General features: G+C 39.4%; 85 protein-coding genes, 6 long non-coding RNA genes and 5 pseudogenes across 213 annotated transcripts; 46 read left to right on the top strand and 50 right to left on the bottom strand.

Moving 5' to 3' along the window:
• The first annotated feature begins 6,374 nt into the window (after window positions 1-6,374).
• On the top strand, window positions 6,375-12,416 carry LOC139815770 (odorant receptor 67c-like; annotated as a pseudogene).
• Window positions 12,417-12,715: 299 nt separating this feature from the next.
• LOC139815767 (gamma-tubulin complex component 3-like) lies at window positions 12,716-18,860 on the top strand. Of its 2 annotated transcripts, XR_011732822.1 has the most exons (12): window positions 12,716-12,938; window positions 13,601-13,767; window positions 13,878-14,007; window positions 14,068-14,485; window positions 14,659-15,161; window positions 15,337-15,529; window positions 15,639-15,843; window positions 15,919-16,140; window positions 16,270-16,401; window positions 16,488-16,739; window positions 17,080-17,350; window positions 17,442-18,860. XR_011732822.1 is itself a non-coding variant. In XM_071782914.1 (11 exons), exons 1-11 carry the CDS (start codon window positions 12,860-12,862, stop codon window positions 17,254-17,256), a joined length of 2,478 nt encoding a protein of 825 aa, XP_071639015.1. In that variant the 5' UTR covers window positions 12,716-12,859; the 3' UTR covers window positions 17,257-18,860. The 2 variants fall into 2 exon arrangements, 1 of the variants encoding a protein (XP_071639015.1); XM_071782914.1 differs by having other exon boundaries at window positions 17,080-18,860.
• Window positions 18,861-18,883: 23 nt separating this feature from the next.
• On the bottom strand, window positions 18,884-24,121 carry LOC139815771 (uncharacterized). Its single transcript, XM_071782920.1, has 4 exons — window positions 21,439-24,121; window positions 20,507-20,676; window positions 19,965-20,127; window positions 18,884-19,627 (listed from the first exon to the last, which is right to left on the bottom strand). Exons 1-4 carry the CDS (start codon window positions 21,614-21,616, stop codon window positions 19,386-19,388), a joined length of 753 nt encoding a protein of 250 aa, XP_071639021.1. The 5' UTR covers window positions 21,617-24,121; the 3' UTR covers window positions 18,884-19,385.
• Window positions 24,122-24,404: 283 nt separating this feature from the next.
• On the bottom strand, window positions 24,405-30,844 carry LOC139815769 (beta-galactosidase-like). Of its 4 annotated transcripts, none has more exons than XM_071782917.1 (11): window positions 30,813-30,844; window positions 29,888-30,080; window positions 28,121-28,293; window positions 27,766-27,916; window positions 27,515-27,578; window positions 26,752-26,846; window positions 26,146-26,376; window positions 25,891-26,062; window positions 25,638-25,759; window positions 25,087-25,488; window positions 24,405-24,902 (listed from the first exon to the last, which is right to left on the bottom strand). In XM_071782917.1, exons 2-11 carry the CDS (start codon window positions 29,966-29,968, stop codon window positions 24,504-24,506), a joined length of 1,890 nt encoding a protein of 629 aa, XP_071639018.1. In that variant the 5' UTR covers window positions 29,969-30,080; window positions 30,813-30,844; the 3' UTR covers window positions 24,405-24,503. The 4 variants fall into 4 exon arrangements, with proteins under 4 accessions (XP_071639018.1, XP_071639017.1, XP_071639016.1 ...); XM_071782916.1 differs by lacking the exon at window positions 30,813-30,844 and adding an exon at window positions 30,787-30,804; XM_071782915.1 differs by lacking the exon at window positions 30,813-30,844 and adding an exon at window positions 30,499-30,641.
• A 1,037-nt stretch (window positions 30,845-31,881) lies between these two features.
• LOC139816482 (beta-galactosidase-like) lies at window positions 31,882-38,042 on the bottom strand. The gene is made up of 10 exons (XM_071783998.1): window positions 37,814-38,042; window positions 35,923-36,095; window positions 35,555-35,705; window positions 35,304-35,367; window positions 34,557-34,651; window positions 33,841-34,074; window positions 33,362-33,533; window positions 33,109-33,230; window positions 32,565-32,966; window positions 31,882-32,387 (listed from the first exon to the last, which is right to left on the bottom strand). The coding sequence occupies exons 1-10, from the start codon at window positions 37,892-37,894 to the stop codon at window positions 31,995-31,997; spliced, it is 1,887 nt and encodes a 628-aa protein (XP_071640099.1). The 5' UTR covers window positions 37,895-38,042; the 3' UTR covers window positions 31,882-31,994.
• A 5,304-nt stretch (window positions 38,043-43,346) lies between these two features.
• Window positions 43,347-51,505, top strand: LOC139815988 (organic cation transporter protein). Its single transcript, XM_071783275.1, has 10 exons — window positions 43,347-43,506; window positions 44,973-45,062; window positions 47,877-48,205; window positions 48,355-48,458; window positions 48,540-48,694; window positions 48,905-49,215; window positions 49,351-49,663; window positions 50,008-50,189; window positions 50,343-50,479; window positions 50,907-51,505. Exons 2-10 carry the CDS (start codon window positions 45,029-45,031, stop codon window positions 50,959-50,961), a joined length of 1,620 nt encoding a protein of 539 aa, XP_071639376.1. The 5' UTR covers window positions 43,347-43,506; window positions 44,973-45,028; the 3' UTR covers window positions 50,962-51,505.
• Window positions 51,506-52,797: 1,292 nt separating this feature from the next.
• Y-f (yellow-f) lies at window positions 52,798-56,810 on the top strand. The gene is made up of 6 exons (XM_071783276.1): window positions 52,798-52,924; window positions 54,213-54,476; window positions 54,823-55,022; window positions 55,151-55,358; window positions 55,533-55,868; window positions 56,407-56,810. The coding sequence occupies exons 2-6, from the start codon at window positions 54,215-54,217 to the stop codon at window positions 56,610-56,612; spliced, it is 1,212 nt and encodes a 403-aa protein (XP_071639377.1). The 5' UTR covers window positions 52,798-52,924; window positions 54,213-54,214; the 3' UTR covers window positions 56,613-56,810.
• Window positions 56,811-66,143: 9,333 nt separating this feature from the next.
• Window positions 66,144-117,778, top strand: Acj6 (abnormal chemosensory protein 6). 3 transcript variants are annotated; one of them, XM_071783001.1, is made up of 4 exons: window positions 66,144-67,227; window positions 95,783-95,839; window positions 103,769-103,957; window positions 108,384-117,778. In XM_071783001.1, exons 1-4 carry the CDS (start codon window positions 67,066-67,068, stop codon window positions 109,146-109,148), a joined length of 1,173 nt encoding a protein of 390 aa, XP_071639102.1. In that variant the 5' UTR covers window positions 66,144-67,065; the 3' UTR covers window positions 109,149-117,778. The 3 variants fall into 3 exon arrangements, with proteins under 3 accessions (XP_071639102.1, XP_071639103.1, XP_071639101.1); XM_071783000.1 differs by having other exon boundaries at window positions 66,146-67,227; window positions 103,769-103,975; XM_071783002.1 differs by lacking the exon at window positions 95,783-95,839 and having other exon boundaries at window positions 103,769-103,975.
• A 30,299-nt stretch (window positions 117,779-148,077) lies between these two features.
• LOC139816033 (PSME3-interacting protein) lies at window positions 148,078-150,291 on the bottom strand. Of its 2 annotated transcripts, none has more exons than XM_071783322.1 (5): window positions 149,861-150,291; window positions 149,604-149,702; window positions 148,804-149,023; window positions 148,633-148,700; window positions 148,078-148,544 (listed from the first exon to the last, which is right to left on the bottom strand). In XM_071783322.1, exons 1-5 carry the CDS (start codon window positions 150,057-150,059, stop codon window positions 148,186-148,188), a joined length of 945 nt encoding a protein of 314 aa, XP_071639423.1. In that variant the 5' UTR covers window positions 150,060-150,291; the 3' UTR covers window positions 148,078-148,185. The 2 variants fall into 2 exon arrangements, with proteins under 2 accessions (XP_071639423.1, XP_071639424.1); XM_071783323.1 differs by having other exon boundaries at window positions 148,633-148,697.
• Window positions 150,292-151,283: 992 nt separating this feature from the next.
• Window positions 151,284-164,315, bottom strand: Fatp1 (Fatty acid transport protein 1). The gene is made up of 12 exons (XM_071782989.1): window positions 163,860-164,315; window positions 159,434-159,927; window positions 156,092-156,242; window positions 155,159-155,396; window positions 154,758-154,989; window positions 154,163-154,364; window positions 153,746-153,938; window positions 153,438-153,578; window positions 152,970-153,107; window positions 152,614-152,771; window positions 152,282-152,435; window positions 151,284-151,993 (listed from the first exon to the last, which is right to left on the bottom strand). Exons 1-12 carry the CDS (start codon window positions 163,935-163,937, stop codon window positions 151,839-151,841), a joined length of 2,334 nt encoding a protein of 777 aa, XP_071639090.1. The 5' UTR covers window positions 163,938-164,315; the 3' UTR covers window positions 151,284-151,838.
• Window positions 164,316-164,843: 528 nt separating this feature from the next.
• On the bottom strand, window positions 164,844-167,413 carry Tektin-c (Tektin C). Its single transcript, XM_071782990.1, has 6 exons — window positions 167,202-167,413; window positions 166,655-166,945; window positions 166,287-166,559; window positions 165,703-165,925; window positions 165,318-165,536; window positions 164,844-165,179 (listed from the first exon to the last, which is right to left on the bottom strand). The coding sequence occupies exons 1-6, from the start codon at window positions 167,300-167,302 to the stop codon at window positions 165,042-165,044; spliced, it is 1,245 nt and encodes a 414-aa protein (XP_071639091.1). The 5' UTR covers window positions 167,303-167,413; the 3' UTR covers window positions 164,844-165,041.
• A 613-nt stretch (window positions 167,414-168,026) lies between these two features.
• On the top strand, window positions 168,027-169,958 carry LOC139815997 (uncharacterized). Of its 2 annotated transcripts, none has more exons than XM_071783283.1 (2): window positions 168,027-168,184; window positions 168,496-169,958. In XM_071783283.1, the coding sequence occupies exons 1-2, from the start codon at window positions 168,160-168,162 to the stop codon at window positions 169,875-169,877; spliced, it is 1,407 nt and encodes a 468-aa protein (XP_071639384.1). In that variant the 5' UTR covers window positions 168,027-168,159; the 3' UTR covers window positions 169,878-169,958. The 2 variants fall into 2 exon arrangements, with proteins under 2 accessions (XP_071639384.1, XP_071639385.1); XM_071783284.1 differs by having other exon boundaries at window positions 168,063-168,113.
• Window positions 169,959-170,101: 143 nt separating this feature from the next.
• Cbp20 (cap binding protein 20) lies at window positions 170,102-171,468 on the bottom strand. Its single transcript, XM_071783285.1, has 3 exons — window positions 171,247-171,468; window positions 170,679-170,999; window positions 170,102-170,592 (listed from the first exon to the last, which is right to left on the bottom strand). Exons 1-3 carry the CDS (start codon window positions 171,316-171,318, stop codon window positions 170,488-170,490), a joined length of 498 nt encoding a protein of 165 aa, XP_071639386.1. The 5' UTR covers window positions 171,319-171,468; the 3' UTR covers window positions 170,102-170,487.
• A 276-nt stretch (window positions 171,469-171,744) lies between these two features.
• On the top strand, window positions 171,745-173,348 carry Rps30 (ribosomal protein S30). Its single transcript, XM_071783280.1, has 5 exons — window positions 171,745-171,829; window positions 172,107-172,224; window positions 172,544-172,676; window positions 172,894-172,949; window positions 173,149-173,348. The coding sequence occupies exons 2-5, from the start codon at window positions 172,150-172,152 to the stop codon at window positions 173,278-173,280; spliced, it is 396 nt and encodes a 131-aa protein (XP_071639381.1). The 5' UTR covers window positions 171,745-171,829; window positions 172,107-172,149; the 3' UTR covers window positions 173,281-173,348.
• Window positions 173,349-174,325: 977 nt separating this feature from the next.
• On the top strand, window positions 174,326-176,480 carry Mic26-27 (MICOS subunit 26/27). Its single transcript, XM_071783279.1, has 6 exons — window positions 174,326-174,536; window positions 174,629-174,804; window positions 174,993-175,129; window positions 175,222-175,455; window positions 175,604-175,773; window positions 176,323-176,480. Exons 1-6 carry the CDS (start codon window positions 174,534-174,536, stop codon window positions 176,362-176,364), a joined length of 762 nt encoding a protein of 253 aa, XP_071639380.1. The 5' UTR covers window positions 174,326-174,533; the 3' UTR covers window positions 176,365-176,480.
• A 692-nt stretch (window positions 176,481-177,172) lies between these two features.
• Rsg7 (regulator of G-protein signaling 7) lies at window positions 177,173-182,561 on the top strand. Of its 2 annotated transcripts, XM_071782948.1 has the most exons (12): window positions 177,173-177,995; window positions 178,978-179,209; window positions 179,389-179,485; window positions 179,701-179,751; window positions 179,848-180,003; window positions 180,303-180,526; window positions 180,694-180,920; window positions 181,187-181,300; window positions 181,421-181,546; window positions 181,704-181,890; window positions 182,186-182,278; window positions 182,377-182,561. In XM_071782948.1, the coding sequence occupies exons 2-12, from the start codon at window positions 178,985-178,987 to the stop codon at window positions 182,440-182,442; spliced, it is 1,566 nt and encodes a 521-aa protein (XP_071639049.1). In that variant the 5' UTR covers window positions 177,173-177,995; window positions 178,978-178,984; the 3' UTR covers window positions 182,443-182,561. The 2 variants fall into 2 exon arrangements, with proteins under 2 accessions (XP_071639049.1, XP_071639050.1); XM_071782949.1 differs by lacking the exons at window positions 182,186-182,278; window positions 182,377-182,561 and having other exon boundaries at window positions 181,675-181,869.
• A 674-nt stretch (window positions 182,562-183,235) lies between these two features.
• LOC139815783 (monocarboxylate transporter 12) lies at window positions 183,236-196,580 on the bottom strand. 2 transcript variants are annotated; one of them, XM_071782946.1, is made up of 5 exons: window positions 195,936-196,580; window positions 188,076-188,335; window positions 187,667-187,793; window positions 187,079-187,258; window positions 183,236-186,094 (listed from the first exon to the last, which is right to left on the bottom strand). In XM_071782946.1, exons 1-5 carry the CDS (start codon window positions 195,962-195,964, stop codon window positions 184,750-184,752), a joined length of 1,941 nt encoding a protein of 646 aa, XP_071639047.1. In that variant the 5' UTR covers window positions 195,965-196,580; the 3' UTR covers window positions 183,236-184,749. The 2 variants fall into 2 exon arrangements, with proteins under 2 accessions (XP_071639047.1, XP_071639048.1); XM_071782947.1 differs by lacking the exon at window positions 195,936-196,580 and adding an exon at window positions 190,606-192,080.
• An 18,690-nt stretch (window positions 196,581-215,270) lies between these two features.
• Window positions 215,271-218,786, bottom strand: Ras64b (ras-like protein 2). Of its 2 annotated transcripts, XR_011732995.1 has the most exons (5): window positions 218,444-218,786; window positions 217,291-217,378; window positions 216,930-217,141; window positions 216,551-216,805; window positions 215,271-216,401 (listed from the first exon to the last, which is right to left on the bottom strand). XR_011732995.1 is itself a non-coding variant. In XM_071783867.1 (4 exons), exons 1-4 carry the CDS (start codon window positions 218,546-218,548, stop codon window positions 216,611-216,613), a joined length of 600 nt encoding a protein of 199 aa, XP_071639968.1. In that variant the 5' UTR covers window positions 218,549-218,786; the 3' UTR covers window positions 215,271-216,610. The 2 variants fall into 2 exon arrangements, 1 of the variants encoding a protein (XP_071639968.1); XM_071783867.1 differs by having other exon boundaries at window positions 215,271-216,805.
• Window positions 218,787-218,859: 73 nt separating this feature from the next.
• LOC139816370 (PAT complex subunit Asterix) lies at window positions 218,860-220,409 on the top strand. The gene is made up of 2 exons (XM_071783871.1): window positions 218,860-219,134; window positions 219,641-220,409. The coding sequence occupies exon 2, from the start codon at window positions 219,650-219,652 to the stop codon at window positions 219,980-219,982; it is 333 nt and encodes a 110-aa protein (XP_071639972.1). The 5' UTR covers window positions 218,860-219,134; window positions 219,641-219,649; the 3' UTR covers window positions 219,983-220,409.
• On the bottom strand, window positions 220,151-264,391 carry Inae (inactivation no afterpotential E). Of its 8 annotated transcripts, none has more exons than XM_071783784.1 (17): window positions 263,574-264,391; window positions 259,730-260,393; window positions 238,816-239,027; window positions 236,735-236,836; window positions 236,152-236,338; window positions 235,464-235,548; window positions 234,710-235,038; window positions 233,788-233,989; window positions 233,160-233,348; window positions 232,041-232,331; window positions 231,716-231,945; window positions 231,292-231,315; window positions 230,003-230,135; window positions 223,629-223,981; window positions 222,442-222,798; window positions 222,012-222,186; window positions 220,151-221,941 (listed from the first exon to the last, which is right to left on the bottom strand). In XM_071783784.1, the coding sequence occupies exons 2-17, from the start codon at window positions 259,822-259,824 to the stop codon at window positions 221,663-221,665; spliced, it is 3,243 nt and encodes a 1,080-aa protein (XP_071639885.1). In that variant the 5' UTR covers window positions 259,825-260,393; window positions 263,574-264,391; the 3' UTR covers window positions 220,151-221,662. The 8 variants fall into 8 exon arrangements, with proteins under 8 accessions (XP_071639885.1, XP_071639883.1, XP_071639886.1 ...); XM_071783782.1 differs by having other exon boundaries at window positions 259,730-260,327; XM_071783785.1 differs by having other exon boundaries at window positions 264,201-264,391.
• LOC139816378 (uncharacterized) lies at window positions 239,039-271,988 on the top strand. The gene is made up of 2 exons (XR_011733000.1): window positions 239,039-239,751; window positions 271,803-271,988. It is a non-coding gene; the product is annotated as an uncharacterized lncRNA (long non-coding RNA).
• Window positions 267,077-268,938, bottom strand: Gmer (GDP-L-fucose synthase-like protein). Its single transcript, XM_071783858.1, has 6 exons — window positions 268,702-268,938; window positions 268,480-268,594; window positions 268,252-268,380; window positions 267,957-268,170; window positions 267,748-267,888; window positions 267,077-267,554 (listed from the first exon to the last, which is right to left on the bottom strand). The coding sequence occupies exons 1-6, from the start codon at window positions 268,824-268,826 to the stop codon at window positions 267,319-267,321; spliced, it is 960 nt and encodes a 319-aa protein (XP_071639959.1). The 5' UTR covers window positions 268,827-268,938; the 3' UTR covers window positions 267,077-267,318.
• Window positions 269,245-271,980, bottom strand: Ctsl1 (cathepsin L). Its single transcript, XM_071783856.1, has 6 exons — window positions 271,866-271,980; window positions 271,323-271,475; window positions 271,056-271,247; window positions 270,746-270,951; window positions 270,520-270,671; window positions 269,245-270,312 (listed from the first exon to the last, which is right to left on the bottom strand). Exons 1-6 carry the CDS (start codon window positions 271,965-271,967, stop codon window positions 270,101-270,103), a joined length of 1,017 nt encoding a protein of 338 aa, XP_071639957.1. The 5' UTR covers window positions 271,968-271,980; the 3' UTR covers window positions 269,245-270,100.
• A 4,590-nt stretch (window positions 271,989-276,578) lies between the features above and the next one.
• On the top strand, window positions 276,579-277,759 carry Nd-b15 (NADH dehydrogenase (ubiquinone) B15 subunit). The gene is made up of 3 exons (XM_071783869.1): window positions 276,579-276,777; window positions 277,377-277,520; window positions 277,611-277,759. Exons 1-3 carry the CDS (start codon window positions 276,649-276,651, stop codon window positions 277,677-277,679), a joined length of 342 nt encoding a protein of 113 aa, XP_071639970.1. The 5' UTR covers window positions 276,579-276,648; the 3' UTR covers window positions 277,680-277,759.
• Window positions 277,671-278,918, bottom strand: LOC139816367 (trafficking protein particle complex subunit 5-like). The gene is made up of 3 exons (XM_071783868.1): window positions 278,634-278,918; window positions 278,243-278,552; window positions 277,671-278,111 (listed from the first exon to the last, which is right to left on the bottom strand). The coding sequence occupies exons 1-3, from the start codon at window positions 278,798-278,800 to the stop codon at window positions 278,013-278,015; spliced, it is 576 nt and encodes a 191-aa protein (XP_071639969.1). The 5' UTR covers window positions 278,801-278,918; the 3' UTR covers window positions 277,671-278,012.
• A 148-nt stretch (window positions 278,919-279,066) lies between these two features.
• On the bottom strand, window positions 279,067-283,903 carry LOC139816335 (tRNA (34-2'-O)-methyltransferase regulator WDR6-like). Of its 3 annotated transcripts, none has more exons than XM_071783791.1 (13): window positions 283,714-283,903; window positions 283,301-283,472; window positions 282,861-283,031; window positions 282,625-282,775; window positions 282,329-282,553; window positions 281,853-282,255; window positions 281,591-281,731; window positions 281,075-281,514; window positions 280,804-280,989; window positions 280,211-280,725; window positions 279,682-280,121; window positions 279,429-279,588; window positions 279,067-279,350 (listed from the first exon to the last, which is right to left on the bottom strand). In XM_071783791.1, the coding sequence occupies exons 1-13, from the start codon at window positions 283,778-283,780 to the stop codon at window positions 279,296-279,298; spliced, it is 3,126 nt and encodes a 1,041-aa protein (XP_071639892.1). In that variant the 5' UTR covers window positions 283,781-283,903; the 3' UTR covers window positions 279,067-279,295. The 3 variants fall into 3 exon arrangements, with proteins under 3 accessions (XP_071639892.1, XP_071639893.1, XP_071639894.1); XM_071783792.1 differs by having other exon boundaries at window positions 283,718-283,903; XM_071783793.1 differs by lacking the exon at window positions 283,714-283,903 and having other exon boundaries at window positions 279,070-279,350; window positions 283,306-283,446.
• Window positions 283,904-284,237: 334 nt separating this feature from the next.
• Window positions 284,238-285,540, top strand: LOC139816365 (putative glutathione-specific gamma-glutamylcyclotransferase 2). The gene is made up of 2 exons (XM_071783866.1): window positions 284,238-284,433; window positions 284,625-285,540. The coding sequence occupies exons 1-2, from the start codon at window positions 284,299-284,301 to the stop codon at window positions 285,129-285,131; spliced, it is 642 nt and encodes a 213-aa protein (XP_071639967.1). The 5' UTR covers window positions 284,238-284,298; the 3' UTR covers window positions 285,132-285,540.
• Window positions 285,541-285,668: 128 nt separating this feature from the next.
• On the top strand, window positions 285,669-289,953 carry LOC139816338 (targeting protein for Xklp2 homolog). Of its 2 annotated transcripts, none has more exons than XM_071783798.1 (2): window positions 285,669-286,350; window positions 287,106-289,953. In XM_071783798.1, the coding sequence occupies exon 2, from the start codon at window positions 287,221-287,223 to the stop codon at window positions 289,537-289,539; it is 2,319 nt and encodes a 772-aa protein (XP_071639899.1). In that variant the 5' UTR covers window positions 285,669-286,350; window positions 287,106-287,220; the 3' UTR covers window positions 289,540-289,953. The 2 variants fall into 2 exon arrangements, with proteins under 2 accessions (XP_071639899.1, XP_071639900.1); XM_071783799.1 differs by having other exon boundaries at window positions 285,669-286,354.
• On the bottom strand, window positions 289,756-293,665 carry LOC139816344 (mitochondrial import inner membrane translocase subunit TIM44). Its single transcript, XM_071783811.1, has 8 exons — window positions 293,647-293,665; window positions 293,005-293,216; window positions 292,402-292,554; window positions 292,095-292,340; window positions 291,811-292,015; window positions 291,600-291,742; window positions 291,132-291,495; window positions 289,756-291,048 (listed from the first exon to the last, which is right to left on the bottom strand). The coding sequence occupies exons 2-8, from the start codon at window positions 293,005-293,007 to the stop codon at window positions 290,801-290,803; spliced, it is 1,362 nt and encodes a 453-aa protein (XP_071639912.1). The 5' UTR covers window positions 293,008-293,216; window positions 293,647-293,665; the 3' UTR covers window positions 289,756-290,800.
• Mi-2 (chromodomain-helicase-DNA-binding protein Mi-2 homolog) lies at window positions 293,375-307,266 on the top strand. 4 transcript variants are annotated; one of them, XM_071783762.1, is made up of 25 exons: window positions 293,375-294,048; window positions 296,718-296,809; window positions 297,000-297,122; window positions 297,248-297,544; window positions 297,641-297,934; window positions 298,018-298,269; window positions 298,866-299,028; window positions 299,137-299,322; window positions 299,455-299,644; window positions 299,734-300,107; window positions 300,195-300,358; window positions 300,444-300,669; window positions 300,756-301,219; window positions 301,313-301,766; window positions 301,982-302,299; window positions 302,449-302,757; window positions 302,847-303,115; window positions 303,281-303,372; window positions 303,462-303,648; window positions 303,763-304,032; window positions 304,139-304,417; window positions 304,488-304,735; window positions 304,987-305,272; window positions 305,373-305,682; window positions 305,807-307,266. In XM_071783762.1, exons 1-25 carry the CDS (start codon window positions 294,012-294,014, stop codon window positions 305,809-305,811), a joined length of 5,889 nt encoding a protein of 1,962 aa, XP_071639863.1. In that variant the 5' UTR covers window positions 293,375-294,011; the 3' UTR covers window positions 305,812-307,266. The 4 variants fall into 4 exon arrangements, with proteins under 4 accessions (XP_071639863.1, XP_071639862.1, XP_071639864.1 ...); XM_071783761.1 differs by having other exon boundaries at window positions 300,189-300,358; XM_071783763.1 differs by having other exon boundaries at window positions 293,376-294,048; window positions 298,866-299,019; window positions 300,189-300,358.
• Window positions 307,267-307,608: 342 nt separating this feature from the next.
• On the top strand, window positions 307,609-309,469 carry LOC139816364 (serine/threonine-protein kinase RIO3). Its single transcript, XM_071783865.1, has 4 exons — window positions 307,609-307,976; window positions 308,273-308,457; window positions 308,529-308,635; window positions 308,788-309,469. The coding sequence occupies exons 1-4, from the start codon at window positions 307,876-307,878 to the stop codon at window positions 309,061-309,063; spliced, it is 669 nt and encodes a 222-aa protein (XP_071639966.1). The 5' UTR covers window positions 307,609-307,875; the 3' UTR covers window positions 309,064-309,469.
• A 922-nt stretch (window positions 309,470-310,391) lies between these two features.
• Faf2 (Fas-associated factor 2) lies at window positions 310,392-313,935 on the bottom strand. Its single transcript, XM_071783818.1, has 8 exons — window positions 313,058-313,935; window positions 312,886-312,966; window positions 312,361-312,586; window positions 311,847-312,033; window positions 311,586-311,759; window positions 311,382-311,477; window positions 310,925-311,237; window positions 310,392-310,733 (listed from the first exon to the last, which is right to left on the bottom strand). The coding sequence occupies exons 1-8, from the start codon at window positions 313,118-313,120 to the stop codon at window positions 310,569-310,571; spliced, it is 1,305 nt and encodes a 434-aa protein (XP_071639919.1). The 5' UTR covers window positions 313,121-313,935; the 3' UTR covers window positions 310,392-310,568.
• A 323-nt stretch (window positions 313,936-314,258) lies between these two features.
• Window positions 314,259-388,917, top strand: Cap (Cbl-associated protein). Of its 23 annotated transcripts, none has more exons than XM_071783736.1 (29): window positions 314,261-315,413; window positions 339,354-339,505; window positions 339,631-339,707; window positions 339,799-339,861; window positions 346,427-346,513; window positions 347,372-352,963; window positions 357,127-357,174; window positions 359,187-359,386; window positions 359,668-359,830; window positions 359,930-360,028; window positions 360,281-360,420; window positions 360,599-360,671; window positions 360,894-360,929; window positions 362,028-362,172; window positions 362,379-362,484; window positions 363,150-363,179; window positions 363,927-363,959; window positions 364,924-365,028; window positions 366,557-366,609; window positions 366,697-366,866; window positions 368,027-373,162; window positions 373,527-373,586; window positions 382,997-383,201; window positions 384,051-384,309; window positions 384,428-384,542; window positions 384,645-384,767; window positions 384,897-385,051; window positions 385,224-385,303; window positions 385,737-388,917. In XM_071783736.1, exons 1-29 carry the CDS (start codon window positions 315,318-315,320, stop codon window positions 385,903-385,905), a joined length of 13,770 nt encoding a protein of 4,589 aa, XP_071639837.1. In that variant the 5' UTR covers window positions 314,261-315,317; the 3' UTR covers window positions 385,906-388,917. The 23 variants fall into 23 exon arrangements, with proteins under 23 accessions (XP_071639850.1, XP_071639837.1, XP_071639841.1 ...); XM_071783739.1 differs by lacking the exon at window positions 314,261-315,413 and adding an exon at window positions 325,496-326,257; XM_071783741.1 differs by lacking the exon at window positions 314,261-315,413 and adding an exon at window positions 338,446-338,734.
• On the bottom strand, window positions 388,767-394,149 carry LOC139816289 (uncharacterized; annotated as a pseudogene).
• Window positions 394,150-394,281: 132 nt separating this feature from the next.
• Window positions 394,282-396,602, bottom strand: LOC139816356 (odorant receptor 4-like). Of its 2 annotated transcripts, none has more exons than XM_071783850.1 (9): window positions 396,447-396,602; window positions 396,261-396,380; window positions 395,957-396,074; window positions 395,604-395,865; window positions 395,161-395,280; window positions 394,953-395,043; window positions 394,737-394,873; window positions 394,517-394,649; window positions 394,282-394,437 (listed from the first exon to the last, which is right to left on the bottom strand). In XM_071783850.1, the coding sequence occupies exons 1-9, from the start codon at window positions 396,585-396,587 to the stop codon at window positions 394,387-394,389; spliced, it is 1,173 nt and encodes a 390-aa protein (XP_071639951.1). In that variant the 5' UTR covers window positions 396,588-396,602; the 3' UTR covers window positions 394,282-394,386. The 2 variants fall into 2 exon arrangements, with proteins under 2 accessions (XP_071639951.1, XP_071639952.1); XM_071783851.1 differs by having other exon boundaries at window positions 396,291-396,380.
• A 318-nt stretch (window positions 396,603-396,920) lies between these two features.
• On the top strand, window positions 396,921-397,454 carry LOC139816377 (uncharacterized). The gene is made up of 3 exons (XR_011732999.1): window positions 396,921-397,060; window positions 397,132-397,246; window positions 397,318-397,454. It is a non-coding gene; the product is annotated as an uncharacterized lncRNA (long non-coding RNA).
• LOC139816352 (uncharacterized) lies at window positions 397,015-399,684 on the bottom strand. Of its 4 annotated transcripts, XM_071783842.1 has the most exons (9): window positions 399,540-399,684; window positions 399,254-399,370; window positions 398,992-399,109; window positions 398,394-398,655; window positions 398,074-398,196; window positions 397,832-397,922; window positions 397,610-397,746; window positions 397,300-397,432; window positions 397,015-397,228 (listed from the first exon to the last, which is right to left on the bottom strand). In XM_071783842.1, the coding sequence occupies exons 1-9, from the start codon at window positions 399,681-399,683 to the stop codon at window positions 397,172-397,174; spliced, it is 1,182 nt and encodes a 393-aa protein (XP_071639943.1). In that variant the 5' UTR covers window position 399,684; the 3' UTR covers window positions 397,015-397,171. The 4 variants fall into 4 exon arrangements, with proteins under 4 accessions (XP_071639943.1, XP_071639944.1, XP_071639946.1 ...); XM_071783843.1 differs by lacking the exon at window positions 399,254-399,370; XM_071783845.1 differs by lacking the exon at window positions 399,254-399,370 and having other exon boundaries at window positions 398,992-399,078; window positions 399,540-399,673.
• Window positions 399,685-400,358: 674 nt separating this feature from the next.
• Window positions 400,359-401,417, top strand: LOC139816376 (uncharacterized). Its single transcript, XR_011732998.1, has 4 exons — window positions 400,359-400,495; window positions 400,752-400,858; window positions 400,938-401,026; window positions 401,281-401,417. It is a non-coding gene; the product is annotated as an uncharacterized lncRNA (long non-coding RNA).
• LOC139816355 (odorant receptor 13a-like) lies at window positions 400,640-404,228 on the bottom strand. Its single transcript, XM_071783848.1, has 9 exons — window positions 404,075-404,228; window positions 403,792-403,908; window positions 403,530-403,647; window positions 402,002-402,263; window positions 401,701-401,823; window positions 401,461-401,551; window positions 401,234-401,370; window positions 400,920-401,052; window positions 400,640-400,848 (listed from the first exon to the last, which is right to left on the bottom strand). Exons 1-9 carry the CDS (start codon window positions 404,216-404,218, stop codon window positions 400,795-400,797), a joined length of 1,179 nt encoding a protein of 392 aa, XP_071639949.1. The 5' UTR covers window positions 404,219-404,228; the 3' UTR covers window positions 400,640-400,794.
• A 1,028-nt stretch (window positions 404,229-405,256) lies between these two features.
• On the top strand, window positions 405,257-407,543 carry LOC139816375 (uncharacterized). Its single transcript, XR_011732997.1, has 3 exons — window positions 405,257-405,390; window positions 405,463-407,219; window positions 407,403-407,543. It is a non-coding gene; the product is annotated as an uncharacterized lncRNA (long non-coding RNA).
• Window positions 407,214-411,801, bottom strand: LOC139816354 (odorant receptor 13a-like). The gene is made up of 10 exons (XM_071783847.1): window positions 411,662-411,801; window positions 411,117-411,574; window positions 410,837-410,953; window positions 410,580-410,697; window positions 409,743-410,004; window positions 408,393-408,515; window positions 408,155-408,245; window positions 407,933-408,069; window positions 407,619-407,751; window positions 407,214-407,547 (listed from the first exon to the last, which is right to left on the bottom strand). The coding sequence occupies exons 2-10, from the start codon at window positions 411,258-411,260 to the stop codon at window positions 407,494-407,496; spliced, it is 1,179 nt and encodes a 392-aa protein (XP_071639948.1). The 5' UTR covers window positions 411,261-411,574; window positions 411,662-411,801; the 3' UTR covers window positions 407,214-407,493.
• A 431-nt stretch (window positions 411,802-412,232) lies between these two features.
• LOC139816349 (odorant receptor 13a-like) lies at window positions 412,233-416,355 on the bottom strand. Of its 4 annotated transcripts, none has more exons than XM_071783832.1 (10): window positions 416,216-416,355; window positions 415,946-416,117; window positions 415,667-415,783; window positions 415,414-415,531; window positions 414,569-414,830; window positions 413,243-413,365; window positions 413,007-413,097; window positions 412,785-412,921; window positions 412,471-412,603; window positions 412,233-412,399 (listed from the first exon to the last, which is right to left on the bottom strand). In XM_071783832.1, the coding sequence occupies exons 2-10, from the start codon at window positions 416,087-416,089 to the stop codon at window positions 412,343-412,345; spliced, it is 1,182 nt and encodes a 393-aa protein (XP_071639933.1). In that variant the 5' UTR covers window positions 416,090-416,117; window positions 416,216-416,355; the 3' UTR covers window positions 412,233-412,342. The 4 variants fall into 4 exon arrangements, 3 of the variants coding, with proteins under 3 accessions (XP_071639933.1, XP_071639934.1, XP_071639935.1); XM_071783833.1 differs by having other exon boundaries at window positions 415,946-416,131; window positions 416,216-416,354; XR_011732992.1 differs by lacking the exon at window positions 416,216-416,355 and having other exon boundaries at window positions 412,248-412,399; window positions 412,785-412,835; window positions 415,946-416,089.
• A 605-nt stretch (window positions 416,356-416,960) lies between these two features.
• On the bottom strand, window positions 416,961-419,976 carry LOC139816353 (odorant receptor 13a-like). The gene is made up of 9 exons (XM_071783846.1): window positions 419,682-419,976; window positions 419,460-419,576; window positions 419,184-419,301; window positions 418,394-418,655; window positions 418,082-418,204; window positions 417,849-417,939; window positions 417,627-417,763; window positions 417,322-417,454; window positions 416,961-417,241 (listed from the first exon to the last, which is right to left on the bottom strand). The coding sequence occupies exons 1-9, from the start codon at window positions 419,823-419,825 to the stop codon at window positions 417,185-417,187; spliced, it is 1,182 nt and encodes a 393-aa protein (XP_071639947.1). The 5' UTR covers window positions 419,826-419,976; the 3' UTR covers window positions 416,961-417,184.
• An 830-nt stretch (window positions 419,977-420,806) lies between these two features.
• On the bottom strand, window positions 420,807-424,846 carry LOC139816350 (putative odorant receptor 71a). Of its 6 annotated transcripts, none has more exons than XM_071783836.1 (9): window positions 423,531-424,846; window positions 423,064-423,183; window positions 422,801-422,918; window positions 422,471-422,732; window positions 422,284-422,391; window positions 422,104-422,194; window positions 421,560-421,684; window positions 421,355-421,487; window positions 420,807-421,293 (listed from the first exon to the last, which is right to left on the bottom strand). In XM_071783836.1, exons 1-9 carry the CDS (start codon window positions 423,672-423,674, stop codon window positions 421,225-421,227), a joined length of 1,170 nt encoding a protein of 389 aa, XP_071639937.1. In that variant the 5' UTR covers window positions 423,675-424,846; the 3' UTR covers window positions 420,807-421,224. The 6 variants fall into 6 exon arrangements, with proteins under 6 accessions (XP_071639937.1, XP_071639940.1, XP_071639941.1 ...); XM_071783835.1 differs by having other exon boundaries at window positions 420,814-421,293; window positions 421,560-421,696; XM_071783838.1 differs by having other exon boundaries at window positions 420,815-421,293; window positions 421,560-421,696; window positions 423,576-424,846.
• A 149-nt stretch (window positions 424,847-424,995) lies between these two features.
• On the bottom strand, window positions 424,996-431,168 carry LOC139816372 (uncharacterized). Its single transcript, XM_071783873.1, has 14 exons — window positions 430,973-431,168; window positions 430,747-430,863; window positions 430,539-430,656; window positions 429,799-430,060; window positions 429,493-429,615; window positions 429,279-429,369; window positions 429,057-429,193; window positions 428,741-428,873; window positions 426,907-427,024; window positions 426,577-426,838; window positions 426,390-426,497; window positions 426,207-426,297; window positions 425,755-425,891; window positions 424,996-425,682 (listed from the first exon to the last, which is right to left on the bottom strand). The coding sequence occupies exons 1-14, from the start codon at window positions 431,120-431,122 to the stop codon at window positions 425,421-425,423; spliced, it is 2,109 nt and encodes a 702-aa protein (XP_071639974.1). The 5' UTR covers window positions 431,123-431,168; the 3' UTR covers window positions 424,996-425,420.
• Window positions 431,169-432,178: 1,010 nt separating this feature from the next.
• Window positions 432,179-451,626, bottom strand: Ssdp (Sequence-specific single-stranded DNA-binding protein). 5 transcript variants are annotated; one of them, XM_071783813.1, is made up of 14 exons: window positions 451,004-451,626; window positions 449,190-449,262; window positions 449,028-449,089; window positions 448,857-448,941; window positions 448,672-448,713; window positions 448,373-448,459; window positions 446,112-446,219; window positions 445,517-445,591; window positions 445,248-445,296; window positions 444,513-444,542; window positions 443,156-443,367; window positions 442,884-443,054; window positions 442,510-442,710; window positions 432,179-436,130 (listed from the first exon to the last, which is right to left on the bottom strand). In XM_071783813.1, exons 1-14 carry the CDS (start codon window positions 451,057-451,059, stop codon window positions 436,026-436,028), a joined length of 1,356 nt encoding a protein of 451 aa, XP_071639914.1. In that variant the 5' UTR covers window positions 451,060-451,626; the 3' UTR covers window positions 432,179-436,025. The 5 variants fall into 5 exon arrangements, with proteins under 5 accessions (XP_071639914.1, XP_071639915.1, XP_071639917.1 ...); XM_071783815.1 differs by lacking the exon at window positions 432,179-436,130 and adding an exon at window positions 437,525-441,077; XM_071783814.1 differs by lacking the exon at window positions 444,513-444,542.
• LOC139816374 (uncharacterized) lies at window positions 433,712-444,063 on the top strand. The gene is made up of 5 exons (XR_011732996.1): window positions 433,712-433,852; window positions 434,261-434,437; window positions 442,587-442,753; window positions 442,904-443,071; window positions 443,161-444,063. It is a non-coding gene; the product is annotated as an uncharacterized lncRNA (long non-coding RNA).
• Window positions 451,599-458,240, top strand: Atg10 (Autophagy-related 10). 5 transcript variants are annotated; one of them, XM_071783862.1, is made up of 6 exons: window positions 451,599-451,737; window positions 455,024-455,143; window positions 455,576-455,816; window positions 456,310-456,475; window positions 456,606-456,746; window positions 456,830-458,240. In XM_071783862.1, the coding sequence occupies exons 2-5, from the start codon at window positions 455,036-455,038 to the stop codon at window positions 456,694-456,696; spliced, it is 606 nt and encodes a 201-aa protein (XP_071639963.1). In that variant the 5' UTR covers window positions 451,599-451,737; window positions 455,024-455,035; the 3' UTR covers window positions 456,697-456,746; window positions 456,830-458,240. The 5 variants fall into 5 exon arrangements, with proteins under 5 accessions (XP_071639963.1, XP_071639964.1, XP_071639962.1 ...); XM_071783863.1 differs by lacking the exon at window positions 451,599-451,737 and adding an exon at window positions 452,400-452,535; XM_071783861.1 differs by lacking the exon at window positions 451,599-451,737 and adding an exon at window positions 452,560-452,927 and having other exon boundaries at window positions 456,844-458,240.
• Window positions 458,241-460,382: 2,142 nt separating this feature from the next.
• LOC139816341 (excitatory amino acid transporter 1) lies at window positions 460,383-475,645 on the top strand. 5 transcript variants are annotated; one of them, XM_071783804.1, is made up of 8 exons: window positions 460,383-460,533; window positions 462,523-463,662; window positions 470,983-471,380; window positions 472,232-472,420; window positions 472,540-472,723; window positions 473,077-473,505; window positions 473,584-473,718; window positions 473,793-475,645. In XM_071783804.1, the coding sequence occupies exons 2-8, from the start codon at window positions 463,643-463,645 to the stop codon at window positions 473,941-473,943; spliced, it is 1,506 nt and encodes a 501-aa protein (XP_071639905.1). In that variant the 5' UTR covers window positions 460,383-460,533; window positions 462,523-463,642; the 3' UTR covers window positions 473,944-475,645. The 5 variants fall into 5 exon arrangements, with proteins under 5 accessions (XP_071639905.1, XP_071639907.1, XP_071639906.1 ...); XM_071783806.1 differs by lacking the exon at window positions 460,383-460,533 and adding an exon at window positions 460,631-460,783; XM_071783805.1 differs by lacking the exon at window positions 460,383-460,533 and adding an exon at window positions 460,632-460,788.
• A 3,795-nt stretch (window positions 475,646-479,440) lies between these two features.
• Window positions 479,441-484,334, top strand: LOC139816362 (uncharacterized). Of its 3 annotated transcripts, none has more exons than XR_011732994.1 (7): window positions 479,441-480,731; window positions 481,257-481,379; window positions 481,443-481,533; window positions 481,755-481,894; window positions 481,981-482,113; window positions 482,199-482,405; window positions 482,663-484,334. XR_011732994.1 is itself a non-coding variant. In XM_071783859.1 (6 exons), the coding sequence occupies exons 1-6, from the start codon at window positions 480,502-480,504 to the stop codon at window positions 482,250-482,252; spliced, it is 771 nt and encodes a 256-aa protein (XP_071639960.1). In that variant the 5' UTR covers window positions 479,441-480,501; the 3' UTR covers window positions 482,253-484,334. The 3 variants fall into 3 exon arrangements, 1 of the variants encoding a protein (XP_071639960.1); XR_011732993.1 differs by having other exon boundaries at window positions 482,656-484,334; XM_071783859.1 differs by having other exon boundaries at window positions 482,199-484,334.
• Window positions 484,335-485,279: 945 nt separating this feature from the next.
• LOC139816347 (uncharacterized) lies at window positions 485,280-497,353 on the top strand. Of its 12 annotated transcripts, XM_071783827.1 has the most exons (11): window positions 488,800-488,857; window positions 488,919-492,650; window positions 492,738-492,826; window positions 493,427-493,546; window positions 493,696-493,813; window positions 495,400-495,490; window positions 496,023-496,139; window positions 496,201-496,291; window positions 496,523-496,662; window positions 496,752-496,884; window positions 496,967-497,353. In XM_071783827.1, exons 2-11 carry the CDS (start codon window positions 492,629-492,631, stop codon window positions 497,018-497,020), a joined length of 975 nt encoding a protein of 324 aa, XP_071639928.1. In that variant the 5' UTR covers window positions 488,800-488,857; window positions 488,919-492,628; the 3' UTR covers window positions 497,021-497,353. The 12 variants fall into 12 exon arrangements, with proteins under 12 accessions (XP_071639923.1, XP_071639929.1, XP_071639924.1 ...); XM_071783822.1 differs by lacking the exons at window positions 492,738-492,826; window positions 493,427-493,546; window positions 493,696-493,813; ... (4 more) ...; window positions 496,752-496,884; window positions 496,967-497,353 and adding exons at window positions 485,280-485,392; window positions 485,772-485,860; window positions 486,462-486,581; window positions 486,731-486,848; window positions 487,945-488,209 and having other exon boundaries at window positions 488,735-488,857; window positions 488,919-489,009; window positions 489,231-489,370; window positions 489,457-489,589; window positions 489,675-492,689; XM_071783823.1 differs by lacking the exons at window positions 492,738-492,826; window positions 493,427-493,546; window positions 493,696-493,813; ... (4 more) ...; window positions 496,752-496,884; window positions 496,967-497,353 and adding exons at window positions 485,310-485,454; window positions 485,772-485,860; window positions 486,462-486,581; window positions 486,731-486,848; window positions 487,945-488,209 and having other exon boundaries at window positions 488,735-488,857; window positions 488,919-489,009; window positions 489,231-489,370; window positions 489,457-489,589; window positions 489,675-492,689.
• Window positions 497,354-501,166: 3,813 nt separating this feature from the next.
• Window positions 501,167-504,240, top strand: Alg10 (alpha-1,2-glucosyltransferase Alg10). Of its 2 annotated transcripts, none has more exons than XM_071783810.1 (5): window positions 501,167-501,870; window positions 501,962-502,199; window positions 502,280-502,622; window positions 502,693-502,832; window positions 502,932-504,240. In XM_071783810.1, exons 2-5 carry the CDS (start codon window positions 502,008-502,010, stop codon window positions 503,667-503,669), a joined length of 1,413 nt encoding a protein of 470 aa, XP_071639911.1. In that variant the 5' UTR covers window positions 501,167-501,870; window positions 501,962-502,007; the 3' UTR covers window positions 503,670-504,240. The 2 variants fall into 2 exon arrangements, with proteins under 2 accessions (XP_071639911.1, XP_071639910.1); XM_071783809.1 differs by having other exon boundaries at window positions 501,167-501,893.
• Window positions 504,241-504,745: 505 nt separating this feature from the next.
• Window positions 504,746-520,068, bottom strand: Glcat-p (Glucuronyltransferase P). Of its 4 annotated transcripts, none has more exons than XM_071783852.1 (6): window positions 519,771-520,068; window positions 509,655-509,724; window positions 508,785-508,990; window positions 508,238-508,637; window positions 507,991-508,148; window positions 504,746-507,902 (listed from the first exon to the last, which is right to left on the bottom strand). In XM_071783852.1, the coding sequence occupies exons 3-6, from the start codon at window positions 508,977-508,979 to the stop codon at window positions 507,504-507,506; spliced, it is 1,152 nt and encodes a 383-aa protein (XP_071639953.1). In that variant the 5' UTR covers window positions 508,980-508,990; window positions 509,655-509,724; window positions 519,771-520,068; the 3' UTR covers window positions 504,746-507,503. The 4 variants fall into 4 exon arrangements, with proteins under 4 accessions (XP_071639953.1, XP_071639956.1, XP_071639955.1 ...); XM_071783855.1 differs by lacking the exon at window positions 519,771-520,068 and adding an exon at window positions 514,289-514,421; XM_071783854.1 differs by lacking the exon at window positions 519,771-520,068 and adding an exon at window positions 513,944-514,415 and having other exon boundaries at window positions 509,655-509,785.
• Window positions 520,069-522,223: 2,155 nt separating this feature from the next.
• Art4 (arginine methyltransferase 4) lies at window positions 522,224-526,305 on the top strand. Of its 2 annotated transcripts, XM_071783803.1 has the most exons (7): window positions 522,224-522,772; window positions 523,498-523,638; window positions 523,791-524,285; window positions 524,380-524,646; window positions 524,727-524,949; window positions 525,058-525,344; window positions 526,099-526,305. In XM_071783803.1, the coding sequence occupies exons 1-7, from the start codon at window positions 522,640-522,642 to the stop codon at window positions 526,101-526,103; spliced, it is 1,551 nt and encodes a 516-aa protein (XP_071639904.1). In that variant the 5' UTR covers window positions 522,224-522,639; the 3' UTR covers window positions 526,104-526,305. The 2 variants fall into 2 exon arrangements, with proteins under 2 accessions (XP_071639904.1, XP_071639902.1); XM_071783801.1 differs by lacking the exon at window positions 526,099-526,305 and having other exon boundaries at window positions 525,058-525,641.
• Window positions 526,306-526,794: 489 nt separating this feature from the next.
• LOC139816332 (uncharacterized) lies at window positions 526,795-565,825 on the top strand. Of its 10 annotated transcripts, XM_071783780.1 has the most exons (16): window positions 526,795-526,929; window positions 535,772-535,965; window positions 542,581-542,712; window positions 547,502-549,278; window positions 549,491-549,653; window positions 549,770-549,973; window positions 560,486-560,603; window positions 560,686-560,817; window positions 561,116-561,139; window positions 561,472-561,504; window positions 561,621-561,824; window positions 561,962-562,081; window positions 562,280-562,353; window positions 562,607-562,622; window positions 563,250-563,258; window positions 563,374-563,397. In XM_071783780.1, exons 2-16 carry the CDS (start codon window positions 535,897-535,899, stop codon window positions 563,380-563,382), a joined length of 3,084 nt encoding a protein of 1,027 aa, XP_071639881.1. In that variant the 5' UTR covers window positions 526,795-526,929; window positions 535,772-535,896; the 3' UTR covers window positions 563,383-563,397. The 10 variants fall into 10 exon arrangements, with proteins under 10 accessions (XP_071639881.1, XP_071639873.1, XP_071639872.1 ...); XM_071783772.1 differs by lacking the exons at window positions 562,607-562,622; window positions 563,250-563,258 and having other exon boundaries at window positions 561,621-561,812; window positions 563,374-565,825; XM_071783771.1 differs by lacking the exons at window positions 562,607-562,622; window positions 563,250-563,258 and having other exon boundaries at window positions 563,374-565,825.
• LOC139816359 (P protein-like) lies at window positions 532,038-534,383 on the bottom strand. The gene is made up of 6 exons (XM_071783857.1): window positions 534,165-534,383; window positions 533,903-534,097; window positions 533,570-533,803; window positions 533,188-533,446; window positions 532,835-532,928; window positions 532,038-532,690 (listed from the first exon to the last, which is right to left on the bottom strand). The coding sequence occupies exons 1-6, from the start codon at window positions 534,267-534,269 to the stop codon at window positions 532,600-532,602; spliced, it is 978 nt and encodes a 325-aa protein (XP_071639958.1). The 5' UTR covers window positions 534,270-534,383; the 3' UTR covers window positions 532,038-532,599.
• LOC139816369 (uncharacterized) lies at window positions 536,355-537,419 on the bottom strand. The gene is made up of 3 exons (XM_071783870.1): window positions 537,202-537,419; window positions 536,703-536,868; window positions 536,355-536,633 (listed from the first exon to the last, which is right to left on the bottom strand). The coding sequence occupies exons 1-3, from the start codon at window positions 537,293-537,295 to the stop codon at window positions 536,555-536,557; spliced, it is 339 nt and encodes a 112-aa protein (XP_071639971.1). The 5' UTR covers window positions 537,296-537,419; the 3' UTR covers window positions 536,355-536,554.
• L(3)87df (lethal (3) 87Df) lies at window positions 537,728-538,694 on the bottom strand. Its single transcript, XM_071783872.1, has one exon. It carries the CDS (start codon window positions 538,553-538,555, stop codon window positions 538,223-538,225), a length of 333 nt encoding a protein of 110 aa, XP_071639973.1. The 5' UTR covers window positions 538,556-538,694; the 3' UTR covers window positions 537,728-538,222.
• A 146-nt stretch (window positions 565,826-565,971) lies between the features above and the next one.
• Window positions 565,972-571,250, top strand: LOC139816336 (myosin IB heavy chain). Of its 2 annotated transcripts, XM_071783795.1 has the most exons (13): window positions 565,972-566,241; window positions 566,336-566,574; window positions 566,880-567,203; window positions 567,298-567,565; window positions 567,707-567,967; window positions 568,105-568,340; window positions 568,422-568,598; window positions 568,743-568,939; window positions 569,010-569,161; window positions 569,226-569,423; window positions 569,703-570,271; window positions 570,341-570,424; window positions 570,493-571,250. In XM_071783795.1, exons 1-13 carry the CDS (start codon window positions 566,208-566,210, stop codon window positions 570,568-570,570), a joined length of 2,817 nt encoding a protein of 938 aa, XP_071639896.1. In that variant the 5' UTR covers window positions 565,972-566,207; the 3' UTR covers window positions 570,571-571,250. The 2 variants fall into 2 exon arrangements, with proteins under 2 accessions (XP_071639896.1, XP_071639895.1); XM_071783794.1 differs by having other exon boundaries at window positions 570,341-571,250.
• Window positions 570,868-573,811, bottom strand: LOC139816339 (uncharacterized). The gene is made up of 9 exons (XM_071783800.1): window positions 573,477-573,811; window positions 573,088-573,363; window positions 572,731-572,962; window positions 572,488-572,585; window positions 572,196-572,387; window positions 571,982-572,109; window positions 571,689-571,893; window positions 571,283-571,608; window positions 570,868-571,202 (listed from the first exon to the last, which is right to left on the bottom strand). Exons 2-9 carry the CDS (start codon window positions 573,322-573,324, stop codon window positions 571,010-571,012), a joined length of 1,611 nt encoding a protein of 536 aa, XP_071639901.1. The 5' UTR covers window positions 573,325-573,363; window positions 573,477-573,811; the 3' UTR covers window positions 570,868-571,009.
• A 161-nt stretch (window positions 573,812-573,972) lies between these two features.
• Window positions 573,973-577,893, top strand: LOC139816337 (ATP-dependent DNA helicase DDX11). The gene is made up of 9 exons (XM_071783796.1): window positions 573,973-574,124; window positions 574,329-575,122; window positions 575,198-575,674; window positions 575,755-576,308; window positions 576,411-576,634; window positions 576,771-576,950; window positions 577,038-577,122; window positions 577,234-577,364; window positions 577,489-577,893. The coding sequence occupies exons 2-9, from the start codon at window positions 574,437-574,439 to the stop codon at window positions 577,732-577,734; spliced, it is 2,583 nt and encodes an 860-aa protein (XP_071639897.1). The 5' UTR covers window positions 573,973-574,124; window positions 574,329-574,436; the 3' UTR covers window positions 577,735-577,893.
• Window positions 577,894-577,949: 56 nt separating this feature from the next.
• Window positions 577,950-580,543, bottom strand: LOC139816373 (galactose mutarotase). The gene is made up of 9 exons (XM_071783874.1): window positions 579,984-580,543; window positions 579,687-579,908; window positions 579,434-579,579; window positions 579,141-579,368; window positions 578,790-578,954; window positions 578,590-578,690; window positions 578,442-578,514; window positions 578,166-578,372; window positions 577,950-578,086 (listed from the first exon to the last, which is right to left on the bottom strand). The coding sequence occupies exons 1-9, from the start codon at window positions 580,051-580,053 to the stop codon at window positions 577,994-577,996; spliced, it is 1,305 nt and encodes a 434-aa protein (XP_071639975.1). The 5' UTR covers window positions 580,054-580,543; the 3' UTR covers window positions 577,950-577,993.
• Window positions 580,544-580,654: 111 nt separating this feature from the next.
• LOC139816331 (mitogen-activated protein kinase kinase kinase 11) lies at window positions 580,655-597,477 on the bottom strand. 4 transcript variants are annotated; one of them, XM_071783767.1, is made up of 15 exons: window positions 596,283-597,476; window positions 595,952-596,186; window positions 595,637-595,854; window positions 595,138-595,478; window positions 594,851-595,031; window positions 594,578-594,726; window positions 594,304-594,476; window positions 594,110-594,130; window positions 593,698-593,944; window positions 593,429-593,548; window positions 592,746-592,949; window positions 591,033-591,062; window positions 587,753-588,164; window positions 587,280-587,621; window positions 580,655-587,080 (listed from the first exon to the last, which is right to left on the bottom strand). In XM_071783767.1, exons 1-15 carry the CDS (start codon window positions 596,471-596,473, stop codon window positions 586,342-586,344), a joined length of 3,603 nt encoding a protein of 1,200 aa, XP_071639868.1. In that variant the 5' UTR covers window positions 596,474-597,476; the 3' UTR covers window positions 580,655-586,341. The 4 variants fall into 4 exon arrangements, with proteins under 4 accessions (XP_071639868.1, XP_071639871.1, XP_071639870.1 ...); XM_071783770.1 differs by lacking the exon at window positions 592,746-592,949 and having other exon boundaries at window positions 596,283-597,477; XM_071783769.1 differs by lacking the exon at window positions 591,033-591,062.
• Window positions 597,478-597,731: 254 nt separating this feature from the next.
• LOC139815939 (alpha-ketoglutarate-dependent dioxygenase alkB homolog 7, mitochondrial) lies at window positions 597,732-599,771 on the bottom strand. 4 transcript variants are annotated; one of them, XM_071783222.1, is made up of 5 exons: window positions 599,139-599,771; window positions 598,790-599,047; window positions 598,530-598,703; window positions 598,056-598,183; window positions 597,732-597,972 (listed from the first exon to the last, which is right to left on the bottom strand). In XM_071783222.1, exons 2-5 carry the CDS (start codon window positions 599,042-599,044, stop codon window positions 597,840-597,842), a joined length of 690 nt encoding a protein of 229 aa, XP_071639323.1. In that variant the 5' UTR covers window positions 599,045-599,047; window positions 599,139-599,771; the 3' UTR covers window positions 597,732-597,839. The 4 variants fall into 4 exon arrangements, with proteins under 4 accessions (XP_071639323.1, XP_071639325.1, XP_071639322.1 ...); XM_071783224.1 differs by having other exon boundaries at window positions 599,657-599,768; XM_071783221.1 differs by having other exon boundaries at window positions 599,622-599,757.
• A 187-nt stretch (window positions 599,772-599,958) lies between these two features.
• Window positions 599,959-604,489, bottom strand: Eif3j (eukaryotic translation initiation factor 3 subunit J). Its single transcript, XM_071783219.1, has 6 exons — window positions 604,246-604,489; window positions 604,029-604,120; window positions 603,088-603,216; window positions 602,872-603,010; window positions 601,432-601,608; window positions 599,959-601,339 (listed from the first exon to the last, which is right to left on the bottom strand). Exons 1-6 carry the CDS (start codon window positions 604,259-604,261, stop codon window positions 601,146-601,148), a joined length of 747 nt encoding a protein of 248 aa, XP_071639320.1. The 5' UTR covers window positions 604,262-604,489; the 3' UTR covers window positions 599,959-601,145.
• Window positions 604,490-604,940: 451 nt separating this feature from the next.
• Window positions 604,941-607,783, top strand: Rcd5 (microspherule protein Rcd5). The gene is made up of 6 exons (XM_071783202.1): window positions 604,941-605,322; window positions 605,413-605,788; window positions 605,893-606,093; window positions 606,236-606,655; window positions 606,763-606,978; window positions 607,126-607,783. Exons 1-6 carry the CDS (start codon window positions 605,201-605,203, stop codon window positions 607,213-607,215), a joined length of 1,425 nt encoding a protein of 474 aa, XP_071639303.1. The 5' UTR covers window positions 604,941-605,200; the 3' UTR covers window positions 607,216-607,783.
• Window positions 607,784-608,365: 582 nt separating this feature from the next.
• On the top strand, window positions 608,366-626,476 carry LOC139815913 (uncharacterized). Of its 5 annotated transcripts, none has more exons than XM_071783178.1 (6): window positions 608,366-608,436; window positions 609,688-614,923; window positions 615,017-617,958; window positions 618,028-620,661; window positions 620,774-621,013; window positions 621,227-626,476. In XM_071783178.1, exons 2-6 carry the CDS (start codon window positions 609,778-609,780, stop codon window positions 621,290-621,292), a joined length of 11,028 nt encoding a protein of 3,675 aa, XP_071639279.1. In that variant the 5' UTR covers window positions 608,366-608,436; window positions 609,688-609,777; the 3' UTR covers window positions 621,293-626,476. The 5 variants fall into 5 exon arrangements, with proteins under 5 accessions (XP_071639279.1, XP_071639280.1, XP_071639278.1 ...); XM_071783179.1 differs by having other exon boundaries at window positions 609,688-617,958; window positions 618,028-618,532; window positions 618,671-620,661; XM_071783177.1 differs by having other exon boundaries at window positions 609,688-617,958.
• Window positions 626,477-627,479: 1,003 nt separating this feature from the next.
• LOC139815933 (uncharacterized) lies at window positions 627,480-631,474 on the top strand. 3 transcript variants are annotated; one of them, XM_071783209.1, is made up of 7 exons: window positions 627,480-627,741; window positions 627,854-627,956; window positions 628,903-629,082; window positions 629,323-629,448; window positions 629,529-629,708; window positions 629,821-630,087; window positions 630,244-631,474. In XM_071783209.1, the coding sequence occupies exons 3-7, from the start codon at window positions 628,918-628,920 to the stop codon at window positions 630,691-630,693; spliced, it is 1,188 nt and encodes a 395-aa protein (XP_071639310.1). In that variant the 5' UTR covers window positions 627,480-627,741; window positions 627,854-627,956; window positions 628,903-628,917; the 3' UTR covers window positions 630,694-631,474. The 3 variants fall into 3 exon arrangements, with proteins under 3 accessions (XP_071639310.1, XP_071639309.1, XP_071639311.1); XM_071783208.1 differs by having other exon boundaries at window positions 627,824-627,956; XM_071783210.1 differs by having other exon boundaries at window positions 627,480-627,749.
• A 161-nt stretch (window positions 631,475-631,635) lies between these two features.
• Prosalpha3 (proteasome alpha3 subunit) lies at window positions 631,636-633,336 on the top strand. Its single transcript, XM_071783218.1, has 3 exons — window positions 631,636-631,792; window positions 632,212-632,839; window positions 632,981-633,336. Exons 1-3 carry the CDS (start codon window positions 631,790-631,792, stop codon window positions 633,121-633,123), a joined length of 774 nt encoding a protein of 257 aa, XP_071639319.1. The 5' UTR covers window positions 631,636-631,789; the 3' UTR covers window positions 633,124-633,336.
• Window positions 633,337-634,678: 1,342 nt separating this feature from the next.
• Window positions 634,679-638,459, top strand: Exo84 (exocyst 84). Its single transcript, XM_071783188.1, has 9 exons — window positions 634,679-634,823; window positions 634,882-635,045; window positions 635,345-635,706; window positions 635,796-636,098; window positions 636,167-636,311; window positions 636,447-636,959; window positions 637,039-637,169; window positions 637,299-637,712; window positions 637,795-638,459. The coding sequence occupies exons 2-9, from the start codon at window positions 634,988-634,990 to the stop codon at window positions 637,999-638,001; spliced, it is 2,133 nt and encodes a 710-aa protein (XP_071639289.1). The 5' UTR covers window positions 634,679-634,823; window positions 634,882-634,987; the 3' UTR covers window positions 638,002-638,459.
• LOC139815938 (sperm-associated antigen 7 homolog) lies at window positions 638,242-639,932 on the bottom strand. The gene is made up of 5 exons (XM_071783220.1): window positions 639,698-639,932; window positions 639,515-639,582; window positions 639,333-639,421; window positions 638,918-639,255; window positions 638,242-638,559 (listed from the first exon to the last, which is right to left on the bottom strand). Exons 1-5 carry the CDS (start codon window positions 639,783-639,785, stop codon window positions 638,435-638,437), a joined length of 708 nt encoding a protein of 235 aa, XP_071639321.1. The 5' UTR covers window positions 639,786-639,932; the 3' UTR covers window positions 638,242-638,434.
• A 929-nt stretch (window positions 639,933-640,861) lies between these two features.
• Erf3 (eukaryotic translation release factor 3) lies at window positions 640,862-646,001 on the top strand. The gene is made up of 7 exons (XM_071783193.1): window positions 640,862-641,611; window positions 642,722-642,909; window positions 643,067-643,187; window positions 643,316-643,778; window positions 644,033-644,339; window positions 644,745-645,177; window positions 645,286-646,001. Exons 1-7 carry the CDS (start codon window positions 641,272-641,274, stop codon window positions 645,327-645,329), a joined length of 1,896 nt encoding a protein of 631 aa, XP_071639294.1. The 5' UTR covers window positions 640,862-641,271; the 3' UTR covers window positions 645,330-646,001.
• On the bottom strand, window positions 645,945-660,349 carry LOC139815920 (acyl-CoA synthetase short-chain family member 3, mitochondrial). 3 transcript variants are annotated; one of them, XM_071783190.1, is made up of 13 exons: window positions 660,255-660,349; window positions 659,479-659,704; window positions 653,119-653,284; window positions 652,391-652,680; window positions 651,877-651,973; window positions 651,346-651,554; window positions 650,887-651,115; window positions 650,305-650,415; window positions 649,813-650,012; window positions 649,516-649,661; window positions 648,879-649,101; window positions 647,823-647,998; window positions 645,945-647,203 (listed from the first exon to the last, which is right to left on the bottom strand). In XM_071783190.1, exons 2-13 carry the CDS (start codon window positions 659,591-659,593, stop codon window positions 647,108-647,110), a joined length of 2,058 nt encoding a protein of 685 aa, XP_071639291.1. In that variant the 5' UTR covers window positions 659,594-659,704; window positions 660,255-660,349; the 3' UTR covers window positions 645,945-647,107. The 3 variants fall into 3 exon arrangements, with proteins under 3 accessions (XP_071639291.1, XP_071639292.1, XP_071639293.1); XM_071783191.1 differs by lacking the exons at window positions 659,479-659,704; window positions 660,255-660,349 and adding an exon at window positions 653,736-653,945; XM_071783192.1 differs by lacking the exons at window positions 659,479-659,704; window positions 660,255-660,349 and adding an exon at window positions 653,740-653,945.
• Window positions 660,350-665,922: 5,573 nt separating this feature from the next.
• On the top strand, window positions 665,923-679,480 carry Ms (neuropeptide receptor myosuppressin). The gene is made up of 3 exons (XM_071783228.1): window positions 665,923-666,379; window positions 676,570-676,773; window positions 677,157-679,480. The coding sequence occupies exons 2-3, from the start codon at window positions 676,578-676,580 to the stop codon at window positions 677,243-677,245; spliced, it is 285 nt and encodes a 94-aa protein (XP_071639329.1). The 5' UTR covers window positions 665,923-666,379; window positions 676,570-676,577; the 3' UTR covers window positions 677,246-679,480.
• LOC139815945 (uncharacterized) lies at window positions 672,454-676,561 on the bottom strand. Its single transcript, XR_011732866.1, has 5 exons — window positions 675,446-676,561; window positions 673,978-675,215; window positions 673,612-673,893; window positions 672,655-672,792; window positions 672,454-672,472 (listed from the first exon to the last, which is right to left on the bottom strand). It is a non-coding gene; the product is annotated as an uncharacterized lncRNA (long non-coding RNA).
• A 3,199-nt stretch (window positions 679,481-682,679) lies between the features above and the next one.
• Window positions 682,680-692,410, bottom strand: LOC139815916 (C2 domain-containing protein 5). 3 transcript variants are annotated; one of them, XM_071783182.1, is made up of 15 exons: window positions 692,253-692,409; window positions 691,439-691,833; window positions 691,209-691,349; window positions 690,772-690,988; window positions 690,488-690,613; window positions 687,830-689,742; window positions 687,445-687,594; window positions 687,102-687,270; window positions 686,141-686,942; window positions 685,735-686,055; window positions 685,388-685,586; window positions 685,014-685,192; window positions 684,719-684,844; window positions 684,487-684,633; window positions 682,680-684,407 (listed from the first exon to the last, which is right to left on the bottom strand). In XM_071783182.1, exons 2-15 carry the CDS (start codon window positions 691,803-691,805, stop codon window positions 684,321-684,323), a joined length of 4,944 nt encoding a protein of 1,647 aa, XP_071639283.1. In that variant the 5' UTR covers window positions 691,806-691,833; window positions 692,253-692,409; the 3' UTR covers window positions 682,680-684,320. The 3 variants fall into 3 exon arrangements, with proteins under 3 accessions (XP_071639283.1, XP_071639285.1, XP_071639284.1); XM_071783184.1 differs by having other exon boundaries at window positions 687,830-687,984; window positions 692,253-692,406; XM_071783183.1 differs by lacking the exon at window positions 684,719-684,844 and having other exon boundaries at window positions 692,253-692,410.
• Window positions 692,411-692,475: 65 nt separating this feature from the next.
• On the top strand, window positions 692,476-696,120 carry LOC139815923 (dnaJ homolog subfamily C member 11). 2 transcript variants are annotated; one of them, XM_071783195.1, is made up of 8 exons: window positions 692,476-692,656; window positions 693,087-693,216; window positions 693,538-693,781; window positions 693,959-694,269; window positions 694,392-694,599; window positions 694,677-695,238; window positions 695,601-695,730; window positions 695,813-696,120. In XM_071783195.1, exons 1-8 carry the CDS (start codon window positions 692,585-692,587, stop codon window positions 695,833-695,835), a joined length of 1,680 nt encoding a protein of 559 aa, XP_071639296.1. In that variant the 5' UTR covers window positions 692,476-692,584; the 3' UTR covers window positions 695,836-696,120. The 2 variants fall into 2 exon arrangements, with proteins under 2 accessions (XP_071639296.1, XP_071639295.1); XM_071783194.1 differs by having other exon boundaries at window positions 692,478-692,656; window positions 693,956-694,269.
• A 481-nt stretch (window positions 696,121-696,601) lies between these two features.
• Window positions 696,602-733,794, bottom strand: LOC139815943 (uncharacterized protein C1orf50 homolog). Its single transcript, XM_071783227.1, has 5 exons — window positions 733,512-733,794; window positions 697,623-697,749; window positions 697,439-697,548; window positions 697,136-697,354; window positions 696,602-697,050 (listed from the first exon to the last, which is right to left on the bottom strand). The coding sequence occupies exons 2-5, from the start codon at window positions 697,678-697,680 to the stop codon at window positions 696,862-696,864; spliced, it is 576 nt and encodes a 191-aa protein (XP_071639328.1). The 5' UTR covers window positions 697,681-697,749; window positions 733,512-733,794; the 3' UTR covers window positions 696,602-696,861.
• On the top strand, window positions 697,942-699,406 carry LOC139815942 (small ribosomal subunit protein eS7-like). The gene is made up of 5 exons (XM_071783226.1): window positions 697,942-698,052; window positions 698,419-698,589; window positions 698,678-698,859; window positions 699,053-699,203; window positions 699,300-699,406. Exons 2-5 carry the CDS (start codon window positions 698,419-698,421, stop codon window positions 699,375-699,377), a joined length of 582 nt encoding a protein of 193 aa, XP_071639327.1. The 5' UTR covers window positions 697,942-698,052; the 3' UTR covers window positions 699,378-699,406.
• LOC139815924 (cytochrome P450 6j1-like) lies at window positions 716,013-722,608 on the bottom strand. The gene has a single exon (XM_071783196.1). It carries the CDS (start codon window positions 722,508-722,510, stop codon window positions 721,002-721,004), a length of 1,509 nt encoding a protein of 502 aa, XP_071639297.1. The 5' UTR covers window positions 722,511-722,608; the 3' UTR covers window positions 716,013-721,001.
• On the bottom strand, window positions 722,747-727,266 carry LOC139815928 (probable cytochrome P450 6a13; annotated as a pseudogene).
• Window positions 726,660-727,608, top strand: LOC139816287 (cytochrome P450 6a2-like; annotated as a pseudogene).
• On the bottom strand, window positions 727,683-729,700 carry LOC139815925 (probable cytochrome P450 6a13). The gene has a single exon (XM_071783197.1). It carries the CDS (start codon window positions 729,578-729,580, stop codon window positions 728,072-728,074), a length of 1,509 nt encoding a protein of 502 aa, XP_071639298.1. The 5' UTR covers window positions 729,581-729,700; the 3' UTR covers window positions 727,683-728,071.
• Window positions 729,721-732,881, top strand: LOC139816286 (cytochrome P450 6a2-like; annotated as a pseudogene).
• A 455-nt stretch (window positions 733,795-734,249) lies between the features above and the next one.
• On the bottom strand, window positions 734,250-737,145 carry LOC139815927 (cytochrome P450 6a2-like). Its single transcript, XM_071783200.1, has one exon. The coding sequence runs from the start codon at window positions 736,181-736,183 to the stop codon at window positions 734,675-734,677; it is 1,509 nt and encodes a 502-aa protein (XP_071639301.1). The 5' UTR covers window positions 736,184-737,145; the 3' UTR covers window positions 734,250-734,674.
• A 140-nt stretch (window positions 737,146-737,285) lies between these two features.
• On the bottom strand, window positions 737,286-739,273 carry LOC139815929 (cytochrome P450 6a2-like). Its single transcript, XM_071783201.1, has one exon. It carries the CDS (start codon window positions 739,187-739,189, stop codon window positions 737,684-737,686), a length of 1,506 nt encoding a protein of 501 aa, XP_071639302.1. The 5' UTR covers window positions 739,190-739,273; the 3' UTR covers window positions 737,286-737,683.
• A 759-nt stretch (window positions 739,274-740,032) lies between these two features.
• Window positions 740,033-742,144, bottom strand: LOC139815926 (cytochrome P450 6a2-like). Its single transcript, XM_071783199.1, has one exon. It carries the CDS (start codon window positions 742,053-742,055, stop codon window positions 740,547-740,549), a length of 1,509 nt encoding a protein of 502 aa, XP_071639300.1. The 5' UTR covers window positions 742,056-742,144; the 3' UTR covers window positions 740,033-740,546.
• Window positions 742,145-742,855: 711 nt separating this feature from the next.
• On the top strand, window positions 742,856-744,507 carry LOC139816044 (cytochrome P450 6a2-like). Its single transcript, XM_071783336.1, has one exon. It carries the CDS (start codon window positions 742,883-742,885, stop codon window positions 744,386-744,388), a length of 1,506 nt encoding a protein of 501 aa, XP_071639437.1. The 5' UTR covers window positions 742,856-742,882; the 3' UTR covers window positions 744,389-744,507.
• A 1,906-nt stretch (window positions 744,508-746,413) lies between these two features.
• Nvd (cholesterol 7-desaturase nvd) lies at window positions 746,414-753,430 on the bottom strand. Of its 3 annotated transcripts, XM_071783206.1 has the most exons (9): window positions 753,307-753,430; window positions 752,870-753,215; window positions 752,438-752,546; window positions 750,900-752,094; window positions 749,253-750,701; window positions 748,976-749,160; window positions 748,674-748,840; window positions 747,798-747,976; window positions 746,414-747,457 (listed from the first exon to the last, which is right to left on the bottom strand). In XM_071783206.1, the coding sequence occupies exons 5-9, from the start codon at window positions 749,340-749,342 to the stop codon at window positions 746,753-746,755; spliced, it is 1,326 nt and encodes a 441-aa protein (XP_071639307.1). In that variant the 5' UTR covers window positions 749,343-750,701; window positions 750,900-752,094; window positions 752,438-752,546; window positions 752,870-753,215; window positions 753,307-753,430; the 3' UTR covers window positions 746,414-746,752. The 3 variants fall into 3 exon arrangements, with proteins under 3 accessions (XP_071639307.1, XP_071639304.1, XP_071639305.1); XM_071783203.1 differs by having other exon boundaries at window positions 749,253-752,094; XM_071783204.1 differs by having other exon boundaries at window positions 749,253-752,094; window positions 752,870-753,210; window positions 753,307-753,409.
• Window positions 753,431-753,567: 137 nt separating this feature from the next.
• Window positions 753,568-761,725, top strand: Pcm (5'-3' exoribonuclease pacman). The gene is made up of 18 exons (XM_071783180.1): window positions 753,568-753,789; window positions 754,054-754,491; window positions 754,605-755,049; window positions 755,130-755,380; window positions 755,454-755,617; window positions 755,708-756,090; window positions 756,324-756,616; window positions 756,683-756,969; window positions 757,054-757,330; window positions 757,466-757,735; window positions 757,844-758,004; window positions 758,089-758,471; window positions 758,559-758,941; window positions 759,019-759,096; window positions 759,172-759,351; window positions 759,437-759,673; window positions 759,744-760,226; window positions 760,304-761,725. Exons 1-18 carry the CDS (start codon window positions 753,715-753,717, stop codon window positions 760,478-760,480), a joined length of 4,965 nt encoding a protein of 1,654 aa, XP_071639281.1. The 5' UTR covers window positions 753,568-753,714; the 3' UTR covers window positions 760,481-761,725.
• Cdm (importin-13-like protein cdm) lies at window positions 761,645-766,270 on the bottom strand. The gene is made up of 8 exons (XM_071783185.1): window positions 765,751-766,270; window positions 765,398-765,562; window positions 765,154-765,300; window positions 764,810-765,072; window positions 763,927-764,686; window positions 762,855-763,764; window positions 762,623-762,769; window positions 761,645-762,532 (listed from the first exon to the last, which is right to left on the bottom strand). Exons 1-8 carry the CDS (start codon window positions 765,889-765,891, stop codon window positions 762,294-762,296), a joined length of 2,772 nt encoding a protein of 923 aa, XP_071639286.1. The 5' UTR covers window positions 765,892-766,270; the 3' UTR covers window positions 761,645-762,293.
• Window positions 766,271-766,591: 321 nt separating this feature from the next.
• LOC139815934 (N(4)-(Beta-N-acetylglucosaminyl)-L-asparaginase-like) lies at window positions 766,592-769,238 on the bottom strand. 5 transcript variants are annotated; one of them, XM_071783214.1, is made up of 6 exons: window positions 769,097-769,238; window positions 768,149-768,304; window positions 767,908-768,064; window positions 767,588-767,813; window positions 767,221-767,510; window positions 766,592-767,017 (listed from the first exon to the last, which is right to left on the bottom strand). In XM_071783214.1, the coding sequence occupies exons 2-6, from the start codon at window positions 768,288-768,290 to the stop codon at window positions 766,777-766,779; spliced, it is 1,056 nt and encodes a 351-aa protein (XP_071639315.1). In that variant the 5' UTR covers window positions 768,291-768,304; window positions 769,097-769,238; the 3' UTR covers window positions 766,592-766,776. The 5 variants fall into 5 exon arrangements, with proteins under 5 accessions (XP_071639315.1, XP_071639314.1, XP_071639312.1 ...); XM_071783213.1 differs by having other exon boundaries at window positions 768,149-768,324; window positions 769,097-769,237; XM_071783211.1 differs by lacking the exon at window positions 769,097-769,238 and adding an exon at window positions 768,479-768,839.
• A 103-nt stretch (window positions 769,239-769,341) lies between these two features.
• On the top strand, window positions 769,342-771,101 carry LOC139815935 (thioredoxin-related transmembrane protein 2 homolog). Its single transcript, XM_071783217.1, has 5 exons — window positions 769,342-769,683; window positions 769,763-769,943; window positions 770,023-770,209; window positions 770,303-770,498; window positions 770,581-771,101. Exons 1-5 carry the CDS (start codon window positions 769,540-769,542, stop codon window positions 770,677-770,679), a joined length of 807 nt encoding a protein of 268 aa, XP_071639318.1. The 5' UTR covers window positions 769,342-769,539; the 3' UTR covers window positions 770,680-771,101.
• A 329-nt stretch (window positions 771,102-771,430) lies between these two features.
• Window positions 771,431-774,668, top strand: LOC139815932 (angio-associated migratory cell protein). Its single transcript, XM_071783207.1, has 8 exons — window positions 771,431-771,785; window positions 771,844-772,069; window positions 772,164-772,429; window positions 772,635-772,782; window positions 772,854-773,065; window positions 773,499-773,663; window positions 773,743-773,918; window positions 774,342-774,668. The coding sequence occupies exons 1-8, from the start codon at window positions 771,783-771,785 to the stop codon at window positions 774,412-774,414; spliced, it is 1,269 nt and encodes a 422-aa protein (XP_071639308.1). The 5' UTR covers window positions 771,431-771,782; the 3' UTR covers window positions 774,415-774,668.
• On the bottom strand, window positions 774,472-775,883 carry LOC139815941 (UPF0598 protein CG30010). Its single transcript, XM_071783225.1, has 5 exons — window positions 775,742-775,883; window positions 775,406-775,651; window positions 775,264-775,312; window positions 774,981-775,201; window positions 774,472-774,895 (listed from the first exon to the last, which is right to left on the bottom strand). Exons 2-5 carry the CDS (start codon window positions 775,559-775,561, stop codon window positions 774,668-774,670), a joined length of 654 nt encoding a protein of 217 aa, XP_071639326.1. The 5' UTR covers window positions 775,562-775,651; window positions 775,742-775,883; the 3' UTR covers window positions 774,472-774,667.
• A 490-nt stretch (window positions 775,884-776,373) lies between these two features.
• Window positions 776,374-790,336, top strand: Kat80 (katanin 80). Of its 2 annotated transcripts, XM_071783186.1 has the most exons (15): window positions 776,374-776,698; window positions 777,801-777,931; window positions 778,167-778,511; window positions 778,689-778,879; window positions 778,963-779,113; window positions 779,193-779,356; window positions 779,445-779,569; window positions 779,774-779,830; window positions 780,203-780,755; window positions 781,085-781,382; window positions 781,633-781,812; window positions 781,889-781,965; window positions 782,056-782,130; window positions 786,187-786,306; window positions 786,554-790,336. In XM_071783186.1, exons 1-15 carry the CDS (start codon window positions 776,665-776,667, stop codon window positions 786,684-786,686), a joined length of 2,634 nt encoding a protein of 877 aa, XP_071639287.1. In that variant the 5' UTR covers window positions 776,374-776,664; the 3' UTR covers window positions 786,687-790,336. The 2 variants fall into 2 exon arrangements, with proteins under 2 accessions (XP_071639287.1, XP_071639288.1); XM_071783187.1 differs by lacking the exon at window positions 779,774-779,830.
• The last annotated feature ends 38,954 nt before the right edge of the window (window positions 790,337-829,290 follow it).

The raw sequence follows: 829,290 nt of genomic DNA, 5'->3' as shown, positions 1-829,290 counted from the left end.
TTACTAAGAATATATTTCGTCTGGTCAGACAAGTTTGGAATTAGAATTAGAACTATTTAGAAATGTACTTAAATCATGAAAAATAATAAATCTTTATTAAAGTACTTGGCTGCCATCCCGTGCGTCTTAAAAGTTTGCATAAAAGAATATATGAGAAAACATTTTTCGTTTTATTTTCTCAACTTTAGTTATGGAATAGCGCGCAGACTAGTATTTGAATTTATTTTCAAAATACTTTTGCGAAGCAAGTTATACAATACATAAATATATATATTATATGCATTTCATATAAAGAAACTTTCTCTTTTGCTTTTTTTATATCACTTTGTTTTAAAAAATATAAAATTATTGAAAAATATGAATGAAAGAGCTAGAATTAGATTAAATTGGCGCGTTGTAAAAATAAATAAAATTAGCGCGTTCTTTATTAAGTCTTTTACCAAATAAAATTTATTAAGTAGAGAAATTAGAATGCATTATGCCAGTGTAAATATTTCGTGATTTTTTATTTTGATATATTGAAAAAATCTTTGAATATATATTGTTTTTTTTTATGTGTGTATGCACCAATTTAGATAACATATAACTCTGGAAGAATGTAAAGGATGTAAAGAACCAGACTTCAAATTTTATTAAAGAAGGGAAAATAAAGAGGAAAGAAGGGAAAATAGAGCACATATATTTTATACAATTAATTCTTATCATGTTTGATAAAAATATCAATTTCTTCTTATTTTATGTAAATACAGAAATATCTTGTTCCAGTCTTCGTCATTATCGTGAATCATGCTGTCACGAACACCATGAAGAGATTCAAATAGAAGTTTCATGTTTTTAAAATGTTAATATTTTATCTATTAAAGAGAGTTCTTTTTTTACGTCCTTTTCTTTGTCATAATTTTTCATTAATTAGGTACCTCAGTATTAAATTCAAAAAATAATTTTATTATAATATATCTGAGACACTATATATTAGCTAAATAAAATTATTAATGTATTATATTTTCATGGTGTTCTTAATCTCTCGAAAATCGTATATATTTGGCAATTATACAGAGAATTCAATAAATCGAATTTATACTTTATATATTCCAGAGTTACATATTTATAATAATGTATCCTAGCTTATCCATTAAGGTAACAGATTTATAAAACATTATATCTATCTGTATAATATTTTTATATTCTTAATTTAAATTTTATTTTTTTTTAACAGTTGTAATACAACCAGAAATAATCATAAAATTTAGATATAAAGCAGTTTACAATAATAAATAATAGCCCAGTCAAATTAAGATTTTGGATGAAAAAATTGCCGGCAAGCTGGAAATTGGTATACAGGTTCATTTTAGTGTTCTTTTAAACATACTAAAAGTCCCCATACATAGAGCATGAGCCGGCTGCGCTATCTTGAAAAAAAGAGTACAAAAATGAGTTTTTTGCGAATAACTCGGAAATTATTAGTTTCACGAAAAAAAAACATTTAGAGCAAAAATGTAGTTGATAAAATTCCTTGCAATTTGGTTTTTTGTAGAACTTCGTACGACCATTAGTTCCCAAGATAGAATTTTTTGAAGCATTGAGCAAATGACGAAAGAGCTGTTTCTTCGAGTGTTTTTTCAAAATATCTCAGTTCTGGCTGTCCGAAAGTAAAAAATGCATACAATGAAAGTGAAAGATAATTAAATTACCTACAAAATGCATTATTTATGTTATACCGCGCGATTAATATTTCTAGAAATATTACGGTTTAAATGAAATTTTGACTTTTGGAAATTGTGAGAATAAATATTTCCTCGCAATATAAGTCGGAAATGGGTAGTCCTACGTAAAACATTGTTAAAATCAAGTAGAAAGGTTATTAAATTTTCATTATTTTGGTTTTTGACCGATTTGCATACGACTAATAGTATTTTTGATATCCGTAAAAGAAACGGTTTTTAGGTACACTTCTCAAAATGGCGGACTTTCGAGTTATCTTTTTTAAAAAAATACACATGTTTCTTGAAGTTTATTAAATTATCTTTAAAATGATTTTTTATTTGACTTTCTGTGATGAATACTTCCAGAGATATAGCCTTTTAAATATTTGTTTATGTTAAAAATTTCTTAATAATTTACAGTTTTTTTACAAAACATGACATAAAATTACTTTAGAAAAAATAATATCGACATTTGTTCAAAAGTTTATATGCATATGTATGTGATCCTGCAGTGGAACCGGTTTTGAAATGAAAGTTTTTAAAAAATTGTTATTTCAATTATGCCTTTCTTAAGAGTTTTTGTAAAAAAATGGAGTTTGCCACACTTTTTTTAATTTTCTCAGTTTCTATGAGAGATACGTACAAAATGTTTCAGACCAAATTTGAAGCTTATAAAATTTCCTGAAAAACAGTATATTCAGCATTAATATGTGACCAACAATTATACCAACAACAGATGCTAGAATAATGTTACTCTTTTTTCCTCAGTTTACCGTAATTTTTAATGATTTAAATATTGTCGAAAAAATTTATTTGGAAATTTTTGCGGTCAGCGTAAGTTTCAAATCTCATTATACATGATGTAAGCTTCCCGTTGGTCTTTGGGTTAAATTTTTAAGACAGGTAGTATTCGAGATATAGGGCGTCAAAAGTGGCCGCAACAAATTTTTGTTTTATATGCAGTTTTTTATGTTTTTATTGGTTTAATTATTAGTATTTCAACAATAAATATGCATCCCTTACTTGCACTGTGTGCTCGCCTCTGTATATAAAACAGAAATTTGTTGCGGCTATTTTTGACGCTCTATATCTCGAATACTACCCGTCTTAAAAATTTAACCCAAAGACCAACGGGAAGCTTACATAATGTATAATGAGATTTGAAACTTACGCCAACCGCAAAAATTTCCAAATAAATTTTTTCGACAATATTTAAATCATTAAAAATTACGGTAAACTGAGGAAAAAAGAGTAACATTATTCTAGCATCTGTTGTTGGTATAATTGTTGGTCACATATTAATGCCGAATATACTGTTTTTCAGGAAATTTTTTAAGCTTCAAATTTGGTCTAAAACATTTTGTACGTATCTCTCATAGAAACTGAGAAAATTACAAAAAAGTGTGGCAAACTCCATTTTTTTACGAAAACTCTTAAGAAAGGCATAATTGAAATAACAATTTTTTAAAACCTTTCATTTCAAAACCGGTTTCACTGCAGGATCACATACATATGCATATAAACTTTTGAACAAATGTCGATATTATTTTTTCTAAAGTAATTTTATGTCATGTTTTGTAAAAAAACTGTAAATTATTAAGAAATTTTTAACATAAACAAATATTTAAAAGGCTATATCTCTGGAAGTATTCATCACAGAAAGTCAAATAAAAAATCATTTTAAAGATAATTTAATAAACTTCAAGAAACATGTGTATTTTTTTAAAAAAGATAACTCAAAAGTCCGCCATTTTGAGAAGTGTACCTAAAAACCGTTTCTTTTACGGATATCAAAAATACTATTAGTCGTATGCAAATCGGTCAAAAACCAAAATAATGAAAATTTAATAACCTTTCTACTTGATTTTAACAATTTTTTACGTAGGACTACCCATTTCCGACTTATATTGCGAGGAAATATTTATTCTCACAATTTCCAAAAGTCAAAATTTCATTTAAACCGTAATATTTCTAGAAATATTAGTTGCGCGGTATAACATAAATAATGCATTTTGTAGGTAATTTAATTATCTTTCACTTTCATTGTATGCATTTTTTATTTTCGGACAGCCAGAACTGAGATATTTTGAAAAAACACTCGAAGAAACAGCTCTTTCCTCATTTGCCCGATGCTTCAAAAAAATCTATCTTGGGAACTAATGGTCGTACGAAGTTCTACAAAAAACCAAATTGCGAGGAATTTTATCAGCTACATTTTCGCTCTGAATGTTCTTTCCCGTAAAACTTATAATTTCCGAGTTATTTGCAAAAAACCCATTTTTGTACTCTTTTTTTCAAGATGGCGCAGCCGGCTCACGCTCTATGTATGGGGACTTTTAGTATGTTTAAAAGAACACTAAAATAAACCTGTATACCGATTTCCAGCTTGCCGGCAATTTTTCATTCAAACGCCCAAAAATAATCTAATTTGACTGGGCTATAAAGAGGATATAAATACTAGAATATTTCATTGCTGCTACTTGTTCAATTTAAATTATTTGTTATATAATTTAATATGATCCTTTTGCATACTAATAATTATCGAAAAAAAACCTGTTATACGTATATGCAATATATTTACAAATCCATTACCTCAAGATTAAAATAAAAATAATTTAAAACTCACCGGTATGATGCGCAGCAGCGGAGTTGTAGTATACAAGACGCGAATCTGTAAAATACAAATATATCTAAATTAAAGTATTTTGCAACGTAATTAATAATACATAAATTTTCGATAAAACGCTCTGTTAAATATTAACTTTTATAAAATTTTATACATGTTATATTACATATATTTTATAAATAAAATTTTAATAATAAAAATTTAATTTTTATCTAATCCAAACAGTTATAAATTTTAAACGTGTCGAAATATTTCACGTATGTCTTCATCAATTATTAAACAAATATTTTACAAATATTCTATTCAATGTTTTGACTATTTCCCAAAATTAAATCTTAAATATGTTACACACATTATGCACAATAATAATATAAAACAGTACTATGCAATAATTAATCCTATACAAATAATAAATATATAAAATAAATTAGGAGATGCTCACCTCATGGTTGCTCCGCTGTCGCCCGATGCCTCCCTGGCCTCCTCCTCCTCCTCTCGTTTCCTCGTTGTTGCACTCACGAAACACCCGCCTCACGAAAATACGCTAATTAATTATCACGCGCGTAAGAGTCATTAGAATGCAGCAATCGTGCGGCACTTTGTACGGCACTTCCGTTAATCGCGACATTATTCGCACGCACGCACGCACTTTATTATATTCCTGTACACAATTATGTATTTTATCATATAGCGACGGAAAAAATAACACGAGAAAAGTACCATTATGCGTACGAAAGATGCGTACCTGCGATTAACCCATAACTGCCCGAGCGATAGATTTCGATCGAATAACTCTCTCCAGATATGCGTCTTCACTATTCATCTCTTGTACGAACGTCGAATTTACGCTGTCCATTTGACGAATATCGAATTACGTGGCTCGTTATAACGTTAATTACTAAATTAAACGCGCTGCGACGCTGCTCGACTCGGAGCTCGGAGTCCGTTCGCGAAGTCGCGTTAACGAGGATCATCGTCAAAATGGCTGCCAACTTTACGCGCGGAACGAAATATATGAATCGCACTGAACGATTAAATAAGTTGCGATAAATCGTCTGAAAATACGCAAACGGATCCCAATATTGCACTCGCGATATTTCTCAAACGCGTATTTCCCACGCGATATACATATTATTGAATAAACGATCGTATCACGGATATATCGCAATTTTCCGATGAGTTACTCGAGCGCCGCCGCGCCGTTTCGGCGGGCCGTGTATTACTCCGCGCATTTGAATCGCACAAGTCACGTCTACATCGAAACCTGAAAGTACGACGCGGACGCGGATATAAAATCTCGAATCCAAGCGCCGCCAATGAAATAATTATCACCCGTGAGCATCGCGACGAAATAGCCATTTGTATTTCCCGTTATCTACGACTTTGAATCTCTCTTTCGAGTAAATTAATTGCGCCGGTTATCTACCTCAAACGAACTACCGCCGCCTGCTCCGATGATTTACGAGTCGTTAATTACGGTAATTGATCGATCGTGCGGGCATGCAATCACTGATCGTTTGTAGATCGAATGACCAGTGTCTCGTGTCTCTTGCTACTTGCCGTGATCGAGTCCCGAAAAGTAATAACGCGACACCTACGCACCGCTATGCCTGTCTCCCTCGAGCCTCGCCGCGCGAATAATGACTACGTCACCGTCACCGTATCGATCCGCCGCATGACGTCACGGCCTACCCCTCCTAAGCGGCACGACGCGCGCGGCCGCGGCCGGTTCAAAAATACCGAAAACTTTCAACGAACAATAAGAGATCAACGTATGCCGAATTTTTCGTTAACTTTCACAGGTTTAACTGGCTGTATTTTCTACGTTCTGTCTCGGTGGTGTCTGGTCGACGTAGCTGTCTCTCGAAACGCGTGTTATATATCGCGAACACGTAGTGATCATTAGCCTGGCGATTACGTAACTCCCTCATACTACGTTTACGCGAGCGTTACTTCTGTAGTAACTTACGATATATCATTCGTTTACGCGGAGTAACGTATCGTAAGTTACTACAAAATCCCGTTTACGCGAAGGACGTATCGTAAGTTACTACAGAAGTAACGCTCGCGTAAACGTAGTAACAGTCAGTACGTGAGAGATATCGAGGCGACGGTGGCTGTTTACGCGGAAAAGATATTTTTGCGCGATTTATCTATATTTAAGAAATATAATACATGAACAAATATAAAAAAGTTTTATCTATAATTTTACATACGTATTTCCAATATATGTGTACATTTTATTGTAATATACATGCATATTTGGGAATCGAGGAATGGAACGTACACGTCTATCATTTTTTGCCGCGATATATATTTCGCATCAGTTTTAGGTGATCAAGTATTTCCTATGCTACTGATGTCCATTTGTCAACGATGATCGTTTTGTAATGGAACCATTATTTAAGAAGTGTATATACGTTCGAAGTTCAACGATAAAGTTGTTTGAATAAGAGGGGTAGAATATAGAGAGAATTGAGAACTTGTATACTGAACGCCCTTATTTATTATGAAATAGAGGCTCTTCAACGAGCAGGAGAAGATGACGATATCGAGACAGGTAAATACACTTGTTTTCAGCCGAATGTGCAAGAGATAAATATAGCATTACGCAGACATATAATTATACGTGACAATGCTGCACTGTTAAAGGTTGGAGGATGAAATTTAAACCAATACCATGAGTTACATTTATTTTGTTATTTTTAACTACCATGTGCGTCAAAATTTATTAATTTGAAACAAAATAGGATTATTTCAACTCCATTGGTTTAGTCAAATTAACATTGTTTTAGTTAAATTAACTACATATTGAGTAGGAGCAGTGGCGACCTATGGAATAGTTAAAAATTACTCAAAATTGAGTTCAATTTAACCCTATGAATTTAACAGTGTGGAGGGTGAATATTAGTCGTTCTTGCAAACATCGTAATATAGATTATTGATTAATGATTACAGAGACATTATAGAACGACGTACGCGGAACACAGCGAACACGCCCCTGGCAAATCAACTGGTATAATTTTCTCCTCTATAAAATTATCATAATTCTTGGAAGAAAATGTGAAAAAGAGATGTTGATTCACTCGAATACTTATTAATGCCATGCTGTTACTTGCGAGAATTTTATAATAGATGCCTACACGAAAGTGTATTTCACTCCCTGAGAACACGACAATATGTTGGAATTTCTCGGAGGCGGATTACATTTCTCAATTGTATGACATGACATCGTTACATTACGTATAATTACAACTTTGATACCGGTAGTAAGGTACCGACAAACTTCCGCGGCGTCAAATTATTAACAGATTGTTAATTTTAAGTTGTATAGGGATGACGAAGTTGACGCAAACGCGCTTATCCGTAGTGCCTTACGAACCTTTGTCACGCATGATACTATATAACTTTTTTTATTGATACAAATGTTAGTAGTTACTTGATTCCATTTTGTTACCAACGTTAACTACAAGCTATTCGCACAAAGCAAGCATACCGCATAAAGTTATATACAAGAAGTAAGTTTACAGAAATATTTTTGCAAAATAGTCTTTTATATATTTGAATATATAATTATTTAAATATATTTAAATATTATTTTAAAAAAAGAGACAGTGTTCCCATAAAATACATACTGCAATGTCATGTACGAGATCCATTCAAAAAGTTTCCAAATTTTGTTTTTATAATTTTTAAGGGTTTACTTACAATTTATTCAGTCCTACCTCCTTCGAAATATGTTCCTTCTTGGTTGACATCACTTTTAATCTGACCCCCCGTAAATTTTTTTTTTTTTTTTTTTTACAAAATTCACGTTGAAAAGCCAAAGGATTCGACATCAAGGAAAATTCGCAGACGGACTTATATCTCGAAAAATGCGGAATTGCTTCCAGAAGTGAAAACGGCATTGAGAGCGATGTGTCAACCGAGAAGGAACATATTTCGAAGAAGATAGGGCTGAATAAGCTGTATGTAAACCCTAAAAAATTATGAAGAAAAAATCTGGGAACTCTTATTTGAAGATTTCGTACAATTTGTCGCTAGGTAGTAAATTTTTAAGATTGCTTTTTTAAATAAATATAAGAAAATTTATCACTTTTGATTGTAGCAACTATGAAAATACAGATACTCTCTTTCAATTTCTTATTATTTACCATCTCTGGTTTGTGGCGACCAGTTCAATGGTCTTCGAAATGCTCCAAGACGCTATATAGCGGGTTCAGTTTCTTCGGGATATATATGTTGATGTATCTGTGCCTGACTCATTTGATGTATATCATCTTTGTTGTCGAAAACCTAGCAGACTTGATCTCGTGTTGCTATGTTTCCCTTGATCTAATCGGCTTATTGTCTAAAGCGAGTACTATTGTAATCTATCGCGATCGGATTATTAATTTGATCGAAATACTGCAAGAAAAACCCTGCAAGGCCTGCGATAAGGAAGAGATTGATATTCAGATGAAATTCGATCGTTTAATCAGGTTGGTATATTTAAGCGCTGATACGATTGTCAACGACTTACAGTAAATAATTAAATCGATAAGTGAGTCGAGAATACATACAAACTGAAAAGAAAAGTCATGTACCATTTTGCAAAATTCACAATATAGTTATTATGAGCAATGAATTAAACTGTTTGAACCAATGTGCGTGTGGAATGCGATAAACCGGACTCGGTCAACATGTGAAATGGTTTAGTTATTAGGTCTGTCAACGGTGAGCATCATCTGATAGGGCCATAGCACACAGAAAAACTTAAGCAGTAAGACTTAAACAATGATCAAATTGATCAATCACAGTAAAGTATTCTCGGAAACTTAAGATAAGCTATTGGTCAATTTGCTTACTGCTTAAGTCTCAGTGAAAAACCCATACTGTGACATGACCGAGTCCGACTGCTTCTCATGTGTTCAGACGTTTGAATTAATTACTCAATAACTAATATTGCGAATTTTGCAAAATGGTACAGGACTTTTCTTTTTAGTTTGACTTAATCTACCATTACCTTTCGGTTGGTCAGTTACTTAATTAGACATCCTGTATATGAAAATTTGTTATGGGGACTCTGGGAGTGTTATTCAATTTGCATAATTTTCAGATAATTTTTGTCTGTCTTTATTATATACCGATTATTATACATTTATTATGTATTTTTGAAATCTAGATCATATTCTATGCCTTATATAATTGTGTGCTCGATGTCGGCGATATGTTGTGCGATAAGAGGAACGCTATATGTGTTAGAGGGCCAGATACCATTTGGGTACTTTGTGTGGGTACCTTAGGATTGCACCTCGTTTCTTATACTGTTCTTAACGTCTGTTCAGCTGATTGTATCTCTAATTATTGCCATAATTGTAATCCTCGCGTCGGATACCGTAGTATTTGGATTTTGCTTACAAACATGCGCACAATTCGAAATTCTGAAGCATCGCCTTCAGAAAATGATAAAATTCTCACATAATGAGAAGAAAGAGGAGGACACCCTGACAAGTTCGTTGAATATATCGAATAAAACGAGTAGATTAGCGGAACACGTTTCCCATCATCTATGTATAATCAGGTTTGTCAAATGGATAATAGTTACTTTATGTATGTATTAAATACATATGTTAAATAATACTCGATATGTACATTAGATGATTGTTAACGGAATGTAAATCTGCAAGCAAAAATATTTCGTCTATCGTGCTAGCAGATGTTTAATTCTTTAAAAATCAAGTTTAGTCGAAAAAAATGCTCAATCGACCTGGCGACTCGACTAGTTGCACTTTATTTTGTGTCTGAAAATGGCAATTTATAAAATATCTTAAATCAATCAAAATAAAAGTAATATAAAACAAATACAAGTGATTCGAGCAATCAAAATTAGAATATTGCGCAGACTTATTTTGCATTGTCTAACGCGCGGATGATCTTGAAAATATATATAGTTCAAGAATAATATTATAGGTCGTTAAATTTCTTATGTCAAAAATTACAAAAATAATTTCTTATAACCTTATAACAAAAATTACAAAAAAAATTACAAAAAAGTTACAATTTTGTTTTAAAAAATAAAGGTGATCTCCACATTATTTGGTGTCTCCACTCAGATATATAGGGAAAGGTGCTGTACCTCACTTTTAAGTTTTTCTGAGCCACAGTTTTAATTAAAAAATATATTATTAAAAAGTAATAGGTTGGCCAATAAGTCCGCGCGGTTTTTTACTTATAAATTTTACTTATAAAAAACAGCACGGACTTATTGGCCAACCCAATACATATATATATTTTTTTAGTATAAAAAACCCTAAATTTTTATTACCATCTGGTAAGAGAATACAGTAATTTTTTATAATTGAAAATTTTGTTTCAAGGTACAGTAGCTTGATGTACCTTAGAACACTCCCTTTCTGTAATAATCTCGTATGTCCCAATACGTTGTACTTAATAACTTTTTAGTTGTATATATGTAATATAGCTGCATACACAGAGAAACATTTTCTTCTGAAATTGAAAAAAAAATGAAAATTTGAGGGGAGGGGTGATCATTTAAAATGGGATACTCTATATATGCAACTTTTTAGCTATATATATGCTCTATACATCATTTGTAATTGTAACGCGATATGCAATTTGTATAACAATACATAAATATTTATAGACTTGCCGAAATGATTAACGATGTATTCAGCCAAGTGATCTTCGTTCAATTTAGTAAAAGTGTTTTAGTACTATGTACATTAGTATACAGTGTGCCTCGCATGACAGTTACAGATATAGCTACTTTAGCCAGCTACATAATTTGCATGTTTATGGAGATTTTTTATTATTGCTGGGCCGGAAACGAAGTCACACTTAAGGTAGTCTATAAAGATATATTTGAACAAAAAATAATGCTTTGGAAGATTTTTATGATAACAATTTCTAATGACAATTTATTTATTTAGACAATTTAATCATTATTGTTTGCGCAGAGTGCTGGATTTGGCGACAAGATATATAACATGGATTGGGTACTGATGACAAATAGCGAACAAAAGGATCTGTTGATGATTATGAAGCGTAGCACAAAACCTATAAAATTGTCCAGCAGTTTTTTAGTGACATTGTCGTTGGAATCGTATAGTAATGTCAGTATTAAAATTAAAACCAGAACTACCGATGATTAATTTCTATTAATTATGCACGTACATTATGCACATAAACAAGAAGATAAAGGGGGACAGTAAATTGATCACTTTAATCATTTACGTATTGCAACGAAAGTCAGCAGAAAAGTCTCAGAAAATGCACCGTTATATTTAAACAATTTTTATAAAAAAATTACACACCAGTGCATATGCAGTGACTACTTTAATATTGTAGTTTTACTTTTAATGTTAGATTCCTCAAATTGATATACATCCCCAGTAGCAGAGTGACGTCAAATGACGTCTTAATGACGTCTAGAGACGTCTCTAGACGTCAATCAGACGTCATCTTACTACCTAGGATATAATGTCTTATACTAACTATTTATTTTACTTTACAGCTTATGAAGACATCTTTCTCTGTATTTAACATTATGCAACAATTTTAATGTTTTATTCGTGTCCTTTGGCAATACACTTTATGTACACAGTAAGTCCTAGTCTACAATAGGTGTTTTAAGCCCTAAGCCCTATAAGAAATTGACCAATCACAGTCAATTATTCTCCTCAAATTCAACTGTGATTGAACAATTTCTTAAGGCTTAGAGGGCTTAAAACACTTATTGTAGACTGGGACTAATCACGAATAAATGAAAAATCACTTATCGCAGAATATGATAACTCCTTTTTTTTCCAAGAGACAAAATGGCTAGCGTGCGATTATTAACGATTATAATAGATACGAAATTCAGATAATTGAAGGGAACTGCATAATGATTTGACAGCTTTTTTATTTCCTCAATTAAACTTTATTTCTTGTAAAAAACACAACACAAAAATTATCCTTTCAATTATTTTTTAAATTCTTCTTACTATTAAAAAGAGCAGAATATGATTTAAGAAACTATAATTAAGAAACTATAAGAAAAGTGCGATATATTTTTAGATAATAAATTTTAAAGAGATCATAAATAAATCTATAAAAGTTATCCGCGTATTAAAAAAAATTTTCCTATATATATGCTTTTGTTCGTGTGTTTATTCTTGGTAATGCATTTAAAACTGTGTGTGTACAAGGTATACTTTTAATCTATTAAATTGTAAATATTGCTTGGAAAACTGGCGATTGTATATACCGACAAATCATGAACTATGAAGTCCTCTAACGTTGAAGTGAATGAAGATGGCGTAATGAAGACGGGCTCCACAAAAATTTCGGATCTCTCGAGCTTCTCTCTAAGCTCGAGGAGAACAATGGGAAAATGCGCGTACGTACGTATTTACTATTTGCCCGATTTGCCGCTTGATTAAAATTACGGCGCAAGACGGCCGTCGAACGGTGGAGTAAATATTTTATTTGTACGTGATATAATATCGAGCGGGATTATATATAGCGAGCGTCACACAACACGAACATGAATCCTGCGGAAGCTGAAACTATTGCTGACCTGGTTCAGAATATGATTATTTCTCTGTGCGGCGAACAAAAGCCAGGTTAGTTTTCCCAAAGTTGTACCACTGCCGAAGATTTTATATTCAGAAAAATTCACGATATGTCATTTCGCGCGAATTAATCGCAGCGTTATTTATTTTAAACAATGCAACTAGGCGTTGTTAATGTCTCGTCGTATTTCTGTTAATAAAGCAACGTTTGCACCGTACTACGATTGTATTGTATGATAAGCTTTTTAAAAGTATATCGTATAACCATTTTAAATATATTTGAAGAGAGAGTAAGAATCTCTGGCGGACGTTTTTCATAAAATCTGATTATGCGTTATTAATATGCTTCAATAAACGAGTCTACTCAAAAAAGTCGTTGCTCGCGTCTGATTTAACGAGGAACGTCGAATGTGACAGATGTAAAACGTCCTGAGACTCCTGAAAATTTAATTAGCTCCGAGGTGGCGCACTTTGTCTCTGCCATATCTGATGCTCTTTAAATCGCTTTAAATCCAGACGCGAGTAATCTTTTTGAACAGATTTGAATTCTGGTGTACATACATAGTACCCTAGAATTGTTGATTTAACAGTTCAGATCTTTTAGGACATTTTTCACAAGTTGTAACAATAAATTTGCAAATATCACCTAACATATGATAACATAATAAAGATATGCGATACACAAGCTACAACATATTTTTCATGTCTTTTAGAGTCGATCAGAAGATTTATGCGTTTTTCCCTTGGCTTACTGTCGTCTACTCAAGGCATAGAAACATTGAGAGAGGATGAAGTGACTGTAGCAACGTATATAAAGAGTAAATTATCGCCACGTGATGCAGTGCAGTTTGATAAGCTGCACAATGATTTGAAAGATGGGGTACAAAATCTCCTGGTTTAAATCTTTCCATGTCTTTTGTTTCAATCGTATTCATTCATGTCTACTGTTTTGGATAAATGTTTTTATATCAATCTTTTTTCTTTCATTAGCCACTGAAGAATCGTACGAGCGTTCTAATATTCCTACTGAACATGGGCCAGTCGGCGGAACAAATGAAGGACAAAATCTTTTCGTTTCCAGATATGAAATCGCAGTTAAGCCCAGTCGCGTCCACTAGTGGTAAGATATCAACGCAATCGACATTTGTCAAAGTATTATCTAATCGTTTCTTATATTTAGGACAATCGTCAAAAACGTTATGTTCTCAAGCACAAGTTGTATCGTTAAATACCACAGAGACAAATTCGAAAGGATTATTAACGAATCCAAGTAAAATATTCAACGAGGAGTGCGTTTCAGAAGATGTACTAGTCCAGGACTTGATATATTCCTTTCAAAGTGTCGAGGGGAAAATTTTAAAGTTAGATTCCAGCTATGGCTTTCAGATAGACCCCGTAGCAAAAATTAATAGATCACAAAAACAAGCTGTTTTAAGACTGAGCGAACTGGGATACCTGCATAGCGTAGTACGAAAAGGATTAGAGAGAATGTCTGTTGCTGGTGCAGGCAGAGTTACCGATAGTTTCGTTGCTGCGTTACATAAGGAACTGTCAGAATATTACAGATTCATAGCCATAATGCAAGAAGAGGTGAATAGGTAAGAAATTAAACATATAACAATATCGTATTTCAAAGATATAAGCTCCACAAAGTTGCATTGTTTCATAAATCCAATAACGATATTTTTCTTGCTTGAAATACTCTTGAAGAATATTTACGATATAATATTGTTTATATTATAAAATAATATAAGTGTAACAATTGAAACAGATCACAAAATCAAATGATTACATATGGAGTTACATTGTCCCATTTACATCTTTGGGCATGCGATCCGTTGGAAACTCTAAAGTGGTTAGCGAGTATAGTAAGAGCTTGCCAAGGCCAGAAAGGTGGTGCATTAGCATCTACTGTTTACGAGTTCAGCTATCACGGGGATGTCATTGTGAAGAATTTAGTCAAAAGAGTTTTGGAAAGTGTTTGCAATCCCCTGTACAACATGTTAATGAGATGGATCGCTGATGGGGAGCTGGACGATCCGTACAAGGAGTTTTTTATTCAAGCGTGCAATGATGTTAGTGGCGACAGAATGTGGCATGAGAAATATCAAGTGAGAAATTCAATGGTGCCATCCTTCCTTAGTAAAGCACAAGCGAGGAAGATTCTAGGAACAGGAAAAAATATTAATTTCTTACGTGAAGTTTGTAAAGACTTTTCACCGTGGCAAGATAGACACGCAGATATGTTTAGGAATAGTGATGAGGAATATAATGGTTAGTAATAATGGATAGATGATTATTGTTACAAGATGATTTTAATTTATCGTTTTTCTCGTTAATACATTGAAAATATTTGTAAGTTATAAAAATTTTGGCTAATGTCAATTAGATTGTTATAGCTTCGTCAAACTTGGAAGAATATTTAATTCTTATATTATTTATTTTCTAGTTGAAATCTTTTTCGATATGGATCCAGACGGTCGTCTGCAAACTATGATGGATGCTGCTTATAAAGAAACTTCAACAAGAGTTGTTGAAATACTGACAAAACAATATCATCTGATGGATCATTTGCAGGGGATTAAGGGATATCTTTTGCTTGGTCAAGGTCACTTTATTCAACATCTTATGCACTTATTAGAGTAAGAATATTTCTTGTTAATGCAGTTAATAGTATTAATTGTATTAATATTTTTGCGTTTTAGCATGCGTATTCCAGATCTAAGAAATTGTCTCGATTATACATTTTAGGCCTGAATTAGCCAAACCTGCAAGTTCTTTATATCCTCATAACATGACATCTATACTTGAAACTGCAATAAGAGCAACCAGCACAAAGTTAGATGATTTAGATGTGCAAAAACGTTTAGATGTCAGACTATTAGCCCCTTCAGAAAATGAAACAGGATGGGACGTCTTTATTCTAGATTATAATGTTGATGGACCTATAGGAACGGTAAATACATTAATTGCAATATTTAATCTTTATGTTAAATTAACCTAATGAGTCTCATGGTCAATAATTTATCAGATTTTGGAGCCATGCAGACAGACGTATCAAACGGTCTTCTTTGCTTTATGGAAAGCAAAGAGAATGGAGTCGATTTTATCTGCTATTTGGAAGCAACAGACAACGTCAGCGAAAATGTTTAGAAAAATGCCGGAAGTATTGCCCATCCAGAATCATATTCATTTAATTACTAGTAGTATGGTTCATTTGGTCCATCAAATGCAATATTATTTTTTATTTGAGGTAAGACCGTGTCACATTAAAAGCTATTATTAATGATCAAAAACTACCATTAATTTAATAATGGGCAATTTAATGAATGAACTGTTATGTATTGCATATTAACAAATAAAAAACTTATATTAATTAAAGGTAATCGAATGTTCTTGGGATACGTTTGCAAAGCAACTTCTCCAGGCGTCATCTCTCGATGATATAATTGCAGCTCATAGTCATTTTGTTGATTCTGTACGGCATGGTACATTATTGGATGAAAAATCGCAAGTGAGTATTAGATCATATTTATGACAATATATATGTATACGAAGGCACATTTTTATTACGAATGCTCACTATTTCCGATGTTACAGGAACTTATGGACCACTTACGCTCAGTCTACAGTCCAATACTAGATCTCCAAAATCTCGAGGAATCTTTCCTTGCGCATGCTACACAGGAATACGAGGCAAGATTAAGTGCCGATAATTTTGAGCAGGAACAAACGAAAAAATGGGGTCGTACAAATAAAAAAGATCAAGAAATTGCAGAAAAAGAGGCAGCATTTTCAAAATATCTGAATACACTTTCAATACAGTTGAGACTACTTTCGAGAACCTATCAGGTAATAATCAAATGGAGTATTAATTCTGTTCTTATAAGGCTGCATTCCGATATTCGCTGTCAGTACTGAAAATTTATATTTTTTTATATTTTATGTCACGTATACTATGGATTTTCAGTACTAACAGTTGCTGACAGTAAATATTGGAATGCAGTCAAAATATCGTCATTATTTTCCTATCCACATGATTCTTTTGTCGAAAGAGAGGAATAATTTATATATTATTCCTTAAAATAAAATGTAAAGAGCAATTGCTCTCTTTTTTTTAAGTGTATCTTTTCTCAAAAAAGAAAAATATGTTTATTTCGTTTTTAAAAGATAAATATATTCTTTCTTTCAGGATCGTGTGAAGAAATTTCTATTAATGCTTGCTTCCGCTGAAGATGTGTCGCTGCAGTTACTTAGTGTACGATTAGATTTTAATGAATACTACAAGAGTAAAGATAGCCGACTAGTTGTGCCATTAACATATCAACATCGCAGACAAAGTGATCAGACTTTCTTTGGATGCAAGTGACAATTGGCAGCAGAAAATTTATTTGAGACCTTTAACGATTCAAGTTACCTTTCAAATAAATGCTGTACTGAGCAGAATCCATCTGACGTTAATAGTAAGGATACAAGCATATTTGATTTTTCCAACAATCGCCCTTCATTTTGTTCTTTATATCGACATCATGATACTACCAATTTTTTTTATAGACCACACTCATCTAAAATGACGACAGATGTCAATGACTCTGTCGCTTTGCACAAAAAAAGATGTAGAACCAATTTGAGAAACGCTGAGCTAAGTAAACGTACGTTTAGAATATTTTTGGAAAAACAGATATTGTCACATGTGGAGATAGAAATTCAGAAAAATACCCAAGAGCCACAAACTCCGTTAACACCCAATTTTAATTTTTACGAAAGCGACTTTGCTTTAAGCAAAATACGATTAACGCTTTCTCCGTTTCAAACAACCATATCGGAAAAGAAGTCATCTGTAAAAAATAATTTAACCTTACCAAGTTTAGAAGCTAAATTGTGTAATTCTAGTAATAGTGCTATAAAAATCACTAATGCAATTGTGAATCGCGAAAATGATTCTGAAATTAATGTGTATGAGAATCCTATTCAAGACAAATCAAAAGTTTCCACTTATACTGCACCTGCGTCTAATCAAAATACCTCAAATCTTAAAATAGCAGTCGATAAGCCATCCAACTATTCGTCGATATATGTTAATAGTCCAGAATGGTTTCAAGATAACGAGACTGTATCAGTTCATGGATCTCTATTAAGTGAAACTATTTCGGACATTAGCGCATGTAATTCAGATTTAAGAAGAAATACCAATCGCAAACGGTATCGTTGGAAACGTATACTTTTTTGTTGTGTTAATTGAGTTCGACATTTGTATGTTACCAACAATCAAAAAATATATTTGAGATAGAGAAATCTGTCTCTAAAATTTATATATTTTCTTATACTGAATTAATAATTTACGATATTGATATTAACTATATCGATAAACGTTGACTTATAAGATACATTGCTTTTAATTTTTACTATTTTATGCACTGTTTGCTGTATTTCTACAAAGTTTTAGTGTCTAAGATTTTGTGATTATTAGAAAATTATATACAAAATATAATCCATAAGCTATCCTCAGCAAATTTCAGTAACTGCAAAGAAGCTTAAAACTTATATTTTTCACCATAGAATAGAATATTGATCAAATAGTACAAAGTAGTATTTTTCTGCCGTGTTTAACTATGGATAAGAGTATTATTTTTACTTTTCTATTGCAATCTATATTTTTGGGATAATTAGTTACATTACTTTTATTATCTGCGAAAAAAATTTAATACTTTTTATTTTTATTAGATATACATATTGATATACATTTTAGTTTTGCAGACTTCTTATTATTAGATATAAGTAGACGTACACACATTCTCTTTAAGTTGTACACATACGCTTCATATAGACTGTATACTATAAGTCATCATATTTAATTCCTTGCCATATTAGAAAATTAATGCACTTCGGAAAACATAAGCTATTTTTATATTATTATTGAAATTGTGTTGCTATGTATTTAATATTTGTAATAAATTCAGAATTTATTATAAATTGTATTATCTTTTTCACTCAACTGCAACGTTAAGCAACATAAAATGCAAGTTGTTATTTAGATTTAGATCATTAAATAGGACAAATAACAAATTAAGTATAATCCTAGTATGTTTCCCATTATTACATTTAATATTGAATAAAATGTATAATACAGTTCTAATAAAATCCTGAATAAATACTGAATCTTTTTTAATTAGAAAAAAATTATCAGTTTTATAAATAGTATCTATATGTATTAAAAAATAAATTTCTTTCAGTACTTAAATAAAATAAAATAAATATACCTATACACACACACACACACACATAGGTATGTATATAGGTCAGAAAAGAGATAGAAGAATGATTGACGAACAAAGTCCAAAAATATTACTTACTCATATTATTATATTACATTACATGTTTCTTTTACACAATGGACAAATATATTAAATGTGTATATTTTCTGTTAACCACTACTTTTATAGATGTTCATAATACATCAGATTTGGTTTATTTATTAGTTGCAGAAAATATAATAAATTAATTTTTGAATTGTAACGGCATCCAAGAGAGAGAAGGCCATGGATATGTCGTAGGTAATTGCATACAATTGAAGCCTTCAAACTTGATAATCTCTACGCTTGAAATGCCATTGTGTATACTCATATAATCAGCTGGATTATTATTTGACACATGCGAATGCTGTTGTAAACCCTCAGGAATTTGTAAATTATTGATGACGGGAGGCTTCTGATTGTAGAAACCATAATAAGAACGATCACCTATAAAGAAGAATTTTTCAGTCTCTTTCGTATCTTATAATTGATAACATTATTTCAAATATCTTTTGTGTTTTGCATAGTTAGAGAATAATGATAAAAGATTAATTTCTCAAAATCGAACTTAAAATCTTTGAAGTTTGAAAACGTTTCTTCAATGATTTTACTAACGTATTGTTGATTAGCTCGATTGATTTATTAATTAGAATTATCAAATAAGAAAGCAATGATTAATATATTTAGAACATTAATAACCACTCGGTATAATAAGTATAATGGACAATAAATAAAGCAAGATAAAGTTTCTATTTTTTATCACTACCTAAAGTATTATTATTACCATGTGATTTCATGTGATGGTGTAAGGCGCCAAGTTTGCAAAATCCCCTGTTACAGACGGGACAACGTAAGGGCCAATTACCGGTGTGAGAATATCCATGAGCCCTTAAATCACCGGGAGTTGGAAAGGATCGTCCACATTCATCACACTTGTGTGGTTTTTCCTGCATTTTAAATTTATATACGTATATATATATATATATATATATGGCAGCGGTCCATTTGACGCTACAAATGCTTTGGAGCTTCTTCTTCTCCTTCTTTTTTCATTGAAAGAAAAGAGAAGAGGAATGCTTCGAAGCATTTGTAGCGTCAAGTGGACCGCAGCCTATATTATAGATACACATTACTAGCATATGCACTTTTTGCAGTGTATTTTTTTACGTATAATTTCTATTGACAGTTACCGTATAAACATCTGATAATTAGAATCATCTTTCTCTTTTACTCTAGGGAACGATGATTCTTACAACTTGATTTATTCTATATTGAACTGCCTTGTCACACTCCAAGTCGTACTACTTATTAAACTAAAAACAATACCTTATAATGCGTCATGCGGTGGTAATACAAATTCGACGATGCTGTAAAACGCTTTCCGCACATTGGACATTCATGAGGACGTTCACCAGTATGAATCCTAACGTGAGTATTCAATGAGCTGCTCGTGCTAAACATCTTCCCACATATTGCGCAACCATGTGGCTTTTCGCCTGAGAATAGTTTTTAAAAAATATAAACTGTAATGTTACCTGCGAATCTTTTCTGTGTTTACATCATCTCATATGTTAGACGTATAGATAATTTCCAGCATAGATACTAATATGTTCATTATATTAAAAATTCGAAATGTAAAATAATTCATAATAGACTAAATAGACTAAATTTGTAAAAAGAATTATAGAGAAATTTCTTTTCATACAATCTTTTCCGCTGCACGAAATCTAAATTTATTGCTCCCTCATAGAGCAAGCTTTGTTTAAGCTCCAAACAAGTTTTTACACAATATTTTACATCAAAACTTTTTAAAAATCTTTTTAAACTTTTTAAAAAACTTTTTAAATTTTAGAAATAAATCCTGTTTCACTTTTTATTAACTATTAATTAATAATAATTATGACATTTAGTGTTGTTTATCATAAACAATGGTATATTATTCAGGATTCTAAAGAAATGTTGTATATAAGACGTGATTATCCCATTATAGTTTGAATTTTTTTAATGCCTTATTTAATGTTTCTAAGAAATATGTATTATATGTATAATGTATAATATTTATTTTTTTATTGAAAAATTGCGTTATTTTAATTTTATTTATAATTAATAATGATCAATTTTGGGACTTTAGAGAAAGAAAGAAATGTAAATCAAAGGGAGTAAAGCTCATATGGATTTTTAATCCCGATAATTCATAAAAGGAAGAATTCATAAAGGAAAAGATCCATAAATTCTTTACATATTTTTCTCAAATTTACCTGTGTGCGTTCGCAGGTGTCTTTTTAAAAGGGAAGGTCTGTCAAAACTTTTACCACAAGTTTGACAGGGAAGACGTCGTTGAAATTTCAAAGTACTAATAACATCAGTTTTCCATGCAGTCCCATGTCTACTCAAGTCCAAGGGTGCATTCTGTGTTACGTTCCATACTATTAACATATTTACGCAATTAATTACATTATAATTATATGATATTAGACTTCTAGTGTAATTTTTTGAGAAGAGAACAAATTTTGATGTTTATAATAATGCTTTCAAATACAGTACTTTTGTAACGAATTTACACATTACGATTTTATTGAAAATCTCTGGTATCACTTTAATAACTAATGAAACAAGGAATGTTTTTTTTTAATATGTTATAGTTTTCAAAAAACAAAGATATTTCTTAAAGATAAATTTATTATCTTATTATCCATTTCCACGTATTCTTGCATGCTGTTGTAATTTTTTATCTGTACAACAACTCAATAATAAATGTTCTACACTTACCGGACATTACGATAATTTGCTGTTATCAAGAACTTGTCAAGTTGCACGAGCAATTGAGTTTAGGAACAAATAAATGAGTTCGAATTGCACGGTTCTTCACACGCGTAACATGTTACTACTTCGGACAGATTAAACACGACAGATTAAGGGTAAGAAACGGTGCAACCGCAAACGACCCTCCGGCGCATGTCGAAGGCGGCGTTTTCGCAAAGGGCGGAGTTTGATCGTCGTAATATGCTTTGCAATTGTCTGTGCGTGGTATATACATACACCTCGAAACTCCTTATAACATCATTTTCGTTACATGTAGAGATAACGCAACGAGATAACAGAAAAATGTCACATTAAATTATAGCATTTGATCCAACTCAAACTCACTCCAGAAAACGCTATTAGAAAGAGTATAATTTTTATGCTTCTCATCATTCGCATAAAAATCCGTTTTATATAGGCGAAAACTTCTTTGTCTTCAGAAAGATCTGGCATCAACATCGACTGTTATAAAAGCCGAAGGGCAAGGCGCAAAATCTTCGAATCTTAGATTAATACATTAAAACCGCTTGAATTTTATAATATAAAACATTCTATGTTTCAATGCTTTGCCGTGACTTTCAGTTTCCGAGATACTATTTCCACATTATACTGTTAATACTAGCGCCGTCCGGTATTACGATAAGAGATACGATACAAGTTGCGCGTAACGCAGCAAGACAAGGGTACACAAAATAGACTCGTTCAATAATTTCTTTTATAAGAGATCGTTTATCACATGATAAAAATTATGGAATATGCTGATTAAATTTTTTCTACATGAATTTAAGCACAAAGTGCCTGATCTCAGATTAGACCATCTATAAAATATTTTTTTATGCAATTTGGAAATTTTAGAAATGCGCACCTAGAAGATCATTTAATATCATACGAATCTCTTTGTAAATCATAAAATCCTCAATAAAAAAAACATGAATCTTTTTGTATAATTTCATCCAATTACTCATTTCATTGTGTTTCGTTAATAGTTATTTTGTTAATAGTGTACATATAAATATTTTATGTGAATAGTGATTTAAATCTAAAACGCAATAAGTCTGATTTGCAAGAAAAGATACTTCCATAACTGATCTTCTATGTCTACGTTGACATTGAACAAAGATATTCCTCGTTGATTATATATTTATAAAGTTGTCCGCGCGTTCCTCGAGATCCTTTTGTTTGTAAGATTTGTACCATGCAGGCAACAATATGTTACATATACGCGTCGATATTAGATCGTGAAATAGACTCTATCATACAAATAAAGCTTATGAAGCAGGTAGCCGGTAGTGCTTTGTCATCGTACTCATTATTATCTACACAGTATTCGCCTGGAAGCACTGGCGCGAAAGAGGAGGTGAGATAATTCGTCGTGTGGCATCGGGCCATCGGACGTCCTGCCGTGCGAAACCCTCATTTGTCAACGCGGAGGATATTAAAGCCATTGAATGCCCCGCAGGATCTTTACAAATCGGTTCTTCATCGACCATAGGCAACAATGTGCATATTTTTGCTGTGTAGCGGTGTAGTATTATCGAAACCGATCGATTTTCCCGTAGCGTATAAACTACCGTTAAACGTTCCCGAGTCTTTTCACGGCTCAGGTATTCGGATGACGCGTTCTCGAAACAGTAAAACCTTCGACTGGCCGAATAATATAAATGTAAAGCTTCTTTCTCAGATTGTTAATCCTATAATCCTGTAATATTCTAAGATTTTTTTTTCGAGGAAATAAGATTCCTTTCAGTTTGTCAAAGAATCTTAGAACTTCAAAAAAACGCGAGGTGGTGATATTCTATTTATATAGAAAGAGATAAGTTCTTTTACAGACACAGAACGCTTCGTTTTGAAATATGTTCGTATTAAAAATTTGTTTGTACTTCGATCAACAATATATCCCAGATATATTTCAGATAATATAAAACCCATTTTTGTTTCCAAATCCTCGATAATGTATTTATTTATTTCAACGCTCCACTTTCTCTTACACTGTTTGTATTTAAAGTAAAATTAGAATTAAAATATTAAAAGTGTCTTTTTTATTATATTTAAGTAACTCGTGTGCAATTAATTTAATTTTATGTGCGTGTGTTATATCATAATTATCGTTTATATTTATAAAATTATGCAACTACACATTAATTGTTATATTTATTAGAAGAACATTAGGGAACAAAGTAAACGATTTCTTTTACGCTCCTTTACGTTTAAAAATGTCTCGTTAAATTCTTTATATTTTATGAACGTGCTTTGAATGTGAGAGAAAAAAAGTCTATTGGAAACATTTTCCGCGCATTTATTTTTAATGTTTAAAAATATTCTAGAAGTGTCGTTGTAGTAATAGACAGCTTAAAAGAGAAACGGTGTGAACGGCGATGATGGTTCCAGCTAAAAAAGGACTGGTCGTTTGAAACGAGGAATGTGATATTTCAAGATATTCTATTATTTTGTATTAAAAGCGTATACGTGATCCGATAATACTCCTACAGTCACACTTAATTAAATGAATCCTGAATTAGATTCATCCCAGATTCGGTACAGATTGGAACTTCATCTTTCTCGTTTGCGACACATATTCCAATTCCAATATGATCAACTCGTTCTCGCCTATGCGAAGATACGGAGCTGGAACATACAGGGTTATTTGCGGGCCTGTCAATGGCCAGTACCTCCCGAGATTGTGACCGTTCACGAAGGCTACTCCTTTTCCCCAGCCGCTGGTATCTAGAAACGTGTCTAACGGTTGCTCGGAGATCGTGAATCGTCCACGCAGAAATACTGGACCGTTGTACAGAGTGCCACTCTCAATGTGTATAGTTGTCATGTTCGGAGTCCGGAGAGAGGATACGTCGGAAAACGTGTACCCCGTCATATTCCAGGTGGTCAACTTAGTGTCGCTGAGAGTCACGTTCGATATCCCCTGAGATGCGAGAAAGCAAATAATCGCGGAATGTTTAAACTAAAACGCTAAAACGTCCACGCGTTTGTCCACGTTCGTTGAATTAGCGCAAATTGTTATATTTTGCACAAGTAATAAATAATTAATAAAAATTGTTACTACGGTTTTGTTCGCGTATTATTCTATTTCAACACTTTTCCAATACCTTGAAGTCGTGAATGTCATTGCCGAAATTCAAGCGACCTTGATTCTCCACCAGTAGACTCAAGTGGCGACCATAAGGGTTCTCCAGTGGTAGAGTAAATATTTTATCCATGCGACTCAGAGTGCCGCACAGTCGATCATCCACGTAAACCAGCGCCCTGTCCTTCGTCGTTGCTCGCAGGATGGCCGGGTCTGAGAAGGGAGACGGCAATTCCGTCTCGTAAAGAACAAATCCTTGATTCACCGAGAGAGCCTCGAAAGTTTTAGGCTGGTGTCCAGTCGTCCGGATCACCGCGAATGGAGACTGACTGTCGAGCAACTTCTGTACCGGTTCCAATAACACTGGACCATAATTGCCTTTCGGAGATACAGTTGGGAGAGACATATTTGGCAACGGCAAATACTGTAATTTCAAAGAGCACGTGAATCGACTTATAAAATAGATATTTGTTATGCGTTTTCCGGTAACCAATAAAAAGTAATTTTTTAAATGAAATTTGTAATAACAAACAAAGAATGTGATCGTGTATTATCACAAAGAAAATTACGTACGAGACCGATAACGTCCCTTATAGCAAAGTATTTATCTGTCGGATCTCCGGCTTCGGTCAAAGGAGCATCGTAATCGTACGAAGTCAATTGTGGACTGTACACGTTTACCCCACCATTAGCTCCTGTGATGGAATAATAATCGTTGAGTAAAGTACATTTGCTGATATAATTTCATCATATGCACCGATAAAATGTTATTTTTATCAGAATTTTATTTGCTGCAATTCATGAAATTAATAAAAAGTTTACTCACCAGAAGTGAAACCGAAGTTTGTACCTCCATAAAACATGTAAAAGTTAACGGAAGCACCTACAGCAAGCATTTCCCTCAACGTTTTTGTAACAGCTTTTGTTTTTACTCTTTGGAAGATATCTCCCCAATGCGTTAACCAACCTGGATAGAATTCAGAATTCACCAACGGGCCCTACGCATCAATTTTCAAATTTGATCAAACATTTTAATTTTAATTAATTAATTAGTGATTTCTAAAACAGTAATATCGCTTACTCTTGGCTGATAAAGGCGCATAATCTGAAAGCTATTAGTCACATTGCTGGCTGTTCCAAAATCGACGGTGGCATATGCACCAGGTACGAATCCGCATCGAAGTAAAGACGCGGAGTTACCGTCGGTTGTATACAGAAGAGCCTTATTGCCGATTTTTCTGACGAAAACTTCTTTTAACATGTCCGTGTATTCCGTGTCGCAAGCATTGTAACTTCCGTATTCGTTTTCTATCTATTATTGTGATTAAATTTAAGGCAACAGTATTAAAATAATAGTAATAAAGTTGGTAATTGACACGTGAAGATAAACATATTAAAAAGCATATCTGTGATAATTTTTTTCAACTTCTTCAAATCTGCTTTAATAATTGTCAACTGTATTGTTGTTTATCGATTGTTATTGACTTGTTATTGTCTTGTCATTGATGTTATCAGCTCAGAGTGATATAACATCAATGACAAGGTAACATCATAAAGCGATAATGTCTGAAGCGATATTAATTATTACTTATCTTGAAAACGCAATAAATATTTTAAGAGATAAACATAATATTACATAAGTTACATAATCATAACATTTCTTAATAATCTCGTAAATAGGTGTTACCTGAACCATAATTACTGGTCCCCCATTACCCCTTAAAAGTGGTTCTACTTTATCCAGCACTTGATTTAGATACAATGTAGCATATCTCACGAAATCTGTAGAAACAGATAAATTTTTAAATAATAAAATTGGATTCTACAATTGGCTGTAGTGATATCATTTTATCAATATATTTATCAATATATATTTTGCATCATTAATATATCAATTTGAAATATGAAAAATGGTAAAAGAGGAAGAATCAATTATTATGGAAAATAAAATAATTATTACAAAATAAATCAGTTTTACTTCGCCAGTCAAATAATAAACAACAATGGAAATATTAATCGACTCTATACTGGCCATTATAATCGCCAAGACGATACGACCACCATCACCACGATTTGGTTCGATTATCGTCAAGACGTTCTTTTAAATAATATAAATTGATGTAATCTTTGATACTTGTATATAAGCATCTCATTTAAATAATTAAAAAAAAGATTCTTATCTCTTATCATAAAAGTAGCGGAATGTAATCGGTTGACATCTCAATTTTATATCGAGCAATTTGTGCGGAAATAAAATACATTTGATTTAACAAATATCATATAGGTATTATAAAACGGCATATATTATACCCGAAATCATAATAAGAGCAATAATATGTAAATTTTCTATTTCTTCACAAATTTATTGCCACATAAAAAAATCGCTAACGTTTTTCAAAGGCCGAAGGATGTTTTTATATAATAATCCAGTGAAACGAATTATAGCTTACCTGCATCTTTTGTGCGTAACTTTATATTCGGTACTTCACGAAGCAACCAATACGGTAAACCACCCTAAAGGTATGTCAGGATTATTAAGATAGTAGAATAATACTTTTTGAATTTTACTATATATAATTAAAAAAAAAAGTAAAGAGACGAATTTTTAAGTTTTGCCTCAGATATGAAAGAACAGATGACAAAAGACAACTAGTTACGCCAGTAATTTTATACTAAGCAATTAATGTATATATTTATTTACCAAGTCTCTTTCCGCGCAAATATAAGGACCCGGTCGCAATAACACGAGCAAATCTTCCTCTTGTGCAATATTTAAGAAATTTACTAGATCTGCGTCGCCAGCCCAATTAAATTGACCTGGTTCTGGTTCGTGAAGACTCCATTCAACATAACTGTATATCGCGAGAGAACAGAGACAAATTTAATTATTCGTTGATTATTTCGCGACATTATTTTAAATTTCATAAACAGTTAAAAGATCTATTACGTATTAATATCGATGTACTTAACTTCCTGACACAACAATGTAAATACTATCTTGTATTATCATATAAATTACAAAACGTGTAAATTACAAAAAACGAGATTTAACTTACGTGGAGACAGCGTTAAGTCCCGCGGCTCGCATTTTCCTTAAACGATCTCTCCAGTATTGTCTAGGCGCTCGAAAATAATGAAAACTACCGGAAACATATCGGAAGGGTTTTCCATCCAATAAAAACTGATTGTTCTCGTAATCGACTTCGAAACCGTATCGCCATTCCGTATCCTGCAATTATTTGTTCTAAATTCTTGCTAACAATAAGTAGAATAATTTTATAAAAAGCGATGCAATTAATAGTTAATATTCTAGAATATCGCTAGTCCAACCATTTTTACACAATATTTTACTATATTTGTATTATATACTTCAGAGACATTTTGGGCTTATTTTTATATATTTTTTATTTCACGATTCAATTAATGTCATGCACTTTTATAATTTATGTAGAATAACATGTGGCATTCAAGTTACTGATGCAGTCCTTTGTGTCATAAATGTATATCATTTTCGTTATGTTTTTTCGAGCCGGCTTTAGCGGAATTGTAATTGGAAGGTCATCATCTGAGGTCGGTTATTGTACGGCCAGTTGATTATCAGTCTCTTTCTTCATCTTCTAACTTTGACCAGACGGTATCATTATCCCGACTCCGATAGGTTAATCGTAGAGATAAAGACGTTCTCACAGAAACATGTAAGTAACGCAACAGACATTCTGTAATATTTTTCTACCGCTTCTCGCAATGAGAACACGAATAAATACATAGATGTACGTACGTAATTTCATATGTAAATCTTCTTTTGTTTATCAAAACATACCATTTTGTGTATAATTTAAATACATGTTTAAACCTCATTAAAAAATTTAATCAAACAATCCTTTTAGTTAAAAAGGTCATGAAAAGATCATAAAGGTTTAGTACGCTTTAAATACAAATACACGTTCATTTATATGTCTATGTAAAAAATGAATTTAAATTCAAGTAACATTTCAGTTCCATTCAATCAGCGATGACTATATCTGTGATACGAGGTCGAGGACAATTGTCAATCGGTCAGAATCAATCTTTATGACTTGCATTCAAATTTTATGATTTATACGCGAACGTACTTCATGTACGAATTGTGCATGAACCAATGTTGTATTTTATTTTATTAAATCAAATGTGGTATCCTATTCAATACATTATTTTTACTTTCTAAACGGTATCGACAATTTTAAGAATTCCGATTGACATTTTGTTCTTAATTTAAAAAAGTAACCTGGGATAAAAAAGCAACCTGCAAAATCCTATTTCTTTCAAAAAAGTTAGAGAATTTCTCTATTTCAAAACTCTTTCTCTTTTTCTAAAACTGTTGCCACCGTTATTTCCGGTTAAGCAATCAGTATCAACTGACAGACTATATTTATCTGCTTTCTTGCTACAGTTTTATCCGCTTTTGGCACATCTGTACATTTATGTGCCGTATATTTATATACAAACAAATTTAGATGAAATTATTTTAATTAGTTAATATCGTTGTCCCAATGTTTTTAATTTCAGGAAATTAAAATGTAATGCAAATAGATGTTTTTATTTGTTGATAAGACAATATGTGGAAACCTTCAATATATAAGAATTCTTTTAAACATTGATCTATAGATTAATTAAAAATTTTAATTAAATAGAAAATGAAGGAAAATCTATTATATATTTCAGAGGAAACAAATAGTAGCGTACCGCAAAATTGTAGATTTGTATATATATATATATATATGTATATATATATATTGAACATATAAAATATAAAAAAATTATATAATAGATAGCATTCAACATACGTTACTCGGTAAGTTAACTGTCTTCGATATAGCGCTACCGAATGCCAAAGTTGTCACAAGCAGAGTCGTCAATGACCACATTTTTGAATAAATCTTTTTGTCGTAGGTACTTCAGTTGCACTCTTCTATGCGGCTGTTAATTCACTATCCACGCTCGCGCGTCACTGATGATTTGACGGATTTGACGGCGTGCCTAAGATACGTCAGACAATTGACGTTTAAAGTTTATCATCGGAGAGATACACGTTCTTCGGTCACACTATTACTCAAGTATCGGTTCGATATCGTGCAAGTATGCATGCGTATACTTTCGAATTCGAAAAACGTCACCAAAACATTGTACTGAATTTTTAAGCAACGCACTCATTTCACACACAAATTTCAACTGAAAGTTTCTTGTACGGTTATATCCTTAAGATATATACTTGGCGATTATTTTGCAATAAAGTAGAAACTTCCTGAGCAGCACAAATAAGTTGACCAGCGGTTGGCCGCTGTAGAATCTATAGTGGCCAACCTAACCGTTGGCGAACTTGTTTGTGCTGCTCGGGTTCTTTTGTATACCTCGACATATTTAAACTTATCGTGTACAATTTACATGTATAACTTACATGTATGATTCTATTAAAAACAATCTAGATGATCGTTTAAAATATCTATCACACTTTTCACAAAAAATTAGTGCTTCAAGAGATGTTATTATCTTTTAGGTTCTTAGGCCAAATTTCACCAACGTCGGTTTCGGTTAACTATAACCAGTGTATAACTTACTTCGGTTAAACTCACTCTTCGTTTTTTTTCTAAAGAGGCAGTTAGAAAGAGATGAAGAGTGAGTTTAACCGAAGGTTACAGTTAATCGACGTTGGTGAAATTGGCCCTTAACCGCTTATCTTACTTACAATAACGAGTGACACAGATTACATACCAAAACTGAAAAACACGAGTGTGACTAGTGACGTAGGTTACGGGAGTGTAAAGTGTGACTCGCGGTTGCTATGAGCGCTACATTCAACTGTCGCGCATTTATATGTTATAATAAACGGTTATGTTAAAATATACTATAATAACTTTTTCAATTCAAATTTGTGCTAAAAAATATTTTTATTTATTTTTTTCAAGTTTCTATATGACACTACTATTTCATTCTTTTTTTTTAAACTATATATTGAAAATTCTATCAAATGACATAGACAGAACGGAAGACGCTCTAGCGAGCGTTAACGTGCATTATCCATTATCCCAACATAGAAATAAAAAATTAAATAGGTGAGCGCAGTGATGTGAAAAATCGTTTAAAAAGGCAAAAGGTTAAATTTTCATCTCTAATAACTTTTTCAATTAGATACTAATATTTTGAAAGATATATCCACATTTATAGATTAAATCCTATACACATACGTTTTACTTATACAAATATAATCAAAGTTTAATATATGTGATTGATATAAAAATATAAGGTTTAAAAAAGGACACGCATAAAATAATTAAAACAGTTTTCTTGATATTAAATTTAGCGATTTATATTTTATATATTAATTAACTTGCACACAAGAAATTACGCGCGTTTTATAGAACTTATATATCTCTTAAAACATTTACCTACAAATGTTTCAAAAAAGAATAAAATTTTTTAAAACTTTATAGGCTTCAGCTTAAAAAAAAATAAACATATTGAATGTATAATACTATATTAGACACAGTCGTGTTTATCGTTTAAAGATAAACTGCGCGGAATGAAGAAATACATTCTTGCGCCGCTATACGTCGCACATGTTGAATCGGAGATTTAACTCTAACTCAAATTTGTTATCATGTGCGATAACAAATTATTATCTGTTTTTACTTCAGTTGATGCAAAAACTTTAATATAAATTTTATATTTAAAATTTTAGTGAAAATGATTTATTATATCCCAAATATAATTATTCATGCATATATTAAATTTATATATTATAATATATATTGGATTTATATAAATAGATAAAGGATACAATTTTATGATATAGTTTTATTAATTTATTAATACAAATTTATTTTGTATTAAAAGCGTACGTGATCCAATAATACTCCTACAGTCACACTTAATTAAATAAGTCCTAAATTAGATTCATCCCAGATTCGGTACGGCTTGGAACTTCATCTTTCTCGTTTGCGACACATATTCCAATTCTAATATGATCAACTCGTTCTCGCCTGTGCGAAGATACGGAGCTGGAACATACAGGGTGATTTGCGGGCCTGCCAATGGCCAGTACCTCCCGAGATTGTGACCGTTCACGAAGGCTACTCCTTTTCCCCAGCCATTGGTATCCAGAAACGTGTCTAACGGTTGCTCGGAGATCGTGAATCGTCCACGCAGAAATACCGGACCGTTGTACAGAGTGCCACTCTCAATGTGTATAGTTGTCATGTTCCGGAGAGAGGATACGTCGGAAAACGTGTACCCCGTCATATTCCAGGTGGTCAACTTAGTGCCGCTGAGAGTCACGTTCGATATCCCCTGAGATGCAAGAAAGAAAATAATCGCGGAATGTTCAACGCTAAAACGTCCACGCGTTTGTCCACGTTCGTTGAATTAGCGCAAATTGTTATATTTTGCACAAGTAATAAATAATTAATAAAAATTGTTACTACGGTTGTTCGCGTATTATATTCTATTTTAAAACTTTTCCGATACCTTAAACTCGTGAATGTCATTGCCGAAATTCAAGCGACCTTGATTCTCCACCAGTAGACCCAAGTGGCGACCATAAGGGTTCTCCAGTGGTAGAGTAAATATTTTATCCATGCGACTCAGAGTGCCGCACAGTCGATCATCCACGTAAACCAGCGCCCTGTCCTTCGTCGTTGCTCGCAGGATGGCCGGGTCTGAGAAGGGAGACGGCAATTCCGTCTCGTAAAGAACAAATCCTTGATTCACCGAGAGAGCCTCGAAGGTTTTAGGCTGGTGTCCAGTCGTCCGGATCACCGCGAATGGAGACTGACTGTCGAGCAACTTCTGTACCGGTTCCAATAACACTGGACCATAATTACCTTTCGGAGATACAGTTGGGAGAGACATATTTGGCAACGGCAAATACTGTAATTTCAAAGAGCACGTGAATCGACTTTTAATACAGATATTTGTTATGCGTTTTCGGTAACCAATAAAAAGTAATCTTTTTTATAAAATTTGTAATAACAAACAAAGAATGTGATAGTGTACAAAAAAAATCACGTACGAGACCGACAACGTCCCTTATAGCAAAGTATTTATCTGTCGGATCTCCGGCTTCGGTCAAAGGAGCATCGTAATCGTACGAAGTCAATTGTGGATTGTACACGTTTCCCCCACCATTAGCTCCTGTGGTGGAATAATAATCGATGAGTAAAGTACATTTCCTGATATAATTTCATTAACTGCACCGATAAAATGTTATTTTTATCTGAATTTTATTTGCTGCAATTCATGAAATTAATAAAAAGTTTACTAACCAGAAGTGAAACCGAAGTTTGTACCTCCATAAAACATGTAAAAGTTAACGGAAGCACCTACAGCAAGCATTTCTTTCAACGTTTTTATAACAGGTTTTGTTTTTACTCTCTTCATGGTGTCTCCCCAATGCGTAAACCAACCTGGATAGAATTCAGAATTCACCAATGGGCCCTACGCATCAATTTTCAAATTTGATCAAAAATCTTAATTTTAATTAACGTTATAGACGTCCACAGACGCGCGCTACGCGCGCGCTATTTATCTTTAATGTTTTACTGTTATTATTATACTATTAACCGTGCTATTAATCACACAACTATCAAAATATGCCATGACAGCCACTCATAAAGTAAGCAGAAAGAGAACCAATCGACATCGCGGAAAAACGACAACAATATTTCGATAGATTCGAGTATCAATGGCATGCTTTTTCTAGAAGAGGATTAATTAGTGATTTCTTAAACACAATATCACTTACTCTTGGCTGATAAAGGCGCATAATCTGAAAGGTATTAGTCACATTGCTGATGCCCGATCCAAAATTGATGGTTGCATATGCACCAGGTACGAATCCGCATCGAAGTAAAGACGCGGATGCACCGTCGGCTGTATACAGAAGAGCTTTATTGCCAATTTTTTTGACGAAAACTTCTTTTAATATGTCCGTGTACTCTGTGTCGCAAGCCTTGTAACTTCCGTATTCGTTTTCTACCTATTAATGTAATTAAAATTAGGGCAACAGTATTAAAATGATAGTAATAAAGTTGGTAATTGACACGTGAAGATAAAAATATTAAAAAGCATATATGTGATAATTTTTTCAACTTCTTCAAATCTGCTTTAATAATTGTCAATTTGTTGTTTATCGATTATTATTGACTTGTTATTGGCTGCGTTCAGCGTTTGCAACTATTGGAAGTTTTTTGAGTTCAGATTAAATTATTCCACTAGATCTAAAAGAATAATCAAATCTGAACTCAGAAAACTTCCAACAGTTGCAAAATAAACATTTTGCTGAACGTGGCCATTGGCTTGTTATCAGCACAGAGTGATAACATCATAAAGCGATAATGTCTGGAGCAATATTAATTATTACTTATCTCGAAAACGTAATAAATATTTTAAGAGATAAACATAATGTTACACATAAGTTACATAATCATAATATTTCTTAATCTCGTAAATAGGTGTTACCTGAACCATAATTACTGGTCCCCCATTACCCCTTAAAAGTGGTTCTACTTTATCCAGCACTTGATTTAGATACAATGTAGCATATCTCACGAAATCTGTGTAAACAGATAAATTTTTAAATAATAAAATTTGATTCTACAATTGGCTGTAGTAATATCATTTTATCAATATGTTTTAATATATTTTGCATCATTAATATATCAATTTGAAATATGAAAAATGGTAAAAAAGGCAGAATTAATTATTATGAAAAATAAAAAGATTCTTACATAATAAATGACTTTTACTTCGCCAGTCAAATAATAAACAACAATGGAAATATTAATCGATTCTACTAGCCATTATAATGGCCAAGACAATAGGACCACGATTTGGTTCGATTATCGTCAAGACGCTCTTTAAACAATATAAATTGATGTAATCTTTGATACTTGTATATAAGCATCTCATTTAAATAATTAAAAAAAAGATTCTTATCTCTTATCATGAAAGTAGCGGATTGTTATCAGTTGACATCTCAATTTTATATCGAGCGATTTGTTCGGAAATAAAATACATTTAATTTATTGTAACAAATATCATATATTATAAAACGGCATATATTATACCCGAAATCATAATAAGAGCAATAATATATAAATTTTCTATTTCTTCACAAATTTATTGCCACATAAAAAATGGCAAATATTTTTCAAAGCCCGAAACATGTTTTTATATACTAATCCCATGAAACAGATTATAGCTTACCTGCATCCTTTGTGCGGAACTTCATATTCGGTACTTCACGAAGCAACCAATACGGTAAACCACCCTAAAGGTATATTAAGGGTTATTAAGATAGTAAAATAATATTTTTAAAATTTTACTATATATAATTTAAAAAAAGGTAAAGAGACGAATTTTTATGTTTTGCCTCAGATATGAAAGAACAGATTGCAAAAGACAACTAGTTACGCCAGTAATTTTATACTAAGCAATTAATGTATATATTTATTTACCAAGTCTCTTTCCGCGCAAATATAAGGACCCGGTCGCAATAACACGAGCAAATCTTCCTCTTGTGCAATATTTAAGAAATTTACTAGATCTGCGTCGCCAGCCCAATTAAATTGACCTGGTTCTGGTTCGTGAAAGCTCCATTCAACATAACTGTATATCGCGAGGGAAAAGAGACAAATTTAATTATTCGTCGATTAGTTCGCGACATTATTTTAAACTTCATAAACAGTTAAAAGATCTACGTATCTTAAAAGATCTTACGTATTATGTCGATGTACTTAACTCCCTGACAACAATGTAAATACTATCTTGTATTATCATATAAATTACAAAACGTGTAAATTACAAATTACGAGATTTAACTTACGTGGAGACAGCGTTAAGTCCCGCGGCTCGCATTTTCCTTAAACGATCTCTCCAGTATTGTCTAGGCGCTCGAAAATAATGAAAACTACCGGAAACATATCGGAAGGGTTTTCCATCCAATAAAAACTGATTGTTCTCGTAATCGACTTCGAAACCGTATCGCCATTCTGTATCCTGCAATTATTTGTTCTGAACTCTTGCTAACAATAAGTAAAATAATTTTATAAAAAGCGATGCATTTTAATAGTTAAATTTCTAGCTAGAATATCGCTTAGTCCAATCATTTTTACACAATATTTTATTATATTTGTATTATACACCTACTTAAGAGAAAATTTGGGCTTATTTTTATACATTTTTTATTTCGCGATTTAATTAATGTCATACATTTTTATAATTTATGTAGAATATCATGTGGCATTTAAGTTATTGATGCAATCTTTTGTGTCATAAATGTATATAATTTTCGTTATGTTTTTTCGAGCCGGCTTTAGCGGAATTGTAATTGAAAGCTATATAGGTCATCATCGGAGGTCGGTTATTGTACGGCCAGTTGATTGTCAGTCTCTCTCTTCATCTTCTAACTTTGACCGGTATCATTATCCCGACTCCAATAAGTTAATCATAGAGATAAATACATTCTCACAGAAACATGTAAGTAACGCAACAGACATTTTGTAATATCTTTCTATCGCTTCTCGCAATGAGAACACGAATAAATACATACATGTACGTAATTTCATGTGTAAATCTTGTTTTGTTTATCGAAACATACCATTTTGCATATAATTTAAATACATGTTTAAACCTCATTAAAAAATTTAACCAAACAATCTTTTTAGTTAAGAAGGACATAAAAAGATTATAAAGGTTTAGTACGCTTTAAATACACGTTCATTTATATGTCTATGTAAAAAATGAATTTAAATTCAAGTAAGGGCCAGCGCCCTTACGAATTGCCGTCTTACGCCTTACGTGAGAATCTTGCGTTAAGCGACACGTAAGCTAATATTACGACAACGCACGAAGAAAAGCGCCACGTAACGTATATACGTAACATAAGACTAATTACGTTACGTTTTTCTTTGTGCGTTGCCGTAAGATTATCTTGCGTGACGTGTAACGCAAGATTCTCACGTAAGGCGTAAGACGCTACGGCAATGTTCGTTCGCCGGCCCTAACATATCAGTTCCATTCAATCAGTGATGTCTATATCTGGAATACGAGGTCGAGGACAATTGTTAATCGGTCAGAATCAATCTTTATAACTTGCATTGAAATTTTATGATTTATATGCGAACGTACTTCATGTGTACAAACTGTGCATGAACCAATGTTGTATTTTATTATATTAAATCAAATGTGATATACTATTCAATACACATTATTTTTACTTTCTAAACAGTATCAACAATTTTAAGAAATTCGATTAATATTTTGTTCTTAATTTAAAAAAGTCTGGGATAAAAAGTAACCTGCCAAATCCTATTTATCTTTCAAAAAGTTAGAGAATTTCTCTATTTCAAAATTCTTTCTCTTTTTCTAAAACTGTTGCCACCGTTATTTCCGGTTAAGCAATCAGTATCAACTGACAGACTATATTTATCTACTTTCCTCTTACAGTTTTATCCGCTTTCGGCACATCTGTACATTTATATGTACCGCATTTTTATATACAAACAAATTTAGATGAAATTATTTTAATCAAAAATTTCAATTAAATAGAAAATAAAGGAAAGTCTATTATATATATATTTCAGAGGAAACAAATAGTAGCGTACCGCAAAATTGTAGATTTGTATATATATATCTATATATATATATATATATATATATATATATTGAACATATAAAATATAAAAAAATTATACAATAGATAGCATTCAACATACGTTACTCGGTAAGTTAACTGTTTTCGATATAGCGCTACCGAATGCCAAAGTTGTCACAAGCAGAGTCGTCAATGACCACATTTTTGAATAAATCTTTTCGTCGTACTTCAGTTGCACTCTTCAATGCGCCTGTTAATTCACTATCCACGCTCGCGCGTCACTGACGATTTGACGGATTTGACGGTGTGCCTATATAATAAGCCGGTATCAGACTATATGCATTGGAGATTAAGATTACAGATTGAAAATTAAAGATTGTTTAATTACACTAGCAACGCATTGAAGATGAGATTAAAGATTGAAGATTAAAGATTGTTCAGAGCATTCTGAGCTGTCAGATTACGCATTGGAGATTAAGATTACGAATTAAAGATTAAATTTTGACCAATCAGAATGAAGTAGCCCAAGAGTGAAATTAGGAATTAAATTTTAGAGTTCAATCTATTTTTTAAATGTTTAATAGCAATTTCAGCTAATAGCCGTCTGACTTTTAGTCACGTGATAGTTGCGCGGTGTTTCGCGATGTTTTCGTTCTCTAGACTATTTGATGAGTTACCTTAGATCTTTTAACAATACCTATAGTAACAATAAAATTATTTTTACAGATATGGATCTTTTAGTCTAAGTATGTTTTCAATTTTGTTTCTGAAACTTCCAATCATGAAACTCACCACGGTGGAGAACGGAGAACTTTTTAATTTTTTAATATTATACCGCTGAAGATGGCTCAAGCTTGAACCAAAACGTACGGATTGATTGATGTAAAACATAAGTAATAAATCTATTACAGCCTTTTCCAATTTTATTATTTAGCGATTTGTATTTTATATATTAATTAGCTTGCACAAGAAATCGCGCGCGTTTTATAAAATTTAATTATCTCTTAAAATATTTACCTACAAATATTTCAAGAAAGAATAAATTTTTTTAAAACTTTATAGGCTTTAGGTTCAAAAAAATTAAACATATTGAATGTGTAATACTACATTAGACACAGTCGTGTTTATCGTTTAAAGATAAACTGTGCGGAATGAAGCGTTGAAATACATTCTTGCGCCGCTATACGTCGCAAATGTTGAGTTGTTGGAGATTTAACTCTAACTCTTTGTTATCAATTGCGATAACAAATTATTATCTGTTTTTACTTCAGTTGATGCAAAAACTTTAATATAAATTTTATATTTAAAATTTTAGTAAAAATGATTAATATTATATCCCAAATATAATTATTCATACATATATTAAATTAATATTATAATATATATTGGATTTATAAATAGAGAAATGATACAATTTTATGATATAGTTTTATTAATTTATTAATATAAATTGCAAAACCAACGCTAAAGATTCTCTTTTTCTCTCGATTTTGTCTCTACCTCAAAGTCTTATCATTTTCAATAAAGTTTAGTTAATGCTTTCTTTTCATTCCATTTCATTAATTAATTATTTTATTAACTCTGCTTTATTTTTTCGTTTAGATTTTTATCATTGTTGATTTCTTTTTTATTTTATGCGAAAGCGACATCACAATTTTTACACGTAGCGCGTGCTAAAAAACATCGCAAAGACATACTTTTTAAGACATTTTTAAGTCTTTACCAAGATACGTCTCAAAATTTTCTGAAAATTATAATCTTTTATAAAATAATCTTTTTGGAGCACATATATATATATATATATATATATATATATATATACAGCTATTTACATTATCGACTGTAACATTTATTGATTGAAATATATAACGTGTCCAATCTGGATGTGACATAGCACATAAAACTATTATTATTTGTTATTAGTTAAAATTTTTGGCATTCTTTTATTATTTAATGTCACAACGATACATTTAAAGCGACAGGAAATGCGTTAACAAGAAAAACGTAAAACAGGAGATGAAATTATTTGATAAATTAATATGTCAATAATTTTATATTTACATAATTTTGTTAATAACAAAAATTGATCTCAATCTATTATAATATCTTATAATCTGGTGTCATAATATTTTATTCAGATGTGAATAAAAAGATAATAAATTCTTTATGAAATTAAAATACTTGAAATGATATAGTTTATTTTACTTTATTCCTAATTATATCCTATTATTATTTTCAATTTTCAAAAATTTTTATTTTTGCTGTTCAAAGTCCCTAAACTATCTCAAAATCATTATACAAATGTTTTCTGATAGTTTTATAAAACAACCTCGAAATTTTAGAATATATTTCTTAGATAACTTAACTCTCAAAACATCGTAATGTTTTCTGGATTAATATTATCAAATATTTATTACAATTGTACTAAAAAGATTTGCCAAAACATCAAATTTTAATAATCTATCTAAAAAGATTAAAATTCTTCTATTAAAATTGTAAATTTTAAATCGCTTATATCAATATTTATTAAATTATGTTTTATACAATTGCACTTTTTCGTTGGCTAATATCACAGAGAGAAATATAATATAAAGCTTCAGTTATGCTACATATAGTTAGATGGTGAGGAGGTATCTAACGACGTTTAACCAGACACACGATTCGGGCATTATTATTATATAAACTCGTATCCTGGTTACACACGAGTGATTTAGAAACTTTGAGGTCATCAAGCATTTGTCGTGATGAAGGATAATTGAGATGGTAGTATAAAGATATATATCATATTCGGCCATTCTTATTAATTGGTAGGTTTCCTCATTCTTACATTTAATACAGGTTGTTACTAAAATATTCGGACAAACTTGAGACGCGACTTTTGAATTACGAGCAACACAATCACAGAGCAATAAAATTTAGGAAGATGTATGAAATCGATGATGCGCCTTGAATACTGTTATAAAAATTTTGACAATTCGTGTAACTTTGAGTCTTACAAAAATCAAATTGTATCATTAAAACGCTGTAAGAACAGCGGCCGCATCGTTTCTTCGATTAGCATGCGGTGGTCAACAAATTTGTGACAATTAAGCCACTTAATGCAGATGCCACACGTGGAAATGTCTATGCCTTGTACGCATTTGGCATTCGCATACTCGCAAATATTTTTTAAGAGACTAAGTTAATTGGGGTTAATGGAGAAGCAACTGTGCTGCAGCAGCTTTTGCACATTTGATAATCGGGTGTATTTAATATTCACGTATAATTCAGGATTAGGTAGTATGTCTTCCCAAGAAGTGTAAGAAAGCTAATTAGTTACTCTGTATAATTTGTTGTATAATTTATTTAATTTTTTTTCACAAAGCAAGTAGTTTTTCTTGTTGAAAAATTTAGAACAATTAATATTTTTTATAAAAAAGTATAAAAAATATCGATTTTTTCGTTAATCTTAAATTGTTTTATGTAAGCTAACATATATTAACTTATCAATATGTAAGTAACAGCCTAAATAATCAAATTATCAAGTTGTGTCTGAAATAATTATCTACCCTTTATAAAAACTGTTTTCTACATTGTATTTTATATTCTGTAATTATAATTTTTGTTAAAATCTTAAATTTTTATAAACTTATATTCCCGTGTCTCTTGATACTTTTGGTATATTATACAATAGATATAACATAAATGAAAAAAAATTGCATTTAATTTGCAATTTTTATTATTTACGTAATCAATAGCCAAATAATAACTAAAAATAAAATATTAAAAATATACGAATACATACGTTATTAAACGTACACTTTGGTTCTAAAATATTCTTATCAAATATTTGTGCGCTTTTATTTGAAATATAGTATTCATGTATTTCCACATAATCTTTTTATCAGAAAAATCCAGTGTAATTTTCGGATGCGCTTTATTTCTGAAAAAAATAATCTCATTCAAAAAGATCAATTAGTTTTCTCTAAAAAAAAGTTTCTCTTCCTTGATGTTAAAGATTATGTAAAATTAAATTAGGAATAAGCTTATATCACTTTTTTAGATGTTTAAAGTTCAATTAGCAGTAGAGTCTTTATTTTTAAGCACTTGAAACTTCGAAATCTTGATGGCATTTTCCCAAGAGCATTTCTCTCTCTGATTATAAAGGATATTTCAAAGAAATAGTTCAAAATTTTACAAGTTTATAATGCTAAACCGAATAAAAATTTTTAGTTAACAATCGTTATCAACAAGCCTTATAATATTTATTAAACCGTATAAAAACTCTTTAATCAGTATAAGTTTGTAAACCAATTCTCTTGTGGTAAACAGTGATTTCCTATTTTCTAAGTTATGAAAATAATTATTGATGATTTCGTAGAATTGTTTTGTCATTTAATTGTTTAAATTTCTTACAAAAGGCATTTTATGCGTCATTCTTTCATTCCAATGAATATTTAATATTTCCATATCGTTGTACACACAGGTATACAACCTGTATTTCTATTGACACAACTATGCATAAAATGCATGTACGTGATTTCCTCGTTGAATGATTTAATGATTTGCCATTGCTTACAATTAGTTAGATTTATATCTTAAATTATCTAGTAAAATATAATCTTGACTATCGTACGTCTGCTGCGACTCTGCTCATTAAATCCAGCATTTACGTACCTAGTACAATAATACGATATTACGATCAAATAATTTTTTGTTTTTATATTGTGGTAAATGGAATTGCAGTGTAAACGCGCACATTAAAATTATCGAAATGTAAAATTGTTCTTTACTTTGAAATAATATTTCGATTCACGAATCAATATTTTGAATCACTTTTGTCGAAACATTTTGTATAAAAGAATTAGTTCTTGATGCCTATTTCGGATATAATACAATCTTTTTAAACACGCGGGCACTATCATGGTTCGTGTTAAAACAGCCAAACGTTCTTCAAACAATGTAAATTGCAGATCGGTTAAATTTTCATCGACAACAGAATATCATTCAGCGGCATGTCGAGCTTATCGAATTACATTGCGAAACACTTTCTCGTATTTCAAACAATGCTAATTAATGTATTGTTTTATGCAACGCCAGTAGTTTGTGTATATAATGATTATTGAACAATTTAGTGCTGTGTGTATTGCGTCTAAATAAGATTTAAAATTTAAAGTTTCCTACAATTTTTCCGTCAAAATTTTCCATTGTACAATTCTAATGTCACAATTAGATGACCATAAAAATGACGTACTAAAAAAATTTTTTTTTAATCACTTTTATTGAAAATAACTTTTACAACATAAGCGTTAATTTCAACAAAAGTCCATATTAACCGTATTTTGTTTGTAATTTATATAAAATAGATGCTCATAACGAGTACATAATTCAAATTTTGAAGGAAAATATGGGCGCAAAATATTGAAAATACAACTAAAACGAGCAGATCCGGAATTAATATTCCATCACGATTAACTTTGTGACCAATCCGGGAAGATGCCATGGAGATGCACTTCTATCATCTCGCGCGCGTAAAATTGCAGGTTGCAAATCCGATGCGTATTTTTTGCACTCCTATGTAACGGCGCCATGTCCCGACGTGACGTTTGGCGCCGGCATCCCTCCTCTTCGGTGGACAACACAAGCGGCTTGAAAGACTTTTCTTGACTTGCGTCTTCGAGTATACGATAGTCGTTACGCTTGAGCCGTCGGTTTCGCACGATTTGCAAGCGAGAATACGAACAAACTCATTTTCTAATAACGTTCTTATTAATGTGACATTACGCGAGTGCGCCAAGTCCAGCTTTCGATCTTGTAAGCCAACTGGATTTCTGAGTAAGCACCATTCGAATTTATATATATGCGCTGCGTCGTTCAATCAGTACATCTTATGCGCGTGACAAGTCGATATCTTTAAAGATCTTTTTTTTTTTTTAATTTTGTCGATATCCAATAGGTTTACATAATTTAAAATTTCTTGGATACTAAGAAATTAATTTTTATCAATAATATATATCTCATGTCAGTTTAAATAATATAAAAAAATGAAAATTGATTTTACATTATATAATTTATTATTGGAATTCGGTTTTTCCATAACCCGCGTTAATTTTTAATAAAAGGTTTTCTGATATATTTTAAAAATTCATTTTTTTCATGAAAATGTGTCTAGGGAAAGCATTTATTACAATTTTCAAATTTTTCTGTTAAAGTTCACTTGAAATTAATAAAAGATTAATATTCATTTATGTTCTTAAAGTTTAATTCGCATTAAATCCTCCTTTTGAATCCTCATCTTGTTTGTCGTGGAGAAATGTCGTGAAAGAATGCATATTCCTGGGAAATTATAGTTTCATGTTTCTTGCAACCTTAATTATGTACTTAAAAAAATGCGAACTACACAGATTGGGTGTGCAAGAAATCTGCTCAAAGTTGCAGATTTTTGTGACTACATATTGCCTGTGATTTCCGCACGTAAATCATAATTGGGCCTCAGCAGGCATGATAACAGTAATAACGCGGTAATAACAGCGAAGAAAAGTTGTATCTGCGAGAGGAGTCATTGGAACATCAACATTTTCTGTGCCCTTCATAACGGGGTTTGCTGCTTCCTTTCCATTTCTGTTTTTCTTTCTCTTCGTTCAAGTTCAACGTCCTATCATTCTGTATGACGTATAACTATACAAATATTGATCATTGCCTTTCAAGACCTATTTTTGCGAAAAATGCGCTTTCTAATTATGTAAATCGTAACTACTGTTTTATCTATGTTCTGTGCTGATATGTACTTAAGTCATAATTTATCTGATACCTGAGAAAAACTGAAAATTATCTTCGCGATTCGAATGAGATAAAAAGTAATGCTAATACAACAAGATGTGTAATTACTCGTGTAAAGCATGTATACATATGCATGGTTTGAGGACTCTGTCATCAGTTCTGCGATTTCTATTCCGTTAGAAAAGTCGAAATGTGTGAGTACAATCACAACGAATAATAATAATTAATCTGCAAGTTATAAGCATTATACATTGATACCACACACCGGTTACTATTGAGCGAGTCGAGGAATGTCCGTTATTGCGAAAAACAATTTCTTGTTGAACTGTAAGTAGGAGAGGTAGAAGAAGTAGGGGAGTAGGTGAAAGGAGAAAAGAGATTAGAAATAGAAAAATACGATCACACCACTATGTACGTGTATATAAAAATTATATCATCGTATTCATCTAAAAAATAATTGCTAACCGATGTCTTCAACTTATCACTCAAGTATTTATATATTTTACTATCCAATGTTACAGATATCTGAATACAAAAAAAAATAAAAGTTTAGCAGAACGTGGAACCAGACAGTGATATGAAGAAGACGAAAACAAACGCTTCCGAATATGGTACGTTTCTTGATAACAAATTAAATTAAAGCGATTATCAATATTACAAAACCCGATCCTATAGAAATAAGTATTAAATTCACCTGCTTATTATATTAAATCGAATTGAGTACTTTGAGAAGAAAGAAAAGGAATAGAAAACAGAATCAAAATTTCTTAGTTAATTTCATAGATTTCAACAGCACCTTAAGTTAAATTTTAAAAATGCTTTTTGTTTAGATGTTTTTATTTCTCACATTTTATTAGCTTTCTTTTTGTATTTATTTAATATTTTTTATATAATTCTTTCGTGGAATTTTGAAAAAATAAATTTCGTCATTATACACGAATCATAGCGTACCTACTCGAAATCAGTTTTAAAATCGTATCAAATTTAAAAAAAGGAAGTATCTTTTAAACATTTGTTTATGTTTAAAAGCATGTTAGAATAATGTAATGTTTAAAACATAGTTTAAACATTTGTTTTAAACATAAAGGTATTTTTATAATAACTTCGATGTAAATACGGTAAAATGCGAAAGCTGATAAACGATAGTTTAGTATATCACCTTCCTGTTTTCGCAAGGCAAAAGTCTACTCCAAATTTTGTTAAAAATTTCTCAAATTAAAATTTGAGCGATTTATTTCGGCGCGTACATATATAATAACGTTAGGATAAATCTGTATCGCATGACTGAGACATGGCAGCTTGAAAGGCAAGACTGACCTTTCGAGTCGCCGAAGAAGGATGTCGATGTAAGTTGGAGCGCCCAAGATCGAAGGTTATCTTCTTGGTGTCTCGAGGTTAACATTTATTTTATGGTTTACATGCACTCTCTATAGCGTTTTTCTTTTCTGCGAACTGGTTTCGTCGTCATTTTACGCCGTAATACATATTTATTACATATTTCGGTTCTACTGTCAGTGATTGTTAGCAACATCAGCAAAGTATCAATTGTTGTGAGAGGCGTTTCGCATGATTACTCTCGCATGCATAGCAATATCGAAGGCAATATATGTAACATTTAATTACAGAAGTGTAAAATAGTCATTAATCTCTTTATGATTTTTTTCGTTATCGGTTTTAATTTCTTCATTTTTTAACAACGTACTTAGAAACTAATTTTGGATAAATTTTTGCCGCCCTTTCCGTATATATAATATTAAAAAAAATACCTTTATAATATCAAGAAAATTTACCTGTGTCGACTATCGAGAAAGACATTTAATGCTTACTCTCAGATCTCATTACTCGGAAATATGCATAAAAAAGAAAGAGAGAGTACTTAACTGTTTAACTTATAAATATTTATGAATCATTTGTCATGAACAAGCAAGGTTAAACTTTTTATTACGCAGCTGCTGCGCTAGACAATTGTAATTACGGATTGATGATTTAATTTTGATTCTCTAGTACTGAACGAGGAAAATCACACATTGTTTTTCTCATCTATGAACTAATGGACTTGTTTTTTTAATTCCTATTAGATTTTTTATGTAAATGGGCGATTGTTTTCATACTACACATTACACACATGCTTGTTACCATTTTCTGGAAACCATTATATGTGTTGACAGTCATAAATTACCTGTTGTGCAAATAAAATATGACAAAGAGATATGTTCCTGATGTAAATGCACTTCCAATGCAGATGTATTTCAGTGTAAATTGCTTAATCAACCTAATCAATCTGATAGATTTGTAATGATAAATTCGTTTGAACCCTTACAAAGTCTATTGCTCTCATTAAGTAAAAATATCTGTATTAGAAACAGATTTTCTTTTAACAAAGTGAATGATATTTAATTCTTCGAATCGAAATGATGATTTTATACAATTTTAGACAAAATAAATTTTTACAGCGGAATGTAAATATGTGTGTATAAATATTGCAATATTACTACATTAACCCTCAATTAGCACACCTCGGTTGGGCCACCTCAAATGCCACACTAGTGCGCGATTTGAGATTTTTACAACTTTTAACTGTCGTATCTCAGTCATTTTTAATAAAAATTTATGTAAAATTTCCCTGGCAATCGAGTAGTGCACTTTATTTTACGAAAAAGAAATGATTTTTATATGAAAAATTGAAATATATAAAGTGCTGAACGAAAAAAAAGTGGTGCGAATTAGCACATGTGTGCTAATTGAGGGTTAAATACAATTATTAAGAAGGTTACAATTTTATGTTAATTTTATGCTAGTACAAAAATTTCTTAATGTGGAAGTCTTTGTAATTGTATATAATCTTATATATGTGTTGACTTTTATAATGCGTATGCGCATCTCTTTTTTATACGAAGCTCGACAAATAATTTTGTATTACATTACCAAATGACGTAGCTGATAGCGCCCAATTATACAAAACTGATTGAGAAGTTGTAAATCAACTTAACCATTGCATAATGCAATAAATTTGTAATTAAAATCAAGTTTAAATAATGTGCGTAATTACAACGTACACCTACAATGCGCAAAAAAATTTTTCAAAAGCGATAAAGATTATGCAGATAAAGAATCCATGCAATAAAAAATTTGCATCGTATATTTTATCACAATAATAAGAAGAATGTGGCACGTCTTACGATTAATAATTGTATTAAGCTGCATCATTATTTATTGTCATTTGGCTTATATCGCCGTATGTGAGAAACAAGAATAATTTATGTGTAATTTATTTCTACACGTGAAAATAACAATCCTTTCTGCAAAAACTCGCAATCAAGATCGGCGTCGTAACCTAGGATAGAACCAGTAAAAACTTAAAACCTTCAATTAATAGAATTTAATGTGAGTTTGCAAATGAAAAAAAGTGTCTCCTTAAATTGCAGCACACGTGAATACCAAGCAAGTTCCTAACGGTAAGGACGATCATGTCGATTCTAACGCAAGTGTGGACGCCGTGCAGGCCGCGATTGGCAATCTCGGCAGGTGGCAAATCATCATCTGCCTGGCGATGTCTTTGGTCAAATTTCCGGTAGCGTGGCATCAATTAGCGATCGTTTTTATGGCGCCTCATCAAGATTACAATTGCACAGAACCTGCTACTACAGAGGAATATTCCAAGGACCAATGCACAGCCAATGTTAACGGCACCCTGATAAAATGCACGGAATGGGAATACGATAGGACAATATTTCCCGAGACCATTATATCACAAGTAAGTATATCATGAGTTCAAAAATCATTGTTTTAGAATATAAACAAACGTATTCGTAAATTTGTGAGATGTAATCGAGCGACGAAATTTCCTTTTGTTTACCGGTTTGAAAATTTATTTAGAAAAGTAAAAAACTGTTATCGTTTCAGTGGAATTTGGTCTGTGATCGAACGCATTATGCGAATATTCAACAGTCCATTCTTATGTTTGGAATACTTCTCGGCAACATAATCTTTGGCAGTTTAGCAGACAGGCAAGTACACGTATTATTGAATATATGATTTCAAATTGTAAAACAGTTACAAAGAAATGAAAAATATACGAATATTCACAGATATGGCAGGAAAACGCCGCTGATAGTTTCTATTGTTCTTCAACTTTTGTCAGGTATTGGATGCGCCGTGGTACCTTGGTTTTACGCATTATTACTATTGAAGTTGTTAAGTGCCTTAGCCACTGGAGGCACGATGGTTACTAGTTACGTTATCTGTAAGTGTGTTCTTTATTTAGAAGAATATTAAGATTACAAAAAAACAGACCTTGGCAACTTTTAACGGTAGAAAAAATCGTTATAAAATATCGTTGTTATTTGTATAAAAATCAGTATTTACAATGTCAATTTAAATGTTATATTAAAAACAAATTTTTTTGCTAATAAGATAGGTCAATATAATGAGCATTTTTAAAAATATTTTTCAGGTATGGAAATAGTAGGTACAAAATGGCGTGCCGCCATCACCGTTTTATATCAAGTTCCATACAGTTTAGGCCATATGTCGCTGGCAGGACTCGCATTCTGGTTTCGACATTGGCAACAACTACAGATTGCCATCACACTTCCATCCATTATTCTTTTAAGTTATTGGTGGATAATACCTGAATCACCCAGATGGTTACTAGCTGTGGGAAAGCAGAGAGAAGCATGCGAGATATTGCGAAAGGGGGCCAATGTTAATAAAGTGGAAAATATAGACATTCCCGAAATAGTCAGGAAACATTGCTTGCACCAGGTAAGAGTTACAATTCTATTTATTGAAAGATTTCGACAAATAGATCCAAACGTAAGGAATATAATCAAGAAGAACAAGAAAAATTTTCCAAGAAATTAATTCCCTTTAACTCTAACATTCGCTTTTATATTTTAGAATCTTAAGAAATCTACTCTAGATTACAAGGCTTCGTTTTTCGACTTGCTTCGCACGCCGAACATGCGAGTGAAGTCAATCTCTATTTTCTTTAACTGGATGGTTTGCGGAATGGGTTTGTTTGGCATATCACAGTACATTGGTCAGGTCGGTGGCGATATTTTCATTAATTTCGCAGTATCCGGTGCCATACAGATTCCTGGGAATTTCGTCGCTTGGTGGGCAATGAACGCATTGGGTCGACGGATTACCCTGATTTGCAGCAATTCTATAAGCGGTGTAGCCTGTCTATTCTTAATCTTCGTCTCAAATGGTAAGAAACCATACATGAATTTATTGTCATTTTCTTGTAACTTTTTGAACTTTCTTGTAACGTTTTTGATCAGTGGAACGAGTTCTGCACAAAAATTATTGTTACTATATCTAATACGTTATTTTACCTTTATTTTATAAGTATGTTATAAGTATTTTCCGTTCTGGTAAAATCTCTCTATTTATTGGTTGACGATCTAAATTTGAATGGATCGACCAATGGACTGATAACGAAAAAAGTTCCATCCTATTGTTAAGTGGCAAAGAAAATTTACGATAAACGAGATATCTATACATATAAAATAATAAATCGTCTAAGATACATCGGTAATTCATTTTTCACAGATATGGCATGGCTAAGACTGCTCTTGGCATGCATCGGTCTTGTCGGCATGTCGGTGTCATTTACAACAGTCTACCTTTTCTCCGGAGAACTGTTTCCTACAGTCGTGAGAAACATCGGAATCGGCGCGAGTAGCATGTGTGCTAGAGTAGGCTCTATCTTAGCACCCTTTGTAGTGTCTTTGGTAAGTTTAATTATAGAGTCGATTTGTAAATATAGATGTTAACAAATAACATCTCGTTTCCCATTTACATGGAGATTTGAATTAAGTTATTGTCGTAACAAAAGTCACCAACTACTAAGTTTTCTAGATTACCAATTGTAGATATTATTTTAGAATTACTTCGAAACGTGGCTATCACCCACTATATTCGGAATCTTGCCATTGATTGGGTCCTCATTATGCCTATTATTACCGGAAACTGCCGGATGTACATTACCGGAAACGCTTCAAGACGGCGAAGAATTCGGGAAGTAAGTAAAGCAAATTTTTTAAAGCATACATAAATTGCATAAGAATTTCTTTTTGTAAAGAAAACACTTTTACATTAAGTATTATCGGTTTCTATACATGAGCATATATATATATATATATATATATATATATATGTATATGTATATTGCACGTAGATGAATATTGATATTTTTATGCCCTATCAATTTTCGCGTAAAAAATTTCGTTGTTTCGTAAATAATATAAATGGAACAATGACACGTGGCAAAATTGGTAATATTTAGGACGCTCTTTTTTATTTTTTATGTGCGAATTATTTAAAAAAATAACTTAATATATGCTCGTATATAATACAAATATAATCTTCGTTAAAGATTACCGTTTACATTCAAATATGTGATTTGAGTATAGTCTAAATTATAAAAGTTGTTGCTTTTTTATATGCAGGAAGCGTAAGTTGAAAGAAAAACGTGGAGATTTCGAAGCAGAAGCGACAATCTAAAGAAAAACTACCATCACATATTTCAGAAAAAGTGCGAACGCACATCGCGCGCAAACGCGCATTGAATTAAATTATCACAAGTGACCCGAGTGTTGTTCAAACGCTAGGATAAAGCGAACATATATTTAGAAATTCTATTTATTATATTACGAAATTAATTACTTTCGTAATATTAGCAAAATTCGCTCTATGATTATTCATCTTGTCACGCGCGTTTCTGTAACTCATATTTTTCATAATATTATAATTTATATAAAGCTGGCATTTTATAGAAAATATAACAAAAAATATTTTTAGAAAAATATATGATAGTATTACTGCGTTCTTTAAGAAATTCTGAAGAAAGACGTAAGGTTTATAGCAGCAAGTATTAATTATATATTTTTACTGCCAAACGAATAAGTATACGTATAAGTTTATACATGATTAATGATTATCATGTAAGATCTTTCACTGAATGTTTATGTATATAAATAGAAATTTGTTTTTGTAAGAAAAACATGTTTATTTATTAAATACTTAATAAAACTCAAAAGCGACAATATATTCTGTTTTCCTTAATTCTTCAAACATTATAATTGTATCTCTTTCGCGATTATTGTTATTGTGCAAAATATCTGATATCAATACTACCGATTACTTCTACTTCTCCACATGTAACATATTATACATACAAATGCTTGAAAAATTGATATCTTATTATTATATTCGTGGCAAATACTATGTGAGATTTATTTTCCGGACTTTGCCGCAGATCGTTCTTAGAAATGGTTACGTTTGTTTTATGATTGAACAACACCTTACGCGATAAAATCCTTCCATTCAACTTGCGCAATTAAATAAATCGTGAATAATTTACGATTATCATGTAGCTATTTGTAATCTTTTAGTCTAGGAACTAAAGGTAACCTTCAGACAACGCGGACGCAGTTACAATCACAATTATCGGCGATGCAGAATAAAAGAGTCGTTCAAACTTTACAAACATAATAAAATTACGCGAGCAACACAATATAATTTTAATTTGCTTAAATTAATTTACAATTTAATCACTAAAAGAATATATAAAGTTATTACTCCAATATTAATAATTTAATTTTAATATCTGATTGTTACCGGAAATCATTTTGCTCTAATAATTCTGGACTTTCAACGTTTCCTTAAAACTTTGAATGTATCATTATTATTCTTACAACGCTAGTTATGAAGAGTTTCTTACTATATTAAAATAAATTATAATAAATAAAACAGGACTAATATAAATCTAATAATTAATTAGAAAAGATGCCATTTTCAGTCGGACTGGATCTTGATAGCCTAATAATAATGTTTCTGTGTTGTGTATTTTTTTCTAACTCAGTAAACTGCGCGTCGATTACTTATCGATCTTAAAACACAGCGATTATCAATTTTAAGTATATTATGGATTTATTGTTCTAACAAAAAACTGTAAAACCGACAAATAATCGGCGTGCAGTTTACTGAGTTGGAAAAAGTATACAAAATTTACACAGAAATATTAATATCTCTCAGTATTAGTATATATTTAATTTATATCTTGTCTTTATGACATAAACGAATGTGATAATTTAGTAATGACCATTTAAAGTAAGAGTACTAGAAAGAGCATTACGGAAAGAATAAGAATGAAAGAAAGAGAAATATTTATTTGCATAAATTAGCATAAATATGCATAAAAAGAAATATATCCAGAAACAATTTTTAAAAATCTATTCAAAATTAATTGAAAAAGACGTGCATAGTTTTGTTATTAATCCGCCCATCCAAAGTTTAGACTGCATTTTTCTAATATTTTATCTAGTATCTAGACTCGTATACATTTTCTTATACCAGAGTCATCGACACTTACGACTGGAAGAAGGTATAAAAGCCGATACCGATGTGTTATAGCGTCATTCTATCTTGTTTCGTTCCAGAGAAGGCCGCTTTACCAGTTTAAGCAGTGAGTATTTTAGCAATTACGTTAAGCAATCTTTTTCCATGTATTTGAAACAATAAGTTCATTCTTAAATATAAATCTACACTATAGATAAATCGATAAAATCAGGAAACTTTAACTAATCTCATTATATCTGAATATATCTGAATATATCTATATATAAATAATAAGTATCTATGTATATTCTTTATTGCGTCATATTTTGATATTTTCTGAAGTTAATGTAACATATATAATTATAATTAAAACTTGATTGCGATATCTTTCTTTTCAGGATCCATTATATTACAATAGTAATATTCAATATTAAAAAACTTTATATAATTAAAGTTTTAATATAATATTTTTGTTCAAATAAAACTTACGTAATATTAAATAAAGAATTATATATTGGTATTTTTTAATACTTAAATTTAATTTAAAACTTAATTCTGTTCTTCATCTTCAAGTGCATATAATTCAAAAATAATATTTATATTTCTACATTTTCATAAGCAGCTGCGCTATAGATTAAAATGAGAACTTGTAAATCTCTGAGAAGAACCTGTTCTTCTCAGAAAAAAAAGTTGCTTTAATTTGTATCTTGCCGTAGGGAATACCGTGGTAAAAATATTCAGGCACCACCTTGTGACATTGACATGGACGCTGACATTGACATTTACAAGTTCTGAATCAATATCCTATAGATTTCTTATAGACATAACAAAGAATATTATAGATTAAATAATAGTAAATTATAAATTAATGCAAATATTCTCACTTACATCTGGTTAAAATAATCGTGAAATTTTGACTTAATTCTAAATAGTAGTAAACAATGCAAGTGCATATTATATAAATATTATAATAATAGATATTCTTGATACCCATAAATATCAACATGATTTTTCTGATTTTCCAGTTTCCTGATTTTAATACGTGCATGTGCATCTCTAATAAATCATAATCATTGTTGTCATATAATCATTTTCTTCATATAAACGATATGTCTTGCAGTGATTACAAAGAATTATCTGTTAAGTGTATATTATTACTTATTGTATCCAATGCCTAAGAGTGATAGTCACTTGTGATTATATTATGATTGAGCATTACAGATACTCAACATTTAATTTCGTGTCAAAATAAATAAAAATTTATAATCATTCTTTTTCTAGTTAAAAATTATTCACTATATGCAGATATATTTTTATACTTTAGTCTACAATTCTAAATTATATCGACTAAAGGTTACAGGCTACAATTACGCTTGCAATAATCGTTATTTGTACGAAGATTGATTTTTTTGCAGATATGTTCTACTTGCTGTTCCTGGCCTGCCTGGCCATGGCAACCGGTCACACCTTTAATACCGTTTATTCGTGGAAGCAGGTCGAATTCAAACTGCCAAATGATACCATCCGAAACGAGTACATAGCTTCCGGCGATTACATTCCGGAAAATAACATGCCATTAGGTTTGGTCATTTGGCACAAAAAAATGTTCGTCACGGTACCGCGGTGGAAGAAAGGTGTTTTAGCTACTTTAAATAGCTTTTCAATGAGCGACAACAAGCGTAAGTAAATATAGCTAAACAAAGTTTACTAAAGTACGTATAACGTACACTTGTTTTATATTACGCAAATTTTGCGATGTATACAATGCCAAGTTTATGTTTGATATAATATTAAATTGATTATCAATTTAATCACGTGTACTATTTTCCACTTTGGCTTGAGACTGTGTTTCAACCGACATTACTCGGTACACAATTTGTTGAGCTGGAAAAAGATGTATACGCAAAAATATTATTAAACATAAAGATCCAGTCCGACTGTTAAAAGGCGCATTTCACTATTTGTGTTATTTTCATAAATGGTCAAGTTCACCTATTATTATATCATTTTTAATAATTTATATAGACAGTCCAGCCTTAATACCGTATCCTGATCTTGAAGCAAATAACATTAGTTCCCCTGATGGCCTCGTAAACATATTCCGTCTCAGAATCGATGCTTGCGATCGTATGTGGGGTCTTGACACAGGAGTAGACGATATTTTGGGGGACTTCAAAGTCGTGCGACCGATGAGACTTATTGTTATCGATTTAAAAACAAACATGGTATTGTCTATCAAAAATTATAAATGTCTACAATCGATATTAATTCTAGAAATCTATCAATATGTGTTTCTATACGTCTCAAATTTGTATTGCAAGTTATTTCATTTATCCATCCGTACGCATTGCAGATTATACGTAGATATACCTTGAAAGATACGGATGTAAAGCCGGAGTCTTTCATTGCCGATCTTGCGGTCGATGTTGCACCGGGACAATGCGACAAAGCATACGCGTATATGAGTGACTTAGGCGAATATGGCATAGTGGTGTACAGTTGGGAAAAGAACGATTCTTGGCGGATTAATCATCACTTCTTCCATTTCGATCCATTGAACGGTAATGTTAATAAAATATTATATATTATCCATGCATCGTAGTTAGGATTTCAAGCCATTAATCGAAAGACTAATCTGATTAATTTTCAAAGATAACAGATAAGACTTTTTTTCGTTAAAATTTATTTTATTGTCTTGTGATCAGCTTGACTGTTTCTGGTAATTATTCTGACAGGTGACTTCAATATTAGCGGCTATAACTTCCAGTGGACTGACGGTGTTTTCGGATTGTCGTTAACGCCGATTGATACCGATGGGAATAGAATGCTTTATTTCCATTCCATGGCCGGTATCACGGAATTTTCTGTGCCTACGGATATTCTGCAGGACAATCAATTGAAAAAATCAGGGGTCTACAGTAATTTCCACATTGTTGGTACCAAGGGACCATTGACGCAAGGACCATCTTCTATTATTGACCCGAAAACATGTATTAACTATTTTGCTCAGGTAAACAGAAACGGTATTGCGTGTTGGGATATTACGAAGGAATTGAATCCGGAAACATTCAGTAAGTATTATATGATAAAATTATTAACTATATTTGCATTTATAAATACATATATCAATTTTTTATAACAGAAAAATTATAACATCAACATACATAAATTTTTTATCTAATTTTCCATCTTTGTCAAGTTACTAGTAGAATCCCCTTATACACGACAAAAGATTTTATAAAGTTAACTTATTGCTATCTTTTATTAACTGATAATATTGATCATTTATCTTTCAATGCATTAAGTTTCAAATATAATTAATATTTAGCAAGTTGCAAAATTTTACACCATTTGTATCATTCGACAAAATTTTATAATATTGGAATGATCTACAATGTAGTTCATATATTTCATCAGAGATGTCTCTAAAGTCCACAAATAGCAAAGTATATATACCTTTCGTTGAAATACTCCACCATCGCTAGCTTCTATAAGCACAATTAAAAATATTTTAACAAAATTAAATAAATAATAAATAATTATAATCTATTTCACTGTTATATAAATCGTATTTTTTATGTAAAAATCACGCGTAATTTTTATTTGCAGAATTGGTGGCGCAGGACAACACAACATTAGTGTTTCCTCAGGATGTAGTTATCGATAATGAGTCTCGAAAATTATACGTGCTCTCTAATAATTTACAGAAATTTATGTATGACAGCTTCGATCCATTGACGACAAACTTTTTCATTACTTCAGCTGATCTCGACACATTAACACCTATGTGCAAAGATAACGCAGCGAAATCATAAAAGTCACGAAAAAAGACATTCTAAATTCAATTATATATGCATATAACACCGTATATAATGACAAATGTACTATAAACTCTGCTTTATATTTGCAAATTGTGAAATATCGAATGTTTCTTAAGTAGTTGTATTACTCTTGTATCAATGTTTGCAGATTTAATTGTAATTTTTTCTTCATTAAACGTGTCATATTATTAATTTAGCATCTATGATTGACCGCCCTTCTTTTCATTAAATTAAATCAAAGAAGAGGGTTCCTATATACATAATTTTATACAAAATATCAACTGGCCATGAAGTTCTTTCTAGCAAGTAACAGAATACATATGTGTCATATAAACCCGTTAACTTTCCTTATATCCTCTTCGATAAAATTGATCATATACGTTTAATTTCTCTCTTCCTCCCTCCCTCCCTTCCTCTCTCATCACGTCTTATTTCTTTCTCGCCTAGTCTTAAACATATCAGATGTAAAAAAATTGAAGTAAAAAAGACCGTTATTTCGTAACATATGATAAGCAATCGGTACGTATGATTTAAAAATCAGTTGTGTTAAAGAGAATGGAAAGGATCAATTCGCAACTAATTAGAAGCGGGATATATTTTCGATCGCGGCGAGTATCGCGGAATTGAAATTTCAGCGTGTCATTTTAAAATAAGCCGTCAACTATGTCGCTGGCTAGTCAATCCCTTGATAATTCAAGGAACTTTTAACTGCAACCTTTATAACTCCCGTGGTAGCTTCCGCCTCTCCCTTCTCCCGTCAAACCCGTCCTAGGAGCGCTACTTTCTTCCGCCCCCTTTACGACTGGTCTACTCTCTCTTTACGGAGCTGTACATCCTAAATAATTGATCCTAACGTAGTTGCCGGTGTTTTTATAACTGTTTTACCGCCCGCTCTCGCCGCTGTGATATACATTATTTAGCCGTCGGTTTTTAAAGCGAAGTCGCCGGGGCGCGGAGGTGCGAAAAGACTGAAGGCCTATTCGTCGCCGCGCGTCTGCAGAATTAAAATGTATGCCAGCGGTCGTCGCTACCTACATTCAATTAAATCGCCGGATTTCGCGCGGCGCCATTAACCGCGGCAAGTAATCTCTCCGTGGAATAAGAAAACGGCTATTGCAGAGATTGCGTCTCCCACCTTTATAACAGTCCTCGCCGGATTATACGAGGAGAGGGCCCGTATTCACGCTCCATCGAACTCCAGTATGCGATATGGAACTTCTCTAAGGTATCTTTCGGTAAATCAAATTATATGCATACTGATACGATAATATCGATCACTTTTATTGAAGCCGAATGATTTGCATATAAACGAGACACGATCTTTTTTTCTGTATGTAAACGATATTCATATATATCCTTTTCCTCTCTTCTTCCTCTCCCCACACTCTCTCTCTCTCTCTCTCTCTCTCTTTCTCTCTAATACTTTTACCAAGTAACACCATTATATAAATTATTCGCGAGACACCACAAGACCCTCGATTCGCGCAGTTGTCGGTACAAACAATACGTATATATCTCGTCACACATTTTACAGCTGCTCGTACCCGAGAAGCCTCCACATGACCCGTTTCCACATGACCCTGCCCCCTTCCCTGAATTTCAGTTCCACCGCTCAAATATTCACGATTTGTCAACTCTGTTAAATTATTCATTTCCCGCAGGTATCTTTGTTATCTTATCGATAAGTCGAAAGATGAAGGACAAGTGGATTCCAATAGGAATCGCCGTTTCCTATCTTCGCTCGTACCGCCCTCCATCCTCCGTCTACCTACCTCCCCCCCCCCACCCCCGTGCCACGCTCCTAAGAATGAAGGTGTAGAATGCAGAATGCAACGTCGTGCTCTTGCAGAGAGCACTTTGACACGGCCCCACGGGTACATTACTAGGATTGCTGCCACCAATTGAACTCCCCCAACTCGCCGAGACCCCGGCCCGAGTCCCTTATATCTGCAAACACAGCCGCCCGAGGCGACACCGCCGTTCAAACACTCAATCGCTCGATTCACAACGCTGAAGTAACTTGAAATTCTCCATTGTTAATGTTATTTGACTTATCCGCGCTGATGCCGGCGCTGATCTCTATAATAGGTAATACCGTGAAAGGATTCGTGTGCCGGCATTGTTCGGTTAAGTTTTGCGAGCGCTATGATTAAGGCCCACCTACCCTCTACGTCGCGTCGGTGATGTATCAGTAGATTGTGTAGGTATCGTCAGGAATAACACAAATTTATAACGGAAAATTTATAGAATATCTCATATGCAATTTTTGAGTTTCACAAAGCTTCTTTTTATATTTCAAAATTTCTTTCTATATTTTCAGTCTGACGCGAACTATTGCTTCCATAAGTGATGAGAAAAATACGAAATTCAGGATTTGCTGATATTGATAATTTTTAGTATTACGTATTAATTCTTTATAAAACAAGTAGGTTTACAAATTGTTACTTAAATTTATACCGTATGCAAATATTTCGTATTAATTTGGAAAGTATATTTCTGGATCTCTGTTATATTTATTTGTATTTGCGGAAGTACAATTGATTGCGCCGTATGAAACTAGAACAACTGTTTAAAGATTGTAAATTCGAGTTGCTTAAAAATCGTACGTTTCATGCATAATAAGTGTAATATCTCTACGGGGAATTGCATTTCTCGTTTTTTCAGTACTGTTGCATTCCACGTACCGTGCGAACGCTATCCCGCGATACGTTTAGTCCCACGTGTATGGCGCCGCGCTACTTTGTGCGTTATTTATGAATATTTATAATATCTCGTGTAAAAATTTCATCAAGAAACATATGCACATTTCTTACGATTCTGTTAAACAACATTTTGTATCTAACCCTTTATTACGAATAACGCAAATGAAAGAGAAGTGATCCAAGCATGTCGACACGCTCGCGAGACGAATAAGATGTTGCTATCTAAACAGATTCTACTTGCGATTAATTACAATGGTGATCTCGCGCCATCTCATATCAAAAGAATAAATTTATTCGAAAATGCTCGTATTCGTGAGCACTCTGTATCCGCGCGAGAGAAACCTTCCCGCGTACAACCGATTACACGTCATCGAAATCCACGATCGAGGGATCTCAAGTAGCGATCGTCGGACAGATATATCCGCTAATACACTGCTTCTCGCGCCCATAGTACCACTTTATACGACCGAAATTCCCAGTAAGATGCAGGAGGACACCGGCAGGGCGGGGAGGAATTCGTAATACGGAGGGCCGCTCTACGACTCCGCTGGGAGGAATTCCGGGGTACGTTTTAAATTGCTGCATCCCCAACCTTCTTGTTTATGTATGCTACCGTGTTTCTTATTCTTGTGCGGCAGCGAAGGAGAGCGCGCGCCCCCCTAACTTTATGTGCACAGTGCCGACATAAGTATGCAATCTATGCGTCGGTGTGGCCCGCGTGGGCACGTGTGAGTGCCACGTGTGTACGTGTACATGTGTTCGTGGTGTACATACGTGTGGTGTGTGCGTATGTGTACGCGCGCATGTGTGTATATGCGTGGAAAGCGGCACGACTGTAGCCTGAGGAAAACGTGCCACACACGCGTAACGTCGCGCGCGCACGTACGTGTGTATTGTATGGCGAAACGTGGCCCTATGTTTTCTCCCGCCGTGTATTTGGATCTCCCTACGATCCGCGCGTTTCCTCCCGTGGATTCTTTTCGTGTTTCGAAACAGCCCAGACTCTTCCTCCGTATTTCCACCCTCGCCACCGCCGCCACCGGGGCGCACTCTTTCGTTCCTATCTCTCCGCCACAATTGCTGTAATCTACGATCTAGGGTGGTGAATTTAACTGTGGATCTCAGCCACGGTAATTTGTAAAGTTTTTAATATTGCAGGCTCGAACGGAAACGACGGTGCGGAAATGATTTTCTAAGAGCGGCAATTAAAGAATGACGAATGCCAGATCGGATTATAGAATTAGCTTGATAATTTTGTACAATTTTAATAACTCAACGCAATTTAACGCGTCACTTTAAACATATTATTTTAATTATTTCGACCGTTAATCATTTCTACGAAATATGGCTAAATGTCATCAGTTTATTCGACCTTTACGACAAAAGAGTCATAAATTTAAATAATAATGATATGTTTTCGCACTTATATCGAAATAGAAAGTTTCTTGAAAGCTATACATCCTAGAACATTATAATTTGTTATTAAATAATTAGTTATTCTATATCAGGTACATATACCTGTGTTCTACAAAAATAAAAAGATTACTTATAAAAATGTCCTAATTATGAATCATAAAATATAGCATTATTAAAAATGAAAATTATAATTAATTACTTTTGTTTGGAGGGATCTTTCATTTTATTTATTTATATTATAAAATACGCCCGAAAATGTGTAGTTTAATATATAAAATTTAAATCACGCGTATTGCATGTTAATAATTACTTTACGTATAATAATAAAATATATTTTTAAAAATCACAGTCGAAATAAAAATAAAAAGATTTTTTAGATTTCTCTTCTATATAATTATGTTATACCAATACTGTTTATTTTTTGTTAAAGTGAATAATTATCATGCAGATGATGCATGAAGTAGAAATGCTTTTGCGCAATGAACAAAAATGTCTGTATAACAATGTACATATTTCTTATTAAGTTAATAAATATAATTATCAACTTCTTGTTAAGAGTATGAAAATGTCGCATCACATGATAATTATACGAGATAACATGATGAAAAGAGAAAGAAAGAGAGAGAGAGAGAGAGAGAGAGAAAGAGAAAGAAAAAAAGAGAAAGACATACACGGTTACTTTTTATAAGAAATCGAACCATTGAATGTGTATGTGCAAACAATTATAAACATCTTTATTCCTCATATAATTTCACGAGCCAACGAATTGTGCGGATTATACTTTTAATGACAAAAAATTATGGGATGTCTTTATAATGAGCATTTTTCAGCAATATAGTCTGTGTTGCCAAAATAAAGAATAAAGCAAATCAATAAGCACTAATAAGAAAAATATCCTAAAATTACCGATTTATTGCATTAAACTTTTGCTTTTAAATATTCATAATAATCAGTCACATTTTTCATAAAACTTCTCTTTTAACAAATAAAATCTTCAATTTCACAAAACAGCGTAAATAAAATGCAGCTTTTGTAAAAACGTAAGACATTTACACGCTTATCAATGTGGTAAAAAAATTATAATATCTATGATAAATAAAAATTTTTTGTCATTTCATAGAAGTAATTCTTCTCTCGAAATTATCATTTTGTGGAAGTGCTCAAGTAATTTATAATCGAGTAATTTAATAATTTCTTATTACATGATTATCACGTTTATTATATTGTCGAAATCTTTAAAACAAAATTCAGAACTCATATCACAATTTACTGACGTATAAGTATATATTTGCTTAATTCTGAACTTCTTCATACGTCCGTGAAATAAAACTGGGTTTACACGTCGTATTCTGATAAAAATATGGTTATATTAAAAAGATTACTTTAACCCTCGGTATAAAACGTGATTACACGTATAAAATATTAATAAAGCTGTTATTATACGCTTGGCAAATATATAGGACGACATGTTGTATGAAACTATACATATATATGTTAACTATTAAGCGTGGATGCAGTGTTGATATAGAGCACACTGTTCTTGTATTTTTATGCATAACTAGAAACATAGTAATATTTTTTTCGTAATTATTCTTTTATGACGCTTTCCACGTGTACTTCATGTATTATGTATTAAAAATACCACTGTTATTTAGCAGTTTGCAGGAATAAAGTTACAATAAAAAGAAATCATCTTATATTTGTATAAAATAATTTCTTTCTCTCCCTTCCTTTCTTTGTGTGTATTTGATCGACATATAACAAATTTTGTCACAGATATACGCGTCTACATCCACGTTCAGGCTTCTTCTCTTATAATAATAAATCAATTTTTAGCAGAACTCTGGAAGAGTCTCTTAATTTCACGACGTTGTTTCAATTTTGTACGCGTACTACTCCACGTGATTAACCATATATTTGGCTATCGTATCTTAACCCCGTCTCTTTCTCTCTCTCTCTCTTCTCCCTGTCTCTCTTTCGTTGCACCTTCTTAATACCGTCAGAAAACAATTTTTGCCGAGCTACTTCGGTACGAAATGGCTGCGCGGCGGCGAATTGTACTCCTGGCCACGAATACCCGGCGTTATACGAACAAACAACGTAAGCACAGCGGCAAGTGGAGAGATAGAGATATAGTGGCTAGGCGTAGGTTTTGATGGTAGCCGTTGGTGCGCGGCGATGTGGTATACGTGGTAGGTCGGTTAGGGCAGGCCGGTTGGTCGCGGTGCGCGGGGCGGCAGAGGGAAGGTTTGGATATCTTGTCGAGGATAGGCTGCCGGGTGCAAGTAGGTTTAATATTTGATACCGCGGGCTGGTCATCCTGCCGAGGCGATAACACAGGCCCCGCGGGAACCTTCCGCCCAACCATCCCTCGGAAAACGACTGCCGCCAAACTCGCACAGTGTCCCTCCGCCCTGTCCCTACCTACCCCCTGCCGCTCCCGACGATTCTCTCATCTACGTCCTACGTATTCCAACGGTCCGTTCCGTCTCTTACTGATCCGCTCGTTTTCTTCCTTTTTTTCCCCTGTACCGGAGATCGTCCCGATGCGTCGTCGTGACGATCTATGGGGTATAGTAGCGCTTTCCTCGTCTGGTTCCGTCTTTCAACTTCCGACTTCCGATGCGAGGGACGATTGATCATGGGGTGCAAGGGGTAAATAACCGATATTACTCACCGACGGAATAAACTGTTTACCGCGCGGTTCGCGGCTTGTGAAGTGCCGCCTTACAAATAGACTGCGACCCTGTTCGTAAGAGAACTGTCATATAAAAGAACTCGCGTAACAAACTATCATTATGATTTTTCTATCCACGACAATCAGGGATATTAAATAAATATAAGAGGATAGGATATTATATATGCATAAAAAAAAGAGATCAATCTTTTTACGGGTCAGTTTCATTGGCAAGATCATATGTAGCAGGGAACGGCTTTATATATATATATATATATATATATATATATATATATATATATATATATATATATTCGTTTATTCGATCGACCGAAATCCCGAAACCTTGCGGGACTAACAGAGGGGTCTTGGACGAAGGGTTCGCGGCACGTTAAAAATTTACTATAAAATAGCTCGCACAAGTCTGCACTTACTGCGAAGATTTGCTTGCCCAAATTTCAACGTATACATAATCATTAAAATCATTGCCTTAATACTGAGACAAATGTTTGAAAATATTATCTATAGTAAGTGGTATGGACTAACTAAATATATCTTTTCATGTATCTTTTTTCTAGATGTTATTATTTTCGTATTGCACATATACTCATATATATCGTAACAATCGCTATTCTCCGTGATTACTGTCCTACATGGATTTAAGAGTGAACGTGTTCAAGTGCTAAAAAATAGCGTTAAAATATAGAATACAACAAATGGCGTTCCCCTTACTGTCATACCCTTTCGTCGCTTTAATTACAGTTTTGACTACACATGTGCTTCAAGGCTGTTTTAATGATAGCTTTTAATGCTTTTGCGTGACTTGAGTATTTCAAGGGACGGAACGAGAAATGAGCGGGATGTATAATTATAATGCCAACTGCATAAGATACCTATTTTTAACATAATTCATATTTTGCGCGTTGTCGCGCGTATTTCGTTTTCTTTAGTGCCACTTTGTCATTGTAAACGTGGCATAAAAATAAAAATTCTACCGGTGATCTTACATTTGTGAGACATTAGATAGAAATTTATTGAGCGCCCATAGTTTCCATTTGCTAAACTAGATATATTTGGAAAATAAATAAAGATCATAAAATAAAGTGAATGAGTTTAAATGAAGTTCAAAAAACATTAATCCACATTTATACAGCGTAATCAGCGTTATGTGTAACTGCCTGATGTTAAAATTTATACATTTTAAATGAAAATTGCATGCAATGTTATTATGGACGGAGCAAATAAGCGTTTAATTTGAGAACTGTGCATGTGCGTTGCACTTGCTCTGTGGTATTAAGAAATATACTCTGATTAATTTGATATAAATGTAATATTAACGCGGATTAATGAATTTCAGTTATTTCGACATTTCGTCGTGAACATTTAAAACAGATTTTATATGCGCAATTTCTGCGTACGGTATACTCTCGTAAAGGTTTAATGCGGGGAAACACGGGATACACGTTTATCGCGCAGCTTGCTATACGGTACAAAGAATATCGAGACCAATTTTTGATAACGATATAAATGTTACAACAATACGGATTAATGAATTTCGATTGTTTTATCAGTCGCTGGTACTGCTATATGGGGGATTGAAAACGGATTTCATATACGTGATTTCCCCGCGGTAGAAGCACCGATTTCGCCTATCGCTCATCTCGAACGGCAGTAACGTCAGATTCGAGCGTGTCTTCTTAAGAAGAAAAATACAAAGTAGCGCATACAATATACATGTAATGTACATAGAACCAGATATGATTTTACTAATATGTCAAAGCGTCGTGACAGCGAGTTTCGCTTGAGCCAACGAAAGTTCGATGTGATGTGTAGATATAAGAAAAAAAAGACATCATCCGTTTCCGTACTGACGCGCGCGCGACGGTGAGACTTACTTGGGGATGAAGTTTACCCCGACGACTTTTCCAATGAAGGAAAGGTGTACAGCGAGCGGTGGAGAGACAGATTGAACGAGATGGGAAAAAGAAAGCGCGCGTACCTACGTGCGTACGAATTACATGTATACATGTATGTAAACGATAAAAATAAGAAAGAGGATTTATCAAGCCAACGAGATAAAGATTATAATAAACATGTGCGAATATTTATATATTGCCAAAACGTAAAGATAACGCGGCTTATGACATTTGCGTATGATCGAGCGAGCGAGCGCGCACGCGAAAGAAAGAGAGAGATAAGATAGCTGATATTCGCTATGGAGGAGAAAGACGCGCCGGAAGAGGTTACAGAGATGTACCAGTGGAAAGATAGAGAAGGCAAAAGAGAGAAAGATGGACTTGGTTCAACTAGAAATATAGAGAGAGGGTGTAAAGAGGATCGAGCGCGAGCGGCGACGGCGGCGGCGGCGGTGGCAGCGGCGGCGGCGGCGGTGGTGGCGACGGCGGTGGCGGCGGCGGTGGTGGGCAAAGCGTAGACGTGGAAGGGTGAAGGGATGCGAGACGCACACACACTCGCGCAGAGACGAACACACACGGGGAAGGATGGACAAACGGGTGGTCGCGGTTAGCGACACCCATGCGAGGCCTGAAAGCAAGGGCAAAGATGGCCGACGTGCATGAGATTAGGGGCGCAAGCGTAACCGCGCGAGGCTCCGCCCCCGTTCGGCGAAGCTCTCCGTTCTGCTGGCTGATGCCGAGCTCACCCCCTTTGCTCTCCCTCCCGTACACGAGCGCGAACCCTCTCGTCGTGGGCAAGCGCCACGCTGCCGCATCGTCCAGGACCACCAACCCCCGCTGCAACCCCACCAGCAACCCCACGTACACGGACAGCGCTCCTGCCATCCCCCTGGAAGAGTTCATCCGCGGAGCGCTCCTCGCTGGCCAGTCAGCGCCAAAAAGTGCAGAGCTTCGGGACAAGAGTCCGCGTCTTGCCCTGCGCGTAACCTTTAACCCTTGTATATGGCAGTGACGAGCCGGTGCTTCGTCCCTTTCCCTCCGCCGGTGTCACCCCGGGAATCTCGTGGGACACGAAGAATCTGGTGACTTTATCGCTCGGATCGTGGATCTCGATCGGTTTCCCCGGCCCTCCTTTGGCGGGAACGTTAAGCCGTAGGGTGGACCTTGGTGAACGTCGAGTGAAGTGTCTGGTAGCGGTGCAATCGATCTTAGTTCGCGGAAAGAAAGGTGCTCGCGAATACGCGATCGTTGGTGATCGTTGCTTGTCATCGGTGACACACACGGGTGCGTCTTCGTTGACTGTGCAGTTATGCGAACGTTGTTCCAATCGGTGTCCAATCTAAACTGACGATCGAGATGCGGAACCGCCGGTCTCCAACGTTCTCCGTCGCTGTACAGATAGACTGATCTCTCTCGGCCGAGACCAACGATAAGTGGGTGCATCGTACAGGTGCCGAGATCTCTTAACGGATTATCATATCGGTGCGTTCTCTTCCACTGGACGTGGCTCGACTTCGCTCGGCACATATCGCACGGTGAAAACGTGAACGGTGCAAACAACTCTTTTTGAAATCGTTTCGATATCCAGACACTTTGGTCACACAGATGCGAATGCGTCTTGGAACCAAGAAGCGCAGCCGTCGCTGCTGGTGTCACGCTTGTCGTTCCGTCTGAGGGTGCCGATTCGGAAACCAGCCGCGGACCCTTAAGCCGGGATAGGCTTAGCGGCACGCAAAATGATGTACTCGCCGGACAAGATGATGGGGAGCAAGGGACTCCACGGGGCACCGATCACCGCCCCGGGGTGCTTCCCCTCGGGGAGATACTCGCCGCCGCCTTATCGCGCCGCGCCGGATCCGATGCCGCCGCCGCCGAGACGATGTATGCCGAACTCTACGGTGAGTGAAACTACTTGTTCCCTACTTGTGATTTTCGTCGAACCTTATACACATATCCCGCCCGATAGTTTCGACTGTTTCGAGGATTATTGTGAAATTCTTCGCGAGAATCTTCACAATTTATCTTGGGTCGCGACGTTATCTGCGACGTAAATGCGATGCAACGATAAACGAATTAGTATTTACAATACTGATGGGTCGTTTCTTCTTTTAAACGAGTTATATATTTCCTATTCTTTTGTACATATTTATACGTATTGCACTAGAAGAGACCGGAATGTATGTAACTGATTGTGAGTAGAGGCAGTTCTAATAGAAAAATCTATTTGTATTTATGTAGCACAACAAATGTTAAATAAAAATAACATATTAAAAATTACAAGTCAGCGGATTAATTTATCGCAATTGTCATATCAGAGCATCCTGAATGATACAAATAGTGAATAAAATAATAGGATACAAATAAAAAAATAATAGGAACAAAATAATAGGATACTTATCGGATATTTCTTGAATCAATCTTAAGTTTCTTAGTAATCGCATTACATAAAACGTTCCATGAATATTCTAATGTGTTTAGTAATGGATGAGATTTAGCTTCGTTCATCGATTGTGTCTCTTGCTTCGATGAGCAGATCAGTAAATCAAATCAAGATTTTATTTTAAGAGAGTACGTATTGTCGATTAGATGTCTCAAAAATTTTGAACAACGCCGCAACAAGATTTGTATAAAGAAAGCTGAAACTGCTTTTTCTTACCGATACATATTCAATTATCCGGTGAAAATAGATATTTAAATAATACCGACCACAAAAGTTAACGGAATTAAATTATTCCACGAATTAACTTATAATGATATCAAGTTATAATATATTTAGACGAATTAAAAATATAATTTGTCTCATTCTTTAAAAGTTGAAAATATCACAAATTCGTTTATATAGTCAAAGAATCAGAAAGATAATCTAAAAGGAGTCAATTCTCTTTCATAATAAAATTGAATAGATAATTTGTTTATTAATCTAACAAAAGATTACTACACCGCGTACAATGTGTAACATACATTTTAGATTTAACTTGCTTAACACATTTGAAATATTTGAACGTATTCGTGATTACATTCAATTACATTGTATTATTTACCGCGCATGCAATATATTACACGTGTTATTGTACGGCTGATATGCAATTTGTTTTCGGTTATTTAAAATGCGTTTGAAACGGTAAACTGGATAAACGTAAGAATACGACACTACGGAGCATTTAAAGAGGGTGGCGAGGCATGTCGTTGAAATTTCTCTTCATTCGTTTTCATTGCCCGACACTTGACCGCGTCGGCATGCTGTTATGCTGTATACTCATATTTCTCATACTTATTGCTGACATGTAGACACACTCAATTTTAGTGCGAATATGTCTATAAATATAACTGCGGGAAATATCAAGAATACGTATAAACTCATGTTTCTTTTTATATATTAGATTCATGGAAAGATCAATATTTCTCCCAAGTTGCATCTATATTTATAAATCATCGCCTTTCTGGAAAAGTTTGGATCCATTTCTTCAGAATTGCATTTAGCTAATGAAACAGATATTCAGTGAAATTCTTCGCGAGAATGGATAAGTTATATATCTTGTTACTACTAGTGACATTGTAAATGTACAATATTCAGAGAATTTATATTTAAAAATATATTTAAGTAGTAGGTATAAAGAAAAGTGACAATGGCACTTTAAAGTTACTATTTATTGAATAGTTTGTGCTAACAATAGTAATTTTATTTTACCGTATAATAAACACTGTTATCACATATAACTCAAAATAATACAAAACTATTAAAAGTCAATCATTATTAAAAATTCATATTTTGATAATAGTTAAAATAATTTAACATAATAGCATCTAATTTAAGTAATATTTTAAGAAATTTTCATCGCGATTATAGCGTATCTTTATTAAGAATTATATGAATGGATTTTGAAAAACAAATCTATACTATGGATAAGATTTCAAAAATTCTCCAATATTTATTAAAAAAAAAATTATCTTTATTAGAGGCAAGTGACTCTACTTTTAGATCTGAAATATATTCGATTGGCTTTTTTGAGGGTTTTTTTTATAATAATTAAAACAATTTGACGGATAAAGGATTGTGGGCGATTTATAAATGTCCAGAATAATCAAATAATCATGAAAGATATTTCCTTCATAGCATGCTAAACTAGTTTTAAAAAAATAGAATATTTTTATCGAAAATACTTCAATATTTATCAGAAAATACTGATACGTAATTGTCTGTACGGAGATAATAGTAGTCTAACACATTTTGTTTGTTCTCTACATATATAAAACCATTTTAAATAGAATTTAAAAAAAAACGTTGAGTCGAACCTTAAGAAATCATAAATAAGTATTTCGTTCAGTCAATATTAATATGATTGGATTTCGTTTTAAGAAGAATTTTGAAAAAAAAACTCTAATGTGGCTATATTGATAATTTTATCAAAGAAAACTAATTGACTCAGTAATTGACTTACATTGGCATCACTTATGTCAAACAAGTAGTGAAGAGAAACCTGATTGTATGGAAAAAAGCAACACATAATATGTAAATCATTTTTCAATTTACAAACAAGCTTAATTTCCGCTTGTATAATTTCTTCTTTATCTCATATATCGACAAATTCAAAGAATTATGTCAATCCTGTTCTGATAAGCTTGTCTCCAATTAGGCCAATCCAACAACTGACTATCATAATTGAATTTAAACTATTATTTGCGCCGAATCACCATTGTGAATATAACAATCACTCGAGCAGCGATCTGATCGCGCTAAATTGCATTACCGAGCTGTCGTAGAAATGCAGCTTCGGTCGATGCAAAAGTGAAATTGGTCGGGGAAATATCCGTAGCGATAGAATTCGTGTCCGGCGAGAAGCGCTCAATAAAAATAACTTTCGATTCGCAATGCAGTTAAAATTAAACGTCTCAAGGTTTCATTTAAATCATATTCCACGGTTTGCCGAAGCGCTGCATTTAGAGTATGCACGTAGGTATCGAGCGATATGTTTTTCTATCAAGGTCGAACGAAATATCATTAAACGAATCGTACAGAAGTTGCGTTGTCCAAAGATATCGAGCCATCAGCGAGAGAGGAATCTAAACGTACTGTCGATAAAGTCCCTCTACGTAAGAATATTTAAAATAAATGAAAGGAGAAATTTTTGATATTATAAGGACGAGGATTAAACCGCTGGAGTAAAGTCTAGGATCTGAGCGGATATCGATTATTTTAATGTCTTACGACCCCCACGGCGAGTTTACTTAGTTGTGAATATGCCGCTAACTTTACCTTACGCTGTTAGTCTTCATAAATTTAATAAGATAGAGACATGAAAGCTATTCGTCACTATTTTTAATGTTGAAAATTGGCACAATCCTAGAGAGAAATAAAAGCTTATGTAAAATGAGAGCTCGGTCTTTGACAATACACGCTTTACGCGCGATCGTTATTTCAAAATCAAAATCTTTCTATTGTCTTTTACTTTTCTTTCAATTGCAAATTGTTGAAACAATGGTCTTACTTATTGTAATAACAATTCTCTAACTTCCAGTATTAACTCTAGTATTTAACTTCTTCTGTGGGCAGCAGGAAGTTTATTGAAATTGCATGTTTTTCAAATGTTTAACATTGCAAAGTGAATCAATCTTGGCATTTGAATTCGAGATATCACTATTTCACAAGTTATGCAAAAATGTATAACAATTTCTTTACAACTTGACATTGCAAATTATGTAATTTACATAAAAAAAGGAAATAAATATAACAAATTTTACATTTATATTTACATTAGAGCGATTTTATCATGTCGTTTTTGCTACTGCAATTGAAACGAGAAAGAAAAGAAAAATAAGTTTTGATTCTATCCATCTCATCGATTCAACTCATCCTATTTTACGGCAATACTCATAAAGCCTGTGAAACTAGCAGATATCTAAGCGGAAACAATCACAGTTGAGCCACGTTCTCTTCTCTACCCATTTCTTCAGCCACGCTCTCATCTCCCTTGTCCATCTTGTCCTTCACTTTTCCGATCCCTCGGCATCAGACTTCTCCGACTACCGAGGTCGAAACCAAAACCATATCGAACGACCAAAGCGTCGAGTTTCCTCCCCCGTCGGCGCGATGCGTTCCCTGGGCTACATCGCGGGCTCCGCAGTCTTTAGTTTATTCATGTGACGTAATAGGATAAAAACCGTCGCTACGAGCTGAGTGCCTAGATGAGATTACAGCCGTACTGTTACGCCCGGTAACGCGAATCCGATGTAATCGCCCCTTCCTTTGATTTTTCTGTTCAGTTCTCCCGATAACGCGCGAGAGGTGGCTCCGCACGGAACGCATCCCAGCGTACTTATACCATCACCTCTTCATCACCTCCCCTCCTACCTTTCCCATTTCACTCGCATACTAATGCTTTATCGCCTTTTTCTTCTGGATACGATTTTCTAAGTACAGATCGGACATGACTAATACTGTGACCGAGAGTTGTGATTCCGCGAATCGGAAACACCCACACACAAAACACTTTTGGTACATTCCTTCACATTCTATATTTAGTCGAGTGGGATAGAATAGGGAATATCGATACTATTAAAAATCTGCATTTTTTAAAATAACAATAACACGTTGTAAAAGGATCGCCTTAAATCGGCGATTTAATTTATTTGTCTAACAATAAGAAAAAACGTTAAACTTTATCGGCAAATTTTTCATTTTTATATAAATAACAACGATCAGATGCATTATTTTTCACAGCTATCGTATACCTTAAGATCAGCTTAAAATGCTTAATGATAAATATAAATACGTTATAATCTTCAAAATTTATACGAATGTTAAAGCAGCTAATATTATCTTGATAGTAATTAAAAGGAAGAAATTTGGAATGAGATTATTTTCGAATATCACAAACATTTTTATAAACGATTCGCTGACGAAACGGTAACGATCGATCGGTGATTACTGGTCATTCGAGTGTACATTTATTTTGATACCGCGCAAGCGCATATGAGCGCGGATGTTCGCGGTTAAAAGAAGGTATCGATGAAGGTCGATCGTTAATTGTCTATCGCTATTAATTGTCTATGAGCATCAGGCGTGGTTTTCACCTACGGTGTTAATTATCTATGATAATTAATACAGGGACCCATTACGTATTCATCGGCTTGATGGTAATTATTCACGCTTCGTTGGACGTTACTTTGCATGTTTTCTGGTTGACGAACCTTTCATCCGGGTGGCATATTAACGATCCGGCTTAATAAACGCATCTACTCTTTTTACACGTCATTAATCTTTTAATTTTCGCCTCTCGCCGCAATGCAGTCGAACTTTGATATCAAACATTTGGATGCTGCATATATGTATTATTCATTGCGCGACCATGTCGCGGTGGCAGGTGAGCGATGCCCGCTTTATAACGACCTAATTTTTTTTAACATTGTACAAAGAGATGATAATACGTTCGAGAAAGTTTCATTATACAATTCTATTCTATCGGAAGATAGAAAAGAATGTAAATGTATTTTTATATGTAATTTATTAAATTATGTACAAAATTTTTTAATAAATTATATATAGGCTATCACATAATTTATGTAATTTATTAGAAAAAATTCTTTAAATTTAGTTTTCAGATTTCCTATTTATTCATATATTCACTTATTTCTGTTTGTATATTGATATTTTATCTTACTGATCTTTTAATAAGAAAAAGTCTCATGAGCATAATAAAATTAAAATCTAATGAAAAAAATTGATTTTAGAAAACAAATTGTATATGCAAAACAGTTTAACAGTATAGACCCAAATTATAGAGCCAAGCGTTACTGTCTATACAGTTATATACATTATCCAATACGTTGAAAATGATTTTTAAGTTCTATTCCAATGTGTACTTTTTCGTAAACAAAATTAGGTTATTCCTTTAATATCCATTTTGACTTATATTAAGTTTCTTAGTTTAGTTCTCTTGAGTTGAACTTTATCAATACAATTTCACGCTGACCAAATCCAACATATATGAGACTCGTACTAACTTTATTCACCAGGTTAGCAATTCAATTACTAGTGAGAGAACGTGAGTTACTAATAAAATTCGATTTATCTAAGGCAACCTACGTTGAAACTACGTTTCAAGTGATTAATCTGCAGTTTAAAATAACATAAAAGCATTATTATCAATGAAAAAAAGAGGAAACTAAAATTTAATTTGACTAATATATGGTAACAATATGTAAAATCACATAATATAATATTTTTCTTCTAATTTTTATACTAATCTTTTTTCAGTCCCTTCCCCCTTTCTCCCTTTATATTATAAAAATAAAAATATGTAGAAAATCGAGATGAAAATTAATAACGGTAATATTAATATCATTATTAATATCATTATTTTGATACCAGCATTATTATCTATAGAAAATTACTATTGAATCAATGGATGTACCGGTATCACAACAATATAGGTTACTGTATATCGATACCAAAATAATTTAGATATTTAGTCTCTGCTAATAACACTAATAGCAAATACGAAAAACAATTAAAGTTATTAGACTTGGAAACTTTAGTTCTTCATATTCTAAAACAAAAATATGTTTTATAGCGATTTATTTGAAAGAATAAGAGATTAAACTTTTCAAATAACATTTTATTTTAAGTACATGTTTAAAGAAACATTGGATTTGCACGACTGAATGGGTAATTGCACGCTACCAATTTCTCTTGGAAATTGCACGGAAAAGGCAACGACAGGCGATAAACATCGCGCGAAGAGCCGCAGCTAGTAGCGATTATCGATTGGTCCTCTATATTCGGCATGTCATTATCAATTAACCATTGAAAGTAAGAGCTCTTTTGCTATCGGAGTAGTATGTTGCACGTCGCAAAATCACCAAACTTTAGTTACATTTGCAATCTTTAATTGTGTATTTTTATTTATACGAAAAATATTAATCTTTCGACAGAATTTAACGTGCAGGTTGATTTATATTTTTGTTCCACAATTACCATTAAATTTATACTGTCTTAATAATAAATGCATGATTTTATTTAACATCTTCAGAACCATTATACCATGAAATTTATAATAAATAATCATATGTTAATTGTTTATAAGTTTCTTTTTAAATAGACATATCGACATTTTTTATTCTATCTAGAAAAGTGTCAAATCAAAGTCATTGAAGGTACAAATTTTAGGACACATTTTATATTTTACTAAAATGGATTTTAACATGAAATTCATTTTCTGACGATAACACAGATGAGAAATACTAAATATTATTATTGCCGCTTATTATTATTTCTTTTTAAATAAATCGAATAGAAAAGATTCTCGCTCAATTAGGCTAATTTTCTGAAGAAATCTTGATAGATGGTGACGAGACCACCGCGCGTCTCTCGTCAAAATCTGAAACGCGACATATGTGTAGCGTCGTGACAAGCGATTGTACGTGCGCGACGCGGCGGTAGTAAGGCGACAATTAACGTCAGAAGTGCTTCACGAGGCGGGTTTGAACTATTTTATGCGCGCGGGGATGGCTCGCCGGAGGGGTGAAGGGACGCTCGCAGCCTGTGCATTACGGCGTATACGTGCCACGGCTCCCCGCTTGGCCACAAGATTGCATAATCGATATCCGGCCTACACCTGTGCCTCTCCACGAGTACGCACCTGTGTACGAGCGAGGAAAAAAGTGAGGTGGTGTGTGCGTGTGAGCGTGTGTGCAGTATACGTGTGCGGTGCTCGAAAAAGATTATTCGTGGATATTCGCCGCTGGAATATTCGTGTCATGCGGCCTGCCGAAAACCGAACTGACTCACTTGATATAGCATCAGATATTGTCGTGCGAATCGTTAATATGCAGGGTGATTTTAAAATAGATTGCCGAACTTCGATTTGGATTTTTCCTTGACGAAAGTAAGGAAAGTAAACGTTGATAGTTTCTGACTTGTTTGTTTGAAAATAAAAGACTTTTACAAATTGCAGAGTGGATACACAGAACTATGTTTTTTGTTTAACTTATAAAACAAACTTTGTTTAAATGGAAATTTAATTTAAGGCACAGTTATTTAAATGTTTCATGTTAAAAAAGTTGCAAAAACTTATAACAATTAAATTTGATTACATTTTCAAAAAAGAGAAATTTATTTTCATTTATCTGAAAAATTTCTGCAGAGAGAGAGAGAGAGAGAGAGAGAGAGAGAGATTGAATCAAGAGAGTAGAACCTCATCCAGTTATATTTCATACCCTTGAATAATCTAATCCCTTCGCTATAATAAATTCGAGACGTCTCAGCCTTGTTATCAATTTGGATACTCTATCATATGCACGGTAGCAGTTACATACGATTCACTATTCGATTCACTTTAAATTATAAAGGGTTAATTTTCTAGTGATGGATATGAATGTTAGGGAGGAAATTAAAAGAAAGCGGCAGCGCGGCGTGAGAAACGTGGCTCTGCCGACGGTGCATTGCTCGTCTACGTCTGCGGAATACCCCGAAGTATCGAGACACGTCGACGCCGGTCGAGTACGTCGATCATGGTCGTCTGCGATAGTGAGGGTAAAGTAGGTGGATAAGAGTAGCGATGGAATCGATGCATTCGCACCAGATCAATTGCTGTGCAGATATACGGACAGATATATACTTGGCCTCTTTAAAATTAAGATAACGCGAAATATCACCTATCACATATAAGCCAACTTATTGTAATCAAAATTATATATATGTATATAAACAATGAAATCCGTTTTACTTAAAACGGTTAAAGTAATTATGACAAAAATATATTTTTAAATGTAAAATACATTTCTTTGGTATCGATGAATGGCGAAATCAATTAAATCGAAACAATTGGCGAAATCCTATTTCGATATATATGTACCTTGCTACGGAAAAGCTTGTCACGATTTTTTTTTAATCACTAATGATCTCTAATAATTGATTAATCAAATTATTTTATCTAATATAAATCGATATTTAGTTCAGATTAGAATAATTATTCAAAGTTCGGCGAATCGACAGATTTTTTTCATTGCCGAAACATTTCATAGATTTTCTTTTAGAGTAAATGATCTCGATATATTAAAATTGTTTAAAAATTGTGAAAGAAGAAATTGGACAGCTTGGCCCCATCGCTATACGAAGATGGTTCATCGTTTCACGATCGTTTCACCTACGTTTGCGGGATGTGTATTTCACTCTCTCCTTCTCTCTTTCTCTCTTTCTCTCTCTCTTAGTCGTAGAAGACCCGCGGACGATCCCGCACACGGGACACTGGGGACACATAACACCCCCGGTTACATCCAATCACTCCTGATTTATATTTACTACTCACTTGGCCCCCTTATTTATTACGTTTCACGGAGACGCGTAGAACGAAAATGTTAATTTGCGCAATTGAAAATTATGGCGGAACTCAATGGGTGAGGTACTCTTCGGAAATGTAATTCTTAGCAAAAAAAAGCTAAAGTAAGATAAAAGAAACCTAGTTTCACGAACATCTCTTGAGGGGAAGATCCAAGATTCCACGTTTTAACATAGTGCTACATTTGATACTACCATATTGAGTCAATTTTTCGGCTTCTTATTCTTACTCTTGTCATCAGTAAAAATTTAAGAAAAAGTTATTGGAAGCTTTGATTAGTTACAAAATAACAATACCAAATAGTTTTTTTATTTCATTGGATTGAATATATAGGATAGGTTTGTTATTTTTTCATTAAGCTTTATATCCAAGCACAGATAGAAAACTGAAGTTCTTTTAAATCTCGTGGCGACAATTTAGTGTTTCAATTTTATATTATAATTTATTTTCAATTTCACTTGGCAGGTGTGGCACTTGCGCGTGTGTGAGAGAGACAAATCTTTTGCATCAATCTAACAGAAGGAAGAAAGAATTGCAAACAATTAAGATCTATTTATTACAACATTCATACATCATTCGCTGTAAAAAATGATCAGCGGATAAGGTCCAACCATACGAATGTTTAAATATGAGACATTTCTACATATTTTTAATTTAAATTCCAAATTGTTCTCAAATCATACAGATCTCTGAATTCCAATTATTATCTTTGATTTTAATATATGAATATGGTCGAAATGGCCGACCGCGATAATACGCTTTCAAATAGATTCGCGACTCGCTTTCAAACAAACAATATGCGCATTTGAACCGAACGTAGTTCCATTTTCGAACTCTCTGTGGTACCCCCACACAAATGCTACGCAAAACAGCGTAATACAGCTCGATATATAGGACTAGCGATGTGTCTTACACCATGCGGCTTTTACACAGGTAAATCTATGTAGACCTTGCCTTCCCACCTATAAATAAACCTACACACGCGCGTATACAGGTGCACGTAAACTACCGTTCTGGACACCACGAGGGTCTTCTTGCTGTGTAACAGTGAAACGTGGGTGGTTAGATAGACGAACGACACTTCCGCCTTGTCTCTCGAAGTTCCCCGTTGCATCGATTTTATCGTTCCCTACTTTATGAAGATTATGCCGCGGTTCAAACACGATAGAATACTAACTCGATCGCACATTACGACTTGAAAAAAAACTCAGTTTTTATCTTACTTAGAAATTTTAAAAGTAGTTAAAGAAGGTTCTTTAAATCGCACTGAAATAATTAAGACCGCAGTCCAATTTTTATATTATAAAAGGATATCTTTATTATTACAAAGTATTATAATATTTAGAGATAGAATGCACTCGCGTTTCATTCTATACCGGGTAAACTATATTTTCTGTTTTTTGAGCAATTTAGAATCGATCTTTTGTCAGAGAAAATTTAACTGATTGCCATTACTCTTTTCGAGGAATCAAATAGAATCTATTGTCGGTGTAAGAGCAGCGGCAAATGATGCGTGTACGCGTACAAAGCTATTCGTTGTGCCTCCCTATAAACGGGGACTCTACAACACGCGCATATTATACCGCAACAACCTGTACACGCACCACGACGACGATGGGTGGCCGCACGGAAAGGTGAACATTATTCCCATACCATTCTCTCCGCGGTTTAACGCTCTTATTATTATTTTTATTAGGGTGCCGTGGTATATAATGCCATCAACCCCCATGAGTGCGCGTTCGCAGGAAATAAACCTAAGTGTATAATTACAATAATACTTATCGGGGCACCCTCCGTGGGTTCTCTTCCCTTCCACACGTACCCTTCCTTCCTTCCTTCCTTCCTTCCTTCCTTCCTGAGTTCTCGTTCCCTCTCCGTCTCCCCCTCCTCTCTTTCTCTTTCTCTCTCTTTCCTTCCTGATTAAACGTAGCCTTGTGTATGCGCGCGTGTACCCTCGAACGCAATATACCGAAGGGACGAAACTTAACGAGTACTAAATTTACCGCGGACTAGTCTTGATCCCCTCGACTCGATTAGATCTGTAAAGATGGTCGTGCAATGCGATGAGCGGCTAAGTCCTTCCAGAGAGATTTAAAAATCGAGAGTCATAGAAAAGAAAGTTATTGCTTCAACCTAATGACTCTAAAAACGCGCTTGATTTTCTGCAAAAATTCTTGCGTTTAACTAGCAAATATTTTAAATCCTTGATACTCGAATATATTTGAGACGATAAAACCCAACGATGGAATAATATAATTTATTCGACTCTCACTTGAACATTACTACTGTTCGAATATTTACAATTTAGATTAAAACTTTTTACTGAATTTATTGAGGTCAATTGTATATACGTTAAACACATGTGCATCATACGCACATTCGATTGTGCTTAACACGCTATAAGGTATATCGAGAGCAGTGTCCTTATCCAAGAAGCACCACACGTGTGACCCGCGTGTGTCGTGTCGTACATGGGTTAAAGGATGGGACACGTACGTATACCGGATGCCGTTCGATTCGTGGGCGAGATGATCGTAACGGCGCGGTACAAACACGGACCATTCCCCATCTGAACTCTATCCGAACTTCGTAATTCTCCAATTTAGGAATTCAGTCACGTATGCTGCCGCGCCGTCGTGTTCGAACGCACACACCGCAGAATTGCTTATCTTTTATAGCCGCGTTTGCACGTGTTCCTGATATACGTGTATTTTATGTGGAGTATATAAATGTCTATTATATCTTGATATTAAAATAGATTAGAATAACATAATCATCTAGTAATATTATATAAGTGTGTGCATTAGAACGTGATACAATTATTTCTTCAATTTTATATATTTACTTCTTGAAATAAATATAATAAATAAACAGATTTATTTATAATTTCGTTAAAAACAGTTTCTTGAAAACTATTTTTATCATTTCTAAAATGTTGCCATCTCAGGCATGTGTCTGAGAATAAATAATGCCTATTAATAAATCCGATTTTGTTTTTGCATTATGTAATAGAAACAAAATCGAGTATCAAACGAGTAATGTGCTATAAACTTTTTTCGGTATATATAATGTATATTGAAAAAAAGTGCTATAATTTTCAAAATCCTTAAATCCTTAAATATGCTTTTAAATATATTCGTATAAAATTAGATAACGTCATCAATTCAACCTATAAATTTTCTTATTGAGATAAAATTTAATTCGTTATATAATATAAATAGGAGAGAATCATATTTTTTAACTGAGTTACTTTAAACCCATAGCTATCTAAGTAATTTAATATTTGTCTTACATCGTTTTACATCTGAAAATATCTTATGCCTGCGCAAGAACCACAATATAGAGCTATTGCCACCGCGTAGCATTTGGAATCGTAATAATTGACAAATTTGTAAAAATATCGATTATCCTCTTAACTTCCGTTTCTGACTGACAAATTGAAAGTATATCACGTTTTTAGGGCATCCCCCATTTCTTTCCCTCGTATCGAGAACTTCGCTAGATAATGACAGTGTTATCACTTTGCCGGACCTGATATACCGTCATCAAAGTATAGTTTATGCCTTATGCGAGGTTACCTCTATTGCCGGCACATCGTATAAAACGTACAATCAATTTTTGAAGAGGACATTCAATCGATCTGTCTTGCAGCATGCAATCGAAGACGTTCCCTGAATAACAAACTAACCGAAGCGGCTTTGGCAGCCGATTCGTGCACATGTTGGCTCATGCAGTATTATTTGCCGGATCACTATTTCTTGATCCACTCGCGTTTGCACAAACAAAATGAACTTTCACGTGTATGGAAACTATATATGTACGTTGGTCTGATTTTTCTTCTCTATAGCAAGATACTTTAATGCAACTGTGTCGCCCGATAAATCAAATAATTTCTCATTGGCAGACGCTAAAGATTGCCAAATAGTTGTAAACTCGATAGCCTTAATGACTGCATAGTAATTATCAATTTTATCATATTGCGAAATCATTGCATACGTTGTCTGCTTAATCAACGACCGCATAGTTATCTGACTCTAAATATTAAATGCAAACGATATAGTTTGTAAAACTTTATTACTAAAAGAATGTGAATTAAAGGAAATAACAAATGCTCTCTTACAAAGATAAAATTTACTTATTCTATTATTATATACAAAAATTCACTAACTGAAATTTTTGTAAAATTATTGAAAATTTAATAGCGTCAATATATTTTTTATACTTTTCCATGGTCGCAAAATGTTTGACGGACATTTCTTTACTATCATTCGTAATTGTCATTATCTAATTAATCGATGTACATGATAAATAATAAATTAACGACAAGTAATTTTCTACATTCTACGACGCGTTATTCCGTATAATTTGTTTTTTGTTGAAGGTAATGATTGCTAGCTATTGAATAACCGAAAACGCAATACCATTGTGAAAAACAATTATTGGCTCATTAAAATGAAACGAATCGTTAGCGAAGCCATACATGAGAAAGTTTGATAACTATTTTACGCAATTGCGTATTGTGAAAGGTATCTCGTTTTAATAATACAATGAAATCGCGTACTGCCAATTTGGTATATTTTTATTATTTCATCCTTTTATCACACATAATAAAATCTGTGCTTTTGTCACGTATAGCATTATATTATCTATCATTTACCGTATTACATACACACATACACACAAATTTAATGCTATGCTATAACTCTTCCTCTATAAACTCCAAAAAAGATTAATTCGTGCAACACAATTTTTTTATATTTATAACAATCTAATCTCTGTAATGCAAACGCGCTTTTGTTTAGCTTTGCACGGTATCGTTGCTAAAAATTATTACAAATGCCAAAAATAAAGATTTCTAGCAAATCGTGACCGTAACCAATAAAATTTGTTTAAAATTGGCAACGTAATGTCGCGTGCCAAAGACTTTTTCACTTGTTAAGTAGAACGTCTATGGAGCAGTTATACGTTTTACGTTTACGCTAGAGAAACAATCACGGGACACTCATAGGGAGCACCCCTCGTCAAAATCAAGAGTCTATTATTATGACCATATGTTTACGCCACGATTGTATCTTGACAGAGAGGGACGAACGTGTTGGGGTGAAGGGGCACGGTCGTGCACCTGCTCGAACACAACAGCATGTGGATAAGAGCGCGTGGTGCGTGGGTAGAACAAACACCCACGACGAATATGTGTCATTCTATAAACAGGATGGCACATTATGCTGGTTTATTGCCGATTATTTTGTACTTGGAATATCGTTCTTGTGTTCACCAAAGGATCATACGCACGCAACAATTCGATTATCTTTATTCGCGTAAATCTTACTGCGACTACTATTCGGTAAATTATGATATTTTTAGATTTTCTGTATATTCCCCTTACTATGGAAAACCATGCGTTCGCAGATTCACGCGTTATCATATTCTTTAAGTAATAAAATAACCCTCAAGTGTCGAAATTTCAAAATGTTTGTAATTACTGTATTAAATAATTCTCCTATCTTCATTCCTGTTTTTAATTACAGCCTCCGATCGTTAGACTCTATCTTTGTCCGCTCAACAATTCTGGCAAACAACTAAAGAAAGTGATCGATAGTGCTAAATAAAAAAAAAACACAAGAAGTCTTAGTAATTTAAATTCGAAAACTGATATAATAAAAATCTTGGTTCTTTATTACATCAAAACGTCTCAAGTAAAATCCGTCAAGTTAAGTCGACAGAGACGGGATCGTGGAGATCGTATCAAATAGAATCGTTTAGGAATCTAATATACTTATGTTCCCTCACTTCTCGATGATATCGTAAAAAAAAAAGGTTCAGAGTTAGGCGTTCGGGTTAAACGGCCGGATATACCGCGTCGGCTTAAATTAGCATCATTGGCGGATAACTGAAATCGACCGCGAAATATCCTACAACGCTGTGGGCCTCGTGCGGCGCGGCGCGGTTCCTTCTCCCTTGGAGAAACGACGGTCTTAATAAAATTATCGTCAGGCCGAGTTTCGAGGACAAATCGACGTTTCAATTTTCTTAATGCGCTCATCTCCCCAATGGGGATATGCCCACGAGCCCGGCATGGGCAGGAAGGATATGGTCCTGACGGTAGGTCGTAAGGATCAGGGCTGGATTACCGACTAGGTACTACGAGGGCGTAAAGTCCGAGCCTTAAAACCCCCGGATCTCGAAACACATTATCTTTACGCTTTAAAAGCCCCGAATGTTTGGAAATCAGGATGAAAAGTAGTTGATTTAAACTTGATAATTTTTTATTATCAAACATTTAAAGAATCAGTGTTTAAAATCTTTCAAACCCTAATTGTATGTAATAAATAAATGTTCTTATAATACATAAAAAATATCCTACAAAATTATCGAAAACAAAATCTTGTTCTGACAAGATTCTTCAATGTACAATATATTGACGTAAATCGTCAAGTTTAGGGCCTATATTACCTTGAGGCCAGCACTGATAAGAAAATATATTCCATGCCCCTCGAATCGCTGTACTGCAACCGGTATCGTGAAATTTAACAGAGAGATGGCCGTGCTCGAGTGTCGGCGACACGTGTCGCCACGTGCCGCCACGTGACCGACCTGCTACGCGCTATTTGCTCTCATCCTTCCTTAAGTGCATTACTACTATTCCAATTATAGGGGTGGTAAATTAACGTGTCACAGTATTCCGCCTCGGACCCTTTCGCTGTCCGTTCCCTGATGTTCGAACGCGTAACATAGTTGCGGATTTGATTTGTCATAACAGATTACCCACCCGCGAGCTTCGTGCTCGACGAAGAATTTAAACCATATACCAATCTAAAGCACGCCAGTTTCAACTCGCGATAATAAATTTCAATAGTAAAGTTTTATTAACAGCAATAATTGCCAGAGCAGCGGTAATTATATTAACGGCGCGAATGTTTCATGCAAATCCGTTTTTTATGCTACTTAATTTTCGGCAGGTACCTCGCTTGAATGACAGAAATATTAAAAATTACATACATTAAATTAATGTAATAAATATGTTTCTTTCTCCGCGTTGAACGTTATGTTTGTAATATAAACACAACGTAAATTAAATTGAATTAAAAAAGCGCTAATTAGTAATACATTCGAAAATTGCTTATGACGAATTGATTAGTGTTTTATACTCGTAACAACATATATACCATTCCAGCTTATAACTTTATTTAATGTAACTGCTATAGAGATACTGCGTTTCAGTTTTAAGTATGAAACGGCAATCAGAGATGAATTTTATATATCCTTTATTTAATGACCATGTATTTTATTTTATACGTATGTAATGATTAACGCCGGTAAAATGAGATCGGTACCGTATCCCTTCTACCCTCACAGTGTTTTCCCGTAAAACACTAATTGCATATTTTAAATCGCAATCGTACCGCCGCAGAACTCTATTATGCGTAAATATAAAATTTTATCCATATTTTCCGATTATTCGTGCGTCACCTAACATTAAATATGTAAATCAATTACTTATCATTTACATTTTTTATTCGTAATGATTTTATCAAATATCCAGTTGTATTAACATACGTGATGATGCAGTAAAAGGTAATGTATTTTCGATCAGAGTGCACTTTTAACATTTCATATTTTAATAAATTAAAAAAATAACTTTTATGCTAAATGTCATGTTTCTCGTTGCAATGGCATACATTACGTTATAAGCAGTTACATTTGCTTGTGAGACTACAATGTATAAAAGCATTAATTTAAAAATGCACTCTCGATTGTGTCAATTACGACGGTTATGTGAATCTAATAAAAAATATGAAAGCGAATAGCGGATAGAACACATGACATCTCTCGCAAGCAAAATAAAAAGAAGAAGCAGCATCAAGAAAGCAAGCAGCGATCCGTGCACATCAAAAGGTTTAACGAAAAAAGATTGTTACTTGAGATAAACAGACAGAAGAGAAAAGGTGAAGGAAGCTTCACGGAAATAAAGAAAATAACTGAGTAAAAATACAAGACGCGCATACATAAACAGTGAATAACAGCAAGAGAAGAACTTTAGAGAATTTAGGAAAAATTTGACGGATGAATACAGATCTAGGATACTGTACTGCAAAGAAAGATACAAAAGAGTGAGAGCTTCACGCGAATGAAAATGAAGGAACAACGAGAATTGAAATATAGTAAAGTACAGTAAAGAAGAGGAAGAGAGGCGTGAAACGAGCGGACGGTATTTCCTAAGTGCAAATCAGTGAAAGCATGAACCGACAGGCAGATCCAGAGGTAGAAGAAGGCGGTCCCGGCGAACGGTGCTCTAGACAGAAGAGCGACGGAGACAGACATGATCGTAAAGAGGGAGAACCGACGGACTGGTGAACAGGGGAGACAAGAGAAAAAGAGAGAAGAGGGAAGAGGGAAGAGGGAAGAGAGAAGAGAGGAGAGAGAAGAGAGAGAGGAGAAAGAGAGAGAGATGAACGGTCGAATTTCGTCCGGGAGTGGCGCAGCTCGTTTGAGGGGAGCGTGAATGGGTGCGCGGGAGTCGATCTGGGAGAAGCCTCCATTAGATGATGTCTACCGTCGCCATATATGCGGCGCATTATTGCGGCCGCGTGTTAACTAGGCGGAACGTCCGTACGCAATTACGTTCCGACGATCGCTGCGCATACCTTCGCCCCTAAGTTAATTCACGCTGAATTGCTGTAACTCTTATCATCCTAAATTTAATATTTCAAATGATATTAATTTGGAAAGTAATAAAAAAATTCCGAGAACACCGAGCTAACTTCTCGTATATAATCAAAAGTCACGAAGTTAAGATTAGTCAATGAAGTCGAGCCAATGAACTAAATGGGTCGCAAAAATCTCGATATCTCTAGACATATTGTATTTATACATATTATATTTAATATTCTATTCTTATTAATATAAATAAGAAATAATCACAATAACGATTACTCTAAAACTTAGTTAAATCTTTAAATTATCCAAATCATGCTGGAATTATGTACAATAACATCCTACGCACATTATTTTAATACGTAACACAATTTAAGATATTTCGTGCACAATAATTCCAAATAACTGTATTTATGAATCGTATACATAAGTATTAAATAATCGTACAATTTTTAAATTAATGTTATTGCTATTTCGTCAAATTAAAAACGTTGTTTGACGAAACAACATCAATGCCTTATTGGATCAATATACGACTGTCAGATGCAAAACTGTAAGGGATTATAATCATTTCTCTCTTTCTGGTAATTGTTTCATATAATATTAAAAGGAGTATGTAGATCTTGATTAATTCACCTATTTGAGCAGCTAGGAAAGTAATGCATAAGCAAGACTGCTTTAAAAAAATGCATATAAGACTTATGTTTTATCTCATAAAATATTTATAGAGATCATAAACTTATCGTTAGACAAAAATGGATGCGTAGACCTAATGGACTTGAACGAAGACTATACAATTGCAATCGTAAATCGTGTCGATTTCCTGTTTACGCGTTTGCTTCCCCTTAATTTTCATCCCTGTTCAGCGATTCGTTCATAATTTCTACGTTGCCAAAAGTATTATCCTTTCGTCTGGGAAAGCAACACCCGCGCTTGACGAGTGGCGCATGGTGATGGATGAGGAATGATTACGCAAGAATATCACTTTATCATATTTAGCAACAATCGTGCGTGAGACCCCAGCACTGTCGTGCGAGATGTCGCGCCGTGCGCGACTTTTCTGTGACAAATAAATAGAGATCCAGTAATCTTATTTAAAATAACTCTTTTCATTAGCGAGATTTATTTTCATAAAAAAATAACAATGTTAAATTTCAATCTACTCTAAGCATAATATTAAATTTTCAAAAGTCAAATATTTCGGTCTCCACAGAAATTCTATTTCTTTAGTTTAGCTTATTATAATATTAAAATGTCTAAAGATAAAACACCAAATGTAAATATAATTCACTCTGTACTAATATTTCAACTTTTAAAATTACTAAAATCGTGAAAGCAAAAAGTAATATACAATCTCTATAATGGCGAAAATTCTCACGTTCGTTGAAGCGAGAATATAATGCTGGAAATTAGCGAATTTCGCGACAATATGCAACGGCGTATCAATTTTTGATCACACGCGGCATTTAACAGTAGCATGCAATAATATCGTTTTCGCGAAAATGTCCGATCATTATTACGTTATCGATAGAGATGACTTTTGATTGCCCTTGTTACTCGAGTAATAATTATCCCTTTGTGTTGCAAATAAAAATGGAACCTACATTGGCAATACATACATGCATTCCCAATACATAGAAAAATGATTATATTCTATTATATTTTAAAAAAATTTAATGCGCAACATTACGTTACCTTGAGGGAATACTCTAATTATCGTAATATAATCAGCATTGAAAGCCATTGAAAAATAATACAAAAGATGAATATGCGTAATTTTCCGTGTTGATCGTATCAATAAAATGTCATAGCGGTACAACATGTGTACGAAAATGAAGGCAAAACAAACGTATGATTTATAGTTGTGTAATCGTCGACTCGCGACGATACGAACGGGAGAAAAAAAATTAACGACTACGTCCACACCTGCGCTTGCACGTGGCAAGTAGATACGTATGTGCAAGAACGACGTAATGCTTTTATCTCGAGACACAATAAAACCGGAGTTGGCATTTAACAAAAATTAAAGCTCTTCGACGGAGAAGATGAACCAATAGTTAGTTTGCATTCGTGCGTTTGATTGGCGTGTAACAAATAATAAACAACGATCGTGGAATAAATTTTGCAAAAGAGTTCGAAGTATACTTTAGCCACTATCGACATTAACAATTTGAGTTATAGGACCTGTATATAATTTTGACGAATCGACTGTACTTGAAGTACCCCGCTTGCGCTTCTTCTTTTTTTAATATTTCCATCCGGCTTGTCATTACGCGCGCTCGAAAGTAGTGTAAACATGTAAAATTGTTGACGAAATTACTGTCGATTTTCAACGGCCGGTCGTAATTAGTTGATGAGAAACTGATGAGTTTATTTCTGCACGGAATTCCAAGTCCATTATCATTTCTAACTAATTGACTTTGATGTTTAAGGCGTCTAATGAATTGCTAAATTGATGATTATTCACGCACACGGAGATATACGGTTACACAAATGCGCGTATGCACGCACGCACATATACGCATATGTGATCTCTTTTATAATTCATACGTAATCGTTACTTTTCACCTGCTATATCTCTTATTTTCTCTCATGACCTATTTCTTTCGTCTTTACGGTTGCACACACACGCGAAAGTCATTGACTCGAATCTACGTTTTGCTACTCGCTTAATACAAATCATCGCTATAAGCTAAATGATCGCATAAATCGTCGGGATTTTTTTACTTTTATTCAAGACTATATATTATTTTTATTCCGGTAGACCAACTTCAAAGTTAGAAAATTTATAAAATTATTTCCATTTTGAATTATTTTTTATTTTAATTATTACGTTTTGAAATGCGAAAATTTTCTAGGTATAATTATAATTCCAAAGTAACTTCGAGCAAACAAATTAATTATGTAATGTAACAAGAACGATATAATAGCACTTTTACGACTTTTTTCTAAACAAGCCTTAATCTATCTAGTTGTCTTTTTTTTTTGTTTTTGTTTAATTGTCACCTACCGGGTTTTGCCCGGTTGTCTTATCGTGGAACGCATAGGGAGAACGCCGACGATTGGTAACGCTAAACGTTCCTTCGCCTCGTGTGGCTTTACATCGCTGTGTCTTATACCAGATCGCTGCACGGCCGGAGAGGGATAGGAGAACGAGCAAGAGAACTGAGCATGGCGGCTGAGTATAGTGTGGATGGTTTGGATCGATGAGAGAAAGCCGCCGGTCTGATTGGCGGGGCCGCGGGGGCGGAACAGGACGTAGCCAATGAACGTGGCTATCCCCGACATATAGCGGTTACGAAATCACTGATTTTTACGCTCGGCGCCCGTCAATTTCGACTCTACTGTAAATACCGTAAATCGAATAGTCGCAATTTAGATATCGTACCGCCGCACACAGCGTCAAGATAAGTCGGCGCCGATATTTACACGGTCGACTCCCACGTACTTACACGCACACCAACGTGAATTGTCGAAGAATCAGGGATGTAAGAAAGAAATGTTTCGATAATTATTTCAGTTATTATTTCACACGAGCAGCAAAGAAACGTATCGGCCGCGTTAAACTGTCGCTTCTTCCCTCGCCTTTTTGGCAAGTGCATCGGCCCATTCAATTTAAACGACACGCGCGCGGACTGGTATACAGAAACCATATAGGCATATTACTGAATTATTCTACTACTCTTCTCTCATGCGTCACGTGATGAGAGAACCGATACCGATTATGAGATAGCAAACGAAACGTATCCAGCATGTATTGATTCGGACGATAATTCTGATGTACCTTGCATTATCGACTGCAAAATTAGCATAGTGTCATTAAATCGCGAAAAAAGAGAAATAAAATGTATTACGATATTATATCATTAATCTAACATCAATATGTTGTTACTTTCATAATCTTGCATACGCAGACGATAACATTTCCCACGAACGCAACGGTAAAATTTATTTTGTACTTAACAAAATTTTATTATTAATGAAGAGAATAGAAAAAAAATTTCAAGAAAAATCTTTATATACAATCATGTAACAATTTGTAACAATGAATGACGTTTTTAGAAGATATAGTTTTTGTGATTTCTAATTTGTATTAAATTATTAATTAAATATTACATAACGTTAACTCACGCACAACTAATCGTGTTAGAAAACTCTCAAAGCCCAATTTGCCTGTTACTCGTTAATTTAGATATCAAGAGTCTTCAGTTAATTAGTCATTTATTTGATATAGTTTTTATCTTATTGGATACGAACAATAGCACAATTTTACACGCTACTCGGAAAAAAAATCTCTCCAGCGAGATTATTGTCTGCATTTAATTTATTATTTAATATCTTCTCCTAGCTGCATGCATGCGGGTGTGCTGGTGCCGTAAACTCTAAATATTTTTGGCCATATATTCTATGTGGATAATAAATAGTACTGTCGTGATTTATAGCGTTTCATTGTTTATGTAGGAACGCTAGAGTGAAATTTTCATGCGATCTCGGATAGAAAGCGTCGCATTTGTTTATAGACACAGTCTAGACAAAAAGAGCTCGATAAGCGTGCGAAGTCTCGCCGTCGTGTGAAGCTATCTTCGGTGTCATAGGTGCGCAATAATTGATTATTATTCACTGATTTAACAGTCTCCTTGACAGGCATGTTGAACTCTGTCTGACCTCAGCAACTCCGGTTCGGCCATTGATCTCACGAAAGCAAGAGTTGTCAATGCGCCGACCCAAATTTCAACATCACATTATTCCTTTTTACGCTTTTCAACGCTGTTTGAGATACGTGTCGCGATAAGAGCTCCCGGTTCTATCGAAATGCATTTATCAAATCAATCTGACTAACACATATCCTCTGCATCTATTAATAGTCGTTACCGATGTGAATTCCAATTCTAATCAAATATGTATTATGTTGTATTAAATATGAGATATAAAAGGTTTGTATAAACAGTAATCAGTTGAGACATTTCATAAACCCATTATTCTATTACGAAAAAAGTCAATTATTATTTTCAAAGAAATTATAGAACGTGCTGACAAATGTGTATACGCACAACAATATTAAAGAATACAATTAGATGTAAGAATTTAAAGTCCTTACATCGTGTATCCCCAAGGAAGTTATTTAAAGAATAAAAAGATTTTATATAATATAATAATTTTAATATTAGAAGTTTAGAATGAATTTTGTATGTTAAATATTCTTACCATGTTGAGAGATAATCAAAATTTGAGATATGCTAGATAAGCTACTAATAATAATATCTATTAATGTCTTAAAATTTGAAGATAAGACAAGTATCTTTGTCTCTGTAGCAGTGGGTCTTAAATGGTTCAACATCCGTTAAAATCGGAACGAAATTGGAGACGTTTTGCATTAAAGAGCAGCTTAAAGAATGCAATATTATGTGCATAAAGCAAGCGTTATCTTATTGGCACTTAAAATCGCATGTGAATTTCAAAGAGACGATTTCGAAGCATTACATTTTTATTAAACGTCGAGACGCAAAACCGAGCGGAATAATATTAGAAACGACGGAAAAGCACGACGTCTGATCGCACAAGAGCCCTGTCCGAATTTTGTCAGAATCGCATTAATTTATTCTGCCTTTCGTTAGCGCGACTGTAGCGAAATGTCGTTTCTGAAGTCGCTTAATTGGGTTTCGCATTGAGAGTAAAAAATCGCCACGAAAAGAGTTAACGGAGGAACTACGGTGGGGCGGCAGTGAATGAGAGACAGAGAGAGAGAGAGAGAAAGAGAAAGAGAGAAGGAGGGAGAGAGACAGAATATTAAATTAGAAAATTTCATAAATTCCCTTTAGCGATCTCTTAGACGATTCGCGCTTCAAGACCCGTGTTTTTCGCCTGAAATCGTAATGAGCCGTGTCAGGCTAAATCTACATAGCTAGCTATCCGTTCCATATTTTGCGCGACGACGGCACCGACGATCAGTTTCTCTTTTCTCCTACCCGATCGTATTTTCTATCTTCATGTTGTTCGTACGATTAATCTCGGAAAAATGATTGCGAATAATTGGACAAGCTGAGAAGAAACAATGTATCAATTAACTATTATTTGCGGAGAATAGACAAAAAATAACGTGGATGAATTATTATCATTATTGAATGAATCTGCATTTAGAAAATGAGGAAAATTAAGAGGTGGCAGAAAAGTAGCGATCCGCGTGTCAAATAAAGATGATTGATATCTTTTCCGATGTCGTTTATCACAGATAAATATTTTAGAATATCAAATAAATACATCTCGAGAGATTATTTATACAAGATATCCCTTCGTTACAATGGTTTTACTGACAAAAACAAATGCTTCTGTTTTTATATTCCGCTAAAAAAGAATTCACTTTGCCTCAATTCGCGCAACACAATGTTATCGATATTGACGATAAATCGCGAGAGAACGTACTCCGGGAATATTGCGAGAAAGTACGTAAGATTCTTCGCGGAAGTTTCACCGGTAATTATCTAAAGTTACCAAGGGCCACGAGAGTCAAAGTGTGAAGTCGTGTTCGAAGTCTTTCTGCACTTCAACGCTCCTTCGCGCCGGTTAATAACAAATGAGCCGAGCTGCGAGCCCCTCACTTTTGTTATAATCGGAGACACTTGCCCTCGTACAGTTACCGTCTACCATTCTGCATTATTCAGTGAATTCATTTGTAGCATTCTAAACAGCCAACTTATATCTTTCGCTTCTTTAACGCTTTTGTTGCTCGCATTTAACAACTCTCTACGGAGAGGAGGATGCTAAAATTATTATACTATATGAAAACTTTGTATTTTTTAAATTTCCTTATCAATAAGACCTTAAGTCCTTATAATATGATTCGACCCTGTGCTGTGCTTTGCTTCGATACATTTTACGATAAGTTTTAGAATAGCTGAAAACTTGCTCTATTTCGGGAAAGATGTTAAAAAAATCTGTTTTAGTCTAACATTTTTTATATCTTCTACAGTCGATAACACTGCTCACTTATCTTTAATCACAATTTAGACAATATTAATTTGTCTAATATTTTTATAACATCACGCTTGTCTCTACTTTGCGATCAAACAAAATTTATAAATAATTTATACAAGCATTCTTTTACTAGCTGGCAGAAATCATTGTTTGTCGTTTACAAAAATTATTGTTATTCTTTATAACTGTTGATACTAATAGACAACATCAATAACTGAAGGATTTTTCTTATTTTATGAGTATATCACAACACATCAAATTTAAAGCAAATTTTTCTCTGTCAGGAACGCCCGTTCGGCATTTTGCGCTTCACACCGCCGCGCCCCGCGACAATGTTCAATCAAATTTTTCACCGTGCACATCTCGCCGCGAAAAAGGTCAAATTTTCGATATTCGTGCACCACGCCATACCGTCCAATCTAAAGCATCAGTATGATCCTCCGGCACGGTACAGCAGTTGATTTACAATCGGCCGTGGGAATTCGCTTGATAATCAAACGAGAGTTTCGGATTGGATTTGTACGGCGCGTTGCACTGTCTCTCTATATTCGAGTCGGGCCGCGCCGCGCCGTTACGCGCGCACGAAGCGCGCGAGCGCGGCATCGGCCATGTGAAGGAAAATCAATTAGCCGGGCAAACTGATTCGACTGCGTCTGTTTACTCGTGCGAGTCCGCAATGTGTTTCGCGTCATGGCACAGGCGCTTCCGCGCATATATATATACACGCACTCGCACACACGCGTGTACAGACACAGAGCCGCTACGCACACAACGTGCCGATGCAACGAAGCTTTTGTGTGGCTGATGTGCACTGCGTAGCTCTCGTACTACGCGCTGCAATACACACACGTATCTCGATATATACACGATGTATGTACGTTCCTACCATCGCGCTCTGTACAAATGCGCACACGCGTACGTAACATATTCACCCGCGTACATACAATCGTACATAGAATTTAAGAGATGACGTGCGTTATAGCGCGCGATGCTTAATGCGCCACAGCGTATTGTTGCGTAAGCGTATTATCCTTGTTCAAAGAATTTGACTAATAGTAAGTATAGCATTCCGCCCACGACCGATATCAATCGACCAATGATTTTAATTTTAGAATAATTCTCTTATCGATGAAATTGAAAGAAGAAGAAAGTGTACATTTTCAAACATTAAGACACAGATTTTTCTTAAACGTTTTAGAGATATTCAGAACAATAAATAATTTCCAATTTTTTTTATGTTTTCTAAGAGAGTGAAAATTTTGTTATGAACGTATATAAAATGTTAAGTGTTTTTTTGTGCTGCACATTTAAATTCTTTAAATCTGCTCTGGTGTTCAAATATATCTCTTTGTCTTTTATTCAATGTCACAAGACATTACTCTTTTATTTTATTTTTTTACTTATTATATAGTTCCTCATAATGAGTAACATTATTTATACGAGTATCCATATATTTAAATTGCTGATAATATATAATTCTGTACCGTGACGAATGTTTCAAACGATATTAATTTAGCAAATATTTCAATTGAATGTTTTAAACGATATTAATTTATTCGACCAAATATTTTGGTAACATTTTTTAACGACGTGTTTCAAATATTTCCTGAGATGTATTTTATCGTAAAAGAGAAATATTACAACATTTAAAAAAATAAAATTTTACCCACATTGATTTTTATCCTTAGATAAAAAGAAAACTCGGAACTCGGAAAACCATGGTGTTTCTGTTCGTGTTATTTGGTTATCTGTATGTGTATGTGTGTGCTATTGAGTAAATATTAAAGCTAAACTATATCCTGTTGATGAAACAATAATCATATACAAAATGTCAATCATATCTCTTCAGATCGTTGCGATGTATTATTGAAAATATCGAAAACGAACAACATCGAATTATACGATATATCTTGTCCAAGGCGGCAAATGGATGACACGGCGAGATAATATCGTCAATAAGCGTTTGACAATCGCGCAAAAATACGACATTGATATTCGCCGAAACAAAAGACGCCACATTTTTCATAATTCTTCAAGTTTCAACTAAAAATATCTCGGTAACCAAGTCTCGAGGTATCATTAAATTCCATCTAAAATCAACGGGGGAAAATAAGGTTCTATCTATTAAATCTTTTTACGGTTATCTCGATGAATATTTGACAGTCGGACGTATAAAAGCGGAGCGGCGTCGATATCACACCACCTTGGCGGAAGATAACAAATGACTGAAAAATCATGTCGAATGTGCACGCTGAGTGGCACGTATATCTGCAATCGAAGCTCGATGATATATTGTGCGTGCACGTCGATTCGAAGTATCGTCGCACGGACGCGTTGGAACGTGTGACACGTTAATAAAGTACGTCGCTTCGGAAGAGTGATGTATTCATATTAGTCTCGGTGCCCGTAATGACATAATCATTTTGTCATCAAGAAAACGCGCGAGTGCAGAATTGGCCGACGCTTTAATAAGGACGATATTGAATTACCTAGTTCTGCGCGAATCCTAAAATGACTCATTTAATTTGCGACGGCGTCGCGACGCCGGTATGCCCCGATTCTGTCAATCTTTCGGCTCCGCTTTAAATATAATATAAATGTATACGTATGTATATCGTAGACGTATGTAGACACGTACGTATATGTGTAGACGTATATGCGGACAATTGCCCGCGACCCCGTGTGTCGCGCGCACGCGTGCGTGTGCTGCGGCGATCGGCAAAAATAAAATATGCAGACGAGATAAATATTAAGTGCCGTTGACAGGTAAATCGCGTAACACGTTCGATTTCCACTCGGATGAAAATACTTCTCGGCTACGGTCATTAGCCGCGCATTGAAATTTATTACGTGGTCTACGTGGGGACTCTAGAACCGCCGCGTGACATCCCTTGTCGAACATAGATCTGCGCTAACAAAATGTACATTTCCGTGATACGTCCGACAATCCGATGTTGATTTTACTTCCACCGTCCTGTCGCGCACGTTGTTTCAATATGGAATTGTTATTACAGACAGTTAATGATATATTACATCGGATTTTTTTGTTATAATAGGAAAGGGAGCACTATAGAGTTTTAGAACGGAACGAGACCAAGTCTAACAAAACACATTTGTAACATTCATGTCACGTATTGTCAAAAATAAAAAAAAATAACTGATGATTAATTTTGGAAAAATACATCATGTTAATGTTAAATTCACTGTAATCAAAGTATTCGTCAATCAAGTTAGCGCAAAACACTCCAGTCTTTCCTATACAATGAAACATATTAAATAATTGTTTATCCACATTTAAATATATTTACAAACTGGCGCTTAAACCTTGTCTTTCTGTTTTTCAGTTTAATTTAGATTATCATCTCGTGTGCCGCCATTTCTGCGTGAAAGAAAAAGTATATTTAACATTTATCTAAATGAAATTGGTTTGTGTTGTATTATAAGAAAATCTTGACTCCGATGAGAAATGGCATTTTTTTTCGTTTTGCAGAGTCGTATATTCGAAGACGCATCCATTGTGTGCAATTCTTGGTCACCGAGGCATAATGTGAGTACCAAATTACGTTTTTTTTCTTTTTTTCTATCTTTTTCCTCTGTGCACGTAATTAGGAATTAATTCGAATGATTTGACTTTTCGCGTTATTGAGACAGGTTATTATTAGCGATGTAATTTATGAGAAAAATCAGCTATTTCATTAATCATAGACTTATTTAGAAGGTAGTTAATAAAGCGCCTAGACGGATTAATTACATCTTTACGGAACGACGGACGTCGCTGTGACATAATTTTAATAGAACAACCCGATTATTTGAAATCGTCTTCAGACGAGACAATGTAGTTATACATCACGTGTCGTCTTTTTAATAATTAGATTCGCATAACATGTACGACAATTTTGTTACGTTGTACTTCCTTGTAATATTGCAACATTATAAATTTGATAAATGAAAAACTTATGAGATTTATCAGATATACGCATATATGTATATATAATATTTAATTTAATTTATCATTATATTTATTTTCTGTTTTATAATCTGTATATTTCCAGAAATAATGTTAAAAATTAAATCAATGTTTTTATGATATTGAATACTTCCAAATATATATTCTGCTTCAAATTATACTATACTTATTTAGATCCTTCATCATAATTAAATGAATCCAATAAAGTTAATAAAGAAAGCGCAGTTACCGTAAACGTAAAAGTTCGTAAACGAGATACCTATATATATATATATAAAGTATATGAAAAAACTTTGTTGTCACATAAAGGGGAGATTCTTACTACAAAATTTGATAACTTTTCGTTAGTCAAAATTCAATTATAGATTTCACTCTCTCAGAATTATAAATGGAGGAAAAGAAAGAGATGTGGCAGAAAAAGGGGAAAGAAGAGGCAATACACAGTGCAAGAAGGAGGGAAAACGGAGTGAGAGAAGCAGAGAGAAAGAGGAGAAGAGAAAGAGATTATGAGACTGTTGCTGTATACGAAATGCCCCATAATATTTATGTTTTACGGAGCCACGTAGTTACGGTGGCCGGGCTCGCATAAACTCGCTAACTCGTGGTTACGATTATGGCCAGTAGTAAATTGATTATTTAGATATACGATGAGGCGATGCAGGATAGTCGAGTGCCGTAAAAAGAGCTATGTGTCACTTATGCTCGCCGCACGGATGCAACAGATACCCGCGGCGACGGCGCTACGACAAGAGTCAACGCGATCCCGCCGCTTTTCGTTGCTCTTCGTTCATTCTTCTCTCGATGGCCGCACGTATTCGTACTATCAGTGTATTGTGTTTTTCGTACATTTGCATGATAATGGATAACCGATTTACGGAAGACATGCGATCACGTAAATTTGTGGAGAACATTTTATCGATAAAGATGACACGCAGGGAGATGGCGCGTGTTAGATACATATGTAACAATATTGGATGATACCAAAACAATACGCGACGATAATACGATGGAACCGCAACAGAATGACCGAACGCAACGGAAATGGAAATCGATAATGCAGATTTAACAACAAATAATACCAGGGACGAGATGCAGACGCAAGTCGCAGCGTCGTCGGCGCGCTTCGGCGCCACGGACATAAAAAGACGTTAATATGATAGTATTAGCGACAATAGCAACGCTTAATATTAATGTCGTTAAGGGAGCGGAGCGTAACAGCGCTATTATAAATCGATGATACCCGCTCCGGCGGCGGCGCAACGACGGTGACGGTGACGGTGACGGTGACGGTGGCGGCGGTGGTGGTGGCGGAGGCGGCGGCGGCGGCGGCCGCGGGGTCGAGTCGCGTCTGCGCTACGAATGAAACTGAATTTGATGGACCCACAGCGCGAGAAGCCCACGAATAATGTTCTTTACTCTAGACAGTAGGTACTCCGCCATGCAAGTGATAATTTGAACAGTCTCCCCGTTTTCGTGTCAGACGTCAGATTTTCTGGAAGAATTTACTTATTCATGCATCAGACTACTCCGTGATGTAGGTTATCGGACGGAAATAACGTAATTGTCCCAATTTGCGATATCCGATAGCCGACGGGGTCCGTGGCGCGCTCTCTCTCTCCGCACTCCGCATTCGGATCCGTATAGTAACCGCGAGCTGATCGCTAATCAATTTCGTATATACGGACGATACGTAATTGAACCGCACGCCGCGTGACGAGATTTTATTTTATTTTTTCATTCGCCGCTGATGCGCCCCTTTTAGTATTGATGCCGTGCTATTCGTATCTTATTGACGCGACGGATGCGCTACTTGGCGGCATTTATCGATCGAATCTCTCTCGCGGACGGCTCTCTGACTAACCGCTTGGCTCAGACACGACTGAGCTTTAATTGCTAATTGATTTTGTGCACACGTTCGGAGGTTTATGTACCATATTGATGTGTCCGGGGCACATCTAATTTTGCATTCGTCTGCTTCCCGAACGAAGTGGATTAAGGGAATTGGTTTTCTGGGAATACGATTTTCCAAGGAACAGTGAGCCTTGATAGACAAACGATTATGCGCATCTGATACGAATCAATTATGCAGAGACTACGCCGCGATATAATCGGCTTATTTTGCTAACGCTTTTACATCGAGGATTGCTCGGAAAAAGAACACGCTCGGATTATATCCTGAAATTTAACGCGACAATCTTAAACCCTCTTTGTAGTAGTTAACATAATATGAACATTAATAAAACAAAATATCTAGTAATACGTATTTGATATCGGTAACCTGCTGTACATACAATCAAAACATCATTAATTATATAATAAATATTTCTTAAAAATAATATCAGTCATCAAGAAGAATTATAATACAAACATTATAATTCTCGGGAAAACGTGAACCGAGGTGAGAAATTAATACCATTTGTCCTGCGCTTCTTCTTTCGGATCGCTTTCCCTAAATCCTAATCCCAAGCTACTAATACAATCCTGCGTTATACACGGTCTTGTTATCAGTTATATGTTAGCCACTTAATCAGACCTACCGTCGCTTTTCGGATAAATTACGTGGAGAGAACCTGAAGGGTCTGATAATTCAATTGTAATTGCCTAATCCTCATAATACCTTACTTCCAGAAGACGTATCTCGACCGCGTGGGGTCGGCCGCATCGAAAAATTACTCTATTAACCGCGACGACGCCGACGTAGAGAATCGCGTAAAGGGGAAGAAACTTTGCTAAACAACAGCAGGAAGTGTTAACTATGTGGCTAATAAGAGCAATCTGTATCCTCGGTGGCACGTACCATTAAGCTTCATTCACAATATACAAATGTTTTATGTTATAATATATAAATGTATTGTGGTAACTTAACAACGCGCGCGCATAATTTCATAATCCTTTTTAAGCGTAAAGCATTGTATACATATATAAAAAAGAACGACGGCGGGGAGGGACATTTGTTTCTTTTTATCATCACGACAATCAACACTAATAGCATGTGTGCTATGATAATATTTAGCTCTCTAATTAATGATCCTAGATAAAGGCTCGGCACTTTAATTAATTTCGATTAATTCAGGTGACGAAATGTGAATGCAAAAAAGACTGGATTCGTTGATAATACAAATAAAAAAAGAATAATAATGTGGAAGATACTTTAGAATCTTCTTCCCCAACTCTGGCAATTTCGACCGTTGCACTCTTGTATATACACGTATATGTGCGCACGCATGAAGATCGAGTGACCACTGTTCAAGTGTTACGTTAAAAGAGGGTCCATCGCGTCCTGCCCCTTAGCCGTGAACCGTGATTCATTGCCCTGCTAATGTTTCGATTAAGCAGCATGTCCGTATGAAAAACGTCGTCATTGTGAACACACAACTTTCTACAGGAAGTTATTATGTCTCACACACATTAATATCTCCACGCAAAATTGTTTCAACCGTACTTTTGCACATTTAAATATAGCAAAGTGCTTTATCAAATTTATTTTGTAAAATTAGTATTTTTCTTCATTCTTTTACAAATCAAGTTCAAAACGAATTTCAGTAATCTTTAGAGCTTTTTATCATCGCGTGGTACAGACAAAACTTAATTAACATCTGCTTTCTATTAAAAATTTTTCTTTTCATTTTGTTTTGTGTACAAAGTTCGAATAATTTATATAGGTATATCTGTGTAACAAACAGGACATATCGTACATTTTTCATTTCGTATCTCTCCTCTCACTAACATGTTGATTGTCAACTCTGGCGGAATGCTGCTCCGCATTTCGTTACGGAAAATACAACGAATGACAAGACGGCGAGAGGGAAATTTCGGAATTAAAAAGAGTGACGGCAGTTCAGCAACCTAGAGACAGCCTGTAGGTACGCCGTACTCGACGAAGACACGAGGAGTTCATAAATAATCGAAGCGCTGGAACACGCCAGTGGTTTCCGCATGAAACATTGATCGGGCAATGCGGACATTACAGGTCGTAATGAAATAAGTGGGCAGTGAATCACTTTTAGCTTTACCTGCCTCAACCAAGCTAACGATATTTTGATAACTCTTTCGGATTAATCTGGACAGGGGCAGGCTTGGGGGGTTACGGAAAATAAAGGGTTGTTGAAGAGAATAATAAAACTTTTAGAGACACCACTACACTTCATATAGCAACCGCATAAGATATAACGTTAAATAGCAGAAGAAACAATGTACATTTTATATGTATATGTATAATCATAATTTTAGATTGTATGTATGAACATTCGAACCTGGTTATTTGAAATTATTTTTGACATGCCGCAATTTATCAATTGTGATTGTACAGATGGCTAATATGCATTCGCATTAAGTCATTGCTAATCAGTCATTGTTAGATAAACATATTGCGCGACACTGAAATTCGTTATTTTATCGTAAGGGATTTTAACCGGAAAACGTGGATATCGTGGATTTCGTACATACATATTTTTTAATATTCAATACTTCTATTATCGAAAAGAATCTTTAAAAATTGTTACTTAATACGTAGAAAGGGTCGATAACAGATTTTAAGTTTCTACGTATTAAGTAACAATTTTTACGTACGTTCATGATAATAAATTATTCAACATATTAAATAGAGAATCCAGCAAACTCATTCGTTCATATTTGGGAATTAGTTTAGCCGATTAACGATTCACACAACAATAATATCAAATAACAGGTAGCGCATCTTCATACGAATAGAAAACCAATAATTATACTTAATATTATTACTTAATAGAAGAAAAACCCACTAAACAACAGAAATAGTTTAAATTATGCATTGTAATTATACACGTGTTATACAATTGTTATACACGTAAAATCATTGAGACAATGATGAGAAGATAGATAATATTTAGTAATATATATTGATATTGTTTAAATATTAACATCATTATAATTGCACCTTTTACTATTATAAAAAATCTTTACGCTAAGAATTGTGTCATTATATATTATGTTTAATAACTTGTTATATCATAAAATGTTATTATGTAGTACCATAATTGTATAATTTTGCGATTGAAAATCGGCTTAACTTCATATCAACGTAAAAAGATGCAAATCTTGTTCAAACGTAGGTTTAAAAAATATCTTTGTTGAAATGGCTTCAAAGGCATGTTACAAGTTACATACGACTTACTGTGAATTCTTTGAACGTAGATCGAACATAGTAACATGTCGCAAGTGACAGATGTAGTTGATGCGGAATGTCCCATATAATATCGATCTCACCACGGTGTACAGGCAAGTCTAAGTGATATAAGGCTATGAATGCAATGTATAGCTTTCATTAAGATATCCTCCTAAAAGAGTTGCTTTAATCAATAACAAAGTGTATAGGTGGAAACAAATTAGCTGCAGTCACAAAGTCGATGTGTATACAGTAATCGATATTAAGTTACATAAATTTAAATTAGTTTGCATCAATACAAATTTACGTCAGCAGAATCCATCGTGATGCCCTATCAAGTTTAGAATAATATTGTTACAAGTGAATAAAACTTGTATGATTTTTCTTTCTCGAAAAAAAAACGATAGAAGAAAGAAAATTAAATAATTTAATTAAAAATTAAAAAATTACATATAATGTATATCGATCGAGAAACATTAATGTGTCTGAGAAATTAATACAGAATACGCATGAGATTATGCATTCACGAAATTCTTCCTTCAGCAGGTTGTAAAAAGGGAATTTTGAATTCAACCCCCTTCACACATAACGCGCCATGAAATGAAATCACACCCCCCTTGTTACTCCGTTCTGCGCTGCTCATAAATTTCGCCGTAGCGTAGTTTAAGCTATTTTCGTTACCATTAAATGTTGACTTCGCCGAGGGGGACCGGATCTCCAAACACGCGAAAGGGAATCGGGATGATCCTCCCCCCGGCTCGTCCAGTTTCGCCACCGCTGCGCGATACTGACGGATATATTCTGTCCACCGTCCCGAGGGGGACTCGGTCAAGTATCCATCCTTCGGATCGATTCCAGTGTAACGGATGAATTTGATTACCGAACATCATAGGGCATGTGTACACGCGCTAATACAATGACGTTACCGGGCTCGGGGGGGATCGTAATCTAATGCCATTAATCCGTGCAAATATCCCCGTTTTTCCAATTATATACATATCTGTTGTTTTGATATATAACTAAAAAATACTATATATGTGTAAACATAATCTATAATCTTTAGTATCGAACATCCCGCGTTAATTATGGGAATTGCTTTCAGTTTTCAAATGTAGATTGATCCGCATAAAAAATTATTTCTTGTTATTATTTTTCTGTCATACACGGAATAATTCCGTAAAAGATGGCCAAACTTTAGAATTCTTATTCTATTCATCTTAAGACTTAGAAGGGTTATATAAACGTGGAATCCGAAACGTTTCCTTACCGAGTTAAAGATACTTTTTCCTTGCGGCAACATGTTCGTAGTTCACACGACGAGTAGATGTTTTGACGAAACTTGTAACCTTTTACGAGGCTGCGCATTCGCAAGTTGCCGTTCGGATAAACTCGTCTTCTCGAGGAAAAGTAATTTAATATTCCAATGTAAAGTTTATATATAACGCAATATCATGTGCATTCTATAGTAATTTCTGCAGTTTTTTATCATTTTAAATAATTTTTCAAAATTTTGAATACATGCACTTAAATACATGTTGAGCTATTATTCCAGATAAGCTATTATTTTTAAATAATAAATATCTCTTTGCAGCATACATTTACAATATATCATATGTCTGTTTGACTCAAATTAATAAGTATTAATGCGCAATAACAAAAAGAATTTTATTTATTTGCTTAATTTAAAATAATAATTAAATTTGCATAATGAAATAATAGAAAGTCCTGAGAAAACTTTAAAATTCAAGCTAAATAATAGAGAATTTGTTTGCCTGAACTTAAAAAACTCGCAAAACGCGAACATCTCGGATAACAAAACTATTTTTGGGATATCGATCGCACAGCCATGTTGCTGTCCAGTATACAAACTCACTGTTGCCCAGACAACGTCAAACGGATTAAATTCAATAAGAATTTATATAATAAATAATAGGCTGTCCAATAACTAATCATCTGCATTATAATCGTATAAAGTGAATTAGTTTACATTTGCCAATTATAATGTTTTAATCTGTCTTTCTTTGCGCGCAGTTATAATTTACAAGTCAATAGTATCGCTGGTAATATTGGATAATGGTTTTTAATTACTAGAAAAATCGCATTAATATTCAATAATTAAAATTGTTCAAAAATTAATGCAATATTAATTACAGCAAATTTTGTTTTAAATGTTGTAAATTAAAAGTAACTGTGTGTGTGGCAAACATATGAATGGCAAAAATTAGGTAGATGCATGTTGCAATTAGATCGTAATGTATGTTATAATTTATAATAGATATACTATTCGAGTTGTTTGAGTTCGAGTTGTTTAACAAAACGTTATTTAATGCTTTAATCGATGATATATTATGCACTTTGTGTTTCAGGGTGATTTATTCAGTGGCTTGAATAGCGGTCTGCAAGATGGCTTACTTTCAAGAGCGGAAGCTTTGGCAGCAGATTTGGGGAAGCACAACGCCGGGACGCCGATGCCGCTAAAGCACGATCCCGTATCTGTGTATCATCACGGAGCACACATGCCTACCCCCCACCCGAATAACCGGCCACATCATCAGGTACAATCACACCTCCTTGTGAGTCTGCATTTTTGATATATTATTCTCTCTCTATCGTACATATTGCATCCTACAATACAATGACACTACAATCCTACAAAGTGAACGTTATCTTATACAACGGTATGTCAATAAACTACATAGATGCACACTTTACGAATCGATAAGACTCTCATTGAAAGGGAGAAGTCTCTCTTTCTTTTGCAAAGAAAAAAAATGGAAAAACAAAAATATTAATCGCGCGATCTAAAGCCGTTTAAATATTATACAAAATACGCGAATGTCGCGACTATATTTAACTGCATATCAGGTCGAATAATTTACGCATTTTGTATTTCTATTTTCTTATATCTGGTATTAGATATCGTAACTACATTGAGAAATTCAACGATATCGTTGATAATAAAAAAAGAATAGTATAATATTGTTCGCGCGGAATAATTATCGTGATAAAAGCTGAAAGGCCGCTGCTGCCGTTTCGTAACTCCCCCATACACAAACCGGGAACGGTACATCCATAAAATGCAACGAATCCAACGGTCAGTTAAAATCGTTGCCAATAATTAATTACGCGCAGCAATTAATTTTGAATTCATATTTAATCGGCAGATTGAAAAATTCAATTTACGCAGTTTATTTGTTAATATCGCGAACAATGCAGACAACGATTTTAATTTCCTGCGTTTTAATGGTTAATAAGCCGCATTATATTTACAACCGTCGTTTATAATCGTGCGATAACAGCAGTCGCGGCGTGATTATGTCGTTTAGAGATGGATACGATATATATAGGTATAATTTCGTGTGCGAATTGCGTTTCAATTTGTTGCCTCGTGTGCCTTATGCTAATCTGAGCAATCTGATGCTGATGAGAAGAGCACGACGCGACGGGAGAGAACGACGGGTGCCACCGAGTAACCAATGCGCATCGATCCGGAATGATCTTCTCAAATGTAGGGGCGTGTTGCTTGTATATTATCTCCGTGTCGTGACTGCTTGTAATGCCCCCTTCCCTCCTTAATAGAACGCAATGAATTCTAAGGGTCCACGGGATCTGCGGCGAGGGTTCAATATGGGTTTTGTTCAACTTCTCGCGTGCCGGCTTTCTGCGGGATTTGCGTACATGATTTTATCGTCATAAATCACCTCCTCTGATTTTCCTCGACTCCACTTAGATACACATTATTTAGAACATTGTATTTTAATTTGATCATCTATCGCGCCATTTGTGCGACATTGTTTAAGTCATACGTTTCAGACAATAAATCCAATTCTCTGACTTCATTTTTCGATGCTATTCCTCGAATTCTAACGTAATTCTAACAAATTGAACTAAAACTACCTCAATAATCTTGTATTTTCGAATGTTTTGAAAATTATGTACATTTTCCATAAACGTATATAATTATCTTTACAAATATGTATTATAAAGAAAATCGAAACCGATACTCAGCTTTAATAAGTTACAGCGTTATTAATTTGTCTCGTTGTGAGATATATGATTTTACGTGTAATCTAATTTCGGAAATTCTGTAATAGAGTTACGTGCAAATAATCTAAATTTCAGTGACCGAGCAGCGACCAAGAAAATCAAATCCCATAGCTATTCAATTGGATATGCAGCTTCGTACAATAAAAACACTTTCAAACTACGCTCGATCAAGAGCATTATTGAGTTTTAATAAGCACGCGCGGTATTTTGGCACCGTTTTGAAGAAAACATGCGTACGTGAGGTAGATATATAGGGGGGAGTGACAAGTAATAACAAGAAAGCGAGAAATAATTCGGTTTTAAGTGCGCGTATATATAGTAAGCAAGAAGGACAAAAATAGAAAGGCAAAAACAGGCGTCGAGCTGATGTAAAAACAGCTATGCGGGCACGCGTGAGCGTGTGCGCGCGGATCGGGAACGCGGAACGGATACAACGCGGCACGGACAAGGAGGGAAGAAAGAAAAATTAGGGGTGAGGTGGGCAATAGAGCAAGGAGAAAGAGCAAAACATAGGAGCCGGCTAACCCTACCATCGTGTCAGCGTAATGATGAAATATTGCGCAGGTCTCTCGGGCCCTACCTCGTACGCCCCTGGGCAAGTCCACCCCCGACAACCCCCGACAAAACCCCCCTCTCATCCCTCCCCCTCCCCCCGTACGCTTGTATATTTGCTGCCGGTGCTCCCGAAGCTTCCACCTTCTGCCTTTTCCACGCTGCCCGCGCCAGTGTCCGTGCAGCGCAACCCCCCTGCATTTCTGATGTAACTGCGCTATCCCAGGGCACCACCGCCGACCGAAACCGTGCCATCCAGTTAGCTCACTATACTGCCGTTCTCATGAGAATAGATGATGCGCGTGTTGCCTACGCGTGTACGTGTACGTGTACGAACCTCGGCGAGGTCGTGTAAGCGCTTACGTATGTACGTGAGGTAATGGCCGGATTGAGAACGACGTGGATATTTTTAGTAGCGATTTTTATAGTGATTTCGGCGTTATATACTCCGCGTTACGTACTACCCGAACGCGATACAACGCAGTTCCGCGTTCAAAGCTAAGAATAATTCATGCAGAATATAAGCAAACACCAGAGATTGGGATTAAAATATAAATGTACTTATTAATTAAGAGTGGATTCAACAGATAATTCGTACGCATCTCATCATGTGTTTAAATATTTTATATGAATTAAATATTTTATATGAATAGATTTTGATATTTATCATTTATGTCTATCCTTTTAAAAGAATAAAGCCATTTTAAAATAAAATCCATAAGAGATCGCATGCTATATCGATAGTCACTGTCATTTGCGATATAAATTATCATTTAATGACTTTATCGTACGTGTATGAAGAACAATTTTATCTGAAATATACGCGTGAACTAATTCTAATTACATGTCCTGTCCCCACGGTCAAAAGCGTGGCGTCTAGTTAATTCAGTATACTCTCGTGAGACCAGACGATTTCATGTGTGCAAACAAGATCATACGCGTGTGCGTGATACTTTACATACTTAAGTATGTAGAGGACGGAATAAATAAATTATGCATTAAAGAAGATTAACAATTAAGATAAGGTAATTGGATAAATTAATCGCAACGCGACTTGGACGAGAATCATAATAGGCGCATATTGGGACATTCCCAGAAAAAACGTTAACGAAATTTAAAGGGAATAAGAAACGACAGATGAAATATAGAAGATACCTTCTTCGTACTTTTTTCCCCGAACAAACAAAGCATTATTTCGAAAAATAGCTTTCTCATCTAATCGTCCTTAATTCGCGATTTATCGCATTTGGCACGTGACAATCCATTTTCCGTTTCGTTTCAGACAGATGTAACATCCGATATTGGCTTTAAGAAAACGAGTTAACAGCATGCTACCTATATGTAACAGCAATCTAAGCGAAGAAAAATATGAAAGAAGTTCATAAATAATTTCTAAAGAGTTATGCTGGAGGTGCGTTCTGCATTCGTGACGACGGCCGCGGCACGTGCTGCATAATTATACGTGTTAGCTTGTACATATTTCCTACTCTCTCCACACTTTCCGCACTCGACCTAACTTTGCTTTTTATCCCCTTCATTCATGCCTCTCCCACACCATGATGGTGCTTCATCAAAATGCATTTCCGCAAACTCGGCGATACGATACGCATCCGGCCTTTCAGCGTCTACCTTCGTATTTACACGTTTCACTTTACCTTGCGTATTTCCTTGAACAGTACATATATGAACCGAATTTTTCAAATTTTTTAGCTGCAAGATACCTTTTTACTAGATACTAACATTTAATTGTTAATATCACATTTTAATAATTAAATAGTGCAGTCGATAATAAAAACCTTATGTTAATGGATAGTCAAGAATATCTTTGTTCCAGTATTTATAATTTAGAAAAGATATTATTAATGTTTAACAGATTTACGAACAATTATCTTTTAAGTCAATTGTAGATTTCCTTTTATTGATCGATATATTGTTAATCATCATATTAATAATATCACATGTTAAAAAATAACACAAGAAAAACATTAATAAGAGAGAAAAGAGAAGTCTTGAAGCGTTTAAGTACATTACAAAATCTCGCTCTATGTTACGAGGGTAAGTATTTGAAAAATAAAGACTGATTCGGTTCTAAAAGAGAGACAGAAAAGACGGAGTACTAAATGCTAAATTTTACTGGTAAGGGCTACTCTTGCATAGTTATTAGCTAATTAAGATTCAGGTGATTATCATGACGAAACCCTAATGTTTGTATTGTTCCATCAAAGGATATCGGCATCAGTGTATTCAACTAGTTGTCTACTAAAACTTTCAACATATCGTTCCAAAAATGTTTCGCGACAGTATAATAAACATTAAAAAATCTCCTTCGAAGGAAACGATAACGCGTGCTCGTATTGAAGATGTTTAATTCGCGTGTTCCAGATGAGCCATCCAGGAATGGAAAGCCTCGACATGCTGGATCCAGCAAACTCGATGACGACACTGACGCCAATGTCCGACAGCACGGGTAGCGGACCGGGGCATCACGCGGGCATCCACGGTCCCTCCGTTTACGGCGGCATGAACGGTATGATGAGTCATCACCATCATCACAGTAACCTAGGCAGCGGTGGCGGCAGCGTGCCGCATCCGGCGCACCATCATCCGGCGATGGCTGCAGCAGCCGCGGCCGCGGCCGCGGCGGGCCTGCATCCCGACGCCGATACCGATCCGCGCGAGTTGGAGGCCTTCGCCGAGCGATTCAAGCAACGGCGCATCAAGCTCGGCGTCACGCAGGCCGATGTTGGCAAAGCGCTCGCCAATCTCAAACTACCAGGTGTCGGCGCTCTCTCGCAGTCGACGATCTGTCGCTTCGAATCGCTCACGCTCTCGCACAACAACATGATCGCCCTGAAGCCGATCCTCCAGGCGTGGCTGGAGGAAGCGGAGGCCCAGGCGAAGAACAAGCGACGGGACCCGGACGCGCCCTCGGTATTGCCGGCCGGCGAGAAGAAGCGGAAACGTACGAGCATCGCCGCGCCAGAGAAACGCTCGTTAGAGGCGTATTTCGCGGTCCAGCCGCGGCCGTCCGGTGAGAAGATCGCGGCGATCGCGGAGAAGCTCGACCTAAAGAAAAATGTCGTGCGAGTCTGGTTTTGCAACCAGCGGCAGAAGCAGAAGCGCATGAAGTTCGCGGCTCAACATTGACCCGAGGGTGGCTTGTGACAGCAGAACTGACCGTACCAGCTGCCCAGTCTCGAGCCGAAACCCGAACCTCTGACTGAGTTTCAGGGTTGGCCGTGAAGTTGCCCAAAACTCTAAAAGTGGGCTTCCCCCGACTGCGCCGATGGACATCCGCGGTGAGGATGATTGTCCGAGTCATTGTCGTCGGACTTAACGTCACCGGGATATCTATCCGCGACAGTCATTCGCGGCCGCTAAAACGAATGGCTCGATACTACAGGCAGAATACACGTATATCGGTACACGAGGCTGTCACAGGCTGAAGACGAGTCGCTTGTTATCACTGCGCGTGTGTAATATGCTTGAAACGCATATTCTGGAATCACCGGTTGCAGGGAGCTATTCTTGACCCGTTTCGGTTCGCGATTCTCTCTCCTCTTCAGCTAAACACGATTACCTCTCGTGACGTTATACAGCCAATGCAATGAAACGCTGGTGACGGCATTTACGAATGTTTCACGATGGATATCATCGCGGTATGATGGCAGTAAATATAAATCCATATCGAAATCGGTCCGATCCATATCACATCGATATTATCGTTTTTCTTCACGCGGAATGGAAGTTGTTGCAAGACGATTTCTAATGTAAAATGAACCGTTTTTATAAGATTAACTATTAATTGGGAAACTTCTAGCTGACTTTTCCTTAATCGAGAAACGTCAAAAACATATATCTTCTCTACACTCTAATGTTGAGATAGTAATCAAGTAAATTCAAACGCACATTACGACACACCTTATTATTTCAAAAAGTGGAGGATTTGTATTACGATTTTATGAAAACAATTAAACCAAGATTTAATTCAACTCGAATATCTGTGTTATTATAATACTACAGCTAGTATTTCTCCAGATCGTTCGAAGAGTCTTCGAACTTGCAATCCGCAAAACCACGAGATCAAACACACGATAGCTACCAACGATAGCGATAAAACAGTTTACGATGCCATTTGCCCTTCGATCCCTCGTCGTATGGCATCCGCGGTTGAAATCGCTGTTCGACGCCGATTTCACGATCATTTCTCACATTTCACAAATAAATATGCGAAATCCTATAATCCATGCATGTGAAATAAATTTACAATAGAAATGGCATTTTATAATTCTTTGCTAGAAAATAAAAGTTTAATTTCTACCAAGATTCACCTTTTGTTTACAATATCGCATAATTTTTTGTAAGTGTATAACTGTATTAATATTAATAATACAAAATAAGATAAACTGTTTTTAAAGCGTATGTTACTACGCTTTAATATCATAATTAATTGGTTCAAAGCAGTACGCAAAAGAACTAACTAAATATTAAAGAAAAAATTTTATATGTAATCTTCTTGGTTTCTCTCATTATAAAAAAATTAACAAATAGAAAAGTTGAAAGTAAAAATTGGCTGTCTTACTGTCTCTAGTACAAAATAATAATATTTAATTAGATATATAAGAGTGAAATTTTAAAGTGTCCAAATAAAATCGTCATGGTGTCTATTGATGTGAATCTCGATGTGAATGGATCGTCATATCAATCGCAATTGCGATCTTAACAAATTTCCAGCTCTGAGCTTATAATATTGTATTTTACGTAGTCACAAATCGATAACATTTATATCGCGAAATAACACATCGGAAACAATCATAAATCACTAGGTCGCCATTGCAATAATTTATTGAGCAATAATCATTGAAGGCACGATCGGGAGATAATTCCGACGAGGTTGAAAAAGCGAGAAAGAGAGAGAGAGAGAGAGAGAGAGAGAGAGAGAGAGAGAGAGAGAGAGACTTTTCGTCGTTCGTTTATCACGGACGAGCTTGTCGTGACAAGTGAACGGCAAAGAGCAAGGATTACCAACGCGTCTTGAAAAGTACAACTCGAAACATAAAAATATAAAGTACGTATTTGTTATAAAGACGACGCGCGGATACGTCGCGCCGAAGAAAAAGTGATATTAATCCTAATGAAGACGCTCAGTGCAGTGTAAACAGTGAAGAGAACGATAGTGCGCGAATGAACGAATGAATGTGTGTTGCGTATGTAAGAAAGAATCAGGGGTAAAGTTTAGAGAAAGAAAGAGGAAGGGGCAAATGAAAGAGAGAGATAGAAATAATGAGAGAAAGAAAAAGAGAAAGATAGAATGAGAGAGAGAGAGAGAGAAAGGATGAGAGAGAGAGAGAGGAACAAAATAACAGAGCTAAGAAAAATGTTTTACGTAGTGATATTGGACAATCAGTGAAAAGACTGTACCATATCATATTAAAGCAATACTGTAGTACGTAGTAAACGAATTAATTATACTTTGTTCGTATTTTTTATGATCGTCCGCGCATCCGCCATGCGTCATGCGCCGACTATTTTCGTAAAAAGGAGAAAAAAAAGAAGGAAGGCAGAACAAAAAATTAAAAGAAACAGGGCGAACGACACAACGAGGGGGTTGTTTTAAGTCTCGGTGCATATTCTGCTTTCAGACTCGACGATTAATAATAATCTCCTTATTGATCCGATATCAAGGATGCGACCGGCGCTTACGTTGCGGTCTCCACTTTTGTGCGGATCAACACGCGTGCGCCGTGGAAAAGCATGTTTGCTCACGCGACATGCGTGCGTCGGGATGAGGGTTTAGTTTTTTCCGGTTTTATTTCCCCAAGAAAGTACGATTAATATCGGATGCACGGATAATCCGAAATCGATGGATATCTAACTATCTACGTGTCTATCTCTTTCTGTTCGCCGACATAAAGAATCCGTCGGTATCGCGCTGTTCTGTAACGACAACGAAGTTCTCGAGTATGAGATCGACATCCTCTTCGCGGAAGATAAGACGCAATAGCGACTCTCGAACGAGAAAGCACGGTCTGTTTCTGATATAGTCGGAACGGTCGTGCTGCAAGTCGCGATTGTTAAAATTTTCTGCACTACATTTTCTAAAGTTGGATATACGCGTTAATGATTCACTTTGCACGTAACTAAAAACGCATTTCAACATATTCGTGAACATTAGTTTTGCCTATAGGTCAAAAAAGTTTTTATATCTCGCGCGCAAATTTAATATGTATATTTTTTATTTTAAATCTTAAAAAACTCTATGATGTATATTTATTGAAAAAAATGAGATATATTAACTTTAATAAATAAATACAGGACAATCTCGGGGACCGACGCTTTTAAATATAATATTAGAATTACATAAAATCTGGTTTTTTTTTTGGTTATTTATAAATAGAAAAATACTTAAAAGGTAATTCAAAGTCACAAACTCTGTGATCAAAATGAAAAAAATTTGCTCGATTTAGGCTAACATTGGAAATCCATTTTCTACAAATGGCAGGTTGAGGAGGGTTTACCAACCGAAAAGTTGCTTGTAGAAATTCGCCCTCTACTTTGGCAGGTAGAAGAGAATTAAGCACAAGTGACATGAAATGGTATCCGAAATGTCGGCTCCTCGTTCGGTTTCAATTTGGGTTCATTTCAAGTTGAAATGTATTATCATTGAATTCTGTAAAATATTAATTAGTTTAAAACTTCACTTATCAATATTTTTATTCTAAGAAAATATATGATGCGTAATCATTTAATAAAATCTGTGTTCCAGCAAATCGTATACAGTACGATTTGTTCGATAAAATTAGATTTTTTTTTTCTAACTTTTTTAGATCTGTTTCAACTATTTTATATTTCTTAACAAATAGTACCAACGATATGGAGGCCTAATTATAAAGTTATTTTACACTGGATAATAAAGATAAATTATATTTTTCAACAACTTCTTAATTTACTTTCAGATAAATTTTACTTTGTTAAAACAATCCATCTGCTACTTTCTTTGTCTTTAAGTCTCAAAAATTTGTATTTGTATCAAACAAATATATAGTATAAAATGAAATATATGGTATAAAAATTGTGGAAAAATTTGCCAAACGCATAGTCATGTGTATCCAACATTAGAATAAATCTTGTGTAAAGAGGATGAAGATACATCCAGGCAAACGAAAATACTAGTAATAGTTGAAAGTGAAAAAAACGGTAGCAATTTTTAAATTGTACATATATATAAGAGGATAAGTATTTTATAGGAGAGTAATAGCCTATTTGCCATTTTACTAGGTAGTGGGAGAGAAGTTCTAGTGCAATATAGGAGTCTAGTGAAACGTTTATTATTTATTGTTTTCTTTCTTGTGTATGGCGCTACTCCAGCGTAGCAATATCAACGAGTTTGTCAGCCCTTATCCACGGTCATTGAAAATCTCAGAACCGCCCTGCATCGCGACCGTTTTTTTCGTAGAAAAAAAAAGAATTATTTTCCTACACGTAACTATTCAATTGCGTAACGTATCAATTCATCAGCGATACAATTGTGTTAAGTATGTGTTTTTTAATCACCGCACCCCTTTAGCTCAAACTCAAACTCTGATGAGTTAAAATATTAGGTATATATAGGTATTTCGATAAAAGACATGCCATCTCTTTTATTGTCTCGTAACCTTGTTCCTTTGTATATCTCCCCTGTTCTTTATTATGTTTCCCTTTATTTTCGATTGTACGAAAGCTATCGTGAATATAGCCAACGATTATAAATAACGTTCTTGATAATGTTGTTGTTACGTAACTAATAAAATTATGTAAATATGATTCGCGTAACCCTATGAATTAGATTAAGAATATGTTTCACGCACTTGGACCGAACGTACATCAAATAAGAGAGACGCCAGGAAGTATGTAGAATTATATATTATACTAACACGCATTATTACACACGTTAAGTTTTCACGAAACATCCGACATTTATTACATCAAATTTGTGTAAGAGTATGTAAAATCTTTTATTTTCCGAAGACATTAACACATTAAAACTTTTTACTCTAAAAATACGGTCTATGTAAAAAAAGTTTCGACATTTTTTATCAAGAAAGATCATCGTTCTTCAAGGTCATTGTTTCATGAGAAAATGGAAGTAAGACATGTATAAACGAAAACAGGAAATAAATAAATTCTAAGTAAAATTAATTATTCTATTATTATTGCGATATATAAATATGGAAACGTCCTGATATTAATTCCATATACTTCCTGTATATTGCCAAACTCTCAGCGTCATTAATTACTCTTTTTTAACTTAATCATACCATATCGTTATATCTATAAAATATATATAAATATTTTTTTCCATATTTATTACATGACTAAAAATATTTAACGGGTTGTGAGTTATAATTTGTTGCGCTTATACAATACGTCATGATAAGTTTCGATCATTTAAATGGACATCGTTGTATGATGTGAAAAATTTAAAAAATTATGAACTGCTACGTTATACGCGAAATGTTCCAGAACCATCGAATATTTTTTTATATAACCAATGATTCTTTGGTTACTTTCAAACCAATTTTTTCTTATCGAGAATATCGAGAAACCGATAGTTTTCAAACCAGCAACTGAAATAATATTTCGCAAACTGAATTTTATTACTTTTCTTAATTCAAAGTAGAATTTTATTTTGAGATTTGAGAAATGTTTTTTTCGAATTAGCCAAAAAATAAAATATATAGCAGTTAAAAGAACAAATTGTGGTTTCAAGACATTCTATATATATATATATATAAAAAAGTGATAATGACTCTGGTACATTGCAATAATAAAAAAGTATGCCTCTATCCGTGCGTCATCATATGCAACGTGAGCATTAACTCGTCAATGCACAGGTTTCTAATAAGTAATTATCGTTTAATAGAGAATGTTCTAAAAGCAAACGTTTACTCTCTCTCAATGAAAAGGAATCTCGATGAACAATGTTTATGTTAATTAATATTTAGTATTTTTAATTAAAAGATACATTACGAGATACTTGATAAACAAAAATGTACGAAACATCCTGAATGATGTTGAATGATTATGATTTTCTATTGCGTAAGATATCTCAGTTTTAACAAAATAGGCTATTTATGAGTAAGACTGTAAAACGGAATAGAAAGTCTCCTCGGGCGCAAGTATAGCGCAAATATACATATTTAATACAGGGTAACGAGTCATATCATAATGTGTTTTATCAATTGTTATCGTCATAAAGCTGAACTTAAGAGTCTTGCCAAATGATACGATTAGGCACACGCGATGTCAGGAAACTACGTCGCAATATCGACTTGCGCAGATTTGCGCGTCTCCGTAATATATTTCTATATCAAATCGTAGTTTGAAGGATCTTTTAACGGGAAGATTATTATTTCGGATTTGTGTTAACGTGTGCAGATTTCGTAAGAAAAATATATAATTAGATATTCTTAATGAATTCTTTAATGTACCGGTCTTTTGAAGAGCGCTAATTGTTTAAAAAAGAAACATTACTCGTCTCTAATCTTTTCAAACATATACGATCTCGAGTGGTAGAAAATGTTGCACGTAAAGGTATAAAATACATCTGGCTATAATATTATTTAGAAAACAGCTATTAAGCGCTCCCACTGCAACTCACTGCAGCTAATCGATTGTGATGCGTCATTGAGAAATTTATATTTTTGTCTCATAGAGAGATATACGGTTCTTACTTCTTTTACCACAAGTTTAATTTCCGAAAGCATTGTGATCGATGGATTTACAAAATAATTTACATAAATCGAGCGCGAATGTAAAAGTCAAAGCTATGGCGTTCTAAGAGATTCCTGCAGTCCAACACGAAAGATAAAATACCCAATATTTTACGTACGTCAAGTAAACGGATATTCACGAAAATAGGTCAGAACAAAATTGACACAACATCAATCACTGCAACCCACAAAATGTTTCCGATTTATTCTTACGAATTACCCGTAACACGAATTATCTAATCAGACGATCTCATGGCGAAAAAATGATCGCGTTGTACCGTCGCATGGTATATACGCGTAAACAGTAAAGACTCTTATGTACGCGTGTTTATAATTTATTCATTTTTATGGCGATTGCGCGGATCATCAACCATCGCCCCAGATACTCGCGCGGCACGATTTCAACCGAAAAGTATTAACGTCAAAACGTTATGACGGAAGCATATTTGTATAAAGAAATATGAAAATTAAATAATTAATATAAATAATTATTATCAGTAAATATAGATTAAATGTTTATACATATAAATTGAAGGGGGGATGGGGAAAAAAAGCCAAAATGAATTGTTAAATTTAAAAGTCTTACTCATAGGTGTTCACGTGGCCAGCTTAGGTAGCTAAATTCTACATAGAGAGAAACGCGATGTCGTTAGCAAATTTTACTCATCATTTGATTCGGAATTGTCAAAGTTGATATCCAATGCAATCTAACGCTCCGATAACTTAAAAAATTAGCCACACCATGCCGTTTTCTCGGACGACATCGCGTCGATTCCTCGTTATTCGGTTTGTTAAGATACTTTACGCGTAAATATTTATAACATAGAACAAACGCAACTCTCTCTTTAAAAACTATTTTAAATAGCATCGATACGATAATGTAAGAAAGAAGTAGAGCATATCTATCTTCCATTATAAGGAGAATCGCTTTCGTTCTACATCTATCTTCGTTCTACACTCTTTATCGAGCGTCCACCAACGCTTATCTATGCATTTACAGACTGGTAAAAATCTGAAACGATCGCGAATCGTCGTTTGTATAATAGAAATAACACTACATATTTATGTTTACACTATGTCTACGTACAACACATTCAACGTGTCCCATAATAATTCCAGATGTGTCAGAATATGAATCTATATGTGTGTAATAACAATCGACAAATCATAATCATAATTTCACAGCGAATTAAATTCTTATTAATCTCTATAAATTGTAATTAAATGCGCGATTAGTGTAAAAGTGAAACGCTATTTATGAGTAAGACTGTAACTATCGCGAACCGATATAATAATATAATAAAGACATATCATAAAAGATACTAGATACTTTAATTGTCTGACATTGTAGAAATTTCTATGTAAATATGTTGCGTGCAACTTGGAACAATGTTTCGAGGCTACGTTTTATGTATAAATGAATCATATTATCCCATAGAGCAAGCTGTTTGATGTTACATTCTTCTTATTTGCTTGACGCTTATGCTAGCTCTTATATTCGTAGGCACCTTCGAGGCTCTGTACATAATCGACAAATTGTACGAATTGTAAATCTATTTGTAAATTACGTAGTTATTAGTTTATTAGTTAAATTGTATTCGCTTCTAAAATGTAGCATAAATCACGTAAGTACACACCCTCGTTACGTTTCATATTATGTTTCAAACAACGGAAGCTTTTCATTTTAAAGCGCGTATCAATAATTCGTTTTAACCAATAACACCCGCATTATTTCGCCCAGCATTATAATATTACCAAGATGAAACAAGAAACACGTTCTACATGTCATAAACATATAGCAACATTTTTCCACAGATTTGTATTAATTCGTAAGCATATGTTATGCTTCTTAAACGTACCAAATTGCGCGCAATGTACGATAAGGGGAAAGAGAAAGATTCCTCCATACTGTACATATCATGTGCCATAATTCATTTATCATACTTTGTGTCCAACTTTGTTCCAAGTACCTACTCAATTATAAATATTATAGTACATAGTATAATAAAGTAAACCTTGATGTTATTGATAATTTTATTGTATACCTTTCACTTTCCACTTTCCAAGTGTCTAACTAAGTCTAAACAAAAAGTCTAAAAAGGAGAATCTGCATGATACCTTTATATTTTATGTATAAAACTGTCAATTACTATCCAACTGCTGTACGCTGAGCATCATAAAACTGTCACACTTTAAGCCTAAGCAAATGACGACCGATGGAAATTTAGATAAATTCTACTATCATTTGACAAAACTCTCAGCTGTATTTTCTGTAACTTTTTAATATCTATAATATTAAATAATATTAATTTAAAATTAAATCATAAATCAGACAAAGTTTTCCGAAATTTGTGTGGAAAATAGACTAATTTTTTTAATGCAAATCTTCATTTTTTAACAGGTATAATTATTGACCATTAAAATTTTTAAATTTGAAATTATTAAAATTTTGATTAAAATATTTTTCCTTTTACAGACCTTGCGCCTTCGAATAAAAAAATTAAAATGATTAAAAATCGTCTTTCTCGAATTTGTAATCCTTACTGCCCTAATGATTTATCGCGTAGTAAAACTATATGTGCATTATAGTTGTTCTACAATGCCCTATTACAAGAAACAAAACGCGTGCAAAAGAGGAAAAAGGATTACGGGCGTCAAAACTTTACACAGCAAACATAAAGTAGATTTTTGCTCTCACGAAATGAAAACTAGAAGTAAAATGAACTCAAGTGCGATAAAAATAAAAAATTCTTATTGCAAGTGAGATGTGTTATAAGTTATAACCACATTCGTGTCAAGCTTTCATGTATTACGAGTCATGATCAAAGTGAGTGATAAATTTATAAATATCTAATGTCATGAATCTTGAAAACGTAATTATATTAAGGTATATTTTCTAACCATGCCCTAATGTAAGTATATGTATCTATAGAAGGGATCTCTCTCAAAATGAGATAAGTTTTTGAAATTTTGGTTTTTTTTATCTATCTAAGGATAAAGACTTAGCAAAGATATCAAAGGATTACAATTATATATATACATAAAAATTTTTAATATTATACATACATAAAACAATTTATGAAACATAATGATATAAAGAATACTAAATCAAGAGATATAAAAATATTAATTTTGCATACTTGCATCGCAATTGCGTATGCAAATACAGAAAATTAAGTTATAATAATAAATAAAGATTCGCGACGCGTGATGTATAAAATTGTCAATTTAGCAATGTATAATTTGTTTTTACTGTTGAAAATCAGTGCGACTGTTACGAATATTGCAACCACTATGCATGCAATATAATCTGTTCTTTTTAGCTGCACTGTGCTCCACGTATTTTATTATATATAAATTAGTATGCACAGATATTATTATATAAAATAAAATCTTGATATTTGTACAATTTTATGCATACATATATAAAATTTATACTTTATACATAAATTTTATAGATGTTTTTATTTTGATTATTATGAGAAAAAGAATGATGTGCGCAAAGAAAGTAATTTTAATTCAAATCTAAGCAATTAATGTCAAATTCTTAATCATTTCTGATTGCAAGAAATAATGAAAGAATGATAGATAAAATATAAATCAATGTAGAGAAAAAGTATAGCTAGGAAAAACAGATTAATTGAAAAAATTGAAATTAAACACTCATTATTGCGCGACGTCCCTCGATGTCCATCGATGTATCTTCCACTGCACTTACATCCGCATCAGCATTCGGAAGTGATCCAAGAATCTCCCTGGCGCGATGGCGTCGTCCCACATCGGTTGCACTTTATTTCGTTTCATATAATACACTCGCGAAATTCGCGGAATTGTTATTTTAATGTCAAATTAAGTAATTTAATAATTCATAAATTTAATAATTAATAAATATTTATTGTGAAACGACATTTGCGAATTTGGTTAAAGAGTTCTACATGTTTATTGCACTTCTCTTTGTATCACTTCACTTCATACACACGCGATGTAAAAATCACGATTTAACTTGCAAATTTATTTAAGAATTATTTATAAAGAGAAATATAGAGTTTGTGAATTTATTTTAAATTATAATTTATCGTAGAATATTTATAAATTAAATTTAAATCATATTTATACGGCAAAACGAAACCTGCAAATTTTTTATAATATAAATTTATAATATAAATTTAATTTATATTTATTATACCGCGCAATATGTCTATTTTTACGAAGATTATCTCGGTTCTCAATAGCTCTGCGAGAACTACTCTCGCAGTATTTCTGCAAAGTTCGCTTTGCTTCACAACAAAGCTCCTGCAAAGCTCTGTTTCGCAATTTTTTTGCGAATATCATTTGACGGAATTCGCAATATCCAAATATATGATATATAGAAAATTGAAATCCAACAATTATAACGGTATCTAAACGGTACTTTTTACAAACTTAATTTTACGAAATTGTTATTCTCTATTTAAAAAAAAATTGTAATGGCACACGCGTTCGTAAACGCAATTTAGGAAAAGCTGACGAAGAAACTAAATCGCAAAATCTATCACGCATCCAAAATAATATTTATTTTTGCGAAATTTCTGCGAATCTAATTCTATAAACATTCTAATCTTGCTTATGTGCGCGACACGAATATTATTATATAAAGTGCCAAACACTCAAAGTAAGTGAAACAAATAAAAGATCAAAAATCGCGAAATCTAAACGCGTAAAATAATCTCTATTTCTTAATTCGCATAATTGCTTCGTGATTACGAAGCGAAAGTGACTCCAACATTAAAGTACATGTCGAACTATCGAGAGCGGATAAGTAGTACAAGTCAACAATAATAAATTATATTTAAATAAATAATAAAATAGAAAATTAATTTTCCACTACATTGGTAAGATATACAATTTTCAATTTGTCTTACTTATTCTCTTTGCAATATTTCTGGACGCAAAAACCAAAATATATAATTGTATATAATATATTATTATACTTTATTCAATATTAAAATATATATGTAAATATACATCAATTGCTCTGTTCCTGTAAAGTTCCTGTTCAATTGCAATATAATTTGCTATAAATCGAATGCAAAAAAGTATTCTAATAAAGTTTTTCTATTTTAAGCATGTTATTTTGATAATTGTTGCATTTCAAAGTGAAATAAACTAAATTAAGTATGACTTATACTCTTTTCTCTCTCGACATTTCTTATGCAAAAGATCGCATGTAAAATTCTACACAAATCTACAAGCAGAATGAGTCGCACTGATTTTAGATTCGACATTTCGGCGGAAAAAAAACCCTCTCACCATACCCTAAATTTTACTCACCGATATCGCCACTCAGGATCGGCCATATTCTTTCCGAATCTGCAACAAAAATATAATGTCACCGGATTAGATTTTAAGTTATACTAAACAGCACAATAAATAAATGTAAAGTGTTTCAAGTAAAAATGTCTACTTTTGCACCGACCCTATTTGTCCCGAACCGGATACGCCGGTGCTGCATCCGCAAATCAAATTTCACAAGTTGCAATTTTATAATATAACTATTTCTTACTTTAATTTAACACTAATTGTGCACAAAATATCTTTGATAATTTTTAACAAAAAATATTATTTCTAAATACAATTTATATATTTCATTACAAAAAAAATTTATTTATTTATTATTAAAAATATTTACATATTGCTATTTAAGTTTAATTTAATTGATTATAATCAACGTGCTACGTGCATGTGTAATACCGTGAGTATAATTTATTTTTATTTCGCATAGAAAATCTATCGTCGCATTTAATTCGATGAAATATATAAGAACTATTAATATACTATGTAATTAATATATTAACATCTATTATTAATTAACATTTGTGGAAAGAACTGTCAGGTATCGTCAGTTCAATATTTCAGTTTAATACTTTACAACTTTTACGTAATACATTTAAACCCAGTTTGCTTTTAAAATACGGTTATTAATAATTACTATAGGTACATATAATTTCGTTGGAGATCTATTACCTTTCTCTCGCCGCGAACTAGAGATCAACGGTACGAAAGGATCCACACAATCGTAATATTTTGACTCAAGTAGTGATAGAAAGTTTCCGTTAAGATGTGTCGCAGGCGCGCCGAGGTCAAAGTCACGCGTCACGCACAGGTCGGCCGCATACCGCGCGCCGCCGCGCCGGCGACGCGACACGTTCATACTGTGCCCGCGCTCGCGCGAGCAACCACGATAGATAACACACGTGTTCACGTGCATACGGCTATGCTACGCTAATATTCAACGGACTGAAATATAAATCGTAAAACGATTTCTTTACTAAAACGGTATTACAATTTGATCGTATAACATCTCTATTTCTTTATTATGTTTCGTTATCGTGATATATTACAGTTGTAACTGTAAAAGTGCTCAACCGATATTTTGGAATAGATATTTTAACCCATATGCATAATTCATTATACATCTCCTGTTGGAAAATAGTGACTATTTAATGAGTCTCGTGGTTGAATATTCGTCGTAACGCAAAAGGATTAATCCTAATATATTGTAATGAATATCGATGCTAATACTTCAATGCAATATAATAGCTTCTTACCGATAATGTTTTTGATTTCCTCTTCGGCTTAAATAATATTTAAAAGTTTCTTACAAATTTTACAGTACATCGGAAATGTATTCATTTTTACCAATTCGTAGTACACTCGCGGGATTTTAGTTTTGTGTTCAATTATATATAAAATATGTTAAACTTATCGAAGACATATTCGTTGGAACTAATTTTATGAAAAACAGATATTTATTACATGTAGTGTGCATTTGTTGAGTATATGACTGTTATTTATGACAGTACATTAAGTCTGTCGTTCATATCGCGAGAGAGAGAGAGAGAGAGAGAGAGAGAGAGAGAGAGAGAGAAATCTTCTATCGTACATACATTATCAAATTTACAAAAATTTTCAAGTATTTCTAAATTTGCTTTTATAACATTAATTATGTGCCTTGTGATTCGTTATCGTTCGATAGTAAAAAGCTTGTTTAGCTTCGTGAAATGTCCGGGATGTACAAACGGATGGATAGCTATGTCCGCGGAAAATATATAAGTATCGCATGCAACGTTTTTATTGAACCGAATCTAGACACTGGCACATTGCGTGATACACCACAGTGTTGCGTGGAATTATAAATTTATATGGCAGGCACGTGTGTGTGTACCCATCGTTAAAAAGATTATTTATCCAAATCAAAGAATATCGTACCTCGCGGCTCGTATTTCACGCGAAACGCGAACAGCATGATATATACCGGCGCGGCAAAAATGGCATTTCCTGATAGTCATCAGAAAACTTCTGATAAATATCGCCTATAATTCGTTATGCAACTTGTATTTTAATTGGATTAATAACGTGTCTCGAATTTTTCGTTCACATTGTCAATTGTAGTGCGCATTATCGCATGGATCGCGGTATCGATGTAAGACATCTGTGAAGTGCGAAATGTCTTAAACGGAAACGCTTTTCGATAATTAATTGTGCAGGTAGCATCATCAACACAACTGACACAGTTCCGTCATATCTAAATAATGCGATTCCATGCATCCATTACGGATGATGCAATTAATTACCAAGCGTCAAGTGAATGTCCACTACGGACGACAGTCTTCGTTAGAATTTCAATACGTCGTGTTTTATAAATTCGTATATGAAAAATAGAGAGAAAAAGTATATAAAACTGTAAATACAGACAAATATATATTTTAGACATTACATCACGAATGAATTTCAATAGCATGTGTGACATAATTTAAAAAGTAAAATTTAAAATTGTAACTTACGTATCAACGGCAATTTTATTTTTCAAATTTATTAGTTCATTTAAATATTATTGGAGAAAAATGCGTCGGTTTACTCCGTTGAGAAATTTATTTTATTTTATAACAATTTCCTTGCACGATAAAGCGCAAAAATAATTACTAGGTAAATAATAAAAAGTAAAAACGATTGTAATAATTAATTTGCAATCTGACAATTAACGGTAATATTTGAAATACGAATAGTATGCACAGCATCCAGGTTCTCGTATGTAGCGAGCTGCAAAACATAGCTGTGATTATTTGCAAAGTTGCGTTGTTGCGGTAGGTACGTGTGTTAAACTACACTGCATAATTATCTATTTCGCAGGTAAATCATTATACAACGCCGTGACCGATTGCAAGTGAATTTTACAAGAGACAACGGTCAGGAACAAGACGGAACGATATATTTACTAGCCGCGAGCTATTGAGGTTTACTTGCTTCAATAATATCTGTATAGGTACGCGGACGCAAATTTGTAAGAGTAAAAGATACGAAAAATAATTAAGTGCACACGATAAGTGTAAAAACATGATTTTTATATTGGATTAAGAAAATTCATAAAACGCGAATGTTACAGGTTAACCCTTCAGGTTATCCCTTAAAGGCTGCACGGTCCATATATGGACCTCGCCCTCCTGCGAGGTCCTCGCATATGGACCTTTGTTCGCGTATAAAGCTGGGTCTAATCAATCAAATCTTAAAGAATTATGTATGAAATAGGGATAAAAAAGACTGAAGAATATAATAGAATTAAAAAAATTGCCAATAATTAATATTGAATTGTCCAAAAACATCAATTTTTGAAGAGTTTCAAGTGGTTGAGATTTGAGATGTAGCCTTCAAGGGTTAAATGCGGCGTTAAATAGAAATTAAATTATTAGCGAGTATACCAACAAATGCATGACGTTTTATTGCATACTTTTTCTGCTAACTTGATTACAATAAACTGTTTTTTTTTCTGTGAACAACGATCTTTTATTTAACTAGAAATATGTTAATTTTTTAGACATCGTTTTATACGAAAAAGAAAATGCAATCGGTAAAACGAAAATAAAATTAGTAAAAATTTAGCAAACCGCCTCTTTCTAATCTCTTATCACTTCTTTTTAATTTTATGGAAAAAAATATCGGTATATTTTAAATTTTAAATAATAGGTTCTATTCTGCTAAAGAGAGAGAGGAGAGAGAGAAGAGAGAGGAGAGAGAGGAGCGAAATATCCGAAAGCTTTCGTTCTTTTGTTTACACGGGAAAACAATGATAAAGAATAAATGTGAGATTTAAATTAATATAAAATTCATTATCATTTTTAAAGAATGGTTCGTGAATTACTTGAAAAGAATAATCTGTTTGACACAGTGACGATAAGTCCGTGACTAAGAAAAAGCCGCGAGGGAAATGAGTTTACGGTATCTGCTGATTAATTGGCATGGCGGGCAAACATTGGTCGAGAGACCTAAGGCTTGTTTGCTTGTATATACATCGGCTGTAAGGATGAAGGACTATATAGGCTCGTTCGCGTATTGAACGAGCGCACGTTGACACGAACACTCGCGTACGTGCGTTCTCCAGAACATGTGGCAGGCGCGTACCTACCCGTGTAGCTTTTGTGTTACAAATCATGTTTACATTATCGCTACACTTGTGCCGCTACTAACCGGTGTTCTATACGCGCACTCATTCTCGACAGCCTAATAGCCCGAGGAGGCTAGGCAGCCAATTTACTGAGCTTGAGGGCTGTGGCGATTAGTTTGATTTTCGGATTCGTTAGGTCTACAGTCGTCGAAAAATTGGTTCCGCGGGGAACGATCGGCTACGTTCCGAGGAAAAAATATTACGTTAAGTCATGAGAGATTATGCAAGACTTTTCTTCAAGTTTTATGCAAAAGGTGCGTACGAATAATTATTTATACATTTATATGCAAATTTAATTTTTATAATATTAGTGAGGTTTTACGTACACGCAGAAAAATATCATTCTATACAGCCAAAAAAAGCAATTACCTACTTATTTTATTTTACTTGTTTTAAATAATAGTTTTCTTTAACAAAGAATATTTTCTTAATAATAGTTTTAAGATATATACTTGGCAAATCTTAATCTAAAACTCATCATTTTTTTGTTCAAAAGAAGAATTTATTCTTCTTTCAAGAATATTATATACTTAAGTATATGCTTCTCTCTTCCGTAGACTCTATAGTAAGTAAACAGAATTATAGTATTAATTAAATATTCTTGTTTAAAGTACCTACTAGACTTGCTAAGATCCAGAACATATTTTAAGTTAATGTGATGCTTGTGATGACTTTATGGTAGATTTGCGTATATATATACTTATCAAATACTTATTAGAACAAGTAATATTTACTTGTAGGTAGTACGTACTTTTCTGTGTGTAACGATGAGAAATTTAGATAAACTAAAGTCGAGTATTAAAAATTAAAGTTTGCTATTGCGAAATAATGTTATAACTACTATACGTTTGTTTTGAGATGCTGGTTAGAAAGTATGTTAAAATGCAGCCGTTTCATAAGAGTAAAGAACGGATGAGTATAATAGCTCTAATGCGACGCTATTAGTTACTTCGGCGTCTAGCGTCGCTGCTGGAACTAATACCGTCGTATTAGCAACCAAGTTAAAAGCAGAGCAGACTATAGCCGTTAAATATTGATTCGGGAACATTTAACCGTCTGCGCCAGAACTAATCAGTTGGAATGTACTTTTCGGACAAAATTGCATTTTCCATGTTTTGCACGTCATGATTAAAAATATCTTTCGCGCGTATTACATTAACGTTGATAACGTTTCTCGCATCTTTTATAGATATCTTTAATTCATTTTGCTAGCATTATATGAACTTATAAGAAAAGTATATTTTCACTCAAAAACACTTTAAATAAATCTATTGAATAATATTTAAATTGATGTAAACTTAAATATTTCTTTGAAAGTCAAATTTATTTTTGCAATTGTAATACGACGTGCAATGGAAACAAATAGTATACTATAAAACTAAACTCGATAAAAATATATTATAATATATTATTAATAATTGTTTATTATCAACGCTTTATCGTGATGTTACACATATAATATTAAATAAATTATGAACTATACGCGGCGCTTTGATTTGGAACCTACATTTCATGTACATTCTAATGACCAACAACAGTGGCAACATTAACAATAAATCTAATCTGTAGATGGAACTTTATTTCCAAATTACACTAATTTGCGTCCTATTTTATGTTACGACGCGGACTAACAAGCGTACAAGTATCCACAATTATATGAATGGTAACGCTTCTGTATGACACAATTTTTTTCTATATAAATTTCAGAATAATTATAAGCAGCTCACTGAGTAACTCAGAACAGAAGCGGCTTAACTTTTAAGTACACAGCTTTGCATATATGCAAAGCGACTTTTCGATGTTCCATGTACTCTGCCTTATGAAGTTCAAACTGAAAACGCGCAGCTTTGCAGTCTTTGCACATATGTGAAGGGCCTTCTCTGACCCTTTCGGCCCTTCTTTTCCTTTTGGATGAGAAGGCCCAGAGAGTCGTTATTTAAAGAATACTCAAAATGCTATGAAAAATTGCGCATTTAAGGGTTAATTTCATCTAGGTATAATCAAGATTTTGTGACTAAAGAAAAATCAATTTCACAGATTAATCGAAAAGCTCATAAGTGAAAGGATAATTCGCTAAGTTCAAGATATTTCACATAATTTATTCTACAAATTTTTAATTCGTGTCACACGGTAATAGCAAAATATATCTTATATATTAATATCCTCTCCAAGCGCTCAAGTTTGTGTCGCGGAGATTTCTAAATGTCAAAAACAAAGATAAAACTCGATGAGAGAGAGAGAGAGAGAGAGAGAGAGAGAGAGAGAGATACAAGTTTACAAAATTCTTTACTATACCTATATCAGACCGATATCACAATCCCGTTGGCAATGACAACCGGAGAGAAGACAAACAAGGAACTTTTCTACAAGAAGGTGTAGTATATTAGCCCCGGCGATCACGTCACAAAAGTTTATCGCGATACAATGACCATCCTCATAAATGATTCAAACGAGCGCAGAATTGTCGGGAGTTATGTGACATTGTTCGACCGCTTGGGTACGTGCCCCTTCTTCGCCTCTCCTTCCCTTCCCTTCCGTTCCCTTCCCTCTCCCCAACAAAGGACTTTCTGACACGCAAAATTGACCGAAGGAAAAGAGAGTAAAAAAGGGATGTGACTGGAAAAGGGATGAATGTGTGCGGCTGGCGAGCAGTGTTGCGCAACGAGAAGCCGAGGAGAGAATAAGAGCGTCGCGGCATCGCGACAAGACGAGACGCGAAAGCGAGAGGAACATCTCTCTATCTCTCCATCTCTCTCTCTCTCTCTCTCTCACTTTCTTCCTCTCTCATGATAAGGACAACCGTGCGCAGCGCGGGAAGGAAAACCGAGGAAGCTAAAGGAGGGTCTCCAAGATGTCGTGACAGTGAGGGGTCGGATATATCGTTCCACGAGCCACTGCAACAGATATAACGGGCACGAACGGGGGTCCGGAGCTGCCGACGCGAGACCCGAGCGATGAACGTGAATTATACATGACGCAGAACACAATCGCCCCTCTCTCACCGCGGCTCCGTCTCACGGCCCTACCCGAAAACCGCCCCCAACCCCCAAACCGGCTTCCGCCAAACTGCCCGTACAAATGCCGACACTCGGGGATACCTCCTGATGCCCGCTGTCGCCCGGCCTGTCGCTCGTCGTTTCCCCGAACGCGAGTGTCTTCGATTCTCCGGGCGAAAATCAGAGATCGCGGAGAACGTCACGCGTGAACGCGGTTGACTTCGCCTGTCGGTCGTAGAGTCAATGGACTGTATCTGCATCTCTGTTTAACTACGCCACGCGTATTCTATCCGAAATTATGTTTATTTAAAATAAGATATACGTATAATCGTGGTAGAAAAACTCGAAATTTTATTTGAATCTGTTAGCCGACCGTAAGACGTCGATACGTTACTACAATTTTGTGATTCTAATCCAAACGCACAATTTTTCCAAAGAAATGAACAGTTGAACATTTTTAATTTAAACATTTATTATAAATTTAAATGAGAAAAACTAATGTGAGAAAGACTAAATCGAATATTATCAGATAATTTCTATTTATTTTTCGCAACGGTCCTTGATTTCATATTTAAGCGGAAGAGTTGACGCGACGAAGACGACGGTCATTCGTATTTTTAGAGAGTGTTAATGGCGTCGAAAGACCCTCTCGCCTCACTGAGAATCTACCCTCACTTCTTCTCTCGTCTTGTAATTGAAAAAATATGAGCTTTTTTGTCGCCGCAGGAGAGTACTTTCTACCACCCTCGTTGCCCACCGCTGTCTTAGTTGGCACGTTATTATAAAACATCGTAGCTCCGTAGGCGAAAAATTAAGACCAATTTCGCCGAGAGAAGAAAATTGATTTAAACAGAATCACGCGATGTGATGTAAGGAAATCGAAGTAATATTATTTAAATTCATGCGATTAGAGAGATGTATAATTGTTTTACATTTCCTGACATACGTACATGTTATGTGGCTTTTGTAGAGAATATTTTATTCCATGAAATATTTATGTGTCCCAGAAAAGTTACAGCATCTTAACAAAAGACTATTCTAACTAAAAATCTTTATTTCTACTTGTTTTTATAAAAGGCGTCCAATAAATTACAGTGTAAGAAGTTATAAAAGCAAATAAAAAGCGTAGAATAAATATTTTAATTAATTATGTAATAGTTATGTAATTTTTGAAAAAAAGTTTGTTTTTTTATTTGTTTTTTTTTTTTTCACAGAAAATTATCTCCTTATTGATTTTACCACGTTTTAGTGGACCGTGTATAAATAAATAATTGTTTTAATAGGTTTTGTTTTACAAATAGTTAAAAATGGAAAGCTTTTTGCACAAATTAAAAACGATGGGTGTAAACAACAAAATCTTATTCTATAGCCTCTGGAACTTTATAACAGAATTATACACAAAGCTCCATTATCACACGTATAAAAAATATATCTAATAAAAATTAAAGATTACATAAGAAGATGGCATCTAAATAAATTTTTATGCTAAAGATATCGATTCAGAAAATATATGTCCATTTATGGACCACATGGAGCTTGTCCAGATATTTCAGAAACACCTGCCATATATATTACTTATTATTTTTTTTAATTTATTTATATGTTAATTGAATTATAATCAAATACATTATGAATTGCGTGCACGTGCCACAAGCATTTCTTTTACTGTTTTGTAGACAAATGCTTTATTTTCTTTTCTTAATATTAATGACCTAATCAGCGAATGCTTTTAATTATTTGATAGAAACTCACGTGAGTAACGTAGTTCTTAATTCTGAGAGCCGCGCATATTAAACCTTCGATAAACTTACTTATTTTTCTGCAGTTTCCTAAGACGTTACCTTACGCCTCTATAATAATTACCGAGAATTGTTAACGCTAATCCGCGAGCCCAATTGCCAGTGGCGGTTGAAAGACGTCGTCGTAGGTAAAAACAAGAGCTCGTCTCCGCTAATCAAAGTGTTTGCCTTCGCTTAATCCTAGCTTAGCGGAGACTTAAATATTCCTTGTAAACTCCCGGCCAACGTCGGGGATTACTAAATGGGAGCAGCGCGAAGGGGTCTTGTCTTCGACTTAGCTAGAAAGTGCCAAGCTTGACTGTAATAGGATAAGACCGGAGAGAGGAGTTTTCTCTGACGACGGTGTACGCTTCAAAGCGTATAATGTATCGACGGGGAAAACCTCCACCTCCGTCCACCGTTTCTCCCAATGTCGCGGCTTAACGGTCTAAAGCCTCGTTCGCTCGGTTTTGTTCCGTAATGACCTAGAAGAGATTCTAATTGTCGCATTATAGATCGCGCGGTACCAATTTAATCCTATTTATAGCTAATTTCTTAACGAGGGGACAGGGAGGTAATCATTTCGAGCATAATAAGACGCTCATCGGAAAGCAAATATAGACTAATCATCTCTGCGTACAAAAACGACGTATGATAATATGTGTCTGCGTATATAGAAAATTATTTATCCTCCATATACGTCAGTTCAACTCGTAATCTTATAAATCGCAAAGTCAGAAATAATATGTCCATCATTAGGAAAATTTCTTTACTCTAGGTAGGTGCATCACTCTCTACGTGGTCCTATCAAAGGGAGGAGGGATGTAACGCGCGTTGAATGCACGAGCGCGTGCGAGCCACACCAGAGCATCCGCCTGCCTTCTCGCGTGTACACACACGTGTAACATACTACAGAGCTACAGGGTTACACTTGGTCATGCACGCGTCTACCAGCAGCGTGGCAGCGTATACCTATTGTTACGATGCACACACGACAACGCGGAACACCCCATTGCGCTGAAGCGCCTTGTCGTATCGCGTCGCGACGTCGCGCCGGGCAACGCACACGTTAAGAGACCCGGAGAACGGGAGAAGTATGCATGTTTTGAGAGAGCGGTATTATATCGAGCATAAAGAGCGGCCGCGTCCCAAGAGGATGTGCAATGTGTACGTGCTCGTATACCTTATTCGACCCCCAGCTCAGAGCGAGAACCCCTTTCCCTCTCCCTATCTCTTTCTCTCTCTGTCTGTCTTTTTCTCGGCGACCCTCTCGATCCACCCTACTTTCACCACATGCGTTTCCCTCGATGTCTATGTGCCATCATATCCTACCTCGTTCCTTCTCTCTCTTTGTGTCTCTTATTCTTTCTATTTATCTCTGTCTCCTTCCTCTCTCGCTTCAATAGTGTGGGATGAAACTGAACAAGTTGATAATCTCCGTATAATGCAAAAACTCATCCTGCGCCCTCCATCAGGTCTCTCAACCCTCTTATGTTTTTTTCTAACCACTTCAAATCGCTCCTCTCCCTCGAATCTTCTGCTGTCATCTCATTAACACGTTTTCTCTTTCCCTCTGCCTCTCTCTCTCTCTCTCTCTCTCTCTCTCTCGCTCCCTCCTCACACACATTTTTTGACCGATGATGTGGATGCCTGACTTCAGTATTTCCCTATGTTATTGTTAGAAAAATTGCAATCAATAGGACCACTGGCTTACAATATTCTGATCGACATGGCAAGTTTCATTTCAGTGAGGTCGAATGTCAAAAGCTACTCGACATCGCAGGTTATCGATATCTTCGTGTGACAGAATAAACGATTAAACGCTTTTTTTTATTTAGATGATTAGTAAAATAGTGACTTTAATATTCAAAACTAGCGCGCCTAATTCATTGGTCATAGTAATTATTACACAAATAAGGGTATCTTAAAAGTTTACTGCCCCGAATCTTCGCACGGATAAAATTTAGACGACTGAAGAGAAGACCGTTCTTTATTTCGAACTCTTATGGATCTTTAATGAGTACAATTGAAGTGACGAAATTGAAAATTTTGCGACTACGTGTCAAAATAAAACCAACTCGTCGCGACTCGTGGATACTCGCGGATTACGTATATAAACCTTCGTAGGAATGGTCAAACGAAGCAACGTCGGTTTACCCAGGGAATTACTGCGCGGACCAGGCAGCCGATACTCTTAAAAGATTAATGCATTTCTTTTCTAGGTAGTGACGTGACATTAGAAGAAGGAAAGCTACGTTGCTCGGTCTCTGGAACTTGGCTCGCGACAGCACCAACCTGGCCTGGTCCGTGTACTCTTTTCGATGTCAGTGTACGTCGAATATAGTCGACTGGTGCTCCGTTGGTCGCAGGACTCGCAACCATGATTCTTTTTCCACTTCCGTCCTCCTCAAGTCCTCCTGGGCTGGCTGGCCTACCCATCTATCCGCCCGTCTTTTCCGTTGCCTGTCCCCCTTCGAGTTCCCGTGGATCCCTTTCGACTTCTACTTGTCTCCTTTGCCTCCGCTGCCCCTCGATTTGCGCGGTTCTTCCAGACTGGTTCTTGTCGCTCCACCTACCACCCGCTGTCGTCCCTATGCGCGCACATTAAGTGCCTCGCTTTGATTTCCGTCGACGACGGAACACAGCAAATTCCTATTGACCCCGTCTGCCATCCCGTTATCGCGTTAAATTAGTCGGTAGTAATGATTATCGACTACCCTTCTCTTTCTCTGTCTCATCGCGCCGCATTCTCCGCGTCGTGCCTCGTGCTTGGATGCAGCGAGATCCTTCGCTTTAAGTACGTACAGTGCCGTTGGAAAATTTACAAACGTATAAGGTTAAATATATCGCCGATTTATAAAAAGCAATCTTTATAAGAAGAACTAAACAATTTTTTTATTTAATTATCTTAAAAGTCAATGAGGTGATAAAATAAAAATATATCAAGGCGAAAAGTTATCGAAGCATATGCGTACATAAATTGATAATATTTCCAAAAGCGTAATAAGCGGTATCGGTAAATGCATATCGGTAAAGAACGCTTCATATACGAATCTGTGAGAGCTAAGAAGAAGACCGAGCATAACGGTACTGCGTGACAGTGTCTCCTAAATATTCAAGCGGGGCAGGTACCTAAAACTTGGCAGCTTTATCTCGGCATTACTCGAAAATTTATTCATATATAATGAACGGCTGAATAATGTAGGAGGTTAACCCCTTGTTCTGCGCCTACAAAGCCTACGCGAGGAAACTGGGAACTCCGAATATTGCGAGGAGGAGATGGAAGAGTAAGAAGTAACAAACGCGGTACCAGATTATATTTAACAGCCCGGATAGGGTCTTCAGATTGGGGGAGAAATGTATTTTCCGTGGAATTATGTGGGGATACAGTAGAATTAAGTGTACCATATTTGATTATTACCCTTTTAATCTGACTGCACGGCGGATGTTCTCTCTTGTAATAGATACTCCCGCGTAATTGCGCGTTCCATTATCAATAATAGTCTACATATTACATAATTTTTAACGTAAATTTGTTCTTCCGATAACGTATATTATAAATAACGGGATACTACGCTTTTAAAATGTAATATCTGTAGAGAACTAGAACTTTCGAGAAATATACCTATCTTATTGATAAGTAAGCATATATTTTGTCGATGAGAAAAGTATTTTGGATTTAGTTCAAAGACGACCGCATCAAGAAAACGTCCTTGCATCTTACATAATACACTATTAAGTCCATAATAGAATAGAAAAGGGCGCTGAAATAAATCCGTTTCCAATACTCTTTGTAATTTGAGATGATCGGCTTGGCGTAGCCGTATGGGACTCCCGGCTACTCTGATATGTGTCACCAAGAAGTAGCGCTGATCTGTGATGTGAGCCGGTGGGTGAAAAAGGTTGCGAGAAGATCAGATCAAATGGATTACGGAGGAGAGAAAGTAAGAGAAAATGTCTCTCCCGAAGAAGAAGAGCGTAACTTTGTCGACAGTGATCTGCCATGCGTTTAAAACTCCTCTATTTATAGTTACGTTTTTCTGCTCCAGAATACTCAGCTCCCGAATCCTGTCTTGAGATATGATACAAGAATATATTTTTGAAATATTAAAATTAAATATTTGAGTGTACGAAACGTTTTTAAGTTGAGTAACGTCTCAATATATTTACGAATTAATATAAATATAGGCGTTTCTGCACATTATTTGCAATTTTTTGGAATTTTTTATTGAATTCTTGAATAAAATCTTGAATAGAATTTTTATTTGAGATTTTGTTTAATTCGCGAATATCGAGCGAATCATAAAGTTTTTTCCGCTTTATTTTCGTGATCGTATTTCAATAGGATTCTCAATGTACAGTGGTAAAGTGCGTGTCACGTGCGATTAGCGTCGAAAGTGCCGTGTAAAATGCCATGCGATTGTTCTACTCTGGTGATTAGTACACGCGATTGTAATTATATAGCTATGTTTTCGCGACCATTATAAGTGCAACGAATGAACTTAAGAAAAGAGAGAGGTCTGGGAGACATCGGGCGACAGTCCGGAACAATTATAGAATATAAGTAAATTATTTTTCATTTTGTCCGATGCAAAGAATTAATCATTTATATATAATTTTATGTGCAGACACAATAATTTATCTTTCTAGATATTAATTATTCTAGGCATTACTATAATTTACATATATTTCTGTTTTATAGTTCAATGTAATTTCAACATAGTCACTCCACTGCTGCGCATCATATCGGTAAGTGACAATTTCTTTATTTTATGGAGGTAAATAGATCTATGTCTGAAAAAATCTCTTAGCAAATCTGACTTTACGAAATGATCGGGAATGTAAAACCTTCAAAGTAGTAAAGTATATGTCGAAGAAAAGATGAGCGGCGAATAATGCACACTTTCGGCATAATAATGGTACCTGGCTCATCCTACGCTATATAGGAACTTCAGATATAATGGTCGGGGTGGAGTGTAGGGAGGAGAGGGCTGAGGGGAGAGATCGGCGTAGTGCTTGCTAATGGAGGCGCATTGCTCCCGTCAAATATACGTCTACTTATCAGCTTAATACTCACGCACGTAAAACAGCAGAAATAGCGGAAGCAAAAAAGACCGCGCAATGTGCGTTAATATAGCGAAAGACCGGTGCATTGTGAGTATTCCTGTGACGAAAAAATATGTGCTTATATTCTCCCATAAGATTAAATTATTCTTCTACCAAAATTATGTTCGGTATAACCAATATAGTTAGAAAACTCGATCAAAGTTGCGCAAATTGTATTTAGTTTCAAAATTATATTTCTCTTTCTCTCTTTTATATCATTTTTCAAAATTGTTATAAAAAATTTATAGTCAAGATAGAAAAAAATAGAAATTAATATTGATAAATTCAATTTTCGATACTATCACAAGAAAATATATCTAATTAATTGCATTACGTTGGTATAATCAAAGATATAATTTTCTGCAGTCTAAACTCTTAAAATTATGATTGATGTAAAAGAGATTTGGTGTATTTGCCAAATATATTTAAAACAAAATTACATGGTTTTAAAATAATTTTCATTAATCGAAAAATTATCACCGTTGACTCTAATGTTATATTTTTTTCAATTTAAAAAGGAGTTTTTAAATCTTTAAAGCTCAAATTGGTAATCCTACTTACGACAGAACTTAATAAAAAAATGACAAACTTTTGCAGCAACTTAATGTACCCATTATTCAATCTCTGATTTGAGAATGCAATCAATAATCATTCGCGAATCAATGCTTTAGCATCGATTCGATAATCCGATAATCCATCGACCTACCGCAGCCGAAACCTCTGAGATCGCGAACATACGAGAAAGAGAGAAAAGAAGCTGGACCCAAGGACAGAGACAAAAAGAGATGAAGAAAGAGGGAGAGAGGGAGGAGCGAGGGAGAGCGACGCGCACGAGAGAGATAACCGGTGTACGGATGCTGCGTGCTTCTCCATTTTGTCTTAACGCGGTGTATGCGGTTGCTAGGCAACAGCCCTTACGCTCCATTCATATATAATTCAACAGCCAATGCGGGCCACGCGGGCCCGCACCCTCGCTCAGTCATTCGGCTTCGCGCTACTCCGAAACGGCGGCTGAAACAGTGGCACGGTGCTTATAAAGCGCGCGCACGCGAAAGCCGAAGGCTTTCGCGTGCACGCATATTCCGCGGCCGCCACTGCTTCTTTCCCCTTTTTCTCCTGCGCCGACCCTCACCGCGGTGACCCCACCGCGCGATCGCTCCCGTACTCTCCAACTCTCCTCCCGACGTTTGGTATGGTGTAACGTTTGTCTCGTTATTAGCTTGGATCACACGATTCCGAAAGATATATTTATATTATATTTTGGAGTAGAAGAAATCGGATGGTACCCTCGTACATCTGACCTCACCCTCAAAGGATCCTATATTTTTCAAAGAGTAAAATATCAGAAATTTCAAGCGCGTTTCTATCTCTGTTACTTTTCATCAACGATTATATCCTTCTCATCAATGACGAGCAGTTTAAATTCTTGCTAATATAAATAATTAAAAGGTATTAAGTATTAATCAAAACAGATTGACTGAGATATATCGTAGCCCAGTTTTCCTGTTGGTACGTAAAAAAATTTATATATTACGACAATTGCACAAAAACTTTAACTTTCATATATTAATCTTCTTGTGTTTATTGATATATTATCAAATAAAGAAACAATTATCAAAAAGTAAATGATATTTAAAAGTACTGATTGACATTTGCAGGATAATAAATTAATGGCGCGTTGTAATACATATAGCAATTTTGACGCGGCAATCGACGGCTTAATAACGTTGAATATCGTAGCAGGCAATGGCATCCGTTATCACAGTCAACACGTTAAAATTACAAAATTCAACAATAAAAATCTTTACTAAATAAATATGTTTATTTTTATTAAATCTGGGTGATATATTTATTTCTTTAAAAATATACATTTTTATACTTTTCGTATTTTTAAGTACGAAAGAAGTAAATATTATTCAAAAGAATTAATACAAAACGTTGAGTAAGTCAAGATCTCGAAGAAATTTTTTTTTAAAAGAGAAAGAATGAGTAAAAAGAAGAATAACAAATGAAATTGTAAATATCGGCGCATAAAAATTTTTTGTATATGCTGTATCCGAAATCAAAGAAATTGTTACATAAATAGAAATTTGGAAACGTAACGTGCAGAAAACTTTAAAAAAAAAGATTATAGATGAGTAAAGACAAATTTGCAATAAAAATATGGACCGCAATAATAACAACTTTGAATTTTGATGAACTATCTCGTTTTGCCTGTGATGCCGTATTACATTAAGATCTCTTATCTAAGCTGTCTTGTTATGTCTCAGTGATTAATGATCTTAGACGTTAATGACCACCTTATATATGTCAACGTAATGATAATCCACCGCCAGACATGCCACCGTGCTTTGCCATCAAACGAGTACTTTGACTTGCACGGTCAAGTTTCTAACCACTCGCTGTAAACGTGGTTTCTTCCGAATGTCGTTTCCGCGCCTGTAGCGTTTCTCTTTCTTTCTCTCTCGTAAATAGATACGCACTTATGCCCACACGGCTAACTCCGTAAAAACGTGTACATGTAAACGTATTCCCGTCTTTATTTCCTCGCTCGCTCTCTCTCTTTCTCTCTCTCTCTATACCTATAGGTCCTTTCCTGACCCTTATTTTTCTCCTCCTTTACTTCTTCTTCCGTAGCCGCGCGTTATTTTATTTAACGCCCGCCCTCCTTTCGCGCGCGGTCTTCAATTTTTCGTCCGTTTGTGGCCGCAAGTATATCTCGAACTTGTCCGGCATCGGGGTGAACATAAACGAACGATCAATAATGAACGAGCGGAAACCGAGGCTCGACGTCGTAAATCAGAAACGTTTGTCCCTTGGATTTGTGGTCTCAAAGAGCTTTCAGATATATCTCGCGATCGGAACAGCATACGTCGAGCGATCCTAATCGAAATAATTAGGATGCTGCGCGTGTTATAAATTAATGTAACCTGGAGCTTTACGAAAATATCTTTCTATACGCGTACATGCTACATTGTGTTATTCCAATTTTATTTCAACCGGTACGATAACTTTTCCGCCTGTCTTTTTGATCAATAACTGCAATTGAAATGCAATTTGGTAACCTCTTTTGCAATCGTAACCGTCCATATAGAATCCTGTTCCCCATCGCCGCGTCAAACAGATTTTTATTTATACACGGGAAATTATTACCGGTAATGATACTTTCACGACACACACAGGAAGTGACATCCTGCGTGTGTCGAAAAGGACTTTAATCCGAGCGTCAACAGAGGCATTACCGCGCATCGATGGCCTCGACTCTCTGCCCATCCCTTCATATTCCCACCTCAGTTCCCTTTAACCCCGACCATTGGCTACGGGTATGGAGCCTAGCGAGCGAAGCGAGGAGTTGGCGTCCCCAGCTCGCTCGCCTCATGCGATATTCATGGTTCATTATCATAGCGAATCATGGCCCATCAGCTTTTGATTGTCCGCCAGCGTTGTTAGTCCTAACTAATGCGACTGCAGTGACCACGATGGCGAGGATGGCCGGAATGTTGTATTAGAGGATAAGCGTCATCTTTCCTTCACAATTACACTGGCAATGTGTCGTTTCGCAATGACCGGCGAGCTCGACTGTGCGACGTGACGCGTCGTCAAATTTTTCCGGATAACTGAATAATTAATTGCTAATCTCGGAATCTTTTAAATAGAGAATAATAGTAAATGTTTGTACTGAAATGTATTTTTAAGTAATTATTCAAAATTAAAAAAAGGAAAAGGAAAATTTATATGTATAATTCCTTATTAACGCAATTTTTAAAAATTATTCCTTTACTTTCAATGTCAATTAATTTAATTAAGCTATAAGTGTCATGATATTTTTAATTGGAGTAATGCTTTTCGCATAGGTAGATAGCGAAAATGAAACTTTTTCTTCTCTTACGCAAACTACGTGAAAAGTGCGAAAATCAAATAGAAGAATATTAAATCCGTGATAATTTATTGCTTTCATTTGCTCTATTCTCGTTAAATATTAGTGAAAATAGAATTTTTAAAACTGGTTTGTTAATTTAGTATTACGAATTTCGGGATGAGGTGGTTAAAGCCGAGAAAAATATAAGTTACGAAGAAAGATATTACATTTTTAATGTAACGAGAATGTTGCAACGAAATCTTTATGGAAGGCTAGAATCCAAAGTACATCTATTTCCATATTCGCTATCCTAAAATAAATATTAATAAAGACCTCATAATATTGTATGGTCTGGCAAAAGATAAGTTGGCTTATTTATAATTCGATAAAGACGTTGACTAAACTAAAAAAGAAGCTTTATCTTCTTTAAGATAACTTATTCAGGAGTATCTATAATATTATGTGAGTAATTCCATCTCTCTTGATATTCTGTTTCAAAACCACATTTCCCATATATGATATACGCAGAATAAACTCCCTCAGATCTGCGTATAATATATTTTATCGCGAGAAGTAGTATAGAATTGTTCAAATTTGCTTCATCTAGTTGACCTACTTGACAAAGTTTGGAATCGTCTGTCTTTCTATCTATAACTTTGTCTGTTCACATGTTTGTCGAAACCGTTTTTTAATCATTTACCATCGGTTGTGTATAAAATTTTCAACAACTTTTATACGTCACGTAATTGTGAGTAAATGTATTACCTTAAATTAATTGTACGACACATCTAAAATTCGAAAAGTTAGTTACAAAAATATTTAAAGTGAAATCTTGAAAAGTTATATGTTGAATAATGATCGGACGTTTTCATTAATAAGCGATACTAAAATCGACAAAGGATGTAAGCGTCAAAGAATATAATCAATTTAGTTTTCGTGTTATAATCTTATAATTTATAACGCAGTTATCCGTCTTTCTATTTTATCACAGTTCTAAATGTCAAAGATCGCCATTTAGTAATTGTATAAGGACTTCAAACGCGGCAATTCCAGAACACGAATGTCGAAAATGATTGCGGAATATCTTGTAATCGTGCGAGATCAATGATTTTAAGTAATTCTTGCAAACGAGGCAAACCGTTTTGCATACATCATCGCTGATGTACCGTGTGAAGTCGTTTGATTAGACAGCCTAACTAAGTTGGCACGCCAGGCGAACGGCAAACGGCCTTTTCCTCTCTACCTCCCATCACTGCACCTTGACTCCTGCTCGACCACAGTTTCGCATTAAGTATTCACGTTGACCCCAATTTGCGTGCAAGGAGTGTTCTAGGAAACGGAAAGCACGATGGTATGCAGATCCAAAAGAAGAAAAGCGTGAGAGCTTTCCGGAAAAGCACTTTTATCTATTGTATATACGGAGACAAGCAGATATCGAAAATCGCATTTGACTTTGTGAGATCATTATTGGTCTTGTCTTATGATAATTAACAAACGAAACGAAAGAGAGAGAAAGAGAGAGAGAGAGAGAGAGAAATATTACACTAAATTCACTGTAGCGTCGAATCGTAAATATTTAATTGCTTTTTTCTACCTTTTTTTCTACTGCCTTTGGAGTACTGAAATTTCTTTCGTTTTCTCATTTGCACCGCTATCCTACGTCCGGTTCGTATTAGTCTTTAATGCATTGATTTTTTAGTTTGTAATCAGCAAGTTTCTTTCTTGCTTTAATATTTAATTCCTTATCGTCAATGTTGTACTCTGATTAATATTAATTTAAATTTAAAACGTATACGCAAAATTATGTAAACAAAATCTTTTCTAATTACTATTAATTTCTTTGTGAGTATATTATAATATATATTACTTACGATAAGATATCAATTTATTTAGAAATATATAATATTTTTATTGAATAAGTTATAATCTTCGTAATTATATATTATTGTAGTATATATTTTTCTGCATCTTTTCACCGACGTAATTATTTTCCATTAAGTACTACAAAGTTTCTCGTAACGTAATTGACAAGTTAAAATATTTCTTTCTACTAACAGAGAAACAGATATTTGGAAATAAGAGTAAACTTTCCTCGAAGACTAAAATCATGAAAGTGCTAACGCACACCAAATGTTCCTCATAATCGCGACTAAGCGCTGAGTATTAAAAACTACTTTAAATGTAATCAAAGGGTAGTCAATCCCCTGTCCGTTCCCACTAGAAATGTGCTTCGAGTACCAGATCGAGTGGGATCAGCTCGTAAAATCCTAGCACTTTCATACCCTTCTTAAATCGGCCTAAAATTAATACCGAAAACTGCCTTTACATGCAATGAATAGTATTATCATTCAACGGTATTATTTATTACGCGTAATAACAAAAATGGCATTTTGCAAACAGTTCGATGATTTGTAATAAAATATTGTTTATTCACAAGCATTCTTTTATTTATTAACGCGAATTATTTTCAGTGTATAAATAAGATCTATATACACATATGGAATCTTTTAAATATTTAGACATTGACGTGAATACAAATAAAGCTAACGAACTGAAACGTACCGTTGATGCACGAATGAATTTTGCCATTAAAACGATTAACTATCTGATACATTTTGGTTCATCTTCAATAGTATAATTTCTCTTTACAATATGCAATAATGTGTTCAAATATATAAACAATCAGTCCATTAGTTTGAATTTGAAAAGTGATTCAGAATTATCACTATCTATTTATTATTTTTATCATCCGACGATCGATAAGATTTCTAATATTTAAATCTATAAAAATATACTGTCCATGAGAATTTTCGTAACTCTAATTTACATTTTTATCGATCACAACGTTTTCTGGCTGATCTGCTTGCATTATCTTAATTTTCAGCTAGACAGCTGCAAAAGTGCGCAGAGATCTATCTATCTTTGAATTTTGTCTCGGGATATTTATGAAATTAATATATCGTAAAATTTGGTAACAGCCACAATTGAAATAGTTCTTCTTGTTTAACATATATTTGTATTACATTAACGTTAACTGTTTATGTTATCTATTTTTATATTTGTAAATTGCCATCTATTAACGTAAAAGAATTATACTGAAGATGACCACAATCAATGATCGAAAAAATTCCAAAAAGTTAATTGTTTTAATAAAAAGACTATTTGATGCGTATCGAAATTAAGCAAATTTTTTTTATTTTTGACATTATTATAATACTATTGATATTTTATGATACTTGTAAGGTAATGTTTCAAATATTTTGATTATTGTTCTAGTACGGAAAGTTTGGAAGATCTCATGTCGCATTAAATAGTTCTGTTAACGTACAAATTTACAAAATTTGGTTTTTAATAATAATCTTGTTAAGAAAGATCTTTAAAATCTCTTACAAAAAAGGCAATATAGCGCAAAAAGGTATAATTAATTTTTCAATTTTCAAGGAAACAAGTTTTTGTAAAAGAAGAAAAAGAAGTATTTATATTCTATGTAGATTTGTCTGAGATTAAAATCAAGTTGCACGACACAACCGGATATTCGTATTTTCGAAATATGCCATTTTACAAATTTACAATAGATTTTTTGGAACTTACTGATATTTAGAAGAAAAAAGAAATTACGGCGTGTACTAAAAATACTAATTGGCGTTTGAGATTTGTTAGACTTATTATGACAATTTAAAAAAAAAATAAACTTTATAAAGTTAATTTTTTGCTTCTTACAAGTTACTTTACAATTTTCATTTATGATCAATAATGACACAGAAGTTGACACACTTTTAGAAATTTGTTTAACGTACTATTCGCAGTTTCTTTTTAAGAAAAACAAAGCATCTCGCGACGAGTCATTGCACTATAATAAAACGTGTTTAATCTCTCCTCTTATCATCGAAATAATAAATGTAATGAAATTTTGGTGTCTCAGAAATGCCAATGTTATTTTTGATATTCGCCATCGTCTCGCCTTACGAGCGTCGGCGACGCTTCGCGAAATCCATCGTGAATTTGCCGATAGCGTGTCCCAGAAATACGAAAATCAAGTCTCGTCGTGCAGCTTGATTTCGATCGCAGGTAGACACACACAGGATGTGACAAGCACGAGAGCCGGGGGTATGTACAGCCAATCAGTGGTTTTTCCTAGACTGGCTGTCATTCAGTCAGCCAAGTGGAAGGACAGGAACGGCTTGTGGTTCGGCTTTCGCATTATTCATTATGCAGCTCACAACACGCCGTCACCTGCCACCGCAGTCCTGCATACACAGCCAGGTTCGGGATTGACCACACACGCGTACTAACGTGTACATATAAACGCGAGCAAAGATGTGTGTGTGTGTGTGTGTATGCGTATTTAACAATAAGCCTAAATCATAAAAATCCTGCGTCTTCGCGTAGCAATGTTAACAAGTTGCAACAATAATCCCGATAGGTACTTTGTCAAATTTTGAACTATATAACATCAACGCATTCGCGATTTCTGATTGTTACATTGTTAGGTCCGTTGATATAAAACGCTTATTATATCGTCCATTGTAAAACATTGTTATATCATCGATAAAATATGAAAATCTTTTGTCTTTGGGAATTGACTCTCCCATTATCAGAATTACACAGAAATCGTATTAATTTGAAAAGACTAAAAATATTTCTCTTTCGCATGTGTACGCGTTTTAATGAAAAAACAGTAAATAAAATATTAATGATTTTATTTTTTCCAAAAAGTCCACGTTAGGATCAAAATAAAATATACCAGGGAACATATATCACGTATTGCGATTTCGTGTCTAATGGAATGGCATCTATTGACGTCTTTCAATCTTATTTTTTCCCCAAGGTAAAAAGACTAAAAAGAGAGATGCGAATCGCACGAATTTAATGCACGCGACAAAGGATCGCAGTTACGATGTATGTACAGAAATGACTCGGACCAGAAACGCGGCTCTGTTGACTGACAGCACCCCATCCGTATACAGGCAATATGTTTATACTAGACTGATAATGAATTCATGCTGTGCGTAGGGCAAGCTACTTGTGAACAGGTTGCAGGAGCATTACGGATCGGTTCGCACAGATGCTCTTTTGTCGGCAGATGAGTGAGAGCCCAAGGGATAACGCTGGATGATATCAGATCTGTCGGATCGATATAAGAATCGGGGGAATCGGGGGTAAAATACACTTACACACGCGCACACACGTATACGTAGTAAGGTATTGCGTGAGTGTGATACGCAGCCGGGGAAATCCCACGGGTCCCAATGGGAAACCATCCACGGGGCTTAATGACAATTCTGGCTATTCTATATCGCTCAAACGCTCGTTTGCGCTCGTTTGTATGTACGATCATTGATGCTTAAGCATGTATACCCACAAAATGGCGATGTTTGATAGTCGAAGTGGTCGAATTTAAGGGAGCGATCGTGAAAATGCGCGTAAAACAATAGAAAAATTTCGATAAATGAGTGTATAATCGCTTCGTAATGAAATTTCTCTCTCGCGGCCGATGATTTACGATCCTCGGTCGAGAATAGGCACGCTAGATAAAATATAAACGAAGAGATTTCAGAGAAAATCCGCGGGGGAGCGAAGACGCGGGGCGCCAAATGGAGGGACAAAAATAAATTTAAAAAATTAAAGAATATGTTTGCCTATTAATGAAGTAATAGCCTGAATTTGACTTGCTTGAGGGATAAAAGATTATTTTAAATAACGTTGATGATTTTGTTATTAATTTTTTTTGTAAAAATGTTCAATAATACATAGATTATATAGTGCACGTGAGAAAAATAAAAATATATTCTAAACATCTATCTTAAGAAATATAGATGTTAATGCCTTCCTAATCGGAACTCGTTAAAAAGGCGGTTTTGGCGAATTACGCTTTAGAATTGAGGACAGTTAAGACGCAAGTGATAGGAAAAAAACTCGACACGGGAAATCATGTACACAGCGTGTTATCTATCGGGAAAATTTGTGATTTACCAGTTTAACCGTATAGTTCCAGATAAAATTTCGTAAAATCGATAGTAGCATGCCGAGGATAACGAGAAAAGAATTTTGATATATCCGAACGTAGGTAACGTCACAACAATGGTCATGTATCGACTTGGGTTTAGGTTTCTTACGAAATATGAATTCAACACTCTATAGATGAGAACGGTCACGATACATTTAACAAAAACAATGTAACATATAAGTAAGAAAGTGATGTATTTCGAGAAAGTATTAATATAAATATTTTTAATTTTAATATATATTATACTTATTAATATTAATATCTTTTCGAAATATGTCACATTCTTACTTATATCTTACATCGTTTTTATTAAATATTTCGTTATAAAAATACTTTATTATATGGAGGGGTAAAAACCATAGTGGTGTAGGTAAATCAAATTTTTTTTAAATATTTTCTCGTGTGCACAGATGCAATTTATATATTGTACAGATTGCATCTATGCATACGAGAAAATATTTTTAAAAATTTGACTTACACACCACTGTATTCTTACTTCTTACCCCTCCATATATATAGATTAGTATTTTTTCGAAATACGTTCTCAAATATTAATTTCCGATATAAAGATTTATCAAGTGCTACTTATTTATTCAGATGTAAAATTACCATAAAATATTATTTCTGATAACAGAAATGTAAAAAATAATATCGTCGAGAGGCGAACGACGGTGATAAAAACAGAAATATATGTACATACATGACGACGATCCTGCATACGTCCAGATGTCCCTTTCGTTGCACTCGGACGAGAAAACGCGGCTTCAAACTGCGATTCCCAATAGCTCTCCCGGAGGCATACCTGCAAGTTAACCACCATTTACTACAATCACGATCATATCATATTTGTATCATATATAATATTCGCGTAATGTCTACGCGCTACGTACGTTTGATACGACAATTATCACAAATATACGACTTATGCGCCACTTCTCTCGTGATCAAGAGACACGGTAGTGTCTCGCGCCAAGTACACGCGAAGCGAGACCGCAAAGTGACTCTTTTACGCGACGCGACGGGTTGCGAGTACTCAAGATGTTGAGATCTCGATAACGAGTGAACGGATCAAGTAATTATTAACGCGCGAGATTTATTCTAATACGACAGCAACGATCACGGAGAGACACGGAGCGATTCAAACGCGATACCCCCCCGTAAATTAATTATCGTCACGAACGCCGTAACTGTCCGCGGTTCGAGTCGCTGCCGAAAAGATGCTTGCGATTCTCGAATTAAGTATTGACGACCGAGCGCCGCCGCCGTCGCGCGCGGCGCGAACTTCACGCGGTACGCTACTCAACGTAGAAATGTAATTGATCAAATTAAATGTTTCAGCAAATATCACATGTGGCCGAAACAGCGAATTAGGTATATATACAATGGCCGGTATTCATAGTCAGATCTTAAATAGAAAGAGAAGAAATAAACGAAGAAATATATGTAGTATAAATACCTGGCAACAATTGCGCAACCGTCGCATTTCCGATATTCAGTTTCAGCGAGAAAATGGTGTGACGTTCCGAGCAGAGGCACGCCGGCACGCGAAGAGAACTTCAATGGACTTCATGCGCGCCGATAGAATCGTTGATACCGGAGTCGATGCAACGGCGATTACATTCGCACGTTGCGACCCAACGTCCATCAATGCTTTACGAGAGATCGTGAGTTCACGCGCGATACCTATTCACTTGCGACGGAGCGATTCGAATGCGATTCCGCGATCGTCGCGACGCGTCTCGTAATCGACCATAATTTCAGATTTATTATGGAGCTTTTTCATGAATCTCGGAGCAACGATATCGCCGATGACGCAGCGCCATCTCCACGCAGTAGCTGTTTAACAGATAATGTTCGAGAAATATTTAAATAAATGTTGGAAATGTGGTCGAAATAGCGAATTATCGGGAAAAGAGTAAAAGATGCGGGACTGCAGGAGTTAATTACAAAAACGAAAAAACATGCGCGTACTCCTTAGAATGTGATATATTACGATTCACAAAGTAACCAGTTAGTCGTAGATATATATGTAGCGCCGACTTCAACAACTATCTAACGTCTAATATTCAAGTTATTTCGATAAATATTAAAATGATAATTGGCGCGGCTAATTGCAGGACCGAAAAAATATGCACATACCTGGCAATGATCGTACGAGCGTTGCGTTTTCGATGCGCTTCAGCGAGATGCGCGGCGCGAAACGGATTTCAAACGATGGTCCGGTGTCAGCGATGTGCCGCGCGTGCCGCGCAACACCGGGTTGACGATCCCGCCATCACCGTAACAGAGCGAATATCCGCGATTACGAGGAACGTCCGATGCTGTACGACATATTCGCAATTAACTTTCACACGCGATTACTTCGAACGATAATTATCTCGAGGAGTACGGAGCACTTGGCGATTCTGCACGATCGTCGCGGCTCGCGGCTCGTTTCGCGATTGACCACGGTTCACGATTTATTAGAGTGTCATATTACGATTCACAAAGTAACCAGTGTCGCGCCGTTGTAGTGCCAACACTGCCAACTTTACAGTAATTATCTAATATTTAAAAATTATTTCAATAAATATTAAAATGATAATCGGCGTGGGTAATTACAGAATGAAATAAAGCGTTATATAGTGCGACTTTCACCTACGTAAAAGTAATTTTCGAAATATTAAAAAAAATAAATAAATAAATAAAATAAATAAAATCATAGAAATACTCAAAATTCAAAATATTTAGTAAATGTTAGTGTCAGAGACAACGAGGAAAAGCATAAAAAACATATATTCTTATTTTCATAATTATTTATTTGATTGGTGAATCGAATATTACAATACATTTTACACCAATCCCTCTATTGCGCCACAATTGGATCATATATACATTATAAAATTTAAAATTATGAAAAAATAAATAATCAATGACTATATTAAGATCGACACACATGAAATGTTCAAACTGATTATGAAACTAACGACCAAATTCTAAAACTTGTATAACAAATAGATTAAGATTAGGCGGGTATGTTCTCGCTAGATGTAATGGAAGGAATATATATATCCAAATAATAATGTAATATGTTTCGAACGTAATAAATTGCGGTACAATAAATTTCTCTTCTTCTATATTCACAAATGTTATCCCGTCATTCATACATACATACATTCGTACAGGCATGTATATATACGTATGTTATATGTATATTTACACATATCATTCAGCTTTTCTCTTTATTCGCTATTTCCTCTTTCAACGATTTTCTTTTTCGACCCAACATGTCGTATACGCAAGGATTTGGTTCGGTTTCTTGATCTGTGTCGGAGCTACAATCACTGTCGCTGGAGTTATCATACGTTCCGAGACCAGGTAATATGCCGATACATTTGAGTCCGCTATGTTCGTTACTGACATTTACTTGATTTGGTATAGTCTTATCGTTTTGTTTATTCGACTCGGGACTAGAAAGAGAGGTATCCGCCACAGACATACCAGACGTATGTAGTTCTTTCTTTTTGCTGGTATCGATGTCATCTTCGGATGGAGATAATTTTCTTTTTATTCCTGTAAGTGCTTCTCCTGCATAAACAAGACATTAGCATAATTTACATATTATTTAGAGTACCTTCTAGAACTTTTTCATAGATTTTTATTTTAAAAACTTTACCTTGTTTTTGTTTGTCAGGTCGTTTCAAGACGACGCCTGCGGGCAACTTTAACTGCGAAGTGCGGCTACTGAAAGAAATAATTAAAGTCGAATAATATTTATCATTATTAGATTATTAAATTATTTAAAAATTCATCACTAGATTTAAATTTTATTCAATATAAACAGTACCTTCCACAGGCAGTATTTTTACTGCTGACAGGCGGGTTCTTCAATTCTTGTTTTAACTTTTCATTTAATTTCTGTTCTTGAAGAGAAGCAACTGCGGCTTTAAAATCACGCATTTCTTTCTCTTCTTCAAGATTTTTTTTACGTTCTTCTTCCATCTTTTTTCTATCAACCAAGTCCAAAAACTCTACTTCATCGTCATCTAATCCCTTAATCATATTTTCTAAAAAAATATATATATATATGTATGTATATCAAAATATATTTTTCAGAAAGATTTTAAATTTTAATAATACATTTTAGAGTATTAAAAATGTATTAAAAATTGGAATTAAAAAAGTATTCAGACATTTCTGTAATGTCGAGATAACTTTCGATCATTTTAAATCATTAGCAAATACTAAAAACTGCCGTAAAGAGCAAAGAGCGATTACTGTAACTCAATAATTTGTGATCTTCAATATTAACCCTCCGAGTAGCAACCAGGGACATTTGTGTCCATTCTAAGAAGCGTTCGTTTCTTTGTTTAAAAATCATTAAAAATAAAATACTTAGCAATTTATTGTTGACACAACAGCTATGTAGTTTTTAAGTGGAAGGGTTAAAGTTTCGGTAATTTTTGGAGATTTTTTCGAGCAGTTCGAAAGAGAAGAAAATTCGAGAAAGACACAAATGACCTGGTTGCCACTCGGAGAGTTAAAATAATAAATCAATGCGCTGTATTAGGGGCCAAATGTATACGTAATGTTCAACTCGTCACAGATTGGTGATTCGAGCAAAATCAATTTCACTTTTTCACTTACTCAGTTTGTGAGCTTCTTCATATTCTATGTCCCTTTTATTTTTCTGTTCCTGTAATCTCTCGTACAAGGATCTAGGATCGTAAGGTTCCTCCGGAGCCTCTGTAAATCGTTAGACAAGACGAAATATTTATCGACCATTCCCAAACACTCGGAATCGATGGAATTTACTTTAATATATGTATGTTCGCGGTACGATATGTATAACCGTCAATTGTACATTGTATAATATGTAGAAAATACGAAACGTTAAACCTAACCTATAGGCTGATCAGCGTTCCGTACACGGTCCCATTCCTCTTGTCGCCTTTGCCGTACTTCGGCGATTTCGGCTTCCGATATAAAGCCCGAGCTCATTTTCGCTGCTTGTAAATATCGTACTTGCGAAGAACAACCTACAACGCTTGCAAATGTTTTTTGATGTTTTTCAGTCCGCCTAGAGAAACTCAACGAGGACATACGCGATCGCTGCACTTCGTTGACAGAATTATAAACTCGTCGCTTATATATATAGGTATATATTTCTTATCTACGTGCGTTTGGACAGAAATTTTCTAAATGTTATTCGTGAGATCTCGGAACTGAGATAAATATCGCTACATAATAAAAAACAAGGGAACAGGTTCGCCGAGTGAACAGTGAACTGATTGTTTTCAGAAACACGAAGCTCCGGGAACTGACAGAGCAATGAGTATTCGGTCAACCATTAGGGACGATTTGTGGCAATCTGCGGGATAGGCTAAAGACGATGCACACACAGAGAAGCGTAATCAACCAATCACCATCGAGAGCTTTACAATGGCGGTCATGGCGTTTCATGGTCTATTCGTTCTCCAGGATTCTCAATTGTAATTGGTTGAGGATCAGTTTAATATTTATATCTTACATGTAGCGATAAATATTAATTTATTTTATAAATTTATATCATATGTTAAATATCTAATAGCTCTCTCTCTCTCTCTCTCTCTCTCTCTCTCTCTCTCTCTCTCTCTCTCTTTCTCTCTCTCTCTCTCTCTCTCTCTCTCTCTCTCTCTCTCTCTCTCTCTCTCTCTCTCTCTCTCTCTCTCTCTCTCTCTCTCTCTCTCTTTTTCTCTTCTTTCACTTTCACACTTATGCTAGGTCTACAATGCGAGTCGTAAAGTCGTGAGTCGTAAGAATTGACCAATCACAATCGAATTTGAGGAGAATAATCGACTGTGATTGGTCAATTCTTACGACTCACGACTTTACGACTCGTATTGTAGACCTAGCATTATGCTAGGTCTATACCCTTAATATAATAATAATAAATATAATTATTGATTATTATTATATTTTTAATATCTAATAACAACTTAAATGTGTTGTATATGTATATTAAATAATACTAATTTTTGTATTAAATAATTTTTATATTAAAGATTATTTAATATATTAAAAATTAGTATTTTATATTAAATACCAATTTAAATTTTAAGTAATATCAATTTTTCCAGATGATTGTATTCCATCGTATTTTGTTGTAAATATATGATGTAATTATTATGTATCTATATGTTATATATGTATTATGTATAACGGCCTTTAAAAATATTGCTTATACCTTTTCCTCGATACTAATACGTACCAGATTAAATAAAATTAAAACTCTTTATTTATTATATAGTTCTTGCAAACTTTTTGGCATAAATAAACAAACAATCGTTTGTAATATAAAAATTTATTATATTTTCAACAGTTTTTTTTATAAAACAATACAAATATTAACACGAATCGCATAAAATTAGAAACATTATGATCTGGATATAACCAAATGATGAAATAAACATGAAACATTAAAAAACACTGTGTTGAAACAGTAAGAAAAAATTAAAAAGTGATATTTAAAAATGTAGAGCATAAGTGAAGCAAAAATATTTTGTTAACTACTAATAACACATTCAAGGGAGATCTATTTGAATAAACAGTTTTAACAGTTTTTAGCTATATCCAGATTATACAATATCTACTTTTTTATATTACATTTTACAATAACAACCACCTGTTGTCATATCGTTTAATAGATCCCTTCAAAAGTTCTATGAATATATTGTCACCATACTGTCTGCAGGCTCAGCACATAGAGCAAAAGCTTGGTACAGATACAACTAATTGTGAGTTGCAATCCACTGAAATGCGCCAATGCCATGTAATTCTGCTTAATCACTTTGTTAAATATTAACTATTGCCATAGTTTGCATTTTTTTCCAGATAACATATTTAAAACTTGACTTTTCCTTGTAGAATTTGATCGTAAACTTCTGACGTTAATAACTGATAACCAAGCTTTGCGTCTAAGTAATATATTTTGTCTTGAACCTTGTACGGATTGTATCCTTCTTCCTGGAGATCTTTCTTTTTCAATTTGAATGTTCCTGTAAACAGAATATTTAGCATTTATTCTATCTGACCTAATTTAATATATTAACATATTTTCTTCATGTATTTCGAAAGTTAGTGCAAACAAAATCAGACATACTTCGTGATTTTGCTTTTCTTCAATTCCTTAATATTTAATTTATTTTATAAGAATATACAATGCTCATATCTAATACTGATTTTATAAGCATGTCTTCTCAAACAAGATCGTAATCTCGTTGATTAAACTTCGCACAGTTTATAGACTTTAACCAGTCTCAAGATATTTATACATAAACAAATACCTGTGAGATCAATTTTCGTCAGAATCCTAACAAATTGCGGCCTGGCATAAGGAGGTAATTGTTCTTTGATGTCGACTGTTAATTTATTTAAATCCAATGTCCCGTCTGGATCATAAATTGCTGCCATTCCTGCTCTGCCTTCAGCACTTTGAATCTGTCGATAATCATTCTCATCTTAATGTTATTAAATCATGCTTATACATAATATTGCAATTTTTATTCAATTTATCGAAAATTATTATATCAATATGTCAGTTTATCATTATAAATATATACAATTTATATTTCTTACATAAAATTATTCAAAAAAGGCTAGTGAAAGTTATTATTACCTCCACGCCGTATACTATACAATCTCGATAACTGATGAGATTACTGACTATGCCTTCAATCTCAGAAGTCGATACATTTTCTCCTTTCCATCTAAACGTATCTCCTGTTCTGTCCTTAAAATATAGGTATCCTAATTCGTCAGCAACAAGAATGTCCCCTAAATAATTATAATCAAATTCACAAATATGTCTGAGTTCTGATAAATACAATTTTGTGTTATAATAGATACAATTGAGCCCATAAAGAAATTTACGAATTACTTTCTTCCTTTGTTAATAAATGAATATCTAAGTTAATGGAAATATATATGTCCAAATTTGTTTTTATTTAATGAATAATAAATATCAAATTTTACCTGATAGAAAGGCAGAGTCGCCTTTTGTGAAAATGTCATAAATTACTTTCTTCTCAGATGCTTTTTTATCTACATATCCTAAAAATGCTCTCGTTGGGTTGTTTGGTGAGATCTTTCCAATAAATGCACCAGGTTCATCTATTAAATAAAAGTCAGAACGATTAAGTTATGACGTACGTAGAACACCAGAAAAAAATAATGCAAGCATTAATATTGATCAATAAACTTCTTACTTAAGTCATAAGAGAAAATCATTACTCTTATATTCTAATAAAATTCACTTCGTGCGCTCTTTTGTAATCTCATTTATTAAAATTTTTATACAGTATGGGTTTTATTTATACATATTATGGGTTTTAGCACGAACGGCAAAAATATCAATTATATATATTTATGTGGATATAAATTTTCGTCAAAATCCCACATACATATATTAATCAATTAGTTAATATTGTTCTATCAACTTACTTGGTTCACAGACTTGGCATAGTCCTTTAGAATTGCGTATAGGTTCCCCTTCTTCATTCACTTTAATCAGAGAAACGGGGTATACCGATGGGATAATTCTTGAAAAGAAACCTATTGCTCCCATTTTATTGTCAATGTTCACTGAAAAAAAAAGATATAAAGAAAGAGATTTTTTAACGCTCCTATGTTAGTTCAATCATACTTTTGAAAACTATTTCAATAAAAATAGTAATATTCGGAACGTTGGCTATTGTAATAAAGAATGTATATAAAGTAAAATATAAAACTAAATATTTTACAATACTTACTGACATTACAATTGCCTTCAGTTGCACCGTAAAATTCGAGCACTTGTGAAATATTGAATCGTTTTATAAATTCGTCCCAAATCTGCGGCCTTAGTCCGTTGCCGAAAATCATTCTAATACTATGTTCATGATCCTCCTTTTTAGGTGGTACTGCCAAAATGTACCGACACATTTCACCAATGTATTGACCAACCTGATATTTCCCAAAATTTTATATAAATCTAACGCTCACGCAATCTCAGTTTCATTAGTAAATAACAAAAATCGAAGCAGGACGATACAATCCATTTCATGAAATAGAAGCACGAGAAATACTAATTTTATATTATGCGTTACGCTATACGGAACAAATTAATATAAATTATTATAACATCTAAAATTATTCAATCGATTTAACAAATAGAAAATTATACTCACGGTGCATTTGTATTTATTACAATCAGCAAAGTACGCGCTGGCGCTAAATTTCTTCCTAATAACTGTTGTATGACCATACACCAAAGCTAGCCCTATAGCCATTACGCCTCCAGCTGTATGATATAGTGGCAATGGTGTATATATTCGATCAGAATTACGCAAGACTCCCATGAACTCAACTGAACTTGTGATAAAGGTATATCTGTAAAAGACACATATCAATATCATTTGTTTCATTTTATTTCTGGAAAACTGTCGCTATATTTTTTAAATTTTGGAGATTCCAAAAATTGTGGATAGAAATTTTCCAAGCTTGCGTGACCTAAAAAAATCTTTTAGAAATCTTTTCGTTTCTTTCTTTTCGAAGCGTTTTCTTGAACGTTTGAGATATTACCTCAAGAGACTTCTATCGAATTGTGTTGTGACACAAATTGATCTCGATTGGGATTAAATTATTTTTGTGCAATAAAAATGTGAATCTTATATTCCTATTGTTTTCCTATTTTTTATATACAATCACCACAAAACTCTTTTTGAAACGCGTTAGAAACTCTCTTTTGAGAAAAATAGCCAGAACTTGTGTGTACCTATTTACCTCGAATTAGTGATAACAGCTGCTTTGGGAAGACCTGTAGTACCGCTAGTATAAATGTACAAAAGTTTATCATGAAAACCACTTTTTTCTTGTACTGCCGGTGGTGTAGCGGGTGTGTCCACCAGCATAGCATTCAGATCTTTTTCTTTTAATCCGGACATTGCATTTGTGTGATTTCCAAATCTGTACAACGTTAATTTAGCATCCAATGATGAGACGATATCTGTCACCGCTGAAATTCACAGTTTATTGGAATTAACGGTTATCGAAATATTCGAAAAATTTTAAAAGTAACAATTAGCAGAAAAAAATTAATTCTACATTTAAACGTGATTTCTGTTTTTTATATAATTCTAAGTGAAAAAACGAATAATAAATATCAGATTAATTAGTGTTCTTACCGTCAAAAAACTCGGTGCCATATATAAGCGCTTGGCACTTTGCAACATTGATACAATGCACAAGACTGCTCTTGCGCAAATTGGTGTTAATCAAAGCCGTTATCACACCAAGTTTGGTCAAACCTAGCCAAATTGCAACAAATTCCGGCCGATTCTCCAACAGTAAAGCAATCGTGTCTCCTTTCTTGTAACCATGTGTTTTAAATATCGTCGCGATTTTGTTACTAAAATCCTCTATCTGTGAAAGAATTATACAGTTATGTAGTATACGTACACGGAAAAAAAATGAAGTTGCTTCAATTAAACGTCGACGTCACGGGCTGCCATAAACATAAATAATTAATTCAATTGGATATTATTGGACCAAATATTTAAATTATTAAAATAATTATCTGATGTTTTTTGTTCATTAATATTGATGGTGTTGCATCAATAAATTTTATCTCAATAACACTGACGCTGTTGATACAAAAAATGACGCTGTTGACACATCATTTTTTTCCGCGTATAAATTATATGTATTATAAAAAAGACTGCATACATTATAATCGAAATTGTGAATGGTAAAATATAATATATGAGAAATACTGATAAAATGATTTGGAAAATTTATGTAATTTGATTTCATCACATATTTTTTTCTTAAAAATAAAATATTGCATTTATATGTAATTAAAATAATCAATAAATTGATCGAGTAAATTACTATAGCAAGCGTAATAAAAATCTCAGAATAAAAAGCGCGGTAAAGAATTAATTCAAGTTCTTAAACCTGCCAATTTCAGGATTATATGAAGCCTCGTTAATTTTGCAATAAATTATTTATGTCATAAATATAGAAAATATCAGTTAAATTTAAAATCTGTTTTTATTGAATATAACATGGCTTATAGATAAAAATAATATCCTCCTTCTGTAAAAATAAGTTTTTACCTGTTGAAAAGTCCATTCTTGATCTTCGAATATCAAACAGATTTTATTAGGATGACGATTGACATATTGTCTAAATATATCGGCGACATTTCTGTTTTTCTTTTCATGAGAATGTACTGACCATAGCATTCTAACATATCCTAGAAGTCCTCTGAAATAAGATAAAAGATGCTCAAGGAAAACAACTTCCATAACTAATATATTCTTTATGATCAAGAAAATGTTTTATCCCATTATGCTTAAGGCTCTTAATGTTCGTATAATAATGTTTGAAATGAAAAAGCAATATCCACTGAAAATAATTACTTTATATAGGAAATTTTATTCAGATATATCGACAATAGAATATAAATTTAAAACATTTATAATTACTATTATTTTATGTGATATATTATTCTATTTTATTATATAATTCTCGATTGATATTTCTCGATAATAAATCTCTCAAACACGTGTAATCATAATTATTTAGTACGGGCGATTACACGAATCACCAACCGGAAAATTCCGTTATATCTTCTCGAGGTCAAGAGAAGAGAATGACGTTTACTTAGCAGTGCGGAAGTTTAAACTAGCAAGTTATAAAATATAATGGAGAATAATCTGTTCCTCTTTTTATATTATTTATCTTCTTATATTTCATACTTTTCGAGCATATACGTTCAAAATCACTTTTAGCTTCGACACTTAAATCTTTTAATGTTAGTCACATATGCTGTAACGCATTCACATGCATATCTCCTAATAAATACATTTGATAACATTGTTTTCTTATTAAAATGATATGAATCGACAATATAGCTAGTTCGTAATAAACCTTCATTGATTTCTCGTGTTGAGGGTTGCGAAAGGCATTGAAATTTGATGGCTACGGTTTTGATCATGACCTAGATCTAGATCTCAAACACGGCGGTGACCATGACCATGACCACGGTCAAATGTATGATTCCAGACATCCCAGTCATGGCCATAGTCACGGTAATAGATTGCAACCATAGATGAGAAAAATATCGTCGAAAGACCCAAATCCCAGGGCCAAACGCGCGGCAAACACTTCCCTGTTGATATCTTCACTCGCATCTTCACGACATACGCACGTATGGAGCGAGACGAAAGCAAAGTACACATTAGAATATAAATTGTTTATTTCTATAATTTTTTAGTCCCTTTTTTCATAACGTTCGAACTTTGTTCTCATTGAACGAATGAACGTTCAATGAGATTAAGGATCTATGGGGAAACTTTATCGACATAGCTGTAAATAAATCAAACATAATTATTTAGCATGTTATACATGATAAATAAAAAGAAGAAAATATTGTAATTTTTTTTTGTTATAAATTCTTATGAATTCTGCTATATAAAATAAACATCTTGGTAAAATGAGTATCTCGGAATTTCTATAAAAATACTGACAATATACAAGTCATATTACTATAGATGAGGGAGAAGTAGAATGAAAACAAATAACATTTGCTTAGCAGAAGTATTTTAAAAAGCAACTATAGGTAAACTTCTTATTTCCTCCTTATGTACATCCTGATGTAATTCTGTGTATCTAAGAATATTTCACGATTCCATGAACATTATATGATAATGATAAAGATATAAGAGATAAGATGCAAATGTATGTACACGCGAACTCTTGTTATTTTATATACATCACAGCGACTGAGCTTGTGCCACGTAAATAACTTTATTTAAGACTTATTTGAGAGGACAATTATGTAATGACACGATTGTGATTATCAAAAGCTATGCCGTATGATTAGATTTTTCTTGCTTCAATTTCTGAACTGTCTTCTTTTTATAAAATTCCTAAAAAAAAAGGTGAAATTTAAAAAAATATTGCATCGTTAAAACTCGAAAACGATGACGAATTAAAATAAACTTTTTGCTCTTTCTTATTTCGACCAACGTCCTCGTTTTTCGATTTACTCTGCCAGTTCCTTAATGTTTTGCTTTTTAACATGCTTTGTACATTAAGTTTCCGGTGAAAGTTGAAGAGCATCTTTCGACACCAATATTTTTTCACGCATGTCTTTTACTCGCGTCTGGAACACGATATCTGAAGACTGAATAAAAATCCACGACTCATAAGATAAAATTACTTCTAATTACTTCTGTTCGTAGTTGCGTGATAGATAATTATAGACACTCGCGTCTCAAACCTTTCCAATTCACTCATTGTTCGTAGATAAGTATATATATTTTTCTCTAGCTGTTGCACCTTGTATGTAAGTTTCTATTAACACGATGCAAACATTTCTCGTATGAATTAAACATTTTTGATCATATCTTGAACGTTTATCAATCTATAAGCAAAACGAGGAAAAAATATATTAAAACTTATTTGTCGAATTAAATTAATAAATGAATCAATCCGAGAAAGAACGATTAAAGAATAAAAAAAGAGATAAATTTTTTATGTTATCTTCTTTGTTGCATGCTCACGAAATTTGCATATGTTGATTCTCTGTCTTTGTGTTCAAATAAACTGTAATCGCATGTACATACATTCGATATGGAATTGCGTAAATCGATGATCGGCAATTGTTAATATTCATCACCTTATTTCCCAATTTAATAGTAAAAAACTTTAAATAAAATTAGCTTCCTGTTCAATCATCTTTGTAAGAAAGAATATAAAAACTAAAACAGAGTTGCTCATGCAGTTTAAATGGATTACGTAAATTCGTGAAGCTTTTAGATGCAAATTGTGGAATAATCTGTATGCAGAGAATTGCTATAAAAGTCAATCTGATAAATGCATAGCATAAGCATATCGTATTGTATATCGATATCTCATGTGACCTTACGGGGACTCCGAATAGAGAGTGGCGTAAGTAGTTACGCCAATGTTCTGTTTCTGTATGTCACTAAAGTGATGTGGCGCGAGAAGAAACTTCATGAAGGTTTTTATCTTTCCTTACTTTTCCCGCATAAGTATCTCCAGTGGCGTGGCCTTCGATAATTTAAGCATCCAACATCTGAATCACGACGATTCGTTGCGTGCATGATTATTGTTACGCAGTTATGAAGATTATAAAGACACAATTTTTATACGATTTACAGTTTGTAAATAAACAAATCTTTTTCTCACGGAACATCATATATTGCTCTTTCATTTATTTTTCACGGAAATACCGCGTGTTTTGCTCAACGAATGAGGAAAATATCGTTCGGGACAATTAAGTCGATGAGACAATTAATAAGGTTAATCACTGAATGGAATTTTATCTTTCAATGAGATGACGTTAATTTCTTATATATAACAACGAATCGGTCACCAGTAAATGGATATAGGATATAGGATACAAAAATCTTCTGCGATAGACTCACTTGAGGTCACGAGGGGCTGTCCTAAGGGCAACATAGAACCATCTCAGGCGACCGCCGGCGACAAAGTAGGCGACGGAGATGACGATGAGCAACTGGAAGAGATAAATCGGGCCCATGTAGATCACTACTGCGGCCACTGCTCCGAACGCGGCTGCCATCAGCAACATAATGAAAGTCAGGCGTCGTAGGAACCGGCCGATCGCTCGCCAACGGCTTCTACTCGCGTCGAGATCTCCCTCCGATCTCGGTGCCGCGTTCGACGCGTTCGCGCTCGCGCTGGCACGTGCAGCCTGCTGAGCGTCCTGGTGCGTACCTGACGGCGCGTTCGCTGCCGCTACGCGCCCCACTCCGGACGTTGCCCTCGACGCGTCACATCTGTTGGCGTTGTGCTCGTGCAGCGGTGTCGGCGCCGATGCCAACGCCGGGACCGACGGCGACGTCGACGCCGACACCGAGGATACCCCTGCGAAACGGGCCTCGCCGCGCTCGATATCCTGTAACGTGAATCGTTGCAAGCGCGATTAACAAAAGAATTCTTTTTCTACGAATGCGTTCTCCGAGACGCATTTGAAACGGGACGGGAATGACGGGATTGCCCTTTCGACCTTTGAAGTTGCGAGTCATCGCGACGCGATAAGAATTAAGCGATTATTTTGTTCTCGTAGACAGGCTGCGATGATAGTGTAATCGTAGTTTTATTAAGGCAACGCGTACAATCAAATCAGTGAAACAAATTAATCATATCGACAGAAACTAATGACCGTTCAATCAAGTATTAAATTAGACTGACTGGAAAATTTTTTTGCTTCTTTAAATTTTTGTGACAAATTTGTAAAACCAGGTTCTATGCTCCGTATATCTTGCAAGATCGACATCGAAAGATTAAGACTTCGAAAAGACTCCTTTTCTTTTTTGCTGCAATTAAACATTCTCAGAATTCGCAATTAACTTATTCGTGCGCCGGGTATTTCTATGCAAAGATTTTCCAGTCGTTGATCGACTAGAGCACAGTGTAAGGTTTCTAGCTTAGCTGACTACTTTCTAGCAATTTAGTTTCTCCTATCAACTGTATTTCTAGCTAGTATATGACCCAGTTAGAGTGGTCCGACTTTTGCAAGATATCGCACTAGCTGTTAGTTCCGCCTAGAAAAATGCCAAATATACATTGCAATCCAATAGATAAGTAATTAATCTTTTATATATATATATATATATATATATATATATATATATATATATTAATATTTTATATATTTTTTTAGGCCGTTATTTAAAAACTAATAATAAAAAGTGTCGTACGAATTACATTTAAAAAAATATAAACGTAAAAACTAACAATTGATACATAAAAATCGAATATCTTCCCGTATTTCTTTTCCTTTGCAAAATTTCAGTCGAGTCTATTTATATCTGCATGTATATAAATTCTCAATTAAAATCCTATCAAAATGTAGGAATAATCTAATAATCATATTAATTTATATTTTGATTTGCACTTAACACTTTTCCAAGTGTCAAACTTTTTTTATTTATATATTGAAAAAAAAAAATACCAGCCTCACGTTCAAAACAGGGTATGTGGCGCCATCTAACGTCGCCACATAGAAGCAAGGATCGCAAATTCTGATTAGCGCGTTTCTTGCTGCCGATAAGATCGCGCGCTCTACTCCCATTAGTCCCATATTAACTTCCGGTTCAGAGCATTTCCGGATTGGAGGCAACGTGCTCGATCACTCCATGCGTAAAATTACTTACTACAAAAATGGGACTATATCTCCATGCGGCGTGTGTCTTAAACGGGGCCAACACGCATTTTTGCAGGATCCTTTTAAATCGCGTGTTTACCGCGCGTGAAAACACGTCACGCTCGAATCGCCATCGGGAATGCTACCCCCTTCGCGGCACTTCGCGGCTGAGTCGCTCGACGATTGACATCCCTCTATCCGCACGACGCACGAACGTGTTGAAAAGATAAAACTCGAAAGCTTTATGTAATTCGCCCGGAGACGGTTCGCGGCAGATTTCACCCAGCGGACAGACTTCCGCACTCTCTGTACTATAAATAATCAATAATACGATAATATCGTGGTGCTATCTCGTGGTGAAAAGCGGCAATTTTTGAACAATATAATTAATAACAATTCTGATCATTGATTCGAGTTCATATAGTGTACAAATTGCATTTTTCTTTTTACAAACATGTGTTCTCTTAAAAAAAAATCATTTTACTCTGAGAAAACCGCAATTTTATACTTCGTTTAATTTCGGAGAAGCGGATCGATTAAAACATAAGAAGCTCATGTATATATACAGATAATTGAGATAATTAAAAATTAAATCAATATTTAATGCAACGAATACGAAAAAAGTATCATAAATATTTCAATCCGGTTTTCACTTGTATTACTCCGAATTAAGAAATAATCAAAATAAATTCATCATGGCTCGTCATCTCTGCTCCTTTTCATCGCGGCGATATTTTCGGTCTTTCTTGGATTTCGTTTTATTATTCATACGTATCGCTTTGTCGAGAAAACGATAAAATATCATATAGAAGGTAACACGCACGGGAAATATACTTATTTCTCTCTCAACGCGAAACTTTCCGACTGTTCCGCGGAACAGTTAACATATATGCAGGGTCACGATCTGATTGCATAAACCTCGCACCATTACGTTCGATTTCAATCATGATTCGGCGTTTATTAAAATTATATCTAACAATAAGCCATAGAAATCGGAAATTTATTTATCTTAGACTTTAAAGACCATACCTAGGTAGCAGAGTGACGTCAATTAGACGTCATTAAGACGTCTTTAGACGTTATTCTGCTACCTGGGTAATAATAAAATACACGCCACAGTAATTATGGTAACGAAAACAGTTGCACGATATCTAATGAAAAAATTGGCGATTTACTATTAATCTTTGTTCCTTGCAAAATTTGTATTGCGCAGTGTGTAGAAATTATAACTTTTCATTATCTGGCAGTAATTTATTAAACTTTAAATTCTATTAACATTTCGGACCACAAAACAAGCCAATAAATTCTTGAAAGCAGCGCCAAGTTTTTATTTACATATAATATAATGCATGAAATAAAATGTCGAAATGTCGAAAGAGAGAGAGAGAGAGAGGCATTTCCAAAAAGAACTACTTAAATCACAAAAGAAACATTGCATTTCTCTCATGCAAATCGTCGTATACGAACATAAATGTATATTTAAAAACGGCATACTCTCAAAGCTAGATTATAAATCGTAAGAAATTTCAAGAATCCTACGAATATAAAAAGTGAAGGTACGTTTATTTTAGAGTGTTAAGTTGTCCTCGATTCATCAGCGGTTATTTTTATTTGAATGCCGAATCAAATACTAAAGAGATCTGTCTACGTAGATCCATGTATGTATAATAGAAATCGCATGCTAAAAAATTATTACGTAAGCCAAAAGTACGTCGAAAGTTTAAATACATTAACCTAAGGCTAGTCACGCTTATTTTCGAGTTTTTAATTCGCCATACTCCGGTCAGTGAGACTGCTCGACTTTATCGCATCGTTATTTTCATACTAATTAGTATTTTTAAGCTTGTAATGTAAGAATTGCAAATACAGAGTCTGAACAAGATGATTATGGTAATATCATCAGCTCAAGAAAATACTAAAAAATTGAAAAACATTTAGCAGTCCACTCTCTCTCTCTCTCTGGACCGGAATGTAGCGAGCAAGAGTTAAATTGCAAGATTGCGGTAGGTCAATAAACTGGTTTCTACAAGAAGGTTTTTATTCAACAAATAAAAACCCGTTTATCAGGTATCAATTATATGTATACTATATATGTATACTTAGTAAGAAGACTTAGAGCAGAGACTATAATTTAAACATTTTGCATAAAAAAATTTTGCATAAAAAATGTTCAATATTTCATATGTTAAATATTAATCAATTAATCAATATCGAAAGTCGCTTTCGGGAAATAATTGACCGAATCTTCCTGTGATGTTATTTTTTTACCCGGTATTTATTCTTTTTGAGTAGAGACTAAATAGCAAAATAGCAAAAGCTAGCGCTACGCGTATGAGAGCCATGCATATGAGGTCGCGAGCGAAGCCGCGGGGCATGCTAGTTTAATTCTATATACCTAAATAATTTTTAAAAGTATCTTGTATATATAAATATAATTAAATAATTATTCTCTAGATTTAAGCTTTATTTGTTAATAGCTATTATTGGATGATTATGTGTTAATATTATAAAAGAAATAGTACCGATCATATTTTAACGAACTTTTATATTTAAAAGGGAGAAATGTATTTATATTTTTAATATAATTATATTCATACATTATAGATACATTAAGCAATATTTAAATTGCTTACACAATTATTGTCTCGCTGTCTTATCTGTATTTGTATGGAAATACTTACACAATCTTTGTCGGCCATGTGCCCAACGTTTATTCCATTGTTGTGATTAACTGATATCGTCGATATAGTATCCGCCATTGTAATATAACGTTAAAAAACACAAAGATGTAATAAATAAATATTTAAATTATCCAATTTATTCAATTAATTTAACATTTAATAAATGTCACACAAAGATCGAAATAACAGGAACTAAAATTGACAGTGAAAACATCTCTTGATATTTTTGATATATATTATTAATTAAAGAACAACTCGCTGTCGCAAAATTCACGTTTTACAACGCGCACATCGCACATACACACCGGGTAGTTCTCGCGAGACACCGCACACCGCACCGCGAATTCTTCGACGATTTGGTAAAAAGTAAGAGAGTATTTCGCAAAGAAAATAAGCTTCTTTACAGCGAACGGAACAAGTATACTTATGCACATCCACTGACCGATTCGATTCCTGTTAGTATACGGACTAAATGAAATAGCAACGGCAAGTCGGTTACACCGCTCATGAAAGCGCCCTCCCTCCTTCATTTCACGTGCGTGTACCGGTTCTTGAAACCATCCACTCGCCTATCCGTCGTGTCTTTCGCTTTATTTCGACGAGGAGAGGGAAAGGAGAGATTGCAACTACGCGTGACTATGATTGCACCGACAAGAAGTGCAAGAAGAAGCGTCAATGGTACACGACCTCGTTTCATAACTTTTGTTTCCTCGCCTTTCGCGAGACATTCACAAATTCATTTCCGTGACATCATTATATTTATATATTCCTATACTATATTCCACACATTTCTATATTATACTTCTAATTTTTTGCTTATAAAAGTATAAAAAACTTGTTTGTCAAGGGTGTTGTAACAGACCACAATGTGACTTTGTTAACGTCAAAGGAACTACAAAGTAAGTATGAATAATTTTTCCTTGTCAGAATAAAAAAATTTGGCATGCGGTATATCTTAACAATCATAATCTAGTATGCCTGCGGTGAGAGATTAAAAGCCTCAATGACTCATTTTATTTGTCACACTTTTAATTCGAATGTGTATCCCTTACATGTATACAAATTTATGACATAAAAATTTTAGCGGGTATAAAGTACTATTACATTACATTCGGAATTTGTGGTAATGGATGAGGAGCTCTAAATATAAATATAAAACATAGATGCTTTAATATTAGCTTTCTAATACGCATGATAATCCATACTCTGACGTAAAGTCATACATTCGACCTCATCAATTTTCAAAGTATTCGTCTTCACGTTAATGTTTTCCTCGAGTTGAATCTGCGTTTTGAGTAAGAAACGTAGCGACGCCTCTGCCTGCAACATATATATCTCGACAATCTCGTAATAATAAAAGATTACTGTTTGCGCAAAGTTTATCAAATTAGTGTTGCAAATGTTGGAATTGTACAGTTAAGATTCTCTACAGCAAGACACGAAACGGATGTCACAAACCTCGCAGAGCATTCGTTGGAGGTTTGCCGCGACATTCCGCAATTCGTGTATCTCCTTCACGAGATTGGCTTCGACCAAGTCCTGGGTGAGTTCGATTCCTGGACGTTGACATCGATGACCTAGCCTTGTATGAGCCAGAGCCATGTAACCTTCTTTATCAGCCATTGACTTTTTTATGTGCGTGATATTGCTTGTCATGACGATAATCTGTTTTATTACCTACAAAGAAAATTGCAATAAAATTTTAAGACAATAAGTAATAGCAAAACTTTTGAGTTAAGGTAATAAAACGCTTAAAATGTTATTTATTTTTGTTATTAAATATTAGTAATAGATTTATCTGTGAGATTTTTGTGGAAATCAGTTTTCTTTTTTTTTTACACACCTCCGAATGCTGAAGTTCCAATTTGGTTTTTGCTTCTCTGGTCTGTTCGATACGCTGCCTGAGAGCTTTGTTTGTGACATCCTTCTGTCTAGCCAAGTCATCGATTGTTTGCTTAATTATCGTATCGATGTAACAGCGCAATTGCTTTGCCTTATTCACTTCTTTATTCGCATCGATAACATTGCTATTCGTTTGTAGTTCCCATTCATTTAACTCTACTACCCTGCGTTTAACAGTCCCTTTGTACGTGACTTCAATATTCTTGAATATTTCATGCAATTAAGATTATATGCTATATTATAGATACATATAATTGAGAGACACTTGCTAAGTTAATCTTGCACAAACCTCTTACTTTTTTTTTTATATTTTCCTATACCATTATTATTGTCAAACACAAACAACGACATACAAAAGCTTAATTTATTGCAGTGCACATAAAGCGAAAAAAACGTTTAATTATATCTGACATCATAACACAATATAGGCGCGGCTAAAGGTTAAGTGTTTTAAATTGTATTCCGATGATAATGTATGTAAATCATATGCAATACTTAGAGATACTCCCTCACAATATTACGCACGATTGGTCGAGGCGTGAAGTATCGTGGTGGACACTCAGATTGAAATCGGTCTCCTTAAAAGTCACGTTACGACGATCGATACGTAAATTGCTCTCCTTATTTACGAGATCCTGATCGATGTGATACAGCGTGGCTTTCAATTTACGAATTTGCTCGCGAGTCTCCTTCAAGACTCGGCCCAACAGACTCTCCGCACCTTGTATCACCTCGCGCTCCTTCAACAGGCTCCTCTCGACGTCGTCGTGAACCAAGTCGATACCCAGTCTACGTTCCCTGTCATTTTCAGAAAATTAATTTTAGGAGAAACCGGACTTTGCTCGACAAATTACTCAAAGTCCAGCAAAGAAATCGTAATATTATATAATCACCTGGCAACGAGACATTTTTCGCAAATCGCGAGAGCGTTTCTTTTCACGGACTTCAGCACGTCCGTAATTCGTTCTCTGTATACGGACAGCGCATCGATTTCCAGGACACCGTCCTTCCTTATTCGCAGCAATTCCCCCTTACGAAATTCGATGTCATTGAGCTTTTCTAGCAATCGATGATCCGTCTCCTCCTTATTAGCTTTTACGATTTCCTTGGCTGATTCGCACGCAAGTGTCGCCTCGGCTAAGAGCCGATCCGATAATTCCCTTTGCGCCTCGGAACATCGATATCTGAATTCGTCGAATTTACAGTCATATATCGAATAAAAAAAAAGAAAAAAAACGAGGTCGGACTCTGACGTGTGCACGCGATTTTCTGATAAAAACTCATTTGCCTTATCTATAATTTATACATTTCCGGAATAGAGCACTATTTCCAATCTCAAACGGACGCAACTTGGCGAGTTTTGTACGGAGAACCTCTGGCAATTTTAGCTGGATTTTTCGTAATTTCGCGTAATGTCGCACGCATGACTTACTGGTATACCTGAACTGATTGTCGAGATGCCACTCGTCCAGCGTAAACCTCGAGGTAAACCTGGTGGGAAGAAACGGCACGTGATTTACGTCCGTTTCGGTCTTCGCCATACCGCAACGCGCGATTTTGCTCGGAGCGAAAAAGAAAACGGTCCGCAAATTAAATGAGAAATATTTTGATGAAAAATGATTCACGAAGACCACCTTTCCAACATTGTTTGCTCGTTCCTAGGGAAACGATTCTTCTTGCTATCGAATTCCACTCGACAGGATAATGCGAACGTAACGGTATAATTTATCGTCGAGAATGCATACTTTTAAAGTTATATTGTCAAAAGCATTATAAAACAACGAGTAACTTCTTGTTGTTTTATTTTAATTAAATTTCATACAGCAAAGTGAGATAAAATTCTTGATATGTAAAGAAAGGATCGGAGGATATATATTAGATGCTTTCCATTTAATACATCAAAACTCAGATAAATCTCACTTCTGTCTTTCTTCAACATTCATGTTAAAGAAAGACAGAAGTAAGATTTATCTGAGCTTTGATGTAAATGGAAAGCACCTATTATATTTCACTTTTATATTCATGATAACGTATATGACATTTTGTTCTCTTTTATTTTACGTGAAATTATTACAAAAAATGTTTTTTTATTTCTCAACTTTCAAATTTATTACGAAAAATGAGGAATTTCTCGCTAAAGATTATTCGAGCGTTATTCTTACATTGCAGTAATAAATTAATAATTTAGTTTCCTCTTTACCCAAAACCGATAATATCGATAACATATTCTGATATTATCAATGTTCCGACTAAATGAGGGCGCTCTCACATTTGTATTCATATGTAGTCGTCTTCTTATTTACTTGCCGACCTTGTGATACATTTACTTGTGTCCTAACAAAATATTATAAGGTTAGGTTACTGTATTCAATCAAAATTATGAAAAAAATGGAACGGAATGTTTCTCGAGATACATAAAATATGTGAGTTTTAAAAAGATTTCTATCGGGGAGTACGCGTATTTATCGCACATTTTTTTCATTCTTTCATCAAGAATATTCGTTTGATTGTAAAACATCAGTTAACTTTTTTCAAAAAAGTATGAAACAATTCTTTTTAAATTAAAAAGTGACACTGAATATCGATTATTTCGATTATTATAAGTATGGCTTCGCAATTAAATACTTTCATCTTAAACTTTATTATAAATAGAACTTGAATTTATAACACTTTACTTGCTAATAAAGAAATGTTTATATTCAAACTTCTTAACATCAGATACAAAAATTTACAGATCGATTCCTGCATGTATCTCCTCGTTGCGTGGATACCATGCCTCTTGACTTGACCAAGCTCAAAAGAAGGCCATCAGAAGTTTCGGAACGACCCAAGAAAAAGATAGACAGATTCGATGGATTGTCGGAAGAGGAAGTGCAAAAATTATACACGTTGGAGGATTATCTGGAGATGAATCTGGATATAGTGTTTGTCGGAATCAATCCGAGTTTAACGGCGGCGCATCGTGGTAGATATTATGCAGGTCCCGGTAATCACTTCTACAAGCTTCTACACGAGTCTGGCCTAACACCAAGACTTGTCAGCTTCGAAGAAGATTACAAACTCTTGCAATACAGTATCGGCTTGACAAATATCGTAGCACGTCCCACTAGATCTGCCGTAGAACTCAAGCGAGCAGAACTCAAGGAAGGTGCCAAAGTGGTGGAAGAGAAATTAAGATTATACAAACCCAGAATTGCGGTGTTCAACGGTAAATGCATCTACGAAGTATTCGCTAACATCACATTTGCTACTAAATCCAAACTTTATTTTGGGTTACAACCGGAGCGCATTGGCGACACCGCAATCTGGGTGACACCGTCGAGCAGCGCACGATGTGCAAATTTTCCCAGAATGGTGGACAAGCTGCATTTTCACACGGCATTAAACAAGTATCTGCATTTTTTGAAAGGCGAAATTACCAACGTCAACGTGAAGGAATTCTGCTTTGAGGGAAGCAAGCAAGTTATACCCAGCACTTCCAAAATGTGGCGGCGCAAAAACATCTCTACTTTTCTGCATGGAGGTAGAGTCGTTAACAAGAACACGCTTGATCTGGATGCATCGGAGGAAGATATTGCTCCAATTCATACAGCAGAATTTCTAGTAGAAAAATTTAATCACGAAAAAGATGATGAAGATGAGAATACGCTTCTCAATAATAAAGAAATGTACAGTCAAGAAATTGAGAGTCGAGTATCGTTCAACGAAACTGTTGAAAAAACTGAGAAAAATGCGAAAGAAACGGAAAAGTTTGTAGATTCTGATGTTAGTGATGAAATGATTGTTAATAGGCCAGAAACTGAAGAAATCTCTGATATTAATAGAAAAGAAAAAAGAAGTCGCACTATTGTAATTAACAGTACCTTAAACCACGAAAATAATGCAGTCAATTTGGCAATTAATAATGAAAAACGTACATCTTCAAGAATTACTCGCAAAAGTCTAGAAATTCATAAGTTAAAAAATTGCAACAGAAATGACACAGATTTTATAAGCTTGATCAAGCAAAAATTATCTCAGAAAAATAGCAACGATGAGGATATTGTTGCCACCACGAGATCAAAATCTAATTCTAAAAGAAATAAAAGAAATATTAACGATAATGATGAGCATTAATATGTGATTTAGAGTCTCAAAGATTTATATTTTAATAGCATGTACGTATATCTAATTTTTTTATAACTCAAAGTTTTATTACCAACATATTGATTATTTATAGAAATACAAAATGTAACAAGTTAAATTCAGAAATCTCACGATGAACTATTTGTTAATTTTTTTTATTTTTGCCTATTACTTTCTACATAATATTTGCATAACAATTGAATACACAACAAATGTTAAATTGATTAAAAAATAATATTTATTTATTTTATAAAGAATGCGTTTTATTTTTCTCGTATTTCCAAGATTCGTTACATTAATTCATTCAATGAGCAAAAAAATGGTGCGAATTATTACATTCAAGAATTAAACAAGTTTTATAAATCTACAATTTTCTCGGTTCTAACATGATGCGAAACATGTTCGTCCAAGTATCAAAACTTTTTTATGTATGTATGAATCGTTCTTCCTACATTCATTACTCCTTAGAATAAACTTATTTAAACATTATATTTACACTTAAAAGTAATTACTTCAGTCACATATAAATAATCAATGAGATACAGGTTGAACACTTGCACGTGTATGGCCATTCATACACAGCCTCTCATATTCCATAATTTCACCGACCAAATCCACCGTCAGAGACAGGCGTTACTTTCTGTTGTATTATTTTACCATAACCACCTCGTCCGCTATCAAAGTCTGATCGATATTCATCTCTCACCTAGAAAATAAAATAATATCACATAACATCTCATACCTTGTGCCTAAATTAATGAGATATTAATTAAAATGTTAAAGGATAATTACTTGTCCTCCAGTCTTGCCACGACCGTACTGTCTACCTTCGATAAAGCCAGCATCCCAGTCGGTCCTGATTATTCTATCGTCTAAACGAGTACCATTTACGTATCTCATACAATTCTCAGCGTCGCCTCTTAGATAATATTCAACGAAGCAGAAGCCGCACGGTGTTTTCTTGTATTTATCAAGGCCCATAATGATACGCCTGATGTCGCCACATTTGGAAAACAATTCGTATATCTGTTCTTCGGTGGTATAAAAAGATAAGTTGCCCACGTACAAAGTAGTGGAATTCCTTAAAAGTCTGTCCTGCTCGGCTCTCGTACCCTACATGCGGATGAAAAGGAACGGTTATTCATAAAGTTAAAAACTGCACACATCAGAAACACATACAATTGCATGTAACTACACTGATTCCAATCCTTTCAAGTGTTGACTATGACAATACATAATTACAATAATTAGAATTTAAAATTCCAATCTGCGCAAAAATGTAATAAAAGAATCAAATGTAATGAAAATAAGATTGAAATTATTCACTAGATAGTTTAAGGTTAACTGTAAAAAAAAGAACCTTAAAATGTTGATCACGGTAGGAGCTTAATTCAACTGACGGCGAAGTATTTGTACTTAGTTTGACCGACATTTTCCAATGCTAATTAGTTTAATTTCGCACTAGTAGGAGTCAATATCTGTCACAATATTAACGCATCTGTAGAAAGAGCTGAAAAAAGCGAGAGTCAACGAGAACAAGAGAGCGATCCCAGAAACCGAATTTACCGAATTGAAAGTATTGAAACTCAAGGGCAGGGTCTTCCGAAAATACCAAATAACGATACCAATAAAAGAAAAATTAATTACCAGATTTGATCCCCCCGCCCCCCGCCGTGCACGCAACAAGAGACTTTTGCAACATCTTCTCCGATGAGTTTCGGAACGCGCCGAAATCCCAGTGACCAATCGACGTTTAGCTTTTGGAAAATGTGATAGACGGCGATAGACGATTGGTTCTTGGCAGCCATTTTGACTACTGTCTACATTCGAGATTCGAGAAACAGGAAGAAGCTTCTCTCCAGTCTCCCCGCTACCGTCACCCCGGTGTCTCCCCCCTCCATTTCTCTCCATTGTTGGATTCCGTCGCGTGCGTGTTCGGCAAGGTGAGTGCAATTTATATTTAATATATCAAACGATCGTGCGCGAAACGGTGATTAAAAATCGCGTAGTGCTCCGTAGACGTTTGCGCGTTAACGATTCGTCGTTAAATACTTTGTATTGAAAGCTTCATAATCCCAAAGAGTCGTTCAGCATATGCCCATGAATTCTTAACCTAAAAACAGGGTGCTCGCGTGCCTTCCGCCATTTATACGATTTTCTTCCGTCAGCTGAATATTAAAATAATAATTTTTATTAATTATTCGAACTCGTATATCGCAGGCTTTTGGTGTATACCTCAGAAAGTATCGCACATACGAGCATCATGCAGCTGCAAATTCGTGGACAGGAAACGACTATCGTCGAATGTGAAGACAATGCGAAGATACAAAATATAAAGGTATTGTTTTTTTTTTAATAATATTATTTTAGCATATATCAAACTTGATATCTGAATTTGTCTGTAACGTCCAACGATGTAGCATTAAAATGATAAACTAGCATTTGTTTACTTTATAATGCTAGAAGGAGCATTAATGCAAAAATAATGTGTAAATTTATGTGAAAGAGAAAGTTGTTTTTAACTTTCACTTTTGATAAGTTTACTACAATATGATTTTTATTTTATAATAGTCTTTTAGAGGAAATTACCTAATAAAGAATATTGAAAAGAAAAAACATTTAGAATATATGTACTACAACGATTGGTTTGTTTATAGGAAAAAATTGCATGTCTGCAAGGTATTGAAAACGAATTCAGCCTTTATTGCAACGGAAGTTTACTAGTGGATGAAACTTGCGTAAATGAACTTCCATCGAATGTACTCGAGTTGACTGTACCCTTACTGGGAGGTAAGTTAACACGTAGAAAATAAAATACACAAATTTAGCATAGCATATTAACAGATATTTTAAATATCTTATATGTAATCAATCAAAACTGCTAATCGTATTTGTTATATATTTGAGAAAAATCCTTTAATTCTCAAATAATATATTTATGAAGGCATGAAGCGCAAGAAACTGCAGATTGGTTATGAAATAACTGTTTTTCTTATTCTTTTTTTAGGAAAGGTTCATGGTTCTTTGGCGCGCGCTGGCAAAGTAAAGGCTCAGACACCTAAGGTAAAGAGATGCGCTGCATTCTTCATTATTTAATTGAATTTATTCTCTGGGCTTATTGTTATTTATAAATAAGAAAATTTATATAAATATATTAAATATGTCTCTGTTTTAAACAAAATGTGTTTTGAAACTTTAGTTTTATAAATTAAATGTAAAATATGATGCAGGTTTTTATTAATGTATTAATGTATGTTACTAGGTTGAAAAGCAAGAAAAGAGCAAAAAGAAGACTGGCCGTGCTAAACGACGTATTCAATACAATCGTAGGTTTGTCAACGTCGTCCAAACCTTCGGCCGCCGACGTGGACCTAATGCCAACACAAATACATAAAGAAAAGCGTTAATATAATGTATTATTTGTTACAATAAATTCGGATAAAATGCCATAACTGAAACATATCGAATGTGTATTTTGTAATTAGAATTAAAGATTACTTATGTTAGGCTATATTCTTTAATCAACAGTCATAGGATGCGGTCTGAATTCGGCATAATTTGGAAAAAAGAAACGAAGCTAAACCTTGATATGTAGGATTGTAAGCACAACCGAACGTTTGAGTTTCAAAACACATAAAAATACAAAAGTTGCAATCTTTTATCCTAAAACACGACGGTATGAATGATGTTGTACACAAAATCCTGGAATTCACTATTGGGAACGTATTTGGTAAAGATATAACTTGCAGAGAACCCGTTCATCGTTGCGACGAGTATCAGCCGGGTTCTTTGGTAGAGCTGGGTAGAACCGGTATTAAAGTATGAAAAAAAAATATAATAACCTTAGCTATCTTTCAATTTTAATGTAAGACTTCATGATCACCGTACAGAGAACTCAAAATTTTTTATTCAGATATTCGATAGAGAGAATTACTTTGAGAAATAGCGTTTTTAGAAATATCAACTAATTGTAAAATAATATTTTGCGTAAGTGCAAACTTCGAAATGTAAAATTAAAATTTACATAATTGGGAGAAAAGTCAATTTTTATAAAACTTACATAAATTTAATTGAAAGAAAATCTCTTTCTTTTGTTTGCGTAGACAATTTTTGAAGATGGCAGTGCAAATTTCTGCCTCGTCATATTCCAAAATTAAATGCACATTTTTTTATGTAATTGTTCATACGTCTGATACTTTTTTAAAGATTTTCTATCTTTAGGGGCATACATATTCTTATGACAATAAGGCTGATATTTCTGTAAGTCTATAAAAATAAAATGAGTGCAAAATAAAAAAAATCCGACAAAAATCTCTAATTTAAAAAAAGAAACGTATGCAATATAGAAAAGATTTTATCGTATATTGTCAAAATTTTGAATTAAAACTAGGACATATGGAACGCAGCTCTAGGTATTGAGTTGTCTTAGCTTTTATTCTCGAATATGGTTATGTTATGGTTAGTTTGCGGGTTACGTCTTCTGCTAACAGATTAGTTGACTGACAGTTTTATAAAACTTTATGAGTTTTTATATAATTCATTAATGCACGACGAGCCGTAATATAACAGACACCATTCGTGTACTGAATTTTCACATAATTTTTATACCATAATTTATATATCAAGTTTTCACGAGAAACTCAAGCAATGGTAATTATGTAATTACATAAATTTGTATGTTTGTAAGCCTATATGTGAAATGATTGGTAACTGATACTAAACATATTTGTTTATGTGTCAAGTTTTTCAAGAAAATCTTAATGCCATGCGGGCTATGTGCGGTACCCGCGGTGAAACCAGCAAATCCGTCAGAAGACGGAATGTCGTACAGTAACGATCCGGGAGTCAAGAAACTAATTCGCCCATCCGAACTACCTATTTATACCTTTGAAGACGATTACGCTAAACAGATCCCATGGTAAAGCGCAAGTAATTCCAATTATAACTATTATGTCGCAGACAAGAGATTTAACTCACAATTAAGAAATCTTGTGATAAACTGTTAGAGAAGCAGAAAGTGTAACTGAGTATTCCTTACCAAAAGCACATATTGGAATTGACATTTCTGTCACTTATTTTATATAATGTTTATTGTTAATTTTACAGTACAGAATGTTCACCCTCAGTACTGGAGCAGAACGTATCTAAAATTCGCAAGTCGATTCAAGCAGTTGCATCAGAATATCAACATTACACTGGCGTCGCTTCAGATACCATCGACATTGGTTTTGAACACAGCAGATGTGAGTGTTAGCTAAGCATACATTTAAACGTGCTTTATAGAATTATATTGTCGTACGATAGTAATTTAATTTAATTATCTTTTTTTTTGCAGCTCTTTTAGATTATCTACGTGAGGAAAGTAACGTTATGCCACGAATGGGCGCTATCGCTATTGGTGGAATAGCTGGGTTAGTGCTTGGACTTAGAGGACGCAAATTCAAACGAATAGTATATTCTAGCGCGGGTGCTCTTTCTATAGCAGCTATCTGTTATCCGAAGAAGGCAGAAGAGGGATTCGACATGGCTAAACATTACGTGAACGTCGGCTACAATTTTATTTATGGCGGTAAGAAACATTAAATTATTTTTAGCAAATGGTTTTTGTATAAATAATAAATGTACGTTAAAACTAGCTTTTAAAAAAGTGAAAACGGGACACGAGATTGTCAATGATACATGGATATATATCGATGGTTTATTCTAAATAATTTCAGTCAAACCGGGTGACAATCGACAGCTGCAAATCACAATACCGGAAATGCCGAAAATGCCAACATCTTTTTCGGAATTTGCAGATTTAACGATTGTCACAGGTTCAGCAGTGGCTACCGCTGTTGGTAGCTTCGCACAGAATACATACGCATCTTTAAGCGGTAACAAGGAGGTAGGATGCAACGAAGAAATTTCTCTATTGCATCGTCCCTCCCTCATACCTGCATTGCTTAATTGTGCTATCAGAATCTCTTGCTTTTAAGTGTTGATTATAATGATTATCCAAATGAATCTGTTAAAAAATCAAATAGGAAACAAATACATGCTACAAAAATAATTTATATGTTGCGACCGTATTGCTGATATATTACGAAATATTATCACGAGTATCTTCTCTTAAAAAATTGTTATGCATTTAGTTTATGCAAACATCGATGGAGATAAAACAAAACATGTAACATTTCGTAACACTGAAGAAATCTCTGAACCGATCATTGAAACACCATCCGCGCCTTTGACAGATAAAAATACAGAATTACGCTCGCGAAGAAGTTGGTTTGAATGAAAGCAAATTTAGGTGCCTATGCTCGTTTTTTCCTATTATATTTCTTACTGACAATTTTTGTCTTGCTTGCTTGTGTAATAATCTTACTTTATTCTGAACATCAATTTTCAATGTTTATAGATATTATATTTATCTTTTGCCATTTATATGTTTCAGGAAAATCAATCGACAGCTAAATTAGACACTAAGCAAGATTAGGCGTTTGGTGATAATAATAGCGCAATGTAGTAAAAATGTACAAAAGTTCTATTAATAACATTTTGGAGAAAGAATCATGTATTATTTGAATAATAAATCCTAAGTACATCACAATATATGAAACAATTCTCAGAATTTCTTTTTGGATATTTTAATATACATAAAAATTTAAATTTACAAAAATCGATCAAGTATCAGGAAAACATAATCAGCTAGGAGGTTCTATTATTTAAAATTCCAAGAATTCCCCTAATTTTTAAGAATTGCGGTTCCGAGAATTCGGAATTTTGAATCGCGAAAATCAAGAACCTTGAAAATCAGATAAAGTATCAGGAGAACATGATCAAGAAGGAGGTTGCATTATTTGAAATTCCAAAACTTTCTTAAAACACAATTCGGAACATTCGTAATAAATTCTATAAAATTTAAATTTAAATTCAGGATTACTAATTTAAATTTTGAGAATCTCATGAAAAGGAATGGAAGGATTGAAAGGAACAAAGAATTTGGATTGAAATATAATTAGGAACGAGGTAAAATAAATCATATAACTTCAAGTTATTTCAATTTCAAAAGTAAACTTGATTGTTTTTTTCTTTCATTTACATATTATACATTATGAACACAAGATTAAATTATGTATGTGTATGCACTACATATGTATATTACAATACGTTTTCAAACTGATTTACTCATTTACAGTCTACATTATTGGTTGTTAAAATACGAATCTCTCCAAGTAGAAATCGAAAATTGAGACGTATGTACGCTTTCAACGCGACATTACGATTCGGCACGCGGGGCGCAGCCGCGTCTCGTTTTATCGACTGGTTATTCCCGGCTCGCCGCTCAACTGTACGGGATTTCGATTCTCACTCTGGCACAAGACCAAAACGGCACTCGAAACCTGCGCACTTGCAGCCTCGGCATGAGGATAGTCAATCTAATGTGCGCCCTTAGGAAACACAAACCGCTGCGTAGATCATGAAAGGGGCGCGCGCGCACACTTTTACCCCCCTACTATCTTGACCTGTTCCTCGCACGGGTCAACACGCGAACTACCGTTGGTGAGGTGCGATTATATCGTAAATTGCTCTTTCTCTCTCTCTCCATTCTCCCTCTCTCTCTCTCTCTCCCCCCCTCTCTCTCTGTCTCTGTCTCTCTTTGTGTCGTTATCCGGGATGTGAAAGTCGATGATTAGTGCGAGCTCGAAGCGTCCGCTTCTCTACCAAGTGTCGAGAGATATGAATTTGGAGTACGTTCGCTCAGATTCGTTCGGGAGGCTCCTCGATCGGTCTTGGATGCAAATATGATGCTCGTTTATCGTTATTTTCCAACGAGGGTGCTCCGTGTTGTGTGACGCACAGTGAAAGGGTTGCCGTCGCCGTCGCGACGCTCGCGTACATCCCCGACAGGCGGATGCTGCAAACTCGATGTACTCTCGTTGATCGTCGTCGTTCTCCGAGCAAAAAGATCGAAAATTTTTTTAAGAAATATCACATGAATTTACGGTGTTTATTATACGAATATGACGAGGGATGATGACGCGTCGATAAATCTCGTGCTAGGCAGTACGTGAATTTCGCGTGATTTAAGAACAGCTTGGCGGATCGAGGTGTTTTACAATTCAGGTAGGTTTTCCAGCTAAATATATAAAAAAGCAGTATCGATCCCGGATATTTCTTTTAATACGATATATTATTATTAGATTTAAGAAAATATTTCTGTCAATAATATTTTCATTTTTTAATAACTACAATTTATAATGAAGCATATATCGGTATTATTATTTGTATAATAGCGAAACGGTGCGAGAATTCGTGCGCGATTTGCTTTCGTTATTTAATCTCTTCGCGTTTCTATTCGGCATCGAGATTGACGTGTTGGGTGACAATATCCTTACCGATATCCTCTTCGCAATCACCCTCCCATCGCCGAGTATCCGGCGATAGGGAAGAGGGGTCGGGGGGGGGGAGGGGGTTGTGGGCTGTGAAATAGGCCGTAGCGATAGATGTTGTCTCATGTGCCAATCTCGGATGATACTGTTTTATATCTCAAGAACTCTATCTGTCCTTTGATATTCTCGTTGGGGAAAAAAAATCTACTGGAAATTGGAAGTATCCATGTGTGAAAAAACGATCCGTCAGGTCTGCCGCGGACAAACATTTTATATCGTAATTAGATAATTGGTCGCTGGGATCGATGTCGTGGAAACTTTGCTCACGCGAGAAAAATTGCGCAAGAATATATTAAGATATCTCGAGGCCTTTCTGCAATATCGTGTGTTCGACAAACGCGGTATCGCGCTAAATTTCATATATCATTAATCTGAAAAAAAATCTAACGCCAGATCTAGCGTAAAATAAAAGACTTGAGAGTTTTAATGTTAAAATCTTCGATTCTTTTCGAAGCTGGATTTTTTACTGATCTTCAAGCGTGATCGGATAAATTTAATTACTTGTAAAACTCTTTCCGTCATATAAAACTTAATTCAATCTTATTACATTGCGATTACGATCTTTAATTATTCAGATTTATTCTATTCGTTCTATTTATCGCAACGTCCTTAACGTGTTAACGTTGTATAAAAAAATCGTTGTGTTTTTCACGTAGAGTGGATATGGTAACTATGAACTCCGAAAAATCGGCTTGCCGCCGAAAACCAATAGAGAAAAGTAGCAGCAGTAGCAGCAGCAAGAAGGCGCCCGAGCATGTTGAAGATGTGGATAAAGGAAATGAGGACGATCGTGCGAACGATTCCCCGGATTTGTCCCCCAATACCCCCACGCACAACGTCACTGCCTCTTGCGCCGAAGACACCCCTAATTACCTTGTCTACAAAAAGGTATTATCGCGAATAAAAACGAAGGTTTTAATATTAGAATTATACCTGTTCGACTTCAGTGTAATAATTTAAATTAATTTCAACTGCATGTTTTACTTTTAATTTATTTTTCAAACCAAACGACATTGCTTTCGTTATTTTACATAAAATAATATTACTATATATATATTACTTTTTAGATGGAGTCGATTGTAGAAAAGATGTTGGATGAATTCACCGGTGTGCCCGTAAAAACAGTTAAGACCTTCATGACGAAGACGCCGTCTGTTTTTACAGGTAAAGGCGGAGATACTTGTGTTTTAACGTCATAAGCACGATCTTTTATTTTTGTCAATTTAAAGTTAAGCTTAAAAAGAAATGTACGGAAAATGGAATTTTCTTATGCAAGCCTCTCATCTGAGGGCATAAATTTAGGCCGAGTATTATTAGCGACCTTAAACGAAGATTTAACGAAGAAAATAATTATATATAATTGATATATAACATTCCAGGTGCAGATCTTATAGCATGGATGATGAAGAGCATGGATATTGATGATCAAGGTAGAAGATCTATTTTCTTAATTTATGTTAATTCTTAGATTCTATCCGTGATTAATATGAATCTGAAACGTGTAGTATATTGGTATGTTAATTCAGAGGCTCTTCACGTGGCTCATCTTATGGCATCCCATGGTTATTTTTTTCCTATCGACGACCACTGCCTTACCGTAAAGAACGACAACACATTCTACAGGTTTCAAACACCGTATTTTTGGCCATCGAATTGTTGGGAACCTGAGAACACTGATTACGGTAAATATTAATAATATAATCGAATAATATTAATAAAAATATTAATATTATCATTAGTGTAATTTAATTTGTCACTTGTATCGTAGATGCAAATGATTTAATTAGCAATATATTTAATAATTATAAAAATTATTCTTGTTTGCCAACTTGCTAAAAAGTAATTGATCAGGAAGAAACGTAGTATTACTTTATTATCAATTTTAGCGATTTATATCAAACTTTGTATATACGTGTCATATTTTCGTAACTATATCATGATATATATACCCGTTGGTGCGTTACTACGTTAAATGTTACAGCTGTCTATTTATGCAAAAGGACGATGCAGAATAAAACGCGATTGGAATTGGCGGATTACGAGGCGGAGAATCTAGCTCGATTGCAAAAGATGTTTTCGCGAAAATGGGAATTTATTTTTATGCAGGCAGAAGCGCAAAGTAAAGTTGACAAGAAAAGAGATAAATTAGAAAGAAAAGTCTTGGATAGCCAAGAAAGAGCCTTCTGGGATGTACATCGGCCAATGGTAAATTCTTATTACGTTAGAATAATAGATAAAAATAAAGAACATTTACATATATGTTTTCTCATTGATAAAATATCAGGACAAGAATTTTTGTATTATAAATAGGGAAAAGTGAGAGGAAGATTTTTATCATAGAAATATCGGTTGTCAATTACATTACATTTCAGCCCGGATGCGTAAACACGACGGAGCTGGATATTAAGAAAGCTTGTCGTAGTAATAAATCTGTCGTACAACCAAGTAAGCATTTGCAACTGGGCGTCGCCGGTGGCAAAATATCGCCGTCTGCAGAAACGAGTGCGACCACATCGATAGAATTTTTGCAGAAGGAGATCGAAACTCTGAAAGACAGACTGCACAAGCCCGTCATCAAGGTCTCGAAAGTAGCCGAAGCGTATGTCAATAGAGTTATCTGTTTTAGCCAAATAAACCGAGGGATATTATATATTTGGGAACATTATTGTATTAACATTTGTTATATAAAGTCAATCGAGATTTGGTTAAATATTTCCATGTATAAAATAGCGAAAGTAAAATGTGTGTCCGTTCCAGATTTTGTTCCATGTTGTCCAATGATATAATAGTACAATTTATTTAAGCTTCGCTAAATGTGTATATTATATGCGTTTATAGGCTAATCGATATTTGTGATATTTTTAGTTTGATTGGGTACTTTGAACAATACATGGAGTACGATCCCTTTTTCACCCTACCCGAGCTCACAAATCCATGGATAACCGACAGCCCGGAAATGTGGGAGCAGGAGAAATTAGCGTAAGTATCGTTATTATAAAGAGAAAAAAATTCTCGCATTAGTTGTGGTAAATTTCATCCAAACGTTATGTGTTACCTATATGTTTTTCCACGCATATTTATATATTTACGAATATGTAGGAAAGAAATACCTATGAGAAGAGTAAAGAGGTGGGCGTTCAGTCTTCAAGAACTCTTACAAGATCCCGTTGGTAGAGAACAATTTATACGCTTTTTAGATAAGGAATTTAGCGGCGAAAATCTCAAGTATGTATAACAACTCTCGCGTAAGTTTTTCTTTTTCTTCAGCTATAAACGTTACTATTTCATACTCATATTTACACTTTTATATACTATCTATCTACACACGTAATACGATGTTGAATTTACATCAGGGAGACGAGATCATTTATGATATGTGCAGATTTTGGGAAACCGTTCAGGAATTGAAAACTTTACCGCAGAAAGACGTCCAGATGAAAGTCGAAGAGATATGGCGTGAATTTTTGGACACGGATGCCAGTTGTCCCATCAATGTCGATTCTCGGTCTTACGAGGTTACCAAAAAAAGTCTCGAAAACCCAGACCGATGGTGCTTCGACGTTGCTGCGGTATAAATTTAAGTTATTAATTATTTGATTAGATATATCATATAGAATGGAGGAATAAAACAATAAAACCAATTAAAAAATAAAAATTTTAAAAAGTTATTAAACTTTATTTATTTTTTTATTAAAGATAATAATATAACTACTTGTGAAACAGATCGTTCAAAAGGAGTATTAAACAAGATTAACGATCCATTTCTTATGAATTGATTTATATTATTACACAAAGTCAAATATATGATGTCTAAACAATTATCTATATTTTATATTTAACTTTCTCTATATTGTTATTTTCCAGGCGCATGTATATCATCTAATGAAAAGTGACAGCTACTCGAGATATTTACGCTCGGAAATGTACAAGGACTTTCTCAATGGATCCAAAAAAAAGGTAATTCCTCTTCGTGAGATCGTTGCGATAATTTGAAATGTGTCATTATTATTTAAATCATATGATTAACAAGATCTACTGTGTTCTTAACATTTCAGACTTCCGTAAAAGGCATTCGCTCTATCGTTTCTTTCACAGGACGAAGAGACACAGCAACTTCGTAACCTGCCACTTTCTAGCACTTATAATAATCTTACATCTCTACTTGCTACTCCGCTTTTTCTTTTGTTTCCGTAAAAAACTGCACAAAACTGACAAGAGGAATTTGAATTTTAAGAGATATTTTCTATTTGACTTTTTCTTACATTACCGACACATCTGTAAGTAATTGAATATTTTATATCGGTTATTATATACAACAACTAAGATTGCTTAAAATCTTATCGAGGAATCGTACGCTTTTCAAATCTATTATAATATATAAAAGATCGATTACAAATCAATTATTGCATTCGTCCAATATTTCATATCTATTATTTATGACATTTATCTAATTATCATAAATTTTTAATTGTAACTTTCTCATCATTTTTATTTAAAGTATAATTATCTAAATATTTAATATCAAAAATCTAAAAATTTGGAAAAAGATAACGCGCTATCAAACTTTTGCTAACAAAAATTAATTGCAAAAATTTTAAAAATTCAGCCGTAAAAGTATAGAGATCTTAATATCCACGTAGGTATACACTTATTTTGTTAGGATTTAACACTGCGGCATACTTTTTGGATAATCTAAGTAGAAATAAATGCGTGTAAATAACGCGTTTTCTTAATCCGCGAAATGCATTAGAGATATCAAATTAATTGTAATAGCGGAATTGAACTGATGAGGAATTAGGGGAATGTTAGAATAATACAAACTGTATGACATAAATTAATTGTACAAGCGATACAGTCGAGAATTATGTATCTTCAACAAATGAAAGCAAGAGAATTGAGCAAAAGACACGCACAGATATGTACAGAAATATATTTTGCATATAGTAAATAATCTCAACATTGCCCAAATTTTAAAGATTACGAAAAATGTCATTCAATATATCCTTCTTTTTCGTTATATTCGCATACATAAAACTTGTGTCAGAAAACTCGTAGAATTAAGTTAAAAACCTAAAGCTACAATAAAATCGGATAAAAAAAGGTATTTATTATTTACTTAATTCAAAATATTTCTTTATCTTCTATTTCCCTGTGTATATTACGGCACCGACATCTTCTATATTCTCTATGAAAATAATAAAAGAGTCTTCTGAAATTACTTTCAATTTCCTTATCTTTTTAGTTTAGATAAAAAACATTAATAGAAAGAGAGAGAGAGAGAGAGAGAGAGAGAGAGAGAGAGAGAGAGAGAAGAAAAAGAGAAACGTTGAGTCAAAGACATAAGGAATATTCAGAACTGTTAAACTTATTTCTAATGGTTACGTTATATGGTCCTCATGATCTAACTACTTAGTTATATTATATCATTACGTATTTCGGACTATTCAACATTTAGCATAATCGAATATTCATTGCCGTTACATGATTTAATAACTAAATGTCTCTGACTGAATGTGATTCAAACTATTAAAAACTTTCCTGATTACTTTGGCACAAAGTCGTCTAACGGAACTCCTGTAATACGTACATGTATGTTCTTATATCTACGTCATCTTCTAACGTTTTAAGTATTTTTATTAGATAACATAAGTTTATAGATATGTCTCAATGATACTATTTTGTTACTGGCAGTAAAAATTATTTTTAACAATTAAACTTATGTTAATGAGCTACGGAATCAAACAGCTTGATAATAGCTTGATGTGTGCACGTTCCAGAAAAGCTCGTAAAAACAAAAAGATAAATGCTGTAAAAATATTAATATCGTATTGATGGAAAAATATTTTCTACAAAATATTCATTTTTCAGGATGGTATAAAATTTATTACTAATATACATAATATATATCTATTCTATCAACGAATATTTGCGAATAGATATTCCTTTCACATCTTAAACAACAATTTATCGATCGACATTTCGGTAAAGTACAAAATTGTTCTGTCCTTAATGACAGCTATTCAGTTTATATAAGCCTTCGTTACATGACGATTTATGTAGCAATCTTATGTAGCAATAATGGCACGAATCGTGAAAAATACTAAATACCTGCTGCGCAGATATAACTATAATATATGCACGGTCGTGCTGGATTTGTGGATACAAAGCTCGATATATTTCAGATCTAATATTAAATAAATTTTACGAGCTTTCCCAGATTTCCTTTCTAGGGCACAAATATCGTAAGAAACATAAGTGTCAAATTCGCCTAGAAATATACAACAACGACTCAAGTGTTCGTTGTTCCATGTCTAAAAGTGTCTAAGAATGTTGTTGAATCCCCAACAATTGAATTGTCGCGATTGTAATACGTAAAGTCTTTTGCAGAACGCTCATTTAAATCGATTCGTTGATTGTCTGCGCGAATCCTATATCGCTTCTATATCCTTTTTATTATTTCTGTTGATGAGCGGCACCACCGCCCAGAGCGCGGTGCCCAAAATCAGGATGATTCCGAAGGCCAAGAAGATCGGCTTGTACGACAGCACGTTCTCGTAGATGACCCCGCAAACGGGCGGTCCGACGAGCTGCAACACGCCGTTAACGAACAACGAGATCCCATAGGACGAGCTGAGCTTCTCCGGTCCCAGCATATCCGCGAGGATGACCGTCGTGATGCCGATGTACATGCCTGATGACAGGCCGAAGAGGGCACAGAAGAACGATAGCATGGTGTAGCTGGTCGCCATCGGTAACAGAGCCAGGGCGATTCCGCTGGTGCCGAGTCCGCCCACGAAGTAATAATACTTGGGCATAAAATCGATGTCAGATAAGGACGCGCCGCTGATCCTGCCGACCAGATCCAACGCCGAAACTATGGACAGCAGGAGGGCCGACGAGTTTTTGTCGAAGCCCTCAGCGATCGCGTAGGACGGCAGGAGAATCATAAAGTTCGTGTTGCTGATGGCCGACGTGGAGTTGGAGATGAGAATCACCAGGTAAATGGGATCCCTCAGCACGCTCAGGTCGAAGAAGGGCATCTTCTCGAGCTTGCTATCGCATTTCTTCGGTTTCTTTGCCGAGCTCCGTCTCGGTTCCTCGACGCACACCCTGCTATCTTCCTTTCGGTTTTCCTCGACTTTCGAGGAGTCCAATTGCGACCTACCATTCTTCTCGGCAACAGCACTGTCTCGCTGCGATAAATTCTGCGTATCGCCATTCGGACGATCGCCATCTTCCTCGGCAAGACGCGGAGTTGTCATGTGAAACTCATTCAGAGTATTCTCTCGCGGAATTTCTTCCTGTATATGCGAATCCTCGTCCTTAACAGCGTTGTACCGTAATCCTACGATCGTATCATTCTCCTTGTAATCCAATTTCCTTTTAGGCCCACCGGATGCCTTCTCCGTGGTTGACTCTAGCACCACGTTTTGCAAAAGATTCGAGAATTTGCGTATTGGTTCATCGTTGAATTTTGCGTCCTCTCCCATTTTTTCAATCGATTCCCATTTCCCGCCGACAGGCTCTTCGAGGGTCGGCGCGTTGTGTAAAAGATCTGAGAACTTGCGTATTGGTTCGTCGTCGAATTTTGCGTCCTCTCTTATTTTTTCAGTTGTCTCCCATTTTCCACCGATAGGCTCGTCGAGAGTCAGCGCTTCGTTATCGACTCCCTCGTCCAGGGGCACAATTTTCATGTGCTGCTCGACCGGATGATATAGGAGAGCGCAGACCAGCGTGTTCAGCGTGATCGCGCCCATGATGAGGACAGCTCCTCTGGAATGTGACAATGAAACCTGATTTAAGTAAGGTATGCATCCAGCTTTGTTTTTAAGGGGCGAGAAGGAAATGGTTTTCAGATAAAACTTCAACTTGGACCTGGGCTTGTTGTATTTCCGTTACTATTGTTATTTGTTTTTAGACTAAATTTTATCAAAATTTTATATTTATTTGTTCGACGATATTAACTAGGAAGGTATTGTAATTGCGATTTTTTGAACGAATTAGTAATTAAAAAACTGTTTTATATCGTTGACATAAGACGGTATTAACCAAAGGCTGTCATAAGTGTGATTTTTCAAAAGAATTAATAATTAAAACGTTTTATATCGTTGACATAAATATATCTACAGTACAGTATGGATTGATTTTCTCTCTACTGAACGCATAGGAAACTGGAGGAATTAGAATTTCCGAATTGACGAGGCTTCATTGTTCGACGTCTGCGGGACCTTTCTTGGGACGAAGATTTCGACGGGTAAGTTTGCGAAAAGTTTTGTGCCGTGTGACTTCCCAAGCCGCTTTGGAGTGCGCTTCTACTTTCCGATCCCTCGAAAGCAGTTGGGACTACTGTATAAAGTCTTTTGCGGAAGGGCTCTCGGTAGAATAGATATCTTGTTCTCGAAACAGGAGCCGAAAGGAACATCTGAATAATTCACATTCAGTTTTTCTAATAATTGCTCCTCCATGTTCTCTTAAGTAGACATTATTAGAGAAAAAAGAAGTGTCAAATCAACATTGATATACTGGTATATGTATATGCAAGAATATATAATCTTGAAATGAGATTATATTGCATTAAGCGAAGAAAACTTGCTTAAAAATAAAGTCATTTATATAGTTAAACGAAGTTTTATATTGTTCAATGAAGAAAAAAATATTGAAATAAAAAGATGAAGTTCTTATAAGAGAAAGATTATATATCAGTGTTAATTTAATACTTCTTTTTTTTCTGAGTATATGACTTTTTTAGTAAATTACCTATATCCAAAGCAGTCCAAGAGATATTGCAGTAACGGTGGTAGCACTATAGTGCCGATCGCGCTACCAGAAATGCATAGACCGTTCGCTACCCCTCGTAGTCTCTCGAAGTATTGCGTAACGATGTAAACCGTCGGTGGAAATGACAATCCAGCGCCGATCCCGACCATAAGACCATAACTACGTATAAAAAAAAAACTATTATTTATAAATATTGAAAGTATAAAAATTTTTTAGAAATGCCAGAAAATATTAATTTTTTATTCTTTATACATGCAAGAATTATAACGTCAAAATGTCATCAAAAAAGTCATTTTGACGTAAAATGACGACAAATAACGTCAGCTTGCTACCTGGGATGTTTCGTGTAGCATTTTAATGTATTACGTGTATACGTAAATCAAAGACTTGAATAATATACGTAAATCAAGGAGACCTTTCGTCTTAAATGCTTCAACAACCGGCTTTATTACACAACATTTCGGCACCGTTTCGTCATAGTAGTTATTAAAATCAAAGTTGTTAACAACTGTGTTTGCCTATTCACTTGCGACGCTTCTCGAACGTCAATCGATAAAGAAACTGTACCTGACGTAAAGATAAGTAACTGAATTAGCGAAGTAGCTCAGCATCATCCCGCTGGCTGCAAAAGTGCCGCCGATGAGAGTCACCGTTTTATAGGAGTACTTGGTCGACAGGATACTAGATAAAGGACCTGCAAAATATTTCATATTATATTTTTAGGATACAGGCATCGCATTTTATTTACTTTACAAATATATCAATGTGTATTGAAAGCGAAATTTCGTTCGTAAAGGAATAAAGCAAAGTATCCTGTATAATAGAGAAACGAAACTTATTATAATATCATTAGTTTAATTTACATCTAAATCTATGAATATATCACAAATAAAACGCGAGATGTGTTCTCGGAAAATTCAGGCGATTTTCAAATTTAAAATCGAAGTAGAATATTATTTTGAAGAGTATTGCTTACCTAACGAGCTGTACAGAAAGTAGCATAACGCCGGCATCCAGGAGGCCGCCGTGGAGGAGGCTTTGAAAACATGCAGAAACTCGACGAAGAGCACGCCGAAGGACTTGACGGTGCCGGGGATGAGAAAGTTGACGACGAGGGCGGAGAACAGGACCACCCAGCCCCATCCCCCGTCCGGCGGGATCATCTTCGTCCTCCGCGTCTTCCTCCTCGTCGACATGGTTCTTCCGATCGCGGCGCGAGTCCCGTGCGATTCTCGACTGCAAAACCGTTCAAAAGGGGGACGTCGTTACGCGTGGATTATAATAGACACTTTCTGCCTTCCGTCGCCGCGCGAAGGTAAAGAGAAAGATTATTATCGCTGTTAAAGGACGGATCAGCTTGGAGCGCCGTCCTTGGCGCGATTACGCTCTTTCATAACAGCGCGATAGAGGAATCGGCAGCGGCAACGTTCGATGAAATCATCGACGTTTCGCGAGACCGCGGATTAGATCCTATTGTATTCCGCGGCGTCGCAAAACTTTCGCGTCCTCGAAGATCTACGCGTATATCTCTAGCTTCCCAGACAACACGCATGACTAAAAGACGTCTTTAAGACGTTACCAAAAATTAAAATTTACAAGACGTCTCTTAGACATCTTTAAGACGTTATAATGTTGTCTTTCCTCCTACAGTTCGTCATAAGATTACCATAAAATCTGAAATTCGCCGCGTTGTTTGCCGCAGGTTCTTTCCGACAGTTTCGTCATAAGATTACCGTAAAATCTAAAATTCGCCGTGTTGTTTGCGCGGTGCGAACCAGCGGCGGAGAGAGAGAGAATGACGCGTTTCCTTTTTTTTATAATTGTCCGCTTATTGGCCGCACGCTTTCCTAGAAGGATTTTCTTTTCACACTTGGCCGCGCGCGACGGCTTCGCGCGTTCACCTGCGCGCACGCATGGAATATATACGATTTTCATTGGAACACGCGTTCATTGGAACCGTCACGTGTAATACGTGTCCCGGTTACCATTCACGATCGCGCACGCGAACGCCCGGGGAAAAATTCCCGCCCGTGTGTACCAACGCGCGCGACGAGCTCGGAATAATTAATCCTTCCATTTGCTCCTAAACGTAAAGGGAATATATGGTTGAAAAAAAAGAGACTGAAGAAAAGCCATTTTAATCGCGTGGAAGAGAACGGAAAATACGTGTTGATCTATACACATTGGAAACCCACGTATCTACATGCAGGAAGATTATAGGATGAAAGTCGCTGAACAAGACTCTCGTGACTCTCTGCTGTCGTATCCTTCTATTTCGGTAGAAAGCACGCGTCAGGTATCACGAGATCTTGGAATTAAGCTGCGGTTTGAAGGACATGTTAAAAGATATCGGTCAAAAATCGTAACGAGTTTAGGCTCGACGAAGGACGATGAGTAAAGTAACCTTTGACCGAGGCGATGGAATCTTTCTTACGAATTGTTTTCTTATATTTTTTGATGTGCTGAATCATTATCAAACTTTTAATTATATTTCAAGCTGATGAGAAAATAGCAAAAATTGCATGCAAAGTAGCAAATTGGTAAAAATCGGAACAAAAACTCGAGAATATATAACATTTTCTTACCTTTATGTTCTCCTCCTACTGTCTCTCACTCCACCTCCTTTATTCTAATCTGACACATCACCCATTCTAACATAAAAGAGAAAAAAAAACCAGCCCACTCTATCACCCAACCTAACTCAACCCTGGTGGAAAAATGTCGTAGAATTCTTCGTAAGTCTTAATTCTTACAAAATTTCTGAGAAAATGTGAGAAATTTTTTCACCAGGGTTTAAATGCGATTTTCGCTATTTTTCTATCAGATCTTGAAATAAACGTTCGATAATGATTCAGCACATGAAAAAATATAAGAAAACATGCATAAGAAAGGTTTCAACGGTCAAAATCTGGTTACTTTCCCCATCGTCCTTTGTTTTATCTTTCGAGCCTTACTCCCAAAGTAAGATATGATAATTTTATCGCTCGTACCTAAAACTGTAAATCCATGCTCCCCAATGATGTTAAACATAATGGCTGATTCTCATTGCTTTCCTTTTATTGCTTTCAATCGAGGAATAAAAGTTGCAATGATTTTGCGACCGTTTAACACACTTCGATGCTTTCGATATTAAATCAATCGCGTATTCGGCTAAAAGTCTTGAGCATTCGAAACAATATCTTTAATCAGGTGTTGAGATATTATTATCCATAATTAAAAAAGCAAAGGGGCTAGATTTTTATTATTGCCAATTTTATTATAAACTTCTTCCTCGGAAAATTTTGAACAAACGGAACTATCTTCGATATCACGTGTCGAGATATTAATTCATTCGGAGTTAAAAAGAGTTGCAAAAGAGTTAAATTCTCATCATCTCCTTTGCATTATGAATTATTAGGCGGATCTAACTGTCATCCTTCTGAGAAACGTTAGTTACGGTGTTTAACGTGTCGGTACGAAGGCGAACATATGATAAACGGTAAAAATAAAATACTTAGTGTACTCACGCTACACGTACGTACGCGTGTGTCTCGTCTCGATCCTCGTCTTTGTGGTATTAATTAGCATATATCTCGGCGAGCGCGTTACGTTCTATCGTCCAACGTCGCATTCGAGTTCCTGACGGATACTCTGCGTGTTACGCGGCTATCGCGTGGCGGGCAACCATTAATTTGAAAAATTACGACTATTATCTGGCTTTTAGATTTGAACTTTTCATCACGTTTCTCTGCCCCCTAATTTAGCCGAGAATTAGCCGGAAGCGTAGTGGAAGTTTGACAATTTAATCGATATGACTAACCGGAATCCGGCGAAAAGGACAATGTAATAATAGATATCTAGTTAGCCAAATCTGAAAAGAGCATATTTTATCAAGCGTCCGTAAAAAGTTTCCTTGACAAAGTAACGACAGATTTGATGCAAAATCCGCTAATTAAATTGATATTTACAAAACGACAGAAATTACTTATTCATAAAATGACAGGCGGAACCGCAAATTGATCCGACAGCAAACAGACGGCAAAAACCGAGCAAGAACATGCATATAGTACAATACGACGGTAAATTGGCAGCAAATACTGAGACTTTCCATTACGTAGCTTATTCAGTATACTTAAGGTAATACTTAAAGGTATTTAAAGGTATTTAACATGACGCATCAAATTATCGAGTTATGTAACAGCAACAAACGGTTTGCTCGATATTCACTACCAATTTGCTGTTACATTGTGCCGCGCATATTCTTGCTCGATTTTTACCGTCTGTTTGCTGTTAGATTATGCTTTTGCAAGCAATTATTGCTCTTATTTTACGAACAGTAAGTTTTGCAAGCCTAAGAAGGACACAAATGTGGCATCGGTTTTAACGCAAAATTCTAATCTTTGCTGGCGTATTGTTATCATTTTACGTAAAGGGTATGTAACGTAAACTTTGTGGTAAACATATTTGCCGGGAATTTAACGACGATCTAATAAATCTGTGTCTGCAGCGTAATGCAAAAATAAAGATGCAGTCTATATATAAGTTTTGATGGACATAACTTCAATTTACGATTCACGAAACATTTTCAATCACTCAAACGTTTTGAATGAAAATATTATTTCTTCCACAAGCGTCCCTTTCAAGTTTTAATAAAAAGAGAAACGAACGCGCTTTGCATCACGAAACGTCGCGCAGCTTCTATAACTTTGTAACTCGTTCTTTAAAACGTTATTAATTAAAAATGCACAGGTAAGGCATTGAAAATATAAATTAATTCTTCGGTTCTCTGATTCTCTCAAGGTAATGTGAATCTCGCTGATTGACGTCTCGAGGATCATCCGCATTTGCGTATTTGCGTCTTCTTCGTTTCGAGGCGAGCGACGGTGCCAGTGGTAGTAAACCGCGCAACGGTGAGAAAAGTCCCGTAATCGGCCACGCGGCTGCACACCGCGCTATAAGTAGGCACATCGCTCGCGAGGAAGTACCACGCCTGGGTACTATGAATGATTCCCATTTACTACGGATGCGTAAAACGCTCGGACGCGCTGCTCGCGAACGCGCCGCCGCCGATCGCCCACCGCGCCGCGCCGCGCCGTTCTCCAGTCGGTGCGAGACGCATGGTACGATCGACCTCGCGAGATCTCACGTTAATAACGTTTCAAAAAATGCCGCTCACGTGTTAGACAGTAACGAGCTATAAAAAGTTTCGTAATACGCGTGTAATCTCCGGATTTTTAACCAAAAAAGAGAGAGAGAGAGAAATCTTCACGAAAAAGATCATATTTTCATTAAAATGTTTAATAATATTTAAAACTTTCGGAGTCACACGGTATCCTTTATGTTAAAGTCGCACGCTAGTGATTCACGTTTTACGTAATTCCATTTCAATCAAATCGCTTCCGAATGATAAATATGTATATTTCTGCGTGAAACTTTTGCCAGACTTTTCTCCTCTTCGACTTTTTTCTTGCCGAGTTAACATTCTCCAGATTTTTGGCAGCGTTTTCGTAAATAACGACAGTGGGGGAAGAAACCGTCTGATCAAACGACATAAGAGAGGTCGGGAATCTTCAAAGAAACTCGCTCTATTTGCGTAAGCCAAACGTGGAAGGAGGACACTTCGAATATTTTTTGAATAAACAAAAATATAGACAAAACAAAAATGTGAATATTGGCCTTCCTCTCTGGATCTACGGATTAATGTGTTTATCGAAGATGAACAATTGCGTAATTCTGACGGAATTATACCGAACATTTTCCAGAACATATGTTGCCAAGTGAATAAATAACCGGTTCTATTAATACATTCTTAAGGCCGAAAGTTTGAATGTGAATGTATCATTACGCGCTAAAGGTTAATGTCGCTATTGAAGCCGAAAACCTAACGATCGAAGAATCTCATGGCTTTCCAGTCGATAGATATATCAGTTCTATGCTTATCAAGCCAATTATGGCACCTTCTCACTCTTGCTGTTTGATGTAGAAAAGAGAAGATTGAACGCTAATAATAGAAGACATGTAATTATTTTCTCGCTCGCTACGTCTGGCAAAAAATTGTTCATACATTCGCAAAAATGTTATATTTTGTTAAATATTGATCAAATATTAGCAACCTTGTATGGTTTGCTCAAATTTGAAGCTAAAATCCTATATAATGACTTCAATTATAGAGGCTGTTTAAAATGTTATCAAATATGTTGCCACTCTGCGTCACTAAACGTTAAATTATATACTTAATAAGCATCAATAATAATCTAGTAATCGATGAAACCCATCTCGCAAACGTTTGAGTGATTGGAAATGTTTCGTAAATAAAAAATAATGTAGAATAATAAATAATACTATAGAAATTAGTTTGCATAAGAAAATTATTTTTATTTTTGTAAAATAATATTTTTTTTAATAAGTGAAACAGGAGAAAAATATTTCTTAATAAAATGCTATAAAGTTATTAATATAATTAGCAAAGAGATCATAGGATATATTACATTCACATATATTTTAGCAAGGTTTGTGCAGTAAGATTAATTATTGTATATACAATTCTGATGAATGATGTACTCTCGATTCATTGGATGACTAAAATTCTAAGAAAAGTTACATGTTTTCTTTATGAATCGTTACAAGGAAGATATCATTTACATTAATCGGCTGTCTATTTTGTAATAAACACAGCGACTATTAGCTGGCAAAGCAACGCAAGAAATTCTCAAGATGTATCATATCGTATAACTAAACATTCATTCAGGAAAAAGCCAGCAATGGCGCCGCGCCGCGCCGCGCCGCGCCGCGGCGTAAGCGGCGGAGATCTGTGTCTCATTAAATAATTTTATGTTCAAATCTTACTCGATTTATTTGATATCGAGTTTCACGGGTCGTGCGACCGAACGTCGAGTCGCGCCGCGTGTTTACGCCTATATTATACTTATTAATTTAAGGCGTTCTGTCGCCATAGTCATGAGCGAGATAGCGTGGGCAACTCGTATCTCGGCAGTAACAAACGGCACGCTCGTTAACGTTCAAACGCCTTGAAGCATTACGGTGAATTAATATCCGTAAACAGAATCCGAAAGGAAAAACACGTTCCATTACGAAGATAACGGGTGGGTAACGTTAATATACGCGCACGCACACGCGTGAGGAGACGCCGAAGCGTTAACTGGTAATCATCCTTTATTGAAGGATTAATCACGCACGTTCCGTATTTTCTCCCGCAATACGTGCACTTCGTTATTGGCAAATAAGATTTCCCGACCGCTTGCGTTTTTTTTTTCTTTTTGGAAGCTAAATACCAGATAACTTAGTTGAATCACAAATACATTCTGTACATGTGTATCACATGGTTAAAACGACATGTGTGGAATCGCGATTCTAAGTGACGCGTGTTATTGGTTTTGGCAAAGTTGTTACTTTTGTAAAAGATGTGCACTACATTCTAGTCTTTGCTAGTGTGTTAAATCAAGCTGTTAATTATATAATTACGACATCAAGCCGATTTTATTGGGTTCACTCTCGCTCTTGTGATTAAAGTCTACTTTTGCTTTATAAAAAGCAAGATAAAATTTCCTTTATTTCTTATTTTAATTGAATTTCTTTTTGTCTCCTTTTTTTATTTCAAATAAATAAAATATTTCACATTATGCGGATAACAGCGAGACCTCTGCACCTGTAAACTATAGGCCTGTTCGTTTTCGCTGCACTTATGAATTAGTGCGATAAGTTAGAATGAAACAAATATATTTTCTTTCATTCTAACTTATTGCCGTACTAATTCAGAAGTGTATAGCGAAAAATAACAGGCTTTATCGTACTACGTAAAATATACAGCAATTTCGTCTATTAGTTGGAAAAATTTGTGTATTTTTCCACGCACGCAGTTGATGGAAATACAATGACACGCCGACGACAAGCGATATCGTGCATAAAATATAACAGATGCATTTGCGAACAACGACATATGTTTCCGTCTAATTCTAAATCAAGCATATATAAGATCGCATGACGTGAAACACGCGATACACAAGGTTACCACTCTAATAGAATTGGCCAACAAATCTAATAATATATATTTCTTGAATAAAACTCGAACTTTTCTTTCTGCAGTTCGAACCTGCGTCTATATACCAGAAGTTTTATCATTTCGTAAATTAATTTTGAAATGCTCGCAATGTCTTTTTGCAATGTTTATATTGCGATAAGCTTTGTATAGCATTATAATGTACTTAACTCAAAATATACTTAAATATGTATGCTTGAATGGATTTAAATAAAACCCCTAATGATCAGTACATCTGATTATTAATGCAAGTCAGTATCTGCATTTAAAAATATAAGAAAAGCAGGTTTTGAAACTAAATAACACATAATTAATCGCAAATATAATGTAAATCATTTGCATGACAATGAGAAGGTTTAAGAACAGCAACATGATAATAACGTCTCTAATTTTTAGATTCTTAAATTTTGATTAATAACTAATAAAAATTTCAAATTGATCTTAGATTTCGTGCGAGTTATAAATTAGGAATCTAAGGCCTAGTTTACACCGATCACTTGATACGCGTATTAAATAGTAAATAACTAGTAAATTAGTTTGATTATTGGCTGATCAGCTCAAATATACTATTTGATACGCGTATCAAGAGATCGGTGTAAACTAGGCCTACATCAGCGAAAAAAGTTCAATTAAGGGTTCAATCAAATTAAATATGTATTAGCGACTTAAAGGTACGAAAATATGGAGTTATCCAGGATTATAAAAGACGAGTCGAGTCTAAATTAAAGTCATAAATTTATTATCGAGCATTATTAGCCCAACCAATTCATCCGAAAGCAATTATAATAATCGCGCACTGACCTGGTAGACATTTCCTCTGGTTTTGACATCTCTTCTTCTCACCGCTAGCGGTGGTGGAGGAAGGATGAAGGTGGCGGTGGCTCAGTCACCCGCGGAGAACTATTCTCTCTCTTTCTTTCGCTCTCTTCTCACACACACACACACTCTCTCTATTACTCTGGTAGGAGGGCAACGGGAAGCAGGATGCTCATCGGACGTTTGCTATCATCCTGTGTCTTGGACTAGACTGCACACTGGCACCGTAGAACCCGTTCCACTCCCTCTTCTTTTTTTCTCAGCTCTCCTCGAACCGGCGCAGGAACACTCGAAGGTTGCCCTCAACTTTTATCGTACCAAAACGGTCACCATGCCGCGCCATTATAAGACCGGTGTGCACCACCGATGTGCACGTTACGGTGTGCACGTAAGGATTGTTTTCTGCGAGTTAGCTGGCAGGCTGGCAGGCAGGCTGGCTGGCTGGCTGGCTGGCTAGCTGACCGGCTGGCTGGGCGACTGGTCGGCGATACCGACTTTACTGGTGAGCCACCACACGGAGGTGCTCTCGGTACACCGCGGCGAGACTACAAGGTGGAGACAGGTCGAGTAGCGTGATCCAGCGCACGATCACCGAGAGGGTGGGAGATTTCTTCCACCGCGTACACAACCACCGCTTGCTCCGGCTCCCACTATCGCGGGCTCCCGTCGACGCGGCGCGGCGCGGCGCGCCGCGACTCCCAAAGATGACTTAGGCACCGCAAACATCTCGTGCACATCACGAAATGCCAAGAATACACTCGCCGAGACGTAGATCTTCAAGAATTTTCAAGGACGCCACGTGGTCCACGAAGATAAATCGATGAACTTCGACGGTCTTTCAACTAAAATCCTATCCCTGTTGCGATGAGGAACAGAAAGAAATAATCGTACATAATAATCCTTGTAAATATAAAGCTCGTTATACAATTGTTATATTAATTTATGTTAATTGACAAGATAATTGACGAACATTGCAAGAGAACAAGAATTTAAAGCTTTTGATGTCGCGAAAGTTTATTACATTTGTCTCCTTTAAATCTTAGCAATATTAACGGTATTTTATTAAAATGTATATACCGAGCACAAATATAAAATTTTGCCGCTCTTGTTCCTCCTCCAAAAACGAATCCCCATTCTTCCTTTTAGACAACGACCTTTTTCCTCCGCTCCTGTGCATGCTCCTTGGTGCCTCTCCTCTTGCTTTCCTCCTTGCTCGGCGAGTCTGGCTCTCGGGATCGTCATTCTGCAGGTTCGCATCATTAGTTTTTATTTTGCGACGGTACCGTGTGCTATTTTTATCCCGCGGTACTCCTCCTCCTTTCTTCCTCTTCTTCATCATCATTATCGTCTTCTTCTTCTTCGTCCTTCTTCACCCGTCCTCGAAGACTACCTGCCTGCGCGCACGTATTATTATTATACGGAACTTCAGTCCAAGGAACCCAAAGCGGGACAGAGCGGGGGTCCATTCCCCGAGATTCCCCGATCGAAAGGTTCAAAGAACTTAATTCGGCGCCGCGGCGTCGTTAGTTTTACGGGTTTTAAGCCCGCCACTTATAGATACTGATCTGAATGTAACTCACTATTTTTCGAGATGTCTCAGTATCCACCGGGATCAGTCTCTGTTCTTAATTTACATTAGAAAGCAAACGAAAGAATTATTATAATTAATTAAATAATAATAATAATAATATATAATAATAATATTATAAAATTATTATTAATAAAGAGAGCCAGTTGGGCCGAATAAAAAATCTTTATTATTAATTAATTACTGACGAGGTAAAAGTTCTGATTTGGTTTGAAAAAAACAGAATATTCCGATCGCGGTATTATATACTTACATGAAAAAAATAAATAAATAAAACAGAGGAGAATAGTTGTTTCTCCTCCCGTTGGAACGAGCGAGGAACCGAGAGATGAAACTGAACGTTTATAATTTCAACAGCCAGCGTTTCCCCGATCCTCTCTCGGTGACGATCGAATCCAATCGAATCGACACCGCGGAGGGGTATTCTCGCGCGCGCTTCACTTGCTTTGCCGTTTTTTTTTCTTCTTTCGCGATAGCGCGACATACCTTTCACTACCTTCGCAGCCTTCCACGATTATTAGCATAATGTTTTCCGTCGTACTTGCGTTGCTTTTACCTCTTCTAAGCTAGCAGGACCAAATCGGCAGAATCAAACCGGACCTATCAGAATATTTAGTACCCATTTTTTACTAATTTATACTACTAATAACAATTTTGTATCCTGTGCCATTTCGGAGAAAATCGTGGCGGTGCTACCTTAGCAAAGCTAGAAAGACCACAAGAAAAAAAAAAGAAAAAAAGAAAATTAAAATTTGTACATACCATACAAATAATACATTCATCCCTTCTGCTCGAAAAATAACTCGCCGGCTGATGCGCAACAGCGGAGTTGTTTTAGCGTCCATTCGTATCGTTAATGAAATTCTTTATCCGTGTTCCGAAAACGATGTCCAATCAACTTTGTTCCGAATTTCGAAGTCGCGCGACACAACGCGAGACGCGGAGTCATTGTCGGTAAAAGCGAGATTGATCGTCCGAAAGAACGTATAATCAATATTATACTATCGAATATATTATCGAATGCGACGTACCTCGGTATCTATATATAAATTTCGCGAAGCACATGTATTAAATTCGATACATCAGTTTTTCGTAATCTAAGGGCCAATTTCACCAACCACAGTTAGCTTAACCGACGGTTAAAGTTAGCAGGATTGACCAATAGAAAGCAGGGTGGATTCATTTCTATAGGTCAATTCTGCTAACTTTAACCATCGGTTAAGCTAACTGTGGTTGGTGAAATTGGCCCTAAACAGCCGCGCCGGGACCCGACGGGCGCGATTCATTCGTGTATTATCTATTATTATTCCGCGATGCGGTCTAATTGTGAATATTGTGATGTGAGAGCGGCGGCCGGCGGCCGGCGACGTTAAAGCGCGGTCGTGCGCGCCGCGGTAAAGACGAGTAGTGGGGGTAGAGGAGCGGTTCGAGGCGTGCTGACGTCACGCATACCGTGCGCGCACCGTGCCTAGTCACTTGTAGCCCCCACTTTGTCCCTACCAATCGCGTTGACGAGAAGCCGTTAGCCGCAGCGCGGCGCCTGCGTCCCGCGACTCCCGCGCTCCATGCATCAGTGCAGAGCGCGTCTTCTTCGTTGTAATCAGTCGTAATTTTTCCGTTGCCGTGTAACTAAGTAGGTACGTGCCGCGTCGCGAGATTAATGCCGGCCGCCGGGAGTGTCGTGCGAAGTGTTGAAAATATCGCGGAGATCGCGCGATCATAAGCGACGATATCGGTCGATTTTCATGAATGTCGTGAGTGAGTGAGTGGACGCGACGCCACGGTTGCTTTTGGCGAGTGAAGTTGGCCGTGCGATTTACGAAATTCCGCCATGTTCGTCTACCTGCGGGACATCGCGGATCGCGGCACGGGTGCGGCGTCGAGCGGATCGTACAGCTTCTTTGCCGTAATTTTTCCGTCGCCGTGTAATCAAGTACTCGCCGCGAGATTAATGCCGGGAGTGTCGTGCAAAGTGTCGAAAATATCGCGCGATCATAAGCGACGCGATCTTATCGTCGATTTTCGTGAAAGTCGCGAGTGAGTAGTGACGCGACGCCATGGTTGCTGTTGGCGAGTCCGCGAGTGAACCGTGCGATTTACGAAATTCTCTCCGCCATATTGTCGTCTCTCTGCGGGACATCGCGGCACGGCGTCGAGCAGATCGTATAGTTTCGTTCGTAGCTGCTCCGCCGTAATTTTTCCGTTGCCGTGTAACCAAGTACGCGCCGCGAGATTAATGCCGGGAGTGTTGTGCAAAGTGTTGGAAAATATCGCGGAGATCGCGCGATCATAAGCGACGCGATCTTATCGTCGATTTTCGTGAAAGTCGCGAGTGAGTAGTGACGCGACGTCACGGTTGCTGTTGGCGAGTCCGCGAGTGAAGTTAACCGTGCGATTTACGAAATTCTCTCCGCCATATTGTCGTCTCCCTGCGGGACATCGCGGCACGGCGTCGAGCAGATCGTATAGTTTCGTTCGTAGCTTCTCCGCCGTAATTTTTCCGTTGCCGTGTAATTAAGTACGTCGCGAGATTAATGCCGGGAGTGTCGTGCAAAGTGTCGAAAATATCGCGCGATCATAAGCTACGCGATCTTATCATCGATTTTCGTGAACGTTCGTGAGTGAGTGCGGAGTGCGCCAACCGGCCAACGGAGTACGGATTAACGCTGCAACGGAGAAGGACCTGGCGACCTGGCGAATCGTGGAGAGGAGGAGGAGGCCTGGCAAAGGCATCGGGCCCCGACGGAGCAACCTTGGGGTAAGTGTTATTTCTCATTTTTAAAATTAATTGTTCTTTTCTATTTATTCGCGTCGATTTATCTCGGATAAGCAAGAAATAATTTGAGAAACCGAACGTTTATCTAAAATTTTATAAAAGTTTATATTAGCGTCTATTTAATATGAATCTTTCATTTTTGTGTTACAGAATCATCGGAGCAACGTGGCTGACTAACTCCGTCCGTTGCGCATCGGTCGGTGAGTGACTTTTTTTATAATGATCACTTGATATCTGAGGTGAGATTGGGTGAGATCAAATAATGTTTGCGATTTATTTCGCGGTTCGGTTCGTGGTTCGCGGTTCGCGATTCGGATTGTACTAATTTTTTTCCAACATTGATTTATTTACCTATTGATTTATTCATCGTTTGATTTTTTAATTTCGGTTACATATATATATATATGTCTCTTTTTTTCTTTTTTATTTTTTGAATTGATAGCAAAGCAAAGAATACAACGACCATACCTACCGGTCCGACAAAGATCAAGGTCTTGCCGGTCTTACCTCGGGGCTATCGTGAATTTATAGTCGGCGCCGTCTTTAGATTTGTAGAATTCGAACTGGATATCTATTTGTCCCAACATTAGTTATCCGGTCCATTGCTACGATTATTACAGCTTTTTTTATTATTATGTCGCTGCGGCGTCGAATAAAGTCGGGATTAATAATCGCGGACAGCTCTCTCGGTTTAATATACATAACGCCGGTTAATATTCGTCGCGTTTGTAGCTTTGTATAAATTTTACGTCCGACATTGGCCGAACGCGGCCGAAAATATCCGAGATTTTTAGCTATTGCGTCCATTGCGCGTCAAATGCGCTTCATTTCTCGTCATCAACCCCCTTACCCTCCGTTTGATTTTTTAATTTCGGTTGTTTCGTGTACATTATGCTATTTAAATTCAGATATTCGCGATCAAGATATAATCTCGACGATTTCGATTAAAATGCGGTTAATATATTCTTTGCATTCTTTGAGTCGGGGCCGGCCGCTTGGTTGCCTTTACCTTTACCTAAACTTAAACGCATAAAAATATACAAACAAGCGCAGTTCTCGTGCCTCTTCTTGTTTAAGACATTTTCGTTATTTTTTTTGGAACTTGCAGCTGAAACTTATCAAAAATATATTTTAAAAGAAATACCTAATACAGATTTCTCTAAACATTTTTACGTAATATTTAATTAATATTTAAATACTGTCTAACATTCCTTTTGTAATACGTTAGCTCCAGTTTAAGTGCACAAGCAGATATAGTTTCCTAGAGATATCAAACTGTTAGAAAAAACGTGGTCTAAATTTTTTAGGTAAAGAATTAAAAATTGGTAATATGGAATACACATTGGAAAGACTACTGTGATTCCATTTTACGTAGTTGCCATTCACATATTTCATTCATAACTCCCGAAAAAAGTACTGTAGGTGAAATAAGAACTGCCAAAATTCAGTAGCTTTGAATCGGTAACATTCGCCTAAACTTCTCGTGCGCGAACTTTTTTGGACAACTATGTGTAGCTATTGTTAGTAAACGCTCGGAAATATACCTTTTTGTTTATAATTAGTGCTCTTGGTTTAAATTTTTCACCAATCCATGCAGCCAGTAAAATATCGGTTCGGTTCCGGTTTCGGTACATTAAAATATTTAATAAAGGTTTCGGTTTCTCTGTTTCGGTTTTCTAGCTAACAAAAGTATCGGTATTGCGCAAATTAGTTTTTTCGGTTCAAAATTTTTTTATTTGAAATTTGTATTAAATTAAATTATTTACATATTATCAGTTTTTTATTTAATGATTTACTTTTAATACGTAATTAGGATAATAATTGTATCAATAATTATGTGCAAAGCATTAATGGACTTTAATTTAAAATTATAGATCTATTTTTCACATATATGTTTTGTATTTTGACAATTAGTAGTCCTGAGAAATGAGGAGGGGAGGGAAGTCGCTGACCACTTTTATTTACATAAATTACAAAAATATTTTCTATTAGGCTCTAGAATCTATTCATTTCCGAGCCTATTCTTTTCAAGGCAATAGATTATAATATATGCGCAACTTAGTTTTTTCCGGTTCCGTTTTGTTAAAATTTTCTTGAAATTTTTATTAAATTAAATTATTTACATATGCATACTGCGTGTGCCACTGTAAAGTTGGCACCGCATTTTCAAAAATCGTCTGGATGTATCTTTTCCAGAAGAAACCTTTCCCCAGCTTTTTTTCTTTATTTGAATGAATGAATAATTCTTTAAATGAATTTTTGACTCAATGTGTTCCGTACAGAACATTGCCAGCTTTTTTTATCCGCGGTTCTATAGCACTATCGTTTCGTGATTCATGTCTTTTATGTTTACGTGTCTTGTTCGTTTTTCCGTCATGTTTGTCTCGAGCATTGCCGGGAAGGCGCGGTTTTGTTCGGCGGGAGTGCGCTTGTGCGCCTGAGTCTCCCTTCCATCAACGGAGGTCGTCACGTCGGAAAATTTCGAATTTTTAAAGGACCGTTTAGGGACATCAGCGGGTTTACATTCCGGTGCTTCGTGTCGACGTGGTGTCTTGGATGTTGCATTGTTCAGTGTGACTTTGACTTCGCAGAGTATCGTGAGTTCGTCTGGCGGCGGGTCGTTGACCTGGTCCGGAGAAGGGTCTCTCCTGGCGAAATTTCGACATCCCCAATTCTTATTTTTGAGGGTGTTTCTGTATTAGTGCTCTCCATTATATGTTTTTTCCTTTTTGGCATTGGTGGTGATACCGGATTGGAGTGTTGCATTTGGCATTTGTGACTCCCTGCACGAGGTGGGAGTGAGAGGTGGCGACGGGTAGTTTTTGGTTTCTTCTGTGCCCTTGGTGTGCGGTTCTGGGCGCCACCTTACTTTTTGGTTGGCGCCTTCTGAGAGGGGTGGAGGCTTTGATTTTGTATTTGATTCGCAGCTTGGGGTTTTCGATTGTCCGTTCATGTGACGGTTTTCGTATTTGGGATTTCGTGCGGGTTCGACGCGCCGATACTGCGGGTGACCGACGGTCCAGCAGACATTTTTCACACTGATTACACACTTGTGTTAATTTCTCGACATTTTATGAAGTTGAAATTATCGCAGCTTGACGAAATTATCGCAGCTTATTGTACAATAGCCTTTGGGCTAAAGCACAAGGATTGTCATAACCGTTTACGACAATCTTTGTGCATGGGCTCTTTCATGACTTACTTTTACTCTGCATGGCTGCGTTCTGATTTTCAGTACTTGCAGTGACTCTCTGCAATGCTCTCCATTATATGTGTCTTTTTTTTTAGCATTAATGATACCAAATTGGAATATTGCATTTAACATTTGTGACTCCCTGCACGAAATAACTTACGCAAAGCTTATACGCAAAAACCCAATCATATTCGCGTATAACGCGGCGGGAGAAAAATAGCTTCACGTAGCGAGCTCTCGGGTGTCGCATAAAATTCCGGATCGACGACAGGGATTTTCGTCCGATCGAATGACTGAGTCGCGGATTTATATGTTATAACTTAATGGTGACAACGAAGCAAGCATCGATCGCTCGCTCTTTATTGCTTTATTTTAATCAGGTGTTTCTGAGACGCGACGAGCGCATGATTCATCTACACGCGTCGTTGTGCGATTATAAAATTGTTCTCAACACTTTCAAGCAGAAACCCGGACCGGATGAAAATATCGGTTCGATTTCGGTTTCGGTACATTAAAATACTTAATAAAGGTTTCGGTTTCTGTTTCGGTTTTCTAGCTAACACAAGTATCGATATTGCGCAAATTACAGTTTTTTCGGTTTCGGTTTATTAAAATTTTTTTATTTGAAATTTGTATTAAATTATTTACATATTATCAGCTTTTTATTTAATGATTTACTTTTAATACGTAATTATGATAATAATTGTATCAATAATTATGTGCAAAGCATTAATGGACTTTAATTTAAAATTATAGATCTATTTTTCACATATGTTTTGTATTTTGACACGTAGTAGTCCTGAGTAATGAGGAGGGGAGGGAAGTGGCTGACCACTTTTATTTACATAAATTACAAAAATATTTTTTATTAGGCTCTAGAATTTATCCATTTCCGAGCCTATTCTTTTCAAGGCAATAGATTATAATATATGCGCAACTTAGTTTTTTTCCGGTTCCGTTTTGTTAAAATTTTCTTGAAATTTTTATTAAATTAAATTATTTAATGCGTGTGCCACTGTAAAGTTGGCACCTCATTTTCAAAAATCGTCTGGATGTATCTTCCAGAAGAAACCTTTCCTCAGCTTCGCTTCCGCTCGCTGCTGATCGTCTGATATATTAATGATCTCGAATTGCAGCAAAACTAAAATTAAGGCAAATAGAACAACACACAAATTTTCATAACATTATTTGTATGATATGACAATATATACTTGTATGACCAACAATTTGAAATGTAAAGGGAATGTTTCATACATACACATATATATATGTACTAATTGTAAGAACAGGATAATTATGATCATGAAATGTAGAATATGCTTTTGCTCTTTATCTCTCATTTTAAGGAAATACTTTAGACAGAAAATATTAGTTGAAATACCTTATTTTTATTCACGCATATGATCCAATGAATACGTGCCGGCAATATATATCGTGTTGATATATATGATATCTAAGAGATGCATTCGATCAAAACAGTTGAATCACTATTTTGTAGTGACGACTTAAACGCACACTGTACTCAGCCACTTGTCGAAAATACTCCTGCTATTATTAGCAGCGTTCTAATTCATCTTCCCTTTGGTTGAGTCATAATGTCTAATTGCGAAAATCAAAATAACGCAGTAATATTGAACTAAACGTACAAATTATGAGATACAAACCGAGCAAATACCATTTATATTCGAGTTACGTCTATAAGAATTGTTGAAATTGTTTAAAGTTATCTCTATATTTACATATAGCACTTAGTGGTTGAAATTTTGCGCAAATTACAATAATAAAATCAGAATGGGGCCAATAACATTTTTAATGCAGATGATCATGTAATTAATAATATCTTAATGATATATACTCCACAAGTTTCGATTAGCACGCTCCGTTTGAATTAATTTTGACGTTAAAACAAAATTAATAATTTATATTTACTTACATATTCTTCTGTTATATTTATAATTAAATGTCTTCCAATGTAATTAGAACCTTGCCAGCTTTTTTTATCCGCGGTTCTATAGTACGGGTAATGCTCAATGATATACGAATAGATGCCATTCAATACTGAATAAAGGTTTCGGTTTCTGTTTCGGTTTTCTAGCTAACAAAAGTATCGGAATTGGGCAAATTACAGTCTTTTCGGTATTGATTAAAAAAAATTTTTTTATTTGAAATTTGTATTAAATTAAATTATTTACATTTAGATTTATATTTAGAATCGGTACTTTATTTGCCCCAAGAGGCCTTAAAGGGCGTTTTTAAGGAACGTACCCAAATTTTTACATATTCTCTATTCCCATAAAAGAAACATCTGGCCATTGTGCGACTTCACAAATTAACACCCACCCTCTCTTTCTCTTTATATATTTCTAGGACCTAGACCGAACGAAAATATCGGTTCGGTTCCGGTTTCGGTCCATTAAAATACTTATTTATAAAGGTTTCGTTTTTGATTTCGGTTTTGTAGCTAATAAAAGTATCGGTATTACGCAAATTAGTTTTTTTGGTTCCGATTTATTAAAATTTTCTTAATGAAATTTTTATTAAATTGAATTGATTATATAATAAGTGATGATATTTCGACGTATAGATGTTACTTCATTGTTTTCTATGTTTTCATCTTCGGGTCTTAATTTTTTTAAGATGTAATGATTTTTAACGATACCGGTTTTGATTTCAGTTCTATTGGTTTTACAAAATTTCCATACGGTTTTTGTTTCAGACAATGCGTTTTCATTATTTTAATTATTTTTAATTATTTTCATAACTTGATTTACACGATGCAACACAAATAAAATATTTTATAAAATTATTTATTTAATAATTGTAGTTGTTCACCAATCAATTCCGATTATTATGATGTAATGGTATCAAAATATTAAATATGCAAACAATTAATTATATAATGTAATAAAAAAAATTTACTCACCAGCCGTTGTTTCGTCGCAGTCGGTTGGTTCCGCCACTGCTTCAACACCACACGGTTAACCTGGGGGCTAACCATATTCGTGATGTTGTCACTTACGACAGTCCATCGATCTCACATGGCACTTCTAAATTTCACAAACACGTTATACTTTCACAAGTGCAAAGTACGATTATTCCGATCGAATGATTCTGATCGTGACGAGCGCGAAATAAAATTTTACGAGACGGTTTTGTCGAAAAAATTCGACGTTGGTTCGACGGGACGCCGCATATTTTTTCGAGAAAAAACGACGTCGCGTTTTACGGCGCTGGTTTTGATTTTTTGCACAGTCTTCTCGTCTTCCCAGTATTTGGCGAACACGAAGCAGTTCAGATTTTCTGTGCTCTCATCTAAATCTGACTGATAGCTTGCGATCATTACATTTTATTTTTTCGAAATAATATAATTTGACCCAAGTTTATGACCAATGGCAAAAGTGGTTTTCAAAAACTCAAATGATAACTTAAAAAATAGAAATCTACAATAATATCATTTATCTAAATTATTTTAATACACTCTTAAGCATGTGTCGCCAAAAATTGGAGGTACACGTTGAAATAAAAACCCTACGTAATTACGAGGGACATAATTACCATCAAAAATAGAAGGGAAGATGGTACCTCGAAGTCAGGAAGTACATTACGTACCTACAATTTTTGGCGACACATGCTTAAGAGTTTACATACCTGCATTACTTGTTTCTTCCAGTTTTTTATCAAATAACGGATACATTTTTTGTCGGTGGATGACCACATTATATACACAAAATAAACGATTCTGCTGCTGCTGCTGCTGCTGCTGCTGCTGTATCACTGTCTAATTTGCGAATGTATTCCATGCATTCGCACTGTGACTCCCGGCACGCACCGCGAAATACTCCGCGAATGTCACTGCTTGTGAATATATTCATATTTATGTTAGTTGCGTAAATAATATAACAGTCGTATAAAACGGTCTAAGAATCCTTTGTTCGAGCAACGATATGACACGTCCGCGTCGATGCCACCTAGTGGCTATGCCACTGCTATTCGCGAATGTTTTTTGTTCAACAAATGTCGCGATCATGCATGGTTGACGCCGAGTACCTCGTATACGAGGTACGTATGTAGGAGGTACATTTGTACGAGGTACATATGCACGTACGAGGTATGTATGTACGGGGTACATACGGGAAGCCCCCTAAAAAACTGTACCTCCTAAAAAATTGTACCGTGAATTTATAAGTGCGGTGCCTCCAATCGGTACCTCCTCCTTTTATCAGTACCTCGTGTGTATTCCGTACCATGTGCTATACTGTACCGGGAAAAGTATCTCCTAGCAGTATGTAACTTGAAATGTCATTTCCATTTAGAAATTAGTACCTCGAATTTGGAGATACTACGCGGTACATGCTTAAGAGTGTAATTCTGTGAGGTCTCTGAGATCCCATCCACATTTGTCATCGTAACTTCAGCAAAAATTCAATTTATTTATTTATTTATTTTTTTAATCGATTGAGAATCGATCCATGAATAGGCCCATAATGTATAAAAGTCGATAGAATTAAATCGATGCGTTCCGTTTCACGCATGATGCGCATAATGCATCATTTATCCTTGTTGTTCACCGAACGCACAAGAGTTTCAAGATATACGAGTAAAAAGAAAAGAATATAGGGGACAAAAGTGCAGAAACGCGAAAAAAGGAAGTTGAGCTGGGGTCTTGGAGACTTCACTTCACTGTGTATACCTAGGGTTAACAAGCAGCACTGCGCTGCTGCATTCTCGATGCTGCATAACAAGGAAGAAATTAATATAATTCATATTTTTATTTAAAAAACCGTATATATGCAGCACACGGAAAGAATGGTTTTGCTGAAGTGTCTAAAAATTTAGCTGAATACAGATCTAAAAGTAATTTTGTTGGATCATCAAAATAATTATGTAGAACACCTAAACTGATTGCTAAAATGTCAAAATTTTTTACAGCATTATCATATTTTAGCGACTTACTATAATTATTTTGATGGTGCAACAAAATTATTTTTAGATCTGTATCTAGCTAAATTTTTAGATACCTACAGTCGTTTTGGTTCGACCCAACTGGCTAAATTAACATTTTTACATATAATAATGATTTGGCCAGTTGGGTCGAACCAAAACGACTGTTGTTTTGAATTATTTACTGGCGACGGAAGGTACTTGTTTTGTTTTTAGATACCTACTTCAGCAAAATCGTTCTTTCCGTGTACATATTTTTATCAAGGTCTAAATAATGTTAATATATATCACTAATGTAAAATGTATATAAAATAATTTTTTTATCTGCGAAAGTTGTTGGAATATTATCGAATCATTAGAGAATTATAAAATCTTGAGTTTAAATTTTTCACGATCTAATAAATAAAACTGTACGTATGAATTTACAATCATCTACAGTAGTATTTAAAGGGGTAAAACGTTTTGAAGACTCGACCGTTGAATTTGAGTCTAAGGATGAGAAATCAGTGAAATTTATGGAGAAGAACAGTATGTTATATCAAAAGATTTGTTGTACGTCACCAACAGTAACTATTTTAAGAATAATATATTTTACACATGAGGGAAAAGAGAAAGTTATGATAAATGGATTAATGACGCGTAATGAGTTAATATTTATTTTAAAGTAGATTAGTGTAAAGTAGATTATGGCATTTAAAATTATCATGTGAACATTATTTGTTACACTTTGTGAATCGCTTATTACCTTTTGTGAATTATGGCAGAAAGGATAAAAGGTTTATAGACATATTATAGTTATCTCACGAATTTCACGTGTTGACGCTGAACGACCCTTCTTAAGAGTTCCAAGCTCATTGAAGCATGCGATTATCTATCACTTTAGCCGGGGTGTCGAAGTTGGCTGGCCTTGCAACGTGGGAGAAGCGGACGCGATTCCCGCCACCGCTGCGAGTCGAGCCCCGGCGCCGGGTATGCTTGAAACGCAATGCCAGTGCACTACGTTTGACACACATGGATATCCATTCACGAAATAACTTATTACTATTTGTTTCTATTTTAATTTGACACGGCTACTGGGGGCAAATCTCGTGGAGACCGTGGACATATTCGGACGTGTTTTGTCCCGAATAATTTTTGAAGATTACTAATGCCATCAGCGCCGAGATTAGATTGAATCTTTCGAGTCTGTATTTATTATCTTCGACTTGTTCTTGGCCGTTATGTGATCCCGAGGAGGATTAGGTGCCATAAAATCAAAGAAGAAGAAGAAGGCTACTGGGGGCCACGGCACGAGTCTCGTGCGTCAAGAGGCGTAATCGTTTCTATACCCGATAACTGGCTCCTACTCTCAAGGGACCAGCTATGCACTCACTGGGTGTCTCCGTACTAACCGAGTCACCACTCTCGCATCGCTTGCACGTGACCATCCGAGAACCCGGGCATGAAGATTCATTCTTGACTTTTTCATATTTACTACGTGTTGGAGAGCAAACGGATTGACAGCCGAGAGCTCCCCAGATAACCGTGCCCTTTCTTGGCCCCACAACTCACCATGGACAGCGGTACTTGGGCCCGTATCACTACAGGCCCTTAGTGGCGCATTCAGATCGCCATTGACGTCGCTTGGTTACTGCAGAGCGCGCCGACCAGCCGACATCAGATCTTGCGACCGAGCCGTACTGAATCAGAACAGCCCCATTGCAACGTTCCAGCGAGACCACTGGGAGGTGGGCGCATGACTTGACTGGGGGAGGCTATATATTCGTATCACCAGATCAATTGACTTTAACCCTAGGCCCAAAGGAACTCGTGCAGAGAATCAAAGACCTAAGACAGCCTAACTCGGTCGATACAATACGACAGTGCTCGCACCAGCGCAGTTTTCGAGCCACTCAGATCGCCGGATCCTAACACGGATCCGCTACTTTTTTCGCGCTCCTTTCTGCCACGATTCACAAAAGGTAGTAGCCTTGCCACTGTTAACAACGTGGACGGGAGCGAGGCCGCCGTGGCCGACGTGATTACCGGTAGTAGGTCCGACGCACGTTGCACGTAACTTTTAACTTTTTAATTCGTCATGATTATTTGTACTTAATGCATTAAATTATGCGTTTTACTCATTGATATTGTTTAACAATAATCTTATCGTTGCTTATTAAAAAAGCAACGATAATTTTATCATTGCATCTTTAATACGCGTATATATCGATGCTGTGAGATTTATATCAATATTACTCGTATAAAGCCGGGTACTCACTAGGAGCAACGTGCAACGCAACGGTTGCTACAATTTTTTTACAATGTGTTTGTTCCGGAATAAGACGTATTTACGCAGCAACCGTTGCGTTGCACGTTGTACGGTTCTAGTGAGTATCCGGCATAACAAACTCTCTCCGTGATTATATCTCCGATTTAAGATGAGCTTAGTATACTCTCAACGCAAATACGTGTGTTAGAAATTCGCGGTTGACTTATGGCCGCTGGACATTAGTATACTCTGCCTGTTGCGTTTCGCCGCAAAACCTAAGGCCGGGTACTCACTAGGACCGTGCAACGTGCAACGCAACGGTTGCTACAATTTTTTCACAATGTGTTCCGAAATAAGACGTACTCACTAGTTGCAGCAATCGTTGCGTTGCACGTTGCACGGTCTTAGTGAGTACCCGGCATAAGATGGCTAATAGAATGGCTGGCAAAAAATGATGCTGTTGATACATCATTTTTTTTTCCATGTATATATTTCCCTTATTACCTGTAGCATAGCGTGACTTTGCGATCTCGTAATATCAGGAATTGAGCGCTATAGTCAAGCGAAAAGCATTAGAACTCCTCAACATAAATCGTGTAGATACTCTTCGAAAAGAAGCTGAAACTCTCTAATCAGAACTATCGAATTTTAAAGTAGGAGTGCCAGCTTCACACACCCGTCAGATTATATCCTTTCGCGAATTTTTAGAGCTATGTCAACGATAGGAAAAATAAAATGAAATAATAGAAAGCGATTGGTTCCGATCGGTCAGATTCAGATGAAAGCACAGTAAATCTGAACTGCTTCGTGTTCGCCCCAAATACTAGTAAGACTCCTGTTGAGCTGGCCCCCCCCACCTTGCAGAAATTAAAAAAAAAATAGCGCAAAATTACAAGCTATTTGTGAGCTTTTATATCCTGCAGATTAAAATATTTGAGCTTGTCACACTGAACAGGAATTTAATATTTTTTATGGGGGGTTGAGTCAACGTTTAAAAATAGATATTGAATTGATTTTTACGGCAGAATTAGGAGCTATTTATGAGTTTTCAAAATGATATAGTTTGGATTTTTGATCTCATCCTCTTAACCCCGAAACAACCCTTTAATTGATTCAACTCAAGAGAAAAATGTTGAGAAAAATTTAAATATATCGTATCGCGGATATAATTCGTATAGCGTATAAACTCTAAGAATAAACTCTTAAAATACGCGCATTTTGATTATTGAGCTACAACCCCTTCGCAAGAAAACCATCCCATCTTCCTGGCTTAAGAGAGAACTGTACTTAAAATGAATAAAATTATTTTACGACTAAATATTGTTTACTAAATTCTGAACACTAAAATAAAATGAAAGAGTACTTCACTCTTGAGACTGTTAGGGATCGGGGGTAGTTTTCCATCAAACGGCTAGGGTACAAAATCTGAAACTTCATATTTTTGTGATACGAATTATCCTGAATCGAGTTTACAAGTAGCAATTGATTCTGCTGATGAGAACGAGTACTTTACTCTTGAGACTAATAGGACTGAGTTCTATTAGGAGCTGTTTGAAGCAGAAGGGATGAATATATTAAGTTTATTTGTATGGTACAAATTAGTACAAATTCAGTCCTTCAAATTTTTGTATTTTAATTTTCTTTTTTTTTCTTGTGGTCTTTCTAGCTTAATGCTAAGGTAGCACCGCCACGATTTTCTCCGAAATGGCACAGGATACAAAATTGTTATTAGCGGTACAAAATAGTACAAAATGGGTACTAAATATTCTGATAGGTCCGGTTTGATTCTACCAATTTGGTCTTGCTAGCTTAGAAGAGGTACTTAATTTGGCGCCGCGGCGTCGTTAGTTTTACGGGTTTTAAGCCCGCCATTTATAGGTGCTTATGGGTGCTAATGCAACTATGAATATCGCAATTTTTTTATCATACCGTACCGCAGTATTACAGCAAATTATATTGCAAAAATTAAAATAATAATTATGCTAAAATTACACTGATAAAAAATTTTCTGCACTTTAGTAAATATTAGTTTGCACACAATTAACTGTGAGTACTGTAACTCTATATTTACTAAAATAAAGAAAATTTTTTGTGTAATATTTGGACTTTTTGTAATAATTCCGTCGAAATTTTCCATTGGAATCTTTTAGAATTTTAATTTCACTTTCGATTAAGTCCAGATGTTTCATCTTTGTATATAGTATATTTCGCGTCGCGAGAACTTATGAGTATTATCCGTCTCATATGTTATTATATACCGGATTGCTTTGCGGATTTCCTTGGACTTTAAACGGATCATATAAGAAATTATAGGATATAGGAAACTATTATTGCTACACACGCTTCTTTTTTTTTTTTTTATTTCAAGATACGGCGGATACGATAATTCCCTTATTTAAGCGACGACCATTAGTAGCAAGGTCGCCATAACGGTATATTTTTCTGTGGAATCCATTAACGCGCGCCAGAGAGATGGAAAATATAATCGTCCGCTTTAGGGGATCGCCGTTTCGACATCCTAAGTTTAGCCGTATTCATTTAAAGACTATATACTTTTTCGTACACAGGAAGTGACGAAATTGCAAATATAGCGATGTTGTTCGTTCAAACGAGCGGCCGATGTCACGTCGCGGAGATACGACGCGTTCGAGATATAAATTGTTTCTTTTTTTCGAAAAAAAAAGAGGAGAAAATAAAAGGGAGAAAAGCAGCGCGAACTTTTACCGTATAATAGTCGGCAATCAATGCCGCCTCCTTTGTCCGCCCCGGCTCCAGTATTCCGCGAGGTAAAACCAGTTCTCGAGTTAACGCTTTTGCCTAGGCGTGAGCACGTTGGGTCGCGGCGACGCCGCGTCATGTGTCGAGATCCGTACGATCTGTACTCGCGAAAATCAACGCAAGTACGACGGAAAACATTATGCTAATAATCGTGGAAGGCTGCGAAGGTAGTGAAAGGTATGCCGCGCTATCGCGAAAGAAGAAAAAAAAAACGGCAAAGCGAGTGAAGCGCGCGCGAGAATACCCCTCCGCGGTGTCGATTCGATTGGATTCGATCGTCACCGAGAGAGGATCGGGGAAACGCTGGCTGTTGAAATTATAAACGTTCAGTTTCATCTCTCGGTTCCTCGCTCGTTCCAACGGGAGGAGAAACAACTATTCTCCTTTGTTTTATTTATTTATTTTTTTCATGTAAGTATATAATACCGCGATCGGAATATTCTGTTTTTTTTCAAACCAAATCAGAACTTTTACCTCGTCAGTAATTAATTAATAATAAAGATTTTTTATTCGGCCCAACTGACTCTCTTTATTAATAATAATTTTATAATATTATTATTATATATTATTATTATTATTTAATTAATGATAATAATTCTTTCATTTGCTTTCTAATGTAAATTAAGAACAGAGACTGATCTCGGTGGATACTGAGACATCTCGAAAAATAGTGAGTTACATTCAGATTCCAGCGTGACTGGAAGTAATCGCGCGGCGTCAATATTAGCGCGGTCTGGTCAAGAATAGCACCGGTGGGAATCCCGTCTGACCACCTTGCCCCCCACGATCGGTCAACATCTAAATTAGGGTGAATGTGCCGTTGTAGATGCGTTACATTGTCGTTATTCGGTTATCGATTGGCCATATTGTGGTACCGCTGTTAATTATTGTCACATTTTATTATGCGACCCACGTAATAACGTTGGACATCGTAAGCAAAACGAAATTTTACTCCGAATACTGAAAAAAAATTACATTATTTGCTACACACAATTTATACTTAGGAATGTGGAAAATTCTTAGAATTTTAAATACTGCAACTCCTTGCCAATCATATTCCTTTATATACTTTATCAATCTTTAAGACACTCGATTTCCCACATAAAAAATTTTTGAATTTTAAATTCTCAAAATTTTAATTTTTGGAAATTGGGAAAATTCTTAAAATTTTAGATAACGTAACCTCATCCTTGCTGATCATGTTCTCCTGATTGCCGTTTTTCCGAGATTTTCGATTTTTGCGAGTAAAAATTCTTCCAAATTTCCCGAGGCAGAGAGAAACCTGAGAGTGGCCACGCCGGCGATTTAGCTTTACTTCACTTTTGCTCGAGATCGTTTTTACTCGACTGTTTAGGTGCTTAGTACGCCACTCGCACCCATTTTCTGTACTTGCCGCTTTAAACACGCTTGTATAACCTGCTGTTGATAAATTGTTTCCAAATCTCATAATTGTATGTATATACATTAATTTAAAAAAGGATATAATTTTATAATAAAAAATTAAAGAAAATGCAATTCAACAATAATACATGTGTATTTTATATCAATATATTTTTAGTACCGTTTATAATATATGACAAAAATAACAAAAAATTATTTTAAAACGATCAATATAAATAGTTCATTATATATATATTAATAATCTATATAGTGTGCTAAGCATAAAAATGCAATTTTACATAAATTTTACATAAATACGTAAAAATAAGTATAAATCTTTTGGCAAACTCTAAATGTACATTTAAACGTGAAATAATGTCGGAAAATTGGGAATACCAAAAAGAACATAATAACAATTAATTTTATATTTATATTATTTGGTTTACAGAAGTTAACAAACATAGATTGAATCTAAAGATCAGTTTGCTATAGACATTATTTTTACAAACATATAAATATATATTCAGTTACAAAAATAAATGGAATTTTTTATTCGATTCTTGCAGTTTCATAAATGTTATAAGTAACATTTCATAAGATGACCATTTCGTATAAATTATTAGTGTTAAGTATGATACCATATCATCGCAAAATTTTGTAATTCCTGTAATAAAGTGTCGTTTTGTAGTCTTATACATATATATATTATACATATATTATTATCTACGTTATTAAAGCTAGTATTATTATTAGTATCATTATTAGTACATCTCGGTATCACCAGCAACGAATCGAACCTTGACGAAATATAAAATCGAGCGAGCAAAATTATATGTTTCGTTATTGGTGAAACCGAAACTAGCTGAACACATTTTCATATCTCTCCACAAATATAGCGTTTTTAACCATAGACATTATAACATTACATTATTACAAGTACCACTCAATAAACAGATCAATAAAAACAAATTTATTTAACAGAAAAGAGAAATAAAAATTTTACATTTATAAAAGTATTTGTAGTGTCCATATTTTCCTTCTCGTTAAGCTGAGAATTATAAAGAATTAAAATATCATCATTAAAATTACGTACAACCTCGTAATTTTGTTTTAATAAAATAGACGTAACGATTGCGTTACAGATAATAACCGTTTTAAATTTTACTCATCGATAGTATTTGTAGAGCGTTCTTCCAGCAAAATTTATTAGAAAAATAATTATATTTGTCATTGGGCCATTGCCTCTATTTATGCAAGGTGAAAATTGACCTGCTATATATGGAAGCAAAGTTATTTTTCGTTAAACTCTATACATTACAAATTGAATACAATGGCATTAAAAAGAGTTACTTTACTGTCACATTGTAATTAATCATATTATCGTTATCGCCGCGAGACGATAGTAAATGTCGACGATAATCGTTGGTAAAACGTTGCCTTCTAGCGCAATAGTTAGAAAAGCACATGCGGTAATCATCAGTAAACTTGTTGCAAAGTTTGGCAGTTTGTTTATGTAATCAATATCGAAATCCGCGTTGTTTCCAATCCTAAACACGAAAAAGAATACTTTATTTGCGCGGAAGTGTAAATTATTTCCGACAAAGTGTATCATAAAAATTTCAGTTTTTTTTTTTGCGTGTGTAATTTTCGAATTTATCATTTTCTTTCCCTGTTTCTTCTCTGAATGAGAACTCACCGCCAAAAATACGGTCCGATCAGTGTGCTAAATCGTCTGTCAGGATAAATAGTTTTGTTATTACAGCATGCAACACTTCTTCTTGTTCTTCTTGTAATTTGGCTTCAGCGGCGGCCGTTCCGACAGTTGAAACTTTCTGACGATTCGTACCAGCTCGTGGAAAGCTTGATCGACGTTCATCCGTAGCTTAGCGCTGCACTCAATGTATGGAATCTTCAATTGACGCGCCATATTTTGCGCCTCCTCAATTGATACCTAAAATAAAGATTCAACTGGGTTAGTAAATTGTGGGAGGAAAAACATGGAATTACTTATTATTCTCTGCAGAGAGAAGCGAATGGGGTACGATTAAATTTGCTTACTTATCGACGATACTTACAATCCTATGATGGTCCAAATCCGCTTTGTTTCCAACCATTAGCATGGGAAACTCATCTCGATCCTTCACCCGAAGTATCTGCCTGTGAAACTTTAATATCTCGTCGAAAGACGAGTGATCGGTGACGGCAAACACGAGGAGGAATCCCTCGCCGCTTCTCATGTATTGTTCGCGCATGGCGCTAAATTCCTCTTGGCCAGCGGTGTCCAAAACTGTAACGCAAACATAGCTCTCTCAATATTCGATTTCTGATTCTGTATTAAACCGGATTCAAATTAAGCGAACGAGTGTGAATAAACACGAGCAAAAATAAAGACAGATCTTAAACTAAATTATATAGGTTGATGTATTCTTCGCTTACTGTCGAGTTTGGCTGGCACATCGTCGATAACGCACTGCTTCGTATAGGAATCCTCAATCGTTGGATCATAATCGGTCACGAAATAGCTCTGAAAACAATTTTAAATATATTATATTTTAGATATTCATCATGTATTTAACTCAGAAACGGGCATCTGGAATGAATCTTACACCCCAGTATCGAAAAAATAAAGCGTCACGGTAATTATAATGCGCCTCTTTTGTTCCTTTAATGTTTGTTTAGTTTTTTTTGTTTCTCATTTTCAAAAAATATTGAGTAAATCTATATAAGTTCAGTACATATTGTTCTCAAATACTGCTAAACTATAGAACAATCAAAAATATGCAATTAAATACGTAATTAAATACCAAAATATGTAATTAATAACAATAACTTTTATTTGAGGTGTAAAAATCATTTCAAGTAACTACTTATGCAAAAAAAATTAAAACACGTTTTAAATAAAAAAAAAAAAGACAGCCGATCATTCTTGATGAGGAGAATGACAAAAATTCAAACGGCATCTCACGTATTTGCCGATCGTCGGCAAATCGCATTCGATTTGCGAATATTGTCGCACCCCTCTGTTCCTCTCCGCCCCCTCGCGCGGGGGCTCGAGGTTTCGTCGGAATCGACGCGCCATGGCGCTGCCGCGTATATGACCATATATGACGATTGCCGTACGCGCTGTGACATAATGCCTAACCCGTCTTACCCGTCCAACTACTCCAACTGTTTGTTCTTCTGCCTCGTCGCGTGTAACGCGACCCGACGACGCGGCGACGTCTCGCTCGCGTATATTTCGCGATTACACCCCTTCCCCCGTTTCTACTTCGCCCATCGATTATCTCCGACAGGAATTCGACGATAACGCGTCGCGGCAATAATCGATGCTCCGGAGAGCGGCGAGGACAGATCGCATCTCGGAGACAACGACGTGAACGAACGCGACGTTTTCTGTTTTATTTCGGGGAATGTTCGGGGAATTTCCGAATAAAAGGGAAATTGGAGATTGGAGTTCCGTCGAGAGATCCGCGATCGGAAACGCCTCCGCGCGTCGAATCGAACGCGATCGATCTATCACGGATTCGGACATTCGGCCAGGCAGCATTGCATTATCGCGTTAGCGGAATGAATCGTTGCTGAAACTTACTTGGATGAATTGTATCGTGATCGCCGATTTTCCGACACCGCCCCCACCCACGACGACGAGCTTGTAGGTCTGCGCGTAGCTCTGTCTGTCAGCGGCTTTCGACATCTTTCTCTCTCTCTCTCGCTCGCTCGTGTTTGCTTTGCTCTCGTTGGCGCCGCACGCGCGCGATTAAACGCTCATCCCGCGTGGGTTGCGTACGATCGACGGACACGACGTCGACGTCGACACCACCACGGGAGGGACGACGTGTCCCGAGCGGCGCGGAAACGGGTATCGCGGAGCGGACGACGTTTCTCGCGCCAAGGCTCGTGCGCGCGGCCTCGGACGGTAGCCTCGCGGACGAGAGGCGCTCTCGCCAACTTTTTATGGTCGCAGGTCGGGATTCTCCCTCCGCGACGACCGCGACGATGTGTAGGTTTCGCGGTTCGCGGAGCAGTCGCGCGCGGCGCTGCGAGTCTACTTCGTTTGTTCTGTCACCGGTCACGGTGGTCACCAAGTCACCGTCACCAGTGGTCACGATTCACGGTGCGGCCAGGTGACTCCGTGACTCTCTGTCTCTGGGCCTCCTCCGCGACTTCCGCGAGTTGTGACGTGATTTGTGACAACCTGCTGATCTACTGTGTTTCACGGATTCTGGTGTTGGAATGCCAGTCGTTTAGATAATATTTGTACAGTGTCTTCCAATCTACACGTAAGTATGCCGTTGCCACTCTTAATTAATGTTATATGCTTGAAAACAATTCAACGCGAGATAGTAAACCTTTCCTGATAAAATAAAATTGCGTATTGCTTTGATAGGTACCGATTCATTAAAAAAGAAAAACTGTACGTCTGTTAATAGCAAATTCTAAACCTCAGTGAAGAGGATTGCTTCGAAAAATAATTATACATTGCACACCTGTTAATTTCCTTCTGACAGAAAACAAAGTTATTATTTAGCATCAATATATTCTTATTTATAACTGATTAATTTACCATGGGATAATAACCTTTCCTGATGAAAGACAATCCTACTGGCTTGATAGATACCAATTCATAAAAGAAAATTATACATTTGTTAATTGCAAATCACTTCTAAGCCTTAATGAAGAGGAAAAGATAGGGCTTGCTTAAAAAAAAAAAAAACTGTACACCACTGATTTCTTTTTGACAGAAAACAATAAAGTTGTTACTTAGCATCTGTATTCTGTATTGCAGATATTCAAAATGAATAGCTCGACAGATCCGAGGCGGCCGGACAAGGAGGTTCGCTACAAGCCACCGGGCTCAAACAATCAGACGCACATGCAGGACGACATGACTCCGGAGTACATGAACGTCATAGGAATGATCTTCAGTATGTGCGGCTTGATGATGAGGCTGAAATGGTGTTCCTGGGTGGCGCTCTACTGCTCCTGCATCAGCTTCGCCAATACGCGAGTGAGCGAGGACGCCAAGCAAATCCTCAGCTGCTTCATGCTGTCAATATCGGCGGTAGTGATGTCCTACTTACAAAATCCACAGCCCATGATACCGCCGTGGGCAAGCGCCATGCAATAGTTTCTTTTTTTTTTTTTTTACAAATATATGTATGCTCTGCGCAGCTTACTTTGTTAACGAACTGTCTTCGTCTTATACACGAGAAAATTTGAACATTTAACACGGAATCTACTGGAATGAATGACTGTTTATATTACACAGAGAAGTTTCCTGTAACAAACGAATGAATAATGATAAATTTACTGTAATAATTTATTATCACTCGGCATGCGACATCGAGTTCGCGTTACATTGATAATTTTTTCGGAATTTTTTCGTTCTATGGTGGTCTCAATATGCAGATAACCAATTGCATGTACATTATATACAGATGTAGCGGTTTTCTTTATCGTTTATTTCTTATAAATAGTTCTATGTTAAAATTAATTGTATATTCTGTGCATTTTTTCCTCTAAGGTTACAATAAATGTTACACTTTCTAAGCATACGTTATATTGACTAGAATTTAAATGCCACTTGGTGCTATTTTTTTTTACATAAGTACAGCGACATCAAAACTCCGATTCTTAAGCATATCCTCAAGAAAGGTCATATACTTGACAATCGCATTTTCTTTTGACTATATATAATCGCGATAACGTTTCGTGAAGTATTTTTTTATTCGCCCTAAGCCCTAAGTATCATCGTCAAACTCGAGCGATTTGACTAGAGTGTAATAAAAAGGTACTGAATAATTATTACTACGCCATATCGATTCGTATATTAAAGCACGTTCTAAGAACAGTACAAATTATATCAAAAACTCGAACAGAATTATGTATGCAAGATTTGATTTTTATTCGACAAATCCATTTAGAAATATATAAAAATCATGGTTTCTACTGTGATCTTAATAAACGATATTGATACAAAATAGGCCGTTACTGCGATATGCAGTACATATTTTAATCTCGATCAAGAGATTTATAGTTAGTTGCAGAAATGTATTTCTCTCTGACACTAGACGAGAGTAGGAATAGCTTTTCTGATATAGAATTGAAAATCCTCCCCCAAGAGATAGGTAATTTCATATTGCATAATTAACATCCAGCTTCATTAATTAATTGTTAAAATAATCGCTCGACTATTGTTCAACATTGTCCTTAGGAACATGCACAAGTACCTTCTTGTTATTGATATTTAAGCAATGTAATCCCGTTTGAACGAGTTATTGTTTAATAATTGTGATTATTACAGTAAGATTATCAAACTGTAATACCTCGAAGAAATGCGTTGCTAGTCGAAACATTCGTATCAAGACGGGACAATGTTTTGAAGAAAGTATGTTTAAATCTGTAAATCGAAGATGGACAGTCGCAAATGCGCAAAAGCGACATAAAAACGCATTTCAAAGATATCCTACGTTCATACGTTTCTTAGACTGCCGTTTAGGTTGATTACCTGAGAAATTCGTAGATTGAGGAAGAAGAGGAAATTGGTAAGAAGAAGAATTTGGCACATATATCCAAACGCCTACTTCTGACTACTGTTATCGTGCCTCATGGTCCTCGATTGATTTTATTTCAATTCGCTGAGCTAAAAAGTTCTTCACAATAAATATTCCTTCTAGTCGAAGTTAAGGAGGATCATACACGAGTCGCACAGAGCGATACCATTATTTCCTCCATTACGATTGTTTGTCGAGTGAAGGATGACTTCACAATCGTTGATTATGTCCAGCATTTATCTTAGAATCTATGACTAGACGCTGCTCTCTCCTCGTCCCACCAGCGTAATGGGATACACATATTTTTTCCGCTTGGCGTTGAAGAATGGCGAGCTGTGCTGGCCGGAGGTCGGTGTGGGCGACAGGCCTCGGAGAAGCGGTAACGATGCGTCGCCGCCCACGCCTGTAGCATCGATTCCTTTCTTCCATTCGGCACCTAGATCCGTGGCCGGTGCCATGAGTCCTTTGCACTCCGGTGAACTACGCACGCTAAGAAAGACGTCGTTGCTACTGTCGCGCTGGCCGCAGGAACCCTGAAGACACGAAGACACGATTGCGGACGATCGAAATTTATTTCTTATTGAAAGATAAATTGACCTCTACCTTCGCCTCGTAGAAATCCAAGCTGGACCCGTTGGTATTATTCTCCTCCTCGTTGAACTCCACCTGGACGCGATGCGAGGTATGGGAGACTCTCGAGGAGTGCGACGACGTGTGGGTCGACGAGTTCTCCGACAAATCGTCCCTGCAACACGCTGCTGTGCACGTCCGTTGTTCTCTGAAATATATATCATATATATTTATAGAATATATACAAGTTCTTGTGAAAGAAAGTTCAAGAATTATAGAATAAACGGTAGCTCACTAACTTCAATAAAATACTTAGACACAGAAAGATCAGCCCTATCTCGGAATTAAAAGCGAATTTTTATGCGAATGTGATTCGCGTTATATCATTCAGAAATCTCTTCTTTATATAGGCAAGTTAAATTTTTCCTTTAGTCCAAACTTTTTTATATACAAAGGTATCCACCTCCTAACGATAACGGAGTCCCGTCGTCTCGGGACCGGCGGCGGAAGACCGGCGGCGGCCAGGCTCCTGGCGCTCTCGTAACTCGCCTCGCTGTTGCCGCTGCTGCTGCCGTTGTTGCTGCCCCCCGCGTGCTCCCCCGTCCTCAGGAAGTAGTTCTTCGCCGAGAGCATCGCGTAGTGCAGATTATTCTTCAGGTCGTCCGCCGCCGTCGACAAGTTTCCCGGGATCTTGGGGGTGCGTCGCATCGGCCTGGGCGCCGGCACTTCCGGCGACGGCGGACTGCTCGTCGACGCCTCCGACAGCGTCTCCGGGGTGGCCAAGGGTGCGGTGCGCGTCGGGTCGTCCCAACGGCTCGGTCTTCGCGCAAAAGAAAAAGAAAGGGGTGAGTTTCACCCGCGAAGGGAAAACCTCGATCATTTCACCATCGAGCTACCGAAACTTCGTTTGCGGATTTCAAGATCCGGACGACACAAACGTCTCCTTCGGACCTTGTGTCGTTCGGGAACACTTCCTGCGCGACTGTGATCTTTTATATGATTCAATCGTATATCGGTGCGAGACGATAACTTTGAGGTGCACGATATCATATAGCACGGTGAGGATTCGGATCTAAGCGAGAGAAGCGAGAGTGAACGAGAGCGTGAAATGAAATTGCTTAAGATATTCTGAGTGAAGAAAGCGGGTGCGATGATTGATTCATCCTCTTGGATTCCTTGATACCTTTCTGATCAATGATACCTGTAATCCAACGATTCTTCCACCATTCATTCAAATATTCCTTAGAATTCGCTACGCTTTCTCATAAAAATCTACTTTGCCTTTGCGTCATTGAGATATCTCGATTAACGCGTGGATTCTAATAAAATCAAGAATTTTGGGTCAGCAATCGCATTTTCTTTAGACGTCTGGCAATAAGGGTAGTGTTGCTGGCACTAGGTGGTCAGAGTTCAACGTCATCACTTCTATCGCCGCTATCGGCCTCCTCTTCGGGGTTCCCTCCCTTCTTTTGTCTTGATACTAATTTTTCGCGGTTCGAAATATAAAAAAAAATGTTTCTGGTCGAAAAAAAGAAATTTTAAAAACTATTTCTATATAGCACCATTACATCTAGCATTACATTACATCGATTTCGATTATTCGCGCTGTCGGACCGCGAAGGGTTCAAAGTGGTGGTTCATCGTCCTTACGGTTTTCCGTCTTCCGGCCGGGGCGTGTGGAGCAGCTCACTGGCGAGGCTGACGTACTCCCACGGGATACCCCGGGAGTCCACGCTGAGCTCGCGACCGGCCTGCGGTATGTCCGTCGGGCTCTGCAGCGACGTGAAGCTCGTCTCCAGGCAGAGCCGGTGCGGCGGCGTGCCGGCTAGGTGGCCCAATTGATACCGGGACGGGCTGGACGGCGACAGCAGGGCCCGCATCTCCTGCTCCTGCAGCTCCAGCTCGTGGACCTCGATCGTCTGGTGGTCGCGCGCCGCCTCCGACGACCCCTCCGTCGAGGACGCCAGCCGCTGCGGCTTCGCCGGCCCCAGAGTCGTCACAACCTGGCACGACGCGAGCCACGACGTAGGCGGTATATAGTCGTGTCTATCTCGTTACAGAGTAGGTTCGCGAAACTACAGGTACAAATCGCGTCCGCGAATTTCTCGAGATCGGTTTCTTCCTCGGCCAACGTCTCGTTAAGTTTCTCCCGTTTTCGTTTTTTGCCTTGACTAGCCAGGATAATTAAATGTCACGTGAAGATTGAAACGAAGTTACTTCTCGTGGAAAAAGAACAAGGATTCGTCGGTTTGCTAGTTCAATTTTCTACGTTGATATCTTTGTAAGTGTAAGTCTCTTAATGTTCTCTCTTAAGATATCTTACTTAAATAAAGTTTACTTGAGATTTGAAAAAAAAATGATCCATCTTTGACTTGTGTGAATTAGCTCATTACTTACGTAAACTTAATTATAAGCGACACTCATAAGATTTTTTTTTCTATTTTCGAACCTACGTCGCAATTCTAACGTTCAAATTTTGTACCTATAATTTGTTGACACCTATATGGATCTTCATTGATCTTGAATCATTATACAATATACTTTAGACCCGTTTTAATAATAGTTTTCAATAAATATTTTCACTCTTTTATTACGTTAATTTATCGTCTAAATACTCTGCCGCATCTACTATCTTCCACGAGAGAAATTTTTAAACCAAGCACAGATACCTTTATCAAGATTTATCAAGATTGATCATATTCATCAAGATTTTTCTTGAAACTTGCGAGAGCAATTCCGCTTGCGACATTTTCCCATGCCCATCGCGCATCGGAGAGGGCCAATATCCGCGTTTCAACCGCAAATCAACGATGAACGGTCAATTTGCGTAATAGAGTCAGAAGTAACCGCGAAAATATTTAACGCCGATAATGAGAAGGCGGATACGCCGATATAAAGCCGCAAAACGGAAATCCGGAAAACGGGATATTTATTCCTCGTCCCGCCGAGCGTAAATTCTTTCAATCGCGCAATCTCGACTCTTCTTTTTCTCCTCGCGCGGAAGAATGCACGTCAAACAATTCTGGCGCGTTTACGCTCTCCGCTCGCGGCTCGACAAGAATTGCCGCGTTACTCCCATTTCTCTTTTACCGCGGCAATCGAGTTAATCTTTCACGTCGCGTCAGCGAAGCTCCTTTTTGAAAAGATTTAATCCGAGCTTTCTTTACTCAGTCAACATTCAAAGCGTCGCTATTCACCCTATGAATCTGCTTTGACTTGATTTTTTGAAAGATACAGTTGCACGAATTCTTAGATTTTTTTTATACTTTTGTAGATTTTATAGATTCATGGCGAAATTTTTTCGCAAAGGAATAAGCGAGCGTTTAGAAGCTCTGTATATCTTTGATACTTGATAAAAGCATTTAGAAGCTCTTTATACCTTTGATACTTGACAAGAGGATTAGATTTCTTCCCGCACGTTATATCATATATCGTATTATTACTAGCAGTAGTACATATATTTTTTTATCTTTGTATTTTTACGGTATATATTTCTGATTGTACGAAAAAGGATCTTCCATTAAAAAATGAGAATTCTTTTACGTAGATTACGGAAATTATTTTTATATAGATTATAGAAATTAATAGATAAAAGCTGTCTTTCGCATTTACATCGTAAGAGTAAGGTCTTACTGGCAATCGTCCTTTTCCGTGTTAAAGCTCGTGATAATACTTGCGCGATAAAACCGTGTCTTTCACATTACTGAATAATGGATTATCTTAATTCGTATATCATCCCCTATGACAGTTATTCTTGCAAACATCAATCTCGACGCTACTTCCTACTGTTGTCAATCACACTTGTTTCGATCATTAGTTGCCAGCATGCAAACCAGACGATACTCTCGCCAAAATCTAGTCTAGAATCAATCAGGCCAATCGACTCTATAGTCGAGTGCCGAGTGCACAATGAAGACGATATCATCAATCAGTGCATGATGCGCATGCATTTACGTGTGTATGCGTGTGTGCATGTAGATATATTGTGCGTTTACGTGATACCGGTCCCGATCTATATGTACGATCAACGTTGCGTCAGGAAGTGCTTACCCCTTTACCGGAGCGCGATCGAATAATCAAACTCGTCCTGAAACCGACCGACGGACCGACGAACTCTATAGGCTCGGATATTTCAATTCGATTAATGTTTTGTGTATAGATCAAAATTCCCGGTGGGCGATGACGCGAATCGAACTTGTCTCATGTAGCACGCGATATCCGCGGAATATATTCTGGTTTAATCCCATTGACCACAGAACGTCACAATTTTAATCTAACATCCGTAAGATATCTCAGTTCGATTCCACGGTATTCGTAAAATATTTAATTTTAATATGCTCCGAGCAGAAAGTACCTTGAGGTTTTCGTGAAATAATATCGTATCGAGCAACAATTATGAAAATTGAGTCTTAAAATATGTCGTATTTCTATATGTGTAAAAATGTATATACTTCCTAGCAAAGAGAAAAAAATATGACATTTTAATTAATTAAATCTACCACATTGTTTTATAAAATTAAAGTTCGTGTCGCAAGTGTGTAATAGATATCTTTCTTTGGAATGTAATGAAGAATGATTTGTCCATTATGACATATCGCGGATAAAATGACGCGACAGAGATCGAGAGAGGAAAAATGGAACGTTAAAAATACCCCCGAGAGAGATGCCTCGGGCACATTTATCCTCGTTTGCACACGGATCAATTCTGGACGTTCGAAAATTCTCGGGGAATAATCCTGGGGATCATTTACGACATTTCGCTACGCGAGGCGCTCGAGCCCTGGATCAAGTTCCCCGTCCAAGTACCTTGTGTCGTGGCGCGAGGAGGGTGCGGTAGCGCGGGCGTCCGGTGTACCCCGATGGTGGAGCGCCACGATGCTCGGGTGATGATCGAGGGGTGGGCCCCTGAACTCGATAGCCGTCGTGTCTATCACCGCGATGGCTGCACTAGCATCGGCCCCCGTCGCCGTCGCTGCCCCCGCTTCTGCGCAGCCCCGATCTCTGCACGCCAACACCTAATCCACATCGCAGCCATGCACCCTCAGCCACCCACTTTGCGCTGATCTCTAACCGCTCTCAATCGCTTAAGGCCGGCCGATTTTTCGCAACGGGTTCTTCCAAATACGTTTTGAAAAGCTCTCGCGGAATACGGTTTTGTAATTAAAGTACTAAATTTGTCCAAAGATGAGAAATTTAAACGCTGGATGTCAGTGGGGGATTGCTACGTCCTACGTCCGTCGAACCTCGGCAAACTAATTAAGTAATAACCGTTTCTCGTATTTGCCCCGGAATACAGCGGTTCTATTAACAATCTCGCGATTACACTCCTCCTTTTCTTTTTCTGAAAACGCCAGTCGCTAGCTAATCGAGCTGATTAGCAATTAGGGCTCGATTAGGATCAAGCTAAACATCAACGTCCCTCTCATTGTAGGTCTAAGATGATGATAACGTGATAAAAGAGATTTGTTGTTGTGACGTTTGCGCGATTTAATTGCCTGACTTTGTTATAATTTAACTTCTCGATTCTATTTCGGGCTAAATTACGGCTGTTCGAGTTTTATCGGTATAACGCGAAGATCGTATCTGCTTTTCCTGCCGGAATTTCAATTTAAACTTGCTTAGAACAATCGAACACCTCAATACTGAGTCACGTTAATTTCAATTCGTTCTTTCGGCGGTTTATTACACAAATTCTTCTTTTCTAATAAACACTTTACACTTGTTTGAAAAACTAAAACATGTTTAATCAAGTCCATGCGTATTTATCGCTAAACGTACAAAATTACGATTTAATATTGGCAAAACAAAGTACATTACAAAGCTGACTACAGTAAAGAAATATAGCATAAAAGTTGTAATCATATTAATAAAACAAGTGAATTGCAGAATGACAAATAGCGACTACGTGACGCGACTTAAACCAATAAATAACTAATGGGCGCAAATCGAGTGTTATTAATAATGCTCAATGCCTTACGACGCTAAAAAACGCTAAAATATATACGAATATTTCATACATGTATATATAAAATTAATATATAATTTCATTTTTATATTTTTTCAGAATTTTTTTATTTTATATCTTGTTTTTAATTCCAAGCGAGTCGTCAATGTCGATACGTCAATGTCAAGAATTAAAAAGCTATTAAAAAGCTTCGATAAATAAACCACGTTGTTCCTGTGGCAGAAAATATTGTATTAATTAAAAAAAACATACATCGCAAATTATACAGAATAACAAAGTTGTTACAGAAATCGTATGCATTCACAAAACGACAAAAGTGTAAAACCTTCAATTTACTTTCGTCTGAATTTTTCGCAGTGGACGTCGTAAAAAAATATATTGATCCACATTATCATCGCGTATTTAGCGCTAAATACGTCCGAATGTCACATTGCTTTGAAATTTCATATGCAATTTTCAAAATGGATAAAAATTATATAAAGTTGAGCAATCATTTTTAACGGTAAATGCGCGACGAAAATACGAAATATTGTTCTTACAAAAGCGTACATACATGTACCTTTAGTTTTCAATTTGTACTTTAGTAGATCTTAGTCGTTTTGCGTGCAGTAAGCAAAAGAGGAAAACGACGGAGAAAGAGTGAAAGTGACGAAGAATACAAATCGATCTCGTACGAGAAACGTAGGGAATAATGCGCATCTTTCCTTTAACAAACGGACCAGCGGCCAACTCTCGCTTAATGTATATCAAATTAAATTAATTATAAAAATATATTATAAAACCTGTGTGTGTCATATATCATAAAAAAAAGAAAATTATTAGGAATAAATAATTCTTTATAACTAATAGTCTTGTAATTAAATTATATTAATAATTATTAAGTAATTAATTGAATGATAATTATTTGCATGTATCATAATGACATTCGCCTACAACAAATATTACTGAAATGTAGTCTATTTTTTTAGCACTCTACTATACGTATATATCTAAAAATAGAATACAATTTATATTCTATAAAAGAAATTTAGTTTTTTTTCCTACAATTTATCAATTGAATTGTAACCGTTAGTGTGATATAAAATAATTCGTACGCAAAATTAGTGTTTTTCATGTAAGGGTATCGCGTGCAAACGATAGCGTATTCATATGCCGCTGGTTGGCTACTATTCGACATACATAGAACGATAATGTCATGTGATGTACGAGGGCATGCACGTCAGTCGTGTTACTCTACTTAGGCGGATGTTAGGAGTAATAAGTACAAGAATATTCAACGAACGCACGTTGCACCAAGTAGCAATATTGTCGAAATAATTAAGGTATCCGCGATATCGAAAGCGACTAATTGTGAGTCCATTCAGTAATCACGATAGCGAGAACCCAATACCAACAAAATAAATTACACTAGACAAATTATCCGAATCTACAGCTACGCTCTACGCTACTTCAAGTATAAAATCAAAAATAAATAATCACGCATAGAAAATGCCTCGATGTTTCTTTTTTGTCTGCAACCAACGAAACAATAAATAAGTTTTCTACCAGCTATAAACTAACGAGCGATTCCGCACAAGTCTGTCACTCATTGAGTGTCCTAATCGAAGACATCTGAAATTACGTGAGGTCCCTCGATACGCGCGATTATCCCGCGAATCGCGAATTTAATTTCGGTAACGGATCGAGAGGAGGATTTGTCGTTAAAATTAAGATCGTGACTTGCGGGATATCTCATCTCCGCGTGCGACTTGCGGAGAGGACGAATCTCCGGCTGTCAACGCGATTCTGGCAGCGTCTCTTTGCGCTCGTGCACCTCCACGTCGACGACGATCGACGTGCAATCGACACCCGGGCAAATGCGCGCGCGATCAACACCGTTAGCGGACTGATCTACGGTCTTGGTCGTCCGATCTCGCTGGACCACCTCGTTGGGGATATCGGACCCATCGGCGGTCTCTTCTAAGGGTTCGTAATGGCCCGGTTTCACCGACGGGGTTCGGCTCAGTGGTGTCTGCGACCGTTTTACTTGCTGTCGCACGACGCTCGCGTCCCTGCTTACCTTGTTCAACGCGCGTAACATGTTATCCGGCATGTGGTCCTGTATCATCACCGGGCTGATCAGCACCTCGTCGAAATCGCATGGACTGGCCCACAATGCCTGGTACACCGGGTCGTGCTTGTTCAACACTTGTCTGAAATTCAATGCAAAAGAACGCCTTTCAGCCAACCGCGAATCCCCTAAATTCGTATGAGACTATGATTGATATATCATTTATTTCTGTTATACGAGTTCTTTTTAAATATTGTAATTACTCCTTGATGAAGCAGAGAAATTCTTTTATCTTTCATTCATATATCAGCAGCATAAATTAATAATAAAAAATGTTTCACATTTACATTTTTGTGCTCGCTATAGAAATTTAATTTTTCGTTTAGAATGTTGGAGAACTGAATTTAATATTTTTAAAGCAATCGTGTTATGGAAGTTAGTTTTAAACACTTATATCAATTTCGAGGATGGCTAGCAAAAATAAAAATCACTTTTACTGATTTTGTTGAAATAAGTATTCGTAATAGAAATCTTTAGCAAAACTCTTCTGAAAGATATCTTATTCTGCTATACGTTAGATTATGTATTATTGTACCTTGAATTTTATTATAATAAATAAAATAAGATGGCATGCGTGTGCTAATTTGTTTCCTACAAGAGATCATTTACGATGTGGAAGCATGCAGCTCGATCCACATAAGGACTGTAATCAAAGGACTATAAGTATTAAATTGCCTAATGAATCATGATAGATATATTAAAGCTATCAAAAATTACCAAACCACTTCCCTTGGCTATATCATCCGTGTGGAATATTCTAATCATGCATATGCATTGTATATTCCGAGGAAGATGTATATGAATTCTCGAAAAAAAGAAAGAATCCTTTTTTCTTAACAATCACCGTTGTAAATTAAACTGTATTATAAATTTCTAATTTAATATAATTTTTCTTCTTAAATTTATTAAAAACTAACATTGGTCTTATAAAATCTATTGCAAAATTTTATGTAGTTCGTATTTCATGTTACATAAGGATCATAATTTTGTTACACCAGGATTTAAGCGATTTATACAAGAAATAAAATTCCGATATATGTGGGCATACATTTTTCTCGGGATATTATAGGTAAAAACCATTACGGAACGAAATTCTGATATCGAAAGATAGCGAGGAGTAATATCCTACGTAATAAATATAGGATATAGGCCCAATAGACGCATGCGGGCAATATCTCCAAAATGCAACAACTCAGAGCAGTAGTCCTGAAAATGTAAAAATTATCTGATAGACATACCTCCAATGCGTCTCATACTTCTGCCTAAAAAAAGAAGGCGCGATTAACTTTTCATTTTTTCCGACTCGACGGAGCGAGATCGAACTTGTCTCGCGCGATACAGAAAGGAAACGATTTAGCTTTAGCGTAATCATTCTTTTAGCACCAATAGAGTTAATTTTATTATAATGGAAAAATATAACGGCGTGATGTTAAATAAAAAAGTAAACAACTGGAGCTAAAAATGTATTATTCGGATATTATGTATTACAATTTTCTCATGTATCGTTATACTATTGTTAACAGAAGTATTTAATTTTAAATGAGCGAATCTCAAAATGATTAATGACGGTGCAATCCAATCTTGGGATAAATAATTTTACGAAGTATTCGAGATCTTCTATTTTAGATACGAAAAGAAATACAATTATTAGCTGGTACTCACTCGCCCTTGTTCGGATGATGTCGCACCACGTGTATGATCCGTCCTGGCGGATATAGGGGCCTGTGCAGAGTCAGAGCGATGCTGGAATCGCTGGGTACTATGGTCTGTGCGCGCGCCCGGTCCTTGTCCCGCTGGTATTCGCTGATGCAACCACCGGCCTCCAGGTTGGCCGCCGACGTGGGTGTCGACCCGCAGCCGCAGCACATCACCGAGCACGCTATTGTCTTCCACTGGAATAATTCGCGGGCAAGCCGACTGTGCTCAACTATCGATCCAGGCGTGACAAATGTTGATCCAACTTGAGAGAGTCTTTCTATTTTGTTACCTTAGGATCGACGCTTCTCTTTATAGCGTTGATGAGGTCCGCCCTCAGACTTTCCATCTGTCGAAGCCCGATTCTCGGTACTACGTCCTTGCCCACCACCACCGAGGTAATGAATTCCTGCGTGTACTGCTGGGCAGGCATACTCAACAGTCCACCGGGTGGCCCGAATGAGAAGCACATCAGGTCCGGGTAATCCTGCTTCAGCAGGATCGCGAGGATCGCCGCCGTGCCAGCACCCAACGAGTGTCCCACCAAGATCAGCCCAAATTGATGCGTACCCCTAGAGGAATTCTGCGGCAAAATTTGACAAAAATTCCAAATCCTCTTTTTAATCAATCTCAAAATGTTCTTAATTAATTCTGGCGTATAAACTCTTTCTAGGATCTCTAGGGAAGTCCAATTACAAAAATATATATTGAATACGAATGTTCGGAGTATCTCCAAAATTGAATTTTATATACGAAAAATACAACGGATAAAAATACGAACATTTTACGTTTCGATATGTTTTTACTAAAACCTAAACATAGATTGCCACACAATTTTAGATTATTTTAAATATTTAGTTTTGTCTCTGTCTCGATTCTCGACAAATTTTTTATCGCGATAAATAAATTCAGTGTACACGTGCAACTGGATTGTTTATTCATTTGGTACGTTTACGTAACGTACGAAACCGAAAGATTTAATTAAACCGAAATGAAATACACTCAACAATACGTCGGCGGGTTAAATCCGCGATGAAAAGGTTACCGGCACATTTTGCCGCAAGCAAAAACGTGTGGATGACCCGGATGGTAAATTTTCGCAATGTATATTCAAGACTTCAATCGATGAGAAAGAGCGGTTTACTTTTTATCGTGTAAAAAAAAAGAGAAAGCTATTAAGGTCCGAAGCAAATGCAAACTTCGTGCTTTTTTTAAACGTAAATTAAACGTAAAATTTTCAATATGTATTTTGTTATATATATGCTAAAATTTGCTTATATTCGCTGTTGCGCTTGTATTCCGTTATCGGTTATCATGCAAATAACGAGGTAACGTCGATAACACTTCGGGGCTATCGTCTGTTTCGATAACGAGCGACGGGGCACGACTCATTTGCACATAATATGCTTACCTTTGCGCGAGCACGCCCGATAATGTCCTCCTCCAGCAGCTTCTTGCGTATATATTCGGCGGTCTGCACCATCCCCTTGTGTCCGAACCAGTCCTCCCTCGGCGGCGACAAAGGCAACACTTCGCCCTCGGCGTTCAAGTCCGTCAGCACGTCCTTCATGCTTAAGGTCCCTCGTATACTGATCACGATCTATATATACGTGTAAAAGAAACGCGTGATTGAAAAGGAAGAGATAGAAAAAGAAAATAAGGAAGTCGGTAATAATTCCGAAGAAAAATATAAAGTCTCCGAGATGTTAAAACAGTAAAAAATAATATAATATATTGATAACGTTAATATTGATATAAAAAACCGAGAAATTCGTTAATTAATTCTATTGCTGTTGAGGAAAATGATTAATTCTCCGGTTCACAATTAAAATCTTATTCTAATCTAGCTGATTCTAAAATGATTAATTCTCCGGTTCACAATTAAAATCTTATTCTAATCTAGCTGATTCTATCAAGCATGCTTTACCGCAAATTAATCTGGCTATCGATAGAGGATAAATCTCGAACTCTTCGTTTAAAGAGCTAATGCAGCTTCGCGACGATTAACGAACGATAAACCGCGGCCGACAGCGACAAACCTTTCTCTTAGTGTAATCGAGCGCGACGTAGAACGGCGTCTCGCCAACGTCAACGTGAAAGGTCGTATAGACGACTTCGATCTCCCCAAAGTCGAGCATTTTGCTCATGGCGGCGTAATTGCATCGGCAGCAATTGTCCTCGATGATCGTTGGGATGTCCTCGTGATGAGAGCCGCACGGAAGGCAGTGGCAACATTGCAATCTGCACCGCGTGGAGGAGAAGATAAACAAGATAAAGCGAAGGCGACGTCGTGGCCAATGTATCTATGTAGTCGCGGATGAGGTGTCACGGAGAGAAAACAGGCGTGTCACAGGCCCGTATATACGCGAAAATACTGACACACAACGAAAAATATAACGGCATACAGTAGGTACCTTTTAAATTGACAACCTGTCGCGATCAACTCAGTTATAAGTTATGCACCTGTTTCGTTTTATTCTACAACGTTACCGTTACGTCTCGCAGTTATTCGTATTTCAATGTATTGACTTTTGACTTTAATATCCTTCAACTTTTCTTCTCTCACGCACTTTCTTGTTAGCTCCGTTTCACGATATTTTCCTATGTCAAAGTTTTCCTATAGACTTACGTCGCAATAAATTCAAAATTTACAATATACCTGTACAAGATGAGTTCTATAGCGTTACGAGATATGAGAAGTAAAACGAATTTATGAATACTCAAACGCAAAGAATGGAATATCCTTAAGATAATCGAGAATAGAGTATTTTTTGTTCTGTAAAATATTTTGTATGCAACGTAAATCCGTAACAAATCTATGTTGCAAAAAAAATTTGCTTTTTATCTTTTAAAGTTAAAAATTTTGCCTGTCGGTGATATTCCGATTGTAATACTTTGTTATAATTACCTGGAGAACGCATATTAAGCGATAATATGGCAAGCTTCGAGCCTCGGAATTACCTGGTGCATAACTGGCAGATTTTGGTGGAGGGATCGATGAGAAACATGGGCCAACCGTAGGCGGCGAGGGCAAAGTGCATATAATGGATAGCCAACTGGAAGTGGCCCAAGTCTCCGTCTTCCGTCAGGGACAGGAACTTTGTGCGCGGAGTGACCGGCACTCCCGACAGGAACTCGTACGTGTCGTTCTTGCGCTGCTTAACTATCAACTCGCGCTCGATCTTTTGAAATTTTCTGAGCAACACCAGACCAGCTACCACGTCCGATGGCACCACGTCCAGGTCGCGGAAGAAGTCGCTCAGCAACCGGGCGATGTCGGCGAACGAGTTCTGCGAACAGCGAACACATCGTTCTTCCTGTCAAAATATTCGCGATACAACGCACGATTCTTTGTTGAAAATCAAAATAATTTTTCTTTCGGCAAAATTCAATTTAACCTTTGCACCGCTCCGTGCTTTCTCTGTGATCTCTATTCAATTTTCTAAATTCAATTTTCTCTATTTAATCTTAAAATTAAATTCTTTTTTATTTTCTTAAATTAACATTCAATAAAAAATATGTTCAAAATTATTTACTATTTTCAACAGATTTATTTTCAGATTATCTACAACTTTTATATAGCAATAATAATAGTTTTGAGAAATGCATTCTTATACAAAATGTCTTTCTAGACCTACATATTTCTATATTAGACATAAAGATTTATTTTCCTGGATACCTTCTCCTTTAAATTTAATTTGTTCATGCTACTCACTCGATTGCGGTCGGAATTACCCATGCAGCAGAACAACAATCTGCACCTATTGTCCCAGCTGTCCTGGTAGGCACGTATAACTTTTCTGCAACACGAGATGTGTACATCGTGTGTTTACAACATTCGGATATTCTACCAAGAACGCTAACGCGTAAATCCAAGCAGTCGTAAAAAGCTGCACGCTAAAAAATTTCGCGACAGTACGTGAGTACGTGGGACCGTAAAAGATGAATGCACGACGAAAAACGGCCATCACGTTGAAAAAATCGCAGCAGTGCTTGGATGCATTTAGAAAGGGGAGCACATTTTCCAAGAGAGCTATTTTCCGCAAAATAATCTTAATCTGTCCGTTTTCTCAAGTTTTATTTGTAATAAAGCCAGATTCAATATTAAACTACGTTTGCCTGACATTGGGGGTATAAAATAAGGAGAAAATAAAGATAGAAATATGAGAGATCGTTTCTTGTCTCTTTTCAGAAAAATACGTGAGAATGTGGAATGCTTAATTTTATGCAGTTTGTAATTACAATGCGCATAAAAATGCAAAGAGAACGTCGTGAAAGAAATTCTTGCAAAATTGAGAAAAGAATAAGTTATGCTCGAAGCTAAAGCGCTGGACAAGGCGCAATGGGCAAAATGTGAAAAAAAAAATTGCGAAACATTTTCGTATGCCAATGAGACAACTTACCGTTGTCGCCAATTTCGACTTCTGCTGCCGCTGCGTTTGTAATGCAATCTTGCCCCCCTCGATTCTGCCTCCCTCATGCTGCGCTGATACTTCTTCATCTTCACCCAGGACCTGCCAGCGGCATCGTATGTGCACCAAATGGTCACCATCATCAACGCCAGCAAGCACCAGTTCGATATCACCAAACCTGTTCAGCGCAATTCAAATCGATTTCGCGTTTGGCGACATGTTTGCTTTACAGTCGAATGTTAATTTTTGCAAAATAACACAGGAAAAAGGTGAACATATTTGCTAACAACCGTTGCCGAAAGAAATAGGCATATATTTGTAATATCTATATTTTCCAGTTATTTGATAATAATATTTTATTTTAATATCTTCCTATTTAATTTCAAATTTTAAACTTATTCATTTGTAAGTAAAAGTTAAATACGCGAATTATCGATCTCAATTGTTAACTGTTTGACTAGTTTATAAAGACACAGTTTTATTCTCACATTGCCTCATGATATAGATCTATCTACGGACAGTTAATCGATAAATTCTTAACACTGTTACGGAAAAACGCAGTTATCGAACTTACCTAGCATAACATCCTTAGCTTGGTCCACTGGACAGGTTTGATAATAATGCACTAGCCAAGTAACACCTGCGCACAGCCATCCGGTCTCCACCAGTACCAAGACTGAAAAGAAACCGCCGTAAAACTCCCATGTCGTCATAATAATTTCATTTTCTCTTCCACCCCCGATGCAACGATCCGAGCGAAATAACTCTCTTAATTAATCGGTACGCGGGAGAATTTTCTCAAATAAAAACGAAAGAAGGTTGTAAAGAACAGGAAATTTTAAAATATTATCTCCCCGCTATTATCTCTCGTTATTATGCGCTTTTCTATACGTCGTTTTAGCTTACGCAAAAGCCTTTTTATAATAATGAGAAAGTACGCTTGTCACGTCGACATCACGTTGGATAGAAAGATTGAAGAAATCGATGACATGCAAACTCACAAAAGCTTTCTTCGATGTCGCGAAGCTTACAATAGCGGGTATCAGCGCTCGCCTTCCGAAGCGGAAACGTACAACCGAGGGGGTGGCTAGCGCGTTTCCGCCGGCGAAACAAATACAGTTGACCCAGTTGCGACAATAACCGCGACTGTCGATTTGAAATGCTTTCGAATCACCGCATAGGATTAACAAATGGACTCGAAATATCTGGTACACCACCGTTGTCACGTTGAATTTTAATGAGATAGTAGGAGAAATAGCTACATTTCCTCGAACAAAAATTCTATAATATTCAACATTAAATATCCGCAGTTAAGTTCTTTTTAAAGCTTCAGCCACAAAAAGTTTAAATTCAATAAATTTAATGTAAGGTCTATTTGAACCTAAGGCCTAAAACGCGTGATAAAACTTCAACCTTTTCTTCTGCTCTCATGTATAACTTATAATTCTTCGTACGTGCGGTAGATTTCTTTATTCTCGATACGGGTTTCAATCCTTACCAAGGTCCTCACCGATCGATGGCCCTGAGTGAACCAAACAAACTTCTGCTCGTCGGTGCACCGACTGAGAACGTTAATAAAAGTTGAAACCCGTATCAAGACTATCAGATAAAGAAATCTACAAAGAATTAAGCACGTAGAAAAAAAATAGAAAACGTTTCAGGCCTTATACCTTACATTTATAATTTGTAACAAATGAGTCGATTAATTTTATTTAATTTAAATTTTTCAAAGATATTGTCATTAGAAATCAATGTGACGATGATATTTCTTTAAATTAAATATAAGTTTAAGTTATGTTCAAAATTATACATAAAATGCGATGACGAGAAAAGTAATTGGTCAATTAATTCGACTTCCTAGAACTTAATATTTCGCGTCACTCCATTTACATCATCCGACGTTGAATTATAATCGAATCGCGAGTTCATTCCGCGAAATTTAACGATACTGCGATGAAAAATAAATCACGGAGAGCGAAAAGGCGCTTAAGTAAAAATAAGGGCACTCTGTATTTTAACGTGTACATAAGTCAAAACAGCTCTCGTAACAGGCAAACGTGGAAATTCCTTAAAAAGGCGAAAAATACTCGGATATAAAATTAGAATTAAAATGAAAAAGCGCTAGTAGCGAAAAATTAAAACGTGTTAGACGTTTGCATATAATACACAACAACAGGGGATGTTATATATAATATATATAACGTGTAGCGCACGACAAATATTATGATTGTCATCAAACCATTTCATCAATATGTTTCATGTTGACGGTTTCTCAATATTGGTCCATGAAAGTTTAATAATATTCCCGATAGGCAACATCGGCATATCGAGAATAGATATACTGATCGCGAGCGATTAAAAAAGATTCGTATCGCATGAAATATGACGAAGCGTTTTTGCTATTTCTGATATGTCATATCTTTTTTTTCTTTTTGGAATCTTTCGTTGCAGAAAAAGACAAGCGTAAAAATCAAGATAAAAAAAAAACGTGAAATAAAATCGTAAAAAGTTCATGTACTCTCTAGGGTAAAATGCATTGCTCCCGAAACGCGGTTTTAGAGGCTGTTACGAGTTTTATTTCTTCTTATTCCGCTTGCCGCTTCGATCGAGATGTAGACATTGGATTAACAGTAGATACGAGATAAAGATACTCACATAGTCGGAAGTAAAGGACGTACTGCATCGGCGCTCTCGCCGTTGTGTCCAGAATGCTGCCCCTCGTCGCCAGGAAGCAGATGGAGAATTCCACCGCCATGCAGACCACGAAAAGACCTTCATATCCGATCACGTATTCCCACAAGAGAAGAATGCAGGTATCGCTACGATCCCACTCGAGAATCCCCAGTAGAACACCTAGCACTGTCAACCTGCAAATCCATAAAGAAGTCCCTTTAAAGCGGATAGAATTCGCGAGGTAAATACACCTAAATCTAGTTCTCAGCGATAAATACATCTCGGGGATTATACGCGTCAGGGATTTAAACCTTTGCAGCCTTTGAACGCGCACACAGTCGTATTTCCTAGTTTACATATTTCAAGGTATTAATCATTTCGTAACAATAAATAACTTCATTATTATCCAAAAAATTCAAATTCGGAAATCTAATTAAAAAGTAAAATTATATAATAATGAAATTATGTAATAAATGTAGCATACTTCTCGGATGTCTGTAAAGAGATCGAATGTCTCTTTATGCAAAGACGTCCGATCATTAGGTAACCTAATTGCTATTATGTAATCTATTACATAACGACGGCGGGATATCGAGTTCGTCGTTGACGTTATTAATCAGAGTACGCTTTCAACTACATCATCGACCACGGATAGATAAACGGCATGCAGATATAGATAAAGGCGGAACAATTATTATTAGACGAACTGTATAGTGAGCTGTATTATTCACGGAAAGTGTATAATCCGCACGTGCAACACGCCTGCACGCCGCTGCGCCGATATGACGTCGAGATGAACAACGAGGTTAATTAAAATTTCAAGATGCGCAAGAAATGAAAGTGCCACGTCCTTCCTCATTTTTTTTTTCCTGACGCAAGTCAACTCTGTCTGATGGCTTATGTTCGTGCGGAAAATGTGTGAGGTTTTTTTCTACAATAATGTGCCGTCCGTTCTTTCTCAAAGAACATTCTGAACTGATACACGTTGGTGCAATAAGTTGAAGTGAAACAAAATAATACTTGTCTCACTCTAACTTATTGCGCTAGTGTGCATGTGTGCGCCAGTTCAGGAAGTTCTTCGAAAAAGGATCGTTACGAATTACATAAACGGTGACGGGAAAAATTTTACTGAACTATAAAATTGAATTAATCCACAGACGAAACATCAGCGTGTATCAAATGCAATTTACATGTCGAATACACTTACAATTTATTACGAATAGTTGATAACTGACATATTTTTCTTGTTACAATCGCTATTTTTTTTATTCATCGAATGATAAGACTTTTGCGTGTATAAAATAAAAGGCGATACGCGGACGGCTAGCCGTATTTTTGCGTAGATATATTTATTGTCGCAAACTCTGCGTACTCTTTCGTCCATTTCTCTTCTCCAGCAACAAACTTTTCTCCTCGAACGGTTTGTTTTCAAGCTTCGACTCTTCGGACGGAAAAATCGCGGCGTCGATCGGTTTTCATGAAATGCGAAGGCGTCGGTCGCAAAGTGATTTTATCTCGTTTCTCTCGACGCGCTTCGAACGGGCATTCCAACATCTCGATAAATGGATGCGAGTGCGAAATCGTGCGGTCGGTGCAGTATTTTTCTAGGCCGACGATTTTTCAAGCGATGAGTGTTTGTACATAATAACCGTGAATTATCGTTGACGGCAGCTCGATCTCGCGGCTTATCGGTTATCAGTTAATCGCTTAATCTACATACGCTTAAAAACTTCCTGCAAGCTTCTCGCTCAATTTGAAATGTGAGCGTTTTTCAGAGACGGATAACGAGCAGCGAAAAAGCACGTGCCTCGTCGGCACGTATACTTATGTGCTCGGGTTACGAACGAATCAAATGGCATCGCGTGACATTTCGCATTTCGAAAATATTAACCCCGGGCTCTCTCCTGCCGTCGAACTGGCGAGATCGATTATGACCTCGATAAACACATACATTTTATTCCGCGGCGTTTTAATCTGATTTTTCCGCACCAAATAGGAAAAGGTCGTAATTGGTAATTGGTCTTTTATCGTTGTGAGAAATTTTTATATTTGGGAACTTTTTTTATTTATCTTCACCTTAGTTCCTTATCGAACTTCGCTCAATGTTATTTGGAAGCTTTCGAGCGTCGTGTGTGCATCTGCGATACGCACGACTTGCTCCGATAAATTAATCGTGAGAAGCACATTGTGCAAGACAGAGAGAATTATTGATCCACGAAATCAATGTCGCGCGAAATCTGCGCGTACGAAAATAGGAAACAGGCCCGCAATCTTGCCGTTGTCAGGGGAGCTGATAGCCAAACAAGCTAATCGGAGTGAATCGTCCGTAAAAATGATCTCGAATTGAACCTGCCTGTCACGAAAACATATACATATTTAAGTACGTCTTCCATTTACAATTTCATATATAATATTCAGTGACATATTTTCATATATAAGACAAATCTGTTACTTATTAAAATTCTTTCGCTTATAGTCGCATAAGGGAGTTTGACATTTGCCGTTCTTCCATCGGTTACGTTTTCTGAATCTTTAAGTAAAGTAGTAAAGCATTCTCTCTCCGAGGCGGCGCGTACCTCGTAAAATAAAACGAACTTTTTCTTATTCTCGCGCTCTTGTGGCACGCAACTTTCGCTCCGCGGGCTTCCTCGCCTCCGTCACAGTTGCAAAAAGTCGCGGCCGATCGATACGTTTAACACGCGCGAGCGAGACTACGAACTTTTGTTCTCCGAACGGTCCTCTCTTTCTATGCGCGTGCTATGAATCATTTAAGGGTGACTCCGCACAATCGGCAGGGGCCACACGTGCGTATTGTCGTTGCGTTTGATTGCGTTCGCGCTCTCGTACCACAGTGATCCTCGATCCCTGTTTATATGGGATGCTCTAAACCTATACATATTTATCAATGGATATCACAACCCACGGTGATAAAACACGATTGTTTTAACGGTTGTGTACAGAGTTTGGATCGAAATCGAAAAATACGTCATTTCGCTCTCTCTTCAATTGTTTTGAAATAATTTATTTTAATAGAATTTTAATAATTTCGATGAGTTAATAAGATGTATTTAATCGGTAATTTTTGAACGCATCTTACGTGAGAAACAGTATGAGTTAATGCACAGAAAATATATACGACTATTTTATTATATTTATTTTCTTCGTTATATCTGTGCAATAATTTTTACGTAAGAATAATAATATTGTGACTAATATTTAAATATCTTTCTATGAAATTCGTAAGAACATATATTTTTAAATATATATCTTTGTACTATAAGATCATTTAATCATATACTAAACTCTTTTGTGTGAATTCGAGACCTGGATATAATTTATGAAATTATCGATATGATGACATGATATATTAATAATAAAATAACGACTTTATCGATAAATAACGATATTTACCGAATAATTCTCGAAATTCCTGCTAAATTACAATATTATCGTTTCCATTTATTATACATGTTTATCGCACACAACTTTGACAACATATGATGTCATCTTGCGTATTAACATGATTAATTGATGTTGATCTTGCGAGCGTTTTATCTCCGCGACCGGGAAGGCTAGGAATCGTGCTCTTGCACTTACAAGTAAATGGTTGTTAAGCGCATTAAAGTCGCCTCTCCCATGTGTACACGAGCCATTAAAAAATCACTGTAACATTATCCGCATGCACGTGTACCGAATACTATTTTTTCTTCGTCGTGCGGCCGGCTAAGTATAGATCCGAGCCTATAAGCTCGTTGAGATTTAAAATACGTAGGTATAATACGTCAGTCAGGTACGCACGACCGCGTTACACCCAACTTTTACAAACACACACATTTTTAATGTAGATCTTATCGACGATATTATTGTATCTCCCTTTCGCCTCACTTACAGAAGAAGGAAAATGCGACAGTTGACTTCGTGTAAGTTAATTTTATTTTGAGATCAGCTGGAATTTATTATTTTCTTTTTATATATTTATTTAGAAAATAATTTATGTATTACGTTAATATCGGCAGTTTAAAAAAGTAGGTGTTAATAATTATTGATCACTTTTATATATTTTATGACGTTATACTTTTTTTACTATTTATATTTATCTTTATTTATGTCGGCGTGCCGTTGAATCAAATTTACTATTTTTCGATATTGCTACATGGCACCAACGGTAATTACCGATAGTAAAACATCACTGATGTCGTGCTCCGGACATCTGTGCATTCAATGTAATCTCAATTCCATGTCCTATTCGGAATCGCAGATCCATTATCGGATTTAAAGTGTCGGTGCTTCGGCGGGGAACGACGACCAATCAATAAAAATTATCTCCACGCGACGTATCTTTTACGATGCTTCTCCTTTACACTGAAATCCATGGTATTTATCACGATACAAATGTTTTTCTCCCAGAAGCTTAATTGTTATTTATTTATTTTTTCACTTTATTTAGTCTTTTATTTTACTCGGTTATCCTGTTATTTTTAATAAATAAAAATTTTGTAATGCTAATAATAGTACATATCGAATATTAAGCGCGATTATAAAAGTGATTATTAAAAAATATGCGACACGCGTATTTTATTATACTTTTTTGTAGTAGATATAAATTACATATACCATCAGTTTTATAAATTTATATTAATTACAGAGAAGACAGTTTGCCTCAGACTTTTGTATGTATATTATTTCAAAGAGCCGAGAGAAGCTCGCAACCATTATTTTTATAACGAGAAACAGTAATCAGTAATATTTTATTCCTTCCGCATCTTCTCCCTCGAACTCTCTCGATCGCGGCTCAACGACCGCGAAGACGACAAGCCTCGAAAGTTTTGTTTGACGAGCAACAGCCGCGTGTCAAATGATAAAAGCTCTAAAATAGGATCCTATCCTCCCTCGCGTGTTAAGTGTTCTTCCGCGTTCCGCCTTTGACTCTCTGAAAGTCAGCGGCAAAATTCTTGACACCACCTTCTTGGCAACACCTTACCAGATATTTCGCCGCGCGTTGTCTGTTTCTTCCATTCCTCGCGGTGTATATCAGGTTCATAGCGTGATACATGTTAATCTTTAACTTGACGGAAGTTAGAGGGAAAGTTACGTTACGGATATAATCGCAGTGAAATGCAAAGAAAATATAAATTCACAGATATGACAAAAACTAGAAAAAAAAACTTTTTCATTGAAATAAGAAAGTGACAATAGTGATAATATATTTTTATCTATAAATATAATTTTTGAGTGTTAGTTTTCAGCAAGTATAAGGTACATATCAAGTGTTTATACATTTTACAGATACTTTAATAAATATAGAAAATTCTATTTAATAAAAAAATCGATTAAGGCTTAAGAATATAGGATATTTTTGCATATTTATCAAAGTGCGCGCGAAGAAAGGAGATACAATATTCAGTTGCGACCGTAATTACGTCATGAATATTTTTTCCCGCGCCGAAGGCTTTTAAGATTTTCTTGGGGAACGGAAGATGTTCGCGAGAGACATGTCTTATTCATGAGCCTAATGTCATCTTATCACGCAACTGGGTTCGCCGTGCCGCGACTCTCGCTGCGTCTGTGTTTTGACGCGCTCGTGATCCACGAGGGCAGTCACAATGATTCGGTCGGCGTGATTTAATAAATGAGCGATAACTTTTCGGTCCGGGATCACACACGCGGATAAACGGATTCGGCGCGTAATCATAAATATCTTCAAACGTTCCATGTCCCGTAAAATGTCCCAGCCGTCGCACCATTGCTTTTTTTTCTAGCCATGAGAGAATTATCACGACAGTGTATGCACCTCGCCTGATACATTTGGCGTATTATCGGGTTTTATCTTTTAATTGATGCAACAATGTGCAAGAACATTTTAATTAATTTCTTAAAGAACATTTTTTTGAGGAAATTATTTAATTTATATCTAACTTTTTTTTTCAAGATAAATTTTCTCGTGTGTTTAAAAAAAGTGTCAGGAGAAAATTATTTTATTGCGCGTAAAACTCTTTAATTCGCACGGCTACCTGGGTTACGTCACAATTTGTTGCTAATTATATATTTTGAACAAATGTTGTTTCAATATATTAAACTTTAAAAACTATATACTGTTACATTTTTTTACATACAGCATATATTTTATTTTTTGTTTAATTGATATTTTAATAAGTTCGTAATTTAGAGCTCGAATATAAATATAAAGATGCGTATATGTGTTAAAAATTAAAAATTTGCGATCGAATTATAATCCTCTATTAGAGAAAAACTCACAATCAGTTAAAATTAATCAAGGAACTCGTAGATCATAGCTCGCTGGGACACTTTATAACTCTGTGATCTTCGATTCATATGATTCATGATATGTACGAGAGACGAGTGCTTCTGTGAGAACAAAGTTCACAAGTCCATCCCTGGCGGCGACAAGATGAGACTGTAGATTCTCGCCAGATCTCTCATTTACATCGGATGCGTTTAATAAACTTGTCGAGATTTTATGAATGTGGCCATCGTGTCGCCGTAAATCAAGCCTGCCTGTGCGCGAAGTCGATTAATTGGCGACGATCGCTACACGCACACTTCTCTCGCGATTCTCGTGCTTGTGAAACGACTAGCCGACGAATGACACTTTGTTAAAACGAATCGATATAATTATTAAAACAAGTCTCCGATAGCAATCCATTTCCCTTCACCTGTAACTCGAAAGGAAATATTCATGAAAAGCAGACATCTGCAGAATATTTCAAATTATAGTTGGAGACAAATTATTTTTAAGCGATTCTTTTTAATATCTCTTGCGTGCTTGCTTAGTAATTACTTTTATTTAATTATCTGTTTACGTGTACAATGGAAAAAGAACTTTGTTTCTAAATTATTTTGATATTTATTTCCTGCATATTCTATATATATATATAATTCTCTTCTTGCATGATTTTCATGTTATTCTGTATTTTATGTTATATAACCTTCTACGAAATGAAATTGTGGAAAGCTTCCTATTGCAAATAGATGTTATGTAATAAAATTGTAACAAGTACAACAAGCGTGATAAAAACGCGATTATGCTGAACTATATATATATATATATATATATATATTATATGTCACGTTAATATTCACACACAAAATTTACGACTTTCGATTTTTTTCTGGACGAACGGTTCAATATCCGCCTTCGGCGGGGGCAGTCTAAAACAACGGGGTGCACCGTCATCAAACGATTCAGCATCCCCGAGCGTCAGTGCGAGGGTGCAGGATCCTTTTACCACGGCGATGCAAATCCCTGTGCGTCCCCTTCATGAAATTCGCCATACGGCTATCCCCATCGAATCATGAAATCGGTATACAAGGTGTATCAGAAATCGTATTGCAACCGTCAAATTTTTGGCAAATCTAAATTTTCTTTAGCACAGATTTTTCAGTATTTTCAACATTAAATACATTGATAATAATTATAATTAAACATCAAAAATTTTCAATAGACTATATATTTAAAATCGAGCGAAGATCAAGGCTCCAATATTTATTCTCATTTCTCAAATTTAAGTCAAAACTCCTTGATTTTTAATCGTTTACACAAATTATTATCTTTCCGATATTAAAACAATTGCCATTTATCTTTGGCTTCTAATGTCTATAATTTAGATTTAGAAGAAAGACGAAATGTTGAGACACCCGGTATACTACTTCAGCGTTTCACAGCGATAAATAGTCCTTTGTCCTGTAGCTCGTAATGTAAGAGAGCTGGCAGTTTCGGTCACGTTGGGATATAAATGATCGCGTAGATGGAATTTTCGGAATATTTGGCCTTTTAGGCTTCGATCCCGGCTTTTATTTCTCGAGAGCGACTCTCATTAGTGAAAGGTCCTTAGCTCTATTGTTTCATTGGACATCTTGAGATCAAATTTTACTCTTGAACCAGTTGACATTTTCTCAAGTATTTTAGAGATAAACCGTTGACAAATAGAATTCCATATAAAATTTCTTCTGCTACTACATCTTTTCTTAGTACGGCAACAAATTTTGACAAATGTCGACGTGAAGAAGAAAACGCATTTGGATCTCTGTTAAATCGTGTCCCGCAAAATTGTATCTCCGCTTATCTTTTATTTCCTTCGTCGCAATGATCACTCAATCGACGAATTTATTACGCCGAGATTGCTTTTTCCGAGAATGCAGTCGCCATCGCGTGTGAAATTGCGCACGGTTATAGTCGTAATGGAGTTTCGTTAAACTATTCCAGTTTTCTCACCATTTCCCGATATCATGCGGGTCGTATCGTTGATTGCTACAGCATTTGCGAGCATTGGATACTCGGACCTCGTGTTAGCTCTATTATAGGTCAAGACAATTATTGAATGGTAATAAAAATTTACGGCAGTGCACACACAACATATTAATATCTTTGTATCTCTGCGCTTGCTGGCAGATTTATATAACTGCTCGTTGCTCCATAACTCCCCGATTTAATGTTTGATATTACAATACGGGGCAGTGTATCACTTAAATTATTCAGAAATCCGGGAATATATACAACGCACGTCAATTTCGTCGCGTATAGAATCATCGCAAAACTCTCGAGGATCCTTGAATAAAAAATCAAAGAACGAGCTTTTCTATCGAAAGTGCCAAGTCGCGGCAACATTTGAGCATGCGACGTTTAATTCGGCTGATCTTCTCTATCATTAATTCCGCGGGCACGGTATTGAGCTTTAGTCGACCGGATATGAGGAACGTTTAAATGTCAAAGGTTACGATTACCCGGGTACTGCGGCATTGCACCGCGCGCGCCTGCATCGCGGAAATTTCCAAAACACCTCCTCGGCAAGAATTAATCCGCGTTGTTGATCACACATTAGTCTTGTGAAAACGTTACGGCGCGCGTTCGTGCTCTCGCGAGCGTATACGAAAAAAAGGTTTGCTAAACCGCGCCAGAAACATGAAAAAAAGAAACGATATTTTACAAATTTTCCTTTATTCTTATATTATTTATTCCGTCTTTACATTTTACAAATTTTATTTTATTTTTATTCTTATAAAAGAGAATGATTTATTTTGAGCGATCGATTTTTCTTTCGAGTCGTGCGTTTTCTGGGAAAATGCTTCAAACGAAAGTTTAACAATTAATGATACATTAAAAAGTCAATATCAGTTGAAACGCGAAAATCACCCTTCATATATATAAATAATTAAATATATCTCGTAAAATAATTTTCCTTTGAAAATGAAAGATTAGATGACTGATTGCTTATGCCATTAGTCGTAACGATATGTATCTTCGCGCGATTTATCTCCGAAGTGAAAGATGACGATTTCAAGTTAATGGATCACAAGTTATATTGCCGCTCAAATATAGACATCTTCGGAATTGGAATGTCCGATATAATTCCGCAGCTCGGAAATGGAAAGACCTATCGTCGAGGACTTTCATTTATCTTCTCGTCTCGTTCGGTTTCCTCGCTTATACAACAAACATTGATTGTTTCAGTTTCGGGGTATGAGAGTCGGAATTCCCTGCGTGTTGTTGGCACTCTCTACTCTCTATATCTCTCTGGCACGTACTCGCACGTTCCAAGTACAATACTAAGATCGTCTTAAACCTCTCATCCGCGAAATTCAACGATACAGCTGTCTCGAAACTTGCTCGGGTAATTAGTGCGGTTCCGCGTCCCTTCTATTTAAAATACACCACTCACACTTTGTCACAGAAAACAGTCGCATTTATTTCTCTCCGACTTTAATGATCCTCGTTATATTTATTACGAAGCAGCGCAAAACAAATGGTATAAAATCACGTTAAATATGAATGTTTAAAAGTTATTCGATGATGGGTGATAGGGATTAACGTCAAATTTCCGCTCATAGATTGACCTGATTTCACAAGATTATCGGGAATGTCTCACGAGATTGAAGAGCAGACGTTACGGCGCCTCTTTATATGGTCAATGCACAAGACATTATCGACCATATTATTCTTCTCTTGAAGAAATGATGAGAAGATTACGAGAACTGATATAATACATTGCGATAAATCTATAACTAGGGCCGGAACTATGAATCGTTAATAATCTAAATCGATTTACGGGAGTTGTCAAGAGTTTTTAAAATAAACGGTTCTTAGAAATAATTTTTAAGTAACAGTATTAAAATACCAGAGAAATATAATATCATAGAAATTGATGTTTATCATTTAGCAAACATAACACGGATTTAACGAAACCACTTTCTGTATGAAGTACATCGTTAAATTTCCAGCTAAATCGGTGAGAGTATCAACGAGTCTCGAGAAGGAGCGGGAAATGTAGTTTTTCATCTGCGTAAGTTTTTGCGAGTTTCGGTAATGAGACGTTGAAAGCGGCCATGTTAAACTGGACGTTAACTGGATCGCGTTTTTTCTACGGACCGGCAGCGCAAACGCCAACTCTTTTCACTGCCGCTATTCACTGCTCTCTTGACATTCTTTTTTATGCACCGTCAATTAAAATAATACCGTTTACGTGCAAAGACTTTTTTTCGATATTATTGTATCGTACAGTAACAGTGTATAGTCGTTTCGATTTCGCTATTTAGATTATCGGGAAAGTTCGCGTTTTGGCATTCACTTGTATTGTTTCGTTACAATAGAGATATATAATTTAACCTGGAATTTATATTACAATTTATTATAATTATTAAATATATTTCTAACATCCATTAATGCTCGAAATTGGCCATTGTTCATTACTCAGCTGTTGCTTTATCGAGCGTAATCATTTCGTTATTTTACAATTTAATACTTGCCTTGAATTGTGTCTCGAATGCGATATTAATTTCAGGTATAATGATGTAATTAATTGAAGCGCTTGTTTGTTCGGAATTAGCCCAAGAATTTCCGTGTATCTGAATATGTTATCCGTAGCGTGACTCAAATATAACATATAGTATCATATAGTGTTCTGTTGCTTTCCACAACGGCACTTTGGGAGAGTCATAATGTACAATAGATGCTAGACTCCAGTCGTAGCATAAAGTCAACGTTGAATGGAGAATGCTGGAACATTGTCACTATTGTACTCTGCGCTGATGTCTCAAACAAGTTTATTAAACGACTAACTATTCAACTTCTACAATCGCATTAGACGAAAATTACACGATGTGAAAATTATATGACAATATTACGTATAAAATGTTGCGTAAGAATTGTTTAACAGAGCAGCGCTAAATTTTTGGCATGAGAATCTCTTTGCTGTTGATTAATTCTCTGTGTCACTTTTTTAATACATATATATCTTGTGATGCCTTTGAAAAATTTTTCGTCAAAAAATACAGAAATGTGAAATATGATTCTGCAGTGATATTAAACTACACGTATACACACTCAAATGTAAAATATAAATATTATTCTATATTTTTGTCGAATATTGAATCGTGGTAACGTCAAAAAATTAAATTTTATATTTTTTACTTCTTTTTTTTAAAGCACGTTTATAAAGTTTTGAAATGCAGTATAAGCATGATAAAAAAAGCTATAGAGAGATGTACCATCAAAATTTTTCTACATTCAAGGAGAAATCCTTTTCGAAATGGTTGATGCTTTTATAAATCGCGTACCTGAGTAAGTCGCGTACTTGAGGTAATCAAACCAGTAATTGCGTAAATTGACATCCCCTGAAATTCGAAGGGTGCGAAGCAAGGCGAGCTTACAGAAACGAAGGCCACGATGCAAATATCGGGAAAGTTACCGGAATACAAATTGCCGACAAAATGCGAAGTTTCTGATTGCCGCAATTTTGTTTACGCCGCCGCGCCGTCCGCAGACAAGCCATAGTTTACATCTTATAAAATATAAAAGACTCCCATGTATATAATTTCAAAGATATTCTGTATAATACATGAATTCTTCCTTGTACTAAAAAAATATTTCTTGTTTGATGATCCTTAAAATGATAACGGTATATCTCATTCGTATTTTATTTTGTCTTTTAATTGTAAGGGTTTTCGACAAACCTATTTTTTATTTTCCTTTTGTTTCAAATGCGTTACTTCTATTTGTTTTCTTGGTATCTGCTCGAACTCCACTCGCGGCGTTCGTTCCATAGTAAACCTGCTCTTAACAGATCAGCTATTTTTAGTACGGAAAAGGGGAGTAGGATGCTCCAGTTATATGATACACCTTTATTGCTCTCCGGTTAAGGATTGAATTAGATCTTGGCGGAAAAAATTAAAATGAAATCTCTAGCGCTCGAGAGAAATATCCGTGACAATCCTTAATTCGCTTCGATATAGAATCGCAAAGAACAAGAATGGCTTTGGATTTTTCTCGGCCGTTTTGTCTCGGAGTCTGGAAAAGGCGAGGAACGACACACGGCCCGTGATAGAAACGGCAGAAAAGCCGGCTACAAGGTAAATCGATACGAAACCACCACGCAGCAACATCCAACGTTCTGACGACCCTCTGCCTCGTTGTCTGCTATCTCTCGTTCTCTCGCAGCATTTCCTTCTTCTTTAGCTCCCTTCCTGGTCGATTTTTCAATCTCTCTTTCCTTCTCTTTATCTCACTTTGCCTTGGATTTCTTCGTTCGCATTACGGTCGATCTACCTTATGCGCGACACGTGCCACGTTCAAGCATGGTTGCACAAAGAGATGTCCCAACTATTGTATCTAACTATTCGTATACGTTTGTATTTTTATTGTACAGTGCGAAATTTCATATATTAGTAACAAAGAAATTTTTATTACATGCAACAGAAAATATCGCAGCAAAGAAAATTATAATATTTTTATTCAAAAAGATATGTACGTTATATTTTGCAAAAGAATGCAATCTTTCGAATATTTTAATGTACAAGATGTATCGCGCAATGCAGGGTGCATATTCGTAACTAAACAATTTTTTTAAATATTTATAAATATACTTTTAAGCGATAGCTGACGGACCGACAATCCCTAGTCCCCAGTCTGTAAAATATAGATCGTTTAAAATAGTCTTTGTGCGTGCAAGGTGCGGTCGGTTCTAGGTGTCTAAACGATCTCGGGGAAGAAATATTTTACGTGTCACGGAGAACACGTCTCCCGGCTGATACGTGTTCTGCGCGTGTCAACGAGACACGACCGATGAGACATTCCGTCCGCGATGTATTCGGGACTTGTTCGCTGACCGAGTGTCATACCGCATAGTGCCGCATAGTGTAAAACGACGCGGAATATGATGGTATGTGTATTATACCATCATATTTCGTCGTTTCAAACTATTATATATATATATATATATATATATATATATTATATATATATTTATATATATATATATATAAAATATATATATGTCGTACTGCATATGTGCACATACTATGTCACCATCGTTCAATTTGAAAGGAAGGACTGCTATTACCTTGGCAAACATATCCTTGATATCTCGAAGAGAAAAGATCAATAGGATATAGACGAGATCTTGTCCGTGACAGAATTTCACATCGATTTTTACTTAGAGGTCGACGTTATTAATAATCTCAATAATATATTATATTTTACTGTAATATCATAAATATCATAAATACAGAATCCATTCTTCTAATTTTTACTTATACTTATACGTAACTTAATTATTTAGATTCTTCGAAATTTGATTTTTTACTATCGTTGATTCAGAGGTGCTCTAACCGTTGTTCAATTTCCGATAAAGAGACGGTCACAGTTCCAACGTATGTAAAACAAAGATTTAACGTACCCAGTTATGAATAATCTATAATATGTGCTCCCAGTTTTTTTAGTTCCTTGATATAAACGAATTAAAATAAAAATTTGCTTTACCAATATCTGCAGGAGATATACGGGCCAAATACTTTTTTTCTTTTAGAACGGAATTAATTTCCATGGAATTAATTTTCTCTGGCGTTTTCCTGGCAGCTTTCGACGACCAAAAAACACCGCGTCAAAGATCATTTGTCTAGTGTTCACTAAATGGGGCTTCCGGTTGATCAAACCGCTTGAAAGCTCCTCGCTGCAGTTCCATGCGGTTGCATTCATTGCACGGTCCACCGATGGTCCCGAATGGTTCTATCTAGCGTGTGCCGTAAGGGTGATCTATACGCCGTGTGCAACAAAACGCCGCGGTTCGTAAAGTTCGAATATGCAAACTTTCGAATATGCAACGTCAACATTCGCGAAAGGTTAAAGTTATGCCAGAGAGCGGCCGCTCGAATTGTACAGCTATGAAATAAACAAAATTCCCGAAGGGAAGTTTATAATACTCCGAGTAATACTCTCAAAGCATACGTTTTCGCTCATTCATTCGCTCACGTTCAATTATTATTATTCGTACGAATTTGCAGAAATACAGAGCCCGATGGGAATCTATGCCATCGGGGAATATAGTGGGATGACCGCGGATTTTGCGCAACGCGTCCCGAGTGAAATCGCGAATTTTAATAATGGGGAATGTGGAATTTGCAATTATAAAGTTTCCACGACGTGCGTAATTTCACAGCTGTAGATCGTGTGTGTTCGCACGTATACTTGAAATGGAAATTGACTGCGCGGGAGAACGTAAAAACGTCGTGAAAGACAATCAGCATACGCACTAATGCGGATGATGTTACATCACTATCTGTGTTATCGAACTACGCGCGACTGCCAATACATTTTCTAATCGTCGCGGGGCTCTCCTGAATCGTAAAAAATAAGAAAACATAGCGTTGCGAATCGCGATCAGCTGATTCTGGAATTGTTAGCTCGCAACACTTTACGTGGACCACTTTACATTAAAAATATCATACGATACATATATTATATATTTAAATAATTATATAAACGCATATGTAACGTCTCAGTTTCACGTGTTACATAATATGTAACTAATCCTTAATATTAATAATAATTTAATTTTCAATATTATTCGAAGCGTTACGTTTCGAAATTAGAAAACGAGATTTGGAATTCGCTCTCCTTTCACTTTGTATATACTTCCACCCTTTCTTTCTCTCTTACACAGAAACGTCAGTAACAAGCATGTCTCATTCCGGCTGCAAAAGATATAAAAAAAAACCCGCGCGTATTTTTAGCTCGATATGCACAATACATCGCGCGCGTGGTCAATACACACAAGGTAAATTTACACATTTTACCTCCCGCCGGGGGTAGCATTAGCCGTAAAATCGACCGCGTACGCGATATTCACGGAGCACAATAGGGTGGAAAAAAAAAGAAAGAGAAACAACAAAAGTACAAAACGAAGAAGCCGCCGTTGTTTGTCGAGAACTCTCGGCGCGAGAAGCACTCTTCGTGTAGCTTATTGTTATACTTCGGTGGATAAAAGGCCCTCGACGAAGGGCTCGGCGCGAGTGCGATCCCGTTGAGTCGCGTCGCGCAATTCAACGTGCCCGACAACGCGGTCTCTCGAATCGTAAACACGCGCGTTTTAACGGCTCGATCGTTCTTCGACCGGAAGACGCAGCCTTCCGGCGAGTGCTCTCGCGAAGAAAGTTTTCTTACGTCTACAATTACTCGGCGTGAAAACTCGCGGCTACATCGCGTGTAAAAACGGTCGGTCGGCTTGCGAAGACGGATTTTCACGGAAATTCCGGGAAAGCCAGCATAACGGAATCGCGAGTAGAGTTCTCCTCGGTTCGTCGCGCAAAACTCCGCGGTATGCTAATGAAAGTATTTTAATAGCCGATAGCAATATGGAATTCGTACCAGTTACTAGATCTGCATCTAATTCGTATTAACGATCCAATAATTTCAGGGATTACAGTACGATTAAACGTGAATTTTCGAAATTAAGCTTCGCCTTAATTCCTTTGATAACTTTCATCAACATCCGTTGTAGTATTTGTGTTTAGTGCCCATCTACAATAGGTGTTTTAAGCCTTAAGCCCTAAAAATTGACCAATCACAGTCAATTATTCTGTTCAAATTCAATTGTGATTGAACAATTTCTTAAGGCTTAAAGCTTAAAACACCTATTGTAGATGGGCACTTGTCCCAGTCTACAATAGGTGTTTTAAGCCCTAAGCCCTAAGAAATTGACCAATCGCAGTCAATTATTCTCCTCAAATTCAACTGTGATTGAACAATTTCTTAAGGCTTAGGGCTTAAAACACCTATTGTAGACGGGCACTCACACATTTGTATAATCCGTTAGCGCAATAAGTAATGTAGGCAAAGTTTAAAAAAAAAAAGTTAAATTTCTAAATGGCCTTTCCTCCCCTTTCCTTCAATCTTTCAATCGTCACCGCATTCTTCCCCCCCACTTCTCGCGTTTGATTTAAACGAGCAATTCGATTCGCGAAAGAGCGACAAAGATAAAAGCAGGACAACTCACTCGAGCAGGTGGGTGTAAAACAAGAGACTGCCGGGCAGCACGAGGTCGTCGCTGCCGACCCTCCATCGTCTGCCGAACGCGATCAGGCCCGGCATCCCGTAGCGTCCGCGTCGTCGACAAACGTGGCGACATAACCTACGCGACACGCGACATCGAGGAGAGGAATTCACGCGCGCCGACCGAGCTAGCGAGCGGGCGAGGAGCGGGCACGCGAACCAACGCGAACTGAAGTGAAGAAGGTTGAACGAACGCGGACGAGCGGGGACGAGCCGGACCGAATCGAACCAATCAGCTGACACCGGCCGCGCTGAAACCTGGAAACGCGGAACGACGCCACACGCCACACGCGATCGTACTGCAGGACGAGTAATAGCCCAGTCAATAGAGACATTTAAATGGAATTAATTCCAGGAAGCAATTTTTTTTTTTACTGTTTTGGAGGGTCATGGGTAGTCTAAAACCGGATTTTCGGGATTCTAACCCTGGAACGTTAGCCGCCATTTTGATTAGAAGGGTGATTTTGTAAATATCTCGCTTATTTTCAACTTTAGAGTGAAAGTGGTAATAACCAAACTTGTAGAAAATTTAATACTCTACAATTTTGGTCCTTATCATTTTTTACCTAGGATCGATATTTTGGGTCTTAGACTCGAAAGTGGGGGGGTGAAATTTTATTATTTTTTTTTAATTTTTTGAATAAACGCGGTAAGCAAGCCAATTTTTCTTTTATTCTGACGTATCTAGATCTTTTTCTTATTGTTAGAGTCGTTGTAAGTACACGATACAATTTAAGTACCGAAAGATTGTCTCGTATAAAAGGTTTACTCAGCTTTGCTTTTCAACCTCTTTCTCATCCTATTGAAAATAAAAATAAAAGTGAATAGATTTTGTACGTGTCTCGCTTTGTACGATTTTCGTTAATTCCATTTTTGCAAACATAAAGTTTGTGACAAACGCAAGATTCTTAAGATTGTCGATCTGTTAAATAAAATAATTAAAATAGAAAAGAGATTAGAGCCTTTGCAATTAGTTTTTAATAGAACACGTTAAAGCCTTATATAATTATATTTCTTTTGGTATACTTTTTTTCTGTCTTTAGTTTTTGCGATGTGATTGAAATTACGTTTGAATAGGAGCAATCGTTGAAAAATATACATATCTTGCGATTTTTACATAATGCAAAGGTCATAAGGTGTGTTATTATGCCTTATTGTAAATTTAGATCTATTCAATGAACCAGTTGCGTTTAAAGCGCGTGCATAATCTATCGTGAATTCTCGAAAGGAGTATACGAAACATATAATTCGAAAATATCGCATTTAATCGTTAATGAGTCGACGTGTAATTTATTCTGTAATTTAGTCATAAAATTATCCTTCATAATTATCCTCACATGATTATCAAATTTCGAGTATACCTCGCAAATTTTGAAGCGTTATTTAATATGTTATTATCTACTTGAAGCATTTTACCAAGAATTTTAACAGATTTTAGAGAAATTTTCCAAGATACTTTGTGTTACGAGACATTTTCCTTCTTAATGTTAAATGCTTTTTCTTTAAATTAAAATCTCATATATATATATATATATATATATATATATATATATATATATATATATATAGAAATTACTTACATTTACACGAACAGACTTTATTCAATTCCTTAGAAACTTGATAGTTATTTGTCAGTTACTTAGAGAAAACCTTAATTACTCATTGTCAGAGAAAAAGCTATCTCTGATTACTTAGTCGATTAACGTCGCAGATTCTGACACACGTTCTATACAGAATGCTGAATTATATTTTCTAAATTTATCAGTTCTTTCAATTTAAAAAAAAAATCAATTTTATTGGAATGTAAGCCATCTTGCTAATTTAAACATTAACGGATGCTATTAGCATGTGTCATCTTCGACGGGTTCTCGGACTCGACCTATATATTCGATTTTATGTACACCACCGACTAGAATGATGTAGCGCACGTCCGTCAAGTTAAAGCAGTTTACCTGGAACATGAATTCTGACAAAACTTGCGAAAGTGGAATTTAAAATTAAAATTCCGCAAAGGAGAAAGAAAGACGCGCAATTTGTTTCCGACAATTTAAAAATTCTCAAGTTGAGATTCTCATGTTTTTTTTTATCAAAGTTGGAAATAAAAATTCGATGAAAAAGCTTATTTTTATCTGTCTAAAATACAGTCGCCGAGAAGTGTAATTATCAATCGTTATTAGGAACATGGACTTTCCACATTTAAATCTACTATTTTTCATAAATGTATCTCTACATTTTTGCCAAAAGAATTTAAAATTTCCACAGGGATCCACTTGTAAAGTTCGAATTCCTAATCTCACAAACGTCCCGTCGAAAGCACCTTGAATTCGATCTGCTTGTTTGTTGTGTACGTATGTCCTCTCCAATTCTGCACGCGCGCTTTTGGCACGAGACCGCGACTTCGATTATAACGTTCGGAAATTCGCGATTCGCGTATTCGCACGTACGTCTCGCCGTCCCGTATTGTGTACGTCAAAATTCTGCCCATTGGCATGGCCGATGGGCTTTACGATTGCGTTCGCGGCAACGAGCGAAAATAATAACACACGGCATATAAACGGGGGATCATTTTCAAGAGTGCGAGCGCGGCCTTGATTATTCTTGGAACGGGGTATTGGTTTGTTATTTTCAGAGTTCGTTGTGTGTAAACGTAAACGGGTTATACGGATCTCCCTGTGTCCTTTGTCATTCGCAAGTCGGCGCTGTATCAGGTGTCTCCCCCGGGTATCTTGCGCGCGTATATTCCTCGAGCCGGAATGGAAATCTGTGTGGCGATTGATAGCGCGGATATAGTTGATTGGACTCCATTCCTGCTGGGTAAAAAAACATTTAAAAACTAAAGCCGATCATTGATAAATATTGCAACGTTTCGTTTTATCGTCGATAATATAAAAAGTAGACCGCGAATCTTAAGAAACGATAAATGAAGAAATGATACGAAAAATTTTACTTCGCACGTTGTCCAATCGTCCAATGAATAATATCGACATTATAAGTCAATACAGTTTTGGGCACTTAAGAAAATGAAAGAAAACCAATGTATCTTGCTTCGCCCGGAGCTATACGGGATCTATTTTTCAGACCCCCGATCGTTATTCAGCTCGACAAGGCAAGGGTGCTTCCGAGAGATCGATTTTTATTTTATACGCGTATTTTCTGACACGACGCAGCCGGTCATTGTTTTTCAAGAAAAGTCGGTCGCGCGCGAGAACATTTCTCCCGTGTATTATTAGCGATGATCGAGAATCGCAGCCTGCCAATGACGTGTATACTGCCGCCCGCAAAGTAACATCGATTTAATCCGCTTAAATATCAGCGGAATGTTAATCCACTTAATTTCTGGCCGATTCGATCTTTTCATAAATTATACTTCTGACAGCTTTGAAAATCGGGCCCGCGCAAATTTTTCTCTCTACGAGGAATCGCGGTGAACAAATGGACGCAATTCGAAGGAAAGCCGATCGCGCGTTTATTTTCATTTCATCGGCCGTGTAATCGGCGTTTCATTCGATGCGTCGCAACCGAAATATCGCTCGTTAGAAGCTTTTTGATTTTATCGTGCAACAACAAACAACTCGATCCCTCCGCTGCAATCCGATCGAATAGACATTTTTTTGGAATAGCATATTGCTAATAAAAGCTTCCTTCGCTCATTTTCGAATAGCGCGTTGTCAAGCGATTCTCCGTTTTCACATCTTTCAATTCTAATTTACCAGAAAGTTTGACGGCCAAAAAAGTTAATGTAGTTTGCACGCTTTAAAAAATTGAAATTCAACCGAGCGGAACCAACGTTAAATCGACAAAACCATTTCTGTACCTGTATTAAAAAAAAAACTGCGCATTGCATTTTTCTTTCATACGAGAGACTTTTTTTGAAGCATGAAGCATTCCTTCGAGACATCACCCCTTTTAACTCGAATTTCAAATTAATCCACGGCCGTTTAATTATTACTTATCAGCTGTTAATTTCAAAGGCAACAGTTGAACGTGATAATTCGAATAAAAGATTTGAATAAAACGTTAATGGGATCAATAGCGGATTAATTCGACGAACATATCTCTCTGGGGGATACTTCAATTGAATACTTTTGTTCCCTTCTGGAACAAATCTGAGCGAGTTACTCCGGTTATAGCCCAGTCAATAGAGCCCGAAAAAACCGCTGAAATGGAATTAATTCCGGGAAGCGATTTTTTTTCTTTGACTGTTTAGGAGGGTCATGGGTAGTCTAAAACCGGATTTTCGGGATTTTAACCCTGGAGCGTTAGCCGCCATTTTAATTAGAAGGGTGATTTTGTAAATATCTCGCTTATTTTCAACTTTAGAGTGAAAGTGGTAATAACCAAACTTGTAGAAAATTTAATACTCTACAATTTTGGTCCTTATCATTTTTTACCTAGGATCGATATTTTGCTAAGTATATATCTTACAACTTTTCACCGGAAAGAAGCGTTTCACCGATAACATTCCGAGCTTCTGCTCCATTTTACATCCCCCCCCCTCCCCCTCGCTTTCTATCCCTCTATTTTATATATATAACCGCCGTTTTTATTTCCACTCACCATATGAGATGCAGGATGAAGAGGAAAGCGCCGGGCACGACGAGGTCGTCGCTGCCGACGCTCCAGCGTCGTCGGAACACCACGATTCCAGGCATCTCGCGTCGCGTCGTCGTCGCCGCCTTCGTCGTCGTCGTCTTCCATCCAAGGTGCCGGCGATCGCGAGTCCTCCACCTCACACGCGAATCACCGCGCGACTCGCCCGTACTGTCCGGCGATCGCGGCAAGTAAGCAGCGGCGATCGACGGCGACGCCGACGTCGGCGTCGCGTGCCGCGCCGACGAGCGCACTGACAGCTGATGTAACCGTGACTCTTATCGCGTTCGTCGTCCATCCTTCGGCGGCCCTGCCGACGACGCCGCACGTCGCCGTGACGGTCTCCTCCCGACGGCTACCACCGACGGCGTGCCGACGAGCGACACGGCGCCGCATCGCGCCGCTCGGCGCGAATATAATCGTCGCCCGATTACTCACTAATTATTCACCGATAACACTGGGCAACGATCACGGTCAATCGACACCGTGCACTCGATGTTCTTCAACGTTCCGCAAGAGCTTTTCCACCGAAGGTTCCCGCAGAGGTGAATGACACTACTTGGAACTGCAAGAAATCGATTTCGGAACACTTTTATCCCATTCCTTCATAAATGTGTAGGAGACCTTTACGCTATAAACGGAAAGATTGTCTTCGGTGACTTCTTGTAATAAATTTTTTGTTAAAATAATGCGTTTCGTGTACATGTCGCACCCCGAGAAGAATACCCTGTCACAAAAATAATCATAAAAACCGCATAATTTTCAGGAGAGAAGGAAAACAAATTTAATTATAATTCTTTGAATTGTGAGACTAACTGACTAACGCAATTACAATTACGATATTTTGTTATAATGAAACTTCTACTGTTTCTTGACGAGGTCTGCGGTCGGCGGTGATTCACTTGTCAATTCGCTTATCACTCATAACACATTCATCCAGGAAGCCACAACGTAACCAGTTTAAAAGAATAACGACACTCTTCTGCCTCGTGCAGCGAATTTCGCATATAGACTTGTGAGATATATTAATAGCACGTAACATTGTAGATATACTTTTTACAGGCTTAACTCAAAATCGAATTTTTTATAATTATGACAGTATTCTTCTCGATGTGCGATATATGTATCCTATATGTCGAATTTGCAATGTACATTTCTAACACTTTTTACGTGTCGATTAAAAAATCTATAAATAATTTTCAAGCACGGAAGCAATTTTTCCGATAAAATTTTTTTTCTCAATACTGAAGTATTTCTCCTGATAATAATAGACGCTTTATCGCTGTACATAATTTTCTCTTTCTCTCTCTCTTAAATTGTTTAAATAAGTCTTTATTCGCTGTAATTGCTTGAAAGTATCCGCTCACAATACGCGATGTCGTCGACAAAATTGTTTTGAAAATAACGTTCAATAAACGGAGCGAACGGAGAAGGTCGAGCTACTCCGACTGTGAAACGGCGAATTAAATTGTCCGAGCTTTGCTTGTGAAGGAAACTTGAAGGAAACGGCACGCCACGAGCTCTCGCTCGTATCTCAAAGAGGTCGAGTCGCGTTTATAGAGTTAAGTATCTCTGACTTGTGCGAGAGGAACTTCCTGCCAGAGTAGTAGCGGAGTATATATCTCGGTCTCTTTTTCTTCCACTCTCGTAAATCATGCCGCGAAAGCACGTTTTGTTCGTGATCCCCCCGCGTCGTTCACGATCGACGACTTTTATGAATGGACGTTTGTAAAATGTGTAACGAGCGAGCCGAGCGCGAGTAATATCCGTGTAACAATTTTTACGATGTAATACGAATGTCATCAATGTGTAATCACGGATATCGATTAGAGTCGCGTACAATAAACTACAAAATTTTAGCGTAACGAAATTTCAGTGCATAATTAACTCGTAAACGCTAGTGTATTAAATTAACCGTTTCGCATTCGCATTTCATCCGTAGAAAACAGAATCTGCTGTAGAAATTTTCCTTTTTTTTTTCGCAATAGCGATTTTCGCTTCACGCTATTATCGCAAACTCGTTCACTTAATTAAGCAATCCTGCGACACTTATTTTTAAAATCGTAATAAGATGTGGATTCTAAAACTTTTTATGTCTCGTTTTGTTGCTTCAAAATTTCGTTGAAAGGCGAAAGAAGGCAGCAAAATGTATACATCGTACAAAAAAGTTATGGAAATTTACTTCTTCTCGATGTCCCCGTTTCTGCAAAGCGTTTAGAAATCCGACGAAATTTTAAACGGAGTCAACAACAAAAGCGGAGTATCGAGCAACGAAAACATTCAAATTATTTAGTCGTCGGCGTATTTTATATCGTGACGTTGTTGTGAAAAATACAACAAGGGGTATAGAATAACAATTGGTATTTCCGAGACATCGATAACAAGAGGTGCGCCATCAATTTGAGCTTGTGCGGGCAAATAAAATATTGCCAGGTATCTCCCGCTTTTCGAAAGCTCGCTTTATGCCACTTCGCTTTTATGAAAGACCTACATTAGTACCTATTTTCGCTAACCGAAAGAAATTCGAAAAGGATTTTAGCTTTTAGGAAAAAAAATTTTATGAATTAAGGGTACTCGCTTCTTCGCTTTTACGGCTTGTGAAAGGTTTCAACGAGCTACTTTCAGTAGGGAGGAAAACCTGTATTTAAATGTAAAGAGAATTTATAAATCTTTATAATAACAAGCATCCCGAAAAAGAGAGAAAAGATGATGTTTCTACGCGCGAGAAAACAATCCTGAACGAGGCATAACATGTATATTTAATCGCAAAAATGTAAAATATTATTACAAGACATTGTAAGCTTCACGCATATTAAAAATAAATTAAAATCAATCGAGATTAACTTCGAGTACATATACGGAAGGATATAATTTAAATTTGTTCTATTCTTTCTCTTTTTCCTCTTTTGATTTCGATGACATTTGTGGAATGACTAAAAATAAGCCAATGCGTCGAAAATATTCATATTGTTTATAGTATCAACTCGCTCTCGATTACATTCTCCGACACGAAGATACCCATCTGAACGAAATCGCGGGCAAAGGAATCCGACGGCGCCGTACCAAGTTAAATCGAAAATATACTCGGAGAGAAGGAAAAAAAATACACAAAGCTCGTCGACGCGCAACTATGCTAATTCGCCGAGCCTACGCGAGCGCGAATGATATAATCGATATCGCCTAATTAAATTATCACACGCCGGAGAATACGGTCACGCACGCGTTATGCGTGAACTGCCACGAGTGACGAATTTATCTTTGCTTTGGTATATTTTTTGCTGTCGTAAATTGTTATCACCTTGTTATTTATCTCCGCGGTGACGTAACTTGGACTTTGAATGGATTTTAACGATTTCAAACACATCGTTTGTCTTTTAGACTGAGGAAGTCAACAGGAGCAACGATTTTATTTCACAAAGCCGAGAGATTAGTTTCTATTTAGTCCGATTATTTTTCACACGTAATTATTTACGATCTATTGTCAAAATCGCGCGTTTATCGCCAAATACGTCATTTTCGACAAAGTCGATAGCTAAGTACATCAGCCGAGAGTTTAACCGTCATAACAATTAAAAATTAACTATGATTTCCAACTTTACGATAGTCAAACTGAAACTCTAACCACGACAATTGAAGAGCAGTATAATTTCGAAATTTCGACTATTATGTCAATTATAATTCAATGAAAATTAAAGGATACGATCGCGTATTCAAATGGAAATCAAATATAATCCAATCAAGCGATATCCAAGTAACTTTCCGTTAACGTACATATATCTAGGATTATATTTTGAACATAATATTTACACACCCCCAACGGCGGCACTCTTAATTCCGTTGTCCCCCGAGATCGATGGCCACCTGACCGAGCTCCTCCGACTTTTTCAGAGCCGAAGATCGCCACGCGTTTCGGCGCGGGGCGCGCGCTCACACTGCGTGGACGACGACGCCGCGCGCCGCGCCGTGTCGGCGCTCGGCCGACGCTCGGCGTCGGTTCCGTCAGCCGCGCAACCGATATCACCGGCGCGATCCCCGGCGTCTCTTTATCCCCTCGCGCTCGTCGAATGCGCCTGCTTATGCGGACGCGTTTCTTCCCGAAGAGTAGCACGCTTCCCGCGTGCCTTCCTCCCCCACGAAAGAGGAACACTCCGTTCCTCTCCGTCTCCGCGACGTAAAAATCGCGGAACAGCGTCGACCTCCTCTCCTCTCCTCTCCTATCTCTCTCTCTCTCTCTTTCTCCCTCTCTCGGTCCACTGGGAACGTTATCGAGGTCCGCGAAGAGAGTTGACGGAAGAGGGTAGACCGATCGCTACCGGGTCTTTCCGCGATCGCCGCGGAACTTCGTGCCTCCTTAACGTCATGTCCCGTTCGACACACACCACACATACACACACTCTCTCTCTCTCTCTCTCTCCTTTAAATGAGATATCGAAATCACCTCGTCAGCGACAGTCGCGTACACAGCGTACGCTACCACCGGCCACGTGCCGCAAGGGCGCGTAATCACGATGCGTCCGCGCCGCCACCACCGCGAGAGGAGCACATCTTGGCACACACCGACGAAGTGGCGAGACACACACCAGGATCGAACCACCCCGAGGCGCGACTGACTGAACCGTGCACCGTGCCGGCTCCGAGGTGGCACCCAAGACAAGCGGCAAGCCGCTCCCCTCCCCCTCACCATCCTTCCGCCCCCGCTCGCCAGCGGCGCGGCGCGGCGCCGAGGCGCGCTTGCGTCTCGACGCCGAGCGTCGTTGCACCGCGTCGCTTTGCGCCCCGGGAACGTTTGTTCCGCCTCTTTGTTTCGCGTACGCGCCTCTCTTTTTCTTCTTCTTATTTGATTCAGCTGCCGTAAGTGCGCTCGGCAGGTCGATCGGCAGTTTGAATAGTTTATTAGTTAGCGCGTCGCGTCAAATGACTCTTTCCCCTTTGGGGTTTATTTATTTTTTCACTTCTACCAATATATATTAACTTTAATCTCGGTTTAACTCTTTTCTCTCATCTTTTTCTAATTCTCAGAACTAGAGAGAGATAAAGAGTAAGTTAAGCCGAGATTAAAGTTAATCCGCATTGGTAGAAACAGACCATTAGATAGATTTCTTATTCAGTGTCTTAACTCACGCAGACAGGATTACGCGTGATCGTACACGAGCACGGAACGGGAACGTAATCGGAGTACTTCCGTTTCAGCATCCCCTTATCTTATCGCGCGTACGTGATTTATGGACGATTGAATCACTCTCCTCCCCGATCTTAAAATCGTCATTCATTGATAATCATGTTTAGATTTATCAACTGCGTACGCCTAGATAGAGGGTAGTTGTGAACGCCGTATGTGGATCTCGCAAAAAATAATCCTTATTTTATTTGTTATTTTTATATTTCTTAGCAATAGCCAAGAGATTTTCTACAGATTAAAAAATTGATATGTTAATGTATCAATCAAATCCAAATTATGGCAACTGGACTGTAGAGCAAGTGTTATTGTGCACATTGTAAGATTATATATGTCTAAAGTTTAAAATATCTGTATATTTTTACACAATATTACGATTGCAAACAGATAAAGCCTCTTTCTGCATTTTCACATAATAATTATATTCAATTCAATTACAACCTTGGTCAAAATTGGGCACCCTCATAATCATTATGCTGTACCGAATCTAATACCACGAAAGACTTCTATTGTTTAAAAATTGTTTAATAAATGGAATAAAAATAAAAGAAAATTGTTAGCGCCAAGTGATATTTTATTTCTTTCAAAAATAAATAATATTTTGCAAAAAAACTTCATTTTAATAGAATGCCTAATAATTTGGCCAAGGCGAATTCAACGTAATTATTACTGAGGGTGCTGAAGATGAACGAGCTGCAAGGAAAATAGCGACCTCGTTAAGTTTTCATTGAAGAATTGATTGCAATTTAATCGAGAGACGCAGCTGGACCGATAATTATATCTCACGTAAGAACCAAGAAGGTGAATTACGTTCTCTCGAGATCGATCGACTCGATCGTGGTAACGGAGACGTCGCACGAATAGCGGCACGTAAGGAACGTTTCGGGAAAAGCGGTGATTCATTTCTCTCGGGGGAAACGACCGCCGCGCCGGCCGGGGCGAAAGGCCCCTCGTGCTTTCGTGTCGCGGGTCGGAAACGTATTTCAATAAAGACACGCGCATAGTTATCTCCGCCCGAATCGATCGACACGACACTGCGGTCGTTCGCAGTTTGCAAAAATTATTCGTGACCTTTTTTTTTCACCCGTTCGATTTTTTATTTCCCGGTCCCGGTATTGTTCTCGAGATCTGGGCCGATTGTAGTGACGTCGGCTAATTAAAATTCTCCTCCCTGTCCCCGTATTAAATAGGATTGTATATTACAATGGGCAAAGGACATCGGTGGAATTGTAATTTACGACTGGACGGACATCGTCCTTTATTCGGCTTTGCGATTCGAGGATATAGATTAATTAAAAACGTGATATAGATGTTCGTTATTTAAATAAGGCTGACATCTTTATATCATGTGTGCGACGTTTCAGACATTTCGGACATTTTTGCTAATTGAGACTTTAATTAAGTCCTGGGTAGCGATCACGTAACTTTTCTCTCTTAGAGCAGAAACGTAAAGAGCGAAAAATTTCATGTGACTGTCTCTTTCTATTCAACGTCAATAGAAAGAGATGGTTATCTGAAACTTTTCACTTTTTTATGTCTTTGCCATACGGGAAAAGTTACGTGATCGCTGCCCTGCTGAATTAAAAATTCACTAAAGACAAGTTGCAGTTTGACGATTTTATTTGCGGCTCTATATTTCAATTTACGAGAAACTATTTTCATTAAAAAAAAAAATCGACTAAAATCTGTCAGGACATTCGTGAAATAGTAAATAACTGTAGCAAGAAATATATCAAGCACTAATAAACAATTCATCGATAAAGTAATTTTCTGCTCATGATACACTTGTGAAATTACGTTTATATTTCACGTCGCAGCAGTGGTTAATACACATAAACGGATCTATTGGTCAAATTTATGAGCAAACTGACCTATAAAATATACTTCAGGAGTGCCTCGAACGAGCGAAAATAAATGCAGCGCGCCAGGTGTTCGCCTGGATCTATCTTTAGTATGCGCATTCGGCAGACGTAACTTTCCCGATCAATAAAAATATCCACATATCCTGAAATGTTTATTTAACAGTCTGAAAATACTCACCGAGATTATTGCGGATTTTAGAGAACCTCGATTGAACTCGCCTGTAAAGGTTAACAAAACATTTCGATCTCGTTCCTTCTCGAGTGACAAATGCAACGTTTTGTAAAGATAATTTACTTCAAAAATAGTTCTTTTTTTTACAATACGATAAAATTATACGATTAATACGTGCCGATTCTCGATACATTCTTCAGTTTTATCGTTCACCATTTGCAACAAGTAACAATTATATTGTTTAGTATTAGGATCTGAATTCCAATGAGTTGAAATTCATATCTTGAAGTATAAATTATCGCAGTGGAAAGTATAGATTATGACGCAAATTTGCAACCCCACTATTTTAATTCCTCGCTCGATCATAGTTCTTTATATACCAATCAACTGTCTCTTTAATCGCTTGTTCGAAAGGCGTGAACTGAAAATCGGGTAGGTACTTTCGTAGCTTCGCGTTGCTTGCCGTTTTCTTATACTGTCCATCCGCTGCCGACGTGTCATATACCACCTTCCCCTTAAAGTTGAAAGTTCGCGCCAGCGTCTCCGCCACCTGGGCTATCGATTTTTCTTGCGCCTCATCCACTGAAAATTACCTTTTCTTTTTTAGCAATTTATGTGGTAAAGTTAATCAATACTGATAACTGTACTATTGCAACATTTTTGAACAGTAAGGATAGTAGCAGCTACAAAACTATATATCGACAACACTGATATTTACCGAAAAATTATAGAACAAGGATTAGGAAAATAATATCAAGTCTAAATGAATATTTACCTGACAAGATAATTGGTTCCACAGAATCATATTCTCGTAGCACCCAAATTATTAATTTTGCTAAGTCTATGCTATAGATGAATTGCCTCAAGGGTTTGCCAGAGCCCAATACGGTGAATACTTTATCTTCTGTACTTGCTCCTAACGGAAAATACTATAATTTGACAACAAATTTAAATAACGCTTAAACACAAAACTTATTTTTGTACCATCTTTGCACAAGTCGTAAAGTCTTCGCATTAAACCAGGTATTACATGACTGGCGCTAGGATGAAAATTGTCGTGCGGACCGAATACGTTGCAAGGAATCACACTGGTGTACAGTCTACCGTGCTGATCGTAGTAGCCTCTATTAGCAATATCTATGAGTCGCTTGGCATAGCTGTAGCCATAATTCGAAGGATGTGGCGGTCCATTGTGAACCTAGAATACATACAATACATACTGATCTACATAGATTTATTACAAGTCGGTGTATCTAATATATGTGTTGCTAGCTACTACCATAGTTTCGTCTATCGGATAAGACGTCTTATCGGGAAATATACAAGTGGAGAGGCACGAAACAATCTTCGTGACACCATACTCGTGAGCAGTGTGCAGAACATTGTCATTCATATGTATGTTATTCCGCTGCAATGAAAAAGACATAATATTAAGATCATAAGTAAGGCCATATTAAAATAAAATGATGAGATACATGCAAGATATTGTGTCCTTCGGGATATTTACCAGAAAGTCTAAGTTGTGCGACATGTTGTGGAAGAGACCACCGACCATGGCAGCCAAATGAATGACATGTGTCGGTCTGTGATCGTCGAATAACTTCCGTGTGCTCTCCTTATCGCTGCGAAAAGTCATTTGATTAATTTATAAATGTCACGTAAGTGACAATACTTTGCAATCCCGCTAGCGACTCGGTTGATTTAACCTCAATCACTCAATTTAACCTACCACAAGTCTGCATCTTTGGATCCGACAAATATCCACTTTTCGTTTTCCCTCTTGTCGTGCTCGATAACATTTTGAATGGCTCTACCAACGAGCCCCGTACCGCCTGTTACAAGCACAACATTCATGCCGAGATCATTGACGGGATCCTAAGGGATCCTGTTGGATTCGTGACAGCTGACCAGAACAATGGCTGAATAATTCCAACTGGAAAGCGCCCTCATTCCTCGTTGAAACGTGTCACCAGCAATTTTTTTACTTAATTAATCAACTATAATCATAACATTCTACAAAAAAATCCGGCATGACTGAACAATACCATCATACGAGACAAAGGAAAAAAAACTTATTTTTTTTTAGTTCAACATGTGACCAGTTATCGGCAAATGATGTAGCCTTATAATTCATCATAGATAACGTTCGACGATCAATCATCGATGCAAAACATATTGCACATTATTTGTCTTGTGACGCACTGTTGTCGTATTAACATATTCGACTTGTCGACCAACATATTCACAAATTTTCAAGATAAATAAGAGTAGCTTGATTATTAAGAATCTCTTTATTTCCCATGTTTTGTACAAAATAGAGATCAACTTCCTTAATGAACAACGGCTTAATTTTGGAACATATTATCCAAAATACATGCGTAATAATTTCTTAAAACGGCTTAGACCTATCGTTTATTGGTTTTATAACTTTAGTAGAAGACAAAGTTTAAATAAAATAATATCCTAAGTAGAAATACATGATGATGATATTTCATGGTTGTCGTGGTTTGTCCTTACGTGTTATTTTTTCTTCATAACATGTGTCATCACAGTATGATTACAATAAATGCAATAAATTTGAATCAGTATAAGATCCTGACATGACGAAATATCATCGTCATGCATTTCTATCTGGGATTCTTTGTCTTGAGATACTAATTGTAAGAAAATATTTCGGGCAATAGTATCATTCTAAATGTGGATAAAAAATACAGATTAAATATTACCTAAGACAACACGTTCACAATTATCTCTAAATTAAACATATTGAAGCGATGAACGACGAATCGCCACCTTCGAGGCTCGTATTCTTCGAAATTTTCGCGAATGTTTCTCTTTTGTCTTTATTCAAGAGCAATTAATTACATAGAGACCTAAGAAAGTTTGGAAAACCATAAAACATATTGTAAAAACTACAATTCCTTTCGTAGAGCAGTAAGGAAGGAATAATGTAGAAATTCTACCAATTATGTTCTACGCTAAAAACGATTTTAAAGAAATTGTGACACAACGGAAACTACAAAAAAAATTATTTTGTGTAAAAATCGCGAAACTTTTCTAGGTCCCTAAGCACATCTGTCATGTTTCAGCGGATCACAACGCGCTAAATAGTTGGCCACTAACGAGAGTTAAACGAGTGGATAGCTGGCACTGGTTGCTATACCGCAGTGATTGTTCTTGTTTCTGGCCATCTTAATGTAACCGTTTTCACCCCATGTTTCGCCCCAACTGTTCTTTACCAGCCAATAATCTTGGCCGGTCTCCGAGTCCGTACCATAGCCGACGACCAGCACGCCATGGTCTAAACTTTCTTCACTGCAGTCGGGATCATAATACACTCCTAAAAAATGTGAGATTTGAAGTATGAAGAAAAGAGAACAAATAAAATAAGTTTCAAATCTTACATAAAAATTAGTCTCACTAATTATTATGAACTAAATTTCCGACTTATAAGATTGATAGCTTTATACGAACTTATTATCAAGTCAAATTTTTTAGAGATTAATTTATTAACTATATTAAGTAAATTTATATGAATAATATGTACCTTCACGATAAAGCTGGAAGGAAGGATGAGAGGCATCAATAGCGACCGAGACCGGGCCTACGGTGGCAACCGCAGCCTTTAGCTTCTCCTCATCTTCTTGTGGAATATCTACGTATCCGACATCGATAGCGCCGCTGTTTCTCGGATTGTATCTGCAATTTCAGGAATTTAATTAATCATTAAATTCTACGAACGTTTCAATTATGCTTCTACAATCAATACAAACCTGCACTTATCATTCTCCGCTTCATATGGGTAACTCTTCTCAGTATCGAGGCCTCTGTTGTCTCTGACATATTGGAATGCCTGATCCATCAAACCACCATTGCATCCATTGTTGCCGTATTTGCCAGAACAGTCGACCAGGTTTTGTTCGCTTAGCGACACTAAAACGCCAGTATTTCTGAAATGTTGTCCTTCCAAAGACCCAGTCTGCAAAAAAGATATTGACACCATTCAAAGATATTACTGATATTAGTATTGTAAATATTGTTCAAAATTATTAGTATTGAGAAGACAATAAAAGATAGGCTTACGGTTGAGAATGCCCAGCAGGATCCACAGTGTCCTTGATCCTTAACTGCCGTGACAGCACCATGTTTCCTCCAATCGACCTCTCTTGGCAATTCAACGTTAGCTGGCGAGATAAACGATGCTCCCACAGACTCTATTCCAGCACTCACTGACTTATTGAAACCATTCAAAGTACTGACAAATTCATGATGCAACTACAAGAGAAATATACGTTTCATGAAAAATTGCTCGCTTCCTAATACAGATAAATTTGCTTCTCGGAAACTTACCATATCTCCATATTTGTTCATTCCCAGTTTGTAGGGAACTTCCTTCATCTCATATTTGCGATTATGTTCGGCGATCTTGCGTGTGTTATCTAAGAAGATTTTCATTCTATATCCCTCCTCGATCGGAGATTGGTAGACCTTTTTATGATGCGTCTTAGAATAATAACAAATATAATTAGTATTTATTTATTTTCCAGCGCCATTTCAATTTATTAATCTTATTTAATAATTTCAATGTTATAGACTCGAAAATTTCTCGCAATCGTGCCTTCTTTGATTCGCTAACAAGCGTTGGATCAGAGATTGTCTGCTATCAAATACTTTATACAAGCTATCAAATATTTTACACTGATCCACAACATTCAAAAGTAATCTGTGACTGATAAACAAGATATCTATATTAATGTTGTGTCTAAATGTAAGAAGTAGTAACTGAATATGGGGAGCTAGACTTTCATTATACTTTATTTAACTTTTCAGATTAAACCTCATGACGCAAGACGCAGTAACCTTACGCTATTGGGAAGTGCGATGGTTTTATACCTTAAAAATAAACCACTCTGCATCCAAAATCTTGTTGAAGGATATGGCCTGTCCCGTGGCAAGGACAGCCAGTAACAGCAAAGCCACTACGCTCTTCATCATGACTCCTTGATTAAGCTACCTAGAATTATTTCAATAAAATATAGGTTAAACGTAAAGTCATTGATATGAAACGAAGTAGCTATATTGTAGATTAAAACGAATATACTAAAATATGTCATGACAATCCTGTTCGAGCAAATTCACGGATTATAGTGCGTTAACAAATAAAATTACAATCTAACAATAAGGCGAGATAATCTCGATTGTCTCAGATATTGAAACGCTGAGCAGACTTCAAAATTTTATATAAAAGAAAGATGATGAAACCAAAGTATTGCCAAATTTATGACGCAACTACGAGAGAAATATACGTTTCGTGAAAAACTGCTTGCTATTAAAACGGAACTTTGTCCTGATGCCGCAAATAAGCATGAACGAAATTTTACACCAAAAAAAAATCACAAAAACTTGAAAAACGTTACGTCAGCGCAACTACGTCATTTTTTGTGGTTATCGCTAAGGTTATCATCAAGAATTTTCATCACATTTAGACGGAACCATTTTGTTCTTCCAGGATTGTCGAGCGATATGCCTGTGTGCAAGTGCGTAAAAAAAAATGCCCCGAGGTCAATCGAATGAAAATCTCGGCTACGCCGCTCACGGTTTCGACACAATTTCCTCTCCTGCGTCACAGCCTCCGGAGTAATCGCTCGATTCGATTACCTACCCTGCCGTTTGTACAATTGCGGTTTTAACAATGCAGCGAGTGATTCATTTTTTTCCTCGCGACTACGGAAGGCCACAAACCTGCGGTGGTGTAGCTAAGATGACACGACAATAATCGCTTCGAGTCTAGCCTATATGAATGTCCTGTTTGGGCGGAATACGCGACGAACGCACTATCACGTGGAGATAAAGAATCTCAAAATGTCGACCTCGCGATAGCACGTTCGTGCGCGTCAAACAATGAGCTGCCTCCAGCTGTCTCGCTCACGATTATCACACACGAATCAACTACACACACGCGCGCGCGCGCACAGGCTATATTCCGATATTTACTGTCAGCAAGTGTCAGTACTGAAAATCTGTAGTATAAATGACGTAAAATATAGAAAAATTATATATTTTCAGTACTGACAGTGGCTGCATTCCGTTATTTACCGTCAGCAACTGTCAGTACTGAAATTTTAGTATGCGTGACGTAAAATATAGAAAAATATGGATTTTCAGTACCGACAGTAAATATCAGAATGTAGCCACACACATTTACACACACGCATTTACACTCGTAAGTGGTGTCCGGAAGATTTCACCTCATGGCCAGAGTTCTTTTATCTTTCTTTCACGTAAATTTTTTAGACGCTGCTCTCCGAACGTTTCAGCCGAGACGTAAAAAAGATTATCACGTTACTCACGATCCGTGCTCACGATTAATATCTATTTTTATCAATGCGAATTAATTTACTCTTTATCTTTCCACTTCTTAAAACTATAAAAGGATAAAAAATAAGGTAAATCAAAATTAAAGTTAATCTGCATTGGTAGAAATAAACAAAAGACTTTAGAAAGATTTTGAAGCTCCAAATATCCGAAATTCGCAAGCTGCAAAACAGCGTACAAATACGTGAATCAATTCTTGGAAAGAGAGAATTAAAAGTCTCCCTTAATTAATTAAATTCGCGTTAAAGATCTCTCCAAATTAGAAACACGCTCCTAAACTTGGACCCGTAGGTTTCTCGTCGAATTCTTTAATAGTTTAATATATAACATTCCTCGTTCAGTATCTCGATATTAGTCGAGAGTGCATTTATATAATTTTACGGCATCGATCCATTTAATGAGATTCTAAAAAACGAAGTTAATGTACAAATGTACAATGTCGCGATGACACTGATAAGCCGCGAACACTCGACTTTATCTCTTCCTTTTCCTCGAAATGCGCGCGTGCGATTATGCGTCTCTTCGAACGTATAAAAAAAGAAAACAAAAATACACGATCTTCTGCGCGCTAGATGCGCATTTTGTTGATGACGCTCAGCATGATAAACGGATTTGTTGAATCACGTGATAAGCATGTGTATAGAAAACGGTTTATAAATGTATGTACGTCTCCGTCTCGCGACGTTGTCTCATAGCTCGTCGTTTGTTTCCAATAAATAATTATGATAATTACAAGGTTAAGTCATGCGTGTATTTAATAGTTTCTTGTGATTTCTCGTGCACGAGAAATCGCGAATACTCCAGCATATTCAACTGCGTTATTTTGAAATGTTCGGAGCACTCGGATATAATTTTGTGTTTCGGGCATTTGCAATTTTCCGCGTATTTGAAGCGCAATAATAATATGACTCGTTTAAAATATGAATTGTTAAAATAATTAAATTGCATAACAAAGTAAAAAGATAAATATATGATATGGCAATCCAGTAGTAATACGGTAATCCAATTAGCAGCCATGATATCGTCTTTCGTATCAATCTCACGTTTGTTTGTTCAACATAAATATACATATATGGGAAAGATGAAATTATGCTGACCCTTAACTTTCCCTCTTATTGTTAGTTCGAATTCTCTACTAATGCAGATTAACATTTTAAACTTCGGTTCAACTTACTTTTTACCTTTTTCCAGTTCTAAGAATTAAAAAATGAGTTAACAAGTAAGTTAAAACGATTGAAGTTAATTTGTGCTGATAAAAATGGACATAATTAAGTTCGCAAATGAAGTTAGTGTGCCATATCTAATTTGCATAAATTTTACAGAGTTGTTGATTAGTTTCGCTTTCAAGATCAACATCAATCTTGAGATAACTGCGACTGAAAACGAACAGATTGTCATTCTTCGTCATACCGTTCGAGGATTATAGGTACTTTTGCACCGGAAGCGTCGTATTTAGGAATACGTTCACGATAGTTCGGAGTTGTGGCAAGAGTGCGCACGTCCCGATGTTTGTGATTAGTCACGGCGCTTGATAACAATGGACAATATCCGATAACAAATTCATCTTCTTTTAAGGTCTATTTAGATCTCATCCGGATCCGAATGACTGTACAACACAACGAGAAATCGGATCGGAGTTACGCATGTCGAAACACGACGAACGCCTTTGTTATCGCATCCTCTTGGGTTAGCTACACGACTCTCGTCGATTTTTATGCGCAATCTCCTTACGAAGCGAATATCTAGCCTTCCTGAAACTTTATACGGCACCCGGTCCCGAACCGGCCTCGATATGGCCAATGAAGCGAATCTAATATGTATAAAATAATAAAATGGATGGCACCGGAGGAAAACAAACAAAGGACAATGTGACCCGCTCGTTTCGGTTACGCCAATTTGACCTCTCAGAGACTCTTCGTTTTCTTTCCAGAGATATAGATGCTAAATGTGTCCCTATTTCGCTTTAAATAAATAATTTACCTCAAAAAGTTAAGTGCGGAAGGATATTGCTGGAAACAACGGGACACAATGGAGCAATCGACACGTTACTTACGAGATCTCTCTCTCTGGTTCGTCGTTCTGGCTCGCTGTGGTCGCACTCCGGTCTCCGGTGTCTTCGGTCGTAAGGCGACACCACGGGCGTAATATGACAATCGCGACTATTGCCAACGAGCGGCGTCGCTCTTTTGTATTCTTCCCACTATTCTTCCCTGTTCCCTCTCCAATATTATTTTCCACCGAAACCACGTGATTCAACGACGGTCGAGCGGGTCGAGTCCGTTGGCATCGCTCGGATGCGCGCGTCGTCGCATTCGTCTGTTTATCGGGACTTGTTCGTCGGAATTCGAGCGTGATGAACTGATCTCCCGTGTCGATTTTCGCACAGAAGGACGAGAGTCGCGTCACGTGCCCGCGATACGAAGTAACCCAGATTCCGTAATCGTCTACGGGAGGGAAACTGCGAAGACGACTCTCCTTCTTTTTCAAAAGCGGAAACGATAACGCCGCGATCGAAGAGCTCGTGACGATTCCCTATCGTATTTTGTTTCTTTTCGGGCGATAAACAGAATGATGCAACCGACCACATTTCGTTTATATTGTTTGGCCACAATGTTGTGTATAGAAAAAGGAGAAATTAAGAGATATCTATATTATTTTAAACAAAATATTTGTCAATATATTGCTTACTTGCTAAAACGACTTATTTAAAAAATTGTAACGTTTGAGTTGTTTGCGGAAAAAAATGTGATGAGAAATCAATAAACTGAATAAAGAGCTGATATGTAAATGCATTTAACCATGGTTACTTTTGTTGCTCTGCAATTAGCTACACCAAAATCACAATGTTGTTCCTGCTGAAATTAATTTTTTGTTTGGGAAAATGTGCATATGCACGTGATTAAAGTATCTTTATATTCGAAAAAATCGCAATAAAAAAACGTGGCATAGACGATAAGCCTCTATTGTCCATTTCTTGTCATTAACTTTGACTTTTTATCTTTTTCTAATTCTTAAAACTAGAGAAAGATAAAAAGTAAGTCAAACCGAGATTAAAATTAATCTGCATTGCTATAAATTGACATAAATCAGTCTAGTTTGGAAAATCAAACTCGTAAAGTTCTAAAAAAATGTAATTATAATCACGTAATTACTTGCGATCGGTAAGAAACTCGCGCGCTTATTGTCGTGCGATAAGGCAGGGAAACGCAACGAGGAGTCGAGGACCACGAGGACGAGCGGGAGCGGGGCAGAGCGGGGGTTCGAAGGGATCGAGAGGAAAAACGTTACAAAACACGGGATTATGTCGTCGAAGAAGATATACGATCTCACGCCGGAGCAACGCGAAATCGCGTTGTGGAAAGACGCGAGGCGGAAACAATTGCGCGAATTGTACTTGAAGCAGTCGGGACACCCGACCAAGAGCCTCCTCGTACGTATACGTGCGGGCATTTAACTTAACCTATAGGTCCACAAATATACGCAATATTCGTCTCCACGCGCGATATTTACGCCTATTTAAATTTGCCTATTCAAATTTTACTCGTTGTTAACATTTATCGCGTAACAGTATTTTATTATGTAACTCGCATTTAAGCCAAATTTCGATATTTAAGCCAAATTTCGAGTATTTAAATCTCGGAGTAATTCTGATAATTGTATTCTTCGTGCAGTTCAATCCGAGTTCAATTAATAATTTTTAAGGAACATGAAACGGCATGCGACATTAAAAGCATAACGGCAATAACTAAAAGCCGAATCGAATCTACAAATACCTAAATACATCAATACGTGTGACTTTTGCTTCAATTAATTGCGTATACTCCACGTTTAAAGCATAGCACATAGCACTGTCCGTAACAGAAATTATGTAAGGGTCAAGTTTATATCAAACGTGGCAATAGCAGGAACTATCTGTTGTGTCTCTTACCTAGTACTTAACTTATTTAGACATAGCAAATGATGATTGTGTTTGATAATGTAAATCAATTTTAATAAATGATCGCTCAATTACTTATTCTATGAATGTAGTTTGATACAGGAATATACAGATATGCCTCTGCGAAAACATCGATCAGCATGTACTTCGTGCCTACAGTGGTAGGATACATCACGCGAGTTGGATTCATCGCGGGTCTTATTATCGTAACTGCATTGGGATTAAAAACCAGAAGGGTAAGCCAGATGTAAAGAAGCAAGGTACGCGAACCTGCTATGTAAAAAAAATATTAATATGTAATGTGTATTACTTGTTTGTTTTCACAGGAAGATCGAGAACACAAGTATCGTACCGGGCAAATCCCTTATGAAGTCAGAACGCATAGATTCTGTTAAATGATTATATTAACAAGATACAAGGCAGTTGATGTACCTAGCTAGATTGTACAGCGAAATAAACTATTTATAACAAGCAATATATATATATAATGTTAAACGTAATGTACGTCGTTAGAAGAAATAAGATTGACAAAGAAAAAAACGTTGAAGGCTTGATTAAGAGAAATACCAGTCTCAGATGTAAAAGGTACACATATATAAAATGTGAGTTTAACACAACAATTAAAGATTTCGTGGATTTATCACAATAATTCATAAACTTCGCGTATAGGTATTACATATTTTCACTTTATAGAGATAGTTTACAGTAACGTTTTTATTTTCTTTCTATTACCGATCCTCCAGTTGCTTGTCGCGGGCGATAACGGCGTCATCAAATTTCACCATGTACGTGGTTCCTTTGTGCCAGTGCGCGGTTACCTTAGCGGGCTGCAATAACATTTGAAACACTTTTTACAAATCTGGTCTTATAAAAATATGAACGTGCACAGAACACAAACGCAAGCTTAAGAATTGATCAATGAATTATCTCAAAAAGTGGGACAATCGAAACCACTTACAAAGCCGTGATCGCAAAGTACAGCCTCCACAATACCGGCGACGAAGGACGCGCAGTTCAAGCTTCCCTTATCTTTGGGCACCGACACGAATTTGTTCACCAGGGACTCCTTCTCGATGATGTAATAAGTACGTTCGTCGTCGTTGGCGTGCTCCAGCTTATCGGCCTCTCGACCGAACAGGGACTTCCACACCGTACTTTTGACAAACAGCAGCACGTTAAGCAGCTTTATCTCGCGTTTGCCACCCTTTTCTCGTACGACGAGCAGATCTGTTATCCTGTGCCCAACCTCTGCTCCGATCTCTGCCAACCTAGTCACAGGAGAAAGGCAATGTAACGTCTCTGACAAGCGAGCGCGAGATGAATGATGAAATATAAATTTGATTTCTTACTTATTCTGCAGCTCCGGAACGGTGTAGACTCTGTTTTGACAATATTGCACCAATTCGGAGAACAGGAGGGCAAAGCAGCTTAAGCTAACCTCTCCCTTACCCTTGCTCAAGGATTTGTCAAGGATACTGGTCCGTGGTCTTATGGCCGATATCGTGATGCTCGACATCTTAATATAATTAAATATATCACGTAATTTTCACAAATATGTCGCTGAGAAATGTTACAATATCATGCTGTCAAAATGTTTTTCAGTGGTTTTCACGCACACTTGTATTGACATTTTCTTCGCGATTAATCTGACATCTGACGGCTAGTTGGCAAACTTTCGAGAACATTAATAAAAATCACACGTCTTGAAAAACTAGATAATTTTATTTATTTTACAGATAACGCAAATTTGCATTTTACTTACATATTTATACAATTAAAGTTTATTGTTTTAGAAGTTTTGTATTTTGTTTAAGCGTACTTCGCACAATTTGTTATAAAAAATAATACCTAGTTAGATAAAAATAAGATGCAGAACAATCGATTGTTTTTACTGTTGCACATTTAAATGTATAATGATTCAATATACAAATATGTCATTCTATATATAAGATATTTTCGTAGAAAAAAAACTCATTGTTAAACGAATAATGACTTTCGCCTCCTTTCGCTTTCAAACGGACAGTATTTCAAATCCTCGTCCATATATACAAACATGATCACCGTCCCTGTTAAAATATTCACATTTGTAAGAACAGTGAAGCAAGAGGACATAATAATATTATCTAACAGATTTTTAAACTTACGTCTCAGAATACAACTCCATGCCTTGCACATCCGTAACAGACGTAAATACTTGATTTAAGATATCTACACATATGACTCCATTGGAATACACGTATTTGTGGGTAATAAATAGTTGGTCTATTCCCACGCTATATATTTTCTCATCTTTAAATCTCACACCTGTTGGTATCGAACACTTTTTTAAGTTCTAAGGCTTGCGCAACATGCAATATACAATTAGCTTAAAAAAATATCATATAAGCATTAACTGACCAACGATTTGTGCGGAATGCGCGGACGCTGTGCTCCATTTAGATAATATTTTAGTCGACAATTTATTACTTTCGGATATGCAAATTTGAAAATAGACGACACTGAGAAGATTGTCGTCGCCACCCGTAATCAAGAGATATTCATCTTCATGCATGTGCTTTAAATGAAAACAATTAATTCCCGACTGATGCAGGCTAAATTCTGCGAAAGGAATATCGTTGAAGTTTATAATGTTCTGGTTTCCAGAATTTGCCTCCTCATATATTTTCGAGACCACGTCGGTAAAATCGAAAAAACGTAACTTTCCGTCCGTGCTCATGGTTAACACAATTACTTTGGATTCGTGTGACAATACATGCATTTTCAAAATGCAACGATCTATGTATTTAGTAGATACTTTCAAATAAATATTGTTAGAAACAATATCATATACAAGTAGTCTGTAAGAATAAAGAGAAAAAAGATAGTATTATTTCATAACTCTTTTAAGCACATAGCGCGCTTGATGAAATAAACACAAATATATTACCTTAAATATCCATCTGCACAAGCTATAAAGACTAACACGTGATTTCTCTCAAAGAGACAGTAATAAGCATAAATATCCATATAACGTGTTTCTGGTTCTGCGATACAGGATTGCTTAGCTTCCTGCCATGGTTTTTTAGAAAATTGATTTTGTCCATACAGCATATGAGAATTTACATCGGAACACGATACGTTTATTTCTCTTCCATGATCTTGATGATGATATATTGATCCTTCTGCGACGTTTATTCCCCAAATCTTCAACTGTGCTCTCCCTCCACCAGAAAAGACTACATATCGAAACGTAGATTCGTACAGCTGAATAACGCTTATGCATTTTATGCCCGACAGATGACCATTGAAAATTCCCACATTTTTGAAAGCATTCCGCTTAAGTTCGTATTCAGAAACATCGCTGATACGAAGAGTGCAGTCTTCACCACCGGATATGAAAAAGTTACCATTGCACCATCGTACATATCGCAAGCAACGTATCTCTTTTGTGTGAAAACCATTCTAGATTATAAAACAAAAACTGATGTAGAGAGACTTTTGTGTACTTTTTAACAGATTAAATAGATTAATGTTACATACCTGTAAAATAGGACATGAAGGAAACAGAGAATAAGATAAATCATGTACATGAACTTGTTTATCTTTTATGTAAGCAAAACTTGCTTTCGTATGCGATATTATACAGTCCCACGATCTATGACCGCCACCACAAGAAATTCTGACGACTACGTTTTCATTCAACAAATCGTATATTATAAATTCCACCTGAAAATATTATTATAATAACTATTATCTCAAAACAGATTTCTTCTATTTTATCTATATATATAAATATATAAATTCACTTTACCTGTCTAAAACCAAATATAAAAAAAATCTCGTCCTTTTGTATTTCATTTAATTTGTCTCTATTCACTTTTAACATGCCACTAATCCAGTCCATTGGCATTTTTTGTTTATGCAGCATCAATAAAGGCTTTGTGTCATCTGCACGTATTTGATAAAATCTCAACATCCCATCGCGTCCAGATGTTATTAATTTTTCTCGAAATATACAAAATGACTGGACTCCCATTTTACCATGAATTTTATTAAATGTTTGAATAGGTTTTTCAATAACTGCATCAGAATGAAAACTTTTATATTCCAGCTTGTATACATAAATATTTCCAGCTCTGTCTCCACATATTAACATCGATGTAGGAGTATAGATTATAGATGCTGCAGTCAACCAACGTTCTCTACTGGGTGGTAATATGCATTCTGCTATTACTTTATTATCATATTTATCTGTAAAATCCTAATGTTAAATACGTTCGATAACACATTATGACATTATAACACATTATTGCATAAGTGATTATACCATTCTTTATAAACCGAGATAATTTCAGAAGACCATTTGCTCCACATGCTATCAATTTATTATTGCTCAACCATTGCAAAGAAAAGATTTGTGAATTCATTATTTTGCTTTCCATACGCTGCAGTAAAGTCCCAAAGGAGTCTAAAAATATATTATAAATTAATTGATTTCATTAAGAACTTGAATGAAAAAGGATAATATATTTATAACAGAAATCTTTTCACGTTAGTATTAAGATTTTTATTCTAATAAACGTTCCTACCTTCATATATTACTATGTATCCATCTCTAGATGCAAGGGCAACCAATTTGCGATCTGGAGAAACTTGCATAATATAATAGCGATCTTTCGTCAAGTCTATAGTATTTTTATGCATCATTTCTTTGTTGTAATGTAGTAGTGTTCCTAATTCAGTAAAGACCACAATTGCGCCATCATGCAAATAGGAAATATATTTCGGAAAGTTATGTGTATCATTGCTAGATAGAGAAATTGTCTCTGGGCTTTTGTAGTTTTCTAAAGGTTGCATGTATACAGATCCATCACCTCCGCCCACATATACCGTTGTATAGTCTTCAGATACATCAATGCTCCATATAGGTGCTTTGTAGTAGGTTTTATTAAGTAAATCACCCGAGAGCGACCATGTGCATACAAGTGAATCCTGAAACAGCAGAAAATGTTTATAAATATATACATAAATAAATTGTAACTTCCATATGTAATTTTAATCTCACTTCTCCTATCGTCAAAACAACTTCACTTCTAATTAAAGCTTTCCAAACTCTTGCCGTATGTACGAACATTGTTTTTATCGGTACTATCTTTACTGTCTGCCAATTTACGTTATTGCTCCTGGAATTTTCATGTTCCGTTACTCTCCAGAATCTGACACTTCTGTCGTCTGACGTGGAACAAATAAATCGCGAGTACGGATCACAAATGACAGAGAAAATAACACCCTAGAATAAATTTACAAGTTAAGAATTTCATTTAAAAATCTTTTCCTTCCTTCTAAATGTGATTGCCAAACCTTATGTCCTGTTAAACGATGCAAAACTGGCATACTTTTATTCGTGTCACAAGGTCTATTGTCTATTTTCCATATTAAAATTTCTTGAAACACCGTTCCACTAAAAATGATTAAATTCTCTTGACAAGTTCCTGATACAGAACCGCCATAGCTAAATATTAATTAAGAAAATTATCACATCCTCAATATCAATTGTCTCTGTAACAAGTTAATTAATGAAAGTCATGAAAGGATACAGTATGCACGTTTCTTCACAACGTATAATTTGAGAAGTTTTATTAAGTACGTCATATATGGATAGATAATTATGAGCGAATAAAATTGCCAATTGCATTTGTTCCTTAAACGATATCCACTTTACGGCAATTATCCAATCATTGAATTGGTGAGTACTTTGTTTACTAATGCTACAAACACACAAAAAAAAACATATTATTGTAGATCATATACAGAATATTTCAATTAAGTTTTAACTTGAAATCAAACTATGTTAATATACTCTGTGAGTAAAAATAAGAAGAAATATTTTATAAACACAGATCCATAGCCCCTATAGAAGATCTATGTTCGTATAACAATTTTTCTTACTTTTATACAACACACTGGTATTTAGTTTTGAGATATCACATAAAATTTTATTATTATATTTCGGTCATAATTGAAAATAATTATATACCTTACATCGTCCCCTATTTCGACAATATTGCAGACACATATAGACTTGGCGCCAAATACAGCCAATTCATTATTTACCCCTATTACAATCCCATGTATATTACTCGGATACAGACAATCCAATTTACGCTCAAATTTGCCATCCTTGTATAAATAGAGCATGGATCCCATACCTACGACAATTAATAAACATTTTATATATATATGAAGTTTTAAAAATTTATAATTAATTTTAATTTTATCAAATTTGCTTTGTGCATTCCAAGCATCATTAATCCTCAACAAATTCTGTTAATATCTGACAAGATTCTTCTGTTATATTATAATAACTTATAGAATTCAGAGATAATTGAAATAATATTAATATTACACAAACTATAAATGATTATTGTAATTTCATTAATCTTAACTAACCTACAAGCACGTGATTTCCTACGCATCGAATCGCGAGAACGTCCGTGCGTAATAATAACGACATCATTTCGCGTACGAGAAATTACATTATTTTGTCATAAATGATGCGTCGAAGTGTCTTCCACGCTGATCTCCTCTCGACATCCACTGATTCGCATTTCGTATCTTTGTCACGTGTCACTCACGTGTATTCGATTTTTCTCTTACATTGGTATTTATTTAATTAACGTGCCGAACTGAGTATTTTTTTTAATTTTTTTTCGGTTTTTTTGACACATCCAGTTCTTTGTTTATCTCTCAAGTACATGATCTCGTGCGGCTCGTGTGATTTCTTTTCCCGATTGTTTTTACGTGCATTCGGGACCGATGAAGAGGTTATATTCGCGTGGCAATAACGGACGCGCTGGATGTAACATGGAGCATAATTTCGTAGTGGATACTCCTGCAAATTATGTCGCGGCATTGAAAGACAAGCTCGTCACCCGAGGGATCAGGCAAGATCTATATTGGCGCACGACGTGATCATCGTCGTCGTCGACGGTAAAAAGAAATCTTTCGGCGAACGCGTCGGTGAAGCGAGCGAGCATGTGGGTGTTTGGTTATGGTTCCTTGATATGGAAAGCGGATTTTCCATACGAGAAGAAGATCGTCGGTCACATCAAGGGATATATCAGGCGGTTCTATCAAAAGAGTACCGACCACAGAGGCGTGCCCAACAGGGTGGGTGGTATCTGCTGGGAAGAGAGTTCGTCTCGAGGCGACTTTGATCAGCATATTGATAGCTGCAGTAGCTTATCTCTTTCGTTTGTACAGTTGTATCTCTTTGAAACACGTCGTTGCCTCGAGAAGAGAACGTTTGATTCCCACTCCCATTAATTTAGCTCTTCAACTGCATTTCCATCTTGTTGCAGCCTGGACGCGTGGTTACGTTGCTCGCCTCTACCAATCCCGACGACGAGGTATGGGGGCTTGCTTACAAGATATCCTCCGAGAACATAGAGAACGTGGTGAACCATTTGGATTTCCGAGAGAAGGGTGGCTACATAAAGAAAACCGTCCTCTTCTATCCCTGCGACTTCTCAAAATCCGGCTCGAATGCCAATGTGGTTTTGAACAATCTTTCGAGAACGAGCTTCTCGACGGCCTCGCTGTCGACCGCTTCGGACGAAGCTCCGTTCTACCTCACTATCTACATAGGTGAAGAAGATAATCCAAATTTCGCCGGTATGGAGAGCATAGATACCATCGCGAGGAACATAATTGTCTCGCGCGGCGTCAGCGGCTCCAATGTAGAATATCTCTATAAACTGGCGTCCGCGATGCGCACGATAGCTCCTGGCGTGCAAGACGAGCATCTGTTCGCCTTGGAGAGTGCCGTGAAGGAATTGGAGCAGGAGAAAGAGGAGTTCCTGGAGTAATTTTCATGAAACATGATAGAGATGTACTGAACCGAGAAGATATGGCCAATTGTGTCATCAGTCAATTATTGACTGTTTGAATATTTAGTTAATTTCATCTTTTCTTTTTTTCTTGTACTTAGAGATTCTTATTAAGATTGTGTTTAATGTAGCAAACTGTAATAATTATTTAATTTTAGCAATGAATTTATAAGTTATAGAGGCTATTGATTAAGAGAAGTTTTGGCTAAAATTAACGAAGTGGACTGTTGGTGCAATTGGCCGAGGAATAAAAAAAAAGAAACTTTTTTGCACTGTCCAAAGGAATAATAGGAAAAATTATAATATCTTCGTATAATTATAGGCATAATATTTCTAAACCAATGATAAGAAATATTTATCAAATAAATTATATTTTTTCATAAAATAACCACAATTTTTATTAGTAATAACTTAAAATTTTCTTAATATTGAAGAAGGTTAGCGATAAAATCATATGTAATATAATATTCACGATTCTGGTGCAATTAATTTATTTTTATAATTGTTATATACAATGATTTACTGCTGCTAATTGATTAAAACGAATCTATGAAAATTAAAGATTTTGAAAGTCCGTTTTGGCGGGAATTCGTCACCCAGGCACGTATCGACGTAGGAATTTTTCGGATTTAAGGTTTGCCTTCATGAAAACGCGTGCCAATTCAACAGCCAATCGTGATGATCTACGATGTGGCGGGTTTGTCGCGCATGCGCATTGCGATAACGAGCAACACCACGCCGCCAGTGCGAAATATTGCGGCCGCGAAAATCTCGGCACAGCGAAGAAAACAAAAATTATTCAATACTGAAATGTGCAGAAAAGCGGTCGGAGAAAGGCTAGTGTATTCAAAGATAGTTTTTTTTTTACTCTAGTTACACGTCGCGTTTGATGCGCATGCGTGAAACTTCGGCTAGCAACAAGGCGACCAATCCGGACGAGGCACCGAGCGATTCGAACTTGAACGCGTGCAACGTACGCGTTTCCATCGTTGGCTCGCGGAACGTTTGCTGACATTTCGCTCTGTCCCGCCTTCGAGGATATCTCATCAATCGAGTGTCGAGCTCGCGAGCTGAAGCCGTCGAAGATACGGGAGATTGCTGGGAGAACGAACTTGTGGAGCACACGAGTCGTCGACGAGCAGTTTGTGTGACGAGAGACACGTGAATAACAAACGTAAATACAACGTGGTAGCTACACGTAAGTACGTCTCACCGGCCTTTATTTTGATCCCGCAACGACGGTGTTGAATCTGACGGTGATAATACAGAAAGCTATTTATAGCTGCGGATATCGATAAATATTTCTCTGTTAAAACAATATCATTTCTATAATTTATAGAAACAAATAAATCATGTCGCGTTGCATAAGATTTCAGACTCTCTCATATCGGGAGTTTCTCAGATTCAGCACTGAAGCTTGAGTCGAAACAATATCTGTTGGGCTGCGTTGGGAAACGTCACCCGAGTGTACACGAGTATACTTCCTTTTCTTTCTATCTCAGCGAGTTATACCCGGGTGACGTTTCCGAACGCAGCCTTAGGCTACGGTCAATGTGACGCTTCAAAGCATTTGTCTTATCTGATAAAGAAGTAGCATTCGATGTCACTTATTTTTGTAACTGCAAGGATTGGTATTGTGCTTCTTAAATTGGTAAAGAGATTTAAAACTTCACATATATAATCGTTAAGATTGAAACACGTATTTCGAAACGGTTATCCAGTTCTTGTGCTTTGATACGTATAATTGTGCTTCACTAACAATAATACATTCCATTTGTGTTTACTTGTTGACGTGCCATATCAGTCATCGTAGCTCGGGAATAATTAAACTACAAAGATGATTATAATTTAGAATTGAAAGTATATAAATTACATGTTTAACTGTAGATTGTTAGTCTCTCAATGCTAGATACGTTTCTGGGATATTAAAGATTTCAAATTTTTATGTTGCAGATTATTATGAGCTACTGTTGGATGGCATTTTGACATATCACAGCGATCGTTTTTCTCTTTATGACTTGAAGCAGTATATATTTCGTGCACGCTATACATCTTGCAGATTGACATCATGACAGATTTTTGTGACCTACACGCACCACAGTGGGTAGATTTTAACGAGACTACCAGTCCGGCACGAATTCATGATTTCTTCGATAAAAAGCATATGGTACACGAACGTATGGAGGATCTCTGCGATTCTTCCGACAATACAAAGAACGCTCAGCCCATGTCTCAGTTGGACGTTACGTGCGCTAGCACAAAGGCACAGGCAGACTTGGATATTATAAAGAGTACTCCTATCAAAGTGATCTCTCCGAAAAATCGTAATAATAAGGAGGTAATAGGAGAGACCACTTACGACCAAGTGCTGAGTGATGCGATGAGGAAATTGGAGCTCTGTAAGAAACCACCTAAAATTCGAGAAGCACTGAACAAAACCACCCACGAGTCGAATACTTTCAAAACGCCGAATAAGTCTAAACTCGTTAAATCGTCCAGATCGGTCGGCTGTCGCAGCGTAACGAATAAATACGTTCCATCTGGCCAAGATTCCCTGAGAAAATCCACGAAAGTTAACAAAAGTATCTGCACGCAAATCAACGACACATCTGCAAGTACGAAGGAAATGTCGGTTAGTCATGCCCTGTTGAAGCAAGATGAAAATCACACTGAGGACGATGCTTCCAAGAGACCAAACGATCTAGTAGATGACACCAAACTTAAGAAAGAAAAACAAAACGAGGAAGACGATGAGGAATGTAATGAGAAAAATAACGAAGAGCACAAAGAAGATAATGAGAAATTTAACGGGACAGACGATAAGGAATGCAATGAAAATGACGAAGAGTTGCAAGAATTAAGAATTAAGAATGAATCAGAAGAATTAACGGACGACAATAAGGAAGCCAAGGAAGAGGACAGTCAAGACGATGTGGACGCTGCGATCGAGAATGGTATTCGAACACCGCCTTTGGATAGCCAAATGATTATTATCTGGCAGCATTATAGACGAAGCTTGAAGACGAAGCCGAAACGCTGCGTGCCAGCTAACAGGAAATACATCAGTCTAGCGGAGGCGGTGTCGCGCTTCCAAACCGAGACTCCCGAACGTTTCCGCACCAGAAGCAGTAAGCCGAACGTGAGTATGTCGGTTAATATGTCAAAGCTGACGCAGAACCGTCTGAAAACGACGATACCGATTTCGCCGGCGCTCATGTCGAAAACCAGAACGCGTCCTGTTACCGTGCTGAGCCGAGAAGAGCGCGAGGAATTGGAAATTGAGGAGATGAAGAAACATCAAATAAAGGCTAATCCAATACCGCCTAGCGTATTGCGAAAATCACGAATGGTAACAAAAACCGTCGCAAAGAAGTCTACGGCAGCCGTGCGTAATTCTACACAATCCAATGAGAAAGCTTGTGCCACAAACGTGCATAAACCCAAAAGTCCGCAGCCACATCGCGATAAAGTTTCATTCGGTCCGAAGAACATGGTCACGAAGGTGGTAACTGATCCCTCGGGTATCACTGTGGAACGTGAGGAGATAACGTTCTTTGGTGTTCCAAAAGACACCGGTGTCGTGAAGAACGCGACGCGCATCATGCCGTTCAGCTTCGAGGCGCGCAACAAGGATCTGCAGATGAAGAAGGAACAACGGCTGAAAAGTTTGCAAGAGGCCAACAAGACGAAGACAGAATTCCATGCCAGACCAGTGCCAAATTTCTCAAAGCCACCGACGCCTGTGGGCAAACAGCAGCAGCCACAGAATACAAAAAAATCCATCTTACCGTGTCCATTCAGCTTTGATGATCGGGACAGGAAAGTATTTGAAAGAAAGGAGCAGTTGGTGAAACAGATGCTCGAAGAGGATAAGCGGGCACGTGTGTTCCGTGCGAATCCGGCACCGGTCTTCAAACCCGTAATGGTCCGCGGTAGATCGAAAGAGCATCTTTTAGCGAGGGAGAAGAGTACGGTAAGCGAACAGGCGGAAGATCAGGAAAACAAAGAGCCGAATGTTGAATCCAAGGTGAAGAAAGAGCATATTCCAAAGTCGAAGAACTCCGTTTGCACTGTTGATAACGCACAGAAAGCACCGTTAAAAGCTTATCCGCCGAAATTGAACACTGATAAGCGGGCGAGAGAACGATCCGAGTTTGACGAGAAGATGAGGCGCAAGGAAATGGAGGAGGAGGCAAAGCGTCAGGAAGCAGAAAAGAAGAGGCTCGAATCCGAGAAAGAGATGAAGGCAAAGCTGCGCAAGCTAACGGAAGTAAAAGCCAGACCGATGCCGGCGTACAAAGCGCCGATAATTGCTAAAGCGACGAAACAGCTGACCGATCCGCAGAGTCCTGCGTTTGCGAGTAAACTCAGGTCGAAGCAAACATGAACGTGACACGTTGATCAGAATATTTTGCTTCAAAATTGTGTAATATTATAACTCGTCCTGTACATTTATATAAAGATTACAACACAGTATAATGTTATGGAAGAATAAAAAAGGTAGCTTAGATTTTTATCATCTTTAATAATAATACTAGTATTTCGCTTGCCTATATACGATATAATGGTTTTTATCTTGAATAGAAAAATAATACTATAACCGTTTGCTTATTCATCATTTTATTCCGTTTCGATCCAAACCGATCTAAGCTTAAAACTCGTATAATATAGTCTTTAAAAAATAATCAACAGTTCTCTTTATAATTTAATCAATTGTACACTATAATTATTCGTTAATATCAGCTTGTGCATGTATACATATGTACATTCATATATATATATAAATGTATCTGAATATACTTCCAACCAATTCCAACATATTAGATATATGCATCGGCTCTCGTGGTACACATAATTAAAATATATTTTGAATATAATGAGAATACTTTTAGTTTTGGAAATATTTAATATCTGTAATTATTCTTTACGCTATTGATTTTAGCATTTAAAAACTACGATTCTATAATCGTCTCGTCAATAGAACACAACCTTCTTTCTTCTCCGTTTACTGTCAATGCAAAAATTGGCTCGTTCTTGTTATATAATCGACAATATAAATATCGTACGAAAATTAATATGTTAATTTTAACAATCTGCAATATAATTTCTATTATTCAACGTTCTGTTTCAAAATTCTATATAAGATAGCATGAAAATTTTGTTAAACGAAAAGTGTATAACAATAATCGATAAATACAATCAAATATTACTCGATACTTCGGTTATGCGCACGATAAAAGAATTATTATTTTATGACCTACTTTTTAAATAATAGCAAGCTATACGTAATCGCAAATCATGTATCGGACAATTGATTTCGATGCATTTATAAATATATTATTTTGTAAGTGATAACTTAGCAACGTGTATGTACTTACATCACGTACAATAAAAATTTACAGATACTGAGTTGCTAAAATTTTGTATACATACATAAACATTCCGATTTACAGGAAATACTCTGTGCACTATGTACGCTAGATCGGTGATCGTTTAACACGATCGTTAAGGAAATCCTCGTCACGTTCGGTTACTTATTCTTAGTGTGAATGATAACGACAATGTACACGGATGACACCACTGCGCGACGACTCCACTTGATCGCGTAAACGTTCGAGTAGTTCAATTTGTTTCCGTTCGTTCACACACTATACCAGCTGCTCCGAACTGGTGGCACTAAGATCGAGCAAACGCCACGCGGCCTTGGGATTGAGTTCCGTTCGATCGCGACACAGTACCCAGACGTAATTGACCCGCATCACTTTCTGGGGATCTCCCTCGATCACCTCGTGCTTCGAGTTTCTCACGCACATGATTTGCTGAGATTGAAAGCTAATTATTAAAACTGGTCCCTGTTCCATCACCTTACCCATCACCAGATCCACATTGTCGATATCTGCAATCGATATTTCTTTCTTTACCTTTTACGATTTCGAGTATACAGCATCGCGTATAAATTAACGAATTATATGTACATACCTAGAATTTTACTATCCGAATAATGGCCTAACTTCTTCACTTCCTTGTGCGGTTGCGCAATTATGTTGTAAGGTCCCTCGTGACACCAGTCCTTCAGAATCTCGAGGTCGCCTCTGACCATCGCCTCAAGGATGTTCGGGATAAAGTCGGTCTCGCAGTCCTTCAAGAATTGTATTTTACTAAAAGTGGGGTCCAGGTTACAGATCTCTGTAAGCGTCTCCGACAGCTCGGTTTTTTGAAACAACCCGCCTATAATGTCCGAAACCTTATCCGTAAGCAATCTGGAAGCGCGTAGTACGGCATTATCTGACTCGTCGTATTTCATCTTCCAGTCCATTACCTTATTCACGTACGGATTATTGTCCTTTAAAAAAACATCCGATACGTTAAATGAAGGAATTTATTAATGTCCATTGAATACCGCTTACGCATTTGCGTAAAATCTACGAGACATTGTGCGATAGGTACCTTAAAATTTTGCCAAGCATTGGAAAACATGTAGTCCCTGTGCACTTCCACGCCTGTCGTTTTCTGATCAGGCATAATTTCTTTAGGCTCTATTGGCACTTCGTTCCTCTTTCTTAGCTTTTTAGGGGCAACGTAAACTTTGCCTGCATCAAGCAATAATGAAATTTAACCTGCTTTCAACTCTCTTGTCTATTCAGCCAAATCTATCTACCTAGAATTCCATGTTGGTCAAGTTCATTCCTTACGGCCTCTGCGGTGTGCGATATCGTTTGAAATGCACCCGTCTTACCGAGTGCTTGGCTCTTTTCCGTGATCGTCTCTGCCGCACCTTTGGCCGATTTCGTGATCTCTTCGCCTAACTGGCCGGCGCGTTTGCCTAATTCACTCTTACTCGCCTCCTCGATAACTTCTTGCACCTTTTAAACAGATAATTGTATTAATCATACATGCTTTACACTATCACCGTACAAATTGACATTGTACATATACGTATACCTTTCCTTTAATCGTGTCCAGTTTTTCTTTAATCACTTCCGAACTTTTACTGGCCTCGGATTCGACAGCTTGGAACTTTTGTCGCGCCGTCTGCAACGCCTCTGATTGCTCCAGTTTCTGAGCTTCCTCTCTGAACTTTTTCAACGACTCTTTCATCTCCTTGTTCTTCTGCATCTCCTGCTTGATATTCTCGACAAACTGAGAGAGAAAGCTCGGCCGCCGTGCCGGATTTGAATACATTCGAAACTGCAAAAGCATCGTTGCTTATCATTGGGCGTTACTTATCTCTTCGTGGCAAGGAACTTACCGACTGCATTTGTGTATCGTGCAGCTCCGCCGACGTCGGTGGAAGCGTAGGCGACAGCACGCGGTCCCTCGAGCCATCTCTCAGGCTCCTCGTGGATCTCACCAATCTCGCGGCTCCTTTCAAGTTCGCTCTGCATGATGCGACGTTCTGCAACTGTTGCAACATCATTTACAATCCTCGCTTTGGACCGACGATCGTCATCCGTGCAATTTTATTGACAATCGAGCACACGCGAATCTTTTACTTCCGTTAACGTTACTCGATAATCATACTGAAGGATAAATTTCACGGGGGAAACGTGCGTCGCAGGACATACGTCTCACCGTTGATATGATTCGTTAAATAACCATGAATGGAGTTGATGCGTTTTTGCGAGCAAAGGAAATTTCGCGAGTCGTTTCGACGATCGTGCAACATCTCGTAATCGTGCGACCGGGAGCTCGCGGGGAAGAGATAACCTTCACGTCGACGGCAAAAACACCGGTTCACGCGAACGGGATCGTGAAATCGCGCACGACCGTCGAACGACGCGGGCACGGCGTCCCGGCCGTAGAATCGAGTCACCGGGAGGCGCCGGTTTAGTTAGTAATCCGACTTGTTTACCATTTTACGAAAATTTGTCCGTAACCCTCGGCGAAAGGTCCTCGTGAATGCAATGCGCCGAATGCTGACGAAACGCTCGGTCGCGTCCTCTGTCGGTCGGGGATGCCACAGTCGCGCTCGGGGCTTTGGAGGTTAGGTTAGCGCTGCGAAACGGACGATGCTGCCAACGTAGATTTGTTCGCGTTGCTTGAAATTCCCAGAAATTCCTACACCTTGAAACGAGATAAACACATACAATTGGGCGTTGGAGAAAGAGAGAGCGAAGATTCCGAGTGCAAAAAGTGCAGGCAACACGAACAGAAGAGAAAAAGGAGTAGGGAGCGGGGGGGGGGAAAGGACAGTAGGAAACCGTGCTTTGTGGAGGAAGGACGCTCGCGTGCGAATTCACGAGTTCCTCGGAGGTTCCTCGTCGCGTGGGGAAGGAAGGGGAGAAGAAGGAGAAAGGAGGAGAAGCTTCGCGCCTTCGCGCGACTCGCGCATCGTCGAGTGGTGAACGGCGGGACGTGGGGACCGGCAGCGGGACGAGGGGAAAGGACGAATCGCGCGACGGTGGCGAAACGGTAGCGTAGCGGCGGCGAGGTAGCGTTCGTCGTTGTGTAGTCGTACACATACGTGTATGTACGAGTGCGCGAGGGTATATACCGAGCGGACCACGAGCCACACACGAGAGCGACGGCAGTTGACGGCACACGACGTCCGACGAGAGGCCAGGCCGCACGGAGCACGGAGCGAGAGAGCGTCGTCGCCGCGACGGTTGTTGATGTCGAACTTCCGCGGCGTTTCCGCGCGATCGTGAGAAACAGGTGAAGTGAAGGGAGACCAGACGGAGGAGGAGTAGGAGGAGGAGGAGGACAAGCGCGTCGCTGGTCGCCGTCGCGGGAACGCGAGCACCGCGCGCGAGGCGTCCTCTCGTCGTCGCCGTTGTGTCGTGATCGTGATTCCGTGATTGTCGTGCTTGTGTTCTCGCTGTCATCGTCCTCGGCGCCGAGAAGCGGACCCGCTGGAGAATGGCGTCGGACGAGGAGGTGGACGAGAATTACGCAGGTGAGTGCGCGAGAGAAAGAGCGAGTACGAAGCGAGAATGAAGGAGAAAGAGAGAGAGAGAGAGAGGCAGAGAGAGAAAGAGACAAGGGCACCGCGGCACCGGGGCAATCGCCCGAGTTATCCGGTGTGCATTGGTGTGCATTGCAACGCGGGACGCGCGCTTTTTGATCCATCAATGGCTGCCGTGTCAATCGCGAATCGCGGCGGTTCGTGTCAGTTCGTGTTGCCGCTGCCGAAGACTACTACTACGGCGACGCCACGCCGCCTCCGCCGCCGGTTTCCCGGGGGAGCGTTTCCTAACCTTCGCCGACTGTTGAACGCGCTCGGCGACCAGCGCCGGTAGATCACCTTGCCTTGCTTTTTATCTTGTAATTCTAAGAATTAGAAGATAAGAGGTAAGTTAAAAACCATTGGATTAAAGTTAAGATTAAACCATTAAATTGAAATCGAGATTAAAATTAACCTGCGTTGATAGAAACGGTCAGAAGTCTTTCTGTCGCGCGCTTGTCAGTTTCTTTTTTTTTATTTTTAAGTTCTCGGGCGAGGAGAAATAGGTGCCTTCAACCTACTCCGTGGATTACATAGCACAGGGTACGCGTTGTCAGGCAGAAGTAGAGTTAGGTTACCCTCTACGAACGGTGGGAAAAGTGACATCGAGAGGAGAGCGTGCACATGGTTCGCGTTCCGTCTCTTTCTCTCTGTGTACTTACGTCGATCAAATCGCTCTCGTGTTTACTTTCGTCAGCGCATTCCTCTTTCGTCGAAGAAAGAATAGGACGTGCAATTTTGCTGGGTGGAAAGAAGGGTGGGAGGGAGGAGGACGCATCTCTTAATTACTCCGTTCTTTTTCGAAGACTTCTCACGTAATGTGTAAGAGTGAAACAAAATATATTTGTCTCATTTTAAAACTTATTGCACTAGGGTGCACCGGTTCGGAAAGTTCTTCGAAATAGAAAAACGGCATAACAATACGGCACCTTAAATTACATCTTTAGCCCCGGTCGAACGTTTATCTCGGTCTGCCTTTCTTTCGGCCCGTGGCTCGATTTCCACGCTTTAATCGCGCGTCGGCGAGCCGCTCGTCGTCGTGCGCGCGCGGGCGCGCTTGTGCAATCGTAATTATAATATTCATAGATGAGTCACGGAACATTGGGAGTTGCAAAAAAATCGAACGCAGCCATGGTCGTCGATTTGCAAATCTAACATGGTTGCACGGGCGGCCCGTGTTACCTCGCGGTAATGACCGACGGCCGACGGCCGACTCTTTCGCGCCTATCTCCGTCCAATCTCCGTAATCCTCGCGAGAGAAACAAGGTTCGACGGCGGGAGCGGGAGCGGGGGGAGGGGGAGAGGGGACGGCGTCGTTCGCGTGGAAGAAGAGAGTTCGACGTCTCTCCCCGGTCGCGGCCGCGGTGAACGGATCCCCCGTCCCCGATCGACGTGTAGGCATAATTGCATTTGCGCCATGTTACAACGCGCGTCCGCGCGAAAGAAGGAAAAAAGAAAAGCCCGAGTTATGGATCCGCGTTTCGTGTACATGCATAAAGCGGCGTCGTTGTGTGCGTCGTGTATGCGGGGCACGCAGGTGGACACGCACACCCGCGCGCGACCCAGAGCCGGCGTCTAACCTCCGCCAACCTCCGCCACCGCGACCCGCCGACGGCCGACGGAAGCGGACATAGGCTCGCGCCCGCGAGTGAACGGATTTCGCGATCCTAGATCCCACACGTCCTTCGGCGGAATTGTAACTTGTACACGCCGGTGAAAAATTCGTGCGCGCGCCCGCGCGCGCAAATCGCGCGTGGCGTAAATGCATATACGTTCGCGCGCGCGCGCACGCATACACGTGCGCACGTGTCGCGTGTGTGCGTGAGCGCGCGCGCGCGCTCGGCGTACGCGCGCTCGTATGTCAAATGTACGTAGCGTACGTATGGCCCTATTAAAGAAAATGGCGGATGTACAATCGCGATGAGGCACTCGCGGAACGTTGATTAAGTTCGGAATTCGTCCTTCGCGCTCGCGAGGAAAGTGAGCCCTTTCCGGTGCCGCCGTCGCCGTCGCCGCTGACCGCTGCCGATCGTGGATCACGCCGTTCGCCTCTCGCTCTCACCTTCGCGTCGAGAAGTCGAGATATACCTTTCCGTGATTCTGTCGCCCGCGCTCGCCGTGTATACATTATTAAAGGATACGCCGCGCACACCGCGTCGCGAAGCGCGATTGATTCGGCCGGCCGTTGTCGCGTGCCTTCGCGAGTCGACGATCCTTTTGGTGATAAATTGGAGTACAAGTCGAGTCGAATTTAATCGAGTTTCACCTCGGTATTGTTCAATTCGTTTCTTAGATTGTTATTTGATTAACTGATAAGCTTTACGGATAGGCCGAAGAGTTTGGATCGTTATTTGTAAGGTATAGAAAGTATAGGATGTATAAAGAAGAATTGTGTTCGTGAGAAGGAAATTTTGCAAAATTAATGAAATTAGAAAAATAAAAATTGAAGTTATTACGCAATTCCATTTTTATTGCTGTTCTTAGAAGAGAAACCAAGTTAACGGACTCCTTTTATCTTTACAAGATGTTTGTACAGCTACGATACAAAATAGCGATATTAGTTATTAAGATGAAGAGATATTTTGCAATGACAAGTTTAAAAGTAAACATGTCATTTTTAGGAGAGGATGACATGGAAGAGACTGGAGGGCAGATATCGACTGTTGGCCAGCAAGTAGATGGGTCATCTGATGCGGAGGAATCTCAAAGACTAGTAAGTTACATATTCCATAGCATTGTTTGATAACATTGCTTATAATTCATATTCACGAGTGTTGTCTATATTGCCATCTCTTATTTTTGTGACAATATCTCGATAGTGATCTGGAATATTTTACTACTTGGTCTTCAAAAGTTCAAATATGAATTATTCTTGGTCTTCAAATATGAATTATTCTTTGTAGGAAGAAGATGACGATTACGAGCCAGAAGAGCGAAAGAAGAAGAAGGGAAAGAAGCGGAAAGCACGTAGCGAAGATAAAAAGGGGAAGAAAAAGAAGAAAAAGAAAAAATCTGATTCTGGGGATGTAAGAAAACGCCTCTGCATAGCATATCTTTGCTCGTTACGCAAACTATATCGGTGCCTTTGTATAATTCAGTTGTATAATTCACTATACGTTTGTGCGACTTAACATTTTACGTAAAATTTCAGGAGAGTGATTTCGGCGGTGGTGGCGGTGAAGCGGGTGACGCGGCTGGCGAGGATAGCGACTACGCGGTCAACAGAAAGAGCAGAAAATCGTCGTCTAGAAAATCCTCCAGCCATAATACACCAACCACTCAGAGCCAGGAACCTACGACAGGCATGCCCACGATTGAAGAAGTGTGCAATACATTTGGCTTAACAGACGTACAAATTGATTATTCCGACGCTGATTTCCAGAACTTAACGACGTACAAGCTATTCCAACAACACGTCAGACCGCTTTTGGCGAAAGAAAATCCAAAAGTATGTACATTTTCATGTGAATTTATATCGGTTATGACGTAATACGATAGTTTATTGATTAATTTTCTTAAATAATTTCTGTTTTTAAATTATTAGGTTCCAATGTCAAAACTTATGATGTTGGTGGCAGCCAAGTGGCGCGATTTCTCCGAATTAAATCCACATACGCAGCCAGACGCGGATGTTTCATCCACGAATGTAGATGATGACAGTAGAAATGCTAGAACAAATCGAAGTGGTGCTATACAAGAAGCCGAAGACGAGGAGGAAGACGATGAGGACAGTGACAGAAAGAGAAAATCGCGAGGTTCAAGAGCGAAGAAAGGGAAAAAGGCGTCGAAAGTACCAACGCTTAAAATTAAGCTTGGAAAACGTAAAAGAGGCAGTTCGGTATGTGCAACGTTTTTCCCCATTTGAATCAATTTTTGCACAGACTCGACTTTTATTTAAATCGACTAAATTAAATTATTTAGGACGAGGAAGCGGAAGGTAGTGCTGCTGGTTCTGCGGCGGACTCAGATATGGAGTTCGAGCAAATGTTGGCTGACGCGGAGGAAACTCCTGGTGCTGAGGGTAACAAAGGCAACGTAGAAGAGAGTGGGGTAGAACCACCAGCTGAGCCGCCGGTTCGCAGAAAGGCGAAAACCAAAATCGGCAACAAAACCAAGAAAAAGAAGAAGACAAAAACAACTTCCAAGTTCCCGGATGGAGAGGAAGGTCTCCAGGTAGAGTTAAGCAGCATCTGCTTATGCGTTCATTGTTGTTTTAAACGTGCTTGCGATCATGGACTGTCACATAATTATTCTCATACTAAAAGCTTGGAAATTTATTTATAATTTGCTAGTCGACGCATGTCTAATCATTATGCTTGTTAATATCACAGCTACAATCCTTTTTATAGTTCCCATTTGAATATATGTAAATCTTTTCAACATAGGACTTGTTGGCAATTGGTTGATAATAATAAATGGGCTAAATTTTTAGATTTAATTAAGAAAGAACATAACGCGTTTCTGACACGTGCAAAATACAAGGGTTGGCGGTAAAAATATTACGTACATAAAAGTGGATATTTTGAGAACTTTAAGAACGCATATGCTAAGTTGTCTGACTCTGCCTTAAAATAATTATAAAAGTTTCTTCTTTCTACAATGTTTAAAGCTGCATAATCATTTTATGCAACATGCTTTAAATATGCTCAAGATATATTAATTATCATATCTCAATTTCATTGGTATACCTTTCATCATCATGTAAATTGTTCTACCTCGATCAAAATGGAATAATTATTTTCCAATTTTTTTTTGTTTACTTTCTATAGACTGACCACCAGGATTACTGTGAAGTATGTCAACAAGGCGGCGAGATTATATTGTGCGACACATGTCCCAGAGCATACCATTTAGTATGCTTAGAGCCCGAAATGGAGGAAACACCCGAAGGAAAATGGAGTTGTGCTCATTGCGAAGGAGAAGGTATTGCAGGTACCCATATATCTTCCCAGACCAACCTGATTCTCCTTATTCCTCTCTAAAACGAGTCTCTGCTTATCGTTCAGCGAGCGATAACTATAATTATATTTGTATTGTTAGGCGCAGCGGAAGATGACGATGAACATATGGAATTCTGTAGAGTGTGCAAGGATGGCGGAGAATTACTGTGCTGCGACAGTTGCACAAGCGCGTATCACACGCATTGTCTAAATCCTCCTCTATCGGAGATTCCTGATGGCGATTGGAAGTGTCCTAGATGCTCTTGCCCACCATTAAGAGGAAGAGGTATGTCATCAATACGATATCCAGTAATTTTATATTGTCTGGATTTGTTTATCGTGTGGTATTAAACAGAGACAACATCTAAGAATGCACGTAAATATGTAGTTTGTCTTAGAAATAAAATTTCTTTTTTAGTGGCAAAGATATTAACCTGGAGATGGAAAGAGTGCTCAGATACTCCATCGGAGGAACCTTCCACAAGCAAGGCTGCACCTAAGCAAAGGAAAATGCGTGAATTCTTTGTTAAGTGGGCAGATATGTCTTACTGGCATTGCGATTGGATAACAGAACTGCAACTTGACGTTTTTCATCCTCTTATGTACAGGTAGAAATCTTTTCAGCAATAATATTACTCGCATAGTTTTATATGTATATATGTATTGTACATTGTATATGATTTTCGTGTGATTACAGGAATTATTATCGTAAGTATGATATGGATGAACCACCAAAGTTGGAGGAACCATTGGATGAAAGCGATTCTCGTGTGAAACGTTTGAAAGAGCAAGACGGTGCCACCAACAGAGACAATTATAATTTGGAGGAACGTTTCTATCGTTATGGTGTGCGTCCAGAGTGGCTGGTGGTTCACAGGGTGATTAATCATCGATTGCAAAGAGATGGCAGGGCCACGTATCTTGTGAAGTGGAGAGAACTCGGTTACGATCAAGCGACATGGGAAGACGAACACGAGGATATCCCTGGTTTGAAACAGGCTATAGAATATTACTTAGATCTCAGAGCCGCGAACTGTTGTGATGTTAGTACGTCGCGTAAAGGGAAAAAAGGTGAGAGAGATGTTCGATTCAGTTTCGTTATTTACTCAAGGTACCTTGTGCCTCTTGTAAAAGAAATTAAATGCAATTCAGGTAAAGGCAAGAAATCGAAAACACGCGAGTTGATTGACGACGAGGAGAGGACTCCGAAACGATACACGCCGCCGCCGGATAAACCTACGACGGATCTCAAAAAGAAATATGAGAGACAGCCGGAATATTTGGATCAGACCGGAATGCAATTGCATCATTATCAGTTAGAGGTAAGTTTCGAGTATGTTAAAATTCTATTTTCTACATTCAGATTTATACATTCACATTACATTTCTACAATCTTTTAATTTATAGGGTTTAAATTGGTTGAGATACTCATGGGGCCAAGGCATAGATACGATTTTAGCCGACGAGATGGGTCTGGGAAAGACCATTCAGACTATAACATTCTTATATTCTTTGTACAAAGAAGGCCATTGCAAAGGGCCCTTTTTGGTCTCCGTTCCCTTGTCTACCATCATCAATTGGGAACGTGAATTCGAGACTTGGGCACCTGACTTTTATTGTGTTACTTATGTGGGTTAGTATCAGCTTCTTTTTTAATGAAAATTTTCAATATACATTCAAAAAATATATATTAATGTAAAATATTCTGTTTTTATTCAGGTGACAAAGATAGCCGTATTGTGATTCGTGAAAACGAATTGTCATTCGAAGAAGGTGCCGTGCGTAGCGGACGCGCCTCTAAAATCCGATCATCCTCGATTAAGTTTAATGTCTTACTTACAAGTTATGAACTTATCTCGATAGATTCGGCATGTTTAGGCTCTATTGATTGGGCCGTTTTAGTCGTAGACGAAGCTCACAGATTGAAGTCTAATCAATCGAAATTCTTTAGATTACTAGCTTCTTACAATATTGCATACAAACTTTTGCTAACTGGTACTCCATTACAAAATAATTTGGAGGAACTGTTCCACTTGTTGAATTTCTTATGTCGCGACAAATTCAACGATCTGGCAGCGTTCCAAAACGAATTTGCGGATATTTCAAAGGAAGAGCAAGTTAAGAAGCTGCACGAAATGCTTGGTCCGCATATGTTGAGGAGATTAAAAGCTGATGTATTGAAGGTTGGTAATTAGAAGATTTATATTTATGTCTTCAAATATAATTGTGCTTTTTAATCAGCGCATTGGTGTTATAACGAACATATTTCTTTGCAGAACATGCCTAGCAAGTCTGAATTTATTGTACGTGTCGAATTATCGCCAATGCAGAAGAAATATTACAAATACATATTAACGAGGAACTTCGAAGCTCTCAATCCGAAAGGAGGTGGTCAGCAAGTGTCGTTGTTAAATATAATGATGGATCTCAAGAAATGCTGCAATCACCCGTACTTGTTCCCCGCCGCGTCGCAAGAAGCACCGACTGGACCAAACGGAAGTTATGAGACATCAGCTTTAATTAAAGCAGCAGGAAAATTGGTTCTGTTGAGTAAAATGCTCAAGAAACTGCGAGACGACGGACATCGAGTTCTCATATTTTCTCAAATGACCAAGATGTTAGATATCCTCGAAGATTATTTGGAGGGTGAGGGATACAAATATGAAAGAATAGACGGCAATATAACGGGTGCGCAGCGTCAAGAAGCTATCGATAGATTTAACGCTCCTGGTAAGTGTTTTTAAGATTAAACCATAGACATATATTGATTATTTTTATTTAGTAAGATTATATGTTCTTCCTATTTTGAAATGTAAACGAGAATAAACGAGACTAAATGTAAAAAATAAACTATATTTTTATTCTTGATTCTATCATGTGTAATTATAATAAAATACAGAAAAGAAAAAGATGTTCTATTTTTTTAACTAAAAATTTATTTACAGGTGCACAACAATTCGTCTTTTTGCTTTCTACGCGTGCTGGTGGTTTAGGTATTAACTTAGCAACGGCAGATACTGTGATTATTTACGATTCCGATTGGAATCCACACAACGACATTCAAGCGTTCAGCAGAGCTCATAGGATAGGTCAGGCCAACAAAGTTATGATCTACCGATTCGTCACCCGTAATTCTGTGGAAGAAAGAGTAACGCAAGTAGCTAAGCGTAAAATGATGCTCACTCATTTGGTTGTGCGACCAGGCATGGGTGGCAAGGGCGCCAACTTCAGTAAACAAGAGCTTGATGATATTTTACGTTTTGGTAAGTTTTATAGATTAATGCTATTAATCAATGAGCTATTAGTGAAACAGTCTATTTATTGAAATTTATTACTGCTAAATAATTTTTTTCTAACAATTATTTATCTTGGTATAATTACGATAAATTTAATGCGGGAAATTTATTTTCAGGTACGGAGGAATTGTTCAAGGAAGAAGAGGGCAAGGAAGACGAAGCTATACATTACGACGACAAAGCTGTCGCCGAATTATTGGACCGAAGTAAGGAGGGTATTGAGCAGAAGGAAAACTGGGCTAACGAGTACTTAAGTTCCTTCAAGGTTGCTTCATACGTAACAAAGGAAGGTGAAACAGAGGAAGAAGCAGATACAGAGATAATTAAACAAGAAGCGGAAAATACAGATCCGGCGTATTGGATCAAATTGCTTAGACATCATTACGAGCAACAACAGGAAGATATCGCTAGAACACTTGGAAAAGGTTTGTTCACATGTTAAAGTATTATGTTCGAAATTCTATTAATATACTAGATCATACACGTATTTTCATGCATATTTAATTAATCATAGGCAAACGAGTACGAAAACAAGTTAATTACACGGATGGAGGTGTAACCGGCGACCAAGGCGCAAGAGATGATCAGCCGTGGCAGGAGAATCTGTCGGATTATAATAGCGATTTTAGCGCGCCCAGTGACGATGACAAGGAGGACGATGATTTCGATGAAAAAGGTGACGGGGATTTGTTGTCTCGCAGAAGCAGACGAAGACTGGAGAGACGTGATGAAAAAGATAGACCTCTGCCACCTCTACTTGCCAGAGTAAATGGAAATATTGAGGTTGGTATTTATGTAATACGTACATACATTTTATTTGTGTAAATTTTCAAATATTAAACTCGAAAATAATTAAAATCCAGTGAAGTACTACAGCAAAATAATTTTTATTCAAAACAAGAATTGTATGTATCTATTAAATACTTTTGCATACTTACATTTTTACAGGTACTAGGTTTTAATGCCAGACAACGGAAAGCATTCCTCAACGCAATTATGCGTTATGGAATGCCACCTCAAGACGCTTTCAACTCTCAATGGTAAGTCATCTCACAAAATTATTATTACGATATATATCGCTGCTTTTTTATATTATGTATTTACACGTTTCTTTTATTTAACTATTTAGGTTGGTGCGCGATCTGCGTGGCAAGTCCGAAAAGAATTTCAAAGCCTACGTTTCCCTCTTCATGCGACACCTCTGCGAACCAGGCGCTGATAATGCGGAAACATTTGCGGATGGTGTCCCAAGAGAAGGTCTTAGTCGACAGCATGTATTAACTAGAATCGGCGTCATGTCCTTGATTAGGAAGAAGGTAATGGTTACATTAAAATATATGTTGAGTTACTATCTCTTTATTTCGAATATTCTGATGTTATAAACGACAAAAAATAGTTGAAAAAAATACAAAATACGCATGGTATCACAGGTACAGGAATTTGAACACATCAACGGCTATTATTCAATGCCGGAAATGATACGCAAACCAGTAGAACCCGTCAAGGTTGGAGAGGGAGTTGGAGATGCAGCGACTGGCACTAGTAGCACTAGTGCTACCCCAGCTACTTCAAATGCTCCTAGCCCTAGTCCTGCTGCCACACCAACTCCGACTTCTACCTCTACGAACAACGAGACTAATAAAGCGAATTCTGATTCATCTGAAGTTAAAGAAATTAAGGATGAATCAAAGGATAAAGAGGTTGGTATTGAATAGTTCTATTATAAAAGTATTCATTTATTTAACACAAAAATGCGAATTTTTAAGTATCATTTCTCATAAACATACCATTAAATAATTGTCTTAGACTGGCGATGCGAAAGATTCAAAGGAAGATCCAAAGAGTTCTAAAGAGGATGAGGAAGTGAGTTCCGAGAAAGACAAGGAGAAGGAGGACTCTAAAAAGGAAGAGAAAGACGTTGAAATGGAGACCGTAGACAAGGAGAAGGACAAATCCGATATAAAGGACGAGAAAGCTGTAGCGAAGCATGATGATAAAGTGGAGAATAGCGAGAATAAGAAAGCTGAACCAGAAGAAGATGTTGTTATCGTTAAAGATGACGAAGAAGAAGCGGAGAAGCGAGACGTACGTACTCCTATAAAATTATACAAGAATGCGTTTTGTCAGCTTAATTTACACCGCTTTTTAATTCTAGGAAAAGGATAACAAAGAAAAGGATGTCAAGGACTCTGATCCCGAAGTGATGAAGCCAAAACGCAAATTCATGTTTAACATAGCCGATGGTGGTTTCACGGAGTTGCATACGCTTTGGCTGAATGAAGAAAAGGCTGCAGTACCGGGCCGCGAATATGATATTTGGCATCGCAGACACGATTATTGGCTCTTGGCTGGTATTGTCACGCATGGTTATGGACGCTGGCAAGACATCCAAAATGATATTCGGTAGTGGAAGCTTTCTTTATCAACTAGTTCTTGATAGTAACATTATTACCTTGGAACTGCACACACAAGTGCTTAATATCTCTTACTACAGCAAATATCGGTGTGTTTAGGTGCAAGATATTTACCCCTGTAACTCGAGATTACAGAATAAAAGCTCTAGTTGCAATTTCAAGGTCATAATGTGAAGCTAATGATCATGATTCACAAACTTTTTCTTTCTACTGACACTAAATTATCCATGCTTATTACAGTTTTGCAATTATCAACGAACCATTCAAGATGGATATGGGAAAAGGCAACTTTTTGGAGATAAAGAATAAATTCTTGGCAAGACGTTTTAAGCTCTTGGAACAAGCTTTGGTGATTGAAGAACAGTTAAGACGGGCTGCCTACTTGAATCTCACCCAGGATCCCAATCATCCTGCCATGAGTCTTAATGCGCGATTCGCCGAGGTTGAATGTCTTGCCGAATCCCATCAGCATCTTAGCAAGGAGAGTCTTGCTGGAAATAAACCGGCGAATGCGGTGTTACATAAGGTTGATTCAATTAAATCCATATATCATTTATATGTAAAAAATTCCTCAATCATCGACGCGAGGACGTCGGATCTAAATGTGTATGTATTCTGTTTTATAGGTGTTAAATCAATTGGAAGAGTTGTTGTCTGATATGAAATCAGACGTGAGTCGATTGCCAGCAACTCTTGCCCGCATCCCACCAGTCGCTCAGAGACTCCAGATGTCGGAGAGGTCAATATTGAGTCGTCTAGCAGCCACGGCACCCGGTGGTACAAGTTCTCAGACTGGACAGGCTGCGTTATTGGCACAGCAGTTCCCGGCCGGTTTCTCCGGAGGACAATTGCCAGCTAGTTTCGCGGGCGCTGTTAATTTCGGGAATTTTAGACCACAATACTCAGTTCCGGGACAACCACCGCAAGGTTTTACAGGTTCGTGTTAAAACAATAATGATAGAGAAAAGGTAATAATCACAGTCTGTAATAGTATCGTTAATCATTCTATTATAATCTTTGATACAGTCTTAGTGTAACGGGATATTGTTTTTTTTTACAGCCTGAATGTTAAGTGTTGGAACACAGTGGCTCAAACAAGAACTCAAAGTAGCGCAAATTGAACTGTCTCACGAGAATCGTTTGCGCTGTAACATTATTTTTCGTAAATTACAGTTTTTAGCTGAATTTTTCTAGAAAAAGGATATGGAAGAGATTTCCAGATGAAAACGTAATATTTTACAAATCGAATTACATTACTTCTGTATTTATTACGTGTACATTCGGCATCTAGATTCAAGATTTCACATTCTCTGTATTTATACATGCGTTCTTCGATAGGAAACGACACATAGGATTATTTTCTTAAGTTTTTTTTTTTTTAAGGATTTGATTTACATCCTTTTAGCTCTTAATGTATTGCACGCAGTAAAACAAGTACATTATTTACTTAAGTCTATTTAAGACCTTTTTAGTTTATAATGTCAAATTTCTCCATGTCGTCACTTAAGGTGCTCCGATTCAAATAATCTGTCACTTGTAATTTATTCACGAAATTTGCGACAATAGGTTACGCGCGAGCGGTAAACTTTTAGAACATCCACGATACTTTAAGGCCTGCGGTTCATTTCGAATTGAATACGTTCGCCACGGTGAACAACGGCAATCACTTTACGCATCAAGACTGACATTCGGATAATGTAGCTGAGAAACTCTTACTGCATGATGCACTTTTGTAATGCATGGGTTGTAGAATTCCGATATAATGCGGATTTCCTCCCTAATAACTTCCTCGTTTCTGATTTAATCGTTAGTATATTGAAGAAATTTCTCGCGTAAGCTTTTGATGACAAGAAAGGAAAAATGAGGGTCGCCTAAGGTAGATTCTTTTACTTTCTCTTAATTTTTAATGTATTTTTTTTTCATTACTTAAGAAAGAATAAGCCAGTTTTTCTCCTAATGAGACTCCTACTGAGAGAGAGAGCGCATCTTCTTTCTTTTGTATCATTGTATTAAGATTAAGGGATATTGCATTTTGGCATTCGAAAACATATAGGAGCTGTCTTTTACTCTATGTATGCACGTATGACATCGGTGATATATCTCTGTACATATGATCGTATTTATAAAAAAGAACCATCCGCGGTAATTACAATTCACGTATATCAGACTTTTGTAAATTGTGTGAGACATCCGTGTGCCCCATGCATTACTGTAAAGTGGACTTAATGCAATCGCAACAAGATTCCGACGATCTTAAGTAAGTGGTATCGCGTATCGATCAGTCTTTTCTATCCCGTTTCAAAAACCAGAACTAATTTAATTTTCCGTTTTTATAACAAACTCGCCAAATCACTGCTTTTGGCATATCTAAATTTTCAAGATCATTTTAGAATTTAGCTATGAAATTTGAAAGGCGATTTGTGAGGAAAAGCGGATGGAGTGAATGGAATATTATTAAGAAGAAAAAAAAACCGTTTGTGTATGTACTAGATCTACTGGAATAAATTAATAATAATTAGACTTGGGTATATTTATTCATCTTTGAGTATACGAGTAATAATATTGTTTTATTAATATTCAATATATTACACCAATTATAGCAATTTGAAGAAATAGAAATACATTTTTAATAGATGTAAAATTAATATAGAGATGCATTTTTATTTTTAAAATGTGGTTCCAAATTGTCAAGACGATTTTTAGAAATTCGGAGAATTTTAAGTAGCACTGATGTTATCGATGGTCGACAAATACGCATCCTTCTGCAGTCCTTATCAGCCCATATTTGATAATTGCGGACGTTTATCCAGAGCTGACTGTCTTTACGAGTTGTCGATATGTATTTCGCGATTATACATATAAGCCGAGATTCAAATCCCCAAAGAAGTTAGGAAAGTAATGCTGTTTTATCCGCGCGACGTGTCTCGGGGGGGACCGAGGCAGGAACGTTCCTGTCCGGGTCACATTCTCTGGCACGCGTAAGAAGAAGAAAGGTGTTTTAAACAAGGGGGGGGGGAGTATCTTGGAACTCTTTTATTTATCTCATATTTATCTCGTCCAACTTCTGTGCGGGCGACGCGTCGTTATTCGTGCCTGTACAAATTCACCTCGTTCCGGTCGATCACAGCAATGGCAACCCCGAAAGTGTGGGCGAAAATACAACCCCTTGAGAGTCCTGTCAATCTACTAGATATCACGACGGAACAATTGGCCGCGAGCATGCAGGAGAGGTAAATATTGCTTGCTGCGACGAGAGTCCAGTTATCTTTATCGGACGCTCCTCCGTAAGTAGACCTCACAAAATTCTCAGCTTTCCATTCAACTTGTGCTAAACTTGAATAGTGTACCGTGAAAACTTAGTATTTCCTAATGAAATATGCGCGAGGGATGACCTTCGTTATGTCGTGAGAATTATCATTTGAAACATTTAACATTTCAAGTTGGTGGTCAAAACATGAAATTGAAACAGTTATTTTGTCATGTATAATTTCTCCATTATTTAAAGTCTCGCTTTATGTATTGCCAGGGAGCTGAAGAAATATTTTGACGAGGACAACGCAATTCAAGCGGACAAAACAGTGGGAGAAACGTACGATGCAAGTGACACTGGCGACGACGAGGTCATAGCAAATTTGTTACAAACTCAATTTAATCGCGAGTACGACACGATGTTGAAGCGTACAGAAGAGAAGTTCAATCGCGACTCGAAAGGTGACAAGAGATACGTCAATCCCTTGTCTAAAGTTATGCGATTGTCTAAAGTTATTCCTCCTTTTTTTCAGTGAGCATCTCATATAGCAATTACCGTAGCTCTTTGTATGATCCTAAGGATGAAGATAACGTGGATTCTAACGTGGACGACAGCAACAGAGACTTCGATCGTTTTGTCGTAAGTGCTGCGCAATGATACGTGTCACTCATAAGATATCTTTTATATATATAGATACCGCATGGATTAAGGACTTGTTTATATCATTAACAACAATGTATCAACATATAATAGGCATTCACTTATTAAGATACGCTAATTGTTTTTTTCAGAGCATAGAGAAAGAGTACGCCTCGATACCACGCTGCGGTTACAAGAAGATGGGAAAAGATTCTCAGATTGTTACGAAGCACGACATCTTAATGTCTTCCAGGATTAATGCTTGCCGACTGTTAAAATGTCCACCGGGAATCGACACGGGAGACACGGGTGGTTTTGATGTCAAACTGAACAACAAAGTATACAACACCTTGCGCGCTTACAGTCGCGCGCAATGCTCCAAGGAGAGGGCAAAAGTCTCGCCAAAATCAAAAACCCATCCGAAATAGAATGTCTACCTGACTTGATTTCTTCCTAAACAGTATTCTGTACCTCGTTAACGCGCGATACGTATCTCTTGGTGTCTAATTTTATTGAAATATTGTGTTATATTATATAATAAATCAATTGGTATTTTAAATTATTTAAAAGAAAATTATTTTATGTAATATAATGTTAGTTTCCTACTTTAATAATAATGGACACCATTTATCGATGACTCAGATACTGATAAATATCGCTAACGTCGTACGGAATATCTGTACTCGTAATCTCCTGCAACCGTCATACTTATGCCTACTTACTGTAAATACGTCAGGGTACTTACATGATGTGACGAAATGATGAATTTGTACATAATTCAGTTTAAATGTACATTATATAAAATTCCAAAAAAATAAATCTTGCAACTGGGAACATTTGGTCAGAACTGAAATATATTATATCTTTTATAAGCAGCATTGGCAGCATAAAAAGAAAAAGAACTTATCGGATGCAACAGGAAACAATTGCGCAAAATTGTGAAACGGACAACGTCGCTGTTGTTCTAGAAATAAATATGACTATACCGGTTGATAACCGATAAAATTCAATGCTCTTTTTGTACCAGACATCGAACGTATAACTAGGCGCGTTACACATTTTTAAATCAAAATATGTGAATACCATTGGATATAATACTATAATTGGTTGATAAAAATCGGCAATCAAAAGTTTTTCTATCGGAATCTACATATATATGTGGAATTCATAGAATTTATTAACCATTCTCTCGATATTACTTATTCTGGACCGCAGAAGTATCGAACGAATGCGCCTGTTATTGATAAGAAACTGATTGCACAATAAACATATATATAAAAAAATGTTCTGTGTTCCCCCCTCCTTATATATTTAATTATATATTAGACAAATTTTGTGTATGACAGAGGGAACAAATTTACAAGAGTGTGCATGAAATACATAGACGCATGAAATTTATCCAAGCGTCGAAATTCAATCGTAACATACATATCACTGCTCTTTTAATATTGACACAAGTTTAGTGTTAGTGTCGAAAGAGAGATATAAAAGAAATGGTTAGTACAATTTTTTTACGAGATCATTTTGTTACGCAAAAAAATTTTAATATATATTCCTATCTATCATTTCTTCTTTCACTTATATGAAATGCATTTTTCAATAAATGCGATGGTCAAAGTACCGATTGTTAATTTAAATAAGCTGCATTTACAGACACACCTTTTTCCCCCCTTTTTTTGATTCCTATCTTTCGGTATATTTTGTGCAATCATATTTTTCATCCAGTAAAGTATACCTCACATAAAGTACTAGAATGTATCAAATATATATATATTATGTATACATGTGTGTGTATATGTGTGTGTGTTTACATTTTGTGTATATAAGCTGCATGAGCTTGTGTCTCTTGACAAGTGTCTTTCACATGACAGTATCATTTTTCCTGTGGAATGATACTAAAACTTGAAGAATGTCGTATCGAAATGAATTGCGATTAGTCGTCTAGATCGTTAACGTGAAGGACCTCTCTATGGGTTAAACCGGCATCCGATAGAGTCAAGATGTCTCTACAAGGATAGAGGATTCTTCTGGGATAGCTCGTTGTTATCTCGAAACTCGCTGGAGAATCTGGTTGGCTGAATATCCAGTGATAAACGTCCTGAAAAAGATAAGAAAATAACCCTTATTTTCATTGTATATCATTATTTCGCTAAGTTAATAATAACAAATGATTGCTGCAATTATGTATGTACGAATGTCTAATAAAAAAAAAACTTCTGCAAATTGTTCATATATTAATTAAAAATATTTCTGATTCATGTTTACGATTGTTTATATTCGCAATTATACCTTGACTGTATCGGTCATAAGAAATCTTCTTTTCATCGTTCTTTCTCCAAGCTTAATTTGAAGGTGACACGCATTGGGATTAGATGGTTGCGGCTCGAGTGGCACTTTGCCAATAGTCAGTTCTTTCTCGATACGTATACGTTGTATCTCCAGCTCTTGAGCGTTCAACTCTTCCTTCTCTCGGGCCTCTTGCTCCTCGCGTGCTCTTCGTTCCTCTTCTCTTATGCGATCTTTCTCCTGATCCGCGCGCAACGACTCCTCGTAAGCGCGATCCTGTTGTTGCCGAAGCGATTGCGCCGCGCTACGTTCCGCTCTAAAATACCAATCAAAAGATACGATAAATAACATTCATTTCCCCAATCTTTATACATTAGCAGATTTTCAAAAGGTAACACAAGTTTTGCATCATTGCCAGATTTATTTCCAGATCTTAAATCTTACGAAATATTCCAATTACCTGTCTCGACGTGCTTGGATCAGATTAATTTCATTACGTTCTATGATCGTTTGCAATCGCGACATTAAATCAGCGGAAGATGGTGCGCCTTCCAATCTGTAAGATAGAAAAACAAGTTTATGTATTAAGTTAAATAAATTGTAAATATTGAAATAATACACAAATGTTTGTTTTAAAGTATGCAGACACATCAGCTTTACGTACCGACCGACTATTGTCATTCTATTGTCCTTTAGCACGATCAGCGCTAGAAAGGGATATGAGCCCAATTTGAGTGCTTCCGCGACTTTGTAACCCTCTCCGGACTTTACGTTACATGCCCAGAACAAAGTATGGATATTTATATATCGTATCACTTCTGGATCGCACAATGTATTTCTGAAAAAGATACATTTCTCATCACATTATATATTTTATGTACATGCTGTCTATTAAAAAAGTAATTGCAAGTAATCATAGGATTACCTGCACCATTGGTCGACTTCTTGAGTCTCATCCTTATGCAGATATACCAACAGAAATCTCAATTCTTGTTTCGCGTCCGAAAGAGCTTGGCTGTAGGAGCCCTGGTAAAATACTGGGTGAGTGTTACCGTAACGCTCCTCATACGATCTAATAAAGTTGACTACATCTTCCACTGGATCGGCGGACACTTGGAAGATATCATTTATTTGCTTCAATTACAGTGCATGAATTATAAATTTACACGTACACACGGCGACAAGAATAATGATTATCGTAATCTTGAATTATCGAGATTAAGTCTTATCAATTTGTAATCAGTAGATTACTATTATCTTGCAAGGTTTTAATTGAATCTAAGTAGCTTAGAGAAAAATTTGCGCTTCTAAACATTTATTTTGAGCACAATAATGAAATATCCTACATAAATCTCTTTGTCGATTCTTAAGAAATTGAAATTGACTCGTAAACGGAATGAACGTAACGTTCATTATTGTGTGTTGTATACATTACTTACCAGGTCTAACATTTCTCTTAAATATTGCAAAAAGTAGTTGTAGGATACTGCTCACTAGATTGTAACACATGGAAAAAATGTAGGATAAGAGACCGCCGCCTCCACCGGAGCTTCCTGGGTAACTAAAATAAATTCTGGAACTACTGTCATCTACAACCTGTGGCGGGCGGGCACGCGAGTCCTGTGCGTACATGGATGGTCTGCCTTCGTACAAGTTCAATTGTTCCTACAACACACAAAGTAAGCTCCTGCACACAAGAAGCATTTTGAATAACATAAATCAGAGCTCGTATGTGACATGTGACGCTTACATAAAGGCATCCATTGGGCAATATTGAAAAATTATCAGCAATAAAATAATAAATAAATATGCCGCTGCTCGTCACAAACAAAGAAAGGATACAGCTTCATTCAGTTATTCATTTCGGATGACGTTTGATATACGAAATTATATTAAAATATAGTGAATGGTGAAACGCCGCAAGAACAGATTGAGAGATACACAAGGGAGATAATGTACGATACCTGAACCGCCACTTCCAGGTTCCAGTTGTGCCTCTGCAAAACGTCTCTGCATACCGAGAGGTCTTCGATGCCGGTGAGATCCTGGAGGTAAATCATTATGTATCGTTATTCACGATAACGAATATCGGAATAAGGCGCGTGACCTTAAGATAAAGAACGTAGAACCGCGTACCTGAAACTGCAGTACTTTCTCGGTTTGATCGCCGCTGAGCTCCCCCAGGGCGAGGTCTGCCATCGCGACGTTTCCCCCGTCCGTGGGTATCCGTTGGGTGCGAAACGTTCGGAAAATCCGGCTGTCGTGCGCGCAGTTACGTCGAGCTCATCAGCTGATGTTGGGATCGCATACGCGGCGTAGGTTATAACGCGGGATCGTAACCATTTGGTTACGGCGGCGTGTACCCCGGGCGGGAGTTAACCTCGTGCGTTGTCCCGAGCCAGTCCCGAGTCCCCGAGCGCCAAGTCCCTCGAAGACGTCACGACGCGGCGGTGGTACACCTCATTTCTCCGCTCCGTGCACGATGTTTTCCGATGTCATGGCTTTCCACGGGTACAATTTACAATTTCAATAATTTCATGCTCGTCTCTCATGAGAGTCTCGCTGTACTACGACAGCCAACGATCGGCGCTTCTCGGCACCTCGCGATTGGCGGATCGTGTTTATCGAAATCCCCCAAATCCTCGTATGGACGCGCCTTTAAAGTCACTTGATAGTGACATTTGACGACTGGACGTTTTGCACCGTTACGTCATTTCGCCAGCATTTTCCGCGCGAACGAATTAAAGCTTCGGCGATCGCGCGAAAATTTCCTGACAAGATGGAGTTCGGCTTTCATCGCGTTAGACCACGTATATGTAGCGAATGAAAATGAGATGAAATGAGTAAGAAGATAAAATTATAGACGTTTATTTCGATATATTGTATAACTACTTGCTTCTGTTTTACAAATTGACGTCGACCATGTAATCGCAGCGACGCGTTTATCTTCCTTCGCAGACACCCTTCCTTCCTTCCTTCCTTCCTTCTTTCTCTTCCCCAATTCCGCCATTTTCGTGTCCCTAAGCATAAAAGAATATGAATTCCTTAAAATGCTTTATAATCGGGAATGTCGTTCCAGAAATGGATTAAACGCTATAACTAAAGAATGTTTATATAAAAGTATATTTTATCTCATCTTTACGCACTGTTAAATTCGTAGTGTCAAATTATACTCAAATTGAGTCGTTTTAACAATTTCTGTAGATCGCCACTGCTCCTACTCAATATGTCGTTAATTTAATTAAAACAGTAGATGAGTTAACTAATATTTTAAAATAATAAATTTCGACACGCATGGTAGTTAAAAATAACAAAATGTTACCTGACTCAAGGTATTGGTTTAAATTTCATCCTTTAGTATTTTACAGTGCGGTTACATTATATCTAAGTAATATGTTTTATTTTCTAGGACATCAAGAAAAAAGGATAGTCTTTTGCGGTAAAGAAACAAAAAGAACGAGTTGTTCTAGGACTATCTAAGCGCGTAACAAACTTTTTTCGTTCGATGGGAGGGGGCAGGAGGGAATCCGTGATAAACGGGCGGTAGTCAGTGTTGATCGCCCGTGAAAATGTTGAGAGAGTACGCGTCGTGTGGAGAACAACGATAAAGCGCAAAAGGAAAAAATAAAAGCGCGTGCGGGATATAGATAGAAGACGGTACCGGTGGAGAACTCTGGGCCTAAAAAACCAGAACACGTATTGCGACGAATCGTTTCCTCTCTCGAGAAAATATTCTATAACAAAAGTCAAAGAGAGATTCTAATAAAAGCAAAATTCCAGGAATGATCTCGCCAAACGATTCCGAGAAAATCGCGAGGCAGAGAGAGAAATTGTGCTCGGGGCAACGGGAGAAGCCTCCGAATTGCGGTCCTGGTCCTGGGGAGGCCACGCACCCCCGCGGAGTGCGAAACCAGGTGGGCGGGCGGGGAGGGTGAGAGGGCGCGCGTACGCGCGCGGATTACTACGCGCGCGGGGGCGTAATGGCGAGGGTGGGAGGAAGGACGCGCGCCGTCAGTTCAACGCGAGCCACGAACGAGTGTGGGTCGCGCGTGTGTGCGCGCGTATTGTACGTGCGTGCGTGCGATTTAACGTCGCGTTTTGCATCGGTGGGCGTAAACGGGGCCCGTCGTCGACGACGACGACGATGGGATTTCGCGCCTGATTTCGCGTCGCCGGACCGGAGTTTACTCCGGACCGGAGTTACGCCACGCCGAGAAGCGTCGCCGTCGTCTCGCCTCCCCACCCTCCCCGCGCGGCGGTCCGCGCGATGCGGGCTCGAGTGTCGCGAACTTAGCCGCGCATACACGATTATTACGCGACGCGACGCGACGTGTGACGTGACGCGGGAAAGACCGGATGCGCGTGTCGACGGTGCGAGCGGGGGTGTCGACGCGGGATGAGCGCGAGGGAAGTCACCCTCTACGGCGGGTCCCCCTGGGGCTTCCGCATGCACGGCGGCTGCGACACGCATCAACCCCTGCGCATCTCCAGGGTGAGTGAACGTATCACACTATCACCGATACATTCTGTCCCGCGGTCACGTGATAGCGGAATCGAATAATTGCGTTTTTGTCTTTGAAAGATTACAGCCTGAACGTATCTGCGTAAATGTTTCCTCTCGCGGTCACGTGATCGCGCGATTTTTTAAACGAATATATATTTGCAAGATTATCTTGAACATAGATCATAGATCATGTACCCATGTACGGAGCGGATTGTGTATTTTTTGATAAAATGATGTATGTACAAACGATACATTATAATCATATATATATACATTGCATAAAACTATAATTATTGCATAACGAAATACTGTATGTCTGATCATTCCACGCATGATGTTAATTGTTATTAATGATAGTAATTATTTGTTTGCTTTTAACCAAAGCGCGTCAGTCGTGTAATTTATGTGCGACGCAATGCGTGATGCAGAGTGGAGTTAGTATATGTAATCATAATTATATTACATCCCGAATTTGAATATTTGACGAGGGCATATTGCTAAAATCGTTAATTAACAAATATCGCATTACACGTATATAGCTCAATCCGCATTTCCGACTCGTCGCATTATTAATGTCGACCAACATTCGACTCGTTGAATTTATCCGTCGGATTATATCTCCGCCGGAGTTTGTCGCGCTCCTCGCGAAAGCGCCGTGATTGCGGGGAAAAATAAAGAAAATAAATAGGAGGAAAGAGAAAGACGCTTGAGAACGCAGCTTCTGCTACTCGCTATTATCCAATTTGGGTCCCATCTTGGGCTTACCCCGTTTATCACCGTGAGCGGTGAAAAGAGATAATCGCGCGAGTGGAAAAAGTTGCATTGATCCGCTTCGTGTCGCGCGGTATACTTTTATTATTATCACTGAACGCGCCACCGTAATTTTCCTCGCGACCACTGCAAATCCGTGTATACCCACTTTTCGTATCAACTTCATCATTCTATAAACGATTCTTCCAGTTTACGGACATAGAACTGTACGTCCTATTTCTTGTTTTCACGAAGATAATTATGTTACATATTCAAGACGAAATATCGCGCAATTCTCCAACTCGCCGCCGTAATTTTCTTCGCGATCATTGCGGATCTACTTACGTGCAGACTTTGTTCTACGGACAATTCTTTTAATTTATGAGAATAGAAACTTTTCATATTTTTGTTTAGAAAGACATTAGTTTATATGCAGGATGGTACAGCGCTGTTAATTTCGTAGTGTCAAATTATCCTCAATTCGAGTCATTTTTATAACCATTCCTATAGATTGCCGCTGTTACTTAACGTGCTGCTAATTTAACTGAAACAATGTTAATTTAATTAAATCAATGAAGTTAAAATACTGTTTTGCGTTAAAATGATAAATTTCGACACACATGGTAGTTGAAAATAACGAAGTGTTATTTAACTCAAGGTATTAGCCCACATTTTATCTTTTAATATTTAACAGCGAGATGAGTTGTGTAATTTTTAAATGCGCGATTAGAAAATCCAAGCGAGATATAAACGCGGCTTCCTGTTTGTCCGACGGTAAATTAAAATGAGATCGGTGATTTATATTCAACGTGTATGCATAATCACAAGACGACGCGCGGGATTCTGAAATGTTCCACTCGCGGAACGGCTACTAGCTACGATTTCAGATAGTTACGATTTGATCGAGCCACGGCGAAGGTCGACGACAAGAGCCTTGACGTGACTTTCTTGCCTCGTTCTACCTGCCGCCACGTGCCTCTATAATACCGGCGAATCTCGTTCTGTTCGAGCGCGTAATTTTCCCTTATCGATCCGACCACGTGTCTAATGTTGATTATAAAGATAACGCGAATTGGAGCGAAGGCGTGGAAGATGGCGATCTCGCGATTCTCGCGGAACCATTCGGAATCGTTCTCTTTCTGCGCAGTTAAAATTGGTCCACTATTAAATTCGTAGGGTCCAATTATATTCAATTTGAGTTATTTTTAACCATTCCTATAGGTTACTGCTCCTATTCGATATATCGTTAATTTAACTAAACCAATGGAATTAATAATTCTGTTTTGTGTTAAAATAATAAGTTTTGACATATACATATATACATGGTAGTTGGCAATAACCAAATGTTATTTAACTCAAGATATTGGGTTTAAATTTTATCCTTTAATATTTAACAGTATTGTTGACGAATGTCAAACGTTCTCGCAAACGTCCGCGATTCTCAAGCCGACGTTCTTGGAATTAAATTCCGATCTGCCTATCTGTCTATTTAGGGATTGAGGCTTGATATAGCCCGCTATATTTTAAGATTGTAGTCAGCAGTATTTCTGACTAATCGAATTTCGATCCCGCCACGTTGTGAGTGATGGCGTGTCGCGCTCGCAGAATCGCGTTGGAAAAAAATTTCGTTTGGTGTTCAGTTTCGAGGATATTTCTCACGTGCGGCTTGTCCGCCGCTGTACAACACGACACGCGACCTTTTGTTATGTAACGTAGGTGATGTTGTGACGCGGCAAATGATTCATAAACGCTACGTGCGCGCAAATTGCGGCGCGCGCCGTGAAATAGAACTTTGTTTGAATTGCGTATCGTGCGCGTGACGCGAATATAACATTTACAACGTTAACGCTCGATATACACTTCGAGCTCGGGACGCGGAAACATTCCTCCCTAGCCTAGACCGTGGGTCAAAGATCGCGCTAAAATTGCGGCAGTTTGCAGTATATTTTCGACTCGGCGAGACACATGTTCTGTATCATCGCGTTGGTATTTTCACAGAGTTTTCTCCGATAACGATAGTCTTAAGATTTACTCAAGGATCAGAGCGTGTATCTCGCAACACATTTACGACGTTTAAACGTTCGATTAAATCCCGCGTTCAGATTAATTGTTCGATTAATTGTTCCGTGTTTTCAGATCGATAAAGAAGAGATTTGTTCTATAAACGAACACGTGAAGGGGTTACATAAATTTACAAGTTTAGGGAAAATTTATTATGTTTCATTATAATTTATTGTGATTTATTATGTTCATTGTTGTAACGCTTTCGTGCAATCTCAAGTTTGCTGCCGCCGAGCACTGACGCGAGGATTACGCGCGCCTGCACCGTGTGTACACAGCTTAAATTCAAGGCTTAGCTTCACCCGATCGGTTAATGTTGCTCGACGAAGTGGTACAACGACGTTCTTTCACATACGGCCCGTCTAAGCACTTATCAGTGCCGTCTGTGCAGAAAATTATCCTCTCTTGAGCGAGCAGCACGTGTTCGGCATTAACGTTTCGTACTGTGTTTCGTATCACGTCGAGCGTACACGGGATATATCGTCGCCGGCGAATTAAGAAAAGTCTATCCCGCAGGAATGACTAATTCGCTGCATTTAGACTTAGCAAGCGCACGAGCGCCGGAGTTCAATATATTGCGATCACGTACTCATCACCACGTTTTCGTGAGCGATGGTGTGTGAGTTTGAGAGAAAATAAAAGCAAGGTACAACCCAAGAAAATAATAAGATTAGCGAGAATAAGAACGAGACACACACGCGTTTGATATCGATGGAGCAAGATAGTAAAAACTAAAGCTCATTTGTTTTATTTGTACTTCTTGATAAGAAGGCAAATACAGTCTTAGCCAAAACTTTACTAGGCAACCTATTAAAATAAAGTATTTCAAAATAAACATTTACTTTTGGAAGAAATAGAATATCACTTAGCCCCAACAATTTTCTCTTATTTTTATGCAATTTATTAAACAACTTTTAAACAATAGAAGTCTTTCCTGGGATTTAGTACAGCATAATGATTATGAGGGTGCCCCTAATAATTTTGGCCAAGGCTATAGATGTAGGGATAAGATGACTTTTTGTCCATGTTCTTAAAAATTATTATCTCGACTCATCGAGTTGCATTTCAAAGGCGGAAGACGAACCGCGGAAGGAAAACGAAAACGGAAGAGTATCGCGCGACATTGACATCGCGTTTCAAGGCCGCACGTAGGCAGCAGAAACTGGCACGCATCCGTGACGCAATCGTATGAACCTGTGTAACGTGAGGAGCGTCTCGTACCACAATTAGTGCACGTCGTTGCGCACCGCGAAAGGCAAACCCGCGACACACCGGTTCTCGGTTGATTGGCGTTACGCGACGTCTCACCTCTTTTCTGTTTCTTTTTTCCTTTTCCTTTGCCAGGTCGTTACCGCGGAAGTCATCGTCCAAAGCCTCGTTCTCGCGCGCATTACGCCGACGCTTTTTTTTATCCGTTTTTGCGTCGGCGGTCTCTTTAATCCTTATACACGAGCGAGCCGCTCTCTCTCTCTCTCTCTCTCTCTCTCTCTCTCTCTCTCTCTCTCTCTCTCTCAATCAAGGGAGAACACTGCATAAGCGTCCGAGTGTAATTGGTGAAGGAGCCGTAACGCGGCGAGCGGACGAACGAAATTAATTTAATCAAGATTTATTCCCGGCGACAGAACGGATCGTTGTAATAACGAAATGAAATGGTCGGAGGGACTCAAGAACCTCAAATGATCTTTACGAGGCGTGTGCCATTTTTTTTCTCAGCCTGCGCTTCGTTCGCGGCGGAATGGCCCGCGGTTGATAATGGAGGCGGTTTATGCTCATGAGCGCAAATGGATTAAAGGCTGCGTCCCGCTGTTCTTCCGTCCTGCCGGTGGTCTTGATTAACACGGTGACCCTGTTAGCTATTGCGAGCCGAGCGCTATAACAATTGTACCGCATATAGCCTAATTATCTCTCAAGATGAGTATGTTGCTGGCTGCGCAATTTTTATGTCGATGGCTCGCGTTTCGCGCACCTTCAACTATGAATGCGGAATATTTACAAAATATCCGTATGCAGTTTTAAACTTTAATAACTTTGGATGTGTACGTGATGAACGGGCCTTGCAAATTGTATTTAAAAGTTTAATCCTTCAAACTTTGTCGCAATGTAGCGTAGAAGAAATAAAAATACATTTTTTTTTAATTCGTTAACTACTACGTATACTAATATCAAGTATACATACAAAAACTTCAGAAACCAAGTTTTCAAATGCCGTTCATCGCGTACATACATTTACCGTGTATGTCCAAAGTTATTCATTTAAAATTGTACGTGGTTTTTACAAATACTTTACTCTATATAATTCGGCCTGTAAAATATACGAATAGTGACGTGTACAAATTTCGCGTCGTCAAGGATTAAAGAGAAAAACGGCTGTTCCTGCGTGCTTTCCACGGGATCAGGGAGTTGCGAAATTTACGGCGAACGCGCCGTTAAATCCGCGCTATAAATGTTAATAAGACCGTTTCGGCCAGGAGCGACACATTTCACGAGGAAACTGAAATTCCACTTTAAGGCCGATCTCAGGTCCTAGCAACCGTCCTGGCCCCGTTCCAGAATCCTACTCTCGCGATTTCCTTCGTTGCGTTCCCGATGGGCGCCGCGCCGCGTTGCGATATTTCGTTATAATGCTCGCGCGAGGATATAAAACGTCCGCCGCCTCTGTTAGACCCTTTTCCTTTCCGCTAAAACCGAGATATGCAATCGACCTCGAGGAACGGGGAATTCCGCCGTCAAAATCCGACCTTTTACCGAGCGAATTAGTTGGCGCGACTCGTGTTTGCGTTGCCGAGAAGCTCGCGAGAATCCGACGGCCGCGGGTGTTCCGTTTCTTGCGTTGTCACTTCGTAACTTGTGTAACGTAAACTCTGAGCAGAATTTCCAGCTTCGGTCGACGACATTGCGCATATCCTCGCGTTTCCCGTTTCCTGTTTTCCATTTTGATGAAAGGTGTACCAGAAGTGAAACTTCATACGTACATACACCGGTCGCTCCGCTACCGCTTCTGGCGGAGAGCGCCGATTTAATTCATGCGCATATTTTTTTTTCCTCTCACTCGTAGCAATTTCGCGGAACATCTTGGGGCTTCTTTATGACGGAACTCGCCTTGCGGAACGTATGTCGAATGTATAAATAATCGCGGCATTTTCGATCTGCTGTGAAGCGCGCGCGGATAACTTATCCGCTATGTCGGGCGGTGACGGCGGTTAAATCCAACGAAAATAGACACGCAACACGGGTACAGTCGTTGCACCACCGCAATACGTCATTGTTTCGCTCGTCGTAACGCCCAAGTCAAACTAAACGTCCGCGCTCATCCACGGAGCTCGAGTAACGGACTTTATTATGAAAGCAAATAAATTATGGCATACCTTATTATTCCTCGCGCATTGCACTTCCCGCGGCGCCGCGCCGTGTCGCATTTCAAATGAGCCTGGCTCGCGCGTTTCTTAGATTAAACTTTATTTAATTATTACTTTTGTTTCAAGTGCCATAGAGAAATTCTCTCCTCATTGCCGAGTATACGCAAATCCGAGAGAAAACATTGATTTCTAACGGCAAGTTTCCAGTTTCCATCTGGCGTACGGCACAGACTTCACTTGGGTTTGCGAGAAATTCCGTTTCCGATGTTTTATCGTATTGAAAGTGCTTATCGTCGATACGTTAGCTCGTTTCGCATCCGTCGACGGAACGATCTGACCTCGACGTTCTGCCGAACGCGCGCAGAGTAGGATGCACATTATAGGTGGAGCGTGTGAGCGGGAGAGGTGAAGGGTTAAACAGCTCAATGCAATTTTTCCGGCGTGCGTAGATATTCGACGAACGAACGCTCGGGTTACGTATCGGGTATTAGAAACGGGCAGCTGCGTCTGCTTTCTCTCTCTCTCTCGTTGTACGCTGTACGGGGTATCAATTTGGTGTACTCGACCTTTCGACCCCGGGGCAAACGGCCATTAATTCACACTTATCTCCCGCCGCGCGCACTCGCCCGTTCACGAGTGGTTTCACCGCGTGCGTACATACACTCCGGCTGGACATCCACGACGAGTCTCGTTGACTCTTGGTACTCTCGATCGGTAGACGCGCCGCGGTAGTCATATACACGGATGCCACATTATAGTTAAAAATAGATATTCGCCGCGGGGCAAAGTATGCGTTAGCCTCAATGGATTCGATTGTACAGGCTCGCTTCTTGGAGGAATTTCAAACGCGCCGCGCTGCCCGTCGATCGCTTTTTGAACGCGCCCGACATTCTGATCCGCCGAAAATCATTTTGACGTCGAGCTGAATTACGTGCGAGCCGATTGGCAACTGAATAATAATTGATGAATAATCGAAACGGCACAGTAATATTCATTGAAACATACCGAAACGTGCAATGAAATAAATTTATAGTTGCATATATTTACACATCAATTCGATGTAAATTGTGCTTTCATACATTCGGTGTGTAAATACACCGAACATCTTGTGCGGTGAATTTATCACGCTTAAATTCGCAACGATTGAAATTGCAGCGCTGCATTTAACTTTATGTCGGATGATTCCAAATTACATATTATTTGCATACGAGGATTTCCGCGGTTTAGACCGCAAGAGATAGAAAGAGAGAACGGGGGGCTGCTGAGACGCGATTCATTGTTCAGAGCCGCGAGCGTGGAAACCGCTTCGCACTAACATTAACGTTAACGGCGACAAGTAACGCACCTCGATGCGCGACATGCGATGCTAATAGAAACTTGTAATATCTAAGTGTTTTGCACCGGCAACAACGACCATTGTCGTTAATATGCCCACATTCTCGAGAGAAGAGAGAAGAGAGAAAGAGAGGAAGAGAGAGAAATCTTGGAGAACACGAGGTGGAGTCGCCGCCGCCGCCGCCACCGCGCGCTTTGCTCCTTTCTATATACCGGTAAAAGTAATCGATCGCTGCCGCCGCTGCCGCCACCGCCTGCAGACTCGCGCAGCACGCTTGCAGCTCTGCACACCGGGCTGCATAAGAGTAGGCGTCGGCGCCCCGTGTCGTCGCTACGCCACTGGTTGCGGCATTGGCCTTAGAAATACCCCGTCCCAGCATCGATATCTTTTCTCTTGATACTAAATATCCGTTAGCAATCTTTCGGAGTACTGGTTAAAGCGCCGATATTTTAAGATTGCTATTCGACAGGTTCGAATCATATACACTGTTAAATATTAAAGGATGAATTAATACCTTGACTTAAATAACATTTTGTTATTTTTAACTACCATCATGTGTGTCGAAATTTATTATTTCAACTTCATTGATTCAGTTAAATTAATGACATATTGAGCAAGAGCAGTGGCAATCTAAAGGAATGGTTAAAAATGACTCAAGTTGAATATAAATAAATAATTTAACACGAATTTAGTAGTATAGATCTATACTATTAGATATTAGATATACTATTAGATATTATCAGAAACTTTTCTTAGAAATGCCAACTCTACATGACAATAGCCAAGTCCTTTATAATAACAATGACAGTAGTAACGAATGAAGATATCGGTGTCGTTAAAACTGAAACATCTTCGGGGATGATGAGGCGAGGTACGTCATTCGCCGAAGGCACGGTTATAATTGTATGCATTCGATCGCGGAGCATAAGTTTGATGTCCGGCCATAAATTCGCCGACGATCTTCGCCGCGCGGCCGCGGCGCGAATAAATGCGAGAGAGCCGCCGCGCCGCCCGGGCTCGCCTCTAATGAATAATGGAAGGCGCAATTCCAAACACCTGATAACACCTTTTGTTCCCTATCGCTACGAGCGCGATAACGACAAGGTCAGGGAATATATTGCCGTGACGGGCAATCACGATACCCGCGCGTTTACGATCCCGGAGCGCTTATCCCGGAGAGAAGGAACGCTCTTTGTATATACATACATTATGTCAGGAATCTCGCGAAGAGGTTTACTGCGCCTTGATTGCACGTCCGCTTTCGTAACGGCTGCGCGTGCATTACTTCGCGTCGGCTAAGAAATTCTTCTTCGAAGCGGAAAAATTCCGCTCCAAGACCACGCGAGGAGACTTAAAAAATGCGAGGAAGGAGCGCGTTACGATTTAGGGCCGTCAGTTACGTCAGCGGGTATCTGGGCCACTGGGGTTTAAAGAGCCCTTTTTGGCGTAATCCCAAAGCGCGAAGCGCGAGGATCGACGACGAGGGGGACGGTCAGCCACCTCGTCGCGACGCGACGGTGCGGCGTGCGTTTCCACGCGGCGAAGGCGAAGTGCCTTTGAATGAGCTCTAGGGGCAAACGGCCGCTAATAGCATTTTGACGAGCCACTCGTACAACATACGACCCCGGTTGGGTGTTGTATGGACGACGGTTAGGCCGCGTCGGTCTGCGGTGGCGTGCGTTCCGCGGGCGCAGGAGGGGCCCCTGCCTCTCGCTCTTTAGTTGATTGGTCATTCCGGCCCGGGAGAGTCAGTGACTCACTCGGGCCTGCATTCTCCCTCGTCGACGTTGCCCTCGCCCGCGCCCGCGCCCGCACCGCGGCGAGAGTGCTCAGTGTGTGCCATGCTCGCCCCGTTTCGAGGCTAGGCGCTCACTTACGCCCGCATAACGCGCGGGCTACGCCTCTCCGCAGCCCTGTCGTCTACTCCCGATACTTATCGTCGTAGAACGAGTTAGCGGCCAGGGCCGTGAACGACGCGAATGACCCTGAAGAAGATTTTATTGGAGAACCGGAGAACAAAATTTGATTATCCCCTTTCGCATCCTTTGGAACTAGGATTCCGATCCTTTCTTATCGAAAATTTCATCGTTCACGAGATTTCATCTCTTTTCCATTATTACTATCTTGATCACAAAACCTTTTGATATGAAAGTGTCGATATCAAATACTTCAAAGTTAAAATGGGTTTATAATGAGAATTTTGAAGAACAGGTCCGACCGAAATTATCCTGTGAAATCTTTTTCAACACGTTATCTTTCTCCGAGCATACCACGGGCTCCATTCTTCCTTCTCGGAGTCTCGATAGAGCCTCGCTGGTACGGGCCTGAGGGTCCCATATGCCTTCGCCGCGTCGAAGCAGCCGTGCCGTCGTTTCTTGGGCCAGTGGCAGCGATTCCTCGGCCGCGTGCGATCGAGAGACGTGCTCCGACCGCCGCGGTTCGTTCGAGGCGCACGTGTTCCTTCAGACCGCGTAATCATCGAATTCGCGATCGCGCGCTCGTTATCAGGGCGTACCTCGATCCCGTATCTGTCGTATTATTAATGGACTTTTAATTCCGTGCTATCGACATATCGTGGACGGGCGGAAAACGGGGAGACTGTGGACGCCTTATCGAAATTTGCGTCGTTGTTTCGACGTCAGTGCCGAGAAACGGGAGAGTGACGCTGATAAAAGGAATACGATGAATGTACCGAACGATTTCAAAGCGGAAACGGACACCTGAGTCATTATCGATGGTGCGGGACTCGCTAGCGGTTTTTTTTTCACCGCTCGGAAACAGGGAAAGCTCTGTGCTATGCGTATACGAGATACTACCGCGCGTCGAGTCGGAGAGCGTCCGGGAAAACGTCGCGCGCGGCCGAGAAACGCGGAAGTCCACGCTCGCGAGGCGGTCGTGGAATATTCGAAGTGCGCGTCTCGAGATTAGGCGGCGCGGCCGAGGATAGATAAATTTCTCGCTTTAACATCCGTGTGACGTTAAACAAGAGAAACGAGCGCGATTTCGACACTCAAGACGTGCGTGCGTGTGTTTCCTTTCGAGGAGGAAAACCGAGAATTGTCAGCTCTCGCAATCCCGAGGCGAGACAATTCGAGAGTGAAACTGTATCAACTGGTGGAGGCAAAATTGCATCCGGCGTTACAGTCGGATCGTGCCTAACGATGATTTAAGAAAGTGCGCGGCGCGTTTGTGCGAGCCGAGTACCATCGCGGAGATACAATCGCGCGAGAGGCTGAGAGGAGCGAGATCGCGATCAAGAAAAATCATTCACAATGGTTCACACGAGTTACGCACAGTGGGCCTGTTTGCCGAGCACGTATCGGAAAAAGGTACGCTTATCTCAACACGATTTGCGATTTGCGATTACGCGCGCGCCAAAGAAGGAAAAATAGCACATTAAGGAAAAATAGATCGAGCGCTTGTCGCTCGCGAGATAAGAATTAATCCAGATTAAACGGGTCTGGCGTTGAGCGAATCTTTGAAAAGGATCTCGGAGAATATAATTCCTACGTAAAAGCCGACCATTTATCTCTCGAATCAAAGGCGTCTGACCCAGTTCTTCTTTCTTTTTTCTTTATCTCGCGGGACCTCTCGTTCGTATGACGAATATCGCGAATAGTTTCCGCGGAATCGGATTCTCTCTCGCCCACAGCCAGCCGGCGGGGATTACGTTCCTTCGAAAGGTGCCTCCAATTCCGTAACAATCGTAACTCAAGCGAACGCCCGAGGCTTTAATTGCCGAGCGAGCACCGAGCGAGAGCCTTCTCTCTCAATCGAGGGCCGTGGCTCGCGGCGCTACTCGGGAAGCAGACGCTGCTATTTATCGGCGCACACGCAGGATATAATCATCCAGCGTACGCAAAAAGGTCCGATCCGAGAACGTCGACGATTAATAGGCAGAGAACGACGGGATTAGCGAAGGCGAAGTGTAACGGAAGCGCCTGGCGACGTCGTCGGGGCGCATCCCTCGATTTCTCCGTCCAATTCATGATACCCGAGTAACCCGAGGCGCGATTGGAAAACGCAAAGACATCCCGACGATTCGTCGGAACGCACGCCGGATATAAATCAAAACCTTTTTAGATCCGGCCCGGATAGAATCGGTGTACGTTCTCCACTTCGGAATAGGGTATCGTGAAAGTATATAGCTCCGCAAATATTTGCGCGCACCAACGTTTGCTCCGTGCATACGCGCGCACACACCTTGGAAAAAAATATTGATCGAGGCCGCATTCTTCGAAGCAAGGCCATCCGTAAAAGCTTCATTCGCTTATTGTGTTCCTGAGTACTTCTCCCTGCAGCAGGCTCGCGCGCCATGTAACGTCAATGCGGCCGTAATGCGGCTCAAAGGGCGTAACGGGTTGTAGACGAGGCAGAAAACGCAGAGATATGAATGAGAATAAATAAAATAGAGTATACAGAAATATATATATATTAAAAAACAGAATAGGGACGCCTTTCACGAGAGAGATTGTCACGCCGAGCTCTTTATCTAAATGCGACTGATTGTGGAGCTAATCGAGCGAACAAAGACTTTTGCCTGGCGCGGTGCACTGAACCCGGAGACAGTATTCATATTGTTAATAAAAACATGCTTTCGCGGCCGTGCCTTTATAAATAGCTCTCCGTCATGAAAGTCCGCCTCTTAAGAGTTCGCCGCTCGATAACGTCAATATTCGGTGCAGCGGCTGGCGGCGCGGCGCGGCGGCGGTCTCCTTCGACGCTCCGCTCAGCGTCGCGTGTCCGCCCGGCATTATTACCCGGACGAATTGATCTTTACCCGCTCCAACAACCGCCATTATCCCCGAAGGCCCTTGCAACCCCCTCTGCCTCGAGATAATACCGCGCGGGAAGCCGGGAAGATGAGGCGAGCGCGGCGTCCTGTGCGAGGCCTCCGCGTTTTCGCATGTCGGCGGCAACGACGTCAAGTGAAAGTCACGTATACCTCCTGATTGCGGTCTTGTTCGGACCTCCCGCGCCGCCGCCGCCGCCACGCCAAATCTCTAATTGCGTTACGCAATGTATGCAGACATCCATTAGAAGCGCGAGTTACGTCAAAGTGTAGCGCGATTCTCGGTTTGCAGGGAGAAAACGTCGCTGTGCGACGCTTTCAAGCCTGCCGGATTTTTTTTTTTTTTTTACGGGATTTCGATAATCTTGTCAGAAGAGAGGTATTTGTCAATCGCCGGATAACGATAAAGTAAGAAAAGACGATGAGAGCGATTCGGGATGACGCCTTATCCTCCGCGCAACAACTTCGCGTAGCTTTTAATGTCCAAAGTTGCGACAGCTTCGAAAATGTTGCGACACATCGATGTTTATCGACAGCCCGGGAAGCCGCAGGCTAAAGCGAGTTTTGAATCACCGTGGAACTATGGGCGCGTGTATCAGAAAACTCGGGAGAGATGACGGGCGGTATTTGAACTCTGACCACCCAGGTTGGAGTCCGAGCTGTTATCCGCTACACCAGAGGTTCTCAAATTGCGGGATCTGCCCCGAAGGGCAGTGTTCTTTTTTTTCCAGAAAGGGATTTAGAAACGTGGAGAGTCGCGCGTATTCGATCGAAAGGAGCTTCGCGACTAAATCGTTAATCTCGAGTGGTCGATGGGTTTCTTATACACTTTGCATATCAGACCGTGTATCTGTATTTATCGTCGCCAAGTAGGATTCTGCCACAGTCTGACTTCTTTTTGCGAACGTTCAGTACACTGGTGGCTGACGTCGCAGATGATTCAAATAGGCTTCTGTGCAAACGGACGGGAGTATAAGACACGAGAAGCGCGCAAGAAACTCGGATAGTAACCAACGCCTCTCGGTTTACGATTTATGTCGTAACAGGAGCGGCGATTGTGGCTAATTAATTCCAGATTTGCAATCTGGAGCCTGATACTGTCCGAAAACACGCGCGGCTGTTACAGACCGAGTCCTCTCGGAGATGTCTCGATTGTGCTCCGTTTTTATACATAACATTTTGTCTATGAGACGTAATGTTTGATAAACTAAAATTAATATAATTACAGAACAATATCACCATTATTGGAAAAAAAAATCATAATAATGCAAAGAGTATCATCCTCGGAAGGTTCCATCTTAATTCCGTCTAATAATGCTCAGTAAAATGAAGATACTACACGTGTCATCATTTGCTTCTCGATATAAATGTCACGAAGGAAATTAAGTCGTCGTCGGCAAGATTCCGATGAAGACGTGTCCGGCATCGGCGTGAGCGCTCGTTATTCTTGCCGTCTTGCCGGGATCCAAAAGGCTAAGGCCAACTAGCTACGTCCATTAACATTGACCTACGGCGCATAAAAAATCGCGTCTGTCGCACATCGCGGCGCACCCATGTGCCGAATAGCGCGAATCGCCTTATTTCGCATGCACCTGATATCGTTGACCCGAAATCTTCGCGGTCTATCTTAACGTTACGCGCGTTATATGCATGTGCAGGAGAAGGGGCCTCTCTTACGTGGAATTTGCAAGCGCTTGTCTCGCGATTAGGAGTCGCGAATTGTTATCTGCATAACGATCTCTCGATCGAGGCCGCGTCGCGAGGCGTGCGTTCCACGATATCGAATGAATATATACGCAATCGTATATATAATACATACACCGAACGATAACCAACGCGTAAAGTATCACGCGCGTGTACGTGAATAAGTGGAACGCGAGCCTGCACGCTCGCCTTCCACACGCACGTGCGACGTGTAACGGAAATGTAAGAAGGCCTCGTGCAAGGGACCGCGGTCGTATTATGTGTCGCCCAAGAAAAAAAAAATAGGCGTCTCGTTTCACATAATTGTCCGGTAGAAAGCTAGGTAGCTCCAAAGTCAAACGATTGATACATCAACGGAACGCTTGGGAAACGACGGTCTTGTATTCAAAGGCGAATTTTAAGATAAATTCAAAGACTTGGATTTTTTTCTCTCGGAGAAGATATCGCAATATCTTATACCGAGTTTTTTAGTAATAATAATTTTGTTGTATTAACAGTAAGCCTGTCAGTAACGCAATTTGAATTATTTACGACGGGGATGCGTGTCGGACGCGCGCATGTGTTGCGTCCGTGCGTGATGACGCGGGATTACGCCGAGTCGGGCTCGACACGGAGGGAAGATGAGGAGCCTTGGGGAGCGTGTGGGATGGACCAAGATCAAGACGAGAGGTGCGAGAAAGAGAGAAAGAGACAGACGAGGTGATGCGAGCCGGCAAGAGTGCGAGGCAGAGAGTATACGAGACCGCGTCGAGATCCCGATTCTAATATTGTCCTAGGCATCGGTCGCGGTCTACCTCGCTCAGTGAACCGGCCAGATTCGGCGCCATCGGCCACGAAATACACGCGGCTTGGTTGCGACTATTTCATTTTTTCATCCCGACGGAAAAGCGACTCGCGCGTTCACGTGCATAGTGTCGCGATACCGTTTCACTCGTAGATAAGAAGAGGTATGCGATTGTGCGCGCGACGGTAAACGAGCGTCGCGACGCTGCGACAAGAGCGAAATCGGACCGCTGGTGACGCGGCGCGGGGAAAGCTCGCCGGAAAATCAATCGAGTAAAACGAGTCCACGGGAAAATACGGGAGGAAACACGCGGTGAGTGGTGGGCGAGTAAAGTGCGCAAAGGTCCGCTTGCTACGAGATCGAACTCGCAATCTCCTTTGACGATCTTTTGAGAGATAGAGAAACAGAGCGACAGAGATATCACGAAAAGTAAAATTGAACATGTTAAAATGACATGTTATAAGTCGAAAATACGTAGATGTCTCGAGAACCGAGACATAATATTAAATAATGAGTTTCTGGCCGATTTGGTGTCGATTGTTCTTCATTAAAATGTCAAAACATTAGTGCTCTTGTCATAAGCGATATCGTTAACATGCTATTAAAAATAGTTAAAAAATCACATCGAATTATCTATGAAGATTCATTAGATATTAAAATAATTACAATCAAGATATTGATCAAATTTCCGTTCAAAACGGTTATTAGAAACCGTTTAAGATCGGCTATGCTGTTATTGAACATGTATAATTTTACATCACGATTTAACATCTTCACTGATAACAGTGTCCCATTTTTAAGCACACGTCATCGGCAAATGAAGCGGACGAAAGCTTTTAGGTATAAAGGAAAATATCGCGTCTTCATTTCTCTTATATTCTCTTTCCCATTAATACTCGAGTCGTACTCTTTCACACTTCCTATACTTAGAATGAAAGCACGCATTGAGAGAACAGGAGGAACAAAAAAGAATAAAAATGTAGAAAGTGCGTAGTCAGAAGGAACAGACCAATATCTAGAAATTTACATAACTGGCCAAAGTTTACGTTTTTCGTTTAAAAATTCATGCTTTGAATATGTTCTTAAATTCTGAAATGTTGTAAATTACATCGCTATTAAGGAGATACGCGAATTTTCCCGGATAGTGCAGTGTTTTATCGGTAAACACGCTCTCCGCAATATCGAAATTTTGCATCTCTTTTGCTGCTTCAATCATATTTTCATCCCGTTTTTCATCTTCTCGTCTCGACTAATTTTTATTCACTCAGCTGTTCGCTTTATGCTGAAGGAAATTTTTTAACATCGCCAAAAGGACGGACCATACTCTCGCTTTGTAAAGCGCAGTGAATTTACGTCGGCTAAAAACGGTAGCGCGATCGATCGCAAGCCGAGTTGCGGAGTGCGAGTCACTATTGTGAGAGGTTATTATCGGGCGACTTGCAGGTGACATCGATAGGATCGGCTTGACCCAGCATTGGGAACGATCGATCTTTTCGATGTAAATTAAAGATGATCTTTTAAAACGCAAAATCGAAAATACTACCGAAGATAACCGACGAGCTCGTGAAAAGTAAATTTTCAGTAGTGTTTTTATCTCACCCCGAATACTTGTTTTATACAAATTTTATGAAAATGTTTCACTTTACTATCGCAGGGCAAATGCGAGATACCCGAAATGTTCGAGAGAAACTTGAGACGCGTCGGCCAGCGTGGCTATTTTGAATTCGGAAAGCTTCGTGCAAGCTCATCGATCGAAGGTCACCGGGTGGCGGTATCGAGAAGCGAACGTCAAAGAACTTGATGACCGCAAAATATGCTTTCATTGAAATTATAACCAGCGGGCGAAAGCCACGCGGCTCGACCGAGCTGTATTTTTAAACGAAGTTACCTCACCGACGCGTTTTCGCTTTCGCGCTAACGATTTCCGACACGTGAATGCGTTCACGAGCGTTGAGAATCGTGCGAAGCTGAGCCGTCAAGAGTAGGCTTATGCCATTATTCATCAACGTGTGTTAAAACATTCGTGATTAAGGCTGTATCTTCGGACAAGACGCAAGAGTGATTTAACGCGATGTGAGCCGCGATACGTAACGCAATAATAAATCACGGTGGCAGATCGGAAAATTGGGTGTAGAAATTAATTAGAGACTTAGCCCAGCCTACGACATAATCCGCGGCTATTAGGGCCGGCCGAACGCAGGGTCGGTTACCGATACGAATATTTCATCGCGACTAATCCGCCGTTATATTCTGGTCTGCGCAGGAGTTTGGATTTTAATTTATTGCATGCAGAGACGAAAAGGAATTTCTTGTTCACGTTATTTATAAATAATTAAAATCATATTTTTGTAATAAATTACCGTAAAGAGTAAGTTGTTTTCTTTCATACTTGCTTGTGTGAAATACGTAGAAATGATCGAAAAACCAAGTTTCTATCTCTCATAAAATTTTACCTTCACCTTGCTCTCAACAAGAAGCCTGCACATCGATAAGATTTCTCTCTCTCTCTCTCTCTTTTTCTCTCTCTCTCTCTCTCTCTCTCTCTCTTTCTTTTCTAAACGATATAAATAATCGAGGGTCGTGCAATGCCAGTCACATGGCGTCGTTGATTTCTTGAGTGCGCGCCAAGCACTCGACGCGAGTTTGAACGAACTGAATTGATTCCATAAATAAAGAGGACACTGTCTAATGAAAAGATTGAAGTATGGGTCTTTGTCACTCCTTGTTGAGGAATGAATATCCTGCTTATCGCGCGGAAATATATCCGTCGCGCGAGAATACGTCAAATGATGCCGATACACGCTTCGTTCCCGTTGTTGCGTCGTCCTTACTCTCAGCTCGTCAATTACGACCCAGGCGACATCGACAACGGAATGCGCAGCGGGTTAATATCCGTTGTCAAGCTGCCGAGAACACGGGCGTCTGGTTTGTGTGACGCTGATAATTCGAGGGGGCGTCGACGCAGCCCTCGTCGCCTTCGTCATCTCGCGATCACAGGAGTTAGTCGACTTTTACGCGGGATTGACGAACGTGCGGCACGGAATTTTTGGCCGATAAATTCGTTGACGCTCCATAGTTCGAGTAAGAATTCGTCGTAGGGCGGAAAACAGGCGCATCAGGTGAATGACAGCATTCTCGCAGCGTGATAGGGAATGGCGCGTGTGGGGGTGGGTGAGATATTCCGTCAAAAATTTCTGCTTTTTTCAGAATGCGCAAACAGAATAGCAGAGTTTTCTCTTTCAAAGGGAAGGGTGGAGAATTGGGATTTGTTTCTAACAGCGGGTTTGCGTGAAGTCAATAAAAAAACCAAGTTAAATACTAAGTTAATTGCCTGACTTTTTAGTTTTTCGTTCCTTTGAACGAGATAAGTAAATTTAATTCGCTACGTTTGCTATTATCTTTTATTCTTTTTACATCCTCCAGGACTGTTATTGTTCCATTAGCTACACGTGTGCCGATGTGAATTTTTCTTGAAAAACTATTCGGCGCGCCGAATATAAAATGTTTTCGACGTTATATTTTGGTTCATAGTTTTTTTTTATCATTTTTATAAGACACTTTATTGAACGTTTTAAGCGAGCGGCGAATATGCATGCGATATCGATGGCGCGCATCGAGTGGATTTCGCGGCTGGAATATTGGATATTGCATAAATACCCGCGAAACGTGACTATCCAAACCAAATTTATATGGATATTTACACAGAATGCCAATATTACCGTAATGGATCATACATTGCGATCGGCACTATTAAAAATACACGATGCGACAAACGTACTTCGTGCGAAATGTATCGAGGTATTATCGAATTCGAACAGATTGCACGAATCTTTCTGGAAAAATATCCTACAGAGATGTATCCTGGAAAGATTCTGAAATTTAAATATAAATTCAATTCGAGATTTGCCTCAAAGAACGGATGTCTTATTAAATTTGAAACAAAAAGTAGAAATCTAAAAAAATGATTCAAAATTGAGATCTGCGATAAAAATCTGCAAAACCGACCGATTCATCGTCTCGCGTACAATTACCGTTTTAAAGGCTAGAGGTTGCGAGGGATGTCAAACGGACAAGCGAACGCCAGTCAAACAACGATGACGCCGACGTTTATATCGCGATCTGTTTTTCCTGCCCCCGGGCGCAGTGAGTTTAATTGCTTTCCTCCAGTCTGCCTTCTAATTAAGCCTTCAACCTTCCTTAGTCGAAGCGAGGAACTAGCCGAATGCATAATGCATTTCAGGGGACCGACGTCGGTCCTTTCTTCCTGTCTCCTTTGAATGCCACACCACGATTTGCCTCCGTCCCTCTCGTTTCCCCGCGAGTCCCGCTCGGCTAATGGTCGAAGTTCGTCGTCGTTGTCGTCGTTCCGACGTAGTGCATCTTCGATTGAATTATAATTAATGCGCGCGCCTCGCTTATGAGACTAACAACCGCGGGAGAAACTTGCGTCGCGAACTGTTTCCAGAGATACAAGTGATCAATTAAAGGGTAATAACTCATAATTTATTTGTGTGCAGTTTTCTTTCTGCAGCTCTCGGATGCATCTTACTCCAAAGTTGCGCGGTAATTAATATACGGCTTTCTTCTCGTTAACAAATTTGTCTCGTCGTGGGGTGACTAAAACGAGCTATATAGAGAAACGAGGAGAAATTTCTGCTCCTCTGATATTTCGTGAAAGCGCGAAGATTGGATTATAAATTAATGCGAAATTCATATATTACGACACTTTTATTTAATTACGAAATTTTAACTACTTCGCTGTTCATACTTTTAAAATAATTGAGCGCTGAGTCGTGACCAAAATGAATTGGATATTATGGTCGAAATCAATAAATTGTGACTTTACATATATATCTTGCAATATATTTGTACATATATGCGTTTGTATGTGTATAATATCATTTATAAATTACTGTTATCTTGCACGAATGCTGCGTATCGTGGTGGGTGTTCCCAGATTTATCGCCTGGGCGGCGTGACCGCGATCAACAGCTAAATTACAATTTAGTGTCTGTCTCGAGCGGCCACATTTCACTTCGCGATACAGCCTTCGCGGAAACAGATTTCGAAACGAGATATATTGAAAGATCCTGACGTATACGCTTTCTTAGAGCGAGATACACCGAGACGACGCATTCAGCTCACGTGGCGACGAAAGTGTCGACTACCTGGAAATCTCTTCGACTTGTTACGTGTTTCTTATGCATACGCAATTCGCGGCTAGAGAGTCTAGCTCTTCTTTTCCGCGTAAATACCGTAAATATCGACGTGTAAATGCCCAGGTGGAGTCGCAAGAGTTCCGCGTTAAATGGACCATGAAATATTTCGCTCAATTCAATCCCCTCCTCTTACTTCATAATTACTTCGTCCGTATATCAAGCGAGGCGATTTAACATTCGAATTTGGAAACTCCGGAGCAGGATTGGTAACTTCTCCCCGTGGAATTTATACAGCCATGCGTCACACGTGCAGCCGAGTCTTAGGAAATGCCATCGTGGCGCGGGAAAAATTTTATTTTGTGATAAATGCGTAACTCGAGCACCCGCTCGCGCGCGCCCGGCATTTTGCAATTTCCCATTTCCATCCCGCCGAGATCCACCGAGATGTCGTAACTTATATCTGCCGGCAAGTTTTTCCGCGGAAAGCGCGGAAGTTTGCACTCGTCGTCGACGAGTGCATTATGCATATACCCGCGTATTGTTGTGCGGTGTGCCCGTTCCCCGTAACCGATCGTTACGTACGTGCGATTGGTTGAGGTTTCACGTCTTATTCGGTAGCGGAAACTCTACGGTACCTAGAATGGAACAGACCGCTAACGATCCTCGACGAACGGTAATTTCTTGGTTTCGACGATGTCTTTTGTACGTAACGGGCCGCCTTGTTGCGCGATAATCACATAATGACTCGAATTGGCTTCGTCAATTAAAGCTGACACGAGGTCGACGACGTTCCCTACATTCTTCGCTTGGTAAACGATCGCAAAAGGGGGTCGAGAAAATTTATTTGTCACAACACTTTCTTTAGGTACGAATAAATTCGCGAGATGCAGTTTAATTAATATTAAAGCGATGTCGCAAAGCCGTTGGCTCGATAGACGGAAGTGGTTTTCGTCACCGTTAGGTTCGTTTTGTTCTCATAGTTACGCAAAGATAGCGTAACGGTCGGGAAATACGCGCAAAAAATGCGGGATCCGCGGTTTCACCGTTCGAGGTTCGAGCATCGGCATCGAACGCGCTCCCGGGAATATTCAATTTTTCGGTCTGCCGCGTCGCATGATTGCCGCGTGAATCCTCCGCGAGAGAGATATAAATCGCCTCGGAGAAGCGCCGATACAATATTGTATAATCAAATACGAAACACTCCCGACAGGTTTTCGAGTTTGATAAGAGTTACCGAGGCGCCTGTGTACGGCGAAGCGAAAATTGCTCTTGACGTGGAAAAATCGAACTTGAACTGTCAATGGGAAATAATCTGCGCTCCTTCTTTCTTTTACCTTTCTTGAGTTGCACAAATTACGACTGCAAACAAATTAAACGTCAGAAGAGTTAAAATTTGTTTCTTAATCTTCTAAAGATGGCCTTCCTCTTTTTTTTCGCTCAAAATTGCCCAGGTTTCTCAATTCTCAATTCTCAAATGGGCGCGTCCGGTATTATTCGCGCGATTGTGGAACGAATTATACGAGCGTTTTAGCAAAGTGTGCGAACACCCGCCGGCGGGTTCGGCAGCCCTCTGCGATCGCTTATTATCCGGCTGATACCCCGCGGAGAGTTGGTCACGATGATCCTCGACCGGTCCTGCATCATATCTTGTCCGATTTTTCCCTCGCTTTCCATCGCCGCGTTCTCGCCTCTGGATGCTATTATCCCGCGTTGCCCGAAAGCAATTTTCTCCGTCGCTTTCTCCAATCGCTTTTGCCGGCCTCCCTCCGGCTCGCCGCACGACGTTTAAAGGGTCGTTAAAATCGGACGAAACTTGTGTGGCACTTGAGCGTAAAATGAGTATCTCAAAAGTACCGTGGCCGAGATAGAAGGTAGATTTATCAATGTTATCAAAAGTGAAATTATATCGAAATCAGTGTCTTTTTTTTTAAATTTATGCGTTCCGTGTGAAGGAGGCGTCAATTAATTTCAAATGCATGGATAATTGTCCATTAAAAGTTGGTTTATTTATACGCGGAATCTATTTACGCGGAGTTTAGAACGATACGTTGTCGCAAACATCTCGGAAAGTTGTTTAGTCGCGGAAGTGACTCGCGTTAGTTGGTAATGAAGCAGAGTGTCCCAAGTTTTGTCGATGCGCCTGGGAAGTCGTGCGTCTCGCATAGTTAAAAGTTTGAAAGACTTACGCGCAAAGCGTGACATTCTGTCGAGTAGTTCAACGCTCGTCCGCCCGTTTCACATCGAGCGTATTTTCGCGGCCGCTCGCTCGCTCGCCTCGTCGATAATTTAGTTACCTGTCTTCTATCTGTCGCGCAATAATTTTCTTCGCAATGAATATTAAAGCGCGAAAGTTTATTTCATTCTATTAATGCGACTTAAGCAAAACGTTATCTTTCTTCATCTGCTGTTTCCAACAATCTTCACGCGCCGTAAAAAAAACGAAATAAAATCAAAATAACGCGTCGATTGATACATTTCTAATCGAGTTAATGCGAGAAACAATGCGGTCTGGCCGGAAGCCAAGTTCACGTTGCGTAAACAAAATCGTGTTCGTTCGTACGGGAAATCGGGTCGGCGTATATCTCATTGTTGCAGCCACCTCCTTTGTCCCTCTCGAAATCCAAACAGCATCACGGGGAAGGTCAGCCGGAAAACTTCCCCTGTTGTTCCGCTGTAGCCGAAAAGTCTGGCGCCGGTGTGACGGCGGTCCGACGACGTGGATGCATCCCGTTCACAGAGACCAGCGTCAGTACTCTTTCGCCTCCGGCGCGTTGTACACCGTCCACCCTTCTAGTCGGGTCGTTCTAGTCATCATCTCGCGATCGAGAGTTATTCTCGAATTCATCTCGTCCGCGAGATACTTAATTCTCATTTCGCGAAATCCACGGCGATCGCGCTAGCCCAACGGGCGGCGATTTGCGACTTTTCCGTATTTTCGTCTGACGTTACACGTGTAACTCGCTGCGATGAATCACACGCGTCAATTCACACGAGTCAAAGGAAACGATTTAAAACGTAGAATGCTTTGATTAATTCAGCAGATAGGAGGAATTCTCGTACGTAGCTTTAGAACTTTTCCAATAGATAGAAAAGCAAAAGCAGATTACGAAGTAAGTGAACGACGGCCACACACGCGCCGTTTGTTTCGTAGACGGAATAAAAGGGGTTGAACGTTTCAAAGCTCACAAGGTTCGACGATAAAAAGTTTCTGCGGCGGCCAAGAAGCGAGATCGGGACAAGTCTTCTTGACTGGCTACTTTCACGTTTCGCGGTAACGTTTTGTCAACTACGGGGGTATCGAGCGAGGGAGCTCCTCGGGATGTTGAAGTTCCGAGTCGCATCCGGCCAACGGAAATGCGACGGCACGGTGAGAATCTTAAGCGTCTGGGACTCTCTTAAATCTCAACTCGACGCGCGGACATCGCCGGTAGAAAGTTAATGTTTCCAGATTTATCTTAAGAGATTCTATATGAGTTGTAAGTTCAATTCCGTCAACGGCGTCAACAGAAAGTTCATTCATCCACGACAAGACGCGATTTCTTTCCGGTTCCATCCAGTCCGCCACTTTCGAGATATAAGCAAAATGTTCTTGCTGTAAAAAAGTTAATGATCTTAAACGGTACGAATATAAATCTGCATGTCCGAATATTTATATCTGTCCTGATTATTCTGCGGCATTTATTTATTCGCAAAATATCGACTTCTGAATGACGACAATATTTTATCGCGTTTCGATCCGTCGTGACGGTAATTTGTCCTCGCTTCGCCTGTACGACCGCTTTCAGGCAGCGTCGCGTGTCGACGTCTGGGAAGTTGCCTGCCTCTAGGCGCGACGAGGGACCGCAGTGGTTCTCAATCACCTTACTGGTTTGATAACTCGCTCCGCGATTCACGATGCAATGAAATTGCTCGCGTTGGTTCGCGTTAAATGATGCTAGGTATATAACGTCGCCAAATTTTTTGACCGCACGTACCGCTGGTTTTAGGTGAATCCGGGAAGCAAGGCGGCTCAGCAGGGGGTGAGAGAGGGTGATCTGATCAGTAACATTAACGGAAGGAGCACTCGAGATCTGACCAACAGCGAGGCGCACGCTTTGCTACGTAATTCTGGGGAACAGTTGAAACTCGGTCTCAACCAGTAAGTGATCGAGACATTGAGATCTTTTTTTTGTAGTAACAAAAATAACAAGGCAAAGTTTTAATTGTTCTAACGTACTTCGACCGGAAATTTTATTTTCGTTTTTCTGTTCTTTTTTGTCGCAGAGAAAATATCGGTTCACCAAAGAGGAGGATCTACAGAAGCAGTCTGCAGGAGAACACCACTACTGAAACTCAGAACAGTACGTATTCGCCGCGAAAACCGTTCGATCAGTCCCTCAGTTCGCTTATGAAACGGGAACTAATCGTAATTCTGTCATTTGTGTGCCGCAGAGATCACCACAAGGACCACAACGACAACGCGCACACGTCCGGAGACGGAGAGGAATGTTGCCAGTAAGTCCGCCGTTTCCTTATACAAATATCGATTTTCGCGTGAATTTCGATGGTGATGGGGGGCACCGGCTTTTAACATAATTGAAAATTGTATTTACGTTTGAAACGATTTACAAAAAAGAAAAAAATTCTCGGTACAAATGCGCATCGATAAAAATAATTGACAAGCCGCTATGACAGAAACTCTTGAATGCATCGAATAGCAATTAATTAAATTACGTAATGTCGAATTTACGAGCACTTTCCAATTTAATCGCGGGGCTGTTTGAGCAACGAATGCTCGCCGCGCTCGATATCGATTCCCGATTAATCTCGTGCGGTATCAAACATCGAGCAAACCGTCATTTTTCAATTAATTTTTAACGCGACTATCTACGGGTGTACAATCATAATCGCAGAGTTAGGAACTGAAATAATTTCAGAGCAAGTAACATATAATTAATTCATAGAGCAATCGCGCGTAAGTGTTCTCTCCAGGGACATTGTTGTGCTATTAGACGATTAACACGCGTGCGTTGGCACATTTAATAATTCACAGATTCCGGGACTTACGTCTAACTCGATCGTTCTCGTTCTCGTTCGCGCGTCGCGTTACGGAGGACCCAGAATTACCCACGCATGACCGCCGATGTTTGATCGAGCACAATAATCCTGCCAGTTAACTGAGCGTACAATGCGCGTAGTTTAATTATCTCCGATGATCTCAGCGGCGAACAATGGCGGCCGGTTCCTTTATGCGCGACAACCGCAGAAACCGAAGTTAGCGTCGGTGACGTTTTGGTTGGCCGAATTAACCGTGCGCCGCTTTCCATGCGTCGCTGTTCACCGATGCCTGGCAATTACGGGAGAGAAAGCAAGAACGATCTCTTTAAAAAATTTCTTGTAATTGAACTGACACGTAATAATACGCAATTACAAATACGAAAATCTATTGTTAAAACAAACAGACGTCTCGGAAATTCTCGTACAAACATCGAACGATATCAATTTCGAAAGGCAGAGATTATTATAAATTTTCGTCTCGTCCAATCAATCGCCGATAATTGGCGATTTATTCCAATCCTCCGGATCGGACGGCCGGATAATAACGGATCTAATGAACGCAGGCAACGTATGACGTGTACGCGGACCATAAATGTACGCGGATCATCCCACTCTGGTCATTATTACCGGCTCTTTTCTCCAAATTGCCCGCTCGTCGTCGCGGTACGGTGCGCATCCAGACAGGGGCATACCCACGCCGCGCCGTCGAACGTGTGTGCGTGTTTACCTCACGCACACGTGCTACCCACCTGTCCTCCGACTCGCACGTACGCTCTCACGTACACGACGGTACACCTGCCACTACAACGACACGCCGGCAATTCCGTGCCGGCGCACCCTTGGCTCTCCGGGAAGACCCTACGTCGAGGAGGCGACCCTCTTCTTCACTTCTTCTTCCTTCTCGAAGCCTGCGGACCCCACCTTCCTGCTCAGTCTCGGGGAACACCTTGTCGAGCGCGCCGCGCCGAGCAATCGGATTTTCAAGTCGCGTCGCTTATTTGAGGAAGGTGCATCGGAATCGCGAGAATTTTTAGCTCGCGATCGAGGATCGGGGATCGATCGCCTAGTTTTCCGGAAGAAGTCATTGATGGAAAAGTGAAATGTGAATATTGCAATAAAAGAGGTCTGAGATACTTAATTTTTTTCGGCACAACGAGAAAGTGCATAAAGAGACTGTTGATAATTATGTGATCGATCCCTTGATCTTCTGTTTCATCACGACAACGTAATTTCGTGTAAAACTTTTTTAGAAAATTCAGTCGACAATTAAAGTGTAAAAGCAGTCTGTTGATAATTATGCGATCGATCTCTTGATCCTCTGTTTTATCACGACAACGTAATTTCGCGTAAAACTTTTTTTTTTACAAAATTTAGTCGACAATTTAGTGAATGCTCAAGCTAATATAAAGAGCAGTGCCGATGAGTGTTCAATCAGGAAACGCATACAACAGCGGGGATGCCTGTGAATGACGCGATCGTCAACAATGCGCGTATTATCCGACGGTACAATGGTCGCGAATCGCTGTTTAATGAATCCGCATGCGATTGCGTAATGAGGAAAGAAAGGGCGCGCTGGATGAACTCGTCGTGACAAATCACGCGATGAAAGTAAATTCAGCGTGGCCGCGTTGGATTAATGCTAATTAATGAAGCCCGATTGGGGCGACGATAGAGGTGACAAATCGGATGAAATTGAAAAATTAATGATTTTCCACGAAGATGAAGCTCCTCGATTGTATTCAGTGTCTCACGACGCTGAAACGGCGAAACTCGTCGCGACGACGCAACTGCGAGACGACGGATCCGCTGGTAATGACGAAGAGGCCACCCACGCGTCGTCAGCATTATCATCACCGTCGATCCGAACCCGCGCAGAAGGTCACCTCGTCGCGGTCCAATGTCCGATTTCTGACCACGATACGTAGCTTCGGCGCTTCATGGAAACGCCGAGGACTCGCGAGGACCAGGAGCAAGCATGAGACTCGTCCGAAATCAAGGAGGTTGCTCGCTGGCGATGACGAGGCCAGATCGAAGGGCGTGGGAATACCCAGGACGGTTAATGGAGTCCACCTGAAAAGGAAGAGGAAGATACCCGCGAAAAGCGTGGAAACGTCGGGGAGAGGCAACGACACCGGACGGCCGCGGCGGGAGGAAGTCAACGTCGCCGGAAGAAGGGCCGGGGAGCTCGAGCGTGAATATTACGAGCACCTGGAAGCGCTGAAGTTCCTCATCGATCCGCCGCCGTGCTTCCGTAACACGGAGACCCGGCAGAACTTCGAGAACAAGTTGAACAGCCTTGATTTCAGGCGGATGAACACCGTGGCGATTCCCGCGGGACCCGGAACGAATGGACATCAGGATCCAGGAAGTCCCGACGGGTTCCGGTGCCCGATCCGTGCAAATGATACGCACGAACGCGGGAGATCGTACGCCGACACTCTGGACCGTATCGTGGCGGAACACCTGAAGATCGAGCGCACGATGATCGATCTGTTCGTCAGGGCGCCGATTTTGAAGGGCCGACACAGCGAACAGGTGTCCCCCGCGCGCGAGAACAAAACCGTTCGCTTCAAGGACGAGGTGGAGGGCTCGGGAACATCTGTCGAATTATGGGAGAAAGGGTTGAGACCCGAGGGCGAAGGTCGCGAGGCCGGGGGGATGGAATTCGACGATCTCGTAAAGACCGAGGAAAACTCGGACTTTTCTCGGGACCGGGCGCCAGACGAGAGCTCGAATGTGTTCGATGTCGAGACGCGGAACGGTAGGTAGCGATTAAGTTCGACTGGAGAGAGATTTGCGATGGAAAACATGGTATTTAACGTTGAAACCTATCGGAAAGAGCACGCATTTACATAAATGTGCATAGTATTCTCGTAAAATTTTGCGGACGAGTGAACGCTAAATAATGTAAATAATGTAAATAATGTAAATTTCGATCGAGATTTTCATAAGCAAACGCATGATTTGAGTTCGATAAATTGTGAGTTTCATGGACCAGTAATGATCGAAGTTTCTCTCGTAACAATCCAATTCAACATCAATTCGGAACAGTGCGCTTCTTGTCACTGAAACTCGATCGCCATTTATGGCCTGTTCTTGCCACGACGCGACGATGCAGTGCAATTAGTGATGCGTCATTACGTTCGCTTTTCGAGGGTCATCGGATTCTTTAAATAGAGGATGTACGAGAGAGTCATAAGTGCCATCGACGCTGCCAGTTAATAAAGCCAAGTATCATAAGTACGCTTCAAATTTTATTATGGCGAAATTCGGTCACAAAGAGATCTGTGTTCTCCTTTATATATTTTTTCTTGTATTTTTTGAATGACAAAACATACGGCTGTCCGTATTTCGACAGTGCTGCATTAATACTCTCTATATTGCTCTTTAGACCTTTCTGACGGCGACAATGTTGAGCGACGTATTTGTCAAAGTTAACGATGCTATCGGCGAAATTACGATTACCATAACAATTTCTTCGCGACGGTCTTTTGTGCTCTGATATTTATGCGCCGATATTACGGCCGATGGAACGGCTTTCGATTTACGTCGCGAAGTCCCAGTCGCAGCCTCGATCGAACAATGCGCCAGCGGAAATAGCAATCCCCGTTTGTTGAGCGGGCTTGTACGAACGGGAAATTGTTCCTTTATCGCAGCGCGAGTAAGCCACGCATTAGATATTTAGAGCAGTCGTTCGCCTACATGGAAAATACTGTAAAACGTTCGCTTTAAGCTGTCAAAATCGACAGTAGTAAACAAGGCACGCTGTGCTATTGAAAATTTATTTCAGCATAGTACCGAGATACGGGAGTGTTTCTTCTGGTTCCATCAAGGATTACATCATCACATTGAATAAATATCCTTCCTTTGTTTAATGTTTCATTACATATAAAAATTATGTAGCTACGACATAAAAACTTCCATGAAAAAATCGCGCTTGGCGTAAAACCTAGTTGCAAGGGCACGGGTCTTGGAATAATTTGTCGAATTTACGCGGAGCGTGACGCCGGTGATCGATTATGCAACGGACAGAGTCGCCGGGCAATAAAATATGTCACGCTGGCCGATTGTGCAAGCGATGAGCGGCAGCGGCGATCGGATCGAAGGAAATGCCTTCTCGCGAGGGGGTTCAGCCTCGCTCGCTCGCTCGCTCGGTCGGATGACCGAGAAGGACGAAAAGGGCGCAGCGCAGGGCAGCCGTGGAGGACGAAGATGGAAGACGCGAACCGCGGAAACGTGGGCTTGGCACCTTCGGGGCATGACGACGCACCCATTCGCGTCCACAGCGCGTATTAACGCGCCCGTGGCGAATGGGCCCGTGTCGTACCTGACTGGAAGTTGCTCGCGCGAAACGTCCCCCATAATCTCTTCCCCGTCTCCCCGGGAAAATTCGCCGCCGTAATTTTCCTTTCAGAGGCCTGCGGCTTCCTCGTTGGTAGCCAGATTTTACGTAGATAATTTTACGTTGGTCGAGAAAAATGACTATTTGTATATTTAATCGAGTTACGGGGCTGATTAAATAAAAACTGAGGGAAAGCATCCTTTTGCTCTCTTTCAAAAACGTCGCAGGATTATGCAGTACACGCGCAATCGCAGCTAATCCCCGATTCTCATCCCTCTCTATCGCGTTCGTGTCCGTGACAGCCCAACCCCTGCCGCGTAAGCTTCTTCGATCCCATTATGCAATTAACGTGATATATATGTTTTATTGCGCAGCGACAGGTTGCGTAATCGCAAGGTTACAACGCTGACGAGATGGAACGTGCGTGTCTGCGTGCGGATCTTTGTGACCACCGTCGAGACTTCCACCCCCGTCGGAATCCTTATTTTAGCTGCGCGCACACAGAGATGCAGGGGCATGGGGGTTGCTCGAAAGAAAAAAAAAGTGTTCCGTCACTTCCGGATCTCGTGCGACCGTGTACGCGCGTGTGTGTCCGTTCGCGACTGCCGTGACGCAATGAAAAGTGCGGAGAATAGATGGGTGCGCTCGCGCGACAGAGTCACTCCGCCAGCATTGTACGCTCGGAAGGAAGTCCAACTCGGAAGCGGCGCTATTCATGAATTCAGAGGGGGACCGCGTGTGCGTGCGTGCTCGTGTACCCCTCCGTACGAGCGTTAATGCGTGCTACAGTTTCGTGTCTGTGCGCGCCGTAGCACACCACTATCCATAAATATCCCGAGTTCGTGCGCTTTCCCTCCCTTCAGAAAAAGAATTAAAAAAAAAAAAGGAAAAAGCCGGCACATTTCTCTCTGTGGGATTTTTCGCAAAATCGTCGAGTGCTTGCACGGTGCTCCCCGTCAGCGCATCTAAGTGCCGGAGGGATTCGCGCTACGAGCGTACGAGCGTCGGCCGTATCTTCCGGAGGATGAAACCTGAGAGTTTTGGACCGCTCCATACGACCGACACACGGACGACACGGCGGTATTGAAATTCTCACTCGTTCGGCCGGGTAAATCGTCCCCACGTGTGTGAGCGATACAAAGTCACCTGGATCGACGTGGATATGCGTGCACGAAACACGTGACTCCATCCCGGGTGGGGACGCGAACGCGTTTCGTGGGCGGTTTCGTTGGATCTACTCGTGCGGCTCAGTGCATAATCGCGATTCACGTGTCATGCAGGTCGCGGGTGTGCCGCTGAATCGCGGCTGGTTTACGGTTAACATGGGCGTCATCGTCGCCGTCAGAATTCTCGCCTAAATTTAACGCGCTCGTCGTGCGCCTCGTGGACGCGCGCGACGCTCCGCGCTCGTCGCCGTCGTATATTCCGCGCGTATGCGCTCGTGGATTTTCGTCGATTAACCGGTACCGCGTGAGAGACATAAATCGATTCCGCGTCTCCGAAGTCTGTCATAAAAATGTGACGTGCCAAGGAATTCGTCGGTTGAAGCGCTGAATAACGTAAATCGTGTTTTGCTGCGATTTATTATTTTTTAAATTCTTTCATTTAATTTCATGTGTTTGAATAAATAAAATGTTGCCGAGAGATAATCGCGCTGCAACGTCGAACCATTTTTTTCAGATGACACAAAAGTCGAGCAGAGCTACGCCAATCAAAACGGTGCTCTGAAGAGCTGCCCGAGCGAGCAACGAAGCGACGATAAGAAAGGTAAGAGCCGCCTCGTTATCGGCGAAAGGAGAATATATATTTGGGAATGCTGGGCTGGACCACGCTTATTTCTGCATGATCGCTGAAACACTGTATACATACGATATCTTCTTTCTTCTTTTCTTCATCAAGCGATTGCGATTGTCTGGAACGATCCATCTTAAAAGCCTGCCGAATTGTCTCGCGTAAAAAGGAAACTCGAATCTAAGAATGGGCAAAGTCGTGCGGTGTGTATTAAAAATTGGCACAGTGAATTTCCTCGAGAATTCCGAATGGAAATATTCGAGGGATATTGAGATCCAGGAATTGTTAAAGAATCGAATCTGTATTTAAACTAAAAAACAATCTTCTATTTCAGTTGACTAAAAAATTTAAAGAAACCATTTTAATTTTATTATATCTTTCCTATCTTTTCTTTAAGTCGGAATGGAACATTTCGTGTCCAATAGAAATTCGTGGGAGAGATCGAAGCTGTAACTTTTCTGCAAAATGCAGTCCTACGGTAACATCTTTTCGTAATACTTTCGGAAACTTTCAAATCCCGTTGCTCCTCTTCGGGGAATATAGGAAAATCGTAACGAGCCGTCGTTTTTAAGCGTGAAAATAAGGGCGCGTCAAACACACGTACGTGGGGCGCGCAAGAAAAATCCCGAGTCGGGAAACTCGTGGCGGATATTAGGTAGAAACGAACGGGGGAGAAACGGAGCGGAGGAGGTCGGGGGAAGTTGTCGTAAAACGACCGCGACGCGATATTTCCGGCGAGAGAATCCTGCGAGAGAAGAGAAAGAAGAAGAGAAGAGAGGAGGACGACTCGCGGAGAACGAGAGAGAGTTTTTCCACAAATTCGCGACATCGTAGGATACCGCGATCTTCCCGATTACGCAACCGACGCGGAGGACTGCGCTGTGATGCCGCAGGGCAACGCGCGCAACCGCAACCGCAACCGCGGCCGCAAGAATCGGAATCGACGGCGACCTCCTCAGCCACCGGCGAACGTCACGGAATCCTCGCGAAAAGCCGAACAGAGGAAGCCCGAGGAAGAGAATCGCCCGACGACCTCGAGGAACGAGCGCGATAACGACGACGACGACGACGACGATTTAAAGACAAACGACTCCGTCGCGGAGAACGTCAATCTGACCGAAGGCGAGAATCGCGAATGCAGATTCCGGCCGGACGATAAACGCAGAATAGAGAAGATCGAGTTGGAAGAATCTCGTCCCAGGATAATCGAGATCACGACTGTCAGCAGCTTACCTCTGGAGGCGACAATCGGCCATATCGACGGGGTGGGTATCGTGGAGACCGGAAACAACAGGACATTAAAGGAGTCAACGATAGTGACGGTATCGGAGCCAGTGGAATCTGTACGTTCGTTTTCTGGTTACGCGAAAATCAGACGCTCAGGAGCAAACGAGACTCGATTGGAGATCCGAGAAGTCAACGACAGCGATGCGGAGGCCGACTGTGGATCGGCGATCGTCGAATTCGAATCCGATACGGAGAAGGAGTTGATTGGAGGAGAGGACCTCGAGGATCGCGAGATATCCAAGCCGAGGGATCGGATTTTGCAGCAATTCGCGCCGCAGAAAAAGTTCTCCAAACTGGAAACGGAATCCCCGACTCTGATGTGGGCCACGGTGATGCCTAAAGATGTGGAGAAGAAGCTGCGAAACTTTATCGAGGACCTTCAACTGCCGAGTTTCTCCGAGGAGGTAACCGAAGACGAGGGGAGGTCTGTCGAGAAAGTCCCGCGGGACGTCGTGACGGAAGAGAGCAGATCCTTCGAGAAAACAGTCAGTTCGTCGCGCCGGAAAACGAGGAAGCGCGCGATGTCGGTGTCGCATTACGCCAGCAGCTTTCTGGACATCATACAGGAGGAAGGCGAGAGGCTGTCGGAGGACGAAGCGCAACACATTAGAGATTTCATAAACGAGGAGATCAGCAAGTATCGGCGCGAGGACAGGCATTCCGTCGAGAGGATGACGGATGATGTTGAAGCGAGAAGGGTTGATCCTGAAGAGATTGAACCAGTTGCCGGGTCGGAATGCGATATCAAGATTAGAACTGATACGACGGAGAATGACGCTACGGAATTACGTTCGCGCGATAAAGTGAACGATTGCGAGGAGATTGAAAACGTTGAGCCCAATTCTGTTGAAGGCGTCGCGGGTCTCGAAACTGAAGTAGCAAAGGACACCAATCCCGCGGTCGAAACGACAGACGAAAAAGTGGATGCGAAAAACATCATCAACGGTGAATCCTTGGAAATTGCAGCAAACACGACGCAAGGTAGTTTAAAGGACGGTTGTACCGTTGAGAAAATTGAGATTGTGAAAAATGATGCTGAGGAAAATAATGAAGCAGGGAAGGTAGGAAAAAACGTGACATGTATTGTGACGGTAAGTGATATCAGTGACGCAGATGTAAGTAAAGCGGAAGATAATAAATTTTCGTCCGAAGTCGTGGCACCTGCGGAATCAGAGAACCGCGATGTTCCTCGAAGAGATTCCATCGAGCCGTGCACGATCGTTAATCACGGCGCATCAAGTGCGGACGACGGAGTTGATTCATCCCCGAATTCGTCACCGAGCGAAGTAACCGAGTCGGAAACGAAGCAACCGCCGCCTCTGCCGAGGCGGTCGTCCAGTTTCGGACGCGAGCCTCAGAGACCGCCGACGCCACCTGAAATAGACTATATCTCGAGCGGCGCGAACGCTCGTCAGCCGTCTGTCGCGGCGAACGGGCGCGAACACGGGTCGACGAAATTATCCGCGCGGAAGCGTGCGAGTCGCGACGCGACGGACAACGAGCTGCCGCGACGGCCGGAGCTTCCCGGAACTCGTGAGAGCTCTTCCACGTCGGGGATCTGTCGGGCGATTTATAGCGAGGATTTTTCGAGCTCGCGTGACCCAATCTCGACGACCGTTGGCGCTAATGAGATTCGTGGCCGTGTAAATCAGGTCAGACGCGCGGATGTCGCTCCGACGATCGGCCACCCTGAAGCTTCGACCGAGAGCGGTCGATCGATCGCGTCATCGGGTATTCGCGACGATGATCTGTCACGCTCGCGCGGCACCGGCACGCACGTCGTCGCGCTGGCAAGCACGACGGGCACGGAAATAACGCGTCGTGAGGAAGGGAAGCCCGCGACTCCCGCAGCACCGACGGCATATGATCAAAACGCGTCGTCGTGCCGGCAGGAGGGCGAAGCCGAGGTGCGAAGGTATCCCTCGGGTAACACGAATTCGGAAAGGAGGAATTTTACGGCGAACCACGAATCACCGAGGTGCGATAAATCAGACATTCATTCGAATTTCTCGATAAGAGACAAGTCAGCGATGGGCTCCTCGGGTTCGAAGAACAAGAAAAAGCCCGAGGGAAAAAACGGGAAGAACGGGAAATCGACATCCGGCTTCCGCCAACGAATAAGTGAAGAACGAATAGTGAAGAGCGAAACGTCAGAGACGAAAATAATCGAACGACATGAGGAGAGCACGAGCCCTAACCAGCGCGATGGTCTTCGTAATTCGAAATATTCGACGTGGGAGTCGAAGCGCGAAGAGAGGCGCGAGGAGAAGCACGAGGAAGAAACGCGCAGCTCATCCCGAGAGAGCGACGCGAGGAATTCGTCGTTCGACGACGAGGCGAGCTTTCAAAGAACGAGCGGCAATCCCTCGCCCGAGGGCGAGCCGGGCGACGTTCAAGGACACGACTCGTCCAGCAGTACCACGTCCTTGAGTACGATAAAGCATCGTCCACTGGAAACGTCGTTGATCGATATCAGCGCGATCGTCCGCGAAGCGAAGGAAGAGAACTCGAAGGACGAGGTAGAAGAATCTCTGAAGCGAAAACTCACCTTGCTGAAGAGCGCGGGAGGATCCACAAATGAAACGACATCGGGTGAGAGTTTGGAATCGCCGCAGCCGGTTCCATACTCGCCCGTGGAGGATCTTTACCACGAGCCACTGAACGAAGAGGCAACCTCCGTGGAAACTTCCGAGAAAGCTACGAAAGACGTGTCGCGACGACCGCCTTCTCTCAGCGAGCTCTGCGTCGAGAGGATTTTGTCGATGCCGTATGGACCGCAGGTGATAGGCGAGATCACTACGCCCAAGTTCAACATCTTCGAGAGTATACGGACTCTGCAGAGGTTTGTGAGTGACACGCCGACGAGCGCGCGTCGGCGCGATAACGCCCGACTAAACTCGATGCATGGAGTGAGTGATCGACGGCACGGACTAACGAAAACGCTGGACGAGAGCGAACAGCCTCGTCTTAACGACATTGCGAATGCTGTTTCAGACCAGGCCAAGTTGCCGAAGAGCGTTAATATTGAGTTATCAGAGTCAGAGGGTAGGATGGAAAACCGGGAGCCACGGTGGCGTGCGCTTACCACAACGGAGGACCCCAGGGTTCTGATTTGCCTGTCGCCGTCGCAACAGGCCACGCAGGTGCGCACAAGTGCCGACACCCTGCTGGACCTTCACCGAAAGTTCCTAAACCGGTACAGTTATCGCGAGGAACAGCCACATCACGTTCCTCTGCCGCAGTATCGGGTGGAAATCCGTCCGGTCAAAGAGAACGACGACGCAGCTACGAAAACGCCCAAGCCGGTCACTCGAGCGATTCATCGAGACCCCACGATCGAGAGTTCCAGCAGCAGGCTGCTGGAGATTATCAAGCGAAACGGTCCTCGAAATGATACACTTGCGGATCAGCAGACGAAGCCGATAACCGATGACGCCACGGTTGATTTTTTCGGGAGCGACGGGGGTCAGGAATGTTTCAAGGCTGAGCCTCAGCCGAACGACTGGTCGAATCTAGCCAAACACGATCGCCGAAGCGCTGCCACCGCGAACGAGCTATTCCTGGCGGCGACGAGGGGCGAGGATGGCGAATCGAGCGACGATAAGCGAAACGGTCACGTGGCTCGGCCCGATCGGCTTAAGATTGCGACATGTTCCACCACCCATGCTGGACATCGACTGTTGGCGAACAGCGATGCGGCGATAACGCGCGATTCGGAGAGGTCGTTCGCGAGTAACATTAAGTGCCCGTTCGTGTTGAACGGTACTGTTGCCGATCAATCGATGGACGCCGACAAGCGGACTCCGCTTCTCAGGAGGGCAGTCGATACCGGCAAGCACGTGAATCCGGCGTTGATCGACGACAGACTCGAGGTACCACCGTTGCCGAAGCGCACAGTCACGGTCGATAGGTCGTGCATCGATACAACGAGCATCTTCGACCAGAATCCGCCGAGGAGTCGTCTGGAGCCGCGAAGAGGTCACCATGAAGTGGAGAAACTGAAACAAGTGGCCGCTGTGGAGATCATGGATAAACTGAAAGAGTTGCAGGCGGAAACGTCGCGGCGCCTCGACGGCGACAGGAGGGGCTCCTTACCTCAAGAATACTTTGCTCAGCAACTGAGGTACATCGAACTGTTGGAAGACCAGCTGAAGAACGTGTTACTGGCGGAAGAAGAGGAGAGAAAGGCCTTCGAGGAATTCCAGACGCATTTTCATCGAACGAAACAGCACGACGAAGCGAGGAGATCGTCTCTCGCTGATATCCCCGAAGAAACCTCGAAAAAAACAAGCGTAAATCTCGAGCGCGAACGTAAAATTCCGATCGACGTTCGTGGGATGACAGACGGAAAATGTGCGGAAGATAAGCGAATGGAAGCCCGTGGTCTCGAGGAGAAACGCTCGAAAGAGATCTGTCGAAGCGAGCCGGGAATTCAGAAAGAATCTTGGCAGGAGAAATCGCGGAATGTAGAAAAAAATCGTACAGAGACGATCGATAAAGTTGGCAATCGGCAGTTCTTAAAGAAAATATGTCACGAGAACGGACACCACGAAGAGGAATCCTCGGAGAGTATCGAACACGAGGAACGCCACGTGATCACGCAGAGGGAAAACTTGGGGAGAACGGCGGAGAATGGAACGTTTAAGTCTCGCGAGGGCGAAGTTAACGAACGTTGCGCGGAAACGCGATCGATAAGGACACCGAGGAACGATTCCGAGGTGTTCGCCGAGAAGACGACTCAGCGTAAGAATGTCGAGACGAAGAGACCGACGACGTTGGCAACGAACGGGGAGGCATTTCGCCAACGGATGTACGACGAGTACGTGCACAAGGTGTTGGAGCGGCAGGAGCGAAAGAGCCACAAGGTCGTGAAGATCAGCACGCACGAGGACATCAAGCGCAAGGCGGACGGTGACATGAGCGCGATGGCGAAGGAGTTCATCGAGAAGGCGCGCAGCCGACTAAACAAATTTGGGATCAATCTCGACGAGAGCGGGACGGAGCACGAGGACGAGGAGGGCGACGCCCTGATCAACGCGAAATTCCTGATCGACGGCAAGGAGCTCCAGGACGTCCGGAAGCTGCCGAAACACCTGCGGGAGTTCCTGAAGATCTCCACGATGAGCGACGACGAGGGCGGTGAGTTACGGCGAATGGAATGGACGATGGATTTTGCTGTGTTGCTCGTCGTGTTGCGATGATGATTGGTGCCGATTGGTGACTGCTGAGAGACAGAGTGTCCCGCCCGGAAGTCGAACGATCCGTCCTGGACTCTCGGTGTCTCGCGAAGGGACACCCCTTTAACAACCACTAACGTAACCCGCGCATCTTGTCCGACGTCCGTAGATGCCTTAATGTTTGCCGTCACTAACGTTCTTGATGATACTATGCTAATTCTCTCTATCTATCCGCCTGGGTGCCAACAATACGAAGACCGTTGGACAAAAAACGCGGGAAGGCTGAATAAATTAATCTTCAGTTAATATTTACCCGACAATGTTCCTTTTAGAAACTCGTTCTAATAAACGTGACTTGAAGAGACTGAAAGCAGCGATAATAAAATTCCGCAATATGAAATTTCGCGTAATAAAAGCGACCGGCGACATTCGTTTTGTTTCAACTGATTGAAATAATTGAAATATTTTTTGAATATTGCAAATTCTCGTCTTTAATTCCGTGCAATAAAATCGAGCTGTAAAATTTACAATATCGCGGCGCTTGATTAAAATAGTTGAGATTTAGCAAAAAAAAAATTGGGGATTTCTCCGGTCATCGCTCTCGTCGGATCGCCTGAGCTATCGCGGCGTAAGCGCGAACTTTCTCAATATATGAGAGACAAGGCGGTAACGTCGAAACGGAAATCTCATTACTGTCTTGAGTACTGTTTTCCTACACGGCTCCGAAGGCGAGATTAGTTCTCGGCGATAAAGCGGAAGCGCGTCGAACGGCGCGGAGATCTATTTACGTTGGCGCAGGTCGTGCAGCATCATAATCGCGCGGTCCAGATTGCTTCAATTCCGTAATCCGATTAATATCTCGGTCTCCAGCAACGGCGCGCGATCAGTCTTGTATAAATAATAAATCTCATTGTGTATCGTGAAACGGGCGAGTTAACGTGATGTTATAACGAATATACATGTTTACGCGCCTTCCTCTCATTGCCGGCTTTGCCCAACGCGCCGTAATATCGGGTGCGCGAAGCGGGATTTAATATTCCGCGACGTAAATCCGGCACGCGATCGACACGCGCGCCATGAGCGCTGCTCGCTGCTCGTATATTTTGGCATTTATTCCGAGACGGCGATCGATTCATCAAAGCGACGCTATGGAAAATTATTGCGTTAACATTCAACGCGTTGGGCGCTGCGACAGCAGCGTCGCGGATAATGAACCGCGACAGTTTGCGATAACGAATATCAACGCGGAGGTACAGAGGCTATTAAATTGCGTCATGTCGTTTACGCATCGGCTCCCTGGAGCCGATTAGTCGCGGAATGCTTAATCCCGTGCCGAGTAATTCGAAGAGATCTCTCTTTCCTCGAGGAGTAGTGAAAATGACAATGCAATTTACAACACTGTCTTCCAAGCTCCCACAAAATATTCTATTCGGCACGATGCCTTTTCTAAACGTCTATCGCTATAACGTGATCATTTAGATGATGCCACGTCTGATGATGGAAGAGTACTGGCCTGCGGTTTACTCTTTCGCTCTTTCCTTCGTCCCGCGATCGTCGGGCCGCGACGTTCGTGCGTGATTCATTGGAGGATGAGAATCTAAATATAAGACACACCGCGAGACGAAAAATAGGCCAGTCGCTCGTAGGACGCGTTCGCCATTTCGGCCAACGCGCGTCGGAACCACCGTCTTGTTTTCAGCTATTTTGAATCACTCGCGCGACGTGGCCTACTGGCCCGCTCGTTCGCACATCCTGAGATCGCTTTCGTGGTGACCAAGGATTTTTGCCCGCTAAGATGTCAATATATATACCCATGTGCTCTCTATCCATGATTAAAAAGCGGTCAATAGCGATATTTCGGAACTCGTCGAAGTAATCAATGAATAATCTAACAAACTTCTCTCTCAATATTTGAAAGCGTATATTTTTGAATTACTTTTTCTCTTTTAAGAGCTTCAAGAATTTTTAATTTGTTAAAAGCTTTAATCGCGATAGTATAACTAGCATATAAATGACAATCTCCCCTTTATTTCGATAATGAAGCTGATTCATGTTCACATTCATCTAATATCGCTTTTTCACCGTATGCTGTTGCATGCTCGCTTTTTTAATCTTTCAGATCATAGATCACTCGTTTGTTGACAATATACTCGTATAACACGTTATGAATATATTGCATGAACGCATGTTATACTCAAACATTTTAATGCCAATCAATGTTGTTGCAACTAGAAGAAAAATACATGGGAAACGGTCTCGATGTTTGTCATAAAGTCATTTGTCCGGGTGCAATAATGTTAATTTTTATTGACACATCGCCAAGCGCGTGTGAACACGGCTCGCTCGTCTATTACTATTAACTCACCGCCGTTATTTGTATTTCGTAAGTCTCGTGAACCTTTCGACGCGGTTACCGAAGCGTCCGTTTATTTTCTATTCTAACTTTAGCACGAAAGTTTAGCCACAGCGTGCGCTTCGTCGGGGCTAAATGTGCGAATTTAGGCATCCGCCTGCGGATACAAGTTATTTGTATTCGCAGTGCCAATTGATACATCAATTCTTTTTTTACGAACGATGACGAATGTTCAAAAATCTCGCACCCAAGAATTCCTTTATCGTGTCCCGGCTTGCGACTTGCTAACGAACTCACCACGGCGCGCTGCCCGAAATTAATTTGCCGCATCTGGTTTTTTTTTCATTTTGGTGGATATGGGCATGCTTTTTTAATCAAAGGGAGCGGCTGCGATGCCATTGCGAAAGGAGGAAACAGGAATGAGAGCGATTTGCTGCACGAGATCGACAAAGCTTTGAAAATCGGCCAGGGATTTCTACTTGGGCAAGGTGCGTTCGCAATTTTGCTTAATCATTGACAGCATGCGTTACACAGTAGAAGAGAATGCTTTGCAATAAAGATTAATACCGAAAGATTGAGATATTCCGAATGAACCATAGAATTATATGAAATTTTGAACGTCGTTCATTTTTTAACGCTATTTCGTTTTAACCTCGATGGTGGAAGAGATTGAGAAAAACTCAGATATTCATCTTTCAAGCGAACGTATATACACACGTATATAGCTCGACTGGTTGGCGGTGGGCTCGTGATTTCGTATAGGGCAGCCTCGAACGACGTCGTCGTCATCGACGTCGGCGTAGTGAGCGTCGCGCGCGGCGTGGCGTCGAGCCTCGTCGGCGTCGCGACGCCTCAGTCGACTGGCACCTACCGTGCTACTTTCCCGTGCCTCGAGAGGAGTGTCCCGTCGAGATACGCGGTGCCGCGTCGAAATAAAAAAAAGGGGTCATTGAGATCGTAAAAGTGACGATGTTGGAGAAAAGTGAGTGACGGTTTCGGGAGAGTTGATGCATTATCGAGGGGTAACGAGGGGCGAAGGCGCGATAGGTGTTCGTGAATTTCTTCAACAGGTAGTTCCGCGATCGCGGAGAAAACTCGGAACTCGCGTCCTTTCGAAGAAAATCCTCAGAAAAGAATTACGAGCGTTTCTTGAATTATCGTATTACGAATCGACGAGGAAATTCGAGGGAAAAATATGAGGACTAATTGGCAAAGATAAATAAAAATCTCTACCGACATGAGAGGAATTGACATAATTTTAAGATATTGAAGAGACATCACAAAGAAGTGGAATGATTCGGCAAACCCTTTCGATGCTCGTAAATTATACGATCAGTTTTAGAAATGCATTATGACGCTGATACGCTTTTAGTCTGCTGTGGAATAAGGCAATCCAACTTGGCTTTATTCTTCTTCCTTGCGCTCGTTTCGCGGCAGTCCATCAAGATCGCTTTTATATTAATGAATCGCGGTTTCATCGTGAAAGTAACTTTGAAGAGCTCTTCAGGCGGTATTGGACGCGGCGGTGTAATATAAGCGACTCGCGTCGCGCAGTGTTGACCCACGATAAGCATCAAGATATTCCACGTTGATAGACGATGGTTTAGGTTGGAAAAACTCTCACGGAGACGTACGAATTAATTATTGAATCATGAGACGCTTAAAAAAAGATCCGTTCATAAATGCGTCGTTGAAATAAATGCGATTTGCGAAACGGCGAGAAGACCCGAGAGAGACATTTTGCCTGACAAAACGTTATTTAATGCTTTCAGAGAACGTTATGTTCGCCCCCACGTTTAAAGCCTCGTCGGCGAAACCAGGTAAACCTGCTGCGAGGAATGTGTGAGAAAACTAACAGAATAATTTCGTTGTCGTGCATCTTGCATAATGACTGAAGATGCAATCTGAAATTATTAATATCCAACGTTGTTCTCGAATAACGACTACGAGAATATATATCTGTCCATTAACATTTTTAATGAAATTTTCGGTAATTAATTAACTTTTCGAATATTGACCCGAATGTAAGTGGATGATGAACGATGCGATAAGAGAAATGGAATTGCCATCCAGGAGAGTGTATCTCCATTACGTTAACCAACGCCCGTTTCTCCGAAGACGTAATAAAATTAATTACGTATAGGATGTGGGTCGCATTGTGTAGGGGCCACGTGTGTTCTTAGCAGCGAGGTCGTAATTAAGTTTTTGCCGCACGTACGCGTGTGCGTGTCTCTGTGAATGTATTTTCGCGACTAACAATCTCGTATTAGTAATACGTATTAGTAATCCCATTCGGTAATTTGTCCAGGGAGGAAGGCGCGCGTTAATTTCGGTTACCTGAGAACGTCATCCTTATGGTATTCGATGTTACGACTAATTACCCATCGCTGCTTGGCTGTTAGCTACGAATAGGCGTGTGCATGTTCGGTACACGATCCAAAAACGATGGCAATTCGATGTTTTTGACGTTTCGAACGCTGGATGCAGCTGGCGTCGCGACAGCGTTGATTAATCGCACGTACGTTGCAATTAGCGAGAATGTATAGATAGTGTCGTAACGGTATCGTAAATTAACGTGTGTAACATCAATTATTATATTCCCGTATAGAGAAATATGTGTTATCTAAACAGTCGCGAGTGTTAGGAGGCGTTTCGCCGCTCTCGAATCGAAATGAAAGCCGATCTATATTTCTCACGGTTCCTCTGCCTCTCGGACCTTTCAGCCGATTCGACATACGTCGAATTCGCGCGTAACGTCTCGGCGTTGACGTGTCGTGCGCAGAAAACGCGTTCGCTCCAGAAAACGCGTCGCTCGCGGCATTGTGTTCAGGTTGCGCTCTCGGCCAATTGCAATTATGCGTATCTCATAATGCCTAACGCCGCCCACGCGCGCTTCTAATTTTACCCGCGTCCCAAATGAACCCACCCCTGATTTCCTGCTGCCGCGCGCGACCGCGAGAGATACGGCTCTGCAAATTGGCCGAGAGGTTCAATTCCAACGAGCATATGTGCCTGACTCATCGTGGCGACGATATATCTTTATCGCGTTGTAACGCTGCCGCTTCCCCATCTGACATTCGAGCGAAGTCACCCGTCAATAGGTTCGTTTATGTCACCGACGTTGCGACATAGCGCTCGTTCTTATTTCGACCGTGGTTAACGAGTTAATAAAACCTTTGTTAAGCGCGGCCGTTAAAAAAGATTGCTCTGACGTTGGAAACGGTTGTGCAAGCTTGTAAAAATATTCCTCGCGCAGCTCTATTTTTTTCCCCGGATTCTCTACGCTACGTGAATATATACGTGATACGGATTATTGTATACGTTGCGAAAGGTTTAATAGATCGCCTGCGTCAAAGAATCACTTTTAAACGAGCCGAATTAGTAGTGGGCGGTGACGTAGCACAAAATGCAGGAAGTAGCCGGGAAAAAGACGATCCCTTATGTAATGCGCCCCCGTGTGCCAAGATTAGCATCGCGCCCGTATACATTTCATATTTTAGCTTTAGCGCCAATCTACCAAATCCGCGTAGCGCAGCTGTTGCAGGAGCAAAGACCTCTTTTGGCGAGTTTGTTCCTTTATTGGCAATCCTTCTTCAATTAGCTCCTATATCGGGGTCACCGATAAATCTAATTATAAAACGGTAAATTTAAAAATGATAGAAGCTGGGTTCATTTATAGGAAGAGTAATCGATCGGCCTGGCCTTTTTTTTAGCAAGACCGTTGTTGTTCTATCCGACGATAACCACATTTGCCTGAGTATTGATTAACAAATCATCGTCTCATGGGCACGCCGTGTCGATTACATTCTTAAGAGTGAATTTTCGTTGCCAGGCGTTTGGTCGCCAGGACAAACGCCAGCTGGAAAGGCACCGAGTCCCGAACGTACCAAAGAACCACAGAAGAGCGAGCCGATCCCGCCGGTTTGGACCCCCGCCAGCGCCGGCGCGAGCCCCGTCGCCGAGAGGAAGGAATTTCGTCCCGTGCCGTTCGAGAGTCCTGTACTGAGCCGGAAGAGGCAGCCAAAGGAAGAGGTACGTCAGTCAATTACGCCGAGATGCCAGCTATTTAAGAAACTAAACTCGCGATTGATTAAAGCGTTGAGTTCGGCGATCGAACTTGAAGCAAAATCCAATCCAGACAATTCCTTAAAAAATGAACGCAATAGCAAAAAATTCCCTTTGCGAAGGAAAGAACAGACATGCGTGGTCGCTTTGTCCAAACTGGCTTTTTTTCCCAATTTCTTGCACCAACGGTCGAGAAATTAAGTGGCAAAGTTCAAGGGTACGCATTCTCACGCAAAACTCTGTTCAAGGCGCCTCCGCCCTGGAAAGGCGAGCAGGAGAGGAAGGAGAGCGGCATCTCGCGAATCGTAAATTCACATTCGGCACCCTCCCAGGGATTAAACGCGCTCGCGTCCACGCCGCGATTGCCACGTGCCCAGAATCCGACCATCACGTTGCTGCAGAAAGCACGAGGTCAGCACCCATTACGAGAATCCCTCTGCTCCGCTAAAGACTTGCGGAATTACAATTTCCTCTATCGTTGGCTAAACCGTCGTTGCGATTTTATTGTAGAGGGACAATTGCCGAAAGGGGCGGCTTACTTGGAGGAGAGCGTGTCCGATAATCGGCCGTTGAGCGACGAGAGACCGCTGATCTCTCCAGGAGAGATAAGTAAGTATCGATCGGTTGTAAGTTAAATGATCGAACGTTATTACAATATGATTATTATATTATGGTTGGATAAAATTTTATATACGAGAGAGCCGCCCAATTTATACGTACACCGATTTTCGGAAGTCCGTATCTGTTCCTTATTCACTAACGTTCGCTAACTAGCTGTGTCTAATTTATACGTATGTGTCAATCTACTCTCTCACTGCGTACGCGAGTGCTAATGATTTATTGTGAAATTGAATCGTTCAGTCTACACGGTGAAGAAAGAATACGAGAGTGAGCCGGAAACGGAGCATGAACCGCCGAAGAAGATGGCCGATCTAGGCCCTCGAAAATTCGAGGGGATCGGCCCGGTCACTAAGGAGGGTATCCCTCTCGTGTTGAGATCGGTAGGTCGCTAATTATTAAGTATATCGAAAGTACAAACCTTCTAATTGGTACGATGAACGCTCGACGAGCAATCGTGTGTGGGAAGAAATGATTTATATCGCGCTATAGACGAGTGGTTGTTTTACGTCGCGGCGTGCGATGCGTTTCTCTCAATACTTTCTCGATAAATTATTTTAGGAAGTCAAGGAAAGCAATCAAGCAAAATGGTACAAGAGAATGTACGACTCGTTGCACCGCGCGGATAGGAACGGTAAGTTCTGCAATTACGGGCGGTTATTAGACAGTGTTTTACGCGAGAGATATAAACGATCGCCCGCATATTTTTGTTATGCATACATAGTACCAAACAATATCGTTATTTGCGGGGTAAATTAGGATTTTAATTAATATCGTGCCGATAAATGCGCGCGTTCGAAATAATAACATTTTGTGGGCAGTTCACCGTCGCATAATTCCACGATTTTGCTTCCAGATGACTACGTAACCATAAAATACAAATCAAGAAGAGGTGAATATGCAACTTCCGCGCATGACTGCTGCGGTGGTCGCGAATTGCGACATTTGCTACTAATATTACGCTGTGCGTGGGTGCGATGCGTAACGCAGTCGCTCTAGCTGCGACTTTGTGTAACAACAGCGTAACTAATATCTGTAAAGTAGAAAAACGCGGCGGAGAGATAATCTCCGATTGTGACAAAAACGTATATTCGCCGCAGGATATGCTGTTTTCCATAGAACGGCAGCTGGCCTTCTGCGTAATGCAAGATAACAATTGTCGCTGTACATATATTCACCGCTTAACAGCTCTGCGCTAGTCGAGCGTGAAAAATAATAATAAACAATTTCCGACAGATACATAGATGACTACCTTATGCGCCTCTACCTTATCTAACATCCGGCTGATAATTAACACTCGCCTCTCCCTGGCAGGACTCGCCCTCCCGTAGATTAACATCGTGGTTGATTCGATTAATCGTTTACCATTAATGTGTGTTTTAACTTATGAGAGATTGCTCGGTTCGCCCAAATTGGACGTCTTAGAATTTGGAGAATCCCCGCGGAGGTACGAGCCTCTCTCATCGAATATATCAAGCCAAGTCGGAGCAACTTCTCGAGTTGGCGTGAATTCTTCGCTGTCGCGAGGGAACTTCTTGAGTTGATTTGAAGTTCTCGCGTCCGATCTTTCGCGAGCTCCCCGTCTTTAGATTGTTTCATCGCGCCAAGTCGATCTTCTCGCGGCAAAAATTTAATCCAAACTTCATTTACTTAGGAAAGATCGATTAAAATTTAATTGCAAACTGGGATTACATCTTAATCTCGATGCCGAAGATCTCTCGATGATTAATTCTCAAATAACGTGTATACTAATGTTACGTAACGCGGTATACGTGTGTATGTGTTTATGCGTGTGCATATATGTGTTTGCGTAATGTGATATTTCTATTATAACGTCATAGGAACTAAACCAGAGGTAAACACCGAATTGTTTGCGCTGTTAATTGAACGTTATTTGGTTACCAGTAGATTTTTTGCTGCAACCAAACGGGAGCCCCGAATAGGGACCGGCTGAAAACAAAATGTGAAAAATGAAACACTCTTGTTTCAGGAGGGAGATATGGATACGGAAGCGGCAGCGGATATTTGAGTGAACCGGAACCGCGCGCATACTCGGATCGATCCGTTACTCTCGATAGCCGCCGACGGCTGCGCAACAAGGAAAATGACTTCACCACGGCGACTATGCCCAGAAAGTAAGCGAGAATTCGGAAAGTTTCCCCGCTTTTTTTTTCCAAGCTGCTCGCACGTTTAAATTTCCTCCGCGTGTCCTCTTCTCACCGATTTTCAACTTTCGATCAATTTTTATCGTTCGAACGGATCGTTTCTCAGTAACTGGAATCTAAAACATAAAACTCTTTAAAGATTTATACTATAATGGGCAATTTACATTCTGCTATAGGAATGGGGCGCTGAAATACTCGACAGAGATTTATAAAAATCAGCCTGGCCGCATCGAGGACTATGAACCAGGGCACTCGTCGATCGCCGAGAAGGAAGCTAAAGAGGTACGGCGACCTTTATCGTTCGTAACTCGAGAGTAGACAGACCTGCCTGTACTATAAATTAATGCGCACTCTCCCATAACATCGGAAGATTCGGTCATACGACACCGTGTAGAAATTACTAGCTCGTCCGAAGAGTAACGATTGACGGGACAATCGAATCTTCTAACGACGGGATCGTTTCGCACCGATAGCCCCCATTAAGTAATTTTAATTAAGTATAATAACGTAACGTAGAAGTATATATATTATGTACGTATAATGTGCTCCGTATGTGGATTTCCATGTTAGATATAAATGAAGAGGGCAAAGTTTAGTTGGTCACACGGTTGACACTAAAGTTGGGGTGCGCGCCGAACGCGAACTTAAGATTGGCCATCCATCCCTCCGTCGGGGTATCATGTATCGTTCTACATCGTGAAATTGATCGAACGTGCAGTACATCACTTTGTATCGCGCGACATCGAGCCATATTTCGCGCGAGCGTGGCGGTCGGGGTAGTAGAAATTCGCGTAGACATCTCTCTACCCTCTCTTTTTTTTAATTTTCTTATCGCGACGAATGCGGCACGGCGCGGCGCGGCGCGACCGCGATTTCTACGAAAGATTCCCAAGATTACCTGGAACACACACCTGGAACATGATCGTTTGAAATGGCTTTGCTTCTAGCCGACTTACGACGCGCGGACGAGAAGGAAGGTAATCACGCCAATCCGAACGTGTTAAATAAAACGAATTGCTTTTGCCGGCCAACTTATACGTTTCCTCCGTTTATTGAGAGCTTTTCTGTTTGGCGATCACGAAAGTTAATTGATTGCGAGCTCTTGCTCTCTGTCGCTGCCCTCGTTGGTGGTTATTGCGTTTCTTTAACACACACGTACACACAGCGCAGACACAGTTCTCAGTATACAACAAGCACGCACGTGTATTCAGAGCGCGCAGGGTCCCTCGAGAGAGCAAGTACTGTAATGGAGATTACATACATAAATTTTTATTATCTCTCGAGTGGAGAGAATCGCATCCTTCGGGGTACCCTGTGGCTCCACGTAGTACAACCCCGTTGATTTTCACACAGCTTTTGTAGCGCTGCTTGTAGTTGATCCTATGTTTAAATATCATGCCGACCTCCATCTAAAATCGAGACACGGCTTTATTAAATTTGTTTGTGTAATAATTCAATTATATTTAATTTAATGTGTAATTATACGATATATTTGACCATAATTATAATTGATGATCTATTTTAGAGAAATTTGTATATAGCTTCTCTTTTTAACATATTTATTTAGCGTTAGGTCATCCAGCGTTTCCTCCTATTTTAGATGGAAAATGGCGAGAATATCCGGATAGTATTCGATTATCCCCCTTTTATTTGAATCTAAATGTTTCAGTAACCCCTTCTAGATAGCGCATAGTATAACACTGTGTTTAATTCTGTGATTCTAGTGGTGGGACGAGGTCATGGACATATTTGACGGGGTACGCCATTTTTATATTAATGCAATAGTTAAATAAGAATTTTCTCCGTCTCTCTATTCCTTCTATTCTCTCCTCGTTCTATTGGTACTTTCTCTCTCTCCTCCGCGTAGATGGTAAGATTCAATTAAAATTAATATTTTCCATTACTTCGGAATTAACCTAGTAGCTCATCGCCTTGAGGGATCTTGTAGAATTACCATGTTGCCACAATCTTTTCCTTTTCTCGTAGAATTTTGTCGTAAAATTAAAATTACGAATAAGAAGATGCGCCGTCGCGGTCTCTAGAATGAATTTCAAATAAATTTCGCTCACACGAGCAATCGCGCGTTGCCAATTTTAATGTGGTTATTGCGTTTTAAGATATATGTTTTTCCGATCTAATTTTTGTGGTGCACCGTTTGTAAAGTTAGCCAGCAAAAAACTGGCCAGCGATTTTTTTTCATGCGATTTAACGTCAAACTTGATAACTAACGGCGGCTTCTCGCCTTCTGATAATCGATATCCTTGCACCCCGGGTGTGCATGCAATCTCCCTCCCACATGGGGATTTCCCCGACATTGTTTAAAGTACTAAGTAGATCTTTCGATAATGATAACTATAAATTGAAGGATTTATACGGAGGAACATTACCGGGTTGCAAAGGGTTTACATATCGCGATGGACACGCGCGTCGCGTATACCCATGTATTAACTTATGCACGGTATGTCGTTTTACCGATTGCACACCTAACGCCTTCCGTCTTGAACCCCCCGTCCTGCGAATCGCCGAATCGTCCGGATCCCGATCATCATCGTCCGGTCTGGACGACTGTGACCGATGTCCCCGATCGTGTGTGTGCGTGTGCGTGCTCGTCGATGTTTTGCGTGTCGTCCCCGCTCGTATGCCATCCCACACCGTTATCCATCCCCTTCCGACGACGATGACAACGACGACGACGACGACGATGACGACCATGGGTGACAGTGGCTGAACGAAAACGGACATCCTCAGCACGCTAGGATGGAGTCTCTGGGCGGTGGCGTCCGGCAGTCCCGCGTCCTCAGCCTCTCCTATCGGCCGGAGGACAGTGTAAGGATACCGACGATCAGCAGCACGAAAAGTTCTGAGTTCGTCGGCGGCATGAGGCGGGCGCGTCCGGTGGCGCCGGAAGGCACGACCGATCGGTCGATCGATCTATCCTGCAGGCCGCGTACGCATAGGTCCAGAACCCCGGTCCAAGACCAGTCCAAGTCGTCCTTGATCCCATCGATCGAGTCTACCGATCGGTCGAGCGATCGTCCAACCGCCGTCGGCGATGATATCGGGGACGGTCGCATCATCCGACCCCTAGAACGCGCCCCCGCCGCCGCTGACCCCTGCTATTGGCATGCCGCCGGCATGCTGGATGGAAGATCCAAGAGCTTCGTGTTGCCGGATCGTTGCCCGGCACGCCGATCGCATCCGGTCGGGATCGAGCGATCGGCGGCATCGCCGCTTCCGTCTGTCGCCGCGATCGTGCCGTGCTCGGCCGGCAGCAACAGCATCCAGCAACAACAGCAGCAGCAACAGCAGCATCATCGTCATCATCATCATGGGCACCATCATTATCATCACGAGCATCAACATCATCATCAACATCGTCATCATCAACAGCCCCACCATCAAGACCAAGAACAGCAGCAGCGACCGCCGCTCTCTTCTTCTTCTACTTCTTCTTCTTTTTCCAGCACCGATCATATCATGCTACCACCATCACCGACAACACCCTCCGTTATCACCACGCAAGCCGTTTCACGGGTTAGAACGGCTGCCACATCGTCGACAAGTAGAGTGCACGATGACGTTGTCCTCTATCTGTCTAGATATCTGTCTGCTGTCTATCTCTATCTCTATGGCTATCGAGTCGTCTCTCCCTCACTTTCTTCTTTGCATCTTTGTCATGATTCTGTATCTCTCTCTTTATCCTTCACATGCCTGTTCTACACATCTCTGTCTGTATCATTATACACAATACTCTTAATGAGAAGAAGTTAGAGCCGCGTTTTTAGCGCTTTTTCTGTACACATCGCGAAACTCCAAAGCCATTGGAAAATATTCCTTTGATACACCACTCGATGCGGCATGAGCGAAATATTTTGTCACAGAAGCGAAATACCAATTAATGAGCGATATCAGTTATTTTTTATTCTTATAAATCAATAATTTATAAATCAATAATTCGTACGTTAATAACATCACTTTTTACAAAATCGTTCGTATCTCACAGGTACATTTTGCATCACAAGCAGCTATTGTTGATCTCCTCGTATCTTGATCTCCTACATATTTGTACCCTCTTCCTGTACCTCTCATTTCCTGTGGATTATGTCTCATTAGCTTAATCCTGCCACGTTCCTCCTTCACCCTGGCTTAGCATTACACGACCGCGGCATGATCTGCTCGATGATGCGATTGTTGATCTCGATTAAAAACCACTCGTTCTTGGATCTCGAATAATCGTATCTCTCGCGCGCCGAGTAGCGTATGCGTAGCATGTTTTGTAGACGATAAGTGGCGATCGAGAATCGTCGACGTAACGAACGGCGACGGTAACAGCGTTTCTTTCTTTTTTTTTTAGCCCTTCGATCAGCGTAGCAACGCACGTGCCGCGGCCAAGCCGTACATGACTCAGTAAGTACAATGTCAATCTCTGATCTCTTTAAATCTGCATAATGAATCGAGGTATTTATCCCTCACCGGCGTTTCTCGTTCGCGAAGTGCTCTCAAAGAGTCAGGCTACGAGAGTGACTCGACGCTGGTGTTCCGCCGACGAGAAGACATCAGTCCGCTCAGCCTTCTGGAGCAGAGACTGGCATACAAAACGGTGCAGAGCGGTGGCGACGTACCCCTTCATGGGCTTCGCAAGCTAGCCCCGGAACGTCCGAAGGGTGAGTTGCCCCGATCCTCGTGCTATTTTAATTTTTCTTTTGTTCCTTACTTTTTCCATACGTCTTGATATGCTACAAACCAGCACGCTGATCAACATCGGCCGTGTAACCCGAGTTTACTTTTCGCATGCGGGTATGTGTCTTAAGGTTGCTTGCAATGTGTGCGTTTTTATTAATTATTATTGTGTTTTGTCAATTACGCATGCGTTTCGAAACTTCGAGTGATGAGAAAAAGATTAGTTAAAAGAGTTATACAATACATTTGTTTTACATTATTATTGTTAGAGAAATTGTTTGATTTCTAATTATTTCGGATTATTTATAACAGTTACAAAAAGTATCCTCGATGTTTCGCAAAATTGGACGTATCGACAAGAGTCGAAACGATTTTTCCTCTAAAAAAAAAATTTAACTCTCACAGCGCTGATCTGTGCTGAAAAGCGCCGCGGCATGACGTGTGAGTAGTGCTCTGTTTGAAGCACACTGCTTTGATACGTAATTTTCTTTGTATGTGTAATCTCCCGTGGGCGGTTGCATCAACGTCAGTTAGCGCTAATCGCGATTAATTAGGCTGGAGGAGAGGCTTTCGTGGGACAACGGATCTGTCCGAGTTTATGCGACAGCGCATTGTGGTACTTCACCGATAAACTTACCGGGCGACTTGACTCGCCAATATCGATTAATTAATTAATCAACGACGCAACGGCCTCTCCGTCAGCCTAAAACTTTCCTTCCCCGATATCGCGTCGTGGCCAAGGCTGCGATTTAGACGGGGACAGGTAATCGATAATCGGAATTAGTCAACCGGGTAAAGTTGATGCAACCTGACCTCGGGCGTTCTCACCTAAGTTTTAAATATGGCACAACTCTTCTCTCGATAGTCTGTCGATATTGGTGCGCGAGTCGGTCCTTCCGAAAAGCTCTTTTTTGCAATTCTTTTGCGTAAGCGCACCGCCAGCCGCAGTAACGACACAATGAGGAGCCGCAAATCCTCGCATCGGCACGCAGTCGCGCCGGCGAAGCACGGCGCGTCCACCAGCTTAGCCTTGAACGGGACAACCTTTAGACGACTGATCTTTGGGTGGCAGGGTGTAAAAGCAAAGGACCTTCGACGGCATACGAGAACCTGGAAAACCAAACCGGCGAAACTTTGTCCACAGACGACTCGGAGATCGAATATTTCCCGATCTCGCCGACTTTGACGAGGATCCGCGTGCATCGAAGAAGCGCCTCGTGCACGTCGACCATCACCTCATCCACGAAGACGACGGCATTCTCAACGCGGCACGAGTGGTCGATACTGTCCTCGATCGACTCGAAATCGCCGCCGCCGCCGCCGCCGGTCATGAGAGCTCCCCCTCACAGCCTCTCGTCATCCGGTAGAGTTCTTCCGCAAGCTATGTCGGCGCCAAGACCGCCCTCCCCGCCCCGAAGAAAATCCTCACGTCATAGCAGAACCTTGAAATTGTATTCGGAGAGTACGCGATTGATCGATAACTCGTACACCGCGTATTCGAAACCCAGGCACGAACAGTGCTTCGCGCATGCCGACAGCGTGTCGAGCATCAGATCGCTAAGAGAGAGATTCTGCAGCAACCTCGAGAGACATCGGCGAAGTCGCGAGCAGTTTCACAGCGCGATCGTGCGCACGTCCTCCAGCAGCCCGATTGCCTCGAAGACCGCCAAGGTATCTACTTTATTTTCCAATACTTTCGGCAAGAGAAGATCGGATCCCTGCTTGTCGCAGACCCAATTTGAAGCAAAAAAATTTAATCTACCGTCGAGCAGTGTGAGTAGTCACGTTTGTTCCTCGACATCGCCGCCATCGAAGAGTAGTCGCGAATCTTCAGTGAAGTTCGATAAACGCGCGGCGGTAAAGGTGCCATCGAGACACGTAACTTCCGTTGCCACCAAAGTGAGACAGAAATCTCCGGAAAGAACTACAACGAGACCGGAATCTCTGTCAACTGCAAAGAGGGACAAATTTCGTCTTACGAAGAAAGAGCAAGAACAATCCTGCAGGAGGCTCAGCAGATCACACGAACTCTCCTCACCGATAGAGGTCAGAAAAGCTTTACAGAAGTATAAAGAGAGAGAAACGAGGGACGTGCAAAGCAGAGCACTTTCGTCAGGCACTTTAGTGAAGAGCTCGACGATTCCGTATAGTTTGTCGACGAGTAAACAGAAACGTCCGATAGATAAGTCTCTCAAAGCTGTCGTCTCGCCCAAGGGACAGGAACTATTACGAAAGACACCTGAGCAGCCTACGGCGACGAGAAGGACGTCAAGCGCCCAGCTAAAATCTCCCGCAAAAAGCGCGTCACAAATCACTAAGCCAGAACCAAAGAGAACGAAAATCATTGCAAAGCCATCAGAAAAACTAGTCGTCAGCAAAGAATCCTTACGTTCGGTGTCTTCGTCCTGTTCCGAAGTAGCTAGTGAAGCGAGCAAGAGGAAGCGACCTCGTGAGAAGCCGCAGACGATCGTCAAGACTCCGACGAAGAAGCCAGAGACGATACGCGTGACTGTGAACGGCGACAGGAAGAAGATTGAAACGAAAAGAAAGGCGCGGAGAGATAAGAGCGTCGACGAAGCGGACGTCAGCAAGACCTTGAACGGGTGGAGGGAGATGGCCGAGAAGGACGAAATCAAGTTGCTGAGGAGAGTAGAGAAGATAGTGCCAAGCGTCGAGCAAGATTCCAGAACCTCTATCTTGACCGTGGAGGAGATCAGGAGGCACCAGGAGGCGACGCGCACAGATACTTTCTTTCAGAATCTCTTCCTGCGGAACCATATGTCGTTCGCACAACCTCACGAAGAGAAAAAATCTCTCGTCGGCGAGCGTGCAAAAATGTTTCAAGACACGACGAGGGAGAGCTTCAGATCGGAGCCGTCCTTGAAGTCTCTGGGCGTGTACCTGGCGCACAAGCGACCTGTCTCGAACTCGAAGTTCAAGAACTGGGAACGTGACAGCGTCGTCTCGTCCAGAAGTTCGAGCCCGTACGGGGTCTGCTGGCCTGGTCGGTCGGTCCTTCAGAAAATCGGCAAGTTCGACAGCTTGCTGGACATCGACGAGTTCGGTTCGTCTACCACGTTGCGCGTTCGTAGCCCAGAATCTATGTCACGGGAACACGTGAAGGTACGAAGTCTAAGCGAGCCGCCATTGAAGACTCTGCCCGAGTCGAGAGAATCTTCGCCGAGGTCCTCTTCGCCGTCTCCGGCGAGATCGCAGACGCCTCGACGGACTCACGTCTCCAAGCAGGAAGACTCAAACGCCCCACTGACGATTATGAAAAAAGTGAGAGCCAGAAGCGCCGGTGAGGCAGAGGACGCCAAGAGGCTCGGTTCAAATCTGTCATTGACGAAGAGCACCGGTTCATTATCGTCCATGGATCGCGAGGATTATCAACAATATATACTCGAATTACTGCATCACAGGCGTAAGTCGAAACGATACAAGGATCTGCGCGACTTTTACGCGAACCTCAGCAGGATGGACCAGCTGGAGCGCACGTTCTCCTCCGGGGATCTACGGCCGCGGCTGAAGAACGAAGAGATCATCGATTACGATCGCTGGAAACAGATCAGATCGAAAGAGAAAGCGGAACAGGAGTTAAAGGCACTCTACGGGAAACTGAAGAGCGTCCAACGTGACAAGGATTTTCTTTTCAGCGCGAAAGACGTCGATAAATTCAAGTGGCACGGCGATTGTGGACTGCGCTGCAAGGAACGCTCCGTGGAGGACATCTTGCAGTATTTTCGGAGACTCCAGAGCGAGGAGAGCGAGTTGGAATCCTTCAAGAAAAGAGCTGTCTCACAGAAGGATACTTATACACCTCTCTGGCGCGGCAGTTCGGTCGTCAACGTGGCGACCACGATGCAGAAGAAAGCCAACGCCACTTTTCGGGATGCTGGCAAATTCGCGGATTACCATCCATCTCTGCAGAGAAGTCTCGGTGGTAGCAAGAAGTTCTGGAGCAGTTTGTCCATCGAGCAAGTGACCAACCTGAAGAAGCAGCTAAACGAAATATACGGTAGCGATAATCCTCAAAGACGAAATGGCGACGTCGTTGATGCACCTCGCGAGATCAGCGAGTATCAGCAATCTGTTAAGGAAGATCGCGTGGTCAAAGACGAAACTTTAACGAGCTATGAAATCATCGTGCCGCCTGCGGGCGATTCCAAGGATCATCCCCAAGATGATTCGAAGAGTCTCCACGTACGATGCCATTCGATGATAGCGTCAGAGTCGGCGATATTGAAGGAACAAGGCGATGCTGAGGGCATCTTGAAGAAAAGCGACTCCATTGGTCGTTTAAAGGGCCTCGAGAGGTCCGAATCGGAGAGATCGGTCTCTCCATCGATGTCGGAGCTGGAGAAGAAGAGGCTGTCATTGACTCTCGGCAAAGAAGTGCTGGACAGGATGACGCGAAGAAGACTATCCGCGCCTCTAGCGCCTCGCGAAACTCGCGGGAGCATCGCCGCTGCCTTGGCGGCCACGAAGATACCGGGGAAACCATCCGCGAAAAGTATTGCGAGGCCGACTTGTGCGCCCGACACGCCCAGCGTGGCTAGCACTTCTCCCAGGACCTGTTATTCTCTCGAAGCGTCGTACATTGAAGACACGACCAAACCTAAAGACAAAAGCGACTTTCTGCTGGTGTTGACGTCCAATAACGAGAGCTCCAGCGACAAGCAACGCGTGGTGACTGTACTCGAAGAGTGGTCGAAGAAGCCACCCTTGTTGGCCATGACGGTGCCGGGCGAGAAAGCAAAATTGAGCAGCAAGTTCGCCTCGGGCAGCGATGGAGACAGCATGACGGAGAGCTCAGAGACCTCGGTAAGAACGGTTATCCAGCGGGGCAACGGACCCGAGACGGAGGACGTGTCGCGGAAGATCGAGTTCTTCGAGAACGTGGAGAAGAGAGGAGACCAACAGAAGGAGATCGCACCGACGGCGACAGCGACGACGACGACGACGTGGACGTTTCGCGGCAGGAAGAAGCTGCCGTCGTCGCAAAGCTTCGCTGATCTGAAGGAGCTCTTCGGCGAGACCGAGTCGGCCAAGTACGGTTCACTGGCCGGCGCCGCCGCCGCCGGCAGGCTTGATCGATCGCGATCAACGTCGCCGCGGGAGCGGAAGATCGACGGCAGCTCGCCGACGCAGCCGGAAGCGACGGGCATGCGACAGCAACGACGACCGTTCCGCTCCTGTTCACGGGAGCGTGAACACGACGCGAGGCCGCGCAGCGTTAGTCCGTGTCGCGCGACCACGCGATCGAACTCGTCCTGCAGTGTGGACAGCGGCGGCGGTGGCGGTTGGCCGCGCAGTTCGTCGCCGGATCCCGAGAAGTACTGGCGCGCCTACCTTAACTTGGTGCGGAACGGCACGGTGCGGAGGTTGCGCGCGAGATTCGAGAGCGCCGAGGACCTGCCGCGGCGAGTCAGGATCGTGGCCACGCCGAAGCGCTTTCGCAGCGATCCGGAATTGGCGCGGAGCTTGCTGAAGAGGACGAGCGAGGGAGAAGACCGCGGCAGCGCCTTGAAGCCGCACGAACATGTCGACGTGGCGTGGCTGCGCAGGAGATTCGAGACGACGAAGAGAGGACGGCCGCGGATAGGACGAAGGGGCGACTCGCCGCCGATCCCGCGGGTGCCGCTGCGCCGGGAGAACCTCTCGATGCCGCACATCGACGTCATCAGCAAGACGGTCGGACTGAAGGAGCCCCAAGTCACCGGTACCGTCACCAACCACGTGACCAGGCAAGCGGAGACCAAGGAGCTCGAGGCGAAAAGGCCGGTCTGCCGGATGCGGAAGAGGTTCGAATCCCCGGACACCGCTGGTGGCCGAACTTCCATAATGGGTGAGATGTTCACGTCGGCGCCGGACGTGCGCGAGCTTCGCGACATCGCGCCCTACCTGGCCGGAAAGTGGGTGGCGCACCGGTACCCCAATCGTCGCGACAACATGCGCTCACTGTCGTCGCCGGCAGACCTCCGGAGCCACCGGGGCACCTCGAAGACTCGTTCCTCCTCGTCGGCCGACAAGAGGAAACCGGAACGACCGCGCGCCACCTCCTCGTCTCCGACGCGTCCGCGCACGACCCCCGCGTCGATCCTCAAACCGTCGCAGCAGACCGTCTTCGCCGGGCAGCCCTTCGACCCTGACAAACACAGACCGAGGTTCAGGTACCAACCGCCGCCTCCGCCGCCTTCGCCCACCGCCGCACGAAGGCACAGAACCTGGTGGCCGACCCTGCCTGTCTACATGGCGCGACCTACCGTCACCTTCGAAGGTCTGAAATTTCATCAGCCGTTTGGAGCACCTAGGCTGGATTGAGTCTTCCTAGATAGCAGAAGCGGGAAGGAGATCCTGAGAAAATTTCTCTGTGTCTTTAGAAATGAATCCAAGTTTTTTTTCTGTTGATTAAGAAAGTAGAGTTTAAGTTCGTTAAATTCGCGCAGTCGGATTGAAGAGTCATTATCGCTTCTCGTGGCACCAATATCGTTTAGATGTTAGAGAAGAACGTGCGTCAAGTTGATCGACAGGTTCGCTCGGCAACGTGTGTGCGATCCCTCGTTGAATCCCGCGAATTGATTTTCGTTATAGCTGTGTAGAACGGCTAATTATTATTTTAATTTTTTTCCGCTCGTCCATAGAATACTCGAATGCACCCCCGCCGCCGCCAAAATCCCAGCACTACAGGGACGATCGCCAAGGTAATGCCGATTACTAAGCTCATCATTATTATGTATATATTATTTTTTCTTGTGTGTTAATGTGTGCGTCTGTTCATGTGTGCGTTCACGCGCGTGTCACGGTTCGCCCTGCCGGGTGTCTCGTAACATCTGGCACTCTGGTTTCCATGAAAACTAAACGTATTATTAACCAAACGGACGGTTTTTTATCTGGAGATAATTTTGTTTGAAAGTCATGCTGCTAACAATACAAATAATTATAACGAATCGCTTCTATGTTCCTCTTAGATTCAACTCTCACACTTCTAATCCTAAACTTAGCGAAGGCGGAAGATAAAAGAGGAAATACCTAAATCTCCTCGAAATGCATATATCTCGCGATTTAAGGCCCTCCAGGATCGATCTAGTGCCATTAAAGTTCGCGCACGTAGCCGATGCGGGCACTTGCTAAACGCGCGGTCGTGATGATGCATCGTGGTGCATGTGACTCGGGATGCATGAGCGACGCGTGCTCGGGAAAGAGAGAGATTGTGCAACGAACGTTTGCACGGGCGATCGAGCATAAGCGCAATAACCGCGCGGTCGGTCGGGAAGCACGCCGGTGCTCATCCGGCTGGTATCATTACGCGGCTTCGTTGTATCCGCATGCTCGCATAATACTGGGGGGTCCAGTTCGAGCAAATGAGCGCAGGCAGCCCGCATCAATGAGCGCAAACGGCATGGCATCACGCTCGTTAAAGCAAGCTGTTCATTCACGATTCACGTTCGTTCGCGCTTATTCGCTCGATCTGGAGTCACGGTCCGGCTCGAGTCATAAGTCACCGACGCGAGACGCGCCGAAAATAATATACACTTTCGCATATGGAGAAATCACCGCGGCGAGTCGCTCGCCGTGGCAGCCCCGATTAGAAATTTGATATTAACTCGCATCGTGCTCGCTTGTGCTTTCCTGTGGATGCGCGAGATCGAAAAGCAGCACGTGAAACGTCAATGTTGAATGCGTCACTGCATGACGTTAGAGATATCTGTATATTTTATCATTTTTCAGAAAGATTGAACGTAAAATTAAACCGCTTAGTTAATTAAAATATTTTTGCAGTTTTTTTATGTGTAAAATATCCAGAATGGTTTTAATCACGATAGCTGTTATGATGGCTGGAAAGTGAAACGACGAATTAATTAATTGCGTGTGTTATATAGATAAGAAGATAACAGTCTGACGGAAGTACATATTTAAAAATATATTGCGTTCTATATTGCATAAAAGGGGGGAAACGGGTAATCGGGAAATACGACGGATCCAGGATAAAAGTGATGGCAATGTTCGACGTAGACAAAAGAGACACCTGCATTTGTGGTCCATTACGTGATCGACCGATTATATATGTTCGGCCTGCCGATCAATTCGTGTAATCGACGTGTTATCGCCAGCCCGGAAATCACTCTCGACGGTATAATTGCGCGTATCGAGATATCAGAGAGACAGATCCTAAATCATTTCATCAGTTTTACGATGTCAAGGGCACATTCGCGGCTCCGCTAAACAGTGGTCGCGCATACTAATTGTCTAACGGAAAGATAACAGTGAACGGACTGACGTTCAATTTACACGCGAATGCCACGAAGCACAATGCATGTGCGACGCGCAAAGATACGTAATTCATTTAAATGTGTTATTTCGAGTAAAAGTAGAATTTTTTAAAATAATAAACGGCTTAATTTTCTCATTTGTGATGTTACATCGATCAGAAAAGTTATCTAAAAGTCGTTCGTTTGACCGTTACGAAACGCGACTTGCGATCTCGAGACAGGAAAAGCGCAAAAGTCTCGGCAAATTCAATATTAATGACTTTGATCGTATCGCCTAACGTTAGATCATGCCGCATACGCGCTATTACGTGCCGCTAAAATTGGCACAATTTTACAAGTGGCGGTCACGATTATTTTCGACGATGATCACAGCGGCGATCTCGAAGCAGTCGCGATGTCCAGTCCACATACTTTGTTTAATGTCGCGCCATAAATTCGGACCGCCGCGCATAATTGTCATTGTCGTTACGTAACGCAATTAGCATAGTTAATCGCAAGCTCGCGTGATCGGCTCGCGTCTTCGGCATTGCGACGAAATCCTCGTTAGATCGTCGAGTCGTTGTTATTCCAAATATTTGCTGCAGACGTGGACGCTCGTGTCGATCGTCCCCTCTTATCTAATCTCTCCAATGATTAATGTACGTGTGCGTTCCCCTGCTCTTCGGCAGTTTCATCGGCGACGATACCAGGTGATGGAGTCCGTAGTACGCCGTTCTCCGAACCCACGGAGAAGTGATACGAGCGCGAAGATTAATACCATCGGCGTCGTGAATAATTGCCGCGCGCTCTGGAAAGTGATTAGCGCGCAAAACAACACTGTTATTACAGTCCGCGATGCGCTCATATCGCACGCGAGGAACGTCGTACAACAACGCCGCTTTTGTCAGCGGCCTTGAACGCCTTTTAGTACGACGACTCGTATTTATTTTTGCGGATAACGACTCGAAGAAATGACGTTTACTTATCGAGTTCTCCTACAAACGTTACGCGACTGCGTTTGGCAGGAATAATTCAAGATTTTATTTCCGCACGGAGAAACGTCGTCTCTGCGTGAGAATTAATCGTTGGGCTCTGGCGTCCGAAAATATTTCGAGGAGCCTTGGTTTCGGTCCGGATCGTTGGAAACTTACGCGAGCGCACTCCGCTCGAAGACGTTCCCCGCGGTTCCTGCTTGGTGAACCGTTCTTCAAGGAGTAGGGAGCCGCGATAACCGGTGCCAACGTCGCGGCGCCTTCCTCAGACGCGTTTCGCGTGCGTCGCGCGACGCAGGTATACCGATAACAGGTGTCGACGAGGCACGTCGTTACGCGAGTGCAAGACGATTCGACCGATCTTAACGAGAGTTCCTTCCTCAAGGCACACTGCTCGATAAGTCAATCTCGCGGAGTTATCGGTGCGCGATTGATCATCGACAGTTTAATCGGCAGTTCGTGCGGGCCCGTTTAACGGAAGTTTTCGCGCCGAGGTGAATTCCGTGTGAATTGATTAAGTACGTATTATGTGTACTTCGTGCAAGGTCATTTAATATTACCGGGTTTCGTTCGTTTTATCACGGCGAAAACAAGAGCGGACTTTGAACGACACGTTTATCAGGCCTGTTGGAAACTCGAAATTCGCACGCGGCCGCGAGTTTCGGTGACCGGATGAAATGCGAGAATACTCGGTTCAAAATTAAAGTCGTATTTAATTACCCGCAGAGAGTCGAGTCCGATAAGAGCGATCTCGAAACTTTTAAAGGATAGTTAAGCGGAACGGCCGCGGCGAGGTAGAAATAAGTCGCGACACTTTGTCAGTGAAATCGTTCTCATTGAAAGAAAGGACCGACACGGCACCTTCTTCCTCGTGAATGCGTTGATCCACATTGCGCCGGAGACTCATTTGAATAGAATAGCCATGAGAGTGCAAGTAGCACCTTTCTCAGGGAAAGATTTTACTCCCGCTCGTCGGTACAACAAACAGATGCGCTTCATTAAGACACTTAAGACTTTACGAGGGGGGGGGGAGGAGGAGGGGTCAATTTTAATAAGAAGACGCTTCTCCTCATAGCCTGTGAATGTTCTCGCTCTTCTAACACGGTTTTCCTTAAACGGCGTATTCTTCGGGACATTTTTTCGTGTAGCGCCACGACAGCGCGCGAAAGTTTCACAGAAACCCACGTTCATTCTCGTTAATTACACATTACTAGGTCTGTGGTTTAATGAGTCAACGTCATTACGTCGCTCGGAATAACGCCACGTTTCACGGGACATGATGAGTAACATTAGACTTTCATTGAAAGTTTGTTCTTGCTTATCTTGAATGGGAGAGAAACGATAGCGACGGTTATATCAGAATTATCGCAAACGAAATTACATCTATGTATCGACGTGATTGCAACGTCGATATCTAAATTACACATATTAGATATAATATTACAATACTTCCGTTATAGATCGTAGAGCTAGACTCTCATAAAATTTTTTCGCACCAATAATGTAACTTCTCTTTAAGTTTTGTGATTTTTGAAGATCAATGACTTATATAATATATCTTGTATAATAAGAAAACATTTTGATATAAACTTACAGTCAATTTTGTACGAAATGTATATTAAAATGTATATTAAAATTAAATTAAAATTAAAATAGTAAAATTCATATAATTAATACAATCACAGGATAAAAGCAACATTAATCGTACTTTCATTTTATTGTACGATATTGAAAATATCTCGGATACGAATACGAGCATTGGCACACCGGGGAAACGTGACGCGATCGTTTCAACCTTGATAGGTAGCCGACGTTGCAGCTCGCGTTGCACATCCGTTCGCGGACGAGTCACCGTTACGACGACGCGGCTCTTAATGCCGAAACTGACGTAGAAGCGCGGTCGGACATGACATCGGCCACGTTGAATAGAGGATCGCGAGTCGCGAGTCATCGTCCCGGTGACAACAACAAATCGAGTTTCTTCACTCGCAGTTGCGCGTCGTCGCCAAGAGCCGGTTGCCCAACGCGGGGGAGTCGCGCTTTCCATTCCCGTTAGTAACCGCGCGATTAATTTCACGAGGATCACGATCGTCGATCAGAGATTTTGAGCAATATCCGGCGCGGCGAGGGATCGTCCTCGATCTTTATCTGACGGGGATTAATATGCAGCTCGATCTGACCACGATTTCCGCTCGGTAACGAGGCGTAAAGTTGATTTGAGGAAGACAACGGGATCGGGGGATGAGATACAGAGTCTGATGAACGTGTCGCGCGGATACCGAGGGCTTTAATTATCTCCTGAGAATACCCGCGACGAATCGGACTTGACATTCGCGCGTCGTCATCGTTCTCACGATGAGGAACACGGTGAACGAAGCGGGAACTCGGACGATCTTGCCGCGCGTCGCGGACTTGGAGCGCAGTGCAGAATGGACCAGCCTGGCGAACGACATCGACGATCTGGTGAAACTCCGTCATCCGGACAGGCTGGCGGTGGTCCGACGCGACAAACGAGACGCGCGGATCGAGAGGCACGCCTATCAGCGGGTATCCATGCCGGAAATGCAACGGGCGTGCACGGTGCATTTTGAGGATGATCGCGACACGCCCTCGCGAAGGGATTATCCCGAACCGGTCAACTCCCGGTGGAGCTGGAAGCCGCGAACGGATTTCGAGAGGGAGTACTTTTACAAAGATTACAAGGACTATTACTGCGGTGATCCGGGAAAATGTCTCGAGCCCGTCTCGCACGAGTCAGCCCCGAGGGATCGGGGCTGCCTGCAGGAGACGCGACGTTCCACCGGAAGTCCCGCCGCGCGATATCCCGAGGGACTCGAGAAGGAGCACTTCAGCGACAGCAGGGAACGGCTGCACGAAATCTTCGAGCACAACCGGTATCTCCGGCGACAGTTCTTCGCCGATATGCCGGGGAACGCGCGGCAGAATTGCGACGGAGGTCTCGCCGGGAACGTCGGGAGAAACAGCCAAGAGGCGCCGAAGCGCTGCACCGGGTTCGGCAGCACCGAGACGCTCACCAGCCAGAGCAATCAATCATCCGTGAGCAGTATAAACGAGCGGAAGTCGCGGGCACAGACGACACGCACTCCGGAGGAGGAGGAGGAAGAGATGGACACGTTAACCGAGTTTGCCAGGAGGAACTTGTCTCGAGTCATCAATCGCAGGAACGGCGGTCGCGCTCGAAGAGACGGCAGGGTGCTCGTCAACATCTTACCCGGAAGCGAGATAAGACGAGCCGACGTGAGGAACGTACCGGCCGTTAAGCTCGATGAGGCGAGTAATGAACGGAGCGAGGGTTCGTCGATCGTCGAGAAGGCCGGATTTCGGGACGCGACGACCGAGAGAGGGATGCGCGACAAATCGTGTCAATGCCGCATCGAGGAGAACGCGATTAGTCCCGATGCGTGGCGCCGAGAGAGGAATCTTCCGGAGTACATCTTCGGCGACGCCTCGAAGATCGATTTCGAGACCCGAAAAAAAGGCTGGGATTCGCCGGACGGAAGCGGACACCGCGACAACACGGACGACGCGAAAAATCGACCGACGCGGAAGGATAAGTTCGAAGGGGATCAATTCTCTCAAAACAAGGCTCGTTCTCAGATGATTCGTAGTTATCACGGACGATCAGACTCTATTTCGGCGAACATTGGCGAGACGAGCGTGTCGAGGAGCAACGACGGGACTTGCTGGGACCTTTGCAGGTCTTTGCCGAACCTGACGGTCCTGAAGCGGAACCTCGACGCTCCGCTTTACGTTGCCCGAGCGGTCAATGTTCCCGAGGGACTCGAATCGCTCGGATCGTCGGATCGTCACGAGCTCGAGCCTCGTGTCGTAAGATCGAGTCGCGTCGAGCAACGCCGGGAACAACAATCGGGACGGTGCGAAGAGATTGTAGATCGGACACGCTCGATCAACCGCGGACAATCGACATCCAAATCGACGACGGACGTACCGGTCTCGCCCAATCGTTTGAACTCACGGCGAGAGGTCAAGGCGGTGAGGATTCCTCCTCCCTTGGACCTGAGCACGGTAAACGAGCGATGCGAATGTATGGAGGCGAACGAGAGGAAGTATCTGAACGATTATAGCGTCGACGTGGCGATTTTGCACAGTAACGAGGATCACGTGAAAGATCTGCTGACCGTCGCCGAGAACGGACGAGCCGTTAACGTCGTCCGAGATAATATGTCGAGGATCACGGATGAAAATCCGGGAAACGACGAGCCGCGCGGAAAAGACCCCGGCAGAAGACGACGGAAATCGTCCGGACTTCAGTACAAATCCTTCGGCGATCTCTCGTTGTCCGACGAGCTGCTGTCGCCCCAGCTTGTCAACAATTGCAAGAGCTCCACGGGCGATCTACGGGGAGCAGATCCTGCTTCGATCGGGACGCTTCCGATTGACCCTGATGCCCGCCGCCGTGACCGAGCCACCAGCAGCCCTTTGTTCGATCAAATGAATCCGATTGGCGGTCTTCACACCGGCGGAAGCGCGCTTCCGTCTACGGTCTACGGACCGATTCCGTACAGTCAGTAAACATGCGCATAATTTTCCTGAAATAATGCTCTTCCTGCCGCGCGTAAATAGCCGCGCGCCCCGTTAGGATCGCCACGGCATATCCAGCTGGCGCTGGCTGGTGTCGCTGGCGCGATAATTGAGGAGAAGAAAAATAGAAATAGGTAGAATCAAGGTACCAATTAGGTAGAGTAGCGGGACCCTTTCGAAATGTTGTTTTAAGTCAGAAAACTTTTAACATGATTAAATTACAGCAGAATCGACTCGATAAAGAAGTCGCGCAGATATGTTAAATCAATTCGTGCTATATGAAAAATCGTTTAATAGAATTAAAAAAATGTTAATGTTTGCATTTTATCTTAAAAACAATTAACCCCGACACAAATAACAAATTGTCATAATGGCGAAAAGCTCCCCACAATCCGCGAAAGACTTTAAAAATGCGTCGAGAGTAGAACGGTAAAATAGAATTAAATTACACGGAGGAGAGAATCAGATAAAGAATAATAAGGTACCGTAAAAAAAAAATAATAATAATCGTGGCACAGGATACGCGCGAGAAAGAGAAAGAATCGATCGCGTGAGAATCTCGTTCAATGAAAGCGGTGAAAGGTGTTGCGGCGTTCTGAGAGAGAGAAAGAGAGAGAAAGACTGAAATTCAGTCTCTCGTTTCGGCATTTGTGATGAGTTTAACGTTACACGCTAACAAATTGGGTTACACCAGTAACGACGGCACGAAACAAAGTGGTCGGGAGGATCCAGCGAGGTTTCACTAGAGAAGAACGAAAGTTTCCGAGAGATCCAATCTGAGATTTTTTTTTTAAATTTTTATTCCGTCGTGTCTGATTTATCTTCTTACCTTCACACGGTGACTCGTGACATTTTTCTCTCGTGACACATCGCGATATGATTTTCCGGTTATCCGGGATGAAAAATAAATGCCTCGCGCGCGACTAAAACCCCGAAAGGCTACGTTGCGTGTCAACGGGTTCGCTCTCTCGCGATGCATCTCGCGTCGACCTGTGTCACCGCGGCTGCGCTTTATCGCGCGAATTGACCGGTTGCAAGCTGCATAGCTGCATTCCGCCTTATCAGTCGCACGGTCTCGCTGCAGCCCGACGCACGCGAGCACGCATTGTGCCGGGCGCGTACGCGCGTGCTCTGCTGTTGCCGCTGCATCGCGATAAACTATCGTCATTATCCCGCGCAGCGCACGAAAGCAGGTGCGTGCACCGCGCTTTTGTGCTCGCGTCTAAAATACGGAGCTTCCTAGTTTTTTAAACGTGCTCTTAAGGGATCAGCTTGGAGAAAGAAAGAGTAACAGAGAGAAAAAGACTCATAACGCGAATCGATATACGGTCGTTGGTTGTTACGTGTTTTTGCATAGATAAATAATAATCGGCTGTAAGTGCGCAAAGCCACTGACATAGAAGAACATCCAACGAGAGACCTCTACATGTTCATGGATAACAACAGCCGTTATAATTTCGCACATATCGGTGTAATAGACTTGCTTTGCTGTATTTTACATTTATCCGTGCCGATTATCACGTGCGCGTAATCAAATGTAATCGAGCATTACATGAACTGATGTTCATACACCGTATCTAGATTTTTGCCTCGCGCCGCGCGCCGGTCGACGACCGCGGTCTTAAGTATCGTTTCTCTCCGCGAAGAAGCCATATGTTCTAGCCAGCGGAATGAGATAAACAAGCGACGGCCTCGATGTGGGTTAAACCGGCGCCTTTCATATATGATTCAATTCTTCTCCGTGATATTATCTGGCTGGATATGATCGTCGCACGCCCCAATAACCGTCGGACTTGAACGTCGTCAAACGCTAAAGACGCCGGAGTACTGAAATCCCATTTTCCACGAATGTGATCTCGACAATTTGATTTTATTCTCAATATGTACGATCGTATTTGATACTTCGGCCAGGCTGCCGCGCGAACAGCTCCGAATTGTGAATCTGCGATCGACGTCGAACGTTCGCCATCATTTTTAATAAACGACAGGGTCCACTGGAGCGGTTGACGACGACGATTGACTCGATGAAATAGCACGCGTTTTCAAACCGCGCCCTCCAATAAAACGCTGCTCCCATCAATCGAATAATTTAAATCGAAATTAACAACACTCTCTCGCGTCGCATCTTGTCGCGCGTGACACGGACAGGTCAAGATCAAATCGAACCGGAATAAAATTTGCGCAAAATACATAAACGTATCGAGAGAAAAATAGGATACCGAAAAAATTCTGACGGTCGGAACGCCACGCGTCCGTTTGCGTTCCGTTTGCGGATCGGTGACGATAAACGCGTCTCGCTTGATGCAGAATCGCCGAGGCGTTATGTGGAGGGTGAGGTGACGATTCACTATCGCTCGCCGGTGCGTACAGAGGCGAAGGAGCCGCTGAGCGAGGAGGAGCTCGCACGTCGCAGCGCGGAGAACATGCGGCGCGTCTACCAGGAGGAGCGCCGTCGCAAGTATCTCCAGGAGTTGCACGACATCGACTCCCGCAGGCACACGGATAACTTTATGTAAGTACAAGGTGTCTCTCTCTCTCTCTCTCTCTCTCTCTCTCTCTCTCTTTTCCCCTTTTCCTCTTTAAATCCTTTTAAATCGGGAGGTGACCGAATGGGATCGAATCGAAGTTTGATCGCTTTGTCCTTTCAAACCTCGGGAATTACCTTCGTTAATGAAGAAACGAGAGTCCTTCGCTTTAACGATGTCCTGTCGCAAGGATCGCGTATCCTTCTCGCGATGTCTTTCCGCGCTTTTCCGTGTTCTCCAAACGCAAGAGTGATATTTTCAAAGATGACGTTAATAACGGGACGGCGAAAGGCATGTGCATTTTCAGCTTGTCACATTCGTCGTCGGCTCGTAAACACTTCCTGCTATTCAAACGGCCGTTGCGTAACGCCTCGCGAGCTGTTTTGACGCGGGCGTCACAATGAAAGTGTAGGCGAACGCGCGCAGGTAGAAAAACCGAGAGAGAGAGGTTTCATTGACGCTCGGGGAAGGATGTCAGGTAGTCCTAGATTTTCTCAAGCGAAATAGAAAGTTCTTGAGTTGAAAGTCGATCGAAAAGATATTTCGATCTTAATTAAGATTACTCCGTCGTAATCTTCAATTAAGATCGTCGATTATCTGACTCTAAAATATATTGGCCGGATCTATCACAAATCCTCGAGAAAGAACGGAGAGAATATCGAAAAGAATAAATTTACATTCTCTTCCGTGGCGCATTTCGCAACCGCAAACGTTCGATAATCATCACAATGCCGAGGAGAGTTAGCGTTTGCTCGGAGCAAACAGAAAGACAATCCTGGTTCGCCGCGCTCGAGAGAAACCGTTCCATCTCTCCGACAACACTCCAACAATTTCAGACCATCGCAGAAGTCGCCCATACCCCTGAATCGCTACGACGATTTCGTGGACGATCTGAGCCAGCGGAGTCGATCCCAAGATCAAACACCGGAGCCGCGGCTGGTGGCGAGAGCGCTCTACAATTTCGTCGGACAGTCGTCCCGGGAATTGACCTTCCGGCGCGGCGACCTCATATTCGTTCGACGACAGGTGGACAAGAATTGGTACGAGGGGGAGTACAACGCGATGATCGGACTGTTCCCCTCGAACTACGTTGAGGTAATCGCCGTAGTCGAGTCTAAGATTTTTAACGCGTCGACGCGAAAAGCGAGAGTTGGATACTCGCTGACAAAATTGCGCTTTTATCAAGCTCTAAAAAAAACTTTACTCGATACAGATTCTGCCGTACGACGGTACGATGCGAACGACACCAAAGAAGGCCCACGAGGGACAGGCACGGGCCAAGTTCAACTTTATCGCCCAGACCAATCTCGAGTTGTCCTTGGCGAAAGGTAAGAGACCGCCGCGCGCCGCGGCCGTTGCGAGCAGAATTTCGTAAACTTCGAGGCAAAACATGTAAATTACTTTTCGGTATGTCTGTGACTTGTCCGCAGGCGAATTGGTGGTCTTGACGAGGAGGGTCGACGAAAATTGGTACGAGGGACGTATAGGAAACAGAAAGGGGATCTTCCCGATTTCTTACGTTGAAGTCCTCACCGAACCCGGACATCGATCAGGTAATTTGAGCCGGGGAAGCCGGATTGGAAGAAAATAGAAAACCTGACTCAAGAGCGATGTCGAAATCATCGCGAGTCAAACTTCTCGTCGAATTGACGAAATTCATACGGAGTTTGCATTTATTTCAGAGACACCGATTCAGAACAAACCGGTCGCGTCTCCGGCGGCGCACAGTCTCTTAGCGAACGGCTCGTCCGGAGGGAAAATGAGTATGGGACCCCATCATTACGTGCCGTCCATCCCGGTCAATATCAACACAACCCAGCCCCATTATAATTCACTGGTAACTATCTCGTGTCGTGGCATAATTACTTCGCGGCGTGATTGAATCTTCCCCGTAACGTTTCATTACACCGTCGGGTAATGGCCATTTTCGTTGAAAGAGACAGTTTTAATAAAGCGAAAACGTTTTACAAAGTACACGCCAAAGTAACAGCCCTTTTCGTATTTTACAGCCACGTATGGGGGGGAGCAAGCTGCACGTGTCGCAACTCAGCGAAACCCTGCACATCGACACGCACTCGGAGCCGATTCCGTGAGTCCTGCAAATGCGTTTGAACGAAAACTTACACACTAAATTTACGTGATTTGCCATCCGCGCCTCCTGGATCACCGATGACCTACGTTTATTATACTTGTTAAATAACATGTGTTTCATAATAATACTTATAAAATACATGATCACAAAAACTGGTCACCGCTCATCGATGACCAAAATTGCACTGTATACACAATAATTACGTAGGAATTTGTAATTTTAAAAGATATTTTATGATCGTGTTTTTTTTATAGTTATAATGTAACAAGCGGTCTGAACTGAAAGTTCAGCGTGGATCGTCGGTGTTTCGCGGAATGCATTAACAATCTTTTTGTGCGCTTCGATAAATTTGTTCCGTTGTCTTCTCATTCGCGCGCCAGTAATTCGTGGTAGGAAGAGGTATATTTCAACGATGCTTGCATTTCGACAGATATCGGGCGCTGTACAATTACAAACCGCAGAACGACGACGAGCTCGAGCTGAAGGAGAGTGACACGGTGTACGTAATGGAGAAGTGCGACGACGGATGGTACGTCGGCTCCAGCCAAAGGACCGGCTACTTCGGCACCTTCCCGGGCAACTATGTAGAGAGATTGTGAGGAAGGCCGACGGTCCAGGACTTGGACGCCGCGCGGCGCATCAAGGCCCAGGATAGCTTTCACCAAAGCACTAGGCGGAATCGTTAGGATAGACACCGAATTTCTCAACGTTTAACCCGATCGTCTCAGGCAATACGATCGCGAAGGTTTCCGCAAGTTACGGTTGGGAGAAATTTTTATTCAAACGAATCCCAATGATGTTTTTATTTCCTCCTTTTATTGTAAAAGTGAAGAATAACAAATTTGTGCATAACACGCATAATTGCAACGCATCTTCTACGGCGTATTATCTGTAGGTTATTATGCTTGTAATTAATTTTCCGATTATTTATTTCTTTACTGTGCAAGCGCGCATTTGCGGTTTTAATTATGTCATCGTACGAAAATTTTAAGAGATTTTAGTAATCAATTTTTTAATGACTTAACAATTGAATTTTAATTATTCTCGCAAATCCCGTTAACACACGACACGGAGATTTGTTTTTTCAAAGATACCAGCTGATTAATCTCTTCGTCTAATTTTCAGTGATATAAAATATTTGCTGATTTCGTTCGAAACATTGCACGATATGTAATTTCATATAATACACGTAACTCGCGAGATGTTACTGATACAACGAATGAAACTTCTAATTAAATCCACGCGATTGCGTCGTACGGAAGTACTTTCGCCAAGTTCGGCGAACGTGATTAAAAGGTTTCGTGCAAACGATTCTTATTCTTATCGTTCTGATCGATGAATAATTCGAGAGGCGAGAGGGTTAAGCGTCCACAGAGCGGGAAGTGAAAAACGTCACAAGAGTCTTCCTTTTTCGGTCTAACGACGATGTTATAATCGATAACGCAGTTAGGATAAATATTAAAACTGTCAGTGTTTGCGGCGTGGCGTAATCGGAGCTCTCGTGCGATCAGAATTATTATCGGCATATCAGTAGATCGTCCAAGATATCGATATCTCATTCGTATATTGTCTTCGTATATATTTCTGTCATATCGATCATTATTTGTTACGATATGATATCTTTGCAGTCAACCGTTAATGATATTCAGAAATACCGAAGGTAATCACTGATCGTGTCAGTCCTCTTTGGCGTCGAATTTACCAAAAGATTTAGCAAGATAGTACGCTAGGATACGCGAGTTTGTAAGTAAAATTTGTAAGTAGTGTACGATAACAATTATAGTAACTTATTGTTACTGCTGTTCCTGGCGGCTGCTAACTTGATCCAGGAAAGTGTCGAAAAAAAAAGAAAATAAAGAGGAAAAAAGAGGCACTGAGAGAATACAACATCGAAGGGGGGGGTGGAATTTCAAGATATTTGAGAAATAATGATTAGTTTGAGATTTTAGGGTGGCTGTACTCCGAGAAGGGAAGCGAATTAGCACGCGGAGACTTGTGTTGAGTTAGAGAGACGCGGACGGCTGTTTCCCTATGATTTCGGTATTGTAGATAAAATCGGCCACTGTTATTGTTACATTCGTGAGTATTTCGAGACTAATGGACTTATAATTGAAAGTTTGCCTTCCCAAATTAATATTTTTGTAAGCATTATTTGTACCCAGAGTTATATAAATATACAACATATATATATATATATATAATATATAGAGAGAGTAGATATATATATACACATACATATACATACGGATATCGTATACTGTGTACCACGCGATAATACATAATATATAAAGATACACTATACATGTAAACCACGAATAATTAGCAAGTGTCGGACGTAACGTACATGGAAATATGTATATACATATTATTGACAGTTATATACATTCATACAATCGCAACGTGAAACTAATGTATCCAAGCCAGATCGTCACGATCTTTTCTAACGTCACTTTATCACGATCGTACGATCGCCTAAGCGTTAGAGTAATAGAAACAAACGCGCGGCAGTCGAGAAACAGACAATACTACTACAATAATTATAGAGGAACGAAAGAAAGATCATGTGACAAGGGCATTATACAGGCGCCGATGTGTATCTGGTAGATTCGAGAGCGATAGGTGCCGTTTTTATCTTTGAAAGAAGCTAAGAGGAAGGCCGTCTCTCTTCATTGCCTTCGTGTTTTCAGCGTACATTTGAGCGGTGGGAGTTTCGTGGAAAAAAAAACCTTTTTGTTATTCGAAAGCACCGTGGTTTTAAAAAGCCTGCATATTTGATCCACATCTTGTTATATTGGATAGCGAAATCAGATTTTCTGTCGATCGGTAAATCGTAGAGATAACGATATCTTCACTACAAGGGCAGCTAAATGCACCGCTCGATGTGTGACGAAAACGCGACAGACATTTCATCTTGCGTACAACGCGAATCTGTGCATACACGTGCGCATATATCCACGTACATATCCCATTAAATCGTAAGACATACGGTCTCAAGTTCGACAACGTTACGAATAACCGAAATAAAAGCCAGGATTATCGTCGAATCTATGTAACTCGGCTTTTCTACTCGTTACGTTTTTCATTTGTAAAGAAAGGATCGACGGTCCCAAAATTCCTACGGAATATCCAAACGGCATGGTATACCGAACGTTGACGCTGCAACGTGACTTTTTCGTTTTAATTGCTATAAAATATCCGGAGAAAGTTAGTAATATTTTCGCGATACAACTTTCGGAACTCACACGAAAAGATTTTATTAATATAGGTGAGTAAGTTATCAAGTTAAATGTTTAAGATATTTAAGACTTATTTCTTTCTATTCGAGCTTAACTTTGACGATTTTAATTTTTATAATGATAGTTTCGAGAACTTACTGACAAGTGTAGTATGACACATTTCGGGCGTTGTGACACGCTCGTCAGTACGAATAATGTGTGATTTTTGCTTGACATTAAATCAAATTTTATCAGTTAACCATTTGAATTCACTTGTTTTCTCAGCTCGCGCTAACGACGTTACTATGTATTATATACTCTAGATGCAAATAAAACCTAGTCCATTACTAAAATCTGTTACTTCGCGTAATAATTACCTTTTAAAATCAAACAAAATGAACGTAGCACTTAAAATAAATATCACGATTTCTTACCTATTTCTCCATTTTCCATTCCTGCTTATTTCTTTATAATTAATTTTTTCATGACTTCATCCGCGAAACAATGAGATTTAAAATTATATTTAACAACGATATTTCAATAGTGTAGCAACTAACTAGTTCATGATTAATCCGTTAAATGTAAGTATTATTTCCACTGCATAATCTCTAGCTATTACTATAACATAATAGTGATTTCACAGAAATACTACCCAAATTATATATTGACCATTGATCATTGGAAGGACGCAAGTACGGTAAAATACGACACCGAAGATTGTATCAGCTTTAAAATAAGAGCGATTCTTCAAAGGAACACGTTGTAACAGCACAAAATTCGTAAATAATCTTTACCATGTTGAAGCTCTTTAAAAAGAAGGCATATCTTGCTGGCGATTAAAAAATTGGCTTCCAAGCTCCTTCGCACCACGTGCAGGAGCAGCCTTTGCGATTTCGCGGATATTTCGTAGCAGAAGGAGTTGTATCTGCAACAGCTCTGCGTCTTAGTCGTCATTAAATTTTCGGTTTCGCAATTTTCGGTTTAAGTGATGCAGAGTCTTATCTTGTCGCGGATTTACACGCTGTGATTAAGGGGGAAAACCACTGTGACGGCCGGAAATAAATGCTATTTTCATAAATTTTTTTTCGCGAGAATTAATAAATTTAATTAAATTGATTTGTCATTTTTTTAAAGTACATATATTAAATATATTGTTAAAAAAAATCATTAAAAAATATTAATATTTGCGCCTTCAGCGTGTGGTGCCGTGTACCTCCGCAAAAAAAGCTGGGCGCTCGCATATCTCGGTCAATTGTTACCCAAATGACTTGAAATTTGAAGAGAATGTGTATAACAAAATTGTCTTCAGTTAAGCGTACGGATTTCTTGAAATATTAATTTTTAACAAAATGGCGCAGTTCTAAAAAAAATCGAGATTTAGACAAAAATTTTGCTACTTTTTAAATTGTTAGATATTCAAAAACTAATTGTCCAATCAAAAAATCCGTACGCTTAACTGAAGACAATTTTGTTATAAACATTCTGTTCAAATTTCAAGTCATTCGGATTAAAATTGACCGAGATATGCGAGCGCCCAGCTACGAAAATGTAGTTTCGAGGCACCACACGCTGAAGGCGCAAATATTAATATTTTTTAATGATTTTTTTTACAATATATTTAATATATGTACTTTAAAGAAATAACGAACCAATTTAATTAAATTTATTTTTTCTCGCAAAAAAAATTCATGAAAATAGCATTTTTTTTCGCCTGTTACAGTGGCTTCCCCCCTTAATTAATTTCTAGCCTTCCAGACTATAACAGAACAAGTTGATTAACGATATATGCTAAATTCTTCACCGTTACCATAACATCTTCAAATTCCAACGCAATCTCGAAAACGATAAATACACTATTTCAGTTTCTTTAGTCTCTTAAAACTCGAGAAACATAATACGGTCTTAAAATGTACGAATACCGCAAGTATGAATTACAACGAATTACAACAAATAAAAACGTACTCCGCAGCAAGATTCATCGCTACAACTATACCTCTTCTAAGCTAAGCTAGCAGGACCAAATCGGCAGAATCAAACCGAACCTATCAGAATATTTAGTACGCATTTTGTACTGATTTGTACTACTAATAACAATTTTGTATCCCGTGCTATTTCGGAGAAAATCGTGGCGCTGCTACCTTAGCATTAAGCTAGAAAGACCACAAGAAAAAAAAAGAAAAAAAGAAAATTAAATACAGAAATTTGAAGGACTGAATTTGTACTACGTTGTACCATACAAATAAACTTAACATATTCATCCCTTCTGCTAAAAAAATAACTCACCGGCCGATGCGCAACAGCGGAGTTGTAATTCTGCGTTGATCTGTAACAAAAGAAATATTTTTATATTAAAGCTACGTCCAAGATAATCGATAGTAAATAATTATCGAAGTTAAATAATTATTGCCCGTTTTTAAAACGTCATTTTAACAAATATCTGATTTTAAAATGTAAGAAACAATCGCGGCCGCCGGCGCCGCGGCGCCGCAAGCGGCTGGATATTTCCGTGTTAACTAGTTCGCATAATATTAATCCGCGAAAAATTGTGCAAATAATAGTGCGACCGTGCGAATAAGAGAGCGACGTTCGCGACGTAATATCTTTTCTCACATATCTCGCATATGCCGGAGATATCAGACTCGACCCGAAATTGCACCGTAGAAACCACGAAAGTGGCGGAGTCCACCACAGAACTGACAGGACGGCAAAATATAATATATAGGAAAATTAACAACTACTCACCCCACGGTCGCTCCGCCGTCGCCCGATGCCTGCCAGGCCCCGTTCTCCTCTCCTCGATCCTCCTCCGTTGGTCCATTGTCGCACTTACTCACGACGCCGACGTTCACGAGCGAAAATCGACGATATCGTCTCTTATGATCGCGCGACACTAAAGGCACGGCACTCCCGGTATTAATCTCGCGACGCGGCGCGTACTTAATTACACGGCGACAGAAGAATTACGTCGCGGTCGGAAAAACTACGAACGAAACTATACGATCCGCTTGACGCCCATGACGTCGCGCCGTGACATCCCGCGATTTCCGCGCGCAGGTAGACACAAGTGAAGCGATTGAAGCGAAGGTGGCGGAGAGAATTTCGTAAATCGCGCACGGCCAACTTCACTCGCCCGGAGCAACTGTCTCGAGAACGGGATTACGCGATTACGCGAGAATGCGATATACCTCGGTATCCGTATAAATTTCTCGAAGCACATGAATTAAATGAACTTTTGATATATGTATCACAGTTTTTCGCAAGCTAAACAATCGGACCCGGCGACAGGCGAAACCCGGCGACTCGTGTATTTACTCCGCGATATATGCGATATGGGAGCAGGAGCGGGAGTAACGAGACGTCTGACGTCAGAACAGGTCACGGGCGCCGCGGTAAACATGAGTAATGGGGATAGAGTAGGGGTAAGGTGAATACGCACGGTGCGCGGTCGCCGCCTCGCCGCTCGCCGCTCGCCGCGGTCGGTTAGTTCGGTATGCCGGGATTGTCGGGTATGCGTATCGCATAAAGCCTACCCCTCTCTATCCCCACTGCTCATGTTACCACGGCGCCCGCGGCCCGTTCTGATTTCTGATGTCGTTCGTTGTGGTTCGTTGCTCGCGGATCGCACATCGCAGAGTAATATTAATAGAGTAATATTATATAATAGATAGTAGATAGTAGCCTGTCGCCGGGTCCGATTGTTTAGCTTGCGAAAAACTGTGATACATACATCAAAAGTTCATTTAATTCATGTGCTTCGAGAAATTTATACGGATACCGAGATATATCGCATTCTCGCGTAATCGCGTAATCGCGTTCTCGAGACAGTTGCTCCGGGCGAGTGAAGTTGGCCGTGCGCGATTTACGAAATTCTCTCCGCCACCTTCGCTTTACTTGTCGTGTCTACCTGCGCGCGGGAATCGCGGGATGTCACGGCGCGCGGCGTCATGGGCGTCAAGCGGATTAGTTTCTCCGACCGCGACGTAATTCTTTTGTCGCCGTGTAATTAAGTACGCGCCGCGTCGCGAGATTAATACCGGGAGTGCCGTGCCTTTAGTGTCGCGCGATCATAAGAGACGATATCGTCGATTTTCGCTCGTGAACGTCGTCGCGCGTCGTGAATAAGTGCGACAATGGACCAACGGAGGAGGATCGAGGAGAGGAGAACGGGGCCTGGGACTCCTGGGAGGCATCGGGCGACGGCGGAGCGACCGTGGGGTGAGTAGTTGTTAATTTTCCTATATATTATATTTTGCCGTCCTGTCAGTTCTGTGGTGGACTCCGCCACTTTCGTGGTTTTTAACTACGGTGCAATTTCGGGTCGAGTCTGATATCTCCGGCGTATGCGAGATATGTGAGAAGAGATATTACGTTGCGAACGTCGCGTTTCTCTCTTATTCGCACGGTCGCAGTATTATTTGCACAATTTTTCGCGGATTAATATTATGCGAACTAGTTAACACGAAAATATCCAGCCGCTTGCGGCGCCGGCGGCCGCGATTGTTTCTTACATTTTAAAATCAGATATTTGTTAAAATGACGTTTTAAAAACGGGCAATAATTATTTACTATCGATTATCTTGGACGTAGCTTTAATATAAAAATATTTCTTTTGTTACAGATCAACGCAGAATTACAACTCCGCTGTTGCGCATCGGCCGGTGAGTTGTTTTTTTAGCAGAAGGGATGAATATATTAAATTTATTTGTATGGTATAACGTAGTACAAATTCAGTCCTTCAAATTTCTGTATTTAATTTTCTTTTTTTCTTTTTTTTTTCTTGTGGTCTTTCTAGCTTAATGCTAAGGTAGCACCGCCACGATTTTCTCCGAAATGGCACGGGATACAAAATTGTTATTAGTGGTACAAATCAGTACAAAATGAGTACTAAATATTCTGATAGGTCCGGTTTGATTCTGCCGATTTGGTCCTGCTAGCTTAGAAGAGGTGACAACTATCATCATTTGCACGGCAAAGGCAACGCAAAAAGTATCTCCAACAAGCCTCGCAAACCTGCGGCAATTAAACTTACGACAATTTCTTGTTTTTCTTTCTTTTCTATACAAAAGCTCGCCAATGTGCATGAACGGGGATCGCGATTTTTCGATTGTAGGTTTTCCAGTCGTCCAGACCGTCATTCGCTGCATCGTTACGATCATTACGCGATAGTCTCGACTCTCGAGACGAAATCTGCGAACATTTAGACGACAATTCCACTCTCTCGATCAGTCGTAATGTAGAAGAAATTATAAATTATAAATATTCTTCGTCGTCCACGAAATAGTATCCCTCGTAAGGCATAATTATAGGCCGGGACTCGTTGAGAGGTAATACGACGTTCAGTACGTGAGGTAGGAGGCAAGCTGATATGATAAGAATATAACGATGACTGATTAACACCACTGTAACCAAACGAAATAATCGTCCGTCGTTCATTAAATTAAAAATCGTGGTGATTTATCTTTCAGCGATTTCCTTACTGGAAAACATAAAGGCAACAGTCTCGCATTTGCGACATATGTTTTCATAATTTCATATTCTTTCGCGTCTTCCGACTTCTCCCAATCGTTATTACCGCGCAGACGATGAATAATTTAAGACCTTTATATTCCGGAAACAGTGGCATCAGTTTGCGGCGCCGAAAAAATTAACAAAATCGATGTACGATCGTCTTTTTACGCATATATTATTCATGTAAGTTCAAAAAATATACAATTAACTGGAATGTATAATTTTAATGGGGAAATGAAAGATAGTGGAGAATACTTAATAAAAATGTATAATTGTAATAGTATTAAAGACACATAGTATTGCTCTCTCTCGACGAGTGCCATCGCGGAATATCGTCGGATGCGTGAACAACGCGGGCTACTGAAAAGATGCGAGCACCGTAAAGTACGACATCGAAGTTTGCAGAACCTTTAAAACAAAAGCGTCGGGTCTCGTTAAGGAAGCTCCATAACAAACGTTACACGGGATAATTCTGCGCGCGCGTTACCGTGGTGAAGCTTTCCAGGGAGAAAATGTAGACCTTGCCGGCGCTCAAGAAACTCGGTCGTACGCTCTTCATCATCACCAGCACGATTAGCTTTTGCGATCTTATGGACGCCTCGTACCAAGAACTACTGTATCTGCCATGTTTCGAAGATGGTTAATTATGATGCAAAACGTTATATGAAATTCGATATTTTCTTTCTTGTAGGTAACTCAAACCTTACATCTTATCGCACGTCTGAAGACTGTGATCTATTAGCTTCTGTCCTTCGAAACTGAGAAAGAATAAATGAATCAGTTGACCAATGACGTACAACACGTATCTGATTGATTCTACAATATCGGCGTCTTGCTGCGTGATCTTTGATATAAAAAAAATACAATCTTTTAATAACTTGTACGTGATGGAAAATCATATTTTATCATGAATAAATACATACCTGCAGCAAGGTAATACTTATACCTACAGTCGCTATCGACATTTGTATGGCGAAAGGTATAGTGAAGGTATCCTCGAGAAGTTCTGCGAACCTATGGCAAACGGAAAATGAAATAAACGCGAAAGGAGCCTTCTGTAAATCTTTTTATCTTTTAATGAAAGATGCGTCATATTCTTTTTTTTTATATAATACGATGTTACACACTCACTTTAAAGCCTCGCGGTGTGCGTGTACGAAGAACGCGACTCTTTTGCGATAAGTATTGTTAAAATCATTCGTAATCTCCATTGCTTCGTCACAATTATAAAATAGACTTTTAAAATGGAATCTGTAAATAGTTTGCACAATATCTCTCTTTCTCTCCCTCTTTCTCGCGATTTTGTTGATATACATATTCCAGATAAATTATAAAAGCATTTCAATATTAGATTAGTGCAAAAGATTTGAATCATATCATTAAATGAAAATTTCCGCAAAATTGTAGCAAGATTGTCATCGCAAACTTCAGCACACTCTTCTCTTCGTCTGGAGACAAACTTTTCAATTCCTTTTTCAAAAAAACTTTGGTTTTATTATTTTACATTTATTTATATATAATACAAAGCTTGATGGAAATATTATGTTACGTCATCAAGCTCGCGAGTTCCTTACCCGACCATGGCGAACATGCTGCAAACATGCTCGACGTACGTCACAAACATGCAATCGTGGGCGACTATTCCGGCCATAATGATTTCCCAAGCGATGATGGAATGCCAGAAGATTTTAAAGAAGTATTCCCGAGTGTCGACGAAATAATATCCCGGATACGGGGGTAATACGGGACGGGATTCGTTAAGGGGCCACACGACGTCAAGTACGAACGGTATAAGGGACATTGACATAAACGTAAATACCGCTACTGAACAATATACTGCAATATGTATGAAGCGATTCATAAGAAAAGAAACGGGCAGCTTCTGGGAATGAAACAAAACAGAGCCATCCCTCTCATCGGTCCTCACCCACATATACCAGACAGAATCGTCTACTGTTTCCCGCGTATAACTTCATAATCTCGTATTCTTCGGGAGTTTCTACTCCCTTCCAGTCGACGAACAAGTGTTGGGTAAGGCCTTTGATCTGACAAAGCATCAATTAAAATACTAATTTTTTAATAAAATACTGGCGTTTATAGAAATGTATAATAACTATAATAAATACATGTTAAAATTAAGAAAAAATATTAAAATTTCTTTTTATTAACTGCGACTTTTAAATTAAACATATCAGAGTACTTAATTTCGGAATATATATCGCGAAATGTACCGTGCGGGTATTTAATTGAAACGTGTACACCTTTAGTAAAGCCACAAATGTCAGCAGGTAGGATGTCATCGCCTCGAACATACATCGCACGCCTGTTTTGCACGTAAATTGATACGCTATCTAAAACCATTGTCATTTTATCATTCTTGCGATAGATTCTTCTTTCGGGTATTAACACCAATTTACCTGCGGAACGACTATAGTCAGCATGGTTGTGGTAAGTAGAGCAACGCGAAATATCCTTGCTCCCGGCTTCATATACGGCCATGCACCAGTAAGCGATGATATTTTGTAGACGATGTCATAATAATGCCTCCAGCTCTCCATAATTCTTAGAGAAACGATACCGCGTCTTCCGTATCGCGAAGACGACTAATTCCGAACTTTTGTATACGACTGACCGCTCACCCTCCGACGTGAAACGCCAATCAAAATGATTGACCCCCCTTACGATAAAACCGCTATGCATAGTTGATTCTCGTGAAATACTTTGTTGCGTGTCATGTCAATCAACAGCTGGCACATAGAATTTATGAGAACAGGTGGTATTTGATTCTGTGACATTAACTATAACGTAGTCTCAATGACGAGCGTCTCGTTTTCCATGTTCCCTCCGGACGGAACGTATCGATTGGAATAGTGCGACGAAATAAGTACTCTCCATTGATAGAGAGCCCTCCTGTAAATTTCGTGAGTGTTCGAGGTCTCTGACAAGAGGGAAGGCTTCTTAGTTTGCTTAGAAAGTAAAGCAATATCGATAACAAAATAGAATTTTATTATCTTTGTCTCATTACATAATAGTAAATATAAATATAATATTATTTTCTTCGTTGTATTATTTGCAATATTACACTCTTGTGGAACATTTCAGGGATACTTTATTGCATGCTGGCGTAATCACTAAGTATCGATTATGACACGTCAAAGGACGATAGCAACGTAAAGTACGACATCGAGCTTTGCACGACCTAAAGAACAGTTTAAAGGTTTTATATTTGGTGGTTACGTATTTTTAGATGTGTTATGTTAATTGTTTTACCGCTGTGAAATTTCTTAGAGAAAATACGTATATCTTGCCGGCGGTCAAGACACTAGCGTCGATACTTCTTCTCATCACGAACATGAGCAGTCTATGTTCCTTCACGGGTATGGTATACCACGGGCCACAATATCTATAAAATTTCCATTATACGCACAAAATAAGCACGATAAATATATAAGAATACTGATTGTATATAGAAAATTAGTTAAATTCTTGTGTCTCTATGGAAAAGATATTTTCTATATACCAACTAAATTTATATCGACAAATAATTTATTTTCAATTAAATATTGTCTCTTTCTCTTACATCTTGTCGCAAGTTTCGATGCTGTGATCTATCAGCTTTTGTCCTTGGAAGCTTAAGCAGAACAAGTGAAACAATTGAGCAAAAATGAAGAGAAAGTATCTCATCGCTTCTGCTAAATTGTGCAGCTGTATCGAAAGCTTGAACGCGTGAAAGGTAAAATCCTGTTTTAGTTGTTCATTAGGTTACAGAGTTCTAGTATTTGCCTACTCGTAAGTAACTCACTTGTACTAAAGTAATACTCAAGCCAACTGTAACGATCAGAAGTTGCACGGCGAATGATATCGTAAAAGTACTCTCAAGAAATTCTGCAAATCTATGATGTAAAGATATAATAATGATGGCTAAATATTTAAATAAAAGTCAAGCAAAAACATCGTAATCTATATATCATGGTTTATCAAAGATTATTAAATTTACATTAGGATTAACGAGAGAAATATATATTACGTTTGTTATACACTCACTGTAAAGCCTTATGATGAGCGTAAATCGAAATCACAATATTCTTGTGATAAACGGCATCCGGATAATTGAGCATATTTTTTTCCATAGTACTACGTTTATGTGACACATGCCCAAATCTAAATCTATTCGCGCAAAATAATGTTATTAGAGAATTTTCGGCATTGTTTTCTGAATTTGAGAATTAACTCCTTTTAAGTAATATGTTATACAAAAACTAAAACTATTATATTACGTTATATTTATTCCTTGGTAATAAATTTTATTTATGTTCTAACTAAAAGGGATGTATAATCTCGCTCTCGGTATGAATAATCATTACCCAACGACGGCGAAAAGACCACAGACGTGTTCGACGTAAACGAAAAATGTGGTATCGTGCGCGACTACTCCAGACATACATATACTGCTGGTAATCAACATATGGGAAAAAATATAGTAGAAATATTGATTTTCGTCAACGAAATAGTATGCCGGATATGGGAGCAATATAGGACGGGAAGTATTCAATGGAAACAGTACATCCAAGATGCGTGGCACGAGAGCGGTTGATGCAAATACAACAGTACCCACATAAATAAATGCTGCAACAAGAACAAAATTCGTCAAAACGAGCGCCTACTAAAATTAAAATTAAAAACTAAAATCAATTAAAAATTATGTTACTAAAATTATTTTGTATAATATTTTTGAAAGTGTCTGTTGCTTCGTCGAACTTGTACCAATATATATCTTTTATGCATTAATACAGCAAAAAAATTATATTAATATTTTCTTCGGAACTAGGTCGGAATATTTATTTTTATTTAATTTTAACAACGCAGAGAAAATATGTATATCATCTTATTTTAATTTTCTGATTGCATAAGAAAATGAATTTCGTTAATTCTCAGCTAATTATAAGATCAATTATTACTTACAGCCATATATCAACGCATACCATCTGCCTGTTTCGGCATACTTTCTCATAATGTCGTATTCTTCCTTAGTCTCGAACATATCCCAGTCTACGAATAAGCGATCTGTGAGATGTTTAATCTAAAAACACCACCGATATATTCGATACGTCAGATGTAGGAAATTTCTCGGCGGATATAACTACGTCATCAATAGAATCTAACAATAAGATTTTGCAACAAAGCTACATCTTTGGCTCAGGATTAAAATACCAATGAAACATACTTTCCGGCTGTTAAAATGATATGTGAAAATTTTCAATACAATTATCACCGCCAACATATATATTGGTAAAGTTTCGTAGATACACTGCGCGTTTTCGCATGTGCCAAATCTTGCCGCCTGGAAACGCATTCACGTGAATAAAGAAGCATAAAATTTTTCTAAAATTATTGTGATACTTTAATTGTAAGTAAAAATAATTTTCAACAAGCGCGAAATTGCAACAAATTTCTACTATTAGTTATTTCCTCTTCTAAAAAAAGAAAATCTTAACGACAGTTAACATTACCTGTAGAAAGAGTGAAGAGGCTGTAAGTATCATTATAGATACAAAGAAAATCATTCTCTCTTTCGGTTTCTGATAAGGCCACTGGCCGATTATCATGAGGTATATTCTATTGATATCGTAATAGTAACTTCTGCTGGGTTCCATACTTCACGAAGAAACGGTCTTCTCGGTACTTGCAATTTGCAATGTGGCATCTGAATTTTGAGCCTCCTCTCGTAGGTATTTTTCCCGCAATAAGGGTCGGTTATAAGTAAATTAATTTTTCAGATACTTCTCGCTCCCCCCCGCGTGTGGCACGCGCGCTGCCCTCCCTTAGTCGGAGCGCACGATTTCATAACGATCACGCACGTCTTCGTAACTGACAGGCACTTATATGCTCAGTGTATGTCTTGTGTAAATATAACATGTTAATAGTAGGTGCGAGTGGACAGCTGACCCTTTGTAAAGTACGGTTTGAATTACGAGTGTATCGAATATGCTGGAAAATACAATGGATATTTGTAATCACACTGAATTTCATTGAACAGTTGTCTCTCGGACAATATGTGCATTTACCTGCGGAGCGGTTGTACTTGACAGGGCAACGCAGAACATGTTCATTCCCAGTTTCTGACGTAGCCATATATCGGTGAGCGATGGTACTAAGACGAAGTCATAATGATGACTCCAGGTTTCCATAACAGTAGTGTCGCGTCTTCGGCACCGCAAAGACAACTTATTTCGTAATTCCTGTTTTAATTTTGAACTTTATTGCTCATCTTGTGATACGAGTGACATTAGTTAAAAAGTATTTTCTTGGAAGGTATAATACAGACATAAAGACAATTCTTGCAAAATAACTTGTGCGTGTGGATCGATGACCGACTAATGGATTTTATGGACACCGGTGATATTTTTGACAATAGTGCAGCTCCATTGAAAAGCGGCTTATTTTTCAAGTTTCCTGCGGAGAGCAGGTATCGATCAGAATAAAATAGCGTGACGAAATGAGTACTTTCTAGTGATAGAGAGCCCTCCTGTAAATGTGAGTGTTCGAGGTCTCCGAGAGAAATCAGGAGGGAAGGCTTCTTACAATTAGTTACTTAGAGAGTAGAGCAATATCGATGACAAAATAGAATTTTATTATCTTTGTCTCATGACATAATAGCAAATATAAATATTATTTTATTCGCTGTATTATTTGTAATATTACACTCCTGCGGAACATTTCAGGGATACTTTACTACATGCTGGCGTAATCACCAGGTATCTATCATTACACGTCAAAGGACGATAGTAATGTAAAGTACGACATCGAGCTTTGCACGATCTAAAGAACAGTTAAGGGTTTTACATTTGGCTTGTTTATTTTTAAAACGTGTGTCATGTTAATTGTCTTACCGTTGTGAAATTTTCTAGAGAAAATATGTATATCTTGCCGGCGGTCAAGACACTAGCTTCGATACTTTTTCTCATCACAAACATGAGTAGTTTTTGCTCCTTCACAGGTATGGTGTACCACATGCTATAATATCTATAAAATTGCCATTATAAAATAATGCATAAAATATGCACGTTAAATAAAAATACTGATTGTAGAAAGTAATTAATGTCTTATGTAAAAGATATCTATGGAAAAGATATCCTTTATAGCGATCAAATTTATATATCAATAAATAATTTATTTTCAATTAAATATTGTCTCTTTCTCTTACATTTTGTCGCAAGTCTCGAGGCTGTGATCTATCAACTTTTGTCCTAGGAAGCTTAAGCAGAACAAATGAAACAATTGAGCAGAAATGAAGAGGAAGTACCTAAGCGCTTCCGCTAAATTGTGCAGCTGTATCGAAAGCTTGAACGCGTGAAAGGTAAAATCCTGTTTTAGTTGTTCATTAGGTTAGGTTACAGAGTTCTAGTATTTGCCTACTCGTAAGTAACTCACTTGTACTAAAGTAATACTCAAGCCAACTGTAACGATCAGAAGTTGCACGGCGAATGATATCGTAAAAGTACTCTCAAGAAATTCAGCAAATCTATGATGTAAAGATATAATAATGATGGCTAAATATTTAAATAAAAGTCAAGCAAAAACATCGTAATCTATCATGGTTTATCAAAGATTATTCAATTTACATTAGGATTAACGAGAGAAATATATATTACGTTTGTTACGCATACTCACTGTAAAGCCTTATGATGAGCGTAAATCGAAATCACAATATTCTTGTGATACACGGCATCCGGATAATTGAGCATATTTTTTTCCATAGTACTACGTTTATGTGACACATGCTCAAATCTAAATCTGTAAGTATTCGCGCGACGTTATTAGAAAGTTTTGAGAATTAGTTTCTGCTCCTTTCAAATAATGTGTACTCGAGCTAAAATTATTATTATGTTATGTGTACTCTTCGGTACAGAAATTTCATTTTTCTCCTAACTAAAAGAGATGTGATCTCGCTCTCGATATGAATGATCATTACCCAACGATGGCGAAAAGACCGCAGACGTGTTCGACGTAAACGAAAAACGTTGTATCGTGCGCGATTAATCCAGTCATACCTATACTGCCGGTAAATAACTCATGGCAAAAAATATAGTAGAAATATTGATTTTCGTCAACGAAATAGTATGCCGGATATGGGAGCATTACAGGACGGGATGTATTCAATGGAAACAGTACATCCAAGATGCGTGGCACGAGAGCGGTTGTTGCAAATATAACGGTACCCACATAAACAAATGCTGCAACAAGAACAAAATTCGTCAAAACGAGCGCCTACTAAAATCAAAAATTAAAATTAATTGAATATTATATGTTGTATATTATTTTTGAAAATGTCTCTGTGCTTCGTCGAGAACTTGTGCAATATATAATATCTTTTATATGTATTAAGGTAAATGTACCAATGCCTGGACACGCGCGTACCTATGTTTGGACATTTTTATTATTTTTGTCCTTAAATAAGTTATAATGCGAATTAAAAAATCAAAGACAAAAATATTTTTCTTGTGTTATATTTTTATCTTTGATTTTAATTCGCGTTATACTTATTTAAAAACTAAAATGATAAGAGTGTCCAGACATAGATGTTAAGTGTTTCGGCATTGGTACATTTACCTTAAGGGGGCATATACTTTTCTCGGACCAAGATTTTTTTTCGGCGAAAGTATAAAAGATACGAAGATCGGGTTTTTCGCAAATGAAAATACGTATAATATTTTAGAGTGCAATTTCTGATTTTTGTTTTTTGTTTGCGATGGAAAGTACTTCCCTTACAGCCCTTCGCCCTAGGCCTTGCATGTCATGTAGGGTTTTGCAGTACCGGCGGAATCTCCGAGCTGGTTCATCTGTAGACAAAAAATCAAATAAGGTCTTAAAATTTATGATATTTTCTAGTTCTAGTTTCTGTTAGATGGGATTTCCGAAATTTTGATTTTTAACAAAATGGCGAACTTCTAAACTTAAGACATCGATTTTTAGCCAAAATTTTTATTTTGTTTCTTAAAAAACAAATAGAAATAATTCAAAAATTGCAAAGAGCATCCGACAGGAACTAAAAAATATAAATTTTAAGACCTTTTTTGATTTTTTGTTTTCAAATGAACCAGCTCGGAGATTCCGCCGGTACCGCAAAAACATGCAGGACCTAGGGCCAGGGGCTGTAGGGGAAGTACATTCCATCGTAAATAAAAAACAAAAATCAGAAAATGCAGTCTGAAATACGTACTTTTATTTGCAAAAAACCCGATCTTCGTATTTTTTATACTTTCGCCGGAAAAAAATAATGAAATATACTATTTTTTTTTGTCTGAGAAAGGTATATGCCCCCTTAATATAGCACAAAAATTATATTAATATTTTCGTCGGAACTAGTTCATAATATTTATTTTTATTTAATTCAAACAAAGCAGAGAAAATATGAATATCATCTTATTTTAATTTTTTGATTGCATAAGAAAATAAATTTCGTTAATTCCCAGCTAATTGTAAGATCAGCTGTTACTTACAGCCGTATATCAGCGCATACCATCTGCCTGTTTCGGCATATTTTCTCATAATGTCGTGTTCTTCCTTAGTTTGGAGCATTTCCCAGTCTACGAATAAGCGATCTGTGAGATCTTTAATCTACAAACATCACCGATATATTCGATATTTCAGATGTAATATTCTCGGCGGATATAACAACATTGCCAACAGAATCTAACAATAAGATTTTGTAATAATAAAGCTAAATCTGTGGCTCAGGATTGAAATACCAATGAAACGTACTTTCCGACTGTTAAATTGATATGTGAAAATTTTCAATACAGTTGCCACACATAACATATATAGTGGTAAAGTTTCGTAGATACATTGCGCGTTTTCGCATATGAAAAATCTTGCCGTCTGGAAATGCATTCACGTGATTAAAAGAACATAAAATTTTTTTAAAATTATTGTGATACTTCAATTGCAAACAGACAATTTAACATGGGCGGAATTTTAATAAGTGTCTACTATTATTTTATTTTTTCTTCTAAAAAAAGAAAATGTTAACGACAATTAACGTTACCTGTGGAAAGAATGCAAAGACTGCAAGTACCATTATAAATGCAAAGGCAATCAGTTTGTCTTTAGGCTTCTGATAGGGCCACTGGCCGATTACCATGAGTAACTTTTTATTGATATCGTAATAGTAACTTCTGCCAGGTTCCATACTTCACGACGAAACGGTCTTCTCGGTAATGCAATGTGACATCTGAATTTCGAGCCTCCTCTCGTAGGTATTTTTTTCGCGGTAAGGGTCGGGGACATAAGTAAATTAATTATTCAGATACCGCACCATGGCACGCGCGCTGTCTTCTCTTAGTCGGAGCGCACGATTTCATAACGATCACGCAGGTTTTCGTAACTGATGGGCACTTATGCTAAGTATATGTCTTGTGTAAATATAACATGTTAATAGTAGGTGCGAGTGGACAGCTGACCCTTTGAGAAGTACAGTTTGAATTACGAGGGTATCGGATATGCTGGAAAATACAAGGGACATTTTCAGACATTTGTAATCACATTCAATTTCACTGAACAGTTGTCTCTCGGACAATATGTGTAATTACCTGTGGGGCGATTGTACTTGACAGGGCCACGCAGAACATCTTCATTCCCAGTTTTTGACGTATATCGTAGCCATATATCGGTGAGCGATGGTACTATAGATGGTACTATAGACGAAGTCATAATGATGACTCCAGGCTTCCATAACACTTGGTGAAACAGTAGTGTCGCGTCTTCGGCACCGCAAAGACATCTTAGTTCGTACTTCCTGTTTTAATTTTGAACTCACTGCTCATCTTGTGATACGAGACACGAATCAAAAAGTATCTTCGTGGAAGGTGTAATATAGACATAGACAACTCTTGCAAAATAACTTGTGCGCGTGTGGATCGATGGCCGACTAATGGATTCTATAGACACTGGTGATATTTGTTTCTTTGACAGTAGTGCAGCTCCATTGAAAAGTGGCGCATTTTTCAAGTTCCCTGCGGAGAGCACGTATCAATTGAAATAAAATAGGGTGACGAAATGAGTATTACTTTATATCAGTAGAGAAAAGTGTATCGTGAGTATTCCGGGCTTCCAAGGAAGATTAGAAGCGAAAGTTTTTAAGTGCTTAGCAATATCAATAAAGATATAAAATAGCAAATATAAACATTATTTTATTCTATATATAATTTGTAACATTGTATTCGTGTAGAATGCTTCAGGGAAAATTTACTATTTTACTATATGCTGTTACAATCTCATCGGATATCGATCACGACACGTCAAAGGTCGATAATAATGTAAAGTATGACATCGAGCTTTGCACGATTTGAAGAACAGTTAAAGGTTTTACATTTAGTTTGTGTATCTTTAGAACGTGTGTCATGTTAATTGTTTTACCGTTGTGAAATTTTTTAGAGAAAATTCGTATATCTTGCCGGCGGTCAAGACACTAGCATCGATACTTTTTCTCATCACGAACATGAGCAGTCCTTGCTCCTTCACGGGTATGGTGTACCACCGGCCACAATATCTATAAAATTGCCATTATACGCATAAAATAAGCACGCTAAATAAGAATACTGATAGTAGAAAATAATTAAATTCTTATGTAAAAAATATTTATGGAAAAGATATCCTCTATAGAGTAACTCCGGTATTTACGCTGCGCGGGAATTTACGCCGCAAAAGTCAGAAAAAAATAGAAAGAATAGAGATACTTGCTCGCAATTACACTGTTATGTGCCATTATGCCATATTAGTATTGTGTTGTAATTTCAATTCTTTACTGTTAATATTAACGAAACCGTCGTGAGTTGAATCGATTTCTCACCGTAGTAAGTAGCGTCATCATGTATTGCGACCTACGTAAAATAATTACTGTAGGGAATGTAAAAGGTTTAATGGTTATTTCATGATACATAAGTGTAGAGAGATAGTAAGGGAAGAAATACAGCAATATACAAGTGCATAACTCTTATTGTCTTTGTTTAGCTTGATATTTTGTACATCCATTCTGTTTAGGATATACAGCATTTTAGCATGCGCGATTTATGCCATAGTACAGACGCTCTGTAAAAATCGAAATCTTCTATGTGTTCTTTTCCTTTCTTTTTCTTGAATCGTATACCAATAACTTTCAATGTATCTGTCGTTCTTCTATTTTCTTTTAAAAATTTTTCAGTTTTATAATTTGTTTATCATTTTTACATCTTAATAAACTTCTTACACACATTTTATAACTTATTATGACATTGTATTGCCTTATTTAATAAACATTATTTGTAATTTTTTACAAGGCGTATATTTCACCCATGAATATCATATATCCTACCCCTATAGGATATATGGCAAAAATGCAAGGGTTTCTAAAAGTTCTTTTAAATTAAATACAAAAAATGAATATTTTATATTTTTATTTTTTTTTATAGTAGTAAACAGTATAAAGTTTTTATTAGTATAATTTATTTGCCTTAAACATAGTAAATAGTACTCGATAAATTAAGTTTCCCTTAGCTGCGGCGTTTATACCGGAGTTACCCTACCGACCAAATTTATATCGATAAATAATTTATTTTTAATTTAATATTGTCTCTTACATCTTGTCGCAAGTTTCAAAGCTGTGATCTATCAGCTTTTGTCCTTGGAAGCTTAAGCAGAACAAGTGAAACAAATTTCACTGAACAGTTGTCTCTCGGACAATATGTATAATTACTTGTGGGGCGATAGTACTTGACAGGGCAACGTAGAACATGTTTATTCTCAGTTTCTGACACGGCCATATGTCGGTTAACGATGGTACTACAGACGACGTCATAATGAAGACTCAGGCTTCCATAACAGTAGTGTCGCGTCTTCGGCACCGCAGACAACTTATTTCGTATCTTCCTGTTTTAATTTTGAACTCATTGCTCATCTTGTGATGCGAGACACAAATCAAAAAGTATCTTCTTCTCTATGGTATAATCAGACATAGACAACTCTTGCAAAATAACTTGTGCGTGTGGATCGATGACCGACTAATGGATTTTATAGACACTGGTGATATTTTTGTTTCTTTGACAGTAGTGCAGCTCCATTGAAAAGCGGCTCCTACGGAGAGCAGATATCATCAGAATAAAATAGCGTGACAAAATGAGTACTTTCTAGTGATAGAGAGCACTCCTGTAAATGTCGTGAGTGTTCGAGGTCTCTGACAGTAATAAGGAGGGAAGGCTTCTTAGTTTGCTTAGAAAGTAGAGCAATATCGATAACAAAATAAAGTTTTATTATCTTTGTCTCATGACATGATAGCAAATATAAATATTATTTTATTCGCTGTATTATTTGTAATATTACATTCCTGTGGAACATTTCAGGGATACTTTACTACATGCTTTACTACATGCTTTACTACATGCTTTACTACATGCTTTACTACATGCTGGCGTAATCACCAGGTATCGATCATTACACGTCAAAGGACGATAGTAATGTAAAGTACGACATCGAGCTTTGCACGACCTAAAGAACAGTTAAGAGTTTTACATTTGGTTTACGTATTTTTAGAACGTGTGTCATGTTAAGTGTTTTACCATTGTAAAATTTTCTAAAGAAAATATGTATATCTTGCCGGCGGTCAAGACACTAGCTTCGATACTTTTTCTCATCACGAACGTGAGTAGTCTTTGCTCCTTCACAGATATGGTATACCACAAGCCACGATATCTATAAAATTGCCATTATAAAATAATGCATAAAATATGCACGTCAAATAAGAAAACTGATTGTAGAAAATAATTAAATTCTTATGTAAAAGATATCTATGAAAATGATATCCTCTATACCGATCAAATTTATATATCGATAAATAATTCATTTTCAATTAAATATTGTCTCTTTCTCTTACGTCTTGTCGCAAGTCTCGAGGCTGTGATCTATCAGCTTTTGTCCTTGGAAGCTTAAGCAAAACAAGTGAAACAATTGACCAGAAATGTAGAGGAAGTACCTAAACGCTTCCGCTAAATTGTGCAGCTGTATCGAAAGCTTGAACGCGTGAAAGGTAAATTCCTGTTTTAGTTGTTCCTTACGTTACAGAGTTATAGTATTTGCTTATTCGTAAGTAACTCACTTGTACTAAAGAAATACTCAAGACAATTGTAGTCGTCAGAAGTTGCACGGCGAACGATATCGTAAAAGTACTCTCAAGAAATTCAACAAACCTATGATAAGGATATAATAATGACGACTAAATATCTAAATAAAAGTCAAGCAAAAACATCGTAACTTATCACGGATTATCAAAGATTTTTTAATTAACATTAGGATTAACGAAAGGAATATGTATTACGTTTGTTTGTCAAACTCACCGTAGAGCCTTATGATGAATGTAAATCGAAATCGCAATATTCTTGTGATACACGGCATCCGGATAATCGATCATATTTTTTTCTATAGCACAACGTTTATGTAACAGATGCTCAAGTCTAAATCTGCAAGTAGAGCGTGAAATAATGTTATTAGAGAATTTTCAGAACTAATTTCTGAATTTAAGAATTAACCCTTTTGGTATGGAGAGTGACTATACAGTCACTGTCCATTATAGAGTAGAGTGGAGCAAAATCACGCACTCAATTTTTGATTCCATATATCTACCGTTGAGATATTGCTAGAATCTTGAAATTTGAACTGTAAAATCTTCAAACATTCTCTTTCAAAGTTCACTAGTTTATGTCTATATTTTGAATACATTTCACGTAATAAACTTTTCTTGAACTGATTGCAAAAACGCACTTTTGCCCCACCGGTGGGGCAGGTATATTTGTTTTCGTGTAAGTTAAGTTGGCAACACCAAGTTAATTCGTAAACTGTCATGACTGACAATGAGTGGCGCCGTATGACAGTCGATTCGACTGAACAGCGTTGAAACTTAGTATTTTCGATTTGTTGGCTCGACCCGACTCGGATCAGATCGAAAGTTCAGTTTAAAACTCGATGACTCTAAATTATATCATGACAGAAAGCGTTCCTTAACTTCCATCACATATTCTTAGCATTATGGCGGAATATTATCATATTTTATTATCATTTTTCCGAATTTTCAATCTGACTCGAGTCGGGTCGAGACAACAAATCGAAAACGTTATATGAGGTAAGTTTCATTTTTCAGCTTTTTAATGTATAATAACATTTTGATTTCTTCCAAACTGTATTTTATAAGTAGAAGTAAACTTAAGTAAATTGACAAGACATTTTGATTAACTCGTTTCTGGAGAATGTCGTGCTATATTAGACGTTTTAAATTGTTATCCGTAGATAGTAATGCCGGTAATTAAAAAGTGGTAATTAAAGCCGACCGAGCAACTTGAAATGTTAACTTAAAACGCTTCTGTTGATAAATATTTTAAATTGTTTTTGTTACTGAATTTTATTACACTAGTTAGATATGATGAGATGATACATATAGTAATTGAAGGCACTGAACGTCGAGTGCATAACTCTCTCGGCCGAATCGCGTATATCGGCGAATCGACGCGTTGGTCACCGAAGGGCCGTTTGCGTCCCAGTCGCTCGTTACCAAAAGGGTTAACTTCTTTCATGTAAATATGTACAAAAACTGAAACTATTATTACGTTACATTTATTCCTCGGTATAGAGAATTATATTTATCTCCTAACTAAAAGAGATGTGATCTTGCTCTCAGTATGAATAGTCATTACCCAACGATGGCGAAAAGACCGCAGACGTGTTCGGTGTAAACGAAAAACGTGATGTCGTGCGCAATTAATCCAGTCATATTTGTAACGCCAGTAAATAACATATGGCAAAAAATATAATAGAAATATTCATTTTCGTCAACGAAATAGTATGCCGGATATGGGAACATTACTGGACGGGAAGTATTCAATGGAAACACTACATCCAAGATGCGTGGCACGAGAGCGGTTGAAGCAAATATAATGGCAACCATATATATAAATGCTGCAACACAAGAACAAAAATACGTCAAAACGAGCGCCTATATACTAAAATTAATAATTAAAATTAATTAAAAATTATGTTACTAAAATTATTTTATATATTATTTTTGAAAATGTCTCTATTGCTTCGTCGTACTTGTGCAATATATATCTTGTATGTATTAAGGTAAATATACTAATGCCTGGACACGTACCTATGTCTGGACATTTTTATCATTTCCGTTCTTAAATAAATTATTATAATGCGAATTAAAATCAAAGAATTAAAGATAAAGATATTTTTCTTGTATTATACTTTTATCTATGATATTAATTTGCGTTATGCTTATTAAAAAACTAAAATGATAAAGGTGTCTAGACATTGGTCTTAAGTGTCTCGACATTGGTGCATTTACCTTAATATAGCACATAAGTTATATTAGTATTTTCGTCTGAACTAGTTCGGAATATTTACTTTTATTTAATTTAAACAAAACAGAGAAAATATGTATATAATTTCATTTTAATTTTTTTATTGCATAACAAAATGAATTTCGTTAATTCTCATCTAAATGTAAGATCAGCTATTATACTTACAGCCGTATATCAACGCATACCATCTGCCTGTCTCGGCATATTTTCTCATAATGTTGTGTTCTTCCTTAGTTTTGAGCATATCCCAGTCTACGAATGAGCGATCTGTGAGATCTTTAATCTAGAAATGTGTGAGCAATATATTTTGGATGTAATATTGTCAACGGATATAACAACATCGTCAACATAATTTAACAATAAGATTTTGCAATAATAAAGCTACATCTGTGGCTCAAGATTAAAATACCAATAAAACGTACTTTCCGGCTGTTAAAACACAATGTGAAAATTTTCAATAAAATTATCACTAGCAGCACATATATTGGTAAAATATCGTAGATACACTGTGCGTTTTCGCACATGCAAAATTTCGCCGTCTGGAATTGAATATATTCATGAATAAAAGAGCACGAAATTTTTTAAAAGTTATTGTGATACCTTAATTGCAAACAAACAATTTAACATGCACGGAATTTTAACATACTATTATTTTATTTTCTCTTCTAAAAAAAAGAAAATTTTAACGACAGTTAACGTTACCACTGGAAAGAGTACAGAGACATGTATAATCATTATAAATGCAAAAGCAATTATTCTCTCTTTCGGCTTTTGATAGGGCCACTGGCCGATTAACATGAGAAACTTTTTATTGATATCGTAATAGTAACTTCTGCTAGGTTCCATACTTCACGACGAAACGGTCCTCTCGGTACTGCAGTGTGACATCTGAATTTTGAGCCTCCTCTCGTAGGTATTTTTTTCGCGGTAAGGGTCGGGGACATAAGTAAATTAATTATTCAGATACCGCACCGTGGCACGCGCGCTGTCCTCCCTTAGTCGGAGCGCACGATTTCATAACGATCACGCGGGTTTTCGTAACTGACGGGCACTTATGCTAAAGTATATGTCTTGTGTAAATATAACATATTAATAGTAGGTGCGAGTGGACAGCTGACCCTTTGAGAAGTACAGTTTGAAGCACGAGGATATCGAATATGCTAGAAAATACAATGGACATTTTCAGACATTTGTAATCACATTCAATTTCACTGAACAGTTGTCTCTCGGACAATATGTGTAATTACCTGTGGGGCGATTTTACTTGACAGGGCCACGCAGAACATCTTCATTCCCAGTTTTTGACGTAGCCATATATCGGTGAGCGATGGTACTATAGATGGTACTATAGACGAAGTCATAATGATGACTCCAGGCTTCCATAACACTTGGTAGTAGTGTCGCGTCTTCGGCACCGCAAAGACATCTTAGTTCGTACTTCCTGTTTTAATTTTGAACTCACTGTTCATCTTGTGATACGAGACACGAATCAAAAAGTATCTTCGTGGAAGGTGTAATATAGACATAGGCAACTCTTGCAAAATAACTTGTGCGTGTGGATCGATGACCGACTAATGGATTCTATAGACACTGGTGATATTTGTTTCTTTGACAGTAGTGCAGCTCCATTGAAAAGTGGCGCATTTTTCAAGTTCCCTGCGGAGAGCACGTATCGATTGAAATAAAATAGGGTGACGAAATGAGTACTTTCTATCAGTAGAGAAAAGTGTATCGTGAGTATTTCAGGCCTCCAAGGAAGATTGGAAGGGAAAGTTTTTAAGTGCTTAGCAATATCAATAAAGATATAAAAAAGCAAATATAAACATTATTTTATTCCATATATATTATTTGTAACATTATATTCGTGTAGAATGCTTCAAGGAAAATTTACTATTTTACTCTTCTGTTATAATCTCATCGGATATCGATCACGACACGTCAAAGGTCGATAATAACGTAAAGTATGACATCGAGCTTTGCACGACCTGAAGAACAGTTAAAGCTTTTACATTTGGTTTGCGTATTTTTGAAACGTGTATCATGTTAAGCGTTTTACCGTTGTAAAATTTTCTAGAGAAAATATGTATATCTTGCCGGCGGTCAAGACACTAGCTTCGATACTTTTTCTCATCACAAACATGAGTAGTCTTTGCTCCTTTACAGGTATGGTATACCACAAGCCACGATATCTATAAAATTGCCATTATAAAATAATGCATAAAATATGCACGTCAAATAAGAATACTGATTGTAGAAAATAATTAAATTCTTATGTAAAAAATATCTATGGAAATGATATCCTCTATACCGATCAAATTTATATATCGATAAATAATTCATTTTCAATTAAATATTGTCTCTTTCTCTTACATCTTGTCGCAAGTCTCGAGGCTGTGATCTATCAGCTTTTGTCCTTGGAAGCTTAAGCAAAACAAGTGAAACAATTGAGCAAAAATGAAGACGAAGTACCTAAACGCTTCCGCTAAATTGTGCAGCTGTATCGAAAGCTTGAACGCGTGAAAGGTAAATTCCTGTTTTAGTTGTTCCTTACGTTACAGAGTTCTAGTATTTGCCTATTCGTAAGTAACTCACTTGTACTAAAGTAATACTCAAGGCAATTGTAATCGTCAGAAGTTGCACGGCGAACGATATCGTAAAAGTACTCTCAAGAAATTCAACAAACCTATGATAAGGATATAATAATGACGACTAAATATCTAAATAAAAGTCAAGCAAAAACATCGTAACTTATCACGGATTATCAAAGATTTTTTAATTGACATTTGGATTAACGAAAGGAATATGTATTACGTTTGTTACAAACTCACTGTAGAGCCTTATGATGAATGTAAATCGAAATCACAATATTCTTGTGATACACGGCATCCGGATAATCGATCATATTTTTTTCTATAGCACAACGTTTATGTAACAAATGCTCAAGTCTAAATCTGCAAGTAGAGCGTGAAATAATGTTATTAGAGAATTTTCAGAACTAATTTCTGAATTTAAGAATTAACCCTTTCGGTATGGAGAGTGACTATATAGAGTAGAGTGGAGCAAAATCACGCACTCAGTTTTTGATTCCATATATCTACCGTTGAGATATTGCTAGAATCTTGAAATTTGAACTGTAAAATCTTCAAACATTCTCTTTCAAAGTTCACTAGTTTATGTCTATATTTTGAATACATTTCACGTAATAAACTTTTCTTGAACTGATTGCAAAAACGCACTTTTGCCCCACCGGTGGGGCAGGTATATTTGTTTTCGTGTAAGTTAAGTTGGCAACACTAAGTTAATTCGTAAACTGTCATGACTGAGTGGCGCCGTATGACAGTCGATTCGACTGAACAGCGTTGAAACTTAGTATTTTCGATTTGTTGGCTCGACCCGACTCGGATCAGATCGAAAGTTCAGTTTAAAACTCGATGACTCTAAATTATATCATGACAGAAAGCGTTCCTTAACTTCCATCACATATTTTTAGCATTATGGCGGCATATTATCATATTTTATTATCATTTTTCCGAACTTTCAATCTGACTCGAGTCGGGTCGAGACAACAAATCGAAAACGTTATATGAGGTAAGTTTCATTTTACAGCTTTTTAATGTAATAACATTTTGATTTCTTCCAAACTGTATTTTATAAGTAGAAGTAAACTTAAGTAAATTGACAAGACATTTTGATTAACTCGTTTCTGGAGTGTGTCGTGCTATATTAGACGTTTTAAATTGTTATCCGTAGATAGTAATGCCGGTAATTAAAAAGTGGTAATTAAAACCGGCCGAGCAACTTGAAATGTTAACTTAAAACGCTTCTGTTGATAAATATTTTAAATTGTTTTTGTTACTGAATTTTATTACACTAGTTAGATATGATGAGATGATACATATAGTAATTGAAGGCACTGAACGTCGAGTGCATAACTCTCTCGGCCGAATCGCGTATATCGGCGAATCGACGCGTTGGTCACCGAAGGGCCGTTTGCGTCCCAGTCGCTCGTTACCAAAAGGGTTAACTTCTTTCATGTAAATATGTACAAAAACTGAAACTATTATTACGTTACATTTATTCCTCGGTATAGAGAATTATATTTATCTCCTAACTAAAAGAGATGTGATCTTGCTCTCAGTATGAATAGTCATTACCCAACGATGGCGAAAAGACCGCAGACGTGTTCGGTGTAAACGAAAAACGTGATGTCGTGCGCAATTAATCCAGTCATATTTGTAACGCCAGTAAATAACATATGGCAAAAAATATAATAGAAATATTCATTTTCGTCAACGAAATAGTATGCCGGATATGGGAACATTACTGGACGGGAAGTATTCAATGGAAACACTACATCCAAGATGCGTGGCACGAGAGCGGTTGAAGCAAATATAATGGCAGCCATATATATAAATGCTGCAACAAAAACAAAAATACGTCAATACGAGCGCCTATACTAAAATTAATAATTAAAATTAATTAAAAATTATGTTACTATAAAATTATTTTGTATATTATTTAATTATTTTTGAAAATGTCGTTATGGCTTCGTCGTACTTGTGTGCAATATATATCTTTTATGTATTAAGGTAAATATTTTAATGCCTGGACACGTACCTATGTCTGAACATTTTTATCATTTTTGTTCTTAAATAAATTATAATGCGAATTAAAATTAAGAATCAAAGATAAAAATATTTTTCTTGTATTAGATTTTTATCTTTGATTTTAATTCGCGTTATACTTATTTAAAAACTAAAATGATAAAGGTGTCCAGACATTGGTCTTAAGTGTCTCGGCATTGGTGCATTTACCTTAATATAGCACATAAGTTATATTAATATTTTCGTCTGAACTAATACGGAATATTTACTTTTATTTAATTTAAACAAAACAGAGAAAATATGTATATAACTTTATTTTAATTTTTTGATTGCATAAGAAAATATATGAATTTCGTTAAATCTCAGCTAAATGTAAGATCAGCTATTATACTTACAGCCGTATATCAGCGCATACCATCTGCCTGTCTCGGCATATTTTCTCATAATGTCGTGTTCTTCCTTAGTTTTGAGCATATCCCAGTCTACGAATAAGCGATCTGTGAGATCTTTAATCTAGAAATGTGAGCAATATTTTGGATGTAATATTCTCAACGGATATAACAATATTGTCAACATAATTTAACAATAAGATTTTGCAATAATAAAGCTACATCTGTGGCTCAGGATTAAAATACCAACAAAACGTACTTTCCGGCTGTTAAAAAGATATGTGAAAATTTTCGATACAATTGCCAGTTGCAACATATATATTGGTAAAATTTCGTAGATACACTGTGCGTTTTCGCACATGCAAAATTTTGCCGTCTGGAAATGAATAAATTCCTGAATATAAAAGCATTCAATTTTTCTAAAATTATTGTGATACTTTAATTGCAAACAAACAATTTAACATGCATGGAATTTTAACATACTATTATTTTATTTCCTTTTCTAAAAAAAGAAAATTTTAACGACAACTAACTTTACCAGTGGAAAGAGTTCAAAGACAAGCATAATCATTATAAATGCAAAGGCAGTCATTCTTTCTTTCGGCTTCTGATAGGGCCACTGGCCGATTAACATGAGAAACTTTTTATTGATATCGTAATAGTAACTTCTACTAGGTTCCATACTTCACGACGAAACGGTCTTCTCGGTACTGCAATGTGACATCTGAATTTCGAGCCTCCTCTCGTAGGTATTTTTTTCGCAGTAAGGGTCGGGGACATAAGTAAATAAATTATTCAGATACCGCACCGTGGCACGCGCGCTGTCCTCCCTTAGTCGGAGCGCACGATTTCATAACGATCACGCGGGTTTTCGTAACAGATGGGCACTTATGCTAAGTATATGTCTTGTGTAAATATAACATGTTAATAGTAGGTGCGGGTAGACAGCTGGCCCTTTGAGAAATACAGTTTAAATTACGAGAGGGTATCGAATATGCTGGAAAATACAATGGACATTTGTAATCACACTGAACAGTTGTCTTTCGGGCAATATATGCATTTACCTGCGGAGCGATTATACCTGACAGGGCATCGCAGAACATCTTCATTCTCAGTTTCTGACATGGCCATGTATCGATGAGCGATGGTACTATAGACGAAGTCATAATGATAACTCCAGGCTTCCATAACACTTGGTGAAACAGTAGTGTCGCGTCTTCGGCACCGCAAAGACAACTTAGTTCGTACTTCCTGTTTTAATGTTGAACTCATTGCTCATCTTGTGACGAGACACGAATCAAAAAGTATTTTCGTGGAAGGTGTAATATAGACATAGACATAGACAACTCTTGCAAAATAACTTGTGCGTGTCGATCGATGACCGACTAATGGATTTTATGGACACTGGTGATATTTGTTTCCTTGACAGTAGTGCAGCTCCGTTGAAAAGCGGCTCATTTTTCAAGTTCCCTGCGGAGAGCACGTATCGGTCAGAATAAAATAGCGTGACGAAATGACTACCTTCTATCGGTAGAGAAAAGTGTATCGTGAGTATTCCATGCCTTCGAGGAAAATTGGAGGAAGATTGGAAGGGAAAAGTTTTTGATTGCTTAGCAGTATCAATAAAAATATAAAATTGTATTACTTTTATCTTATTATAATAGCAAATATAAATATTATTTTGTTCTATGTATAATTTGAATTAATATATTCGTGTGGAATGCTTCAGGGATATTTTACTACTTTACTGTGCTGTTATAATCTCGTCGGATATCGATCACGACACGTCAAAGGACGATAGTAACGTAAAGTACGACATCGAGCTTTGCACGACCTAAATGAGAACAGTTAAAGGTCATACACATCTTTTTGGTTTGATATGGTTTATAACGTTTGTTATGTTAATTGTTTTACCGTTGTGAAACTTTCTAGAGAAAACACGTATATCTTGCCGGCGGTCAAGATACTAGCTTCGAGACTTCTTTTCATCGCGAATAAGAGCAGTCTTTGTTCCTTCACTGGTATGGTAAACCACAAGCTCTGATATCTAAAATTATACTTGCATTGTTATCATTACATACAAAATAAATACAATAAATAAGGAATACAGTCTACTAATTGCAAGAAATAATTAATTTTTATGAGTATTTCTGTGGAAAATATGTTTCGTATATCAGTCAAACAGCTAATTAATTTTTTAATTTAATATTGTCTCTTACATCTTGTCGCAAGTCTCGAGGCTGTGATTTATCAACTTTTGTCCTTGGAAGCTTAAGCAGAACAAGTGAAACAATTGAGCAATAATGAAGACGAAGTATCTCATCGCTTCCGCTGAATCGTGCAACTGTATCGACAGCTTAAACGCAAGAAAGATAAAATCCTGTTTTAGCTCCTTATTACATTACAGAATTCTCGCACTTGCCTATTCATAAGTAACTCACTTGTACTAAAGTAATGCTCAAGCCAACTGTAACGATCAGAAGTTGCACGGCAAACGATATTGTAAAGGTATCTTCAAGAAGTTTAGCGAGCCTATATTGAGAATACGACACTGGTGACGATTAAATAAAACTTATAAAAGCAACACATCAGTAGTTTATCAATGATCATTCTAGTTAATTAGCATTGAAAATTAATGATACAAAAATGTGCTACAATGTTATTATATACTTACTGCAAAGCTTGTCGATGAGCGTGAATCGAAATCACAATATTCTTGTGATACACAGCATCCGGATAATCGATCATACTTTTTTCCATAGCACTAGGTTTATATGACACATGCTCAAATCGAAATCTGCAAATATTTACGCGAACCAACGTTATTAGAAAGTTTTGAGAATTAATTTCTGCTGCTTTCAAATAATGTATACAAGAGCTAAAACTATTATTACGTTATGTGTACTCTTAATAGAAAATTTTATTTATCTCCTATATTTATAACTAAAAGAGATGTGATCTCACTTTTGGTATAAATAATCATTACCCAACAATGGCGAAAAGACCGCAAATGTGTTCGACGTAAACGAAAAACATGCTATCGTGCGCAATTAATCCGGTCATGCACACACTGCTGGTAATTAACATATGAAGGAAAATATAATTGAAATATTGATTTTCATCAACGAAATAGTATGCCGGATAAGCTAACATTACAGGGCGAGAAGTATTCAATGGAAATACCACATCCAAAATGCGTGGCACGAGAGAGGTTGTTGTAAATGAAATGGTAGACACGTAAACGTACGCTGCAACGAAAACAATATTGGTGAAAACGAGCTCCAACTAAAATCATTTTTATAATATAGGAAAGAATTATGATAATGAAAATATTTTATAGTTTATTTTTATTTTTATTTTTACACACACAAGCATATCTTTCTCTTTAGAAATTTTCCTTTTTAATCAATATCTATTCTATACTATTCACATTAATGTGTAATACAATGTGTAATAAAAAAACCTGACACATTCTGTTACACATTAATGTGTAATACATTAATGTGTAACAGAATGTGTCAGGTTTATTTATCTTAAAACAGAATGAAGTTGTAAATTCAAATATTTTTAGTTTGCACTAACGATTTTATGTAGGGAAAAAATCCTTTTTTTTGTGCAACATATATCTTTTATACTTTGATATAACGTCAGTTAAGCTATACATTAATATCTGAAGCACTATACGCAAGCGCGATAAAAACATATAATCTTAATTCTTTAATTGCATAAAGAAATAGATCTGTTCGATTCTCAACTAAAATCGAATAATTACGTACAGCCATATGTCAACGCGTACCATCTGCCGTTTTGTGCGTACTTTTTCATAATGTCGTGTTCTTCCTTAGTTTGGATCATATCCCAGTCTACGAACAAGCGATCTGTGAGATCTTTAATCTACAAACATCACCGATATATTCGATATCTCAAATGTAATATTCTCTCAACAGATATAACAGTTTTCTCAACAAGATCTAAGATTTTACAATAAAGTTATTCATGTCTGCGACTTAGAAAATTAGAATATCAATAATATTTTTATTAAATGGACGTACTTTCCGGCTGTTAAACTGATACGTGAAAATTTTCACCAGAATCATCACTGTCAGCATATGTGGAGGTAAAGTTTCATAAATACATACCGCGTTATCGCATATGAAAAATCTTGCTATCTGAGAAATTGCATTTATTTGTAAATTTTATTTAATTCCGAATCCTAATAAACGTCTATTATTAGTTTCTTTTTTCTAAAATAAAAATTTCAACGCTAACGTTACCTGTGTAACAAGTGCACTGGCATCAAGAATGATTATGAAAGTCAAGAAAGACAAACTCTCTTTCAACTTCTGATAGGGCCACTGGCCGACTAACATCAGGTACCACTTACAGATATCGTAATAGTAATCGCTACTATGTTCCATACTTCACGAAGAAGTGGTCACTACAATGTTATCTGAATTTCGAGACTTTCCTCGAAAGGTCTTTTTCTCGCCAGAAAAGTGTCAGTTATAAATAAATAAATATTTTAGATACTGCGTTCCGCATACCTACTCGTCTTCCTCCCCTAACCGGGCGCGCAAGCGATCACGGGTTTTCGTAGGTGACATCAGGCACTTACGATAAGTGTACGTCTCGCATAGATGCAACGTAATGATAGGCGCGAGTAGACAGCAGACTTGACAGCTGACTCTTTGAGAAATACTCTACTGCTTGAGTTACGAGTGTATGGAATACGCTGGAGAGTCCGATAAACATTTATAACCCGTACTGAGCAGGCGGTCTAGGTCTCGAGCTATACGGTTTGCGTATTTTCTCGACAATAGAAAACAACGGCAGTGTCGCGATAAACTTCGGCGAGTACAGTTTTGCTTTCGTAATTATACGCAGAGGAGTATCACGTTGGCGAATAGTCTCAATTAATTACTGCTGTCGTCACGCGAGATTGGGAGCACGCAAAACACAAAACTTGGTAAAATATATAAATAATATTTATTTAATTATTTCATTATGTATGCCACCGAATGCTATCCTCGTAATAGGTATTTTTATAATTATATCAGTAGATCATTATTTGCGACTTTCGGCTTTCCTTAATGTATATTTTCAAAAATATCTGAGATGCTTCATCAAAAATGTGTTTCATATAAAAGTTTTACAGTAAAAATTCCATTATTTAAGCACGTCAACATTTTAAAAAGATAATTATTTTCGAAAACTTACCCTTTTGCATCTGTTAATTAAAAGAATATTTGCTGCATTTTCCATAAAAATATAATTAAAAATATTTCTATTCTAAATGCTGCCGATGCTCGCAAGAAAGGTCTCTTGCACCTTTTCTCACGAGAATCGACCTGCGTTTGATAGCTCGGAAAGAAGAAAGGAAAGGAGATGTCATACATGGCAATATAATTAAGATTTATTTTTCTTATTCCAATTAACGACATTACCATATACTACATCTACTAAATGCAAAATAGAACCTATACTCCATTATTAAAATTTATCACTTTACGTAATATTTTCCAGTCACAGATCGAACGAAATTATATTCAGCTTTCAGTATTTAAAATAAATATCATGGTTTCTTACCTATTTCTTCGTTATACATTCCTGCTTTTTTCTTTATGACTTGTGGCTTCGTCCGCGAAACAATAATGAGTTTGAAATTATATTTAACAACACAATATTTAAAATATGTAAGTAACTCGTTTACGATTAACAAATTAAAATGTAAGTATTATTTTCACTATATAATCTCTATTACTATGACATAATTGTGGTTGTAGAAGTAGACTATTCGAATTATTTATTACATACTGATTACTGGAAGGATGCAAGTACGGTGAAATACGACACCGAAGACTGTATAACCTTGAAAATGAGAGCATTCTTAAGAGGGATTTTGAAAGAAAACGTTGTAACAACGTAACGTTCGTAAATAATCCTTTACCGTGGTGAAGCTCTTCAGAGAAAAGACGTAAATCTTGCCGGCGCTCAAATAATTCGGTTGCATGCTCTTTCGCATTACGTACAAAAGCAGCTTTTGCCATTTCGCGGGTATTTCGTACCAGGAAGAGTTATATCTGCAACAATTTTGTGTCTCAATTAATGATCAAACGCCTTCGGCTACGCAACGATTTAAATTGTCATCTTACATCTGGTCGCGGATTTTCACGCTATGATCGATCAATCTCTGGCCTTGCAGACTAATGCAGAATAAGTGAATCACTTGACTAATGACGAATGCCGTATATCTCATCATTTCCGGAATTTCGTTTAACTGCAGCGCAATCTCGAAAGTGATAAATAATATGACATTTTAATCTGTCGCTTTGGCATAAAGGGCACCCGCACACAAATTGCCGTAGCAGTAACGTAAGACATACCATAAGAATTGACCAATTAGAATCATCCCAGATAGCACAGTTGATCTTTATGAATTCATAAAGATCAGATTCAGATCTTTTTGAATTCATAAAGATCAGCTGTGCTATCTGGGATGTCTACTTGAAAATGGCAAACTTGCGGTTAAAAAATACTTGATCCGATTGGTGAATTCTAACGTTACTGCTACGGCAATTTGTGTACGGGGACCTTAATCGCGCAAACGCGAGTGGTAACATAACGTAACGTTATCTACCTATCTCGAAAAGTGCGAGTATCACAAAGGTTGAGTTGCAACAATAAATAGACACGCACCTGTAGCAGAGAAATGCTCATCGCTACTGTAACTATCATTATTTGTATGGCGAAGGAAGCGCAAAAGGTCTTTTCAAGAAGCTGCGCGAATCTGCGGCAAGCAAATTTTGCGACACGTATTGACAATTTCTTGTTTTTTTTTCTTTATACGTACATGTTTTAGTGCAATATTGCACTCACTGTAAAGCTCGCCAATGCGCATACACGGATACTGCGAATTTCTGATTGTATACATCATTATTTATTGCGTCGTTACGATCAGTACGTGATAGAATCCCAAATCTAAATCTGCGAATATTCCAGCAATTTCGCTTCACATAATCAGTCGTAATTCAGAGGATGCGAGAAAAATAAGATATTATCTTACCCAGCCACCGCGAAGACGCTGCAGATGTGCTGAATGCAAATCAGAAGCATGCAATCGTGTGCAACTACCGCTGTTATACCTATCTCTACGCATACAATAGCGTGGAAGAAAATATAGAAAAAGTATTTTTCGCCGTCCACGAAATAATAGGCCTCGTAAGGCATAAATATGGGCCGGGATTCGTTGAGAGGTAAAATGGCATTTAGTACGTGCGGTATGAGACTAATTGATACAAATGCACCGGCAACTATGTAATAATATACTGCAACAAGAAAAATAATCGTCCGTGATTCGTTAAAATAAAAATAATATTAAGCGACTAATCCTTACAGCAATATGCCAAAGAAAGCAATCTCGCATTCGCGGCATACGTTTTCGTAATATCTTGCTCATCAGCGCCTTCCAATTTCTCCCAGTCGCTATCCAGACGATCAATGAGAGCTTTGATCTATTATAGAAACACCCTCGATAAATGCGAAATCTTATCGGACAACCCACTGACGATCATAAAGAACCGCGATCGCGAAGGGCAATAAAAATTCGAACAATCATCTATTGACCAATATATCATATAAATCTCAGTATTGGCATACTTTGCTACTGTTAAACTGGCACGTGTACAGTTTCACCAGAAACATAAGCATCAACATAATCGATGGTACGGTCAGCATACTACATCGCAAGTTTCCGTCGCACTGAATAAGTTTGAAAATCTAGAAATATATTAGATATTAAATTCCGTCTTGGACAATCTATATTTTCGACAAGTTTCATAGAATTCTAATTACTTTGACGTATACGCGTGCATTTTGGTATATATTTAATATTATTTTTTAACAAATCAATAATATAATTCTATCCTGAATTTTGTCGAATTATACATCGTCCAAAACGATGTATAATTCTTAACAGATGTGTACGTCATTGCCCTGCCGATCGTATTTTAATCAACTTTTTTATGCACTTTATTGACTATTAAATTTACAATTATTTATTTATATTAGATTTATAAAAAACTAGAATAACGTGGTAGAAATGTTATGAAAAACTTCTATGGAACCATTGGAACGATCATCGAAACAGTGGTCGCAGTCACAAAGCTCACTAGGAACAACCTCGTTCTTCTTTCTTGATAAGGCCACTGGCCGGCGAGTGACAACATCCTTTTTGTAATACTGTAGTAATGATTCGAAGTGGACTCCATACTTCTCAAAGCAATACTGCGCTCTCGGCAACACGCAGTCGTTAAAATTTCTGGTCTCGTCTTTGTTATAAGAGACGAATTAATATTTTAGTGAGTGTAATAGAGAGAAAAAAAATACTATGTATTGGAAACCTTTGACGTAGCAATTTCGCGTGTCATGCCTTATAAAATGTAAATTGCGAACCCCGTCCGCAAGTGGTAGTCCGTCGATGGACGAGACAATTTTCTTGCGCACGGAACACATATCGATCGGAATGTCCAAGAAATTAGAAGTTCCTGTGACACTGTACGTGTCTTAACTCTAAGATAAATGCTATGGTGTCTGTTCTATGTATCCTGTACATTGTTGCGTAAGTGTTACTTTCAATATTGCGTGACGATCGTCTGTGGTGTGCCATATTCGCATTCAGCCTCTTGCAGAAATAACTAAAACGTATATGGCAACACGTTCTTTCTTTTTAATTTTTTTCTATATATATAGAAATACATTACGGCTCTGTGAAACAGAGTCTCCCCTACATGTTATATATACATTATACATTTTTATATATCCATAGCACAGGATTTGAAATATCTGCGTAACTTTTAACGATGTGCATCGTAATATTTATTAAGTTTATATGAAACACATGTGTGTTAACAAAACATTATCAATTTTCACAGTATTGAATATAATGTCATTATATTTCATTTTTGCAACAGAACGTAAAAAAGTTATATATTTCTTATAAAATTTGTACTTAATTATTTCCTTTATGTACCTTCATAATAGTTTCACTTAACCGTAAATCTTGGGAGACTTCAATCTCCGTATCGGGATCCGCCGGTGATTAAATTAATTAATTATCCGTCGTGTGTCGCGCAAAATTGAGAACACGCAAAACACAAGGATATACAGATAACATTTATTTAATTACTTTATTATTTTACGCTACTAAATACTATACTCGTAATAAGTATTTCTACATTTATATCGGTAGATCATCATTTGTAGAGCGACTTTCGACTTTCCTTGATGTATACTTTCAAAAATATCTGAGATGTGCTTTATCAAAAATGTGTTTTATATAAAAATTTTACAGTAAAAATGCCTTTATTTAAGCACGCCAACGACATTTTGAAAAGATAATTATTTTCGAAAACTCAACCCTTTGTATTTATTAATTAAAATAATATTTACTGCATTCTCTGTAAGAATATAATGAAAAATATTCCTATTCTAAATACTGCGAAGGCTCGCAAGAGGTCTCTTGCGCCTTTCCTCACGAGAATCGTCTTACGTTCGATAGCTCGAAAAGAAGAAAGAAAAGGAGATGTCATACATGGCAATATAATTAAAACTTATTTTTCTTATTCCAACTAACGGAATTACCATCATATATTACATCTATTAAATGCAAATAAAACCTATGCTCCATTATTAAAATTTATCACTTTACGTAATATTTTCGAGTCACAGATCGAACAAAATTATATTCAGCTTTCAGTATTTAAAATAAATATCATGGTTTCTTACCTATTTCTTCGTCATTCATTCCTGCTTTTTTCTTTATGACTTGTGGCTTCGTCCGCGAAAAAATAATGAGTTTAAAATTATATTTAACAACAATATTTAAAATATGTAAGTAACTCGTTTACGATTAACAAATTAAAATGTAAGTATTATTTTCATCTATATAATCTCTATTACTATGATATAATTGTGGTTGTACAAGGAGACTATCCGAATTATTTATTACATACTGATTACTGGAAGGATGCAAGTACGGTGAAATACGACACCGAAGATTGTATAACCTTGAAAATGACAGCATTCTTAAGAGAAATTTTGAAAGAACACGTTGTAACAACGTAACGTTCGTAAATAATCTTTACCGTGGTGAAGCTCTTCAGAGAAAAGACGTAAATCTTGCCGGCGCTCAAATAATTCGGTTGCATGCTCTTTCGCATCACGTACAAAAGCAGTCTTTGCCATTTCGCGGGTATTTCGTACCAGAAAGAGTTATATCTGCAACAATTTTGTGTCTCAATTAATGATCAAACGCCTTCGGCTACGCAACGATTTAAATTGTCATCTTACATCTGGTCACGGATTTGCACGCTATGATCGATCAATCTCTGTCCTTGCAGACTAATGCAGAATAAGTGAATCACTTGACTAATGACGAATGCCGTATATCTCATCACTTCCGGAATTTCGTTTAACTGCAGCGCAATCTCGAAAGTGATAAATAATATGACATTTTAATCTGTCGCTTTGGCATTAAGGGCCCCCGCACACAAATTGCCGTAGCAGTAACGTAAGAGTTAAGACATACCGTAAAAATTGACCAATTAGAATCATGTCTACTTGAAAATGGCTGCCTTACGGTTCAAAAATACCAGATGCGATTGGTGAATTCTAATGTTACTGCTAATTTGTGTACGGGGATCTTAATCGCGCAACCGCGAGTGGTAACATAACGTGATCTACCTATCTCGAAAAGTGCGAGTATCAGAAAAGTTGAGTTGCAACAATAAATGGATACGTACCTGTAGCAGAGTAATGCTCATCGCTACTGTAACTATCATTATTTGTACGGCGAAGAAAACGCAAAAGGTCTTTTCAAGAAGCTGCGCGAATCTGCGGCAAGCAAATTTTGCGACACGTATCGATAATTTCTTGGTTTTTTTTCTTTATACGTACATGTTTTAGTGCAATAATATTGCACTCACTGTAAAGCTCGCCAATGCGCATACACGGAGACTGCGAATTTCTGATCGTATACATCATTATTTATTGCGTCGTTACGATCAGTACGTGATAGAATCCCGAATCTAAATCTGTGAACATTCCAGCAATTTCGCTCCACATAATCAGTCGTAATTCAGAGGATGCGAGAGAAAAAAGATTTCATCTTACCCAGCCACCGCGAAGACGCTGCAGATATGCTGGATGCAAATGAGAAGCATGCAATCGTGCGCAACCATCGCTGTCATACTTATCTCTATGGCTACAAGAGCGTGGAAGAAAATATAGAAAAAGTATTTTTCGCCGTCCACGAAATAATAAGACTCGTAAGGCATAAATATGGGCCGGGATTCGTTGAGAGGTAAAATGGCATTTAGTACGTGCGGTATGAGACTAATTGATACAAATGCACCGGCAGCTATGTAATAAAATACTGCAAGAAAAGAAATAATCGTCCGTGATTCGTTAAAACAAAAATAATATTAAGCGACTAATCCTTACAGCAATATGCCAAAGAAAGTAGTCTCGCATTCGCGGCATACGTTTTCATAATATCTTGCTCATCAGCGCTTTCCAATTTCTTCCAGTCGCTATCCAGACGATCAATGAGATCTTTGATCTATTGTAGAAACACCCTCGATAAATGCGAAATTTTATCGGACAACCCACCGACGATTGTAAAGAACCGCGATCGCGAAGGGCGATAAAAATTCGAATAATCATCTATATTGACCAATTATGTATCATATAAATCTCAGTATTGGCGTACTTTGCTACTGTTAAACTGGCACGCGTACAGCTTCACCAGAAACATAAGCATCAACATAATCGATGGTACGGTCAGCATAATACATCGCAAGTTTCCGTCGCACTGAATAAGTTTGAAAATCTAGAAATATATTAGATATTAAATTCCGTCTTGGACAATCTATATTTTCGACAAGTTTCATAGAATTCTAATTACTTTGTATACGCGTGCATTTTGGTATATCTTTAATATTATTTTTTAACAAGTCAAGAATATAATTCTATCCTGAATTTTGTCGAATTATATATCGTCCAAAACGATGTATAATTCTTAACAGATGTGAACATCATTGCCTTGCCGATCGTATTTTAAACAACTTTTTTATGCATTTCAATGACTATTAGATTTACAATTATTTATTTATATTATATTTATAAAGAACTAGCATAGCGTGGTAGAAATGTTACGAGAAACTTCTCTGGAACCATTGGAACGATCAACGAAACAGCGGTCGCAGTCACAAAGCTCACTCGGAACAACCTCGTTCTTCTTTCTTGATAAGGCCACTGGCCGGCGAGTGACAACACCCTTTTTGTAATACTGTAGTAATGATTCGAAGTGGACTTCATACTTCTCAAAGCAATACTGCGCTCTCGGCAACACGCAGTCGTCTAAATTGCTGGTCTCGTCTTTGTTATAAGAGATGAATTAATATTTTAGTGAGTGATAGAGAGAAGAAAAATAATATGTATTGGAAACCTTTGACGTAGCAATTTTGCGTGTCATGCCTTATAAAATGTAAGTTGCGAACCCGATAGTCCGTCGACGGACGAGACAATTTTCTTGTGCACGAAACACATATCGATCGGAATGTCCAAGAAATTAGAAGTTCCTGTGACACTGTACGTGTCTTAACTCTAAGATAAATGCTATAGTGTCTGTTCTATGTATCCTGTACATTGTTGCGTAAGTGTTACTTTCAATATTGCGTCTGTGGTGTGCCATATTCACATTCAGCCTCTTGCAGAAATAACTAACACGTATGGCAACACGTTCCTTCTTTTTAATTTTTTTCTGTATAGAAATACGTTACGGCTCTGTGAAACACGATATACTTCTAGGGGAGACTGGGGCTGGTTGTTAGACAGGGGTAAAATAATACAGCTATAAAAAGTAGTTTCATGAAACCGTCTAAGAAACGTTAACGATTGTGAAATGTATGATTATTTAGCTTCAAAATGCGTTTATCGCTATTTGGTGACTTAGCAATATCGATAACGTAATAAAATTTTATTATTTTTGTCTTATTAAATATTGACAAATATATTATTTCAATATATTTATTTAACAATATATTTCAACAAATATATTTATTTAATATATAATTTGTAATATTATACTTCTGCAAACCTGTTGTTTTTCACGGATATTTTGCTGCGTGCTACGTTAGGAATCGATCATGATACGTCAAAGGACGATAACAACGTAAAGTATGACATCGAGCTTTGTACAACCTAAACGAGAACGGAGAAAGATTTCATATATCTTGTAGTCTGTGTATTTTAGTAACATCTGTCATTCCCTTACCGTTGTAAAATTTTCTAGAGAAAACACATATATTTTGCCGGCGGTGAAGACACTGGCTTCAAGGCTTTTTCTCATTACGAACAGGAGCAATCTTTGTTCCTTCACGGGTATTTTATACCACAAGCTGTGATATCTATAAGATTACCATTACACATTCAAAGAACACATAATAAATAACAGTTTACTTTGATTGTGAAAAATAATTAAATGTTTGTAAGTAATTCTATGAAAATGTATGTCTTCTATAATTCTATATCGACCAAATATTTTGGTTTTTAGCCAGCTAATTTACTTGCGATTTAATATAGTCTCTTACATGTTGTCGCGAGTTTCGAGACTATGATTTATCAGTTTTTGTCCCTGGAAGCTAAAGCAGAACAAGTGAAACAATTGAGCCATAATGAAGACGAAATATCTCATCGCTTCCGCTGATTCGTGCAGCTGCGTTGAGAGCTTGAACGCGAGAAAGGTAACATTCTGTTTTAGTTCTTCATTACATTACAGAATTTTGGTATTTGCCTATTTGTAAGTTACTCACTTGTACCAAGGTAATGCTCAAGCAGATTGTAATTAATAGGAGTTGCACGGCGAGCGATATCGAAAAGGTATCTTCAAGAATTTTAACAAACCTACAGTAAGAATATATAATATTGATGATGATTAAATATTGTCAAAGATCATTCTAGTTAATTAACATCGAGATTATAATAGAAGAGAAACGTGCTACGATATATTAATTATTGCACACTCACTGCAATGCCTTTCGATGAGCTTGGATCGAAATAACAACGTTCTTGTAATACAAGGAATTCGAACAATCAATTGTACTTTTTTCTGCATTACTACGTTTATGTGGTACATGCTCAAATCTATATCTGCAAGTATTTATGCAACATAACATTTTTATGAGAGTTTTGGCAAATTAATTTCTGTCTCTTCCAAGTGAACGTACATGAGCTAAAACTATTATTACATTACATTTACTCTTCGGTAGACTTTTATTTATTTCTTAGCCATAAAAAATATGATTTTATACTTTCAGTATAAATAATCATTACTTAACGACGGCGAAGAGGCCGCAGGTGTGTTCGATGTAGGTAAAGAACATGCAATCGTGTGCGATTAACCCGGTTAAACACGCAGTGGCGCAAATTATCATGTGAAGAAAAATATAGTAGAAATATCGATTTTCGTCAACGAAATAGTATGCCGGATATGCTAACATTATGGGGCGGGAAGTATTCAATGGAAATACAACATCCAAAATGCGTGGCACGAGAGAGGTTGTTGTAAATGATATAGTAGATATGTAAACATACGCTGCAAAGAAAGCAAAATTTATAAAAAACGACTGTCTGCTAAAATATCTCTTAACTTTTAACTAAGAATTCTGCTGTTAAAATTGTATTTTGTTCCAAGATTTTTCCTTTTTAATTCATATCTTTTTTTATGTATGTCTTCTCTCTTTGTCGAATGTAAAGTACTTGGCAGAATATCTCAATGTCATAGCAAAATATAAATTTACATTTTTCAATTTTAGCTTATATTGACTAGCAACTTTTTTTCAGAAAGAAAGTACTTTATAGTTTATACCATTTTTTTTTGTACTTGGTTCCAACATGGTAGCATCAGTTATTCATAGACTGATATACTGATATCTTATTTATAACTAATTTGAAGTATTTATCTTAATTAATTGTAAAACACTAAATGCAAACATATTATCTTAACTTAATTTTTTTATTGCACAAGGAAATAAATTTCCTTGATTCTCAGCTAAAGTAAAGAAATTACTCACAGCTGTATATCAACACGTACCATCTGCCATTTTCGGCATACTTTCTCATAATATCGCGTTCTGTTTTAGTCTCGAGCATATCCCAGTCTAGGAATAAGCGATCTGTGAGATGTTTAATCTAAAAACATCACCGATATATTCGACATATCGAATGCAATATCAATGATTACAACATCAACAAGGTCTAAGTTTTGCTATTAGAACGTACTTTGCGACTGTTAAATTGATAAGTGAAAATTTTCACCGGAATAATCGCTGCCAGTATGTGTGGAGGTAAAGTTTCAAAGATACACTTCATGTTATCGCATACGAAAAATCTTGCCGCCTGAAAAATGTGATTGCATTCGCGTGTATTCGACGCGGTTCTTCACAAAGTTCTACTCTGAATTATTTCCTTTCTTGAAGAAGAAGATCTCGATAATAATTAACGTTACCTGTGTAAAGAGTACATTGACGTCAAAGAAGAGTATAAGAATCAAGAAAAACAAACTCTGCTTCGGCTTCTGATAAGGCCACTGACCGACTAACTCCAGATACCTCCTACAGATATCGTAATAATTGTCCTGTGTTCTCCTGGGTTCCATATTTCACGAAGCAAACAGTTTTCTTGGCACTACACTGTTATCTGAATTTCTAGGCTTCTCTCGGAAAGCGATATCTTTTTCTAAAGGCTCCTTTTCCAGTAAGTGTCCGGTTATAAATAAGTTAATATTTCAGATACCGCTTCGCACTCCCTTTACCTGAGGGTATGATTGCATAGCGATTACGCGTGTTTCCGTAGGCGACAGGCACTTACGATAAGTATAGATTCCAAAATGTAACGCAACATATGGTTTCATATAAATGTAACGTATTAATAATCAATATGCGCAAGTAAACGGCTAACTGTTTGAGAAATACTCTATGGTTCGTATTAAATACGCTGGAGAATACAAAAAATGTATATAATCGCACCGAACAGTTCTCGAGCTACTACTCGCGATAACTTTTCGTAGAAAACGACAGTCTTGCAATAAACTTCGGCGAGTGCAGTTTCGCTCTTTAGATCGTGCGATTCTACGCGAAAAAGTATTGTGGTGAAAGTTAAAATATAAAGCTCTCATTATTCTGGGATATACTAAAATTTACAATTTACTAATTACAATTTAAACCAAGCAAATTCCACTACAAGAGAGAAAAAAATTTTGTAGTCTATGGTTTTTTTTTTATATTAATTGTACAATGTTCATAATAAAATATACAATATCGATTTAAAAAAAATAATATATAGTTCAGATGCAACAAAATTGTCTGATTCACTAATAAAGTGTAAGCATTGTTTAATATATATACTTTATAAATTTAAAATTTTTATATATCTACGTAACTTTTTAAAACACATATATTGACAAAAGATAATCAATTGTCGCAGTATTAAATATATAATGTCGTTATATTTCATTTTTGCAACAAAATATAAAAAAATTATATTTTTTATAAAACTTGTACTTAAACATTTTCTTTATGTAGCTGCATAACAATTTCACTTACCCGTAAATCTTGGGAGACTTCGATTTCCGTATCAGGATCCGCCGGTGACTAAATTAATTATCCGTCGTCGTCGCGCGAGATTTTGGGAGCACGCAAAACACAAGGCTTGGTAGGATATACAGATGACATTTATTTAATTACTTTATTATTTTACGCTACTGAATACTATACTCGTAGTAGGTATTTCTATAATTATGTCGATAGATCATGCGTGAATCCGTAGAATGCGTGAGGTCTGCCGCGCGAGTTTTACAGCCCGTGTGTGAACGCGTGTGTTATAATGATTACGACGCGTGTGTAAATTAATTACAAGGAGGAGAAGGGGGGCCCGGACGCGAGGGTGGATGGGGAGGGTGGACGCCGCTCCGAATATGCGGGCGCGCGCCCCCGTCGAAGAAGTCGCCCCTCTCGACGAATCGTCGACCACGCGTCGATCAAGCTCCTGCCCGCTCCGGTTTCTCCGGCTGATCCGCGAAGAACTGTGTGTGCGCGCGCGACTCGATTTTATAATACCTAAGTTTCTCTTTCTTCATGCCCTTCGGTCGCGATCGATATCGGATCGGTCCCTCTCGATCGCGAATGTGTAAAACTAATAAACGGGGGCTCGATCACTATCTCGAATTCCGCTTTCAACTCTCTTACTGGCGGCGTCTCGATTTTTCATTCGGTCTCGCGAGAAGACCCGTCACAAAAGAGAAATGCCACGTCTGTACGTCGTGACTTAAATAACTCACTCTCGTTTAAAATAGTGAAAGAGTTAAACGCGCCTTTCCTCGGGGAAAGAAATTCTTTTTTTCTATCTTTCTCTCTTTCTTTTTTACACACTCGCCCGCTCGTGTCGCTGCCGAAATACGTTTTCTTAAATAAGGAATGCAAGAGGGACGAGATAATGATTGAGTCCGAATACATACATTTAAAAACTTAGCAATATACATATACAAGGACGTATGTAACATAAGGCGCAACTCCCATCTAGGGATTGCGGTGATCCGTCAGCATCTCGTCCGACTGGACCAAAGTAACTCGACAATTAAATTATCAATATCCTCCTCCGTCGCGATACATCTCGATTCATCATCATTTAGATTTGTTCTTATTAGCTGCGGCCCTTTTCACGCTTTCTGCACTTAAAACGAAGCAACTATATGTTTACGCTTTGGAAAGAGAAAAAAGGAAGAGGAAAAGCGTAGAAGGCCGCATCCAGAAAGAACAGACTAAACGGATTAAACGCCCAGGGAGAAGATCCGCAGAAAAACTTCTTATGGAACTCGCATATTCTATTCTTTATACAAAATACCTATGTAAGATATCCTGAATTCAACGCTAGAGAGAGAGCGATCGAGATTACCATTTTTTTTCTCTTATCTCCTCCGAAAAAAAGAAATAATAATAATTACCTGTGTGCTAAATTAATCTGTAATTTATCGACGGATTACTGGATGCGATTTGATTTTATGAAGGGGACGATGCTCTTGAAACGAGTCTGTTACAAACGTATATAATTGATGATCGATGATACAGGAGCGAAATTCAACCGGCGTATTTTTTCAATGTTTCAGATATCTGGGTCAATGGGACGTCCTCAAAGCAAAACGAATATGTCGGTTTTAAGTGGAAAACGCATCGTATGTAAAATCTAACAGCAATTTCTTTCATGTACGGCATATGATTCACACGAGTTGGAATTATTGAAAAACGCCGCGCTCGACTCATTGTCTATTAAAATCGTTAACAACAGAGATCCTAACAATCTTTCATGACCGGTCACAAAGCACATGGGTCAGGTAATCATTTTCTCAGCATGTGAATATTTTCATTAATTTAGTCATTAGATATGCGTGTTTTTCACAAATCGTAAATACTTGATGACCAAGGCAGTCTCTATGCATCAATAGAATAATAGAATAATTTATATTATTGAATAATAATTGTAAAATAATATCTATCATGCAAGGACTGCGCTTAAATAAATCGAAATTGAACTACTCGCGAAAGAATGACAACTCTCTCACGAAGAGCGACAAAATATCACAATATGCTTAATAATTAGAAAATAATTATTCAATGACAATATATGTATAATTCAGTCATCTCTTACGATCTGTGAAGATAAAGATTAAACGTGCTAGATTGAAATTTTAATATATATCTTATAAATCACAATTAGTCACGGTGCATTAATCCTTTTTCAGCAGCGTAAAGGAATTCGTGAAGAAGCGTCTAACTTCCACGAATAGCCAAGTTCGGTTTTTTGTGAAAGAACACGAAATTACATATTAAACGGTGCGATATGATGGAGCGTCACCGACCACAACTGATCATCGCGGAAAAGTAGCAGAAAAAGCAGAATACTTTGTAACCGGCTACAGGTAGATTGAGCACCCTTCCTTCCACCGTAAACCTGTTCAGATCATTCGTGGCGAGATAAACGCATATTTATCGTACGGTGGAAATGAATTTGGTCCTCGATCGTGACGGAATATCAAAGATTTCCCACATTCGGGCGACGCAGCTCTTATCCTCGCGGTCATAAACATCTTATCGCGCCACTGCTGACTTTACGTATTCGTGGTTATATAACAAAGTGTCCTTTTCTTTTTCTTTTTTTTTTATTTTCCTTTTTTCGGTCGGTCAATCCCTCTACGTGGCCCATGTCGCACGTGAACGCCCTCCTTGTTCTTGCGCTCTACGACGATGATCAGTAACCTGGACCACTTTGTACGAGAAACCTCCATCGATGCGACGGTGACGATGTTAACTCGACGATGTCGAGGGCGCAGTCAGCGGTCACTTGTAGCGGATTGGATAGTTGAGGAGAACCCTCGAATCAGACTTTAATTAACGATAGATTTTTCACAGTTTCATTGGCTATGATCAGACTATGGTCTGACTCTTTCCAAGTTACAATCGGATCGAAGCTATAGAGGAAGAGTTAATCATAGTTGAGTTGGGCGACCGATCCTTCATTGCACAAACTTGGCTGTATAACAAAGATCTCAACGGAGATTGTTGCACGGAACGGATGACGACTGCGATCGAGAACATCATTTAGAAAATTCCGCGGGCTTATCCTAGAAACGACCGTGAACCTGATCGTAAAAATTTCAGAAGTTTAATCTTTACGCTAATGTAATACTATCACACACACGCACACTCTCTCTCTTTCTCTCTCTCTCTTTTCGTCACGTATTAAGTAAGATACTGGAACAATGTTCGCGGTCGCAGCCTAAGGGTGAACGTACGCTAAGCGAACGAATAACGGAATACGGTAAATGCGATTTTCAGCTGTTAAAGTTCGAGAAATATTCATCTCGTATAGGAAATGCAGAAAAAAAGAAAGAAAACGATAATTAGACGAACATCCGATAACGCGTTCGATTGGCTCGCGAGAGCGGCACGTCGCGGGAGGTTTCAAGTGAGCTTACTCGTTCGCTCAGAATAACGTATCCACTCCATATACCATACCATGATAACAACTATCAATGTTCGATACTGTAACAACATCGCTGTGCGAGAACGTCGGTCGATGTGAGAGTCGCGCGGAAATCGATGCTCTCTTTCTCTCTGTCTGTCTCGGTCACTCCCGTCCTGACATCGTGTGGTCCTCCCTTGCAGCAGCGCGCGACAAAAAGGATGGGTCGCCAATGCGTGCAGGAAGGGTCTCTTGCGCCCTTCCTCACGGAGATCGATCTACGCCGTTCGACGGCTCGGAAAGAAGAGAGGAGAGGAAGATCTTATACATGGTGAGGTGCAGCAAAGGTTTCATCTGAGAAAGGGATAAATGGGAGAGGAAACGTACGAGGCGGGAGAGTGATTTCACGGTGGAGAGACGGGGGGAAAAAGGGGAAAGAGGGAGAGGGATGGAGATAGTTCTCGGACTAAAGGGAGAAAGGAAATCGATTGCGTTTATCTCTTATATTGTTAATTTGGTCTCGGGGTCCAACGACTCGTGAAGAGTTATTGTATGAAATAATCGGGGTGGTCTGAGTCCTTCTCAAACCTCTTCGCTTCCTCCTGCATGCTCTCCTTGATCTTCAGGATGGCCGCCGACTCGGTCTGATCCTGCGAATCAACCAACACCAGGCCGGTTACACGTAAACGATCAGGCAAGCCCATCAACCTTGCCCAAGTTTCTTTCCGCGCGCAGCGTCTTTCACCAGCGAGATTCGCGGGACTCTCGGTAATCGCGCGTCGGAATTTCGGTAAAGGGATAAGGAAAGCTCCAGTTTTCGTAACCGTCGAAAATGGTAAAATGTCCAGCTGGATATTTCCCTCTCGTTGTCGCGCGTGTGAGAAACGCGTATGCCAGGAGAATCTGCCCAGTAATTTCTTCCCAGAGAAAACGTACCGTGCGTCCTCGCGACTCGCGGGAGCCACGACGGTCGACGGAACCGAGGAGTCCCGCGAAATAAGATCCGTCTTCACCCCCGTGTGCGAAAACGCTGGCCGGTGAATAAAACGCTTTTAAAAGCGCAACGTGATGGCGGTGCGTCGTGAAGGGGCCGGGCTCGTGAAACGAAAAACTCCGTGGGACAGGACACTTGGGAAGGTGTCGGTCTCGTTGTCGGGAACCGGAAGAAAAGTTGAGGCTTGAGGTATTTGTTTGCTTAAGGGTGCTCTGACCCACAACACATGGACGTTACGTAAGATAGTGAAGCCCGTGTCGAGCCGAACATAATACAGCAAGAATAATAACAATAATAATATTAATAATGATGATGTGATGATGATAATAATAATAATAACAATAATTAAACACAACGAAAAAATTCATTATCGTCGCCTGCCCCCCACGCACGCACACCTCATCGACTACAAACGACAGTATAGTATAGTGAAAAAAAAGGTACTCTAGAGAAACTCGACGTGTCGTCCTTCACACACTTATGTTTTTCCCCCTTTTTTTAGCGGAAGACTCTTCCGCCCTTTCGGAATTTTTGTCCCCGCATTAATTTTTTTTTTCCGTGTCTCGATCTCGCAATCCATCGATACGCTTTGCGCTGACGCATCCATGTGCTACAGGTCAGTACAGGCTAGTACTATATACAGCTATCTGTTCTGCTCTAGTCCGGTTTTACGTATTTCATACGCAACGTGAATACGAGAAGAAACTCGAGAAACGTTAAACGAGAGTGCAACATCGATCATGACAATGTGTTCCACAGCCGCCAGCGATAGTGGGTGCAACGTTCGATTTAGCGGAGATCAGTGTGTCGAAACAACAGCGAGATTCTGTGAGTTGGCACAGAATCAGCGATTTACGTTAAGAGTAGAGACACACTGATCGCGCTAATCGGACGGATGGAACGAACAAAGCGACGAGTGAAACACAAGTGATGTGTGTTGTGTGATTAGCACAAGTGCAAATACACGGAGACGGATAGTTATATATAAATACGATGATAGCCAGCACCCCTCGGATTGAATCGTAAATAAAAAAGAAAAACGCAATAATCTCAGTGTAACAGGATTACATTTATTGTCTCGATCTCGCCTGGCTTATAGGCATATATTAATTATGTTATCATTCAGCGATAGATTCGGCTTACAACGAGGAGTATATCAAGTAAATTGGCATTAAGGGTACCAAACCGCGCCCCCGTCCGTTCGCGAGTCTCTAAATTTATTATTTCGTCGATGAACGAAGCACAACGTCGCCGGAGGTCGACGTTGCTCCCGTTCGAAAAAAAAAAAACTGACTGTCGTGGAAATCAGCGTCGCAACACCGACAATTTCGTCATATACGAGTTTGCGTTCGAGCTTCGTACCCTCAATGCGCCGCTTAGCCGAGCTTTTTCTTCACTCATTGACTCGTGTTGTACGTCCTCGCATTAAAAAGAAAAGATTATGCGATTCCACAAGCGCGCGTGTACTTTCTTTTCTCCGTTTGACGTATGGGCTTAACGGCAAGACGGCAAGAATATCCGGGATATCGGCAATCTGTGCGCTCTGCGAAGGCTATCCTGCAATATCTCTCGTGACAGGCGGGCAAACAATTCCGATTAGTTCAAGTGACAAGCTTTAATTACAAGATTAAACCCGCCACCATGTCGTTCGCGCGACTATTCGCGGTCGCAACTTTATCAAATAATTAATTAATTAATTCATGAATTTTATCCTCGCGATGTTTATCAGCTCATTTATCACCTGTGCTGTGTATTCACGCACATTTTGCGACAATATATGTATAAATGGTGTAAAGTAAAACACCGTGTTTTCATAAACGATCAGTCTGTTAATTCACGATCCCAAACCGAAATGAGAAGCGTTAAAAGAACGCCCAAGAACGTTCGCAGCAAGGCTTTTTTGTAAAAAAAAAAAAAACGAGCTTTCACAACGGGACAATAAATAAATAAATAAAACTTGCAGCGTCTTGCCGTTTGGTCCCAGAGCATGCACTTGCGCATACGCACATTCACTCCTCTTTTCTCTCTCTCTCTCCCTCTCACCCGCATTCTCTCCGTGTATTTTTTTTACTTTCTCTTTTTTTTACATAAAATTCCATCGATGTCTCGGCACTATAAGTTAATTTAAACATAACTAATAGCAGCACAGTATAGTCCAGTACTGACCTATAATCAATGCGGACGGATGGATTCCGGGAAATCTCTCGCTTTTCACCCTCATCGCATTTTATCTTCCGTTTCTCTATCTATACTCGCTCTCTAAGGTTCAGTACTCGCATGTCTACGTATCTTATATTCATACAAAAATATTAACGTTTGCATATATATATATTTATACATATATATTATATGTATGTACAATTATACATATATATAATATATATCTCTCTTATATACCTCTCGGTCTCTTTCAAGTACTTCATTTAAGCTACCTGCAGTAAAACCATTCGCCTCGCAATACCGCGTAAGCTGTCGAACTACTTCGCTGAGAGATCCGCCTCTACCGTTGTACAATATGTCAATCGGCTACCGGTGAAAGCTACGATCGATTTACATGAATCAGCATCGTTGCTCGAGTCGCACCAAAGCGCAACAATTAAAAGTATGTAGACTAAGAGTTTTGCCTTTAAAAGAGATTCCACCTTTCGTCCTACGACGGTGACGCTAAAAATTGAGCAAGTGAGCGAGCTTTACATACTTTGCACGAGAAACGACGGCGAAACTAAGCACTAGCGGGTCACGAGACGCGCGTTGACTGATTCCGCACGGATTTAAATAGGAACGACTCTAATTAATTTAACTCATTTATATTACCGCACGGTCGATATGCGCGGACTCCACGAGAGAGCGATTAGAAGCACAACGCGACTTCGCGGTAGATTAATCTAATCATCCCGAGAATTTGAACATTCCGATTTAGAATGCGAACTAGCTATCGGAGTCTTCTACAGAGTAACGCGCGAGCTTCCCTCAATCAAAATCATTGTTAATCCGTTGATCGTCTTTTACGCGTTCGTGTCGACTTTGCTCCGCGAGCAAGAAATGGTAATCGCGTGTATCTCGTAACTGAGACGTACGTACAATATATCAATTTCCATTCGCAAATATTAATGACAGCTGCAAAAACAGAACGCCTGCTCCGAGTATCAGGAACAGACTGTGAGCAAATAGTTGGAAGGATCCGGTCCGAGCTTGTACGAACTTAGACTGTTCACCTTATTAGAGTCTCGGGATCGTTATTGCAAGATGTGTGAAAGTTGAAACTGCTAAAGATTCACGTGGATGTAAAGAGACCGCGTGGAATATCCCCTATCGGAGAAATCCTCACCTACCGTAAAATCGTTTACAGTTTATATCGCTAACTGTATAATGCAATAAAGAACAGATAAAACATTAGTACAACTCAGAATGGTGTGTTCAAACGAGAATAAAAAAAGAGAACAAAGGTGTAAAAATTGATTAATAAGTATGCGATCAGTAATCACAGTAGCGGATAGTTATATACGTATATCCTATCGTATGTATGTGTACGAGTGTGTATATGTACTTTCGTGTATTATGTAACAATCTTCACGTGATTTTTCAGGCACCTTTACTTACGACCTATGTATAATTGTCAAATAAATATAAATAATAGAAAATAATCTGACAAATCTTAAGTAAATATTAACTAGCTTCCGTAGTAAGTTATAGGCATAATCCCCAGGGACTGAAGAGCGAAATAATTTTTCTAGCAAATGTTCCGGTACCGTGTATACACTCATTATAAAATCGCAATGATAAATATCTTTAATTATATCATTCTACGTCAAACGCGGTATATAACCAAAACAGCGAAGAATCTTTACGTTATAGAAGAAAAAAGTAAAAGTATCAGTTAAATATTTATGTATTAGCAGTATTCTTTAAACATATAATATAATAATAGTAATAATACCGTTATAATATCAAAAAGCTATGTATAACGATATTATTTATACTAACTGATTTTTATTTTGGTTATTATATATTATATGTTTTATTTAATATATATTTTAATTATATATTTCAATTATAAAGCCTAAATATACCGACATAAATAGCCGCTACTTTTTATACCGTTTTCAATCCCTGGTATAATCATAACGTAAAAAAAAAGAATTAAAAAAATGAATATATCTAGTCTTGCAACCTTTTGAGTATTTAGAGAAAGCATACATATCGTATTCCTATACACGGCGAGGCGCACGTGTAAGAATAATCGTTGTTCAAGTATCTGCGCCATTTAGTGATAGCATTTCAATTAATGAGCGCTTAAGTGCTAATCCTAATCGAGCAGGAGCAATCGATAACGGCCGCACGTTACGCTGCGTTTAACACGAGTATCATTACTTTTCTTTTCTTTTTCACTCTGGCTTGCTACGAGCTCGAACCACTGGCGAAACTACAAGTGCCGGACTATAGCGAAACTAGCCGGAACGCACCATGGAACACGTGAATACGCAGCGAATCCGCGTACGATGCTTTTCCGCATTACATGTATATAACCAGACCACCACGTGCGGAGTCTACGGCATCTACGAACTCGGGGCTGGCTCCAAGGCGACTTGATTTTTTAAAAAAACTGTCGAGAATACAGAGAAGGTGCACGTACGTGATTACTGATAACTCTCTTCGCAAGGCTCGCAAGGAACGTCCGCGACGCCGTCGCTTCCAGATTACGACAAAACTTTACGGATTATGCAAGATAACTGAAGATTAAAGATACATATTTCTTTGTTACTCATAAAAGTTTCCGTTTAGAAGATGAAATCACACGTGCGTACAATAACAAACAATGTTTAAAAATAATTTTTTAATTAGAGCGTCAATTTGAGTTGGAATGGTAATATAAATTACGTATATAAAATTTAATATATGTAAATTCTACCGTTATTTAATAATTAAAAAAAAACAATATTTAAATAAGTTTACAAATATTATTTTAGATATAGACATCGAGCTGATTCTTCATAAGTACAAATTTTCTTTTACACAAATTTTGTCGACCATTTTCAATTATCGGACAAATCGCCAAAGTTTCAACAAAATCGAAGACGAAAGCGTCGTGACTGTTCCTTGTCATATCCTATTGATAATCTCATATAACAACATATAAGATTAGCATGTAAAATCGTGTACGCGATTGAATAAAAAATTCGATTACTTGTCGCACGAAAGTAATTTGATATTTCATCTTATAAAACACGCAGAAAGAAGATGAGACAATTATATAAATAAGTATAAATTACTTTTTATAAAATCAATATAAATAATAAAACACAATTCTGAATAAAGTTCTGAATAATGTATAATTTGATTAAACGTAATATTATATTAATCGGAGAGAGAGAGAGAGAGAAGTATATTTTACATAATTATATTAATCTCGTTTGCAATTCGATGATTATCCAAATTTATATACAAAATAAGACATATGTTACAATTATTAACATGTGATATCAAGTCTCGTTATCTTTCTGCCCGCTTCATAACTGCATCGTTAGACGTATTGTTAGTGTGATAGTAGTTAGACGCAATTTCAGCGAATATGGTTATGACAAATATTAGATGCGACCAAATGACGCTGATTAAATTTACCAAAATACCATGTGACGCGTGATTAAACAGAACACCTTCTGAGAAATTTATAGGGATAAATGATACTCTGTAAGAAAGCATTAACAAGCCTGTTGGAGCGAGGCTGAGGATAAATCCCTTGAACGAGACTGAACCCATATTACTTTAGCAAATACGTGAATATCCGCCGTACTGATAGAAGCGCTTGTGGCTGTTAATTGAGATGATTAGAAGGGCAATAAGTTGTAACATGGATCCGTATGCCATAAAAATGATAATATAAAGAGATAATAATTTAAATTTTTGAAAATTTGATCATTAATATACAAAGGCGATGAATAAGAGAGGTGATTTAGGTAAAACGATGACATACAAATCCACAACAACACGTCGAGTGACCATTAGAAAAAGTTGTTGTACAACTTGTGCATACTTACATTCTCTCCAGGAGCTCCGAATCCACCCAGATTATAATCACCCATTCCGCTGCCGCTATCTTCCCGTGGTGTTCCAGGGCCACCGTTCGCTGGACTGTTTTTCATTCCGTCGAGACCATCACCGTTTAGAACCGGACCCATTGTATTAGGACCCATGGGTCCCATTGGACCGCCTTCAGGTCCACCGCTCATTGGAAAGTCCTAAAATGTGTTTATAACATCATCTCGTTTGCACATAATATACGTAAGTGCTTTGGACATTAATCACTTGCGATCATAAAACAATTTAATCAAAAGCTATAGCTTATTAAAGGAGAATAATTGAACGTAACGGAAAATATAATAAATAGTTGCATTATTATTTAATCACTTACACCCGGCATATTTCCCCCAGGTACAGGCTTCATCATGGTATACATATTTTCTCCTCCGCTATTGCTGCTATCCTGTGGGCTAGGCATAATAGGTGTACCAGGTCCTGGCGGACCCGTTGATCCAGGCGGCCCTCCGTAGTTGCCCGGCGATGACGACGAATAATTCATTGGCTGTATCACAAAGAAATGTTAGATACTTGTATTCGTATTATATTAAAATAGGATTATTAGAAGTGTATATTAAGAGATAAAAGTTGCATATTTATCCATACCGTAGATGTGTTGGGTTGCCACTGTTGTCTACCACCTGGAGCGGCCATACTCATTGGTGGCATTCCAGGACCTCCTGGTCCACCTGGACCCAAAGTACTATTGGGCGGTGGACCTCTCATGCCTGGACCGTAACTTCCAGGACCCATCGGTCCCATCCCTGGTCCTCGCGGCGGATTCATCCTCGGGTTCATTGGGTTCATTCCTGGTGGACCTATGATAGAAAATAAAGTTTGGTAAATTTGATCGTTAAATACAGGACTGTTAACGTTTGTTCTAGTTCTATGTTAATGCTAATTGCTAATTACGATTTTGTGGACTAAACGATAAAAATCGTGGATTGTAAACACTAAGATAAAGTAACTTGTGTATAAGATTGCGCTCTATGTGCGATATAACATTAAGTGCGGGCTCAAAGTGCCGAAAATTGAGAGTCATGCTTTGCAAAAGTCGAGTTCGAGGTGAAGCCGGTGGATGACATGCCGGTCAAGCAACTGTCACCACACAAATTAACATAGTAAAAAGCTCATGCTAAAGATAGAAACAACATGATACTAAATAGCGAACAATTATTACTTAAATTATACATTCAAATATAAAAAAAAATAAAAATAATTTCCAACTGTGGTTATTAAAAATTCTCAAAAGATCTAATTCCATTAAAAGCGACTTCTTGCTTTATGCGATGGCATATTGTGTGTGACACCCATAGATCATAATTAAATATCATTTTTTGTAACATGACACAACGTAACATGATATTGACAATTAATGTTCTAAAAATATATTTGTTAAACACAAACATGATCAGCCTATCTTTTCCATCTGCATGTAGCATGTCTCATAATGCGCAAAAACTTTTAAATTAATATTAAATGTAAGCTTGTTATAATATAATAACAGATATAAATATTTTTTTATTAATTTAAAAATACCCATCTTTTTTCCAAAAAATTTCGCAAGAATGATGCATTTACATATACAATTAATGTACACATGTATGTGAATATTTTTAACTCCAAGGTAATATTTTGCACACATACATTGGCAGAAATATTTCTTAAACATGGAACAAAGTATTATAGAGTTATTGTATATTCTGCCAAACGAATTTCTTGTAAACTATGTAAGAGTATTATTTGTTATACACATAACTAAATATACACGTCTAATATACTCAATTGCGATTGTCATGCTGGATGCTAGTTCGGATGAGCAAATCATTTTACAAAAGAGCAAAGCCGGTGCAATTATCTTTATGAAAAATGGAAATAAAAAAAAATTAAAGGCAAGGAGGAGAAAAAAAATAAAAGTTAGGCTTGACTAAGTCATGTGAGTGTGATTTGGGTTGCTTCCTACCTTGCCACCCTACAAATTCTCCAGCTTCGCCTGAGGAACACAAGAGCACACATTAGTACGGCAGGTAGGTAAGGTCGGGTTCATGGTGGTAAAGCCTAGTTATTTTGCAGTGGTATAGCAGAAATAAAGTGATTTTTGAATTTATAACTACCGCAACTTATAAGAATTTATTGAAAGTTATTCTTGAACACTGGGACAAATCATGTTGACAGCTATGTGTTTAATTAAATCATATAAATGTATCGAGAGTCAAGCCATTTTATCTATTACATAAAGATCTGTAATATTTTCATACTAAAATATCAATTAACTCATAATACTTTAAGAACACAATATCTTAAACTGCATTTTTCAAATCTAATCTGTGAGGTAATAGAATATCCTGAAAAATACATATGTAACGACATAAATTATTTATTAAAAAAAATAAAAAAAGCATATCAAATAAAATATTTGATAAAAAGAACCATTAAAATACATACTTACATACTAAGTACACAAGACTGAATATCTAGCAGTAACAATCGAACGCAAACTACACCACTGCTTGTAACTAGACAATTCAAAAACCAATCCACTCCACATCACAGCAATCCAATCCAATTTAAAATATTACTTATTCGTTTATTGCTGTGTGGTTTTTGGTACGCATGCGTCTATGCCATTCTTCTCTCGCAACTCTCGTCAATGCCAGAAAAAAAGTAATATAATACTGGCATATAAATGATCTCTTACCTTGCCTGGTAGGATCCATACTATTTGGCATCATTGGTTGTCCTGGTGGCTGTGGAAAAAATAATGTAAATTTATAATAACATCTACAACTCGTATATATTTAAATATATATAAATATTTAAGAATTAAAATCATGAATAAATATAAATATGTGGCAACGTTACATATTATCTTATTTATTTATTTAAACAAGATATTTTCGATGTTAATAAAAATCTATCCAAGCGCTAAACGTAATAAATGAAAATGAATTAAATTTTCATACTTACTCCGTTAAAGTCATTTCCCATTTGTGGCATACGTACTCCAGGTCGTGGTCCTGCTGGATATCTGGGGCCCATAAACTGTAACAGAAAGCAAACGTTCATCAAATTGATCATATAATGAAATTTATTAATCTCAAGTCATAATTTGAAAGTATAATTAAAGTATCAATAAAGTGTCAATCATGATTACTATACACAGAATTGACTAGATATAGTATAAATATCAGGCAGCCACAATAAGCAATCCGTGAGATGATAGGCCATAAAATATGCATTTCAAGTTCATCGCAGCACATTAGTTGGTTATATCATTACACAACGTTCTTAAGCGCAAACTGCAGATAAGATTCATTTATCGTATAATATAAATATAAACTATCGCAGAACTTTTTTTGATAAATCCTGTACTAGTGTAAAGACAAAGTCATGAGGGACATCTGTATAAAGACAAAATCACAAAGGACATCACGAAGAAAAACAATTATAGCAATTGTAACGATATGATTATGAATTTCGGTTATACCATGATGTGGTGCGATGACACAGCGGAACAAGTGATTCTTCATGAGTGAGAGTGTATGTGTTGAATGAGGCTTACCTGAGTGGACATCATCTGCGAGTGTGGGGGCGGGGGTGGCTGGGGGTGCTGGGGGGATGGCTGTGATGAGGGGTGTGTGGGCGGAGATGGTCGCATTGTCGAGTTGTTCTGCAACAAGCAACGCAAACGACAGACATGTAGCAACACTGCGATCCAGGCAACAGCTAGACTAGAAGGCTTCGGGGATGATTGTGTTAATACTATGATCGGTCTCAGCATCTTAAGTTAAGTCCGGAAGAAAGTTGTAATTAGAAAAAAATCGTTCTAATGACGTTTCAGTGTCCTGTCATTGCACACTTTCTTTTCATAATTACAACCTGTATGCAAAATCGCTTTTAACATTAAACTGTGAAACGAGACATACAAGAGTATGAAAAGATGCCAATTAATTATAAAATGTACAGCGTTATAGAACGTAAAACGACTTCGTTGGAAAGATATGATGACTCCTAAGCATTACAGGATACCTATGTATGTAGAGAGATCTAGAAACAAACTGAATCGCTTATATATTGTGTAGCATATTATCTTCGTCTAATCTAGTAGGGGACGACTACTTTGACAAGCAATAGATGCATGATTTTTTTTTCATTTTCTTGTTTCCACATGTATGTTATACTTTTACATTATTTTTATCTTTTTTATAAATGTAATAAATAGTTGACTCAAACGTTATCAATTGTATGAGATATATTTATATCTCATATTATTCTCATCTTATAAAAAAAAAACAAATAAAATATTAATCAAATACTAACAAAAAAGATCAAAAATTTTTATCTTCTATGTAATTGCAACTTCAACAAATGTTCGACCATTAAATCAAAAAATTATAGAATTATATATATATATATATATATTTACACACATATCTTATATTCAAAAATCATTTTAATTTTTTCATAAGTTGTATAATTAATCATATAATTAATCATATAATACATAATTAATATCCATGAAATTAACGTTTGTTAAATAATGTAAAGAAGTTGTAGATTTGTAAAAAAAAACTAGACTACATTCTAAGCAGGCTTCCATGTTAGTTGTCCCATACATTCTAGAGAGTATAACTTTGGCTGGCTATGTAATCAAAGAAAATGTTAAAATTTGTATATTGCAAACAAACGTTTGCGTAAGATGAATAAAACAATAATGTCTGTACCTGTAATATTTTACATATACTACTGTGGCATGACCAGCACAAAGCAATATACTCGTCATTATATGCTTACTGTACCACAATATTGTGCTCTAAATGTATTCTAACATCTATATAATCCTGTTCTTCATAGAGTTTCTAGATTTGCTTTATGCGCCAAGAAGATGAAACAGTGAAAATGATACAAGAACGCACATACAAGTATTAGATAGAGAGCAGAGAGAAAGTAAGTACATATATACAGTATAGACAAGCATGACATAAGAACGTCTTTTGAATGTACACTTGTTTCAAAACAAGTTGATCACGACTACGGCTAGTGTGTGTGTATATTCATCAATTATATATAGGGATATATAAATATGCTTAATTAAATAACTATGCATCTTCCATGTAAAAATGTCTTACATTACATATAACTCGTTTTTTGAACAAAAAAAAATAAAAATCGGTTCTATCACTTATTTATATATCTTATTTAAAAACTATTTCTATGACAATTGTATATTTAAATAATAATCTAAGTTAAATATTAACAAATTATTTGTTTAGATACTATCTATTTTCTCTTGATCTAGTAAATAAATTGAAATTATTATCTTTTAAGCTATCATTAAATTTGGTTACGATTTTTATTTTGAAACAGCTTATTATGCTTTGAATCAAGTGTAAAATTTAAACAAGGACTATGCATAACAATGATAACAGGTACACGACTATGTGTGTGTGAAACACACACACATATACACATATATCTAATGTGTAAAAATACACGCATTAGATTAATATAAGAAATTATCTTAAGATTTGTTTGAAACGTTAATATCTTCTTTCCAAAATAATTTTTGTTGCAAAACCTACTTGAAACTATCTCGTAAAAGATGTAATCACTATAACAAGTGCATTAATAGAAATTCAATAAATCTTTTAATTAATTAAAATCATCAAAATATATTTTAACAAGATGTAATAAGCGAAATGCAATTGAAATGCAATTTTGTGACGACCGATTTAATCAAATAATTTTTCACTTTACGTATTCTGTAAGTAAAGATCAAAACAAATGATGATAAGAAATTGTTGTTATCAAATAAAAACTCACTGGGAAGAAAGCAGGAGGCATGGGACCACCAGGCATTCCATCGTTTGGTGGCATTTGACCAATTGGAGATGGAGCTGGTCCAGCATTCTGTAAATATTTTGTAATTTTATTTAGTCTCTAAGCTTCTTTGCGAAAAAGGATGTCTTGCGAGAGAAAGGTTAAAAAAGTAGATCAAATTACATTGATTCTTAATCATTATTAACATATGTATTAAACAAATATGTATTAAAATAAAAAGTTCAACTATGTATGTTTATAATAATGCATATTAATAGTTTGACATAAATTTTTCAACTTACGTGTGCAATGCCATTGACGTTGTAAGCACTATTCACGAATCCCTGATAACAGAACAAATACCATAAATAATATGCAAACGCTTGTGCACCTATTTAATTTAATATAACAACCGTCGCTTTGATATTGAGTGGTCGATAATTTTATGCAAGTTACAAAAGAGTATTGCAATTATTAATATAATTACATAGTCGTGAAACGCTTTGGCCTCACTGCTGTGTTCACAAGAATCTCTCCTCTCAGGCGCTGCGCAGTACAAATCCCAAAAGACACTGAAAAGAAATTTCATAATAATTATTTCACACTGAATATCACATCCCTGCGATATTTTCTTTAACGGTAACGTAGGCATACTTACCACCACCAAGAATGCAAAAACCCAGGTGGCTCTCCCAGTGTGATATTCTTCTCCCATCGAATCTGGACAACCAGAGCAAACCACATTGTAGTTAACAATATTTCGCAATATAGATGTAAAAATGATGTAAAAAATTTACAAAAATGAGGAAAATTATTGTACCTCCGACAGGAACGTTTGTGCTGCTTTTTGGGCTCCTACATGTAACAAGTACTCATACACGTAAAGCGCCAATCTGGAAAAATCATTAGCCATTAGCCATTCGAAATTGAGGAGGCAAACTTTGAGCGGTAGAACAAGAACGAACTTCAAGATAGCGACGGGGAACGTGAAAAGACGGGCAGGTTACGCAAACGCGAGGGATCGGTATCCGTCTTTCTCTCTTTTTTTTTAGAAAGCCCGTACTTAACTCGAAGCCGCCTCGACAATGGCGTTTCCTCACGAATCCGTCGCGTTGTTAACGCCGACTTTCCCCGCGGCTGGGTGCATCTCGCGGAGGGAAGAGCCGGCCTGGCCGGGCGATACAAACATGGCGCGCGGGAATCGAAAACCGCGAATCGGAGCGGAGCGTGGAAGCGCGGCTCCTCGCTGACTGACAGCGCGCGCGGATCAATCGCCTCTCGCGAGAAAGCAGGTTACGCGCGAGTCCCGGCTGGACAATCTTTCCCCGGCCGGGTCGATCTCGTTTTTCTTTTCTTCCATCCTCGTTTTTCCGCAGCGCCGGGCTCTCCCGTCCGCGTCTCGGAGTGGATCGCTCGATCGATTGATTGAATCACAATTTCCGATCCGCGTCGCAATTTGAACCACGACCTGAAGAGAGTTGAGGTATCGAACGGATTGGAGTTAATTACGTTATGATAATCAGTCGCGTCGGAGAATTATGACCGGCTAATTCCAGTTAACGACCGCCCCCGACAGCATTTCGTAACCAAAACGTAAAGTTTGCTCGTTCAAGTTTCGCTTGCCGCGCCTGACGCGAGACGGTCGTACATCCCCGACGTTTGAAGGAAGAAGATAATACGAACGCGAAAAAGAAAGTTTAAAAACTCGAACGCGACAGCTCAAGAATCAAGATATCGCTCAATTATTGCAATGCCACGGACGACGAAAGAGATCGATGCGCCGGCATCGGCAACTTCGCACGGTTGACCGGGACATTTTTTAATCGAAGCGAGTGGCATCGATCGCGGTTTGCTAATTGATTACAACTTAACTTTCTAATCCAGCGCGATTTAATTCCCTGTCAATCTTAATATCGAAGGCGCTCGTTTCGCGCCATTTGAAAATCCCGGCGTTCGATCGGGAATCGAAAAAGCGCGCGTCCAGGGATTCGCGGGTCCCTCGCCAATTTTTCACCTCGCGCGAATTTTCTCCACGCGATGACGCGTGTCGACGATCGAGCCTTTCGCACGTCAAGTCTCGAATCGATCTCGCGGAAGGGGGAAGGGGGAAAGGAGGGGGCGCGGTGGCGGCCAGAGGAGGAGGAGGAGGAAAGGGAACATCGTCACGTACGTTCGAAACGAGAAACGTACAAAGAGGTGAGCGAGAGAGGGAAGACAAACGAATGGCTCATCGGTCCGATCGGCCGTCGGTAGGTAATAAACTGGATTAACCCGACGAACCGGGTTCTCCGGTCGCGATATACGCGCGATGCGATACGGCTCGGAGCAAAAAGAACCGGCGACGGCGAAGGGGGTGGTGGGAGAGCGTTGAGGGGGAGAGGGAGGGGGAGAGCCCGCGCGGACGGAGCGAGCGGGAGCCGGGGGCCGGGGGCTGGGAGCTGGGGGCGCGCGGGGCGCGGGAGGTGGAGTCAGGAGGATGCCCGAGAAAAATGGAGTTATATACCGAGCGATCAATGGCCGGTTGGAATTTTCACGACGGAACGCCAATCATTTTTATTTTTCCCCACCTCCCTCTCTCGCGCGCTCTCTCTCTCTCTCTCTTTCTCTTCGTCTTGCTGGCGATGCGATACGTACTTTTCTCTCGCCTGAGAGTCCGACGGCACCGACGCCCCTTTTCCCTTGGCGTACATGGTCGCCGTGGTGGCCGGTCAATGCTTCAAGCGTAAACACAAGTGCGCCGCCGTTCCTTCGTGCGCCGCTGGACGGCCGAAGCGGTGAAAAGAACGGGAGATCGGGGACTCTCTCTCTCTCTCGCTCGCACGCACGCACGCACGCTCAGGCTACGCGCGTTCCCCGCGCGCGTATGTACGTGTGCCGCCGCGGCCGCGGGCGGCCGCGTCTGTCTCGCTCGTTCGGGAGCGAAAACGGCGAACGGTAATCGCTCGGTCGTGCTTACGTCGACGACGCGCGACGTCGCGTCAAACGAAACGCGACCCGAGGAAAAGGTGCACGCTCGTACACACAACACACACGCACACACACTCCGGCGCACTCGTTGGCGCTCGCGCGCGCCGCTCTTTCGGTCTACGTCTGTCTCTGTCTCTCTCTTTCACTATCCTCGTCTCTGTTTCACTCGCTACACGCAGAAAGGAGTCGCGGGAGGTGTTTCTGTTCCTCTCTCTCTCTTCCTCGCTGCCTCTCCGTCTCACTCGCGCACTGACAAGAAGGTCTTCTCCGTCCCGCTTTCGTCGCGTCACGTCACGAACACGTCGCGTCACAACTGGAGCGAGGTGCCTGCTGCTGCGCGGTACTGGAGCGACACGGTGCGACGCATCACGACGTCGCCGTCGTAATTGTCAGCGATTCAGGTGCGTCGTTGGGGGCGCCTCGTCGCCGTCGCCACCACTGTCGTTATCACCGCCGCCGCCGCCGCCGTCGTCGAAGTCCTCATCGTTCCGCCGCACCTCCTCCTCGCAACCTCGCCGTCTTTTCGGTATATCGTGATCCGCGTTTACCGTTCGCGCGCGTCCTATTGTCTTCGATCACTCGTCGCCGACGTCGGCCGTCGCCGTCGTCCGTTCACTTCTCACCGTCGCTCACTTCACTCCGTATACGCTCACTCGGCTGCCGTCGCCCCGACTCGCCGCTGCGTACCGCGCATCGCCCCCGGGATCGTATCGAGGACGAGGACCTCCGGTCGTCGTTGTCTTCGTCTTCGTCGTCGTTGCCGCCGCCGGACGCGGCTCTCGTCCTCGGCGAAACTCGCTTTGTCGCGCGCGCTCAGATCGCAGGCGTCTCGCAACACGGGAACGGTGTATCACTGCGGCCGCACGATGTACATAACGCATACGTGCTCCGTGCGCGCGCACGTACACATACACATGCGCGCGGAGTACGTAAACTTCACACACACACACGCCGAGTATACGCACGGCACGCACACGTACGCGTCACCCGTAACGCGCGCGCTTGACAGAGAGACGGCACAGGGCACAGCGCGGGGGAGAGATAGAACGACACGGTCGTCAGGCGCGAGGGTCGCGAGGGACGGAGCGAGAAGAGTGGGAGAGCGGGCTGAACTTACTGTCGTGTAAACACGAGCAAGTTCGGAAGTGTGACTCGTAGATTTCGCACGCGCTGCACGACTACACGCAGATGAGTCGGCGGTGTGTAGTCCCCCATCCCCGCCCCGCTCTGCTTCCCCCCCCCCCCACCTCCCTATCTTTCCCTCGTTACGCTCTGTCTCGCTCGCTCGCGTCTCCCTTCACGCCGTTCCTCTCTCGCTCCACCTCTCGCTACCGCGCTACTCTCTCGCTGCTATCGTCGTGTCGTCCTCGTTCCTCGCACCGGCGGAGAACGGTGCGCGCGCATCGCCGTTTGTTATGCCAGTGCTGTACGAGTACGAGTGGCTCGAGAAATGACGGAGGCGAGCGAAACCGCGCCTTCCTCCGGATTACACACGATTTTCTCTGTATCGTCGATACGAACAAATGTTCCGCATATGGATCGTAACTCGAAAGAGTTACGATTGAGTTGTTTACTCAAAATTGCCTTGACGGTTTGTTTTTTCTTTTACACGAGTAATCTTCTCGACGCCCGGGTGATCGTGCGAGCTCCGAGCTGTCGTTGCTACCGCGTTCTCACAGAGATATTCATCGAAAATAAATCATTTACGCGCGGAGAATCGAATCCGCGGAAATCGATGCCGCAACTTTGGAATATCGAAGAGAAAATACAAATGTGTCTATATTGACGCCCGTTTAAGCTTGTATTACTTACAATTAGAATTGAACTCCACGAAATATTGATTGCTTTACTTTCCACCGCAGTTAAAGTCTGAGAAATCTTTATAGTTTATCCTAAAGGATATTTTTTGTCCAAGATTTATTTGACGGCATTCTTTGTGCAGAGAAAGTTTTCTAAAATATATAAATGGCGTTCTATACATTTCTTTCTATACCTTTGTCTACGCAGAGCGAACCCAGAATCGTCGATACCTACGGCGGTATTCATAGTCGGATCTTATATCTAAGATCGTCTTAAGTCTGGTCAAAAGCAGCCTTAAGACTCCGTCCAGCCAATCAAATGACCGTATTAGCAACTTAAGACATTACTTAAGACGGTCTTAAAATAAGATCCGACTGTGAATACCGCCCCCAAACTGTAATTAAAAGAACAGTGGTCAACTGAACTTTCACTGGATTTCGAATTCTGAGTTATATTTACTGCAAAAAAAATAACGGCAAAATTACCTGATATTATTATAAATAAATCAGTGGGAAATATCATGTGTGTGTGTGTGTGTGTGTGTGTGTGTATGTGTGGCGCGCTTGTGATGAATATGTTGATTTTGTTGGCTCATGTGACAGCTTTTATTATTCCGTTTTACGCCACGGAATATAATTATAATATTTTACAATACTTCTGAATCAATTAATAACTTATAATACTTTATCTCCTGCCGGGATTGCATTATTGGTCTCGTGTGTTATTAACGGTAACAAATTAGCATGCAGGGTAAGGCGTGTTATCTCGTCCAGCGGAGCCGCCGAGCGGATTGGCGGAGCGGACGAGCGGACGTTTTCCGCGCGCCAGGATATTTCTCGTGGAAGAATCTTTGCGAGTCGTCGTCGTCGTCAATGAAACGCTATATGAGCGTTACATACCGCTGCGCAGCTTCTCGTATGGAATATCTCGTTGTTGTTGAAAAAAAAAAAAACGCGCTGCGCGATATTGGGATAGGTCGATACTTCGAATTTGCGATAAAGGCGCAGGCGTAAAACAAGCGAGAAATTCTATCGTGCGACGACACGCCGACGGTACATTGTCGAATAAAGGACGAGGCTGTCCCAAAAAGGACCTCGCGGAACGACGGGCGGTGAGGAGGGTGGAAAAGGGCGCAAAACTCCAGCTCCGGCGCCCGCGCGCGGTACGGCACTGGCCTGCGACTCCGCGTCCGATTGGACCGCGACCGACGCACACACACATACACGCGGGGCCGTAACACAACGCGGAGTACTATCGGCGTGCGTATGTCGACAGTCCTGGAAGCGGTAGAGAGGTCGCAGGGGGGTGGAAGGGGAAGGCATGGTGCCGGACAGGGGGGGGCGAGGTGCGAGGCGCTCGATCGCGCCCGAACGTCGGCGGACATGTCCGACGCGAAATAGTCGACAATTGACGCGATAGAGAGTTTGGCGAGAAGGTAGCAGCAAAGGGTGAGGGGCAGGGAGGGGGCGGGAGAAGGCACGCTGTTCTCTCGGGTGAACCGCTTCCCCTTTTTCAATTTTATCATGCGATCGACGTCGCAACTTGGACGTCGCTACGCAAAATTTAACGAAATGTTCTATAATTCTGTTACGCGCTTTCTGTCTCTCTCTCTCTCTCTCTTTTTCTCTCTCTGTCTTTCTCTTTCCTTCTCCTCGCCCGTTCGAGCGACGCTACGGAGATAATCGCGCGAGGCGGCGTTAACCAATGCGGGGACTGTAGAGAATTAATCGCGAGATGCCGAGGTTCTCGAAACTCAGAAACCAAAGCGAAACAATATATTAGATACAATAATTGCGGAAAATCCGTTGTAGCTTGTTAATCATGCGTTACGTATATATATATATAAATGATGGATCTGACAAAATATATAAATTTCTCGATGTTTAGAGTCGTGCACCAATGGACGGCCCGGGCACGGTTACATGGGAGGAATTCCTCGAGAATGCAGAGAAGTTTCTTGTTGTTTCAGCCAAGATATCGGATGGATGGGAGCTTCGTGGGGACAAGGTACACAGTTTATACCGCCGAGTCGCTCACTCGCGCGAATTACACGCTAACCGACGTATAAAATATGTAGATTGAATCATTTCATTAACATTGTTGATGAAACTCACGATTATGCGATCCATTCGCGTGCCGCTTATTTGTAAAGCTACAAAAATATAAAATCTTGTAAAAAAATTTAATAAACTGAGCAGTCTTTTAAAATGTGTTGCACGTTAAGTTGTAAAATTTACAAATTCTACGTTTGAATGCTCGAGATGTAGTATATTATTTACGAGCTTTTAGAGCTTTTTGGACGGGGTGGTCAAGAGTTATTGGCCACTTAAACACGAGCCAGAGATTGAGGGATACATTTATACATTTATCGCATACCGCGTGATATTTGGCGTCTTTTTCGTCTTCTCTCGTCCGTCTAACAATTTATATTCACGCTAGGATATTCCCGGAGAAGCTTATCTAGTTAGGAGAGCCAAGTGCTTCGTACCGAACGACTCGGCTACGAAAAAGGACGGATCGACCGGTGACGACGACGATGCCGAGGAGTTCCACGTGAAATTTCGAGAAGACCCGCACGAAGCCACCTCCACGAGCGAAACGCCTTTCATCATCGAGCATCACATTCTGTGGTCTGTTAGCTACAGCGTCCCGGTGCTCTTCTTCAATGGATGGAAATCAGGTACCTAGTTCAGGAGCGTCGGCTACTTACAAGTTGTATTTGAAAAATATCTCCGTCCACGCGCCGCAGGATTCATAGAAAAAAAAGAGACTTCCGAAAGAATAAAATACACCGAAAGCTGTTTTCGAGAAGGGCGCGGCATGGGGTGCCTTTCCAAAATTTCGAAAGTTAGATAGGGCGATATAGGGGGATAGAGACAGAGCCTGAAATTTGCGGTTGTCGGCACCGTGCATTCGTGCCATATCCCTGCCTCGCGTGCATCGTTTTATTGATTATAAACGCAAACGTGTCCGACTATTTCAATATTCGCGCAGATATGCGGACGGTATTAATTAATCCCGGTAACGCATTTCGGCGGGGCGGAAACGCGTCATGTCGTTTGGAATAATTAACGCTCATTATCTTTCACGTATTCATCAGCGAGGGAAGGATCACGGCAATTGTCGTGAGAGATCTGACGGGCGTTTTTTCATTTTGTCTCTTTTTTTTTTAGATTTCCCCGGTATTAACCCAGTGAGCGTAAATGAGGCTCAAACGGTTCACGGTTCCAAATTAAATTACACGGAATTATCGCAGGCGATTCATCCTATCGTCGGCACGCCATTCCTACAATTACATCCGTGTCTGTCGCAGGGGTTGCTGCGGACCATGTCGAAGAGGTGAGAAGCGGCATTTAAGTAATAAGAGAACTAAGAAAAGAAATAAAGGCTACTTTAAGAAAAGCTAATCGAAGTAACTTTACCTTCTGAATAACTCTCCTGTTTATCGTGGACTTGATGAATGTTGCAGCAAGAATAAGCTCGTTAGTTGGCTGAGTTGCGTGGCACCCGCGGCCCTAAATCTCAAAATACATCCGGAATACTTCAAACTGACTCACTGAAGCCTAAGACGTTTCGAGCATTCTAAGGGACAACGAACATCCAAGATCCTGTAAATATATATGTGCGAATATTATCCTTTGTGTTTAATGAAAGAAAGAGAAAACAAACCATATTTTACGTTTGTGACCCTAGAATTATCGTTCAAGTGATCAACGACTGGTCATTCGAAGTCGCTTCCTGTATGTGGGTACCTAAGCATAGTCGGAGAGATCACCTCGGTATGCGAGAAGAGCCCGGGTCTCATCTCCGTTCGGGCATACGCGAATAATTCCAGTCACGGATATTCGATGGCGACGGCGATTCGAGTGGAATCCGTCCGCGGGCGTCGACAGCGGCATAGCGGATCTAGCATTGACCCACGGCGGACCGAGTAAATTGCTCGCAATTGGGCGACGTTTCGCATCCGCGCGCGAGGGGAAAGCGGGAGGATAAAAGAGGTTGGAGCGTGGAAAAGAGAGCACGCAATTAATGCAACCGCGTGCGCGCGCGCGCGCGGCAATTAGTCCGCAACAAGGACGCATTTGCGTGCGGCCGGCCCCGGGAATATTCGTTCTCGACGAACGCGCAGTTTTCATATACGCGCGCGCGCAAAAGTACGTACAGTCGGCTGCGTTAACGATATCCGGGATGCGAGGCGATTAACACGCTTCTCGCTAATTTTTTTTTCGCTCTTCGGGAACGAGAGACGGCAATCGAACCGATTTAATCGCGATTAATCACGTAAAGGAAGTACGATTCTGAAGTATCGCAAGGAAAAATAATGTAAGGGGAGAGGAAGAGAGAGAACGAGGATATATTGTCGGGCATCGTTGACGCAGCCGATTGTAAGCAACGCTCCTCGCGTCTCGCGCGACTCGCGCTCGCATCCGCGCGTTCGCGTCGCACGCGCGTCAGCGATTCTCAACCGAGCCACCGTCAGCCACCGCCGCCGCCGCGGCGGACGCTTGGCGATTAATAATCCCGTTAGCCCCGTCCTCCCCCATTGCCGAACACGGCCCGTGCGTGTGACGAGCGTCCGTATCACGAAACACGTGCCGTTCTAAATTACAATAGCAAATGTACGATGTTATTCATGTCCGACCTCCATTCGGAATATTCGGATAGTTCTCGCGCAAAAAGACAAAAAAAAATGTCGAGGTTATTCTGTATTCACAGCGGCGGAAGTGGGAGAGGAGGGAGGGCTGGAAGCCCACGTTTCGGCGCTAAATGGGGCAATAACTAAATGGTTCGATACTCTCGTCGAGAGGATAATCGAAGTACCCAGCTTTTGTACGCGGATCGCGAATCGAGGAACGCATCAATTTCTCATTTGTCGGACTTAAATGACGTTCGTTAATATCGACTAGATATTTCCGTTATTATGAACTGAAAAATCGGAGATTTTCTACTTTATACTGCCATATTAGAAAAAAAATATCTCTTTTTCTTTTATAGCTACTGAACAAATGCGACGATTCGCTAAGCTAATTAATTTGTACTAGTTGCGAAATTCCTACTTATATTAAAATAAATATATACCTATATATGTATATATTTTATATCATCGAGAGTCTTTTCATTAATCCTGTAATTGTAATTAGTGTAGTTGCAACGCGTTAAATTTTCTTGAAATTACAAGCAAGGACGAAGATCAATTATTTCTATTTCGTAAATCAGTGAAACGTAGATTTATATTGAGTAACATGAGAGATTGTGAGAAACTGTTTACATTGTGAAATTTCCGATTCCTGATAACGATGTTTGTTGCGAAATGAATATCTATAGTTCTTTTTCTTAAGCATAATATCGTAGAATTATTTTTTCTTCGATCCTTCGATGCGTAAGAGGTCGTTCCGAGACTATGCAGTATTAACTTTTGATATTCTCTTTCAATAATCTTTGACAGATGTTTTTCTCATATTTTAGATGATTTTTAGGGAAACTTTAAGAATATTTTTCGACACTTCAATTCGAAATCATCAAGGCAATTTAGGCTATTATAAAATTCATTAGTTGCGCATACAAGGTTAATTCATTTTCTCTCTCTCTCTCTCTCTTTCTCTCGTTCTCTCTGTTGTAACATCGCTTCGAGGTACAAATATAGCTTGAGACAGCGGAGTGAGAGTGATCCATCGGATCGGGGCAAGAAAGCGGCCGCTGGCTCCACCTACGAAGGCGCGACGAGTCGAAGAGAAAGAGAGGGGCCCGTTTTCCCCGTCGTTCCCGCGCTTTTCGAACTCGCGCGGGCTCCAGCTCGAATTACTCCGCGCTCGCGCTATCGGTCGTGGTTCGCGATTCCGCGCACAACAGGAAGAACGAGCCGTCGCGTCGCGTCGGATCGCGCGTGTAGCCAAGTAGTCTCGCGGCTGCAGCCGGATACGGCAATTCTCCTCGTGCTATAGATACTCGTGCGATATCGCGCGAGTTAGGCCCGAGACAAAGGCGCGAAACGAACGAGTTTCATCTTTCATCTCCCGCATCGCGTCTCCACAAAGTGGAGGCGTACCGAAAAAAATAAAGGCAAAATTGTCCGTCTCTTTCCCTCCTTTTCCTTCCCTCCCTCGCGCGCGCGACGCCGAGTTCTGAAAATCGATAAAAAGGGAAGAGAGAGAGAGAGAGAGAGAGAGAGAGAGAGAGAGAGAGAGAGAGAGAGGAAGGGTTCATTTCAACGGGAGAGGGGTGGCGTTTCTCTTCGATCGCGCGCCAAAACGCGGATGCTGTGAGCTCTCTCCGAATTTCATTCGGCGACGGTGCCTGATGGCTTCTCGAAGGGATCAAGCGCCACGGAGAGCGCGACGCACTCTTCGCTTTTCGACCACGTGTTATCGCCGAAAACGTCGCGCGAATTTCTTCTTTTCGGCACACGTGGCCGTGGGATTTAAATGACGGTTCGGGATGCGCGAAAGGCGGGCAGTGGCGCCCTACGCTTTATCCGAATTTCAGGAGGAGGCGTTTTATCGATCCTATATGCGCCGCGTGGGCAGTACCTCTTGACATCCGATTCGTTGCGCACGTCAGACGGAAATAGAGGCGCCCAGATAGAATCCGGGGTGACAATGAATTTGCCATGGCGACCGCCGCCAAGTCGCGGAGGTGGCGGAGGCCGTGGAGGAGGATATAGAGCGCGAGCGCGGGACGCGCGTCCTCTTCCCTCCTCTTCTTCCCTCCCCCGCCCTCCTTCTCTACCCCCATCTCCCCCATCTCCTCTCGTGAGGGAAACAACCCCCACCGGGCGAACGCCACGAAAACCGTCGTATATGCGACGAGAGTCATTCACTCCCTTTTTCGCCGGTTCGCGGGATTCTCGCTTCCCGCGCCGGTTTTTACCGGACGACACCGGATGGCACCGGATAACGCGAGAGCGAGGCAAGGGCGAGCCTAATGATAATGGCGTATCCCTCCCCCGAAAAGCCCGCTTGGAACACCAAAAGGAGAAAGGCGCGACCTCCGCTTTGCGAGCGCGCGATCTCCTCTCCTCCGGCGATCATTGAGAGGATACTCGGCGCGCACACGCACGCACGCGCGTGGATTCAGCATGATTTTTTGCTTCGCCCATCGCGCGCTGCCCGTCGATTTATCTCTCTCTCTCTCTCTCTCTCTCTCTCTCTCTCTCTCTCTCTCTTTCCCTCTTCCTCGTCCGCGCTCTCCCGCCTCGCCAATTCCACCCTCCTCTCGCGCGCTTTTCGAACGCGTGGCATGAGCGTCACACACACACGCGCGCGGCTCTCCTAGCCGCCACATTCGCGCTATAAAGAAGCAACTTTACGCCGCGCCTCCACAGTCTCGCGATCGTCGCCGCGTCGCGCGCAGAAGCGGGATCTTCGTTATCCAGGAGCGCGAACGATCGCGACACCGACGTATGTATCGTACACGCACGCCACGCACGCAATCTCGTCGTTCGTCCATCCGCTCGTTCGTCCCCCGGTGCGCAACGCGACCAGTTGCGCGATGCGCGTTGCGATCGTCGTCGGCCGTCGCTGCGTCCTCTTCAGCGGTGCGCGAGAGCGTTTTGCGACGCCGTTCGACGCGATGACTTAGAAACGCACACGCTGTTCCGCGAAAGTCCGCGACGTCGATGCCGAAGAGAATGAAAAACTAACCGCCCGGGTAGGGTGGGTATCTCCTCGGGGGTGAAATACGCGAGAGAGAAGGCTGGAAGTTCTAACCCTTTGAAATTGTGCGCGACGTGTTTACCGCTTAACAGCGAACGATGGTGCACGCGTATCGCCCTGATTGCTCGCGCCTCGATTGTTCCCTCGTGTACGCGAGCTCGTGTATTGATTCGCGAAAAGATCCCATATACTTATGTCCGGTCGCGTTGCAAAATCAAGTTATCACCCGCGCGGCCTTAATTCATCTCGGGCTTGGTTACACACAGGTGTTTTTGCAGAGACGCGTGTCTTTTCTATATCGCTTGAGACGTGACAGATAGACGCGTCTCGTTCAAGTTTTATTTCGCTCCAAGCAGATGCATCTTGCTATACGAAGACGTCGCCGACGATGTCTTCATATGTCTTGTTCCCTTCAATTTGATCCTCTACGTTTTTTCGCGCGATCGAAAGTTTTTCCACGCAATCGCCATCCTATTTCCTTCCGCTGGGAAAAAAGTTTATATAAAAAAAGTTTCTGAAGGCTGCGCGAACGATTATGGGGTCCGAAGGTTATCGGAATTAATCAGGGACGAGGCGGCGGAATCGGAGAGCTTAAATTTGGAGCAAGGGCACCCGTTAAGGGACACTTAGGGCCTCCCGATCCCTCTCCCGCGCTCGATTGCGCGCCGCGAGTCAAGGCGGTAATCGCCGAATCGACGAACGCTGGCCGGCCGAGCGTGAAACGAAGCTATTCCGCGCGATTAGCTCACCGGTCGATCTTTTCTCTCTGTGCCGTAATTAAAGCTGTCAAACCACTCAACGCGCCTCGTAATCGTCGCTTGTCCCGAACCCGTTCCGTTTTCTACGCCGCCGATGCTAATCGAATCGGATGCATGCGACGTGTGAATTTGCTCAATAACAGCGAATAAATTACATCGCGCCTGGGGCGCTTACCAATCTTCTGACGCGACAAGTACGGCATTCTAAGCAAATGTCAGTCATTCGTAATCATTGAAATTGTAGCAAATTGCTAATAATTCGAGAGAGAGAGAGAGAGAGAGAGAGAGAGAGAATTTGAGAAGGGGGAGAGATGTACAATTCGATAAAATGCGCTATTTTCGTTACGATTGATTTACTACCTCTAGGATCAACAGCTGTTTGTCTTTCACGTTAAATGTAACGTGTTATGTAACAGATTACACGCCGCGCACGTGTTGCATCAGTTGCGCTGACTAGAATTCATCGATCGAAGAGTTCAAAGAGAGAGAGAGAGGGGAGCAATAAAGAGACGGGGTGGGAGAAGAAGGAGAGATTCTTTATAAAGTAATATTAAGATATTAAATACGGAGATAAATTAAAGTAAAAAGGAAGACGTGAAATTTGACGACGTGTACCTTCCATTGACGGGATAACAAGTGTCAAAGCTTAACGAGATAAACACATCTGCCGCTGGGCGCGTTACGCCGAAAAGAGTAAACAGTAACGACATCGGATTATGTATTCAAGCGGATTTGTTTGCGCTCGCGAAGAGCACTCGTTCCGCGACGCGCGTTACGTAAAAACACGATCGGCAATTATTGCTCATTAATATCCATGCGTTTGATCACAGGCGCGGTGTTAAAAATAAATGCTAAAATACGTCGATATAGGCGGGGAATAATCCTGCGGTATGGGTTTCAAAAAGTATTAGGGATATTAAGATTCAGCGTACCTACTATTAATATCACAGCGTACATCGTTAATGTTCTGTTGCAGATATAACAACAAAGGCGGCTGTTTGCTCATCGATCGACGTGATATCGTCCTTGCGAATCTCAAAGAGCACTCGCGGTTATTGCGTTTCCGTGTCTCCCACCGTCTCCAAGGGCTGTCTCCGTCGTTATCTGTCGAAGTAGCATCCTCGTGTCGTCAAAGGGTTAACAACGGGAGTGACGTTCGAAGGAGGAAGGAGAGAAGAGAGTGAGAGAGTAGACGGAGAGGGAAGGCTCGTTTTCCGAGCGAGGGGCACGTCGAGCGTAGCCGAAACGGGAGAAGAATCACCCCCGCCGTCCGCGGACACCGCTGGATCGTCATAATCGAGTGGACAAACCGCCGACAAACAATAGGGACCTGGCCGGTGGCTTCCGATGGGGTCGTAGCCGCCGCATGCAACGCGCGCGTATTCGTAACAGTATATCGCGATGATAGGCTAGAGCCGGTAGCGGCAGGAAGAGATCGTCGTAGGGGGAGATCGCCATAGCGTAATCGTACCACCCAAGGTGGCACAGATTGAGAGCCCCATCAGCATACATCCTCTCCTGGCTAACGAGATACCCAGCGTGTCCATCCAGTTCGTGCGCGCCGTTACGCCGCTCGCCGCTCGTCAGCTTCCGATCGGCCAAATCGCGTCGACGAGTCAGAAAATTCTGACGCGAGTCGGAAGAAGGAAGAGAGAAAAAGAAAGAGAGAGAGAGAGAGAGAGAGAGAGAGAGAGAGAAAGAGAGAGGGAAAGAGAGAAAAAAAGGCCTGTCGGGATTTAGCTCTTAATCAACGTTGGAGCATCTAATCCTTCATCCCCGTCATCCACGCGCGCCTGTCCTCGATCTCATTTTTTTTCCTTCGTCCTCCATCGCGTCTCATCCCTCTCGGCTTAAATCGCGCCGCGAGCGTCACCACCTCGACGTTTCACTCAGAGAAGAAACGGCGGCTCGAGAGTGACAGAGGGGGAGAGAGAGGCAGGCAAATTCGCTCTTAGTGCCCCTCGACGATCCAGCTCCGGCGATTCTCTTCCCCATCGGGACGCCCGCCGCTTCCGGCTAACTGGAAGTGAACGCTCTATGTAAACGATTGCCGAGCGCGGTTCTCATTGGAACACACAGGACGCAGGAAGCGCATCATGGAAGTGGCAAGCGAGCTGTAAGTACGATCTCTCCAATCACGTGAAATGTCGCTATTTTTATTTCCTCTCGTCGCTTTAACGATTGCCCCTGTGACTTGTAAACGACGCGATTGATGATTGATAAACGGCGATATCTTGATCAAGTTTGCATTTGCTCACACAGTACGCGAATATCATTCTCGAAACGGATTTTTTCCTTCTTATATTCTGACGCAACTGCTCGGTCATTTGTTTGGATTGTTTTACATTTTATTATGATGAGCTATCATCATCAGACTGCTGATAACCATATGCGACACGTGTGTATCAAATAAACTTTACCCTCTGCCATTTGAATCTCTTGACCCAGTTGCCCCCCTTTTTCCCTCGAAATTTGGAGTCTAGACCTATAAAAAAATGTCACGTAATTTTCGATAAAGACAATTTTAAGAAATCAACTTTAAAAACAGTTTTTTCACATATTATTTCATTCGAATGTGTTTTTTAATATTTGAAATATAAGTATGAACGTTTCAATCTCTCAAATTGTTTGGCAGTTGATTAGCGTTATTTTTCCAGATTTTTATGTGTATATTATCTTTATAGCATTTTTTAATACTTTTAATTCTAAGAATTATCACCTTTTTGCGTGCACACACTTGACACGTGGCAAAATATAAATTATTCGTATTGGTTTATTTAGGTTGCATGTTGACTTTTAGGCCTAATTAAATGGATTTTAATTTTGCTAATAAATAACACGTATAGGAGGACCAATTTTAATTTTGTCTCGTGATGATATCGCATGTCTCTCACTTTCTCTCTTATAATTTTATTTCCCATGATATTTTTTGCTACGTCTCACGCGATAGTCGCGATAAAATATGCGCGAGTTAGCAAGTTACGACGATTTAATCGTATTTAAGCTAAATTTTAAATTAGTATATCATTAACTTCTACCATGAATATGAAGAGGTCGTAACTTTTTATTTACGATTTAGTGATTAAATCGTAAATGAAGAGTTACGATCTAGTCATTCTAGTCATAGTAGAAGTTAATGACGTACTAATTATATACTGAACAATAATTTAGAGTTAAGCTGAAACGTGTAAAGCGATTAAAAATCATCGTAACTTGACGCATATTTTATCGCGATACGATATGTTTAAACTTCTAATCATTCGCTGCGCGACTGTCATAGCAAAAAATATCGCAACGATTAGAAAATAAACATTATAAGAAAAAAAGACACGTAATACGCGTTTATCTCATATTACACCGCCTGATATATAAATAGCATGTCGATAGTTCGATTTATGTATCTGAAGATTAAGACGAGATATTTTACGTAATTTAATCACTGCAACTCGCTATTAAAAATGGCAAAATCGCATTTCAACGACGAGTATTCGCGCGGTGAATGGAAGTCACCCTGCGTGTATATATGCAGTTGATCCATTATACGCCGCCGTCGTATATCGTATTCAGCGGCAGCGAGATTCATTGGCACAGAATTCCATAATGGCAACAGCGGGTACGGGTGCTCGACGGCTGCTCATTAAATCATTGTTAAGCCCGTTCTTTGTGATAAGGAACAGAGAGGAGAAGACGGTTGCGCCCGCGCGCGCGCGCGCGCAGCGCATAAGAAATCATCGCCAATTCTAATGAGAATGTGCGTAGAGATACAGCTTCCGCGACGGTGCGTTCCGTCGATGAGCTTCTTGTCTCGAGAGGACGTGCCTCTTTTAGACGACACAGATCACAATTGGCAAAAAAATTTTATTTATAGCTTTATGTCACGTATCGTGCATTCTGATACGCATGGCCTGCACACACACACGCATTTTGCTTTTTCACTTCTCTTTTACGTTGCCTGGTATAAAAGATTGTAAAGAATTTCGTGCGAATCGTAAACCGCCCAAATTGTATTCTGAAATCTAGTGACGTAGGCTGCTCGATTACAAAAAGAAATATAAAAGAGGAGAGGGCTAAGAATAGATTTAGAAAGATTTAAAAACAACGAAATGTATGATTAACAAAACTTATAGTTGAATGAGAAGTGCGAGCTTGAGACACGATCCGCTGGGTATACGCCAATGAAATGTATTATCGCGAATGCGAAACTGTGAGCGACATAGAAGCTGCACACGTATATCCTTACTGCTGATAAGGAAATACGTGCTCCGCCTCTATCGCGTTAAGCGCTACAACTGCAAACGTATCTCTTATCTCGTGCGATCACCACAGTCGATTAGAATTTGATTTAGCAGACTAGACGCGTGCCGTCTTCGTTTATTTTTATATCGCGTGAGAGATCTTGCGTATAGAATTACCTACTCTTATAATCGATTCATCATATTGACTCGGGATAACGAATGCTTCGATATAAGATTCCTAACGTCGCGAGATTAAGACATTCTTTCCTCCTATGATTTCGCTTTTCATCAAAGGTTTGCAGCTTCCGATCGTCCGTACAGATGTCGGTTACAATGTGCACGCGCGTAATACGTGCCACGTAAAACCGGTTACCGTAGTTTGCGTGCTAATTATTCAATTCAAATACAGAAGGACAGGCGGTAAAGATACAAAAAGTCAAAAGGCTGCATGGTTTTTATGGAAGTTTTTACCCGTCGGCCGTACAACATCTGAAATCAGACATTATTTCGACGCGCACGTTCTTTACTTAATGACTATGCAAAAAAGTCAAAACCGAGACGTCAAAATTCGAAGCAAATATTTACGAAGTAAGAAATTCTACCTTTACATCTTTCCTTATCTCTTTCCGTCTCTTCTTCCTTTCCGTGAATGAAATATTAAGCATCAACGAGATTATGAGTAGTACAGAAAATCTTTTTAGGCTTACGTCCAATAATGACGTTGGCTTTTCAAAATAAACAAGAGAAAGAGAGAGAGAGAGGAACGAAGGGAGAGATCTAGCATAGTAAATCTTCTGTGTGCAACTTCTTACGTAAGCGCGTATTCAACAAGTTGTTTGCCGAAGATAATTTTGGAACTTTTAGCCCGAGCCAACGTCGAGGGATTGAGTATTTAGCACGATGCCCGCGTGTCATTCTGCAACAGCTCGAATCCAATTAATACCTGTGCTCTATTGATTTATTCATCCATTCGTCGCTCCGCTTTATATTCGGGGCAATTAAAAACTGGAGCGTGAGAGAGGCGGCGCGGCGCGGCGCGGCGCGAGGGGGTCTGCATTATTCCCGTTTCTAACTATGCTTAATTATCTCTTTCACGCTGATCTCTTCTAACACACAAATTGCGGCTACTTATTATTCTTATTTCTAACCACGTTTAATTCTTCCGCGCTAATCCATTCTAACCAGCTTGCGGCTACTTTAATAGCGTAGGATAGCCGCAAAGGATAGTTGCTCTGCCAAGCCGATCGCCGATTTTATGCTTTCCGCGAAATACGTATGGCGGCATTTGTTCAAGAGCCGTGAAATTTTTACTTCCGACGTCATATATCTCGTTAAACGAAAAAGATTCCAATTGACCGTTATTCGAGACGAGCGCGTCGAACACGCGGCAAGATGATACCCTTTAACTCGGTATTCAGTGCAATTCATGAATGTTGTCGATTAACCGTAATATAAAACCGCGGAAAAAAACCGTACAATGCGAAACTATATATAGAGTAACTTGGCCGGAAACGCGCCGGGATCTATCATCGTAGCCTGACATTAATTCTCAGGGACGATGTTTTCCCATCTGTCCGCGAGTCCGGAATGTCCGGATTATTTTTCAACGGTCGCGTGAGGCTAATCGTGTCATACAGCATCTGCGAATGACGTTATGCGCCAAGCATTGTGTCGCGCTATCGACGAATTAACTGGCGCAATTAAAACTCATCTCATACGTCGCGTCGTCGCCGTCGTTCGTTTACCTCGACATTCTCATTCATCGCGGGAACTCACACTCACTGTATTCATCGCGATTCGCGTTGCGAAATTTGATGGAAAAATCCCGGACCAGAGTCGTGTCGAAGTACAGAGCTGTTTAGAGAATTCTTGACGATAAGATAAAAATACCGGCCAGTGTGTCAGTAAGAACAGAGAAGTAGGTCACGATCCTCTTCTCCCCCGTGACATTACCATCTCGGCGCAACGGGTTTGCGCCGGAACTTCGGTACGAGAGACGGAAATAATGGAAACATCCGCGAAACGATCCATGACGAACGCCCACGTCGCGTGCGCGACTATCGCGCTCGCCATCGTTACCGTGTAGCCAAAGGCTTCGTTAGCCTGGGAATTTGTCACCGCTCGACATTGCGATCCTCCTTCTTCTTGTTATTAACGCGAGCCACGCGAGAAATGACGTTCGAATGGGCTCGAGCGGTGTCACGCACCGGTTTACGGTCACGCCGCCGCGCCGCGCCGCGCCGCGCGTACCTATAACATTCGCGACTCGTGTAGACCCGGAAGATCTTCGAGACGCTCGCGAGAGAACTTGGCGGAGACCGCCCCGGGTTTTCAACGTCCCGGTCCACGCTGCAGCCTCCGAGCGTTCCACTTGTTAAGTTACACGAGTAATCTGATATCCATTCCCTGCCGACAAAATAACCGAAATCGAGATTTATTGGGCGATGTTATATTAACATCGATGACATCATCGGCGACCATTGGTATTAGGACGCAACACCGTCCTTTCGTAACGAGCGTTAGATAGACGTGCCCGTGTCCTTGATCGATGACGCAATCGCGGATAAAAAAACTCACGCTGGCATACGCATCTCTATCCGGTTTTTGAACGGCACGTGCGAGATACTTGCCATCGGGGGTCGGTGACATTTTACAATGACGGTTTTCGCCTAAGCCTAAGAATTGATAATTGACAAAGATAGACCATTGACAAGTCATGCGTATTCGTGTTCTAATAACTCTCCTTTCAGCTGCTCATGCAAATGGGCTCACGGTTCACCTCCATTGCCTTATACGTTCCTTTACGCCGCGCCGTCACGCCGCATAACCGCGTGGGACGAATTTTGTGTTTTACTTAATCGCATCGCTCGGATCGTAAAAACTGCTAGAACTTGAGTTATTACAAAAGTCGTGTGGTTGCATACGCGAGACGTATTTATTTATGCCACATGGAAACACCACACAGCGTAGCGTCGACGTCTATAAATAATCAGATTCCTTCATGTTCCAGTTGATCGCGTTTTATTCTTCAAAAATATTGTATGAAATGATATCTAATAAAAATTAGCAATTTAAAGTGTTGGTTTTTAATAAAAAAAAAAAGGAAAAAGAAAGAGAAAGCATCGTTTACATCTTAAGACGACAAGTTAATTGTTTTCCACGTGTATTTGCTGCATCTGCACTATATTGTCGAATTAAAGCAATAAGCGCGACACTATATATAAAGCTTATCATTCGCTTGATCCGGTTAATTCCGTAACAGCTTCGTATTAGCAAGCACATAATATAACGTAATAATAAAAATACATTCTTAATTGGCGCAAATACATAAGAGCGACGTTCTCCAATAGGAGAACGACAGTTCGTTATCTTGCAATATGTTAAAAGAGTTCCTGCGATGACAATTCGCAGTGCAATTTCTCGTCTTTTGTAAGTGCAACGCGCGTGGGTGCTGTCGATACTTCCTTAATTGTCTGACGTACTGTATCGCGATAAAGACGATTCGCCTCGGCAGCGATGATTTTTCTACTATCCAAGCCTTAATCGAATCCTAATCGATCAGCATAATCGTATTACTTTTCCGATTTCGAATTGGAAATATCTTGCATCTCTCTTTTTCTGCATGACAAAGCGCGCGCTTCTTATGCGGTTATCTTCTGGCTATGTTTCTTCGTGGACGCTGCTGAGATTGCATTATGTGCACTTCAGAGAATTAGAAGATTGAAACCTTGTGTCGCTTGAAATAGTCGATGGTTTAAAACAGTTCCCAGTTAACTGCGGAAGAGGCCGGTAATCCTCGAAAGGTGCCAGGTTCGATAAATCTGAGTTTTAAGAAGAATTGTTTATAGCCACGCGTTGTCGTGTGAAGTGCCGCTGCCAACAATCGGGAAACGTGCAAACCGTGTGCGTTAATCTTAGATCTACATACCATAAAAGAGTGCTAATTGTTGAGATAAACCGTACGATTGTCCGGGAATTGAGAGAAGTGCAGAAATGAAAATATTTCAAATGCAATTGTTTCGCGATATTTAGCGATGTTATAATTAAGATATTAATTTCGCAGACTAAATTCTCATGATTATTTTATAAATTGTTTTGTATATTCCAAGTGTAATTCGTTTCGCGATATTCAACGATGCTATGAGGTATTAATTTCGCAGAATAAACTCTCGTGATTATTTTATAAATCGTTTTATATATTCCTGGTACGAGTATTATGGACGCTGACGGAACAGGGTAAGCGAAATTTATTTACGATTTCGAGCGAGACGCGAGAACAGAAAATATTGTATCGGACGATCGTAATAATCATGACGAAAATAACAATAAATAAATTTCGTAAAACCTAGATATGCAAATTTTAAAGGCTATTTATTAAACTATATTTTGCTTTAATTTTTGCAACGTTACATGAGATAATTACGATAAGAGATAAGCGTTACGTAAAAGGTAATAAAAGACTCATTAGTTAACTTACGTCGATCACAAATAAACGTGTTTAGAAATAAAAATCCTATGTTTTCAAAGCTAACGCTAAGGTTGATATTGGAATTAACTATGAATATCCCGTAAGTGATTATAAATTCGCCGGAGATTACTATATGATTTTGTTGGTGTAATTTGGAAGAAATATTATCTATGTAACATAAAACAAAAAAATTTTCCGACGTATTAAACGTATAGTTATATTGCCTGTCAACATGTAAGAATAGACACCCATTACAAAGAGTTTTATGTCATTGTTATCAGTTTTTCAAGGTTTATGGAAAATGCGAAAAAGTCACGTTTATTGCGAGGAATATTAACTCTTCGAGCATCTGCTGCTGTATGTTACAGCAGTCATCTCGAAGCCGGCACGTTTACACGTCGAGTGCCAGACAGAGTATCTATCTTTCAAATTAGATGAAATATGTGGGTGTTATATTATATATAACTGTATCTTTTCGCGAGAGATCGTCTCGAAACTCAGGAAATAATATATACATATAATAGAAACAATTTGCGTAGTTTTAAAAGGCATTAAAGTTCGTATCTTTCAAGATTTACGCGTTATTAGTGAGTTATTTATAATAATGAATCTACGAGGCACTATCCTGATAAAACGTTCATAGTGAAAATGATCGAATTTTCAAAGGGAAAAAGAATTTTTCCGTGAAGAGAGAAGAGTTGTAAAAGCTGAAAACGTTATCAATGCGTTCCAGGTCGCCGCTATCGGGGACGGAGAATCAAGGCAAAATCAAGGAGAGAAGCTCGTATTACCCCCAAGAACCCAGCAAGAGGCCGCAGACCAGGGGGCAGAAGGTGCGATCATGTCTGGGCCATAACGCGCTAACTATACTTACAGTCTCCGGCGTTGTCGGCGGCGTGGTACTCGGCATCATATTGCGAACCACGCGGGAGAAATGGACGCCCCGCGAGATCATGTACATCAATTACTTCGGCGATCTGTTCCTGCGGATGCTCAAGAGCTTGATCCTGCCGTTGATTATCTCGAGTCTGGTGTCGGCCATCGGCTCGCTCGATCTGTCGCTCAGCGGCAGGATCGGCGCTCGCGCGATCGGCTATTACATGGCTACGACCATCTGCGCGGTTATATTAGGTCAGTGAAAAAAAAACCTGATTTAGCTCGTCGCGACGAGTTCAAGATTATTTTGTATCGCGAAGAATAAAAGCCGAGCGATAAGGCTGAAGAAACCTCCGTCCAGATATAAGCGTAATTAATACGGAAAGCTAAATACGATTGCGTATTTTCGCGTACAGTTGGATATGCGTTTAACGTTTTAAATAACGAGGTTAAATGATACGATTGCTCACATCAGCGGCGCGAATCGCGTTCAAGGGATCGTGGCGTCTCGTCGCATCGTCGTCGCGACAGCGCGCGGGCAATGATGCATTTCTCAGAAACGGTAAACGCGATGCGACAAGCGGCAGATGCCGCGCAACAGTACCCGCCGGCATTTACATATCTGGTCGCGGAGGGAATGCGCCTGATAGCCCTGAATTCTCGTGACTCATCTCGGTTAATTAACGCGCACGACCGAGCGGAGAATCGAGCGCGAACGACGCGACAGACAACACAAATTAGCGGCAGATTACTCGGCGACATTATCGCGGAGAGTTCGCGCTGCTTTACAATATTTTGCAACGTCGGACAAATATGACGTTTTATATTGCGTTAGTCCGGAGATTAGACCGGTTATAACTTGAAACTCTTTGCTTACGTATCGCACTTTTCCCTCTTCTTTTTTTTTGCAGCATTATATCGCGCCAGCTGAACAGTTTCTATTTCTCGTCATTGTGTCACCGCACTTATCTCGCTGATTTTTTATTGCGACCGCTAAGGTTATTCGTCGCTCGTTTGCCCCCGCGATTGATTAAACGAATGACAAAAATGCGAAATATCCAACTGCCGAAAGCGCATAACAGTTGTCGGTTAAACTCTGATCTTAGGTATAATTCTCGTCATGACGATCCAACCTGGGGTCGGGAGTTCCGCACAGGAAAGCAAAAGGCCGGCGCAAAACGTTTCCACTATCGACACGTTGATGGACCTAGTGCGCAACATGTTTCCGCCAAATTTGGTTCAAGCGTGTATCGCCCAGCATCGAACCGAGCCCAAGCTACCCGAGAATTCCAGTGGTAATAATCACTTTAGCGATAGAAGAATATTTTCAATTAAATCAAATAGCAAATTTCGACCAATTTTTTGAGTTATTTTTACCCGTAAATATCACGTTTAAATTAATGTTGCCTATTAGTTCCCATGGATGAATGGGAATTGGAGGAGAAAGTAGTCTCGGGCTCCAACATCCTCGGACTCGTCGTCTTCGCGACGGTGTTGGGCATCACCCTCGGTAAAATGGGACCGAAAGCGAAGCCACTGTTGAACTTCTTCGACTCGCTATCCGGCGCTATGATGCTGATCACCAACTGGGTGATATGGTAAGACTCGCAAATAAACATCCGTTTCTCGAAACGCATTAATTTTCTCAAGAAAGACTCGCATAATCGTTACGTAACCATCGTGATCGCGCAATTCTGTCATGATAATTCTATCGTGTCATCTCGACTATAGATCAATTTTACAAATTTATCAACTCTTGATTTATTAATTTTTTAAATTCTTATTATCATTTATCTTGATTATATGTCTTATCGAACTTTTCGATTTGACATACTGCTATTTTACTTATTTATAAATTTGTTTCCAATTTTTTTCTTTTCAATTTTCTGAAATATCCTTCAAAATCGCCTTCGAATTAAGAATCTCGAGAATATTTCCGTATGTTACGTAGGCTGTCGCCGCTCGGTGTGCTCTCCCTGGTCGCTTCAAAGATCACGGAAATGAAATCGCTCGAAGAGATAGTCGGCCAGCTTGGGATGTATTTTCTGACCGTGTTGGTCGCCTTACTCATACATGGCTTCCTAGTGCTGCCCGGGATGTACTTCCTTCTTACAAAGAAGAATCCATATGTCTACATATCGCACATGGCAGAGGCGCTCGTCACTGCCTTCGGCACATCTTCGAGCTCGGCGACCCTGCCGCTGGCCATCAGCTGTCTCGAAGAGAAAAACGGCATCGATCCGCGTGTCAGCAGATTCGTCATGCCAATAGGCGCTACCGTGAACATGGACGGTACCGCCTTGTACGAAGCTGTAGCTGCCATTTTCATTGCGCAAGTGCGTAAGGTCGCCCTTTCCTTCGGACAGCTGGTAGCGATAAGGTGAGTACTTTTATTCGCGAAGAAAGATTTGCGTTATTGCTAATTTGATCTATCTGTTGCATCTAATACTTTTTCTAGTATCACGGCGACCGCCGCCAGTATCGGTGCGGCTGGAATTCCGCAGGCCGGCCTAGTGACCATGGTGATGGTGTTGGACACGGTACGACTTCCGGCCAACGATGTCTTCTTAATCATCGCGGTCGATTGGTTACTGTAAGTCCTCGCTTACGATACAATCGGGATTACAAAGAGCATCTTTAATGTGCGCGATGTGTTTGCATTTGCAGAGATCGATGTAGAACGACCGTGAACGTTATCGGTGACTCACTCGGCGCGGGGATCGTTCAGCATCTTAGCAGGAACGAGCTCGCGGCATTGCCGCACACCACGCAGCAAACGCAAAACGGAGCCGATTGCCACGCGACCACGTCGATATGAGCTGGGACGTTCTTTAATCGTTAAACCGTGTCTCCTCGACCGACGATTACGAAACCGCTTCGCGATCGGAGGATCGGATCATCCACGGCAAACATATCGACACTTATCGCGCGGCTTATCGTTGGAATGTTGCCATAATTTCTTGAGCTTGCAAGAGTCGGAGTCAAATCCGAGGATTTAAGAATATATACGAGTAAATGAATTAAAATTAAAAATTAGGATTAAGAGAATATAAATAAATTTATGGACGACAACATGATATTACTTGTTACAGCCGTGTCATGTCTGAGATTTCTAATTTCTTTTAAAGTTTTTTATAAGTTATCCTAGAATTTTGAGGAATATATATAACGCCGTTGACGGGTATCTACATTTTCAATCGTATAACGACGGTCGACGATCGCGAGATGCGATCCTGACGAAGTGTTCTTGCGTACTCAGTGTTCCGCTTTTATATTAGTCAAATAATCAGTTTAGAATTAATTACCCTATATGCGAACCAGACTACGAACGAAGGGAGCAATCAACTGTACCGTATCATAATGCCATATCTGCGACAAATACACGCGGAATGCAATGAGGGCGCGCGAATTTCTTCATTCAGTTATGCGTATGCAAGTACTATAAAGAGAAAAATTACTTTCGTAGTCACTTAATTGACATCCATTCCGCGATACAAAATATAAATATACGTAACAATAGGGCAGTCACACGTCAGTTACTAACACGTAGCTCGCGGTGCGAGCAACGAGCGTTCTACAGATGATTTTGGAATATAAGTTATGTTTGAAACTAAATATTTTTTAACTTTAGAAATTGTAGGCCCCATTAATTAGTGAATTTGCTTGTAAAATATATAAGCATATATATATATGCTTATATATGTATATGTATATTTGTCTTCCATTTTTGCGTTTGACAAGAATTACGCTTACAAGATACTGCAACGTATACAACACGTTACATTTCGTTCGAGCCGCATAATTCGCAGTCCGGTTTTTTCTTCCGCGAGTTATCTACGTTTCTTCAGATGATTATGCATTTAAGATTGCGGAACTCGTAAAAGATTCATAAAAAGCGAAACGGTGCTCTGAGAAATTGACTTTATCATTATCTGACACGACAAAGAGTCTCAAGAGTCTTATTATTTTTATATAGGACAATAGAAACGAGAATTACGTATGTAACGTTGCTCGCGCATATTCCGCGCGGCGATAGATATCGTGCCATAGATTATTAATTACCATCGTATCTCGAAGGTAGTTTTTACACCTACTGATATTCAGCGAATAAAAGCAAACTTAATGAGTTCGATGCCATTAGCAACAATCTACTGTGGGACTTGACCCTTAAGTATGAAGCAACGTTGATCATCTCACGCCTCCATAGCTCCTCGATTGAGAAAACGGGCATGCAACCATGCAAGTCCCTGCATTTTACATGTTTCTTCACGATAAGAAAAAAAATTCCGTGACACAAAAATGTAAAAACGTTTCAAAAAACACGCGTTTAACCGTTGAGCATATATCAAACGACGAAAAGCAAAATCCGTACTTAAGGGTTGAAACACTTCTTTTTTTACACCCTTTTATCATTTGGCATAACAAGGATGACCGCTAAATTATTATGTCTTCGCGCGACATGTAAAAAAATTATGTGGAGAAAATAAAAAAATGATTAATAAACAAATTATCTGATCTTATCACGCAACTTTTTTGGTCGAAGATCCTTTTGTTAATTTTTTGCGGAACTCTTTCCAGATTTATTCCAGATTTATCAAAAAGGGAAACGTAAGTTTGGTGGACATGTCGTTATATTCGTATATATATATATGTATTATATAATTATACATATATCATATTTATTGTATTATATAATTAACGAAAATGATCAACAAGAAAAATGAGTCGTTAAAATTTTTGCATCATATCGCAAATAGAACCTGCAGATGAGGCTAAAAAGAACGCGATTTTTTATGTGCTAAGTAAAAGTGAAAAATGTAGTATTTATTTTATATGTGACGTAAATCTACTAAATGTTTTAATTAATGTTTGATTTAAACGGCCAGAATGCGGCGTATTTAAATACGGCATTTTTTATGCGTTAATTAAAAGTAAATGTACAGTTTATAGCATTTATTTTGCATGTAATGTGAATCTACTAAACATTTTATTAATTAACATTTTATTTAAACGGCCGGAATGAATGCGACGCATTCGAATGCTGCCACACACGATTTCAATTAACGTGCTGCAAAGGTGCCATTTCTCGTTGACGCTCGACGCTTATTTTCAGTCAGAGATTACAATTCGTAAGGAAATAATTCATGCCGTAGATATTCATCGCAAAGCTGTCAAGTTAGTATTTATCTAACAATAGTTGTAAATACATGTATTAATATTTTCTTTTTATTAAAGGTTTTCCATACATTTGTTCTCTCCATCTTTCAGAGATTACTATTCTCTTTGATAGTAATTAATGTGATTTGTTTGAGCCTCAATCTTTATAGAGTGAGTTCTTACATCATTAAATATATTATGCATTTTTAGATGACCGTTTTGATTTTGATTTTATAATGTCATGATTATAGAAGAACCGTTTGCAATATATAATATCTAAATTGAAAGGATTTCGTTGTATTAATTAATGTCTGAAATCTCTTGTGAAATATACATAAAACATAAAAATTGCTATGTATGTGTTTTGGACATCTGAAACCATGCCACGTGAGGGCGATAGCGAACAATGTTACATTCATTTTGTAATTATACGTTTGCAATTTTTGCATTCTTGTTTATAGCTAATTATACCGGACAAGAAATTATCGATTACAATGATCACGTATTTTTTACCGCGTAAGATGTACTGTACTCATATATGTATATGAATAAATTAATTGGTTACGGAAAGATAAGTTAAAATTAATTTTAGAATTAGCTTAGAATCCGCTTACTCATAGCGATGATTGATAAGTTACTCGATCTTTTCAAATTTTTGATTGGTTGCCTAACTATTACTTTGTAGATACAATGGTCGGTGATATGTAACACCTTGACACCTGTAACACCTTGGTATGTAACACCTTGGCACGTACACTTGGTACGTAACACCTTGGCAAAGTTTGATACTATTTCTTTTGCAAAATGGCTGCAAAACTTTTCGCGTACGTGTCTCTTGGTGGAGTGTTGTCACTTTTTATCGAACTTCTCGCCACGGTAAAAAAAATCACTCTATATCGTTGCGTTTAATATATTGTGTATATTTGATATTCGGCACAGATAGTATCGTGTGACACATTGCATTCTAGTTAACAAAGGCATCGTTATCCTACTTCATCGTTGTATATTTTATCTATGCAACAGTGACATAAAACATATCATCTGGCAGCGTATTACAATTTGCAGTAGAATAGGTAAGATTTAAAACAAGTAAACATGTGGTGCGTATAAAATATCAGTTGTATATGTTATGTGTACAATATATATGAAAGAAATTTATTAACACTTCTTTACATGATTTTCGAGAATGTTTAAATCTCTTAGATACCACTAGTATGGATATTTCTATGACTTGCAGCTTGCAATATTCCGTCTTTTATTAACAATAATTAGATACTTAAGCGGGGAAAATAGACTTTTGCATAATGCATAAGCATATAAGAAAATTGATTGGTCTATTTTCTTATGCACAGTTATATGGACCAATCAAATTTCTTATGCATAAGAAAATTGATTGGTCCATATAACTGTGCATAAGAAAATAGACCAATAAATTTCCTTATGCTTACGTATTAAGTGTTATGCAAAAGTCTGTGCTTCCCGCTTTAACATGTTGGTGCGCAACGCCAGTAGTGATGTTCCTCTTGGCAAATAAGCGTACGTGTCATTCGAAAGTAGAAGTGAAGTGTGAAGCCGGCGCGTGAAACGGCCATCGCGCGTCGTGAGAAAGGGCAACTGCCATGCGTTTGCGCGGACTTCGATTAAAATATTATCAGTGTTGTGGGAAACAAAAGTTTGTTGAATGTCTGTTGGCGACGTTAGCTTCAAGTCAATCGATTGCCCGTTCCTTTCCGGCAGAAACATTAATTCGCGAGTGTTTTGATTTGACGGTAGTATTTTTTCTACCACCTCACAGTGTACCTCTCTGCTGAATAAGGCAATTTAAAAATTTAAAAATTAGTACTAGGAAAATTTAAAATTTAAATACTTATATCTTGTGAAAGGAAAGAAATGCTCATCGATTTCTTCTTGTGTTAATCAGACGCACAGACGTGTGTCGCATAGTAATGATCAGTGTCGCGCAGCATTTTAGATATCAGCGGATTCTTCTTCTTGCACTTGGCTTATGGCCTTATCAGCAATCCAAACTCGTACAGTTTCAGCTGATGTTATTTTACAGTATTTTTATCAGCTTTATTGTGTCCCAGGTACATTTAAATTCGTAAACATATTTGTAATTATATTATAATTTTTTTACTTTGGTTTTTGCGATTAAAAATTTTATTTTGAATACAATTTCACGATCGTGTGTCCATCTGATGTACTTGTGTTTGTTATTTACATAATCTTTTCGATATAGTTTATCAATTTTGCGAAAGAGTATATTATTATACAATTGCTATAATATATGATAAGAGCTAGTTACACGAAAAGAACGGTTTTGCTGAAGTATCAAAAAATTTAGCAAGATACAGGTCTGAAAACAATTTTGTTGCCATCAAAATAATTATAGTAGGTCGTTGAAGTATGATAATGCTGCAAAAAATTTTGACATTTCAGCAATCAGTTTGATCTACATAATTATTTTGATGGCGTAACAAAATTATTTTGTCAGATCTGTATCTAGCAAAATTTTTAGATACTTCAGCAAAACCGTTCATTCCGTGATATGAATTGCTCATTACATTTTTATAGTATATGGAAAAATAATCGGCTATTTTATATCTGCAGTTAAGTTAATCGCGTAAAAAAGACTTTTTTTAAATTAAAAATTATTTCTTTTAAATAAATCTATAAATATCGATTGTAGTTTGCAGTGTTTGTGTCTGCCAAATGCACTATCGATACCGCTATCAAGGTTCTCTCAACCGCATTACTTTTTATTATGTATCCAATTCCATACAACTCGTTTCGAATTAACTATCAAATTGTAAGTTGGTCTTTTGCTTTATGCAATTAAATAATGTAAATAATATAAAATAAAAATTTTTGATGAACCAGACTTTATACAAAATAGCTTCTTTCCAAATTTCCAACAAGACTAACCAAAAAATAAAATAAAATGTTGATACCAAAGGTGAAGCGATTATTGGAAGAGCTTCAACACATCTGTGACGGACTAGAAGATGAGAACGAAATAGCTATCATCAAGAAATATGGAAACGAAGCGAAGCGTCTTACGGGCATAATTATATGTAAGACAATGTTCTCTTGATATTTGATATCAAGCAAATTATATTGCAAAAGATTACAATTTTAGTTAAATAAATTTATTTAATCATTTTTACTTATTCTAAATAAGTCCACAGATATCATATTTTGAAATATAAAAAATATAATTAGACATATAATACCTGATCAAATGTTTTAAGATGATCATATTTCGACAAATTTTTATATAATTCCGTTATCAATAAGTCAACTGAATATGTATGTAACTAAATGTGTTGATAAAGAAGAGATATCAAATTATTTCCTAGATTTAAGAAATTATTATAAAATATATATTGCCAACGTGTGAGATAATCGTAAATATGACTAAAATATTTGGACATTGGCCAAATCTTAAAATTGGCAAAATTAGTATGAATTTTGACGCAATTTTATAATGTAAAGCAACAGTTCATTAATATTTTTATTTTTTTTGCTATTAAAAACTACTTATATTTTTTAAGGAATAGATTTTATAAGGTAAAATTATTAATCATTGTGAGAAGTGTACTCGGTCACTTTTAATAACTTAAATTCTATATAATGCAAACAATTTAAATTTACTTTTTGCCAGTAAACAACATTTTCAACCAAATTGCTATAACCCAGTCGTGATGCAAATATAAATGAGGTCATTCTATCTCCATCTTCTTTGAGATTAATTTTCTTACACTTATAACGATAATAAATAAAAATATATATCCGAATTATATCTGTCCATATGACAAATAATAAATACACAGAATAAAAATATATTTTTGCTTTAACGTATTTATTGTTATTTTAATTACCATAGGATTTTACAATCAGCCCAATACTGGGTCAGTGTAATAACTAATACTGGTTCAGTATTGGGCCGATTGTAAAACCCTATACATGGATATATTTTTTTAAAAAGTGCAGAAAAATTGGAACGTTAAGCAATTTAACATCCTACAGCATATGTTTTGTAAAAATACAGGGGAGAAATTAAGAATATTGAACAACTTTGAAGCGTACACCTCAAGGATATATCCAAGATATATCAACGATATATTAACGCTGTGTAACAATAAAAACAATAAATTATATAACTATTTTTTTAAACATTCCTAGTGTTTTACCTCGGCAACCTTGCTGCTGCTACTTTATGGTCAGTTTACCGTTCATTCCTGGTGTTGTCTTCATAAACATATCTCAAATATATCACCTCGTACAAAAGAGAATGCCTGTGTATTATGTTAATCAAGAAAAATATGGTTATTTACTCTTACTGCACGTCTATGCAGTCATGCTTATAGCAGGAGCTGTAATAACAGCAACAGGAATGATGCTCTTTGGCTACTTTAAACATGCCTGTGGAATGTTTAAAATCGCCAGGTAAAAAAAATAAATGTGAATGAATGTAACAGTTGCGTAATTACGAAAAATTTGTTGAAAATTATTCTCATTTAGCACAAATTTACACATGAAAATAATGTTGCTATCGTATTGAAGTCACTTTTGTTACCATACGTATATGTTATATAAATACGAATAAACTTTTCTTTAAGGTAATAAATTGTTTGTGCAAAACCTTTTTTATTAACAAAATTGAAAATTGTGTTTATAAGAAAAAAATTTCGTGAAACATTATATTTTTATCTTTAATAAACGCATCTCATTATTGCAACAATAGCTTTTTGATGGTAGAACTGATGATGGAATTAATGTTATTTAATTTGTTGATAAAATGTTTTATAGATTAAAAAAAATATTTTTACCAACAAATTAATTTTTTAAGAAGTTTTTTTCTTTCCAAGTAACAATAACAAAATGACAAAAAGTACGTTATACTAGCAAATTATTTTTTCTATGTAATTATATTATATGTAGACTATATAATTATAAGAAAATTATTTATAGTTACCGCATCGAGAAAGCATTGATGACAAATATAGTAAAAAAGAACGAGATTAGCTTAAAGGACGAGGTTATAATGTATAAAGAAATGATTCTGGCGGTAGATATTCATCGTAAAGCTATCAAGTTAGTATTTATCTATACTAATAGTAATATAATAGAAATAATAATATTTTATGTTTTTTAAAGGTTCTCTGAGGGTCTATTAGATAATTTCCAAAGATCATTCTTTCTTTTAATAACACTTGGTGTGATTTGTTTGAGTCTCAATCTTTATGGAGTGAGTTCTCGCATTATTATTAGACATATTTTGGTGTGAACAGTGTCATATTTTACGATATCAAAATTACCGAGATTTTATACAATTTCGAAAGATCTGTATACGTAGGAAGAATTTTTTTGTAACTTTCTGTATTATGTAAACTTTTCAATGTGTTACGAAATGTAAATTTTTGAATATATTGCGATATGTGTCCACACATGATTCGAATTATATTTCAGTTTTCTACGACACTTGGAGATAATATCGAAGACTGTACAATACACCTTTTAATTGTAGGTGTACTCTTTGTAATCTTATTTATATTCAATTATGCCGGGCAAGAAATTACAGATCACAACGACCACGTATTCTCCACAGCGTAAGAGATAATACATGCTACAAATGTATTCTTTATTATTTAATTATTTAGATGCATTTCTCTTATGCAGTTTTTAATTCACACAGTTACAATGTTCGGTGGTACATGGCACCATTACACGTACAAAAACTAATATTGTTTCTCTTACAAAGAGGTAGCAAAACTGTCAACTTACATCTAGGCGGAATACTTATAATGTCTTTAGAATGTTTTGCTACGGTAAAAATTTATGTTGTATATTATGTATAATATTTTGTGAATATTTATTTGTGATTTACGACATATAAGAGATATATCATTCTAGCTAACGAAGGCATCGGTATCTTATTTCACCTTTGTGTATTCCACGCAAGAGTGATGCGATTATATCCAACAACTTGTTATTTCCGTATAGAAAATAGGTTTAAATGTAAATTTATTGTATTATGTACTACAATTCTTTTGGATAAAATTATCAAGAATATATAATGTTTCTTACTTTTGAAATCATAACGCGCGCTGTTTCTGTAACGTAAGTATACCTAGGTATATAGAGAAGTATTTTGATTTATATATTGACTGGATTATGCTTAACAATTATGAAATATTTTTCATTTTTACGTAATGTTAATTTGAATAAAAAAAACTTGAAACATTTTCACATTAAAACGAGTAAAACACAAAACTTACACGAAATAATATATACCGTATGTCTTACTAATTGTAAGTGTCCGCACTTCCATCCGTTACACCGTTTGGATAGTCGACTCACAAATTTATAGTTTTCAGGTCCTAATAATCGACGTACATATTCAGACGCGTGTCGTTTCTCGCTAAGTGATGATCTGCATCAACTGGCATTTTAGCTTCAATCGTATTCTTTTGCTCTCGATTGGCTTATGGCCTTATGAAACGATCAAAATTTGTTCAGCTTCAGTTATCGTTGTTTTTTGGTATCTTGATTAGTTGTATTCCATGTACATACGTTCATTTTTTTAATCGTGGCTCTGAAATAAAAATATCTGAAATAAGTATCCGTTCACGCTCTATATTTTTAAATATGATAAAAATAATTTAATGTTATGTTTGCTGTTAACTTCATTTTTGTCCATATAGCATCAATGCGTCGCTCGATTTATATCGATTTAAGGCTAAATTTGTTTAGCCTTAAAAAGAATTTAATCACGATAAAAATCAGTTTTATGAGGTATGTTTTATGCCTGGCGTTTTCGAAGTAACATAAAATTGATAATAAATATTGGTATAGAAGAATATTCTATGTACGCCGGAAGTTGAATATTATGATGAAGTATTAAGTTATCGTTACATATCACTTGAAAGCGCTTGGCTGGATCAGAGTTAACATAGCATAACATAAAATCTATATTGCATAATAATTATAAATTTTTTGTTACATTGTTGTGTTCGAGAGAAGGCGATTATTGCATTTCCTGTTAATTAACACACACAAACTTTTTATGTTTTTAGTAAATTTATTAATTGTAGCTTGTAGTATTTCTGACTGCGGAATGTATAACGCCTGATTTTGTCATCAAAGTTCTTTCTAACGCATTATTTTTTGCTACGTATGTGATTAATTACAATTCGTTCGTGATTAACGCTGAAACTGTAAGTTAAACTGTACTTGTTCAAATAAATATCTTCTTTAACATGTAACTCTTTCGAAAATTTACAATGAGAAAACTATCAAAAAGTACGGTTGGCACTATAGGTGAACCGATTGTTGGAACAACTTAACATATCTGTAACACGTAGGTACGTTAAAAGATGAGAACAAGATCGCTATTATAACAAAATATGGGAACATCGCGAAACGTCTTACAGCTATAATTATGTGTAAGACAACGTTTATTAATATTTAATATTTTACTCGTAATAACTCGAAATACATAGTTTATAATAGTTATAAAAGTCGCGTTAATCACTTTATTACTTAAGTTAATTTATTAAGAGACGTCATGTAACTAGAAATGTCAAAAGGAGAATAGAATAAAAGTGTAATTGTCACAATATGTAAGAATTTTTGTTTCTAATTATATTATATTAAGAGTACAAAAATATATTTAATTGGTAACTGAATTGATAACAGTACGATCATTAGCTCGCATTAATTAACAGTATAAATTAATTAATGCACGAAAAAGAAATGTATAACAATATTACCTACAATTAGAAAGATAAGAAGCTATGTTTTAAAAAATTTGTTTTTTTTTATTTAGTGTTTTATGTGTGCAACATAAGTACCTACTACTTTTGTTACTGACGATTTCACTGTATTTTCTTGATGCTGTCTTACTCGCAAATGAATCTGAATCACATCGCGTTATGCAAAAAATTTTACCCAAGTTCTTCATCAGTCGAGAGAGCTATATTATTGCACTTACTTAATATTATTGCATTTTTTCGGAGCTGCCTGTACAGGAGGTACTGTATTGGTCCGGGGGGCGGGCGAGCGATCGGGGAATGTCGCTCGTCCGTTGCTTAAGATGAGGCAACCCCGATGGGAGGGCGGGTGAAGAGTGATACGGTGATTATCACTCGTTACTTATTAGGACTTCTCGCCGACCGCGGCAAGGTACGAGGGGGCCCATGGAAGGATCATTGCGTTTCCCGGGGCCCCCTCGCAAAGTACGGCGTTAGGGTCACTCGTGGTGGTTTTAGCCGGTAGGCTGCGGAGTAACGGCGGGATTCCTTACGGAGTCCCTGCTTTCCGCAGAATTCGGAACTACCCTGTCCCACCCCGGGGGCAGGGTGTCTTCCCCTCCTCGGAGGGGCTACTGGTGCTTCAAACCCCGGTGAAGCGGAGGCGCTCCCCGATCAAGGGCTTCGTCCTGACTGGTGGCCTCCGCGGATCCGCGGGGATTCCAGTAGTAGATTTCCAACACGTAAAAAAAAAAAAAGTACTGTATTGGTAGGAACAAAAATGTATCTTGTAACATACTCCAAACATGCCTGTGGAATGTTTAGAATCGCCAGGCGAGAAAATAAATGTAAAAATAAGTATAAAAATATTTTGATTGTAAGCATAATCTTATTTGGTGGTATTTAAACTATTTTATATGGAAAGAAATGATTATGTTGCAGGATAATTTATTTTCGGTAAGAATAAGTATATTATCGTGTTGTATATGTTATGTACAATATATGAAAGAAACTTATTAACACTTCTTTACATGATTTGCGAGAATGTTTAAATTTCTTAGATAATACCACTAGTATGAACATTTTGATGACTTGCAGTTTGCAATATTTCGTCTTTTATTAACAATAATTAGATATTTAAGCGGAAAACACAGACTTTTGCATAATAGACCAATAAATTTTCTTATGCTTACCTATTATGTGTTATGCAAAAATCTGTGCTTCCCGCTTCAACATGTTGGTGCGCAACCGCCAGTAGTGATGATGTTCCTTTTGGCCAACAAGCGTGTCATTCGAAAGTAGACAATGAAGTGTGAAGCCGGCGCGTGAAACGGCCATGGCGCGTCGTGAGAAAGGGTAACTGCCATGCGTTTGCGCGGACTTTGATTAGAAGATTATCAGTTTTGTGGGAAACAAAAGTTTGTTGAATGTCTGTTGGCGACGTTGGCGTCAAGTCAATCGATCGCCCGTTCCTTTCCGGCAGAAACATTAATTCGCGAGTGATTTGATTTCACAGTAGTATTTTCTCTACCACCTCACAGTGTACCTCTTTGCTGAATAAAGCAATTTAAAAATTTAAAAATTAGTACTAGGAAAATTTGAAATTTGAATACTATATCTTGTGAAAGGAAAGAAATGCTCATCGATTTCTTCTTGTGTTAGTCAGACGTGTGTCGCATAGTAATGATCAGTGTCGTGCAGCATTTTAGATATCATCGGATTCTTCTTCTTGCAGTTGGCTTATGGCCTTATCAGCAATCCAAACTCGTACAGTTTCAGCTGATGTTACTTTTCGGTATTAGTCTCAGCTTTATTGTGTCCCAGGTACATTTAAATTCGTAAACATATTTGTAATTATATTATAATTGTTTTACTTTGGTTTTTGCGATTAAAAATTCTATTTTGAATACAATTTCACGATCGTGTGTCCATCTGATGTATTTGTGTTTGTTATTTTCATAATCTTTTCGATATAGTTTATCAATTTTGCGAAAGAGTATATTATTATACAATTGCTATAATATATGATAAGAGCTAGTTACACGAAAAGAACGGTTTTGCTGAAGTATCTAAAAATTTAGCAAGATACAGGTCTGAAAACAATTTTGTTGCCATCAAAATAATTATAGTAGGTCGCTGAAGTATGATGATGCTGCAAAAAATTTTGACATTTTAGCAATCATTTTGATCTACATAATTATTTTGATGGCGTAACAAAATTATTTTGTCAGATCTGTATCTAGCTAAATTTTTAGATACGTCAGCAAAACCGTTCATTCCGTGATATGAATTGCTCATTACATTATTATAATATATGAAAAAATAATCGGCTATTTTATATCTGGAGTTAAGTTATCGCGTAAAAAAGACTTGTTTTAAATTAAAAAATTATTTTTTTAAATAAATCTATAAATATCGATTGTAGTTTGCAGTGTTTGTGTCTGCCAAATGCAATATCGATATCGCTATCAAGGTTCTCTCAACCGCATTACTTTTTATTATGACTACAATTCCATACAACTCGTTTCGAATTAACTATCAAATTGTAAGTTGATCTTTTGCTTTATGCAATTAAATAATGTAAATAATATATAGAATAAAAATTTTTGATAAACCAGACTTTATACAAAATAGCTTCTTTCCAAATTTCCAACAAGACTAATCAAAAAATAAAATAAAATGTTGATACCAAAGGTGAAGCGATTATTGGAAGAGCTTCAACACATCTGTGACGGACTAGAAGATGAGAACGAAATAGCTATCATCAAGAAATATGGAAACAAAGCGAAGCGTCTTACGGGCATAATTATATGTAAGACAATGTCTCTTGATATTTGATACATATTGCAAAAGATTACAATTTTAATTAAATACATTTATTTAATCATTTTTACTTATTCTAAATAAGTCCACAAATATCATATTTTGAAATAAAAAAAAATATAATTAGACATATAATGATCAAATGTTTTAGAATGATCATATTTCGACAAAGTTTTATATAATTCCGTTATCAATAAGTCAACTGAATATGTATGTAACTAAATGTGTTGATAAAGAAGAGATATCAAATTATTTCCTAGATTTAAGAAATTTTTAAAAAATATATATTGCCAACGTGAGATAATCGTAAATATGACTAAAATATTTGGACATTGGCTAAATCTTAAAATTGGCAAAATTAGTATAAATTTTGACGCAATTTTATAATGTAAAGCAACAGTTCATTAATATTTTTATTATTTTTGCTATTAAAAACTACTTATATTTTTTAAGGAATAGATTTTATGAGGTAAAATTATTAATCATTGTGAGAAGTGTACTCGGTCACATTTAATAACTTAAATTCTATATAATGCAAACAATTTAAATTTACTTTTTGCCAGTAAACAACATTTTCAACCAAATTGCTATAACCCAGTCGTGATGCAAACATAAATGAGGTCATTCTATCTCCATCTTCTTTGAGATTAATTTTCTTACACTTATAACGATAATAAATAAAAATATATATCCGAATTATATCTGTCCATATGACAAATAATAAATACACAGAATAAAAATATATTTTTGCATTAACGTATTTATTGTTATTTTAATTACCATAGGATTTTACAATCAGCCCAATACTGGGTCAGTGTAATAACTAATACTGGTTCAGTATTGGGCCGATTGTAAAACCCTATACATGGATATATATTTTTTAAAAAGTGCAGAAAAATTGGAACGTTAAGCAATTTAACATCCTACAGCATATGTTTTGTAAAAATACAGGGGAGAAATTAAGAATATTGAACAACTTTGAAGCGTACACCTCAAGGATATATCCAAGATATATCAACGATATATTAACGCTGTGTAACAATAAAAACAATAAATTATATAACTATTTTTTTAAACATTCCTAGTGTTTTACCTCGGCAACATTGCTGCTGCTACTTCTATCATCAGTTTACCGTTCATTCCTGGTGTTGTCTTCATAAACAAATCTCAAATATATCACCTCGTACAAAAGAGAATACCTGTGTACTATGTTAACCAAGAAAAATATGGTTATTTATCTCTACTGCACTTGTATGCAGTCGCGCTTATAGGAGGAGCTGTATTGACGGTAACAGGAATGATGCTCTTAGGCTACTTTAAACATGCCTGTGGAATGTTTAGAATCGCCAGGTAAAGAAAATAAACGTGAATGAATGTAACAGTTGCGTAATTGCGAAAAATTTGTTGAAAATTATTCTCATTTAGCACAAATTTACACATGAAAATAATGTTGCTATCGTATTGAAGTCACTTTTGTTACCATACGTATATGTTATATAAATACGAATAAACTTTTCTTTAAGGTAATAAATTGTTTGTGCAAAACCTTTTTTATTAACAAAATTGAAAATTGTGTTTATAAGAAAAAAATTTCGTGAAACATTATATTTTTATCTTTAGCAAACGCATCTCATTATTGCAACAATAACTTTTTGATGGTAGAACTGATGATGAAATTAATGTTATTTAATTTGTTGATAAAATGTTTTATAGATCAAAAAACATATTTTTACCAACAAATTAATTTTTAAAGAAGTTTTTTCCTTTCCAAGTAACAATAACAAAATGACAAAAAGTACGTTATACTAGCAAATTATTTTTTTTATGTAATAAGATTATATGTAGACTATATAATTATAAGAAAATTATTTATAGTTACCGCATCGAGAAAGCATTGATGACAAATATAGTAAAAAAGAACGAGATTAGCTTAAAGGACGAGGTTATAATGTATAAAGAAATGATTCTGGCGGTAGATATTCATCGTAAAGCTATCAAGTTAGTATTTATCTACTAATAGTAATATAATATAAATAATAATATTTTATGTTTTTTAAAGGTTCTCTGAGGGTCTATTAGATAATTTCCAAAGATCATTCTTTTTTTTAGTAACACTTGGTGTGATTTGTTTAAGTCTCAATCTTTATGGAGTGAGTTCTCGCATTATTATTAGACATATTTTGGTGTGAACAGTGTCATATTTTACGATATCAAAATTACCGAGATTTTATACAATTTCGAAAGATCTGTATACGTAGGAAGAATTTTTTTGTAACTTTCTGTATTATGTAAACTTTTCAATGTGTTACGAAATGTAAATTTTTGAGTATATTGCGATATGTGTCCACACATGATTCGAATTATATTTCAGTTTTCTACGACACTTGGAGATAATATCGAAGACTGTACAATACACCTTTTAATTGTAGGTGTAATCTTTGTAATCTTATTTCTAATCAATTATGCCGGGCAAGAAATTACAGATCACAACGACCACGTATTCTCCACAGCGTAAGAGATAATACATGCTACAAATGTATTCTCTATTATTTAATTATTTAGATGCATTTCTCTTATGCAGTTTTTAATTCACACAGTTACAATGTTCGGTGGTACATGGCACCATTACACGTACAAAAACTAATATTGTTTCTCTTACAAAGAGGTAGCAAAACTGTCAACTTACATCTAGGCGGAATACTTATAATGTCTTTAGAATGTTTTGCTACGGTAAAAATTTATGTTGTATATTACGTATAATATTTTGTGAATATTTATTTGTGATTTACGACATATAAGAGATATATCATTCTAGCTAACGAAGGCATCGGTATCCTATTTCACCTTTGTGTATTCCACGCAAGAGTGATGCGATTATATCCAACAGTAATTGTTATTTCCGTATAAAAGGTAAGTTTAAAAGTAAATTTATTGTATTATGTTCTACAACTTTTTGGGGTAAAATTATCAAGAATATATGATGTTTCTTACTTTTGAAATCATAACGCGCGCTGTTTCTAACGTAAGTATACCGATCGGTATATAGAGAAGTATTTGGATTTATATATTGACTCGATTATGCTTAACAATTATGAAATATTTTTCATTTTTACGTAATGTTAATTTGAATAAAAAAAACTTGAAACATTTTCACATTAAAACGAGTAAAACACAAAACTTACACGAAATAATATATACCGTATGTCTTACTAATTGTAAGTGTCCGCACTTCCATCCATTACACTGTTTGGATAGTCGACTCACAAATTTATAGTTTTCAGGTCCTAATAATCGACGTACATATTCAGACGCGTGTCGTTTCTCGCTAAGTGATGATCTCAACCGGCATTTTAGCTTCAATCGTATTCTTTTGCTCTCGATGGCTTATGGCCTTATGAACGATCAAAATTTGTTCAGCTTCAGTTATCGTTGTTTTTTGGTATGTTGATTAGTTGTATTCCATGTACATACGTTCATTTTTTAAAACGTGGCTCTGGTAAATATCTGTAATAAGTATCCGTTCACGCTCTATATTTTTAAATATGATAAAAATAATTTAATGTTATGTTTGCTGTTACTTCATCTTTGTCCATACAGCATCAATGCGTCGCTCGATTTATATTGATTTAAGGCTAAATTTGTTTAGCCTTAAAAAGAATTTAATCACGATAATAATGAGTATTATGAAGTATGAGTTTTATGCCTGGCGTTTTCGAAGTAACATAAAATTGATAATAAATATTGGTATAGAAGAATATTCTATGTACGCCTGAAGTTGAATATTATATGGAGTATTAAATTGTCATAATATATATCACTTGAAAGCGCTTGGCTGGATCAGAGTTAACATAGCATAACATAAAATCTGTATTATATAATAATTATAAATTTTTTATTACATTTTTATGTTCGAGAGAAGGCAATTATTGCATTTCCTGTTAATTAACACACACTAATCAAGAGATGAAAACTTTTAATTTTTTTAGTAAATTTATTGATTGTAGCTTGTAGCATTTCTGACTGCGGAATGTATAACGCTTGATTTTGTCAAAGTTCTTTCTAACGCATTATTTTTTGCTACGTATGTGATTAATTACAATTCGTTCGTGATTAACGCTGAAACTGTAAGTTAAACTGTACTTGTTCAAATAAATATCTTCTTTAACACGTAATTATTTCGAAAATGTACAATAAAAAAAAATATCGAAAAGTATGGTTGGCACTTCAACATATCAGTACCGTTAAAAGATGAGAACGAGATCGCTATTATAACAAAATATGGGAACATCGCGAAACGTCTTACGGTTATAAATATGTGTAAGACGATTAACGTTTATTAATATTTAATAATTTACTCGTAATAACTCGTAAATATATTGAGAGACGTCATGTAATTAGAAATGTTAAAAGGAGGATAGAATAATAGTGTAAGTGTCACAATATATAAGAATTTTTGTTTCTAATTATTATTTTATGTTATATTAAGAGCACGAAAATAAATTTAATTAGTAACTGGATTGGTAACAGTACGATCATTAGCTCGCATTAATTAACGGTATGAATTGGTTAATGCACGAAAAAGAAATGTATAACAATATTACCTACAATTAAAAGAATAAGAAGCTATGATTTAAAAAATTTCTTTTTTTTATGTCTTTAGTCTTTCATATGTGCAACATAAGTACTACTTTGTTACTGACAATTTCACTGTATTTTCTTTATGCTGTCTTACTCGCAAATGAGTCTAAATCACATCGCGTTATGCAAAAAATTTTACCCAAGTTCTTCATCGGTCGAGAGAGCTATATGTACTTAATATTATTGCATTTTTTCGGAGCTGCCTGTACAGGAGGTATTGATAGGAACAGGAGAATAATGCTTGTAACATACTCCAAACATGCCTGTGGAATGTTTAGAATCGCCAGGCGAGAAAATAAATGTAAAAATAAGTATAAAAATATTTTGATTGTAAGCATAATCTTATTTGGTGGTATTTAAACTATTTTATATGGAAAGAAATGATTATATATATGTTGCAGGATAATTTATTTTCGGTAGAATAATAAGTATATTATCGTGTTGTGTATGTTATGTACAATATATGAAAGAAACTTATTAACACTTCTTTACATGATTTGCGAGAATGTTTAAATCTCTTAGATACCACTAGTATGGACATTTCGATGACTTGCAGTTTGCAATATTCCGTCTTTTATTAACAATAATTAGATACTTAAGCGGGGAACACAGACTTTTGCATAATGCATAAGCATAGGAAAATTTATTGGTCTATTTTCTTATGTACAGTTATATGGACCAATCAATTTTCTTATGCTTACGTATTATGTGTTATGCAAAAATCTGTGCTTCCCGCTTTAACATGTTGGTGCGCAACGCCAGTAGTGACGTTCCTCTTGGCCAACCGTGTCATTCGAAAGTAGACAATAAAGTGTGAAGCCGGCGCGTGAAACGACCATCGCGCGTCGTGAGAAAGGGCAACTGCCATGCGTTTGCGCGGACTTCGATTAAAATATTATCAGTGTTGTGGGAAACAAAAGTTTGTTGAATGTCTGTTGGCGACGTTGGCGTCAAGTCAATCGATCGCCCTTTCCGGCAGAAACATTAATTCGCGAAGTTTTGATTTCACGGTAGTATTTTCTCTACCACCACACGGTATACTTCTCTGCTGAATAAGGCAATTTGAAAATTTAAAAATTAGTACTAACAAAATTAAAAATTTTAATACTTATATCTTGTGAAAGGAAAGAAATGCTCGTCGATTTCTTCTTGTGTTAGTCAGATATATGTGTCGTTTTTCGCATAGTAATGATCAGTGTCGCGCAGCATTTTAGATATCATCGGATTCTTCTTCTTGCAGTTGGCTTATGGCCTTATCAGCAATCCAAACTCGTACAGTTTCAGCTGATGTTACTTTTCGGTATTAGTCTCAGCTTTATTGTGTCCCAGGTACATTTAAATTCGTAAACATATTTGTAATTATATTATAATTGTTTTACTTTGGTTTTTGCGATTAAAAATTCTATTTTGAATACAATTTCACGATCGTGTGTCCATCTGATTTATTTGTGTTTGTTATTTTCATAATCTTTTCGATATAGTTTATCAATTTTGCGAAAACGTATATTATTATACAATTGCTATAATATATGATAAGAGTTACACGAAAAGAACGGTTTTGCTGAAGTATCTAAAAATTTAGCAAGATACAGGTCTGAAAACAATTTTGTTGCCATCAAAATAATTATAGTAGGTCGCTGAAGTATGATAATGCTGCAAAAAATTTTGACATTTCAGCAATCATTTTAATATACATAATTATTTTGATGGCGTAACAAAATTATTTTGTCAGATCTGTATCTAGCTAAATTTTTAGATACTTCAGCAAAACCGTTCATTCCGCGATATGAATTGCTCATTACATTATTATAGTATATGGAAAAACAATCGGCTATTTTATATCTGTAGTTAAGTTAATTGCATAAAAAAAGCTTTTTTAAATTAAAAAAATATTTTTTTAAAATAAATCTATAAGTATCCATTGTGTAGTTTGCAGTGCTTGTGTCTGCCAAATGCACTATCGATATCGCTATCAAGGTTCTCTCAGTCGCATCACTTTTTATTATATATCCAATTCAATACAACTCGTTTCGAATTAACAATGAAATTGTAAGTTAGTCTTTTGCTGTATGCAATTAAATAATAGAAATAATGTATGGAATAAATATTTTTGATAAGTCAGACTTTATACTAAATAGCTTTTTTCCAAATTTCCAACGAGACTAATCAAAAAATAACATGAAATGTTGATACCAAAGGTGAAGCGATTATTCGAAGAGCTTCAACACATCTGTGACGAACTAGAAGATGAGAACGAAATAGCTATCATAAAAAAATATGGAAACGAAGCGAAGCGTCTTACGGGCATAATAATATGTAAGACAATTTCTCTTGATATTTGATACATATTGCAAAAGATGAGTAGATTACTATTGTAATTAAATAAATTTATTTTATTATTTTTACTTATTCTAAATAAGTCCAGATATCATATTTTGAAATATAAAAAATATAATTTAGACATATAGTACCTGATCAAATGTTTTAGGACAATGATTTTTTGACAAAGTTTTATATAATTCCGTTATCAATAAGTCAACTGAATATGTAAATGTGTTGAAAAAGAAGAGATATCAAATTATTTCGTAGATTTAAGAAATTATTAAAAAGTATATGTTACCAATGTGTGTGAGATAATCGTAAAATATAATACTAAAATATTCGGACACTAGCTAAATCTTAAAATTGGCAAAATTAGATAAACTTTGACGCAATTTTATAATATAAAGCAATAGTTTATTAATATTTATTAATATTTTTATTATCTTTGCTATTAAAAACTACTTATATTTTTTAAGGAATAGATTTTATAAGGTGAAATTATAAATTATTGTGGGAAAGATACTCGGTCACTTTTAATAACTTGACACTTAAAAAAATGCGTTACTATTTTTAAATTTACTTACTTTTAAATATTTTTTAAAATAGTTTTTAAGATGTTTGACGAGGATTTAGATCAACTTTTTGATGATGACTACGTAACAAAAATTGGTTTTTGGATTTTTTTAGGAGAAATGTATTCAGAATTGTTGAAATATTTAGTTAAAATACTCATTAATTTTTGTCCGTAGTACTTTACATTTAATACAGTAAATCAATATTACTGCCTGATAAATTTTTTCAAATCATAATACTGCAGCTGCATTCATGTTTTATTTCTAATACCTCTATGAATGTTATTTTTTTTTTTTTCAATAAATCCATTGAATTCTATATAATCCAAACAATTTAAATTTACTTTTTGCCGGTAAACAAAATTTTCAACCAATTTGCTATAACCCAGTCGTTATGCAAATATAAATGGGGTAATTCTATTCTTCTTTGAGTTTAATTTCCTTACACTTATAACGATAATAAATAAAATTATATGTTTGAATATATTTGCACTTACGACAAATAATAAATACACGGAATAAAAATATATTTTTGCAATAACGTATTTATTGTTATTTTAATTACTTATATAGGGTTTTACAATCGGACCAATATTGAGTCAGTGTAATAACTAATACTGGTTCAGTATTGGGCCGATTGTAAAATTCTACATATGGGTATATTATTTTGAAAAGTGCAGCATATGTTTTGTAAAAATACAGGAGAGAAATTAAGAATATAGTGAACAACTTTGAAGCGTACACATCAAGGATATATCAACGATATATCAACGATATATCAACAATATATAACAATAAAAACAATGAATTATATAATTATTTTTTTAAACATTTCTAGTGTTTTGCTTCGGCATCGTAGCTGCTTTGCTTCTCTCATAAGTTTAGCGTTCATTCCTGGTGTCTTCATAAACGAATCTCAAATGTATCACCACATACAAAACAGAATACCTGTGTACTATGTTAACCAAGAAAAATATGGTTATTTATCTCTACTGCACTTGTATGCAGTCGCGCTTATAGGAGGAGCTGTAACGACAGCAACAGGAATGATGGTCTTTGGCTACCTTAAACATGCCTGTGGAATGTTTAAAATCGCCAGGTAAAAAAAATTAATGTGAATTAATGTAACAATTGCGTAATTGCGAAAAATTTGTTAAAAATTATTCTCATTTAGCACAAATTTACACATGAAAATAACGTTGCTATTGCATTGAAGTCACTTTTGTTACCATACGTATATGTTATATAAATACGAATAAACTTTTCCTTAAGATAATAAATTGTTTGACGTTTGTGCAAAATCTTTTTTATTAACAAAATTGAAAATTGTGTTTATCAGAAAGAATTTCGTGAAACATTATATTCTTATCTTTAGCGAACGCATCTCAATATTGCAACAATAGCTTTTTGATGGTAGAACTGATGATGGAATTAATGTTATTTAATTTGTTGATGAAATGTTTTATAGATTAGAAAAAATACTTTGCAAACAAATAAATTTTTTAAGAAGTTTTTTTCTTTCCAAGTAACAAATAACAAAATGACAAAAAGTACGTTATACTAGCGAATTATTTTTCTTCATGCTATAAGATTATATGTATACTATATAGTTATAGGAAAATTATTTATAGTTACCGCATCGAGAAAGCATTGATGACAAATATAGTGAAAAAGGTTAGCTTAAACGACGAAATTATAATGTATAAAGAAATGATTCTGGCGGTAGATATTCATCGTAAAGCTACCAAGTTAGTATTTATCTGCTAATAGCAATATAATATAAATAATAATATTTTATGTTTTTTAAAGGTTCTCTAAGGGTCTAGTTGATAATTTCCAAAAATCAATGTTTTTTTTAATAACAGCTTGTGTGATTTGTTTGAGCCTCAATTTTTATGGAGTGAGTTCTCGCATTATTATTAGACGTATTTTGGTGTGAACAGTGTCATACTTTACGATATCAAAATTACCGAGATTTTATACAATTTTGAAAGATCTGTAATCTGTACGTAGGAAGAAATTTTGTGTAACTTTCTGTATTATGTAAATTTTTCAATGTTTACAAAATGTAATTTTTTCTACATATATTGCGATATGTATATACACGCATGATAATCGCATTATATTTCAGATTTCTACGACATTTGGAGATCATATCGAAGACTGTATAATACACCTTTTAACGGTAGTTGTAATCTTTGCAACCATATTTCTAGCCAATTATATCGGGCAAGAAATTACAGATCACAATGACCACGTATTCTCCACAGCGTAAGAGATAGTAATACATGCTACAAATGTATTTTCTATTATTTAATTATTTAGATGCATTGCTCTTATGCAGTTTTTAATTCACACAGTTACAATGTTCGGTGGTACATGGCACCATTACACATACAAAAACTAATATTGTTTCTCTTGCAAAGAGGTAGCAAAACTGTCAACATACGCCTAGGCGGAATACTTATATTATCCTTAGAATGTTTTGCTACGGTAAAAGTTTATGTTGTATATTACGTATATTTTGTGAATATTTATTTGTGATTTACGACATATAAGAGATATATCATTCTAGCTAACGAAGGCATCGGTATCCTATTTCACCTTTGTGTATTCCACGCAAGAGTGAGGTGATTATATCCAACAGTGATTTCTATTTTCATGTAAAAGATAAGTTTAAAAGTAAATTTATTGTATTATGTCTTACTAATTGCAAGTGTCCGCACTTCCATCCATTGCACTGTTTGGATAGTCGACTCACAAATTTATAGTTTTCAAGTCCTAATAATCGACGTATATACACTTGTTGTCAAAAAAGTATTTTAATGACTCATGTTCATATATGATTAGTTGTGTCGTATTCAAGGTACGTTCATCCTTTTAATCATGGCTCTAGTAAATATCTGTAATAAGTATCCGTTCACGCTATATTTTTAAATATAATAAAAATAATTTAATGTTATGTTTGCTGTTAACTTCATCTTTGTCCATATAGCATCAATGCGTCGCTCGCTTTATATCGATTTAAGACTATAAATTTTTTTAGTCTGAAAATAATTTAATCACGATAATAATGAGCATTATGAGGTATGTGTTTTATGTATGACGTTTTCGAAGTAACATAAAATTGATAATAAATATTGGTATAGAAGAATATTCTATGTGCGCCTGAAATTAAATATTATGATGAAGTATTAAGTTATCGTAACATAGCACTTGAAGGCTGGATCAGAGTTAACATAGCATAACATAAAATCTATATTGTACAATAATTCTAAATTTTTTGTTACATTGTTGTGTTCGAGAGAAGGCAATTATTGCATTTCCTGTTAACACACACTAATCAGGAGATGAAAACTTTTTATTTTTTTTAGTAAATTTATTGATTGTAGCTTGTAGTATTTCTGACTGCGGAATGTATAACGCCTGATTTTGTCAAAGTTCTTTCTAATAACGCATTATTTTTTGCTATGTATGTGATTAATTACAATTCGTTCGTGATTAACGCTGTAACTGTAAGTTAAACTGTACTTGTTTAAATAAATATCTTCTTTAATATCTTATTTCAAAAATTTACAATGAGAAAAATATCAAAAAGTACGGTTGGCACTATAGGTGGATCGATTGTTGGAACAACTTCAACATATCTGTAACACGTACGTTAAAAGATGAGAACGAGATCGCTATTAAGATAACAAAATATTGGAACATCGCGAAACGTCTTACAGCTATAATTATGTGTAAGACAACGTTTATTAATATTTAATAATTTACTCGTAATAACTCGAAATACATAGTTTATAATTGTTATAAAAGTCGCGTTAATCACTTTATTACTTAAGTTAATATATTAAGAGACGTCATGTAATTAGAAATGTTAAAAGGAGAATAGAATAAAAGTGTAAGTGTCACAATTTGCAAGAATTTTTGTTTTTAATTATATTATATTAAAAGCACAAAAATAAATGTAATTAGTAACTGGATTGGTAACAGTACGATCATTAGCTCGCATTAATTAACAATATGAATTATGGTTAATGCACGAAAAAGAAATGTATAACAATATTACCTACAATTAAAAAAATAAGAAGCTATGTTTTAAAAAATTTCTTTTTTTTATGTCTTTAGTCTTTCATGTGTGCAACATAAGTACTACTTTGTTACTGACAATTTCACTGTATTTTCTTTATGCTGTCTTACTCGCAAACGAGTCTGAATCACATTGCGTTATGCAAAAAATTTTACCCAAGTTCTTCATCGGTTGAGAGAGCTATATGTACTTAATATTATATTGCATTTTTTCGGAGCTGCCTGTACAGGAGGTATTGATAGGAACAGGAATAATGCTTGTAACATACTCCAAACATGCCTGTGCAGGAATGTTTAGAATTCGCCAGGCGAGAAAATAAATGTAAAAATAAGTATAAAAATATTTTCATTGTAAGCATAATCTTATTTGGTGGTATTTAAACTATTTTATATGGAAGGAAATGATTATGTTGCAGGATAATCTATTTTCGGTAGAATAAGTATATTATTGTGTTGTTTGTTTTGTTAGCAATATAATTTACGGAAAAATTATTCTGAGCGAATTAAGTTCTTTAATTAGCCTTTTCTGTTTTCACCTGACGATTGAAGAAATTTATTACGACAGCATAAAGTGTAACAAGGAATCGTTTTCCTTTCTGTGTCTATAGTACTGTTATATGGATACAATACATAAATATATCTAATATTGGTCTCACGAATTCGTTACCGCGCATACCATTATAAAAAATTCGTCACTCACCGATCCGATGCGCAACGGGCGGAGTACGTCGGTCACGTAGCTACGATGATACTGTAACAAAAAACAAAAGATTTAAATTGAAGAGACGCTGAAAATAATCAATGTTTCAAAAGCTACACATAATTCTTACGCGCTATTATCGTGATTAAATTTAATTCGTCATTCAATTATAGATTTACTGATATAATTATCTATTTTTCGGAAAAAATATTGATTAAAATTTTAAATAATATTTATCTTTTTCTAATTATTTTTATTAAAGTTTTATAGCTTATCGGAATAAAACGGTCCGAATAAATGGAAAAAAACTATTAATTTTATGCAAATAAGAGATGATACTAACCCCAAGGTTGCTCCGCCGCGCCGGTGCCCGATGTCTCCCCGGACCTTCTCCTCCTCTCGGGACGTCAGGCCTTCTCCTACTTCTCCTCCTTCCACCGCACAAGACACTCGCGAGAAACTCCCGGATAGTAAACTGTATCGCACGCGGACTAATTATCAATTAAAAGTCTTTCGCGCGATATTGAACGACACTTCCGTTTAAAAAGTCCATGAGAAGAATATTCCGTCAAGTATGCCGTAATATTCTTCAAATGTGGGCTTTGAAAAAGTTCTTCGCTACATTCGAGTCCAGAATTATGGCGAGACGAACGCGCCACGATTATCGCCCGCGAATATCACGACGAAAACTAAATCGTTCGCAACTGTCGTATCAAGAGACACGGTAGTGTCTCGTGCCAAGTACACGCGGAGCGAGACCGACCGTGACTCTTTTACGCGACGCGACGATTTGCGAATACTTGGAGATGTTGAGATCTCGATAACGAGTGAACGGATCAAATTCTAAATAGGCTTGATCGATAGCTTGGGTCGAATTAGGGGGGGGGGGGGTATCTCCAATAATATTTTTCGCTACGTGCCCTATATACATATATATCTTCGCCGACTTCACCTCGACGTCTCCACCTCGACATCTCCTTCTCGAGCGAGCGATTCGCGGCGATACGTTTATTCCGACAAACATTCAATACACTCGCAAATTATTGAACGCATACGGCACGTACCCGCGTATCTGGCGATTATTCCCGCGGCCCGCGGAACGAGGAGCAGGAGTGCCAATCGCGGAAATTAAGCGCGTTCCGAATAACACACACAGCACGGAGCAGGGTGACGGGCGCGCGGAGCACAAACACTTCCTACCTGTGCGAAATTCATCGGGAGAACGATAGCCAAGTGATTTTCGCAGATGAAGGTACTTGGAGCGTTGACGGAAACAAATGGCAAGGCCACTCACCTGCAAAAATAATCGATCGCGCGGTGACTTTGAACGTACGCTGCTTTCAAAACGGTCGCGCTTAGTACAACTGTATCTGGGTCGCGCCGGCGCGGCGGCTCGGAGCGGCCGAACGTGATTGGCCGGATTCGGGGGCTCGACTCGCGCAAGTACTACATACATCCGTGACGTCGCCACTGTCGCCAGTCGGTCGGTCGGTCGTTCGGGAAGCGAGAAGTTGTGCCGCGTTTATTCGCATCTTCTCCACCGATAGAAGCAAGCGGCAAGCTCGCTGTGCGTGTCGGGATTGCCGCAGAACGATCGCGAATATCATAACGCGTTAATCGAGATATGTGACAACGACCGATGACTAATTCAAGTACACGTGATGGACGCGTTCCAACATCGATGCTCCGATATGCCGCTGCCGTATCGGACCAAGTGTAGCCGCTCCGCGTTTCTCGCGGCTTTTAACCGTCAAAATCGAATACCGCGTGCGGATGAGTGTCTAAAATATTAAGGAACGATCGTGCGAGTGTTGTGGCACGTTAATTGAAGCGTGCAGCAGCGTTCAAGCGCCGTGTCGAACGCATATTCGATCGCGATCGTGTCGTCCGTTTCGCCCAACCTTCGTTTGAACGGCTGAACGCGCGCGCGCTTGCGTGGCCGCCATGATTGTCTCGCGCCGCCGCATCCGGCGCCGGCGTCGGTCGGCAGTCGTCGCGTCGCAGGCAGTCGGTCGGTTAGTCGGAATTTGGGACAGTGTAAAATTGCGCCGCGCTCACTCGCTTTTCTTCCGCCGTATTTCGTACGGGTTTCGAACGAGCGAGTGATTGTCGAAGGAGTGCCGAATTAAATCAGGTGTCGCGCGCTCGCGTCAAGTGTGAATTAGAGACCCTTTGGTCTCTAGTGTGAATTGTGATGTGCGAGGATCTTGGATCGGAGACGAGGGTCGCGGCCGACGGAGCAGCCAGCGACGACGACGTCGTGGCAGCGAAGGGTGAGTCGATTCTTTCATGTTCGCATTTATCGTTTATTCACCTGCCGCGCTTTGTTTCGATCGCGCTCGATCGAATTATCGTCGTGCCGCGCGGCGCGAAAGTGGTTAGGAGTGTTAGGACTTGGGATAGGAACGGTTTGAAGTTTACTCCGCGCCGCGCGCGGTGCTCGCAGGGCGGCTCACTTTGGCCAAGTGTGCCAACTTACCGGGCGACGAACTACCGAACACCGACCTAACCTCGATTCGTAAACACGAGCGCACGTTGTGCGGATCGCAACGCCTGCCGGCGATCCAAAAATAATATTTAACTTTGGCTGTGACATGTTTTATCGCGACGTTAATCGTCCCACTGTTAAATGTAACGATGTAACAGTGATACATTCCCACGCAATTCAATTGGAAATTTGGGAACGCGACGTACGTAGGTTAGGTTAACCAAAGTGCGTTTAGGTTAACCGAAGATGCCTTCGACGTGGCGTTAATTTTATACGTGGCATTTTTATTCAAGTTTAACGAGTTTCGCGAGAGTATTCCGGCACGTTTGCGAAACAAGCATGAGCGTCGCCTCTCGGCTCGGTTACGCGAAACCGAACTATGAGATGTTCGTACGTTCCACGGTGATTATATTTTTCACGAGCACCGTGTTGCTTTTCCTGTATTTAAATCGCATCCAACCGGATTATTTTATCGACGAGGCCTTCCACATACCTCAGACGTTGCGATATTGCGCGTGGAACTTCACGCAGGTAAATAATCACGAGAATGATTTGTATGAGTGCGTCGCACCTAATTTTCATGCGAGAAATAAGTGGCAAATTATTTTCAGTGGGATCCTAAAATCACTACTTTGCCAGGCTTATATCTTATCGCTGCCGCGATATTATCGCCTTTCAATCTTTGCAATACCACATATATAAGATGTATAAATTTACTTGGGACGTGCATAAATCTCTATCTCCTTTATAACGTTATAAAGGAAAATTGTAAGTCCAACAAAACGGACCGATGGAACACGTGGCTGATACTCGCGTCGGCGTACAATCTCACCCTTTTCCCACCGTTGTATTTTTGGTGCTTCTTTTATTACACGGACGTTGTGTCCGTGAACGTGGTGCTCTTAATGTTATATCTGCACCAACGTAAGCACACGAAGATGACGGCCCTTGCAGGTAATTATCGCAGCTATGTAAGTCATCCGAGAGGGAAATATGATGCAAATAAAAGTAATAAATCACACAGGTTTGCTAGGCGTGCTCGTTCGTCAGACGAATATCATTTGGCTCGGTTTCTTTACCATTGAACGCGCATTAGATATATTTGATCGCAGGATGGAGCAACCTGTCCCGCCCGGAGTGCTCAGTACTCCGTTACACTTTCGCGTAAGTAACGTTACGAAATAGATATTACGAGCTACGAAGAGAGAGAATGCTTTTTTAGCCGAGAATTAATTTAGCAAAACTTCTTGAATCATTTTTTAGTTAATTTGGAGGCAGATAATGTACGAATTACGCATAGGTCCGCTGTCCCTCGTCAAGCTCGTCGCGCAGATATGCGCTAGTCTGGTTCCCCACATAACGGTATGTCTCATGTTCGTTGCTTTCGTTGCGTGGAACGGAAGCATAGTGATCGGCGATCGTACCGCCCATGTCGCAACGATCCATATCTGCCAGATACTCTACTTCTCCGCCTTCGTATCTCTGTTCTCGTGGCCGTACGTGGTGCCTCATTGGCGAACGTGTTCGCGATTCCTTCGTCGGCGCTGGATTCTCGCGAGCTGCGCCGTCGCGCTGACGGCCGCGACGGTGCGCTTCAACACGCTCGTTCATCCGTACGTCTTGGCTGATAATCGGCATTACTGGTTCTACGTGTGGAACCGATTCATGGGCCGATACGCGGCGTTCAGGTATCTACTGATACCAATTTACGTCGCGAGCCTGTTCGCCATGTCGCGGAACGTCGCTCATCTGAGATTTCTCACGAAAATTAATTATGCTATTTGCGTGTGCATGGTGCTGATACCTCAGTTACTGGTGGAACCGCGTTACTTCATTCTGCCGTACATATTTTACCGTTTAAACGTGAAAAGGCCAGAAAGATGGCAGATCTGTTGCGAATCGCTCACGACCTTTGCGATCAATTGCTTGCAGTTTTATATTTTCGCCAGTAAGGTGTTCTACTGGCAGGATCAGCCCTATGCCCAGCGAATTTCTTGGTGACATTCGCCACGAGTGCAAATATACGAAATAATAAAAGAACTCTATTTCGACGTGAAGTATTCGACGCCTTCCTCCGCGTTTCTTTCTCTATGCGCGGTAATCGTCGATTTAGAAAGATTAAAAGACTTAAAGGGAAGGATTATTAAGAGAGATAATTACTTCGAACAATAGTTTATTGTTCATAACTGAAACTTGTGGCAAAACTGCTAAGATGTTTTTGTACAGCAACAGCTTGTCAATTTGTAATTTCACGGCACGTATATTATCGTCAGCGCACAATATATTATATTAAACGTGTTCGATCGACGACCGAGAACTTTTTATACTTCCTAATTTTTATTACGCTCCGTCGTATCGTTATCTTGTCGTTACATTAACGTTTCCTTATCGAATATAAATGTTGCGCGTAACGGTATAGTAAAAGGTACCGAGATGCAATTTGCGAACCTTCTTCGCTTATTCTAAAGTTCTTTTCTTATTTATATAGCAAAGAGCTTGAGAAAAGGCCTGATACCAAAATAAAAGTAAAAATAAATCAATAAAACGTAAATTCCGTTAAAATAAAAAAAAACAGTATTATACGCAATTTTGATCCTGTACTCCAAATTTGCAAATATACTAAATTGAAAAAACGAATTAAATACTTCGTATTATAACGGTAGAAAATAGCGAGGGAAATATATATGTACTGTAATTCTCAATCTATGAAAAAGTGCTCCCATCCTCTCCAATTCTTTCAGACCTGGGTGTGATATGAATATACATATAACAAAAGATTGATTATTTCGTTTAGAAACAAAGACTTGTATGTACAACTTCCGGCTCTCGCATATACACTCAGCCTCTGGATTGCTGGAAATTTGAGCATTACCCGCGATGGAGGCGTCTTTATCCGCCTGTATCACGTAGAACCGATACTTACTATAAAACAATATAATTATATATCACAAACGATCTCGAATCAACGCGCTAAGTACACTCTCTAGGATTTCTCAAAATTATAACTAAAACGTCTTACTTTTTCCCTACGTATTTTGATAAAACAAAGATAATCATTCACCTATCTATTTCTCTCCCTCTCTTTCTCGCTTCTTTCTTTCTCTCTTTCTCGCTTTTTTTCTCTCTCTCTTTCTACAATCTAACTGCGTGAGAATCACACATATTGCTTGTCGTAAGTTTATTGCGGACCGTATCCGTATAAATCAATCTGAAACGTAAATAGCGTATTTTCTGTACACAAACCTCCGCATTATCCGGCAGGATATGTGAGTGGGAAAAATCTATTGCCATCCCGCTTTCGACATTTGATTAATTTCTAAATAGTGCGATTATCCTATAGATATATTATTTATACATGCTATAGTTTCTCGACTTTTTGGTGTCATAAAGTCATAATGACAATATATATATATCTTATAGGACATGTGATAAATTATTATCATCCACACGCTGGAATTACGTCTATCGCTATAAAGCATCACACACTAGATAAAAGTAGATGAAGTATAGAGCACTTTCGAAAATTGAAGTGTCGTAAGAAATTATTGGGAACCCTTAGGAAAATATTTTAAATTAGCACCCTGGTCTAACTAATGACACGAAATTTTCCGATATCGATTTTAAAGACGTACGGTCGAGAATACTAGATATTATATATATATATATACATGTAACGCTACAAGGATATGAAATTTGACAAGAAAGAAACTTTTCTTGTTGGTTTTCCGCAGTCTTCCGAGCGTTCGTACAGCAGAACTCCTAATGCCCGATCTAATTAAGCTGACTGATAATTAGTATTATGATCCACGATTAATTGCTTTTTTATATAATTAATTTTATATAACTAATTTTTATATAACTTTTATGTAACTAATTTTAGATAACTAATTTTCAATAATTTTGTTAAATATGTAAGTTGTCTAATGACTGAACAACGTTGGAGAAAAACGTTGTTTTCCATTTAAATAAATTGTAATAATATACGGGAAATATTTGTATAAGTAAAGTTATATAGGAAATTAGATAAAGTTGTATATTTGATCTAATGTTGGTCGAATTTTATAGCGATATGTTATATTAATGGAAACATTCGGAATTATCGAGGTTCCACTGTACAATCGTGATTCGATACTTCGACGACCATTCTGACGATGTCGTCGGCAGACAATCGAAACGGCACGCGATTCTTTAGATTTCGCATTCAGTGCACATCTCTCTTATTTCCTAGCTCTTTTTTTTTAATACTACCTAACTCACGCGAAATGTATTGTGCAAGAGGAATCAAACGTAGCTTTAAATATTATATGCCTTTCTAGGAAGTACATATTTTCTACGCACACGCACGCAAGTACATTGGTAACGGAAACGCTCGTTTATTTGATTATAATTCGCTGTTTTGTTTATGATCACGGCATTACAATGAAATAAATGGATTATATTATTAACGGAAATAAAAGAGCAGCGACAAGCGCAACTCGAGAATTAAAATTATCTCTATTCAGTCAAATACAGGACATTGTTCGATATTCAGTCGTAAAATCAATTTTTCAGATTCTCTTCAAAATCGGAAAAATTTATTCGGACTAAATTATGATAACTACGCGCATGCTGCACGTTCGGCATTTTATGAATGCTGATTTATGCCGATTTATGCTGAAAGCTAAATAAGTGTAAGTCAAAGATATCTCGTGCACTTCAACTTGATTTTTTTGATCGAAAAGATCTATCGAAGAAATTTTCATATTTTAACTAGAAATACTCGCGTAAATGATAACTTCTCTAACGTAATTGTTGACAAAGCTTAAGATTAAACTTCGATTTTCGTGCTTTGACTTTTAAACATTTATTTTCTTTCGAAATCTTTCGAAGTTACGAGGAATTGTTATTAAGGGATACTTGCTCTAACTTTTTATCTCGTAATCGTCTATGCTTGCTAATCGCACGAAGAGGCGGGACAAGATTTGTTAAACGACGACGTTAAACATTATACTTGGTAATTAGATTAACGAGCAACGAGCAGGTTCCCCTAAAATCGCCTAGAGACATTTTCATCGTTCGATCGAATAATCTTTGACCTCGCGTCGTACTAGAGCAAGTTTAGGAATGGACTTCGCTATTTAGTAGAATGGAACAGAATAAAGAATCTATTTATAGAACTCGGGATATATCCCTCAGGTAGAATAAAGAAAGTTTAAGAGTTTAACGTTACAGCGAGTGACTCGTTTGCTTTCTTTGGTCGTTGATCTGCAGGGTGCGCGATTTCGCTATTTATACGCGTTAAAGATACTTCGAAACCGCATGATTTTCGGCTAATAAACTCCACTATCCCGCTGTATTTATCGATTAACATTATTAATAAGGGATTTCACCTTTCTCTTCGCGTTCACATCGCTTCATGCGGCACGCACGAAAGCGGAAATGCTAAAAAGTAAGGATAATAGACGGTTTCGAACTCTAAGCGTGAATTTCTATGCACCTTATCGAGTCGCTGTGGTCATAGCGTTGCCCCGGGAATCCTACTTAACTTTTTTCCTTCACCGCGATATCCTTCCTCGGGGCAAGGACTGTCTTTGGGGCGAGCTACATTGTTGCGGATGTGTAAAAGGTGATAAAAAAACGAATCGTTTTACCGGCTATGCTTAAAGGTAATAACGGTTTTTCCCCTCTCTCGCCGTGAGAGAGAGAGGATAGATATACTTTTAGGCACTGAATCGCACAGTCTTCCGCACCTAGGAACTCCCCTGGAGTGACACCGATGAACTAGTGCGAAGGAGGGGCGGGATTACACACAAGATTCAGGTTCGAGTTCGCGCATCTTCGTTGTCCCGACTGACATCATACTATCTGCTGCTTAAGCTTCACCAGGTTCGTCGCGCCGTAAAGTTTCATGTCCAGCGGCGCGCTCGGCTCGTTTTTCTTCGTCTGCGTGTGCCAGGCGAGCACCTTGGTGCAATTGTCCGCCAGCAATTGAGCGTCCCGCGGCTCGAACGGAGCCAGGCTCTTCAGGAAGCCGTCCTCCTCGTATCCCGCGCGAAATGGCATGGTAGCGTTCGGCCGCTGGTGCAGGAATTTGACGCTTACGGCGAACCCGGCCATGTCCACCGGGAACTTCCGACCGGCTACCCAGCCATCGTAGAACCCGGCGAACTTGCCATTTTTCAGGATCGGCGAACTCAGCCCGAACTTGGTGCACAGCCCCACTGGGAACATCGACACCGTCTTCGTCTTGCGAATCTAAAAGGCACATTAAAAGATGAATCCTTTAGAAAGAGATTTTCAGGTCTTTAGCAAAATTAAAACACGCTTTCGTAACTGGTCATACCTCGTCGAAAAGTTCAATATCGTAAGTATTGTCGTCGTCGGCGAAGTAGAACACACCTCTCGTGGCGTTCGCCCTGATCCACTGCAAACCGCGATTTCTGTTCGATACCCCTCGCGGCTTGGCGCCCTTCTTGAGTTTGTATTTCTCCGGCATTGGAGCTGCGCAAATGTAATACAAATAATTCATATCGTACAGATAGGTATCTGTGATTTTGCGATACAGATTCGTATCTCGGACATTGATTTACCGATTAAATGATCGAACTTCAAGCTCGTTCTTTCCAATAATTCGGTCACTTGTTTGGTGGCGACGGTAGCGTCTTCGATGACGAGCCAGTGTATGTTTCTCACCAACATCAACGTATGGGCCATCCTCGTGAGTTCGGGAATCTGCTCGGGTCTTCGATATGTGGGCGTGATGATGTACAGGGGTTCTTCGGACTCCGCGGAATTCGATGAAGGGGACGACGGGCGAGACGGCGGTAACGTCGTCGCCGGGGGTTGCGATTGCGGCGGAGGCTTGAAATTATTTCTAGAGGCCGCCGAAGCGTTTTTGCTTAATTGATTGATAAGTTCCCGCACAAGCATCGAGCTTATTTCTGGACTCAGGCCGTTCGTGATTTGTACTCGGTACACGGCGTATCGAATCTGTAAAGAGAAACGATATAACTTGTCTGACGAAGTATAGATCGTAGTAACAATTGCCATATAATAATAAATACTTTATCAGATAAGACGAGTTTCGTTTTCACGAAACCCTGATTGCACAGTAAATATTAATCGTTATTTTTTTACCATTTCCTCGGCGAGCCTTGGGGTTTTGCCATCGCTCTCCTCACCGATCGGCAAATCCCCGGCGTCGTCTGCGGAAGTATCGGCATTGAAGGCCGTTACTTGATCGAAAGTAACGCCGGTGGACAGGTGATACTGATAAAAGACTACGCAGATCCCTATCAAGGCGATCACTCCCATTTTCATGGACGGCTTCATTATACCGATGCCTGAATTCAGAAAAAGAAACGTTCAAAAGTAACAGCGAGGATAAGAATAATATATTAATGCCAATAAAACGATTTTGACACAGTGACACGATAAAAAGTGAGTAAGGGCGAAAATGGATGATTTGATTAAATTTTTGAAAACGCGCATTAAGCTATAACGTTTTTAATCTCGCTCGGGGGGAATGGGAGTGGAAGATGAATCGGGCTGTAGATTAAAAATTTACCACACCTCAACTTACTCCACCAACTTTCCTGCTCTTGGCGGGAAGCAGTTACTCTCGCATCCTATTCTCGTATCTCCTCCGGACTGTGAGTTTCCAATTTTAATCTGATTCACGGTTCAATCCCATTCCCGGGGAGGGGTGGGCACCCCATTCGCCGGGCATTAGCGTATATAAATGTATATCATGCGAATTTTATACGCGTATAAAATGTAAAATGTAAATTTAACAGCGAACGAAACGAAATACGAAGATTAACCGTGGAGAGAGGTCGGTGAATTAAAACCCGACGTTGCATTGAAACCCATTTCCCGCCGTTCGTATTAAAGCTCGACGCGCAAGATGATCCCGTTTCCGCGATGATCTCGAGCGGAAAACGTCGAGTTGCCATAATAGCCCGCCCGCCGGGCGCAGAAGGTTGAAACAAAGATGTGTTCACTCACCCGAATGCTACATGTGTCGGCTGTTCCGTCGTTTCCTCTGCCTCTCCTGAATCGCGAGCTGCTTCTTGCCCTGTCATAAAAGTAATTAGCTGTCGTAATGCCCGTGGTATCTTGCCGCAAGGTTTTTACATCTAGAGCAGGATGATATATACAGCCGCTATAAATTTATTACACTTTTTTGCGCGATTGCGAGAACTCGCCGGATGAAAATTCTCGGCGTGCGTGAATGAGCCTTACGATCATCGTACCGATAATTACGACTAATCGCGACTGTTTACGCGAACTTAATTACAATTCCCTGACGCGCTCGCTAAGTCCGCTTTGCAAACGTGAGCAACGGCCGGGCCGATTCTGGCGCGATCGAAGGGACAGTCCTCTCGAGGTTTAATTATTTTCGTGGGTCATGTGGCATTTCCCGAAGGCCCGGATTCGCTCGGAGGAGGCGAGGGAGGATGAAGAAGAGGAGGAAGAGGAGGATGAGAGCGCAGGCGTAGCGACTAAGCCGATAGCGCGGTCGCCGGAAGAACATCCGTCAGGATCCCGCGGACTTTGGCGATAAAGCGTGCGACGTTTAAAGCGAAGGACCGTCGCCGTCGCTAACGAGCGACGATAACGTTCGAGATTTATCTAACGAACGAGAGACGCGAGATATGCGCGCGTGTTTGCGGGTCTCCCGTAGGATGCTGCGCGTGAAACTAGAAATCCTCTGTGGGTAGCGTCATAATTTCAACCTGTCTTTCTAATAAAACTCCTTCCTCCTTCTTCGGCGACTGATCTCGTGAGAAAGAGAGAGAGAGAGAGAGAGAGAGAGACGTGCATCAATTTTATTGCTCTCGCGCTATTTCTTCTCCCCGATACCAAGCGGCCCGCGTTAGCCGCGTCTATCATTAATAACTGTCGTCTTCCATCCGACGTATCGCCCCCTCGCAATTTTATAGCCTCTTTAACGCGCGAAGATAATAGACGTAGTTCAACAGTATTCACTATGATGTACAATAACGCGTTAGGAGTTAGGAGCAACTCATTTAATCCTTATCTCTGTTATTCTTCACAGGATCCTTTCTAACGCGCTGCAGCGTTGAGAAGAAATTTTATCTATCTCCTTATCGCCGTTTTTTTCCGTTATATTCGTCACTTCGTTAAACGAAGAATACGACTTTGAAAGTCGATAATGGCGTCTTTTGAACGTTACACGACGTAGCCTGAAAATGCTCTCTTCTCTAATTTACTTTCAACGTGTCGCTATCGCAACGTTCTTACGTAAACCCGCGTCATGTGCAGGACGGCCGTTCTAAATTACGTGACACCGAGAATTTAACGCCGTCTCTCCTATATCGCGCATCACAAACGCACTCCTTTTCGCCTCACCTGGCGACGTCAGCAGCAAAAAAACGTAAAGCCGACACCGATAAGATGTACCGTCTTTATCTTGCGCGTCGAATTGCGCAGCACAAAGCGGCATTTCGTAGCAAACAACAATCGCGGAAAATACCGGAAATTCACCGTTTAAAAATATAAGCCGATCTATATATATAAAAATATTACCGATCAATCTCAATCATCAATGTGATACAAATCCGATCTTGACATTTCTAGTCTAGAAATGTCGAAGTATAGGTGAAGCGCGATGACTATGTCCATCTTGATGAAAGAAAGAATACGTGTGAAACTCTCTCTTCATATTATATTGGTGCTAACATGTTTAAAAATTTGTTTACATTTCTGAACGTCACTTCTTTCTCTTTCTCTCTTACTTGAAGCGCTCTCGAACTTATCTGTCAATTTTCTGATAAGATTCCTGATTTTCTGAAAATCTCGAGGTGACGGATGCAAAACGTTTTTCCGTCGCCGCGGTAGTATCTTGTTAAAAGGAATGCAGGTTACGAAAGTAAGTGACTGCCTTTCGTAACTGGCAAAACCCGAATCGGTAAATCGAATTGGTAAATGCTCGACGCGCGGCCCAAATGGAAAAAGCAAATCGTTAAATTTGCTTTGGTAAATTTCGGTTTAACTAAATGGCGGAAGAAGCGGTGATCGATCGTCGTAATTAAGCGCCGCGGCAAATGCGTCTAATTCAGCGTAAACGCGGCTTCCTCGATAAATCGTGAGGCGCCAATAAGGTTTCTTAAATGCACTTATACTTCAGAAACACAAACGTTCGATCGGTGCGAATCATGGACGGTTCAATGTAAGTACATGGAATTTGTAATATCGTTGAAGCACGGTTAATATAACAGGATTTTATAACCGCGTCCGATTATTTGAATTTCAAGTCACCTGCCTGAGATTGTTTGGCTGCCGCGATTCGCTTTACAATGTGCATTGAAATGTGTGTGAAGTTTTTCCGAGAAGACCTTCTATTGTAAGGTGCAAACAAGGTCTTAAAAGTTTACAAACACAGTACTGTAAAAGACAGAAGTTTATTGATTGTGAAACCTATGTAGCTGTAGAAAAGGTTTCGTCATATATTTATCCTGTCCCCTTTAATATTTTCTGAATTAAAATCCCATTACGTTATTGCAAAATCGATGTATATTGTTTTCTAGCGAGTAAAGTAGCGCACAGAAAATTGGAAAATTAATCTCAGTAAAAATAAATTGTCGCTCATAATTATTCTTCGCGAGATGCGATCTTTCGCTGAAACGATTATCATGCAGATTTATGAGGAAAATATTTAATTATGCATCTGCGTTGGAAATAGAACACAAATGGTATCTATATTTTATTTAGCTTTAATGATCTCTTTTCGAACATCCAACATATATTGCGCAACGATCGTCACGCGAAAAACTTGACGATCGATCGGTCTCGCGCATGCAGAATTATTTTCGATCGGTTATTGATCTTGTCGATTAATAATTACAATGGCTGTCGTGTTTCGCCAGAAATTTCGCGTTGTTACGCGAGCTTTTGAAATCAGGGCCTAAATCACGACTGTGATAGACGCCATCGCGCCGCGGGGATTCGCATAAATTACTAATTAGAATGCGGGAAACGAATGGCCCAGCTCGAGGGGATTCTTCTTGCTTCGCTTCCGTGCTCCGCTTGCATGAGAATTTCATGGCTGATCAGCTCGCCCTAACTAATCCAGTGCCGCCAGATAATCTAGATAGGATCGTTAGTCTCTAATCTAAATCAGTTTGCAAATCGGCGCGGCATCAACGAGGCAATTTACCGTCTGATTTAATCAGAGACACGTTCACGTTATTGAACGTGTATACGTATACGTGTGTAAAAAACGAACGTGGCGTGTGTACTCTAGACTCCGGACTCGCGTGTGTAAAAAGTCGTGACGTTTATAGGGCAAGGGATTTACGTTTCGAATCAGTTCGGTAATCCTGGACTTTAGGTTTCGTGCAAAGGTTTGTCCTGTTATTAAGATTGCAGAGAACCGGCTGCCTCTCGCGCGCCATTAATGAGAAACGAGCCTAATCCCTCGTTCGAATCCAAGTCACGATTATTATGCGGCGTTTTTTTTTCTCCGCGCCGTTCAAGGTGCACGCGGCCGCGGCGGCGTGCAACGAGATTGCGTTCGCGTACTTATCCCAGTAGAAACGCCGCGATATCGCCAGACCGCGCCAACTCGGTCGAAACTTTTATATCGCGCACTTCCCACGGCATGCGGCACTCCGTTAAACACACGTCGCTCCAAACTCCGATTAATTAAATCTCCCCTGCTTTAGAATCGAGGAACCGAACTAACCGAAATTTTAACGGCTTCGACAGGAACGCGAAGAACATTCATTATCAAGTTAATGCCTCGCAGCCAACCTCGTTTGCATTAACCCAGAAAAATCACATTATCTATCCTCTCCTTTCCAAGTCTCACGTGCATGTGTATTTTAGCGTGCGCACGCGTGGGCTTATCGCGGTGTCCGCAATTTTATTTGCAGTTTTTATTTACGTCTCACGAATCTCCTCGAACTGTGCGCCGAACTGTCGGCGCAACCTCGCCGTATTCCCTTACCTGTGAAAATATACGTTTTGCATGTGCAAATCGCGGGATCGGTTTTCCACAAGTGATAAACACGCCGCGCCGGTTTGACATCGAAGCCGCGCGTGCGCTTTGCGCGATCTTAGAGCTAATAAAACACGCGTTACGTTCGCCGTTATCGAGCATTCCTTAAAACTCTTGGTATATATTTAAGATATGATATTTAAAACATCCGTTATATGCGTAATTGCCTCCGAAGCAGGAGTTAGCATTAGAATACCGATTCCGATTTCAGCGCGTAAACGCGTTGCGATAGTCGTTATATTTGTTCAATCGTTTATCGGTTTATACTAACCGCCTCGACTCGACGGAAACCGGAGCACGATAAATGCGCCGATTAATCGCAGCTTCCTTAACCAGAACCACTTATCACTCGTAGGCTTCCGCGTAGAGCCAGACAAATTAACGCACTCATCATCGTGGCGCGAATCAATGTTTCACCGAGCCCGGCCGGCGCGTTCTAATCGCTCGGCGGCCGAAAGAGGAGCGCTCCGTTTCCGGAGTCGGGACTCTCTTCGGGGCATTAATCAGGCCGCTCCGCTTCGCTGGCACTTGACCCAGTTGACCCGATCCGGGAGATCTCGCGGAATCGGACGGAACGTTCGAAACGCGCATCTCGGTCGAGAAACGTGTGTCTTACTGGTAGCACCGTCCCATCGGAGTCACGCGACGGCACCGACAATGACGATAAGAACGAGGCCGACGAAGACGAGGCCGAGGACGGCGAAACGGCGACGCAATCACGGCTGACTCGACACTGAAACGTTTCCTCCGGTTTCGTTTCCTCCTACTCGCGTGGCCACTTCTATAACGTCGTTCGTAACATGCCCCACCACGCCGATCGAAGGACCGATCATCGTACGAGGGGGAGAGAGAGAGAGACGCGTGTCCCACGTGTGCGTGCTGCGCACGATCCACGGATCAGATCACGTGGCAGAATCTATTAGCAGATTGCGGTAATTTGGCGCTCAGTACAGCAGCGCAGTAACGCGTTTTCAGGCCGGCGAACATTTAACCCGCCGACGCCGCGACGTGCCGACGTCGATTTTCACCTCGTTCGCAAGAGGCGTGCGCGATATAATCGAGCTAAGTGAACGCCGTTTCTAATCAGATTTGGAAATGAGAGAAAGGAAAGAGAGAGAGAGAGAGAGAGAGAGAGAGACGCGAGAATACGTTGCACAGATTTTTCCATCGTGCACGATATTTATACCCACTTCCACTTGTCATGCAGAACCTCGTAAAAATATAGATGACATACGTTATTCCTCGTCCATATATTTCCGAACGTGATGTTTTACAATAGAATCCAGATCGAAGCCGCGGACAACTTTAGAGAACTTTACGAATAATACATTCGACCCGCTCGCATATCAGAGTTTCCGATCTTTCCGATATGTACGATTAGCCCCTTAAAAATACGGCCGCCTACGTATGAGGGCTTAATATTGGAAGTATGTCAAACAACGACGGTACATATGAATTATTTTATTCGGCAATTTTATTCTAGGAATTATTTCTATCGATGTTTTCTGTAAAAGTTGGATCGAAGGATATAGCTGTACGTGTACCCGATGCCTCTCGGGTACATCTATAAAAATAGAATTTAAAAGTATTTCAGGATTCCCCAGCGGTGTTACTGTCGAGCTTTTTATCGGTTCTGTCAAACGTATATGTATCGCTCACGTTTCTGTCCCGTCGCGTCGCCGGCAAATAAAACAAAATAGGAGAACAGCCCCCCCGCGTCTTCATTTTATAAAGCAAGCTTTACTTCTCCCCAATGTAAAGCTCCGCCCGACATTCTCTTTGCACGAAAGACATGAAATATTACGTGCGAGAAATTGTCGCGACGCGACGCGACGTATACGCCGGCGTAAAGCCCCTCGTATATATCGAATTGCCAAGTTCGTGCGAATCGTGCGTGCCGCATTTCTCACGTTCTCGCAACGCGTTAAAAACGCGTTGTCAGCGATCTTGTTAAGCGCGGAATATCGCGCGGCACGAATAGCCCCGGCGGGAGCAATTTTCGTCGCGGCAATTAGATGCAACGCGGTTAATCTACCGGAATCGTGCGAGGCGCGCGGAAAAATTCATGAATTCCTCTCGTATTATTAATCTTCCAATTAGCCTCTATAAATGCGCGACGTGTCGCGGCAAATATATTCCACCCGTTTTGCGTTACGACGCCGACGTTATCGGATAACATTGTAACTTGCATTCGCCGTGCCTCGGAAGCTTACGCTAACGGCGAAAATGATACGATACCGTGCACGGCGGCACGTGCTCGCGATTGCCAACACGCGAGAGAGAGAGAGAGAGAAGCGCACACAACGTGTACCTAGTAGTATAATGATCAATAACATGGTAGAAATGAGGCAGTGGTCGGTGGTGAAGGACGCCGACGAGAGACCGTTCCCGAATAGATAAGGCGCCGAGTTATCGTTCGACGGGCAATCGAATCCGTTCTTACCCCGTGTGACCCGAATAAATAATTAACCAGGACGCAAAATCACCCCCGTCACCGATTGATCGCGATCGATTGATTAAATATTAACAGCCTCCGCCGCAAAGGGTAACCCAAGACACACGGCGGGGTTTAATTCTATTAAAATTTCCGGTATTACTCGAACTCAAGTGGATGGCAAATACCTGATAGCGTATCAAACATACACATCATGCTACTATGTAGGTGGCTTTACATAGCGATCGAGTGCTAATAAAGGATGCACTCAACCGTATTCAAGTATTAGACTGTGTCTTCATTCACTTCATGTATACTCATTAGATAATCGGCCGAAAGAAAGTTTTGATGCCAGTTGGCGAAGTATCGTCGACGTTTCTGCAGTACGTACTTAGTTATATCCCGAAGGCTATATGTAGAACGAGAGTTCGGATCCGAATAAAAATCACACGAAAGCAACACAACATTTCACTACCTAGACCGGTTCTTTTTTTTCTCGGGTAATCCGCCACTATGTAAACAACGCTCGCGCCGCAGACGATGCGAGGCAGGATATAGCGCGGAAGTTTGATCGATTCAAGCCGGACGAATTTCGGGGAGGATATTTGTGCAAACTACCCCCTCGGTTCCGCATTCGCTTTCCGAGCACGTTGCCGGCCTAGACGGGATATTCTCGGGGGCGCAATCTCGCGAGGTCGCGCAATTTCTAACGCAACTTTCGGTATCAGAGGAGGCCCCGGCAACTAATAAGAAGTTCCCGCCGACCGGTGTGCACCGGTGTGTAGCCTTCTATGGCGCCCTTTGATTTGGAGGGCACATGGCCACCCTGCTGCTGGTCGATAACCACCGCTCGACAGACACCATGCGATTCTCCCTCTCCCTCCCTCTCTCTCTCTCTCTCTCTCTCTTTCGGTTTTGATACCCGTTTACCTTCCCTCGATACCTCTTACCTCTTACCTATAGCCACTCATGGGCGTCGGCAGAGTTTTTCGCGCGAGCGAAAACAAGATAACGATGAAATCTCTAAAGCCAATTCGAAGAAAATCATACACCTATAAATACGGTCAATGCCGTCTCGCTCCAGGATCCCCTTAACCGGAACAAATAATAAAATACATTAGTCATGTTTGATGAAAGATAAAAAGAATACGCAGAAGAGCAACAACGAAACACTTTAATCTTCGTTCAAAAAACTTTTCTAACTTTATTTTATTAAGGTTTGACGAAAAACCGACAAGCTTCTTGTCTAAATCTAGTATTTAAAAAACCAATCATACACGTGTATAATCATACACGTAACTCGAGCAATTCAATTATGAATCGTACAAAGTAAAGATGATTAGGGGTAGTAATAATTAAGTAAAACGTGAGATACCGTGGATGGTGAGACGGCAATTCAGTTGGAAGAGCGAACGAGGGTAGGTAATGGGAGGAGCGGATGTCGGCGCGTTAGGTTACTTGAATAGGAGAAACTTCGGCATGCTTGAATAGGAGGAACTTCGTTTAAACACGTTTATGCACGTTATCGATTAGAGCGCTCGTGGTCTGCCTAACAAAATAGCGCCTTTTAATGAAACTTTTCTCCATTCCTCGCGCCTTGAACAACCGGAGAAGATTGTAAGGTGCATCCCCTATGGATTCCGCTCACGGCGCCCATGTGTCTCCCTTTCCCTAGCCGTCCTCTTTCTCTTCTCCAGTCCTCTTTCACTCTCTTTCACTGCCATGCTCCATCCATTTCCGTCCGTCCCACCTTCGTCGTCATATTAATCGTGACTTATAATACCAACGTATGATGTGTAATGTTGTAAATCGGGTTATCTCGCCTGCCATCTTTCGACAGAGGCCTTCCGTGACCGATCCAACGGAAGCGACGCGACATGAAGATTACGATGGGATTATTGATAAGGGACAGTTGGCATAGTGCTCGGAAACGTGTACTCGATAAGCCGACTGACGGTCGATCAAGGTCGCGTTTATATATAATAGCAGAACGTCTAATCAAATGTCACCACTGCATTTTTGTCATTTTGTCAACATTATTATCTCTTCTGTGAAAGAAGAGAAAAAAAATACCGATAAATGTATCAGATTGCGTCGAGCGATGTTTGTCGAAGTATTTTTTTTTGCAAAGTGAAGATCCGTAAATCGATATTAATAGAATACGTGGTTATTTACTCGTACATATTAGATCAAGAACGACTGTATCGCGCGTATTTTTGTAATTCAGTTCGTTCGATCGAATCTAATTATCCTTCAATACCCATCGCGCGCGCCGGAATACGCGAGCTCCTTCTTACGTAATGTCTTGTAATTTCCTCGGGGAATTCTTCCTCTCGACCTGCACGACCTACTCCACTGCTTGTGTCGCAAACGAGAAACGATCAATCTCTACTTTTCGCTAATTACGACTCCTGGAAAGAGATCTTTCCCGGGCTCTCGCCTGACTCTCCCCTATCCGTCCCCCATAAATCTTTGGTTCGTGTGAACCAAATCGCCACGTTTGACGGCGATTTATTCGCCGACCCTCGTATTCTCCCCCTCCCCTTAGGCCAATCCTGGCCAATGTCCTTACCGGCGTTCTCCAGGACTTCTCGATAAGTTAAGCCGGCTAAATACATTTCCACTTCCTTTATTGACCTTCCGGTATCAACCCACCCCCGCGGTAGCAACCCCACTCTCTCAGTAATCGGCACCGCGTAAAGGTAGCGCTACGGTCGCGGTCGAAGACCATTCACCACCGCAAATGGATTTGGATGGATATTAAGGATAACCGGAACGCATTTTGATACCGAACGCGATCGTTAAACGTACACCGGTTACCGGCCCCGTTGGTTCTTGTGCTCGGACCCCCCGATTTCCCCCCCGGATTCGAGCGACGCAGATACCTAGCCGGGACAGTTCGCTTCTGGGAACTGCGGTTGAGGTTAAGCCATCGGGTCATTAATCCAAATTAATCCCAGCGATCTGTCAGAGTAATCAACCTTGGAACGCAAGATGTTGGCGCGCTTCAATCTACCCCTAACGACGTTGGACTCTCTTACGAAAATCTCTCTAGCTCGCGCAAGAAGATTCGAGTCTCTACCTAAATTGAACGTCGAAATACTGCTAAATACGATCGTACGAGTAACATCGAATGCAATTCTAGATTATTGAAACTCAAAGTTTTAACGTACTCGGGCCTAAGTACGATTCGCGATCCACGAGAGAACATCGAGTGCAACATGCACATTCACATTCGGCGAGACGTGAATGCGGTGCTCTATCTCCGCGAAACCGCACGGTCTCTCCGCGCGTGTTAATCACGAGCAGATGTTTCTCAGCTTAATCCACATTTCGCGTAAATCCGGTCGCGGGCCAGATGGCACGCACCCCCGTCCCCCGTACCATCGTGCGCGAGGAGTAAAATCGCGAGATCCCGCGTCCGATCGTTAGGGCTCGCGCAAATTGCAAAATCGCGTTTTCCGGCGTGGGGATAAAAATGATGCGTCAGGAGGCAGAAGAACGATACATTCAGTTGGCTTGGCGAGGGGTGCTCGTCCCAACGAGCTCGCCTCGCAACGGCGATAAATTCTCATGCCGCGTCAGGAACCTTCGGCTTTTCGTGGAACGGGAATTCGTGCGATTTCCCACGCCGTCGTGGACGGTTACTCATTGCGGTACTCACCATAGTAACGAGGGTGTCCGCTCACCGTCCACCTTTCGCTGTCGGGACAGCCGTCGATCGACAATCGCGACAGCCACCACACTGCACTACTGCAGAGGAAGGCGCGCTGCTAAGGGACGGCTACTGCTGCTGCTACTGTCGCGGCGGCGGCTGCTGCTGCTGCTGCTGTTGCGGCCGCTGCTGCTGCTGCTGCTGTTGCTGGTGCGTCCGGAAAAAGCGGGAGGGGGCAAATCCACCGTCGTTCCATGCTGCGGCACGCGAATTCGCGCATGTACCCTGGGTGGCAAAGGCGCCGCGCCGCACAGCCGGCCAGATATATATGTAATCATGTACACACACGCACGCGCGCACACCATACATAAACACACACGTGCGCGCGCGCGCTCTGACATTTCGGCCGGCCCGTTCACCACTGGCTGATCGAAAGAGCTGCTCCCGACCCTTCGTCCGCTTACGAACGCTTACGGACGCTCTCTCTACCTTAGCCCTTTAGTCCCGTATACACAGGAGGTGTTCCATTAGAGACGGAGCTCCACGCTAATCCTCCCCGCATTACTTCAAATCCCGGAGCAGCGCGCGAGCGCAATTGGAAAACAGTATTCCTGAAAGTTTTGATGCGAAATTCCCCGGTCGAAGGGGAAAAAAAGTACAGAGATTAAATTGCAAAGCGATGCAAGGCTGCGCTTTTGAGAGAATGTGCAGGGTATTGAAATGAACGTTGGAATCAGGATGAAGCGTTTAAAGATCGGTTTATTCGTCATTAATCATTTCGCGGAAAAGAGATATCGTCTCAGCACATAATGGGTGAATGCAGCCCTCGATATGTATACTCGTTTTCTCATATTGGTTTTCCGATAGGCACACGACCCTAAATACAATTGAATGTATTTTGCACGTAAATCAATATGTTAGTGTTGCATCGCTGGTCATCGGAGATTAGCAAAGCTCGTCTTGGGCAATCTGCAATTCAGACTTTATGATAGAAGTTTAAAATTTGTCAGTTTTCTATATATTTGTGTATAATATATATTTTTTAACAGAAAAATGCGTGCATATCTATGCATCAAATGCATTTATGTGCATTATATCATTGTAATCCGAAAAAATCTATATTTTCCGTTTTATCTTTCAATAACATCGACTTATTTAAAAAGGATAACATTTTATTTTCAAAAAAGTTCTTTAAAAAATATGCTGCACCGTCTCGCCCATAAAGAGATATACTTTACGAAAAATATATTTGGCATAAGGCGACGCTGCGTCGGTCTCTTGATATACATTTTATGTAACGTTTATATATCTTTTTATATATTTTAAAAGAATATATTTTTATATGCGCACGCATCGCACTCTTCAAATGCCTCCTGCATTACACGCCGCATAAGTTTATAAATAGAATCCTATCCCGAGTTCTGGCGCGAATTATAGATCGGCTGAATCGGACTTGAGGCATTCGGGGAAAAACCGGGCAGATCGGTGTGCCGAATATAGATTAGAATTAGATCGCCGACGGTCCCAGACGGTTTTCCGTGGACTCGTTCTCTAAGCGTCGAGACCCGCGCGAGGTCTGCGCTGAAATTCGAACGCCTCCGCTTTAATAAGCCGTTTCCAATTAGAGCGAGCGAGGCGCAGAGCAACGCGGCCGCGTTTAGAAAGTTGCTTTGATCGGTCGAGCGTGCACGAGCCCGAACGATTTTCGACGCTTATCAACGCGGCACGCATGTAGTATACGCGAGGCGGATGCGACGATAACGGGGCGGCTCGTTCAATTCGCCGGGCGTTATCAGGCGTGGCGTGCAAGATAATCGTTGCATCGAATTTCATCTTTTATATCCCGCAAGTTGTATCCCGGAGCATGGTATCCATCGCGATGGTATCAATAAATTGACAACAGTAATTACCCCGGAATAAGGATATTGTTTATATATGCAGTATGCTATGCAGGGTGTCATGTATTGCAGTACAGAATAGACAATAGAGATTCCATATATATTCCGCGAATATTACATTTCGAACGTTTTAAGTTGAGAGTCATAAAACAGATTGCAGAAATATAAAATAATTTTGATGGGATAATGCAGATCGTGCGTAATTAAGTATTCTTCGAGACGAAATAAGCGCGTCGTTAAAAACTTATGTCAGGATAGAGCTTTAATGTAGTGAGTTTAATCAGCTCTTCCGGTCAAAATGTCGTTGATAATTTCCTATTTCGCGTCTATCTCGGCGTCCCTGGCAGTCGGGCCCGGTTCGCCCGATTTCATCTACGGTCCTGATTAACGTGAATGGCGGGAAATCACGTCGTTTGAACGCCGATGACGGCGAAAATGGTGGCGGGGTCAGCAACGGCAATAGAATTTGCACGTCTTTGTATCCGATGAGCCTAGGGTGGAGGCGGCGGCGGCGGCGGCGCGCGGCGCCGTGAGCGAATTCTCGCGGCACCTCGCGGCGTCCGAGAACGACGCGACGGGGCGCGGAGCAGCCGAGCCGAGGCCGAGAATCCGGCGCGATTTCGCAGCGGCGCAGCGCAGCGCAGCGACGGCCCTGTGTGCGGCCGGGGGTTGATTGGTCTCTCTCTCTCTCTTCTGTCCGAGGTGTCGTACGTACTCGCGGCAACGACGGCGGTGGCGGCTTTTGTTGTTTCTCACGCGAGTGGTGCGGCAGGCGCGAAGAGAGGAGCAGAGGAGCGGCAGCGTGTGTAACGTAGAGCGTTACGAGCCACCGGCGGCGGCAGCAGTGAAAGAGGAGGAGTAGCCGGAGTAGGAGCGGAGAAAAAGAGAGAGAGAGAGAGAAAGAGAAAGAAAGGGAGAGGGGACGGACAGGGAGAGAGAACCAGCGTCGGGAAGCGCGCTGGCACGCGGTATAGCGAAAAATGGCGAAGACGTTTCGCGCGGTGACGGTCTCGACTCTGTCAAACAATGGACAGTCCACGCCGAAGTACAACAAACCGGTCGCGCTCAATATCAATTACGACCCGCAGGGCCTCAGCGTCGAGCTCGTCTCAGGTACGGACCCGCGGCGTTCCTCGCCGTTCGCGCCCCATCGCGCACCCGTCGTCGTCCGACGGCCGTCGGCCGACGCGGCCGACGGCGACGCGGCTGATCGATCACGCGACCGATCGCGCGGACCCGGACAACATAACCACACTTCCCGTCGCGTCACGCCGATTCTTTTTTTCCTCCCTCCTGGCTCAAGTCGAAAGACCCCCCTCCCCCTCCCCGCGGTCGATTGCCGGTCAATATCGCGTCCTTCCTTCCTTTCCCAATTTGTGTCTTACGTTTTTTTTTCCTGCTCGTATGCCTCTTTTTTTTTGCTCCAACGCTCCTCTCGACTGCCGTTCGAGCGATTTGTATCCAATTGTATCTGGTTCTCGTCATTTGTTGTACTGACACCGATAATGAGTCGTCAAGATGACAGCTCCAAGTCGAATTCTATTGTTTAGGCGATACTGACACTATTGTTATATTTTATATCGTTATGTTGGAAAGATTACCTTATTATTATTATTATTATCCAATAAGATGGTAGAAGATGACACTTGAAATGTAGGAAGTTGTATTGATCTAGAACTGTTCATTAGAGAAACGTACATTATCTTGATGATTTTTGTGACTACTTTTTATTAACGGTATTTATGCGACTATATTTTTTACTTCGTACTCTCTCTCTCTTCGATATTCTGTAATAAAATATGAGGAAAATAATTTGTCATTTTCGACATCCGTTTTAGGAGATGTTAGCAGCAGGGAGAAAGCGACTCTGTTGGAATTCCCAGTGACTCCCAGTACCGAATGCTCTCGTGTATCATCTCGAAGTTATGTTTTTACGCTTGATACAGATAGCTTACTGATTACATTCGCTAATGAAACAGGTGAGCCAGCAACTTTCCTCGAAGCCCAATCTTCTTGGATCGTCGTGCACTAAGCTTTCACGTGAGATAGAAATCACGAAGCATATATTTCTGATGTCCAAAAAGATTTATCCGTGAGAAGCAGAACTTTAACACGTATGTTTCATTCGCAGATTTCCGTAATTTTCACTCGCACATAGTAAAACTCAAGATGGGGAAAGGCGTGTCAGCGTTTAACGAGAGAACGGAAGAATCCTCGGCGATGCAGTATTTCCAATTTTACGGTTATCTCTCGCAGCAGCAAAACATGATGCAGGATTACATTAGGACTAGTACATACCAGCGAGCGATTCTTGGAAATCTGTCTGATTTTAAGGATAAAGTTGTCCTAGACGTAGGCGCTGGTTCTGGCATATTATCCTTCTTCGCCATACAAGCTGGCGCGAAAAAAGTATATGCCGTGGAAGCTAGCAATATGGCAAATCATGCCGAGCTACTAGTTGCAGCTAATAATTTATCAGATAAAATAATAGTCATAGCTGGAAAAATAGAAGAGATCGATTTACCCGAGCATGTGGACTGTATAGTGAGCGAGCCTATGGGATACATGTTGTACAATGAACGAATGCTCGAAACCTATCTGCATGCGAAAAAGTGGTTAAGTCCAGGTAAATGTCCCGAAAAAGAATTCGCCGTGTGTTATTTCTCGGTGCTTGCTGCACCTTTTTTCTTTTTTCTTAATTGAATTGTTTTTGTACACAGGCGGAAGAATGTTTCCCTCCAGAGGTGATCTGCATATCGCACCCTTTTCCGATGAAAATCTTTACATGGAACAATTCAATAAGGCCAACTTTTGGTATCAGACATGTTTCCATGGGGTAGATCTCTCTGCCATGAGAAATAACGCCATTAAAGAATATTTTAGACAACCGATTGTCGATACTTTTGATATTAGAATATGTATGGCAAAATCTGTAAGGCACATAGTAGACTTCCAAACAGCTGATGAGACTGATTTACATAAAATAGGTATGGAATGAAAAGTTAAAAATTATATATTAACAAGATGTGATATGTCACTGCTAACATTCAAATTGTGTCCCCTTTAGAAATAAATGTCGATTTTCATATACTGGAGAGTGGTACATGCCATGGTTTAGCTTTTTGGTTCGATGTAGCATTTATCGGATCAACGCAACAAGTTTGGTTAAGTACTGCTCCGACAGAACCTCTTACACACTGGTATCAAGTACGCTGTCTCTTAGAAAATCCATTATTTTGTAAAAGCGGGCAACTACTCTCCGGAAAAGTCATTCTTATAGCAAATAAAAGGTGAGGGGAATATAAGTATCTGTCTCTAATTTAAGTACTTACAGTCACAAAATTGTTTCTCAACATTTTGCCATTATCTTGTGTATATACATAGTATATTCGTTTCAGACAATCCTACGACGTAACAATAGAACTGAAGCTTGAAGGAACGAATCTGGAAAGCAGTAATAATACCTTAGACTTGAAAAATCCTTACTTCCGATACACAGGCGCTGCGGCACAGCCGCCTCCTGGTTTAAATAATACCTCGCCCAGCGAATCCTACTGGACGACCCTGGATGCGCAAGGCGCCCGACAAGCGGTGAATATGGTCAATGGAATGTCGGTTAATGGTCTCGGGGAAGTCTCGATGGATACAAGCGCAACAGTAAATCCAAATAATTTGCTGGCAATAGGTAAGGTTTGGTTTGACTCTTCAGTGTACCATTACATGTATTAATTGTGCCATGTGGAATATATAACATTTGTAATCAACGTTCTTGCCACATGCATCATGTCCCAGTGGTTTTTAATTCTCCGACATCTAATTTTCATGCAAAACGTATTTATGAAATTCTGTGTCGCAAAATGTATGAAAGGTGCCCACATGGTCAATGAATGATCTCGGCTCACCATTCTATGTATTCGATATATATACAATATTTAAAACATAAAATATCTAAATATAAAATATTTCTCTCAGTGATAATAAACGTCTTTATAATCTGAGACATCCTAAATTCCAGTATTGCTCAAAATAAGTATATTTCCTTTTTTAAGTTTCCTAAGTATATTATTTACTATAGTGCATTTTATATAATGTGTATTGTACAAGAATATTATAATCCTATATTTTTTTGCCAAAGTTTTACTTGTTTTACTCTGTTTGATTAAAACCTTCTATTTTAACAATTCCTTACAAAAATACTAGCATGAAATAGGATATTCCCAAAACCTTTTATTTTATGTAGTATTGTACAAAATGATTTGAAGTTATTAGATGTCCTTAGTGTAGAAAATTTTTCTTTTGTGTATACGTATTGAAATCATGAAATAAAAATTCCTGTGGATAATAATAACAATTGCAGTTGATAAAACATTTAAATGAAAGATATTAAATATAAATTACTTTTGATTATTCTCGCGATGCTGATATTATTATAATTACAGATTAATTGTTTATTATATAAATATCAAATTATCAAATTATTGCCGGACCTTTTAATTGTACTGGTACTTACGGAATGGACACACACATTTTATTATTCTGCATCCTGGAAGATATTTGTACAAAGAAGAAAAAGTTCCTTGTAATTGTTCTAATTTATACATATTTTGTAGAATTTACAACTCATGTAAATAAACTTGTTTTTAGTAGTACGGATTTATAAATATTTAACTATACTCTCTAATATCCCATTTAAAAAAGTTGTGTTCTTTTCCTCCCAACATTTAGATATAAGTTATAATTGTTCTATTATTTACTGTAACGTATGAATTGGCGATAAATCGAATCAAATACTATAATTAAAATTTTCCTCTTTTTTTATTAATATCCGCCATTAGTGATGAATATAATAATGTAGTTTATATATATATCTTTCTATTAAATAATTTATTTATAAATACATTTCTTTGGTCCTTTTGCATAATTAAAACGTTTTTATTATAACGATTGTAATGTTTCAAACACAACTCTTCTCTAGATCATTTTCGCTTTTAAATAATAATCTTTTTTTTTCACTTAATGAAAATTCAGTATAAGCAGTTTAATATAATGTCAGTGTGTTATTTTATATCTTTAAACTGTTTTACTCATTTTATTCGTACAAGTAAACGAAATGTACGAATTTTTATGTAACAGGAGGACAACCAAACATTCATCCGGGTTCTATTTCGAGTACAGGACGAGGTCGCGTGGGAGGTACGGCTACAAGCACACAAGCGGCACAATTGATAGGCGGTGGAATAACTCCAAATATGTTTACGTCACCTGCCACTGTAAGTACAATTCGAAAATTTGCATTTTTACAATGAGCTATCAAAGCAATCAGAAATGTATTTTATTTAAAATAATACTTTAGAGATGAAATCACAAGCATGAAATAATTGTTCTGCTGAAAAATTGTTACAATATGCGCGCGCGCGCGTGTGTGTATATGTAATATAGTTTGCTATACATTTAATAAAATTTACGTGAGAGACGAAAACTAAAGCAAACGTCTGCTTGCGTGACTTTCGCGCTACAGCTTGGTGTTACTTTCCAGCAATCGCTGGTCCTCGGCAACACTTCTCATTATCCAGTGAATCCCAGCCTGATGATCGGTGACTACGTGACACCTGGGAACGGCATATCGCCGCAGACATTTCGGCAATGATCTATGGCGAAATCGTTTCTCGCCGAATATTCCCGCAAAGTAAAACAATTACAGAACGATCGTAATAGTTGTAGCAGTATTGGAGACATCGGCAACAACAGTAAGCAAGGTCGCAAACTGGTATTTAGCTCCCCAATCAGTAAGCTTCGACTCTCGTCTGCCGTACGAATTTTAAGTACCGTCGACCTGGCCAATCTCAATTCAGACTTTAGACACAGCAACGTTTCTTATTCAAGCAAAAGTACAGCCAGTCCTGGGTTTGCGTTCGATTGGAATCCCGTCAGGAATAAGTCTCAATGGGAGGCACGTTGGAAAAGACTGCGAGCCGTCCTCTCGTAGTTGTCATTAGCTCTCATACAATCGATTTTTATTTGGTCGTCACTTAGAAAAGAAAAGGAAAAGAAAAGATCTTCCATCGACGTGCATGCTTGCCAAATATATCCACGTGAAAATATAATATTTTTAATGACAATATACAGTCGCTATAGTATAGGCGTCACTATTTTACGAAGTCTTGACATAAATCCTTGAAACGATAACTTATATAATGAAGGAGATAATCGGAAATGATCGCGCGTTGCGATCCGTTTGTTTTAATTCGAATTGAGATGATTTAGAATCGACTCGAAGTACTCGAAGACAGGCATATTTTACTAAGCTCTGTCGTTGGCTTGGTTGGGTTTCGATATCAAGCGACTTTTACACGAGTTTTTAGAATAGGAAAAACAGCGACGTTTCGAACATTTTGAGAAGTGCAAAGAGCAATAATACATTAGGGGCATATGTTGTAAAGCACTCTGTGGCGTTACCTGTTATTCAAGATGTCTCTTGCGCTTGTTTTAATCAACGTGTCTTTATTTCGTTAGCATGACACAATACGCGAGAAAGTACAACTTTTTTATGAGTATTAGCTATTATCGCGTATATTTCAGTACCCTGTAAATCCGTGTCGAGAATAATCATTTTAATTGTTTGATAGGTGTGAGGCAGTTATTCATTGATCGATTACGTTTCGTAGATAAATTGTATATATATCCGAATGTATGACGCAAACATAGGTCGAGGGATACTTCATCTGGAAAAAAAGGAAACAGCGGCTATTCATTAAAATCATCCCAAATTATGAACGTGACAAATTACATTGCCATAGTATGTAAATGTAATTGCAGGTTCATCACAAATGCACTACACATCCCGGGCAAGAATCGCTCGAATGGAATCTTATAGTTTTATGTAAAATGATCTGTAATTCGTAAAGCACTGCTTTGCGTTACACTTAATTTTTTTTTACATATATTTTGTAATCGTGAGGAATGTCTGTTTTGAAAGATTCTTCTAAATCTTTGTGAAAAATCCAATTGCGCGTATAAATAACGACGTTAAGTTTTAAGCTACATTATCCATAAATTAAAGTAGATATATATCAAATAGCATTTTATTAAAGCATATTATTAAAAGTCATTTTTGCGTTGTATTTGTATGTATTTTGTATATCATGATATTATTAGAATAATTAATAATGAAAAATCTTTGAAAATGGACGTTTTTTGCATTGATGATCTATACACACTTAGTAAGTGATACTTGGAAACACGCATATTCCCTGTATTCTAATAATGTTATAAAGTAAAATAGAAATATGCAGCCATAATGATTTTTTATCATCTTTAACCCTTTCCACTCATTGATATAGCGGTATAAAATTGTTACTGCACAATCATTATTTAATATCTATCGTACTTCTCATAGCTTAACTCATAAAAAAACAGTAATTAATGTTAATTAAAATTGTACTTGATAAAATTTTCATTGATTATTTTTGCTAATTTTTTATTATCCGATAATACAAATTTGAGTGTAAAGGGTTAAATTGTGGAAACATTGACCGCGTAGTCTTTTGCAAACAAAGCAAATACGATGTTACATTTCATATATGCTTCGTTTAATTAAGAATTTTTTAGTCCAGTAAATATGAGAATGGGAGACACCGTTAATCTCTAATATGGAAACTACTGTACATACACATATATATCCTCGAATAATTTTTACATATTGTTTAAGAATATACCAATCGATCCATCAGAAATAGTACAACTGGATAATATTTTTAGATTTGAAGGTGCAGGTTACAAACGTCGTTAGTATAACTTTAAGGAATAAATGCGACAGATAAGTCTTTTTAGAAATTTTTGGATTTTATTTAATAGAATAATATATTTTTACTTCTTACGTATTGTAGTTGATACTAGGCTGTATAATTATCTCAATTTATTTGAGATGTCGAATGAACAGAAATGTCTAAATTGTAAATAGTTTCGGGATATAGTTTAGTAATACAGCAGTTTGTCAGGTAAAAGAAATGACTCGAGTTGTGTCACCTTACAAAGAATTTTGAGCGAAAGAACATTATTCTATAATAAAAACAACAATTCTACGCTAACTGGACAATAAGTCGTAATTTTCTTGGAGGAAAGAAGTCCGTTAATATTTATTAATATATAATATATATATTATAAATATTCTGCACGTTTTAGATATCTTCAAATCTAAGGAATTATTCAGGCCTTCTGTTCCTGATGAACTACCGTGTATAATTCTAAGATCTCGAGAGGATTCTCTTTTAAGTCTTATTAGGTTTTAAGAAAGTTACACTTTATTTGTTACCTGCACACACACTTGCCATCTGAACGCATCTCCTAGTTACCTCATCGCCGGTTAATAAATGTGGCTAGATAATATTTGTACTTACTTTTTACAGGATCTTTCGTACTTCGCGTACACGCACACTTGCGAAGGGTGTAAATATGCGCGTCGCTATTTCTCGATGAAGTATTTCTGGAGAACAGAAGTATCATACGCTTGTTAATACGCGCCTCGGCACATATACAAACCAATCTCGTGACAGGCATTCCACAAGTGCTACTAATACTGCATGGTTTGTTGTAATAATTAATATAAGGACTTTGCTTCTTCCATCGTTTCGTTGAGATAGTAACACCGTCAGCAGTGTCTAGAACGTAACTCCGTCTTGTTTCCTCTTCTTTTCTTTTCGTATGTCACCATTGGAAGATCAAAGATTTAATCGCAATATTAAAGATGACAGGACGATGTTTAATATCGATTACGTTTCTAGGTGTTGCTTTCGGCGCTATCTTACATTGCTGTGGATGTGTGCGATTTTTCTTTTTGTACCGTTAGAATATCGAATGTATAAGACTGCTACACCGCTCGGAAAAACATATACGCGACATTACATATCTCGTCCCAGTTGTACTCTTCGCGATTTTTATCGTCTTATTTTTATATCGTTCCGAGTTTTTTTTTTAAGAATTTTTCCGTACAACTAGTGTATATAATGTTCCGTTGAAAGATACGTGTGTCGGCTTCTCTAAATCAATTATTTTTTAAATCGAATCTCGAACGTTTTATTCCTAAACTGGGGTACACTTCGTTAGCTAGCTTTCGCTCGTGTATGTTTTCTGGCGGTATATCCGAGTATTAAGTAGTCCAGCAGTGTTATATAGGAATCTGTGCGTTTCAACGACTGAAAACTATATAAGATATCTCAGGTAGTTACGCGAGCTCGAAGAATGCCTTTACTGCGCTAAGTGTCTGGATTTTATTCGGTTCTTTAAGTTCTTTCGCGATTACGATAGCAGATGCAGTGCGGACGCAGGTTTTCGTTCTTACGATTCATATCTCGGTAAAGCGTAGGCATGACTTGACGAAAACATTGTATAATCGCATAAAATCAGACTCATACAAATATAATCTATAGCGTAACTGTGTAGTAAGATTGATCAGTCATGTTTAAGATAAGTTTTTCTCGAACTGATGGTTTCCTTCGTTATACCTGTGGGACTACTCATTCACGTGATAATTTTTCAAGGAATGTTTCGGCAATACCTTTCTGCAGTTCTAGCAGATAACATTCTGAGTATGCCTAAATAATTTTAATCGAGATTATAAACACAGCTAATTTATAGATTTTATTTTGCAGATTACCGAAGCTTCGAAATTCAAAACGTACGATTTACATAAAAGTATGTTACACTTCTGCCATGCACGTATGAGAATAAAATTCTAATGGAAAAGAAACAATTTGACGCATCAGAAATTGTAGTACTTACAGATAACAGGATTACAGTAAAGCGGAGGCATGGTTTTTAACATGACATTACTAGTTATATTAATTGTAAATACAACAATATTTTTGCAGCAAACGCAACCTTTTTTACCGTTTATAAGAAATTTTTGTTTCATACATTGTACACACAATTTTTAGACATTGTTTGCAAGTTTAGCGTTTACGCTTATATTTTAATAAGTTAATAAATTTCGTGTTCATGATGCATCACATGATAATTTACTGTCAATTATTAAGATATTATTTTTTTGTAAGAAATAAGTTTTGACGTTCAGTTCGATTCGAGTGCGACTGTATTACGCTGAATTAGGCATGTAAAATTAGGAGGATACAAATATAAGCTTGCGATAAGTTATTTGATTTTGTCGAAATCCGCCAGGCAGCAATCTTTGGAATTGAGATCTTTTTCTCTTCTCCCAGAGAGCCTCATTTTTAATAAAAATATTTCAACGAATTGTCTAGCATGTATGTGTATTTTATGTGGTCATTAAACCTTTTTGTAATTACGACCCGTCAATATTGTAGTCTTTTACATTAATATTATCATTGTGTTTTGTCATTAAGGGCAAGTAACTGAGAAGATGTTGAGAAAACAATATTTATTGCAAGTGAAACTCACAATTATGATACATATTATGACACGATTAATTTTGCGTACAGCAGAGAACTCTTCTATTCTGAAACAGCTATTCCCCTGTGATTTGAAATTCTTCTTTAGTGCTTTCTCTACGCATATTTACCACGTGACCACGTGACTACATGCACAATTTCCTTACAAAAAGAGCGAACGAAAGACAAAACGCGTAACATTTTCATTTTACGTGTGTGTCATTAAAATAAGACCAAGATTTAGGGAAGAATAGAAAAGTTCGGCCATATATTACAAAGACTTATACAGATTTTTTTTTCCCTTACAGTTTCATACAAATTATATGTAGAAATATTGGAAGTGTAAAACGACTTTGTCGATATCAATTTACGTTCTCACTTTATATAACACTTTACAGAATTACGTTCGGCAATGTTGCATAATAAATAATATTACCCGCTTTTTAAAAAATTATCTAATACATATATTTACGAGTACAAGTACCATTGTTTCTTGTACATTAAACAGATCCTCACTTACGTCTTCGTCCTCGTTATTTACTTTCCGTTCCAGCCGAAGACGACGTGGGCAATCATCAGATATACCATAATTGTTATGGTACTCGTTAGCATGATAGGAAATCCTACCCTGCAACACATCGAAACAATCACGCAGCGCTTCAGCCTTTAATTATGACTTCAATGACGGGAAATGATAAAGATCTTCGAAACGCGATGACACATTTTCCATCGACTGCAAGACGCAGCTTTGTGACGTCGCGGTTTCACTTACCTGGAGAATTGCATGAAACTGAACCTATAGCCGTGTTGTTCCGCGACGCCCATGCAGACAACGTTGGCGGTAGCTCCAATCAAAGTTCCATTTCCTTTAAACATAACTGTTTAGCTAAACAGCATTGCTAATCAGCCATGTGAATACCGGAAAAAACTGGCGCTCTTGCGTTGCAGCTTGAAAGCGCCAGTTTCCGAGACATGGCCTTTGATTAGCGTTAATCCGCGAACACGCGAACATGCGAACCGAATTGAGAGAATCGAATCATGACGATGCTGTACAAAGCTCGAAGGATAATTTTATAGCAATTCAGCTTTTGAGGACGATCGTTGGATCTATAGAAAATTGTTTACCTCCCATACAAGCCCCGAACGTCAGCGCCCATACCAGAGGCTGCATAGGTAGACCGAGCTCGCGATTTTGGGCGAGATTCGTCGCGATTCTCACCATCATGGTGGCGAGCGGTACATTGTCGACGAAGCAGCTAGCGAAAGCCGATACCCAAAGCAACAGCAATATAGCGACCGCTAATCGGGACTCCTCATTGACCGATAGAATGAAATCTTCAGTTTTTTTGCCGATCCACGTGATGAGACCCAAACGCGAGAGTGCCTACGGAATTTTTTCAAATGCTGTTAAACTTTTGGATTCTTTTCAGTGCTTTCAGTACAAGAAAACTCGAGAAATCTGCATTAAAATTGACAAGAATTTTTTTTAGAGCTTTCCCAACACTACCTCCATGAGAATGAACAACGACGCGAAGAATAACAAGGTGCTCCATTCGACGCGCGCCATAAGACCGTCGAAATCCTCGCTGTCGGCCAATATCAGAAGCAACAAAACGCCCATCAGAGCGATCCAGCCCAAAGACAGATTTAAATGAGGCAAACTGTGCAGGAAGAAGAGCGTGATAACCAAGGCCAGCACGCATCCTGATTTTGCTAGCAACCATTTGTCCCTAATAGGATACTGGAAAAGAACATTTTTGTAAAAAAAAATGCGCGAAATGCCGCTGCGATTGGTAGTCACAATGACAGCCCTCGAAAGACGAAGGATTATTCAACTTGCCTTTTCTTGTAACTCCTCAAGCGTGGTCTTGTACCTCTCTAACGCCGCGCTCCCTGTCATTAGCTTCCTCTTTAACTGCGACAACAAACGTTGCACTTTTTTCAGTAACGTCTCTCTCACCAGATTCTCATCCTTGCTGTAATTGGATAGACTGGCCGCCGCTCGTTGCCAAATAGCGATTGTGTGCCTCAATTCCTGCGGGTGGACAATCACGCGCAAGATGATAATTTATATTGTAATTTGTAGTTTGCGGCGTACATACCTGTACGTCTTGCGGCTCGTCGAATCTAAGGACCGCGACGTCTCGAAAAATATAGCGGACTTGCGCGCTGACCACGATCAACACCAATACCACGCCGATGCTCATGTGCAACGAGAACGTACCGAAATCTACTTCCTACGGCGATAATGCAATGATAATTAATCGAAATAATGATTATCAGGTCGAGATTGAAGACGTTGAACGACGCAGCTGCATGTAACTTACGGCGTTCTTAACGTCTCGATTAGAAGCGATGATGACATTCGGCGGGTCGCCGACCGGCGTCATGGCACCTCCGATGTTGGAGTAAACCACCATGGCGGTCAAGATCGGTACCGGGTTCAGCTCCATCACCTCGCACAACCTAATGGTTACCGGTGTCATTAGCAGCACGGTCGTTACGTTGTCCAGCAGCGACGACAAAAGCGCGGTGAAGAAGCAGAGGGCCATTATCAACGGCCACAATTTTCCGGCGGTTATCTAAAAATGAATGGTGAATAAAGGCATCTCAAGGTCGTTTTAATTATTTCACTTTAGACGTGTGCCAATTTTTTTTCTCACTTTATAAGCGTAGACCGCCAGCCAGTCGAACACACCAGTTTCGGCGATGATGGCAACCAGCACCATCATGGAAAACAGTAACAGCAGCGTGTCCATGTCTATCCAAGAGATCAGTTCGCCCATACTTGGTCGCTAAAGTACAAGATACCGCTTCTTAAATATGTCTCTCAAAAAATTCCTTCACAAACGTGGAAATTAGAAGAGGATGTATTTGCGCGTACCTCGTTTAGAGCCGCCAGGATCGCGATGGACATCGTGGACGCCAGCATGGCAGCCAGAGCTCTGTGCACTACCTGATTCGGTTAAACATGACGGGATATTTAGGAGTTGACAGGAGTAAGATACATCCTAATTCGCGTAAATGATTTTACCTCGAAAATGATCATGATGTACAAGCCGATCAAGATGGAAGCTGCGTACGGTAAGCCGATATCGGTGTTTATAGGCGACAAATTGTAAGCTATCGAAAACGAAAGACTGGACTCCGAATTCGTGTATAGCTTGATGAACATTACGCCGTGCGAAAGGGTCCTATAAACAAAACATATATTTTGCTAGGAGATTCTGTTTGAGATATTTCTGCTGGCGTTTTTACCGATAAAATTTGTAGCGAATTTTGTACGCTTTGCAAAATTTTATTTTCGTTACGTTTGAGCAAGAGTAAAATATGAGATAACGCACTCGCTGTCGACGTTTACTTGGAAAGTCCACTGGTGCCTCTGATCGGGGAAGATGTTCATCAAATTTTCAGGCAGTACCGGCAAGATCCACACGTCGCTTACGTTCTGCAGCTTAACAATCGCAATTATAGCACAGCGTAGCTAGTTTTACGTCGCAGCATACTTACTCAGTAAGCTAAATGTTAGCAAATGTTTTCAACAGATTTAGCTATTTAGATAAGTACGCGCGAAATAATGTAATGGTGTAACATATATAATTAAGATTTTTATATCATTTTCATGAAATGTCTATAAAAGAAGAATGTTTGAGATAACGGAAAACGATTCATTAATATGACTGATTCCTTTTTTCTTTCTCTGTTTCAGGATCGACTAATTTTGGCTTCGTGTTCTTTCGATGCAAACGCGAGTGTACGCGGAATAATTTTGCACAAAGCACGCGTTTAAAGATATAGACACCTTCGAGTTCTCCAGATCGGTAGAGGAGGACCATGAATTGGTTTTCCCGTCCACCAGAAGCTGCAGCCATATCATTAAATAGTGCGTGGATATATTCGCAGGTAAATAGTGCTTGTTTTTGGCTGACGGCAGCAATGGTCCTTCCATCGTCACGCTGATCAACTTGTTTACAACGTGCTCGTTGATTCGGTAATCTATATATTATTAAGGAGGTGAAAGTATCCCGACTGGTTGACGTTATTATATGACAATAAAATTGCATTTCTCTCGAGCTCAAAATAGACGAAAATTTGCGGTTGAAATTTTCTCGATCGACTAAAAGGATACTTTTACTTTCTCCCCTGGACACAGATAGCTGATGCATCGTCTCAATCCTTTCGTTCTTGAACATCAGTATCATCTGCAATATGAACCGACATGAGATTTGTTAATTGACAGTCGACGCGATAGTTTCTTACTGTGAATAGCAGCCAACAGCAGGAGAGCACGATTAATTTTAAGTAGCTGCAAAACGGTCTCTGATGTTTTTCTTGCGTTTGCACGTCCTGCCCGTCTTCGTCGACGTTGTTCTGATGATTTTGCGCACTGTGAAAGATACCGGGATTATTTATTACGTCCACTCGTTCCAAGACCCCATAGGGTCACGTTGAGATTCCCTCTTAGACGCGATATGTAAAAATGCATAGTGATTTACCTGGTTGGTGCCACGGGCTGTGTCCCGAGAGACATATTTACAATTAGGCACTCCCTTTTCACGTAGTCCGCAGATCTGGAAACGCGTTATATATAGAAACTCTAATTTTTTTCACCGATTTTCACCTAGGCTTATTTCGCTCACCTCGTTTCCGCTATTCGATCGTACTCCTTCTGAAAGACCGCCAAACTCGGATCCAGACGGATCGCCTCCGGCAGTTGACCCCAGGCGCGGAGCACTTCCTCGGGGATCTGTCCAAATACCACGGAACTCGAAACGGAGGAGGAGGGACTGATCGGGCTGCGCATAACTTTAAGGACACTTCGTTACGAAATTATATCGAGATTACAATAGATCCCAGGACCGCAGACTCGGCGAAAAATACAAGCTGCTAACGTTCTTAAAGTATGCTTTATTAATTTTTTGGTATTTTGCAATTTAACAAGCGGATTTGAATTTAATCTCTTATAATTATTTCACACTGTCTTCGCGGAAATATACGTCTTTGTTAGATTTACTAGATATATAAAAGAATCCCGTTGAAAGTTTGAGAGACCCAGACTCCTGGGTGGTTCGCGCGTTCGAAAATACAACTTGTAGTCCTGGGGTTGATATAAACAGACTCTGTTGTCCTTACGTGTACCTGAATTGTGACGGCTGCAGTGAGAAGTCGTGTTGAGTAACATTCGTGGCGTGTGCAGGCCAGTTTCATCGTCACTCGTGTCGTTCTGCGACATTATAGCTATCTATCCGAAATCTGCGCCTTATTTTGTCTCTTATTACATACAGATTTTTGGTCGAATTGAGATGTTAGGTTTATTAAATCCACGCATTGTCCATACACGTTATATTGTAATCGCAGCTCCGAAGACACTGTATCGTACTGCTATAGGAAATAATTTCACTCGTACTCGCGAGATCCTCAGAGAGGTCACTTTACAGATTATTTACGTTTTACATGTAAACAATCAGGGAGCTTACGGAAATTCGAATTAAAATATATTAATGGAAAAGCATCTATCGGACGTGTCGTCTTATCGTTGACGTGAACATTTTTATAATTTATGAAAAATCGTATATCGTATAAAATTGAATTGAAATGAAAGAAATAACTTGTTATTAGACGTTCAATAACGCGATCGTACAGAGTGCGGGAAAAATTAAATATATAGGTTTGAAAAATAATTTTATTACACAGTTATACAATTTCGTGTAATGTATCAAATACATTGTTCAAAAACAATTATTTTGTAACAATGTAACGCTATGAATTAGCTAAAATATAATGCAACTGTATAGTCGCGCAATAACTAAATTATCACACGTTGTAACACTGAAATTTATGAGTTCATATCTTTCGATGTTTCGATACTACATTTTTGTACATACATATATATACAATTCAACTATCTATCTCACAGATATCAAATTAATGTGCAAATGTTATATACACACAGTTTAAAAAATTAAAGATAACTCAGACATTCCTCAGGCATCCTTTTGCATACATTTTACAAATACTCTGACAATCTTATTTATATTACATCATATTTACTACGATCGCAACATGTAATTTGCATATAAATATATTTATCGTCGTCCTACATTATTTTGAATGTTTTTAGCGATCGAGGAACGATTTTTATTGCGTCGATCAGCTTTTTCTAATGCTTCTGAGCGACTTCCTTGATCTCCTCCGTGCTGCTGACCGACGTTCGCTGAAGAACATTTTGCAGGTCCTGCAAAGCGTGCTTTTGCACCACGTAGTTGTATCGACAGTAGCACCAGTAAACCACGACGACGCCCATGTAGGAGCCCAGGGCCACGTTCGTCGACAGCTTAACGCGACTCGTGAACAGGAAGGTGGCCAGGCCGGCCGCGAGGCCGCCGTAGATGCCGGACAGCATGCTCTGCTTGAAGCAGGGAATCTTCCTGATGTCTCGGCCAAACAGCATCACCGCCTTGGACTGATCGTCCTCCACATTTCCGATGTCCATCGCGTTCCTCCTGTTAGTCGTTTGTAATATAAACGCTTTTACGTAACTCCTCCGCGAGGAAGGCGCAAAGTAAGGTTAACCTAACCAGTCGTTCCTTCCACTTCCAGTTGCACTCTCTACACTTTGTGTCCCTTTGCGAATCGGAGCTGATTCGCGGCGGCGGCGGCGGCGGCTCGCGGGACGGGATGACGTCGCACGACGCATGTTCCGTGCTATCGAGTGACAGGTGGTGCGGCGCGGCGCGGCGCGGCTCGGCTCGGCTCAACTCGGCGCTCGCCCGCTCGGCTTTCAATCCCGTCCCGTGCACACGTTCGGTACGTGATCGCTCGCGCGAGGAACGCGGCCCGTTCGTGAACGTTTGACATTACGAGAAGCGTGGCGCACCGTCGTACCTTCGACGAGGGAACGGACGTGACAGAGAGAGAGAGAGAGGGAGAGGAAGATTCTCTCGTTTACAGTTCACACATCGCGAAGGCGCGAGTCGTGTTTACTCCGAAACTCAGAAGAGAGCACTCAGGACACCCGTCGTCATCAGTCCGGATTGTGCAAATCGCGGTGACATGCACGCACGGTCACTCGTGTGTCGCTGCTCGTAGGTGCTCCTCCCCTACCCCGCGTTCAGTTCCTACGATGTGTACCACGTATCCGCGCGATTCACCCGGGAGATTCAGCTGCGGAAGAGGTAAGAATCGTTAGAATCATCCCCCCCGTGCCCGAGGGGGCACCGCGATGCGGGTCGATCGCGGTGTCCCTTAACCTTACCCGCGAAAACAAACGGGGGGGGGGGGGGGGGGAATAACGTCGATGCTCGCGAACGATTTCGGAGATCGCGAATCCGATTTCGAGAGGCGACCGACCGCGTGCAAATTAAATCCGAGTCACGTAAATAAACGTGACGTGTGTACACGTATGTTCAACGGCGCGTTACGTCACGGAGGCTGCCGAGCAGCCGCCGAAAGATAGTAATTGATAGCGAGGAGATAAGACGCGCGCGCGGTGACAACAACGTTTGTTCGTCCGCTGTCACTCGCGGGGATAGATCGCCGGGGCGTAGATCAGACGTATGATTTCGGAGTACACGCGTCATGTTTCGATTCTGATACTTTTCCGTCGGAAACCACCCTTGTCCCGACGGCAAGAGTCACTTCCGCGCGGAAGAACGCGCGCGTCCGAAAGCCGGAAGGCGGCGTGAGTTCTGTGACCCTCGCATGAAGGTGGACGACTTGATTTTTTTCCAGTGTATTCGAGATTACTCTACGGCAGGCCAGGCATAAAACCGCAGGGATTTTCGTTTCTGTGAGTAAGGAATCGCGGAGACGCGGTTGATATAATCATCCAGGAACCCGCATATGTTTCTAATCCACGGGAAGGGGGAGAGGCGCGTGCACGTTTATTTCTTCGCACCACTAACCACATCTCGCTCTCTCTCTCTGTCTCCTCTCGCAATCTTCTGCTCCGTTTACTTTCGATCTCCGTGGAAAATATTGCTTCGTTCACGACGGAACAAGTTGAGATTCGAAGATCCGAGGAGAGGAATTCGCGAAATCGAGGAAGGAATTCTCGGAATTCCCGAGAGACAGATTCGTACGATCCGAAGATTCCAGGATCCCCAGAGTCCAACGTACGGATGACGATTCGTCCCACGTTTTTCTGCGAGGCCATTACACAAGCTCAAGAATCGGCAAGTAACGCGAAGTAAACGACCCGAGTCTCGAGTCAACGGGCGATTATCGTCCCGTTCGCGTATCGCGGAAGTCCCTCCGCGACTTTTTATTTTTTTGCGACTGCCACACTCGTTTTTGTCGGAGGGAATAACGTAATGAAAACGTCGCGTCGATTTAAGGGGAGCCTGCCTGCACCTGCGGAGGCACCTCTCTGGTACCTACCTCGCGGTGGCCGTTTCGCGCTAACGGTAAGCGGAGAATTCGCGCGCGAGAGCCGAACGCGGGCGCAAGAAAGGTCAGATTCCATACGTTTACGGCGCACCGCGAGAGGCACCGGCCGCGATGCAGACGCGCGATCGCCTGCCCGTCGCTCCGTACGGTAAATCAAAAACGCTTCGAGTCGTCAGGTTGCCGCACCGAACGTTTTTTACGATATCTTACCGAATGACGCGAAAAAACAAAATTCCTCGAGATCAAGGTAAAAACAGTACGCTTCAGTAATCGTCTCGTCCAGGGAGAAATCTTTCGATCCTCTTTATTTACGTAAAGAGCTTTGACTTGCGGAAATTAACGGAGAGATGAATTTTCTACATCAATATAATAGAGTAATAGAGTCAATCGATTTGAAGAGGACGAAACGAGACAGTTCCCATCATTATGTATTTTATATTAGGTTTTGTGATGTCGTTATATATTTCATGCTATCTTAAGTTTTGACGCATCCGTATCTCTGGACCCCTTTGCCTCGAACCCTGGGATCTTCGAATTGTTAGAATTATCCTTCTCTATTCGGCGATCCCGCCGCGACGTTACCGCGCGATGTGCAAGATAATGTAATCCGCAATGCTCTCTACGACAAATCGGGCCAGTGCCATTTATTGTCCTACATTTGGAGATCGTAGCACACCGGTCACCTTTCACCATCTGCGATGCATTTCGAATAAAATTCCTCGGGCGCTCCCTACGATACACGATTTTCAAAGTCGGTATATAGGCTTGAACGATGCCGGGTGTCTGTTACTTCAAGAAATCATTCACGTGCGAAGGAAGCTAAGCACAGATAATCGCCCTCAACATTTTTGTATTAAAAATTAGCTAATTTAAATATACATTTATGCGATATATATATATAATATAAAAGTATGTATAAAAAATATATAAAATTAAAAAAAATGTATATATCTATATTTAAATGTATATATATTTTTTACATTTTATATATTTATATTTTACATATATATAAAACACATATATACGTAACGGTATTCATGATGTTCATTTTGCGAGAGATTGAATGTTTAGTGAGTCATTGCTATCACGTTCCGCGCTTGTGGGTCAATACCCATCTCCGTTCGATCTGTGTCGAATTTTCGAGCAGAGCGACGCTCGAGAGACTCGGGTCTTTAAAATCCGCGTCCTATTTTCCGAATTTAGCGTTCACGTCCCTTATGGATTTTTATCTTGCCATGATATACTCGGTAACTGAATAATCTCATTAGAGAGGAATGAAATACTTTATTGAACGTCTGTTTTCTATTTTAAATATTTCTCTTTACCCGAATTTCTTTTAAAATATTCTTACGGAGATCCCTTTAGTGCCATAAAGGATTCCGAGTACCGAGCAAAAGCACGTTTTTGGCGAGCAAAAGTTTTATTTATTTTTTTTCTCGGAGGCTTCGCTAATGTCTCCTCTTCAGGACACTCTGTATGTAACGCAATACTGCAGGCGTATCTAATATGGGGACGCGAGTTCGTGACCTGCAAGATTGAGAACCGGTGCCGTAACGCGAAAGGTAATCATAGATGATGTGCCTCGACCGGTACCGTGCCTCTGGTTAAATCGCACATTTTCTCCTTTCGACCGAGAAACAGGCTTTACGTATCGATCAGCGCGGAACTTTTCTCAGACTTACATGTTACTTCTGGTGGCGGTACTTTGTCTCTACTCCTTGGTACTACCTTGGCTGCATATCCCTCTGCTGACTATACTTTCTTTTCTCTTAATGATTTTCGCTCCGTTCGATTCCATCGAACGAGGATTCTTCGCGTCGTTGGTCGACCGCGAAATGAAATATTAATGAAGGTGAATGGAAAGAGGCAGGTGCAATCTGGATGAGGACTGTTACACGCATAGTTTAACGTTTAACTCCTTCCGTGTCGTCGGCGACGATATGCGGGCGTGTAACAACGTGTTAACGGAAAAGCTCTCGCCTACTAATTTACACGGGTATTATCTTAGTCTCTTTTTCGACTTTAAACGTGCTCTCTTCTAAACGGCTTTAACAATTAGCGTAAGCGCACGAACGCGTATTTACAACAGACTCCTCGTACTTTTGCTAATGCATATTTTCATGCGAACAGCGTTCGGTGCCGGGACAAGGTTGGCGGATCTATATGGGGCAATGCGTGTCTCGTAAGGCGGGCGCCGTCGTCGCAGCATCCGGTCATCACAACTCGCCCTCGTACCGTATCATGGACAAGGCCCAGAAACAGGTAAGCTTCACTCTGTCTCTATATCTGCGCGATATCGTCATAGTAGAGCTTCAAGTGATAAAAGCGTCGTCTATACCGTCGATGGACGTTGAACTTCAAGGTCCGCGTTCACCGAGTCGACGTCGAGCGTGTCCCTGATGGCTGTTGCCGTTATTGCATTTACGCAATATATCCACGAGGGATCGCGTATTTATGTCTATGTATGTCTGTGTATGTGCACTAATGCCAAGTATCGCGTGTATAAGTATACTCGGATGTACGCGCGGCGTGTAGCGGAAAATCCAGCTGATTGCGCGGGCGACTAGGCTGAAGGCCACGTTGAGGTTCAACGCCCTTTCTCAAACGCGATTCCACCCGCAACGGGATCGCGCTTCACCCGCGAATAGATCATTCGCGCGTGTCTGCCGTGTCCGCGTGTCGCCAAACGCCTCGTGCGACGATCGTTCTGTTCCTTTCCGTAAAAATGAAGCTCGCGGCGACGCGTGACCGAGTATCGCGTTGAATAATTCTCGCTATCTTTCTGCATCCACAATGTCCATTTCCATCAATGCAGATTAATTTTAATCTCGGTTTAACTTATCTTTTGTCTTTTTTTGCAATTCTTTATACAACTAGAAAGTAAGTTAAATTGAGATTAAAGTTAATCCGCATTGGAAGAAACGGACATAAGAGCGCCAATTTTATTCAGCACGATCGAAATGTTCTCGAGCTTGGTTTCGACGATAGCCAGATATTACATTTGTTATTATCGAATCTTCCTTCGGAGGCGATTATTCGCGATGTTGAAGTCTACACTTTCGATGTATACGATTTGCAGATAAGCAAGACCGCGTAATCGCTCGCACGCTCGAATGCCTCGACTAACAATTAATCTAAGAAAAGTTCGACTGTCGAACGTATCTCAATGTATCCTGTAAGTTATGCTGATCTCCACTTTCGCGGCACGCGTTAACTTTCTCATGCACGAATCGCGACGAATTAATTATCGTGGAACGGACGTGACGTGATGAAACAAATCGCTTTAACAGTGATTACCGTTGCCTCGCCATCGTAGACTCGCTCTACCTTGTTCAGTGCTCGACGCACTGGCGTCTTGTAGGAAATATCTTCGCATATTCGAATTTATTGTTTGCGAAAGTGCGCAGTTTTAAAAATAATCTGTAAATGCCGAAGAGTCGACTCCGCGTTTCTTCACATTTCGACGAAATCAAGTTAATTAGCTCGAATTTTAGCATTCAACTCCTTTAAATTCTTTACGCACGCGGATTGTCCGTTGGCGTTCATTCATCGTCGCCGGCTTTCGCGAGCGGGGCGATTCTGAAACAATTCGAAGTTTCGTTCTCTTAACAGGACCCTCGTGCCCCTTGTGAGAACTTGAGCACTCGTTCTGGAGATACGCCGCGCGATTCGCGCGGCCGATCTCGTTTCGGCCGACGACGACGTACCTACATGTGCTTTCCATTGTTCATCGTCACGCGTCACGCGTGCCGGTTTCACGGCAGCCCCGCGCCGGAAACCGGTGCGGTGAGGCTGCTGGAGGATGCCCCGCGGAGAGAACTCGGCGCGACTGGCGCGTGCACGGTTCAGGTGCGAAGAAGGAGAAATCGCGGAGAGAACTCTCCGTCTTTTCTCCCCATTGTTTCTTCTCCCCGCGTTGCCTCGCCTTCCCGCGCACGGTCGTGCCGATTCGCACGCGGCGTGATCACACGCCGGATCGAATGCCGCTTCTTTCCATTGTTTCCCCGATGTCCTCTCATTAGAGGCTGGCGTTTTTGACGGCAGATCTCCTCCGAGATGTCTACGTCCAGAACGGAAGCGCCTCTTTTTCTTCAGTGAAACGGTTGCGCGCGAGAGTTTTGATGAACTACGCGGACGAGGAAGTTCGTTCGATTCATTTCGATCGCCTGGACTTTTGCGTCTGTCCACGAAGCCTCCTTTGTCCATAGCGTTATCGCGACGTAAAGCGCAAAGGCCTCTCCCTTATCAGCAAAATCGATTACAAAGATCTTGGTTTGGAAAAAAAAAGATAATAAAATGAAATTCGAGTTTACTAGGAAACTTTATCATATCAATCCACTGATTGCATCTTTCTTTCGTCATAAGATAAGTAACTTTCATAGAAAAAAACAATATAAGATAATTCAATGCTAAAATACGAGCAATAAAGAATGTTACCGTTATATTATTCTATAATTTATCTCAAATGTTAGACAAAACATTGTGGATGTTTCGACTGTACTTTTTCACAATAATTTAAACAAAGGAAATGTGAATTACAATGCAAACAGGCATAATATGAAAAGGATTACAATTAAACAGATCTAACATGATATATAAAAATGAATATTAGCTTCTATAGACTTAGCGTTACGTAATCAAATAGTCTGGCTTATATCTTTGTTTCTTGATTCAGATTGACTCGTGCTAGCTTAATGTGATTCTCGTAATTCTTCCCGATAAAGTCGTTAAAGCCGTTCGCGCGAAGGAAATCGCTTCGCTTCGTCGGTTTCGCGTAATCGTCATCGTGCTGCGAACTCCTGCTGATAACGATGCGCCACGATCGACGCGCATTCAGACGCGTCGTTGAATCATCCAAGCCGTATACAGGGTGCGTCCCGAATGAGAGCGATCGGTGACAGGGACGCTCTTCTTCACGGAACGTGAAATCGATTCGGTCTTCAACCCTGCCGGGAAGAGCGCGGGGATGGATCGCGAGAGATCGTTTCCAGACGCTTAGATTCAACCTGGTCCGAGTCAGGGTGCGCCTGACTGACGAAAACGGACAGCCCCTTCGAGAATCGAGCCGAATGGATTGGGCACACCTTCTCGAGGAACACCCTGTATACCCGGGTGAAAGCCGCGGGACGTGGGCGCAAAATCAGCCCCTGGCTGCGTCGCATGCACGTCGGCGTCGCGACGCCGGCGCAGACGGCCGGATCGATCTCCGCGTTCGCTCTTCAAGTCTCGCACGACGAGGCCGAAGTCGCGAAGGAGCGAGCGAGACGAAGGAAGAGCGAGGTACGCGGGGGTGACGACGACCACGACGACGACGACGACGGAGGGCGACGTCGGTGAGCTGTCACACGTTCCCTCGCCGTCGTATGACATTCTTACGATGTGACGGACCACGAAGAGAGCTCTCTACCATCCTCTTCGGGCGCTTTTTCCAACAAGAACGCGTTCCCCGGTTAAAAATATATATTCGGGACATGGCGACGTAAAGCGACGGTGGGCGGCCGTCAATCCCCGTGAGAGATCGATCGACGACCGGCTGACATTGGCCCGAAAGCACTCGTCATGGAGTACCGGTGCGGCAGCAGGTGTGAGGACGACTCGTTGGAGAACGAGAAAGACACCGACGTTGCGGTAAGGGATGCCCGAGACAGAACCTTGTCCTTCCCTTCGGATCTCCTTCTCTTCACGGAGAGACTGCTCGAAGGTGCCGTGACAGTGCGCGTGACAATCGGGTGGGGATTGTCGTTGACAGCATCGGCAGAGTGTCATTTATCAGGATCCCCTCGATCGCGTGTTTTTCTGTCATTTATCAAAGTCAGTATCACGTTTCACGGTTTCATGGTAAACCCGATTTTTGCTTCTGAAACTGAAAAATGATTCTTGATATCGGTTAGCCAGAAAAGTTGATAGATACGATCGAAAAAGTTCTGTACACACCTTTAACGACTCGACTCGGATTTGTAATTTTATAATTTTACAGGCGTAGTTGCACACGACGATTTTATACATTCGTTATACTCCGGTGTGCAAAAAGGTACCACATGCGCGATCATCCGAACGACGTCCTCGCGGTCGATTTGCGGCTGTCGCGAAACTGTCTGCGTTGAACGCGGCGAGAGTTAGGGTTTCGAGCCTCTTCACGAACGAGGCGCGAACGCGGTCCCAGATTTGTCGCGGGTTGCCGGCCGCGGTTACGCTATTTCTGGAGTTCAAACGGGGTTGCGGGCGCTGTACGATGGCTCTCGGACGGCTTCCTCAGTCGTCTCCGATCATGGACAATGCGGTGCTCGCGTGCACATTGCTCCGGAGAATCTTATCCGCGGCGGGATGCGCTATCTGCACCGCGCCGTTATATAATTCGCATGCGAATATCGATTAATATTGTTGCAGCCGGGAACCATGCAGAAGGTTCGTCGAACAAGCCCCGAACCGAAACCCTATAGGAGCGTGTGATGTCGACGCGCACTTGGCAGCTTAATACTATAAAGCAGATACTCGAAAGAAACGGAATATGAATCGAGAGCAAAAGGATAAAAGGGAAATCGTGATCAGATGGTCGAGATGTATAATATATAATCAGTTGAAAGCGAAGTTCACAATCTAGTCGAAATTCAATTAGACGGGATATCGATCTTCTTCTACGGATATAATCGCGGCTGATGCGTGACTAGGGATGATACGCTGCTGATAATCCCAGCTCTTATATCTTGATACGAAAATACTCTTTGTTTCGTGACGGCTGTAGAAACGCGATAGCGAGATCCAGTGTCCAGGCGGACAAAGAAGACCCATGATGACCCTTCTTCTTAATAAACGGAACGATTTCTTGCATTCCTAATAAGCGATACGTATCGAAAGAAATAAAAAATCTCTGATAAGAATGATGTGTATGTGTGTGCATCTAATTTGCTCCAATTTTATCTTCTATACATTCTACAACGTCGCGTTTTGTCTTTTTCTCACGTTTACGTCATGTTCTGCATTCCTCGCTTTTTTTTACATGGACATCTTGTCTGATGGATCTCACTTCTCTAACAAAGAATCCTCGTTTCAGGGCGATCTACGGGGTTCTTCGAAACGCGGCACGTCGCATACGCGCGGCACCGCGATGTCCTTCGGCTTCCGGCGACGACCCGCCAGTGGGATTCCGATGCCGATAACGAACTATGCCGTCGGCACCACCAGCGAGAAGAGCCTGCTGCATCCACGATCAAAGTCGGCCGGCCCGGAGCAGGATCGCAGGCGGATGATGGACGACGATAACAGCAACGTGATTCATAATTCGTCATCCGGCCGGTCGACGCCACGGCTAGCACCGCCGAAGAAAGACTCGAGCGGGATCGGCGTCAGGACGAACCGCTTCGGCTACCGACAACCGCAGGCGAGATTCACGAACAAGGTCGGCGACATTTGTAACAGCCACAGCATCAGCCATTACAATCAGGAAAAGCTGCAGCAATATCCACAGGAACAGCAGCAGCAATCAGAGAACTACTTTGTCAAGCAGCAACATCCGAACAGGGTCGTCGCGCACGTGCCGCAACATTTGTGCGGCACGACGGCGCCGGCGAAATCTCGCCCGTCGCAATCAAGTAACGCGACTTACGGTAGCAATTCGATGGCGCAGCACGCAGACGCAAACAGACGAGTATCAGGCATTCCGGAACCCATTAGCAGGTATACGCTACACACCAGTCATCTGCCGCTACCGCAGTACGCCGTGCGGGTGAACGACTCAAACTCCAAGATCGCCAAAACCGCGGCAAATCAAAGCAGAAAGATATCCACGTCGAAGGGCTCGTCCAGTTCGAAGGAGGGCTCGGTGACTGAGGACTCAGGCGTCAGCAGCCAGCCGACTGGACCGGAGGACAACGATAGGATCAGATCGGTGGATTTCATGGACGACGGCTCCTTGAGGAGACGCGGTGTCGGCAGACCGAGAAATCTGCGTATGGTGGTAACTGGCAAAAGTTTTGACGTAAGAGATGTCCGTGACGACGACAGCACGGTTACGGAGATCTCGGTGATCCCGCTACCCAAATCTTTCGCCACCACTGCAGTCAATCTGAACACCGGTTTTGTGCGAGAGCGAGCCACGCAATACCAGCGAATCGTCAATAAGGACAATAGATACACCGATTCGATTGCGTCAATGTCCACCACGTCCTCGGAAGGCTACGACGAAGGTTGTCTGAGTGAGGAGAAGGTCTACAAGGATCGATCGCGCACGGAGAAGGTCCCGTCCATCAAATCGGACTTCAGTCCGCCCAGTTCGGACGATCCCGAGTACGGTCACGGCGAGGCCATGGCGGACGAGTACTCGTTAAGCTCCAGCGACGAGTACCAGCGTTCCAACTCCATCATCGCTCAGCACGCGCAGGCGATCACCGCTGCCGCGAAGAGCGGTGCAACATCGAAGAACACTCTACGTTCGGTGTTACTTACCATCGAGGACCCGGCATTCGCTGCCGCCGCCGCTACCGCAACTACTTTGATAGACGACGAGACTTCGCCGGTCGACAGCCTGTTCGACAGTCCTACCGCCAGCATTACTCAATCGGATGGAAAGCCCTCGAAGAGAGACGAGGAACACGCGCACGAACGTTCAGATAACACCCTTGAGGACGACGGTCCAGGCACGCCGACGAATGCCTCCAACTCGCTCAGCTTGTCCGAGGGTAGAGAGTTCTTCGACGATGAGATCGCGGATCAGCCCGGACTGATCTTCGACGACAGTAACTCGAGGGCGAGAATCGAAACGCAGTCCGCTATGGGGGGTCAAGTAATAACCGAGAATAGCCACACTCTGATCGAGACAAGCTCTAAGATGAGTGAGTACAGATTTCAATGTTATTCTTGGAGTTCCTATCTCTAAGCATATATTGTATCGGATCTAAGTTACTATATTGAATTCTAATTCTAAATTCTTATTGAATTCTAATAATTACTGTCTTAATATACTTAAAAATTAATATATATCTTTTAATAGATATATTTGATTCAAATATTTCATCATTGACAATATACGTGATTTGCATTACAGATGGTGTGCACATTAAAGGAATAATAAACAGTCCTCATCACGGACAGCGTTTGCATCGAACGGGAAGCGTAGACACTTTATCGCCCTGCGAATCCATCGCCTCGGATGATTTAATGTTAGATTATGACGGCAGCGACGCGAGCTCCTACGAGGAACAGCAACGGTTAGCATTAAGCAATATAATTTTTAATAGCCAGCTCGGCTGTAAAATTAAACGTTGCCATAAAACGATTTTCTGTGGAATCAAATTATTATCATCTGTCTTCCTTTTTCTTTCAGATTAAATTCCAATCCCGCGTTGCACGAGCTCGATGACGCCACTATAATTTCCGAGTTGGAAGCTCAGGGCGAGGAAGTGATGAGGCAATGGAGTTCGTTGCTGAATACCGCGCATATGGAGGAGGCGAATTCCAATTCCGCCAACAATAATTCCGTCAACAGCGCGACCGGTAACAATAACAACCAGGCCGCCACCGAATCCGGGTGTGTATTCGCATTTTTCGCTACCCTTCATGCTTGCGTTGCTGTCGAAACGTAATACTTCGTGATGCATGATGCTTCTTCGGGAATGATTAACGAAACGTTACCGTGGTCAGGTTTACAACGCGTAACGTACTTGCAAATGATATGTAGATTATGCAAAGATGTTCCTCCCCTCCGATCGGGGTAAGGGAATACCTAATACTGCTTTCTCGTCGATGTTATTATATTTTATATACATAAAATCCGGTAAAGTACAATTATCTCATTTCCGTTTTTGTAGTGCTTTTTCGTTTTGTATTGCTTCTTAGATATTGCAATTGCAACATCGTTCTACTCCTTTTACGTCTTGAACGAATCTGTACATTAGTATATACCTGCATCAATCATTTTTATTTTCCTAGTTACGTAATATCAATTATAACTTTGAATGCACAATTTTCGTTAATTTTAACGCTTTTATAGCAAAGTTCTCAAATAGAGACTGCGATACAGTGCAGAAACTGTAGCTTTAATTAGAAACTGTAAATTGTGTAGGAAAATTGAAAGAGTACCTGGTCAATGCTGTAACATAGTTCATTAGTCGATAAAGTATGCATACTGTGCGAAGAAGGGAGACAAAGGATGTGTCATCCAACCATTAAATTGATGTATATCCGCTGTCTGTGTCCACCGTAGCTATAAGCCACACTCTTAAACTTCGATCAGTATGACCTTTCGAATCTTTTGTATATCATTTCTTTCATGTACAAAAAATTCGGCAAAGGTGAATACTAAATATTAAAATACCATATGTTATAAGAAATGAGGTGGGAGCATTTATATATTTTTAGTATTAATTAAAGCCGATGTTTTATCTCAGAGAAAATTGCGCCTTTTGCATTTTCTGAACTTTTAATATCTTGAAAAACTCGACAGTATCTCTTGGGTATTCGTGTTTTTTAATTTACTGCGCGCAATATTATAATATATCCCGGACTTCTTTCTTTTTACAATATGATTAGATTTCGCTCAGTTGAATAACAATTTAATAAGAGTCTTGGAGAGGAAGTGTCATACAATATCCCTTTAATTGTTTTCATATCCTATACACACCACGTACCATTGTAGATATGATATATATGCAATTTTACAATTTTAATCCGCATTCTAAAACGATATTAAACTTCAACGAAGAACCGCAGAAATCATTAAGGACATCGCGCGGGGAGATTGCACGCGTTAAGCTCCGTCTTCTCTATCTCTTAATTGAGAGGAGCGATTTTCCGTATCGGAGCATGAAGTTATTTTAGAGGCAACATTTCGGATCGCGATATCACACGCAATAACGATCGCGAGTCGCGTATAAGTTTCGAGCACGTCATGGCCACACGCGCATAACAGCCTACTCTCTTTCACATCGCTAATTCCTTTTTAGCTTTCTCAGCGAACGAGAAAAGAAGTGTGCACCTTGTGAAGTATATGTTAGACTTGCTCTCCATCGAATTCCCGTCCTGATCCCTGTCCTCGATCTCGACTGATCCTAATCGACATTCTTGAAGCTTTCGTCAAGACGCGGCATCGCGTACTCGTCTGTTTCGTCAGCCCGTTTTCGTTCTGCTCTTCATTAACGGTGATAACCATTAGCCGGCCTCAATGTGTGCGGTCGTATAGAGAGAAAACCAGATAGCATTAAATATTTCCTTCTGCAAATTGAACAATGCCGATATACGTAGGTCTATAGAGAAGAAATGTATAGTCGTTTACAAGAGTACATTGATTCACTGCTAGTACGTGATATTTTCGAGAATGGGAAATTTTCCTCTTTATGAAAATATTACGAATTCTCGGTAATGTGTATCAGTCGGACTCTTGCGTATCCAATCGTGTTTTATTCCTCCCTATGAAGCTTTACGTACGAAACGTTATATATACGTTGTTGTTCCTCTTTGCTTATACAAAGTAAACGAAACAAATAAACATACTCACACACATCCGCCACAGAAGACGCCACAATTCAGCGACAGTATTCTGTGTTCTAGCGCGCTAATAAAACGGGTGAAGCAATTGCAAATTCCCGATGAGGACTCCGCGGGTGGAGACTACTACCAGCTGACATACCCTAACTAGCGAGCGGGGTCCGCCGGTCCTCCTTTGAATGTCGACTAGGCAAAACCGATAACCGCACGCAGCCGATTACTGAGACACAGTAATAATAACACACGGACGCGGACTTAACGCGTGAATGGTCGCGTCTTGTTAAAAGAAAAAAAAATAAGAAAAAAAAAGAAATTAAAATGAACTCGTCGCAAGTTTCTCGAGATGCTGATGGTCGGAAGGTGTATGGGTTTCGCGAGACAAGACGAAATAATTCATCGCGGAGAGAGAATGAGGAGAAAACGATGTTTTACTTGCCACATGATGCTCGTGGCGCGACCATCCACGAGTTAAAGACAGATATTGTCAAGATTGAGAGAGAAAAAGAAATGGATGATTGAGAGAGAATCCGAGCGATGTTAATGATAACATGTGTGGTGTTGCAACTGGGAAATCTAGCGGCTGGCTATGATACTGCGTCTGTGACTTTTGCTTAGGGTATGGCTAAATGAAAGAAAAGGGAGTGACATGTCGTGAAAAGTTGTTTTCAATATTTATTGCGTTTCCAAGTTTATTCCAAAGTTAGAATAGTTCAATGAGTCTTTTTAAATTTTTAAAGGATAATCGCATCGCGATAATTGTTACTTAATATACCTTAAGTACATTCTCTTACGCGCAAGTCCTCTAGTCTAATAATTTTATACAGTAACGTTAATACCTGTAGGTATATTTTTCTAATCTTTTAACAGACTTCGTGTAATTATCATTCGTTTTAAAAACTTGTGCTGTGTTACGTGTCCTTCTTGTTTCGAGAGAGAAGTATTAATTTCTCTCCCAAGAAAAATATTAATATATACAAGTAATAACATAATCAGCTATCCCATCCCGCCCAATTTCTTAAACCGAACATAGATGGGAAAAGATGCTACCTCAAAAGTTCTCCCGCGAGATCGATCGGTCTCGTTAATTTACTCCTTTTCTTTTTTCTTAAGAGAAGTATAGCTTAACGTGATTTCACGATACAAGGCATCAGGTAATTTCTTCGAGATTACACAGCGCGTTCTTATTACAATCGCAAAGTATACAATTCTCTCAAGTATAATCGAGGTGTAGTCGAAGCGTAGTGCCGAACAGAGAGTAACCCGCCGACACGTGTAAACCGTTCGCCGTTTACAAGTCGTCTCGCTGCGTCCCGGTTACAATGCTGCGAGGACTCGCTTTGAGTGCAAAGCGATCCTCCGTACGGAGGAGTTTGCGCGGCTCTCAGCGGTGTACCCGGCACTAAGCGAGCGCGTCTGGTGGCGTGGGTGATAGAGATTATTTTTCTAATTTCGTATTTTTCCAATAACGATGGTCGAGCAGGCCAAGTCCTTCCAAAATTGTCGTCCTTCCAAAAATCGTCGGCGGTTCAACGCTGGTTCCCAATCCCGAGTAGATGCACTCTAGTCCTCATTCTAGTCCTCCCAACGGCCGTCGTTTTTAAACGGTAACCATTGATACTATTTAATACGTATTACAGATACGTGGCGCAAAGGGTAGTCGTTTTAACACCCGCTACCAAATAGCTATTAATTAATCGTATACTCGTGGCATTATAGAGAGCTTGTTAGGTGTAACCGCGTGGTGTAAACGCCGTGGTGTAGCTTCGTAGAAGAGAGTTGATGAACGAATAATCGACTCAATGTTACCCTTCCCTCCTTCTTTTGCCTCCCTTCGAATTTACCGTGAAGGAGAGAACAATGCAACTTTAAGCTGATATACGCGTTTAACAATTACGTGATAACATTGCATTCCGTTAGTTTAAATAAATAATTCAATTAAATAATTAAATTCGGAGCAATCAGTTTTACGATCGTTTGCGACTGTCAACGGTCTTCGATCTTTCGGTTTTGGATATCCGCCGTTACAGTAAAGATGCATGTTCTCTTCGGTCTCTCGTCCACAAAATGTGTTTCTTCCCTGCCGTACGCGGAAATACCGTTATCTCGTATCTTCGATTCCTAACATGAGCGAAATACGATCGTACGATCGTGAATTCGATCCTTCTTTGAACGGATTTCATTCCCTCCCCAGAAAATAAAGCAGACTGATGCGCTTATATAGATACTTGTCTCAACGGTACGCGCTTAAGTTACACACTGGATTGTGGAACGAGGAAAAGAAATGGGCAATGTACCGCGATTACCGACACGCAATGATGACACGTATTAACGCAACGTACATACACTTATACTTAGCATAGTACTTACGAGAAATATATTGCTACTATCTTGGGCTTTAAATGGCAGCTCGTTGAAGCGGCCTCCTCCCGCTTCTTCCTCGCGCAGAGAGTCCCTCCTCTCTTGCATTTGCCCTTTACCTTCTTTGGCTTGAACCTACGCTTGAACTCTTATACTTCCGAACTCTCCGTTGTGGCCAAAAAGAGATCAGCGCGATTCGACAACGGCATTCTAGTATCCAACGTATCTCTAACGATATCCAGAAAGTCAGTCTCCTCAGGTGAACTTATCGGTCCTTTCTAAAATTGAATTAGCGACATTGGCCGCCGTCGTGCCGAACTATATTTCCGTCTACGCTTATATTCGCGAGTATTTATATCCGCAAGCGTGTACTCAAGTGTATCCGTAATTTGTAAGGATGGGCAACGCAAGGGAGAGAGAGAGAGAGAGAAAGAGGGAAAGAGAGAAAAGAGTGTGCGGTGTAGCGCCGACCAGTTCTAGAAGACGGAAATACGACGGCATTAATCATGACTGTGTATCGTACTTTTGTCTTCCTCGTATACGTACTATTGTAAGCATATATATCGATCTCCTCCATTGCATTATTAAAACACACATTATTAAACACACTTCCTCTCGTGGGACTACTTGTTTTCTCTTTTTTTCATTTTATCTCCATCCGCGGTGCGGAAACGAGATTTAATAGGTATTTAGACCCGAAGACCCAGTTACGGAGATTGGATTTGGGTCAGTCGGAGGGTTGCTAACGTTAACTAGGAGCAAGCTCCTGATGCGACCTTGGCTGTTGCATAAAAAAAAAAGAAAAAATAAAAGACCGCGGTTTAATTTGCTCAACCGTGTAAACCGGTTTCCCCGGGTATGACGGACTCGTACCCACGTGGACGACCGAATACAGCGGCGTCGGTGCTCGTTCAAGGTTGAAAGATGAACGGAACGTGGGGTTGGATTGATATTGGCGGATCAATTGCGTTTCCGCCTTCGTTTGTACGCAGAGAATCAAAGGTAACCGCGGAAGCCAATCGGCACGACATCGTCGAAGACGTCGAGGGCCGAGAGCCAAACGGTGCGATTTCCTCGTTAATCAGAGCGTTACCAGTTAGCCGCGGGACGGTATTTTTCTGCTCCTCCTTCGTCGTTGGCGCGGATCTTCCAGTGCTTTTGAATTTTTTCTCGCGATGAAATGTTTACGCTCTTGAAGAGAAGCTTTGCTCGACAATGGAAAAAAAGAAAGAATAGGCTCTAATAGGCCCCGCGAGATGATCCGATCTGTTTCTTTGATGATTTTCTCCCTTCGTGTTCCGATGGAACAGTTCGTGTCTTGTAGAGAAGCGCCATACGACAACAATATAATTCCTTCTTGAAGAGAAACGGGCGAGCATGTAGCAATTTTCATTTTCAAAGGTGTTGCTCTCTCGGATAAGTCGCGCTCGCCGTAGCGTAAACGACTTATACGATGTAACTTCCTCGCGCGGTTCTACTGCGTAACGGTGAACTCTTTCGGTCTATTTACTAAAACCTCTCTCAGCGATAACTAGCCGCGGTCGACGACAGTAAATAGTGCCGCCGATGATCCTCGATCGAGTCGTTTGCATATTCCAAGGCTGCTAAATAAATCGAGGAAAGTGCGAATAAATCTGTCCCTTTATCGCCGCTTTCAAATGAATTAGCTAAATGAATTTACGGTAACGATAAACGTTCGCGTATAAAAAACGAACAATAGTACTGAATACGTCTTGGAAGGCATTGCGAGATCGGCCCTTCATTATCCGTGGCGTTTATTGCGGAACGTGAGCAGACGGCAAAGACTCAGCGGGTGCTCGACGAAAGGGAAAGAGAGGAATTCCCTGAGGGTGCGGGGATTCCGTGTAGACTGTTCGCGAGAGAACCGAGAAGTGCGTGCTCACCGTCGGGAACGAAAAACCTCGCGGAGTCTCATAAATCCCAGATTCTCGCCACCGGAGCCAAGTCGGCGGAAAATCGTGCCAGGGGTCGAAGGGGCGAGAGAGAGTGGCTAGGAGGGTAGACGATGCGACGGCTGTAGACCGTGGTTTTAAGGGCCAAGGAACGGCCGGCTGCAGGAGTATTGATCGTTTACCTCGCCGAAGACGGGTTCTTATTTTCACAGTCGGTTCATAAATTGCTTTCTCGACAAAAAGGTGGACCTTCTGGGATTCTGTTGAAACGAAACCGTGTTTTGACGAGCGGAAATATCTGTCGACGATTTTCTCGATATCGTATTTAGTTGATGACCAGGCACTCGAGTCACGAAATTTATTCGTATATTAAATCGATGTTGTCTGACCGGGTCAGGTCGCATTATTTCTTAATTATATGTATATGTAAGGAGATGCGGCACGACCTAGTCAGACAGTATCGATTTAATATACAAGTCAATTTTCTGTACATTGAAAAGCTATTTACTGCCTCAAGTGGAGCTAGTCATTGACCTAGCTAACATCAATTTTAGCGGATCACAGCTGTCCAATTAGGACTGACAGTTGATGGAATATTCATTGCGTTGCACCTAATTGAGTTGGACGAGAATAGCATGGATTTAATAATTTATTACTCCTTTATCGCGTTAATTTCTTTACGCTTCTCACAGTAAATCTATCTGTAGCAAATTCCTGCACTGTTAAATTAGTGTCAAATTATACTCAATTTGAGTCATTTTTAACCATTTCTATAAAACGCCACTGCTCCTACTCAATATGTTGTCAACTTAATTAAACCAATCGAGTTAAAATAATAAATTTCGATACACATGGTAGTTAGTAATAACAAAATATTATTTGACTCAAAATATTAGTTTAAATTTTATTTTTTTATATTTAACAGCGTGGTGATATTCGTTAGCTACGAAATCCCAACTGGGAAATGAAATTTCACTTCAAACGTAAGTGTATAACAAGCGCAAAACGATACAGCCAGGAAAAAGAAAAAGGAAGTCGGAAAACTTTCGACGACGAGTTTGGAAGTCAAGGTATCCCACGGGGAAGATCGGTATCGTTAACTCCGGGTATCGTGATAGTTCCCGCAGCTTTTTGCATTATCACCCCCACCGTCCTTGCGCTCGCTTCCTCCCCGCTGTCTGCAGCTGTTCCCCGAGCTGTTCCCCCTACCGTTCTTCCCTACCTCTCTCCGACTTCTCTTTCTCCTCTCTGCTCGTAGTGCACCGCGACGATATCGAACCGCGGCTCGTCGCCGTAGTGCGAGGTGCGCACGCGTTCCCGGTGTATGTCCCCTCGCCGAAGGGTTATCCTTCGTGATCCTGATTCCGTGTCTACCTGCCGGTGACCGCCGCAGGTCACTCCGGAGTCCGGCGTCGCGGTCCCCCTTCGGAACGCCGTCGAATCTCTCGCGCACGGGGGGCTTTCTTCGTGTGGCGTCATCGCGCTCGCGAGGGAGTCCCTCCTCGACGACGACGACGAGGAGGAGACCGTCCGCTCCTAGATACAACGCCTTAGCGAGCGGACGCCTCGCGTGACGCGCGAACCGGGTCTCCTGGACGCGAATAAGTGATCGCTCCGCTCCGAAAAAAATCCGCTTGACGTGCGTGCATGTGCATGTGTGTGTGTTGATCCAGTGGGTCGTGGGACAGTCGCGGGAGCTCTCGTTTCGCGGTACCGCCGGGAAGCGCGAATCCTTGATCCCGGCCTGCCGCGAATTATGCGAGGGGACGTAGCGTGACGTTGAGTTCGGCCAAGTCCAGGTAGAGAAAAGGCGAAGCTCGGTCCCCTCTTCCTTTGTTCGCGACGCCGTTTTTCCGTGCCGTGTTCTTGGCCCTTATCGCCTCTCCCCCAGCGTCGTCGCTGTCACGTGAATCTTTCCAGTCCGAGATAGCGCGACGATACGACGAAGGTGTACCGCGTTATGCCGCCGCCGCGAGGCCGCGGTCGTATATTTAACCGCATGGCATTAAGATTCGCAGTTTATTAATAGTCGCGTAAAATATAAACTCTCCGAGTCTCTCCGAGGGATAAATCGATTATAAGCGGATTAACAAAAACTCCCCCGGTCCGTTTTAGAGATGCCGAAATTGCGCCGCGCGCGAAAGCTTCGATTCGATTCATTTAGCTCGTGACAGGACAGCTTGATTTCCTCCTAGAATTAAAACATGGATTAACTATGGATCTATTGAAAGAGCAACATATTCGGATTTTTTAAAAGAAACAGAGGTATAAAATAATTACACTCAGTTCGGTAATCGTTCAGTTCGTTGAAACGTGCACTCTAGCAGAAAAATAGCAGGCACTCCGGCAGAGATTTCGGTATAGGATAACTTTCACTCGGCGGAATGACTCAACTCCTTCCGAGTCCGGGTCTGGGATTGTTATGAAAATGAAGTGGAGAAAAAAGAGAGACGAGTGGAAGCGCTAACGAGCGAATTACGTCGGAGAGACGCGATAAATTACGGGAGGGAGCGGGAGGATACGGCGAGATAAATAAATTATCCTCGTTTCGAGAAACTAATTAAACAGAGGCGTAATTTTCCGGCGCGCTTAACTACCGCGTTCGATAATTTACAGCGCAAATAACCTGCGGCGTGTCGAAAGGAGAGGGGAAAAAAAGCCTCATTAGTCAACCCGCAAAATATTGCGTTACCGCTACCCGAGCGGCGATCTAGATCGCGATCCGTGTATCACGCTCGCTGGATTTCTATTTTTCTTTTTCCTCCCTCCCGCGCGAGTCCCGCGCGGCCTTTTTCTCCCCCGTTCACCTGTCCGTCCAGGTCCAGGTTTCCGTTTACGTTTTACGGGTTTCGTTGTTCCGTTGCAGCTTTATTCGCGAGCGTCATCAGCGAGCGGACGTACTCCTGTACATCAAAGAAACCGCTCGAGTTCGCGTGACTTCGCGCGAGGATTGCGAAACGCACACGCGTAATTCGCGTCTCGGGAAAGTGATCGCGGCAACTGCATGTCTGCCGAATTACTCATCGTCGCGGAGGCATGGCACTTCGCTTCTGACCCTGCCGCGTGTTCTCTCCTTCTTCTTGCCCCCCCCGTCGACGGTAAAACCGCGACGCATTCCGTCCCGTCCCGGCTAAATATGCCCGTCCGTGCTCCATCCTCTATTTACATTGTCCCGTTCCTGCGGGTGAAGCTGACCGGCGCAGCGGACCGTTTAGCGATACGATAAACGCGACCGCTCTCGAGGATATCCCCCGCGAGGAAACCAACTCCTGTTCTTACTCAAGCCAACATTGAGAGCTCCCGGGAAGGCTGGACGGGGTCCTCGCGCTGAGAGAGACTCGTTAAACGCGCGGCCAATGACCGGCGCGCGATCGCCAGGAGGTGACGGACGATCCGGTTGAGGAAACCGGGCCGAGGATGGCCTCCTCGTCGACCGAGGCGTCGAAGGGCGCCCGGAGGCGCACCACCGGCCTGCCGACGCGCGTCCGCGTCCCCGCGAGCCTGGAGAACGGCACCGAGGATGGACGCGACGACTCCGGCCTCTCGTCCGAGAGCTCGACGCCCACGAACGGATCGCCGCCACCGCGGCAGCCCAGGGCGCCGAGCAACGGCCGGATCACCTCCACGGGCATCGGCGTCGCGGCCTCCTCCTCCTCTGCCGCGGCCTCCTCGCGAGCCAAGAATAGTCCCGGAAGGTAGTGCCTCTCACTCTGCCTCTCCCTTTGGGAAGAGCTCAGGCTCTTCCCTCAGATGTTTCCGAGTAGCGTAGGAGAGATGCGAGATAGCGAGGAAGCGCGGAAGATTAGGTGCCGCACGCTCGTTTTCTTTTTTTTATTGGGATAGCGTGACTGCGATGAGAATTCTGATAATGCGCGAATACGCTACTTCCTGTTGGCTCCCCGCTGGGTTACATTTGCTCGCAGAAAGCTCTCGCTGCTTGTTATTTATGTACGACACGTGCAATCCTCGTTTCTACATGTAATTTATTTCTTCGAGATGCGGCACGATTAATTATCATCCGTTCCGTCAAATCGTCACGCTCCTTTTTATTCTATTTTAGAGAATAGCATGGGATAGATGAAGATAACGAATGAATTGATCAGGTTACGTCTCTGCGTAGCTGGCAGACCATTTTTAGGATTTCGGTATAATTGCTGGAAGCACCGACTCTTCCCCCACAGAAGTTGTATAGGTCCCCCCCTCCTATAGAGCTGCAGTTCAAGGAGAATTCCGGCGATTATAATAAAACGCGTGGAAATACATGGATTTCGCTGTTCTTGTTTCAGAATCGGAAGTGACAGGATGTCAAGGCTGTTACGCAGCAGATCGGGAACGGAATCGCCGCGTTCGTTAGACAACATGCGAAACCGTCAAGTTTCTAGTCCTATGAGAACGTCGGGAAGCGTAAGTCACGATCCTGCGCTCGAATCAAACTCGATTTATCGGAAGCGATTATATCTTATATCGTATATCCCGCTGATTGCAGGTGTCATCCTCGTGCGTCGATTCCGGAGACGAGGCCAGCCTCAGGATAGACCGCGGCACGTATCAGTACATGTTCCAGGACATCGTCTCCATAAAGACGATGCTCCTGAAACTCAAGCGAGTCCTTCAGGAGGTACGACGCGTGCATAACGCACGCTTGGCATTTTCACCTTCGCCAGAATTTTGCACGTCGTTTCTCGCGATTATCGTTCCCGTATAAATGTGTTTCGCGCGTTTTGCACGCGGTGCTGAAGCAACTTGAGAGTACGCTCGAGCTCGCCTTCGGCTCGCGCCGCACAGACGTCGTTCAACCGCAAGCGTTATATTCCGTTACTGTACACGGTGCCTTTATGTTTTTTTGCTCATTTTATTAACACGATCTTTTTTATTTTTCATTTTTGTCGTCGTCCTTCCTGATTTTGCGTCTCAAGTCAGGAGAGAACGATTTGACGAGGGTACGTTGCATTGATTTTCTTTATACTTTATACACATTTTATCACTAATTTACGTCATCTTATTTGCATGCATATGTGTGTATTTATTTCGTTATTTTACCTACACGGGATCGAGTAAAAATTACGCACATGAAAGTCGCAATTACGAAAAAAGAAATATGTGAAAATTATAATTACAAGAAGAAATTACAAGACAAAAAGTACATGAAAGTTGCAAGAAGTAGATTTAATCCTCTCGCTGTAACATTATTTTACTCGGTCCTGAACAATGAATTATTGCCAACGCTAAAGATAAATGTACAAGCTACTAATATCTGATATTGATTTGTTAGACGGAAACTCTCAACCCATTCGATAATCCGAAGGTGAGTGTACGTCACGTCCTATAAAAGGAATTTGCTCGAAAAGTAAATCTAAAATAACTGCTCAATAATTGAGGGTACGTTAAGTTAGATTAAAAATGACGTTGTCGATATCGCAGAATGGCCTCTTCTGTAACCTGAACGAGGATGGAGGTAACACGATCGACGTGAGTACGTCACCAGGCAGCGGCGGTAGCAGTATCGCGGACGAACTGGCGGATTTAAGGAGGCAGGTGGTGTTCCTTCAGGGGCAGGTGGAAGACCGAGATCGTACGATACAAGTGCGGGATCGTACCATCGAGCTACTTGAGGTAAATAACGAGGTAAATCTCACTCGCGATTTAATCGTACCGCTCTGTACCGCGAAAAGCTCGCTCCGACGGAGGTTCTTCTGATCGGTAATCGTTATCGAGCGAAGCGAATTGCTCAAGGAATGACAATCGCATATTGATCCTCGCAGCTCCAGATGTCGAAGCTTCAAGGCCCTAAGAACGGCGACGTTCAAAGCTGTACTCTGCCGACGCGCAACAACAACGTCTCCTCCGTGGACACTTCTAACGCCGCCACGCAAACGGAGAAGGTATTGTTCCCTCACCTGATCGAATCTTTCGATTCGTTTATTCTTACCTTACGCCGTTTCGATTCTTTCTTTGTATTGGTACGATCGTAATAGCCGCTCTTGTTTCGCGCGATTGCATTTGGTCATTCGTTGCTACTATTAATGTTATCTTATCGCCGCGCTCTCGATTAAAAGGAAATTGTTTGATTGCGTTTGTAGACACGTCCAGTATCGGCGGGACCCTCGCTCCTACAGTCACTCCCGCAGGACGGTGTTATGGGGCCTCTCGTTAGGTGAGAATTTGTCCTTTTTTATTATATATAACTCTTATTACACGCTTAATCATAATCTTCATTCAACATACATTATTTCATGCGATTAATACCATCATTGGTCATCAAAAGTTACATTTACACGAATTGCGCTTATACTACTGACACAATCGCGTTTTAAATATTTTCTCTATCATATGTGCATCATAAAATAATAATGTTCTTTTTGCTGCTCTGGTCCCGCCCTTTGCTCGGGTGATTCCACGCGATGCAGCTTCAGGATCGGGAAGGTAGAGTGCGTCAGTCTGTGTGACTTGCTATTGGGATATGTACTCCTCTCTGCATTTAATGTCCTCATATTCATGCACCTCTTCTATTTTCGTGGCACTTGTTTGACAGTCCGTTGTTAATAATTGCGTTCGTATTTTGCATGGGAGTAATCTGACTTTTCATTTGCTTCTCAATTCCCGACTAATCGACCGAGACAAATTTCGTCAGAGCAGATTAATTTTAAGTTCCTGCATTTTGTTATAACAATTAATAAATTTAATCATTTTACGATATAACTAAAGTTTAGTAGCTTTATATTGTACATATACTCTTGTACCTCTTTTTTATTTGCGAAAGAAAATAATCGACTGATTGCATTTTCGAACGTGTCTAAAGGTCGAGAAGAGCCTAATTTTTTATTGTAAAAGTGATTTAGAGATAATCTTTAGCAATACGTATGTAAATTGTAGATTTTTGCTTGTCATTCACATTTATAAAACCAACGTTCCTGGCATGTTGTAATAACATACGTTTGTTTTCGTTTCAATATTAATTATTCAATGTCATAATTACACCTTGACATTCCCAATTCTTTGCGATAAAATACTCGATTTATAATCCGTAATGTTTCACGCTGCCTTGAATAGCCGTGTGCGGTGAGTCTTGAATTCTCTTTGTTTGATCAACTCAGAATTCTCGAATACGAACTTTTCCTTACTCTACGTTCTCCATCTTCGCGATTTACTTACACTGATAACTTGTCGTTTGCAGTTGGAGTGACTCGTCGGACCGTCAGCGACCATCACTGCTCTCCGAGCTTAACTCCGCCGGGAGCCATCGCAAGCCAATTGAACGTTTACCTCATACGCTAAGACTCCGTCAGGAACAGACCCCGACACGTCGCGTCAACTCGCACTCGAGAAGACACTCGTCGGAGTGCGTGTCCGGCTCGCCCACCAAGCCGAAGGACTATGCGAAACCACCGTGCGATTTGAACGAAGCGGAGCAACGCGACACCAAGATAGAAGGAAACACGGTCAAGTCCCTCATTCCGACACCTAGAAAACTGCGACTTTAACGACACATCAGTTATATTAATTTTCTTTGCGTATAGTAATGTTTCCTTTCGCTCCAGACGTCCGTGTCCTTGAAGTACAAAAAACTTCGTAAGACACACCGATCGCAGTCTTACAAACAAATCATTCGATTCGCTTGAGATATTTATAATTTTTCATTCAGTAGATCTAAACGCCTACATCGAGAACGAGTCTTCAATCGTTTTATATTATAAGTTGCAATAGCAACGATCGTTAGATCGTACGCCGATTGAAAAGCATTTAATTTATATAATTATTCGATCGTGTTTCTGCCAGGCGGTTTTCGACCGATTCGGACGTCCAAAACATCGTGAACGATCTTTCGTTACAGCTGCCCGTACTCGTAATTAGTTCTCTGCCACGGCATGACGTTCACGTTCTATGCGTTAACAGCGTCGTTTGTGTGTTAACGATGTCGTTTATGCGTTCGTCTGACATACCACCGTATTTATGTAACGTTATGCAGAGAGCATCGCGCAAAGTCATCTATTCCTGAGCGGGTATTTCGGGCGGCGTGTAATTCGTGCCCGCGCGCGTAATGGGTATGGGTACACTTAATTCGTTAATATTAACGATAAATTTCATTTCCTCACCTAAACGTGATCTCAAGTGCAAAATTAGGGATTAGCGAATTATCTGCATCACTAAATGGCGATCGCGCTTTATCTGTCGATCTGGCGATCGATTTGAGACCTGCGCTTTGTACAAGTGTGGAATCTTCCTCCGCACGATCTTATCTCGGCGGCCGGAAACGAAAGTCCTATATACATTTTTAGTTCGAATGAAACTTTAATTGCAATATTGATCAAGTGCAAGTAATTTTTGTAATATATATAATTTATTGTAAATATAAATGCAAGAAATTAATTTTAAGCGTAATATACAATTGCAATCGAGAAAATTAATCCAATTTTGCAAAGAGGTGAAATTTAGAATCCATCGATATATCCTTTGGACGCAAACGTACGTAACGTCTCAGAATCTATAATCTTTATGTACATACAAAAATCTGTTTTCTCGAGAAAGAAAGATTTTCTAAATACACGTTATTTATTACTGCGCGTTTATCGAGCAAATTTTCTCTTTACAGCTAGCTCGCTGTGTTCTAACAAAAATCAGACACGATTGATCATGGTTTAATAATTGTCACAAAAAGCGTTCGTGTTGTGATTCATTTGTTCTCGTCGTTCAAAGATATCACAAATACGTTTGGATAATTTTAAGAGTTGCACGGATGTAGCTCCAGTTTGTGAATACATCTCGTGACAAGTCGGATTACATACGATCGTAATTAGTGAAGTCAGGGTATACTATGTAAATTCCACACGTCGTTTTAATTTATTGTGTGCTTGGTTCGTACTTGGTGCTAGTAAGTTCGTATTCGATATTATAAATAAATTCATATATAATATTTAGACTCTCCTGTCTTTCGCGTAATCATACCGACTAGCAGTGCCAGGTAAACGTACTCACGAATAAGAAATGACGATTTTGAACGTATATCTGTAGTAGTGTACATAAAATAATATTCTAATGTATTTATTAACATTCTGCAGTATTATAGCAAAACATTTCACTGAAAATAAATACCTGGAAAATGACGGATGCCAGGAGAAACTAGATATTATATCATTGTATATTTATTTGTCCATATTTTTTTAATTTATATGCTGAGTAGACGCGAAAATAAGAACGGAGGGAAAATGAGAGAGTGAGAGAGTGAAGAAGAAAGAGAAATATATAATATATATAAATTATGAAATCTCATTAATTTTTTAAGAGATATATAATAAAACAAAATGTCAAGACTATAGGGAAATCTTAGCTTTTCCGCAGGATTATCTTCGCAAGATGCAGTCAAGTATTTATAGGAATGTACTGAGTAGTTCAAATCCACTTACTATTAATAACGAATACAAATTAATAGATCTGATATGGAATAAGTTAAATGGCAATTTTATTGGTATTACGAAATCGACATTGATGTTAATCGTCCGCCACGGCTGTTACAATCTCCGAAGAGCGAGCCTGCGACTAGTGCGAAACATTTCGAAAGCTGCAAAGCTGCAAATTTTGTCGCATCGTATAAAAGTTATGGCAAATAAAGAGCATACGTAACACAGTGATTACGTGTTTATTTTCCGCTATTACTGATATACTATTATTTTCACAAAAGTCGTAATGCAGATCGACTTGCACATCGATAAGCAAAGTTCTCTACGAGTTCATTGTTTTAAAGTTGCTTTGACGTAGCGAGATACACATTCTGTACTTTCCCTCCTCATAAATTGGTACGGCAAAAGCCTTGAATCGCGTATTATCAAACTGACGAGTGTCAACAATGAGTCTTGCTTTAATAGTAACTCTCTCTCTATCTATATATATAAGGACATTGTGTACATTCGTATAGGTACGTGCCAATATTCAATATACATATTTTTGTCGCGGTGGTGGCTGACAACGCAGTGTGTTCCAGGGTAGCTTAGTTGGTCTTACATTTAGGACGCAATGGGGGATCTGAGCGCCGTGCCGCAGGAGAAGAGTATGCGCATTTTCTATATATATAAATATATTACGTATCTAACGCAAAACGTGCCTCAAGTTCACCCGCCGTCAACCGGAAACAATCCTAACAGTCGTAGATCATCTTCTGGAACGTTTGGAACGCGGCGAGATTTACACGTGGGTCGGCACTCTCCTCCTGGCGATCAATCCCAACGGCGAGATCCTCACCGATAACATTTACGATCTGTCCGGAGCTCATGAATATGACAATATATGTGATGTGATGCACAAGGAAGTATCGCCTCACATATTCGCCGTGGCTGCCCGAGCGCGCTACAGAATAGTTCAGAATCTTGGGAAACCCAGCCAGGTAAATCCGACCATCCGCGAAGGATCGATTTGCATTATTCGTGCGCCGAATTGTCTTCCTCTGTCTTTTCAATTCGGAGCCGATACGAGCTCCAGGCGGTTCATTCAGAACTGTTAACAGAGGAGGACTTTAGTAAAGGAGGTCCTTAATTAATAACCGGTTGAGGAGTATATCGTGTACTCGAATTGAATATAACTCTCTCTGTGCGAGTTATCAACCGAATTGATTTTGTTCATTTATCCCGTTTTTCTCTGTATTCGCTACATAAGTACATTTGTGAATCATTCCCTGCGTTCTTCGCAAAGGTGATAGTCTTGAGTGGAGAGACCGGAACGGGAAAGACCTTCAACGCCTGGAAGGCGCTGAAATTCCTGACCAGAAGCATATCCCCCGACGCCCGTGAGAGGCGAGAGGTTTGCGGTATCGTGCGGAGGATCTCGGACGCCTGCCGTTTAATATCAGCCTTCACAACTGCGCCCACCGAGAGGAACGATGTCAGCTCGAGGCACGTGCAAGTTGTGTGGCTCGAGTACAAATTGGGCGGCATTTGCGGCGCGACGGTATCCTCCTACCTCCTGGAAAGGGACCGAGTCACGAGGGGCTGTTGCAATTTTCAGATTTTTGGTCAGGTGAAGGAGCGCCTCAGCTAGCCGCGCGAAATTTATTAACGTTTCCGTCAATCCGATCCTTTTGCTAAGCATCCTTTTGCGAAATCCACTTTAGATGATGACTGCGGTAGAGAGCATAGAGTTCGCCGACACCGCATTGTCGAGGGATAGGCAATACTTCATGCTGAGCGACTTGGATTCCCCGAGAGCGCGGGAGTTGCACGAGGCCGGCTACCGCGAGACCCTGAGGGCGATGGATATGCTAGGATTTACGGAGAATCAGAAGAAGGACATCTTTCTCGTTCTCTCCCTGCTCATTCACATGGGTGACATACAGTTCGAGCAGGAGGACGATCACTGCAGAATCAATACCTATGATCGACGTATGTAGATCAGCGACAATTATTCTACGTTGATAAGTCCACGTGGACAAATTGCGCGCGGCGGGAACGCTCCTCCTTTTGTTAATAAGCGGCGTAATAGCGAAAAGCAAAAGTTCAGCAGATATCACACGCGATTTTCAGAATCTAGAGAAGCTCTGAAGAACACATGCCGACTGGCCAGCGTCAATGAAGAGGATATCGTCGCGCTGCTCACGTCCACGTTGATAAATCCTCAAGGTACTCGGCGCCGACACAACGCGTGCCGACGTAATCTCAATACGAGCGATGCCTGTCGCTATCGGTTGCACAGCATCATCCGCCACTTGTACGATCTTCTATTCCAATGGCTGATCAACTCCGTGAACGAGATCCTGTCCGCTCGTTTATTCAGCGAACGATTGGGTATTAAAGATATATGTTTTCCTTGCATTATAGTAGCAATAGTAACGCATTTTAAACGATGAGAAAACGATATCCCGTTGTCCCGTAAGAAAAGATGTGATTTTTATCAATGCCGACCGATACTTCTCGCGCTTCAGGAATATTGGATATCTTCGGATTCGAGTGCTTTAATTCGAACGGCATCGAGCAATTTTCTGTTAATTATGTCAACGAGAGAGTGCAGCAGTATTTTGTGGAAAAGTACCTGGTGTCCCACCGGAATGAACTGGAAAAGGAAGGCCTCATCGGTGACGAGGAACCGTCAGAAATCGGGCGATCGTACGAAGATCGCTTGAACACGATCGAAAAATACTTGTTCACTACTCTAAACGATGTAAATGTTTCTTTTAGAGATGTAACAAACAAATATCTATTAGGAGCAGAGGAGTTAACGGTGAACATTTTCTCGTCGCAGATGTGTCTATCGACGGTTCCGAACAGCTGGTCCACGTTAATGCGCCAAGTGTGCGCTAAGAGTTGTCCCGTAACGAGGCGATTTTTGAACGTAAAGAATGAAAATTTCGTTGTACGGCATTACAGCGGTGCCGTGGAATATTCCGTTCGCGATCTGCTTTCGAAAAATACCGACAAGGTAAGCGAATAACAACCGGATAATGCAAAAAGTCTGTCGCCTTTTCAACAGACTCTTTGCATAGAATAAAGTTAAAAAGACTGAATTATTCTTTGAAAAGGAGATTGAACAAATTTTTTTCTAATAGTTATAATGCATTCGCAGATTCCGGACGAGATAATCGCGACGTTCAGCGTGAGTAGGAACAAATTTCTGTATTCCTTAATCAACAAAAGTAAGCCGTATCACGACGGAAAAGCGAAGAAACCTACGACGCTTTCTAAACTGCGATATAACGTGGACTTGTTGATAGAAGAGTTAAACAAATGTGACGCGCATTATGTTCGCTGCATTAAGCCACGGTATAGTATTTAACATTAGTACGTAATCGAGTTTACTTTTTTATGCAATAAAAAAAAATGCTCCCTGCAGGCGGATTAACATCCACGAGTGGAACCGAGACGAGCTTCGCAAGCAGTTGGCTGACACGGGTATTCTTGACGCTTTGCCCCTGGCCAGGTGTAGATATCCGATCCACTTTGTCTACAAAGATTTCCTCAGACGCTACAATAAGAAACGCGCGGGTAAAGATCTGAAAAAATTTTCAACGTTAAGTCTATATATATTCGCTAATTTGTTCCTCCGTAGAAACCTGCGATTTACGTACCGTTTGCAAAAACATACTGGAGTCATCCCGCCTAACAATGGATGACGATAACTCATCGGTTTATTACGGGAAACGTTTGATTTTCTTGAGAGAATCCATGTTTCTGCGATTAGAATCAGCCAGAAGGCGATATCGCGCCGAATGTGTCCAGAAGATAGAATCTTTTTGGATAAAGCACAGCAAGTATCTCTTTGCACGTATAAAGGAGTTCATATTTTCTTTATGTCGACCGCGTAAACTTTAGAGCGCAACGAAAACTCGATTTACTGAGAAAGATAAGCAGTGTAGAATAAAAAAAAAAAAGATAGAATATAACGCATGCACCAAGTTACTTAAATTTCGTTGTACAAGTCAACGTTTTTCGGTGAAGAGATTTTAATTCCATGTCGGAAGACAAATGATCTCGTCGTCATAGATTATAAGAAGAAATTCAAATTTGTTTTATTATCTTTGCGCAGATAAATATACGCAACAAAGTGTGGAGGCGGATGTTGCTGATGATGTTCGCACAATCGTTGACACAAATATTCGAAATAAGTTGATTGAGAATTCCCAATCAAAACGTGAACAAGTCGTGTCTATATTAGGAATAAACTTATACGTAAAAAAGCTAGCTATAATGCAGTCGCAAGATAGAAAAGATAATACGGCCAATAATGCTAATAAAGCAATCGTTACAGTCGATACTCGACACGAGAAATCCCAATTCGAGAAATCCTTGATGGAATATGAGAACGCTGTACCAATACAAGACATTCCGCGTGTCGTGCCAGGAGAGCTGGTGATAAAAATAGCAAGAAACACCGCATATGTATTGCATTGGTTGGATGGTGTAAATAAAGTGATAGATACAAAAAATAATAAACCCTCAATATTAGAACTGCTGCGAGAAGATCAGGATTACCAATCAGTTGATGTCAATTGCAGTAAAAAAATTCAATTACGAGATGCATCGCAAAAATCCTCAAATAGTAATAAGTTTCGTAATCGAAACAGATGTGAGAAGATTTCCGGATGTTATGACGAGGCAAGTAGCATTAATAATATAATATACTTTATATATGTTTATATATATATATATAAAACTCTTATTTAGAAGGAAGATATACACGTCATACAATACGGCAATTTTACGCTATTTTACAAAAATGGAATTTTAAGTCGACGCCGTCCGGCAAGGGTAAATATCGTAAATTGGAACTATGAAGAAAATTATAAAATTAACAAACGTGTTTTATTATCTTTTAGCTGCCAGTTAAAATACATACTGGTCTCAAGCATGTAATCAATACGGAGTTACCACAGGGTCTACAGGATTGTCTTTAAAAAGAAGATCTGTATAAATGTAACTCGTAAGATTTAGGAGAGTCCCCATACTCTCGCCGCACTGAGCATATATACACATATAAATAATTTTTACATAATTTATAAAATTAAAAAAAAATTTCATATAATTTAAGGTAAAAAGTTTACGCAGAAACTTTCAGGAACTTCTTTTGTCTCGACTGACGTGGAGAGGAATTCGCGTCATAGAAAATAAAAAAAGATTAACGAGATGCTAATAGAGAGATTGGCATCTAAAAATCATATAAACATAAAAGCAGTTTCGTGAAAGAGAAGCAATGACGATTTCTTTGAGTTTTAATTAATAGAAACGGTTTCTACAGCTATAATGAATACAAAATTAATAATTATGACAATACTCGCTGTACACGTAACTTTAAGACGTTCGGATAAAGTTTATATATTAGTCTTTATGCATCAATTACAGACAAACATTGGCCAAATTATAAAAGTCATAAGGTCCCTTCTTTTTATCTTTAATCCCAAGTAATCTGCGCGATGCGACTAGAGCGAGAGTGGCTTGAAAGTCGCTCCTTAGAATTTGATAATTAGCTCTTAAACTGACACGTCTTAAGTTATTGGGTGGAACCGGACGACCACCAGCGAACGCAAATCTGTAATCATATTTATATTATATAATAAAAATATTACGCATTTATGTAGCCATTTGCCTCGTTAATTTGATGATACGCACCTTATCTCGCGTCTCGGTCCTCTCAGGGTAGAATCCGGAAACGCCGTTTGTCGATCCCATAGCTTTCCGTTGTTAAGAAATGGTCTGACTTCAACGCATTTCATCTCGCCTCTAACGATGATGTTAAGAAATGGTCTGACTTTAACGTATTTCATCTTGCCTCTAACGATGATAGGCAGTGCGCTAGTTTTCTTCTTTCTTCTTTCTTTTGCATTATCATCACGATTAGCGAGTAAATAAGGTAATAACGAGTCTCCGTAATGTTCGATTAAAGGGGTGAGGTCCAAAGAAGGACCCTGCGATCTCACGAGGGCACAAACAGTTAACTGTAATAATTACAAGAAAATTAATATAGGAGCAACACCCACACACAGAGGGATTAGAATAATATAATATCGGTACTAACGGCTATTCGCTGCCAGATAATTGAACCAGAGGAGGCATAATAATATAAAATATTTTGTATGGAAAGCGTGTGTGCGGGCTCGTGTTGGAAAAATATAAAAGGCTGAATGCTCGCTAATAATTCCACCGACATTATCCTTTTCTTGTAGAGATCAATGCTTTCCGTTTCGCTCTTTAAAAGCACATTCTCCAATGTTGGTATATATCTAATTGGTTTATAAATATTCAAGGAATTAGTTTTTCATAAAAATATATTGAAAAAATGTGCAAGACTTTTTTAAAATTTCATATTACTTGTCGGCAATCGACGGCCAGCGAAGCATCAATTTGAGCACGCAATCTTTAAAGAGCACTTCTAAATTCGGATGTATGAAACTCTGACCCAACAGCAATTCCAGCAATAACTCCGTTAATTTATCCACCTTTGAGCGAACAAAAAGATTAAAGATATTTGCAAATATCTGGATACAATTTACAAGATGCGCATAATTATATTGTATTCGTTTACCGAAACTAAGTGATAGGGATAGACAGCTTCGCTGTTACTAGCAATGGCAATTATGAGTTGACACGTCCGCGTGGAAACACGTGTATATTGTGCATTATTTGAGATTACCATAGACCTAGCGATAGACATCAACTTGTCGACGACTCCTTCGTCGCCTAAATGCACGTTAGTAGCACAGTCATTAAGTAAGACCTGGCAATATAAAAAAAAACATTGTTTAATATTATTTAATAATAATAATAATAATATCAAAAGGTATTTTATATCAACATGTATATGTATTTCTCTGTACCTGAAAGGTCTTTTGTGAGCCATTAAATAAAGTTTTCAACGCACGTTTGGCATAATTATGACGCGCTTCTGTAAGCTTCTTATCACATATTTCAGATTCTAGAAAATAAGAAAAAAATGCAATCAAATTAAAAGATTGTAACGAAATTAGCAGCAATTTCAAATTGAGATTATGATTTATCAAATTCATATAAATTGAAAGACTGATAAATCATAAAAATGTGTTAACTTTTAAAGAACTTGCCTTGCAGAAACGGTACGTTGGTTTGCGACAGGCATACTGGATCATTCATTTGATTAGCGAGATTAACGACAGATTCGCTAGGTACATAAACTTTCGCTTCGGTATGATACTCCGGCATGGATTCTGACGCACCAAAAACCGGATCAGCATCACACAAGCTGGTGATTACCGCATTTACATCCATGGATGTCAGGCGTCTTCTTTTACTGTGTCTCAATCTCGTAACACATTTCTAAAGCGGAATGAGCAACATCATATGACAAACAGCGTTATAAGTATTACTCTATTAACCCTTCAAGGTCCTATGCCAATCTGAATAAAGGGTTAAGTGTCGAATAGGAATCTTATTGTATTTACATGTAGAATTTCTCGCAAGCGATAGGAAGCATCTTCGGATAATCTCTTTAAAAGTGGATCTGGCAACGGATGCATGCCTAGTTCCTCGCCGATGGTAGAGATCCATTCGGTGCTGAGCATGGCGTACTTCCTCAAATTATTGTCACCTGTAATACTGCTGGTACCTGCATCTTTGTTGTTGTTATTGACGAACGAGCTGCCGTATGCCATAGATGCTTGATTCAACAGCTCCTTCATGATCTCCGCTTCTTCGTGTCCACGCAACCTAACTGGAGCCTGTCAAATTTACGTGAATACTTCGATCAGCTGTATATAATACAAGCAAAAACAATGCTTTACAAATTATGCACGTCACATTCGAAAGTCGTAATACTTCTGAACGGAATTACCTTATCTTCACGAAATGTATCGCAGCGAATTCCATGCAGCGTCCACAATGATATTAAAAGAAATCTCGAGCTTGAATATAATTGCTCAGAAAATGCAGCTGCGCGGCACTTTATATTTTTTTGCGGTTAAAATAAAATAAATGTACACTTGGAGAGTTAGCGAGAGAGAGAGGAGAAATTATTGAGTCCAAGAGAGCTTCTGCTTAAGAGACTTTTGTACGTACAGGCCGGTATATTTTAATTCAATAGACGATAATAACAAACGTTTTCCTGAGATGATTATGTTCGATTACGCGACCTTTTGAGGTTAGGTTAGGCTAATGAATATCGAGCAACCTGCAAAGTGCAACTATCGGAACGATATCTACCGGCGGTAACGTAAAGAGGTAATCTGACTCTCTTTCTCCCTCTGCTGCACTGCGTTGTACTTTCAAAGTGCGATAGATATTTAATTAGAGTTGGAAGGAAAAAGAGAAAAGGTGAAAAGTGCAGAAGGTACAGTTACAAGGGACAAACATTCTGCCTCTCTCTTTCTTCAAGGCAAAAATAAAGGCGGGAGACTCAGCAGCACGTTGATGGAAAGACAGGAAGCAGAAAGCAGAATAATAATTTACAGGGAATGACAGGTCGACGGTTTATTATCGTTACGTACGTATGTTTTACGTTTACGTTTTACCGTTATATACGTGTAATGCTAATTGCGTTTAGTTGTAAACACGCAATTCCAATTTGTTGAAGATCATTTGTTGATGATCTCCGAAGACAATCAACGAACCAGCTGATCAATGAAGACCACGATCTGGGTGAGATATACGTACAACAAAAATAAATCGTCAATTCTCTATGTTTCAGGAAAAGCTTCGCTTAAGGGGAGAGATGCAGTAGAAATTCCTAGAGATACAAACGCTTTTACGATCTCCTGGGTACCGCGATAAGCAAGACTGAATTAGGAACACAGAAATGGAACCCCCGCAGGAATTTCCATTTCCCTTCCCGGCGTACGAAATTCAGAAGCGATTTATGAGAGAGCTCTACGGTTGCTTGGAAAGCGGCAAGCTGGGTCTCTTCGAAAGCCCGACTGGGACTGGGAAGTCGTTGTCCCTCATTTGCAGTTCGCTCAGATGGCTGGTCGATCACGAGGGTCGAAGGAAACAGGAGTTAACTTCGACGATCGCGGAGATAGACAGCAAAATCAAGAGCTGCGAGAAGCCGTCGGATAATTGGTTTACTGTGCAGACGGAGCAGATAGAGCTTAATGCTAAGAAACAGCCGTTGCAGGCCAAGCTAAATGCGCTCCTCGAGCACGAAGGCGAGAGGGAGAAACTTAAGAAAATGGTTGAATCAAAAAAGGCCGCGCGAACGAAAACAACTGGAAAAATAAAGCAGCAACCCACGAAAAAAGCTCTGGAGTCGGATAAGACTGAGGAAGCGAACTCTGATATCTGTGACGTTGAGAAGGATCTTATCTTGGAGGATGGCTTGTCGAATTCGGAAAGTTCTGAGGAGGAAGATACGGACGAACCGTTATTTAAGAACACCAAGATCTTCTTCTGCTCCAGAACACATTCACAGTTGACGCAATTTGTCCATGAATTGAAGAGGTCTCCCTACTCTCAAGACGTTTCTGTAGTACCGGTCTCGTCGAGGTATCTCTTATTTGTTTTTAACATCTCAATGTGTATCGCCTTGCTGTTTATTAACATTTTATTATTTTATTCCAGACAAAATTACTGCATCAACAAAAATGTCACGAGATTGAAGCATATCAATCTGATTAACGAAGCCTGTCTTCAGTTGCAAAGAAAAAAGACTACTGTTAAGAAGGAAAAGGACTTAAAGAGATCAAAAGTCGCAAGCGGTTGCCCCTTCATCCCGGGTGATCAGAAACTGTTAATGGCTGAGGTTCTAACAAACATTCAAGATGTCGAGGAGATAACGCAAAGAGGACAGGAAAGTAACACTTGTCCGTATTACGGCTCGAGAAAATCTCTGCAGAATGGACAGTTGATATTGGTGCCCTACAACTCAATTCTTCATAAAAACACCAGAACCAGTTTAGGAATAGACTTAAAGGGAAATGTATTAATAATAGACGAAGCTCACAATTTACTGGACGCCATCGAAGGAATGCACAGTTCTGTAATTACCGGGAGAAATTTGCTCCACTGTTACAGTCAGCTGTCGCAATATCAAAAAAGGTGTTGCTGCAGTGTTATACTTCTTCTGATTGTTATTAAAATGTTAGATAAATTTCTGACTGAGAGTAATATGATTGCAGATTTGAGTCTTTGTTCTCTGCTAGAAGCGTGATGTATCTAGGCCAGCTAAGTTTTTGCTTGAAGAAGCTTCTAACTCTCTTTGGAGCAACAACGAAATCTCATCCCGGTGACGAGATCAACAAAACAATAACACCGAGATTATACAAAATAGAAGAGTTCGAAGTGCTTACAGAGATTGATACAGTAAACGTATTCAAACTACTGGAATTTGTTAAAGCTTCAAAACTCATTCATAAGTTACAAGGATTTGTCGAACAGTACGGCAATAGCATAAAGATCAATGAACAAAGGATAAAGAAATCTGGCGTAACAGAATTTTTAAACTCGATTAAAAGCAAAGATGTACCTTCTCAAGAAACTGTTAGCGTTACGGACACGCCAAGTAACAACGAAGAACAGACGAGCAATCCATTAATGGCAATCTTAAGCTTCTTGGAGTGCTTGAAGAGCAGCTGCGCGGACGGCAGAATATGTGTTTTACCTAGCACTACTGTTGGACAAGGAATTATAAAATTTCTATTGTTAAACCCAGCAGCACATTTTCATGATATCGGTGAGAGCGTATTAAATACTTACTTGAAACTTGGTATATGCTTTCTCGCTTTTATTAAGTTTATTTTATTGAATACTTTGAATTTTTGTATTCCAAATGTAGTGAGAGATGCCAGATCTGTGGTATTAGCCGGTGGCACAATGGAACCAATGTCTGAATTCATAGATCAGCTGTTCTTAATGGCAGGTGCTACACCAGACAGAATTATGACATTTTCATGCGATCATGTGATTCCTAAGGAAAATATTATATCCAACGTCGTAATGCGCGGTCCAACTGGGGTTGAATTCGAATTTAATTTTCACAATCGACAAGATATAAGATTGGTAATAGAATCATTGTTATCTCTTCGATTACTGTATGATTTAGAGAGATATACGCGTAGACGTTATTTACACATATAGAAATCTTAACATTTTAAATTTAGTTAGAATATTTACAGAGATTGATGCTTTGTTTTAGCTGGATGAATTAGGTAGAGCACTATTAAATTTATGTAATGTTGTACCAGCTGGAATAGTAGTATTCTTCCCATCTTACAACTATGAAGATACAGTATTTAAGCATTTAGATAAATCCGGTATTATATCCAAAATTTCTGCAAAGAAACGTATCTATCGTGAACCTAAATTAGCATCGCAGGTATTTTGTTACACACTTACTAACAAATTACTTAATTATAATATTATTTAATTATTTAATTTAAATTATTAAATATATTGTCTGCAGGTTAATGTAATATTAGATCAATATGCACATTCTATCAAGAATCCACAATCCCCGTGTAATGGAGCGTTGTTGTTCAGCGTAGTGGGTAAGAGAATTAGAATTAGTATTATATTCTGTCTGCATATTTTATTTACATCAATTTTTTTCAGAAGTTAGAATAAATGAAATTTTTTTTAATTTACATGGTATTTTGCAGGTGGTAAATTAAGCGAAGGTTTAAATTTCTCTGACGATTTGGGCCGATGTGTTATAGTCGTTGGCTTGCCCTATCCCAATATTAAGTCACCAGAATTACAAGAGAAAATGAAATATTTAAACGAGCATGTCGTACGTATACTCAAATGCAAAATTCATCACATAGCTTGGAGAGTACAGTTTAATTTTATATGAAAAAGTTTAATTTTGTGCGAGTTTTAATATCTTTTTTTATTTTTTTTATTTGTTTCTCTAGAAACCGGACGCCGGGAGTAGCTTTTACGAAAATTCTTGCATGAAGGCAGTGAATCAGTGTATTGGCCGATCCGTTCGTCACATCAATGATTATTCGACGGTTGTGTTATTGGATAAACGTTACTGTCATAAAGTCAAAGTACTACCTCAATGGATTCAACGCTCTGTGACGATCAACGATTCATTTGGATCTGTAGTTGGTAACATCGCAAAATTTTTCGCAGCGAAAAGAATCAAGAAAACTTAATCTGTGATAAAAACAGTGACTCGTCGGTAGATTAATTAGAAATATAATATTACAAAAATAATAACAGTCGTTAAATAATAATATCTGTAATAGTTTTTCTACTTATAGACTGTAATTTAATAAATAACTGATAATTTAATAAAAATAATTTTAAAGATATATAATATGTTTCAGTTATAGTACTTCATGATTGTAGCATCACGTTCGAATATTTTCTGTGCCAGGTGCAGGCTCGATGTTTTTCTACTTTAGAAATGCATCACATGTAATTAGCCAATTGGATGCCGAATTGATAAATTAAATCATGACAATAGATTTCTCCGGGTTGTAGAATAGAACAGGGAAAGTGCGACTGAAAGAAATTAACTTGGGAATTAATGAATGCAACAAGGAACGTGATTCTGCCATGTCTTATTCCCTTAACTACTCACATAATTAATGGCATTTGGATAGTTTTGCGGTTGAATGCTGAAAGCACAGTGCTTCACATAGCGAGCACCTTGCTTCCCCGAAATAAATTCCGGCGATTCGCGGTCAGATGTTACATCTTTTTCTATTTGATCAGTTATCTTTTCTTTCTCATTATCCTCCTCGCGATTCGGGCTGTTGTCATATTTAACGACAATGTCACTATTAGCCTACAATAACGTCATTCCTTGTATTCTCTCAAGACGTGTTAGGTATTTCGATTATCATATTCACAGTACCTCGGAAGTACTGCATAAACGGCCGCCTGTATAGAACTGTACGCCAGGCTGATTCGAATAAATCTCCAAGGTGCTACATATATTTATTTGTAATTCCAGGATATTACATTGTATCCAAGCTGCAAATAATACAAATTATGAGCCTTACCGACCGCTTTTCAGGTGGACTGCTTGAGCGACGTACGCATTACCCCCGTTCCAGTTCGGCGTAACGCAGAAGTTATGATCGTATCCCTCGCCCGGAGGAACCTGTCGCTTACGCAAATTCACATTGTTTTTTTTCTTTTACACAAATTATTAGATCAGGATTAATCTACTGTATAATTTGTATAAACTTCAATTTGATGCCTTCTCAATACAGCTCTCCAGAAGTCTTGGTACACGCAAATCCATGATGGTTCCTCCGACTCCTCGGATGCCGCCGGTTGGTATCGGATCCGTGTAATCCGCGAAGGTCCAGCGATCGCAGTTCAATGAGATCTTGTGCTTCACCAGTTCCTCCTTACCGGCGTCCTATATATTGCACCCTAATAAATATACTTGCCCTACTTATTGGTATTTGAAGCTAGAACCATGTTATTTTCTGATTTAGAAACAAAAGCAAATAAATTATTGCAGTTTTAAATCATTGTTGTCCGCATTTCCAGAATGGTTCCAGTTTCAGCTGAGTTGACATTGCACAGAGTGCTTGTTAATTACGTGTCCAGCGAGGTTGAACAAAGAACCGTGTGAGATGTTCACTATGGTGGAGTTTGTCGTTGTCGCCCGGATACCTATTTCCAGCTTATTGTCAGGCGTCAACCTGAATCTCACTGTGCTCAATACTGCGCCAGGATATCCCTCTTCGCCGTCTTCGCTTAAGTAAGTCATGACGACTGAGCAGCCGTCGATATGCGACTCCCACAACCGCCGGCCAAAGCCCTTCGTCTGAATACGAGACATTTAATGTCATTAGTTCTCGATGAGAATGGTGAGACGACGAGCGAACTTACGCCTCCGTGCAGATGATGCTTGCCGAGATCGTTTCTCGTTAGTTGATAAGTTTTGCCTTTAATGACAATACTGCCGTTTCTTATGCGATTCGCGCATCTGCCCAATATACATCCTATAAACGGATTAATTTGGGGATTCGTATAGCCTGTAAAACGAAACTGTTAGTTACAACTAGAATTAACTGAGATCGTCAAGATTAATTAAATGAACATGATGAACAAATATGTATGTAATTACGTCAAGAGTTCGTACTCTTCAAATCATCGAAACCGAGCACAACATCCGCGACACGGCCAAACTTATCGGGATACTTCAAAGAAACGATTGTGGCACCCCAGGAAATGACGACAATCTCTAAGCGATTCTTATTGATCATCGTGTACGATTTTACTGGCGTCAACTGGACTCCTTTACTTTCAGCTTCCTCATAATATTCTTTACTATCATAACGACGTATCTTATCCTCCGCAGATTCTGTAATTAAGAACGGCTTTTACGTTATTATTACCACCACAAAAAATAGGCTCTCTCTATGAAATAACAAAATACCGGCATAAATTTCTCCAAAGATTCCCTCCGTAATTGCAATATCCTTGCAATTGCAATCGTAGGTGACCATGTTTCGCTTCTCTTCTTAACGTTATTAATTATCCAGTTACTGTCAAGCCATTTGTTACGTACGTAACGCGATAAAAACAAGAAATTTTGCTGTTACAGCCTCGTGCCTATATATCAAATGATTTGTGGCATTAGTTTTTGTAATGAGAATAATTATAAATAATAGGTTACAAAATTTTATCCCAACGTTTTAAATACCTTTCGTTGTTTCGACATGAGAAAATCACAGTTCTTACCTATACTGTGGTAAAATGATCGGCCTAACTGTGAAAATTATTTTGCAGATTGAGCTGTGTTGTTGGCCGACTCTAGATTGAACTCTTGTTTAAGAGTTATTGTATTTCGTAGGAATATGGAAAACATAAAATGATCACTCAAAAAGCTAAAACTTATTGATGCTGTTATTTGAAATTATTTATTAATAATATTAATAAAATAATGATAAGAATAAAAGTAAAAATAAGAGTAAGTATAACATATTATTTATAATTCGTAAAATATTACCATAATAATAATATAATATGCTAAAATAATAAAATAATAAACCTACTTTTTTATTATTATTCTTATTATTATTATTATCATTTTTATATATACTCCAGTTAATATTTATAATTTTTAATATTTATAATTAATATTTATAGTGTAATGTACAATACTTGGAAAAATACATGAACTTTTAGTGCAGGTCAGACATCATACAGACACTTCTCTTGTATCTCGAGTTCTTCGTTAGGAGAGACAACACATGAAAAAATCGAAGACAGAATATATTATTACGATATATTTTCCGCATTTAAACAATCGAGTTCTCGGGGATTCGTCGTGCAATTAATATTCATTCGTTCGTTATATCATTAATTCACTTCCTGCTTGTAGATAAAAACGATCCTGTGCGACTTCGCTCGTCGTGCTTGGCAATCTGCACATCGTCGCCCAGAAGATCGGTAAAAAGATTCGATTCCCGAGAATGGAAAGTAAATATTCCCGAACTCGCGCGAAATCGCCGCGTGAAAGTTATGTTACATTGAAGAATTTCCCGTCGAAAGCTTTGGATTTCGCGATGTTTCTCGTTTACTTTAAGGCGCGCGCACCGAAGCGATTCATTATTCTCACTTAAATACACGTGGAACACATTGCACTTAGCTTAAACATACTTATAAACTACAGAGTTACTCCAATGCTAAAACAAATTGCCTGCGACTTGACGAGTTGCTGTTACGTCCTACATTCTTTACAGTTCATGTATTACAAAGGAATACTGACGGGAAAAAAACTCAATTTCGCGTATTTATATATGTATATACCAAACTGTGATAGCCCCGCGTCGATAAATTGCTTTTATATATTTATGAAATACATTACGTTAAACTTTCTACACACGCCAGAAGCGTACAAATAGGAGCTACCACAGCACACAATGTGTGTACATCGATGAGACAATTCGTTTTACAATTAATCGTCTTGGTCGTGATCGTTATTGTACAATTTGCTAATTCGCGCAAGCGGCATGCAATCTCGATACAATCCGTTACGTCGTAAAGTATATATATTTACACTTTTTAAATGCGACATCATAAGAAACAGCAGTTCAGAGAGCAACGGGATCTTGTCGTATCATATGTTCCACGAGGCTGATGAGTATTTTCCTTTTTTTTTGTTTCAGCGCCTTTGACCGGTGATGTCCACTCGTTAGGTCTAACTAAACTAGTGAGGACTACATTGTAAACGTGAGTTGCGTATCATATATATTACGTAAAAACAAGTGTTAAAGAGAGTCTCGCATTACGTTTGTGATTTACATGTTTTTTTTCCCCTACACAAATGTCATAAATTTATCTTGTATCAAAGTGCGTCGTGTATGTAACAAATGGCAGAGAGAAGGGGGATAAAAGAATGTAAAAATATTTAATATTGTATATTATCGAATATTTGATATTGAAAGCATTAACCGGTTTAAAGGAAGAAATTTATTTCTCTTATATAATTTTTTAAGTCCAATAAACTAGAATTATATGTATCAAGAAGATATCTAAGAAATTATAAATTACTATCATTGGTATATATTATTAATATATATCATACGAACGATACATGATAAATTTATTGAGTTTTCTTTACAGTGAGATATATTTATAGACTGATATATATAGAGACCTCAGTTGCGTTTGATATGATACAACGTAATTTATCTCATTAAATATATAGGTATATATATATATGTATATATATAATTTTTATATATACACATATACATATATAGAATTATTCTGAACACACGTTTCTTATACACGTTCTGCCCAACGAGTCAAACATATTCCATAAATGCTCTCTAATAAAGTATAAAATCGGATTCTTATCTCCTTAATCTCTAGGCTAAGGTGTTTGTTTTATATATATAAAAAATAAATATAGCTTAGACTAGCACTGTTGGCGACTGATACGCCATTACACAATAATAGCTGCCGCGAACATTTTATATTTTTGTATAATTAAAAATTATATAATTATTATCGTATATATATGTATATAAACAATTATTCTCGAATATCAGCATTCACTAACACTTCATCAAACATTTTCTCTTTCACTCTTCCTCTCGCTCTCCCTTTCTCTCTCTCTCTCTCTCTCTCGATTATCTTGGAAGCATTTTGAATTTCTATGTGTCACTTATTTAACGTATTTAAGTACGTGATAGCACCGCAGAAACCTACCTTCGCACAGCGTAGAAAGATATACCCATTAAATGTATCGCAAGAAAGAGATAATTATTAATTAATAAAAAAATTTCGCTCGCATATAATTCGCGCGTTGTCCATATAATTCGATAAAGTTATTACGAATACGAAAAGAGAAAAATCAATTAATATTGCAAGTTTTTTATTGCAATAAATAAATTGCGCAAACGCGATCAATTTGATGGATCTCCGTTTTTCTGTTTTCTAAGAAAAACTTGGATGCATCTCCATCATATTCGTAAAATTGTCAGAAAGATTTTATCGGTGTCTGATTTTGTTCTTTCTTCCTCGTTGCAGCCAAACGAATCGTCCAGGATAAAACTAAATCAAAGAAATTCTCTTTCCTCCAACACATTTCGTGTACATCGCACAGCATACATCTACAATACTGATGATCGTCATTTAGGAAAACAGTGTAAACGAGAAGCAGCTTTCACGACGAAGAAGATAAAAAAGGATCCGTGACTTCGTTATACGCTACGTGAGGTTGATACAGTACAAACAAGACGTTTTGATTGCTTCGAATGCGGCGTAAAGATAGCGTAAGTAACTTTGATTAGTTTACAGATTCAAAACTAAATTCGAGCATCTCCCAATCATCTCGTAATGCCAATAAATTAAGATTACGTGCGTCGCGTTCTAATTAATTACTCAGCGATCCGTATGTACATTCGGGGCATATAGAGCACGCAGCACGGGGTACACACAAGCGTTTCTTAATATCTCCTGAATTATATCCAATCAATGAAAAGTAGCGGAGACTTGCTCTCCGGTTGGACACGCTTGACTCGGTATCCCGTATTGCCGAAGATGCTTATATTCGTTATTGGTGCAATAATTGGCGCGAAGATATCCACGAAGCTGACCCCCGGCCTTTGTCGTCAACATCTTTCGGAGGAGCGTCGTGGATATCGTACAACACGCGTCAGCTGTATAAGGAATGTATGAGTAGTCGCTATTTAAACAGTAATAATGATTCAGCGCTTTCTTTTCTTCTATATGTACAACGATTGTTAGAAGGATCGTTCTTTCTACAACGATCCTACAGCGAATATACCTCGCGTTTTGCACAGCCGCATGTTGTGTATTTATTTGCACGCGACTTCACGCTTTGAATACTTTCTACAGACGCTTAAATTGCTCATAAAGCGGCGCGCTGTTTTCATAAGGTACAAAAGAAGCGTGACAGCTGCGCAAGGCGCGACCATTTAATCACGGTCGCTACGACACACAATAAATTCACGTTTAAACGTCGAAAATGCTAAACTGTACATGTCCTCCGCATTCGTAAGCGTACTACCGATCGTACGCTTTGTCGATTGACGTTAATCGAGGGGTGGAAGTACCTGGGTGGATGTATTAATCGTGTACATCTCCAATTGTGCATTGCAACAGAACGACGATGAACGTATCATTGAGCAGTGGCACTATTTTAATAGCGGCACAGCAACATTTTCCTTTTCTTCAGCGTACGAGTCTCTAAAGTTACAGAGAAAAAGAGAGAAATCTCGAAATAGAAGTGTCGAAAAAAGTGAGTACATAGAGAGACGATAAAGAGTTTTGTCTAATTTCGTCAATCTAGTCCATCGCGCGAGAGACGAAGGAAAATGGAATCGTATCGCTATCAAAATGACAATGGTACAACTTCAAATACAATTACAATGACTAGTTACACTGATTGCGATGAGAAGGAGAGAGATTATGTCGGAAATACTGTAGATTAATACATAATCGCGGATAAGTTCGGCTAAGTACATAATACTACAACTAATACTTTGTAGCTGTCCGTAGCTTGTAAAGTAGCATAAAATTAGATTATAAATAGTGATTGTTCTTCAGTTCGAACTGATTGATTATCCATCTAAAACAACCGCGTACGTCCCTATTAATATACAATACTCGAGCTGCCGTTGCATTATTTATAATTAACGCGAATTGCTTGTTCAAGTTGCACAAAACGCACGAAAATTTATACAATTTTTCACGAGACTGCTGCCAGTACTTTCTAATAGGAAAATTAAGAGTAAAACTGCCAGTACACGCTATTTAAACGCATAATACATTATCTGATAAAAGAAAGCCTATTCTCACCCTAACTGGACCAGTTTAAACAATGCGGAATCGACGTTCACTCCGTTGGCATCTATCACAAACTCTGAGAGAAGAAGTAACTTTGGGACTTTCGAATATCTAAACTCGCATCAATTCAAAATCCGACGAAGTGGTTAATTCCGTATTGCGTAGAACGGTTCCTTACGTTCCAACAAATCTCCCTGGAATGTTTTTATATTGCGCCGAGCCGAATATCACCAGAGTTTCGTTACGAGGAACACACTTAACATAACTTCGTACTAAATGCGAGAAACAAACTTACAACTTTCGTTACGCTGAGATACGATTTCAATATCGAAAACGAATACGCCATTATGTCGCTAATGCGATAGTTGCCGAAGAAAAGAACGCTGTTCTTCGTCCCCTTCTGTAATCTTACTAACGGAATTGCATATTACATACGTACAAATCCTAATAAATTCTCTCTATCGCGAGCTCGACTACCGCTTTCCTCTTCGCGCTTTAAACATACGTGTATCGTTGAGATACTGTAATCATATAACGCTTCTGGAATGTCTTAATAAATCACAAAGAACGTAAATTGCATAATTTCGAGTATATACTTATTATTCAACGATATCGTTACATAGACTGAGGCAATTATTACTTTTAGTATCTCTAGAAAAAGATTTGTCTAATAAAAGTTGCATGCTATGTAAAACATCACTCTATGATGACCTTTACTTTCTAAATCATCTTTAAGGCCTGAACTTTTCATCTTAAAATTAACTTAAAAATTAACTAATTAATAAAATTTTCAAGAGATATTAAGATGGAAATAGGTATTACCTCATTCTATATACAAATTATCGTGATAGAAGAAAAGTGGTATACATGATACTCTATGTATACCAATATTCTATATTAATTAACTGCCAATCTGGGAATTTGTATCAACTGTCAAAAACAAAATTGATTTTGTTTTAGTCTCTGTTATTAAAACTGTAAGATACACTTTATGTTCTGCCGAAAAGTGTTTATTCTCGGAGTAATATGCAATTTGAATATATACCACGTCGCGTCGCAATCTTCGCTCGTGGTATATGTATTTCTACACGCGACACGTATATCAAATATCATTAGCGTTATCAAATTAAAAATTCGCGTCCAATCACGCATTATGCTACGTTACGTGATTTTTTCGCTGGATTGTGTGTTGTATGGAATGTAATAATTCCCAGACTTGTTAGTGTACTACTACCATTGAGAATCGTCCGCGAGAGGCAGTGCTTCGATAACGTGCAATTCATTTTGCAAATTCTTCCAGTCGACGATCATAAGATTTCATAATCGCAATTGTATAATCGGAGGCATAAAGAGATCGGTCCTAGGACTACCATTCGCTAGAAATATCGATAAATAGATAAAACATCGACGAACCCGCTCGGTCCGGCTGGTCCTACATGAGAGGGAGCCGCGCGGCCTTAAATAAGCCAGTGCTATGACAAGAACTCCCTCTCAAGCTCCGAGATGCTCGGCTTCCTGTTTCGATTGAGGCGTCGGTTGGCCTGCAGCGGCACTGTGACGTCCTGGCTCTGACCGTGAACCGGGATGTCCAGCAGCGTTTCTCTGTGGGCTTCGCGTGCCGACACGCCATCGCGATCGAACGTTACCGGCGAGAAGCGTACCCGGCCGATGGAAATCTGGCTGTCCTTGGCGGAGACGTAGCTCGAGTCCTCGGACGTGAGCGAATCCGGCGGTGTTGGATTCGTCGGTGTGCCCGAACCGGAGTTGTTTTTGCTCACGCTCTTGCTCGGCGAGTTGTATGGATTGTAACTTGATCGTTTCAGGCTCGAGCGTAACCGCGTGACCACCTCCAGATTGCTCGGCCGCTCACCGGAGTTCGAGTTGGAGTCGTGGGAGTTCTGACGGGTCAGCAACGGCGAGCCGTACTCGTGATTAAGTATACTCCCGCCATACGTCGTCGTCAAGTTGGAGATAACGTTCGAAGGTCGCTGGTAATACGATATCGGCGAATACACGCCATAGTCGTCCTCGTCCTCCAGCCGGAATGTCGGGTTGACGTTGCTCTGGCTCGACGTGCTGGCGTTAGAGACGTTCGACGAGGTGCGGTGATGCGTGTAGGGCAAAAGCCTGGACACCGGCCTAGCCGGGCTGTTCATGCTGCTCGGATTGTCGTACGCGTGCGGGAACTCGGGGCACTCGAGCATCCGGTCGCTGAAAAGCAACGAAAGACCTCTTATTGATCTAAAACCGTGCTCCAATGACACTCTGTCATACGACTTCGATTTCCCCCGAGTCGGTTTCAAAACTGTATCTACAATCTAGAAGAAACTAATTAAGCAAAGTTTATACGCTACTAAAGTTTTATCATTGACTTTGCGATCATTCTGATACATGTTTTATTAATACTTACTGATACTCCGCAGGTATGAAATACGTCGGTTCAGGGGGCCGATAGTACTCCGGCGGTACGACGGTATACATTGGCGGTCCATAATCCGGGAATGGGGCGACGTTACCCATATATATCGTCGGCACCCTCTCCATACGATCGACGCGGGCCGCATCGTGCGAGTACGCATCCTCGTTGCTGGTGCTGCTGCTGCTCTTCCTTCTCGGGCTTGGCGTCGGGGCGTTAGAACCCGTCGTGCTACTCGTATAGTGCTGCGGGGAATCCGTAAAGCGCAACGGCTTATCCGGCATCGCCACGGATGGAAGGCCGGGCGCTATGCCACCCATGTTACTCAGGAACGGCCTGCAATGATAATTGCGTTAATCTATGTGAGTAGAGTATAGCTGTCGCTTCATGTGTAGATTAAACCGGCTACCATTGCTTAATCACTTCCTCTTTTCTTAGAAAAAAACATTCTTTTCTTGCCAGATTACCTGCAATGGTGTGCCCGTCCGTGATAAGTGTTGTGCGGATAGCCGCTGCTCGAACTGAACTCGTAATCGGCGCCGAGGTAGGAGTTGCGATTCGATCCGGTGTCCGCTTGAAACCACCACCTTGGCTGATCCTCGTCGCACTCGCCCATCCGTGGATAGAGGCGCGGATGTATCGGGGATATGTTCGACATTCTTACGTCGTAGCCGGTGGCTACGCCGGCCAGCATCGCCGCGATGTTGTACAATACCAGCTCGACTATGCTTAGCTTTGGTTTTTTCGTTTCGCCGTTGTAGAGGGTGGGCATGGGTACGGGCATCGGCATGATGTAGGGCCCGGTTAGCCCGGGCTTCAGAGGATATTCCGACGTTATCCAGTTATCGGCCGACAGATCGGGCGGTAATGCTGTATAATCTATAAAAGATATTCAGGTTGTTTTTTTGGGGCGATGACAGGCGTAGCAGTCTCGCACGGTCCGCTCGCGAGAGTAATAGGATCATTTAAGCGAATCTACAAGTGACAAATTAAGGGTTTCATTTATAAGCATAATGTACGCCTCTTTTTCTTCTCCCTCTTCGTAATTCGTAAATGCGATCGGGAAAACGTATTGCTTACCTTGTCCGCGCGATTAATTAGATCTTTAATATAATAATACATTTTTTATACGTTCAAAACTTTGACTCAGTGTTTAGTAGCGCGACAATCCGCATGCTTAGTCGTTTTACTAGTTTTACTCATTATTATTACTACATGCATGCAAGCAATTAAAGATGTAAAAATGTAAATTAAATATTATCTTCACGCATTAGCTGTTTCTACTGGCACTAAGAACACATCCCGTTAAAAGGTATGCACCCAAATTGTACAACATATAAGGCGTATATTAAAAATTGGCTAAGCCAACAAAGTATATAATAATCAAATACATGCGCATTTTTTTAAACTTAACATTCCAAATAATGTGAAATATCCTCAAGTATACCTTAACTGCTGATATCAGACTTAGCCAATTTTTATAAACAGAAGCAAAGTTCAACGCATAAGATAAATGTTTCTACTGATCTACTAATTTTTGTCTTAATGTAGATTTCGTGCGATACATACTACGTTCTCAAAGTTGTTTAGAGATAAATCCGAAAGACATTGTGCTCGCATCTAAAATATGGAACACTCCGAACGCTACTTAGGATAGTCTGTAATTAATCGAGCGATAAATTACTGTACCAAATACTGTCTTGTACATTTTTTTACTTACGACCATTCTTTTTCTCATTTCACCTTTTCAACTCTCATCGACTCAAAACAAAACGACTAAAAACAAAGTCACATAAAGCCGGAATTAATCGTAGCGGAAGCATTTAACGTTTGCGTTTCTCGCAACTGTCAAAAATGTAACACGCGAATATTTACTCCTTAGCGAGACTAGGACCTGAGGAAGAGAAAGGAACCAAACCCAATCGGAGTTAACAGTTAGGATCCTACTGGAAGCATGCAAGGATTATTTTCTTTTTACGCTCGGCCGTCTCTTTCTCTCTTTCTCTCGGCACACTGTATAATCCTGTTCACGTCACATGTGCAGTTGTAAGCGTTAATGAATATATAATCCGTTATATTTCATTATAAATAAAAGTAATCGTTTAAAAATCCTACAGCGTGTGCATGAACGCCAGTAAAAGGACAGTACAAGAGATATATTATGCCGATAATCTGTTATCGTCAAATATAACAAAGCAATTATCACCATAGACCGAGCGTAAAAATTCAGCAAAACGAAAAAACAAAATTCAACGTGTCCAACTGAAAAGGTTTTATTGAAAAAAATTTCTATTTCTAAATACAAGTGTGTGTGTGTGGTTCCATGTGTCGAATGTGATGTGTGCAAAAGATCTTTGCTCTCGGAAACGTTGGAAGTTTGGCATAACAAATACAGAAACGAACAATTCGCTGTGGAAGTTGTATTTAACAATTAATAAATTTCCAATCGATCTAAATGCACATAAGACAACGAAATAAGAGGGGCTACGTTAACAAATATATACTTCTCTCTCCGTCTTTCTCTCTCTCTCGTTTTCTCTCTCTCTCTCTCTCTCTCTCTCTCTCTCTCTCTCTCTCTCTCGCGCTCTCTACTTCTCTTTTCATATATCTATACAATATATATGTGATGTAATTTTGATTTCGTTTCGTTCGATAAAAATTATGACTATGCAGACATACAACCTGATAACGCTCCAATGTAAAAACAGTACCGTTAAAGTTGAACTTTGCGGTAATGGACGAAGCGTGTGACTCTCTTTCGCGTAGTAGTGGGCTGTTAGATCTGCTTGTTAGAAATGTTATGTCTTCCAGATAAATATCAGAAAAGAACCAACACCAGAAAGACTGTGTATACATATACATATTTAATATATATTCTTTTTAATATTCTCATTAGATTTTAGCTTACTCGGACTACGAGTATCACATTGGCTTAAATTAGGATAAATAATTCGTAAATTATATAGCGCGTAAGGGGGAAGGGTGGGGATACAAAAAAAAACGAAAAGAAACAAGTCCGTGCCCTCTGCATAAACGTTTTAAGGGTTCGGCGTCACGCTCGATATACTTTCCGTCTTTCCGAGGCAGCCCTAGGCAACCTCGCAAATACACCAGCTTCCTCGCGTTTCTCGTCGTAGAACAGGGGGAGAGGGGGGGGGCGAATTAAACTTAAATTTCTAAATCTGGTCCCTTACCGAATCTAATCCAAACCACCTCGCAAGTCTGAATAAGTTCACGCTGCACAGGAGACCAAGTCCATCCCGATAAAATGATCCTGGGAATATACTATGTGATAGACGCGAGACATTAACGGGGCAACGAGAGTATCGCTCAATCAGACGTCCACGAGAAGTCCGTACAGTTCATCCAGAACAAATCTGATTGCGTCGTTCCGCAAACGAATTGGCAGAGACAATGAGAAAAGACACTATCGATCGGTGTACGCATGCATTTATCACTATGTGATCAACCACTAAGCAATAGCTAATAAACTACGTGATAAGGCTTCATTGCAAAACGTTCAGTTACGAAAGTAAAAAGACATTGTCTACTTGAGATCTTTGCCTTAGAGCTTTACAATACGCAATACAAACCGTCGCTCGGTAAAAAAAAAGAGAGTGAAAAAAGGAAAGAATAAAATTCGGAATAAAAGTCTAGATAGAAGGAAATAGGTGAATGGAGGTGATGGGAGGAGAAACATTAGTGAGAAATACGACATAACAACTGTTGCGTGAAGAGAAAACTTACGGGTGTGGTAGATGCTTTCCTCAGAGAGGCCTGCGATAGAATAGAAACACACGATCAGTACGAAGTCATTCAAATACCATGTAAAAAAGAAATGTGCGGCGGAAAGGAGGCATGCCATCGAAATGCGTTTCGAGCTGCAGGCTCTACTTGCGTTCTTGTTAAAAAAAAAATACAGGGCATTCGTAATTCGGCTGCGCTTCCTTCACAAACGAATCACGGATACTACTACGCCCGCGTGTCCCAAAAGGGATCGGATCCGAATTTTGGAATTAAAAGAGAGACAGCGCAGCACGCACGGGAACGCCCTGTATATGTGTAAAAAGTCGCGGGAGTACATCCGTTTCGTCGAAGCCGCGCGCGACTACTTGTCACCCTTCCTCGGGAATTGTTCGCCAGCGAAATTCTTAGGCACGACGTCGGTATCTTCGGAGGTCGAGCGACATAGACCGACGTGATCCGGGGGAGACGCGGGCAGACTTCTCTTTGGACTGTAATTGGCACGCGGGCTCTGATGATCGTTCCCCTCTTGGAGGCAACCAGGCGACGACGTTTGCGCGACGCTGTCGCCGTCGCAGCTGCGCAAGTATTCGTTACTTCTGGACTTGTGATGCAAAAAGGAGCTCATCTCGATGCCGTGGTCTAAACCACGGTACGCGGTGGTGACCGGTTTCGCGGGCGACGCGTCCAATTCGAAAGCGATCGGCGACCTTTTGTGCCTGGAGCCCGTCGTTTCCTGATACGGTCCCAACGAGCTCTTCGACCTCGAGCTGTCGTTCGAGTGCTCCGAGTCGAAATTGCACAATTCCGACTCGAGGCTCTCGAAGTCTATCCCCTCGCGCGAGTTCGCCGCGAGAAACCTGGGCACCGCGACCCCGCCGGCGTTGCCCGCCTGCTCGCCCGAGTCGCGACGGCTCAATTGCGGGATGGATATGACGTTCTCCAGGACGCTGTACTCCACTTTAACCGCGGTGGTTTTGTCGTCGAGCGCGTCCCGGCTGCCCCACGTCTTCATCTTATTCAACACCCGCAGCGGACTCTTGGAAATGCGCGACTTGTGCTGGGACTGCTGGGTTTTGCCGCCGATAGAATTCTCGGGGCTCGACTCCAGACCGTCGTAGTCGTTAATTTTGATGGTAACCGAGTTCTTTCGCTCGCCACTACGCGGTGAATTCAGGGAGCTCTTACGCGAGCCGGACGGCGACCGGAAGAAATCGGCCAGGGACGCCAGCCGCGATTCCGAACTGTCCCTGCGCTTCGACTCCTTCGACTTGCTCCTGTCGCGCTTCTTACTCTTGACCCGCTTCGCGGTACCCACCAGAGTGGACGCTACGTTCTGCACGAAATTCGTGGAGTACGAGGGCTCCCACTCGGGCGGCTTTTGGCACTTGGGCGACGGAACTTTCGAGACTGTGACCCCTCCGGTGACGGCCGCGCGGTGACCTACCGCTTTTAACGGGTAATCGTCGTTGATTATCGAGGGCTCCTCCGAGAAATGGGCCTTAAGATTGTTCGAGGGATTTTTGTTATGCAGGACTACGGACTCGTATATGTCGTTGTCCAAAATGACAAAGTCCTCGCCTATGTCGCAGTACTTGCCCCCCAGCACGATGCTGTCGAGCGAGTTTTGCGGTATATCGTTATAGCTACTACATCCTGGCTGATTGTCTATCAGGTTATTGGCCGAGGAGTACAATTTTCTGGTGGTAGGGTTACCTATTTCCTGCAGAAGCGGGGAGCGGTGTGCGTTCGCCAACAGGGCTGTACGCAGAGGTGTCTTTTCGAGATCTGGCGCGGAACGGGACCAGCGTTTGCCGCCAGGAGAGGCGGGGTTCGGCGGCTGGGTGATAATAGCCCCGCGCTCACGTTGATGAAGCGTCGACGGTCCCCAAGTCTTACCCTTAACTCCGTCCGCCGGTACTAAACGGGGAAAGAAAAAGAAACAAAGTGCTACTCACTACGATACTAACTACTCTTCTCATCTCCTTCGCTTATTCGGCGCGGAGATGAAGCTTCTTTACGGATATACTCTTCGGAAAGCGACTGTATATGTCAAACGATATAACTGTGCACGCTAATTTCAGCAATTGATGAGTATATACTAAAATAATACATTAGCTCAAAGTAATCGTGATTTTTGCAAGAATAGAAAATAAAATGGAAGAGTATTTATATAAATATAAAAAAAAAACAATGATTGTGCACACCATGCCGAAACAAAAATATCGACACGAATAAAAGTACAAAGTGTCTACCACGTACAAACAGTGTTACATTCAAATTGTTCGATTACAATTCCAATACGTTTGATTCGCTCGTAAATTCACTCATATTGCACAATACATTGTCATAATCACGGTACTACTAAAAGCGGTATTTCAAAGTAAGAAGCTACTCACATGCGATCGCTCTGAGCCTCGGAATGCTGGGCGAGCCTGGGGGACTGTTCGGTCTCGACGGATTCCTCACTTTGCCTCGATCCAAGGCCGTGTCCTGAACGGTGATCGTGTGACGAAAATCTAAACAATACGCCCCCGGTATCAAACTCACAATACACGTCTAACATATGTTTCAAACAGAGAATACAATTATGTGCAGATAAATAAAATCTGAGAAATCTTGTTGATTGCACACGTAATAAAAGTATAAGAAAGGCAGACATTCTTACCCGAAGGAGCACTAATATTGCTTCCAGGTTCCTTCTTATTTAATTTTAATCGCGACTTCTTAAATTTGCCACGTCTCTTATTCGGCGTAGGCGTGTTTTGCTGTTGAATGATCATCACGGTGAGCTCCCTCTCCAATATGGCTATCTCGCGCGCGGCTAACTCCTGTTCCCGTTGCCTCAAATTTTCCTCGTGCTGTCTCTGTTGCACTTGTGCCTTCGTCAGTTCCTCTTCTCTACAGCGCAGCTCCTTATGAGTAAAAGAAAATACGTCAGAAAATTTAATAATAATTTTTAAACCTTTCATCATATTTATAGAATAATTTACTTTTAATTAATAAAAAAAAAATGGAGAACAAATAAATATATAATTCTTTCTCTAACAACGATATATTAACCAACTCTTTTGTCTTACCTCTTCTAAAGAACGGCATGCCTTTGCAAAGCATTTAAAATAACGATTGGAAATGTTATTCATTATGCATATTTATATACACATACATATATAAAATTCAAAGATTATTTGCACAATTATGACCGTTTATATCACATCGAATGATTTGATATACGAGAATGTATAATTAGCGTAACATTAAATAGAGCGTGTACCTTTTCCTTCATGCGCAATCCATGCAGAACTTGTTCGATCTCCTGCCTCCAATCTTCCTGCATCGTGTGAAAAGATTCGTGTGGCGTTGCCGCAAATGCACTGCGCACTTCGTCCAAAGCTATTAAGATTTCCGTGAATCCCGGTCGAGCGTGACTATCCGATGCCCAGCATGCTGTATAATAAATCACTTTTAGTATTATATTCGTCCAGAAGGCGCGTATGATATTTCAGAAGAAATATCTTGATCTCATTTAAATGTTACGAAGCTTTTACCTTCCATGAGAAGACTCCATGGTTGAGGACAGGTAGATGGTATAGGTAGAGTTAACTTGTTGACAGCAACACCGTATGCTACAGCCAGAGCATCGATACCCTTATACGGTGTCTCCCCCGTCAAAAGTTCCCACAGTAACACGCCATAGCTATTATTAAATATATCAAATACTTTAATGGGAAAAAAGCACAGTTAAATAAACGACTAGAAAAGGATTTTCTTTAAATGCTACTTGTAATCTTTAAATAATAAATCTGGCAATGAGAACTGACCTCCATACATCACTGGCTTTGCTGAAAGTACTCTTTTTAATAACTTCCGGCGCCATCCAGGCATACGTTCCCGCCGCAGACATACGAGTCGTCTTGTAGACTTCCCTCGCCAAACCAAAGTCCGTGATCTTCAGAGTTTTGTATTGAAAGTCGTCATTTTCAATCGGCTCACTTAGCAATACTGTCGAGGTAAAAAAAAAAAAAAAATTATTTACAATAAAAGTAACAGAATCTTGTTTATTAATACTAAACACAAATTATCATTAATTAATATTGAAATATCTTACCGTTGGAACTTTTTAGATCTCTGTGAATAAGACTTATGGGTGCCTTGTTGTGAAGATAATCCATCCCTCTCGCGATCTGTATCGCCCAATCGACCAATACATCGGGCCTTATTTTCCTGCCGCTGAGAACTCTGTTAAGACTGCCGCCGCGAGCGTACTCCATCACGAGACACATATTGGGCATTTTTAAACACACTCCTTCTAATTGCACAATATTTTCGTGTTTCAACAACCAGAATAATTTCGCTTCCTGTCGAACGTTTTCTAATGTTGCACTAGGTTCCTCGCCCGCATCTTGGCGCGCAGCCTTGACAGCTACCTCGTGTTTGTTCCAAAAGCCCCTAGAAAGAGTAAACAAATTTATCAAAGACTCTCGATGAAATATCTTATATATCTCGAAATTATTTTTAGTGCTTTAAAATCAATATTTCGGGAATCTATAAAATATTTTTAAAACGTAATGGCTTTGTGCATTTTATAAATTAGTTCACAGGTGTACCTGTATACTTTTCCAAATCCTCCGACTCCTATAACTTCTTCCAGTTGCAACTCCTCAAAGTCGATTTCAATTGGCTGAACTTTATCGATCACCGACGAAACTTGATCGATGCTTTCTGCCTCTGCAACAAAGTTTGCCGGAAAAATTCCCACTTTTCCACGAATCTTTCCTGTCCACCATCCCTCGTCGCCTGAGATTTTAGCGTCCTTAGACAAAACCTATCGTGGAAAATAATAATTGTGTCTTGTAATTTCGTGCTCTCCTACGTTATGCTACTATAAGACAGTTACGTGCTGTCGTCTGAAAATAAGTTACCTCAACAGTTTCTCCTCTCTGCAGGGATAACTCATCTTCACCCTGAGCGACATAATCGAAGAGGGCTGTGAAGATAGTGATGCTATTGTCCTGCCGCGACTGAGAAGAGGAATGTGTGCCGTGGGATGGACTAGTCTGTTGAGAGATAGTTCTCGCAGTTCCGCCGCTATGCGTGTCAGAAACACTGCTATCAGACATATTGTTGCTAGACGTACGTCCATATGTGGACCCGTAACTGCAAGAAGAACGTGTCACAAATGCATGGGACGCGTCTACCAAAGGTGTATAGCTCGTGGAAACTCGACGCCCCAGAGTGACCTGTTTTCCTTACCTAGCGGTATGACTATTGGTTCTGCTGTTGTACTGATACCGTGGCGATGAGTTGGCCGTGTTGGGACTATGAGGATGTGAGGAGCCATTCTCTGAGTAGAATAGGAAACGCTCGCTCCGATGACGAGCATCCGGTTGTCCGTGGTCCATCAAGGTAGACAAGCCTCTCGCCGATAGCCCGGCTGGCGGCATATGGCTCAACACTCTCCTTGCTCCACTCTTCTGTAGCGTAAATCACACCCTTTTCCTCTCTCCGCGCGCACGACGGTATCTCGCTACTTCGTTCACGCAACGAGAAAAGTAAAAACGTGCCCAGTGTGACGGGCACTCCCCGTTTCTCCAACTATTCTGCTTAATGTTTACCTTGCCGCTTCCCGACGATGGGGATACATTGGGATCATATGTTATGTGTATTATCGTCGTCGCTCGGTCGTCGGGCGCATCCTCGACAACGACACGCGGTCCCGTGCCTCCGGAACACCGTCGGCCGCGTTTACATCGGCCTCGCTCGGTCGCGGGTGCTACGGCGACTGCGAAATCGGACAATGCTGCGCGACCACGTCGGTGCCACCGCGCCGCTTTCCATCGAGGCGCGAGGAACGTGCGAGCGTTCTCCCCCGGGCTCTCGCGCCTCTACCACCCCGTGTACAAAAACAATCTCATCACGGGGGGGACCGGCATTCTGAAGCGCGTGTCCGTGTGTGCGGCGGTGGCGACGGCGACGGCGGCGGCGGCGCACGGGGTGCCCCGCTCGCCCTACCTGGGGAACCCTCGCCGCGGGGGTCGCGGCTCGCGGGAACAGTCAACTCGGCCGGGGACGATGAAGAAGGTCGCGACACGCTCGGAGCTGACGGAGCTCGGTCCCCAGGCTGGTCCCGCGCGTCAGGGTGTGTGTATACCCACAAGCGCCCAACTCCGTGTTGACGGGGGGCTCTGTGTCTCCTCGCTGCCTGGCCGCCGATTAATCGCGCCTACCGTACGGCCCCCGAGACCCGGGTGGCGGCGGGGTTCAAGCGGACGCCCTCGCCGGTCCCGAGGACACGACGCTTCGCGTCAGACCGGAGTCCGCGCGACGATGCCGCATTTAACGACAGAAAACGGGACAGCACTCACAGCAATAACCTCGCGGACGCCATGTTTCGTACGACGGCCCACGACGGCCCCGCCATCGACGAGCGACGATCCCGTAGACGTGCCGCCGCGTGCCGCGCCACGCCGATTGAATCCCCGGCGACTCGACCGGCAGCGCTACCTGCCGTCCCGCGCGAGATCACGTGGACCGACCATTCGTGGCGGCGAGTTTGAACGACGTGATTGAACGTGAGTTTTAGCTGCGCCATACTAAATGCTTCGAGCATCCTCTTTTCTTCATGAAAGGGAAGCTCCAAGATTGTAGGTCAGTGACGAGCAAATGCGATATAGTGGCTCGAGCAGTCAAAATTTTAGCACAATGTCGTGTGTCAATCTCGGACAACATACTTTATTGACAATCCTTTGTTCCTACCAGTCGCGATTAAATATTTACAGAGGTATTTTGACACTGCGACGTTTGAATAAATTAAGTAACTTCGGGATCAGCTTCGCTTCTGCATATTATAGAGATGCGCCTGCCCTTTGGTACGTGTCGTCCCTCGAAGTACGATTCCTCGGATTTGAGGATTTCGTGATTGTACTTGTATCTTGCGACGCCGCTAAAAATGCACAAATATATCTATAATGATGCGATAATAATGAAAAAAGAACGCCCACGATAAAAATAGCGGATAAATCGAACCTCATGATGTATAATGATCTCCTCGGTAGCAAGAAACACGCAACTTGTTCTTTCTCGTGTCCTTCCATTGCTAATCTCATCACGCTGTCGCTTAACAAACTTAATCCCGCAATGATGCCCCCGCAGAACTGTAAAACGTTTCAGAGAAATTGTATCAAGGTGTTGAATAAATCGTATTAAAGGCGACTTGAATCAGACTTTGATTAACTTGACTGATGGCCAATTAATTCAACTGAAATTGTTTGAAGCAACACTTCCAACTATTATTCTGACCTAATTTTCTTTCTCACATCTTAAACAACAAGAAATGATAATTTCATCCACGTAACCAGAATTAGTACGGTATAAAGAACAAAGAAAATAATAAAGGTAACAAATATTAATCATTGAGTAAGTTAATCAAAGTTTAGTCGGAGTTGCTATCAGTAAACATCACGCCGTTCTTCTCGGAGGATGAAAATAATGTTTCGTTACCCTGACACTGTCAATATGCGGCTTTATCCATCCGTCAGGAGCTAAGTCTAGTATATGCACGAGTGAGAGATGCATCGTTTCCGGTGGGAATGCCTCCCTGCGAACTCTGTCGAGAATCAGCGAGCTATCTTCGCTCCACTTCTTCCATTCGGTCTCTCTATAGCCGTGTATCGCCTGCGAGGATCCAAAATATTGATATAATTCAAGACGAGACAATCCAGATATATAGAGAAACATAAAAACACATGCGTTTTACCAACATTGTCCCAATGGGAGAATTCGTAGCGCAGTCGTTTCATGTAAGGGTCAACCTCTCGCACCAGGATATCCTCCTCTTTCTCGCTGATGAAATTCGGCAGGACCTTCATGGTGTCGTACAATTCCACTCTCCAATCCTTGATTGCGCCATCCCTCGATTCTCTCGTATCCGAATTGGAATTGACAATACATTTGGCGGTAGATTGACAAAACGCTCTGTTTACATTGCGGGATAGTAAACGCACAGTTATCGCCATTTCCTAAATCGAACAACTTTTTATAAATGATCGAAAGGTCACACAAACTCGAGATAAGACGTTTATCTCGAAAGTTTCTTGGTATCTCCTTCACACTATCAACCAGTATCTATTCTCACACAACGCAGACCACAAATATGAATAAAAAAAGACTTGGTTTCTTTTACAGTATTAATATGCTACGGTAGAAGCGTAAAATTCACAGTAATTGTGCATATTTCGATACCTTTTTATTTAAATGAAATAAAGGAATAAAAATAGGATAACTGTTTTAGTGTGGTGTCATTTTTCACTTCAAATTTATTTCATTATAAAATTAATTATATATTAAATACAATTTTAAAGAAGAAATTTTTTAATTCAATAAAATATGGGTTTTATTTATCGCAATGTGGTAAACCAAAATTAATGCCCATTATATTTTTATACATTGTGAGATATTTGACATTCTTCGAAACCTTGAGGTTATGTTGTTCGCCGAATTAGAATAAGCGCATACGTGTGATAACGAAATCAATTGTCTCATGTTTTAACTATTTTTGTTTTTAATTGGAAATTAGCGTACGCGTAAACTCACGAATAAGTACATAATTACTGATTTCACGCTTTTACCGCAACAATTCTTGAGCGAGCAAAGGGAAAGAGAAACTCGGCAGATAGGTTATTTCTAATTAATCTAGCCACATGTATGTACAGGTGATGTACAGGTGAACCCAACAATGGAATAGCAGGTATTCTCTTTCATCTCACCGAGTTGAGAAATTATACGATCTAAAAGTAAGATAAAATGAACCAAAATTGAACGATACAACAGGAAACGGTGCACAGGAATTGACAGAATGTACGGACAGGGGATTTAACATTGAAAATTCGCCTATCGACGAGCTGCAAAATACAAAAAAAAAAACAAAGAGTCAAATGAATGATGTTTATTAAATCAATATCAATCTCTGCGCAGCAGTAAATACCCGAAGAAAGATCTCAGGAAGTGTTCATATAACTCGCTTGTCTGGAAAATAGTTTCCTGATATCTTCTGGATTTCAGATATTTAATGCTGCATCATTACATATGGATTTATGAACATTATTTTCGCAATACTTCTCCCCTTCTCTCCCCCCCCCCGCCCCCGATACATATCGCCCGTTCCTGCGTGCATCGCAACGCGGGAGCATAATTTCTCTAGGCTGAACGATTTAGAGAGTAGACAATTTCCTTTTATCAACAGCCGAAAGATACCATTTACAAAATGGAGAAACGCACAGTTGAAACAAAATACAAAAGATATCTCTCCCCGCGATGAATGTACAATCGTAATAAACTATGAGCAAGAATCGTAGAGGCGTAATTTATAATCAACCTTTATTTAGGAATATACTCTTTTCAAAACCAACCGATCTATTTCTAATCGATCTTCAATAAAAGTACGTGTACGTGTGTTTGTGTATGCATTATGAATATATAAGCTGTGTTATAGAAAACTTCCACAATATAATTACACGATTTTAGTCTGCTATGGCGCAGCTATATAAAGGGGAGTTTCTTCCTCTTTCTTTCTGTTTTTTTTTTTTTTAAACAAATTAAGATGCGGTTACAACACAAAAGGACGTAAATGTTCTATCCTTTGCTGCCTGATGTTAATATATGCATAATCAATAAGTTAGAATCGCTCGTACGTCGCGCGACAATCCCAATGTTTTCAAGCTAAAATCGTTGCTGATATTAACATCAAAATTGAAAATAGACAACGATGGACGCGCGCGGATAAAAATCCGAAAAAAATTCAACAGTAAGTCGTAGAACCTCTAACTGTTCTGAGTGACTGCGTGTCAATGCGACATTATCACGCAGCTATCGGTAAAGTGTTCATTTTTAAGCATTTTCGCCGATAATATTATAATGCTAGATTTCACTTCTATTGTTTTTTTTTTCCTCATCTTAGGTGTGAACGATATCATGGATTGTAGATTAAACCGTTGTACATTTTGGTTACGATTCAATATGCAGAAAATACAAATATAAAGTTTCTGTATAAATTCTGCAAATTAATAATTCTTCTGCGTGTATTTAGGCGACTAGAATGTATGAATGTGTGAAAAGTCGCTACATAAAATCGTCAAATTCGTCATATACATAATCACCGTATTCGCTTAACAAGGTGTTGTCACCCTCGATTTTGAGCTTGGCCTTTCCTTTCCCCTTGTTCTTTTTCGCCTTATCGCCCTTCTCCATCTTCTGCTTTTCGATAAGTAAGTTGTCAACTATAGTTTTCACTTTCTTCAAGTAATTTGACGATACTGGAATAAAGAAACATTTCCAAATATAAAAATTATTGATGAAAGTGACATTACCGTTCGTTAAGATATCGATCGTTAACAGATATACTAACAATTAAGAGCAATGGATTTTATAAGTTCTTCTGCGAATGGTGGATACTCTGCGTGTTTGTTAAATTGATTTATTTTTTGTAAAAGTGCTGTGCCAAATTGCTCAAATTCTTCTTTTGTATCGGGTACCATAGTATCGAGCGATTCATTTGGCGATACTTCTGTCGCATTTGTCACACCTGCAACATAAAATTGTGTAATAACATACATACATGTAACACACATCAATATTAGGATTTTTCATCAAATGTCGTAACTAATGTAGTAATATCTTTCACGTCAACTTAATCGAGTCAAATTACTGTGTGTTAAATTATTAAAAATATAATATTTTGTAAAAATTCCTTCACCGATAAATTGTATAATAATAAAGTTTATAAAATTGCGGAAAGATACTTTGCTATTTTGTAATTATAATTAAATATACTATATTTTTGAGTTAGAAGATTGATGTAACAAATATAAAGTTTTATATATTTGACGTATAACTCATATTGCATTTGATAGATTTTTACGTATTTTATTGTATGTTACAATGTATGCATCAAAAGAGACAATCAGGAACGGTACAGGAGACAGATAACAGATGAGAGACAAGGTTACAAAGACTGATGCAAACACAACAAACTGCATAGAATAGCAACTTTTATTAAAATACAACAACATCAGTAATAAATTTAAATGTAGAGCTTGTAATAAGTTTAAATGCTTGTATATATAATTCTCTGTCTGTCTGTCTGCCCCTGTTTGATGCAGTTCCTATCATAAACCGATTGTAAGTCTAGTGGTGGCTATAATAATTACAATTATGTAAAGCTATTATGCCACAATCTTAAATTAATGTTAATAAAAATATTACGAAAGACATATGTACATATTCCATGCGTGTGTATACGTGTATGTTGCATTTAGCATTTTTTTTCCAAGATATTCTTGTACAATACCTGTACGATTTAATTTAACGTATATGTATAACAATTCGTCTTGCGTGCCACCACAATCCAAATAGTTAGTTTAACATTAATATTTTTTTTTAATTCGTCAAAAATATCATACTTATATAAAAATAATAGTCATTATCATTGTTAGAAAGCAAAAATGCTTATATATCGTCCCATGCATATTTAGAGTAATCTTTTAACACAGCTACCTAGTATTACAATGACAATGTGCGCCTACGATATATAAAGTAATAAAAAGATAAGAATATTTTATCAAAAGATTTCTCTTTATCAAATTAAGCGTCTGCCGTCTAACATAACTCTGAGAGAAAAAGAGATGTCTATTTCAGATATCAGATAAAAATTACTACATTAGAGCTATTAAAAAAAAAAAAAGCTATTCAATTCACAGTATAAAATAGTCAGATCATTAGTTAAAAAGTCATTTTTTTTCTTTTTTATGTGATTTACGATCACTAAAGTCTACTAGAGTCGACAAACCGAAAGTTTCCATCGCCAGTCGTAAGTCCGCCTCCTCTTGCAACCTCTGACGCCTTAGCAGCTCAGCTCGCCTTTCTTCTGGCGTAAGCGACTCCTCTATTTCCTTCACTTTTCTCTCAGCTTCCTCCTTTGCCTTCTTCTGTATTTTTACATATATAAATAAACATGAGTAAAATTATCCAAATAAAATCGCGCACCTTAAGCATCGAAACCAACCTCACGTTCCTCAATTCTTTCAGCTAATGCTTTCTTAGGTTTCGACTTTGCTTTTGGGGCCTCTGCTGGTTTCTCTACATCCCTTTTCTCTACATCCTTTTTCTCCTCTTCCACATCTTCCCAGCTGTCCTGTTAGGTGAGGTTATTTAATATGAAACAGAGAGATTGTCGTCATTATACATAAATTTAAAATAATATTGTGCCACCATTATCACGTAACAAACTTTAGGTATTTAATATATATTTATACCAATGTACAAAATCTTTTAATGTAACTAAATTTTAGTATAAATGCATTTAATAAAGGTCTAATAAAGATGTACAATAGCAATTCAAATAATCCAAGTAAATTAACAGTTATATATTAGCAAGATATAGGAAAAAGCTATTATTCATAAGTTATTTAACTATCCATGCATGTGATTAAATATAGCCTTGTACAAAACATTTAACAACTGAAAGAAAATATTGGAGTACATGTCAATAAAGATTAAGAAAAAAAAAGAATTATTCAAAATATAAATCCTTAAATGCATTTTACTTATTCAATCTTATATATGAATGATTCTACCAAGTACAAAAAATATATGGAGCAAGGAGGTATACATCTTTACTTAGATATATTGAGCAAATAAAGAAAAAAAAAACTCCATGAGTGATTCCTTCTTGGTTTTAATTTTGTTGTCCTCTTATGCATATGTATAATTAATAAATTTCTCATTCTCTCGCAACCGTGATAATCGCAAGATGGCACATTGTTCTGACAGACGATGCGGGTGAGGGGACGAGAGATTAACGGGAGAAATCTGATAATCGACAGGACCGAGAGGCGCGGTGTGGGAAACATGTGTTCGCCGTATAGGTTAGGTGCGGGGGGACCGCACGCGGACACGCGTGGGACGGTCCGCGGGTCGCGCGGGCGGTCGGAGAGTCGGCATTACCTTGACCTCCTCTTCCTCGTCCTCGCCCTCCCACTTGTTCGATCTCATCGCGAGGTCGAATTTCGCCTCGACGTTGTCCACATCGTCCACATCTGCAAGAGGCGCAGCAAAAGGGGTGGAGGTTAAAAAGTCACAGTCTTCCCTCGCGAGACGAATCGCCCCTCGTTTCGCGGGGCGTTTCGCGATTAGACGATAAGAACACGCTCGCTTTACGTACCCCATTCCTCGTCCATGGCTGCCGGTGATTATTTGCCGTGCGCCGTGCCTGCGGGTGAACGGAGAGCCTGCCGCGCGAACGTGGTGACAACGAGCACAACCGGAATCGAGCGGGCCATACTGCACGAAGGAAGCAGCGTGCCCAGCGTGATCCGATCGCTCGCGCGAGCGGGGCCTGGTGCGCATGCGCGGCGACCGATCCAGAGATCCGCGAGAACACGATCTCTCCGGGCCTCTCTCCTCTCTCTCTCTCTCTCTCCGCCTTTTTCGAATGTCCCTCGAGAGAATGCGGCGAGTTGGGGACACGCACATTAGCGCGAGGTTAACACCCCTTGATCCCCCCAACGCCATTTTTTTCTCATCAAAAACGAGATCGCCCTCAAAGAGAGAAAAGAACAATCCCGTCGTTCTAAAATACACACGTGTGAAACTCGAGAGCGACACGTGTCCGATAAAACACTGCACCATAAACAGCACGACGTAATTTTTATCCGTCGTGGAAATTACAGACGGCGTTTCCGTAACGTCTCGCGCGTTGCCCGTTTCGATTAATTAATTAATTAATTAATTAATTTATACGTACGCACGATAGAGCGCGCGTTTAAAAATCCTGCGAACGGGAGCTGCGACTAATCGCGATCGACGTCGCGCGCCTCCTTCGGTATATCGATCGCTCGAGAATCGATTCGCGCCGTCTCGTCGAGTCGCACCTCGCACCTCGCGTGATTCGCGTCTATCCTTCTACGACTCACTTCGCGTCAACTGCCCGAGTGTGTTGTGTTGATATTACGGTGGTTGTTGATATTTTTTTTTGAACACGAATAGCTGCGTGGGTGTGACACAACGCGATATATCAGAACAGTGGTGATTTGTTCGCGAGGAGGACCGAGGTCTGTCAGGCAGAAGTCACGTGGTGTTTCATGGTTTCACGGTCTCCGCGTTCGCTTTGCTGAACGATGGATATACCGACACCGACCAGCCTCAACCACACTGGACTCACGCACAGCGTGGACGGGTTTCTGAATATTCCCATCGGATCGTCGGCTCTGGACGCTTTATCAACGGGGAAACGGAGAAGGTAGGACGTATCGATCGCCGTTGACGCCTGAGGGCATGCATTGTAAACAGAGTACCTCTATTGTTTATATGTATTTTCCTTCCTCCAAAGCTCCTCGCGAACGATAAAACGCAAGAAGTTCGACGATGAGGTGGTGGAGACGACGTTCAATCTGCAACCGCCTGCCACGAGCGCCAAGTCGACGTCGAAATCGCGAATGATTTCTGTAACCGCCGGTTGTTCTCCCATGGACGTTCTCCCAACGCAGACGCTACCTACTCCGATACCGATACCGACCGCCTTGGTACAGTCGGACAGAGTCAATCGCAGGCCCAGCAGGCCAAGCGGCTCGAATCCTGGACGGAAGAATAAGAAAAGTAAAAATCATTCTCACTCCATCAACGCCACCAAAGATCTCGGACGATGGAAACCTGCCGACGACTTGGCGTTGATCACTGGTGTGCAACAGACGAATGATTTGAGAATGGTACGTGTCTGTTTAGTTTCTACCTCCTCTTTGCTTCTATTCGTTTCTTCTACGTCGATAAGAGAATAAATACACTTCTGATATTCTTATTATCTCTGTTTAAGGTCCATCGAGGTACAAAATTTTCCTGTCGCTTCACATTGCAGGAGATACAGCAAAGATGGTACGCATTATTATACGATAGCGCAGTTTCACGTGTAGCTGTGCAAGCTATGCGTAATTTGCATCCTGAACTAATAGCCAGTGTTCAAGCAAGAACTTTGTATAGCAAAGCTGAGGAGGAGCTGTTAGGGATTATTAAATCGGTGGGTGTTAGTGGATTCTAAATGACAAATGTTTTTGTAGAAAGCATAAATAATCTATTGTATAAATTAATTACTGAGTTGGCCTTCAATGCGTTTCTCGAATGACTGCATTATTATGAGTATGTGATCTTTCTCTCGTCAGACCTCTCAACCAACATTGGAAGTATTTCAAGAATTGCTTGAAGCAAATGCACATACGTTTTATCCAGCAAGGACCGCAAAGGCGTTACACAGCCATTGGCAGTTGATGAAACAGTATCACCTATTACCAGATCAGACGGTGCAAAGTTTACCACGAGGTGAACACGTATTGAGCTTTTCGGATGCTGAAGATATGATCAACGATACCGAATTGATGGAACCGAAAGATGAATTGGTGGACGCCGAATTGGCAACGGCGGACAGGAAGAACAAAAGAGAAATTAAAGTATTGGAAAACGAGCTTAGTAGATGGCAGGTACTTGTCGACAGCGTAACAGGTGTCAATCCACCAGAATTTGATAATCAAACCTTAGCCATTCTAAGGGGAAGACTCGTCCGATATCTCATGAGATCCAGAGAGGTAAGAAGCAAACGTAGAACGGTTATTCGTTAATATTATTTATGTATAATGAAGTTTATTGTCATATTTTAAAAGATTTACATCTCATTTTTTGTATCTTTGTCCAGATAAGTGTAGGACGTTCTACAAAGGATCATACCGTCGACGTGGATCTTGGTTTGGAAGGTCCAGCGTGGAAAGTTTCGCGTCGACAAGGTACCATCCGTTTAAGGAATAATGGAGACTTCTTTTTGTCATCCGAGGGAAAGCGACCGATTTTTGTGGACAGCAGACCAATCTTGGCTGGCAACAAGATGAAATTGAATAACAATAGTGTAATTGAGGTAACTATTACATCAATATTGTTACTTGATTATTGCATAAAACGCAACAAATTTAATTTGTATAGTTTCCTCTCGAATAATAGTTTCTTTTAACTAAATGAGTTTAAATCTTTCTCTATTTTACATTTCTATGTACACCTTTTACAGATTGCAGGACTGAGGTTCATATTTTTAATAAACCAAGAACTCATCTCTGTGATACGACAAGAAGCTGTCAAATTGAACTTAAATCCTTGAGGGATGTCAGAGAAAGATGAGAGACAATATCGAGTGCCGTAGTTTATAGCAATTAGTTTAATGCTTTTCTTACACAACCTACTTTTTACATTTGAGAATAGCAAATACATATTTTGCAGTGCATAGATCCTAACTCGCGTATTAAGGCCCTCGCACAGTGGAAAAATATGAGAAACCGATATTAGCGATTAGGATTTCTTAGTTCTATATTTTTCGTTGTGCGGTATCTTTTATAATTTACTTATCTACGAGAACTTTGAAAGCACTCTTTTTATGCGAACAAATTATCTCTTTCAGAGTTTATCAATCGAACTCAATGACGCGTTATGTTCATTTCATAATGTATTGAAAAAATTATAATTTAATAATTATAAATAGTAATTTAGACATGTATACTCTTTGGATAGGTAATAGATTCTCTATTTTTGTGCAGATAATGTCTCCTAAATCCGCTCATATACTCAACATTATATTAGGCTACGAGCATCTTTGTCTAGGCTTAAAAACAATAATGCGCATTGAAGTTGTTGTACATAAACTTTTAATATAAATTGTAAATTATTACGTATACAGCCGTCTGTGTAATATCCCTGTAATAAACGAATGTGCAGAATAAGATGTTTCTGTTAGCATAGTAGAGAATGTTCGAATATTTTATATGCACGTTTTATAAGCTGCAACGACTTATGCAAAACTCGTGCCATGCATTATGTACATACACGGCGCCTGAGAAATGTAAGGCAAAAAGTTCAAGTTTCATCAAATACAAAAAAAAAAAAAAAAACCCGAGGTGATCTCGCGGTACAAGGAGACACGTTCGACTCATTAGTACACGCGTCAAAATCAAGTTTCAGTGGAAACCTCGTTCCTCATAACGAGAAGTGTTTACGCCTGCGGCAGCGAACCACTTGGTCGCGACCGAGTCAACGGCATTCGCGAATATATTAAGCGAGGCGTAAGGCGATTAGCGTCATATTTTTACCATTGTCCGTCGCACGCATGCACGTCGTACATACGTGCGCTCAGGTGCGAAACAGGTGTGCGCGCACGTGAGCGCGCGCGTGCACACACACACACACGGACAGCACGGACACACGCATAAACGGGGGCGAAGTGCGCGCCTCCCGCCGCAGAGGGCGCGCGCATGTTTTTCCTCTTTTTTTTTTCGCGAGCAGTCGTGTCCAAAATGGCGTGCGTGTTGTGAGCGATGTTATCGTGCAGGTAAGTCTCGGAGCCGTGAGTTTCGCCCCCGCGAACCGTGCCACTCGTGGTCCCGATCTCGACGATCAGACCGTCGTCGTCGTCGTTGCCGTCGTCATCGCCGCGGTCTCGCGTGTCCGCCGCGAGCGGTAACGCGACAATTTGTCGCGACTGTCCGTCGTACTGTCGCAGGTGTATGTGTGTGTACGTGTGTGCGTGCGTGCGTTTGTCAGTCGTAGTATCTTCAAGGCCCCGCGTGCGACAAGGTGCGCGTTTCCTCCAGCACCTCGGCGGGTGCGGAATCCGCACCGCGGGTCTCGCGCGGCGCGGATTCCTGCGTCCGCGACGACGGCCGAACGTAAACACAGACCGCGCCGCGGGCTGGGGTGGGTCGGGGTGGGTTTGCCAACAATGGCTACAACCTCGGTAAATATGGTGTCACCCTGTTAGTGCGCGTTCCAGCGCCGAGGTCGGAGCGCGCGGGGCACGGTTCTCTCGGTCCGCGGCTTTGACAGCCACGAGGCTGTTTTCGCCTCGATTTCGCGTGGCGGAACTCTGCCCCCGTCCCGGAATATCATTAGAGATCATTTGCATTCTGACGACGCGGCGCACGTTCGTCCATGCTCCGCGAGGCGCATGTGTGTGTGTGTGGCGCGTGCTTCTGTATACGCTGTGTGCGTGTGTATATACGTGCGTGCGTGTGCGTGGTTTGATGTGCCAAAGATGTCAAAGAGGTATCTAGGTCATACCTGCGGTATACGTTTATAACCCTTCGCAATCCTCCATCGGGACGGATGTGACCTCTTGACTATAGAAGCAATAGTCAAAGAATGTAGCACTTTGCTCCTCTTGAGTGACCGAAGCAACGTATTTATAATCGCAAACTCACTTTTCAGGTCTTCTGATTTTCTCTGAAATACTTAATAACAATTTGTCGATACATATCAGGTCCGTAGAATGAATCAAATTCGAGAACGAGATACTTGATTAATGACTGAAGAGATAACGTGTCCCTTGTACTTCAGAATTCATCAAAATCTGACCTTTGCATCGTGAATTATTTTATTTATTCGTCGAGTAAAGATAATTATACTTATTTAGCCCAAGAATCTAACAATATTAAAAGTACACGATTATTTTTAGAAATAATTTTCCTCGATTCTGCTTGCACGACCGAAGATATTCATATTTATACTGTCAAAAACAATTAATAGTATATGTATAACTTCTGTGTAATCGTATAGCGAGTAACACGTAGTCTCCTCTTTTTAGGTAGCCCCCTGCTTTTAATATTTGGAGAGATCTCTGTGAACAAGGAGGACAGGATGTAATCACAGCAAAATAATAGCAAAACAATGTACAATGAACTACAGTGGAAGTATGCCAGATTGGCATCAATATAATCCTCCACAGTCAGGAATAAACGACGTAACATCGACCGCTCAAAATGTCAATTCGGGACACCTATCGTTTATCTCCAGTATTACCAATCCGACCTGCCCGACGCAGTTGAACGGTCTGAATCTCAGCTCGGAGGGACTTGAGAAACACCAGAACGATCCCAACTTCAATCCGAGGCACTTTCAGCCGCATCTGTCGAGCAACATCTCGCACGGCCACAATGCCGCCGACAACAACCCCCTGGCGTCGATGGTGCAAATGCAGAATTGCATTGGCCACTATGGGCCTTCGAATACAAGAAATCCCATGGCGGACAATCTGAATGGTCCTATGGACCCGAGGAATGCCGCGATAGGCGGTATAAACGAGGAGCTAGGCTATAGAAATAATCAGGTGCCTTTAAACGGGCCTATCTCGCATCTAAATGGACCAAACGTGATGAATATGAATGCGCCGCACGCGTCGATAGGGCCACGAAACACCAACGTGAATTCGCATGCCGCTAACAGGACGGGCCCTCCGCCGTCCTTCGTCCCCTGTAAGGGATTGTGCTGCAATCCGGATCCCAACATGAGCTATCAGCAGTGGGAGAAGTACTGCTCTTATCAGAACAACGCGTCTTACAGGGAGAACATTCGCTCGTCCGCCGGATATCAAGCGGACGCTCGACGATTCGGAAACGAGTATAATTTCAGGAAGGACAATTTTGATGGCAAGGAGATTATGTCGCCTATGGCGCCGCCGCCTAACGGACCTAACGCAGATCCTCACCGGAGGAACTTCCCCGATTTCAAGTATCGCAAGGACCGCATGGTCTCCCGCAGCTATCCGTCATCCTCGGGCATGGTACAGAACTACCCCATGCAAAACTACAATTACACCGGAGAGTACCAGAAGTATCCTTACAACGTAAAAGAGTATTCCAAGATGAGCGGCATGAACGTAGCGAATCAGGGAATGGTTAAGCATCCGGAGCAGGGATTTACGATGCCACAGCAGAAATATAACAAGCAGGTGCCGTATCAGACCGGCGGCGCCATGATGCCGACCAGCATGCCGTCCACGAGTGTTCCGAATCCGAGTATGATGCCATCCACGCAGAATACTTACTTCAATTCACAGTATCCGAGGAATCTGAAGACAGACGGTACGCATGACTGTCAGGAGGCTGCCGACAACGCATCCATGGCGAACAGAATGCAAACGAATGCCACGACTATGCATACTCCCTCCCATTCGCGGTATCAGGTATATCACCAGCAACTAGCGATGCAGAGATTCGCGGCGGAGAATAATCTCAGGGAGTTGGCGAGGACCATACCCGGGTACCAGTCGCATCCCAAGTATAAGGAATGTGTTCATAGGTATAAAGATCTATTGAAATTACAACAGCAGGCCATCACATATCAGGGACAGATGCAGCAGACTCCGTGCGTCGCCGCGTCGACCGTCAATACCTCTGCTATCCCGCAGGTAAATTTTCAATTCGATCAGAATGGCGTTTTAATCAATGCCAACTACGCGCCCGAAACTTATCCCAGAGTGCAACAACCTGTGAATTCTCAGGCGCCAATGGGCAGTCCGGTGGACAAGCTGGGCAAGCAGGACGGTAATAGCGTCCCCGAAATGGCGAATCGCAACGTCCAGAAGCCGGAACAAATGGTATCGCAACAACATGACGGTCACGCGACCGTTTTGTGCGCTGAAAGTATGCAGAAGCAAGACCGATATCCCGCGCAAAAGAGTCTCGATCAGAATCAGTTTGAAGTCCAGAAAGGAAGCGAGCGTTTCGACAATCTGGCTGCGAACGCGAGCAACACGGTTGTACAGCAGAAAATGTCTAAAGAGTTCGCCGACAAGCCGGAGCTCGACGTACGGCAGTTTCTCGCCAACTGGGATGAATCGGAGGACGAGGACGGCGCGGGTACCAGTTTGCCGAGCGCCATTCTAAGCGAGTCGACACCGGTGGTAATTGTGGGTTACGAGAATGTCGATCTCTCGACGAAAACGTTGGAGGGCCTGAAGGTCTCGAAACCGGAGGAGATCACCTCGAACGTGATAACGTTTGAGAATCAGGAGAAGAGCGATATCGGCGTGGTGCCGGCGCAGGACTGCCTGACGATATCCTACTCGTCCGCGGAGAACGTCGAAATCGCGAAGGACCTGACGTGCAACGACATCGCAAAGAAAGCTATTGTACAGCCGGGAAGCCATATCATACAGTGCATAAGCAACGGGCCTGACGAGGTACCAACGATACACATAGTCGACAATTTAGAAATAGGTAGTATTCTGCAGGTCACCAACGGTCAGGTCACCGAGACTCTGGAGAGGCAAGACGCGGTGTCGTTCTTTCAAGAGGGAACGGAAGTCGAGGTGGCCGCGATAACTCTTGAGGCAGACAAGATCAAGAAGACCGACACCAGCAGCACGACCGAGCCTACCACGACCGAGTACAACGCCGATCTCGGGAACTTGAGCAAGGAGACATACGTCGTCGAAGGTCCCTCGCCGCTTAAAACGGTGGTGAGTACGTCGCAAACGTCGCGGGTAAGTGACCAGGCGCTCGCTGTTCTGCCTACATCCGCGAAGGACTCCGCCCGAGATACGAATTTGAAGAAGCAGAACAGTTTCGCGAGCGAGGAATCTCATAATCCGGACGATATAAGCCTGCCGGACCTCGCTACGTCTGAATGCACCCCGATCTCCACCACGCTGAACACGCCGATCCATTCCGACAACGAGGAGTCGTCGGAGCGCGTCGAGGATCTCACGATATCAACAAATCCGATCGAGATTATACCGAACAGTCCCATGATCAGTTTTACACAATCGCCGACGAAGGGAGAGCCCTACGATCACCTAGACGGCGAGGGAACCGCCAAGAATAAATCAGCCGATTCATTAGCAGGTGAATATCAAACGGAGAATCGCTTCAAAAATAAGGGCGACGATAACAATATGCTCGCTCACGATGCTATTCTTAACACATTTGAATTTTCCACGAATACTGATAAGGATGAACCTGTAACGTCTACAAAAAGCGGTAAGGAAAAAAATCGCACGACTCTGAACGGAACTTCCGCTTCGGCAAACAGCAGCGAGAAGGTATTCGCGCTCGGCAACGAAACGGAAACTGTGGAGGCCACTAGCATGCGCATGACTCTGACCTCCGGCGAGTATGAATTAAAGATCGTGTCAACGGGAGCGTCGAATAAATCGGTGCAGGCTTATAAAAATTCAACGAGCGAGCGTAGCACTAATGAATCTCAAGCGGCAAACTCGGATGCTCTGACGAAAAAATCACAGGCAGAAACGAATACGGAAGTTGCGCCATGGTACAATGACTCGACGAAAGCGAATAACGCGTCGCAAAATGTCACAAGCAATTCCGACCCTGTTAATTTTGATGGCGGTCAGGATGACGTTAATTATTCCAGCAGGAGACGCATATCGACTGAAATGACCCGTCAAACGGCGACAGCGACGACAATGAGTAGGCGAAGTTTATCGCCGACGAACGACACCATTCCGAGGAGCTCCAGGGCGGAAGATAGCTGTACGACACAGATTATTAAAAGTAATTTACCTACATCACACAGCGCGAAACATCCACATAGAGATAAGTCGAGAAGACCCGGGGCATCATTTGCGAAAGAGGATTCTCCCTCGGAGAAGAGCGCTAGTAGATCAACGAGAATCGATACGAAGGACTCGAGGAGTTCTTGGCACGCGAATCGCAAGAAGTCGATCTCGAACGACCAGACAATTTCTCATAAAAAGATATGCTTATCGGAGAATACGACGGCGAAGGAAAGATGCGGCGAAACCATCGTACATCACAATAAACATACTCAAGAGGCGGCTACGCATAAGGATAAATCCTGTACTGTCGAAAAAGGATCCAATAAATCGCATAATAAACCGAGAGTAATCGAGAACATTAGCATCGCTGATAGCGGAGAAAGGATGCGGCTTCTAAAGGAATATAGAAGAATAAAGTATAAGTCACTTGGCGTTGGAGAAGTCCATGATAAGAGTAAGGATACGCAGGAGGCCTCGGATTATGCAGCGAGCAAGAAATGTCATCGTTCGTCGAATCCTGACGAGCGATCCGCGTCGCAGTCACCGTGCGATAATCAACTGTGTCAGAAGGACGTGGCGAGATCCAAATCGTCTGAGGAACAGGAAGAAAAGCGCGCGAACATGTTGAAGACGTTTGTAACCAAGAATATGAACCCCGACTTTGCCATTCAAGTTACGAACGTCAATTTGAAGCACAAGGATGACGATCACCAGAAAAGATTGCAGCATTTAAGAGAAGAGGCGAAGAGCGGCGGTTCTCTTGACGCGATCAAGATTGAGATAAACGTGTCGTGCACGGAACGGAACACGACGGAGAAATTGCTGCACGAGAATATCAAGAATGCCGTCGCTGAAACGATCGGTCATTTGACTAACTCGATCTCGAATGGAGCCCGATCGAACTCGACGAGTATAACGGAGATTCAGTGCGACAAGAAGATGGTCTGCGATAAAGCGGATCGCCGGGATTACGAGAATTGCAATCGATCGCCGTCCACTGTAACGGAAGCATCTGCATTTAATGAAGCTCACGAGAATCACAACAACACGGAAATGAAGCTCAAGGAGGACACGAACAGCGAGACGGTTGTTTCGAAGAAGAGGCGAAGCTCGATGTCGGAACAAGAATTGATCGATGACGCATACAAAGATAACGGTACGTTTTCAAATACCTGTGCAGAACCGCCTGGTTGCGATATGATCTTACGAGATAATACCGATCTTTCGAATAATGTTAATACCGAATCTGAACCAGCATCGAGCGCCTTGAAAACTTCAAGATCGGAGCACGCAACGGTCAGAAGGAAGAGTCAAGAGGCAGAAAGGAAGGTCGCTGTTAGCAACTTTTGCAACGAAGAATCGAAAGCCTCTTCGGATAATTCACCATACTTAGGATCGAGGAATGTCAACGTACAGAAGAAAGAGCACCAAGAAACGGCCGTCGCTTCTTCATGCAGGAGTGGAAGAAATTTCCAAGATGATGCTACGTCTAGATTAAACGCGGTTCCGTCGACTTCTTCAGGTACGGTCGAGCCAAGCTTGGAAGGTACTAATTACGATAATCCTGTGAATTTTGATTACAATCACTTTGACGTTGCTCCGAACGAAAGTACAGATGCCGGCGACAGGCGTGCGGACAGATGGAAAAGACCAAAGAGGGATGACGGTAGATTCGGCAACCTCGACCTGTACGAGAGCACCAGCGGTTACGTGAATCCGACCTTCTCCAGCACGGACGAGTTGGAGAACCTAAATACAGTTCCTGTGTACACCACCAAAGACGGAAAGATAACTTACAGTCCTAATCCTCGATTCACGTATCGCGAGTTAATTATGGAGGCTCGCGTAAAGGACAGTTACGGTAACTCCCGCGAGCAGTATTTTGCGAGATCTCCGTCGTACGATTATTACAATTGTTCCAAGTTACGGAAGATATTCAAAAGAAATCGCGACGTCACTGTCGCCGGTAGGAAGAGGGAGGTCGATCCTGTCGACGCCAAGCCTGCGACAAAACACGTTGATTATTTGTCAAGTAAGAATGCTCACAAAAACGTTAATTGCGCGAAAGCTCGAAGTATGTCGCATTTAGAATTCTTCAACGATGACGCGGACAAGTTGTACGCGAACAAGAGCGGTCAGGAGAGTAAGGAAACTAACAAGAAGAATATCGTGGATTTGGATTTCCTCGAGAAGCAGTACAATCTAGACAGCCAACCTGCGTCCAGTGTTAAATCTTGCAAGACGAAAGTATTTCCGGACAATCTCGAGTACGAGAAAGGGTATGGCGAAAGCTCTGTATTTGAATCGAATTTATTTCTGGAACCAAGAGCCGCATGTTGGGAAGAGACGATGGAGTCAATTAAGTCGTATTCTTCCCACATCGACAGGAGGAACAGCGATAATATTAAAGACTTAAATTTCAGCGAGATATTTGTCGCGCAGAAACGGCTGGATCCCTTCCCGTTTCTGCCCGCAGAGCAAGTTTCTTCCGACAACGGCAATCGTAAGGTGGATTGTGACGTGAATGAGCCAACATTACATCACACAACGTGCAGTTACATTGAGGATCTACGTTCAATTCGGGATGATGATTTGCAGTGTGAACAATCGGACGCGGTTTTATGTAATGAGCAAGAAAGTGGATGTAATAATCAAAACGATGCGTCAGCAGATAAACCAGTTAGCGATAAACCAGCAAGCACGCTTAATCTATCGTCGAGTACGCAGAGTAACGATGAGCATACAGAAAAGCAAGAATCTCAGTTTGATAAAGACGAATCTGACCCGATTGAACTCGCTGAAAAAGCGCAACCGTATTCTTTTAAAATAACAGATGAAAAAATTCACGATCCAGAAGATGACCGATGTTCTACGAATTATGTTGAAGATAAGGAAGCCTTAACGGAACATATAGTAGAAGATTTGCGTCCTCGTTGCGTCTCTCCAAAAGAAGATAAATTCGATGTTGAAGTTGCAAATACGAAAGAAAGCTCGGATGAAAATTCAACCAAAGTCGTAAATTCGTCTAAATTAAACGTTGAATCTAAGGACTCGCTTGATGAACCAAAAGATACAGAAACTGTGAAAGAATCCGCGCTTACTTCGAATGAACGAGATGATGAAATCGATGATTCGGCGAGAGATAATTCAGACTCTGCCGTGAATCGGGAAACTGTATCTCAACAAGTTTCATCACCCTCGATCATTCGCGAAGATAAAGAAGAAACTGCGCCTGCAACGGAATCGAATGTTTTGACCGAGATTAATTTCGATCAGATAGATGAACCAGACACCCGTGACAAAGGAGATTCTGCGGTATCTAAAAAAGACGAACCGATTGCCTCGCAAAATCCATCTGATGTCGCATTCGTAGAACGAACTCTCGACGAAGAAGGCAACGAGCAGCAATTGGAAAGGCCGGAGAACGATGGAAAAAAAGCTGAAGTTTCATTGAAGGATCAAGGAAACGATGAAGTCGACACTTGTTGCTCTACGGCAATATCTACACCAGCCACTGCTTTGAATCTACGAGCGGAAGAGAACGTATGCGATTTATTCGCATGCGAGAGGCGCGAGCAAAATATATCGGAGTTCACCGTTATCAAGAGCATTATTAAAGGCGACAAGCAGCAGTGTGAACAACCTGAGGCGAGTGAGAATCCCAATTGCGACAGCATAATCAATTCCAAGTTACTATGCATGGATTCTTCCGATTGCGGAATTTATGCGGAGGACAGATGCACGCTGACGCAAATGGCCGAGCACGATTTCACGGAGGAAGACAGCATGGTGCCGATGGTGTGGGAGACGAGCCAGATCCAGGAAGACGCCGTCAATCGTTTGTGTAGCATTGACGAGTCGATCGATTTTACAGGCGCGGTTAATTCGCTCCAGGATAATTCAATTTTAGATCATCTGTCCCTGTCGAGGATGTCAGCTACCAAGGAGCCTCGAGTCGCGGAGGTAATAACTGAAATTGAAAGCAAGGCGATCGACGAGACCGTGCCAATGATCGAGTCGGCTGCAGCGATCGAGGAATCTGAAGCAACGCCGAATAACGACGAAAACAAGGAGCAGAATGAAATTTCTTCCAGCAGCTGTGAGAAGATAGCATACTTGCGCGCGGTAGATTGCAACGCTAACACAAAAATGGTTCCTAAACTCGTTATCAAGAAAAGCGAGACTAGCTCGAAGTTTGTTACGCAGGTGGGTTCCTCTTCCGTTACACAGGATGGCATAGCTAACAAATCGGTCTGCCAACCGAAGATACCAAAGATGATCATCAGAAACGCGAGATCTCGTCCAGGGACTCCGTCTATTGAAGCGGTTTGCGAAGGAACTCCTGCTCAAGCAAATATCTTGGATCGGGCTTCACTCACGAACGAGGATTTATGCGAGAGCAATTCCGAAAGTTTTTTGCAGGAGTCCAATAGGAATAAGATTCCCAAGATGAAGATTAAATTGGATGAGAAGCACTCTAATAAAATAGTGAGAGCCGACGATGCCGACGAGGTTTGCGTTAAACGCAAGAACGTTAAGAAAATCACCATATCAAAGGTAAAAATAAAGAGTACCTCGAGATCCGATCTCGCAGATAATTCGGTTTACAACAGTATGATTTTTCAGGAGCCGAGAGATTCGGGAAAGTACGAGGAAAAGATACCTATACTGAAATTGAGGAAACAGGAAAGGAACAGGTCGTCATCTCCAGAAGTGACACGGAAGAGACAGAGCTCGAGCCATTCGGAAGTGCCGGTCAAGAAGTACAAAAGATCGGGACGCGATGAGACAGAACATTCTACGAGACGCAGTAATTCCTCCGATTCAATGCGAACGAATGCGATGGAATGCGAAACGAAGAAGAATTCCTTGTTGCGCATCTCCGAGAAGATTCCCAAGGTAATTATCAAGAGAACGTCGGCCAGCGCGGAATTCAAATGCGAGCTGAGCAAGGGCTGCAAGAACGTCATCGCCAAGAGTGCGAAATGGCAACCGGAGGTCAAGTTGGAAAGGTACCGTATCTTGGACAGCATGGTGAAGGATTTGAAGTTAACTTTGACCTCCGTTACGTTACGAGCTATCGACAAAATCTCCGCAAGTCGCAAGGATAGCCATCGTCAAGGAAAGCAAGGTGACTATAATTTGCCCAGGTCGAATTCAACGTCCGACCTACTTCCGGCTAAGTATAAGCAGAGGAGAATGTCAGATTACGACTGTAGAAGATTCAGTGACATGTCGAGGGTTGATGTAAATTTTGCTCCATCCCCAGATACGGATTCTAGGGATACCAAGACCTGCACCACGCCGAAGAAGAGTGCGTCGTTCAAGGGTTACAAGTCAACCGACGATAAGGACAATAAACGTAGATCAAGATCTCGTGACAATAATTCACGATCGAAGACGGACGTTACTTCGCCCGATAAAGATATCAATCAGTCATCTGAAAAAGCTAACTTACAGAAAACTACCTCTCAATGCGACAAGCACAAGACTGATGGTTTTGATATCAATCGCGAACAGGCGGTGGATGCGAACGAAGATACGATTTTAGATAAGCTTGACCAGAAGAATACTCTCAAACACCCAAGCAGCTCGAACTTTAAGCTCGCATTAAAAGAGTTGAAGGCAACATCGAAGATAGAAACCTGTTTCGCAAAATTAACCGGTCCGAGCGAAACATCGTCCGAAGAACATAATTTACAAACTGGAGTAGAGGGCAAGGAGCAGAGGAAGGAGCGAGATAATGATTCTTTTTTCAGCAAGAACGCCAGCGAAATTATGATAAAGAAGGAACGTTTGAGCTCCAGCGATATGGACAACGATTGCACTCCTCTGCAGGACATCGATCTGCTTAAGGACGACTCTGCGAGTATGTTGGATAATTTCGAGGTGGATAACAGCACCGTCATTAAAGTCGAGTCTTCGGACGATAGCCAGTCGACCATAGAGATATTACCTGCTTCGCCAGACGATAATCATAGCGAGCTGGAAAGGCATATGATCGAGAATGGCGACACCGAGCAATTGTATTCGGCGGACGCAATTCCAACTCAGTTCGAACTGGAGTTAGAGATCACGGACAACAGCAATACAGATCTTTTGGATGTATCTATGCCGAAACTTGATCCTGTCATCTGTTACAGTTCGCGTCATCCATCTGAAGAGGCGAGCGATCAAACTGCGAAGTTGGAACGTTATAACAAATCCGAGGCTTCCCCTGGCGGCAAGAATTCGCTTGGGAAAGATAAACGTGTCGTGGAGATCGATATTAGCGGCGATGACAGATCTGCATTGGAGAACAACGCGGCTGGCTCTGTCGGAGAGGTCTCTTCGAAAGCTCCGTGTTGCAAGGCAACGAGTTTCGCTGCGACGAGGGAGAATTTCTGCTGCAATGACTCCTTGATAAAAGAAGTTTTGGCGGCCAAGGAGACCCTGAAGAAGTGCCTTTCGAAATCCAGATACGACGTGCCGAACAGCGCGAGACCAAAGACAGCCGCGGAGAAAAAGCAGGGCTCGAGTTTCGATATCAACAACCTCCCGGACGTGCCTTCGAGTGACGCTTCTCAAGACCGTCATAGCGACATTGCGCCTCATAAGGGCTGTACACCCACGGAAAATAAACACAACAAGACTGAGAATATACCTAACGCCGAGAAGTCTGATAGAAAACATTCCAAGCAAAGCAAAAGTTCTTTCCTGAAGAAGAAACCAAAATCACCTGAGAAAAACGAAGCAGATTCCAAGAAGACGGTAACAACGGACACGTCCGAATGCAATACAATATCCTTGAAGACATTTAAACAGGCTGTGTCGGACGAGAGCCTAGTAGCTTGTACCGTACACTTAAATGCGAAAAGAAAGAATCCGACAGGCCGAAACGACGATGATCCTCATCAAGATGCACAGCGGAAAGAAAAGAATCGAACGTCGTCCAAAAATTCCAAGATATCGAGATCCACTGATCAGGGGAATAACACGAGCAACGCAAAAGAAATCATCATACCCAAGGAAGACAACATGCCGATATTAGAGCCCGAGGGTAACGTAAATTTCGATACGAATTCAGACAGAGAGACTTCCAGATCGCCGCCGGTCATTACGATTCAGGATAGCGAAGATCTCGATATAGCGGAGTCCAAGTTGTTGGACGACAAAGTCATAACGTCGAGCATTAAAGTTGAGAGCAATACAAAGGACGTTCACAAGAAGAGCGAGATGTCCATTGTCGAGCTCATAACTCAATTAGTTTACCATGAAAAGGTGAGAGATCTTATTTAAGTTATTATATAAGAAAATATCTTCTTTGAGGTACTCTCTTTTTTCTCTTCATGGACTCGAGAAATTTCTTTTCTTATCCCGTTTTCTTTTACAGGCGACGATAAAACACAGACGATATTGCAACCTGTGCGAAAGGTGGTTCCCTACAACATCGCGGCATCGACGGCACTTGGCTGGATACCAACACCGTCACATAGAACTGACACAACGTAGAAGCATTCACGCACTGTTCACGCTCTTTACAGGCAACCCTTGCCCCAAACTAGTACCGGCGAATGTTGTACGAAGTGATTGTTCCGTAGGTGAATTAACGCCATTACAAATTGCGGTACAGGTACGTTGCATCCTTTTTATTAAACTGCCTATAAGCAGTTCATATATGTATATTACATCATGTATTTTTGTTATTATTCAGTATTAGTATTATTGGTTATTTTTAGTGCATAACGGTATAATAATTAACCTTTATGTATCGAATAAATTAATATTTATTACTGATATCAATACATATAATATAGTAAATGTTTTACATTATTTTTTTTCTTAGGATGTCACAAAGTGCCTCGACCGCACACAGCAAAGTCCTAGGAAAGAAAACGACGTTGATAAATAATCGCGAGTAAGTTATTTGGATTATACAAGCATATATATATATATATAGTTACTGTGATTATAACGGCTTACAGTGCAATCTTCTACAAACGTTATAATGAAAGATGATACGAATATTTTATATCGCGGCTGGATCGCAAACGACCCAGCTGCCACTGTTAATGGCGTCAGCATCGAAATTTTAACTTTTAAATAACGAACGCTTTGAAAGATTTGCTGATTTTAGCTAAGTCAACCGATGTGGGTCATCATTAACAAAGAGTTACCCAAGGTACACTTCTAGCTCGCAATTAGATGTTTTAGCCAAAGATTTTAACAAAACTATATAATACACGTTTGATTGTTTACAATTTTCAAAAGAGACTTCGGTCTTTTATTTGTACAAAGTTTTACGAGTGATGTTCAACCGCTGAATGTGCTCACACTGCGAATTTTTATTTATATTATGGAGAGACTTATATATAAAACACGTATATATATATATATATACATATATATATACACGTGTACATATGGACGGTCTCGCTCCGCGTGTACTTGGCGCGAGACACTACCGTGTCTCTTGATATGATTCGTCATTCCAGTTTGCAAAAATATGTACACTGGCAACATTATGTTAGTAAGAGATGGTTAAAATTATGTTTAAAAAAATACGTTTTATGGTATTGTTTGCTCTACGTAAACTGTTACGTAGAATGTTTTAATAAATTTAGTAATGACAATACTGCCATAATAGAGGTTTTTCTTTTACGAAGAAAGTATATACACGCGCGCGCATGTATACTTTTTATACTTTTTGTCTTCGTATTTTACGATACACGATTTAATATCATTACTTTTAAAATAACATCGATAAAATATATAAATAAAATAACATTCAAATAAATTATTACAAAGAAAATTTCATCAACAATGATAACAACTTGGAAACAAACAACAAAGTAAAATGTTAGGCCATTTCGAGTGCGTTTAACACCAACGCACAGTGAGAATATATCGACAAATCGACATGTAGAAATTGCAAATAGTGTTATTAAGTAAATTTTTCATTATGCAAGATAAATTATTTTAATATCTCATAGCTCAGATTCTTTCATATATATCTATATGTATAATATAGGAATGTTTCATTTTTCTCCTTGCACATTATCCATCGCTGTTAGCAGAGACGTAATTGTACGTGCACTATTGTATCTGCACTATTTACGTAGAGCAAACAATGTCTCATATTATAGTTAATAATGCAAAAGCTGTGGTAAGCGTTAGAAAAGATTGTGGAGAGGAACTGCATCCAAGCGTTATTAGATATTGATGAGTACCTATATTGCCATAACACACAGAAGATCTATTGAAGCAAAACTCGTGATATTAATATTAGACAAATTTTTAAAGTGAGCAAGATTTAAGGCCAATCTCATTATACGACATAATTTCTCTGTGCAATACGACCCACACAGCACAGGATATTTTGAAGGACATTTGTGCATCCGCTGGATATCCACCGGATATTAAATATCCACTGGATATCCACCGGTTATTGAGATATCCTACTTTATCTGTAGGACGTCCCTCAGATAAAGTGTGCTGTGTGGGGAGCTAAATTAAAAACATACACGTTATATCTCATAATGTGCGCGGTGTTCAAGCACTGGATAGTGTTGCTCCGCAATATGTATCAACCCTAAAGTCTCTGTTAACACAGGTTTTATTACAGTGATAGTTTCATCCTCCCTTTTCACCTGTTTCGCACTTGATTTTTAAACTATTTAAAGTGTATTTACTATAAGAATGTCGATCGCGACAGTAAACGATGCAGTCGAGAAGCTTTGCGTTGTACAATTTTAATTGAAGTGTGAAAAAGTGTGTCAAGGGTGAAACAATTCCTTAAAGCGCTAGTTCCTGGCTTTAGACGGAGTTTTAATAATATTACTTGTTAAGAGGCTACAATGAAATGTTATATTAATACAGGGTCGATTGATTGTATTCGGCGATCGTTTAACGATATTTCCTAATTTATCTTACGAGGTTTAACACTGAGAGTGAAAGCGTTTTCATCAATTCTAGTTCTGGACCAATTTAACTAAATACAGTAGTTAGGTGTGTACGTTTATGAATTGTTATTGAAGTTAGAGACTCTTTGTTTTTCTTTATTTGTTCCAAATGTTTTTAGATTTTATTCGCACGAGTGCCTTAAGATACACCTAACAGTATTTGTTGTATCGTGTTATATATATTATATAAAAAAAATATATATATAAAGATCTATACATATATATACATATATATAATAAGTAAATCTATATATATTTGTAGATTCTTGATCTACAGAGCATGTTTATACACATGTACATAATTTTGCCTTAGTTATCGGAGCACACGCATTGTCAACTATATAATTTTTAAATATATACTGAGAGATTGGGATGAAATATTTTAACGAGTCGCTACTCTTGATTGAGAAATCAGAATTTTTTACAGGAAACGTACAAAATGTACTAAAGTTTATTGTTGCTATTGAAACAAGATACATCGCCACAAGCACACACACCGTGTAATACAGGTTCAAAACCAAAATGTTCAACGTTGTCATACTGCCTGATATAAAAGTTGATAATTTTTTGCATAATCAGTACAATAATTTGATACCACATTGGTTGTTGGTATTGCACTGATGAAACGCATGATCACTACAGATACAATAATTTATACCGTTACAGTAATATACAGAACAAAATATTCAGAAAATTATATATAATATAAATTATTAATAGCGACGACAGATTGTTAATTTTTGATAAATCTGCGAACGTAATGATTACAAAGGTTCGTATCGAAAAGATTCATATATAAAATGTGTGTACAACATGCATTTCAAATGATATCAAGTGAACTTAAAAAGCGTCGATAGAATAATATAATGAAAGTATATAAAAGAGCGTCCTATAGAGATACAATAATTATTAAAATATGAAATTTGATATAATGAATCGTTGTGAAATAATTTTGATTTTTTTTATGTATAAGATAGTTACATGAATATCTTTGACAATTAATTCTCGATGAATACTGTTATTATTTGTTATGCAAAACTTATTATCACAGTTTTGAAACTAATCAGTTTTCGAATATATCTTCGTAGTACAAAACATCAAATATAACAAAACGTATATTAATGTTACTACATTGCAGTAATCAAATCTATAAATATTTTTAGATTTAAAGAAATAGAATATGAATATTTTATAAAGTGTTAATTCTCACAATGATATATAATATATATACAATACATATTATTAGATATTACATGAATATATACAATAATATATACAAGTTCCGCTGCGTTATGGTTTAACTAAATCATAAAACTGCTGCTGTGTTTAGTTTGTATATTATTAATTATATTGGAAGATATATATGTACAAAAAAGTTACCGTGCTCCTGTAACTAAGGCTTGTTGTGTACGTATATCATTTTTGTGTGCTCGATGTGCCTAAAATTTTAAAATGTTATATGCATCACATGTCCACAAAACATACATATAAAAATATATATATATATATATATACATACATATATATATATATTGGAATTGATGTACATGGAATATTTTATGAATTTATACATCACTTGTACATTGCGTAAGAAAAGTTCCTCGAACTATGTATAGATATCAATATTGTACATTAAATCCGTACATTGATACGATTAAGCATGTATTCCTTTTAAAGGAAATTGACAAATTGAAGAACTCTTTTAAATGCCTCATTCATTAAGTCACTCGTATAGTTTTATGCCCTAGCGTTTGCGAAGAAAGAGTGAGCTATAATAATGCATCGTACATGGGCATTACTGATCGTCTACGGAATTTCCGATTTATGCATAATTATTACGTGGCGTCGTAAAGCGAGAATGAAATCCTGTATGAACTTAACAAAATGAGAAATGTTAATCGTTCATCCGAAGATCGACTAAATTTGCCGTGCGTTAAGAACTACCGAATTTTAAAGAATTGAATGACGAGTAGCAGTAGATCGGTTTTCTGACTTCCACTAATGTAAATCTGTATAAGCTCATGCAGGAGTGTGTTTCCGAATATTGAGGAATCTTCGTTAGCTAATTTGTGTATATGACATATCTTAATATATTGACGGTACAGATCGCGAATTACTTGTACTGGATTATTTTACCGAAACGTGTATGTATCTGTTTATTATATATTTATTGCCTTGCATTAATTATAAATGTGTGTATAGCGCTCGAATGAATTAGCTTTCTGAGACACATGTTTGCTCTTAAAGTAAATTTTGAAATTTATGTACATATATATATATCGTTAGGAAATTTATTCACGCAAAATCTAAGATTGAAATGTAAATATTAAATAGTTTCTCTTTCGTCTCGAATCTTAAACGTAAACGTTTTGCGTGTTGCATACAGTTTCTTAATTTATTCTGGTAACTTTTTATGAAGAATAAAAACTGCATTTCATATTTAATATGGAAATTGATTGAACTCGATGTGTGTTCTTTACAAACATGTGTGTGCGCATTTAACATTAATTCTTAAATCTCCACTATGCAAAAAGTTCTTTATACGAGTCTAATGAAATCTTATTAAATAAAATTTGTAGTTATTCTGTAGTATTTCTCGTCTATGACATGATTTCTAATGTTATCTCATATCAAAAGCTAATTCACACGTTGGAAAGGGATTTATATCACGTGACGAATCACGACGCATGCATCATTATAATTCTGAGGTTCTGGGATAAATAATTAAGTGACACCGTGTTCGTTGAAAGTGACGTTTTTGATTAATATCGATTTTCGATGCGTAATATTATTCCTGCGACCTTCTGCGTGCAACATATCGCTTTGCGCATCGTGTGTGAGAACTCGTACCTTTTAACGATTTTATTGGAAAATGGCGCACGACATAAGACTTAACAGAAATCACCATTCCTGCCTGGAGGATTGTCAACGGAATTTCAATTGCGAGAATTTAATGAGTGCGCAATCATTCCACGAATTACAGTAGCGTAATCTGTAAACAATAGGGATACGATGAGTTTTACGATATGTTAATTTCTGTTATTATATTTACACGTACTTAGGCTATGAGAGTGTATAAAGAGTTCGGGTTATTATAGTCAAATGGAAAATAAAGATTGAAGTGTATGAAGAAATTGGCGTTGTTCCTTATTACTGCTTCGGATAATATATATTCAGCGGGTGAATCTAAAGCCTGAAACGACAGAGAGAGATGTATCAATAATATATCTTATACAATTATATTTTATTTGCATAAAATTTGTATCTCTTTTTTTTCTAGACAATTAGATAAAAGGTGAATCAAAATTGGAATTTTGCTCTTCAATCGTCAAAAAAATTGCAGGTTCGTCGATGATCGAGTCATTGGGAGCTTTCCAGTGAGCGACACAGGTCGACGCAAACATCGTTCTATAATCTACTTTTTTGGCAATGATGAGTAACAAAGACAAAACGACACTTGTGTCGCTTGCTTCCATAGTTCAGGATTCTTCGACGCGAGTTTCGAATCCTATTTAAATTTCGCGCCATTCTGAATCTAGCTCCGGAAATTCGATTCGCGGATAATTGCATATGGCCGCGTTCAGAAGACCAAGCCGCTGAGTAGCAGTCGAACGTGATTGGCTCTTACTTTTAGAACCATTGGAACCAACCAATCAACGCGGAGTGTTAATAAGACGAACTCAACAGTTGTGCAACAGTTGTGTCTGCTAAACGCGACCCATTACCACGATGATTTTCTGCTTGCCACTTCCGGATTATAAATCCGCAAGATTTGAGTTGAATCTATCTCTTATCGAAATATATTCTCGTTGAAATTTTAACGGAAATATCGAGAAATGCGCCTTTCGATTTATGCCTAGATTCAATTGTCTTGAAAAGCAACAATAAAAGATAACCTGTTGCCAGTGGTTTGAGAAAAAGAGAGCAGAAGAGAGACAAATTGACAACTCCACGAACGTTCTTCTCAATTTGTAACGACTCGGAAATTAAAGTCGATCCGTTTCTCTTTTGTTTCTCTGAACTTGCCCGAAGCCTGAAATCCCCAAAAGTTTTAAAACGAGATAAAAAATATATTCGGACATTGAAGGGAGAGAGAGAGAAAGCGAAGATTCCAAGTGCAAAAAGTGCAATAGTCCATCCCTGTGTTACATATCAAGGGTATCTCTTTATTACGTCATTCACATCAGACTTCCCTTTGTCTGCCCTGCCACACGTTCGTTCTCTTCGAGTAAACATATTGAGCGCGATAACGCGGGATCCGAGATCAGAGGCTGAAGCAAGCTGAAGACTCTGTGAAGAGGCAGTGAGAGGTGCTTGCGTCTCAACGACCATCAACGACTCGCCAGTGGCAGGAGGATTAATTTGGTGGACTGATCCACTGTTCATTGGAAACCAATCGGTGAGAATGTTCGTGAACAATCGCCATTAATATCGGTCAAGCAGATGGATGGCCAGTAGAAAATAAGAATATTGATTTACAGTGTATTGAGACGTTTTGTTGACACCGGTAGGTCAAAAATTTGCTATAGAGGAAAGGAAGAAGAGAGATAAAGTAGATCTTCACGATATAAGCGTACCTCGACGAAATTTTCTTCATTTCACGTAGATTTTCAAGTAAGTATGGTAGACAAGTGTAATCGTGTGTGTGTGTTAAAGCATCTTTGGGGATTCGCTCGGCTAAACATGTATTAAAGTTTCCGTTCGACGAACTAGTATGAGCTACGCGACATGTTTGATAATATTTATTGATTAGAGGACAAGATTGGCCGTTGCTTGAATATCTGAGGTTCAGTTTGTTATTCGACCCTCCGTCTGTATACGTGGGTCTATGGCGTTCGATGCAAAATTTATATATCTGCTGGTATAATTGTAAAACTTGCGCAAACCTGCCAGAAAATATTAAATAAACGATGATTATTATAAAAATAACGGTAAAATCGTACAATTACAATGTAGACAGACGTTTTGTGAATTTATCCAGATTTTTCTAAATGTTTTAAGGCAAGAAAAATAGTGTTAAACGTGACAGACCCACATATACTCCAAGGATGCAAAAAAAAACCTAAATAGACGGAGGGTTGAGCAAACTTATGTTCATTACATATAGATATATCGTACTCGCTTTATTTCTTACATACATTATAATTGTGATTTTCTTCCACAACAAGAAGCTTGACCTTGTTATTAACAATGTAACAAAAATAAGGGTATTTATGTGTCTGTTTGATTGGGGAACGTTTGCCGTAACCTTTATTTGACAGGGAATTATTTTACCTTTTGACTCGTATTAAGTACGTTAAATATTTTATACAAAAATTGAAACGGCAGATATTTTTATATTAAAAAAGTACTGATCCGAATACAGAATTGAGAGGTTTTGAAAAACTTTAAAAATTCTACCTTCCAATTGTCAATAGTAGGCACTGCATTAGAAAGTAATTTCTTTTTTCATATGTCTTCTAGAATTTCTTATATTTAACGAGGAATTTCTCATATCGATAATATGATAACGATGAGGAAAGAAGAATGACTTTGTAATAACTGATTTTCTGATTTCTAGAATTGAACACTAGAAATGGAGGCAGATCTCATAGTGTCCTGTCCCTACAATCCTGCGCATCGCATTCGAAAATTTAAATATATGTCTCATGTATCAAAATGCAAGAAAACTAGTAAAATATCTGACAAGGTAGAGTGTCCGTTGGACAAGACTCACATAGTAGATCGTCATCTTCTTAAGGTAAGACGAAAAGTACAGATTTGTATGCACGTGGCATGTGTACATACATATAAACAAGGTGTCTCAGAATTTACGTTCGGGGAATGCTCGGTGTGATTCTTATGTGCCGAAAGAAATAACTTTTTCCTTTGGTATTGCACTGTTTTATACATTCAAATTGTATGGTTTAAATACGTAGGTCACTTTGAAAAATCTCTGTTAAATTAATATCATGTTTTAATCAATATTTTAATATTGTAGGAGCATATTGCGACGTGTTCCAGTCTTGGAAAATTGATAAATGTGGATCCCGGATGTGAAAAACCAAAGGTAGAGGAGCCTCCAGTAATTATGAACGCATACGACTCAGCTGAAAATTGGGAAGAGGTATAGAAGACAGTGAAGATTCAACTAGTTTAAATCAATACCGATTTACGTTATATAATTCCATATGTTTTGTTCGACAGGAACCAGAAGTCCCGGCTTACGATCCGATGGAGGTTTCATCGAAAAAGCCGGTGCTTCGATGCGTGTCTGGATTGACAAAATCAGAGAGAAGGAAGTTTAGGGACAGCGAACGAATGCGTATAGCAAATCTCAAAGGATTTTCTTCTGCGAGCGCAGTCTCATCTTTAACGAAAGACACGGTGAAATATATTTCATGCAAACGTTTTTTTAATGTGTATTTAAATAAATAACTACGATTACACTATAATCAATATAATTATATAAATATATTTATTCCTTCTGTAATTTCAGGTTTACGAAGAAGTACCATTACGTCCTCCTCGTGATACTTCTTCATCCTGCGTATTCTCACCAAATGAGAGCTTCGATAAGAGCACGCAAATGGATGATCATGATGATCATGACACAAATATACAAGCTAAGTTTGTTCCTGAATTTCATACTAATTCACTCCATAGAATGTTATATGATGAATTAGCTCCTGAAGATGATGATATTAAGCAATTGGAAATGGAACAGCCTCCGCGTAAAAATGTCATCGGAATTAAAACGGAAACGGTAACATAATTTACTTTTTATATGTATAAAACACATTCATAAACATTTGATTGAGCTTGCTTGTAAATGAATAAATGAATAAATAATATCAATGTAAATGAATAAATGTAGCGTTCTCTTTCAACTTTTTAATTACTTGGTAAATTATATTTTCAGAAAATGTCCTTAAAAGATTATCTCCAGCAAATCAATAGAGAAAATGGAAATTTTTCAATTTCTAATCAAAATCAAGATACATCAGTTAAGAAAACAGTTGAGAAAACTGAGGCAGCTGCAACTTTGGAACCGTTTAATATTGATAAAAAAAAGAAAGAAAGAGACGAATGTATTGCAAGCACTTCGAGCGTGTCTGGTGATCGAGTTACTGATAAACTTCTGGCTTTATTGAAGAATGAGTCAAGTGCCAAAAAGGTACAGCCTACGGAGAAGACAACAATGCTTGAACAAATGAAAAAAAACCTTGGTGAAAAGGAACCAGCGTTGAATGAGATCTTGAGCAAATTTGATGATCAATTAACTTATCTAGCTGAGATACAGAATGCTGCTGCCGAGGAGAGTGCACGAATACTCCAGCAATTGAAAGACTTTAAACTAAGAGTGGACTAAGCGAAGAGATATTTGGCCTGTTCGTTTTCGCTGCACTTCTGAACTAGCGCAATAAGTTAGAATGAAAGAAAGTATATTTGTTTCATTCTAACTTATTGCACTAGTTCAGGAGTGCAGCGAAAACGAACAGGACAATTGCCTCAAGAAAATAATTATTTCTCTCTAATCACTGATGTCAATGTGTCTCGTATAATTCTCATGGTACTAAACACCTCGCTGTAGTGCAAAGCTTAATTAAAAGACGACGCTATGAATGGCGCTAATCATTTTTAACAATATCTTTTCATTTATACACGTAAAGACGTAAGATCTCAACATCTCGGGTACTTGCAACCCGTCGCGTCGCGTAAAAGGGTCACGGTCGGTCTCGTTCCGCGTGTACTTGACGCGAGACACTGTCGTGTCTCTTGATCTTATGAGTTATTTAGAAAGTAAGACTAACATATAACAGAAAAGTGATCTATACAAATATCTCAGTCTATATGTAGAATAAAAAAGATATAAAATAGTTTCCTTATATATTCCAGAGAAGTCTATAAGATTAAGTTGCGAAAGAAAAAATTATGTGTTTGTTCGGAGCTATAACATTATGAATATATCTGTATAACCGTAGAGATACATTTGCGTATATGTGTATGTTTCATGATCTGAATATTTGTTAATCTATATAAGCATAAATTCTATTCGTATGTTAAGCTTAATAGTAATACTACTATTAGTAATACTAATAGTAATACTATTATAGGCTTAATAAAAAGAAATAATAAATAAATATTGTGCATATAGAAGGTATTTAATCCTCCCATCACATATCGTTGCTCACTCGTGAAAAAAACGAACAAAAGATGAAATCGTATTAACGCGATGAAGATGAGTGATTACGTTCTACTGTTCATTTCGTATTTCCGCCGTATTTTTATATCGATTTCAAGTATTATCGATATGTCTATCGAGTTGCGTGACGACTTTCGAGAATTTCATGTTTCGGTCAACCTGCCAATCATTCCGCGAAGTCGAAGTGTCAGAGTGCTGGACTCGTGAGCGGCATTTGATACACAACTGATAGATACTTTATTAACGTAAAACTTCTTGCAAAATGGTAAGTTGACGAACCTCACTGCGGCTCAATATTACATTTATTCAGCTTTGGAGTCATATTCTTGGAGCACCTTCAGTACTTCCTCATAGGTTATGTAGGAAGTGCATTGTCATCAAGACTAACATTTGTTATAATTTTAAAATATTAACATATCGCAGTTGCAATTACCGCTGTTATGACGCATATTTAATACACGGGATATTAAAATTAAGTCAATGTATTTGGTTTAAAGTTCCTGACACTCTTGACAAAACATAAGGTTAGATGTCTTTTAAATTCTATAAGCACTTATTTAGATAAGTCTTCTGATCGATAGCGGTTTTATTTCACTCACATTTGCTTCCTTATATCCGTGATAGAATGAAAAAAAAAATTAAATTTAGACAGGCCAATCAACTGTATTTCGTTATACCTTACAGGCACGTAGATATGACACACGTACCACAATTTTCTCACCGGAAGGGAGACTCTACCAAGTCGAGTACGCCATGGAGGCTATAAGCCATGCCGGCACTTGTCTGGGCATACTGGCAAACGACGGTATTCTACTGGCGGCTGAGAAACGCAACACCAACAAGTTGCTGGACGAGGTGTTTTTCTCCGAAAAGATCTACAAGTTGAACGACGACATAGTTTGTTCGGTGGCTGGCATAACTTCGGACGCGAATGTCCTGACGAACGAGCTGCGTCTCATCGCCCAGAGATACCTTCTTCAGTACGGCGAAGCTATACCCTGCGAGCAGCTCGTCTCGTGGCTATGCGACGTTAAACAGGCGTATACCCAATACGGTGGGAAGAGACCCTTTGGCGTATCTATCTTGTACATGGGATGGGACAAACATTACGGCTATCAGTTGTATCAGTCGGATCCCAGCGGGAACTACGGCGGTTGGAAGGCGACGTGTATCGGCAATAATTCGGCAGCGGCGGTATCGTCCTTGAAGCAGGAATATAAAGAGGGCGAGACCACCCTGAAAGACGCAATGTCGCTCGCTATCAAAGTGCTCTCCAAAACTCTAGACATGAACAAACTCTCTGCCGAAAAGGGTAAATTTTCATTTATATGTAAATCAGTGCGGTCGATTCTAAGCTAATAAAATCACGCACAGTTTTCGATATCATTCTGTAATAGCTCGTAATCATTCGTAACAGAGTATGTTGACGTAAGTCCGTATCCTTTACTTGCAGTGGAAATGGCGATATTGACGCGCGAAGATGGTAAGACAAAGACGAAAATACTGCCGGCGAATGAAGTGGATGCCTTAATCGCGGAACACGACCGATTAGAAGCATTGGCAGAGCAAGCGAAGAAAGAAAAGCAGAAGTCGTAGATTTTTTTAATATTAGATAAGAGCACGATATAAACCCACTGCGATGGCAAAGTTTACTGTATCAGGAAGAAATTGATTAACATGCAATTCAAGTGTTTATATTATGTACTGTAAATTATTTCCTTGCCGCAAGAGTGAATCCTTATGTGACAGCATTATCATTTTCATTGCAAGACAATGGTTATAATAGGATTAAAAAAGTTTTTCCACAAATGCAACATGTTATGCTTCTTATCCCTGCAATTTCTTTCTCCTCGTTCTCAAACAGTGATCGAAGTGACTTTGCATAAATATAACTGCCCAAGGAGGTCATTTTTAGATATTAATTATACATCCTATTCGTGTCACGGGTTTAGGATAGCGTTCGATTCACAATTTTATGTGCTGTATGATACGAGGAGTGATTGAAAATTCGCACATATTAAAAAAACGTGGAAATATAGGCACATAAAATTATAAACAGAATCCTATTCTGAAATGTGCGTGAATTATAAATCGTCCAAAATTATATCATTATATCTGTATAGACATCTATTGCACTTGCATTAAAATTAATACAAATTAGTATATAAAGTCATTCTTTAATTAAAATATATAGGTTCAGTCTGCACACAAGAATCAATGTTACCCTTCTTGGAATACAAAATTTTAATCTCTTTAATTTCTAATTTTTTATTTAAATAAAACATGCTGAAATAACACATCAGTATAATCCCCGAAGGCTAACGATATTCCTACTTGACTCAAGAAAAGCAATGCAAATTCGAAGTTTGTCTTCGAATTCTCGGTAAACATCAGAGAACGTCGTGTAGCTATAAATATATATAAAAAAAAATACAACAAAAAGTGCCTCGAAAAAATCAGATTTTTTGCAAAAGCGTACGGGAGGGCTTTGGGGATCGTTGGAAAATTGAAAAAAAAGTGCAAAAAGTTGGTGTGTCGGATCATATCAACCAGGCTGCCGATGCGGTCCCACTCCCGGGCGCGATCCCACTACTGCCCGCCACGGAGACTTTTGGCTGCTGGGTTTCCCCTCTGGCCCGGTTCGCCTCTCCTTAGCTAACCTGGTCACCCCGGACTCCTCCGGGGTGCCCATATTGATGGCGAGCTTAGTGCGGACGCCCAGTCAACGTGAACCCCGTACCAGCAGGTGCCCCCGACCTCAGACCCTCCAACACAACCAGCCTCCGAGTAGCCGGATTACAGGAGCCGCCACACTCCCAGCTGAAAGGAACACTTGCGATACGTCCTTATAAGCTACCGGAGATCGATCCCGTTTCAATCCGGAAAACTCGTCTCGCGAATATTATCGTTTATACGCGGCCACGAAAATGCGAATTGAATTATTTCTCGAGCGAATTAAACGTCGATCTATACGCGTCGGGATTGTATTTGACGGATAAATATGCGAAATTACATGCGCGGGGTAAAGCGGAGTCGGCGATAACGTTATCTAGCGCATTTTGTTCGAAATCGAGCGCTCGACGACTCGATAGGTTCGCCGACGGAGATACTATTTGTCGGTAATTGATCTTAGCGAATAATTAACTTCTTTCCGATCATCGGTAAAAGTGTGATGAGGATAACGAAGAACTCCGATACTACCGATCGTCCCGATTCCGCTGACCGCTCTGGCGCTCTCGGCGGCGCACTGGCCGGACTGGCCCCTGGCCCCCGGGATCCGGGATACGTCGAGCGAGGTTAGATCGGGGCGGAGGTGTAAACCGACGCGAAATCATGTTGATTTATTTGTGACAGGCGACGGCGAAGGGACTCGACGGGAGCGTAACATGACAGGGGCACGTAACCGGTGCTGTTGACGATAGTAAAAACACTCCCCCCGCGGACAACCGATCCTCTCGCGATGGCCGATAATAACCTGGCGAAGGTTTTCGCTGCCGAGGACTTTAACCCGGAGAAATGTGAGTTATCGGGGGGATGCATACCCCGCGTTAAGGGATGCGAAACTCGATGTTTGAAAAAGAGGAATCGTCACGGCATTGATCGTACTTTGTCTTCAGTAATGTGACACTTGTTCGTGAAATATTCAGAATTTATATCGCACTCAATCGCACTGTCTCTTTAATCTGACGTAATCACATAAATAGCTCGTTTGCCAATTAATTGTATGCGAAATTGAGGATAAATATAAAAATATACAAATATGCGAAGGACAATAAACGTGAATTGTATCTGTCATGCTGTTTGATTCTTCTTACAGTCGTGAAGGAGCTGAGCGCGCAATGCGTCGGTGCGGACGAATTGAGGCAGCAGCGTGCGAAGATTCAGGAACTGGCGAACAATACGTCCGCTCAATTGAAACGGAATGTCTACCAGAACTACATGCAGTTCATCGAAACCGCCAAGGAGATCTCGCACTTGGAGAGCGAGATGTATCAGCTGTCACAGCTCCTGAGCGAGCAGCGTGCCTTGCTGAGCACGCTGGGCTCCACCAGAACGACGGGGGTTGTTTTCGAGGATCTGTCCGAGTCGCAGCAGGAGAACTTGGCTGACTCTGTGTCCAAGGAGGAGGAGCAGAAGCAGAAACTCATTCAGCTGATTGAAAATGTGGAAGGCGCTCTGGTTGGCATTCGACGAACGAAATATTTTGTAAAATATCAACGAAAGATTTATATGCTTTATTTTCTTTTTCTCTTCTTTTTTCTTTACAGAGCTTGGCCGAGACTCCAGGACGCGTGTGCTTACACGAAGGTTCCTTGCTCGAGTTGGATCCGATCGAGGGTACGCCGTTAAAGAGAATTCACGCATACTTGTTCAACGACGTCCTGATGGTCGCGTCCTGGCTGGCGAATGGCGGCAGACGCGGCCCACCTAGATACAAAATGCAGGCAGTTTATAACTTGGAAAGTCTGGCGATCGTCAACGTGAGGGATCACGGCACCGTGAAGCTGTCGTTCAAACTGTTGGCGTTCTCCGATACGAGAGTGTTCCAGTGTGCCACAGCGACAAGTAAAGTTAGTGTGCTCGAAAACAACGATCGTAAATCACGTCGGAGTATTATTTGAATATACTTATCTTACAGAAAGAGTGGTTGGATAAGTGCGAGCAAGCGAAAAGAACAAAGCTGGCGGAGGAGAATTCAGTCGACGCACCGGATAACGACAAGCATCCAAAGGAGGACAAAGCGGCGCCGTCTCGTTCGATGTCTTTGGAATCGAATACATTAGGTAAGGCAGAAAGATCTTGCATTCCGTAGGAATTTTTTGTTTCGCGATACGTGTCCTATCTTCATTCATTTTCGTTCATTTTCTTGAGTTTTTGTTCGTCGAGCATTTTTAGGATCGTTGAAATTTTTTTACCAGGGATGGACGACGACGATGACTCGGAGTATTACGAACCGCCGCCGGAATGGGTGCTGGAAGTAGCCGAGGATCTGGACTCTTGCATAGCGCAACGTCACTTCGAGGAAGCTTACGGTTTATTGGAGAAGGCAAAAGTCTACTTGAAGGACACCGAATCAACGCCCCTGCTGACGGAGATCCAGACGAAGGTGAACGAGAGAGGTCGCTCGCTGGTGAACGTGCTAACCAAGGAACTGGAGTTGAGCGCGGAAGCGAAGTCGCTGCAGGGCGGCGGTTTGAGAAGCGCACGACGCGCGGTCAAGCTCCTGATACAGCTGAATAGGAGCGCACAAGCGTGCCACTTGTATCTGCGATTGTGCAGCGCGGTGCTGAAGGCGCGACTGAAGAGGATCAAGCGGGATGGTACGACCGTGGCTTACGTGAAGCAGCTCAGCGCGATCGCCTTCAGCAATATAGTGGAGATAGCGAGAGAATTCCTGAAAACCTTCCCTAAATCTACAAATTGCACTTCCGGTAATTTAGCATCGATAAGAGCCACAGATGTTTTACGATCGAACAGTGGATTTATTTGACTTGCTCGTTGTCGTTCAAGGCTTGGTTGTATGGTGCAGCCAGGAGGTGAAGCACTTAACGTCGCACTTAGCTCAGCAGCTGTTTGTGCCGCAAGTTACGCTAAGCACATTGGTAGAATGCATTGTCACTGTTCGAAGTCACTGCGATCAGGTATGTACACGTTCTAATCTTAGCGATAGTCCTATTCGCAGAAGTACTATATTTAGATGTATATGGCCTCTGTATCTGCGCACTATAAACGCAAATTTCAACACAAGTTTATAATAACTCGATTTTCAGTTGACCCAGCTTGGCATGGACTTTCGTTATCAGTTAGACGGGCAACTTAGATCACCGTTAGCCAAAGCTATCCAGGACGCGGGCAATAACTGTGCCGATACGGTGAAACGTCACGTAGCGGAGGACACTTGGCGGCCGACGAATCTGGAAACTAGTCAGAATCTCCAGAAGCTGTTAACCGAACTCGATGATCTTGGTATCGGTGTACCAGCGTTTCAGACAAATGATTATTGGATACCGTTGACGTACAATATATTAACTTTTTCCAAGATCTACGTCAGTTTGTTAGAAGACTGTCTTAGCGTAGCCACACCCGAGCTTATATCTACGATAGACGGCGTGCTCGTATCCGTGATGCGAATCGAAATTCAGCATTTGATCGTCTCGCTTACGGATCCGAAATTGAAGCAAGAGGTAAACGAGTGTCTCCCTGCTATATCAAATTGCACATTATGAATAAATTCGAATTTTACAAGATTTCACTTCTTTCCCTTAGCGAAAATTAGTACAAAATAATGCAGCCTATGTGCGAGACGTTATTATCGCCCGAGGCCTGGAACTGTACAAATCCACGACGAACCAGAAGTTCACAAAGCTGCTTGCTCTGAAAGAACAGATCGTATTCGAGTCTCCATCGCCTACAAAGCCGAGGCCGGCTCCGAGAACTTCAGTTCCTAAATACACCACCACAGAATATCTCTAAATTGGAAATAGAGATGCCGAGCCGTTTAATTTATATAGGCGAAGAAAAATATCGCAGAAACAAATGCTTATGCATATGTATATATATGCACACGCGAGACGATGTATTATATTGTATATAAAAGACTCAATTCTCTCTCCTCAGTAATAAATACACGTATCATAGTGAGACGATATAGAAGTGACTCGTTGCACTTCTAATCCAGGCAGGTAAACATTAATTGTAATGCCATCGTAGAACCATTATAGTACCTCGTAGTATATTTAATGAACAAGGGAAATTAAACAAATCAGACTACCACGCAGCTTCCCTAATGGTGCGTATAATATAGTAACTTGTAATAACGTTGTAACATATCTAATACGTTGAAATTATTTACACGTTTAATTGGATATATAATTTATGTATGCCTATGATTATTTATATAATAGCACTATTTTGTACTGTTGTCGCTGCAATTGCTGGCTTCATTATTCGTTTCCAGTTTCCTCTTCTTGGCGCGTATATCGGCCAGAGTTTGTTCTATACTCCTTTGATCCTTCTTGTTTTCACTAGGAACTGCGAGAAAAAGACAATTCCATTATTACATGCATACATATAGAACGAGTCACTCGATTTTATAACAATGTTTCGTAATCTTTACTGCAAATACGAATATTGCTTGTTCGTTGTAAGATCTTAAAATAATGCACATTATATAATTATTTTATAATAATTCCCAATGGAGTCATACGATAACGGATAACTTGGGTTTGCAGTAAAAGTTAGGTAAGGGCCCTGGCACATAGAAAAACTGAAGTTGACCAATCACAGTCAAGCGTTGTCGAAAACTTAAGATAGTTATCAATTTCCTTACTATTTAAGTTTTTCTATGCACCAGGCCCTAACTCGTATATCAGTATTAATATCTACGCACCACATCCATAACTACTACTGGCTTCCGTTTTCCTAGCAGCTTCCAAGGCGGCTTCCTTGCCGATTAAATGCTGATATTTGTCCTTGTAGTAGTTGTTGGGCACGAAATTCTCTTTTCGTTTCTTAGACTTCGAGTACTCCGTTTCCTCCTTAGCCTTTCTTTCTCTCTCCTCCTTCAGTCTTTTCGCAACTTCCTCGTTCCATTCTTCGCCATTGTGCAGCGCGACTAAATGATCCTCCGAAGGTGCGTATTCCCTCTTGAAGATGATGCTGTAACGATCGTAGCCTTCCTCGCCGAAGGAATATGCCAGGACATTCGCCACTTCTGCTACGTCATAACTGAAGCCCAGGACAGACATTGATATATCATAAAAGAATATTCCACAAGTATAATGTTTCAAAAACAACGCACTTACACGATGCCCCTGTGTATCTTATCCATGACGGGAAATTTGTATTCCTTCGCGTCGTCATCCTGTAGAAACTTGTCAATCTTCTCTTCGACCTACGTAAGAAGGTAACGCGTTAGACGAACTGATTACTGATTAGGCTTCGTTAGACAAAAGGTACGAAAGTGCAACTATACAAGCTACTTCACCTTCAGCCGGAAGAGCTTCAACTTTTCCGCCTCCGCTTTCTGACGCTTCTGCAATTCCTCCTGCTGTTCTGCATAATCGAAATAAATTTGCATGAGCCAACATAAAATATCAAACCGTTCTTTTCTTTCTTTTTTTTCCCCTTTTTCTAATGAGCGAGAATTTTAGGTTAGGAATCAACTAACTTTTCATGAGGGCCTTCTGCTTCTCGTTCACTGGCGGCGGTTTGTCCATGGATTTCAGGATAGACGCCAATATATCTATATGCGACATGATCTCGGTGAGTTATTTGGCCTCGTCAACGCTAAACCAAAGGAAAAATTACGGAAAAACGTTCCACGACGCTCGCGAAGATCGAAGACTCCAAACAGTCCAAATACTCCGGAACCGAACGACTGAATGGACCAGAATGGACTGAATTACAGATTACAGAAGCTTATGAATTTGCTCTTTGTAGATGCACCACGTTACGCTTTCTGCACTTGAAATGAGATAAATGTATAATTATACATGGAAGAGAAAGAGAGAAAAAATGTAGAACAAAAAAAATTTAGGACAAGCTTTGAGCGGTGTAAAATTGGTAGAATAACACACATACGATATACGATCTGCTATCAATCGTATCTGCAAAAATGTAACAATAAAATATATAACAAATATAGCAAATTCCTGGAAATATAAAAAATTCTCGGAAATATCAATAAAATTTTTGAAATTCTAAATAACGTGATCTCCTCTTGCCGTTCATATTCTTCTGACATTACTTTATCGATTTAAATTTAAATTTTTGTGTGCAATTCTTATTTACAATTTTCGTTCATTTCGTGTATGCGAAGTACGAGTATGGAAGGATTTTTAAAAGAAAATTACTTTTTGTGTAATGCACATTTTATTATATATATTTAAAAATTACATAGTATCGTTCAACAAATAACAAAGTAAAATTGTTAAAACTCATTAAAATTATGTTGGTTATATTATTATTATATCGATTTATCAAATAATTCGTAACTCCTCTTATCAGATTATGAATTAGGTTTGAGAGTGAATTGAAATTTTACCAATCAGAGTAAAGTTCACTAAACTCGAGATTAGTTTTCTTTATTCTGATTGAGCTACGGGGTTTTAATGAGCCGTCATCTCGGTCATTCATCCGATTGGCTTCACGCTAGTTAAGTTAAAAGCGGCCCAGCGTTTGGTCCAGCGTTCTCGTCCGCGATTGGCCCGCGACGTCCGCGCGCGCCCGTTTATCGCCCATGTGGTTCGTCGCGAATCGCGATGTCTCGATTCCGCTACTTCCGGTCTCGAAGGTCGAAGTGCGGCGGTAGCGGAACAGCAGCAGCACCATCAGCACCAATAACAGCACAGCAGCGAGGAGCAGCAACGAAGCAGACCACGGGGGACGCACGCACGCACGCACGCGGACTGCGGAGTAGCGATCGTACGCGCGTGTACGCGGGGTGTGTGTGTGTGTGTGTACGCGAAGAGTGCGCTGGAAAGATAACTATTTTTTTAAGACCCGTCCCGAGCCCGGTAACCCCCCCCGGTGGATCATCGGATCGGATCGGAACGGAACGCGCGCGCGGTGGTTCACATTGCGGCGTGTGCGACTCACCTCGTGTCCCAATCACCCTGCTATCTATCTCTATCTCTTTTTCTCTCTCTCTCGTTCTCTCCCACCCTTCCTCGATCGCGAGAATCGTATTATCCGTTTAGCCTAGCGGGCCGGCTGTGTGTGCGCCGAAACAACCTGATTAATATGGCGAACAGCATAGCACCAGACTCGTGGGAACAGCAGGCGGACACGAACGGCGACATCGTCGGCCCGCCTACGTCGCAGGACAAATCCATCGAGAGCAAGTTCTCCACCCTGAATGTCAACGCTGCGGAATTCGTGCCTTCCTTCTGCATCAGCTCGTCGCCACAGAGCAACGTCGCCGCGACCACGACGGCCGACAGCAGTCCGTGCAACGTCGCCGCGGCTGCGGCCGCAGCCGCAGCCGCTGCCGCGGCCGCCGCCGCCGCCGCCGCCGCTGCCGCCGTCATGAACACCGTAACCACCACCACCACCACCTCCGTGCCCGTCGAGATACACCATGGTCAGTGTCCCATCCAGCTGATCGCGGAATTTACCCTCCCCCTCCTCCGCCTGAGAGCGCGGGGGAGCGCCGCGTTCGTCGTGTTGTCATACGAGCACGCGGTCCCGTCGCCACGACTATAACCCCTTCGTCTCGTTGCCACCCCCGCGCGAGGTCCCCCGTCTCCGCGCTGGAACGATCGCGAACGCATGGCGGGACGCCTCGTTGCGTCACGTTTCCGTGGAGGTCGATCCCGCGGAGCGTCCACGCCGCATGTCACGCTCTCGGATACCATATGGTTTCATTTGTATGTGAGAAGAATCCTCCGTTCTGACCCCCCCGCCCTCCGTGCCTTCGGACCGCTACTGTTCTTTTTACGTTAACGTTATTTGCCGAGTGTGCAATTCGGTTCGTTACACCATTGTCGAAATTGGATATGGGATATGGGACCTTGTGAGCGAAAGCTGTAATAGGAGAGGCGAGACACGGCGGAAGAGATTGTGTCGCTGCGTATATCTTATCATCTTGTTGGGTGTTTAATTACGATTGTTTCTGTTTAATGACGTCCCGCTCCTTTGTAATCTAGCGCGTTATACGACATTCGACGCGCCTCGATTGAAGATCAAAGTCTTTTCATTAATCTTACAATCTTCGACGTGACGCAAAAAGTTTTACTATCTGTCTATGTTTGATCTACGTTTTGCGTTTAGTTTCAATAGTCGGTAAAATACCGTGCCAAAGTTTGAATAAATATCTTAGGGATGTACTGTGTACAACATTGGTAGGACGCACGCCGAATTGATCTGTCTTTGTAGCTTTGCAGTATATTTTCTTATAATTGCTTTAGAAAGATTTGGAAATATATTTAGCTTTAACTCGATTTTATGTAGGAAATTATCGTAAATATTTGACATGAAGAGAAAGATAAAAATTAACAAAGTGGTTGGTAAATTAATTATTTTCGTAGAGTCACAAGATTTAATGTAAATGACTTATTGACATGCACATATCATTATCTAATCAAATTTCTTTCTAATCTGTTATCTGTATTGAGAAACCTATACATCTCTTTGTGTTATTTTGAGTATATTATTCTAAAGATTTTGAAGAAATGTGTTTTATTTTTTATAGGAAACTCCACGCCCGTTGTTCTGGCAGATCCAATTGGCAGTCGAGTTGAGGAACCTCCTGCTGGGGGAGGGGCTCCACCGCCGAACGTCAACGACCAACTAAATACCAGTCCGGAACATCAACCTGCAGATTCCTGGGAAGAAGCGGCAGTTGATGGAGACCCTTTGCTTACTCCGGAAAATGAGGAAGTAAGTATAAATTTGACTGAAAACTTGAGCGCATACTTCTTTGATAGTGATATATATATTTTATTATACAGTTCTAGATAAGTTGCATTGACTTTTGACAGATTTCTTTTAAGTGGTTATTTTATTAGTGGTATATTGTATTTTGTATTATTTTTAGGCTGATAACGATGAGGACGAAGAGCTGGTTGTTAAAGTACCCAAAAAGAAACCTGTCAAAGTAGCGGAAGACACTAAAAGCAAAAAGGAACACGTTAACGTTGTTTTCATAGGGCATGTGGGTAAGTAATAAATTTATAAAGAATATAGATGAAATATAAATGTACTAGAAAAGTTCACGGAGGAGAGTTATTCGATATATATTTTATGCTGTCGATTGTTAGATGGCACTATATATGGTGTTTTGCAGATGCTGGGAAATCAACTATCGGAGGTCAGATCATGGCACTCACGGGAATGGTTGACAAACGTACCTTAGAGAAATACGAGCGGGAGGCGAAAGAAAGAAGTCGAGAAACATGGTACTTAAGTTGGGCGCTGGACACAAACCAAGAAGAGAGGGAAAAGGGGAAGACTGTTGAAGTAGGAAGAGCCTACTTTGAGACAGAACGAAAGCACTTTACAATATTAGACGCACCCGGCCATAAAAGCTTCGTACCGAATATGATCGGCGGCGCGGCGCAAGCCGACTTAGCGGTCCTCGTTATTTCCGCGAGGAAAGGCGAATTCGAGACGGGCTTCGACAGAGGGGGTCAAACGAGAGAGCACGCTATGCTTGCTAAAACCGCGGGTGTCAAGCATTTGGTTGTATTAGTGAATAAGATGGACGATCCTACTGTCGAGTGGGACGAGGGCCGATACAATGAATGCAGGTATGCATCGAGTGCGCACGAGATTTAGAAATAGAAAATATATAGAAATTTTCTGTCAGAATATACGTTTATAGAAAGATTTTATTCGAGAAATTAATTGGAAATTTAAGAATTATTAGAGAAAGATTACTAAAATTATTAATATTCTTTTTATTTCTAAAGTATATATTTTTTACTCGTGTTTTGATCACCGATGATGAGATAATATTGCGTTTCCATCGATTCACACGAATAGAAAACCGTGTATCTTTCAGGGATAAGATACTGCCATACCTCCGTAAATTAGGATTCAATCCTGCGAAAGATCTTACGTTCATGCCAGTTTCTGGTCAGCTCGGTATCGGCTTGAAGGATCCGATACCCGAACATCTCTGTAATTGGTACAGCGGCCCACCATTCATACCTTTTATCGATTCGCTACCCTCGCTTAATCGTAAGAGCAATGGACCTTTTATCATGCCGATCGTCGACAAATATAAGGACATGGGGACAGTAGTTATGGGCAAGGTCGAAGCAGGTGAAGCCAAAAAAGGACAGTCGTTGCTCGTTATGCCAAATAGGGTACGTATATATGTTTTGTTGCTTCGAATTAATTTGAAATTAATTTATATTCTAAATCCAAATTATATTTTACGTTGGCGCAAACTTTTTGTTGCCTTCTCTTATAAGTTCCTTTCTAAAATTTGCAGTCCAAAGTTTCTTATGGAAACGATTGAAAAACCTTTAGAGTTTTTAGAAAGACTATTAAAGCCAATAACTACTGTTTTAAACAATAAAAATTTTGTTTTACAACTATAACTTCACTATTAACTATTTAACAGATACAGATAATTTCCTGCACCAATCTAACGTAGAAAAGTAATGATATTTTCTTTATTATGTGATATTTTTAACGCTTTACATTTTGTAGCATAAATGATGTATGTGTCTATGGGAATAATTTATTTTTTTTAATTTAAAACGCAGACGGCAGTAACGGTGGACCAGCTGTGGTCGGATGACGAGGAGGTGACGTCTGTTGGACCTGGGGAAAATGTCAAGATCAAGCTAAAGGGCATCGAAGAGGAAGACGTCAGTCCCGGATTTGTCCTATGCGACAGCAACAACCCTATCAAGACCGGGAAGGTCTTCGACGCGCAAGTGGTGATTCTAGAACACAAGAGTATCATTTGCGCGGGATACAGCGCGGTCATGCACATTCATTGCGCCGCGGAGGAAGTCACGGTCAAGGCACTGATCTGTCTGGTGGACAAGAAATCGGGCGATAAAAGTAAGACGAGGCCAAGGTTCGTCAAACAGGACCAGGTGGCTATAATGAGAATCGAGTGCGCGGGAGTTATATGTCTCGAAAGATTCAAATTATTCCAACAAATGGGCCGCTTCACTCTTAGGGATGAAAGTGAGTACGATGACGGCATATTTTTTTCCTTTATCACCGCCGTTTTTTTCCCCCTTGTTTGCTCCGCGATAATGTTTAACGTAAATGTATATACTTGTGTGATTTCAGATAAAACTATCGCAATTGGCAAGGTGCTGAAAGTCGTCGAGTAAAGGAAAAGAAACTTGCTTAAGTGTTACAACAGATTAATAATAAAAAAAAAGATCATTATTTCAATGTGACAAATATGAGACGATGCAAGGCGAGCACACGAGATATTAAGCAAACCGAACGGGCATGATGAAATTCTGGAGACTTAGTAATAATGTAACATATAACACAACTCACACCTATGTACCGCAGAGCTATACAAACAATACGTGCGTCCACGTGCTACGCAACGGGTAACGGGGTGGGGGGTGGGGCGGGGGGGACAGAGCGGGGGAAAAGGAGAAAAAATATTTATAGCCTGATACAAGAGCAAATAGATTCGACTATATAGTTGAGGAGACATACACAATCGAAAAAAAAACTCAAGAGCGTGTGTTCCTTTTATTAGATAAGCTGAATGATGGCACTTGCATTGAAATAATTATAAACGGATAATGATCAAATAATTAACCGTGTCTCCTTGATAATAAAACAAGAAAAAACACGATATTTTTATTCTTCTGAGGTGCGACACATGGAAGTGGAGTAAGTGATCGATATCGATTGCGGATTTAACATTAAGGAAATATATGATTAATATTATAATTATTATTGAATAATTATTATTAAAGTGGTGGTAAGAGTTGGAAAAGAAAATTTATTGAATAAATCAACAAAATAGTGTTACACAACAATTTATAATTATAAAATTAATATTACAATTATTATTATACTGTTTCTTATTATATTATCATTAAAAACAAATTTGCAAAAAAGTGTGCCCTGATAATTTTAATAGGGACGTGGATGTATGTACGTCACGTACATCCCTGCACAGTATAACGGGTTTCCTACGTATATATTTATATTCGAGATAAAAGCATATGGAATAAAAGCAAGTGTAGCACATAGGATTTGCAAATATTCAAGGCGCACAAATGCGTTCCGCGCGTGTTTATCTCGCCTACAGTATTTTCTAGCTATCTAGTTTTTCTAGTTCAATGGCAATCTATCGCTTTAAACTCATTTGAAGCTCGCGCGAGCACGCGACACGAATGGACCCTTGATGATATAATATATCATATATTATTATAGTCAAAGGAATGGATAGATAACGGGGGCCAGAGAAAAAGAGGAAACGCGCCAAGTTGATATGTACTCGTATAACTCGCGTTACTTTCCTTCTTAAAGAGAGAACATTTTTCCTATCTACATTTGTTTATGGAATAATTGCAAATGCACTGGGTGCAGCTCCCCGTTCTCGGCACGCAGGATAAACGTCCGCGAAGTTAACGAGAGCGAATTTTAGTTGCTCGTGTTCATACGATCCCGCCTCCTTTACGAGCGTTTTTACGTCGAGCACTGACAACTTCAGGGCGATCGGTCCAGTCCCTTTTCACGTTACGCGCCTCTTGCACTCTTCTCCCTTTCCTTTGCTCCACTTGCATCGTCCGCGCGCGGATCTTCCGCCTCCCTCCCGAATACACGTCCGTCTCGTTTCAAGTCCCGAAAAAAAATGAGCCGTAAATAAAGGGAGAAGAAAATGAAGAATTTCCACGGATTCTTTCTTCACCCTCTTGATTTGCCCGCGCGCGTGCGCGCGCGCACACGCTTTTCCCGATCGCAGTTGGACACCCTGCGATCGGGGGCGACGGGGGTGCCGCGCTGCAGCGGTCAAATTAACGACGCTCATTGTTTCCGGGAAGTTGTCCGCTCTCCTTTCTCTCTCTCCCCCTCTTTTTTCTTTTCTTTTCCATTTTCTTTTCGCGCGCGCGGAGGAGTCGTTTCGCACGAGGCGCAGTCATTGAGGATCCGGGGCCAGTTTCGCGTAGCCAAGCTTCTGGAGCACCTCCTTGATCTCGCGGAATACTGTTGGATCCTCGATCGTGCTCGGAATCTGGAAAAGTCGGCGAACTGAAATTATGACGACGACGCGGACCCCGGTAGAAGCGGCGAGAGGGCCGATGAGTTTTGAAACTATGGCGACGACGAGCAGAGAGCGGCGAGAAGGGTAAGTTTGTTTAATTCTTTTGTGAATTTTACGAGAGATATCTCTGTTATCGAAGTATCGCGCTATTATCAACCGACTCGACATGTGATATTAAAATACCGAGCGAAATAACGCGCTCGTTACTTCCGCTCGCGGGCGGAAGAGGGTTCGTTAACCCTTTCAACACACGGTATCAATTTAAGGACAGTCGAGAACTTTTTTTGTGTCTTTAGTTGTTTCATTTTATAAATCAATATTTACTTTTATGCCAACAAAATATCGAAAAAAAAATGCAAAAAGGATATTCACAAAATAGAAATTAAAATAGTTTTGATTTTCTTTTAAACTTAAGTCCTCTGAATTTAAACTGATGGTATGTACATATTATATGTGTTACCCAGAGTCTCCGAAGGGAGATTAAATGGGGAACGACTCGCGTTCGATTATCGGCGACGGTCTCTCGCTTGGATCGCGAGATAACAAAGAGATTTGACCGACGATTTTTATCGCGCTTACTCGTTCCTACCTTGACTTGCTTCGACCGCGCCAATGTGGCGATCGATTTACGGATTATCTTCCCCGAGCGCGTTTTGGGTAGCGCGGTAATGGCGGCGGCGGTGCGAAAAGACGCGATCGGCCCCATCATGTTCCGCACCCGTGCGACCAGCTCTTGATTTATCTCCTCCTCGTTGCTCATCGCGTCTGAAAGAAGAGTACCCTGTTAATTCTTCTAAATTCAATCGCAATTATATATATTTCGGATTCTTATTAATTCGTTAAGAAAGATTAGAGTACAAGGAATTGCGGCAATTAAATCGCAATCGTTTATAGTTCTTGCGGCTGCGAACTAATATTCGAATTATCATATGTATATAAATGATTAACATATAACTCGAACTGCTATATATAATATATAACAGTTATTAATTTAGAGATTTGATTTCAATTTTAATTAATTTAAGACTTCGATCAAACTCCTATCTAACTTAATTAATTTTTAATTCAAATAACAGAATTACATGTAAAATTTGTCGTCTCTAATCTCAAATCTTTCCTTCCGTATGTTAAACAATAAAAAAATTAATAATTTATTCCATATTAAAGTACAGATGTTATTTGATAAGTTAATCGGAATATTTAAATTATTATATAATGTTTCTATTTCGAATTTTAATCAACTTAATGAGGTTGAACTTTGAAAAAATCTAAACAAACTCATATGTACGCTGACATTATTTATAAAAGAATTTGTTTTAAATTTTATGCAATTTTTAACATTTTCAATTCTCCTTAATCGACGATTAATTCAACCGATAGAACTGCTTGCAGTATAAAATAATAAAAAATTAATTATTTCAGACAAGAAATACATATATTATAAACAAGAAATTAGAATTAATGTCCGCATTAAAGAAAATAGTGTAGATATTATTTTATAATTGGAGTTTAGTTGAAATCATTCCCTTAATATTAAGTTATATTGAAATTTATGTACACGGTTAGAAAACTTGCCGGACGTCGCGATGTTAAAGATAACAACCGCTTCTTTCGAGATACCTCTTTTGAAAAATTACGAGCGTACCTTCTCGTCTAACGTAAAGGCACAGCGGCACTTCACCCTTCGTATGATCGGGTACACCGACAACCGCGGCGTCCACCACGTCGGTATGAGCTAAAATAATATCCTCTAACGCAGCCGTGGATATTCTGTGGCCGGCTACGTTTATAATGTCATCGTCCCTCGCCGTGACGTAAACGTAGCCAAACTCATCGATGTATCCCGCGTCCATCGTGTCGTAGTAACCCTGCAAGAGCATCGAATTAAATATAGGTAATCCCCAGTAAGCTTTAACGATTTTATCCTCCGGAAAATTTGGAGTCGGTTTCTTTCTTTGGCAAAGATCTCTTCGGCTTTGATTTAGTTCCGGTCTACAATAGATATTTTAAGCACTACAAAGCCTTAAGAAATTTGACGAATCACAGTCGAATTTGAAGATAATAATCAACTGTGATTGGCCAATTTCTTAGAGCTTAGAGCTTAAAACACCTATTGTAGACTGTGACTTAGGCTTTCAAGCGATCGCGAAAGATTTTTAAGAGACAATAGGGGGGGGGGGTAAAAGAAGTAGACTCGTAGGTTCGTATTATGTGTGTGAAATATATGTTGCTCCGTTAGTATAAGGCGTTAGCACGTGGTAACGTGTCGTGCATTTACTTACCGGAAATGTCGAGAAGTATACTTGCTTGAACCTTTCGGGTGCCCGATAAAGGGTCAACATGCATCCAGGTGGCAGCGGTAGCTTTATCGCGATACGTCCGAGTTCGTGTTGCGGCGCTTTGCTCCCGTCCTCGCGCAGGATATGTACTGTCGATGATAAATTTATAAGTGATTTTGCACAGAGACGAACGAGAAGTTTATTAGCGGAATTGTTTAGACAAGGAGATGATCGAGGGTAGCGTCATATAGTGAAGAAAAGTCGGCGGAAGCATTCCTGCATACGATCAAGGAGACTCACTGTCGTATCCGGGTACAGGAAGTCCCGTACTGAACTTGGGCAAACTGGTGTAATGACCGTATTCTAAGCACAGCGCCGTGATGGGATGTCCAGTCTCCGATTGCCACCAATTGTTCAAGATCGGTACTTTAAAAGCTTTTTCGGCCCAGGCTTTCGTTTCGTAATCGCAAAATTCACCGGCAACGAATATCGTTTTTAAGCTGAAAGAAAACTGTCCGTGAGAAATTCGTTCGTTTTTCCGATTTGTTTTTATGGGAGTTTAAAGGAAGAGAAGACTTCCTTAAAGTAAATTATCGATGCGTTATAATTATCAACGTTATATAGGGATAACGTGACATCGTACGAATGTAGGATAGTCCACGAAAGTAGTAAAAACGAAAATAAGTCAGACACGTGCTAGTATCTCTTTTGCATACGAAGGAATCGCTGAGAAAATATTTTGAGGAACTATCATGATCAGAGGAGCAGTTAGTGGATTGCTTTTGAACTTACGATTTTAACGAATACTTTTTTCCTAATAGTATTTCCGGATCCGCTCGTTTTATAACGCGCAGAGCAGTGGGTACGCAGAATAACGCGTTTACGCTATGTTGCTCGATGATTCTGGAAAGAAAGAGAAGACTTCCTTAAAGTAAATTATCGATGCATTATAATAATCAATGTTATACAGGGATAACGTGACGTCGTACGAACATAGGATAGTTCACGAAAGTAGTAAAAACGATAATAAGTCAGACACGTGCTAGTATCTCTTTTGCGTACGAAGGAATCGCTGAGAAAATATTTTGAAGAATTATTATTATTACTCGAAAGAGAAAACGCGATTAAAAAATCGTCGAATATTTATTGACTTTCTTGAACTGTTATTTTTCATCAACTGGCATGAAAAAGTTAACAAATATTTGTAGAATCAATACTTTTTTAAGCCGCGCTATTTTCTTCGAGATAATCCGACGAAAATTGACAGGGCGGTAAAGAAATTAGATTTTAGATGAGATAAATTTTTATTTCCTACCAGAAAACGCTTCTCTTTATTTTCCAAGCAATATTGCTTTCGTTGAAAAATATTCAAACCTGAAATATTGACTAGCGTCCGGTGTTCTGTCGGGTTTTCCTTCGTACATGACGCTAGTCGCGCCGTAGACGAGAGGGCCATAGCAAATGTAGGAATGCCCGACAACCCATCCCATGTCGGAGGCCACCCACCAAACGGAGCTTTTGTTCATCCCGTAAACCGTCTTCATGGTCCAGCAGAGTGTTGCCAAGTGACCACCGATCGGCCTTATAATCCCCTTCGGATGCCCTGATATCAAATAAAAAAAAAAAAGGTTTTCGTGATCGCGTAACAGGAGTGTGATTTTGGTGTTTGATCAAAGACAGGTAACACATTATAAACATGAAAAGTGGCGACAGAACGTCTCGAGGGAATACGATGGGATAATTTTCAAAGTATAGGAAATCAAAGGAAGGAAATTATACGATATAAAATTCTGTCCTTTCATCCCCAGAGACGTTTCTAGGTTTAAGACACACCTGTGGTTCCTGACGTGTACAATATATACAATGGATCGTTAGCCTCGACCATTACGCACGAATGCGGTTTCGACCGCTTCAAGAGATCGTCCCAGTCGAGCTGTGACTCGAGTAACGGAGCCTCCCACACGTTTCTTCTCTGAAACACGATGCACTTCGGTTTCGGTACAATGATCATGTCCATGGCACCGTTTAGCATAGTAGTATACCTGCATTTCGAATTGTGCGAATTAAAGGAAGAATATAAAGACTGAATGAAGCGTCGAAGACGCTAAGAGTTCTAAACAGAAACGTTTGAAAGAAGTTCGACAGATTGTGCACAGTTTAAGGGACAATGCGTTGTTTGAGAAAGAAATTATGTTACATAACGCGTTACATTAATATTAACATTTCTATTAAATATTAATATCAATTATCCGATATGTATCTAACATTTCTCTTAGAAAATTTTTTAGGAGTACTGCTGCTTTTTTAAAAGCGCAATTTGAATATGTCAAGATATCTCGTATAAAGTGATATTTTGATACGTACTTAACCACTTTGGACGGTTCGAGGCCGCAACTCGCGGCGATAATAACCTTCGGCTCGGCATGATCTATTCTAGATGCCAATTCGTTCGCTGCGAAGCCTGAAACGCGTATTTACAAGTATAATCGCATTGCATAACTGAATTGATAATTGTTTAATAATCGAAATATCTTGCTATGCAACTTGGGTCTCTATAAAGCTGTTGACGTGACTTGACAGTTTAAAACACATCTGAAGGATATGGACTTATCCGTCTTATGTAAAAACAGATATTTTTAAGATTAAAAAAGTCTTTAAAATAAAGAAACGGATAAGAAATATATGCAAGATATATATAAGGAAGATAACGTAAATATGCGAATTTTAATCGTAGTCAGTTTTTACACACTTTGCATACATTTTACTATCGATTCTACTTTTTGCGATCCATGTGAAAAATAATAATCACGTGATATAGTGGTAAAATGAAGCTTGAACGTAACGGCCGCGACCACCGTCACTTTTTGTTATTAATTACCTCCAAAGACCACCGAGTGAATCGCCCCGAGCCTGGCAGTGGCGAGAATCGCAATTATAGTCTCGGGGATCAGCGGCATGTATATAATCACTCTGTCCCCTTTGCGCACACCCAGATCCGCCAACGCGCCCGCCAACACGGACGTCTTTTCCAAGAGCTCGTTGTACGTCACTTTGCGTATTAACGACGTTTGAGGGCTGTCGTGGATGAGGGCGGTCTTCTCCCCGTACCCTGCGTGCACGTGGCGATCCACCGCGTTGTAACAAGCGTTCAGTTCACCGCCGACAAACCTGCGCGAAAGATAAGCGAGCTTTCTGTAGCCCTTTTCGCAGTCACGAGTGCTCCCACGAGGCCATTAGAGAGATTTCATTCTATTAATTAACTGTTTGTCTCCGCAAAGCTTTCTCTGTGTGGCGTAAAGCGTCTAATATCTATACTTAAATATAGTTTCGCGTAACGTATGATTTCGAAGCTACGTTCTTCAATCTGGAATAGATTCTTCTCTGAGAAAAAATCCGATTTTCAATAACTCTTTAAGGACGAGTATTTTAAACGAGCCTTATCGCAAAAAAAAGAGGAAAAATTAATTATTTATGCAAACAAAATTTTAATCGGAATTGGAATTTTTTGAAAGTCTTTATTCATTGCAGTGGCAATAAAAAAATTGATTAATTTTGACAGAATTACGATTAGAGTTACGATTCTTTTCATGATTCTTTTCGAGGTACCATTTCGTGAACGGCTCGTTGGAATTGTCCAAAACCTTGTCCCAAGGTTTACTCCAGTCAATACAGCTGCCAACCTCGCCCCAAAACTCTCCCGGATACTCCAATGACTTCTTATATGCTTCTTCATACGCAGAGCACTCGTTCCAATGCGGGTTCATAATATAATCTGCAAGAACACAGTAATTAAGACGGCGACGGCTTACCTTTTCGTCACAAGCACAAAGCACGACTGACGGCTGCCTCCGACCTTTGACGAAACTTGACTTCTCGGAAATTATCATTAATTACGTTACAACGAAATATGCAGGGAACTTTATCGAATATGGTACCTATTTTGACAAACAAGAAACATTGTTCCCGTGAGCTCCGCGTTAATACTGCGTTGGAACACAACGAATTTGTATTATATATCTTATTATTTTCTATTTTAAATGATTTTGCAGTACGTTTCGTAATACTATTCATCTTCCATAAAAAAATGTTACTGCAAAAATAATTGCTGATAACAGGAAAACATGTAGGATAATGTATTGTAAAACTTTAGTTGTGTCTCGGAATACTTATATTGATATTATCATGAAAAATACAGAATTTTTTTAAAAAAATATTACACATACCTACGTTTTATATTTTGCGAAAGAACTAGCGTAATTATTCGAATATATTTATGTTTGAATTTAAAACAACGTAAAAAATTTCAAAATGAGAAAGGAATCTTACAAGTGCAGTTATGTTTATTGTGCAAAAATTATTTTACTATTACTACGTTTACGCGAGCGTTACTTCTGTAGTAACTTACGATAAATCACTCGTTTACGCGAAGGAAAATCCCGTTTACGCGAAGGAATTCTAAGTTACTACAGAAGTAACGCTCGCGTAAACGTAGTATATGTATGCAATTAAAATTATAAATTATAATAAAATCTGATAATTTGTAGATAAAAGTTGATAAAAGTAGATAAATTATAATAAAATATAATAATTTGTAGATAAAAGTTGATAAAAGTATGATACTTTTATTAACTTTTATCAACTTTTATTATAATTTATAATTTTGACTGCATACATAGTAAAATAATTTTTACACAATAAACATAACTGCATTTGTAAGATTTCTTTCTTATTTTGAAATTTTTCACGTTGTTTTAAATTCAAACATAAAAATATTCGAATCTTTTTCTAACTTAGAACTAGGAAAAGATGACAGGTAAGTTAAACCAAGATTAAAATTAACCTGCGTTGATAGAAATGGACATAAATGTATCGTAAATGTTGCTACGTATTATAAGTTTTTCCATAGCGCAATTTAAGGTGTTTAAGTAAAAAACTACAGATCGATTAATAACGTTTGTACAATCTGCTTTTAAAGAGTAAAGTATCTCGAGTGTTTTTGAAGTAAATAATAATACATAGTTAGGGAGTTAAATCAATTATATTACAATATTTTCTTTATTTGTATTAATTAATTTTGCGCGTCCTTCGTGCTGCGCAATTAAATTCTTATTTCTTCGACTTTATTATCGGAGCGATATAAAATATATCGACGTAAATTTTTGCGCGCCGATATATTTCTCGGCCCCCGTTTCTTATCATCGAGATTTCATGTCGAGGAGCCTACATTAAATTTCGTATAATTTATTCCCTTACGTATATAATTTATCTTTTTACAATGTATCCTATATTAATTATCCAGTCAACGCGATCTTAACTCCCTTTTTCCTATCGCCTCGTTTAATTATCGTGAGTTAACGGCGCGGGGACGTTACAGTATATTTCAAAATGCCTCCTTGACGCGGTTGATACCGACACTCGCCGACACTTTTTACTCAGCATGAATAATTCATTCCAACGCGCCGCGCATACATACATCGCGCTTTACACGAGAAATTCGTAGCAATTTTCTATCCCCTTTTCTTTAGCGCGTGGCCTCGCCCACGTGTTTGTTTCCGCATATCGTGAATTACGGAGATACGACGAGAGCGAGACACCGCTGTCTTAATACACCTCAATGTCGGCGAGGTCGCGAATATCCGAGAGAATCGCAGGGCACACCGTGTGGACCACCTTTCCGTCTCTCGTCTCGTCGCACTCCGATTCTCCCGGTAACCACACATCCGCCGCACGCATCCCGTGGGGCCGCCACCGCGATATTTATCCGTTACGAAGAAATGTAATGCGACTGGGGAACGGTGACTGGAAATGAAAACGGGACGTTAGCTCGAACTCTTTACGACGCGTAGATTACGTTTCTTCCTTTATTTATTTTTTTTTGTTTAAGTGAAGATTCGAAAAATCTGTCGCGAGAGAGATGACAGGAAAATTTATTCAATTTGTTGTATTGGACGATAACGAAAGACGAAATCGTGTATCTTCGAAAAGTTTCTTTCGGGGTCAAAAAGTCAAATAAATGTATATATTTTATCCGGCATTCGATGCAGCGTGAAACTTCGCGCGTTCTCGAGTAGGGAAACCGACGGTAAAAAGTGTGTATATACACCGAGATTTTTTCTCGTGAGCCTTAAATTAAAAAACTGTTCAGCTGAACGATTTAACTGAAGATATACAAGAATGTTTCTAATTTATATATTTAACAATAATATAATTAGACTCGTGAAAATGTTAGAGATTTAACGGCGAATGCGAGTCTAGTGCGGGACATGGTGCGCAAATAAAGACGTGTATTTAAATATTTAAGTAGGGAAAAACATTTTGTGATAACAGATTCGCAGTTCAGGTAAGCGAGCTTAAAATATTCGTAGCCCTAAGCGTAACGGTCCTCTCTTCCTCAATTGGTTTACTCATATTTTATGCATTCACGGAAAAAAATTTACCTAAATTTAGTCGTAAAATATGGATAACTAATATTTTTTGCAGCAAGAGCTATATTTTTTTGCAGCGAGAGCTATAATTTAGCAATAGTAGCAAAACCTTTTGTTCTCGCTGCAAAAAATGTTACTCTTATTGCAAAAAATGTTAGTTATTTATATATTACGACTATTTTAGCTATAGTAGCTCATCTTTTTTTTCCGTGTTTCCAGCCGTAAAAATCGAATCTACTCAATTTAAGATTTAGTTCACTCTCTTGTGAAATCTCTTTACACTGCTTTATTCTCTTTCTTCATTATATGTGACAGTACTTCCGTATCGTGTATCACTAGGTGTATAAACTACTTTGCAGAAAATTGATATTAGCATATAATATTTATAAGGTGCACACAGGTGGATAAAAATTATTTATATCGAAAGAAACAGAAAGATAGATAGATAGATAGATAGAGAGAGAGAGAGAGAGAGAGAGAGAGAGAGGAGAGGAAAAAATTATTTTAAAATATTACGTGCAAAGTTCTGGCGAGAAAAAATCACGACTTGAATCTACTAGCGATGAATATTTCAGCTTTATGTTCTCCTTTACAAACACGTCTTCTGCGAAAGTCCTCCGGGGGTTTAAGACCGAGGAGTTCGCAGGGTGTATCAGGTTGTGTGACACCTTATTTCAGAGAAATGGGGCGTTACGCAACTCGGCGGAAGCAAGTTTATTAGAGAGAACTCGCAGAAGCGAGTCGTGACAATAGCCAACCAGATGGCTGTGAGCGATTTTCGGATCCCTGGATTCTGTGTGGTCAAATCTAAGTTGTGCCACAATTTAGCGTTTGGTATAGGAAGAAAGGCTTGATGTTTCTGGATAAACTTTTATGTTAGGCCTTAAGCGTGCCCGTTTTATATATAGCCCGACACACACGCGATACTTACGCGTTAATAATAAAACAAGAATACGCGTTAATAATAAAACAACAGGATCGTTCGGCCGTTTCCTGATATGTAGGTCGTTTTCTCTCGGTCGGGATTATTTTCATTGTCCTAAGTAAGCTCTCCACGGATTTATTTCTTTGCACACATCGAAAGAGAGAATGATATTAATATTAAACATGTTAATCGTATTATTTATTTCTCATTCTCGAGATAAGCTTATAAGTTACCTGTTTCAAAACGCCTATATGCACCGCCATGCACACACGTATTTGTTAAAATAAGACAAATATATCATATTGATATCTTAACAATCATACAATTGTTTCGCAATTTTCGCAAAAGACTACGTTTCAAGAATAATCAGCGTTCGAAGCATATGGTAAATGAACACTACAATTTGCAACTATATAAGCTATGATAAGATTAGATATGATAAGATCATGCCCGATAACCGGGAATGTCGAATTATTTACTTCACGTCATTGCACACATGCATCAGTCATCTTTTTTCGATTTGTGTAGAAATAAATTGGAAAACATTTTCTGGAAAGCATAACAACAATCCTATTTCACTGTTGATTATATCTACGTGCTCTTAATTTGTATCTGACCTGCGTAACGTAGCGGAGTAAAGAAGAACAGGTGGAGAGAACGATATGCTGCAACGGGAAGACAGCAGATGCGCCCAATAATTTAATTTAAGCATTAGGTAGCGTCAATAAATCTCCGTTACCGATGGAATTCGCTACGATCGGCGCTAATCGAGCGAATATCGAGTAAAATCTGGATGCGTAGTGAAATCATCCGTAAAGTGCTCTGTGTTTTCAAGGCAGTTAGCGTAAACAACACGTTCAGTGTTGCAAAATGTAAAAGCTTTCGTTACACTTTCGTTAATTCTTAAACGAGAGTATATCGGTCTGTCGAATATATTTTCTCCCTATTACACACACACACACATTTTTACCGAACTGTTTCTTAAAAAAGAGGGGGAGGTCAAAATTAGAACTTAAAGATAAGGGTATATAAATTATAAAAGATGAGTTGTTAAATGTATGATTAAAAGGCAAAAAAGAATTATCAATGTAAAGCATATATGATATAAGACTGAAGAACTGAGGTTAAAAACTTACATATAACTGGTCAAAATTAACAGTGAGAAAAGTCTGACGTCTGACAGTTATACCGATAGCTTTCTATCTGATGTATAAAGTTATGTAGCTGTAAGAAATAAAACAGTAAACACCAAGTAAAACAAAACAATGATAAAGATCTCATGTTTATGTCAGAAAAGTAATAGCAAGCTCTTTAAGAATATACTTTTCCATATTTGTGTAGTATAAGTATTTCCATTTTTAAATATTTTTAAAATTATCTTTAACATAAAAATGAGATCTTTTTCATTGTTTTTTACTTGGTGTATATCGGCGGATCATTTTATATTTGTTCTTAGTCAGCTACATAATTATTGTTAATTCTTTTGTTTAATAAACTTAATAAACTCGTATTTTTTCAAAACTCACATCTTTTTTGTACTCATAAATTAGCCATTTGATCAGCTCCTTATATAGCTTTGCTTTTATCTTTGATTTTATTTTAAATTTAAGATTGATAGAAATACTCCTTAATACACTCTTGTGTCAATGAAAATTAACATATCAAAAGAATAATACTCTGCTTGTGTTTTATCTTTACTTACTTCGGCTTTTACTTTGAATGGTCAAATATTGCCAGTGACAGTAGGCAACTGTCCAAGGCAAAAAATGTTCATATTTTATTAGAAAATATTATACAACACAATGTTATATGTATATAAAGGATGTGGCAACTGCTGACAAAATTATTTTAAATTGACAGTTTTTGCCGCAGCCAAATATATGTCTCAGACTTTCCTAAGGCCTGCAAAATTATTTAAACTCCGGAAACACAAAGGCTCGCAAAATTGCATTTGAATTTTGTCACTTCAGAGCAATTAATCAAGTTTTTTGAACGAAAAGATTAAAAAATTAATAAATAGGCAGCACACATTATTATAAATAGCGATGGAGGATATATACAATTATTTAGTAGAAGTTTATATTCGCGTATTCTTTTCGTCATTTATATTGAAGAAACGATTTGTAGGATTGACCCGATATTTATACGTCATACAGACATATGTTTGCATACAAAATGCGGGAGAGAGAAGACATTGTATTGATAGCAGCTAGAACTCAAATACGTCAATCGACGCGAATCGTATAAAATATTCTTGTAAAAAGGAAAGAAGAAACAGAAATGTGTCGTTTGCATTTACGGCTTAAGCTTGTAATTGGCCACAAATTGAATTTATCTATTGACGAAGTAATTATATGGAATTAATTTTACACTCTCATTAATTCCGTTTAAAATAATATTCTCTTATCAAGATAAACTATAGACCTTGCTCGCGAAGGGCTATTGTGTAATTATTTACGATATATTAAATACGAAATATTAAATACGTAACAGACATATCGACACGCATTTTAATATATCTCCCACCTCGCGTTGTTGTGTTTCCGTTTTGTTAATTTACACCCAGCCCACTTTCTACTCAATATGATACATAAAAACGTAAAAACGAATATATACCACTGCCGTCTCCTCTTCTTGATATCCTCGGACGCACAATGCATGACTCGAGGCACGTTTTTCCTGAGCTTTCGGGCTTGGCGTCCAAGAAATCGGGATTCATCTGATGCAGCATTTTGCAACTGTCGATCCGAGCAACGTCCGAACACAGATATTTACAGTCTGTAATAGCAGTAACGTCTCTGTGTCCACGGAGTGGGGTCCATCCACGGTGTGACGTCAAGTCCTATACGTTTCGAATATTCATAGAATCAAGAAAAAATTATTAATACATTTATAAATGCAAATGCTCTAAGCACCAGTAATGTGCTACACATAGAAATAGATACATAGAAATGACCTAAGTCACAATTTGTGTTGCAAAGTGTTAAATTCAGGAAATCATACGCGATTACGTGGACAATTCATAATGTTAATTAACATTTATAATGTTATAGATATCGCTAAATGCAATCATTACCATAATCTTTTATTTCTGAAATAAATGTAAATGCTAAGATTCAGATTAAATTAATAAGATAATATAAATTCACATTATCGTAGTGATAAAAAATCGAAAAGTAATCTCTATTGCGATATTATATTTTTACGCACAATATTTTTTTCTTTTTTTACGCAATTTTTCTTCGCTTTAAAATTTCTTATCGCGTCATTATTATTATATACATATACACACGCGAGCCACACATACACGCACGCACATAAACACATACACACGCACACACATATGTAACTTATATTATAATATCGTGACGACAAATATGCACAATACATACTTTATAGATACACTTATGGAAAGGAGATGTGTCAGGAGATGTGTTTCGTAGAAAACTGAAGCCGTTCCTTCAGAACTGAAAGCCAAATGTGTAAATTCGTCCGTGACGTGACGCTTCCTGAGTGAATCGTTGATCCACAGGTCATTGCATTAATTTTAAAACATTATGATAACTATTTGATATCGAGTTCTAGCTAACTGCAGAGAACTCAAGATGAATGGCAGAATCCAACTGGATTACAATTGGATGTGCTAACATATTTATGCTGTTTTTTAATTAATCGTAGCTTTAATTTTGTGACACATTTTCTGAAAAAAATTAAATCAGTCTTTTATTAGCGACTCTAGACTCTAGACTTTAGAGTACACTTAGAATTGACTGATACGATTTAATTAGCCACTCTTGCTTTTCTTTTATTTTTCTGAAACTTAATTCTTTGAAAAACCTTCCTACACGATGTGAATTATACAAGAGAGATATGATATTAAAAATATTAAAATATTCTGTTAATATTAAATACTAACTTAATAAAATTTATCATATTCGGGCTCAATGCTAAAATGAATAAAATTACCATTAATTCTAAACTACTTAAAATATTTAAATTTCAGTTGATATTGTCAATTGATAACACCGTAAGGAGATAATTATTTAAGTATGTACAAGTTGTAAAAATTCCTTTTTCTTAGAAAACTGTTTATTTAAATTACTCAAATGTTTACCTCTTTTACGCGATTAAAATGAGACTAAAATGAAATTAAAATAAAATTAAATTAATCTAACAATGATAGCAAGCATTAAGATATATTTAAATCAATTCTTTTTTATATAATCGGCAAAAATTGAGTATTACTGCGTCTGTAACTAACTAATCTATAATAAATAAAAAACTAACTAATTAATAATTTATTTGGATTACTGTTTTCGCAAGTAGACGGTACGCATAAAAGGCACGTACCTTCTTTCCCCGTCGATCAAAACGAGGTAGTTAATTTTTATAACAATTAGAAACATAGCATCTTCTTCATGTGGTAAAATTCACAAAAGAAGAGTGGAAAATATTTGCAACATCATAGCTTATCTCTACGGTTTCATGACAATCAACATAAGCAGGAACATCTCTTTGATAGCTATTTGAAATTCTTTAAAAATTTAGAAATTTCATAGATAGCATATTCTAGGATATAATACAATGTACGTAAAATAGCTTATTCGATATAGTTAGGGATAAGGCTGACTTATCGTTATCCTTGAACAAACTAGCTGCATATTAAACAGACTAAGGGCCATTTTGACTAAACTCCGATTAACTTAATCGTTGATTAGTCCATTGGAAATGACCAATCACATTTTCTCATTAAGCAGATTGGCAAATGCGATAGGTCATTTCCAATGGACTAATCAACGATCAAGTTAATCAGAGCTTGGTCGAAGTGGCCCTTAAGTGGTGATTAAATAAGAAAGTGGTGATTAAATATTTAAGCAAAAGAAAAGAGAGTTGACACTCGAGTAGGGGGTGTCTAGGCCAAATAATACGTCGTCGTAAATATCTTAGCGCAAACTTGAAACGAACTGCGACTCTCTTCCTTCGCCGGTGGCAGTAATATCAAACTCGTCTCTAACGAATAAAATTATTCACGCAGCTTTAACCTTTAACACGCGAATCGTCGAAATACCGCGATATATTTACGATGTATCCACGATGCTATTTACGTATAGCAGACAAAAATCAGTGCAAACTCGAGACGTGCGCGTTACGATTTTCTTTATCCTTAGAGTGCAATTACGTTTGTACTAATAATATGCAAACTCGTGCGCCTAATTGACGCACACAATCGTTATAATCTCTAACACTCGAATAATCGAGTTATAATTACAAGTAAAGTCCACAAGTCACGGTGGAGTACTTCGATGACTGAAATTACAGTCACAGCGTGTGTTAAGTTTGCGTGAAGGTGTAAAAAATTATTCTCCTCCTCGTTTCTGTTTCCAATTCGGAAAAAAAGGAGGTTACTTTTTGCGAGGCTATGTTATTCAAGCGACTGTGTGTTATATAAACATCGCCGCAAGTTGGCTCTGACGAAGGAGAATATTCGTTGATCTTCTTCACACAATAGGCGTATGCACATATGAACTACACGTTGCATATTGTGTGCAAATGATATACAAATGACGGCATGGTCTGTGTTCCATGTTCCATGTTTCGTGTTTCGAGACGCAATATTCTCGCGCCTCGACGCGACGCGAGAAGAAGAAACGTTCGTGCAGTTTTTCAGTCCCAGGGGCAGCATCCCCGGCGTATACGAATGAAACGTTTCGCAAACGCCGCTCCAATTTTTCCCTTTGATTCCTTCGCGTTTCGCCACGCGCTAGATATTTCTCCTTGGATACACGCAAAAAGCACAATTTCGCGGACGTAGAAGATGTCGCGATGTGAATTTACTTATACGCTCGGGATGCGAATACCGGCAACGTGGGGAAAAGACGCACGCATCTTATAAGACGCTTTCACGTTATTTGACTGATCGACTGTATACGAGGTCGGTTCATTTGTTTGAATGATGCGCGATCCGTGTTACGTTATTACGACAAGCGATAAGTAAGCGAATTTCTTTCGCTCCGGTTGACAAAGGAGGAAATGGAAAGGACAGGGGAAAGAGAAGGACATTACAAATTGCATTATACGTAGAGCGGCAGCCGATATATAAGCGTCACGTAAGTGACGAAAATGTAAATCTCATAAAGTGCATGCTGCAAAATGAGTTCACGCGGGACGCGGGCGGAGGTGTCACGGGCGTCCCCGCGCATGGTGGAGTCGATGGAACTCGATCTTCCGTGAAATCGAATTGCGACGCGGTTTTCTGTACGTGGTCGACAAGGGACGAATGCCAATGCACACATCGCTTAGCTATTGTATTCGGAAGTTGCCGCAAGTTGCACCCTTTCCGCCGCGGTGGAATGCGAACGAATATCGTGCTAGACATTTTCGTGATATACATAGAGAAAATTTGACGTGATCGAGATTCTCTTCCGTTTATGTAAACCGAAAAATATCTGTGGACTTATCTCGTGAAAAGTGGGCAAAATTATGTGGCGCAAATTCTTATTTGTACGTATATGTTCTTATTTAGGTCCTGCTTACATTTTATCTTTTACGTTCTGTTTCACGATCTGTCTATTTTTCTTGTTCTATTCACCACGTTGTTATTTTACAATATCTTTCGATTTTGTACTTTGATTATCTTATTTTTATTATAGGTATTACAGCAACAGCTTTGCTGATCTCTCATCTTTCGGGCGTACATTTTTCATTCGTGCTCCGTAAATATCTGAGTTACAAATCAATCTTGTATTTATACCATGAAATTATTATTTGCATCGCGAATTAATTCATATAGAAATCCTCGAAAGAAGGATTCTTTTTATTCCATTTCCCGCGTTGTTATCTTATAATCTTTCAATCTTGTGCTTTGATTACCTTGTTTTTATTATAAGTATTACTACAGCAACAGCTTTTTACTGATCTCATTTTTACTGTCTTATTTTTTGCGCGTATATTTTTTTATTCGTATTACGTAAATATCTATTGTCATAAACCAATCTTGTATTTATGCAATGAAATTATTATATTGACCGATCGCAATTACGCGAGCATCTCGTGTCGAAGATGATTACTTCCCGAGGAAAAAAACCTTTTATTTGTTCATATTAGTTCGTATTAGTTTATATTAGTAGATATATGATGATATATGATCATATAAGAAATGGAAAATATAATCTTAAGCAATATTATATGGCCATATATGAGCATATATGATTATATATTGTAATCATCGAGAACGAGATGCGAAGTTCGATGTCGGCAGGACGCCAACAGAAGTATAAGTATATAACCAGATAGCAGATTGGTGGCAGAAATCGAGCAGATCCTGCTCCGTTCAGGCTCTGCACGATTTCGGTCACCAATCTGTTTGTATTGCCTGTCAGTAGGCGCTGTCTGCGCGATTTCTGTTGCCAATCTCCTGTGTGATTACGTTAGCAGACTCTGCTGACAGAACATAAGTTGAATACGAACGCAGTTGTTGTCAGTCTGCTGACAAATCTGTTATCAATCTGCTGACTGCTATCATTTTGTTTACTCTGGGATAATTACGAATTAATTCCAATAAAAATCCTTAAAAGGATGATTCTTTATTTCTATAGGTTTACATTAACGTGACCTCTTTCGCGTCAACGTCAATAAATTTGAAATAAAAGCTTTACGATTATGGATATAAATCGGTTAAAGGGAAATTCCGAGAATACGTGGGAAGTATCCTAGTCGACTCTATTGCCTATAGCTTGATGAAAAATTGCTAATCGCGTCGCTTCGTATCGCACCTGATGCCTCATAATGCTTCATCGAACTCCAGTAAAATCCAAGTCTAAGGATTGGAACCGTGTCAATGCAATAATATTATCGATAAACATTTGAATTGCGAGGAATGCCGCGACGAGAAACAAAATTGTAGAAAACAGATCGAGTCTTAGGCAATTAACTAAATGCAGAATGAAATATTAATTTCCTTGAAATAAACCCGCTTATTGCTAAAGCTTTTAAAACCTACTGAAATCTTTTGACAGAGAGAAACTTATACAAAAACATATACATGATCTTTCTGTTATAAGCTTAATAATATACGAGCAGACACGTGAAAGATTATTCCAAGAAAAATTTCCGACATCGTAAATATTATAGGTATACGCGAGGTAGTTTCACGTATGTGATCGCATAAATTGCATACTATTTACTACACATAAATTGGACATTATTTATTATTTACATACATTTGCTACACATTTTACCTAAATTTATGGACGAGTAAAACGACGCATATCATCAGCATAAGATCTTGATAATGATGTAAGTTTTACGATAAACGATAATGACAAATGACACGTCGCATGAAGACGAAAATAAGATTGAACATGTTTGTATATATCGCACTTTCCATCCGAATTAATTAAAAACTTTTTCTTTGTTTCCTGACTTCGAAATTGTCAGTTAGGAAGACGAATTAAAAATTATAACGAAAAATATGGTGAGAACATGTTAAAACTGTAAATACGACATAAACTATAAAAGATTATCCTTCACGTAACTCTAATTAATAAATGTGCACAATTAATTTAATATATGATAATTAATTAATATATCACAAATATATATAATTTCAATATGTGGCTTGTCTTATTTATGATTTATAGGATATCATTTGACACTGTTTGTTTTTTATCATTATTATTACGTCATTTTATCGCAGAAAGATCGAATTGCCTCGCGGTATTTCTCAGAAAACTCCTCATCCAATTTGCATGCGCGTCGTCTCGCGTCCCTCCCGCGAAAGCAACAAGTTCGACCACGATCGGGACTCGGGACGTCTCCTCGCGACGTCGGACGTCATAAGTCTTATGTAAGTGCCTCCTGTCAGAATACTATGAAATTTTTATTCCGCGCGTATTGAATGAGAAAATGTGCGTCGCACCTCGTCCTCCCGCTCAGGGTGCGTTAGGGGGAGGGAGAGGGATAGCGCGAGGGAGGGTAAGTTACGCGTCGACGTATGATTTCTCTGGCGCCCCATGAAACGCGCATGGCAGTTGGAACGGCGCGTATTTAAGGGCTGATCTCCGGCTGTTCTCGCCACTGTCACACGGTTCTCGCCCGAGCTTCTCGCCTCGGTCACCTCACGCGGCGTTCGCCCTCGCACGACCCTTTGTCCTTCTTCGTCGAGCCGTCATCCACATCCACGTCCGCGACACGTCGACGGCGATCTCTGCATCTTCTTGTCGTCCACTTCATCCATAGCGCGATTCCCGCACCGTCCCGTTGCCGTTCCGCACGGACGTCTGTCCGAGCCGCCGAGTCAGAGCCTTTGGGGGTCAATCGCGGAACATCGGGGGGGTAACTCATCCCCCGTGCAGACTCGCGGTCCCGCTTAGACCGACACCGGCTCGCAGCCTGCCGGTGCAGATAAGGTGCGATAAAGAGGGGAACGAGCGCGACGAAGCCGTAAGGGTCCTCCGCTTTCGCGACGCTGACCATCTCTCGGCGACTACCTTCTTTGCTACCTTTGCGCTTTCGCCAGGTTGGTACCGTCCCATTTGAACGTTTCAATCTAATTTTAACTTGTTCGCAAAGAAAGATTTAAAAAAGGCAAATTATGTTTATCTCGTAATGATCGGATTCCCGTCTTCGAGCACCGATGCAGGGTATCATCAGTAATATCTCTTGCAGAATCTTTTTTGAATTCGCGAATCTGATGATACGTCGATTATTAACGTAGATCTGTTAATATATAATTATATAAAGTTATATATAATTAATATATAAAAAAATACGCATCGGTGCTTAAGGATTTATACTGTCATGTTCGAAAAATTCACGCCCGAAGAAGTCGGTTTATACGAAAATATATAAAATATGTTATGGAAAAGCTCTTTGAGTGACATCTCTATTTTACTTTTCAATATTCTAAAAGATGGATACTTAACGACTTCGCAACTGTTCAATTAAATTATTTGATATATAAAAAAAATTTTCGTGTTTGCCTAATTTTAGGGATCGGATATATCACCACCTACTCTCTTCCAGGAATAACCCTTGTACACCCCCTCACGAAGAATATAATTTCATTAGGGATTGAAATGCTAAAGCGGCTTTCGACATAGGCAATCGACATAGTAATTCGTTTCAACGGTTTTTTCTTTTTTTTTTGTAAAGGTTGCACTCAATCACAGTTTACATAGCAGTTTATCTGTATTTTTTATTGGCACATATGTGATGAGAAGTAAAGGTAAAATACTTTGCTAGTACAAATATAAATATTTCTTTGCTAATACAAATATAAATATAAATATAATTTTTTTATCAAATTCTAAACCTTGAAACCAATATACGGGTAATTATTATTTGTGAAATGGAACCTAAAATGGTATTATGGTATCAATTGACTGTGCTTCTTATTTATTTTAAGATCATATTTTTCTTTGACATTTTTTTTTCGAAGTTCTTGTCGATTGGCAATGAATTTATTTCACGAGTAGAAGGATGCGTGGGCGGACATGATCTGATAAAAACTATTTTATATACAGATCAAACATGTTTGATGTAGACACAATTTTACGTGTACATTGCATTATCTGCATACAAATCGGATTCTCCGTTTATAATGTTTATAAAGTTTCTGTTTTGTTTATAATGTTTGTATCATTATTAAATAGTCATATTTTATATTACACATAGAATGTTCCAGAATTGAGGGAAAGTATAAGAAATAATATCTCGCCAAAAAGTCCGAGCTGATTGTCGTTGGTATAGAGAAGATGTTTTAGAGCCATAATCTTGAATTACGAGCTTTTCCAAGAATTAAATGCGAGAGAAACAAGTGTTGAGACATTTGGCGCTCAACATGAAGTGGACTGTAACCGAACTTTTAATTAAAAATTTAATTATCGCGAAACAAAATGCTGAAGATCAAAAAGTTGTGATATAAAGCGTGATCTCTCTACTGTTCTCATTATATAAAGAAAATTTTATTTTAAATTGTAAATAGGAAACGCTGTACGTTGAATTTGATGGTAATTCTGAGACTCTTATACATAATACTCTCATCGTATACCGATGACGCGAAAAGCTACACCTAATCTTTCAGAAGATCCATTTCTAAGTTTGATATTTTAAGTTCATATTCAAATAAGGTGTTACGATAAAATTGATCGAGCGCGTGAGCGTTTCAATTTTTATTTGACAATTTTTTTATTTAGCGACGCGGAGAGCTTGTCTACTTTTAAAATGTCGAACTTGGAAATTGATATCTTGAGAAATGAGATAAACCGCTGTTGGGTGCGCCGTCTCTCGATACCGTCGTGATAAATGCGCTCAAAATTGCTTCGCACTTCAACGCGTAAATAATTAATGCTTTGATGAGGATCCAAAATATTTGTAAATTAACGTGAATTTATACTTTATGCATCTATAAATCTGTTTTATAAATCCAGCAACTATACCACGATACTTTGGCATTCGTTATACAAGGTAGGGAAGTACTATACGGTCAATTATGAAAAACCGGATTTTTGTTTCTCAATTTGCGTTTGATTGTCCGATGAAACGATGAAATGTTCTACAATACGCACGGAATGAACATAACAGTCGGATTACGAATCGTATACCGGGATTGTTTTAATCATTCTCCCTATATTACGCTACATTACGATCTCGCACGATAATTTATATGCTCGGTTCGTGTAAACGAGACGTAACACGTGGCAGTTACAAATATCGTCCTCATTAGCATTCAATTAACGCAAGCCCTTAATTAATTATGTGCGCGATTTTCTTGGGTTATCTTTTCTTTTCACTCTTTAGATTTATCTCCCTGCGGCGCGTTAATTGGAATCGCAAGGATGAAAATGATAAAATGGGTAAAAAGGAAAAATCGTAAATTAGCTGTTGTTTTAAGACAGCTTTACGATGCAACCCTATATATACAACTCTATATATACATATATGATTCAAAAAGTTACTGCCAAACTTAAGGAGCGTATAGAGAGGTCAAAATAGAACAACTTTTGATTAGGAATCTATGTTCTCCAAAGTTAATCCTGAGTCAGTACAGGCCTTTGAATGTATTATGGAACGGATAATATACCAATAATCGTAATTTGCTACTCTTCCACTAGCTTTATTTTGTTTTTTATTAAGGTTTATTTGAGAGGGATATTTGAGAGAGTGCGCCAGAATTTGTTTGACGATGCAACATGCTTGCATTGAATGTGGAGGTTGCCAATTCGAACACCTTTTGTAAATTCAGTTTGTGCTAGTGTAATCCTTAACAAAACCTTAATAAAAACAAAATAAAGCTAGTGTAAGAGTAGCAATAAATTACAATTATTTCATTATTGGTATATTATATCCGAGTTCCATACACTCAAAGGCCTGTTCTGACTCGGTACTTTGGAGAACATAGGTTCCTAATCGAAAGTTGTTCTATTTTGACTTCTCTACACGCTCCTTAAGTTTGGCAGTAACTTTTTAAATCACTCTATACATACTTTTTTTGTTCTTTGCGTGAAAAGATGCGAATTAATCTTCTCAAGGATTTCGCTATATTTCCGCGCATCGTAGAACTGATCAGAGAAACGTATCTCGCAAATACGATTTCTCTCAAAAGTATATATACCCTTTTCCTATTTTCTATCACAGACAATATTGTGCCATTTTCTCACCCACGAAACTTAATCGCTCGATTGCGCGATATATCTTGACCGTATATTACGCGGAGTTTCGAACAATATTTCATAAAGAGCGAGTCTTTAAACTTCAGGCTCGGAGAACGGAAATTTCATTCTCATCGAAGTAAATATTGAGAATCGCCCTCTCTCCTTACCGGACAGCTTAAGAACAGCGCGACGGGGATAAATCCTCCCGGAGCGACCTTATTATATATTATACCGAGATTCTCTTATAATATTTCGAAACCGCGAGAAACTCGCGACTGATATCGCGCATGTGAATGGTTGAAGGGCAGGAGGGCTGGGGGGGGGCAGAGAGAGGGTCTTGTTTTAAAGTTACGAAATTTGTAACGCTCTAACTTTCCCGGAGGCGAACGCCGAGTGCACTAATCTCTTTTAGCCCGGGGGGTTGCGCGAGTCATCGTGCACGACGCGCGTGCTTTGGTGTCTCTAATATCATATGCAGCTTTCGCAAGTTTAATCGCGATTGTAATACAGCGCAGGGAAGGGGAGGGGAAGGGGGGAAGGTACAAACTCTGCGTAATTCCGCGCCGTATCAACATTCATACCGTCCATGGACATCTTCCGTGCGCCGAATGACGCAAACTCCTCGTGTACCGCGTTAAATCGCGCTAGTTCTAACGAGCACGACTGTTTCGCTGCCGCCATTCCGCTCGATCTTATCCTGGAACAACGCGAGAGTTTCGGATAGGCTGAATGCTCGAATCGCGAAACGATAAGATCGATCGGTGATGTTTCGTTGCCTGTTTGACTTTATCTTACAAACGACGTAACAACGTTCGCGCTAAGATAATTTCTGCTCTGTTGACAACCGTAAAAATTTCTGCCAGCTACTCATTGAGAAGCTCAGTAACTTGTTTTTTTTATTAAAAGAAGAAAAAGTAATTAAAACAATTCACAATAAAGAAGGATTTTGGATAGTTAAAATATCACGTTAAATTGATAATCTCATTGAAATCTCAACGAATAAGGACACACGGGGCTCGTTAATGCCACATTTCTTCTTGCTAGACACATTAAAAGCTTTCTTCAACACTCGCTGGTAAATTGTATTTGCTTAAAAAGTATTTGAAGAGACAATTGTGTCACAGAGAGCATTGCTCTCTCTCATCTATCGCCGTTACTCTCCTCTGTCCTGATGGGCTCTTACAACGTGCGTGACGTGGTGATAGAGAGCGCCCAATTTATTAAAAGCCGTGCTTTTTAAAGTATAATAAACGCAAACGGTATCTCGCACTAGACGAAAAGTTTTATCATTAGAAATGCATACTGGCGTCAGCTATCTCGGAAGGTGACACCTCGGAATGTCAAATGAAGAGAACCGGGTTTTCCGCGCGCGTTTACGTCCACGTAAGTGACGTATTGCTACAAGACGAATTTCGTGTCCGACGTTTCTCTCTTTCTATTCGCCGAAATTGCCAGACTTATTGAAATTGCGTGGGTAGTGCTTGACGTAATGGAAACAAGTGACATTTAAGCTAGCAAATGTGACGTAATACAATTGCCACGCTCGTATAGGATACCCTATAAAGCGAAATTTACGAAATATGTAGGTTCATGAGATAAACTGACTTTCGTCGGAAGTTTTAATAAAATTGTGATATCGGCGACCTTTTTCAACATAGTTTATTAATCCTATCCGTTGCTTCTGCGACTAAAATTATTTTTCGACATCTCTCTAATGAGAAAAATATCAAAAATAATATTACACGCACCTTACAAGAATCTATGGATAATGATAACAGAGATACGGGGCGATAGTAGATAAATAAAAAAAGAGAGAAAAAAAAGAGAAAGGCAGAGAGATTGGGAGGAAGGATTACAATACTGCAGGTATTAAATCGACAGTCGAGTCAGAAAATATTGGGGCAGCGCGCAACGATACTTAAATCAGGAATTCCGATACAGCGAACATATATAGGTATTTAACAGTCAATCCGGAATAAAGTGTTGAAAATTCAATTATCATTTTACGATCCAGAGTTATTAAAGCTTAATGCCTTCAAGATCGAGAGGAGATTATCAATTAAAGGAAGAATTAAGAATTTCAAGAAAATTGAAATAATGACTCTGAGATCAACTTTCGTTGGAGAGAGGTTTCTTTAATCTCTCTTTCTCTCTTTCTCTCTCTCTCACACACACACACACACACACTTTTTAATATACATTCGAATATATTGAGATTATGTGCAATTATTAATACAAAAACGTTTTGAAAATATTGTCAACAGTCGATCTCTATATAATTGCTCCTTGATTAGATCTATCGACAGTCACTTCGGGTTTGGATAAGCTTAATTATTTTATTAAATTAAACCCGTAATCTTTTTCTTATTCTTTTCTTAATTACGAGAAAAGTCAGTTTTTCAGGAAAGAGAAAGGACGAGGGAGGGTATTTTAAATTTTTTATCCTTTCAGATTGCGTATCTGTGGTGATTGCTCGCGGTGACGAAAGAATGTCTCGTCATCTCTGCTCGTTTCCACGATATTAATATTTCATCGCACCTTCAAAGATAGCTACGCGAAGGTTCGCGTGATATGTATTATTCTGGTGATATCAGAGAGACACAGAGACTTCGAACACAGTCGTCACTTTCAACGTACACATATACTTATGCGTATGCATTACGTAACTCGCGCATTAATGATTCAGGGAGGATTTCAGGCCACAACATATACGATATGTATATTCTGTTCGTATACATATATTTATGTCTTCGTATTCGTATCCTTTGATTTTCCCAGTCCGCAGCTTCTTCAAGTGATGTCAATAAGCCCTTGTTATTATTTGTCTTATTAAAAATTTCACATACCTTGTGTGTTTTTGCTTTATGATATAATATAGGCAAACGCAAAGGTCTTCTTATATTTTTTAGATATTTATGTACAATAATATAATAAAATTCTCGCACACACATCGCACACTGTAAGATATTTTTCGCTTATAATTTTGAATTTATAATCTCGCATTAATAATAATAGCGTTTCTCTTCTGCCGTGGAAAAAGAGCAATCAGAGTTTATTGCGGCATTATCTTGGTTCATCCTTCTCTAATCGCTCTTAAGAACATTTAAGAACACGACGAAATCGAAAGTTTTATAATTACCTTCGGTCATTATCTTTCTTTGAGTTTCTCCGATGCGTCGTAATATTCTTCTCGATCTATTCTTATCCGCGTATTGTTATTTTTTTTATTGTTGCCATGCGTGGGGTTTTTTCTGGTGACTCTGCAGCTGTGTTAAGCCTAAAATGCATAGGTCACGTACGCATAGCGTAGGCAATAATTGTATACATATCGAGAGACATATGTATATCGGATACAGCGGAATATGAAAACGCACGTTTTTAGCATTCAGTCGTATTACCTATTCGTTGCATCGCCAATATTTACATACGTGCGTTCGCAGTTGGTGATAAGCGAACGCAAACAATGCTATAATCGTCTCTCTAAATCTTCGCGTTTTAATTTCGATATTCTATCAAAATGTTCGAGCTGTTGAGAATTAAATTAAATTAAATTGAAATCCCGATTGAGACTAAGACAACGTGCGATACATTGACAACCAGACACAAAGACTTCTTTGCTAAATTTAATTTTCTCCATTGTCTTTATCTATTCCTAAAAAAATATCTGAATTTTTAGAACTATTTTTTTACGTGACTCTCCTTAAGAGAGACTTTTTCCGTTATTTTATGTGCGTGTGCAATTTTATCGTTAATCTCGCCTGACCCTTCCACTTACTCTTCCTTCTTTATTTTTGACATAGGATTTTGTAGACATAAGGATAAGTCAGGATATAATTTGCGCGGTCACAAAGGCATTGTCTGTTCTAATCCGCGCAAGGGTTATACATTCAACCACTTTTTTTAAGACAATTATATTGTTAGACATGTACATAAATTATTTTACAAAATTTAAAACATGCAAAAAAGAATTTACTTAAAAAAAAAAAGATAACAAGAGTTTGATATTTCGATCTCATTTTTGCTTCGTCCCTCTTAAGCGATTATTTTGAAAGATCTATCCAGAAGACGAACGCTTGTAAAAATTTTAAAGTCTTACCTGAAAGCTCGTACATCAAGGTGCCTTTGTTAAAGGAGGATTTCCTGGTAGACATGTATTTTCTTCTTCCTCTTCTCTCGAGACTTGGGGCGGCGTGGTTTATTTAATCGAGCTCCACTTCCGGCGTCGTGACATGTGTCTACGTATATCCTACCTGTCTCTCGGTATGCGATACTCCGCTCCGCATACACAAAACACGATTACCGGGTTCATCAACTGTGAGCGAACTGTCGGCGAATCAGCAACAGGTTGCCTATTCGCTCCGATCCGTGCATCCGTGTACTACAATTGTATATATACACAGTTCATGGTCGTCGCACCGCATAGCAAAATATTATTCCGACGATATGCTCGGCGTACACTTACATCATGACACATATATTATAAGGAATCTCGGGATGTAGCTGAGATTGACCCGCACGTGTATAGCCAGTTCATTTAGGAAGATTAATTGTCTGCTCATTAAGTGCGGCTGATCACAAGGCAAGGAGATATCCTGAAGGATATTATTCGAGAATAACCTAGATATGACCTCGGAATATATCTTCTGAAATGTATCTCAAGTTTCTTATTAATTAACTGATAATTAAACGTTTCTTATTATTTTCTTCGCTCAAAAACAGATACAAAAAGCCATTTATTTTTGCGTCAACGAACCCCTTTCAAGACCCTCTTTTACGCGAGAAACTAATACCAAAAAAAAGTTTTTTCGGGAGTCACTTTGGTAGAACCTTATAAAATTTTAATATATAACATTTTTTAACAGAAAAACGCGTTTTCGAACGACACGGTTCTTTTCCCTCTTACAAAGGCGAGAGAATATCAAATTTATTCGCTCTTTTTCCACGATAGAAATTTTTGCTCCGACCTGATCCCGGTCGACATTATCCATTCAAACAAAGTAAAGGCTATCGGAAAGTCCGAGCACGGGGCGTAATACGATTTTTCCCTCTCCTCGAATTCGTTTGTAAGGTTCTCTCGTGTTCTTATCAATAAGTTCTATTTACCTGAGGCACTTTCTGATCGCCTTCTGTGTAACGCGATTCTCCGACTTTCTTTCTTGGACGACTCTCATCGTTTTTAACATTCCTCTCGTATAGAGGAGACCGGAGATAGTTGGTATGTAGTTATGTACATGGAGCAAATTGATAACTATTGTAAAAGTGACAAAAGATAATACTGCATAAAAAGTGTGATATTTCTGCAAAAACGTTGCGATAATATTTTAAATAGTTATTTCAAGTTGAGTAGCGTATTTTCACAAATAGAAAATATTTTAGTTTTGTATAACCGAAAGTAAAATAAATCAGTGATATGTTAAATGCTATATTTATAAATCTGGTCACATTATATCATAATTCTAACTGTTACTTTAAGATCTTTACTTAGAAAAAAAAAGAACGTATATATCAACTAGCCCCGGTCTCCCCTACATTTGCGTTGTAATACATGGTCTGGGTACAGCGCTGATACCGCGCATGTTAAAGTCGCGCATATGCGAGATGGCACGATGTTCGTGAGATAAAAAAATATTATTGGTGTCTCGGACTTGGACGTATACGGAAATCACTTTACACAGCTTGAAACAGCGAGAGAGGATATTACTATAAAAAAGGAAAATTTTGTTAATAAACTGAAACTGAATTAAAAATTCAATTAAACGTTATATTGATTTAAATAAGAAATGGTATCGCTGTCCAAATTATTTGGACACACAAAACTGGTGCTCACATAAAAATAACAATAAACGTTTCCGCGATTACTCCGTCCGTGTCTGATCGAATATTTTACAGGGTGTTTTATATATACAGATGTACAGAGACGTTCTGATTACCTGTTACGTTATCGGTCGACGTGACTCCGTTCGTTTGTATTACACAGCAGCTGCGTCTGAAGTTTAAGGCTAATCGCTCTTTGTATTGTGACCGCTCGCACGCGCGCCGCCGCCGTGTCGCAAGATACATATGTCGCGGAACTCGCCGAGAACCATTACGGCATTTCTCTTCCGTTCGGATTGCGTAAACGTCGACACGTGAACGTGACATCTAATTCTCAATAGGTGGCTGTTATCGTTATCGCATCAAGGAAATCGTATGCCTAGGAAGTCGGGCCGCGCGATATCCGCGGGTCAACGTATGCGGACACTCGCTTCTGTATAACGCGTCTGTAAAGCGAGAAATGGAGCAGCGAAATTCGCAGCTCGTAATTCATGATTCAAACGTCCGCGTCATTTGCATAGGCCTTTTGTACTTTGAATTTTTACGATCTTTCAAATGCAAGTTTTCTTTGTATAGAATTCTTTTCTTCTGCGTTTCAGCGATCAAATAGTATTCAGAGTGGACTTATACAAGTCGCGCACGTAAACCAAGTTTAAACGACAGGCGAGGAAAATAATTCAGCTTGATCGCAGCCAAATTACATATATTTGCTGTGTATATTGCTGCTAGATTGTTGTATATTTGACGTGGGAGCGAACAAATTTCGCCGCGATAACCAATTGTTCGACGTTACGGTAAAATCTGTTTCACTGGCGAGATAAAAGAAATTTTGCTGAATAAATTTGCCTATAGAAACATGTTAATGTCAAGTTATTGTTAACCTGCTATTGAAGTAAACAGTCTATTTGCGGCAAATGCAGTTTTCCCATCACAATATAATTGTCGCTGATAGAATGTCGGTATAAAAATTAATGAAAGGAGATAATAATGGAAAAAAAGGAGATAAAGTAAATTTATTATTTGAGCAAAATAATTTGCAAAGCAGAACGAAGCAGATTTCAGCGAAGAATTAGTCTTCTTGACAATTCGTTTTGTCCATATAGCGCACTTAACAAAATTTGTCGCAGCAATTAGATATTTACTGTTTCGGCAATTCTCTTTCCTCTGCGATGCGCGTTCCCTTTGACTTCGTTGCTGCTTGCAAACCTGAAGGAAGCCGGCAATATATTCTTCCTTACAGCCCAAAAAATGATGAGCTCGACGCTGATGATCCTCGTGTCCGTGACGACCATGGCAGTCCTGTCCGGCGAAGCTCTCGCCGCGTTGCCCGCTCAGTGCAACTCGGGATTTCTCGACGAGCTTCCGCCCAGACTGCGTAAAATTTGTATAGCCATCGCGAGAATATGGGACGTCAGGGACATGAATGACTTCGTCGACGACAGAGGTAACCGCAGCTGTCTAATCGAATCAGTTCGCTTTATCGCCAAACTGTCGCCAAACTGCCGCCGCCGCTGGCCGCCGCGCCGCCGGGAGGCGAGGCGAACGACTCTTTAATTTATTTAGTGAATGATGAAAGGCAAATATCGCACGAACGCATGAAAACACGCGCTCCTTGCACGTGCCTCTTCCCGCAATTGCTTTCCGCTATATTAATTTATGTTATCGCCGCTCGAAAAGTGAGTGATCTCATACACTCAGCCAGTGTGTATCATTTTGAATGCTATATAGGCCTGAATACGCCATCCCCCACGTTCCACGTCCTCGGACTGAAGGATTGATTACGGCGATAAGGGATAATTATATGGCTCGCATTTGAATTGCTTTCAGAATACCGGGAGAACTTGCCGCGATACGACAGTGGTGTCAAGAGGCAAGACGTTGACCACGTGTTCTTGCGCTTCGGAAAACGACGTTAGAACAAGGCATCGCACCCCCTCCGCTCTCCCTTCGCAAGCGATAAATGATTCGAGTTAAGTTCTCTTAGGTTCCCATTCGATCGTCCATGTCATCGAAAGACTCGTAGCACGTCTACCGAAAATGTAAAAGAAAAAAAGGGGAAGAAAAACAAAGAACGAAAGAACCCGTAAAAGAACCCGCCGAAAGACGATCGACTCTAATCTTGTTAACATTGTTAATGATCTAATAATTTTTATTTTCGCGCGCTGTATCTAAACAGCATTCAAGATATTAAATTGTTACCCTCGAGCGCCCTCGCGTGAAAGTAAGTATATATCTGGTTAAATATGAATTTTAAGCGTGTTAGCGCAATTAGTTCTCTTTGTTCGACAAAAGCGAGAAGTTTAAAGGGACTTTAATTAGCAATTAAACGCACATTATATTGCAGCACCTACTAACGGCCAACGTTCCATTCATGGAACGAAAATTTCACGTTACAAGATAATTTCGTTACAAGATAATTTTGATGATATATAAAAATAATCTTCCTCCGAACACTTTAGATAATATCCCGACACGCCTGGAGTACTAAAAACATAATCGTGTAACGCTCGGAAAGAGTAAATTAGATAGTTACAAAAATAAAAATCTTGCGACATTCTATCCTTTTTGTTAGTTTTAAATAATTTTGCGAGTAACGGCAAATGTGTCAAAACTGGCTAAATATTAAAAGCTCCTTGAAAGTTGAAGTTATACTCCTGATTCTATATGTTGCGTCACCACAATTAAAAAGCGTATCACAATGATGCACCACATTCCAATCTATACTGTATTACACTGTGAATGTACCAAATTTAATCGTCTATTAATTAATCAATTAATTAATCATTAATGCACTACTTTAACTATTAGATTATAGGCCAGATTAACATCGCCATTTTACGAATGTAAGAACGTAGGAACGTTGTGCCGTGTATCGATTTTCGCGCGACTACTGTTTCCAATTAATAACTCTCATCTTCGCGTCGCTTGCGAGATAATGATCCTCCATGTAATGTCTTGTAAAGAGTGTCGAAAGGTCTACGTGCGCCATTTGTTTTATAAATCCATCATTTTGCACCTCGTAACATATTATCAGTGACACGGACAATTAGGCTGAACGCAAGATTCAATTAAATTAAACGTAAATTTAATTTATTCAAATTAATTCCCGGATCGCGTATGTCAGTGATACACTCAAATTCATATTATACGCGCCCGCATTCGCTATTTCATTTAATTCCATTTATCCAAATGAGATTTGCTTGATTATATTTCGGTGTTATGTGTGCAGAACTTATATTCCGGAATTGGAGAGGGGCGGACTCGTGGCGTTATTTCACAAAGATGCAAATTAATTTTTTCTCGATAAGAAAACATTGAAAAGAAATTACTGCTGTACATTCGCAACACTTTTCGAATTTCGAATTTTTATTTAATATCTCATTGAATATATTATCAACGTTGGATATATAAAAATTCTATTAAAATAAATTATTCTTGAGCGATTAATAAATCTTCTTTTGATAGAAAAATATCGAAAAGAAATTGCTGCTATATATTCGCAACTTTTCGAATTTCCATATTATCAGCGACAGGAGGTTTAAAGGTTCTGTTAAGATAAATTATTCTTGTCATGTGCGATGAACGACGTTTTGTAAATGGCAATAAATGGATCCTTATTAGCGACTTATTATCAGATCGATTCTGTGTTTGATAACGCTACGTGTTTGCCTATCGGCACGGCCGGGGCAGCTTGTATATTCATTACGAAAAAAGGTACGAACGATTGTTGCACAACTGAATAACAAATCTCCGAATTAAATAATAAACAGAGGTTAACGAAAATGTATGCTCCGCCCTATATCTGTCCCGACTCGTTAAAGTGCGCGCGGCACATTCGATTCCGGCGACTTTCGTATAATCAATTGATCGCAAACCTATGTCCGAATTATTTCCCAAATGTCTCGTACGTGCCAGAAGTCCCTGTCCTAAGAAATCACATTGTTTCCAACGTCTCTACGTCTTACGTCTTACGTCGTCGAACATATTCGCAGCTCGTTTATGGATGCATTATCACTCACGGAACGGACGGAACTGTGTAAGATATATGGCCGATGCGACGCGTGCTAATGCACGTATTTTGCGAGGTAATAATATATTTATTATATATAACAGAGAAATATATATACGCATATAAAGTGATTCTCTCAGAATGCTTTGTCGTTTATTACATGACCATCCTTCGTCTCTCTTTCTCTCGATGTTATATGAATCTGTGCGCGGTAGAAAACATTTCCAGCTTCCTAAATTTCAATATCAAAGCGACCGAGATTGCAAGCGTTTTCCATTAGAGAGAACCGTCTGGTTGAGCAACGCGCATATCGTCTACTCCTGGATCGCTTGCGTAAACCCGCGCGATGTCGTTTTCCAAGGAATCGATATGAATACGCAACGACGTTTTCTTTTTGTGCAACTCGAATAACGTCGGATTCTTTTATCGACGTAATTCACGTCGCAGAACATCGCGACAATTCGCTCGAGAAGAATTCGGAGAGGAAAAAGAAGAAGAGGGAAATAAGGAAGTCACGAACGAGACCGACTCCTGACAAGCGAGCTCGATTTCCGGCGACAATTGCGAGTCTTGCGGAAATCGAGCCGCGAGAGAGCAAGGTGCGAGAACGGCAGGGCGGATGATCGTGCGTCGATGAGGAGAATCGAGGTAGGCGAGATGCTATATTATATATGCAACGGCAGATATCACGTGTCACGTTGTCTGCGATCGATCACGTTTAACAGAAATAAGTCGCTCTGCTACTTAGTACCCAGCCAGCGAGAATCGCTTCCGTTATCCTCCTCTCTTCTTTTTTTTCTCTTCTCTCTAGTCGCCTAACACGTTTAACGCGCACATCACGTAAGTGCGCGGTCCCGACTCGTAAAGCGCAAGAAAATGTTGCCGTGTTTCTATTATACTAATAGAAACACGCGCGCTAATATTTTCCGAGGGCGTACCTTACGTACATAGCGCCTTTCTTTTTACTCCGTTCCGTATATTGTCGCCGCATTTTTATTACGGATATTTTAAACTTTCGCGTCTCGCGTGCAGGCGTCACCGGTCTTATTTTCTGCAAACCACATCTTACAACACGGCAAACATCCCTGTCCGACAATTTGGGGAACGCTATACGCGGTATTTCGAGGAACACGCGTTTCTTTCTCACCAAAGAAGAATAAGCCGGGAATTAATTTAGTGGTTTAATTTAATGTCGCGATTTATATTGGACCAGCGGTTAAAAATATATATAATTTTTACGCGTTGCCGGTATTAAGGAAAACAAGCAGCTGTAATATCTCTCCCTTTCGCTGAGCTCAAATATATATTTCCCTCACGCGGAAATTCAAGTTTACGAGAGCAAACTTACACGGTGTAAACTGCGAAGTGAGCTAGACGCGGATCGAAAATTGCGCGGAAATCTCGACGTGAGAAAATCGACACGAGATGTATTAGGCCGAGGAATTCGTGAAAAGGACGTTCGGTGTACGGGCCAAGGACAGAGATAAAATATATTAAGAGTGAAAAGAAGCGTGGAGACAGAATGTGATGCTGCGTTCCAATTCGGTGCAAATATCCATCATCAAATAAATAAGAGAGGAACCGCCGTACATGTATACACATACAGCACTGTAGCCGAAAGAACATTCGAATTTAAGAGCCGTCTAAGCAACGGCGCGGTCGGACTCCAGAGATTGATGTCCCACCGTCGTCGTCTCAGCAATTACCCACGCGGCAATATTTGTTTTCCCTCCCACCGTCCTACCCGTCAACCGTCCTGCATCCAAAGTAGTCTTTATCGCTAGTACGGTCAACGGACAATATAAATTGTATAAGGTATTTATTGATATAGCTTGATACCCGTGTTTCGCTACGGTATGTAACTACTTTAAATAAAAAAACCAAGTCGATATCTCATCGGGCCTAAGAGAGCTTGAGAAATCCGTGAAAACATTTTACCTCGTTTTACCCCCTTAAAGATTGAATTTCTAAAACTCCCTCCTTAGTGGATGCTTATATATACGAAAAGAAGGAATATGCGCTCCCAATTTCATCAGTTTCTATAGACTCTCTAGATTTAGGAGTTTGGGCTGAGCGTTGATAAGTCAATCAATCAGTTAAGACATTTGTTTTTATATATGTACATATAGATTACAAGAATTATAGGTATTACGCAACAGAAAAATTTAATGATGACATATCGCTACACGCGTAGTACTGTGTTGCGTGGCTGTATATATAGGTACATATACCAATTTAGTAAGGTAGAGCAATGTGAAATAAATTTTAATAGCTTAAATATGTATTAAGAAATATATTTAAAAAGTTGTATTGTTCGAGAAGATAAATTTAAAAACGGAAATAAATTCGGTAAACTATGCACCTTTCAATAGATGTTTTTTTAAATAAAATTATATAAATCTTCTAACACATCGCAATAAAGAAATAACTGAAATAATAATAAATATTGACGGTCAAAATTTACCGATAATTCGAGCGTCGATCTAAAAAAGAAGCTCGGCGATGCGGCCAAGGCACCACCATTTTGTAAAATAAAAAAAAAATTTCAATATTTTTTTGCACTTTAAGGTTTATGTAATAAAGTCCTTATAAAAAGTTTTCGATTGAGTAAATTATTTTCCTTAAATAAATTGCCAAAGTTAGGTATTATTTTTTGGCCTCAGAGATGATAATATACCCCCTTGAAAGAATTTAAAATTTTATGTTTGCGATTAAAAAATGATTAAAGTTCGAATATTAATTTTTGAAATAACCGACGACTATCTTTCCAATATCAAAAGAATAACGCAACACGAGGAGATTGAGACGAAAATTATTCCACAATATTTTATCGAAAGAATGTTCTTTAAATCGAAATAAAATTCTCATTATGTTAGTGTGGCAAAATGGAGCTAATAGGATCATTCGTGGCAATGTGACAATATTCTCCACTTGTCCTGACCAGAGGTTTATTCGAGAACGATTACCGTACCGGATCACCGTGATTCGGATTATCATATTTTCATTCGCGTCTCATTTTGTTGTAATATCTTCAAACGTTATTATAATATCTTGCAACAAAAATATATCAAATAGAATGATATTTCAGTACAAATGTTTATAACAATGGAAACGAAAGATATGCAAACTCGTGCGATCGCATTCGCCGTAAATATTGGAAACCGTCAATTTTAACGAAAAATACTCATTGTTTTACTGAACGTTCTGGCGTAAGTTTCTAAAATTTATAAAATAAATGATTGATAAATAATGAAAGTTATGAAATAAATGACCGTTTGCCACACATTTGGGGGTAAATGAGTTTTTACAGTTCGAAAAAAATAACGCAAAAAAACGTCAAATATTTTTTAAACATAATTTAATATTGATAACAAAGAAACAAATATGATATTTTGACTAGAGACCTAGAGTTTCATAATCTGAATGGACATTTCGCTTCACAGTTGAGTTAAGTCGTAGATTTTTCTTTATCGTCGATCAGGTGAATAAGATAAACATAAGACACAATTTATAAATTACGTGTTTAGACAATGTTAAGCGTATAGAAATCTTTATCTTGATACTTAAATTGTAAAATATAACATTTTATCATAATTCGACATGATTGGTTATATGTTATTCGACGAATGCATGATTTTTATTCAAGTACAATTGCAATAAATAACATTCATTCTGTATGACTTAATCTTGAATACACGTTCAAGCAATTTCTTCATAATTATCATTCTCTAATCATTTTTCCGTAAATTACACTGGAAAAATGTTTATTAGCAATACATGTTCTTACAGGATTAAGTGTGATCAATAATTGAAAAAATTGAAAACGCCGAACAAGCGTTATCCTTTTATCATTGGTCACTCTGTTTGCTATCAAACTTAATAATATTCATCTTTAAATAATTTCTTATAAACCGTTCATCTTTTCTATTAATACTTTTTTCAAGTATCAACACAAACAAAGGCATAGGTGATCTAAGGATGTTTCATATTTAATTCTTCGAGACAACAATCTTGCCTTTTTATTAATTTCATAAACTTCGAAAAATCCAAATGAGAACCGCGATTACACTAAGTCTATTAGCTATATCCTGTGTCATGCAGAATATATCCTATATATTCTTACAGTTTTAAAGGCACCTAGTTACAAAAACTTATTTCGGAAATAATATTAATTTCCGAAAAAGATAAATTGCTTCGTTTAATATCCTGCAGCCTTTGACATAATTCTATACACATCATAATTTAAATAATTAAATTTAATTATATATTTTCTTTAATATTTTTAGAGAAGCTTTCGAAAGAGAAATATGTACATTCTACAGATTAATATTTTATTTATGTATTAATATCTTATTTAAATAGCCTGTCATTTGTAGCACAATCGGCAGAGAAAAATAAATTTATATATTTCTGTTGATTCTACATAGTTAAAATTAGTTTAACTTTTTTATGTGTAGAACCATTGTCTTTCCGATTGTACTATCAATAACGGAGTATATAATTGAGTATTTATTAATTTTTTATAAAAAGTTGAAATTATTATACAACGGAGAATTGGTGGTAACATCACTATACGCATAGTAGGGATATTTCATAGAGCAAGATATCCTTCTATAAGATATATATATAAAATTGTGTTTAGTCACTACAGTTCATAAATATCAAACCATTTAAATATTTAGTCACACAGTAGATATTAAATATACAAGATATTTTAAATCTATAACAACAGACTGATATACTTTTCGCATCTTTATCTTTGTAAAATAAATTAATAAATAACAATATCGATTGCTACGAAGAGATACTTGAGATTAGGTATTGCACAATGCAATGAAAGTCTCATAGAACCGCTATACACGATCCTATCTATAACGGCATTGATACTGGTAAATATATACACATATATATATATTTTTTAACAGCATTAATTGCCATTATTAAATAGTCGTTCATGGCGGTGCCGAATGTGGAGGTTGGGGTCAGCAATTTGAAACAGCACTGTGCTTCTCATCCGCATAATAAGATACTGTTACGACATCGCCACCCACATTAATGAGACATTGACCCTGGAAACATATATTTTTTTGTAAAATATGCAACAAGCGTGGGAATGTGTATGCAGGTAAAATGATGTTTTTTACTAACTTGATTTTTGTGAGGGCTGTGAAGAAGCACACACTGCGTCATAAAGAACGCTACCATAGCGTTACCGCCTAATGCCGTAATGTGCGCGCGAACAATTGCCAAAACTTCCATTACGAAACTGTGGGTGAAACCACTCAATCCACCATTCTGTAACACATCATCATCATCAGGATTTTAATAGTTGAATTTCTAACAGTCCGTTGAGAATAATCGTCATTATGAGCTCACTTACCTCCCGTATCGATGTACTTTCGCGAATGAAAAAGAAATTTAGGTTGCCTTGATATCTCTCTATCCTTCCACCTGGTAGATAAGATAAAGGCGTTATATCTACCCCGTATCTTCCTTTCAAAGGCACCTATAATGAATTAAAATATAAAGAAAAATTCTTGCATTTTTTAACGCTTAGCATTATAAATTTAAAAATATACGTGTTGAAAACTTAAAAATATCAGAAAACGATAACAAGTGCAAATATTAAATTATATATTATATATATATTTTTTCTTCTAAGAAAAGAGTCTTACATGTTTACGTCTATGAGTAGCGAATGATTTTAAACGCAAAGGTGAGCGTGGTCTTTGCTTTTGTATAGGGGTACCACTTAAAGTGGCGGGATTTCCTATACAAGTGCGTGTTGCATTGTCGGATGTAACATTGTTCTCGAGATGATCCTCGTCTAGGCTGAATATCATATCACTATCATCTGATAGAGGAAATAAAAAAGAATTAATGCCTTTGTTTTAAAAGATATGGATGGCATTAGACGTTTAGCTAACAAAAATGTAGTAACTACATATGTATAATCGTGAATTGTAATATAAAATCCGATAATATACATATACATATAATTTTCGATAAAAATGTAAATAAAACTTGTAAACAGAATTGCAAAAAGTACCTGATTTTCTTACTTGATCCTTGCTCAACGAACGACACACGATTTTCCTTTTATATTTATTCGTGTTCAAAGGTTCTCCTAAACCAAGTGCCATACCAACGACAGTTAGTTGTATCTCGTCTTGTTCGGGTAATGCTACTTTAAACTGCATATCGCACAGCGCGCAGGGAACCATCCTTCTTAATTTGAAATACAAGGACTGAAATAAAGCGAAAAATACTTTAATAAAATAGAAGTATTTTCTTTTTGCAAAGTATATTTTTAATCACAAGTAAACGATGCGTGAATAAGCGTGCTGCAAAGTAAAGACGTTTCCTACGAAACATTTTAAGGATGAAAAATCGTACCTGAAGTAATCTGGCAAAATATTTTGATGGCATCGACGCGGATTGCCCCATAGGAATTTTAGCCCTTGAGATTTGCGTGAACATTTGTAAATTTCTAACGATTTCTAAATCCTCGAGGCCAGGTATCGTCTGCGTATTAACAACGTGGAAATCGTCGGGTGGTCTGTTGTCCATTAACGATGCTATCCGATCCATATCCTCGATGTCGTCCACTTCCAAGACACACGCGTCGCGAGTACCCAATCCAAGATCGAGTTCCGGCAGATCCTCGTCTGACTCGTCTGTATCGGAAGTACTCGGAATGCGTCCATTTTCGACTTCCTACAATCGCGTCACGATAATTAACGATCAAACCCTAGAACGATATTCTCTGAAATGAATACGGTGCTAAGTCCCGTTAACATACGTTGACTCCGATAGGTTTCAGACGGTAAAACTCTCTATTCCTCTTCACCGTTTCTACGATAGACTTTTGCATTTCCCCCAATTGCCCCTCGTGCCATGAATTGCCTGACGCTATTTGCGGGATGGTAGGCGGTGGTAGAGCTGTTAAATAAACAGCGGTGCCCACCGCCATGCCGATGATGAGTCGTTCTCCCACAGAAACCTGCAACCTGAGGCCGAAGACCGCGTTCATCCCTTTGATCTTGAGCTTATTCAGCAATAAACTGTGCAGTTCATATTCCAAGAACGGCAAGCAATCGGATATCTCTTTCGCGTTCAACTCGCCCCGCAAGTCTTTCTTGCTCTTGCACACGGTCGCTTGAATGAAGCAACCTCTTCCGGTCGTCGGTATATTCGCGGGCACTTCTATGGTAGTGAACATCACATCTGGGACTTTGGCACGCTTGCATATGGCACACTTTGACACGTTGACTCTAAATGGCACGCTACCCTCGCTATAAGGGAGATGGCACAGGTTACATCGCAACTGAGACGACTGGCCGCAGGAGCCCTCGTAATCGTTACTCTCGGAAGAATGCTTGCACATCTTCCCATTTTGTCGTTCCGAGTGAGTGGCAATAGATGATGTGTCGCTGTCGATCCTCTCCGCCTTCATCGCTACGGATTTTTGCTGGCCCTTTTCCGAATCCGCGGGCACGCTTTGCTGAAGTTTATTCAGAACGACATTATCCGGATCTTGACCGGAATTATGAAAATTTATGACTGCCGCGGTACCGGAAGCACTCAACACGCACACATCGTCACTGTGGAGAAATAATTGCATGCGCATTGTTGATACATTGATACGATAGAATAACAAGAGAAATTAAAAACTTGTTGCAAGGGTATTAAATTTTAAAAAGCTAATGCCTTGTGGTAACACCGACACAATAAATGCTGCATAGCAAATATAAAGCTCTTACCATATACTAGTTTCTTCCTTATAGCCTATAACAACGTTGCAACCTAACGCTCTCGCGTGAGATCTAACTTCCATTCTAATTTCGGTCCACCACGAATCACGGCCCTCCGGCTCCTCCAAGTTACTTATCCTCTCGAGTAATTTCACCGACTTCGAGCTCACCAAACCACCTGTCCCCATCGTGCACATAAATCAGTTTGTTGTTGCGTTTGACTTACTTACATGAGCTTTTGCATTTTGTTTTAAGTAAATCGACTGGATTTATTTGTCTTTAAAAAGGACTGGATATGCCTCACGTTGAAGATACGATCTCGAAGACAAAAATAGTAAACTAAATTAATTACCTATATGTAATATAAAGCCCGGTGGATAATGTTGCATAGTGATGAATGGGTACTCCAACATCTCCAACGTGTCTTGATTCATAGGTCTGACCACCGCGGTCGGTGTCCTTAGAGGTCCTGCTATCGATCTGTCACTGCCAAGAGAGTTACCTGAGACACAATGTAATCTTCTTACTCTTTCTTCTCCTTTTTAATTAATTCGTTACAACTAAATCCTAAACATCAGCAATATGTATGTAATTTTATATGATTCGACTGTTCTGGGAAGAACAAAACGAACGAGATGACGATATAATTTTATGTGCAGACTACAATAATCGTAGGGTAATTTCCGCGTGAATTTGTTTTTCTGTATGGTCATTCTTTGTATGGTGGAATAACTCACCTTTAGGAGTAACGCTCAGATCGGAATCGCTCGACCTTCGGTGAGGCGGTACGTTGGCGAGCGTTCTGGTCGCCGGCGACTGGGACATTTTCGTGGCCACCGTGGGAACAGTTGGAAGCGGACAGGATGGACTGGTCGACGCCTCGTCTTGCTGCCTAAGATCGGGAGAAGGACGGGACACACGCGAGTTGTAAGTCATATTAGCATTGTTAGTGGGCATAGCGCAATCAATATGACATGATGTTTTCCCTAGATTACAGACGCTACTGACAGATACCGCGTCGGGTTTGCCGCGATCGCTCTTCGGAGACGGGGATACGCGCGTGCGATCGGTTAAACTGACGAGAGAGGAGTCGCAGGATCGAGAGGTGGCATGAAGGATCGGATGCTGACCTGAGGAAAGGCGCTCGGGAATCGAGCGGACGCGAGGAACGCGAAGAAGAGCGTCTTTCTCGCGACGCTTATGCGACGCGCGTCTCCTCGTGGACGTGCCGCAGGAAGGAAACTTGTCAAACGAATTCCCCGACTTTCTCGGGCCCTTGTGGGAGGTCTTCCTCTGGGAGCGCTTCCTCCTCAGCGACACGATTCTCTTGCTGTGACGCGTCGCGCGCGTAGACACCATCATCTTCGTGTCGATCAGTTTGATCAGGTCGCGCATATGTCTCCGTCTTTCGATGGTCGCCACCGCGCGAGCTTCTTCGTTCGACAGGCTGAGCTGTGTTGTCACATGCGGTAAATCGGTCGATGGATCGTTTCTCTCCTTGTCCGCGTTCGTGGGATCTCCCGATCCTTCACCGGGATGCACTTCGCTAATCGACAATCCGGACGTGTCGATCGTTGTGTCCGAGTCTGTGCTCTCTCGAGTGTCCACGGTGATTATGGGAATTGTATTATTTTGTGGCCCGATGTCTTCCATGCTCGCTAAATTCGAGTTTGATGGCGAACGATTCGTCGGTACGTCCGACTCCATCTGCAACGTAGAATCCGTGCAGCTCTCCGCGCTGGAGTGCGTGATGGGAATCCTCTCCTGGAAACTCGACGAGTCCTCCGCTTTGTCGGAGTCTCTGTCGATCGAGTATCCCGAGTCGTCCAAGATATTGTAACTGGTGGTGTCCTCCGACGATTCGTCGCCCGTGGAGTTATCGTCATCGAAGGAGGACACCTCCGTTTCATCGATCGAGGATGCAACGTCTTGTTTCTGCTCTTCGTCCTGAACGTTGCTGTCCGCATTTTCATACGGAGTTTCTCTCTTTACCTCCTCGCTGGGTTGTCCGTCGTTGAGAAAATTCGAAATAGAATCAGTATTCCCAGTATTCTCCAGAGGCATATTTTGTATAGACCCGATCAGTAACGCGGCCATCATCGTACCGGTGGTCTTGGTTTCTTTGAGATTCTTTTCCCTCTTAAGATTCATGGCGACCGAATCAGTATCAGAATCGCGATCGGACTCCGCTGCAAAGTGACTCTCCTCGCCGACCGAGTGAAATTTACTGCGCAGGTGTTTGATTTGTTTGGAGAGACCTCTCGACGATTCCTTCTTCGCGTCCTCCGGCGTTAGCATGGTACGTATAGATCTCACCGTTTCGTCGATTAAACTTCGGCTAATTTCTGGAGACGGAGCGAGATCCGAGCTGCTGGATGCGGTTACCCTTAAATTCAGCATGCTCAACGTGTTGGATCGTAAAAACGGAATGCGCTTGGCACGTTTCCTTCGCGCTCCGGCATGCCCAGGAGCCGCGGACACCTTTGTAGCGCGTTCCAGGCGCGTTAGAGATGACGAAGACCGCGTGTAAAACGAGAAATTCTTGCGAATGGGGTACGAAGCGGGAATAGAAACGGGGATGAACGGTGCGCTGTCGTCGGTATAACGTTCCGTTCGCGCTATCGTGCGTGAGGAAAGCGCGAATGCGATCCTATGCAAACGTATGGGGGTAGGGAAGAAGAAGAAAAGTATTCATTAATCTTCATATAACTTCCTGCAAAAGTGCGATATAATTAAAAACAACTATGAAACGGACGATCTAATTTAAGCAATCAGGAAAGGTAAATTTAAATTTTAGAAAATATTTACTGAGAAGTAGACAATGTAATAGAGGTTCAAAAAGAGAACATAAAACCGAGCGTTTTAAGAAAACATAAGCTTCTATTACATAGAAGAAGATTAAATCAAATCGATAGATATGAAATAAAGTAAAATATCTTAATTGAGTGTCAATTCAGATGTCAACGTTTTATTGACGATGATAAGCAATTTGACTCGATCTATCTACGATTCTACGATACCGAAATGACAAGAACCGAAATAAAAGGTAAAAGATAATCGGCATCTAATTGCTCTCCGCAGATTGGATTAATTCGTCCAATAAAATCGGGCCGTCCATATCTATCTATCACAATTATTTTCAGCCACAGGAGAGTGCCTCAGCCGTAAAATAGGAATGGCTATATTTCCTTGTACGAAATTCTCGAAATAGCTCATTCGCGGGCGCCAACTTTATCGTAGATCATGTGAGTTGACGGTAACACCTATTTAATTGGCTCGTACGATGCCAGACGCAATTGCGCGATAATTTACCGTTCAGTCATTTATGATCAAATGTGCAATTACATTTGGACTGCTCGATAATCCATAATTGGATATGTAACAGAAATACTTACTCTTCGATATTGACGCTGTCGCAAGGAAAACCGAGAACATCGTGCAATTTTACGAGCGTCACTGCTGTGCCTATACCCCTGGCAACTATACCGGATTCGCCTTCCAGATCGAAGTTTTGCAGATACCTGATGCCAAATATATTAAGAATTAAGAAATGCAATAACGAGCATATATTTAGATACTGAAACGCGTCTTAATCCAATTCCTCATTTAAGTTCTATTTGAGCAATGTCGCGAAATAGTAAAAATAATTGAAAATTTTATACTAAAGAACAAAATTTACCCAATCACAGCATTTCCGCCAAGATCCAACGCTTTTAATCCAATCTTTCTTTGGACTTCTCCGCTCAATTTAAAAAACAGAGTCTGCCGTGCCTCGTTCGATGCTCTAGGTGTTCTTATTTTATCGATCCACTTGTATTCTGGATCATCACTGACTACAAGTTCTTCGACAAATCCATGTATCATTTGCGCATGATATCCATACGGTATATTAGGTGCTAAAATGTACATGGATTACTTATTACAGATCTCAAAACACTTCTTTTACTCAGCTTGACATAAACATTAAATTTTAAAATTTAGTAATCCTCATGTAGGCAAAAATAGATTATAAAATTGGCCATAATTACAAGTGTTACACAAAATATGTATATTTCACGTAATGGTATTAATTTTTCTCTTGGAACTGGTACATCCGCAAGAATTAAATATGCTTACAGTAAAAAAATTGTACTCCACAGGACGACTGTCTGAACTTATTAAAATCGGAGAACAGCTCCACCTTAATGATAATATTAACTTCGCCACGTATGCCGTGCATTGTATCAAATACAGGTATCCATCCGGTCATAACTGAGCCTACAGGGCAATTGCGCAAGGCAAAGAGAATACATTTGAAAAATATGCAAAATGTATAATAAATATCCTTCGTGTTATATGTGTATCACCTTGCGAACCAGCACTGGTATTCATAGTTGCCTCCAGGGTCCAAATGTTTTTCACCGGAGGCAGCATACCAGGCAACAACAGTGGATTCAAATTTACGTAAACTTTGCCTATCGCATCGTTGGCAGAGTACGTGTCATGGTCCATTAATCTGATTTGCAACGGCTCGTCCTGCAGCTCCGCGTCGTCAACTTCAAATCTATACCATTCCGAGTTCCATTGCGGATTCAGGGATTTTCGGCATACGTCCGTCTTGTAAGTTATATTGCCGAACTTCAATTCCACGTAAGCATCTGTCGTGTCGCCGGAGCGGTCCATCACCGGCAGGTTGCGGCCCGCCAGTATCTTCACCTTTATTTTCCCAGGCATCGTGCGGCTGTGGTGCTCAATGAGCAATCTTCCACATGGAAACAGATTCACATTTACATATTAATACAAAAAAATATATAATATTCAGAGACAATATAAATATAATTTACAGATATATGTTCATAATATTAAATATATATCTATATGTCCATAAAAATTTTATTAAACACATTATATTAAATATATATTGCAAGTGTATGTACATCTACCATGTTGGCGTGTGCCAAACCGTAAGTTGTAAGAGTACTACATCTATACCTATTTAACAGATAGCTTCTACGTTTTTTCTAATTCTGTCGCGATTTATGTGACACCTTATAAGGCTCAATAAATAAACGCTCACAGAAAAGGCTCTCAAACTACACGTTACTCAAACGTCATGAAACGTGATATCATGGCGATGTTAAGGGAGATTCGTCGCAAATTTCGCTAGCAACGTTCACTCACCACGTTCCGCATTTAGCTCGACAATGACACTTTGCGAGTGATTCAATAACGAGCGTTCTATCAACGGGCAATTACATCTTTCCAATTTTCTCGCTCGACAATTTAACCTCTCGATCCTGTCGATCCCTCTCGGCAGACCGCTCCGCTTTTTCGAGCATCTAGCGCCATCTAGCGGCGTCCGGGGGAATCGCCCGTCCTACCGGCCCGCTCGCCCGCTGTTGTCCCTTCTGCCGTGCCGTAACCTATAAAAAGCTGCGAGAGAAACGGGCCGCCCCCGACCCCGAGATCACCGGAGACCCGACGGCGCGGCAGCGAAATTCACGGTTTTTAAAATGGACGACGAGAGCGACCAGGAGACCACGATCGAGGACGACTACTACACGTTCTTGAACATCGCGAGAAACGTGAGAATGCTCCCCGGCGACCTGTTCCGCGATTTCGCCCGGTTTCCCCGGAGGGTGGTCGATCGGGTCTCGTACCTCTCTCTCTCCACGTGACACCGTCGCCTTTTGCACGCTGACGTAACGGAGTCCCCGGGAGATCCGCGTTTCTTTCCGCGACCGACGCGGAAGAGTCGCGCACGAGATGAACCGGGAAACGCGACATCGATGCTGCCTAGTCAACATCCTCGTTCGCTTGATTCTAGCATATTATATTTATCCCGCAACAGAATCTTCCGTTGTAGAACGCAGATCTGTTCGGCTCTCGTGCTACACACGAATGGATGTCGTTTTAAATCCGTTCCCCTTGATCTTTTCTCTCATAAAAGATCTACCTTTGCTGAATGATGCAATTGCGCGTCCTTCGCCGTAATGATTCCCACTGACGTTCCAGGCCAGTCCCGAGGATATCAGCAATGCGTACCGCAGACTCAGTAGACTCTACCATCCGGACAAACACACGGATCCGACGCTTAAAAAGGAAGCGGAGATTCTTTTCAATCGCACGAAGAAAGCTTACGAAGGTATTATATCGCTGGCATGTGTGTATATGTTTGCGTCCAGAAAGTATTGACGTTTTAGAATTATTGTTCTGTCACTGCAGCTGACATCTAGCGATTTATTCTCATCAATCTCTTTATTATTATTGCCATGACGAATTATAAAATAAAATGTTTAACCGACTCTGCTTAATTTACTGGCAACATAAATTTTACTTGTATGATTATGAATCTTGAAAGTATTAGGTTGACCAATAAGTCCGTGCGGTTATTAATAAGTAACATTTATAAGTAAAAAACCGCACGGACTTATTGGCCAACACCTAATAATACTTGGCATTACAGTGTTGAACGATCCACATCAGAGGGCGATTTACGACTCGCTGGGAATCCGTGGATTAGAGACGGAAGGATGGGAAATTGTGCAGCGTACAAAAACGCCTCAGGAGATTCGCGAGGAATACGAGAGGCTGGCGAGGGAGAGAGAGGAGAGACGACTGCAGCAACACACCAATCCCAAAGGCACTGTAACGGTGAACATCAATGCCACCGATCTTTTCAGTAAATACGATGAAGATTACAACGATGGGTAAGATTGAGCACGTTAAATTATTACAATAAGACGTCGACTATGATAAGACACAGCAAAGAGATAGCTTAATAATAAAATTTAATTATTAAGTAATATTAAATTATAAGTATTATTAAATTGATTAATCAATAATTATAATTCTCGATTAGAAAGTTATGGATCTGTTTTCAGTAGTGGGCTGTTTTCATGCATCGAAGTCAGCGGGATGTCGTTCGCACAATCTATCGAAGCGCCCCTCACCCTGAGAGACACCGTGACTATGTCCGGTCAACTCGGGACCCAAAACGGCACCGGTTCCGGGTCCATTAATGTCTCGGCGAAGCGGCTGATATCTTCGAAGGGTTGGGTCGAAGTCGAGGTCGGGGCCGGCAATGGTCCAACGTTCTCCCTCAAAGCATTTCGCACGTTGACAAAACGATTGTTTTGCGACGGGGCGACAATCCTGCAATTTACGTCGCATGGCGTGAAAGCTGGCTACGTTGGGAGTACGTTTACTTGCGGTTTTCATAATATAATTGTAACCATGTAATTCTTAGTCTCCTATATTATTCGTCCACTTGTTTCACGCATAGAAAGATATCTTGAAACCAAGTTGTTTTATTCGCAGCTCTAGCAATGCAATTGGATAAACATACGGTAGGATACCTCACGTACAGAGCTGGCATACAAGATGCCATGAGCACCATGATCGTGAGAGACACGTCTCGATCGTACACGGCGTTTTCTGTACATTTCGGACTTATACATTCTTTCGTCAGCCTTAACTATACCTATAAGATGGAAGAGAAGCAACTCAAGCTTCGTGGTAGCGTCAAGTTAGTACTGTTAAACATTATTCATCCGATCAACAGCAATAATTTACCGTGCGTAATCTCTTCTATATAATTTACAGAGCCGGAACATTTGGTGCATTTCTCGAATACGGCGCAGAAAAGAAAGTATCGAAGCATAGCTCGGTCTCGGCGGCTGTACGCATCGGCGTCCCAACTGGCGTTACGTTAAAACTTAGATTGAGTCGCGCCTCGCAGGCGTATACGTTCCCTATTCATTTATGCGACGAGATTCTTCCAGCTCCGGTCTTTTATGCCACTGTGGCACCTATAATCACTTGGACGGTCATTAAGAAACTCATAATCGATCCCGTCGTGAAAGAGCGAACAGAGCGCGAGAAGGAGAAACAGAGAGAGTTAAACAAGTCCAGAATGATGGAGAAGCAAAGGGAAGCCAAAGCGGCCACCGAACTAATGAAGGAAACCGTCAGCAGGATAAGAGCCGAGGAGGAATCCAAGAAAGGACTTATTATTACTAAAGCATTGTACGGTCGATTCGTTTATCCTCAACAGGATCGAGCTGCTACGGAGGAGAGCGGACACAGAGATGAAATGATAGATGTAACGATTCCTTTGCAATGTTTAGTCAAGGATTCCAAACTGATTCTTCACAAGGCATCTAAGGTGCGCTTTTATAATCAGAATGCCAAAAATAATAATATAATAATCATAATCATCTTATATTCATCATGTCAAAAATTTGTTTCACTTAAATATTATCTCTTTTAAACATTATTTCTTTTTTTTGTCAGAATCTTGTCTTTTGCGACCTCATTTTTAATTTTATACAATTGAGATTCAGTATATAGATATTAGTTTTTATTATTCCCTAAATAAATCACAATCACGTCGTACTCTTTCACTCGCAACTTTTTAACTTTGAAATAAATTTCTTATAAATCGAGGTATATGTATATGGAGTGAAGATCAAAATATAAAAATTGAAATATTGTTTGCAAATTACATGGAATTTTATACTGTTGCAGAGCCAATTACCTGGATTTTATGATCCATGTGTGGGAGATGACAAGCAGCTTTTGGTACAGTATCTCTTCCATACGCAAACACATGAATGTATTATACAGGACGATGCACCTCTTAGGATACCAGTCTCGTGTAAGAATTTATACTTGGCTTTTGTAAACAAATTTGTATTTAATGTATCACGACTTGCTAATGTATCATTTATATGTTTCAGCACACAAAGTAAACACTACTTGACATACAGATTCAACATCAAAATCAAAAACCAGTCGTCGCAGTTCCCGTCAATGATCGGCGTTATTTCGATGTAGATTTGTTCATTTTTAGAGGTTTAATTTTACATAAAGGGCAAGAAAATATACTAAGTGTTCGTTGATCCTTAAGCTTCGTACGTTAATGTCGTTTTCAGTAAAATGGTATTTTATTATTTGAAAATTATAGTAATATTTTAAGTATGTTAAGTATCTCGCGGAAGTTTTTCGGGAAAAGTATTCTATATAGTATAGAAAAAAAAAAAAGAAATCCCATATAGGTGTTCAGTTGTGCTCATGGAATGGGTTTTTAGTCGTGGGTTGCACTGATATGTGCTCATTTTGCTCATTGAAGCCGTATTCCAAATACTTTAGAAAGAGTAAAAGTCTACCAACACAAACCTATTTACTGCCTATAGAAACGTAACGTTATATTATACCACACACATAAGATAGATAACATATTATAATTCCAGGGTTTATGTTGATCTTTTGACAGCCATCTAAAGATCATTACGAGTTAAAGAAAAACAACCAGCCATAGCTATATATGCGTATTACTGCATATAGAGAAAGACATTTGTTAATTAATTGCACAACTAATTATTGAACTTACACCGGAGTTAAAGTTATTAGCCTACGCGATTTACTCTTGTACAAAATAGATATCGTGTTAGACGATGAAATGTATATAATTGTATACATAACTTCAAAAAAAAATTATGTATATAATTTATAATATAAAACAGATATCTATATATATTCATCTATTCTATATACCAATATAGAAATATATTTATATGTACATTTACAAGTAAGGATTATAAATAGCTCGATATTATATCACAAAATAAATTTGCTTGTTCAGTTACATGACGAGGATGCTTAATTTATTAGACTGAAGTAGTTAGTTTGGTAACCTCGGCAAATTTGTCCCGACAAAATGCTGCGTTTCTATAGATTACACTTTTTACAACTTTTATTGTAATATAATAAATTCACTAATTGTGTGTTACGAGCTGCTATTTAACATGACCGATTGTAAAAAGGTGTTTGTAGTCGTATCGGAAGGTAAGAAGTTTTCAATCAAGTTCAATTCGTCATTCTTTGTCTGCAACTGAGACAGCGGGGTCCACGAGCGGTCCTGTTCTAGTCTAAAGGAACCCTTGTAATTCTGCGACGGAGCCGAACTGCCCCATTCCTGAATTGAACAGATACAACAAAATTATTGGGCAAAATTTTATAAAAAAATAATTAATGCTCTGAAGGTATCGAAAGTTATTTACCTCCGGGCTAAGCATGGAAAAATAAAGCTGCCCCGATTCTCGTTGATACAAGTGATAAATGTGACCAGGCTGTTTCACAAAGTTGCAGGCCGCATGATGCAGCTTGGCATTACGTTGCGCCTCCAGCAAAATACCCTCAGCCTGCTTTTGCAAAAATCTGATTTGTTCTGCAATCACTTGCAACTTGTTACACGCATTGGCTTTTATACAGTTATCCGCCTGTACAAAAACGATATAAAAATTAGTAAATATATAATAAAATCATATATTTTAGTTTAATTATAAACGTTACGCTTGTATTGCCTTTTCAATTTCCGCAACCAGTGCCTTTAAATCCTGCTGGCTTGCTTTTGCCACAGCTGCTGGATCAATTAACGATATACCTTGCGGCATGATATTTCTTTCCACTAGTGCTTCAATGAGAAAACGCTGATTAAGTAAATATTATTACAGCACTCAAGTTTTTCAATTGTCACAGATTATATACCTTTATTTGAAAGATCGTGTAGGCTGTTCGTTGCATCCATCGTGCTGTTATTATCCATTATACATTCAGTTATGTATAATTATGCAATAGAAATTATTGAAAAAAATCAAATCGGCCGAACAATTATCTGTAATTTATAAATGCTTACATTAAAACGTTAAAAGTAATTGGATGTATACATAGCACGGACATGAACCAAATTCATCGACAACCATGATCGACAGTATCGAAAAGTGGATGTGGCTCGTAGTTCCAATTCCTGAAAGTGGATGTGTGGCGCTACTGTACGGCCTGGCATAAAGTCACTAGATGTATATCTAGTGACTTTAGGCGACAGGTGTTCCCCGCCCCCGAAGCGGAATGGTCGCGCACGCGCACTAGCTGTCCCTTAATCCTAGCCTCTCTTTCATGTCGCGGTCAGGTGGACAAGGTGGGCATTTTAATTGCGTTTGACTTTACGGCCTTTCAATATACGACGATGTATGAAATCACGCGTCGCGCGACGCCGGAGAGTCCGCGGCCGGCGAAACGATTGATATCCATCCCAGATCGCGCGTCCGCGGCGTGATTACGGTGGATTTCGACCCGCGATCCTCGCGTTCACCATAACGTCACGCTTCGACGTCGCCGACGATCGTTCTCGCGTCGGAGGATCGTCTTCGGAGTATTGACAGAATCCACGCTGGAGTTAATATTGCTATACGATGTTGCCCGACGAATATCTCGCGCGGATGGTGCGCGCACGGACACTCGTAAACAATGTCCTAACCTCAATCTTGTTTTTTTTTTTTTTCAGATGTTCACGGCTAACGCGAAGATAATTAAAAGCGGCGGCTCGGAGCCCGACCAGTTCGAGGCGGGCATCTCCAATGCTCTTCTGGAACTGGAGATGAACAGCGATCTGAAGTCGCATTTGAGGGAACTTTATATCACTAAGGCGAAGGAACTAGAAACAAACAATAAAAAGGTAGACTTTGATTCCTTGCTATAACTGTGTATTTGTTTGTTTAACATCCTCGCTAAGGACTGTGCTGAGCTGCTTGCGTTCCTTACAGTCGATCATCATATACGTACCGATGCCGAAACTGAAGGCATTCCAAAAGATTCAGACCAGATTAGTACGCGAATTGGAGAAGAAGTTCTCTGGCAAGCATGTGATGTTCGTCGGCGAACGTAAAATCTTACCGAAGCCGACGAGAAAGACGCGCACGAAGAATAAGCAGAAGCGTCCTAGGAGGTAAGAAAATGAAAATAATACTCGTTTTCCTTGATTAGACAGGCGTAATTTAATTACGATTAATGTCAATACGTATTGCATTATTAGTACTTTATTTATACTTTGCGAATACCAAGTTATTCCAATATTCAATATTGCTTAACGTTTATTTTGAATTCTGATTGTAATTCTACATAATTCATTTTCACTTTAGCCGTACATTGACTGCGGTATACGACGCCCTGCTGGAGGATATTGTCTATCCTGTCGAGATTGTGGGCAAACGAATTCGAGTAAAACTCGACGGCTCGCATGTAACCAAAGTTCATTTGGACAAAAATGAACAAACGAATATCGAACACAAGGTACATTTATCACGTTTTCCATTTTCTCTGCATAGCACTTCACTTGTCTGACCTATTATTATATGATCTGTTTTAATCTTCCTCATTTTTTGACAGGTCGATACCTTTGCTTCGGTGTACAAACAACTAACTGGGCGGGATGTAACATTCGAATTTCCCGAATCCTATGTATGATTTATTAAATATTAAAACATTTGAACCAACGTATTATTTGTTAACGATCATATTTATTTTTGTATCATTTCTCACTTTCTTAACCCTCGTTCAACATGGTTATTCATCATTCGTGAAAATCTACCGAAAAATTTGTTTTTGCTTAGAAGAAACATCGAAGTAAAAACGGTCTTTTTAGATCTTTCATTTTTAATTATATATTCATTAAATATTTTAATATAAATATTTATAGTAAATATAATCCTCGGCAATTTATGGAAGTTACAATTTATTTATTAACCTGTAGAGGATGGGAAGCCTATTTTTATGCTTTACGGGGATCGCTTATTTTGTAATAAAATGATAAATTTTATAAATAAAAATTGTAAAAAGTTATGAAAAAACTTACCCGTCTTTTAAAGGTTAATCTATGAGAGAATCCTGTATATTATTATGTTTTTATTATTTTATACCATTATACCATATATTATATTATTATACCATCAAACAAAACGATACAAATATGCGAAAGGACTATACTTCGTTCAAGCCGGTTCTTTTTATCATCTAATTATTTTAACACCTACGAATTCATATTTTTCTGTTCATCTATATGCTTTTAACATGTCGAAAAAAAAACAATCAAATTAAAAATCTTAAAGGGAAAAACTGGGTCTTTATTATTAGCGATTGCAGGGAGAATACCTTTTCTCTACAAGCAAAGATCATTTTTGGATCTATAATTATGCTTAATATTATTTATAATATTTTCTTATTTATTTCTTCCAAAAGATTAAATTTTTCATCGCCACGTACATGTAAAAATAGATTAACCGAATCTCTTTCGCTTTAAACTGAATTTTCGGATCCTGTCAAAATATAATGCAAAAATTACTGGACTGTCATGAAAAAGAGACAGCCCAAAAAATTAAAAAATTGATAATTAAAGAAATATATAGAATACAAGCTTGAACATGTCTTCGAAAAATAATTCAAAGTAATTTTCTTTTAACTTAATATTTGAAATATCAAAATCCGATTAATCGATCGAGAAGCATTCCTGAAAATTCAAACTTTTTTTAACGCGATAAAAGAAATCGATGTTTTTATTTCCTGGACACTGGTTTAACCCCTTGTATCTCGATAACAAAACTCATCGCCGTTACTCGGAGACTCTAAGCTGGAAGGAAAATAGCGTGAGAACATAAGGCAGATGTGAGTATAGAAATGTACGAAAGCAAGCGACTGTGCAATAGCACCCGTAGTTCTGGATCAGGGTCAGGAAAGCCCAGAGGGTCGCGAGGTCGAAGGGTTCAAGAAATAGCGTGCTCTCCCTTCAAATTCACTGTACGACAAGCGAAATAAGCCACGAATTCTCAAAAAACTCGCGGATCTTTAAGCTTTTTGCGTTGGCACGGAGAAACCAAGAAGAGGCTGCTAATCGATCCGAATAAAATAAACATTTGCGAATTTATAAAAAAATAATTTATAAAAGTATAATAATTTAGAATGTATAAAAAGATATTTTTATAGGAAGACGCAAAGATTCATTAATTGACTAGCTATATCGCTATTTTATTTAAATCAATACAATCACGTTTTAATTTTATTTTGAACATACGCAGGAGAATAAAATTTAATTTAGTAGTCAAATTTCAATTGATCGACATTTATAGGTCCATGCTTAGTTGAAGGAGACTTCGAAACAACGGGATTAAAATAAAATTTGGTGCTTAAATTAATAATTTACAGTAATACATTTTTTTTTCACTAATTCAACAGTAACTGTGCCATCTATTTTATTCGGAATTTTTTATTCCTTAGATAATAGCGATAAATTATTGAGTATATCTGCGCAGCAAATACGTAAATTTACAATTTAATTTAAAAAGAAAAGAAACAATATTATATTTAAGTCGTTATACATCGTGCCTCGCTCATTAAAAGTGTCACAATCAAGTCAATGAAAATGAACGAGTCATACACACGTCTGCGTACCTGTCTGAAAAATGATACTCTTGCACAGGTAGCCTTTTATTCGTACCGGCGTACTCGCGTGAGAATGCAGGGGATGCAAAAATGCCGAAACACCGTTTCCCACCCCAGATTCAACGGCCACCCCTCGCGCGCTAAGTGTTGCATAAATAACTACCCGTGCCGCATCGAGAAACTGGACCGTATTTCCGGCCATCTGCCTTATCGGAAATAACGAGTAATTGCGGGTATTACACTAATCGTGCATCGTGAAGAGTATAGAAATCGAATTACATTAAAGGAAGAAAAAAAAGAAGAAACGATATAATAACTAAAAAGAGTCATTTAATTTGAAATCGCGAGAATCGTAATCCCGGAAAGAAATTTTAAAGCAGTTGTTAAGACCTTTTAAACTCAACTCAACTTTCGCCTTAAATATATTTTCGTATTAAATTGAAAACGACAAGAATGTCAGCTAATAAGCGGAATACGCTTGTGTGTGTAATACCTTTCGTCCCTTCGAGCACTGCAGATGTTTGCTACAGCTCTTTAAATATTGCAGATCGGACCAAGGAAAGGAAGAAACGAAGAAATATGAATACGAAATAAACGTAGTGCTTAAAGTAGGGAACGGAAAAAAAAGATTCTATCTTCTAAAGATTGTAAAATTTTAAATCTTTACATTTGATTTTTTGCTTTATCTTTATTACCAATATTTTCTTTCAAAGCACAATCCTCGATTATAAATTAATACCATAAGTAGAAATTACTTTGTGACAGAATAAATATCTTTGTAAAACAGTATTTTTTTCTGTAATGTTGTTTATTTCAAGATCAGCTGTGTTTAAAGATTTCATCGACTACTTTCAAATGTACATCTAATACCGGTGGATTTTATTTAGTTAAGACTTTCGTGGCGATAGACGAAATTCTTGGGATAACCCAGCAAAAAGAAATTGATCGCCGTGCTTATACTAGTATGGCGAACATGCTGAAAAAGATGAGAATAGCGGGAGTCATTAACCAATTATCTACCCCGGTAATCTCCCCCAGTGGCTAGTTGGTACCCGCATAGTTAACGCCGCGCGTCGACGAGAATTCATTTAACTGTTCTTGCCGAATGATTCACGTCGATCTTGCATGAATCGTCGACGAATCAATTCCCATCAGGGGCATATCGTGTGCTGCGGGTGGCGCGTGTCGATGTTCTCAAAAATCAGCACCTTGAGCGACAGGGTGAGTCGCTTCGAATCAACGCACAGCTTGTAATATTTTATATATTGTACATGATTATATATAAAACTGAAACTCTAGCATATATGATGGCACAACGCATTAAGGAATTATATACCGAATAAAACCGAAGATTAATTTAATGGAGAAAATAAATGAATTAGATATGTACAATAAATGCTGATGAAAGCGACGTAATTGATTAAAAATCTACTAAATAGAATTAAGAATAAATATATATGATAAAAAAGGTTTATTTGGCAAACAGACGAATTATATCTGGCAACGCACATTTCTTTACTTTCTTATCACCCATTTATAGACACATCTGTCTGGTCAGAAAGTTTTAATAACATTTGTGTGTGAGAAAGTATAATAAAATTATCTCACAAGCTGCCATCTCAAAGAGATTTTTCCCTTTTTTTGTATGCATTGTACAAGTCACGTACGTACGTGCGTGTACCGTTGGTGAAAAGTTCTAGAAGGGCGACAGAAAGGAAACGGTTCTACGAGAAACGGTCAACGGATGAGACTCACATAACTGGATCCGCGACTATTATTAAAGGGTTAAAGAAATCGTTGAGATATGTAAAAGAGGAGATCGATTTAGCTGCCGTGACACACGAATGCTAAACCGGTAACTCTTGCGTCATTGCAAAGGGGATGCGCGTAACGGTTAAATAACAGTCGCACCGAAGCTGCGTCATTTTAAATAGAAAATTAAATAGAATATTTATATTTCGCTCAATATGTGTAATATCGATGGCAATTATTTAGGATCTGCAAATCGAGCTAATAGAATAAAAATGTGAGAACATCTGAAGCATTTAACTGGGAAATTTAAAATTTCTCGATCAATACTATATGAATAAATATAAATATAGATTTAATATTATAAGTGCCTCGTTATTTAATTGCAAAGAATATTCTTTCTTTTGTATTACTTCAAATATTAATTCTTTACTCTTTCATATATATAAATGATTTAAAGATTGGAGATTCTGATGCCGTTCCGCTAGGAAATTCTCTTTGTGCTCTTCCTGAATCTTAGTTTTGACAAGATAAGTGAACCAAATAAATCTCACTCCTGGACAACTCCATCTGGAAATACTTTTCACGTGCACAGTATTTCGAATTTACAGTCGCGAAGAAATCCCATTTGGCAGAAATTTCCGAGAGCTCTCGGTTTATCTTTCTGCCTGGCACCTGGGCCGTTCGCCCCCCTTTAGGATTTTCAGGGGGTGACCAGCACCCCTCGGTGGAGAGTATCGGGAGAGGAAACCGTCGCGTACGTTAACGTGCAGAAACAGGTAAGGAGCAAACGTGTTCGGAAGCAAGGATCTTCCCGTCTCGTCTCGTGATCTCTTTTCTCCCTCGGCGATAGGGGGAAAAGATGACAGAGAAGGGGAGCGGAAGGATGTCTGAAAAGGAACGTTGCGCCGAACCGTTTTCCCAGGGGGCCTCCCCTGAAGGGCCCCCATCAACCACCACGTGCAACGAAGGGCCTAGCGAGTATATAAGGGCCCGCTCGGCCTGCAATGACCTCAGAGCGTCACGGTCAACGTTGAGGAGAGGAGGTCTCGGCTTCTTCGACCGTTCGACCGTCCCGGTCACGGTCGAGGAGGATCCGGTGGAGCGAAGAAGAGAGGAGACGAGAGGAAGTAGGCTGCCGTCATCTAATCGGCGATCGCCATCATTTTTCTGTCGCAGATCCGATCGGAGCGTCTACCACCCACGATGGTGAGTATAGTTTCGGGTTTTTGTCCTGGCTAGCACGTGATCTTGGTGCTTCGATAGACTACGCTAAAAGTCGTCTATAATCTGGTTTTCGGCCCCGCGGATCTTCGACGTTCTGCCTCGTGAAGCCTCGGAAATTTTACGCTTCTCCGCAAATAGCGATCGACTATCGCACGCGGAAATTTAAGCGAGTTACATACTTTATACCAAAAACCAAATTACGTTTGCATCTATTAACGTTCGCTCTGAAAGAAGTACATTTACAGGCGATTATTATAGAAAATCTAATTTATTGCCACGTATTTTTGAAGCCGACGAACGTTGTCAAAATGAGATTCTGAAAGTTCAAATTTCTCGACTCGCTTAGTTTTTCGCGAATGAGATAGTCGATTATACAGTACGATTCATCGTGGAAATGAGAACACCAGAGGCGATTCGCTATAGCGAGCGCGCTTCGAGAAATTTATATCGAGAGATTCGAATTGAATTGATTTCGAGCTAAATTCCAAAAATCATGACACACAGTTCGTTCAACCAACCGCGCGATTAATTGCGCGTTTAGATTCACGCGCGATGTCACGAACAGATATGCGGATTCCTTTCTTTTTATTTTCACGGTGTTCTGATTTTATCGGATAGTACTTTGTGAAAATTTTCGGGCAGGTAGAAAACGGCCAAATTGCTGAAAACGAGAAAAATTAACCGCCCACGACGTGCCAAGAGAGACTTAACGTGAAATTTAATCGCGACGGACGTGTCTTGAGATAATTCGCGAGACAGAATAGCGTGAATCTACGATCGAAATTACCGAGTTACGCGCGTATTGATCATTCGGACCTACTCTATCCAGGCACTAATATCCCTCCCCAAAATGTGACTTGAAATTTGCTCGTCTAATCCCCCTTTTCGCCGCTGTGTTCGAAAGTTCTGTCTGCTTTTGTCTCATCTTTCTCACGTCTGATCACAAATTGCTCTGTGTGTAATATTGATCCTTCGAAATTTGTACTCGTCTAAAAATATAGGCGCTCTCCTCAAACTGCTTCTCCTGTTAACGGCGTTATCACTACTCACACACGCGTCCGTTAAAAATTATTATTATTATTATTATTATTATTATTATTACCGACATAACCGGAATGACTCCTTGCAAGAAAACGTTTCGTGAAATCTTCATACGGATAATTAATTAATTCTACGGATAATTAATTTTGGCAACGCGGCAGATTGATCCAAATTTTCCAGTATCGTCCGAGATTTGCGACTCGCCGAGATACTAAAGTCATTTGGATAATCTTCGTTTCGAGATTGCGAGTAGTGATATCACACACTCTCTCAGCTTATCTCTCACCTGTATCTGTAGATTTTCAGAACGTTTTCATTTGCTGTTAATAGTGCACGTTTACGAGCGGCCAAAGTGCGCTCGTAGGCGTGCAGTCATTCGTAGTCGATCGTAGATCAACAGTTAAATGTACAGATCCATCAGTGTAATTAGTTTTGTATGTAAATTAACGAAATGCATGCGATTAATTTAACACATCGTGTGCGTGCGCATTAAACTCTCAGTTTCAAGCTGCTGTTTCTGTACCGACTCGACTCAATCTGTGTGATCTACTCTATTTAGTTTCCACCAGCTGCTTAATAAACCCGCAAAAAATCTGCATGCGTAGACACTTCTGTATCCTGTCAAGCATTACGTCCCGCACGTCAGAAATTGTCGATACATCGTTTGTTGCGCAAAGTAACACGGAGACAACGTGAGAACCTTCACATAAAATGGAAAGGTGTCGTTTATCGAAATTTTTATCGTGTAACTTCGTAACATAATATAGGGGGTTAAGTTTCAATAAAAAATGTGCAGATTCAAGCAGGTGAAATCTCCTTTATCCTTAGTTCCGAATATGATACGATCAAAAATGACATCGAACAATATCGAATGTCCGAGATAATCCACGTAGAAACTTTTTTTTCCATTCTATCAACTCATTGTCCCGTTAAGCCGGTAAAATTGCCGTTCAATCTCAAGCTGAGAACATTTGTCGTATGCTCATTGCAAATTTGAAAACAAACGCTTTTCCTATGAGATTGTCACACTCGCAACAGTTTTACGGTTAATATGAAGTTTAATTGTTAAGATTTGAAGTTATTCTATTTAAATTTGTTGCTACTAAAAAGTTTGTAATGGATCAATGCAGTGGTAACGTTAATAAAATAGAATGCCATGCAATTTATAGACAAGAATGTATAAATATACGACCAAAGATAATTTGCGTGGACGATTAGAGGAACAATGTATATCAGTTTGATAAAATAGATGAAATACAGGAATTATTTAACAATCACGAAATCTGTTTTTACAGAATAATTTTACGACCAACGTTACTCTCGGTCGCTTATCTCGGTATTCCGGGAATTAATTAATCGACTAATTAATCGATAGTATTTTTTATTAACAGTAACTTGACAGAAATTCACTTCAAATCTCACCGATAGCAGTATAGAATGATATATTTGTTGGATAATTGTTATTTACATGATTACATATCTTGTCTTTTCTGCTGTTATCGATAATAATCGGCATAATCACTTTAGGCAATATGCAGATAATCGATATTGTATGTTAAAATAAATTTGATTACACATTGCACAATTCCAATTTCGAAACAAGCACGATTCAAAATATGAGCAGGTTTTGTTGCAAAATAAAACAAATTCAGAAAGACGTTTGAAACGTGATAGAAAACAGGACTTTTTCACGAGCCACAAAATCATATTATCTGGACAAGTAAAGGTTAAAATAGTGGACCAACAAAAACCTTAAGCAGTAATCATATTAAAAACTTCAAATTTGCTGCTGCATTTTGAAAGAATGATTAAGATGTAAAACCGGACAAAGTATTTGTAATAAGGTTTCTTTGATGATACCAAGTAAAACAGAATATTCTTTAGCGTAATCTAATAAAAAAAAGATCATGTAACCTCGGACTGATATTTCATTTGTACGCCAGAAAAAGAACAAATACAACTACATCTTTATTTAAGCCACAAAACAGATGTGCATCCGATTATCGAAATATATATATATATATCAGGCATTTAAATACTCGGGTTTTTAATATATCATGCAAAAATCATCGGGACTGAAATTTTTTTCCCGCTATAAAAATTTATGGTTTACTTTATTACTGCATTTGGCGAATATTCTGACCTGACCTTTTACGATTAAAGCAGCAATACTTTTTTATACGTTTTCTAAAAAAAAATGCAGTTAATAATAAAACTGATATCCGTACAATTTTTTTTATTACAAACAGTAAGACTGACCGAAGAAAAGTTTTTGTAATAAAAATGATGAAAAATAGATGTTTGACATTTAAACTTAATAGTGTACATTCAAATTTAAGTTATTTGACAAATAAAGGATTATATAGTTATTTAAATTCATATATGAGATAAATCCAGAGGCTGTTCCGAAACGACAGATTATCAATTCAGCAAAAAAAATATATATATATTGTTATATAAGTTTCAACAGATCCTGTTCTAGCAGCATTATAAAAAAAAGAAAGCAAAAAAAAGTTATATTTATGACATTCCAAAAAAGAATTATTCTCTATTCCAGATAAAACATCCAAATCAGCCATTTAATAGAAAAAGATATTTAAAAGAAAAAAGAGAAGAGAAATTTTATAACAATAAAATCAATACAATTGTTCTTACACTAAAGTTATATAAGCTTTGCAACCAAATTGAGAACTACTGATGTGACAATATTGGCAATGTTAAAAATTATTTTGCAACTGAAATAAATAAAAGCATTTAATGTTATCGAGATATCGCGAAGGAATTTATGCTGTACGGGCAGTCGTTTCACCTGTTCGCATATTCGATCAGGGTGAAGGGAATCGGTTTAACTGTTCCCCATATACTTACGCCGAAAGCAAAGAGCATGTCGATCGTATCAGCACACACTCGTACACCGTAACCGATATAAACCCTGCATTGATTCGGTCACCGAATACATCGACACGCAAGAATTGATCTTTTAAATGTGTTTCCATATAACCAAAGGAGTTTATATATCACTGGAAATATCAGTCACGCGCATATATTGCGACATATAGTACCACTTCCGATTTAACTATTTGATCCTCGTATCTATCTAACCGGATTAATCTAACCGGATTTATCTAACTGGATTTACTTACAACAGATGAGAATACATGACAAAAGTATAGATTCGTCTGTACGTAATGATAAAAAAAAATTTACTCTGTTTTCGTGTTACGATACTTTTCTGAAATTGGTTATATTATGGGAAAAACGCGCATATAAAATTGGTTTCTTCAAATAGAATTAAAACATTTTTATAGATCCCGTTATTGAATAAATCATTCAATCATTATTTGATCATCATCGAATCAGTATATTCTTTGATACAAGCTGTGCCCTGCCAAGTTCTTATTGTGTACTCTATTACTTTACATTAATACTCTGTTGAGTAAGATTAAGATCGCGTAATAAAATAACATATTTGAAATATGGACTTGCAATAGAATAATGATGGCAACTCAATAAGTGAAATAATGGCGATTACATTTGGGCTCATTAACGACTCTTCGGGTTTTCAAAAATTGATCGACACTATACCGTTTCAAAAATAATTCCTATTGTTTCAACAAAAAAAGAAAACGGAAGAAATTTATTGGCTTTAATAAACACGCTAAAACGAAAGATCTCTTTCGACTTTTCGAATGTGGCAGTATCTTGAAACTGATTTGATTTATTCAAAGAATGAAGGAAACTACAAGAAGACAAAGACTGAAGAATATTTTCGAGTTAAAGTGAAGGTTGCATTTAAAATCACACGTTTGTGAGAAAGCATTTTTCAAAATATCAAGAAATCATAGCAATAGCTATCGCAATAGAAACAAACAGGGATTGGATGTTGCTTTTAATGTGGTACAAAAAAAAGATTTCCTCCGTTTTACAAAAATTGTTTCAACAATATCCAAATCAAAATTCCTGAATCTAAATATTACGGTATGTTAATGGTTCAAAAATAATTTAGACTGCTTCAGACGAGTACAAAATATCTTTGGATTTATTAAATATTTTTCCAAAAATCATCAAACGCGACCAGGCGAATCTGTTTTGTTTCCGAAAGAAGATACAGGTATAAAAATTGACAATTTAGTTAATATCTTACAACGAATGTCGAAGAAATAATCTCGCGAGACTAACCGTTGATCATGCCGGATTTTCATCAATTTGCAAAATTGCAAAATCTCGACTGCAAGTTATGAGAAAGACGTGTTAGAATTTTAGAAATCGTCATCTATCAAGGAGACATTTTTAAATGAGACGTTCCAATAAATGGAACGCTCGATTATTGCTTCATCACCAGTTTCACGCGAACCCGAATAATCCGTGAAATCAACCGCGTCGCGGTTGTATAACGTATCGAGCCATAATCCAATGCTCAAAATAATTTCCTGCGAAACAGATCGACAAAGATCAGTCGTCAAAACCACCCGTCAAGACCACTCTAACGATCTGAACAAACGCCAAACACCGACGAACACCAAAAACACCGCGCCGCGATCGTTAGCGAAAGAAAAGATTCCGGGCATCAAAACGCGAAGCAGGCCGGACTCGCGTAACAAAGAGCCACGGCTTTGGCATTGTCGCGCGGCCTTCAAGAATCTAACGAGCCACAAAATAAAGAGAAAAAAAGAGTTCCGCTTTGAGAGTCCCTCATACGCCTCACGTACCCGGCCCTTCGTACATCTGTACAAAGGTATTTTTCGTCACCTCGAGCTCCCGTGCCCCCCTCGCGTTTCGTGATTTACGCGCGTTCCCAGGGAAGAGAGAGAGAAAACCTCTAAAGGGGCTAACTAACTCATAATGCCTACAAGTCCCACGGTCCAGCATCTTGCATCAGCAGTACAACAGCACGACTTCTTTGTCTTCCTCTCTTGCGGCCACGCTTCTTTTCCACGATTCACGCTTCGCCCTCTTTTTGTGCTCTCCGGTCTTTCCGGGGCCGGTTGTTCCGGTTGTACATATACACACAGGGAAACCATCGAGGTCTTTTTGATTCTCGCTTCTGCTCTGTTCCTCTCAGCTACACTTTCCACGCTCGTGTCCTTCCCTCCTCCACCCTCCGTTCTCCCTCCGAGAAGCGCGAGTATAATTGACATATTGTCGACCGGATCGGCTAGCGAAAGCCGCGCGTTTTACATTCAAGACTGCAGGCTACTACCAGCTGCTCGCAATAGTGCGTATTATCATATATATTTGTTGGATCGTGGTAAGCGGTATAAGTGCCACGAAAAAACTTTGAGATTTCTACACGGGAGCCGCACGGCACGAGCGTCCGAAAAATTTCTTGCAAAATATATGTACAATTACAAAAAAAATTAACAGCTTGTGCTTTACCAACATCATTGTACTGTTTCTGGAAAAAGGAAAGATAGAAGAAACGCGAATCTCTGGCACTTGGAGAATTTTCCGAAATCATTCCTCAAAACCACTTCAATCTCGATTCATCGACGCGATTTATTGATTTATTTGTGATTATGTTATCGTAAGATATTCTCCGGCAACTTCCAAATCTTCGCAAAGAAATGTCAAGTCAAAATTCTTCCACGATAATCGTTCCAATGTAAGAAGAGTAATAAAAGTGTAGCTGATAAGAACATTTCAAAGAAATTCGTCGATCTTCTCGGGGATATCTCTCGGACTCATCGATAACACCGCGGATATGTCGTGACCCTTAAATACGCCGTTTCTTGGCTATCTACGCGATACGAATTCTTTTAGAAAAGGTCAGACAAGTATCACAAACAAAAAGTCGATCGAAAGAAATCTCTTACGTTAGCCGAGAATAAAAATAAGATTCATTTGAAAACATTTATGTCACATTTATGTCTGTGAAAATCGAAGTAGATGTTAAACTGCGTTCAACATTCAAAGATGAAGATGCTTGCACAATATCGTTCTTTGAGATAATCGTATCTATTGGGCAAATGATCGAACTGCTCTAAGAAATCAAGTATACACACGAATTTACGGCAGACAGACGTCCTAGGCTCATTTCGTAAACGCAAAAGCACGAGCAATGCAGCAATTCAAATGACAAAATCTGGAAAAGTTATCCTGAATCTCGATATAGAATTTAAAGTTTTATACGTTTAAAGTATTTATAAAGGCGAACGTATTTAAAACTAGAAAAACAGCTTTTCTCTCGGATAACTTAATCGTCGTTATGTCTGTCAGTGACAATTAATCAAAAATAGAGATAAAATTTAGCACATTAAAGATCTACAAAACTAATTTACCAACAACTGTCCATGAAGAAATTAAGATTAAACATTATGACCGAAAAACTGAATGTGAAGTTATCAAAAATGATATTTGCCAAATATCCGTCAAACGTTGATTCTCAATCTGATTTCAAATTTCAAGGGAAAAAAACTAGACTTTTCAACATCATATCACAGCCGCATGGTCGTAAATTTTCTACATCAATGCCTTTTTCTTCAGCACAGCTAAATTTTCCGAGCACAATATAAATTCACCATGAAGTTAAGCGTCGCGAGGTATCTTCTGATCAAAATGCAAATCTCCTGACAAGACAAAAAGAAACGGATGCTAGTCTAAAATATCATCGCATCATTCACCGTCATTGCAACCTCATATGAAGAATACGCCTGTACTGAACGAAATTGATCGAAATTCCTCACCCGTGCTGGAAGCTCGTCGGGAAACAATAAACGTACGAGGCATTCGCGAATTCTGACAAAAAACAAAGTGGCGCAAAACAGTGAAGAACAGTGAAAGCGCCCTTCGGCATCCGTATTCGTGGCAGTTCAAAATAACGACGCTTGGCGACGACCGCACGCACACTTTTCGCACCACTAATAACTATTCGAAATCTCAAAGGGATTACTTTATTTTAGCGTCACTAAAGAGCATTTGGTAGATATCGGTTAGATTAGAGTTTCAACGGAAAAACGTGAACAACCGGCCCTTGTGTGTTATTTTTTTTTTCGTAGCTAACGCTCACACCCTTCCAGGTCTCACCACTCGGACGGCCCGGGAAAACGAGGCAGCAGCAATCAAGGGCAATCAGGGCATCAATCATGGCATCAACCAGTCGACGGGACGGCGCGGGAGGATCAAAATCGGCGGGTGCAGCCGGAATCCGACGTCAGGCGGAAGCCAGCTATCCGGCGAGGAGCCGAAACGGGTACCGAAACGGATAAGGAATGTATCCGGCGCGATCTCGTTCTCCCCGATGATCGTGGGAGATCGTCGGGGATCAAGAGCGACGGTCGCAACGATTCTTCAATCATCCACCAGGCAGTCTATTATATTTATTGCATCTACGGGATTTGTTGGATTTCTCGCAATTATCGCGCATCATTGGTTGAAGTTATCGCATTTATACATTTTCGCATACAAGAGGGGAAAACAGGCTTTCACGTGTCTACCCGGCGAGCCTGAGGATATTTTAATTATTTGACTTGCACAACACTCGAGAGCGCCTTCGAACGAGACTTCCTCGAGGCGTACACAAAACAACTCCGCGAATTCTAGTATCGTACGTACTTTCCGGCATCAACCTCAAGACCAAAGGCAGCAATGTTTTTTCGTTGGACCAAACCACCTTCCGTTCTCTACTAAAGTCTACTCCACCCCCGCCAGACGGCTTCAATCGTCGATCACTCGATCACCAAACGTGAAACTTTCGGAACCTCAGAAATCTCCTGACTGGCGGAAGCTGCACCTGTCGTTCTCGCCGGACCGAAGAGCAAAAGCTTCCCAACGAAATCGAACACTTTCAACGCAACACTTGGAGCATCGTCAAAAACAGCAAAATCACCTGTTCAAAAACGTCACACATTTACTATCACTATTATTATTACTTCAAAAAAAAAAAAAAAAACGCCGACGTTACTCTTACCCTCACAGCCAACGATACTAATACTAATGATAGTAACACTCTATCGACGAAAATTCTCCGAAATCATTGGAAATTTACGGAAAAAGTCATACAGCGCGTGCATCACGCGACGCACTTCAGGATCACGCAGTTACTTCGAAAGAGAACAAAAAACATTCATACACACGCATAACACGCACGCGCACGTATCAAACGTATTAACAGTATTCCGCGTTGTTTCGCAGCGCGAAAAATTTGCGAGAGTCTGGACTCGGTCTCGCACCAAAATTGGATTGGAAAGGACAAAACGTCTCTCCTCGCAAAAGGCTCACGGCATGGATGGAATCGTTCCTCCGACCTTAACCCGGCAACCCTTCGGTCTATACGCCGCCACAAGTGCAAGTCTCACACCCTCAGGATTATAATTTCGCAGAGTATTACCAAACGGCCGCAGCAGGACGCGCGACCTTTTTTTTCTTTCGTATATGTATACGATTTACAGGAGGCATACCGCGGATCGTACCGCGAGGAAAACGTTTCTCGTTACACTTCCCTATACGTTCTTTACGCGCTGCAACATCACCAAAGAGATAACAACGTGATTCCAAGTTCACGTTTTACGACTTATCGATGATTATTTGATATACTTGCCTAGCAATTATTTAGATGAAAAAAACATTTCTGCAAGAGTATTTTGATCATTTCACGGTTTCTCTCAAACAGGAGACTTATCGATCAAACGCGCATGTCAATCGACGGCATGCAAATTAAGGCTTCAGAGCAGATCAAAAGCGCCAAATCGCAAAATCGGAAATCACGACGTAAATTAACATCGTGCAGCCAAAACAGTTCTGCACGGATTTGGATCGCATCGGGAAAAAAAAAAACGCGATCTCTTCCAGAGTTCAACCTGGCTTAGAACAATCAAAAGCTCTCGATCGAAATTCGCAAGTTATTTCGGATCGACGAGTTAGCGCACCGTCAAACACCCGACCTACATATTCTCGAACGATTAATGATTAACAGAGAGCAAACAGCAGCGCTCAAAAACAGATCTCAAAAGCGACCCGCGCCAAATTTCACAACCAAAATCCAGGGAAGTGGGCGGAAAGATTGATATTCAGAGCAGATGTCATCCCCGAAATCAATTGAAAAATCATTAATCGAACCAATTTATATCGAACCCCCAAAATCAATTGGATTATCATAGTCGAGCTAATTTATGACGTTCGTTTGCGAATGACGCTACGCAAAACAGTACACGCGGAGTCCTTTTTGGTCCAATCCAAGGATACTCTGAAAACAGTCAGAAATTCTCTCAGAAAACCTATACTTGCAAGACTTTCACTGTATCAAAAAAAAACAAAAATAACTTTTTCACGCGGCTCTGTAGCGGCGTAAGTCAACTATCTCACCTTAAATTACGTCCAACGAGCAAAAACCGCTTGAGGAATACAAAACCACCGCAAAACTACCGCCAGAAAACAAGAATGGCGAGAAGCATTTACTCGGAACAAAACTTTTACTCTCGAACACCAATACAACTCTGCACTCGGGCACAAATTCAACACGAATCGCACGACGAAGATTCGTATCTGGATAAAGAATAGAATTTTCATCGAAAAGCACTCTGACACAAGATGCAAATCGCAGGACAAAAATTCGCTATCGCGGACCTTTCCGACTGTGCAAGAATCCTCGACAAAGCTAATCTCTCAGCAAGATCTTATTCTAATCGACAACGATTTTTTATTTCTTTCCTGTCAAGCAAGAAGAGCTCTATCAAGCAATCAAGAGTGAGCAACGAACTAATTGTGTTTCGTGGAAAATCATCGGAGGACCTACCCTCGGAAGACAACTCTTGGACACACATGGAAAATCGCGAGCACCAAATCATAGCGGAACAACATGGGACACAGTCACGGACAACGCGAGACGTCGTCGTGGGACCATCAGCAAAGGTACTATCCCTTGTTCTAATTGTAAAATTTTATCTTAGATTATATACTTAAGTCACTAACGATATCGATCGAACGTGAGTATTAACTGATAGCGAAAATTATTACGATATCGTAGAAATCGATCGTCACAGTTCTGCATTCTGATGGGCACTAAAATCCTTCTTTAATTTACTTTAAAAAAACTGTCGTAGATTTAGGTTATTTATTTATTTTTATTTTATTATTTCTTTAATTTATCCGTTACTTTTATTTTGCCTATTTTGTGAAATCGTCGTTAATACCAAAGCACAAAGCGCTCCGCCATAGATCTCTGAAATATTATGTACGTAAATTATATATTTCATTTTTCTTTATATCTCATGTTTTACGTTAGCACAAAGGCTCGCGTATTTCAATTATAACAGATTCAATTATAACAGAAGTTGTAATAACTTGAATTATAACAGAAATGGAGAGCGGAAAGTTTTGTCATTTTTACGGCTAGAAACGTCGATCTCAGTGAAAGGTATATAAAACCGTTGGAAACCGCAAAAACTGCAGTTATTGTGCCAATAATTATAAATAACGACTTGATCAATAATGGCCTGGCATAAACTTTCTGATTGCTGTAAGAATGATAAACTTTTACACATCCAAATGTTATATTCAAGTCCGAAAAATTTGGTATGATGTAACTTTAGATTTTTAACTGCGCTTTGTGGACTCTATATCATGCTTCATTATCACATGTTACGTATTTTTGTTGAATTTCGACACATTCTTCACATTTCGATGATTTCACGAATTGATCAGTTATTTAGCCTGTTTTTAGTTTTATTTTATTTTTTTTATTTTACATTTATTTTTTTACTCATAAAAAAGAAGACCATAAAAACCCAAAAAAAGAAAACAAAAAGGAAATGAATAAGCATGTAAATATAAAGCATGATACGTTCTACACGAAATAATACGTTCTACAGCCGACATGCCTCAAAAGCAATTCAACGCGGTTGAATATAAAAGTAATTTTAATTGTTTCGACTGTTATGCGGAGATGTTGAAAGGATATGAAGAAGTGTTCGTTTCGCAAAATTGCCTGATAATCATTACGGATTACAAAACATGTAATCGCCGTTTTGCGAGACCAACAGGTTCCTTTCAGCATCTGCCTGTTTCAGTGTCGCGCTTTCAGATTATCCTGCTCGGTTCAGCCATTCAGATAATCACAAAACGCATAAATCAAGAAGAGAAAACTTGTCTGAAAATTCGTTCTTTGACCGTTTCGTTATCGACAAGTACGCAATGTAGAACGTGAATTACTTAACACGTACATAAAAAATTTATACACAATCGTATAGCAGGTACTTTACGTTTAGGTTACTTTAGATTTAACTTTCAACTTTGTTGCTGGTACACTCAATCGAGCAAAGATGTGCCAGACACAAGTGGATGATACCCCTGTGAGTAGCGATAAGGACAAGTCGTGAACGCTAATATTTAGCGTTGTGAGATATTACCTGTCAACCGTAAATTAATAATGCTTTAATGCTGTAAGTTAATATTAAATGTTCTAATTTACAGAATACTCCTTTCTATTTCTACGAAACGTTACAGTTATTATGTGAACTTTTCATTAATACATCCACTGTCAAGTTTTACATTACTCGTCTGAGAGAAAATTACAAGTCAAACATTATCAATTTACAGTTGATCAGCTTTATCTCGTAGGCATAGATTACTTTATTAATTTTCGCGAGAGGACTAATTAATTTAAATCAATATTTTAATCTGTAAGCACTTATCCAAATATAATAAGCAGAAATTTTTTCAATTTTAAGAATAGTCACATTGATATACATTCGATGAATTAAGTGACATAACAGTTTTCTTGATAGAATTGAGTATCTTTAACAATATAGTTTTAAGATCTAGGGTAAACGCATATACATACTTTTGCAGAAACAAAATCGTTTATGTTAATTACCCAGATAAAAAGATCGTTAAACTGGATAAATTCGATAAACTCAATGTCGATTATCTAGTAAAATAAAAATTACAGCATGGATGATTTGTACTTTGCCTGTAGTAACGATTGAAGTTAAATTTTGTCCGGAGTAATACAATCCGAACGAAGGGGTTCAAGGTACATCTCGTAAAGAAAGGAGACGCTTTATATTCGACGAAAGAGAATTGTTCAGACACAACACACAAACGTATTATGCTGCTTTTGAATGCTTCTCGTATGTTGCCTATCTGAATGTTATTGTTTCTGTTGTTTACGTTTGTGTCGAATTTTACGCTTTTGGTCACCCGATATAATACCTGTCCTCAAGATTTTCCCGTTGTTCACGTTGAATTTCTGTTTGGCACGTTATTGCTGTTAATAAGTTATCAAATTCCATTTCCCTCTAATGCCTGTTTAACCCTGTTACTTTATCGCATGTTCCCTATTACCGAGATTTCGGATGTTCTCATTTTTGTCCAAAAGTTGTATTTAACACTGTTAATCCTTTGTTGATTGTACTGTTGATACTTTGTTCGTGTTGTATATCATCGTCATCATACATCCGCAGAACTCCCGTCAAATACTCGGAAATCTATTTCGTACCTTCAAAAACATTTAACATCCACCCTCCACCCCTTTCATTTACTACTAACAAATTTTGGATAGATATTGCTAATTTTATCACAAATTCTATTATATATTCGCTGCATTTCTGATGTCTTATAACAATAGTTTTTAATTCAAGTCAATGTCAAAGTTAGAAATATCAATCCTCTTATCGAACACAATCACAGCATAAATGTGAGAATTTTTAATTTCCAATACCATCAAGATATTTCAATAAGAAAAGAAAAACCTTACATGTCATAATGTTACCTAACACGACAGATTGGTTAAAAAAAAATAATTTTATAATCAAAATCTATACATTCAAAATCTAATTCAAAAAATCGTATTGCTTTCTGATTCATATATACTCCGTTACATTTCAAATCCGTGTGAATTCCGATAATACATATCTCACCGTTATCATTGTTGTTAAAAATTCATAACAAAGTTGAAACATGTTCTGTATTTTGCGTTGAATTTTGGTCAGTTGAAGTTATTAGTTTGTCTGCCTTAAACATATTATTGTATAATCGTTACTTACACACATTTATCTCGCTCGTTAATACCATTTTTGTTTACCCTACCCACTTGTTCGATCCTTGATATTATTATCCTTATTAATTTTGCTATTTAGATTTTATTACAAGAGCATTACATTTCCAGATTGCTTTTATTATTGTTGACAATGCGACGGCAGGGCGATCAATCAAATCGATTCCAATTGGGCAATTAATAATGTTTACGCTTATATTTCCTTCCTGGCATATATAAAAATTTATTTCTACGACTTTGCTCGATGTTGTAAATATGATTCTCGCAAGCACGGTAAAAAGTATGTTCCAAAAAAAAAAAAAAAAAAATAGGTGTAAACTTGAGCTGAAAATGAAAGTTTGAGTCTCGCATGTGAAAACGTTTAACTCGTCAAATTTATTTCTCTTGAAAATAATTCGTAATGCATGGAAAAGACATATTTAAAATTATATTATTATATGAATAGAAGCGAACGATAATTCTTCGATATATTCTAGCCGTAAATGAAAGTACCATTACCACTTGCATTGGTAAATTTCTCTAAAACGAGATTATCGATTGTCAATTAATCTTCTTGTAGCTAAATTCTATGACAAATATTTAATTGTCAGAAACACTTGGCCAGCCATAAACCCACCATGACGCACGTATAATCGTTATTGTTATCTGATCCTTGTTATGTATCCTTGGTTATTGTTATGCGAAATTGCGTTGTTGTTAAGTTACCGTTGTTACCTCTGAAAGCCTGCACCGAAAAGTAGCCCGCTATTAATGCCCGTGTTTCCCAGTTTTTGTTCTCAAAGGATTTGTCGTAGAAGCTGTTTTTGTTACTGTTAAATTGGCACCAAAAGCAAGCATAATTCGCTCTTTCTCTCTCCCCCGTTCTTTCTCTTTCTTTCCATCATCGAATTAAAATTAAAGAATCTAGATTTTAATCGGCGAAATACAAATCGATCGTCAGTTTAAGGAGAACGATAAAGATTTAAGTGTCACACACGCTACACGATACCCGATATGTTCATTAAGCTCTGACATCACCTCAGTGAAAAAATTATATTCCAAATTATTAATTTAATTGTAACTTGCAAACCGCCTAACGGTTATCGTCTGCGAGATTGATTACATTTTGGTTTCACCGTATAGTGCCTTATTTGATAGATTGTAATGTACGTATATGTTAATGTACTCTAACATCGTAAAATAACGTAACGAGAACGTAGTTTTAGCGCAGCTAAGAATATATAAAGTCGCGTAAGAAAAATACGCTAAAGTGCTACTATACGACATATGTACATAGTATAAGTAAATACATTTAATAAATAAACTCCGTATGTAATATATAAAGCATTTTCATTATTTCTGTACAAATATTATCTACCTTCTTGTGATCTGCAAATGGAAAACTATACTTAATCATTATATAATTCTTGTCAATAATTGCAATTAATACAATCATATGATTTAATTATAACTAAAGGCTCATTGTTTTTTTTTTAATGTGACTTATATCCAGCGCAATTATTATATTTTACAAAATAGCTGATTTATGTAGGGTACTCTCTAAATTTCTCGGAGTGAAAATTTAGAGAGTACTAAAAATATAAATTAGATATACATTCTTTGTAAATTATCCATTCTTATTTAATCCATAATATGTACACATTATTGGACATTTCCTTGGAGCTTTCATGTATTATACACAAGTATTTAAAAAAGTTGTAGTACTATTGCAACAGCATATTCTTGACCAAATCGAGTCAAAAAGTCTTGAACCACTTTTCCCTCTGACAAATAATTATTATCGAAATATCGTAAGCTAAAAATTACAAAGTTTTCCTTGAATATTTCAAAAAATATTAGGCAAATATAAAAAAACAAGGTTCAGATAAAAGTTCTTCAAATTAATTAATAGAAAAAAATAATACAAAAAAAATAAAGGTTTCCATTAAAAAATATATACCTTAAGCGCTACTGGGCCCAACACAAAACCCGGACCCAAAATCTAATAAAATCATCCCCTTTGAACTCTGTAACTTTTATCTAAAACATTTTTCTCTAAAATGTGTCGTCCAATAGATAACTGAGGTCGTCATTTAAAATGGGACACTCTGTAGATTGTCAGTACTGACAGTGAATATTGAAACGCATGAGCATAAATATGCATTAATATCTTTCTGCGTCCCTTTTAATAATATCGCAACCTTGACGAGTTATGCATGATTAATAATTTGCATCGCGGAATCATGCGCAATAAGTGTTACATCAACAAGACAGTGTCTGCCCTTAAAACATTATCATTTTATTGCAATAACATCTAATCTAAACACAAAAAATAATTTAAAACACATTAATTACAATTTTCTGTCACAGTACAACGTGAAACGAAATAACAACAGAAATTAGGTCTAATTTATACAGTTAAAAAATAAGAGACCATAATGGTTATAACTCTCCGAATAAATAAAATATTTTCTCAACGTTTATTAATATTTGTTATATTTTAAATTCAACTCATCATTAAAATATCATTGAAAATCAATGGAAAGATATTATTAAAAATATTAATTTTACGGAAACTAACACTACAAAAGTCCATATAATTGTAAAAAAAAAAATCAAAACCAAGAAAAAAATCCGTAACAAAAATATTCTTTTTTAATATCTCGTAGTTAAATCGGTCGAATGATGGCCCAAAGGCCGCCTTCAGCAGCGTTGATGAAGGTCGAACCCGTCAACTTCAATGGTACTCGCGTCTTCGAAGAAAGCTCTAGTCTGTACTTCCTCAGGAGCGCAGCCAAACATGCTTTTATCTGTAACTGAGCCATTCTCTGTCCCACGCACATTCGCGGTCCCTCGCCGAAGGGAAGATAAGCATATTTCTCGATGCTATGTTTTCTCTCGTTGCTAAATCTTTCGGGATCGAACACCTCAGGATCCTCCCAATATCGGGAGTCTCTCTGCAAGCCCATGACGGGTATCAGAATGTGCATTCCACTTGGCACGTGACAAACGAGTCCGTCGGATCCTCTCAAATCGGTCTCCTCCGTGCAAACCTTGTCCAAAAATCCTACAGCGGGCAGGAGTCTCTGTGATTCGTTAAATACCTGATCCATGTACGTCATTTCTTTCAAGGCGTCGTAAGTGATCACACCATTGTATTTGTTAAGCACAGACACCACCTCTTCGCGTAATTTCTCCTGCACTTCTGGATGAGAGGCCAAATTGAAGCCGACGAAGCTTAAAGAAGTGCTGGAAGTCTCGTAGCCATCGATGAAAAACGACACCGCGTGAGACGTGATCATTTCCATGTCAAATTTTTCACCCTCTGTCCGTTCCAGATCGGCCATCAACTGAAGAAAATCATTTCTACGTGTCTCCTCCCTTCTTCTTTGCTCCATAATATCAGCAATTAGCGTTCTAAAGAAATGATCGGCCTTCTTTGGTAAAGCTCTCACACGGAAGATTTTACTTAACAATGGCATAAAAAACACAAGGGTGAAAATAATGTTGTTCCAAAAGGTTGGCTCGAGGAAGGATTTGCCCAATGTGTAGAAAGACTCGCTTTCTCTCTCGTCGTCGAAGCACAATCCGTCCACGCCGTAGCCAGCGCCAGTTACCACTTGCGCGGTGAATCTAGCGAACAAGTCCTTTAGCTCCAACTCTACTTTCCCGGTTTTGCCTAGCTTCTTCTCCAGATAACCCTCGAACTTCTCGCACACTTGCTTGACGCTTTCGAGCAAAATTTTCAATCGCATGCTGGAGAACGCATAAGTCAAACGCTTTCTTCCGGTCACCCATTTATCACCGTAAGTGAAGAAGGGGTTATTGGCGAAAAGAGGGTCCAAATTAGGATCGATTTTGAAGCCATTCTCGTGGAAATTCGAAAAACTTGTCTGCATGACTGTTTTCACCAGTTCCGCTTCGAGAACTATTAATGTTGGCGACGTGAAGTTGTAGATTCCGACCATACTGTGATTCCGATTAGCATTGTAGATCTTGCGAACACACTCGGAGAAAGTGGTCGTCATGGTGACGAGTTCCCCGAAGTGACCGACGCCAGGCAAGGCGCCATCCGGGCAAGGTATTCCACGTTTTTTCCAGAATTTAAAATTTCTCGTCAGGAAGAGATAGAGAACAACCACAGCTACGAGAATCGAAAGCACGAGCGTGACGACCATCTCTGCTCTTGAGGAGGACTGAGACTGTACTGAATAGTCAATGTCTAAGTAACCTTTGTCGAGCGACTGCCATTAACGACGACTACTATTAATAGCCATTACTTCAATCAAAACTAATTCCGCGAATGATAGCGTCAATCAGCGAGCGTGCAGGATGATTATGGGTGGCGCACCGTGCATGTAGATAAACCGAATCTATTACGTAATGTCTGTTATGCAGTTTATGTAATGTTAGATTCGCATATCAAAAATATCATTTATCATCATAAAAATTAAAATAACGTTCATTGAATACAATTTGTTATTTTATTACTAAACTGACAAAAATTGGTTGTTTAAACTAATTTGTATAATTGTTCATCCATTGTATCAGGTAGTGTCAACAATTATTAAGTGCCACTAAAAAAGATTTATTCATGCCAACTATCAAAATTTTTCAATCAAGAATTATTTAATTTAACTAACGATTAGTTAAGCCAACTAATGTTTAGTTGAAAGTATCGTATTAAATATTTTAGTTGGATAAAATACATTTTACGTTTTTCAACAAATTTTTTTTCTCAGTTTAATAAAGCCAATTTGATATTGATACTGAGAATATTAGTGCTCTTGACATTGAGACGATTTTTGTGCGCCACCTTATATTAAAAACGAGTGACTCAGGCCAGTATAAATTGCTGGTTATTAATAAATAAGAAAAACCCATATGTACCATAGTACCGGTTCAAGCTTTGTACAAAGATCATAAATACTGGGAAAATTCCAAAGAGCACAATCCTGAAAGATACTTATTAAATATGCATTATCATATTTCCGTATCCATTTTAATATCGCATTGCAACATTGGCGAGTTATGCATGATTGATAATTTGCATCGCGCAATAAGTGTTATATATATCAACATGATAGTGTCTGGTCTCAAAACATTATCTCTTTTATTATAATATCTCATCTGGACATGAAAAATAATATAAACACATCAATTAAAATTTTCTGTCACAGTACAACGTAAAAATAACAGAAATTAGGTCTGATTTATACAGTTAAAAATAAGAGACTTTAATGTTTATAATTCTTCGAATAAATAAAATATTTTCTCCACGCGTCTTTTAATATTTGTTATATATCTTTTAAATACAACTTACGTTAAAGTATCATTTAAAACCAATAAAAAGGTATTAATAAAAACATTAATTTTACAGAAACCGACATTATAAAAATCCATATAATTGTAAAAAAAAATTAATCAAAGCGAAGAAAAATATCTATCAAAAACAAATTTTTTAATATCTCGTAGTTAAATCGGTCGGATGATGGCCCAAATGCCGCCCTCCGCAGAAGACAGAAACAACGAAGCCGTCATCTTTAATGGTAATTGCGTCTTCGGAGAAAGCTCTAGTCTGTACTTCCTCAGGAACGTAGCTAAACATGCTTTTATCTGCAACTGAGCCATTCTTTTTCCCACGCACATTCGCGGCCCCTCGCCGAAGGGAAGATAGGCAAATCTCTCGATGCTATGTTTTCTCTCCGAGCCAAATCTTTCGGGATCGAACACTGTAGGATTCTCCCAGTATCGGGAGTCTTCCTGCAAACCGCTGACGGATATCAAAATGTGCATTCCACGTGGCACATGACAAACGAGTCCATCGGATCCTCTCAAATCGGTTTCCTCTGTGCAAACTTTGTGCAGGAATCCCAAAGCGGGTAGGAGCCGCTGCGATTCGCTTAATACCTGATCCATGTACGTCATATCTTTCAAGGCGTCGTAAGTGATCACACCATCGTATTTGTTAAGCACAGACACCACCTCATCGCGTAATTTCTCCTGCACTTCTGGATGAGTGGCCAAATTAAAGCCGATGAAGCTTAAAGCGGTGCTGGAAGTCTCGTAGCCATCGATGAAAAACGACACCGCGTGAGACGTGATCATCTCCAGGTCAAATTTATCACCCTCTGTCCGTTCCAGATCGGCCATCAACTGGAGGAAATCATTTCTACGTGTCTCTTCCCTTCTTCTTTTTTCCATAATATCCGCAATTAGTGTTCTAAAAAAATGATCGGCCTTCTTTGGTAAGAATCTCACATTGAAGATTTTACTTAACGATGGCATAAAAAACACGAGGGTAAAATAATGTTGTTCCAAAAGTTTGTCTCGAGGAAAAATTTGCCCATTGTGTAGAAAGACTCGCTTTCTCTCTCGTCGTCGAAGCACAATCCGTCCACGCCAAAGCCGGCGCCGGTTACCACTTGCGCGGTGAATCTGGCGAACAAGTCCTTTAGCTCCAACTCTACTTTCCCGGTTTTGCCTAGCTTTTTCTCCAGATAACCCTCGAACTTCTCACACACTTGCTTGACGCTCTCGAGCAGGATTTTCAATCGCATGCTGGAGAACGCGTAAGTCAAGCGCTTTCTTCCGGTCACCCACTTGTCACCGTAGCTAAAAAAGGGATTGTTGGCCAGAAGAGGGTCCAATTTAGGATCGATTTTATGGCCGTTTTCGTGAAAATTCGAAAAACTTGTCTGCATCACTGTTTTCACCAGCTCCGCTTCGAGAACCATTAACGTTGGCGATGCAAAGTTGTAGATTCCTATCATACTGCGATTCCGATTAGCATTGTAGATCTTGCGACAGCACTCGGAGAAAGAGATCGTCATGTTGGCGACTTCCCAGAAATGACCGACGCCGGGCAAGGCGCCATCCGGGCAAGGTATTCCACGTTTTTGCCAGAATTTAAAATTTTTCGTCAGAAAGAAATAGAGAACAACCACAGCGATGAGAATCGAAAGCACGAGCGTGACGATCATCTCTGCTCTTGAGGAAGATTGAACTACACTGAATAGTCAACGTCTAAGCAACCTTCGTCGGACAACTGCTTCTCTCAAAACTAATTCCGCGAATGATAGCGTGAATCAATAAACATACCGGATGATAATGGGTGACGGACGTGTAGATAAACCAAACATATTATGTAATGTCTGTTATGCAGTTTATGTAATATTAGGTTCGCATGTCGAAAATGTTATTTATCACTATATAAAGATTAAAATAATGTCCACTGAATACAACTTGTTATTTTTATGTTATTAATAAAGCCAACTTGACATTGATACCAAGACTATTATTGCTCCATTGACACTGAGACGATTTTTGTGCGCCACTATATTAAAAGCTAGAACAAGTGCTGACGCTCGACGATGCCGGTAGCAATTGCTGGCTATTAATCAATAAAAAAACGAGCCAATATACCACAGTACGTTAAACCGTGTACGTCTAGTTTCAGCAACAAAATATTTGTTTATTAAAATTACGGAAATCTAATCAATCGCATCGTATACACTGCTATTGATTTATCGACACATACTGATAGCAAATAATGATAACAGAATATAGTATGTTTTTTATCAGATCTTAACGCCGCGATTATTATTCCGATAGCAAACTTGCAAGTTGTAATCGAATAAACCCCTCTATTTCAATTTCATTATTCGAATATTTCTATCGTCTCGTTTTAATACAATACAAAAATAATCCAAAATTTTCTTAATATGTTTAATATATATTTATTTATATTCTTTCTCCAACGACTGGAAAAAATAATTCAATCCATACAATTCTGAGAAAATGTTCGTTGACATTACGTAATAATAAAATTCACTTGGCAAAACTGAAAATCGCAATTCGAATTTAATTACTGTCTTGCAGCAGCGTTTGTTCACTGTTGTTAATTGGCGCTAACAATGTACTCGCTTTAGCTAAAGTGCGACGTAACGTTACATAAACTGCACAACAATACGTAATATCAAGTACGATCCAGCACGATCGTTGATACCACTACACTGTCACAACCCCAGTCACAGCAACAATGTGGTCAAGGCTATATCGACCAAGTGTCACTTGTCCGAGAGAAGTAACATGACCGTCGGGCTGATGTCCCTGATTATCGAGGCGCTTATAACTCTTTACTTTTAAATCGAATAATAACATTTACTTCGCCAGTGAATAATTAACAGTAAAAATTTTTTCAATCGACTTTACTATTATTTTTTTTAAATCGTCAAGACGTTTTGACCATGGGTTTTGGTCCTTCTAAATCGATTTAATTTTGATGCTTATATGTATAAGTATTTACAAGTAGCAAAAAGTGACAAAATAACGGAAAGCGTTTAACTTATACATTTTCCAGTATGCAACTGAAGATCCTGCTTGAAAGCGTCAAAAGGTGTGTGTGACATTCAAGAAATACAACGATGAAAAGCTGAGTAACGTCGCGAAAGCGGAGTTTGAGCTAAAGTCCTTGTTCTTCAGATACAACATCCAAGTAGTAGTCGCCGCTGTTTTCAGCATGAATGGATACTGTTTCGATGACGAGAAAAAAATATATCTTTCCAAAAACTCGGATAAACTATTTTCGAGCCGTTCACGCGAAACAAAATCATGTTCACTCTCGTATTTCTCATTCCATAATTGAACAAAATCTTTAAAATAAGTATCATTCCAAAGCGCATAGACCATTTTCTTTAGGGCGTTAATTGCGGATCTTATGGCACAAAGAAGAAAGAATGGAATATCTAGGAACAATTTTCTTCATTTAATGGCAGAACTGGAGCGAGTGGAGAGCAATAAATTCGACACCGAAATGTTAACAGAACAGGCACTGTCGTTCGTCATCGATGGCTAGGAGACCTCCAGCACTGTTATGAGTTTCACCGGCTCCCATTTGGCCAGTTATACGGAAACTATGCAGGAGAACAGGAGAAATTATGCGAAGAAGTGTTGTCCGTGCTTAACAGAAACGACGGTGAAATCACATATAAAGGTTTGAGCGAAATGACATATATGGACCAAGTCTTCAACAAATCGATGAGAATGGTACCCGCAGAAGTAGTCATAAAGAAATAATGTACAGATAAATTCGAACTAAAAATTCGGATAGAGTTATTTATCGCGAGCAACTCGGAATGGAGGTCCTGATACCGGTTTCAAGCTTTGCATAAAGATCCTCAATACTGGAAAAATCCCGAAAAGTACAATCTTGAAAGATTCTTATTAAATATGCATTATCATCTTTTTGTATTCGTTTTAATATCGCAACACTGACGAGTCATGCATGACTGATAACCTGCACCGCGAAATCATGCGCAATTTAAGTGTTATATCAACATGATAGTATCTCAAAATATTATCTCTTTTATTATAACAATATCTAATCTAGACATAAAAAATAATTTTAAACACATTAATTCAGAATTTCTTCACAGTACAACTTGAAACGAGATAACAACAAAAATTAGGTCTGATTTACCTATACAGTTAAAAACAAAAAGACTAATGTTTATAATTCCTCGAATAAATGAAATAATTTCTCAACGTTTATTAAGTTAGGTTAACTTTTAAATACAACTCATGTTAAATTAAGTATCATTTAAAACCAATAGAAAAATGTATTATTAAAAACATTAATCTTACAGAAACTGACATTACGAAAATCCATATAATTGTAAAAAAAAAGTAAAAACAAAGAAAAAATCTATTTAAAAAAATTTTTTTAGATATCTCGTAGTTAAATCGGTCGGATAATGGCCCAAAGGCCGCCCTCCGGAGCGGACAGGAAGGTCGAAGCCGTCATCTTTAATGGTACTTGTGTCTTCGGGGAAAGTTCTAGTCTGTACTTCCTCAGGAGCGTGGCCAAACATGCTTTCATCTGCAACTGAGCCATTCTCATTCCCACGCACATTCGCGGCCCCTCGCCGAAGGGAAGATAGGCAAATCTCTCGATGCTATGTTTTTTCTCCGGACCAAATCTATCGGGATCGAATACTGTAGGATCCTCCCAGTATCGGGAGTCTTCCTGCAAGCCGTTGACTGATATCATGATATGCATTCCACGTGGCACGTGACAAACGAGTCCGTCGGATCCTCTCAAATCGGTATCCTGCGTGCAAACCTTGTCCAGGAATCCCAAAGCGGGTAGGAGTCTCTGTGATTCGCTTAATACCTGATCCATATACGTCATATCTTTCAAGGCGTCGTAAGTGATCACACTATCGTATTTGTTAAGCACAGACACCACCTCGTCGCGTAATTTCTCCTGCACTTCTGGATGAGTGGCCAAATTGAAGCCGATGAAACTTAAAACAGTGCTGGAAGTCTCGTAGCCATCGATGAAAAACGACAGCGCGTGAGACGTGATCATTTCCAGGTCAAATTTATCACCTTCTGTTCGTTCCAGATCGGCCATTAACTGAAGAAAATCGTTTCTACGAGTCTCTTCCCTTCTTCTTTGCTCCATAATATCCGCAATTATTGTTCTAAAAAAATTATCGGCCTTCTTTGGTAAGAATCTCACATGGAAGATTTTACCTAATAATGGCATAAAAAACACGAGGGTGAAAACAATGTTGTTCCAAAAGGTTGGCTCAAGGAAGGATTTGCCCAATGTGTAGAAAGACTCGCTTTCTCTCTCGTCGTCGAAGCACAATCCGTCTACGCCGTAGCCAGCGCCAGTTACCACTTGCGCGGTGAATCTGGCGAACAAGTCCTTTAGCTCCAACTCTACTTTCCCGGTTTTGCCTAGCTTCTTCTCCAGATAACCCTCGAACTTCTCGCACACTTGCTTGACGCTCTCGAGCAGGATTTTCAATCGCATGCTGGAGAACGCGTAAGTCAAACGCTTTCTTCCGGTCACCCATTTATCACCGTACGTGAAGAAGGGGTTATTGGCCAGAAGAGGGTCCAATTTAGGATCGATTTTGAGGCCATTCTCGTGGAAATTCGAAAAACTTGTCTGCATCACTGTTTTCACTAGCTCCGGTTCGAGAACCATTAATGCTGGCGACGTGAAGTTGTATATTCCGACCATACTGTGATTCCGACTAGCATTGTAGATCTTGCGAATGCACACGGAGAAAGGGGTCGTCATGGTGGCGACATCCCAGAAGTGACCGACGCCAGGCAAGACCCCATCCGGGCAAGGTATTCCACGTTTTTGCCAGAATTTAAAATTTCTCGTCAGTAAGAAATAGAGAACAACCACAGCTATGAGAATCGATAGCACGAGCGTGACGATCATCTTTGATCTTGAGGAGGACTGAACTCTGCCGAACAGACAAGGTCTAAGTAACCTAGGTCGAACGACTATTAATGTCGACTGCTTCTCTCAAAACTAATTTCGTGAATGACAGCGTCAATCAGCGAGCATGTCGGATGATAATGGGTGGTGGACCGTGCGTGCGTACGTGCGTTGTGTGTGTGTGTAGATAAACCGAACCTATTACGTAATGTCTGTTATGTAATTTATGTAATGTTAGGTTCGCATATCAAAAATGTCATTTATCATCATAAAGATTAAAATAATGTTTATTGAATATAACTTGTTATTTTTATTACTAATAAAGCCAACTTGACATTGATATCGAGACTATTATTGCTCCATTGACATTGAGATGAATTTTGTGCGCCCTGTGTTAAAAGCTAGAACGAGTAACTCATGATAGTAGCAATTGCTGGCTATTAATCAATAAGAAAATGATCCATACATATATTATAGTTGAACTATGTTCGTTTAGTTTCAGCAACACAATAACTTTGTATTTATATACAGAAATAAAAAATTAGCATATCTGGAATCAAATAATTCTTCATAAAATGTTCTTTTACATTAATATTGTGATTTTTTTAGATTCTCAATTTAATAAGAAATTAAGAATTTAATTATCTTTACTATATCTTTGTATAAGATAAAAAAATTAATAACATTAAATGGTCTAACGTTCAACGAGCTTACGTCAAACGACTGTTATCAACTGCGACTGCTTATCTCCAAAGTAACTTCTAGATTCACAGCGTCAATCAACAAGCATTCTGGATAATGGTGACACAGGACGCGTATATAGATAATCCGAACATAATATTAAGTGTCTGTTATGCAGTTTACGTAATTTTACGTCGTATATGGAAACTGTCATTTATTTTCGTAAAGATTAAAAATAATCTCCATTGACTATAGATTTGCTATTTTTACATTATTAATAAAGTCAACTTGCCATTAATACTGGGACTATTATTGCTCCATTGACGTTAAGACAGTTGTGCGGTACCCTGTATTAAGAAATAGAACGAGTGACTGAGCAGTGCAATTGCTAGCTGTAATTTATAAGAAACGACCCATATACCAGTTAAACTGGATACGTTCAGTTTCAGCAACACAATGTCTGTTTAATAAATTTACGGAAATTTGATCTCTCATCATCGCAAACATGACACATCAATTTATCCATCGACATATATCGATAGCAAATAATGATAATAAAATGTAGCAACCGGTTTTCAATAGATAAAGTCAATATAAGGTCAATCTCGATAAGAAGCTCAAGTGATGCTCTTTTAACGTAATTATTTTTCCGATAGCAAACTTGCAAGTTGTCATCAAATATATGTAACGCTTGTGAACAAGCAAACAAGCAATAATTTAAACATTACGCAACTAATTCCAAAATAATCCCCTCAATTTCAATTTCACCATTCAAATATTTTTATTATTTCGATTTAATGCAATATAAAAATAAACAACAAATTTCCTAATATGTTTAATATATACTTCCTTATATTCTTCCTTCAATAATTGCGAGAATTAATTTAATCTATACAATTATGATAATGTTTCTTGATATGAAATATAAATAAAGTCCACTTAACGATACTTGAAACCGCCAATGCGAATTTTATTACTGCTTTGCAACCTCGCTCGTTCACTCGTTAATCGGCGCTATCAATGTACACTCGCTCCGACGATTCCGCTACATCGCAACCGGTCACAGCTGATCGTCAAGGCCACATCGATTTATCTGACCAAGTGTAATTTATTGACCGAGACAAACAACACGACCGTCGTGTTGGCGTTTCTGATTTTCGGGACTTATAGCTCTTTATTTTTATTTGACGCGAAATTACAAGTACTGGCAAAAACGTGGAGTTCTGTGCGTGGATGGAGCTTTGCCGGGGTTCGGTCACATGCTTGGGTCATATACTTGAGGACGGATGTCGCTGATTTCTATTGCAAGATTTATAAGGACAATAAAGGTCGAAATATGGTAGGGATCTACGAGTTGATGTCACCGTCGCTAATAATCCTCGAGCCGGAATTGGTGAAAACGGTGCAGCAGACCAATTTCGCTCTTATCATATACTCCATTTTTTCTTACCGGCGAAAAGTGGCAAAACAGCAGAAAACGCTTAACCTATGCATTTTCCAGTATGCGACTGAAGATCCTGCTTGAAAGCGTCAAACAGGTGTGCGCGACGTTGGAAAAATATATGGATAAAAAGCTGAATAACGCGAAGACTGAGTTCGAGCTGAAGTCCTTGTTCTCCAGACACACCGCCCAAGTAGTAACCGCCGCTGGTTTCGGCGTGGATGGATTGCTTCGATGACGAGAAAAAGAATATATCTTTCCAAAAAATCGGACAGTCATTTTCAAGCCGTCCACGCGAAATAAAATCGTAATCACTTTCATGTTCCTCATCCCGTCATTGAAGAAAATCATTAAAATGAGTTTTACTCCAAAGAGCGTCGATCATTTCTTCAGAACGTTGGTCGCGGATCTCATGGAGCAAAGGAGAAGAGATGGAATACCCAGGAACGATTTTCTTCAACTAATGGCCGAACTGGAGTGCGTGAAAGACGATAAATTCGACACTGAAATGATCACAGGACAAGCGATGTCGTTCTTTATCGATAGCTATGAGACTTCCAGCAGTGTTATGAGTTTCACTGGCTTCCATTTAGCCAGTCACCCAGAAATATAAGAGAAATTACGCGAAGAGATGGTGAAAGCACTTATAAAAATTTAAGGGACGTGACATACATGGATCAAGTCCTCAACGAATCGATGAGAATAATACCCGTAATAGTACTCATAAATCGTTATCGGCTCATGCTTTTTACAAAGATCCTCAATACTGAGAAAATCCCGAAGAGTCCTGAAAGATTAAACCCGGAAAGGAAACACAGCATCGAGAGATTCGTCTTTTTTCTCTTCGATAAAGGTTCGCGAATCTGCGTGGGGATGAGAATAACCCAGCTACAGATAAAGTCAACACCAAAAGGCGGTCTGTGGGTTTACTTTAAGCCTCTTGGAGCGCGAATATCTTCTTTCAAATTTTTTCCGAGCTTTCAACGTCATGAATAATTTTTTTATGTTCAAAGGAAAAGTTTCTTACTCTACAAAATGGAATTCTTTTCAAATTTAATCAGTTTCCATTACTGATGTCTCTATTTTTATACAAAAATAGAAAAAAAATACTTGGAATTTTATTCGTAGTATACTTTCTTATGCAAATATTATTATATTCTTAATTCAGCAAAAAAACAAGTAAGAATTTAATTGGATTTAATTACTTTTTATCTTTATGCAAAAATAAAAGATTAAGATATTAGTATCATATTATTCCATGTAAAAGGTGCTTTATATAAATATTGTAATTATAGTTCTTAATATAGCAAGAAAATAAGAACTGAAGCATTTTTGCTGTGTTTTTATATAAAAATAAAAAGTAAAATACTTGTGATTCTTTATAAAACGTTTTGGTACGATGTATGTAATTATAACAAGATCTACAAATTCTGATATTAATATTTTCTTAAAATATTGTTGAATTGTTTGATATATATTTAATATTCAAAATAAATCAAGTTTGCGCTATACAGCTAATTGTATAAATTATACGTAAGCAAAAATTGCACACACGGTACCTCGCTATATCATTACATACTTTAAAATACACCATATTCCGAAGATTAAGAAAAATATTTAGAATCGCATGCCCAAATACGGAAATCGCGATATTAGGTAAATGTATATTATTTTAAAATATCACATATACATCTTTCGTACGCGGAATTGTAACATGGCGCGAATGCTTTTTGCGCCCTAGACGCGATTGTCGAAGGAATCAATAGTTAAAAAATACACAAATAAATATCAAATAAATAAATTACTTACTCCTTACGTGTGTCAATGTCTACCAGATCTCCTCCTCCTCCTCCTCCTCCTGCTCTCATGTTCCATCCGTATTGATCTTTGCGGGTATTCGCGCAAACGCACTCGTGAACAGGTTAGCTACGATCTCCCGCGTATCAATCGCCAGAATATGACGATCGTGTGACACATTATTATATACTGCCAAACGCAATGTGTGCTTTGTCGCGGCTGAAGGTGACGCAAGAAAGATAAATCGCAGGAAGCAACGATCCGCTCGACAAATATTAAGCGTTCCACACATCAACGAACAAATCCTGCGCGACGAGAGAAAGACTAGTCACGCAGCCAACTTCACGTTAATCTCCCGCGAAACGACGTGAGTCAATATAATGACTAACTAATACGAAGTCGCGATTTGATATTGTGCAATATGTTTCGAATTACTCTCGCATAAAACCCGCAAGATGCATGTATTATTAAATTACGAATTACTATTAAAATGTGTATATATTGATATATGTATACAATTTTATATCACGGTATTCCGGTTTTTGTTTAAATTATCCGATCCGTCGATTCCGGAGACGCCTGGCAAATTAAATTCAAAACGAGAGAGATATTATCTTTTGATGTAAGTATACTTAACGTAAATATCTCAAGTTTATTAAAATATATTGCAATTATATTTATTTGTTTTCTAACGCTGGTAAATAAAAAACATACCATAAATTTTTGTATATTATTTTTGGGGAATCAAAATAGTGTTATATAATAATAATTTAATAATAACATTTCTTTATACTTTATATTATTTGTTTAAGAACATACGTATATATATATGTATTTGTGTGTTGTGTTACAGATTCGCGATGTGTTTCTTTATAATTATTACTAGCACGAGTATGAAAATGCAGCACGTACATTATTTGCAATACACATAATCTAAAATTTATATATTCAAAAATAAAAGTGCATCACAAACCAATAAAAAAGTATTTCAAGCAACAGTTTCTGTTGCAGTAACATCTCTTTTACTATTATATATATAAACATAAATGCAGTAATTAAAACTAATTAAATTTAAAGACAATCCCATTTTGTAAATACATAAATTTTTTTATTGAACATAAAAAATTATTTATGACGAAAAAGCTCAAAAAAAATTTAATAAAAGATATTCGTGCTCAAAGACGTCTAAAGTAGGCCCACAGACCACCTTTTGGTGTTGGTAGAATGGTTCCAGGAATCATCTTTAAAGGTATTTGCGTCCTCGGGGATAGTTCAATGCTGTACTTTTTCAGAATTCTAGCCAGACCTGCTTTTATCTGTAGCTGGGCCATTCTCATCCCCACGCAAATTCGCGGACCTTCGCCGAAGGGAAGATAAGCGAATCTCTCTATGTTGTGTTTCCTGTCCGAGCTGAATCTTTCAGGATTGTACTCTTCGGGATTTTCCCAGTATTCAGGATCAGTATGCAAAGCTTGTACCGGTATCATGATCTTCGTTCCGGGTTGCACGCGACAAATAACTCCATCCGAGCCTTTCAATTCAAATTCTTCCGTGCATCGTTTCTTTATGAGTACTATTACGGGTACCATTCTCATCGATTCGTTGAAGACTTGGTCCATGTATGTCATCTCCCTCAAACCTTCATACGTGATTTCACCGTCGTATTTGTTAAGCACGGACAATACCTCTTCGCGTAATTTCTCTTGTATTTCCGGATAACTGGCCAAATGGAAGCCAATAAAACTCATAACAGTGCTAGAGGTCTCATAGCCATCGATAAAGAACGACAGCGCTTGTCCCGTGAGCATTTCAGTGTCGAATTTTTTGCCCTCCGCTCTCTCCAGTTCGGTCATCAAATGAAGAAAATCGTTCCTAGGTATACCATCTTTTCTCCTATGACCCATGACATCCGCAACCAATGTCCTGAAGAAATGGTCTACGCTCTTCGGAATAAAACTCATTTTAAAAATTTTGTTCAACGATGGGATGAGGAATAGGAAAGTGAACATGATTTTGTTTCGCGTGGACGGCTGAAAAATGGCTTGTCCGAGTTTTCGGAAAGATATATCCTTTTTCTCGTCATCGAAACAGTATCCATCCACGCCGAAACCAGCGGCGGCTACTACTTGGGCGGTGTATCTGGAGAACAAGGACTTCAGCTCAAACTCCGCTTTCTCGACGTTACTCATCTTTCCATCTATATATTTCTCCATCGTCGCGCACACCAGTTTGACACTTTCCAGCAGGATTTTTAATCGCATACTAGAAAATGCATAGGTCAAATGCTTTCTGCTGTTTTGCCACTTGTCGCCGGTAAGACAAAATGGATTATATGATAAGAGCGGATCCACTTCGGGGTCGACATGAACGGTGTTCGCGGAGAAATTTAAGAAATTGGTCTGCAGCACTGTTTTCACCAATTCCGGCTCGAGGATTATCAGCGACGGTGACATCAACTCGTAAATCCCTACCATACTTCGACCTTTATTGTTCTTATAAATCTTGTTATAAAAATCAGCGGCATCCGTCCGCAAGCATATGACCGACAGCATGTGTCCGAACCCCGGCAGGGCTCCATCCATCCACGGAACTCCACGTCTTTGCCAGTACTTATAATTTCGCGTCAGATAATAGTAAAGGGCTATAAGCGCTCCGAGAATCAAAAATACCAGCACGATAGTCATGTTGCTATTCTCGAACGACAAGTGGCACTTGGTCAGATATACAGATGTTGCCTTAAACACGTATCAACTGCGACTGAGTGTGATGTAGCGGAATCGCTGAGGCGTACATTGATAGCGTCGATTAATGAGTGGACGAGCAAGGCTGCAAAGCAGTAATAAAATTCGCATTGGCGATATCTAGTGTTGCCAAGTAAATTTTATTATCTTATTTACTTTATTATATTATTATTTAATGTCAACAAGCATTTTTTCAAATCTGTACAACATAAATAAATTTTTGATAATCATTGAAAAAAAAATACAGGAAATATATATTAAACGGATTAAAATAATTTGGAATTATTTTTATATTGACTACGTTTACACGGCCTGATTTGCGCCGAAGTTATAACAACGATGTTATAACCCTTGCCGCGATTCGGTCACATATGCTGTCGTTGATCTGCATGAAGACAAACGCGTGAAGACCTCGGCGATTTCTGTTACAATATCTATAAGAATAAGAAGGGTCGCAGCATGATCGGGATTTACCAACTTACGTCGTTAATGATTCTCGAGTCGGAGTTGATGAAAGTCGTGTAACGGCTAATTAATATAAAGTCGCGATTTGATATTGTGCGATATATTTCAAACTAGTATATAAATATTCTGGCATAAATCTCGCAAGGTGCATGTATTATTAGCAAATTACTATTAAAATGTATATTGATATGTGTATACAACTGTATATCACGACATTCTGGTTTTTATTTAAATTATCCGATCCGTCGATTCCGGAAACGCCTGGCAAATTAAATTCAAAACAGGAGAGGTACTTGATGTAAATATACTTGATATCTCAAGTTTATTAAAATATATACTGCGATCATATTTATTTGTTTTCTAACGCTGATAAATAAGCAACATACCATAAATTTTTGTATATTATTTTTGAGGAATTAAAATAGTTATATAATAATAGTTGAAATATACTTGATATCTCAAGTTTATTAAAATATATACTGCGATCATATTTATTTGTTTTCTAACGCTGATAAATAAGCAACATACCATAAATTTTTGTATATTATTTTTGAGGAATTAAAATAGTTATATAATAATAGTTTAATAATATTTGTTTATATTTTATATTATTTGTTTAAGCATGTGAATATAAATGTATTTGTGTGTTTTACAGATTTGCGATGTGTTTCTTCATAATTATTACTAGCACGAGTATGAAAGTGTAGCACGTACATTATTTGCAACACACATAATCTACAATTTATATATTCAAAAATAAAAGTGCATCACAAATCAATAAAAAAGTATTTAAAATTGAGCAACAGTTTCTGTTGCAGTAACATCTCTTTTACTATTGTATAAACATAAATGCAGTAATTAAAACTAATTAAATTTGAAGACAATCCCATTTTGTAAATACATAATTTTTTTTATTGAACATAAAAAATTATTTATGACGAAAAAACTCGGAAAAAATTTAAAAGAAGATATTCGTGCTCAAAGACGTCTAAAGTAGGACCACAGACCACCTTTTGGTGTTGGTAGAAGGGTTCCAGAAATCATCTTTAAAGGTATTTGCGTCCTCGGGGATAGTTCCATGCTGTACTTTTTCAGAATTGTAGTCAGACCTGCCTTTATCTGTAGCTGGGCCATTCTCATCCCCACGCAGATTCGCGGACCTTCGCCGAAGGGAAGATAGGCGAATCTCTCGATGCTGTGTTTCCTGTCCGAGCTGAATCTTTCAGGATTGAACTCTTCGGGATTTTCCCAATATTCAGGATCTGTATGCAAAGCTTGTACCGGTATCATGATCTCCGTTTTGGGTTGCACGCGACAGACAACTCCATCCGAGCCTTTCAATTCAAAGTCTTCCGTGCATCGTTTCTTCAAGACAAATCCGGGTAACATTCTCATCGATTCGTTGAAGACTTGGTCCATGTATGTCATCTCCCTCAAACCTTCATATGTGATTTCACCGTCGTATCTGTTAAGCACGGACAATACCTCTTCGCGTAATTTCTCCTGTATTTCTGGATGACTGGCCAAATGGAAGCCGATGAAACTCATAACAGTGCTAGATGTCTCATAGCCATCGAGTACGAACGACATCGCTTGTCCCGTGAGCATTTCAGTGTCGAATTTTTTGCCCTCCGCTCTCTCCAGTTCGGCCATCAAATGGAGAAAATCGTTCCTAGGTATTCCATCTTTTCTCCTTTGCTCCATGAGATCCGCAACCAATGTCCTAAAGAAATGGTCTACGCTCTTTGGAATAAAACTCATTTTAAAGATCTTGTTCAACGATGGGATGAAAATTAGGAAAGCGAACATGATTTTGTTTCGTGTGGACGGCTGAAAAATGGCTTGTCCGAGTTTTCGGAAAGATATATCCTTTTTCTCGTCATCGAAACAGTATCCATCCACGCCGAAACCAGCGGCGGCTACTACTTGGGCGGTGTATCTGGAGAACAAGGACTTCAGCTCAAACTCCGCTTTCTCGACGTTACTCATCTTTTCATCTATATATTTCTCCATCGTCGCGCACACTAGTTTGACACTTTCTAGCAGGATTTTTAATCGCATACTAGAAAATGCCCAGGTTAAACGCTTTCTGCTGTTTTGCCACTTCTCGCCGGAAAGAACAAAGGGATTGTATGACACGAGCGGATCCACTTCGGGGTCGGTATCAATGGTGTTCTCGGCGAAACTTGAGAAATTGGTTTGCAGCACCGTTTTTACCAATTCCGGCTCAAGGACCATCAACGACGGCGACATGAAATCATAAATCCCGATCATGCTGCGACCCTTGTTATCCTTGTAAATCTTGCTACAGAAATCGCCGATGTTCGTTTTCATGCAGATCAGCGACAGCATGTGTCCGAACCCCGGCAGGGCTCCATCCATGCACGGAACTCCACGTTTTTGCCAATAGTTGTAATTTCGCGTCAGATAATAGTAAAGAGCTATAAGCGCTCCGAGAATCAAAGACACCAGCACGACGGTCATGTTGCTATTCTCGAACGACAAGTGGCACTTGGTCAGATAAACAGATGTTGCCTTGACCACGTATCAACTATGACTGATTGTGATGTAGCAGAATCGCTAAGGCGTACATTGATAGCGTCGATTAACGTGTGGACGAGGGAGGCTGTAAAGCAGTAATAAAATTCGCATTGGCGATTTCTAGTGTTGCCAAGTGAATTTTATTATCTTATTTACTTTATTATATTATTATGTAATGTCAACGCATTTTTTCAAATCTGTACAGAATAAATTAATTTTTCATAATCATTGAAAAAAGAATATAAGAATTATATATTAAACTGTTAAACGGATTAAAATAATTTTGAATTATTTTTATATTGACTACGTTTACACGGCCTGATTTTCGCCGAAGTTATAACATCGATGTAATAACCTTTGCCTGGGTTCGGTCATATGCTGTCGTTGATCTGCATGAAGACAAACCTCGGCGATTTCTGTTACAATATCCATAAGAATAAGAAGGGTCGCAGCATGATTGGGATTTACCAACTTACGTCGCCGTCGTTAATGATTCTCGAGCCGGAGTTGGTAAAAGTCGTGTAATGGCTAATTAATATAAAGTCGCGATTTGATATTGTGCGATATATTTCAAACTACTATGTAAATACTCTCGCATAAATCCCGCGAGGTGCATGTATTATTAGCGAATTACTATTAAAATGTATATTGATATGTGTATACAATTGTATATCAAGACATTCTAGTTTTTATTTAAATTATCCGATCCGTCGATTCCGGAAACACCTAACAAATTAAATTCAAAACAGGAGAGGCACTTGATGTAAATATACTTGATATCTCAAGTTTATTAAAATATATACTGCGATCATATTTATTTGTTTTCTAACGCTGGTAAATAAACAACATACCATAAATTTTTGTATATTATTTTTGAGGAATTAAAATGGTTATATAATAATAGTTTAATAATAACATTTGTTTATATTTTATATTATTTGTTTAAGCATATGTATATATATGTATTTGTGTGTTTTACAGATTTGCGATGCGTTTCTTCATAATTATTACTAGCACGAGTATGAAAGTGTAGCACGTACATTATTTGCAACACACATAATCTACAATTTATATATTCAAAAATAAAAATGCATCACAAACCAATAAAAAAGTATTTCAAGCAACAGTTTCTGTTGCAGTAACATCTCTTTTACTATTATATAAACATAAATGCAGTAATTAAAACTAATTAAATTTGAAGACAACCCCATTTTGTAAATACAGAAATTTTTTTTATTAAACATAAAAAATTATTTATGCAATAAAAGCTCCGAAAAAATTTAAAAGAAGATATTCGTGCTCAAAGGCGTCTAAAGTAGGCCCATAGACCACCTTTTGGTGTTGGTAGAAGGGTTCCGGGAATCATCTTCAAAGGTTTTTGCGTCCTCGGGGATAGTTCCATGCTGTACTTTTTCAGAATTGTAGCCAGACCTGCCTTTATCTGTAGCTGGGCCATTCTCATCCCCACGCAGATTCGCGGACCTTCGCCGAAGGGAAGATAGGCGAATCTCTCGATGCTGTGTTTCCTGTCCGAGCTGAATCTTTCAGGATTGTACTCTTCGGGATTTTCCCAGTATTGAGGATCCTTGTGAAAAGCTTGAACCGGTATCATGATCGCAGTTCTGGGTTGCACGCGACAGACAACTCCATCCGAGCCTTTCAATTCAAATTCTTCCGTGCATCGTTTCTTCAAGATCAATCCTGCGGGTACCATTCTCATCGATTCGTTGAAGACTTGGTCCATGTATGTCATCTCCCTCAAACCTTCATATGTGATTTCACCGTCGTATCTGTTAAGCACGGACAACACTTCTTCGCGTAATTTCTCCTGTATTTTTGGATAACTGGCCAAATAGAAGCCGGTGAAACTCATAACAGTGCTAGAAGTCTCATAGCCATCGAGTACGAACGACATCGCTTGTCCCGTGAGCATTTCAGTGTCGAAATTCTTGCCCTCCGCTCTCTCCAGTTCGGCCATCAAATGGAGAAAATCGTTCCTAGGTATTCCATCTTTTCTCCTTTGCTCCATGAGATCCGCAACCAATGTCCTGAAGAAATGGTCTACGCTCTTTGGAATAAAATTCATTTTAATGATTTTGTTTAACGATGGAATAAAGACCATGAGAGCGAACATAATTTTATTTCGTGTGGACGGTTCAAAAATGGCTTGTCCAAGTTTTCGGAAAGATATATCCTTTTTCTCGTCATCGAAACAGTATCCATCCACGCCGAAACCAGCGGCGGCTACTACTTGGGCGGTGTATCTGGAGAACAAGGACTTCAGCTCAAACTCCGCTTTCTCGACGTTACTTATCTTTCCATCTATATATTTCTCCATCGTCGCGCACACTAGTTTGACACTTTCTAGCAGTATTTTTAATCGCATACTAGAAAATGCCCATGTCAAACGCTTTCTACTGTTTAGCCACTTCTCGCCGGAAAGAATAAAGGGATTGTATGACACGAGCGGATCCACTTCGGGGTCGGTATCAATGGCGTTCTCGGCGAAACTTGAGAAATTGGTTTGCAGCACCGTTTTCACCAATTCCGGCTCAAGGACTATCAACGACGGCGACATGAAATCATAAATCCCGATCATGCTGCGACCCTTGTTATCCTTGTAAATCTTGCTACAGAAATCGCCGATGTTCGTTTTCATGCAGATCAGCGACAGCATGTGTCCGAACCCCGGCAGGGCTCCATCCATGCACGGAACTCCACGTTTTTGCCAGTAGTTGTAATTTCGCGTCAGATAATAGTAAAGGACTATAAGCGCTCCGAGAATCAAAGACACCAGCACGACGGTCATGTTGCTATTCTCGAACGACAAGTGGCACTTGGTCAAATAAACAGATGTTGCCTTGACCACGTATCAACTGTGACTGATTGTGATGTAGCGGAATCGCTGAGGCGTACATTGATAGCGTCGATTAACGTGTGGACGAGGGAGGCTGCAAAGCAGTAATAAAATTCGCATTGGCGATTTCTAGTGTTGCCAAGTGAATTTTATTATCTTATTTACTTTATTATATTATTATGTAATGTCAACGCATTTTTCAAATCTATCAGAATAAATTAATTTTTTATAATCATTAAAAAAAGAGTATAAGAAATATATGTTAAACTGTTAAACAGATTAAAATAATTTTCAATTATTTTTTACACGGCCTGATTTATGCCGAAGTTATAACATCGATGTTATAACTTCGGCATAAATCGAGCCGGGTAAACGTAGTCATTGTCTTAAAATGAGGTAGTAAAATTATTTTGATGATAATATAAGGATAGAGAAAATTGTTCTGGAATTTAGTTGCGCAATGTTTACGTTATTGCTTGTTCAAGCGAGGTATATATTTTATTACAACTCGCAAACTTCCTATCAGAATGATAATCACGGCGCGCGGCGTCAATAAAGTATCACTGAGGCTACTGTTGTTATTATTATCATTAATCATCATTGTTATTATTATTATTATTATTTCAAATATAAAAACAACCGAGCTATTGTTTTTTTTCAGTTTACATCAGAACCGGTTTGCATTCCTAGAAAACAGAAAAAAAACAATGCTAGTTCTGGCAGTGTACATATATATATATTTGAACACAGCCCAAGTCACTTGTCATCCGAGAGAAGCAATGACCGTTGTGCTGGTGTCTTTGATTCTCGGAGCGCTTATAGCCCTCTATTTCTACTTGACGCGAAATTACAAATACTGGCAAAACCGTGGTGTTCCGTGCATGGATGGACCCTTGCCGGGGTTCGGACACATGCTGTCGGTAATCTGCATGAAGACAAACCTCGGCGATTTCTGTTACAATATCTACAAAAATAACAAGGGTCGCAGCATGATCGGGATTTACCAACTTACGTCGCCGTCGTTGATGATTATCGAGCCGGAGTTAGTGAAAACGGTGCTGAAAACCAATTTCTCCAGTTTCTCTGAAAACACCATCAATATTGACTATGAAGTGGATCCGCTCGCGTCATATCATCCCTTCGTTCTTTCCGGCGAGAAGTGGCAAAACAGCAGAAAACGCTTGACCTGGGCATTTTCCAATACGCGACTGAAGATCCTGCTAAAAAGCGTCAAACAGGTGTGCGCGACGTTAGAGAAATATATCGATGGAAAACTGAGCAACGTCACGAAGACGGAGTTTGAACTAAAGTCCTTGTTCTCCAGATACACCGCTCAAGTAGTAGCCGCTGCTGGTTTCGGCGTAGATGGACACTGCTTCGATGACGAGAAAAAAGAGATGTCTTTCCGAGAAATCGGAGAATCTATTTTTGAGCCGTCCACACGAAATAAAATTATGTTCGCTCTCGTGTTCCTTATTCCATCGTTAAACAAAATCATTAAAATGAGAGTCATTTCAAAGCGCGTCGAACATTTCTTCAGGACGTTGGTTGCAGATCTCATGGAGCAAAGGAGAAGGGATGGAATACCCAGGGCTGATTTTCTCCATTTAATGGCCGAACGGGAACGGGCGGAGGGCGATAAATTCGACACTGAAATGCTCACGGGACAGGCGATGTCGTTCTTCATCGGTGGCTACGAGACCTCCACTGTTATGAGTTTCATCGGCTTCCATCTGGCCAGTCATCCTAAAATACAGGAGAAATTACGCGAAGAGGTGGTGACCGTGCTTGACAGATACGACGATGAAATCACTTATGAAGGTTTAAAGGAGATGACATACATGGACCAGGTTTTCAACGAATCGATGAGAATAGTACCTGCAGGAGTACTCATGAAGAAACGATGCACGCAGGAAACCGAATTGAAAGGCTCGGATGGTGTTGTCTGTCGCGTGCAAACCGGAACGGAGGTCCTGATACCGGTTCAAGCTTTGCAAAACGATCCGCAATACTGGGAAAATCCTGATGAGTACAATCCTGAAAGATTCAACCCGGACAGAAAACGCAGCATCGAGACATTCGCCTTTCTTCCCTTTAGCGAAGGTCCGCGATTTTGTGTGGGGATGAGAATGGCTCAGCTACAGATGAAGGCAGGTCTGGCTGTAATTCTGAGAAAATATAGCATGGAACTATCCCCGAGGACGCAAATACCTTTAAAGATGATTCCTGGAGCCATTTTATCAACACCAAAAGGTGGTCTGTGGGTTTATTTTCGGTATCTTTAAACACGAATATCTTCTTTCAAATTTTTTCCAAGCTTTTAGCTTAGAAACTTATGAATGATTTCCTCATGTACGAAGAAAAAATTTCTGTCTTTACAAAAAATAAAATTCTCTTCAAATTTTATCAGTTTTCATGATTGTTATTTTTTTAATACAGAAATAGAAAAGATACTTGTAATTATATGTTTGTTTGTAATGCAAATTCTTATGCAAATATTATAAGCTCTTAATTTAGCAAGAAAATAAGTAAAATTTAACTATAATGTTTAGTTTCTTTGTATATTTATACAAAAATAAGAGATTAGAATATTTGAAATTATATTATTCTTTATAAAATGTGTTTTATATAAATGTGATTATATAGTTTTCAATATAGTAAGAAAGTCAGAATATAGTCATCTTTACTTTGTCTTTATATAAGAATAAACAGATAAAATACTTGAAATCTTGCAATTCTTTATAGAACGTTTTTTTGTATGAATTACGTTATTGTAATAAGATCTATAAATTTCTGAATTTAACATTTTTTTGAATTGTTTAATTGTTAGAAATATATTCATAATAAATCAAGTCTGAGCTACGACTAATTGTCAATTACTTAGTTAAAAATTGCACATGCAGGTATCTCCATCACTACTATCGTGATATCTATACTTTAAAATGCAACATATTCCAAAGACCGAGAAAAATATGAAAAATTGCACGTCCAAATACAGAAATCATTTTGTAAATATTATTTTAAATATTTTAAAATAATAAAAGATACACATGCATTTTTCGCACGCTGTGTTACAAAACTGAGGCGCGTGCCATTTGCGCTTCGGATCATTTCAAGGTTAAGAAATACATGAATAGATAGCGAATAAATCACTTACCCGTCGGTGCTCCATCATCACTCGATGCCTCCCAGATCTGCTTTCTCTGCTCCTCCTCCTTCTCTTCCTCCTCCTGCTCTCAAAGTCCCATGTCCCATCCGTGTTGATCTTTGACGGCACTCGCACAAACGCACTCGTGAACGCATTCGTACCTCGTACTTATTATTCGCCAGAATGACAATCGTGTTGTCGCAGCTGAAGATGACGCAAGGAAGATGGATCGCAGGAAGCAACGATCCGTTCGACAAAAATTAATTAAGCGTCCCACGCGTCACACGTCCCGATTCCCGAACGAATCCTGCGCGACGCGGACGCGACAGCGACAGGAACAATTGTGAAGTCACGCGGCCAACTTCATGTTAATCCGTTTAATCTCCCGCGTGACAACGTAAGTCGATGTAATGGCTAATTAATATGAAGTCGCGATTTGATATTGTATAATTGTGCGATATATTTGCGAATTACTTTTGCATAAATCCTACGCGAGGTGTATGTATTATTATCGAATTATTATTAAACTGCATATCGATATACGGTCTTCCAGTTTTCGTTTGAATTATTCGTCGATTCCGGAAACGGCCGGCAAGTTAAATTAAAAAAACGCGAGAAATATACTTGATATAAAATCTTAATCAAGTACAATATTAATTATCTTTTAGCCTTTTGATTCATATTTTAAATGCACAAATTACTTGCATAGTGTCGCCTCAATTTATGAATAATTTACGTTAATACCGGGAACTAATTAATTATTAATTCGTTACGATATGTACAATATAAATTTCGCATTTGTCGTAAACAGGCTAGCAGCTATCTATGATTCCACGCGTATTATTCTCCATTTGTTGTTAAAAGATATTTAACATGAAAATAATTTGCGCGTATGTCAAGCAACTGTATAAAATATCTGAAGTGTTATTATCTAACGATGATACCTTTCGACGATGATACGATAAAGTTATTGCGTTATATGTAACGATAACTGCGATTTGTTGTGAACTTTAATTAAAACATTTTTCTTCGTAAAGTAGCTCACTAATTAAACTGATAGAAACGCGTGAAAGATAATGTCATTGAATACGTCAATTGAAATTTCTATTCTATAGAACACATAGATACAACAAGAGTTTTTATAGAACAATACTGCATTACATTTAGTTTTCATAATTTATATTTTTAAATTTTAAATATAATATAAAAATTAGACTCATCACCATTTTGTACACAATGAGCGACAATTTATGTAACAACGATTAAAATACAGTTACATTCAACATATAAAGCGATAGTAAAAACTATATCGACACACTGATAAAGATTTAATCTTGTTTTAGATCAACAATTATTTATACTACAATTAACAAGATCTCTCTCTCAAACGCGTTTTTTTTTTTAATTAACATTATACACAAGTTACCTGCTTTAATAATAAAAATAATACCTAGAAATATAACAGAAAGTATACAAGTTAAATTTCAAAAAGGAGGTATCGCTACCACTCGAGGTCCTTCATAGCCGTCTGATAAGTGGGACTGTGATCAGAGTAGAACTGCGAGTACCAACGGCGGTATGCGAGAATGGCACGGTCCTCGCGCACCAGGATCGGTTGCCGCTCATATTTCTTGTAGTTCCAGATCATGATGTCGCGCTGGAACATCACGCACTCACCCAGAAAGACCATATTGGCGTACGGCGCCAACAGGGGCGGCGAGAATATCTGATGGGTCACCCGTTGCAGCAGCGGCTCGATCGGCGTTACTGTCTGCAGGATGCACATAGGTCCAAACGACGTGTCGATCATCAGCTCGACGTAACTAGGCCCGATCTGCTCGATGACCACGTTGATCTCCATTACGTTGAAGCGCTCCAGCAGGATCAACTTGTGGCACATGTGCAGGCCGGCTTTGTGCTTCTCCCTTCTGCCGAAGCCGTTTTCCGCGACCGCGAGATGACGATCCCCGTTGCCGCTCTCGATCCGATGGATCGACGCACCGTTCAAGTTGACACGCATCTTCGCTGTTTCTGCATCCGCGTTTGCGTCCTCGTCTGTCTGGTTGTCATACGAACAGTGCGGCTGCCATCCCCTGTTAGTGATCCACAAGTGTCGAGCCAGCCAGGACAAGTTACCGGAGAGGAATATACCTGGGCCGTGTACCGCGTCCAGATGCGCAGGATCAGCCCCGTTCTCAGCTATATCCTAATGCACAGATCAACAGGTATTAAGTTTACTGTCCATTTGAAAGAACTTCCGAGGAAAAAAGATAAAAGAATAGAATAAAGAAGGAGTGAAGTAAAAGAGAGTAAGTCTCTCTCTCTCAATCTTTCTCTAATATTTTTTTCTCCAGTCCGATTCTGGAGAGTGATTCTTGACAGCACTCTCGAGTGAATAAACACTAATGATTAATTTAATTCACCTATGTGTTTTGTAACGTCTTATGAACTATAACTGTTTTCTTTCTTTTCTAGTTTCTACGAGTGGCTTTTGCGTGATAAAGTGTACACATCTATTATATCAGAGAATTGAATGCGCGACAAACCTGTATGTGGCAGTTAATGAGGAACTCATTACGACCTTGGTAGCGCCATGTCCCGTTGGAAATGAATGTGTGCGGCTGGGGTTGCCAGTCAGGCTCAACTGATTCGGAGTGATACCAGACGAAGATGAGGTGATTTACTTCGCAGGACTTCCAGACTTTTGCTCGAGCGATGTGTGGCACTGTGCAAAAAAAAGCAAACGACTAAATAGAGGAATAATAAATGCATCGATAGATAATTTCTATAGCTTTTCGAATTTCATGATTAAGTGATATAAATATATTCTTTCATAATTAAATATATATTATTGTATTACAATTATTACATAGATAAATTAAAGCAAAGCTATTTACGTTAAACAGAGTGTTTCGTTAATCATAGGACTCGCTTTGAAAATAGATTCAAAAGACAGTTCATATAAGTTCATATAATGTAACTGACGTTTTTTAATTATGAATATTTTTTATGATCCATATTTCTTGTGTCGACTCGCAGTTCGTACGACTAATTTAATTGTTTCTTGTCAAATTTATATATTATGTACGAAATGAAGAAAACTATAGAACATCATGGCATAATATTTAAAGAATATTCGGCAAGAGTATATATAAATAATATAGAAGCAAGTATAAGAATTGCGAATAACTAAGCCAGCAAGCGATGTATATCAAGACGATCTACCAAGGGCGCCCGAAATTTAAACGCAAATATTTGTATGTTAAAATGCGTAAACAGGTATTTCGATGCAGGAATGTGGTTCGAGGGTGTAAAAAATATCCAGTCCGAACATCTTAGCCGATATAGCATACAGAAACTATGGGGAAAAAAGGGTAAATAGATATCGCCTGAAACGATATTATGTAGAACTTGATTAATACCCTTTTCAGTATAAGGTATGCTCTCGCAGTAGCCATCCTCTCCGCGAAACTTCCAGCTATGAAAGGGACACTCCAGGCAATCTCCCTTGACACGGCCACCCTCTGCCATATTTGCCCCTAAATGCGGGCAATACGCGTCTAAAATGTTGACTACGCCTCTTTCGGTTCTTTAAGAAATTGGTAAAACGTTATGTGATAAATATACAGGGTGTCTTATCCCAAAAGTTCCAAGGTATATCTTAAAATGTATGGAAGAAGTGAGGGAAACTTTAATTCGAAGGAAATTCCGCACCCTAACGTACCTGAACACCGCGAAATTTTCACCGAGAGCAGACACGTGTTTCACCTGACCTCTTTTTATCTCCGAGCTCTCGAGTAGGGCGAACCATCCGTTCGGATAGACTGGCGGTAGTTTACCCACCTTCCGATTTTTGCTAGCCGTATAAACGTTGCCGGTCTGCCGCGTTTTACTCTCACTTCTCAAATCCTTTAACAAATACCAATTTATAATCTTAGAACACTTTGCAGGGAAAACACAGAATCGGATAAATCGGATAAATCCACTTGGTCGACACTCACTTTCACCCAGTTGAACTTGAAGAAATACGCAAAGTAGATTAGAAGGACCAGCGACCAGATGACTGTGATCCAGATGACCAATTCCAACATTGTCACTCTTATCCCGGTATCCCGTTCTCTCGATTTTCCTTCAGCTTCCTTATTTCGACGTGCCAATAGACACGTGTCCTCGCGAGTCCTCGCTCCGTTCAATTGCACAGTGAGAATGCAATGTATACAGGAGTGATCGCGCGCTCTCGTTGCAGGAGAGATAAACAAGAATGTGCAAAAGCAAAACGGCCAGAAACGACGACGAGGACGGGAGTTAGAAAGACGGGAAGAAAAAGAGTTAGACGGGTTGGAAGAGGGTGAAGGATGGGAGAGAGCGAGGAAACTACTGGGCGAAGAAGACGACGCGCGCGTTCGCCGGTAGTCGGGACAAAAAAGGGCAAGGAGGACTCCTGACGAGAAGGGACAGGACAAGGACAAGGGCGACAGTGTGTGGCGAACGAGAGGACGAGAGGGAGGGAGAGAGAGAGAGAGAGAGAGAGAGAGAGAGAGAGAGAGAGAGAGAGAGAGAGAGAGAGATCGGGAGGAGAGCGCGATGATGAACGCGGGATATTTTAGTTAGTATGTAAACGCACGTGTGTGTGCATCAGCGATGCGTATGCAAGACCTATAGCCGAAGGGCTAAGGGACGGGCCGGTTGTAGAAGATTGGAGAACGGGGGCGAACCCGGGGGATACGACAGAAAGAGGAACGGAGAACACGCGTCGCAAGTAGGGCAGGAAGGAAAAGAAAAGAAGGTAAAATAAGGGCTTGCTACTAGAAAAGGCGCTCTAGCTCGGAAAAGGAGAGACCGTCCGGAACTTGTAAGGGTTTTCGGGCAACTGAAACACACGTGAGGTCCATCTACGGCTTATATATGCCGACCGTACCCTGCCGACCGTTTCTATCAAAATACCGTGTTTTTTTCCCAAGTTGCCCTGTCGCTCGTCGCCGATCGACTCGGTCCCGCGTCGCGTCACGTAAACGGTTACCCGATTATGTATGCCCGGCCACGGAGACGCGGACAAGCGAACGAGCAGCTTATATATCGTGCCACCTATATCACCGGATCTAAAACCGCCGCGACTCCTCTTCTTCTCCACCTTCTCCACCTCCTTTTTCCTTACTCCTTCATCGTCCTCTTCGTCTCGACTGACCGGCCGGTGTGCCTCCCTTTATCGAGACTGTATATCGATCGCGATGCCACCAGCTCGCCAATGTATCCGTTCGTCCGTTCGTTCATCCGTTTAGCATATCGATTCCAGCGGAGAGAATGTCGCAAGGATTCGCATTTATATTCTGATGTTTTCCCGCCGTCATACACGATCATGTTGCCAAGACGAACGTGCTCCTCTTCTTGTCCCGGCAGAAAAGACTATTCCTCTCCTTCCGGTTCGTCTCTCGTCATTTTGTCATTGAACGCTATCGAACGGCGATCGACGTCAATAGACCTGTTCGTTTTAGCTGAACTTATTGCACGATTCATCTTTCTCTTTTTCTTTTCACGTTGAAGAGAAAAGGAGAAAAGATGAACTGTGCAAGAAGTTCAGCTAAAACGAACAAGCCTACTGAAGCACTCCTCTCAGTCCCTCCTTAAGTTCCGACCTCCAAAATCCTTACGTCGCAAAATTCAGCTTCGTTTTTCAAACATCATCCAAAGGGTATCGTATGAATGCAACGAAAGATTGCGCTTGTTCATCGAAGCGAAATATGAGTCGGGGCATCGGGTCGTATAAAAAAAGCACTGGTCACTAATGCATCCAAAGACAGAGGTAAAAGCTTTAATGGAAAAACCTGAAGCAAAAAGCGTATGTATAAATTATTAATCAGATCTTGTCCTAACGGAATTGCAAGCGATTCAACATGTAAATTATATGCGATTACTCATACGAGACTGCACTCTTGCGTTTCATGCCTCTGCTTTAGAACAAGAGTAAATACTTCGTGTTATATTTTTCGTTGCTCTGCATTTCTATAAAGGATCGTCAGCTTCATTTTTTCATCAAACTGGTACATTCCTTCTTCTATCGGATAAAAATGTAAGTAGAAGAGAAAATTGACCTGCGAGCATTCTCGAATTGAGAGTAAAATGTCTCTGACGGATCGAAGGACATAGACGGTCGGAAATCCGTTTTTGTAATTTAAAAATCTGTGTCGGGTTACTGGCCGTTATCTTAAACATTCTGGGTAAGCGTAAACACACCGTGCGGTCAGCCGAGGTAATGTGAGATATGGTGTAACGCTTCACATCTCCGATGCACACGAGAACAAATTAATTATTCAAACGTGTAGCGAGACGAAGAAACGATCTCTACCGAGAGATCAGCGGTGCCGATAAGCGGCCCTTTTAAACGGCGCGTTTTCCCATTTATCAAGATTTCTCTCTCTTTCTCTCTCTCTCCCTCTCTCTCTCTCTCTCTCTCTCTCTCTCTCTCTTTCCCTGTCACTCTTCTTTTCTGTCTGCCTTCCTTCCAGGTCCAAAATTCTAATGCTCGCCGCCGTCGCCGCGCCGGTCCGGAGGCGCGTAATATTATTCGGTGAGACGCCAATAATGAGGATCGTTTGCGATCGCTTCTATGCTCTATTCGCTCGCGTCGATCGAAAATGAGCAGGACGGAGACAGCTAACACGTGCCGTACTGCGTGGCAACGATCAAAATGTTTAAGCAATGCGTCAGCTCGAAAGTGCTTAACCACCGATTTTTGTGCGGCAGAGAATACGCAAGCGATCATCTTTCAGCTTTCAGCCGGTACCCGCGGAAACGCACTTCACGCGCGAGTAAGCCGCATTGCCTTCACCGGAACGATTTGAGGATCTATAAAAAATCCGAGGACAATTCAAGTCAAGGCAGAGAAGCAGCTTTAAATTAGTCGCGTCTAACGTTTAAGAAACATCAAAATATTAATTACTTGTACATTGATAGCTAACACAAAAAATCATCACTTTATATATTCTTGCACCCAGAATGGCAATTAGGCAAGGATAATTTCAGGCAGGAGAAACTCCCCTTCTTTGTAAACATTTATTTGTTGATATTAACTCATAATTAATGAATGGCAATGTAATCGACTGCATCGATTAATTATTTTAATTCAATTTTAAATTTAACTCAATAAAATTGATTTTAAAAAATTAATTTGATTAATTTTAAATTTTACCTAGCATCCGCCGATACTATTATTCGCAAGCTATCCTACACTGCTAATTCTCGACAATCATCAGCCATTGTTAATTGTCACTTTGCATTACGTTGCTTCGAGGGGAGCACTGTAATTTAATTATCATATATTTATCTCAATAATTGATCTGTTTTCTATTGCTGAACTGGGTGCACTAGTTCAGAGTTTATCTTTTTCCTTCCAATGTGGAGTAAAAAAGATAAACTCTGAACTAGTGCAGCCTGCAGTTCAGCTATAGAAAACAGACCCATTATAGTCACATATAATGCTGCGTTTGGAAACGTCACCCGAGTGCACACGAGTATACTCCCTTCTCTTTCTATCTCAGCGAGTTAGAAGGAGAAGGTAATATACCCGGGTGTCGTTTCCGAAGGCAGCCAATATATTATTAAGATAACAGACGAAAAATACCTCTTTAAATTTGCGATAATCAAGCATTGCGCCTCTGTTTCCATCCTTGATGAATAGCTTTGATATAACATTCTCTTCGACACTGTTTTCCTTCTCGTAGGAGGTAGTGCGACCCATGTCTTTCCGTTCTTATCGTCTGCGCTCATTTGGAGACACCGACTACCATAATATTTCCTGAGATGGCATTAAGACGCAAATACCAACGGCAACGAATTGCTGGCCGCTGGTTCCGATAATTAAAGCGACCACGATTTAACAGTGATTAACTTAATCGCGGCGATTAACTCAACCAGCTTTAAATAAAAATACGCAATTCGGCGTTGTTCCTAACCTATTTTCTCCTAACCTATGTTAAACAATGAAAAAGTTAATTATTCCATTAATTATAAATTAATCCGTGTTAAGAAAATAAATGTTGTTTGGTATTAATTACTGACGTGATTGCCGTTTGGATGGAGAAGAAAAACCGCCCTATTGTCTCCAATCAAACAACACGTCTCCATTGCCGGATGGCGGATTGCCGCCCCATCGACCTTTCCCGCCCCATGAGAACGGCGCTTTAGAGCACTTTAGAGCGGAGCCGCGGAGAGGATCCCGGATCCCGGCCGGCGGCCATTCCGAATCCAGTCCAGGATTCCCGCACTCGTTTTCCCATCTACGTCTGAAACGGACAACCCGCGACGGACGTTACCGTCGAAGCAAAGTTGATATAGCGTACTCGCGAGCGAAATCTTTAATTTTGATAGAACGACCTTTACGAGAGGGACGCGCGAAGCGCTTGCCACGGGCACAGAGTCTCAGTCGGGGAACGTGTTTATTTCGACGTCGAGAAGCAAGGCCTCAGGATGGGTGTGCCGAAATTCTTCCGATACATAAGCGAGAGATACCCCTGCCTCAGCGAGGTCGTGAAGGAACATCAGGTATTTAACGGAGGGAGAGGGAGAGACAGAGGGAAGAGAGAGAAAAAAAGCAATACAAATCCTCGGGCGACGGGGCCCCTTTTCCCTTCGCCCTACCATGCTCCTTCGTCATTTCCTTTTTTCCTTATTGCGCGCAAAACAAGATTTGCCTTCTCTTCAACGTTTCAGTAAAAAGATAAAACTATTTTTTTTTACAGCCCCCCCTTCCCCCCTCATCCTAATGCAGTAATCACAGTCATTGACATTACTTCCCTTTCTTTTTAGATACCGGAATTCGATTATTTATATTTGGACATGAACGGTATCATACATACGTGTTCCCATCCGAACGACGACGTCTGCTTCCGCATCACCGAGGAGATGATTTTTAAGAATATATTTCACTACATAGAGGTGCTATTCAACATGATCCGCCCGCAAAAGTTGTTCTTCATGGCGATCGACGGCGTCGCGCCTAGAGCCAAGATCAATCAGCAGAGGGGCCGGCGTTTCAGAGCCGCCAAGGATGTCGAGGTGCAAGAGGCTAAAGCCTTGTCCAAGGGTATCCCGATACCCACCGAGAAGAGATTCGACTCAAATTGCATAACCCCGGGAACGCTCTTTATGGCTAAACTGGGCGAGCAGCTCAAACGTTTTGTCGAACATAAGATTTCCACTGATGATGCATGGAAAAAGTGTAGGATACTGTTCAGCGGCTCTGAGGTAATCCTCCGATAATGTAACATAAGAGAGACAAATATAATTTGCCCTATTCACAGAAATAATGCAGGACTGAGATACTTGATATTTAATATAACGTATTGAATCTGTTTTAGGTCCCCGGAGAGGGAGAGCATAAAATTATGGATTACATAAGGTACATGAAGGCGAGCAAGGATTACGACTGTAACTCTAGGCATTGTTTATACGGTTTGGATGCCGATTTAATAATGTTGGGTCTCTGTTCACACGAGCCAAACTTCTCTCTTTTGAGAGAGGAAGTCAAGTTTGGTAAGCAGCAAGTGAAAATGACCCCCGAGGAGACGAAGTTTTGCCTTCTTCACTTGTCGCTTTTGCGAGAGTACATAGAGCACGAGTTTTCGTCGCTCAAGGATAAGCTATCCTTTACATTTGATATCGAGAAAATAATCGATGACTGGGTTTTGATGGGTTTTCTGGTAGGAAACGATTTTATTCCCCACCTGCCAAATTTACACATTGCCAACGGTGCACTGCCAATTCTGTACCGTGCATACATGGAAGTATTACCAACTCTAGAAGGTATGTTATCACTGTTATCAGTTATCTTAAGTTTATATCTTTATATAATTAAATAAATATGATATATTGTTTTGCTTCAGGTTACATAAATGAAGCGGGAACATTACAACTCGACCGTTTTGAAAAGTTTATGGAGAAACTTAGTCGTTTAGACGTAGAACAGTTTAACGAGCATTACGCCGATATAAAGTTTTTTGAAAATAAAACAGGTAGAAGGCCCAATGAATCTGAACGTCATGTATATAAAAAATCAGACGACAGCGAGAACGCATCTCCAAAGAAAACGCAAAATAAAGATTTAGATGCTCTTATTAAAAGTACTACGGAGATGGTACTTATTTAAATATTTTTTTATGATCGCTGTAGATAGCTGAATAAGTGAAAATTAATGCTTTGCAACACAGTCCTTAGGTAATTTTGACGATGATGATGATGTCTTTATAGAGTATAGAGATAATATGGATTTAATAATAGATGATGAATCCGATAGTGATATATACAATATGGAATTTGTACAACATAAGAAAGATTACTATATGAACAAGTTAGAATATGAGAACGTTGACGAGTGAGTAATTTATAGATACGTATAATTTTACACAAAATGTCTGACGTTAGTATTCCAATATTTTCACAAATATACTTTATTTAATTCCAGAGAAGTTTTACGTTCGCAGGCTGAGGGCTATGTGAGAGCGATACAGTGGAATTTGCATTATTATTATCACGGCTGTTGCAGCTGGTCGTGGTATTATCCGCATCATTACGCCCCGTATATTTCAGATATAAAAGACTTCAAGGATTTGAAGTTAGAATTCGAGTTGGGAGAGCCGTTCTTACCTTTTCAACAATTGCTAGCTGTGTTACCGGCATTTAGCAAAGAACTGTTGCCAGAAGCATTTCAATTGCTATTGACAGAGGATTCTTCTCCCATTATCAATTATTATCCACATAATTTTAAAACTGATCTAAATGGAAAACGTCAGGAATGGGAAGCAGTTGTACTTATCCCATTCATTGATGAAAAACTGTTGTTGGCTGGTGAGTAATAATCCTCTTCTATGTCTTGAAAATATCCATATTTGTGTGAAATAAAATTTAAATGAATTATATGTTTATTCGTCGATTGTAAGATGTAATTATAAGCACTAAGAACGAGCTTTGTTCGCTAGCCTCTTTATGAAAAAATTTAGATGTTCAATTAAAAAATTTTAAACTTTTCTTTAAAATACCAATATAAAAAATTTAAATTTCTCTCTACTTATCTGTGACAGCTATGCAGCCACACTTATCGAGATTGTCGACGGAAGAACAAGCAAGGAACAAACATGGGCCGATGTGTTCGTACTCGTATACTGACGAGATCCGAAGTGTTCATAAAGCAACCGTATACTTTCCAGAATTTGTCAGTCACGCTGAAGTAAAATTAATGAATCGCGATGACATTTTCGTTCCGAGAGAACAGTTGATTCGAGGATTGTCCCCAGGTTTTGATCTCGACGTTTATTATCCAGGATTTCCTATACTACGGCACTTGAATTATACAGCGCATTTGGACAAAGCGAAGGTACATATATTGGAATTCGATATTAATATGAATCTCAACAAGTTGTTATATAATTATCTTTGTTAGGTCAAAGTATTTCAACAACCTTCAGTCGGGGAAAATATGATTTTAAGCATAATATCGAAACCAACACCAAGTTTGACAACTTTAGCGTCGGAGCTATTAGGAAAGAGTGTATATGTGGAATGGCCGCATTTGAAGGAGGCCCTCGTGATTGGCGTAGCTGACTGCAACGTGAAATTCAGTTTAATCAATCAGTTAGACGGTTACAGTGACGCTAATCTAAAGAAAGAGGAGGTAAAGGCCGCGTTAGCCGCGGAATGGAAGACGCACAAAAAACAAATCAAAGAAATGTAAGATGACATTATTAATGCTCTCATTTATGATAGAGTAATATTGAGAACGTAATATAATATTCTGGCGATATTTGCTTTTAGACATATGTCACGTCTTGGGATAGATATTGGCAATACGGATGTGTTGCTTTTTACTCGCTCATTTCTGGGTAGCAAATATATTTTTGGTGGTCAGGGAAAAGTTACAATCGAGAAACAGTGGAACGATTATTTTGCGGTTTACGCTTATCAGACTGTAGTCAGAGATATCTCCGTCTACAGCAAAAAATTGACAGTTTACGAAACTATGCATGATATTTTTATACCAGGAACCTTTTGTTTCATGTTGGGACATCCTTATTACGGTGCGATGGGAGAGGTACAATCACATTGGATTTCTTCTTGTGTCATATTGGTTATTGAGATTAATGATTCTAATGATTCTAATTAAATTACTTTAAAACTTATTGGAACGGAATTTAGTTTCACTTAAAAAGATTTTATGAATCTACAGGTTATACAAAATAAGGATATTTCAAAGTCGCGCAGAATCAAAATTTCTATAAAATCCGTAAAGGAGCCAACATTCGACGCCATTAAACAAGCCTACACGCAACAGAAGACGCGATATATGCACGGCAGTATTGCCGCGCAACGTCTTGGAATAAGTAGTCATCTTTTAAGCAGAATCACTGGGACAATTTACGTTATACAACCAATGAAGGAGGAACTTACAAAATATAACCTCGGGTTGAACTTAAAGTTCAATAAAAGGAATGAAGAGGTAAGAAATATGTACGAAAACAAATTTTATTTATTATATTAAATATGACTGATAAATGTTGCACATTCTTAATCATTTTCCGTTTTTAATCTATCGAAATTTTCGAAGGTGCCTGGTTATACCAGAAAGGAGAACAGCCAATGGTTGTATAGCACAAAAGCGATCGAACTGATTCGAAATTATATGACGAAATGTCCTATCTTGTTCGAACGTTTGGCCCACAATGTGGCGAACGACATTTTCCAAGAGGGAGACCTCTTCAATACGGGGTACATTGCGTATTTTCTTATGTCACAAAATATGATATAATATATCATATAATGATATAATAATGCAACGTGAACATTATATAGATCGGATGAGCTGAAAGATACAGTTGCGTGGCTGAAAACAGAACTGCAAGGTTTGGACAGTCGCGTTTGCGGGATGGACGTCATCGAAACGGACCTGATAAAACAGATCGAAGAGGAAGTAGAGAAATGCTTGAAGACTGAGGAGACCATGGCGAAAACAGTTTTTCTGCAAGTGAAGCCGCAGTTACTTTACAAGCCGGGTTTAAATTTGCGTAACGTGCCGCCCGATCCAAATTCCCAAAATCGTTTGTTCGATAGAATTCGCTGTATCAGAAGCGGCTTTAGCGTACCGCTCGGAGCTAAAGGCACTATCATAGGGGTACGAAAGGGGAACACTCCGCTTGACACCATGTACGACGTTGTGTTCGATAAGCCTTTCATGGGTGAGAAATACATAACTTTCCGGAACTTCAAATATTAAGTGCCCTTGAACTTTTATGGAATATTTTTTGTTTACGTGTGCATTGCAGGCGGACTTACGCTAAACGGTTGCTCTCAATTTCGCGGTTATCGCTTGGCAGCTACGGACTTCATAAATATTAGTTTCGGCGAGAGAACGGAGCACGGAAATCCGAATGAATTGATGGAATGTCGAAAGCAAACAGCGAATTCCGCTTCTCCCAGCAAGAACGATCAATCGTCGAAGGTACCGTACCCGCCAATGCAGCTCGCTAAGAAGGGCCTTGAGAAATTAAATCGTGAGATTTGTTTGGGTATGGCGCAACACGGCATGATAGAATTGAGTCCGAAAACAATACCGTGTAAAGTATTACAACATCCTCAAAACGCGCCACCTAATCCTAATCAAGCATCCGAGTTTCAAGCGTTATGGAACGAATTGCATAAGATACAGGTAAATGTAGCGGTATAGAGTTGCGAGGTTGTTTCACGAATCTTATAGATATTTTGCTACAATATTTGCTTTAATAGAAGCCGAATGGACCGCCGGAGAAAGTAGCATCCAGTCCAATGACGAAAGTCAAGCCATTTAGCAATAATATGCAATCGGTAAGCACTGAATATTGTACTTTTAAAATTCTATTTGTTTCATTGCTATATTTCTAAAGGATTGTTATATTACAGCCGCAAGATCCTAGCGCGTTTTTGAAAGCTGTGTTGAAGATTCCTGACGTAAATCCGCAAACGAGTAAGCAAGAAAGTAAACAATCTACGCCGCAACCAGCGGGGACGCTTCAGAAAGCGACAGTTTCACAGAAAGCTGAAACTTTGAATCCTCCACCTTTGGTACAACAGTTGTTCGATGTATGCATTTATATTGTGTTAATTCATTTATATTGTGTTTGCCTGTAATAATTTTACATCTAAAGATATGTATGCGTTTGTTTAGCACGCTCGACGAACCGAACAGAAAAAGGAGAAAGTAAATCCGGTCTGGTATAGCTCGCAACTGTTAAGACATTTTTCGTATAACGGAGCTGGCATACCGAAATATAATTATATTGTCGACGAAAAGACAGGTTTAATTAGCGCCCACGTTATGTTGGAAAATGCAAAGGTTTTTAAAGGAGATCCTTGCACCACTCACGAGCAAGCCGCAGAAAGCGCTGCAAAAAAAGCGTACAAGGTAATAATAAGTGTATAAAAAGTTTCCTTTTCGATCTTGATTATTTTATTAATGTGACGCTTATTGTTAGGTGTTAAATTTGAATAAGGCGTCAATGCACGATACGAAAATAGTGATGACGCCTCAATGGTTTAATACTCAACAAAATAACTGGATCCAAAATATCCGGCCTCCTATGATGCCTCCTATGGGCCCTCTGAAAATGCCGCCAGTCCCGCAGACTCTGCCTATGCAGCCTAACTTATTTTATCCAAAATGGAATCCAAAAATGCCACCGAATCCAGCGTTCGGACAAGTCGCATCGTATAGCCAAGTCATGCAGCAGCAAGTGAGACATCAAGGGCAACAGAAAGGTCCTCAGAACGGACCGAAGATGGAGATCAGGAATAGTACCGCGTTCGTTCCGTTACAAGCTCAGAAAAAGAGTAGAAACGCCAGCGTACAACAAGCCTCGAGAGAGCCGAATCCGAATACTAAGAAGAGCTCCAGTCCTAAAGCGCAGCAGCAACAGCAGCAAAAACAGCAGCAGAAACAAGAGGAAACGTTGCCCAAGGTTCGTAAATAAAAGTTAAGTCGTTTCTTTTTGTCGCATTGATATTTGTAATCGAATCGCCAATTTCTCTCACGCAGAAACAGAAGCCGGAAGTTGTAAATAAGGCCAGGGAGAAGACGTCGAGCGAACCGCAGAAACAACAATCGCAACAGCCGCAACAAAATGCGGGAAAATCGTCCAAACCCAGGAAATCACGCGTCGCCGCGAAATTCGGCGCACCACCCTTATCGAACGGTGGTGAACCCCCCCAGTGAAAATTCTGTTTTATCCTTGGGATGGGGTAGATCTTTGCAAATTATATGTAAATATAAGATAATTCTATCGATCCATCCTTTCCCCGCCATCCGTTCGTTTTCTACATTTTTATAATAAAACCAAGCAGACCTTTTACTCCGAAATTTCCAACGGGCCAGTACATATTTCATTTCAAAGGCTTTATATTGACGCACCCATTTTTCGCATTTACATACGATCGCATGTCTGTGCACCAAATAATACTTAGAGATTCTTTCAAGTCAAATGTATATACACGCTGAACTTACATACGTAACGTATAATATAAAGAATATAAGTGAGAATGGTTTTATTTTGTATCGAATGACTGATTTTATATTTTTTGTTTCATTTTACAATGCATCGGTGTGTCATTTATACTAATAACTTTTTATTTCTTGATTTCGCGATATTCCATCAAGACAAATAAGTAATTTTTTAATTGTAAGAGGGTTGGAAATTATTTATCCAAATATATTTTAGGATATTAATAATATGTACACACAAAATTGGAAGTAGAACTAAATCATGAAGATTTTGGTAGATATATTAGGTGCTTTTCCATTTACATCAAAACTCAGCTAATTCTCACTTGTGACGTCGTTCTATCCTTTTTGGGAATTAATGAATAATAAAGACAGAATGACATCACAAGTGAGAATTATCTGAGTTTTGATGTAAATGGAAAGCAACTAATATTTATGATCTTTTTTTGTTTATAACATATTTTACTTTTTATTGTAAACATTGTAAAGTATATCGCGTGTGTGCGTAACGATCAGTTTGTACTGTTATTTACATTATTAGAAGTGGATTAGAAGGAATAAGTCACTTTTTCTTTTATCTTTCGAAGAGTATTTCAGTTCCTAGTATAACATTGGACAAAAGTAGATTAATTTTATTACTTAATGCATCACGATTCTTAGAAGACTGTGAGATACTGATTTTTATTGCAACATATTCGCCAATTTGCATATAAGCATAATTAATATGAGGCAGCATTAAATGTGTTATATATATGTAAGACATTGAGAAAGTGATATCGATTAAGTCCCTAAGTAGAAACATATCTTCGATGAATTTTTCTGTTCCTTTTTTCTGTACTATAAACAGCGAAACAAAAATCAAAATTAAACAGAAACATGAACTCAACAAGATGTTTCAATTTTATTATACAATAAAGAAAGCACAGTATAATTGCCAAATATATCTCGCAATCTATCTTATATTCTTATCGTATATTATTTCTGATTGGTTTTATGTATCTTTCTCATTTTCCTTTATTAAATCATGAATCATTATTGTTATTACATTGTTAATGTTTCAGCTGTTATCCATTCCCTGAAAATCGGATATATTTCATTCACTTTAAGTTACTTCGATAAAACTTTACATACTGTTAAAAGGATTAAAGAATTAAAGAAAATAACGTATCATAATAGTCTCATGTTCCTCGGAACACAAAAAGGAATTAGATATATACATTCGTGTTTGATATATAGTTTCTTGTTTCTATATATTTTACTGTCTTTACTATAAATATTCCTTTTATTATCGCTATTTACTTCGCATCATGCAAATTTTTGTATTCGGTACACTAAGCGTTTCTATCACGATCGATGAATATCTTACAATCGTCAGGTAAATGCGTAAACCTGTATAAAACACAATTATATACATTGCAGCGTTTATTATGAAGAGATAAATTATGTCAACTTCTGTGTGTTACATATATCTTAAATCGATTACTTCATACAGTAAGATTTGTCGATCGGCATCACGAAAGTTCTATTGTCATATATCCGTCTTTTGATGGCATTGATTACTAAATTCCTTTAGTACGTCGCAAAGTCGGCCCCTGTTCGTCTTCTCGCGCAAAATGCGCGTGACGTCTTCCTTCTGCAAGACGGCGGCGAGGTTCTTTTGATTCTCCAGTCCGGCGCGTAACCATTGCGCGGTCCATTCCGGACACGTTTTGTTCAACGCTAACAGAACCTCGGCGTGAGGCTCCAAATTGTGAGGCACTGCTCCACCTAACGAAAATAAAGAAATAAATAAATAGGCGATTGAACGAAACCGGCTTCACGTTCGCAAATGCGTACATCCTGAAACATTCTGCTTACCGACACAATGCAGAATCGCGGCGACAAGTTCCTGTCCGATTGGTTGAATAAACGTCTGCAGGTGCGGGCTTTGCACAATCGCGTGACTAAGAAAATGCCCGGCCGCTTTGGCTGTCGCCGTCTCCGGGAGCGTTAGACATGCAATTCCTGTAAAAAAGAAATACAACTACATACATTGTACAATGATTTTTTTTTAATATTTCTACGAATACATCGATGATATTGCGCTTACCGCACTGCAACATATCCGGTATTTGATCCGGGATTTGCAGCAACAACCGGGCGTTCTTCTTACAGATCTGCGCAAGCACGCCCATGTAGGCCTCCATCAAGTCCGACCACTCGGACAGATCGCCCTGCACCGATCTGCACACCTTCACGCCGTTCAAAGTTAACGAGCTCATTTCCGCGAGCACTGGACTCACGATGTTGTCTGGATCTCTGCCGAACAGCAACACCAGCTGCTTCAGGAGATTTAACGCGGCTGGATGCGGCCAGATTTTGTAAGAGGTCAACAGAATCAGCAGCAAGGGCCGTGCCTCAATCTCCGGCTGCCGCAACGCGGACAGGGATCGTTGCGCGCACATATGCATCGCCTCCAGCGTGGCGTTATCCTGGCTCCACTCGGGATGCGTGACGATCTGATTGAACACCGACAGCACGCCGTCCAGCACGGCCCTGCCGATTGCACCCTCGATCGTGCTGAAGAACATGGTGACCATTTTCAGGTAATTCGTCACACCGAGCCGCGCCGTGAATAACGGCTGCCCCAATAGCTCCTTTATCTTCGTCACGCATAGTCCTAGTGTCGCCTCCAGGTGCACCAGTTGCTCCTCCATAGAAGACAACACGTTAAGCAGCTTCCCGGCCGCATACATGAGCCGTAAACCTTCCCCACCGCCAGGCTCTACGTTCGGTAGCGTCTGACTGATGGTGTGAAGAATGGATGGCGCGTAAGGGGCGAGATATGGCCCGCACTCCCTCGTCAAATCCTTCAGTGCCATACTAGCAAACGGCGCTGTCGTGGAACCTCTGGTCAATCCTTGAATAACGAGCTGCAACACTTTCTCCAGCCACGGTTCGGGATGTTCTCCTATCCATTCGGCGTATGCGCCCAGCGTCGAACAGGCACACGTCAGTACCTGGCAATGAAAGGAGCAAAATACTTATGTAATATTGCTGTCGCACAAATTTCTATAGAGAAAAACAGCTGGCTAAAAATAAATTATTTCGAAAATATAGACAGAGAGAGAAAAAGTATAGTTTGCAATTAATAATTATTTTTAAGAATGATCGTTATATACCTCTTCAGGATACAGATGATAAGGTATGTGAACAATAATTAAGTTTATCAGCGCAGGGATGTAACAGTACTCCTGAGTACCGACGCTCTCGGAGAGAGCTTTGAAGGCGTGTAACGTCGACTCTATGTGAGTCCACGGTGAGTCTTCCAAACTCAATCTTTGTCCGAGAAGTGCCAGCAGATCACTGCCGAGAACACTGTAACAATAGTCCAACGTGTCCGCCACGTCCTGCCTGTAGCATCTGAAAAGCTCGCGCTCGTCCGCGTCTCCCCTCTCGTTCGGAGACGTGGGTAACGTCGACTTTCGCAGCAACGCCTGGGCCAGTCGAAAGTAAATCGGTTTCAACGCTTCCAGAGCCCGGTTTTCCAACGGTTGATCTAGCGTGGCGAGATCGTCCTGTAACGCGTACCAGAATCCAAACGGGATACAGCTGCGTGTTTCATCGGTAGGATAACGTCCCTCCAGTTCCGAGCACTCCAACAGCAGCTCGATCAGTCCCATGGCCGTCCACGTATGCGCCTCGTTGGAATTTTCAGCCAGAGCGATCAAAAATGCCCGACTGTGGGCCTCTCCGATGGCGGTTAATATCTCGCAAAAGTATTTTCTATTGTACTGCTTCGCCATCAATACCAAACTCCTGGCCCACTCCCAGAATGTCTGTGGCCGTTTGTGAAGCTCGTAGTGCGTTACAATCATAATTAAACAATCTTGTACTACATCCCAGCTCTTCATGTTCTCATCATCGCCATGAGTCTCGTCTCTTTAACGAAAAGAATCGAATGATATTTAAATTTATTTAATAATTCGATAACTTATTTATTACTTTTTTCTATTGCTATACAGTTAAATTTTACAATATCAGTCTTTCAATAATGCAACTTACTTGTTAGGTGCATAATGAGCTGCAGCCACTAATAAATAGGGATAGATCTGGCCGGTGGTCTCTAAACATAGCTGGCCAACCTTAAGCCACGATTGAGCGCATTCCAGTCCCAAGGAGTATAATACATCGTCGTTGCCTTGAGAATCCAGATTACACATTGAAAAGACCCGCTGCAAGAACCATGCAGTTTGGCACCAGCTGTTGATTAAGTTGACAGGAGCTCCCCGCAGTTTGGCAATCTTCGCTTCTTGTCTCTTCTCGTACTGAAAATAATTGCAGGTTTATCATCAGTTCAAACTCGTCGAAAAGTAAAAATTAAGTAGCGCAATCTGTATATATTTTACCTCAATGGGAAGCGTCGAGAGCACTCGAAGCAGTAATTCTAACGCAGATGGGGAATCATAAGGTAACATGTCGAGCAATTCGTCGACTATACTCCTGTCCTGTTCCCTGTTTTCTGCACTGTAAACGCTGGCCACAAATGCGGCTAACTGAAATGGTTACATGTCGAGTAATTATACAAAGGTCCATTTACTTATTTACAGTATTCTCCTTTATTCTTAAATAACACAGAGAAGTATGTATTACCGCTTGACAAAGCTTTATAAGGATGCATAAGGGGATGTTGGGTCTCCTCACACTATTGAGCAAACGTTCCCTTAACACCGGGTACTCAGCTTCAGGCACTTCATTCCACTGTTTGGATATCTTCGCGTGCAAAGTCGTCGCCGCAAAAAATTGCACTTCGTATGACTGCAAAGATAATACGAACGGCTTCGTTTACACATCAATGAAAAAGAAAAGAATCAGCTGATCAGATCTGTATTCGTTCAAAGCACTTGTTTCAAAATATTGCCGACATATAGGAAGAATTAAGGTAAATCAGAAGTTTCGCAGAATAAAGAGGAAGAGAGGCTAAACAATCCTGGGCTGATAGGTACCTTGGAAGGATCCAAAAGTTGCCAGACAAATTGCCAGGCCTCGGGGGAGGCTTGCACCTGTAGGAGCCATGAGTGTGCCTCGTTATTGCCCGCCGAGTAAAATTGCCTGACCGCGTCGTCGATGACCGTTGCATAATCCATACCAAGCGTTTCGCACGACACGTTGACAGCGTTACCCGTGTCCGTGTCTCCGTGTTCCTCTTATTAGGGCAGGTCGCGCACGTGGAGAGCCAACACGACGACCGGGGCTTCGTGACGCGCGTATGTACATTTAACTCGTCCCACTGCTCGCTCGTCTTCACGGTCCCTTATCATCTTCGGGAGATGCGATCAAGCGCGAATATTTTCCATCCGTACGGTGACACATAACCTAACCTAACCTGATCTAACCTAACCTAAACTTGTAATAATTCTGAATAATTCGTCGCGAAGCGTCACAAAACTGCGAGTTTGGTCGCTTGGCCTACTCCGCACTCTCCGCAGTCCGCAGACAGCTTCCACGCTAAATAAAAATAACACACAAATATTATGATCACTAAAAGAGAGTCGATTTTCACGATTCAAACTTTCGGGCTTACTGCCACCTCCCACATTATCACGATACTTTGAGAATTTATATTTTTATCGGTAATTAATATTGTTAATAATACAATAAGAAGGTAGATAATTAATCTACAATCGATAAAATCACAAGTGACTAGTTATTTAAAATTAAACAAATTTTTTTTAATTTTATATAAAATAGAAAATTATACCTATATTTTTATAAAATGTTTAAGTGTCAAAATGGGTTGATTCATTATTACATTATTTGTATTGCGGGAAAAATTTTTTCACGAGATACGTTTCACAATAAACTGCATTGAATGAATCCTTTTTTTATACAGGGTTTTTGGTTTTCTTTATTTAATAACTAGGACTTTTCCAAGTAACAATATAACATTTACACTTATATCATTAGAATGCTTAGTATTGTACATTGCTTTGTATCACTGAAGTTTGAACAAACATTAGCAAGTTTTGTTTCTATTGCTCTGGATTATAGTTACTGCATTGAACCGCAAGTAATTTAGGACCCAAAGTGGGATTCGCAACGTAATAAGGAAACGCGGCCATTCCGTTACACGCTGCTCCATATTCTCCCTTTCTATTCAACGCGATCACCCCGCCGAAGAAGTTAGGATAATGTTGGGCAATTCTGTTAATCGCCTTCTTAGCAGCTGCACTCGGCGTTGCTCCATTACGCATCTCCTCCACCGCCAGAAAGCTACAAAAAAAGTATATTCAATTTCAGCAACTGTATTACTAAGATGCTAAATATTAACTTTGCTTTAATACGGAACAAATTAAAAATTAAAGCAGAAAATTTAAGACTTAAGTCGAAATAAAATGTATTTATAATTGATATTTTAATTCATTAAAATGTATCTGAAAAAAATATGTATTTATATTGACACGTAACGCAAATACCTCGGCAAAAATCGCATCATAATATCTCCGTCGCCGGTACCGGCTGCCGCACCGGCGTCCTGATCGGCGTACGCCCCAGCTCCCGCAATAGGAGAGTCCCCAATGCGACCGGGGATCTTGTGCTTGGCGCCATTCGTGGACGTTCCAGCTGCTATACGTGTCTGCGAGTCTATCGCGACTATAGCGATGGTATCATGATTTTCCTCGCTTCCCACTGGCGTGCTTCCGTCCTCTTCTACGTCGCTCGCGCGATATGGTCCACAGGCGGTTGTTGGATCCGGTACGACGTTCTAGAAACAGCAAGAATACCGATGAGACAGTTGTGTAAGATGAGATGCAAAAAAGAGCGTGGCCTCTCTTTCAATACCCTCCAAAAGTTGGGCTGGCACTTGTTCGCCCTCCACTGCGTCCACATTTCTTTGGACTCGTTCGTTTGCAGGGACTCCTTCTTGAATCCCATATTCACAGCGAAATCCGTAGCCAGGTCCCCACCCAGAAGGGAATGCTTCGTGTGCTCCAGCACCTTGCGAGCGACCGAAATGGCGCTCTTCACGTTCCGCAATCCTCCTACTCCGCCTACGTCCATCAGCACTCTGTGGAAAAGAATGCATCTCTTGAATGTAATCAAATGTAGTTTAACGAAACGAGAAAAGAGCTGCTTTTGTTCGTTTCAACTGCCTTTATTACCCATCCATGATGAGAGCGTCCAGCGTAGTTTCTCCAGCTTCATCTGGACTGCCGCCAAACCCCACGGTCTTTCTGCATTGCTGCTCCTCGCACAGGGAACATCCTTCCTCTATCGCGTCCAAAGCGCTTCTCTTCTGATTATATATCACATCCCATGCTTAAACGATAATTAACAGTGTCTTCAAATTTCCAGAAGCTCTGTGCGTGCCTCTCATTCCGGGCGCAGTTAGATATAACATACCTTTTTTCGTCGCATCTGTATAATTCCACGTGATGACTATCAAGGGAAAGCTATCGGGACTGCCAAGTTTCTGTTCATCGATTGCATTGAGCGAGCAAACTTCCAAGAGCAACAAAATTCCTACAAAGCTGACGAGCCTCATCCTGCCTGCGGCTTCTGGAGGTGAACAGAGCAGCCTACGTAGGCATTAAATAGCATGAACTTCGCGCGACAAGGAACATGGAGGGAGAAAATATATCTCTGATAAGCAGGAAATCCAATATCTGATTGATACTATTGCGCTATAAGTGGAATAGAGATTCGACAACAATATAATTCATTGTTACTAACCGGCGGCAATTTTTTTTATCTCGCAAATAGCCATTAGATCTACTGGACTATTACGTTGCCTTGATACACTGTAATTAGGTTATCGCATTGCTAATATTTTTCTAGAGCGAGGAAGCGACTTCGGACTTAGCGAGTGCATCGAACTATGTAAACAATGCAGTATGCACCAACGCCAACACGTGTGCGATGTATAGGGTCTCCGAGAAGACATAGCTTGCTTAGGTGCAAGTTGTTTTTGTGTGATTTCATCGAAATTTGGACGACTAGCTCGTAATATAATATTAATTTTTAAATGTATCATGATCACATCCTCATAGATATACATCTCGTAAATTTTCATTTGAAACTGCACATCCGCGTTCAATCGCTTATGCGTGGATGATAACGATAAAAAAAAAATGCAGTTTCGCAGCAATATACACGTGACTTTCTGCGTGCCAAATATTTCAGAAATGCTTCCTAAAATAAAGAAAATAACACATTACAAATATAATTGTTCAAACATTTTTATCGACAGGCAATTCAGTTATAGTCGACGATCGATAATGTCAATGCTCTACTATTACTCCCGCGGCCCACCACCGGGTCCATTTGATAATCGCAATCATCGCAATTTACCTAGGGCTGGCCGTTTTTAATAGCACACCTCGTCGACGACAAATCCTGTGGTCCGCGAGCGGAATTCGACACGTTTGCGATGCGCGTATCGTGTCGCGGTCGCGTTGTGTAATTAATCTCGTTTATCTACGCAACGTGGCCGAATAACGCACAGAAATTAGAGGCAATTATCAGCGGCCACGTTCTCCAGTCCGTCGACCACGTCTGCCTTCGCTCGTTCTCGTCAGTAGCTCTCATGAATGAATCCCACGAAACAGCTGACAGCTGACAGCACCTCACTCATCCATGTATACGGGATAGCGACCGCCTTCGAGAATTGTCAGGGAAAATATAGGTGATCTTCTGCGTACGAACAGGACGTACGATAACATTTGATAATAGTCAGTCCGATTTCGCGGTGTAATTCTATTAATTGTAAAAATTGTCCACTTCGACCGCGCGACATGTCGTTCAAAAAGGATCTAAAGTTGCTCGTTAAACCGTACTACTTGATAAACATCTTCCTCAGCGTCTCTTACATCATCTCCAAGCGCTTTCCTATAATTTGTAATTACATATTTGCTCAAGACGACTGCGAGCTCGATGGGGTGAGTTGATAATTAATCTGTCGGATATAATTTTTATAATGTTTTAAGTCATTTCATTAATAAGCACCTGTGCTTTCAGAGGGAAACGGAGATTCTCTTTTTCCTCATGATCGTTATCATGATAAGGACAAGGAAGACCGGCAGCGTGACCATGATAAATTACCTGACATCCAGTTTTGTGTATACGAAAGCGGCAAACTTGATCCTGTGGTTCTACGCGGACGTGCGGATGGGCATTCTGTTTGCATTTATTTTTATACGTAAGAGAAAAATGCGAAACACTATCTCGCGAACAGACTGTTGTACGTCGCGAGGAATATAATTGCATTTTGTACGTAGTGTGTGGATTAGTGCTGCCAGAACCGACGTATCAAGGGCCTGAAAATGTGATCTACCTACATGGGGCCAATGGACTGCAGGATGAGCTGCAGCGTGACACCAGAGTGGTCTGGCTGGTGGCGTTCTACACCGCGTGGAATCCAGCTTGCGTTACTTTTGCGCCGATATTTTCCGAGCTCTCTGCGGAGTAAGGCGACTTAATTTAAATACAGTCTAATCTCTCTTCCTTGTCGCGGGAATTGTTCTGTATACCTGCTATCATTGAAAATACGTGCTTCAGATACGCGTTGGAGAACTTCAAGTTCGGAAAGGTGGACATCGGTAGATATCCGGACGCTGCGGCAAAGTATCATATTAGCGACGCCAGCACGAGCAAGCAACTGCCAACGTTAATACTCTTTAAAGATGGCAAGGAAGCGGAGCGACGTCCATACGCGGACAACAAAGGAAAGCTCGTCAAGTTTCTCTTCTCGCTGGTATGCCTCGCCATTCGGATCTAACTTGTTAAAATCTTAATTTGTGTAATTCTATTCTTATTGATTCATCTCAATTTTTCAGGACAATGTAAAGGCTGCGTTCGATCTCAATAATATCTACAGCGACTGCAAGAAACATCCTATCAAAAGGAAAGATAGGAAATCGTTGAAGGCAGAATAATGAAGGCACACTTAGGCATTTAATGAAAAAAAGCAGTTTTTGCAGTTGAGCGAGTTTCAGTTAGATGAACTTGTACCGTGTAGAAAATCCAGCTAGCGGGTTATCTCGATCGAGTTCTGATTCTAAATTAAAAATACGAGGATTCGTGTAAATATTTTGTTGCGTGTTGCAATAATCTCTGCAGTGCTCTTATATTGTCTTCACTTACGTTTAAACATCTGTACATAACATACGTCACAGATCGTTATTGTAATATTGTGTATGATGTGTGTGAATGTGCCATAGATATATATATATATATATTAACATAAAATTCAAATATGTACAGAAAGCTTGTTACGCGATTAACAATAATGTTGCGTCGTTTCTCTTTAAAATATGCTCGATATAGCTGTTGAATAAAAGCTGATCGTTGGCATGCACGCTCTTTTCTATTTTCTCTTATAAAAATGCAGTCATTTGCATTTGACATATTACAATCTGTCAATGATATTAATAACGAGGACTGTAGCACCTCGGACCCTTAAAATTAAATATAAATCCTGTTTCATTCCATCCAGACTGACCCAGACCCAGACTCCAAATTTAACTTTAGCGGGCAGATTTGCTAAGAGGGCGTTAGAGTGCGCCGTACCAGAATAGCGCAAAACCCACGTGCCATATGCCATATGGGTCTGTTTTCTATTGTACAATACCGCACTTGTTTAGAGTTCATCTTTTTTTATTCCACATGCTGAACTAGTACAGCAAGTTCAGCAATAGAAAATAGACCTTATGAGTGATTTATTTAATAAAATCATTTTTTGTGGTTGCACTTTTTGCACTTTAAAACAACAGGTGTGTAATTAGAGATGGAGAGAAAAAGAGAGAGGAAAGATAACGAGTGCAGAGCAGTGCAGAGGGCTCAGCTGCGAAGAAACGCTCTCACCTCTCGCGTTCTCGTCAGTGTTGGTCTGGTTGGTCAGTGTTCAAATGTGTTTTAACATCGCAAGGCCACGTGCCGTGAACACGTGCATCAATATTTTCAACGTTCCAATACCGGGAAGAATCTAGAAGAGCAAAGATCGTTCTTCGCTCGATCGCGGACGTGAATTTATCTCGTAATGGTCAGTATTAGCTTTACTAATTTATCAAGTAGCCGATTAAATATGATTTCGCCGATAGATGCAAGGCCGACATACCCCACCGTCTCCGCCCGAGGTGGGGAATCTCGACTCGGATGAGATGATTCTGGAAGTAGGCGACATCGAGGCGATCATTGACATGGACGACTCGATTTTCGAGAGCGAGGGTTCGTCCGGGAATGAAAACGAGGGTCCGCCGGTAGACGAGGATCACGCGCAGGAGGAGGACGACGACGCCGTGTGCGTCTTTCGCGGCCACACACCCAGTGAGAAAAAGCCCCCTTGATCTCCGTACGCGAGACCGATTGACACGCGAGACATTAATTCCCTTTCTCTCTCTCTCTTTAAACCGACTTTCAGAGTTCACGGTGTTTTGCTGCTCGTTAAGTAAGAACGGCGAGCTGGCGGCGTCGGGGGACGAGAACGACAAGGCGTACCTCTGGAACGCCAACACGGGCGAGAGTATTTTCAGTACCGGCAGCAGTCATGACGACAGTGTTATATTCGCTGAATTCAACTACAACGACAAGTATATTGCCACGGCTGACATGCGCGGCAAGATAAAGTTATGGAGGATAAGTGACAAGACCTGCGTCTGGGAAACTACTTTATCGAACGACATTACTGTGAGTACTCTGAGCTAGCAATTATTAAAACTGTTCTTTATAGCTGTATATTTTCCGCACTTAAAATAGCTATTTAATCAGACATTGTGGGAGAGAAGGAGGAAAGACAAGTATTAAACAAATCAGCTATAAAGAACAAATCAATTGTAGCTGATTTAAGCATAATCATTTACAGTAGGTTTATCAATAATTTTTTTTTGTCTAGTGGATAAAGTGGCACCATTTCAGCGACGTCTTAATAGCAGGTGTCGTAACGGGGGAGGTTTATATGTTGAAGACACGAAATGACGATTGTAAAGTCTTTGCACACGGTACCGGTGATAGATCGGAGACCGGAGTAATTCTTCCGGATGGTACGATAATATATACTCTTTAAATTTCCTTAAAAGAACAGAACAATCTAAATCTAGTGTAAATCTTACAGGGAAACGTGCCGCAATAGGATATCAAAGTGGCACAATTCACGTAATAGATTTGAAGTCCAACACCGTATTGTCTACCACTCCTCGTGACCAAACACGATCACGCGGACATGCAAGCGCTATCATCGCTATTGACTGTCACGTGGATAATAATCTGTTGATTTCGGTGTCGCTGCAGAGCCAGACCATATTAAGCACAGCGCATAACGGCAAGGTAAGGGAAACTTCTGTAAATTTTCTTCAATATACATAGGAAAAGTAGTACCATTGTTTTTGTTTTCTCCTACGTTTTTTGTACTTGAAGAAAGATGATTTCTGATAAAATTGTATAGGCTTTTGGTGTTGCCTATATAAAGATTGAAGTAGTGCTCGATTATTCAAGATTATTGCCAATTACCAATTTCTAACTTAAACCGATGGTGCTACAGCCCAAATTCTTGGCCTCCCGAAGGCTTCTTAATTAAGGTGAGGTTGTCAGCATCGCACCTTATCTTGGAGTAATTTTGCGAAATGTAAAATCTGTATATGGGATGAGGAATTGAACTCTCGAGATTCACAAACTACGAGTTCGCCGCTCTCGCGCGAAGCTACATCGGCATCCCGATTTATCGTTTAAGAATAACGCGTAATATCGAATTACTTTTCAGGTAATTTGTATACTTCAGGATTTGAATAGAAATGAACCTGGCGATAATACGAATAATGTAGAAACCGCAGCTTTCTGTAAAGATCCTACATTCCCTGCTGCTGCAACTGGTACAGTCATGAGCGATGTACAAGGAAAAATTTACATATGGGATATTTCTAAACAAGTATGCCTCTTTATATTTGTATCTAAAGTTTCCCTTCGAATACAAACGACAAGCTGTTCTAAGTTGCAATCCCCTTCAGATTCTTAGGCACGAGATGGAACAGGAAGGAGGTATCACAAAATTGGTTTGGATTAAGACGATATTGTTTACAGCAGGATTAGATGGTAAAGTAAGATGTTTTGACGCTAGAGCGGGTGAATGCCTTCGACAGTTCTCAGGACACAAAGCGGCTTTATATGACTTATGTATATCCAGGTAAACCTTTTATTTATTAGCAAGCAAATTGATGTACTAATTAATCGCGAAAGAAGGAGAAAATAGAACTATTGTCGGAAAGATTCGGGATGGGTTCATTTCGATTAGTTATCTATTAGTTTCGATTATACTTGTGCCAAAAAATGATCATCTTTTCTATTTAAATTCGAACAGCTATCGTAATGTGTGTGTGTGTGTGTATCGGAGAATATCCATACCAATCACAAATTTAAATAATAAGTTTCGATTATTTTGCATTGCAACATTCTCGGGCGATTAAACGTTCTGATAAATGAATGTTCTGATCTTTGATGACATTTTGAGGATGTGGCGTCATTCTATTTGCGAAATATCAAATTCTTGTTTATGAAATACATTTGGTATCTTTTGCGGTATTTACCAATATATTTTGTAATTTTTCAGTGACGAGAAAAAAGCATTGACGGTCTCCGACGATAGTACCGCCAGGATTTTTGACATTTCGACAGTATGTTAATGTGACGCGAAATATAGACCATTAAAATATTCAAGGACTTATGTATATAGACATATGTATAAATTTACGTATATTTACAAAAGTATGATTTACACAAAATATATATCTCTGATAAAACTATAGAAAAGAGGAATATGTTGTTGAAATTAAATAATACGTTCATCTCCAGATCATCGGAGAATCACTTTTCTATGTTGCGCAATCTGCTTATACTTAAATTAAGAATAAAGTTTCATTATTTTCGTCTAATTATTCATGACAATTTGTCTCTGTACCAGTCCGTGTCGAGCTGGTATCGCTTGTCTCTCCACACGAAATGTGTCGGCGCATTTCCCTCGCCGTTTTCGAAGTTGAACGAGGTGCTGAATTCGATAGCCAGATTGGACCTCACCAAGCCGATCCCACCCGCTTTCTCCGTCGCAGGGTGATATACTCTTCCTGTTTTTATGTTCATAAATAATCTTTGCGGCTCGAACGGCACCTACGGCAAATTCGACGGTGATTGTGCTATCGGTAAAACTCTGTTGACATGATAATTTTATTTTATATAGCTTCTGCGGAATTACCATCAATAAGTCATCTGCGTGCGCGTAACTGAACCAGTCCTCTTCCGCGCCAGTTTCCACGTTACGTTTCCGAATCACCTTTGTAAAGACCAACGGCAAGTCGTCGCATCTGACAAAGTTTCTCTCCACGCCGCAGATTGACAAGAACGGAAAGTCGTCCGTGTAACGTCCGGTAGTATTTTTCCTCAGGTGTTTGAAAAAGAACGCCAGGAATTTTTTATCTGCGATAAATTCAGCGTATGATCGAGATGCTTCTTCAGTTAATGTAAATACTGTTATATACCTTTAAAGCAAGAGGTAAAGTTCCTTATGCGAACGTCATCCAGGAACAACTGGAACAGATTTTATGAAGTTATTCGTAAGACGTTTGTTTATATATTAATGACAGGAGCTGAAGCTTAACCAGCAGATAAAACGAAAAATACCATGCCTTGATGGTCGACGTAATAGAAGTACTCTCGTACACGGGGCTGAGGAGATTGACCCTGAATGTACGTCACATAACTTCCCTTGGGAGTCCTAGGCGAAGGAAGTCTTCGGCTTACCGCAAAGCCAGAGCGTATACAAAATATCGACGTCATTTCAATGGATATGAATTCAATAACTTGGGATTAGATTGCGATACGCGATATAACCAAGGGGACTTCGAGTTCTCTCTTAAAGTAGACCTACTAAAATTTTTTAAAAGTAATGTAGATATAATTAGAAAATATTGCCTCCAATGACGCGTGTGTTGTGTAAATGGATTCGTAAATCATTACCTAAAGCTGCGTCTCTATCACAGTTTGACATCACCTTACGTCGCGTTGAATCAATTGTACATTATAAACAAGTTAAATTTTTTTATATACATTGAGAGATAAAATTATATGTATATGTAAGAATCTGCGAGCTCATCAAACATCAAATCTCGCAAGTATCGCCTGTCCATGTCATAGTTCCGTCGTAATTTTGCTGAATTATACAAATTCGCTTTGTTTATCGGCAAATTTATCTTTTCAATCACGTATTTCGCATTTTGACATAAAAAGTGCAACACAATCCAGTCTTATAATCAGCGAGCCCTAATTTTAGGTTAGTTTTGGCAGTCAAAGAGGAGGTTAGAAACAACGGTCGGTAACTGCGGTCGGTTCGCTTTGTAGGCGGTCGATAACGCGAACTGCTGTCATCTGACGAGGAGACGCGACGTCACCACGCGACCCTCTCTTGCGCACATAGAGCGAGAGAGAGAGAGAGAAAGAGAGAGACGGACAGAATAGTGACAGGTTCAAGAGATGAGATACCGATACCGGACGGCTGCGCGGAGGAGGTGGCACTCAAGGCACTGGCAGTTTCCCGAGTGAGAGAGGCGAGCGTTTGTCCGCGCTCTCGCGACCAGCCAGCGTCGCGTTTCTTTTTCCACGTTCTCACCCCGGTGCGGCGGGGGAGCGGCGACCACGGCGACGCGACGCGACGCGACACGACGTGACGACGTTGCGCGACGCCACGCGCCGCGGGTGCCCCGGTCGCGGAAGGCAAGAGGAGAAGAAGGCCGCCGCGCGAGAAGAGGAGGCTGTTGCCGTTGCTGCTGGTAAACATGTTACGTTCGCGCAACGGCGGCAGCGAGAGGAGAACGCACGTCGTGCGCCAACCGGGACCACGGACCGCCGTCGCTGCCAAATAAGTCCGCGCGCGCGGCGCGAATATGGCCTCGTCCACGAGGAGGTCCTGGAAGCTCCGTAAGATCGTCCGTCGTTCATGGGGAAAAACGTGTCCTGACACGCGCGAGCGAGCGCGCGCGCGCGATCTCTCACGCTCTCTCACGCTCTCACGGTCTCTTTCTCTCCTCCCGTCCCGTCCTTCCCCTCCGTGTCACTCTTTCTCTCTCCGTTCCCTCCTCCGCGACGAGAATCCTGCTTTTCCACGAGGTCCCCGCGGGTAAACAGTCTCTGTTTACTCGCGCACTTGGCTCGCGGTTTCTTCCAATTATGGTTACATCTGGCTCAATCCGGGAATTTGTCCCGCGGCGAGAATGAGAAGTCACTTCTCCCACGGTGGCAAGAGCTGGATTGTAACGGAAAGAGAGTTTCTTACCTGTTTTTACGAATGAATAGCTTGTTGTAGGAATGACAATTTTATTTTTATTTAATATAATGCAGAGAAGGGTATTGAATTGATACTTGATGAAAATAAGATTGTGTCTCTTTAATTCTTTAATCCGAATAAACATTTCTGTTTATATATATTCAGCTCCAAATTAACATTTTCCAATTATGGTCGTAACTCACTTATTGATGATTTGGCATTTAGCCTAGAAAGCTACTTGGAAGAGCAGAGGTTTACATTGAATTACCGATTCTTTAAGGAGAGACTTCTCATGCCCCTGGTTTCACAAGCCTCAGTTGAGTCTCCCAGAAGCTAAATTAATCGATTCTATGAAATCAGGAATAAAGATAATTGATAAGAAGGTATAATTTGTTCTGGCAATGAAATCAAGAAATTTACAAGAAGTGGACTTATCAGTTTGGCTTCTGAGTGGCTCAGATAATTCTTATTTGTTGGTAAATGGACGATAATTTTTGTAGTTGAGCAAATTAATTTTTTTCTCTGACATAAATTAAAAAAGGAAATTATATAATCTCCATGTTCCCAGATAAATGGACATTGATGAAAGCGATAGATTTATTTGTTTGTTTTATTTATGTTAATGTGACACAAAAGAAATGCGATACAAGAGATGATAACTTTTATATCGCATTTCTTTCATCGCGTTAACACGGATAAACTAGCGTGCATACGTGAAATGGACGTGAAATGTATGCGCTTCTTTTTCTGGCACAGAGGAATTCGCCGCTCATACGCCGAACGTCAATTGCTTGGCGCTAGGCCACAAGTCGGGTCGTGTTCTGGTCACGGGCGGTGACGATAAAAAGGTGAACCTATGGGCCGTCGGGAAGCAGAACTGTATTATGGTAATTGTTACGTAATATAATGTCGTTTTCGTTTGCCGAATTCAACATTAAATACAGACGATTTGTACGACAAATACTTATCTCTGTATAATTTTATATAAGGTACTACTTTAAGAGAAAGCTCTGAACATCAAGTACCTTGAACATTGTTATTAAATTCAAATTTGTTATTCAATTCAGATTGAAACTATTATGAGATTCATGCTCCTCGTCTTTTTTTTTTTTTTTTTTTTAGAGCCTGAGTGGCCATACCACTCCCATAGGATGCGTCCGCTTCGGTCAAACGGAAGATCTCGTATGCGCTGGCTCGCAGACTGGCGCGCTGAAGATTTGGGACTTGGAGCACGCCAAGCTGGCGCGAACGTTGACGGGACATAAATCCGGGATACGTTGCATGGACTTCCATCCTTACGGGGAGCTACTAGCGTCTGGGAGTTTGGACACGGCGATTAAACTGTGGGATATCCGTAGGAAAGGCTGCATTTTTACGTATAAGGGGCACAACATGACTGTGAATAGTTTAAAATTCAGTCCCGATGGGCAGTGGATCGCCAGCGCTGGGGAGGAAGGAATGGTCAAGGTGAGTCAGAATTCTTTCCTAGAATTGTATCGAAAGGAAAATGTATTTTTATCACGTCTTATCTTACCGTTAAGCATTCTTATCATCTTGTATATTACAACATTTTTATTCTTTTGTTCTATGCTATTTTTATATATGAGATAAAAAACATTGACCTTCATGTTACTTTTAAATTAGCTGTGGGACCTAAAGGCCGGTAGACAACTAAGGGAATTTTCAGAACACAGAGGGCCGGCCACAACTGTCGAATTTCATCCGCACGAATTCCTATTAGCCAGCGGTAGCGCCGACAGAACGGTCCACTTCTGGGACTTAGAGTCGTTTCAGCTCGTATCTTCCACGGAACAGAGTCATTCTTCGGCCATCCGGTGAGCCAGAACAACGATAATCCTACAACATGTATCGTCCCCGATCACCATGCTAATTTTTTTTTGTTATTGCGCTGTTTTAGGTGCCTGTATTTTAGTCAAGGTGGAGAATGCCTGTTCGCCGGTAGCCACGACGTTTTAAAGGTTTACGGCTGGGAACCGGGTAGGACCCTGGATACGATACCGACCGGCTGGGGAAAAGTCCAGGACATAGCCGTAGCTCAAAATCAATTGGTAGGACGAAACGCTAGGTTTTGAACTCTCGAATATGTTCATTCGGTGTCGTTTTTGTTAAGACATAAAATTGTTTCAGATCGGCGCGAGTTTTCATACCGCGAATGTCGTTCTGTACGTGTGCGATTTGAAAAAAATCGCACCTCTGGGAGGAATATCCGCCGTGAGCTCGCCGTTCAGTCATGGAAATTCTCTGAGGAAGAGCTTCTCCAGGGAACGACCGATCGGGTTGAAGAAACATACGTAGGTTTTTTTCTCTGCGAATTTAATTTCAACGTCAGATTTCTAACACAAATCGATTGCCGTAATGTGCATATGTACGCATTTACAGATTGGACGTACGAACGATAGAAGAGGCGGATAAATCTGGCACCGATCCGGAGGACGAGACCACTTACGCGGACATACCCAACGTAACAACAGAGTATAGGGACATTTTTCAGCCGAGTAGGGCGTGTAAGTGATTCGCTACATCCGCTTTATAATGTCTCATTGTTCACCGAGTGTGCGTGTGTGTGTGACAAAAATTCCAGTCTAACATCTAACCCAATTCCTCGCAATCACCTCGCGAACGCACACACGACATATCAAACACGTCTAAATGTGAATGCAAACGCTGTATAGTTTGTGAATGAGCATGCCGCGCATGATATGTTGCAGTGTCTCGCACACCACCTCCTGAATCCCTCGAGGCTTTCCAGGAGCCTCATGACATAGGTGAGTTTCAATAACCTTTGCACGGATTGCGTTTTACTAAATTATCATTTAAGTTTTGGAACGAAATTTTTGCTACAACGGCATTGGAATCTTTCCAATGTATCAAATATTAATACAGTATAAGATATTCAATTCAAATCTTGGTATGATGCATGCTAAAATACGAATTTCAACAAAGTTGAATAATATGTAGATAAGTCTTTTTTATTTATAAATTTAATTTGCAAATCTAATAGTTTTAATTAGGCGAGCGCAATCTTTTCTTAGATTTTTGTTCTTTGAGTGATTACTATTATTTTACTTCTAAAAGATTCTTAAATAAGTTCTCTTAGAAAAAAAGGACGAATATCATACATTGTCGATCTATTATAGATCCGGCGCAGCCGCAGATACTGCAAAATCTCTCTACCTCAATGTCGAACCTGAACCTGAACACGATGGAGCGCGAGGAGGTGCCGTCGATGCCATCTCCCTCTTCGCCGTCTCCACCGGCACCCACGTTATCCGTGACAAAGCCGGTACCGGTGCGTGTTCAGCCGATCAAGTCCTCGCCACCGGTACAGAGGAACACGATCACGTCAACGAGCCAAATCAGGGCGAATTTACAGGCGAATAATGGTCTGAATCAACGAGCGTCCAAAAATTTCGCATCAATACCGCCGTTGCGGCAGAACATCACGCCACTTCCAGGGAAAAGGGTGGCCGCTAACGAACAAACGCTGACGGCACCGACTCATCCCTTAGGACCGCAAAGGTCGAACTCGACTCTGACACCGCGTGTTGCGCCGATGGCCGCGGTAATTCCTGTGATGGACGACGGCAAGTTGAAGAACAGAGTACCCAGTCCAGATTCTCCGAAGCACTTCCTAAAGAGGCAGAGCAGCAGGGACGGGGAGCAGGGATACGAAAGCGACTATCCTGTACAGTAAGTACCTCTATTGCTATTGCTTTATTGTAATAATAATGACAATAAAGATATATTCTCTTTAAATATACAAATTATGGGAAATAAATTAAATCGTAAATATCAATGAGCGCAATATAAATGTTTACCAAGTTACATTTCTTAACCAGGCGTAAATGTTTTTCTCAGATTGCAATCTTTAAAAATAAATAATTTTTTTTACTGCAAAATGTAGAATATATTTATCATAATGCTTATAAAATTAATTAGTTAAGATTGAAAGTAATTGTACTAGAAAATCGTTGTATTCTATAACGATTATGTGACTCAGGATGGCTTCTCTATTGCAGAATTAATAATATAAGACATAGTCCCTCGGATCCTGCGTTGAACAGGCCGAACACAGCGCAATCGAGGTCGACGTCGCTCAACCGAAATTTTGTTACCTCAACCGCGCTGTCGGCGCGTAACGCCTCCACAACCACGTCTACAAGGAAGCTACTTAATAAGGCTCAAGTCCCACCGAATCCCAAGGTTGACATACGCGTCTCGCAGATAAGGACCAACGTCGAAGATGCAGAGAAGGAGGAATTGGTACCGATGAGTGCCGACAAGCCTTACGGCTTGGACGTGGAAAATTTCTTACCGGTAGGTAATCCTGTCATTTAGAGAAATTCGTGCGAATTTAAAAAAATTAATAATAAATTCTCTACTTTATATAGGCCGGTATTCATAGTTATTTAAGATTGTCTTAAGTTCAATCTTAAGCTGTCATGAATCAATCACAGAGCCGTATTAGCGTTTTAAGACATTACTTAAGACGATCTTGAAGACTATGAATACCGGCCATAGAGTTAGAAAGTTCTTAAACTTTAATTCTTTTATTTATGTTTTATAGCATAGTTACACCGGTTCTACGGCGTTGGGCTATCCTCAGATGGGCGTACTGACGGAAATGTCTGAGGCCGAGGTTTTGAACAGTATGATGCGCAGCCACGATTCGATGATGGCGGTACTTAAGAGTCGGCATCGCTCATTACAAATAATATATTCTCTCTGGCACAATAAAGATCTTAAGGTAGTCGTCCATCTGACTCTGCGTAGAAACGTACGAGACGTTAAGGGAAAATATGTAAATGTAATATTGATTTCAGGCCGCGGTGGAATCTGCAGTCGCGATGAACGACCTGGCGGTCATCGTGGATCTTCTGGGTATTATCACATTAAAACCGTATGTAGCCTTATCAATCCAGTTAATCAATTTCAGTTAACATGGCGAGTATTTGGTTTTATAATTGTCTCCTTTTATTTCTGTTCGCAGAGCGATGTGGAACTTGGACCTGTGCAATTCCTTATTGGGTCCCATCAGCGATCTCTTTCAGAGTAAATATGAGATGTAAGTATGAAATATTCTGCTTTACATTTTCTTATTAATATTTCCTAAGAAACATACCGATGTCCTCGAAATAATCTATCGCGTTACTATCGTTTATAGCTGAACCTAATTATTTTGCAAGTGATATGTATAGTTTTTTTTTTAATGTAGTCTTATTTCTTGTCGGAATATTTCTTGCAAGTTCGCCGTGTTTCCAGATCGATTTGCTTCACAATTAGTGTCACATTTGCATTCTCGTCCGATTGCAATGCGCGTCTGTGTCTCATTGTCGCATCACGCGTGTATATTTAGAGATGACACGGTGAATATGCATCGCTCTTCGCGGCACGCTTTGCATCTATTATCGACTAAGATTACTTCACCTTCAATGGCGAAATGCCCCGCGCGGCATTTGTGTATTGGAAAATGGAGACACCCCTTCCGAGAGGGTCTCTCTCGCGTCCCCCGTGTTCGAAGGGGGTGCTGCGAGGTCCGGGGCCGCACTATGGGAATGGCTAATTTGTTGAAGCGGGGAAATCCGAGGCGAGCGTTAGGGCGGTGTGCGAAATTAGCCGAGACAATGGGAGATAGCGGCAGATGCAAATTCGACGAGACGACGGATCCGATCCTCCTTGTCGCCATGTTATATTGTTCGCGAAACGAATTGAAATCTGAAGTGCCGCCACGCTCGCATATGCCGGCACAGCGCGATGACAGTGGACAGGACGACCAAGTGTCATCTTCAACACCGAACTGTCGTCACCGATCAAAATTTGTCGAGAGTTAGACGCACGTCGAGGGAATAACACATAACAAAATTTAGATGAGCAAGTCTAGAGAAAGAAATTTTTTATGGTACGAAATTTTCGAAAATTTAGAAAAAGACTGAATCTAGAAAATTTCGTAAATTTAGGTTTCTAGATCTGGGAAATTATTTGAACTAGAAAGATTAGAGCAGCTGACTCTTTCTTCGCGACGATGTACGCCGAGCGGTTTATTATATTATTGAAGTAATGATAAAACTGAGTTTTATCATAACTACGTTTAGCAGAGGGAGATATTTCATTCGAGGTAAAGTTTTATATTACCGTTACGTCCCATAACTACAAATTTAAACGGTTTCTCGTCAGATACGCGCCACTTCCTGACCGTTCGACTATAAATCCGAGTGAGGAGGAGGGGGCTTGTCTTTTACGTTCGTTTGACGTACGAAAGTGGGCGATTAACCGACTGCCCTCAGTTCCAAGCTGTTGCTTTGTCGTGACGAAGAACGACTGTTTCCTTCCGCGTTTTATTGTGAGCTACCATTACTCACCCTCAGCCTTTATTCCTCGCGCACGTGTTGCCTCGCAAGAATCTGCCCTCTCATTATCAGGATATGTAATGATCTGCGATCACTCATGTGGATTTTAGAAGCCTAATTATAATTTAATTTTGCGTTAATTTTCATCAAAATATTTTATATAGAAGTTAGTTTATTTATCTGCTAAAATGTTAGCATGGCATTATTTTGATCTGACTAATTTTACATACTTGTTAATTATATATTTTTAAATTTATTATAATATATAAATATATATCATTAGATTTTTATTGTATTTTATTATTAGCGTGTAATAATATTTGTCACAAATTTTTATTTTTTGTCAGAAAAATTGACGCTACAATCTTCTTATGTTACAATCAATTTTTTACACCTGCAATCTCGATCCGATCAGACCGCAAATCATTTTTATATTGATTTAACGATTAATTAGTCGTATCGAGCAGCAGATTGGTCGTGCAACTTCCGATGAACCTGTAAGGGTTTCCCCAAAATTAGGCTTCGATCGAACACCAAATGCTCTAACGAGTTTCCCGTTTCTTCTCTTTCCATCTATCTTGGGACCCTTGTTTTCTCCTGTCAAGTTGTATATGTATTTGTTACAGCGGGTAATTATACAGTATAACGTTAGGTTTAATTTGTCTCATTGTGTTCGCTCATCATTACAAAATAACAGTAATTTAGTTTGAGTAACTTCTCAATTATCACTCTGTATATTGTCTTGCTAATTGTAATTTAAATTTTTCCGAGAACTTGAGATTATATCTGAAAGAATTTCTTATAATTTCTAGTTTGCAAATATTTTTAGACTATTAAAAAAAAAAGACTTCTGCGACAATTTGATTTCAGAAAATAAGCTGTTGTGTTAATTGGACCACTCGTGCCGATTGCCTGGAGTAATTTCAGTGAACCGGTTAATAGCAGTCGCGTATTAGCATCCCGCGCATTTAATACCGTGAAAAGTGAATTCAAACTAATTATCCGCCGCTCAGCAGCTGTCGTTCGCAGTCACTCGTAATAGCGAGGTCGTCGAGCCATTTGTTAGTACCTGCCATTCTCTGCTCGGAAATTATATAATTATATTTAATATATATATACATAATCGTAATAAGTTTATAATATATAATAAGTTTATGCAATATAATTGTATAAGCTTTAACAATGGGATATATTATCTTGTTAACTTATTGTTAGTCTTTATCTGAAAATTTTTACGACTACTTTACTACTTAATTATTTCAGTATTTAACGTGAAAAAAATTATTCTTAACATAATTTTCCATCTAATTATTATGCAGGAATAATCAATTCTTAGTGAAGAAATATTTCTAAGATACACACAGTGGAATATATAGCAAAATGGAAACGGGGAAAACTCGGTATGTTTGTTTGTTGGATTCGCACATTTCGAGGAGCGATAGCATTTTGTACTGTGAAATTGACAACGCGGTGACAAATATACACATCTTGGACGACTTATTATGTAAAGTGGCGGTTTGCAAATAGTCGTTTGCTCGCTCGTCATTTTCACGGCTCGTTCGTCGCGGCTTTTCGTCCTGGACCCGATGCTTCGTGAGAAAAAAAAAGGGATCGTCGGCCAGAATGTCTAGACGCGTGTCACGTGTCAGAGGAAGGGCTCGCGCCCCGCCCGATCGTTTTCCAATTTCGCGATCGCTTCTCGCACCCCCTTCAACGCCTCCCTCCATCCCTATATAGATCACCGCTGATTCCGAAAAGAAAACGCGTTTCTTGCTGATGTAAAACGTTGGAAATTATTTGGCAAAGTATAGGAGGATTATTGAGCTCATAAAGAGAATATTAATTAACTTGCGAAATTTAAGTTAATGAGATTCTGCAGCTTGGAACTTATTTCCCTATTTTATTCTCAAGAAGGATTAAAAAATTATTTTTTTTTATATTCAACGATGCTTAAATTATTATATCTAAATCAATTAATTATTATTTTAAATATTAGGTGATTTTACTTGAAAAGTCCATGAAAAGACGCTTGTTCCGAGGCCTACTCGACTATTCTCGTATCGGTTTCACATTTTGTTACAAATCGCATAAAATTTGAATTGCCGTAACTGGTGTACGGTGCATTACACGGGGTATTGTTGATCGGCATCGCGCGCGTTGCATTCATGAGACCGTTTGCGATTCGTCTCGCCGATTCAAACGGGAGCTCGAACCCTTTATCGCCCGTCCGTCCGAAAGCGAGAGCGTGCTGAATCGTGCAGGCAAGCCTTCCGTGCCTTTCGTTATTTATTGGCGTCGTTAGCAGGCCTAATAACGCCCGTTTTACCGAACGGACCAGGCGTGACCAGACCAATGTTGGGAGACCAATGTGGGCTTCCATTCTCATTCCACGATTGTTTTTATCCTGAACGCCCAAGTTATTCCTAGACGAACGAGTTATAAATTGCATAATATGGAATCTCGCTCGTTTCATTTATTTCTTATAATTAAAATAGCTGAAATATATATAATATATACATATAATTAATTTATTACGTAATTTATTTCTCAGTTCATTTATAGTTTATTTATAATTTGTTTTAATGTTAGACGTATTTCAAGTTTTAACACAAACATATAGACACATTTTAGTTTTAATTGGATTAATTAGACGCAAAAATATTGTTCTTCAATCTGCATGTGTATAAATAATCTTAAAAATTTAAGATTAATCCGTATATATATAATTTATTATTATTAAATATATTATATTTTGCCAAATTTGTTTGTTTCAGGTATATAACTGTAGCTTGCTCGGCATTGAGACTTATTCTTCGTAATTTCGCCCCAGTGATAAAGTCCAATGTGGAGGCACCCCTTCACACAATCGGCGTCGACGTGTCGCGAGAGGAACGGTGAGTTCTTTACTATATATTTAATATATTTTACTATGCTAGATATCTAGGTATTTTTGTTCGAATAATTTGCTTCCCCTGATTATTTTCCTCTTTATTAGCGAGAAGAAAATATACTCAAGCATTGTATTATACTTAATAATGCTAAGAAAAATAAGATAATATTTTCTGGATGCGAGGTAACATCGTTGTCACTCTGTCTTCGGCGCGGAAACTTCACGAGCGGTTTCTCTTCTTCTCTTTCCAGGTATCACAAGTGCCTTTCCTGCTACGAGAAGCTTTCGGCGATACGGGCAGTCCTGCTAAAGAAGCAATCGACGCCCGGCAAACTCGGCGCCTCGTTCCGCGAACTGGCCGTGCTCATCAGGAGCCTCGAGTGACCTCGAGAGCGGCGTTGTCTGAGACCCTCGTGAATTCGACCGCCAGTATCGTCGGTCGACGACCGACGTCGGTTTCCTCCCGATGATCATCGGCCCAGCAGTGACGAAACGAAGGCCGCGTTGTGGCCGCCAAATGGAAGCGAGACAAACTCTGTCGAGGAGTAGCAACAAGATCACGATATACCGTTGAGGAAACGTTCGTGAAAATACGTGGCTCGTGAAGTTTCCTGCTGCTGTCGATTTCTTCCGTCGTCCTCGGTCGATCCACTTGCCATCACCTTCTCCTTGTCGTTGTCATCTCCGCAGTCGCGCACCGATTCTCAAAGAAAGTGAACAAAATTGCGAGATGTTCGTTACTTAGTTGCTGAACGGTAACAAGTCATCATAGATGAAAAAAAAAAGAAAGAGGGAGCGTCGGTGAAGGCAAGGAAAGAAATCTAAATGAAGAAAAGTTTGCGGAGTTAAATGAGAGGCGGGTGAAAGCGAGGAAAGACATATTGTCGCCAAACATATCTAATATTATACTGAAACATCAGGATTAAATCAATTTTACCAGTTTAAAAAAACCATGGTTCTTTAAAGATATTTTTAGGATTTTTTCTCTCTGATTTTTTTAAGTCTCAAAATCGGTTAAGTTTGAATTGTTGTTAGGAAGTCTAGGAATATATTCATGTTATTAACATGATATTTTTAAAACAATAAAAGCACATATCGGAGTCTTTAAAGAACAAATTAAATTAAGTGGAATGATCCGCGTGAGAAAAGTATTAAGATTAAACGCGCTTTTTCTATTTGGGAGTATTCGTATCTCTACGCGCGTCAATTAACAAGATCTTTAATTCTAAAAACAAAGCAATAACTAAACAAGAATAAGAAATGGATTCGCCAAATCCCGATGCATCAGTATACCGATTTCCGATTCGCAGATAGAAATTAGCTGGGAAATGTTCCGAACGAGCGTCGATTCGTTCGGGCAGCACAAAATAAAGTCTCGCTGAACGATGTTTTGCGCCTTTCTTGCCACAGGTCACACACTATTATCGAACATTTCGGCTGGAATCAGTCTAAAGTCCGTGGAGACGATAATTAATGCGACTAAGCGAATAACGAAGTGTAACGTAGCATGTAACGGACCTTTCTTAGCGTATGAGAGAGATTGTATTTTTGCAAGAGGTATTTACGTCCGTTTACTAATAAAACAATCCTAACGTAGATACCTTGACCCCACGGAGAGACAAAATCGTAAAATGTAAGATGCGAGAGGGCCTAAGTGAGAGCTTGTACGCGCCTAGAAGAACGGAAAGGGTCGAGAATTGGAACGGGAAAAGCGCGTATCGACGAACGTTCGTTTTTTATATTCACGTTTAAATTATTTTTTTTACAATAGCGCCCGTGGCATCATGAACTGCATTTTGTCCCGACGTTTTGTGATTGCCTAATATTTCACAGAGTTAAATACAAAAACGTGTCGTTGATGAAGCGTCGATGCGGTGCCGCTATTATATACGCACCATATAAAGGTGCATTTTTAAGGATTTTCAAACAATTTTTTATACTCTATTTTTGTCGCCGAATGAATATTTTTAATTAGCACGCGGAAGATGGAGGAGCAACAATAAATCCCTGGAGACAATACGCGCCTGTTTTGTAAGATAGTTTTCGTCTGGTTTTGCGATCATTTTGCGTTTTGCCGTTTTGCGATTTCGCCGTGTCTCGTCGTGACAAATTGAAAGGCGGTGATTGCGCGACAAGATCGAGCAGTATTAATTTGAAAGCGTTGCATTCATAGTATTGCAACGTAAAAGAAGAGCAATGTATATTTTCATATTTTACGCGCACGGCCTTGCAACGAAAATTGGATCAGTATTATCCAAGATAGTGTTTATCGCGGAAGTATTTTTTATATGGAACTATTTGTCATATTCCTGCACATTTAGCGCCAAACTGTGGCTCTTGTAGTTCTGAGTCCTAACCGCCTAACGTAATGAAAATCTGTTCCGCGAAATATTTTTGGAATTCAATTTGCGACGAGGATTAACGTCACTCGCTGCCTTTCAATCTTGTCGCGACGATTTTTTCCGTATCACGATTTTTAATATTTAAAAATAGGTGATAAATTAGAAGAAATCGAGGCAAGATAATTGTGGCTGGAGGCGCTCTTCGCGTGCATGTTCTTTTTTGTTATCGTCGTCGTGATAGTTAATCTTTTACTGCTGATTCTATGTTTTATTTAAATCGTTAATTAAGTCAATCACGTCTTCTGTTAATTAAGTCGATCGTTCAGCTTTCCCTTCCAACGTAACGAGAGGCGATCCTGATATTGCTGCCAATAGAGGATTATTTATTACATATAGTGCAATACTCGATCGTGCGATCGTCCTCCGCATAGCAAGACCTGCATTTTCGCGTTTTCTCGTCCTCGAGGAAAAGGACACCGTGCGTTGCACAAATGAGAAGGCGAAGCCCAAGAGATATAGGTATTACAACTTTAACAGTTGCCTCGAAGTATTATGTAATAAAGCGTACAATTCTTTCGTTAATTTTACGTCTCACGTGTTATTTCTTTTTTTTTCTTTTTTTGTACAGCGCGTTGCTACCACATACCTCCGCAACCATGTTCTGCCCCGACTTTTCACGTTGGAAAAGAATTTCCGTTATAAATCGACGAAAATGTAAATCGTTATGTTAAAGAAAATAGAATCGTTTCGATTCACTAGTGACGCTAGAATACATTAGAAAAATAATCCCCGCGCAAAAAGCAGAAGTCAAAGGAAACGGACAGAATTCGAGATAAAGATAAAACGAATTAAACTATTAAGGATTGAAAGAAAATTCACTATTTTTCACGAACGAAGAATTTGACGACGAGAACTGCGAAAGGAGATTTGTTTTCTATTTTTATACGGGTAGATTCTCATTATATTCATCTTCTCGATATTTTCGCGTTGTCCTCGGGTCGCGAGATACGAAATCACTTTGCTCACGCTTAGAGCCATCTGACAGCACTCTTAACACGGATAGACTTTCGCGAATTGCAGTCTGCCAAGCGTTTTCGCGGAATGACGAGGGAAGAGGAGCTCAAGCCTTCAACCGGATGGCCTAATCGCCTTCGAAACGGGGGTAAGAAAATTACGAGGATACTCGTTGTCCGTTCCGTCCAACTTATTTTTGTAAGGGAGTGAGAAAGGGAGAGAGAGAGTGAGAGAAAAAAAAAATACGAGAAAGAGAGAGAATGCGTCCTGCGTGCGTGTGTCCTTCGAATGCTCCTGTAATTTATCGTCCTGTAACTTATCGCTCCGATTTTAGCTTAAGCTTACGCTCATACGTTGCGTGATATCGATCGTGATTCACGATCTCACGAGCGAGGAACGTCTCGAGCGTGTAACTTTGCTCCAAGTTGCGCCGGTAATCGTTGTATCACCCGATATAATCCCAAACGTGGAATTTGCGTTTCGCAAATCCATCTCGAACCATCTTACTTTTACTAGATGTTACTTTTACTAGATAACAAATTTTATTACTGTTTTACTGATACACGTTAGTCTACTGCGCGTTATCGCTGTTTTATTTTAACATTCTCGATTTTTATTTGCGCCGCCGCCGATTGTGTTGTTTAACCGGGAGTATAATAAATTGTGTTATTTATTCTATCCCTTGTCTTTTTCTTTTATATTTCCTTTATCATTTTAGACACGATGGACATTCGTGACACATTACACGATGCGGAATATATTATCGAAGATGAATTGGGAGATTTAATGTTGGTGTCGCGTTCGCGAAGTATGAGCGTCGGCTGTGTTAAAGATATTTCATTGAAGATAATACCTCTATCTATTTCACGAAAAAAAACTGGCACATAACATAATTTTCAATGATAAATATATATTAAGAATTATATATTATATTTTAATTATATATATTATAATTCTTAATATAAATATAATTTTGGGATGCGACTTTAAGCGATGGACGAGTACTTTTTTGATATCGACATTGTAAATATACTTCATTCTATAGGAATTCCATCTATTTTGTACTCGCCCAAGATGTTGCAATATTTATAATCACGTTTGTCGCCTGTCATTTACGTAGAAAATGTGGGATCTTCGTTTTCATATTGCAGAGACGAATTCAGCGATTAATTCTTCGCTGTTCTATAGTTGGTATTAACAAATATAGTTCCGCTCGACGAGCTGGGACGAATATCCCGCGACTGTAAATCTTTTGTAAATTGGAACACGCGAGAAGAAAGATCACAAAAGGGAATCCTTCGGTCCGCTTTGCTGTATATTTTTTGCCTGTTTTAATTTCACTCAATGAGATCCGCTTCAATGTTTAGAATATATACGTTGTACATATAATCAAACTTCGTTTGTAACTGCGGTCTAATTGACGTGGACGGGCTCGTCATTAATTGTCTTGCGATTGATAAATAAGCAGATCGTCCAGAAAGGAATGATTTGTCGAACTTCGCACACAACTGCCTTAACAATTATCCAGAGATTCCTTCTTTTTACCTGTGCCGATTGCGTGTTAATCAACTCTAGCCGTTAAGTCCGTCATGTTCGCAGCCGTATGCGCGCTAATTGCAATAATAGTACTCTTTGACAAAAAATTCGTGTCGTTTATTTTATACCTCTTTTTCCGTCTTTCTAGATTTTTTTTAACGAAAAGTGTTTCCTCTTCGACAATTTTGCTAATGACATTTTTTGGATCATCGTGGTTATCTACCGGCGAAATTTTTTTATGGATCGAAGAAGTCGATAATCCGATCTCATCCATCAACGCCAGGCTTTCTTTTTATCGCGTTCGCTTATCCCGTGTAAAAAAGTCGCGAGGTGGGACTATCTGTATTTGCATCGGCGCTCTGCCCCACCCTTTAAAGCCCGATTTTTGTCAATCAATCTTGCTGCTCCACGTAATCGCGAATCGCGACAATTGCGAGGTAGAAAAATGTATTCTGTATTTAATTTTCTTTGTTCAAAAACAAACCGCACAATCTTGCAGAAAACTAAGAACGCCTAAAATAACGCTGACTTGTATAAGACTACCTTCTGATAGAATTAATTTTTATGAATATACATCTTTCGACTTACTTGTGCATGATTTTTTTCTATGATATAAATAATTTGGATATAATATATAATAAATTAAATAAATCAAGATAGTTTTAAGAAATAAAAAATAGAGTCGATGCGACACGAATTGTTGAGTAGATACACCGTTTAAGTAATACTTGCGTATCGTTTTTGACGTTCATCAGGAATAATATGGGAACGAAAGGATTGAGATCTCAGAACGAGGACACCGTTACTCGAACGACACTCGGGATCTCGGGCGACACCGTGAAAAATAGTGCAAATATTCGCGTTATAATCCGTGAAATATCGCGACCGTTTAAATCGAGGCACGCGTGGCGGCTGTTTGCATCTGGATTATGTATTCATGGGATTATACGAGCCCTTCCCCGTCGGAGTGCCCACGCCGACCGGCAACCCTTCATCGAGATATCCAGCTCCGCGATATCACAAAGCCTAATCCTTGCTGCGAGAATTGATTCATAAAAAGAATCAGGTCACACGAGATTTTTTGTAATATTATATTATGACATAAAATATAAAATTAAAATACATACGTAAGAGTCCGTAATAACATGAAAGTTTTAGAATATATTTTAAAGTAAGTGTGGTCATATCGGAAGCAAATTGTATCAACAAAATTGTCAAAATTATTTCGAAACTTTTCTTGTATTATAATGACGAACGCAAAGCAGTTGCGAAAATAACGTAACGTTTACACATTTCGAGTTTGCGTGTCATGTTCCGTGTTAGTAACGCCGGATTGAGAGAGCTTTCGTGGCTTTTCCGAAATTATCATCATTCCTCCGAGAAATTGCGTAGGAGACAACCCCAGGGGGTGTATACGCACACGCAACTTGCGTCAGGTGCATCGGCCGGTGTCCTCCCACGCCGAGCGGTGCCGATTGTTGTGACGGTGATGAGTTTAAGTCCTCTTCTTGTCGCCACCTCGAGCGTCGAAAATGCTGTTTTCTCACAATATGCCGGCAACAATGCGCCGTTACGGAGAAGAGGCGGAGGCGAAGGAAGAGGAGGAGAACGGACCGACGTAAGCGGATTATCCCAGCCCGGTCGGAAAGCGATACCGATACTTGGTAGATCCAAATACACAGGAGCGCAGCTTCCGCGTCCACGCATTGTCGGCCCTCTCCCGTTGAAAGCGGCCTTCTGCTGGCCTTTGATTCCTTTTCTTCGTCGACGAGAAAACGCGGCGGGTCCTCCACCCCTCGCTATATAGTCAGCCTACGCTCTTCATCGCGTTCCCGGTGCATCGCGCGTAATGGCTATCTTGTCGAGATCTTCTTCTTCTTCTCCTCCGAGGGAACCTGCCTCCCTTGTTCGCCGGCAGGAATGCGGCGAATGTGGTATATGGTATACATGTACCTCATTTCGGGTACAGATAATTTCACACTTTCCCACAGGCGTTTGGGCGAGTTCGGTGGAAATTATGTGACTTCTTATGGTGATTATCTCGGTTCGTTGCTGTTGTACAGATGCGCGAATGTAGTTTAACATTCAAAAATGCGTCAAACATTAAACATTAAACATTTTCGAATAATTTAGCATCAAACGCGACGCGATTCCGTAGATCTGTGCTCTCTCATACTCCTAATCTGCCTATATTACTGTCCTTAAATTTCGCAGTATGTAAATGCTTTGCGGTTCAACGTACCGTAGTTACCTCGCTCGTTAATCCCGTCGCAATTTCTTCGCAATATGTGATACAATTCTGCAGTTCTCAGTGTTTTCGAAAGATTTCACGGACTCTGTCCCCGAAAGGAATCACCGTCGAAATTTCGGCGAACACGATTCTGAAGGCCGGCAAATATGTATCTCTCGCCAGAATCGAGCGTGCACGCGATGCGCGCGATGCACGCGATCCACGTTTACGGCGACGATCGGCAACGTTTGTCATGTAAATCATATCTGCAGCGAGACACTAGGAGCGAAAAGGGATTTCGAACAGCGGGGTGGGGGAGAAGGGAGATTCGAAGGGCTGTATTCCAGGGCGCCAAAGTAAAAAGGCAGGAACGGGCGTAAATAGGGAACGCGAAGGGACAAAGAATCTCGCGTAACAAGAAGAAAGGGAGGAAGAAAGGGGAGGAGGGAACGTGAAGGGTGGCACCATTGTGCCCTTCTTGTCTCTCCGTCTGCAATCTGGACATACACGCACGCACGCACGCGAGCGCGCACGCATGCACGTATGCACGCACACGCAAATCGCGCTGCAAAAATCATTGGCTCGTAAACGTAATCCGGCCAAGGGGTGAGTCGACTCTCCCCTACGATCGGATTGGCTAATTACGTAGGACACGAGGAAGGGGGCACGGAGATGACGTCACTGGGCGTGCTCGCGGCGCGATTGGTCGGCGTAGCGAAGGGTGGCCAGCCACCCCATCATCCCTATTTTTGCGACACCCGGTGTCTCCGTCTCTTTTCGGCACAACGAAAAGGGGTGGCTGGAAGGATGGAAAGGTTTCGCGGGGAGAGATGCGAACAGGGCGGAAGGGCGGGACTACCCGCCTAGGGCACGGTTAATCGATAGGGTCCCGTTTTCGAAGAGAGAGGGGTGGCTTTCGGTGAAGATTTAATCCGGGAGCTTGCGAATATTTTTATTTGTCGAAACGAACAAAAGTAGCAGACGTATATATATTGATTTTATTTATGTGTAAAACATTTATCTTACGTAAAATATCTCAAGTCCCGTTGATGGCAGATTTTCTTTCTTTTTCTCTTTTTCTTCATTGTAAAATCACGTAATGATATTAAGCGGCTGTCTGAGCAAGACGAACGGTCATTCCATCAAATTAGAATAGATCTTTCTTGAATTTAAACTCCGAAATACCAACCAGCATCCTAGGAGAACCAATATCGATCAGCTCCTGCTCGAGGGCTCCGATCCGTTAGTCCCTCGCTCTATAACGTCCGCGCAAGGATACGCGCGGAGGCTGGACTGCAGCGAAAGTCGCCAGGATAATTCAAGGAGGTCACGCACGCGCCAGATGGGCCGCGTGTTCTGCCCGTGCGTGCACGCGTGCATTTCTCCAGGATATTTGCAGCTGGCGAGCGCGCGCGTACAAGCGAGAACGACTAGCACGTGCTCCTTCGAACGTCAAACTCCTGTTTCGCCAGGACGACGGGCGGTTTGCCGTTTTAAAAACAGCAGGAACAACGGCAGGAACTTCCTTCATCGATGGGATAATTCGTACAACTTTAATTACGAGAGCTCAAAGATAATTAAATTTAATTTAATTGTCACACAAGGAATGCCTTTTCAGAATTCTCTCGACGTTAATGATAGATTCGTAAAATATAATACATATATAGTATCGTTGGAGCAATAAGATAAATAAGTTATCTCTTAGATAAGTAAGGTGTTTTGTTTGTCACACTTTTTTTTGGCTTTCGAAATTCAATATGATAATTGAGACGTACATCCTGCGCCAGAATTAACGAAAATACGCGACGATACTTGGGGAGAGGGAGAGTTAAGGATCAGTTAATTCATGTCGGTGTAACCGGCTCTGACGAGACCGTACCGTTATACCTAGACGAGCATGGAAACGTTATACAGGCAACCGACGACGCGCATGGTCGGCGAGTAACTCGACTGCTGGATATCAGGTTGCGATATCGATATTGAATTATACGCCGTCTTGAATCGACACCGGTGGAAAGAAGTAGGGAAAGGAGAGAAAAAGAATAGAACCGGCTCGCGAACGGTGTGGCGACTTCCTAAGCCTGTATCTGTTAAATAGATATGTTACAAGCTCCGATTAAATTAATTAAATTGATATCGGATCACGAAACGCAGTATTTATGACTCATTATTAGTATTAAGTTAAGTACGATTTAATAATATTTCTAAAGTTTTCTTCTTGGCGTAAGTATTTAGTATACGAACACGGAGAAAATTTTATAGTAAATATTACTATGGTGTCGCACTAGCTGCGGACCATCGAGGAATTTTAAGATAAATTACTATGTTTATGGTAAAAATTACGTTATTTAATCGTTTTTAAAACAATAATTATAGTATTTTAACTTGAAATTCCTCGATGGTCCGCAGCTAGTGCGACACCATAGTAATATTTACTATAAAATTTTCTCCGTGAAGATATATATACGTCATAAGCTTGAAAAGATATCGTCTGGATTACGCATAATTTCTTTCTACAATCGAGTTATGAATTATTACGAAGTGAATCCGGAAATCTTTAAGCAAAGGTTTATCATAATTTTGCAACGACTGTTAAAAAAAACGTAAAGAGAAAAATATCCCCGTATTGCGAAGGGTCGAGATCAACTTTCATCAAAATTAAAGTCATTTCAAGGAAACTTTTTCAAAGAATTTATGATTACAAAAATAAAGTAAAAACGAGACTAGTTTTAGAAAAATAGATGTGGAATACTTGTTCCTTTTCTCCTTCTCGCTTGCCCGGCGAAAAAATTCACGTTTTCGCGCGTCACGAAATCGGGCGTGCTGGGAACGCGAATTTCGCGACGGCAGGAAGCGCTGGCAAAAAAAAAAGACAGGAGAGAATAGGCCCAGAAACTGCGCCATGGACGGTCTCGATTACACGGTTACTTTGGCTTCGTCAATGGAGAACGCTCTTTCTCGCTGAAGACTCCTCTCCGCTTCTCTTCCTCCCACGGTCCTTCTCTCTTGCCCGCGTCGATCCGCGACGGCAAGCGAAACCGCACAAAGGGAACATCGCCGATCGCGCCTCAACGGCTTCCTCGCCTCCCGAAGTACCCTCTCGTCTCCTCGGTTCCCTCACTGCAGCCTCCCTCTTTTTTACTCGTCCTCCTCCGTGTTCCTCTCGCCGTTCCTCCCGTCCCACCGCTTGTCTCGATGCGCAAATTTACTCGGCCGTTACGTTCAGATCGACGTGACGAGTCCGTGGACCGTGTTCGAGAGTGCCTCGTTATTTAATTTTGCCTCGGTAGCCTCGGTTTAGCCTCGGAGACCTTATCTGCATCCTACAGCTAAGCTGTTCTGTCGCGTTAACGTAAATCGAACGTTTGAATGTATCTTTGAAAATAATCTTTTCGCACTTTTCACGCTAATTAACTATTTATACTCTTTCTCCTTCTTATTAGTTAATACTGATTAACATCACAATTTTCGCTTCTAAATCCGTTTGTATAAAATTTAAGAATGACTCTAACATGACTTAATTTATTCCTTCATTTTTTTTCGGCACGTTTCTTTCTTTTACATATCTTTCCCCTATCCTCGTTATTAAATACTTAATATAAAATTACATCATGTTATATTTATTAGTACCTACTATTTTTAACGATTTCCGCGGCGTTTGGTGTTCAAACGAGTGCCTCGGCGTCGGACCCATATACGCTGCACTCGAAAAGTCGCGAGGCCGACGCGTCAAAATAAACATCTGCGTTCGATTACTCTCGAGGAGCTCTCCAGGATCTTTCGAGGACCTCTATGCCAAAGGTCTACGAGGGTCAGCTTGTATAAACACGATTGAGACCGAAACCGGCGCAAGGCGGGCTTTCTATTTCCGGCTGCGGCACACGCTCGAGAAGACGCACGCGGATGATCGATTGGCCGATTCTTCCGGCTGCTTGGGGGAACGCTGTAAGACGCGCAAATTATCGAAGTCAAGGGAAAACAAAGTTTTAAAGCGCTCGAAGATGAATCGGACCGTAGGAGCCAGTTGGGCTTCTCGCAAAACTGACACGTGCTACCATAAGAACGATAAGGCACGATTAGAGGGTGTTAGGGGGCTCTCGTTAATTTCCTAATTCCCGTTTTAATCACTGTCGGCTTTGTCACCCGTCATTGTCTTCGCCGTACTTTTGTACCGTACGAACGGCGTGGCCCCTTTCGCGTCATATGTAATCAGCTCCCTTACGCGTTCTTCAATTACGCCCGCATTAAAACGTCCAAATGGCAGCGCGTCTCGTCACCCTTTTGTCATTAGTAGAGAACAAAAATGCAACTTGACGTGAGATGAAAAAATGCAATTATACTCCGCGCATGTCGTACATAATAAATAAATTTAAATAACTTGTTAACAGGATATGAACTTTAGCAAATATTGCGCATCATTACTGTTAGATTTTGACAATCTTAATTAATCTACGTTAAGTCCAGAGATTGAAATTTTCAGGTAAATCTAAATCGAATCAGAGTTTGTTTTATTCGCGTAAATTAGATCTGAAGTTAATTCTTTTATTTAAGCAAAATTTAAGATTTAAGCTTTACTTAAAAACTGCAATGAACTAAATCAGAGTAGACAAGATAAAAATTTTGTAATCGTTCTAAGATTGATTTCCGCAACTTTAGAATTAATTTTCTTTTCTCCCTAAAGGGGTGGTTCAAACTGTTGCGTCGAACCCTTCATTTGACGGTGCAAGGGTCAAAGGAGGCTCGCACAACGGGAAGAATCCACGTGGGCGGCTGTACACCGGGTGTGCTTTACGAGTCCAACCGGGATCGTATCGTCCCCCGCCTCCCTCCTTGCCATCCGCCCTGAACGATATACAAAACGTTAATATCCTACGACGAGGAGTTAATAGACAGGCACGCGTTGCTTCGTACAACCGAGAAGATAGTCGATGCGGTAATATATAGTTCAATATATAACGAGGTTACGAGCTGCAACCCCCGCTACAACCCCTTTCGACTCCAATGAGTCGCGCCAGCGCGAAACGTGACGAGTACAAATTGCGGACGCATCCCTTTCGCTCAGACTCCCTCGCTCTCGCCGGTGCCCTCCTTCTTTTTCTGGCCTCATGATGGATGGTTCCACCAGGTGATGCACCCCCTCGTGTTAGGTGTCATCCCTCGTGCGCTTAGAAACGTCATCTTCTCCTTCTCCGAACGCCAGTACTTGTTACGCTATTTTTTATTTTATGAAATATATCTATAAAATTTGAAATCTATACAGTGTTAAGAAATTTTGAAAATTGAAACTGCTGAGGGGCGAAATTTGCTTCTTTTATGGACATATTGTGAATAATTTAATCATTATGATCGCGGGTTCTTTTGATATCATAATAAATAATCATTGTTTTTTAATGATTTAATAATATTCGTCAAATCAGTAGCCAGTTTACTATCGATGATTTCACGGCGGTTACGGAGTTTATTTTTGAAAAGTATTTCGACGTCTCATTTGTATCAGGTCCCGTTTCGATTTCTTTTATAAGTCGAAGGGTGAAGACCTAGCCGAGTTCGATGGAAAAACGGCGAGCGAGTTTTTGTGCGCGAGATGACTCGTGCCGGCGGTTTAATCGTCTCGCATTCGTCTCGCCGTATGGGCGGGTTCATGAAAAAGATCAGCGTCATCGTCCGCGCACCTCCGCGTGATTTTTCACCAACGAGGGCAGCGATTCATCCGTTTGAGATTAACGGTAAAATTCTAAAACGTTCTCGTCGCACGCGGGAAAGAATATCCAAAAACGCTTTCTCAAATACCTCCTGAATATTCTCCGTATGCGTCATCACATATCGTGATTCATGTTACGCAACGTTTTTGAAAGCCTCTATACATTCGTGTATTAAATTTAATACTTAGTCATCAAATTCCCAGTCAATGACGATATCACAGTTGATCGTTATACTAACGCAAAAAAATTTGTTTCGCAAATAACTGCAGCAGATATTGCGATTATTAACTGCGGAGCTATCTGACGCACGTTTGTCTAGAATCGTAACTTGCCGAGTAATAACAAATCAGATAACATAACTAAGAATTAGTCACAACTAATAATTATAGTCAATAACTACATTCCTGGTTAGTTACTAATCAATTATTCACTACATTCTAGTTTAGATTCTTCTAGTTTGTAAAACCGCTTGAGGAACCGCTGGTTCCATAAATAAGGAACCCTGAAATTCCAAGGCTGTTACGAATTGTTGGCTTCATTCATTCTTTTCTACGGTTTACAAATGGTTGTATTCGACACGCACTATCGTGAGCTAAGTGGCGATACGAAAGCTTGTGTATCTTTTTACGATTCCTGAACTTGACCTCTTTCCGGGATGCATTAATTTCAAGGCGCCTTCACGTTACGTTTAAACGGTGGCTCGGTCCATCAGCAGGCGGTCCCCGAAACACGAGGACCCACACAGAAGGGTTGTTCTAGCGAAAAAAAGGTCCTCGCCGCCTCTCTCTCGTCCTGTCTTGCTATTTCTCGTTGAATCAACGACGTCTCGCAGCGTGACGTCAAAATAACCAAATGTCAACAGTGACGGGGCGCGTCAACGGGGCGCTTGATCGAATTATATATATATAAAAAGGGGAGGACGAGGAGAGAGAGAAAGGGTGGTGGCGCGGAAGGTGGATACAAGGTTGCCCCGTGGCGAGGCCCCTTCTGTCAATTAAATCCCACGGCGTTCAGAAAACTGCGGCGCAGCTGCGTCTTTCGCTTCGGGAAGAGAAAGGAAGCGACGTAATACTGGGTAAAAACTGGGAATAGCGAGGGGGAAGAAAGGGGGCGAAAAATCTGGGCGAGACCGACCACCGCCCATCCGAGCACGGACGCACCGCCAATTTTCGTTATCGTGGTAATTGCGAGAGGTGGACATCGTCCAGTCTGGACGCGTCAGTTTTACCCACCATGGGAGGTCAGGGTGCGATTTCGCACCCTTTCGATGACATTTTTTTTTAAATTTAGATGCCTAATTTAGATCCTATCTAAGATCAATTAGCGGGAAAGATTCGGTTATGATTCTTCTGTATTTAGATCCCCAATGATCGTAATTTAAAAGATAAATGCGCGTTTATACGTTTATTATAAAATAACATTATTACTGTGGAAAATGCCCACGTCGTGCAATTTGCTGTAAAATATATCGCAATGTTTACAGCTCGGCATGCCGATCCCGCCAGATCAAAGACAGCTTACTTATTGACCGAGGAATCGCGTATGATCCAGACATCGGTCTGAGTGTCTCTCCGGTCTTTGTTGGCGGTTGTCAGGCGTTGTCGGCACTCGTCAAAGAGCTTTATTTTACGTCCGCGGCGCGCAAGCCCGCCCGGGTTGGTCCAAACAGTTCTCGTCGCCGTCAATAAAATTGTCGTTTTCGTCGATAATAAAAGCCGCGGGGGCGCGTATGGCGCGCTGTTTATTTGGACGACGCCGTCCGGAGTCTGCTCGTTAAACCGGTGGCGACGGCAACGACTATACGACGATTCATCGCGACGCCGAGCGTTGGGACTTCCTTCCGCCTTGCGAGAAAGCCCGGGTCTTTTCCGCGACATCGGCCACGTGTCCCGAGAATTCGTGCGACCCAGATCGAAAGTGACGCGATCGCGGGGCTGTTCTTCGAACGTCGCGTCGAGACCCTTTCAAAAGGATTCTTCTATTTCTGACCGATGAGCCGTGAACTGTTTCGTTCCTGCAGCGACGGTACGAATTAAGCTGAAGATTAAGCTGAATAAGATTAAGAACTTGTATTACCTATTAATTTATAATTGTATTGATAAAATACATAATGCAATTTCTTTGTGAAGTGTTGTTTTGTCATCTTTGCTAGTTGCTTATAATTTGGAAACTAAAAATATCAAGATAGTGAAAGCATAATTATAAGTTTAAATAGTATAAAGATAAACTTCGTTGAGTATAGGTTCTCTAGTATAGGTAATTTTTTGATATATTTTTATATTTAAGATTAAGTTAATATTAAAAGAAATGAACATATTTTACTGAGACTATAAGTAAAGGAATGGATGTGACAAGCCTTTGACGAGCTCCGGTCGTCGTTTTATCCACATACGTACGTAAAAATAGACGCAACGTTTGCAGTATTATGTAAAAGGATGCGAGGTTCTATCTTGACTACGAGACGATCGTAAAATCAAGGCGGAGAACCGCGGCCGGTTTCGGCTCTAATGGAATATGATGTCAAGCCCCGGGTCCCGCAGGCCCTACACGTGCTGGAAATCCTCCAGCGCGTGTTGTAAATCTCGTTGAGTTATCGTCGTTTAAACGACTGTGAAATTAGCGTTCTTCACTCGCCCGCGGCCCGATGCGCCTCGTAACTGTCTTCTAGGTGCTAAATTTCGCGCGAGTCCGCTCTTCTCTCGGGCCTCTGTCTTCGGGCCCCCGAAATCCTTCCTGCGGAGGCGCCCCTCTCGGGCCTTCTCTCCTTTTACATTGTAAGCGATTCGGGATATTGTTGCTCTGAAGTCGTAAATTAAAGACGGTCGGTAACATAAAGTAGATATACGTACGAATTTAATTAGTTGCGACTTGAATGATGAGTATTAATGGACTTTAAGAATATAACATTTTTAAAATAACATATATTTAATCTCTGTCTAAATGATCTCTTAATTAGTCTCTATATCTTCGCGTATTGAGAAGAACTGAAGAAATATAATTCGAAGATAAGAAATTTAGATTTTTTAAAAACATATATAATTTTGAACGTTTGTTTAAAGAGACGTTTCCTTATCCATTCGGGTAATATTTTGATAAAATAAGAACCTATGTCGATCGTCACATTTCCAAATAAATTCTCACAAAGTTACTTCTTTACAAATACACCCTCTTTCATCACATCCTCTTTCATCGTATATAGGTCGGCCAGAAGTCCCACGCGGAGCGGTGCGATCGCGTTTTACACACGCGACAGATCGAACGGAAAGAGAAACGATATGGATACAGATAGAGAGAAAGAGAGCGGGCAGTTGGCGTGACGGGAAGTCGCTTCGTCAATGGCTACTGTATATGTATAGCATAGCGGGGCCCGACAATGAGCCGAGGGCGACGCGCTGCACAACCCCCTGTCGTCGACGACGACGCTTTCGGAGGTGTAAATGGCACCTCCGAAACGCCGTTAAAGCCGTTAAGGGCGGGCTGCTACCTGCCGGACCTCACTTTCGATCTTTGCCACCTTTCTTTCCTCCTCCCTCTGCCCTCTGCTCCGAATTGAAACGTAACGTCGCCATTCAATCCGCGACGAACAACGCGCGTCGTTGCACCTACGCGTTGCACCTTAGCCGCTTTCCGGGACTCGCGTCCTCTCTCTTCCCTCTTTCTCCTTTCGACATACTCTCATCCCAGTCTTTCCCTCGCGTTCATTCTCGCGTCAACGGGCCCCTTTTCTCCGCGAATTTCGCTCTCGATCATGCACGTCTGACCCGATACGCACCCCGGGATCCACGACATTTTCGGAGCGAAACACTCCTCCTTCGGACTTCTTCGAAAAGGGCAACAATAAGGAGAGTCGTGAGAAACTCTCTCGGGGAATGTAACAAAATTAACTTGTTCTGTTTTATAGCAACGTGTTAGTATGATCTTTTTTTTAAGAGATATTAAATAAACACTTAAACTCTCAGATTTAGAAATCACTAAAGAGACTTGTGCCATGATAATGATGAGTTTACATAATTAAATTATATAATAATCCCGCGCTATTTTTTATAAATAAAAAAGATCGTATTCCAACTCATGATCGCTTACTAAAAATATTTGTAAATTTTTCTTTTTACACGTTTAATACAAATTTCTTTCTCGAGATCCAAACACTTTCACTACAAAATAAATTATTTTGTTCAATCTTTCGAAATTGGAACTGATAAAATTAAAATATACATAAAACTAAATATGAAATTAAAATTTATAAAAGAATAAACTGACGTTTGCAGATGGTTCTTTTTCCAGATAATTTTACGCGGGGCCAACGTGTATAAGAGAATTCGAATGTTGCCTTATTCTTACGGGAGTAAAATAGATCTTCTCTTTTTCTTCCGCGCTCCTGTCGTGCTCGCTTATTTCAGGGCCACTCGCGTAAAATTGCAATTCGGCGCGATCGAGCGCGGACGTTTTCGTGTCCGAGGCGCGTGACAGAAGCCGGAACCGAGATGAAGGTCCGAGGGAGCGCCGGTGGGGCACTCTCCGTCAAAATCGGGAGGGCCCGCAGGTAGCTGCCGCAGCTTCCCTTCCCCGCGCATCTCCCCCGTTTTCGAGACTTCCAAAAATGCGCAAGCGGGATATCCATGCGTCGAGGGGCAGATCCGCAAACGGAGAGGAGCCGACAGTCGGACAATGCGTCCGCTCGGTATCCTCTCATGCGCGCAAATTACACGGATCAGAGGCGGCGAATGCCTATCGATCACTGGCTGCCGCCGCCACGTATCAATATCGATACATCCACGTCACGCTGGCCTACTCGGTATGCTCGAGTACCCGTCCGTCAGACGTGGACGTCAATTGATGTATCCACACATCCTCGGCCGAGAAAAAGACCTACGGGCGCTGCAAGTCGCGGAAAACCGGGAAAACGACACACGCTATATCGTGGATCGAGCGATGACAAATCTGTTTCCTGCTCCCTTTCGGAAATCCTGCGTGACTTCCTCGTCGTATATAAATAGATATCATTCAACCGTGAAACATACAAGTGCATATATACGTCACATTTCCGCTTTGAAAAGAAAACGTAACTTCGTATCTTTGAAATTTTTTTACGATTAAAATTTATACGAATTATATCATAATATTAGTAGACATATAGACATATTGTCACGATTAATTTAAACGACCATAATGTCATGCAATTTTCTATCGGGTTAAAAATCCATATCTTTTGGGAATCCTCTAATCTTATTATACTAAAAATATCTTTCCAAAATATTATTCAGTACTGTAATAAATATATTCACAAAAAAAAACTGTATAACCCCCTCTCCACAAATAAGATTTACTCAAATTCAATCACATCATAAAAAATAATTTGGGACATATTGCCTAATGTCTGACGAACTAGCTAAAGTTAAATTATATAATTTTCCAATACAGCGGATTAAAAAACCCAAGTTTCCAGTTTTCTTCTGTAATCCCGGTCCAGCGGCGATACATTGCCGCGGGGAGTGCAATCTTTTTCAATACACTCGAAAAGTTAATCAGCAATTACGTGCACAGAGATACGTGGGTATACCTTCGTGCTGTGAGCGTCCCGTGAGCGAGCGAAAGAAACGGACGAATGAACGAACGAACGAATGCAGGGCGGGTCCTGTCGGCAAACAGGGATAGCGTTACAAATTCCCTGAAAGAGATCTCGGTATTCGAATTGAATGGCTCGTAACGTCGAGGAAGGACGCGGAAAAGGAGAATGGCACCGAATCGGAGCCGGGGACGCGTAGCGTCGTCATGCGCCGAGAGCGGAATCAGCGGATTAAAGGCGAGATGAATGCGGCACGGAGTCCTGCGCGCCCTGGGTCCCTTCGGCCGCACCCCCGCCTCGTCCTGCTCCTCTTCGAACTGCCTCGAAGGCTCAAACAAGCACGTTGAAAGCCGAGCGATCGAGAGAAAGCTAATCCGCTCCTCGTAAAGCGCGTTTAAAAACAGTTTTTTACGCGCCCCTCTCTCTCTCTCTCTCTCTCTCTCTCTCTCTCTCGCATGCGTGTGCATGTATGTACACCATTGCAGATATGAGATTGCGATCAACAAGGGGAGGGTGGTTCTCGAGATTCTCGAGGGAACGTTTTGTAAAATGAAAACATGGATTGGTATTGATAATATTGACGCATTAGCTGGTAGCTTTATAGAGATTTTTATATATTAAGAGATCTTTTTATGGCAGAGGTTTTATAATAAAAGATTTTTATTTTTGAAGAGTTTCTTTCTATAGTCCGCGATACACAAAAAATAATTGAATTAAATGGAAATAATAATATCAATTACCGAAAACATCGCGGTTAATGATAGTAAATTATTACTTATCGTAATTACTAAACAAGTGAGTGTCATTTATTTTCCTGACTATTGATAAATCATTGATTTACCGTTGAAGATGCATCTCTAATGGGAAATTAAATACATGTTTCGAGATGCGTCCTTGGGAAATGGTCAGGGATCCAGTTCACCCTTTCGCAAAGTTGCCCGATAGACGTCAAAACGTCAGCGGTCGAAAATGGGACACCTAAGCGGATTTCCGAAGGATTTCGCTCGTTTTATTTACCCGTTCCGCGACAATGCGAAGGCGCGAAAACGCCGGGAGAAAATCGGCAGATTATACGTATATCTGGGAAAGGCAAACAGGAGGCGATGGTCGAAGCGGCCAATAATGGAGAAGCTGTGACTGGAAAAACATGTTTGTGATTTATAAATGATATCTTATATATATATATTGCCGTGATTTATAATCTATATACATAAAGACAAATGTCCTGACTGACTCATCAACGCTCACCCCAAACCCCTGAAACCTAGAAACATGAAATTTGGAGAGCATATTCCTTCCATGACGTAAGCACCCACTAAGAAGGGATTTTTAGAAATTCGACTCCTAACGGGGTGAAAAGGGGTAAAATGTGTGTTACCGTAGCGAAGCACGGGGGTATCAAGCTAGTATTATATATAATATCTCTTCAAAACGCTCGTTTAATACTTTAAAACTCGATCGCTTTCCTTTCATTAAATTCGTGTTAATTACCTATTACTATTACTATTCCTATTTTTCGTAGCTTTATATTATCCGTTTCCGTTAGTGTCAAAGTTTTTATTATTATATGTTCCGTTAAGTTTTTTATTGTGCTTTTGCCTACTTTTTACTCGCTGCTTCTCAAAGCTCTCTCAATAGCATCTTTTGTGTCTCGAGATACCTCGGCGAATCTTGCACGCGCAGGATAGCGAGAAGACTCGTGTTTTACGGCGCGAGAAATCGGCAGGAGCTACAATCGCTGCCGTCGTGTTACGCCTCGCTTTTCCTTTTCTTTTCCCTCCCGCCGGAAGGACACGTCATCCGAGGACGAGCTCTCGAAAAAGAAAAGAGAGAATAAGGATATCTATTGCGCTTCGAGAACGATAAGATCGTCGATCGACGCGGAGATGAGACGATCTCTGCAAGAGCTCTTATTTCGGTATCCTTTGAAGGAGAGGACGCATCCCGTTTTATCTCCTTGGACATATCGATACACGAGACGTTCTCGAAATAGATTTAATTTCGTTTCTTTTATTATATTTATCGTAGTATGCCTTTCTTAACTTTTTATTTATATTAATTTCTTACTTTTTACTCATATATATGCATTACATTGTATATTTCTATTTATGTGGCAATTATTATTAAGTACAAAATTAATTGTAAGAAAAATTACAACTGACATGTATATTAAGAGATCTAATTAGCGTTACTTAATAATTATCGTTACTTCATTCACGTTAAGATTTCGCGACGAAATAACATGACAATTTCTCTGTTAATGCTTTTCCGCGTTTCTGGAAAATGTGCAGAAGTTAACGTGCATGTTCGGCGACATCTGGTCGATTGCAAAAAAAAAAAAAATATAACTCGCGTGCAAAAAAAACTACGAGGCGACAGGTTCGCAAGGCAATTTTTTTCCCAACGATTGCACAAGGCGATAAGTGGTAATTGATTTTACGCCGCTTGATTTACGACCCCGGGGCCGGCGACGCTAAACTCCGCTTTTGGGGTAAAAAGCGAACGAATCTAACCCCATCGTCTCTATCTCCCTCCCCACCCATATTCACCGACATGTGTTACCCGTTCGTCGCGTCGCCCCGGGTAAATGCGATGGGGTAACGCCGCGAATGTCCATCTTTATCGGGAAAACTGTGACGAGCCCATTTCACGGGGTTGTCGGCGCGGCACATTACGAATCGCATTATTTCACCATCGATGTCTTCCTTCACATGTTGCCGACAAGTATTCCTCTACAATGCGTGAGAAATAATGGGAAAATGTTTTAATTCCAAGAAGAGAGAAAGCGAATATCTTACGTTGTTAAGTCGCCCTAGAATATCGATGAAACTTTATAGTCTAAAATTGAAACAATAAAACAAAATGTTACAATCCATTTAGTCATCTGTCTATTATAACGCTGAGGAAGGGCTAACGCGCGCTAAACAATAGAGAAAAAGGCCCTTCCTCCGGCGAAGTCCCGCTGACGTAAGTCACAATCCGTTCACGGGGGCACCGGGATACGGCACGGGGGGCGCGAACCCGGCGAAGGGCGTTGAGGCGAGTCAACGTCGAATAAATCAAAATAAAAGGGGGGAGGCACACGGTAAAGAGAGTCCCGCTGGGCGACGGCTCGGAAAAAGGAGAGTGAGTCCGAGGGGGGGAGGCTTCAGGGCACGTTGAAAGAGTTACCTGCCGGAAGACTCGCCTATTAACGGCTCCGTCGTCTTCCCGGGTTACGCACGCATTCGCCTTGACACGCACACGCGGCTTTACGAGATCTCGCTATGGTGCGGACGCATCGACCGGTGAAATTTTTATTAATGTGCACGGGCACGCTCCGAGTCGGCAGCGTCCCCCCTTTCAACCCCCTCTCTGCTTCAGCCGCTGGGTTTTTGGTACGGCAAAGTGCTTCATCCGAGGTTCTTAGCTGGAAAAAACGCTTTGCACTCGCTCTGTACCTGTTTCCGTGGTGTTAAACCTTGCGAGAGAAATTTCCGGATATCGAAGACCGAGCGAGGAGAAGAAATCTTTACGCAGATATATATCGATAGCAGGGAGATTATTTAGGATAGAATTTAATTCGATAAAATTTAATTTAATAGACGATGTTGGTACAAAAATTCTGAATTATAGCGTAGCTGTGGATGCCGGTACGCTTTAACAGCGTTGAAATTTGCCGACGCCGAAAATAATCTCGCGAGGAGGACGACGAAGAGACGGCGGCGGCAAGCGTCGTATTGATCGACACGGCGACGTCTCCTCCTCGTCGTCTCCTCCCTGGTATCCATGGCGATGTTGCGATGGCCGCCGAGAAGCGTCGCGGCGCCTGCGTCCAGCGTAATTGGATTCCTCGTCATGATAAAAGCGTTGTCCCGCGGAATCTCGCCGCGTTCCCCCACGCGACCCCTAAGGGGGACGCCTACCACGAGCTCGAGGCTATAATTCTATCGTAAGTGAACTCGTCGCTATTAACTTGATCTGCATAAATATATGATACATTTATTCTTGTTTTACGTTCTATTTACTTTGTGCCTTCTTTTCATTCATGGTCTAATTATCATAACCAATCTTCTATATAAGCAATAAAGAAATTATTACTATAAAAGTTTGCTCACGCCGTGCGCGTTAGTTTCTCATTAAACAAAGGTGATAAGAAAATCGACACTTGCCTGGAAAAAGATATAATTAAAAACGCAACTTCTTATTTATATTTAACACTTCTCTTTTCTTGGTAGAAATAAAGGCGTGTCTCGGTTGGCCGGATAAGGACCGGTTAAAGTGTCAACGATCTCCATGACGGGCCGACAAAAGGGCATCCGGGGCTCTTTCCGTTTTTCCCCGTTTTATAATCCGCGAGCGAAAGGGGTTCGGCCGGCATTGTGCGACATAATTTACTGTCTGCAAACAGACGGGGCGCCGATGTAAAACATGCGCAAACACGCATCCCCGGATTTAATGCCGGCGCCGCGCACCGCGTCGGTCGGTTTCGGCCGCGCTCGGTGTCGTTTTCGAATTGAAACGCTCTCCCAGACGCGAGCGAGCATTATATCGGGATTTGTTCGGGGCTCGAGGAAGGCGACTCGAGTTCAATTGAGTCGTATACCCTCGCGTTGGGGCCCGCCTGCCCGTAGAAGACGATGCGAATCGACCCGAGCTTCCCATCGTCACGTTCTTTCTGTTACGGATCGGTCGAGATCGCGTTTTTTTCTAACGGCAGGCACCACGTAAGTAAATAAAAAAGAATTATATTCAAGAGAGATATGAAAGAGTATACTTGCACGTGGTAGTTCGAAATCGTATAGAAGTATAATAAGACAGAATCAAAATTAATCGTCATTAATTTTTATCGCTTTTACACCCTAAAAATAAAATCTTATAATATAAAAATTTTCTTATAATAACAATTTTCTTATAATTTTATAATTAGCATTTGGAATAAAGAAAGAGCTGGTTTTATAATAAAAATAATAGAAATACATTTTCTTTTTATTTTCTAGTTTTTATTTTATCTCTATTTTTAATCCTTATTTTAATTTTGCTTTTAATTTCAATTTAGTTTTTATTTTTATCTTTACCTTTATAATATATTAATATTATCAAAAGCGTCAATTGAGAGATCGTTCTGTCGCCATAAATTCACTCTCTTCTCAGGACTCTTTCAGACAAATTTCACTAACGCGAAGCTTACCCTCATCTTCAGCCGAGACTTCGGCCTTTCGTTTCGCATCCAGGGGGATATGAATATTTGCAGGCACGTGACACGTGTCCCTCTCGTCGCGACAGAGCCAGGGGGTGGTCAGGGGTGGGCCGACCTTTGAGCACTGGCGCGCGTCGTTACTTCGGAGCCCGGTGCCCTAAGCTCCCGGTAATTGCCAGCATCACGGGGGAACACGATCACAAATGCCGATCGCGCACAAAATCGGCGCGACTACGCTTTAATTACACGTCACGTACGCGAGCGTCTCTATTATGGCATAGAGCCAGTATATACGGCCTCGCCGGATGTCTTTTCAACTCTGAAAATCGAGCCGAGAGAAACGCAGCGATTACGACATCGAAATATATGCACAGTCACGAAGTCACTAAATATTAAAACGGACTAAGGAAAATTACCTTACTTTACTTAGTTTTCCCGCGAGAAAGACGAATAAAAGTATAAAATTTTGTTGAACGTTAAGTGAATGATGTATGTTCGATGTGTTCAGTCGATTTCACAGTTATAATTTCTTTTCTAACCGATGATAAATGAACTATAAAATCGCAATTACACCGATTACCTCGATTAAACGGTAGATAATAATCGTTACCGCGAGACGTATTTCGCTCGCGTTATTTCCTTTCTTTCATTCCGTCGCCTCGCTTGGCTATTGATAAGTAGGGTAGCATAATGCGAGCGGATGGTGCGTAATTATGGCATATCGGACGTCTCTCTCCGCCAGGCCAGATGCGACCGGTGCCAGTCGAGCGGAGTCGGATAAAAACCGCGCACGATAGTCTCGCCAGCGATTGAACCGATTCGAACGTCAATCAAAGTCGAAAAGTCGAAAAGCCGACGCGGGCTGCTCTCTCGATGACAGACGGATGGACGCACGAACGGACAGACAGGCGGGGACCAGGCAGCTCAGGTAAATCGACATATCGTGTTACGAGGGTTTCCTCGGCCGCCGATCAACGACCGGCGAAAAGTCGGCGAAGCGTTCATCACAAACAGAATACATTTCCCCTTTTCTTCCTCCCGAATTTATGAATCTCTTTTACGCAATTTTTCGTATGCTCTTTCGATATTGAAATAGACATGAAGGGATATTGTTTTGAGATCGCGTAGAAAATTTGAACGATAGAGATGCGAAAGAGAAAAGTTTATTTATTATGCAATACAATTTTGCAACTAATTGTTAGAATCTTGTACTCTAAATTATACTTTGCTTAATTTTTTCTAATTTTAAATCAAGCATTGTATACCTGTAAATTGATTTGTTAACTATCAAAATCATTCGCAAGAAATAAGAAATAAATACTTATACACATATATGTTTTACTTTTTTTTACCTTTTAACACGCACAAATTCTAAATTTTATTATATTAGCTTTTGGGATTCCAGGACTCGAGAAATGTTCTTAATCAAAATGCTAACTTTGAGACGGGTTCTAGCTTTAGAGTGAATTCGATTAACTCTCCGTCTCTGATTTTCTCTGTTCGTCCGGTCACACCGTGTTTAAGGCACATCGACGCGGCACTCGCGCTCACAGCCAGCCTTCACGGAGGCGCGTTATTTCGTAAAATGTTGCGCGGGACGGACGTCGGCGAGGCATCTCGCGCGATTGTCTCTGCGGTTTTTCGTCAGCCGCAAAATAAGGCACCGGCCGCAAGGTATTCCGACCACATCCCGCCGATTTTATTCCGCTTGCATCGCGCACGGAGCCGTAAAACGTGATCGTCGTCGTAACGTAAGCGCGACGCGTCGTGAGGCAGAAATCGCTCGAGCCTTACGGAAGAAAATTATTCTTTCTTTCTCTCTCTCTCTCTCTCTCTCTCTCTCTCTCTCTCTTTCTCTTTTTTTGTTCTCTTTCTCTATATCTTCCGGTCAAGCTTAAGAGAAGTCTGAAGTCACGCTTATAAATACAACAAATATAAGATTAACTCTCAGTCTAGAAATTTAAGTAACACAACGTAACTACGATAGAATTGAGCTTGGAGTTGAAGAGTCGAAAACGACCGATCGACGTAGGAGGTAGGAGACAAACGAGAAAATCCGGCGATTTGCATATCGCTCCGTCACGACCCTTTATTCTACTGACGACGAAAGGAACATCTGCATCAGAAAGTACGGCGCGCAAAGTGGATTACGGTAATGGATCGCTCGCGATTGATCGGATTAGATTACGGCGGCGATCCGTCGCGGCGATATCGTGATCGGTGAATGAGCTCAGTCGGTGCGAAACGACATACGTTTCACGAACATTGATTCTCTCGATCCTGCGCCACGCAATTATCCCGATAGATAGGCCTTCTTTTGAACGCGAAAGTAAACTCAATGAGGAATTATTTTAGTCATCAATGTATAATAACAATAATTTTTTTATTTCGAAATATTTTATCAGAGATTTTAAGAATGTTATTGCAATTATTTTCTTAATGTTCAATCTTAAATATTTTAATTATAGTTAAATATGAATTAAAATTCTGGCAAAATACATATAATCGTTTTCCGAATTTAAATGAGGATTAAGATTCGAGACTCATGCATAATTCGAAAAAAATTAAATAATTATTTTAAAAAGGTATTAAAGGTACATCAATAATAATCAGGATTTAATTTTCGAAAAAGTAATAGGAAGTAATGTGTATCGTTCGCCAAAAGGTGCCCCGCACCTTGCGTGGGGCGACGCGGTGCCATACGAATCTAATTGGCGCTAATTTCGCGGACCTGCTCTCTCCTCTCTTCCGTATAGCGCACAAACGCAAACAGAAAAACACGGGATACGCTCCGTCGCTCGTACAATATTGACCCTACCGGGTGGAACGACACGAATGAACGCGGGCATCACAATGGCGCGAGCCACCCCCGCCTGCAAACGAATTGTCCAAACCGTCCCATTCATTCATGTGCTCGTGGAGAAATTGACAGCCGGTCATTAGGACGAGAACGAGAAACGTACGCGCCACGCGCACATATCGTATGCGAGTGTGCTTTAGCGGCGATCGAGAGACCCGATCATCTCTGCCGATATAAATCACGGACGTTAATCGCAAGACGTAATTTTGTGGTCCAAACCGTTTCTCACAAATGAGAGAAGATCAAGCGTCTTGTATAACACACAATATAAACTCACCACATGAATATTCACTACAGTATTTGTTCTCATTCTTTTCTTCTTTATTTAACAGCTTTATTATTACAGTGGATTTAAATCGAATAAAATGTAACTAAACAAAAAAATAAAGTCGCTTTTTTATAACTTTATAAAAATTCGTCCCTGAAAAAGTTAAAATAGTTTCGCATGAAATACGTATTACCTACAGAAACTGATGGTACCCTTTTTTCCGCGGCGCAAAGATCGCGACTCGAGAATCTCGCGGAGGATCGACCTAACAGGGCACTCGGCCCTTTAATCCCGGGGTCAGGGCAGGAAATTAAAAACTGAATAGCCAGGAAGGTCCCTCCAACTCCAATACGCCGCCTCGTGTCTCGATATTGCGTACCGCGCGATATCCTCGACGTGCACACACGCACGCATGTGCCATTGTATCGTGACGTTGATTTGACGTAATTGGCACCAGGAAGGAGCCGAGCGGGGCAGCAATGATTGGGATAAGCCGGAATAAGCCGGGATAAGCCGTGCGTGGATTTCCTAGGAGGGGCGCGAGAATTTCGATGTGTATATTTTTTTTTCCTACGCGCGCGTCGCCGTTACTTTACGGGACGAATTCGCTCCCCCTTGATTCCCGACGAATCACTTAATTCTCGATACGCAGTGCATCGAGCAGTAAATTAATGTGCAATTGAGAAAATTATATAAAAGTGTTCGTTTTGGTGCATCGAATTTTAACGACAGATTCGGGATTAGATATACTTTTTATTTTCTATGCAATAAATTTTTACTCCACTGTGATAATTATTGCGTGGAAAATAAATACGTGATATAAAGACAATTTTCAATGTCAAAAACAGAAGTATCGTAAAAACCTTTGCTCTCACTTTTCTTTTCTAAATAACAAATTTATTTGCGAAAATAATATCAAAGTAGCAACTAAGTAAGTGAATCAGTAACAGAAACAGAAATTAAATTCAGCTGTCTCTATAGCGCGATTATATTTATGAGGATATAATTTTTTTACAATATTTACGCGAGTTTCTCTTGATAAAATAAAATGGGGCATTTATTTCGACGTCTCCCATCGCTCTTTTCTCGACGCAAATTCTCGTGTGCGCGCATTGATAGAAAGCGACTCATTGTCAGTGAACTATTATTTCCCCGGTTTCTTCCCTATTTGCATTTCATCGCATTTCATTCGAAGGGATGCTGGGCAAACCTGCCCGGACTCCGGAGAATGTTCATTCGTCACGCGTTTGAAGCGCGCGGACTCCGCTTTGTACATCACGTATATACGCACGCACGTATGCTACGTATGCTAAGGGCAACGAGTGGGTTTCGCTGTAATGCGAACGTCAAACACTCAAACACACGTCCCGCGCCTCAAGCCTGTGAGAGCGAACACCTGAGTATGCGAGCGAGAGCTCGCTTAAGCTTTCGGTACAATCGGGGTCATTCTCCGGCTGGGATATCGAGGACTAGTCACGAACGCGCTTATCTTTCGCCCTCCTTATCAGATACGTACGTATGTTTCACGTATTACTTTAAAAGTAACTTATATAACGTTCGTAAGAGTCCTAGTTTTCATCTCATAATATGTGATGAAAAGTTAATTATCTACCTGGCAAATTTAATTTTTAACCCGTTCTAAGTCCAGAATCGTAGATTTATCTTCTCGTCCTATCACTGCAACGTAAAATTATTTACCAAATATATGAAGCTATTAATTATATATTTGAAATTTTGATATACAAAAATACATAGAATTGAAATTGAAACTCTTCCTATTTATTTAAACATCACTTATATTTTATCATACTACATATAAATAAGGAAAGAACTTTTGTACCAAAGTAAGATCGATATCTCAGGACCAATTAACGAACGCGTCGTCCTTTTGTGTCGTCGGAAGGGTGCACGTGATTTCACGGATCTTCGTCGTAGCGAAAGGCGCTCGTATAACTCGCGCATCTGCGGGACGAAGGGAAGAGCGTAAAATTTAAATAAATGTCCGCTGGATACGGCGAATTAAGTGACATGCTAATCACGTCACTGGCAATACTTGCGCGAATGAATAATCGGTTACTTTCCCTCTCTCTCTCCCCATCTCGTCGGGAAAAACCTGTTTTCGAAACGCACCTTGCGCGATGAACGTCATAAACAGCATCGATTGTCGCGATGTAAAAATTAGTTATTGCATAAACATCTAATTTAATATAAAAATTTTGTAAGATAAAACATGCAACCTTTATTTTATATATAACCGTCTAAAATAACTTAGAAATAATTTAAAATCATAAAGAGAGAGAGAGAGAGTCTTCTGCTTTTAAAAAATTAAAGGTATAATTAATAATATTTAATAATATAGTTGAAATAAGTATTGTTATAATCTAAAAACAATGACAGTTAACAAGTACTAATAAAAATATTAGGAAAATAATATTATCACTTATATTACATATTTCATTATTAGTCTCGATTTCAATCTTCCATCAGCGCAAAAATTTATTGATACAAATTTTAAAAAATTTCCAAGCTTTATAGTTTTACATTGTGTGTGTTTCTAAGTTATATAACCTTCCCAGATCAAACCCATCTGTACCGATCCTGTCGAAAGAGTGAACGCAATTGCGTGTCACGCACTCGGGATGCAATCGCGTGGAAAGCTCTCGCCGAGTTTGAGGTGATCGAATTCTTTCCCGCGATGACACGCCCGTAATGTGTCACCTGGTCGTGTTCGACAACGTAAAAAGGGTTGAGCAGTCGATCGGAAGAATTTGCCCTTACTGCGAACGCTCGCCCTTCGATCGAGTTCATCGAGACGAAGAATCGTCCGGTTTCCGCGCGAGGCGTGACCGATCACGATTTTCGAACGGAAATATTTCGTTCCACGGACTGAATTGCAACTGTTTTTAATTCAAATATAGTTTTAAGCGTTATATCGTTTTTCGTTTCTCGATATAATTTAGCATTTAGTTTAGTTTAACTCTTATATATAAGATAAGAAAGAAATGTTTTTTAATATTCACGGCGATAGCAAATTTTAATAACGGATGTCGGCGCATTTGCGTTTCGTTCCGTTCTCATTGCCCGTAATGTTCCCGTTAATGGGGCCGGTTTTTACTCGTGGATTACAAAAAAAGGATGCTACTCATTCGTCGTACCTGGTTCGTCCCTGGGAAACGTCAAATCCACCGACTTCCCATGCCGCGATGACAGAACACTCACAAGTAACACGTGTGCAGTAGGTATGTACTGTATGTGCGTATCTAGGACACTGTTGTTATCATCAGACTGCGCAAGTTATATATCGTTTCGTGCGGCCGGCTATTCTTACCTTTTATCTTAATCCGAAAATAAATAGAATAAAGTAACAATCTCGTAGAAAACTGTTATGCCATTGTATGAAGAGTGTGCACCCAAAATATGAACGAATCAAAAGTTACTTAATAATACACCGGGACGGGATATCCGTTAAAGTAAAAGGAAGATATTCTTTCTAACAATAAACTGTGACGTATTCGTAATACTAATCTAATGCAGCTTCAATTAAAGTAGAAAGAGTTTTCGAAAGGTGTTACATTTTAAGTTCCGTTATATTTCTCGTTTATTTAATATAATAAAAACTAGCTCTTAAAAAACTGTTCAACATATATATATATCTCACAGACATGTTATCGATTATTACTTACAACATACTTGATCCCTACAGACAATCCAATTTTACCTCCATTCACCTGCATCACATTTCTATCCTCTCTTTTTTCTTTTTTAATCAGCATCATGTGTTACACTCGTCGCGGTGAGACGCATAATTTCCGCTCGCGCGTATTCAAATTCCGCGCACGATCCCGCCCCCGTTAAATGCAAAACAAAACGCGCGGGTTGCATCGGGGGTTGCGCGTCCGCGAAAAACTATAAATCACGATAAAGGGACGCACGTGCACCCTCTCCTGCGCGAGAAACCGACTAGGAAAACTATTAACACTTGGTAATGCGCGTAACGGCGTAGAGACAAGAAATTAAAGAGACGAGATACGCGTCCAAATGAGTTTTACATATGTTATCGAAGATCAAGCTTTATATTCGATATTTTTAAAAAGTATTGATATTAGAAGATATTAGAAGGCAATATATTGAGAAAGGCAATTTATAGTAATAAGAATAATAATTTAGGTAGCGAGTAGCGAGTTTAAAAAATTAAGTTGACTTAAATGCACATTATGCGGTGTGATTACAATATAATATACTTTTGTACAATTTTATAACACCCAATTATGTTCAAACAAGCGTGTTAATCATTTCTTCTATTTTTTCTTAGTTTGCGTGATTTATCGTGAGTCGAGCATAAGTTCAATTACCATAATCAACACTCTTGTGCTTTCACTTTACCATTAAAAATTTATTGCGATTAATGTAGTTTCTCAAAAATACGCATAAAGTTTTTTCGTCGCCGGAAACCGTTTTTATTGGTGACACATGTAACTCGCTAAGTGTAAACATAATTGTGTGTATATCATACCTTAAAAATAAATTAATGAAATATATCAGCAACTTAGTGCTAATTATCAGGAACCACCATATGGCACTCAAGCGCGTTAAAGAAGAAATGCTAAGCGTATGGAGAACACGCTGGTCCTGGAAGCACCTGCGAGCGTGATGGAATAATTCATGGAAATAGAGGCCCGACAATTAGGTAATAAATAGTCGGAACACCCAGCCAGCTACCCCGTGCGCCTATCCCTCCCTCGCGTTTCGCTATACGTGCTCGTTGAATTCGACAGAGGAGTGAATTAATAAAACGACCCCCGGCTGTGTATGTGCGACATCCGTAAATGTGTGCGCGCCTCGCCGCGCAGATGTGGCCCTTGGCGCGCGCGCACGCCAAAAAAAGGGTACGTTTCTTTTATTTTATTTGCCGGGGGTTAATGGAATAGTTTGCATGCCCTGAACAATCAACGCGCAGGGATATTACATTCCTCCTTCGAGAAAGGACAACAGGAGATGCCAGTAAAATGCCGCATTTTCCTAGCCCCGAAGATAATTAGTCAACATTTCCGGAATAATGTCAATCAAAACTTTTATATTATTTGTATTGTATTTGTGGATTTTATTATAATGTCGTGACAAAAAATAGTCTTTAGTTTTATTTTATTTTTAGTGTACAATTAGATTTATTTTTAATAAATAAATTCTTCCGATTTTATCATCAATATTTGTTGCCATTGTTAATTAAGTTTCTCTCTTGGTTTCTGTCTTCTATTACTTGCGAAGTAATAGGAATCTTTATTAGATATTATCGTTGTACATATAAGTTTGTTCTTTATTATAATGTAAGGCAAACGAGTAATAATTGCGTATATCTGTAACAAAAATTGAAAGAGATTTCTCATTACGATCAAATTTTCCGCCAAATCACAGCAAATGGGAAATTTACGGAAAAAATCGGAATTGATCAACGAAAACCGACGCGATCGTGTTCATTAAATATAATGCAGTGTCGGCACAATGCGCGACGACAGCTTTTTTTCTGCGACCCGAGGCCTATACCGGGGTGTACAGAAACGACACAATGCAACCGGGTGGAAAAAAAGGTCTCGTCACCTACCAGCACGCCGCGTGAGATCGTAGATTCGAAAAATCTGGGCTGCCATTAATCGTTCTTTCGTAGCGACGCGGTGCCCTTCGCTTCTGCGCGATGACACGCGTAAATCTGTCGCTAAACGACTTCTTTAACCCGCGAGCGAGTGTGCGCTCGTGCGAGCCCCAATCTAACACTAAATCGACATGTTGCGAGCATTAATGCTCTGCATAATGATATCAATGATAATAAAATCAATTAATATGATCTAATTTTCTAATTCTCCAAGAAACTCACAACAAAATTTAAATAAAACAAATAACAATTGGCTCGTTTAAAGAAAACTATAAATGTAAAAAAAATTATCTTCTGTCGTTAAAAAATTTATTATTAATAACTATTACTATCGCTATTGTAATAGTGCAACTATTATTACTAAAACTACCATCGTCGTAATTTTATTAAAAAGGAATTAAATTCGCTTTTTAATTCGCTCAAGTTCTACGGATCAAACCGCTGCGCGCTGTTACACTTGAGAACGCGACCCCTTGAGATCCTTATTAGAAGGATACGCGTCGACCTGAGTCCCGGGTTCTCCCGGCGCGGGCTCCACGCGGTGGGGTCCGCATAAGTGCGTGCGCTCGGCAAATCGCACCATCAAGCGGAGACGACGACGCATTGAGCGGAGGCGGTCGTCTGTGAAACGCATTTAGCTTGTTGGTACACAGAACACGACGGGCGAGATGCCGTGCCCCCGCGCTCTGCGCATTGTGCAGACGCACCAACGATACGGCGTGTGTGCAAGAGCGTGTCACGATCATCGAGAATCCGCTCGTCACTTTTAGAAATCGTTTTCCCGAGACCCAGAAAAACCGGTCGTCGAAAGGCCATAAATTTATGAATGACGGAATAACGAATAGAATAAAATACGAAAGATAAATGTTGACAGTAATATATAGCCATGCAACAGTGTGACGATATTATAATTTTGATATCTCAGTGCAATAGTAAAAGTAGGAAATGCAAAATTAAAAATTGAAAGATAAAAGAAAGTTGTACAAAATGAGAGCAAATATATAATCGAATAAAATTTACTCCCTCAAAATAATTTCTTTTTGTTTGTCAAATAAAGAAAAAGAGATTACTTATGGATGACTTGAAATTCTGTCCTTCTATGTTTCTGTTTGTGCTCCTTTCTACTCCAATAGAGCAAGAAAGGACCACTCGCGTAATCTGGCACCTGCGTTTTGTATCATTAGAGGATTACGGATGTATGTCTCGTATACGTCCTCCACGTGGAGGATGCAATTCTGTGACCTTTTTCTCTCTCGCTCTCTTTCTATCTGCTCTTTTGCCGGCAAAGAGATCAAATTCCACTCGAAGTCCCCCATGAGCTCTTCTCGAAGGCGATCCTTCAGGATCCTACAATGAGACCGAGTCGTGGAGTGGAGAGAAAACAGAATCGACAGCAGATGCGGGCCTCTATTCTCGACTTGTTCTGTCAAAACACGGACGACGTTTATAGGTAGCGTGTAATGCGGAGTACGGTATGCGCGCGAGAGTACGAAGAATGGAGAGAAAAGCAAAAGTGTTTTCCTCTTCGCGTTTAGAAGCGTAATTTATCGAGCGACGCGTGCTTCTGTGAAACGAGAAATTAGAGCCTTTCGTGTCGTACGAACGGGACGACAGTAAATCGTTATTGTATCGTGCTCGAGTAATTTGTTATATTTCGTATGTTCTTTCGTTCGTATATTAATATTATCTATACTCTATAAATATAATTTATAAAAAAAGATTTGTCGCATATTCAATTAGACCGTTTTTATCTTAATATTTTATTTTCTCCGTTTTTCCTAAACACAATTGCGCAAAAAAGTAGATAGTTTAACCTATTAATTGAGATTTTCTTTTATGCGTGACATTTGTAGATATGTCTTTCAGAGCAACACTATTCTTCGAACTCCCATATCGATGACACATTCGATTATTACAGTTCGATGAACGGGCCGATCGGTGTCGCCATAAATTATCGCCGAAAGCGCGACTCCGTGCCCTCCCCATTATGCAAAATCACAACAACGATGGGGTCTTCGTCCACTCGAAAGTCGGTCGGCTCCTCTCGTCGGGCCCCGAAGAGGTTCCGAGAAGGGCGAGAGAGAGTCATCAATTACGATTGGGAATAAATCGAAGGCAGATGCGGCGATCGCCCGTAGGGTTTGTCGCGGCGGGTGACCGGTTCCTCAACCCCCCCGCGGACAATACGACTGTTTTCGGCAAGTACAAAGCGGTACACGAGCCCGAATGCCCGATTGTCACCTTCCGACGCGCGAATTTCGGATTCCCGTTTTATTGCGACGAATTCTTTCAAAGCGACAATTTCTTTCAAGGTGACGCGACACGACAAATTCTTTCAAAGTGTCTAAAGTGATAATTATATATATATATATATATATATATATATATATATATAATTATATATATATATATATATATATATTTTTTTTTAAAGCGCGCGTGTACGTGTGCGAATTACATTACTTGTGAATTATTATTAATAGATAATATCTACTTATATATATGCAAGTGCACATATCGTATTTTAAAATAATTATGTCAGTATTACTTAATAAAGATGACTCCAAATTAACTCTCGCTACAGAATTAATTTATTCTTTTATATAATTGCAAGGAGACGGCCGAATTATCAGGGGGGGGTCTTATCTGTCGAGTGTGGTTCCTGTGTCGTTACTTTGACAACTTAATAAAAAATAATCGGCTGCTCGTGTTAGTACATCGTAACGAGGTACGCGATAGCTCTTTTATCTACAGACCACAGGAAGCCGGTAGCGGGTCCACCGATAAAAATCCTTCGCGAGAAGCCCTGCGAGACGTGAGAATGTTGTCGGTTTAACGCGTTAAGCTTCACTCGTGAGATATTTTTATCTAACATCAATAAAAACGTTTGTCGCGTACACCAAAAAATATGAATATCAGAGATGTTCTCATTACTCTCATTATAAAAGATTTAGATTCTCCATTAAAAGACTAAATCTTTTCATTTCAGGAAGGTAGCGTCTTGAATTATTATACTCTACAAGAAAATATACAATAAAACAATTAATAAGTGCGGTTGTTGAAAATAACGATTATTTCCAATCGGCGAGTCTGATTTCTTATTTCTCGAATTGCAGTCGCCCTAAATTTACTATAGCCCTCAATTCTCTCGTCACTCTGTCAACTCGACTCGGTGAAATAAATTTCATTGTCAACTCCGCGCTGTCAGTCTTACTCAAGTACAGTCACCGGCGTATCTTTCGTATCGAATAATCGCGAAAGATTACACCCTTCGCAGGGTCACTCGATACTGTCAACGAACGAGTCGAAGGTCCTGAAGGCGGGAGGAAGAAAGGGGCCACCCTTCGTAGGGCTTCTTATAAGAATTCCTTCGCGCCGGAATGCACGTCGTCATCGTGTTACACTTGCGCCGAGTTTCGCGCAACTGCAAAGAGAGAGCTCGGTCTCGTTCCTCCCGTCGAACCGGTTTTTATTCGTCCTTAAATCGCGAGTCGACGCGTTCCGCCCTTCGTCTCCTTCGTTTATCGTACGATCCCGCGTCGTTTGAAACAATAAAGCCGATTCGACGGGGAGATTCGTAGATCCGATTTGGCGGGATCAGGATAATGATCCCGGATTGCGCCACGCTTCAACGCCCACGGTATTATTCTTGCAAGGAAGGGAGATCCCTTTCCCGCCCTCGCGCTGCGCAAATACGCACGGGATTAAGATGCATTAACGGCGATCACGTCGTATGTTTCAATCATGTCGCGATTTAATCGTCACGAGCGATCGACAATTATAAATTGCTTATTTCAAACAATATCGCCTAAACACTCTCAGGGTGGTGGATGTCGATCCGCAGACACACGCACCCCGCGCGACGCGACGACCTAATCGCCTAAACACTCTCAGGGTGGTGGATGTCGATCCGCAGACACACGCACCCCGCGCGACGACCTAATCGCCTAAACACTTTCAGGGTGGTGGATGTCGATCCGCAGACACACTCACCCCGCGCGACGCGACGACCTAATCGCCTAAACACTCTCAGGGTGGTGGATGTCGATCCGCAGACACACTCACCCCGCGCGACGCGACGACCTAATCGCCTAAACACTCTCAGGGTGGTGGATGTCGATCCGCAGACACACGCACCCCGCGCGACGCGACGACCTAATCGCCTAAACACTCTCAGGGTGGTGGATGTCGATCCGCAGACACACTCACCCCGCGCGACGCGACGACCTAATCGCCTAAACACTCTCAGGGTGGTGGATGTCGATCCGCAGACACACTCACCCCGCGCGACGCGACGACCTAATCGCCTAAACACTCTCAGGGTGGTGGATGTCGATCCGCAGACACACTCACCCCGCGCGACGCGACGACCTAATCGCCTAAACACTCTCAGGGTGGTGGATGTCGATCCGCAGACACACTCACCCCGCGCGACGCGACGACCTAATCGCCTAAACACTCTCAGGGTGGTGGATGTCGATCCGCAGACACACGCACCCCGCGCGACGCGACGACCTAATCGCCTAAACACTCTCAGGGTGGTGGATGTCGATCCGCAGACACACTCACCCCGCGCGACGCGACGACCTAACCGCCTAAACACTCTCAGGGTGGTGGATGTCGATCCGCAGACACACTCACCCCGCGCGACGCGACGACCTAATCGCCTAAACACTCTCAGGGTGGTGGATGTCGATCCGCAGACACACTCACCCCGCGCGACGCGACGACCTAATCGCCTAAACACTCAGGGTGGTGGATGTCGATCCGCAGACACACGCACCCCGCGCGACGCGACGACCTAATCGCCTAAACACTCTCAGGGTGGTGGATGTCGATCCGCAGACACACGCACCCCGCGCGACGACCTAACCGCCTAAACACTCTCAGGGTGGTGGATGTCGATCCGCAGACACACTCACCCCGCGCGACGCGACGACCTAATCGCCTAAACACTCTCAGGGTGGTGGATGTCGATCCGCAGACACACGCACCCCGCGCGACGCGACGACCTAATCGCCTAAACACTCTCAGGGTGGTGGATGTCGATCCGCAGACACACGCACCCCGCGCGACGACCTAACCGCCTAAACACTCTCAGGGTGGTGGATGTCGATCCGCAGACACACTCACCCCGCGCGACGCGACGACCTAATCGCCTAAACACTCTCAGGGTGGTGGATGTCGATCCGCAGACACACGCACCCCGCGCGACGCGACGACCTAATCGCCTAAACACTCTCAGGGTGGTGGATGTCGATCCGCAGACACACTCACCCCGCGCGACGCGACGACCTAATCGCCTAAACACTCTCAGGGTGGTGGATGTCGATCCGCAGACACACTCACCCCGCGCGACGCGACGACCTAATCGCCTAAACACTCTCAGGGTGGTGGATGTCGATCCGCAGACACACGCACCCCGCGCGACGACCTAACCGCCTAAACACTCTCAGGGTGGTGGATGTCGATCCGCAGACACACCCACCCCGCGCGACGCGACGACCTAATCGCCTAAACACTCTCAGGGTGGTGGATGTCGATCCGCAGACACACTCACCCCGCGCGACGCGACGACCTAATCGCCTAAACACTCTCAGGGTGGTGGATGTCGATCCGCAGACACACTCACCCCGCGCGACGCGACGACCTAATCGCCTAAACACTCTCAGGGTGGTGGATGTCGATCCGCAGACACACGCACCCCGCGCGACGCGACGACCTAATCGCCTAAACACTCTCAGGGTGGTGGATGTCGATCCGCAGACACACTCACCCCGCGCGACGCGACGACCTAATCGCCTAAACACTCTCAGGGTGGTGGATGTCGATCCGCAGACACACGCACCCCGCGCGACGCGACGACCTAATCGCCTAAACACTCTCAGGGTGGTGGATGTCGATCCGCAGACACACCACCCCGCGCGACGCGACGACCTAATCGCCTAAACACTCTCAGGGTGGTGGATGTCGATCCGCAGACACACTCACCCCGCGCGACGCGACGACCTAATCGCCTAAACACTCTCAGGGTGGTGGATGTCGATCCGCAGACACACGCACCCCGCGCGACGCGACGACCTAATCGCCTAAACACTCTCAGGGTGGTGGATGTCGATCCGCAGACACACTCACCCCGCGCGACGCGACGACCTAACCGCCTAAACACTCTCAGGGTGGTGGATGTCGATCCGCAGACACACTCACCCCGCGCGACGCGACGACCTAACCGCCTAAACACTCTCAGGGTGGTGGATGTCGATCCGCAACACACTCACCCCGCGCGACGCGACGACCTAATCGCCTAAACACTCTCAGGGTGGTGGATGTCGATCCGCAGACACACGCACCCCGCGCGACGCGACGACCTAATCGCCTAAACACTCTCAGGGTGGTGGATGTCGATCCGCAGACACACGCACCCCGCGCGACGCGACGACCTAACCGCCTAAACACTCTCAGGGTGGTGGATGTCGATCCGCAGACACACTCACCCCGCGCGACGCGACGACCTAATCGCCTAAACACTCTCAGGGTGGTGGATGTCGATCCGCAGACACACGCACCCCGCGCGACGCGACGACCTAATCGCCTAAACACTCTCAGGGTGGTGGATGTCGATCCGCAGACACACGCACCCCGCGCGACGACCTAATCGCCTAAACACTCTCAGGGTGGTGGATGTCGATCCGCAGACACACTCACCCCGCGCGACGCGACGACCTAATCGCCTAAACACTCTCAGGGTGGTGGATGTCGATCCGCAGACACACCACCCCGCGCGACGCGACGACCTAATCGCCTAAACACTCTCAGGGTGGTGGATGTCGATCCGCAGACACACGCACCCCGCGCGACGCGACGACCTAATCGCCTAAACACTCTCAGGGTGGTGGATGTCGATCCGCAGACACACGCACCCCGCGCGACGCGACGACCTAATCGCCTAAACACTCTCAGGGTGGTGGATGTCGATCCGCAGACACACGCACCCCGCGCGACGCGACGACCTAATCGCCTAAACACTCTCAGGGTGGTGGATGTCGATCCGCAGACACACCACCCCGCGCGACGCGACGACCTAATCGCCTAAACACTCTCAGGGTGGTGGATGTCGATCCGCAGACACACGCACCCCGCGCGACGACGACCTAATCGCCTAAACACTCTCAGGGTGGTGGATGTCGATCCGCAGACACACCACCCCGCGCGACGCGACGACCTAATCGCCTAAACACTCTCAGGGTGGTGGATGTCGATCCGCAGACACACGCACCCCGCGCGACGCGACGACCTAATCGCCTAAACACTCTCAGGGTGGTGGATGTCGATCCGCAGACACACGCACCCCGCGCGACGCGACGACCTAATCGCCTAAACACTCTCAGGGTGGTGGATGTCGATCCGCAGACACACGCACCCCGCGCGACGCGACGACCTAATCGCCTAAACACTCTCAGGGTGGTGGATGTCGATCCGCAGACACACTCACCCCGCGCGACGCGACGACCTAATCGCCTAAACACTCTCAGGGTGGTGGATGTCGATCCGCAGACACACTCACCCCGCGCGACGCGACGACCTAATCGCCTAAACACTCTCAGGGTGGTGGATGTCGATCCGCAGACACACTCACCCCGCGCGACGCGACGACCTAATCGCCTAAACACTCTCAGGGTGGTGGATGTCGATCCGCAGACACACGCACCCCGCGCGACGCGACGACCTAATCGCCTAAACACTCTCAGGGTGGGATGTCGATCCGCAGACACACTCACCCCGCGCGACGCGACGACCTAATCGCCTAAACACTCTCAGGGTGGTGGATGTCGATCCGCAGACACACGCACCCCGCGCGACGCGACGACCTAATCGCCTAAACACTCTCAGGGTGGTGGATGTCGATCCGCAGACACACGCACCCCGCGCGACGCGACGACCTAATAGCCTAAACAGGGTGGTGGATGTCGATCCGCAGACACACTCACCCCGCGCGACGCGACGACCTAATCGCCTAAACACTCTCAGGGTGGTGGATGTCGATCCGCAGACACACGCACCCCGCGCGACGCGACGACCTAATCGCCTAAACACTCTCAGGGTGGTGGATGTCGATCCGCAGACACACTCACCCCGCGCGACGCGACGACCTAATCGCCTAAACACTCTCAGGGTGGTGGATGTCGATCCGCAGACACACGCACCCCGCGCGACGCGACGACCTAACCGCCTAACCACCCTCAGGGTGGTGGATGTCGATCCGCAGACACACTCACCCCGCGCGACGCGACGACCTAATCGCCTAAACACTCTCAGGGTGGTGGATGTCGATCCGCAGACACACGCACCCCGCGCGACGCGACGACCTAATCGCCTAAACACTCTCAGGGTGGTGGATGTCGATCCGCAGACACACGCACCCCGCGCGACGCGACGACCTAATCGCCTAAACACTCTCAGGGTGGTGGATGTCGATCCGCAGACACACGCACCCCGCGCGACGCGACGACCTAATCGCCTAAACACTCTCAGGGTGGTGGATGTCGATCCGCAGACACACTCACCCCGCGCGACGCGACGACCTAATCGCCTAAACACTCTCAGGGTGGTGGATGTCGATCCGCAGACACACTCACCCCGCGCGACGCGCGACCTAATCGCCTAAACACTCTCAGGGTGGTGGATGTCGATCCGCAGACACACTCACCCCGCGCGACGCGACGACCTAATCGCCCTAAACACTCTCAGGGTGGTGGATGTCGATCCGCAGACACACCACCCCGCGCGACGCGACGACCTAATCGCCTAAACACTCTCAGGGTGGTGGATGTCGATCCGCAGACACACCACCCCGCGCGACGCGACGACCTAATCGCCTAAACACTCTCAGGGTGGTGGATGTCGATCCGCAGACACACGCACCCCGCGCGACGCGACGACCTAATCGCCTAAACACTCTCAGGGTGGTGGATGTCGATCCGCAGACACACTCACCCCGCGCGACGCGACGACCTAATCGCCTAAACACTCTCAGGGTGGTGGATGTCGATCCGCAGACACACTCACCCCGCGCGACGCGACGACCTAATCGCCTAAACACTCTCAGGGTGGTGGATGTCGATCCGCAGACACACTCACCCCGCGCGACGCGACGACCTAATCGCCTAAACACTCTCAGGGTGGTGGATGTCGATCCGCAGACACACGCACCCCGCGCGACGCGACGACCTAATCGCCTAAACACTCTCAGGGTGGTGGATGTCGATCCGCAGACACACGCACCCCGCGCGACGCGACGACCTAATCGCCTAAACACTCTCAGGGTGGTGGATGTCGATCCGCAGACACACTCACCCCGCGCGACGCGACGACCTAATCGCCTAAACACTCTCAGGGTGGTGGATGTCGATCCGCAGACACACGCACCCCGCGCGACGCGACGACCTAATCGCCTAAACACTCTCAGGGTGGTGGATGTCGATCCGCAGACACACCACCCCGCGCGACGCGACGACCTAATCGCCTAAACACTCTCAGGGTGGTGGATGTCGATCCGCAGACACACGCACCCCGCGCGACGCGACGACCTAATCGCCTAAACACTCTCAGGGTGGTGGATGTCGATCCGCAGACACACCACCCCGCGCGACGCGACGACCTAATCGCCTAAACACTCTCAGGGTGGTGGATGTCGATCCGCAGACACACTCACCCCGCGCGACGCGACGACCTAATCGCCTAAACACTCTCAGGGTGGTGGATGTCGATCCGCAGACACACTCACCCCGCGCGACGCGACGACCTAATCGCCTAAACACTCTCAGGGTGGTGGATGTCGATCCGCAGACACACTCACCCCGCGCGACGCGACGACCTAATCGCCTAAACACTCTCAGGGTGGTGGATGTCGATCCGCAGACACACTCACCCCGCGCGACGCGACGACCTAATCGCCTAAACACTCTCAGGGTGGTGGATGTCGATCCGCAGACACACTCACCCCGCGCGACGCGACGACCTAATCGCCTAAACACTCTCAGGGTGGTGGATGTCGATCCGCAGACACACTCACCCCGCGCGACGCGACGACCTAATCGCCTAAACACTCTCAGGGTGGTGGATGTCGATCCGCAGACACACTCACCCCGCGCGACGCGACGACCTAATCGCCTAAACACTCTCAGGGTGGTGGATGTCGATCCGCAGACACACCCCCCGCGCGACGCGACGACCTAATCGCCTAAACACTCTCAGGGTGGTGGATGTCGATCCGCAGACACACTCACCCCGCGCGACGCGACGACCTAATCGCCTAAACACTCTCAGGGTGGTGGATGTCGATCCGCAGACACACGCACCCCGCGCGACGCGACGACCTAATCGCCTAAACACTCTCAGGGTGGTGGATGTCGATCCGCAGACACACTCACCCCGCGCGACGCGACGACCTAATCGCCTAAACACTCTCAGGGTGGTGGATGTCGATCCGCAGACACACGCACCCCGCGCGACGCGACGACCTAATCGCCTAAACACTCTCAGGGTGGTGGATGTCGATCCGCAGACACACTCACCCCGCGCGACGCGACGACCTAATCGCCTAAACACTCTCAGGGTGGTGGATGTCGATCCGCAGACCGCCCG

Source organism: Temnothorax longispinosus, chromosome 7 (genome assembly GCF_030848805.1).
Source record: "Temnothorax longispinosus isolate EJ_2023e chromosome 7, Tlon_JGU_v1, whole genome shotgun sequence".
Lineage (NCBI taxonomy): Eukaryota > Metazoa > Arthropoda > Insecta > Hymenoptera > Formicidae > Temnothorax > Temnothorax longispinosus.
Note: the sequence above shows the minus strand (reverse complement) of the source record. Positions and strands in the feature narration are given on the sequence as shown.

Bases quoted from the DNA above. Each gene is read 5' to 3' on its own strand.
- LOC139816344 (XM_071783811.1), bottom strand. The intron at 292,016-292,094 runs GTATACGTATAT...TCTGTTTAAAAG, and splicing joins TGGACACGATTAAAGGAAAG to GTGCAAGAAGTTATCGAGGA. The intron at 291,743-291,810 runs GTAGATAGATTT...TGCTTGATGCAG, and splicing joins TGACCAACATGGAATTCTAG to GCAAAGTTTACGTTGCCCCT.
- LOC139815933 (XM_071783209.1), top strand. From the start codon at position 628,918: ATGGAGGCAGATCTCATAGTGTCCTGTCCCTACAATCCTGCGCATCGC. The intron at 629,449-629,528 runs GTATAGAAGACA...TTTGTTCGACAG, and splicing joins CAGCTGAAAATTGGGAAGAG to GAACCAGAAGTCCCGGCTTA. The intron at 629,709-629,820 runs GTGAAATATATT...CTGTAATTTCAG, and splicing joins CATCTTTAACGAAAGACACG to GTTTACGAAGAAGTACCATT.
- LOC139816339 (XM_071783800.1), bottom strand. From the start codon at position 573,324: ATGAAGGAGCTGTTGAATCAAGCATCTATGGCATACGGCAGCTCGTTC. The intron at 572,963-573,087 runs GTAAATACAATA...ATTCCGCTTTAG, and splicing joins GCTTGCGAGAAATTCTACAT to AAATGTGTTACGAGATTGAG. The intron at 572,388-572,487 runs GTACAGAGAAAT...TTATATTGCCAG, and splicing joins GCTCACAAAAGACCTTTCAG to GTCTTACTTAATGACTGTGC.
- LOC139816482 (XM_071783998.1), bottom strand. From the start codon at position 37,894: ATGTGGTCATTGACGACTCTGCTTGTGACAACTTTGGCATTCGGTAGC. The intron at 35,368-35,554 runs GTAAATAAATAT...ATATACCTTTAG, and splicing joins TTTGCGCGGAAAGAGACTTG to GGTGGTTTACCGTATTGGTT. The intron at 34,652-35,303 runs GTAAGCTATAAT...CTGTTTACACAG, and splicing joins GTTCCGCACAAAGGATGCAG to ATTTCGTGAGATATGCTACA.
- LOC139815920 (XM_071783190.1), bottom strand. From the start codon at position 659,593: ATGCTGCATCAGATGAATCCCGATTTCTTGGACGCCAAGCCCGAAAGC. The intron at 652,681-653,118 runs GTACCTCGAAAA...TCTTTCGCGCAG, and splicing joins AACGAGCCGTTCACGAAATG to GTTTGTCGGCGGTGAACTGA. The intron at 651,555-651,876 runs GTACGTATCAAA...TTCGAAATGCAG, and splicing joins GAACCGTCCAAAGTGGTTAA to GTATACTACTATGCTAAACG.
- Rps30 (XM_071783280.1), top strand. From the start codon at position 172,150: ATGCAGCTGCAAATTCGTGGACAGGAAACGACTATCGTCGAATGTGAA. The intron at 172,677-172,893 runs GTAAGTTAACAC...TTCTTTTTTTAG, and splicing joins GACTGTACCCTTACTGGGAG to GAAAGGTTCATGGTTCTTTG. The intron at 172,950-173,148 runs GTAAAGAGATGC...GTATGTTACTAG, and splicing joins TAAAGGCTCAGACACCTAAG to GTTGAAAAGCAAGAAAAGAG.
- LOC139815943 (XM_071783227.1), bottom strand. From the start codon at position 697,680: ATGGATAATAACAGCACGATGGATGCAACGAACAGCCTACACGATCTT. The intron at 697,549-697,622 runs GTATATAATCTG...TTCTCATTGAAG, and splicing joins ACACGATCTTTCAAATAAAG to CACTAGTGGAAAGAAATATC. The intron at 697,355-697,438 runs GCAATACAAGCG...GTTTTTGTACAG, and splicing joins TGGTTGCGGAAATTGAAAAG to GCGGATAACTGTATAAAAGC.
- LOC139816352 (XM_071783842.1), bottom strand. From the start codon at position 399,683: ATGGAACCCAGCAGAAGTTACTATTACGATATCAATAGAATATACCTC. The intron at 397,923-398,073 runs GTGAGTGTATAA...TTTACATCATAG, and splicing joins GCTCATCATAAGGCTTTACA to ATTTGCAGAATTTCTTGAGA. The intron at 397,747-397,831 runs GTGAGTTACTTA...CACGCGTTCAAG, and splicing joins TGAGTATTACTTTAGTACAA to CTTTCGATACAGCTGCACAA.
- LOC139815926 (XM_071783199.1), bottom strand. From the start codon at position 742,055: ATGACCGTCGTGCTGGTGTCTTTGATTCTCGGAGCGCTTATAGTCCTT.
- LOC139815767 (XM_071782914.1), top strand. From the start codon at position 12,860: ATGAATCCTGCGGAAGCTGAAACTATTGCTGACCTGGTTCAGAATATG. The intron at 12,939-13,600 runs GTTAGTTTTCCC...CATGTCTTTTAG, and splicing joins GTGCGGCGAACAAAAGCCAG to AGTCGATCAGAAGATTTATG. The intron at 15,530-15,638 runs GTAAGAATATTT...TATACATTTTAG, and splicing joins CATCTTATGCACTTATTAGA to GCCTGAATTAGCCAAACCTG.
- LOC139815923 (XM_071783194.1), top strand. From the start codon at position 692,585: ATGGACGACGAGAGCGACCAGGAGACCACGATCGAGGACGACTACTAC. The intron at 694,270-694,391 runs GTACGTTTACTT...TTTTATTCGCAG, and splicing joins GAAAGCTGGCTACGTTGGGA to CTCTAGCAATGCAATTGGAT. The intron at 695,239-695,600 runs GTGCGCTTTTAT...ATACTGTTGCAG, and splicing joins TTCTTCACAAGGCATCTAAG to AGCCAATTACCTGGATTTTA.
- LOC139816356 (XM_071783850.1), bottom strand. From the start codon at position 396,587: ATGGAGAGCTGGAGGCATTATTATGACATCGTCTACAAAATATCATCG. The intron at 394,874-394,952 runs GTATGTATTTAT...TTTATATCAAAG, and splicing joins TAAGTATTACCTTGCTGCAG to ATCACGCAGCAAGACGCCGA. The intron at 394,650-394,736 runs GTAAGGTTTGAG...GAAACATGGCAG, and splicing joins CTTCAGACGTGCGATAAGAT to ATACAGTAGTTCTTGGTACG.
- LOC139815924 (XM_071783196.1), bottom strand. From the start codon at position 722,510: ATGGTCGTCACGCTCGTGCTTTCGATTCTCGTAGCTGTGGTTGTTCTC.
- LOC139816033 (XM_071783322.1), bottom strand. From the start codon at position 150,059: ATGTCCTCGTTGAGTTTCTCTAGGCGGACTGAAAAACATCAAAAAACA. The intron at 149,703-149,860 runs GTTAGGTTTAAC...AACGATTTACAG, and splicing joins GAACGCTGATCAGCCTATAG to AGGCTCCGGAGGAACCTTAC. The intron at 148,701-148,803 runs GTACTGTTTATA...TATTTCTTTCAG, and splicing joins AAAAATACTGCCTGTGGAAG to TAGCCGCACTTCGCAGTTAA.
- Art4 (XM_071783801.1), top strand. From the start codon at position 522,640: ATGGCGAAGACGTTTCGCGCGGTGACGGTCTCGACTCTGTCAAACAAT. The intron at 523,639-523,790 runs GTGAGCCAGCAA...TTTCATTCGCAG, and splicing joins TACATTCGCTAATGAAACAG to ATTTCCGTAATTTTCACTCG. The intron at 524,950-525,057 runs GTGAGGGGAATA...TATTCGTTTCAG, and splicing joins ATTCTTATAGCAAATAAAAG to ACAATCCTACGACGTAACAA.
- LOC139815941 (XM_071783225.1), bottom strand. From the start codon at position 775,561: ATGACGTCGATATTTTGTATACGCTCTGGCTTTGCGGTAAGCCGAAGA. The intron at 775,313-775,405 runs GTATTTTTCGTT...AATCTGTTCCAG, and splicing joins ACGTCGACCATCAAGGCATG to TTGTTCCTGGATGACGTTCG. The intron at 774,896-774,980 runs GTAATTCCGCAG...AATTTGCCGTAG, and splicing joins ACGCAGATGACTTATTGATG to GTGCCGTTCGAGCCGCAAAG.
- LOC139816338 (XM_071783798.1), top strand. From the start codon at position 287,221: ATGACAGATTTTTGTGACCTACACGCACCACAGTGGGTAGATTTTAAC.
- LOC139816335 (XM_071783791.1), bottom strand. From the start codon at position 283,780: ATGATGTCGTTATTATTACGCACGGACGTTCTCGCGATTCGATGCGTA. The intron at 283,032-283,300 runs GTATATAATTAT...GTGTGTTTGTAG, and splicing joins GAAATAGGGGACGATGTAAG to CATTAGTAAACAAAGTACTC. The intron at 280,990-281,074 runs GTAAAGTGAATT...TAATATTTTCAG, and splicing joins TTATATTTGGTTTTAGACAG to GTGGAATTTATAATATACGA.
- LOC139816369 (XM_071783870.1), bottom strand. From the start codon at position 537,295: ATGTCGCAGAACGACACGAGTGACGATGAAACTGGCCTGCACACGCCA. The intron at 536,869-537,201 runs GTACACGTAAGG...GTGTCCTTAAAG, and splicing joins CTGCAGCCGTCACAATTCAG to TTATGCGCAGCCCGATCAGT. The intron at 536,634-536,702 runs GTGAGCGAAATA...ACGCGTTTCCAG, and splicing joins GATCGAATAGCGGAAACGAG to ATCTGCGGACTACGTGAAAA.
- Rcd5 (XM_071783202.1), top strand. From the start codon at position 605,201: ATGGATATACCGACACCGACCAGCCTCAACCACACTGGACTCACGCAC. The intron at 605,323-605,412 runs GTAGGACGTATC...CTTCCTCCAAAG, and splicing joins TCAACGGGGAAACGGAGAAG to CTCCTCGCGAACGATAAAAC. The intron at 606,979-607,125 runs GTAACTATTACA...CACCTTTTACAG, and splicing joins ATAACAATAGTGTAATTGAG to ATTGCAGGACTGAGGTTCAT.
- LOC139815938 (XM_071783220.1), bottom strand. From the start codon at position 639,785: ATGTCGCATATAGATATATTGGCGTCTATCCTGAAATCCATGGACAAA. The intron at 639,422-639,514 runs GTGAAGTAGCTT...CTTCTTACGTAG, and splicing joins TGAAGCTCTTCCGGCTGAAG to GTCGAAGAGAAGATTGACAA. The intron at 638,560-638,917 runs GTGCGTAGATAT...TTTTTCTCGCAG, and splicing joins CAGTAGTAGTTATGGATGTG to TTCCTAGTGAAAACAAGAAG.
- Prosalpha3 (XM_071783218.1), top strand. The intron at 632,840-632,980 runs GTAAATTTTCAT...CTTTACTTGCAG, and splicing joins CAAACTCTCTGCCGAAAAGG to TGGAAATGGCGATATTGACG.
- Exo84 (XM_071783188.1), top strand. From the start codon at position 634,988: ATGGCCGATAATAACCTGGCGAAGGTTTTCGCTGCCGAGGACTTTAAC. The intron at 637,170-637,298 runs GTATGTACACGT...CTCGATTTTCAG, and splicing joins TTCGAAGTCACTGCGATCAG to TTGACCCAGCTTGGCATGGA. The intron at 637,713-637,794 runs GTAAACGAGTGT...TCTTTCCCTTAG, and splicing joins ATCCGAAATTGAAGCAAGAG to CGAAAATTAGTACAAAATAA.
- Y-f (XM_071783276.1), top strand. From the start codon at position 54,215: ATGTTCTACTTGCTGTTCCTGGCCTGCCTGGCCATGGCAACCGGTCAC. The intron at 54,477-54,822 runs GTAAGTAAATAT...TAATTTATATAG, and splicing joins TTCAATGAGCGACAACAAGC to ACAGTCCAGCCTTAATACCG. The intron at 55,359-55,532 runs GTAATGTTAATA...TTATTCTGACAG, and splicing joins CCATTTCGATCCATTGAACG to GTGACTTCAATATTAGCGGC.
- LOC139816336 (XM_071783794.1), top strand. From the start codon at position 566,208: ATGGGGGATCTGAGCGCCGTGCCGCAGGAGAAGA. The intron at 567,968-568,104 runs GTATTAAAGATA...CTCGCGCTTCAG, and splicing joins TTTATTCAGCGAACGATTGG to GAATATTGGATATCTTCGGA. The intron at 568,599-568,742 runs GTAAGCGAATAA...ATGCATTCGCAG, and splicing joins TTTCGAAAAATACCGACAAG to ATTCCGGACGAGATAATCGC.
- Cap (XM_071783736.1), top strand. From the start codon at position 315,318: ATGAGCGCGAGGGAAGTCACCCTCTACGGCGGGTCCCCCTGGGGCTTC. The intron at 357,175-359,186 runs GTAAACCTGCTG...TTTCGTTGCCAG, and splicing joins AGCCTCGTCGGCGAAACCAG to GCGTTTGGTCGCCAGGACAA. The intron at 366,867-368,026 runs GTGAGTTGCCCC...CTTTGTCCACAG, and splicing joins AGCCCCGGAACGTCCGAAGG to ACGACTCGGAGATCGAATAT.
- LOC139815925 (XM_071783197.1), bottom strand. From the start codon at position 729,580: ATGATCGTCACGCTCGTGCTATCGATTCTCATAGCTGTGGTTGTTCTC.
- LOC139816354 (XM_071783847.1), bottom strand. From the start codon at position 411,260: ATGGAACCTAGCAGAAGTTACTATTACGATATCAATAAAAAGTTTCTC. The intron at 408,516-409,742 runs GTAATGACTATT...CTCTACTTGCAG, and splicing joins GGTCTTTTCGCCATCGTTGG to ATTTAGACTTGAGCATCTGT. The intron at 407,548-407,618 runs GTAAAACACTTA...ACTGTTCTTTAG, and splicing joins CTTTAGAAAATTTTACAATG to GTCGTGCAAAGCTCGATGTC.
- LOC139815942 (XM_071783226.1), top strand. From the start codon at position 698,419: ATGTTCACGGCTAACGCGAAGATAATTAAAAGCGGCGGCTCGGAGCCC. The intron at 698,590-698,677 runs GTAGACTTTGAT...CGTTCCTTACAG, and splicing joins TAGAAACAAACAATAAAAAG to TCGATCATCATATACGTACC. The intron at 699,204-699,299 runs GTACATTTATCA...ATTTTTTGACAG, and splicing joins AAACGAATATCGAACACAAG to GTCGATACCTTTGCTTCGGT.
- Eif3j (XM_071783219.1), bottom strand. The intron at 603,011-603,087 runs GTTGGTTTCGAT...GTAAAAATACAG, and splicing joins AAAGAATTGAGGAACGTGAG to AAGAAGGCAAAGGAGGAAGC. The intron at 601,340-601,431 runs GTTAGTATATCT...TCTTTATTCCAG, and splicing joins AAAATCCATTGCTCTTAATT to TATCGTCAAATTACTTGAAG.
- Pcm (XM_071783180.1), top strand. From the start codon at position 753,715: ATGGGTGTGCCGAAATTCTTCCGATACATAAGCGAGAGATACCCCTGC. The intron at 757,331-757,465 runs GTACAATCACAT...ATGAATCTACAG, and splicing joins ATTACGGTGCGATGGGAGAG to GTTATACAAAATAAGGATAT. The intron at 759,352-759,436 runs GTATGCATTTAT...GCGTTTGTTTAG, and splicing joins TGGTACAACAGTTGTTCGAT to CACGCTCGACGAACCGAACA.
- Kat80 (XM_071783186.1), top strand. From the start codon at position 776,665: ATGGCCTCGTCCACGAGGAGGTCCTGGAAGCTCC. The intron at 779,357-779,444 runs GTAGGTTTTTTT...ACGCATTTACAG, and splicing joins ATCGGGTTGAAGAAACATAC to ATTGGACGTACGAACGATAG. The intron at 779,570-779,773 runs GTAAGTGATTCG...GATATGTTGCAG, and splicing joins TTTTCAGCCGAGTAGGGCGT to TGTCTCGCACACCACCTCCT.
- LOC139815929 (XM_071783201.1), bottom strand. From the start codon at position 739,189: ATGACCGTCGTGCTGGTGTCTTTGATTCTCGGAGCGCTTATAGCTCTT.
- LOC139816337 (XM_071783796.1), top strand. From the start codon at position 574,437: ATGGAACCCCCGCAGGAATTTCCATTTCCCTTCCCGGCGTACGAAATT. The intron at 575,123-575,197 runs GTATCTCTTATT...ATTTTATTCCAG, and splicing joins GTAGTACCGGTCTCGTCGAG to ACAAAATTACTGCATCAACA. The intron at 576,309-576,410 runs GTGAGAGCGTAT...TTCCAAATGTAG, and splicing joins AGCACATTTTCATGATATCG to TGAGAGATGCCAGATCTGTG.
- Mic26-27 (XM_071783279.1), top strand. The intron at 175,130-175,221 runs GTGAGTGTTAGC...TTTTTTTTGCAG, and splicing joins TGGTTTTGAACACAGCAGAT to CTCTTTTAGATTATCTACGT. The intron at 175,456-175,603 runs GTAAGAAACATT...AAATAATTTCAG, and splicing joins CTACAATTTTATTTATGGCG to TCAAACCGGGTGACAATCGA.
- Ssdp (XM_071783813.1), bottom strand. From the start codon at position 451,059: ATGTACGCCAAGGGAAAAGGGGCGTCGGTGCCGTCGGACTCTCAGGCG. The intron at 448,942-449,027 runs GTAAGTATGCCT...ATTTCTTTTCAG, and splicing joins TTTTTGCATTCTTGGTGGTG to TGTCTTTTGGGATTTGTACT. The intron at 445,592-446,111 runs GTAAGCCTCATT...TTTCTGTTACAG, and splicing joins CGCAGATGATGTCCACTCAG to TTTATGGGCCCCAGATATCC.
- Ctsl1 (XM_071783856.1), bottom strand. From the start codon at position 271,967: ATGATGAAGAGCGTAGTGGCTTTGCTGTTACTGGCTGTCCTTGCCACG. The intron at 271,248-271,322 runs GTAAGTTTCCGA...TTTCTCTTGTAG, and splicing joins TGAACAAATATGGAGATATG to TTGCATCATGAATTTGTCAG. The intron at 270,313-270,519 runs GTACATATTATT...CACATTTTTTAG, and splicing joins CTTCCAGCTTTATCGTGAAG to GAGTGTATTATGATCCCGAC.
- Cbp20 (XM_071783285.1), bottom strand. From the start codon at position 171,318: ATGTCGGTCAAACTAAGTACAAATACTTCGCCGTCAGTTGAATTAAGC. The intron at 171,000-171,246 runs GTTCTTTTTTTT...ATCCGCATGTAG, and splicing joins ACCGTGATCAACATTTTAAG to GGTACGAGAGCCGAGCAGGA. The intron at 170,593-170,678 runs GTAATTATCCTT...TTTATTTTCTAG, and splicing joins GTGGCAAGACTGGAGGACAA to GTGAGAGATGAATATCGATC.
- LOC139816364 (XM_071783865.1), top strand. From the start codon at position 307,876: ATGGCAACCCCGAAAGTGTGGGCGAAAATACAACCCCTTGAGAGTCCT. The intron at 307,977-308,272 runs GTAAATATTGCT...ATGTATTGCCAG, and splicing joins GCCGCGAGCATGCAGGAGAG to GGAGCTGAAGAAATATTTTG. The intron at 308,636-308,787 runs GTAAGTGCTGCG...TGTTTTTTTCAG, and splicing joins GAGACTTCGATCGTTTTGTC to AGCATAGAGAAAGAGTACGC.
- LOC139815769 (XM_071782917.1), bottom strand. From the start codon at position 29,968: ATGTGGTCATTGACGACTCTGCTTGTGACAACTTTGGCATTCGGTAGC. The intron at 27,579-27,765 runs GTAAATAAATAT...ACATACCTTTAG, and splicing joins TTTGCGCGGAAAGAGACTTG to GGTGGTTTACCGTATTGGTT. The intron at 26,847-27,514 runs GTAAGCTATAAT...CTGTTTCTACAG, and splicing joins GTTACGCACAAAAGATGCAG to ATTTCGTGAGATATGCTACA.
- LOC139815939 (XM_071783221.1), bottom strand. The intron at 598,704-598,789 runs GTTGGTAAAACG...GGATCCTCGCAG, and splicing joins AATTCTCCCATTGGGACAAT to GCGATACACGGCTATAGAGA. The intron at 598,184-598,529 runs GTAACGAAACAT...AACGTTTTACAG, and splicing joins CGCATATTGACAGTGTCAGG to TTCTGCGGGGGCATCATTGC.
- LOC139816350 (XM_071783835.1), bottom strand. From the start codon at position 423,674: ATGGAGTCCACTTCGAATCATTACTACAGTATTACAAAAAGGATGTTG. The intron at 422,919-423,063 runs GTATGCCAATAC...TTTCTATAATAG, and splicing joins GCCAGTTTAACAGTAGCAAA to ATCAAAGCTCTCATTGATCG. The intron at 421,488-421,559 runs GTAAGATGACAA...AAATTGTTGCAG, and splicing joins GTGAAAATCCGCGACCAGAT to ATATAACTCTTCCTGGTACG.
- LOC139816347 (XM_071783821.1), top strand. From the start codon at position 485,720: ATGATCAGTGTCGTGCAGCATTTTAGATATCATCGGATTCTTCTTCTT. The intron at 485,861-486,461 runs GTACATTTAAAT...TATCGATTGTAG, and splicing joins TCAGCTTTATTGTGTCCCAG to TTTGCAGTGTTTGTGTCTGC. The intron at 489,590-489,674 runs GTAAAAATTTAT...ATATCATTCTAG, and splicing joins CTTTAGAATGTTTTGCTACG to CTAACGAAGGCATCGGTATC.
- LOC139815783 (XM_071782946.1), bottom strand. From the start codon at position 195,964: ATGTCAAAACCAGAGGAAATGTCTACCAG. The intron at 188,336-195,935 runs GTCAGTGCGCGA...ACGGTTTTGCAG, and splicing joins CCAGAGGAAATGTCTACCAG to TCGAGAATCGCACGGGACTC. The intron at 186,095-187,078 runs GTAATTTACTAA...GTCACATTCCAG, and splicing joins TTGGACTGCTTTGGATATAG to AGGAGCTGTCCTCATCATGG.
- Inae (XM_071783784.1), bottom strand. From the start codon at position 259,824: ATGCCTGGAATCGTGGTGTTCCGACGACGCTGGAGCGTCGGCAGCGAC. The intron at 232,332-233,159 runs GTAAGCATATTA...ATTTTGCCGCAG, and splicing joins TCGGGCGTGCTCGCGCAAAG to AATTCCTCTAGGGGTACGCA. The intron at 222,187-222,441 runs GTGGATACCTTT...TATATATTTCAG, and splicing joins GACTCCGTTATCGTTAGGAG to AGAACAACGGACGTGCACAG.
- LOC139815927 (XM_071783200.1), bottom strand. From the start codon at position 736,183: ATGACTATCGTGCTGGTATTTTTGATTCTCGGAGCGCTTATAGCCCTT.
- Faf2 (XM_071783818.1), bottom strand. From the start codon at position 313,120: ATGGCAGACCTCGCCCTGGGGGAGCTCAGCGGCGATCAAACCGAGAAA. The intron at 312,034-312,360 runs GTAAGTAATGTA...ATATCTTCCAAG, and splicing joins TAAGAGAAATGTTAGACCTG to TGTCCGCCGATCCAGTGGAA. The intron at 310,734-310,924 runs GTATAATTGCGA...TATCTTTTTCAG, and splicing joins TTATGACCGATACAGTCAAG to GACGTTTATCACTGGATATT.
- LOC139816359 (XM_071783857.1), bottom strand. From the start codon at position 534,269: ATGAGCATCGGCGTGGTATTGGTGTTGATCGTGGTCAGCGCGCAAGTC. The intron at 533,804-533,902 runs GCAAGTTGAATA...GTTCTTTTCCAG, and splicing joins TTGAGGAGTTACAAGAAAAG to TATCCTATTAGGGACAAATG. The intron at 533,447-533,569 runs GTAGTGTTGGGA...AAAATTCCGTAG, and splicing joins CGTTGTTCATTCTCATGGAG to GCACTCTCGCGTTTGGGTCT.
- LOC139815916 (XM_071783182.1), bottom strand. From the start codon at position 691,805: ATGCCTGGGAAAATAAAGGTGAAGATACTGGCGGGCCGCAACCTGCCG. The intron at 691,350-691,438 runs GTGATACACATA...ATTGCCCTGTAG, and splicing joins TACCAGTGCTGGTTCGCAAG to GCTCAGTTATGACCGGATGG. The intron at 685,587-685,734 runs GTACGATTTTTC...GCTTTATTTCAG, and splicing joins ATTTTGCCAGATTACTTCAG to TCCTTGTATTTCAAATTAAG.
- LOC139816370 (XM_071783871.1), top strand. From the start codon at position 219,650: ATGAATAGCTCGACAGATCCGAGGCGGCCGGACAAGGAGGTTCGCTAC.
- LOC139816349 (XM_071783832.1), bottom strand. From the start codon at position 416,089: ATGGAACCTAGTAGAAGTTACTATTACGATATCAATAAAAAGTTTCTC. The intron at 413,366-414,568 runs GTAATGACTATT...CTCTACTTGCAG, and splicing joins GGTCTTTTCGCCATCGTTGG to ATTTAGACTTGAGCATTTGT. The intron at 412,604-412,784 runs GTAAGAGAAAGA...GCAATTTTATAG, and splicing joins CTCGAGACTTGCGACAAGAT to ATATCGTGGCTTGTGGTATA.
- LOC139816341 (XM_071783804.1), top strand. From the start codon at position 463,643: ATGGAAGTGGCAAGCGAGCT. The intron at 463,663-470,982 runs GTAAGTACGATC...AATGCGTTCCAG, and splicing joins ATGGAAGTGGCAAGCGAGCT to GTCGCCGCTATCGGGGACGG. The intron at 471,381-472,231 runs GTCAGTGAAAAA...CTCTGATCTTAG, and splicing joins CATCTGCGCGGTTATATTAG to GTATAATTCTCGTCATGACG.
- Ms (XM_071783228.1), top strand. From the start codon at position 676,578: ATGATGAGCTCGACGCTGATGATCCTCGTGTCCGTGACGACCATGGCA. The intron at 676,774-677,156 runs GTAACCGCAGCT...AATTGCTTTCAG, and splicing joins TGACTTCGTCGACGACAGAG to AATACCGGGAGAACTTGCCG.
- LOC139816044 (XM_071783336.1), top strand. From the start codon at position 742,883: ATGACCGTTGTGCTGGTGTCTTTGATTCTCGGAGCGCTTATAGCCCTC.
- Atg10 (XM_071783861.1), top strand. From the start codon at position 452,787: ATGACGGAGGCGAGCGAAACCGCGCCTTCCTCCGGATTACACACGATT. The intron at 452,928-455,023 runs GTTTGTTTTTTC...CTCGATGTTTAG, and splicing joins TACTCAAAATTGCCTTGACG to AGTCGTGCACCAATGGACGG. The intron at 455,144-455,575 runs GTACACAGTTTA...TATTCACGCTAG, and splicing joins GGGAGCTTCGTGGGGACAAG to GATATTCCCGGAGAAGCTTA.
- LOC139815771 (XM_071782920.1), bottom strand. From the start codon at position 21,616: ATGTTAATAGTATGGAACGTAACACAGAATGCACCCTTGGACTTGAGT. The intron at 20,677-21,438 runs GTAAATTTGAGA...AACTATTCTCAG, and splicing joins ACACCTGCGAACGCACACAG to GCGAAAAGCCACATGGTTGC. The intron at 20,128-20,506 runs GTATTGTTTTTA...TTTAAAATGCAG, and splicing joins ACCGCATGACGCATTATAAG to GAAAAACCACACAAGTGTGA.
- Erf3 (XM_071783193.1), top strand. From the start codon at position 641,272: ATGGCGAACAGCATAGCACCAGACTCGTGGGAACAGCAGGCGGACACG. The intron at 643,188-643,315 runs GTAAGTAATAAA...GGTGTTTTGCAG, and splicing joins TGTTTTCATAGGGCATGTGG to ATGCTGGGAAATCAACTATC. The intron at 643,779-644,032 runs GTATGCATCGAG...TGTATCTTTCAG, and splicing joins GGCCGATACAATGAATGCAG to GGATAAGATACTGCCATACC.
- Cdm (XM_071783185.1), bottom strand. From the start codon at position 765,891: ATGGATTATGCAACGGTCATCGACGACGCGGTCAGGCAATTTTACTCG. The intron at 765,301-765,397 runs GTAATACATACT...TAACCATTTCAG, and splicing joins TTATAAAGCTTTGTCAAGCG to TTAGCCGCATTTGTGGCCAG. The intron at 764,687-764,809 runs GTAAGTTGCATT...TTTTCGTTAAAG, and splicing joins GCTCATTATGCACCTAACAA to AGACGAGACTCATGGCGATG.
- Acj6 (XM_071783000.1), top strand. From the start codon at position 67,066: ATGATGTACTCGCCGGACAAGATGATGGGGAGCAAGGGACTCCACGGG. The intron at 95,840-103,768 runs GTGAGTACCAAA...TTTGTGTTTCAG, and splicing joins CTTGGTCACCGAGGCATAAT to GGTGATTTATTCAGTGGCTT. The intron at 103,976-108,383 runs GTGAGTCTGCAT...CGCGTGTTCCAG, and splicing joins AGGTACAATCACACCTCCTT to ATGAGCCATCCAGGAATGGA.
- LOC139815913 (XM_071783176.1), top strand. From the start codon at position 609,778: ATGAACTACAGTGGAAGTATGCCAGATTGGCATCAATATAATCCTCCA. The intron at 620,662-620,773 runs GTGAGAGATCTT...TTTCTTTTACAG, and splicing joins AATTAGTTTACCATGAAAAG to GCGACGATAAAACACAGACG. The intron at 621,014-621,226 runs GTACGTTGCATC...TTTTTTTCTTAG, and splicing joins CATTACAAATTGCGGTACAG to GATGTCACAAAGTGCCTCGA.
- LOC139816367 (XM_071783868.1), bottom strand. From the start codon at position 278,800: ATGTCGAGCATCACGATATCGGCCATAAGACCACGGACCAGTATCCTT. The intron at 278,553-278,633 runs GTAAGAAATCAA...TCCTGTGACTAG, and splicing joins GTTCCGGAGCTGCAGAATAA to GTTGGCAGAGATCGGAGCAG. The intron at 278,112-278,242 runs GTAAGTGGTTTC...ATGTTATTGCAG, and splicing joins TACTTTGCGATCACGGCTTT to CCCGCTAAGGTAACCGCGCA.
- Gmer (XM_071783858.1), bottom strand. From the start codon at position 268,826: ATGAATGTTGTGCTTGTAACAGGCGGTACGGGGCTCGTTGGTAGAGCC. The intron at 268,381-268,479 runs GTAAATATCCCG...TTTTCATTGCAG, and splicing joins CGCACAACTTAGACTTTCTG to CGGAATAACATACATATGAA. The intron at 268,171-268,251 runs GTAGTAGCTAGC...TATGTATTCTAG, and splicing joins ATCCGATAGACGAAACTATG to GTTCACAATGGACCGCCACA.
- Nvd (XM_071783203.1), bottom strand. From the start codon at position 749,342: ATGTTGGAATTGGTCATCTGGATCACAGTCATCTGGTCGCTGGTCCTT. The intron at 748,841-748,975 runs GTACGTTAGGGT...AATTTCTTAAAG, and splicing joins GAAAATTTCGCGGTGTTCAG to AACCGAAAGAGGCGTAGTCA. The intron at 747,458-747,797 runs GTTTGTCGCGCA...TCTGTGCATTAG, and splicing joins TCATTAACTGCCACATACAG to GATATAGCTGAGAACGGGGC.
- LOC139816372 (XM_071783873.1), bottom strand. From the start codon at position 431,122: ATGGAACCCAGGAGAACACAGGACAATTATTACGATATCTGTAGGAGG. The intron at 429,616-429,798 runs GTAATGATTATT...AAATACTTGCAG, and splicing joins GGCCTCTTCGCCGTCGTTAA to ATATAGATTTGAGCATGTAC. The intron at 426,839-426,906 runs GTAAGGATTAGT...CTTTTCTTGCAG, and splicing joins ACTTTCTTTGGCATATTGCT to TATTTTATTACATAGCTGCC.
- LOC139815932 (XM_071783207.1), top strand. The intron at 772,430-772,634 runs GTGAGTACTCTG...TTTTTTGTCTAG, and splicing joins CTTTATCGAACGACATTACT to TGGATAAAGTGGCACCATTT. The intron at 773,066-773,498 runs GTAAGGGAAACT...ATTACTTTTCAG, and splicing joins GCACAGCGCATAACGGCAAG to GTAATTTGTATACTTCAGGA.
- LOC139816332 (XM_071783771.1), top strand. From the start codon at position 535,897: ATGAATTGGTTTTCCCGTCCACCAGAAGCTGCAGCCATATCATTAAAT. The intron at 560,818-561,115 runs GTACGACGCGTG...TTGCGTCTCAAG, and splicing joins TCAAGCGAGTCCTTCAGGAG to TCAGGAGAGAACGATTTGAC. The intron at 561,825-561,961 runs GTAAATCTCACT...TGATCCTCGCAG, and splicing joins TACTTGAGGTAAATAACGAG to CTCCAGATGTCGAAGCTTCA.
- LOC139816331 (XM_071783767.1), bottom strand. From the start codon at position 596,473: ATGCCGCCAGCCGGGCTATCGGCGAGAGGCTTGTCTACCTTGATGGAC. The intron at 592,950-593,428 runs GTGAGTAGCTTC...TTCCCCGTTTAG, and splicing joins GAGGCTCAGAGCGATCGCAT to TACCGGCGGACGGAGTTAAG. The intron at 591,063-592,745 runs GTAACCCTACCA...ATTCTATCGCAG, and splicing joins CCCGCTTCTGCAGGAAATAG to GCCTCTCTGAGGAAAGCATC.
- Glcat-p (XM_071783852.1), bottom strand. From the start codon at position 508,979: ATGAAGCCGTCCATGAAAATGGGAGTGATCGCCTTGATAGGGATCTGC. The intron at 508,638-508,784 runs GTAAAAAAATAA...TTCTCTTTACAG, and splicing joins CAAGGCTCGCCGAGGAAATG to ATTCGATACGCCGTGTACCG. The intron at 508,149-508,237 runs GTAAATCAATGT...ACATTTGCGCAG, and splicing joins GAAGTTCGATCATTTAATCG to CTCCAATGCCGGAGAAATAC.
- LOC139816362 (XM_071783859.1), top strand. From the start codon at position 480,502: ATGGTCAGTTTACCGTTCATTCCTGGTGTTGTCTTCATAAACATATCT. The intron at 481,380-481,442 runs GTTAGTATTTAT...TGTTTTTTAAAG, and splicing joins ATTCATCGTAAAGCTATCAA to GTTCTCTGAGGGTCTATTAG. The intron at 482,114-482,198 runs GTAAAAATTTAT...ATATCATTCTAG, and splicing joins CTTTAGAATGTTTTGCTACG to CTAACGAAGGCATCGGTATC.
- Nd-b15 (XM_071783869.1), top strand. From the start codon at position 276,649: ATGTCGTCGAAGAAGATATACGATCTCACGCCGGAGCAACGCGAAATC. The intron at 276,778-277,376 runs GTACGTATACGT...CTATGAATGTAG, and splicing joins ACCCGACCAAGAGCCTCCTC to TTTGATACAGGAATATACAG. The intron at 277,521-277,610 runs GTAAGCCAGATG...TTGTTTTCACAG, and splicing joins TGGGATTAAAAACCAGAAGG to GAAGATCGAGAACACAAGTA.
- Fatp1 (XM_071782989.1), bottom strand. From the start codon at position 163,937: ATGGCGGATACTATATCGACGATATCAGTTAATCACAACAATGGAATA. The intron at 156,243-159,433 runs GTGAGTCTATCG...ATCTTATTTCAG, and splicing joins ACAGCCCCTCGTGACCTCAA to AGGACTTCTAGGATATGTTA. The intron at 152,772-152,969 runs GTAAAATTTGAT...ATAATTATTTAG, and splicing joins CGACTCTGCCTTTCTATCAG to GGGACATTCTTGTTGCTGAC.
- LOC139816355 (XM_071783848.1), bottom strand. From the start codon at position 404,218: ATGGAACCTGGCAGAAGTTACTATTACGATATCAATAAAAAGTTACTC. The intron at 401,371-401,460 runs GTGAGTTACTTA...CACGCGTTCAAG, and splicing joins TGAGTATTACTTTAGTACAA to CTTTCGATACAGCTGCACAA. The intron at 400,849-400,919 runs GTAAGACAATTA...ACTGTTCTTTAG, and splicing joins CTCTAGAAAATTTCACAACG to ATCGTGCAAAGCTCGATGTC.
- Rsg7 (XM_071782948.1), top strand. From the start codon at position 178,985: ATGGTAACTATGAACTCCGAAAAATCGGCTTGCCGCCGAAAACCAATA. The intron at 179,752-179,847 runs GTAGAAGATCTA...ATGTTAATTCAG, and splicing joins CATGGATATTGATGATCAAG to AGGCTCTTCACGTGGCTCAT. The intron at 182,279-182,376 runs GTAATTCCTCTT...TTAACATTTCAG, and splicing joins TCAATGGATCCAAAAAAAAG to ACTTCCGTAAAAGGCATTCG.
- Tektin-c (XM_071782990.1), bottom strand. From the start codon at position 167,302: ATGGCGAAGACCGAAACGGACGTAAATCACGTGCCGTTTCTTCCCACC. The intron at 166,946-167,201 runs GTATACCAGTAA...CGACGAATTCAG, and splicing joins CATCTCGACAATCAGTTCAG to ATATCGATGTTCCGAGGCGC. The intron at 165,180-165,317 runs GTTTGTGACATC...TATATGTTGCAG, and splicing joins TCCAACGAATGCTCTGCGAG to GCAGAGGCGTCGCTACGTTT.
- LOC139815997 (XM_071783283.1), top strand. From the start codon at position 168,160: ATGTTTCTCGAGATACATAAAATAT. The intron at 168,185-168,495 runs GTGAGTTTTAAA...AAAAATTTACAG, and splicing joins TCTCGAGATACATAAAATAT to ATCGATTCCTGCATGTATCT.
- LOC139816365 (XM_071783866.1), top strand. From the start codon at position 284,299: ATGTGGGTGTTTGGTTATGGTTCCTTGATATGGAAAGCGGATTTTCCA. The intron at 284,434-284,624 runs GTGGGTGGTATC...ATCTTGTTGCAG, and splicing joins ACAGAGGCGTGCCCAACAGG to CCTGGACGCGTGGTTACGTT.
- LOC139815988 (XM_071783275.1), top strand. From the start codon at position 45,029: ATGAAGAAGACGAAAACAAACGCTTCCGAATATG. The intron at 50,190-50,342 runs GTAAGTTTAATT...ATATTATTTTAG, and splicing joins CACCCTTTGTAGTGTCTTTG to AATTACTTCGAAACGTGGCT. The intron at 50,480-50,906 runs GTAAGTAAAGCA...TTTTATATGCAG, and splicing joins GACGGCGAAGAATTCGGGAA to GAAGCGTAAGTTGAAAGAAA.
- Alg10 (XM_071783810.1), top strand. From the start codon at position 502,008: ATGAGCGTCGCCTCTCGGCTCGGTTACGCGAAACCGAACTATGAGATG. The intron at 502,200-502,279 runs GTAAATAATCAC...AATTATTTTCAG, and splicing joins GCGCGTGGAACTTCACGCAG to TGGGATCCTAAAATCACTAC. The intron at 502,833-502,931 runs GTAAGTAACGTT...ATCATTTTTTAG, and splicing joins GTACTCCGTTACACTTTCGC to TTAATTTGGAGGCAGATAAT.
- LOC139815935 (XM_071783217.1), top strand. From the start codon at position 769,540: ATGTCGTTCAAAAAGGATCTAAAGTTGCTCGTTAAACCGTACTACTTG. The intron at 769,684-769,762 runs GTGAGTTGATAA...CTGTGCTTTCAG, and splicing joins ACGACTGCGAGCTCGATGGG to AGGGAAACGGAGATTCTCTT. The intron at 769,944-770,022 runs GTAAGAGAAAAA...TTTTGTACGTAG, and splicing joins GTTTGCATTTATTTTTATAC to TGTGTGGATTAGTGCTGCCA.
- LOC139815934 (XM_071783211.1), bottom strand. From the start codon at position 768,512: ATGGCTATTTGCGAGATAAAAAAAATTGCCGCCG. The intron at 768,065-768,148 runs GTATGTTATATC...TTATCGTTTAAG, and splicing joins TACAGATGCGACGAAAAAAG to CATGGGATGTGATATATAAT. The intron at 767,814-767,907 runs GTAATAAAGGCA...TCTTTTCCACAG, and splicing joins GACGCTCTCATCATGGATGG to AGTGCTGATGGACGTAGGCG.
- LOC139816353 (XM_071783846.1), bottom strand. From the start codon at position 419,825: ATGGAACATAGTAGCGATTACTATTACGATATCTGTAAGTGGTACCTG. The intron at 417,764-417,848 runs GTGAGTTACTTA...CTTGCGTTTAAG, and splicing joins TGAGCATTACTTTAGTACAA to CTGTCGATACAGTTGCACGA. The intron at 417,455-417,626 runs GTAAGAGACAAT...GTATAATTTTAG, and splicing joins CTCGAGACTTGCGACAAGAT to ATATCAGAGCTTGTGGTTTA.
- LOC139816373 (XM_071783874.1), bottom strand. From the start codon at position 580,053: ATGGTCACCTACGATTGCAATTGCAAGGATATTGCAATTACGGAGGGA. The intron at 579,909-579,983 runs GTATTTTGTTAT...TCTTAATTACAG, and splicing joins CTTTGGAGAAATTTATGCCG to AATCTGCGGAGGATAAGATA. The intron at 578,087-578,165 runs GTGAGTAGTTAA...AATTTCTTTCAG, and splicing joins ATCCAAATGCCATTAATTAT to TCGCACTTTCCCTGTTCTAT.
- Ras64b (XM_071783867.1), bottom strand. From the start codon at position 218,548: ATGTCGAAAGCCGCTGACAGACAGAGCTACGCGCAGACCTACAAGCTC. The intron at 217,142-217,290 runs GTAAGCGAAGAA...TTTGCGTTACAG, and splicing joins TGTGCCAGCCAAACTCGACA to TTTTGGACACCGCTGGCCAA. The intron at 216,806-216,929 runs GTAAGTATCGTC...TCTTTATTTTAG, and splicing joins ATTTGGACCATCATAGGATT to GTATCAATTGAGGAGGCGCA.
- Mi-2 (XM_071783761.1), top strand. From the start codon at position 294,012: ATGGCGTCGGACGAGGAGGTGGACGAGAATTACGCAG. The intron at 301,767-301,981 runs GTAAGTGTTTTT...ATTTATTTACAG, and splicing joins CGATAGATTTAACGCTCCTG to GTGCACAACAATTCGTCTTT. The intron at 303,116-303,280 runs GTTGGTATTTAT...ACATTTTTACAG, and splicing joins GAGTAAATGGAAATATTGAG to GTACTAGGTTTTAATGCCAG.